General features: G+C 41.1%; 3 protein-coding genes, 1 long non-coding RNA gene and 1 pseudogene across 9 annotated transcripts; 4 read left to right on the top strand and 1 right to left on the bottom strand.

Annotated features, from left to right (window-relative positions):
• Positions 1–51187: 51187 nt before the first annotated feature.
• On the top strand, positions 51188–324585 carry LOC134221113 (receptor-type guanylate cyclase Gyc76C-like). The gene is made up of 16 exons (XM_062700306.1): positions 51188–52008; positions 116569–116612; positions 160196–161129; positions 283049–283734; positions 283802–283870; positions 294990–295199; positions 295717–295871; positions 296497–296713; positions 308370–308547; positions 308643–308839; positions 309026–309319; positions 309660–309992; positions 310505–310670; positions 310734–311055; positions 311115–311508; positions 321598–324585. The coding sequence occupies exons 4-16, from the start codon at positions 283102–283104 to the stop codon at positions 322975–322977; spliced, it is 4548 nt and encodes a 1515-aa protein (XP_062556290.1). The 5' UTR covers positions 51188–52008; positions 116569–116612; positions 160196–161129; positions 283049–283101; the 3' UTR covers positions 322978–324585.
• On the top strand, positions 239789–241965 carry LOC134222354 (uncharacterized; annotated as a pseudogene).
• A 16648-nt stretch (positions 324586–341233) lies between the features above and the next one.
• Positions 341234–727474, bottom strand: LOC134221115 (fat-like cadherin-related tumor suppressor homolog). Of its 6 annotated transcripts, XM_062700308.1 has the most exons (21): positions 727239–727474; positions 703263–704156; positions 676572–679164; positions 569608–569714; positions 562521–562728; positions 559453–559514; positions 533469–533624; positions 517058–517210; positions 454120–454489; positions 452373–453778; positions 442121–443104; positions 426934–427117; positions 405887–405910; positions 388664–388900; positions 375642–376243; positions 358589–359042; positions 353002–358530; positions 343891–344076; positions 343782–343802; positions 343457–343696; positions 341234–343387 (listed from the first exon to the last, which is right to left on the bottom strand). In XM_062700308.1, the coding sequence occupies exons 2-21, from the start codon at positions 704115–704117 to the stop codon at positions 343143–343145; spliced, it is 14616 nt and encodes a 4871-aa protein (XP_062556292.1). In that variant the 5' UTR covers positions 704118–704156; positions 727239–727474; the 3' UTR covers positions 341234–343142. The 6 variants fall into 6 exon arrangements, with proteins under 6 accessions (XP_062556292.1, XP_062556295.1, XP_062556294.1 ...); XM_062700311.1 differs by lacking the exon at positions 517058–517210 and having other exon boundaries at positions 727239–727473; XM_062700310.1 differs by lacking the exon at positions 405887–405910 and having other exon boundaries at positions 727239–727473.
• Positions 727475–930665: 203191 nt separating this feature from the next.
• Positions 930666–931200, top strand: LOC134223842 (uncharacterized). The gene is made up of 4 exons (XR_009982747.1): positions 930666–930739; positions 930796–930862; positions 930917–931006; positions 931069–931200. It is a non-coding gene; the product is annotated as an uncharacterized LOC134223842 (long non-coding RNA).
• Positions 931201–1054670: 123470 nt separating this feature from the next.
• On the top strand, positions 1054671–1065219 carry LOC134222355 (uncharacterized). Its single transcript, XM_062701514.1, has 2 exons — positions 1054671–1055298; positions 1065188–1065219. Exons 1-2 carry the CDS (start codon positions 1054671–1054673, stop codon positions 1065217–1065219), a joined length of 660 nt encoding a protein of 219 aa, XP_062557498.1.
• Positions 1065220–1153433: the final 88214 nt, after the last annotated feature.

Here is a 1153433-nt window from a genome sequence, read left to right on the forward strand (position 1 = left end):
GAACTACACACATCACTGGATTAGTGCTGTGCACCACCACACTACGCCCCCGCCATCGACGATTTTGGGTCGGCGTGTTATCGATCATAATTTCACCACGACTAATAATTGCAATGATTTTTTTTAAACTAGTCAAGAATTCATTTATTCTTTGCATTCAAGTATATTCGTAAAGGTCTTAATAAATTTATCTTGATTTTGTTTACTAATCCAAATACAGATACAGAATAATTAGATCAGCACTTTAGATTCCCGGAAACCAAAACAATTTAATATGCTAAATGTTCAGAAATTCTTTCAGTCATACCTTCTAAAATTTCTACAGAGATTCCATCTGAAATCGCTCTAGGTATTTATCCAGGAATTACTTCAAGAAATCCTTCGGAAATTTCAACAGGAAAATCTTAGGAAATTTCTTCCTTGATAAATTCCTCTTCATTTATTTTTATTTATTTCATTCAATTCATTTAGACATTTCTCCGAAAATTCATTTGGGAGTTCCTTTAAAAATTCTTTCAAGAATTCTTCTAGACTTTAGACTTTTGGCAATAGTTCCTTCCAAAATTCTAGGACGATTATTTTTTTTTTTGAAACTCCTCAAGAATGTTTTCAAATGGAGTTTCTACATTTTCTACATTTCGACATTCCTAAATTTCTCGGATATGCCTTAAGAATTTCTCGAAAAATTGCTCCAGGGATTGCTTTAGAAATGAATTCAAAAGCAAATCTTCAAATTTCTTAGAATATTTCTTCAGATATTCCTTCAAAAATACAAAGTAGGTAATCTTATTATTCCGTCGGAATTTCTCTCAGGAAATCCTTCGTAAATTCCTCCAGAAAAACTGTAGAAATTTATTTAAGGGGTTCTTTTGGAACTTCCTTTAACAATTTCTATGTTGCTTCAAGGACTCCTTTTTCAATTTCCTTGTCGTTTTATACAGAAATTCCTTTAAAATTTTCTTTGAAATTATAAAAAATTATCTCAGAAAAATCTTGGATTTCCCTCGGAATTTACTTTATGGATTCCTTTGGAAATTCCTCTAGGATTTCCTTCTATTTTTTGTCTTTGTTAGCGAGACTTTCAGCCCTAAATATTCTAAATTTGATTTCGGAGTTCTTTAGGATTTTTTCAGGAACTTCTCGGGGAATTTATCTGAGAACTTCGTCGAAAATTCCTTAGGAAATTCTTTGAGAAATTCCTACGGAGTTTCTTTTGGGAATTCCTAAGATTACTTATTCGTGAGTTTTTTTAAGTTCATTCGAAAAGTCGTTCTAGAAGTCCTTTCTTCATTAAGTAATTCCTCAAAGAAGTGTATCGGAGACCGGAGAAAGTCTTTCAATAATATTTCCCGCAGAAGTTTCCTTGTGGAATTTTGTATGATTTAACTGAAGGAATTTCCAGAGAAGTTTATTGAGAAATTTATAAAAAAAAACTATTGAATGATATTCCGAAGGAATCCTTGGATGGATGTCTGTAAGAGTTCCTGGTGGAATTTACAAAAATATTCCTGACAGAGTTCTCGGACAATCCCTAGAAAATTTTCAAGAGGAATTTATCTATTTTGCTGAAAGATTTTCCAAATGAATTTCTGAATGAATTCTTGAAGAAATCATCAAAAGAAAATCGAAAATCTGAAAAAGTTTTTGAAAGTATTCTCAAAGGAATTTTTCAAGGAGTTCCTTAAAAAATCCAAACTAATTTGTATAAGAATTCCTTAAGAGATTGGAATTACAAAACAAATTATTGAAGGAATTCCAGAAAAAAAATTCTCTATGACTTTTTGTTATGTATTCCTTTATTCAAAATTCAGGGAAAAGATTAAATTTGATGACTCACTGGGGCACCAGTTTAACTCCGCCAGTGATAATTTCAAATAAATAAACGTTAATCTGAATCATGTGAGATTCAATTAGGGGAGATATGTATAAAATGCGCCACCCCCTTTTCTTGGTTTATATTCCTTCAAAATCGTAGACAGCTGAAGGCAAACAAAATTTGTATGCCGGCGAACGAAAAAACTCAGTCAAAAACTCTGAATTAAAAAAAAAACTGAAAAACAAGGGAATCAAAAAATCTTTATCAACTGATGTTTTACATCGATAGTATTTCCCCTCAGCAACATCGCAATCAATGCAGGTGCTTGGTGGCCTTGTGTCACTGCTTCTGCCTCATAAGCAGGAGATTAAGGGTTTGATCCCTGGCCCTTTCCAATTTCCTATTAGATAATTTCGTTAATCATATAACTCAATCTCTTTGCAAATCAAATTCTCATTGCTAGCAATAATGATTCTAAAATACAGAAGAGTTATAAAAAGCTGCCTGTTACTTAGTAGCAGTAAATAAAATGTAAAAATAGATTGGTATTCATTTGTACCCGCATACGAATGCTATATACGGTCGCTATGCTCGTGCAGGCCTCATACAAGTAAGAATGTGTGAGGTTGATGTGCGGGTAGCGATGGTGTGGTAGACGTGTGCGTGGTATTAGAATCCAATAGCATTCAAATTCTAATTGTAAAAATGAATCCCATTAGAATTCACTTTAATACTTTCTCATTACTCTAGTACTTCTAATTCTCATTCATATATTCCTATCCCATAGATCGCATCACTTACCAAAGTGAATCCAGATAATATATCCCTTCATACTAACACAATATCCTATCCTAAGACTATCGTGGAGATGCGGAGGTATACTCGGTTTCTAGTAGCAACGAGAGTTGAACTAATAATCCTTCCTTCCCTTGATGACCGTAAGGACGTGGCCGGCGCCGTAATTGACTTAAGTAAAATGCATTGAATTTCCGAAATTTTCACATTGAGAATGATAACTAAACCCAAGTTCCATTCAATTGGTTCCATGTGCAATTTCGCAAGTTCTAATCAATCACGGAGTAGCAACTACGAATTGTACGGTTATCCTGCTCAGTGCTCATGCTCATGCTCATGCTCAGCAACATCGCAATCAATGCATAACATATATTCGGCCGTAATCTGAAAAAGTGACGTATACGCCATTTTCCAAAAATGGTGTTAACGAGTACTACTCATCGAGCTCTTTAACAGAAAAATGGAAAACATGCATGTTGTAAAATGGCTGTTACGTCACTTTTCCAGATTACGGCAGTATTGCCCTCCTCTTTGACATTTCCTTTCTTCATAACGTGAAGCTGAAGAGCACAATTTACAAATACATACTAAGATCATGGCCAATCATGATATGTGATGTATCGTTATCGTAATGTGATCGGATAATGTAACACTAATGATAATCGTTGAATCATAGGACCATCACGGAGCAATCTTTTAAAACCAGCAAAGATAGAATATCGTCCGGGAGATATGTGATAGATTTTTCGGGGAACGTATCATAGGTATCACTGTTTTATAACAGCATAAAGTTATGCATATGTACAATTGCTGTGTTCCGACAATGTTGCTGAACAATTTATATTTCGATTCCAAGTAATTAGTTCATTAGTTCATCATGGGAACCCATTACCTCTTATTATAAAAAATAACGAGAAATGTCAATCGAATAAAATGGGAATCAAATCGCTCCAAACTGAGAATCAAATCGCTCCAAACAAAAAATTCAAAGACTAGTTTAAGCTATTATCAGACTAGTTCATCTTGTAGATGAATTAATTGTTATTTTCAAACTATTCTGAAGACGTGTTTTGCGAAATACAAGAAGCACACCACCAGAGCGTAAAGCTGGCACTTGCTTTTCAAAGACAAAGCAAGTGCCGAATACACGCAGTTGCAGTAGGCTCTCCAATATGCAACTTAGGTAGGTAGATGTTTGGTTAGCGCATGCATTTCTCCTCTTCGAATTTTACTAATCGAAATCCATTACCGATCTGAACTATTTGACATGATGGTTGTGCTGCCAAATTGTTTGGTCAGACTTTACTAAGGTGACTATATTTTACATGCGTTTGTATTGGTATTCGGGTGAGATGATAGGTCACCATGCTCGCCCGAGGCGGATCTACAGAGACAATCAATCATTAGTGTGCGTTCTTATATTGATTTAGTATTGCTGTTGGATATGTCAAATAATCAATCGCTTGATGCACAGATCGTGAAGTGTTACAGAAACGATAATGCATGCATCATTATCAGAATCAACATTTTTGATTCCCTGGATTCCCAATTTGGGTGGCGCATATTGTCCAGTATCAAATTTGGAATAAAATCGTTTTATTGCAATATTGCTGGCTTTACATATACATTTTTGGACCATATAATGACTGATATGTTAGATTATTAATAAACACGGTGATAACGATATGAGACACGGTGTTTCTAAATATAAAATGTAGACTATAGTGAAACACCCAGAAATTGGCTACACCCTAGTGTTTGCCCACCTATTCTAAAATCTCCATTTCTTAAAAACTAGTTGTTAAAAACATTTAAAATTCAAGTTGTTTCACGATTGATTGATAAATGTGTGGAAAAACTTGAACTTTAACTGTTTTCGACAACTAGTTTTAGAGATTATAAAATAGGTGGACGAAAACTGGAGTGAGATCGATTTATGGGTGTCTTACCCTAATTATGTTTGCTTATTTGGTCAATTGACTTATTTACTCTATCAATTTGTTGGTTAGTAGACTTATTTGAATTTTACGTATATTTCTATATTTGGAGCATTAAAAAAATTCAATCAAGCAATCAAGGCGAAAATATCCAGATTCCAAGCCGATAATTACCTCAATCTTATTTCTGTAACGATAAGTAACGGATTCAGGAAACCCAGCCACGTTTCCCAGAACGTTCCAATCCATCCATTCTTCATATTTGTTTTGTTGGTCAATTGTTAAATTCCATCAGCTGACTTATTCAGATAGATGACTAAATGAAACCAACACTACAAACTAATTCAAATAGCCAACTCATACCGCAACATTGCGAAATCGTTACATTGTCTGATTTAGCCCGATTTAATTCCAATTAGCTAATCAATAGCTGACAAATTTAGATAGATGGCTTTTTAAACCAGTCGACTACTTTTTTTTTTGTTGGGGCGTAGAACCACTGCGTCCATTGAGTTGAATTTTTGTGGTGGTCGACTATTTTAGTCAGATCATTGATTTAGGAAGCGTTCTAATTTGGGTCTCCAGTTTGCCTTGCGAGCAAAGGTTATAATCAAAGACATGGCAAAGGCAAAGACAAAGTAATAATGCTTCCTGCTCCGGCCATCGGTCATAAAAATACATTGAACGAACTTAGGCGAGCGGCTACTTAAATCTAACATATTCGCATTAAGAATGCAAATAATATCAGTCCGAATTAGAATTGACCTTCTGGAATTAAAATCCTGGTCAATCTCAGGTGTCACAATAAGTGGTACTAGATTTGATTTATCAAAATCGGAAAACCAGAAACTTGCCACAATTTAAACAATAGTTTGAATCGTGTGCTCAATCGTATTACCGGTAGTTGATTTTATTGAATTACAGAACTGACTTAATAAAAAATGAGAAATCTTCTTCTATATAGGGGAACTGCTCCTGGAATTCATCTCATGGCTCCGATATACATCCCATCAAAAACAAAGAAATGGAAGGCATTTTGATTTGTTTCTCATTTTTGTGATTTTTTTTTCAGCAGTGAGCACGCATGTTGACAAGAAGAAGCGACACAATTTGTGCTGTATTTCTTTGTTCCGCGATGAAATTAATGTATGTTCAGTGAGATGGATGGAGATCGGGACAGTTCCCCTAAATAAAAATGAATTTCTGTCTGTCTGACTCTTATAGACTCGGAAACTAGGTACTTAAGATGGTTTGAGAATCCTCCTCTCTTTAGAAAGGAGGCTCCCATACAAATGAAACACAAATTTTAACATAATCCGAGATTTATTCAAGCAAAAATGGAATTAAATCTGGAATGTGGAGGTTTTGGAATGGAAACCCCTCCCCCTTGTGGAAAGGGGGGCTCCATACAAATGAATCAGATTTTTTTGCATAACTCGAGAACTAATCAGAGAATAAATAAATTTTAGGCGAAACGAAGTTTGTCGGGTCTGCTAGTCTTCTTCTTCTTCTTCTTCTTCTTTCTATATATAAAAATAAGTTTGCATTTCCTTTGAGGCAATATAACTCACGAATTTATCAATTCTAAAAGTAAAAGTTTTAATTGGAGAAAATTTCATAAAAAATCAAAAACTTCAAATTGTTTTGAAATTACTTCTTTATTCTTGAAAAGTTATCTGATGTTGAAAATATTACAGTTGCCTCTTCACATCTCGATATTGAAGGGACCATCGAGATAGGGAGAGATCGAGGAATGGAAGGATTGGGTACACGCATAGAAATGTTGTTAAGTTGATTCAACAAATTGGTTTGTTAAATTCAGCCATAACTGTTTGTTGCATCAAGAATCAAAATTTGTTATGTCGACAAACTGGGTTTGTTGATTTTGCTATAAACTATGTTTATTTTTACAAATTGTTTTGTTGATATTATGTGTCAACAAATCCAAAATGGCGCAAATAGCGTACCCTGAACTTGTGCGAGCTACATCAAAGTGTTGAAACGTGGAAAACGAGATGAAAAGTAGAAAATGTATAAAGTGGAATGAGTGATATAATTGTTTATATATGCAGTGGTAAGTATTCCATAGAGTGCAGCAAAATAACTTATATTTTTATTAATATAAATATTTCATTATTAGCGGATGTTCCGGATCCATCCCGACTTATTTTGCTCATCAGTAAAATGGAGAGAAGAAAAGATGATGAATGGAATGGACCAAATTGTTTGGACCAAATTGGAATGGACCAAAGTATACAGAAAAAGTATATATTGTAGCATGATAGTAACTCTTGTTGTAACTATATTTTGAAATAAATAGTGAAAAATATTTCATTGTTAAATATTATTACTTTTTAACTTAACCTAAAATGCAAAGAAAAACAAAAACATTGGCAGCTCTACAAAATTATAGTAGTTTAAACAAACACGTTTGTTGATCCAATAAAAATCATTGTTGAAACGACAAAACGTCAAAAAATATTGATAACTATCATGATTGTTGAACCAACAAACATATTGGGTTGAATTCAACAAAAATGTTTGTAAGCCCTGAAATAACAAACTTGTTTTTCGAATTCGACCCGTTTTTTGTAGAATTGACAATATATTTTTCTGCGTGATACTAGGGGAACGGTTTGCTACTTCATCTCATAGCTATTTCCATCCCATCAAAAACAAAGCAACGGAAAGGAATCCGGTTTGTTTTTTTTTGTGATTTTTTTCAGCAGTGAGCACGCATGTTGACAAAAAGAAGCGACGAATTTGATGCCGTATTTCTTTGTTTTGCGATGAGATGGATATATGTACAGTGAGATGGAGATCGGAACATTTCCCCTAGATCCAAAAAAGCTCGTTGCCATGAAAAACGACAACAAAACAAATGTCGTTTCCTGAGGTTGATTTTTTGTTATTGTCCAAAGATGGTCTAGTAGCCTGAAAATTTGAACATATCGACATAAGGAGAGCGAATCCTGAACAAAATATGATCAGAACACATCGCGATAGATGGCTATCGAGATAGGGAGGATATCGAGATGTAGAAAGCTCAATTGTATGTAGATTGAAGGGACTGAGGAAACCACCGACATGTGGAGAGATATCGAGATATAGAACATCGAGATGTAGAGAGTCGGCTGTACATTTATTTATTGGAGTAGTAGCTAGTTTCATATCCCTTATCTTTTAACGGAAAGATTTTTATTCCTTATGGAGTATGTTGCCGTAGAATATAATACTTATAAACGACGTTTCTAAATAAAGGGTTTTAAAAACCTTATTAACTGGATTCACAAAAAATTATCAAATATGGAATTTTCGTCGGGAGAATTTCGGTAAAGATGACTATATTAAAAATTAGTACAACATACCAAAATTTGGCAACACTTTCACCAAAATTTATCGAGATCAGTACCAAGTGCTGTGGTAGTGTTGGCAATTAAAATATATTGCTATTCAAGTATACTGAAGTTAGTTTTCACCGCATAAATCCCAAACCCACAAAAACATGAATCCCGAAAAAAGCCTAGATAGAACAATCCACGTAAAAACAATTCAAATGGGAATCGATTTCAGGCAGTATTCGTGTATCCTTAGTACTTTTTTTTAAAGGCGTTGCCATTGTTTTTTTCGCCCGCGCCGGTCGCGCAAGTCTCTCCATCCATCGTTGCTTTGACCAACCGTACCAGTTTATTCGGAAATCCGTGTTTGTGCATTTGCAGCCATAGCTGGTCTCGATCGATTGTATCATATGTGGCTTTGAAGTCGATGAATAGATGATGAGGGGGCACGTTGTATTCGCGGATTTTTTGCAATATTTGGCATATGGTGAACACCTGGTCCGCGTTCGCCAATGAATCGGCATACATTTGGGAGATTACCTTGTAGCCACCCTGGTACGCTCGCAGCCTTTTCTAGTGCCATGTAGCTCGAAACTCTCCTCGTCCATGTCTCCAAGCAGGCTGCATCGTGTGATATCGTGTGGTAGGCAGATATCACTCTGAGACACATCAAGCGGTGCTCTCCTGCTTCCGCAGGTAACTGGTTACTACCTGTACACTTGCCCAAGACACAGGCCGCTGTATCTGTGTAAGAATAGATACGGCAATACCTGCCAGTAGCCTGTTGGACATCATCCTCGATAATGCAGCAACATCTGCGTTGCTTGGTTAGGTGATCTCCATGTGGCTTTGTGGACAATTTTACGAGGGAAAAATGCTTCGGACTACCATTCTGCAAGAGACTGCAAAGTTTATCCATCGTCGGCCGTTGCCATTCGATACGGTATGCAGACTGTCAAGTCCGACCACCGGTCGGTACTTTTCCTCCCTTCGTACCTGAGCGTTCATGTTCATGACATGACGTTCAAGTTCATGTTTATGACAATTTCGACGTCCCGCTGTGGGCTTCCATCATAAGTCTGCTCCAGCTGTGCCTAGAACGCTTCTTTCTCGTCGTCGGGTCTTCCTTAGTGTGGGCAGTGCACGTTGATGATGCTGTAGTTGAAGAAGCGGCGTTTTATCCTCAGGTTGTACCTCCTTGCGCTAATTGGCTGCCACCCGATCACGCGTTGGCATATCTTGCCCAGCACTATGAAGCCGGTTCCTAGCTCGTTGGTGGAGCCACAGCTCTAGTAGAAGGTAGCCGCTAGATGCCCGCTTTTCCACACTTTCTGTCCAGCAAGTTTCCTGCAGCGGCACGACGTCGAAGTTGCGGGGATGTAATTCATCGTAGCTTATCCTGTCGTCCGAAAATTATCGGTGACGGCGTTTGTCAGAATTTTGGCCGGCGGCGGCGTGAATCGGCGTGGCATTTTTTTTACTACGTTTGTTTCTTAAAGATTGTTTTCTGCATTTTATCGGGATATTTTCAAAACATAAACGGGAAAATTTTTTGAATCCCGCTGGAAAAAGCTGTTGCACTTCTCCAGAAAATTCTATAAGTTGTACCAAAATTTTCATTTATTTTTGGATTTTCTAAGGGAACTACTTTGAAGTTTCGAGAATTCTTTGGAATTTCCAAGAAAAGTACATTGGAGTTCCAACGCAACGAGTTGTCCATAAGAGATGCTTCGGAAACTCCACGGGAAGTTATTAAAAAAGAAGAAGGGTCGTTTGACCGAAAGTCATTCGAAGGAAAGCCTTCTGGCTGAAAAACGGAATGAAAGTTTGAACGAAATGGTTATTAGATCGAAAACGGGTTGGCGAAAAAAATCATTTTGCCAAAACGACATGCGACTGGTTACTTGCCCGAACAGCCGTTTGCCTAACAGATCGTTTAGCTGAAATGACCATTCGACCGAATAGGTCATCAGGCCAAAAATGCTAAATCACTAAATTTACTGCCACATAAGCATTTCGGCAAATAGTATTTTCGGTCGAATGACCTTTTTGTTCAAACGACTTTTTCGGCCAAATGACCAATTCGGCCAAACAACATTTTCTGTCGTTTGTCCATTTTAGCTAAATGACATTTTTGGCCAGATGGGTTTTGGTCTAAAGGTTTGTTCTGACAAATGACATATTTGGCCAAACATCTTATGGCTTTGTGGCCTTCGGCCAAATGACCTTTTCACTCGTTTGGCTAGAAATCATTCCGCGGAAAGCCGTTCGAAAGCCACTTGGCCAAATAAACTCGTTAAGCCGAAAGTCATCTAGCCGAATTCCATTAGGTCAAATTGAACGTTTGTCGGATACAATTATAAGATCAGAAATGGTTTGAACGTAAATGTCATTTGATCGAAAGCCGAAAAAGACATTCGGTTGAACTGGTCATTTGCCCTAAGAGGTCATGTGGGCGAAAAAGTCGTTTGATCAAATAGATCATTTGGCCGAAAATGTCGTTTGGTAGAAATAAACCTTTGGCAGAAAGCGCCCATTTGATAATGATCGAACGGGTGTTGAACCTACATCTTCCACGCTTGACGCTTCTGGACTGACGCGCCAACCATCTGAACTATATACCAGTTAGAAGAATCGAACTGTAGTCCGCAGAGTGAGAGTCCATGTCGTACGCCACTCGGACATTTTTACTTCTTTTCCATTGGCAGAAAGTGCCATTTGGCCCTAAAATATCCTTTTTGCAAAACAATTATTTCGGGCAAACGAAATTTTCTGCCAAATGACCTGGTCAGCTAAACGTTTTTTTGGTAAAATTACTAATTCAATCGACGCACTTTCTGCCGAATGTACATTTCAGCCAAATGGTCCTTCCTGTCAAACGAAGCTTTCGAAACCTAGCGACTTGCAGTTCCATGTTCCAAGTTTCCAATCGTGATCCTTTATTCATCGCCTGGGTCTTTGCCGATTATAATGAGTCGTATTATCTTTTCGTAATTTGTGGTTTAACAGGCGGCTTATTGACATCCTGTCTAGTAGGAGCCCAAGTAACCAAAAGCTCCTTTTAAAGTACGATTTCGCTAAATCAGCTCAGTCAAGCTGATTAAACAAAAAGTGCATTTTTAAAAGAACTTTTGGTTGTTTGGGAGGGAAGTCGTCTTAGGTCTGTTTTGTGTTCCACCTAACCTCAAGACTTGGGCTTGTGCGCTTTGAACGGCACACGGTCGCTTTGGTGGAGCCTGCTTGCGGATACATGCAGCTTTTTATAGAAGTTCAACAGAGCCCACTTCCAAACCCTACCACATTCTAGACAAGCCCCACCACTCGCAGTGGCCTGGGGAGGGATCGTTAAGCCCTTGGACATAATCCCTGGTGTCCCTAAACAATGTCCATATCATTGTTCTCGCCCATAATCTCACATAGCTTTACGCGATCGATACTATCGTATGCCGCGTTGAAATCGATAAACAGGTTGGGACTTGGTATTCAAGGCATTTTTGAAGGATTTGTCTTAGAGCAAAGATCTGGTCCGTTGCCGTCAACGAAACCGGCTTCGCTATTGGTGACAGAAAACGGAAAATTATCTGGGATATCACATTATTGGCGGCATTGAGGAAGGTGATCGCTCGAAAGTTCTCATACTCTAGCTTGTCGCCTTTCTTGTATGTAGATGTTGCATATGACCCCTTCATTCCACTTCTCTGGTAGCTGTTCAGATTCTCTCGGCGCAATTTGTTTGTTTCTCGAGGTACTGCTTCCACCCTTCGATCACCACACGTCGTCAGTCAAGATGCTCCCATTCTTATCCCTACACATCTCGGCTTGCGGCCCGAAGCCTTTACGGAATGCGTTGAGCTTCTGATAGAGCTTGCGTGTTTGTTGAGCGCGGTACAGCTGTTCCATCTCCTCGCACTCCGCTTTCCACTTCTTCCAGGCAGCATTTCTCCTTCTGAAAAAGTAAGGTCTGGTGTCTGCTGAGTTACAAATATCACACGCATTTTGTTTATTCAACCACTGAGGCAAAACACTTTGATTTGACAAAATATAAGGATGAAGTGTGCTTGACTTTAAACTTTTTATTCTTTATTATTGTTGTAGGATTCGTGCCCAAAAATATCTGGGCAGTTTTTAGTTGAGTTAATTTTGCTTCCAGTGGATCATATTTTTTTGGGATTATTACAAATGGGCGAGCTCTCACTTCTCAGTAAAAGTTGGATTTCTTTGTTGAAACCCAGCCTAAAATTTGCTTGATTTTCATAACTCAAAAACGTCGTGTTGGCACATACATTAGACATATTTTTCTGAGGAATTCTGCATGAACTATGCAGAGCATTTCTGAATTAATTAAGTTTTTTTTTCTTTCAGCTGTTTTTTAGACATTTGATCAGAAATTCCATTGTAACATGTTCAAAGCGATTAATTTATTTCAGCTGTCTCAGTGTTCTCAATAAGTCAATTCAGAAACTTACGTACAAGTTTCCCAGAAGATTATTTGGAAATTTGTTTATAAATTTTAGGTTTTTTAAGTAGTGATAATAGATCGTGCTCAGCCAACTCATCAACCAGCAGTATTTTAACGTTAACGTTAGAAGTATGAGATCAATTATCACCTAAATAAATAAAGGATCTGTTTACTTCCAAAGTCAGATGAATTGAAATAAATCCAAATTGTAATTTAAATTGATCAAGTTCAATACTTGAACGAACTTATTTTGCTATCGCGTCGTTCGCGTCCTCAATACACAAAACGTGACGTAAAAAGAGGTTGTGGTGTACCTATTAGAATAAGATTAACGACCAATAATGTCTTCATGTTTGTAAAACAGAAACTCTATGTATGAACTATATCTAGTCATTGCAATCATTGCAGCAGTTACATGTTTGAGTCAATGTGATACACGATAGTTGTTACCTATTACATATGAGTCAAAACAGTACATCAGGTTTCATATAGATAAAACTAGTGGACGGTTATCAGTAGAAGGCTAGTGTATGATAACGATAATAAACAAAAACGAAGAGCTCAAGAATGGACATGATAATGGTTTAAACGTACTTCAATAAACGAATGTTCAATGTGAATGCATGTGTTTCATTATTCCATATCACACAACATGGTGTAACATAGAAAGCTTTCTTTTCATAAATCTATCTAGAGAAGTTGAGCTTTGGATTATCGCAACTAAGTATGTATGCCGTTGAACTAAAAGTTCGTAATATGTATTCAGTTCACAGCTTTCAGGAAGCTCACTGCATGTCTCTTGCATGCAAGCAAGCCTATCAAAATCGAGAAGAGTGATACGTTGAAGCTTTGGGTTACTCACTGGGTTACCCTCATACCCCTACACACTAAAGAAATAGAAAGAACATCACCAATATGATACGATGACGACGCGACGCGCCGACGACGTCCGACCACGATTGCAGCAGCACCACGTGGAGAATCAAACAGCTACTACTGCCAGATGTGTATCATAATCGCCACTAGTTGCTGTTCGACCGGAGCGACTGCTGGTGGTTAACGACTGTGCTATTTGCTGACAAGGGGCAATTGCATTGCAGCCGGAGTGATTGGCGCTGCCGAGCCGAGTCGATATGGTTAATCTAATTTGCTAATTATCGCTCTTTCGTCACTGATTGAACGATGTACGCCGTCAGCATGATAACAGGGGATGGTTGTTTGGATGGGGCTGTGTTTTCTTGTTGTTTGTGTAGTTAAGTTTAATGTAATGATACGAAATATAGACAACTGGAGTAATGTGAGAAGTAATGTTATTCGCAAAGTAACCAGCTGTTAGGATTGATTTTTGTCAAGCTTGTCAAGGAAAATTTCACCATATTTTGACGAGCTTCGCTGCCATACAGGGAACGTGGTGAATGAGGCTCAGCTTTTAAAGCCACGAAAATAAAAATACTTATTTACCTGTATGGCAAGTAAATAAGTATTTTTATTTTTCTGGCTTTTAAAGACGAGCATCATTCCCCACGTTCCCTGTATGGCAGGGAAGCTCGTCCAAGTAACCAATAAGCACTATACATATTACGCCAAATCGGCCATATAGTGCTAATTTAACGCTTATAAGTTTTTAAATAGCCGTATATTGGCCCTATATGGCGGTTTGGCGTAATATAGTGCTAATGGTTACTTGGGTTACGTCTTCTGGACGTATCATAGCTCCTATGTTCTGAACAAAAATAAAGCAATGAACATTCCTTTGCTTTGTTTCTTGTTTTTGTGATTTTTTCAGCAATTTACAATTTTTTACAATTTAGTTAATATAACTAAATTCCTGTTTCCCAGTCCATAAAAATTGTATATAACTGCTGTCCCGATGTATTTATCCGACGGAAGTTTGCAGGAAATCGTCAAACCTAATGTTTAATTTTGGATTTTGATTACGGGGGTCTATTACTAACACTCACTCCCCAATTTTTAAGCAAAGTACAATGGAAAAAAATGTCTATAACGTGAATAAATTCAATATTTTGACACTAATCGTAGAACTTTCTAGGGAATTTTGCAAAGGTGGTTAACTGCACTGCACGAAACTGCAAGACCTCGTTTTACCCCAATGCCCCTTATTTGTTATGCAATTTGTCAAGTTGGGAGCCACAAATAATCGACAAAACATAACACATTTGACCTCAAATTTTGCCAAAAATCGTGTTATGTGAGCTACTACACGATCAGGGTTGGTAATCGTTAATTTATCGTTATCGCTTATAAAGTTAATTGCGTTCAACGTTGCTACGATAAAGATGCATCAACTCAATCATTATCGAAGTTCCATAATTTAACGCTAATTTAACGTAAGTTTGCAGGGTTGCTGTCCGGCATTCTTGCAACATGCCCTGCCAATCGTACCCTTCCGACTTTAGCTTTAGTAGTAGGCCCGACTTCCACAGATGATGCGCCTTCGTTTTTCACGACTGACATTGTTATCAGCCGTTAGCAAGGATCCGAGGTAGACGAATTCCTCGACCACCTCGAAGGTATCCCCGTCTATCGTAACACTGCTTCCCAGGCGGGCCCTGTCGCGCTCGGTTCCGCCCACAAGCATGTACTTTGTCTTTTACGCATTCACCACCAGTCCAACTTTTGTTGCTTCACGTTTCAGGCGGGTGTACAGTTCTGCCACCTTTCCAAATGTTCAGCCGACAATGTCAATGTCATCCACGAAACAAATAAATTGACTGGATCTGTTGAAAATCGTGCCCCGGCTGTTACACACGGCTTTCTGCATGACACTTTCTAGCGCAATGTTGAACAACAGGCACGAAAGTCCATCACCTTGTCTTAGTCCCCGAACGAACTGGAGTGTTCGTCCAAAATCTTCACACAGTTTTGCTCACCATCCACCGTTGCTTTGATCAGTCTGGTAAGCTTCCCAGGGAAGCTGTTCTCGTCCATAATTTTCCATAGCTCTACGCGGTCTATACTGTCGTATGCCGCTTTGAAATCAACGAACAGATGGTGCGTTGGGACCTGGTATTCACGGCATTTTTGAAGGATTTGCCGTATAGTAGAGATCTGGTCCGTTGTCGAGCGGCCGTCAACGAAGCCGGCTTGATATCTTCCCACGAACTCATTCACTAATGGTAACTGACGACGGAAGATGATCTGGAATATCACTTTGTAGGCGGCATTAAGGATGGTGATCGCTCGAAAGTTCTCACACTCCAGCTTGTCGCCTTTCTTGTAGATGGGGCATATAACCCCTTCCTCCCACTCCTCCGGTAGCTGTTTCGTTTCCCCGATTCTGACTATCAGTTTTTGCAGGCAAGTGGCTAGCTTTTCCGGGACCATCTTGATAAGCTCAGCTCCGATACTATCCTTACCAGCTGCTTTATTGATCTTTAGCTTCCATAGTGCGCTGAACTGACGTAGTCATCTCCTCCACTGTCTTTACTTTCACTGCCTGTACTCTCGGCGCCATTCAAATGTTCCTCTTAGTGCTGCTTCCACCTTTCGATCACCACACTTTCGTCCGTCAAGATGCTCAAAACCTTATCCCTGCACATTTCGGCTCGCGGCACAGAGCCTTTGCGGACCTTTCATTGAGCTTCTGATAGAACTTGTGTGTTTCTCGCACTCCGCTTCTTCCAGGCGGCGTTTCTTCTCCTGAAAAGGCGGGTCTGCTGTCTCCGCTTCTGTCTATAACGTTCCACGTTCTGCCAGGTACCTTGCTGTAGCGCGACCGCCCGCAAATAAGTCAGCCGGTGTGCGCTGAACTTCCCAATAGTCGGTCTAAACTCCTCTTCTTGGCCAACCTGAGCGTTCAAATCTTCTATGATGAGTATTACGTCGTGGCTTGGGCAGCTGTCGTACACACGTTCCAGCTGCGTGTAGAATGCGTCCTTATCATAATCAGTGCTTCAGGATTGTGGGCTATGGACGTCGATTATGCTGAAGTTAAAGAACCGGCCTTTGATCCTCAATTTGCACGTTCTCTCGTTGATCGACCACCGCCTGATCATGCGCCTTTGCATATCGCCCATCACTATGAAAGCTGTTCCCAGCTCGTATGTGTTGCCGCAGCTTTGGTAGATGGTATGATTACCTCTAAACGTTCGCACTATTGATCCCTTCCAACAAACCTTCTGCAGCGCTACGATGCCGAATCCACGGTCCTTGAGCACATCGGCGAGTATGTGTGTGCTCCCGATGAAGTTGAGGGATTTGCAGTTACACGAACCGAGATTCAATCGCTAGTCCCTTTTCATCACAGTGGTCTTCGCCGATGGACGGTCCGTACTCTCTTGTTGATCTTGTTGATGTTCGTTGCGTATGTTATTTGTTTGTTTATTTGTTTATTTATAATTCTTCTGACATTCAACAGTCTTAATGAATAACATGAATATTAGCTTAAATTAGGTTCTGTCTTTTTAATCTATTCACGAACTGGGATGTGGAAATTCCGAAATCGAATGCAGCTTCAATCGATGAAAACAAACGAATCATGGTGCATATGGGCTGGTTATAACCAAATAGAGTGCGATGAAATCCAGTGTGCAGCAATGTCCGCTGTCTCAGCATTCTTCCAGGTACGCGGAATCCAATCAACGAAAGGAGATGGGAGCAATCGATTTCTCCATTCAGCAACTTTACAATAAAAGTAGCCTGCTGAATTTTCCGTCGCCGATCCAAGGTATCAAGACCAAGCAATTGGCATCGTTCGGGATAGGCAGGAAGATTCGCGGGGTCCCGCCACGGAAGATGTCTCAATGCGAGCCTGATGAATTTTTGGATACGCTCGATTCTCATATTCCATGTTACGTCGTTTGGCGCCCATACAATGGATGAGCTTTCGAGAATAGGCCTTACAAGGGAGCAATACAGTGCCTTTAGACAATGTGGATCAGTGAATTCCTTTGCAATTTCAGTCACAAAGCCAAGTTGACGATTGGCTTTGGAAATGATCGACGCATAATGGGCGTGAAAACTGAGCTTTGAATCCAATACAACGCCAAGATCTGTTATGTGGTCCAACCTCTTGAGGCAGCAGTTATCGATGTAGTAATCAAATATTATCGGATCCTTAGAGCGATGGAAAGTCATCACAGCACATTTTGGAACGCTGATCACAAGCTTATTTTCTTGACACCAGAGAGCAAACCTATTAATCAGCGTTTGTAGATGAGAGCAGTCTTCAATACAGCGCACTACCATGTATATTTTCAGATCATCGGCATAAATCAGCTTGCATCTAAATCCAAGAGAAGTTGCTACGTCGTTGAAAAATATGACAAACAGTAACGGTCCCAGATTGCTTCCTTGTGGGACACCAGAAGAACTGGTGTATGGTGAGGAAATACCAGCTCTGTACGTAACTCGCAATATTCTGCCAGACAACCATGCAACGAGTCTATCCGATACACCCATTCGCGACAATTTCCGAAAGAGTATATTGTGATTAATTTTGTCGAAAGCGCCTTTTAAATCCGTATATCTATAACATCCACCTGCGCTTTTTCTTCCATTGCTGTCATACAAGTAGTCGTGAAATCAAGCAAGTTTGTACTAACGGATCTGCCGGGCATGAATCCATGTTGCTCGTTAGCCCAAAATGTGAAACATAGTCGACTGAGCCTGGCGGAGCAAAAACATTTTTGAATCACCCTAATTATTAGTTTGCTGCTGCCGGTGTTTACATTCGCTCCGCGATTAGTTTTTCGTCGTATTTTTCGGGCAAAAATAGCAAGGTTAAAAAAATTTAAACTTCCATTTACTTCCAGATACGTATTTCGTTTTCTACTTGAAAACTTCTTCAGTGTTTTGTTATCGACGTATCTGATGATACATTAGTGATTATAGTGGAAGTAAATGGAAGTTTAAAATTTTTTAACCTTGTAAAATTTTCCCCTAAGACGCTCAATATTAATTATTTCACAAAAATAGCAGTTTATATTAGGTTTTCGGTTCAAACAAGTGACTGATATCAAAAAGTGATGTTTAATATGCATTCGATCTCTGTGTTGAACTTAGTTTAAAATTAAAAAAACACACTAATAAAGCTTAAAAAAAAAAAATGCGTTCGATCAACATCTCGGGCTGCTGAAGGGCTGAAAAGTGTGTAAAAACGTGATTTTTTCAATGCCCTTTGAGAAGAAGTGAAGTGCAGTGATAAAGCCACCAAATCGCGAACGGCTATTAAATTGGCACGAAACTGCTTATTTGTGATATAATTCGAGCCTAAATACATAGGAGTCTTTGGAGAAACATGTTCATTACCACTGGAAGTGTATAAATATGGTTAGTAATTTGAATAGGGGAACTGTACCGGTTTTGGCAATGTTCCTAATTTGGCCAATTTTGCGAATAACTAGAAAAATAAACCAATTAGCAAGGGGTTTATTAGTTCCAGCAAGAGATGTATTCCTCACCCTTCAACGCTGCTTTCAACTGATCGATTATTTTGGAAAAATATGTATTCTCAGGGTTGGCCAAATTAGGCACTAAGAAAAAAAACTTGGAAATTTTTGAGGATTTTTAAAACATTCTTTAACAAATCCGAGGAGCTTTTAGTATTGTTTTTGTTTAATATTCATTTTTTATTAAATTAACCATGCACCCCCTCCTCATTTTTCGTAGAGCAGTAGAATCTATTTTTTATTAAATATTTGTAACGGCCTTATGATTTTTTCAGCTTTTCGTTTTTGATTTTAACACTCTGTAACTCTGTGACTTGTCAAAAAAGTGAGGTCAAGTCAATATCTTGTTTTGGTTTACTTGACAGTAAGCATTATTATAATTTAAGTAGAAAGTAGGCTTTGAAATTTAAACAACAGAAGTCAAAAACAAATCGTTATCCAAGTTTGAAGTTTATTATTATTGGCTTTATTAACGAGATTTTCGGCCCTTGATCGGCTCATCTAGCAGTTTGAGTTATCATTTGCTAGCATGTTGTCAATAATTATACCAAATGAGACTGAGCTGGAATTGCAAATCGCGATGGATAAAGTAAGTTCAGAGGAATATAAATCCGAGGGATCGCTTCTCAAGTGCGTATTGAGATATTAAGCTGCTTCAATTAGGATAGTTCGTCAAAATAGCTGCACGGATTTTGATTCGAGACCTGCCCATGCTGACGGATTTATATTCAGAAAGTGGTGATATTGTTCATTATTCTATCATATTTTTTGCGTAGTTTTTAATACTTCACTTACAAAAATGGAGGACCTCGGATTTCCGTGCCTCACGGTAGGGAAGTGTTGACCGTCTTGATATTGAATACTTGCACTTTGTCATTATTTTTTAAATAGAGATTTTTTTTTTTTTTTTTTTTTTTAACTAATTTTATTTGCTAATTATCTAATACATGCATTCATCTCTTAGACTAGGTGTTCCGTGTTTTCTTAACACTATCATCCTTATTTGCTATGTTACGCTTTTAGTTATTATTAATACATTTCAATTGCCTCTGGCAGTTAGGATTTTTCCTCTGGTTTAATTTAACCATGTAGGAATTACAATGTTTTTAACTTAAACTAAACCTAACCTAATTTATACTAAGGGTACAAGGAGCTAATCGTTGCAATAGAAGATTGCAACGATTTTTGTCTAAAATTGGAAATTATTTTGTTGGACATTTGTTGCAATGTCTCAATATTAGAAATTCTATGAAGTTCATTGGTACTATACCACGGAGGCAACTTCAGAATCATTTTCAAAATTTTATTTGAATCCTCTGGAGTGCCTTCTTTCTGGTATTGCAGCAACTAGTCCATATTGGCACAGCATACAACATGGCAGGTCTAAAAATTTGTTTGTAAATCAAAAGTTTGTTCTTAAGACAAAGTTTTGATTTTCTGTTTATAAGTGGATATAGGCACTTAATATATTTGTTACATTTGGCTTGAAGGCCTTCAATGTGATTTTTAAAAGTTAATTTTTGATCTAGCAGAAGTCCTAAATATTTAGCTTCGCTAGACCAATTAATTGGAATCCCATTCATAGTGACAATATGTCTGCTAGAAGGTTTCAAATAAGAAGCTCTCGGCTTATGTGGGAAAATTATAAGCTGAGTTTTGGAAGCATTCGGGGAAATTTTCCATTTTTGCAAGTAAGTGGAGAAAATATCCAAATATTTTTGCAATCTACTACAAATGACACGAAGGCTACGCCCTTTGGCTGAGAGACCTGTGTCATCTGCGAACAAAGATTTTTGACACCCTGGTGGTAAATCAGGTAAGTCAGAAGTTATACAAAATGGGCCCCAGTATGCTGCCTTGGGGAACACCAGCTCTTACAGGTAATCTATCAGATTTAGAATTCTGATAGTTTACCTGCAGTGAGCGATCTGATAAATAATTTTGGATCAGTTTAATAATGTACAGAGGAAAATTAAAATTCATCAATTTTACAATCAAACCTTCATGCCAAACACTGTCAAATGATTTCTCTATATCAAGAAGAGCAACTCCAGTCGAATATCCTTCAGATTTGTTGAGCCGAATTAAGTTCGTAACTCTTAATAACTGATGAGTGGTTGAATGCCCATGGCGAAAACCAAATTGCTCATCAGCAAAAATAGAATTGTCATTAATATGAACCATCATTCTATTTAGAGTAATCTTTTCAAACAGTTTGCTTATTGAAGAAAGCAAACTGATTGGGCGATAGCTAGAAGCCTCAGCTGGATTTTTGTCCGGCTTCCAAATTGGAACAACTTTGGCGTTTTGCCATTTATCTGGAAAGTATGCCAATTGAAAACATTTGTTAAATAAATTAACCAAAAAGGATAAAGAGCTCGCAGGAAGTTTTTGATAAGTATGTAGAAAATACCATCATCACCTGGGCTTTCATATTTTTAAATTTTCTAGTAATAGATCTCACTTCATCCAAATTGGTTCCCAACGAAGGGTCAAAAACATTCTCTTGATTGAGAATGTCTTCGAAGCTTCGTGTAACCTGATCCTCAATTGGACTAGTGAGACCTAGACTAAAATTATGGGCACTCTCGAACTGCTGAGCAAGTTTTTAGCCTTTTCGCCATTTGTTAATAAAATTTTATTTCTCTCTTTAAGCGCTGGAATTGGCTTTTGAGGTTTTTAAGAATTTTCGTTAATTTCAAAAGGGTTTCGAACTGGGATCCAACTTCGAGACATTATTCTCAAAGTTGGTATTTCTCAGAATAGCGAAACGTTTTTAATTTCATTTTGCAAATCTCGCCAAATAACTTTCAACGCGGGATCGCGAGTTCTTTGGTATTGCCTTCTTCTCACATTTTTAAGACGGATCAGTAGCTGAAGATCGTCGTCAATAATAATGGAGTTGAATTTAACTTCACATTACGAATTGCAATGCCTCTGGCTTCGACAATTAAATTTGTCAAAGATACGAGAGCATTATCAATATCACTTTTGGTATCGAGAGGAATATCAACATCAAAATTCCTATCGATATACGTTTTATATAAATCCCAATCAGCTCTATGATAATTAAAAGTAGAGCTGATTGGATTATAAATGGCTTCTTGTGAGATTTCAAATGTCACAGGAAGGTGGTCAGAGTCAAAGTCAGCATGAGTTACCAATTGGCCACACAGCTGACTTGAATCCGTTAAAACTAAATCAATTGTAGAAGGATTTCGACTGGAAGAAAAACAAGTTGGTCCATTGGGATATTGAATAGTATAATATCCCGCAGAACAATCTTCGAATAAAATTTTACCATTGGAATTGCTTTGAGCATTATTCCATGAACGGTGTTTGGCATTGAAGTCACCAATTACGAAGAATTTTGATTTGTTGCGAGTCAGAATTTGAAGATCAGCTTTCAACAAATTCTTTTGCTGCCCATTGCATTGAAAAGGCAAGTAGGCTGCAATGAAGGAAAATTGTCCAAAATTTGTTTCAACAGAAACTCCCAAGGTTTCAAAAACTTTGGTTTCAAACGAAGAAAATAATTTATGTTTGATACGTCTATTAATGACAATGGCGACCCCACCACAGGCGCTGTCAAGACGATCATTTCTGTAGATAAAATAATTTGGATCTCTTTTAATGGAGAGTCCTGGTTTTAAATACGTTTCAGTTATAATGGCAATATGCACATTATGAACTGAAAGGAAGTTGAATAATTCATCTTCCTTACCCTTTAGAGAGCGGGCATTCCAATTTAGAACTTTCACACAATTACTTGGATCCATTGAAACGGAGACCGATAACAATTTTTTGTGTGTACTTTATGCCAACCTGAGCAGCTTCAGGAATGGTATTTGCTTTGAACATTGCATCAATCATGTGATGCAATTGTTCAGTTAAAAATCAAAATCGGAAGCAGTCATGCTACCTGAATCGGCAACATGACCGTTATTTTCCGTTGGGACATGGGTATAAACCTCATTTTGAGAAGAGAAATTTTGTCTACCAGCAGCGATGTTTGCATACGTAGGTACATTGGAAAAATTGGAATTTACTGAAGTGCTTGCTACCCGTTGACGAGCGGCAAAATTTGTTTGTGAATTGTGGTGGGTATGAATTGCTCGACCGGTAACCGGTTTCGAAATTTGAGCGTTTGAAAATTTCTACCCGTCGAATCTGGGATCCGATTGAAATTTCCCGTCATCAATTTTGCACGGGAATTCAAAACTTTGCGTGAAGGGCATTCCCAGAAATTGGATTTATGATTGCCCCACAGTTTGCGCACTTAAATTTATTGGAATCTTCTCTCACAGGACATGCGTCCTTGGCGTGAGAGGTTCCACCACAAATCATGCATTTAGCATCCATGTGACAATGTTTGGTTCCATGACCCCACTTTTGGCACTTACGGCACTGGGTAGGGTTTTGGAAATTTCCCCAGGCCTGCGGAAATGTTCCCATGTAACACGGACATGAGACATAATACAGGCCTTTTCCAAACTTTTCATATTATTTAGTTCACTTTTGTTAAAATGAAGTACCCTCTGGGAAGTACCAGAGTGGGATTTCTTTTTCATCTTAATTACTTGGACTGGTGAAAATCCAAGTAATTGAGAAATTTCAATTTTAATCTCATCCAGTGATTTGTCATCACTGGGAGACCTTTCAAGACGACTTTGAACAATCGCTCAGTTTTGTCGTCGTATGTGAAGAATTTATGGCGCTTTTCAGTTAAATAGTGAAGAAGACGTTTGCGATCGTCAAAGGATCCCGGCAAAACGCGGCAGTCACCCTTCCTAGCAATCTGAAATGAAACCTTGATCCCCTGAAGGTTACTCAAAATCTCATTCCGGAAGCCAGAAAACTCGGCAACAGATACCACAATTGGCGGAATCCTTTGCTTTTTCGCATGAATCGAATCACCTGGGCTAGAGGTAGATTCAATTTGCTCAATTTCATCATTAATCAAATCGAACTGATTGCTCAGTTCGATTGGAGAAGAATTATTTCCGATATTAGAGTTAGAAGGAATATCTGAATTCTCCAGCTTCCTTCTATTTTTTCCGCGCTTGGGCAGGACGGTCTTGAAACCTTGTTTCTTCGAAGGAAGTGGAGAATTCAGAGACTCCTTCCTCTTGTTTTTGTTAATACTCATTGCTGAGCGTGGAGACGTGACCTTCTAAGAGGTTTTTTCCCAGAACGGTGTCCCTGCAGGATTACCACCGCTTGTCGGAATTTTACTTCCGCAAACGGGTCCAACGTAAAACGAAGGCACGGGTCCTTGCAAAGATCGTAACGGGATCAGTGGGTACAAATAGCGCTAAGAAGCACCGTTGAAATTAAAATAGCTTCGGATAGTATTAAAAACTTCCTTCCGCAAAGAGAGAAAGAACCGCACAGCACGAAAGCACGATGCGGTCTTTTTAAATAGAGATGATGTTACTCTTCAATCATTGTCGTCCTATCTTCCTTTCCGTCGTAGTACTTCACAAATTCCCTCCTCATGTGGTTCATCACCCAAGAAAATATTTGTTTGTCCGGTTACGTACAATATAAAATTATAAAATGTCGTCCATGTATTCCTTTAATATAACTGTATTAGTAACTTTTCCTGTAGTACTACATTCCTCAACCTCAAAACAACTGCGAATATTTTTGATCTCTAAAGTCTAAACGAATATGTATGATCAAGATACATTACCGTAAGACAAGTATAATAAAAAAAATGATTTCGGCTCTGTAACGTCCAAAGGAATTTTAGCCTAAGTGAATAGCCATGGTAGTTAATATTCTCACTCCTAATATGTCAGTTTTATAACAGCTATAAGCACGTCAGATTTCAGTTTTAATTCACAGCAAGTTATGCTGCGGTACTACATCTGCACTATTTAGAAGGCAGTAGACAGTCGGTCAGCTTTGTCTGCGGGTTATCATCGATTTCATTTTCAATCTTCTGAATGGCATATGTAGTAATACTTACTGACTAACGGGCGTCGTCGTGGACGTGGAGTCGATGGTTGAGAAAAAAAGCTAGAAAGATGCACTGCATTGCGTGTCTGACTAGAATTGAGGTCGGTCATCCCTGTGCATCGTGAATGCACCATCGGGATGGATGCATCAGCAGTGCGGGCGCTGATTGTGTCATTCAGATTGAAATTGACAGCGGGAGTATGGATTGTCTGTAGAGGTGATACTGAACAGTAGTACGGAGCGGGATCGCCAAGTAGCGTTCGGGGTAATGTGAAAAGATTTTTGCTACAATGCATTCAAAAGAGGTACAAGAAAATTGAAAACTAAACAGAGAAGCGAATACAGCACGTCTTGCATATCTGCCGGTAGCTACCTGATAGATGATAGATGTAAGCTCGTCTCAATAGAAAAAGTTAATTTGTGACGAGTCTAACAAAAGGATCATTTATGCATAGGATAAATATAGAGAACCAAGGCTTATGGTTACTTCTGCAATAGCTTTTACACTTTGGAACACTCGAATAGATGGAAATTGCTCTGTTCTCTAGTTTGTATATACGTTTTCGGTAGAGTTTGGTAAATTAAGTACCTTAACTCAGTCTTTTCTTATATAGGATATTAAGGTTACGAGCTGTATCACGTATCATTACGACCTTCTTGTATCTATTTTACTATGGAAATATTGTATATCCCGTTTTACATAAAAATACTTTATCATGAATAGCGTGACAATTCACCGAGCAGTACAATACCAAAAAATAATACAACATGCTTTTGGTATTATTTTTTGGTATTTTGCCTCTTATACACACCTAGTTCATAACAGTGTAGGGTATCAATAACAGAAATAGGTATAATTGGGAAAGTTTTGATCACCGTTCGCATGACTTTATCATTGTTGATTTATTGGCATTTATCGGTAAGTACAATATTAATTGCTCAAAGTAGGTGGGAGCAACGCAATGATAAATAGAATGGATATGATTCAACAATGCTGTTCTTTCGATTGGCCCTCTGCTAAAAAAAAGATTCAAAGTCTATTCGCTTCACACTTGTCGCTTGCTTGTGATATCTATCCATTCTATTATTCATTGTTTTGCTCCCTCCTACTTTAAGCAGTTAATATTGTACTCACCGATAAATGCCAATAAATTCAAAATGATGAATAAATAGGTATTATTGAGTTATTTTCTCCTGCTCGGGTCTTAGTCTAAATACCCTTAAGTACCCGAAGAAACTCATTTACCCATTAATGGGTACTTTTTCTTTGCTGTATCTTTCTCTCTGCTGGAAAATTTACATTTAAATAAGTAGATCCACGTATTCATTCAAAATGGGCACATTTTTTAGCAGAGAGAATGCTCTAGCAAAGAAAAAGTATCCACAGTAAACGAATTTCTCCGTGTAGTGCATAATTTTTATTCAACAGCTGCACATGATTTATGATTGCACATATAACGTAAAATCGTATAACTCTGTTAAGAATCATCACTGCCGTATATAGAATATAATCATCTTCAATGATTTATTCAAATACATATTTGAATGTTTTAACATATTCATTTGATAATATATTTACTTCGCAATAAACAGAGCATGGAGACGCTTGGTATGCTATAGTTATACGGCATAAATACACTCACACATATAGATATCTATAAGTTTTACTCATTTATCTTTCGAATGAACCATACCGATCGCGAATGGGACATACGATTACAGCTATACATATGTGCAAAAAGCATTCAGTTTTAAATTATTGACAACTTTATTTTGCTGCTCCCAAACAACCCAAAAGCATGTGGTGAACGGGAAGTACAACGATCGGATTACTCTCACCTCAACATCAGCGAAAAAACAACATTTTCCTGGAAAATTGAAATCGAGGTATGGCAAGTAGCCACCGATAAGGAAAAATTTCCAGTATTTTCATTCGTTTTTCGGCAGAATGATTGCCAAACGATAATCGAATGAAACAAGTGGAGCAACTCGCTAAATTATACAAATGCAGTTTCAGTGAGTTACCTCCGTGGGTTGTTCTCTGCTTGTTGCTCTCTGTAGCGTATTTAGTTCCTTATCAGTCGGTTTGTTAGCGGTTGAGGTTGAGAACGAAAATGCAGCAAAGTTGAACATGCTCACAGCTGGTGAAGTATTGCACGACAAGGATGACGTCGACGAAAAGTGGTGGCTATGGCCGTGAATAGGCTCTGAAAGGATGGACATTTCAATAAGTGACATATTGGCCCTACATGCTTTGTATTACTACAAAAGAGCATTATACGTCACCGGAAATAATTATAACACCAGCGCTGGTTTTCATACAAAATGGTCATGTTTGAGAATAAAAATTTTGATTTCTAGCCGTTTCTATAAATTACCAAAATTTTCAATTAACCTTTGCATCCCCAACCTATTTTGCGCACCCAAATTTTGATGATGTTTTTTGCTCTAACTCATTTAATTTTTAACCGATTTGTTTGAAATTTTCAGAATCAAACCGGGAATTATTATAGTCTTAGAGGGTTGAACATGCGGTTTAACGGTTCCAGATTCAAAGAATCTTCCAGAGGGGTCTGTCGGTTGGCCATTTAGGACATTTTTGACTTTTTTGATTGTTATTCGTACAAGCATTGTCTTTTCACACCCGACTTCTTCTTCTTCTTCTTCTTATAGGCATTACATCCCTACACTGGGACAAAGCCGCCTCACAGCTTAGTGTTCATTAAGCACTTCCACAGTTATTATCTGCGAGGTTTCTAAGCCAAGTTACCATTTTTGCATTCGTATATCATGAGGCTAACACGATGATACTTTTATGCCCAGGGAAGTTAAGACAATTTCCAATCCGAAAATTGCCTAGACCGGCACCGGGAATCGAACCCAGCCACTCTCAGCATGGTCTTGCTTTGTAGCCGCGCGTCTTACCGCACGACCCGTACCATGGAAAAAAAAACTTATTAGCAATACCTCTGAACGAATTTGGAAGCATGATGGCCAGTTTTTTAATTCTGGAACAGGTCCCGGGGCTTTACCTGGATACATATATCTGAACACTTTCAAATGTATCATAATCCATCAATCTTCGACATTTTTTTATGAAAGATTAAAAGAAACTAATCTCAGTGTACTACTATCAGTTTTGATACCTTTGGATTAATAGGAAAGGATTCCGGAGACCCCGTGGAAGTCTTTTATTCTGTTTATGAAAAAAAAAAGAACATAGGGTAAATCACTATTTGGGCCTATGGACCCGGTTCCCGGCTCACTGCACAGAAAACTAATGATTTATACTGTTTGGAAGCCGTAGGTTCATGATTGATAATTTTTAAAAAGTCTCCCATTTCTTTTTCACAATATCCAATATTTTTCAACCACTTGTTTTACTCCTAATTGATCCAATTGTAGAAAATAAAAATGTAGATTTCAAAATTTCGCTCTCCGATGCCACACCACTGAGCCGGAGTGATTCTTTTCACTTTTACAAAACGGTATAATCGAATAAACACCTACCTGAAAATCGTCACAGTGCTCGATACAACCATTGCTTGAAGCTGTTAATCACCACACCATAATTCTAAACACACGCGCTTCATTTCTTCCTAATTTTTCGTTTCACTAGAATTTATTTAAACATATTAGAATACATTTTAAAATGTATCCTCAAACCGAACAAAAATTCACGTCGGCCCAAGAACTTCTAGCCGCACCGTGCTGCCAAAAGACCAGGATTATGAAAATGATCCTTCATCGTTAATAGGAAAACTGTCTAATACGTTGACGCTATCATATTATTTATAATTCTCTCGATTTCAAAAGGTGAAAAAAATATAGTTTTTAAGTATTTGGAAGAAATTCGAATGAGTAAATATATCTTCTCAACTAAATAAAAATGGTTATGAATAATACCATCTGGCATCTTGTTGTCGTGGAACGTGCATATTTTTGTTTACGTTGCATTTTCTACCATCCCGAGAGAGAATGAGAGTAAAATGTTGAGAGATTGAGTGAAATTTTGCTTAGGCCGGGAACTGGTTTTTTGTATGCCGGAATGGGAATCGCTATGACTGAAATGAGTGCTGCACCTCGTTAATTTAAATCAAATAAAAGCTTTTTTGAACGATATTTAGCACGAATAGCTATTTTTAAGTAGAAGTGAACCTCAATGCAGTATTATATAGCCCACAAAATTCAGGAAAAGTTGCTTCCTGTCATAAATATCAATTAAATAATGCAGTCGTACGCAAGTTAGGCCGGGAATGGGGTAAGAAACCCTAGCATGCGGCATTTTTTCCAGTAGGGTGGGAATCTGCATCCAGACACCGGTTCGGCGTACAGACCAATCTGCCTACTGGACACCACGGGGAAATTGCTTGAGAGAATCATCCTCAACAGGCTGACCACGTAACGGCCTGTCAAGCAACCAGTTTGGGTTTCGTAAGGGTAGGTCCACGGTGGATGCTATCAACTCGGTTGTGAAAATTGCGGAAGTAGCGATACAACGCAAGCGGAGGGGAACTTCTGTGCGATTGTGACGCTCGACGTCAAGAATGTATTCAACAGCGCAAGCTGCCCGAACAAAGGCAGATAACTGAAATGATATCAAAATGATAACAGGATTAGTTATCCTTATTATCATCTTGATATTTAGTTATCAATCATGTGATTAACTGATAACTGAATAATAACAAAATGTATTATCAATACAAATTTGATATTTTCTTCTAAAATTCGCGTCGTTCAGATAGCGGGCTATACGCATTCTATTCTTTCAAACATATTGTACAGCGCATAAAAAATCTACTCATTCGCTTATTTTTCGACGCAAACAAAAATTAGCGCCAGATAGTCTTTAAAGGAAAAATATATAAAAAAATATACCCGCCAGACATTGTAAGCGAAAATGGGCGTTGTGGACTAGGTACCTACCCATACGACATTTTCATACGAATCCTAATTCCGCGTGGCCATGGTCCCGGGCTCCCACATAACCTTATGTACCAAAATCAACCTTTTCCGTACATTTAGGGCCCCCGAAAACTGTCCGGCCCTGGATCCACCGAATAGCAACATTTTTTCACGGAATAATTCTTCCTGGGATCAGCAGTGTTTATGTTTATATATGCATATGAAAACATGAAAGATTTTGGTTTAGTTTGAATAAAACTTATAAACGAAATCGTTTTATAGCATGGCGCTGCTAGCAACCTAATGATTGATAATATAAGAGAGAAAAACTAACCTAAGCCCACAGACAAACAGACATAACACTCGTCAAATTTCCATCGTTCACTGATTTACTGGTCAATTCAAATAATCATTAGTTGGCCAATCGATCACTCATGGCGCGCGCATCGTTTTTGCTCGAGTTTGACGTTTGCTCACTACCGCCATCTGGTTCGTGATTTGCCCAACTAACTGAAATCAACAGATTGTCGTTCAAACACGACGATGAATTTGATGAGTAAATGTTCAATGTGTTATGTCTGTTTCTCTGTGCTAAGCCTATTATTTAATTGGTCACAAATTTGGCATAATTTGTTCGGCGGTGGTTAGTGAAAAATAATGTCCTATGTCGAAGTAGCCGAGAAGGTATATAAACATTTAATTTCGACAAAATTTCAGTTGAGTCAACACGTTGAGATACCATATTGTTAACAAATGAATCCGTTGCAAACTGTCGACGCTGTTTCAATGTTTGTATGTTTATAAGCATGCAACGTGATTCATAAGATGGAAGAGGAAATGACCTTTTCCGTACATTTAGGGCTCCCGAAAACTGTCCGGCCCTGGATCCACCGAATAGCAACATTTTTTCACGGAATAATTCTTCCTGGGATCAGCAGTGTTTATGTTTATATATGCATATGAAAACATGAAAGATTTTGGTTTAGTTTGAATAAAACTTATAAACGAAATCGTTCTATAGCATGGCGCTGCTAGCAACCTAATGATTGATAATATAAGAGAGAAAAACTAACCTAAGCCTATTATTTAATTGGTCACAACTGAAAACAATATGTAAGGTACACTGGGGGAAGTGGAAAAAGGGGGTAAGTGTAAAAATCGACTCGAAAAATTGGAATTCTACATACTTTACAGTTTTTACCACACCATAACATTGTGCAATAATATACTTTGATGCTCACACTAATACTCTGTTAAAATTTGTATAATACATACACAAACACGGTTAACGCTTGAATTGTCATTTTAGATTTCGCGAAAAGTTGAATTTTGCATTCATAAAATCAATTTTTATTTGCACCAATTGTCCCTTTTTCAAGTAAATTTACATCACAGGTGACCATTGTAATACAATTAAACTAATCACATTCAATTTGTAGTGGTTTGTACCATGAAAGCAAATAATTTAAAGATTTTACACTTACCCCTGGTATCTAGCACTGCGGGGGAAGTGGATAATGTTCTGATCACGCAAATGTTTCCTTCCCTTCCGGGTTATTTTCGATAGCTGTGAATCTTAATATGTTCCTTTGTGATTTCAATGGTAATTGGACTAATATGCATAAAAATAAAGGCCTGATTAATCCACCTATCGGTATTGATGCCTTTTACATGTTTTACATATGATTAAAAATGTATAAGAAAGATAAAAATAGCTCTGATAGGTAAATATATTCCACAATTCACATTCATTTATATTCATAACTAGTTTCGTCGTCGAATGCAATGTTTTTGGCGAACAAATTGATTAAGGACAAGTGTCAAGGAATAGGTGATAATTTTGTACGTGTTTTGCGCACACACATACATACAAACACGCACACACAGACACAATCTCAGCTCGTTAAACTAAGTTGATTAGTTTATAACCCTGTAAGTTCCATTTTTCCTATAAAATTTCATCTTTGGTGCAAACATATAGATTTTACATACACTTAGTGTTTGAGAAGGCAAAACCACCCTCCACTGGCTATTATGAGAAATCCTTGGGGACCTATTCCGTTAACCCAATGAAATTATCAAACAAAAGATACTCAGAGCAATTATCGTTTTGATTTAAGATATATGTAACTACTCATCACAATTGAAGGTCAAAGTAACATGTGTTTTCCCGAGGTTTTCCACTTACCCCATCCTACTGGGATAAGTGGAAAAACAACTCCTAATTTTTAAACCTATTTCCATGAATTTCACGCGATCAAAATGGTATGAATTACCGCACAGTTGGTGCAAAATTGACTGTTTTTGATAGCCCATTTTGATTGAATTCATTTAGATGATTTAAATTGGATTTACACTAATTCAAACATGCACTATCGATTTTTCCTTTTCCACTTCCCCCAGTGTACCTTATTCAATAAAAGGACGATGACCCGTATTTACCCTAATTGATTGCCGATTCGGTATTTTGAATTAAATCCATTTCGGTTATCATTTTTGTTATGGTGACCTGTAATTCAACCAGAAAGATAACAATTCTAGTTATCAATATAACTGGATAATTAAGTTTGTTATTAATAAGTTATTCTGCTTTGCACTCTGCAGAGTCCAGCCGACTGTTATTTACATAAATGGTTATGGCATCATGATGTGATTATAAATAGTCTTCAGTAAATGCATGATCGTAGAAAGCGTAGTGCTCTTCTCTCCTGCTCCTCAAGAAAGCGTAAATGGGTGAGTGCCTAGAGACGACGCCGTGCAATCATTCGATTCGAGTTCGAATCCCAGTGAATGCCAACATTTTTTTCAATGCGTAACGAAGTCGGTAAAGAAGATTTAACTATTTTGGTCGATAAAACAGTGATGGCTGATAACTAAATAATAACTAAATTAGTTATTTGAGTGAATAACATGTATAACAAAATGTGTTATCAATTTGGTATCAGTGATAACCTAATTTGTTTTCGGGCAGTTATTTCAGGAACAAAATTCTGGTATCATTTTTGTTATGTTGGCTGTTAATTCAGCCAAAATGATAACAAGTTCAGTTATCAATGTGTTCGATAACCGGATAATAGAATTTGTTATCAATTAGTTATTCATTTTTGCATCCCATGGGATGCCATCGCGCTCTCGTTACTCCGGTTGGGCATTCTGGTGGGCCTGTACAACATTTTGGAAAGCTATTTCCAGAATCGCGTACTCTTATACGAGACCGATGAAGTTGAGGGTAGTGCTTCTATCACCGCATGAGCCCCTCAGGGATCTATCCTGGGCCCGGTGCTATGGAACACTATGTACGACAGTGTTTTAAGACTGAAGTTTCCCCCAGGTGTTAAGATCGTTGGCTTCGCTGACGACATAACGCTGGAGGTTTACGGAGAGTCGATTGTTGAGGTGGAACTGACGGCGGCCCACGCGATCGCTATAGTAGAGGAATGGATGAGCTCAAGGCAGCTGGGGCTAGCTCACCATAAAACGGAGTTGGTTGTTGTTAACAACTGGTCGGGGTTTAGCCACATCACACCAAGCGCCATCGAAAAATTACCGATTTTTCTGCTTAAACTTTCGTTTAGCAGATTTAATTGATCGCAAATCGCATCGAATATCCCTCAACCCCATAACTGAGGATATTCTACTGCAAATGTATGCTTAAATTGATATGAAACTATTTCCGTTGTCCTTGTACGAACAAAATATCATAAGTCAGTCAAAAAGCCGCTTAGTGCGGTTTGGCTGAACCCCGACCAACTGTAAGTCGGTGCAGGAGTCAGTGGTTCGCGTGGGCGACTGTGCGATCAGTTCCAAGCGGGAGGTGAAGCTCCTCGGGGTGTTGATCGAATACGCCTGCAGGAGAGCTTCGACAGCTATTGCGGCTTTATCCAGGATGTTGTCCAATATCTCGGGGGTGCGCTCCAGCAGACGCAGGTTATTAGCTGGGATTGCCGTAACTATCCTCAGATACGGCGGCCCAGCTTGGGCCTCGGCGCCTAGCGTCGAACGTAACCTGTAGAAGCTGGAGGGTACACACAAGCTAGTGTGCCTCAGAGTGATAAGTGCCTACCGCACGGTACCACGGGATGCAGCTTGTGTGATCGCGGGTATGTTACCCATTGGGCTAGTCATACGGGAAGATGAGGAGAATTTTGAAATGCGCGGAACCGGAGGAGCTCGTAAAGCCATTAGAGTCACCTCGACTATCAAGTGGCAACGGGACTGAGACAGAGCATTAGTGATTAATCATAGCTTTGATCATGATTAATGAATAATGTGTTATTTAATCATTATTCTTTAATCATAATCATACAAAAAATACGATTCAATCATTAATCACTAATCGTGAATCATAGATTTTTGCATTTAATCATTAATCATTAATTCATGATTGTTTTAAGTTTATTTTATTCATGATTGTTTTAAGTTTATTCAATAATCATAAATTTTAATCATTGCATACATCGCTTTTATTCATTAATCTTTAATCGTAATCGTGCATTTTGACGTAGGACTTACGTCTTTCTTTACTATACTGGGTGTCATTTAGGTTTTTGGAAATCGAGAGCGTTACGCTGGGAGGGAAGATTTCTATGGATTTTTAAGATTTATATATCAATCGACTCGGACACTCTCCAGCAATTTGCCTATTCCATTGAAACTTAATATTATTAAGGATAAGCTAGTGAAAATTTCAATTCTTGTCAAAGCCAGCAAAAATTTCATATGTAACCAATCCCGTGCGTTCCTAACACGGACATCAGAATGCAGTATGTCACGGGCCTTCGGGTCATCCGCAAGATTTTCTTTGTGTATAAAAGAAGCAGTGCCTGCCGTGTGCGAGTCATTACAATTGGTGACAGCAGCGCGTACTGACGTGCTTTTTGCTCGCGCATTTTTCGTTTCGTTCGTTCGTTCGCTGTGTTTACCTACACAGCATGCAGTCGCCAGCGGTAGAACTGCCGGTGGGTCTGCGAATATGCATGAAAAAAGTGGGCGCATTTTTTTGTCATTCTGTGCTTGATGATGGTCGGATGCAGTGGTGTCGGTTGCGATGGATGCGATCGCTCGGAGTTCACGGTTATAGGCCGATGATGGCTGAGGCAGCGAGGGCAGCGGTGGTGGATGAAGAAGAATAAAATTAGAGAGATTTGGTCTGCTCATCCACGAAAAGTGATTGGTTTCATAATCCACATGATCCCGGGATGGGTACGAGTCATGGAGTCATGGGTACGAGTCATTTTTCGTTTACGTATTAACAGTACTTCCTCTATTTTAGTAGGGTTACTGCTCATTGATTTATTATTGTTGTGATTTTTTCAGCAGTAAGCACGCATGTTAGCAAAAATAAGCAACGAAATTGGTGCTGTATTTCTTTGTTTGGAAAACGGGACAGTTCCCCTAAAATAGCCCATTTTGCCCAAGTCTGAAAATTTTATGAATAGAATTTTAAAACTTCAAATACTTCAAATAAAAAAAATATATAAATACCCTACATTTGCTTGAGTAAATAAGGGCTTAATAGTTAGAAACAAAGCAATTCTAATTAGTATGTATTTAATTATTAGTTTTATTTCCAGAGGTTTTGAATAAACAAATTGCTAATAATTCTACACAGCATGGAAGTTGTCGTTTCCAATATCAATACCTATAATCAAACTAATAGATCCAAAAGTTAGAAGTTAAATGTAAATACGATACGTTTATACAAGTCCTACGTCTACTCGCGGTTATGTTGAAAACATTACCCATTGCTCGTTTTTTATATCTTTGATAACATAGTTCGGTAGAAAGGTTACTTGATTATTGATCACTATGCAAATCATTTAATTTAATTATTCATAATCATTAATCATTAATCATATGGATCGTTAATCATTAATCATACACATAGTGTGTCAACTCAACATTTAATCACGATCGGTAATCGTTAATCATACTTCAAACGTTTTATTCAATAATCATATTCATTCATTCCACGTCGAGCACCCGTGCGAGACAGCTGCAAAGTCCGCGTACGGTCGATTATTCTTCCGGATTTTTTCCTACAAGTCAGGTTTTTTTTCCCGAACACAGTTATCATCGAACAGCTGTAGTGAAAGTGTGCTTATTTATAGCAAATATTGCTAAAGTTTTCTTCGTTTTTTTTGCAAAAATACGCTTTTTTGCAAAACTCATCGGCGTCCATTGTTACGCAGGCGTAACATCATCGCCCAACGCCGCAGTTCCACCACCATCATCACTGATCATCACCAACACAGGCGCTGCCGTCCCGATACCCGCAGCAGTAGCCTCGATCGCGGCACGGGAGAGTGGCCGTCCGTTCAGTGTGTGCTGCTACAAGTGATAGCCGGTGACATAGTAGTGTGAAGGCTAAGTTAAGTATATTTTTGAGCTCTCTCTCTCGTTGTAACCCCTTTCTTCCCATCTTTTTGATAATTTGAATCCCGTCTGTTTTTTATCACCCGTTTTCCCTGTGTGTTTGTTAATTGGTTCTGTGATATTTTTCCCCTTTGATAATTGATTAATTGTGTGTGTCTCGCTTCTGCGAGACATTTAAAGTCTACAATGCGCGAAGGCGATGATGGCGGGGGTACATCGTATTCCTTGTCAAATAATGCCTCGTTGGCTTCTGATCCTCTGCGCCAAAATAAAATGGACACTAGCCACACCAATGTTTCCCCCACGACCCCCCGCCTCAAGGCCTACCCACCCGACTCTAGTGGGCCGTATGTTGTTTTCTTCCGACCCAAAAGGCAAGCGGTTGAATATAAGCCAGATCAGCAAAGATCTGGAAAAGCGATTCTCGTCTGTCACGACCATTGACCTGGTTGGGTCCAGTAAGCTTCGCGTCACGGTCAGTGATCGCAAACAGGCCAACGAGATTGCCACCTGTGAGCTTTTCACTCTCGAATATAAGGTCTATTTACCGTCAGCAGTTTGTGAGATCGCGGGGTGGTGACATGCGACGATTTGAAACAAGGTTTCGGTCGTTTCAAAAACGCTTCTTTGCCTCCTGTTGCGATACTGGATTGCAAGCAAATGTATTCGGTGTCGCAGGAGGAGAGAAGCGGATTTATTCGCCGTCTGATTCTTTCTGCGTCACCTTCTCCGGGTCCGCACTGCCTGACTACGTAGTGATTGGCAAACTTCGTCTACCTGTTCGGCTGTATGTACCGAAGGTGATGAACTGTGTTAATTGCAAGCAGCTGGGCCACACCGCTCAGTACTGCTGCAATAAACCTCGCTGTGCATCGTGCGGAGAGAAGCATGTGGATGGCGCGTGCAAAACGCCACCGAAATGTGTCTATTGCAACGAAGGCCCTCCACATGCTCTTGAAGCTTGCCCGACGTACATACAGCGCCGAATCCACCAGAAGCGTTCACTTCAGCAGCGTTCTCGACGTAGCTACGCCGAAATGCTGAGGAAGGCCGCTTCACCAGTTGTTTCTGACACCATCTACTCGTCTCTTCCTTTGGACGATCAAGGTAGCTCTGACTCCGAAGTTGGAAATGGGGCTTTTGTTTTCAAAGGCTCAACGAGGAAACGAGTAAAACAAAGCCAGCGTCCCTCGAAAAAGCCTAGAAAACAGCCTCAAAGAGAGCCCCACTCCAACATGGCGAAATCAAACGCAGGTGGAACTCAAAAACGTTCGACTTTTGTGGTTTCACATCAGGATGAACGAGAGTTTCCACCGCTTCCGGGGACATCTAAAATCCCAGATGCCCCATTTTTTTCCGATTTCTCAGCCAGAAAGAAAGCATAGAGAGCGAGCACAACAACCTCCGAACGCTCCAATGTTCACACTTTCTGGCATCGTGGAGCTCATCCTCAACTTCTTCGATGCTTCCGACCCCGTGAAGAACATGGTCAAAACTGTTCTTCCTATTCTGACTCCTCTCTTGAAGCAGCTGGCTTCAAAAATGCCCCTCCTCGAGTCATTCGTATCCTTCGATGTCTAATTTCGTCGATAAGGCTCATATGATTTCGATTCTACAGTGGAACTGTCGAAGTTTTCTTCCCAAATTAGATATTTTTGAAATTTTGTTTACAAATTACAATTCGATGTTTTTGCTTTATGTGAAACAGCTTACATCAGATGTGACACGTCATTTTTCTGATTTTAACATCATTCGCCGCGATCGGGCAAATCCATATGGAGGGGTGCTTTTAGGGATCAAAAAACAGCACTCCTTCTATAGGGTCGATTTTTCACCGATGTCAGGCACCGAAGCTGTCGCATGTCAGGTGACTATTCGAGGAAAAGACCTCAGTATCGCCTCGATATATCTTCCTCCAAACACCGCGATATCTCGAAGAGATCTCTCGCACATCTGCTCGGTTATGCCCGAGCCACGGTTGCTCTTGGGAGATTTTAACTCCCACGGAACAGGCTGGGGGGAACTGTACGACGACAACCGTTCAACGATGATATACGACCTCTGCGACGACTTCAATATGTCAATTTTGAATACAGGAGAAGTTACACGAGTGGCTCCTCCAGCAAGAGATAGCCGTCTAGATCTTTCCATTTGTTCGAGCCCATTATCGTTGGACTGTACTTGGAAGGTGGTCCAAGATCCCCATGGTAGTCATCATTTGCCGATCGAAGTTTTAATTTCCAATGGACATAATCAATCCGCTTCTATCGACCTCTCATATGACCTCACAAAGCACATCGATTGGGGGAAATATGGGGAGGCCATCATTGATGGCATACAGTTGATAGAAACACTTCCCCCGCGGGAAGAGTACAAGTTTCTATCGCAGTTGATTCTTGAAAGCGCTCTTCAGGCACAACGTCGGCCGGTGCCAGGAGCTTCGGTTCGTAGGAAACCCTACAGTCCGTGGTGGGACATCGAGTGTACGCAACTTTATCGCGAGAAATCCGCCGCGTTCAAAGAATTTCGGAAACACGGGGCGATCGTTCTTCACAAACGATACACCGCGCTCGAAATCCAGTTCAAGAAACTGGTCAAAGTGAAGAAGCGCGGATATCGGCGCACTTTTGTTGAAGGTTTATCGCGCGAGACTTCAATGAAAACTCTGTGGACCGTCGGGAGAAGAATGCGCAACGCGTCGTCCGTAAACGAAGATCGTGAAAGCTCGTCGCGGTGGATACTTGACTTCGCAAAGAAAGTTTGTCCGGATTCGGTACCGGTGAGGCAAGAGCTACGTGATGCTTTTGCAGACAGGGATGATATGGATCGTCCCTTTTCGATGATTGAATTCTCGCTTGCTCTCCTTTCATGTAACAATTCTGCTCCAGGGATGGATAGAATAAGGTTCAATTTGCTCAAAAACCTCCCAGACGTCGCGAAGAGGCGCCTATTGAGCTTGTTCAACCAGTTACTGGAGTGCAACATTGTTCCGGATGATTGGAGGCAAGTGAGGGTGATAGCCATCCAAAAGCCTGGAAAACCCGCGTCGGATTGTAATTCGTATCGCCCCATCGCGATGTTGTCCTGTCTTCGGAAGTTGTTGGAGAAGATGATTCTCTTCCGGCTAGACGAATGGATTGAATCGAATGGTTTGTTGTCAGATACACAGTTTGGTTTCCGCAGGGGTAAGGGAACGAACGACTGTCTTGCGTTGCTTTCTTCAGAAATTCAGCTTACCTTTGCTAAAAAAGAGCAAATGGGCTCAGTGTTTTTGGACATTAAGGGGGCTTTTGATTCAGTTTGCGTCGATGTCTTATCCGACAAACTCCACGAGTGTGGACTTTCACCAATTTTGAACAACTATTTGTACAATTTGTTGTCAGAGAAGCGTATGAGTTTTTCTCATGGTGACTCGGCAACTTCACGAATTAGCTACATGGGTCTCCCTCAGGGCTCATGTTTAAGTCCTCTTCTTTACAATTTTTACGTCAGAGACATTGATGAATGTCTCATGCCAAATTGCTCGTTAAGACAGCTTGCAGATGATTGTGTTGTATCCGTTTCGGGGCCAACAGCGGTTGATCTGCAAGGACCATTGCAAGATACTTTGGACAATTTGTCTACTTGGGCTTTAAAGCTGGGTATCGAATTCTCCCCGGAGAAAACTGAGATGGTTGTCTTTTCAAAAAAACATAAGCCGGCAAAGTTTCCGCTCCAACTGATGGGTAAGGCAATCACTCATAGCATGTCTTCTAAATACCTCGGGGTCTGGTTCGACTCTAAATGTACCTTCGGGAGGCACATTGTGTATCTGACACAAAAATGCCAGAAAAGAATCAACTTCATGCGGACGATAACGGGAACAGTGCATCCCGAAGATCTTGTCACGTTGTACCGAACAACCATTCTGTCGGTTCTCGAATACGGTAGTTTCTGCTTCCAGTCCGCGGCTAAAACACACATGCTGAAGCTTCAACGGATTCAGTACCGCTGTCTCCGTATCGCGTTGGGTTGTATGAACTCGACTCATACGATGAGTCTGGAAGTACTTGCGGGAGTACTGCCTCTGACAGATCGTTTCGCGGAATTATCGCTCCGGTTCCTCATCCGTTGTGAGGTTCTCAATCCATTGGTAATTAACAACTTCGAGAAGCTGCTTGAACAAAACCCTCAATCTCGCTTCATGAGTATCTACCACTGGTATATGACGCTGGAGGTAAGCCCATCTTCGGTTGACACCAATCGTGCTAACTTCTCAGACTCCTACAGTTCCTCTGTTACTTTTGATCTGTCCATGAAGCAGGAGGTTCATGGAATACCAGACTTTTTCGAGCGGAGGTTATACCTCTATTATTTGCAAGCAAATACGGGCATGCAAGCGAGGAGAGAAGCTTTTCACTGACGGGTCAAAAATGGATGACTCTACTGGTTTCGGTGTTTTCAACGTTTTTCATAGCGCCTACTTTAAGCTCAAAGAGCCTAGTTCCGTGTATACTGCTGAGCTAGCAGCTATACACTATTCACTCGAACAAATCGCATCCCTACCTCCTGACCACTTTTTCATCTTCACCGACAGTCTAAGTTCATTGGAGGCTGTTCGGTCAATGAAACCGGTGAAGCACTCAGCGTATCTCCTAAAGGGGATAAGGAAAGCTTTGAGTGCTCTATCGAAACGGTCATTCACAATCACCATGGCTTGGGTCCCTTCTCATTGCTCGATCCCGGGAAATGAGAAAGCGGACTCTTTGGCTAAGGTGGGCGCTATGGAAGGTGATATTTACGATCGGCAAATCACCTTCGATGAATTTTTCTCATTAGTTCGTCAGGAAACCTTGATCAGCTGGCAGCAGAAATGGACAAATGGGGAGCTGGGTAGATGGCTGTATTCTATTCGCCCGCAGGTGTCGAAGCGTCCATTGTTAAAAAAATGAATATAGGACGAGACTTCATTCGAACCATGTGTCGTCTGATGTCCAATCACTACACTTTAAACGCACACCTTTTCAGAGTGGGACTCTCGGGAAGCAATCTCTGTGTTTGCGGCGAGGATTATCAGGATGATCATGTCGTGTGGGCGTGCGAGGAGAATCGCGGCCCCAGATCTGCATTAACTGAACATCTCCGGGTCCGAGGAAAACAACCAAAGCCTATTAGGGAAGTGTTGGCGGGCCTTGATCTCGAATACATGTCCCTGGTCCACCAATTTGTGAAAGATGCTGATGTAAGATTGTGATCTTAGTCTACACACCCCCTTCTCTGTCGTACCCCATATCGAATGTCTTCTTTTTTTTGTCCATTTCAATGTCTGTCGTTAACCCCTTTCGTATGTCTTCCTCTCATTGTTGTCTCCCAAAAAAATGTTTGTCCCGTTACAGATGTGAAACATCGCCAAGAATGTCAACTATGTGAACATCAGCATCATAATTACTTAAGCACCCTAAATTCCCTTCCTTTCCTGCTATATTATTGTATTCCCTAATCTCGACCAAACCGCGAGTCTTTCGGTTCCCCAAAACTAACATTAGGTATAAGATTTAAGAAATGAATTGTTAAACTTGATTTCGGCTCCGTAACGCTTCACGGCAATTGAGCCTCCAAAATAAACGAAAGATTAAAAAAAAAAAAATAATCATAATCGTTAATCATTGTCAAAAATTAATTTAATCGTTAATCATAATCTTTAATCATAGAGTTGAATGATTTAATCATATCAAATTTAATCATTCATTGAAAGCTTTATTCATTAACGCTCTGTATTAAACCTTATATTTGGAGAAAAATTGACTTCATGACATACAAATCGAAGCAAGGGACGATTTTTTATTTTTATCAGCTTTTTTCCACTTCGCCAGCCCGTATCTATTGACTGAATGAACATAGTGCTTTAATATTTTCCAATTCTATTATTTAGGGTATATACTTTCATATGATATATAAATTAGACAAATTAAGGATAGTAAATTTTGCGATTAATGGCCACCCTTTTCCCCGTAGTGCACAGGTTTCCCGGGCTTAGGCAACAGCACCAGCTTCTGTCTCTTCCACCTATCGGGGAAACTGTGCTCGTCAAGGCCTCTCTGCGTGGGTGTCTTAAACATGTCAGAGTTAGCCATGATCGCTGCCTTCAAAGCGAGGTTTGGCACTCCGTCGGGCCCCGGAGCTTTGTTCGTGTCAAGGGTTGGCGTTCTGGCATAGGTTGTCAAAACACTTTCTCTTACTACTACTGGTGTCCTTGCTAAGGGCCAACTTCGCAGCTTTGAACGTTAAGCGGCGTTCATCTCTAGCCCTAAGGCAGGTTGACCGAAGGTCTGCGATCGCTGCACTCCACCAGTATGCTGGTGGTGGTGCCTCGGTGGTGCCCTCCTCTGCTGCATGCTGGCATCGCATGCACGTGACAAGACAGCTGTCAGTGCGTCCTCGGTAAGACTGTCGGTGTTACCTTCCAGTCCCAGTACCGCGGTGAAAACTTTGCTATCGATGCTTTGGGCCTTCCACCCACAGGCCTTGACGGGGATTCCCCAACCTCGGTTGTTGCACCCCACATCTGATCACGTAGCGGATGGCTAGGTGATCGCTGTGGGTGTAGCCCTCGTCGACCCTCCAGTTCAGTCCCTCGGCTAGGCCGGGGCTACAGAACGTAACGTCAATGAACGACTCCACCCCAATCCTACGGAAAGTACTGGTTGAGCCGTCATTGACTAACACGACCTCCAACTTTGCTAGAGCCTCTAGCAAAGCTTGACCTCTCTGATTGATGCAGCAGCGGCTTCCCCACTCCACCGCCCTAGCATTGAAGTCGCTCGCTATGACAACTGGCTTCTGACCCACGAGGTCGGACGATAGCCTATCGTCCATCCGAGTGAATTGCTCTATTGGCCACCATGGTGGGGAATAGCTGCTACAATAGAACATCCCGTTGATCTTAGCTATGGCGACACCTTCGGCAGGTGTGTGTTCGACCTCTTGGACCGGAAACCGGCCCGTTGAGCAAATCGCCGCCATCTTAGAGTCGTCCGCGACCCAGTTGCCGTTTTTAGCAGGGACACGATACGGATATGCAAGAATAGCGACGTCTGTATTGGACTCAGAGACCGACTGCCACAGCAGCTGCTGGGCAGTAGCACAATGGTTAAGATTCAGCTGTGCTACACGCACCGCCGACATATCAATCATCATGATTTTACATGCGACATTAGAGTGATTCAAATTTTGACTTTTTTGCTCCCCTATGCTTAAACGATGGCATTTGCCATTTTAATAATCGTACAAAATTTTTAGCTAATTCTGATGTAATTTGACTGAGCACAAGCAGTTTGAAGCTTGTATGAAAATTACTATGAAAACAGTAACTTTTGTGAAAAACCGTTCCCCATCATTGCCCATTAAACTCTAAAAATGTATGAATACGTTAGCAACATAGGAAATTTAACAAGGGAAAATATCGTCGTTGTTGCTAAACGATTTGATGCTAACAACAAAAGTTATGATGGAAATACTGAATTGTGGGAAATTCAATTTAACACGTAAAAGAATAACATCAATATCAATAATGAGCATTCCTATTTTCTTTATAATTTTGCTCACAAAAGTCAGATTGCTTCGCAACAACAACTGACTTTCAGCTTAGGATCTATTCTATGATGACGATGCATTAAATATATTCAAATAGATTCTGGGCTGCTTCACGAAACAATCCTTTACATAAGTGGCAATTCTCATAGTAATTTTCATATAACCTTCAAACGGCACGTGCACAACCAAATTACATCCAAATCAGCTAAAAATTTGGGAGGACTATTAAAATAGTAAAAACAATCGTTTAAGCATAGGGGAGCGAAAAAGTCAAAATTTGAATCACTCTAATGCGACATATCAAACTTCATGATTCTTCACACAAAAAAATGTAGGAGTATATTTTTTAGATATTGAAGCTATCTCTGGCCATTTCCGGGAAAACCCGGAACGATTTGGACTTGTTGACGATGCCGTTTTCCCGAATAGTTGGGAACATCTGTTACATAGTAATATATTTCCTAACAAATGAGAAGTGAGCGGTGAAAAATGAGAAGTGAGAAACTAGGAAAGTAAGATGTGTGCTGTGAAGAATGTGAAGGAAGAAGTGTGTAGTAAGAAGTGGGATGTGAGATGTCTCACTTATTTCTAGCATTTCTCATTTGTCACATCTCACTGCTCATATCTCATTTCTCTTTTCTGACTTCTCACAGTGTGCAGTAAGTAGTTAGAACGCAGAATGGAGAGGAGATACAGCTCACTTCTCACTTCAAACATCTGTCTTCCACCTGATCACTTAACACTTGACCTGCCAAAAAATGACCAATCATTATCTGGTTGGCGATTTTTTGTAAACAAATATTGCTGGAGGCCGGACTGGTATACGTATGATGCCAAACAATGAACTCGTAGACTTCAGGAAAAGGCTGCAGCAAAGGCTAGACGCAACTTAGAACGAAGAAAACAACAATTTCGTCATTCAAAAAATAGCATAAATCAAACAAAAAATTCAAATGGAAAAACTGTTCACGGACGCGTTCATGAATCGGACAAACAACTGTTGGCCAATGCAAAGAAACAATTTGCACGTCCTCCATCAACCATCGACCATCCAATAGCAGGCCTCTCGATCCTCAAATTCATCAACTTCAGGAAGGGCGAGAATATAAATCCATACCGGCAAAACAAACAAATTTCAAATGACAACAACCTCGAACAGCTACCAATGGAAATTGCTGATGCAACCACAACAACGACAAATTCACCGTCAGCATGGTCAACTGACCCAATGCGTCCACCTATAGTTAGCATGACTCAACAGTCAGCTGACGGAGACGGACGTTTCCTGAAGGCTCGACTACGGGACCCGAAAATAATGTATATCGTGCGTCTTTGTATGGCATATTTGTATGACAAGGAGTCATCATTTTGCCATGAAGGAATGACGCCCATCAGCATCAAAATCAACCTGGCATCTCAAGGGCTTCCAAAAACAAATGAGGAACTTCGGAAAATCTTCTTCGATGTGTATGCGGAGTATGGCGTTTCTAAAAAGGCGACAATTGATGATCTGGAATCTTACCGTCGTCATCTTAGTAACCTGAGAATCCAACATCTGAAACACATAAGGGACAGCGTCAACAAATTTTCAAAAGTAACGACTCATTTCGACGAGAAAGAGGTAAATATTTTCACAACCGACGTACTTTCAAAAACATCTTTACCAAAACAGAATGCGACTGAAATTTTGATACTTACTTGATACTTGATGGGCTACAGCTCTTCGATGAACCTACGCCGAATGGAGTATCCTTCTCCACTGGACTCGATCCTGGGCCAATCGCTTCCAGTCGCCCTGAACATTGAGCGCCCTCAGGTCCTCTTCAACTGCAAAAAGCCATCGTGTACGCGGCCTTCCACGAAGCCTGCGGCCTCTTCCAGGTTCTCTACTAAATATTATCTTCGCTTGACGTTCTTCCGGCATACGAACAACGTGACCAGCCCACCGTAGTCTGCCGTGTTGTATAATAATATCCAGCCCTTTATACACCTGGTACAATTCGTGATTCATGCGACGCCGCCAGATACCATTCTCCTGTTTACCGCCGAGTATTGTCCGCAGCACCTTACGCTCAAACACTCCGAGAGCTCTCCGATCAGCCTCCTTTAACGTCCATGTCTCATGGCCGTATAAAGCCACCGGAAGAATCAGAGTAGTATACAGCGCGAGTTTTGTTTTCGTTTGCAGACTACGGGACTTAAGCTGGTTACGAAGTCCGTAATAAGCCCTATTTGCAGCTGCAATACGCCTTTTCACCTCGCGGGTAACATCATTATCGCACGTCACTAATGTTCCAAGATACACAAATTCTTCTACCACTTCAAATTTTTCACCATCCAGCACTATTTCGCTACCACCACCACTAATGAACCCACGTTGATTGCCAGCGACCATGTACTTCGTTTTGCTGGTATTGATCGTGAGTCCAATCCTCGCTGTCTCCCTCTTAAAAGGCGCAAAAGCCTCTTCCACGGCACGGCGATCAATTCCGATAATATCGATATCGTCCGCAAATCCCAGGAGCATATGCGATTTTGTGATAATGGTACCGCTTCTTTGCACACCAGCTCTCCTAATCGCTCCCTCGAGCGCTATATTGAACAGTAGATTCGAGAGTGCATCACCCTGCTTTAATCCATCTAAGGTAACGAATGACGTCGATATTTCATCCGCAACCCTTACACTTGATTTCGATCCGTCCAACGTTATACGAATCAGCCGTATCAGTTTCGCCGGAAAACCATGTTCAAGCATAATTTGCCATAATTCATTCCGTTTCACTGAATCGTACGCCGCCTTGAAATCAATAAACAGATGATGTGTCTGCAAGTTGTACTCCCGGAATTTATCAAGGATTTGTCTCAGGGTAAACATTTGATCCGTCGTTGATCTGCCCTCACGAAAACCTGCTTGGTATTCGCCGACGAAGGACTCTTCAAGCGGTCTCAATCTGTTGAACAGAATACGGGACATAATTTTGTACGCCGAATTAAGGAGGGTTATTCCTCGGTAATTGGCGCACTCCAGTCTGTGCCCTTTCTTAAAGAGAGGGCAAATGAGGCCGTCCAACCAGCTAGCAGGCATTTCTTCGTCTTCCCATATTTTCGACATAATATGGTGCAGAACTTCATAAAGCTGCTCACTGCCATGTTTGAGAAGTTCAGCCGGGAGCTGGTCCTTCCCCGCAGCCTTATTGTTTTTCAGCTCTTTCACAGCTTTTTTAACCTCATCTAGTGTAGGTGACTCCACAGCTTGGATGCACCGTCACTTCCTTTATTCAACAAAGTCTCGAAGTGTTGCTTCCACCTGGCAGCCACTTCGATTTTATCTGTCAGCAAATTCCCTTGTTGGTCGTTGCACATGACGGGAGACGGCGCTGTCTTTCTCCGCACGCCATTGACAGACTCATTAAACCTCCGCATATCGTTTTGCTCCATTTTTTCCTGCGCCTCACTAGTCACTTGTTCTTCGTGCTCTTTTTTTTGCGGTGGTTTCGTTTTTCGGCTGCTCTTGCTTCCTTGTACCGATCTCTATTCGATCGGGTACCTGACACCAACATCCGGCTTCTGGCAACGTTCTTCTCGTCTGTCACTCTCTGACACTCCACATCGAACCAACCCGTCCTGGGTCGCCTCTGTGCAGTGCCTACCACTTCTCGTGCTGTTGTACTCACCGCTCCATGGATCGACTCCCACAGATCGTTGATGTTGTCGCTAACGTTGATTGCACTTATCCGTTCGTCGAGCTTCTGGCGGTACTCAGCCGATACTCCTTCCGCCGACAATCGCTGGATATTGTAACGCATCGTTCGCTGTGATATATTGTCAAAAATTCAATCGCATGAAAAACCCTGCCAAAATTAAGGAAATTGATAATAACACTTTAAGCTCGTCCTTTTCATAAGTAGCTTTAATGTATTCAGGGATGACCGCGATTTCTCAGAATCTAACAAAAAGTCTGGCAGTGGAGTTCTAATTGCAATCTCCACAAATTTTGATTCAGAAATAATAACTACCAAAAAATACAAGAACTTTGAACACGTCTGGGTGAAATCTAATATTGCAGGAGAAACCCATGTTTTCTCTTCCGTGTATTTTCCACCGGACCATGCGCAAACAATTTCTTATGAAAGTACATCTTTATGGAAATCCTATTTCCAGTTGTTGGGGAAAATGAAACACTACTGTTTATATTTGATAGCATTGCCAGCTTAGGGCTTAAACAAATCAATAATATTAAGAATCAACAGAACTGATACCTAGACCTTCTATTAACGAGCATACAGGAAGATTTTTGTGAGTCAGAATCAATGAATCCGAAATTCGAAATATCCAATTTGGTATAATAGAGAGATAAAAAAATTTAAGGAATCGCAAACAAAAATCACATAAAAATTACAAACTAGACAATTCGAATGAAAATTTGGAAAAATATTTAGACATCTGCGATCAATTAAAACTAGCAATTGATGTAGCATTTGAAGAGTATAATACGAAAACAGAAAACGAAATAAAGTCATGCCCAAAGAACTTCTTCAATTACGTGAAATCAAAATTAAAATCAGACAATTTTCCGTCATCGCGTCGGTAATTCCTCGGAAGACATCTGTAATCTTTCTTCCAAGAAATATACACCACCTTTTCGAAACAAGAACGCGTCCTTATTTTTTTTTTTGCGCTTGTTCCAGAATTTGCTAGGGATATTGGTGTTAATCAGATCATGGTAAACGATATTCTAAACGCTTTAAAAACATAGATGCGTCTAAAGGCTCTGGCCCTGACGGCACCTTTATTTTGGCTCTTCAGATTGTCACTGGAATCCGTAAGTTTTCCCAGGGTATGGAAAAGCTCTTACCTTGTGCCCATCTTCAAATCGGGCAAAAAATCGAACATTCGTAATTACCGTGGAATAGCCATTATCTCTTGCATTCTCAAACTTTTTGAATCTATTATCAATGAAAAATTATTTTCACAACTTAAAAACAGAATTACAAATAAACAGCACGGATTTTTTAAAGGTCGCTCAACCGCTACAAATTTAATAGAATTCATTGATTATACTCTTCATGCGATGGATAATGGTAACTACGTGGAAGCTCTGTACACTGACTTTAGCAAGGCGTTTGATCGCATTGACATTCCATTGTTACTCTTCAAATTGCAAAAAAATGGAATTGAGCCAGGACTTCTTAGATGGCTTGAATATTACCCCACAGACCGGCAACAAATAATTAAATTTAATAGAAAGAAATCCAATCCCATTCAAGTCACTTCAGGAGTTCCACAAGGCTCCCATCTTGGCCCTCTTTTATTTATATTATATGTAAATGACATTTCCCTTATTCTCAAAAATATAAAGCTTTTAATTTATGGCGATGACATAAAGTTATTTATGGAAATAAAAAATGAAGGCGACATTATCGTATTCCAGAATGAAATACAGATGTTTTATACATGGTGCAGAAAAAGCCTATTGCAACTAAATGTAAAGAAATGCAACATAATATCATTCAGCAGAAAAAGAACAACACCGAATATACAAATTGTACTAGGAAACAAAACTGTAGAAAGAAGTGAAAGAGTTAGGGATTTAGGAGTGATTTTAGATTCAAAACTAACTCTTGTTGATCACTATAACATAATCATTCACAAGGCTAATAATATGCTAGGCTTTATCAAGCGCTTCTGTTTCAACTTTCAGGATTTTTACACAATCAAAACCCTATATATTTAATATATGCGATCCATACTGGAATATTGAAGCATTGTATGATCGCCTTACTTAACCACACATGAAGAAAGAATAGAATCAGTACAAAAACAATTTCTACTATACGCTCTTCGTAAATTAGGTTGGACGTCATTTCCTCTTCCATCTTATGAATCACGTTGCATGCTTATAAACATACAAACATTGAAACAGCGTCGAGAGTTTGCAACGGTTTCATTTGTTAACGATATAGTATCACAACGTGTTGACTCAACTGAAATTTTGTCGAAATAAAATTTATACATACCTTCTCGGCTACTTCGACATAGGCCAATATTTTTCACTAACCACCGCCGAACAAATTATGCCAAATTTGGACCTCTTAACCGAATGATGGCTGTTTATAATCAACACTGCAACAATGTCTCGGCATAACATTAAACAATATTTTCAAAAAAAAACAAACATAAGAAATTCAACAATTTAAATTCATAATTACAAACAACTTTAGCAAAAAAAATTTTGTTTTAATCTTTTTTATTGTATTTCATAATCTAATATAGCATTGCGAAAGAAAAAAACATGTATATGTATTTGTACTAGTCTACGTCGGTTGACGAAATAAATAAAATTAAAAAATTTTAAGCCTAATAACCGTTTCAGTTAAATGGAATTCGGCTAGGTGACCTTCGACGTTTATCGCACAGGACGGACACTTGAATTCCACCACCACAGATCGACCTGTAGCCAATATTGGAAATTCCGCATCGACAGCCATAAGAGTAATGATGGGAATAAAAGAGATAGGTGCGTTCCACGATGATGGTTTCATAACAAACACACCCAAAACATCAGATCCGTAATTTTTCGGCCAAGGAGCATTCGGCCAAATGACTTTCTGTCAGGCGATCATTTCTCCTTATGTATTGCGATAAAAAAGTTAAATATTTATAATATGGCTTGATGGTATCAAAATATATGTCCCCAATTGGTGACGCGGAACTAGTTCCGGGTGCCCAAAATTGACCAACAAGGTTCAAAAAAGATCAGAGGCAAACATATGCTTGTATTTCTCACGTTCTGATTTTGAAAAGTCGAAATGTGCGTACAACTAATAGCATCGGTGATGGTGGACATAAGACTTATAAAACTAACTTCAAAACTGCTAATTTTGTGTTCCGGATTTTCCCGGAGATGGCGAGAGGTAGTCTCCATATCTAAAAAATATATTCATACATCCTACATTTATCACGTGAAGAATCACGTAGTTTGATATGTTACACCCAATATTTTTTTTACACGGTTGGTATTCTTTAATTTCCCGGTTAACCTGATTTTTCACATCTTTTCAAATACCACTTGAATTTTCTTTGATTTTTTGTGAATTTTTTCATGGGGTTAACTCATAGTTTCATCAACGTTAACGGTCGTAATCAACTAAAACCCACCCGTGTAAAAAAAGAATCAGGTGTATGATATTTTTTTTTTTTTCAAAAACCGAATTCAAGATTTCCACATTGCAAAGGTTAACGAATTAGTTGTAATCTGCAGATTGAATGCCTTTTTCTTGATATTTATGGGGCTATCGCGCTCTGCACACGCCAGTGCCGAAAGCACAAATAGACACACGCCTGCTCCAAATTGGGTGGTGGATACTCACCACTTGTTGCATGCATCCCACCATCAGGCAGCGCGCTTCGGTGGGTGGTAAGGAAAGCATGGCTGTCGTGGAACTCACTTCCCATCAGCCAGCCACCACACAGCCAGTAGCAGCGTGTTGAGTGGAGGCGCCCAATAATTGGTGGGTGTGTGATCGTGCGGCAGAGCTGTAGCTGAGCAGAGTCCATTATTTTGTTCGCCCGCCGCGCGGCGAGACTCTTGCGGCATGCACGGCAACACCGCTGGTCAGTCTAGATCGAAACTCGATACGAAGCGAACGCGTTTCGAGGAACCACCGGCCTTTCTCTCCGCCCGGAAGTGATCGTTTTGGTGTTTGTGGTGTGGTGGTGTCTGGTGATCCTGTTGGTGTTCCTGTCCCATGTAACATATTATTGCAATTATTACAATACTGCTCCCATCTCTGAAGAACAACTACTTAGTGATTGGTGCAAGCGTGAGAGCAAGAGCAGACAAAACTGCGAGAGAAGGAAGAAAGAAGCTAAAGTGTAGAGCAGAGTGTGGTAGTGAGAATATGGAATTCAAAGATAAAAGTGTTTGAACTTGGCAAGGCGAAAAGAAGTGTGATTCAAGCGCTTAAGTTATCAGTCAGTCTATCTCTGGTGTTGGCGAAGACGGAAAACGAGAGCAGCGTGAGAGCGAAGTGATCGTTATTATTAATCAGTTGAATAAACAACAATTTTGTGAATTAAGACAATAACAATAATTTATCGAAAATTGCAACTTCTAGTAGCAGCTTATCAATGCAGTGGACTGTAAAGAACCGAAATTCCTGGTAGCCGTTCGAATAACGATTGAAGTGAATATGTGTATCGAAGGATTAGCTGTTTAGATGCATTAGATCAGTGATTGTGCATGTGATTATCAGCATTAGTTGGCGATTAATGTTTTAATTGTATAATTGGACCATGCAGTGAGAGCATAAAGACACGCAACGTTGTTTCATCACCACTCAAACCACGGCGCTTTGGCTAATCATCTCTTTGGAAGGTTCTACAAATCACCATCTAATTCACGCAAAAAAGACACGGAAAACATTTTCCCACCAGGGTTAGTATATTTTGATGAATCTCGAACTCATGTATTGGTACAAGAAATGTGTAATCGCATGTGATCATTTCGCGTTTACGCGAGCAGTCTCGGTCCCAGTGTTCCTTTGTTAGCGTCATCAGTCGCTTCCCTTGTGTGGCGCTGACATAAACATATTTTTGTTGGTCAAAAAATAGCTTTTACGGTCATTTGCAACTGTAGCCGAAAAACCTTGTCGCCAGGTCCAATATTCTGCGAACGATGATGATCGCCGCTGCTGTTCGGGGGCAAATGGTCGAGCTCAAGTTAGGCGCACACACACGCGCGCGCACTTCTTGCGATCGTCATCGTCTCTCTAGCAGCGGTTCCCGATCGTTTGCTTTCTCGCTTTCTAGTTTATGTTTTCGGTAATATCCATGATGAAAATGATTTAGTTCTGTCTTATTTCTTGATGGTTTTACATAGTTGTGCTTGAATAGCTGTATTATCGAAGTGAAAGCGATAGAATTTTGTTGGAATTCTGCATTCAGCTCAAGTAAAAGTTGTATCGAACTTGTAAACGAACTTGTGAACTTCTATTATATTATTATTGTCATTTACAACAATATACAGTACCAAACGCTAATCGAAGCATGACATTTTCATTTTTAAGTTATGTATTCTTATCTTGCACAAATAAATCGCTGTTGAACACATCTCGCATATGCAGACCTCCTATCGAATGTTTTTTTTCATGATACTTCACAATTTTTCACTTATTTTGACACTACCTTATTTAGACATACCGTGACGCAAATTTTGAAATCTAAGCGTTTTTCTTGAAATAACCTACTAACTCGATTATTCTAAAACGAATAGTTCTTACGCTGGTTTTGGGATATCAGCAGTCTACGCAATTTATAAGCATTTAAAAAATAAAAAAGATGTTGCCAAAATAGAATGGCTTTGTTGCCAAAATCGAATAGGACATGCACCTACTGAGTATTCGTAAAAAATCAACGCGAACTAAGGGGTAACACAACTGAAAAATTATTTTAAAAAACCAAAAAAATCGGAAGGGCTGTGTACCGTTATGACTGAAATCCTGAAAAGAATCATATTCCGAGCATTCGTTACATGAAGGTTTATCATTTTTGAATCAAAGTGTTCGACATTTGAGACAACGTTTGGCAGAATAAAATAATTAAGCATTGATATTTACAATCAACAAAACATCATTTTCATGTGCGTAAATGAAAGTTCTGTTCTTTCGCTATCCGATGGAAACAATTTATATATTTCTATTTAGGGGAAAAGACGGCTTTGGCAGGTTTTGTTCTATTATTGGCAGGGGGTTTTTGTCGACCAAATTTTATGAAATTTGGCCACAATATTCTTTGATATGCAAAAAATGTGTGCTCTACTGTATTGCATTGAAAGTAATTAAAAATATGATAAAATTATGAACAAAATCAACACCTCCTGAATCGAAATCCGTCAACCGCGGACGGACTTCGAATCATAGGATCATAATCCGTGCAGCTATTTTCTAACAAAATATTTAAATTGAAGCAGACCAATTGATCAAACTAACACTGTGAATAGCGCAATACGCACCTTGAGAAGCGATCCCTTTGTTATTTATGCTGCTGATCTTGCTCTATTAATTACAATTTGCAATTTAAACAAACTCACTTTCGGTACAATTGTGTCAACACGTGAACAAAATGGCACCTGAAACTTCGCGTTTGCGGGTGCTGATTTATTTTTCAATTATGTTATTTTAATTTCAGAGCCTACTTTCCATTTCAATGGTCGGAAAGCTTTCTGTCAAGCATAATATCAAGATAAGATAAATGATTCATACAATAATTCCTTCAAACCCCCTTTATTTTATTGATATCTCACGAAGTGGACGGATTTTGGCCCCCCACGGCAGCTCTCACAACAGCTCATGCAACTCGTGGTTCATTCGCCTCCACCACGTATCGTCCGCCTTCTGCACCCCACCATAGAAGGTAGGCAGCGTTTTCCTTTCGAAAACTCTAAGTGTGCGTTGGTTCTCCATGAGCATTGCCAACGTCTCGTGTTTGTAACGGAGTTCTGTCTACATTAGCATTAGCATAGCATTAGCATTGTTACGGTGTAATTCGTAGATTGGACACTAGTGATACTCATGTTTTACTTTTGAGATCCTTATCTAGAATGCTATCAGCAATCAAGAAGGGGAGTGGTCCTTGATTCCAGTCTTAAACAAAAAAATAACAAAAGCATGAGGATTACTACTCCTGGCCACGCCCATCTTCACCGTAACTAGGGATAGGAAGGAAGTGTTGATGTAGTACTTACTTAACGAGAGGCCACCGACTTAGCGACACCCTCATAAGTACCACGGAGTTGGATAATGAGGAAGGTATTCGTTGGGTCAGGATTTCCCGGTGGCTGGCAATATAACCGTGGTAAATCTTACCCGGTAACACACCACGTAAAGGTGTCTACCCAGCATTACGGGTCGTTTGTAAAGGAGTTCTGTTTACAATGCATTTACCATACAATGTATTGTATGACGAAAAAAGTGTGTGGAAAAATCTTAAATTTTGTGTAGTTACGATACTTAACAACCCGTATATTCTATTACGAAAACTTCATTTACAATTCAGTAAATAGTTTATAACAATACACAATACAATACAATGTATTGTTTTTTCTATAATATTTTAATTCGGGTGGATGGAGAGATTCAGGTTCACATGAATAGAGATTTTCCGGAGCCCAGAGAACGATCTTCCACCGGTTTGCGATAGGGCCTGGTCGGATGTAGACTAAGTACGGCAAGCGGTCACAGCAGGGGCTATTGATGCGAGGCGAACCCGTCGTGTAAAGATCAGATGTCTGTGTGTCACAGCCGAGGGGTGGTGATGAACTCTTTGCGAGATTTCCAGTCAGATGACAAACAAACGCGACCAGTTACGGGCCGAGTTCGGCGAAAGGCACAGTTGCTGATTATTGGGCTACGTGATGAATTTCCGTCGGATGGCGACCCAGCTTGGCCGTAACTTCTGGGCTTACTCCCGAAAGCTTCCGTTTCAGATCAGCCAACTGGAGTGTCCTCCACTAATTATAAACTCTTGACTCCTTTTTGCACATGCCTGTCTTCTTTTCCGGTCCTACGTCTTTATGGGAATTTGCTCACTACCTCGGATTTAAAATCTCACTCGTTTATCGTCGTTTTTTATTTCTTCGATATCGCCTCAGAGTGTTGTCGCAAGGAATTCGCCTCGGTGCCATCGAGCAGGGGTGTTAAAATCGTTAGTAGTAAAAACACGATTAAGCCTGAGGATTTATGTGATTATTTAGGGTCTTCAAAATACTGCGTGCGAGGTCGCACAATCGTAGACTTTATTAATTTGTTTTCGGGATGTTGTCAGCTCGATGACTCATTGTTTCCATATTCGGTAATATAATTTGTATTTTTATTGAAAGATTTCATAAGTCTGTTGTTGATACAACAATAAAAAATAAATATTTGGTGAGTAAAGAGTAGTCGGTAGACCTAATTAGAACCCCTACTTGAACAAATGGACGATATAAAATAAAAAATACCGTGTACCCAAAATATTTCATTAGCAATCTCGTGCAACCTAAAAGATCTAGAGCAATTGCTGATGATATTGTATGTATGTATGTGCCGTATGTATACAATACGTGTAAGAGGGTTGGTTCTAAAAATTCATTGCGATTGTGGCACCATGAGCCTAGTGTGGAAAATTTGGTCTTATCAGTACCTGCTAAGCTGCGAAAAACGTAGCTTAGTAGGAAAAGCATCTGTATAGCGTACTGGGGTCGTGTGATCAAACCCCACCGAAGGAAGTGGATACCTCCAATACGTTTTTCGACAAAATTTTCCACATACGCATATGTACATCGAGTTTTAGACATTGTAATCAATATCTGAAATTTTCCGCTCAATTTGTAGGATAAACTGGCACATTTGATTTGAAGTTTGAATGGAGGTTTAAGCCAAAATACAAAGGAAAATATACCTCCGTTACTCTTTCGTTTCAAATATTGGATTGTTACGCCCGATCGAGCTCAGAATTGTACCAAAGGCAGGTGATTTGTAGAAGATCAATTCCACAGAACATTTTACGATAATTATATAAACTTTTGTAAAGTTTTCAGCTGTTATTTTTTAGTTAGGTTTTGTACTTTGAAATTCAATGATTGTCATGATAAACATGCACATGCAATCAAAGGTGCCTGCGATTTGTTATGTCGCGCGCGCTCAATTATATGCAAATGCATGTGAACCAAAACGCAAAGCTCAGCTGGCAGCAAAATAAAATTTCCTTAAACAATTTAAAAAATTACAGAAAAATTAGAAAGTTGCCAATAAAGAAATTAGGGGAGAAGCAAAAAATAAATAAAAAAATTCCCTTGACTATTAAAAATTTCCTACAAAAAATGAAGAAATCGAAATTTTCCATTTAAAAAAATTTTAATTTCCATTATTGAATCACTATTAGCAACACACAATTACAACATTTGCCACAAAATAAATATTTTTTCCACAAGAAAAAAAAAACAAACATGAACAGTGAACGCTTTTGAAAAAAAGTCATCCATGAAAACATATTCAATTTGTGAATAATTTTCTAATGGTTTACTTCTAATATTAATTAATTTATTGGAACTTTGTATTTTTTCAATGGTAAAACGGTGTCTCCGTTTTTGCCAGTCTCGGTAACAGTGACTTTCATTCACTGCTCGAACCATCCCCAGAAAGGACTTACGGCAAAGACGGATAATTTAATTATTCTCAAATGGCCCTCGCATACTTCATCACCTTTCAAAAAAATTTCACTCTTGTCGCAGCATAGTGATAACATTCGGATTCCGTTTCTTTCCCATCTGCTTTCGCACACACGCTGCTCCCTTCCTCTATATGAGCAGCAACGAGATCGATATGCCAATAAAATTGAATTTTAAAAGTGACAATACATTTTCGTTTCATGAAATTTTTTTTATTGTTTACGGAAATTTTGCATAATTTGAGGAAATTTTATATTGGAGTAATTCTCGCTGAGACCGGGCACGAGGTTCTTAAAAATGCCTAAATTTATATTCATTCGAAAGCTTTCGGCAAGAATATTAAGGATTCGAGAAAAAATTTATTAGAAAAATGAACTCCTCGTTAGTTATACACGTAATCATTTTAATGGACACCCCGATTTTTGTCAATGTTTGACTCATCAAAACAGTCATAACTCCAACATTTCTCAACCGATCATAGAAATCAGTATATCGTTGGAAGGAGGAAGAGTGTATTCTCAATTTGATAGATAGATAGAAGCAACCATATTGAATTTGGACGCCATCTTGGATTTCCTTTTGAAAACTATTTTTCCGTCTGGTTGGAAACCATCGATTTCGAATATTAATACTTGTTTGAAAAGCTTAGCTTATATTGTGCATTGTGTCAAATTTTTTTTTTGTTTGTCTTTATTAAGGAGACTTTCAGCCCGAGGCTGGCTCGTCTCCGACCGTGTCCAAAAATCTCAGGTGTATGTTTTTCCTATCAAAAGTTATGTATGATTTACCAAATTATTTTTTCAAGGCCCATCTGACCAACGAACATTATTTTTATGGTTAATATGATACTACGACGTCAGTTCCTTGATTTCACACACTATTCTAAGCCAGATATGTTCCAAAAATGAAAAGCATATCTACAACAGTATTTTATTTGAAGGGCCCAAAAGTTTTGAGCATAACGGAGCCGTATTCAAGTTATTGTATTAAATAATTCAAGAATTTTGGTATTGGTAAATCGTACATAACTTTTGATAGAACAAAACATACACCTAAGATTTTTGGACACAATGCACAATGTAAGCTAAGCTTTCTATATTTCTATTAATGTTCAAAATCGGTGGTTGCGAACCTAGCGGAAAAACAGTTTTCAAAAAGAAATCCAATGTGGCGGCCAAATTCTGTTTTTTTAATAACAAATTGAGGATCCACTCTTCCTCCTTCCAACGATATGCTGATCTGTAAGATCGGTTGAGAAATGTTGGAGTTTTGACTGTTTCGGTGAGTCAAAAATTTTCCAAAATCGTGGGGACCATTAAAATGATTTCGTGTATAACTAACGAGGGGTTCATCTTTCTGATGAATTTAACTCGGATCCATAATATACTCGCCGAAAGCTTTCGAATGAATATAAATTTAGGGATTTTTAAGAACCTTGTGCAAATGATGGCCCGGTCTCAGCGAGAATTTCTCATTGATTTATTGCTTCTACCGAAATCATTAGCAACTTCTTATTTTTTATGGAAAAATTCTAATGTTCATGGAGAGTTTTTATTTTAGTCCATCTTAGCTACACTGAACCAAAACATCCACCTTAAAGTGAATGCTAAGTGCATTGCTAATCCCCCACCCCCACTTAACGAATTTCATTCGATGACTGTGTGATGCTCATTCGATTGTTTCTTGGGAGGATGAGAAACATTCATATGCGAATCATACCGTAGCTGGATGATAGTCTCACCAAAAATGTTCGTGCATGTTCGATCATTTCTGAATGAATCCAATGAAGGTAATTGAGTTATGAACATTTCTTTTGTAACTGAAGATCATTGCAGATTTCTTAAATTTATTTTCTTTTAAAATCGAAAATAAACAAATAAACATAAATAATAAACATTTTATATTTTTAATTTATTTTAGAATTATGAACAGGGTACCCGAGTAGAAGAAAATAGCTCAATAATATCAAACGTTGATAAGATAGCAAAAAGAGATATTAACATGATTGATATAAGAGATAAAACATCAAACGATAATATCAATATTTTGCACTAAAATATCAAGAGAAGATCAAGTTATGCTATTTGTAATAAGTGATCAATATCATGTGCCATTAGTTTGTTCTTATCCATAGCATATCTTGATATTTAAATGATAATTCGGTGCAAATTTTTGATATTGTTGCCTGTTCTTTAATCTCTTATATCAATCAAGTTCATATTATGTTTTGTTATTCTGTTCATGGCTTCTGCCCGGGTAGGGTGTACAATATGTAATAAGATAACAACAATGGGTTTTTATTTGGAGGTAAAGCGGTACAGCAGGCACGGAACGGAAGCAATGAATTAAATAATGTTCAATATGACAGAACGTACATTTCCACAGAATTGTAGGACGCACTCCGGATTCTAATTCGACACTTATTACCAAGCTAATAAAACTTCCGTCGTGGTGTCCCGTTCGGTAGGTTTGGGATTCAGAAACCGCTGCTTCTACTGCTGTCACCGTATTCCCGTACGGTTCATCCATGCTTTTTTCAGAAAGCCACATCTGCTCTCGAATGCGGCGGAATGCCTTGTCAGTCGAAGTCATCGCATTTCTAAAACATAAATCTTCCATTAATTTCACATTTTACATATCCGAAACAGCTCTTACAGCAGGTACTTACAATTTCAAAAACTCCAGGAAAATTCTCACGCTTAGTTGCTCTACCATATTGATTAAACGACACACCAACATTATGCGCGACAAGCGGGGCAACAACAACATTCGTACACTAAAATCATTCCCGAACCGAATGAATTTCGTTAAGGGGCAAACCTAAAACGCTTTTCATTCGGCTTCAAGAAGATATTTATTTGATGCACGAAAATTCGCATGCCGGATGACGAGTAATTCAAAATACAAATAAAAAATCATCCGGTCATTGATGATTGCTATACGATTATAGGGTGATACATTTTTGAAAAACGGGGATTGAGGAGGTTTGTGTTCAGTGTACCTTTGACAACATCCGCACGTAGGGACAGAAAAATTCACTTTAACTACACTCAAACAGTTGACATCCAACACACAATCAAATCACCAGTTCTTTGCAAATTTGAATGTGCAAATGAATAGGACGGCATGTGCAGCAGCAAGCGTTGACTCTCGGTGTCCACATTGTTGTGTGCGGTGTCAAAATTGATCTTCAGCTTGGCACATTCATATTCAATTTGAAATTTCAAAATATGTATATACAGTGAAATAATCATCAACCACAATTCAAAATATTCATTTTAGCTCCGGTAGATATTCATTTTTTACGCTCGATTATCAATCGGCTATTGGTAGTCATATGGCTACTGCTTCTGCCTCATACGCAGGAGGTCGGTGAGTTCAATCCCAGGTCCGTTCCATTCTTCTACTTTGTAATTTTCTCTGTATTTCTTATGTTTCATACCGTTTTCATTTCTATCCTATACCTTCAACCCTTGACTATTCTAGCAATAGCTGCTAGAATTGAAGATGAACTAAAACAAAGCTCGTTTCCTACATCCAATTAAAAATTCCATCAGTTGCTTTCTCCTATCTATCACATTGGCAACTCGTTAAGCAAGATGAACCTCTGCCTCTCGTTTCTAACTCAAAAATTCCAATAAATTTCGTATGTACTCGTGGTAAGTTTAGAGGTATATTCGGCTTGCAGTGGGCGAGTGATTGTATCATCATTTCCTCCCCTTCCCCTACATTGAGTTACATTCTTACATTCAGAGCACCAGTAGGTATTTGTCTTGTACATTGAAGATGACTTTGACAGCATGCGGCGGGATATTCGTGCTTTCATTGCCGAGCGTCTGATCAAAACAAACACGAGTCAATGACGAAGCTGTCTGCTGAGTGTCGATGCAAGTGATAGTAAAACGAAAATGCACGTTTCCATGACAATCGAATTTCAAAGTGCACAACCAAACTTCTAATAAAACAGCTGAAAAGTAATTCAAATTCTATTAAATCATCGTATAATGTTCTATGAAATTGATCTTTAACATATGAACTGCATTTTTCGCAAATCTAAGCTCAATTGGTCATACCGAATTAATTTTTTAAACGAAAGAGTGACGGAAGTGTATTTTCCTATGTATTTCGCTAAAACTCCCATACAAATTTAAAATCACCAGATTATGCAACAAGTGGTTGAGCTGAAATTTCCAGAGATTGGTGTTCTCACCCAAAGACACAATCCCGTCGAATTCAATATTTTTTTTCCGCATAGAAGTCTGGGTCAGTATAGTATTACATCCACCCTTCCTTTCCCGGAAGGTGAAGATGGGCGTCACCAGCAGTAGTAATCCTCATGCTTTTTTTCATTTTTCTTAATAGTCACGAAAAGTTGATCTGTTCATTTTATCTCATATATTTTACCGTCTCCAATGCCAACAGTAGTGTTTAGGTTCGAAACACGTCGAGATCATACATTTTTGGCTTTCTCGTACAACAAAGCTTTTGTAATAAGTCAACTATGATTTTTGTGCAAAATGAGTGAGAGACAAAAATTATAGAACGATAAAAGAATCGACCTTTCCAGCCAAAAAAATTCTTAGCTCAATCAATTGTATAATTTATTCAAGGTCTACTTTCCTGAAGAACTGGGGTGGCATTGCGCATCTCGATTCGAACGAAATTCTTTCGAGTCGAACATGTTTGGCATTACGGCTTTCGATTCGATCTCGAAAACGACTCATCGTTCGAGTATGCTCGTGGAGGTACTAGAATAACGAGATGCTTTGGCATTATGGAAACTCGATAACACACTGAAAAACGACTCAAGTCGAATGAAAAACACTCGTCACCTTTATAGCTTTCGAATGTTGTTCGAGAGTCATTTCTTGCTGAAAGTTTTCAATTATATTTGTTATTATTTCTCTACGGGAAGAGAATAAATGTTTCATTATTGTATCTTGAAGGAAAGAATGTCATTAGTATACCTACTCTTATAGTTTCTAGCCAATATGCAATCGGGTGTTTGCAGTTTTTCTTGACGATTTCGATAAACCACGTAAAAAATTAATGCGAAAAATCGGCGTGAAAACGTGTATATTCCACAATCTACGTAAAAATAGGTGAGTTAAATAAATAAAAAAAAACGCGCATGAGATGACCCAAGTGCATTTAGAAAAAACACATGGAAACATCAAAGTAATTTATTATCCCATCCTTCTTTAGCTTTAAATTATTTAGCTCAAAATTGGATCTGTGGCTTTAACTCGAATAAACATAAAACTTATAATTCGTGCTGTAACAATATCTCAATTTACAAAACATATCGTATCGGCATAGGGGCATTCTCGAGTCCCTTCGAAACCCGCAGAGGGTTACGGCAAGGTGATGGTCTTTCGTGTTTGCTATTCAACATCGCTTTGGAAGGGGTAATACGAAGAGCAGGGATTAACACGAGTGGTACAATTTTCAATAAGTCCGTCCAGCTATTTGGTTTCGCCGACGACATAGATATTTTGGCACGTAACTTTGAGAAGATGGAGGAAGCCTACATCAGACTGAAGAGGGAAGCTAAGCGGATCGGACTAGTCATCAACACGTCGAAGACGAAGTACATGATAGGCAGAGGTTCAAGAGAAGACAATGTGAGCCACCCACCGCGAGTTTGCATCGGTGGTGACGAAATCGAGGTGGTAGAAGAATTTGTGTACTTGGGCTCACTGGTGACTGCCGAAAATGACACCAGCAGAGAAATTCGGAGACGCATTTACTTACTTACTTACTTATGGATCCTGTACACCTCCAGTGGTGCAAAGGGCCGACTTGAAAGATCTCCATCCTGAGCGTTGCCCGGCTATCGCTTTAACCTGTTGCCAGGTTAGATTTCGGTCGACTTCTTTTATTTCTTTATTGAGGCTTCGCCGCCATGAGCCTCTGGGTCTGCCTCTGCTGCGATGTCCCGCTGGGTTCCAGTCTAATGCTTGTTTACAGATTTCGTTTCCGCCCCTACGTAGAGTGTGGCCGACCCAGCCCCACTTCCGATCCCGAATTTCTGTTGCTATCGGCCTCTGGTGACAACGACGATGAAGCTCGTTGTTTGAGATCCAGTTGTGAGGCCACCAGGCCCGAATTATATACCGCAGGCATCTGTTAATGAACACCTGCAGCCGTTGAGTGTTCTCCACTGATACACACCATGTTTCGCTAGCGTATAACAGCACAGATTTCACGTTAGAGTTGAAAATTCGTATTTTGGTGCGTTCACTTATCTGCCTGTTTTTCCAGATATTTCTTAAACTCGCAAAGGCAGCCCTTGCTTTCTTTATCCGTGCGCCTATGTCGATCTTGGTACCGCCGTCTGACGCCATTTGGCTACCAAGATATTGGAAGCTTTCAACATTCTCCACTGGTTGCCCGGCTACTGTGAAACTGGAAGGAGTCACTGTGTTTACATCCAACGATTTGGTTTTGTTGACGTTGATGACTAAACCTGCCGAAGAGGAGCGCTCGGCAAGGTCGTTGAGCTTACTCTGCATATCAGAGCGCCGTTGTGCGAGGAGTGCAACATCATCCGCCAATTCGAAGTCATTTAGGTGCTCCATGGTTATAGGCTGCCATAACAGCCCGCGGTTTGGTTCACGGTCAATCGCATCTACCAGAATCTCGTCGATTACGATGAGGAACAGTAACGGTGATAGAATACATCCTTGCCTCACACCAGCTACGACCCGGATAGGGTCGGACAAGACCCCATTGTGCAGCACTCTACACGAGAAGGCCTCGTACTGTGCCTCGATGAGGCCGATGATTTTCTCAGGAACTCCCTTGCGTCTCAGGGCGCCCCACATATTCTCGTGATTGAGACGGTCGAAAGCTTTTTCGTAGTCAATGAATACCAAGTAAAGGGACTCTTGGAATTCGTAGACCTGCTCCAGAATGATGCGGAGCGTGACAATATGGTCCACACAGGATCTTCCGGCACGAAATCCGGCTTGCTGCCGCCGGAGAGTCGCATCGATCTTCTCCTGAATCCGGGCTAGGATAATTTTGCACAGAACTTTGAGAACGGTACACAGCAACATAATGCCTCGCCAGTTATCGCATACAGTCAGGTCACCCTTTGTGGGCACCTTCACTAAGATACCTTGCATCCAGTCGACCGGGAAAGTTGCGGTGTCCCAGATATTACGAAATAAACGATGCAGTAGTTGAGCGGATGTCATGGGGTCAGCTTTGAGCATCTCGGCTGATATGCGGTCGACCCCTGGGGCTTTATTCGATTTCATGCTTTGGATGGCTGTTTGAATCTCTAGCAGTGATGGAGCTTCGGTATTGACGCGTGTTATACGTCGGATCCTAGGCAGATCATGCCGAGGAGGTGATGGCCTGGCTGGCACTTGAAAAAGTTGTTCGAAGTGCTCGAACCAGCGTTTCAGCTGGTCAGTTGGGTCGGTCAATAACTGATCATTCGCGTCTTTCACAGGCATCGTTGCATTCATCTTCGCCCCGCTTAAGCGTCGTGAGATATCGTAGAGGAGGCGAATGTCCCCGGTTGCGGCGGCTCTCTCTCCTTCGTCGGCCAGAGAGTCTGCCCACGCTCGCTTGTCCCGTCGACATGAGCGTTTTACTTCCTTCTCAAGAGCCGCGTATCGTTGACGGGCTAAGATTTTGGCTCCTCTGGTTTTCGATCGCTCTATCGCGGCTTTGGCTTCTCTTCGCTCCTCTATCTTCCTCCAGGTCTCATCGGTGATCCATTGTTTTCTCTGGGTGCGTAGTTCGCCCAGATTGTTCTCGCTGGTGGTGATGAAGGCATTCTTGATGGCGGTCCATTGGTCTTCCACGCTGCCACCTTCCGGAATATCTGCAGCACGCGTCTCCAGTTCTTCAACGAAGGACCGTTTCACCGTGGCATCTTCCAGTCGGCGTGTGTTGAATCGTCGTCCAACTCTTTCCTCCTGCCGACGAATCCGCGCAATGCGCAGGCGTATTTCGCCGATGAGGAGGTGATGATCAGACGCAATATCGGCACTACGTTTATTCCGTACATCAAGAAGGCTCCGTTTCCGTTTCGGAGACGCATAGTGGCTGGAAATCGTACGTACTTTGGACTCCGCAAGACGCTCCGATCGAATAGAGTTCGCCGCCGTACCAAACTGACAATCTACAAAACGCTAATTAGACCGGTAGTCCTCTACGGACACGAGACCTGGACGATGCTCGTGGAGGACCAACGCGCACTTGGAGTTTTCGAAAGGAAAGTGCTGCGTACCATCTACGGTGGGGTGCAGATGGCGGACGGTACGTGGAGGAGGCGAATGAACCACGAATTGCATCAGCTGTTGGGAGAACCATTCATCGTTCACACCGCGAAAATCGGACGACTGCGATGGGCCGGGCACGTAGCCAGAATGTCGGACAGTATCCCGGTGAAAATGGTTCTCGACAACGATCCGACGGGCACAAGAAGGCGAGGTGCGCAGCGGGCAAGGTGGATCGATCAGGTGGAAGATGACTTGCGGACCCTCCGTAGACTGCGTGGTTGGCGACGTGTAGCCATGGACCGAGCCGAATGGAGAAGACTCTTATATACCGCACAGGCCACTTCGGCCTTAGTCTGAATAAATAATAATAATCGTATCGGCATAATTTTTAAATCAATTGCAACTACTCAATAAATAATATTGATTTTTATTGTCACTGAGCACAATTTTCTTGTTTATAAATTAACTGCCAATTCATGCCCTGAAGGATGCTTTCCCAACAGGCATCATGCTACACGCAGATGAATTTACTCTTATTCTCTCTGGTTACTCACATTCGCCATGCGCTGAAGGTTGTCTCTCCAGCGGGCGGTATACTAAACACGGAGACAGCTATCTCTTATTCTCTCTGTTTACATTTCGTTTGACAGAACATACTCGATTGAGCTAGTACAGCATCATTCGAAATCTTGTACTACGACTGAATGAAGTCGAACGAAATACATATTGCCGCAATTTTTTCGAAACGAATGCAAAAACGTACGAATCGAGTGATTCGATTCGAGATGCACAATGTCACCCCTGTTTTAAATTGAAAAACAAAAAATCGAAAAAGAGCTGTGTGTCCAGCTTGGGCTAACATTCGGCCGATTTTGAACCAACGTCAGGCCAAACCTTCAGTACGGTTAACACGTGTAGCACTTTCTCAGTTTTTGTTTTTGATTTATAAAATAGTTAGAGGGTTGAAAAAATATGGGTTCTTTGGGAAGTTGGTCTTAAATGAGTCAAATAATTGACTGAGACAATAGAACGAGATATAATTTTTGACGGGAAAGGTCAGTTTTTCGTGTACCAGCCAGGTTAGCTCTAGAGAAACTAGCTATCAGTTAAAGATATTCTTCACCAAAAACTACGAGACATGAATCTTCCTTATTTGTAGTTAGCTTTTGTGCATACACACGCTAAACTCGTCGAGCTGAGCAGATTTAGATATAACACTAAATGAGTCTTCGATCTTTCTATCCTTCAATGAAAAATACGTTTGATGAAATAAAAATACTGTACCGCTCATAAAAAAATCTACTCCTCCGCTTATTTTCAATCGCAACAGAAAATGAGCGCCAGATAGTCGCCTAAGAAAAACATACCGCCAGAAAAATTATATTTTTGAAAATTCGGCAGACACGTGGTGGATTGTGGCGATGAATGCTTTGATGACACGTACTATTCGTAGTGCAGATAAATTTTCCTCATCTATGAGAACCTTGAAAAATGATCACGAAAGTTGTCATTTTGTTGCAAGGCACAATATTCTCTGTGGTAAAAAAGATACATTGCGCAAGTGTTGTTGCACAGTGTTATACATTATTACTACAATGTTCCATAAATGTAACAATCGTTCAGTATCAAGTTAGCCATATGATCACTTTGGGAACCGCTGCCCAATCGGTCTTATTTGCATTTTCCACAAGTCACTTAAGTTGCACCACAACCACTGCGCACTCGCATACAAACTGGTCAATACTCCTGGCTGTAAGTACCCATACACGAAAGCATCGATCACACGTCGTCTCCTCAACTCTCACTCGATCCGGCGATATTCTCTGCGGGTGCTCTGTTTGCTCTGCGGCGCACGATCGGCGGCACTGATAGGCGCGCAGAGTGTTGCCTCAATAGCGAATGTTATTTTGTTTTTGTTGTTGCTGCCGCTGCTGGGTCGTTGTTGTGTGGTGACCGTTCCTGTTGGATTCGGTTTGATAACTTTGTTTGAGAGCAGGCGGATCCATTGATTCCAGTCCAGCTGACTGTGAATCATGTTTTTGAATAACTGAACTCATTCAGTAACATTTTTGGACCGGAATGAAATTTATTGATCGATGCGCATACATCTGAATTTGGGACAACTTAGTAGAAACACGCCTATGTTGATGAATCAGATTTTACGGCCGGTTTTAATGAAACAATAAGTGGATTCCTCGATAAAATTTTTAGATAAGTCAAAATAAAATTGATAGTCCCATGCGTTAAAATTAATGCGACAGCTTAGATTAACCGACCAATTGATAAAATACAACCGCGTAAAAAAGACCGAGTTGCATCTTGAAGTAAGACATATGCGTCAGTTCGTTGCTTGGATTTCCAATTATTTGTATTGAAATGTAAACAAGGATTGTTATCACAGCTCACGTTATCTCGCAGCTGAGCAGTACACACTGATAGTATTGGTGTAGATTCGCCTTAAAGTTGTGATTACATCTCGTGTAGACTTTCTTCCATCTTTTAAATTGTTTACAGTTTTGCAATAATTGGAAACAATTGTGACTTGTAACATACTTTTTACTTTGTTTAGAATCATCACGTTTTGTTATTACTTTGAGTACATTTCGTTTTTCCACATAAGTTATTCTCGGGATATTTCATAAGGAAGTTTACCTGGAATTCATCCAGGAATTTAAAAACCAGAATACCGAATCATATATCAAAAACGAGCAGATGGAAAATTCACATACCAACATTTCACAATGATTAATCAAAACAAGATTTTTGTGACTTTCTAACGCATTCAAAATATGTGTTAAAAATGGGCCTGGGGCAAAACACCTGGAAGGTGGTGTAAAATTACTCAATTACATGTGAAATAATGGTGAACGCATGGTTGTTTGTTTTGGCTTGAAGGATTGAACGGGTAAGGTGAAAGAATCGCAAATCGTAAAATTTAAGTGAAAATGGCGCGATTTTGATCAATTTTTCCATTGCAGCTCGACAATGAATAACTAATATTGAATAGTAATGGTAACATCCGTCCAGAAATGTCCAGCAAAATATTATTTAAGTGAATTTATGAGTGAGGACATTTTGCCCAGTGGTTTTGTATTGCACTGTTTTCCGCTATACTTCAACGATGTGTAATTTCAATTCATTTTATATATACATCTGTTGAAAAGAAATATGGTCCGGAACGGCACTCGAGAGAAAACAAAGCTTTTTATCTTAGAGTTCGATTCTCGGTCCGATCTAAGATGTTTTCGGGGAAACATTCTCGCCTCCCTGAGCATAGTGTATCCATTGTACTTGCTACAAAAAATACATACTCTTGTAAAGGATGGCAAAGACAAGCTTCCAATTAATAGCTGAGAAAATGGTAATAGAATACTAAGTTCCACAGAGTTTCTGTTTTCAATTTTTACCTACTTTTCATGGCACGTCTATATTTCAATCATTTGGTTGATAATCTGTTTCGCTATAACAAGTATATCGTGGAAAAGAATGTGACGACTTTTTCACGCATTTTTACTATTCTTCTTGTGCGGCCAGATGGATACGACTGAGTGGTTAGTATGTACGTGCAGGATTAAATGTTTTCCGCTTGATGTTTGTCAGTTTACATCGTTAGACTGCGGCTATGGATTAACGTGGTGGTTGGGAGGAAAACAAGTGCGGTGGTGGATTTCAATGGTGGTGATGGATGGAATGGTATTGTCCACTCCATCGCATGAATATATGTGGCCTTATGCGTAAAACCGCATTTATCGAAATTGAATGAACGAATTATTGTGTTGAGCGTACTAGTCTGAACTGATTATTTTTATTACCGGCCGCGCAATGCAGAACATAATATTTCGTCCGACCACGCGATCGTTCTGCTGTCCGAAACATGAGAGATCACGCACTGAACTGATTATTTTTATTATCGGCCGCGCAATGCAGAACACAATATTTCGTCCGACCACGCGATCGTTCTGCTGTCCGAAACAAGAGAGATCATGCACTGAACTGATTATTTTTATTACCGGCCGCGCAATGCAGAACACAATAATTCGCGATCGTTCTGCTGTTCGAAACAAGAGAGATCATGCACTGAACTCCTAATGGGAGCTATCCGGAATTATTTCACAAAGAAAAAAATCCGACAAGAAGGAAGATGGGTTTTGCCCTTCAATAACCATAGGTTATCCGGTAGTGCTGGCAGAAACATTGATTTCTTGCATATGGTTTAAACAATCAATTTTCGAAACGTAATAACATTTTTTGTAGACCTTCCAGCTACGTACCTTCTTCGGCAAAGTTTTTCGGCATCTTCCAGACTATATGCTAACGTATTGAGTCACGCGATTGATGATAAATTGAAGCAGCTAAAAGCAAAAATGTAAAAATGTACGTTTTCCCATACTAATCTCCATGTAAATTTAAAACGCGATGCGGCATGCGAGGTTGCAACCAATCGAGCCCATATTTTGCACAGTTGATTGGGGTCCCAAAACGATTCAGAAAAACCTTGATCTCACTTGATCGGACGAAGTTTGCGCTTTTCCATACAACTGCGCCCCACTCTAATGCTTATGCATCGAACATGTTCAAAACTTGTTGGCATAAAATGCAATAATTCTCCAAAAGTAATGAAATTACGAACTTGGTGTCTTCAACAAAGTTTTTCAGGTGAACTTTTGCTACAACTCATGCGCAGACATATACATTGCATGTTGTAAAGTGGAAAAAATAAATTTTTCATCTCACATTTAGGGGGATTGATCATAAGGTTGAATACCTCCAAAGAAGCGCATTGACTTACTGATAAAATGTCTCGAAGGCGCCATTACGCCAAATCACACAATAAAGGTACTATTGAATAACTGCGCTTAAACACAATTTTAGCCATCGTGTACTGGTTAGATGACAGAAAAGATAATTAATAGGCCTTAGCCTTAGGACCTTCGATCAACAGTTGATTACTGTATGAACTGGAGCTGACTTGCCTAGTTCCCCAAGAACTCGTCAACATACTATCTCTGGTTCGTAATCAGCACCTCCGTATAGTTTTCGGGCTTTTCCCCTCCACACCAGCTGCGGCGTGGAGGGAAAAAGCAGGTGTCGTCCCATTTCGCCATCGCGTGCCATCCCATTTCCTGCATTATGGAACAACCATCCGAAGCAACCATGAATCCTGGCCATTCTTACGTGCCAAATTCAGTCCATCACATTCGCCTGGATCCCAGGTAGGGTGGTCTAACCGGTAGTACCGAAACCGGTAATACCGGTATTACCGGTCAATTTTGGGTACCGGAAATACCGGTTTTTGAGACGGAAAATACCGGTATTTCTAATGTTGCTGCCAGAATAAAAATTCTTGAATAGTTTTCACCCACATATATCAACTAAACTCCCTGCGCTCATGAATGAAGCTTCACCTACAGCAAAAAAATGAACATCATTCTCATTTCGTACGTGTTGCTTCATTCTCTTAGCCAATGTCAATGGCTTTTTTCTTCGATGAACATTGTTGACATCATCGAGAATTTTCCGGCAATATATGTAATTGTGAAAAAGGTACGTACCACAGTATTTTTTAAAGCTTTATTGAAGTGATTTTTCTTATTACTAGAGTTCATCACTAAGCCATAGTAGTTCTTCTCCGGAGATCACCTGTGAAAAACGATCTGCTGCAAAAATATTTTCGATCTAATTTCGAAAAGAATTTGAATCTGTGGCTGACCCCAAAACACGCTGGAATATCGTGCTATTTATGCTCAAACGGATCTATGAGTTGAAGTTTTAATTCGAATTGAACTTCATTGATGATTTTTAGGCGGTTGGGGAAATAATTTAAGCATTAGAACCTATTCAAGTTGCTGTGGAACTTCTGCACGATCTTTTTGTTTTTTTGAATAATTCTGCCGTAAAGCAATTGATCAGAAACGATTTTCTTCAATACATTTATAGCTACCTTGACGAAGCAAGTGGATAAGAAGCGTCGATCAGCAAGCGTATTCCAGATGTGATCCTGGAAACTGAAACAACGACCATTCCTGACGATCGGTACGAAGAAGATGCCTATGATGGGATTAAGGCTAATTACCTGACACTGATTTTTGACAGCCTTGTAACCATTCGTCCAATTTTGGTTGAACCAGAGAGTAGAGGTGTGCGCCGGTCCAATATTCGTCGTCGGCGGCGTTTGTCAGAATTTTGGTCGGCGGCGGCGGCGTTTTCGGCGTCACGCCGAAAGTCATTTTACCCGGCGGCGTGAATCGGCATGGCGATTTTTTCATTACGTTTTCCAAAGATTTTTTTAAAAACTTTTTCGGTATATTTTCAAGACATTAAACAAAGAATTTTTTGATTTTCGCAAGAAAAATCTAATGAACTTCGCCAAAAAAAATTGAAGAAAAATCAAAATTTAGAAAATATTTTAGGATTGTTCTAAGTATCGAGAAATCTTTGGAATTACCAAGAGAAACTCTTTTGAATTCCCAAATAAACTTGTTTGAAATATCAGCAGAAAATTTGTCTCGTGTAAATGAGAAACTTCAGAGTTTTCGCAAAAAAATGTTCCTGACTTCTACAGGAAAAACTTCGGAAATTTATGAAAAGTTTTTGTTGAGTTTCGTTGAGTATTCTTCCAAATTTGCACAGAACATTATTGATAATTGTAGTAGAGTGCGGCTGGTTGAATTGGAGTTTTACCGTTGGCTTTCTCAGTCTAGAATAATAAAGATGGCTAGGTCGGCATGCCCGGGTAGACGAAAATAGCTCATTAAGAGTAAAACGTGATATTGATAACAAAACATGATATTAGCTTGTTTGAAATAAGAGTTAAAATAACAAGCGAAAATAACAAAAAAATGCTCTGAAATATCATAAAAATATTAACTTTTGCCATTAACAAGAACATTGATAGGTTAGCTATTAGTTTGTTCTTGCTAATAGCAAAACTTGATATTTTTATGATATTTCGGTGCAATTTTTTGTTATTCTCGCTTGTTATTTTTACTCTTATTTCAAACAAATTAATATCATGTCTTGCTATCAATATCACGGTTTCTACCCGGGTGGCCAACGATAAAACAGTCAATTCTTAAGAATTTCCGCGGGAGTTTTCCAGAAAAATTCTCTGGAATGTTCAGGAGAAATGCTCCGTAAGTTTAACGGAAACTTCTTTAGAATTTCCGCGGAGGATTATTCAAAATGATCCAACGAAATTTTTTTCGAAATTAATGAAATTCTACGGGAAATTTGTACAGTAGACGTTCGACAACTGAAAGTCATTTAACTGCAATGCTTTTAACTGCATTTTGAAAGTTACATCAGTTTTGCAGTTATCGAACAGCTGAGCTTCAAAACTATGTCAAAGTCGATGATAGCTGCATAGCGGTGAACAATCAGATGCACTTCTATTTTGACGACGTCTGACAATTGTTTGACGTATCCGATGTTTTGAAGTTAGGCGTTTAATGATGAACTTCTCCCTGCGAAAAAAAATCACTCCAATAAAGGATAAAAAAACTAACCGTCTTGATTAATTTAAAATGGGGAAGTCAACGTTAAAGCATATCTTTCACTAGTCACAATTTTCTGTGTGGATTTAAAAGAATACTCAACAGAGACTGAATAGGAACTCTCCGTGAAAATCCCGAATATTTTCCTGCAGAACTTTGGAACAACTTCCCGTAAAAACTATGAAGAGATTCTCATGTAAATCCCAAACAATTTTCCTTTGTAATTCCAAAAAGTTCTCGAAACTAGAAAGTAGTTCCCGTGGAAAATCCGATAATAATTTCTGGGGAAGTTCATCAATTTTTTGAGGCGAAATTCAAAAGATTCTCCCGTTATTGTCGTGAAAATATCCAAAATGACCAATTCAGCCGAACGACACTTTCGACCGAATGTCCTTTTGACCAAATTGCCCTTTCGACCAAACGACTATTTCGGCCGAAGGACAAGTTCACAATTTTTTCAGCCAAAGAAACTGTTCGACCAAATGACATTCTCGGCCAAATATCTTTAGGCTATCACTGAGGATAATCCGCACATATTTATTGGCGAAAATCCATAAAATTTAATTTTAAGATTTAAGTGTGCGCACATAACCATTTACTATCCCAGGACGCACTTAAAACAAATTAGTGTAATACATATCATTAGCATCTGCACATATTTTTCATTAGCGTAAAACGATTTTTATTAGCCGAACAAATGAATCACAAATGCGTGGTTAACAGATCACAATCTATTATTGTACACATAATTATCACGTGCGGATTATTCTGAGTGAGATATCCTACCAAAGTCTAAAAACATAATGAGAGCATATAGAATATTTTGATTTTGACATCAAATTGATTCATAATTAGTTTTCAAATATGTATAAATCATCATAATTGATTACATATTTTGATCTCATGTTGCTGTAGATTACTAAATTGAATGATATGACATCAAACTGTGTACTTATTTTGCTATCGGAAACCAATATCAAATTTAGTTTTCGATTTGCTCTCATCGACAGCAGAAATAGTTTTTGATTTGATGTCACAGTAAGATAATTCTGCTATACGTTTTGTTATTTTAACCGTTAAAACGACCAAAAAGATATCAAATTAAGTAAACATAATCGATGATTTCACAACATTAAATCAAGTTATCAATTTGCTCTTAAGCTTTGCTCGGGTAGGCTTCTACCAAATAGTCTTTTCGGTTAAACGATTCGGCCTAACAACTTTCAGCCTTGTGACTTTCTGCCGAACAACTCTTTTCTGTTCAAAAATTCAATTTCAAACAGATTTTTTTTTATTTCAACGTGAACTCCTCCGCAATTTTCACGCTTGGTTTTTACGGAGAGCTCTTCGAAGTGTTAACAAGATATTGTATGGAATTTTCATGGAAATAATTGGTATCTTCACGAAAAATTCTCTGGAGTTTCAACGTAATGTTGTAGAGATCTATCAGGAAATTATACGGAAAATCCAATGAATCTTAGGAGTTTCCACTGAAAATTTTAATCGGCGTGGAAAATTATAGATCAACGGCGTGACAAATTTTAAACGGCGGCGCGCCGATGCAAAAATGTCGGCGGCGGCGGCGTGCCAAAAACTGTCGGCGGCGGCGGCGTGGCGCGGCGGCGCACACCTCTACCAGAGAGGGGATTCTCAATGTGGATAGGGAGATGAGTCGCTCAGTATGTTAAGTCTACTTAAGTTTCAGTTTGCGCAGCTCAACAAACAATAATTTTAACAATTAAAGTTTGCAACAAATATTGTTTTTTACCCAAAAGCCCAATCAAAAGTTTTTTTTATTTAATATATACCTGAAATTTTCACAAAAACCGGTATTTTACCGGTATTAGCGGTACTGACTCCACCAAATACCGAATACCGGTATTTGTCAAAAATGGCCAATACCGACCACCATAATCCCAGGGCACTGTGGAGTGCCAGAAGGCATCACACTGCGTACATATGGGCTATGATCGACGGTACACTACCTTGGACCCCCGGTTGATCTCAAAGCCTGGGTACGAAAAATCGTCAACCAGGACTGGGAGAGGCAGTGGGCTGTCTCCAACACCACCCAACTCCGATCAATTTAAGGAGCCACGATTCCCTGAAACGACCTAGGGTAACCGTACCCTTAGTGGAGGTAGCACCAATAGTGGAGGTAGTGAGGTTTTAATGATATTTATCATATTTATACACGTTACGATGGTTTCAGTTGATGCGTCGTGCTTTAAATATCCTGTTAAATGCAACTTATCTTAAGATTTCGCTTGATAAACTATTGAAAACAATGATTTTCCTTAACAAAATTGACTCCCTTGCACCTATAGTGGTGCAACTGTATCAATAATGGCGAGTCTCATAAGAAACCAATGGATAGCACCACTATAGGAACCAAAATTAATTTTTACCGCCACAAAAGGAACGGTGTACCCATAGTGGTGCAAGCAATAATTGGTAATTTTCATTTCATTTCATTTCATTCATTGTCCAGTAGTGTAAGATATAAATCTTTTTGATAATTACTACCTCCGATTTAGCAAACGATACATAAACGAACATAATTTCTTAATAAAACATAATTATTACTAACTAATTTAACTATTTGTAACATCAATTATCTAAGGCGGTTCCAAAAATCGATGCAGCCTCTCTTGAAACTTGCTTCCGACGTAGAACGTTTTACCGCGGACGGTAACGAATTCCAATAAACCACACCTCGGACGAACAGTGAACTGCCATAACATAACGTTCTGTTAGCTGGAACAACTAGGTTCTGTAAACGACGACCACGGGACTGAATAAGCCTTTCATGAAGAACCGCTGGAGATTGTGTAAGCATTAGATTTCTCAGAAGAATGCAGGAGCGATGCGCATAAAAGCTTTGTAGTGGACATCCAATAAGGTTTTGTTGTAAATGGCTTACATGATCATAGCGGTCTAACCGATAGACATAGCGTACACAGCAATTGAGCGCCACTCGAAGTCGGTCTAAAGAGTTCGCACTAGGACAGACATGCAATATATCACCGAACATAAAATGCGGCAGGATCAAGGATTTGAAGAGCTTCAGTTTTATAGATGTCGGGGACGCGGAGGTACAGCAGTACAGCGTGCGCAGGCTGGCGTAGATCTTTCCACACTGTTGCGAAACAAGTCCATCCCACTGCAAATCATTTTGAAAGACGAATCCGAGGTTATTTGCTCTTTCTGACCAACCAATGCTCTGACCATCCATCTCAATTCCAGGGACTGGTGGGGTAAAATCACCAGCAGTACGACGTCTACTAGTGATAAACAATGCTTTGCTTTAAGCTGGATTAACATGAAGATTATTTCTCCGTGACCACTCTGCGACATGTTCAAGGTCCATATTCACCATCCTGACGAGTTCTCGCGTGCAAGGGCCAAGCCGAGCTATATAAAGCTCTACATCATCAGCGAAAATTTGTATTGAGCAGTATTTCAGTACCGTTGGTAGATCGTTGATATGACAACTGAAGAGTAGAGGACCAAGGACTGAGCCTTGCGGTACACCAGATGGCACTCCAACACTACTTGAGCAGCAATCGCCACAGTAAACCGTTTGTCTCCGGTTGTGGAGATACGACACCATCAGATTCACAGCGCTAGAGGAGAAGTTGAACTGGTCTTGTAGTTTATTCACTAGTTTGTTGTGAGGAATGGTATCAAAAGCCTTAGAGAAGTCCAGCAGCAGCAATATACCAGAGCCTCGTTTATCGATCTTGCTTCCCAAATCATCGTACACTCGAAGCACAGCGGTTTTGATGCTCTGCCCTCTGCGAAATCCGGCTTGCTGTTCCGACAAAAGTTTGTTATCTTCGATGTATTCTGTCATTTGTTGTTTGAGAAGCTTCTCAAAAGCTTTCGACAAAGCGGATAGTATACTGATTGGACGCAGATTAGTGATGCAGTTTAAATGAGGTTTCTTTTTCAATGGAAGAATCTTTGCATGTTTCCAGCAATCCGGGAATGTAGACGTATGAATGAGCAAGTTAAACAAATGCGTTAATTGTTGGACAACCAGTGGTAGGATGATCTTGATGAAGTTAATGGGCAACTCATCATACCCTATTGCATTTGATTTAATATCTCAGATGACGTTGACGACTTCCCAATCATGCACAGGTCGAAATGAAAAACTGTATGGTGAGGGCGGTCGCACTGGTCTTGCCCTACATTGCGCACTCGAACCAGTGAAGTTAGCAACAAATGTACGATTAACTTCATCCGGATGAAAGCCGCACGGTTGCGACGATTTATCCTTGCCGATACCAAGGCTTTTTATACGTTTCCAAAGAGTCTTAGAAGGAGTTCGGTCATCCAAGAAGCGGTTCAGGTACTGTTGTTTGGCTTGCGCGATTTTTGTATTTGCACGGTTCCTCATCATTTTGTATCGCTGTCGTTTTTCATCCTTTAAGTGATCGGCTGCTTGCAACCAGTCTTTGTAAGCCAGGTCACGTTCGAGAAGGGTCTGACGTACACTGTCAGAAAACCAAAAATTTTGCCGCCGACGTCCGGAACAAACACGGAGGGGGATGCATAAATCGTGCACCGTTTTAACGTGAGCATTGAAAAATTCCGAGGCATCATTTGCATTTACAATGTCGTAGAACATATTCCAGGGAACAGAGAGAATAGCATTTTCCAGAAGGTGCGGATCAAAATTGACATAATCACGGTATGTGTACTGACTGGAGGTCCGAGAAATGTCGAAATTAATCGACGCAAAAATCAGGTCGTGTTGCGATAAACCAGGAAAACTGACCTGTCCGAACCGCAAAACTTTCTCTCTGTTGTTGGTTAATAAAAGGTCAAGTTGCGAGCTCCCTCCACAGTGAAAGAACGTTGGTTCATCACTCACGGACGATAACGAATAACTGGAAAGCATCGATTCAAACTGCGCACGTTTAAGGCTAGGGCGAAGCATGTCAGTGTTAAAATCTCCTATTAAGATAATGTTTTCGTAACGAACAGCAAACTCTGCTAATTTTTCTGCAAGGAAAAGTGAGCAGTCGTTCTCTGGGGGATTGTACACGGTCATTAGTAATATCTGCTGCCCGTCTACCCGAAACTCCAACGCTAGGCATTCAGTTTTGTCTGTTGATTCTATTGTCAGCACCGTACCAAAGACCTTGGAGCAAGACAAATAATCTCTGTAGTAAACTACAATGCCTCCACCGCGTCGGTATACTCTATCATTTCTTACGACAGAGAAGCCAGAGACTCCGATACTGGAATTACTTTTCTTCGAAGTTAACCACGATTCGGTAAAGCACGCTATCTCAACTTTGGAATCGGACAAGACAAGGCGAACTTCGTCAAGCTTACCCAAATTGCGCGCGCAGAGGCTCTGAGCATTTCCATGGCATATATTCAGCTTCTCAGAAGATAAAACAGCGTTCAGTACAGCTCCGGGAATGTTCGTAGAAGTGTGGTTGTGTGACGGAAGCATTAAGTGTAGTAGGGGAAGCAATTTTTAGAGGGCTGCATAGTTACGGAGGAGAATAAAACAAATATCTCTGACAACATAATCTTCAATACACAATTATACAAAGCAAAATTTAAAAAAAAAAAAATAATAATAACTTTATAAAGTACTTCGAAAGTGAACGTACACGTTTACGAAAATATATCTAAATCTTCTTCAGTCTTAATCACTAGAGGTTGTGCGCCAGCCGTAGGCTTAATATAGACGATCCCTAGTCTAGTGTATACCGATGCCAACTTGCCTGCTTTCTTTAGGTGTAGTGCTGCCGCCAGATTGTTGATGTTAAATGACATTTATCTCATTTTTGCTAGCAAATTTATTAGTTCATCTATTGACTAAGATAATAAAGCAGTAAATTTCCCATAATTATAGTTTTTTTTTTAATATTTTCTTTTGTGGATCTAGTAATACCTCCACTATTGGTACCGTTACCCTACCTAGCCTTAAGGACCAACAAACTATTTCCGTCCTCTTCCAAACAGCCACACCACGTTCTCGCACAATTTTGGAGAGAGACTTTTCCGGAGAGTGAAAAGTCTGTCATAATGCAACGGTTTCATGAGTTCGGAAGAAAGCCATCCTGAACTTAACTGAACTGAACAAATTCTAGAGTGCGAATCTGCAATCAATAAAATGATTGGCAGATCGAAAATAAAACCCTAGCGAGATCGGGCAGGTTTTCCTAGTATGTAATATTTTTTACTCACAGACAGTCACAGCTCAATCCCGTAACGAGAAAAATTCACGTGGTGCGTAACAGTCTAAGTATGGTTAAATTCTCAGGCCCATCTTCTTGGATGTTCCTTACCGCAATCATGTTGAATTTTGGTGCGGTGAATCCTTTCGCGAATGCACTATGGGAAAATCTCGTACAAATGGGCGGCCAACAATATTTTTTTAATGAAAACTGTTTCTATGCAACATATATTATGTGAACCAGTATTTAGGAACCTTTTTTTAACCCTTTAAGGGCCATCGTTAACCTTTCAAAAAATGTCCCCCACGAATTTTTTTAAAATTTTTTTTTTGGCTATTTTTTTTGTTTGTTACCAATACAGCATGCATAAAATAGCAAACAATTATATTTCTAGTGATAATTTTGTTCATTTTCTAATCATTACGAGGTATAGGTAATAAAAACCACAATTTTCAAGAAAACTTTGATTGCCGAGTTCTCGTAAAAGCGCAAATATACACAAGCAAATCACTCATTAAAAGGTGGTAATAGGGTTATATCAATCAATTCTCCATTTACAGATGAGGGGACATTTGGGGACATCAGGTTTGCGGGACCATTTTATAGCAAAGAATCTTAATTATCATGATTTTTCTTTTTGATTTTCTTGTACAACTTTTTGATGTTAATCTTTGCGTGCAAAACAAACTAAACTATCGAAAGGCTAAAATTTTAAGCTTTGAAATAGTATATAAAACCTTATATTTGGAGAAAAATTGATTTCATAATACAGCGGTTCTCAACCTGGGGTACATGTACCCCTGGGGGCATTGGCGTAACTACAGGGGGGCTATAGCCCCACCTAGGATCTGGCTAGCCCCCCCTAGAAAATTTGTTACTTTGTATAAGTATTACGCATATCTAGTCCACTGATTATATACGGGGGTAAATGCAGAGAAAGGATTGTCTTCATTATCCAATTACTCTCTTCACTACAGCAATCTAACTCAAGTTTTTGAACTTCGAGCAATTGTTATAAGGCTTGCTCACGACAAAATTTGGATCCCTCAAAACACGTTATAACATATGAAATACCAAAGAAAATACCTCATCAACAAGTAAATTAAAAAAAATATTATTTATTAGTATTACAAGTACTTAATGGATAATGGACAATTCCTTGACATTTTCAAGTTTTTCCAGGGTTTTTGTGAGTAATTGTTATCTAAATCGAGCGTATGATCTCAACCTTACTAACTAATACCAATCCTAAAAGATGCAGCGCATTTTAATTATCACTGTAGGCTTCTTGAGAAAGGTTCGGTAAAACTATTAGATTTCAAGTAGAGGTAACTAAAAGTTGAATAAGAAAGAACTTTGTATTCTTTCGGATGGATTTTAGAAACTCCGCATACTATTTAATTATCTAAACTCCTATTGTCGCTGCAGCAATGAAACCAGTGAAAATGTCTCAGTAGGCGTGAAACAGACCTACTGAGAGAAAATATGTGTTAAATGTTGTTAATTTGTTTTTTTTTTAAACTAAATTGAAAGTTAACGACCAATTTGTATTGGGATGTAAAACAGTTTTTTTTTAAATCATCCTAGAAGTTATTCTAACAGAAAAGAAACGTTAGTTTGTTGTGGTTAGATCGCCGTTTGAAAGCTCGTGGGAATTGTCAGACCACTGAATTCAAAGCTGGCGAAAAGCGTTTAACTAACTAATTTATTCAATATTCAATTTATAATGTATTCTAGGTTCGAAGCAAATCAAAAAATCCTTTGAAAATCAGGATCGTGCTTCACATTCTATTTACGGTTAGCCCAACACCTATGGTTTTCTGAACCTATCAAGGATTTTAGAAATCCTACGAGATTTCTAGATTTTTGAACCAGGGCTGAGCGTCGATGAACATCATTTGAAATATTTAGTTCGTCCATTACATTGATATCTGGTAGACCAACAAATACATCAGTTGAATCGAGCGAAAATGGCAAACTTTCTGTGTTAAGAGTGTTAAAATAGAAAAGTTCGAAAAAAAGTTAGCCCCCCTAGAATTTTTCATTAGTTACGCCAATGCCTGGGGGTACCTTCGCTGGCACTAGGGGGTACCTCGGACAAAAATGCGTGATTGCGGACGTATTACATTTCCAATCATAACTCATCGATAAAGTTTTGATAATTGTGTATTTTTTAATGAAAAAAATGTAATAATATGCAATGCGATCAATAAATTCCGATTGAATCCTGCCTTCCACAATCAGCACAATGTATGAAGGGCTGCGGAACAAAAGATCAAACGAACAAATCGTCGAATGTACAAAATGATTTTTTTCTTCACTAAAGCTCGTTTGCTTCGTTGGAAGAGGATTAGAAGCATCCTTCTACGCTTCTCGGAAGTCCTCTTCCAAGCAGCTTGAAGGCCTCCTTTCAAGAGGCTCGTAAGCCTCCTTTCAGGAGCCTTTCAAGAGGCTAAGAAGCCCCCTTTCAAGAGGGTCAGAAGGCTCCTTTCAAGAAGCCCCATTCCAAGAGGGTCAGAAGGCTCCTTTCGAGAGGCTCGGAAGCCTCTTTTCAAGAGGTTCGGAAGCCTCCTTTCAAATGGTTAGGTTGCCTCCTTTCAAGAAGCTCGTAAACCTCCTTTTGAAAGGCTCGGAAACCTCCTTTCAAGATCCTTTCAAGAGGCTCGGAAGCCTCCTTTCAAGAGGCTTGGAAGCCTCCTTTCAAGAGGCTTGGAAGCCTCCTTTCAAGAGGATTGGAAGCCTCCTTTCAAGAGGCTTGGAAGCCTCCTTTCAAGAGGCTTGGAAGCCTCCTTTCAAGAGGCTTGGAAGCCTCCTTTCAAGAGGCTTGGAAGCCTCCTTTCAAGAGGCTTGGAAGCCTCCTTTCAAGAGGCTTGGAAGCCTCCTTTCAAGAGGCTTGGAAGCCTCCTTTCAAGAGGCTTGGAAGCCTCCTTTCAAGAGGCTTGGAAGCCTCCTTTCAAGAGGCTTGGAAGCCTCCTTTCAAGAGGCTTGGAAGCCTCCTTTCAAGAGGCTTAGAAGCCTCCTTTCAAGAGGCTTGGAAGCCTCCTTTCAAGAGGCTTGGAAGCCTCCTTTCAAGAGGCTTGGAAGCCTCCTTTCAAGAGGCTTGGAAGCCTCCTTTCAAGAGGCTTGGAAGCCTCCTTTCAAGAGGCTTGGAAGCCTCCTTTCAAGAGGCTTGGAAGCCTCCTTTCAAGAGGCTTGGAAGCCTCCTTTCAAGAGGCTTGGAAGCCTCCTTTCAAGAGGCTTGGAAGCCTCCTTTCAAGAGGCTTGGAAGCCTCCTTTCAAGAGGCTTGGAAGCCTCCTTTCAAAAGGCTCGGAAGCCTCCTTTCAAGAGGCTCGGAAGCCTCCTTTCAAGAGGCTCGGAAGCCTCCTTTCAAGAGGCTCGGAAGCCTCCTTTCAAGAAGCTCGGAAGCCTCCTCTCAAGAGGCCCGGAAGCCTCCTTTCAAGAGGCTCGGAAGCCTCCTTTCGAGAGGCTCAGAAGCCTCCTTTCAAGAGGCTCAGAAGCCTCCTTTCAAGAGGCTCGGAACCCTTCTTTCAAGAGGCTCGGAAGCCTCCTTTCAAGAGGCTCGGAAGCCTCCTTTCAAGAGGCTCGGAAGCCTCCTTTCAAGAGGCTCGGAAGCCTCCTTTCAAGAGGTTCGGAAGCCTCCTTTCAAGAGGCTCAGAAGCTTCCTTTCAAGAGGCTCAGAAGCCTCCTTTCAAGAGGCTCAGAAGCCTCCTTTCAAGAGGCTCAGAAGCCTCCTTTCAAGAGGCTCAGAAGCCTCCTTTCAAGAGGCTCAAGCCTCCTTTCAAGAGGCTCAGAAGCCTCCTTTCAAGAGCTCAAGCCTCCTTTCAAGAGGCTCAAGCCTCCTTTCAAGAGGCTCAGAAGCTTCCTTTCAAGAGGCTCAGAAGCCTCCTTTCAAGAGGCTCAAGCCTACTTTCAAGAGGCTCAGAAGCCTCCTTTCAAGAGGCTCAGAAGCCTCCTTTCAAGAGGCTCAAGCCTCCTTTCAAGAGGCTCAGAAGCATCCTTTCAAGAGGCTCAGAAGCCTTCTTTCAAGAGGCTCAAGCCTCCTTTCAAGAGGCTCAAGCCTCCTTTCAAGAGGCGTGAAAGCCTCAAGCGACTCAGAAGTCTCCTTTCAAGAGGCTGGGAAGCCTCCTTTCAAGAGGCTCAAGCCTCCTTTCAAGAGGCTCAGAAGCCTCCTTTCAAGAGGCTCAAGCCTCCTTTCAAGAGGCTCAAGCCTCCTTTCAAGAGGCTCAAGCCTCCTTTCAAGAGGCTCAAGCCTCCTTTCAAGAGGCTCAAGCCTCCTTTCAAGAGGCTCAGAAGCCTCCTTTCAAGAGGCTCAAGCCTCCTTTCAAGAGGCTCAAGCCTCCTTTCAAGAGGCTCAGAAGCCTCCTTTCAAGAGGCTCAAGCCTCCTTTCAAGAGGCTCAGAAGCCTCCTTTCAAGAGGCTCAAGCTTCCTTTCAAGAGGCTCAGAAGCCTCCTTTCAAGAGGCTGAGAAGCCTCCTTTCTAGAGGCTCAGAAGCCTTCTTTCAAGAGGCTCAGAAGCCTCCTTTCAAGAGGCTCAAGCCTCCTTTCAAGAGGCTCAGAAGCCTCCTTTCAAGAGGCTCAGAAGCCTCCTTTCAAGAGGCCCGGAAGCCTCCTTTCAAGAGGCTCAGGCCTCCTTTCAAGAGGCTCAAGCCTCCTTTCAAGAGGCTCAGAAGCCTCCTTTCAAGAGGCTCAGAAGCCTCCTTTCAAGAGGCTCAGAGCCTCCTTTCAAGAGGCTCAGAAGCCTCCTTTCAAGAGGCTCAGAAGCCTCCTTTCAAGAGGCTCAGAAGCCTCCTTTCAAGAGGCTCAGAAGCCTCCTTTCAAGAGGCTCAGAAGCCTCCTTTCAAGAGGCCTCAGAGCCTCCTTTCAAGAGGCTCAGAAGCCACCTTTAAAGAGGCTCGGAAGCCTCTTTTCAAGAGACACGGAAGCCTCCTTTCAAAGGACCGGAAGCCTCATTTTAAGAGGCTCGGAAGCCTCCTTTCAAGAGGCTCAGAGCCTCCTTTCAAGAGGCTCAGAAGCCTCCTTTCAAGAGGCTCAGAGCCTCCTTTCAAGAGGCTCAGAGCCTCCTTTCAAGAGGCTCAGAAGCCTCCTTTCAAGAGGCTCGGAAGCCTCCTTTCAAGAGGCTCGGAAGCCTCCTTTCAAGAAGCTCGGAAGCCTCCTTTCAAGAGGCTCAGAAGCCTCCTTTCAAGAGGCTCAGAAGCATCCTTTCAAGAGGCTCAGAAGCCTCCTTTCAAGAGGCTCAGAAACCTCCTTTCAAGAGGCTCAGAAGCCTCCTTTCAAGAGGCTCCGAAGGCTCCTTTCAAGAGGCTCAGAAGCCTCCTTTCAAGAGGCTCAGAAGCCTCCTTCCAAGAGGTCAGGAAGCCTCCTTTCAAGAGCTCAGGAAGCCTCCTTTCAAGAGGCTCAGAAGCCTCCTTTCAAGAGGCTCAAGCCTTCTTTCAAGAGGCTCGGAAGCCTCCTTTCAATAGGCTCAGAAGCCTCCTTTCAAGAGGCTCAGAAGCCTCCTTTCAAGAGGCTCAGAAGCCTCCTTTCAATAGGCTCAGAAGCCTCCTTTCAAGAGGCTCAGAAGCCTCCTTTCAAGAGGCTCAGAAGCCTCCTTTCAAGAGGCTCAAAAGCTTCCTTTCAAGAGGCTCAGAAGCCTCCTTTCTAGAGGCTCAAAAGCCTTCTTTCAAAAGGTTCGGAAGCCTTCTTTCAAGAGGCTCAGAAGCCTCTTTTCAAGAGGCTCGAAAGCCTTCTTTCAAGAGGCTCAGAAGCCTCCTTTCTAGAGGCTCGGAAGCCTTCTTTCAAGAGGCTCGGAAGCCTCCTTTCAAGAGGCTCAGAAGCCTCCTTTCAAGAGGCTCAGAAGCCTCCTTTCAAGAGGCTCGGATACCTCCTTTCAAGAGGCTCAGAAGCCTCCTTTCAAAAGGCTCTGAAGCCTTTTTTCAAGAGGCTCATTTCGAGAGGCTCGGAATCCTTCTTCCAAGTGGTTAGGTTGCCTCGTTTCAAGAAGCTCGTATGCCTTCTTTTAAGAGGTTCGGAAGCCTCCTTTCAAATGGTTAGGTTGCCTCCTTTCAAGAAGCTCGTAAACCTCCTTTTTAAAACCTCGGAAGCCTCCTTTCAAGATCCTTTCAAGAGGCTCAAAAGCCTTCTTTCAAGAGGCTCGAAAGCATTTTTTCAAGAGGCTTGGATGCCTTCTTTCAAGCGGCTCGGAAGCCTCCTTTTAAGAGGTTCAGAAGCCTCCTTTCAAGAGGCTCAAAAGCCACCTTCCAAGAGGCTCAGAAGCCTCCTTTCAAGAAGCTCAGAAGCCTCCTTTCAAGAGAGTCATAAGTCTCCTTACAAGAGGCTCAGAAGCCTCCTTTCAAGAGGCTCAGAAGCCTCCTTTCAAGAGGCTCAGAAGCCTCCTTTCAAGAGGCTCAGAAGCCTCCTCCTTCTCTTCTGAGGCTTTTGAAAGGAGGTTTTCGAGCCTCTTGAAAGGAGGCCTCTGAGGCTTTTGAAAGGAGGTTTCCGAGCCTCTTGAAAGGAGGCCTTTGAGGCTTTTGATAGGAGGTTTCCGAGCCTCTTGAAAGGAGGTTTCCGAGCCTCTTGAAAGGAGGCCTCTGAGGCTTTTGAAAGGAGGTTTCCGAGCCTCTTGAAAGGAGACTTCTGAGCCTTTCGAAAGGAGGCTTCTGAGCCTCTTGAAAGGAGGCTTCTGAGCCTCTTGAAAGGAGGCTTCTGAGCCTCTTGAAAGCAGGCTTCTGAGCCTCTTGAAAGGAGGCTTCTGAACCTCTTTAAAGGAGGCTTCTGGGCCTCTTGAAGGAGGCTTCCGAGCCTCTTAGAAGTAGGCTTCCGAGCCTCTTGAAAGAAGGCTTCCAAGCCTCTTGAAAAAAGGCTTCCGAGCCTCTTGAAAGAAGGCTTCCGAGCCTCTTGAAAGGATCTTGAAAGGAGGCTTCCGAGGTTTTAAAAAGGAGGTTTACGAGCTTCTTGAAAGGAGGCAACCTAACCATTTGAAAGGAGGCTTCCGAACCTCTTAAAAGAAGGCATACGAGCTTCTTGAAACGAGGCAACCTAACCACTTGGAAGAAGGATTCCGAGCCTCTCGAAATGAGCCTCTTGAAAAAGGCCCGAGCCTTTTGAAAGGAGGCTTCTGAGCCTCTTGAAAGGAGGCTTCTAAGCCTCTTGAGAGGAGGCTTCTAAGCCTCTTGAGAGGAGGCTTCTAAGCCTCTTGAAAGGAGGCTTCTGAGCCTCTGGAAAGGAGGCCTCTGAGGCTTTTGAAAGGAGGTTTCTGAGCCTCTTGAAAGGAGGCCTCTGAGGCTTTTGAAAGGAGGTTTCCGAGCCTCTTGAAAGGAGACTTCTGAGCCTTTTGAAACCCGAGTAGACGAAAATAGCTCAATAATATCAAATGTTGATAAGATAGCAAAATGAGATATGGACATGATTGATATAAGAGATAAAAGATCAGACGATAATATCAAAATTTTGCACTAAAATATCATCAGAAGATCAAGTTATGCTATTTGTAATAAGTGATCAATATCATGTGTCATTAGTTTGTTCTTATCCATAGCATATCTTGATATTTAAATGATATTCCGGTGCAAATTTTTGATATTGTTGCCTGTTCTTTTATCTCTTATATCAATCAAGTCCATATCATGTTTTGTTATTCTGTTCATGGCTTCTGCCCGGGAAGGAGGCTTTCGAGCCTCTTGAAAGGAGGCTTTTGAGCCTCGAAGCCTCTAAGCCTCGGAAGTCCTATTCCAAGCAGCTTGAAGGCCTCCTTTCAGAAGGCTTGGACACGTACTATCAAGAGGCTCAGAAGCGTTCTTTCAAGATGCAAAGGAAGCCTACTTTTAAGTGACTCGAAAACCGCCTTCAAGAGGCGGGGTACAGAGGTACAGAAGCCTTTAATCAAGCGGCGCGGAAACCTACTTTAAAGGGATTCAAAAGCTGAAAGGAGCTTTCCTTCAAAGGCCTCGGAATTATTTTTTCAAGAGGATTGGAAGCCTGCTTTCGAGAGGGGGTACCTCAATTAATGCAAAAGTTAGAAGGGGTACCTCTCAAGAAAAAGGTTGAGAACCGCTGTCATAACATATAAATCGAAGTAAGCAATGATTTTTTTATTTTCATTAGCTTTTTTCACTTTGCCAGCCCATATCTTTGGACTGGACTGAATAAACACAGCACTTCAATATTTTCCGATTCTAGGGTATATACTTTCATATAATATATAAATTAGACAAATTGGAGATAGTAAATTTTTCGATTAATGGCCACCCTTTTCCCCATAGTGGAATGGTGGCTTCGCCTGGTTACACCAGAGGCCATCGGCTTAGAGTGACGAGTAAAATGATAGGTCGGTGGAGGTTTCTGTCGTTTTTTAAATGGATGATGCTATCCTAACCTGGATCATATGACGTGTTATGGCCGATCATCAGGCGAAGGATGCAAACCGAAAAACTGAAGTGGCTACGGACATCACGGATGTATTCATGTCGTTCGTTCTTGGGTGGGACGCCACAATTTCCGCGAGAATTTTAAGCACGCTGTGCTGACTGTTTTGCGACCTCATCGCAGCGACCAAACAGGAGTGGGAGTCCTCCAGAAACCAGTAAGAAGACAGAGCGTGAGATACGTCTTCTCACTGGAAATAAAGAGGCAACAGTAAGTCATGTAGTGAAGCGGCGGTAACTGATGCGACTTCTAAGGTGAGTAAGATCGTGCAGGTTGCCGATCCGAAAACGTCATGCGTTCAAGTCTCGACATAAAATCAGTCTTGAAGGCAAGCCTATAGATAGAGTAGAAGCGATTATCATCAAAGCTGACGGTAAGAGTGACGCAGACGTTTTCATAGTCAAAACCAAGAGGTCCTACGCAGACGCTTCTAAGGCCATGAGAGCCTAACCAGCTAAAAAATCAGCCACGCTGGGGAACCATTACTCGTCAGCTTTGGTTTCACGCTCCATCATGGAGCCGTTCTACGTTTAAAAATTGACTATTTGTTTAAGGGACAGATAGAAACTATCCATTGTATTTAATAGGCTGACTGAGGTGATTGACACTGAAATACGATATGCAAGAACTATGCGAGCGCGCAGATGGCTTCTTTTCAGGTAACAATGGCGAAAGCGAGAAAGGTGCTGGATAAGACCAAGTTAAAGGTCGGTCGGTATGTCCAGTATTCATGCATTAGTCACTTTACGTAGCAAACTCTGGCGGAGGTAAGGTGGTGCTCGTTCATTCCTGCCAAGCCGCATCGTGGTACTTGATCTGGGCCCATGGCACAGACCACAAACACTGATGGACAGGTCTGTCCGGCCGTTAGACGGGCATAACGCCATTTGACATGAGGTCATTTGGCATAAAGATCATTTGGCATAAATTGATTCAAAGTTATTTGCCTATATTCCGGGTGTTGAACCACCCGGAGTGGTTGTTAATTGCAAGATGAATACACTACTAGGTGTTCCAATCTGGTGTTTTCATCTTGGTTATTTACTTTGTCTGAAACTCGATTTATGTGCCGTGTCTACATACATTCCACATAAAAAATCGCCTAATTTTTTTTCTGTAGATATTCACTTCTGCGTTACCCCTTCCCACAAGTATCACTTATTTGATGACTAAGGGGGAAAGGACTTGTGTAGATGGTTTTGGTTTCAGTTGGACGCGTATATCACAGCCCAGCACTACCTGAGTTAAGTCGCCGCGATTCTATCGTTAGGTCGCTGCAGGAATTGTTCCATTTACGCTTCCATTACAAAGGGGACATAATCGCAGTCGCCAAGCAATAAAATTGCGTTGCGTATCTTTGAGGAAGCATTCACTTTATCAGGTGTCATACTGCAGTTACACCTCAATTCGTCGAATTGATTTAAAATTCGTATATTAGCACTGGGTTCTCTGGGTATTCTATAAACATTTAATATTTTGAGTGAGAAGTAAAACAATAATACTGAGCGTGCATTCCATAGATGACATCTTCTTCATCGAAAGCGCAAATTAATAATCATTTAAAACAACTCTCCCCGTATCCGTGAAAATTCGTAAATAACAACCTTAGCACTCGATATCCGAAAAAGTGATCAAAGATTTCGACAAAAATAGTCGTTACTTCACACCACAGGCACAGTACCGTAAGTTTGTGCGGTCAACAAACATGACTGTGCAAATAAGTTCGGTAAACAAAACTGGCTGTAGTTTTGAATACCAAGTGTGATTCGCTGCCCCGCGCAAGGGCCCCTCAGGAGTTCAATCGTAAATTAATATGCGTGGAAGTATCGCTGTACTGGTCGCGGAAACTCCCCAAGTACTTTGGCTCAGTGATGCACCTCCACTCCACAGGTGGATGCTCCACGGGTTTGAGTCTGAGAGTTAGAGAAACGTGGGGAATAAAAAAATCTGGTGTAGAATGAAAATAAATTCTTCATAAGCTGTACAAACTGGGTCTATATTCGTTTGTGAAAGGCTGTTTTGATACAAGTCTTGTGGCATCATTGTTTTTCCCACCAAGATGATTTGCTCCATCGTTCCCTATTTGTGTGAAGAAATAAACACCACCGTGGTCCGAGAAATGGTACTAAAATAAGTCCCATCATTACCAACCACGTCGGTATTGGTGGGAGGGTTTCGGTTTCGCGAGTTTTGACTCTTGCGCTCCTCTTCGTCAGACGTGAGACTCGTTCGTGATCGGAAGATTTGTGATTTCTATTTGTTTATGAGTGGTGCTTAGGCTAATTCACGCAGTTGGGATTCGCAAATTTGGGGCTACACAGATGTGGTTTACCGGTTTGACTTTGCTCCGTCTGTTTGCCGTTTGCGTGTTATTTCTGTTCGTACTGTAACAAACAACCGATGTATGAAGCCGGCATGAGCAAACTTTGAAATCGTTGGCGAGACTCGCTAATTTTACTGCTGTTCCCACAAAAAAAAGACATTTTACGTTTCACTGATCGTAAAACCCGACCTGTAAAGAAATGATGATGTACGTCGCAGCGCCGGTAATGTTTGATGTAACTTGTTTTGAACGATTTTCCAGTAAAAGTGACTATTTGAATGGCGATTATTATTGTTAGTATTTTTGACACGATTTCCAGGTCGTAAAAGTTGTCTCGCATTCTTATGAATATTCAATTCGAACAAATGTTTCGAGATGTATGTATGAAATTCTGCATGTTAATCAATGTTAATCAAATCGACCATTAAAGTCTTTTTTGCTGACAACAGAAGGGCACATGAAATGAGGAATAAACCCTTCATATGCATTTGCTTTGATAAAGCTCGAGAGTAGTCGTTGAACCTTAAGGATCCTGCCTATGGGACACGTGTTCTATGTGAGGACTCTTTAGACTCATGAATAACGACTATAATGTGAAAGCAAACCTGATCATATATCAAAAATGCGGTCAAGGCGTGAAATATTCAAATTACCCGCGGAAATACAAGTTTGAAGGGCAAACAGAGTGAAGGGCAAAACTAAAAACAAAACATGCGAATTGAAATGTTTCAATGTTTGAGTTGTTCTAACATTTTAGACTATCATTCTCACTGTTCACTGTTCCATTTTGGCACAGTAATTGTTATGTGTACGCATCAAATAAAGCAGGGGAACGAAGGTCAATATGCGCTCACTTATCATAAGACGAGTTTGCACAATCTCATTGAATTCCACCACTTAATTGTATCTTGACAGATACGTATTTCGACCTCAACAGTAAGGCCGTCTTCAGTGTCTCGTACTTGACTCGACTTAGTCGACTAATGTTAAAATAAAAAACAATAAAAAAATTGCTCAAAAATTAGACAATCCACCCTATTGCAACATATATCAAAATGAAGTTTAAAATTTGCGCACAGCTTGTGTATGGATGACCTTCATGGCAAAAAAGAGTATCGCTAATATTTTCACGTAGTGAAAATGTACGCCTACTGATTACTATAAACATTTTGTTTTAGAAGAATTTGACGGAATTTCCGGTTTTACAACACTTCTAGAACTGATGATTCCGATCTCCTCGTTTTTTTAAATGATGGAAAAACTTCAAATTCCCCAATACCAAAATATGTAGAGCAATCCTTAGTCCTTTCTCTGTCTAATCCAGGGAAAAATGGATCCCCCTTTTCCTCCATTAGAAAATACAGGCATTTGAAAACAATGGATTTTTTCAAGAAAAACAGTGGTATCTCTGCAATCCACCACCCGGTTATATAACCAAAACGTGCAATTTTTTATGCCTTAAAACTTTGTAGAAGACGTCACTTCAATAGAAATTAAAACTAAAAAGTTACAATCAAAGTATTGATTTTTTAGGGTCACCCTAACATAATTATTCAAAAATATCATTATTATTAACAAATGATATAAATGTCGTACAACAATGGTTTCTTCAGCAAAGTGCCTCGTAATTAAATATGGAACAACTTTTTAGAACATCGTACAATGTTAAAATAAGAAATATAGAAGTTAGAAAATTTAACCTCAAAATGTAGTGGGGCCACCCTATTGCAACAAACTTCAAAATAAAGCTTAAATAATAAGCTTTGACATTGCTGAAGACACTTTGTTACTAAAATATTATCATCACGGTGAAAATATTTTTTTCCTCCTAATCTCCCGGCGTGGCCCAATGTGCAATGCTTTTATCAATTGTTTAACTTATCATCTTTAATAGGTAAACGTGTATTATATTCCGAAAGGAATCAAGTATCAATAGGTGAAAAGTTCTAAGTATTCTCGTTTCTTCCCAAAGTGAAAGCTGATGAAATTTTAAATAATAAAATATGGCAATTATATGACACTACAAGATATGTTTATTGCTTAATTTAGTTAGTTATTCGAAATCAGTGGGGAGAAATCAATATGGAAATTATACAATCTCGGAAATAATTTTAAGGCACTTACTGATTTTCATACAAAATGATCTTGTTTGAAGACCAAAATCTCGATTTCTAGCGATTAGTGTGAGGACGTACTTGGCATTTCAGCCTAAAATTATTTAAATATTCAATTAATTATGGTTTTTTGTATGCATGTATACTGAAAAGGCACGTTTCAGTTCGAAATAATTATAAAGCCACTCCACTTGTATGGAGCTCCATATAAAGCTAGAATAAAAGTGATTTGGGTTGGCTGAAAGTTTTTGATTGTAAATCAATAGGTACTTGATTGTTTTCAATAGTTTCACTATTTGGAGACAAAATTGATTATATTTGCAGCCTTATGGAACTATGGTGTGCCAAATATTGCTTTTTATTGTTGAAACAATTTGATGAAGGCATGAAAGTGCAAAGTTCGATGGTGATCTACAAACACCATGGGCAGGAAAGGTTGTTGTAAAAAGTACAACACATTGAGTAAAAATGGGATATCTTTTCAGTCAGTTGAACAATTTGCACCAAACCATAGTGTATTCCTCAAAAAATTAGATCTCTATCAATTGGGAAGATAATAAAAGTCATTTGTTAGAAGGCTTGGGTGAATATAACTTAATAAAAGTTTCAGGTGCACGGGGAAAAGTGTATTCATTTATTTCATTACCAATTCATCCTTCTTCTTCTTCTTCTTCTTCTTCTTATTGGCATTACATCCCCACACTGGGACAGAGCCGCCTCGCAGCTTAGTGTTCATTAAGCACTTCCACAGTTATTAACTGCGAGGTTTCTTAGCCAGGTTACCATTTTTGCATTCGTATATCATGAGGCTAACACGATTATACTTTTATGCCCAGGGAAGTCGAGACAATTTCCAATCCGTGAATTTCCTAGACCGGCACCGGGAATCGATCCCAGCCACCTTCAGCATGGTCTTGCTTTGTAGCCGCGCGTCTTACCGCACGGCTAAGGAGGGCCCTTAATTCATCCTAAAGTGGGGTAATTTCTTCTATATCATTTTTGACAATGACCTTGAAGACGAGCTCGGTGGTCTACTGGCTATCTCTTCTGCCTTATAAGCAGGAGGTTCTGGGTTCAATTCCAGGCTCGTCTCTTTCCTACTTTGTATTTCTTTCTTAGTTCTATCTGTGTTTCACCAACTAACCATCCTTCCCTTTCCTCAGCATTCACAAGGATGTGGCCAGTACAGATCTAAGAGATAGTGATTAGTCCCAAATCAATATCTGTGATAACGGATGAAAGTGATACTACTTCCATACAATAGTCTTGGCTTGTACCACCTTGGGTGGTGCGAATAAAATCGATTTGGTTGTCAAACTGTCAATTGTGGCGGAGTCAAACATTGTATTGTTATAAATTGGGGAAAATAAAAATAAACTTAGTTTAAATTTTCTATTCTTGGTAACAATTATTTTCAGATTGTGCAACTGAAAAGCACTCGTTACGAAATTTCACGAGATTCAGCAGCTGATTGAGGCGGGAATGTTTGTAAACCATCGTAAAGTCAGTTAGAGTCTCTCACACTAGTGCGCCCTTATGCAGCATGGAAAAAGAAATTCGAAGAGCGGAAAATGTTCGACAGCCAAGTAACTGTAAAATCGTTTTGTTATGAGAGTGATTTCAAAACATCCCTCTACCCGCTTGAGCGCAGAAAAGCGACTCTATCCGCGACACCCGGATACAACCTACGAATTTGTGCGAAATGCTCAATGCTAATATCACGATATCGAACCAAACTGATCTTTCATACGGCGCCACATTGCGGATGCATTCCGAACTAAACAGTTTCTCAACATATTGGTTTTCAATCCCCGAACAACTTTGTAGAAGACGGCTACTTTCTAAATCCAACAAATCCCGAGATATCAAATCAAACTTATCTCTTATAGGGTAACTTACTTACTTATGGATCCTGTACACCTCCAGTGGTGCAAAGGGCCGACTTGAAAGATCTCCATCCTGAGCGTTGCCCGGCTATCGCTTTAACCTGTCGCCAGGTTAGATTTCGGTCGACTTCTTTTATTTATTTATTGAGGCTTCGCCGCCATGAGCCTCTGGGTCTGCCTCTGCTGCGATGTCCCACTGGGTTCCAGTCTAATGCTTGATTACAGATTTTGTTTCCGCCCCTACGTAGAGTGTGGCCGACCCAGCCCCACTTCCGATCCCGAATTTCTGTTGCTATAGGCCTCTGGTGACAACGACGATGGAGCTCGTTGTTTGAGATCCAGTTGTGAGGCCACCAGGCCTGAATTATATACCGCAGGCATCTGTTAACACCTGCAGCCGTTGAGTGTTCTCCACTGATACACACCATGTTTCGCTAGCGTATAACAGCACAGATTTCACGTTAGAGTTGAAAATTCGTATTTTGGTGCGTTCACTTATCTGCCTGTTTTTCCAGATATTTCTTAAACTCGCAAAGGCAGCCCTTGCTTTCTTTATCCGTGCGCCTATGTCGATCTTGGTCAGGGATTGAACTTATCATTTCATTATCATTTAGTATTCAGCCAATAGCTCATTCTAGAGGCGGAATTCCGAAAAATGTTGAATGGCGGACTTCTAGCGCTGATTCCCCTCTACAACTTTGTCTAAGGGTATATTGATCTATGTCTGATATTCACAGCGTGAAACGCTAGGATCGCTCAATATACTAAATGATAATAAGTGTTATTATCATTTAGTATATTAAATGATACTAGCGTTTCCCGCGGTGAATATTAGACATAGACCAATGTACCCTTAGACAAAGTTGTAGAGGGGAATCAGCGCTAGAAGTCCGTCATACAACATTTTTCGGAATTCTGCCTCTGGAATGAGTTATTGGCTGAATACTAAATGATAATGAAATGATAAGTTCAATCCCTGATCTTGGTACCGCCGTCTGAAGCCATTTGGCTACCAAGATATTGGAAGCTTTAAACATTTTCCACTGGTTGCCCGGCTACTGTGAAACTGGAAGGAGTCACCGTGTTTACATCAAACGATTTGGTTTTGTTGACGTTGATGACTAAACCTGCCGAAGAGGAGCGCTCGGCAAGGTCGTTGAGCTTACTCTGCATATCAGAGCGCCGTTGCGCGAGGAGTGCAACATCATCCGCCAATCTTAAGTCATTCGATTTCATGCTTTGGATGGCTGTTTGAATCTCTAGTAGTGATGGAGCTTCGGTATTGACGCGTGTTATACGTCGGATCCTAGGCAGATCATGCCGAGGTGGTGATGGCCTGGCTGGCACTTGAAAAAGTTGTTCGAAGTGCTCGAACCAGCGTTTCAGCTGGTCAGTTGGGTCGGTCAATAACTGATCATTCGCGTCTTTTACAGGCATCGTTGCATTCATCTTCGCCCCGCTTAAGCGTCGTGAGATATCGTAGAGGAGGCGAATGTCCCCGGTTGCGGCGGCTCTCTCTCCTTCGTCGGCCAGAGCCCACGCTCGCTTGTCCCGTCGACATGAGCGTTTTATTTCTTTTTCAAGATGCGCGTATCGTTGACGGGCTAAGACTTTGGCTCCTCTGGTTTTCGATCATTCTATCGCGGCTTTGGCTTCTCTTCGCTCCTATATCTTTCTCCAGGTCTCATCGGTGATCCATTGTTTTCTCTGGGTGCGTAGTTCGCCCAGATTGTTCTCGCTGGTGGCGATGAAGGCATTCTTGATGGCGGTCCATTGGTCTTCCACGCTGCCTCCTTCCGGAATATCTGCAGCAAGCGTCTCCAGTTCTTCAACGAAGGACTGTTTCACCGTGGCATCTTCCAGTCGGCGTGTGTTGAATCGTCGTCCAACTCTTTCCTCCTGCCGACGAATCCGCGCAATGCGCAGGCGTATTTCGCCGATGAGAAGGTGATGATCAGACGCGATATCGGCACTACGTTTATTCCGTACATCAGGAAGGCTCCGTTTCCATTTTCGGCTGATGCAGATGTGGCCGATTTGATTTTCTGTAAAGCCGTCACGGGAGACCCACGTGACCTTGTGAACCGGTCGATGAGGGAAAAGCGATCCCCCGATCACCATGTCGTTATTACCAAAAAATTCTGCGAACAGTTCTCCGTTTTCGCTCATTTCTCCGAGACCATGGCGTCCCATCATGCGCTCATGGTTCGAGTTGTCGGATCCGATCTTCGCATTGAAGTCGCCCAAACAGATCTTGATATCACCCTTCGGAATTCTATCTACGACGGCATTGAGTTGACTGTAGAAGTTCTCTTTGTCTTGCAAATTGGCAGCATCGGTTGGCGCATAACATTGGATTATAGTAAGGTTTCGGACCCGTGTTCTAAATCTGGCAACTATTATCCTTTCACTTATAGGTTCCCACTTCATAAGCGCAGAGTGTGCCTGAGCGTTTAGTAGGAAGCTAACTCCGCGATGCCGGGGAGCGTGTTCACCTCGTAAACCAGAGTATAACAGAACTTGTTTCGACGGCGTTCTGTGTTCTCCAAACTTTGGCCAATGGACTTCACTCAGTCCTAGGATCTCAAGCTTCATGCGGCGTGCCTCATTGGCAAGTTGTGCCAATTTGCCCTGCTGGGCTAGGGTTAAAACGTTCCATGTTCCTATTCGTGTCCGTTGTTTCGCGCTAAGAGTCGTCGCCGTAAAATCAGTCCGTATTCTTTCATTATCGGATTCTCGAACAAATTGATGTTTCGGGAACAGTAGGTTGTTGGCCCAAGGTTCCCTATCCACCGGGATGGGGCTGCCATCTAAGGTATAGCTTCCGGGGAATAGCATTTCATACTCAGCCGCTGGACACCAGAACAGACGCTGCACCCTCTCACTCTAGCTGATGTCAGAAGGACAACAGTGCCCAGGCTGCACTACCAGCTAAGTACGCAATCCTTAGCTGGCGGTCAATTGTCATCGGAAGACCCGTGGAAGCGTGAGTATTGGAACTTGTGAGGACCAGAGCTATGTTAGGCGCCCCTTCCCGGATGTCAACTCACCATTTCGCAGCCTCTTATAGGGTAAGGCACCCAAAAATCGCCCTAACCCCAGTTCTTTAATTGTTTGCAACAACTAGTTTTCGAGAAATGGAAATTTAAAAGTTGGTGGACGAAAACTGGGATGAGGGCGACTTCTGTGTGTCTTACCCTGTACACCAGCGCCACTTGCGGATCGATTATAAACAAAACAGTTTATCAACATATTGGTTTCCAATCCCCGAACACCTTTGTAGAAGACGGCAACTTTTCAATTCCTAAATATCCCGAAATATCGAACCAAACTAATAACATATACACACTAGCGCCGCCTTACGGCTGAATTCTGAACTAAACAGTTTCTGAAAAAAAAAATGGTTTCCAATCCTCGAAAAACTTTCTAGAAGACGACAACTTCCTAGATCCCGAGATGTCGAACCAAACTGGTTGGTTCATATACACTAGCACCGCTAAGTGGAAGAATCCCAAATATTTTTTTTTTCTTTGATTAATTATAGACTCATTATAGATGGATTTAGAATTTGTTTCACTACGCCAGGATTTTTAGAAATGTTATAAGAAACACCGCGCCGTTTCTTCAGAAAATTGACTATTTTTACCGGTGTTCCGTTGGTTCCGGATCTTCCGTAGGACCAGCAGAAGACTCATTGGGCCTAAAAAATATACTCAATCGCCTTTATTATTTTCCTGAAAAAATCACGTTGATATCATTTGAATTGGCTTCAATATAAAGGAACACGCGAGTTCTCGTGTTACGAAACTTGAAGCAAGTTGCGGAAGGTTAAGAATATATCATAAACAGAAAGCTCTTAGGATCTAAGATCCTTTAACACCTCAATAGGAAAGCGGAAAAATTGGCCTTCCGGATGAGGAACTTAGCTTTTTGCTTCTCACTTTTCACTTCTCACGTCTCATTTTTTATTTCTCAAGGCTCGCGCCTGGCTTCTCACTTCTGACTGAATTCTCATTACATCACTAATAACTTCTTCTCACATTGTATCACCAATAGCTTCTTACTTGTCACGTTTCATTTCTTATTTTTAACTTCGTACTTTTCCTATTCTTCTACCAAAAAATAAAATTATTTATTGTACACGCTTTTATCAAAGTATGGCCCGCAGTCAAGCACATGTGGCAAACGCGTTTTGGTCTGCTTCAAAGTCACTGAAACATGTGTTTTTTTTTTTTATGAAAATTAAGTAAGACAACTTGGTACAATCCTTACTAATGTGTTCTTCAAAACACATATGTTAACATCAGGGTTTGCAGAAATCACTGTCATGGGGTGTTCTCTGATTTTTTTTCTGGAAAAAAAAAATTCTTTTAAAAAAATTGTCTCTGGGGGGGGGTTTTATGTTCGGGGACCATCTTTTTTCTCGCACAGCTGTGCAAAACAAATTGTAATGCGTCATCAGAACCAGTGGCCCCCATGGAGCTATTGAAAGGGAAATTATTATGAGGTACAGCTCATAAATCAGTTCTTCATTATGACAGCTTGCGACAAAAGTCTCTAACTGTTAGGGAACATCCATAAATTACGTAACGCTTAGAGGGGGAGGAGGGTAGTTTGCATGAAGTGTGACGATCCATACACTTTTTTTAGATGAATTAAACAAAAAGTACATAGGGTGGAGGAATCCATACCAGTTCGTTGAAAGACATTTCGTCGAATGACATTTGATCGAAGAAACATTCAGTCGGAAATGAATTTTAAGTCCACTAAAGAAGTATGACGCTTGGTCGAAAGGACCCTACGTCGAATAGACAATAAGACTCGAAATCGAATTTTAGAATGAAAACCAGATGAAGAATGAAGGAGTAGGACATTTGGTCGAAAAGACATTTGATCGAAAACGAATTTCGAATGAATGATTTTGGTACATTTAGTCGAATGACGTTCCGTCGAATGGATGTTTGAAAGAGAGGAGCTTTAGTCATAAATAATTAAAACATAAATGATTTATTGCGGTGTTTCAAAATGTCACATAGTTATTGCTCCAATATTGTTCAAGGAATGATGGGTCCATAAAAAGATTCAATAATAGGAAATGGTTGATATTCCCGACAGGATATTGACTTTGGCGAACCCCTCTAACCGACTGGGATGAATTTCTACCCAACAAACATTCGAGGCTGGTAAAACTCTTATTCAGTCAAAAATAAACTTCTTCAGTCAAAAAACTAGCTTATTCAGCCTAAATTGTTTGTTGGGATACCACCTGATCCGAAGATATTTAGTCGAATGATATTCCTTCAAATGACACATGGTCGGAAAGACATTACATTGAATAGACATTAGGTTATATGACCATTTGGTCGAAATTAAATTCTTGGCCAACAATTAACGAATTAAAGTCGGTGGTGAATTTTATACTCAACTAATTATTGTATAAATATTGAGCGACAGAAAGAATATCAATGATAAGAATAAGAACACCATTTCCATCGATCAAATGTCCTTTCGACTAAACGTCCTTTCGATGAAATGTCATTTGACCAAATATCATTCGACTAAATGTCAATCAATGAAATGTTCCAAAGCCGACTACGATGAAGTATTGACAAAATAACATTGGTATTGTTGGTTTTGAGCTTTTGCCAAAAATAGAAGAGGGTGGCCTTTCTGTAGGTTTCAATTTTTCTATAGTCCACCAGGGTCAACAGAAGTTTCCGTTTGTCCAGGTGAAAAATCATCATTAGCTTCCGTATTCATTTCTTCCGCTGCTGATTGAAGTTCCTCACGTTCACCTAATTCTTCTAATCAGTTCATCCATTTAATTTAATCAAAAATTCTATTGACCAATTACCAATTCTGCCCAAAAATTCACATTCATCAGTCTGAACTTCCATTCGACTTAATGTCCATTCGACTAAATGTCCATTCGACTAAATGTCCATTCGACCAAATGCCCTTTCGAATAAATGTCATTCGACTAAACGTTATTCGGCGAAATGTCATTCGACGAACTGTCCCAAAGCCATGGGGGAGGGAAGTCGAAAATGGCCATTTTTTCGCGTTACGTAATTACATTACATTATATATACAGTGACGAAAAGTGAAAAATCCTTTTTTGGATTCAGTCTCTGGTTAGTATTGTTGATGAAAATGTTTTCAGCTTGTGAGACACTCCACAGCATGCAAATGCGTCCAAATGACTGACGCTGATAACCCATTCAACACAAGATCATATATGATGTCATAAAAGATGCTAAAGTAGAGACGATATAGGTACTTCTACATACAACTTGTACGTATATCGCCTCCACTTTAGCATTGTATGTTGCATGATATACGATTTTGTGTTGACTGGGAAGCGCACGGCCATGGGGCCCGCCTTGAGGAAGCCCACAAACTTAAATTTTATCACTAGGAACAAGAACACTATTTTAACTTTCTTGAATTAAATATTAGATGTTGTAATCATTATTTTTATTTTTATGACTTTGAAACATGAAACATGGACTCCAACTGCCATCGATGTTGTAACTTATCTCATCCTATGAATCAAGAAATGGCAGAGGCTCGGTTTGGCTGATTGGTGCATTTTAATCCGATTTCCCCTACTGCAATAAATCCAAAGATAGTAGATTAACAATATAGTCCACTTCGAAAATCCCCATATATTAGGAAACGGACATCACACCATCTTGCGTCACAAAAAGCAACTAGCGTCTGAAAACATTAGTCAAGGGGTGTGATAATGAAATAAATTACAATCATTTAACAATTTTTAGCAATTTGAATTACATATTTTTTTAAATTTTATTTTCAAACTCGGATATCAAAATGGAATCATATAATGATTTCAAGCACATCATTTAGACGTCATACCGCAAATAAAATTATACGTTTGAACAACCCTCGACATGTCTTTTCACTACATTGCTTGCCTTTTGTGACACCGCGGCGTTACTGTGTTGTCTTTCGAAATCAACCAGAGTTGACTATATTGGTAATAGAGTATATTTGATAAATCTCTACCATCCGAAGAAGATACATATTGCATTGCGAAATGTGCATGCAGTACATACCTACTTTACATTTTGTGACCGAAACCATATTCATATATTTCGTTGCGCACAATGTTTCCCAGTACCTGGCATTATTTTCCGCTTTCTTATGCTGGAAATATGATGCTGTCAAAAGTGTATACGTTCGACATCAATAAAAACGTTCAAATTCAAGTGGCATGCATAGAAGATTGAGCATTTGCTTAGCATGGATCCTATGTGGGAACAAGTTATATGCATGTCAATATTGAATGTGTGAAATAGTACGCACAGTAATATTGCATTCTTTAGGTTAGGTGGGTAAATATTACTAATATAATCAAAGCGATTTTGACCATAGTTCATAATTTGGCTCATAATGGGTTTTATCTCTCTAAAGTGCTCTTTTGACCTCATGTGTTTTTCTCACTTTATTTTATAATACAAGAGAAAGGCCCCATTACCGCTAGGTGGATTGGTGTGGATTTTAAATATTCTATTTGCAACACGCCACAGACAATACATCGTTTATTCGGTTCACTTATCGTATGATGAATCACATCCTCTAAATATTTCCAGGCGGCCGGTGCATATGGCGCTTCAACAGACGATCCGCTAATTGTAGGCAATGATGCTAATAGTGTTCGTCATTTGCTAGTCAGCTGTTCTCCGGAATACCAAATTTGCACTAATCGTGGTTTAACTGAAGTGGAAGATTATCGCTCAATTTATTTTGCCCAACGTTTTTGCATAGCCAAATTTTGAATCAGAAAAATACTTTGATTTGCATTTTCTTCACTCTTTCAGGGATTGGCCAAATGCACGAACTAGGCTTTTGACACCACTTGAAGGCACTTCTTTTGGACAATGGTAGATAAAACTTCTTTTTAATAAGTTTATTCACTGTTTCTTCAAAGTAAACTCTTTTTCCAAACCTTGGTTGTTTTACGCAACCTGGCCTGGTGGCCCAAAACTTCTCAATCGGGTGAAGTACTTTCAATGAACCCGCACGTGTTGGGCTTCGAGCTTATGATCGAGGTATGTGAACCCAAATAAAAAAAACCTAGTTTAATCCACCTAGCGGTGACGATGCCTTTCTCGATTCAATCGTTTGGTTTCGGCTTTGTGTGATACACATAATAAATAATTGCTTACATTCGTTTGCAAGAGCCGGAATGCATTTTGTTGCGAGAAAATAGGTTAAGAATTAATATATGAAAAGTGACTAATTTTTATCGGTTTTCGTGTGCACATACCCATGCATACGCATAGACAAACATTTGTTCAGCTCGACGAGCTGAGTCGATTAGTATATAACATCATGGGTCTCCGAGACTTCTATTAAAAGTTCAATTTTGGAGTGAAGTGATAGCCTTTCGGTACAACTTTGTTGTGCGAGAAAGGCAAAGCGCGTGAGTCGAACGGTGAATCCCATCTCAAACACTTCTTTGAAGCACCACATCAGCATCAGTTTTAGCCTCCCATATAAACGAAAGATTGAAAAAAAGAATCTTCGTTAGGGGCAGCAGCAGAGTGTGATGATCGGGAAGCATTTGTATAGTTTGATTTACGTTTGGCTTTCAGTCACAGGTAATAGCAATTTTCTTTGCTATCATTGCCAACGTTTCGATCCAAGGATGTGATTTTCAGGGTGAGGATTTTTATCAATATATTAAACCAAGCAAAAATTCAAACGTCGATTTGTCCAATCTGATAGCACTCTCACGCAAACCATCACCACAGACAGGTAGGGTGGTGTAGGTTTGCGTGGGAGTATCAATAGATTGGACAAACCGACGTTTGAATCTTTGCTTACAAAATCACATACGTCCTTTTGAAAGTACCCGAGAAATATAGTTCTATGTTAAAAATTGTTGACATTACTTTTTGTTGCTTTGTTGTTGTTATTTTTCACATTTTTTTTCAAAAAATATTGAGCATATTGGACACATCAAAAATTGCGTTTTTTTTTGCGTAAAATTGAAAACAAAAAAGTAGATCAAAAATACTGTTTTTAAGGACACCCTAATCCAAGTAGGTGAAATTGCTTCAAATTAGCTAACTAAAAAGCTACAGAAAAGGTTTTTTAGCTAAATTTATTGGAATATGGTGCGCTACAACCTTAAAGAACATAACATGTCTATTCCGTAGAATAAAAAAAAAATGTGATGGACCACCCTATTTTTTGAAAGCACCATAATGATGGCCTTACTATTCCAAACAACTTTGAAGAACAACATTTATTTTTTCTTAAAAATATAGTTTTGGCGTAAAATGCATCTTTGCGCATAAATCTGTATCCGGAACCATAGTGGATTTGGATTGGATTTGGATTGGATTTGGATTTGGATTGGATTTGGATTGGATTTGGATTGTATTTGGATTGGATTTGGATTTGGATTGGATTTGGATTGGATTTGGATTGGATTTGGATTGGATTTGGATTGGATTTGGATTGGATTTGGATTGGATTTGGATTGGGTTTGGATTGGTTTGAATTGGTTTGGATTGGTTTGGATTGGTTTGGATTGGTTTGGATTGGTTTGGATTGGTTTGGATTGGTTTGGATTGGTTTGGATTGGTTTGGATTGGTTTGGGTTGGTTTGGATTGGTTTGGATTGGTTTGGATTGGTTTGGATTAGATTTGGATTGGTTTGGATTGGACTCGGTTGGTTTGGATTGGTTTGGATTGGTTTGGTTTGGATTGGTTTGGTTTGGATTGGATTGGTTTGGATTGGTTTGGATTGGTTTGGTTGGTTTGGATTGGTTTGGGTTGGTTTGGATTGGTTTGGATTGGTTTGGATTGGTTTGGTTTGGATTGGTTTGGATTGGTTTGGATTGGTTTGGATGGGGTTTGGATTGGATTCGGATTGGTTTGGTTGGTTTGGATCGGTTTGGATTGGTTTGGTTGGTTTGGATTGGTTTGGATTGGTTTGGATTGGTTTGGATTGGTTTGGGATGGATTGGTTTGGATTGGTTTGGATTGGATTGGTTTGGATTGGTTTGGATTGGATATGGATGTGGTTTGGTTTGGATTGGTTTGGATTGGTTTGGATTGGTTTGGATTGGTTTGGTTTGGTTTGGTTTGGATTGGTTTGGTTGGTTTGGATTGGTTTGGATTGGTTTGGATTGGTTTGGATTGGTTTGGATTAGATTTGGTTTGGATTGGTTTGGTTGGTTTGAATTGGTTTGGTTGGTTTGGTTGGTTTGGATTGGTTTGGATTGGTTTGGATTGGTTTGGATTGGTTTGGTTGGTTTGGATTGGTTTGGATTGGTTTGGGTTGGTTTGGATTGGTTTGGATTGGTTTGGTTGGTTTGGATTAGATTTGGATTGGTTTGGATTGGACTCGGATTGGTTTGGATTGGTTTGGTTTGGTTGGTTTGGTTTGGTTGGTTTGGATTGGTTTGGATTGGTTTGGATTAAATTTGGATTGGTTTGGATTGGTTTGGATTGGTTTGGTTGGTTTGGATTTGGTTTGGATTGGTTTGGATTGGTTTGGATTGGTTTGGATTGGTTTGGATTGGTTTGGATTGGTTTGGATTGGTTTGGATTGGTTTGGATTGGTTTGGATTGGTTTGGATTGGTTTGGATTGGTTTGGATTGGTTTGGATTGGTTTGGTTGGTTTGGATTGGTTTGGATTGGTTGGATTGGATTGGTTGGTTTGGATTGCATTTGGATTGCGTTTGGATTGGTTTGGATTGGTTTGGATTGGTTTGGATTGGTTTGGATTGGTTTGGATGGGTTTGGATTGGTTCGGATTGGTTTGGATTGGTTTGGATTGGTTTGGATTGGTTTGGATTGGTTTGGATTGGTTTGGTTGGTTTGGATTGGTTTGGTTGGTTTGGTTGGTTTGGATTGGTTTGGATTGGTTTGGATTGGTTTGGATTGGTTTGGATTGGTTTGGTTGGTTTGGATTGGTTTGGTTGGTTTGGATTGGTTTGGATTGGTTTGGATTGGTTTGGATTGGTTTGGATTGGTTTGGATTGGTTTGGATTGGTTTGGATTGGTTTGGATTGGTTTGGATTGGTTTGGTTGGTTTGGATTGGTTTGGATTGGTTTGGATTGGTTTGGTTGGTTTGGATTGGTTTGGATGGGTTTGGATTGGTTCGGATTGGTTTGGTTGGTTTGGATTGGTTTGGATTGGTTTGGATTGGTTTGGATTGGTTTGGATTGGTTTGGATTGGTTTGGATTGGTTTGGATTGGTTTGGATTGGTTTGGATTGGTTTGGATTGGTTTGGTTTGGTTTGGATTGGTTTGGATTGGTTTGGATTGGTTTGGATTGCGTTTGGATTGGTTTGGATTGGTTTGGATTGGTTTGGATTGGTTTGGATTGGTTTGGATTGGTTTGGATTGGTTTGGATTGGTTTGGATTGGTTTGGATTGGTTTGGATTGGTTTGGATTGGTTTGGATTGGTTTGGTTGGTTTGGATTGGTTTGGATTGGTTTGGATTGGACTTGGATTGGTTTGGATTGGTTTGGATTGGTTTGGTTGGTTTGGATTGGTTTGGATTGGTTTGCGTTGGTTTGGATTGGTTTGGTTTGGATTGGTTTGGATTGGATTGGTTTGGTTGGTTTGGATTGGTTTGGATTGGTTTGGATTGGACTTGGTTGGATTTGGATTGGATTGGTTTGGATTGGACTTGGATTGGTTTGGATTGGTTTGGATTGGTTTGGATTGGTTTGGATTGGACTTGGATTGGTTTGGATTGGTTTGGATTGGTTTGGATTGGTTTGGTTGGTTTGGTTGGTTTGGTTTGGATTGGTTTGGATTGGTTTGGATTGGTTTGGATTGGTTTGGATTGGTTTGGATTGGTTTGGATTGGTTTGGATTGGTTTGGATTGGTTTGGATTGGTTTGGATTGGTTTGGATTGGTTGGTTTGGATTGGTTTGGATTGGTTTGGATTGGTTTGGATTGGTTTGGATTGGTTTGGATTGGTTTGGATTGGTTTGGATTGGTTTGGATTGGTTTGGATTGGTTTGGATTGGTTTGGATTGCGTTTGGATTGGTTTGGATTGGATTGGATTGGTTTGGATTGGTTTGGATTGGTTTGGATTGCGTTTGGATTGGTTTGGATTGGTTAGGATTGGTTTGGATTGGTTTGGATTGGATTTGGATTAGTTTGGATTGGATTAGGATTGGTTTGGATTATGTTTGTTGGTTTGGATTGGTTTGGATTGGTTTGGATTGGATTTGGATTGGGATTTGGATGGGAATGGGATGGGTTTGGGACGGGATTTGGATGGGTTTGGATTGGTTTGGATTGGTTTGGATTGGTTTGGTTTGGATTGGTTTGGATTGGTTTGGATTGGTTTGGATTGGTTTGGATTGGATGTGGATTGGTTTGGATTGGTTTGGAATGGTTTGGATTGGTTTGGATTGGTTTGGATTGGGTTTGGATGGGATGTGGATTGGATTGGGAGTGGGTTGGGGTTGGATTTGGATTGGTTTTGATTGGTTTTGATTGGTTTGGTTGGTTTGGATTAGATTTGGATTGGTTTGGATTGGTTCGGATTGGTTTGGATTGGTTTGGATTGGTTTGGATTGGTTTGGATTGGTTTGGATTGGTTTGGATTGGTTTGGATTAAGTTGGATTGGTTTGGATTGGTTTGGATTGGTTTGGATTGGTTTGGATTGGTTTGGATTGGTTTGGTTTGGATTGGTTTGGATTGGTTTGGATTTGATTTTGATTGGTTTGGATTGGTTTGGATTGGTTTGGATTGGTTTGGTTGGTTTGGATTGGTTTGGATTGGTTTGGTTTGGATTGGTTTGGATTGGTTTGGATTGCGTTTGGATTGGTTTGGATTGGTTTGGATTGGTTTGGATTGGTTTGGATTGGTTTGGATTGGTTTGGATTGGTTTGGATTGGTTTGGATTGGATGTGGATTGGTTTGGATTGGTTTGGATTGGTTTTGATTGGTTTGGATTAGATTTGGATTAGATTTGGATTGGTTTTTGTTGGATTGGTTTTGATTGGTTTGGCTTGGTTTGGATTAGATTTGGATTGGTTTGGATTGGTTTGGTTTGGATTGGTTTGGATTGGTTTGGATTGGTTTGGATTAGATTTGGATTGGTTTTGATGGGATTTGGATTGGTTTGGATTGGTTTGGATTGGTTTGGATTGGTTTGGATTGGTTTGGATTGGTTTGGTTTGGTTGGTTTGGATTGGTTTGGATTGGTTTGGTTTGGTTTGGATTGGTTTGGATTGCATTTGGATTGGTTTGGATTGGTTTGGATTGGTTTGGATTGGTTTGGATTGGTTTGGTTTGGATTGGTTTGGTTTGGATTGGTTTGGTTTGGATTGGTTTGGTTGGTTTGGATTGGTTTGGATTGGATTTGGATTGAATTTGGATTGGATTTGGATTGGATTTGGATTGGATTTGGATTGGATTTGGATTGGATTTGGATTGGATTTGGATTGGATTTGGATTGGATTTTGATTGGATTTGGATTAGATTTGGATTGGATTTTTATTGGATTGGATTTTGATTGGATTTGGCTTGGATTTGGATTAGATTTGGATTGGATTTGGATTGGATTTGAATTGGATTTGGATTGGATTTGGATTGGATTTGGATTTGGATTTTCATTGGATTTGGATTGGGTTTTAAATGGGTTTGGGTTCAATTTGAATTGGATTTATATTGGATTAGAATATGAATATGGTTGGACTTAGATTGGCTTTAGTAGCTTTAACGATTTATCTTATTTTTCTTATCGATCATTATTTTAAATGTTTACTTTGAATGTTTTTTGGTGGACTGAATCGAGTCATGGAGATTATGAATTTCAATATAATTTAATAAATTTTATTAATAATATCTTCCAACATAATAATTGCTGGAGAGTAGCGGAAGGGAAGAATTTTGTAGATGACAGTACCGGAAAAGTTGGAGTATTCTCTAGCATTTCTTTCAACCGTGTAGCGGACAATCATAAACTGTAAGACATTTTGTTTTAATCCAGTTAGTAAAGATTTCGGGACAATCGTGTGAGAGCTGAATAAAATCTGTTTGCTGAGCATTTTGTTGTGACCTCTCTTGGGGCACATAAAGGCAGAAATAAATAAATTCTAATACGTGTAATTAAAATTGAAAAATTCTATTTTAGACATTTTTTAGATGTGTTGTCCCATTCCTTAACGCACGAGAAAGGCCTCAACGACTCTTGCTGTGATTAATTGGGTTTTTTTTTCTTCAAACAAGTCCTGATGGGGACATTGTTGCTTGTTCTCCGCATCGAGAATGATCACCAATCTTTTTGCCTGTCCCATCAACTGTTCAAAACTCCAATTTGTGTCAGTGTTGCTGTATCAAATTTCTTTGCATAAATAATCGCAAAAAGTAGCGATCGGTAAGATGTAAGGCACACCCACGCATGATTGCCATTTCCTTGAAATTTGGACAAGGCGAATGAGCGCTCTTGAAGAAGAAAATCAAATCGGTTCGTGTGTTTAAACCTACATGATCAGAAGATCGCATGGTTGGTGTTGAACCGGATGAAACTATGTTATTGATGTCCTCTAGTCTTCATTTCGCTTTTATTACACATGGGAAATGTAACAAATAGGTCTATGTATACCGAAAAGAAATTCCAATTAACCTTATTGAAATTTATGGCAGCAGTAAAATTTAATTCTGTTTAAATCGTAATCGACAGAAATTCGACTTAGTCTGGTCTGCCTTTGAACCAACCACATCAGCGCACTGTTCTTTCATACCAATCTCGACTGCTTTCGCGTTTGATCATTTTCTCGCCATAGAACGAAGCGCGAACGAAACAGATTCCGGGCTTTAAAAAAACATACAAAGGGAAAACCAGAAATTAAGTACGCACACACCGGAGGTTATTTCACAGCAATTTAACTGTTATAAACGTTCAGCCTCTTTTTTTTTGCGCGCAAATATGTGGTTGAACCAGAGTGTGTACGCAAAATGTGCAAAACAAAAACACTGAATACCAATAAAAGAACGCTACCAAAGAGCGGAAAGGTGAGCTACTGGTGTAAGGCACTGCTGGCTGCCACGCTGACCACGAGCACGAGGCGACGTGACGTCGAAAGCCACGAGAGAGTGGTTACCAATCTTCCAATCGGCAGGCACCGGAGGCACAGGAAGGGTGCGTTTCGTACGATGGCGATAAAACGAGGTTAAACTGTTGAAAGCAAATCAATTTGGTACACATTCCACTTTAATTAGAATTAATTTGCACTTCGAAAGAAAAATAAAAACCAGAAATACTTTTCGACATGTTGCAATGAGATCATTCCGAGGATAAAGGTGTTGCTGATTTTTATGGGGGCCGATATGTCTCTAAATATAGCGCATTCTTGGAATTCCGCCTCGATGGATTGCATTGCCATCATTAGAGCAATGTATTGATCGGCAGATCCGGTTTGGGTGAATAAAAGCGCCAATGATTCTGAATGAATTTGAGATTTACAACTAAATTATTTTTAGTCGAATCAATCATACAATAGTGTCTGCTCCAGATGTAGTAGATGTCGTGTTTCAGATACCTTCTTGTGCTGCATGTTCCAAGAACCTCGCCTTTTGGATACGTTGGAGGTTGTGAGATAGTTCCAGTTGTTCTAAGGATTGCAGAAAAGACTTATGGATGATTCCGATAGATGTGATAGCATTCGGAATGATAAGCACATCCTCCAGAAGACGCATCTGTTTCAACTACTCCACCAAGTACTGGTAGGTCACAATCTAATTGAAGAATGTTCTTTTGGGCATTTTGGTTTAACGGTACAGTAATGTGGATGAGAGTTACCCGCTTCATATTTTTGTACTAGACCTTAATATCAGGTACCTTGGCAGGAATAAGGACATCCGTTATGATCTCTGGATTCCTCTACGATTTATCTTCATGCCGAACTTCCGATTTAGCTTCCTTCCTGCCTCCCTGCCGATTTAGCTTCCTGTCAACTTGTACAAGGTCAAAGGTCAAAATGGTATGCAAACCAAGAAAATCGGGAATTCAAAATCTCCACCATCACCTGTCTGTCGAATATATCCGTCTTCATCCTTGTGTATGTCCAGTAGCATTGGATCACGTATTGATTCATCTCCCTTGTCTACATTTGCCAGCATGGTAATGATGTTAGTAATTTAAGAAGGCCCTGTTGATCAAAAATATGTCCGACTCGAGAAATAATATTTATAGTGGGTTCAGATAGGTGAAGCAATCTGGGAAACACGAAGATTTTACGGAGCATGAAAACTATGACTATGATGAAAAGTCTTTGCTATCGGAGATAGTGGAAAAGTTCCAGAATAATTCCATCCTGGTCGATTCCTCCTGAAGATGCCACTCTACGTGCTGTTAAGTTGGGATCCTACATATATGAAGAGATGAGCGGAGACTTTTCCAGACGATTCAGCAAAGTTGTTACTTACAATGTCTACTTGCGAAAGTAAAACAAATTGTTTATTCAACAAAACTTTTTGTAAAATCCCTTTCATTTTAACGAAAACAATGCTCATCTGGCTCAGATTTTGATAGTTGCTCTCAGTGGTGGCTCGGATCGGAACAATACCTTTTTTAAACATTCGCATTTCCTAAATAGGAACTACTAATGACGATAAGCATAATTTATATTGAATGCTGCTTAATGTTCCTTCAGGAATACTATGAAAATATTTACCTAAGGTACTTTCACTTTTTTCAGGAGTTTCGGGAATTTTTCAGGCGGGATTCCCCAAAATTCGTGCGGAAGGAATCGCCTTGCAAAACTTCGAATGAGTATTCCGAAGAATTTCTGTAGAAGAAATTCTTGATGGAGGAATTTCCCAGAGTTTCAAAAGGAGAAATTCTCCAAAAAATTCAAACGCTTCTCCAATTCCTTTGAGGGGCCCTCCTTAGCTTAGCGGTAAGAGCGCGAATACAAAGCAAGACCGTGCTGAGGGTGGCTGGGTTCGATTCCCGGTGCCGGTATACCCAATTTTCGGTTTGAAATTCGATTCGATATACGAATTAGACCTGTGCGCCGATTGAAATTTTGACGGGGGCGGCGTGATAGATCATTTTCAGCCTGCGGCGTTGGCGTGGCAGCGTCAAACTGTGGACCAATTTAAATCGTCAAATATTCTCCGGAATTTCTTCAGAAGTACCTCAACGAATCCCTTTTTTTCCTGAAGTTTTTCCAGGATTCCGTCCGAAAGTTACTCCAGGATTTCGTCCGGCAGTTCCTCCAGAATTTTGTCAGGAAGATCCTCCAGGATCTAGTCCGGAAGTTCCTCCAGGACTTCGTCTAAAAGATCCTCCAGGATTTCGTCCGGAAGTTTCTCGAGGATTTCGTTCGGAAGTTCCTTCAGGATGTCATCCGGAAGTTCTTCCAGGATTTCGTCCGGAAGTCCCTCCAGGATTACGTCCGGAAGTTCCTCCAGGATTTCGTCCAAAAATCCCTTCAACATTTCGTCCGAAAGTTCCTCCAGGATTTTGTACGAGAGTTGCTTCATGATTTCGTCCGGAAGTTCCTCAAAGATTTCCTCCAGGATTTCGTTTGGAAATTCCTCCAGCATTTGATCATGAAGTTCCTCCAGGATTTCATCTGGAAGTTCCTTCAGAATTTTGTCCGAAAGATTCTCCATGATTTCGTTCGTAAGTTCCTCGAGGATTTTATTCGGAAGTTTTTCCAGGATTTCGCCTGAAAGTTCCTCCAGGATTTCTTCCGGGGGTCCCTCCAGGATTTCGTTCGTAAGTTCCTCTAGGATTTCGTTTGGAAGTTCCTCCAGGATGTCATCCGGAAGTTCCTCCAGGATTTCGTCCGGAAGTCCCTCCAGGATTTCGTCCTGAAGTTCCTCCAGGATATCGTCCGAAAATTCCTTCAGGATTTCACCCGGAAGTATCTCCAAGATTTCGTCCGAAAGTTCCTCCAGGATTTTGTACAAAAGTTCCTCCATGATTTCGTCCGGAAGTTCCTCAAAGATTTTGTCCGCGAGTCCAGGATTTCGATTGGAAATTCCTCCAGCATTTGATCATGAAGTTCCTTCAGGATGTGGAAGTTCCTCCAGGATTTCGTCTGGAAGTTCCTTCAGGATTTCGTCCGAAAGATCCTCCAGGCTTTCGTTGGTAAGTTCCTCGGGGATTTCATTCGGACGTTCCTTCAGGATTTCGGCTGGAAGTTCCTCCAGGATTTCGTCCGGCGGTCCCTCCAGGATTTCGTTCGGAAGTTCCTCGAGAATTTCGGAAGATCCTCAAGGATGTCGTCCGGATTTTCCTCCATGATTTCGTGCAGAAGTTCCTTCCTGATTTCGTTCGAAAGTTCCTCCAGGATGTCATCCGCAAGTTCCTCCAGGATTTCATCCAGAAGTCCCTCCAGGATTTCGTCCGGAAGTTGCTTAAGGATGTCGTCCGGATTTTCCTCCATGATTTCGTCCGGAAGTTCCTAAAAGATTTCATTCGAAAGTTTCTTCAGGATTTCTTTTGGAAACTTCCAGGATTTCGTTTGGAAATTTCTCCAGCATTTCATTATGAAGTTCCTTCCGGATTTGGTTTGAAAGTTCCACCACGATTTCGTCCAGAGGTTCCTCGAGGATTTCGTCCGGAGGTTCGTCCAGGCTTTCGTCCGGAAGCTCCTCCTGGATTTCGTCCTGGAGTCCCTCCACGATTTCGTTCGTTAGTTCCTCGAGGATTTCGTTCGGAAGTTCCTTCCGGATGTCATTCGGAAGTTCCTCCAGGATTTCGTTCGAAAGTCCCTCCAGGATTTCGTCCGGAGGTTCTTCCAAGATTTCGTCCGGAAGTTCCTTCAGGATTTCGTCCGGAATTTCCTTCAAGATTTCGTCCAGAAGTTCCTCCAGTATTTTGTCCGGAAGTTCCTCCAGGATGCCATCCAGAAGTTCCTCCAGGATTTCGTTCGGAAGTTCCCCCAGGATGTCATCCAGAAGTTCCTCCAGGCTTCGTCCGGAAGCTCCTCCAGGATTTCGTCCTGGAGTCCCTCTACGATTTCGTTCGTAAGTTCCTCGAGGATTTCGTTCAGAAGTTCCTCCCGGATGTCATCCGGAAGTTCCTCCAAGATTTCGTCTTGAAGTCCTCCCAAGATTTCGTCCGAAAGCTCTTCCAAGGTTTCATCCGGAAGTTCCTCTAGGATTTCGTTCGGAAGTTCCTCCAGGATTTCATCCGGAAGTTCCTCCAGGATGTCATCCGCAAGTTCCTCCAGGATTTCATCCAGAAGTCCCTCCAGGATTTCGTCCGGAAGTTCCTACAGAATTTCGTCCGGAAGTTCCTCAAGGATGTCGTCCGGATTTTCCTCCATGATTTCGTCCGGAAGTTCCTCAAAGATTTCATTCGAAAGTTTCTTGAGGATTTCTTTTGGAAACTTCTCATGCATTTGATTATAATGTTCCTGCAGTTCCTCATGTCATCCGAAAGTTCCTCCAGGATTTCGTCCGGAGTTCCTTCAGGATTTCGTCCGAAAGTTCTTCCATGATTTCGTCCGGAAGTTCCTCAAGGATGTCGTCCGGATTTTCCTCCATGATTTCCTTCGAGAGTTCCTAAAAGATTTCGTTCGAAGGTTCCTTCAGGATTCCATTTGGAAGTTCCTCCAGCATTTGATTATGAAATTCCTGCAGGATTTCGTCCGAAAGTTCCTCCAAGATTTCGTCCTGGAGTTTCTCCAGGATTTCATTCGTGAGTTCCTCGAGGATTTCGTCCGGAAGTCCCTCCAGGATTTTGTCCGGAAGTTCTTCCAAGATTTCGTCCGAAAGTTCCTCCAGGATTTTGTATGAAAGTTCCTCCATGATTTCGCCCGGAAGTTCCTCAAAGATTTCGTCCAGAAGTTCCTCCAGGATTTCGTCCGGAAGTTCCTCCAGGATTTCGTCCGGAAGTTCCTCAAGGATGTCGTCGGGATTTTCCTCCATGATTTCGTCCGGAAGTTCCTAAAAGATTTCGTTAGAAAGTTTCTTCAGGATTTTGTTTGGAAACTTCTCCAGCATTTGATTATGAAGTTCCTGCACGATTTCGTTCGTAAGTTCCTCCAGGATGTCATCCGGAAATTCCTCAAGGATTTCTATCGAGAGTTCCTAAAAGTTTTCGTTCGAAGGTTCCTTCAGGATTCCATTTGGAAATTCCTCCAGCATTTGATTTTGAAATTCCTGCAGGAATTCGTCTGGAAGATCCTCCAAGATTTCGTCCTGGAGTTTCTCCAGGATTTCGTTCGTGAGTTCCTCGAGGATTTTGTTCGGAAGTTCCTCCAGGATTTCGTCCGGAAGTCCCTCCAGGATTTTGTCCGGAAGTTCTTCCAAGATTTCGTCCGGAAGTACCTCTAGGATTTCGTCGGAAATTCCTCCATGATTTTGTCTAGAATTTCCACCAAGACCGGAGGTCTCTCCTGTATATCGTCCGGAAGTTTCTCCAGGATTTCGTCCGGAAGTTCCTCCATGATTTCGTCTGGAAATTCCTCCAAGATTTCGTTCGAAAGTTCCTCCAAGATTTTATACGGAAGTTCCTTCAAGATTTTGTCCGATAGTTCCTCCTGGAGTCCGAAAATTTCTCCAGGTTTTTGTCCAGAAGTTCATCAAGAATTTCGTCTGGAGGTTCCTTCAGGATTTCGTCCGGAGGTTCCTCCAGGATTTTGTCTAGAAGAATTTCGTCCATAAATTCCGTCCGAAAGTTTCTCAAGGATTTTGTACGAAAGTTCCTCCGATATTCCTCCGGAAGTTCACCCTGGAATTCCTACGGAAATTTCTCCAGGATTTCGTCTGGCAGTTCCTCCAGGATTTTGTCCGTAAGTTCTGCCAGGATTTCGTCCGGAAGTTCTTTCAGGATTTCGTCTGGAAGTTCCTCCAGGTTTGTCGTCCGGAAGTTCCTCTATGATTTCCAGCAGAATTCCATTCGAAAGTTCCTCCAGGATTTTGTCCTGAAGTTTCGTTAGGATTTCTTCCGGAAGTTTTTCCAGGATTTCGTCCGGTAGTTCCTCCAGGATTTCATCGGGAAGTTCCTCCAGGATTGCGTCCGGTTGTCTCTCCAGGATTTCGTCCAGAAGTTCCTCCGGGATTTCTTCCAGATTTCCTCTGGATCCTCCAGGATTTCGTCCGAAAGTTTCTCCAGGATTTCGTCCTAAAGTTTATCGGAAATTTCATCCAGAAATTTTTCCAGGATTTCGTCCAGAAGTTCCTCCAGGATTTCGTCAAGGTTTTTCTCCAGGAATTCCTACACAATTTTAATCAAGATTTCTCCAAGAAGTTTCTTTAAGATTTTTTTTCGTAAGTTTCTCCGGGAATTACTTCATATTTTGTTCAGGAAGTTCATCCAAAGGTCCTCAGATAATTCCTTCGTAGAATCCTGCTGAAATTCTTCCAGAAGCTTTTGAAGTAAATCCTCCGAAATCCGTTTAAAAATTTCTCTGGAGCTCAGATATTCCATAGGAGCTGTTACGAAATTTTACCGTGAATTAATCCAGTAACTAACCTGCGGATTATTTAGATTTTTAACGGATATTCCTTATAGCATATTCAGCAGCTTTTCCTCAAGGAATTTTTTCTTCAACTGTCCATGGAGGTCCTTTAGAAATTCTTCCAAGAACTCTTCATAAATTACTTCGTGGACTCTCCACAAATTTCCACTAAACTCTTTTAGAATCTAACGAAGAATTTCTATCGCAACGGTATTTTTCTGGAAATATCTCTGGAAGTTTTTCTAGGTATACTTATGGAAATTTAATTGCGAATTCCTCCAGAAATTAATCCAGGTATTTCCCAAAACATTTCTCCAAGATTCCTTAGGAGATTAGTTTTGGAATTCTACATGGAAGTTTTTCATGCGGCGGCGTGCCGATTCGTTTTTGACGGTGGCGGTGCACAAGTCTAATATGAATGCAAAGAAATGGTAATTGGTTTAGAAACTTCGCAGTGGGGATTTAATGCCAATAAGAAGAAGAAGCTCACCAAATTCAATTCTATGGATCGTATTGCACTTGCCACACAAAATATGTACATACTCATGCAATGGCGGGCATAGAAAAGCTTTCAATTAATAACTGTGGAGTTGAAAAGCAGGCCAGTTCCAGTTGAAATGGGGAGCAATTAAAGACGAAGAAGAAGAACAAACCAGAAAATCCACCTGGTACCATTTTTTTAAATCCCTTCGTGGGATCTTTCTTCTCACGGAATTCTGGAAAATTCATTTCTGAGAAATCCGCCATCCGCGATTCTTCCTGCAGAAGTTCTTGGGATTTTTTCATAGAATTCTGAAGCATTTCAACTCTAAGATTATTGGGAATCGCTCTTTTACGCATTTTATGAAATTCCTTTTTCTCTCATTCTGAGAAAATACTCATATTACAATAATTTGTCACCCTGATAAGTGTCTAAAATATCAATGTGTTATTTGCTTCAGTAGTAATTGAATATGACAACTAATTTAACATTTTAAAACACTAAATAATATGAATTAATGAAGCGCTTTCATTTAAACTAATTATTTTTCATGACTTCAACAGGAAAAAAAAATTCATGGTTATTCCTAATCTTTTTTGTTCCTGATTACTATCCAATGGATAGTATCCATGCATTGCGTGCAGAAAGACATTGTTTTTGCGATACAAAAAAAAATAAACCTATAATCAACATGAGCTTTGACAGCTGTTCATTTATTAGCTTATAGGTTGAATTGACGTCATAAAGTAATCGTTTCATGGTTATATCTTGGTTCTCAAAACCACCAATTCTGGAGAAGGTTTTATGAACCATGTTTTATGTGAGATTTACAGTATATGTATTATAAAGTTGTTGCTTCTGAACTGGAACGCATAACAGGCTTTATTGATTGCAATAAAACTGGGCCAACTGACCGTGACATGGTTGTACAGCGGTATATAAGAACTGGGAGGTCTGCATGGGAGGTGTTGAGATTAGGTTCTGAAGTACGCTATAAAACTTTGATACAACCTCGATTGTTAGTTGGATAGACAATAAACATCGTTATCGGTGGCCTATTTCGCACAAAATCATTAAACGAGTTTTACTTTCTTCAGTAGATCCTATTTGCCATACATATTGTACCTGAAATATTCAAAATTACACATACATAACTTCGACGTCAAGTTAATACTTCATGATGTTTCTCTTTGTTTTTCTCCACAGTTGCATATATTGGAATCAACTCACATGAATATAATTCGACACAGGTATGTCCAATCAATTAGCAAATATAAAATCTGTGAAACATATTTATATAAGTGTGAGACCTGTCCGGAGTGATAATCAAATCTATATTTACCTTTTAGAAAATATTCTTTCAAGAAAACAAATCTTTAGACTCTGAATTTGATTCATCATTCACCGTTTGATTAACTTTGATTTGATTTGGCTCCTGAGCTATATTTCACAAAAACGACTGATAACCTTGCATCTTTTTTTAATCTGCAATGAAGCGCGTAATTGAGGTTGTTGTACCTTTAAAAGGAAAAATAAAAAGAAAACGGCCATAAATTAAGCTTGATAATTCATACGGCGAGCCATAAACTTGGTGGTACCATGCTGGCTCAGCAAGATAATCCTCTGAAGTGTGCAATTATTTGCAGCCTGGTTATAATTAAACCGTCTCCCGATATAACCAGCTGATAACCGATATCTGCATCAAAGAAATCGTAAATATTCTTGATTATTGACACTGATATCGCTGTCGCGTAATGGCAACGTTTCAATTACAGCAGCGAAAGCGCTCGAGTTTCACATCCATCAAAACGCATCATCATTCCAGCCGGTCACTTTATGATGGATTATCATGCATGGGCCGATTAGTCGGTATTCGGATTACTTTCGTGGATCGGAGAACATTCCGCGATTCATATTCGCCCATTTTCTAGCGCACATAGCTCTTATCAGCTCACACAAGCTGACATTGGTTGAATAAATAAAATGCTATTTATAGCCGCCAGTAACCAAACAGTCAGTATATTTCACTCAGTTTACATTTGAATGCTAAGTAGAAGCAAACAGTCGTCGTAAATCCTAAAAGAAACTAATTTTAGCGAGTGTTACAATCGCCAAGCGCGGTAGATACGGGCGCTGTCCTGACTTTGAAAGCGAGCATCAAGACAATCCACAGAGCAGAGATCGCCGCTGCTCGCTCGTCGGAACAAATAAGAAACAAAACCGCGCGCTCGCCTATTTGATGGTCAGTCGGACACACCTCGAACTTTGCGGTTTATAGGAAAGCGATGGTTGTTGGCGTGAATGCGCAAAACGTGAAATGAAGGAAGTGAAGTGACATGAAGGAAGCGCTCCAAAGCAGCTGGGCGTCCAAAATTGTACGCAGTTTGAAACCATGCGCTAATCGTATTTCCCATTTTGAATATTGGGTTAAAATTAAGGCAAAATTAACATGATCCAATATATCGCAAGAATCGATTTCAGAATTGTGAGTTTGTATAATGCAAGTGTTGAATTACAAAAATCTTAATGCCTGTACAATTTACATAGGGAAACTGTTCCGTTTTCCATCTCACTGAACATATATTCATCTCATCGCAAAACAAAGAAATACAGCACCAATCTCGTCGCTTCTTTTTGCTAACACGCGTGCTCACTGGTGAAAAAAATCACAAAATAAGAAACAAACCAAATTCCTTTTCATTGCTTTGTTTTTGATGGGATGGAAATAGGAGCTATGGGATGAAGTGCCGAACCGTTCCCCTATATATAATTTCTCATTGGCGTCAATAACTTTTGGTAGCCGTGAGATTGCGTTAAGAACAGTGCTATAGCCCCTTCAGCTATTTTCTTTTTGTTAAGAAAATTATTTTGAGCTTTTTAGTGGAATGTCTTCACTTGTCATAAGATGAGTTTGTACAATCCCATTTAATTCCACCACTTAATTGTATCTTGACAGATACGTATTTCGATCTCAACAGTAAGGTCGTCTTCAGTGTCTCGTACTTGACTCGACTATTTTCTTTGTTTTGAGCTTCTTTCAAAAAAATCTCTAACATTTTACCATCTTATTAAATCATCTTAGTGGTAAAGTGATTAATACGGATCAATAACACTCATCCATATAATTTTTTCTCAAGCACGTGCTTTCTGTTGTAGCCCACAGTATCGAAGTATGTTTGTTTACCAGCCGATGATTGCTACAATGGCTCAAATTGATAGCGTATGTTTTTTTTAAATAATTATAAAGTTCATCACTGACTGATAGCGTTTGGCTGTTGCGTCTAAGTGTTGTAGTGCTCGGCTTTGTCCCGCACACTCAAAGGACAATATGTGACGGATTGTCGTCAGGTTCCTACTAGAGATGTCGTAAAATCCCAATTAATCGATTAGTAACTAATCGATTACTCTCGATTCTTGTCGATTATTGAATCGATTCATCGTTGAGTAGTAATCGATTCAAAATTAATCGGTTATCACAACGATTAATCGATTAATCGAAGTAATCGATTAATTTGCGACATCTCTAGTTCCTACCGATAGGCAGTGAAAAGTTTTTGCCTATTTCATAAATATTCCATCTATCTCAAATGAATAAAAAATATATTGCTACATTACATTCCGACGGGAATGTTTCAGAGACTCCGACGAGAAGATTTCGACAAGAATCCTCCAAGAATGCCGAAGGAAACCTCCAGGGATGACAACCAACCAGAACATTTCGACAGGAATGTTCCATGTAGTCCGAAGGGAATGTTCCATGGATTCCAATGAGAATCTTCTGGGTATCCCGAATGGAATCCTCCAGGAATTCCGACGTGAATATTCTTAGAATCCTGTTGCGAATGTTTCAGGAGTTCCAGAGATTCCGTTGGAAATCCTGTAGGAATTTCAACGTGCGTGTTCCAGGGATTTCGTGGGCAATGTTCCAGGAATGTAGAAGCAAATCGTCAAGGAATTCCGACGCAAATCGTCGACGGACTTTGAATTAATCCCCCGGAAATTCCGTAAAGAATTCTCTAGTGATTCCGAAAGAATGTTAAAGCAAATCGTTGAAAGATTTCGAAGCAAATTACATTTTCGAGGAATTCCGAGGCAAACCGTTGAGAGACTCCGTCAACACAAATCTCCAAACGATCCCGAAACAAATTTACGAACGACTTCGAAGCAAATCAACGAGAAATTTTGAAGCAAATCCTTCCTGCATTATAAAGAGTAGCACCCACAGATTCTCAAGGGTATCTCTCAACGATACACAAAACACAAAGGAATCCAGTGTGAATGAAAGGAATGAAAAGAATTCTTTAAGGAATTCCAATGAGAATTCTTCTCGGATTCTGATGGGATCTCCTCCCGGATTCTGATGAAAATCCTTCTCGAATGCTGATAGGAATTGTGGAGATTATCATGCTGTCAGGCAAGCGGAAGTCTGCTGACGCAGTACCACGATTGCTTTGATTCATATTGATCTATTAATTAGATATTGCCTTTTCATAATTAACACCAAGTGCAATTTCACTGCCACACAGGAATCTTTCTCAGAAATGAGAAACAAGCTCATTTGTCTTCCACTCATTTCATTATGATAGGGTTTATATGGGAGATAACTCTTATGTCTTCAAAGCTTTTCAGGAATTCATCATGCAATACGTTAAAAATTGATATCACTCCTTTTCAAATTCTTCTTCTTCTTCTTATTGGCATTACATCCCCACACTGGGACAGAGCCGCCTCGCAGCTTAGTGTTCACTAAGCACTTCCACAGTTATTAACTGCGAGGTTTCTAAGCCAAGTTACCATTTTTCCATTCGTATATCATGAGGCTAACACGATGATACTTTTATGCCCAGGGAAGTCGAGACAATTTCCAATCCGAAAATTGCCTAGACCGGCACCGAGAATCGAACCCAGCCACCCTCAGCATGGTCTTGCTTTGTAGCCGCGCGTCTTATCGCATGGCACGTCTTACCGCACGACTAAGGAGGGCCCCTAAATTCTTTTCAAATTCTAGAGGTGGCTATTTTTTTTCTAGGAAGGGCTAAGCGCCCCCCTTATTTACGTCAATGAGGACGGTGTTGACGATTGGAATGCATTGTGAAAGCTTTTGAATAAGTTGAAAAAGATTTTGTTAGTGAAGTCAACTGATAGGGCTACACCTGGGAGGAAGCTCTCGATACTACACATCAAATTTAATATATACTGTTGTCATGCGGCAAGTAAATTTTCAACAAGAAAAAACAATCAACGTAGGCGCCACCTGTAAAGAATAAATTTTGTTTTGTGTGTTATTGTTGTTACCTATATAGCCTGCAAAAATTTTCTTGCTGGAAAAACTCGTTTTACGTGGAGAAATGCAAAAAAATCTTATAAATTGATAAAACATGCAATCTTTCTAAAAATTTGACATAATATTCTTTATTTGTATACATTGCTATGAAACTATTGAATGGGTCATAATTATATTTATTTTTTGTGCCAAATTGTTTCAAAATCTGGATTTGACTGCGAATAAATAGCAAGATGGGACAACACAAATGGGTTTTGATTTTAAAATTTCTAGAACAATTATTTAATCAGTTTTTTCTTGAAGATGAGATCATTTTAAGCTTATTTCTGGAAGAATATCAAAATCGTCAAAAACCGGCATGGGACACTTATGCGAATCGCGGTAGTACAGCTCCTTGAATGCATAACATGCGCCCATATCAATAATAATCAAACACAAAGATTTGGAAAGCAAATCGCTAGGTTTATCATTTTTGTATTTTTTTAGCAGTGAGCAACGCATGATAGTAATAGAAAAAATCAGAAGGGTTGTGTACAATTAAGAGACGACCGCAAGGTAGACGTAAGACAACGTAAGGATTTTGTTGCGATTGATATTTCTGCCGTCGCCGTGGGATTGTGTTTTGTACTTTAAAGAAATTTTTTCTCGGGTCAGCTTTCTTTTGTGATCAGCTTGTGGTCTTGGAAAGAATCGATTTATTTTGAATAATGCGCCTTCCTACGCCTTCTTCCTACAAAACCGAAATGAAAATCCGTATAAAAATTTTCTATTGACTGCTACGCCATCCACGATAACACAATTTTTCAGCGTATCTCTCCGTCGCCAAGCTGACACACTTTGAGGAGAATTCGTCTCGACTCAACCTTTCCTTGTATAAAATTGGGTTCCGATAAAACCGATTTATTTGCTATAATGCGCATTTCCAATCACTAAGGGTACTAAATCGCAAATAAGAATCGTGCGACAAAATTCCACTTGGCTGCTACATATCCCAACATCAGCCTTTCGATAACTTGCCAAACGCCATCAATGCGAATGTGATTCTTTTGCTGAAGGCAATTTTCTGGTGTCGCCAAGCGATTATGATTTACATTTTGAGGAAAGTTATTGTAGTTCTGAAAAGAACCGAATTATTTTCCGTATTGGGCATTTCCAGTCATTTAAAGTAGCGGTTCTCAACCTGGAGTACATGTGTCCCAGGGGGTACCTCGGACAACAATGTATAATGGTGGATTTATTACAGTTCCAATCAAAACATACTGATAAAGTTTCGACAATTTGGTATTTTTTTTATTTTAAAACTTTGCCTTATACATAATATGCATAGCGATCAACGAAACGAAGCCTGTTGAATGCAGCCCTTCACAATCAGTACAGTGTTACACTGTGTATGTAGGCCGAAGGACTATGCGACGAAAAATCAAAAGGACAAAACGTCTAATGAACTAATTTTAAAAATGTTCAGTGCATCTACCTATTTCAAACAAAATGTTGTATAATATGATAAGGTAATATGGTAATTCTATGCATCTCGGATGCCTCCTTTCAAGAGGCTCGGAGGATATCTTACAAGAGGCTCGGAGGACTTCTTTCAGGAGGCCAAATAAGCTCCTTTCGAAAGGCTCGGAAGCTTCCCTTCAAAAGCTCAGAAGCGTCCCAATCAGGAGAGAATATCAAATTTATATCATATTGTGTTACTGAGTTGAACAGTTTTTCTAACATACACGGGAAAAAATCCGTTGCTAGATTCATGACGAAAAGGTCATGAAATCATAAAACTTGTTGCTTCATGATATCATGTCTACAATTCATGATATCATGACCCAAACGATGATTATTTTTAATTAAAAATTAGGTTTTTCATAATATGTTTGTCAGAGCGTTATGACATGCATTCGCATTTTCATAAACAAAATATAATGTGGCTGAGTCGTGCAATCATGATTCAGAGTCATATAATTATGACTCAGACTCATGAAATCATGACTCAAGGTCATGAAATCATGACCCAAATATCCGAAATCAATAAATTTTCGTTACGTTACGCAAACTTGACAGCAACGATTTTTTTTTCATCTCGGTCAAGGCGTCCCTTGCGGTTGTTCTCGGTAGTATTTTTGCGAGTGTCGCGAGTATAATTGTCATGGATTCGCGAGTGTCATCAGCATCTTCAGGAAGCAATATTTTTCATTTAAATCTCTTACTTTTCAATAAAACAAATATAGTTAGTGGAACAATTGTGTTGCAATCCAGCAGCTCTAAGGGTCTGACTCATTTGGAGAATTAAACTGAAATTAAACTTAAAAGTGACATTTCAATAATTATCGTTTAACCACAGACAAACAGACATAACACTCGTCAAATTTCCCTCGTTCACTGATTTACTGGTCAATTCAAATAATCACTAGTTGGCCAAACGATCACTCGTGGCGCGCGCATCGTTTTTGCTCGAGTTTGACGTTTGTTCACTACCGCCATCTGGTTCGTGATTTGCCCAACTAACTAAAACCAACAGATGGCGTTGGTGTTTGAACGACAATGAATTTGATGAGTAAATGTTCAATGTGTTATGTCTGTTTGTCTGTGGTTTAACCCTGCTCGCAGAGCAAGATTACTTTTGACAGATATCGAATCATTTTTCATCGATGTCTTATTGGAATTGCTGGGTAGCACCAGCCATTCTTATGATCGAGTGATTTTTTAATTTTTGAACTGTCACTTTAATTCTCCAAATGAGACAGACCCTAAGGGATGTGCCAGCTGTACCATGATGCACGGGAGAGACGGAAGTGCACGGCAAAGCCAATCAAACGATTCTTTTTGGAACATAATCAAGTTGCGGATTCGCCAGATGAAGTGGAGCAAGCAGACGTCCAGACGTTTTCCAACCACCCAAGCATCTTACGGTGGAGCCATCGCCGTCAACAACTGCTTCTTGCAATTACCTTTAAGGTTCAAATGTCATACATCAAATCGACTTCTTTTTCTTGCTGTTCACTTCTTTTTTTTTGCGGAGAGCCAACTCATTCGCTCAGATCTGATTTTGTACAAAGTACACAAACATTTCAAAAGGTATCAAACTCAATAAATTACCACAAAATATTAACGTGCTTTTCAATACCTGTACAGCGCACAGATTATAGTGATACGCATAAACAACTGATATTTTTCCCTCCCCCTTCATACGGGAGCTTGGCAGAAGGAAGGTCATGTGATATGTGCCATCACAAATATTGCCCTCCGCTCGCTTTCAAATCGACTTCTATAAAAACATTCTTCATGCCTGCCGTATCCTAACGGAACTATCAATTCTAAACTTTCGCCTCTAATGCTATCATGAACATGTACGTCCAAGTTTGGAAGATGATATTAGCATTTCCATATCATTGTAAATCGTTTAACTTCGCGTAGAAGTAACACACACGAAATCATTAATTTAGTTAATAACTAATTCTGTTATAATTTTGTTAAGAAAAAATGTGATAATAATTTATCATCGATTATATCAACGGTTGTTATAAATAACTGATGTTGTTACAATCATGTTATAATCTTGTTTTGCCTTCCTAGTCGGACTACTTTCAAGCGGCTCGGAAAGCTTTTCAAGAGGCTTGGAAGCGTACTTTCGAGAGGCTCAAAAGCCTGCTTTCAGAAGACTCGGAAGGCTCCTTTCAAAAGGCTCGAAAGCGTTATTTCAACAGGCTAAGAATACTTTTTTTAAAGAGGCTCGATAGTGTACTTTCGAGAGGCTCAGAAGCCTTGTTTTAAGTGGCTCGAAAGCCGTCTTTCAAGACGCTCGGAAGCCAACTTTCAAGAGGCTCGGAAGCCTCCTTTTAGAAGACTCCAAAGCTTTTTTCGAGAGCCTCGTAAGTTTCCTTTTAAGTGTCTCGTAAGCCTCCTTTCAAGAGGCTCGGATTCTTCTTTCAACATGCTTGAAAGTGTGTTTTCAAGATGCTCAGAAGAAGCAGGGTTTTCAGAAATCGCCCTCAATAGCTAACGAACAACGAAAAAAGAAAGGGAAACACCGAATCGGATAAGCAGCCCCCACAGAGAAGTGATGATTCTCGAATTTTTCTGGCTCATTTTGTGTTGGAGATCGTACAATTATGTAGAACAAGTTAAAATGCATCATCAGAACCAGTGTTCCTCGCGTTTGGAGCTTTTTAAAATAAATTTATCATGCGGAATAGCCTTCTGAATCAGTTTTTTATCATGACAGCTTGCGAAAAAAGTCTCTAGTCCCTTAAACTTTCTAGTCTCGAGAAAACTATTCAATTAGTGAGCTGTGCATTATTTTTTGTTGCTTGGTCAATCACGACTAGCTACTACGATGGGTACAGTGAATCAAGCTAAGCTAAGCTACAAGAAAGCTGGTTTTCTGCGCGCGTCAACTATTTCCTTCGGAAAGGCGCAGTTACTGCAGAATTTTTTTTACATCGGCGGCGTGGGTCGTGCGGTCGTGCCCTTCATCCTTCGTAATGGGTGCCCATAATATTTGCATATTAGTAGCCCATTTGACTAATGGGCTTATTAAATTAGATTCAAGAAAGCTTCTTTCTCGCTCTCGTGAGCCATCTTTTCAAGAATCCGCGGAGAACGAATTGGAATTCCATTTGCTTTATTTGCTTTCAATTACTATAATGTCCACCTATCACCTTCTTTTTCTGCGAGTGTGGCTGTGGGACTTAAAAAAGCTGGTTAGGTGTACTTTTCGTCGTCGATGGTGTTCATCTGGAGCTGGTGTACTTGGTGACGGTATTGATTCGTCCAGACGTCGTGCTTGACCAGCTAGTTTGGCAACAGGAGGCGGACGCTGGCCTAAATCTTATAAACGTTGAGCTTATGTTGTAGCGCGTCAGACGGGAAACTTACAGCTTCGGCTGTTGTCGAGTTCGATGATGATGATGATGATGACTTGCTGCCGCCGCCTCCGCCTCCGCTACCGCCTCATTTACCGCCTCCTCGTCAGCGTCTTATTTACGCTGCCTTGCTGCCGCTAGCTTTGATGCCGTTCAGTAGCCGGCTCTGATGCCATGCCTTGTTTCGTTTAGTTTTGTTTCGGTGAGAACCAGTGCTGCCTGTTCAGGTGGACCTCGACGCGCGTGTTGTGAATGACTCGCGCGAAGCAGGCACTGCTACTTTTGTACACAAAGAAAAACTTGTGTTGGACCAAAAGGCCCGTAACTTACAATGATCTGATGTCCGTGTTAGGAATGTTAGGATTGGTTGATTTTGAAATTTTTACTGGGTATGACAAGAATTAAAATTTTCAATAGTTTGTCGTAAATAATCTCAAGTTTAAATGAAATTTACAAATTTCTGGAGTATTTTCGAGTCGATTGGTATATAAATCTCCAAAATCCCGCGAGAGTAGCGTTTGAAATCAAACATGATTTCGGGACGGTCCCCAAATTTTTAATTCTGATTTAGCATCCAGTACCTTCGGGTAAGATGTTGTCCAATGTCAAAAATTAGGTGGTTTGTTATAATATCCTACAGGTTTTATACATCCAACAAGCGACTGTATGATTGGGCATATGAGAAATTCTTAGATTCTAATACAAAAAATGAAAGCTCACAAACAAATATTGTAAGAAAAGCTTGCAACATTGTAAGGTCTCATACAACATTTGTATAAGAATCTAGCCTTCTCGTATATGCTCAGTTCTTATACAGGTTTGGTAGGTTCTTATGCAGAATTTTTAGAAAATCTAACAATCACCAGTTGGGTATAGATGAGCGGTTCTTAACCTTTGTCTAACCTTTGTGAGATAGCTTTCCCATCAATGAAACCCTTTGGCATTCGGAAACCCTCAGGAGGCAGATTTGGAAAAATCGACACGGATATTCGTCATCGCGTCACGGTGCTCAACCCTTTCCGGTGGATTTCCGTGAGAGCCAAAGGTCTTGCAACTGTGAATTTCCCGCCAGACACTCCTCATCGATTCCCACTCTGACTCAGAATTCAAGTACGTGAGCGACATCAAGGCACTCAGCCTCACGCACCATCCAATTCCGACAACAAAGCTCAACAGTCTCCAAGTGTCCAGCTCCGACACCACAGGATCGCTCCAAGCAAGTACATATCTAGCTAATGTTCAACTACGGCATCTCACTGAGTGGCCCAAGGGGTACGTAACAGCGACGCTAACCTACATCTGTCGCACGGTACTACATCTACCTCGTCGCTCTTGATGCATATTTTATCTATTTATTTATTTATTTGTTTATTTCGTCAACCGACGTAGACTAGTACAAATACATATACATGTTTTTTTTTTCTTTCGTAATGCTATAGTAGATTATGAAATACAATAAAAAACATAAAAAAATATTATCTCTGGTGCATCTCATAGATCTCACGACATCAGTGCAACATTAGTCGCAACGATCATCGGCCATAAGTGGTGAAGAACTAAGCTTGATAAAACTGTAAGTTGTAGGCACACTTTGAGCTCAAAGATTAGGGATCCTTAGAACCAATTGGAAATGCTAGTTAAATACAAACGTTTCGCTGAATTTATTGAAGCTTCTTTAGTTTAGATAGCTAATTCGGAGATCCATTTATACATTTTTTGTTCAGTTTGCTTTATTTTGGGTACGTCCAAGAAGACGGAGTGTTTGAGCCACTATACAAAACCCGCCCGAAGACAGAGTCTTAGCCGGACCTGCAAAAAGCGCCAGCAGCCTCTCTAACCCGAGAGTGGCGCTTAAGCTGCTGGACGTTGTGTGCACATCACAAACGTTCCTCTTGAAGAAAGGTTTTTCGTGAAAGGACGCTTCCGTGCATCTTGAAGGGAGGCTTCCGAGCTATTTGAAAGGTTTCCGAGCCTCTTGAGAGGAGTCCTCCGAGCCTTCTAAAAGAATGCCTTCGAACCTTTTGAAAGAAGGCTTCCGAGCTGCTTGGAAGGAAGCTTCCGACTAACGTAGAAGGAGGCTTCCAATCCTCTAGCAGCAAAACCCTCCATGTTTCTCAAACGAAGGCTTTCGAATCTTTAGACACTAGATTTTAGTTCAGAAGCATATCCTTAACATATTGTTTCGATTAGGTGAATTGCATTGAAGATTTGTTTTAATTTGTTCATTCGACGTTTTGCTTTTTGATCTTTTGTCCCGCCGCCCTGTGGGACAAAAGATCATACACTGTGCTGATTGTGAAGGGCAGGATTCAATTGGCTTTGTACAATTATGTACAAGACAAAGTTTCGAAATAAAAAATATACCCAATTATCAAAACTTTACCAATAAGTTTTGATTGGAATTGTAATACATTCGCCATTACGTATTTTTATGCTAAGTGCCCCCAGGGTTACATGTACCACAGGTTGAGAACCGCTTGTTTTGTATAATCATTTAATATTAGCGAAAGAAACCCAGCTTTGCCCGGGCGTTGCAAATATCACATACTAAGCTAGGCTAGGTAGGTATGTGCAGCACCGCACTCTAGATCAATTTCCGTGCGATTGTTTTGTTTTACTCAATAGCTGACTAAAAATTGCATTTCAATAATTTTTCATCTTTCTCCGTTAAATTGATCAACTTTTTGTATATACAAACCTTGCGACCTTATACAAATCGCTTTTCTCAAAGAATCTAGTTTGTTCCAGTTTTGATCAGTTTTTACCTATAGCTAAAACACTGTTTCCTTATATTACTCATCCTTTTCATCCGGATATATACTAGAAATATTTGAAAATCCTATAAAAACGGTACCAAACATAAATAATTTCAAAAATAGTTAATGAATAAACAAAATAATTGATCCTATTTTAATAAATTGGCTATTTTTAACATTTGTTATATACTTTCCTAATAACTTTATATAATGTACGAGAGAGCCACCATCACCGCCTGATGGATTGATCTCGTTTTTTTCTCTCTTAATTTTAAGTTGGACATTCAATGACAATATCATCTCCAAGCATATTTGCGCAAAAAAAAAGTCAAACGTAATATGCAGTAACTTCACATGCTCGGATTAATCCCTTCTGGCGAGGAAAACGAGATTTCTATGATGGGTCCACGTCCAGGCAACCAGCAGCAAGGCAAGGGTCGAAGCTATGCAATGTAATAAAGTCGAGAGAAAGAATGCACCACTGAAAAACGTTTGCAAATGTGCTCCGAAACCTGTGGATTTATGATTTTTTTTTCAACTGGAATTCTCTTTGGAATGAATTTTATAAAGAGTAGTTATTTTCTGCCCGGTTGTGTACCGGCATCGCACTGTGGTCGGATATCATGAAATCATGGCATTAATAAATAACTCCTTAGGGTTGCCTCATAGAAGTTTGGTGTCTTCCACAAAGTTGTTGCTTGATAAGTAGCCCTTCATATGGTGTTAAAATTTAGTTCGGAACTCTACCGCTAGGGGGGCGCTTCAGCTAACTTTTTATATGAGCATGACAGGTTGATGGTGTCTTCTGCAAAGTTTGAGAATTTAGTATTATGAGCAACTCTTGCGAAGGAACCATTTTTGAAAAGGCTTTTGATTCTGAGATACAATGCCTTTTTGTTAAAAATGTGCTTTTATTCCCAAAATTTGATTTTTTTTGGTTTAATTTTGTATCTATGTACAATATTTATTTTCGCATAAACTTTCTGTATCCCAGAGAGTAATATATGGTAGGGTCTGACCCGATTTAATCGACAAACAACCTAAAAAATGTCTTAATTATTGTAAAATATTTAAAATATATAGAAAAATCGGTTTATTTTCCCACTCCCTCCACATCCCACCGAGATTTTATCTCGGATAGAATCTTTGGGTTGTAAAGAATGAAATGGAGGGGAATTTGGTTGCAGAAACTTGCCGTAACTCTCAAACGACCTACTTTTATTTGTTCAACTGAATGATTTTGCGCTCAATTTAACATACGCCACAAATTTCTTGGATGCAGTCCTACCATTACTACCATTTATAGTACCATGCAATAGAAATTTTCTGCTGGTACTATATTTTTCTTAAATAATAGTTGTAAACATTTTAATATTTATTTAACGTTGGCATACGAACTGTTTATACAGAACATAATATAAATACAAAATGTTTTGTACATTAATCATCGAAGAACGTACTTAATTTTTTTCGGAACTAGGAGCTGTTTCATAATTTCCGGTGATGTTTCATGAGAGCCCATTTTCAATGCTTTAGATCTTTAAGACGAAAATAGAATATCGCCAAGTATACTGACACCCGATGGTATTTCTGACGAATCTTATCAAATACACATTTTATATTTTTTATGATTGGCACACTCCTCGAATTAGACATATATTTACGGACAACGTTAATTAGTTAACGTTTTGATATGATCTAGACAGAGCTTGTTAAGAATATAGATAAAATCAAACCTTCTTGTTTCGAAATCCGTCCAGAGTGTACTAACTTTAACTTCAAGGGAATCAAATCTGTAGCGTCATTAAGTGATTTCTAAGCTAAATTCCAGACTATTATAGTTTAAAATAATACTGCAAAATAACCAAAACGAAGCCCAGAAAGTTTATGTGCTCATTATAATATGAATTGTACGGCCTACTTTGACTGAATAAGTGACAAGGTTTCCGTCAAACACATGCTGAACTGAATAAATATTAAGGCACTGTGGAAGATTTACGGCAAATTTCTGCAACCGAATTCGCGTCCGTTACATTCTTTATAACCCAAAGATTCTACCCGAGATAAAATCTAAGCGGGAAGTGGAGGGAGTAGGAAAATAAATCGATTTTTCATCATATTTTTGAATATTTTCCAAAAATTAAAGCGTTCTGCAAGTTATTTCATCGTCCAACCGGCTCAGACACTACTATATATAACTCTCGGAGATGCAGAAAAATTATGTGGAAATAAATATTTCACATAGATACAAAATTAAACTAAAAATAATCAAATTTTGGATAGAACTCACATTTTTTACATAAAATGCATTGTATCTCAGAATCAAAAGCCTTTTCAAAGATAGTTCCTTCTCAAGAGTTGCTCAAAATACTGAATTCTTGATTTTTGCTGAAGACACCATCATCCTGTCATGCTCATATAAAAAGTTAGCTGAAGCGCCGCCCTAGCGGTAGAGTTCCGAACTATATTTTGATCACCATATGAAGGCCTTCTTATCATGCAACAACTTTGTGGAAGACACCAAACTTCTATGAGGCAACCCTAAGGAGTTATTTATTAATGCCATGATTTCATGATATCCGACCACAGTGCATCGCTTTGGTAGGAAATGGCGATTTGTGACTTTCCATTAATTATACTCTGTAAGTAATGGCACTTTTGCGAAGTTATCAAATTATATGGTAATGACAAAGGGGGGTTCGATTTAATTCTCACACTGCATATCCTTCACAAACTTGGTCACCAGCTCGCCACTAACTACTTTACGCAATTTATGACCAGCTCTTTTTTCTGTCCGCTTGGAAAGAAGATATAACATAAGTTGAGTTGTGGGTGGATCGGATTGTTGTAGAAATGCGATAAGTACCTACTACTGCATATTTTACCGAGGTTACTCGACTGAAATGGGTGTCTTCTGGTGGATTTTCTTTTTTCTTGTTTGCCATTGGCTTCCATTGTGACGAGCGAATAATAATTGAATAGATGGCGAAGGATGGCAAACTAATCAGCATCTGTAGTACCGCAGCTGATGTGACCAAGTGAACAGAATACCAGAATGAGAGCATTATCAAGGGAATATCCATGAGTGAGGTTTGATTGTGGAATGGTAAATAAACGAAACTTCTTATCTGATAGTATCTAATTTTGCTTCAGTTTAAGGTAGAACAAATGAAAATCAATTACTCCACATAGTGGCACTTCATTTATGGATGCTCCTTAACTTTTTTCCTTTTTCGTTTTTTGCTTGGTCCATCTTAAATTAATTTCACCGTTGAACTTTTCCTCTGTTGGCCATTGTAAGTTTTATAAATAGTGTCAGCCATTGTGAGAGTTTGAATTTTAAACCTGAAAAGAAACTTAAGAATTACTTGGACTACATTAACCTTCCTAATGCATTGGAAAAAAGTTACACATTGTGCATTGGGGTCCATTTGGACCCAAGATTTCATCTCGATCACAAAAACTCAAATTTCATCCGATTTTCGATCTTTAGGCACCAAACAAAACGAAAGGTTCCAATAACAAGCCCACGGGGTGATTCATCCAAATTGACCACTCTAGTCCCCGGGGAACCTGTGCTAAAGAGGTACTGTTTGAGCTTCTCAATTTAGTACCAAGTTATCGAGTTTCGTGTTATGAAACATAAAATTGCTTGCAAATATGTGCTCTGATGATCCCAAATGTATTTGCTATATTGTATCTGCCATTTCTGGGCAAATTTATCCCTCGAGCGGTCATCGAAAAGCCCTCTGGAAGATCCGGAACATCCGTAAAATTGGCCAATTCTAAAAGTTCATCCCAGAGCTTCGCGATTTTTTGATAACCATTCATTCTGGCGAATTGTGGGTGCAATCAATAGTTATAGCCCTCTGTGACCTACAAATGTCCCAGAAACGGTCCTCCGGAAGATCCGGAACATCCGTAAAACGGCCAATTCCAAAAGTTCATCCCAGAGCTTCGCGATTTTTTGATAACCATTCATTCTGGCAAATTGTGGGTGCAATCAATAGTTATAGCCCTCTGTGACCTACAAATGTCCCAGAAACGGTCCTCCGGAAGATCCGGAACAACCGTAAAACGGCCAATTCCAAAAGTTTATCCTAGAGCTCCGCGATTTTTTCGTTATGATTCATTCTGGCAAATTATGGGTGCAATCAATAGTTATAGCCCTCTGTGACCTGCAAATGTCCCAGAAACGGTCCTCCGGAAGATCCGGAACAACCGTAAAACGGCCAATTCCAAAAGTTTATCCTAGAGCTCCGCGATTTTTTCGTAATGATTCATTCTGGCAAGTTGTGGGTGCAATCAATAGTTATAGCCCTCTGTGACCTACAAATGTCCCAGAAACGGTCCTCCGGAAGATCCGGAACAACCGTAAAACGGCCAATTCCAAAAGTTTATCCTAGAGCTCCGCGATTTTTTCGTTATGATTCATTCTGGCAAATTGTGGGTGCAATCAATAGTTATAGCCCTCTGTGACCTACAAATGTCCCAGAAACGGTCCTCCGGAAGATCCGGAACAACCGTAAAACGGCCAATTCCAAAAGTTTATCCTAGAGCTCCGCGATTTTTTCGTAATGATTCATTCTGGCAAATTGTGGGTGCAATCAATAGTTATAGCCCTCTGTGACCTACAAATGTCCCAGAAACGGTCCTCCGGAAGATCCGGAACAACCGTAAAACGGCCAATTCCAAAAGTTTATCCTAGAGCTCCGCGATTTTTTCGTTATGATTCATTCTGGCAAATTGTGGGTGCAATCAATAGGTAAAGTCTTCTGTGACCTCCAAATGTCCCAGAAACGCTCCTCTGGAAGATCCGGGACATCCGAAAAAGTGGCCATTTCTAAAAGTTCATCCCAGAGCTTCGCGATTTTTTGATAACCATTCATTCTGGCAAATTGTGGGGGCTATCAATAGTTAAAGCGTTCTTTGACCTACGAATGTCGCAGAAACGGTCCTCCGGAAGATCCGGAACATCCGTAGAACGGCCAATTCCAAAAGTTTATCCTAGAGCTCCGCGATTTTTTCGTAATGATTCATTCTGGCGAATTGTGGGTGCAATCAATAGTTATAGCCCTCTGTGACCTACAAATGTCCCAGAAACGGTCCTCCGGAAGATCCGGAACAACCGTAAAACGGCCAATTCCAAAAGTTTATCCTAGAGCTCCGCGATTTTTTCGTTATGATTCATTCTGGCAAATTGTGGGTGCAATCAATAGTTATAGCCCTCTGTGACCTACAAATGTCCCAGAAACGGTCCTCCGGAAGATCCGGAACATCCGTAAAACGGCCAATTCCAAAAGTTCATCCCAGAGCTTCGCGATTTTTTGATAACCATTCATTCTGGCGAATTGTGGGTGCAATCAATAGTTATAGCCCTCTGTGACCTACAAATGTCCCAGAAACGGTCCTCCGGAAGATCCGGAACAACCGTAAAACGGCCAATTCCAAAATTTTATCCTAGAGCTCCGCGATTTTTTCGTAATGATTCATTCTGGCAAATTGTGGGTGCAATCAATAGTTATAGCCCTCTGTGACCTACAAATGTCCCAGAAACGGTCCTCCGGAAGATCCGGAACATCCGTAAAACGGCCAATTCCAAAAGTTTATCCTAGAGCTCCGCGATTTTTTCGTTATGATTCATTCTGGCAAATTGTGGGTGCAATCAATAGTTAAAGCCTTCTGTTACCTCCAAATGCCCCAGAAATGGTTCTCCGGAAGATCCGGAATATCCGTGAAATGGTCAATTCCAAAAGTTCATCCCAGAGCTTCGCAACTTGACAACCATTCATTCTGGCAAATTGTGGGTGCAACAAACAGTTGAAGTCTTCTGTGAACCCAAAATGTCCCAGAAACGGTCCTTCGGAAGAACCGCAACATCCGTAAAATGGCCAAATCTAAAAGTTAATCCCAGAACTTTGTGATTTTTTTGGAACATCCGTGAAAATGGTCAATTCCAAAAGATAATCCCAGAGATTCGCATTATTTCGTAATCATCTATCCTGACGAATAATGGATGCAATCAGTAGTGAAAGTTTTCAGTAATCCCAAAAAGCTCCCGAAACGGTCATCCGAAAGTTCCGGACCATACGTAAAAGTGCCCAATTCCAAAAATACATCTCAGAGCTTCGCAATTCATTCATAACCGAGTCGCCTGTGCAATCAATTGTGCAAGTCTTCTGCGACTCGGAAATGCTCCCGAAAGGAGCAGATACCACAAAATCATTCCAGAGCATTGCTATTTTATTCGTAACCATTCATACGGGCAAATTGTGTACGCAATAAATTGTTTAAGTCTTCTGAGATGACCACAAACGGCCCTTCGGGAAATCCGAAACATTCGTAAAAGTGGCCAATTCCAAAAGTTCATCTCAAAACAAATTCTCGAAACTGTTTATATCATCGAATGGATTATGCAATCAATAGTGAAAGTCTATTGTGGCCCGAAATGACCACAATACGGTCCTCAAGAAGCCCGAAACATCCGTAAAATAGGTTAATCCTAAAATTTGATCCCAGACTTGAGCACTTTTGTTAGCATTCACGTAGTAATGGTGAATTATATGTGGAGTAAATAGTGAAAGTCCTCTGTGACCTACCAAAAGTTAATCACATTCGATTTTTAAGACATTAACATTTACATTGTTAACGGCTCCGGTTTTCCGGGAAATTTGAGACATCCGCTAAAGTATGATCCTGGGAGACTTGATCATCCCCTGTTTTATCGAGAACTTAAGTAGTTTAGTATTTTTAAGTATAGATCCTCTAGACAAATAACCTTTATGTGGTGAGTTGTTTTCTGGATTGACAAACCTTATTCATTCTGCGGCCTGCGTGTTGTGTTTTGACTTTCCCAAAGATTTGTTTATTGCCACGCAAAATTTGAACAACTTTTCGTAACAATGACGAAATGCTTCCGTTTTTTCACAGCACAAAGTTATAAATATGCTTAATGATCTGTACTGATGACAATGTCAACATTCCATCAAAGTTTTAGAATATTTGGATTTGAAGTTATTGCCTTAATATGACGACACTTGATCCCCCATTAGTTTATTTATTTTATTTCGGCAACCAACGTAAACTAGCACAAATTCATAGACCTGTGCAGGAGTTCACCAAATTCACTCACCCGATGAATTTTGGCATTTGAGCGGGTCGTCTTCTCGAACAAAAGTTCATTTTGCGTTCATTATGCGACCCGATCAAACGTCATAATTTCTTGGGGGAGTTCATTTTGCGTTAGTCTATATACATGTTTGTTTTTGTAATGCTATAGTATGATTAAATTTTTTTTTTTTTTGTAAAGCGATTTAATTTATATTGCTGAATTTGTTATGTTTGTTCTTTGAAAATATTGTCTGTTGTTATGCCGAGACATTGTTAAGTCAATAGTTTCGCAGTGTTGATTGTAAACAGCCATCTTTCGGTTGAGAGGCCCAAATTCGGCGTAATTTGTTCGGCAGTGGTTGGTTAAAAAAAATGTTTTATGTCGAAGTAGTCGAGAAGGTATGTAAAAATTTAACTTCGATAATTCTTAGAGAGTCTGTGAGGAAATCGCGTATGTTTATTTATTCTTGGTTGTGATACATCGGAAATCAGAGAATGGGATCAAGTCAAGCCAGTCTCCCCTAGTTGAAATTTTCTAGGACGTCTGAATGTGCACAAAACCGTCCTCCGGGAGATCAGGAATATCAGTGAAAATGGTCAATTCCAAAAGTTTATCCCACAGCTTAGCTAATTTTCGCTTTCATTCATATGGGTGAATTATGTACGCAATCAATAGCGAAAATCCTCCGTGATATGCAATGATAATACAGTTAAACCTCCATGAGTCGATGTTCTATGACTCGATATCGACTCATAGAAGCAAATTATTCCATATTAAAAAATATTTTCTGGGTTACTACGATGGTCCCTTCAAACAGCATCACAAGGTTTGTGTATTCCACATCTCGATATTTCCTTGAGTCGATGGTCCCTTCAATATCGACTCATGGAGGTTTTACTGTAATAAAAGTCGAGTCAAGTACGAGATACTGACGGCCTTACTATTAAGGTCGAAATACGTATCTGCAAAACACATAGTGGAATCAAATCAATTGATGGAATCAAATTGAATTGTACAAACTCGTCTGATGACAAGTAATGATATTCCACTGATAGCTCAAAATAATGTTCTTATCAATAATAAAAATTCCTTCATAAAATCCGGAACATCCGTAAAAGACGCCAAATCCAACTGTTAGCGTAACAGATCATCATTAGCCAGCGATGACGGCGTGGCGGCGTTCCTCGTTGAATTCCTCCGAAGCTCCTCTGGAAGTTATTCAAGAACTACCTCCGGAAGTTTGTTTAGAAGTTCCTCCGGTAATCCCTTCGGAAGTTCATCAAGTAATCCCTCGGAAAGTTCCTAAAGGCATTCCTCTAGAAGTTCTTCTCAGAACTCTGAGAGTTCTTCCGCAAATCTCTCCAGAAGTTCATCAAGTAACTCCTCGGGGAGCTGCTCCGGGAGCTCCACCGAACTTCTTCCGAAAGTTCCTCCAGAAATTCTCAACGAAGTGTCACGGAAGTTCCTCCGTGAATTCTTTTTCGAATTGGCCACATTCACGGTGTTCCGGATCTTCCGGAGTACCATTACCGTACAGTACCAAAAACTTTTATTATTGATTGCAAACACAATTCGTCAGGATAGGTAGTTACGAAAAATTGCGATGCTCTGATATTATTTTGGAGTTGAGCACTTTTACGAATGAACCGGATCTTCCGGAGGACCATCTGTTAAGCACTTGGATGTCACAGAAGACTTTCTCTATCAATTTGCCAGAATGAAAGGTTACAGAAAAATCGCTGTCCTGAAGTTTTGGAATTGTCCACTTTTACAGATGTTTCAGATCTACCGAAGGATTGTTTCTACGACATTTGTAGACCACAGAAGACTTTCACTATTGATTGCACCCACAATTCACCAGAATAGATGGTTACGAAATTGCTGTTCTGGGTTGAACTTTTGGAATGGCCACTTTCACGGATGTTCCGGATCTTCTGGAGGACCGTTTTTGTGGCATTTTGGAGGTCACAGAAGATTTTCATTATTGATTGCATCCATAATTCGCCAGAATATATTATTATGAAAAAAATACAAAGCTCTGGGACGAACTTTTGAAATTGTCCATTTTTACTGATGTTCCAGATTTTCTGAAGAACCATTTCTGGGGCATTTGGAGGTCATAGAAGACATTTACTATTGATTGCAGCCACAATTTGCCAGAATGAATGGTTTTAAAAAAATCCCGAAACTCTAGGGTGAACTTTTGGAATTGGCCATTTTACGGGAGAGACATTTGGGGGTCACAGAAGGCTTTAATTATTGATTGCCCCCACAATTTGCCAGAATGAATGGTTATAAAAAAAATCGCGAAGCTCTGGGATGAACTTTTAGAATTGGTCACTTTTACGGAAGTTCCGGATCTTCCGGAGGACCGTTTCTGGGACATTTGTAGGTCACAGAGGGCTATAACTATTGATTGCACCCACAATTCGCCAGAATGAATGGTTTTAAAAAAATCCCAAAGCTCTATGATAAACTTTTGGAATTGGCCGTTCTACGGATGTTCCAGATCTTCCGGAGGACCGTTTCTGAGACATTTGGGGGTCACAGAAGGCTTTAACTATTGATTGCCCCCACAATTTTCCAGAATGAATGGTTGTCAAAAAATCGCGAAGCTCTGGGATGAACTTTTAGAATTGGCCACTTTTACGGATGTTCCGGATCTTCCGGAGGAACGTTTCTGCGACATTTTGAGGTCACAGAAGACTTTACCTATTGATTGCACCCACAATTCGCCAGAATGAATGGTTTTAAAAAAATCGCGAAGCTCTAGGATAAACTTTTGGAATTGGCCGTTTTACGGATGTTCCGGATCTTCCGGAGGACCGTTTCTGGGACATTCGTAGGTCACAGAAGGCTTTAACTATTGATAGCCCCCACAATTTGCCAGAATGAATGGTTATCAAAAAATCGCGGAGCTCTGGGATGAACTTTTAGAATTGACCAATTTTACGGAAGTTCCGGATCTTCCAGAGGGCTTTCCGATGACCGCTCGAGGGATAAATTTGCCCAGAAATGGCATATACAATATAGCAAATACAGTTGGGATCATCAGAGCACATATTTGCAAGCAATTTTATGTTTCATAACACGAAACTCGATAATTTGGTGCTAAATTGAGAAGCTCAAACAGTACCTCTTTAGCACAGGTTCCCCGGGGACTAGGGTGATCAATTTGGATGAATCACCCCGTGGGCTTGTTATTGGAACCTACAGCTTTCGCTTGGTGCCTAAAGATCGAAAATCGGTTGGAATTTGAGTTTTTGTGATCGAGATGAAATCTTGGGTCCAAATGGACCCCAATGCACAATGTGTCACTTTTTTTGTGGCGCCTCTCCTAGATGTCGCTGGAAGCTGATTTTCTCAGGGAATCCTTATTTCCAAAAGTTAGGAAAAGTCAGAATTTTTCAGATTTTTATCTCGTTGCGTTACAAAGTTACAGCGGTGTTTTGGGTGTGCTTGGGTCGAAATGGACCCCAATGCACTAGGAAGGTTAAACTATTGGCGAGCATCTATCACACGTACTGCAAGATCGTGACGAAATTGGAGCAAATCATTTTAGTAATACTGATACAATAAGTGACAAAATCTACTGTAGATTTTTTAAATTGTTGTTTAAGATTTTCTTTTACGAAGATAAAATTACTTTTAGTTCCGAAATTTGTTCCATACATTCAGGTGATTGATGTTACTCACTGTATTGTTTTTTGTGATTTTTCTGTAATGCTAGTTGTGAGGATATTGTCGCTTGGTCTGACTAACGATCTTCAATCACAAATTTGGTAGCACAAAGATTTTTTAATAATATAAGCAATTACATTAGTTCAGAAATGTGGCATTATCATTGAAAGTGATTAATTAGTTCCCAGAATATAATAATAATAGGATCTTTGTTTTTGTTGTTATTGTTTGTTTTGTTGTTTTAACATTAGAAATTCATGTCAATTCAAGAAATTCACGATTGCTATTCATGTTAGTACATTTCAACGTTACGATCGTTAATATCCGATCATTAAACACGTTTTTTTCCTGCCGCGATTCGCTTGCCGTAAATCCCAAACCCTATATCCACTCATCGCTCCGAAGCGCTACGGAATCCATACCCACAGCCAGCTAAACGGCGCTTTTATCTTGAGCAAATAAATTTTAATATAAAATATTCGTCTTCCGCTGGCCGTCTGTTTTAAAGGGGCTGTGCCATATTTCTCATTCACTCATATCTCTGTTTATTATTCTACGGATTTATTTTTAGCTCTCGTCTTTCACGTTCTTAGCCGCTGCTGCCCTTGAAGGAAAAGCGGGAGTCAGTTGGGACAATCTCCTTCGTTCGTCGCATCACCGCATTGCATCGGTGGGTGATTATGCGAACTCCGGCCGGCACTCGCGCCAGAGCTGAGAAGCCTCTTGTGGTCATTTTAGTGACATTAGCTTGGATTGGGCTAACGAACGAGAAATTGAGTTTACTCAACACACACAGTGGCTGGACGCGGGGCAGAACTTCATTCATTCGTAAAGGATTTGTTCGTTATATGTTTTATATATTTATTTTATATGAGCGGCATAACGTGCCCTGGAGTTTGACGACCCCCTCCCTGTGAGTTACGGGGCATACATAAGGATGTTTTGAGGTTTAGCGTCGTGATTTTTTGAATTTCTGTTCCATTATAAACTGCATGGATTCAGAGGTAGGTTCTACTTAAATGAGCGCGTGTAACTCGGAGCACAAGTATGCAGGTCAAACTGTTATGAAACACCAAATAATTGATAACAAAATAGAAGAAGATACGACATGATACAACTGGAGACGAACGCGACAAATAAAGAAACACAATTGGATGCATGGAACATAAAACTGCAAGTTGCTCGACTTTGCAGGATCCAGGGAGATAGTCTACGACAAATTCATCCATGGAGGTCTGACATCGTGGCGCTCTGCAGGTAATTCACTGGACCGGATAAAAAGTGTGAAAAGCCTTGTACCAAAGCTGTGGCATCAACACCGTCGCAGACTCTGCGATGAGAAGCAGACTCCAACGGAAGTGCAGCTAGGCTTAAACTTCCTCAAAAATGACAGGAGAAATATCCGATCCTCCATTGATAACACTGTTTCCCAAATGGGCCCTGTTGCGATCGGTTCCACCCACTACCAGGTACTTTGTTTTCGAAGTATTCTTCACCAGTACAATTTTTATTCAACCAATATTTAGGGCGAGTGAAGCGCTTATTGGGCCAAAATAGGTCTTCTTCAGCTAAAAAACTGGCTTATTCAGCCGGAATTGTTTGTTGGAAGCTTCCCGTTTAATAGTTCTGCTACATTTCAAATGTTTGGCCGACAATGTCCATTTCATCCGTAAAACAAACAAATTGACTGAATCTGTTGAAATCGTACTGCATGACACCATCTATCGCAATATTGAAAAAAAGTGTTTTCAAGACCAACTGTGGCACAATATTTTTTTCTCTAAGAAATCCATCTGGCCTTCAATATTTCAAAAAAATTTGGAATTTGAGAAAAGAACACCTTCGGAGATTCCTATTAGAATTTTTGGAGGATCTTCCCGAGGAGTTTTTGGAGTTTCTTTTGAATCTTTTGGAGGAATTTCTGTGGGATTTTCCCATGATTCATGGAGAAACTTAAGAGATATTCCTTAAGAAACTTTCAGAGGATTTCCTGGATGAAGTTTTGGAGAAGTTCATAGAAGAGATTCATGGAATTTCCCGGAAAAAATCCAGAAGGAATTCCCGCAGGAACTTTTAGATGCATTCCTAGAGGATCTTTGAAGAAATTATTGGAAGAACTTCCCATCAAATTCCTGGATGAACTTCCCAAAAAAATCTTGTAGAAACTATTGGATGAATTCTTGAAGGAACTTCCGGAGAAAATCCCAGTGGAGTTCATTGAGGATATTCCGGAGAAGTAATTGTTAGAAATTCCGGAGCAGTTCGTGGAAGAAATTCCGAAGGAGTTCCTGGAGGAACTCCATAACGGATTTCTGCAAGAACTTTCCAACGAACTCCTAGAGAATTTTTTGAATTCGAAAGAAATTCCTGGTGGAAGTTCCGGAGGAGATTCGGAATGAAATTCTGGAGAAACTTCCGAAGGAATTCCTGGGAAACCTTCAAAAGAAAATCCTGATGAAACTTTCGGAAGAATTCCTGGAGTAACTTTCGAAGAACTCCTTTTCGAAGATTTTTTTAAAGGAATTTTTGGAGTAATTTATAATCTTGGAGGAACTTTAGAAGAGAATCATGGACAATTTTGCGGAGTAATTTTTGGCGGAATTCCTGGAAGAACTTCCCAACGAATTCCTAGAAGAACTTCCCAATGAACTCCTGAAGGAATTTCCGGAGTAGTTCCCAAAAGATCTTTCGGAGGAATTCCTAGAAAACTTAAATTCCTGCAGGAACTTTCCAAGAAGTTTCTGAGGAGCTTTAGGAATATTTTTTTAAGAAACTTCTGGAGGAACTTCCAGTACAACTCCTGGAGGAATATCGCGAAGAGTTCCTGGAAGAAATTTGGAAGAATCTTCGGAGAAAATACATAACGGATTCCTGGAGGAACTTCCTGTCGCATTCCTGGAGATTTTTTTTTTGTAAAAATTCATCGGTGAACTTCTGAAGGAATTTCCGGATGAGTTCCTGGAGGAACTTCCGAAGGACCTCTAGGAACATTTTCCGGAGGGATTCCTGAAGCATCTATCAGAGGGTTTCCTGGAGGAACTTTTGAAAAACATCCTGGAAGAACTTCCCAATGAATTCCTGACGAACTTTTGAAGAAATTCCTTGATGAATTTTCGTAGGAATTCGTTGATGATATACCCGAAAAATTTCTGAGGGATGCTCCAAGAAATTCCTTGAAAAGCTTTTGGAAACTCTAGAAAAACTTTCTAATGAAATCCTGGAGAAACTTCCTGAGTAATTTTTGGAAAACCTTCTGGAGGAATTCCTGGAGAAACTTCCCAACGAATTCCTGGCGGAACTTACCAACGGATTTTGAGAGGAACGGAGAGAAATGGAGAAATAACTGAAAGATCTTTTGGAAGAATTCGCGGAATTTTCAACTTTGTAATAATTCCTTGAAGAACTTCCAGGAGAATTCCTGCTTGAACTTCCGGAATAATTCCAGGAAGAACTGCTCAAGTAATTCATGGAGGAAATTTGATGGAAATTTTCATAACAAATTCCTTCAGGAATTTGGAGAAATTTTTGACGGAAATTCGAATAAATTCTTGGAGGAACTTCCGGAGAAATTTCTGATAAAACTTTCGGAGGAATTCCTGGAGGAACTGTTGGAAGAAGACATGGAAAAACTTCCACACAAATTCCTGAAGGATTTTCCCTACGAATTCCTGGAGAACTTTTGGAATATTTTTTGGAGGAATTCCTAGGGGAACTTCTAGAGTAATTTCGAAAAGAAATTTTTGAAGCAATTTCTGGACAGTTGCTGGAGAAAATTCCTGATGAGTTTCTGATTAAAATTCTGGAGGAGTTTCTTGAAGAACTTCAGAATGAAATCGTGGGGGACCTCCCGGAGAAGTTCCTGAAGGGAATTTGGGAGAAGTTCCTGAAGGGAATTTGGAAGAATTCCTGGAAGAGCTTATGGAAGATTTCTGGAAATAATTCCGGAGTAATTCCTGGAGGAGTACATGGAGGAATTTTCTAAGGAGTGCCTGTAGGAATTTTGGAAGAAATTCCGGGAGGAATTTCAGAAAAATTCATTGAGAAATTTCCCAACAATTTCTTGCAAGAACTTTTCAACGAATTAGTGAGGAACTGTTGCATAATTCCTGGAGAAGCTTTCCGAAGAATTCCGAAAAAAAAGTTGGAGGAATTCCTGGCGGAATTTCCGGAGCAGAGTTCCTGAAGGAACTTCAGGGGAAACTTTATAACGAATTCCTGAAGGAACTTCCCAATGAATTCCTCAAGATTTTTTTGGAGTAATTTCTAGAGGGACTTCTGAGGAAATTCCGAATGAGTTTCTGGAGGAATTCTGAGGAATTTTTGGAGTAATTCCTGCAGAAAGTTCTTGAGATATTACAGAAGGAGTCCTGGATAAACTTCTCACCAAATTTCTGATGGAAATTGAAGTGGAATTTGTAGATAAACTTCCGGTTGAATTTCTGGAGGATCTTCCGGAGCAACTCCTGGAGAAACTTTCCGAGGATTTTCTTCAGGAACTTTGAAAGAAATTCTGGAGTTTTGGATACATGAAACAAGTTTACGTCGACCCACGCCAGCGCCGTTGGCTGAAAACGGTCTAGTTGGGACTTTTTCTTAAACTTTATTTGTGTGTTTGTTCAACAGTTGAGACTTGATATTTACGGAATTTATGAAAGATTTGCCGTACAGCAGCGGTTCTCAAACTTTTTCATGAAAAGTCCCCGTTCGAACTTATGTTTTTATTAAGGTACCCAATATTTTTTCGCCGTAACTGAAAATATGCGTACGCATAAGATATATCTAAAACGGACGTGAAAACTAACGGGATATATGGCTCCCTAAAAAGTTGTCTGGAATTTTCGTTATTCTATGAAACTTTCCAATTCAAATAAAGTTTATATTTGAGGACTTTTAGAGGCTTGAAAAAAGGCTTCAGAGTCTCTTAAAAAGAGGCTTCCGCGCATCTTAAAAGGAAGCTTCTGAACATCTTGAAAGGATGCTTCTCAGCATCTTGAAGAAAGGCGAATTCCGAGCAAATTGAAAAGAGTCTTCCGAGTCTCTTGAAAGGATGCTTCTGAGCCTCTAGAAAGAAGGCTTCCGAGCCTCTTGTAAGAAGACTTCCGAGCCTCTTGAAAAAGGCTTCCGAGCCTCTTGCAAGGAGGCTTCCGAGCCTCTTGCAAGGAGGCTTCCGAGCCTCTTGAAAGGAGGCTTCCGAGCCTCTTGAAAGGAGGCTTCCGAGCCTCTTGAAAAGAGGCTTGAGCCTCTTGAAGGAGGCCTCTGAGCCTCTTGAAAGGAGGCCCTGAGCCTCTTGAAAGGAGGCTTCCAGGCCTCTTGAAAGGAGGCTCGAGCCTCTTGAAGGAGGCTTCTGAGGCCTCTTGCAAGGATGCTTCCAGGCCTCTTGAAAGGAGGCTTGAGCCTATTGAAAGCAGGCTTGAGGCCTCTTGAAAGGAGGCTTGAGCATCTTGAAAGGAGGCTTACGAGCCGCATGAAAGAAGGCTTCCAAGTCTCTTGAAAGGAGGCTTCCGAGACTCTTGAAAGGAGGCTTCCGAGCATCTTGAAAGGAGACTTCCGAACCTCTGGAAAGGAAGCTTCCGAGCCTCTTGAAAGGAGGCTTCTGAGCCTCTTGAAAGAAGGGCTTCTGAGCCTCTTGAAAGAAGGGTTTCTGAGCCTCTTGAAAGAAGGGCTTCTGAGCCTCTTGAAAGGAGGCTTCCGAGCCTCTTGAAAGGAGGCTTCCGAGTATCTATAAAGGAGGCTTCCGAGCCTCTCGAAAGGAGGTTTCCGAGCCTCTTGAAAGGAGGCTTCCGAGCCTCTTGAAAGGAGTCTTCCGAGCCTCTTGAAAGGAGTCTTCCAGGCCTCTTGAAGAAGGCTGCTGAGCCTCTTGAAAGGAGGCTTCCGAGCCTCTTGAAAGGAGGCATCCGAGCCTCTTCAAAGGTAGCTTCCGGGCCTATTGAGAGGGGGCTTCCAGGCCTCTTGAAAGGAGGCTTGAGCCTCTTGAAAGGAGGCTTCTGAGCCTCTTGAAAGGAGGTTTCTGAGCCTCTTGCAAGGTGGCTTCCAGGCCCCTTGAAAGGAGGCTTTGAGCCTCTTGAAAGGAGGCTCCTGAGCCTCTTGAAAGGAGGCTTCTGAGCCTCTTGAAAGGAGGCTTCCTAGCCTCTTGAAAGGAGGCCTGAGCCTCTTGAAAGAGGCTTCTGAGCCTCTTGAAAGGAGGCTTCTGAGCCTATTGAAAGGAGGCTTCCAGGCCTCTTGAAAGGAGGCTTCCAGACCTCTTGAAAGGAGGCTTCTGAGCCTCTTGAAAGGAGGCTTCCAGGCCTCTTGAAAGGAGGCTTCCAGACCTCTTGAAAAGAAGCTTCCAGGCCTCTTGAAAGGAGGCTTCTGAGCCTCTTGAAAGGAGGCTTCTGGGCCTCTTGAAAGGAGGCTTGAGCCTCTTGAAGGAGGCTTCTGAGCCTCTTGAAAGGAGGCTTACGAGCCTTTGAAATGAGGCTTCCAGGCCTCTTGAAATGAGGCTTCTGAGCCTCTTGAAAGGAGGCTTCCAGGCCTCTTGAAATGAGGCTTCCAGGCCTCTTGAAAGGAGGCTTCCAGGCCTCTTGAAAGGAGGCTTCCAGGCCTCTTGAAAGGAGGCTTGAGCCTCTTGAAGGAGGCTTCCAGGCCTCTTGAAAGGAGGCTTCTGAGCCTCTTGAAAGGAGGCTGAGCCTCTTGAAAGGAGGCTTCCAGGCCTCTTGAAAGGAGGCTTCTGAGCCTCTTGAAAGGAGGCTTCCAGGCCTCTTGAAAGGAGGCTCTGAGCCTCTTGAAAGGAGGCTCTGAGCCTCTTGAAAGGAGGCTTCCAGGCCTCTTGAAAGGAGGCTTCCAGGCCTCTTGAAAGGAGACTCTGAGCCTCTTGAAAGGAGACTCTGAGCCTCTTGAAAGGAGACTCTGAGCCTCTTGAAAGGAGGCCTGAGCCTCTTGAAAGGAGGCTTCTGAGCCTCTTGAAAGGAGGCCTGAGCCTCTTGAAAGGAGGCTTCCGGGCCTCTTGAAAGGAGGCTTCTGAGCCTCTTGAAAGGAGGCTCTGAGCCTCTTGAAGGAGGCTTCCAGGCCTCTTGAAAGGAGACTCTGAGCCTCTTGAAAGGAGACTCTGAGCCTCTTGAAGGAGGTTTCCAGGCCTCTTGAAAGGAGGCTTCCGAGCCTCTTGAAAGGAGGCTTCCGAGCCTCTTGAAAGGAGGCTTCCGAGGCCTCTTGAAAGGAGGCTTGAGCCTCTTGAAAGGAAGCCTGAGCCTCTTGAAATGAGGCTTCCTGAGCCTCTTGAAAGGAGGCTGAGCCTCTTGAAAGGAGGCTTCCAGGCCTCTTGAAAGAAGGCTTCCGAGCCTCTTGAAAGGAGGCTTCCGAGCCTCTTGAAAGTAGGCTTTCGGACCTCTTGAAAGCAGGCTTCCGAGCCTCTTTAAAGGAGACTTTCGAGCCTCTTGAAAGGAGGCTTCCGAGCCTCTTGAAAGGAGGCTTCCGAGCCTCTTGAAAGGAGCCTCTTCAAAGGATGGAATTCTCCTCCTTCTGGCAACGAAGCTACTAAGCTTTTCGAAAAATATGCCTTCATGTCGTTTAAATGGAAGCTGTCAAACCTTTAAATTCTAGATTTTAGTTTAGATCCATATTATTCAATATTCCGTTTCGATGACGTGCATTATAATGAAGATTTTTAAAATTTGTTCATTCGACGCATTTTTGTTCGAGGTAGGCCCTGGAGCCAGCGATGGCAGGGGTACATGTACTCCAGGTTGAGAACCGTTACTGTACGTTGTCGAGCGGCCAATAACGAGTCCGGTATGATTACTTCCCACCAACTCATTGGTGACATATCGTGGAAGATGATCTGGTATATCACTTTGGAGGCGTACTCACAGTCCATTTCAATGTTTCCCGAAGCGCTGCTTTTACTTTTAAACCACCACAAGTTCGTCCCCAAGATGCCACCACACATGTTCGTCCCCAAGCTGCCAACAGCACATCTCGGCTCGTGGGATGAAGCTTTTGCGGGATGCAATGAGTTCTTAGTTGAACTTACGTGTTTCTTGAGAAATGCTCCATATCCTAACTCTCCGCTTTTTCTTTGAAAAAGACGGATCTGATGTCTCCGTTTCTGTTTATAGCATTGCCGGATATAGTTCTACCGGACCCCTTATCCAGCTCCTCCAGAATTTTTCCGCACTCTACGTCGCACCAATCGTTCCATCGACCTCGTCCCACATACCAGACGTTGTTCTCCGCTGCGTCGTTAATGGCTGCTTTAACTGTATTCCAGCAATCCTCCAGGGGTCCAATCGAGCTCACCTTTTTCCGGCAATACTACTTCGAGATGCTGCTCGTATGCAGTGGGGACATCAGGGGTGGCATTGCGCACCTCAACTCGAAACGAGCCAACCATGCAAACTGTCATACGAAACAGCTTTCGAAGGGTGATGCGCAATGAGGGTCCAGGATGTCTCAGTCACTCTAGTGTAGGTCGTACCAAGGCGCGCAGTTTAATCATCATAAGATAGTTATCAGAGTCGATGTTAGCGCCACGATATATCCTGACGTCGATGGCGTCCGGTTCATAAACTACTCACGGTGTGTTTGTCCGAAGAGGCTTATTTTCAAAAAATCAGTATATCTAAAACACCCACTACACGAAAGTATAGGTTTTCCTCTTTCCCCGATAGAACATTTTAGTTTACCCACTATATGAAAGTGGGGAGCCTATACTTTTGCGTGGTAGGTGTTTCAGAGATACTGATTTTTTGAAAAATAATATCTCCCCATAGAGACACCGTGTACTAAAATTCCACACATTTCTCAGGGAAGCTGAGAAAGTTTCCATCTGAAAATCCACCCTCTGTGCTGGTTGATCATAAACCCAATTTTTAGTGATTTTTGAGAATCTGGAATGTGTTTCATTTCTACCGTCGATATCAAAAGCAGAGAAAGAAAAGTCTTCTTCGACAGCAGTTTGATGGGGGGAACCAATGTTAGGTTGAAGAGGTTGAACTTAGATTCAAATTTTTTCTTAGGTGTTTTGAGTCTTTTTGAGTTTTTTGTTAGATAAAAACAACCAAGTATCTAGGTACTTTTTTACATGTAAACTGTTTAAATCTATGAGTGAATTGAACCTTATTTCGTGCAGTTTGAACTTTTTTGGGTAAATGGATTTAACCATGCACTCAGCCGTGCTTTTAAGAACTTAGTAATGTTCTGCACAGAGCTTGACGGTTTACAATGCTGATATTCCGACAATAGGACAAATTTTGGAAGCCGATTTTTGTCAAAATTTATATCAATAATTGAATTGAATTTGATTGAAACTTTTAATCTGCTCTCTGGAACAATATCCATTCTGCTTCAAAATTTGTTTCTCTGCTACTATTTTAAATTTCTAATCTGCCACATGCAGCGTTCCGCGACATCATTCGGTTTCGTCCGGCTGTTGTTCAAACACTCGTCACTGTGTGGCCCCGGCGCGGTCGGCCATCATTGACCGACCGTGGCACATCGAGCCTTCAAGATGGAAGTGTGAACCTGGATAGCGATAAAAAAGACAAACGGGCGTGCTATCTCGCGCCAGGAAGTGTTGAATTTTCGTGATTCGACTAGACGGGTTTGACCTGCCGTGTTGCTGCGAACAGTAGTGATAGACTACCCATCGTTCATCGTTAAGTTTATGAGAGACAGCCGGAGACCAACAAGCCCGCGCAGCATCTTCGCAATGTGCGTCTAGTAATGCCGTGATATCAAAAGTATACCTCGGTAAGCAAGTGGGGCGGTGCGGATCTGGATGGAAAAATGATGCACCGCACGGGGAGATACACGGAGGATATATGTTTTAAATAAGCGCAATATAGGCAGCACAAACAGACGGTGTTAATTTAACTAATTCTCGTTCCGCGAAAAAGAAGTCATACAGCTTCACGGGTGGGTTCAGGTTTCAGGCGAACTTGTTCGATGACTTTGGCTCGCTTTATCGTCCGTCGCTGGCTGTACCTACGTAGAGTGCAGTGATACTGCGCAACTAAGTCAGATTAATGCGGCACAGCAGCAATGGAGCGAACGAAGCGATGGGGCGCAGTGTAGATTTTACGGTTTCCATACGGAGTCGCGCATAAAACTCTCGTCGAGTCGCGCAGATGCACGTTTCCCGCAGCGTGTTGCTGATTTGAATTGTCAATATATTTGAGTAAACTTTCTTATCATACCAATACCATACTACCCTAAATGCATAACAGTCGCATATAAATAGGCAATCCAGCAAGTATGGGACAGCAGGATTCGGATCTTTTTCATAAAATTATTTAGTTCGAAGTCCTTATAAATCCCTACCTTTGTTATAAAAGAGTGATTTTACTTCCAAAATCGGACCCCACAAATTTGCAATTTCCAGGAACTAAACATCAATATTGACATCCCCTACCACATTGAATTGTTGCACTAAAAATGTGATTCAAATATTTCTCCGTTTGATTACCTTCACTTTCATTACATATTTATAACTTCAGCTTATGGTTCCTCTCATTGCGCAAGTAAACGGAACATCTTTACCCGACTTCCGTGCGTTATTTTGATTCTAATTGTGAACGCTAATTATATTGTTGCTCTTTTTTTAATCTTCTTTTATCATTTTTCATCTGTTATTTCTTGTAATGGATTTAAAAGCTAGTTTTCAGTTTTAAGCTTTTCTGTAAATATGTTATTCAGTTTTTGAGCTTTCACAAACAGCTCATACAGCGTTTCAATGTTTTGCTTTCAATCATTTGTCATCCGCAAAGCATACAAATCGCCGAAGCTTTTGGCAGGACCTGGACACCCCTGGTCCTCAATAAACTTCAAGGAATGATGCATCACCGGCAACATGTTTGCTTTTATTAAAAACTTCTTCACCGGACGGACCTTTATGATCCTTAATTGGCGGCACTGCGTCCGGAGAATTCGCCGAAAAAACTGGCGTCCTCCAAGGGTCGGTTCTTGCAATCACTCTTTTTCTGATTGCAATGAGCGGGGTCCTCGGCATCTTACCGGCGAATTTCCATCTTTTTGTGTACGCCGACAACATCCTAATATTCATTTTAGGAGGACTCCCTGGCGAACCAGAATTAAAGAGCAGGAGGCGGTCAGTGCCACTCATAACTGGGCCTCCTCTGCGGAATTCGATATGAACGCTGGTAAGTGTATTCGGTTACACGTCTACTGTGGTCGCCAGCAACTCGCAGGACCATTGACAATCCCATTTCAAACCGGAAAATTGTCGTTGATCGACGGCTCACCTTCTGGCATGAAAGTCCAGGATCAACTTAATAAAGACATTGGCCAAAAAGCACCGTACAAATAACAGACACACCAGGTTACGGGTTGGCCATGCGACGTTCGACAGCAAACGACGATTGTTTGCTCTATGGTCAGGAGCTAACTTGCACTGCGCAGAGAGACCTTTTTCAATAGCTAATAGCCTCTGGTCTTCTTCCTTCCACTCCTGCTGAAGCAGTTTGTGTTGACGCTGCGCTGCTATACCCCTTTTCAGCACATGACCCTCACAGCCATTTACTGCAAAGCCGCTTCTTTTACCGCTGTGACCTCAGAGGAGCACAGTATACCTCTCCTCGATTAGACTGACCGGATCCTAAGAAACGTGGCTAGCATCGGTCTCTCCCCAGTGGTGCGGGTCCGCTGGCACGGAGCAAAAAGTTGGCCAATGCCTCCCGCCAGTATCGACCGTACCATTGCCGCCCGATTCAGAAGAAGCGATAACACGGACGAGTTGAGAAGATCCGTTCTAGAATTATTAGCAACATGGTTCCGGAACCATGAAATCTGGTATACGGATGAACCCGTCTGCAGCCGAGGTGTCGAATTTGGAGTCACCGGACCCAACCTAACTAAATTCTAGAGTTTAACCCGCAAGTGCAACATTTTCTTAGGCTAAGCTGCCGTCGTCTTTGTTGCTTCCACATACACGGCTGATAAGCTAATCGTCGTCTTCACAGTCTCTGCAAGTGTCGTCGCTGCTCTCCAGAGTGAGCACCCCAAGCATCCGTGGATCTAAGGAATTCTTGCTGGTATGATGCCTGGTACCACATTCCCTTGCATCCCGGGCAATTGTGGCGTTAGGGGGACCAGCACGGCTGACTTGCTTGCCGGTACTGGACGCCTAGGACTACGTTACTCCGTCTCGCTGGCCGACGTGAAAAAGTGGACAAAGAGTGTCGTCGGCCAGGACTGGGCCACAATTTGGGGCTTTAGAAATTCAGTCTTTCTAAGAAAGATCAAAGGCTCTACTTTGGGGCTTCTTTCAAAGGCTTCCCAAAAGAAGCAAATCGGGATTTCTAGACTCCGAACCGGATACACCAGGGCCTCCCACAACTTTGGCGGAGACTCATTTCGATCGCACTGTGATATTTGTGACGCAGCCAATTCCAGCTATAAACGTAAAATGATATGCTGCCATATTATTGACGTATTTTCTGAATCCTTTGGAATAAAGATAACTGATAAATTTCTTTTGAGCGAACCACACAACTTCCGCTTCCGAATTTCGGAATTCTGAAAATCGCCTTTTTTCTACCTAAGATCGTGGAAAGATTTTAATTTTTGTAGAAACAAATATTTATTTTATGGAAAATTTTGCAATTATTTATTGCTTATATTGGTTTATTTATGGAAATTTTGTATTTCTATCCGTGGAATATTTTCATTTCTTTATGGGAAATTCTTCTTTTATAATTGCAATTTTTGCTTTCAAAAGTGCTAATTTTTTTTTTGTGGAAATTTTTCAATTGTTTGTGGAAATTGTGCATTATTCGTGGAATTTTTTTTATTTATTTATTTATTGCTCAAACCCTGATTATAATTACTTCATTGGAAATTTCCTATTTTTTTATGGAAAATTTCCTATTTTTTTGGGGAAGTTTTTATTTTAGTCCTCTTGATATAGGTTATATAAGCACTATTTTAATCGCATATAAAGCACACCCTCCCTATATAAGTACCAAAGTGGAGGCGAAATAGTTATACGATTTATTTGACATCAGAAGAACAGTATTACCGCCATCGGGGGTGACAATGGGTCTGGGGGTGAGAATGGGTCATCGCTCTCACCGGCAGCCTGGAGGTCGTAGAGCAAAATCGTTCAAAAAGGTCTCTTATATTTTAGTCTTCTTGTCTTCAAATACATTCAATCCATTCTACAAGCACTCTAAATAGTTGAAACAGTGACCCATTCTCACCCCCATTTGACCCATTGTCACCCCCGACGACGGTACTATATCGCATAACAAGAATATTAAACAAAATGTCCACCTACACCAAGACTCGAACTTGTGATCTTTAGATCTGCAGGCGGATATCCTAGCTTCGTACCACTCTGATTATCTTGGAGTCAGATGGATGTTTGTCCAAGATAAACTGTGCACTTTATATCTTTTCAACTGTTTGGAGCTTCTGCATGTCATTGGAACTGAAATAGTTTCAACAGTGCACTCAACCCTCTTTTTACGGCACTTCGTTTTACGTCCCGCTTTATACGGCACGTGACGTAAAAATAATTTTAAGCAATATGGCATCGAATAGTAAACCTCTAAGAAGGCACTCTTAGAAACCCAAAGAACTAAGTGGCTGTTTTGCATCTTCAATATTTGCCTTCAAAAAGTGTTCAATTCCAAGTCATCCAACAATTCCCAGGAGTCTACACGCGTAACCAGGACTTTGAGATCTAAACACATAACCAAAGGGCTCTTTTTCAAAAACCGGTTCAAATTCTATTTGATCCATTACACCAAATTGAACCAAAGGATTGCTTATTCTTTTAAAAAATGGTTCAAGTCCTATTCGATGCAGGAAACCAAATTGAATTCGCCTTCAATAACTGTTCCGTTTCAGGTCACCCAAAAAGTTTCCTGGAGTGTAGGTCTTTAGGTTTATACGCGCAACCAAACGGCTGTTACCGTTTTCTGAAAATGATCCATGCCATTTTCAATTCGTAGAATCAAATTGGATTTTCCTCCAATAACTGTTTCGTCTCTGATCATCCAAGAATTTCCTGGACTATAGACCTTGAGGTCTTCAAGCGCAACCAAAGGACTGTTATCTATTAAACCGAAATGAATGCACCAGAATTCCCAGATTCCCTAAAAAAATCTTGATGAGCTTCCAGAAGATATTCTCGAAGGAATTGCTAGAATAATTTCTGAAGAAATTTCAAGAGAAAGTATTATCAAAGAGAGTTTATAAGAATTTCAAAAAAAAAATATTTCAGGGTTTCTAAATTGAATTGATTGAATTTTTAATGAAATTCTGAAATAGATTCTGAACAAAAACTCAAAAAAAAGTCTAATAGGAGTTTTTTTTAAATAGAAGAAATTCCTTGAATTCCTGAATAAAGGTGTGCGCCGTTGCGCCCCGCCGCCGATGACATTTTAACACCGGCGCACCGCCGTTTAAAGTTTGTCACGCCGCTTATCTATACCAGAGATTTTTCCGGAGAAGCTACCGCGCTCAAAATGTAAATTTAAAAACAAAACTTTGGGAAACTCAACAGATTTTTTTTTTGATTTCTACAAAAAATTCTTTGCATTGTCCATATGAAATTCTTGAGAAATTCGATTGGCCGAAAGCACCATTGCCTGAAAAAGCCGTTTGCCCTAACAAGTCGTCTGACCGAAATGATCGTTTTGCCACAGAAATCATTAGGTAAAAATGCCTTCTAGCCATTTGGCCGAAAATGTTATTTGGCATACACGGACATATAAATCAACCCAAAATTTGAGTTCAATATACGCACTGATAAGAATTTCGCAGAAAAAATTTACCCAACATTATTTGTTTTCCCTTTCTTTCCCACGATTGTTGTCAAAACTAGAGCAAGATGCAAGCACCTCACCGGGGTTGCTCAGCCCAATAACCCAAAGTGGAGTAAATTCAATATTCTCCATTTTGAGTTGATCAAGGTCTACTTTGGATAAATTAAACTCAGCTTTGGGTAAATTGTTTACATGTGAGGCAAACTACTTAGTGCCAAAAAAGTAATTTACTCAAATTTGGGTTATTGGCCCAAACTACGGATTTGAGTGAAAACAACCCACTTTTGGGTAGTTTTGGTTTTCAGTGTACGGCATTTGGCATAATGTCAATAACTGAATGGATAATATCTAGGAACTTTTTTCAAATAGGGGTAACTGTATTTGACCTTTAAATTTGAAACGATTCATACTTTCTCTATGCAGCATATTTCGTTCAACTGACGTTACTACCAGATAGGTCAGAATCAATTAGGTCCATTTGAAAAAAGTTCCTAGATGTGGTAAAAAATGGCCACTCGTTTGGCGTAATTGTCAAATGACAATTGAACACAATTCCGTATTGCCAATTTTACGAATTTGAAGAGTTACGACTAGATTGCGATTTTCACGCTTCTTCTTTTCACAATCGCTCTCATTTCATTGTTTCTGAAATCTACGCAATAATAACTCATCACTATGTGTTATGTATTTTAACTATAGCATTTCCCACATAATGGCTATGTGAATTCACATAGCATGTATGTGGAAACACACATAACCCTTATTAACTAATAACCTTTATGTGGATTCTCCTATAATAGCGGGATTTCTTTAGATTTTTGCCAATAAAAATGTGTGGATTTTTATTAGTGAAGTAATTCTAATTATGTATTTAATTGTTAGTTTTATTTCCAGAAGTTTTGAATAACGAAATTAATAATTCTACACAGCATGGAAATCCTCGTTTCCAATATCAATACCTATAATCAAACTCCATAGATCCAAAAATTAAAAGTTAAATGTAAATACGTTACGTTTAAACAAGTCCTACGTCTACTCGCGGTTATGTTAAAAAACATTACCCATATCTTTTTTTTAATTCGATACTGGCCGTTAAGCCAAAAGTCTTCTAACCAATTTCCATTCAGCCAAGCCGAACTGAACGTTTATCTAAACTGATATCAGGTCGGAAATTGTTTGACCGAGAATGTAGTTTGGCCGAAAGTAACATACAGCCGAAAGGAACATTCGACTAAAAATGCCGTTCGGCCGAAAAAGTCATTTGACCGTATAGATCATTTGACCAAAAATGCAGTTTGGTAAGAACTAAATTTTGTAAGAAGTCGAATAGTTCATTTTTGACAGAAAATGCCGTTTGGCCGAAAGGGTTGTTTTGCAGAAAGGACATTTTCGGGCCAATTGGATTTTTCTGCCAAATGTCCATTCCTACCAAACGGCATTTTCGGTCAAAAATGAACTATTCGGTCTAACGATTTTTTCGGCCAAACTACCAGTTTGGGTCGAATGTCCCTTTATGTTGTTTTTTTATCTGTCGTTTTCGGCCAAACAAAATTTGCGGAAAATGGTTTCGACCTAAGAGCAGTTCAATTCGGCTTAATGGGATTTGGTTAGATATTTTATGGCTTGAATTGGCTTACAAAGTAGAGAGGTTGCGAAATTTCGTTCAATGATCTTTTGACAATAAGGCCATTTCGCCGTTTGGCCAGGGTGGACATTTTTGACCATACAGGGTGTTCAATAAGTTCGAATACAAATGTTTGATCATTGTGTTTGTAAGCCCAATGTACATATTCTGTATTAGTAGTGGTGTCAGTGTTAGCGGTATTTATACGCTATAGGATGTGTGTGGTGTTGACATTCTGTCACTTGTTGTTTGTTTATTACGTGCGTTGAAAATGGATTGGGCATCATAAATAGCCATTTATGAATTTCAGAATCATTGCGGCGTACTACAAAACTGAGGTTTTGAGGACGATTGGTGCCCCCTGTGGCCCGGTGCTTAGACGGAGATGAGCCCTACGTGTTCCAATAGGACGATTACCCTTTATACACGGAAATTGATATTTTAGCCTAATATGGGGACAATTTCATCGACTTTTTGGACAAAACTTTGCGACCTCACAGTTTCCCGGATTTGAACCCTCTTAACTTTTTTGTGTGGTCCTTTATTATGTTAAAGCTGTACGAATACAAGGTGAGTAACTTGGACTAGTTCAAAACGTAATTCTCAAAATCCGGAACGAAATGCCCATGCAGACCGTGCGTGCCGCTTGCGATGGGTTTTAGAAACGTTTGAAGCTCGTGAAGAAGTACAAAATAGAGGTCATTCCAAAAGAAATGTTACAAACGTTCCTTATAAACAATACTTTCAGTGAAATGCAACCGGGAAAAGAAATAATTTAATTTCAATTTTTAAACATTTTTTGAAAGTGTATTCGAACTTATTGAACTATCCGTTCAGTAATTGACATTTGGCCATGTGAACGTTGGGCCAAACAACATTTTCGACTAAATTACCCATTCTGTCAAACGACCATTTCGACGAATAGGCATTTCGGGCAGATGACCCATTCGGTCAAATGACCATTTCGACCAAACTACCTGTTATATATAAATTTCAAAAAATCTCCTGCTGAAATTCTAAACAATTTTCTTTTGGATTACCAAAGAGCTTCTGCTGGTAATTCCGAAAAAATATCGAAGCTTCAAAGTAGTTTCCGCGAACAATCCGATATTTTGTTTTCAAATGAATATTTTGGAAAAACTTAAAGAATTTTTTGGAAGAAGTTCATCAGATTTTTCAGGCGAAATTCGAAAGATTCTGCCGGTAATGTCTTGAAAATATCCCGAAAAAAAGCAAAAAAAATCCCAAAGAAACGTATTAAAAAAATCGCCACGCCGATTCACGCCGCCGCCGCCGACCAAAATTCGGACCAACGCCACCGCCGCTGAATATCGGACCGGCGCACACCTCTATTCCTGAAAACAATGCTGCGGCTCATTTTTTGACTAAAAATCAAATTAGACTTGGAAGTGATAGGTATCTGTTCCATTATAAATAACATGCTCCTATATCAATAACATTCGCAAAACAAACTATTTAGGCTCAATTTGTGTCGTGTTTTCTTGTTATCCGGCTCACTGCTGGAAAAAATCACAAAAATGAGAAATAAAACAATTTGCACATCCATTCTTTGTTTTCGAATGGTATTGATTTGGGTTCATAGTATGAATTCAAGGAGCGGTTCTCCTAGTTCGAAAATAAAAAAATCATCAAATCATAAGAATCGCTGCCCAAGTAACATTTTATGTTTTAAAACGCCCTTGAAGACAATAATTTACTGAGTTTAATGAAACCAGCATAAAATCAAATCGTTACTAGGGTGGTGCTTTTCAATAAGACCGGTCTGTCAAAAACACTTTTATATCGGGCAAAAGTAGCATTTTTCGGGAACTATTCAAGTGTCACTGGAGTCTTCAGTTAACCTTGCGAGCAGAGGCGTAGGATGGTCAATCCGGAGATAGCGAGTTCGTTTCTCGGTCCAGTCAAGGATGTTTTCGAGTGGGAAACTTTCTCGACTTCCTGGGCATAGTGTAATCATTGTGCTTGCCACACAAGATACATACTCAAGCATAGAAAACCCAAGGCCTACACTCCAGGACATTCTGTGATGACCTGGGACGAAAAAGTATATCCAATTTAATTCTACGGATTGAAAAGGGCATGGACCATTTTCAAAGAGAGGTAACAACCCTTTGGTTGCGCGTGTGGACCTAGGTATATACTCTAGAGAATTCCTGGACGACCTAGGACCAAACAGTTATTGTAGGTGTATACAGTATTATTCAACAGATTGAAAAGGGCATGAACCATTTTCAAAAAAGAGCTATCAGTCCTTTGATGGTGCGTGTAGACCTCCAGTTTTATACTTCAGGTAATTATTGGATATTCTCGTATTTAAGGTGCATTCATTTCGGTTTAATAACTACTGGAGGAACTTCAATAGTTTTTTTTTTGAGGGATTGTTGGAGAAGCGTCCGGAGGAATTCTTAAAGAAACTTTCGGAGGATCTGCTGGAAGAACTGTTTGAGGGATTCCTAAAGAAACTTTCGGAGGAATTCCAAGAGGAACTTACGTAGAAGTTTTAGTTAGTTAGAATTCCCTGAAGTTTCGGAGGATTCCTGAAGGAACTTCCGGGGAAATTCCTGAAGGAACTACCTTCCTGAGGAATTTGTTGAAAAACGTAGTTCACGCCAATAAACGCGCCGCCGCGCCGGCGCCGAATACCAACAGCGTGACCCCACCACCGCTGGCCTAAAATGGTCTATTACTCCGCCGCCGGTAAAATATCAATCAGCGCACAGGTCTACTGATCTACATGCATAACTAAAGTTATGTGTTTTTTTTTCAATGGTTCATGCTTTTTTCAATACGTACGCCTGGAGTCACCTTCAATAACTGTGCCGTTCCAGGTCATCCAAGAATTCCCTGAAGTATTGGTGTTAAGGTCTACACCTACACGCGTAGCAAAAGAACAGTTTTCTCTTTCAATAATGGTTTGAGCCCTTCTTGATTCAAAGAGTCATCCAAGAATTCTCTGGAGCACATGATTTAAGTTCTATATGCATAATCAGATATTTCTAATAACTTTAAGAAAAATGGTTGATGCTCTTGTGATCCATAGCAAAAAAATGGATACACCTTCAACAATTTTTGCATGCCAATTCAACCAATTATTCCCTGAAGTATAGGCGTTCAGCTCCTTGAAGGCTGTTAGCCTTTTTCGATCGTTTATGCTAATTGTGATCAATAAAATTGAATTGGATGACCCTTCAACAATCGTTCTTTTCAGCTCTTGAGGTCATCACGCGTACCAAAAGGGCTGTTATCTCTTTTGTAATGGTTCATGTTATTTGTAATCCATAGAATATATGATAAGCATTAAACAAGAAATCAAATTATATTTAATTTAACTCGTTGAATTCCTAAAAGAAGCAAATAGATCTTTCGTTATGCGTATTGACCTCAAGGCCTAAAAATTGCAAATAGATTTTCCGTTACTCGTATGGACTCTGATTCTTGGAATTCACGGATAGTCTGGAACGGATTCAATGTGCATTTAATTCATATCCAATTTGGTTCAGTTGGTCTCTAAGAGCATGTTGTATTTCTTAATGTAGTAAATTTATATTTCGTTACGCGTTCTGACCTTAAGACCTGAACTCCAATTCTTGGAATTCTAGGATCGCCTGGAATGGAACACATGATGAAGGCATGTCTAATTTTTATTCAAGAGCATGGGAGCATGTACCATATCAAAAATACCTATAGATAGATGTTAGTTTATGTGTGGAGGCCTGAAAGCCTAAACCCCAGGGATCTTTTGGAAGACCTAGAACATGTAATAATAACATATTTAATTAGGGTCTTTGGATTGCTATGCTGCCGTCACACGCACATTTGTTCCATGTTTGAGAGCACTACTATCAATACTGAAGCAACGAGCAGCAGTCATCTTTTTATTCTATGTTTGCTGCGACGCGACAAAATTAAAAGATGATAGTCGTTCGGTGTTTCTTTATTGAGATTGGTGCCTCTGAAAATGCAAGGATCATTTTATTTGGATTTTGTTCATTTTTTACGTTATTTTTAAATAGTAAAATTATGTAGGTCAGGTGAAAAAATTGTCAAAATAAAAGATAAGATGGTTGGAAAAACCGAAATTTTCCACATTTTGATAAAAATCAAACATTTCGGCGAGGCAAACGCCCTATTGGAGCTAACCCACAATGTACTATGCGTCTCCACACACTGTCCATACCAGAATGCTGATTCGCCGACGCGTGTGGTGCGATGTTTCCTAATAGCTGCCAGCTAGAAGGCGTTCCCCTCATGAGTTTTCCGGCAGCGAAATATAAATACTTTTTTGATATGTGAATATTATCAATATGATTGAAATTTCTGGAATTTTTAGATGGCATCAGTTAGCTATACTGTTAAACTGTTGCATGATGTGAAAATACCCATGAAAATCGTTCTGTCGGGTACAATCGTACAATGAAAATCGTTACAGCTAAGACATTCGAGGAGTCTTTGCTTAGCTATGGCATATTGCCCCTCCTTCTTCTAGGGCTTGCTACGTCATGCATATATCCATGCGAACATGTAAAGTTATTAATTAACAAGCTAACAGAAACAGTAGGAACATAACTCCACTGAAGTATGGGCTGCTACGTGAACGAATTGATGGATTTAGTTAATAAATTAGAAAGTAAACAATTCTAGACGAATAATTAGAAACATCCATTATTTATGTCCCGCCTCGACACATGCTATATCTTGCTTCAAAAACTAACCCCTTTTTTCCTTTTTCTTTCAGAACAAAAAGAACAACATAGAAAATCTTTGATCGTACTTCCACGAACAAGAAGCAAACAAAAAGTACTCTCAATGGTTGTTGATACCCCCATGATTGGTACCAAAGATCGAACTGTAAGTGCAACCCCCCATTTCCATCGGCGTCGGCCGTCACGTCATAGTGAATGAAAACAACCAACTGAAAGCGTCCCATCATCATCATCATCTCCTCGTCGTCGATTGAACAGCAGTCAGTTGATATCCGCACAGCGGCAGTGTCGGTCGTTCATAGCGATTATTTCCAACCTAAACTGCACATTGCAGCGCGATTTGGTGGGACGTGATCTTAAAAATACAACGAGTTTAATTTTACGGCACGGAAGAAAATAAACTGTCTGTGTAAATAGTGAGCCGCATGGTGTCAATCGCATGCAAACAAGTTCCTTTGCCGACAAGTGTTGTGAGCTGAACAAGTGGTGTTGTGAATCGAAAAAAAAATATTGCACCGGACGAAGAAGGGCCCCCCGGATGAGAAGGCTAAGAAGCATGATTATTGTTGTTTGATGATCTGATGTCGGAGTTTTACTTGTTGCGGTTGGTTGGAATTATTGTGGTTTTAATCGAAAGGAAGTGTTTGTTTATCAATATCTAACCTAAGCTAGAAGAAAAATATTGAAGAAAAGTTGGATGCAAGCAATTATAAGTTCTCGTTGATCAGAAATTCTACGTCCTAGTGCTAGTTGTTGTGGTTGGCGTGGAGAAGTGTATCGCTCCCTTTCAGTTTTGAAAATAAAATTATCGGTTTGGAAAGTTGTTGAGAGAAGCATCCAGGTGCTTCCCACATATTTCGTTTAAATTAGTTTCGTCGTTTTAAGGTTGCCCCATAGAGCCGAAAGAAATTGAGCAGCAAACAACAACGAGCGGAACATTTAACCTTCGTTGCTGTAAAGCACATGGTAAGTTGATTTTTTGGCGGATAACATCACCCCATTACACCTCATTATCAATTATGAAACTGTATGCCATAAATGAAGAGCAATATGAAAGAAACATTCGGTGAGAAAGTATTCAATTTAAAATTGAAATCCGATTAGTCATACCTGGAATATTCTTGCCGGCAGATAATTGTTGATGATTATTGCCGGTGAAGATTGTACTGTTAAAGCTTGTACACCAGACCACCGTGCTAGACGTTGTCAATTTGTTTTTAACGTCGAGCAATGCCATTGCAAGAAGTTCTTAGCATTGACTTGTTTCGTCTGAGGATGATAGTTATTTCAGTTAGTTGATGCACGGTTCGTTTGCTAGTTGATGCACGGTTCGGATCGTTCGAGAATACAGTTAGTTTTTGAAACATGATGTTGGTTTTTTGGTTGCCTTTTTGATAAGCTTGATAACCAAGGGCCCCGTACGGCTCTCATCGGCGAACAAACTTCGTGAGTGATTAGAATTTAGAACTAGTATTAGGACAATCGAAAAATCGAACAAATTTATATTTGATTTGTTGGTACAAATAAATTAATTTTTAGAGATGAAGGTCAAGGGCCGAAAATCTCTTTAATAAAGATTTAAAAAAAATCAAACAGCTATAATCAAGCACGTATCTCAAGCAAGTGACGATGTGGTCGTCACATTGTTGCATGATAGAATACTTGCTGTTGACAAAATCTCGCTTAACTTTTCAAAAGGACCTAAGTAACATTTTTTTTCATGAATTAATGTGAGTACTGCAATCAAAAGCTTCCATGTTGTTCTGTTGATTGCGCTATTCAAATTAATTCATGAAAAAAATGTTACTTAGGTCCTTTTGAAAAGTTAAGCGAGAAATATCGGAATGAAAAAAAATTGCATAAAGATTGCTTCGCCATAGCGAAAAACTGGTACTGCTGCTTATTAAGAGAACCAAATCCAGATGTCGCACGTGTTGGGGTAGGTCATTTTTGCTACGCCTATCTTCCCTGATTTGGACAGCCTTCCAGCAGGGGTTAACAAGTAAATCATAGAGTCCCATCGTTGCATAACGAGATCAACTGTGGTTTGGGTTTTTTGTATTTTCAAACATCATTCAAATTTGCTAAGCATGATAAATATTTTTTTCTGAAGTCCTGGTTCCGATTGACCTCTGGCTGGGTGATGTTGTCATTTATATTTGTGATACATTTAAAGGTCTGCTGGAAACTAAGCTCTAAATGGTGTAGTGTCCTTCTTTCAAGTTATCCCCAAGTAGTAAAACAGATTAGGTTTTACCAGCTGTTTGTCCAAGCTTGTTTTTGCATGAAGGTTACAAGCATTGATGCACTTGTTCCAACTGGTCAGCTTTTTTTTTCCTTGTTGGGTATTTTAATCACTGGGACCATCTGTTAGATCTATTGTGATAAACTGGTCAGCTTCGTGAGGTCGTTTCTGCTGCCAACCCATTTTGATTTATTCATTTGTCTTGGGCAAATTAGGTCGCCATATTGGTGATCGGGCCAAGAACAGTTTTGACCTCCGCTCATATGGCTTTAATGTTGTTCAGCTGACAGGCCCAAAGCGATGGCTACGTCCTATACTCCCAAGTAGCAAAAGTCGAAAATGTTTTTAGACTTCCTTCGGGACCCCTACTTGGCGAGGAAAAGACCACCGCCGAAGAAGCGGCTTTAATTTGCTCCTTATTCCTGCGTCAGTTTCGCAGATACTGAAACAAGCCCAGACTGAGCTCTATGGTTACTTTCGAAGAGAAGAGGGAATCAGTTGATTGAGTAGAGGGCGCCTTGTCACCATAGTTTCTTCCACGCAAATTCTAGGGACTGACAGCTGCCATTAAATCCGAAACGGAGAAGGTTGGTTAACAGAACAATTGTAGCGAAGAGGTGGGAAATGCTCCTTATCAGGGATTGAATTCGAAAAGAGATAGGGTTTCTTACCCCATACTTACTTGATACTTACTTGATGGGCTACAACTCTTCGATGAACCTACGCCGAATGGAGTGTCCTTCTCCACTGGACTCGATCCTGGGCCAATCGCTTCCAGTCGCCCTGAACGTTGAGCGCCCTCAGGTCCTCTTCAACTGCAAAAGCCATCGTGTACGCGGCCTTCCACGGCGCCTGCGGCCTCTTCCGGGTTCTCTGCTAAATATTATCTTCGCTTGACGTTCTTCCGGCATACGAACAACGTGAACAGCCCACCGTAGTCTGCCGTGTTGTATAAGCTTAACAATATCCAGCCCTTTATACACCTGGTACAATTCGTGATTCATGCGACGCCGCCACCGTTCTCCTGTTTACCGCCGAGTATTGTCCGCAGCACCTTACGCTCAAACACTCCGAGAGCTCTCCGATCAGCCTCCTTTATCGTCCATGTCTCATGGCCGTATAAAGCCACCGGAAGAATCAGAGTAGTATACAGCGCGAGTTTTGTTTTCGTTTGCAGACTACTTAAGCTGGTTACGAAGTCCGTAATAAGCCCTATTTGCAGCTGCAATACGCCTTTTCACCTCGCGGGTAACATCATTATCGCACGTCACTAATGTTCCAAGATACACAAATTCTTCTACCACTTTAAATTTTTCACCATACAGCACCACTTCGCAACCACCACCACTAATGATTGCCAGCGACCATGTACTTCGTTTTGCTGGTATTGATCGTGAGTCCAATCCTCGCTGTCTCCCTCTTAAAATGCACAAAAGCCTCTTCCACGGCACGGCGATCAATTCCGATAATATCGATATCGTCCGCAAATCCCAGGAGCATATGCGATTTTGTGATAATGGTACCGCTTCTTTGCACACCAGCTCTCCTAATAGCTCCCTCGAGCGCTATATTGAACAGTAGATTCGAGAGTGCATCACCCTGCTTTAATCCATCTAAGGTAACAAATGACGTCGATATTTCATCCGCAACCCTTACACTTGATTTCGATCCGTCCATCGTTATACGAATCAGCCGTATCAGTTTCGCCGGAAAACCATGTTCAAGCGCCGCCTTGAAATCAATAAACAGATGATGTGTCTGCAAGTTGTACTCCCGGAATTTATCAAGGATTTGTCTCAGGGTAAACATTTGATCCGTTGTTGATCGCCCCTCACGAAAACCTGCTTGGTATTCGCCGACGAAGGACTCTTCAAGCGGTCTCAATTTGTTGAACAGAATACGGGACATAATTTTGTACGCCGAATTAAGGAGGGTTATTCCTCGGTAATTGGCGCACTCCAGTCTGTGCCCTTTCTTAACCATCTAGCAGGCATTTCCTCGTCTTCCCATATTTTCGACATAATATGGTGCAGAACTTCATAAAGCTGCTCACTACCATATTTGAGAAGTTCAGCCGGGAGCTGGTCCTTCCCGCAGCCTTATTGTTTTCAGCTCTTTAACAGCTTTTTAACCTCATCTAGTGTAGGTGACTCCACAGCTTGTTCATCGTCGCTAATATCTATTCTGTTCATCGATGCACCGTCACTTCCTCCATTCAACAAGGTCTCGAAGTGTTGCTTCCACCTGGCAGCCACTTCAGTTTTAGCTGTCAGCAAATTCCCTTGTTGGGCGTTGCACATGACGGGAGATGGCGCTGTCTTTCTCCGCACGCCATTGACTGACTCATAAAACCACCGCATATCGTTCTGCTCCATTTTTTCCTGCGCCTCACTAATAACTTGTTCTTCGTACTCTTTTTTCTTCCTGCGGTGGGTTCGTTTTCCGGCTGCTCTTGCTTCCTTGTACCGATCTCTATTCGATCGGATACCTGACACCAACATCCGGCTTCTGGCAACGTTCTTCTCCTCTGTCACTCTCTGACACTCCACTTCGAACCAACCCGTCCTGGGTCGCCTCTGTGCAGTGCCTACCACTTCTCGTGCTGTTGTGCTCACCGCTCCATACCAGGCTTAAAATGCGTATGACTGCATTATTTAATTGATATTTAGATGACAGGAAGCATCTTTCCCTGAATTTTGTGGGTCTTGTAATACTGCAATGGGGTTCACTTTATTTTTTTATTTATTTATTTTATTATTTATTTGGAGCAGGGAAAAGCCCCTGCTTAAAAAGTAGATATTCTTGCTAAACGTCGTTTGAAAAAGGTTTTATTTGAATTAAATTAACGAGGTGCAGCACTCATTTCAGTCACAGCGATGACTTTTCCGGCATACCTCCAGTCACATCGGCATACGCAATAATTTACTCAATCTCTCAACATCTTACTCTCATTCTCTCTCGGGACGTTCAAAAATGCGTTCGTACCGTCGGCATTCGTGTTCCAACACTGTACCGGATCATCTGGTGATCACTATGTGTATACTCCTCACTAACTCTCAGTTCATGTTTCTCTCCAGCGACGGACTGCAGAATGTGACGTCGATGATGTACTCCCTGCCATCTCTGCGAAATGTACTAACGGTACCTTCGTTGCACAGTCTGACGTCCAGCTTTGCCAACGACTCCAGCAAACTGTAACCTCTGGGGTTAGTCAGTCTGCTTCCCCACTCCACTGCCCAAGCATTAAAGTCGCCTCCGATGATTACCGGTTTCCGGCCGATCAGCTTTTCCGTGATTGAATCCAGTATCCGGTTATACTGCTCCGAAGTCTATTTTGGGGGTGCGTAGCAGTTACACACGAACATCTCGTTGATTTTGGAGATAACGAAACCTTCACTTGAGCTGTCTACCACTTCCTGAATACGGAATTTGCTAATCACTGGGATGGCCGCAATCGCTGATGAATCCGCCACCCAGTTGCCGTTGTCAGAAGGAATCCGATACGGTTCAGCAATAATTGCCACGTCACACATTGCTTCTGTTGTCGACTGCCACAACAGTTGCTGTGCGGTGTCGCATTGATTGAGATTTAACTGGATAATCTCCATTAATTCCGGTCCGGCATCGCCTTCTTGTATGCAGGGCATTGGAAGCCACCCGTCCTATTGTCGTTTCCGTCCTCCGGTTTGCAGAGCTTCGTGCAGTCCCTAGCAACGTGTCCTTCTTCACCACATTTCCTACATAGACTGAATCTGTCCGGGCCTTTGCAGCTTCGCGCCTGGTGGCCAAACGCCATGCATATAAAGCATCGCTCCATCTGTTTGGTGACTCGTGGGGCGAATCTCACCGGGCACACCGACCATCCTACTTTCACCTTGCCCGCCTCCACCATTTTGTTGGCAGCCTCTGCTGGTAGTCGTATCGCTGCTACTTGTGTACCACCGTACGCTCTCCTCAGTCGAATCGTCATTTGCACTTCCCCCAGCTTGCATTGTGAGGCCAGGGCATCTCTCAGTTCGTCTTCCGTCGTGATCTCGTCCAGGTCTCTGCACTCGGCCACTGCTTGCTGCGTTGTAGCTCTTACGTTACCGTTACCGCAATGAGCTCCCGGAAGGTCGAGCTCTTGATTGTGGGATCCTTCTTCAGTTCGAACCGCAAATCCCCCTTCTGGATACGCCTAATTCTAACCACTTTTTCACCCAAGTCTTTTAGCTACGGGTCCTCTCTCACCTTCTTCAGGATCGCTGCGTACGACGTTTTTTCGCTCGCTTCTACGATCAGGGCATCACCTTTAACTCGCTTCCGAGGAGAAAGGCGTTTTTCTTTTTTCTTCTGTTCCTTCCTCTTTTCCCCATTCTCCTTCTGCTTCTTCCTCTTCTCCTGTGTGTGTGTCTGTGCGCACCCACGTACCAAAATGTAGCAAAAGTGTCACTCATTTTTCGGGCACTTATCCTCAACCGATTTGCTCACAACATTCGACAAAGACTTCAATTCCATTGTTTCCTATTGAAAATTGGCCAGATCGGACAATGGGATCGGAAGTTAGTTTTCTGTAATACCTGACGTACGGCGAACACCTGATCTGTGGTAGAGCGTTCGCCCATAAATCCCGCCTGGTACTGCCCCCACGAACTCTCTTGCAATTGGTGTTAGTCGACGGCATAAAATTTGGGAGAGTACCTTGTAGGCGGCATTCAGCAATGTGATTGTGCGGTAGTTGCTACAATCCAGCTTATCGCCCTTTTGTAGATGGGACACACGACACCTTCCATCCACTCCTGTGGCAAAACTTCCTCCTCCCAAACCTTGGTAATGACCCAGTGCAGCGCTCTATCCAGTGCCTCACCACCGTGTTTAAACAGCTTTCCTGGTAGTTGGTCAACCTCAGGGGCTTTGTTGTTCTTCAACCAGCCAACCTCCTCCTGGATTTTCTGGAGATCCGGAGCCGGTAAAATTATGTCATGCGCGCGTTCTCCCAGGTTCATCATCATACCACCATCTTCGTCTTCCACATTGCCATTTAGGTGTTCTTCGTAGTGCTGCCGCCACTTTTGGATCACCTTACGCTCGTTCATAAGAAGGTTCCCGTTTATATCCTTACACACATCAGGCTGTGGCACGTGGCCCTGACGTGAACGGTTCTACTTCTCATAGAACTTTCGTGTGTTGTTAGCGCGGTACAGTTGCTCCGTCTCTTCACGGTCTCGATCTTCCTGCTGGCGCTTTTTCCTCCGGAAAATCGAGTTTTGTTTGTTCCGCACCCATGTATATCGTTCGGTGTTGCAGCAATCTCGCCCATGCTGCATTCTTCTTTTCCACTAACTGCTCACATTCGCCGTCATACCAGTCGTTTCTCTGATCCGGGAACACCGTGCTAAGTGCAGCGGTTGCGGTGCTACCAATGGTGGATCGAATATCTCTCCAGCCATCTTCAAGAGACGCTGCACCTAGCTGCTCTTCCGTTAGGTGTGCCACTTCCAGCTGCTGCGCGAAGTCTTGGGCTATTCTACCGTCTTGTTAAGCCGCGGCGTTCGACTACGACGCGTGTTGACCGTCGAGAGTTTTGAGCGCAGGCATACTGCAACGAGGTAGTGGTCGGATTCAATATTCACACTGTAAGTGCGTACGTTCGTGATGTCGGAGAAGAATTTACCGTCGATAAGAACATGGTCGGTTTGGTTTTCCGTTTCTTGGTTAGGTGATCTACAAGTGGCCTTGGGGATATTTTTCGGGAAAAAAGGTGCTTCGGACTACCATTCCACGGGAGGCTGCGAAGTTTATGCATCGTTGGTCGTTATCATTCGATACGGTGTGCAGACTATCCGGTCCGATGACCGGTCTATACATTTCCTCCCTTCCTACCTGTGCGTTCATGTCACCGATGACGATTGTGACGTCTCGCAGTGGGCATCCATTGTATGTCTGCTCCAGCTGTGCGTAGAACGCTTCATTCTCGTCGTCGGGTCTCCCTTCGTGTGTGCAGTGCACGTTGTTGATGCTCAGTTGAAGAAAAGGCCTTTTATCCTCAGCCTGCACATCCTTACGTTGATTGGCTGCCACCCAATCACACGTTGGCGCATCTTACCCAGCACTCGTTGATGGTGCCACAGCTTTGGTAGAAGGTAGCCGCTCGATGCCCGCTTTTCCACACTTGCTGTCTTGTCCAGCAAATCTCCTGCAACGCCACGACGTCGCTCTGAGAATGGTTTTCAAGATCAATTTATAAGATCTAACAATAAAACCGAATAATACACGGCAACCTTCTAATGACCACTATAAGAGTAAGATATTGCCAATTGGCCCTCTCCAGATAGCCACTATAAACCTATTATAAAAGCATTTAGAAATCCTTTTAAAACCACCCGCAAAAAAAGAGAATTTGGATGCGGCAGCTGTCAAAATGTTGCTTTGAAAAAAAGAGAAACAAAACTTCGCAGAAAAATAATAACAAAATGTATTGTTGATAAAAATTATGCTGATGACAACAAAATAATAATTTATTTCCGTTTGTTTTTTCGAATCAGTACCATTGAAAAGAAGTGCGCTTCCGATTTTATGGTCAAATGTTGTGAAAAAAATAAGGTTGAACACCACGCGCCGGCCATATAACGTAGTTCAGAGAAATAGATCGAAAATATTGATTACCACAACATCTAGGATGTCCACTAAATCGATTAGTATTTTTGCCCAAACTATTAATTAATAAAATTATTTATCGGAAAATGTATGATAAGCGGTGAAAATTTCGTTAAATCATGCATTTCAGTGATATATTTCACTGACTGTGAAATGCTTTTCCGTTTTCAATATGGCCATCATGTAATTTGATCAGAAAAATTTTGCTTTTATAAAACACCGTTATAAACTCTTCGCAATACAAACATTCTTATGGGGGTAATTCATTTGACCACATTATGACCAAAAATTGTAGCTTTATTCGAGCGTTGAAAATTGGATTTATTACGCTCTTCATCACTACCATAGATCTGTTCATATTGTCGATAGGCATTTGACGTTTGAAGCATTTATCAGCAGATTTATGGAAGGTTTATTGATAGCAATAAGAGCACCAATAAAACTGAGCAGTCAGCTTCGTGATTGCTGTCATAAATCCGCAATAAGAATTAGATAAATCCAAGAAGCATGGAAATTGTTACTAGGGTTATTAGTCGCCTTGGTCTTTGCCGATTATATCGAGTCGTATTATCTCTTATATTGTTCGTAATTATTGGTTTTCCTGGCGGCTCATTGGGCCTGCGCAGACCTCCTGTCAGGTCGGAGGGCCTTCGTGTCAGGTTTGTTTTGTGTCCCACCTAACACCAGGACTGGGGCTTGTGCACTTTGAGCGGCACACGGTCGCTTTGGTGGGGCCTACTTGAGGATCTTCTTCTTCTTCTTATTGGCATTACATCCCCACACTGGGACAGAGCCGCCTCGCAGCTTAGTATTCATTACGCACTTCCACAGTTATTGACTGCGATGTTTCTAAGCCAGGTTACCATTTTTGCATTCGTATATCATGAGGCTAACACGATGATACTTTTATGCCTAGGGAAGTCGAGACAATTTCCAATCCGAAAATTGCCTAGACCGGCACCGGGAATTGAACCCAGCCACCCTCAGCATGGTCTTGATTTGTAGCCGCGCGTCTTACCACACGGCTAAGGAGGGCCCCTTGGATACTTGAGGATACATGCAGCTTTTTATAGGAGTTCAACAGGGCCCACTGTCAAACCCCACGCCCACCACATCCTAGACAAGCCCCACAACTCGCAGATGGCCTGGGGAGGGATCGTCAAGCCCTTGGACATAGTCCCTGCTACACCATCATCAATGACTAGTGAAGAACAAAAATAATTGTCAAAATTCACGTTAATAAGTTAATAATAAAAACCCTAATTAATCTACATAGCGATGATGATTCCTTTCTCGTTCGTTCAAAAGATCTGAGAAGCATATACGAAAAGTTCAAAATAACACTAATAGGTGTCTAAGACGAGTTGAACACTTTCCATTTAATTCCACTACGTTTACGTAAGTGGTAAACGTATTGGAATTGAATGGAAAGTACTAAACTCGTCTTAGACAGTTGAAGACATTCCACGAAGCATTTCCCTAAAAGAGCTTGAATAATTTTTCTGAGCATAAGTGCCAAAAAAGTTATTTTACCTATACAGTTTTTGAGATTAGTATTTTGGCCATAATTTTTGATCTCTCGACGGCCAATTTTTAATAGAAAAGATTGTAACAGGATTCCCCGTCGTAGACCTGTGCGCCGAAGTATTTTTGAACGGACGGCGGCGGCGTAAGGCCATTTTTTCACCGGCGGCGGCGGCGTCGGCGCCGTCACGCCGTAAGCAATGTTCGGAGGCGGCGGCGGCATGAACCGGCGTGAAAAATTTTGAACTGAGAAAAAAAATGACGCAGCAAGACATATAATTCTTTTTATGAATTTTAGGGTTTTTGTACAATTGCTAGCTACAGTCATACTGATGGGGAGAACATCTGAATAGCTATAGCTTGTATCTCTACAGAAAAAGTTTACATAACATCCTCCACTAAGACATTGCCCCGTCATAGCACATAGGTTCATTAGAAAGTACTTTGGATATAAATCCAGAAATTCGATTGGAAATTCCTCAAGATATTCCTCAGAGAATGCGAAAAAGGAATTCTAAGAATCAATTTAGAATTTCCCTAATGAATTCCTCAAAACTTCCTCCAAGAAATCCCTTGAAACTTTAATTGGGTATTTCTTCGGAAATTCTTTCCTAAATTTTTCCCTAATTTTCTTCAGGAATTTTCTTGGAAATTATTTTAGTCATTGCCTCGGAAATTCCTTTACGGAGTCTTTTTGGAATCTCTTCAGAAATTCATTCGAAAACTTTTTTTAGGAATCCCTTCTTAACTTCCTTTAAGAATTTCTTAGAAAATACCCATGGAAAATCGTTCAAGAATTTCTACATTCGGAAATAGAAATCCTTCGGAATTCGAATTACGATTTTTTTTTAAATTCCTTCAGTATTTCAGTATTTCAGTAATTCTTCCAGTAATTCATAAAAAAAAATCTTCGAAAACTCTAGGAAGATATATTTGGTATTTTTTTCAAAATTTCCCTTTGGAATTCAGTTAGTTCTCCAGGTTTTTTTTCCCGTATTTCCTATAGGAATTTCTTCAAACATTCCCTCGGAAATTCCCTTAGCAATTTTTCCAGAAATTCTGGTAAAAATTCGAAAAATTTTTACGGGAATCTTTTCAGAAATTATTCGGGAAGTCTTCAGAAATTTCGTTTAAACCGTTGTTCAAGTGTTTTTTTATAACTGAAAAATAAGTTTAACACTCAAATACCTTTGGAAATTTCTTCGAAAATTCCTTTAGAAATTTCGTCAAATAAGATTTCTTTCCGGAACTATTATTGCAGAAATTTTGTATGGTTTTCTTAAGGAATTTCCTAAGAACTTCCTGCAGGAAGTTCCATGGGAATTTCTGGAAAAAATACGGAGGGTATTCTGAAGGAATCTCTGGATGCATGTTTAAATTAATTCCTGGTGGCTTTTCTAAAGAAAGTTTCGAAGAAATTCCTGGATGAATTTTCGACTCAATTCTTGAAGGAATAACCGAAAGAGAACCTGAAAATATTTTCAAACAGAATTTTTAAATGAATTTCTGAAGGATTATCTGAAGGAATTCTGAAAGGATTTACGAAGGAATTTTTAATGGATTTTCCAAACAAATAGCTATTGGAATATATTTTTCCCGGAATTTCTTCGAAAGTCCGGACAGCAGTAAAACAAACTGAGTTTTGACTCTAGAATCAAGACTACATGCCCAGAAAAACTCCCAGAATATCGTGATTGCGAATATTCGGATATTATCAAGAATTCCTTGGAAATTAACTGCAGGAGTTCTTTCGAAAATTTTGAAATCTTAGGAAATTTCTTAAGGTATTCTTCTGGAAATTCTTCTAAGATTAATTCTGACAATTCCATTAGAAATCCGTTCAGAAATTCTTTACGGAATACTTTTACAAATTTCTACCCAAAGCTAAAAAAGGATTGCGAATCTATTTATTTGTCTGTTGAAGTTGGAGTAAACTGTTGAAAGGAGATTCTCTCTATCCCGCAGGCTTCTCGTAAGTGTCTATGCTTACGGGTCCGCTACCTCCGTTTCCACCAGTGCATTGAAAGCAGAATGGTAATTAAATTCGACTTTACTATTGAGTGGAGCCATATGCAGAGCAAGACTCGAGCCAGGATGGTGGATAACTACATACATACATACGCACTTATGAAAATTTCTACAAATTTCCTTCGGAAATTATTTTAACAATTCCACAGGTATTCCGTAAGACATTCCATTCCCTCGGAAATTCAGCCAGTAATTCCTTTAGAACTTCCTCCCAAAATTCTAGGACGAATTTTCAGATATGTATTTCCGAACGAAATTCTAGAGCAATTTCCAAAGGAACTCCTAAAGGAATTACCGACATCACAGGAATGTAAAGAATTCCTTCGAAATTTTCTCCAGGGATACCTTCAGAAAACCACGGAGATAAATCCAAAACTTCCTCAAGATTCTAAGATTTTTTTCAGATATTTCTTCAGAACTTCCTCTAGGACTTCCTTCGGAAATTATTTCATGAAACCCAAGAAATCTCTTTGGGAATTGTTTATCAAAATAAATCGAAACCAGTTTATTTTTCAGAACATTTCTCGCTTAACTTTTCAAAAGAACCTAAGTAACATTTTTTTCTAGAATTAATTTGAATAGCGTAATCAACAGAACAACATGAAAGCTAATGATTGCAGTATTCAAATTAATTCATGAAAAAAATGTTCCTTGGGTCCTTTTGAAAAGTTAAGCGAGATTTCTGGCAATATAGGTACAAAAAGTAGTTCAATTTGGTGGGTGACGAGCCCCAGCTCCAGAAGCCAAGCTCCCATTTTTGCATTCGCATACCACGAGACTAACACAATGATACTCCATGCCCAGGGAAGTTCATGGCTACGCTAGTTGATTTGTTGGTCTGTTGGTCCAAGAAGTTCTTGGATGACCTAACATTTAACACGCTAATGCGGGTAAAAGTGACAGAGATAAAATCAAACAAATCTGCTAAAGATATAATAGCTATTTAATTGATGCCTGATAGGTTTCTTTGGTTCGGCAGATGCAAACTGTGATTTTTTTGTTGATCAATCATCGGCGTGAAATACGAAACTCGGCGTCGGCGTACGTCAATAAATGTCGGCGGCGATGGCGTGGTGCGGCGGCGCACAGGTCTACCCCGTCGAATGCAACTTGTCGCTTAAAAATCAGTTGAGTTAAACTTCCCGAAAAATGAGTTTCTTTCACGGGTATTGCGTATAAAAAAATTTGAGCTCATAGCGCAATTGGGCCTTTTTTTAATAGAACAGGGAATGGGACAGGATTCCCCGTCGAATGCAACTTTTCGCGAGCAAATCGGTTAAGAATAAGTCCCTGAAGAATGGGTGAGATGGGTACACAACACACACACAAATACACAAAAACATCACCTCAATATGTCTAACTGAGTCGTATATTGATATATTACACTATGGGTTGATAAAAAGTCCGATAAAAAGTTTGCTATTGGAGCGAACATATAGCCTTTACGTATAGTATACGAGAAAGGCAAAACTTTAATAATTGGGAAGTTATTTTTTTAATTTTCGGTACCGTTATGTCGGTCTTTTGCAACGTGCACACATGAATAGTTCTGGTAAGTCTCAGAATAGCCAAAACGGATCATACCCATATTTGTCGTGTACATATATGTATGCAATGCATGCTCAACTTCATCAGTTCTCGAAAACTTGACGAAGGTGTCACTTGCCGCATTTTCCTTCCCGGATTCGAAAGTGTTGCATTTCACACCCCTGAGCAAATCGTTGCGATGTTTCTCCCACCCGCGCGCCCTGGTGCCAATTTATCAAATGTGGGAACACAACACCCCCCAGTCGGTAAACCGACTAACCACCGCTCACTCAACGGCTACTGACTGACCGGCGACGGCGCTCTTTGTTTTGGTGCCACGTGGCATTCTTTCACGATTTGATGACTACGTTGTTTCTTCATTACGGTTGCATTCATGGATGCAAAACTAATCGGTTGGCTATTTTTGTAACGTACACAGCGAGTGTTTACCCTGCATGCATGCCTACAGCACATGCAGAGCGGCGTTCGGATTGAGGAGCAGTGTGCCACTGGCGGGCGGCGGCGCTTGTTTCTAGTGGGTGGAGAACATCCAAGTCAATACTGTGGTACCTGCCACTGACTGCTGAGTCTTCGTAATAAACGTTGCATTATGGTAAACAAATGCCACGCGTGCTGATGCTTATTAATTACCTTGATCAGATTGTTTAGGGAGAGGGGTAGTTTGGGTTTTAAATTTCCTTATTACTGGAACAAATAGAAAGCAAATTTATAAGACAGAAGTTGATACGTCATGTATCAAAGGAGACCTCATCCAACTATTATCAATTGTTTTTGACTTTCCAGTATCGTTTTTCTTTTGCACAGAACGATTAGACTGAAATTTCAAAGTTCAATTTTCCTGTTTGAAAGAAACTACCTCCTTCCCATTCATATTTCTTGCCCTGCTTCCGAGCCAATTAAACGCTCCAGGTTAGCTCACCAGCATGTAAAGTGAGCCTAACAGCGTCGCATTAATTTGCGTAATTGCTATCTCGTTTCTGTAATCAATGGAACCGGCGCGCTTTGTACTGTAATCGTTTGTACGCATTTCATTAACAAATTTCTTGGAGAAGCCATGCAAACACAGCTGCCCATTTAATCACAGCGGGAAAGCCGATCAAAGAGTGAATCACTTTGCGCCGAAGCAAATTTATTTTGGTTCGCAAAACAGGAAGCTTGCCGTATGTTTTTATAATCTAGTGAACATAATACAAAAATTTCGCAATAGTGGTGAGTTATCACCAAGCAATGTTACGCATCTTAACTATAATTTTAGGATTGAGGAGAAAATCAGCCAAGATTTGCACATCCGCAAGTAAGTAAGAGTTAGAGAATGGGATGGAGTTTTAACCTACGCCAAAAATAAAATAGTCCAAAATTGTACTTCCTTAATTTTATCAATGTTTTGTACCACTGGTTTTTAGCATTTTCGACATTTTCCGCTTAAAATTTGAACCTCCTCAATGAAATATATGCACTAATAATTTCATGAGCCGGTTTTCCTTTGCTTGTTTTTTTTAGACCTTTGCTCCCTGTACGGTCGCCAGAGGAGTCAGAGCAATTATAAATCGTATTGTTTTATTGAACGAGCATACGGTAGTGAACTTTAGTTTGACCTTTGCAGTATTTTTTATGCATTTTGGCAAAGCTTTGCGTTCCTGAGCGTTACACATTTATTGATTGAAGGCTTTCTATACTTGCTTTACGTCATGACGGGCCAAAAAGATAGAACTGCTCTGCCAATGTAATAACTGAAAGTAAACTTCCCGTCTAAAGTTACGCATACGAAGTCTGCCTTGTTTACTCACTCTACTATTATGACGTTGAGGGAGGTTTCACAACGCCGAAACGAGACTGGGGATTTTTAGTGAGGAATATGATGACATATATAGGTCTTCGTCAAGGTGATATACTTCTTCCGGCGATAAATTCTCGCAGGACATCCAGGCCATTTTGGAGCTGTAATAGCGTAGATAACTATAAGAGAAGGCTCATGGAACGGGAGCTATTCGAGGCAGGATTGGATTGGATTGATGAGTAGCTGAGTTCGATGTACTAATTTATGATCAGCGATTGGTGCTTGAGGAACCTCCGAAAAGTCGTTGGGAGACAAAGCCAAAGGTTGTTTCTGTCCTAGCTTGTGTGGGTAGGTGAAATAATTACCATTTTCGTCGGGCTTTGCTGCAGAAGTTATCAAAAACTCTGAAGTTCAGATAAGTTCTTAGAAGCAATAAAAGCATGAAGAACGGAAAATCTGGAAATATTTTCTTGGAATATTCTAAAATATTTTTTGGGCTTATCAGGAAAGTCTTTTCGCAAAATTCCTCTGAAAATCTAGAATTTCTAGGCGAAATACAGAAAAATTGCTGCCGAAAGTTCAAGATACACTAGGCTCGATTTCTACGCATTTTTTTACGCGGATGCTGAACGCGTATAAGTGAAAAAGTTTTCGAGATATTTAGGAGGTTACTAAGTATTTTAAAAGCTTGTGTGCATGTTCTAATCTTAAGATGGTCAGAAAAACAGCATCCAAGAAGTAGATGATATGTGGTCAAACTTTCTTAAATTGAATACATATCTTGTAATAGTGTTGAAAGCTAGTGTCAGTTTTCTGAGGTTTCTTTGAGAAACAAGTCCAAATAGTACATTTCCGTAATCCAAAAGTGGAATAATTTGAGATCTAGCCATTTTCAGTCTAATATGTTGAGGGGTGTAATGTCGTAAAGCAGTAAACCAGGAATTCCTGGCAGAATTTCCGAAGAAATTCCTGGTGGAACTTCCGAAGGTTTTCCTGAAGGAACTTCCGAAAGATTTCCTGGAGAAGCTTCCGAAGGAATTCCAGGAGGAACTTCCGAAGGAATTTCTGGAGGAACTTCCGAAGGAATTCCTGGAGAAACTTCCGAAGGAATTCCTGGAGGAACTTTCGAAGGAATTCCTGGAGGAACTTCCGAAGGAACTCTTGGAGGAACTTTCGAAAGAATTCCTGGCGGAACTTTCGAAGAAATTCCTAGCGGAACTTTCGAAGGAATTCCTGGCAGAATTTCCGAAGAAATTCCTGGTGGAACTTCCGAAGGTTTTCCTGGAGGAACTTCCAAAGGATTTCCTGGAGGAGCTTCCAAAGGAATTCCTGGAGGAACTTCCGAAGGAATTTCTGGAGGAACTTCCGAAGGAATTCCTGGGGAAACTTCCGAAGGAATTCCTGGAGGAACTTTCGAAGGAATTCCTGGAGGAACTTCCGAAGGAATTCCTGGAGGAACTTCCGAAGGAATTCCTGGAGGAACTTCCGAAGGAATTCCTGGAGGAACTTCCGGAGGAATTCCTGGAGGAACTTCCGAAGGAATTCCTGGAGGAACTTCCGGAGGAATTCCTGGAGGAACTTCCAGAGGAATTCCTGGAGGAACTTCTGAAAAAATTGCTGAAGGAACTTCCGAAGGAATTCATGGAGGAACTTCCGAAGGAATTTCTGGAGAAAATTCTGAAGGAATTCCTGGAGGAACTTCCGAAGGAATTCCTAGAGGAAATTCCGAAAGAATTTCTGGAGAAACTTCCGAAAGAATTTCTGGAGGAACTTCCGAAAATTTCCTGGAGATACTTCCGAAGGAATTCCTGGAGAAACTTCCGTAGGAATTCCTGGAGAAACTTCCAAAAGAATTTCTGGATGAACTTCCGAAGGAATTTCTGCAGTAACTTCCGGAAGAATTTCTGGAGGATCTTCCGAATGAATTTCTTGAGGAACTTCTGAAGGAATTCTTGAAGAACTTCCGAAGGAATTTCTGCAGTAACTTCCGAAAGAATTCCTGGAGAAACTTCCGAAGGAATTCCTGGAGAAACTTCCAAATTAATTTCTGAATAAACTCCCGAAAGAGTTTCTGCAGTAACTTCCGAAAGAATTTCTGGAGGAACTTTCGAAGGAATTCCTGGAGGAACTTCCGAAAGAATTTCTGGAGGAACTTCCGGAGGAATTCCTGGAGGAACTTCCGAAGGAACTCCTGGAGGAACTTCCGGAGGAATTTTTGTAGAAACTTCCGGAGGAATTCCAGGAGGAATTACTGGAGGAACTTTCGGAGGAATTACTGGTGGAACTTTCGGAGTAATTCCTGAAGGAACTTCAGGAGGAATTCCTGGAGGAACTTCTGGAGGGTTTCCTGGAGGAATACCTGGAGTGACTTCCTTAGGAATTTGTCTTGTTTATCTTATTTGTCCCATTTGTCTTAGTTGCTTTATTTGTCTTATTTGTCTTATTTCTTTAATTTTGCTTACTTGTTCTATTTGTCTTATTTGTTTTATTTATTTTCGATTGTTCATCTCATCAAATTCCTATATTCGATTTCAATTTATATATTTGGTATCCTCGTGTTCACAAATAGGAATACGCTTTTTTCTAGTGTCACGCTAGATACAAAGTTCACGGACTTTCTACCGCTCTCATCGCTCCTTTCCTGCCGTGCGCCGCAAGAAAATATGCTGTTGGCTGCTCTCCTGAAATGGTAACTTTTGTATGAAATTTAAAAAACTTGGTTGAAGTAAAAAGAGCTTCCTTCAAAATTTATTGCGGTGACATATACTTTTTATAACATCAAAATGATCGTTGGAAGAATTAAAAACTTTTGTCAGTTGGGTTTTGCGAAATTCGGTTCCTTTGTGCCTCAAATCATCGGAGAGAGGTGCTGAGAAGCGAAAATTTTAGTTGTACAATAGTTCAGTATTTAGAGTTTAATTCAAATTTGGGAAATAGTAGGTCCATGAAATTTTGTAGGAACATTCCTTGATAAATTTCAAAGAGATTGTCAGTTGGGATAAGCGGAATTCGTTCCCGATTCCGAGTTATAGCCATTTTAGTACGAAAATAGCGCTCTACCGCGAGAGAGCTTCCCTCAGACCTTAAGTCTTTGCCAAGTTGATATACTTCTTCTGGGGAGGAATTCTCACTGGACATCCAGGCCATTTTGGAGCTCTAATAGCATAGATAACTCTAAAAGAAGGCTCATAGAACGGGAGCTAAATTGGAGGAAGGATTGATGAGTAGCAGAGTTCGATGTAATACTTTAAGATCTGCGATTGGTGCTTGATAAACCTTCGAGCAGTCGTTCTACTAAACATTCAAAATAATTTCTTAAAGAAATTCAGCAGAATATATTTGGATATGTTTGCGAGAATTTGCTTTGGGAAATTTAAGAGAATTTCGAGAATAATTGCTTTGGAAAGTTTTCGGATGAATTTTCTTAGGGAAGTGCAGAAGAATTTTGTTTGAGAATTTCAGAACAATTCCCTTTAAGAAATTTGGAAGAATTTGCTGTGAAGAACTCGTAAAATTTTAGTTGGAGAAATTCGAAAGATTTTTTTTTAAGAAATGCGGATGAATTTCCTTTGGGCAATTCGGAAGATTTTTTTTTTTAAATTAATAATATTTTCTTTCTCTGAGAAATTCAGAACAATTTTCGTTTGGGAGCATGAAAGAAATTCATTTGGAATGAATTTTCTTAGGCAAGCGCAGAAGATTTTGTTTAGGGAAGTGCAAAACAAATTTCTTTGGGAAATTTATAATAATTCTCTTTGGAAAATTCGGAATAATTTCCTGTGGAGAATTCGGAAAATTTTCCGTCGACAAATTTAAAAGCTTTTTGTTGGGAAAATGCAGAAGAATTATCTTTGAGCAGGGTTTGCAGAAATCGCTATCAATAGATAACGAACAACGATAACAGAGAGGAAAAAACTGTTTCGAATCATAACAAGCCATGATAACAAATTTATCAAACTTGTATACAAGTGCGAAAAAACAGAATCGGATAGGCAGCTCCCACAGAAAAATGGTTACTGCACAGCTGTGTAGAACAAGTTGAAATGCATCATCAGAGCCAGTGCCCCCCACATTTGGAGCTTTCTAAAAGAAATTTATCATGGGGTATAACAATCCGAATCCGTTCTCTATCATGACAGCTTGCGAAAAAAGTTTCCCGCGGTATGCTACATATCGTATATGTATACAGAGATGATAAGTGAGAGACTTGCTCTTTCTCTTTAGGATTCGATCTCTGTCTTTGAAAAATTCGATTGAATCTAGTTAGTCTAATTTGAAGAAATTTCCGGCGAGAAAATTTGAGTAAATTTTTGTAAAGGAATTTGAGAAAATTTCCTTTGAAAAGTTCGAAGAAAAATCTTCTGGGAAAATAACAATATACTTTAGGGACATTTTTTCGGGGAATTCGAAAGAATTTTCCAGGGGAAATGCGGAAAAATTACCGTTGAATTTGGAAAATTTTCTTTTGAGAAATTTGGGAAAATTTTCTTTGAGAAATTTGGAAGAATATTTTAATAAATTTGAGAGATTTTAATTTCCGAAATTCGTAAGAATTTGGTATGTGACATTCGAGAATTCTAAAAATTTAGCGTTGAGAAATTCGGAAAATTATTCTTTAAGAAATTTGGAAATAGGGAAATTAGAACTGGACACTCGAAACAATTGTTTTCAGGATTTTTAAAAGAATTTTCTTCGGAAATTTTTGAATTTTTTTTGGAATGTTGAAATATTTCTTTTGAGAAATTATAATGAATTTCCTTTGGAAAACCCAGGAAAATTTCCTTTGGGGAATTTAAGAGATTTTTATTGGGAAAATTTGGAAGAATTTTCTTCAAGAAAGTGCAGAAGAAATGTCTATGGGAAATCCGGAACATTTTTTTAGGAAATTTTGAAGAATTTACTTTTAGAAATTTGGAAGCATGTTTTGAGAAAATCCTATTTTTTTTGAAAATTTGGGTCTATTGCTTTTGTGGTCTTTTGATAGGGATTTCTCTGGGAAATTAGGGATATTTTTAATTGGGAAAATTTTCTTGAGAAAATTAGATTTTTTTTTTGAAAATTTGAAAGAATTTCCTTCGGGAAATTCAAAACAAAATTATTTTGGAAAATATGGACTTAGTTTCTTTGGGACTTTGGAAGAATTTGTTTTGGGAAATTCCGAAGATTTTTCTTTGGGAAGTGTAGAATAGTTTGGTTTAATATCCACTGAGAAATTCGCAGCATCTTTTTTGGAAATTTGGACATTTGGTAGAAATGGAACAGAATTTTCTTTGGGAAATTCGGCACAATTCTATGTAAAGAAATTTGGAAGCCTTTTTTGAGAAAGTTGGGAGTTTTTTTTTAGAAAATTCCTAATCACTTAGCTTGGGAGATTGCCGTAAATTATTTTTGTGAAATCTGGTAGATTTGTTTTCGGGGATATTTCAAAGAGTTTCCATTGAGAAATTTGGGAGAATTTTCTATAAGAAATTTTCTTTTGGCACTTCGGAAGATTTTTTTTGGGAAATTCTGAAGAATTTTCCTCGGGACGTGCGGATGTGGAATAATTTAAAGCCATTTCTTCTGAGATATTGGGAACAATTTTCGTTCGAAAATTTAGGAGAATTTTCTTCGGCGAGTTCGGAAAAACTTCCTTGGGAAAGTAAATAAGATTTTTTTTTTTGAAAATTGAAATCAATTCCTCTGAAAAATTTGTAAGAATTTTCTTTATAGAAATCGGAAAATTCGAAATTTTGTTTGAAAAATTCAGAAGAATCTCTTTTGAGGAGGCGGAAATAATATTTTTGAGGAATTCGAAAGTTAACTTTGGAAAATTCAAGAGAGTCTATATAGGGATTCTTTGGGGATACCGTCGTGCCGGTCTTTTTTTTGACAATTCGGGGGATAATTTGGACATTTTGAAACAAGAATTACAACATTACCTACTCTCAAATTATCATTATTACCCTGTTGATAGTTGGATGGCAACTTTTTGTTTCGAGGTTGGTTTTTTTTTTCTTATGGTTTTTTAGGAAAATCAAAAATCCAAAGTAGCTCCGGAGGCAAAAATTTAAGAAATTTTTTTTTGAAAATTTCAGAAGGATTTCTTCGAAACACTAATGAGAAATTCTTTGGTAAATCCAGCCTTGCTTCCTCGAGAAATTAATGAAAAAAATCGCTAAATTCAGGAGTTTTTCTTCGAGCTTAGGTATACCCTCATGCTTATCATGTTTGAGATGACCGTAACAAACTATCTATCCTACAATGTACTACGCGTTTCCACGCCCAATCCATACTAGAATGCTGATTTGCCAACGCGTGGTGCGTTGTTCCCTGAGAGCTGTCAGTTGAAAGGCGTTATGCCTCATGAGTTTTCGGCAACACTTTTCAAATGTGAATATTATCAACATGGTTAAGATTTTCTTAAATTTTAAGATGGCATCGACTAGTTATATTGTTTAATTGTTGAATGCGGTAAAAATACCCATGAAAATCGTTACAGCTGAGACATAAGAGCAGTCTTTACTATGGTAGGGCATATTGCCCCCCTTCCTCTATGATTTCGGGAGAACTTTGTTGGGAACTGCGGAAGAGTTTCCTCAGGAAACTCATGGATTTTTTTCGACAATGCAGATTAATTTCTGATGGATGTTTTTTCAGAAAATATTTAGGATTTTCTGGAGAATTTTCTCGGAAAGTTCAATAAACTCCGTTTGCAAAGGTCTTTAAATGTTCGAAGACCTTTGAAGGATAATAAAGATCTATGGAAATTGGTGCAGATTCGCCGAAGTCTAATGGGATCAGTGAACGTTCGCAATGGATGGCGTAAGAAGGTTTGCAAAAGTCTATGATTAAAGGTCTGCAAAGAAACGTTTAGTTCATGTTTATCTATGATTTATAGACGTAGTCGAGAATCACCAAATTCTAAGCATTCCTGTTATGCATAGGGTTTTTTCTTCTGTTATAATAAACATCCTGTGATCCGGATTGATTTTCACTTTCATCTGTGCTATCCTTTGGTTCAGACAACTCAAGTACCTCCATGTCGTGGATATGACAGTTTCAACAACATCGTTGCCCTACTTCACCGCATCGATGAACTCATAGTTCGCCATCGGAAAAATCAACACAAGACTCGTCTGTAGTAATTTGCATAACATCATTCAAGATTCTCTTCACTCAAACTCCTAGCGCCTACAATCGACCCAATATCCATTACCACAAAGCCCATCTCATGTCACGGCCTTGTGACTCGATTCGTTAATATGATACATGCGTTCACAAATTATCACATTAACTTGCGTGCCATTGTTGTTGGCACGGCTGTCCTTGCTCTGCTCCTGTTCGAAACATGCCTCGGCTGGCTGGTGCGGCGGCGGATGCCAAAGACGCTTGGTCCCGAAAACGTTATTGCCGCTGATGAGTGGCTTTTCACGGGCATTGTCCGTCCAATGATAACTGAACCTATAAAGGACCAACAACGCAGCGCCAGTGTAGTGTATTGGCAAAGAGCGGATGGTGAACAGAATGGAGAACAAAGGAGAGCGCGAGCTTGCAAAGAATCCTGCGCTTCCTCCTTCCCTCTCCTTCAGCATCATCCATCGCTGCTGCCCAATGATCCTGGCTCTGTCACAAGTGTCTCAGTGCAAACAGGAGCCAGCATTTAAACATGATAATTAACTATAATTTATGCCACCACGAATCGACAGTTATGTGTGTGCTTACTCTACCCGGCGAGCCAAGCCTATGTTGAGCCGGTGTATAGCGGAAAGAGCCGCGAAGTCAAGTGGAAATTATAGCAACGCAGTTAGTATACCTTAGTTAGTTAGTGGCCTATCATTTCCGTTTTTTCCACCGCTCTGATGGTATGCATTTCACTCTGCGAACGGGGCGAACAAAAGGTCCTTTGGAAATACGAATACAAAACGATGGGAAAACTACCGGAAGGCACTGACTTCAGACCGGAACAATGCACTTGGAGAATCTGCATTGGGAAAGTTTTTTTTAATAGGATCAAACCCTAATCATCACAGAGCGACAAAAAACAACTTTTGTTCTCGTCGAAAGGAAGATGAAATGACATTTTTTTTGTAGTAAAGCATTAAAGCATTGTATATGACAGCTTCTGAATGCTATTTCATTATTAACGACCCTGGAAAAATGCTTGATCAAGATTTGGTTTGCTCAAAAAGATTTCTTTTAACTTTATCTAATTGTGAATTCTAAAAACATGAGAATATAATATCATGATTACATAGGATGATTTTATTTTGCCTTCGAGTAATTCAACTATGACTTGTAACATAAAATTGTTCTCAAACATGACGATTTTCACACCAGGCGGGAGCTTCAGGCCCGCTACTCCGTCACATATGACATTCCATGTACATAGTGCCGGAACAAGGAACAATCTCTTCAGCGATTAATTCAATCGATGTTCGTACTTTCTCTGTATTATGAAGGAGTATTCTCAATACGTAAACATGTGACGTCATCGCTATACTCAGCTAACGCGTTTTCGCAGGGAACTTTGATTATTATAAATCCAGTAAAAATGGTGAAATGTGCAGTACCTGAGTGTCGCAATTATAATAAACTTTGTACAAAGCTGTTGAAATTCTTTTGATTTACCAGTGACGAGAAGCATAAATATGTCTGGCTTGAGGCCGATGTCCACGTAGCGGTTTTTTACACTGCGTGCACGCCGCGTTCACGCAAGGTACCCAGCATCAAATGCAGCAATGCACACGTAAACGTGTGCACGACTACATTTGATGCTGGGTACTTTGCGTGGACGCGGCGTGCACGCAGCTTGAAAAAACGCTACGTGGGCATCGGCCCTTAGAGCGTGTTAAAGAATGTCGAACGAAGAACGACATGAAAATCTGCTCCGAACATTGTTGTAATTAGGCCTACAGATAACAGGAAATATTGCTTTTACAAAAGAAAATTCGAGTGGAAGATTTGTTTTGGGAATTTTTGGCTTTCTCAGTCTTTTTTAGTCAAAACGATTAATTTTGCAACCACCATAATGGAGGAATGGATGAGCTCTAAGCGGATGAGCCTAGCTCACCATAAGACAGTTGTCAACAACCGTAAGACGGTACAGGAGGCATGACTTCGCCATCACTTCTAAACGGTATTTGAAGCCTATGAGGTGATGATCGACGATAAGCTGATCTTCGGCAGCCATGTCGAATACACCTACAAGAAAGCTTTAAGAGCTATAGCGGGATTATCTACGATAAGGGTGGGCTTCAGCACAGGTTGCGGTGGGGTGTGACACAAGACTTTGTTAAACTTCTATACAAAGCTGCATGTTTCCGTGCGACTTATATACTCTTCGAAAGAATCTATGACCAAAGGTCGAAATACAAAAGGTCGAAAGGACAAAAGGCCGAAAGACAAAAGGTCGAAACGACAAAAGGTCGAAAAGACAAAAGGTCGAAAAGACAAAACGCCGAAAGGGACAGAAGGTCGAAAGTACAAAAGGTCGAATGGGACAAAAAGTCAAAAAGGATAAAAGGTCGAAAAGAGCAGAAGATTGGAAGGGACAAAAGGTCGAAAGGGACAAAATGTTGAAAGGGACAAAAGGTCGAGTTTTTGCCAACTGTGTAAGACAACTCTAGTGCGAGATTGATTCTCTCCGTTTCAGTTTCTTGTCTATTTCGACCTTTTGTCTCTTTCGACCTGTTGTTCTTTTTGATGTTTTGTTTTATTTTCGACCTTTTGTCCCGTTAAACGTTTTGTCCTTTCGACCTTTTGTCCCATTCGACCTTTTGTCCTTTTCGACCTATTGTCTTTCGACGTTTTGTCTTTCGACCTTTTGTCCTTTCGACCTTTTGTCCTTTCGACCTTTTGTTCCTAACCCCGGTTTAGGGTCATTTGGCCGAATGCCGTTCGGCCGAACAGTTGAAACTCAGTTCTACATTAACTGAAGTGAGAAGTTCGATGTTCAAAGTGAATAGAGAAAAGTGAGAACTGAAATAGGAGAAATGAGATGCTCGAAGCGAGTAAAGAGTAGTGAGATTTAAGTACTGCGAAATGTGAGTGATGAGAAGCTAGATCTGATGTAGGTGAGAAGATAGATGATAGTGCGAAGTAGGAGGAAGTAGTGAGAAAAGGATGAGAAGTGAGGTATGGAAATTGGGAAGTGAGAAGATAGATGTAAAAAAGTGAGTAATTAGTGGTGAGAAATAGAAAAAGGGAGAAGAGAAGAGAAAGAATAACATAGAAAGACGAAGGAATGAGAAAGAATAAGGAACAGGGAAGAACTGAAGAGAAAAAAATAAATAACACGGAAGAAGAGAAGGTAAAGAATAAGGAATACGGAAGAAGCATGTTGAAAGGAGGCCCGTCTCTTAAACGGAGGCCTCTGAGTATGTTTGAAGAGGACTTCCAAGCCCTTTGAAAAAAGAATTTCACGCCTCTTGAAAGACAACACAGTATAAAAATGTTACAGCATATAAGATGTAACAAAAAGGCTCCGTTCGATTCGACTCATTTTTCCATCACTTTTTAAAATTACAGGTTATCGTTACTATTGAGCTTGTATTCAATATTGCATACAAGAAAAAGTTGGATGTAAAATTAGAGGCTATTGAACACAAAAATAGGCGTTTAAATAATTCCATGTCGTTCAGAATTTTTAACTGTGAAGTTTCTCGTCCCTTGAATGGAGGATTCCGAGCTCCTGAAAGGAGGCTTCCGGGCTTCTTGAAAGGAGGCTTCCGGGCCCCTTGAAAGGAGGCTTTCGGGCCTCATGAAAGGAAGCTTCCAGGCCACTTGAAAGGAAGCTTCCAAGCCACTTGAAAGGAGGCTTCCAGGCCTCTTGAAAGGAGGCTTCCTGGCCTCTTGAAAGTAGGCTTCCAGGCTTCTTGAAATGAGGCTTCCAGGCCTCTTGAAAGGAGGCTTCCGGGCATCTTGAAAGGAGGATTCCGGGCCTCTTGAAAGAAGCCTTCCGGGCCTCTTGGAAGGAGGCTTCCGAGCCCCTTAAATGAAGGCTTCCGACCCTCCTGAAAGAAGTCTTCCAAGCCTCCTGAAAGAAGTCTTCCGGCCGTCTTGAAAGAAAGTTTCCGGGCCTCATGAAAGGAGGCTTCCAGGTCTCTTAAAAGGAGGCTTCCGAGCCTCCTGAAAGAAGAATTTCGGGCCTCTTGAAAGGAAGCTTCCAGGCCTCTTGACAGGAGGCTCCCAGGCCTCTTGACAGGAGGCTTCCAGGCCTCTTGACAGGAGGCTTCCAGGCCTCTTGACAGGAGGCTTCCAGGCCTCTTGACAGGAGGCTTCCAGGCCTCTTGACAGGAGGCTTCCAGGCCTCTTGATAGGAGGCTTCCAGGCCTCTTGAAAGGAGGCTTCCAGGCCTCTTGAAAGGAAGCATCCAGGCCTCTTAAAAGGAGGCTTCCAGGCCTCTTGAAAGGAGGCTTCCAGGCCTCTTGAAAGGAGGCTTCCAGGCCTCTTGAAAGGAGGCTTCCAGGCCTCTTGAAAGGAGGCTTCCAGGCCTCTTGAAAGGAGGCTTCCAGGCCTCTTGAAAGGAGGCTTCCAGGCCTCTTGAAAGGAGGCTTCCAGGCCTCTTGAAAGGAGGCTTCCAGGCCTTCTGAAAGGAGGCTTCCAGGCCTCTTGAAAGGAGGCTTCCAGGCCTCTTGAAAGGAGGCTTCCAGGCCTCTTGAAAGGAGGCTTCCAGGCCTCTTGAAAGGAGGCTTCCAGGCCTCTTGAAAGGAGGCTTCCAGGCCTCTTGAAAGGAGGCTTCCAGGCCTCTTGAAAGGAGGCTTCCAGGCCTCTTGAAAGGAGGCTTCCAGGCCTCTTGAAAGGAGGCTTCCAGGCCTCTTGAAAGGAGGCTTCCAGGCCTCTTGAAAGGAGGCTTCCAGGCCTCTTGAAAGGAGGCTTCCAGGCCTCTTGAAAGGAGGCTTCCAGGCCTCTTGAAAGGAGGCTTCCAGGCCTCTTGAAAGGAGGCTTCCAGGCCTCTTGAAAGGAGACTTCCAGGCCTCTTGAAAGGAGACTTCCAGGCCTCTTGACAGAAGGCTTCCAGGCCTCTTGACAGGAGGCTTCCAGGCTTCTTGACAGGAGGCTTCCTGGCCTCTTTACAGGAGGCTTTCAGACCTCTTGACAGGAGGCTTCCAGGCCTCTTGAAAGGAGGCTTCCAGGCCTCTTGAAAGTAGGCTTCCAGGCCTCTTGAAAGGAGACTTCCAGGCCTCTTGAAAGGAGGCTTCCAGGCCTATTGAAATTAGGCTTTCAGGCCTTTTGAAAGGAGGTTTCCAGGCCTCTTGAAAGGAGGCTTCCAAACCTCTTGAAAGGAGACTTCCGGGCCTCTTAGAAGGAGGCTTCCGGGCCTTTTGGAAGGAGGCTTCCGGGCCTCTTGGAAGGAGGCTTCCTGCCCTCTTGGAAGGAGGCTTCCTGCCCTCTTGGAAGGAGGCTTCCCGGCCTCTTGGAAGGAGGCTTCCAGGCTTCTTGGAAGGAGGCTTCCCGGCCTCTTGGATGGAGGCTTCCGGGCCTCTTGGAAGGAGGCTTCCGGGCCTCTTGGAAGGAGGCTTCCGGGCCTCTTGGAAGGAGGCTTCCGGGCCTCTTGGAAGGAGGCTTCCGGGCCTCTTGGAAGGAGGCTTCCGGGCCTCTTGGAAGGAGGCTTCTGGGCCTCTTGGAAGGAGGCTTCCGGGCCTCTTGGAAGGAGGCTTCCGGGCCTCTTGGAAGGAGGCTTCCGGGCCTCTTGGAAGGAGGCTTCCGGGCCTCTAGGAAGGAGGCTTCCGGGCCTCTTGGAAGGAGGCTTCCGGGCCTCTTGAAAGGAGGATTCCGGGCCTCTTGGAAGGAGGCTTCCGGGCCTTCTGGAAGGAGGCTTCCGGGCCTCTTGGAAGGAGGCTTCCGGGCCTCTTGGAAGGAGGCTTCCGGGCCTCTTGGAAGGAGGCTTCCGGGCCTCTTGGAAGGAGGCTTCCGGGCCTCTTGGAAGGAGGCTTCCGGGCCTCTTGGAAGGAGGCTTCTGGCCTCTTGGAGGGAGGGTTCCTGGCCCCTTGGAAGGAGGCTTCCGGGCCTCTTGGAAGGAGGCTTCCGGGCCTCTTGGAAGGAGGCTTCCGGGCCTCTTGGAAGGAGGCTTCCGGGCCTCTTGGAAGGAGGCTTCCGGGCCTTTTGAAAGGAGGCTTCCGGGCCTTTTGAAAGGAGGCTTAGGCTTCCGGGAAGGAGGCTTCTGAGCCACTTGAAAGAAGGTTTAGGATTCTTTTGAAAGATACTTCCGATCCACTTAGAAGAAGGCCTCTTTCAACGAGGGTATTTAGCTTTACAGACAAAGACCTTTATGTCTCTCTAATCGAGACTTCCTAGCTTTTAGATTGCAGATTTTAGTTCAGAAGCATTCAACATTTTCTCTCAATCAGGTAGATTACATTAAAGATTTTTTAAATTTGATCATTTGACGTTCTCCTTTTTGTCCCACAGATCTGCATATACTGTGCTGGCAAGATTCAAATGTCTTTGATTGACTGATCCCCATGCATATTATGTACAATAAAAAGTTTAGAAACAAAAATTAACAAAACTTTACCAATCAGATTTTATTGAATTAGTTCTACATCCGCCACTACGCTTTTTTTGCGAAGTACCCCCTGGGGCCAGCAGAGGTACCCCCAGGGGTACATGTACCCCAGGTTGAGAATCGCTGGTCTAGACGATTGACGAAGAAGGAAAAAAGAAGAGTAACGAAGGAAGAAATAAAAGGGCCATTATTTCTGATCCCATACTCCGATCTGGCCAATTTTTAATAGCAAACAATGGGACAGGATTTTCCGTCAAATGGATCCTAAAGTCCTACATCGTTTTTGGTTGCAAGCGATAGTGCATCGGTCAAAAATACATTCCTTCTCACTTTCCACTTCTTACTTCTCATTTCTCGCTTCTCACTTTTTGCTTGTCACTTCACTTCTCACTTCTCTCTCGTCACTTCTTACATCTCTCTTCTTATTTTTCACTTTTTACTTTTTATTTCTCACTTTTCCTCTCTCACGTCTTGTTTGTTATGAGATGTGAGATTTGTCTCAATCTCAATCTATCGCTGTACACTTCGTGTAATTCTCACTTCTCACTTGTCATTACTGACTTTTCACTATTCGCAATCTAAGGGTAACTATTCGGCCAAACGGCATTCGGCCAAATGGCTCGACAACCTCTTTGAAAAATTTGTCACTTTCTACTGTAGGTATTATGGCATGCGAATAAATGACGTCGAGCAGCAAATATGTAGTAGTCCTTATTTACGGTTTTCCAGATTGAACTTGATTGAATCTGCAATAGTTTTGTTCTCAAGACTTTCGGTCAAGAGTGATAAATTTTGCATAAACATAGATAGGTACAAACAACAACAAGCACTTTAGAAAATGGACTAAAAATCCAACAAACTACAACCTGATTACTGATTACTGAAGTTTTGATCTTTTTCATTCGATAAATACACGAATTTATAATCCAGCACAAATTGTTTGGCCACTAAAGATTTTTTTTTCTCATTTTACAGTCAGAAAGAAAATAAGTCATGACAGTATTTTCATCGACAGAAATTTTTCCTTACTTTGAACAGCGTTTTTCACATGATTGTTATGATGAAGCGAACGAAAAAAGAAATGTTATACATATTTACATGCTATAGCACTTTTGAGGTACATAAAATATCGATTAACAGTTGTCACTTTATAATATTTCATTGAAATACTTACTTCTGGAGGTACTTGCAAAAGGGTACAAAAAGTTTGTTTATGTTTTTTCTTCGTTGCTGTAATTTTTGCAATGAAAGCCACCAAGCTTTTAGTTTATACCAACATAAAAGTTGCTGGTCAGAAAATGGTTTCTAAAAAGCCAAGATAAAACCTCTAGTTGTTTGAAATGCTATGATCAGTGTTGGTAGAATCATGCTCAAATCTAACTCACCGAAGACTCATGCGCGAGCTGAATCGCTTGCGATTCTGCAGGGAGAGCATTGCGCATGAGTTTTTCATGCAGAATCGCATCATTTCGCTCATTCGCCGAAAAATGGTTTCGCTCCAAAAAGTGTCAAAACCCAATCGAAGCATATTTTATGTTTACGTATGGATTTATCATCCATTGTTTTAAATTGTATTCCGATGAGAACACGCAATGATGCAAATCGCGATTCAAATCATGGACGATTCTCAGGGCCATGAGTCGGGTTGGGTTTGCCTCACTTAAAAATAGTAGTTTGTGCAACAAGTTGCAAAAAGATGATTTTTTCAGCACGAGTTGTACGTTCATCCAACGAGGCTTGCCGAGTTGGATAAATACTACGAGTGCTGAAAAAATCGAGTTTTGCAACGAGTTGCACACGCTATTTTTTGCAATGACAAAAAATGGACTTAAATTTGATAAATCTGTACCAAAATTGTACAGTCTAATTTACTCCACATGATCATTCTTGCCAATAAATTATGTTGCTGCGCAGAACAATCAGATTCCATGTCGATACGCCGTGAAGCGATAGATATACTTGACTTTGGAAATTTTTGATGTCCACCAAGCTATTTAATTTATTACGGGGCGCATAGAATACACTATTTGAGCACTTACTTAAGCTAATTGGGCAAAATATAGTCATGTAACTAATGTTCTGATGTTGGTTTTTCATTATAGCATCCAAATGAGTGCTATAATGAATATTATGCAACCCATTTGAGTTGCATAATGTTCATTAAAGCACCCATTTCGTTGGTATGGAAAAGTAGGCCGTTTTATCACTCAAAGACGAACTGTAAACCAGATATTATGATCAGGAATTGCAAAAATGTTTTTCGTAATCGAAATTTCTTACATATAATTTTTTTCACTATTTTATCGGTGAAATTTGCCACCCTGGTTAGTGTCTAAAATATCAATGCATTATTTAAGCAATCAAAGATCGATCGTCGAAATTGCTTCAGAAGTAGAAAAGATCGATCGTCGAAATTGCTTCAGAAGTAATTGAATATGACAATTAATAATAAAACATTTTAAAATATTAAATAATATTAATTAACGAAGCGCATTGATTTAAATAATTATTTTTCATAGTTTCACCTGAAAAAAATCATAGCATACCTTTGAGCATGTATAGATCGTCAAAAAGCAGAATAAACTTTTTTTTTTTATTCGACATTTCGCTCCTTCTCCCGCTCTCGTATTGTTATTCCTTATCCTTTTTATTTCTGATTGCAATCCATGCATTGCATGAAGAAGAACATTGTTTTTGCGATATAAAAAAATAAACAAATAATCAACATGAGCGTTGACAGCTGTTCATTTATTAGCTTATAGGTTGTATCGACGTCATAAAGTGGTCGTATCATGGTTATATCTTGGTTCTCAAAACCACCAAGTCTGGAGGAGGTTTTATGTAGCATGTTTTATGTGAGACTTGAAGTGTATTATAAAATCGTTGCTCCTGAACTGGAACGCATATCAGGTTTTAATGATTGCAATAAAACTGGGCCAACTGGCCGTGACATGGTTGTATAGCGGTCTACAAGAGGATGTGAGAACTGGGAAGTCTGCATGGGAGGTTTTGAGATTAGGTTCTGAAGTACGCTATAAAACTCTGATAAAACCTCAATTGTTACTTGGGCTTGAAATTCTTGAGTTTCTAGAACTAACTAAAGAAGGATCATCCCAGAATTCTCGGAAAGTTAAATTAAAATTCATGTAGATGGAATTTATGTTTGATTTTTTTATTGGCTTTTATCGGTGAACACAAAATTAGTCTAAAGTAGAAGGGTGTAGTCGAAAGCAATGGATATCCCAAATGGACGGCATGCATGAAAATTAGTTAGAGTTGAAGGTATGCTATGCTAGCAGAAAGGCCATCAGAAAATAAAAACTGTTTGGATAGTAACGTGGAGACTGCCGTGTTCCAATACAGGTCTAGCATCTATTGGAATTTACAGAATCGTAAGAAAGATCCTTAACCGTCATAACTAATACATCCGGTGCAAATGCTTTTACAGACTTCTAATTTCAATGAAAATAATGATAAATTCTATAATAAATTTTGTCAACACCCATGAATGGATGAATATGGAATCGATAAACTTTTTTTGCGCATCTAATGTAAATGCAATGAAAAAATGTTGTCATTTTAATTACGGCTTCCATGCGAAATACGTGTTCGATAGACTTTCGCGTGTGTTTAAGATTGCATCATTTTTTTTCTCACTTTCTCGTAAATTGGTGCGAATTGCGTGAATTTCAAAGTTCTAATATATTAATCATTTTTATTTCTACACCCAACCGGTGATTGTTAGATTTTCTAACAGTTCTGTATATGAACCTACAAAAATCTGTATAAGAACTGGACAATGCATGTGCGAAAATGCTAGATTCTTATACAAATATTGTTTGAGATCTTACAATTTTGCAAGCTTTTCTCAAAGGAGACGTCGCGTAAAACTTCAGATAAATATTTCTAAAAGTTAGCCGATATTGGCCTTCAAATTTCGCATGCGTTAGGAAGTGCTTATCGCAGGATCCATACAAGAAAGTCACACGTAAATTGACCATAGAAAACGGACTGTTCAAGGCTTATGCGAGCTGGTTGCCCAAACCTGTTGTTAACTGCACCGTAGTTCAATTCCAGCTGACTGGTCGATCAGTCGCAATTGGCAACGCAACGTCGGGCGGACTTCAATACTACCGAATAAAAGTGGAGCGCATCCGAACGCAACGGATCGTGCATGGCTATTTCACACATTCACACTGAATATTAATGTTAATTGAAGATAATATTAATAAAAATAAAATAAATTATAAAATTGGATAGATTTTGCTGCTGCTGGGCCAGCTCGCCACGGCAGCTTCGGTGACGGCGGTAACCACCGTACAATAATATTATCATCATCTTGGCTGTTTTCAGCGCACTCATCTCCAGGAGCTCCAGAGTTCAAACCGGCAATGATGATGCCAGTCAGCACCTACGTAGGTACAGAGAAGACGACGACGCGACGTAACCAGCCACGCAAATGGCGAGTTGTTCAGAAGAACCGGACTCTTTTGCCGCGGCCGAACCGGGCTCTGTTTGTTGTTTAGCAACGTCTTCGTGTGTGCATAAATATTAAAGCTTATCACTTTTTTCTTCTATTTATAAACCAAATGAACTGCCGATGCGCCGTTTTACGTACGTACAGTGTGCTTGTTGTGTTCACGTGGTGTTTCTTGTGCCTGGAGCTGGACAGGGGTTACTGGTCTCGATCAACTTGGATTCGTGTCGTGTTCGGAAAGTCATATCCAGCGCAGTTTGTTCTTGTAGAATATTTTCGTCCAGTGATCAACAATTTATTGAAAAATAACCAATTGACATTTCAGCCCAATCAATGCAATGGTTATGGAGATACTCAGAAATTTATGAAAAGTGTCTTAAAATCTCCGTATGGTGACGTTTACATTATTTTTGAATGTTTTAGTTACCCCCAATCTGACAACCATATTGGAAGCAATTATCCCAATATTGTATTTGCACGTCATAATTAATTTATACGTCTCTAGTCACGTCCATGGCTGGGACGATGAAAGCACAAAACCAGAAATACTAGTGAAGAGCCTACGATCACCACTATAAATAATGGGAAAATAAAAAGACGAAAAATATTTAGAAAAGTTGTACAACTAGGGCTATAAATTTTATCATAATTGTAATTAATATAGACAGAAAGAGAGAAAGAAAAAAACTTGTGTGAAAAAGTGACGTTTGATGCAGATTGCAGAGCCCTTACCTCGCCTCAGCCAGTACAACCGGTCCGGACCGCATGCATCCGTTCGGCTGGGCGGACGTGGCGTTGTTGGTCGCTGCAGTACGGTTCTATAAAAAGCTGCGGTGAGATCATTCGGAAAGGTACAGCGGCGCTTGTCACTTCTCACACACCGAGCCAGGTTCAAAGAACCAATATGCTGTGGGTACGCATAGGCAGGTGTTTGATCAGATTATCTTGCTAATATTTGATGTTTCAAATTTGCTCAATGAATTTAGAGGATGTTCGTCGTTATGTGTGCTATTATTTTATCACTAAATGGCGGAAAATTTCAATTGTAAAGAACTTTTCGGTGAAATGTTATTAGCATGCGTGATATTTCTACTCAAAATTATTTACTTTCATCAACATTTGAGCGTTTATGGATGATTGGTGAAAATCTTACTTATAAAGAATAATATACGAGAAAGGCAAAAAACCTATAGATAGATAAGCAATCTCTGTATTTCATGGAGACACTTCGTCATTTTGGATAATTCAAGTTTAGCCTGAAATGCTCAACTGCACATGACGTAACATTAGCATAAAAGTGAAGCTTTGCTGAACCCCCTGGAAAAGAATAAGCTCATCTTTTGGTATTTGGTATTCGTCAGTAAACTGAAGTCCAACTTTCGTTGCTTCAAAAGTGTGCATCGAAACTTCTTCTTACTCCACATCGCGCAAAAATTGCATCGAACTTATTGCTTCGGAATAAACAAACAATGCGTCGGAGTAATTATCGCATCGGAACAAACAAAATGTACCTCGGAGTTCTTCGCGCTCCGGAATAAACAAAAAGAGTCTAGAAGTCCTTTTCGCTCCGGAATAAACATAAGGAAATGCCTCAGAGCTCTCTTGCTCCGGAATAAACGAAAAGTGCCTTAGAATCCTCTCGCTTTAGAATAAACGGCCTCGAAGTCCTCTCGCTTCGGAATAAATAAAAAGAAACGGCGTCGTAGTCTTTTCGCTCCGGAATAAACAAAAAATGCATCGAAGCTCACTCGCTCCGGAATAAACAAAAATTGCATCGGAGTCCTCTCGCTTCGGAATAAAAAAAAGTGCCTCATAGTCCTCTCGCTCCGAAATAAACATAAAGAAATGCCTCAGAGCTCTCTTGCTCCGGAATAAACGAAAAGTGCCTCGGAATCCTCTCGCTCTAGATTAAACAAAAAATGCCTCGAAGTACTCTCGCTCCGGAATAAACGAAAAGTGCCTTAGAATCCTCTCGCTCTAGAATAAACGGCCTCGAAGTCCTCTCGCTCCGGAATAAATAAAAAGAAACGGCGTCGTAGTCCTTTCGCTCCGGAATAAACAAAAAATGCATCGAAGTTCACTCGCTCCGGAATAAACAAAAATTGCATCGGAGTCCTCTCGCTTCGGAATAAAAAAAAGTGCCTCAGAGTCCTCTCGCTCCGGAATAAACAAAATGTGCTTCAGAGTCCTCTCGCTCCGGTATAAACAAAAAACGCCTCGGAGCCCTCTCGCCACGATACAAACAAAAATTGCCTCAGACTCCTCTCGCTCCGGAATAAACTCGAAATGCTCATCATATTGAACTCTAATCAATTATATCCCGACACTAAAACACAAATATTATGTTTATCAATTCAATTTCAATAAATTAATTGACTCATAATAATAAAATATACTATCATACGATCATTTAATATTTTATTTCTAAGTCGCTTCACCAGCTGAATTAAAACGGATGACGCAACAATCACGACGCGCTAGTCTCAAAATTCGTCAGTAAACTGAAAGTCAAATTTCGCTGTTTCAAAAATCAAAATGAAGTTTGTTGCAATCTCTCTCACACCAATATAAATCTATGCGATATCGGTTTTATGCAGTTCATTTATTGTTATTTACATGGGTATTTGATTAAATCTTTAGATGTTTCAAAATCGATCATGGTTATACCAACATCTTACCTAATGGCGTACTAATTTACAATTAATTGCATATTATTCGGCAACTCGGCCTTACGAAAACCATTTTTTTTGTTAAATATCTTGGCTGTGCAATTGCACAGCACATGTTTCGAAATGGAGAAATTGAAATTTGCGAAAAAGAATCCACGTGTCCTCCTACTCTCTTAAAGGTCACGTTTGCAGAAAAGCCATCAGAATCCAAGTATCAACCTCCACCGCGGTTAGCTCATTTGTGCAAATTGAATATCTTTGATAATATCTAAAGTACTAATTTATTTTAATTAATAATGTTTTCCATTGCATTCACCATAGGTACTATACAGTAAAATATTATGAAAATTAGACACGACGGAACTCATAATTGAATGTAAAATTCAGTAACAGAATGTGTACCAGACCATAATTTTAAGTTCTGTGATGGTAAAGATAAAATAACTGAAATTTCAATTCAGTTTATCTTAATTTTACATGATTCTACCAGAAACCTTGATGAGCCAGCACGTGGCTGTCAAAACAAATCAAAACAAACTTTATTGCGTTTCATTCAAACCGCAGATGGCATCGATTTTATTCATATAATCATCAACCGAAATGGATATCTGCACATCTAAAAACAAAGCGGCCTTTATTGCGCTGCATTTAATCACTGTAACTCTTTGTTTGTTACCTATTCCGACGAGAAATTTGTGATGCTTTCAGCAAACTCAATCTCCAACAGTTCCGTTTTGGAAGAGATTCCATGTCGTGTAAATTTAAGCTATCGTTTAGTCTGCTAGAGAGTAGTTGAATCACCAGAACGCTTAACCTGTTCTATTTGGATCTGCTCGTTTATAAGAAGTGGAAATACTCGAGTGGCTGTCGATTTCCCATGTTGGCACTATTTTTTATTTTCCAATAAAAATAGAAACAAATAAATTACAGCACGTGTAAATTTAAAAGAACCTATAACTTTATGTTGTTAAACACGGAGGTCAATTTGTTACATAGACTTGAACGGAAATTTACAGGTTTTGTACGAACTGTATAGATTTTCACATAATCCTTTTTATTTTCAAATTATTATCGTGATTTTTATAAGGTATAAGTTATCCTTCTTCATCTAAGTCAAAAACAAACTTATGGGGTTCATTGACAAATTGCATAATGCCAAAATTAACCAGTTTTAACACCCTCGCATCCCCTCGTAACGTTTTTTGTATGGGAGGCTTCTGATATTTGTATGAGCCGTACCCCCTAAAGCGGACCCATATACAGGTATCAGCGTGTTGACGATATGTTTGGTTGATCAGGTCCAGAAAAAGCAACTTGACAGAAGGGGGGTATATTCAAACCATGAGCTACCTTACCCCGCCTAGGCCAAACGACTTTCATCTGCCTCAGGACAGGGCTGCAGACAACGCAGCTGCAGAAAAAGGCTGATTGATCGGGAACATCGGTAAATTCGATGGGACTAGAACTGATCCGGCGGCGGTGAATTCTAAAAATCCGCTTAACATCCACTTATCAAATGCTTACCAGGGTGACCAGGGTGACCAAGGTAGAGCCTTCTAAACGCACTGTGGGCCTCGGGGGGCAACTGGTTTAAGAAATGACCGTATTAGCAGCATCTAGGACGCTTTGGGTAAAGTCGGGAAATGATGGGGAGGTTCTATGTTCTAAGACGTGTCGTTGATAGCGGTCATAAGTCTCCCAATCAGTGGCATCGTAACGCCATCGTGGCCTCCTTGTAATGGTAGGCAGGGAGACATGGCGCTTCGACGACATGTGAGTCTTCGCTTAACCAGCTTACGTCGAATGGGATTTCGCAGAACCGCCACGGAATGCCGAATGTTGGTCCGTACCTTAATGGCTTATTTATATTTTTCTCCAAGGAAACGGCTCAAAAGGTCTGCGGTGATACTTCTAGGAGGCCGAAACCCAAGGGGAACTGTCGTTGAGCAACAGCTCTAGGTTCGGAAGGTTATTCTAATAACCATTGATATTTCACTGGAGTCAAAGTTTTACCTAAAGGGGAAGCATGGGGGTCGACAGGGGGGCTGGAAGGATTCAGATGCATTATCAGCTATCCTGTTGTGGCATGGGAGAAAATCCCACGTCGAGGCTGTAGTTCCGGATGTCTCCGTGGATATGCTGCTGCTAGTGAGAGCTCCCGGTACTAGGTCTGAATGACATCCGCCCCTAAAAGAGTATTCCCCGGTGGAGCAGAATCATAGGGTATGAATATCGGAAAGATGTTTCAGGGAAGGACGGCATGATTGATAGAAGAAGTAGGTCTTATCTGGGATAAACTGCCCGGTGTGCCCTGCACGCTTGAATTGTTGGGACTTATAATTGTTTGGACTTCTTGTCGAATTCAATTTGGTTGCAATGGTCGTTCGGTCGAAAGTGTCGTTCGACCATAATGCTCGTTTGGGAGAAACGGCCCTTAGGGCGTACGGGTCATATGAAATATAAATAACGATCGTTTCGGCCAAATGGCTAATTCGGCCAAGCAACTTGTTGTCAAAACAATCAGTTCAGCAAAACGACTTTTTCGTCCAAAAGACAATTTTGATCAATTGGTTCTTTCTGCCAAATGACCATCCTTTAAATAGCTCTCAAAAATTTAAAAATGATCCCCTTTTCAATAGAGGACCATCTTAGCATACATGTCGATTAATATTAGCAACTCAGCTCGACGAACTGAGCACATGCCTGTCTGTCCTTTTTGTTTTCTTCCTAAGCAATGGAGGGGGAATCTGCTCAACAGACATCCTTGTCCAGGAAATGCGGGGTTAGGGGCCACCTCCAACAGCAAACGAGGGAGGCAGGCCCGCTAAACTGTTTCCATTGCCGCCAAGCCCATCGTCCCTTCGGTACAACGGCGAGGCCGAGTGTCCGAACCGGTCTGAAGCAACCATGGCCTGTAAGGACCTGGGTCAGGTGGAAAGTGATTTCCCCATGGCGCCTCTTGACTCACGTACCGATCTCCGGTATCAACCTATGTGTCCATCTACCCTTAGTGGAACTGTCCCACGCACGCTGTCATTTGACCATTGAGGCCAACCTGACAGTCTTACGGATGCCTCTCGTGCCGCGCATCTCGAAGCACTCTATGTCTTCACCGATAACGATGTCAATAGGCATCATACCGGTGATGACGCAAAGTGCATCGTGCGACACGGTACGGTACGCGCTCGCAACTCCTAGGCACATGAGCCTATACGTACTTTCTAACTTCGTTCTGTAGCAGTTAATATGCAGGGCCGTGCCCCAAGCTAGCCCCCCATACCTCAGTATGGACAGAGCGACACTAGCCAGAAGCTTGCGTTTGCTGGCATAAACCGCAGAGCTATTGGACATCATCCGGGACAATGCCACTATAGCTGTGGAGGCACGCTTGCAGGCGTAATTGACGTGGCTACCAAAGGTGAGCTTAGCGTCGATCATTACCCCCCAGAGGTTGATGGAGCGTTCAGAGGTGATCGCGCAGTTGCCTGCCCTTAGCACCGCTTGTTGCTCCGACTTTTGGTTGTTAACAACAACCACCTCAGTCTTGTGGTGAGCCAGTTCTAACTTCCTGGACCTCATCCACTCCTCCACAATTGCGATCGAGTGGGCTGGAGTCAACTCCACCTCTTCGATAGATTCGCCATTGACCTCCAGCGTAATATCGTCAGCGAAGCCGACGATTACCACGCCCACCGGGAACTTCAACCTAAAGACATCGTCGTATATGACGTTCCATAACATCGGACCCAGTGGAAGTAGCTTCCGAGAATCTTGTACAGGTACTCGGGAATTCCAAGACGCAGGAGCGCATCTGCATTAGCTGCCCAACTGGCACTATTGAAAGCATTCCTCACGTCAAGAGTCACTACTGCACAATAGAAAACTCCCCTCCTCTTACGCTGGATAGCTGTCTCTGCGGATTTGGTAACCGATAAGATAGCGTCTACGGTCGACTTACCCTTTCGGAAGCCAAACTGGTTACTCGATAGACCATCCGCACCCTCCGTGCGTATCAACAACCTGTTGAGGATGATCTTCTCGAGCACCTTCCCCGCCGTATCAAGCAGGCATATTGGTCTATATGCCGACGGAGCCCCCAGTGGTTTTCCCGCCTTTGGCAATAGGACCATGCTCTGCCTTTTCCATGCTTCAGGGAAGACTCCCTCGTCCAGGCATATCTGCATGACAGATCTTAACATCTCGGGAGCTTCAGCAATGGCCGCTTTGATGGCCAGGTTCGGAATACCATCCGGTCCTGGCGCCTTACCTACACTAAGGGACTGTGCAATCCCCGCAAGTTCCGCCACAGTTACTCTTCCCTCGTCGGCCACCCTGGCCCCTGGCAGCTCCACAAAGGAAGGCCAGAGACTTGGGTCGTGACGTGGGAAGAGCCCCGCGATGATCCTCTCCAGCATCTCTGGAGACCGCTCTGTAGGGGCCGTCGCCCCACATGTTTTGGCCATTACGACCCTATAGGCGTCACTCCATGGATTCGCGTTGACACTTTGACACAGGCCCTCGAAGCAAGCTTTTTTGCTTGATCTAATCTCAGTCTTTAGAGCGGCTCTAGCAGCCACGAACGCCACTCGTCGTTCAACACGCTCCTCTTCTGTGCGTGCTCGCTGCATCCGCCTACTTGCCCGTAGGCAGGCGCGGCGCAGGTTCGCAATTGCTTGAGTCCACCAGTAAGCCGGTGGCCTCCCATTCCTAGGGTGGACTTTCCCAGGCATGGTGGCATCGCATGCACGCGAGAGTATACTGTTACCAGCTGCTCGCCGCTCAGACCGAGAGTATTGTGCTCGCGGCGTAGTGCTTCCTTAAACACCTCGTCGTCGAAGTATGATCCACATACGAGGACTAGGGCTCGGCCCTTCTTCCGTCCGCTGAATACTGGTCGTATAGTCGATACTGTAGCGAACCGCCAGGTGGTCGCTGTGTGTGTAGCCATCATCTACCCTCCAGTTTTTTTTTTTTTTACAAGTGAGAATGCATTTACACACTAACCCAGTACACGTGCGTTGTAGTTGCCAAACTACCACACGGAAGTGTACTGGAGTGTCGGACTCGGCCATACCGGTAATACCGACTAAACTCCCTTGGGCTCCACCATCGTTTCCCCCAGGAACTACCTCCCAGTACTACTTCTGGGGGATGGCAGTACTAAACGTACTCGCTCATTATCGCTCACACAGGCACCCGTCCCATGCGAGACTGAATTGGGTGCTCGCACACCATTCACACCATTTGAGTCTTACTTGGATGCTCTCCCGGGCGCTCCGCTGCCATGCCTCGAGGTGTCACGCGCTACCCTACCGAAGTAGGGACACTCCCCATGCCAATTGGCACTCCCTGGGCTTGTGCTTTTGAAGCGGCACACAGTCGCTTTGATAGAGTCTGATTACGGGCACTTGTGGTTTTTTGGGAGGGATTTTAGCAGAGCCCACTGCTAAATCCCACCACGCCCTAGGCAGTTCTCCCTGACTCACAGACAGCTGGGGAGGGGTCGTCAAGCCCTTGGACATGGTCCATGCTGTCCCTGCTACCCTCCAGTTCGAACTACTCGTTTGGCCAGGGCTCCAGAACGTAACGTCGATAATCGACTCGGCCCCGTTCCAGCTGTAGGTACTTTTGGTACCGACATTGGCCAAGTCCACATCCAACATGGCCAGTTATTCTAGCAGGATCTGCCCCGATTGATTCGTGGATCGGCTTCCCCATTCCACGGCCCAAGCGCTGAAGTCCCCCGCTATAACCACCGGCCTACGCCACATCAAGATATCCGTCCCCCATTCAGCAACTGTCTGACACAGCAGTTGCTGGGCTGCATCACAGTGGTTCAGGTTCAACTGCGTTACCTTGTTCTTGACCAGGGTACAGGAGGTGTCATCCCCCTCTATTTCCCTGGTCTGGGGCGACTGAGAGCTCTCAGCCTGCCGTAACCCCTTACCACCGTCTCTCCTGGGTGGACGGACCTTTCCAGGTCCTTCCTCCCCAGGTTTTGGAGGTACCTGGCCGGGGTTCAGCTTCCCAGCCCCACTACCCTTGTGGGGTAGTAAATCTCCTGGACACTGTCTCCCCCGTTTTTGTGTCTGCTCCGTTGGAGCAGTCACCCCCGACGTGCCCGCGAATACTTGAGCCTCAGTCTGGGTAGACTTTGGCACCACCGTCTTCGCTGGCACGCCTTTCGGTCGACTCGACCTTGCCCGAGTCCGCGAATCCTTGGGCCTCAGTCTGGGTAGACCTCGACTCCACCGATTTCACGGGTTTACACTTGGCCGTCCCGATCGCCCTCTCCAGCTTGGCGTCCAGCATCGACTTTCGAAGTTTCTGCAAGCTCCTCTTGAGGTCCTTACTGATATTATGCTTCGATGACGCAAAGTCGATGATGGCGTCCAGCTGTTCCGTCGCCACCTCGTCCATAACCTCTACCGGCGTAGCCGAGGAGAAGGTTAAGTGACCCACGCTGGCGCTGCGCACCGAGCTGCCGACTATTGCCTCTGGCCTCCTAGGCGGAGACCCATCTCTTGCGAAGGGGTTGTCGCCTACACTACTACCACTAATTGAAGAATTGACTTGGTTTTCCATTTTGGTCTGGGGATGGTCGATGGTCCCGGTTTAACTCGCAGTGGCCATGGGGAGGGGTGGTCAAGCCCTTGGACAAAGTCCCTGCTGCCCCTAAGGTGTATGTATGTATGTGTGTATGTGTGTGTATGTGTGTGTATGTGTGCACAAAAGCTATAAAAACATTAGAAAACTTTTCGTATAGTAATCCTTAACCGATTTTCTTGCAACAAGTTTTATGCGACAGGGGACAAATCCTTGTTGATTACTATTTAATTTTTTTTTGTCTTTATTTTGGAGACTTTCAGAAACTATTGAATTTGATTACGATCGGTTATTGCGTTTACAATTTATGAAGAAAATGGTACATCGGACCATTTAAACCTCATATAAGGTTGGTGTCTTAACTAAATGCGAACACCAACGCTTAATCCACCAATCTGAGTTTTTTTATTATCAAAGTAGTGTTTGATGAACACATCACATCTTTTCTTCAATTTAAATTTTAATACAAAAGAAATTGTTTCACTTTTATAATTTTTGAACTCTTACTTACTTACTTATAGTAATTATTACATTTGAAAACAAATTTTCTCAGTATACAGCACCTGATCATTTAAGAAGTATATTTTGTTATGATCATCTTACTCAGTCGTAAATTTCACTTCCATTATTCGGAACAATTATTTAATTTGCAGATTTTCGGATAATAGGGTTTCTTACCCCATTCCTGGCCTAACATGCGTACGACTGCATTATTTGATTGATATTTATTGCAGGAAGCAAATTTTCCTGAATCTTGTGGGCCGTGTAATACTGCAATGGGGTTCACTTTTGCTTAAAAAATAGCTGTTGAGCATGAGCATGATTAACCGCCCACGGTTGCTACTCCGTTATTGCCAGGCCATCTGCATTTAACTTTTGCTTAAAAAAATAGTTATTCTTGCTAAACATAGTTTGAAAAAGCTTTTATTTGATTTAAATTACCGAGGTGTAGCACGTATTTCAGTAACAGCGATTGCTTTTCCGGCATACTTCAATTCAATTCCCAGCATAAGCGATTTTCACTCAATCTCTCAACAGCTTAATCTCTCATTCTCTAACGTAACCAAAAATCTGCACGTTCCACGACAACGTGATGCCAGATGGTATTATTAATAAACAATTTTATTTGGTTGAGCTTGAGCTTGATTGACTGCCCGTAGTTGCTACTTCATTATGGCCAGATCAGCTGTTCTTGCACAGAGAACCAACAGATGTTTTCTTGGGACTAGCACTCATCTTCAATGTACAAGTACTGGTGATCTCATTTGTTAGGTCACACTGGCGCCTGCCACGTCAGAAAGCAAAGTAGGGAAGGGAAGGAAATGATGATGCAATCACTCAAACGGAATTTTATTGGAATTTTTGGGTGAAGTTGACGACGGGCAGATGTTCGTCTTGGTTAACGAGTTGCCCAGCTAATGTGATAGGAGATAGCTATTGATGGTATTGAATTGAATTATCTTTACTTACGAGATAGCTATTGATGGAATTCTAATTGGATATAGAAAACGAGCTTTTCCGCTAATTTCCAATTCTAGCAGTTACTACTAGAATAGTCAATTTAATGGTATAGGATAGAAGATGGAAACGGTATGGAAGTCCATTTCCTGTTCTAGCGATTGCTGGAACATGAGAAATATAGAGAAAGGTACAAAGTAGGATGAATGGGACGAGCCTGGGATTGAACCCATGACCTCCTGCGTATGAGGCAGAAGCGATAGCCTTATAACCAAGCTCGTCAATAAACAATTTTAAACAATTTTATTTGGTTTAGAAGATAAATTCATTCATCCAAATTTCTTCCAAATACTTCAAAACAATATTTTTTCACTTTTTGAAATCGAGAGAATTATAAATAACATGATAGCGTCGACGTCGACAGTTTTCATGAAGGAATTTATTATATTTTTATGATAGGACGAATGTGGGAGATAACTCTTTTGTCTTCATACTTTTTCAGTAATTCAATATCCTATATGTTAAAAACTGATATCTCTGTCAATTAATTTTTCAAATCCTAGGGTGGGGGGCTAATTTTTTCTAAGCCCCCCTTATTTACGCCAATGATTTCATGCATTGTGAATGCCGTCGAAAAGTCTCTATTATCGGAATATTTTGGGTCTATAATTGGTAAGAAGAACACCCCGAAATTAAATTGTGTGCGAATCCTGTGCAATGAAGGTTCCGCTCTATTAGTTCATTATAATTATTATTGAACCGCTTAATTGCGGCAAAAGTAAAATTTAGCTGCTAGGAGACCTCCACAATAAAAAAAAACAATTTAATTCTTTTCATATACCACTTCCGGGTCGTAAGATATTGAATTGTAGGACGAAACAGACAATTACGGAGACTGGAACATTGCACCAACAGCTTTCGCACTATCATACAAATCAATATTCTGATCTTGTCCACTGTCGTCATCGTTTCCGCGCGACAGCAACGCATAGCGTGATGACTGCTTACACGTTACGAGGTGGCGACGACGCGACGCTAGTTAGCCGCCGTGAATTTGTTTCTCTTGTTCGCTAAACCTGGTCCACCGAGAGACTAACCGCGAGGATAGATGATGGAGACCGTCCGTAGGAAAGGTACATATTTGCTGCCGTTGCTCGAAAAAGTAAAAATGGAAGTTTCATTTTCTGCTGCAAATTAGCTCTGTCAACATGAATGACATCTTCGCTTTTTCTGTGGTCCGTGCTAATAGGATTTCGCACGGTCAGCAGCAAAGGTGCGAAGATGGTATATTTTTTGCTTTTTCGTAGGAAGTCAGCTGTAGTAGGTGCTTCGCGAATTCTGCGCAATAAATTGTGGGCAAATATTGATAATGTTATACAATATTTGCGAGTTTCTCAACTGCTGACTAGAACTGCGATACATTTTATTTGGAAGCGTTCCTAAATCAAGCCCGGACATACACATGTTGATCAGAGGGTGATGGTGAATCAGCATTCGAATTAGATGATACAGCTCGGATTGTTTCCTTTATGTTTTATTCAAGCTGTACTTAGTGGTGGGGATTGATCCATTATAAACATCAAACTGTACTTAGTAAATCATTTAAAAAGTATGTTACCTGACACCCGTTTTACAAAAATAATGCTCATTATTCTGAATCGATCATACACGTGTTTTGTGTCATTGATCTCAAAACCTACTCAATTGCTCAATTTTCTATAAGTATGAGATGAGCCAGCCTAGGGCTGAAAATCTCTTTAACAAAAACAAAATGTTTTTTTTCTCTAAAAGTACTAATTTTGAAGAACCGTAACTGAATGTTCACGTCGTTTTCCAGTTTCCTGAGCCATCGATCATAAGGCATTTAATTTTAAAATAAAATATGTCACTTTGAGGAGCCGGTTCCATTCGATCGACAACATTGTTGCCAACCTATAAGCAAGTAAGCCCCTTGCCTGCCACAGTTCATCAAAACGGGAATCTATCGTGAATGCAGCTTGCACACGCAACCGAAGAAGTGAGGTAAATACACCCATCTCATAATCCGAAGCATTCGTGATGGCAAAGGTACCTCCAGCCAAACAGAAGCCGCGGCTCTCTCCGAGAACGACACTATCGTAAGCAGACGATCGTGCGCTTGATAGAGTCATAAATTAGACCTCGGTGCGCTCAGATCACCTCTCTGGTTTGATCGATTTCACAGTGGATCGGATCATCGAAATAGTTAAGCTATCTGACTATTTTTGTCAATTCAATTTAGTTTTATTCTGGAGGTGTCAATAGCATGAAATGACCATGTAATATAAATGGATTCAAAAATGTTTCCCATAGTCCCTTTTCTACACGTTCTACCCGAAGAATAAGCATTACTATTATTATATTCTTATCTTTGTGCTTTTCGTTATATACGTTTTGTTTTAAATCATTTTAATTTTGGAAACAAACACTGGTTTATATACCCCCTTTTAACACTAAACCAAGCTCTTATTAACCACTGTGAAGAAGTCGATGATAAAGTGGTTAATTCCTGCTTGTCTATCGATCGAATGACAGCAACTGCGGACTACCCATAAGAGATTTTCTTTCTCTGCTTTTGTATGGCTACATTGTAGGCATAGGTTCGTGGTATGATTCTATCCGTGGTTATTATTATTATTGCTTAATTAACAGTGCCGATGCGTCGAAAACCTGCCTTCCAGCCACACCCCAAATAAATAAATAACAATTGCCCCTGGACAGTAACCGATTTCTCCTGCTTTGCTTCCATTAGTTGGTCAGTTGAGTTGCTTCACAGTATCCATCGTTCGTGTGGCCCGGAGTATGTTACTGAATAATTGGAATGTCACGGAAACAATTTATGCATACCCTGGTGGTAATGGATGTCCCTCTGTTTATGGTACATTGTATACGGGTTTAGCAATGCAAAAATCGGACTATAATTCTCAGAATCGAAGCAATCATAACAAGGATACTTGATGCTTCAGACATGATTTTCCATAAACATATATCTGCTTCTGAGAAAAATAATTTACTACAAATAATGCTTGGTACTTAATGATAGATGATCATCAATAGCTTAGAGGATGGAGTAGATTTTGTACTTTAATATTCCACTATTTATAGTTATGATGGTTCCGTTTTCTTTGAATTGCACCTTCCAGGGCAATGTTGAATGGCAGATCAGAGAGCGCACCGCCCTACTTCAGGAGTGAGAAGTGAGACGTCTTACGTCTCACGTCTCACTCTTTATTTATCACTTCTCGCTGTAAGAAGCGAGAAGCGCAAAGTGAGTAGTGAGATGTCTCACTTCTCATTCCTTATTTTTCACTTTTCACTGTAAAAAAAGAGGAGCGCGAAGTGAGTAGTGAGACGTCCCACTTTTACAGCAAGAAATGATAAATGAGGAGTGAGAAGTGAGACGTCTAACTTCTCACTCTTCATTTTCTCTTCTCACTCTTTAGTGATAAATGACCCTTTTGGCCAAACGACCCTTTCGGCCAAATGACCCTTTCTGCCAGCTGACCCTTTCGGCCAAATGACCTTTTCGGCCAAATCAACCTTTCGTCTAAACGACCCTTTCGGCCTAATCACCCTTTCGGCCTAATCACCCTTCCGGCCAAATGGCCATTTCGACCAAACAACCCTTTCGCCAAATAACATTTTCGGCCAAACGACCTTCCGGCCAAATTACCTTTTCTGCCAAATGACGCTGTCGGACTTATGACCCTTTCGGCCAAATGACCCTTTCGGCCAAACGACTCTTTCGGCCTTGTGACCCTTTCGGCCTAATGACCCTTTAGGCCAAATGACCCTTTCGGCCAAACAACCCTTTCGGCCAAACGACTCTTTCGGCCTAATTACCCTTTCGACCAAATGACCATTTCGGCCTAGTGACCCTTTCAGCCAAATGACCCTCTCGGTCAAATGACCCTTTCAGCCTAATGACCCTCTCGGCCAAATGACACTTTCGTCCAAACGACCCTTTCGGCCAAACGGCCCTTCCGGCCAAATAACCCTTTCGGCCAAATTACCCTTTCTGCCAAATGACCCTTTCGGCCTGATGACCCTTTCGACCAAACGACCCTTTCGGCCTGGCCTAATGACCCTTTAGGCCAAATGACCCTTTCGGCCTAATTTCCCTTTCGGCCTAGTGACTCTTTCGGCCTAATGACCCTTTAGGCCAAATGACCCTTTCGGCCAAAAGACCTTTTTGGTCAAATAACCCTTTCGGCCAAACGACCCTTTCGGCCTAATTACCCTTTCGGCCAAATCTTGCTTAACTTTTCAAAAGGACCTAAGTAACATTTTTTCATGAATTTATTTGAATACAGCAATCAATAGCTTTCATGTTGTTCTGTTAATTGCGCTATTACTTAGGTTCTTTTGAAAAGTTAAGCGAGAAATGACCCTTTCAACCAAATAACCCTTTCAGTCTAATGACCCTTTCGGCCTAATGACCCTTTTGGTCAAATAACCCTTTCAGTCTAATGACCCTTTCGGCCTAATGACACTTTAGGCCAAATGACCCTTTAGGCCAAAAGATCCTTCTGGTCAAATAACCCTTTCGGCCAAACAACCCTTTCGGCCAAATAAACCTTTCAGTCTAATGACCCTTTCGGCCTAATGACCCTTTCGGCCAAATGACCCTTTTGGTCAAATAACCCCTTCGGCCAAACGACCCTTTCGGCTTAATTACCCTTTCGGCCAAATGACCCTTTCGACCAAATAACGGCCAGTCTAATGACCCTTTCGACCAAATAGCCCTTTCAGTCTAATGACCATTTCGGCCTAATGACCCTTTAGGCAAAATGACCCTTTCGGCCAAATGACCCTTTCGGCCAAATGACCCTTTCAGTCTAATGACCCTTTCGGCCTAATAATTTGTTCGGCCTAGTGGCATTCGGCCAAATGGCTTTCGGCCGAATGGGTGTCGCCCAAACGACCCTTCCCCATTGGGATTAGTGGCCAAGCGATTCCCATCAGCTTGTTTTGGATCTGCTTTGTTTTGTTGCACCTGATTGCAACAAAACCTGGCAGGATCGCCAATGTGGGTAGAATTCTGCTCGCAGCCGGAAGCTGCTGACTTGACACGTCCGTGTGCTTCGACCGTCGAGCTATGAGAAAGGAGGAGTCATGGCTTGCTATTCGCTGATGGATGACCGTTGTTGAGTCCTGCATTATGCAGCCGTTCAACGGGAGGATGAACTCGTATGTATTCATCTATGAGGATGCTGAGGGGTGAACCTATAAGCACATGCTAAATATAATTTTCCTAAGCCCCATAGCGGTGAAGGATGAACCTCGAGCTCGGCCAACTCTACGGAAACTCAGTATGCCAGCTGGAAGGGTACGATGGGCAGGGGATGTTGCAAGAATGTCAGACAGCAATCCTGCAAAGATGGTGATCTTTTCCGACACGACAGGTACAAATAGGCGTGGAGCAGAGCGAGCGTGATGGACTGGACAGATACAGAACTACTTGGCAAGCCTGGAGAGATGTGGCCTCGAACCATGTATTGTGGTTCAAATTGTTGATTCAGTGCTATTTGCTTGATTTAAATTAAATGAAGCACCAGTATCACTGCCAAGCTAATACATTTGGGATAGAAAATATATAAAGTTAACTAGCTGGATTACAGATTTTAAAAAAAATATCATTTTTAACAATGAGTTTCAACGTCTGGAAAATCGATTTTTAAAGAAACTTTGTATAAAGTCGTAGAAATTACTTCAAAAAATTACTTACAGGACTAAAGAACCGCAATAGTCATGCAAACTATTGCAATCTTTCGTGAAAAAAATCATTATCGACCCGTAACCATCCTAAATCGTAGCATTTGATTGACTTTTTTCCGTTCACTGCACCGCTTGATTTGTTGATGACCTCAGACAGTTTAATTTTCAATGAGCATTCAATAGTCAATAACTTGTTGCTTAATAATTCAATGTTATCATTTCAACATCAGCAAACAACTGGTAACATAAATATAATAACGTACTTGTATTAATTAAAATTTCCAATTTACACACCCAACCGTTAGAAAGAGTTCTATAGAAATTGAACCGATTCTGATGATATTGAATGTTGACATAGGTAAATGTTTTCATTATCAATCAATTTGAATTACGCTTGTTCCATTTGTGTATGCATTGCATGAATCTGATAGGAGCATCCATTGTTGAGGGCATCGAATTTCAATCATCCAAATTACCCTTGCTGATGAAAGCAAAGCGCACAGAACGTCAACAGTCAACCCAGCCCAATGAAATGCCAAGTGATTCGTGATGCACAATATTTTCAATCAAATCAACCTCCACGGCCTTGCAAACCAATCAATAGGCAGAGGCAGCACAGGGCCTGTTCTTCAATGATGTCGCCTAATGCTCGCCGGAATGCTTTCGAATGGATATACGTATGTGTGCACTCTCAATTAACGAGATTTTCAGCTCCGTGGGCTGGCTTGTTCCCTAAAATGTAGAAGTTTTCAAACAACATGACATTTCATCTCTCAATTAGGGTGCATTATGTTTCCAAACACGGCACCCGAATGAGGCATAACATCCATGGTGGGATGCAGCGCTAGTTAAGTGTTCTAGCGCATATGCGGGCGTACCGAGCAATACGCTTTGCCTCGAACGATCGACTTGGAATTCGATTAGCGCCATCAAGCGATGGAAGGTCATTGCTTCCCTTTCGGCGTAGAGTTGATACGCTGTGCATAAATGCACCCCACTAAAAAGTTAGTTTTAATTATGTTTAAGTTAAAACTTATACGCATTTTCGTCTAATGGTCATTCACCGTCATTGACAGAGTTGCTAAAATTTTGGATGTAAATTTTATGTTTGCTTGATGTTCAGACTGTTTATAATTAACAAATTTTTGAAATTACTGTAGTCGGTAGATTTTAGTTTTATATTTGGCCTAACGTTTGGTTTATTGTTGTTGCCTTCACTAAAAAAAATAGTTCGTGCTTCATAAATTAAAATTTTCCTAATATATCACTGGTTCGTTTGCAGGTTCTTGGATGCAGATTAATCTTACGCCCAACCACTCAAACAAATAACGGTCTAAGCAGAGACACTTCAAGCTCTTGGAAATAGTGACTTACTATACAAGTGTGCTATAAAACCACAACAAATCCGCTGTTGTTACTAGGGAGCACGTCGAACAATATTCTTGATTTTTTTCCGCCTGATGTAAAAAACAAAAATTTGCTGAAACGTTGATCGTTCTCAAATCAACCTTGGTGGATCAATATGAGTGTTCATTATTATTCTGCTAAATTTCAGCAGCCTTCCGTTCATAAACTTACTTGTTATTGCGGTACTCTGAGGTTCACATATTAATCGTTTGAGCCATTCCCGTTGTATTTATATCAGTAACATTATTGAACCTTGTTTTTTTTCTTTTTTCTATTTTCAGGTTAGTCACAGATAACGGATGTAGTGCTCATCAGTGCTATCAGTGAAGTTTGTATTAGGAATAATGATCATATCGTCTGCAGGTATATTAAAATTAACTTTCTAAGAGGAATATATCAGTGGTATAACCAAATGATGGCTAAAAAGGGCTCAAACCCTTCTTATCAACATCAAGTTCCACTTTTGAAATGTCACTTAATAATATTTATTTATTTTTATAAAGTTAGAAACAACGTTGCAGGATGCAGTCTGTGCATTATTTCTACGGACATTCCAACATTTCCGATGTACCGGAGTATCGACACTCGCTTTTTTTTCCTATAGGCAATTTCAATATTTTCGCTTTTGATAACAACAGCATTTTATTTAACGTGGGATGAGGGAGAACCGTTCGGGCTTACTCATTTAATCAAAACTTGCTTACTTTCGGCAGAAAGTGAAAAGCCTAGATTTTCTCGGCATTAAGCGATCAGGTAAAGCGGAACAAACTACACATAACCGCACACAATGTTGAATATTTGGTTTATGTCCTCCCGCGGGAGGTCGAAATCCAAGGTGTTTAGATCCTAGTTGCAGCAAGACATTCCTGCCATTGCCAAAAATCGATATTGCCAAGAAACATTCGTCCAGGAGAATAAATGGAAGAAAAAATGCAATTTGCATCTCCAGAAAAAGTATTCCGTCCAAGCGAGGATTGATCTCCTTTAAGGACCGTGTGGACCGTTTTTTTGGATTTGTTCAATATTCCGAATTCATTGACTTCTTTATACCAACAGTGGAAAGTTATCTGAAACAATTGACTGTTTCATGGCCCCTTCTTGCAGAAATTGTATCTTTCGATGCCATTACACACAATCACTGTGCTGCAGTGGAACTGTCATAGTCTGGAAAATAAATTAGACGTGTTCAAGTTTTTGATTCGATTGCGATATATTTGCACTCTGTGAAACATGGCTTTCTTCTGAAGATGAAATCAACTTCCACGATTTTAACATTATTCGCCAAGATCGGGATGATCATTGGGAATCAAAAAGTGCTACTCCTTCTACAGAATTCCCATTCCGACTGTTAATGGCTTAGAAATCGTCGCTTGCCAAATAAATGTAAAGAATAAAGAGTAAAGACCTTTAAGGGGTCGTTCAAAAATGATGTCACAGGTTTTAGGGGGGGATGGGGTCTACGATTTTGTGACAGTACATGTACTAGGTATACAAAAAAGCGTGACAGAGGGGGGGGAGGGGGTCTATAAATCCCAAAAAGTAGTGGACGTCATATTTGAATCGCCCCTTACATAGCTTCTGTTTATATTCCTCCAAACGCTTCACTTAATTGTCGACAGCTTTGGAGCGCAGTCTCCCTTCTATCATCTCCAGTATTAATATTGGGTGACATGGATGCACATGGAATTGAATGGGGCGAAGTATATGACGATTATAGAGCGCCAATTTTTTATGATTCATTCAACTTGAATATTCTGAACACTGGTGAAGTAACTCGAGTAGGACCAAATGGTCAACAAAGCCATATTGATCTGTCTTTATGTTCTAATTCACTATCATTATATTGCACGTGGAAGATAACCCAAGATCCCCATTGTAGTGACCATATGCAGATAGTTCTTCGTTCTTCGTATTGGCATTACGTCCCCACACTGGGACAGAGCCGCCTCGCCGCTTAGTGTTCATTAAGCACTTCCACAGTTATTAACTGCGAGGTTTCTAAGCCAGGTTACCATTTTTGCATTCGTATATCATGAGGCTAACACGATGATACTTTTATGCCCAGGGAAGTCGAGACAATTTCCAATCCGAAAATTACCTAGACCGGCACCGGGAATCGAACCCAACCACCCTCAGCATGGTCTTGCTTTGTAGCCGCGCGTCTTACCATACGGCTAAGGAGGGCTAAGGAGGGAGGGCAGATAGTTACTACAATTAAAAATAGTTATCAACAATCTGAGCCAGTTAATGTTCCTTTCGACCTCACGAAAAACATTGACTGGCAAAAATTTGCCTCGGCATTAAAATTGGGATTGAATCAACTGATATTCTTCCACCACTGGATGATTCAAAAAAGCGCACTAGAAGCTCAGAAACGACGCGTTCCAAATACATCTGTTATAAGAAGAACGACCACTCCTGGATGCGATTATGAATGTACTAAGTTGTATTATGAGAAATCTGATACCTTCAAGGCTTTCCGTAAACACGGAAGGTCTGAGCTTTTCAAAGAGTACTTGAGGCTTGGAAAAAGCTTAAAAATCGTCTAAAGGCTAAAAAACGTAGCTACTGGCAACGTTTTGTCGAAAGGCTATCGCGAGAAACCTCAATGATAACACTTTGGTAAACGGCCCGTAACATGCGGAACCGCATTTCCACCAACGAGAGTGAAGAATACTCCAATCGATGGATATTCAATTTCGCAAAAAAGGTCTGTCCAGATTCCGTGCCAGACGAAACGCTATATCAAGATTCAATCACCGATCCCAGTTCTTTAAGTGGACCAATGCTGGAACTATCCATGTCTCTTCTTTCATCGAATAACTCTGCTCCGAGATGCGATAACATCAAATTAAATCTCCTCCCAGATATCGCAAAAAGACGATTACTTGACCTGTAAAACTGCTTCATGAGGTACAACATTGTGCCACCAGAATTGAGACAGGTCCAAGTAATAGCTATTCAAAAGCCTGGAAAATCTGCGTCTGACCACAATTCATACCGACCGATTGCCATGCTACCATGCATGCGAAAATTATTGGAGAAAATGATCCTACTGGGTCTCCAGTAGCCTTGCGAGCAACGGCGTATTATTTCCAATCCGGAGATGACGCGTTCGATTCTCGGTCCGGTCTAGAATGTTTTCTGGTTGGAAACATTCTCGACTCCCTTGGCATAGTGTATCCATTGTACTTACCACACAAGATACATACACATGCAATGGCGGGCATAGAACAGCTTTCAATTAATAGCTGAGGAAATGCTATTAGAATACCAAGTTGAAAGCAGGCCATGTTCCAGTTGGAATGTAGAGCCATTGAAGAAGAAGAAGAAGATGATCCTTTCAAGAGTCGACTATTGGGTCGAAGAAAATTCATTGCTTTCAAATACTCAGTTTGTATTTCGAAAAGGGAAAGGAACAAACGATTGTCTAGCGTTGCTTTCTTCAGATATACAACTGACCGTATGACCACTTCGCCCGTATGTCGCTTTTAGCCAAATGACATTTTTGGTCAAATAGTTTTCGTCCTTATATTCGTTTCTCCCAAATGGAAGTTGAATAGATGACTCTCGCCTTAGAAGAATTATTTGGCTAAGTAGCATTTGAAAAAAAGCCAAATGACGGAAAGGTCCGAATGGCCACAAACCCATCTGGCCGAAAATGTTATTTGATTGAAACACAACTGGTCATTTGGCCGAACAGGTCGACATTTTTGGCCGTATTACCGGTTCAGCAAATGACATTTGCGGCCAAGTAGCTCTTCCTGCCCAACTACCATTTTGGTCCAATGGAATTTAAGACCACGAGCTATTCGGCCGAATGACTATTTCGGTCAAACGACCTGTTAGGGCATATGGATTTTTCGACCAAATAACCAGTTTGGTCATAACGCCAAACCATTTTCAACCTAATTTCCGCGGAGACTCAATTCCTGTGGTATTCTCGTCGATTTTTTCATTTAAATTTTAGTAATTTTCTTGTGGAAATTTCCTGTGAACTCTTCTTCTTGCCTACCTGGAAACCTGGTTGGCTACAGCGTCGATACACCTATGCCTCGCGTATTGTAGAGCTCCATAATCGTCGGTCTTGGGCGATGTTCCTCTATTTTCCCCGAACGTTCAGATTCCCCAGGTCCGATTCCACCGCGTGCAGCCAGCGTGTTCGTGGCTTCCACGAAGTCATCGGCCCCTATCTGGTTCTCTGTTGAATATTGTTTTCGCTATTGTTTCATCCGATATTTGCACTAAGTGACCAGCCCACTAAAGTCTGCCGTATTTTATACGATTCACAATATTTTCTTCTATGTATACTTGATACAGCTCATGATTCATGCGTCTGCACCACACATCATTTTCTAGTTTTCCTTCAAGTATTGTACGCAGCCCTTTCCGCTTGAAATCCCCGAAAGCTCTTCGGTCCACCTCTTTTAATGTCCATGCTTTATGCCCATAAAGGGCCATAGAATCACAGTTTTGTATAGAGCAAATTTCGTTTCCGTCTGCATGTTGCGGGACCTAAGCTGGTTATATAATCAGTAAAAGACCCTATTCGCAGCAGCAATACGTCTGTTCACTTCACAGGAAACGTCATTGTCACATGCCACAAGCGTTCCAAGGTAAACAAATTCTTCAACAACTTCAAACACATCTCCATCAAGCACTACCTCAGCACCACCACCACTAGGTCTTCCACTATCTCTACCTGCCACCATGTTATTTGTCTTGGTAGATTTAATGGTTAAGCCTATTATCGCCGTGTCCCTCTTCAGTGGAACAAGTGCGACACTACTGCTCTGCGATCGATATCGTCCGCAAAGCCCAGGAGCATATGCGACCGTGTGAAGATAGTGCCGTTCTCCGGATCTCATAACAGCGTCTTCGAGTGCAATGTTGAACAATCAATTCGAAAGTACATAACCCTGCTTCAATCCGTCTAAGGTCACAACCGAGGTTGACACTTCGTCTGCAATCCGAATACTTGATTTCGAGCCATCCAGCGTTGCACGTATCAGTCTAATCATTTTCGCCGGAAAACCATGTTCGGACATTATCTGCCACAGCTCATTTCTTTTGGCAGAATCGTACGCTGCTTTGAAATCAATTAACAAATGGTGAGTCCGCAAGTTGTACTCTCGGAATCTATCAAGGATCATCCGCAGGCTAAACATCTGTTCTGTAACTGATCGGCCTTCACGAAAACCTGCCTGGTATTCCCCGACGAAGGACTCCTCAAGCGGTCTCAGGATACGCGAAAGGATTTTGTACGCCGAGTTCACAAGCGTGATCCTTCTGTAATTGGCACACTCTAGTATGTGTCCTTTCTTATAGATTGGGCATATGAGGCCATTCAACCAGCCGGCAGGCAGTTCTTCATCCTCCCATATTTTCTTGCTAATGTGGTGGATTGCTTCCGTGTTTGAGAAGCTCGACCGGGATCTAGTCCTTCCCAGCAGCTTTCCTGTTTTCAGCTCTTTTAAAGCCTTCTTAACCTCGTCCAGCGTTGGTGGCTCCACAGCTTGACCGTCGCCAGCTATGTCCATCCAGCTCCTTAATACACCTTCATTTTCACCGTTCAACAATTCTTCGAAGTGCTCCTTCCACCTGGCTGCCACCATAGTCTTGTCTGTCGGAAAATTACCCTCTCGGCCATTGCACATGGCGGGCACTGGCGCAGTCTTTATGCCGCGCGCCATTGATAGTTGCGTAAAACCTCCGCATATCGTTTCTATCCATGTTCTCTTGCGCTTCAGCTATCGAACTCTCTTCGTGTTGCTTTTTTTCTGCGGTGGATTCGTTTCTCTTCTGCCCTTGCCACACTGTACCGCTCTCTATTGGAACGGGTACGTGCCACTAGCATTCGACTTCTAGCAACATTTTTCTCGTCATTCGCTGGCACTCCTCATCAAACCAACCATTTCGTTGGCGTCGCTGTACAGTGCCTAACACTTCCTGCGCTATTGTAGTCACAGCTTCGTGGATATTTTCCCACAATCTGTTGACGTCGCCAGATCCGGTGGCATCTCCTATCTGCTCGTTCAGCTTCTGGTGGTACTGTTCAGCAACTTCTTCAACTGACAAGCGTTGGATATTGAAACGCACCGTTCTGTTGTTTCGTGAATTCGTGACGCTGGAAAGTAGCGCCCGATTTTTGCAACTACAAGGTAGTGATCTGAGTTGATGTTCGGACCTCTGAAGAACCTTACATCTATAACATCCGAGAAATGTCGTCCGTCGACCAGCACGTGGTCTATCTGTGAGCAAATGTCTCCACTCGGATGCTGCCAGGTGTGTTTGCGGATATTCTTATGTGCGAAGTAGGTACTGCTTATTGCCATCCCTCTAGCAGCAGCAAAGGTTACAAGTCGCAGACCATTATCGTTGGTAGCGGAATGAAGGCTTTCCGTACCAATGACAGGGCGAAATAAACTTTCTTTTCCGATCTGCGCATTTGCATCCTCGATGACAATACAGGTCGGACTCGATTATCCGGAGACTCGATTATCCGGGGACTCGATTATCCGGGGTTCGATTATCCGGAATTTTAGACTCGATTATCCGGAGTATTTTTTTTTCTTCAAATTTTTTTAATTCTAAATTTTTATTTTCAGTAGGGTAATATACACTATGATTATTTTAACAATGTGGCGTATCTAGGTTGTGGGAGGGGGTTGAAAAAGGGGTCGTTTTGTATATTGAAATTTGACTATAGGCTTATATATCAACTTCATGAATTCAAATGATTATATTACTATTATATTCATACAAAATAGGATTATATGAAGACATATGAACGTAGCTTGTATGGGAGGGACTGAAATAGGGTTGTTCTACATATTAATTTTATTTGGATGAATCAATTATTTTCTTCAGAACATGTCCACAAACTTCTCGCTTTAAGAACTTTTCCGTGGTCGGAGACGAGCCAGCCTCGGGCTAAAAGTCTCCCTAATAAAGAAAGAAAAAAAAAACATTTCCGTGGAAGCCTTGCCACCATGACACGATGTGTTTGGATGCATAACATTGGTTGCAGAATTCACTCTCAATTTATAATTAACGACGATGGACATAAAAGCTAAGGGCTTTTTCTTTATCATATCAAGACATGAAAACAAATTGCTCGTCACCTGATACAAATGCGAGAAAAGGGGCAGAGAAATATTTCCCCCACCGACGTTGTGATAAAACGCTTCGTTCTAGTACAATTGCCATTGAAGATGATGCAAAACAAGTCAAAATGCTCCATCAGCTCCAATAATGACCTTTCAATTGGAGTTATCCTAAAGGAATTTATCTTGCAGAATATCAACCTTTAAGGAATAATCCATTAATTACGTAACGCAAAAATCGCGAATTTCCAGGAGAAAATCTTCAGCAACAAACGGAAACACGTTACCAAAAAAAGATTGCAAGGACCTGTAAATGGTTATTTGATGCGCGGATCATTGCCTAATATTTGATTCAAAAGAGCCCTTTTTGTCTCCCTCGGACACAAAGTATACCGAAAGGCTATTTGTTTTCTCCAAAAACAAACATATTTTAGATGTCTCGGAGCTTCATAGTCGGCTTCATGGTCGGCGAATTGGGGTCCATTTTTGGCACTTATCCTTATCCAATTTGCTTGCGACTGGTTGCATTTAACGGGAAATCTTATCAAGTTCCCCCTAACACACGTGACTTTACCGGAAAATTGCGACTCGATTCTAACGCTTGGCGAATGCGATTCTGTCGCCGTTGGAGTGGAAGAGTAACTGGATGAAATTACTCAGGTCTGGGGGAGCCTTATTGTTTCCTATTGACAAATGGATAGATCGGAAAATTGACTCAAAAGTTTCATAGCTTTTTGTTGAAAATTGACTAGATCAAACTTTGGGTTCAGAAATAATGACCAAAATACTATTTTTTGTACAAAAAGTGCGTAAATAGTCTAGTTATTTTTTTGGCACCTATTCTCAACCATCAAGTTCGATTCAAATGGGACTCCTGTCTCATCATTTCATATTGAAAATTGGCTGGATTGGATGGACTCAAAAGTTATGGCAAAAATACTATTTTCCATTGTATACCAGAAAATCACCGATACCGTTAGGCGGATTAATCAGGGTTTTTCCAAAATAATTTCTGACTACACCACTGCAAATACAAGAAAACATAATTTTTTCGTCATTTAATTGCAGATTTGATTTTTTTCTAGTGATTCGATTATCCGGAGGATTCGATTATCCGGAGTGAAAAAAAAATCGATACTCCGGATAATCGAGTCCGACCTGTATTTACATCATGTGTTGGGCACTCTCCGTAGGCCTTATAGAGGCTCTAATAGAACTCATCCTTCACATCATCAGGCTTATCGTTCGTTGGGGCATAGATGCTGATCAGGCTAGAGTTGAAGAATTTGCCCTTAATTCTCAACACACAAATGCGGTCGCTTATCGGCTTCCACCGGATAACACGTTTCACTTGCTTCCCGATCACCATGAAGCCAACTCCTCGTTCTGCTCTGTCACCGCCGCTACAGTAGATGTGATAGTTGAATGAAGTGTTCGCTATGGGATCCACCGCCCGGAATTCACGTTCTCCAGTTTTGGGTCACCGTATTTCCTGGATTGCTGCCACACTCACGTCGAGCTTCTGCAGCTCACGTTCCAAGATCCGACTTTCCAATCGTTGTCCTTTATTCGTTGCCGGGTCTGTTGCCGTTGAATCAATCCGTTTGCTCTACTTTTGCCTTTCTTGATAACTGTAGAATCTTCGGTAGGCTACCTTACCCGGGTTGCGCTACCTCCATCGCGTTGAAGGGGCTGCCTTCTCGATGCTGACACGATGCAACATGGTGAGCACAGTTTAGTTTAGAGTCCCTCGCTGGCACTCGGACGATGATCAGCCGCCCCTAACATGGGGAACAGACGCCGTTAGTGAGCCGCTCCCAACATGGAGAACACTCGATCAGATTTGCACCTCTGGAGAAGAGCAAATCCACCTTGTCCTGTCAGCATACGACCAAAATTCCCACCGGGGGGTTGGTCACCCGATCCTCCCTAAAGTTGCTCGTATCCCGGTCTGCGCTACGAGGAGGTAGGGATAGCAGTTGCTGGGTAAAAGGCTAAGGACCGCGAGATGGGGTCTTTTTTATTCCTTTAGGTTTCGCGTACTTGTACCAATGGTACGCTTTACCCAGCATTTGCCTCTTTTTCTTATCTTCTTCTTATTGGCATCACATCCCCTACTAAGAAATTGCTGCCTCGTAGCTTAGTGTTTTCTAAGGACTTCCGCAGATAAAAACTGCATGGTTTGTAAGCCATTTTACATTGTATTTGTATATCATGATGCTAACACGATGATACTTTTATACCCAGGAAAGTTGAGAAAATTTCCTAGACCAGACCGGGAATCAAACCCAGCCACCTTCAGCATGGTCTTGCCTTATAGCCACACATCTTACCGCATAGCTAAGGAATTGGAGCAATTTCCTGTGGAAATTTAAAAAAATATCCTTGGAGATACCCATTTTCATGTGGAAATTGCAGACTTTGACCGAGCAACATGTTTTTTTTTGCTCTGACATATTTTTAAAATATCTCCAGTATCAGGTACAAAAGTTTTTAAATCCTTGGCGTTTGAAATTTGAAGATTCGATTCTGATGGTGATTCTGTTGAGTATTATTTTCATATCATTTCGCGCTTTTTTCTTGCGTATATCTTTTGTCTTTATTATTCTCCTTTTCATGTTAATTATTCGTTGATTCATCACAACGAGAATGCTCCTGTAACTGATCTGTTCATTTAAACCATTTTTCTTGAAAACACACATCAATTGCCATTTCGTCCGTTTTTGCTTAACCCCACATGGAATATGATATATTTTTTAAATCAAAATTCTTAACCCATACGATAAAACTGTGAAGAAAATTCAACAAATTACTATTTTTTACTTAAAATTAACCTTATTTGATGTCGTTGATTGTGTAAATGCTCCTTCTAACTCTCGCGAGAATCATAATTAAAAAAAAATGGCACGGGCACAATGATGGCTTTGATGGCTTATGTGTACGTTACTAGGGAGTCTCCTTCTCATGTCGAGTGCTCACATAAACAGTTATAAAAGAATTACTAATTCGATTCTGGATGGAGTTGCCTATCTTAATTTTGTTGATGATTATTTTTGCCATTTCCGTATACTAAGTTTTTTATATATTATCAGACTAAGGCCGGAGTGGCCTGTGCTGCACATAAAAGTCTTCTCCATTCAGCTCGGTCCACGGCTGCACTTCGCCAACCACGCAGTCTGCGGAGGGTCCGCAAATCGTCCTCCACCTGATCGATCCACTTTGCCCGCTGTGCACCTCGCCTTCTTGTTCCCGTCGGATCGTTGTCGAGAACCATTTTCACCGGTCCAAAATTCTGGCTACGTGCCCGGCCCATCGCAGTCTTCTGATTTTCGCGGTTTAAACGATGGATGGTTCTCCCAACAGCTGATGCAACTCGTGGTTCATTCGCCTCCTCCACGTACCGTCCGTCATCTGCACCCCACCATAGATTGTACGCAACACTTTCCTTTCAAAAACTCCCAGTGTGCGTTGGTCCTCCACGAGCATCGTCCAGGTCTCGTGTCCGTAGAGAACTACCGGTCTTATAAGCGTTTTGTAGATAGTCAGTTTGGCACGGCGGCGAACTCTATTCGATCGGAGCGTCTTACGGAGTCCAAAGTACGTACGATTTCCAGCCACTATGCGCCTCCGACTTTCTCTGCTGGTATCGTTATCGGCGTTAACCAGTGAGCCCAAGTACACGAATTCTTCAACCACCTCGATTTCGTCACCACCGATAGAAACTCGTGGTGGGTGGCTTACATTGACCTCTCTTGAGCCTCTTCCTATCATGTACTTTGTCTTCGACGTGTTGATGACTAGTCCAATCCGTTTAGCTTCGCTTTTCAGTCTGAGGCTTCCTCATTCCTCTCAAAGTTACGTGCCATGATATCAATGTCGTCGGCTAAACCAAATAACTGGACGGACTTCGTGAAAATCGTACCACTCGTGTCAATCCCTGCCCTTCGTATTACTCCCTCCAAAGCGATGTTGAACAGCAGACACGAAAGACCATCACCTTGCCGTAACCCTCTACGCGTTTCGAAGGGACTCGCGAATGCCCCTGAAACTCGAACTACGCACATCACCCGATCCATCCGACCATCAACCGTATCAGTTTATCTGGAAATCCGTTTTCGTGCATTAGCTTCCATAGCTGGTCCCGATCGATTGTATCATATGCGGCTTTGAAGTCGATAAATAGATGATGTGTGAGCACGTTGTATTCGCGGCATTTCTGCAATACCTGACGTATGGCGAACACCTGGTCTGTGGTAGAGCGTTCACCCATAAATCCCGCCTGGTACTGCCCCACGAACTCTCTTGCAATTGGTGTTAGTCGGCGGCATCAAATTTGGGAGAGTACCTTGTAGGCGGCGTTCAGCAATCCAGCTTATCGCCCTTTTTGTAGATGGGACACACGACACCTTCCATCCACTCCTGCGGCAGAACCACATCCTCCCAAACCTTGATGATCACCCAGTGCAGCGCTCTAGCCAGTGCCTCACCACCGTGTTTAAACAGCTCTCCTGGTAGTTGGTCAACTCCGGGGGCTTTGTTGTTTTTCAGCCGGCCGATCTCCTCCTGGATTTCCTGGAGATTCGGAGCCGGAAGACGCATGTCCTGCGCGCGTGCTCTTAGGTTCATTACCATACCGCCACCGTTGTCTGCCATATCGCCATTCAGGTGCTCTTCGTAGTGCTGCCGCCACCTTTGGATCACCTCACGCTCGTTTGTAAGAAGGTTCCCGTTTAGGTCCTTACACATATCGGGCTGTGGCACGTGGCCCTTACGTGAACGGTTCAACTTCTCATAGAACTTTCGTGCGTTATTAGCGCGGTACAGTTCCTCCGTCTCTTCACGGTCTCGATCTTCCTGCTGGCGCTTTTTCCTCCGGAAGATCGAGTTTTGTCTGTTCCGCGCCCGTTTGTATTGTGCCTCGTTCGCCCTCGTGCGGTGTTGGAGCAATCTCGCCCATGCTGCATTCTTCTCCTCAACTAACTGCTCACATTCGCCGCCGGACGACTCCGACGCGTGTTGATCACCGTCGAGAGTTTTGAGCGCAGACATACTGCAACGAGGTAGTGGTCGGATTAAATATTCGCACTGCGGTAAGTGCGTACGTCGGAGTGATGTCGGAGAAGAATTTACCGTCGATTAGAACGTAGTCGATTTGGTTTTCCGTTACTTGATTAGGTGATCTCCATGTGGCCTTGTGGATATTCTTGCGAGGGAAGAAAGTGCTTCGGACTACCATTCCGCGGGAGGCTGCAAAGTTTATGCATCGTTGGCCGTTGTCGTTCGATACGGTATGCAGACTATCCGGTCCGATGACCGGTCTATACATTTCCACCCTTCTTACTTGAGCGTTCATGTCACCGATGACGATTTTGACGTCCCGCAGTGGGCATCCATCGTATGTCTGCTCCAGCTGCTTCTTTCCCGTTGTCGGATCTCCCTTCGCGTGGGCAGTGCACGTTGATGATGCTGTAGTTGAAGAAACGGCCTTTTATCCTCAGCTTGCACATCCTTGCGTTGATTGGATGCCACCCAATCACGCGTTGGCTTTCCTAGCACTATGAACCCGGTTCCTAGCTCGTAGGTGGTGCCACAGCTTTGGTAGAAGGTAGCCGCTCGATGTCCGCTTTTCCACACTTTCTGTCCTGTCCAGCAGATTTCCTGCAGCGCTACGACATCGAAGTTGCGGGGATGTAATTCATCGTAGATTACCCTGTCGCAACCTGCGAAGCCTAGCGACTTGCAGTTCCATGTTCCAAACTTCCAATCGAGATCCTTTATTCGTCGCCTAGGTCGTTGCCGATTGTATCGAGTCGTATTATCTCCTATGTCGTTCGTAACAGTTGTTTTTAAAGGCGGCTTATTGGGCCTGCGCAAACCTCCTGTCCTGATTTGCTTGCAACAAGTTGCATTCTTCGAAGAATACTCTACCATTGTTTCCTATTGAACATTGGCCAAATCGGACTATGGGATCAAAAGTAATGGGCTGAATATTTGTTTTATAATGCACGAGAAAGGCACCATCACCGCTAGGTGGATTAATCAAGGTTTTTTGTTTCAAATTTCAAAAATAGTTTCATTGTTACATTTTCGCCCATTCGCAGTAAGCATTGCGTATCTCCGCGTTGAAGCAATAACGATGGCTTTGACGTTTGAGTCCACATACAAATGAACAATCGCTCACTTTGAGCGAATGATTGTTTGTCCTCACGATGGATGAACAATTCAACACATATTCAAAAAGATCTGATTAGAAAATGCTAATACTGTTGTATATACAAATATCCGTACTAATTGGTAGAATAGAAGTTGCATAGATCACATCACTTTCCATGGTGAATCCCGATCTATGTTTCTAATTACCCCACCCAACTAACATAAATTCCTTCCCATGGTAATTGTGGATATGCAGAGGTATTCTAGTAGCAACAATTTCCACACACACACTAGCCTTCCATTCCATTCCCAACTAAATGTGAGGACTTGGCCGGCGTCGTTGTTGATCAACATGCGAGAGCCATCGAGAATAGATGATGTATGTGTATTTGTTTTCCATACATAAAGGCAGACAAGATGAATAATAACCATATTCACCTGTTAAACATCAAACAAAATGTGGCTCATGCGGCCATCAAATCGCAGTATTTTGAGGGGTTACCATGTCAAACGGTCACAAACTACTAGTTTGAAACTAGGCTACACGATTCTATAATAAACGAAGTATCTTTTGAGCGGTTTTGAGTGCAATCGGTCTTAAAATATTTGGAAATATTTAAATAAAATCTGACACAGCCGATATTCTCTCTACTTATATTCAGTGAGTAAATTTAATTGAACTCGGCTTAGCAAACGCGATGATGCTTATCGGGGGTTGTTAACAAGATTAGAATCAAAACAACCATATTATCTTTACCGGCGTTCAATTTGTAATCGCCAGGTAGTTAAGTACAGCCATAAAATGATTAAGATTTAAATGCAATTCGCACTTTTTGTTAATTTGATTTATTATTTGAAATTTCGTTTATAGTTGTTTGTATTAATTTACTAGATTCATAACATTGTAAATAATTTAACTTCGTCCAAAACTAAAAAAATATAGGCTATAATTATTTTTATTAACCTATTGTGACATATGTTTAGAGTTCACCTTTAGGTGAAATGTGTCACGACAAAACCACGACGACTATTACGTCTCTTATTGATTCGGCTATATAATCTTGAAATAGAACATCTTCTATTTTCGCAACCCGACTGCAGCAGCACAATCAGTCTAATTCATCCGATGCTCGCCTGCGGAGCCCGGAGTAAGTAGCAGGTCATCTTGATCTATTAGTGATGTATCATTGTATCATCAGTGCTACCTACGTGAAGCCAGCAGGGCAGGGATGCAACAGATACAGCGTGTTCGTTTGTTGTACTGACTGACGAGAATCGGTTGACTTGACGTACAAACACGTATTGTACATATGTAGATAGAGACGGTGTAGATCGCTATCAAGATTGTTCTAAACGATCAGAGCAATTTGCACAATTACATCAATTTTAAATCCACTCAATCAGTCGTTCGTAGCCTGGTTGCTTCCCAGTCGGACTGGCTGGCTGGGCTGAACCTGAATGACACGCTCTGTTCTAACCTCACAGTGCACTGGGGTGGATCTTGCGCCGAGCCAATACGTGGGAATCCACCGTCGGTTGAAACTGAAGAATGTTTACAGCTAAAGCTGTTCCATTTTAGACGCTCAGTCAATGGCAGAGCCACCCAAACCTCGGTTTTAATGCACACATGGACTGCCGGTAAACCGCGCTCCACCTCGTGGCATTCTCCCCAGATATGCAGTCCAATCGAATGTGAAAGAATGCTGAAATATAAACTCTTGAAAGTGACACAAGCTCGTGCACATATGCACTGCACACACATCCGTGGCGTTGTTGCTGGCGTTCCCCTCTGTCCCGTCCATGTGGTTGAATCGGTATCCGCCGTTGTCAGTGCTCCACCCCTCGCGCTCGCCGGCCAAGGCCAGTTATTTATACGATATCGTGGTTCTAAAAATAGCTTCACTTATAATAAATTATCTACTTATTCACTTCTTTTGCTGCATCACACGTATCGTCGTTCTATGCGTGCTGTTTCAGTTGCTGCCGCCGCCGCCGGTGCGGTGATGGGGTCCGGGGTGCTGCCGATGCTGTTCAATCATGCCTACTCGCTTCTTCACGCCTGACTCGTATTGCCGGTTTGTTTGCATTTTATGTGCGACTACAAGTGTGCTTACAAGTGAGCGGTCGAGGGGCGGAACGCGGGTCTCTTGAGGCATTTCGAAACATTATATTCAGCATTTTCACACTTCTAGCTGCCCATATTTGTTTATGGATTTGCACTTTTAAAAAAATAAAGTACTGTCGAGCGCGGCTCGTGTTTACTCCGGAGCGACTTCCGAAAAAAATTTCCTCCGGAAAATGATGCGATGTATGGGATGGAATTATTTAAATGCGAATTGGAAACCCTAAAACCAAAACTGTATACAATTTTGGCTCGGAAGATTTTAATACAACCATAGCATTGAGATCTCACAATTTTGTATTATTTTTACACAGTATATGTATAAAAAGCTTACATTCATTCTAGTAAAACCTTGCAGAATTGTATATGCCCAGATCTTATACAATAATTGTAAGATTTGTTTTTGGGTGTAATTCCTACTCACATTCAGGTCGAACGAACTGGAGATCTAAGCGAGAGAAGGTTCTAACTTACATTAATCGATTCAAATTTATGAGTTTGCGATCCTCCACTCTGAACTTATGTTCCAAGCGACAATATGATTCAATACCTCAGTGTTGTTCACCATCGATAATAAGCAAATAATCATGCGTTAAAATAAATCACAAAAATGAGTAATTTAATCTGATTCCACTGTTTGAGAAACTTCAAATATGACATTTGTGAGTTTTTGCTATAGATATTCTTCAATGGCGAAAATTCGTTTTCTTTTATGGAAACTTTTGGAAATAAGAGATTTTTTTGTTCACAAAAGTACCTTTCACATAATTTTTGTTCCGGGCAAACCAGATAGGAATATTTGACTTCCTCACCGCATTGCGTATTAAAAGTTTCCAGAATAGATTCAACATCTCAACCAAGTCATCTGTCTTCCATCCTTTAAACCTTAAACATATACTTTTAACAAGTTTCAGTTTTTATATTTTCATCCACAAATGCTACGAACTAATCAACCTGTCTCGCCTTTTCAATTACTGTCTTTAAAGATCGGACGCTTATTCAGTTGTTATTTTCGGTTATCAACTAAATATTGCAAAGCTCATTTCTTCACAGCAGTAAGCATGCAAGTATCCCACATGAACGGGAAAAAGTTGAGCTCGATTTGCTTGTTTGCGGGTACGACTAATATTGGAGCATGTAATTAATGGAACGGATACCCCTCATCATGATGCTTTGTTGCCATACATGGAAAGTCATTGCATTCGTCTCTCGGTTGGAAACAACGCCGCAGAATCGAAGTGCCACTGACTGTAAAGAAGCGCCACCATCACCCAAACCAATCAGCGCCTGGTTCAAACTCCGGCATTATCAATCAGCCAACCAGAACAACCGGACGGTGCGGTGTCTGTTCAGTGATCCTCCTCCTCCAAGTGTTGTGCCGGTAGGCCCACATCCATCTTTGTATACGTATGATCGAGCGAACCATCAAAATCGAAACACCATTCATTTTCCTTAACCGGTTGGTTGGTTCACTCACTCGCTGTGCCAATAATGTTGGGGACTATTTTTAGAACAACTCCGATCTTCATTTACTTGTTTATTGTTCACGCACTGCCGCCGCAAGCATAACTGTCCCATATTTACATGAATTTCATATTAATATGGGATAGATATGCTTGCGGCGGTAGCGGACTTGTGTACGTATTTGAATATCGTTGGAATATTCGGGCACAGGATTGCAGCCAACAATACGCGAAATCATAAGTGAGAAATTATTCAGAAATTATCTGTAGGTATGTAAGAAAAAGTTGGTATCTGCCGATCGCGCATCACTCGATGATGAATTGGCCAATTTAAGCTATTATTTTATGGAAAAGTTTGCCTTTCTTTATTACTAAACTAGCAGACTTGGTCTCGCCTAAAATTGATTAATTCACCATAGAAACATTTCTTGTCTTCAAAGATCTCCACATGCCAAATTTGGTTTTAATTGCTTAATTATTTCTCGAGTTATGCAGAAGTTTCTGTTTCATTTGTATGGTAGTCCCTCCTTCCAGAAGGGGGAGGGGTCTCGAACCATCTCAAGAACCTTCCCCGACCCAAAAAACCTCTGCATACAAATTTTCACGCTGATCGGTTCAGTAGTTTCCGAGTCTATAGGGGTCAGACAGACAGAAATTCAATTTTATGTAAATTTGAAAAATGTTATGTTAATCTTTGAAAAAAAATCTAATAGGGATATTTTGCTCGAAAATAGATAGAACATTGAATTTCTAATATGCATGAATTTTGTTTCTATTTGTTATTGATAAGCAAATTTATGTTCACTTACGAAGCATATATGATTTACGAGTCCACACAAAACATGAGTGTGAAACTTCTCCAAACATGGTTTCAGTTTGGAAGCGCTTGCTTTCCGCCTTCCGGAAGAATGTTGAGACAAGTACTAGTTCATGTTTAGCGCAACCGGATAATGAATTAATCAAACTTCCTCAACAAGATGTCTTGGTTAGTGTTCCAGATGAGGAGAGAGATGTTATACACCCCAACTTGGCAGAAGGAAAATCCAATCCTGCTTTTAGCTACACCATTTGTTGCTACTTGTTTGAGTAGCAAAATGTGCGATCCTAGTAGAAATGCATTTTCTTGGCTTGGTAATTGGTAAGAAAACTTTGCTTTCAAAGGAATGAAACAATGTGACATGCTTCATTTCAACTTTTAGTTGAACGGAAAGCAAGTTGGGCATTAACTCCTTGAACGGTTTCCATTGTTTTCGGTTTGTGGTCAGACAATTGAATTTATTTCATTATTATTCATCATAGTTCATTTATATTTGGTTTCCAAAGGAAGCTGGTAAAAAGATTATTCTTGCATATTGATAGGCAGCATTAGCTTGGCATTTAATAATAAATCCCTACTTAATCTACCTATCGGTAGTTGTGCCTTTCTCGTGCACTATGACAATAGTATTTTGACCATAGTCCAATCTAGTCATTTTCAAATGGGAACAATAGAACAAGATGCCCCGTCGAATGCAACCTTGCAAACAAATCGGTTCAGAATAAGTGCTTGAAGAGTGAGTTTAACTTTTTTACGCGTTTCTGGTCCAAACTATTAGAATATCAAACACGATTTTCTGTTGGTTCTCAGAGTATATTGTTCATTAGTTTCCATCGTCATATTACATTAACAAGTTATTCTACATTATTGATATATAAACATAATTAATTATTCAACTAGTATATTCCAGTGACTCTGGCAACACTTCTACCAATTATGGTTTGTTTTGATTACTCATAAACATTTGTAGTGCAATCCAATATTGCTAGTGATGTTGCATGCAAGTCCAGGGTGGGGATAATATTCTGACGTTTATTTGACAAGACGTCATTCAGTCTGTTATCCAAATTGTTTGTTGTGATCGCATATTCCGCGACGATCGCGATCACCTCGCGAAAAGTTTATTTCGTTTTATCCGCCGGGATTTTCGCGTATTTTAACACTTCCCCGCAATTTGGATGTTGAGACGTCCCAATAATCTTCGATGTGCGTCTCTCGGGAGGCCCTTGATGAATGCATCAGCCGGTTGATCCTCGGAACGGATGAATTTTAGTTGTAATCTTCCTTCCTTGATGTGATCCCGTATAAACATGTATTTGATGTCCAGATGTTTCATTCGTTGGTGTGATCGAGGTTCCTCCGCGATACTAATACATGGAACATTATCTTCCATAATAATGAATGGAATGCTACCCACATCCAATTCTTTGAGGAATTTCACAAGCCATATTCCTTCAGTTACAGCTGTGCAAAGTGCAATAAGTTCTGCTTCGGATGTTGACAAACTGACCGTTTGTTGTCGTTTCGTTGACCATGAAACTAAGCTTCCAAAAATTTCGAAAGCATATCCTGAAACCGATTTTCTATCATCAGGATCATTAGCGAAATCTGCATCCGCATATCCCTTGACAATGTGTGTAAGGTCTCCTCTCATATTCTATTATTGTATCCGTAGTCCCTTTCAGGTATCTAAGAATACGTTTCAAACCAACCCAATGAGCATCAGTCGCACAACTCTGATATTTACTTAGCGTATTGACTGCCGCGCTAATGTCAGGTCGAGACGTTAGTGTTAAATATTGCAAACACCCAAGCAGTTCCTTGTAGTGATGAGCAGTTTCTTGCTGATTTGTTTTAGACCATTTTACATTTGAATCGAGCGGTGTCCCCACAGGTTTACAATCAATCATACCGAAACGTTTCAAAATCTTCTCAATGTATCTTGATTGTGATATTTCTATCGTTTGGTTGTCAAAATCTCTTTTAATTTCCATTCCGAGAAAATATTTGACCTCATCAAGGTCCTTCATTTGGAATAGCCTTCCAAGTTCTTCTTTTATCCAATCCAAATTTTCCTGATCGTTGGCTAATATCAGTTTGTCATCCACATACAAAAGCAAAATTATTCCTTTTGCTTTGGATCTATATACACAACAATCACTTTTAAGGGGAGAAAATCCCAATTCTTTGACTGCATCGTCAAACTTCTTATTCCAATTTCTGCTTGCTTGTTTCAATCCATACAAGCTTTTATGCAAACGAACAGTCTTCGCTTTACCATTTTCGTCTGCTGGAAGTTTCATAAAAATATCTTCATCTAGATCACCGTACAAAAATGCCGTTTTTACATCCATTTGGTGAACAAGCATTTTGTATTCATTTGCAAGAGCCAATAATAATCGGACGCTGTCCATTTTTGCTACTGGTGCAAATGTTTCACTGTAGTCAAACCCTGGGCGTTGTGAACATCCCTTTGCTACAAGTCTTGCTTTGTATCTCCCATCTTCTTTCCTTGTGAAGACCCATTTTGATTGTATTGGCTTGATGTTGTTTTTGTAGTTGACCACTTCCCATGTTTTATTATCGTCTAGTGATTTCATTTCATCGTCGATTGCCTCCCGCCAGTGCTCCCAGTCTTCCAGTAGTTTTAATTCAGTGATTGATTGCGGAATGCAATCATCAATAACTGGCGCTATTTTTGCAGAGAAATTATGAAACGTAGTCTGTTTTCTGTTTCTCGTGCTTCGACGTAATTCTAGCTGTTTCTCTGTGGGTTTTTCGTAATTATCTGACTCCGATGTATCATTTGCTTGTTCATGATTATCGTTTTCGACGATTTCTGATTCCGATTCTTCGAATATGCCATCATTTTCCACAGAAATCGTTTTTTCAGAATCTTCCCGATCCTCTGATGAAATTTCTTCTGAAATTTTAGTTTCCTCGTTGCCATATTTCTCATCGGTATTCTCTTCACAAGTTTCTTTTGTAATTATTTGAGAGAAAACCAAATCATTTGAACCTGCAGACTCACCGATATATGGTGTTTTCGATTCATCAAATACTACATTCCTGGCAATTTCAATTCTCTTCAAAGCGCCATTCCATAGCCTATAGCCATTATTCGCGTAGCCCACGAATATCAATCTTTTAGATTTGGAATTTAATTTTGTTCTCTTTTCTTTTGGAATGAGTTTGTATGCTGTACATCCAAAAACTCTAAGATTTTTCAAGTTTGGGAGTTTTCCAAACCATTTTTCATATGGCGTCTTATTTTCTTGTGATGCTACCGTAGGGGACCTGTTTGTAAGGTATGTCGCTACATAAACAGCCTCTCCCCACATTTTCTTAGGTAACACACTATCATGAAGCATTGCGCGTACTTTTTCCATCAATGTTCTATTGAAACGCTCGCTTACTCCATTTTGCTGAGGAGTATACGGTACCGTATATATCATCTGAATTCCTTTACTTTTACAGTAATTCTGGAACTCTCTATTCTGATATTCCCCACCGTTATCTGTACGAAATTTAGACAGTTTCTGACCGAAATGTGCTGTACTAAATTCGTAATATTCCTTAAATTTTTCGAAGACTTCATTCTTTGATTTCAGAAGATAAACCACGGCGAAGTGCGTAAAGTCATCGATAAATGTTACCAAATAACGATAACCATCATGAGCTGCTACCTCCATAGATCCACAAACATCGGAATGAACTAGTTCCAATGGTCTAGTAGACCTTGGCAACTGCAAACTATTAAACTTGTTGCTAACTTGCTTCCCCGCAAGGCAACTTTCGCAAACATCTGGCAAACTGCCAACACTTTCTTCACCACAGTCGATACCTTCAACCATACCATTTCTTACTAATTTCAGCATATTACTTTTGCCTAAATGTCCCAATCGTTTATGCCACGTTTCGACATTTATCTGGTCCTTTCCTACTAATGCTGAGGTTACATTACCCTCCAACTCCAATTGCAAATAATAAAGACCATTTTCCATAATCCCATGGGCGATAACCTCCCCACCATCATGGATTACGACATCCTCATACATAAAAGTAACTTTCTTTCCCATAGAATTTACCCTTCTAACCGAAAGGAGATTCACATCTAGCTCCGGAATAAAAAGCACATTATAGAATTCGAGTTTCTTTATTTTGTTTTCTCCGACAACACTGCTCACTCGTACCTTACCTCTCTTCGTACCTCGAAGAGTTGTTCCTGATTTAGCAGTTGCAATGACGACTGGCTTCTCCAATTCTTCCACATCTTCCAGCATTCGCTCGTCATTCACCATGTGGTCGCTGGCTCCTGAATCGACCACAAATCTCACTTTCCGTGATGTTTCACCGTTGCCGCTGGTTTGAGTCATCAGTGCATGATGGCGACTCTGGCTCTTTCCCTGCCATCGGGGATGTTGACATCCTTGTTGACCATTCCATTGTCCTTTCTTCTTCTTCAACGGGCATTTGTTTTTGTAATGGCCAGTTTCTCCACAGCCAAAGCAAACGTTCACGTGCTTTTTGTTCGACTTCAGTGCGACGTCATCGAACCCTCTGATCCGCCTTCCACCCATTGTCTCACCATCGATCATTTCTGCATCCAAATACATGCGTTTTATCTCGCCTAATGGTTTACGACACAACTCATCGTTTGGTAGCACAGTCAATGCACCCTCGACATGCTTAAATCGGTTTGGCATCGCAATAATTAGAGCATGGATCTTCTCCGCTGGCGTTAGTCCAGCTCGCATTCTTTCCAGCTCTCGAATGATCAGATCGTATTCATCAAACAAACGCTGAAGGCTATCAAAACGTTTATGTTTGAGATTGAATAGACGATCTCGCATCGTGATCATTGCTCCAGTTCCAACTTTCTGGTATGTGCTGACCAACACATCCATCACTTGCTTCGCATAATCTAGGCCAATCAATTGATTTAAAACCTGATTATTCACCATCAGCACTATTTCGTCTAAAGCGTCCATATCTTCTTCCATCCGTTTCTTCATTTTTTTCTTTCCTCGCTGCTTCTTCTTCGGGTTTCGCTCCCGGCACCGGGTGGACATATTCTTCTTCCACGGGAGTCCTCAACAGCGTATGCATCAGACGCATCTTACTCAGATGGTGCTCAATGCGCCATTTTCAAGCAGGGAAATTCGCTTCATTCCCGTCGAATACACACGAACGGTCTCCTCGATAGAGTTCCGCAACGGACGACGGCTCTCGTTCAAGAGGAATGCGTTCCGTCTTGTTGTTCACTACTGGCTGACCACCAGCTAGTTCCCCATCGGTAACCCCGAGGGCAATATCTTCCTTCTTACCAGGCATCTTCTTCAACTAATCGCTTTAGAATAACTTCACTTGACTCGACTTTCTACCAGTTAACCACCAGTTAGGGCCCATAACCTATTAGAATATCAAACACGATTTTCTGTTGGTTCTCAGAGTATATTGTTCATTAGTTTCCATCGTCATATTACATTAACAAGTTATTCTACATTATTGATATATAAACATAATTCATTATTCAACTAGTATATTCCAGTGACTCTGGCAACACTTCTACCAATTATGGTTTGTTTTGATTACTCATAAACATTTGTAGTGCAATCCAATATTGCTAGTGATGTTGCATGCAAGTCCAGGGTGGGGATAATATTCTGACGTTTATTTGACAAGACGTCATTCAGTCTGTTATCCAAATTGTTTGTTGTGATCGCATATTCCGCGACGATCGTGATCACCTCGCGAAAAGTTTATTTCGTTTTATCCGCCGGGATTTTCGCGTATTTTAACACAAACAAATCGTATTTTGAACATAACTCCTGAGCCCATAGTACGATTTGGCTGATTTTCATTAGGAAACAATGAGACAGGATTTCCCGTCAATTTGTTACCAGTAAATCAATTGCGGGTAAGAACCGAAAATATAAGCTAGACTTTTTACGACTACCTCGATAAATGGCAACCGAACAAAGCAACGATCATTGGATTTACCATATGAGAAAAATAGACACAATAGACTCACGAGTCACATTGAGATGAACTGGCAACGACAACAATAACGAACTTAAGATAATCTAAAAATAGATTCTGTCTGGATTCTGAGCAGATAATAAGATGTTCTAAGTAAGCAGTAAGAATTGAGTAGTGAGAAGGGAGAAATGAAACACATATTAATATGTGTGATAATGTGATCTAGTGAGAGATGATAATTGAGTAGTGAGACAGACAGACAGACAGATAGAGTGCTTAAACGGAAAATACTGCGCTCAATACTTGGTGGCGTGGTGGAAAATAGTGAATGATGCAGACGCATATATCACGAGTTGTACCAAGTGTACAAAAATGCAAACATCGGCAGGCTGATAAAACACGGTAGACTACAGTGTGCTGGATATGTAGTGCGTGTTCCGAAAGAGAGACCAGCATAAGTCATGCTTAGCAGAGGGCCGGGAAGAGGACGTCAGCTCTGGGGTGGACCCCACCCTCGCTGACTATGTGTAATCGAGAAAGATGCGCGATTGGCGGCTTAAGAATGTGCGACCTGGAATAAGACATTACATTCGGTTTCGCTCCGAACAACACGGAGCATACGACCGTCATAGGTATAGGTAGGAAAGGCGAAAATTAAAAAGTGCGAAGTGATACAGTAGGAGGAAGAAAGAATTATGAAAAGGCAGAAGAAAGAAGATAGAAGAAAGAGAGGACAGTGAAGGAAGAAAAAAGGAGTATAAAGAAGGAAGAAGAGAGAAAAATTGTAAGTAAGAAGAGGGAAAAGGAAGAAGGAGGAACGAAGAAGAAAGAAGGAAGAAGAAGAAATGGAGAAGGGAGAAATAAGAATAAAGAAGAAAGATGGAAGAAAGAAGAATAAAGAAGGCAGAAAGAAGAAACAAGAATACAGAAGAAAGCAAAGAAGAATCTAGAAGCAAGAAGGAAGAAGATAAAGTGTAAAATTGGAAGAAAGAAGGTAGAAAAGGTTAAAGGAAAAAGGCATAATGAACAAGGAACAAGGAAGAAGAAACAAGGGACAAGGGACCAAAAATAAGGAACAACAAATAAATAACAAGGAACAAGGAATAAGGAAAAATGAAAAAAGGAAAAGAAGGAAGGAAGCGGGAAGAAGAAATAGGGAAGAGGAAGATGGTAGAAGCTAGAAGGAAAAAGAAAGATGAAAAGGGAAGAGGAACAAAGGAAGAAGAAAGAAGGAAGGAATAAATATTGATGCTTCACTTTATAATTCTTTTCTACCAGTTCTTAGTTCTCAGTCCTTATTAATCAATTCTGGTTACTCCCATTTCACTTTTAATTCTTATCTTCCCATTTCCCACTTTTCATTTATCACTTCTCTCTTCTCTTTTCTCAGTGCTCATTTCTCCCTTCTCATAATTCACTACTCACTTCTTATTTAGGATATTCCATTTCTTACTTCTAACTTACTTTCAATATCTGCCTTCTTATTCCTCAATTCTCGTTTCAACAAAAAAACTAAAATTTTCCGGAACCCAAATTAGCAATACAAAGGTCGACATTGTCAGTTTGAATTATTTGTCTACCGCCATCGGGGGTGACAATGGGTCTAGGGGGTGAGCTCTCACCGGCAGTCTGGAGGTCGTACAGCAAAATCGTTCAAAAAGGTCTCTTATATTTTAGTATTCTTGCCCTCAGATACATTCAATCTATTTTACAAGCATTCTAAGTAGTTGATCATTCTGGAGATGACCAACACGATCCATTGTGCTCAATATTCTACTTGTTAGAAAGAAGCTAAGAACCTCAAAAGATTTTGGATCATGGACCGATCATGATCGCAAAGTTGGATAGAATCAGAGTTTAGGAAAATTGAAAACCAGTATCAGAGATGAAACATTAAAATTGCTTCATCGAACGCAATTCAGAAAGCCCCGCCTCCGCCTCCTCAGCCAGAAAATAGGTCAGGGGGCAATTTTCTGGCTTCGCCACAGCATCCCATCATTTATTGATATTCTGAGCAAAGATGCGGATGAAATGATGGGATATTGATCTCAGTTATCTATTTTTGTTATGACTTTTGTTATAGCAACACCTTTGTCTAAACTTTACACACAAAATCCAATTAATCATCAAGTGTAAAAAATGAATATCGCTTGGCGATGGAATGAATATTTTGAATTGGGGCTGATTCTTACCTCAACAAACTCGTTTTCTACATTATGTATAAAGCAGATGCATATCCTTTAGCAATCTGGCTTTAAAATAGGTAAAATGCCCAATAGTGGACCCCCTAGTAGCGAAATTTTGCTCTTCCTGCCATAAGGGGTAGACATTTTCAACATATTAATTCCGCTTGATATCTAATAAGAAGTACTGCATCTCCTCTTCACGATACATACATAAAACACTCAAATATACGACGTTATTCGTTGAAATAAACATTTTAAAATCTGACTGAATTCGCCCAATAGTAGACTTTCATGTTCCGTTTCGGGACGTCCTGCTTCCCTATTATGGACCCCCCAAAATATTCCAATAATGGACACTCTCGTGTTTATTTTTTATAGACTTGTAAAAAACCATCTCATTTTACTTTTCTTAGCATTTTCAATGCATGTAATCAAATCATAGGACTGTAAGGTAGATTCTCCCGATGGAATTTCATAGCAAAATGTTTACATTGTTCTGTAATAATGCAAAAATGGCTGGAGGGTCCACTATTGGTTGGGGTCCACTATTGGGCATTTTACCCTATTACAATTATGCACCAAAATAAAAAATGATATTCATTTTTTGATATTTCCAATTGAGTATCTATGCGCCACGCTGAAGTTCAATTTTGGATACCACACATACCAGTGCTCACTGGTAGGTATTCGTGCATATGTACCTAGTCGTATTCGTTTGCAACGTCAAGTTCATAATCTCCTGCCGAATCAGAACTGCCGACTATGAAGTGTGTTATATGTCACATATTTGATCGTAGTGAAAGTGATTCTATTTGTCCCTGATTAGGGGAGTAATATCCAAGGTAATATCTAAAGTTCAACTATCATACATCAAATCTTCATCTTATTTTTTTATGTCTTTATTTATGAGACTTTCAGCCCTAGGCTGGCACGTCTCGGAAATCGTCATCTTTGTCTTGCTGTTCTCATTTTTTTTTTTGAACAGCCATCTTATACGCCCTGATCTGATTTTCTAGAAAGTACAAAAATATTTCGTCAAATGCTAACTTTATTCACAAAATATTATCGTTATTTTTTAAACAGTACATCGCATTGATCATAGCGTTTTGCATAAACATCCTCAAATATGCATCTGAAACAACTTTGTTGCATGACCAGGGTCGGGTGGTCGGTATTGGCCATTTCTTGACAAATATCGGTATTCGGTATTTGGTAGAGTCAATACCCGTCAATACCGGTATTTGTGAAAAATTCAGAAATAAAAAACCTAGTTGCCATCGCCAATGCAATTGTTTTGTTCTGCTGTCTCCTTATGAGTTGTTCTTTACCCATAAACCAGAAAAAAGAAGTCATCCATAGAGGCATCTTCTCCGTACCGATCGTCAAGTGTGGTCGTTTGACGCAAATGCCAAAATCGTTCCTGATAAATTACTTCACGGCAGGATTATTCAAAAAAGCAAAAAGATCGGCGTATTTCAATCGTCTCATCCAACGTTCATCCAACGAGCTTTCTCATATAGAATTGCGCCACCAAGCGGACGAGTTCCGAAATAATATGATCTGCGACAGTATGGTTCTGACCTCCTGAACAAAGTTATAGAAGACGGCAGCTTTCTAAATCTTACGGATTCCGAAATATTTGACCCAACGAGCTTTCTCATATACACTTGCGCCGCCAAGCGAATGAGTTGGCCTCCTGAACAAAATTGTAGAAGACGATAACTTTCTAAATCTCAAGGATTTCAAAATATCCTACTAATATTAGCATGAACATTAAGCTGGTGAGCACCAACCACGCAATTTGTATGAAAATCACGAGTTGCTCCGACGTTTGGAGGTCAGAGGTAATTTTTGGTCCGATCGGAGGTTTCAACATCGCAGACAAATCTTGATGGACGGGAAAATTTGTGAGTCCCTAAATTGTTCAAATCGGTTTACTAACGGCTGAGATATAGCGATTTGAAAATAGTGTCTTTTGAGGCATGGTCGTTCGTGTAAGTAAAACCTATCACGGTAGGAGGAGTGTTAAGAGCATCGAATAAGTTGGCGGCAACTTCTGTGGCTCTATTTAATAATTCATTCATTCTGAAATAAACGATCAAACTAATAAGTTGTTTGATTCAGATGTGGGATAAAACAGATTGCCCAAAATGTTCTTGAGAATCCAGAAACCCTCGGAAATCGAAAATGCGGAAAATGTCGAAAGAAGTCTTCCTTTGCCGAATCAAGAAAACCAATTCGAAGGTACTAGAAATTATGTTCAAAATACGTGCCAAGAAGAAAATTTGTGTAGACGGTCGCCATGTTGCTGGAATACCGTCTGTACGTAGATCAGAAGATGAACAACGACAAGTTGTAGCAGCGGAAAATTCGAATCAAATGTTCAAGTTGGACGAAATTGTATCACCGTTGCCGGACTACTCTGGATCCCATGCGGAGAATGTTGAACATTTCCCTAGTATCGTTGAACATGCGAAGCATATTTTCAGGATAAACGACGATATCATGAAGCTTTTAGTTTTGTCTAAAGGGAAATGCTCAAGTTTGGCTCTCATCGGTAAAGGAGCTGTTGTCTATGGATTTTCACATTTTTTTCTGTGCCAAGAAAAAGTTAAGGAAGTGAAACAAATAGTTCATGAACAGGTTCGAGGGCTTGAATTATTTCACCAACAGCAAAAAATCATCCTTTCTGAAATTGAAATTGGGTTGAAGCTAAAAATCGATCATAGTTTTTTTGAACGGTCCTTTTCAACTCATAGAACTACCGTGAATGTTAATAAAGTAACAGGACGTCTGTAAAAGTTAATCAATATTTTCGGTAAAACTTTATATGTATTACCGATCGATCGGTAAATAGATGATTTTTTTTGGGTTACAAAATTCAAAACAGAAAATAATATTATAAATGGAAAATAAGTATTATGTGCAATAACAAATGGATTATCAAATGTAAGCGTCTATCAATGTGTAAACTCCAGCAAAATCATGCTAACAATAAAACCACAACACATTGCAAATGGCGACTAGATTTGTTATAAAGTTGCAATTGCCGGTTAACAGTTGTGTTCGGTTATTTTGGAAGTATTGTCGCTAAAGCACAAAACCGAAGTTCGCTAGTAGGTACTAGCGAAGCGAACATTACTATCGAAATATCTGTCAGTTGTCTGCAGCAAGAACGTAAATATAAACAATTGTTATTTATTTACAGTTATCGGTCGTAGATAAATGGTAGGTAGGTTGTTTGAACTCGAAATTGCCAGAATTTAAATTGTACTAGTTAATAGTTTTTCTTTGGCAATTATTTTCTTTGGGAAGCATTATTTTCTTTGGCAAGTATTATCACCAAGCAAGTTCGGCACCGACATGCACATGCAAATACCGTCTATCACGCTATCTATGGATATTATTTTTTGGGCATTCCCAAGAAAGAGTTGGCGCATATCTACGTGAAATCGTTATCAACTGTTCGAAACAAACGGATTCTTCAGTAGAAAACTACGGAAAATTACATACAAAAAGTTTGGTGTCGAGATGAGAGAATGGATCGCTAAATTGTATATGAAGGAACCTGTCTTGTTTCTTGACGAGGCCAAACATAAATTCCAAACGAGATTCAAAACAACAATTACAACAGCTTAAATATGTACAATACTTCATGACGCAGGTCTGACCTGGAAGTCCGTAGAACGACGAGCCATTCAAATTAGGGCTCTTCGTGAGCGGTTTATGCAGGAATTACTGGCCATAGAGTGGGATATTTATAATCTTGTGTTCCTAGATGAGGTTAGCTTTGACAATCGGGACATGCTGCGAAAGAAGGGTTACGAGGTAATTGGTCGTAAGATTGTTTATCGAGGGGAATTTTGCCGTAAACCTCGAGTTTCCTGTTTGTGCTTTTTGAGAGTAAATGGAATTCTAGATAGTTTCACCACCGATGGCACATTCACCAGACAAAAGTTCTTCGAATGTTGTCGAAATTTTGCTCTGCAGAACGCTCAGGTACAAAGATACCCAGGTTTCCATTCAGTATGGATCATGGATGGTGCAAGGATAAATTGTGATCCAAATATAATACGTTATTTGAGATCGATCGGTATAATTCCGATATTTTTGCCAGCATATTACCCTTTTTTAATCCAATAGAGGTAATATTTGGACTCATCAAACAACGCCTACGAAGCGTCTACCTCGAAAATATGTCCCACAAGAAAGCCGTATTACTTGAGGTATGCGATGCGATAAATTACTTCAAGGTTTATCCTTGCAAGCAGATTTTCTCTCATTGTGGTTATCTGGCAGGCGGTGTTTTCATTCCAGAAAAAGGACTTGACCAAAATACGTGCAAAATAAAGTTTAACGTGATTCCGCTGTAATACATACCTCGAGAATACCTGCAGTATATCCCCGCTGATCCGACAAATGTTTGGCCGGACTATCGAGGTTTATCTCGTCAAATTGTTTTTGAATGAAATAAAAAAATACACATTTTGAAAACTTAAATTTTGTTAAAAAAAAAAACATTTATTCAAAACAATATTCGAAATACAAATTATGCGTGATCGATGTCTTCACAATCGGTCACTCTTGCAGCAAGCATAACACTTAAGTCTGATTCCTCTGGACGTACAGCGGCTTCCATAGCAGTAAACAGCTCAACGCCTACAGATCTCCGGAGTTCCATTGCGTCAATCCTTTGTGCGACTCCTTGTAAGATGGACATTGCCAGGGTTAAATCCTTCTTGATCACTCTAATTTCATTCATCAATCCATCATTCACAGTATTTGCAACGTTCATTCCCCGATGTACTGACTGAACCCTGGCCGCTTCAGCCACTCCTGTCCATCTGAAATACTTTGCCAATTCTATTGGTGGCGATGCCGCATTCTTGAGCAGTTCGTGCTTATGCGCTGGCGAAGAGTTGATAAAATTTGCCCATAAAAGCCAAGAGCTGTGATGTCCTTCAAGGTCTTTGTGACTTTCACAAAGATCATTCGCTAGCATGGTATCATCTTTCGTTGAATGTGCACCCGCGCGGTCTGCATTACGAGGGGCCGTGAGAATACGTAACACGCTCTGATATTGTGTGTTTGTTTCCAAACTTGTTGAATACACATAAATGTGTACCTTGATACATTTACCTCGCCATGTCGTTATCACTCGTGGGGTAAGGCTATTCACAAGGTAAGTTTTTCGCTTAGATGGATCCTGCAGTGTCACAAAACTCGAAAGATCTTCCTGACTAGGCTCCACCTTATCCACCACCTTATTTTCCGATTTTTATCTTTATACACAATATATCTGACGGGGTGTTCAGTAAAAGTAACGTAATCGGTAAAAATATCGATTCTGACATATGGTTTACTGATATCTGAGTAAAAACACAATTTACTGAGCAAGATCCGTAAAAAACATTTCCGACCGACAGAACTCTAATTCCGGTATTTTCGGTACTCATAATTGGCCGCTACGGTTTTGGTACCATCCGTTAGACCACCCTATGCAGGACCTACTCCTAATTACATTATTTTTGACCCTTCCTTCGGAAGTGTCTATAATTTCGCTTTGTATGCGTTACGCAGGCGTGTTATGTATTAATCTATCAATAAATCTTTTGAATTATGACATAAAATGTATGGTATTTGGAACAAATTCACTTTAATATTGAAAATATAATTATAACAAATTATATGAAATGGAAATATGCTTATTTTTTATTTGATTCAAAGAAACAATTGATTTTAATTGAGGAACATATAGAAGCATGTACCAAACAATCTTCTAAGAAAAGCAAAAACGTAAAAATTTAAAGGGATTTCAAAAATTTCTTCAGTGGATGATAGATAGCATATGTGAGCATGTTTTAAGACACTAATAGACCACTTATATGCATGTATGTGTGCGTATGTGTGCAAATTCTGAAATTTAGTGACATATAAATCTTACTCATTTTTAAGGTATTAAACAAGATTAGTATTACAAAATTAAGCATCCATAAGGCGAAATATATGTTATTATTGCACGCTATTGAGTTTCGTGCAGGTCAATGGCTGATTTAGTTAGTTCTGGATTAATTAATATCGAGGTCTCTGGAAATTTCAAGTATATGCATATGTTACCAGCGTTACGATATTTACTAATCATGTTACAATAGCTATTTAATCCGACGAGCGCCTGATAGATAGGCAGCATGACGTACAGTGCGTATTCATTCATTTTGTTGTTACTCAACCCATGAAATCCGCCTTTTGGTAGGCAATTAATTTGTCACTTTATACGTTTAATCGCCGTGGGATGTTGAGTACTTACTTTTATCTCGTTTTAAGTCAGAGGAGCGACACCGAATTTTTTTACTATGCACTTTGACAGGTTTGCCTGTACGCCGTTTTCTGGGTGATAAATTTATCCCCCAGTGTCAAATTACTCCAACACTAATTTATTCTGAAAGTGTATATGTGCACGTTTTGAATGTTTAGGTTTTTACAGGGGAAAATGATGCTAAACGCTCTCACTCCACAATAAATTGAAATGATGAGATTTTTTTTCGAATCAGCTCCACGATTGCACACAAATTTTATTCTACGGTAATATTAGCAAACTGTAGATAAATTTAAGAAGCGATTCTTAACCAATGTTAATCTAAGTTGATATTCGACCGAGAATGTATTCAAATGTATCGAAAATGGTCACTGCTACAATCTATTATATATAATTGCGCTTAAAGTGGAGGTGGAAACAAATCTACCTATAGATCGAAATGAACAAATATTTTAGAGTACTGATCAAGTATTGAAATCAAACAATAATTGTAATAGAAAGTTCAAACACAAGAGCTAAAATACATGTGATTTGCCAATAAAAACACTTCAATAAACCTACCAAAAGAGCTTGTGTATCATTTGTGAATCTGGTTTGATTAGAGGTTTGCGTGCTCTATTAACAAAACCATTACTATTAAGCTTCAGAAATAAGCTTTCTCATGATGTCTTTTGAAAGGTGCGAAAATGGCAAAAAAATAGCATGGTCATCATTCAGTATCGGTGTTATCAGATCCTCTGTGCGTACATTTCCTAGCGGATGCTTAAGTCTCCACCGGTTACTCCATACAAAAGCTATGGAAAAATTGTGAAATGATGCCCACAGGTTTGTACGTACAGACTTCCAGTAGTCTTGCATACAGTTAGCAATGATTCATAATAAACCACAGACAGTGAAAGCAATTTTGTTTTTAAATCATTGTTGTTTGTAGTATTATTTTCAAGAATAGACAAAAACAACTAAAATTTAAAAAATTTCACGTGGTAACAAAACCCAGCAAAAAAACGTGGTAAAATCGGGGGTAGATAAAATAGAGATGACAAAGTGGGGCGTGACAAAGTTGGATTAACACTGTATAACTATTATTTGAACAGAATATTGCGCGTAATTCTATTTTTCTACATGATTATTCTGAATTATATGTTCATGAACGTACAATAAAATAGTAACTTGATTCATCTCTAGGCTTCTTTTATTTGAATTTAATAAAAATAACATTTCATACAAGTTTGATGAAAAGCTAAAACGAAGCTAATTTCCTTCGAACAAAATTAATTTCGTTAGCTTTTGCCGTACGGTTGGCTTGAACTGGATAATTTGTTTGCAGTAATGTCTTATTCGTTGATTCAAGTAAGCAATAATCACTTTCTCCACAAGTTCCTGCTTGTGGTCATACGAGCACAATTCTTCAAAACAACTGTTTTCGAAGATTTTATGATTGCTCACTTCAGCTTTCTCAAGTATGGTGGACTTCAGGAAAACGAAATATTTTTCTACATTGATATTGTGCATATCACTCGTGAGTGCCTACAATTAGTTTAAAACTTAACGTACTGAAATAATATAAAAATATTTTTTTGTTACCTTGAACTCAAACTCCGAGATAATACTCAACAATGTTATTGATTTCAGGTCGTCTAGAATGAGGTGTTCTACGCATCCTTTGCATTTACTATTATCCACCAGTCGTTTATGGATATCGCTTGCAATTACAGAAATTGCCGTGACTATATATTCCTGCTGTTTGAAATCTTCGAAGTTGGTATATGTCATTATAGGATTATCATTAACATCTATTGCCTGATCCAAAATTGTTGAAGACAAATCAGATGATTGAACTGATTCTGAAAGCATGGCAATAGAAGTTGAAGCAACGCCGTTTAAATCTGTACAGTTAGCTTTGGTTGTACATTTTATGTCGTTGTTTAGTAAAAGCCTTTTGTAAATTGCCTGGAACTGTGATGCGTTGGGGTTGTTATTGCAGCCCCCTTTCGCGCGTACTGCTCCAAAAAACAGCTCCACATGATCCTGGCTCTGACGATATGTATGGAGGTTTTCAATGAGCTGCTTTTCTTCGCAATACTCCGTGACGATGTTCTGCGTACTGTCGATAGCTACCAGGAATCCAAGAAATCCGGTTTTGTATTTCGATTGCAATATAGGCGTTCCATCAGCTAGGCAAATTTGACGAATGTAGTTTTGGGCATATTTAAGTGGTTCGACAAAAATATCATGATTATCCTTATTTAACGGTGCCTTGAATCCCTTTTCATCAAGCAAGTGACTGTTGAATAGATCGAAAAGGTCATTAAATAAGTTTAAGAACTCGATAGTCTTCTCACAGCCTTTATACTCCGAATTCATCCGCATTTGCTCCAAAGCCCTGGCCATCGATCCGCTTATCACTTGTACTGCCAATAAAACTTTCATTTTGCAATTTTCGAAGTAAACGTGCTTGTTGGATAATTTTGGGGCCAAACGCAATCCAGTCTTATTCTGGTATTCATTCAACTTTTGAATGTATTCCCATTTTATAACTCCCCGGGGCGTATGCAGTTCTTTTTGTGAATGCAAGGTGTTTCTGACTAATTTTATCATGTGTACGATATCAAGTAAAGCATACACGTTGGAACCACTCGCAGGATGTGTGAAATGCGTCTTAAGAGAAGCTTGAGGATTTATCCGAAGATTGCAACCCAATGCGTTTGCTGTAGCGATGTTGGTTTTTGTACCGTCGAAAGTTAAATTCACCACTGTCACCCCAACATTGTGTAGACTGGTTAAAATCGACAGTACAATTTCTTTTTTTTTTCCTTACAATTTAATCCATTGATAAGAAAATACCCAACTGGTAATTTCCAGGATTCCTGCAGGCTAGAAACTAAAAAGACCAATGCCTCCTTTGCGGCTAGAATTTCTTCATTACTTTGGGCATCATTTGTTTTACGGCATTCAGCAATTCCTTCAAAGAAAAACGGATCTATGTTTATTTGTTGGAAAAAAACATAACACGAGTTTGTTCAATTCTAATGAACTATCCAGGCGCTATAGTATATGCGCAAATAGCCAGCATGAGTTAACCACCAGAAATTTGTATGGCGAAAGGCATCTAAGGCGCGATTTCTCAAAAGTAGGAACTTTTCACGAAAAACTATTTGGTAGCGGTTATGTAGGAAGGTGTGCGCTATTAAGCCTACCAAATATTTTTTCGATGAAGGTGCTTAATTTTGAGAAATCTAATCTTAGATGCCTTTCGCCATACTGATCTCAGAAAGTTAACTCCTAATGTGCCGCTGTAAGTACGCTCAAAGCAGTCGATTTATTGAGGTTAGAATTGTTATTGAAATTCATTAGAGCAGTACCTTCGAGTACCTTTGAGTACCATACCTTCAAGTTTTCTAGTGTGTTCGTTCCATATAACCTGTTGCCGTATTGCCATTTCGTCCATCGTTAGCGAAACAATCAAAGATTCATTTCTTGCATTTGCTTCCTCAGCTCTCAGTTTCAGCATATCCAAAGCTTCACTAGTGATCCCAGGTTCACCATTGATGCTATGATACCATCGTGTGATGGATCGTGGATGAGGTAGAGCGTCATTGAACACTCGACGCACGTATTTACATGCTTTGTTCGAATAGAAGTTAAGCGTAGTAGCAAAAGATCGTAAGCCATCACTATATGGGTCTCCCGTTTTTCTGTGCATCAATTCAGATAGAAGAACGTTGTCGTTAATTGATAACTGTAAAAAAATGTACATGAAGGAAATTCAGGAATTTGTAATCCAAATATATCACCTGTTCGGTTTCCTTAGCCAATTGGGCCGACATCAGTTGAGCGTTGGTGTGCTTTGAAATGCGAAGTTTATCACGAATTCGTTTGTTCTGAATTCTGAGAAAATTGTTCTTTTTATGTGCAATTTCCAGTCGGTTTTGTAGGGTTGAAATCTTTTTCCTTAATAGTATTGTATTATGAATGGTATCAGAGCTGGAATGATGTATTTAATTTATTTGGGAAACACTCCGTATCAAACCTTGATATTTGAAACATAAATCATGTTTATTGCATAAATGATTATTGTCAGCTGTAGTGACAGACAAGCAGAAATTCTTCTTCGGCGTTTGTTTTCAACGCGGGCTTTAAAAATAATAAAATATGCACCCTAATTTATTACTATATGGTGAGCAATAGCTGAGCATGAGAATATTAACCAAAATCTAAGAACTGGTTGCCAACAGAACCAATTCGATTTTTAGGGGTATTGAGATTATTACAGATCTTGAATCTATTATAAAAACTAAGCCTAAATCCAAAATTTCATAATTTTTGGAGCACGGAAACTATTTTAAGTCAATTTCGAAAAACATTATAATTTCGCGTATTCAACACCCACAATTTGATTTTACTATGGGCTGAGCTGTCAACCTGTGAGCTAACTGCCAAGCAGTAAAATTTCCAAAAACTTTTAAAGTGGATTTTAAACATTAAATTTAGGGTCTATGAGTGTTAAAAAAATATGCTGTAGCTCAGAAAAAGGTGTTCTATCGAATAAATAAAAAAAAATCCACATTTAAAAGCCTATGTTGGGAAACGATGTTGACGCAAAAAAAAATATTGCGTTAAAGCCATCATTAGCTGCCAGATACTTCTAACTTTTTTTGAAGAATCTCCCTATGAACGTCTCCTTAAGTTAAGAAATATGAGTTTCTAATTCGAAAAAAAGTAGAATCTTTGTTATAATGGTGTAACAAAAAACAACCTTTTTTTAATCCTTTTCTTTTGAGCCGTATTCTTCTCATCATTTGCCATGCATTGCATCGTAACGTCGGAATCTAATTGAATCGCACATAGAGCGTCCTCAAAACCGGCTGTAGGGTCTGACTGATCCAGTGGATGTGACGCTGATGGTGTTGTATGATTGGGTTCAATCTTGTCGGATACGAGAAAGTCGCTAATAATATAAAAAAAACTTAAGTATTTTGTTGCAAAGTTTTGAATGAAACTTACTTCTGCTGGGTCAAAAAATATGGAAGAAAAATTGTTGGAATCGCAAATTTGGTCAAACGTTTACGAGCACTAATTTTATAAAAACAATGTTCCTCAAAATGATTGGAGCATATCCGCACAGATTTAAAATTAATTGAATTCATATCTACATTTAACTGTTCTGCATCTGCTATAGCCTGTAACCATTTACGCCGCTGCTCCACATTCTTCGGAAATCTATGCTCCGAAACTTTTTCGTTGGAACTGTGGCCACTATAATTTTCCAAGAAGTGAAAATCTATTCCACACGATGGCACGAAACACTTCATTATCGCGAAGAGATCTAAAATTACACTAAATAAAACAAATCATTTGCCGACCACTGAAATCACTGAAATAAACTGATTTGAGCCCTTGAAGCGCTGGGTGCTGTTTACGTACATTACGCGTATTGCAACATTCCCACCTTCAGATTTGTTTATGTTTCATTCGGTGTTCATTAGTATTGGTGAATTAAAGCGCTCTCAATAACTTGTGACAAATATGGCCGACCATGTCATCCCCGTGTTTTAAGTACTGGAGTCTGACAATATTTCCTTACGACTAAGGAAGGGTCAAAATCTCACTGTAGGTGGATTAATCTGGGTTTTTACCTTCATAAACACACAAATGCGACAGTAGGGAAAGAGGCTCCAAAACGCCCCACAGAAGCAAAACGCCTTTTGTGGTTTTCGTTATATTTACCGTCATTAAGGCTCAAGACTGCATCACAATGTTTTGAAAATTGATGAATGTATCACTTGTTTGTAATAGTGATGCAATTGGTACGGAAAAGTGCAGCAGCGATAAATAAAACGTTGTTTACAACTGGGGTGGTAAAAATATGCCAGCTGGTGCATAACGTTGCCAGACTTAACGAATTGTTTATTTTATATCATAAGACATGTTCATGGTGTATCAAATATATGGGTATTTATCGATTTAAAAATATGTATATACCACTTGGAATGTAATAGAAGCTTACATAACATATCTAAATATTTATTTTTGGTTTTATTGTTCAATCCGACAAACAGCAATGATTTTTTTCCAATAAATAAATCTGGCAACGGCGAAGAGATGATTATTTTCTTGTGTATGCACATCTTTGTTTGCGTGTTGGCTGGCGTATACGTTGTATTGTTCGGATTGAATGAAGTTGCATCGCGTAGATTTTGTACTCACCATTTCACTTATTGCGCTAGTGAATTTGAGTCTTGCGCATTTTATTGCATTCACAATACGGTCGTCAAATTTGTCTCTCACTTCGATTTTTGCAAAGCAGTTTTCAACAGTTTTTGGGCGTGAAGTGAATTAATTGGTAGTCAAGGTTGACGAAAAATGTGAAACTCAGTTAGTGAATATGTTTTAGGAGTGATAAAATCAAAGAAACAATAGGAAAAGATCCAGTGAAAAATCAAGTGAGTGTGTATGTGTTCGATCCGAACGTTCGAACGTTAGTATGCGTTCGATGAACAAACGAATATTGACCTAGGAAAAAGGCAGTTTTCAGCGTTTTTCCAGCAATTCCTCAGTAATTGCTAGTTTTGATAAGTGAAAAATTAATATGGAAATGCCATGAACATATTATGATAGCGGGTAAGTCCGTAAATAGCCCCAAAATATTGAATTTAGTTCAAAACTTTATTAGTATTAGTGCGGATTTGAATAAAATCATTGTCATTATCGGATTGATTACGGTTTATAGAGCCTTAAGATGGCCGTAACAAAACTAGATCTAAAATGTAGGTTAGGCGAAGGTATGGGAAAGTCGGAAAAACCGAAAATTTCCACATTTTGAAAAAACAACCCAAAATTTTGGCGAGGCAAAACGCCTTAGTAGCATTAACCTACAATGTACTTGCGTCTCCACGCACTATCCATACCAGAATGCCGATTCTCCGACGCGTGGTGCTTTGTTCCCTAGGAGCTGCCAGCTAAAAGGCGTTTTGCCTCATGAGTTTTTCGGCAACAGAATATCACCACTTTTTTCAAATGTGAATATTATCAATATGATTGAGATTTTTGACAAATGGCCAATTTTTGCGTTACGTAATTAATGGATCTTTCCATATCAGGATAGTAGTTCCGTGAAATTATTTTGGAATACTGATATTTAGTTTAATTAACTAATTTATAAATGTAAAAACACTAGAGGATCCTTGACTAGCACCCAAGTGGATCCATAATAGGCGCAAAGAACATGTGGAAATGGAACATGTAAGTCAAATTTGGAGGTAGCCATAATAGGCATACTAGCTACATTATTTAAAATGTTTGATTTTGTAGTGAAAACAAATTTTTTGATGAGTTTTATGTACGAAACATGTTGCTGATACCTGTTGCTTGTCATCTGGTGCAGGACAACTACAATTTGTCAAGAGGCTCGCTCTAGCGGAGCGATTGAAATAAATTTCAGTTGTTTAGGAATTCATTACCAACACTCACTCTCTCACTCTCATGTGGTGAGATAATATTTCTGGAATAACTTATCAAAATATTGCTTTAAAGTACTAAGTAATGTAAGGAATCCTAATGAAAAAAATAAAATGCTCTTTATTCGACAAATTCATAAGGGCTATTTTTTCTCTCTGTACTTAACACTCAAGCATACTTAACCACACACTTAAAAAGCCAAATAGAGTGTCAATCTCAATAAGTTGTTATTGGTGTTAAGTATGTGGAATGGTATCTTCGATTGACTTGTTTTTTTTTCGAGCGAACTCATCTTTGCGTAAAAAAAATGTTGACGTCATATCATTACTCATCAAATATTCCTCCCAACCGGCATATCGCCAATTATAAAGGTGTTCGCTCAACAATCCCGTGATGGTCAGTCGTTCTTCGCGATAATGCTTCATTTCACCTTTCACCATCTGCTTCAGCTATTTAGTTTAGCTACCCTTCGGCACGTAGGCAATGCTCAACGAAAGGTTGCATTCAACAAGTAACAATGGTTCAATATGCCCCATTAATCACACAATAAAATTAATAATAGTTTCCGTTCCCATCAGCACCCCATGTTCATCATCGTTTAAGTCAAAGATGGGGCATGGTGACAGTCCATCCAGTTGTATTCGATTTTAATGAATCCTCGAATGACGATCTACCGTTACGGGTTGCGCAAGGATGTTCGCTGCACGGCCATGGCATGGTACAGATACCATAAATTCGCACATGTCCAATTGGATTGCAAACGGTATGAGCAAAATTTATTTCCTAGTAGCTTCATGCCGACAGGTAGTTGACGCTAGGATACAACGAGATGAGCTAATGCAATTGCCTGTCTATTGGGTGCCATGGCGAAAGGCACCTCATATGTTAGGAGCCGTTCACAAACTACGTAATACTTCATAGATTTTCTGGGTTTTGTCTTGGTGACAATTCTTCGTTTGACCTGATGTAGGGCAGATCTGTCCCTCTTTTTTTTTTCTTTTTTTTTTCTTCAGAACAAGAAGAGTATCATAGCCTTTTAAATAATTAACCTTTTCTCTTTGCAAACATTATTACGTAATTTCTGCACGGTGCCGTATAGTTTAATGTTTTGTGAGCTCTCTTGTGACATCTTTCGGATCGTAAAATTTAATTGCGTTTTCTATTGGCAGGAAGGACCTGTTTCGTTGTCCATGTGGTTTCCTATTTACTGCTGGCTTGGGTGTCAGGATGTTTGATCGCTTTGATTTTAGAGCAGTGTGGAAACAGCAATCTTGCTAGGGCATCAGGCGAACTGCATTTTTATAATTGGTAGCCTATGATTGTTCAGAACCAATGAACTTGTGTGAAGAATTAAATGGCTGACTCTGATCAAACGTTCTCATTGAACAGGTTGATGACAATTTACATTCATGTAGTGTAATGAAAGGAATGTTAATCACTCCGGGCCTCTTCGGGAATATTTATTGATCAATGAAGATGCCTAAAGTTCATACATGATTTAGCCATTTCATAATTGCTTTTGGGAAAAGTGTTCAGTTATTGATTGACTAGGCCAGAGAGGAAGCAACAAATCGCAACCTGTCCAACAGTGAACCCATTGATGATTTGTACAGGCTCATCAATTCATTTTGATTGATGCCGCGTCTGATTGCTGGATCAAATCAGAACATTTCTGAGGCGCGAAGTGCAAATCCGACGAATCTGCACCATGCATGGTGCCATGCATTGCAAACGCCGGCCGGGAAGTGAGGCTTTGCCGCAAGGCGTTCGCTGGTTGATAAAAAGCAATCAACTTGTTGTCTTCTCCGTGCGCTCAGACACAACGTGCAAAATATTCTATTTTTATAATTCCGGTTTGTTGCTCTCATGTTTACCTTTTTCGTTTCCATTATGTACGCTTCGAAGAAACGTTGTTTTTTTTTTAATTTTTGCAATTGGGAATTATTCCCTATTCCTGATCTTTCTTCACGCTTGGTTGTATGAATTCCTGTTTTCGTTTGTGTCGATGTTTTTCTTTCTCTCTGCTGATTCGTACCTATGTTGTTTTCGGTCTTTCCTCCTTTTATGTCGTATCTTATAGCGCTTGCATCCTCATTCATGCAATCTTGTTTGGGTAGTTTTTACTCCTGTGAATTGCTTCGAAGTTGGCGGAAACGGGGCGAGACGTAAGACTAAAAATATAAACCGGCAGCGGCGATGATACATAAATATAAATCAAACCTAAAATATCGCGGCTTACATTAATACCTACCGCACGACCGACCGACGGTGGATGCTTAGCTGGAATGATATTTCTGTTTAGGTGCTTCTCTTTCTTGTTAATTTGGAGAAGTACAAAAACAGATCACTTAATTATTGGAGCCGAATGGAGCAAGTTGATATTGGAGGTATTTTTCTTTCACTTTTAAATCCGATGTTTAATCAGATGCCATTAGATGTGCGACATTTTGTTGTATAGTAATTGCAATACAGATTTAACGTCTCCTCTTAAAATTGCGGCCTATATGATAACACCAATGATATGACAAGTTGACTACCGATTGGAACTGAGATGCCAAAAAGAGAAACAACTTTGATTTACGCCTGAGATTTATCTACCCTAACATAGCGTTTCCTACCGGGCATAATGTGTTTACTTCTTATATAGGGTGTTAATTAGTCGGATGAATTTAAAATCAACATATTCGAGCTATTAATAGAATAACCTCTAGAGAGTGATTCGAAATTGAAACTGAATCGAAATGAGTACTTTTTATGTTCCAATAGCCAAAAAGTAGGATTCAAATTCTCCGAAGCTAGGAAACTTTGTAGATTGAAACAGTTTAATTTTTGTTAGACACTTGATGAGCAGCAGCTCGAAGAAGTTATTTACTGAATGCAAGGATGTTATCGATCATTTAGTAATTTGCGTTCGATCATTTAGTAGTTTGTTAATAACTCATTCCAGAAACAAAATTTCAAAATGTGTTGTATGGTGGACTTCTAGTGCGAAGGTTTTTCTACAACTCTGCATAATGGTTCGTTGTTAGAATTCAATAATAACGGAGTTATAGCGCTAGTTACAGTATCTTAAACTAAATTATTGGGATTTTGTTATCATTTAGTCTAAGTTACTGAAACTATAGCTCTAACTCCGTCTCTAGTGGAATTCAAACAACGAACCATAAGGCAGAGTTGTAGAAAAACCTTCACACTAGAAGTCCACCATACAACACATTTTGAAATTTTGTTTCTGTAATGAGTTATTAACAAACGACTAAATGATCGAACACAAATTACTAAATGATCGATAACATCCTTGACTGAATGCATAAACAGGAGCGAGCTTAAGACCATACTTGTCCGTACGAATGTTTCATATACGTGGCGGCATAATTCTCACAAAATATGTATCACTGTCTCATTTTGATATTGATTTCACATGGAAAGTGGACAGCTACCGGCGGTTTACCAACATCCTGAAATCCAAAACATAATTCACTCGCGTTTTCAAGGGCACACCACCCGATGCGGACTGTTATTTTTAATATTTGACGCATACTGCGACGCAGAAATCTGAAATTTTAAAAATGACAGTTGTGTTGTGTGTTGCTTCCGTATTGTACCCTTGAAAACGTGAGTAGATTTAAATTAGGATTCAGGGAGGCATGTTCTTAATTCTTTCCTTCATACGATTTTTTTGCTAAGTTTTTAATAGGAAGGAAATACATTTGAGAAAAATAAAAAAGTTTGGCCTTAGCCATATTTAGTGGAAAACGAAAAAAAAGGTTTTGATTATAAACCAATGGTTATCTGATTGTTTTCAATTGTTTCATAATTTGTATACAAAATTGATTATATAAGCAGTCTAGTGAAACCGTAAAGATGTGCCAAGTATTGTTTTTATGTTGTTGAAAGAATTCGATGAAAGTTGGAAGGCGCAGCATTTGATGGAGATGTTCTACAGGTACCATGAGAAGGAAAGGATTAATGAACTTAATTGATGTGAAAAAAAAATTAATGGTTTAAATAGAAATGGCCTTCTTTGTATCTGACGAAGACTCATTATCTGTGTTACTACTTACGTCATACAATGCACTGATGACCTCTACTTCTTGCGAAATTGTGCAAATTGCTCCTTTCCACAGTGTTTCATTTCATCATTTTCACGATCGAAATACAAAAACTCAATAGTGTTGATTATTGATATAAGATTTGTTCACAGAAGTTTTAAGATATTTAGAAGCGCATCTATCGACAAAAACAGTTTGATGATCAATGAAAAGTGACTAAAAGCCTGATGATAAAAAGATGATCAATGAAAAGTGACCTAAAAGTGAGTTGAGAAAATTATTTTCCCACCAGAATGAGATAGACAACGTAGTGTCTTCCGCAAAGTTGTAGAAAATTGTAATAGGAACAACTTTGCTGAACATGTCGAGTCTCTATCTCTTGTATATAACATACTTGAGACGTTTTATGTAAAAACCCCTTTTAAATCAATATTTTTCATTCTAACTCTTTCCAATGATTTATTCCATTTGTTACCCAAGCAAAATAACATGTTTTTGCTGAACATTGTAACATTCCATCTTATATACAACAAAAGTTATCTTAAAATTATACATATTTTTAGAGGTATTTCTACTTGAACCGGTGCCAGCGAAAGTGGTACATGTTACATTGAGTAAATTTTTCAGGAGACGCATTTTCCCAAAAATATCGAATAATAAATTCATATTTGCAATTTTTTGCAACTAAACTGTACCAACATGTTATGACCGATGTGCCTAAAGATAGTAGTGAAAAATAAGCGAAGTTTAAGACAAATTTCAAGTTTATTTCAGCAAATTGCGCATGTACCACTATTAATGGGAACAAAAGGAAACAGAAACCGAAAAACGTTAACAGTAAAAGTGGTACATGTACATTTTTAAAATCATTCTAAACTTCAGAAAACTATCTTGAAATTTAAAATAGCATTAAAATCTGAAGTGAAAACAGTCATGTTGCCGAATTTTCTAAAAAATATGCTGATTTCAGTGGGTGGAACTGTACATGTACCACTTTTTCTGGCAACGAAATGGCCATTGTGATATATACCAGAAAATAAAATGTGCATATCTCCAGATTTAGTTCCCAAAAATCACTTTTTCGCAGGGCTTGGATGAATGAAGCAATGAAGATGAGGACCGATGCTTCAGCACCAGATATACTCCCGAGGAAGGTAGCTTCATGAGAGAACAGTTTCAAAGTGCTTAGTGAAGAATGCTTCCTCGCTCCATATAGCACTGTTGTACGAAACAGTTGGAGAGTGAAATGAAACACCCGCTAGTGCAGAGAATATTTGACTCTCTTGCCTCCATTTTAATGAGTTGCGCATTTATGTTCGAATGAATGTGTAAAAGAGAGGTATATGATGCATTCTCTCTCTTTCTCGCTAATATGGTTTTGTATTTACACAACGCTCACTCGCATCTGAAACACTGCCGATGAACGAAGAAAGCATCCTCTTTTCACGCTGCCCTATTGAACGATGCCTCCTCGGCACTACCCGGCTTGTGAAGATGCCACGTTCAAAACTCCCCACTTTCAATGTATAAAACGAGTGCTTTGTATTTGCCTCTTCCCTTGTTCGTGCAGCCAGCAGCACGTAATCGAGCGCACATCAATCGGTGCACCGAAATTAAAACCTCACTGCGGGCTAAAAACGAAGCATTCGTTCGTTTTTGAACGAATTTTCCAAGCCTTGCTTTTTCGATATTCCCTTACTAGATCTTTGCAAAAAGAATCAGTTCGTGTAAAAAACTCAAAATTGACAAAAATGGTTTATGTGCCACTTTTGCTGGCACCGGTTCAATTACTCCCTTAATTGCAAAAAGTCGCAAATTACTTCACGATATGCTGAAAGTCGCCCATTTCATCTTTTTAGTGACATTGAAAACTTTTGTCGACAAGAGTCTTCTCGATTGCTGAGTAAACAAAAGATATTTTAGTTACTAGATAAAGATTGTCGCTTCGGTTCCCTTTGTTCTGCTTAGGTTCTGCTGTCCGGAACATGTTGGGTATCAAGCTGTCAAATCGTATGGATTTTCCTTCTTTGACATTTAGCTCCCTCCTCGCCAGCAAAAGATGTTCCGGACAGCGTTTTTCGGGCCAACTGAGAATCTTTTTTCGTTGATTATGTTGAGGATCATTATTCACCCATCAATCTTTTCTCTAGATTTAGCTTTGGAAATAAACGAAAATCTTGCCTATTACGGTGTGGGACCAAAATCCGTACAGCACCGAAATCCGTCCACCTCATGAGATATCAATGAATTAAAGCGTGTTAAAGGTAATTAATGTAGAATTAATTTATCTTATTCTGTTCAGATACTCGGCAGAGAGGTTCTAGGGCAAAGAAATGGAAAGAAGGCTTTGAAATTAAAACAGCAAAAATCAAAAACAAATCGCCACCCACCAAACCCGGAGTTTTTGCCGCCATTTTGTTTTCGGGTAGAGCATAATTGCACCAAAAGTAACTGAGTTTCATTACTAATTGCGAATCATTACATAAGATAAGCGGAATACAAATCGAAGGGATCGCTTCTCAAGGTGCGTATCGAACTATTTACAGTGGTAGTTTAGTCAATCAGACTGTTTCAATTTAAATATTTAATTAAAAAATAGCTGTACCGATTTTGATCCTCCGTGGACGGATTTCAAGTCAGGAGTAGTAGATTTTATTCATTATTTTCCATCCATCCATCCATCAATTTTTATCATGTTTTTCGTAGTTTTTAATGAGTAAATGTGAAACACTTCAAAACTAGAAGCCTTCATGCTCCTGTGTCAGCGACAAACGTTTTATTTACATTCGTTTCGTATTTTCTAATGATTTTTTCATATACTAAGGTGCTTAAGTGTACGGATTTCGATGCTACACGGTAAATGAAAATCCGTTTTCGTTTCATCACTTTCATCTCTTACTCACTTTTCGCGAATATTACCGTAGAACAATTACAAAATTGTGTGGCCGCGCCGGGATTCGAACCCAGAATAATAACAATCATAGCCTTAGGGAAGGGCTTACTCTAGCCACACCACCACGCTATTTGTATGAAAGCATTTAGTTATTTGATCCATATGAGCTACTACAATTTGCATTTATGATGCCATGAAAATACTCGAATTTGAAAGAAAAGAGCAAACAAACGCACAGTGGGAAAAAGGGACTCAAAATGGCACCTATTTAAAGGTCGCTACAGTAGAGCCCTGCAATATACCTTATGAAATGTAAAAAATGCGTCTCGTAGTGGAATTTTGGTTTAGCGCAGACATCAGGAAGTGCCCTTTTTGCCCGTTTTTACCCATTTTTCCGATATAAAAGTCAAATAAACAGCTTGTTATCTCACAATATGTCTCAGAAATGAATAAAATTGCACAAGAATGCTGTGAAGATGTATGGAAAGTCAAATAGAGGTGGTTTAAATTTCAATTGTTGTCCATTTTGCCCGATTTTCCCTATGTTAATTGAGAAACCAAATATTTTAAGCATTTTTATATTAATGTGAATTAAAATAAATATAACTTTAACTGAAACATTACCATACTGTTGAAATATCAGTGAATTTGATAAAAAGCCTCTAAACAAATAACAGTGGACCATTTTGCCCCGATTACCCCATGTGTTGGAGGAAAAACTCTATGTGAAACAGATATACGATCTCTCCAATTTTAAAAATATTCTACAGAATCGTTTCTCTCTGCAAGTAGTTACACTCGCATTATTTAGTATTTCAATTAGCTTTAGCTTAGCTTAGCTTTGACTGACTACACATATCTATGGTTGCTACTCCGTGATTGACCAGAATCAGTGAAATTGCACAAAGAATCAACTGAATGATTGACTGGGATTGTTCAAGCATTCTCAGTGTGCAAGTTTCAGTGACTCTAAAATTCAAATGATCAATAACGGCGCCGGCCACGTCCTTGTAGTCAGTTAGGAAGAAGGAAGGAATATTAGTAGGTGGTTTTTGCTATTTGAAGACCGTGTTTACCTCTGCGTCTCCACAAAAACCACAGGAAGGATTATCAGTTAATTGGTAGGCATCGTTGGATCTGGATTCACTCTGATAAGCGATACGACCGTGTCATTCTTTATACACAGTGATTTTACCTAGCCATGCATCGGGCGCGAAAAGTAGTACAAACTAACTACCGGCCTACCGGGCGCGCAATGCGGAACACAATATTTCGACCGATCGCGCGATCATCGTTCTGCTGTCCGAAACAAGAGAAATCTCGCACTGAACTGATTTTTATTACCGGCCGCGCAAAGCAGAACACAATATTTCGTCCGATCGCGCCATCGTTCTGCTGTCCGAAACAAGAGAAATCTCGCACTGAACTGATTTTTATTACCGGCCGCGCAAAGCAGAACACAATATTTCGTCCGATCGCGCCATCGTTCTGCTGTCCGAAACAAGAGAAATCTCGCACTGAACTGATTTTCATTACCGGCCGCGCAATGCAGAACACAATATTTCGTCCGATCGCGCCATCGTTCTGCTGTCCGAAACAAGAGAAATCTCGCACTGAACTCTCGCATTATTTAGTATTTCAATTAGGGTGATTAAATTTAAAATAGGGTGGTCAAGAAAGTCGGAGAATTTTGAAAATCCTCTTTTTTTAAAAAAAATCACAACTTTGAACTACTTAACCTACTTTGAAGTGAAAGCTGAAGAATGGTACTTTCAATGAAGTACGGGACCCCAAAATCTATATCAATTATTAGGGAAAAAATCACAAAACAATTTGTTTTCGTTAGTTAGTTTTAATTTAAAAAATGGCCATTCTAATAGAGAACAAAAAATGGTCAAATGTTTTTCGAAAATAATAGATTTTACCAAAAATTTCTAATCGTATAGTGGGTTTGAATTGAATTGCCGTGGTTTTATTTAATATAAATTATTATTGAAATAAATTCATGTGTACTGCGTTTGGTAAAATAATTAGGACACTATTAATGTAAAATCCCTCTTTTCCTTGAATGATAGAGTAGCCAACCGAATATTTAAAGAATGTAAAGCATGAAAATTTTTCTTAGCATTTTAGAATTCATGTTTATATATAGATCCCATTTTGTCCGACATAATATGTGTGGAAGGTTAAACAATATAAATAACTCTCGATGATGCCGAGTATGAAACAAAACAGTTTTAGAATTAAATGGTCGGGGTTCAGCCAAAACGCACCAAGCCAACGAAAAATTACCGATTTTTCTGCCCAAACTTTCGTTTAGCAGATTTAATTGATCGCAAATTGTATAGGATATCCCTCAACCCCATAACTGAGGATATCCTACTGCAAATGTACACTTAAATTAATATGAAACTATTTCCGTTGTCCTTTTACGAACAAAATATCACAAGTCAGTCGAAAAGCTGCTTGGTGCGGTTTGGCTGAACCCCGGCCAAATGGATTCCAATTTATCACTATTTTATCACATTATCACTTTATGAGAAACTAAACTTGTAGAAGAATATAGTCATAAAGACAATAAAATACTTACAAAATAATTGATTAAAAAATTTACGTAAGTGAATGATCTTATTTACCTACTTTTATCAAATATGATGTAATATATGCAATTGAAACGAAACATATCCAAACAAGTGATAAAAACTTATGAGGAACCAAAATAAATGCAAAGCAAAAACGTATACTATACACATAAGTACATACTTTTATACTTGAGCGAGCTTCAAAAGTTTACTATTTTATATAATATGTATAATACGATACCACATTCATTGCAGTTTTTTTTAAATCTCAGAATAAGTGAGACGTATTTTAATAAACTTATTCATTTCATAGTTTTAATATAAAAATTTTAAAAAAAATATTGATTGGTATGAAAATACTGGGGCAAAATTTTACTCAGCAAAACATCATTGACATTTTCGAGAACTATAATGCACACTTTTCCTTCGATTATAGTATTTGTTAATATCTATGAATAACATAAGAATAATGCGTGCGTTCAATAAGAAATTGAATTGAGTATGGTTTATTGGTTTCACTACATTTTGATCACAATTGCCTTGTAATCTGGCACAACTTTTAAACAATTAGATTTAGATTAGATTAGAATTAGAATAAAGATTTTACTTTAAGGTCACTCCTGAATCCAAGTTTCGCGTTTTTGGGAGCACACCACTAGATACGGAGGCGGCGCACAACTGTCATTTTTGTTGATTTAGCTATGCTGCGTCGCAGCATGCGTGAAACAATAAAAATGACAGTTGTGCGTTGCTTCCGTATCGAATGGTGTGTCCCCGAAAACACGAGCACTTTGAAACTTGGATTCCAACAGGAGTGACCTTAACAGCGATTTTATATAAGAAGTGTTATACAAAACCAAGGCAATTCAATTCAATCCCAAATAGGAAAAATTTTCTACTAATTGAATTTGGGGTTCCGTAGTTCATTGAAAGTACCATTCTTCAATTTATACTTCATAATTAATTGGTTAAATAGTTTAATAGTTGTATTTTTTTTTTAAGAAAGAGATTTTTAAAAATCGTCGATTATCTGAGCTACCCTATTTTAAATCATCACCCTAATCGAAATACTAAAAAAATGCGAGTGTAACTACTTCAGGGAGAAACGAGGAGAGATCGAATATCTGTTTCACATAGAGTTTTTTTTATCTTCCAACACATGGAGTAATCCGGGCAAAATGGTCCACTGTTATTTGTTTAGAGGCTTTTTATCCAACTTACTAATATTTTTACAGTATTTTAATGTTTATGTTTATGTCATATTTATTTTAATTCAAAATGCTGAAAATATTTGGTTTCTGCATTAACATAGGGCAAATCGGGCAAAATGGACAACAATCGAGATTGAAACGACCTCTGTTCGACTTCCCATACATCTTTAAAGCATCCTTGTGCAATTTTGTTCATTTCTGAGACATATTGTGAGATAACTAGCTGATTATTTGTTTTTCTATCGGAAAAATGGGGAAAATCGGGCAAAACGGGCACTTTCTGATGTCCGCGCAAAACCAAAATTCCCCTACGAGATTCTACGCATTCTTTTACATTATATAAGGTATATTGCAGAGCTCTACTGTAGCGGCCCTTAAATAGGTGCCATTTTGGTTCCCTTTTTACCCACTGTGAACGATTGGCAGCAATCGAGCGAAATATGGTTATCACTCTCCAGGCTGTTTTTCCTTCCCGAAAAGCGATTTCTCTCCGAAAATTTTCGTGAGGGAGCATCTTGTGCTCCTGATATTGAGTGAGCATTACGAACCCTGAATACATGAATAACTTTGGTTTTATAAGAGATAGAAAATTAGCAGCAAAAATACATTGAACATTGTAACTTCCAATCTCTTATAAAACCAAAGTTATTCAAATATTATGATTTTACCCCCTTTGGAAGGGGGCTCCCATACTAATTAAATACCAATTTCTTCATAACTTGAGAACTAATCAAGCAAATGAAACCAGAACGGGCATGCTGAGGTTTTGAAAGGGAAGAAATGTTTCTGTGGCAGTACGAAACTCCTCCCCCTACTGGAAAGGGGGGCTCCCATACGAATGAAGCATTAACTTCTGCATAACTCGAGAACTAAGCAGAGAATACATTAATTTTAGGCGAAACGAAATTCGTCGGGTCTGCTAGTGAAGAAATAAAACACTGTGCATTCTCCTGTTGCGTCACTATGTTATTAATTCGACACTGCGAAAATTCCACACATTTTTATTGGCAATAAATCCATTAATTTAACTCGTGATGTTTATTAGTGCACACATAACCACTTTCCACGCGAAGTACAAATAGAATCTATAATCAAACAACACTCTAATATGCAGTTATTGAATTATTGGATACAAATTGCATATATTTGGGCCTCAAATTGCAAAAAAATATTTGTGCGACAAATATATTCAATATGAAGAATTTTCTCTGTGGAGAATCGAATTAACACTACTTAGCATTTGTGCCTAGATGACTGACTTAACGTATAAGTCACAGAGCACGAGCCATTGAATTAATCTATTCATCCAACTAGTGGATGGCAAATTTTAAAACAGTTCTGCATTAGATCCTTGCCAATTATGTACACATTCTAGCAAATATGAATTTGGAAGATGTTAATGCCACCATTGTATTGAAATCTTACAATTATGAATTAGTCTAAGGTGATTATACAACAAACCCATAACTCGGTAATTTTGGAAACCATGTACAAACCATGTATACAAAAACTATCGCTTAATGAATGCTGAACAAAAACAGATTCGATAACACAAATGGTGAATATTATTGTAAACATTTCACAATGATAATTTAAGGCTTTTGCCAAATGGAAAGATAAATGTAATGAATATTAACCTAAAACACGAACAAAGCTCAACTGGTATACATTTGTATGCCATTCTTTGATTATTGTTGTTCAAGAAATTTGAAAGCTGTTACCACAAGCTTAGTGATTTTAATATTAAAAATACGATTCCCCCTTTTTTAAATTAGCAATGCAATTTCTATTATCTTCTCTATATAATAAAAATGAGTTGAGACTTCTTTTCTGACGATTTAACTCGCGAACGCGATTTTTTCAGTAATCGATTCGTTTTGAGAACCGCAAGGTTTGTATAAACAAAAATTTGGTACATTTAACGGGGGAATGTAGAAAATCATTAGAATACTATTTTAGGTCAGCTGTTGAGGAAAACGAAACAAACGCACGGAAATTGATCTAGAGTGCGGTGCTGCAAATAGTTCATTGTGACATTTGCAACACCCGGGCAAAGCAGGGTACTTACCGCTAGTTCTAGATCAACATTTGAAAAGGGCGTAACAGCCAAAATTCAATAGCTCCCGTTTTTCGTCTATGTAGATGGCTATGTATGTAGACAATGAATCCGAAGGAATAAATTTTGGCTGTTACGCCCTTTTCAAATGTTGGTCTAGAGTTAACAATAAAATTGCGTTTTTAGTCAACCAGATATCAAAGTAAGAAAGTAATGATGTATAGGTGTCAAATTCTGTTTGTTTATATCTTTCAGTATAAAACGTAATTCATATTAAAGGGCCGCACGTTCATCTAGCTAAACTCAACTTTGCATCAATTTTCTAAATAATAAAAATTGGCTCTCAACAAACATTGCCTTTTTCGAGGTTAGCTTATCACACCAATAACTTCCTTATCATGGATATTCTCAGAAGGTTAAATAATGGTTTTAATATAAAGATCAATGCAAGTATTTCGTCTATTTATATTATTTTCCAAAGCGATCAATTTGGTCTTGGTCCATGACAACCATCACGGTTGGATTATTATCGAAGTATCATGTACCTCTGATTTTTTCACAGACAGTTAGGCAAGGTCACTTGAAATGAGGTACGGGATGTTTAAAAATATTTCAGCGACGATTTTTTGAAAAAAGTGATTTTCATTGTTTTCTTTCCCGATATCCTGTATAATGCGTCGATTGATTTCTCAGAAATAGATAGTTCATTGAAATTGGCCCTCAGAAATTAAAATATACATAATTGTAGCCTTTTTTGTATGGAAACCTATCTTGATACGGGTCTAAAGTTTTGAGGAATTTTGTTTTTCTGTAGCTAAGGCGTTTTTTCAAGTATTTCTTGTGTTTATTTTTGCGTTGTTAACAATTGTCTGTCTCTGGCATCTAGATTGTTGTCTGATGAAAATTTGTTTTTGCAATTCTATCTTCTGACATTTGCATTAGATGACCTGTACGCCGGAGGTAACTCTATTCGCAACAGAAATACTTCATAGTAAACCTCATTGTCACTCTTTACAAACGTTTCAAAGTTTTTTTTTCTACACCTTCAAACACATCCCCTTCAAGCACTATCTCAGCACAAGCAACACTAAGCTTATCTCTGTCTCTACACGCAGCCATATGCAAGGCTCAAGACTCCATCACAATGTTTTGAAAATTAATGACTGTATCGCTTGCTTGTAATAGTGATGCAGTTGGTAAGAAAAAGTGCAGCAGTGATAAATAAATTTTGTTTACAACTGGGGTGGGTGGAAATGGGGTGTTAAAAATATGCCAGCTGATACATAATGTTGCCAGACTTGACGAAATGTTTATTTTATATCATAACACATGTTCACGGTGTATCAAATATATGGGTATTTATCGCTTTACATATTTTTATACACCTCTTAGAATGTAACAGAAGCTTACATAACATGTTTAAATATTTATTTCTGGTTAATTTATTCAATCCGACAAACAGCAATGATTTTTTCCAATAAATAAATCTGGCAACGGTGAAGAGATGATTATTTTCTTGTGTATGCACACCTTTGTTTGCGTGTTGGCTGGCGTATACGTTGTATTGTTCGAATTGAATGAAGTTGCTTCGCGTAGATTTTGTGCTCACCATTTCACTTATTGCGCTGGTGAATTTGAGTCCTCCGCATTTTATTACATTCACAATACGGTCGTCAAATTTGTCTCTCACCTCGATTTTTGGAAAGCAGTTTTCGACAGTTTTTGGACGTGGAGTGAATTAATTAGTGTCCAGGATTAAAGTAAAATGTGAAGCTAAGTTGGTGAATAGTTTTTAGCAGTGATAAAATCACGAAAACTGTGGGAAAAAATCAAGTGAAAAATCAAGTGGGTGTGTATGTGTTTGATCCGAACGTTCGAGCGTTAGTATGCGTTTGATGAACATACGAAAGTCGGCCGAAGAAAAAAGCAGTTTTCATCGTTTTTCCAGCAATTTCTCAGTAATTGCTAGTTTTGATAAGTGAAAAATTAATATGGAAATGCCATGAATATATTATGATGGAGGGTAAGTCGGTAAATAGCCCCGAAATATTGAATTTATTTCAAAAGTGCATTAGTATTGGTGCGGATTCGAATAAATCATCGTCATTATCGGATTGATTACGGTTTATAGAGCCTTAATCTCGGCAGTACTTACGCATATGCTCTTGGGTTTTGTCTCACTGAATATTGAGACGGTAATTCATTCTATTTGTAGAGTACATTGTTATGGATTGAAAAAGAAATGTGATTGTAAATTGTTGGAGAAATTGTTTCCTTTAGAATGCTTGTGGATTGGTGTTGTAAATACGGTCTTCTACGACTTACGTAACCCATACATAAAAGTATAATTGAGCCACACAGAAATGAAATGATTCAAATATGGGACAGTTGTCCTTGTAGCAACAGGCTTGTATGACATTCGCCAGAAAGTCATTTGCCAGAAGGCATTTTGCCAGAATGGACCATTCCCCAGCAAGCCGTTTGGCAGAATGCACCATTCCCCAGAATCAGGGACGGGAATGGTTGACATTTCTTTTTACCATTCCTTCTTCTATGCAAAAAAATAAAAACAAAACCACGGCAGCCACAGCAGCAGCCACGCCAAGCAGACGACAGTCAGCACATGCTTTTACCATTTTCTCTCCCCACAATTCTAGACCAACATTTGAAAAGGGCGTAACAGTCAAAATTTATTCCTTCTAATTCTTTGTCCACATATATTGCTGTATATGTAGACGAAGGATCAGAAGGAATAAATTTTGGCTGTTACGCCCTTTTCAAATGTTGGTCTAGAATTAATGTTTTCGTACAATAATTTCACAGCGTATAACCGTTTTTGGTGGGAAATATTCATTTCATTACTACTTGCTTGATTTAGAGACAAGAACGAATAAATCAGTACCTACGGATAGCACTCCTTCTAGGCTTTGCGCACAGGTAATTGAATTCGATTCTGTGCTGTTTGCGCTGCGCACGAGCCGAAACAAAAAATCTCACGCAAATGTTGACCGCTCGCCGGCACGACTCTAACGTGGCAGCAAGCAAACAGTTTGCTTCATCGGAAAAATAAATGTCACGATGTCGCGTACATTTTTTTTTTGCAAACTGTTTCGGCTTGTTTGGCGCAAGAAATTTGACTGAAAAAAAGATAAACATTCGCATAATCAAAGTGTTTTAATGTGCATTTCCCAACACTGCCCAGAATTGATCATCTTATATTTGACTAAGAAAAATATTTTGAGCTTTCTAGTGGAATGTCTTCACTTGTCATAAGACGAGTTTGTACCTTCCCATTTAATTCCACCACTTGATTGTACCTTGACAGATACGTATTTCGATGTCAACAGTCGACTTCTTTTGTACAGATTCTAATATCTCTTCGTGCTTGATTGAGAAAGGAGACCATACAATACTGCAATATTCCATTATTGATCTAACATAAGCTACATAAAGTGTTTTAATTGTATATGGGTCATGAAAGTTATAGCAGAAACGCTTTATGAACCCTAGCATATTATTAGCCCTGTGAATGATTGTGTTGTAGTAGTCTGCGAAAGAAAGTTTAGAGTCTAAGATTACTCCTAAGTCCCTTACTCTTTCACATTTTTCCACATTCTGATTTCCTAATGCGATTGAAATGTTTGGTATTGTTCTTTTTCTGCTAAATGATATTAAGTTGCATTTCTTTACATTCAGTTCTAATAGGCTTTTCTTACACCATATGTAGAATTTGTCTATTTCATTGCGGGGCAAAGAGCTTCATATCATCGGTATAAATTAACACTTTAATCAATTAATTGCATATTATTCGGCAACTCGGCCGTACGAAAACCATTTTTTTGTTAAATATCTTAGCTGTGCATATGCACAGCATATGTTTCGAAATGGACAAATTGATATGAAATTTGCGAAAAAGAATCCACGTGTCTTGGAGGGACTCGAACCCTCAACCTCCTACTCTCTAGATAGGCGTGATAACCCCTACACAACAAGACCACTTAAAGGTCACGTTTGCGGAAAAGCCATCAGAATCCGAGTACCAACCTCCACCGCGGTTAGCTCTCTTTTTGCAAATTGAATATCTTTCGGATGCTTGATTTGCCCAATCTCCACATTTGCTTTACTGTTGTATATCCACAGCCAAGCGAGTGCACATTGTTTATTAAACGAGAGGATCGCACTCCATGCCCCCAGCAACGGACTGGGCGGGACGGTATAGAATGCGAATTCAATCGCACTCTGCTGTGCCAAAGGCTTGCTTGGCTAAAGCATTTGATGAGTTTGATTGCCTTCACGTAAACGGTCGCGTGTACTCAGACGACTAATGACGGTGAAAGACCGACACTTGATTACAATTAATTGCATATTATTCGGCAACTCGGCCGTACGAAAACCATTTTTTGTTAAATATCTTAGCTGTGCATATGCACAGCATATGTTCGAAATGGACAAATTGATATGAAATTTGCGAAAAAGAATCCACGTGTCTTGGAGGGACTCGAACCCTCAACCTCCTACTCTCTAGATAGGCGTGATAACCCCTACACAACAAGACCACTTAAAGGTCACGTTTGCGGAAAAGCCATCAGAATCCGAGTACCAACCTCCACCGCGGTTAGCTCTCTTTTTTGCAAATTGAATATCTTTCGGATGCTTGATTTGCCCAATCTCCACAGCAGAGTGCGATTGAATTCGCATTCTATACCGTCCCGCCCAGTCCGTTGCTGGGGGGCATGGAGTGCGATCCTCTCGTTTAATAAACAATGTGCACTCGCTTGGCTGTGGATATACAACAGTAAAGCAAATGTGGAGATTGGGCAAATCAAGCATCCGAAAGATATTCAATTTGCAAAAAAGAGAGCTAACCGCGGTGGAGGTTGGTACTGGATTCTGATGGCTTTTCCGCAAACATGACCTTTAAGTGGTCTTGTTGTGTTATCACGCCTATCTGAAGAGTAGGAGGTTGAGGGTTCGAGTCCCTCCAAGACACGTGGATTCTTTTTCGCAAATTTGATATCAATTTGTCCATTTCGAAACATGTGCTGTGCATATGCACAGCTAAGATATTTAACAAAAAATGATTATCGCGGCTGAGTTGCCGAATAATATGCAATTAATTGTGATCAAGTGTCGGTCTTTCACCGTCATTAGTCGTTTGAGTACACGCGACCGTTTACGTGAAGGCAATCAAACTCATCAAATGCTTTAGCCAAGCAAGCCTTTGGCACAGCAGAGTGCGATTGAATTCGCATTCTATACCGTCCTGCCCAGATCCGTTGCTGGGGGCATGGAGTGCGATCCTCTCGTTTAATAAACAATGTGCACTCGCTTGGCTGTGGATATACAACAGTAAAGCGCAAGCGAAGATTGGAAAAATCAAGCATCCGAAAGATATTTGCAAAAAAGAGCTAACCACGGTGGAAGTTGGTATTCGGATTCTGATGGCTTTTCCGCAAACGTGACCTTTAAGTGGTCTTGTTGTGTAGGTTATAACGCCTATCTAGAGAGTAGGAGGTTGAGGGTTCGAGTCCCTCTAAGACACGTGGATTCTTTTTCGCAAATTTCATATCAATTTGTCCATTTCGAAACATATGCTGTGCATATGCACAGCTAAGATATTTAACAAAAAAATAACACTTTAATGTTTTTCAGAATGAAGGAAATGTCGTTTACGTACAAGATAAAAAGAAGAGGGCCCAAAATGAGAGCCTTGAGGGACTCCCGAAGTAACTTAAATTGGTTTTTGTGTCCATTAAATTTGATAATTTGTTGGCGGTCAGTTATGTATGATTCAAGCCATTTCAGGAGTCGTGGTTCAATTTCAATTTTGTGTAGTTTTAAAAGTGATCGAATGCCTTGCTAAAGTCCGTAGCTTCTACATGGTTGCCGTTATCCATTGCAATGAAAAGTCTACAAATTGAAGCAGATTTGTAGAGTTCGAGCGACCTTTAAAAAAGCCGCGTTGTGTGTCAGTTACTCTGTTTTTGATTTGCAAAAATAGCTTCTCGTTGACAATTGCCTCGAAAAGTTTTAGAATGCAAGAGATAAGGGCTATGCTACGATAATTACGTATGTCTAATTTTCGACCAGATTTAAATATTTACTAGAAAAGAGCTTTTCCATATTTTTAGGAAGATTCCAGATTCCAGAGACTTATTGAAAAGCCAATATAGAGGAGCAATTGGCTAATTTTTTAATAAATATTGGTGGAATCGTGTCCGGGCCAGGTCCCTTCGAAGCATCCAAGTTCATTAGAGCGTCGAAAATTTCCTGGACTTGAATTTGACTTACACCAACATCTCCGAAAAATTCTAGATTAAACGCAAAATAATCGCGATCACGATCTTCTTCCGAAAATGTAGTATAGATGTCTTGGAAAAAATTGGCAAATAAATTACAGTTTTTTTCCGAGCTACCGAGTTTTTTTCCGAGCATTTTCGTCGAGGTGCACTACAGATTGAAAATTGTCTGATTTTAATTTTGTTTTTACGTAATTGAAAAAGTTCTTTGGACAGGACTTGATTTCAAGTGATTTATATTTTTCAAGTACATTACTGATGGCTAGATTCAGTTGGTCGCAGATTTCCAAATATTTCGCTAAGTTTCGATCACTCTCTTCTTTCTTGTAGATTTTATGTGCTTTTTGTTTGCGATTTTTCAAATTTTTGATTTGACTGTTGTACCAGATTGGACTTTTTGTATTTCTTTGTCGTCGTTTTTTCTTAAGTGGAATTTCTTGTTTAATTATTTGCTGTAAAGTTTCGTTAAAAGTGTATGCAGCAGTATCGATGTTTCCTTCATTCCTTATAATTGACTGCCAATTAATACTATTTAATCTTAGTTTAATTCTTTCATAGTCTGCTGAATGGTATTCGAAGACTTCCTCATACTCATAGTCGTTGGGTCTTTGGTGGGCGTGAATGATTAAAGAATATTCGATTGCTGTTCGAAACGCTTCATTTTTCCACAATGGATTTAATGATTCAGTCACGCAGAAATCTTCATATACGTTAGTTAATAAAAAGCCCAAATAGCATTGCTGTTTGTTTTTTATATGGTTAATTTGATTAAGCCCAAAATTATAGGTTGAATCGAAAATAAATTGCAATGTTTCATTGTCCCCAACGACTGGGAGTAGAATACATTCATTTTCAGAGTCCAGAATGAAATCGGCATTGCGTTGGTTAAAGTCACTTTAAGCACTTCCACAGTTATTAACTGCGTGGTTTCTAAGCCAAGTTACCATTTTTGCATTTGTGTATCATGAGGATAACACGATGATACTTTTTGCCCAGGAAAGTCGAGAAAATTTCCAAGACCGGACCGGGAATCGAATCTAACCACCCACAGCATGGTCTTGCTTTGTAGCTGCGCATCTTACCACACGGTTAAGGAGGGCTCACATACAAGAATACCTACTGATATATGGGTAGAACATTATTTCATTGTTTTCAACAATGTATAGCATATAAAAATCATGAGAAGATTCAAATGGATGGGTTCAATCTGGTATGATTGTTTGGTCGGTGAGATTCAAATCACGAATCACGATTGGTTTGAATCATTCGTAAGATTTTCAGTTTTTTCCTAAGACACGGTATTACTAAGCATGGTGGGAGAAAATCTTTCAGGTTGGTTTTATTCTCGACTTCTCTGAGCGTAGCCTTTATTTGTGCTTTCCAGACAATATTTCAATCCATACATTGCATTGGTTGAATTCTAATACTGTCAATTCATAACTGTAGAAGTGCATCTAGAACACGAAGTTAATAGTATGCTAAAAGCAAATAGACTTGCAAAAAGTCTAGAAGAAAAATATAGTTTTTTTCCTGCATCACTTATCCCAGGGTGTCTAGTTTGGAAACCCCACAATGACAATATTTTCCATAGCATATCATTTATCTGATGGGAATAAACATAAATTATCTACTCAAGCCATTAACCAGATTAGAACGCCATCATTCATCATAAAAGAGCTCGCCAACTTTCAGTTTCTCGTCAATTTGATCAACTGTGGTAACATCCATAGTCACCCAGCTGCAAGTCATCAGCGTCATTTTCATACTGTAACTAAACAAACTAACACCTCAGGTGAGGTTAGTAGTTTTATTTTGCTATCTCGTACCTCACAACTGCCTAGTAGACAGTGCCTATAGAACGACAGGTACTTTAGGGCGTCTCAAATTCCTCAACCAATCAGGTTTTGCAATTAAAGTTAAATTAAATGGACACACGCATGCCTGCAAAAAAATATGTCTAAGCAACTCGCATTTCCATATATCAACAAATTAATAACCAAAAAGACATAACGATAAAGAAAATGACTTAAATGGTTGTAATGGGAGCTCGACTGATCGGGCCATTATGCTACGTTTCGACTATGCATTCTTGGTAATCGTTTGAAGCATAAATGACTCAAAATTTTACCGTTTTTCCTGGAAGACGTGTTTCTTTTATTCCATTATTTGTGTCGGGCTCTACTGTCCGAATCCTCGAGGCAGAACGCCGCAGCGATTCTGACCTGTAATGTACAGTGCGTCTCCATGCACGGCCCGTACCAAAATAAAGAGACAAAACGCCTGGTAATCGTTCACAAATAATTGCCAGTAATCAGACATTTTGCCTCCAAATTATATCCGGGTACAGAACATCGCCACTTTTCTAAATATTTTCAAAACTATCGAGATTTGCTGCAAATTTAGGATGTCAACCGAAAGTTATGCTTATAAATTGTCATATGAGGTAAAAAATACCCATGTCAATCGTCACAGTTATTTACAGTATTTATAGCAGCATGACATTCGCAATAAAGAAGTTTTATGAACACCCTAACGATACATGCAACCCGCAGCCGGTGTGCATCGGTGGGTGTGAGAAGCGTTGTCATTCATATCTGTCGAGTGCGGAGCTGGTGCCAGCATGTCTAGTGCGGTTCTCAAACAAGCATCAACATATAGGTACATAGAAAAACAGCAGTGAAACCCTAACAATTTTCCGGTAACATCACGCCGGGGGAGTTGAATGACGATGCTGTGACTGTGAATGTTTGACGGCGAACTACTCGCTGTCTCTCTCTCTCTATCCTTCTCTGTTGTCGCTGAACCTGAACGTGGAACTTCAACGACGTTCAAGAGCTTCCAATTGGACGTGATTCCTGGGTTGAGATTAAAGAATTTCGAGTTTTCGCTTCATAAAAGTGAGCTTCGAAAGCATAAGCATGACAACCACTTTGCATGAATGCTTCGCAATATAAGCGAGGTATCAGTTGAATCAACTTCGCTGTTGCATACTGGTTCTAGATTTTTTTTTTCCCGAGGCATCTCTTATCTGTATTGCAACAGCTGGCACCAGTATGATTGTAAGTACGTATGCTGCATGCAGTACTTCAGCTTGTCATGTGCATCACTTCATCTTTGGTGGTAAGTGTAGCGTAAATTTAATTTCCATCCACCAACAACGTGAAGGAAGAGTCTGCATGGCGTATCAACCACATTACAAATGCATGCAGAATCTTGCTAGCTGTTAGTTCATTGGTATCCGCTGAAATGTTGTTACCTGGTTATTTATTTAACTTTATTGGTGCGAAAATAACAACCGGTGGATGGCAATGAACAGTTCAGCTCGTGTAAGACCTTAAGGACAAGCCGCCCGGAATTCAAAACTAATTTCATACGCGTTATTAAGGGCATCCCATTCAATACGGAAGCAACGAACAACTGTCAGGTGTGAAATAATAAAAATGACAGGTGTGCGTTATTCCCGTATTGAATAAGGTGCCCTTGAAAACGCGAGTGAAATTAGTTTTGGATTCCGGGAGTCTTGTTCTTGAAATATAGTTTGGTAAACAGATCTCGTAAGGATATGTAATCACATTTTCCGTTTCCATTTCTATTGTTTTTGATTTCCTGGTAAAGCACAGTTATACCGAAAGGCTATCATTTCACTCCAAAATCGAACTTTTTATAGGAGGTTCGGACTAGACCTGTGCGCCGCCGCCGGTGATTTTTTCACGCCGCCGTCAAAAATGAATCGCCGCCGCATATTTTTTTTCACCCGTCGATTTTTTTTCACCAATCCGATAGCTATTGCAAGACTATTAAACCATTTGTTTAATGTGTTTCGTACATTTTGTTAAAAGATAATTGTTACTGGTGTAGGTTCATCCTACCGGAAATACATAATTTCAGTCGAGTCATATTACATTTATCTACTTCCAAGTCATATCACATTTATCTATTTTCAAGTAGGCAGAAATTATTGGATGGCGACCTACCCACAACTGTAACTAGCATTGAGCTGATTTTGCTTATACAACATATACATTTTTTTTCTAAGATGCGTCTCATTTCCCGAATTAAACTAAAATTAAATTTAATAACCATAGGATTTTTATTGAACTTTTGCAGGAACTCAGGGAAGAACTCTTCCAACCTGTCAAGGAATTCCTGCAAAGACTTCTCAAAAGAAATCATGGAGAAATTTTCTAACTAATTTATGATGGAACCATCGGAAGAATTTCCGGAAAAATATCCGAAGGAATTCCTTGATCAAATTCTAAAGGAATTCATAGAGAAACTTACGGAGGAATTCTTGGAGAAACTTTTTAAGGAAATCTTGTGGAAGCTTCCGTAGGAATTTTTTAAGGAACTGTTTGATGAATTCCTGGAGGACCTTCCGGTGGAATTCCTCGAAAAATTTCCAAATACATTCTTGAAGAAACTTTCTTAGAAATTTCTGGAGGAGTTTGTAGGAACTTTTAAAGTAGCGGTTCTCAACCTGGTGGTACCCTCGCCGGGACCAGGGGGTACCTCGGACAAATATGCATAATGGCGGATCGCTTGTAACACAGTTTAGAACGATTTGGTTGCCGCAACTCCCCTGTGACTGGATTTGGTCGCATATGAGCCACAGTGACTTATATTTAACAAGTGTGCTACTCGGGATATATTACAATTTTAATCAAAACTTATTGATAAAGTTTTGATATAAGTACATGTTTTTTTATTCATAATTTTGTCATATGCATGGCGATCAGTAACTCAGAGACTATTGAATCCTGCCCTCCACAACCAGCACAGTGGATGAAGGGCTGTGGGGCAAAAGATCAAAAGGACAAGCCAACGAATTAACAAGCTTTAAAAATCTTCTATGCAATCTACCTGATCGAAAAAAGAGTCAAATGATATGTTGAGAATATGCTTCTGAACTAAAATTTACACTCTACACGTTCGGAAGCCTCCATTTGAGACACATGAAAGTTTTTTTTTTCTTAAAAGCTCAGTTCCTTCGTTGCAAGAGGATTGGAAGCATCTTTCTACGTTTCTCAAAAGCACATCGGAGTTCTCCTTTCAAGAGGATCGGAAGCCTCCTTTCAAAAGGTTCGGAAACCTACTTTCAAGAGGTTCAGAGGCCTCCATTCGAAAGACCCGGAAGGTCCCTTCCAAGAGGTCCGAAAGCCCCCTTTTAAGAAGCCCGGAATCCTTCTTATTAGAGGCCCGGAGGCCCCCTTTCAAGAGGCCCGGAAGCCTCCTTTCAAGAGGCCCGGAAGCCTCCTTTCAAGAGGCCCGGAAGCCTCCTTTCAAGAGGCCCGGAAGCCTCCTTTCAAGAGGCCCGGATGCCTCCTTTCAAGAGGCCCGGATGCCTCCTTTCAAGAGGCCCGGATGCCTCCTTTCAAGAGGCCCGGATGCCTCCTTTCAAGAGGCCCGGATGCCTCCTTTCAAGAGGCCCGGATGACTCCTTTCAAGAGTCCCGGAAGCCTCCTTTCAAGAGTCCCGGAAGTCTTCTTTCAAGAGGCCCGGAAGCCTCCTTTCAAGAGGCTCGGAAGCCTCCTTTCAAGAGGCTCGGAAGCCTCCTTTCAAAAGGCTCGGAAGCCTCCTTTCAAAAAGCTCGGAAGCCTCCTTTCAAAAGGCTCGGAAGCCTCCTTTCAAGAAGCTCGGAAGCCTCCTTTCAAGAAGCTCGGAAGCCTCCTTTCAAGAGGCCCAGAACTCTCTATCGAGATGCTCGGAAGTCTCTTTACAAGGGGCTTGGAATTCACCCTTCTAGGGGCTTGGAAGCCTACTTTCAAGAGGCTTAGAGGCGTCATTTCAAGATGCTTAGAAGCCTTCTTTTAAGTGGCTCGAAATCCGCCTTGCAAAAGGCTCGGAAGCTTTTTTCCAATAGGTCGGAATAATGAAAATGTCAGCCAACTTTATGGAGAGTAATATATTTCGTTAAATTTCAGTACAATTTAGCATATATCTCATGAGTTACACTTATTTTCTTTTTACTTAGATGTTTTATTTTAATACCCATAGTTAGTTTGCTATTTTAAGGTGTTTTTATGAGATATTGCGAAAAAAGATTCGGCTGCCGGTAGAACTTGAACTCACACTATTCCATTAAGTCCGCGGACGTATTACCAATTATAATAATATACCAATTATAAGTATTACCAATAATAATAAAAAATTTAAATTTTATTTTATTTTTTTTTAATTTTTTTTTTGTATTACCAATAAAGTTGTTTTATAACCAGCTAATCTCGATGGGATATTAGTCACTTTCCCGTATCAACTTTAGCAACATTTCACATCTTTTATTTTCTCTTTCATATACAGCAAAAAAATAGAGGGCACCTCAACTAATTCAAAAGGGCGAAGGAGTATCGCTCAAGAAAAAGGTTGAGAACCACTGTTTTTTAAAGAAATTCCTGGAGAAGCTTATCAACTAATTCCTGGTGGAACTTTCGGAGGAATTCCCACAGGAACTTTCGATGAATTCTTGGAGAAATTTTCGGAGGAATTCCCGGAGAAGCTTCTGGGGGATTTTTTGGAAATACTTCTGGAGTGATTTCTGGAGGACCTTCCGGTGGAAGTCCTAGAGAAACTTTCGGAAAAATTCTTGAAGAAATTTTGTTAGAAATTCCTGGAGGAATTTGTATGGAACTTTTATAGGTTTTCTTGGAGAAGCTTCTCAACTAATTTTGGCTGGAACTTCCGGAGGAATTCCTGATGGAACTTCCAGAGGAATTCCTGATGGAACTTCCAGAGGAATTCCTGGTGGAACTTGTGGAGTAATTTCTGGAGAAACTTCCGAAAGAATTCCTGGAGAAACTTCCGGAGAAGCTTCTGGAGAAATTTCTGGAGGAATTTCTGAAGGAATTCCTGGAAGAACTTTCGGAAAAATTTCTGAAGAAATTTCGGAAAAATTTCTGAAGGAATTCCTGGAAGAAATTTCGGATAAATTTCTGAAGGAATTCTTGGAAGAATTTTCGGAAAAATTTTTGAAAGAATTCCTGGAAGAACTTTCGGAAAAATTTCTGAAGCAATTCCTGGAAGAACTTTCGGAAAAATTTCTGAAGGAATTCATGGAAGAACTTTCGGAAAAATATCTGAAGGAATTCCTGGAAAAACTTTCTGAAAAATTTCTGAAGGAATTCCTGGAATAACTTTCGAAAAAAATTCTGAAGGAATTCCTGGAAGAACTTTCGGAAAAATTTCTGAAGGAATTCCTGGAAGAACTTTCGGAAAAATTTCTGAAGGAATTCCTGGAAGAACTTTCGGAAAAATTTCTGAAGGAATTCCTGGAAGAACTTTCGGAGGAACTCCTGGAGGAACTTTTGAAAAAAATAGTAAAAAATAGTAAAAAATAGTAAAAAATCGTAAAAAATAGTAAAAAATCGTAAAAAAATAGTGAAAATAATAAAAAATAGTAAGCATAAATAAAAAATAGTAAAAAATAGTAAAAAATAGTAAAAAATAGTAAAAAATAGTAAAAAATAGTAAAAAATAGTAAAAAATAGTAAAAAATAGTAAAAAATAGTAAAAAATAGTAAAAAATAGTAAAAAATAGTAAAAAATAGTAAAAAATAGTAAAAAACTTCACGTTAATAAAGAAATTAAAAAAAAAAAAAAAGTAAAAAACAGCAAAAAATACTGAAAATAGTAAAAATAGTAAAAAATAGTTAAAAATAGTACAAAATAGTAAATAATAGTGGTAAAAAATAGATGGTGAAATAGAGATGGTAAAAGAGAAATGGTGAAATGTAGTGGTGGTAGTGGTGGTGGTGGTGGTGGTGGTGGTGGTGGTGGTGGTGGTGGTGGTGGTGGTGGTGGTGGTGGTGGTGGTGGTGGTGGTGGTGGTGGTGGTGGTGGTGGTGGTGGTGGTGGTGGTGGTGGTGGTGGTGGTGGTGGTGGTGGTGGTGGTGGTGGTGGTGGTGGTGGTGGTGGTGGTGGTGGTGGTGGTGGTGGTGGTGGTGGTGGTGGTGGTGGTGGTGGTGGTGGTGGTGGTGGTGGTGGTGGTGGTGGTGGTGGTGGTGGTGGTGGTGGTGGTGGTGGTGGTGGTGGTGGTGGTGGTGGTGGTGGTGGTGGTGGTGGTGGTGGTGGTGGTGGTGGTGGTGGTGGTGGTGGTGGTGGTGGTGGTGGTGGTGGTGGTGGTGGTGGTGGTGGTGGTGGTGGTGGTGGTGGTGGTGGTGGTGGTGGTGGTGGTGGTGGTGGTGGTGGTGGTGGTGGTGGTGGTGGTGGTGGTGGTGGTGGTGGTGGTGGTGGTGGTGGTGGTGGTGGTGGTGGTGGTGGTGGTGGTGGTGGTGGTGGTGGTGGTGGTGGTGGTGGTGGTGGTGGTGGTGGTGGTGGTGGTGGTGGTGGTGGTGGTGGTGGTGGTGGTGGTGGTGGTGGTGGTGGTGGTGGTGGTGGTGGTGGTGGTGGTGGTGGTGGTGGTGGTGGTGGTGGTGGTTGGTGGTGGTGGTGGTGGTGGTGGTGGTGGTGGTGGTGGTGGTGGTGGTGGTGGTGGTGGTGGTGGTGGTGGTGGTGGTGGTGGTGGTGGTGGTGGTGGTGGTGGTGGTGGTGGTGGTGGTGGTGGTGGTGGTGGTGGTGGTGGTGGTGGGGGTGTAGTAGTAGTAGTAGTAGTAGTAGTAGTAGTAGTAGTAGTAGTAGTAGTAGTAGTAGTAGTAGTAGTAGTAGTAGTAGTAGTAGTAGTAGTAGTAGTAGTAGTAGTAGTAGTAGTAGTAGTAGTAGTAGTAGTAGTAGTTTATAAGCAATATCAAAAATAGAAAATTCATTTAAAAAAAATTTGGTTGCCAAAATCGAATGGGGTTTGTATTTTCAAAAATAAAAAGAACGAATGAAAATTTTAATTTTTTTGGGCGAAATCGGGGCAAAAATGTGATAAAATCAGGACGTGATAAAATTGGGTCAATACTGCAGTTATTGATTTGCTTGATTTGAATTAATATTTGTATTTTTTAGGCAAATGTATGCATTATTTGTGTGCATCTATCTGGAATTCGCAATCTATTGCTACTTTCATTTGTCTAATTCTTCGTATTTCGCGACAGTAAATAGTCAATCGTTCAATTAACGACACATTGCAACACAAATTTAGGAGACCACAATCTCAGTTTTCCATGGAACACCAGCAAATAAAAGTTTACTTGAGTTCAAGTTACAAAACATTTCAAAATTATCCTTGCAGTTCACATTACCGAAAGTAATTTACTAAATGTAATCTTCATGCATGCACGTTCTATTTCGACATCTAGATTGATTCTTTTAAACAAGTTTACTTTAATTAGGCATCGTCTAATAAACCAACCTGCTGAAATTTGTTATTCCAGTCGTTCCAAATCTGTTTTCTATAAACATATCGCCGGATTTGTCGAAGCTCTTCTATTTATTTCTCCACCTCCGTCAAACGTAGCCAGAGAAAACAAGTATCTGATATTATATTCCCATCGTCATTCAAGCCGGGTCCGTTCGTTGCACTGTTGTTGGTGTATTGAATTCATTGGCGTTCGATGATTTGCCATTCATCACCGGAGCGATGGTTTCCCCGATTATTAAATAAATAAATTTGCATCTCGATGCGCGTAGGGTGATGTGATGGCTTATTGCTGTAGAGAGAACATCTACTTGAGCAGCACGCCTATTATCGTCACAATTTGTAATACTTGGCCGCATTCCAACCGAAATGTTTTGCTTTCAAGAACATAGTTAATATCTGTTTCTGATGGTTTCTAATGGTGTAATAGGCGGTGCTACCCTAATGGATGTTTTTCCTACCACTGTTCTACTAAAATTGAAAATGCAAATTTGTCGAGATACAAAAAATAAAAATACGTTAATCATATTGCCCGTGATATGATGAAATCATATCGATGATGTCCTAAATGTGTTGGAAATTAACAGCTTTTTGTTTTTCTCGTATATAGAGAGTACTTTGGCGTATTTATTATTTTACTAGCATCATCCGGAAAATTTTCACTTTGCAGCTTCGTTTTGTTGAAAGATTTTAGAGCCAAGTGTACCGCGAAAACATTGGTTTGTTACTTAGCTACGAATATCGATTGCACATAAAATCATCGTTTTACATTGTCATCATTTGTCCGATGCTGTAGAGTGTCCAATGAAACGTTCCGCTTTTTTCATTTTCAGATAAAGTCCCACGAAATATAAAAAAAAAACATTAGCAGTTATTTAGTGAACAGTAACAACAAACTTATTAAATTTTGAACGTGTGCTTTATTGAACGATTATATGAATAAAATTAAGCAGACACGCTGTGTCTCACCGATAGTTCTGGAATATAGCTATAAATCACTGAGTGCCTTCCAGATCTCGGCCTCTAGATAAACATTCCAGTTCAGTTTGCCATTCGATACTCTAATGATTAGAAGTAATGTGAAGTTTTCATTGAGACTTTAGAGCAAGTTTAAGTTTTAGCACCAAAGTGTTTGTTCTGCAGAAAAATGGGGATTCACATAACGAAATCCTGATAGTAATATGAAAATTGATCATTGATTTGAAGAATGATGACAAAAGGTTGTCCGAAATAGCCGGTATGGCAAATCGGTCGCTTCATGTCCGTGAAGGGCCACTGGGAGAATCGGAGCTTTATACAGATCAAGTTGCGTTCCCGTCTTCATGTTGGGGAAAAAGTTGGTAATTGTCACATGTCACAAGCGTTCCGAGGTTTCAAATTCAAATTCTTCAACAACTTCAAACACATCTCCATTAGTTACTATTCCAGTACCAACACCACTAGGTCCACCGCTGTCTCTTCCCGCAACCATGTACTTAGTCTAGCCAGCGTAATGGTTAAGCCTTTCCTTGCCTTGTCCCCTTCAGTGGAATAAAAGCCTCCACGGCTGCCCTGCGATCGATTCCAATGAGGTCGATGTTGTCTGTAAACCCCAGGAGCAAATGCGACCTAGTGATGATAGTGCCGTTCCTCAGCAAGCCAGATTTCACATTCCCCAGCAGCTTTTCATTCTATCCCCTTATCAGTGCTACTTTTAGCGTCTGTATAAGCAGTTGATTTTTCTAGTGCACGAAAAAACAACTTCATCGCAAATTGATTTAATCTGACTTCCTAACTTTTTATTATACCTACTGGTTTTATTGATTCACAAAGTTGTTCTGACACTCAGAATTGTCATAGTTTCATTTTATAAGGAGATATGATGTTGAATTGATTTAGACTTTTCAATCTGGTAAATTACACCGTTCCCTTGCATATTATATCAGGCTTCTATGAAATGATAATAGAGCTTAGGTATTATTACCTCCATCCAGCATGTTGCGTATTATAACTTTTCTGCCGGAAGGGAAGCCACGGAAATCGGTATTTTTTAAAACGAACTTCATGAATGAATGATGTCAACGACTGCAGATACTCAAGTACTTATGTCGCAAAGCTCTCGCTGGTTTTAAACTGCTGAACTCTATACTTTGATGAGATAAAAGCAATATGCTGCACTACAAATAATTCTCTTCCTCAAGAGACCCTCAAGCAGATTTGAATGAAAGTTTTTTTTCTATTTACTGCACGCTTTGCAATGTGAAAGAAATAGGCAACTCATCGTGGCGTTTTCGATTCCTGTTTGAGTTCGGTAGTAAGGTATAGTGTGTTTACAGGAATGAGTATTTTTAGTATTTGAGTTCGTATATTGAGATTGAATAAAACGGAATCATTATTTCTACTTTGAGGGATGAACTTTGTTCAATACAGCAGTAGTTATAGCACGCATCAAACCAAAGCGTATTTCTCCCACATAGATGTAGACAGCAATTATGGGCTGGTTATATTTGTTTTTAGAGGCACTTTACTTTATCAATAAACCACTTAATTACATAAGAATTTTATTGTACATTCTGGAAAATGTGAGACTATGCCAGAAATTACGCAGTGATTTAACATAATACTTTTCATGTCGGAAAGCTAATGGTTTGGGAAAACTTTGGGTTTTTGCGGACTGCAAACTGATGGCTTGAATAACGTCAGCTCGGTAGATTGAAACAAGGAAAATATAATCATGCGGAATTTCTATTCGTGTCACACAAGTCATAAAAAGGCTCTGAGGCGACGGTTTGATGTACCTCTGACCGAACCCAAAGTATCATAACGTATTGTATTGCACCAGGCTTTGCTGCCGAGACAAGTAGCGTTGGATTCTGGGATTATTAAAAAGTACACATAGCTATAATAATTGAAGAGGTTAGATGCGGAAGGGTGTGACAAAAATGAACTTTCAACTCAAACAGGAATGTTTTTACAGAGTTTATTCAAATTTCATTTAAAAAAATCTGGAAATGTCACTTATTATATGATTGCTTTGGTATCCTGGGAAATTCCAATCGATTTTGGTAATCATGTAGCATCGTACTTTTTTATTCTCTGAGTCAAAAATTCATAGATCAGCTTCTTTTTTCGATCGTTCAATTAAACTTTTCAATTCACGAAGTTTATGGAGAATCAGTGGAGGATGTGATTTCAACAAAAATCTAAAGAATACAAAATAGCAGGATATCTTGAAACATTATCTTCATCTACAAATTTTAATTTCCTCAATAACAATTACATAGGTCAATAAAAAATACATTTGAGTAACGTAATTGTTTTATCTGTCTCTTCCAGCAGGTGTTAACCAACGCGTGGAGTCGCGCCGATCGGCCCCGTTCTAAGGGGCCATGACGCGTTGGCCCGCCCTATTGCTCTCACTGCTCTCGGCGGCGTTAGCCGGCGCCCCGAACTTCGATGGAACGTTCCAACCGTCAGCGGCTGGCTCGACAACGACCCTGTCGCAGTCGCTGTCCCCGACCTCACCGATGCTGGCCGCTGCTCAGGCCGCCCTGGGAACCACCCAGCAGCAGCAACAGCAACAACAACAGCAACAGCACCAGCAACAGTTATCACAATCTCTGTTCAGCCTCCCACAAGCGCATAATCCTTATGCATCGGGAGCGATATTTGTTCCCAAGATAGCTACCTCAAATTCAACTCATCAAAAATTTAAAAACAACCGTACGCAGCTGGTGGTCGGTTACCTGACGGCGCTCAAGGGTAGCATGAAGGACAAGCAGGGCTTGGCCATTTCCGGCGCACTGACCATCGCGCTGGGAGAAATCAACGATGATCCTGACTTGCTGCCGAATGTAACACTGGCGCTGCGGTGGTACGACACCCGAGGCGATACGGTGACTGCGACGCGTGCCATAACGGAGATGATTTGTGACGGTGTGGCTGCCATTTTCGGACCGGAAGGTACCTGCAAGACTGAAGCCATTGTGTCGCAAAGCCGAGACATTCCGATGATCTCCTACGTGAGTAATGCGCCGCCTAGTTACCCTTAATTGGCTGTAATTGAATTGAGTTTTGGTCCGTTTTCAGCGCTGCTCTGAGCTGCATCGGAGCACTCCAATTCCAACGTTTGCGAGAACGGAACCTCCCGATACGCAGGTAATTGCATCAAAAAATTGCTTTACACATTGAAATATGGCTTAATGACAGTTGCATAATGTGTCTACAATTGGGATGTTTTTTTCCCGGTGAAAGGGATCCATGCACTAATTGATATTTTTCAATTAAAAATCTATCAAAAGAAGGCCAAATAACAACATCCCCACACTGGTACAGAGCCGCCTCGCAGCTTAGTGTTCATTAAGCACTTCCACAGTTATTAACTTCGAGGTTTTTAAGCCAAGTTACCATTTTTGCATTCGTATATCATGAGGCTAACACGATGATACTTTTATGCCCAGGGAAGTCGAGACAATTTCCAATCCGAAGATTGCCTAGACCGGCACCGGGAATCGAACCCAGCCATCCTCAGCATGGTCTTGCTTTGTAGCCGCGCGTCTTACCGCACGGCTAAAGAGGACCCCATAATGACTAACGTGTTTATTAAGGTGGCCCAAAAAACCCTTTTTTAAATTTTCTGATGGGCCGTTCTCTTATTCGTTTCTATTTGATGCCCTGATGCTCGAATGTCAGCATTTTACTGGAGAAAAGAAATTTGCTCAAACCCCACTTCAGAGAAATGCTAATAACTTCGCCGGGAAAACACAAATCTTCTCGCGATTTTCAGCATAACATTCTGTATTAAATTCTTCAAGATCTGATTGAGTATCAAAGTTCTTCATCGTAAATTGTGTCGTCTAACTGTAAATCCCTGTTTTTTATGTTTCTGCAAATATTTTCCCATAAAAACTTCCAATGAGTACAGCACCGCCCAAACGTTGACCGTTTTGGCTGAAATTTTGTCCAGAGCATCAGGGCATCAAATAGAAAGGAATAAGAGAACGGCCCACCAAAAAAGTTGAAAAAAGTTTTTTCCGTGCTAATTTGATCCACCCTAGTGTTTATTTAAAGTAGGCGTTATTTCCCCCTTTCTCCTTATAATGGGCAGACGCGTTCATTTAAAACAGCATTATCTCCTCATATATTATCTTCTATCCTTGATTTTTACCGAGCAGATACGTTCATTGAAAAAAAGATCTAATTCCTCTTCATAAGGGCGAAAGTCGCAAATGTAAACAATGACTTTTCCACTATGTCATTTAAAGAACTTAGGGACTTAGGAAAAGCAAACTGATTGTTTGACAAACCGTCCATACCATCAAAGTACGGGGTCAGTCTGTTGAGAATGATCCCCGTCGTGTCGATTAGATAGATGGGTCTATACGCCAATGGGTCACCTGGCGGCTCCCCAGGAATTGGAAATAGCGCTAGTGTCTGCCTCTTCCACCAATCAGGGAATCCTTCCGGGATTCCGAAGGGAATCCTTCCGGGATTCCGAAGGGAATCCTTCCGGGATTCCGAAGGGAATCCTTCCGGGATTCCGAAGGGAATCCTTCCGGGATTCCGAAGGAAATCCTTCCGGGATTCCGAGGGAAATCCTCCCGGGATTCCGAAGGGAAATCCTCCCGGGATTCCGAAGGGAAATCCTTCCGGGATTCCGAAGGGAAATCCTCCCGGGATTCGAAGGAATCCTTCCGATTCCGAAGGAATCCTTCCGGGATTCCGAAGGAATCCTTCCGGGATTCGAAGGGAATCCTTCCGGGATTCGAAGGGAATCCTTCCGGGATTCCGAAGGAATCCTTCCGGGATTCGAAGGGAATCCTTCCGGGATTCGAAGGAATCCTCCCGGGATTCCGAAGGGAATCCTTCCGGGATTCCGAAGGGAATCCTTCCGGGATTCCGAAGGGAATCCTTCCGGGATTCCGAAGGGAAATCCTCCCGGGATTCGAAGGGAATCCTTCCGGGATTCCGAAGGAATCCTTCCGGGATTCCGAAGGAATCCTTCCGGGATTCGAAGGAATCCTTCCGGGATTCGAAGGAATCCTTCCGGGATTCGAAGGAATCCTTCCGGGATTCCGAAGGAATCCTTCCGGGATTCGAAGGGAATCCTTCCGGGATTCGAAGGAATCCTTCCGGGATTCGAAGGAATCCTTCCGGGATTCGAAGGAATCCTTCCGGGATTCCGAAGGAATCCTTCCGGGATTCGAAGGGAATCCTTCCGATTCGAAGGAATCCTTCCGGGATTCGAAGGGAATCCTTCCGGGATTCCGAAGGAATCCTTCCGGGATTCGAAGGAATCCTTCCAGGATTCGAAGGAATCCTTCCGGGATTCGAAGGAATCCTTCCAGGATTCCGAAGGGAATCCTTCCGGGATTCCGAAGGGAATCCTTCCGGGATTCGAAGGAATCCTTCCGGGATTCGAAGGAATCCTTCCGGGATTCCGAAGGGAATCCTTCCGGGATTCCGAAGGGAATCCTTCCGGGATTCCGAAGGAATCCTTCCGGGATTCGAAGGGAATCCTTCCGGGATTCCGAAGGAATCCTTCCGGGATTCGAAGGAATCCTTCCGGGATTCCGAAGGGAATCCTTCCGGGATTCCGAAGGGAATCCTTCCGGGATTCGAAGGAATCCTTCCGGGATTCCGAAGGGAATCCTTCCGGGATTCGAAGGAATCCTTCCGGGATCCCGAAGGAATCCTTCCGGGATTCCGAAGGAATCCTTCCGGGATTCCGAAGGGAATCCTTCCGGGATTCGAAGGAATCCTTCCGGGATTCGAAGGAATCCTTCCGGGATTCGAAGGGAATCCTTCCGGGATTCCGAAGGGAATCCTTCCGGGATTCCGAAGGAATCCTTCCGGGATTCCGAAGGAATCCTTCCGGGATTCCGAAGGGAATCCTTCCGGGATTCGAAGGGAATCCTTCCGGGATTCCGAAGGAATCCTTCCGGGATTCGAAGGAATCCTTCCGGGATTCCGAAGGGAATCCTTCCGGGATTCCGAAGGGAATCCTTCCGATTCGAAGGAATCCTTCCGATTCGAAGGAATCCTTCCAGGATTCGAAGGAATCCTTCCGGGATTCCGTAGGGAATCCTTCCGGGATTCCGAAGGGAATCCTTCCGGGATTCCGAAGGGAATCCTTCCGGGATTCCGAAGGGAATCCTTCCGGGATTCCGAAGGGAATCCTTCCGGGATTCCGGCAGGTTAAACCGGTGTAACGCGGTGAAACGCGTTGGCATCCCAGCTTGCACTGTAGAAGCCGTTCTTCACATCAAATGTCACTAACGCACAATATCGAATAACTCGACTTTTCTGTTGGATCGCTATGTCGGCGGTCTTTACCACCGTGTTAATAGCGTCTTACCCTTGCGAAATCTGAGCTTGACAGGCCGTTCCTACCGGCGTCGGAGCTACCAACGCATCCATTAAAATCTCCTGCTATGACAACCGGCATACGACCCACTAGGTCAGAAGATAGCCTATTCTAATGGCCACCCTGGTGGGGCATATTAGCTACAATATAACACACCATTCATCTTGACTATCGCGACACCCGCAGCAGAGGAGTGTACCACATCTTGTATCGGGTACCGTCCGCCACCCAATTGCAGTTATCGACAGGGACGTTGTACGGGTCGGACAGGAGGGCAGTCCTCGACTCCGAGACCGACTGCCACAGCAGCTGCTGGGCAGTTGCACAGTGATTAAGATTCAGCTTCTTCTTGTTTGTTTCTCCGATAGGGCACGAAGGTCTTCTCGACCTCTGTACCACACTGGTCTCTGACGGCAGAGATGACGTCGTCCGCATTCGTGACCTCGTCCAGTTGCTTGCACTAGATGGGTACATCCGCCCCCAACGATCTCACCACGGCGTCGTCACTCAAAACCTCTTGGACCAGCTTCCTGTAGTCAGTCCCACTAGCCTGCGCTCTGCGTTTTAGAATCAACATCATTTCACCGCTAGTGGTGCGTCTGACGCTTCGCACGTCCTGACCCAGCGCCGAAAGCTTTTCGGCCGCCCGCATCGATTTAAAGACTTCAGCGTACTTTTTCTTATCAGTTTTCACCAACAAGGCCTCGCCTTTGTCCTTAGCTTTGCGGGTGGAGATGCGTTGGACTTCCGCTTTGGCCTACTGACCAGATACCAGGGATTTTCGGTCTTTCCTTCCTTGGCTGTCAGGGCGAAATCAATCGCCTCTTGGGCCATGGTCGCTCCTCCAAGGAAGAAGATGGCATCGGTTTGGGCACCTTTGTCGAGCTTCTCTCTTCCCACCACCCGCCTGATAAACGCATCCTGTTCTTGTCTTGCGACTCGAACAGCCTGGCGAAGCATCCGAAGGTTCTGTTTCAGCTCCTTACTGATGTTCTGCCTTGCGTTCGCGAACTCGATGATATCATCGAGTTGTTCGGTGACCACCCGCATCATGAGTAGTGGCCCGCCGAGCGTGCTGATAGAACTATACCCCGTCACTGCTGGGGAGACTCCGGTGCTGCTAGTTGCAGCCTCCGTCACTCCGCTCTCCGCCTCCCTGGGAGAAGACCTTACCAAACCCCTATTGACAAAGAGGTTTACCACCTCCATGCTTAACGCATCGTCAATAGAATTAGTTTTAGCTTCACTCATTGTATTTGGGTCCCCCTTGTGGCTGCCGCCGAATCCTAGTAGTCGCCTTTAATGATCCCATGGTTATCTTTGCATGCCTTATGGCACGCAGGGAGGCCATACAAGGGTTGACACTAACGTGTTCAGAGCCAGATCAGCGCAAGTCAGGATAGGGCATGTTAGTCTTATAATATACAAATGCTAAAATGGTAACCTGGCTGAGAAATATCGCAGGCAACAACTGTGGAAGTGCTTGAATGAATACTGCGAGCTGCGTGGCGGCAATGTCTATGTGGGGGATGTGATGCCAATAAGAAGAAGGCACTGAGTCGTATTGTACTAGAGCAGGGCTGCCCAACGTACGGCTCGCGGGTCTGGTGCGGCCCCTGGCTGCATTTTATGTGGCCCGCGGTGTGTAAGAAAACATACTTCATAACCGACCCGAAAGCTTTTCTATCTGGGTCGAGAAGCTTCTTCCTATTATTTATTAATGAATACTGTAGGTTATTGCTGATTGAAAAAAAATCTGGGCCAATACGGAGTCGAATAATGCAGCACAGGCCAGTTTTGCTGGTAATGAGATTTTGGCAATACGGATGATACCTGATGAAACCGGATGAAACCTTTCCACGACGGAGAACTTGTTAGGGAATGCATATCGATTGTTGATGATATCGTTTGCTCTAAAGAAAAAGCCTTTTTCACAGGTATTAGTTCCTCGTACAGCACATTGAAGAGTTAAAGTTCTCACAGAAGAGTAGATTACGTTACGTGAACAAGCCACCTCCTTCTGATTCTATCTGCTCGCAATCGATGAAAATACTAAATGTAAAATACAAGGCACATACAGCTGGCTTCAGAAGGGGAATTTACTATCATCTTCAAATCACATAGGAATGAGCAGCTTTGATCCCAATGAAGGGAATAACTACCGGTATCGACCTGAGGAAAGCTGTTAAGACCTGTATTAAGGAGCTTGAACTCTTCTTTGAAAACATGAGGCCTAACAACTGATGGAACTCCGGCAATGGCGGAAATAACACTGGGGTTGTGACATTTGAAAATTAAAGCAATTTGTTTATTTGTAAATCAATTGATTATCAGCCTCAAAAGTTAATTTGTGATATTTTTCTGTACATTGCATTTTTACCAAAAAAAAATCCATGTCCAAAAACGATCAATATTTGTGATGTAGCGTCGCTCGTTAAAAATCAACTTTACCTACGCGATGAAACTCAACTACCACTAATTCCAAATTATGTAAACGACAACGGAAGCATAATACGGAGATTTGTTTTGTTAGTTCGTTGGCTAACTGGCTTGAGAGCGAAATAAAATCGAACTATTTTTACAGGATAAAGCAAAACCAATGTGCAAGCTGCATGATCCTGGATGGGTCTTGCTTGGCCTTTATGGAACGTACACACGGTCAAGCAGTTCGACCAACATTGACTCCACCTCCCGTTTATTCAAACATTCATCAATTTTATCAACACCGACACGAACAATCAATTTATTCGACCAACAATATCACACACGAACGACCGAAACACCAACTCGAGCACCAACCATCAAAAAATATATGGGGGTTTGTGCAACTTCACTACAAATGCTCAAACATGTTCGGCGAACCTTGACTCCACCCCCGACAACTCAAACCAAAATCAAACCGTTTTAATTTTTCCCAACCGAGCCGCCAACTGTCAAATGGTTGTTCGAACAACTTTACACACGTTCCAACAAAGCAGCAACCGAAGCGTTTTCTTGGGGGTGGAGTCAATGTTCGTCGAACTGCTTGACTGGTGTGTACGTAGCATTATAGTACATGTCAACAAACATCTCAATGACTTGAACATTAAGCTGCAAGTCAGGGATCAACACGTCGAACTTTCGTTATCCAACATGCAAACTATTGAAACAATTTGACACAATCTTATTGGTTGTCGAAAACTCTAGTCCGGTAGAAAACAGTTCCTGCAAATCTGTTGAATATGCTGGTGAACTCGAAGCCTTCCGACAGTAGCTTTTAAACCTATTTGCTAATTTTTTAAAACACAGTTCATCAGCACCGTTTACTGATGTATATAACGCACTTGGAATGTTTCAAATGGAGATAATTGACCTCAAATGCAACAACAAGTTCAAATCTGAATTGCAGAAAGACACATCTCTTGAAGATATTTTCTCTCTTCATATTTAAGTAGATATTAGTGTGAACAACTCTTATCAAACATGAAAACAGTAAAAAGTAATTGTTGAGCCTCATTGTCTGCTTGTGAAGTTCTACCACCGATTGTGAAATCAAAATGCGTCGTGTATTGGAAAGAAGTCAACAATTCCATATCCTGTTAGGTAAAAAGTAAATAAGCACAACAAAAAGATTGATCCAACGCAATAATATCGTGTTTAGTATTTCTTTAAAAAAATTGACCGTTCTGTAAAACTAATACCATTGTGGGAAATATATATTTTGCTTTGGTTATTTTGAAAATGTATAAAAAATCTGTACCAAATATATCCTGGCCCGTTGTCAATCTGAAAATTGGCCCGTGGCTTGAAAAGGTTGGGCAGACCTGTACTAGAGACTAAGGACTTGTAACGTGTGGCGCGAAGAGTACTTTGGTAATCCGTGCCTAACTGCCTCTCAGCAAAACTTGAACCTGACGGGGGTATTTTGACTTCGGTTGCTACAACAGTTTCCATCCCGGACATCCCGGGACAGATGGTGTGATGGGTCCAGACTTTGAACACCAGAACATCAGAGCTTGACGGACTAACGACTTTGATGGACAGACCAGACGGACAGATCAGACGAACTTGTTGGACTTTCCTGATAGTGATCAAAGAACACTTTCTGTTTCACGTCTGTCCTCTGCAAACTATCTCTTAAAACTAAAACAATGCTTTCGATGCAGAAAAAACATAGAATTTTTCAGACTGTTTCCCGAAAGCACATTTTGCCTCGTAAGATCAATCGTAGAAAAGTAAGATGCCAACATGTTTTGAAATGTAGGCATTCTGAAAGGTGTATGAATTATGTTTCTATTCGATCCTAAGCATATGCGGTATTTCGAAAAATTTCGTTTCAGGTGGTTCGAAACGAAATTCCGCGGAATTTCGCGGAATTTAAGCGTGGCGAAATCTGATTTCTTGATTTCGTTTCGTTTCGTAAAATCACAAAATTTTCGCTAGAAAAAATTAGCTTTTAACGAAACTTAACGGAATTCCGCGGAATTTCGAAACAAATTTAGACATAAACCATACTCGTACGGTAGTGTATTTTAAAAAATGTTGGCTGCGCCACTGAACAAAACCATAAAGCTGTTTTCAAAACTTAATGTTATACAAATTTTCATATTAACGGTTACTGCATAATCCCATTCTGAGTCGACAAATACGTATTTAGTTTTTATCTATAAAACGTCTTCAGTGTTTTGTTAGAAATGTCAATATTTAAGACGTCAGGCTCAGAGTATAAATGTAATCAGATACGAATCTGATCAGTACAACTTTGTCAAAGAGGCAAAGCCATGGCGTGAACTCTTATGGAATTTGTGAATTATTTTTAAAGCACCTCTTTCTTATTATCGGCCGACTTCTTCACCTCTTATGTCTCAAACCAGCTTTAGGCGGTTCACTAAGCATCACTTAACAGTTAAGTAGGCCTCAATGAAAACATTATTATTAAAGGAAGCACATTGATTAAACGAAGTTAGATTGATTTGAAACACGGTTTTCGTTTTCGAGTTTTCATAATAACTTCGTTTACTATAAATATTTAGTCGCTTACCAAGACTTCACATGAATTACCTTTTCAACAAACCAAAGGTTCCTTTCCCGTGGCGCTCACTGAGATGCAGAGCATTCCTCGGTCTCTTATAATTGTCAAACTAATTTCCCTCTCCTAATCCCAAATTGACTGTAAGGGCGTGAACGGCTTATACCATTACTCATGAATTTGACAACGATTTTTACATGCCTCATATGCACAAACACATACAAGGACAAATAGACTATTACTTGGTTCGTCGAGTTGACTCTCCGAGCTTCATATAAAAAGGTTGAATTTAGAAGTAAGTGATATCCTTTTGTAACAAGTTTTTGTATGAGAAAGGAAACATTATTTCTTCATACCTGGCAAACTGCTGCCGTAAAAACTTTGCGATTTTATAGATTCTAGAAAGGTGTAGAGTATTTGTCTAGCGAGCAAATGTATGCTATTAACAATTCTCTATCTACTATCTACCTTTTTCTGGTTTTGAGTTAGCTCAATGATTGTATGGCATTTGCCACAATGATTTTTACCAGAAACCCATTCCCCAGAATGGACCATATGCCAGAATTGACCAATTGCCAGAACGTAATTTGCCAGAATGTACAGTTTTCCAGAAATAGTAAAACTCTGAATACCGATTATTGTTGGTGGCTAAAGAATAGAAAAAGTATTACATAAAGAAGGTAATTTTGTAAAACGTGGATTTGGAATTATTTACTAATGAAAGGATTTTCTGTATACAGTATCTCCCCGCTTATCCGGACCTCGCTAATCCGACGACTCGTTAGTTCGGATCTCGCTAATTCGGAATTTTCCGGAATAAAAATAATCAACACATTATACTGTAGGTTTTCTAATTTGTGCTGTGATTTTGTTTTGGTTCATTTATACGGATTTGACAGTCGGATTAACGACAGAAACCACGTTAGTCCGGCCACAGATAACAGATATTTAGGCTAGAACAAATTTCATTGAAAATCCTGTGTAAACTCCTGCCATCTACTCAACTGATTGCGGCAGTACATACAAACGCAGCGGATTAACAACCGTCGAACGCAGCCAATGTATTAGACAGCTGCATTTAAGCTGCGTTTTCAATAACAATGATCCTTGCGCCATCTTCAATCGATTGCCAAACGTGGTCCCAATTTAAAATACATTTGAATTAACGGTTGTGGATGTTTAAACTTGTATCGGATGCTAGCCTCAATATCTGTTATCTGTGGTCCGGCCATACATTTGTCGGATCAGCGGGGTATACTGTAATTAATTTTTACAGATAAAAATATTTTGTGATTTTAAATGTATTTCCATGCACATATTTGGAGCATGCAAATAAACGTAACATTCAATCGATCTCACTATTCTTTTAAATCGAAAAAAATTTAAACTATGCTTGCTTGTAAAATTCAGTCAAATTTATTTGAATATCGAATGTTAATTCGTTTGATGCGGTAAGCTGCAAATTTACACGTCGTTGAAGTTTCATAATTTCTTGCTGTGTTCATAAAAGGGACTATTTAACATATTAGACAATTTTCAGAAAGATGGATACTATTTATCAAAAAAATTACATTCATATTTGTCTAATACCAAACAAACTGTTTACGAATGGATATCATATTTCTTTGTCCCATTCCAGACGCAGACTTCATTTCAAAAATTGAATCATATCTACAATTGGATAATATCACTTTAAGTGATCCTAGACAGGTTTTTGCTTTCATTGAAGACATTATATCTACAAGTCTAGGCAAAATGTCTACTTCTAAAGAAGGAATCACATCCTAAATATGATAATAAAATGAAATTAGGAACTGCACTAATGCTGGGGTATTGCCTTTTCGCCAATTGTAAACGGAGAAGCGGCGATTTATCTCAGACTGCTTATTTTGTTACTACAATGACCAGGATAATCAAAAACCCACTTGCAGTTTTTCATACAAAATTTTCAATTTTGGAGATATACATCTGGATTGCGTGTGAACCAGTTTTGTAAACTTTAAAATCAATTCAATAAAAATTCCGCGGAAAAAAATTAAAATTTCGTTTCGTTTCGTAAAATTTCGAATTGAATGGACCTTGATTTCGTATCGTTTCGAATTTTCGGAAATAATTTATATTTCGTTTCGTTTCGTTTCGAATCAACATACACATTTTAAATTTCGTTTCGTTTCGTTTCGTTAGGAAAAAGTGTCTTATCGCATACCCTTATTCGATCCCCTCAGATCAACAACCCGTCGAAAATCATTTCTTCCTTTCGGGACGATCAGTAACGAAGAACAAAAAGATATATCCATCAATTTTCATGACAAGTAGTTCTTTGAGTCGCCTTACTTCTTCTTTGAATGCCGGTGGAATGTTCGTAAATATATTCCTTAATGGAGGCCTGCTTTTATCATACCATAATTGTAGAGGAGGTAAATTGAATTTCTGAAATTCCCCTGAACATTTTATCGCTCGTATTTCTCCTGGAAGCATTCTGAGATATTTCAAAAACCATCTATTGTTCACACCGTTAAAATTGAATGACTACGGAGGCCAGGCACGTAGCCAGAGTGTCAGACAAAAATAGATCTTGATAGCGATCCGACGGACAAGGATTTGGACGAGTTCGGCAGCCAAGTGGCCAACCTCAGGTTGTTTGAAAAGAAACAGTTGTTTTTGATCTATTGCAAATTTGTTTGGTCTAAATGCAATTTTTGAACCTAATGAACAAACCTTGATGAAGCTATATTGATCATTTTATAAAGTTTTGCGGACACAGAAGTTTATTATAAATGCATGGTTATCATAAACTTCTGTCTCGCGTAAATTTAAAGCTTTACGCTATTTCTAACATTTCCCATGTCCAGCATTTATCCTTTTAAGCCTCACACCGTGCTTTTACTTCTTTCATCAATCAGGTCACGAAATCCATCGTATCACTGCTGATGTACTACGGGTGGAAAAAGTTCTCCATCATCCACGAGGAGATGTGGAAAAACGTGGCGGTGTCGCTGGAAAACCAGGCCCAGCGCAACAACCTCACCGTCAATCACGTGGAGGAGGTGATCGACTATCACAAGTGCTGCGAAAACAATCTGGATTGTTGTCGTAGTGGATATTGGTATACGGTATTATGTTATTACATAAATAATTAAATGTAATCAGCTTGTACCTGCGACTGAGGTGAAACACGTCGCTGCGTTCGTGGTTGTGCTTTTAATTGGCCATAGAGTGTCGCACCAATTCGTTGTCTGGCTGCTTCGCTTTTGTATTACGATCAAAAAATACCATTTCTCTTTCATTGTAGAATCCCATTATGTCATGCAAAGTGTTTGTGAAGCTGTTTAATCAAATTTCATAGTCAGAATGTCCTTTAGACGAATAGAGCAAAGCAAAATCAAAATGCAACTAATTAGTGCCGGACGCCACATGATGTCGATGTTGTAATTTAATTATTCCTCTATCGGCTTATAGCCGAGGCTGCATCCACAAATGCGTTCGGTTTCCAGCTAACATGTTCTCGCTTTGTGTTATAATAATTGAATAGTCACCAATCAGCCACGAATTCCATGAAGCTGTTTGCAAATCGTTGTCATACAGGAAAATATTAAAACCATTATTTTCGTCGTTATCTTCCTGCAACAGATCATTCAGAATACGATGAATCGAACGCGAATATACGTTTTCTTGGGGAGTCCCAACGCCCTGGTAGATATGATGACGCAAATGGACGCAATGCAATTATTCTCTAAGGGTGAATATCTGGTGATATTCGTCGATATGATGACATATTCTCTGAAGTAAGTAAGCGTTTTCTCGCAATCTGTTCAACTATTATGTTAGACATACCATCTTTATTACTCAGCCTTCTAATTCTACTATGAATATAACAAAACGATCCTTCAGTTTCTTTCTAATAACACCTGGACAATTTCTAGAGTCTTAAATTGTCAAAGAGATTGTTAAATTTGCTATAGTATAGTAAAAATAGTTGTATAAATTTGACAATAAGAGTGTTCCTCTCTATCAAATATTGATTCGATGTTCAAATGTTAGACACATACGTTACCTGTAGTAATGAACCTATAGGGTTAAATACACTTATAGAAATCAGTTCATTCAATGACGATTTAGATGTACGGAAAAGATCAAAGTCAAAAGCTTGCCACTAATTACATTTCATTTTCGAAAAATTCGTAAGAGCTGTCAATCATGCGTAAACATTTAATATTAATTATTGGTACATCCATCAACATATTCTTTCCCTTCTTTTAGTGCCAAACTTTATACGAACATGCAATAAACCACATCAAAAGAATGTCATGCTTGATTCTCTCACTGAATGTAAATTACAATAGACGAGTTTTTTCTCTTCATACGTTTCGAACGTCAAGTTCAATTTCAATTTATCCAAACCCTTTGCAGAGAATCGAAAAAGTACCTGTGGCGGTTGGATCGGGTCTCCCATCACAAAAACTGCAAGGAAATGGAATCGTTCCTGCAGCGAGGTCGCAGCTTGCTGGTGGTGGTCGCTTCCGAACCGCATCCCGAGTTCGAACAGTTCACCAACAAAGTGCGCGAGTACAACCAGAAGGAACCGTTCTCGTTCCGTATGCCGGTGCTGTTCAAAGAGTACGCCAAGGTGAGTAGACTCGATTCAATGTATGTTGAAATTTCTATTCGAACGATTATTGCAAGTTGGTTGGGTTTGCTATGGTACTAGTTGAGCAATTACAAATCAATTCGATTTTAACTTTTGCACTCAATTTAAAACTGATTTTATAGCTATATTTTGCAGGAAATGCAGGAAACCTGAATGTAGGAAATAATTACAAAACAAGCTGGATAGTATAAAATCTGAGCAATTGTACAATTTTTTTTTGTCTTTATTATCGAGACTTTCAGTTTTCTTAACAAACCAATTCAATGTTCTTCGCAAATTTCTCATTCATTCTCATCCATTGTGAAGTTTATTCAATGGCATATTTTGAATTCTTTGTTGATTTATTAATTTTATTTGCACACATATCCACTGAAAAAGAAGGATCTTTCCCTTCCTCGTGCAACAAAGTTGTACTCAAAGGCTAGCATTTCACTCTAAAATTGATCTTTTGAAAATAAGCGTGTTTCATAAGATATCTTAAAAACAAACCACAAAACTAAAAATTGTCTAAAGTTTTCATTATACCGTGGACCTTTCTGACTCAAATTGGTTTTATACGTCAAGCTTCCCACAAGACTTCCCACAAGGCTTGGAAGCTTACTTCATAGAGGCTCGGTAACCTCCAAGTCCAAGCCTTCCCTGAGACTGAAACTGAAACTACACTCTTAAAAAAATCGCAGATTTCTGTGAAATTTCACCGAAATCTCTACAGCAGAACTGTTCAGTGAATAATTTTACAGATTTTCAGTGGTTTTGACAGTTGATCAAAGGAAAAATCGCCGAAAGTTTGGTGAAATAATTACCGAACAAATCTGCCGTTGAGATTTCGGTGAATTGAAGCAAAAGTCACCGAAATCTGTGAAATGATTTAAGTGTGTAGGGTTACGACTTACGAGCCTCTTGATAGGGAGTTCCCAGTGTCTCCGATGGATCATTGTGGCTTCCGAGCCTCTTGGAAGGATGCTTCCGAGCCTCTTGGAAGGAGGCTTCCGAGCCTCTTGGAAGGAGGCTTCCGAGCCTCTTGGAAAGAGGCTTCCGAGCCTCTTGGAAGGAGGCTTCCGAGGCCTCTTGAAAGGAGGCTTCCGAGGCCTCTTGAAAGGAGGCTTCCGAGCCTCTTGGAAGGAGGCTTTCGAGCCTCTTGGAAGGAGGCTTCCGAGCCTCTTGGAAGGAGGCTTCCGAGCCTCTTGGAAGGAGGCTTCCGAGCCTCTTGGAAGGAGGCTTCCGAGCCTCTTGGAAGGAGGCTTCCGAGCCTCTTGGAAGGAGGCTTCCGAGCCTCTTGGAAGGAGGCTTCGCCTCTTTAAAAGGATTTTTTTTATCTTTATTTTAGTGAATTTTTAATTTTAAAATTAAGTTCATCACTGACTTTTGAATGGAGGTTTCTGAGCTGTTTTTAAACTAGCCTTCAGAGCCTCTTAAAAAGAGACTTCCAAGAGCCTGGAAAGATATATTCCGAAGTATTCTTTAAACGAGGTTTCCGAGCAGAAGGTTTCTGCGCTTATTGGCAGTAGCCTTTCGAGCTTATTGAAAGGAGACTTAAGAGTTGCTTCGGAAGGAGCCTTTTGAAAGGAGCTTTCCAAGCTTTTTGCAACGAAGATACCTAGCTTTTCGGAAAAAAGGCTTCATGTCTCTCATCTGGATCTTTTGAACCTTTAGATTTTTATGCAATGTCCCAGTGGGGGACGTAATGCTAATAAGAGGAAGGAAAAGAAGAAGAATATCCGATTTGAACATATCTAAATCGTATATCATGCACACTGCTTCAAGGCGACTATATGAACATCATGGAAATCTATTGGTTATGTATCGAGGCCAGTTGCCTTGGTAGACCAGTTTGTTTGAACTCGAGAATGATTTGGACAACTCAGGACATTCGATTTGCACATTTATAAAACGTAAGCCATGCGCCAGTGTGAACACGATGGATTGCTATTGGCTTTGTACCAAGCACAGTTGACTTGAAAATCAATCCAAAATAGTTTTAAGAAGTTAGAATATCCGTTTTGGTCTCTATGGGTCTGTATGGATACCATTGGTTGCTATTGGAATTGTATTAAGCCCGGTTGAATTGGTAGCAGAGCTTCAAATATTCGAATATTTTGATGAAGCCCATCGGCCTTCTTTGTCACTTCACTTCTAAACATATTCATATTCGGCTCTGCACAGTCAATTTTCGGAATGAATATGGGTCAGTGAGTATTTATTTGAATTTCACAAATTATCAAATTATCGTAAAACTGAACACATGTTTGATGATTTAAATAAATACACGCATAGATCTAATCCTGACGTTCAATTGAGGGGCATTTTTAGCGGCAAATCTCAGTATAATCAAGGCTAATTATGTTTTTTTCGCGCGCAGTTACCAAATTAAATGAATATATGAAGCAGTAAACTGCCCATAAATTCATAACAGTCCCATGTAAATAGGAAATCAAGCAAACTTGGGACTGTTATGAATTTATGGGCAGTAAACAAATAAGTCATTCTATGTTTTGAATAATCAAAACACGTTTGTCAAAAGTCAGAACGAATATACTTCATGAAAGTGAATATTTCATGCTCTGATTGGTAGACCAATTGGTCTGAACTCCAGAATGATGTGGAGAACTTAGAACATCCGGTTTGGACATATCCAGATTGGGTGGGTTGCTATTGGTTTTATACCAAACGTGATTGACCTGGTAGACCAAGGCTCTGAAATCCAGAATAGTTTGTAGAACCTAGACCATTTGTTGAAATATTGTCTGCATTCAGGTACATTTCTAAGAAAAAAACAGCAATAAAATCGTTCAATGCGTTCTGGCGCTTTTTCCTCCGGAAGATAGATCTTTGCCTGTTCCGCGCCCGTTTGTATCGTTCGTCTTCGAGCGATGTTGCAGCAATCCCGCCCATGCTGCTTCTCTTCCACTTACTGCTCACATTCGCCGTCATACCAGTCGTTTGTCTGATCCTGGAACACTGTGCTTAGTGCAGCAATTGCGGTGCTACCAATGGCGGATCGAAAATCTCTCGAGCCATCTTCGAGAGAAACTACGCCTATATCAGGTGTCAGCAAGTTGGCTCAGGCCCCTCCAATTGGGAGATTTGTGCCTCGTCTCTCCATTGCCTTTCTTATCATTTAACGGAAAGGAAAGAAGGGAAGGATGGGGTAGGTCATAGAAATAGGGAAGGGATCAGGGAGAAGGATGAAAAAGGGACCCTTCCCCTCAGAAGCTGGGATTTCATGTAAGATGCCGAAATCTCAGCTTTTGAATAAACAGATTTAATCTGCAAAAATCTCTTATGAAAACATTGGAACACCCAAAGGTAGTTCAGAACTTTTGCCTAAGCTGCAGTTCGATTGAGACACGGCCAACACTAAAGTAATCAAACAGATTTTAGGAGAATTGACCATGACCATTGAATAACGCATGCAGGTATGTCAGAAATGTGTTTTTCGAACGTGCAAACACTGCATAACGTTACAGAAAATTAGAGTCCTCAAGGAGCAAACTAACAAGTTAACGAGCACAGTTCAAACCTGCCGCTAGTACCCTACAAATCAATATCTCAGTAAGACACAAGTACCTAAATTTCATGAAAAGCATAGAGTTAGTTATGTCCTACTTCAACGTTATTGAAGCAGGGTACAGTGAAAATAATTGTAAATGAAATCAACAAATTCAGAAGAATATGTTTTAAGTACAGTAATTGAAAACAGATTTATAGAACTGAAAACAAAGAATCAATAGAAGCTGCCTATCAAGGTATCTTTGATTGATTCTGGTGAGCTGTGCCATTCACAGCAAAGTATATTAATACGCATGTATTCGCCGAATTGAAAGATCTTAATTCAATTACAGCAGAGCCAAATTAATCAGATATTACGCAGGAAACAATTAAGTTTAAAGCATCTAATTAAAACCAAAGAGATAAAAAGCTTTGCTGAAGGGATGCACAATATAACATTTTGTATTTTTTTCAGCATTATTCTGTACTGCTGCTCTGAAACAAAAATAGTGTGCGAAACACTGAAAACAAAAGAACAAGGAGAAACTAATTCATACTAGGGCTTCCAATTTTCCCGGGAATCAACTTCCCGGGAGACGGGAAATAAAATCGAAATTCCCGAGAAATAAATTTGAGCGCTTTAATCGACAGAAATTTATTTAGAATTAATATCATAACTAAATTTTGGAGTTCAGACTATTTTGCCCGCATACTTTATCTACATGTTGTAGCATAAAATTTAAATATTCCTTTTTTTCGATAGATTCTTTTAGAAGTCTGAATAGGCACAAAAAACGCATAATCGATTTTAGTCACCTCAAAATTTTGTAAAATTTGGCTGAATTTTTTTTGAAAAGCATATCTCATCATGCGAAAGCGATTATGAGCTGGGTCAGCTGGGTCAACTTGAATCGAATTGAATTTTTCGAAAACGTGAATACGTCTAATGAAAATGAAATCTTTAAAATAAAATACCGACGAATTAACCCCATGCCTACAGAAAAATACGAAACATAGACTTGAACGACTTTCACAGCATATAATTGCTGAGATTGAAAGTAAGAACTCACTTTCAGTGGATATGGCATAGAATAAACATAGAATTGTTGAAGTTTCTGAGCAAGTTTGCCGTCCATGTCCAAAAGCTTTATCTCCTTTGCACCAGAGAATTTAGAGATTTCATCTTTATTTTGCAGATTCTAGAACTTGTTTAAGCATAAGGTCTGCAGTATCTTGGTGAGATTTTTCTCACGCCCATTGTCGCCTTCTGAAGTATGTCGTATTCCTAATCCATATAGTACTCAAAGATATGTGACATTTGAAACATGTCGCTCTGCACAAGCATCTGCGTTCTCAAAGACACTAAATTGCTTTATTCCAGCTCTTTCTAAAAGGTTTAGGATTGCATCACACAATTCAGTAGCAACTTTACTTATACATTACTTCATTTATAATCATAATGCGGGTATAGAGCATTGAAAAGGATTTTGGTTTTTTTCTTGGAAGAGGGCATTTCCTTCATAAATTTAAAAAACGAAGAACAAATATTAGTAAAAGTATAAATAATTAGTAAAAACACTTCCCGGGAAATTCGGGAAACTAATGTTTATATCCCGGGAATCGGGAGTCCCGGGTAATTTCATTTCCCGGGAAATCCTTCCCGAGAATGGAACCCCTAATTCATACTTCGTTTGAAGAGCCATTTCTAAAAATGAAAAAAAAACAGTATAACTCATCTAGCGTTGATGGTGCATTTCGCGTTTATTATAAAACAAGAAAACACAAAAGAGTAACAATAAAATCACTTAAGAGAGGTCATAATTGCACTTTAGTGAGATAGATTCTGCTATTTTTATCAATTCACATTTTTTGCGTTCATTTGTATGCATTGCAGAAATGTAAAAACAAAAATCTGTTTCCGATAAAGTGCCGTCACAAGCCACAACTAGTATAGTATTTTATTTTTTATTGACGTGTATTGAATGATTAATTCGGCGTCTTGATCTGTGCCGAAAACTTCTATCCATGCCGTTTATTTAGTTTTGTTTGGAAATTTTGAACGGTCAATTTCCCTCTTATTATTGTTATCATATATGTTGAAAATGATCAATCGATATTTGTAACAGCTAATCGTTAATAGTACATAAGCAATCACGCATGAAAAAAGTCACATTTAAATTTTATAGTTGATTTCATCGAAGTAAAACAATTTAATCAAATGGATCTCGAAAAATCATCTCGGATGCCATCGCCATATTTTTTTTCACTTAGCAGCAGTGGAGACTTAGCATCCAAATATATATTTATACTGCATTACATTCATCGTATTTTATAAGCGAACAATCAAAAATAAAGAAATAACAATAATTTGGCAGAAAAACGATTTTTTTGTTTTTCGAAAAATTAGTTTTTTGAAAAATAATTGTTAAATCGGAGTTTTTTTTAAAGCGCATCAGTTATATCAGTGTTCTGCTATTCACACATATATGTATATATCCATTTTACACAATTTCGAGAAAACAACAAAAAAACTGTTTTTGAACAAATTCGCGCCGAATCTTTCGATTTCTTCGATACAGATCAATAGTTTTTGTCAAAACTCAACACCCTGGGGTATTTCTATTGCAAAAACTGTAAGCAGTACTCCATAAGTACTTCAAAGTGCGTGGACGTATGTAGTTTCTCAAACAAATGAAAAAAATTTCATACATTCCTGAACAAGTTTTGCGTATTTTTTGCCAGCATACGTATTTTTGGACGAGGATTCAGAATATATAAAAATCTCATTTTGGTTAAAAATGTTACATTTCCAGTTAGACAAACGGTTCAAATATGATTCGGCACCAAAAAGTATGCACCATACAGGAACTCTGCTTCAATATTTTTATCGATGATTCAGAATATTTCATTTGCTTATTTGATTATGGCATTTTATGGTTTCATTTGGAAGAAATTATAATATATTTTGTTGAGACTGAACATTCATTTCATTTCATTTATTTAGTTAACATCTAAACAGATAACACTGAATCAACAATTTGACGCCACAATGCACGGTTCGAGGCCGCATCTCTCCATCCTCGGATACGCCCCACGCTCGCCAAGTCGTTTTGCACCTGGTCTGCCCATCTCGCTCGCTGCGCTCCACGCCATCTCGTACCTGCCGGATCGGAAGCGAACACCATCTTTGCAGGGTTGCTGTCCGGCATTCTTGCAACATGTCCTGCCCATCGTACCCTTCCGGCTTTAGCTACCTTCTGGATACTGGGTTCGCCGTAAAGTTGTGCGAGCTCATGGTTCATTCTTCGCCGCCACACACCGTCTTCTTGCACACCGCCAAAGATGGTCCTAAGCACCCGTCTCTCGAATACTCCGAGTGCTTGCAAGTCCTCCTCGAGCATTGTCCATGTTTCATGTCCGTAGAGGACAACCGGTCTTATAAGCGTCTTGTACATGACACATTTGGTGCGGTGGCGAATCTTTTTCGACCGCAGTTTCTTCTGGAGCCCGTAGTAGGCCCGACTTCCACAGATGATGCGCCTTCGTATTTCACGACTAACGTTGTTGTCAGCCGTTAGCAAGGATCCGAGGTAGACGAATTCCTCGACCACCTCGAAGGTATCCCCAGGCGGGCCCTGTCGCGCTCGGTTCCGCCCACAAGCATGTACTTTGTCTTTGACGTATTCACCACCAGTCCAACTTTTGTTGCTTCACGTTTCAGGCGGGTGTTCAGTTCTGCCACCTTTGCAAATGTTCGGCCGACAATGTCCATGTCATCCGCGAAGCAAATAAATTGACTGGATCTGTTGAAAATCGTACCCCGGCTGTTACATCCGGCTCTCCGCATGACACCTTCTAGCGCAATGTTGAACAACAGGCACGAAAGTCCATCACCTTGTCTTAGTCCCCGGCGCGATTCGAACGAACTGGAGTGTTCGCCCGAAATCTTCACACAGTTTTGCACACCATCCACCGTTGCTTTGATCAGTCTGGTAAGCTTCCCAGGGAAGCTGTTCTCGTCCATAATTTTCCATAGCTCTACGCGGTATATACTGTCGTATGCCGCCTTGAAATTAACGAACAGATGGTGCGTTGGGACCTGGTATTCACGGCATTTTTGAAGGATTTGCCGTACAGTAAAGATCTGGTCCGTTGTCGAGCGGCCGTCAATGAAGCCGGCTTGATAACTTCCCACGAACTCGTTCACTAATGGTGACAGACGACGGAAGATGATCTGGGATATCACTTTGTAGGCGGCATTAAGGATGGTGATCGCTCGAAAGTTCTCACACTCCAGTTTGTCGCCTTTCTTGTAGATGGGGCATATAACCCCTTCCTTCCACTCCTCCGGTAGCTGTTCGGTTTCCCAGATTCTGACTATCAGTTTGTGCAGGCAAGTGGTCAGCTTTTCCGGGCCCATCTTGATGAGCTTAGCTCCGATACCATCCTTACCAGCTGCTTTATTGGTCTTTAGCTGTTGAATGGCATCCTTAACTTCCCTCAAGGTGGGGGCTGGTTGGCTTCCATCGTCCGCTGAACTGACGTAGTCATCTCCTCCGCTGTCTTGACATTCACTGCCTGTGCTCTCAGCGCCATTCAGATGTTCCTCGTAGTGCTGCTTCCACCTTTCGATCACCACACGTTCGTCCGTCAAGATGCTCCCATCCTTATCCCGGCACATTTCGGCTCGCGGCACGAAGCCTTTGCGGGATGCGTTGAGCTTCTGATAGAACTTGCGTATTTCTTGAGAACAGCACAGCTGTTCCTTCTCCTCGCACTCCGCTTCTTCCAGGCGGCGTTTCTTCTCCTGAAAAAGGCGGGTCTGCTGTCTCCGCTTCCGTCTATAACGTTCCACGTTCTGCCGGGTACCTTGCTGTAGCGCGACCGCCCGCGCTGCGTCCTTCTCCTCCAGAATCTGTCTGCACTCTTCGTCGAACCAATCGTTCCGTCGACTTCGACCCATATACCCGACGTTGTTCTCCGCTGCGTCGTTAATGGCTGCTTTGACTGTATTCCAGCAGTCCTCAAGAGGGGGCCCATCGAGCTCACCCTCTTCCGGCAACGCTGCCTCGAGATGCTGCGCGTATGCAGTGGTGACATCAGGTTGCTTCAGTCGCTCTAGGTCGTACCGCGGTGGTCGTCGGTACCGAACAGTGTTGATGACGGATAGTTTTGGGCGCAGTTTAACCATCACCAGATAGTGGTCAGAGTCGATGTTAGCGCCACGATATGTCCTGACGTCGATAATGTCGGAGAAGTGCCGTCCATCAATCAGAACGTGGTCGATTTGTGATTCTGTCTGCAGTGGTGATCTCCAGGTGTACCGATACGGGAGGCTGTGTTGGAAGTAGGTGCTACGAATGGCCATATTCTTGGAGGCGGCGAAATCAATTAGTCGTAGGCCGTTTTCGTTCGTCAGCCGGTGAGCGCTGAACTTTCCAATAGTCGGTCTAAACTCCTCCTCTTGGCCAACCTGAGCGTTCAAATCTCCTATGATGATTTTGACGTCGTGGCTTGGGCAGCTGTCGTACTCACGTTCCAGCTGCGCGTAGAATGCGTCCTTATCATCATCAGTGCTTCCGGAGTGTGGGCTATGGACGTTGATTATGCTGAAGTTGAAGAACCGGCCTTTGATCCTCAACCTGCACATTCTTTCATTGATCGGCCACCACCCGATCACGCGCCTTTGCATATCGCCCATCACTATGAAAGCTGTTCCCAGCTCGTGTGTGTTGCCGCAGCTCTGGTAGATGGTATGATTACCTCTAAACGTTCGCACCATTGATCCCTTCCAACAAACCTCCTGCAGCGCTACGATGCCGAATCCACGGTCCTTGAGCACATCGGCGAGTATGCGTGTGCTCCCGATGAAGTTGAGAGATTTGCAGTTCCACGAACCGAGTTTCCAATCGCTAGTCTCTTTTCGTCGCAGTGGTCTTCGCCGATGGTTCCGGTCCGTACTCTCTTGTTGATTGTTCGTTGCTTATGATTTTTTAAAGGCTGGCTTGCAGGGCCTGACACCAAACCCCCTAAATTTCCGGAGGACCATTCCTCCTTATTTCCGGTGGACCATGGTGCACAGTTTCACTTAGAGTCCCTCGCTGGCACTCGGACGATGATCAGCCGCCCCTAACATGGAGAACAGACGCTGTTGTGAGCCGATCCTGACATGGAGAACAGACGCTCAATAAGATTTGCACCTCCGGAAAGGAGCAAACCCCCCTTCCCTGTCAGCATACGACCATAGTTCCCACCGGGGTTGGTTACCCGATCTTCCCTAAGGTTGCTCGTATCCCGGCCAGCACCGCGGGGAGGTAGGGATAGGAGTTGCTGGGTAAGAGGCTAAGGACCGCGAGATGGGGTTATTCCTTCAGGTACGCGAAGTACCAATGGTACGCTTTACCCAGCATTTGTCGTGCCTGAACATATTTTATTATTTCATGTGATTGTTCGAATAAAGATAGATTTAGAGAGTTCCGAAGGCATCGAAATGAAGTAGCTTAGAAAATATTTTAAATAATGCCAACTTTCATTTATAAAAGTTTACAAATGGATTTCCGTTGATGCCGTTTTTTGCTTTAGTTTTGTCGGATTCTGATCTTGCCCGTCTAACATTTACACTTAAAACCATTGCAAGATAACTGGGCAGATACTACTCTTCAAGAGGTTTTGGTGTAAGCGATCGAAAAGCAATTACCTTAGTGAGGGTTTTATTGTCATAGGATTCAAATACTCTTGAAGCAAATCATAAAACTCAAAATGTTACTTGGGCTGATATGGAATCTAATAACAAGTTCTGCATTTCCGCTGCACGATACATGCATAAAACACTGAAATATACGACATTATTCGTTGAAATTAACTTTTGAAAGTCCGACTAAATTTGCCTTAGACCCCCTTGGTGCCCATAATCGGGACATTCTTCTTCTTCTCTATTATGGACCTCCTACAATATTCCTGTAATTAAAACTCTTGTGTTTTTTACAAAATTGTAAACACAAAATCATCTATTTTTACATTCCATGGCATTCCTAATGCATGTAATCAAATCGTTATAATGTTAAATTTCTCCACTTACTTGCGAAAATGGAAAATTTCCCCGAATGCTTCCAAAACTCAGCTTATAATTTTCCCACATAAGCCGAGAGCTTCTTATTTGAAACTTTCTAGCAGACATATTGTCACTGTGAATGGGGTTCCAATTAATTGGTCTAGCGGAGCTAAATATTTAGGCTTCTGCTAGATCAAAAATTAACTTTAAAAAATCACATTGAAGGCCTTCAAGCCAAATGTAACAAATATATTAAGTGTCTATATCCACTTATAAACAGAAAATTAAAACTTTGTCTTAAGAACAAACTTTTTATTTACAAACAAATTTTTAGACCTGCCATGTTGTATGCTGTGCCAATATGGACTAGTTGCTGCAATACCAGAAAGAAGGCACTCCAGAGGATTCAAAATAAAATTTTGAAAATGATTCTGAAGTTGCCTCCGTGGTATAGTACCAATGACATTCATAGAATTTCTAATATTGAGACATTGCAACAAATGTCCAACAAAATAATTTCCAATTTTAGACAAAAATCGTTGCAATCTTCTATTGCAAAGATCAACTCCTTGTACCCTTAGTATAAAATAGGTTAAGCTTAGTTTAAGTTAAAAACGTTGTAATTCCTATATGGATCAATTCAACAAGAGGAAGATTCCTAACTGACAGAGGCAATTGAAATGCATTTATAATAACTAGAAATGTAACAAATAAGCAAATAAGAATGATAGTGTTAAGATAACACGAAACACCAAGTTTAAGAGATGGATGCATGTATTAGATGATTAGTAAATAAAATCAGTTAAAAAATTATAATAAATAAATTCTTTCGATGGAATTTCATAGAAAAATGTTTATTTTATGCTGTAATAACGCAAATTTGGCTGGAAGGTCAACTATTAATCATTGTACCCTATTTTAAATGATTAATTATGTTTATTTTAATTTCCAATGGACAGTTCATTTTGCTGCATAACTGGTACCCAAATAGTAAACGAAGCGCTTTAAATTCAGTGAAACCAACACGTAACTGACTGATTCTTCCTTTCTTGCTTCTCTTCCGCAATGCAATGCAATCCATACATTACGCAACAGTACGTTTCAATCTATGCCGCTTACCTGTACGACTCGGTCAAACTATACGCCTGGGCGTTGGATAAGCTGCTGAAAGAGGAACAGGCGCATCGGCCATTAACGAGCGAGGTCATCCACGAGGTGGCCAGCAACGGAACCCGAATAATCGAAAAAATCATCCAGAATGTCACCTACAAAAGTAAGTTGCAGTGAAGTGGAGCCGCTTGGTTCCTGATGCGGGTTTCGACATCCTAACGACCTGAAGGCATGTTTTTCAAAACTCGTTCTTGCTAGGTATCACGGGCGCGAACATCAGGATCGATGAGTCCGGCGATTCCGAGGGTAACTTTTCGGTGCTGGCGTTGAAGAATGAGTTCTACACGGAAGGGAATTTCTCCTGCGATTTCCAAATGAAGCCGGTGGCCCACTTCCAGATGCGCCACGTTCCACAGAGCAACGATTCCAACCAAAGGCGAAGCGATGAAATCCCAGTGAGTGAGTCGTCGTTGTTTTAATTTATTTTGTTGGGCTTTTCGTCCCCCCGTGGTGGAAATTGTCATCCAGGATTCCCTTTGACATGAAACCATTCTCTAGTTCTCTTTTTGCCGTCAGGCAAGTGAATATCCGTACTAATTGACGATGACTTTCTTCTGTGCTTTGCCGATGGCTTCCGTTAGGAATTCAAACTGTCCCGCGCGGGCACCGCAATTGATTGGGCCGGTTCGGAGCGTCCGATGGATGAGCCATCCTGTGGCTTTATGAACGAGTACTGCACCAAGGATGAATCGCACGTGACGTCGATGGTAATAGCCGGAATATTGGGGTTGATTCTGTTTTGTGCGTGTGTCATCATGATGAGCATCTACCGTAAGTGGAAAATCGAACTCGAAATCGAAGGTTTACTTTGGAAAATTGATTGCAACGAAATCAAGGGATACTTCAACGCGGACATCATTTCGTCTCCAAGTAAGGTCAGTACTCAGAATTAACTTCAAAGCAATTGAAAGTTACATTTTCCTTGAAAATTCATTAAGCATGTTTGTCGACGGATGAAACTTGCCAATTTCGACTGTGACAGTTGTGACGAAAATCGGTTTTCTCCCATCGACTCACCCAACATGATTGAAATTCGAATTTCAAATGAATTTATCCACCCTTATTATTCATGTATGTGCGCATCTCATCCTTCTGTGTCGTGTGTCGTTTTGTAATGCATTTATTCACTATTTGTCAGTCGTACACCACACTCAAAAACCACTGATATCAATTTTGCGTATGCTTTTGTCCGTTTTCAACAACTCCAACGTACAGCTCAGCCTGGCCAGCGCTCAGTCATTTGGGTCGCGCTGCTCCAACCAGGTCTTCGCGTCCACGGCCCGCTTCCGGGGCGTGGTGGTGCGCATCAAGGAGCTCAAATTTTCTCGCCGCAAAGATATTTCCCGAGAGATCATGAAGGAGATGCGGCTGTTGCGGGACCTGCGGCACGATAACATCAATAGCTTCATCGGGGCCTGTGTGGAACCGATGCGGATATTACTAGTCACTGATTACTGTGCCAAGGGAAGCCTGTACGATATCATCGAGAACGAGGATATCAAACTAGATGAGTTATTTATAGCGTCGTTAGTACATGATTTAATTAAGGTAAGTATCCGCGATGGTTTTTTCATTTTGGTTTGTAGTATTGAGCTTGAAGATGCATAAAGAGCCTTACTGGCGGTGCCAGTGCTCTAGTAATGGTGGGCCATCATCAAATTAGACGTCAGTTCATAATTAGACGTCAGTAGTCAGCACTGTGATTCTAAGAGGATCGATCAATCCGCATTCAATAAAGGCGAATTTCACAATAATTCTGAACCTAGGAAGATTGGATAAAATCAAATATTTAGATAATGTATTAAATTAATTAATGCATTAAAACGCTTTCATATTTTATAAAATAAATGAAATTCGTCTTAAAATTGGTTTGATATTTTGTTGGGAACTCTTTCAGGAATTCTTGTTTAAAAGTTACGGAAAATACTCTAATTGGTAGGTGACATGCCTCATCGTGGCCCAGCATTTCTACGCCAGTGCAAAAAATGCTGCTCGAATTTAAAAAATCGTTACGTTTCGATTTTCTTTATTTTTCTCCTATTTCCAATGTTTGTCCGCAGGCAATGATATACATTCATAGTTCAGCTTTAAACTACCATGGAAACCTTAAGTCATCCAACTGTGTTGTCACGTCGCGATGGATGCTCCAAGTCACCGACTTCGGACTGCTCGATTTGCGACACTGCAACGAGAATGAATCTTTAGGAAACTTTGGATATTATCGAAGTAAGTTTGCACCAGATCTTCTTTCAACAATTTTATCATAAGATAACCATCGGAAAATTGCAGATCTTTTTTGGAAGGCACCCGAGCTACTACGGGCCGAGCAACGAACCGAGGCCGCCTATGGTAACCAAAAAGGGGATGTTTATGCGTTTGCCATCATTCTGTTCGAGATTATTGGGCGTAGGGGACCGTTCGGCTACAGCGGAATGGAACCGATCCAAATCATCGAGCTGGTACGAGCGCTTCCGGAGGAAGGACAGGAGCCATTTCGTCCGGATATCCAGAGCGTGATCGAAAACGAATGCGCTGCCGACTACGTGATCAATTGTATCACGGACTGTTGGGACGAGAATCCGGATCAGCGGCCCGATTTCGTCTCGATCAGGTAGCGCGGGACGTTAACATTTAAATTTCGTACGAATTAATGAGGATTATTGTTTACAGAAATCGGCTGAAGCGTATGCGAGGCGGTAAGTCAAAGAACATCATGGACCAAATGATGGAGATGATGGAGAAGTATGCCAACAATTTGGAGGAAATTGTACAGGACCGAACGAGGCTGTTGTGTGAGGAGAAACGAAAAACGGAGGATTTGTTGCACCGGATGCTGCCGCAACCGGTTGCCGAGAAGCTTACGATGGGTTTGGGCGTCGAGCCTGTGTCGTACGATTCGGTGACCATCTACTTCAGTGACATCGTTGGTTTTACAGCGATGTCGGCCGAGAGTACTCCACTGCAGGTAGTCAATTTCCTGAACGACCTATACACGGTTTTCGATAGGATTATAAAAGGATACGACGTGTACAAGGTGGAGACCATTGGCGATGCATACATGGTGGTAAGTGCAAAATTTGACATAAATGACTAGAACTGCATCTATATACTAACAGAATTAGCAAAGCTTTGGAAGTCAGTTTGGTTTAACTAATGACTACACATGATGATTCCTAGATTTGATTGAAGTAAGCACAGATCTCAGAAGAAGCAAGGTTCTAGTCATTGCTGCTTTACAGAAAACACAGATTATCATTTTCGAGTGCGTATTATTTCACAATAGTTTTACAACAGATATCTAAGTTTTCGGTTGGCATGAAATTAACCCAGCTATGAATTTTCTTCATTTTTATTTGGATGTTATTTTTTTAACCTTTTTCATATACTAAGAAACTATTTGGATAACTGGTTGGCTATACACAGGATTCTGTTTTACACGATTTTTTTCCGCTCGTATATTTGATCATGTGACCTCAGTTTACCACTAAAATCTTTGCAACATATTTCAAACAATCCTGAATAAATCAAAGAAAAATCGCATGATATTTTATCAAGCGGTAAACATTGAGAATTGAATTGAGAAAGAATTGAGAAAATGTAAATCGTGAAAAACAGAATCCAGTGTATTGTTTTGCCTTTCTCGTACAACAAAGTTGTACCGAAGGACTGTCATTTCACTCCATACACGAACTTTCTATAGTATGCTCGGAGACCCTTGGTGTTATATACCTATCGACTGAGCTCGATGAACTGAGCAAATCTCGCTTAACTTTTCAAAAGGACCTAAGTAACATTTTTTTCATGAATTAATTTAAAGAGCGCAATCAACAGAACAACATCAAAGCTATTAATTGCAGTATTCAAATTAATTCATGAAAAAAATGTTACTTAGGTCCGTTTGAAAAGTTAAGCGAGAAATGTCTGTCAGTACGTATGTATGTGTGTGTATGTGCATTGTGCATACGAAATCAAAAAAAAAAACATTGGCCAACTTTTCGTATAGTAATTTTTAACTGATTTTCTCGCAACAAGTTGATTTCGGCAGGGGACAAACTCCAGTTGATCAGTATTGAATTTAATCACGATTGGTTATTGTCTTCGAAAACTATGAGGAAAATGGTATATATATTGCAATACATAAGGTTGGTGGGTTGATTCGCTATGATGCGTTTGCAAACACGCAGAAGAATCTTGTACGATTGAAACATTTATTTCCATAGTTGCGCCAAACAACGTGAACAAATTTGTCTCAAGCTCCAATACTGTTGTCTCAACGTTGATTCACTGCTTCTTTCAATCGACTATTGTTGTTGTTTCAATCATACATCCCGTGCAGAAGCTATGAACAGAATAACAATACATGATGTGGACTTGATTGATATAAGAGATAAAAGAACAGGCCACAATATCAAAAATTTGCACCGAAATATCATTTAAATATCAAGATATGCTATGGATAAGAACAAAATAATGGCACTTGATATCGATCACTTATTACAAATAACATATCTTGATATCCTCATGATATTTTAGTGCAAAATATTGATATTGTCGCCTGATCTTTTATCTCTTATATCAATCATGTCCATATCTCATTTTGCTATCTTATCAACATTTGATATTATTGAGCTATCTTCGTCTACTCGGGATCACTTACATGAAACAATAATACAATCGTTATTTTGACCAACAGTTGATAATATGGAAAAACGGTATAAATTAATCATCATAAATCATCCTATTCACATGCTAGAAGGTTAAGGACTCTCAGCCCCCATGTACGTGGTTCGATTATGTTTATAATACAAATTATTCATTTCCAAGTTTGAGTAGTTCGACCAGGATCTCGTTCTTTCCAACAGTGCTTTTTAACTCATTTAGTGTCTTCTTTACCTCATTCAAACGTTGGTGGTTCCACAGCTTGACCGTCATCGACTATGTCCATTCTGTTTCTTAATACACTTTCGTTTTCATCGTTCAACAAATCTTCGTGCCATTTCCATGTGGCTGCCACCATAGTCTTGTCTGGCAGCCTGGCGCAGTCGCTATTGATATTCGCATAAAGCCTTCGCATATCGTTTCTATCCATGTTCTCCGGTGCTTCAGCTATCACACAAAGAGATGCTGCCTTTTCTTTCAGCGGTGAATTTATTTCTCTTCTACCATTGCAATTTTAAGCTACTACCGTTTGACTCAGCATTGGCAGCATTTTTATTTTTTTATCTGAAAATCCGCTGATGTTTAACTATTTGTTATCGATAATTGATAAAAAGTTTATAAATTGCTAAACCAACAAATCACGTACATGCATTGCAAGCACAGACATCAAAATCAAGCAACTTGCGGGTTTAGATCTAATCCTGAGTTTGAACAAGATTTAACGCAGAACGGAGCGGACGCAATGGAGCGCAAACCACCAAGTAAGTTTTGACAGAGTTTGCAACTTCCAGAGCTATGTTGAATAGTAAATTAGAGAGAGCATCGCATCAAGATTTAATCCATTTAACGTCATGAACGAATCGGATGACTCACCCCTTGTGATTTACCAGATATTCTGACGCTAGATTTGAATCCATCCAGACGTACGAATCAGCCTATTGAGCTTGACCGAAAAGCCATGTTCCAGCATTATATGCCACAGTAGACCTGTGCGCCGCCGCCGCCAACACTTTTTGGCAAACACCGACGCCGGTCAAGGTGTCGGCGGCGCGCCATACGCCGGTTGCCTCCACGCCGCCGAATTCCCTGGGCATGGAGTATCATTGTTATAGGCTTCGTGATATACGAATGAAAAAGCTAAAGCACGATGGGGCATGTGACCCACCAAATTGAACATTTCCTTCACTCCTCCTTGTACTTAAATTGCCAGAAATGTTCTGAAAAAAACTGGTTTTGATTTATATTGATAAAAAAGTTTCAAAGAAATTTCTTGGTTTTCCTGAAATAATTTCCGAAGTAAGTCCTGGAGGACACATTAATAAAGATAAAAAAAAAGTCCTGGAGGAAGTTCTGAAGAAATACATGAAGAAAATTCTTAGTCTTTAGGACTTTCTGGATTTATCCCCGTATTTCAGGAGGATTTTCTGAAGGAATCCCTGGAGAAAATTTTTAAGGAATTCTTGGAAGAATGAGCAAAGAAATTATTCAAGAAATTTGAGAATGTCGATAATTTCTATAGGAGTGCCTTTGGAAATGGCTCTAGCAATTCGAGATATTCTAAAATACGTCTTAGAATTTTTGAAGGAAATTGCGGAGAAAGTTCCGAAGGAATTACTAGATGAATTTCCAAGGCAGAGCAGAGACACTTACGCGAAGCCCGCGGGATAGAGATAATCTCCTTTCAACAGTGTAATCCAACAGACCAATAAAATACTTTATTTGGATAAACAATTCCCATATAAATTTTCTTGAAATAATTTACAAAGGAAGTCCTGGAGGAAGTTTTTCAGGAACATATAAAGAAAACTATTAGAGTCTTGAGGAATTTCTGGATGTATCTCCTTAGTAATTTCTGGAGAATTTTCTGACGCAATCCCTGAAGAAAATTCCGAAGAAATTCTTGGAGGAATGTTCAAAGAAATTATTTAAGAAATTTAAGAATATCGGTAATTCCTTTAGGAGGAAATTATATTTTTTTTAATCTTTCGTTTATTTGGTAGGCTAAATTGCCATGAAGCGTTACGGAGCCGAAATCATATTTTTCTATACATTTTATGATTCTTATATACTAGTTTATTTGTGGACGCAGTAGCGCCCGTGGCAAGTGTTTTTTTGTCAATATAAACGGTTGTTTAACTCATGCATTAAAAAAAATCAAAATTTTCAACGTCTTATGTCTGTGATTTTTTTCATCAAATGCTGTGTCTGGTTGTCTAAGGTTGTCACTGCTTTAGTTTTCTGCATCTGATAGTAAAAAAGAATTGAAGTGTCGAATATTTTATTTTTTTTGTGAAATTTCCCCGTGTGCTGCGTCTGGTTGGCTAGTCACCGGACAGACAAACAGGGCTATTATATATAGCATAGGGTTAGTTTTGAGGAACCGAAAGACTCGCGGTTTAGTTGAGGTTAGGGAATACAATAATACAGTAGGAAGGGAAAGGAATTTAGGGTGCATTCTTGGTGATGTTTCACATCTGTAACGGGACAAAGACACATTTCCTTGGGGAGACAACACCGAGAGGAAGACATACGGATGGGGTAAGTAAATTATATCTGATATCAGAAAATTCGTCCAAGAATTTTGAAAGGAAATTCCGAAGGAATTACTAGATGAATTTCCGAGGAAATGGAATATCTTATGGAATACCTGGAAAAGGTTCAGTGAAATTGTTAAAATAATTTTCGAAGAAATTTTGTAGGAATTTTCAAAAGTATGTAGGGCAAGTGTGCCGGTTTTGGCCACCTTAGTGCCTAATTTGGCCAACCCTGAACCCTGTTTTATTTTCGGAGTTATGGGAGAAATTGGGCAAATTAGGAACATGGCCAAATCTGGTACAGTTACCTATGTATTTATGCAGTTATCCACCATCCTGGCTTGAGTCTTGCTCTGCATACGGTTCCACCAAATAGTACAGTCGAATTTAATCACCATTCTGCTTTCAATGCACTGCTGTATGAAGGGCGAATTATTCTTAGAAGAAATTTTGAAGGAATTTCCAGGAAATTCTTCAAAAAATTTCCTAGGTGCCTAAGAAGTTCTGAAGCAATTCCCGAGGGAAATTTCAAAGAAAAACCTGGTTTTATTTGTGGAAGTATTTTAAGGAGGAGTAATTCCCGATCGAATTTCTGAAGGTTTACTAGAATGAGTTTCTTGATGACTTACCGAAATAATTCCTAAATATATTTCCTAGGAAATTATTTGAGGTATTTACGAAAAAAAAGTCCTTTGAAATTTTCAAAGGAACTCCTGTAGTAAATTCCCAAGGAATTCTTGAGAAAATCCAAATATAGACCGTTCCAATAATTTGAAAAATAATTAAAAAATTCAAATAATTTACTGTTTTATGGCTACATATAGCCTAACATTCTATTTAATATTCTAATAATATTCTAATTTCTTATATTCTAAATTCTTTACGTTCTATATTTTTTCTTTCGCAATGTTTCGAGGATTTTGCACAACGTGTTTTTCTGCTATTATTTTTTGTGGTTTTTCGAAATTTTCATGTCATTGAAATTATTTTCCAGCCAGATCTCGTCGTTAATGCGAAAAGACATACATTATTAAGCGTTGTATTGAAAATTATATTATAAGTTCTTTTCTAGGTAATTTACCAAAAAACACGTTCCAAAAATAACCCATTCTGTGCAAAAACAAATTTTGGTCAAAAATCAAAGCTTCATATTTTCCTAATTTTAAGCAAAAAAATCGGAACTTATACATCACTTGGATGACTAGGATGTAATTTATAGGAAGTATCGACATTTTCATTGAATAACAAACGGTATTTCAATTGGTGACTTTATCTTAGTGTATTTATAATTATCGGAACGGTTTATATCCGCAATTGCTAAAGTCAAAATTGAGTTGTTTTGTGCTGTCCGTAATTTCTGAGATTTTTTTGGAGAAATATAGAATTTTTTATTTATATTCCAATAGCTACTTGTTTGCAAAATCCATTCAAAATTCCTTTGTAAGTTTCATTCAGAATTCCTTAGGATATTCCTTCAGTAATTCATTTTAAAATTCTGTTCGAAAATCTTTTCAGGTTTTTTTGGTTATTCTTTCAAGAAATGAGTCAGAGATCCCTCCAGGATTTTCTTTGAAAAACTCTTTGGAAAAGCCACCAGGAATTATTTTTGGACATTCATCCAAAGATTCCTTCAGAAAACCCTCCGGAAAGCCCTTTTATTTATTTTTCCTATAGAACTTTCTTAGGATTTTTTCTGTGAACCGCACAAAATTCCTGCAGGAATAATTCCGGAACGAATTCTGATTTGGAGCAATTTTTAAAGGAATTTTCGAAAAAAAGGTATTTGAGTGTTAAACTTATTTTCAATTAAAAACACTTAAACGATGGATTAAAAAAATGAGGAATTTATAAACGAAATTTCCGAAGATTTCCCAAAAGAATTTCAGAAGATATTCCCGAAAGAATTCTTAAAGGAAATTTTCTAAGATCTACATTCTGCAGGAATTTCTGGAAGAGTTGCTAAAGAAATTTCCGGAGGAATGTCCGAAGGAATTCCTATAGGAAATTCGGAAAGAATTCCTGAAGAAAGTTAAACATAAATTCCAGAAAAACATTTAGCATAGCATAGCATATGTGATTGTGATTATACTTGGGATTAGTACCTTTTCCTATACAGTAGCAGTTGTATACCTGGCCATGTCCTTACAATCACGGAAGGAAGGGAAGGAATGTTAGTTCAACATCTACTAGTGAAGATGCAGGGAACCCATACTACCTTCATAGATGTCTCGGAAAGGAAAATTTGTGTTAGTGGGAAAGGTGAATAATAGGGAGCTCTATTCGACAATATAGAGCGTTTGTCAATAACAGTATATGCTGTAAAAATAATAAAAAATAATAAAATATATTCATCAATTTACTTACGAACCGTCCTAAGGAAAAACAAAGCAAAACACAAAATTTCGGCAAATCGCGCGATCGTTCTGCCGTCCGAAACAAGAGCCAACTCGCACTGAACTAATTAACTTTATTGTCGGCCGCGCAATGCAAAACACATTATTTCGGGAAATCGCGCGATCGTTCTGCCGTTCGAAACAAGAGCCAACACGCACTGAACTAATTAACTTTATTACCAGCCGCGCAATGCAAAACACAAAATTTCGGCAAATCGCGCGATTGTTCTGTCGTCCGAAACAAGAGCCAACACGCACTCTGATTCCTGCTTCCTTTATCCTTCCCTTATATCTAATATAACATTACTCACGTTGAGTTACGCACCCCGAACCCCGTTGGCTTCGGCGCCGCCACCGTCACCGCCTTAGTCGACTGAAACGGGCTGTGCGTAGGTAGGTGCAATTGCACTGGGGATTTTCTTCTGCACGCCGCATGCTCGACGCGAGTGTCATCAGCATACCAAAGCTCGTCAGCTCTGGCTTGTTGTGGCACCTGTGAGCTATTCCGCGATGTCGCCACAGTCACCTGGCGTGCCGCAAAGACCGCTGACCGATGCCACGATGATCCTGCGCCGCGAGAACGACGCACTCACGAATGTCCTTCACGTGCCCTTGATCAAACGAAACGAAGTAAGAGAAAAAGGCCCCTAATAAGGGGCTTCCGGTTCTCTAACTTTAACTTTATTGCGCGAGGGTAGGTGTCCAGGCCAGCAATTCGCCTACTCTGCGCCACGGGTGTTTGATAGCGGTTATGGGAACACTTTATCCAGAAAATTGATCGTCCACTGTTACACGATGTTACGCCAAAGCGCGTGGCTTGACCTGCCTTTAATTGTCTACCGGCACAAACTTCCTGACAGCGAATTTACGTTTCGATTCTGGTCTGGTGATTAACGATTGGATATTATTGTTGCAATGACCACCTAGTGCCTTACAGGCTGCACTATCCACACCCTAGATTGGACACCGACCAAAGTTTGATGTGCTGGCACTGAAGCTCACCCGTCTTCTGCTCGCCAACTCGTGTATCTAACCGAGCGACGTTTTATGAGCAAGGGGAACCGATGAGCACTCTCTTCTCTCCGCCTGTCTCGATGGAGTGCCCGCGGTGGGCGTCGATCTCTCGCACGATCACTTTGTCAACATAAATTCCAGAAAAACATTTCGAAAAAATACCAAAAATAACTTTTTAGAGGAATTACTGGAAGAATTTTTGTTAGAAATTCCCGAAGGAATTTAATATAAATCCTAAATCAAATTCCGAAGGTTTTCTTCTAAAGGAAGGTTCCGAAGGGAACAAGGTTTCGAATTCCCAATTCCCAAAGGCTCCGTGAAAGAATTTCCGAAGCAATCCCTAAAAAATTGTTAAATCCTTGTTTTTATTTAAAATGTGCTTAAGTCAAAATTTTAAAATTGATAAACCCCACTGGGACTCGCTTAGTTCTGGATCAATCACACAATCTCACCTCTCTTGTGAATGAATCTGTTCAACTTTTTACAACGGTGCAAGTTCCTGAAGGTTAAATTTATTTGTATTGGTTGCATGATTCTTTTAGCTAACATTCAAAATGATCGTATTGTTCGTTTTATGCAATTAGGCAGAGCGCTCAAATTTGCTTAAAATGCCTACATCTTTCTCAGGTTTTTTATTATTCCCCGCAAACTGACAGACGATTTATCATAAATTTTTCCATAAGCTTGAAACAAAAAAAAGATACGAGCTACTTAAAATTCGTCGAACTTGCTTAGATTTCAAGTAAAGTTTTTACTAAAATAATAATAAACATACGAACACGATGTAAGTTGGAATTGTTGAGCTAGGGATCCTACATTCAGAGATCTTTAGCCAACTATCCTTTCAGAACTGGCAGAAATTGGGCCAAAGGACCATTATTATTTTTTTAAATTATTTCTAGTAGTTGACTTCTACTGTAGTGTTGACTTTCGAGATTTTTCGGCAATGCAGTCTGATTTATTAGAACATATTTTTAAATTTTGTCCAGCGTTTCGTCATCGGGTTCGATGTCTTCTTCCAGGAGAAAAATATTGATCGCTTTTTGTTAAGTATGATGGGCGTTCCGTAACAAATAGCAAACCATTGTTTTCCCAGAAGAAGACATCGAACCCGATGTCGAAACGTTGGACAACATTTAAAAATTTGTTATAATAATTCAGACTGTATAAAGCCTGTCCACGTTAAATTTCGGACACCCATCTTCTAACGCGATTTTTAAACATTTTTACAAACTACGGAGACAATCCATTTACATGACAGCTGAATCTCTACGGTTTGTGTGCTGCTTTCAGCATGTTTAGCTCACGTCTAAATTGATGAAATGGCGATAAATCGATTGAGCATTATCGAACTGTCCGAAATATAACGTGTACAGGCTTTAGTCGAAAAATCTCGAAAATTTATTAATTCTGTAAATTTTGAAATGATTTCAGTTCTTCACTTTAGAAGCATTGTTATTGTTGCACATTGAGTAAAATATTCCTCAATAGCACGTTCAAACCTTTCAATTCACTTATTAAAGCTCTTTTAGCAGATATTCAATTGAATCTTTCCTCGTTCTTGTGTCTATGAGGATTTGACTAGGATCCCTAGAATACACCAAAGCAGGCTTGTCAAAATTCCTTAAACTCGCGAGATTTTTGGACGAAATAAAATTGTAAACCGAGAAATGGCGAAAAAGCGGGACGTCTGGTCACCTTAATCATATGCCTTGCAGCGTAATTTGAGAATGGGTCATAGCTCTCACCGGCAGCTTGGAGGTCGTAGAGTAAAATAGTTCAAAAAGGTCTCTTATATTTTAGTCTTCTTGGCCTCAGATACATTCACTCCATTCTACAAGCATTCTAAGTAGTTGAAACAGTGACCCATTCTCACCCCCATTTGACCCATTGCCACCCCCGAAGACGGTATGCTCAAAGTTCTTCACGCCGATTCACGCCGCCGCCGCCGAATATTGCTTACGGCGTGACGCCGCCGACGCTGCCGCCGCCGGTGTAAAAATGGCTTTACGCCGTCGCCTTTCTAAAGTACTTCGGCGCATAGGTCTATACCCAAACCATTACCGATGCTATTAGCATAAACGTCACATACGCGTAATAGTAAGAATGTCTCAAATACCAAATTCAAAAGTCTGAAGTCTGTACTTTCCTGTGCAGAAAAATATTGCAAACTTTGATCGAATTTTACGTGTTTGAGTGAAATGCTAAATATTCACCTTTACTGTTCTGCTGCTTTAAACCATGACTTTTGTTCCAAATAAATCCGGGATGGGTAATCATTTATTTCAGGTTTGGTTCAATTAAGGCCTAATTCTACTTTCAATTTAATTAAATTTAAATTATCGTTATAAAATGAAATAATAGACTATACAAAAATCATAATGTAGTCAAATGAAACCAAGAAGAGAGGTTTCAGGGGTTTCAGGCTTATCACTCAAAAATTATCTTTTTGAGAATCTATAAAGATTAGGCATAAGGACTCTCTTATTTCAGATAAAATGTTATAAATTCCAGTATTAACGCTTTTCTTTTCAATATATTTCTGTTTTGCAGGTCTCTGGTCTTCCAATCGCCAATGAAAACCGACACGTAGGGGAAATAGCCTCGATGTCCTTGGAACTGCTGCAAGCCGTAAGGTCGCATCGAATCTCACATCGTCCAAACGAAACACTTAAGCTGCGAATCGGCATACACACCGGTCCGGTTGTGGCCGGTGTCGTGGGACTTACCATGCCCAGGTATTGTCTGTTCGGCGATACAGTCAACACGGCATCGCGGATGGAATCCAACGGTGAAGCGCTTAAAATTCACATATCAGGTCAGTGTAAGGAAGCGCTTGACCGGCTTGGTGGCTACGTCGTGGTCGAACGGGGCCTCATCTCGATGAAAGGGAAAGGTGAAGTGATGACATACTGGCTGGAAGCAGCGACCGATCGAGCCATCCAGAAGATGCCAGTCGACTACAAGGATCTACCTCCGCCGCTGTTTTGTAGGCCACGACGATCTCCACGGCTGACCTACGACTCGCGACAGCCTAGTATCATCGCAATCGCTAATTACACTGCTGGCAGCCGAAGGCAGTCCAGTGCGCTGAAAGATCTCGAAAGCAATTACAGTCTGCATGGTTCGTCATTTGAACCGTCGGTGCGAGACTCGCCCCGTGCCCAACAGCGAAAGCTGGATCGAATTCCACTGTGCATCAATGACGACTCCCAAAGTACTTTAGAACAGCAAAATGCAATAGATAAAACCCATTCTAGTGATAGTCTAGTGAAGAAAGTCATCTTTAACAATAGCAGTAAGAGAGTTAGGAATAAGCTCCGTTCCATCGCGTCTACGGATGATTACCACAACATCAACACCACGGGGACATTCCTGCGGGAGAGCCGCTCGTTGGATCCGTTCCCCAGTGATGTCCGGAAGCGGCTGGAAAGTATTAAGTTGGAAAGGAAACCTCGCATGGTGCAGAAGGGCTCACAATCTTTGGATGCTGGAGTCAGCACGATCAGCAGCGAATCGATCGACAAAGACCGGTCATCGAAGATGATCATAACGACGGTACCGGAGGACTACATCCAGGGGGACGGCCACAAGTATCTGAACAACAACTGCAACGGTTCCATTGGAAACAATGAGGACTCGCACTGTCCGCTGTTGATGCGGCAGACCTCGCTGGTGACCCCGGGGCAGGAAGATAGCCTCAGCACCCACAAGCGGTGGTACTCGTTGGAGAACGTTGGCGCACCGGACGAGGACAGTTGCAGCAAAAAATCTCTTACGCGCGGATCTATAAAGTCGTGGCTGGTCGGTATAATCGGGTTTAAAACGAGTGAGTCTAGTTTGCGGAAGGTGGGAGTGTTGCCGGTGGGTGTGGCCGGAGTGACGGGTTTTGGGGAACTACAGTCGACACCGGAGAAGGAAAGTATGGTTTGATGCGGCACGTGGTTTACACAGGAGGAAGTCTAAAATGTAAAGTGAATTTTTTTTTGTAATTTTGAATTTTCGTTAAAGTGGTTTTCAATGTTTGACGGGATTGACCAAGAGACCTCTACAGCCAATCACATGTTTGAGGACATGTGTTTGACTGTTTACGGAAATAAGTATTTAGACTGCGCCGATTTTTTTCAGGCCACTTAAAATTGTTTCGGTGTCATTTGGCCTTGAGTTCTACATTTATCCTTTCTCGTGCTGCAAGTTCCAATGTTTTTGCCTTTCTCGTACAAATAAGTTGTTTCGAATGGCTATCATTTCTCTCCAGAAACGAACCAATGTGTGTGAGTTCTACGAACTGTACAAATTTCTGTCTGTCCGTGTGTATGTATGGGTACGTATGTGTGTGCACGAAATCTAAAAAAGATATTAGCCAACTTTTTATATAGAAATCTTAAACCAATTTGCTTGCAAAAAAGCCTAGTTGATCACTATGGAATTTGCAACGATCGGCCATTGGTCTTGAAAGTTGTGAAGAAAATGGTATATCGAAGCATATATTGTTGCTGTCATGACGCAATTCTAGGAAGGCGGCACCACTATTTGGTGAAATAATTTGATTCTTTTTAAGTTGATTCGTTGGAAAGCCTAAACAATATGTATAGAAAGTGTGTTGTGTGAAATGTCACAAAAAATGGGTTTTAGAAAATATCCATGCTAAAGTGTTTAACCATGTATGTGATATGTGATTCAGTGAGAAACAATGTACTTCTGTTTCTGAAAAAATAAACTCTTCAGGTCAATCTCATCGATATTGAAACATTCATCATCTTATTCCATTTGACCAAAATCGTTTCACACCCCATCCATTTAAAGAATGGAAAATATCTTGCGTTATTTTTGGTATATTCTTCCCGCTGCACAATCCACACATGGAAACAAACTAAATATTAAAGATCTGAAGGATTTAAAACAAATGTGCAACATTTCCGCAGTTTTCTGTTTGAACTCGATATGCGTTCTTTTGTGCCACTAATTTCGCCGAAACGGTGAAGCAAAACAGTTTTAGCTCTTAAGAGACTTACAAAACAAAACAAGAAAAGCAAACCACAAATTAGGATCATGTGAGAAAATAAGTGCCATGTTGAAAACAAAACACATACGAAAGTTAATAAAAGAAAACCCATCAAAACTAAAATAGCAATCAATAAAGCAGAGATTGTATGATTAAAAGGAAAGAAAATGAACATTGTCAAAAGACAATTTTAAATTCGGTTTCTTTTTTGGATTGCAAGTGATTGAGGGAATGAATAACAAAATAAGTAAACATCAATCAGGACTTTCTATTCGTTCATTACAAACATTGCATAGTTTTAAAGAATCACAGGCTGTGAAGTAGGATAAAATTAATTGATAACATTACAACTAGGGGTTTTAAAGTGTACCGAGTCGTCCTGTTTCAAAGGTCCGGCTTGGAAATCAAGATGCGTTTCGTTCTGACTAAATGTATCATAGCAAAAATGTATGTTAAATAATTAAGAAAACTGTGTAGCAGAATGAAATTATTGATTTTGTTCAACTGTCTTCGTTTACATTTTTTTTTTTGAAAAAGAAACCGATCAGATGCGCTTAGATGTTTTGTAAAATAGACTATCAGATGTTGTGGAACCAGCCAAATAACATTAAAGTAAGGCACAATATTTCTTCCATTCTTTCAAGTTGACTTCTTATTTGGCCACAACGCGACACATATTCAACAATATTCAAAAATTGAAAACAATTTAATAAAATGTACAGTTATAAAAAGAACGAATGGTTTTATAATACATGTGCGTTTTAACAAAAATAGATCAAAGTTGCTGAAAAATGAGTAGATTATTTCGGCCATTCAATTGATGTGAATCTTCAAGATATGTGTGTACTTTAAAATTAGAAGTGTAGTGATCGCATGGGAAGTCACGTTTCTAGAGAAATCGAAGAAAAATGATTCACAAAAAATAAAAAAATAAAACTATTATGTGGCGACCTTTATTCCTCCCTTCACCACGGGAATGGCAACAGCGCTGCATAGACAACATAAAAATCAAAAACAATCATGGTTACCATCTTTTCGCCGACGGAAAGCGGATTTTTTTTTCGGTTTTATTTGATTGAATCTGGTCATCAATAGTCGTTTAGGAATATTATGTAGCAATCATGAGAAGTATCTCCCCCGAACCAGAATCTCGCTGGTTTTCCTCATTAGCACACTGCAACAGATTACAAAAAATAACGTAGTCAAGCGATCTTGACATTTCTTTCCTCGTGTTGAATGCGAATTGATTGTCTTCGGAGAAGCAAACCTGTCTGTTACATTAGCTTAATGAGCTAGGTATCATCTAGTTTCATATTTTTAGAAGTGTATTATTGCTGGTTCATATGCAGAAAGTTTCAATTTTCAAACAAAGTAGGAAGATTTCGTCACACAATAATGTACATTGGTCTAACTAGGAGCTGCATTGTATGAAATGTGTATTTATTATCAGAATCAACAATAAATATATAAAATATGAATAGTGTTGCGTTTTAATAATTGTTTAGAAATTTCGCATCTTTCAATAAAAAAAATACTTACAGAAACGTTATCAACTTTCTAAAATTTGTGGTTATTTACTCGTTTTATGACAAGTAGCCAATATTGTTATATTCTGATTAAGTTGCATCCCTCAGAATGGTAATGATTTTAGTAGCTCTTCTATTTTCGGAGCAGGTTCTGCTAGAGTGGATGGGTTGCTGGCAATGCTGGCAGCATTTTGGTTGATTTTTGTTACGAATGAATTAATGTGACACAGTAACAGCATTTTTGTTACCCGAACACCGGACGGTATACATTTAAGGACAAGCCTCCCGGAATTCAAATCTAAATGCACGCTTCGGAAGCGTTTCCCGACGAAAACATAAATGCTATCCTCCCATGCGCTTGAAAGAGAAAGATGATTGAACGTCCAAGATCTTTATATATTGAAAGTCCTGAGTGTAGTGTCCTGGGCCCTCGTCGTTATCCTGTCCGGTCCGCAACTTAGCGATTGCTATGAATCCGGATCCTTGCACGTCTTCTTCACTCCTCTTATTCGAGTGTCCCTCTCCCCAGTCCCTTCTGACAGCCCTCCCCTGTATCACCGTTTCCGTGCATTAGTGCCCATCATCCACTATGACGTCAATAGAACCCTACACTGAGCATCCACCTTTATAATTTTGCCCCGGCAGGGCGGCCTGGAGCAGAATACTTCTATTTGGCTTCGGATTTTAGATAGATAATAAGAGAAATGAAGAAATATTTCCAATTAAAAAAATTATATTCAACTCTGACCTTATCACTCTTCCTCGCTACGGCACTGGTCAACTCACTGCTCTCATTGAGGGGCCCCTTCGTCGGCGGCAGCACAGTAGCGGCTATACGGAGGGTCTCTCGCTTTCTTTCTCCTTGGTTCTTCTTTCTTCTTCACTTGCCTTTTTCATCTCCTTCTTTGACTTTTTCTTCTTCTTCACAAACACAGGGAAGAGCAAGTTCCTTTGTCGGATCTCTCCTGTTCTGATTCTGCGTAATGGTGGACTGTGTTCAAGAATTAGTTCAGCCCTGTGCCTTTATCATTCCCAGAATATTTTTTTACATTCCAATCGGCCATCCGTTAGGGCCGACGATAGTAATCGGTAATTTCTACCGCTCTCGTACTCTCTGCCTGACGCGGAACAGCAAAGCCTGGGATGGAAGGCTGAAAAATGTTTTGCCACCTTTGGTTGGCTTTCTCCCACGGCGTAGTTTTTAACGATTTGGAGCCGAGCACCCAAGTGAAGCAACCTGTTTCGAAAAACCTCTTTATTCGGACACCTGTACCCCAAATCCTTCTTGATGGACTCAAACTTGCCATGACAAATACCCAAATAAAATTCAACATCACCTTTGAAGAAGCGAACCACAGGATCAGGGGCCTGCAGCTCGCTAGCCAACAGCCCACGCAAACGACGACGCCTTTGGGGGAATGATCCCAAGTAACCAAAAGTTCCTTTAAGAGTATGTTGTTGTTGTCCCGTTCACAGGGGTTCCATCTTGTTCTAGGAAGATGAGGAAGATGCATTCTCAGATTCTCACAGCAGGTTGAAGTCGCTCAAAGTTTCTGCCATCGACACGGGCGAGACGGGATCCACTTCGAGCGACTTCAAGCTGTTCATTAGACATGATTACTTGATATTGATTAGGAGCTCTCGATGAAAAACAATGCTCGAATTTTGTATATTGTTTGGCAAAGCACAATAATTCCAACCTACAAGATCACCTCGAGCCAACCGGGAATCAAAGCTACTTACGACTGGCAAATATTGTACCCTTACATATTAATCAATCTGATATTAGTTCTATTATGTTATTATCATGTATAAATGAAGTCTAAATAAATATAATGAATTATCCACCCATTGTCACCTCCAACGGCGGTGGAACGTACAACTTCAAATAATGTTGAAGGATCATGAGGCATGGAATAATTAAAAACATAGGTATTTCAAAACCAGCCTAACTTGATAGAACATTACGCTTACTAATACACATCTTCGAATGAGCTTTGATTTCAAAAACGTTGCAATACGTTAACATCAGTTACTAAACAAGCTTAGAAAGCATCAATTGCGTGCGACATTTGCATGCAACAAAAAGTAGCTCAAAGCACAGGTGTGCTTTTTTTCCGTACATGTTATCAACCATAGATCATTAATGTCACTGTTGTCAATGATTATCTAAAAACTAAATGAAAATATAAAGGATAGAACATCCACGGAGTCACCCAAGAACCGGATTTTTGAAAGAAGGCCCGGAGACCCTTCTTTACTCTTATTCCATACTATTTGATGCTTCGATTTATTAAAATCCGTCAACATTCTGATGATGCCAAACTCCTTTTAAGTTTATATGAAGAATGTGTGAAGATATTTCGGAAATCTGTATTTTAAAACTTACTAACGTTCCCGAGCAGCACACATGTGGTATTAAGATTTCTGTTACCTACATGGAAATGAATTCGGTCACATTAGAGTTGCAGCAACAAAAACGGTCTCAATTGTGCTGCTAGGGTTATTAACACTAGGATTTATTCGCTAAAAAACTTACGCGGATACATTCGTGCAGAAAATCGTTGCAACTTAATTTTCAAATGACTATATCTCAGTGGTTTTTCAACCGATTTTCTCAGTTCTTTCACCAACCTCTTAGCCATCTCTTCTAGTTTCTGGACATTGCAAAATATGGTATCTAGGTAGGGCCGGATTTAGCCGAAAGGGGACTCCGGGGCCGACAGCTTGTGGGGGCCCCAAAATGTTCAAAAAAGGTTGGTTTTGGTACATTAGATATGTGGAGGCCCGGGGCCACGACCCCCTCCCCCATAAATCCGGCCCTGTATCTAGGGTTCAATTTTTCACTAGGGCTGTGGGAATAAAGCAACGGATTTAGAAAAATGCGATTTTGGAGATATATTTCATTACCAAAAAAGATATCTATGCATGTAGTAATGATGGAAATGATAAAATAACACATAAAAGACATCACCCGGAACATAAGAATACATTTTGAGCATCCCTACTATGCATACGATGATAATTCGGTATTTTTTTTCTACAGGATGTATGAAGCTTCAGAAAATGTTTTCTATAATCTGTAAACTATACACGAAACATGTGTGATAATAAAATATGATGTACTAGGATCTCCGAACTGTCCTGGAATTTGAATCAAATGGTCTACCGAATCAACCAAGAGTTCCATGATGTCCCCAACCGCGGATTCAACCCAATCATGTCCTTCGAATATTTGTCTTCCACCTGCGTCTCAAATCCAGGCATAGAGATCTTCAAATGGTCCTGGAGTATGAATAAAATGGTCTATTGAATGTACCAAGGCTTTCATGGTGCCCCCAGCCGCGGTATCAATCCAATTAAGTCCTCCGAGTATTTATCTTTCACTTGCGTCTCAAATCCAGCCATTTGAGTTGTTGTAAGATCTCCAAATTGTCCTGAAGTTTGAGTAAAATGGTCTATCGAATCAACCAAGGTTTCCATGATGTCCTCTGCCGCGGTATCACCCCAATTATGTACTCCGAGTATTTGTCTTTTACTTGCGTCTCAAATCCAGGCATATAAGTTGTTGTAAGATCTCCAAATTGTCCTGGAGTTTGAGTTAAATGGTCTATCGAATCAACCATCAACCAGGCTTCCATGAAGTCTCTAGCTTGTCTTTCACTTGCGTCACAAATCCAGGCATATGAGATGCTGAAAGATTGTCGAGACGAGCCAGTCCAGGGCTGAAAGTCTCGCTAATAAGGACAAAAAAAAAATGTTGAGAGATATCCAAATTGTCCTGGAGTTTGAAACAAATGGCCTACCGAATCAACGAATGCTTCCATAATGTCCCTACCCGCAGTTTCAACCCAATTATTTCCTCCGAGTATTTGTCTTTCACTTGTGTCACAAATCCAGACATATCAGATGTTGGAAGATCTCCAAATTATTCTGGAGCTTAAATCAAATGGTCTACCGAATCAACCAAGGGTTCCATAAAGTCCCTAGCCATGGCATCAACTCAATTACGTCCCCCGAGTATTTGTCTTTCTCGTGCGTCACAAATCCAGGCATATGAGATGTTGTAATATCTCCAAATTGTCCTGGAGAAATGGCCTACCGAATCAACCAAGGATGCCATGATGTCTTCAGCCACGATATCAACGCAATTTAGTGGACATAATTGTTTTTAAATTATTTACCAAATGAACCACGACTTACAAATCAACCCTGCCTTGAAATATGTCTCCAGCAGATGTTTTTATTTAATCCTCCGAGCTCATGCACATGTTTGGTACCTAAAAATGCGATGTTATTAGTCCCCCAAATTTTATATTTTAATTTATCTTGTTTTCATAAACTAAATAAATTAAGCGATCATAATTGCATATATTTTATTTTTTTATATTTTCATAATTACCGGGACCGGCAGCGAACTGGTACATGCCAATGAGGACTAGCGGTCGATTGATTAATTTGCAACATTTAATTAACGAGCTTCGAAAAACTTTCGTGCATCCAGAACTGGATACCCTAGTGCGCTTAAGAATATACCAGAGACGCCAACAACGGGGTGAAACGTTCCAGGAGTTTTATTTTGACATGGACAAAATGTTTCGATCCATGATTAGCCCCATGGATGATAGAGAAACATTTGATATTCTACGACGAAACCTGATTACAAAAAGGCTCTGTTGTGGAAGCCAGTTCAAGACCTACCCCAATTAATTGAAGCAGGATACCTTATTGATGCGTCCAACTTTTTCATGTATCAGAAAGTATTCGGTATTGAAAAATCTGTTAATATAATTTCCCAAAAGAACCCCCCATTCAAAATTCTAGTTCCTCTCGACAACAGAAGTCGAATACTGGACAAACTGAGTACTGGAAAAACTCAAAATCGACTGTTTTTGTCGATTCCACCAGACAAGCCAAAGTTTTTGAAGGCAAACGACAGGGGACTCAAGCCAAAGGAAGACAACAACGGGTCCGTTAAGTCATCGGCCCCCGATCCTCAGGAGGGTCCATCGAAATCAAACAGAACATTAGATTTCCTAGTATCAGGATTCAAGCCTCCCGCACCGAACGTACGTGTTAACTGTCGTCAGCCCGATCACCAGCTCGAGCAATGTCGTTCCATCAAAGGTCTGATCTGCTATGTCTGTGGTTTCAAAGGGTTTGATTCACTTCATTGCCCATATTGTCAAAAAAAATCCTCAGGCTACCGATAATGGTCTTGGTACCAACAAAATCATAGACTCTACAAATAAAAATAGGTAATCCATTCAACCGGAGTAAACACTAGTTCACGTAAACAGTTTCGTTCAACGTTCACACTCTACAAATAGAATTTTCATTGTTATGCGTAGATGTGACCAGGATTTTTTTTATGTACTCAAGGTTATCCGACTTGTCAATATCCCCAACTCAGCCATCTTGGATTTTTGGATGGAATTTATGCTCGTTTGTTAACGTTTTGCACTGAAAATGTATGTTTCCCCGCGCTGGTTATTCCCATCTACTGACGAAGTCGGATAACCTTTACATAAAAAAAATCTTGGATGTAACGTCCGTTTTCCTGGAAAGTAATGTTCGCCAGTACTTTCGAGTGGTTTATATCGTTAGTCCTGAAAGTAAAACAAAGATATAAGAATAAATGAAAATCTTGAGATTATGAACATCTCAATATTTTTCGGTTGTCGATTTGCTTATGCGACGTCGGGATTCAGTTGATTCATTCAGCCTGTATTCTGACAGATGCTTGTTCGAGTGGCGTCTGGCGTCTGCCTAAATGATTCACATCTCTAGCCTTAAGGTGCGTCTATTAGAGATTAATATATAAAATAAGGTCTTTTCGCCAATGATGCTCATCCAATTCTTAGTCCGTTACCGAAATGCTCAATCTCTAAAGATCTTTTTGAATAAATCGGAGTAGTGACGGACGGTAGTCAAATATTTAAGTTTAGAACATAATCATGACACATCGCTGGAGACCAGAGTCACGACGATGATGGTCAGTAGCAGGACTATCTACTAAGGGAATCCCTGAAAATTGTGCGGAGTTGATTCAATTCAACATTGATGCCCTATGACCCTGATAATGTCTTGATAATATAACATATTCGATAAGGCGATCATATGCTAAAGTAGGCAATTCCATGATGACGTAACAATACTCTTGTCACTGGTATAGGAAATAATTAGTTTAAAGGTAGAAGTTTAGGTGTGAGAATGGAATGTATGTTTGTATTGAATGAATGTCAATGGAGGACGCGTCCAATGAGTGATTAACATAAATGCAGATGAATAAATGAGTTAACAAAAATCGTTAGGTTTTTCCAGCTAATAATTGAAGCTGGGAGTTCAGACAATTATATAAGGTGAGGTATTTACTTATTTGGTTAAGAGAATAAATGGACCACAACAGAAGAGCGACAATCGAGTAACCCAGGAGGACAACCTGAATTTTTACCTAGAAACTGTTCAAAATTTTAAAGATCCAGCTGTAGAATTGATCAAATAATTACAAGTCGTTAATCCGATATTTTGTTTTCCAACAATAAATTGTCATATCGTGAGAGAGGATAATTGTTACCGATGGTTTCGGTTACAATAAACAAGGCACAACATATTTTGGGAACATTAATTGAAAATTTAAAAAAAACTAAAAGTTGTGAATTAAAATAAATAAAAACATTGAATTGTTATTAAAATTTAATCTTACCTCTATTGTTAATCTTACGAATACAAAACCTATACTGTAAAAAAACAAAGAAAAAACCTATATCTAATGGAGAATGTGAAATTATTTTGGATTCAAATTTGTCTGAAAAATAAATTTGTACCCCTCGCGAAACGCAACCTATTATCAAAAGAGATAAAATGAAATGCAACAACACATAATCCGGAGATAGGCAGCTCGGGAATGGACGAGACAAGGAGAGGAATACGATGGAAGAAGAAAAGAGATGAGAAAAAATGAGGAGGAGGAGATTGAGTTCGGAAAGGCTCGTTCATTCTAGTCTGGGTTTGGAAGCCGATATAACGTTTTCTCAAAAGTGCCTCGTTTAAAAAATACGTTTAAATACGGTTGAAGTGTGGTATGTAGAGTGCAGGTAGACTCGAAGTTTTGGTTGTGGTGAAGATTTTGGAAAATATATCCGTTTTATCGAGCACGCTACACGCTCTAATAGAGAGGTCCAAACTAGCCCACGATGAGTGGAGTGAGTTTGAGAAATTCACACGAACGCTCAACGGGACCCTTCGGAACACGCCCAGTCGCTTTCCGGCGTGCCCCGGGATTTCAATGAACCCGGCCACACAGATTCGCGAATCAACAGCTTACGGATTGCAAGAATCGTTCATTCGCATCACTAACGCGTGGTGAACGTCTTAGCCACCTGCCAACCTTCGCCTGATAGGATCAGTGCCCAAGCCCGGGCGGGGAAAAAACGGTCGCCGAACGAATCATCCATCGAAGCCGGCGGATTTCTGCCGAGTAGGTAGCCAGCCCTTTCGTGTACACAGCGTACATCACGTGCGCAAGAGGTGCGTGACCATCTTCCCTTTCTCCTTAACCACATCGACGACTCACCGAAGGGCCCCAACGATCTGCAGCGACGACGCCACCGATATGAAGACAAATTGTAAAACCCAGAGGCGTCGCGTTCAGATGTGCAACCTGTGCACTGCACAGGTAGCAATTTTGTCCCTAACATTTAAACTCTCAATAGATTTCTTGTCATTCTTATACAAATATTTGGAGCATGTGCATTTATCATATGTTTAGTACAAATTTAACAATTGAGTATAAATACATAATCGTAAAATATGCACGGAATTTTTACAGGCGACATGTGATATGAGGGAACCGAAATGGTACGATGGGGGCGCGTTATATTTTACTCCACGATCCCGAAACGACGCACCGCCACATGTTGTCCATCACGTGCACTTTCAGCAGAGAACGGTTTGTCATGCATCATACACGCATTATTTTGTATGTAGGTCATCCGCTTTAACCGCAATCGGCGATGTATAGGTAGCCAAAGCGTTCATCGTTTGCAGTGCACGGTTTGGTGCCGATGCAGAAAAGCACATCGGTTTGGTGCCTACCGAGTAGGTGGTAACCCATACCGCTTCAAACAGCGCATGCGCGTTTGGTTGAAGAGCGCGCAATCGGAACAAAATAGAAAAAGAAAAGAGGCGGTGATTAAATGAATTTTCTGCTCTCTCAAAGCGTTCCATGGCGGAAGCCCGGTTTTGAATAAGCACATTGGATCACAACCGTTTTAATATTTCATAGTGATTGGGATTATGATGAAATTTTTCGTCAAATCCAATATCCAAAAGCTATTCGTATACCATGTAGACAACTTAGCGGGTAGAGGGATAGGAAAAATGTCCATGGTTAACACAAATTAATGAAAAATTGCATGATCAGATGTGTACGCTGATGGAGGAAGTACCTACACATCTAAAAATGTTCGACATCTGTCCACGTGGTATGAAAACAGCCCTTTGGAAAAAAATTCATCTCAGAAATAAACTAAAATAGAATAATTAATATTTGAGTAACGCTTAGATTACAGATATGTTCCGATTTTATCACGCTCCGATTTTGTCACGCTCCGATTTCGTCAACAAAATTATTCCGTTGTTATCAACAAGAAAATTCTATCATTTTTAGAGATTTAGCCTTTAAAGTAAACTAACTTGGGTTAGTTTTTGCTTAAATGTTGTATTTATAATATTTCAAGCACTAACGGTAATAAGACCGTAACTAACAACAGAGGACTTCCCCTCATCGAAATAAAAGTGATAAGATGCGGCTTTATTACTTCAGGAAGACGGATTGCATTGTTATGTAGCGTTCTGATATAACTGAAAAATCGTTGAAATACTTTTTCGGATGTTCTAGGCCGTCCAAACTATTTTGGAGTACATATCCTCGAATGCATCTTGAAATATGTCTACAAAAAAACTGTCCTTTCCTATGCTGAGATATATGCCTAAAAATATTTATGTGATCATAAGACATAAATAAATCGCCTGCTTTGAGCGTGTTTACAGCGGCACACTAGGAGTTAACTTTCTCAAATCAGTATGCTACCGTAATCTGGAAAAGTGACGTAACAGCTATTTTACAACATGCATGTTTTCCATTTTTCTGTTAAATAGTTCGATGAGTAGTACTCGTTAACACCTTTTTTGGAAAATGGCGTATACGTCACTTTTTCAGATTACGGCAGTATGGCGAAAGGCTTATTCTGATTTTGTCACTGCTCCGATTTTATCAACTGAAACTCACGGACCGTGTTGATGAAAACGGAAAAAATCTGTATAAAAAAAAAATTTGATATGTATGAGATGCTAATTACAAATGTTTATTACCTGTCTAATCATTCTTAATATATTTCAATTTTATGAACACATAATTATTAAGACTTGTCTCATTCTACGAAATAACTTGAATTAAAATTAAAAGATACCGTTTCATTGAATAGTTGTCTTATATGTCATATTGAAAAGCATTATGATTCCCCAGATTTGTTTGTTTTTCAATTAAACACACTTTCACTTTAAGTTTAGTTTGAGCTTAATTCGATAAACATCTTAGCTTAGAAGCAGATAGACGAAACATATGGGAAACACGGTTGAAGATAGATCGTTCATATTGGATGTGTCATTTAAGGTCCCTTTTTCAGGTCAGGTTTTTTTTCTCAAAATATTTCACTTTGATACGGGAAGCACGAACAATTATCAACTCGTCAAAATTTACATTATTGAATGCTTAACTTTTTTTCTACAACAAATATAATTTTAAAAAAAAGTATCACCGGCGCGTGCCGTGCTTACTCGTAATTTTAATGCTGATACATTGACAGCTACATCAAACAACTGAAAACCGAAATACACCGCTCGGTGCACAGGTTGTAGAATTGACCACGCGACGCCTCTGGTAAAACCCAAACCACCCCGTCACTCCCATGTTGAATAAAAATTAGAATACATCAATTTTAACTTTTACACCTATCAAATGCAAAGAGCATTGCCTATTTGAATTGGCATGTTGTCCGGTGGTTGGCAGGTAAGTAGGAGGTTGTTCTGTCTTCCGTGAGGTCTAATGTGACCAGACGTCCTGCGTTTCACAGGACGCTGCATTTTTCAGCTTCGTTTTACAAATTCATTACAATTCACACAACCTTGCAAATATTTTTCCAATTTTTGGTCCAAAATCTTTTGCGAAATGCACTTTTAGAGGATCCATTTTCAAGCCAGTGACGCAATCCAAGTAGGCATCCCGCGTTTTACATGATGCTTTCTGGTCACATTATTGAGGTCTAAAGCCGACCCTGAGAAAGCACCCAAGGTGAGCTGGCCGAGGTGTATGGACGTCGGCACCACAGAACGCGAGGACGTCCACGGTGACAACCAAGACACCAACCTTTTTGAATTGTTTCACCATTCTCTTCATAACTTTTGAAAGCAATGACCGTCGACTAGAGTGTGCCAATTACAAAGGGATCACCCGTCTGAACTCGGCGTACACAATTATGTCGCGTATTCTGTTTAACAGACTGAGACCGCTAGAAGATTCCTTCGTCAGCGAATACCAAGCAGGTTTTCATGATGGTCGATCAACGACGGATTAGATGTTTAGCCTGCGGATGATCATTGATGAATTCCGGGAGTACAACTTGCAGACTTACCAAAGTTCTTGTTGGTGTATCGGGTAACAACCCTCCTCCCCCTATTTTTTTTGGCGATAATGGACATCAATATGCTTGCCTATACGTTCCATTCTAGTGTCTTCTTCCGTTTACCTCAAGGACACCATTACTAGGACCTGATTGATCAACGATGATCGGATTTAACGAGACGTGCCCGAAATTCGACTTCGAATGACAAAGTGATGTTCTTAAAATTGAGGTTTCTAGAGTAAAGTTTCATTACATACACTGTCGGATGATTATTATAATAATAATAAATAATAAACATCATGAATAAAGTACTACATCTCATATACAAATACAAAGACCCAGAGTTCATAATTGGGTTGATACCGCGGCAGAGGACATCATGGAAGCCTTGGTTGATTCGATAGACCATTTTACTCAAACTCCAGGACAATTTGGAGATCTTACAACAACTCGAATGCCTGGATTTGAGACGCAAGTGAAAGATAAATACTCGGAGGACATAATTGGGTTGATACCGTGGCTAGGGGCATCATGGAAGCTTTTGTTGATTCGATAGACCATTTTACCCATACTCCAGGACCATTAGGAGATCTTTCAACATCGCCTATGCCTGGATTTAAGACGCAGGTGAAAGGCTATTACTCGGAGGACATAATAGGGTTTATACTGCGACTGAGGATATCATGGAGGCCTTGGTTGATTCGGTATACCATTTGATTCAAATTCCAGTACAGTTCGGAGATCCTAGATCATCATAATTTATTATCACACATGTTTCGTATATAGTTTACATTTATTTTAACAAGTTCACAGTAGACAACATGCTTGAAAACATTTTCTGAAGCATCATACATCCTGTAGAATAAAGTGGTTTCTAAAGGCACCGAATTATCATCGTATGCATAGTAGGGATGCTCAAAATGTGTTCTTATGTTCCAGGTGTTGTCTTTCATGTGTTATTTTATCATTTCCATCATCACTATATGAATAGATATCATTTTTGGTAGTTTATCTCCAAAATTTTTCGCAATTCGCATTTTTCTAAATCCGTTGCTTTACTTCCACAGCTCTAGTGAAAAATTGAACACCCCTAGATACAATATTTTGCAATGTCCAGAAACTAGAAGAGATGGCTAAGAGGTTGGTGAAAGAACTGAGAAAATCGGTTGAAAAACCGCTAAGATATAGCCATTTGAAAATTTAGGTACAACGATTTACTGAACGAATGAATCCTAGTGTTAATCAATTTTTTCATAAATTCAGCTGGGAAACTAATTGAAAACAATACTCCCCTCCAACCAATCTGGCTATATTAACTACATACGCCACAAGCGTAACTGTTTCATATTGATATGGATTTCAAATTAATATTGGACAATTCAAATTTTCAAAACGACTTATCTGCTTTTGTAAACAAAGATTCAAACGACTATTTAGTGATTTCGATAGCACTCCCAAGCAAATCAACAGCATCAACGCGTAGCAGAAACCTTCGCCTACGTGTTGATGGGGTTGACGTACGTGGGAGTGAATTATGTTTGCGACGACAGTACACTGAAGTTTTTTTACGCGTTTTTTTTTGCGCGGTTTTTTTTACGCGGATTCTTTTAAGCGGTGCTGACGTAAAAAAACGCGTTATTTAAAAAAACGACGTAAAAAAAAACCCATAGGTTAGACTTAGAAAATTTTATATGTTGGTGCCTACTGGGGACTTAGAACATTTTTTTATGCCCTTGCCTACTGGGTACTTATAATGGCCCCGTCCCCGTCTTCCTATTTGTTCGCTTGGTGTTGTTTGTAGGTCACAGTACGCTAGTATGGATCGTGATATGGTACATGGTTTTTGTGATATGAAACCAGGAATGTGTTCCGATCTATGCTCAAACTCATCCAAGAATCTCCTGAAATAAGGCCTTGAGATCTATGAAATAAGACCTTGAGATCTATAAAGATCTGTCCTCTTGTTTCAAATATGGTACATGCTCTGCGTAACTCATAGAATAGATTGTGTTCAAAGCATAAGTTATTGATCATCCAAAAAAAAAACCCGAAGTAAGGCCTTTAGTTCTACACGCGTAACCAAAGATCTATTCGCCTGTTTCAAATATGGTGAATGCTCTGTGTGTTTCATAGAATAGATTGTATTCAAAGCATAAGCTCTTGGTCATCCAGAAAGTTTCCGAAGTAAGGCCTTCAGATCTACACGTGTAACCAAAGATTTATTCACCTGTTTCAAATATGCTACATAATCTATGTGACTTGTAGGATAGATTTTAATCAAAGCATAAGTTATTGGTCATCCAAGAGATCCTTGAAGTGAGGCCTTTAGATCTTTTTGCTTTTTTGAATAATTCTGCGGTGAAGCAATTAATCCGAAACGATTTTGGCATTTTCTTCAAGGCATCCAGAGCTACTTTGATTAAGCAAGCGTATGGGATCTTGAAGCGTCTAATCATTCCTGATGCGATCGTTGAAACTGAGACAACGACCATACCTGGCGATCGGTATGAAGAAGATGCCTCTATGAATATTTTTCTGGTTTATCGGTTATAGAACAACTTGTGAAGAGACTGTAGCAAAGCAAAACACTTGCGTTGCTTATGGCAAATACGTTGACGCCAGGATCCTGGCATACAATCCGTAAGGAATTTTCCTACTATGAATCGGATTAAGGTCACTCCTTACGGAATCCAAGTTTCAAAGTGCTCGCGTTTTCGGGGGCACACCACTCGATACGGAAGCAATGCACAACTGTCATTTTTTTTATTTCACGCATGCTGCGACGCAGCGAAGCTAAATCAACAAAAATGACAGTTGTGTGCCACCTCCGCATCGAGTGGTGTGCCCCCGAAAACGCGAGCACTTTGAAACTTGGATTCCGTAAGAAGTGACCTTAATGGCAAGTATTTGACACTGATTTTCGACGGTCTTGGAACCATTCGTCCTACTTTGGTTGAACCAGAGAGGGCATTCTCAGTAGTTGGCAACATTGCTAACAAAATCCAATGCGGATTGGGAGATGAGTCGCTCAGTATGTATTGTCTACTTAAGTTTCGCTTTGCCCAGCTCAACAAGCAATGATTTTAACATTCGAAGTTTGTCAACAAATATTGTTTTTCATCCAGAAGTCCAAATCAAAAGTTTTTCTTTTACTACCTGAAATTTTCACAAAAACCGGTATTACCGGTATTGACTCCATCAAATACCGAAAACCGGTATTTGACAAAAATGGCCAATACCGACCACCCTAGATGCGACAGAGAGAATTACAGAGAGACCGCAAAAATCTCATCGCACCTACACGAACTAACTGTGATCGTGCAACAAATTTTGATGTGGCTCACGATGCGCAATGTGCGCTCTGGAAGCCTGGTTGAGATCTGTCTTGGCCACGTCCTTGCGAATGCTGAGGAAGGGGAAGGATGGTATGTTGAACACCTACTTAAGAAAGATGCAGCGACGACCTCCCATGAGTGCCACGTGAGGTTTTTGGAATTGTTAATGTGGAAGATTATAACAGTAGGAATGAATCGTTTTGGTAAAACGTGAAACACAGAAACAGCTAAGATTGAAATACAGACGGAAACGAAGGAACCTGGAAATGAACCCATGACGTCCTGCTTATAAGGCAGAAGCGGTAGCCACTAGGCCACCCAGCTCGTCTCGTCGTTTTGTGGTTCACAAAGTATTGTATGTACACAAAATCCATCTACATTCAGTTCGGTCAGTAGATGCACGTCGCCAGCCTTACAGTTCACGGAGGGTCGTCAACTTATCTTCAACTGATCGATTTATCTTGCTCGCTGCGTACCTCGCCTTCTTGTCCCCATAGTGATGGGCGATATTCAAAGGCGCTATCTGGTGGTGACCGATTCATGAGAGAATGTGCAGGTTGAGGATCAAGGACCGGTTCTTCAGCTTTAGCATAATCAACGTTCAAAGCCTACACGCCGGCAACACTGATGGTGATAAGGATCCATTCTGCCCCTACCCTGAGGGAAGTTAAGGATGCCATCAGACAGCTGATAAGGATGTTGTTGGAGCTGAGCTCATCAAAATGGGTTCCAGAATCCAGAGATCCAAAGGTCTTACTTCTGAAATTTTTGGATGACCAAGAACTTATGCTTTGAACACAATCGATTTTATGAGTCACGTAGAGCATGCACCATATTTGAAACAGGCGGACAGATCGAAAGAAACAGGCGGTGCTTATCGTGGCGCATCGTCAGATTCAATCAACTTGGAGAGGCAGAGTAAGCAGCATTTGATTTTCGCGAAACATGGGAAGAAGGATAACAATTGTTCGCACCATCGCTTGTGCCGGAGTTCATCGCACTGTAATTTATCCGGATAGAATGCATGGTGGAGTGATCTGTTGTCGTGTGAGTGAGTGAGAAATCCGAACCCTGCTCGCCGTGGAATTTGCAGCATGTGCTGTAGAAGGACCGATTGATTATAAAGCAGCTTCAAATAACAAGTGATTTTTTTTTCAATTGTTTTGTACTTATTACAATGGTGGGAGCCAGCGAAGGTTATCTCGTGCTACTGTCAACACAACGTGAGCAAACTAATGGAGACGCGTGGTTGTTCGTGAAGTGCATCGTGCATCCAAAAGAGCTCTGCGACTTCGTTTTGTTCGCTTCCTACATTCAGTATGCTACACAGGAGACCGTCCATTCAAGGCAAATTGGGCTTCTCTGCGACTTATGGTGAGTTATGCATGCATATTATGTATTTAGTCAACAATAAGGATCACGCTTCAAAAAATGAACACAATACAACTCCAGACACAAAGAAAGTATGTAATAATGATGGATGATGAGAATTAGACTGCAATCACTGCAAGTAAGCTGTGGCATCTTTAAGTATATTCTAGCAGACTCGCTGAATAACACTAATATATATCGACTTTTATCCGACGTATCTGCTAAGGATTTCTCTGTTTTTCTAACCAAATAAGGATTCAAACCACGTTGTTTTTATTAGAAAATTTCATTTTTTTTCAGATTCTTTATTTTTTCAATGTTAAATAATTTTTCGGATTTCCATTTTTTTCTTTTTAAACAAATACATAAAAATGTCCTATTAACTACCATGATCTGTAAATGCATTCTCCGGCGAGCGTTTGCGATCATTTCGCTCATAATGGGCTCCCGGTTTTTTTTCTTCGTGTGATAGTTCTCATATCTGTGTTCCAAATTAGATGATATTCAATGCTTTCAGATGTCCTTTAAATCAGCACCGTGAATCCGAAGTAAATGTTATTTAAACATCGTTTAAACCTTTTAGGATTGCAAACAAAACGATTCCGTATGCCAAATAGTTTTCCATCGTCGCTGGTTTCCTTTTTTTCGATTTTGATATTTTGAGTCCCTCAATGATGCAGTAGTATTATGTTTCTCATTTGTTCCTGTCATTTTATTACGAAATGATTACGATAAATTAATTAATGAAACGTTTACAATTTAACCCTATTGCTCCGCTTTGGGGGGTAATACGGGTATGGAAAAAATAGCTACCAAATAGGGAGATAGGTCTAATGGCATTTAACGTTTGACCTACAACTTAATGCTATTACGACACAGTATAGAATATACATTAGGGCATGTCGAAAGAAATGGTAAGTAGACAGTGAGCTTTCGATATAGTTTCGTAGTTTCTAGTTGTAAGTAGAGCACCACAGAATTAACAGAGCGTTTTTAGTTTTTATTTGAAGCATAGGGCAGAATAAAAGTTGCAACGTGAGATAAATTTCAAATGAGATAAGACACAAATTCAAGTAAAACAAAACAAGGGATTTCACATTGGGATAGATATGGACAGTAGTTTTTTTAAAGTTGAGAATTAAATATGGAGGAATAGCAGAAAGTTAGAATAAATTGAATACTGGTTGATGGGCTTCCCCCAATAAAAAAACATACCCAAATTACGCCTTATTTTTCGTTACATTAGTGTTTCTGTGTAATTATGGAAAACTTAGCCGGAAATTAATTCCCTTAAAAACAGATTTGAAATCTTTCTTCGAGCGTGTTGATATTTTGAAGTCTGTGAAATATAAAATAGTTTGTTTCTTCACATCAAATTGTTTTCTGTTTGTATCAGTCATTGATTGTATTCTCTTTCGAACAGTGTACCTGCGCAATAAAAAATCTTATCCTCTATATAGACTTTTCAATTTTCAAAGAAAACCTTAGACCTAGAGTCCGTTTGTTTTGCCAATATTCATTATTTTACAATGGTTTTTAAATTTACGAATTTTCTATCTGCTAGCTGCATTTCGAGTCAACTTTTTTTTTCTAAACAATTACTATCTTACACAATCTGTTTTTGTTTGTTTTTGCTATTGTTTTCCGTGATCCGTTTTTTGTGTATTGATAAAGTGTGAGAGTTCGTTTTTACTGATTTACTAATCTCAAAAGTTGTTCGTCTCTTCCGTTTTGTGAATGATTTTCATCACGCGCCTCGACCCAAGATAGGCTTAAGTGAGTTTCCTATTAATCTATCTGATGCTATTTTATACAAAGTTCGGTTTTTGTAAATTCTTTATCCTACTTATGTAATTATGTCTGCTTTCTCATTCACGTGTTGATGATTTTCCTGGGAATCAAAAACTATTTCCAGTTGTAAAAATGCTTGATTTGTGACAAAATAGAGAGATCACTAATTAAAAATTTTGATTTTCGATTACGTAACTTCCTATGGTAAAACTGAATAAATCGTTCTAACACAAATGTATGTTTCCACGACACCAAGTAGCTATTATGAGAGTTTCACGTTAAAATAAATAAAATAAGTTAACCTAGAAAACAGTTTCACAAGTGTACTAATGCTAGAGTTAGTCTTGACGTTTAGCACTAAATGGTCGCTGCCGACGAGCTGCTGTCAGACCTCCGTTTGCTGCACGGTGTTGGCCCACTTGACCTTGTTCTGCCTGGGCCGGGATGGCCCACCGGACGAAAGCGATGAAGTGGACTGATGTTGCTGCATCTGTTGGTGCGTCTGTCGCTGTGGTTGCTCTTGTTCGTATTCGGAATCGTCAATTTCGCACAAGTGCGTCGATAGATCGCTATTCGAATGGTTGAAGCTATTCAGATTACGGGGATGGCTAAGTAGGGAACTTCCTTCTCCTGAGGATTGAAAAGTGGAATTGTTTAGTTCGTAGTGTTTAATGTTTTTGAGAGTTAGTAAACTGCTACCTCCACTATGTAGAACGAGGTCGATATCACTTGGTTCTCGACGGTTGCGTCGCTTCTGTGAGAAACCGTACGCTTGGATGTCCTCGTCGTCAGACTCCACAAGCTGATGGGGACCGATCTCAAGCCCGTTCAACGGCTTGCGGCTACCGACACCTGTCAGCGGGGCACTCTCACCTTCCGTTTCACTCTGGATGTTGTACTTGGGTAAGTAGCTGTTCGGGTGTCGTACATAACTATCAGCTGTTGGATGAAGAAAAGATCAATATTAGGAACATTGAACTGCTAGCGATCGGGATGCAAAACCAGGTGCCTTCAAGCTACTTACGTGTATTAACTTTTAAAGGCACTGCAGGACGGGCAGCGTAAAAGGATACCAAGGATAGGGCAATGTAAGTACCACATATTTATCACCAAATTGTAATGAACCAACTCACCTGTATTGAATCTGTAGTCCTCACTGCCGCTATCGAGAGGATTCAGACATGGAATGGAAGTGTTTTGCTCGAAGCCCAACGATAGCGGCTGCTCGCTCTGGTCACACTCGGAGTCGTCCACAAACTCGGACTCGTTGTCCTCGTTCAGCGTTTCGATGTCCCGGACCGGGTCCACCGGTCCAAGAACTGTAAGGATAAAAGTTTGATTAGTTACTGTTCATAACCTCTAGGTTTTCGGTTAAGTAAGTATAAAGTTTCTGATTCTTATTCCTTATTGAACGCATTCGTGAGAAAGAGGGTGAACAGTTATTACTCATGGACATCTTGCATGTCACTGCAAAAGATCTTTCCTTTAACAATTGAAAACCTGTTTTGCGAATTATATTAGAAATTAAACTTGCTAACGACTAATCATCTTTCTCTTCCAGGCACGTAGACAGAATAGGATTTGTTTCCATCGGGAAACATATCCGGATAAAAATAAAACCTATCCATCCTACATGCACTTGAACGAAAACGTTGATTAGACGTCAGCACTTCAGCAGGCTCTATTGTGAAGACATGAGAAGTTAAACCCCTGTCCTCCAATGATTTTTAAATTAGAAATGGGTTGGGTGGTCATTGGTTACCGCTTCTACTTCATATGCATGGAGTCGTGGGTTTAATTCCAGATCCTTAACATTCATCTACTGCTTGTACCTTTCTCTATACATATTTCTTATTTTCTAGAACAGGAAATAGAGTCCATACCGTTCCCATTTATCTTCAACTGAGAGATTCTAACAATTATTATTTATTTATTCAGACTAAGGCCGAAGTGGCCTGTGCGGTATATAAGAGTCTTCTCCATTCGGCTCGGTCCATGGCTACACGTCGCCAACCACGCAGTCTACGGAGGGTCCGCAAGTCATCTTCCACCTGATCGATCCACCTTGCCCGCTGCGCACCTCGCCTTCTTGTGCCCGTCGGATCGTTGTCGAGAACCATTTTCACCGGGTTACTGTCCGACATTCTGGCTACGTGCCCGGCCCACCGCAGTCGTCCGATTTTCGCGGTGTGAACGATCGATGGTTCTCCCAGCAGCTCATGCAACTCGTGGTTCATTCGCCTCCTCCACGTACCGTCCGCCATCTGCACCCCACCATAGATGGTACGCAGCACTTTCCTTTCGAAAACTCCAAGTGCGCGTTGGTCCTCCACGAGCATCGTCCAGGTCTCGTGTCCGTAGAGGACTACCGGTCTAATGAGCGTTTTGTAGATTGTCAGTTTGGTACGGCGGCGAACTCTATTCGATCGGAGCGTCTTGCGGAGTCCAAAGTACGTACGATTTCCAGCCACTATGCGTCTCCGAATTTCTCTGCTGGTGTCATTTTCGGCAGTCACCAGTGAGCCCAAGTACACAAATTCTTCTACCACCTCAATTTCGTCACCACCGATGCAAACTCGCGGTGGGTGGCTCACATTGTCTTCCCTTGAACCTCTTCCTATCATGTACTTCGTCTTCGACGTGTGACTAGTCCGATCCGCTTGGCTTCCCTCTACAGTCTGATGTAGGCTTCCTCCATCTTCTCAAAATTACGTGCCATAATATCTATCGGCGAAGCCAAGTAGCTGGACGGACTTATTGAAAATTGTACCACTCGTATTAATCCTTGCTCTTCGTATTACCCCTTCCAAAGCGATGTTGAATAGCAGACACGAAAGACCATCACCTTGCCGTAACTCTCTGCGGGTTTTGAAGGGACTCGAGAATGCCCCTGAAACTCGAACTACGCACATCACCCGATCCATCGTCGCATTGATCAACCGTGTCAGTTTATCCGGAAAACCGTGTTCGTGCAATAGCTGCCCTAGCTGGTCTCGATCGATTGTATCATATGCGGCTTTGAAGTCGATGAATAGATGATGTGTGGGCACGTTGTATTCGCGGCATTTCTGCAGTACTTGGCGAATGGCGAACACCTGGTCCGTGGTGGAGCGTTCGCCCATAAAACCCGCCTGGTACTGCCCCACGAACTCCCTTGCAGTTGGTGCTAGTCGACGGCATAAAATTTGGGAGAGTACCTTGTAGGCGGCGTTCAGCAATGTGATTGCGCGGTAGTTGCTACAATCCAGCTTATCGCCCTTTTTGTAGATGGGACACACGACACCTTCCATCCACTCCTGCGGCAAAACTTCCTCCTCCCAAATCTTGGTAATCACCCAGTGCAGCGCTCTATCCAGTGCCTCACCACCGTGTTTAAATAGCTCTCCTGGTAGTTGGTCAACCCCAGGGGCTTTGTTGTTCTTCAGCCGGCCAATCTCCTCCTGGATTTCCTGGAGATTCGGAGCCGGTAAAATTATGTCCTGTGCGCGTTCTCCCAGGTCCATCACCATATCGCTATCTTCTTCTGCCACATCGCCATTCAGGTGTTCTTCGTAGTGCTGCCGCCACCTTTGGATCGCCTCACTCTCGTTCGTAAGAAGGTTCCCATTTATGTCCTTGCACATAAATATCAGGCTGTGGCACGTGGCCCTTACGTGAACGGTTTAACTTCTCATAGAACTTTCGTGTGTTATTAGCGCGGTATAGTTGCTCCGTCTCTTCATGGTCTTGATCTTCCTGCTGCCGCTTATCCTCCGGAAAATCGTGTTTTGTCTGTGCCGCGCCCGTTTATATCGTGCCTCGTTCGCCCTCGTGCGGCGTTGCAGCAATCTCGCCCATGCTGCATTCTTCTCTTCTACTAACTGCTCACATTCGCCCTCATACCAGTCGTTTCTCTGATCCGGGGGCACCGTGCCAAGTGCAGCGGTGTCGGTGCTACCAATGGCGGATCGAATATCTCTCCAGCCATCTTCAAGAGACGCTGTGCACAACTGCTTTTCCATTGGGAGTGCCACTTCCAGCTGCTGCCGACTTCGACGCGTGTTGTACACCGTCGAGAGTTTTGAGCGCAGGCATACTGCAACGAGGTAGTGGTCGGATTCAATATTCGCACTGCGGTGCGGACGTTCGTGATGTCGGAGAAGAATTTACCGTCGATTAGAACGTGGTCGATTTAGTTTTCCGTTTTTTGGTTAGGTGATCTCCATGTGGCCTTGTGGATATTTTTAAGAAAATAAGTCTGGCACCACGTTCCTAGTTTTAAAAAACTCTGCTCAGTGAATCCAGTACCGTCGTGCGGGGCTTCTTTTGATAAATCAGGAACTACTTTGGACATTTCAAAACAAGAATTATAACGAAAATTACTATAAAATTGTCATTATCACCAATCGGGTGTCTTGTTGATAGTTGGATGGTTACTTTCTGTTTCAAATTTGGTATTTTTGCCGTTTATTTTTTTCAAAAAATCAAAAATCCAAAGTAGCCTCCGGAATCAAAAGAAGCCCCGCACGACGGTAGTCATTTCCCTATGGCTATGAATGTCTTGAATACATTGTGTATCAATAAATGCCTAGCTAGCTAAGTATAAGCGTGGCTACGACTCATCGTCACATGGAACGCATCAGAAAAGTATTGCCGAGAAGAAGAGAACTCACATCATTATCACTGATGAAAAAGGCCTAACTGCACTACCATTCAAGGCTCCAAGACACGATGTCCGTTGGATCACATGCAAATGCCGTAAATTAGTGCGTCAATGCCAGATATGTAACGCGGCACCAAACAAAAATTGTCAACATGTGATACCACCACGACAGGATATGTCTTTGGTTGCCATATCAGTGCTAATGGCATAAGCCAACCCATCGCGGCAAGATCACTATCCGAGGGGAGGGATTACCGAGTTGGAGGCCATCCCCGGGCAGAAGCCATGAACAGAATAACAAAACATGATATGGACTTGATTGATATAAGAGATAAAAGAACTAGCAACAATATCAAACATTTGCACCGACATATCATTAAGATATCAATATATGCTATGGATAAGAAGAAACTAATGGCACATGATATTGATCACTTATTACAAATAGCATTATATTACAAGTAGTTTGAGTACAAAAGTAAGCATACTGAGACCGTAGAGCATCGTCTTGGTTCAGCTTGTGCGAAGATAGTACTTACATTCTAACTGAATGTTTACATGCGTGCTGAGCTTGCCTTGTTTTTTGTATGCTGTGTGTTACAGTTAAGAAATCCAACGGTTGCTGTGGTACCATAGTTCACTTAAAATCAATAAATTAATTGCAGTGGCTGATTTTCTACCCGCCGCTGTCACATCCAGGCGCTATAGTATATGCGCGAAATAGCCGGCATTAGTTAACCACCAGAAATGTGTATGGCGAAAGACATCTAACGCGTTTTTTTTAAATAAGGAACTTTTCATGAAAAGCTATTTGGTACCGGTTATGAAGGATGGTGTCCGCTATTACGCCTACCAAATATTTTTTCGACTAACTGATTCAATACGGATTTTTTTCCCGTCATATTTCAACATAAATTTTGGACATACTATTCAAAAACGGATGCAAACCATAAAAAAGTAGAAATATGGGGGGAAATTATTTTTTTGATCTTTTAGGGCTTCCAGTCCTTCCTTGAGTTCAGATCGTGATAATCTACATAAACAACCAAGCGTTTTACGGGGCCTCATTCCTAATATGAAGTTGGCAATGGTACTTGAGACATAATTAATTTTTTATCAAATCGAAGTATTACCAGAACACCAACGGTACACCAAACTATTCTTGAGTTCAGATCGTGGAGGTCTTCAAGACCCACAGAGTGCTTGATAGGTTCCTGAACTTGTGTGTTAGTTGTAGAAACCCCATGGGACATCATTACATCAGTATTGAAAAAAAAAATCAAATTTCCAGAATAGCTATGGTACTCCAAACCATTCTTGAGTTCAGATATTGAAGGTCAACAACATCAATAAAGTGATTCATACGGTCCTGAGCTTGTGTGTTAGTTGGAGCAACCCTATGGGACATCATTACACCAGTATACACAAATCACAACATTCTCAGAGTTCCTGCGGAACTCCAAATCATTCTTGGGTTCAGATATTGGAGGTCTACAAAACCAACAGAGTGATTCATAGATTTCCGAGCTTGTTTGTTAGTTGGTGAAGCCCCATGGGATATGATTACTTCAGTATAAAAAAATAAACATACTCCGAATATCTAAGATATTCCAAACCATTTTTGAGTTCAGATCCTGGAGGTGTACAAGATCAATAGAGTATTTCAAAAGGTTCCCGAGCTTGTGTGTTAGTTGGAGATGCTTCATGGGATATTATTATATCAGTATATAATAAATTCAACATTCCCAGAATAGCTACAGTACTACAAATCATTCTTGACATCAGATATTAGAGGTCTACAACACCAACAGAGTGATTCATAGGGTCCTGAGCTTGTGTGATAGTTGGAGCAACCGCATGGGATATCATTACACCAGTATATATAAATCATAACATTCCCAGAATATTTATGATATCATACATGAGCTATTCCAACTCATAACAATAGTAGGGACATCAAAGATCTTCTTGTTGAACCATTTGAATATTGGGATCTGAGCTCAAAGATAGTTTGGAGTGTCGTAGATGTCGAACGAATTATGTAGCTTGTCTATAATGGTGTAATGAAGTCCCGTGGAGCTATTCCTACTTGAAAAATAGTTGAGACACAGGAGATCTTCATGTTGATCGATTTGAACATTAAGGTCTGTACTCATGGATAGTTTGAAGTGTCGTAGATATTGATTGAATTCTGTGGTGTGTCTGTAATGGTGTTACGAGGTACATTGGAGCTATTCCAATTCATGAAACTAGTAAGGACATCGTAGATCTTAATGTAGTTCGATTTGAATATTAAAATCTGTACTCAAGGATAGTTTGAAGTGTCGTAGATATTGAACGAATTCTGTAGTTTGTCTGTAATGGTGTAACGAAGTCCCGTGGAGCTATTCCAACTCATAAAACTGGTGACGACATCGAAGATCTTAATGGTGTTCGATTTGATTATTAAGATGTGTACTCAAAGATAGTTTGGAGTGTCGTAGATGTCGAACGAATTCTGTAGTTTGTCTATAATGGTATAATGGAGTCCCGTGGAGCTATTCCATTTCAAAAAAATAGTTGAGACACCGGAGATCTTCATGTTGATCTATTTGAACATTAAGATTTGTACTCAAGGAGAGTTAGGAGTGTCGTAGATATTGATTGAATTCTGTGGTGTGCCTGTGATGCTGTTACGAGGCACATTGGAGCTATTCCAACTAATGAAACTAGTGAGGACATCGTAGATCTTCATGTTGTTCGATTTGAATTTTAAAATCTGTACTCAAGGATAGTTTGGAGTTTCGTAGATATTGAACGAATTCTGTAGTTTGTCTGTAATGGTGTAACGAAGTCCCGTGGAGCTATTCCAACTCATACAGCTATTGAGGGCATCGTAGATCTTCATGTTGTTCGATTTGAATATTAAGATGTGTATTCCAGGATAGTTTGGAGTATCGTAGATGTCGAACGAATTCTGTAGTTTGTCTGTGATGGTGTAATGCAGTCCCGTGGAGCTATTCCAACTCATAAAACTAGTGAGGACATCGTAGATCCTCAGGTTGAAAACCCTGGCGCTCACTTTACACAATGGAATGGAATCATAAAGTTTGGTAATCGCTTCGGCAGCATACCTGTTTCAGAATCCCGCAACGCCCAATGATTCTTCCTCTAAGCCACCCTTTCATCACCTTTCACCAAAATGATAGTTTCTTACTACCATCAGAAACTGCTACATCTACATCTGTGAACCATACAAATGATGGTTGCCAGCTTACGGGAGCAGTTTTGGCCCAGGAGGTAGTCCAAGGATGCGTAGAGTGATACCGTTGCAAACTGAACCTCCAAAATCAGGTCGTGGGAGACTTTAACACACCTGCAATAAACCTCGCTGTGCATCGTTCAGAGATTCCAGATGTGAACCTTCATTTTCGCGATTTTAATATCATTCGCCGATATCGGGCAAATTGATATGAAAGGGCGTTTTTAGGGATCAAACAATAGCACTACTTCTACAGAGTCGAATTTGCTCCGATGTCAGGTGACTATTCGAGGAAAAGACCTCAGAATCGCCTCGATATATCTTCCTCCAATCGCTGTGATATCTCGTAGAGATCTCTCGCACATATGCTCGGTTATGCCGGAGCCACGGTTGCTCTTGGGAGATTGCAACTCCCACGACAGGACGTGAACTGTTCAACCATGATATACGACCTCTGCGACGACTTTAATTTGTCAATTTTGAATACGGAAGAAGATACTCGAGTGACTCCACCAGCAAAAGATAGCCGTCATTTGCTCCAGCCCATTATCGTTGGACTGTATTTGGAAGGTGGTTCAAGATCCCCATGGTAATGATCGTTTGCCGATCGAAATCTCGATTTCCAGTTGATGTTATCAATCTGATTATATCGACCTATGACCTCACGAAGCACATCGATTGGGGAAAATATTCAGAGGCCATCATTGATGGCCGACAGTCGAAAAAAGCACTTCCTTGATCCTTGACAGCGCTCTTCAGGAATAACGCCGGTGGCAGGAGCTTCGGTTCGTGAATGAAAATAGTTTGTGTAGATAGTTTCTCTGACAAACTCCATGCGTGTGGACTTTCACTGACTTTAAACAGCTATTTGTACAAGTTGTTGTCAGAAAAGCGTATGAGTTTTTCTCATGGTGACTCGGCAACTTCACGAATTAGCTACATGGGTCTTTCCCAGGGCTCATGTTCCAGCCCCCTCTTTTACATTTTTACGTCAGACACATTAACGAATATCTCATGCCAAATGCGAACAATAACCGGAACCTGGTGGGTTCTCGAATACGGTAGTTCTGCACTACGCCAAGGGAGTCGAGAATGTTTCCCACCCGAAAACATACTAGGCTGGATTGAAATTAAAACTAGGCAACTCCATATTGGCAATCCTACGCCTTGGTTTGCAAGACTAACTGGATACTCCAAGTATATTGGCTTACTGATTTGAATTGCAGCCTCCTTAAATAGGGGAGGAGAAGACCACAGCTGTCATCGAGAGAAAAAGTAGAATCATTGAAATTTCACACGGTGTGGTATAGGAAATGAATTATATTTTTGTTATAAAACAAACATTAAGGACGTTTCTCAACAAAATCTTGATTTACGGGGTTAGAATTTTAAAAGCACGCAAAATAGACATGATATCTCGATTTTTATATTTTTTTCGAATAAGCAGTTAATGATTAAGATTGTTGATTTTCTAACCCCACAAACTAAAAATTATTTGACAAAAAATTTCTTTAACGTTCTAGAGACATTTTAATTCTCATTTTCTATACCATGCCATGTCAAATTTCCATGGTTCTACTTTTTCTCTAAACTTTTCCAGGTGGCAGCACTGATGAAGGAACCTCCCCCATTATCCTGACTGAAACTTTTTAATCTATAGTCCAATACCAAAATCTCAAACCTCTCTTATTACCAATACTTCAGATAAGTGAGTAAAATTTGTTCGTGACTATTGTCAAATGGACACTGTGGTCGGGCAAAACGTAGTCTATAAACGAATAAAAGATAGACAGTCCATCCTGTCAAATACAGATCTTCAAACAAACAAGACTGTATCATCGTTTCCACTTAACAAACGTAGTTTTTAAGTCAGATCCCGAGTCAATAAGCCATTTTATAAAAAGCTCAAATGACAGGAGACCTAACACTAATATTTACATTTTACAAGGAACATTTGCGAAAATGGAATGAAATGATGATGATGATGACGAAATGATGATGGTTTGCATGCAAATTTACCAAAACAAAGACCGAGCCGTCCACTCAAAATTTCGATCAGCTGTTCGAATCTGTCTCATAAAATGGCTTATCCAGTTTAGTTTCGTACAGTAATATACTCAATCCAGTTGAAACCCGAAATTGGGTGCTAGCGAAGTTGGATTTTTCTCACAATCCGTACGTTAAACCTAACTTCGGAAGTGGTGCGCTGAATAGCGCTTCGCGATATGAAAACAGCGCACCACTTCCGAAGTTAGGTTTAACGTACGGATTGTGAGAAAAATCCAACTTCGCTATCCCCCAATTCCGGTTTTCAACTGGATTGAGAATATTCAAATTATATAAAATAGATGTAGCACTTACTTGGAGGTAACAAGTTGTTCTTCGGGTGCGACTCGTTGCTCTCGTTGCTGTGGAAGCTGGATGAGTCGGGCACCTCGCTGCCCGGGACCTCGGTGATGTTTGGCAGTGGATGATGTCCCCGGCCAACCCAGTCGGAGCAGTCCCAGTGGTAGGCACCCTGCGACAGCCCCGGCGAGTCCTCGAAACTGTGCGGTGGCTGCATGTGGGTCGGCGAGTGCGGCATGCTGAGCAGTCGGCCTGGCAGAATGCCCGTCTGTTGCTGTTTCAGCGAAAGCGATCGGTGGGAGTCCAGCGATGAGATTGGACTGAGTCGCTTAAGATCGTTGTTGATTTTGTTGTCGGTGAAGGTTTGCATGTGGATCTGATCGGCCCACTTCTGCTTGTGCAGCGATTCGGTGTCGCTCGAGGGATGCCCGTTGTTGATATTGACCATCTGCTGGTTGGGGCGACATGACGCTTTCCGGTACTCGGGAGGAACATTTTCGAGCTCATCGCCAGCAGAACCGTAACTTCTCAGTGTGTCCAGATTGTTATACTGCATCATTGCGCTGCAAGTGTATGCGTGATCGTTGTTGCTGCTCGGAGTGTAGGATACGGGTCTCTGCACTTCTCTTTGCATAATCTCCAGATTGCTCATTTTGGAAGTTCGTTTGTACTGCGAATCGGAAACAGGGTTGAGTACCATCGCCTTGGGATCATTGTTTATCTTTTCGTGTCGATGCCTTCGTCTCTTTTTCCGACAGGCACAGACAACTCCCCATATCACAATGACCAATATCGCAAGAATGACCATACTGCAACCAACAATGATCCATTGTTCTTGCGTTACTTTATTGAATGGAATTCTCAGGGGGAAGGAATTCATTGGGTCTCCACAGCTTGTGCCAGTTGTCTCAGGAGGACATACACATCGGAAACTTCCAGCTTCATTGATACACGTGGCTCCGTTGCCGCAGGGTTGTTTTTCACATTCATCAATGTCGATTTCACACGTCAATCCAGTATAGCCTCTGCACATACACAATGGCCCATCGTCACCCTCCTCGCATACACCGCCATTTCGACACGGATTTGGTGTACAGAACCGTCCATAATCACAACGTTTGCCCGACATCCTGGCAGGACAGTCGCATGTGTAATTGCCTGCTCCCGCCTTAAAGCACTTGCCTCCATACAAACAAGGTGATGAGGCACATGGATCAAGATCTTCCTTACAAAACGGACCTGAGAATCTCGAGTGACACAAACATTCAAAATTGCCAGCTCCAATATCCGTACAAGTTCCGCCATTCCAGCAGGGCTGAGTTCCACACACTCCCAGAGGCACCAGAATGGACGAAGCATCACAGCTGAACTCTACGTTGGCGAATCGGCGAAGACTGGCAACAGAACTAGCACCATTCATATGTAGCGGAACTGGAACCTTAGACAGTTTGATATCATCCATGCAACCCATATAGCCTCGCTGGATGTCCTCAAATCCAAGCACCGTTGGATGTTGCTTTACTTCAGCACCAAAGAATATATCATCGGACTGTAGATTCAGTACGCCATTCACGCCTGGAGCATTGCCACTCGCCACATGCTTGTTGTCTACGATTACTCGTGCGCTGTTGCTATCACGTTCGAGCCGCACCTCATGCCACAACCCATCCGATACGAAAATGCTCGTAACGCTCACCATGCCCTCTCCGGATCCCAGATCGAACCGATACTGAACCACTCCATTCACAATCTCCAAAATATTGTAATCGATCTTACCCGCCGAATACATAATGTTTCCAGTTGGCTGCACCGTTCTAATCCGTAAACTCAACATCAGCTGATCCTCCAAGTTCTTTTTAGCGATCTCCTTCTCCACCCGGTACTGTGCGTAGCTTTTACCGCTGAACGAAACCGGATTCCTTGGAGTGTAGCACGTTTCATCGTTGCACTTACTGATGTCTCGATCACATTTTGGCCCAGCGAATCCCTCCGGACAAATGCAGTGATATCCTTGGTCTGACGAATCTGGGACACAGTTCTTGTAGTTCGGGCAAGGCGACTTGGAACACTCGTTCACTGCGTGTTGACATTTGTCACCCCCGTAACCTTCCTTGCAACTGCATTCCATCTTGTTTATGTGCAAAGCCGAAACAAAGCTCGTTACATCGGTCGAAATGGGATTGACCATTTTCGGATCAAGCATCAGCTTGTCTTCACATTCCCCGTGGATGCAGAAGTTTGGAAGACATTTCGATTTGACAACTTCGTCTATTTGTAGCTTAGTGGCGTCCTCAATCTCTTCCAGATTATCGTCGATAGCCTTGCGGATTTCGTAGGCCGAATAGTAACCTTGGGCACCTTTCCGTACGGTGAACAATACGTCTAAATCGTTAAGCGTGCCTCGTCTGAATCGGGTATTTTCGTATCCCTGGGTAACATTCTGCAGTCCCGAATCTCTTCGCAAACGATGATGAATCAGATTGATATCATCGTTTGACTTTTGAACGGATATGATGATGATGTCCTTAATCTTGCAGCCCATCGAATTGCGAACAGAACGGATAAAACCCTTGCGGTGACTTAGAATAAACGCTTCGGGGCTTATCTTGGTGAAGCGAATCACGATACCGTTTGTAAGCATCTCGTCGGTGATGAGCTCCACGGCGACTTTTACTATGGTGAATGAAGCGAACTTGCCGTCGGAAACAGTAACGTTAATTCGATAGTCGCCCACATCCAGCCGTGGGAATGCGTGCAGCACACCATCGTTGCGGGATATGTTGAACAAGTTCATCGGAGAATACAGCACCCCAGCGGTTGGCGCCAGTGAGAATGTCAAAGTGTCGTATTGGTCTTGGTCGGTGGCGAACACCTTTCCGATTTCTCCTCCTGGATATTCGTCATGGAAGGAGTTGATCGCAATGTCTAGTGGAGTGATGACCGGTGGGTATTGAGATTCTTCGATGACTTTGATAGAAACCCATGTATCCGAGTACAGTGGAGGCGATCCGTTATCGAATACCCTAATTTCCAGAAGATACGAGTCCTTGATTTTGCTGTTGAAACGAGATGCTGTTCGGAGGATTCCATCTTGTTCAATACGGAACGCACCACCATCATTACCCGAGCGGACATCGAATGTATAAGGAGCGGCATTGGGGGCTGTATCAGCGTCTGTGACTTCAAACTTCAGCAGTGTGAAACCGATCTGCTTATCTTCTTGCACCACTGCTGTATAGTTCTTACTGGTGAACAAAGGTGGATTATCGTTCGCATCAGAAATTTCTATGTTCACCAAGACATAGGCGGCCAACGAGGGGATTCCATTATCTCGTGCTTCAACCTCCAGAACGTAGCTGGATATGGATTCTCGATCAAGCGTACCAGCAACAGAGATGTAGCCAGTGTCTTCTTCAATAGCGAACTGACCCATTCGATCACCGCGCTCTATTCGGTAGCTAACTCGGCTGTTCTCGCCCGAGTCCATATCGTTTGCTCGTATCTGAAGCATCTTGTCGCCTTTCTGTGCATCTTCTCGTATCGTTGCAGTGTAGGCGTTTGCAGTAAACTGCGGCGGATTGTCATTACAGTCGGCAACTGAGATGTTGAGCGTGGCTAAATTACTGAGAGGGGGAATTCCACCATCCACTGCCTGTATCGTCAGGAAGTAATCCTTGGCCCGTTCGTAATCTACCGTATCGGACAAATACAGTACTCCTGTGATATTGTTCATAGCAAACTTGCGGTGTTCATTGCCTCCGATTATGGAATAGTAGACATCTGCGTTAACTCCTGTATCTTTGGAGGTTGCCAAAACTCTCAGAACTTCAGTGCCAATGGAGCTGTTTTCAAACACGGAAGCAAAGTAATGCTTGGAAGTAAACTCTGGCGGGTTATCGTTGATGTCCTGTACGTTTATCACCAGATATGCCGAATTGGAGAGCGATGGTTTGCCTTGATCTGTGGCGCGAACAGTCAGGTTGTATACAGCTTTAACTTCTCGATCCAGTGGTTTTGCCAAGGTGACGATTCCACTTTCAGGCGCTATTCTGAAATGATCGCGATAGGAATCGATGAACGAATATTTGATTTTGCGATTAGTGCCAATATCTGCGTCTGTTGCATGGATTTTGGTAACCAACGTTCCAACTTCGGCATCTTCGGGAAGCGTGACACTGTAGGGGTTCATTGAGAACACTGGAGGATTGTCATTCAAGTCAGTGATGGTGATTTCTATCTGCGATGAGCATTCCCATCCCGGGTGATCACGATCTTGGACATGCGCAACGAGGTGGAATCGCGCTTGTGCTTCACGATCGAGCTGCCTGGCCGTTTTCAGTTGTCCTGAGTCTTTATCAAGGTTAAAGTCTTCAGCGCCATCGCCAGTGAGGTAGAATCTTAATCTGCTGTTTGCTGGTTCGTCAATGTCGTTCGCCAGAATTTGCAAAACGAACGTTCCCGGATGAACTCCTTCGCTTAGCTGCTCTCGATATCGATACTTCAAGCAGTAAGGAGGATTGTCGTTGGCATCCAATACCGTGACCGAGATGTTCGCTGTTGATGTGTACTTCCCGTCGGTAACAATGACGCCCAGTTCGTATTGTGAGATACTCTCACGATCCAGTGCCTTCACTACGAACACTTCACCAGTGTTCTTGATTTGGAACTGAGAGAGGGGATCACCGGAAATGATGTAGTATTCGATGTTGGTCTTCAAATCGACGTCCTTGTCGGTAGTCTCTATCTGTAGTACCACCGTTCCGGGAAGCGCATCCTCACTCACGCTAGCTTTGTAGTGAGATTCTTTGAATGTCGGAGGGCAGTCGTTGTAGTCTTTCAGTCGAATTATGACAGTTGTGCGTGTGGAATGTTTCGGTTGACCATTGTCGGTGGCGATGACTTGGAATTTGTAGTCCTCGCGTTTTTCCTTGTCCAGCGGGACAAGAGTAGTGATCCATCCTGTGTAGGCGTCAATATCGAATATGTTTACAATGTCTCCGACATCGGCGGAAAGCGAATAGCGAACGTCTCCGTTGGAACCGCTGTCTGAGTCTCGTGCGGTTAGTTTCATGATAGAGCTTCCCTTTTCGATGTTCTCTGCCAAGGAGAATGAGTACGGATTGCTTTCGAAGATAGGAGTGTTGTCATTTTCGTCTTGAACGTGAAGCGTTACGTCCGTAACGGCGGTCAGTGGAGGGCTTGAATCTGTCTCCGCAAGAATGGCGATCAGATGAACATCTTTCACTTCTCGATCAAGTGTTTTGGCCAATCTCAGCTCTCCAACGTTGTTGATGGAGAACTGAGGTTCTTCAATTTCATCTGAAAGAATGCGATACCTGGCAGTTACGTTTCCGGAAAGTTTCAGCCTTGTTATGACTGTTCCTGGAAGAGAACTTTCGGAAAGGAAGAGAAGTTTTTCTTTCTTTTCGAAGACTGGAGGATTGTCCGCGGAACTCATGATGTAGATGTCAATTGGTACATCTGTATACAGTGATGGAATTCCGCCATCGTTAGCACGAATGAAGAATTGGAAGAGCTGATTTTCTGTAATTAAAAAAGACAAGTTACAATCAAATAATCCTTTTGAAACGCGATTACCTACCCCATTGAACAGCACTTTTCTGTAGATAGATTCCTCCAGTGTTCTCATCAATACCAAACAGTTCCTTTATGCCACTATTTTGCGAATCGAAGATAGAGTACTTGACCACTGCATTTTGATTGTCATCGGAATCCAGTGCCTTCACTCGGAAGAATGTCGTATTGATGGTCAGGTTGCCCTGAATCAACGCTTTGTATTCGCGAAGAAGGAACACCGGCGCGTTGTCATTCTCGTCACCAACGTTCACCCTAACCGTGGTGAACCCAGCCCGACCCCCATTGTCGATGGCCATAACAGGCACCTCGTAAAGCTTTCTTTCCTCTCGATCAAGCTTCTTCTTGGTTACGATCTCTCCCTTGTCCTTGTCGATCGAAAAATACTCCTGAATTTCGTCCGATATGATGTAGTAGGATAGTCGGCCAAACTCTCCAAAGTCCTTATCCTCTGCTTTGACCTGGAAATGTAAGAATGAGAAATGCATTACACTCTGATCGATCATACTATTTTAGGAGTCACCAACTTAATTTGATTTGAAAACAAAATTGAGGACTGCTTGAATATCGTCATGGAAGCTTTCATGGTGAGAAGACATATTTAGGATGGAGCCTCCAAATAAGCTCAGATCAATGCTCACAAGGACCAGTACCAAGTTCACGCTTCCACGGGTCTGCAGATGAGAATCATCCGCCAGCTAACCGCGTAGTGTATCCTGGGAACTGTTGTTGGCCTGACATCAGATAGAGTTATGTAAGTTTTGGTTATGCTATGTGATGAGTGTTGCCGAGAAATTCGTGGAATTTTAGTGTTCTGAATTGTTTGTGAATGGCAGGTAAAATTTGTCTTTATGTGTAGGTTTTCCATGTACAGTAGCGACTGCAGTAGAGGAGGGCGTGATTAACCTCCACCACCCTAGAAGACCGCAGCCAACCACTCACCATAGTCCTCCAACCCAACACCAGAGGGCCAGAAGCACCATCGAGCAGCCATGAAGGGTGGCGTTATCTGGTTGATGCGATGATGCGAGGTGACTGACCTGAAAAAGGAGGTCATGACCCTAGGATGCGAGAAACAAGCCCAAAACCGGCCACTTATCCAACGCATTTTGAATTGAACGGATGAAAGTTAGAAAAGTTACCGAAAGTTACCGAGTAAAAAAAAGTTGAAGTGAGAAAGTTTTTTGAAGAAGACCAGGCCTAGAGGACGTCAGAACCTGGCATTGTTCCGCCGATAGCCGTTCGGCCATCTTATTGGTCGTTTTGGACCGCAGTGAGAAGCGAGGAGTATCCCAAGCCACCTCGACGTTACTACCGGATCCGTAGTGAGCAGTGTAACCGGCTACCGACGCGTAGGTGACCGAAGAAGGAAGGTAGAGAGAGAGTAGGAAGTCGTGAGGAGAAGAGTCCATCGCCGCCACCACATAGGCCGCCGGAGGGTGCAGGAAGCCTTGATACCGTAGCGAGTTGGAGTAGAGCCGCCAACGCCGGCGGGAATGCGCTTGCAAGGAAGATAGAGGAGTCAAAGAAGGAAGAAGTGGAGTGGTGGAGTGCTGCCAAGAAGAGGGGCCCCAAGGAAGACAGGTTCTTCTTCTTCTTCTTATTGGCATTACATCCCCACACTGGGACAGAGCCGCCTCGCAGCTTAGTGTTCATTACGCACTTCCACAGTTATTAACTTCGAGGTTTCTAAGCCAAGTTACCATTTTTGCATTCGTATATCATGAGGCTAACACGATGATACTTTTATGCCCAGGGAAGTCGAGACAATTTCCAATCCGAAAATTACCTAGACCGGCACCGGGAATCGAACGCAGCCACCCTCAGCATGGTCTTGCTTTGTAGCCGCGCGTCTTACCGCACGGCTAAGGAGGGCCCCAGGAAGACAGGTTAGCTAGGCTTAAGAAAGTGCAAAGGTCAATAAAGTGTCGCAAAGTGAAGCTCTGTGTGGTTTTCCCTACATTTTGATTGCGAGAGTTCCCTGCCCGCGAGTAGCTTGAGGTGAGCGTGCCGACCCTGACGTCATTGATTCAGGGAGTCTCAGCATAGCTCAGGCCATACTTACCCAACTATTACAGTTAAGAGGTTGCACAACGGGTCTGTTCCCGGTCCAAGCGGTTTTACATACACTTACTGAAGGTATTGCCATAGACAAGATCAACGGTGTGTTTTATTGTAGACCCACCATCAATAGAACAATTCACCCAAATATTCGATAGGCTATCGGTTATCGACTCCTTCATCGCGGGTGACTTCAATGCTTGGAGAGTGGGGAAGCCCCTGTACAAGAGGTCAGGCTTTGCTAGAGGCTCTAGCAAACCTGGAGATAGTATTAGTCGATGACGGCTCAGCTAGCACATTCTGCCGAAATGGGGTGGAGTCGTTAATTGACGTAATGTTATGTAGCCCTGGCTAAAACTGCAGGATTGATGATGGCTACATCCATAGCGACCATTTAATCCGCACAGCTATGGTGTGCTGCAACCAAAGTTGAGAAATCTCTCATAGGTCCGACCGACGGCGTACTGGTGGACTGCAGCGATTGCAGACCTTCGGTCAATTTGCCTTTAGGCTATGCAAAGAACGCTTAACGTTCAAAGTTGAGCAACTGGCCGTAAACAAAATCATTAGTAGCGGTAAAGAAGAGTGTGCCAGAACGTCAATCCTAATCTCAGAGCGATAGCTATAGGATATTAATGGCGATGAAGACCAGAGGAGGGTTGACACACCAAGAACGATCGCCGGCAGGTTGAAGAGCATTATCGAGGTACTATCCGTCCCATGGCATAGCCATGCAGAGATGCCTGGAAGAGACAGAAACTGGTGCTCTTGCCGAAGCCTGGGAAGCTACCCGGCGACCCATCGGTATATAGACCAATCTGCCTACTTGTCGACGGGGAAGCTGTTAGAAATAATCTTCCTCGACAGGCTGACCCCGTATACCGAAGATACGGACGGCATGAGCAGCAGGCAGTTTGGGTTTCGTAAGTGTAGGTCCCCGGTGGACGCTATCAACTCTGTGGTGAAAGCTGCAGGGATGGAACTCGGTTCTGTGCGGAAGTGAAGCTCGACGTCAAAAATGCATTCAACAGCGCAAGCTGGGATGCCATCGTACTCTCGTTACTCCGGTTGGGCATACAGGGCTTGTACAACATTCTTGTACAACTTTTGTACGATATTGATGTTGGTCATAGTTGTGCTTCGGACTCTTCTGTGTGCCCAGACTATCCAGGAGTCGATGAAGCTGCCGAGCACGTACTATTTGTATGTCTCGTTTCGTCGTGGAGCGGAGCGGAATGTTTGACGTTTGTGGGAGTAACACTACCCCGGATCTTATCCAGAGGATGTGTCAAGAGACGGAAAATAGAATGCGTTGCAGTGTAATTGGCGCTCCGAACGGCAAGCGTCGACTAGCTGGTAGCTAGTCAAGATGGATTGAAAACTGATGGATTGAAAGCTGGTAGCTAGTCAAGATGGATTGAAAACTAGTGGGTAGCTAGGTTCGAGTTTTGAACGGACCCCCCAGAAGTTATGCAGATAGACTGTGATGGGGAGATCCAGGATCTGTGAACAAACTGGTTTTAGAGGGTCGGCAGTATCCAGCGCCGTTAGCCGGTGTCTTTGTGCAGATTTCCATACTGCTTGTGGGGTTTGAGTAAGATACCATCAGCGTGTCAACCGGTGAGCAGCAAGCCATGACTCGGCCTCTTCTTGTCAGATATCCGTGGCGTGCACACGCACCGACGAGGAGCTGCTGTCATTGCATTTCCAGCAATTTGGAGCTACACATTTTGGTGATCCTGCTAGGTTGTTTTTTGTATCCTGACGCTGATTTCAAAAGGTGAGTTGAATTCAAGTGGTTAATGTGCGTTAATGGTTAATGGTTAGTGGTTAATGTGTATTTAACGGTTTGAAAGGGATCACAATCAAGGTGGTTTGTATTGCAACAAAGCGCGTCTGGAAGACGTCTGGATTGCGGTTTGGAAAATCACAAAGCGCGTCTGGAAGACCGCTGGAAAATGGATTGTGGTTGGGAAAATCACAAAGCACGGGTGGGAGACCGCTGGAAAATGGATTGCGGTTTGGAAAATCACAAAGCGCGTCTCGAAGACCGCTGGAAAATGGACTGCGATTAGGAACACCGCGTCTGGGACACAGCTGGAAAATGGATTTCGGTTTGGAAAATCACAAAGCTCGTCTGGGAGTTCGTTGGAAAATGGATTGTGGTTGGGTAATCCGGTGAAAATGGTTCTCGACAACGACAACGGGAACAAGAAGGCGGGTGCACAGCGGGCAAGGTGGATCGATCAGGCGGAGGACGATTTGCGGACCTTCGCAGACTGCGTGGTTGGTGTCGTGCAGCCATGAACCGAGCTGAATGGAGAACACGTATGTATTGCACAGGCCACTCAAGCATTAGTCTGGTAATAAATAATTAACAATTCAATGCAATTTAATCATTGTAAGATTTTAATAATCGTAATATTTTCATACTAAAGAAATGCGGCTCCGCAAAGCTTCTTACATGATTAAGCCTACCAAGTAAAACAAAACTAGTTAAAAAATCCTAAAATTTGCACTAATTTTTGAGATTCTGTGAATTTTTTGTCAAATTGTTTTATAATTCTGGAAATATTTCAAGGATTTTTGGAAAACTCATTGAGATCTGGAAGGTGTTATTGAAATATTGAATGAAGGACGAACGAGCACATTTCGGTTTTCAACAGGAACTACAATATTCTGTGAGAAATTCTTGTAAATTTTCGTCAGTGTTTTAAATTTCTGTAATTACGCATAGTTAGTGGGAATTCGAATGAACACTAAAATGAACAAATCTAGGAATCATTCAACTATTTTTTATAAATTATAAATAAATTCTTATAATAAATAAATTATTATAAATTCCTCGAGCAAGGTGTTGTGATTTACGTCAGACTCAAGTAGCCGGCGGTGAATCGTCTTCCCAAATATAGCTTGGATAATTCTGAAAGAAGGCTGATACCATATGGGACGATAGTTTTCAGGGAAGGGAGGATCCTTCCCTATAGATTTCTTCGTGTTAGTCGCATTGAGCATTGACCCAGGTTTAATAAATAACACAGGAATACTACACAAAGCTCTCAGAGCATTCAAAAGACGCTGGGATAACATGGGTTGAGCATATGGCTAAGTGTTTGACAGTCAAGAAGTTGAAGCAAGAGTTCAAAGTAGAACGATTGGTTCAATTCACTTTTCCAATTTGAGCTTTACACACGCAATTTTTGAAGATGCGTTCGACTTTATTTATAAAGTTGTCTTTTGCTTTATTTTATCTCGAAAAAAATCTTGAAATTCTCCTACATATTACATAAGGAACTGCATATTATTTAGAGTGAAGATATATCTTGAACAACGAACGCTAGCGAGAATTCCATAGGTCGCAACACGATATGCATTCAAGTCAATAAATTTTGAAACGCCTCCAACTACCCCGACAATCCGATGAGAAGCCTGCGTTTCGAAAAAAGTAATGGTAATTGTTTCGTGGCAAACAATTAGCATTCATCGGTTCTTTGTTCACAGCTCGGTTCCCTTGTCGGCTCCCCTTTGGGCCCGTAATCACGCCAACCAGTTCCATCGTTGTTGACAGGATAAACATCACCATCGGAGGCGGAATAACTTCCATCCTGAGTGCTATGCTTCCATTTCGACCGAGCAAAGCAACAGCATAGTGGCAATTGCTGAAATTGCAAGAATGCCTCGTGAGCACTGATTTATTTTCCATCGTAAAATTTAATTATCAGCACGCGCGATTGTTGATTGGCGCCAGCCCACCGTCGTCCGCTGCAAATTCTGCACTCCCAACGAGATCCGGGCCATGGTGTGAGCCAGACAAAATGCTGATGGGACGGATTTTGCTTACCGCCCCGCGCCGTGCAGAAAGCCGGAAGCATGTTATGCCTTTTAATTTCTTGGGCGCAGCTCTGTGTAGGCTGGTGCGATATGAAACGAAAACTTGTCCTAGGGCAATTATCCAACGCTGCCGCGATTTAGTGAAATGATAACTTTTGCAGTGTTTTGTGTTTTTTTTCCTTGTTATGCAGTGCACCATTTTCGTAATAACTTGTGTGTGAAACAAACGATTGTGAAAAAAATTCGCGATGGTGGAATTGTGATCGGTTTTCCGTTAGTGCGAAGGAGGCGCACGGTATTTGGTATCTTGCCCATTAAAGTCCTCCAGGTGGAAGAGACTTGCGCGACTGTAAGTGACAAGCGTTTTCCGAACATCACCCGCCAGTGTCGGTTGCCGGCACGTAAGAACAGCTTGCGCTTGTTCGCACCAGTTCTGCTCCTGCGCAAAATGGACTGGCTTAGTGACGGAACAACCATAGCAATCATCGAGCATCTACTGAACTCGGTAAGGTGCGTGTTTTCAAACGCCGATTCCGTATCATTGCTTGGTGATTACGCAAGAATGCTTCGTGAGCATTCTTGTGTAATCATCCGGCTACGGGAACTACTTTTTTTCTTCTATGGGTCTACATTCCAACTGGAACTGCTCAAATTGGTTAATTCAATCTCGATTGCAAAAGTGATCGCTGTCTTAGCATTCTACCTGTAGTCCTAAAGTTAAGCTGCGACAAAAGATGGGGGCAATAGACGTCAGCGTTGAGCAGTTTGACCAAGAGTTTGACAACAAATTTTGCTTGCTGCACTTTTCACCCCCGATCAAGGATTTCGAGGCAAAGTAGTTGTCATCTGTCGGTATACGATGGAAGGTTTACGGGATCACGTCACGATATATGCTGTAAGGATATCCGTAAGAACCTTTTCTGGACCGCTGAATTCTTAAGTTCCACGTTACATCATTCGGCGCCCCATGTGGATTGAAGGAGAGCTTTGGGTCCAAAACTACACCAAGATCCGTCACCTGGTCCACTCTGTTCAGCACAGTATTCATGGTGAGGTAATTTAAATACACTAAATTTAAATACACGGATTTGTTAAGCGATGGAAGGTCATCACGTCACATTGTGTGTCACGTCATCGTGACGGAAGGTCATCCCGTTGGTAAATGAGTTATGCAGTGAATGAGGTCTAATACTGCGAAGACAGACATAGATCTTGAGATCATCAGCGTAAATCAGCTTGCGCATAAAGCAAAGCGAAGTGGCAACGTCGTTGAAAAGGATGAGGAATAATATCGAGCCCAAGATGTCAAACGCCGCCTTGAGGTCCTTGAGGTAACGACATACCAGGAATAAAAAGCCATGTTGATCCGTTGAAATGGTCCGATAATCGAGCTCGCCAACTCTGGATTGGCAATCCTACGTCTCTGCTCGCAAGGCTAACTGAAGACCCCACACGGGAACTCTACCGAATCTAAATAAGGATACCAAAGGGAAAGTCGACCACACAGAAAAAAAATTCGAAAACTAATTAGCGCGTAATACATATAGACGCGGAAAATTACACTATTCCTGGCGGACATGGATCTTTTCCAACAAGTTCGCCCTAAATGTATGCAATTTCTTTAGCATTATGTCAATTCCTACAGCATAGATCAATTAAAAACTGACATAATGCAATGGAAATCGCATACATTCAGGCGATGATATCGTTTAAATTTACGCTCTTTTTGGCGTTCCCTTTATGTGCATTACTTTTCGTGTAAATTTCAACAACTTTTTCTATCTGTGCTTTTTCAACTGCTGGAAATGCCCGATCGCGCTTTCTGTAAGGTGTTGTGTAAAGCAAAAGCCACGCCACCGTGAGCAGGTAGTGTCCTGTACATGCAAAATCAGTATGTTCCAGGTCAAAAGATAGAGATGTTATGAAAAACTTTTGAAGACCTGAAGCAAGCGAACCGGTGAAAAATAAAACGTATTGATGGTCGAGGTTCAGAGAAACGGCGCTAATGAAGAGCTTATTAAGACCATTGCTGACCTTACCAAAATGGTAAACAATCTTCAAGTAAACCTGGATATCAAGGACCAAATCATCAGCAAGTAAGGAAATGCCGCAAAAGTCATCGTCCCAATAAGCAAGAAAGACGAACCAGAGTAAACCAGAGAAACCCGTTTGATGATATTTTTACTGACTTTTCAGTACCCTTGGACTGAATTCAAACGCCAACGAAAAATGACCACGAGTGGAAGGATCTCAGCGCAAGTAACGACTCAAGCTCATCCCGTCCGAAGGCATAGTGAGGTACCACCGATAAAGGAAATAAAGTAGGTTATAAGCTTAGTCAGCCTTTCGACAGACTTCTTATTGGCATTACATCCCCCACTGGGACATTGCCGCCTCGCTGTTTAGTGTTCATTAAGCACTTCCACAGTTATTAACCGCGAGTTTTCTAAGCCAAGTTATCATTTTTGGATTCGTATATCATAAGGCTAACACCCTAGGCGTGGTCTTGCTTTATAGCCGCGTATCTTACCGCTAGCCTAAGGATGGCCCCTTTCTACAATCCCATAGCAAATATACCAAGATCTTCCATCTTCCAGATCACTTTCGATAGTTCCAACCCAATCGGCAAACATTCAAAATGTGCAGGCTGAGCTCCCCAGGCAAACACTTGTTGCTAAAAGTACAGGCTTTCAATCCACACGCACCAATCTACTTAATGAACTCCAGTCCTATGATCTAAATAGTTTTATTCCAGTCGCAGGTAATTATTCGAAAAGTCGTAGCCTCGTCAGTGTGGATACCACCCCCAATCGTAACTGGCGGACAATATCCGATGTTCGATTACCCTTCATGTCGATAACAACTGTCAGCGCCCCTCTCGGATAAGCTGCACCCTCTACTCAACAACAATCGATCTGGTGGATCTCCTTGGGAGGGAGCGTTCCACAGCGAACATGTGCAGTCAGCCATTTACTCTTGCCTGGAGTTCGCTAGTGATCCGGCTGCTCTTGTCCAGGGACGCGGACCCAAGAGGCAACAATCACTTCCCGATCTTCCTGACGCTTGATAGCCAACCCATTGAAGTAACTTGCAGGACTTGTCTATCATACAAACAAGCTGACTGAAATTGCTGTGAAAGCCAAATCGAGCGGGAGTTAGACAACAAGCCGCCAACAAAGTTCATAGAGCTGTCACATAGCCTACTCCGGGCATCTAATACCAGCAACCCAAAGACCAGCTCAATTCCGGGCTGAGATTCCTCCACTGTTTGAGCGACTGTACAAGAAAAATAGGCAACACCAGCCTTCGTTCCCTATAAAAGTCCAAAAACAAAAGCATTTGACCGCTCGAATCGGATGATTTCCACGCAACATACCAGAGTGCCCGGAACGAATGCCGCCAAGTCATCCGGGATGGAAAGGAAAAGATGTGAAAAGAGTTCGTCAGCGACCGAATTGTAGAAACGCACCCTGTGCATCAAGGGGAGCAGGCGATTCAGATGTAAATACAGCCCTGTCCATCAACGGCATTATTAGATTTTCCATTTCCCGGTCATTTTCACTGCCTCGGGATTCGGGACGAAATTTTCCATATTCCCGGAAAAACCCGGGATCCCAGGATTTTTCAATGCTTCTAAATAAAACCTATTTTTAGTTTTGAAAAAGATTCATTGCAATGTTGAGGGGTAAAATTCGAATTGAAGATAAGGAAACCCCCTCACAAAGAAAACACTATACCAGCATTCCAATTCATGACAGGCTACTGAGTGATACTTTTGCCAGCAGCTGTAGTTCTTTCTTATCTCCAAAAGGTTTCCAGAACCTTGGATCGGCCGCATAAGTCACCTGGTGCCGTGGTATCAAAAAACGTATGTATAAACGTCGAATGGAAGGCCATTTCGTAGCGCATTGGATTGAACCAGGAATTGTTCTGGAGACAAGGAGCTCAGAACAACTGGCTCAGAGTATGGACGAGCGAAGAGATTAGCGAGACGTGCAAAGTCCTCAGGACTTTGGTGGAGTTTTGGAATATCAAGTAGTGTACAGCACCTCTTGTAGATAGAACTTGTTGTTTGCATAAAAAAGGAGCCGCAGCTGCCGAGAGAAGCATCAGTTAGTAGCCCACCATGGAGGAATGGGAACTCATGTATTGTGATTTCCTTGGGTGGGGGTACCCTTTTCATGATTGATGCGTGGTATAAACAAGATATTATGGGATTATCTTCTATGTTGGCATTAGGCGTATAAAACTAATAACATTGGTGGTCATCACAGAACACTGTTAGTTAACCTGAAGTAATAAAATAGTGTTTATCAAGGTTATCCCGGGATTTACAGGATTTCAAAAATAATATCCCGGGAATCGGGAAATCCTGAAATTTCCTAAATCCCGGGATGTCCCGGGATGGAAACTCTAGGCATTATGCAGCATGATCTGACCCTGGTTGCCGATACTCTGGCCAACCATTTCATACAGAAGTTTTCTTATCAGCAGTGTTGAGTGAAGTTTGATATTTTGTGAAACTGGCAACACATTATTAAATTAATGTACATACCTCCATACAGAGGCAAAAGGATTTAATTAGAATAGTTTAGAGCGGCGACGGAGACTGTGGCTCGTGGATTGAAGTGAAACTAGTTTGTAAGTTATTTCATATAAATAATAAGTTCAATAATAATTCATAATTGCATAATAAATTTCAGCTTTGGAGCTGTGTGAAATGGACACTGTTGTCAAAACTGTTTCTTTCGAGCCAGAAAAATCCGTCGCAACAAGCAGTATCCGGGAAAAACATGAGCATGGAGGCTTCTGAAATCCAGGCGTTCCAGTTCCCCATTGACAATGATAAAGACTACAACTACGGCTTTACGCTGGATTAGATGCAATGCTTTCTGTGCAAGGTTAAGAGAAAATCCGTAGGCAGGGACAAAATAGGCTACTCATTGCTAAAATATCTTCCAACCAACGGTAAGGTCACCCTACCTGAGGATGTCAACACAGAATGTATGGCGGGTACGCTCCCCGGACAATAATGGAGGGCGGTTTGGTGGTCCCTATTCCGAAATTCCGAAAATTCTGGTCACTATTCCCGCCATTTGCGCTGACCAACGTGACTGCTAAAGTTATAGAAAGGATGGTGAATAGGCGGCTTACTGACTTACTGGGGCGTAACGGTTGCTTGGGTGAAACGTAGCACGCTTTGGCTCCACCCTTTCAGCCCTGGTCGCGGTGCAAGTACCTACTTTGAGGATTCCTGGTCAATAAGCCGAATGAGAAGTGAGATGTAAGAAGTGAAAAGTGAAAACTAAGAATTAAGAAGTGAGAAGTTAGAAGTGAGAATTGAGAAATGAGAAGTGAGTAGTGATAAGTAAAAAGTGAACAGTTAGAAGTGACAAGTGAAAAGTCAACAGTGAAACGTGAAATATGAAAAGTGAAAAATGAGAAGTGAGAAATAACAAATGAGAAATGCAAATTGGCAAGTGAAAGTGAAAGTGAAAAGTGAGAAATGAGAAATGAATAGTGAGAAGTGAAAAGTGAAAAATGAGAAGTGAGATGTAAGAAGTAAGAAAAGGGTTAGTGAGAAGGTTGAAGGAAAAAAGAAAAGGAGAAAAAGATTAAGGAAGGAGAAAAAATGACGAAAGAAGAAGAAAGAAAGAAGAAGTAAGGAAGAGGGAAAAGATGAAAAAAAAATATAGTAGGGAGAAGAAAAGAACATGAATAGAGGAAGAATGTGTAAACAAGAAGGAAGAAAGAAAAAAGAAAAAGCAAGAAGAAACGAAGAATGAGAAGTGAGATGTAAGAAGTGAGAAGTGAAAAGTAAAACGTGAGAAGTGAGTAGTAAGAAGTAAGAATTGAGAAATGAGAAGTGAGTAGTGAGAAGTAAAAAGTGAACAGTGAGAAATAAAAAGTGAACAGTAAGAGCTAAAAAGTGACAAGTAGGGTAAAGTGCCCAATAGTGGACCTCCAACCAATAGTTGACCCTTCAGCTTTTTTTGCATTATTACAACACAATCTAATCATTTGCTATGAAATTCCATCGGGAGAACCTACCTTACAGTCCTATGATTTGATTACATGCATTGGAAATGCTATAGAAAGTAAAATTAAATGATTTTTTACAATTCTATAAAAAATAAACACGAGAGTGTCCATTATAGGAATATTTTGGGGAGTCCATAATAGGGAAGAAGAACGTCCCGAAACGGAACATAAAAATCAAATGAAGTGTCGGCTATAGCGAAGCAAATTCCTATTATGGACCCCCAGAGGGTCTACTATAGGGCGAATACAGTCAGACTTTAAAATGTAATTTTCAGCGAATAACATCGTGTATTTGAGTGTTTCATGTATGTATCGTGAAGAGGAGATGCAGAACTTGGTATTAGATGTCAAGCAGAAATAATATGTTGAAAATTTCTACTTCTTATGACAAAAAGAGCAAAATTTCGCTACTAGGGGGTCCACTATTGGGCATTTTACCCTAATGGCCATTCGGCCTAACGGTCTGCTACAATTTTAAGACATTAGGACAGATTTTGGACGGGGCAAAGAAGGCACGTCACTACATTGAGATGGCCTGGATATCTATCAAGCCTATAGTCGGACCTGGACTCCCGGAGTTTTGGCGAATTTAAAGCTTTGGGGTATATAGCCTGCTCCATTTTCTTAAATACTTCCTACAAGAACGCTCGTTCCTAAGTCAGCTCGGAGCCCAAACATCCAAAAATGCGAAGCAGGAGGCCGGAGTCCTCCAAGGTTCTGTTATTACAGTTACGCTCTTTCTGATTGCGATGGAGGAAGTCTTCGCCACGTTAGCAATAGGCATCTATAACTTGGTATGCGCTGATGACATATTTTTGATCGCGCCCGGGAAGCATCCTCGGTTGGACCGGAGAAAAATCCAAGCCGTGGTAAATAGTGTGGCCAAATGGGCGAAAGCTGCCGGATTCCAAATGTGGGCCGGAAAATGTTTCCAGACTCATATTTGTGATTCCAACCATCAACTTCCATGCCAGCACATCACCATAGAAGAAAATCGTCATGCTTTTGGGAGCTAACATTGACAGACACCTTAACTACAAAGAACACTTCAGACGGACCAGGAAAGCCTTTGAAACCCGGATAAAATTGTTAAAAGCGTCTCCCGAAGACAAACTAGGAGCCAAACGGCTCAGAGAAGTGGACTTGGTCATTAATTTTTATTTTTGTCTTTATTATCGAGACTTTCAGCCCAAGGCTGGATCGTCTCGTTGGGAAAAATGGTCATTAATAAATAGCCACTTATTCTACGGACTGTAGTTAGTTAGCATGAACCTGGTTAATTTACTTTCGACTTTTGCGCCAACGTAACTTGCGTGCTGCATTTCTGACACAGCTGCTGTCTGCTGTAAAACCATTGGTTAAGAAAAAATCCAGATTAATCCACCTGGCGTTGGTGATGCCTTTCTCGCATTTAGCTAAGACACCCACCTTATACGGGGTTTATATGGTCCGATGTACCATTTTCTTCATAACTTTTGAACGAAATGACCAATCGTTACAAAATTCAATAGTGATCAACAAGGCTTTTGTCCTCTGTCGAATGAAACTTGTTGCGAGAAAATCGGTTAAGGATTACTATAAGAAAAGTTGTCTAATGTTTTTTATAGCTTTTATGCACACACAAACACACACACATACACACACATACACACATTCATACACACGGACAGACAGACATGTGCTCAGCTCGTCGAACTGAGTCGATTGGTATATAATACTATGGGTCTCAGAGGCTTCTATAAAAAGTTCGTTTTCGGAGTGAAATAATAGCCTTTCGGTACAACTTAGTTGTACGAGAAAGGCAAAAAACTGAATGTGCCAGCCACTCGATCACTGAGTTATTCCAGAAGCGTATTCCTAGGATTACCGGCCTCCACCACTTAAGACCGAGAAGCTGGTGGAGAAATTGTCTTAAAACAGACACCCTAAAGCAGAGTCGTCGTATCGCTGGTCGAACCTCTGAATTGGTTAATCCAGTGGAAGACACGGTCATATTCCAAGCCATGGGCCAACTGCGAACAACGGTTTCAGCATTGGTGCTTACGGCTTTGGACTCTTCAATTAACAAGCACTATCAAAGCGATCACCCTTATTTCTAAAAGACGTCCATTTTCTCGAGAAAATATGATGACTTGGCAACCCGAACCAACCAATACTCTGGACCCTGATTGACGAATGAAATACCTGGACAACAACCGAAGCTGGTAACCGTTTGAAGGACCAAGTGTTCCTTCATCCGTAGCCCTGTGTCTCCGAAAAAATAGCCACTTCCAAAAGCGCCGACTAGTATACGAGTTTTGTGGTCGGTGGCAGAAAACAGAACCAAATTTCGTTAGAAGACAGCTATGAGCCATCGTGTTATCAAATTGAAATGAAATTCAGAAACCCTTCTATTATTTCTCTTATAAAATTATGTGTTGTGTTAAACCAAACAGCATTCTTTTCAATCTGTGTAGGAAATTTTTGTTGGTGAACTGGATGACCTGTATGTGGACAGAATCATAGAAAATACAATCCGCATTTTAATATTGCGCTTGAGAGTGCATTTGGAGTATTGGTGAGGTTTTTGAATAACGCGTGAAAAACTGCAAAAAAAAATCAGTAAACTTAACACTTTAAGCATGAGCCACCACATTAGAAGTGTTTGTAACGTTTTACGTTTTTGCAATCAATTTGTGATTAAGTCAAAATAAGAATTTATGACGTTTTTCTCTTTTTAAGTAAAATCATAAATTAAAGTTATTTGGAATTAATCAAATAGTGAAACATTACATTACGTAAATAACTTGCAAACCGGACGAAAAGAAATTTGAATTTTTATTTGTATGTCGATTACGAGGTTTGTGTCTTGACTAAATTATTATCCAAATAGAAATTGACCATGTACTGTTGTAGTGTTCTCATGTGCTCGTTTTTTATCGACTCACCGAAGGCGCGCACTCTTTGTCGCCATTTCAAATTTATTTGGCGCAAATTTAAAATAATTGACGACTTTTCAAAAGGATAAGTTTCTTTATAAAATTCAGACAAGAACTCGATCATTTCGCTAAGTGAACGGCTGGTAATCAGAAGTGTTTGCGAGTAGGCTACGAAGTTTTTCAGTATTTTAAGTTGAGTTTGGCTAGTTTGACTAATAGGTAAAGTGTGATTGGAGTGAATTATTCTGTGTCTATTTTAATCAAATTTCTAAAATTAACAGTTAACGTAGCAGACGTCATTAGGACGTGTTTTTTGAATTCCGCGAACACCGAGTTAGTTTAGTGAAACGTACAAAAAGGTAAAACGAATTTAAATGTTTAATGTAAAGTTTTGTTAATAAAACGAATTCGCGTTGGACTTTCCAGCGCATTGCGCTTTTTGGTACGGGCTGGAATTTGTGTATTCGACCGGAGTCGGGTACGGGAATACGTGTGGCGTCTACAGGGCCCGCCATTTCGTCCAACGGACATCGAGAGCTCGAGCGTGCGTTAAGGCCCGCCTGCAAAGGTAGTTAAACGGAGGAGGAGTGAAGTCGCTCGTCTAAAAGCGAAAACTCGGCGGTCACCAATCAACCGTCGAAGGTAAGATCCCCAAGCCAATTCCGTGGATCAGTCCTGAGAGTGCGGTCCCCGTACGCCGTCCTTAATCGTACGCAGGGCCGAACCTGAACCGACGGTTAGTAGTCTTCCTTTAGTCCTCGCTCGGTGAACCGGAAAGGTGCGCAAAGCCGGGTCGCCAGGGAGAGAAAGCTACTAGCTTGAGGCAACGGTTATTCGGACCACTCTCGATTCCGAAATCGGAAGCCTTCCGTCCAGCCGCCACTCCCTCCGCATCTTTAGTTTCGGCCATATCGCTCGAGCTCGACCTCCATCGCTGCGCGCCAATCTGCAGCATCTGCGGCAAAGCCAATCGGCCGCCATCGCCACAACCTGGTCGGAGGACATCGTCGCCATCTTCCCGGCGGAGTATTCGCATCAGTGCATCGTGAAGCAAAATCCTGCGCAGGTATGTGAGCTTGTATTTTCATGGCCATGATTAGCTCTTTTTTTTCCATTCCGTGCCGATACGTCCAACCCGAATTAAAGAATAAATGCCGTTAAGTAATTTGAAGAAGTTAGCTTGAGTTTTAGTTGTATTGCGTTTCACGGGGCTGGGAAAATTCACTCCCATTGCGTTTGCCGTGGCTACAGTTTAAAGTTGTCTTCGAAAGTTGCTTTCCGTTCTTTTTCAGTGGGTTGAACGAGTTCAGGTAGGTGGGAAGTGGGGAAAGAATATAAGGCGTAAGTAATTTTGGAGCCAGCGACCGTTCGAGAGTCCCCAGAGGTAAAGGGTCTGTAAAAGTCGGGCAAATAGGGAACACGACCGGTGGTCTCTCTTCGAGAGTGGCGCTTAAGCCACCGTGTTTAAATCACCTCGAAACCATTCGCGAACGGTTACATGTTGGATTACCAAAGTATCACAATTTTAGCGCTTCTTCCTGGAACTGATAGAGATAGTATAACAAAAATGTCCCCACTCTAAGCAGCATACTTCCCGCACATATGTTCCAGCGTAGTCATCAAGGTGTGAAAAGCATGACAATGCATCCACAATCTACAGTCACCGCAGCCCCCCGTGCACAGTCAGTTGGCGATGTTGTCGTCGACACCAATTTGTTTTGCCAGAGCAGAGCTGCAGCATTCGCAGCAACCGCGACAAAGGCTGAAACTACCCACATCTGAATTTTTAATCCACACCACGCTCCGTCGGGCTCCACTTTGCAGCACTAATTTCAAATGTGCTTTTAGCATAAATTAAAGCACATGTGGGAAACGGATGGAAACATGCCGAGCGCCGAAAGATGGGTTGGTTCCGGGGCGGAAATACGGTGGGGATCAGTCCGTCGTGCACCACACCCTTGATATAATAATGAATGTATCGTGGCAGTGCACGTTTTGGATCCTGTTGTTCCGGGTTGTATCACACAACAAGGAGGATATGAACTAAAGAGGATGGGCTGCACAAATGATAATGAGAATAATCCACTTCAAAGAACGCCTCCTTGAAGGGTTCTTATTTGGCACTTTAGGTCTAATGGGAAAGTGTAACGTTTTTCTGCTATCGTCAGCGAAAAACGGTTCCGGTTAAGTTCGCCGGCGGGTACTTACCGTTGTCACCAGTCGGCCAGCTAGTTGGTTCTCGTTCACCTTGACATCGTAGAACAAGTGCTCGAAGGTGGGGTTGTGGAGATTGGCAGGGAGGATGGATATCTTCACTCTGGTGAAGCTGGTGTACACTCCGTCCGTGACGGAAACGTTCAAGATGGTGACGTGCTTTTCGGCAAAGTTCTGCATGTTAACCAGGGTGATGATACCACTGACCGGGTTGATGTCGTAGGTTTGCAGCTCGTTGCCTTGAGCAATGGTGTAGGTGAGACGATCGTGATCGATGTAGTCCGGATCGGAAGCGGATACCACGGTGACAAACTGTCCACGGGTGGCATGTTCGGAAAGAACGCAGGTGTACGATGGTTGTTCAAACTTCGGAGGATTATCGTTCATGTCCATGACGGAAACCCACACGTGAGCGGTCGAACTGAGACTTGGGACGCCTTTGTCGCTTGCTATCACAGTGAAATGGTGATGGCTGAGGGTTTCGTGGTCGAGTGATTTCTTCAGGTAGATAACACCATCGGTTGGATCCATGTGGAAGTACTCGGAGGTGTTTTTTGAGTCGGTTTGCAGAGCATATGTGATCACTTGGTTGATACCTGTGAGAAAAAAGAAGAAACGATAGATAATTAATGATAAATTTAAATTGGGATGAGTTAATGAGATGTTTCCTCGGATCTATGCAGAACGGGGTGCTAATAAAAATGGCCATGTTAACATTAAAACGCTTCGAATAAAGTCAATATGTAAAATGTTGACTCAATCGAACATTTCTGAGAATAGCGGCTGCCAGAAAAAATAAAATAAATAAACTTATTGAGAAATCGACTTTGTTTGTAAAACGGGCTTGGTAGTTATATGGCTACTGCTTCTGCCTCATACGCAGGAGGTCGTGGGTTCAATCCCAGGTCCGTTCCATTCTCCTACTTTGTATCTTTCTCTATATTTCTCATGTTATAGCAATCGCTAGAACTGGAAATGGACTTCCAAACCGTTTCCATTACTATTCCTATACCTTCAACTTGAGTATTCTAACAGTAATCTGCTAGAATTGGAAATGAACTATAGAGCTCGTTTCCTACATCCAATTAGAAATTCCATCAGTTGCTTTCTCCTATCTATCACATTGACAGCTCGTTAACCAAGACGGACCTCTGCCTCTCGAACCTAACCCAAAAATTCCAACAAATTCCGCATGAACTCGTGGCAAGAGCAGAGATATATTCGGCTTGCAGTGGGCGAGTGATTGCCTCATCATTTCCTCCCCCTTCCCTACCTACATTGACTTGCATTCTAACGTGGCAGGCGCCAGTGTGACCTAACAAATGAGATCACCAGTACTTGTACATTGAAGATGTGTGCTAGTCCCAAGCAAACATCTGTTGGTTCCCTGTGCAAGAACAGCTGATCTGGTCATAATGGAGTAGCAACTACGAGCAGTCAATCAAGCTCAAGCTATTGAGAAATCGACTTTGTTTGTTTCTAGTCTAACGTTAACTGTTTGTCGTGGATTTTTCTGGTGCATGACTTCGAGAACACAAAATTTCAAAAACATTGACACTGACAAATATTTCGAAATTTCTTTTGGACATCGCCTTGAAACCCTCCCTTTTCTTTTGTTTTTTTTTTATTTTTTTTTATTTTTATTTTCCGATACAAATATTTAAAAACAATTATATCTCCCCCTCTTCGGATTTTTTTGCCCAAAAATTATATTTTGAGGGGGCAACAACAAAAAATTTTGATGATTTTGAGGATTTTCAAAACATTCTTTAACAAATCCGAGGAGTTTTATTGATTTTTTCCATTTTAATATTTATTTTTTCTTATAGCCCCCCCCCCCTCTTGACCTTTCGGAGTCCAGTTGGACATAATTTAAATTAAATATGTGTAACGGCTTTATTTATTTTCTTAAAAGGGGGTTTGCAATGAGGCCGTGTCCAAAAGAAATTCGCATTTTATGCCAGTGTCAATGTTTTGTAAATTGTGTGTTTTCGAAATCATGTGCCAGAAAAATTCACGCAAGACAGTTAACTTTAGACAACATCAACGAACACGAGCAGAAATTGAGTAAAGTCGGGTGACACTGGCTTGGAATGGGGGGAGTGCTAATGCCATAGCTGCCTTCCGTCCCGTAAAACCGTGGGAGGCCTTGGGGCACGCCTTCGTGATCCAGCCGTCTGGTTCGCCCAACCAATTGATTTATTCATGACCCATTCGACTTTGAACATCGAAGTATCAATCCCCGTATGGCCAGCAAAGATAGCCATGGGATCAGAAAGGTGACTATTCTAGATGGGTTCCTCCAACAATTACGAGTTAGCTAGCTAGATAAATCAACAAACAAAGCATGGAAATGAACCCCTTTGCAAGGAGAGGTTTGGAGAGGTCTTCACCCAATAAATCGGGTGCGGGAGAGATGGAATTGAAGAAGACGAGTAGCGAAGCAGTCGTCGAGAAGTGCGCTACCGTGCCGGCTATTGGCATGCGGCTGCACAATATTGACCGTCGTCATAGGTTTTACTCTCAACGAAAGAGAACACAAGCGCGCCGGAACGCAAGAAGGCGTTGGGAGAGCGCGAGCAGGCCCACTAAAGGTAACACGGTGACAAGCAAGGGAGAAGGGCAAAAAAAGGCCATAGGCGAAACAAGCCAGTCGGCCACCGGAGGCGGGAAGCCAACCCGACCAAGAGAACCTGCGCTCGAACGGCTGCTGGCAAACTCTTCTTCATTGGCATTACATCCTCCACTAGGATATTGCCGCCTCGCAGCTTCGTGTTCATTAAGCACTTCCACAGATATTAACTGCGAGGTTTCTAAGCCAAGTTACCATTTTTGCATTTGTATATCATGAGGCTAACACGATGATACTTCTATGCCCAGAGAGTTCAATATAATTTCCAATCCGAAAATTTCCTAGAGCGGACCGGGAATCGAACCCAACCACCCTCAGCATGGTCTTGCTTTGTAGCCGCGCATCTTACCGCACGGCTAAGGAGGATCTCTGACAAACGGTTGCCAGGAAATAGAAGAAGAAGAAAGCGGAAACCAGGAACCCGGTGAGAGCTTGGGAGGAAGCGCTGATGGTTATCAAAACAGAGAAAGACGCTACGCTGACGCGCTTATGGCGATGCGCAGCACTGAGAAGCCAGGCAGACCTCAGTAAAAAGGTTCGCAACATAAGGAAGAATTACAGACGGGCAGTACCTCATATGGACCGCAAGCCCAGAAAGTCCTAGGTGAGGGTGTAGAAGGGAGGGCTCTACACGACGAGATGAACCTCCAATGTAAACAGTTGGACCAGATCACAATTGCGGAAAAGATTGCCATGGTCAACAAAAACCAATGTGGAGTGGTGGTAGCACAGGACAATCCATACACATGCGAAAAGGAACACATAGGAAGCAGATTGCCACGATGAAGCAACCGGCCACGGCGACAATGAGATCAAAATTGGTAACCTAAAAGAGTAGTGTTGGCAACGTAATACCCTTCAACGGATGCGGCTCGACAATAACAGAAGAGCTTCCGCCGCCGAGGGACTCCCCGTCGGAGTAGGATAGATCCGCCGCCGGGGACTATCTGGGTAGTTTGCGAGCACGTTGAAAGCTGAATGGCTCAAAAAGAAGTGGTGGTGAAAGGCACATGAAAAAGATCTGAAGAGCTGAAGGCTTTGATGTGCTTACTAGCTCAGAAGTTAGACAGAACATCGAAGAGAGGCACTATAAAGCGTGTCCTCAAGTAACCAAAAGTTCTTTTAAAAGTACGTTTTTCACTTAATCAACTCAGTCAAGCTGATTAAGCGGAAAACGTACTTTTAAAGGTACTTTTGATTACTTGGGTCGTCTTAAGGGGAGTACTTTAAGTACTGTCTATCCCCCAGCATGGTAGTGTAGTTCGCTTATTATTATCTCGGTAGCCAGCGTAGTTTGCATCTCCGTGGCGCTCACAAATGATAGCAGATCGGTTAAATGGACTACAATCCGGGAGCGCTGGGAAGTGCATTAAGGCTGGTGCCAATTAGGTCTTAATTATGATTCTTGCTGCGTGCTAACGGATCATGTTTTGGATATTGTTATATTTCGAAAACAAGGGCTGGCAGTCGAGTCATTCCACTATCCTAGTAAAACCGGTGACACCGACTTTAAACCGTGAGTGGGCTAATAGCCATGCTGTCTCCCGTCCCATAAAATCATGGCGGGCCTTGCAGCACGCAGTTTAATCCTGTCAACTAGTTTTACCTACTACCCAGTAAACCACATATCGTATATGAAATGATAAATTGTATCGCATATATTGCTATTTTCTTTCACATTCGTATATGACTGCTTATATAGATGGCTAAAATATGAATATTATTGTATATGATAGCAGGGTAAGCAATATATACGATTGCGTTTATGGAAGTCATAAACCTATATAAACAATATCAGTTTTATCGGATCAAATCGGAAATATCGCTTATGTATACAAATATTATCATGCAAATCATATCATACCGATGTGCGTTGTACGTATATAGCTTCCACCTTCTGCGCGTTGAGCACTGAGCCACTGAACCTTACCGATTGAATTAATTTCAAAGTTACTTACTTCATTCCATCCGATCTGCCAAAATTCCGAATATTGCCGGTTTACTTTTTCACTGCCAACCAGTATCGCTCAATATCTGCACTAACAATTTATCGAACAACTAAAATGTAATTAAGTTGTAAACACAGTTCGAGAGTAAACACGATGAAAGACTGATGTTGACATTTCATAATCGTTTATACGTGGGTTGAATCGTTTGGAATGATGCGCAATCGTTGTTATGTACGAACATTATCAGGATAATCATATGTTGTTATCATATACGATTCAAGCCACATTTGTACGCACAACAACAAGGGATCCGAATCGTATCAATGTAGTTCATATCGTACACTGAAGCTCTTGTCAATAATAAATCGCCATCTAGATTATGATTGTCAAAATTTTGCTGCTTTTCAAGAGTTGCTGAGTAGCGCAAGGGTAGAGCATCAGCCTTTAGTTCCAGAGGTCAAATGTTCGAGACAGGGTTGTTACCATTTATTTTTCTACATATTCACTAAGTCGTATAAATGTTCATGGAAACTCGAGAAAGTCGTTATTTAGCCCGTATATGGCCTCCACTTTAGTAGGTATATAGCGATTCGGTGCATTATATACATAATATCTTATGTGTATATGATGACCTATATCAATGGCAATTGGTATAAAAATGTTGACTGGGTAGGTGGAAGTTGGCTCAGATGATGTTTCCTGACTATTTTTGGCTGATTTGGCTCTGAACACCTTGCCTACGAACACTTGTAGGCATGTATAGATATCCATGGGATCAACAGTAATGGGTTCTTCAAACTTTTTAAATTCATTTTATGTAGCAGCAGCAAGTGAGGTGGTGGTCCTCTTCATGGAGAAGGGTTTGGTGAGGTCTCCTCTCAACAGGATGGAATGTGGAGTACCGGGGACAACAGCCCGGCTATCAACATGCTCGGCGGGCTACTACCTGGGATGCCAGCATAGCTCGACAATGTAATGGAGTTTACGAGAAGGCGCCAACGTGACGCGAGCAGGTCAGTAGGGCGAAGCGCAAGTCGAACGCATCCAGACACGAGGCCTTGTTGGTTATAACCGACAAAGAAAAGTACACCGAAGTCCTGAAGTCCGGAAGCCTCCTTTCAAGAGGCCCGGAAGCCTCCTTTCAAGAGGCCCGGAAGCCTCCTTTCAAGAGGCCCGGAAGCCTCCTTTCAAGAGGCCCGGAAGCCTCCTTTCAAGAGGCCCGGAAGCCTCCTTTCAAGAGGCCCGGAAGCCTCCTTTCAAGAGGCCCGGAAGCCTCCTTTCAAGAGGCCCGGAAGCCTCCTTTCAAGAGGCCCGGAAGCCTCCTTTCAAGAGGCCCGGAAGCCTCCTTTCAAGAGGCCAGGAAGCCTCCTTTCAAGAGGCCCGGAAGCCTCCTTTCAAGAGGCCCGGAAGCCTCCTTTCAAGAGGCCCGGAAGCCTCCTTTCAAGAGGCCCGAAGCCTCCTTTCAAGAGGCCAGGAAGCCTCCTTTCAAGAGGCCAGAAGCCTCCTTCCAATAGGTCCGGAAGCCTCCTTTCAAGGGGCCCGGAAGCCTTCTTTCAAGAGGCCCGGAAGCCTCCTTTCAAGAGGCCCGGAAGCCTCCTTCCAAGAGGCCAGGAAGCCTCCTTTAAAGGGGCCCGGAAGCCTCCTTCCAAGAGGCCAGGAAGCCTCCTTTCAAGAGGCCCGGAAGCCTCCTTTCAAGAGGCCAGAAGCCTCCTTTCAAGAGGCCAGGAAGCCTCCTTTCAAGAGGCCCGGAAGCCTCCTTTCAAGAGGCCAGGAAGCCTCCTTTCAAGAGGCCCGGAAGCCTCCTTTCAAGAGACCAGGAAGCCTCCTCTCAAGAGGTCCGGAAGCCTCATTTCAAGCGGCCCGAAAGCCTCCTTTCAAGAGCCCAGGATGCCTCCTCTCAAGATGCCCGGAAGTCTCCTTTCAAGAGGCTGGGAAGCCTCCTTTCAACAGGGCGGGAGCCTTCTTTCAAGAGGCCCGGAAGCCTCCTTTCAAGAGGCCCGGAAGCCTCCTTTCAAGAGGCCCGGAAGCATCCTTTCAAGAGGCCCGGAAGCCTCCTTTCAAGAGGCCCGGAAGCCTCCTTTCAAGAGGGTCGGAAGCCTCCTTTCAAAAGGCCCGGAAGCCTCCTTAATAGAGATCCGGAAGCCTCCTTTCAAGGGGCCCGGAAGCTTCTTTTCAAGAGGTCCGTGAGCCTCCTTTCAAGAGGCCCGTAAGCCTCCTTTCAAGAGGCCCGGAAGCCTCTTTTCAAGAGGCCCGGAAGCCTCCTTTTAAGAGGCCCGGAAGCCTCCTTTCAAGAGGACCGAAAGCCTCCTTTAAAGAGGCCCGGAAGCCTCCTTTCAAGAGGCCCGGAAGCCTCCTTCTTTCAAGAGGCTCGGAAGCCTCCTTTCAAGAGGCCCGGAAGCCTCCTTTCAAGAGGCCAGGAAGCCTCCTTTCAAGAGGCCAGAAGCCTCCTTTCAAGGGGCATGAAGCCTCCTTTCAAGAGGCCCGGAAGCCTCCTTTCAAGAGGCCAGGAAGCCTCCTTTCAAGAGGCCAGGAAGCCTCCTTTCAAGAGGCCCGGAAGCCTCCTTTCAAGAGGCCCGGAAGCCTCCTTTCAAGAGGCCCAGAGCCTCCTTTCAAGAGGCCAGGAAGCCTCCTTTCAAGAGGCCAGAAGCCTCCTTTCAAGAGGCCCGGAAGCCTCCTTTCAAGAGGCCCGGAAGCCTCCTTTCAAGAGGCCAGGAAGCCTCCTTTCAAGAGGCCCGGAAGCCTCCTTTCAAGAGGCCAGAAGCCTCCTTTCAAGAGGCCCAGAAGCCTCCTTTCAAGAGGCCCGGAAGCCTCCTTTCAAGAGGCCCGGAAGCCTCCTTTCAAGAGGCCCAGGCCTCCTTTCAAGAGGCCCGGAAGCCTCCTTTCAAGAGGCCCGGAAGCCTCCTTTCAAGAGGCCAGAGCCTCCTTTCAAGAGGCCCAGAAGCCTCCTTTCAAGAGGCCAGGAAGCCTCCTTTCAAGAGGCCCAGGAAAGCCTCCTTTCAAGAGGCCCGGAAGCCTCCTTTCAAGAGGCCCGGAAGCTTCCTTTCAAGAGGCCCAGGCCTCCTTTCAAGAGGCCCGGAAGCCTCCTTTCAAGAGGCCCAGAGCCTCCTTTCAAGAGGCCAGAAGCCTCCTTTCAAGAGGCCCGGAAGCCTCCTTTCAAGAGGCCCAGAAGCCTCCTTTCAAGAGGCCCGGAAGCCTCCTTTCAAGAGGCCCGGAAGGCTCCTTTCAAGAGGCCAGGAAGACTCCGTTCAAGCGGCCCGAAGCCTCCTTTCAAGAGGCCCGGAAGCCTCCTTTCAAGAGGCCCGGAAGCCTCCTTTCAAGAGGCCAGAAGCCTCCTTTAAAGAGGCCCGGAAGCCTCCTTTCAAGAGGCACAGCAGCACCCCTTCAAGAGGGGCGGAAGCCTCCTTTCAAGAGGTCGCCAAGCCTCCTAACAAGAGGCCCGGAAGCCTCCTTTCAAGAGGCCCGGAAGCCTCCTTTCAAGAGGCCCGGAAGCCTCCTTTCAAGAGGCCCGGAAGCCTCCTTTCAAGAGGCCAGGAAGCCTCCTTTCAAGAGGCCCGGAAGCCTCCTTTCAAGAGGCCCAGAAGCCTCCTTTCAAGAGACCCGGAAGCCTCCTTTCAAGAGGCCAGGAAGCCTCCTTTCAAGAGGCCCAGAGCCTCCTTTCAAGAGGCCCAGGCCTCCTTTCAAGAGGCCCGGAAGCCTCCTTTCAAGAGGCCTGAAGCCTCCTTTCAAGAGGCCCAGGAAGCCTCCTTTCAAGAGGCCCAGAGCCTCCTTTCAAGAGGCCCGGAAGCCTCCTTTCAAGAGGCCCGAAGCCTCCTTTCAAGAGGCCCAGAAGCCTCCTTTCAAGAGGCCCGGAAGCCTCCTTTCAAGAGGCCCAGAAGCCTCCTTTCAAGAGGCCCAGAAGCCTCCTTTCAAGAGGCCCGGAAGCCTCCTTTCAAGAGGCCAGGAAGCCTCCTTTCAAGAGGCCCGGAAACCTGTTTTCAAGAGGCCCTGGAAGCCTCCTTTCAAGAGGCCCGGAAGCCTCCTTTCAAGAGGCCCGGAAGCCTCCTTTCAAGAGGCCCAGAGCCTCCTTTCAAGAGGCCAGAAGCCTCCTTTCAAGAGGCCCAGAAGCCTCCTTTCAAGAGGCTCAGAGCCTCCTTTCAAGAGGCTCAGGAAGCCTCCTTTCAAGAGGCTCAGAAGCCTCCTTTCAAGAGGCTCAGAAGCCTCCTTTCAAGAGGCTCAGAAGCCTCCTTTCAAGAGGCCTGGAAGCCTCCTTTCAAGAGGCTCAGAAGCCTCCTTTCAAGAGGCTCAAGCCTCCTTTCAAGAGGCTCAGAAGCCTCCTTTCAAGAGGCTCAAGCCTCCTTTCAAGAGGCTCAGGAAGCCTCCTTTCAAGAGGCTCGGAAGCCTCCTTTCAAGAGGCTCAGAAGCCTCCTTTCAAGAGGCTCAGAAGCCTCCTTTCAAGAGGCTCAGAAGCCTCCTTTCAAGAGGCTCAGAAGCCTCCTTTCAAGAGGCTCGGAAGCCTCCTTTCAAGAGGCTCGGAAGCCTCCTTTCAAGAGGCTCAGAAGCCTCCTTTCAAGAGGCTCAGGAAGCCTCCTTTCAAGAGAGCTCAGAAGCCTCCTTTCAAGAGGCTCAGAAGCCTCCTTTCAAGAGGCTCAGAAGCCTCCTTTCAAGAGGCTCAGAAGCCTCCTTTCAAGAGGCTCAGAAGCCTCCTTTCAAGAGGCTCAGGAAGCCTCCTTTCAAGAGGCTCAGAAGCCTCCTTTCAAGAGGCTCAGAAGCCTCCTTTCAAGAGGCTCAGAAGCCTCCTTTCAAGAGGCTCAGAGCCTCCTTTCAAGAGGCCTCAGAAGCCTCCTTTCAAGAGGCTCAGAGCCTCCTTTCAAGAGGCTCAGAAGCCTCCTTTCAAGAGGCTCAGAAGCCTCCTTTCAAGAGGCTCAAGCCTCCTTTCAAGAGGCTCAGAAGCCTCCTTTCAAGAGCTCAGGAAGCCTCCTTTCAAGAGGCCTGGAAGCCTCCTTTCAAGAGGCCTGGAAGCCTCTTTCAAGAGGCCCGGAAGCCTCCTTTCAAGAGGCCCAGAAGTCTCCTTTCAAGAGGCCTGGCAGCCTCCTTTCAAGAGGCCCAGAAGCCTCCTTTCAAGAGGCTGGAAGCCTCCTTTCAAGAGGCCCAGGAAGCCTCCTTTCAAGAGGCTCAGGAAGCCTCCTTTCAAGAGGCCAGAGCCTCCTTTCAATAGGCCAGAAGCCTCCTTTCAAGAGGCCCGGAAGCCTCCTTTCAAGAGAGCCTCCTCTCAAGAGGCCCGGAAACCTTTTTTCGAGATGCTCTTGAAAAGAGGCTTCCGGGCCTCTTGAAAGGAGGCTTCCGGGCCCCTTGAAAGGAGGCTTCCGGGCCTCTTGAAAGGAGGCTTCCGGGCCTCTTGAAAGGAGGCCAGAGCTCGGCTTCGAGATGAGGTCGTTGGATGCCTAAGTAACCCACTAATGCAAGCAACTGGATGAGATCACTGATGCAGAAGACATCATCTCTGCCAACAGTACGCAGTGTGGTGCAGAAGTTGAGCGGACTTATGTACGCCTATGAGGTGGACCCTTCAGCATGCAGGTAGCATGTTTCAGGTCACCGGTTGCGGAAGCCAACAAAGTCCTGGAGTGAGGGAAGACTGGTCAAAAATATACCAGCCGCCTTACGTGGAAAGGTGCTATAAGTGCTTAGAGTCCACAAGACACAAGTCCTGGGACTGTAAGAGTCTAGACCGTAGCAACCTACGTCATCGCTGTGGAGAGGCGTAGGAATGCGATAAGGCACCAAAGTGCCTCATCTGTGCCGGCGAAAAGCAAGCCCGTAACCACGTTATGAGCGGACCTACGTGTCCTCGCGGTGAAAGCAATAAGAAGAAGCCGTGTAAGTAACATAGTTGAATATTAATCACTGGGCATCTGATTAGCAGCCACTGTGGCAGTCGAGGACCAACGTCGCTCTCATGGCATTGTTGATAACAGATATTGTGGAGCGGATGGGTCTAGGATAACAGCTATTTGCAGAACGCGCCGGTACCCGATCCAAGAGGAGCTACGATACTCAAGATCACCACTGTGGTGCATAGAATAGTTCAATCAGATGGTCGACATCAGGCTGACGGCCAACACCGATGGAGATACGTTGGTAGCTGTTCTATCACGTGCGAGCGACGTCACTATGCCGAGGGAAGCACTGCCGATAAACGGCAGATGTTCGGTATATTGGAGGAGTGCTGAGATGGCAGACCTTCGAGCACCCTACCTTAAGGCGATACGAAGGATACACTGTGCCCGCATTGTAGAGGTAAGAGAGGAACGCCGTAATGTGCTTCGAGCTGTGAAACTGGCCTTCGACAAGGCCATTATAGTAGCAGTAAGAAAGCGTATGCCAGAGTGCCAATGCAAACCGGTGGGGTGAGGTCTATAGGATTGTTCTGGTCAAGACCAAAGGGAGCTCTTCACCACCTAAACGGTCCTCAGATAGGTTGGTGAGGATTATCGGAATACTCTAACCGTAGCGAGCCCTGGCCTCCTGCACCGCACGAGATTTATGGGTGTCCCCGAAATGGTGGCTCCGGTGACGATTGAAGAGGTACTTGCGGGAGAGCGACGTCGGTCAGAGGAGTGTTCCTATTATCGAGGGAGTTCCTGGGTTCCTGAAGATGTAACGCTGGAGGCCTACGGTGAGCCAAATTATGAGGAAAATCTGCCCACGGCTTTAATAGTTCTAAGGTGTGCTTCAGTAGACGTAGGCTACTGGCTAGCTTGGATGTGTCTATCCTGAAGTACGGCGGCCTGGGTCTAGGGTGGGTTTAGACAGACATCACCTCAATTCATCGAGCTAAGTCGATTGGTATAAAACATTATTGGTCTACGGGCCTTAAATCAGAAATTTGTTGTTTGAAGTGAAAATGTAGCATTTTTGTAACACCATAATGTATGAGAAAGGCAAAAACAAATTATGAAAAAAGCAAGTCAACCATGTGACATGCTAATTTTATATCCTGTGCTAACATTACCTTCCGTTAACCCTAGCTTGAGTATGCTTTACAATGTGTGGAAGCCGACTAGCTTGCTTTGGATAGAAGTAACTAGCCTGCAATTATGTGGCGTCTTGGCCGATATCCATTAGACTGTAAATCCAGTTGCGACAATTGGTGCTGATTTCAGGTTTAGATTGTTTTCAAAGAATAGCACAACAATTGCACAATGGACATGCACTGCACTGGGACCTGAGAGACAGTATCACGTCTGCAACAATTATCGAGCTAGCTTTTCAGCAGCGTAATGAGAATGTCTCCCAGTTGGCCTTCATCGTGCGGTGTAACCCCGTTTCTTTTCTTCGACCGGAAGGGATGCAGGGCTAGCGCCATACCAAACGGCAACAAAGCAATGCTTCAGACGAGAAGTGCAAAACAAAAGCTTCACAAAGTTGAAATCGTCTCTAATTGCCGATAATGAACCCACAACCACACAGCCACATGTGTTGCATCAATGGCCTTTGGACATTCGTTGCAGCAGGTCGGTCGGTAGAAAACGTTGTTGGGTTGACAGCAGGAAACTTTTTCCTCTCAAAGTGGATGAGCTGGAGCGCACAGCACAGCCCCCGGGGCAGGATGTCGGCCATCGAGGCTTATCGGAAGCAGATTGTGCTGCGACAGTTTAGTATGCACCATGCGTACGCTCGCGCTGGAAACTTGGTGCAATCAAGGACGGTCATTCTCGACCTCGTTAAGGCAAGCTGTTGGCCATAACACAGTTTAATCGGGTAAGTTGTTTTGTTCTAGGCGGTCGATGTGAGAACATGTAATTATTGAAGCACGTTGGTGTTCTGTATACCTATGTTCGGAAAAACTTTAATCTGGGAAGATTTTCTGATCTAACATAATTGAACTATTCAAAGTTAAACTAACTGGACATGTCAGTTGCTTTAAGAATTAGTACGTAGGAATACTGAAAATGATTGGTCAGAGCCCACTTAAAATTTTGCATGGCAAATATTTCAAATCAAAATATGTAACTGATAATCATATTTGTACGCATGCTGCAACACAACAAAGATTTTATTTGCTTCTTTTCGTACTCCTATTTTTTAACGGAACTGCGTTTGTGTGTGATTCCAATGTCTTATTTCTTAGTGCAGAATAATATGCGCTTTTCGCTTTAGACTGTCTAATTAAGTATATTTGTCATCATTATTTTTCATCATTACGTGGCCACATCCTAATGGAAATTTATAGAACTCGACCATCCCTACCTGTAGCATCGTTGAAAGTGATGCTGTCCTGTCGGCAGTGCCACAGTAACAAGCAAAAGACGCTGCGCTCATCAGCGACAAAAAAAAATAAATGACCATTTCGCCGTGGACACTTCTAATAGCCCGTACCTTACATACCGTCAGCCAACGCAGGCAGTGCCAAAGAGCACAAAGCAACAAAGGGGGTAACCGTCTCCAATACTTACCGGTGTCATTATCCTTGGCTTGCACCTTCAGAATCGCCGTCCCGAACTGGGCCCGCTCGGAAACGGTGATGTTGTAACTGTCCTGCTCGATCTCCGGCGGACAGTCGTTGACGTCCTGCACCAGGACCGACACCGGTACTTCCGCCGACACGCCCGACACGCTGTCCGTTGCTCTAATTAAAAGTTCATAACTCTGCCGCTGCTCGTAGTCCAGCTCGTCCACCACGTAGATCGCACCTGTACGACGGGACATGGATGATGGTCGCCGTCGGTTCGCGCGGGATAATGATGACAGCGTTTGTTGTTTTTTTTTCGGTTTTCGACGGTGATCCGAGTCGAACGGTGGCATCGTTAATGTTCCGGGTCGTCGGTGGTGTTGATGGGAAAAATGGGAAAGAGAAAAGAAAAATATACAAAGGATTAGCAATTTATGATATTATTAAAATTTTACGTTCACACCAGCGAGCAGAGCATGATAAATAGTGTGCTGATTTTATGAGCTTTTGATTTTTTTTTTTATCAAGTAGGATGTTACAATAGTGCGATTGGCGTTAGCAATAATGTAAATGTTTCATTCTGCGGAAAACTATCAACTAGCAAAGTGGAATTAATTAACACGAGGCTACAAACGGTACCATGCAAATTAGTTGCATACCAAAATGAGATGATTGAGTAAACATCAAATATTGTAGTTTTGATATTTTCAGATACCATTCAGATACTTACCACACAGAGTGAATACAAAAATGATTTCCAAAATTATTGAATATTTGTTATGATAATCGTTTATTGTCGATAAAGGGCTTTATTCAAAGCAAAATTTCAATTTATGTTTTTTGGTGATGCTTGAAACGAATTCCTCTCGATTTAAGCCGATCTCCGTACTTCATATATTAACTACTAATGAACCCGAACCGAGCTCAATTGTTATTATTTTTCAGTCATCGATAAATCCCCACCTGAATTATAAACTAAACTCGCGATGCATTTGTAATTGGGCTAGCCCACCCCGCTCAGTTCCTAAACCTCTGAATCCCGTATTCCAGTACGGTCACCCAAAAATAAATTGAAACCAAATCTGCCTGATTACAACAGGAGAGTCCATTCGTCCAGCTGCTCGAGCGCGTGATTGTGAAACGTGATTTGCGGTCAATTTTTGGATAACTTTGCACTCCGTTGCCGGGGCGCATTCAGGCCGGGGGTGCGTCGTCGCACCCCAACTTCGCGAATCCTAACACACAGGTTTCCATGCAGGGCCCGCATGACTTTGGCCTCCGCGAATTTATTAGCTCTGCCGCAAATTCTAATTACGAATAGTTGTTGTTCAATCATGAGCTGCGATTTATCAGATCAGATTATCACTAAAGGATGCATGATGGTTAAAATACATTCACTGTCATAAGACGAGTTTAGTACAATTCCATTTAATCCCACCATCTCGTATTACTTTTACATATACGTATTTCGACCTCAACTGTAAGGTCGTCTTCAGTGTCTCGTACTTGACTCGACTTAAACTCGTCTTATGACAGTGAAAACATTCCACTAAAAAAGAGCTAAATAATTTTCTTTAAAATACATTCTTGACAGAGAATAAGTACATTGATGACGAAGTTGTACACAAATAAGTATGCTGCCTATTCCACTTTTTTTAAACCCTATTGCTATCTATGTTACCCATCAATATAATTATTACCCAATTATATAATTATTACAATCATAGAACGTGGATTATGGTAGCTTTTAATAACTGCTTCTGTTATCTGAAATATATTGCAGATAGTTACCCTAGCAGCACAATCCGGACCGATTTGGTTGCAGCAACTCAAATGTGACTAAATTCGGTTGTTTAAAGTTCACAGTAACTTATGTACAACATGTGTGCTACTCGGGTAGTTAGGCCGAAAGTCATTTAGCTGAAAGGTCATACAGTCGAATATATTATTTGGCCGAATAGGTCATTTAAAGTCTCACTCGAATGCGCATATATTGCCTCCACCTTGTACCCCGAGCAGCACAAGTCAGATAAAAATTGTTGCAGCAACTTGATTGTAACTGAATCTGGTCACATATGAGTTGCAGTAACCTATGTAGAACATGTGTGCTGCTAGGGACACTTATTCGCTAGCATATGCGATTTTGTGTTGGCTGGGAACCTTTCTAATCTCGAGCTGCTCGAAGATGTGAATCCACCCTGGACCATTGACATCCAGGAAGCCGACCGTCCCTAGCAGCACATTTCAATCAAATCTCCTTACAACAACTTGATTGTCACTAAATTCGGTCACATATATGTTCCAGCAACTGATTTGAAATATGTGTGCTATTCGGGGCATTCCCTCAGCCACTATGGAGAGCACACTCGGAGGGAGATACAAATGGATCATCAAGACCGGGGCAGCTTTCGACACTCGGTTTGCGGTAAATCCCTGTCGATGACATCGACATTAGCCTGCTAGGACCAGCTAGTTCTAGGAGTTCATCCTTGCGGTAGCATATTGGTTACCGTTGTTAACACATACTTCCCCTGCGGTTCCATTCCAGGGGTTGAATAGAATGTAAGTAACATCAACAGCGATTCTCCACTCCCTCTCCTCTACCTAGGTGATATGAACGCCTACCTTCCTCCCTGGAGCGTTGGACTCCTCAAAGCTGTGAGGATTGACTATGCCGATCTTGAAGTGGGAGCCTTAACAGGGAAAATCACTACCCCAGTCTTGTTTCTGCCCACGCACCCTCCCACGGTGGTTGTGGCGCTATGACGATGCTGATCAATCATCATCAATCAATCAACAACAATTGGTTTTAGACGCTGCTAACACAACGATTCCACATTCCAGCAGCATGCCCGAGCGTCGAGCCCAAAAATGGTGGTCTGGGAAGACTCGAAGGGCCAGGAGGTTAAGGTCAGGAGGAAGGCTTTCCGAGCTCTCAGGAAACTTCTTTTTAAGCACCCGTTTAAGGTACGTGCTGTGAAGATTTATAAAGAGAAACATTGACAGTGTAGGATTACTATTAGACTCGATTCGGCGAATTCCCCACATGCAGCTGCAGAACTGTGGGTGATGGTCAATTCACTCCATGGGAAAGGAAGGTTCTCACCTCGATGTGGATGGTCGTACAATATCGGATCTACCGGAAGGCTCCGACGCCCACGGTAATTATTACGCGACACTAGTCTTTACCAGACGACTACCACCGGCATTAAGAAGGCTAATCGAACGAGGAAACCTGAACTTAGAGAATTTCGTCAGCAAGCTCTTGTAAACCAGCTCTTGATCGCGGAGTTCACTTTTGCTCTAGCTACGAGCAACGGGAAATTGAGATGAGATTGAGTACCCAATACTAAACCGTCTGCCATTCTCAGGTAAACAATATTCTTTAATCTCATCAACAAGATTTAGGGTCAGTACGGGACGATTGGAGAAGGAGCCAAGTGATTTTGATCCCGAAAAGTCTGGTTTCTGGTCAAGATCCCTCCATTTTTCTAACATCGCATCGTATGGGTCAAAAGTGGTTGAGAGTGTCAACCGTCGACTACCGGAGAAGCTGGAGGACGGAAGGCTTGGTCTCTGGAAGCACGCTTTCTGTCTCGGCTATGGACCGAGCTCATATTTTTCCTGCCTAGGGGATGTGCTCCAGAGCGCCATCGAGGAAGGGAAACATGGGGACCTTATCTCGCTGGACATCTCAAAGGCCTTTAACTGCATCTTAATCAATAGAGGGTTAGGCAGTTAATGGATGTGTTTCGTTGTTATCAATGCGATGAAGGAATGACAAGTGATGTTAATATTAAGGAGATTTGAGGGTTCGCCAAGAAATGTTAGGCCCAGCAGGTGGCCATTACTATTTGAAAGACTGTTGATCTGATGTGGTCGAGAAGCAGCAATCGTTTCAACTGAAACGACTTCCTGTTCGGTGTAGACATTTGAAGGGAGCAGGCTGTTCAAATCTTCGTCTTCCTCCCAGACCAGTTGGGGAAGATTGTAATACAGCACCACAACGATCGTGTCGGAGTCCGTAACCCATTCGTGTGATATCGTATGTAAACCAAGTAAGCCATGAGTCTAAAGAGCAAAGGGTTGGCAGTCTGAATATGGTGTACGCTACGAACGGATAAATAAAAAGGTACTCAGTGTTACAGTAGTGTTGATCATTCGGTTATTCCATTTATCCGGATTTCCCAGTTATTCGGTATAACATTGGCGACGAGGAAAATGTGAGTACTTCTTTTAAAATTATTGGAAAACGCATAGAATAATGAAAAATTGATCATAAGCCTCGCACCATTCATGTAAATTGTGAAATTTTCAATTCAAACCATGCCGGAAGGTGTGCGACGGTGAAAAAATCGTATCACCACTGTTACCATGGTAACTGTTGATTTTCCCCTCCGCGCAGAATAAACCGTCATTACCGTCGATTCATGATGATTAGGCGTCGATTCATGATTGTTTACAGTGCATGAACTGTTTATATCACACTGGAGACGTGTTCATCAAGTTGAGGGATCTGTCGTTTTGAATGACTCATTCATAAACATTCACAAATAATCCAGTTTGTATTTAATTTTCTTATTACCCCGTTTTCTACGCGCTACGTATTTAATTTTCATGGAAAGGTGAAAGTGCTGGTGAGCATAACAAGACTCACCAACAAGCTTTCGCGGTGCTATTATAGGTCCTAGTTCCTGTGTTTACTTGAAAGGTAAGTATTTTCTTTTCTTACAAGATTTAAATGAATAAAGAAGAGAGACAGCGTATACCGAACAACTTGTTTTTCATTTTAAACGATGGTGTGGGAAAGTTTACCTGGTATAATGATAACGGTACAAAGAGACAACTGATTAATAGAAAAGGTTAAGTGTTCATCTTATGGATACATATATGAATAAAATGGTTGTATGAGAATAATGTTGGCTTTATCCAAATGTGATGAAAGATTATTTTGTAGCTTGTCACAGTTATTTTTTTACATTGGATGATATTATTTACTAAAGCTCAGATACTGAGTTCAAAAAAAAAAACACGAACAAACAAAAGAAGGCAAAGTTTGCCACAAAAAAGAGAAGGCGGTTTTCGTCATTATTCAGAGAAGGCGGTTTTCGTCACTATTAGAAGAAGGCGGTTTTCGTCATAAGAGAAGGCGGTTTTCGTCATTATTCAAAGAAGGCGGTTTTCGTCATAAGAGAAGGCGGTTTTCGTCACTATTCAAAGAAGGTGGTTTTCGTCACTTTTACAAGAAGGCGGTTTTCGTCACTTTTTCAAGAAGGCGGTTTTCGTCATAAGAGAAGGCGGTTTTCGTCATTATTTAAAGAAGGCGGGTTTCGTCACTATTAGAAGAAGACGGTTTTCGCCATAAGAAAAGGCGGTTTTCGTCACTTTTAGAAGAAGGTAGTTTACGTCTTAATTGAAAAAGCAGTCTTCGTCATAGTACAGAGAAGGCAGGTTTCGCCATGAATGGACGAAGGCGGTTTTTCTTCATAATTTAGAAGAGATGTTTTTGCCGTCATATAGTTATTTCGAATCTTGCTAGTATAATTGAAATGAATGGTGCGATGGAGTTATTATGATCATTTTGCGTTATCACTAGAAAACGAATTATATAATTGAATTGTGATTTCGTTTCTCTTAATTCTTTTGAAAAACGGAATAAATGCGATAACATTAGGAGTGGTATGGATTTTCGCATAAGACCATTCCAAACAACACTGGAATCTACGCAATTACCTTTGGCATGGTCTAAATGGAAGCGCGATCTCGAATGTTATTTTGAGTCAGAGAAGATCGAGGGGCAATATGAGAAACGATCGAAATTGCTTTATTTTGGTGGATCAGATTTGCGAGAGATTTATGATAATCTACCGGAAGTCGAGACATTATCATTGGTTTTAATGAATCCTCCGTATTATGATGTTGCGATCGCAAAGCTAGATGCACATTTCGAGCCGTATCGTAGACGTATCTACGAACGCCATCTTTTTCGTCAGATTACCCAGAAGCCGTCGGAACGTTTCGCTGATTTCGTCCTTAGATTGAGAACTCAAGTAAAAAGATGCGAATATGACAAGCCAGAGGAAATAATTCTCGATCAGATAGTAGAAAAGTGCTACTCGAACAAGCTTCGACAGAAAATGTTAAAACGAGATATGATGCTAAACGAAGTTGAAAGTTTGGGTACAAGTTTAGAAGAAAGTGAGCGAAAATTGAAGGAATTCAATAAAACTTTTTCAAGCGATCCGATCAGTAAGGTGACTAAATGGAAACCAGAGCACATGAAACGTGATTTGAATGGTGAAGATGATAGTTTAATTACCAAACCAGAATTTAACATTTAACTATTCTAGGGCCAGGAAGGAAGCAGCATCCTTTTCCAGAAAAAAATCGTACAATTCCGGTATGCTACGCTTGTGGCCATGTTAGAGGTTCTGATTCCTGTCCAGCTAAGGCTGCGTCGTGTCTAAATTGTAAAAGTATCGGTCATTTTGCCAAACAATGTTTGAAGCGTGTTAATGATAGTAACCGCTTCCCGACATCCACAAAGCGTATCAGAACAGTTCAAGATCAGGACAGCCAGGACAAAGACAATGAATATATATTCTATGCCATGGGAGAAAACACATTTATGTTTGAAGTAGGCGGAATCGAAATACCTATGGTAATCGATTCTGGCGCGGCAGCGAACATAGTTAGCCAGAAAATGTGGGAGAAAATGAAACAGCTGAAGGTTCGTGTATGGGACATGACTGTCGATACCGACAAAAATTTTACTTGCTACGCTTCAAATGAGCCGATGCGTATCTCCGGGAGCTTCATGGCGATGATCCGAGGTGGAGAAAGAGAAAAAAAGAGAAAAAATTTTATGTTGCAAAGGCCGGACAACAAAATCTTTTGGGAAATCAAACAGCGAAGGCATTGCAAGTCTTGAAGGTCGGGTTTGATATCGGTAGCATCTCGGAATCTCCACAAGTAGCGTTTCCAAAGTTCAAGGGCATTACCGTTGAAATACCGATAGACGACACAGTGCAACCAGTTCAGCAAGCATACCGCCGAGCTCCATATGCTCTTGAGGACAAAGTGAACGATAAGCTTCAGATGTTGCAGGAACAAGGGATAATCGAACGCGTAGCTGGTCCATCAGCTTGGGTATCTCCGATGGTTCCAATTCTGAAGTCATCGGGTGACATTCGACTGTGCATCGATATGCGTCGAGCGAATCAAGCGATACTCAGAGAAACACATCCTCTACCACTAGTGGATGAGATCCTTGGATCAGTGACAGGCGCAAAAGTATTTTCAAAAATTGACATTAAGGACGCATTTCACCAGTTAGAAATATCCGAAAGATCTCGACCCATTACTACCTTCATCACCAAGAACGGTCTATTCAGGTAAACATTAACATTCACAAAACAGATAGGAAAATTTTGATTTATTTCCAGAATTATTAGAATAAATATGAAATAATGAATTATACGTAATGCTTTTTTTTTGTTTTCAACCTGTAGATATAGAAGACTTATGTTCGGTGTTAGTTGTGCTCCCGAAATCTTTCAAAAGACAATGGAGTCAATTCTAGCAGGGTTGGAAGGAGTCATCGTATATCTGGATGATGTAGTAGTTTTTGGGTTAACACAAGAAGAACATGACATTACTTTTACCCGTAACGCTGGGTAGACACCTTTACGTGGTGTGTTACGGGTTAAGATCTACCACGGTTGCATTGCCAGCTACAGGCAAATCCTGACCCAACGAATACCTTCCTCATTATCCAACTCCGTGGTATTTATGAGGGTGTCGCTAAGTCGGTGGCCTCTCGTTAAGTAAGTACCACATCAACACTTCCTTCCTCTTCCTAGTTACGGTGAAGATGGGCGTGGCCAGGAGTAGTAATCCTCATGCTTTTGTTATTTTTGTTTAAGACTGGAATCAAGGACCACTCCCCTTTTTGATTTCTGATAGCATTCTAGATAAGGATCTCAAAAGTAAAACATGAGTATCACTAGTGTCCAATCTACGAATTACACCGTAACAATGCTAATGCTAATGCTAATGCTAACACAAGAAGAACATGACAAGCGGCTTCAAGCTGTTCTAAGTAGATTACAAGCATATGACGTTCTCTTAAACAATGAGAAATGTATATTCGGAGCGAAGGAAATTGAGTTTTTAGGGCACGTACTCAGCGAAAAGGGTGTCAGTCCGACTGAAAGCCGAATTGAAGCGATCCGTACATTTCGAGAGCCGAAAACCGTAGCAGAACTTAGGAGTTTTCTAGGTTTAATAACATATGTAGGGAGGTTCATTCCAAATCTAGCAGCTAAAACAGAGCCATTAAGATCACTTCTTCGTAAAGGGATTGTATTCACATGGAAAGATAACCAACGTAAATCGTTCGAAGCGATAAAAGAAGCAATAAGCGAAATTGGATATCTTGGGTTTTTCGATACGAAGAAGAAAACCAAATTGATCGTAGATGCCAGTCCGGAAGGTTTAGGAGCAGTGCTGCTACAGGAAAACGATGACGGCCAGAATCAAATTATTGCGTTTGCAAGTAAATCCCTCACTGACCTAGAACGAAAGTATTTTCAAACGGAACGGGAAGCACTAGCTATTGTATGGGGTGTAGAAAAGTTCAGTCTGTACCTCCTGGGTACCAAGTTTCTGCTTATAACGGATTGCAAAGCACTTAAATTTCTGTTTAGTGCGCGATCTCGTCCATGTCCGCGTATTGAACGCTGGGTACTTCGTATCCAATCCTATAATTATGAGGTGAAGTACGAACCTGGTGCTACAAATTTAGCTGATGCTTTGTCCAGATTATCAGTAAACAAAACGAAACCTTTCGATAATACTGCGGAGTCTTACATCAACCACTTAGTGGACAATTCGATTCCGAGAGCTGTGACCCTCGATCAAGTGGCGGAAGCAACAAAGGAAGATGAAATATTGCAAAAATTACAAACAGCTCTGCAATCCGGAAATTGGTCGAATGATGTGCAAGCTTTCAAGTGTTTTAAATCAGAAATACACTCGGCCAAACGTTTTTGGTTTTTGTTGAGAGGAGATAGGCTTATTATTCCAGAGACTCTCCGATCTCAGATACTGACATGCGCCCATGACGGTCATCCTGGAATGAGTGTAATGAAGCGACGCTTGAGACAGAAGGTTTGGTGGCCAAAAATAGATGACTGTGTGGAGAAATACGTAAAACACTGCGAATCGTGCACTCTGGTGTCCGCCATTGGTCCTCCGGAGCCTATGCTACGTACTAGAATGCCCCAAAAACCATGGTGTGACGTGGCCATTGATTTTCTAGGTCCATTGCCTTCAGGCCATACCCTTCTCGTACTAGTTGATTATTTCAGCAGGTTCACGGAAGTAGTAGTAATGAAGCAAACCACTGCAGAGTTAACTATCCAAGCCTTGTATGAAACCTTCAGTCGCTTCGGGATACCAGAAACTCTGAGATCTGATAACGGGCCCCAATTTGCCAGCGAATCCTTCCGGAGTTTTTGTCGGGAGTTTGGTATCGAGCATCAAAAGACCACGCCCTATTGGCCGCAAGCAAACGGAGAAGTAGAGCAGATGAACAGTACAATTCTGAAGCGATTGAGGATCAGTCAGGTGGAAAACTCGACTGGCTGGAAGTGGGATTTGCGTACTTTCCTCCTGATGTACAATTCCACTCCACATTCGACGACAGGAGAAGCCCCATCTGCTCTTATGTTCGGCAGGATACTTCGAGACAAAATTCCGAGCATTCACTATACGAATAGATTATTCATTGAAGGAACTACAGATCGCGATTGGGAGAAAAAAGTAACTGCAGCAGAAGCAACAGATTGTAGTAGGAAAGCAGAAGAGAGCCAGCTTAGGGAAGGGAACATCGTAGTAGCAAAAAGGCTTATTAAGGAGAATAAATTAGCCACAAACTACAGCGCTGAAAAGTTCCAGATTATTAGAAGAGAAGGATCAGAGGCTGAAATTCGTTCGTTGGCAACTGGAAAGATATACCGGAGGAATGTGGCACACTTGAAGCCGGTGAATGTACCAACAGCAGATTCGAACTCATTAATACCAGGTGAAATGCAAACATCGACATCCAGTCATGAAACACAGCTACCACCAGTTCCAGAAAGTCAAATTGAAGAACCGTTAATCATCCGCCGTAGTAATCGAGAAACAAAACGTCCTGAACACCTCAAACATTATGTGCAAACAATATTACTAGATTAAGACTAATTGTAAGGGGGGAGTGTGATATCGTATGTAAACCAAGTAAGCCATGAGTCTAAAGAGCAAAGGGTTGGCAGTCTGAATATGGTGTACGCTACGAATGGACAAATATAAAGGTACTCAGTGTTACAGTAGTGTTGATCATTCGGTTATTCCATTTATCCGGATTTCCCAGTTATTCGGTATAACAATTCGCATAGTTGCTAAATTGCGGTTAAGTGTATGGAGTACAGGAACAGGACATAGACTGGAGTGCGCCGACTACCGAGGAATAACCTTCATTAGTTCGGCGTTCAAAATTTTGTCCCGTATTCTGTTCAACTGTTTGATATCGTTTGAAGAATCCTTCGTAAGCGAATACCAGGCAAGTTTTCGTGAGGGCCGATCAACGACAGATCAAATGTTTAGACAAATCTCGCTTAACTTTTCAAAATGACCTAAGTAACTTTTTTTTTTGAATTAATTTGAATATTGCAATCAGAAGACCAATATGAAAGCTTTTGATTGTAGTACTCAAATTAATTCAGGAAAAAATGCTACTTAGGTCCTTTTGAATAGTTAAGCGAGAAATCCTTGATGAACTTATAGACACATCATCTTTTGATTGGTAAGTGAGAAGTGAAAAGTAAGTATCCAAGGAACACACATGTTCCATATAAGTAACTGCAACTCATATGTGACCAGTTTCAATCGCAATCAAGTTGCTGCAACATTTTTTGTCTGACTTGTGCTGCTTGGCTAGTCTAAAGTAATAAGAGAGAAATGAGAAGTCAGTGAGATATAAAAAGTTATAAGTGAGAAGTGAAAATTGAAAAATGAGAAGTGAGAGATGTGAAGTAAGAAGTAAGATGGGCAAATCGAGAAATGAATAGTGAGAAATGGAAAGTTAAAACTAAGAAGTGAGAAATTCGAGGTGAGAAGTGAGAAATGAGAAGTAAGTAGTAAGAAGAAGTAAGAAGTAAGTAGTAGCAAGTAACTAGTAAGAAGTAAGTAGTAACCCAAGCAGCAAATCTTGTTTCACTGTATTGCAACTATTCGGAAAGAAACAATACTTGCGTATGTGCCATCAAATATAACTCTCTTGCAATCTAAAAAGCGCAAGAGATGGAGCCTACGGAAACATCCTTCGATTGCAGTAAAATTGCAATAATGTTGCAAAATACTACATCGGAAAAAAATAATATAAAAATATAAAACTGGATTCGATTTATAGATCTTGTGATTGATAGTCCATCACTCTACCAGAGCACCAACACTTCGAATGGACTGCATGTTGACTCACCATAAAAACCATACGATTATGAAGTTTTGTACTCTGGTTTTCTGTTACTTGATTGCACCATCACCAGAAAAAAATGTGAGTTGTCAAAACGTTGAACGATGCTAAATTAAACATGAAGGCACACTCAACTTATCTGCAACTCAATTTAAACAAACAAATTAATTTCTAAAGACGCATTGAAGTTACATGGTTAAAAGTATGCAACTTGATGATTTTGTTTCGTGTTTACACCATGAAGTGCAGTATTCTTTGGTTGTTTGTTTCCAAATGTCAAACACGCACTGCATTGCAATGTTAATGAAACATTGATCACAACTCGAACGTTTTGACATCGCGATGCAACTTTTTCGTGCTTTGATGTTTTTCCAATGCCTTTAATGAAACTGAATAGAAACAAGGTGCTTTTTGGAAGATGTTGCGTGTGCTACTTGACAAGAAGTTGTAAGAAGTATGACATGAAAAGTGAACCGAGTATAGGTAGGAAACGAGATTCTTTCTCTTTCTTTCTTTCTTTCTTTTTTCTTATTCTTTTTTCTGACTTCCTTATTCTTACTGTCTTAGGGAAGATCCATTTATTACGTATTGCAAAAATTGGGATTTTCGAAACGCCTCCCCCCTCTCCTTCCTATGTCACACTTTTTGTATAAAGCATCTGAAATTTTTGTATGGGTCATAACACTCCACGGAACCCCTCCTCCACCCTCTGAGCGTTACGTAATTTGGGAACGTTCTCTTATATCTCTTCACTCACTTCTCTCTACTCAACATCTCGCTTCTCACTTCCCAATTATTATCTCTCACTTTTCACCCCTAGCTTCTGATTATCTCACGACTCACATCGTACATCTCACTTCGCAACTATCACATCTCACTTCTCACTAGTCATTTCTCACCACTCACTTCTCACTACTCACTTCCCATTTCTTACTTTCCACTACTCACATGTTACTCACTTCCGTTTCCCAGAACTCACTTCTCACTACTCTGTCCTCATTTCGAACATCTCATTTCTCACTATTAAGTTCTCGCTGTTCACTATTCACTACGAAGATCTTACTTCACTCAAATTACAACTAATTGACCAAACGGCATTCGGCCAAATATTGCTCTGGCACAAGTCAGACAAAAATGGTTGCATCAACTTGATTGTGACTGAATTCGGTCACATATGAGTTGGAACATGTGTGCTGCTAGGGAAATTTGATCCCTATCTCGATACCTCCCTAACTCGATGGTCACTTCAATATCGAGTAAGGAAGAGTTCACTGTAAAAAACGCGACACTTTTGGCTTATGACCCGTCCTGTTAAATCGCCTTTTTTGCCAAACGATAATTTTGAGAAAAATTATTTAAGCTCTTTTAGTGGAATGTCTTTAACTGTCTAAGACGAGTTTAGTACTTTCCATTTAATTCCACCACTTCGTCGAGTCAAGTACGAGACACAGAAGACGGCCTCACAGTTGAGGTCGAAATACGTATCTGTAAAGATAACAAAACGTGGTGTAATTGAATGGAAAGTACTAAACTTGTCTTAGACAGTCGATAATTTTGGTCAAAAGGCATTTCCAATGACCTATTCGGCCAAATGACTTTTTCGGCCAAATAACCAAATCTGCCAAACGAAATTTTCAGCCGTATGACTCGTTTCGCAAAATAACGTTTTCGACCAAATGGTCCTTTCCGCAAAACGACCAATTCGGCCGAACGGCATTGTCGGTCAAATGGCCAGTCCGGCTAAATGTACTTTTCGGTCAAACGGCTTTTTCGGGCCAATGACAACTAAGGCCTTATGTCGCTTTCGGCCAAATGGGCAGTTCGGCTGTAAGTCATTTTCGGCCAAACTGTTTCCGGCCTTATAACCGTTTTGACCGAATGGAATTCAACCGTCTAAGACGAATTAAGTACTGTCCATTTAATTCCACCAATTATGGACAGTACTTAATTCGTCTTAGACGGTTGAATACATTCCACTAAAAGAGCTTAATATATTTTTCTGCGAATGGAATTCGGCAAACCCCTTCCTCGTCTTATTTGTCTTATTTGTCTTATTTGCCTTATGTGTCTTATTTGTCTTATTTGAGTTATTTGTCTTATTTGTCTTTTTTGTCTTATTTGTCTTATTTGTCTTATTTGTCTTATTTGTCTTATTTCTCTTATTTGTCTTATTTGTCTTATTTGTCTTATTTGTCTTATTTGTCTTATTTGTCTTATTTGTCTTATTTGTCTTATTTGTCTTATTTGTCTTATTTGTCATATTTGTCTTATTTGTCTTATTTGTCTTACTTGATGGGTCGCTTTTTACGCCGTTCGTTTTTGATTGTTTCTGGACTTTGTCTTTAATGAAGTTGATCCCAAGGAAAAATTTACCAAAAATATAAGAAAAAATCAGGTGGTTTTTGAAAAATTGTGGGAATTGCGGTGGCTGAGAAAGTGGTGGAGTGCAGATGGAAGACGGTGCATGGAGGAGGTGAATGAACAATGAATTGCATCAGCTGATGGGAGAACCATCCCTCGTTCACACCACAAAAATAGGACGATCGATCTGACGTGCTGAATGGAGATGACTTTTATATACTGCAAAGGCCACTCAGGCCCATGTCTGAATAAATGATAATAATAATAAAGCGTTAGAAATCATGTTGGTTAAATTATATTTTAGAGTTGTGAATAAGTAAATATTTTATTCATTTCGAAATAATAGATTAGTTATTTATAATGTGAAAGTGGAGGTAACTCACTCGTCATTTAATAACTTAAAATATTGAAAGTTCTTGGATCATAGTGGAATTTTATTTCAATCTGAACAAATAACGTTAAAAGTATGAATTGACCACTTAATCGTTCGAAGACGCGCATAGTTTTGCTTACCCCGATGAATGACCGGAAAATCAATTGAAGTACCCCCACGATCACGAAACACGCAAACAGTTTCTTGTTTGTTGAAAAGATTTTTCTTTTCAAAATAACCCATAGGTTTTGATTTATGTATGTAAAAAAAAAAACATGTTGCCAATATTTTCTTTGCTTAGCCCTATCTCCTTTCTAACGACAAATACCAACGCCAGGAAAATGCCAAAAACGCTCACAACTCAACCACCGCACCGGCGCTGTCTGTGGTCCAAATAAATGCAGATTTCAACTCCAAAATTGATTGATTTTCGAATAATGATTCCCTAGCTGACCCAAAATCGTAAGGATAGTGTAGTTGGTGGAGGCAAAGAGCCAACAGCTGAAAACCGCACTGCACAATGGAAAAACCACAATTTTGCGCAATGGTGTAGAATATCGCATAATTAGAATTTTGATTACATATAAACGAATTATCGTGTTTAGTTGCATCGATTGCGGCTTAGTGTGGTCGATTCCTAATTACATTCTGTCTAGAAGGATTTGGTATAATTATCAATGACTATTCTATGGCACAGATATTTATGCCGGCATTGAAACTATTTCCATGCTTTGCGAACAAATACAACAGTTTGAGTAAAGAGAAGGTATTTCGACACCCTCTCTTGTCGAGGTTACATGACTGGGTTTGTTCTATAAAATGAACCGACATGCCACAGTACCCTCCAGCTTACCGCAAGGTAACAATCCACCAGGAAATTGTTTCATCAATTTGAAGCCATGTAAAAATTAATTGCACCACTTCCACTGGAAAACTACTCGCTCGACTATCGAGCCCGGTGCAAGGTGGAAAATTCCTGTAAACCCCAGGTCAACAATGTCCTGCCTTTCACGGAGTGGCTATTATGCACCTGAACAGAGTAAGAACCCTCTCAACGAGGAATATCAATGCCAAATAAGGGTTTCCACTACTGGTCCTCGTTTGCCTCCCTGGTACTTCCTGGATCATCGAATGCAGAACTTATTGTTGTTGACGAGGGGGGTATCTTCTCTGTTGGTGGACTGTGTTACCCGTAACGTTGCACACGACTGATGAAGCTCCGGGAGTGCAAGCATCAGAGTGGTTCTCCTGCTCCTCATTCGACGGTGTAAAATTCATTCCACCTAACGGACCAATTTCTATATTTGAACGATAGCCGACTAAGGATATTCCCGGGGAAGGAACCACCCTGACCAGCACCGACGACCGGCGATGCCGGTGGTGACCGTTTCGGTGAGTTACTTTGTTTGACGTTGCACCTGCTGAACGGAAGAGCTCATCAAGTTCCGGGGCGTGACAGGCGTGAAGCCAAGCAACCAACCATCCAATTCAGAAGCGGGTGTATCGATTTCCCTTTAGAGAGCCGGTCTTAGCCTTGTCGGAGAGCATCCATGTCGTGTTAGAACTACAGAGAACAGACAAGTAACTCGAATTCGAATAGCGTGGATATAAATTGGAATCTACTTTGTTTGTAATTATTTACATGATTGTGGTGCGAAGGTGTTTTCAATGTATTTTAAATTGATTTTTTCCGCTGATTTTCGAGATGAATCCGCTCTAGATTGGATGTCTGTTCTCTGTGGTACAAAGTGTTCAGTCGCTGGTTGGGGGAAGCCAGGACAACTTAATTTTCTTGCTGGGTAAACAGCCACAACCGCAAAACAAAACACCATTTTCTTAGAAGTTCTAAAGGGTTTCTGTTTTCTGTTATAAGTGCATGCAATTTTCATCTCCAATATAGAAACTGTTTTAAAATGTACCCAACCATCGATTGTTGCGAAATGTGTTAAAAATCTTGTCTTCTTGTCATCTTGTCTTCTTAGCTGTATTCTATTCTATTATTTATCGTTTTTTGCATTTGTTACGATGCATTTCCATTATGGTGCAACACAGAAACACGAACGAAACAATATTATGTGCTGGAAATGCTTTTATTTAGCTTTGATGGTAAAATACACGAACAGTAAGTGAATTGTTGACAATAAAGTGCATGCATGGTTTTATGTTTATTTTCAAGCCATTTTTAGAAACAACACAAACACAGAAATACGCATAACCTATGACACATTGTTTTGTTTTTCACAGATCCATGAAATAACTAAAAATTGTGACATGACGTCAAAAGAATATGTATGAGAGGCATCCATATTAAAAATGCCATACGTGTTACTGTTCCCCCTCATCACCACCGATTTTCCTCGGATAAAAATGTTGAACGGTTGTTTCCATTCATGCTGTTGTTTCGCGCCTGGTACAAGTGATGCTAATTTTCAAAGGTAGCTGCTACTACATGCTCAGCACTGATGGCAAAAGAGCAAAAAACGTATGGAATTGAAGCAATAACGACCTGGACAACACGTAGCAGTAGAAGGTCAACATAATAAAACATTCGCTAGTATACAAATATTGCCGGGCCACGTGGCACACTGGGGCAGAGCTCTGTGTACCATGGATAAACTCTCAATTGCCCTGGATATGTGAAGCCGGATATGTCTAACGCATGCCAAGTGCTGGCCCAGTGTGCATGGCCCGTGGTGTCGTGGAAAAATAATGAAAACATAAAAAAATATGCAACCAAACGGTATAGCTGTGACCGAACGATGACTCCAGGCAAAGAGTGGGCTTCTACGTGTATGAGACATATTTGCTGATGTTAATGGCGTAGGAGATGTCAAACAGGTTCGTGCATAAAATAACGGGGCAGAATCACATATTTAGTCCACAAACATACAAAGTCTAAACACGTAAAAAGGTAATACGAATATGCAGCGTGCGTTTATACGACGGAAGTCTTTTGGACGACAAAAAATACTCACATGGACCGTTTGTACTGTCGGGCGCTGTAGTTGATTCAGATCGTTGCACGATATTTTAGAAATGGCGAAAGCATGGGAAGAAATGGAAGGAGACAGAAACATTTAAAAATGGACGATGGTGAACAGGAATAATTACAGGTGAGTAATATTTTAATTTACAGAGAAAATTGGATAATAAATTTGATTAATCGATAAGGAAGATATGCTTTGAAATGTAACGTCCCTTACATTAACTTTTTAAGCACATGGGTACCTGATTGAGTGACTGATAAAAGTGGTTGGAAAATATTTTCATAAAAGGACACTTTTTCGAAAAAGTTCACAACCATAAAAGATCAATTGCTTACTGGTTTATAGAGTGACTAATTTAGCGATAATAAAGAGTGTCCCACATCAAATGACATGACAGAATAAACGCGCTAGTACCTAGTTGATAGATCATTTTCAAACTGTCAGGCAATAACCTATTAAGGACGAACTATTCGGAATCTCGCGTTTTCAAGGGTACCACAGTAGAAGCATAAGTACTAGAATGCCAATGGCGCTGTTAGCATTAAACACGTGTTTCCAAAATTGGCTGCAGTATGTTAAATATGACCATTAATGACCATATTTTAAGATTAGATCACGGCGTGTTTGGTAGAACGATATTATCACAAAAAAATGAGCATCGCTAAAATTTAAATTACGGGAAAATATAGTTTCTTATCATTGATTTCTTGGGTACCGCCATCGGGGGTGACAATGGGTCTGAGGGGTGAGAATGGGTCATCGCTCTCACCGACAGCGTGAAGGTCGGATAGCAAAATCGTTCAAAAAAGTCTCTTATATTTTAGTCTTCTTGCCCTCAGATATTTTAGTCTTCTTGTTCATTTTTTCTTTTCCAAATGGAACCTGCATTCTAATCTAATACCAGCAGCCAGTCACGAGTCACTCCCAAGTTGAGTCTTTCATTCATTTTTTTAACCATTCTTCATGAATCAAAGGCAAAAAATGAATATTCTTCTCAATCAAAGGCTCTCATTCAAAGGCTCAGATTTAAACAAGCATAACGGAGCCGAAATTATAAAACTCAACATTTGGCTAGCAAACATTACAGCTTCGCAATGGTTAAACTCACTGGTATGCAATCTCGCCATGATCAATACAGTTTTGTTTTGTTACACTTTATGGATTTAAATGTAAATAAGAAAAAAAAATTAAATACGTGGGAACTTACAAATTGATTGTTATAGCTCGTTGATTGGTTAACTATTCTGAACTATGGGACATTTTTGTATTCAAAAAAATCATCCCTGTAGCACAATTTTCTGACTAAAAATCCAAACTTTTGAAAATCCTTTTTTCTGTTTGCGTTTTCTGTTGGCGATATTTGGCTTGACCTCGGGCTTGACCAAATAATTCACTTTAAACAACTTTTGCCAATAACAATAATGCGACTATAAAATAAAAAGTGAACTAAATTTTAAATTGGTAATCAATTTCTGGTAGAAATAATCGTTTCTATCGAGTATTTCTCCAAACTTTGTTAATATTTGTAATAAAAATGGGGTGAAAACTAAGCTGCTGTTTGAAAGAGCCACATCATTTGTATTTGTTCTCATTAACTACGCATCGAAGCGATATGATTTTTAGGACAAAATACTGCAAAAATTTTATTTTTATTTTTTACGCTTGTTATCCATTTCCATTCCGGATGCCCTCAAGGGGGAGTATTATCTCCACTTTTGTGGAATCTCGTTGCAGATACGCTATTGAGGTTACTCAATAATGGCGGTTTTCCTACCTATGGATTTGCCGACGACTATCTTACATTGATAGTGGGTTTGTGCATTACTACCTTATTCGACCTGATGCCAAATGCTCTTCAGGTAGTTGAAAGTTGGTGTCGCCAATATTGCCTTTCGGTCAATCCGAATAAAACAATAGATCTTTTCACGGAAAAACTTAATCGTAATGGTATTCGTCCATTACATCTTTTTGATTCTGAAATCAATATAACTGATGATCAGGTAAAGTATGTGTGTATAATTTTAGATTCAAAGCTTTCCTGGACTCCTAACATTGAGTTCACAATCAAAACGGCATGTATGTCGTTCGGCCAATGCCGACGAGCCTTTGGTAAAACTTGAGGTCTTAAACCCGAATATATCAAACGGATTTACACAACAGTTGTACGACCAACTTAGGCTTATGGATGTCTTGTGTGGTGGCAAAAGAGGGAAGTGAGGACAATTCAGTCTAAATAAGGTTATCTTCAAAGGATGTAATGGCAATGACTGATGCGTTTTCTTCAACTCCAACGGCTGCTTTTGAAGTTCTCTCTGACGTATCCCCACTACACATACATCTCAAACAAGAAGCATTTTCTTGTACTTACCGACTATGGGTACTCGGTTTTATGGAAGAAAATCCTGTAAACCGCAGTTCTACACACACTTCGTTGTTACCGCTTATGGTTAATTGGGACAAAATTTTCCTTGCTCCAAGTGATCTCACACACGTTAGTAGTTTTCCTTATAGGACATTTTCAACACAATTCCCCTCGCGGGATGAGTGGACATCTGGCTATTTGGAGAGAAGTATGTCGGACAGCATTGTTTGCTACACTGACGGCTCCCTCCTCGAAGGTAGAGCAGGTGCAGGCGTCTATTAGCGTGAGCTGAGATTGGAACAGTCACACACACTGGTTACACACTGCACTGTCTTTCAAGCGGAAACATTTGCCATCATGTGTGGAGTGCAATCTGCACTGCAGCAACGCATTATGGGCAAAGTAATATACTTCTGTTCAGATAGCCAAGCAGCTATTAAAGCTCTCGCCTCGGCCAACTCAAGACCGAAGTTAGTAATCGCATGTCGAACTCAAATTGAGGAACTGAATTCAGTAAATACTTTACACCTTATATGGGTACCTGGCCATTCTTTCATAGCTGGAAACGAATTGGCTGATGAGTTAGCTCGTAATGGAGCATCGCATGACTTTATTGGTCCTGAGCCAGCTATTCCAATATCCAAGTGTTGGGTGAAGCTTTTGATCAACTCTTGGGCTGTCACTCAGCACAAATGGCATTGGAGTAGTCTGGATTCATGTCATCAAACAAAATTGTACATCCGGGAGCCATCTCCGGTAGTAGCAAGCTATTTAGCTAATCTGTATAAACAGAATTGCAGTGTCTTAGTCAAGGCCTTGACAGGTCACTGCCGATTGAACTATCACATGGCAAATATTCAACGCGTTGAATCATCTGTATGTGATAGTTGTGAATCCGATCATGGAACTTCTTATCATCTAATATGTAACTGCCCAGTCTATGCACAATTGCGCTTCCAAATATTTGGTAAACACTTACTTAGTGAAATTGACTTCAGAAACCTGAACCTTCAGAGTATTTTGTTGTTCATAACCCGTTGTGGTAAAGAGCTATAAGCACTTGTACGCTTATGCGTTGTATGCCCTCTTCAAGGGCCCTTTTCCAAACATTCCCTTTGTTCTCCCATCCACATTCCTTTCCTTTTTGTTCACTTCCTTTTCCGTCAGGTGTGTGATGAAAAAGGCTGTGAAGGCGATGGCACAAATCTCCCAAATTGAGGTGAACGTGCCCCTGGAGCCGACGTTCTGATACCTGATACCAGCCACCTTCAGCATGGTGTTTCTTTGTAGGCGTATATATTACCGCACGGCTAAGGAGGGCCCTTATATTACCCTGCATCAATCGTTTTGAATAATTTTGTGACACCAGTTAAACTTATTCATTCACATAACAAGTTTCAATTTTGGCATGTGTTGGGAAAGAATTGGGTGTATATTGTGCATAAGATTATGATGCAGTGCATAATCTCCATCGGGAGCGAGCCATTTGGCATAGCCATAGAGTCATTAGGCAAAACGCCATTTGGCATACGGTCATTTGGCATAACGGACATTTGGCATAATTGTGACCAGCGTCAAAAGTAAGGGTCTTTTGTCATAACGGACATTTATCATAATTTTTCTTTGCGTTCGCTGAATGGTGGCTAAGTGGTGCGGGAAACACCCCGGAATAGTAAATATAACACCCGTCGATAACAATATTAAAAAGACATTATCCTCTCGTGGAAATAATGCATTTGCAATGCAATGCAAAAGTAGGTGCATGCCCGAATTAGAGCAATAGTGGATGTAATCCCTTTTTTTAAAGTAGGCTTGTGGCCGTATTATGGCAATGAAGGATGTGATTCCTTCTTTAAAAGTAGGTGCTTGCCCGGATTATGGCAATGGAGAATACGATCTCTTCTTTAAAAGTGGGCGCTTGCCCGGATTAAGGTCATGGTGGATGGGATCCCTTCTTTAAAAGAAGGCGCTTGCATGAATTGTGGCAATGGAGGATGTGATCCCTACTTTAAAAGTAGGCATGTGGCCGGAACAAGTCAATGTTGGATGTGATCCCTCCCTCGGAAGCAATTCTGCCGTTTTGTTATTCCATTCTTCCGGAAAATGTCTACCATCAGCCTAAATTTATCAGAAAACAGCCTCGACATACTTTATCTACGCTAAACATTACATGAAATATCCCTTTCGCTTTCACATTTCAAAATTATGCTAAATGTACGGTATTCCAAATGACCCACTCTTTTCTTGCAGTTCTAATTTATGCCAAATGTCCGTTATGCCAAATGACCATTATGCCAAATAGCCTTTATGCCAAATGACCTTAGGCCAAATGGCGTTATGCCAAATGACTTTATGCCAGATAAACCAAACCCATCTCCATCCAAGCCTTTTTTGGCTGTTTTCAAAAGAAACCTAAATTTATCGAGTTCGGCTCCGTTATGCTCTTTGACGCTTGAACTCCAATAAACAAATTATTAAGACCGGCCAAACGTCCTATTCGGTCAAATGACCTATTCGGTCAAACGTTCTTTTCGGCGAAATGTCTTATTTGGTGAAACGGCCTATTCGGCCAAATGTACTATTCGGCCTAATGTCCTATTCGGCAAAACGTTCTTTTCGGCGAAACGTCCTATTTGCCCAAATGTCCTATTCGGCCAAACGTCCTATTCGGCCAAACATCCTATTCGGCCAAACGTCCTATTCGGCAAAATGTTCTTTTCGGCCAAACGTCCTATTCGACGAAACGTTCAGTTCGGCCAAATATCCTATTCGGCCAAATGACCTATTCGGCCAAACGTCCTATTCGGCCAAATGTCCTTTTCGGACAATCGGCCTTTCGGCCAAATGTCCTATTCGGCCAAACGTCCTATTTGGCCAAATGTTCTTTTCAGCCAAATGACCTATTCGGCCAAATGTCCTATTCGGAAAAATGTCCTATTAGGCCAAATGGTACATTCGGCCAAACAATTTTCAGCATATTGGCCTTCTAATTTGCGTTTTAGCGTTCTATGTATGCTTAAAGACATGCCATTATGTTCTAGTGTATACCCCGTTAGGCATAAGTACGTTAGGCATAATGGACGTTAGGCATAAAATGACCCAAAGAACAGCCTATGACATAAAGACGGCTGAATTTTGCCAAACGTCCATTATGCCTAACGCGGACACAATATTTTATGCTGAAACCGTGTTAAATGATTTGTATTAAAACAATGCGTTTCAATTCGTTATTATTTAACATTTTTAAATGAATTCATCATTTTTGAGCGTCTTGGAGTAAATTTCACACAATTATTAGATTCTTTTCCACGATGATGAACTTTGTATCAACAGATACGTATTGATTTTCCTACTTGAAAACTTTCTCAGTGTTTTGTTATCAACATAATAAAAAAAATGAAGAATTAAATTAAATGATGAGACAATGAGACATCGTCAGAATCTGGGTGTACAGATTCCGGGTCCGCGACTTTTCCACCGTATTTTGCCGTTCTTCACGATTTGGAACCTTCTGCATTTTCTACGTATGCAGTCCTTTCCAGTCCTTGACTCTCTGAACGAAAGACTTGGACAAATTCAACATTTTGACCATTAGGGGTTTAATGCTTCCACGGCACGCTTGTGATCCTGATCACTTATAGACAGAGCCATAGCATGGACTTCCAGCGCTATTGGCGAAACCTTTATTGAGCGCCCTTCTCTTACTAAGACATATAAAATGTTATGAAATTTTACATTTCGAACAATTTGAATCTTAACTAAACTGCCGGTTCTTTCACGTCAGTCCCATATTGGTTCTGCGTTTCAAATCGCATGTTCTACGCAAAGTCAAAAATCTAATAAAGTCAAATATTCTGCAATCATGTAAAAATGTTGTAGAGTCGTTTCACATTCAATGAGATCAATGGTAAAATAATAAATTTTTGAGCAATTAGATTTATGTAAATTATGATTAGGACTGGTATGCGGAAGTACATTCAATGAGGCACAAGATTGATTTGATTTTTTTTTTCATTGCTCCCGTACAAAGTCTAATTTTTTATCATGCCATGTGGAAGTATGACAAAATTGAATGTCATTCGCGGAGTTAACTCAGACGTGACGAAAACTCAAATGGGACGAGTATCAGCAGTAAAACAAGTTAGATTAAAAAGTTTAGTGGTTTAAATAAATATGCTTCAAATAACATTGGACATTTAGTTTGTACGGGTACAGGAACCTTGCTTCTGAATGGTTACGTGAATTCCATTATAAAATTTTATGAATTTTGTAACAACTTTTGATTACCAGATAGCAGAGTGACCGTCTCTAAACCACATCACGGAAAAGGGAGGTTTGAAAAGTTCTATAAATTGTATTAAAAAAAGAAGAGGTTTTTAGATCAAAAAGCGTGACAACAAGGTGGACGAGGCAAAGAGCCTTCAAGATAACTATTTTTTCGCGCGATGCACTAAATGGCAATTTCTATCAAATTTTGTTTTTAAACTTATGTTCGGAAATGATTAAAACAGTAGAGATTGATAAATATCCATAATATTCCATGAAAGAAAACGTACGCAAATCCAAAAAACAGACTTTTTTGGAGTGGGTTGGTGATCAGAATCGCTATTAGCCCTTGTCGGTTAAAGTGGGTTAGTTGGATCTGTCTAGAATGGGTCTGTCGGTAGTTCGGAGGGAGTTCAGTACATAGTTGGGTCAATAAAATCGGAATCGCCATGCTATCAAGACAAAAATCCATCTTGGGACTAATCTGGATTTGATTGTTTTCAGAAGAAAAGGAGTAAGATCCACAATGAATCCTGATAGTCATTGAGAACGTTTTTGAAGGAATCCGCATGAAAAAGTTGACTCACTTCACACATTAAGGTTCTTAAAATCCCTTAGTGGCTTAATAGTGGTCTAAATTTAATGAATCTGACCGACTCAACATTTGTTACTCAACATTTTTCAACTATAGACCTTTGGACCAACCCGCTCTTGGCGGGGCCAGCCATCGATTAAATAAATGAACAAGTGAATAAATGTGTACTTAACCACCATCTTATCGTAAGTATTGAACTAATTATAATTTATATTCAGAGGTGGGTTTACTTTTTTATTTACTGTAGTACTAGTGTCTCATATTTGTAACTTTTCTCCAACGAAAAGGGTCTGACCACTGCAGTAGAAGTATACCAGCGGTCGGTTTCTCGTTGTCGTCACGGTTCCTGGTGTGGTCGGTCAACTACCGTTGTTCCCTGGTAGTCCCCTTATGCACACATATGGGAGCTGATGCTGCGGTAATAAAAGTTACCCCTAAACGAAGAGCCGAAAAGCTTCTGCTATCGCCTATTATTTATGGCAATGCGGAGAAATTTAACTCCCTGTTTGAATTTCCACACTTGCATGTGACACCTTTCATATGAAAATTACAAACTGCGGAAACATGTTGTCTAGCGTTTTTAGTTAGTGTAGAGTGGCAGTGCCTGTAAGAGAAAATGCGAAATCATGCTAAAACATTTTTTCCTAAACTTATTGGCCAATATCATCATAGTGGATTCCACCAGAAACCATTCCACGTTTACTGAAACATGCGTCAGTTTATGTAAGAAGGAAGAGATTTTGAATTTAAAACAACGCTCAATACCATTAGTATCAAATTTTATCAAAAAGTAAAGAGGCAAAACAAACAATGCAAACAACGTTGGAAGCGCTTTGTCCTAAAAATCGATGTGAAAACCAGCTGGCGTGTTCAAAGATTTTATTTCTCTATATGGATATGTGTCTAGGTTACAGAAAGTGCAAATAAATTCCTCCCTTATGTTCATTCAAATAACTTGAAATTTCTTTAAATATCCGCACGATAAAATGTGAACTCTTTGTGTCTTTCTCAAATATTTGAGTTTAATAATGAAGAATTTTTTTTACGAAAAACAAATATCCTTCTCACAATTAAGCCATCAAATATATCCTTCCCATGGAGAATCAGTGCTTCGGCTATCGCTCTAGCCCAGAGTATGTAACGACCGACAAGACTCGTCCAACGGAAGTGCCAGTTTAGACACTTCCATTTCGCTAAATTGAACCCAGACGAGTGTTTGATTTACACTTCACGAAAATGGAAAGATTTGTGCGAAAATGAGTCAGTGGAGCCACTTCCGTTTGAAGTGGCTTTATCGTTTCGAAGCTTACTATACCCCCATCCCTACAGCAGCGAAGAGTATGGCTGGAAGAATCAGATGCATTATTATCGAAAGACGAATCAGAACGTTTGCTGTGGTGAGGATGGTTGTGTAAAAATTGAAACTGTCTATTGTAAGAAAGGTAGATTTGAAGTTTTTATCTAAAAAATGGGAAAGGCAGCATCAAATTGAATTGATAGTTTCTTTTTAAGGAAATTTATAAATAGTTAAATAGTCTTTAATATCCATAATTAATGGAAATGCGTATCGCGATGTCGGAAAGGCAATATATCTGCCCAAGCAGTAAGACTCGCCCAGTGTGGATGGGAGTAACCCGGAAACGCCTCTAATGTATTGATTGAAGATCGGCGACAGTATCGATGAAGTTGTGGTGGATTTATTTATTTATATTTCATCTGACTGTATGGTCTACATGAAAACTTAATTACTATCGTAAGAAAGGTATTAAACAGATAAGCAAATCGTCCTCCACTTGGTCGATCCACCTTGCACGTTGTGCACCTCGCCTTCTTGTTCCCGTCGAATCGTTGTCGAGAACCATTTTCACCGGGTTACTGTCCGACATTCTAGCTACGTACCCGGCCCATCGCAGTCTTCCGATCTTTTAGTTCACACGATCCATAATTTTGGTAATATGATCCATAACGCTTGGAAAGAATGCCAAAAAAACTATATTAATGAATCCACAAAATTTCTAAAATTTATGGATCATATAGCCAAATGTATGAATCATATCACCAATATTATGGATCATGTTTCTGAAATTATGGATCATCATCACGCAAATTTGAGGTGTTATGGGTCAAAATATAGTTTTCTATGGATCATTTTCCAAAGAATTATAGATCATTTGTCATACGTTCAAGGAAAAATAGCAGAAATGATATTGTTTTTCTTGATCATGTCGAACGAAGCATATTTTCCAATTAACCTTCATCAGTGTACAAAAAAAACTCACACTTGTGTTTGGGTCATATTGACCCGGATTTGACCTAGTAATATCTTCGGCTTTTCTCAACCAAATTCACATGTTTACATGAACCCAACGTAATCGCCAGCCCATACATTTTCCGAAACTGACCTCAGATTGATGATCAGCCACACCCACATTCCGTAACCGCCGGTGGAAGGATCGACAGTCGTCCACTTTTGTATGGACGACAATTTCACAATATCGGTCCATATAGGTCCTTCGAGGCCATGCGTATGATTTGCGATTTAGATATATTAATATCGGATGTTTTAAGTGCCCCAAATCGTTCTGGAGTTCGGATCTAAAGGGTCTACCACGTCAACTACCGTATGATTTACGATTTAGATATGTCCAAATCAGATGTTCTAAGTTCTCCAAATCATTCTGAAGTTCAGTCCTGAAGGCTCTACAACGTCCACTACTCGCGGTACAAAACCAATAGCACTGCATTGTGTCCATATAGGTCCTTAAAGGTCATAAGTATAATTCATGATTTAGATATGTCAAAATCGGATGATCTTAGTGTTCCAAATCATTCCAAATCAGCTACTTGCGGTACAAAACCAGGAGCATTGCATAGTACCCATATATGTCCTTAGAGGCCATGCATTAGTTTATGATTTAGATACGTCCAAACCTGATTTTCTAAGCTCTTCAAATCATTCTGGAGATAAGACCTATAAGCTCTACACCTTCAACTACCCTCGGTACTAATCCAATAGTACCGCATAGTGTCCATACAGGTCCTTAGAGGCCATGCAAAAGATTGAACTTCAGGATGATTTTGGGTACTTACTTAATCAAACACATGGCCTCTAAAGACTTATATGCACACAATGTGGTGCTATCGGTTTTCACCGAGGGTAGTTGCCGTGGTAGGGTTTAAGGTCTGAACTCCAGAATTAAAGCCAGCTTAAAACATTTAATTTGAACATATCTGAATGAGAAATCATAAGAATGGCCTCTAAGGACCTATATGGACACAACGCGGTGCTATTGGTTTTTTTTTATCAATATTAGTTGACGTGATGGACTCTTTAGGCCTGATCTCCAGAAGGATTTGAAGCACTTAGAACATACAATTCGGACATATCTAAATCGACATATCTCTAGGGACCTTTTTGGACACAATGTGGTGCTATTGGTTTTGTACCAAAGGTAGTTAACTTAGCAGACCCTTTAGGTCCAAACTCCAGAACGATTTGAGGAACTTAGAACATCAGATTTAATCATATCTTAATCGTTAATCATCTGCATGGCCTCTATGTGACTACATATATGAACAAAATGCAGTCCTATTTGTTTTGTAGAGTATTTGGCGTGGTAGACGCTTTAGGTATGAGCTCCAGAATGATTTGTAAATCTTAGAACATCCGATTTGGACATATCTGTATTGTAAATAACACGCATGGACTCTAAGGACCTATGTATACGGACACAGTGGTTTTGTGCCGAGAGCAGTTGATGTGTTATACCCTTTAGGTCCGAACTCAAGAACGGTTTGGAGAACTTAGAACCGATTTGGACATATCTAAATTGTAAATCATACGCATTGCCTCTAGGGACCTATATGGACACAGTGTGGTGCTATTGGTTTTGTACCTAGGGTAGTTGACGTGGTAGACTCTTTAGGTCTGGACTTCAGAATGATTTTGTCAACCTAGAACATCTGCAGGAATATTGACAGCGTCAACTTTTTCAATTGATACTGTTTTATTAGCGCCGTGCGATATTGTTTGTTAAATTTGCAATCGATTAAATTCAAAACGACTTTTTATGTAATTGTCGATAGAAATTTCTATAATGTTACGTCTATTTTGTGATATTATTATAGAACTGTAACAATATCGCTTTTAGCTTGAAGCAGTGCCGCGCCTAATAGCAGATAAACTTTGCCTGAATCGTCTACTCACAATAACGGCTAGTACAAGAGCACATTATTTAATAGTTGAGCATTTACCATTAAATTTTGTGATACGGATTATAGTGGGTTGCAACATAGCAGAACTAATACAATGTAGTCGAGTACTGGCGCTTAACAGATTGCTTCATCTTCACAATCCTCCTGGACTTGTGCAACCGTTCAAAATATAATGCTTTTTTCATCGCATTTTTATGATTTTCCGTTTTGCTCAAAATTAAACTAAACCGGAAAATAAGACAATGTTATGGAATCTGTGAAGCAGATAATATTTTTTGTGTGACTCCCGTTCGTTGAAGCTCGTTTTATATCTGTAGTAGTCACACCGTTCGCAATTGTCGGGCTGTTGAATAAGACGAAAATATAAACAGGCTCCCTCTCAAAAATTAAAAATGTTCCATGCAAAATCTGGCAAGTGCCAATAAAAAAAAGGATGGAAACTTTTTTTTTTCTATTGAAAAATGTTTGTTTTGTGGAAAATTTTGCAATTATTTATTGTTTATATGTATATCATACTATATAGGCCGATACAAATATTTAGAAACTATTTAGTCTCCCCCGCTCGGAATTTTTTTGCCAAAAAATAATATTTGAGGAGGCAAAAAAATAAAATTCGGATAATTTTGAGGTTTTTTTAAATATTCTTTAACAAATCCGAGGAGTTTTTGATTTTTTTCATTTTAATATTTATTTTTTATTATCCCCTTGATATATCGGAGACCAGTAGGACAGAATGTTAATTGAATATTTGTAACGGCCTAAGGGAAATTTTATATTTTCAGTTGACCGTCAAAAATGTTATCTCGTTTTATTTTCTCAGTCTTTCATTTATTTTAGGTAAACTATCTTTAAATAAACATATTTTTAAGCATCTAACTATTTCTAAAATCGAAAACAAAAACTGAAAAAGTGCTAAAAACATGTGAGCCAGCCTGAAGAATTCACTTGATGTTGGTCCAAAATCTGACAAATTATTGTGTGATGGTGTGTGATTGTGTTATCACTCCATGAGTCTGCATAAATTTAATGTTTAACGTGTTTTAGTATCATGTGAACGTTATCCGCGTCCGTTGGACGAAATTGACAATAACCATACGTGATCAAGTCATTTCCGATCTGGGCGGTCTGCTCCGTTCAGGTAAGCGACGCAAAATTGAAAAAAGTCACAACACAGACAGGACTTCAGTGGTCCTTCAGCTGCATGCTGCACCTCCGGTTCCTGTCACACCGCAACACAAGTCATAAAAATAGAACAAACGGTTCTTTTCAAGCAAAAAAAGGAACAGCCCACAGTATCTACAAAAGCTGATACCTGCTCGAAACTCGATCCAGTGGAACATTCAGTTAAGAACGTACGTTTGAGGGATCATAGTGAAGTTTCTGTGAGGTGTAAGTCGAGGGAACACGTGTTGAAGCTAGCCAGCGCTGTCTCTGAAGTTAAGGCCAAGAATCAGGATAATCGGTTTTTGTAAAGATATGAATGCGGACGAGCTCATCTCAAAACAAAAAACAGAACCACGGAATGGATAACCATGATCTAAAACTAATCCGAACGAGCAAAACCGACGCTCGATCCATGTCAGCTACATTGGAGACCGATGCCCATGGATTTGAAGATCTCATCAACTGACTACGAGTGAACATTGGTTGGGAACGCTGTAGGGTGATCGAAGCAACTGATGCTTCAATTGTTCCGAGCTGTTCATTGCAAGAAAACCGCATGCTGTCCGAAATGTGCTGAGGGTTATCAAGTTAGTGAATGTGATTCTGATTTCGAAAAATGTATCAGTTGCCAACTGCTGAATACTAGTCGCACCTCACCACACGATGAACTAATCGACGTGTTTCACTCTTCCTGGAGTATCGACTGTCTCATCTTTGTCAAGCGCCTCAAGTCCGCTCGTCAAAGCATAGATTTTCAACAAAGCAATCAGTTGAAACTGTTAACATTATATATGACTTCGCCACGCTTTACACCGATCACGAACTGACAAACACATCACCGAGATGCATATCTGCCCGCAAATGGACGCAGACCGGGACGCACACTTGCCGCTAGCCGTGAGGAAGGCCTTATCCGCTCATCACAGTCGAGCCGTTCCAGTCTACGTTCAACAGTCATCCCGGTCCTCTTCTGAGAGGGTCTTCCGGCAACCATCTTCAGGCAAGTACACTCTTAGTAGGATCGTCTCAGCCAGCAAGCCACCAAACCACGATTCACCACCTCTGCCAGTCGCGCCTACCAGTGCTCGGCATTCCTCAAACCACATGATATCTGTTTACTACCAGAACGTGAGAGGGTTGCGCACAAAAATTAGTCAGCTTCGTTTGGCGTTATCCAGCTGTGACTATGACGTGCTCGTTTTCACGGAAACGTGGCTACGAGTAGATATCAAAAGTAGCGAAATTTCTTCCGATTACACATTTTCCCGTTGTGATCGCAACGATTTAACCAGTCGTCATTCACGATGTAGTGGCGTTTTAGGCGTTTTAGTCAGAAATTCACTGGAAAGTGAATGTGTATCGTTAGCCAACTCGGTTGAACTGGAACAAATCGCAGTCCACATCAAGTCGAAGCCTCGTTCGGTTTTCGTTTTTGCTGTATATCTTCCGCCAAACTCTAGTATGCAGTTATACGTTGCTCATGCGAATGCTGTTCGTTCCATAGTAAACAATTCCTCTGAATCTGAAATAGTTCTATCGATTGGTGACTACAACCTTCCATCTTTGCGTTGGAATTTCGATGTCGATATCAACGGGTACGTCCTATCCAATGTTTCCACTAACTCCGAGCTTAACTTCACTGAATCAATGTTTACCAATGGCTTGAGGCAAATTAACTATGTTGTAAACATAAATGGAAGACTTCTCGATCTGATATTCACAACTCTCCCTGAGATCGTTGATATAATTGAGTCAACGTCTCCGCATCTGCCTATTGATATCCACCATCAACCAATCATCGTAATTCTACGTTATATATGACTATTCGGCATGCGACTTCGATCTGATTAATTCTATTTTTGATGACATCGATTTGATACTATTTCTGCGGTCTAAAACAGTGCACGGAATGCTATCGGCCTTCTACGAACTTATCTTTGAAGTTATCAACAAAGGAAGAAGCGTGCCTCAAAGTCTGATTTTAATTAATTTTGGTGGACTTCTGAGCTACGCAACCTTCGCAACATTCTCCGCAAGCTGCGTAGCCGATACTTTGTAACAAAGAACGTGACAGGGACAGGCTTCGGAACTACATCAAAAAGAAAGAGGAAGAATGGCAACGGCATCCCCAGTTTGGTGAAATTTAATGGAACTACTTCAAGAACAAGCAATGAAGCAGCTAACCTTTTTGCTGCCTACTTTGAAAGTGTTTTCCGTAGAGCATCTTCTGTCCGTCGCCAGAATCGTTTTGGTCAAATACCTTCCTACAACATCAGCTTGCCATGCTTTCAGTTTTCTCCCGATGAGATTCGAACAGCTCTGGATGATCTTGACACATCTAAAGGTCCAGGAACAGACCATCTTCCTCCTGCATATTTTAAGAATTGTGCCGCCACGTTAGCGACCCCAATTGCTGCAGTGTTCAACCGCTCGCTGTTTCCATTTGCTTGGAAAACCGCGTCCATAATACCGATCCATAAATCTGGAAGTGGATCACAGAATGGCTGCACCCTTACCTATCTGGTCGCAAAGCTTTTGTGAATTTGTGAACTGCAGGCGCTCCAATATCTTTCCATTGACATCTGTAGTACCTCAAGGCAGCGTCCTCGGTCTTCTAATATTTGTCATCTACGTTAACGGCGTTAACCTCGGTTTAGTGATTTGATTTGCTGACGACCTGAAGTTTTTCAGCGTCATTGCATCTCGTGCTGATTGTGCTGTTATTCAGGACGGCATTATTCGTTTGCTTGTTTGGTGTGGCGACGCTATCCTGCAGCATTATTCCATTGGACCGGACGGCTTGGAACGCGTCAGCTCTATTTGTGACCTAGAAGTTACCATCGATGCAAAGTTGAGATTTAACGAACACATCAGCATCATAACCAACTAAGGCATACACTGTTTTTTTTCAGTAGGGTGGAAATCTGCATCCAGACACCGGTGGGCTATTGGCGAACGGGATTTAGCTATTACCGACCCGCTAAAACCACCTTGTTCACAGACCCTGAGTCTCCCCGGAACAGTCTTTTCGGCATTACTTCTGGGAGGCTAGCTACCCATTAACTTCAAATCACAACTAGCTACCCGCTAGTTGCTCTACCTCATAACTAGCTACCCACTAGCTCCACTACTACTTAACCAACTACCCGCTGGTACCTCACCCTCGAGACTAGCTACCCACTAGTCGGCGCTATCCGACTGCTGCTCGGCGCGCCAATTGCGCTGCAAGATGCTGGCAATCTGAGTGGTAGCGGCCGAGACCGCGTTCCACTTATCAACCTCTTGACACATTCTCTGGATAAGATTATCCGGAGTAGTGTCCCTCCCGCACACCTCTAGCATTTCGCTCCTAACCATCGACGAAACGAGGACATACGAATAGTACGTGCTCGGCAGTTTCGTCGACCCCTGGGCAGTCCGGGCAGACGGGAGAGTCCGTATGCCCAAACCTATGTAGGTACCACCTAAAGCAGCCATGGCCTGATAGGAACTGGGTCAGATGGAAGTGGACCTCCCCATGCCTCCTATTAACCCATCTTGATACGCTAGGTATCAGCCGATGGGTCCACCTACCCTTAGAAGAGTTATCCCAGTCCCGTTGCCACTTGATAGTCGAAGTGACTCTAATGGCTTTACGGGCTCCTCTGGTTCCGCGCATGTCGAAACTCTCCTCGTCTTCCCGTATGACTAGTCCAATGGGTAACATACACGCAATCACACAAGCGGCATCCCGTGATACCGTGCGGTAGGCACTTATCACTCTGAGACACGCTAGCCTGTGTACACTCTCCAACTTCTGCAGGTTACGTTCGACGCTAAGCGCCGAGGCCCAAGCTGGACCGCCGTATCTGAGGATAGATACTGCAACCCCAGCTAATAACCTGCGTCTGCTGGAGCGCACTCCCGAGCTATTGGACATCATCCTGGATAATGCCGCAATAGATGTCGAAGCTCTCCTGCAGGCGTAATCTACGTGACTGCCGAAGTTCAGTCTATCGTCGATCAGCACCCCGAGGAGCTTCACCTCCCGCTTGGAAATGATCTCACAGTCGCCCACGCGAACCACTGCCTCCTGTACCGACTTACGGTTGTTAACAACAACCAACTCTGTTTCGTGATGAGCTAGCCCCAGCTGCCTTGCGCTCATCCATTCCTCTACTATAGCGATCGCGTGGGAAGGCATACACTGTGCTGGGATTTAACCATCGTTATGCTGCCGGCTGCCAGCGATGTTTACTGTATAAAAACACTGTTCTGCTCATTGGTCCGGAGCATTTTAGAATACGCTTCATCAGTCTGGTCTCCATGTTACCTGGTCCATACGCTGGCACTCGAAAGAATTCAGAAAATTTTCATTAGGTTTGCTTTAAGACAGCTACCTTGGAACGACCCATTTAACCTCCCGAGCTATCCAAGTCGTTGCAAGCTGATCGAATTGGAAACGCTTTCCGCCACTCGCCTAAAAATGCTGAAATTGTTTATCTTCGACATCCTAACAGGGAATCTAGATTGTCCCGCGCTATTGGAGCTCGTACGTTGGAATGTTACCTCACTCAGTTTGCGCAACTCGCATTTATGTGAAATCCCTTTTCACAAAACAAACTTTGGCTACAATAATTATTTTGATTTGTATTTTCGTTCTTTTGATGATGTTTGTAACAAGTTCGATTTTATTCTGTCCAAAAATGTGTTTAGAGCTAGGATTAGAAAATAAAAATAATTCAGCTATTAAGGAAGCAATCTGTGCGACATGGTCGAATATGGTGTACTAATAAATAAAAAAAAGTTGGGCCAGTCCTGAAAAAAACATCTATGTCGTAATTTTTTGTTTAAAGCTTCAAAAAAGTTTTATAATTTATAAGTTTGTGTTTTTTATTGAAAATCATTCTATTTTAATTGCAAACAAACATAAGTTTCATTTTCATGTTTAGAATTTGTTCATATCTTCTTGATTTCTGGTGCATTTTCTAATATTTAAGAAAATGACAGAAATCGAAGTAAGCCTTGCGCGCGGTCGGTTGTGTTTGATTTTCTGACAGCGAATTTTCGTCTTCGATATCGTAAAGTTTTTATTTCGGCTGGTGCTACCGCTAGGATTTTTCCGGTTTAAGGTTTCGCAAACTACCGGATAGGTATATCGCAACTTGCGTGAGTGTTCTGTCAAATAAAGTGCGGTTTTGTGATTTATTCTAAGAAATATACGTAAAAAATGTGTGGCTTCCAGGGAGCTAAAAGTCTCTCCCATTTTTTTGGAAATGGATTAATTTTGTGAGATTGTCTCATTATATTCTTGCTATGTTTCCTACGATTATGCTTCCTATATCAAAATAAATACGCGCTGAATTGAATAATCTGGAAGTTTGCTTATGGATCCATTACGAAAATCCGGAAGAATCTTCCCTCCAATCACAAAACCGGCCGCGCACAACGACATCACCATTAGGCCGAGATTCACCGAGACTGCAGCGCCGGTGTTCGAAACCGGCGATGACGACCGTATGGACCTGCTGGGAGCTCTTTGGTTCATGTTAATGGCAGCATGGATGGACGGAAATATACTGGAATACGCGGTGAGCTTGTTTCATGCTTCCTATTTCAATTTTTCTTGCAAAAATTCCAACGGAACTTCATCATTTCTGCATCTTATGATGTTTTTTGCAATCAGTGTATTGCGTTAACACTTTTCTATGTTCGAATGATAGATGTTCAGTCGTACGAATTCTGCTATAGGAGAATGATCCTGTCTTTCGAATGTGATCAAGGAATGCAAATGCAAACATGTTTAGTGTAGGAATAATGCTTGAAAAATAGTAAGTAATTTATGATGAATCATAAATGCATTTCCAAATATTAATTGATTTCATTACTAAATACGCGTCAGGATCAAATAATTGATTTTTAATCCAGGAAGTATGAATGCACTTCAGTTATCCATATGATATGTGGGTGTAATCAAGCGGGGCTTATTGTATACGACTATAGCTTCGGAATGCTTGCGTTCTTGAAATGGGCTATAGGAGTCACAATAGAGCTATCACCTTCTAGCTCCCGGATCTAAGATTCTTGCTACTATATTAAATTAAAATGGTTGCACGAATATTTTATCCATAATTTCACTGCCAGACAGTGGGAGCTAGATTGTAATAACACACACACATTTTCTATTATTTAAGAAAATTCCGCAAAAATTAAATTAATTTAAGGAAATTTTATATTGTTTATACCCCGATTTCTTAATTGCCATTTATCTATATATTTTTTAGAAAATTTCTAATTCTTTACGGTAATTTAATATTGCTGCCGTTGAATGGGCGCGTGCTTTTCTTCCCAGTTCTTCTTTCTGTGTAGAGCAGTATACGAGTCATGTCGTTTGATAGCATTCGCAGTGTTGGCCTCCTTCATTGTGTCCTCGCCGGAGAGCAGGAATGGCTTTCCCAGGTTTTATGTATGTGGCAAATCCGAAAGAAATAAAACGAGCCAACATTTGCCAGGTGACTAGAAACGGAAACCTTCGTAAAAAAGTGAGCATTTTCTTTGGTGCAAACAAATGTGCTTTGTTATCGGCTTGTTGTGTGATAACTATTGATTCTTCCTTTTTTCAAGAAAGATAAAGGAAACTTGAATAGAGTCAGAGCAAAGTTAGCAAGAGGTGTTTAAGAATTGAGACCTAAAGCATATGTTTTAATAGCATTTTTCTGTATATTAATTTAATTCGAATTTAATATTTTTCGTGGTATTTAAATTTTCCATGCTCTGCCACTGCATTCATGTTTTACTAAGAAATGCTGTACTGTGCAGATGAAATCTCAATTCGTACTGTCGGTGGTCGAAAGTGAAACAGGAAAGCTTACCAGGAAAAGTTATAAGAATTAAAGAGAAAGCGCTTCATCCTGGAGCAGGAAAACTGTCGAGGATGGTAGAAAGAAGTGGTGCACCGGAATACCCGGTACAATTATTCGGCTCGGATAATCTTTTTTATGCGCTACATGTCTACAAGCTACTGCACGGTCGGTGCCCAGTGGGACGTATGCATGGAACCTAAAGGCATCCTGAGTAGCACGATTCAAACCGATTTTCTGGCAGAAACTCAAATACTGGTACTTGGGACAATGACTGCGATCTCGGTTAGCAAGAATCGAATAAGCCTAATTTTTCCAACGTGATTTCATTTTACGCCGTTTCCGTTGACTCGATAATTTCAAAGCGGTTTCCTCGAAGTTGCGCATTATGTTTGCAATGATCTAAATCATGTAGAAACAAACAACTAGCGATTTTTATTGAAGACTAATCACGTAAAAAAAGCTAATAATTTTTTGATGCATCAAAAAATGAAGAATTTCACATAATAAATACTACTTTACTGAAAATGCTAAATTTGCTTCAACTCTATTTCCCAATAAACAAAAACCATTGATAAATGAGGATTCATCAAACCCTTGTTCGAGTAAGAAGATTTTCCCTGATTGGCTTCCTCAGTTCTCAACAATATAACCGAGCAGATTTTCGAATCCTTGTGCCGTTGTGGATTGTGTGACACTGGACATGCCCTTTTCTACCCTATTGCAGTACCCATGTCCACTTCTACAGCGAAAGTATCTCGATTTACCAAGCAGAAGAAATGTCGGATAATGGAACCATTGTCTGTTTTCATTCCATCTTCTGCTTCAGTGGTTGGCTATTTGCACAATATTGGCGGCGGTCCGCAACCAACACCATCTCTGGCTGATCGACTCGTATACCCAACGGTCGAACAACCAAAGCACCGGACCCCAGTCAGTGGTTTGGGCTAGTACGCTGGTTGTGGCAATAAACTTGAAATAGTCCCATCCGAGGTCCGGTAGCTGGAGAAGAAGCTGCAAATCAAACAAGGCTAATTCAACTAATGAGTAAATGCCAATACTTGGTGGGTTACACCCGACCCAAGTCAACCCCAATCAAGCGAGAGGACACCGAGATAGTCAATATCAATATTGTCGCTGGTAGTATTTTGTTGGTATTGCGACGGTGGATTGGTGACTCTACGTTTGTCGATAAGTGGGTTCGGAATTGGAAGACCAATTCGATGAGCAATTATTGGCAATTCTGAGAACGGTCCCACCACCATTGCGAAGGATGAAAGGTCACACGGTTAGAAGGATTACGTTTAATGATTTCTTCGTTGCGATTTTAATACCACCCGGCAAGGTTGAATCCTGAAAGCAGTCAGCAGAATTATGGAAGGCAGCTTCTTCCCACGTAGCAAAAGCAATCATGAACGGAATGAACTTGATTGATGAGGCTATTCGATATTGCTGTCATTGTATGCCGCCGTATTCCAGCGGAGTGCTACTATCAGTGGTGTAAGCCATCGACTATACCTCCATGGCGGAAAAGGCATTAGTCTATTACTGCTGGTTGGTCGTTCGTGAAAAGGAGCATAAAATGTTCGCCTACCTGTGTTGAAATCAACTGCAAACTCCTCCATCTCGTTACCCTTAACGATGCTGTAGATGAGCTTCCGACCCAGTGGACTTTCTGCCTGGATCGCAACCGAGATCGGCGAGTGCAGTTCGATGTTCTCCGGCACCGTGTCCGAGTAGAACTGCTTGCTGAACACCGGCATCGATTTGTCAATCACCTGCGATGGGGGATTTGGGAGAAAGGTCAGAAGAAAAAAATATAGTATGAGACATTGCAAATCAGATGAAGGTAGGGAGTTACGTAAATTATTATTAGAATGTATTGGAATTCGGAAATAGGTGACAATAACCAGAATAATTCATCTGGCGATGATAATGCCTTTCTCGTGTATTGTAAAATGTAATGAGCAAAACACTTGAGAGGTCAAAGTAGCACTTTACGGAGATTTTTTTTTGTCATAATTAGTATTTGTATTATATGTATGAATTTCTTTACAAAAAACTTTTTTTCTTTTCTCCATTAGGCACTGCTGGTGAGGAATAAATAGAAAACTAGCATCTTGATCAATCGTTCCGATAATAAGTAAATGAAGTTATTCATGATTGCGAATCTTTGGTCATGATCACTAAACTTCTATGAGCACATAACTGAAATGTGCTGAGCAACATAGTACCCTTAACTTGTTGGTGCTATCTATCGCGTTACGAGCAGCAATGCTGGCTGTTACGTAGTTATGCATTAAGTTGCAGAAACAACGACATGTTTATGCATAGATTAAAATTAATTACTAATTTTAGGAGCGAATAATTAAGATACAAATTTCGTTGAGTGAAAACTCTTGAGTGTTGTATTTATTTATTTCATCTTTGGTTCAAAACCACACAGACTACAGTATCTTAATCCTATTTTTGAAGACAAGCTTACTAACATTATAATCAAACTTATCACATACATCGTTAAACAATCTACATCTGTCAAGTGGTTTGTTGTAACCGTAAGCAGTGCGGTGCGCCGGGGTCCAAAGCAATTGGGTATTGCGTAATCGGCGGCTAGGTGCGTGGAAGTTGATTTCCCGGAGCACGCTACTGCAGTCAATGTTATCACGGATCATGTCAAAAATATAAAGTCGTTGTAAATACGTTCGGCGTTTGGAGAGTGTTTGCAAGCCAATGAGCGTACATCTGTGCTCATACGGTGGCAGGTTATCGGGATTGGTCCATGGCAGCTGTCGTAATGCGAATCTGACGAAACGTTTCTGGATGCTTTCTATGCGTGATGCATGAATCGCATGGTAAGGAGCCCATATTTGAACTCCGTACTCAAGAATGCTTCGGACCAATGAGCAGTATAATGTTTTCAGAGCATAAGCATCATCGAATTGTGCAGAGTTGCGGCGCAGGAAGCCAAGCATAGTGTTGGCTTTGGAGATTGTCTTTGAGATGTGCTCGTTGAACCGAAGCTTACTGTCCAAGGTAAGGCCAAGATCCTTTATGGAATTAACTCTCATAAGCGGTGACTGGTCCATCGAATAGTCAAATCTGATTGGTGAGCGAACGCGGGAAAAAGTAATGATTCTGCATTTGGTGGCGTTGGCTTGCATTCCGTTTATCTGACACCACGATGATAAGCGCACAATGTCGGCTTGAAGTGCACAGCAATCTAAAGCTGACTTCACGACTCGGTAAATTTTCAGGTCATCCGCAAAAAGCAGCTTGCACGAGTGTAGCTGATCGCAAACGTCGTTGATAAAGTAGCCTAGGTGACTCCCTTGTGGAACGCCAGACGGAATCTCGAATTCATCGGAACTGGCGTCACGAACCTTGACGAAGGCTTTTCTTGAAGTCAGGTACGAATGAATCCAGTTGACGATCCACGACGGTAGACCAAGACGGTTCAGTTTCAAAATAGCAAGATCATGCGGAACTTTATCAAATGCTTTCGAAAAGTCAATATACACAGCATCTACTTGTTGCCGCTTCTCGATGCATCCAATAACACTATTGGTGAAGCTCATCAAATTAGAGATCGTCGAACGTTTTTGCATGAATCCATGCTGGAATTCAGATATAACGGATTTAACGGCTGGATAAAGCTTGTCATGCAACAGTCTTTCTAGTACTTTGGCCAAACAGTTCAGGATCGAAATGGGTCGATAATTTTCCACGTTATGTATGTTGCCGGATTTGAAGATCGGTGTAATTGATGCGTGCTTCCAGGCATCAGGGAACACGCCATCCGCGAGTGATCTGTTGAAAATTGTCAGGGCTGGGACAGCCAGCGAGGCTGCACAGTTTTTTATGAACGACGGTGGAATCTGATCTGGACCAGGTCCCTTCGAAACGTCAACTGCATTAAGAGCGTTAAAAACCGTGTCAATACTGAGGTTTAGCTGCGGTAGATGGATGTTAAAGCTTTGTAACTCATCTAAATACTGTTGTGGCGGTGAATGGTAGTCTGACTCAAACACACTGTGAAAGAACTCAGCAAACAGATTTGCAGAAGTGTTGTCGGCGGAAGAATTATGATTACCATAGAAGACGTTATTCGGAATACCAGCTGACCTTTTGCGAGTATTCACAAAAGACCAGAACGATGAAGGGTTCTTTTTGAGGCTCCGTTGCATTTGTTCAATGTACTCACGGAAACGAACTTCATGCACGCTGTTATACTCAGCTTCCGCAAGTTGAACAGCATACTTATTCTCAGTTGTCCTGGAACGAAAATAACGTTTACGGGCCTTGCGTAGACGGTTCCGTAGTCTGCGCAGCTGCGGGTTCCACCATGGTTGTTGGCATTTTGTAGACTTTCTTCTGGTTTTCAGCGGGACATTGTCACGAATTACTTGGTAAACATTGTCATAAAAAACAGTCACAGCATCATCCACCGTTTCGAGGTTTGATAAACACGTCCAGTCCAATGCAGTTAATCTAGCGTTGATTACATCAAAGTCACATCGTGCGAAGTTATATTCATTCCGTGCAGCTGAATTCGACTGCGGGAGTTGCAAGTCTTCAGAGGAGCATTCGAGCGTCAAAACAAATGGCTTGTGGTAAGGATCGACTTTCAAAATGGCAGCAGGTGATTCAAACAGTTCAATTCGATCAGAATCACTGACGAAAACTAAATCGAGAAGCCTACCATTCGCATTAACCAAATCATTGATTTGCTGCAATCCTGTGGGTAGTAAAGACTCAACTACTGCAAGTTCTTGTTCCGACGAGGCGTTGAGAGGCAGAAACCCATGTACTTCATCATCGAATTCCCAGGCCAAATTAGGAAGGTTGTAATCGCCCATGACTATCATGGTATCACGAGGGTCAGCTAACTCGAGGAGACGCACAAGGGATTCACCGTGCTTAGCGTAAATATCGGCGGGACTGCGCGGTCTAATATAGATGCAACACAGACAGATGGACTCATGTGGTAGCATAACTTTCACAATAACTTGCTCAAGATCATCGCTGCCTTCAAGAAATACGGCTTTCGAATTCAGCTGGGCTCTCACTGCGATTAGGACACCTCCTCCACGCTGAAATACACTGGTGCGAGTGTTTCTATCGCATCGGTAGATGGTGTAGTTGCTTGACAGTTCGGAGTTCGAGATGTCGGAATAGAGCCATGTTTCTGTGAATACGATGACATCAAAATCACAGGACAGCAGTGAATTGAGTAGAGTGCTTGTTTTTGTCCTCAATCCACGGACGTTTTGGTAGTAGACGGTGAGCGGAGAACAAGTGGTAGAGGAATGAGGAAGAATAGATACGACAGCTGGAGAGACTTCACGAACGGAAGTAGCTTTTAAATGCTGATAACAGAGCCAGTATCCACGTTCTGGGCTGGTTTCCAAAAGTGCGGGTATTATCGTCAATGAACTCGCGGAATTCTATTCCCTGTGGCCATGACAGAGGACCCATAGCTTTCGATTTCGATGCTAGACTGATGCTAGACTGTTGTTTACAGCTTCTCATCTACGGGTTACTCAGGATAACGAAAAAAAAATCTCAATGCTAATTTTCTTACAAACTTGAAACTGCTTGTTCTCAGTACGTATTCATCCAAATCAGCTTCAATTTTCAGAGGACATTCAGAATATGATGTTGTGAGGCGAAATCGACTTTTTGATCCACCCTCACCTTACCCAGTGGAAAGAAGCAATCTTTCACGGACAGGGTTTGCAGAAATCGCTCTCGATAGATAATGAACAACGATAAAAGAGAGGCAAAAACCTCTTCGAATCATAACAAGCCATGAAAACAAAACTATCGCACTTGTATACTGCCGTTCTAGGCATAATTGTCCCATGTACATAGGAAATCCCAGCAAGCGTAGGACAAATATGTGTATGACGGCAGTATACTAGTTGACTTATTCGGATAGGCGGTCCCCGCCGTGGGGGTTTGATAAAACACGTTTTTCTCGCTCACTTTATGCTGGGGACCATATTTTTTTTTGCACAGCTGTGTAAAACGGTGATAGGTCATTGGGCATAAAGTCGTTTGACATAACGCCGTTTGGCATAAGGCCGTTTGGCATAAAGGTCGTTTGGCATAACGGCCGTTTGGCATAATGGTCATTTGGCATAATAGTTGTGTAATCATCTATTTCGAAACATATGCATAATATGTTCGATTATTTATAATGATTGTCACTTTAACATTACAAGAGAGAAAATTTTCCAATTGATTTTTTCGAATTAAAGTTCAGATTCTATCAAATCACTGCTTGAAGGTACTTTGGTAGACTTTTTATTTTCCGCCTATTTCACTGAAAATCTTTTTACCTCTGGGTCAGCAGCAATATCGTCGTTACAAAATACGGAAAGTCAAAAGGAAAATGGTAAGTGCTCAAGAGCAAAAACAATTTTACACAAAAAAGGCAATAAAAAGCAAATGAAGTTATTTCTGCATGACATATATTCATTTCTTTAACAGCATACTTTGTCGTTCATAAGTCTAAAAAGTATATGCTTCTTTTTTCAAATAGTGCATTTGCCAGGCAAAACACAAGGAAGAGTATGTATGGTTCCTATTCCTATACATTGAATGCAATTCTTAGTTCTAGGAAAGGGAAGACATAGTTCCTTTTTCCAAAAGATGGTTTTTCTTGGCAAAGGCATGTGAAGATTTTATTCATTTGTTGAATTAAGGCATTTGCTCGGTTTAATGCGAGGGAAGATATGATCTCTTTTTTCAGAAAATAGCAGAAGGTCCAGTGATATAGTCCCTTCTTTAAATTCAAGCATTTACTCGGTTAGAGGCAAGGGAAGATGAAATTCCTTCATTCAGAGGATGCATTTGCTCGGCAAAAGTTAAAAGACGATTTAGTTTCTTTATTGAATTCAGACGTTTGCTTGGTTTAAGGCAAAGAAATATATGATCACTACTTTCAGAAAAATTCATTCGCCTGGCAGAACTCACGAGAGGAAATGGTGGCTCCACCCCTGTACCCCGAATGCCATTACCCCGAAGACCACTACCCCGAATGGGACAGTACCCCGAAAGCCATTACCCCGAATGGGACACTACCTCGAGATCCATTAGCCCGAATATATTTCGAATCTGTAGTTCTCTACTATTACTATTTTTAACACTCACAGATACCAATGATTTAGAAAATGACAATCTTTGAAAATAATTTGTTTAGAATAAAAGTATATACTACTTAGAGTTACTTAGAGAAACGCAATTAAGCTTCTGTTTAATAAACATTTTTGACTTAAATTATTATTCTACGCCATTATTATTTAGGAAAGTTCTATCCTAGGAAATGGTGTAAGTGAGGAGATAACATCTTCTTTCTATTAACATAGGTGTACAGTGGAAATAATACCTTCTTCAACTTAACAGTTTGCCCAGTATAAGGGAAACAGAAGAGGTAAGGCCTTAATGCCTTATTTCAATGAACGCATTTGTCCAATATAAGGTAAACAGAGGATAATGGTTTAAGGCTAACACAGGTGATATTGCCTTCTTTAGATGAACGCATTTGACCGATATAAGGGAAACAGAATTGATAATGCCTTCTTTTAATGAACGCATTTGCCCGGTATGAAGCAAACATCGGGGAAATGAACGCTTTTGTCAGTTTAATGCGAACAAGTTTATCGCCGGCAAATTTCAGAAGCAACTTTTTCTACCCCAATTAATTGCATATTATTCGGCAACTCGGCCGTACGAAAACCATTTTTTTTGTTAATATACGTGATAACCCCTACACAAGCCTATCTAGAGAGTAGGAGGTTGAGGGTTCGAGTCCCTCCAAGACACGTGGATTCTTTTTCGCAAATTTCATATCAATTTGTCCATTTCGAAACATATGCTGTGCATATGCACAGCCAAGATATTTAACAAAAAAATGGTTTTCGTACGGCCGAGTTGCCGAATAATATGCAATTAATTGTAATCAAGTGTCGGTCTTTCACCGTAATTAGTCGTCTGAGTACACGCGACCGCTTACGTAAGGCAATCAAACTCATCAAATGCTTTAGCCAAGCAAGCCTTTGGCACAGCAGAGTGCGATTGAATTCGCATTCTATACCGTCCCGCCCAGCCCGTAACGGGGGGGCATGGAGTGCGATCCTCTTGTTTAATAAACAATCTCGCTTGACTGTGGATATACAACAGTAAGGCACATGTGGAGCTTGGGCAAATCAAGCATCCGAAAGATATTCAATTTGCAAAAAAGAGAGCTAACCGCGGTGGAGGTTGGTACTCGGATTCTGATGGCTTTTCCGCAAACGTGACCTTTAAGTGGTCTTGTTGTGTAGGGGTTATCACGCCTATCTAGAGAGTAGGAGGTTGAGGGTTCGAGCCCCTCCAAGACACGTGGATTCTTTTTCGCAAATTTTATATCAATTTGTCCATTTCGAAACATATGCTGTGCATATGCACAGCCAAGATTTTTTTCTACCTCTTTATTCTGTTTGAATACATGTTCGCGAGCCGTCTCAAGCTCAGTCGACATGGGCTGAAATTTCCTCCAGCTCCCTGCATTGATCATGAGAACGAGCTACGAAATTCTCTCCTCAGCTTAGGGCCGATGCCCACGTAGCGTATTTTCAACGCTGCGTGCACGTGGCGTTGAAAAAACGCAGGTGTGCATCGGTGCGGCGACGCTGCGTTACCGCTTTTTCCCGATGCACACATGCGTCCTTTTAACGCCGTGTGCACGCAGCGTTAAAAAGACGCTACGTGGGCATCGGGCCTTAAACAGTCTTTAAAAGTAGCACATGATATGTAATGGGCGTTTTAGGACCGAGAACTATTCGTTCTATACTGTTTTCAAACAGCTTGAATTTGATGAAACGAATCGGGAGTCCAACACGGTGAACCATGTAAAAGGATCGAAAAATAAGTAAGGATCAACGATAAAAATTCTCTTAAAAAATGTGTAATTTACTCAACTGGAGTCGCCCTGCTATTGAATTAGTCGTAAAACAAAGAATAATCATTCACATAAATTATAAATATTGCGGGGGGGTCCCGTAGCGTAGTTGGCTACACGTTCGCCTTACAAGCGAATGGTCATGGGTTCGATTCCCAGCCCCTCCATCAAAACCCTCGTCAGTCGCCGGATGCGCAGCCTATGCGGTGGCGTATTGGGTGCACGCCTTACCGTCACGGCTGCCTGATGACGACTGACAACTTGTTCTTCTCGGAGGCATTCCTCCAACGTTACCCGGATAAATGGCAACCGAACAATGCAACAATCACTGGATACACGACATGGACAAAACGGACACAATGGACTCACGACGAGATGGACCAGCAACGACAATGAATAATGGAAAAATCTAAAAATAGATTCTGTGTGGATTCTGGCTGCAGAATACCATAGTAGATCTCGGCACAGTAGCGGTTAAGTAACACAGAGTGCCTATCAAATAAAGAAAGGAATAATAAAAAAAAAATATAAATAAATTTCTATTAATTATTTTTTTCATTGAAATAAACTATAAACTTGAGGTCAAGACTACTGGGGGTATTGGCTCATTCGGGGTAGTGTCCCTATCGGGGTGATGGCATTCGCAGGCACTCATTCGGGGTAATGGCGATCGGGTTAGTGGCCTTTGGGGTAATAGCATTAAGGGTAATGGATATATGGGTAGTGTCATAGAGTCGAAATGGTTTCTTCTTTCAATTCAGGAATTTGATTGGTTTAAGACACGAGAAGATATTTCCCTTCTTTCAAAAGGTGCATTTGCCCGGCAGACGGCAAGAGACGATATGATTTCTTCCTTCAATTCAGCTTAAGCAAATGGCTTAAAGAAAAGGCAATAATAATCCCTTCTTTCAAAGGATGCATTTGCTCAACAGAAGCCAGAGAGGATATGACTCCTTCTTTCAATTTAAGCATTTTGTTCGCATAAGATGAGAAATGGGCAAGTTTTCTGGCCTGACCTTACATGAAAAAAGCAATGTCAATTTAATTTAATGCGGATCTATCTTGCTGGTAAGTGCGTTAACATTTCAAATGGTCCTGTTTTGACAGGAAGCTTCTTTATTTTTAATTTGTCAAGCACTTAATTTGTACAATTCCGTTCCCAATTATCATGTATTGCCCATATGAAGGAAACCACGTAATGGCTCTACAGTCTACAGTCCTGAATGGCTCTACAGTAGGGTGTCCCAAAAAAAATCGATGTTCGAAAAGTCATGTTGCTCAACCCTGAAATGAAAGATATACCTGTCTGGATAATTTTTGTAGAACAAACCGAATTTCTAAAAAATCGTTTAGAGGTCGCGCCAGATCGATTTTTGAAAAATTCGCTTTTTTTAGGTAAAAAATCAAATATTGGGTCCTTTCACAATTTTTTTTCAGGGTCACCCATTCGTTTTATATTTTTTTATTTTTCTGTGGATCATTGCCCATATCCTCCATGAATTAGTTTTTCGTATTGTGAGTTTTTACAGTCTGCAGAACTTTTAAATATCGAAAAATACACATTTTTTGACAAATTTTCGCAGTTACTTCATCCTAACACAAAAATAATTTTTCTCGTTTGGAAAAACTTAGATACTACAAAGAGTTATTTATAACGAGTATTTTCATAAAAATATCCAAGAAATGTTGTTCTGGGGCTGAGATATTGCAGTTTTAGTAAATAGTCAAAAAGTGTACAAATTCGATACTTTTTCTTTACATGTTATAATTTCATCAAGATTGCACCAATATTTTAATTTAAATATAAAAAAATCAAAAGCAAATAAATGGGAATATTTTCTAGGTAACATAGCTTTTCTTTCGGATGGAGTTGGTTACCTGAATTACAGGATTTGGTCGGAATATATGGATGGAGCCAGTTATAAAATGATATCACACCCAACAGTTAATATGTAGCAATATACAAGTAATCAGGTTTACTATGATCTCTTTATTAGATTTGATTCAATCATAGGATGCTTTTCACGGCATACAAAAAACAAGGCAGGCTCAGCACGTATGTAAACATTTAGTTTGAACGTAAACATGTGTCGTGACTACTATCTTCGTACAAGCTGAACTGAGACGATGCTCTACGGTCTCAGCATGCTTACTTTTGTACTCTAACATGTGGCTTTAAAATATGCGTCACTCTTGATGTGTCATTTTTACGTTTTTACTTTACGTTTATTCCGTTTTTTTTCAATATCTCAAGTGAACTCATGGAAAAACTGTCGAACTGATACGACGAAACAAATTGTTTGACTGTCATATGACATATCAAAAGCACCACGGTATACCGACAACAAGGTAGGCTCGTAAGAAAAGTGACACTTCAAGAGTGACGCAAATTTTAACGCGACATATTAGAGTACAAAAGTAAGCATGCTGAGACCGTAGAGCATCGTCTCAGTTCAGCTTGTGCGAAGATAGTAGTGACGACACATGTTCAAACATTCAAACTGAATGTTTACATACGTGCTGAGCCTGCCTTGTTTTTTGTATGCCGTGAAAAGCATCATATGATTGAATCAAAACTAATAAAGAGATCATAGTAAACCTGATTACTTGTATATTGCTACATATTAACTGTTGGGTGTGATATCATTTTATAACTGGCTCCATCCATATATTCCGACCAAATCCTGTAATTCAGGTAACCAACTCCATCCGAAAGAAAAGCTATGTTACCTAGAAAATATTCCCATTTATTTGCTTTTGATTTTTTTTTTATTTAAATTAAAATATTGGTGCAATCTTGATGAAATTATAACATGTAAAGAAAAAGTATCGAATTTGTACACTTTTTGACTATTTACTAAAACTGCAATATCTCAGCCCCAGAACAACATTTCTTGGATATTTTTTTATGAAAATACTCGTTATAAATAACTCTTTGTAGTATCTAAGTTTTTCCAAACGAGAAAAAAAATTTTTTGTGTTAGGATGAAGTAACTGCGAAAATTTGTCAAAAAAATGTGTATTTTTCGATATTTAAAAAGTTCTGCAGACTGTAAAAACTCACAATACGAAAAACTAATTCATGGAGGATATGGGCAATGATCCACAGAAAAATAAAAAAATATAAAACGAATGGGTGACCCTGAAAAAAAATTGTGAAAGGACCCAATATTTGATTTTTTACCTAAAAAAAGCGAATTTTTCAAAAATCGATCTGGCGCGACCTCTAAACGATTTTTTAGAAATTCGGTTTGTTCTACAAAAATTATCCAGACAGGTATATCTTTCATTTCAGGGTTGAGCACCATGACTTTTCGAACATCGATTTTTTTTGGGACACCCTACTCTACAGTCTACAAATCTTACTTATCATTATACAGCTCAAATAACAATTATGCTAAATGACCTTATGCCAAACGACCATTATGCCAAACGGCCGTTATGCCAAACGGCCGTTATGCCAAACGGCCATTATGCTAAACGACTTTATGCCAAACGACATTCTGCCAAACGGCATTATGCCAAATGACTTTATGCCAAACGGGGTACAATCGTGTAAAACAAGTGTAAATGCGTCATTAGAACCGGTGCCCCCGCAATTGGGGCTTATTAAAAGACATTTATCATGGGTTGTAACCCCCCGAATCAGTTTATTATCGTAATAGCATACTGGCCGATGTGCTGAAGAACCGTGGATTCGGCATCGTAGCGCTGCAGGAGGTTTGTTGGAAGGGATCAATGGTGCGAACGTTTAGAGGTAATCATACCATCTATCAGAGCTGCGGCAACACACACGAGCTGGGAACAGCTTTTATAGTGATGGGCGACATGCAAAGGCGCGTGATCGGGTGGTGGCCGGTCACCGAGAGAATGTGCAGGTTGAGGATCGAAGGCCAGTTCTTCAACTTCAGCATAATCAACGTCCATAGCCCACACTCCGGAAGCACTGATGATGATAAGGACGCATTCTACGCGCAGCTGGAACGTGAGTACGATAGCTGCCCAAGCCACGACGTCAAACTCATCATAAGGGATTTGAACGCTCAGGTTGGCCAAGAGGAGGAGCTTAGACCGACTATTGGTAAGTTCATCGCACACCGGCTGACGAACGAAAACGGCCTACGACTAACTGATTTCGCTGCCTCCAAGAATATGGCCATTCACAGCACCTACTTCCAACACAGCCTCCCGTATCGGTACACCTGGAGATCACCACTGCAGACAGAATCACAAATCAACCACGTTCTGATTGATGGACGGCACTTCTCCGACATTATCGACGTCAGGACATATCGTGGCGCTAACATCGACTCTGACCACTATCTGGTGATGGTTAAACTGCGCCCAAAACTATCCGTCATCAACAATGTTCGGTACCGACGACCGCCGCGGTACGACCTAGAGCGACTGAAGCAACCTGATGTCGCCACTGCAAACGCGCAGCATCTCGAGGCAGCGTTGCCGGAAGAGGGTGAGCTCGATGGGGCCCCTCTTGAGGACTGCTGGAATACAGTCAAAGCAGCCATTAACGACGCAGCGGAGAACAACGTCGGGTATATGGGTCGAAGTCGACGGAACGATTGGTTCGACGAAGAGTGCAGACAGATTCTGGAGGAGAAGGACGCAGCGCGGGCGGTCGTGTTGCAGCAAGGTACCCGGCAGAACGTGGAACGTTATAGACGGAAGCGGAGACAGCAGACCCGTCTTTTCAGGAGAAGAAACGTCACCTGGAAGAAGCGGAGTGCGAGGAGATGGAACAGCTGTGCCGTTCTCAAGAAACACGCAAGTTCTAGCAGAAGCTCAACGCATCCCGCAAAGGCTTCGTGCCGCGAGCCGAAATGTGCCGGGATAAGGATGGGAGCATCTTGACGGACGAACGTGTGGTGATCGAAAGGTGGAAGCAGCACTACGAGGAACATTTGAATGGCGCTGAGAGTACAGGCAGTGAAAGTCAAGGCAGCGGAGGAGATGACTACGTCAGTTTAGCGGACGATGTAAGCCAACCATCCCCCCTCTTGAGGGAAGTTAAGCATGCCATCCAACAGCTAAAGACCAATAAAGCAGCTGGTAAGGATGGTATCGGAGCTGAGCTCATCAAGATGGGCCCGGAAAAGCTAGCCACCTGCCTTCACAAATTGATAGTCAGAATCTGGGAAACTGAACAGCTAAAGGAGGAGTGGAAGGAAGGGGTAATATGCCCCATCTACAAGAAAGGCCACAAGCTGGGGTGTGAGAACTTTCGAGCGATCACCATCCTTAATGCCGTCTACAAAGTGATATCCCAGATCATCTTCCGTCGTCTGTCACCATTAGTGAACGGGTTCGTGGGAAGTTATCAAGCCGGCTTCGTTGACGGCCGCTCGACAACGGACCAGATCTTTACTGTACGGCAAATCCTTCAAAAGTGCCGTGAATACCAGGTCCCAACGCACCATCTGTTCATTGATTTCAAGGCGGCATACGACAGTATAGACCGCGTAGAGCTATGGAAAATTATGGACGAGAACAGCTTCCCTGGGAAGTTTACCAGACTGATCAAAGCAACGGTGGATGGTGTGCAAAACTGTGTGAAGATTTCGGGCGAACACTCTAGTTCGTCCGAATCGCACCGGGGACCAAGACAAGATGATGGACTTTCGTGCCTGTTGTTCAACATTGCGCTGGAAGGTGTCATGCAGAGAGCCGGGTGTAACAGCCGGGGTACGATTTTCAACAGATCCAGTCAATTTCTTTGTTTCGCGGATGACATGGACATTGTCGGCCGAACATTTGCAAAGGTGGCAGAACTGTTCACCCGCCTGAAACGTGAAGCAACAAAAGTTGGACTGGTTGTGAATGCGTCAAAGACAAAGTACATGCTTGTGAGCGAAACCGAGCGCGACAGGGCCCGCCTGGGAAGCAGTGTTACGATAGACGGGGATACCTTCGAGGTGGTCGAGGAATTCGTCTACCTCGGATCCTTGCTAACGGCTGATAACAATGTCAGTCGTGAAATACGAAGCCGCATCATCTGTGGAAGTTGGACCTACTACGGGCTCCACAAGAAACTACGGTCAAAAAAGATTCGCCACCGCACCAAATGTGTCATGTACAAAACGCTGATAAGACCGGTAGTCCTCTACGGACACGAAACTTGGACAATGCTCGAGGAGGACTTGCAAACACACGGAGTATTCGAGCGACAGGTGCGTAGGACCTTCTTTGGGGGTGTGCAAGAAGACGGCGAATGAGCGGCGAAGAACGAACCACGAGCTCGCCCAGCTCTATGGCGAACCCAGTATCCAGAAAGTAGCTAAAACCGGAAAGGCACGATGGGCAGGGCATGTTGCAAGAATGTCGGACGGAAACCTTTCGAAGATGGTGTTCGCTTTCGATCTGGCAGGTACAAGACGGCGTGGAGCGCAGCGAGCGAGGGGGGCTGATCAGGTACAGAATTACTTGGCGAGCGTGGGGTGTATTCGAGGATGGAGATATGCGGCCTCGAACCGTGTATTGTGGCGTCAAATTGTTGATTCAGTGTTATCTGTTTAGATGTAGACTAAATGAATGAAATGAATGAATGAACCACTATATTGTAAGTTGAACAGGAGTGCCCATAATTGGACAACTTCCCCTATTATTTCAAATGTCTTTGATAAAATGTTGCTACTAGATCTACTAGCCCAGTTTGATCCACGATTAAGTGTGAAACTACAAAATCTCTTTTTAAATCCATGGAATTGACTACTGTTATCCTCTCTATGCTACATCCTGATTCAACGCATACTAACAAACATGAGAATCTCAATAAACGAATGGGCTTACCCTAACCTTCCCGGACAGCACTGTAATGCGCGAAACTTGCACCCCGGTCGGTTGAATTCGAATATCAAAAAGAGTAAAAAAAAGATCTTCTCCTCGCCCGGGGGCAAAATCCAATTGCCAGGCAGCATTGCATCGTGCCTCCGAACAACAGAAGCCGTTACCGGAGGGAAAACTAAATCGTCAAGCGAATGAAAAATAATCCAATATAGGCACGGTTTTATTACATTTTCATCCGCTCTATGCACGGACGACGTTGGATCGGACGCACTACTCGTTTTCGGACGAGTTCTTTTTTCACTGCGCCCCGGACAGTGGGTGATTGATACATATTGCTTTTCCCTCTTGTCATCCATCATAGCTGGAGCCTGTGACAGGGTGATAGAATTTCACTAAATTAAACGATAATTTTTGAAAAGGTCGTAACTTCGAATGATTTTTTTTAATTTCAAATACTGAATTTCATGCGACGCATAGCACGTTGTACAGCATTCGTTTTCTTTTGATGCAATTTGAGCAGCAACAAAAATGTTATATGAAATATTGGCACTGATTTCGAACAGCGTGCCACAGTGCCGAGCAAAACTGGACCACCTGACAAGTTAGTCAACTTCGAAGCATAAAAATTGGATGAATTTTTCCTCGCACAAACACCCTGCTGCCTTGTGCAAGAATCATTGTTTTATGCAAATGCTCCCGGATATCTGCACGTCGGGTCCGAACATCGATAGAGCTCTACATTCTGTCCAATCGGGTACGCTAGCTCCCGTGCTGGAACGAGGCCTGATCCCATTCAAGTTCAAATTACATCGGCTTAATTTCGATTGAATTTCTCTGTGAATGGGGAACAGGCTCGGACGATCCAATGGCGACATCGGATTCCAGGATTCTACCCCAGGCGAGAGGGAATTCTAATCTGTCGGTTGTTTTGCAATTCGAAAAAGAGCGACATGATTTTACTGGGATTGCATTCCCGTTAGATCGTAGACCGCAAATAGGAAAATGAACGACACCATGGAATTTACAAATGACTTACCTTCACATGCACCGTAACGTCCGTGGAGCACGGAGTAATTCCACCATCGTAAGCGGATATCAGCAGCTCATAGTCCCGGTTGTGCCCCTCCAGGGTTTGCTTCAGTGTAACTTCGCCGGTTTTGCGATCCACTTTAAAAAGTTCACCGTGGCCTCTTTTCATTTCGTAGCGCACTTCACCATTTTCGAAGCTATCCAAATCAAGTGCATGTACTTTCGTTATTACCGAGCCGCGTGGATCGTCAACCGATACTACTGCGTAATAGGGTAGGTTCACAAACATTGGACAATTATCGTTGATGTCCAGAATTGTAACGTTCACAATGACGTGGGCCACGCGCGGTTTTTCACGATCCGGTAACTGAGACCGTGCTTCCACTATCAGTTCATAGTTATCGCGCACTTCACGGTCAAACTTTTTCCCTGTGGTCTGAATCGCCCCGGAAGTGAGACCAATTTTGAACATATCAGTTGGATTCAAGATGCTAAACTCAATGTGTTCGTTGAGGTTCGATCCTATCACATTCACCACCGTCACAGTGGTAATTTTGGTGCTGTTCTCCAGTATTGAGCCTTCGTAGATGGATTTCTGGAAGATCAGTCCCGAATTGTCGGACGTTTCCACGCTGATACTGACATAAGCCACTTTGGAAAACTTGCCATCCGAAACGCGAACACCCAACCGATAGAACGATCCAATGCTTTCTACGTCCCGCGTGGTGATCACACCGCTGGTGGAATCGATCATGAACACTCCATCGCGGTTGCCTTCAATGATGTCGTACCGCAAGGTGGAGTTCTCCGAGCTGTCCTGATCGGTGGCGTTCACCTGGATGACGGCAACGTTCTCGTACGTCGGAAGCAGGAGTGTTACGTTGTACTCTTTTTGGGAGAAGGTCGGAGCGCAGTCGTTGACGTCGTTAACGGTGATGCGGACTTCGGCGGTCGTTTCCGAAGTGAGGCGTGGTTTTCCGAGATCGGTTACCTGTGAAGAATAAATCGAATGATAAAATAAATGATGAAAATTTGATTGTTCTTGAAAGCGTACCCTGGAATTTAGCTATTTAAGAAATTTTATGAAAATAATGCAAAGCTTATCAAAGAATGTCGTTCCCATACCGCAGACCATTTTTTTTGTTTGCTAGTGACTATTTTTAAATTCTTCAGACAATGTTCTGCCAATTAATATTTTTTCTCTGAGAACAACTTCTTGGATTTTTTTGTAAACTTCTTATCAATTTTCAATGCCAACTTTTATGGAAATTCAGAAACAAATCGCTTTTAAGTTCAATTGAACTCACGCACGGGTGTCATGGCAACCATGGACCTTGAGCACTCCTAAAGGAACATAGGGCCAACGCAAAAGATTTAGTCATCACCAGAGCCTAATTTAGATTCATGTCGACTTTTCTTTTTTCAAGTTGAAGTTCCCAAGAATTTCCCGTGGACATTCCAATGAATTTCCCATGGAAATTCCAAAGAATTTCCCGTGGAAATTCCAAAGAATTTCCCGTGGAAATTCCAAAGAATTTCGCGAAGAAATTCCAAAGAATTTTCCGTGGAAATTCCAAAGAATTTCCCGTGGAAATTCCAAAGAATTTCCCGTGGGAATTCCAAAGAATTTCCCGTGGAAATTCCAAAGAATTTCACGAAGAAATTCCAAAGAAATTCCCGTGGAAAATCCAAAGAATTTCACGAAGAAATTCCAAAGAACTTCCCGTGGAAATTCCAAAGAATTTCCCGTGGGAATTCCAAAGAATTTCCCGTGGGAATTCCAAAGAATTTCCCGTGGAAAATCCAAAGAATTTCGCGAAGAAATTCCAAAGAATTTCCCGTGGAAATTCCAAAGAATTTCCCGTGGAAATTCCAAAGAATTTCCCGTGGGAATTCCAAAGAATTTCCCGTGGAAAATCCAAAGAATTTCGCGAAGAAATTCCAAAGAATTTCCCGTGGGAATTCCAAAGAATTTCCTGTGGAAATTCCAAAGAATTTCGCGAAAAAATTCCAAAGAATTTCCCGTGGAAATTCCAAAGAATTTCGCGAAGAAATTCCAAAGAATTTTCCGTGGAAATTCCAAAGAATTTCCCGTGGAAATTCCAAAGAATTTCCCGTGGGAATTCCAAAGAATTTCCCGTGGAAATTCCAAAGAATTTCACGAAGAAATTCCAAAGAAATTCCCGTGGAAAATCCAAAGAATTTCACGAAGAAATTCCAAAGAACTTCCTGTGGAAATTCCAAAGAATTTCCTGTGGAATTCCAAAGAATTTCCGTGGAATTCCAAAGAAATTTCCGTGTAAAATCCGAAGAATTTCATGAAGAAATTCCAAAGAATTTCCTGTGAAATTCCAAAGAATTTCCGTGGAAATTCCAAAGAATTTCCGTGGAATTCCAAAGAATTTCCGTGGAAAATCCAAAGAATTTCGCGAAGAAATTCCGAAGATTTTCCCGTGGAAATTTCAAAGAATTTTCTGTGGAAATTCCAAAGAATTTGAAAATTCCAAAGAATTTCCCGTGGAAATTCCAAAGAATTTCCCGTGGAAATTCCAAAGAATTTCCCGTGGAAATTCCAAAGAATTTCCCGTGGAAATTCCAAAGAATTTCCCGTGGGAATTCAAAAGAATTTCCCGTGGAAAATCCAAAGAATTTCGCGAAGAAATTCCAAAGAATTTCCCGTGGAAATTCCAAAGAATTTCCCGTGGAAATTCCAAAGAATTTCCCGTGGAAATTCCAAAGAATTTCCCGTGGAAATTCCAAAGAATTTCTCGTGGAAATTCCAGAGAATTTCCCGTGGAAATTCCAAAGAATTTCCCGTGGAAATTCCAAAGAATTTCTCGTGGAAATTCCAGAGAATTTCCCGTGGAAATTCCAAAGAATTTCCCGTGGAAATTCTAAAGAATTTCCCGTGGAAATTCTAAAGAATTTCCCGTGGAAATTCTAAAGAATTTCCCGTGGAAATTCTAAAGAATTTCCCGTGGAAATTCTAAAGAATTTCCCGTGGAAATTCTAAAGAATTTCCCGTGGAAATTCTAAAGAATTTCCCGTGGAAATTCTAAAGAATTTCCGGTGGAAATTCTAAAGAATTTCCGGTGGAAATTCTAAAGAATTTCCCGTGGAAATTCTAAAGAATTTCCCGTGGAAATTCCAAAGAATTTCCCGTGGAAATTCCAAAGAATTTCCCGTGGAAATTCCAAAGAATTTCCCGTGGAAATTCCAAAGAATTTCCCGTGGAAATTCCAAAGAATTTCCCGTGGAAATTCCAAAGATTTTGCGTGGAAATTAAAAAAGAATTTCCCGTGGAAATTCCAAAGAATTTCCCGTGGAAATTCCAAAGAATTTCCTGTGAAATTTCCGAAGAATGTCCCGTGGAAATTCTAAAAAATTTCCCGTGGAAATTCCAAACAATTTCTCGTGAAAATTCCAAAGAATTTCTCGTGAAAATTCCAAAGAATTTCCCGCGGAAATTCCAAAGAATTTCCCGTGGAAATTCCAAAGAATTTCCCGTGGAAATTCCAAAGAATTTCCTGTGGATATTCCAAAGAATTCCCCGTGGAAATTCTAAAGAATTTCCCGTGGAAATTCTAAAGAATTTCCCGTGGAAATTCTAAAGAATTTCCCGTGGAAATTCTAAAGAATTTCCGGTGGAAATTTTAAAGAATTTCCCGTGGAAATTCTAAACAATTTCCCGTGGAAATTCCAAAGAATTTCCCGTAGAAATTCCAAAGAATTTCCCGTGGAAATTCCAAAGAATTTCCCGTGGAAGTTCCAAAGAATTTCCCGTGGAAATTCCAAAGAATTTCCCGTGGAAATTCCAAAGAATTTCCCGTGGAAATTCCAAAGAATTTCCCGTGGAAATTCCAAAGAATTTCCCGTGGAAATTCCAAAGAATTTCCGTGGAAATTCCAAAAAATTTCCTGTGAAATTCCAAAGAATTTCCGTGGAAAATCCAAAGAATTTCGTGGAAATTCCAAAGAATTTCCTGTGGAAATTCCAAAGAATTTCCGTGGAAATTCCAAAGAATTTCCTGTGAAATTCCAAAGAATTTCCGTGGAAATTCCAAAGAATTTCCGTGGAAGTTCCAAAGAATTTCCGTGAAATTCCAAAGAATTTCCGTGGAAATTCCAAAGAATTTCCGTGGAAATTCAAAGAATTTCCGTGGAAATTCCAAAGAATTTCCGTGGAAAATCCAAAGAATTTCGTGGAAATTCCAAAGAATTTCCTGTGGAATTTCCAAAGAATTTCCTGTGGAAATTACGAAGAACTTTCCGAGGAAATTCCCAAAAACTTCCTGTGGAAATTCCAAAGAACTTCCGATGAAAATTCCAAAGAACTTCCGATGAAAATTTCAAAGAATTTCCCGTGGAAATTCCAAAGAATTTCCTGTGGAAATTCCAAAGAATTTCCGTGGAAATTCCAAAGAATTTCCTGTGGAAATTCCAAAGAATTTCCGTGAAATTCCAAAGAATTTCCTGTGGAAATTCCAAAGAATTTCCTGTGAAAATCCAAAGAATTTCGTGGAAATTCCAAAGAATTTCCTGTGAAATTCCAAAGAATTTCCTGTGGAAATTCCAAAGAATTTCCGTGGAAATTCCAAAGAATTTCCTGTGGAAATTCCAAAGAATTTCCGTGTAAATTCCAAAGAATTTCCTGTGAAATTCCAAAGAATTTCCTGTGAAATTCCAAAGAATTTCCGTGGAAATTCCAAAGAATTTCCTGTGAAATTCCAAAGAATTTCCGTGGAAAATCCAAAGAATTTCGTGGAAATTCCAAAGAATTTCCGTGGAAATTCCAAAGAATTTCCGTGGAAATTCCAAAGAATTTCCGTGGAAATTCCAAAGAATTTCCTTTGTGAAATTCCAAAGAATTTCCTTTGTGAAATTCCAAAGAATTTCCTTTGTGAAATTCCAAAGAATTTCCTTTGTGAAATTCCAAAGAATTTCCTTTGTGAAATTCCAAAGAATTTCCTTTGTGAAATTCCAAAGAATTTCCTTGGAAATTCCAAAGAATTTCCTGTGAAATTCCAAAGAATTTCCTGTGAAATTAAAAAGAATTTCCTGTGAAATTCCAAAGAATTTCCGTGGAAATTCCAAAGAATTTCCGTGAAATTCCAAAGAATTTCCTGTGAAATTCCAAAGAATTTCCTGTGAAATTCCAAAGAATTTCCGTGGAATTCCAAAGAATTTCCTGTGAAATTCCAAAGAATTTCCGTGGAAATTCCAAAGAATTTCCGTGGAAATTCCAAAGAATTTCCGTGGAAATTCCAAAGAATTTCCGTGGAAATTCCAAAGAATTTCCTGTGGAAATTCCAAAGAATTTCCGTGGAAATTCCAAAGAATTTCAGTTGAAATTCCAAAGAATTTCCTGTGGAAATTCCAAAGAATTTCCTGTGAAATTCCAAAGAATTTCCTGTGAAATTTCAAAGAATTTCCGTGGAAATTCCAAAGAATTTCCTGTGAAATTCCAAAGAATTTCCTGTGAAATTCCAAAGAATTTCCGTGGAAATTCCAAAGAATTTCCTGTGGAAATTCCAAAGAATTTCCGTGGAAATTCGAAAGAATTTCCTGTGAAATTCCAAAGAATTTCCTGTGGAAATTCCAAAGAATTTCCGTGGAAATTCCAAAGAATTTCCTGTGAAATTCCAAAGAATTTCCGTGGAAATTCCAAAGAATTTCCTGTGGAAATTCCAAAGAATTTCCTGTGAAATTCCAAAGAATTTCCTGTGAAATTCCAAAGAATTTCCCGTGGAAATTCCAAAGAATTTCCCGTGGAAATTCCAAAAAATTTCCCGTGGAAATTCCAAAGAATTTCCTGTGAAATTCCAAAGAATTTCCTGTGGAAATTCCAAAGAATTTCCTGTGAAATTCCAAAGAATTTCCTGTGAAATTCCAAAGAATTTCCGTGGAAATTCCAAAGAATTTCACGAAGAAATTCCAAAGAAATTCCCGTGGAAAATCCAAAGAATTTCACGAAGAAATTCCAAAGAACTTCCCGTGGAAATTCCAAAGAATTTCCCGTGGGAATTCCAAAGAATTTCCCGTGGGAATTCCAAAGAATTTCCCGTGGAAAATCCAAAGAATTTCGCGAAGAAATTCCAAAGAATTTCCCGTGGAAATTCCAAAGAATTTCCCGTGGAAATTCCAAAGAATTTCCCGTGGGAATTCCAAAGAATTTCCCGTGGAAAATCCAAAGAATTTCGCGAAGAAATTCCAAAGAATTTCCCGTGGGAATTCCAAAGAATTTCCTGTGGAAATTCCAAAGAATTTCGCGAAAAAATTCCAAAGAATTTCCCGTGGAAATTCCAAAGAATTTCCCGTGGAAATTCCAAAGAATTTCCCGTGGAAATTCCAAAGAATTTCCCGTGGAAATTCCAAAGAATTTCCCGTGGGAATTCTAAAGAATTTCCCGTGGAAAATCCAAAGAATTTCATGAAGAATTCCAAAGAATTTCCGTGGAAATTCCAAAGAATTTCCGTGGAAATTCCAAAGAATTTCCGTGGAAATTCCAAAGAATTTCCGTGGAAATTCCAAAGAATTTCTCGTGGAAATTCCAGAGAATTTCCGTGAAATTCCAAAGAATTTCCGTGGAAATTCCAAAGAATTTCTCGTGGAAATTCCAGAGAATTTCCGTGGAAATTCCAAAGAATTTCCTGTGAAATTCTAAAGAATTTCCTGTGGAAATTCTAAATAACTTCCTGGGAAATTCTAAAGAATTTTCCGTGGAAATTCTAAAGAATTTTCCGTGGAAATTCCAAAGAATTTCCCGTGATAATTCTGAAGAATTTCCCGTGGAAATTCTAAAGAATTTCCCGTGGAAATTCCAAAGAATTTTCCGTGGAAATTCTAAAGAATTTTCCGTGGAAATTCTAAAGAATTTTCCGTGGAAATTCTAAAGAATTTCCCGTGGAAATTCTAAAGAATTTCCCGTGGAAATTCCAAAGAATTTCCCGTGGAAATTCTAAAGAATTTCCCGTGGAAATTCTAAAGAATTTCTCGTGGAAATTCTAAAAAATTTCACGTGGAAATTTTAAAGAATTTCCTGTGGAAATTCTAAAGAATTTCCCGTGCAAATTCTAAAGAATTTCCTCAGGAAATTCTAAAGAATTTCCCGTGCAAATTCCAAAGAATTTCCCGTAGAAATTTCAAAGAATTTCCCGTGGAAATTCCAAAGAATTTCCTGTGAAATTCCAAAGAATTTCCGTGAAATTCCAAAGAATTTCCGTGGAAATTCCAAAGAATTTCCGTGGAAATTCCAAAGAATTTCCGTGGAAATTCCAAAGAATTTCCGTGGAAATTCCAAAGAATTTCCGTGAAATTCCAAAGAATTTCCTTTGAAATTCCAAAGAATTTCCCTTGGAAATTCCAAAGAATTTCCCTTGGAAATTCCAAAGAATTTCCCCTTGGAAATTCCAAAGAATTTCCCCTTGGAAATTCCAAAGAATTTCCCCTTGGAAATTCCAAAGAATTTCCCCTTGGAAATTCCAAAGAATTTCCCCTTGGAAATTCCAAAGAATTTCCCCTTGGAAATTCCAAAGAATTTCCCTTGGAAATTCCAAAGAATTTCCCCTTGGAAAATCCAAAGAATTTCCGTGGAAATTTAAAGAATTTCCTGTGGAAATTCAAAGAATTTCCGTGGAAATTTAAAGAATTTCCGTGGAAATTCCAAAGAATTTCCGTGGAAATTCCAAAGAATTTCCTGTGAAATTCCAAAGAATTTCCGTGGAAATTCCAAAGAATTTCCGTGGAAATTCCAAAGAATTTCCGTGGAAATTCCAAAGAATTTCCGTGGAAATTCCAAAGAATTTCCGTGAAATTCAAAGAATTTCCGTGGAAATTCCAAAGAATTTCCTGTGGAAATTCCAAAGAATTTCCGTGGAAATTCCAAAGAATTTCCTGTGAAATTCCAAAGAATTTCCGTGGAAATTCCAAAGAATTTCCGTGGAAATTCCAAAGAATTTCCGTGGAAATTCCAAAGAATTTCCGTGAAATTCCAAAGAATTTCCGTGGAAATTCCAAAGAATTTCCGTGGAAATTCCAAAGAATTTCCTGTGAAATTCCAAAGAATTTCCTGTGAAATTCCAAAGAATTTCCGTGGAAATTCCAAAGAATTTCCTGTGGAAATTCCAAAGAATTTCCGTGGAAATTCCAAAGAATTTCCGTGGAAATTCCAAAGAATTTCCTGTGAAATTCCAAAGAATTTCCGTGGAAATTCCAAAGAATTTCCGTGGAAATTCAAAGAATTTCCGTGGAAATTCCAAAGAATTTCCGTGGAATTCCAAAGAATTTCCGTGGAAATTCCAAAGAATTTCCTGTGAAATTCAAAGAATTTCCGTGGAAATTCCAAAGAATTTCCGTGGAAATTCCAAAGAATTTCCGTGAAATTCCAAAGAATTTCCGTGGAAATTCCAAAGAATTTCCTGTGGAAATTCCAAAGAATTTCCGTGGAAATTCCAAAGAATTTCCGTGGAAATTCCAAAGAATTTCCGTGGAAATTCCAAAGAATTTCCTGTGAAATTCCAAAGAATTTCCGTGGAAATTCCAAAGAATTTCCTGTGAAATTCCAAAGAATTTCCGTGAAATTCCAAAGAATTTCCTGTGGAAATTCCAAAGAATTTCCGTGGAAATTCCAAAGAATTTCCGTGGAAATTCCAAAGAATTTCCTGTGAAATTCCAAAGAATTTCCGTGGAAATTCCAAAGAATTTCCGTGGAAATTCCAAAGAATTTCCTGTGGAAATTCCAAAGAATTTCCTGTGAAATTCCAAAGAATTTCCGTGGAAATTCCAAAGAATTTCCGTGGAAATTCCAAAGAATTTCCGTGGAATTCCAAAGAATTTCCGTGGAAATTCCAAAGAATTTCCGTGGAAATTCAAAGAATTTCCGTGGAAATTCCAAAGAATTTCCGTGGAAATTCCAAAGAATTTCCGTGAAATTCCAAAGAATTTCCGTGGAAATTCCAAAGAATTTCCTGTGGAAATTCCAAAGAATTTCCGTGGAAATTCCAAAGAATTTCCTGTGGAAATTCCAAAGAATTTCCGTGAAATTCCAAGAATTTCCGTGGAAATTCCAAGGAATTTTGGAATTTCCGTGGAAATTCCAAGGAATTTCCTGTGGAAATTCCAAGGAATTTCCTGAAATTCCAAGAATTTCCCGTGGAAATTCCAAAGAATTTCCCGTGGAAATTCCAAATAATTTCCCGTGGAAATTCCAAAGAATTTCCCGTGGAAATGCCAAGGAATTTCCCGTGGAAATGCCAAGGAATTTCCCGTGAAAATTCCAAAGAATTTTCCGTGGAAATTCCAAAGAATTTCCCGTGGAAATTCCAAAGAATTTCCCGTGGAAATTCCAAAGATTTTTTTCAAATTCCATTGAATGGAAATTCCAAAGAATTTCCCGTGGAAATTCCAAAGATTTTTTTCAAATTCCATTGAATGGAAATTTCAATGAATTTCCCGTGGAAATTCCAATGAATTTCCCGTGGAAATTCCAATGAATTTCCCGTGGAAATTCCAAAGAATTTCCCGTGGAAATTCCAAAGAATTTCCTGTGGAAATTCCAAAGAATTTCCCGTGGAAATTCCAAAGAATTTCCCGTGGAAATTCCAAAGAATTTCCCGTGGAAAATCCAAAGAATTTCGCGTGGAAATTCCAAAGAATTATCCGTGGAAATTCCAAAGAACTTCCCGCGGAAATTCCAAAGAACTTCCCGTGGAAATTCCAAAGAATTTCCCGTGGAAATTTCAAAGAATTTCCCGTGGAAATTTCAAAGAATTTCCCGTGGAAATTCCAAAGAATTTCCCGTGGAAATTCCAAAGAATTTCCCGTGGAAATTCCAAAGAATTTCCCGTGGAAATTCCAAAGACTTTCCCGTGAAAATTCCGAAGAGTTTCCGGTGGAATTTGGATACGCACTGAGCACTTATGCAAGCACCACTCGCGCTCAAAATATTTCAGCAATTTTCCATACGAACTTACAAGTATGAATGGCCAAAAATGGGTGGGGTGGTTCCATTAGCAGTGATATTTATGTACAGTACAAGTCAGACGAAAATGGTTGCAGTAACTTAATTGTGACCAAATCTAGTCGCATATCCATTGCAGTAACCTATGTGATCAGAACAAAGTTCGTATAAATATTGTATTAAAAAATACATTTTTTCCATAAAAAGTTATAATCAAAAATGCACAATTAAAAGTTACTAAATACAACAAATACAGGTCTGCGATATAATACCAAAATATTTCAATACATTTTACCACTCACCTTGACATGGAAACTGAAAGATGGAATCTTCTCATGGTCCAGCTGCATGATGGTCTTGATGGCACCGGTGCTGGAATCGATGTGGAAGTACCGCCGAGGCAGCATCTCCAGTATGTCGTAGTGGAGCAGCGAGTTCAGCCCAGAATCGGCGTCCTTTGCTTTAATCACCAGCGGTAGCGACGCATTAACCAGACCAACCGTTTGACTTGCATTCGCTGGACCATCGCTCAGTGTCAGAACCAATGATCCAATCGGGGCGGCTTCCGAAACTTCTCCTTTGTAGACTTGCTGCTCGAAGTACGGGGTGTTGTCGTTTTTGTCCAGTACGTTTATAATTACGGAGCACTCGGCGGAAGCAGAGGCCATGTTCGTCGCTCGGAGGGTTAGATTGTAGAACTTGTGCGTCTCGTAGTCAAGGATGTCTTTGGTGGTGATGACTCCGGTGGAAGGGTTGACAAAGAACATGTCATTTACGTTGCCATCGATGATTTCGAATTGCAGCGATGAGGTGCTTCGTGCTTCGATGTGAATAACAAACGTTCCTATTGGCAGGTTTTCGTAGATTTCGGCGGCAGGGTCAACGGAGATAAACCGCGGTGGAGCATTATCCGCCATATTGATCATCACATGTACGGGGATTTGTGAGGAAAGTGATGGTTTTCCGCTGTCGGAAGCCTTGACTTGTAACATGTACTCCGAAAGGGCACTTATGTCAAGATCTTTCGCAACACTAATTACTCCCATGTTTGGATCGATACTGAAAACGTTCCCAATATTTCCGCTCACAATGGAATAAGTAATTTTGGCATTGTCCCCAATATCTCGGTCGATGGCATAAACCTGAACCACCTTGGTACCGACTGTGGCAGTTTCGTAGACTCGGCCCTGCACAATTTTGCTCGTAAATTCCGGAGCATGGTCGTTGTGGTCGTGCACGGTAATAATAACCTTCGCGTAATTCCGTTTCGCTGGGGTCCCCTGGTCTTTTACAATAACAATCAACACGTGTTCCGACAGCGCCTCGCGGTCCAATTTGTGCGCCATAATAATACTCCCACTAACCGAGTCGACACGGAATAGCTTTAGCGAAACAGGATCACGTGCCGCATGTAAGCTGTAAAACAACTTCTTATCCTCGTCGGCATCGGTGGCGTGCAGCTGCAGCACTTCGGTGCCCTCTTCGATGCTTTCCGATATGTCTACACGGTACAGTGATTCCGTAAACTCCGGTCGGTGATCATTTATATCAATTACTGAAACGTACAGTTGCGTGTAAACAACGTGCACCCCGTCGGAGATGCTTATCGTCAGATTGTACTCCTTCTGAGTTTCCCAGTCCAAATATTTGGCCAGCAGGACGTTGCCATTGTCTCGTCCGATGTAAAACTCATTCCGGTCGTCCCCACCTGCACGACACAACCAGAGCACAGTCACAGTCGCACCCACGCAGCAGAACAAAAGGTCCATGTTTGTAATGGGTTCAGTAATAAGACCCGGTTCCGGAGTTGGACGTTACGGTTGAAATGGGATTTTCGTTTGTTTGCACGATTTTTGCGTAGATATGGAAGAAAGGGAGGCAGAGAAAGCAAATTAGAATAAATATTGAATGTTTACTACGGAATAAACTCCTGCAGAAATCTCGCTTCATTGGTGATGGGAATTGAGATTGGTTATCAGAAAGTCCTTTTCATTGAGCACCAAACTTCTCCTCCCATAATTGAATAATAATGGAATCCAAAACACTTACCGACAATGTCGAACCACAGCTGCTCGCCATCGTTGTCGATGGCTTGAATCAGCGCCACCAGGAAGCCCGGAGTGTCGCTTTCCGTCACCTCCACATGCTGGTCGATGGTTTTGAGTACCGGCGGATTTTCCGACTTGCCGGGCACTTCTACGACGGCGATGCTGACGCGCGCCTGCTGGGACTTCTTCGGCACGCCGTTGTCTTCCGCCCGGACCATCAAATCGTACTCGGTGTCCACCTCGAAGCTTTTGGCCGCATAAATGATGCCGGTGTCCGGATCAATGCGGAACTTTTTCGCTTTGCCGCGGCCGGATTTGATGGAATACGTGACCCGGCCGTTCTCGCCAATGTCCTGATCGGTGGCCAGAACCTGGGGGAAAAAGAAAAACGAATAGGGGTGGTTAAAAAATGGATTTCAAATATCCATGCAGATTTAGTTCGATACATGTTTCTACATTCAATTCAACAGTAACAAGCATAACAATATAATTGATTTTATTTTCTTGTTTAAACTTTAAACAAAACATCAAATAGATATCGATTAACTCGGTGTAACTTTTGAACGCCTTGAGCGATTTCCACAAAATTTGGAAAAAAAAATGTTCTCCGTCAAAGTAAGACGATATTAGACTGGGTTGGATGGATTTCTAACTAAGTCTCCAGTTAGCCTTGCGAGCAATTGCATCAATGGCATAAAATTGGAAATGGCGAGTTTGATACTCGGTTCGGTCTAGAATGTTTTCGAGTAGGAAACCTTTTTCGACTCCCTGGTCATAGAGGAAAATGAGGGGGAACTAAACGAACAGATTTGTATAACTTTTTAACGCATGAATTGATTTTTACCAAATCTAGAACACGTTTTATCTATTAAGGAAACCATCATTGGAGAGGTCATTTGGAATTCGGGAGGTTATTGGGGCTGGGTATTCTTAAGCTTTTCCTTCCCATGACTTTTTCCATTGATTTCATTACACTTACAAAAAACTCCGCATTATATTCATAAGTTTACTCATGGATTTTAGCAATGGGGGTAGCGAAATGGATTCCATATTTTCGACACATATATTCCATGCTAATTTATGGGATTTCGACTGGATCTGTTGCTTATAAATAGGTTTTTCGACTTTCAGTCACATGAAAATGTTGATAATTTTAAATCATTGCCAACGTTTCGATCCGGAAGTTTGGATCTTCATCAGGGCTCGAAATTATTCAACCTGTTTATTGGAGTGTTGGTCACATGATGGACTGTCAAATGGGTAAATTGCACTAGTCTCATTTGCTCCAGCACCATTAACAATATGATGGGTGGGTGGTGAAGAATAAGAGGTTCACTACACAGTAAAGTCACTTCTTTGCACAATTTCCATGACCAGCTGTTGCCAGTTGCTGAACTATGTTCACTAACTAACAAAACTTTTATTTCGTTTTCCACTAATTTCGGCTATGGCAAATAACTTTTGTTCTAGAGTTTTTTTAAAGGTGGTCCCTTCCTACACAGTCCATCGTGTGACCAACACTCCAATAGACAGGTTGATTAATTTCCTGATGAAGATCCAAACTTCCGGATCGAAACGTTGGAACTGATTTAAAATTATCAACGTTTTTGTGTGACTGAAAGCCGAAAAACCTAATCATATATTGCATGCGCCCGCATGCATTATATTAGTGTTCACACATACTATCCATGTGTGAATTTGTATGCCATTAAGTATGTGCCGACGTATGATTTGCATATTTCAAAATACATGGATTTTTGCCTGAGTGTAGGAAGGGACCACCTTTTAAAAAACTCCAGAACAAAAGTTATTTCTGAAACTCGATTATGCATATGCACAACATGTGATAGATTTAGTTCGGAAAAGGGATTGGAGGGTAACCACCCCTTCGGTGGGGTTTGATCTCACGAAACCAGTACGCTTGAGAGGTGCTTTCAGGTGGTCGGGTCGGGCTTGGCCAAAAAAGCATGTTTCGCAATTTCATGGCCTATGCCATTTAGGGGGTCGGACTGGGAACATTCTCTCCTGATAATGATAAAAATAATGGACGTTGGGCATCATATAAATGCCCCATTATCTTATTCATACGAGGTTCTTTGAGATTGTTCAATCCTCCAATTCTCCAATAATAAAAATACTCGATAATAACATTTCTCCAAAAATAAAGTTTCCCCGAATATGATTTTTCCCCGAAAACATTTCCATGAAAATGACATTTCCCCGAAAATGATATTTGTTTCGAAAATGATTTTTCCCCGAATATGACATTTCCTTTAAAATTTTTCTGAATATGCCATTTCCATGAATATGGCTTTTTCCCGAAAACATTTCGTCGAAAATTACATTTTCCTTCAAAATGGCATTTCCCCAAAAGTGACATTTTTCAGTTTTTTTTTCGAGAACATTAAAAAAATGTCTTGTGGAAACTATAAAAATTTTACCGGATTATTAAAAAGGTTTTTTAGGGGAAATTCAAAGAGCGAGGCACTGCCGTCATACGCATAGTTGTCCCATGGTTGCTGAGATTTCCTATATACATGGGACAGTTATGCGTATAACGGCAGTGTAGGGGTGAATCAAAGAATTCACAGGAAAAATTACAGAAACACTTCCCAGATAATTCAGAAGAAATTTACTACCGACATTCACCAGGGATCCCATTGTTTAGTCACTTTTGTTCAGTAGTTTTTGTCATTTCATGGAAGTTTGCGAATATACTGACTTTAAAGACGTGGCCAGCCCTGAAGAGGGCTGCTAAGGACGTAGTGAGAAGTTCTCTGTTACACTCTTCTACCGTTTTGCGAGTAATGTCAACTTTTGTTTGGATGACCAGAGCAAACAGTGATCGAGAGAGTTAGACTTGCCCATCTACAAAACCAGACAAATAGGAATCAATAATTGTTTTTATCTTTAATTCCGTGAATTTTGATAATGAATCAGTTCATCACTAGAAATCACTAATAACGTTCAGGTTCATTGAACAATCTGATGCAGTTATCTGGGATTGGATTGGCACATGTCAAGCCCAACGTTGGAAAACTTGAGCATTGCAGAAGAACTAATCATCCTGTCGCAACCTGTGAAACCTAGCGACTTGCAGTTCCATGTTCCAAGCTTCCAATCGTGATCCTTCGTTTGTCGCCAACTGTATCGAGTCGTATTATATTCTATGTCGTTCGTAATGATTGTTTTTAAAGGTGGCTTATTGTGCCTGCGCAAACCTCCTGTCTCGTCGTGTCTGGGCTGTCCTGTCCTCCTGTGAAGTATCTTTGCTATAAATAGGGAGTGAGTGGTAGTAATGGACCCCGTGCGTATAATGGACCCCTTGAACAGAATCCCAAATCAAAAGCTGGAATCGATTATTTTGTATAAACTTCCGTCGGGTGGAGTTGCTTCATGTAACAGGACAGCAGTTCCATACATTTATTATGGTCTGGAAAGCAGACATTTAGTTATATTAAACATTTTGTAAATGTAAATATGCTAAAGGGTCCATTATAGGCATAAAGAACATGTGGGAATGGAACATGTAGATTAGATAGGGGACCATAATACGTATATGAACAAACCCGACGTTGCGTATTATGGACCCGGGGGTGGTCATAATAGGCATGCGTTCATCATCTTAAAATGCTTTATTTATAAGTAAAATGAATGTTTTGGCTAGTTTTATGTAAGAAACAAGGTGCTGGTACCTGTTGCTTGTCATCTGGTGCTAGGTAGAGGTAGAACTACAATTTGTTAAAAGGCTCGCTCTAGCGGAACGACTGAAGTAAATTTTAGTCGTTATGGGGTCCATTACTAGCACTCACTCCCTAGTTTGGTCTCGAAACACGCAGGCGGTTACGAAATTTGCTTTTATCTTCATTTATCTGGTGAACAGCTACATACATTAAACGGGAAGTGGAAGACCGAGATGCTTTCGCATTTTTGATCGGAAGGTGAGCGTACAATACTGCCGTAATATGGAAAAGTGACGTATGCGCCAAATTACAACATGCATGTTTTCCATTTTTCTGTTAAAGAGCTCGATGAGTAGTACTCGTTAACACCATTTTTGGAAAATGGCGTAAACGTCACTTTTTCAGATTACGGCAGAATAGTCTTCTACAAATATATGGGAACGGATTGCCACTTCATCTCATAGCTCCTATTTCCATCCCATAAAAAACAAAGCAATGGAAAGGAATTTGGTTAGTTTATTATTTCTATGATTTTTTTCAGCAGTGAGCACGCATGTTGACAAAAAGAAGCGACGAATTTGGTCCCGTATTTCTTTGTTTAACGATGAGATGGATATATGTACAGTGAGATGGAGATCGGAACATTTCTCCTATATAAAATTTGATATAATTTCTTATCATAATGTTGTTCATTTCACTACATATTCATATACAACTACCAAAACAAGAACTTAAAAAGAACGCGGTGTGTATGGTACGGTATGTCCAAGCATCCTTCAACCCCTGTAGATTCGTGATATGTATCATGTTGAAGTGACTGCTTGAACACGATACATCTCGAAGAATCATCTCTGCGGCAAAACTTTGTCTTAAGAACAAACTTTTGATTTACAAACAAATTTTTAGACCTGCCATGTTGTATGCTGTGCCAATATGGACTAGTTGCTGCAATACCAGAAAGAAGGCACTCCAGAGGATTCAAAATAAAATTTTGAAAATGATTCTGAAGTTGCCTCCGTGGTATAGTACCAATGAACTTCATAGAATTTCTAATATTGAGACATTGCAACAAATGTCCAACAAAATAATTTCCAATTTTAGACAAAAATCGTTGCAATCTTCTATTGCAACGATTAGCTCCTTGTACCCTTAGTATAAATTAGGTTAAGTTTAGTTTAAATAGAAAACATTGTAATTCCTGCATGGTTCAATTCAACCAGAGGAAATATCCTAACAGCCAGAGGCAATTGACATGTATTAATAATAACTAAAAACGTAACATAGCAAATAAGCAAATATACTATATTAATATAATATATTTGAAATAAGGATGATAGTGTTAAGAAAACACGGAACACCTAGCCTAAGAGATGAATGCATGTATTAGATAATTAGCAAATAAAATCAGTAAAAAAAAATCTCTGCGGCAAACACAACGCAGTGGGCCTGACCGCTTTGAAGTTTATGTCATACCACTGGTAAGGGTATGCGATAACACATTTTTTCCTGACGAAACGAAACGAAATTTGAAATGCTATTGTTGGTTCGGAACGAAACGAAATTCAGATTTACTTCCGATACTTCGAAACGAAACGAAATTGAGGTCCATTTGATTCGAAATTTTTCGAAACGAAACGAAATTTTAAAAAAATTCCGCGAATTTTTTATTGAATAGTTTTTTTTTGCATTATATACATAATGCAAAAAACTAATAATAAGAATACGAATAAAAGAAAATTATTTTTGTTTAATATTGTTAAAGAAAAATATTGTTACCCAAATTCCATAGCTAGAATCTAGCTTAATTGTACAGAAGGACATAAGTAACAGATCAGTTTTGTACATGTTTACCATTTTCAAAAGTATGCCTCTTTACAATAAACAACGTAAAAATGTTCATCGCATATTATTTCCAACAGGCCTCAGTATTCAGTAAAAATAAATGCTATATAATGATTTTTTAACTGCAATCAACAGATTTCATATTTGGATCTGGATTAGATCTGTTCGTCATTTTGAAAAATATTACAGATTCAAAGTGCCACCCTTCCATTTCAATCAACATCTTGAATAAAGTCTCCAGGCAAATTTCCAACCAAATTCATGAAAATTTATTGAATCTGCGAGACTTTCCAAACAACTGTTGGTTGCAGTAGTACACACTTAATTTCTTTTACCGGGATGTCAGCAAAATGGTCAACTTTTACCGAGATTCGCACAGCCGTGCCCCAGCAAACATGTTATTTGCCGAGATTTCTGTCAAAATTGCTGGAAATCAGCAAATAATTTGCCGAAAATCAGCTAACATACATCATTTTTGCCGGAATATCAGTTATTTATTTTTCCGGCGCACAGCTATGTGGATTTTGACCGAGCTGCAGAAATGTGTAAACTCGACTTTATCTAAATTTTTAAGGAGGTCTGATGGAAATATTAAGCGAGTATTTTTTTTGGTTATGGTGAGGGGCATTTTTCATCCATCATTTTTTCTCTGCCTTTGAAGATAAACGAAAATCGTGACTGCTAGACGAAAACCTTTTTCGTTTAATCACTTCACCTCTCACTCACTTTTTGTGAGAACGATTAGAAAAATTCTATGGTGCGCTGATGGGAGTCGGACCTTAACAGATGCTGTGAGATGCTCTTACTCTAGCAACACCATTACGCTATCTGCATGTAGGCATTAGGTTACAAACATCCCGGATTATGCGGGACAGTTCCGTTGCCTGGCCTCCCGGAAAACGTTCTCCATTCCATGATGAAACTGTAAAGCCTGGAAATTCAAACCATTGGAAATAGAATGTAAAAAAACTATAACAGATCTGAATATTTAAGGGAATACTTGAACCTACTGAAGTTGAGGGTCTTGAGGGTCTACTGAAGTTATAGGATGAAGGTAATTTTGAGTATCCAAACAATTTTTGCAATATTTAAAATACACAATTAGTTTTTATTCCTGCAGCTCAGCATAATAAAGAACAGATTCCCGTACAAAATACGGTTATTTGCTGATTTCCAATAAACTATTTGCTGTGTTTTAGCAATAAAAAATAGGCATACGTGTTTGCTGAAAGCTAGGACATGATGTGATAATTCAATCGTGTTCCTCCAATCGTGTACAGAACCTTCCGTACAATATGCTTCAAAAATCGATGTTTATCTTCCTCGATAGAAACTATCTAACCTCGATAGAAATATCCATTATTTATGTAAGAGAAGCGAAAGTTACAAGCACAAAAGATTTCACTTGAAAAAATATAACCGCTAGATGAAAAAAAAAATGAATATAATGCTTAAAATCAACAGTTATAAATCTTTTCAGACCTTGAGAACAATGTATAAGCCTTTAGCTATTAAATGTAAACTAATGTTATGCCATCAAACTAGAACGCAGACATTTACGTTTATTGCTAAATATTAGGGAGAGTGCTAGTAATGGATCCCGTGCGTATAATGGACCCCCTGAACAAAAACCAAAAGTTAACGCTGGAATCAACGATTTCCTACAAATTTCCATTGGATAAAGTTGCTTCACATAGGGATACGGCAGGTATTTCCGTCCATCGTCATAGGGGCTAAACCAATGAAAGCAACGTTTCTCCTGAGCTTACAATTTGGTACGTATGAGTTTTACAAAAAAGCGTCTCTTTTATTGGTTTTCGAGACTATGACGAACAGACGAAAATATCTGCCGTGTCCCCATGGTAGCTGTTTTTGGCGTGCCAATGAAATAAGCCTCAAAATGGTGTTTGTAAGAGTTTTTTTTTCATCAAATTTTCACGGTAGGTAATCATCCAATCTATATACATATCTTTTATATACATAAAAATGAATTTCTGTCTGTCTGAACCGTATAGATTTCGAAACTACTGAACGGATCAACGTTAAAATTTGTATGCAGAGGTTTTTGGGGCCGGGGAAGGTTCCTAAGATGGTTCGAGATCCCTCCCTCCTTTGGAAAGGGGGGCTCCCATACAAATGAAACATTAATTTATTCATAACTCAAGAATTATTTTAGGCGAAACGCAGTTCGTCGGGTCTGCTAGTGTCGAATAAGCATAATGATTATAAAAAATCGATGAAAGACCCGGTAAATTTTCGTATTTGCGTCGTTTGAAATTGCTCCGCATTTTCAACCCATCGGGGCAAATAGAAATGCGTGGTGCGGGGCAAGTTGAAACAATGGTTCAAAACGTCACCCTCGCAATTTAAAATGATTTTTTTTCCAGAATTCACATTGGTCCGTAAATACATTCGGAAAATATAAATTTATAAAAAGGTCCAAGCTTTTGAAAATAAATTTATAAAAATTTTCGCCCATCCCGTCATGAATGCAACCCACCTGCAATTTCCGCTCAAGAATAGAATTAAAAGAGGTCATGTTCAAACTGCATGGTCTTGTTTTGATATTCTTAATTGACTTTTCCTCGTAGTGAGCACTGGCTTTCAAAAAAATAAAACAGAGCATGTCACCATTTTGTTAACTCCACCTTTCACTTCCCTAGTCCCCTATTTCTCCAATCGAGGGGTTTGTGAGAGATATGCTGGTTAATTAATGTGAATTTACGAGGAAGCCACAAACGAATTGATCAAGCGCACAATTCAAGCGAACCAAATAATTAATCATCTTGAAAAGTAATCCGAGTAAATATCAAAATGGCCAATACAAGAAGGATTTGATTTTCAAAATTCTAGATCAAAGCCTACTATGTTATCACTTTTCCTTAACAGGAGACAATTTTGAGCTAACGTCTGAAAGATATTCAATATCATCAGAAGTTTACATCAACATTTACATGGGACTCTCATGAGTGTCCTGGCAGTACAGTCACCATACCAACCTTGTGCATCTTGAGTTTCACTGAGTACTATATTTTGTTTTTGATACGGCAAAATTGGCTAATGTCTGTATATAGCGCAGTGTTTCAACTTGGCCCGATACATGGGGAAGTTGAAACGATGCATATAAAAATATAATTTTAGTATACTAACTGTTTATAAGAAAGTTTGGTAAGGTTACTATGTCTGAAACTTGATTATGCATATGTACTAGGGTGGTTCAAAAAATTGATTTTGCTCCACAGTGCTTATCTGATTCTTTATCATGTTCTGAGTGTCCCCTGAAAATTTGAGCTCATTTGGATTAAAACTGATTTAGCACAAGCCGTTTCAAGTTTGCATGCAAATTAGTATATGGGGAAATTTATTTTTTCATTATACTGTTAATGACGCTTCCCCATTGAGCGCAGGTTAAAAGAAAACCTACCTAGCTAGAAGGAATACTCAACAGCTTTCACCCAACGGAAACCGCATGTTGATTAATTGCCCCGGCATATAGGCAATTAACTTTGAATGTATTGGTAAGGCTGCTAATTTTTTTTGTATAATCTCTGCCCCGAACTAGCAAATGCCGCAAACGAACTCAAAATTTATCAAAGAATGATTTTTTTATAGCACTACAAAGTTCAACTTTGAAAAAACCGTTTCAACTTGCCCCGATGTACCTTATGAAATTTTCAATAGAGTTTGAATGGCTTTATTCACCGGCGCAGCCAAATTTTTTTACGATATGAAAATTTGAAATAATAAAAATTTATTTCGAAATTCCGCGAAATTCCGTTTAATTTCGTTAAAAGCATGTTTTTCCGTCGAAATTTTTGAAAATAATCGATACGAAACGAAATCAGAAAATCAGATTTCGCCATACTAAAATTCCGCGAAATTCCGCGGAATTTCGTTTCGAATGCCCTAAAACGAAATTTTTCGAAATACCGCATATGCTTAACCACTGGTATGCTGTGAGCCTCAATATTTACAAGAAAAATTATTGGGTGTCATCTAACTCAATGATTTTCCAGGATGCTTTCTTTGTACTGGCCTCGTTTGTGTTCGATTAGATCTGGGATCCCAGGATTAGACCCTAGCAGCACAAGTTCGACAAAACTGGTTGCTGCAACTTGATTGTGACTAAATCTGGTCACATATGAGTTGCAGTAACTTATATGAAATATGTGTGCTGCTAGGGGATTATATTAGGTTAGATTAGAAGGTGGTGCAAGAACGCTGCCTACTAGAACAATAGCGTGCAAGCGACAATGGGTGGAACCGGTTTCACGAATTTTACGGAAACGGCCATATCTCTGGTTTTTGTGTTCCGATTTGTAACATCAATATATCAATCAACTCAGGAAGAGCTATAGGGCTGTAAAAAAATATAAAAAGAGTCAACATTTCACCCAAACAAAAAATACAAACGCTCAAAAAATAGCATTTCTAAAATGCTCTCAAATAATCCGGATTATCTTTTTAACATGCCCTCAAATATCCGGATACAGTTTGAACATGGATTTGGAATAGTTTCCCAAAACTTGATTAATTTTCCAGTCAAACACTGTAAGAACCAAAGAATTCGGTTGATTTTTCACAGAGTTATTGAAAGTTTGTTCCTTGTCCAGTCGTGTTTCTCTAGTAAGCGGATCGGCTGGTCGTCGAAATTTAGTTTTGCTTTGTGCGGAAGTAGTTTGCAGTAGCTATCGGGCAAGTAAGTACAGAGTACTGCGCATCCATTCGGTCGTCCAAAACGTTTCTCCTTCGTTATCATATGCCACCGGGCGTGCATGGTTTAAAAATGTTCTCGTTGCGAGACAGCGAATTAGTTAGTTATTTCCCATCTCATAGATCGCATCAGTTATCGAAGTGAGTCCAGATAAATTATCGTTTGTAACTAAAACGGTATCCCATCCCAAGAGAATCGTGGAGATGCAGAGGTATACTCGGTCTCTAGTTGCAACGAGAGTTTTTTTGTCTTTATTAGCGAGACTGTCGCGAGACAATCGCAAACCGGTGCACTGGTGGACGAGCACGATAGCTGATCTTCGCAGAACCTGTCTTAGAGCTAAAAGAAGGTTGCGACGTGCTAGAACCGAAGCGGACAGGCTGGAAAGTACAACAAGCAGCAGTTCAATATTGCTAGCAGTGCGTACAGAAGTTATAATCACCTTTTGTATTCCCGGTACATCTGTCGCACACAACGAAATCTACGACGGAATTCCAAGCTATTCTGGTCGTTTGTTAGGTCCAGACGGAACGAAAATGGTCTTTCTACGTCGATACAGTTGGATGGTGTTTCAGCTGATACTCCAGCTGACAAATGCAAACTATTTGCTACACAGTTCAAGACATCCTTCTACGACTTTACAGCTCCACTCTATCGTGTCATTGAAGCTTCTCGTGACACCCCTCGTGATGTTCTCGATTTAGACATTTTTCCCATCAGTGATGAGGATGTGTACCGAGCGACTTAAAAACTAAAGTTTTCATTTTGTGCTGAACCGGACGATATACCCGCTGCTTTGCTGCGCCGATGTTCAACTGCTCTAATTGAACCGTTAGCAAAAATCTTCAATCTCTCTCTTCGAACCAGAACGTTTCCCTTATGCTGGAAATCGTCATACCTTTTCCCGGTACATAAGAAAGGGAACAAATGAGTCGTGAACAACTATCGTGGAATAATTGTGGAATTAATTTGGAATTAACGCTGCCTGGAATAGTTCTTGAGCGTGTGCAGCGTATCAGAGATTTGGGAGTTATACTTGAGGACACACTTACTTTCCGGTTCCATTACGATAACGTAATTTCTAGGGCAAACCGACAACTGGGCTTTATAATGAAAATGGCCAATGGATTTCGTGACCCATACTGCCTGCGATCGCTCTACTGTGCCCTTGTACGGTCAATACTGGAGTTTGATGTCATTGTTTGGTGCCCTTATCAGACCACTTGGAGCTCGAGGATTGAATCTGAGCAAAATAAGTTCGTGTGCTTTGCTTTGCGCAATCTTTCTTGGCGTGATGGTCAACATCTCACTCCTTATGAAAATCGCTGTCGTCTACTTGGGCTGGATACTTCAGATGTTAGACGCCGTGTTGCACAGGCCATGTTCGTAGCGAAAATTCTTGACTCTCCAGCGATGCAAGATAAATGTTTATGCTCCTATGCGCCCGCTGAGGAGGAGAAATTTCATACAGCTCGGTGCTCGAAACAGTCGTTATACCTATCTTCGCACAAGCTGAACCGAAACGATGCAGCTACGGTCAACGATGTTTATTTTCGATGGGATCCAGTGCCAGTCGGATATATTGATGTTGTTAACTTGTTAACTTGAGCTTAATGAAACGTACACACCAGTCAAGCAGTTTGACGAACATTGACTCCGCCCCCAAAGAAAACGCTTCGGTTGCTGCTTCGTTTGAACGTGTGTGAAGTTGTTCGAACAACCATTTGACAGTTGACGGCTCGGTTGGAAAAAATTAAAACGGTTTGATTTTGGTTTGAGTTGTCGGGGGTGGAGTCAAGATTCGCCGAACATGTTTGAGCATTTGTAGTGAAGTTGCACAAACCCCCATATATTTTTTGATGGTTGGTGCTTCGGTCGTTCGTGTGTGATATTGTTGGTCGAATAAATTGATTGTTCGTGTCGCTGTTGATAAAACTTGATGGATGTGTGAATAAACGAGAGGTGGAGTCAATGTTGGTCAAACTGCTTGACCGTGTGTACGTTCCATAAAATATTCATCTTCATAAAGCAACTTCGGTCCGAATTTTGACAAAAAACGCATGAATATTCAAAACATAGAATGACATAGTCAGACGACTACTCCACGAACTCATTCATTCGACTGTCACTGAATGTGTTTACTATGTGCAGAAAAAAACATAATTATCATTGTTTATGTTGATGTTTACCGCTGAAAGTGCCTCGCAGATGAAAATCGGATTCAGTCCTGTATGATAGATCCCTTTACTCATTTGAAACGTGTTCAGATTTTAGTTAATTTTTCAATTTGTAAAGTGTCTAATCTAATCTAATCGAACACAAACGCAGCCAGTACAAAGAAAGCATCCTGGAAAATCATTGAGTTAGATGACGCCCAATAATTTTTCTTGTCAATATTGAGGCTCACAGCATACCAGTGGTATGACATAAACTTCAAAGCGGCCAGGCCCACTGCGTTGTGTTTGCCGCAGAGATGATTCTTCAAGATGTATCGTGTTCAAGTAGTCACTTCAACGTGATACATATCACGAATCTACAGGGGTTGAAGGATGCGTGGACATACCGTACCATACGCACCGCGTTCTTTTTAAGTTCTTATTTTGGTAGTATGTATATAAATATGTAGTGAAATCAATAACATTATAATAAGAAATTATATTAAATTTTATATATATTTGTAGAATTTAACATCAACTGCGAGCCGAAGTTAACTCGGGATGTACATCTCTTGAAGAAGAAGCTGGAAATTGTAAAGAATTTAATTATTATTTAGAATGTTATGAGTATCAGATAGCAGGTCATGTGCCAGGAAGTCGTCTGCATAAAGGTTACATAGTAGGTTGTGAAGCTTTCCTTCCTGGGATGTTTTGTAGTGGGCTATGAAAATGTTTAATCATGAAAATATGAAGGTACATAATACAATAATATAAATATATAAATGCATGAAAATATGAAAATTTTATAATATAAAAGAATTAAAATTGCTATATGAAAATAAAAAAATATGAAAACATGAAATTAAAAATGAAGATACAAAAATATTAGTACAAAAAAGCATAAAAACATGAAAATATGAAAATATTGAAAATATAAAAAATGATATTAAAGAATAAAATTTTGAAAATATGACAATGTGAAGAGCTGAAAATAAGATAATATAAAAATATTGAAACACAAAAATATATAACATGGAAATATAAATGTTTTAAAAAATTAAATAATAAAAATATAAAAATACCGGAAACATGAAAATATAGAAATATGTGAATATGCAAATTAAATGATAACAACATTAAAATATAATGATATAAGAAAGACAAAAAATGTAAATTAAATATTAGAAATTATAACAATATGAAAATATGATAACATGAAAATTGAAAATACACATATATGGATATACAAAAGATTAAAATATGGAATTTAAAATTTAAAAATACAAAAATATAAAAATATGAACATATACAAGTATAACAAATGTAAAAGTATGAGAATATAAAAATATAAATGCATCATAATGTGAGCATATAAAAGTTAAAAAAAAGGAAAAATATAAGAATATGGAAAATATGATAATATAAAAATATTATAATATGAAATAACATAATAAATAACATGAAATTATATAAATCTGAAAATACAAAAATATTAAATATAATAGTTTAAAAATATTAAAACATAAAATTTCAAATAAGAAAGTGTAATGTAAAATTTAAAGAAATATGAAAATATGAAAATATAAAAACAAAATAATATGAAAATTTTAAGACACAAAAATAATAAAACATGAAAGTGTAAGATTAGGAAAATGTAAAACACGTAACTAAAAAAATAGAAAAAAAACTTAAAAATATAAAATTATAAAAATATGAAAACTTAAAAAATTAAAATGTAAAAATATGAAAAATAAATATAATGAAATATGAAAAATTAGTTATAATGAAATATGGAAAATAAATAAATTACTATAAATCATTTCGTGGACTGGAAACTAGTGATACTCATGTTTCTTTTGAAATCTCTGTCTAGATTGCTATCAGAAATTAAGGTGGGTGTAGTCCTCAATTTCAATCTATGACAAAAATGACAAAATCATTAGAATAACTATTCCTGGCCACGCTTATCTGTACCGTTACCAGGGAGAGAAGGAAAAAGTATCACGGAGTTGGATATTGGGAAGGTATTCGTTGGGTCAGGATGTGCCTGTAGCTGGCAATGTGACCATGGTAGAACTTACCCCGTAACACACCACGTAAAGGTGTCTACCCAGCGTTACGGGTATTAATTTTTCAATTTGTAAAGTGTGCATAAATATTCAATGACTAATATTCAACTGAATATTGACTGTCCAGAGCCGACTATGAATGTGTCGGAAGAGAACTGACAAAGGAAGAAAAATGGACTTCACTTAAAATTTCGATTATTTTACACTCTGGCGCAAGATGCCGGAGTGTATCGATAAATCCCATGACGCCACTCAGTACCAATCGCTTTGTGAATCATTAAATGTCACTGAATAGCCTTTTCACTAGAATCTCCGTCGTTGCTAACAGATGGGCATATTCCGTAGTATGGCACTCTTCGCCGTGTTTCCGGATCGTGTCAAACAGTTCTGGAGACTTTTCGAGACGTTTTTACAACTGCTTTAGTCTTCGACCGGTCATTGAAAAACAACCCAATAACAACCACTTTTCAAAGTAGTTAGCGATAGAATCTCACAGAGTTTTATTTCTTCTCTCGTCGCTTGCGATACACTCCTCTAAAGAGTATTGCTTCTTCAGCAAATTGTAATGGTCGTTATTGTGGTATCTGTTTGCTCTGAAGTAGGCCCGTCTACCAACCAGCCGAGTTTTGATCAGATTTCCGATTCTCCATAACTTGGCTTTGATTTTCGCAATAGTGTGAATGTCGTTTAAGCAATTAAGCAGACTAGGTTGTTGGTCCGAATAGGACGCTAACGGTACATTTCGCAGATTACTCAGCACTATTGCTGGCAAACGCCATAGTACTAGTAGAGGACGATGAAGGAATAGATTTTCCATCTTGGACACTTTTAAATTCATGACCTGAAAGTAATTTCAAGACAGAGCGGCAGATAATGAAGGATAGAGGCCGATGCTCACGTAACATTTTTTCAATGCCTTACCGCCTTTTCCCGATACACACATGTGTCCTTTTAACCCCTCGTGCTCAAAGTTTCGAATGGACGCTACGTGGGCATCGAACTTAATCGAAGGCGCTCGAACATCGAAGTTATATAGGAACTCACACGCCCATCCTTTTTCGAATCAGCTGCTGTCGATTTCGCGATTGATCAATTATTTCTTCGATCTCATCAAATCCAGAAAGTTATCATTGGGAAATGAATTTTGACGGTACATCGTGTCGTTTCTAAGGGGCCCCACACACGCTCCGACATGTTGTACAACTTCGACTCCGCCCCCAAGTTTGCGCGACCAATTTAGTTTGTACAACCGTCTGACAAACAGTTGGTACAACTAAAACTCCAACAAACGTAATATTTAGTCATTTTCTTTCTATATATGCTGATGTGTTTGGTGCTTTTTCACGAATACTGAATTGGATGAATTGAATTGGAATGAAATTGGATTGGAGTGCAATTAGATTAGATTTGAATTGGAATGGGGTTAGAAATATATTGGTTGTGGATTGAATTGAATTTTATTGGAACGTGAATGGCATATTATTGGAATTTTAGTAATGATGGATTGGAATGCGATTGATATTTGTTAAGAGTTGAAAGTGGATTTAAATTGTATTGAAATCGGATTAGCACAGTCCATACAGGAATTCATCCGGATGCTCATCCCGGAATTTATCCGGAAGCTTTCCAGAAGTTTCTGCCGGAGTTCCTTCGAAAGTTTTTTTTGGAATTCCTTCAGATGTTCCTTCCGGAATTTGTCCAGAAGTTCCTACAGGAATTTCTCCGGAAGTTCCTCCCAGAATTTATCCGGAAGTTGCGTAATATCCGCAATTGCTCCGGAAGTTCCTCCAGAAAATAGAATAGGATTGTCCCAAGTTCAAGTTCCTCCAAGAATTCCTCCGGAATTCCTCCAACAGTTCTTGCCGGAATTCCTCCAGGAAGTTCCTCCCGGAATTACACCGGAAGTTCCTCCAAGAATTGCTGCGGAAGCTCCACCCGGAATTCAACCGGAAGTTCCTCCTGAAATTCCTCCCGGAAATCCAACAGAAGTTTCTCCCGAATTTTCTCCGGAAGTTCCTCCCGAAATTCCTCTGGAGCTGCCGTAATCTGAAAAAGTGACGTATACGCCATTTTCCAAAAATGGTGATAACGAGTAATACTCATCGAGCTCTTTAACAGAAAAATGGAAAACATGCATGTTGTAAAATGGCGGTTACGTCACTTTTCCAGATTACGGCAGGGAAGTTCCTCCCGCAATTCCTCCCGAAATTCCTCCGGAAGTTCCTCCCGCAATTCCTCCGGTAGTTGCTCCCAGAATTTCTCCGGAAGTGCCTCCCGGAATTTCTCCAAAGTTACAAGTTCAAGTTCCTCCCAGAATTCCTCCAAAAGTTCTTCCCGGAATTCCTCCGAAAGTTCCTCTAAAAGTTCTTCCCGGAATTCCTCCAGAAGTACCTCCAGCAATTCTTCCGGAATTCCTCCCGAAATTCCTCCGGAAATTCCTCCCATAGTTCTTCCGCAAATTCAGTCAGTCAGCATGATTTGGTTCGATATATGTCGTCCAACTTCAACACAATGTTCCATCTCTTTTGATTTAATCTATCGCCAGATGCTTCATAACGAGCTTGTGCAGCGCACTTCCGTGATACCAATTGACATAAATACCGTGGATTGTAAAGTTCTATGTTGCTGTTTTGATGTATATATTTCTTGTATATTTTATCCATGTTTGCCATCATTGAGACACCAGGTGTCAGATGACGATTACAATTAAATCTATATACATAAAAATGAATTTTTGTCTGTCTGACCCTTATAGACCCGGAAACTACTAAAACGATCGGCGTGAAAATTTGTATGCAGAGGTTTTTGGGGCCGGGGAAGGTTCTTAAGATGGTTCGAAACCTCTCCCCCTTCTGTAAAGGGGGGCTCCCATACAAATGAAACAGAAATTTCTGCATAACTCGAGAAGTAACCAAAGAATAAATCAATTTTAGGCGAAACGAAGTTCGTCGGGTCTGCTAGTAAATAAATAAATAAATAAATAAATAAAGACGCTGGTTGTTTTAAACAGCGAGAAGAGCTCTGAACTACGATATCAAATGTAATGAGAGAGCCAGCTTTGAAGAGCTGTGTAGGATGGCCAATAATACTCCATACAGGATAGCGATGGCTAGGATCAACAGCACACCTCCCGGGCAGATATAGCTGATTCCCTGCATTGCTTGAGAGTCTCAGATTATCTGTGCCGGATTCTGAAAAGCTATTTTCAGAACAGGACATTGTTAGTGGATGCCGACGCTGGTCATAACTCAACTACATGTGTGCTGCCCAAGTTTAAAAATCCAGATTGGGAACCTCGGGATAGCCGGAACATATGGACTAGGGTGCCTAAAGGTGCTTGCAATAGTCACAGCATCCGGTGTTTCGATATTTGTATTTTGTGAGCAGGTTTGGTTGACATGTTGTTGTTTGAAGGCTTGCGTCTTTCGTCGTCAGTCAGGGAAGAATCTTGGAAGACCCAAACAAGTTTTTCGGAAAAACAAACTCGAGTAAAAAAATACCACATCGATTCACGCTGCCACCAAGCAAAATTACGACAATCGCTGCCTGAAGCAAGTGAAAACTCTTTTTCCTAGCATTGCACTTCGAATCCGCTGTTTTCCTAAAACCAACACCCATCCAACCCCATGTCTTACTCGCAGGTTACATGTTTCAACTTTGGGCGCTATGTTCTAAAAGAATTTCTGCTGTTCTCGTTACCACCGTTGCCTCTCCTGCAACGATCGGCATAGTCACTTAACGATGGAGGTTGACTTGAGGAGATACATCTTTTGAACAAGCAAAAATCATCCTCTACGATGTCATTGTCGTCATCGTCCCAGAGCAATCGCAACATCTTCTTACATCTCGATGTCAACCTTGTCATCATCGCCGCCATCTTTAGTGTGGAGCATATATACGGGAACAACTGCTTCGTGCAGGGAATAAAAGTTTCATTGGAAAGTACAACATACTCAATGCCGATATGCAACTAGCGGAAGGGCATGTGTGTCGTTCAGGAGAGATGATATCAAACATCCAAACAATAAACATCCAGACATCATCAAATTTATGATTCTATTTGAACTTTGTATTTCCTCGTTTTCGCCGTCTGGGTGTAGCAAACATAAGTGCACCCTTCGGGGCGATACACAACTTACGTTCGGTACTTGGTGCGCGGTTTTCCCATCCGCCTCTCTATGTGTTCGTTTTGGCAAAAATGCAGAATTAATGCATGACCCATGAACAATTGTTTCCATATCCTGCTCGGATGTAGACTATTCGGATCAGTGTTGATTTTTGTACTTTCACGTCGAGTGACATCGAGTCATATGCCGTAATGTAGTACAAGTAGTGTGCGATATGTACGTGTGCTTCCATGTCCATGTGTTGTATCGCATTGAGCATTTATTCATATATGCAAGTGCATGCAATTGTGTTTCGGTTCAAACGATAGTTGCAGATACCGATGCACTTTGCATAAATCTCACATTTGGAGAGACTGTGGAATTCTTTTGTTTCGTCGACCCGTGATGCCGCTGGTTTGGGTCGTTTCAGTTACTTGCGAATAATTCGTGAAGTGGAATGAAGTTAAGAAATTGCACTCACGTAGTAATGAGGTTTTCTTCTGAATATGATGACTGTAAGAGTACGTATTTGGCCCTGGTACTGTATCTTATTGACTCTTATATGCACCTAACAGACACTGGAGAAAGTCCCAAAGCCCGCAAAGCAAAAATCGCAGTTTTGATTTTTATTGATGGCGGTTTCATAGCACGCAAAAAGGGTGCAACAATTGTTGCAGTAGTGTGAAAACAGTCAATTCTTGGTGTAATAGGATTTTAAATGAATTGTACAACATCTTGGAAATCTGCTGAAATTATGAAATTAATCATTTTGTTCGCATATATTGCTTTGATAATCGTTGAATGTCAACATTTTTAGTTAAAAAGTTGCTTTCCTCGAGCCTATTCTTGCAATAATTGGTGGAAAATCAATTGCATAAGCTAAACTTCAAAACTATTTACGGCCATTTGGCTATAGATGAGAATTCATTTTCAATCTAGCTCTCATTGTGCTATCTCAATTTATTTATACCTCATTCCCTTTAATTCATGAACTATCTCTTGAGATAGCTTACACATAACCATTTGTAACGAAACCATTCTCAGTATGAATATTTGGTGCTCATCGCCACGGAATATTCAGTAGCTTTTAGCTGGATGCAAATTCTGTGCATTCATCAAAACAAAATTTGAATATTTAATAACAATATTTCAGAGATTCCATTGTTGCCTTTTCCTGGACGCTTATCTCGTAATGAAACTTCCTACCAGAAGCCCATAACTTGCGCATAAATCCAGGATACAGCCATTCTAATGTCCTACTCCGGTGCCGTCCACTGGGGAGAAGAGTGCATCGGAGTCTTTTATCAGCTAGATAAGAGCAGATTTCGCTTTGGTGATAAATAAAACTCATTCGGACTCACTTTGCCCTCCTCCCTCAGTTTTCCCATTCCGGTCGGCCCGAGCAAAATAACTTCCAACTTATGACAGCCGTGCGGCATGTCTAATGGCCATCAGGCATCAAAACTTTCACACCATCCAACCGACATCGTTTCCTTTGCCCATAACAGGAGAAGGCAACCTACTTTTCCCCGGTGATTGCTGCTCTGGGAGAAACTGCTGCACTCAGCTATCAAACGATTTCATTATCATTTGCATCATCATCATCATCATCATGATGATCATCATCCCCACCAGTACCACCCTGGACCTCCACCATTCGAGCGTTATAAAATTCATTATTATCATTATTCATCTCTCGGGTTCTTAGTGCAGCTGAGCTTTTTCGTTCACGGTCGGTCTTCGAAATTGACATCTCCCACCAGACTACGCTCCTCTTCGAATGCTGCATCCACGTGGAATAATGCGCCACCACCTACAGTGTGCTTTAACTGGCTTGAGATGGCGTTTTTATCAAAAACAGTCCCATCGGAGAGCGGGTGGGGTTGGGCCCAATCTTAACTGGGGCAAGTTGCAGAAAGGAGTAGAGGGTGGTTGATGTTTTGACGGTAGCAAATGAGCTTTTCGCATCGCAGCTCATAAATCCTTGCGCTGATTTTGTCGGATGGGCGCTTTTTCCCCTTCCTTCCTAGGTTTTATCAAGTCGGGCGGGAATCTTGTTTTCTTTTTCGCTGGCTCGTTGCTTCAGAGATCGAAGATAGGGGAAGCTATTGTGATGTTACTGTGGAAGAGAGGGCAACAAATGAGCTCAGGCTGCTGGTTGGCACCTTTCCACGTGGATGAGCAAAAGGTTGAATCACCCGCTGTGCAATATGATTAAGGATAAGGTGATGTGCATTTTGTTGAGGAAGCTTCGGAAGGAGATAAATCTGCGGCCCGTTGGGAACCGGTAATGATTCGTAAAGGCAAGCAAACACAGTAAATAGAGCAGAAGAATGGCGAGAAGGGTTGATGACTCATTGCTGGTTCGGTTCATTGGACGGCTGTATGGCTGTTGGTTAATTGATTACTAAGAAGATAAGAAACAAATTTAACCTATATAATGATTTGACAAATTTCTTGTTTGTCGGCAATTTGGATGTTAGAACCGAGATCCAAAGGCAAAATAGTTAATTTCCAATTATTATCTTTTTAAATACACGGTTATCATCGAAAATATAAGTTCAACTTATTTATTCTTTATCTGCGTAATGTAGCTAAAAATAAACAATATTTTGCTCTTTTACTTGTTTTATCCCGGGAAAATAATATGTTAGCCTCATGATATATGAATGCAAAAATGGTAACTTGGCTTAGATACCTCGCGATAATAACTGTGGGAGTGTTAATGAACACTAAACAGCGAGGCGGCAATGTTCCAGTGGGGGATGTAATGCCAATAAGAAGAAGAAAAAGAAAAATAAGCTGCAAGGATATCTTCAAATAGCCTTAGGTGAGTGGCTCCGTAAAGTATTATACACACCTGAGCCTACCAAATAAACGAACTTGGAAAAAAAATATCCTTATGTGCCTGCCAAAGTGAACATGATTCGACAAAGGAAATTATTATCAAAGAATAGAATACGGCCGAAAATTCGTTTGACCGAATTGGTCATTTGGTCGAAAATGCCGTTTGGCTGAGATGTGAGATGTAAGAAGCTAGAAATGGGATGTCAAAAATGAGACTTCTCTTTTCTCACTTATCATTTCCGACACCTCATTTTTCATTATTCAATCCACACTTTTCACATTCAATGCTGTTCTTCCAAACGACATTTTCGGCCATACGACCCTTAGGTGAATCGCGTTGAAATACAATTTTAAAACTACTAACTTGGCTCTTTCAGGGCCACATAACTCAAAAAGTAATTTACAGGCTACAGCGAGAAGCAGTTTTTCATCTTTGTGCACTTGAACTATACACGAAAATATGGTTCTCAGATGTGCTAATCATCTACAAATTGAATTTAGTGCGAGGAAAAACGCCAGGTGAGCGCTAGCACAGCCATTGCAGCAGCTCTTTTTGGACTCTGTTGCGATTGTCCTTAAGTGAAAGTCATTTATGGCCATATTCGGTTAAATGGCATTTTCGGCCATACGACCTGTTCCGCCATGTCATGTGTCAAACGACTATTTCAGCCGACGGAACTTTCGTCCAATTGGCTTATTCTGTCAAACAACTTTGGACCCAAAATGCCTGTTCGGCAAAACAACATTATCCACAAAATAGCACTTTCTGCAGAAGGACCATTTCGATCAAATCACCAATTCACCCAAACATGATTTCAGGAGGCTTCTAGGGCTCATGAAAAGAGGCTTCCGAGCTTTTAGAAAGGAGCCTTCCGAGCCTCTTGGAAGGATGCTTCCTGGTCTCATAAAAGGAGCCTTTCGAGCTACTTGAAAGGAGGTTTCCGAGTCTGTTACAAGGAGGCTTTCGAGTCTGTTGATAGGACGCTTCCGAGCCTCTTGAAAGAAGACTTCCGAGCCTCTTGAAAGAAGGCTTCCGACCATCTTAAAAGGAGGTTTCCGAGCCTCTTGACAAAATACTTCTTATCCTCTTGAAAGAAGACTTCCGAGCCTCTTGGAATAAGGCTTCCTAATCTGTTGAAAGGAGGCTTCCGAGTCTGTTGAAAGGAGCCTCTTGAAAAAGGCTTCCAAGCCTCTTGAAAATAGGCTTCCAAGTCTCTTAAAAGGACGCCTCCGAGCCTCTTGAAAGAAGGCTTCCGAGCCTCTCTTGAAAGAAGGCTTCCAACCCTCGTAAAAGAAGGCTTCCGACCATCTTGAAAGGAGGTTTCCGAGCCTCTTGACAAAATATTTCTATTCCTTTTGAAAGAAGACTTCCGACCCTCTTGGAAAAAGGCTTCCGAGTCTGTTGAAAGGAGGCCTCCGAGCCTCTTGAAAGGAGGCTTCCGAGCCTCTTGAAAGGAGGCTTCCGAGCCTCTTGAAAGGAGGCTTCCGAGCCTCTTGAAAGGAGGCTTCCGAGCCTCTTGAAAGGAGGCTTCCGAGCCTCTTGTAAGGAGGCTGAGCCTCTTGAAAGGAGGCTTGAGGCCTCTTGAAAGGAGGCTGAGCCTCTTGAAATGAGGCTTCCAGGCCTCTTGAAAGGAGGCTTCCAGGCCTCTTGAAGGAGGCTTCCAGGCCTCTTGAAAGGAGGCTTCCAGGCCTCTTGAAGGAGGCTTCCAGGCCTCTTGAAAGGAGGCTCTGAGTCTCTTGAAAGGAGGCTTCCAGGCCTCTTGAAAGGAGGCTTCTGAGCCTCTTGAAAGGAGGCTTCCAGGCCTCTTGAAAGGAGGCTCTGAGCCTCTTGAAAGGAGGCTTCTGAGGCCTCTTGAAGGAGGCTTCTGAGCCTCTTGAAGGAGGCTTCCTGAGCCTCTTGAAAGGAGGCCTGAGCCTCTTGAAAGGAGGCTTCTGAGCCTCTTGAAAGGAGGCTTCTGAGCCTCTTGAAGGAGGCTGGGCCTCTTGAAAGGAGGCTTCCAGGCCTCTTGAAAGGAGGCTTCTGAGCCTCTTGAATGGAGGCTTCCAGGCCTCTTGAAAGGAGGCCTGAGCCTCTTGAAAGGAGGCTTCTGAGCCTCTTGAAAGGAGGCCTGAGGCCTCTTGAAGGAGGCTTCCAGGCCTCTTGAAAGGAGGCTGGGGCCTCTTGAAAGGAGGCTTCTGAGCCTCTTGAAGGAGGCTTCTGAGGCCTCTTGAAAGGAGGCTTGAGGCCTCTTGAAGGAGGCTTCCAGGCCTCTTGAAAGGAGGCTCTGAGCCTCTTGAAAGGAGGCTTCCAGGCCTCTTGAAATCAGGCTTCCAGGCCTCTTGAAATCAGGCTTGAGCCTCTTGAAATCAGGCTTCCAGGCCTCTTGAAAGCATGCTTCCAGGCCTCTTGAAAGGAGGCTTCCGAGTCTCTTGAAAGGAGGCTTCTGAGGCCTCTTGAAAGGAGGCTTCTGAGGCCTCTTGAAAGGAGGCTTCCAGGCCTCTTGAAATGAGGCTTCCAGGCCTCTTGAAGGAGGCTTCTGAGCCTCTTGAAAGGAGGCTTCTGAGCCTCTTGAAAGGAGGCTTGAGCCTCTTGAAGGAGGCTTCCGGAGCCTCTTGAAAGGAGGCTGAGCCTCTTGAAAGGAGGCTTCCAGGCCTCTTGAAGGAGGCTTCCAGGCCTCTTGAAAGGAGGCTTCTGAGCCTCTTGAAAGGAGGCTTCCAGGCCTCTTGAAAGGAGGCTTGAGGCCTCTTGAAAGGAGGCTTCTGAGGCCTCTTGAAAGGAGGCTTGAGGCCTCTTGAAGGAGGCTGAGCCTCTTGAAAGGAGGCTTCCAGGCCTCTTGAAAGGAGGCTTCTGAGCCTCTTGAAGGAGGCTTCCAGGCCTCTTGAAAGGAGGCTTCGAGCCTCTTGAAAGGAGGCTTCCAGGCCTCTTGAAAGGAGGCTTCCAGGCCTCTTGAAAGGAGGCTTCCGAGGCCTCTTGAAGGAGGCTTCCGGGCCTCTTGAAAGGAGGCTTCTGAGCCTCTTGAAAGGAGGATTCCGAGGCCTCTTAAAGGAGGCTTCCGAGGCCTCTGGAAAGGAGGCTTCTGAGCCTCTTGAAAGGAGGCTTCCCAATCCTCTTGAAAGGAAGATTCCGAGCCTCTTAAAAGGAGGCTTCCGAGCCTCTTGAAAGGAGGCTTCCGAGCCTCTTGAAAGGAGGCTTCCGAGCCTCTTGAAAGGAGGCTTCCGAGCCTCTTGAAAGGAGGCTTCCGAGCCTTTTGAAAGGAGGCTTCCCAATCCTCTTGAAAGGAGGATTCCGAGCCTCTTAAAAGGAGGCTTCCGAGCCTCTGGAAAGGAGGCTTCCGAGCCTCTTGAAAGGAGGCTTCCGAGCCTCTTGAAAGGAGGCTTCCCAATCCTCTTGAAAGGAGGATTCCGAGCCTCTTGAAAGGAGGCTTCCGAGCCTCTGGAAAGGAGGCTTCCGAGCCTCTTGAAAGGAGGCTTCCGAGCCTCTTGGAAGGAGGCTTCGAGGTCTCTTGAAGGAGGCCTGAGCCTCTTGAAAGGAGGCTGAGGCCTCTTGAAGGAGGCTTGAGAGCCTCTTGAAAGGAGGCTTCCAGGCCTCTTGAAGGAGGCTTCCAGGCCTTTGAAAGGAGGCTTCCCAATCCTCTTGAAAGGAGGATTCAGGCCTCTTAAAGGAGGCTTCGGGCCTCTGGAAGGAGGCTTGAGGCCTTTTGAAAGGAGGCTGCCGAGCCTCTTGAAAGGAGGCTTCAGGCCTCTTGAAGGAGGCCTGAGGCCTCTTGAAAGGAGGCTTCCAGGCCTCTTGAAGGAGGCTTCTGAGCCTCTTGAAGGAGGCTTCCAGGCCTCTTGAAGGAGGCTTCCTGAGCCTCTTGAAAGGAGGCTTCTGAGCCTCTTGAAAGGAGGCTTCTGAGGCCTCTTGAAAGGAGGCTTGAGGCCTCTTGAAGGAGGCTTCCGGGCCTCTTGAAGGAGGCTTGAGCCTCTTGAAGGAGGCTGGAGGCCTCTTGAAGGAGGCTTCCAGGCCTCTTGAAAGGAGGCTTCCGGAGCCTCTTGAAAGGAGGCTCTGAGCCTCTTGAAAGGAGGCTTCCAGGCCTCTTGAAAGGAGGCTTCTGAGGCCTCTTGAAAGGAGGCTTCCGGGCCTCTTAAAGGAGGCTTCAGGCCTCTTGAAAGGAGGCTTCCAGGCCTCTTGAAAGGAGGCTTGAGCCTCTTGAAAGGAGGCTTCTGAGGCCTCTTGAAAGGAGGCTTCCGGGCCTCTTGAAGGAGGCTTCTGAGCCTCTTGAAAGGAGGCTTCTGAGCCTCTTGAAAGGAGGCTTCCAGGCCTCTTGAAAGGAGGATTCAGGCCTCTTAAAGGAGGCTTCTGAGGCCTCTTGAAAGGAGGCCTGAGCCTCTTGAAAGGGAGGCTTCCAGGCCTCTTGAAGGAGGCTTCCAGGCCTCTTGAAAGGAGGCTGAGCCTCTTGAAGGAGGCCTGAGCCTCTTGAAGGAGGTTTCCAGGCCTCTTGAAAGGAGTCTTCCAGGCCTCTTGAAGGAGGCTTCTGAGCCTCTTGAAAGGAGGCTTCCAGGCCTTTGAAAGGAGGCTTCCCAATCCTCTTGAAAGGAGGATTCAGGCCTCTTAAAGGAGGCTTCCGAGGCCTCTGGAAAGGAGGCTTCCAGGCCTCTTGAAAGGAGGCTTCAGGCCTCTTGAAAGGAGGCTTCGAGGCCTCTTGAAAGGAGGTTTCCGAGCCTCTTGAAAAGAGTCTTCCGAGCATCTTGAAACGAGGCTTCCGAGCCTCTTGAAAGGAGGCTTCTGACCTTCTTGAAAGAAGGCTTTCGAGCCTCTAGAAAGGAGGCTTTCGGGTCTCTTGAAAGGAGGCTTTCGAGCCTCTTGAAAGGAGGCTTCCCAATCCTCTTGAAAGGAGGCTCCCGAGCCTCTCGAAAGGAGGCTTCCGAGCCTCTCGGAAGTTGGCTTCCGAGCATATTGAAAGAATGCTTATGAGCCTCTTGAAAAAAGGCTTCCGAGCCTCTTGAAATTAGGCTTTCGTGTCTCTTGAAATGAAGTTTCAGAACCTCGTGAAAGTAGGTTCCAGAGCTTGTTGAAAGGAGGCTTTCAAGCCTCCTTCCAAGCCTCAAAACAAGGCCGCCTTTATTCGTGCTAGCTTCTTAGGGAATTGAAGGTCAAAAAGAGCCACCGTTGCTAACTAAAGCGTAAACTGGATACAAGGGACTCTCACAATATCCGCGGCAATAGAAACAACCGATTTTTTAATTACCTCAAAAAACCGGACCGTTTTAATATAAGGCAATTATAATAGTTGTAACATTATCAGGGGCCCTCCTTAGCCGTGCGGTAAGACGCGCGGCTACAAAGCAAGACCATGCTGAGGGTGGCTGGGTTCGATTCCCGGTGCCGGTCTAGGCAATTTTCGGATTGGAAATTGGCTTAGAAACCTCGCAGTTAATAACTGTGGAAGTGCTTAATGCACACTAAGCTGCGAGGCGGCTCTGTCCCAGTGTGGGGATGTTATGCCAATAAGAAGAAGAAGATGATGAAATGTCACACAGTTGTGAGCGAAGGGTAATTGACGATTTCAAGCAATTTGACTAATTCATCATAAACTTTTCGAATATCATAGGTTCATTGCGAAATCCTACTTTAATTTGTCCTGCTTATTTTTACCCCACTCCAATCTTCCAGCTAGAGAAGGACTGTAAACCCTTTATATAAACGATATGATATGTAAATTCCATTCAACCCACCTAGTTTCGTGACTCACGCTTAGAAGATATTCAGAATAAAATAAATCATCCGGTATCATGTGTTCGTGAGTGAAGTAATTAGCTTAAAACTGCGAACGATTTGTAGGCTCTTTGCCCTCGAAGGAAGCTCATAAATAACTTTCTAGTTTATTATTTTCATACTTCTCTTTACCATATATGTACAGCTCGAGGAAAAATTGCTAGAATAATTAAAAGTGAGGGGGACACAATTTTGCCGATGGCATTGCTGGTCTAGTGTATGCCTTTATGATGGACGTTGGACATGTTTGGTCAGGAGCCTCTTATGATAGTAACGTAACCATCATCACAACAGCAAACATAGAAGTGCTATTTCAGAGCAAAATATTGACCCCAGCCGGCGCTGTCGGACAGGATCAGAGTTGTATCGAGCATTAATAATGATTAAATAGACACAAGAATCGATAGAGCGTCTGGAAGCGTCGCACCGAATAGGTCTAACAGCTCCCATTGGAGTGCTGTTATGTTTGCAGACTCTATATTCGATGGAAATTTAGACCTGCCCAGTAGATATGGTGCAAATCCGTAGAAACACAAATGGCAAGACTAGAAAGCCTTTAAATGGTAACTGCCGAAGTAACGATAGTGGGAACGAGGAAGGGATGCTCAGACGAAATTTCACTTTGTTTTGCGATAAACAACAAAGGGCATCCCCACAAATCGAATCGGCAGCATTGAAAATATTTTCCGACAGGAGATAGACCGACATCCTTTTCCGAGTTCATGTCGCAAAAGATTAGGACAGTGTAATCAGGAAATTTTTGCCCTCTTATGCTCGTCCTAAATAGAAACCAACCATCCTCTCTTCCGAGCTGGGTGTCATATTGCCGGCTTTAGACCATTAGTTCGAGTGTTGGACCTACTTGGCTTGTTATAATAGTGTTGCTTCTTCTCTTGCTTGCCGGCTGGGCTCTGGTGCTATTAATGCTGGTGTTGAAGGGCGTCAACACTTCCGATGTTGTTATGCTGGTGCGGTCATAGGATGGCTAAATTTTCGTCTGAATGGTGCAGCTTTTTAGGATGCTTAGTGTTTCTATGTCGCCGATAAGACAGAAGGGAAATTAAGCCATTAAATTGTAGAGCCTATACAGCTCCAGCAGCACCATCATCAGTGGAAAGCGAACCTATTTGGGCTCGTTCAGAATAAATGGAACCCAAAATTTACATCCTTCTTGCTGTAGGACTAGGATGCCAGTGTCAATAGAAACCCTGCCTAATCTGTACTAAATCTGGGAAAATTTCTTTCATCGTTACGCGCTACCGAAGCGTGCAATGGCATTTGAAGCCAAAAAGGAGCAAAGTGCAAATTTTTATGGCATTCGGAGGAAATCTCAACCGCATTGCTACACAGTGACAAATCTATGAGAGAAAGATAACAAAACGATAAACAAATCTTCCATATCAAGTGTTTTTTTTTATAAATACATTCAAGTCAGTTTTGTAAGTTTTGTGCCTAGAATTTTCAATCGGTTTGCAAAGATCAGAGCTTAAAGAATGATTGTGCACGTGTCTTATATTCTGCCACTGTTCGCTATCCTGCTGTTGGTTACGTTACGAGTGAAAAGAAACCCAAACAAGAATTTTCCGGAAACCCACATTTTCCGAAACGAACCAGGCCATGAAATTCTAAAATGTGGGTTCTGCACGATACGCAAAGTTGAGCATTTTGTACAATATTTGATTATTTCGTACAGGTTGGTAGGCACAGGGAGATTTGCTCTGACCACATTTACAGTCTACAGAAACCATCACCACTGAACGATACTCGTGTCGTATCACATGAAACAGGATGAACATCTGCCCTGTTGAAACAAGTTGGGGACATCCACCGGCCCATTTTTTCGTCAGTTTGTTGGATTGACCGAGTAGGTCGGTTTGGTAGGTCACACGAAGTCAAAATCGTTGGAAGAAAGAAAAAAACTTCGAGACACATCCTATTACTGAGAGTAAACGACAACGATTGCTATTTTATGACCTACGGATAGTGGTGGGTGTATGTGGCATACAGTCTTGGGCGATGTTCGTGGAAGCTGATGCTGCAAGTAGAAGATGAAACAAAAGCAAATATTTTCCGGAAATTGATGTGGGTGTGATGGAATTTAAATAAAGTCAAACATTTGCCTCTAGAAAAGGAGAAGGACGAACGTTTTGGCTGAAACGGTGATCAATCATATTACTGAACCACCCCAATTTTGGACGAGCTACCGAAGAAACTAAAAGTAGCTGGAAGGATTTTCGTTATTGTAACCAGTCAAAATGATCTACATCATTTAACGCCAGAAGAATAGCGGTGTTAAAGTTAGGACATTTGCGCGCAATTTGTTATACAAGATTGTGATTAATGTTGCGTTCAGATTTTCCTTAATAAATGCACCACCGTTTTTTAGCAGCTGAAAAAAAGTTTGTGTTAGTTTTAGAACCCTCGTGCTACAACAGATCTGAAGGGATCGCTTAAGGTCACTCCTGACGGAATCCAAGTTTAAAAGTGCTCGCGTTTTCGGGGGCACACCACTCGATACAGAAGCAACTCACAACTGTCATTTTTAATATTTCATGCATGCTGCGACGCCGTTTGAAAATTTGAAGATAGAACCCAACTTGTGTAACGGGAGCGGGAGTAATGTGATTGCCAGAACTTACACCATCAGTTCCATGCGCAGAATCGGTTGCCGTTTGAAAGGCGCCGCAAGTCTTCAACTAGCATCTTTACATGAATTACCATGAATTTTGAATTTTACTAACGGTTCTAGCTCAGAAAGGTGGTTGGTGGGGAATGAGAAACTGCTTTGACTTCCCAAGGAATCGATTGTTCTCCGTTCCTATTTTTGGCGCTGAAAGGCACATCTTCTGCCTTATTTTGTTGGACACCGGTCCACTAGAATCTCCGGCGTTACTAATTGTGTATATTCCGTAGTCTGGCATTCTTCACCATGTTTCCGGATCGTGTCAAACAGTTCTGAAGACTTTTCGAGACGTTACAACTGCTTTAGTCGTCGACGGGTCATTGGAGAACAATCCAATAACAACCCCGTTTCGAAAAGGTCAGCGATAGAATTTCACGGAGTCTTATTTCTTCTCCCGTCGCTTGCAATGCACTTCTCTAAAGAGAAATGCTTCTTCAGCAAATTGTAAAGGTCGTTATTACTGCTTTCGTGACGATGACTTACGGTTTCTGTTGTAGTTGTTTGCTCTGAAGTAGGCCTGTCTACCAACCAGCCTAGTTTTGATCGTATTTCCGATTCTCCACAGCTTGGCTTTGATTGACGCAATAGTGTGGAGGTTGTTTAAGCCAGTAAGCGACTAGGCTGTTTTGCCGAATAGGAAGCTAACGGTACCTTTCGCAGATGACTCAGTAGTATTGTTGGCAAACGCCATAGTACTTCATTGGCGTAACTAACGAAAAAATCTAGGGAGGCTAATGTTCGAGCGTGGAGCCCGTATATGCCAGCCACCGGAGGTTTTTCTTCCCACTATGCGCTAATAGCGGCGCACCAGATCACGGGTCGTGAAATTCACCACCGTTTTCACTCTACAGGCTTAAATCTTCACTCCAGCCTCGCCACAAAATAGCCCGTGTCACAAAACGTCTGGATTGTTTGGGTAATCACGAATTTCGATCACTATTGTCCGGGTACAACCCTTTATGGCGACCACGAATTGTCACGCACGCACTCACGAGATGGGTGTTAAAACCGTTGGCCACCGTTAACAACAGGATGTTTCGGACAGGAGATAGAAAATTGCTTAGTTTGCACTGCACTAATTGCCTTTATTGGCGCGATAGAGCGATTGAAACAACGCGGGTTTGCTACCGTCCACTTTGGGGTTCTATTTCTTACTGTTGGGTATGGGATGTGTTGTACAATTTCTGTGTTTGGTAAAGGGGTTTTTGTTTTAACTTTAAGGTGTACAGTGTGTTGCATATTTGTGGTGACGGGTTATAATACAGTTCATTTAGATATAAGGTTTGCGTCGAATTCAGGTGTTTTTAAATCTAACTATTTACAATTTTAATTATTTACAAAAATATACATTTCGATCAGGGTATTGATCAGCTAACATTTTTTTCTATTTTTAAATTCAAAAACAAGATAACAAGAAAAGTTTTCAGCTCAACACTCGACTCAACTCATATATACTGTTCGCAAACTGCCTTACAGCTATTTCTACAGATCCATTGACGACTTGATGATGTTCATCGAGGCTCAGTGCTGACTTCAAAAAAATCTACACTACTAAAAATCCACACATATTTATTTGCAAAAATCCATAGATTTAACTTATGATGTATATCAGCGCATACATAACCATTCTCCACGTGAACTATTAATAAAATATACATCTAAATAAACTTTATGTTTGGTCTCGAATTACCAATTATTTAATTTATGTGTGGTTTCATATCGATTATATTAGGGCAGAGCAGAGCAAAAACGGCGGAGCAAAAACTTATAACGACGACACATATATCTTATATTGATATTTTTGGCCGTGTAGAGATGTCTCAGGACTCTCGAAAACTTTGGTATGTTTTGAAAGAACTTAACAAAACAAAAGCAGTCTTTAGAGCTTTATAAATCCCTCTGAAAGAATTAAAAGTTCTTTCATATTTAAATTTTAGTTGCCTCTCCTTGAAATCGCTTTTGGTGATAATCCTTTTGGAAAGCCATGCATCTTTAAGGCCCATGTCAGAAAGCTAAAGATCACACGTTCGGGATAGTATAAAATACTCATAAAACTCTGAAAAAAGTGTAGTTTTCGCCTATTGCAGTTTTGTAACGCGGCAAAAAGGAGTTCACTTCAGCATCCGACGGTTTCGGTAATTTATTTCACCTTTTCCAAGAATTGGGAGGTTTTTTTTCCTGTACATCCAATCCTTGAAAAAGGTAAAATAAATTACCGAAACCGTAGGATAAGAAATAAATTTCTTTTTGCTATGTGACAAGACTGTAACAGCCGAAAACTACACGCTCCGTTATGTATCCACAGTCGCCAAGCATTAATTCTGAAAATAACGTAAAAATATTAAAGGATTGATCATTTGCTGCAAAAAAAAATCATTGAAAATCAGAGTTTGCTAAGAAATTTCCGGTAATCTAAGCATCTCTTTGAATTTAAGAGAATTATCCATGAAATTTACGTAGTCTGAATAAATATTAGAATTCAGTATTTCCTTTGAATTTTAATCATTCAATACAAATCTCAGAAATGTTGTTGTGTTTTTCTCAGTCTGTTACGTCTTTTATTTATTCAATCTTCATTGAATCTGCTCAAAATCACTGTTCCTATTTACACTTCCTAATATCGTTCGTTTTCAGCATTTTTATCGCAAAACATAACAACTGTTCAAAGTTTGAAAACTTGATAAAATAAATTTAATTTGCTCGAACTGACAGATGATGAAGAGAATACATTGCCCACAGTTACCCCTTTATATGACCAGAGAGCTAGATATGAGAAATATTTATGCAAAGTATATAGCCCTATAATTATCCCTATAGTATATAGGAGGCTATAGCCCTCCTAGCCCCCCTGTAGTTACGCCAATGACTAGTGGAGAACAATGAAGGAGTAGCTTTTGCAACAAAGCGGATTTGCCAGATAATGAAGGATAAAGGCCGATCTTCATGTCGCATTTTTTCAACGCCATCGATGTGGCGACGCTACGTTACCACTTTTTACCTTTTTACCTGCGTCCTTTTAACGCTTCGTGCACGTAGTTTCGAACAGACGCTACGTGGGCATCGAACCTATAAGCGAAGGCGCTCGAACATCGACGTTGTATAGGTATAGAACCGGCAGATCCATCATTTTTCTTAGCAGTCGATTTCGCGATTGGTGTCCAATATGTCCAAATTCTTCGATCTCACCAAATCCAGAAAGATATCATTGGGATGGATTCCGACGTTAAATTAACTGTGTGGATGTGGTCGACGATTACGATGCTCTAGTCCAAAAATCCTGCTACACAGCAATGGCTACGGGTTTTGAGAAGTTGATCAATTGGCATTAAAGCGGTGAAGAATTCGCAAAAGAAGAGCAACCAAAATTATTTGCCAAAAGAGGAGTGACCGGAGGAGTATTTCAAACGAACCGTGCGGAGATCCGAAAATGCACGGTACATCGTGTCGTATCTAAGAAACTAGGATGAATTAGTCGAATTAGGCGTGTCAAGCGACATCGCGCTTCGACGACTTTCGAGGTTGAAACGTAGGCTGGATATGGTTCCAAAGATACACGAACAGTACAAGCGGTTCATGATGGAGTACGAACAACTCGGGCACATGTGCAAGGTCGTAGATACAGGAAAAGAGGATTTCCTCCAAATGTGTTTCCTTCCTCACCAACCAGGTATCCAATGTAAAGGTATGAGCTAACCACCGTTACGTACGGTACCAAGCCTGCTCTCTATCTTGTTACAAAAACGCTGCAGCAATTAGCTGAAGATAAGTAACTTATATTCCCTATGGCGTCAAGGGCTGATGAGGCCTCTGGAGGCTATTTCTTGCAAACTCAGCTTGCCGTGTTCATTAAAAAGTGTGAAATAAATCATAGGGAATTTAATGCTGATAGATGTTCAGTTATTTCATTCTCGCCCAAACGCTCCTCGATTGACTACGGCTACTAAATTAAAAAACAATGAAACTTAAAAACGAAAGCGTCGTTAAGGTTCTAGGCGTACTATTAGATTCAAAACTAACTTTTAACGATCATGTCACTTTCGTGTCCTCCAAAGCTTCTAAGATGCTTGGTTTCATTTTCCGGATATCAAAAAACTTCAGGAATATCCATTGTTTAAAACCACTGTATTGTTCCTTGGTAATTCCTGGTTCCTGGAATTCTCTTCTGTTGTTTGGGCACCATTTTACAAAAACTGTATCCTGCGTATCGAGGCAATCCAACGCAAATTTGTTCGTTTCACGTTACGGCATCTCCCCTGGCATGATTCAAACAGCCTACCAAATTACCATGACCGCTGCAAGCTCATTGGGTTAGAGTTGTTGAGTGAGCGTCGAGATGTATCCAGGGTTTTATTTATCTCCGACCTTCTACAATAAAGAATTGGTTGCTCACATATGCTCTCGCTTTTGAACCTAAATGCGCCTCGTCGTCAGCTTAGGTTTAATTCTTTTTTGTTCATTCAGGGTGCTCGTACAAATTATGGGCATAACGAGCCATTCACCAGCATGACCCGTATCTTCAATCGATGTGCTACTGAATTTTACTTTCGCCTATTTTGTTTCAATCTTCGGAAAAAGTTTTGCCGAATATTTGCCGCTCCTAACACAAATACCCTCTGATAGATAATGAGTCAGGATAGTTAATTAAGTATTTTCAAATTGAAAAATTGCATAATACCACCCCATATAGTATCTGTTGTAAATTGTAATTTCTGTTGATATTAAAAGAAAAGAAGGTTTTGCGCCCGTTTGGGAAAGGGATTTTGCTCTACTCAAGCGGGCTTTTCCCTGCTCCAAATAAAGGTATTTTAATACCAAACGCATCACAAATTATTATTCATTTGGTTTTGAAATACCTAAGCATGTTATACCTAAAGTATTTTACATATACATTTTTGGTATTGTTTTTTTGGTATTCTATCTCTTATGCAAGGCTAGTTCATAACAGAGTATGGTATTAATAACAGAACGAAGCAACGCAACGAGAAACTACCACAACCACCAGCAACACCAAATATCAACCCGTAGTAATATGTTTACAAGAAACCAAGGAAAGCCGTGTAAAAGATTAAACATCATACGTATACTAGGGTATCGCCTCACAAGGAGCAATAGAGAAACTTTATTGAAAATAGGAACAGCCATGGTAATTTCTTCAAAGCTATATTTTGGACTAGGACTGACGAGCCTTAATATGGAAGCGATACAACGAACTTTAGAGCCAATGTACAACGCGGTTGCACGCAGTGCTTCTGTAGCCTTCCGTACGAGCTCTACGATAGCTATTATGGCAGTAGCAGGTTGGCTTCATTTTCGCCTTGCCTTGATACAACGTCTGTGTCTCCTAGCTGTCAGACTCTGTGAAAAAAATGAAAGAGCCTCGGGATACCCAGTAGTACAAAGAGCTAAGAAATTGCTTCTGGAGTCAACGGGATGGTCATTTCCATGCAGCGTCCTCAAAAGATCAGATAGGGCATGGAACATGCCAACTCCAATAATCGACAACGGCCTTAGGGAAAAAATCAGAGCAATCGGTGATCAAATTGGTGCTGGAGTTGCTTCGTGCGATAATTGTTACAGTTTCCACCTGCTGGAGGACGTGCGTATAATTCCGGTTGTTATCTCAGCAACCGGAATCGTCCCGAAATCTCTTCTGAGATCCTTAGGAGAGCTGGAACTATCTCATAACCTCCATAGCATCCAAAAGACAGTGGTTCTTGGAACTTGCAGCATCGTTAGAAGATTCCTGAACCACCATAACTAATACATCCGGTGCAAACGTTTATTATAGGATTTTAAGTCAACCGGCTAATGAGATCCACAGAGCCTAATCCCCTTTGGCATTCAGATTGCCCGGGGTAGGTGAAAATTCCCAGCACGCTTGCTGAGGAAGTGCCAAAACTCTATAATAATAATAATAATAATAATAATAGGCTTGTAACGGTATTCAGCAACGACATCCGGATGGAGTTTGGTATCGATAAATGTCGATCCATACATCTACACCGGGGTCACCTGGTGGATGCCGACAGTTTCCGCGTCAACGAACAGGAGGAGATTCGAAACATGGTTGAAGGCGAATCGTACAAGTTCCTAGGTTTCCTGCAACTGAAAGGAATTCGCCATACGACGATCAAGAAAGAGCTGCAGGAAAAGTTCTTGCATCGTGTCAACGGTATTTTGAAGAGCCTCTTGTCGGCCGGCAACAAGGTGAAGGCGATAAACACGTTTGCTGTGCCCTTGTTGACATACAGTTTCGGGGTGGTGAAGTGGACCAAGACTGACTTGGAGGCGTTAGAACGAGCAGTACGAGTGGCGTTCACTAAGCATCGCATGCGTCATCCAAAATCGTCCATTGAGAGAGTCACCCTGCCACGTACAGTAGGAGGAAGAGGCGTCACCGATATACAAACACTATGTGTTTCTCAGATCCAGCAGTTGCGAAGATACTTCGTGGAAAGCCAGAACCGCCACGAAATCTATCGCGCTGTGTGTGAAGCTGACCACGGATTCAGTGCCCTGCATCTGGCGCAGGAGGACTATCAGCTGAATTGCGACATCAAATCGGTCGACGAGATGATCGCATCGTGGAAGCAGAAGGAGTTACATGGGACGCACCCCATCAACTGGAGCTGGAATATATCGACAAAGCGGCGTCGAATACGTGGCTGGTGCGGGGTGAACTCTTCTCGGAAACAGAAGGATTCATGGTAGCCATCCAGGACCGGGTAATTGCGACGAAGAACTATCGGCACTATATATTGCACGAAAACGTGGAGGACCGCTGCAGGAAGTGCAATTCAGTAGGAGAGACGATCGAACATATCGTGTCCGGGTGTTCAGCCTTAGCTGATTCAGCCTATCTCGGTCGTCATAACGAAGTAGCCAAGATTGTGCACCAACAGCTTGCTTTAAAGCACAACCAGTTTGTCGCCTACTACAAATATGTGCCTGTCCCGGTTCTGGAAAATAGTTTCGTGAAGCTGTACTGGGATCGCGAGATCATAACGGATGTCCTCATTCGTGCCAATCGGCCCGATATTGTGGTCTACGACAAAAGGATGAAGCGGGTAACCCTCATCGACATTGCTGTACCGCTAGACCATAATGTCCAAACAACATTCTCCAACAAGATAACGAAGTACCACGACTTGGCGGAGGAGTTGAAGCAGATGTGGCACCTGGAGAACTTGCGTTAACTTTCGGTTGTTATCCCAGTTACCGGAATCGTCCCGAAATCTCTTCTGAGATCCTTAGGAGAGCTGGAACTATCTCATAACCTCCATAGCATCCAAAAGACAGTGGTTCTTGGAACTTGCAGCATCGTAAGAAGATTCCTGAACCACCATAACTAATACATCCGGTGCAAACGTTTATTATAGGATTTTAAGTCAACCGGCGAATGAGATCCACAGAGCCTAATCCCCTTTGGCATTCAGATTGCCCGGGGTAGGTGAAAATTCCCAGCACGCTTGCTGAGGAAGTGCAAAAACTCTATAATAATAATAATAATATCCTACTGGAGCTGGTCCTGGAACGGGGGACAGAGCGAGCGGCCAGCGGCTAGAGGAAGGAGAGGTGCAACAGCGACCCTCTAGTCATCGGGCTCAGCCCGTGCCGACAAGGCAAAACAGAAACGGCAGCAGAAGAAATCACCAAGGCAATGCTGCACCTGCTGATGTTGCTGTGGTTGATCGACGTCAATCACTCACGTTAGCGGGCCGCCGACGGCAACGGATCATGTGGACAAGGGAGATGAATCAGTACGTGATCCGTTGCTACTACGTTTGCACCAGGATGGAGACGGATATGTCCGGCAGACCGGCGATGCTGGAGATGTTCAATGAGAGGTTCCCTCGGTTTGCACCCCAGCTTGACCAGAACAAATTGTACACACGCCAGAGAGCTATTATGTCACATAATATGCTGACTCCAGAAGACGTAGAGTACATCAAGCGGGAAGTGCAGAGGGAATTAGGAGAGGAGGAGGAGGCAAGATCGAGCGATACGTCGAGAAGGAGTTCTGTTGGGTTGGATGCATCAATCGCAAGTAACCGTCGCGATTCGATTGCACCCGCCGCTCCAGGACCAACAGTGGAATTGCAACGACAGCAATTGAAGGACGAACTAGCTAATCATATGGGCACAGCAGTTACACAGTTCCGTGGGACAGACCCCATGTCTCGACACCGGATACCCAAGTTGCAGTACTCCTATCGGTTGACGAGTACAGTAAGCATCCTTAACCAGGATATTTTGCCACAGTACTTGGAAACCGTGGAGAACCTTGAGGAGCTGCAATTTATCGTGTATTCGGCTGCAGTGGCTGTTGTAAGAACGTTGGGATTGCGAACGCGCCCACAAGGTGAGAGTGATGGACGCGCACGCCCCAAAGCACGAAAACCCGCGTGGATGCGACGTCTGGAGAACCGCATCGCCACACTGCGGTCAAAGGTTGGTCGATTAACACAGTACAAGCAGGGGAATCGATCAACCAGGCTAGTTCGGAATGTTGCTGAAATTGTGAAACCCACAGAACTCCGTGATCTCACCGAGGCGAACATAACTGAGATCCTCGACACCCATGTACAGCGGTTGAGTGCTCTTGCTAAACGACTGCGACGTTATGGAGAATGTTCGAAGAGGAAGGAGCAAAATCGAATGTTCAACATCAACGAAAGGGAGTTCTACAACCACATCCGAAACGACAAAGCCGACTTTGGCGAGGGCCTTCCGGAGATTGGAGAAGTCACGCAGTTTTGGTCCAATCTATGGGAGAACCCCGTCATACACAACGGCGATGGGGTGTGGATGGCAGAAGAAGAGCAATATTGTGGTGGAATTGGAGACATGACCGCTATCAACGTGACCGCCCAAGACATACGTGAGGCTACTCGGTATACCAGGAATTGGGCTGCACCAGGACCCGATTTTGTGCATAATTTCTGATATAAAAAACTCACAACGGTCCACGGGCGGATGGCGGAATGCTTCAACACGGTACTAGATAACCCCGGGCAGCTACCGGAATTCATCACTAGGGGTGTCACTTATCTTCTGCCGAAGGATCGGAACACTTTGAACCCAGCCAAGTACAGACCAATAACGTGCCTTTCGAGTCTGTACAAAGTGCTGTCATCGGTAATAGCGAGGAGGGTGCAGAACCATTGCGACGTCAACAACCTGATGACCAAGGAACAAAAAGGTTGTCGACGTAACACACGAGGCTGCAAGGATCAGGTCATCATTGATGCAGTCGTTGTTGGGCAGGCCACCCACAAGCAAAGAAACCTGAGCATGGCGTATATCGACTATAAAAAGGCATACGACTCAGTACCTCACTCGTACCTTCTTAAGGTACTGCAGTTGTATAAGATAGACGGTAACGTCATCAGGCTAATGCAGCACGCTATGGGGATGTGGAGCACATCCCTACACATTACCGATGGAGAAAAGGTGTTACGGTCCAGGACTCTCAGCATCAGGAGGGGCATATTCCAAGGCGATACCTTTAGTCCTCTATGGTTTTGCCTTGCCATGAACCCTCTTAGCAGAGCACTCAACCAACACAACTATGGCTATCATTTGAAGAGTGGGGAAAGGAGTACAAACATTACCCACACCTTCTTTATGGACGACTTGAAGCTGTTTGCGGAATCTGTGGAGAAGCTGCACCAATTTCTGCGGCTTGTAACGGTATTCAGCAACGACATCCGGATGGAGTTTGGTATCGATAAATGTCGATCCATACATCTACACCGGGGTCACATGGTGGATGCCGACAGTTTCCGCGTCAACGAACAGGAGGAGATTCGAAATATAGTAGAAGGCGAAACGTACAAGTCCCTAGGTTTCCTGCAACTGAAAGGAATTAGCCATACGACGATCAAGAAAGAGCTGCAGGAAAAGTTCTTGCATCGTGTCAACGGTATTTTGAAGAGCCTCTTGTCGGCCGGCAACAAGGTGAAGGCGATAAACACGTTTGCTGTGCCCTTGTTGACATACAGTTTCGGGGTGGTGAAGTGGACCAAGACTGACTTGGAGGCGTTAGAACGAGCAGTACGAGTGGTGTTCATCACATGCGCCATCCAAAATTGTCCATTGAGAGTGTCACCCTGCCACGTACAGTAGGAGGAAGAGGCGTCACCGATATACAAACACTATGTGTTTCCCAGATCCAGCAGTTGCGAAGATACTTCGTGGAAAGCCAGAACCGCCACGAAATCTATCGCGCTGTGTGTGAAGCTGACCACGGATTCAGTGCCCTGCATCTGGCGCAGGAGGACTATCAGCTGAATTGCGACATCAAATCGGTCGACGAGATGATCGCATCGTGGAAGCAGAAGGAGTTACATGGGACGCACCCCCATCAACTGGAGCTGGAATATATCGACAAAGCGGCGTCGAATACGTGGCTGGTGCGGGGTGAACTCTTCTCGGAAACAGAAGGATTCATGGTAGCCATCCAGGACCGGGTAATTGCGACGAAGAACTATCGGCACTATATATTGCACGAAAACGTGGAGGACCGCTGCAGGAAGTGCAATTCAGTAGGAGAGACGATCGAACATATCGTGTCCGGGTGTTCAGCCTTAGCTGATTCAGCCTATCTTGGTCGTCATAACGAAGTAGCCAAGATTGTGCACCAACAGCTTGCTTTAAAGCACAACTTGGTTAACCAGTTTGTCGCCTACTACAAATATGTGCCTGTCCCGGTTCTGGAAAATAGTTTCGTGAAGCTGTACTGGGATCGCGAGATCATAACGGATGTCCTCATTCGTGCCAGTCGGCCTGACAATGTGGTCTACGACAAAAGGATGAAGCGGGTAACCCTCATCGACATTGCTGTACCGCTAGACCATAATGTCCAAACAACATTCTCCAACAAGATAACGAAGTATCACGACTTGGCGGAGGAGTTGAAGCAGATGTGGCACCTGGAGGACGTGCGTATAATTCCGGTTGTTATCTCAGCAACCGGAATCGTCCCGAAATCTCTTCTGAGATCCTTAGGAGAGCTGGAACTATCTCATAACCTCCATTGCATCCAAAAAAACAGTGGTTCTTGGAACTTGCAACATCGTAAGAAGATTCCTTAACCACCATCATAACTAATACATCCGGTGCAAACTTTTATTATAGGATTTTAAGTCAACCGGCGAATGAGATTCACAGAGCCTAATCCCCTTTGGCATTCAGATTGCCCGGGGTAGGTGAAGATTCCAAGCACGCTTGCTGAGGAAGTGCCAAAACTCTATATTAATAATAATAATCATCCCTTCAAATTACCAATTACATATCCTATTTTGTGACTCCAGGTTCCAATCTTTCAGATATAAGTGTTCTTCCCATTTTTCTTGTTTTGTAATGTAGTCGGTCATCAAACGTTATTGAATAAAATTTTTCGAAGAAAAGAGGAAGGGTTTAAATGCCTTTTAAACTGACATTATTTTTATTTGTAAGATAAAGAATCATCAAGAATCTTTTCTATTCAAAATGATTCTGGATCGGATTGAGAATTGATCCCATCCGTCGCCCGATTGGCAAGCCTACGCCTCTACTCGCAAGACTAATAAAAACCATAATATACTCGTTTCACTGGAAATTTATTCAACGAATTAGGCACCACATAGTTTTCCATCCAGCATCCGGTTATAAAAAGTTTAACGTTCGAAGGAAAACCACAAAGTTCCATGGAAACCATTCAGGCACACATTTTTCCTACACTGTGCTCAGTGAACAGTTTTCGCGCAGCAATTTGCAAATTGACTGTTATTTCCCACCGATATTACCCTAATCAAGTGAACCGCAGTGCCTTTCGCCATGCTGCGGTTGCGGTAAGACATTTTTTCCGATTCCTTACAGTTAAACTTTCACTCATAATAATCACAGTGCATGTGTGCCGGCTCTAACTCAAATTAACCAACGAACGTTCACGAGCTCACAACTGGGGCATCTTATGGGGTAGGAAAAGTTTTCCATCCTACTTGGGTTAGCTTGGGTCTACTCCAAACTGCAGTCATTTCCATGTGTACAACTTCATGGCGAAGAAAAATTCAGTATAAGAAAACGAACGTTTCCCGAATACTAAGAAGAGAAAACTTTAACTTTAGTTAGTATCGTAGCTGCATACCAGGCATGACCGGGTTTTCTGCTAGGTTCTGCGCTGCAGTTTGGTGCAGCAGCAGGGAAACCAAAACTTATTACAACACGAAAAGCAAACCGGGGTGATTTTTCTTTACAATGTCAAGGAATAGGTGTGTAGGCGATAGTGAAACTGTTGGGCATGAATAAATTTGAAGGTCGATTACTATGAACTATAAAAATGTGGGTATTCCATCTCTGAAGTAAACTTCTATTTCCAATCGTTATGAAAATAATAAGACAAATTCAATTCCGAGTAAAACATCTAATTTGCTATTGACATATAATTGTGCACTGCAACCATATCGCCATAGTTGGTTATGAATATAGGTTTCAACGTAAGCAGACAGTTTTACAAAATAAATGATTCAGTAGCATAATACCACCATTTTGACTTAATGCGAGGGTTTCGTAACAGAATTAAATCGTTTTCCTTGCTTCCGAATACAGTCGGCTGGGAGTTCATAGGGAGGTGTGCCTTTCAAATGAATACCATTACGGAAATCAGTGAAAGCAAAATTCAGTTCATCAGCAAGTACGAGTGCCTACATGATTCATATTACCTCCATGTTGGGCCTGGCTGGGCACAATCTCATTCAACGGAAATCATAATCCTTTACTTGAATTTTGTATTTAATCCAACGCTACCCAGTGGGGGTTCGCCGTGTCGTCCATTCGTCCGGAACGAATGGAAACCTTCGTGCTAGTTGCCTCGGCCGCATCGTTGACAAGCAGAACAGAAAATTACTACGTCCGTATTTAGCTGGTACTCAGCACTATGGTCGATGGAGGAATAAATTTAACTTGATTTGACTCTAACAATTTTGAATGCTACATCGTTTATGAATGCTTGATTGCAAAGTTTTACGTATTTTAAAACAATGAAGAAATATTAATTTTCTAACATTTTGTCGTTCTTGTCCATGAAACTTTTGATGTACACAGTGAAAGATTTTGATCTTGCACCCACCACATGCGCTTAATCACACTCAAAGGCTGCCTAATTAAGGCATTCTGGTTCTGAGCGAATGAATAAGTCCATTTGAATGTGGGTAGTAATTATCCTTTGGGCTTGCGAGTGAGTATCGTTCCCGCATGTTCCATGCAAGGGGATTATTTTGTCCGTGCCTTTCGGACGTGATTTCCGGATGGAAGCGAAAAGTAGTGACTTTCGAGCCTAAGTGACTCAATTGAATTCGTTTTAATTAAGCGTTCTTGTGTTTCACTCTCCACTTTAACACGTGGTGACCTGACACATGTATTAGTAGCAATGATGGCAATGTTTCGAACAGCTTCAGTTGATGTTGCGGAATATAATAATATTGAATTAGAAAAAAATATTTAAACAAATTATGTAGAATTTGATTTTGTTTAACAGATTTCAAAATTTCCATCGCTATGGCATTCGCTCGTCGCCCCTCATAACATTGTACCAAATGTATAATCTTCCAGCAACGAACGCATAAATATTGCGCTAAACAGGTTTGAATCATCCCAAGAATATTCAGCGACAATAAAACGTCAACCCGTTTCAACCTTCATAAAATGTTATTTTTCTCATCATAATTCTCATTCCTCGACACGACATAACTGAGTCGCTTGTGACTCTTGTTCTGCAACATTGTCAGTATACGGAAGCTCAGCTCAAAGAAACCCATTTCAAAATGTTTTATCCCAGCAACAAAAGTCCTTTGAAAAAACAAAACTTTTGCCTCATGGTTGCTACTGCTGCTGTTGCTGTTCCCGTCAGCGGTCCCACAGTCATAAGTATATTCAACCGTAAAGCCTGGAGGCACTTTTTACTTTCCCGCCCGACACGGCATCCACTTGAAGAGTCCTGTTCGCTAATTCCCGGGATATAGAGGAGAATGGCCCAAAACACACCTGAAATGGTCCAACACTAGTGTCGAGCTTTAAAAATTCTTAGCTTCCAATCTATTTGGAACATTCATAAGAACTATATACAACTTAATTCACAATTGCAACGAATTCTATGAAATAATTAACCAACAGCAAAACTGTCCTATGGCTTTTTATATTTTAAAGCTGCCAAAATTATCGACAATCTGTGATATTATTTATCGTTACGTTCTGATGATGAGAAATCTGAGAACTTTTATCACGAATTATTTCAATGCTCTACACCACAGATACTTTTTTCTTATTCATGTGGTCAATTGCTCATCAAAATTATTATTATTATTATCAAAAAATTGTATGAATATGAATCATGAACATTTACCGCACACCCTCAATCTTAGTTGTCCACGTGGTGTATGTAGTCGGCTCATTGGACTAAGCCTATTTCTCCGAAAAAAAAACCAAATGTGAAGATTAATGTGATTACTGTTAAAATGATTTTAGATTACATTTGCAAAAGCAATGAATAAGTTGCTTGGGCTGCTTCTTGAACCATTCTCCCTCACATCGTAGGAGATGGTGCTGGATACCCATTTTAAATCCAGAACTGTGACAAAAGGGATCAACGTTTGAATTCCGACGAAGAGTGGAATTATAACTGCAAATATATCACAGCGTGTTTGATGCGAGCAAAACCATCTCTTTGCCGTTTTATTGTTGCAAACTTGCTTCAGGTTATTTTTATTCACCGCGGCTGTGCGATACCATTGAAGCTTTCTTTTCCTCGCCATTGTTGATTCTCCCTTGTAGCATGTACAACGTTAATTATTAAAGATCTGATATACCTAATTTTCATTGTTCATCATAACAAGGGAATTATAAAAAAAAAGTTGGGACGTTTCAACTCTTTCTTGCGAACAAACTTTATCTGAGCGCAAATGAGACTTGAAAAGGTAATGGTAGTCGCTACTTTCTGCAATCACGACAGAGACAAAAATAACTATAAAAATGGCCATCCTAGCCCTTACTTCGCGTTTGAAGAGCAAATAATAAAATAAAAGGTGATCAAAAAAAAATCTGAAAACTTATTTTCCCGTGCATTCTGCAGAAAAGTTAAAAAATTTGATTTTCACTGTTTCCTGAATCCTTTCTTTCGATATATGTTCTTTTAAAACCATAAGATAGTTTTTAAATTTTGTGGGCCGAAAATCTCGTTAATAAAGATAAATAATAATAAGTTTTTAAATTGGATTTTAACAGGTGTCACCTTATCAATATAGGAAGCATTGCAAGATTAAAAATAAAGCCTTTGTAATTGTAATTAGGATATCAGCTTTGCTGCTTCATGCACCTTTTTGATCATATGCAGTATTTCAACTGCACACCACATTTGGTTAGTTGTTGGGGTAGAAGTGAAAACATATGTTAATATATCTCAATTTGGCCCCATTCTCGTGCATTCTAGAATGCAATTAAACATTTTGGCACTGTTGAATTGTCAAAAATATCCAAACATATATAGATATGAGACCTGTGAGCAGCGCCACATCACCCCAATTTATATATTGATCGATTTTTTACCAATTAAAAGATATGGAGCTTAGTTACCCTGTCCGGAATTCGTTAGTGTAGACTGCTCCAAATTATAGCACAGGCGATAACTCATTCAGCCGCCGCCATGCTAACTGGAAGTGCTCGGATCGGAAGCCTTTGTCACGTAATTGCACACACATACGGTTGGAAATATGAAAGTTCTGGATGACCGAGCGATTGTTTGTTCGTTTGATTACTTCCGTTAAATCAGATCGTCAATTGGGTACAATCAATTTGCGGGGAGCAAATCCGTTTAAGCGTTTTCAACGGGACGCGTGAAGTGCTCAATTGACTTCAAGCAGATAATGCGCTATTTCGCACGGTCGAGTCATTTTAAATCCGGATGGGAAACAATTTATGCTTGATTTGAAAATAATAATCGATTGTAAATAGTGTGAAATGATGCAACACATATTTGGAGAGCATTTATAAAGCCGCTGTTTCGCATTTGGAGAGAGGTTGAATAGGATGGAAATCCATTAGGCGATGTCGTTTCTATAACTGTTCAATAAAGATATTTTGACGAATAGGAGGAAATATTTACGTAACCTTCAATAAAATCCTGTCGCGTATCCTGTTCAACAGACTGAGACCGCTTGAGGAGTCCTTCGTCGGCGAATACTAGGTAGGTTTTCGTGAGGGCCGATCAACGACGGATCAGATGTTTAGCCTGCTGATGAGCCTTGATAAATTCCAGGAGTAAGACCTGCAGACTTACCATCTGTTCATTGATTTCAAAGCAGCGTACGATGCAATGAAGAGAAATGAGCTGTTGCAGATAATGTCCGAACATGGTTTTCCGGCGAAACTGATTAGACTGATACGGGCAACGCGGGATGGCTCGAAATCAAGAATTCGGATTGCAGGCGAAGTGTCAACCTCGTTTGTTACCTTAGACGGATTGAAGCAGGATGATGCACTTTCGAATATATTGTTCAACATAGCACTCGAAGGCGCTATTATGTGATCTGGCGTGCAGAGGAACGGCGCTATCATCACACGGTCGCATATGCCCCTGGACTTTGCTGACAACGTTGTCCTTATTGGAATCGATCGCAGAGCAGTAGTGGAGGCTTTTGTCCCACTGAAGAGGAAGACGGCGAGGATAGGCTTAACCATTAACTCTACCAAGACAAAGTACATGGTGGCAGGTAGAGGTAGGGGAAGACCTAGTGGTGTTGGTGCAGAGGTAGTGCTTGATGGGGATGTGTTTGAAGTTGTTGAAGAATTTGTTTACCTTAGAACGCTTGTGACATGTGACAATGACGATTCCCGTGAAGTGAAAAGACGTATTACTGCTGCGAATAGGACCTTTTACGGATTACGTAACTAGGTCCCGCAACATGCAGACAGAAACGAAATTTGCTCTATACAAAACTCTGATTCTACCAGTGGCCCTTCATGGACATGAAGCATGGACATTAAAAGAGGCGGACCGGAGAGCTTTCGGGGCTTTCGAACGAAAAGTTCTGCGTACAATACTCGGAGGGAAACTAGAAAATGGTGTGTGGCGCAGACGCATGAATCACGAGCAGTATCAAGTATAGAAAGAAGACAATATTGTGAATCGTATAAAATACGGCAGACTTCAGTCTTCAGACTTCAGAAAGAATAGCAAAAACAATATTCAACAGAGAACCATTTAGGGACCGGCGACTTTGTTGAAGGCCACGAACACGCTGGCTGCACGCGGTGGAATCCGACCCTGGGGACCCTGAACGTTCGGGGAAACTGGAGGAACATCGCCCAAGACCGACGATTATGGAGCTCTACAATACGCCAGGCATAGGTGTATCGACACTGTAGCTAACCAGGTATCCAGGTTGGTAATCTTCAATAGATTTCTAAGTTGCACCTCTATTTCAGTGAGTTGAAGTACATAGAGAATGAACTGTGTCTTGAGTTTCAGTTTGATAAAGATTTTCATATTCAAACAGTGACCTGGAGGTAATACTAAAAAAAATTACTTCGATAAAATACTTTCCTCATAAAAAACAAACAACAAGAAATACTTGAATCCAAAATATGTATAAATAACGAATGAAAAACAATTGAAAATAAAATGTATCGTAGTGTGCCATGACCGATAATAAGTTTCCATGCGCTTTTTCTCCACGTGGTCAAATTAAAATTTTGGTTGGCTACAGGAGAATATTTCTTCCTGCTTTAGATATTTATTTATGGCGGACGGTGCAGTGCAGTAGGTGTTTTAGTCGTCGCGAAGTAGTTAAGATATCGAATCAGTCTTCGGCAAAATACGTAAGACACGCGTTGCTTTTCCAATATATTTCCTTCCCAACTAACATACTATTCCTTACCAGTGCGCTCATGAAGTTGTCTCTTGTAGCAATAAGTGTCGAACTAATTTTCCTCCCCTTATCCTAATTGACTGTGAGGACGTGGCCGGCATCGTTATTGCTCTTGAATTAAAGAAACTCCGAAGCATGTACAGTGAGAATAGCTTTCTAGTCCCGAGAAAACTATTCAATTGGTGAGCTGTGCATTATTTGTTATTTCTCGGCCAATCACGACTAGCAACTACGATGGGTACAGTCAATCAAGCTAAGCTAAGCTAAGCTAAAATATGAATCGCACAAAAATATCATCATAAAATTCCTCGGTAATTGAGGATTTCCTTTGAAAATTTATTTCGAAGTTTATCCTAGTTGTGTTGTAGATATTTCTTCCTGTGGAAACTCTTCAGCAAATCCATGAGCAAGTTTATGCGGATTTATTGCAAAATTTTCTCGAAGATTTTTTCAGTGATTTCTGGTTCAGAAATACACGCGTAAATTCTTCAAGGAAGTCATATAGACATTTTTCGAAAAACACCTACGGATTTTCCCCAATACTAATATACCATCTCACGAGGATTCCTCCGGGAGTTCCAGAGGGGATTTCTCCAAATACTCATATGGATATTTATTATGACATTTCTGCGGAAATTCTTCCGGAACTTCATCAAAGATTTTTCAGGAATAATTCTCATGAAGTTCCTGCAACATTTCCTACAGAAAGAGCACGGACACTTTTATGGGAATTCTTGCAGAATAGTCTATCAGGTTTTTTTTTGCGGGAATTACACTGGAGTTCCTGAAGAAACTTTGTAGATATTTCTCTCAGCAAATTTTCAGGAAACTTCAACGGTTGTTTCTGCCAAACCTCTCATTACAATACCTGCGTAAATTAATTCGGAAATTCTTGAACAATGTTCTCCAAGAATTTTAGGCTCCATACCGGAAAGTGATTGCAATTCCTACTGGAATTTGTGAGAGAAATGTTCCGGAAACTCCTGAGATATTACTTCTGTTTTTTGCAAAGATTTCTTCAGAATATCTCGCGATATTTTTTCAGGAATTTCTGCGGGATGTACATTAAAAATCCGAAAACAACAAATCCAGCAGTATTTGCAAAAAATCCCAAAAGCATGCAGAACTTCTGATGCAAATTGCAGCGGATTTTCTGATGGGAGTAAGGTACACCGGGGCAAGTTGAAACGGTTTTTTCAAAGTTGAAATTCGAAGTGCTGTAAAAAAATCACCCTTTGATATATTTTGAATCCGTTTGCGGTGTTTGCTAGTTCGGGCCAAATATTATACATAAAAATAAGCAACCTTAACAAACTTTTTTATAAATATTTTTTATATTTAAATTATTTTTTTATATGCATCGTTTCAACTTACCCCGCGAATCGGGGCAAGTTGAAACACTGCGTTATATTCAGACGTAAGCTAATTTTGCCGTATTAATAACAAAATGTATGTACTCAGTGATACTCAAGAAGTACGAGGTTGTAAAGGTGACTATAATTCTGCTTGGATTCGCATAAGAGTCCCATGTAAGTTTTTGACGATTTTGATTTTCCTTCAGTAATAAGCTTAAAATTGTCTTCTGTTTAAGAAAAACTGATAAAATAGTAGGCTTTGTTCTAGAAATTTGAAAACAAATTCCATTTTTGTTGTCTCATCTTGATATTTACTCTCATAAAAATCAGATTCCAGATTTTGATAGGTACTCTTTTACACAAGAAATAAACTTAAGTATGGTGTATTTAATTGTGAGACAATTAACACGGATAAATACGGATAAAGAATATTATGTCATTTTTTGGGAAAGATACCAATTTTTTTTCAATTTATTAGATTTTTTTGTATTTCTCCATGTAAAACAAGTGTGATAAATTCAACAGCAAATTACTCAAGTCAGCGAAACTGACATGGGACTCTTATGCGAATAAGGGCAGTGTACAACAAAGTCACAAGCGTATTTTCAGAGACCAAATTCTGAAGAACGCACTGCGTTGAAAATTTATCAAATTGATTTCCTCCTACTGTGACCACTCGGATTACTATTCAGGATGCTTCATTATTTGGTTCACTTGTATATTGCGCAGTTGATTAATTCAGCTGCGGCTTCTTCATAACTACATTAATTAACCAGCCATCACATCTCTCATAAACTCTTCGATTAGAGAAATAAACAGCTGGGGTAGTGAAAGATGTAGTTAACGAAATGTTCACATATTCTGTGTTTTATTTTTCTGAGAGTCAGTGCTCAGTAGATTAAGAATCTCAAAACTGCAATTTAAACATTCTAGTGGAGATTGTAGGAGGACCCTTCTTTTCATTCTAGTGGAGATTAGGAGGGTTGGAGGGTTGCATTCAGGACGGAATGGGCGGAGATTTATTAAATTTATGTTCAGAAGTTTGCATATTTTCATAAATTTATGTTTTTCGAATGTATGTATTTACGGACCATGTTGAATTCTGAAAAAAAAATACTTTTAATTGCGAGGGTGACGTTTTGAATCGTTTGTTTCAACTTGCCCCGCACCACGCATTTCGATTTGCCCCGATGAGTTGAACATGCAGAGCAATATCAAACAACCTAAATACAAAAATTAAAACGGGTCTTTCATCGATTTTTCATAATCATTATGCTTATTCAACATTGAATGATTACCTACCGTGAAAATTTGATAAAAAAAACTCTTCCAAACATCGTTTTGAGACCTGTTTCATTGACACGTCAAATAGTTGGTTTGTATTTTGCAAAGGGCGAAAAATAAACAATGGCAGTGATTGCTTTTGAAAGCTGCAATCTTTCGGGAATGGCAGTCAGAAGGAGCGTTTAGGCGAGTAGTTTGTTGAAAAAAATTATCAGAGCATTCGGTCGTTTCTTATCTGAATTACAGCTTCCGTTTCAACTTACCCCGCATTTCAACTTGCCCCGGTGTACCTTATCCGAGGAACGTTATTCATTGCGATCGCTGTACTGCTTGCAGTTATTTTCATTGTGGTGAAGGAGGAATGATTGCAGTGAATCTGGATTACAATGTCACTCCATTGAGCTGATTGATTGTGATCTGTATTCGAACTTCAAATCAACCTGCACAAAACAATAATAAATGAATGCGGTTTCAACCTCCGACCTAATCACAAACGACCGTTTCTTAAAACATTTCGATGCAGTTTATCGAAATTGTTAAATGGGTACCGAGCAGGATAAAATCATCATTATCGGTGATTAAAATGTTTCCTGCATGGCGTGGTTGATTGACGATGATCTCAACAACTGGCTTCCTTCCAACGTAACGATTGAAAAGCCTTCCCAACTCAAACGGGCACTATTAACTAAGTTTTAAATAACAAACCAAAAGATGTCGAACTTGAGCTCTCTCTAAAATGGATAATGATTGAAAGCTTTTAGTTCTTCTTACAACGTAAATAATAGACGCATGTCTCTTGCCGATGACTCAAATCACGACAATAACTTCGACTTTAGCCGGTGTAATATTGTTCAGCTAACCGACGTACTTTCTAGTATTGATTTGACAGCCTTCTTTAACGCTACGAACACATATTGTTTGGTACGTATGTTTATGAAGAACTGTATGATATCTCAGCTGAAAAAGTAGTTCGTTTACTGCGCCATTCGAAGAAGCCGCCGTAATCATACGTCCATTCAGCTGATATTTCAGCAAAAGAATTTAAACCGAAGCCGAGATCGGTGAAAAAAATTTAGTGTGCAAATCGACAAGTGGATTTCAAGAAGCCGTGGTGGACATAGGAATTGCCAACTTCGAAACGTAAAGTAATCGAGTCAATCTACGTTCACTTGATCCTCAGTATAATAGTTGCCTAAAAACTGCATTTCGTCGTTACATAAATCCAACGGAAGCATCAGCGAAAGAGTGATCGCTCTGGTCGTACAATTGTAATCGAAAGTGTAATTACCAAATTTCGGCTGAAATGCCGTACAAAAGATCTAAAAGGCCGACTCTCCTGATGATTTGGCTAATGTCGCCGTCTTTTTCTAGAATATACACAATATTGCCTCACCAACATTTTCAACGGACAACTTGCAAACTTTTCAAACGCATAAATTTGAATTCTGTTCTCACCTATTCAAAGATGAAGAAGTATAGAATCAGTGCATTATGTGGAATTAGAGTTAAAATTGTAAGATATCTGAGTTTTGACAAGGTAAAATCTGTTGCGTTGTAACGTTACGAAAAATTGACTGTTTTAAATTTTCTGAGAAGTACATATGGCCGGGGTTCTGCCGAATTGCATCAAGCGTCAACAAAAAATTATCCATTTTTCTGTCCAAGCTTTCGCTTAGCATATTTATTTGATTAAAATCGTATTGAATTTTCCAGTTCCCACTACCCCATAACTAAGGATATGTCATAACAAATGTGTGGATGAATTAATATGAAATGATTTTCGTTCTACTTTTACGATTTAATATCACAAGTCAGTCAATAAGCCACATAGTGTGTTTTGGCAGAACTCCGACCATATAAGCATTAAATTTGAAATTTCGTATGCTCTTTGTCCTCAAATAAAGTTTTGTTTTGGTGGTAATAGATAGAAAACCGGAGGTGAATAGCCTGAGTTTCACCGAGATGAAGTTTGGGATGTAACGTCATGGAAAAATATTCTTCATGAAGTCAACGGAGCATGTAAGATATTCGGACAAATTTGTGTTCAGCTCTAGGATGAACATATTGATATAAATAAAAACCATATATTTTCATTTGATGTGATATATGGTGAAGTTGTAACTCCGCTAGCAATGATGGTTCTCCGTAGTTGCATGTCCGAAAGATTGTGAAACTATTGAGAACTTGAGCTACAGGTCCTAAGCCCTGGTAAAGGAGGAAGGTTGCGATGGCTGTTATTCATGGCCATCGTGTAAAGCAAAAATGGATAAACCCCAATGCCAAGGTGTCATGCGACCCGTGCCGAGGGCTGAATGGTTGAGGGGGTTCTAAACATGCTCAACCGCGAACGGAGCCTGTGGTGCACCAGGGCGAATACCCCAGTAAGCAGCCCTTACTGCACTACGGCGGGGCACTGGTGCAGCGTATATTTATTTCCCTAGCTACTCGTGGGACCAAAAATGAGTACAAATTCTACAAACAACCCTCAAGGTGACGACTGCCTCTCTCAGTCGTGTGAGAGCGAAGTGGAGAATACTCTGAGTCAGCTTGGCCTTACCGAAGACCAGCTACTCAGTAGTTCGCAGGAGAAGATGGAAATATCCTGCCCCTCAACGCCTATCTCCCGGATCAGCACATGTTTCGACAAAGCTGATCCAGATCTACAACCCCCCTCATCGACCGACTCCAACCTGCTGGACATGGAAGATAACGAAGATGATGGTATAAGGATCATCATCAACCCACAAAAATCTTTAACAAGTAGCAAAGGATCCGAAGATAACAAGGGTTCTACGGAAGCCAAGGGTGCTCCGAGAAAGAAAATCCCCACACTCACACGCTCGCAGAGGAAGCAGCTTAGAACTCTCCGGGAGAAGGGAAAAGACCGGAAAGAGGCCTTGTCCATAATCCTGAATAAGGAGAGCGAGCCCACTTCCTCAAAACGCTCGAGAAACGACCTAGACAAATCCGCCACAGAGGACCCCAAACAAAAAAGGGTGAAGCACCATCTGGATCCGAGAGAGCGCGCCCAACAGTCCTCAAACCGCGCGCCTCAGAAAAACGTGTCTGGACAACAAAACCCACCCATGAGGAAAACAGCTGGTATCAGCTACAGTGATATGGCCAAAAGCGTGAAGGTCGGGATTATACCCAAAGACTTTCCCACCGTCCAACTCACTACAGCCCAGCTAGACCTTCTACAAGAAACACTCCTGCTCAGAGTAGTTCAACAGCGAAACGAGCCAATAAAACCCAAATTCAACAACCTCATCTACAAGTCCGGTTACATGGTTCTAATCTGTAAGGATCAAGAGACTGCTGAGTGGTTAAAGAGAATATCCCCATCCATGAAACCCTGGGAAGGTGCAGAGCTGATGGCAATGGACGAAGTGGCGATTCCACGTCCAGAGATGATCCGAGCATTCTTCCCACAAAGCTCCAGCTATGATGACGACCGAATAAAGGCTCTCATAGAAAGCCAAAATGACATAACAACAACTAATTGGCGTATTGTGAAACGATCCATTCTTAAAGATATTCATGTTGAATGGATCTTCACAGTAGAGGGTGCGTCGATGGAAAAGTTGAAGAAGTCCAAATACACCCTCAACTACCGATTTGGTGAAATCCAACTAAGGGAGATTACAGATCAACCGACTGCCGCTACCGCCAATCCGACTGGAAGGCCGACCCAAGAGCAATCTGAGGAGGCCTCCTGTTCGGGCGAGGTTCGGCTAACTGGAAGGCCGACCCAAGAGAAATCTGAGGAAGCCTCCGGTTCGGGCGAGGTTAGTAAATCTCACCCCAAAATCACCATAAAGGCTAGTCTGTCCGCCTCTAAAGGAAAAGCTCGAAGCTTACATGCGACCCCCTGCTCTAGTGGTACCAAACCAAAGGTATCTAAACAGGGCAAAGGGGGTGCAAAAAGCGACAGTTTGACCACAGAGGCGAAACTGGCGGGCCAGGTTCGGGAAGAGAAGAGAAAAAACCTAAACTGTAATATCAAACGACATCCTGATGATCCGCAACATCCAAAGCCGGACAGTTGTCGTCCGGAAAAAAGCGGGAACCCCGGAAATGGCGACTAAAGTTCTGCAAGTGAACCTCCACCATGCTGAGAGCGCCACGGGTGTGCTCTGTCGGAGGTTCACCAAAGAGAATTTAACCGTGGCCCTCATTCAAGAGCCATGGGTCAATAAATCCAGAATACAAGGTATTCCACAACACTCATGTAAGTTGGTATATGATGACAGCCAGCTTTCTCCTAGAGTGGCTATTTTATTACATAACAACTGTAAATACTTTCCAATTTCAGAATTCATAAAAAGGGACATCGTAGCGGTCAGGATGGAGGTACCTTCCGCCAGAGGGAGTAGAGAGATCTTGGTGGTCTCGGCATACTTCCCAGGTGACGTGGACGAAATCCCTCCTCCAGAAATAGCTGCGCTCGTAGCCTACAGCCACCGACACAACATCCCCTTCGTCATAGGGTGCGACGCAAATGCACATCACACCGTATGGGGAAGTACCAATATAAACACCAGAGGTGAGTACCTGTTACAGTTTCTCTCTTCCAAGAACATTGACATTTGTAATGTTGGTGACAAGCCCACGTTTGAAAACTCCATTCGTCAGGAAGTTTTGGACTTGACTCTATGTAGTCGGTCTATCCCTGATCAAATAAAAACCTGGCATGTTTCTGAAGAACTATCAATGTCAGACCATAAACACATCATCTTCGAATGGGAAGGGGGTCTAACGATGGAAACAACGTTTAAAGATCCTAAGAAAACTGATTGGGACTCCTACTCAGCTATCCTACGATCCGAAGAGTACATCATAGAAAGTCACATCAAGTCCATAACACAATTGGAAGATGCGTCGAAATCCATTAAAAACAAAATCCTTAACGCCTACCAAGATGCTGTCCAACTAAATCAACTAGTTCGAGTAGAGACGTTCCATGGTGGAATAAAACTCTTGAGAAGCTTAGGAAAACTGCGCGTAGGGAGTTCAACCGTGCTAAGCGAACCGGCGATTGGAGCCTATACAGAAAGGCTCTGACGAACTACAACAAAGAAATAAGGTCAGCCAAACGGAAATCGTGGATTCTAATGTGTGAAAGCATAGAGAATACACCCGTAGTGGCCAGACTCCAAAAAACTCTTTCAAAAGACCACTCCAATGGTGTGGGTAGCCTCTGAAAGACGGATGGTTCGCTCACTGTAGAGCCTAGCGATACACTGAGCGAATTGTTAAAGATCCACTTCCCTGATTCAATCCCTGAGTCGAGCATCGGCGACCAAGGCACTGGAATTGCTGTCTCAGATCCACAAGAGATCCAATCATGGGTTTCTGGATCTAAAAAGACGCAATAAAGGTTGCAAAGGAAGCTTTCACTCGGGCCAGGGTTGAGAGGGCTGTGCGATCTTGCGAGCCATTTAAGTCTCCTGACATGGATGGAATATCCCCAGCGTTGATCCAAAACGAGGAGAAAACACTGGTTCCACCCTTGGTTGAGATTTTTAAGGCGAGTCTGATTTTGGGGCACATACCTAACGATTGGCGTCAAATCCGGGCTGTCTTCATTCCGAAGGCAGGCAAGAGAGATAAAACCAACCCCAAAGCATTCAGGCCGATAAGTTTATCCTCTGTAATGCTCAAAATTATGGAAAAGGTACTATGCGAGTACATAAATCACAAATTTATGAAAGCAATGCCTTTGTCAAAAAACCAATTCGCTTATCAAAGTGGAAAATCTACGATCTCGGCACTACATACGGTAGTTCAAAAAATCGAAAAGACACTTAATGCAAAAGAAATTGCTCTTGTAGCATTTCTTGATATTGAGGGCGCATTCGATTCGTCTATAGGGTCAGCAATGTTGAGGAGAAAATTCGACCCATGCATTGTTACCTGGGTACATGCTATGCTAGCTAATCGGAAAATCTCCTCTGAGCTTAGCGGTTCATACATCACTGTTAAAGCAACAAGGGGGTGTCCGCAAGGCGGAGTGCTTTCTCCTTTTTTGTGGTCACTGGTGGTGGATGAGCTTCTAGACAGCTTAGAGAGAAGAGGCTTCGAAGTGGTTGGATATGCTGATGACGTTGTCATTATTGTACGAGGCAAATTCGAAAGTGTTATCGTGGAAAGAATGCAATCTGCCCTAAATCACACTTTTTCCTGGTGTCAAAAGTATCAACTAGGCATAAATCCTACAAATCTTCCATTATCCCTTTCACCAAACGGAGAAAGGTACAACTGAAACCCCTTTTCTTGAATCAAACACAATTAGTTTATTCAAGTGAAGTAAAATATCTAGGTGTCATACTCGACGCAAAGCTTAATTGGAACTCTCATCTCCAATCAGTTGTGCAGAAAGGTCTCAATACACTTTGGGTTTGTTCAAAAACCCTTGGTAAAAGATGGGGCCTAAAACCAAGTATGATCATGTGGATATATAAAACCATTGTCCGTCCCAGGACAACTTACGCTTCCCTTGTCTGGTGGCCTAAAACTAATGAGGCTGCTGCAAGGGCTAAGCTCAACAAAATCCAACGCACCGCTTGCATAGCCATCACTGGTGCAGTTCGTAGTACACCCACTTTGGCCCTAGACGCAATGCTTCACCTGCCCCGGTTAGATCAATTCATAAAGCTGGAAGCGGAAAAAGTGCTCTAAGGTTAAAGAGAACAAAAACACTGCTGTCGGGAGACCTTACGGGTCACCTCAGCATATTAAATGAATTTGCCATAAATCCCGCAATAGGAATTTGTAGTGACTGGATGGAAACGGTAGTCAATTATGACTTACCTTACGATGTGTTCATTCCTTCCCGCCAGGAGTGGGAAGGAGATGGACCAACGTTCCAACAGGCTCTATAAATTTCTTCACAGATGGTTCGAAAATGAATAATCTGACAGGATCCGGAATCTATGGCCCTACAACAAAAATTTCTGTCCACTTAGGACAGTGGCCCACAGTATTTCAGGCGGAAATATATGCAATATTAGAATGCGTGTTATTATGCCTGAGGAGAAAGTATAGATTTGCAAAAATATGTATTTTCTCTGACAGCCAAGCGGCACTTAAGTCGCTTAATAACTACACTTGTAACTCAAAGCTAGTGTGGGAATGCATTCTGGCTTTGAAAAACTTATCCATACGCAATCGAGTCTACCTATATTGGATCCCAGGACATACGGGTCTAGAGGGAAACGAGATTGCTGATGAGCTAGCCAGGAATGGATCTAATGAAAGGTTCATTGGCCCTGAGCCCTTCTGAGGGATCTCAGACTGCTCTGTAAAAATGGAACTGAACAAATATATGGTCAGTCAAATCACATCAAACTGGAATGCACTTCCCCATACGAGCCAATCCAAAAGGCTCGTAACGATTAACCCCAAGAAAACCCAACAACTATTAGGTCTCAACAAACGGGATCTCAACATCTACATCGGTCTAATAACTGGACACTGCCCCTGCAGATACCATCTACAAAAGATCGGAGCAATCCAAACCTCAAATTGCCGCTTCTGTGACGAGGAGAGAGAAACATCAGTTGCAGTATGCCTGCGCTCAAAACTCTCGACGATGTACAACACGTGGCGAAGTCGGACGCCACGGCTTAACATTGGGCGGCTACAAGACGGTAGACTAGCCCAAGGATACGCGCAGCAGCTGGAAGTAGCACTACCATTGGAAGAGCAGCTAGGCGCAACGTCTCTTGAAGATGCCTGGAGAGATATTCGATCCGCCATTGGTAGCACCATAACCGCTGTACTTGGCACGGTACCCCTGGATCAGAGAAACAACTGGTATGACGGCGAATGTAAGCAGTTAGTGGAAGAGAAGAATGCAGCATGGGCGAGATTGCTGCAACACCGCACGAGGGCGAAAGAGACACGATATAAACGGGCGCGGAACAGACAAAACTCGGTGTTCCGGAGGAAAAAGCGCCAGCAGGAAGATCGAGACCGTGAAGGTACGGAGCAACTGTACCACGCTAATAATGCACGTAAGTTCTATGAGAAGTTAAACCGTTTACGTAAGGGCCACGTGCCACAGCCTGATATGTGTAAGGACATAAACGGGAACCTTCTTACGAACGAGCGTGAGGTGATCCAAAGGTGGCGGCAGCACTAAGAAGAACACCTGAATGTCGATGTGGCAGACGAAGATGGCGGTATGATGATGGACCTGGGAGAACGCGCGCAGGACATAATTTTACCGGCTCCGGATCTCCAGGAAATCCAGGAAGAGATTGGCCGGCTGAAGAACAACAAAGCCCCTGGGGTTATTGACCAACTACCAGGAGAGCTTTTTAAACACAGTGGTGAGGCACTGGCTAGAGCGCTGCACTGGGTCATTACCAAGATTTGGGAGGAGATATTTTTGCCGCAAGAGTCGATTAAAGGTGTCGTGTATCCCATCTGCAAAAAGGGCGATAAGCTGTATTGTAGCAACTACCGTGCAATCACATTGCTGAACGCCGCCTAAAAGGTACTCTCCTATATTTTATGCCGTCGACTAAGACCAATTGCAAGAAAGTTCGTGGGGCAGTACCAGGCGGGATTTATGTGTGAAGGCTCTACCACAGACCAGGTGTTAGCTGTACGTCAGGTATTGCAGAAATGCTGCGAATACAACGTGCCCACACATCATCTATTTATCGACTTCAAAGCCGCATATGATACAATCGATCGGGACCAGCTATGGCAGCTAATAATAAAAGCAAACACGGATTTCCGGATAAACTGACATGGTTGATCAAAGCGACGATGGATCGGACGATGTGCGTAGTTCGAGTTTCAGGGGCATTCTCGAGTCTTTCTCGGCTCATTTCAGTATCATTCTCGAAGACGAAGTACATGGGTGTATATGGGCTCACTGGTGACTGCCGAAAATGATATCAGCAGAGAAATTCAGAGACGCATAGTGGCTGGAAATCGTACGTACTTTGGATCGCAAAGCGATCCGATCGAATAGAGTTCGCCGTCCGTACCAAACGCTTATTGGATCGGTAGTCCATCACGGACATGAGACCTGGACGATGCTCGTGGAGGACCAACGCGCACTTGCAGTTTTCGAAAAGAAAGTGCTGCATACCATCTATGGTTGGGTGCAGATTGCATCAGCTGTTGGGAGAACCATCCATCGTTCACACCGCGAAAATCGGACGACTGGGGTGGGCCGGGCACGTAGCCAGAATGTTGGACAGTAACCTGGTGAAAATGGTTCTCAACAACGATCCAACGAGCACAAGAAGGCGAGGTGCGCAGCGGGCAAGGTGGATCGATCAGGTGGAAGATGACTTGCGGACCCTCCGTAGACTGCGTGGTTGGCGACGTGTAGCCATGGACCGAGCCGAATGGAGAAGACTCTTATATACCGCACAGGCCACTTCGGCCTTAGTCTGAATAAATAATATATAGTATAACCATGTTTCAATGTACGTGTCGTTTAGTACCAAGCACAACATAACATATGGTCAGTCATATGCCATGACTCGTACCCATCCCGGGATCATGTGGATTATGAAACCAATCACTTTTCGTGGATGAGCAGACCAAATCTCTCTAATTTTATTCTTCTTCATCCACCACCGCTGCCCTCGCTGCCTGAGCAATCATCGGCCTCTAGCCGTGAACTCTGAGCACAGAATGACAAAAAAATGCGCCCACTTCTTTCATGCATATTCGCAGACCCACCGGCAGTTCTAACGCTGGCGACTGCATGCTGTGTAGGTAAACAAAGCGAACGAACGAACGAAACGAAAAATGCGCGAACAAAAAGCACGTCAGTACGCGCTACTGTCACAAATTGTAATTACTCGCACACGACAGGCACTGCTTCTTTTATACACAAAGAAAATCTTGCGGTGGAGTAGTTGTAGTAGTAGTAGTTTTATTTACGTGGCTTTGACATTTGCGGTGGACTAGAAGGCCCGTAACATACCTTATTCTGATGTCCGTGTTAGGTATGCACGAGATTGGTTACATATGAAATTTTTGCTGGCTTTGACAAGAATTGAAATTTTCAATAGATTATCATTAATAATTTTAAGTTTCAATGAATTGGGCAAATTGCTGGAGAGTGTCTGAGTCGATTGATATATAAATCTTTAAAAACCATCAAAAGATAAAGGCGCTATCAACGTTCGAAATCTTCCCTTTCAGCGCAACGCTCTCGATTTCAAAAATCTAAATGACACCCAGTATAGTAAAGAGAGAAAGACGTAAGTCCTACGTCAAAATCCACTAAGCAATATCTTCAAATCTGGACTGTCAGGCTCTTCAGAATGATGTTGAATAACTTCAAAGACATAGTGCACTGAGAATGGAATAGAGCTCATTGCAAGAAAGTGTAATGTTATATCGTTTCTCGTCGTCAATACTGGGTAGAGTTTGAACATTTAAATCAGCTTCTCTTGATCACGTTGAGGGGCACGAATCCTGAGTGTAATCATAAGTACAACCTTCGGTTTAAAAAGCACACCATCATCAGTTTGACAAAAGCAAAGGCTTTCGCTACTCTAGGATTTTTTTTGCCGCGACACTGGTTGTTTTAGAGATATCAAGAAAGTGTCCAGCGCAATTTTCTTATGTACGCTTTACGACAGCTGATGTCAGCGCTGTTTTTAATTTGAATATGCTCAAGTCAATGTACAAGAAAATAATTAAAAACATAACATAATAATCAGTCTGTGGAATTGTTATCAATAATAATTGGGAAATTGTAATACATCCTTTGCTAAAATGAAGCAAATCGTTTCGAAATCTAAAAGACATTTCATAAATTTCGTTTGAAAATTGACATGACCTAGTCACAAACATTTTTCATAGTTCAATTACTTACCTCAATGTTACTTTATCAGAATATTTATACACATTTAAACTATTCAAGCACATTTGTCGTTTGAAGTGTATTGACTATTTACAAGAATAAAGCATGCACTACAAGAAACAAGTAATTGAATGATATTTAATTCTGGATATTCATGCACCAGTGGTCATCGATCTAGGAATGGGGAAACGACCTGTCAATTGTTGGTTTATCATTGCTCTTGCGGGTAAATTACCGATTTGTATAATAATTGCTTCGAAAGCATACGTTCGCCTGGTGAAACTTCTTGAAGTGGAATGATTACGGTAAAAAAAAACTTATGATTTTTTATGGATAATTATTTTCTGCCGTTTTTTGGATAGTTAGTGACATTTTTAGAAGTCGATTCAAAACTCCCTCATGATAGGTCGTGTTACCCTATAACTATGCGATGGCCAATCCGAACGGAAAGGGAATCAAAATCGAAACGATGCACCATCTATTGCAATGGGATTTTTTTTATTCTGTTGCAATGAGTGAAGCGAACTGCTGTGCTTTCGCGCGGTAAGCCACGATAGCCTTCCAATAGCGGGTATGACTATTCATAAAACATCAAAGACCGTGCGGCTAACTGTTGGTTAGGGTGTCCCAATAAGCCCTCGAACAATCAATGTTTCTGAATCCGTAGGATTCCTTCGGAACCAGGGTTGTTTATTAATTTTAGAATTGAGCTTCATGCTGCTCGCTGAATCTGCTTTGGGACACCCTACTGGGGATTGCATGGTGCAGTGCATTGAGTTCGCGATGATTGGAACGACAGAAAAAGAGGATAAGAACGGAAACCCGCCATGCAGCTGGCAGGTGAAAGGATTTCCAATTAGTTCATGGACTCGTCGCCGGGGCGATGATGATGGCGGTGATTACGTCGTTCGTGGTTCACTACCGTTCTGGCGGTTATTAGGATCTTGACTACTTTTTTTCCCCGTGTGTCGTAATTGATGCTCTAGCACTATTTTGTTACATGAAACACCACGAATGCGAAGATGATGTTGTGCTTTATGTGAGGATTTTACTCAGTTCGGAGTTTTATCTGCCGCTGAGAACCGAACCAGTTAGCGTTGCTGTCGGCTGCAGCACATGTAATGGAGATCTAACGCAAATGGAAACGGGACCTACACAATGATGAATGGCGAAAACGAAGCAAGTTTTATGCTATGTAAATATGAATGAAAATGAAATTAGCGCCAATGTGCTACTGAAGTAGGGTTTCGGATGCACTTCTAGTAGGTATATCTAGGAATAATCAAAATGCGAAGCACTAAACGGATTTTAATCTCCCTGCTGGTACTCGACAGGCTTTTAGTAGGGGAGCGGTTTCCGGTCAGACTAAACCGTTTCACATGAAAGAGATTACACGAAACAAAACATAACAGATAGAGGAGCAACACTGGATTGAAACCGTAGGAACATTTCGTGGCTATATTTACAATGCCTTTTGCATTGTTGGAACGAACAAGCTTTTTTTTATGAAATGTGGTCTTGTGAAATATTTCACAGACGTTAGTCTTTTCTGTAACTAAAAAAATATTAAAATTTCGGACATTCCTCCAGTTTAATGCAGTGCGCCCTCGGATTATAATAACCAACGAAACAAGTATGGCACGAACAAGAATCCGTAATGCAGCAAGAGTTTTTAGATACCGAAAGAAAGAAATAAAATATGTAGAACAAACGTTACCCTGAGAACCACTTGCAGACCGCGGAAGTCTTTCTCCGGGTAGCTCTCCCACGTAGCCTCGTCCAGCCCGGCGTCCGGATCGGATAGCATCAGGCCGAAATCGACTTCCGCCGGTTCCGTTTCGGGGTGGTCGTATCCACTTGCGTAATCGTTCTGTGTCCGGTTTTCATTTTTTTTTGTTTCGGTTGTGCCGCCGCGAGGGGGCATTTTTGTGTTTCCGTTTATGTTTTTTTTTTCGGTGGGGTGGTGGGTCGGAGGGATCATAGGGAAAAGGACGGTGTGGTGCATGTGGATTTTTTGGTTGGTGATAGAAGCAGTTGAAGCCAGATGTTGCACAAACACAGCACCCCACAACCCGGAAAGTGCGCAATGGTGATGGCGATGTTGTTGTTGTTTGTAGTTCCCGCGTGTGGGCAGGGGGATTATTCGTAGACAATCACATACACAGCAACGCACAAATACATATTTGAAACAGTTTGCGTTTTATCATTTGTTTTGCGGGTGGTAATTTTGTGCGAAGTAGATTTTTTGGGGATTTGCAGCGCATTACGAGAGGTGGTGATTTTTGTTGCAGATTTGTTGTTGTTTGAAGGAAAAGAGAAAATAGAGAAATATAAATAAAAACAATTGGGTTGTTATAGACAGGTTATTTCGTTTGCCAATGTGGTATCAGATGGAGGTGAAATAGTCGGGCAATTGTGCGATGAGAGCTACTAAAAAAATGTTTAATTTTTTATAGAACGACTGTGATGAATCAACTAAAAAAAACATCATGCAATATGTTTGTCGAATTGAGTAGAATGGATTTGCATATTGTATATCTAGTTAAAAATGGATGATGCGAAACGTATTCAAACTCATCATGCTGATTTGAATTTGCGTCACATGATTTATCTTTCGTTCAACACCAGTAAATAAATCATTAGCTCCATTCTGTTTAGCTTTGCTTCAGGTCTGGTGCGATACAAATTCTCTCACTTTTTGTGTTAGAAAATCTTAATGGTAGTCTAACGTTTTACAAATTTCACAAAAGAATCTGCATCGATTTTACACAATTTTCTAGATGTTCTTTCAACCAATTTTGTGGAGAATTGCATTCGTTAGATTTTGAAGAATATTTGTCTATGAATGTTTTACTTTGAATGAGTTTTTCAAGTTGGGGATCATGACTCTGGTTGGTCTAAAAAGTGCGAAGAATTTTTCGTGGGTGTTCGGAAAATTTCCATTGGAAAGTTGGATGAACTTACACTGGAGAGCTGAAAGATGTGCCCCTGGAAAATTCTTAAGAAACTATAATTTGATCCACAAAATCCCTAATTTGCGCATTTTTTAACGTTCGAGTTAATATGCATCAAAATATAATTTTTCACGTCTTACGGAACATATTTTCCTATGATTCCTAAATTGTAGTGTAGTTATACACCTTAAAATTATTCTTTATGGTAGTTCCCGAACTATTTTATGGAATTATGGCAGCATTTTACGGAACAATCAGCTGTTATTTATGGATCGTTTTCATTATTTTATGGATCAATTAATTTTGTTTATTTGCAAAAGCATGTTTATATGTCAAAAGTGAGCTCAGATTGAATATCAATAGTTGTTGAAAATGTAATCAACGGTTCACGTCAAAATTGGATTCGAAAGCAAAAAGCAAATCTCCGATTATGCCACAGAGATGAATAAAAATGTTGAAAATGCAAAATTTGTCACAATTGAATAATATCCCTTTTCACTCATTTATCGAGCAAGACCAAGAGCTGATTACTCCACCAAATACCACCCCCATCATCGCGATCATTACTATTGAATGGAATTAATTTGCAAGTCGTGTCAGCATGACACTGCTCCAGTGCGGCGTTTCGCGTCATTGCAGATGATGATGTAACCCCATGATTACCGCCCGACGCGCGCGTTGGTTGGGGCAAAATGGCATTAGTTCACAGATCAATTAAATGCTTTCCCGTTTGACGCATTTGTTTGTATGCGTAACAGTCACTCCCCCCCTTCCGTTCGTGCTCGTGTTTCGCGGTGACGGGAAATGGTTCCGATAATATCCGCCGATATCAAGCATTTCAATTAAGTTTTACGCAACAATCTATGCATTAATTAATCGCTGCCAATGTTTTTCCCCACTTGGAACGATTTCCGACGCGCTTGAGCCACCAGAGGGCTTTATATGGAGTTATTCCGATGCGTTGCGCTTGTTTGTCATCAAAATTGAAACGTTACAAAAACCGGCAGGAAAACGGTCAACATCACGAACTCGATCAAACAGGTTTCGCACAAAAGCTGATAAGGGTCACGTTGGCTTTTATGCGATTTTAATTTATAGCTGAGCAGAACGTTTTTCACGGTTGGGAAAGCCGTTTTCCGTTGTGACTGGCCCTGTGGTAGGGGAGGATGAACTCAAATTTGTTTAAACACAGCAACTTGATTTGTTTATTTTTTAACATTGAACATGTATATTACCAAAAAAGAGTCTATTATATCTTTCTTTGGAGATGAGTTCAATATATTTCATTGAGATGGAAAAAGGAGCAGTTCCCCTATATGGTGCATTTCTGTCCCAAGATCCGAACCATTTTACAAAACCCTTCTACAATAGTCGTTTGCTTGTTTGAAGCTCCGCATCGATTCCCGTTCTTTTGGCGCCTAGTCATACCTACATATGCACAACAACCACCACCGGGGGCTACTCACTTTTCCCGATACGAGGAGAGAAGTAATCAACGCGTATGTAGCGTTCGGGAAGTGTTGTTTTGATATTTGGGCTCGAAGGCACACATCCCAGTCATCAAATGCAGTGCCGAAAAAAGGGGCAGCTTGCATACATAAGCCACTCGATGCATCGCACTCGGTGCAAGGTGGTTCGTCCCATTTTGTGTTGGGTTTAGTTCAACAGATTTAAACTTTAGTTGACTGGTCCCACGTGTGCCGTTGGCTAGCCGAAAAGCTTTTCTCGGTATATGCATCCGAATGGTGGAGCAACCCACAGGCAGTTGTTTTGAATCCAGCTGCCTTTGTGATGAACAAATCCACTGGAACTGGGAAAACTAGTTGACTGAAATGTTTGGACTACGGTGTTCACGGTTTGATTTTGATTTAAATGAGTGAAATCTCTCCAGCCCAATGATCATCGTCTTCGGTTCCCCATAACTAACATATTTATAAGAATCAAAAAATGTATTAGAATTTGATTTTGGCTTTGTAAAGCTTCAAGGCTTCCAAATAAACGAAAGATTAAAAAAATGATCATCGTGGATTGAGCGCTCGATAGAGTACATGACGGCGGACGCAGTATGTCCTTAATTACATTTCTTTTTTCTATCAGGAAAGTGTTTTTGGTGGAATCGTGTGCCTTCAGATTTCACATGGAAGGGGCAGTTTATTCGCTTCCCAGCCGGGAATTTATTTGCTGGACTTTCAAGTCTCGGTCCATGCAACGAGGAGCCCTTGAAATTTGTAATTGAGCGGTAGTGTATGTCCTTCTGTTGCGATTCCAATGTTCCCAGATGGATCTCCTTATCCAGACGTTGGTATCTGATAACGTTGAAAAATGCCGGCCTCTGGATCCAAAGGTGCCTATAGGCTGTCTGCTCTGCAGCGCAGAGATGACGGTGCCTAAGTCAGTGAAAACTAGGAATGGCTTCCTCGACGGGTATGTTGCGGCAATGAAAACCGCGGAAGCTTCAGCGGAAAATATTATACAGGTCTGGGAACGGTTGTTTGGCCGAAAACCATGCCGTTTGACCTAAGACCACTAGGCCGGAAGTTGTTTGGCCGAATATACCATTTAAGCGTACAGACCATTAGGCCGAACAGGTAATTTGGCCGAAAGGGTCATACAGCCGAATAGGTCATTTGGCTGAATATGTCGGTGGGCCGAAACGGTCGTTTAGCAAAAGTGTTATTTGACCGTAAATGTCGTTTGGCCGAATAGGTTGGTGGTCATTCAAAAATGCTTGGAATGATGCCACAGTACATATACTAGGTATACGAAACAGCGTGACAGAGGGGGACGGGGTATAGAAATCTCAAAAAGCAGTGGACGTCATAATTGAATCACCCCTTGTTTGTATAGCTTAGCTTTGATTGACTACACCCAACTAGTGATTGTTAGATTTTCTAACAATTCTGTATAAGAACCTACCAGAACCTGTATAAGAATTGGGCATATGTGAAAATGCGCGATTTTTAAACAATTATAAAATGCTACATTCTTATGATGTTTGTAAACTTACATTTTTTTGTGTAAAAATCTAACAAATTCTCATATGCCCAGTTCTTGTACAGGTTTTGATAGGTTCTCATAGAGAGCTGTTTGAAAAACTAACAGTTGCTGGTTGGGTGCATACATATCTATGGTTGCCACTGGTATGGTAATTGATCACAATCACAATTGCACAAAGAATCAACTGAATGATTGACTGATTGCTCAAGCATTTTCAGTGTGCGAGTTTCTATGATTAAAATGTCCAAATGATCAATAACAACGCCGGTCACGTATTTGTTGTCAGTTAGGAAGTGGGAAGAAATATTATAAGATGTTTTTTACTATTTGAAGACCGTGTTAACCTCTGCGTCTCCACAAAACCACAGAAAGGATTATCAGTTAGTCGGTAGAAATCGTTGGATCTGGATTCACTCTGATAAGTTATGCAACTATGCCAATTTTTACACAATGATTTTAACTAACTATTATTCGGCCGCACAGAGCAAAACGAACTAACCAACTGAACACCGAGCACTTCAATTGATTTATCTCTCGATCCTACAAAGCTAAACGATACCGGATCGTGCGAAGTGACTAAGAACCGGGCATGAACACTCCTCACCATCATTGTCATTTCAATCTGACGAAATGGTGCACGCCAAATACCAGAGCAGATTTTTTAAATAGGACATCTCTGCTCACCTTGCATGCCCGGTGGCATATGCAAACTGTAGAGGATCTCGTTTTGGACGACCGAAACGACGCACAACACTAACACAACACGATCCTCCAAATACTAATCAATAACCTTTGTGGTCCACCGAAGAGAAAGAAATATCACTTCGTACCCGGTGGCAGATGCAAACTATCTCGTTTGGCCGAAAAAGTCGTTTGGCAGAATTGGTCATTTGCAGAAACGGTCGTTTAACAGAAAAAGCCATTTGGCTGGAAATGTTGTTTTCCCGAATAGGTCACCTTTTGACCATAATGGTAGTTTGGCAAACAGGATCACTTGAAATAGTGAGAAGCGAGCAATGCAGCACACATGCTTCACATGGGTTACTGCGACTCATATGTGATCAGATTTGGTCACAATCAAGTTGCTGAAACCTTTTGACATGATTCTATCACAAACGCCAGAATGACAAAGACCCGAAATCAATTCGCCCGAATGTAACAATGCCCGAATTCCATTCGCCTGAAAAGACCAAACGCCCGAAAAGACCATTTGCCCAAAGGGATCATACGCCCGAATGGACCATTTGCCCGAATTGGCTGTACAGCCGAATAGATTTTTTTTTAGAAGACTGGCTTCCCACTGAAGTTTCATGATCCATATAGCTGCTTAGCATAATCAAAAAACATATGATCGCTTTTTTCTGTCTCCATATTTGCTCGAATTGAGAAACAAAATTGTATGGATCCTACTCTTAAATCACGAAGAGTGAAGTGAAAGAGTGATTTAATAATTCCTTTATTTTAGCATAATGATTAATAAGGAAGGAATCATACTCTCTTAGCGTAATCGGGGAAAATGCTTTTTTTTAAAGAAGATATCGAACCTGTGTCAAAAAGTCGATAGGACAAATGGCCGAAAGTACAAAAGGGCAGAAGGTCGAATAGACAATAAATTAAAGTGTGATCCTCTCGTTTAATAAACAATGTGCACTCGCTTGACTGTGGATATACAACAGTAAAGCACATGTGGTGATTGGACAAATCAAGCATCCGAAAGATATTCAATTTGCAAAAAAGAGAGTTAACCGTGGTGGACGTTGGTACTCGGATTCTGATGGCTTTTCCGCAACCGTGACCTTGTTGTGTAGGGGTTATCACGCCTATCTAGAGAGTAGGAGGTTGAGGGTTCGAGTCCCTCCAAGACACGTGGATTCTTTTTCGCAAATTTCATATCAATTTGTTCATTTCGAAACATATGCTGTGCATATGCACAGCCAAGATATTTAACAAAAAAATGGTTTTCGTACGGCCGAGTTGCCGAATAATATGCAATTAATAATAAATTAAAATTAAACAAAATTACTGGGTCACAAGGTCGAAAGTACGAAAAAATAATATATTCTATGATACCTTTGATGAAAAGGATGATTTGGCTAAATACAGTGAACTCTTCCTAAATCGATTTTTTTCCCTTTCTCGACGAAATTCAAAGTCCCTTTAATATATCCCTTACTCGATATTCTCTAAGCCGAAGTAATTTCCCTCGCTTACTAAAGATTGTCAGCATCTGTCCACATGCACGATACGATGTCAGACTATTTGGCCGAATGCCGTTCCAGCCGAATAGTTGAAAAATAAGAAGCGAGTAGTGAGCATTGCGAGAAGAGAGGAATGACACATTTCTAACATCTCATAAGAAAAAAGACGTGAGAAGTAGGAAGTGAATTAAAATAAGAAATGAGAAATAAAAAGTGAGAAGTGATGAGTTGAGTGCAAATTGAGAAGTGAAAAGTGAAAACTGAATATTGAAAAGTGAAAAGTAAGTATAAGAAATGAGAAATTTGAAAATAAGAAGTGTGAGATGAAAAGTCAAACGCACAGTGATCAGTAAAAAATGAGAAATTCGAATTGAGAGAGCGAAGCGAGGAGTGAAAAGTGAGAAGCAAAAACTAAGAAGTGACAAATGAGAAGTGAGAAGTAAGAATTGAAAAGTAAAAAGTGAGAAATGCGAGAACAGAGAAGTGAGAAGTGCGAAGTGAGTAATGAGAAGTGGGAAGGGAGAAATGAGAAGTAGGAAGTAAAACCGGAGGAGTGAGAAGTTGGAAATGAGAAGAAATTATTTTGAGCTTTTTAGTGGAATGTCTTCACTTGTCATAAGACGAGTTTGGAATTAAATGGGATTGTACAAACTCGTCTTATGACAAGTGGAAATGAGAAGTTAGGTGTGACAAATGAAAGGTGAGAATTGAAAAAACAAAATTAATCTATATTCTTCCTTGACTTTTTACGCCCTGCTTTTTTTCCTTCTTTCTTCTTTATTCTTTTTTTTTCTATTTTTTTCTTCTTTCTTGTCTTTTCTTTGTTTTTCCTTCTTTCCTTCTAACTTATATCTCGCCATTCTCTTCTCACTTTTCAACATCTCGCTTTCCTATTCTCAATTATTATCTCCCACTTCTCACCTCTTGTTTTTGTTTTCCTCACTACTCACTAGGGTGGCTCAAATTAGTATGGGAAAAACTTTTTTTCAACTTTTTTGATGGGCCGCCCTCTTATTCGGTTCTATTTGATGCCCTGATGCTCTGGACAAAATTTCAGCCAAATCGGTCAATGTTTGGGCGGTGCTAAACTCGTTGGAAGTTTATATGCAAAAAATGTATGCAGAAACATCCAAAAACAGTGAATTGCAGTTAGACGGCACAACTTACGATGAAGAACTATGATACTCATTCAGATCTTGAAGAATTCAATACAGATTGTTATGCAGAAAACCGCAAGAAGATTAGAGTTTGCCCGGCTAAGTTATTAGCATTTCTCTGAAGCGGAGTTTGAGCAAATTTCGTTTCTTTTACCTTTAAAAAGAAATAAATTCAACCGTACAACACTCCAGTAAAATGCTAATATCTTCTAATCTTCTCGCGGTTTTCAGCATATCATTCTGTATTCAATTCTACAATAACTGAATGAGTATCATGATTCTTGATCGTAAATGGTGCCGTCCAACTGTAAATCACCGTTTTTGGATGTTTCTGCATATATTTTTCCATATAAACTTCCAACAAGTTTAGCACTGCCCAAACGTTGACCGATTTGGCTGAAATTTTGCCCAGAGCATCAGGGCATCAAATAGAACCGAATAAGAGGGCGGCCCATCAAAAAATTTGAAAAAGTGTTTTTTGAGCCACCCTACTACTCACTTCCTATTTCTCACTTCACAACTATCACATCTTATTTCTTACCATTCACTTGTCACTTTTCATTCATCACTTCCCACTACTCACTCCTCACATGTAACTGAACACATCTTACTACTAAGGAAACAAATTTTTGCTATTCAGCCAAACGACATTCAGCTAAAATGGCGTTCGGCCAAATGATCCTTAACCATATTTCTACATGTTATGGAAGTATCTGATATTTTGTAAAAAAATATAAATGGATGCTATGTTTGTAAACGACTGAATTTTGATTAACTGGAAGGGTTTATTTTCGGCTTGCAGTCTTTTTGATGAGCTGAATGATTTTTATGAAATCATCGCCGACGTTTCGGTGTTTGGTTCACACCTTCTTCAGGGCTTGACTAAAATCTTCGTTGTCGGAAATCCATCCACCGTCAGATCGACGATTTCCGACAACGAAGATTTTAGTCAAGCCCTGAAGAAGGTGTGAACCAAACACCGAAACGTCGGCGATGATATCATAAAAATCATTCAGTTCATCAAAAAAGACTGCAAGCCGAAAATAAACCCTTCCCTGTAGCTCTAAAGAACAGCCTATGTTTAAAAGAAAAAATAAATCTAAAATTGATTATTATCAGGTGAAACATAAACCAAAATATTAATATGCAAAAGTCGAAAAGCAGCCCATAATTAAAAAAATAAAAATCTAGGATAAAACCTTGAACTTTAAAGCATTGGAACTATTGTACAAATTATTTTTTTTGTAACTTTTACCAACTAACCTACAAGGTTTAGAATGAGTATTCAAAGTAAAAGTTACTATTAGGCCCAGGCCTTTTTATCAAGGTAGATTTTTATCTGCATAATGCCTGTTGGCCGGATATCATACTCGCCAATGGAACATCAATGGTTACTGAAACGGCTTTGGGACAGTTTGTTGAATGATATTTAGTCGAAAGGATATTTGGTCAAAGGGACATTTAGTCGAATGGACATTTAGTCGAAAGAACATTTAGTGGAAAGGACGTTTAGTCGAATGTTGAAAGTGTTTATTCGGAAATAGATAATTAGTTAAATGGATAATTCATCAATAGATAATGGTTAAATTTGAATAAATTATCCACAAGATACATGGATAAACTGATTGGAGTAATTCGGAGAAGGGTCGTTTGGCCGAAACCCAAGGTTCATTAGGCCAAAAGACGAATTTCTCGCCAACCCTGCTATGGGGCTGGCAGCACCATCTCAGAATCAAATGAATCTTGGTGGGCATAAAGATATGGTATTTCTAAGCCACTCTGCATATGACAATGACAAGGCTTACAAAAAAGTGTTGTATGGCGGACTGTCGTGAAATTCCCAGAAGTTTTTTGGAAAAAACGATTGCTACACTGAAAGGAAAATAGTTTTAGAAATTAAAGTCGATATTAAAAAACCTCATCTTAAAAATCCATGAAATTTTTCTGCACATAGGTATTTCATTTATCTAACTTTTCTGGGAATAATGTTCCTGTGACATATTTAAGGAAAAAAAGTTTTTTTTCTAAAAGATACTTTTTTCATGTCCATAATGAGTGAAAATTTATTAGCGTGTTTTATGCCCACAGCGCCAAATATAGTTTCAGCAGCCTTTCATCAACCAACGACATATTTTAGACGTATAAAAATTTGTTTAGGGGCCGTACACATATTACGTAAGCACTTATGGGGGGAGGGGGGTCGGTAAATATCTTACGCTCTCTATAAATAAAAAATTTATTATTATTATTATCTTCATGAACCTCTTTAATAAAGATAATAATAATAATAATTTTTTATTTATATGGAGCGTAAGATATTTACCGACCCCCCTCCCTCCATAAGTGCTTACGTAATATGTGTACGGCCCCAAAAATCATTTGTATGAAAAAAATCTTACAAGGGGGAGGGGGCGTTGAAAAACCCAGAAAAATTGCTTACGTAATAAGTGTACGACCCCTTAGGAAGCAATTTAGCAAAATCTAATATTAATGTGGACCAACATTTGAAAAGGGTTTATATTTTCTTTGACTTTTTGTATCGAAGTAACTTAAAAACAATTGCTTTGAAAAAAAAAAATACTTCAGGTCAAAGTGAAATATTTGTACTGTTGGATTTCTCTGAAAATTATTCATTCATTATCCAAAATTCTGCTCATCATTGGATTAGTTTCCAGGCAGCAGTACATCCATTTAAAGTTTACTTCAAAAGAAACGGTAAATTAGAAAACGCAATCGAAAGCTTTATTATAATATCAGAAATATTGACCCATGACACAAAAGCTGTTCACTTGTTTATTTAAAAATTAATTGACTTTTTTAAACAGGCGATCGATTTTACAAAATTTACTTTTATGTCTGATGGAGCTGCAGCACATTATAAAAAAAAGAACTTTGCAAGTCTGCGTAATTTCAATTCTGAACATGGCTTAGAAGCAAAATGGCACTTTTTTGCATCATCGCACGGAAAAGGCCCTTGCTATGCTATTGGTGGCACTCTCAAACGAATGGCAAAACGAGCAAGTCTTGCCAAAGATTATGGAAATACTATTAAGACTTTTCGGGAGTTGGACGAATGGGCTGGACAGTCACACAAACAGACAAAAATATCACTAAATTACATTTCTGTTATATATCGAATGAGCAATGCTCAACACTGGCTGAAGAGTTTGATGAACTTTTCAAAAATGCAAAAACTATAACTGGCACACAAAAGTTTTTATATCAATCGCTCATAATAAAATCCTGGCTAAAAAATATTCCAACTCAGATGAAGACCCAAAAGTTTTCAAATTGTTCGAGTAAATTAACAAATTAATGAGCATTCAAGTAGAAATAAGAATTAAATGTAGTAACAAATAAACTTGAAGAAAAAATAAAAAAAAATGCGAAAAAGTTATAAATATTTAAAAAATGCTAAAAAGCTATTCCAATTCTAATCTTTACATTCGGTGAACGAAACGCTCTTTTATGTTTCAGATTTTACAGCTTAGACAAAATTACAATAGTCCATCAAACATCACAATTTTGTAGATCTGGTCATTTGTGTGTATCATTGATATAAGAAATCTAACAATATATACGCCCTTTTCAAATGTTGGTCCACATTAATGTTAGACTATGCTAAATTGCTCCCAAAACAAATTTGTATACGTCCAAAATGTGTCGTTGGTTAATGATAGGCTGCCGAGCCTATACTTGGCGCTGAAGGCATAAAACATGCTTATAAATTTTCTCTCAATATGAACATAAAAAAAGTTTTTCTTAGCAAAACTTGTTTTCCTTAAATATGTCACAGGGAAAGTTAGATAATTGAAATACCTATCTGCAGAAAAAATTTCATCGATTTCTGAGATGAGGTTTTTTGTAATATTGATTATAATTTCTAAAACTAATTTTTTTCAGTGTGGAAATTGGTTTTTATTTTTTGGATATTTTTTCAAAAAACTTCTGTGTAGTTCACGCCAGTCCGCCATACAACACTTTTTTGTAGGTCTTGTCATTTTAAAGTTACATCGATTTAAAAAAAAAATAGGCCCTCATCAAATGTTACTCTTGACAAATTTTGAAAAACTAAGTATGCAGAGTGGCTTAGAAATACCATATCTTTATGCCCACCAAGTTTCATTCGATTCTGAGATGGTGCTGCCAACTGCTGGTCGAGTTGGCGCGAAATTCGTCAAAAGGGTCATTTTGCCGAAAGGGTCATTTGGCCGAAAGGATCGTTTGGCCAAATAGGTCATTTGAAAAGTGAAAAATTTTAAATGAGAAGAGTCTCACTTCTCACTCTTCTTTTTTCTCTTCTCACTATAAAAAGTGAGAAGCGCAAAATGAGTAGTAAGACGTCTAACCACCCACTTTGCACTACTCACTTTTCACAGTGAGAAGTGAGAAATGAGGTGTGAGGAGTGAGACGTCTCACTTCTCACTCCTCATTTCTCATTTCTCGCTATAAAAAGTAAGTAGTGCGAGGTGAGTAGTGAGACGTCTCACTACTCACTTTTCACAGTGAGAAGTGAGAAATGAGTTCTGACTCATTTCTTACTTCTAACTTCTGACTCCTCATTTAGCACTTCTCGCTGTAAAAAGTGAGAAGCGCAAATTGAGTAGTGAGACGTCTCACTACTCATTTCGCGCTGTTCCTTTTTACAATGAGAGGTGAGAAATGAGGAGTGAGAAGTGAGACGGCTCAAATGGCCCTTTCGACCAAATGACCCTTTAGGCCAAACGACCCTTTCGGCCAAATTACACTTTCGGTTAAATTACCCATTCGGCCTAATGGTCTGTTCGGCCAAATGGTATATTCGGCCAAACAACTTTCGGCTTAGTGGCATTTGGCCAAATGGCTTTCAGCCGAATGGGTTTTGGCCAAACAACTCTTCTTCGAGTAATTTCAGCAGTGGAAGAAACGAATACGGAAGGAGGATTTTTTACCTAAGCTAACAGAAACTTCTGGAGACCATGGTGGATTATAGAAAAAAAAATTACAAAAGTAGCAAAATATTAGGTACTGATGGTGAAAAACCCGCTATTCTATGTTTCGGCACAAGTTCAACAATCAATTCTTCTTCTTCTTATTGGCATTACATCCCCACACTGGGACAGAGCCGCCTCGCAGCTTAGTGTTCATTAAGCACTTCCACAGTTATTAACTGCGAGGTTTCTAAGCCAAATTACCATTTTTGCATTCGTATATCTTGAGGCTAACACGATGATACTTTTATGCCCAGGGAAATCGAGACAATTTCCACACCGAAAATTGCCTAGAATGGCACCGGGAATCGAAACCAGCCACCCTCAGCATGGTCTTGCTTTGTAGCCGCGCATCTTACCGCACGGCTAAGGAGGCCCCTATCAACAATCAATTATATTAATGTTATTTTGCCAAGTAGCAAAATATTAGGTACTGATGGTGAAAAACCCACTATTCTATGTTTCGGCACAAGCTCAACAATCAATTATATTAATGTTACTTTGTCAATACTTCATCGTAGTCGGCTTTTGAACAATTCGTTGATTGACTTGAATAACATTTCTTATTCTTTTTATTTTTACTCTTTCTTTCACTTAATATTTATAAAATAATTAGTACAGTATGCCTTCCAACCCAAACATTTAATTTCGACCAAATGGTCATATGAGCTAATAGACGAGGTCATATCGAATAGAGGACATCATGTCTAATGGCGAAACATCATTTGACTAAACTTATTTGGATCATGTGGTATAGATTCATCGTAGTCGGTTGGAGGGGTTCACCAAAGCCAATATCCAGTCGGGAATATTCTCGGAATATTCACCGTTTTCGTATTATTTATTTTTTTACAAACCCATCATTCTTTGGACAATATTGGAGCTATAATTATGCGACTTTTAGAAACACCGCAAAAATCATTTATTTGTTAATTGTTATTGACTAAAGTTCCTTTCTTTGAAATATCAATTCGACGGAACGTCATTAGACTAAATGTACCAAGATTATTATTTCGTAAATCCGCTTTTTACAATATGTTCTTTCGACCAAATGTACAAAGATTCTTCATTCAAAAATCTGATTTCGGCTGAATGTCCATTCGACCAAATGTCTATTCAACGTAGTGTCGTTTTGACCAAATGTCCTACGTCTGTAGTGGATTAAAAACTAATTTTCGACTGTCTATTCGACGTAATGTACTTTCGACCAAATGTCATTTGATGAAATTTTCTTCGACAAAATGGTATAGATTCGGGGATTGAATGGGCGACTATTTGGCTCAGCTCCGAATTGAAGAGGAGATAACTTGGATGATGAATTAGTGAGGCCGCTGTGGATCTTGGTGAAGAACCCTTTATTGAAGGCCCCAGAGTTCTCCAGGCGATGTCGAGAAGATTCATAGACTACTTGGTACGTAGGAGGAGAAAATGAAGGAATGTTTAAAGCATCTTATTGCCCGGGCGAGAGGGTGCGGAATGCCCAGGAGGGTTGAGAGGACTCACAGCGTTAGGAATGTCCATGGAAGTTGGCAGCGTTTAGAATTGTAGTGTTGGGTTAACTGTGCTTGCTTACTTGCATCCCACATCGTCCATCGGGGTAAAGAAGTTCGTCTCGATAACACGGTCAAGCAAATACTAGTCTTAGAGGCAGTGTTTACGGGAGATAAAGCGACTTCATACCTTGCTCTTGACTGATTGTTACAATGTTACAGAACGTCATCACCATACATTTAGGGACACCACGCATCTGCTAGTTATTGCTACATTTGACAATGAATACATTAAGCAGCGCATGAAGTCGTTCACAGTCTTGCATTGAACGTGTAATAAAATACACATGCATACACATTGTATTACACACACTTACAACCACCGCAAAGAAGCAACATCACATAGATGAAGAAAAATACGAATAAAAGAGGGTCGAGTTCGCTACCTTGCGCAATCAAACGCATTGGAAAATTACGAATCTATATAGAATATAAATTGAACCATTGACGACTGACCGTTTCCAGTACCTTCAAATTGTCCCAGAGGACCTTGTAGAAGAGGGCTACTCAGCTACTCACCTTGCTACAAATATCAAACTTCATGATTGTACCAATCAAACTCAATAGAAGATGTTTGCAGATCATTCGAGTTCATTGGCCACTTCTGAAGTTTCCACTGAAATATGATTTTTCCAAATGCAATAGAAAACATTTGAAAAGCATGTGGTTCATTGGCAATTTCAAACATTGCATTTGTCTTGCATGATTATGAAGTTCGATGTGGTATTGAGACTTTTTTAAATTTTATCTTGCATTGCTACTGCATATTTTATGATAAAAACAAAAAAAACACCTTTTCAAATATGACCAACCAGAATTCAAGCATTTTCATTTTCGCATAAACAACAAAATCTTTCCAAGGCATATGCAAAATTCCGTTTGATTTGAATACCCTCCTGTCACTCAAATCAATTTTTATCCCGCTCACAACTCACAGATAAATCTCTAACTATGGGGGCGGGGTGCATTAGACATTAGACAATCGCCATGTCACTTTTACCAGTACCTCCCGTCCCGTGACATACAAATGGAGAACATCTCAAACATGTTCCATAGACTAGCCAAGTTAAAAAAACCCTGCGCCAAGGGATGTGATCCCGCATGGTTCGGGCTCCTGGCGGGACGGTGAAGCATGTCGCTTCGAAAAGGATTTGGTGCTGGGACATGTGACATCGTGGGGTGAACGAGATCGGTGTTATTACTTTCCGCTAAATGAGATTTTAATGAGAGCAAACGTGTGGAATTCGGGAGATGCAGTGGGTTGGTACGTTCGGCAGTTGGTAGGAAATTGTAGGTGGATTGGTTATGGTTAGATTCCTCCTAAATGGTTACCAACAAATGGAAAGTGGCATCGGTGGGACGAAAGATACGTGCATTGAAACGTAAAAGAAACCCATGAACGCGGATGAAGAAACGAACATTTGAGTGCTGGAGTCTGGTACATCTTATTGGAAATAACAGAAAACGGTAATAGAAATGTTCAAATCCCAATGTCTCTGTACAATACCGTCTATTTTACTCAACACGAGCTGATGGAAAACCAATTGAATTTGGGAAATAAGCCTGAGCAAGCCCCACCTCCAGCGACCCAAATGATTACGAAGCGATTTTCCGACGGCAACGACGGAGGAGACATTGAAATTCCGCACGGAAAGCCGTCGTACACGACATACCGGCTTCGGCGAAGGATTAGCACCTGCGGTAAAATTAATTTCCGCGCGAATGTGAGTACGTGAGCTGTATTTCGACAGTGCTGTGCCGTAAATGTTTTAAGGCATGTACCTGACGTCGGAGTGACGAAGGTATCTTCGTTCGCACGAATTGAGTGATGTGTTTGTTGAGATATGTCGAAAACGCGCCGTGTGATGTGAGATAACAACATAAAAATGTTTTGTGTGCCGTAGATGAGAAAATCAGGAAGGTTGTGATACGTGCATAAAACTTGGATGAACGACATCTATCTACTTGAGGGTGGCGCAGGCTTGGAATCGTGGGAGTGAGAGTCGGATACAGCACGAGATAACAAACAAACCATGGCGAAGACGATGATCATGTTTGCTCCTACCAGCGTGCCCCATCTTGCTCCATCCCACCTTTCTGTAATGTGTATGAGAGAAAGTCTACCAGGGCAATACGGAGCACCGTATTGAATAACTCATAAAATGGTAATCTGATTATGTGGGAGAAAAAACGAACTATAAGATTACTCAGCAGGCAGAACAACAATGCATGAAACCATCGAATGAAGAGGAACTACGTTTATGAGCCGGTAGGATATGGAAGATGCAATCATGCTCTCACCTGAAACAGCGCCTGGTCCACTTTGGCGTTGGCAGGGATCTGCACTTTGTACAGCTTTTGGTCAAACTCGGGAGCGTGGTCGTTCACATCCTCAACCTGCACAACGACACGTGTGGTGGAAGAAAGCTGGGGTGCACCGTTGTCCATCACCAGTACCTGAAGCGAATAGAAAAGAAATTGTTTTTAAATACGAAATATATGTACACATATGTAGTTGGAATAATAAAAATGAAAAATTAAATGCCTAAGTCATTGGAACAGCTAATTTATAGTTTGAACGCGTTATCACAGTCTGATAAAAAAAAGCGAATTCAAACAGCTTGTGTCAAACAAATAAAAGTAAATTAAAAAACATCTCCGTATAGCCAGAAGTAGTCTTATGTTGACAGGGTTGGGTTGGATTTGGACTGGATTTGGATTGGATTTGGATTTGATTTGGATTGGATTTGGATTGGATTTGGATTGGATTTGGATTGGATTTTGATTCGATTTGGATTGGGTTTGGATTGGATTTGGATTGGATTTGGGTTGGGTTTGGATTGGATTTGGATTGGTTTGGATTGGTTTGGATTGGTTTGGATTGGTTTGGATTGGTTTGGATTGGTTTGGATTGGTTTGGATTGGTTTGGATTGGTTTGGTTGGTTTGGATTGGTTGGATTGGTTGGTTTGGTTGGTTTGGATTGGTTTGGTTGGTTTGGATTGGTTTGGATTGGTTTGGTTGGTTTGGTTTGGTTGGTTTGGATTGGTTTGGATTGGTTTGGATTGGTTTGGATTGGTTTGGATTGGTTTGGATTGGTTTGGTTGGTTTGGATTGGTTTGGTTGGTTTGGATTGGTTTGGATTGGTTTGGATTGGTTTGGATTGGTTTGGATTGGTTTGGATTGGTTTGGATTGGTTTGGATTGGTTTGGATTGGTTTGGATTGGTTTGGATTGGTTTGGATTGGTTTGGTTGGTTTGGATTGGTTTGGATTGGTTTGGATTGGTTTGGTTGGTTTGGATTGGTTTGGATTGGTTTGGATTGGTTTGGATTGGTTTGGTTGGTTTGGATTGGTTTGGATTGGTTTGGATTGGTTTGGTTGGTTTGGTTGGTTTGGTTTGGATTGGTTTGGTTGGTTTGGATTGGTTTGGATTGGTTTGGATTGGTTTGGATTGGTTTGGATTGGTTTGGATTGGTTTGGTTGGTTTGGATTGGTTTGGATTGGTTTGGATTGGTTTGGATTGGTTTGGATTGGTTTGGTTGGTTTGGATTGGTTTGGATTGGTTTGGATTGGTTTGGATTGGTTTGGTTGGTTTGGATTGGATTTGGATTGGTTTGGATTGGTTTGGATTGGTTTGGATTGGTTTGGATTGGTTTGGATTGGTTTGGATTGGTTTGGATTGGTTTGGTTGGTTTGGATTGGTTTGGATTGGTTTGGATTGGTTTGGATTGGTTGGATTGGTTTGGATTGGTTTGGATTGGTTTGGTTGGTTTGGTTGGTTTGGATTGGTTTGGATTGGTTTGGATTGGTTTGGTTGGTTTGGATTGGTTTGGATTGGTTTGGTTTGGTTGGTTTGGATTGGTTTGGATTGGTTTGGATTGGTTTGGATTGGTTTGGATTGGTTTGGATTGGTTTGGTTGGTTTGGATTGGTTTGGATTGGTTTGGTTGGTTTGGATTGGTTTGGTTGGTTTGGATTGGTTTGGATTGGTTTGGATTGGTTTGGATTGGTTTGGTTGGTTTGGATTGGTTTGGATTGGTTTGGATTGGTTTGGATTGGTTTGGATTGGTTTGGATTGGTTTGGTTTGGATTGGTTTGGATTGGTTTGGGATTGGTTTGGATTGGTTTGGATTGGTTTGGGTTGGTTTGGATTGGTTTGGATTGGTTTGGGATTGGTTTGGATTGGTTTGGATTGGTTTGGTTGGTTTGGATTGGTTTGGATTGGTTTGGTTTGGATTGGTTTGGATTGGTTTGGTTGGTTTGGATTGGTTTGGATTGGTTTGGTTGGTTTGGTTGGTTTGGATTGGTTTGGATTGGTTTGGATTGGTTTGGTTGGTTTGGATTGGTTTGGATTGGTTTGGATTGGTTTGGATTGGTTTGGATTGGTTTGGATTGGTTTGGATTGGTTTGGATTGGTTTGGTTGGTTTGGATTGGTTTGGATTGGTTTGGATTGGTTTGGATTGGTTTGGATTGGTTTGGATTGGTTTGGTTGGTTTGGATTGGTTTGGATTGGTTTGGTTGGTTTGGATTGGTTTGGATTGGTTTGGTTGGTTTGGATTGGTTTGGATTGGTTTGGTTGGTTTGGATTGGTTTGGATTGGTTTGGATTGGTTTGGTTTGGTTGGTTTGGATTGGTTTGGATTGGTTTGGATTGGTTTGGATTGGTTTGGATTGGTTTGGATTGGTTTGGATTGGTTTGGTTGGTTTGGATTGGTTTGGATTGGTTTGGATTGGTTTGGATTGGTTTGGATTGGTTTGGATTGGTTTGGATTGGTTTGGTTGGTTTGGATTGGTTTGGATTGGTTTGGATTGGTTTGGATTGGTTTGGATTGGTTTGGATTGGTTTGGATTGGTTTGGTTGGATTGGTTGGTTTGGTTTGGTTTGGATTGGTTTGGATTGGTTTGGTTGGTTTGGATTGGTTTGGATTGGTTTGGATTGGTTTGGTTGGTTTGGATTGGTTTGGTTGGTTTGGATTGGTTTGGTTGGTTTGGTTGGTTTGGTTGGTTTGGATTGGTTTGGATTGGTTTGGATTGGTTTGGATTGGTTTGGATTGGTTTGGATTGGTTTGGATTGGTTTGGATTGGTTTGGTTTGGATTGGTTTGGATTGGTTTGGATTGGTTTGGATTGGTTTGGATTGGTTTGGATTGGTTTGGTTGGTTTGGATTGGTTTGGATTGGTTTGGATTGGTTTGGATTGGTTTGGATTGGTTTGGTTGGTTTGGATTGGTTTGGATTGGTTTGGATTGGTTTGGATTGGTTTGGATTGGTTTGGTTTGGTTGGGTTTGGATTGGTTTGGATTGGTTTGGTTGGTTTGGTTGGTTTGGATTGGTTTGGTTGGTTTGGATTGGTTTGGATTGGTTTGGTTGGTTTGGATTGGTTTGGATTGGTTTGGTTGGTTTGGATTGGTTTGGATTGGTTTGGATTGGTTTGGATTGGTTTGGATTGGATTGGTTTGGATTGGTTTGGATTGGTTTGGATTGGTTTGGTTGGTTTGGTTTGGATTGGTTTGGTTGGTTTGGATTGGTTTGGATTGGTTTGGATTGGTTTGGATTGGTTTGGTTGGTTTGGATTGGTTTGGATTGGTTGGATTGGTTTGGTTTGGATTGGTTTGGATTGGTTTGGTTGGTTTGGATTTGGATTGGTTTGGATTGGTTTGGATTGGTTTGGATTGGTTTGGATTGGTTTGGATTGGTTTGGTTGGTTTGGATTGGTTTGGATTGGTTTGGTTGGTTTGGTTGGTTTGGATTGGTTTGGATTGGTTTGGTTGGTTTGGATTGGTTTGGATTGGTTTGGTTGGTTTGGATTGGTTTGGATTGGTTTGGTTGGTTTGGATTGGTTTGGTTGGTTTGGTTGGTTTGGATTGGTTTGGATTGGTTTGGATTGGTTTGGTTGGTTTGGTTGGTTTGGATTGGTTTGGTTGGTTTGGATTGGTTTGGATTGGTTTGGATTGGTTTGGATTGGTTTGGATTGGTTTGGATTGGTTTGGATTGGTTTGGTTGGTTTGGATTGGTTTGGTTGGTTTGGTTTGGATTGGTTTGGATTGGTTTGGATTGGTTTGGATTGGTTTGGATTTGGTTTGGATTGGTTTGGATTGGTTTGGATTGGTTTGGATTGGTTTGGATTGGTTTGGATTGGTTTGGATTGGTTTGGATTGGTTTGGTTGGTTTGGATTGGTTTGGATTGGTTTGGATTGGTTTGGATTGGTTTGGATTGGTTTGGATTGGTTTGGATTGGTTTGGATTGGTTTGGTTGGTTTGGTTGGTTTGGTTGGTTTGGATTGGTTTGGTTGGTTTGGATTGGTTTGGATTGGTTTGGTTTGGTTGGTTTGGATTGGTTTGGATTGGTTTGGTTTGGATTGGTTTGGATTGGTTTGGTTGGTTTGGATTGGTTTGGTTGGTTTGGATTGGTTTGGTTGGTTTGGATTGGTTTGGATTGGTTTGGTTTGGTTGGTTTGGTTTGGATTGGTTTGGTTGGTTTGGATTGGTTTGGATTGGTTTGGATTGGTTTGGATTGGTTTGGATTGGTTTGGATTGGTTTGGATTGGTTTGGATTGGTTTGGTTGGTTTGGATTGGTTTGGATTGGTTTGGTTGGTTTGGATTGGTTTGGTTGGTTTGGATTGGTTTGGTTGGTTTGGATTGGTTTGGATTGGTTTGGATTGGTTTGGATTGGTTTGGATTGGTTTGGATTGGTTTGGATTGGTTTGGATTGGTTTGGTTGGTTTGGTTGGTTTGGATTGGTTTGGATTGGTTTGGATTGGTTTGGTTGGTTTGGATTGGTTTGGTTGGTTTGGATTGGTTTGGATTGGTTTGGATTGGTTTGGATTGGTTTGGTTGGTTTGGATTGGTTTGGATTGGTTTGGATTGGTTTGGATTGGTTTGGATTGGATTGGTTTGGTTGGTTTGGATTGGTTTGGTTGGTTTGGATTGGTTTGGATTGGTTTGGTTGGTTTGGATTGGTTTGGTTGGTTTGGATTGGTTTGGTTGGTTTGGATTGGTTTGGATTGGTTTGGTTGGTTTGGATTGGTTTGGATTGGTTTGGTTGGTTTGGATTGGTTTGGATTGGTTTGGATTGGTTTGGATTGGATTGGTTTGGTTGGTTTGGATTGGATGTGGATTGGTTTGGATTGGTTTGGATTGGATTGGTTTGGATTGGATTGGTTTGGATTGTGTTTGGATTGGATTGGTTTGGATTGGTTGGTTTGGATTGGACTTGGATTGGTTTGGATTGGATTCGGACTGGTTTGGATTGGTTTGGATTGGTTTGGATTGGACTTGGATTGGTTTGGTTGGTTTGGATTGGTTGTGATTGGTTTGGATTGGTTTGGATTGGTTTGGATTGGTTTGGATTGGTTTGGTTGGTTTGGATTGGTTTGGATTGGTTTGGATTGGTTTGGATTGGTTTGGATTGGTTTGGATTGGTTTGGATTGGTTTGGATTGGTTTGGATTGGTTTGGATTGGTTTGGATTGGTTTGGTTGGTTTGGATTGGTTTGGATTGGTTTGGATTGGTTTGGATTGGTTTGGATTGGTTTGGTTGGTTTGGATTGGTTTGGATTGGTTTGGTTGGTTTGGATTGTGTTTGGTTTGGATTGGTTGAATTGGTTTGGATTGGTTTGGTTGGTTTGATTGGTTTGGTTTGGTTTGGTTGGTTTGATTGGTTTGGATTGGTTTGATTGGTTTGGATTGGATCTGGATTGGTTTGGATTGGTTTTGGATTGGTTTGGATTGGTTTGGATTGGTTTGGATTGGTTTGGATTGTGTTTGGTTTGGTTGGTTTGGTTTGAATTAGATTTGGTTTGAATTCGATTTGGATTGGTTTGGATTGGTTTTGATTGGTTTGGTTGGATTTTGATTGGTTTGGTTTGGATTGGATCTGGATTGGTTTGGATTGGTTTGGATTGGGTTTGAATTGGTTTGAATTGTATTTGGATTGGATGTGGATTTGATTTGGATTGGTTTGGATTGGTTTGGATTGGTTTGGATTGGTTTGGATTGGTTTGGATTGGTTTGGATTGGTTTGGTTGGTTTGGATTGGTTTGGTTGGTTTGGATTGGTTTGGATTGGTTTGGATTGGTTTGGATTGGTTTGGATTGGTTTGGATTGGTTTGGATTGGTTTGGATTGGTTTGGATTGGTTTGGATTGGTTTGGATTGGTTTGGTTGGTTTGGATTGGTTTGGATTGGTTGGATTGGTTTGGATTGGTTTGGATTGGTTTGGATTGGTTTGGATTGGTTTGGATTGGTTTGGATTGGTTTGGATTGGTTTGGATTGGTTTGGATTGGTTTGGATTGGTTTGGATTGGTTTGGTTGGTTTGGATTGGTTTGGATTGGTTTGGATTGTTTGGTTTGGTTGGTTTGGTTTGGATTGGTTTGGTTTGGATTGGTTTGGATTGTGTTTGGATTGGTTTGGATTGGTTTGGATTGGTTTGGTTGGTTTTGATTGGTTTGGTTTGGATTGGATCTGGATTGGTTTGGATTGGTTTGGATTGGTTTGGATTGGTTTGGATTGTGTTTGGTTTGAATTGGTTTGGTTTGAATTAGATTTGGTTTGAATTGGTTTGGATTGGTTTGGATTGGATTTTGACTGGATTTGGATTGGTTTGATTGGTTTGGTTTGGATTGGATCTGGATTGGTTTGGATTGGTTTGGATTGGGTTTGAATTGGGTTTGAATTGGTTTGAATTGGTTTGGATTGGATGTGGATTGGTTTGGATTGGTTTGGATTGGTTTGGATTGGTTTGGATTGGTTTGGATTGGTTTGGATTGGTTTGGATTGGTTTGGATTGGTTTGGATTGGTTTGGATTGGTTTGGATTGGTTTGGATTGGTTTGGATTGGTTTGGATTGGTTTGGATTGGTTTGGATTGGTTTGGATTGGTTTGGATTGGTTTGGTTGGTTTGGTTTGGTTGGTTTGGTTTGAATTGGTTTGGTTTGGTTGGTTTGGATTGGATTTGGATTGGTTTGATTGGTTTGGATTGGATGTGGATTGGTTTGTGTTGGATTGGTTTGGATTGGTTTGGATTGTGTTTGGATTGGTTTGGATTGGATGTGGATTGGTTTGGATTGGATTGATTTGGATTGGATTTGGATTGGATGTGGATTGGATTTGGATTGGATTGGATTTGGATTGGATTTTGATTGTATTTGGATTTGGATTGGATTTGGATTTGGATTGGATTTGGATTGGATTTGGATTGGATTTTGATTGGATTTGGATTGGATTTGGATTGGATTTAGATTGAATTTGTTGCTTTTGTTGTTGTTTTGTTGCTTTTCGCTTTTCACGTGGATTTTTGAATTTTCAAAGACAAAAATTCATCACTATTTCAGCCATCCAAATAATTCACAATTCACAGTTTTTTTTTCAATTTGAAACACGCATCATCCCAAGTCATGGGAAATTGGTTCTGCTGGTTCGAAAAACAATAGCACGCGAAATTTGAATAACCATCACAATGCATACAATTTTCGATGCGTTACCCCCATCCGAACCCGGTTCAGAGGAAATTAATTTCTGTGTTGGGGCACAATTAATTCCAGCTCATTTATTTCAACCGTTCATCAGCCACCTCTAGCCGCGCGGCCTGTAAGCAGAGTATTGTGCCGAAACCGTAAGCCCCCACGTACCGAGCCGAGGATCAAATAATTCAATTCCGTATTGTTTGCCCAGAACAACGGTTTTTGATTTTTTTTTTACAAGAATGGACGCAATGCTGCTCCTACAAGTGACATCAAGCTGACAAGAGGGAGAGCGGAAAAGTTGATTGGTCCATAATTGGGCCATGTGGGCCGTTGAAATTTGGACAGAAACCGACGGTAATTTGGATGTCATGACGTTCATCACACGCAAACCTTCGGTTGGAGTGCGGTAAGGTGCGTTAGTCGGAGAAGAGCGGGTCCTAATTGATCGGGAGTAATTAATTATTCCAGTTCAGGAAATGGACGCTGGAACGGTAGAAAATGTAAAAGTTCCAGTAAATGGGGAAATCTCGTAATGAGCGTCTACATCAGGTGGGTATCACGTGATGATACAAATGAAAGAGTAAAATATCGAAGGGATGAGATAAATGGTGTTCATTATTAACAGGTGGATTGGAAAACTCGCATAGCCATTTTGGAAAGGCTGGTGGAGAAATTTAATAAATATTTGTTGGTAATACTAATTTTTAATTTTTGTTATTCATTAGCTCACTTTGACAAAATCTGTACAAAATTAATGTGATCAAGTGATTCTTTGTATCCCTTATAGCTTGTTCCCTTGTTGGAATAAAGTTTTGTCCTTTTGAAATAACGTTTCAGAACACATGCAAATGTTGAATCAGGCATTCTGCCTAGTACCGTTACCTAAAATTGCAAACATATGACAATGTAAAGGGATATCCCGTCATCAGCTCCGACCGTGCTTTCGGATCCGAAAGCAAACTTTGATCTTATATAATATGAAATGTCATCCACCGTCGTCGTTGTCGTCCTCGCGTTCATCCTGATGGCACCGAATCCGCGCGTATCCATAGCATCGTCCGTGTATGTACACAGATTCAAAGTTCTTCCATTCAAATACCGCTCCGTCTTGACGCATTATGGCAGCCACAAACATCCTCATACATGCACCCACTTCGGGCATCATCGAGATGAGAGCACTTTGAACAAATTGGTGACAACACCAATATATGGGAGTCATTTTGCAAATGTGACATCGTGCTTGATATCGCCCGCCTCGCGACGGGATTTGGTAGGTTCCACCTGAAGAATTGGGACTGCCATCAAATCGTGATGCTCTGGGCGGAAAAAACGCGAAAAAATCTTTTGTCGCATTAGAGAACACATCCACTTAGTTGTCATGTATCTGTATGCAAATTGGATGTGGAAATTGCTTCGCGAATTTGTAGATTTGTCCTCATACTTGGGGTAGATCTTTATCACTTTCTAATACTTCCGAGATCAAGTGTTTTGTATCCGTGGAGACGTACCTAATGTATAATTTATTCCGAGCAGGAAATTTTCTGGCATTTCATGTTTGGAAGATTTCCGCGAACCACTTGGGATGCCTCAAGTAAGTACATCGTAAGGATTGAGAAGCAAATCTGAAAAGTTCGTCTCAACCAATACAGGTCGGACTCGATTATCCGGAGACTCGATTATCCGGGGACTCGATTATCCGGGGTTCGATTATCCGGAATTTTAGACTCGATTATCCGGAGTATTTTTTTTCTTCTTTTTATTTTTTTTAATTTCAATATTATACTATACAATATGATTATTTTAACTATCTGGGACGTATCTAGGGGAGGGGGAGGGGATAAAAAAGGGGTTGTTTTGAATATAGAAATTTGATTTTAGACTAGGCTTGTATATCAAATTCATGAATTCAAATGAATATATTACTATAATATTAATACAAAATATGACTATTTGATGAAACATAAACGCAGCTGAAATGGGAGGGGCTGAAGTAGGGGTGTTCTAAATATTTGTTCTCAATTTCAATAACCTCGTCACCGCATAGAACGATGTGTTTGGGTGCAGAACAAGTATTGCCGGTTTCGCTCTCAATTGATAATTTACGACGATAGACGAGAAGCATAAGGCCTTTTCGATCATAACAAGACAAAAAAAAATCTCGCTTAACTCTTCAAAAGGACCTAAGTAACATTTTTTTCATGAATTAATTTGAGTACTGCAATCGAAACCTTTCATGTTTTTATGTTGATTGCGCTATTCAAATTAATTCATGCAAAAAATGTTACTTAAGTCCTTTTGAAAAGTTAAGCGAGAAATCATCACCTGATACAAATCCGAAAAAGGGGCAGAGAAATATTTCTCCTACCGACGCTTCGTTATAGTACAATTCCCATTAAGGACCATGTGTAAAACAAGTCGAAATGCGTCATCAGTACCGATGTCCTTCCAATTGAAGGTTTTCTAAAGGAATTTATCTTGCAGAATATCACCCTTAAGGTAACGCAAAAATCAACCATTTTCAACCCTGGTTATTTTATGTGCCGACCGTTGCTTAATTTTTTGATTCTCAAGAAACCTTTTGTCTTTCACGGACACGAAGTGTAGGCGAATTGAGGTGATGTCCGTGTGTTTGAGTGCGCAAAATCTGACACATTTTTTATACTTATCCTTAAGCGATTTGCTTCCAACTGATTGCATTTAATGGGAAATCCCATTAAGGTTCCCCACAAGTGTCGCAACAAACGCGACGCAATTCTATGGCTTGGCGAATGCGATTCTGTCGCCGTTAGTATGGATGCGTAAATGGAACATTGCCTGCAGCGACCCAACGATAAAATCCCGGCGACTAGCTCTCGCCGTTGCGGCGATGAAATCGCTTAGGTGTGGGGGTGCCTTAACATTGTTTCCTATTGAAAATTTTATGGATCGGGCAATGGACACAAAAGTTTTATTGCTTTCTGTTGAATAGATCAAACATTGGGTTCAGAAATAATGGCCAAAATACTATTTTTTGTACAAAAAGCGCGTAAATAGTTCAGTCATTTCTCAACCAAAAAGTTGCATTCAAATGGGATTCCTGTCTTATAATTTCGTATTGAAAATTGGCTGGATCGGACTATGGATTCGAAAGCTATGGCAAAAATACTATTTTTCCATAATACATCAGAAAGTCATTGATGCCGCTAGGTGGATTATTCAGAGTTTTTCCTAAATAATTTCTAACTACACCACTGCAAGTAAAGGAAAACATAAGTTTTGCGTTATTCATCTTCAGATTTGATTTTTTTAAGGTGACTCGATTATCCGGAGGATTCGATTATCCGTAGTGAAAAAAAATCAATGCTCCGGATAATCGAGTCCGACCTGTACTTAGCTGATGGATGGAAAGCATTGATCGATCCACCTGGAGTTGATTCTATATGATTTTTTTTGGTTCGAAATGCTGAAATTTTATTGAGTGTGGTGTTTTCGCATTTTTACACGAAATGAAAATTACATAGGGTAACGGTACCAATAGTGGAGGTATTAGTAGATCCACAAAAGAATTTTTTTTTTAAATCGATAATTATGGAAAATTTACAGCTTTTATATCTTAGCCAATAGATAAACCGGAGTTAATTCGGATTTCAAATGGGTGTTAGCTTTTGGCAATATGCCAGAACGCATACTTTGGAAATGATTATTTTAGATATTTTGAAGAGAAACGATGCATAAACCAAATTTGATTAGGAATTTGATCGGTCCGAAATATGGCCTGTATTCCGGAGTCCGGACGTTCCGCCGGAACCTGTTAAGGAGTCACTTTACGGAAATAGGCGAATACCATCATGTGACCGGTTCAAAGGACAATTTTAGAAAATAGGCAATCGGTTCAAATACGGTCCAGGAAGTACAAAGCTACCACTTTCAAAATCATGAAGTTTGATGGGTCGCATGATGGTATTCGCCTATTTCCGTGAAGTGGCCCCGTAACAGGTTCCGGCGGAACGTCCGGATTCCGGAATACAGGCCATATTTCGGACCGATCAAATTCCTGATCAAATTTGGTATAGTTTTTGCGTCGTTTTTCTTCAAAATATCTAAAATAATCATTTCCAAAGTATGCGTTCTGGCATATTGCCAAAAGCTAACACCCAGTTCAAATCCGAAATAACTCCGGTAGCAAATGGTCATTCCTAAAAACCCATAGAGCCCCTGAAACTTAAATAAATTCCGCTTCTTTTGGTGAAAGTTGCGAAAAAAATGTCGAAAGACAAAAAAGTTACAGCCAAAAAGATTTTTATTTTCGTTTTCAAAAGGGGGGTTGGTTGGTCTTTGAGAGCACATAATATTGCCATCTTTGCCGTGGAATGTGGTCTATCAATCATTGTTGTCATTTTGTTGCAAGGCACAATAATATAGAACGAAAATATTGAACTGGTCATTTTGGGGCCGATTCCCAAAGAGTCAATTCGAAGAAACCTCGAGCACCCGTGCGAGACAGCTGCAAAGTCCGCGTACGGTCGATTATTCTTCCGGATTTTTTCCTCAAAGTCAGGTTTTTTCCGAAACAGTTATCATCGAAGTGCTATAGTGAAAGTGTGCTTATTTATAGCAAACATTGTTAAAGTTTTCGTCGTTTTTTGCAAAACAGACTTTTTTGCAAAACTCATCGGCGTCCATCGTTACGCAGGCGAAGGGCTGGCATACTCCTCAGAGTAGTCGAAATGTGCGTGTCTATTGCTCTCATCAAAAAGACCGCAGAGAGTGTGTTTCGCTTATCGCTCATTCTTTCTCTTCCACAACGCAGTGAGTCCTCTTTGTGTTTCTACTCTGCAGCGATTGCATTTGTCAGACACAAAGAGTTGAGGATAAATGATGAAATAAACACACCGTGTTCCTCAATGAGTTTTGACAAAACGGTGAATCAAACAGAATGAAAATAAACATTGCCAAATAAAGTTAAACGTAGCTGTTGATACTATTTATGCGTAATAAGATATTTTTGTTTTTGCTGGCTTTTGGGATGTCTGTGGGCAAAACTATTTAGAAGCCTTGTACTACCAACATTATTCCGCCCCACCTACTTTAAAATAAGTTACTGACAAGACGATTTCTAAATACAATTTCCGTCAGGAAATCTTGGTAAATATGAAGGCTCTAAATTTGGAACAAAACCAAAAAACATCGAACTTATATAAAGTTTGATTTCATTTCAGTGCTATTTTTTTTTCTTGATGTTAGCATCATGCCCAATTAATATACTCCTGCTCTGACAATGGGTTTTTGTGTGTTTGTCGTCGAAATACTGATCCACCCTTATTATTTGAACGTCACCATAAATGAAGTTATTTCGTTGTCTACAACCTTCAGAATAATGTTCACGGCCGTATGAAAGTGTTCATACAATTTCATTGCAAAACACTGTCTATTTTGCACAATTCTGCACAATTTTTAAGACTCTTCTCACAAATTCTAGACATCTTAAATCATCCTACTGTGAATAGAGTGCAATATCACAAAATAAAGATCAAAATCGAAATTATGTGTTTTTTATCCAATATAAGGAAAGTACGGGGATGAGTTCTGCTAACCGTTTCTATCTACATTGCTTCTAGAATTTTCGAGAAGCGTTTTTAAAATTTCACCGTGCTTTCCCATGCCATTCCTTTCAAACATCATCTTTTGGCTTCTTCTTCTTATTCTTTTTTATTCAATCCTTATTCGCCAATGTTATACTTGTTAGCATGGAGCACCAAACTTTATTAAAACCCCGCCCTTTCTAACTGAGACGTAGTTAACTAATTTTTCAAAGCGAAATATGTTTGTGTTCCGAGAAAATACAGCGAGCTTCATAGAAAACGATATCGTTTCCAAGAATATTGCACTAAGTGGCACAACTTTGTGTTGGCCCAACTCTCACCGGAATGATTCTCTCACTCTTCGTCTTTGTCCTCACTCACCGTGTTGGCTTTGTTACACAATGAGTATCAGCGTCACTCTCTGTGGTGTGTATTAAAATCTCCTCATTGTGCACAGTGTGTGAGGAAATGCCAGCTCTGTGCAGGCGAAGACATCATCACCCAACGCCGACAGTTTCACCACCATCATCACTGATCGTGCGCCTCCACCAAAACAGGCGCTGGATTGCAAACAAATGTATTCGATATCGCAGGAGGAAGAGAAGTGGATTTATACCCCGTCTGACTCTTTCTGCGTCACCTTTTCCGGGACCGCACTGCCTCACTACGTAGTGATTGGCAAACTTCGTCTACCTGTGCGGCTGTATGTTGAAACGGTAGTCAATATTCGTTTTTGTAGTTCTTTGTAAATTAAGTGTCTAAATTTGTTAATATAAATTTCTAAAACTGTAAATACATACTTATTTGTTAAATGTTAATAATTATTCTAGACATAATTCAAATTCGTAAAGTTCGATACAACACAACATGGAATACCAAATAAAACGTACCGTGCAACTGGTGCAGACTTGCATGCAATTTTAATAGAACGTTGCGTGGAAAGGTTTTTTTTGCTACGCCTGAAACGCATAAGCGCCATTAAAGCGAATCACCATTCGTGACACCGTTACATAAAATCCGAGCGATGAGAAAGGGTTCGACTTGCAATCGGGAATATGAATAGCAGACCAAACCGCTTCGAAAACGAGGGAGATGTTTACAATCAGGGTTCAATCTCTTACAATCAGGGTCAACGTAATCTGTCGCGCTTCAATTTCCGGTTACATTGCCAAAGAACGTTAATCTGAGGATTATTTGCAATCGACTCGTACACTTTGATCCTGACCGTGGTGAAAAAAGGGGGCGATCTCTTTAGTTTGTTCCGTGGTGTAATTGGTTCGTGAATTTAACATGGAACATGGTCAAAACTGTTCTTCCTATTCTGACTCCTCTCCTGAAGCAGCTGGTCTGAGACCGAAGCTGTCGCATGTCAGGTGACTATTCGAGGAAAAAACCTCATTATCGCCTCGATATATCTTCCTCCAAACACCGCGATATCTCGTAGAGATCTCTCGCACATCTGCTCGGTTATGCCCAAGCCACGGTTGCTCTTGGGAGATTTTAACTCCCACGGAACAGGCTAGGGGGAACTGTAGGACGACAACAGTTCAACAATGATATACGACCTCTGCGACGACTTTAGTATGCCAATTTTGAATACAGGAGAAGTTACACGAGTGGCTCCTCCAGCAAGAGATAGCCGTCTAGATCTTCCCATTTGTTCGAACTCATTATCGTTGGACTGTACTTGGCAGGTGGTTCAAGATCCCCATGGTAGTGATCATTTGCCGATCGAAGTCTCGATTTCCAATGGACGTAATCAATCTGTTTCTATCGACCTCTCATATGACCTTACGAAGCACATCGATTGGGGCACATATGCGGAGGCCATCAATGACGGCGTAATGTCGATAGAAACTCTTCCACCGCGAGAAGAGTACGAGTTTCTGTCCCAGTTGATCCTTGACAGTGCTCTTCAGGCACAAATCCGGCCAGTGCCAGGAGCTTCGGTTCGTAGGAAACCACCCAGTCCGTGGTGGGATGTCGAGTGTACACAACTTTATCGCAAGAAATCCGCCGCTTTCAAAGAATTTCGGAAACACGGTTCGATCGTTCTTTACAAACGGTACATCGCGCTCGAGACCCGTTCAAGAAACTGGTCAAAGTGAAGAAACGTGGATATTGGCGCACTTTCGTTGAAGGTTTATCGCGCGAGACTTCAATGAAAACTCTGTGGACCGTCGGGAGAAGAATGCGCAACGCGTCGTCCGTGAATGAAGATCGTGAAAGCTCGTCGCGGTGGATACTTGACTTCGCAAAGAAAATTTGTCCGGATTCGGTGCCGGTGAAACAAGAGCTACGTGATGCTTTTGCTGACATGCAGGCTTGTAAAATGTCATTTGCATGTCATTTGACTAATTTGTTCATAACTTTCTTTAGAAGCAAAATTTCTTCCATAATTTTGAATGTACTCATAACGCTTGAGTAGGGTTATATTTTTGTCCAAGGGTACATTGCTCTAAGTATAACATCAAAGGCTGGAGAGTGAAAACTCTCCAAAATGTCACGTGTCATTTGACATAATGTCATTTGAATGACATTTTGCCTCCCACGCCCCAGAATACATATTTACAGCAAAGTCTCGTTAGACAAAGTTGTAGGCCCATGTAACCGCTATAAGTTCGTCATACAACATGAATTGATAGCTACCTTCTGAAAAAAGTTCTGGGAAAATTATACAAACGAATGCAAATGACATTTTACAACACTGCTGACAAGGATGAAATGGATCGCCCCTTTTCGATGATTGAATTCTCGCTTGCCCTCCTTTCATGTAACAATTCCGCTCCAGGGATGGATGGAATCAGGTTCAACTTGCTCAAAAACCTCCCAGACGTCACGAAGAGGCAACAAGAGTGCAACATTGTTCCGGATGATTGGAGGCAAGTGAAGGTTACAGCCATCCAGAAGCCTGGAAAACCCGCTTCAAATTAGGATTCGTACCGTCCAATCGCGATGCTTGGAGAAGATGATGCTCTTCCGGCTAGACAAATAGGTTGAATCGAATGATTTGTTGTCAGATACACAATTTGGTTTCCGCAAGGGCAAGGGAAAGAACGACTGTCTTGCGTTATTTTCTTCAGAAATTCAACTAATTTTTGCTAAAAAGAGCAATGGGCTCAGTGTTTTTGAACATTAAGGGAGCTTTTGATTCGGTTTGCGTCGATGTCTTATCTGACAAACTCCATATGGGTGGACTTTCATGAAGTTTAAACAATTATTTGTACAATCTGTTGTCAGAGAAGCGTATTAGTTTTTCTCATGGTGACTCGGCTACATCATGAATTAGCTACATGGGTCTCCCTCAAGGCTAATGTTTAAGCTCCCTCCTATACAATTTTTACGTCAGAGACGTTGATGAATGTCTCATGTCAAATTGCTCGTTAAGACAGCTTGCAGATGATTATGTTGTATTCGTTTCGGGGCCAACCGCATTTGATATGCAAGGACCGTTGCAAGATACTCTGGATAATTTGTCCTCTTGGGCTTCAAAGCTGGGTATCGCATTCTCTCCGGAGGAAACTGAAATGGTTGACTTTTCAAAAAAACTTAAGTTCCCGCTTCAACTGATGGGTAAGGCAATCACTCATAGCATGTTTTCTATATTCCTCGGGGTCTGGTTCGACTCGAAATGTACCTTCGGGAAGCACATTGTGTATCTGACACAAAAATGCCAGAAACGGATCAACTTCATGCGATCAATAACCGGAACATGGTGGGGAGTGCATCCCGAAGATCTTATGACGTTGTATAGAACAACCATTTTGTCGGTCCTCGAATACGGTAGTTTCTGCTTCCAGTCCGCGGCTAAAACACACATGCTGAAGTTTCAAAGGATTCAGTACCGCTGTCTCCGTATCGCGTTAGGATGTATGAATTCGACACATACGATGAGCTTGGAAGTACTCGCGGGAGTACTGCCTCTGACAGATCGTTTGGCGGAATTATCGCTCCGGTTCTTCATCCGCTGTGAGGTTCTCAATCCATTGGTCATTGACAACTTCGAGAAGCTGCTCGAACAAAACCTTCAATCTCGATTCATGAGTACATAACGCTGGAGGTAAGCCCTTCTTCGGTAGATACCAATCGTGATAACTTCTTACACTTCTACAGTTCCTCTGTAATTTTTGATCTGTCCATGGAACAGGAGGTTCATGGAATACCAGACTTCCTTCGTCCGGAGGTCATACCTCCATTATTTGCAAGCAAATACGGGCACGCCAACGAGGAGAGAAGCTTTTTCACAGACGGGTCAAAAATGGATGACTCCACTGGTTTCGGTGTTTTAAACGTTTTTCATAGAGCCTACTTTAAGCTGAAAGAGCCAAGTTCCGTGTATACTGCTGAGCTAGCAGCTATACACTATTCTCTCGAGCAGATCGCATCCCTACTCCCTGACCACTTTTTCATCTTCACCGACAGTCTAAGTTCCTTGGAGGCTGTTCGGTCAGTGAAAGCGGTTAAGCACTCAGCGTATCTCATGAATGGGATACGGAAAGCTTTGAGTGCTTTATCACAGCTTGGGTCCCTTCTCGTTGCTCGATCCCGGGAAATGAGAAAGCGGACTCTCTGGCTAAGGTGGGCGCTATGGAAGGTGATATTTACGATCGGCAAATCACCTTCGATGAATTTTTCTCATTAGTTCGTCAGGAAACCTTGATCAGTTGGCAACAAAAATGGACAAATGGGGAGATGGGTAGATGGCTGTATTCAATTCGCCAACAGGTGTCGAAACGGCCATGGTTCAAAAAATTGAAATTGGGACGAGACTTCATTCGAACCATATGTCGAATAACTACTCTTTAAATGCACATCTTTTTCGAGTGGGGCTCTCAGAAGGCAATCTTTGTGTTTACGGTGCAGATTATCAGGACATTGCCCATGTCGTGTGAGCGTGCGAGGAGTATCGTGGTCCCAGATCTGCGCTAACTGAACATCTTCGGGTCCGAGGAAAGCAGTCGAAGCCTATTAGGGAAGTGATGGCGGGTCTTGATCTCGAATACATGTCCCTTGTCCACCAATTTTTGAAAGTTGCTGATGTTAGATTATAATCGTCGTTCATCCATCCCTTTTGCTGTCGTAATCCCTTAAGAATGTCTTCCTCTTGTTGTACATCTTAATATCTGTCCTTAATCCCTCCCGTATGTCTTCCTTTCATCGTTGTCTCGCAAAACAAAAGTTTGTCTCGTTACAGATTTGAAACATAGCCAAGGATTTCAACTGTGTAAACATCAGCATTGTAATTAATTAAGCACTCTGAATTCCCTTCCTTTCCTATTGTATAATTGTATTCCCTAACTTCGACCAAACCGCGAGTTTTTCGGTTCCCCAAAACAAACATTATTGTATAAGAATCATGAAAAACAGTACTTCAACCCTGATTTCGGCTCCGTAACGCTTAACGGCAAATGAGCCTTCCAAATAAATGATAGTTAAAAAAAAAAGAAGTTGCTCGAAAAAAAAACCCTCAATCTCGATTCATGAGTATTTACCACTGGTATATGACGCTGCAGGTAAGCCCATCTTCGGTTGACACCAATCGTGCTAACTTCTTAGACTCTTACAGTTCCTCTGTTACTTTTGATCTGTCCATGAAACAGGAGGTTCATGGAATACCAGACTTTCTTCGAGGGGAGGTCATACTTCCATTATTTGCAAGCAAATACGGACATGCTAGCGAGGAGAGAAGCTTTTTTACGGACGGGTCAAAAATGGATGACTGGTTTCGGTGTTTTTAACGTTTTTCATAGCACCTACTTTAAGCTGAAAGAGCCTAGTTCCGTGTATACCGCTTAGCTAGCAGCTGTACACTATTCACTTGAGCACTGATCACTTCTTCATCTTCACCTTCACCGACAGTTTAAGTACCCAGGAGGCTGTTCGGTCAATGAAACCTGTAAAGCACTCAGCGTGTCTTCTAACCGGGATACGGAAAGCTTTGAGTGCTTTATCAAAAAGGTCATTCACAATCACCATGGCTTGGGTCCCTTCTCATTGCTCGATCCCGGGAAATGAGAAAGTGGACTCTTTGGCTAAGGTGGGCGCTGTGTAAGATGATATTTACGATAGGCAAATCACCTTCGATCATTTTTTTTCATTAGTTCTTCAGGAAACTTTGATCAGCTGGCAGCAGAAATGGACCAATGGGGAGTTGGGTAGATGGCTGTATTCAATTCGCCCGCAGGTGTCGAAGCGTCCATGGTTCAAAAAAATGAATATAGGACGAGACTTCATTCGAATTATGTGTCGTCTAATGTCCAATCACTACACTTTAAACGCACATCTTTTCAGAGTGGGGCTCTCGGAAAGCAATCTCTGTGTTTGCGGCGAGGATTATCAGGACATTGATCATGTCTTGTGGGCGTACGAGGAGAATCGCGGCCCCAGATCTGCATTAACTGAACATCTCCCAGTCCGAGGAAAACAACCAAATCCTATTAGAGAAGTGTTGGCGGGCCTTGATTTCGAATACCTCGTCCACCAATTTGTGAAAGTTGCTGATGTAAGATTGTGATCTTAGTCTGCCCATCCCCTTGTCTGTCGTACCACATATCGAATGTCTTCCTCTTGTTGTCAATTTCGTTAACCCCTTTCGTATGTCTTCCGCGCATTGTTGTCTCCCAAGAAAATGTTTGTTTGTCCCGTTAAAAATATCAACTATGTGAACATCAGCATCGTAATTACTTAAGCACCCTAAATTCCTTTCCTTTCCTGTATTACAAGCTAGTGGCTTGTACCCATTCACAGAGGGGTGAAGTGTAGCAAAAGCTGAAGAGAAACGAATCCACCCCAGAAAAAAGGCAACACGAAGAGAGTGTGATAGCTAAAGCGCAGAGGAGAACATGGATAGAAACGATATGTGGAGGTTTTACGCAACTGTCAATGGCGCGCGGCATAAGACTGCGCCAGTGCCCGCCATGTGCAATGACCGAGAGGGGAATTTGTTGACAGACAAGACTACCCAAGTAATACGGTTTGTTGTATGAGTGTAAAAAATACATTTTTCTAACATATAGTTTGTTACGTTTTGGTATAAAAAACAGCTCTCATTACTTTCACACGACCCAAACAGCGCAAAAATTATTGATATTTTCAACATCTTCCAGTCGCAACCTTGTTTTTGATCGCACATTCACAAGACTAAACTTAAGTACTAATGATGTTTTCAATGACCGACTCTCAACATGGTTCTGTCAAATTGAATACCAAAACGAAAATGTTGACCAACACGTTCAAAGAAATAAATTTTATACAAAAAACGAATGAAAACAAGCATGCATGAAATGATGAATACCATTTAAAAAATATTTTTATTAAAATATACAGACTGAATAAATATATCAAATTTGTTTCCAAGTCTCGGTCGAAACATTATATGCGGTTCATGTTTCATTGGCTAACTTTTCATTTTACTTCTCCTAATTTTATGCGCCAATGATTGGAGAAAAAATTAACTAAGCCAGAGCATATTTTTTGCAATTGATATGTAAACAATTTCTCGAATCTGCAAGAAAAAAACAGTATGGCGAGTTCTTGATAAACAACAAGGTCTACGAAGAACGTTCATTGCATTGATTTTAAAAGATGTTGAAATTACGTTCAAAATGCATATTTTAGCTAAACTGCTATCATTGGGATATATATTCAGACAAAACAAATGTCAAAAAGTGAACATGTTATGATCTTGTTCGTAAAATCTTCCTGTAGACATGTTTTATGTCGTGAGAATGTAAAACGAAACATATCAAATAACCAAACAAATGTCAAAGAAAAACATGTTATCAGCAAGTTGTAAGAATGTAGTATGAAACATCTTCAATGATCAAATTGCTGTATGTTTTGCAAAAACCTTTTAATAGCTTTTTTTTTAACATAACATGTTTTTTATTTCATTTTCCCGACCATTTTTCAACATTATTATTAGATCTTCGTTAATAATGATGTTTTCGGTGTTACTTGAGTATGGTGGCAGCCAGGTGGAAGGAGTACTTCGAAGATTTGTTGAACGGTGAAAATGAAGGTGTATTAACGAGCAGGATGGACATAGTTGGCGACGGTCAAGCTGTGAAACCACTAACGCTGGTCGAGGTAAAGAAGGCTCTAAACGAGCTGAAAAACAGTAAACCTGCTGGGAAGAACGAGGTCCCGGTCAAGCTTCTCAAACACTGAAGTGAGCAGTTGCATCAATTAATCCCCCACATTATCCAGAAAATATGGGAGGATGAATAACTACCTGCCTGGTTGGATGCCCTCATATGCCCAATCTATAGGAAAGGGCACAGATTAGAGTGTGCCAATTGCAGACGGATCACTCTTCTGAACTCGGCGTACAAAACAGACTGAGACCGCTTGAGGAGTCCTTCGTCGGCGAATACCAGGCAGGTTTTCGTGAGGGCCGATCAACGACGGATCAGATGTTTAGCCTGCGGATGATCCTTGATAAATTCCGGGAGTACAACTTGCAGACTCACCATCTGTTTATTGATTTCAAAGCAGCGTACGATTCAGTGAAAAGAAATGAGCTGTGGCAGATAATGTCCGAACATGGTTTTCCGGCGAAACTGATTAGACTGATACGTGCAACGCTGGATGGCTCGAAATCAAGTATTTGAATTGCAGACGAAGTGTCAACCTTAGACGAAGCAGGGTTGTTAGAACTTGAAATCTGACGCAATCGCGTTATGTTGAACGCACTGTTAGAGATAGGCGAATTATTTATCAATAAGACAACAATGCCAATGCAATATCATATGCTAAGTGCAATCAGTTCACTGTATTGTTGTTTGTGCGTGGAAAATTATGTTTGAGCCACCAGAGAATCAAAAATTAAAAAAAAATATATTTAATAGTACAGACCCCATTCAGGCAACAGGTTCGAAACATTTATGTTTAATGGTTTTTGTTTTCTCATAATACTTCACAATAAGCCATTTTATGAGACAGATTCGAACAGTTGATGGCTTATTCTTCACATGTTGTGCTAGACACACTGTGACACTTTTTCACGCGGATTTTGAAATCTATGCGTATTCTATGACCATTTTTTACGCGATTTTATTTACGTCGTTCTTGGGGTCTAACCAGTTTTTGCCTTTCTCGTACAACAAAGTTGTACCGAAAGGCTATAGGACTACTCCAAAAAATAACTTTTGATAGAAGGCCCGGAGACCCATAGTGTTATATACCGATCGACTCAGTTCGACGAATCGAGGTGATGTCTGTATGTGCGTATGTATGTGTGTGTGTGTGTGTTTTTTTTCTTCCTAAACAATGGAGGGGGAATCTGCTCAACAGACATCCTGGGTTGACCAGGAAGTGCGGGGTTAGGGATCACCGAGGGAGGCAGGACTACATCCCCGACCCGCTAAACCGTTTCCATTGCCGCCAAGCCCATAGTCCCTTCGGTACAACCAGAAAGTAATGCTTCAAAGGGGGCCAGTGCACAACGCACCCTCGAGGTTAGCTGCGTGTCCTTGCAGCACCGAACATCGTAACTCGCTTTTTAGAAGAACACCATGGTATCGTGCCAGCGCGTAGCCGGCTTTCCAGGTGGCCTTACCACGCTCTATGTCCTCGGAAGGTGGGAAGGGTCGACTTCGTGCCCGCTTCACCCTGCACGACAGGTATCAAGAATGATGATGCCGCGTGCACCCCAAATTGACCTTTCTGCGATAGGGCCTATTCGCCAGCACACAGAGGGACTTGCCAACGCGGTGCCTACGCCTGCCCCAGCCTTGACGAGGAGCCCTTTCCGTCCTCGGGCTCGGAACCCGCCCGGTTGACCGACGCCGCGAAAGCAACGATACCATGTTGTTCTTCGCGCGGCCACTTGTTCGGTAAAATGATCGAGTTCGACCACAGAGCATGACCACCGGTATGACCCATGAAGCCGACTCCGATCCCTTGGACCACCTCTTATTTGCGCCTGAACTAGCCATCCTTGAGTCCACGCGCCACCTTCTATGTAGCTCCGAAACGATTTGGGCGATAGCCGATAAAACGGCGTTCCAGCCAACTTCATCTTTACACATCTTCCGAACTAGGTTGTCCGGGGTAGTGTCCAGACCACATGTGGCTAGCATGTGGTCATGCATTGCGCGAAAACGTAAGCACACGAACAACACGTGCTCCGCCGTTTCCTCTAAACCTGCGCACACCAAACACTCGGGCGAGGCCGAGCAAGCCAGCTGCGTTACCTGCACTTTGATTTTGTAGCACGCTTAAACGCCGGGCACATCGAACCCCCCATGGGGTGTTTGCTGTTCACAGCTCTGCTGGAACAAATCAAACAATTGGATGGTTCGTGCAGCATTGTGCCTTATGTCCCTCCAATCCGCAGCGTCGGCAGAGATTGCTTCTGTCAGGGCCTTTGCAGTCCCATTGCTTGTGCCCCGGTTCCAGGCACTTGAAGCAAACTTCGGGTTGCTCGTATATGCGCACAGGGCATACCGACCATCCCACCTTGACGCTCCCTAACTTGACTACCTTGGAGGCGTCCGCTGCAGATAGCCGAACCAATGCTACCTGCGTCCCTGCCGGACCTTTCCGCAGCCGAACGGCTGCGGTGGGCGTCTCCACTTCACACTGTCGCCGCAGTGCCGTGACGAGCTCTTCGACTTCAGTGATCTCTTCCAGGTCTTTAACCCTTAGATTAACCTCCGTCGTGAGTGCCCTCACCTTGATCGTCTCGCCTAGGACCTCCTCCGCCAACTTCTTGTAGGCGGCGCCCTTTTGCGAGACGCCCCGCTTCAGCTCGAGTATCATCTCGCCCATCCGGGTACGTCTTATTCGACGTACGTCGGCGCCGAGTTCACCGAGCTTGACGTCACTTCTCATCGCCTTCAAAACATCCGAGTACTTAGCCTCGTCCGCCGTGATGACTAGGGCATCGCCCCTGGAGCGATTGGCGCCTACCCTAGACTTCTTGCTACCCTCATTCGCCTGGGCCTTCTTTTCGGCCCTTGACGTCTTCGGTTTCCTCTTGTTCTTGACCAGGGTCCAGGAGGCGTCATCCCCCTCTATTTCCCTGGTCTGGTACGGCTGAGATCTTTCATCCTGCCGTAACCCCTTACCACCGTCTTTCCTGAGTGGACGGACCTTTCCAGGTCCTTCCTCCCCCGGGTTTGGAGGTACCTGACTGTCTCCCCCGTTTTTGTGTCTGCTCCGTTGGAGCAGTCACCCTCGACGTACCCGCAAATATTTGAGCCTCAGTCCGGGTAGACTTTGGCACCATCGTCTTCGCTGGCACGCCTTCGGTCGATTTGACCTTGCCCGAGTCCGCGAATCCTTGGGCCTCAGTCTGGGTAGACCTCGACTCCACCGATTTCACGGGCTTACACTTGGACGTCCAACCGCCCTCTCCAGCTTGGCGTCCAGCATCGACTTTCGAAGTTTCTGCAAGCTCCTCTTGAGGTCCTTGCTGATATTATGCTTCGATGACGCAAAGTCGATGATGGCGTCCAGCTGTTCCGTCGCCACCTCGAAGGCCGAAAGCCCATCGCGTTTGCGGTTCATCACCTCCACAAGCCATGGGCCGTCAATAACCCCTACCGGCGTTTTTCTAGCCGAGAGGAAGGTTGAGTGACCCACGCTGGCGCTGCGCACTGAGCTGCCGACTATTGCCTCTGACCTCCTAGGCGGAGACCTGAACAACCCACCTCTTGCGAAGGGGTTGTCGCCTACACTACTACCACTAATTGAAGAATTGACTTGGTTTTCCATTTTGGTCCCACGAGTTGCTCGGGAAAAGAGATCCACCACGCCAGAGCCCAGCATGACGCGGTAAGGGACAATTACTGTGGAGGGTGCCCAGGTACCCCACAGGCTCCGTTAAAGGCCTAGCTTATTATTTCACCCCCTTGGCCATGCATCTCCTCGGAACGGGTCGCTTGACGCCTTGGGATTAGGGGTTAGGGACGATGGTCCCGGTCTAACTCGCAGTGGCCATGGGGAGGGGTTGTCAAGCCCTTGGACAAAGTCCCTGCTGCCCCGATGTAGACCGTACGGATGTATGTGTGTGTGTGTATGTGTGTGTATGTGTGTTTGTGTACAAATTTTGTAGACACTATTTTTGGAACTTAGCATTATCCGATTTACTCGCAACAAGTTGCATTCGACGTGGAATGCGGTCCCATTGTTTGCTATTGAAAATTGGCCCAATCGGACATTACATTTCGGAATTATTGAAAAATCTTTGTTTTTTGTTTTCGAGGTTGGTGGCGATGCATAGTAATTAATGCAAAAACATGCAAAATGATAGAAAATATGCGATCTATTCCTCTAAAGTGCTTTTTTGACCTTTCTTTTGTGATTTTTTCAGTACATTTTACGATGCACGAGAAAGGCATCATCGCCGCTAGGTGGATTAATCCGGGTTTTTTTACGTAGATTTTGATATCAAAGCGTTTTTTCCTAGATTTTTTTACGCCGGTTTAGCGGTCTAATTAGTGGATATTAAATCGGTTTATAGCAATTTCAGTGGTCTGTATATCGTGTCTGGCCTTTTGATTTGTAGGAGTGGTCTACGTATAGCTCGATCCATTAAGCGAACACTTGTTTGCAGCAAAGCCAATATCCATAATATTAGATCCTTTCAGTTTAACTACATATACGAAAAGGTTATATATAACGAGTAGAGAAGACCGTACGGATGAAAATGATGTGAAACGCCCACAAAATCCGCCTAATGGCACAATCAGGGCAACTTTGAACTTTTTATTCCCGCTTTGTTGATTGTGTTTTTTTCATTTCTGACAGGCAGGGTCGGCCTCATTCATCGTAATAGAAGAAAGGTGTGAACAAAATCATGCCAAATGATTAGCACTCTCCTCAGGGTCATTCATTCAGCAATTATGGCAATTTCACTATGATTCAATCATTAAAAATATACAACTAATCACGCTGGCTCTGGGTCTCCACCTCCACGTAATTCAGACTTGGCGTGGCATGTAACTGAAGGCCATAAGTAGGACCATTATCATAATCGTAATGTTTGAGCCCTGCGTGCTGTAAGGAGAGCGAGCAGAGTGTAACACGAGCGCTTGGCTTCGAACTGCCTTCCCATTCTGCAGAAATAACGACCGAATGGTTTCCGCTCGCTTTTCCAACTGGCAAAGGTAAACTGCTACGCAGCTCATAAATGGGACAATATTCGGTAATTACACCGGTAATGAATGGCGCAACAATACAAAATGAATGTACAAATCTGATACTAATGGTCTAGATAAGCATCGTTGGTTGGCATTGTGTCGATCGATACGTACCTCGAGGATATGCTCGGATTGGTTCTCTCTGTCAAGCTTCCTGGCAGTAGTTGTAATTAAACCTGAAATTAAACAGAATAATAGTTTAGTTCAATAGTGGACTCGTGTCGGGAATGAATATTGATTAGATATAACAATCGTCGTTTTATTTTCAGGATTGGGATCTCGACTCATTATAGACACAAGACATGTTATTCTCTCAACGCAGAATATAAAAATAATATGGATGCTTGGAAGTTTGGCAGACTCGCAGAAGGTGTGCCGAAAATGTTGTATTTGGAACGTGGTCCACATAGGCTAGGAGAAGCATTTGTGACCGACTTTGAACAACTGAAAGTCTAAACCGCCTCAGTAATAAAATCGAACAGTCTTAATTGATTTTGATCGAGAATTCTTCTTGGAACTCTTTCGGAAGTTTTATAGATTTTTTCATAAATCTCTTTTAGATTTCATCGAAAATTCCTTTTTATATTCCCTGGAGACTTCTTCTTGGATTTTCTACGGAAGCCATTGTGGGCCGAGAATGTGGCTTCGTATAGTAGACGTTGAAGAGGTTCTACCCTGAATTGATTATGTCTTCCAAAATATGAAATATATGAATGAAAAATAGTTTGTTATAATCGACTTTGCGAATTCTTAATTGGATCAAATGTGCTCTGTTGTTCTTTTACTGTAAGTCATACCACTCTCTAAGAAACTTAAAACCAATATAATGCTTTGATACACTCAATGCCCCACTTTCAAATACTCCCCAATCAGCTCCCAGCTCTCGACACCAAACAAAAGCATCTGACAAGAGCCTTGAAGACGAGTGGTTTGTATAACATTTTGCAGAAACGAACGCTATTTATACCAACATTCATCAGCTTGGATCGACCTGACTTGACTAGTGTGTCCGGTTGGGAAAGTACAACTCTCCTCCCGGCCGGGCTGTGGCCCAACAGTTGCAACTTTTGCACAGGCTGACCCCATTTCCATGCACAAACCACAAGTGCACTCTCCAATTGCACGAGAGCAAGCTTCCGCCCGTAGGCTAGTTACTACAGCTTTCTTCCATGGATGGTTGGGTCGTTGCTAGAAATCGATCAGGGGCAGGCGGAGCAGAAGGGCAAGGAAAACTATTTTTCCACTTTTACTGTACCGGTCGGTCCGTATAGGCAGGCAGTCAATCAATCTTCCGTTGCAAACTGCACTCGAGCTGTGTTATTGTTAACGCTCGTTGCACGGACAGACGGGCTCTGTCGATGATTCTTCCTGAGCTTTCGGTGCTGTGCCGTAGCCAGGTCCGTTCGAAAGACGCAAACCATATCAGAATGTGGAAATCTAACCTGAACTACGCTTCCGCAGTCGATTTGAAGTGTGGAATCAATATGCAATCGAGCTAGAGCCGGGCTGGACCCATTCTGTGAGTGTCCGTCCGCAAATTCCAAAACCCAGAGGTGCAAGGCGAAACAACCCGATCAATATTTATAGCTTATTGTTCCCGTTGACGTTTATTAGAAAATAATTGAATTTTAAATGCATTTTCCATCATGCGGTTGTACCCGGCCCGGTGCAGCCGCCATAGTCCTCGAAGAAGAATGGCATTTTAATGGGCTATCGAAGAACGTCGACCGAAGACATTTAGCGTAAACTTAGTTAGAAGTTTTATCGCTTCTGGGAAAAAACTGCCTTCGTTAAAAAGCTCAATCTACATCAGTAATTACTATTATGGAAGAAAAGGTGGATAGGGTAAGGGAGGTATTTTGGACCGCTTTAGGAGATGGCTGAACAATTTTTCGAATAAAAGTTAGATTTTGTAATAATGCTTGCTCAATTCTCTATGATACTACAAAGTGGTGAATGCTAGGTAGGATTTGTAGGTAAAAATGTTGTAAATCCCACCGAAAGAACCAAACTATCATAAATTCTGAAGATATGTAAGATTTAATTTTGGACCGCCTGTTTTTATTTTGGACCACCTATTGAACATATTTTGGACCACTCGAATAATTTTGTATTGCTTGCAAAGTTATGTTACTATTATATTAAATTAGTGATCTCCAGCAATTTCGGCGTTTTCATCCTAAAAGTCCTTGTTAACCAATGCATTTTTATAAGCTCTCAAAAGCTTAAAACAATATCTACCAGCTAAGGGTATTGAAACTAATATCAATTTCAGTACCACTCAGTACAGCATCATGAAAGCAAAACAAACGTGATATATGCACCTGGTCACTCCTACCCTGCCACATTTTTATGTAGTTTGCCAGATCTGTTCCATTTGCGCCATTGATAGTAGTGGGTTGCCCAATTCTTTCTTGCTCCTTGCACATTCTTTTTCAAAACGAAACATAATCGTAGAACGCGGAACTCTGTTGCATTGGCAAGCAGCAAGGACGGAGGGCTCTAGCAAAGATTGGTTCTTGTCATGGAGCTTTCTTAACTATTCTGCCCACAATAGCATATTTGTCCCATATGGATAGGCATTCCTGTAAAGATGGGACTGATATAGGCAGTATTTTCGTATGGAAATAATAAAAACAATTACATGTTCCTTTAATAGACATCTGTCTTTCATTTTTCTACATCATTGAATGGTAATTTATAAATGCGGTATGAACAGTAATTTATGAATGGTTAACAAAAGTTTAAGACATCTAGAACTTAAAAAGCAGATATGTCGAAAATATGTTCGGCTAAATGAAAAATTAACCTATTTTGGACATGCCTCAGAATACTGTTTTGAAACTTACAATGTTTTGCTCGAGATAGGAAACTGCTTCTATTAGGTTGTCATAAGTCAACAACATCATTCACATGTTTTAAATCTATGAACAAATAAATTTTACAATGTCGTCTTAGTTTTGGTCTAATCCAGCCAGAATGGGTGAATGCGTGCAAATATTCCTAATAATTGCAATATTTTATAAGAAACAAATGTAGGAAATACCTTATGGATAGTTTCTTTTTGCAATAAAATTTAAATGTTGCATGTTTTATTTAGTTTTGTGTGATATAAATACAAAATTCAGCTGGGTGGTCCAAAATATGAGCCCGGTCCAAAATACAGCCATTACCCTACTTACCGCTAGTGCCGTTGATTGCAAAGAAACCCTCCGGGTTTCCCGAGGTGATGCGGTAGGAGATTTGCTGCAGTGGATCGATGTCGCGATCCTCGGCAATCAGCTGCAGCACTTTGACTCCATTGGGACTGCTTTCCGGTACTGAGGGGTAGTAGACGGCTTCCTCCGTGAGGGGCACGTTGTCGTTTTCGTTCTGAACTTGGATGAAAACCTGCGTGGGGCGAGATGAAAATCAATGAATTAGATGGAGCATTTTGCTTTAAGGCTCAAGAAAAAATGGGTGTAAAAAAAGCTTTAACCACCGGCGGTGTGTCGTCTGTCTCTTTCTGCTCTTCGAATAATGGTAAATTTGTTCCTCCTCAAACCTTAAAAGTCTGTTTGTCTTTTGAAATTGACAAAAAGAGCGTGAACTTCTGACCATCCGTTTTCTGAACCAAAATAAATTCTTTATATTTATTTTTTCCTTGATTTTTGTTTTTCTATATGCTTGTTATTCTCTCCTTTATTCTTATTTTTTTCTTTTGATATTGCTCATTCCATATTTTGTTTTCTTTTTTATCGATCCCTTATTATTACTATTTGTCCTACAACAGCATCCGAATAGCAGGGTTCGTACTTTTTGTTTCGGTGAGACGAAAAAAAGCGATTTTCGGGCAGTAGGAGAATCTTTTTTCTAAGTCTGTGGAGAGAAACATCTACTTTTTTTTGTCTAGAACAAGTCTGAAAGATAAACGAAAATCGTGCTTACTTGATGAATTTTTTTTGTTTGCATCACTGCGCCGATTGAAATTTTACCGGCGGGGCGGCGGCGTGATAGTTCATTTTCAGCCAGCGGCGCACAGAAGGACCAATCTTCAAAAAGACGGTCAAAAACCATTTTTTCAGAATGATCCAAATTGATAACTTTAGTCATGGGTTGTTAGTAGAATACTTGACGATGATGTAAACATAGTTTTGAGTCATTTTTTTCGGGTGGATCTTACCTTCACAGTCAATACAAGTTGAGCATGTTGTCGATTTTTAATTCTCACCCAAACCTATTATATTTGGCACCATCACAAAGTGTAGTCCAAAAACTAATAAAGCCACGCATATACGTTCGTAAATTATTTTTGATCGCGCAGAAAGTACTCGGTCTTTATTATGTATAAAATTTATATTGTATTATCTTCTTGCTGTATTCATTGTAAAATCCAAAAAGGTACCCATCGGTACCCATCAATGAAATTCACACTGTAGTTTAATTTTTTTTATCAGGAATCCAATCCTGCAGAAATTAGGTTCCGCCACCCTCCGCCCGGTCAGTTATTTCGGTTTTACTGACAGTGGTCGTTTCGGTCTTGCCAATCAACAATCAACAACAAACTATCAAGTCATGTAATGTTTAGTCGCAATGCAGGGAGAGTATTTTATTTGACCCCTACGTAAAATTTTCCGTACTTACTCTGTAAAAAGATCATGAGTTTTTCACATGAACCGTAATATCAAGAAACGATTTGCGCCTCTACAGCTTTACTTTGTATAGGGACGAAACAAAATACATTCTCCAAATTTCTAATAATGAAATACATTTTTCCGTTAGCACTGCAGTGAGGCGGCAGAAATTGATAATTACAGGTAGCAGGTAATACCTGTGAAAGTGCTCAAAGAAATAGAACTCTACACTGGCGGCGCCAGTCATTGATATTTGATGAGGCACCACTTGGTGCAAGCACGTTGTCTTTGAGAACGTTAGCGTGCTTGCGACGACTGGTGCCCCACCTCTTGTTCCGGTAGTGGATATCTTGCTTACGGGTCGGCGATTCCGAGAAGATGAACCATCCATTCAATAAAATATCATAATATGTGGCCTGCTAGACCATTTGATTCACTTCTAACATTTTTGACCTTTTTTTTTGACCTTGACATTTTTGTCTTTTTTGGAATTGGTCCCACTGTGCGGCGGTGGCGTGGCGGCGTCAAGCCGTTAGCGATCGGTGGCGATGGCGCGGCAGTGTGAGTGGTTTCCAGCGCCAAAATTTCTGCGGAATTTCTTTAGTAGCTCCTCAATGAATTCTTCCGGAAGTTCCTCCAAAAGTTCGTTGGAAAGTTCATCAAGAACTTCCGCTGGACATTCCTTAAGATATTCAGCCGGAAATAGCTCTGAGAAGTTTCTCCAGGAATTCCTCTGAAAGTTCCTCCAGGGTTTCCTCCAGGAATTCCTCCGGAAGTTCCTCCCGGAATTCCTCCGGAAGTTCCTCCCGGAATTCCTCCGGAAGTTCCTCCCGGAATTCCTCCGGATGTTCCTCCAGGAATTCCTTCGGAAGTTCCTTCAGGAATTCTTCCGGAAGTTCCTTCAGGAATTCTTCCGGAAGTTCCTTCAGGAATTCTTCCGGAAGTTCCTTCAGGAATTCCTCTGGAAGTTCCTCTTGTAATTCCTCCGGAAGTCCCTCTAGGAATTCCTCCGGAAGATCCTCCATGAATTCCTCCGGAAGTTCCTCCAAGAATTCCTCCGGAAGTTCCTCCAGGAATTCCTCCGGAAGTTCCTCCAGGAATTCCTCCGGAAGATCCTCCAGTAATTGCTCCGGAAGTTCCTCTAGAAATTCCTCCGGCAGTTCCTCCAGTAATTCCTCCGGAAGTTCCTCCCGGAATTCCTCCGGAAGTTCCTCCGGAAGTTCCTCCTGAATTCCTCCGAAGTTCCTCCGGAAGTTCCTCCTGAATTCCTCCGGAATTCCTCCGGAAGTTCCTCCGGAAGTTCCTCCTGAATTCCTCCGGAAGTTCCTCCGGAAGTTCCTCCGGAAGTTCCTCCTGAATTCCTCCGAAGTTCCTCCCGGAATTCCTCCGGAAGTTCCTCGGAATTCCTCCGAAGTTCCTCCTGAATTCCTCCGGAAGTTCCTCCCAAATTCCTCCGGAAGTTCCTCCGGGAGTCCCCCCGGAAGTTCCTCCCGGAATTCCTCCGGAAGTTCCTCCCGGAATTCCTCCGGAAGGTCCTCCCGGAATTCCTCCGGAAGTTCCTCCCGGAATTCCTCCGGAAGTTCCTCCCGGAATTCCCGAAGTTCCTCCTGGAAGTTTCTCCAGAAGTTCCTCCAGGAATACCTCCGGAAGTTCCTCCAGGAATTGCTCCGGAAGTGCCTCCCTGAATTCCTCCGGAAGTTCCTCCTGAATTCCTCCGGAAGTTCCTCCTGAATTCCTCCGGAAGTTCCTCCCGGAATTCCTCCGAAGTTCCTCCGGAATTCCTCCGGAAGTTCCTCCCGGAATTCCTCCGGAAGTTCCTCCTGAATTCCTCCGGAAGTTCCTCCTGAATTCCTCCGAAGTTCCTCCTGGAATTCCTCCGGAAGTTCCTCCTGAATTCCTCGGAAGTTCCTCCTGAATTCCTCCGGAAGTTCCTCCTGAATTCCTCCGGAAGTTCCTCCCGGAATTCCTCCGGAAGTTCCTCCTGAATTCCTCCGAAGTTCCTCCTGAATTCCTCCGGAAGTTCCTCCCGGAATTCCTCCGGAAGTTCCTCCTGAATTCCTCCGGAAGTTCCTCCTGGAATTCCTCCGGAAGTTCCTCCTGAATTCCTCCGGAAGTTCCTCCTGAATTCCTCCGGAAGTTCCTCCTGAATTCCTCCGGAAGTTCCTCCCGGAATTCCTCCGGAAGTTCCTCCTGAATTCCTCCGGAAGTTCCTCCTGAATTCCTCCGGAAGTTCCTCCTGAATTCCTCCGGAAGTTCCTCGGAATTCCTCCGGAAGTTCCTCCCGGAATTCCTCCGGAAGTTCCTCCTGAATTCCTCCGAAGTTCCTCCTGAATTCCTCCGGAAGTTCCTCCTGGAATTCCTCCGGAAGTTCCTCCCGGAATTCCTCCGGAAGTTCCTCCTGAATTCCTCCGGAAGTTCCTCCTGAATTCCTCCGAAGTTCCTCCCGGAATTCCTCCGGAAGTTCCTCCTGGAATTCCTCCGGAAGTTTCTCCCGGAATTTCTCCGAAGTTCCTCCTGAATTCCTCCGAAGTTCCTCCTGAATTCCTCCGGAAGTTCCTCCCGGAATTCCTCCGAAGTTCCTCCTGGAATTCCTCCGGAAGTTCCTCCTGAATTCCTCCGAAGTTCCTCCTGAATTCCTCCGAAGTTCCTCCTGAATTCCTCCGGAAGTTCCTCCCGGAATTCCTCCGGAAGTTCCTCCGGGAGTTCCTCCGGAAGTTCCTCCCGGAATTCCTCCGGAAGTTCCTCCTGAATTCCTCCGAAGTTCCTCCTGAATTCCTCCAGAAGTTCCTCTTGGAATTCCTCCGGAAGTTCCTCCCGGAATTCTTCCGGAAGTTCCTCCCGGAATTCCTCCGGAAGTTCCTCCCGGAATTCCTCCGGAAGTTCCTCCCGGAATTCCTCCGGAAGTTCCTCCCGGTTTTTCCCGGAATTCCTCAGGAAGTTCCTACCGGAATTCCTCCGAAATTTCTTCGGAAGTTCCTCCTGTAATTCCTCCAGAAGTTACTTCTGAAATTCCTCCAGAAGTTCGTCCTTTAATTCCTCCTGAATTTCCTCTCAGATTTCCTCCGGAAGTTCCTCCCGAAATTCCTCAGGAAGTTCCTCCGGGAATTCCTCAGGAAGTTTCTCCCGGCATTCTTCAGGAATTTCCTACCGGAATTTCTTCGGAAGTTCCTCCGGAATTTCTTCGGAAGTTCGTCCTGTAATTCCTCCTGAAGTTCCTCCTGAGTTCCTCCGGAAGTTCCTCAGAGTTCCTCCGGAAGTTCCTCCTGAATTCCTCCGGAAGTTCCTCCCGGAATTCCTCCGGAAGTTCCTCCTGGAATTCCTCCGGAAGTTCCTCCTGAATTCCTCCGGAAGTTCCTCCCGGAATTCCTCCGAAGTTCCTCCTGAATTCCTCCGGAAGTTCCTCCTGAATTCCTCCGGAAGTTCCTCCTGAATTCCTCCGGAAGTTCCTCCTGAATTCCTCCGGAAGTTCCTCCTGAATTCCTCCGAAGTTCCTCCTGAATTCCTCCGGAAGTTCCTCCTGAATTCCTCCGGAAGTTCCTCCTGAATTCCTCCGGAAGTTCCTCCTGAATTCCTCCGAAGTTCCTCCTGAATTCCTCCGGAAGTTCCTCCTGAATTCCTCCGGAAGTTCCTCCTGGAATTCCTCCGAAGTTCCTCCCGGAATTCCTCCGGAAGTTCCTCCTGAATTCCTCCGGAAGTTCCTCCCAGAATTCCTTCGAAAGCTCCTCCCGAAATTCCTCCGAAAGTTCCTCCCGCAATTCCTCCGGAAGTTCCTCCTGGAATTCCTCCGGAAGTTCCTCCCGGAATTCCTCCGGAAGTTCCTCCCGGAATTCCTCCGGAAGTTCCTCCCGGAATTCCTCCGAAAGTTCCTCCCGGAATTCCTCCGGAAGTTCCTCCCGGAATTCCTCCGGAAGTTTCTCCTGGAATTCCTCCGGAAGGTCCTCCTGGAATTCCTCCGGAAGTTCATCCAGGAATTCCTCCGGAAGTTCCTCCCGGAATTCCTCCCGGATTTCCTTCGGAAGTTCCTCCCGGATTTCCTCCGGAAGTTCCTCCAGGAATTCCTCGGAAGTTCCTCCAGGAATTCCTCCGAAGTTCCTCCAGGAATTCCTCCGGAAGTTCCTCCAGGAATTCCTCCGGAAGTTCCTCCAGGAATTCCTCCGGAAGTTCCTCCAGGAATTCCTCCGGAAGTTCCTCCAGGAATTCCTCCGGAAGTTCCTCCAGGAATTCCTCCGGAAGTTCCTCCAGGAATTCCTCCGGAAGTTCCTCCAGGAATTCTTCCGGAAGATCCTCCAGGAATTCCTCCGGAAGTTCCTCCAGGAATTCCTCCGGAAGTTCCTCCAGGAATTCCTCCGGAAGTTCCTCCAGGAATTCCTCCGGAAGTTCCTCCAGGAATTCCTCCGGAAGTTCCTCCAGGAATTCCTCCGGAAGTTCCTCCAGGAATTCCTCCGGAAGTTCCTCCAGGAATTCCTCCGGAAGTTCCTCCGGAAGTTCCTCCAGGAATTCCTCCGGAAGTTCCTCCGTAAGTTCCTCCAGGAATTTCTCCGGAAGTTCCTCCAGGAATTCATCCGGAAGTTCCTCCGGAAGTTCCTCCCGGAATTCCTCCGGAAGTTCCTCCCGGAATTCCTCCGGAAGTTCCTCCCGGAATTCCTCTGGAAGTTCCTCCCGGAATTCCTCCGGAAGTTCCTCCCGGAATTCCTCCGGAAGTTCCTCCCGGAATTCCTCCGGAAGTTTCTCCAGGAATTCCTCCGGAATTTCCTCCAGGAATTCTAACTAATCTTATGTTCGTAATGACAATGAAAAGCGTGAATGTAAGTAATTCTCGCTGAGACCGGGCCACTATTTGCACGACGTTCTTAAAAATGCCTAAATTTATATTCCTTCGAAAGCTTTCGGCGAGTGTATCAAGGATCTGATCGGAATTCTTCAGAAAGGTGAACCCCTCGTTAGTTATGCAAGAAATCATTTCAATGGACCCTTCGATTTTTGTCAATTCTTGACTCACCAAAACTGTCATAACTCCAACATTTATCAACCGATAAAAGAGATCAGCATATCGTTGGAAAGATGAAGAGTGTATCCTCTCTATTCCTCTCTAATGCATAACCTTCATATAATTTCATAATATATTTTTATTCGATGTTCTGCTTCGTTTTCGCATTAATTCCATGTTTTATTTACTTCGCTTTTCTGCTTATTTTCTCTCTCTCTCTCTGTCTATCTGTCTATCTAATTTTCTTCATTACCGGTATTATATTAAGACAAAAGTCTAACCTAACTAAATACATAAATACATCACCCCACAATATTTGCACTGGAGATAAACTGCTGTTTGGAAGCATCGCCAACCAGGTTCTATTTAAAAATGCCTTCAGCTGTTTTTTAATCAAAGCAAACCTTTCTATGTACATTTTTCCACACCGCCACGACACGCTCCCCCGAATCAATATATTCCCCAACTTTCTGGCACATTTTCCCCATGCAAGAAATTCCAATTCCAAATGCAAGATGATAAAGCGATCGCCTCCGGAATTTTCCGGAAAAATGCACCACCATGTCTGGGGCGCACAGAGTGCACGAAAAAAAACAAATTCCACAGCTCGAATGGTGTGTCATTCCAGACACACCACCGCCGGTGCACCTTACCCTTGGCCAAACTTACCTGAACACACGAGTGCAGCGGGACCACCGCCTGGTCCTGGGCGCAAACTGTCAGCCAATAGTTGGGTTTAGATTCCAGATCCAGGGATGCCATGGTCCGTATGACACCTGTAAGAGAATAGAAAGGACGAACGTTAGTGAGTGAGAATTTTATCCGATTCAATAAAGCTCAATCATGGAGTTGTATATGGCTCTCCCCTGCCAGGAAACGACGATGCATCCGGGGGACTTGATTTATTACAGCGAGCAGCGCACCACGGGGGTTGATTTAGTGAAAAAAGAATGAAATATGATGTGCGAGCTTTTTTTAGCCAATGGAAATTTGATTTGTTTTACCCTAGTGTTGGAGGCTTTTCTTGGCTGTAATTCTGACTTTATAAGTGAAAAATATCTGTAAATGTGGACTTATCCGTGATCTTTTATAAATGAGAAAAGTCATTTATTGCATATATTTGATTGCACACATTCATTGCATCTCGCTTTCAGCGTGAAATTTTCCGCCCTCAAAAGCCGTCAATTTCACAATGCACATCCACAATCGCCGTAGCCGTTGGCAATGTCATCATTAGGATCAGAAACTGCTGCTCCTCAGTGCTCCGTGCCAGGAGAATCAGAGCTGCTTTTATCAGGCCAACAAAAGTCATACTTCTTGATGGTTTTTCTTCCACCCACCAATGGCCCGATCCAGAAACGATGACGCTGGCTGGCATTGTGATCAATTTCTTGCCATCTCACACAAATGTTTTCCTCCGGCTCGCATGGCCAGCGTTCCCTGTGTCCATGTCCATGCAACCACGCTGCCATTGTCAAGCACTACTGGTGGAGACCGATTACCACGTAGTACAAATGGCATGGCACCCTGAACAGGAAGGAAAACTCTCTCTTCTGGTCCGATGGTGGCGACGAAGCATTTATCTCTGCAGATAATGTAGGATAATGTATTATCATTATCAGAATCACATGATGGTGCCGTTTTTTTTTTGCTTGCCGGCTATACATTGCTGGGAAAGTGGAAAAGAGATCAAGTACCCTGGCAAAATGTCTTTCTCTCTGTCGGATGTCGGAGATTATGTAAAAGAGAAGATAACATGAATGATATTGAATAGAATAGAGCATCATTGTAATGGTCATATATTAATATCAGACCTCGGAGATCATCCTGGGAGCCCACACCTAAGGAAGGCACAACATTGTAAGAGATGATGTTGTTCCTCGAAATCGATTAGGTTAGGAATTGCTGGCTTGGTTTCCTGATTGAACGATATTTCATTTATGCAATCGATTGATGCATGACATTGATTGAGCCGAACAAAGCGCTGTTTCATTTTGAGAATCCACTTCAACTTTATCGAGCCTAAACAGTTAGGTACTATTAAAATGAAGAACATTAAATTTTATTTCAACAAATGTATTTCAGATTAAGATAAATCTTCTACACTATTTATGTTGTTTATGAACCAGCTAGTTGTTGTTTATGAATTGCGAGATTATTGCACACAATGTGAGTCAGCTTTTCATAAGCAACGACTAACTAGCTGGTTCATAAACAACAGGAAAGCCACTGTATCAGCATGCGAAATAAATCATGTTTTCGCTTTTTATTTCATTCCTTATCATCGTCATATATTCGAATAACATTTCTCCACCCTGTTGAGAAAACGAAATGTTTGCGTGTTAATTCTGACGAGAGTTTATTGAAAAGAACTCTGCTGTTGTACTCATAATTCTTCATACAAACTCTGTGGGACTTTTTCTCGACCGCCAAGGAAAAAAACGCTTCCGGGGTCAAAGTAAGAATCTAAATTAAATCCGATGCCACACGAACAAAGGAACACGTGTAGGTACTACCCCTTGCCACATTAGGAGGATGTGTCGTGTTTGAAACATTTATGCCTCATTGCGAAGGGTTGCACGTTGTGGCGCTTATAAACGTACACACAAGTAAATAATTTGCAATAAAACCCCAAAGATGAACGTTTACTTTGGTGGTAAACATTGTTAAGCTGTATGAAATATGCCTCCTTCTCGCAGTGTTTGAGTAGCAAACTGACAGCCAGTCCGGGCCCCGGAATGTAAGTGAGCGGATGTTTCATGGCAAAGCCGGTAATGAGGGCACTTGTTATCGGCCTGGCTTCGGCACTCTGGAGCATGAGGGATGGCCAGAATTAGGCACGCCAGCAGCTGTATAATGATGTTAACAACTTCAAGCGGCTGCTGTTTTGGCATCTACTCCTTCGTACACTTCGAAAGTTTCTTTTTTGTTTCAGCCTCTACTATTACTATGCCAGGCCGGTCGGCATTTCGAACTTTTGACGATCTGTGTTCTTCCCTTCCAGCCCACGTGACTACGTAGGCCTCCCACTGGATACATATTCATAAGCTGCTCGGTTGCCAGAACGATCGGTTGGTTGCAGATGATGGCACTAAAGTTTCCCACCATTTCTCGGCGGGCCTTCAACTTCTGGTGTGGACGGCCCCTCCCCTTTTACCACCCGCTGGATTATGCTGCCGGCACAATGTGAAATGCGAAAAGTGACGTGTTTCGGAAGAACTGAACGGAAGAGAACATGGCGTATGCTTCAATAATTCTCCGTATCGTGCCTCCGGCTGTTGTTCTCGGCGCACGTACCTCGCGAAATGAGCGCTACGTGCCAGGTGCCATTATCGTGCACCACTGACGGCTGGAGGCGATTCTTGCGTCACAACACACGTTACGACGATGCGGCGCGACAGTGCAGGGACGCGTCGTGGTTGCTGGTGAGATCCTGAAGGTGAGGACATTGCAATCCAACCAGATGGCCGTGCATTTCACTCGTCGTCGTCGTCGTCGTTCCGTGGGGAGGTCTGTTTGCATATGTGTGTTTTTGTCGCGCGAGGTTGAGTGATTGTTTCCATCCCAGCCGACAGAAGTCAAGTGCCATTGAGCCATATTTTTTTCCATTTCGGAGCAGATTATTACGAGTGTGATGCAGTGGAATGATTTTCGTGCCTGTGTCGACACTACTAGAGCTTTTCACGTTTTTGTGATGGGAAGCTTCAGCGCCGAGAGGCATGGCTGACAACAATAGTCCCGTGGTTTACCAGGACCAAGAGTTGCAAGGAATAATAAGTCCATGGATGAATGTTGTCAGGGGCATTGATACTTTAAGTACTTTGATTGTCATTTGAACAAAAGTCACAGACTGTAGACATGCTTCGTATTGTTAATAGTGTTGATTGTCTGGCGCATGAATTCAAGCTGCTGTTATTGTAGATTGTTGGGATGGTTTGAAGAAAAAATATTTTATCTGGACAAAGTTTATCATAAATATAGACTTGACTTGGTTTATGATTATTTAATTTTTCAAAAGCTTTATGAATTGTAGTTTAATTCCTGAAATGTGAGATAATAGAAATAAAACCAAGTGATGAACTTTGTCAAACTTAAAAATCACTCTAATAAAGTCCAAAAAAAAAGAGATAAAACGCTCTTTTGAGATTAATCGTTGGATACAGTCAGAAGTAGAAGAGTGCAGTGTAATGCACTTTTCGTTTTTGATATTTTGAATACAAAGTACCTGACATTGACAAAGACCCAAGTCTAAATTACAATATGAGGGTTACGACTCATCTTCAAAATAAAATTTCCATGCTAGGGTCATAGTAGTAATAGCTAATAAACAATGCGGGCTCGCTTGACTGTGGATATACAACAGCACAAGCACATGTGGTCAAGGTTCTTTCGAATCGCACAAAGTGCCGTCGTCGGGGGTGACAATGGGTCAAATGGGGGTGAGAATGGGTCACTGTTTCAACTACTTAGAATGCTTTTAAAATGGATTGAATGTATCTGAGGGCAAGAAGACTAAAATATAAGAGACCTTTTTGAACGGTTTTACTCTACAACCTTCAGGCTGCCGGTGAGGGCGATGACCCATTCTCACCCTCAGACCCATTGTCACCCTCGATGGCGGTGCCAAAAAAAAACTACCCATGTTCTTGGTCAAGTTCTCGTGTAGCAGATCCAATTAATCACCAATCGTGTCGGATTTCCTTCCATCCTATAACTGAATTCATTTCCGATTCTACGAACAAAATACAGTGAACTCTCCCTTACTCGATATTGAAGGGATCATCGAGTTAGGGAGGTATCGAAATAGGGAACATATTTATATTTGACCGAACACCATTTTTTCGAACATCGAGTAGTTCAAATTTGTTTCCTTATTAAGTGAAGTGAGAAATGAAATGTTCCAAGTGAATAGTGAACAGCGAGAACTAAGAAGTGAGAAATGACATGTTCGAAAAAAGTACAGACTAGTGAGAGTGCTAATTCGGAACGGAAGTTAGTATTGAGTAGCGAGATGTGAGTAGTGGAAAAGGAAAGAGAAATGAGAAGTTAGTGGTGAAAAGTGAGGAGTGATAGTTGCGAGGTGAGAAGTAGGATGTGAGTAGTGACATAAACAAAAGCAAGAAGTACGAAATAAGAGATGATAATGGAAAAGTGAGAAGCGAAATGTTGAGTAGTCACTGGAGAGATATAGGACAGAAAGAAGAATAAAGATATAAGAAGGAAGAAGAAAATAGAAAACAGGAAGATAGAGAATCTCGTTTCTTGCTTCTCGTTTCCCGCTCCTCACTTCTCACTTCTTCCTACTTCCTTCTCACAACTCACTTCTCATTTATCATTTCTCACTTCTCACTGCTTACTTCTTACTTCTCTTTTCGCACATCTCGCTTCTCACCTCCCTCTTCCGACTACTCTCTTCTCACTCCACACTTCTCACTTCGCACTTCTTGCTTCTCACTTCTACCTTTTCATTTATAACTTCTTATATCTCACTTCCGACTTCTCATTTCTCACTTATCACTTCTAACTTTAAATTTTTCACTTCCCACTACCCACTTCTTACTTTTACTTCGCACTTCTCACTTCACACTTCTAATCCATCACTTCTCACTACTTATTTCTCATTTTTTTTCACTTCTTTCATCTTTTCATTTTTTATTTCTCATTTATCACTTTGCACTTTTCACTCCTCACTACTTTTTTGCACTAACTTTTAAATTATCACTTCTTATTTCTCATTTCTCAATTCCCACTACTCACTTCTCACTTCGCACTACTAATTCACATTTGTCATTTCTCACTTTTTACTACACACTTCGAATTTCTCACTTCTCAATTTTAATTTATCATTTCTCACTTCTCTATATTTACTTCTCACTACTCATTTTTTACTTTTTACTTCACACTTATTTATATATCACTACGAAATTCTCACTTCCAGCTTTTCTTTTCTTATTTTTAACTTCTCATCGACTTACGTAGGGAACACAGTATGCTAGATTCAAGGGACATTGAATTTCATTTGAATCATTTCAACAGAACATCGAGTTAGGGAGATTTCACTGTATCACAAGTCAGCCGGGCCTGTGGAAGATATTAAATTTGCAAAGAAGAGCAAACCGCGGTGGAGGTTGGTACTCGGATTCTGATGGCTTGTTGTGTAGGGGTTATAAACACTGGCGGCGCCAGAGCTCTGGTAATCGTGGGCACCAGCATTTTTGGCGTAATTGATTCATTTATAATTTGGCGTTGGCAGTAAGAACTACAATTCGGGGCGTAATCAGTCATGCGATAAATCAATTTAAAAAATGTTACGTTAACATTACGAAAATTTTATTGCATTTTATTGTCCATAAAATTCCTGAAGGCATTCCGAGAATATCTTTGGACATATATTTTTTTTGGAATTTGGGTAATCCTCTATAAATAAATTACTAAATAACATGAGATTATTTTAAAAATTCAAAGAAGCAATTCTACGAAAACTCCGAATATTTGAAAGGAATTTCATTTGCGAATTCTTTTAGAAATTTCTTCAAAGATTATTTTAATTTCTTCATGTTAAAAATTGGGTCATCAATGTATCTTGTACACATTCATTTAAAGAATAATGATGCTATAGCAAATCATTGCAGAGAATTGAAAGCAATCTCATTTCAAGGTAAATTATGAACAAATAATTAATCAGAAGTCTGAATGTGTCCATTTTTGAAAAAATAAGTTAAATTACATATGTTCTAAAATCTGAACGAAATTCACAGTATCTTCAAAAATATTGAGAATGTAGCTAACACTATTTTGATAGCCTATTCCGGCTGTTAGCTTTACCATGATCAAGCTATGATAAAAGGTATCTTGATGAAGAAGTTGTCGTTTAACTTTATATCTCGTAATCTAAACTTATAGTCTGTCTGCATCATTATTACTTTCATCATCTTTTAGAAAAGCCAAGAATGTTTAAATGTATGTAGAAATCATTTTGACAAACTACATCATATTTAAAATATTATTTGGGTCCTCTTCACCACTATTGGATAGTAGTAAACTAATAAAAAAAATGAATTATCTTATAACTTTCCATTAAAACCACAAATGCTTCATTTAACGATAATTCAAACTAAGGACAATATTGACTCAAATTCTATTTACGGTTGTGTTGGAGGAGCGAGTGGTAGATAGAAGTAGGTAACTTTAAATTGCACCTATTGATGCATGACTCGTCAACTACTAGCTCAACTACTTACTTATTTGTTCCTAGAAAGTGGACTATGAATCGCTTACACCGATATATGTCTAATTAGTCCTGTTTTAAAACCCCACCATCTGAGCCAGCGATTTTTTATTGTTTTGTGCTGGCGGGCTGTTGGAATGATATCTTAAGGCTTCAATCAAGTCCATGGAATTTGAATTGAACAAGAGCTATGAATCATATTAATCGAAAAATTTAAAAAATAAAATAAAATTAAAATAAAATTATTAAATTAACGCAATTGAAAACGCTCACTTCGATTAGAGATTAGAATATTTCTGTGTCAAAGGAGCGTGACTTGAGAAAATCTTCAATCTGTATTTGTCGCTGACACTTGATATCCTATTAAGACTTCACTAGTTACAAATCCACATTTTTTACTATTCATGGAGAAATAAGTGAAAGCAAAATAGAAATGCTATCGACAGCACGGCTTTTCCTACTCAGAACGCTATTTAATCGTCCTTGAAAAGTGAGTTAGATTTTAAAACCTGATATATTGGCTACAAAGCTTTTAAGATCATTTTAAATACAAAACAATGGGACAGCATCGTCAAATGCAACTCGTTGCAATAAATCGGTTAAGGATAAATGCCTGTAAAATGAGTGAGTTTTTGAAACGCTTATTGCATATACATTTTATTAACCAGAGCAGCAAATCAGTTAAAGATAAGTGTCAAAAAATGAGTGACACTTTTTCAGGCGATTTTTCTGTAAAAACAGTTATTTAGCCATAACTTCAATAGGAAATAATGGGACTGTATCCTACGTCGAAGGGATACTCCTAAGGGAATTTTGGAATATTTTCCTGAAACTATTTCCGTAGGTATTTTCGAAGAATTTTTCGTAGGATTTCCGACCAAATTTTTAAAGCTTTTTTTGATGGATTTTCTAAAAGTACCTTTAAGAATACATACGGAAATTGTTTAAGGAAAACATTCCGAAATTTCTTAAGAATTCTTTTTTAATTTTTTTTAAGAATCCCTATGGAAATTGCTTTAGGAATTCCTGCCGAAATTGAATAAGAAACTCCTTAATTTTTATTTAAATGCTTTTCATCAGCAATCATTCCAGGAATTTTTCAAAAACATGAGAAATCTTTCCCGAAACTCTAGAAGAAATTCTTGGAATTCCTTCGAAATTCCTCTTAGGAATATCTTCATAATTTCACCCATGAATTTTTGAGAAAATTAATTGAAAGTTTCTCCGGAAATTTAATTTAAAATTTATAAGGGCTTCCGAATATTTTCTTAGGATTTTCTATTTCATTCTTTAATAAATTCCTGGAAAAAATCTTCCAAACCAAATTTCCGGAATAATTCCTGCAGCAATTTTGTATGATTGCACTGAACGCAAGAAGGCATTCCGATTTTCAGAAGGAATCCCTGGAGGAATGACAAAAAGAGTTAAGTGGGTAATTTTCTAAATTATTCCTGGAGGGAAATCCTGGAGTGGAAAAAATATCTGAAGGATTTTCAAAAGGAATTATCAAATGAACAAGTTTAGAAAGAAAAACCTTAAAGATTTCGAAAAGATTTTGCAAAATTTGCTAAACTTATTTTCGAAGATTTAACATTAACATTAACATTAACATTGAGCAATTCGCACAAATTCGTAGGTGGTACAAGCCAAGACTATTGTATGAGAGAGTAACATCACTTTCATCCGTTACCACAGATATTGATTTGGGACTAACCCCCAAGTAACCATTAGCACTATATTACGCCAAACCGCCATATAGGGCCACTATACGGCTATTTAAAAACTTATTAGCATTAAAGTAGCACTATATAGCCGTTTTGGTGAAATATAGTGCTTATTGGTTACTTGGGGCACTATCTCTTAGAAGGAAGCAATGCACTTTCCAATAGTCGAGATCTGTCCTGGCCACGTCCTTGCGAATGCTGAGGAAGGGGAAGGATGGTTTGTTGGACACCTACTTAAGAAAGATGTAGAGAACTCTACGACCTCTCATAGATGCCACGGGAGGTTTTTGGGTTTGTGTGGAAGGTTATAACAGTAGGAATCGTTTTGGTAGAACGTGAAACACAGAAAGAACTAAGATAGAAATACAAAGTAGGAAAGGGACGAGCCTGGAATTGAACCAACGACCTCCTGCCTATAAGGCAGAAGCGGTAGCCATTAGACCACCGAGCTCGTCCAAACTTATTTTCGAAGATTTATCCAAAAATTCTTTATGAAATAACTTTAAGAAATTCTAGGAAAATATTTTTTTCAGGGCAATTTTGGCGTATAGTTAAAAATTAATTTCAGCGAAAATATTCGATTTGGACGATTTGGTGGGTCACGTGCCCATCATGCCCCAGCTTAGATCCATCAGTGGTTATCACAGAGTAGGAGGTTTAGGGTTCGAATCGCTCCAATACACGTGGATTCTATTTCGTTAATTTAGTATTAATTTGTTCATTTCGGAAACATGTGCTGTGCATACGCGCAGCCAAGTTATAAAAAAATAGAAATCATCCAATAATAATTTGGCAGATTCAGAACTTTATTTTTTTCTAGGGTCATTTTAGGCAGTTCTAAACATTACGAAATTTCAATTGTATTATATCGTCTGACAATTGTTAAGTAATTTGCTGGGAAAACCTTCACAAATTCTTTGAAATATCTCTCCAGAAACATCTTCAGCCATTCGAAATTCCTGGGAAATTAGCTTCAAGAGTTCCTTCTTAACTTTCTTGAAAATAATCATCAGAAATTCCAATTTAAAATCCTTTCAAAAAAATTTCGTAGATACTTTAAGAAGTTCTTTCGAAATGCATCCATAAATTCTTACGGAAATTCATATAAAAATTCTATAAAAAAAATCCTTTCAAAAACTCTTCAAAGTACTCACTGCTTCGGAAAATTCTTCAGAAATTTATCTAAAAGTTTCTTCAAAAATTAATTTAGAAAAACATTTCTCATGAAATTCTTTCGGAAATTTCTTTAAATATTTCTTCGAAAAACACTTAAGGTGAAACCGTCCAGAATCCAAATAATTTTTACCTCGCATTTTCAGAGGCACCAATCTCCACAAAGAAGCAACGAATAACTGTTATCTTTTTATTTAAGCTTTGCTGCGTCATTCTTGAAGTCCCTACGAGTTTCTTCAAATATTTCTTTAAGAATTCCTTCAAAAGCTCTTCAAGAAATTATATTTGAAATTTCTTTAGCTATTCCAGATTTTATTATATTATTATATTCATTATTTCATGATGAGTCATGATGAGTTTCCATGCAACAAGTTTGCTTTTATAGCGCTCTTGAAGACAGTGATTCACTCTTCAAGAATGCTTTACAGCCATAGTTCCTAGGGTTTTCAGTAGAAATTCCGGGAGGTTTTTGAAACAGATTTCATAGAGCATTGCTGAAAACATTTCTAGAGGAATTTTTGAAGACAATTTCGAAGGACAATATGAAGAGATTAAAAAAATCTGGAAAATTTCCGAAGCATTTGCTAATGGATAATATTAAATGGAAGAAAACCTTATGGGCTGTTCCTTCTTCAGTTGTGAGGAGAGTTGGTAGACAGCTTGTCTGTAGCTCACTTTCCTATGGCATATGCTTTATTTCTTCTTGCATTAAGACGTGCATTTTCGACTCCTCATTTGAACCATGAAATCTACAAACATTTCCCTCGCTTAGTTTCATAGGGGCGTAACTGTATTGATCGATTTCTCTTAATCGATTTTATATTTTGTTAATAACTCAATTGTTTCAAGAGATTCTGGTGCAAGATACAATCATCCTTTATCACATCAAACCATTGAATCATCGACAAATTAGCGCAATTCGATACAATAATAAAAAAACATCGACGAAGTGAAATCGATCTATACAGTTACGCTTCTATGAAACTAAGCCGGAGATTTCCTCTCTGGCACATTTCCCTGATTATGCCGAGAATTTTCTGATATTTCCCTGATGGTGTGCGATTGGACGTGTTACTGCTACTGCCGCCAACTATTCCGGGAGAACGCGGAGTGAAAAACAAAATTTCTGCATTGAAGAGCCGAAAATGTATCAGTGCGAGATCGATCGTACTGTGGAAGCTTATTAAACGAAGCACACTGATTTTGTGTAGGATTGATCTGAATACGTATTTGCGTGTATTTAGTTGCTTATAAAGGTGAATCCCATTGTCGCTCATGGTGATGCAGAGGATTCCTCGGTCTTTTGTAGCAATGAGTGTCGAACTAAATTTCCTTCTAATCTTAAATTGACTGTGAGGACGTTGCCGGCATCGATATTGGTTTATAAAACTCCAAATCATGAACAGTGGAAATAGCTTCCCTATCTAAAGTAGACTATTCATTTAGTAAGCTGCAAGGATGTTATCGATCAAAAAATTCATTTAGTAATCTGCGTTCGATCATTTAGTAGTTTGTCAATAACTCATTCCAGAGGAAAAATTTAAAAGAATTTGTTGTACGGTGGACTTTCAATGTAAAGGTTTATTTGCAACTCTGTCTAACAGCTCGTTTTCTAATTTTCATTAATAACGGATTTACAGCGTTAGTAGCAGTAGCTTACACTAAATGATTAAATTTTTATTTTCATTTAGTATGAGTTGCTGCAACTAGCGCCTTAACTCCTTTAATAGTGGAGTTTTGAAGGAACCTTCGCACTAGAAGTCCACCATACAACTTTTACTTACTTACTTATGGGTCCTGTACACCTCCGGTGGTGCAAAGGTCCGACTTGAAAGATCTCCATCCTGAGCGTTGCCCGGCTATCGCTTTAACCTGTTGCCAGGTTAGATTTCGGTCGACTTCCATTATTTCTTTATTGAGGCTTCGCCGCCATGAGCCTCTAGGTCTGCCTCTGCTGCGATGTCCCGCTGGGTTCCAGTTCCAGTCTAATGCTTGTTTACAGATTTCGTTTCCGCCCCTACGTAGAGTGTGGCCGACCCAGCCCCACTTCCGATCCCGAATTTCTGTTGCTATCGGCCTATGGTGACAACGACGATGGAGCTCGTTGTTTGAGATCCATTTGTGAGGCCACCAGGCCCGATTTATATACCGCAGGCATCTGTTAATGAACACCTGCAGCCGTTGAGTGTTCTCCACTGATACACACCATGTTTCGCTAGCGTATAACAGCACAGATTTCACGTTAGAGTTAAAAATTCGTATTTTGGTGCGTTCACTTATCTGCCTGTTTTTCCAGATATTTCTTAAACTCGCAAAGGCAGCCCTTGCTTTCTTTATCCGTGCGCCTATGTTGATCTTGGTACCGCCGTCTGACGCCATTTGGCTACCAAGATATTGGAAGCTTTCAACATTCTCCACTGGTTGCCCGGCTACTCTGAAACTGGAAGGAGTTACCGTGTTTACATCCAACGATTTGGTTTTGTTGACGTTGATGACTAAACCTGCCGAAGAGGAGCGCTTTAGCTATCCAACCATACAACACATTTTGAAATTAAGCCTCTGTAATGAGATATTGGCAAATTACTAAATGATCGATAACATCCTCGGTAAGTTGTGCATATTTGATGTTGCTCGGCCAATCACTACTAGCAATTACGATGTGTACAGTACAGTCAATCAAGCTCAGCTTAGCTAAGTTAAGAATTCCCGGATTATACCCTGATTTTTCCAGGTTGACAATAGTTCCTTGATAATTCCAGGACCTCCAGGTTTTCCCCGGTAGTCGAGACCCTGAATATAAATGATATGCTAATTTCAATTTTTGACGATTTTAAGAAAGCTTGTTGAAACTCTCGAATTTATTGATTTTCAATTAGTTTTTTGCTGAAAACAATACTGATTCAATACATTCAGAAACATCTATCAAAATTGAAAAAAAATCACAAAAGTATTAAAGATTTTTGCGAAAATTTTGAATCGTCATTTCTGAAAATTTAAATGTTTCTAGTTGTGCCAGTATTGCACGAAACATTTGATATGTATGCATGACGGCGTGTTTCTAGAAACAATCTCAGCAAGATGTGACGACGCGCATGGAATCGAGACAACTCAACATAAATTTGTTTATCTAGAGATCCTTTAAACTTGAAATACAACCGACATCCAAAATTACGTCGATAGCTTCAATAACACAACCCCATCCAACAGAAGTCAGACACCCGGCAGCAGGGGTGAGATTATTTTGCGAAGGCGTACACATGAATAATGGAGATAGCTTCTTATCTTTGCAAACATGACAGCTCGGTTCCATTTTCCTCATTTCAAATGTGCGTCTTCTAAGCTCAGACGCCCGGAGACAGCATTTCCGTCGTTCATCAAAGTTACGTCAACGAACAACAATCGTTTGCCGTACATTGCCGTTGATGTGCGACTGCATAATCGCCAGCCGGAAATCTCCCAAAACTTATGCTTGATAACATTTTCCAAGACGTCGACGACGGATTTACATACATTTTATTGGAAAGGGAAAAGCCGACCCATGATTCAGCCGTGCATGTCAATTTGGTACAAGTTTGGGAATGCATAAGCTGATTTTGGTGTGAAGTTTCTCCACCATAAGGCGACAACCGAGACGAATCCGGATAATCATTGTTCCCAGCGAATTTCCCAGGCCTATGGAAAAGGATTGCCATGCTTTGGAAGAGAACCGTGTTGGGAAGAAAATTATGTTGTGAGCTTGCTTTGTGAAAATTTTTCACCTGTTCTCATTACTAGTCGGGCATCAACCAATGATTCAATTCTAACGATGCAGCATTTGAACATGTTTGTGTAAATTACGAACCCCTGGACTGATTTTAAGCAAATTTGGCAAAAATATTCTCTATCTATGGGAACGATTTTTAGGAATGGTAGGATAAGGAGCAGGGGTGTGATGATGAAAGAAAATAAAATGTAAAAGAAAAAAATTGTAGAAAAAAGCTTTAGAAAGAAGACAGATGAAAGAAAAACTAAATAATGGAAGAAGATGAAAAAGGGAAAAAAAATGTAAATATGATTCTGTGTAACTAAAAAACAGTTAAGCAGGAAATGTTCTAAGAGTGAAATCAGTAGTGATTCAGTTTCATTCTAAATTTTCGACCACTATTCTAGTTTGAATATTGAGGAAAATAGTACTAACTCGCTAGTTTCCCCAGCAGTGTTCTATTCATGTATTTCAAACTTTAAATTAAATGAAATCATTATGTTTCAGCCAAGAAAGGCGCCGTAATTGAAAAGTGGATTGATCCGTAGATAAAATGACGCATTTAAACACCAAAACAATTGAAAAATATTTGAATCTCGTGATTTATTCGTGGTTCAAATCTGCAGAAAATAGACCTGAGGGTTATACCAGTTCTAATTTTTGGACAGTTGACTGGTATAAAAAATGAATCTAGAACAGCTGCTAGAAAAATTAATGTTTAAGATTCATATTCAAACTGACAGCCCCGAACGATTTGAATCACTGGTGATTTTACTCTAATGTTCTAATAATTCTAATAAAAACCATTTATTCTCATTGCATTTGATTTTACACGGCTCGTTGGTTTATTTCTTAATAAACGCCGTCATAACACTGTAAATGTTTGTTTTATTAACTAATTAGCGGTAGAAATTATGATAAGCTAATTGTTCTCCATAATATCGTGAACTTAGTCCACAACAATCAACGTGCTTTACGAACATATTTGACGCACCATCGACAAGAGCTCCACTCCAAATCACTCACCGCATCGGGAAAACCTTTCCCCTCAAGTCTACAGATTAGCTTTACAAATTACACTACAAATCAGCTTATTTTCGTGCAGAAACCTGTGCCGCACACCAGAGAGCCGGCCCGGGTAGTGTGAACGTGGTTAGCAAAAGGCAATGGCACATTATCGCCATCTTGAGCAAGAAATTAATCTAATCCGGTGGCTGTTCTAAGCACGACCATAAATTTCCCAAAAGACCGTCATCAATTTCGACACTTTCGGCTGCCGGACAACGTCAGGCTGATTCCGGTTGCCTTCGATAGAGGAGAAGCAGTTCTTCTCGCTGTCGTGCCAAAAACAAAAGCGAAGGAAAAGAATCTCCCCGGCTTTTTCTTCTATCCCTTTTGGGAAACCTTCATTAGAGTTGGAAATCAATTTCCAGGCTATCTAATTGTCTGCTTTAGGTAACGAACAATACAAAACGGTCGAGAGGTCTACAAATCTGTATCAGAGCCATTTTTCCTGCACCTTTGTTAAGGTGAGAAACGTCCAGCGTTTTGCAAATTAAAATTCATTACAAGGTAGGGTGTCGTCGTCGCCATTGTCGTTATTGTCATTTTCTTTTATCTGTGACAGTGCTAAAGGTCTTGGCGACGGTGCTAAATGTTATGCCCCAGTCCCCTTTCATTTACGGTTGGCCTTTCTGGGAAGCGTCCAGCTGGTGTAGCAGTTGGATGATATTCCGCTAAGATGCTTTTGAAATAATTATTGAAGAAAAATTCTATTGTTACAACAATAGATTTTTGTATTGACGCGTGTAGAGTTTTCTTCCCAAATAAGTTAAACAAAGACATTTATTTACGGAATCTCATCAGGATTTCTGGTTTCATTTTTTTTCTTCTCTTCCGATGTGGCCTAAAGTATGGTTAGTTTTTTTTATCTTTATAAGTTTGATTTTTTATTCTCGATAAGCTCATCACATAGTTTGATTAATGAAAAAATATGATCATAACCTAGAGCCTCTTGCAAATGGAAAGAGGATATCCAATATTCCACGACGAGAAGTTGAGAAATTAACACAGTCGGGTCTCTTTATTGGGCATGAAAAAAAAATCTGTTGCTCGGTGGATAAGAACTGGGGCTTTTTAATTAACAAGATCATCAAATAATGAAGACAGTTTTCGTAAATAGAAAAATAGAGGATGTAATTTGAGTACACCAAGTGTGAATGATCTTCGAAATCTATTTTAAAATAGCATCTCTCGTGATAACAATCTATTGCATCGGTTAAAATTGCAGTGAATCAATTGACATAGGCTCAAAACAACAGATCCTAGCATCAGCTAAATGTTCAAGTATTCCATTCAAATAATTGACAGTCTTCTGGAAACGTTTGCCTGACATCATCAAAATTGTAGCCAAAGCTAATGTCAAGAAGAGCTTCTCAAAACATTCTGCCACAAAACCAACTGGCCAAAGAACGTCGAATGTGTTGACTCTTGGTGTGTCTTTCGGAATCTATCGAACGTAATATAGCTCATCGCACAGTCAATTATCGGGCCGGAATTAGAGCGTGCTTACGTGTGCCATCTCCGATCCAAGATGAAGTAACTGCGCATGCATGCGTAGGTATACCAACAAGGTATGGGCACGTCCGCCTCCAACGAGATGTGCAACCACATCCGATAGCACCGTGCCTATTTGTCTTGTTCGGCATTGTTCAAACTTATCGAAACATCAACCGTCCTTTGGATAGCTTCGAAGCGAGATTTGGTCCGGTTGATCCTGTATTCACTTATCGGACATTATGCCCAGTACAATTCAAGAAGAATAACCAATTTCCCTGGTTTATGTGCTTGTGTGTGCAGCTAACGACATCGACTGTTGGGTGCTTGGAGCGCCTATACAACGTTCAAAGTCGAACTTACACGTTTGGTGGGGTATCACCACCATAGGATAGTGGACAATGGTCGACCGACTGCTTCGGTACCAGCGCCAACCGACCGACGACGTCGTCGTCCGTTTAGAAGCGATGAATGAAAACCTGTGTACACATAGATGAGAATGGGCTTTATCGACCCCCTCAATGCATAACTTAATAGGCCTACATGCAACGCGGGGTGTCCAAATATGTAACTGTGGCTCAGAATTGGCTGGCAGCCCAGGCTGCTCGGTCGACGTCATTCTCCGCATTCATGTGTACGTTTCTGCACACCACAACCAGAACCAGGGTACCCTTCTTCCGCTTTTCCCGCAGCTAGACGAACCGACCAAAGCCAGCAGGCTTGATGCATTGGCATGCAATTTTCAAATGCATTCGACCTATCGCTGCTTGTCAAATCACCAACCATGTGCACCCAGGCATGTATCTCACTGCGGATTTTCCTTTTTTACGAATGTGAATATCATCTCTTGGGTGCGGAGGCTAAACCTGAACATATTTCCATAAAAAAGGCTACATGCTCAATCAATTCTAAATAGAAATTCATTCTTATTTTGTGTGTCACACTTGTGTCGGTCGATACTCGTTCGTTCAGTTTCCCAACGCGCACGTTGCGGTCCACTGTTCCAGTTCGAGAATGTAATAACATGCACGATCTGACTTTGAAATGTAAATCATTTCTCACATATGTAAATCATATGTTTCATGATTAAACTGATTATGAAACCAAAACTTTCTCGTCCTACTGTAGTTTCCTCCTAGTGTCCTGGAGTTAGTATGATTAATTGCTTACAGCAAGTAATGTATTAGCAAAATCTTTAATATTTTATATTGAAGGAATTAGAAAAAAATCTGAAAAATCTGTATTCCGGAATCCGGACGTTCCGCCGGAACCTGTTACGGGGTCACTTTACGGAAATAGGCGAATACCATCATTGGACCCATCAAACTTCATGATTTCAAAAGTTATGGTATTATATTGTAGTTTTGTACTTCCTGGACCGTATTTGAACCGATTGGAACCGGTAAACGGGTTTACCATGAATCGGTTCAAAGGTCAATTTTGGGAAATAAATAAACCTCATCATGCGGCGTATCAAACTTCACGATTTGAAAAGCTTTGCCATTTTATGGTAGTTTAGTACTTCCTGGTCCGTTTTTGAACCGATTGGAATCGGTAAACTGATTTACCGAGTACCGGTTCAAGGGTCAGTTTTGGGAAATAAGCAAACCCCATCATGCGGCGTATCAAACTTCATCATTATAAAAAGTTATGGCATTCATTTCATTTTCATTCATTTAGTTAACATCTAAACAGATAACAATGAATCAACAATTTGACGCCACAATGCACGGTTCGAGGCCGCATCTCTCCATCCTCGGATACGCCCACGCTCGCCAAGTCGTTCTGCACCTGGTCTGCCCATCTCGCTCGCTGCGCTCCACGCCGTCTCGTACCTGCCGGATCGGAAGCGAACACCATCTTTGCAGGGTTGCTGTCCGGCATTCTTGCAACATGTCCTGCCCATCGTACCCTTCCGGCTTTAGCTACCTTCTGGATACTGGGTTCGCCGTAGAGTTGGGCGAGCTCATGGTTCATTCTTCGCCGCCACACACCGTCTTCTTGCACACCGCCAAAGATGGTCCTAAGCATCCGTCTCTCGAATACTCCGAGTGCTTGCAAGTCCTCCTCGAGCATTGTCCATGTTTCATGTCCGTAGAGGACTACCGGTCTTATTAACGTCTTGTACATGACACATTTGGTGCGGTGGCGAATCTTTTTCGACCGCAGTTTCTTCTGGAGCCCGTAGTAGGCCCGACTTCCACAGATGATGCGCCTTCGTATTTCACAACTAACGTTGTTGTCAGCCGTTAGCAAGGATCCGAGGTAGACGAATTCCTCGACCACCTCGAAGGTATCCCCGTCTATCGTAACACTGCTTCCCAGGCGGGCCCTGTCGCGCTCGGTTCCGCCCACGAGCATGTACTTTGTCTTTGACGCATTCACACCAGTCCAACTTTTGTTGCTTCACGTTTCAGGCGGGTGTACAGTTCTGCCACCTTTGCAAATGTTCGGCCGACAATGTCCATGTCATCCGCGAAGCAAATTAATTGACTGGATCTGTTGAAAATCGTACCCCGGCTGTTACACCCGGCTCTCCGCATGACACCTTCTAGCGCAATGTTGAACAACAGGCACGAAAGTCCATCACCTTGTCTTAGTCCCCGGCGCGATTCGAACGAACTGGAGTGTTCGCCCGAAATCTTCACACAGTTTTGCACACCATCCACCGTTGCTTTGATCAGTCTGGTAAGCTTCCCAGAGAAGCTGTTCTCGTCCATAATTTTCCATAGCTCTACGCGGTCTATACTGTCGTATGCCGCCTTGAAATCGATGAACAGATCGTGCGTTGGGACCTGGTATTCACGGCATTTTTGAAGGATTTGCCGTACAGTAAAGATCTGGTCCGTTGTCGAGCGGCCGTCAACGAAGCCGGCTTGATAATTTCCCACGAACTCGTTCACTAATGGTGACAGACGACGGAAGATGATCTGGGATATCACTTTGTAGGCGGCATTAAGGATGGTGATCGCTCGAAAGTTCTCACACTCCAGTTTGTCGCCTTTATGGCATTCTTTTGTAGTTTTGTACTTCCTGAACCGTATTTGAACCGATTGGAAACGGTAAATGGATTTATCGAGTACTGGTTTGAGTGTTCATTTTGGGAAAATGAGCTAATCCCATCATGCGGAATATACATTTTCATGATTTCAGTTGGGTTATCCCTTGCTGAAACGGCTTCCTCCAGACGCTAAAACCCATCTTCTCAAACTCGTCAATGACATTTGGGAGAACCGCACTTTCACCGGCGAGTGGAGGAAAAGCCACGTGATCCCCATCCCCAAAAATCACACGACGGGTCGGGATCCCTCCAAGTTTCGACCGATCTCCCTCACCTCCTGTGCCTGTAAGACCATGGAGAGGATGGTCAACCGCCAGCTCCGTGAAAAATTGGAAGCAGATGGAAGATTCGGCTTCCAACAGCACGCCTTTCGCTCAGGGTATGGCACCAGCACATGCTTTGCTAACCTGGGTAGTGTGCTGCAGAGCGCATATAGCGAAGGCAAGCATGTTGACCTGGTTTTGCTAGACATTACCAAAGCCTTCAGCAAGACCTGGATACTCCTGGTCCTCAACAAATTACAAGAATGGGGCATCACTGGCAACATGCTTGCCTTTATCAAAAACTTCTTGAGCGGTAGGACCTTCACGGTCCTCATTGGCGGCTCTGCATCGGGAGAGTATGCCGAGAAAACTGAGGTCCCCCAAGGGTCGGTTCTGGCGGTCACCCTTTTCCTGATTGCAATGAACGGGGTCTTCGGCATATTACCGGCCAACGTCCACCTCTTTATCTACGCCGACGACATCCTCCGGGTTGTCGTAGGTGGAACTCCCGGGCGAACTAGGATTAAAGCACAGGCGGCGGTTAGCGCAATCCACCGCTGGGCCACCTCCATTGGCTTTACAATGAATGCGGGTAAGTGCATCCGGGGCCACGTTTGCCATGGCTACCATCAAGTCGGAGGCCCGCCTATTAAGCTTGGCCACGACCCCATACCTAACCGGAAAATCGTTCGCGTTCTTGGCGTCGATATCGACCGGCGGCTTACCTTTTTACCACACTTCCGGGCGGTGAAGGTGGCCTGCAAGCCGCAAAACACCGTACCAACAACCGGCACACCAGGCTAAGTATAGGCCAAGCAACCATTGATAGACGCCTGCTATAAGGGTTAGAGCTGACCTGTTCTGCGCGAAGGGACCTCATCAGCGTGCTTTCCCCAGTATTCAACAGCTACGTCCGACTGGCTTCCGGACTCCATCCTTCCACGCCAGCTGAAGCAGCTTATGTCGAAGCCGGAATCTTCCCTTTCCGGCATAGAGTCCTCACGGCCATCTGCTGCAAGGCAGCTTCCTATGCTGCGGTGACATCAGGAAAGTACGGGATCCCTCTCCTCGACGAGGCTGACCGGACCCTTAGAAGCGTAGCCGGCACCGGTCTGCCCCCAGTGGCGTGGGTCCACTGGGACGGAGCAAGAAGCTGGTCAATGCACCCCGTCAAAATCGAAAACTCTATCGCCGTGCGCTTCCGGAGAGGCGACAACTCAGAGGAGCTAAGAAGGTCGGTCATCAAGTTCGTGGCCACTCGTTTCCGTACGGTACACCGATGGTTTCGTGTCTAGCAGAGGGGTAGGCTTCGGTGTTTCCGGTACCAATCTAGCCAGGTCCGAGAGCCTACCGTCTCAGTGCAGCGTATTTTCCGCCAAAGCTGCAGCCATCTTCGTCGCTGCCACCCTTCCAGCAAACAAACCGATTGCAATCCTTACGGACTCGGCCAGTGTGGTGGCTGCTCTCCAAAGCCACACACCAAAGCACCCGTGGATCCCAGGAATCCTTGCAGGTATGGCACCAGACACCTGTTTCGCCTGGATTCCCTGCCATTCCCTGCCGGCATAAGGGGAAACGTAAAAGCTGACGCCCTTGCCTGCGTGAGGCATGAAGGCTCGCCCTATACCCGTTCCGTCCCGCTGGCCGACGTTACAAAATAGACAAAAAGTGTCGTCGGGCAGGACTGGGCCCGGGCTTGGAACAGCAACAACGTCCTACCCCTAAGGAAGGTGAAAGGCACCACTGGCCCCTGGCATGACCTGACCTCGCAAAAACAGCAGCTAAAGCTAAGCTAAAGCTAAGCTAAAGCTAAGCTAAAGCTAAGCTAAAGCTAAGCTAAAGCTAAGCTAAAGCTAAGCTAAAGCTAAGCTAAAGCTAAGCTAAAGCTAAGCTAAAGCTAAGCTAAAGCTAAGCTAAAGCTAAGCTAAAGCTAAGCTGGGAAGCTAAAGCTAGCTAAGCTAAGCTAAAGCTAAGCTAAAGCTAAGCTGGGAGCTGAGGCTAACAGGAGTGGGCTGAGACAGGGGTGGAGCTGGGAAGCTGGGGTGGGGTGAGCCTGGGAGCTGAACAGGAGACTCAGGGTGCTGGGAGGAACAGGGGCTGGAGGTGGAACCCCGGGTGAACAGGGTGGGGTGAACAGGGAGTGGAACAGCTGGTGCAGGTGGGGTGGTGAACAGGTGGTGGGAACAGTGCAGTGGGGTGGGAACAGACTGGGGCTGGGGACAGGCTGGGAACAGCTGGGATTTTGGGAACAGGAACAGGCTGAGGTGGGGGCAGGGTGGGGTGAACAGGGGAACAGGAACAGGAACAGGTGGGGGTGGGAACAGAACAGGGTGGGAACAGTGGGTGAACAGGGCTGGGAACAGGCTGGAGTGGGCTGGAAGGTGGAACAGGTGGAACAGGTGGGGTGGAACAGAGGTGGGGTGAGGCTGAGTGGGGGCTGGGAGCTGCCTGGAACAGGTGAGGTGGCTGAGGCTGGGCTGAGTGAGGTGGGGCTGGGCAGGAACAGTGAGGGAGGTGGGCAGGGGCTGGGAACAGGAGCCTGGGAGTGGGGCTGGAGGTGGAGCCTGGGAACACAGTGGGCTGAACAGCTGGGAGTGGGCTGGGTGCAGGTGGGGGCTGGGGTGGAGCTGGGAGCTGGGGCAACAGGGTGGAACAGGGAACAGGTGGCTGGAGCTGGGAGCTGGGAGCTGAGCCTGGGAGCTGGGGTGGAACAGGAACAGGGTGGGAACAGGAGCACAGGTGGAGGTGGGGCTGGGGCTGGGCTGGGGTGGAGCTGAACTGGAACAGGGGGTGGGAACAGGGTGAGACAGGGGCTGAACAGAGGCTGAGTGGGGCTGGGGTGGGGAACAGGGCTGGAACAGTGGCTGGAGCTGGAACAGGAACAGGAACAGGGGTGGTGGGGTGAACAGGGCTGGTGGGTGGCTGAACAGGGGTGGGGTGGAGCTGACAGTGGTGGAGGAACAGGATGGTGGTGGGAACAGGTGGGCTGGGAACAGGGCCTGGGAACAGGCTGGGGGCTGGGAACAGGGTGGGGCTGGGTGGGAACAGGGTGGAACAGGGTGAGCTGGGGCTGAGGAACAGGCTGAGTGGTACAGGTGGAGGCTGGGGTGGGACAGGCTGGGAGCTGGAACAGGAGGTGAGGCTGGGAGCTCAGGGCGGGGGTGAGCAGGGAGGCAGACAGGGGCTGAACCAGGGCAGTGGTGGGAGGTGGGGCTGAGAACAGGAACAGGAACAGGGGTGGGAACAGGGTGGAGCAGGAACTGTCAGCTGGGTGGAACAGGTGAACAGGGGGTGGGGCAGTGGGTGAACTGGTGGGGGCTGGGGAGCCTGGCTCAGACAGGGCAGGAACAGGGCTGGTGCAGGAACAGGTGGGGTGGGGTGGGCTGGAACAGACAGTGGCTGGGGTGGAGCTGGGGTGGGCTGGAGCTGAACAGGTGGCCTAAGCTAAGCTGGCCCTAAAAGCTAAGCTAAAGCTGGACAGGGGCTGGTGGGAAAACTGGTGGAGCTGCTCAGCTGAAAAGCTAAGCTAACAGGGGTAAGCTAAAGCTAAGCTAAAGCTAAGCTAAAGCTAAGCTAAAGCTAAGCTAAAGCTAAGCTAAAGCTAAGCTAAAGCTAAGCTAAAGCTAAGCTAAAGCTAAGCTAAAGCTAAGCTAAAGCTAAGCTTGGAATTGTATTGGAATTTCACGAGAAAGCATTGCTGTGCTCGGCAGATTTGATCATAACGAAACTATTAATACGTTCAATATGAGGAGCTGGTGGATTTAGGAAAAGTAGTTACGCTTACATAAGGTTAGAGCAACCCAGTGATTGGGAACTCCTTCCTTCAGAACCCAAACCGACCAGCCCTGACAGCTCCCGAATGTGATGAACTGAGCCAGGCAATAGGCAATAACGTCAGCCAGGAGCAACGGCAATAACACAACGTAGAACCTCGCAGTACAGTCCGAATAGAGTGCCCCACAGGGAAATCACATTGCTATGTTATGTAACTAACGGCACATATTTCTGCCTGCATCACTTCCGCACCAATAATGCCGCACCAGGAACCACCAGAACGAACGTTCTGGCCCGATCGGGTGCCGGATGTGAGATTAGATGAATTTTCGCGGTATAACAGGTGCTATTCCATAAACTAGAAAGTTAGCCGTATGGGAACTGCTGACGAACACAAGTGGTTTTCGCTAACTGGCGGCAGGTTACAGGCAGTTTCAATAACCAAACCTAGCTTCCAGTCGTTGCATGCCGGGCGCCAGGATCACGGTGCGGGGAAACACGTATAACATTGTTGCTCCAAAGAGGGGGATACGCCCAGGTCTATTCGGCTATTCGCCCGGATGTTTGCTCTCCGCCAAAACCTCCAATCGAAAATGGGAAATAGTGGTGGGGAATTTTCTATCCGTTCCCGAATGCGATGGATGGATGTAAAATGTTTGATATTCCAAACCGAAAAGGTGCTATTAGACATGCCATAAATTATTGTTATTGCCCGTTTGGCTATGCAAATGTTCTCCACCGACTTTTTTCGAGTGGAAAATCGATGCGAGATTGTGGCTTGATGTCATGTTCGGACTGTTTGGAGGAAGGTTTAGGTGCAAGGTGGGATCTTGAAGAATAGGGAAATTGTGGCAGAGTATAGAAACTTGGGATGTTACCACCTTATTGCTTTCCAATTTTCCGCTTGTTAATGGCGATGGGAGGGATGAGTAAGTCATATTTCACAAGAAGGTTGCATGTAGCTGCGGTATAAATTATGAGGAATTTTATTGCGTATAAAGACTTTCATTTGAGTTACTGGTGAACCGATTAAGCGTTAACGAATGGGTTGTGCTGAGATTTATGTTCATGTTTCAATAAAATGGCAATGATTTAGTGGATCACTTCCTTAACCTCATACTCGTTATCACTAATTTTACTAAAGTAAAGCCAAATTCGATTCGAATGAGTTTTTTCCTGTATGCCGAATTTTGTTACTGATCTGCACATGAATTCCGAACAACTATGGAATGCCCAACAGAATACGTAACTATGTTATCCAAGTGAGTTTTAATTTTGAAACTTGAAAAAAAAATCATCTTTGCCAGAACTATACATCCCCTTTACTCTTGAATGAAAGCAGCGCACACATCATCGAACGAACCGGATTGAGCTCATGAAAAAGGAAAAATCCGGCATCTGTCTCAGACACAGGATGCCGAGGGAGCGTCCTCCGGATGTCAGCAAGGATAACTTGTTCACGGGGGACCGAAGAAATACTTGAACAACAAAAAGACCGGAGGCTGTTCAGCAAAGCGGATCCCATTCGCTCAGCAGGGATTTCCACTTGTGCGATGAAAATTTCGTTTCGTTTAGTACCAATTCAACCTGTTCAAAATTGTCTAATCTACCAGTGGGAATAAATTTGTATTTGCTCCACAATGCAATGCAGCGGTACAAACCAGCGCTGTGTAAAAACTGATGCATTAGTGAGCAATCTCCCGTCATGACGCAGCTTTTATTCATGCATAATGCTGAACGAAGCACAATCAGCATCATAAAACCTAAGCATTAACACTCTTCTCCTAATGCCGTCCTGCTGTAGTTTGGTATTGTTAAGCACGCTTATCAGCTAACAAAAATGTTCTGAGTATGGCTTCAAGCTTCATTTCATTATCGCGTTCGAGAATGTCATTTTGATGGCGGACCTAACTATCTCCCAAAAAACGAGAGAAACGCGAAAGAACTTTAGTATCGAGAACATCGGGGGGGTTGTTGACCAAAACACGGCAAAAATTATTTCAACCTTTAGTACATATTCTATCAAGAATACATTTGATTACTATTCATTCTTTAAACTAAATACAAGAAATTCTGACATAAATCAAAATAATCATATTTCAATAATTTGATAGCTAGAACTAAATATCTCTTGTGACAAATTTTCTAAAATAATTCACTGAAATGCATGCAAATGTAATTAAAATCTATATGACAAAGACTGTTTGACGATACACTTTTATTTGTAGAAATACCAGCAAGGATTCAAATAATCGATTGAAATCTACACGAAAAACATGGATTCTTTTGGCCAACGATTTATTCTGGCTACTCCATCGTGCAACGGTCGATGCCACTAGCTGTAGATTTGATGCTGCAGAATACCGCACGTTGTCACTTAATTCGCATGCCTTCTATCGCATCGCAGCAGCAATAGAAAAGTTTCGAGTCCCTCCACTACGTCTGGGTTCGTTTCGGTCGATGATTGCAAAGGTGGCTTACAGTCCACTGGGAAATTCCCAGCCAGTAATCGGTAAGCTTTTTTCCTCAATTTGCGAAGTATTTTGTCATCCGACACGGTTGATGTGTCAGCTATGCAACAAAGAGCAGATTTGTAGTTTGCTGATTCTTATGACTTCAACGGCAGAGATCCTGCTCGCGGACAAACTTTTAATTAAAAATTAAGACAATCTTTCCGAACGCCCGAGGGATTAATCTCAGCGCACCGAAACGCAACATCGGAGAGTAGGGTTGATACTGCATAGAACGAAAAGTTCTTGATTGCTGTTTGGGTGAAGTGGCGGAGGCGCAGATAAAAGCACTGCACAGCACTGGTTGGCTTTTAGTGAGCTCTTGCGACAATGTTTTTATTTGCCCACTCTGGAAACTGGTTTTCGCTAGACGAATTCGGAGATTTGAATAATTTCGACACTCAACAGAATTAATTTTATTTGTTATTTTGTGATAAAAATAATAGTTAGGTATTTATTGAATAAGTTGAAAGAAGAGTCTATTTCAGGTTGGTTGCAACAAGGCTTGAGCGGTGAACTGGTAAGACGGAATCTCATAAAGATGTATGGGGTGATTCAAATATGACGTCCACTACTTTTTGGGATTTTTAGACCCCCTCCCCCCCCTCTGTCACGCTTTTTTGTATACCTAGTACACGTACTGTCACAAAGTCTTACACCCCCTTCCCCCCTAAAACCTGTGACATCATTTTTGAACGACCCCTATTTTGAAACGAGCTTCATACGCAAAAATTATTTTATTATTTCTGCCATTTCCTGACATACAAAAAAGACACAAACATCGCTGGGTGCATGAATCCAACATTTTGCAGTGATTCGGATGTAACGTTTAGTTATTAATTTTAGAAACTCGTAATCGACGAGACGACAGCATTTTTTTTATTTTTCCAATTCGTTTATTCTTTTTACTATTAATTTGACCAGTTAATTCATTTTTATGTACATAGATTCTTCTTTTTTTTGCATGAATAATGTCATGTTTGCCCAATTCATCGAAAAGCGTAGCTTAGCTTAGCTTGATTGACTGTACCCATCGTAGTTGCTAGTCGTGATTGGCCGAGAACCAACAAATGCTCACTAATTAAATAGTTTTGTCGGGACTAGAAAGCTTTTCTCACTGTTCATGCTTCGGAGTTTCTTTAATTCAAGACCAATAACGATGCCGGCCACGTCCTCATAGTCAATTAGGATAAGGGGACGAAAATTAGTTCGACACTCATTGTTACAAGAGACCGAGGAATCCTCTGCATCTCCATGAGCGCACTGGAAAGGAATAGTATGTAAGTTGGGAAGGAAATATTATAAATAAACTATTGAAGATTGCGCTTGTTTCGACCGGAGCAAAGCGCAATACATGCGCATGAGCCATCGAAGACCAAATAGATATTTTATTATTTTCCCGACGAATAAAACACGCACTGTTCTTACTTGCTCGATGGCTACTCTGTTTGTCCAATTAATCGAAAAGTTAGTCAAATGAGGCAAAGTTCCACCCACCACGAGTTTGTTTTGCTGATGTACTAGCAGAGAAATTCAGAGACGCGTCGTGGCAGGAAATCGTACGTACTTTCGACGCAAGACGCTTCGATCGAATAGTTTCCCGCCTTGCAAACTGTACCAAACTGGCAATTTAAAAAACGCTCATAATACCGTTAGTACGCTACGGACACGAGACCAAAACGATGCTCGGGGAGACTAATGCGCACTTGAAGTTTTTGAATGGAAAGTGTTGCGTACTATCTATTCCTATGGTGGGGTGCAGATGGAAGATGGGACATGGAGAAGGCTGAGCCATGAGTTGCATCAGCTGTTGGAAGAACCAACCATCGTTTATACCGCGAAAATTGGACAAGTGCGGTAAGTCAGGCAGCCAGAAGGTGGGACAGTAACTCGGTGAAAATGGTTCTCCCCAGGCTTGCCATAAACTCCTCGCCGAGTGGAAAATGAGCAAGAGTCAGAGTTTTTTTGAGGAGCAGATATTTGCATCAAAACTCACAACAATGAGCATCATCCAACCCGAGCTTGTGCATCGTAAAACGAGAGGGAGTTTGACGTTCATCTTTTTCTTGTGATGCGTCACTCACTCTCACTCACACGTAAAACAGCCTCTACGATTTTCATCACATGCAAAGCGTCGCTCCGTAGGCTTAATGTGTGCTCTTCCACCCGATGCCACACTCGCTTGTGTTTTTGCTTCGCTCTTCCTCACTCTGCTTGTTTGGGCCTCTACTTCATTTACGCTTCCCCTCATTCGTGAGGATGCGAACGCAGCATTTTGCTGATGATGGTTTTATTTAACACTAGCGAGTTTGAGTTTTGTCAAACCTGGCTCCCTCGACAACGATCCGATAAGCACAAGAAGGATCGACCAGGTGGAAGATGATTTGCGGAATTCCATAGACTGCGTGGAAAGCGACATGCAGCCATCCCGAAAATAGCTACATAATTACAAATCGTGATTAGATAGCGAAATGAGATAGATGAGATAGCAAAATGCGTCCAGAGTTCACTCGTTTGTCAATAACCCGTTCCAGAAACTATTTCACAAGATGTATTGTATGTTGGTTTTGAGACAAACTCTGACCAAATAGTTGGAACCATCCATTTTGCATACCACTTCTGTGCAGGTTATTCTACCAGTTCTTTCAACTTTATCTTGTACCAACGTACAAACAGCCATTGCCGACAATCTATCGGTTTTTGAACTTACCATTGCTGTCAATTTTTTTGGGTATTCTGTTGGAGCTACCTGGTGGCTTAGTTTGGCAAGGCTGAACCCGTCCCTACGTTCCCCCTACTAGGACACAGACCGACAATCGACTAGCCTATGATGGCCACTTGAACATGGTATGCAGTAGTTAGATCTTGTGCCACAGTAGTTTTTCAAATTTGCAGTTTCCCATTAATAGCGTTTGAATCATATTCCCAATTCCCATCAAACAAAAGAAGCTTAGAAAGATCGTTTTAAAATTTTATTACGGCTATAACAATTTTTTAAACGACGCATCCGTTTCTGCAGGAAAAAAGTCAAACGTCGATCGGACGAATCCGACAGCAGTTTCACGCAGACCAACACCATCAACAGGTAACTGAACATCCTACTACGTATTGATTACTCTGGTTCGCTTAAAAGTACCATCAAATCGACGATCGTTTCCCTGCCCATAAAAACATAACCGCTCTGAAAATTTTGTATTGGGTTAATCATCATTCATATGATTCACTTTTATAATTAGTTGATAATGGATAAGAAATCTAATGGAAGCGCATATCAAACAATAACATCGCAAAATACATTGATGAATATTAAACGCCCAAATTTTTGTAGATTATTTAGTGAAAGCTTCTGAAACTGAATCAAAAGACCAAAGCGGGCCAAAGTTCTTTCATTTTTGTCATTTTATTGACAGAGTCAAATCATTTTGAAAGCTTTTATGTTATTTAGATGCCTATTGTCATTACAAGCACTCAACCGAAGCGGTTTTCTAGACTCACATGGAACATGCCCAATGCTTCATCGAAGAAACTGAAAGAAGTTGTTTTCATCAAAAAATTACCAAAGAAATTATTCAATCCCCGGTTCATAAAAATGACATCGTAATAACTTTTGAAGCAGTTCTCCCGCCGTACAAGGATCATGCCGTCCATTACAATTTTGATAGATATTCTCTCCCATTATATTATTCTTAGCCCTCAAACTGCCAGGACGAATCTTGACAACTTAGTGTGGATTTTTAGTGTGGCATAAGTCATTGTTTGAGCAAATGTTCAGTATTTTGAATTTTTTTTAGTGACATAACAGGTGTATAAGTAACTAATGGTCAATATGGATGATACGACTACAATAGCCAAATAGACATAAATTGCCTCCGGAAGACCACCGAACATGCTCCAGAAACTCGGAATATCCGTATAAAAGGCCACGGACTAAATCGGTTTTCCGACACCTCAAACTTCTCAGATTCTTATGAGTATTTTAGAAAACGCCATAGTTGATTTGTTGGGTAAAACTGGCCATGCGATGGCCACGGAAAAGGTTCCGGAAATCCAGAAATTTCTGGACAAAAGGCCAACATAGAGCTACGAGACATATCAGTCTTCCAACACCTCACACTTCTCAGAATCTCTTAAGTAATATAAAAAACGCTTTATTTTTTAAAAAACGCTTTTATTTTTTAGGGTAAAACTGACCATGGGATGGAATAGCCTTAGGACGGGAAAGGGCCGTTTGGCCGAATTCCGTTCAGCCGAATGCCATTTGGCCGAAAGTTGTTTGGCCGAATACACCATTTGGCCGAACAGACCATTATGCCGAAGGTCATTTGACCGAATGGGTCATATAGCCGAATAGGTCATTTAGCCGAATAGGCCATTTGGCAGAATGGGACATTTGGCCGAATAGGACATTTGGCCGAATAGGGCATTTGGCCAAACAGGACATTTGGCCGAAAAGGTTATTTGGCCGAACAGATCATGAATAATGAGGAGTGAGCAATGAGACGTCCCACTATTCAGATCTCATTTCTGACTGCTCACTGTAAAAAGTGAGAGGTGAGTTGTGAGGCATTTCACTTCTCACTTTTCACTGTAAGAAGGAGAAGTGAGTAGTGAGACGTCTCACTTCTTACTTCGCACTACTAACTTTTCACAGTGAGAAGCGGGAAATAAGTAGTGAGAAGTGAGACGTCTCACTTTTCACACCTCATTTCTAACTTTTCAAATTACTTATTCGGCAAAATGTCATTTTCGGCCAAATATCCTTTTGGCCAAATGACTTTCTGCCAGATGGGGTTCGGGCTAGTGGCATTTGGCCAAATGGATTTCTGTTGAACGACCCTTCCCTGTGATATTTGTCGCGAAGAGAAGAGAAAAAAGTAAGAAAAAAATAACAAGCTCATGTTTGTTTGTGTTTTATATTGTTTTATATACGCAGAACGATCGCGCGATTATAGAAGACTTTGATTATGCTTTGTGCGGGTGAGTAAATTAGCTCATATTATCGCAGCGTCCTGGATATAGGACAGCACTTGAGGGGGTCAAACTAAGAGAGGTGTAAGTGACAAAAAGTTGGTTTTGAATTTTTCCAATATATTTTTACTTTATACTAAAAAATTACCAAAGTTCTGTGAATTTTCACATTTTTTATAAACATCCTTCAAACTATATCAACATATTGCCGCAAAGCTCGAGAACCAAGGTATTTTTTTGCTGTAGTAAACTTAATTTTGATCAAAATGTCACTCACACCCCTCTGCTTCTAACCCCCTAACTTGTAATGCTGATTTCTCAGGTTTGACCAAATATTTCGAGATACGTTTTTAACTGAGTTGTTCTCTAGACCCATACGTTTGTATTACTGGGCATTTTGTTTCGAATTTGCTCACCAGGTGGCGCACATACATGAAGAAAACGCGTTTTTAAAGCCTTTCGGCAACCTTCTTTGAAAAGTGTCGTTAGGGCTCAATTGATCATTTTCCCAAAAAGACGATCAGCCGAAAAGTTCATTTGTCAGAAAATTCCGTTTGGCCGGAAGGGTTGTTTAGAAGAAAAGATATTTTCGGACCAAATGACCATTCCTACCAAACGGCATTTTCAGTTAAATGATCTATTCCGTTAAATGATTTTTTCGGACAAATTAACTGTTCGGCTGAATGTATATCGCTTTCGGTCAAAGTACATTTTTGGTCAAATCATTTTCGACCTGATAACAGTTTCGGATAAACGCTCAGTTCGGCTAATGAGATTTGGGTAGATGACTTTTGACTTAAATGTCAGTATCGACTTGAAAAGTAGAGGTTTCGAAATTTCGTTTGACATAAAGGCCTTTTCAACGTAAATGTCATTAGGCCAAACGGATGGATATTTTTGACTAAATTAGCCGTTCATTTTTTAGATTTTTCGGTTATGCAGTCTGATTTATTAGAGCAAATAAAATTTTCTCCAACTTTTCGACATCGGTGTCTTCTTCAGGGGAAAATTTTTGATTGCATAAAGATTAAGTATGATGGGTGTTCTACAGCTGAAAATTCCCCATTCAGTTATTGATATTTGGCAGTATGATCTGCTGGCGCAAACGATATTTTCGGTCAAATGACCCATTCTGTCAACCGACCATTTCAGCCAAACGTTTTTTTCGGCCAAACGACCTATTAGGGCAAACGACTTTTTCGGTCAGTTTAGCAGTTTCGGCCAATGGAATTTCCCAAAAATTTATTTTGCACAATACACTAGTCGTTCAATAACTGCAAGATGTTTTCGTTTCAGTTAGCGAATCCCGTTCAATAACGCATTCTAAACGTCAAACAATTGTCAGACGACGTCAGATGCAATAGAAGTGCACCTGATTGTGCAGCTCAATGCAGATCATCGACATTGACATCGTTTTGAAGTTCAGCTGTCCGATAACTGCAAAACTGATGGAACTATCGAAATGCAGTTTAAAGCATTGCAGTTAAATAACTTTCAGTTATCGAACGTCTACTGTACAAAGAATTTTCGGTTGAAATCCAAAGATTTTTTTTGTTGAAATCTACATTTGGAGCAATCCTCCGCGGAAATTTTAAAAAGAAGTTTCCGTTAAACTTACAGAGAACTTCTCGTGAAAATTCCAAAGAATTTTCCTTGAAAACTTCTTACAGCCTCCCTTAAGAATTTACTGTTTTATCGTTGGCCATGCCAAACTAGCCGTCTAAATTATTCTAGACTGAGAAAGTCAACGTTAAAACGACCAATCTACCAGCCCTACTCTCTTGCAATTGTGAATACAAATTTCGAAGAATACTCAACAGAAACTTTCCGTGAATTTCCGAAGATTTTCCTGTAGAAGTTAAGAACAATTTTTCGTGAAAATTCTAAAGTTTCTCATGTAAATTGCGACGAATTTTCTGTTTATATTCAAAACAATCTTATTTGGGAATTCCAAAGATTTCTCGAAGCTTCAAAGTAGTTCCCGTGGAAAATCCGAAAATGATTTCCAAATTTTGGAAAAACTTATAGAATTTTCGGGAGAAGTTCATTAGATTTTTCAGGCGAAATTCAAAAGATTATTCTTTTAATGTCTAGGAAATATCCCTAAAAAATGCAAAAACAAAATTTTGAATCGTGTGTGTGTATCTTCAATTTAACCCCCACTGTCCGGCAGTGGTATTATGGAAGAAAGCTGTCTTTAATAAAGTCAGCTTTAGCCCGGGAGTTAGAAGGTGCTAGCTCTACTGCAGCTCCAGTAACCCATTTCAGACTGCCTGGTAACTCACGTCCAGTCCGAGGTCACTTTCACTTGCAATAAGCCTAGCCTGTTTATGCTACCATTATCTATTGGATAATGTATCCATAAACAAACTTCCGGATTTTTAAATCCAGCGCGTATTTAGTTTTGGAATCATGTAAAAAGAAATTAAAACAATCTCACCAAATTGATCAAATTCCGTATAAATGAACTGAGGAAGAAAAGACCACAACTAGTGTCCACGAAAAAATCACTACTCTTCCAGCGCTATTCCGAGCAATTCGTTGTTGATCCATATTTTCCTTGTATTATCACCCATTCAAACATATTTTCACCAAATACATGCGCGTATACAAATTACACAAACGATTTCGCGCGCTCTAATAAGAATACACTTTAGTAATTGTCACCAAATATAAAACTAAAGTTATCTATAACTTAAACTTTTCTCTTCTAGTACATATGCAAAATATATACATCAGCCGAATCTATTTCTTGCGGAATCGAACAACAACGTGACAGCAAATTTAAAAGCAACCATCCGCGCGCATGGCTTGCTGCGATCAAAAAAAAAACAAAATTTAGAATCGTTATGAGAAAATCGCCACGCCGATTCACGCCGCCGCCGCCGACCAAAATTCGAACAAACGCCGCCGCCGAGGAATATCGGAACGGCGCACACCTGGGCATAGTCTATCCATTGTACTTGCCATTGTACAAGATACATACTCATGCAATGGCGGGCATAGAAAAGCTTTCAATTAATAACTGAGGAAATGCTAATGGAATACTAAGTTGAAAAGCAGGCCAAGTTCCAGTTGGAATGTAGGGTCATTGAAGAAGAAGAAGAAGTTACCTCGTCTTTTCGTTATTTCGTTTATGTTCTATTTTATTGAAATAAGACTATTCAAAATTTAAAAACATCAAAATCCGATTGTGAGACGCCTTGGGATTTAATGGGTTAATGTGGGATACAGTGTATGCAAATATATTAAAATATCTGATATGTCTTACTGAAGTTTTTTTTTTTTTTTTATTTCTTTATTATAGAGGTTTGCAGCCCTTAGTACTGAAGTTGAGAAACTTCAGTACACCCAACATTTTTTTACACAATTATTATTCTTTAATTTCCCGGTTAACCAGATCTTTCACAGCTTTTTGAATACCACCTGAATTTTATTTTTTTACTAGCTTTATGTACCCGGCCTTGCTCGGAGTTGCCAGTTTAATTCGCAGTTTTTTTCACCATCGGAATTGGAATAGGTCAAAAGGATAATTGTGTTTTCTTATTGATATTTCATCATTTGATTAAAAGAAGGTAGATTACATTTGAAAACATTGACTGATTTTGAAAATGGGATCAAACCCAAAATCGCTTTATTCCGGGCAAACGTCTATTTCTAAAGAAGGAAAAACATACACCGATGCCTTATTCCGGAAAAACGTCTATTTTAAAGAAATGATCACATTTACCGTCCAGAAGGAAACACTTTAATCATTGCTTTTCTCTGGGCAAACCATGATTTCGATGAAGTGTTGAGTTGATCGATCCCTGTCATCTTCGCCTTCTTAAGAAAAAGAATGTTTGTTCCAAATTTGGTTGAAATCGGGCAAGGGGTACAGAAGTTATGCTGGAACATTGGATCATTGCATACCTTGCTTTTATTTATTAATCTTGAATCATTATCATATAATTATCATACCTTTTAAAATTTGGAATAAAGGTTACTCGATTATGGATCACTATGCAATTTGATCATTCATAATCATCAATCATTAATCATATCGATCGTTAATCATTAACCATACACATAGTGTGTCAACATTTAATCACGATCGGTAATCGTTAATCATAATCCAACGGTTTTTTCATCTATTATTCATAATCGTTAATTATTGTCAAAATGAATTTAATCATTAATCATTATCAGTCATCATTTTCAAAAATTATAATTCATTAATCATAATCTTTAATCATAGAGTTGAATGATTTAATCATTTAATCTGCTTAGAATTGGTCCTGGGGTCAGGAGTTACACTGAATTGCCCGTTTTCTAAAGACAACCGCTTTCCCTTTACCCTTCCTCTTTTCTCAACGGCCATTTCACCCCTTTGTTATCTTCTCCTAGGGATAGAAAATGTGTACCAAATTTGGTTGAAATCGGTACAGGGGTTCAGAAGTTACACTAAATTGCCCGTTTTCTGAACAATACCCTCCCTTCAGACCCCTACCCCCTTATCCAAATTTCCTCCCGTACGATCGGCTCCTCATAGTGAATATGTGTACAAAATTTGATTGAAATCGGTCCTGGGGTTGGGAGTTACACTGAGTTGCTCGTTTTCCAAAGACAACACCTCCCCTATACCCTCCCCTTTTTTCCAATGACCATCCCATCCCCTTTGTTATCTTTTCCTTATGATGTAGAATGTGTGTACCAAATTTGGTTGAAATCGGTACAGGGGTTCATGATTTACTCTGAATTACCCGCTTTCTAAACAAAACCCTCCCTCCAGACCCTCCCCTTTCCCAAATCCCTCCCATATGATTACCTCCTCGTAGTGAATATGTGTACAAAATTTGGTTGAAATCGGTCCTGGGAGTTGAAAGTTACACAGAATTGTTCGTTTTCTGAACAAAACCCTCCCACCACCCTCCCCTTTTCTACATGACCATCCCACCCCTTTGTTAACTTCCTCTGAGGATAGAGAATGTCTGTACCAAATTTGGTTGAAATCGGTCCTGGGAGTTGAAAGTTACACAGAATTGTTCGTTTTCTGAACAAAACCCTCCCACCACCCCTCCCCTTTTCTACATGACCATCCCACCCCTTTGTTAACTTCCTCTGAGGATAGAGAATGTCTGTACCAAATTTGGTTGAAATCGGTCCTGGGAGTTGAAAGTTACACAGAATTGTTCGTTTTCTGAACAAAACCCCCCCCCCCACCCCCCCCCCCCTTTCTACATGACCATCCCACCCCTTTGTTAACTTCCTCTGAGGATAGAGAATGTCTGTACCAAATTTGGTTGAAATCGGCCAAGTGGTTCAGAAGTAGTTAGCGAACATACATACATAGATTGGTTTTTATATATATAGATTTTTGGGGTTTTTTTCATGGGGTTAACTCATAGTTTCATTAACGCTTAAGGTCTTAATCGACCAAAACCCACCCGTGTAAAAAAAGAACTGGGTGTACAGTAATAAATTTCCCAGTTGATCTGATTTTCAAAATTTTATTAACTACCAAATTGATACATGTTCCAAATCTTTCCAATAAGCCATTCGTTGATTTTACACAATTTTGAAGATTTTTTTCAAACCCACCTAATTTTCAACAGACCACAATTTACATCAAATTGAATTAACATTCCAGTCCTCAAACTGGTTGATGCAAATTCGGCTGTCATCATTATTCAAATGCCAATGCCGTGAAGGAGAATCAATCCTTGGATTTAGAAGTCAACGGCAAAGTAAACACTAAGCTACTAAAAGCCATTCCGAAAATTAGGTCATTTGCTTCATCTCTTCGTCTGGGACTAAAATTGCGTTACGTCTAATGTCACCAATTCGTCAGCATTTTGATTTTCTTGAAAACTGTAAACCGCGCAGTTTGCAAAACCGTTTCCTTTGCGGAGAAACTTACGATGTGCGTCATTTCGCAGTCGAACATGCGGAAAATCACTTAACGAAATGAACTTTACCCATTACCGTGCCCAAACCCACGCGCACTACACAGGTACCTGCTCCTTGAACTAATTAAAATAATTGATTCCTCCTGTAAACGGTGGTGCCGCGGTTCCCACCCGTGTGTGCCGCAGATCCAAGTGTCGTCACGGTCCGTCCGCGGAAAAACCTGTTGTCTCTGCATAGAGTTATCGTGACAAAAACTGCTCAGTCAGCACTTTTCGTGAATTAGTTTTTGGCAAACGAACGAAAGCAGCCAGCCAACCAGCCAAGTCATTGCGGCGTTCATCCGGCGTTGACCAATCCACCAGCATAGCAGGGCGAGGTAGGCAGACTTGGGGCTGCGGGACTTTCCGGTAGTAAAAAGTAATGTTCTCCGAGCACTACTACTTGGCAATGGCAACAGCAGCGCTGACTGCGGTAAGGGTAGGACCTCGGCACAGGAGCAACCAGGGGGAGAAAGTCATGACGGTAACGATTCATTATGAGCAGCATTACGAGGGGATAGCCGCAAAGAACAGATACAAAACAATGGCATTTCTCACCTTGAGGGGATGGGTGGGAAATTCACTTTAGTCTGTTGCTGACACGCGCTGTCGTTGGGTTAGGGCAGGAAATGTTAATGTTTTTCATGCATATTTTTTGGTGTTACTTCTGAGTTTGGGAGCAAAGGCGTGGAATTGTCAACCAGAGACGGCGAGATCGAATCTGGTTCCAGCTCTGGATTAAATCATGAACTGATACCTGAAAAAACGGAATTATTATTTAACAAAATACGGCTTTTGAGTTCCAAAAGGTACGTAGTCTCTTAAAACCAGGAGATGAAAAAGCTGAATTTATTGAATTATGGTAGAGTAGGACCTCTCGGCTAAATGAAATAAAAGGCCAATAAAAAATCGCGGGAGACAAAAATAAAGAATTTCTGTCCCATTTATTTTGAGTCACCATGGTTTTTTGTTAGCAGACACAATCCAAGGTGGTGGACAATGCCTTCGGTACACTGGCAAGCATCTGCAATTTGCGCACAATAGGACACGATCCTAATTTTGTTGGCCATATTTCTGAATATAAATAATACCTAAAGCGATGAAGCAACCTAATTTTTAGTTTGCTTAGTTTTCACAAACCCTTGCGGATCATACAAAAACAATCGGGAAGAATGTTTAGAATGAGTGTGTGTCAAACACTCCCTGAATAAATTCTCTATTTCTGGAGGGACAATTATTCGATACCACCATTTTTTAAAATACTAAGTAATCGCTTGAGCGTAATGCCAAATTAATGCTTCACACATTAAAAGTGACATGGAAATAGAGTATCTGTCCTAGTGTGTAGCACACCTGCCTGGTAAGTACACATTCAGAAACAAAGTTCTAATTTATGTCTTTGGAGTTCCTCGTAAGTTTTTGTGGTTGTCGGTGCATGAATTAGACACATTTTCCATCCGCTCCAGCATGACGTATAAAGCAAAGATAGGGAAGGGGAGGACAATTCAAAATGCACCCATTAGGCTTTCTCCATGCTTTTTCACTCGATATTAACCGAAATATGTAAACACATCAACATCTAAATACACATAAATGTAAATACCTTTCAAGGTGAATCTAATTTCTAATTTCTAATTTTGTTCAAGGAATCTAATTTCAAAACTACAAAGAGAGTTTAGGGACACATAACTCCAAAAGCGAACGACAGGCAGCAGCGAAAAGCACTGATTACTTGCAGCATACACGAAAATAGTTTTCAGATGTGCTAATTGATTATAAATTTACATTTGTGCGAGGAAAAACGCGAGATGGAGGCTAGGACGGCCATTATGGCACACATTTTTGGACTCTGTCGTGATTGCCCTTAATGACCCGGTGCGAAAAGATACGAGTGGAAAAAAATTACGACTTGCGTTTTGCACCACTCTCATCGCATCGGTTAGGCTTTTGTTTTTCGTTTGTGCGAAAACAATGGCACCCGGAGAGCACGAAGCGCTCTGCCGGGCCGGAAGACGAGACAGTGGAAAATAAAAATTACCCAGAAAGAAGCGGATCCGGAAAATATGGAATGGGAAATGCCGAAACTTTTCCTCGGAATCACCACAGAGGGCGACTGGCTCGGCAAGTTTTATCTCCGTGAAAAAGCGTTGGTGTGCATCAAAGCGGAGATCTTCTGGTATGGGAGCAGAGTGAGTGCGAAACAATTCCTCTGCTGAATTTAGGACTTGATGAAACGAAAGACAAAAAAAACCAGTCAGCCACAGAACGATGAATTATTAACCTGGACCGAATGCGAATGGAAATAACAAATCAGCGGTATTGAAGAGATTTCTTAATCCACTTAACTTGATGACTGTTCTCCGAACCTCCTCGATTGTTACTTTGTTGATCGTCCCGGCAGCATCTAATTCAAATTCTCCTCGGCATTATTAGATGAAGTGATTTGAAACAAATTCAATTTGGATTGGTATTCTGGGAATAGGGGTTTCAGACTTTGTCGTTTGGTTATTTTCGTTTGAATCTTGCATATTTCTCCTCTGGTGCATGGAGTCGGAGACCTTTCCAGGTAGGATAAAAATGAATATTAAAAAGTATTATACCATGCAAACGCATTTTCCAAATTGTGTAAAGCTTTGTCTTGTCTGGAACAATTCATTACCAGCACAGTTATTTTCAAAGATGGACTTTTGTGTGTTTGAATAAATATTTAAGAGACACACTTTTCAGATTTCCTCCATCGCGACGAACAAATAGGCAAAATAATTCAAGCACAATTAGCACATCCGAGAAAAATCAATCAAAACGGGTGGAAATCACCTTGCTCGGATGTCATTATGTCAGTGTGACTAGTTAGGGGTCATTCAATAATGATGTCACAGGTTTAAGGGGGGGAGGGGGTCTGAGACTTTGTGACAGTACATATACTAGGTATACAAAAAAGCGTGACAGAGGGGGAGAGGGGGTCTAGAAAGCCCAAAAAGTAGTGAACGTCATACTTGAATCGGCCCTTACTGCAACATAACATTGACTTCATTGTTCAGACCGCTGAACTGGATAATGTTGGAAAATAATGATTTTTCATGTAGCAAGGGTACTGAGACGAAATGGATTTTCAGGAGGCTAAAACCTCACATAACCCTACTTCATCGAGCGCCGTTGCTGATGAAGCAAGTGTGTTAAATTGAAATCCAATCCAAATACAATCCAAAATACAATCCAAATCCTATCCAAATCCAATCCAGATCCAATCAAAGTTCGATCGGAATCCAAATCCATACGAATCTAATCCAATTTCAATCAAAATCCAATTCAAATCCATACGAATCTAATCTTAATCCAATTCTAATTCATTCCAAACCAAATCCAGTCCAAATACAATCCAAATCCGATACAAATCAAATCCAATCCACATTCAATTCAAATTCAGTCCAAATCCAATACCATTCTAATCCCAATCATATCCAAATCCAATCCAAATGCAATTCAAATTCAAACCGAATCAAATCTAAATCCAATTCATACCCAATACCAATCCAATTCTAATCCGAATCAGATCAAATTCAATCAAAATCCGATCCAAATCCAATCTTATCCAGATCTAATGCAAATCCAAATTCCAGTCCAAATCCAATCCAAATCAAATCCAAATCCAATCCAAATCAATCCAAATCCTATCCAAACTTGTCATAAGACGAGTTTGTACAATCTCATTGAATTCTACCACTTAATTGTATCTTGACAGATACGTATTTCGACCTCAACAGTTAGGCCGTCTTCAGTGTCTCGTACTTGACTCGACTCAAGTCGAGTACTTGATTCGAAGTTTAGTCAAGTACGAGACACTGAAGGCGGCCTTACTGTTGAGGTCGAAATACGTATCTGTCAAGATACAATTAAGTGGTGGAATTCAATGGGATTGTATAAACTCGTCTTATGACAAGTGAAGACATTCCACTAAAAAGCTCAAAATAATTTTCTTAATCCAATCCAAATCCAATCATATACAAATCCAATCCAAATCTAATCCAAATCCAATCCAAATCCAATCCAAACCCAATCCAAATACAATTCAAATTCAAATTCAAATCCAAATCCAATCCAAATGCAATCTAAATCGAATCCAAATCCAATTCAAGTCAAGTCTAAATCCAATACAAACTCAATCCAAATCGAATTCAAATCAAGTTGAAAATTCAAATGTAATCCAAATCTAGAAACTTTTTCCAAATAAGAGCTCTGCTCTGCAAACATAATATTTATATTTATATTTATATATAATAAATATAAACCAATTCCCAAAACCAATTTTTCCATGCAATCTTGAAATTTTGTTTTAATGTTTTAAATTTGTATTAAACAAACAATCCAACTCGTCATCTTATTTTTATAAACCTTTGTCTGTTTTTTTTTTTGCTTATTTGCCCTATTTTGCCTTTCTTTTACGCTTTGTTTTGTCGCCCGGCCTACTCCTCTTACCTTCCATCAGGAAGCTTCGGAATCGCTTGCCTTTTCCGTTATTTTGTTCTTTTTTATTGTGCCGTCTTTTTTTGTACTTTTTCGTCAACCGGCCTACTCCTCTGCCCTTCCGTCGGCTCCCTACCGGAGACGCTAGCAATCTTTGATTTTTTTTCTTCTTATTGTGCCTACTTTTTTTGCACCTCTTTGTCTCCCGGCCTACTCCTCTGCCCTTCCGTCAGGGAGCCTACCGGAGACGCTAGCATATTTACATTATGTTTTTCTCTATATTTACCTTGAATTTACTATAATTATTTGCTATTTCACTTTAAACTTATATTCCGGGAGCACCTACACAAACCACAGATAATACTGTTTTAAGACTACCGGCTTTATCATTGTCGTGACCCGGACGAGATTTTTAGTCTCGACCGTTCGTCGCAACAATATTCAGCAAACTCACGGCATACAAAAAACAAGGCATTCTCATCACGTATGTAAACATTCAGTTTAAATGTAAACATGTGACGTCACTGCTATCTTTGCACAAGCTGGACCGAGACGATGCTCTACGGTCGCAGCATGCTTACTTTTGTACTCCAACATGTGGCGATAAAACATGCGTCACATTCGAAGTGTCATTTTTTTGACGAGCCTACCTTGTTTTCTGTATACCGTGCAGCAAACTGATCCGCTCTTCGCTTTTGACACGATCATTCGACATGTTTCAAAATAAGGTAGCTTGCTACCCATTCGAAAGAAGTACATACCAAAAGAGCGTATTCAAATTACAAAAATCAATATCACTATATCAATATCAAATCACTTTTTTTTCGATACTTTATAGACCTGATCTTATCTACTACATCATCCTACTTAGTTGGCATTGTAAAAAAATACATATGAGAGAGTTGGTTCGGACAATGTATTGCGAAAGCTCGGCTACGTGCCCAGTGCTGCGAATTTGGTTTCATCAGTACCTGCTAAGCTGCGGAGGACGACGGAGGTCTTTCGTGGCTTAGTAGGGAAAGCATTTGTCTAGCGAACTGGTTTCGTGGGATCAAAGCCCACCAAAGGGAGCGGTTACCCTCCAATACCTTTTCCGAACTACATCTATCACATGTTGTGCATATGCATAATCGAGTTTCAGACATAGTAATCAATTTCCACTCCGGAATGTGGGACCGAACTCGCAAAAGCTCGCGGCGCATCGTGTCGTTCCGAAAGACCTACCACCCTCTGGTGGAAATCCTGCTGATTGGCCATTGGTTTGGAGCAGTTTATAATAAGAAGGCAAGTGAAATAAATAATAATATGAGCAACTCACTTCAATGAGCCCAAAATTTTGACCGTGCCTTGTGTGCAAAATGGACGGACATAAGCCAAAGAAATGTCCCATGTTCAAAGCAAAGAAAATCTACGATCGATGGAAGACAGTTCATGAAGCTCAATTGTGCAATCGATGCTTGTATCACCTCGGCTAATGGCTATGCAAAGCCCCTTCATGCGGAACAGATGGATGTCAGGAAAACCGCCATAGATTTCTCCATCCTGGGAACCCGCGAGCTGGCACCAATGCAGGAAATGCAGCTTCTTCGTCCTCAAACACTGGTGTCGTAACAGCTCATTCTCATCAGAAGGTTCTATTTCGTATTATACCGGTTTCTCTTCATGCGAATGGGAAAACAGCAGCGACCTTTGCTTTCTTAGATGGAGGCTCCGATTCAACCTTGGTTAAAAGTTTTATAGCTACAAGGTTGGGCATAAGTGGCCCGACGGTTGGACAAGCGGAGTTACACGGACAAAGAACGGTTCTGAACGGGTTCAAATGGAGATAACTGCAAATAACTCCACATGCTATACATTGAGTGGCGTTCACACAGTCTCAACTATCTATCATAGATTTTCCTCGACAGACGGTGGATTTCCTTATCTGAAGGGATTACAAAGACGTAATTCCAAAAATACTCATTGGTCTGGACAACATTAAACTGAAGACGACTCTCAAGCTTCGTGAAGGTGGCGGCGACGAACCAGTCGCAGCAAAAACACAGTTGGGCTGGACGGTATACGGGAAGTCAGGAGGAATTGGAATTGCGTCATCACACCAAATCTTGCGCGTGTGTCACCAACCAAAAGAAGCAAATCTCCACGAATTAGTAAAATCTTGTTTTGCGATCAGGAGGTTGGGGTTGAGGCAAACGCAATGATCGAATCAAATACAGAGAAACGAGCGCGCCAAATTCTGGAAGCGACAACGGTGCGCATGAAATTAGGACAATTCCAAACCGGCCTGCGATGCCTCGAGAATCGGCTATCCAAAAACCCAGACTTGTACGAAAAGGTGCGGCAGCAGATGATCGATTATGTCGAAAAGGGCTATGCTCATAAGGCCACCGTGGATGAGTTGGAGCAAACTATTCCACACCAAGTGTGGTATTTACCTCTAAGCGTAGTCCACAATCCCAAAAAACCTGAGAAGGACGCCGCGGCTTCAGTGAAAGAAATTTCGTTAAACTCAGTTCTCCTCAAAGGGCCAAATATGCTGCAGTCCCGGGGCCCTCTTTAGCCGTGCGGTAAGATGCGCGGCTACAAAGCAAGACCATGCTGAGGGTGGCTGGGTTCGATTCCCGGTGCCGGTCTAGACAATTTTCGGATTGGAAATTGTCTCGACTTCCCTGGGCATAAAAGTATCATCGTGTTAGCCTCATGATATACGAATGCAGAAATGGTAACTTGGCTTAGAAACCTCGCAGTTAATAACTGTGGAAGTGCTTAATGAACACTAAGCTGCGAGGCGGCTCTGTCCCAGTGTGGGGATGTAATGCCAACAAAGAAGAAGAAGATGCTGCAGTCACTACCAACAGTCCTTTGCTGATTTCGTCAAAGAAAGGTGGCCATTAACGCTGACATAAAGGAAATGTTCCACCAGGTGTACATCCGAACATAAGACCGACAAGCTCAACGGTTCCTCTGGCGAAATAACCCGACTGAAACGATGCAGGTATTCGTCATAGATGTCGACATATTCGGCGCGAATTGCTCGCCGTGCTCTGCGCAGTTTGCAAAAAACCTCAACGCTAGTAAACACGCAATTGAGCACCCAAGAGCCGCCACAGTCGTCGATAACCATTATGTCGACGATTACTTGGATAGCGTCGACACGGGCGAGGAAGCGACACAGCTGGCGAAGGAGGTGAAGTCTCGAAGTTACTGCGGAGGTTTCTTAGCAATTTTCTCTAGGAATTTCTTCAGCATTTCTCACGGAAATTCCTCCAGGAATTCCTTCTGGAATTCTTCCCGGAACTCCTTCAAGAATTCCTCCATGAATTCTTCCGGGAACTTCTTCAAGAATTCCTCCATGAATTCTTTCGGGAATACCTCTGGGAATTTCTCCAGGAACTCCTCCAGGAATTTCTCCAGGAACTCCTCTGGGAATTCATCCCGGAATTCCTCCAGGAATTCCTCCAAGAATTCTTTCAGGAATTCCTCCGAGAATTTCTCCAGGAATTCCTCCAAGAATTCCTCTGGGATTTCCTCCAGGAATTCCTCCGGGATTTCCTCCAGGAATTCCCACTGGAAATCTTCCAGGAATTGTTCAGGGAAATTCTCTTAAAATTTCTCCATGAAAACCTTCAAGAATTCCTCCAGGAAATTCTCCAAAAATTCCTACAGAAATTCCTCCAAGAATTCCTCTGTGAATTCTTCCACGAATTCGTCCGTGAATTCTTCCACGAATTCGTCCGTGAATTCCTCCACGAATTCGTCCGGGAATTCCTCCAGAAATTCCTCCTATATTTTTTTTCCAGAAATTCTTCCAATACTCTCCCCAAGAATTCTTCCAAGAATTCCTCCGGGAATTCCTCCAGGAATGTCTCCAGAAATTCCTCCGGGAATTCTTCCTGGAATTCCTTCGGGAATACCTTCCGGAAGAATATCTGGGGAGTTTTAAGAGGGTTTCCTGGGAGTATTCCTGAAGGAATTTTCAAAGGAATTTCCTAAAGAATTCCTATGGAAGTTACTGGAGGAATTCGCTGAGGAACTCCTGGTGGAATTCCCAGAGAAATTTTTAGGGGAATTTCCAAAGAAAATTCTTGGAGGAAGAATCTCTCCAGTAATTGCGCCCGGGATTCTTCCACTAATTGCTCCAGGAGCTCTCCTAGAAATAGTTCTACTATTGGCTTCAGGAGTTTCTCCAGGAAATCCTTCATGGCTTGTTCCAATAATTGCTTTGGAAATTCCTTCAAAAATTAATCCGGGAATTACTCAAGGCATTTCTGCGGGAATTTCTCCAACTAATTGCTTCAAGAATTCCTCCAGCATTACCTAGGACTTCCTTCAAGGACTCATCCACTAATTCCTCCATCAGTTTTTCCACTTATTGCTTCAGGATTTTATCCATCACTGCTGTCTGGACTTCCTCCATGATTTCCTCCCGACATTTCTCCAGGGTTTCTTCAAGGAACTCCCCCAGGAATAGGTCTACTAATTGCTTCAGGAGATTCTCCACTAATTGCCTCAAGAAATCCTCCAGTACTCCTCTAGGAGTTGTTCCAGGAACTCCTCAGGAATTGTTCCAGGCATTCTTTCCGAAATTCCTTCAGGAACTCCTGCGGGAATTTCTCCAGGAATGCTACCTGGATTAATAATCTAAAATTTCTCCCAGAAGTTCATCCGGAAGCTCAACGACTACACTGGCATTTTCTATATGGGACAAACTAAAAGGTTTTTTTTTTAAATTTTCTAATTAAATAAATATTCGTATTGCACGGTCACAATAAGAATGAGAAATATGAAAATTACTGGTTCAAATTTGAAAATGACTAAAATCCGTGTAGAACTGATATGCGATGGTAGGCGATGTTCATCGTAGCCGGTAGCCGTAGCGTGGGCTCCATTTTTCCATTTGGGTCTGAGAAGTTGGAGGCATAATTGAGTTAAAAAAACGGAGTGTGTTTGTCAATATGGTAAGAAAGCATTGCTGGAACTAGAGAAGTCAGTAAAATCAAATTTTGGAGTGGACTGGTCGATGGTCGCCTATGTACCTAGGCTCGTCAAGAAACAAAAACCAAACTGTTTAGTGGATGTGATTTTATGTTATTCGAGCTAAACAAATATTCAAATATTCAATATAGATGCTCTTGCTCAGTAAAATTGTACATGGTTTTCATCGTACCCTTGATTTGAAAACGTTTACTCGTATAATCAAATGAAATTAAGAAAAAAACTAGCGATTAGTAACTGCACTAATTGATTCGTTTTTCATCGATCCACAAGATTTTTGTTTTGGAATAATTTGAAGAAAAACCCCTGCGCTTGGTCATTTGAAGCCATGTTTTTGTTCGAGCTGCAAGGAGTTTTTCTATATGTCACGAGCAACCAATTGTAATACAGAAGAAGTCCCTGAGGGAATGGAAGCTAAATGGAACATCGCGGCTATGGCAGCCCCAGAAGCTGACGACCGGCGGCACTGCCTTTACAAAGAAATGATGATTTTCACAACGCCGTTGAATCTATCAATCTATCGAATCCAGAGGGGGGACAACGGATTTTTTTTCATATGGAGTTTGGCAAGTATGACAGTACCCTCTTTTTTGGCGCATAAATTTATACTCCAATGTCAAAATGCTCATATACTATTATAAATTGTGGTGGTATTTGTAAAAATGTGTATTGTTTACCGTTTTTACAAGAGAGAGTGGTGTCGAAAGCACATATTAAATTAAAGATCGCAACGAACAAAAATACACCAAATCCGTAAATATGTAGTGTTTTCACTTTATTCCTTACGCGAAATATGCAGATAAATAATTATGTTGGTAGAAGAAACTCTGTGCTGAGCAGAGACAGTTGTTTCTTGCATTATCCAAACTTTGTGCGTTTCAGAACATTCTCACTCACTGCAGTGTTTATTTTTCATAGACTGCGGCTTGGTGTTAGTGCCGTCGGCATTCGCTCGATTGGTGGCAACAAAAATTTGACAGCTTAGCACCCGCCTGATCGAATCTATTCCGTTCACCGATGGGCAAAACGGAAATTATTCAAAAATTCGGTTGCAATTTTGCAAATAAAGCAGCTCTCATGCATCATGAGGCTTTTGCGTTTGGTACTGTATTTGCTCCGCTCGACTCGCAACACCACCAAATCGACTAACGAATGAACACAGTGTAACGCGGTGTGAAATTTTGGAATAATTTTATTGGATTTGCTTAAAGCTTCAGACGTTTTTAACTTTTTAAGCAAAATCATTTGTAAATAGAATATGAAATTAGATTATTGTTTTTAATTAATAAATAGCTTTGACGTTTTTATCCTTTTAAGTAAAATATCATTGAAATGAGTTGAAGCTTAATTATTAGTATAAATTATTTTTTGCTTTATTTTTTGTTGTTGTAATTATTAGATTATTTGAATTTAATTAGCTTTGGACGTTTTTCTCTTTTTAAGCAAAATAATGCTTGAATTCGTTAAGTCGGCTTGACGATTCAAAGTCCAAAGCGAGACCAAAATACAACCAGTCTTTGCCTGACTACTTGACTGTCTTGGGATAATGAAATATTTCGTGCGGTTTGCGTCTCGGCTGAGCGAAGTGGTATCCCGGGTAGAAGAAAACAGCAAAATAATATCAAATTTTGCTATTAATATATGAATAACTGAATAGCAAAATATGATATTAGTTTGTTTGATATAGTTGCTAAAATAGCAAAAATAATAACAGACATTGCTCTAGCAAATAACTCATAAATAACTCATTTTGCTATTATAATAACAAACCAATAGCAAAATATTTAAAGAAAAGAAAATATCAAAATCAGTTATTATTGATATGTTGAAAATGCAAATGATAAATGAATAACAAACTTTGCTATGATTGCAAAATTTGTTCTTTATTTGTTGTTCTGCTCCTTATAATAACATATAAATAACTAATTTTACTATTATAACAAAATTTGTTGTTGGGATGCTATTTTATGTTATTTATAAATAACATAGGAATAACTAAATCTGATATCATAGCAAAATTTGTTATTATTATGTTATTTGCTTGTTATTAACCTCTACCCGGGATACTTCTTCAGTGAGTGCAGCAATGGCTCCTGAAAGTATAGAGCTCTTTTCAACCATTTGCTTAAATCTAGGAAGGCGCCAAACTGCTATCGCCATTCGAAAATCGCTAAAGAATAAGCAATTGTCCTTCAAGGTTTCCTGAAGGATAGAACCCTTAAGCTCGTTCTTTTTCGCTCGCACTAGAGGAAGAGAAGTATCGCGGTTTCCAAGTTCCGAACAATTTAAAGTATTTCTACAAAAGTGAAACGTGTCCCTTCAAAGTTTGCAGAAGATAGGTGTCGAGAGCGCGGTTCCCGTACGTCACCAATTATCGTACGCTGAACCGAACTCGAACCGAGAATTAGTAGCTTTCTTTTAGTCCTCGCCCGGTGAATCGGAAAGGTACGTGAAGCCGGGTCGTAAGGAAAGGGCGACTAGGCGACTAGGGAACGGTTATTCCGGACGCTCTCGACGGTTTCAAATCGGAAGCCTTCCGTCCAGCCGCCACTCCCTCAGCACCTTTAGTTCGGCCATTTTGACACAAGCTCAAGCCGCCATCGTGTGGAGCTTCGAACGCCCACTGGCAAGCCGCCGGTACCACGACGCCATCGCGACAACTGCGTCTTCGGCACACCGCCGGAAGAATCTTCGTCTTCGGCACACCGCCGGGAGAACCTTCGTTTTCGGCACACCGCCGGAAGAATCATCGTTTTCGGCACCCCGCTGGAAAGTCTGCAGCGTTCGGCACCATTCGGTTCCATTGCAGTACAGTTTCGATGTGACCCAGATCGGCTGCTGGATGGAAGTATCTACCCCACAAAAAGAGAGCTACTAAGTCTGGTGATGAGCATTTCACTCGGACTGGTGGCCAACTTCGTTATTCATGGCAAAGTTCTAGTGCAGGATGTATGGAGAGCCAACACCGGCTGGGACGAAAAACATATCTGACGACATCTTTCCGTCATGGCAACTATGGGTCCGATCGCTACGTGATCTCAAACAAATGCGTTGATCGTTGCTATTTTCCGTTCTGTACTGGCCCTTGAAACCTTGGAACTGCACATATTGGTTGATGCCAGTGTAGCAGCTTATGGCGCAGTTTCCCATTTTCATATTGTCGATGGTGGCACCATTCTCTGCAGTCTTGTATCGTCGAAAACCAAAGTTGCGCCGCTCAAACAACTTTCCGTGCCTAGACTGGAACTACAAGCAGCAGTTTCCTAGCGAATACTTGTTGCTGGAATCAAACCAACAGGCTCCAACCGGTGTCTCGAAGGTGTTAGAGGAAAGCAGTAAGATTTACAAGTTGTGTCCCTCCATTGGAGCTGATGGTATCATACGAAACGTGCAGCACCCTGGTTAGCAAGCGAGGTTAAATTCCCTGTGAAAAATTAACGGATTTCAACCGCGTAAAAAAAACCTGGGTGTATGTTGTGTGTGTTTAAGATTTCTCACTAACTATGTCCCGCCACCGCCCCCTCCCCACAGATCCATTGTCATTCTCGACGACGGTAGCTTAATGTTAAAGTTCCAATTTTCGCAGGTTATGAAGTATATGTCGTTTCATATCAATATCCTTTTTACCAAGTGTTTAAGTTTGTAATCTGACTAGACTTTACAGAGCAGAATATATATTTCTAAATGGAAAAACGCTTTGCCACACCAATGCCATTTGCATGCAAATGAGCTCATAAGTTCACGAACTATTAAATGTACACCGCAAAATAAATTTCGTTCATTGAAACGCCAATCACGTATTTGAAACATTTCCAAAAATATGACTGCAGTGAAGCCGTTAGCCAGAGCAGAAGAAAATGCGTTCATCATATGTAAGATACCACGGTTTAATTAATATTTACCTAACAATCCCACGTCCGTTTCAAGCTCAACATAGCGGAAGCAGAAATCAGCAGGAATTAATATTTTCCCAGGTGAAGTTGTTCCTACACTAATTGTACTTTTCGTACTTCTTGCTCGACTTACGGTTACGACACGGTAGGATCCAGCTTACGTTCCCAGAGAACCCAATTTAAATCATCGAACACTCACAGGATTCCCAAGCCGTATCTCTTCCCGGACATGCAACCACCACCCACTACTACGGACTGATGATATGGACCCGATGGTCCGTGTGACGTGAGTTTGCATCGGCCATGTGTAGGAATGTGTCGTGACCGTCGGACGCCGCCATCTCGGACCGGGATGGGAGTGTACGACCAAGAAGTTTGTCGGAAGCTCAAAGCTTTGCACTTTCGACCCAACACGTCTGTCGGCGGATGGCTTGTGGTGGAATGAAGCGCAAGTGGTCGGTGCTAGTCGTCCACCATCCCCAGCAGGACACGCTGAGTCCTATCGCCCAGCACCAAGTGGGTGCCACATCAGGGCTAGTTCGTGTTCTAGTTTGCCGCTGCCGATAGGGTGCTATAGATAAGAGTTTGGTAAATTCTTCATTACTCTTCCTGGAAAATTTATTTCTTACATTTCATGCTGAGTTCGGGTTGCTGGTTCTGTATTCATTGGGCTTGTCGGACGATCGAACGTTCCTGGCAACTTAAGGAAAGGTGAAACTTTCCCCATATGCATCGAAGTAAGACGACGTGTAGAGGGGCGTCTTTCGGGAAAACGATGTCATCGGAAGTGACGTGTTAGGAAGGTGGAGGCGGCTGAAGGATGTGATGAGGTTGAACCAAAGAGGGATATCTTTTCCTTCCTGCATGTATTTTAATAATTTATGGCCGCAGCAAGACGTGTTAGGAAAGGTCGAGACTGGAGAAGTCTTTAATTTGGTCGACCGGCATGCACCGGTATGCCAATTTCACTAAAAGGGAGCATTTTAGACCTGACACTTTGACTGTTGGTAGCACCTGGTAATGTAAATGGGAGTTGGAAATTTAATTTATTATCGGTTGTGTTCCCTGACTGAAACGTGAGATCTACGAATTGGTATAGGAAATGTACGACTACGGCCCAAAGCGATCGCTTACGGAGTGGAATTATATCATAGCATAGGAATGGGATTTGAAACTGAGCCTAGCTTACCATCGAATCAAATACAACCACTTAACCCTTTGGAGGCATATGAGTCTCATGGGCTTTTCACGCTAGAAGACGAACTTATGGTGTGTCGTTTTATTAAATAACATTGACATCGTTCTCAAAGCCCAAACTGATAATCCTTTAACAAAATGATAACCCGGAATTAATGTTTCAAAAAATAATCTTGCTGTATCGTCAATTTTCGGAAAAGCACGAAATGTATGAGGAATGATTCCCAAAAATCAGAACTTGCAATAGAATTACAACGCTACAGCTTCATAATTAAAGCAATAATTATCGCTGAATAGAATGTTATTCACGCGATTAATTAACCTCCCCATCTATGACACAGCAGAAATGGTCGCACACCAAAATGAAGCCGGGTCGGATGCATGTAATGGGAATAAATTCTAAGCCAACCATGCTGAAAGAATAATGAAGACAAAATTAGTCCAATGAACGTGCGAGGAAGGAGAAAGCTCACTTCTGCTAAAGTAGTTTTGCACTTCCACAGCGCGAAAATTAGCGTTGCGGTGCCACTGTTTCCAGCTACAATTTCATTAATTCCACTCGTGTAATAGAAGGGATAGTGTCAGATACTTGTGTGGATGCATTGCAGCACATATCTAGTTGCTACTTGCGGAAAGTGGGATTGGTTCGAGGAGATCCTGTTTTCTAGTACGATACCAATCCACGAAGCCATTGGCGTGGGAAATAGAATTCTCTGATGGGGTTTCAGAGCCTGATTTGTTTTTCTAATAATGCTCCATGAACGAGCTGTTTGCCAATAGCATTTGGTATCACCCAGGTGAAAGGTACCACATAAAGTTAAAAAAATATACTAGGTATATATCGAAAAAAAATCTAATTAAATGCGTAGATCTCTGTGGACCCATTTGGTCCAGACAAAAGCAATTCATATAGCCAAAAATGTCAAATCTTTCGGCCAAATGACGCCATTTTCAGTCAAATGACCTATGAACGACTTTCTCGGCAAATAGCCATATAGGTTTCGGTCTAATGGTATGTTTTGCTAAATGACATATTCGGCTAAATGATTATCGGCTTAATGTGTTTTCGGCCATGTGGCATTTGAACAAATGGCTTTCCGCTGAATGACTTTCAGCCAGACGATGGAAAGACCGAAAGAGACTTCCTTTTAGCCGAAATGGTTATAAGGTTGAAAACGATTTGGTAGAAAATTGTCATACGACGAAACTGGAAATTTGATCGATAAAGTCATTTGCCCCAACAGTTCATAACAAAAAAGCTGTTTTACCGAAATGGTCGCTTGGCTGAAAATGTAGCTTTGTAGGCAGAAATGATCATTTGGCCAAACGAATTATGCGGCCGAAAATGTAGTTTGGCCAGATGGTCTTTAGTGCCAGAAGACCATTTCGGTTAAACGATTTTTCCGGCAAAATGACCAGTTTGGCTAAACGACTCACATTACGCCATTTATTTATGATAATAATTTTCATGATAAGGAATAACTTGATTTAATTTTCTTTCTTCATTTTATTACAATATTTATTATGATAAATGGCGTAATCTGAATAGGCTATAACGGCTTTTATCCTGTTGAATTTTTTGATTTCAACGAGAAATTCTTTGGATTTCAATGAACTCCCCTAAGAAATTATGACGTTTGAGCGGGTCGCATAATGAACGCAAAATGAACTTTTATTCGAGAAAACGACCCGCTCTAATGTCAAAATTCGTCGGGTGAGTGAATTCGATGAACTCCTGCATAAGTCTATACGACTCCGTTCCACTAGCCCGACAGCCACTACCACTAATACTGGTACCATGAATGCCATTACCCCGAATGGGACACTACAGGGAATCAATAACCCCGAATGGTTATAACTCCAACGAATCTAACTACATATATGGGCAAGTGGTCAACTGTTTTCCAAGCTGAAGTTCAGGCTATTCTGGCATGCTCCAATTTATGCTTACGTCGAAATTATAGGCATTCAAATATTTGCATAATGTCTTATAGTCAAACAGCATTGAACGCCTTGAGATCAGCAACATGCACGTCTAAACTTGTTTGGGAGTGTGTTCAATCAATCTAAACCTTGGCCTGTTGTAACTAAATGAACCTGTATTGGATTCCCGGTATTTTGGCATTGTAGGCAACGAACAAGCTGATATGCTGGCAAGACTTGGATCACCTCGACAATTTATAGGTCCGGAATCATTTTGTGGTGTATCTGCGTGTGCTTTTAGAATGGAACTCAAATCCTGGGAACATTCAAAAATAGAGGACATTTGGAAAAACACCTTAATTGCGAGGCGGTATTTATTTAGTACTCGCAAAATTGTAGATCTTCTAAAAAAAGGTCTAAGTACTTACACAGGTCTAACTATCATATTGGAGACTCATTACTTTGACACAGAGGTACAGAGTATGAAATGAAGAATATGATCATTTATGATGCCTACGATTTAAATCCAGTTAGAGGATGCATCGAACTATACATACAGCGAAAAAATCATTTAACTTTAAGTGTTATTGAATGCATGTAAGAGGAGCGATCTGTTGGACTTAACCTTTCTACCGTTCTAAAAATTACATGGCACTGAAACATCAAAATCATAATTTACATTTGATGACGTAAAATTATGCCACATTTAACTCAAAATTACTTTCTAGATTTAAGGCACAGGGCTGGTAGCGACCTATGCTGCTCAAAATAGTGACTTTAGTGACCAAATATGACAAAAAAGAGACCAAATAGTGACTTTCAGTTGCAGAAAAAGTGACCAAATAGTGACTTTCAGTTTCAGTTGCAAGGACAAGAAAATTTTACTCAATATCAGTCAAAAGCAGGACTACTCAAAACTACACTACTAGAAATCCACACATATTTATTGGCAAAAATCCATAGGTTTAACTTATGATGTATATCAGCGCACACATAACCATTCTCCACGCGAACTACTAATAAAATATATATCCAGATATACTTTATGTGTGGTCTCGAATTAGCAATTATTTAATTTATGTATGGTTCTATATCGATTATATTAGGGTGGAGCTATTGCAAAAATTTATAACGGCGACACATATATCTTATACAGATATTTTTGGCAGTGTATGAGTAGTCTTGCGAGCAAATCAAAATTTTAACGTGACTCAGTCTGGAAGTGAGCGAAATATGGTTACTCATAACACCTGTTTTTCTTTCCCGAAAAATGATTTCTCGGCAAAAATGTGCATGAATGAGCATTCTCTTCTCGTGAGAATAAGTGAAAATTACGATCACTGGATAAGCTGAACCCCTACTTAAGAAAGATGCAGAGAATTCTACATTTTGTCATAGGTGCCACGGAAGATTTAGGAATTTTTAGTGCGAAAGGAACAACAGTACGGTTCGTTTTGGTTGAAAACGCAGCAAAAAATATGAAGATTGTACAACTGCTCTCTGAACGTTTAAATATTATAAAATACGCAGATTTTCCTACTTGCTGTGCGAACGATTTTTGCTATGGAATTCGACAGCGCATGCAATCTTCAAAATTGGGCAGGCTTGGTCTTCTTTCTATACCTACTCAATAAATATTTTTTTAGAGCAAACCCTTCATTACATCTGTCAAATCTACAAAAAATAGTCGTCAGTTACGCAAATAAATTCATTTAAATGAATGTGGATACGTGTAGGTAAGTCATACCATTGAGATCTGTAGGTGGCCATTTTTAAATTAGGAGAAAATGACTCTGTCCAAAATATATGCATTTTCCATGTCGAAATTATATATTTGATGTCCAAAAAGTAAATATTTTAGTTCGCAGTATATCACAGTTTACACCTAGTAAACGTAATTTACTCAAAAATTGGGCAATGGAGACACAAGACTAATCATAGGTTATGTATTTGGATGAACCTAGTGGTTTTCAATTGTTTTATACTATTCAATCTCGATATTTTTTTCTAATGAATGTCCTGCGCTTGTCCAAGATACATCATTTACCCTACTTTAGTTCTCGGTAAAACAGGCGAGAATCAAATCTCCCAAGGGTTCAAGTCTCCCCAGGAATCAAGTCTCCCCAGCAACTGTAAAGTTTGAAAAAAATCGAAATCGGCTAGTCTCCTGCTTGCATGACTGTATACCAATTATAAAAATTGTGATGTAAAATACCTTCAATTAGCTACTGGTGAAATGGCAATAAGAGCAGCGAGTTAAATGGCTGGCTTGGTTTCAGAGCGATATTTTTTCTGAGATCCGTAATTCCATTTCCACCATGAACAAAGCATCATCTGACGGATACATAAAGCTTTGTTACAAAAATAGCTTCAAAATAGTTTAAAATAGTGACTTTTTGCGGGAAAAAGTGGCTTTAGGGACTTTTTAGTGCGGTTCAATCAAAGGTAATTGCCTATTTCCTTTTTAGTGACTTGCCCAAAAAAAGTGACCAAGTCACTAAAAAGTGACCCGCTACCAGGCCTGAAGGCATTGTTGATGTAATTTTAAATCGTATGTTATGCTTCATTCTTCTGAAAATGGTTTCAAGGATGAATTCGATTATTTAGATGTTTCAGCTTGATGCTTTTTTTCTACAAATCTGCTGAACTATTTAAATTACACTAGCTACGAAGCTAGAGCGCTACTTGCAGTAATTTCTAAATTATTGAAATTTGGTTATCATTTAGTATAAGCTACTACATACAACTACCGCTTCAATAATAAGTCATGTGGCAGAAAATCAAACCATTTTCGACCTAATACCGTTTCGGACAAACGTTTAATTCGGCTTAATGGAATTAGTCTAAATCACTTTCGGCCTTAGTTCAATAACACAACTAAGTGGCACTCGAATAAATGGCTTTTCGCCAAATGACTTTCGGCCAGACGACAGTTAGGGTCATTTGGTAGAAAGGTGTTTTGCAAATTATGTCATTTGGCCAAACAAACCTTTAGGCAAAAACCCATCAAACCGAAAAAAAAATTCTAGCCGAAATGGACGTTCGGCCGAAAATGTCGTTAGTCAAATAGAAACTCAAAGAAATTCCTTAAAAATTCCGATTTTTTCTTCGTTGAAAAACCGAACAGTTTTCCGCAAAAAAATTAAAAAAAATCACCTGAACAATTTTAGTAAAAAAATTGTAAAATTTATGGAAATTTCTTTCCATAGACATTTTTAAAAATTTCATGCAAATTACAATAAATTTTCTATGAAAATTCGAATAATTTTCCGTTGAAATCCAATTTTTCAGTTGATGTTCACATTTTGAACAAACTCCCGCGTAACATGTAAAGAATTCTCTGTATAAATTTCGAAGAATACTCAACAAAAACTTTCGTTGGATTTTCTGAACATTGTCCTTTCCTGAGCAGCACAAGTCAGACAAAAATGGTTGCAGCAACTTGATTGTGACTGAATCCGGTCTCATTTAAGTTGCAATAACCTATGTGGAACACGTGTGCTACTAGGGTTAGAATCTTGGAACAATTTTTCATGAAAATTATGAAGAATTTTTCATGTAATGTCCTCAAGAGAGGACAACGTAAGCCACCCACCACGAGTTTGTGTTGGTGGTTACGAAATCGAGGTGCTTGAAGAATTCGTGTACTTGGGCTCACTGGTGACCTCCGATAACGATAGTTCCGGTAGTTCTCTACGGACACGGACACACCTCGTAGAGGTGTGTGGAGCTGAATGGAAATTTTTTTTTTTATTGTCTTTATTAAGGAGACTTTCAGCCCGAGGCTGGCTCGTCTTCAAATGGAAAATACTTTTGTATACTGCACAGTCCACTCCGACCTTAGTCTGATAATAAATAAATAAACAAAATTGATTTCATTCCCACATTACTATATCAAAATGGCTCGAAAAAGTCGCAGTTTTTAAAGATTTCAAGAATTGGCTACATTTGCTGATGTTTTGAAACTTCCATAGGACTACTCGTAGTCAAAGAGTGCTTTATACAAAAATATTGCGCTCCCATTGCTTCAAGAAACGGTTAACAAAATGTAACATTCTGTGTTAGACGAGTTTTGGAAATTGACCATTTGTTCATATATTGTGAATCCTTCAAAAGAACCAAAAGTAGTTATTTTGAAGTTTTTTGAATTTCCAAATGTTTTTGAGTTTTCAGCTTTTTTGCAAACACACTAAATGACTGAAGATGCAGTCCCTACAAACATTAGAGGTGTAAAAAGCTATGATATATCCGAAAATCGTCTTCTTCAGCTAAAAACTAGCTTATACATCGGAGACGAGCCAGCTTTAGGCTGAAAGTCTCTTAATGAAGATAATTAAAAATAAATAAATAAATAGCTTATATAGTTTTAATTGTTTGCTGGGGTGCATCCAACGAGGTTTTTTTGCAGGATTCGTTTACTACTAACCACTTGACAAATTTTATTACTAACCACTTGCAGTTTTCGCTACACTTGAAGAAATAATATTACTGTCTGCTCTGTAGTGTATAATACAGCGAGGGCGATTGATCCGGCGCTACTGTTTTCAACAGCTCAGATTTCCTTCGGATTTCTACACATGCAGCAGCAACTCAAGAACAGATAATAGAGAAGGCGAGAATGATTACATCTTTTCCAGTGAAGGGCGCCAATCGTACAGACTACAGAATAAAGACAAAGTTTGCCTCCGGCTAGATTGAGCGCTAATTTCGTTAATTTTTGCTTCGTCATAGAATTGTTGCATCTTTACGGAATGTGGGATACATAATTGAGCTGTTGATTATTTCACAATAGCCCGAATTATTTCATTGGGATTAGTTGGGTACTGAGTGTAACAAATCGATTGATTAATGAATGAAGGTCAATTTACAAGTCTTGCAAACCCAAAAACTACCCTATTCCCCATTATCACGTCCGCAAAGTCTCAAGTTGATCCACAAACAACTTCGATATCACATTGTTTTCGCCCTATCTTCTGAGTTGTTTCGATTTCCCAAGCACACCCACGAAAGTCAAACTTTCTTGCACTGTAAAGCCATTCCAGTTGACCTCGTCTCGTCGTCAGTCGTTTCGCTTTGGATGGAGTTTTCATGACGACTTTCACAGGTCTGATGACAGAACTACTAGCATGCCATCGAATGAACTTGAAAGAGTTCATCACCCTGGCAAACGACTTTTGAGAAGCGGTGGGAACGTGCTGAAGCTTTCCAATGTTAGATTAATAAAATGACTGTTGCGAATAAAACGAGTCGACTGACATTTTGATTTGGTGGAATTTCATCCAAAAGCTGTCATGTCAATATACGTCGGACTGGGAAATGTTTGGTCAAAGGTGAGTAAGTATTGGAAAAAAGTCATGACTAACCACTGAAAAAAAGTTATTGTAGAATGCATTATTCGTCACATATCTGTTCAGATAAAATGATAAGCACAATCTTATCGAATCATTTATGTGTGGCTTCAATCGAATACTTACAAAATGGTCGAAGTAATCAGCAACATCGCTTACCTGAAAGAAAGAAAATATACAAATGCATTAGTTTCACGACCAAATTTATTTCTGCTATTACTGTAAATATCTAAGTTGTATAAATGTTTTGAAACGCCATAGTCTATTTAAATAGAATGCAATAAAATAAATCAAATCTTTCGTCAAAAGTTTCAACATTAGCATTGCTTCACGTATTTTCTATATAAAGACCATTCAGATAAAAATCCAAATTCTTGCACAAACATACTTATGAAAATCGGACATGCAGCCCAGTTCAATTATGTTCGACTGCAGATAGAGTCAATCCCAATTGTACGGTCAGTCCACATGCCTGGAGATAGCCATGTGTCGCATATTCAAACGTCGACATCCATCCCACCCATCCGCTTGCCAAGTCCGGAAAAACTCCTCCTGATTCAATTATTTCACTTCAAGAGTAGCTACCAAGCCCGCCGGTAGATTCGTTGAATTAATTTCTCGCTTTCAGCACCTCGGTTCGCAACGGCAACAATTTCCGGACGGGTCCACCCTTCCCTCCACCCCAAGAGCAAACTCTTTCAAGGATGCAATTGAAACCCGACAGAAGTGAATTTTATTTGCAAGAGTTAACTGGAGAAGTGTCATCTCCCGAGCTCGAGTCCACACAGTCCGCACTGCCAGTAGCGGGGCCATGCCGATTACAGTGCAAGGATGGAACCCCCCGTGCAATCAGGTTACAACTTTTCACGCTGTTGCGCTTCCAGGTCCCAGTGCAACAAGGACACACCTCCCCGCCGCATCGCTGGCCCACTGCAGTTGATTGCATAAAGATTCACATCCTTACCAGGCAGTCAGTAGTGGTAGCAGCACTGCCGGATGTCGTCGCTTCTGGTGTTCTGATATGTTCGGAGCGCTGTGAGTTATTCGATAAATCAAGTACAAATTGAATTAAAAAACTTTCCCGAATGGATCACCGCACAGACATTCACACACTATATCTATCTCGAAGCTCGGAGGGGTACGTAGATAACTAAGTATCTGCGAATACGAATGAAGTTCGCCTCTCCGGGTGGAGACACAAAAAATATCAAGATATCAAGAAAATCAAGAAACGGAAGGTATGCAATGGTGAGGTGACTCAATTAGAGGGACAATTCAATTTAAGTCCTATTTTCACCTTTCCGTTGAAATTTTATGCGACTCTCAAATGAAGTTGCGTGTCGAGGGAGGGCAAGGGTGATGCTGGAAGAAATGGCGAGTACATTTATTAGCCTTGGGCAGGGCAATGCGGTATAAAGTTGCTCAGTGTCGAGCGATCCGAACAATTGGATGAACATTAGACTGGCCCAGGAAACAAAAAGTTGTCTAATCCCACGGGGCACCCCCCAGGATTGTGTCTTTGGGTGAGAAAATCAATCTCTGAAAATTTCAGCTCAATCGCTTGTTGCATAAGCTGGCGCATTTGATTTGAAGTTTGTATGGGGATTTCAGCCAAAATGTATAGGAAAATACACCTCCGTCACTCATTCGATCTGGAAATTGGTTCTGATTGCTCGATTGACCTCAGAATTGCAAAAACGGCAGTTGGTATGCTACAGAACAATTTCACAGAACATTGCATGATGATTAAATGAACTTTTATATAGGTTTCGGCTGATGCGATTCGATCCTAATAAATCAGCCGAAAATTATATAAAAGTTCATTTAATCATCATGCAATGTTCTGTGAAATTGTTCTGTAGCATACCAACTGCCGTTTTTGCAATTCTGAGGTCAATCGAGCAATCAGAACCAATTTCCAGATCGAATGAGTGACGGAGGTGTATTTTCTCATACATTTTGGCTGAAATCCCCATACAAACTTCAAATCAAATGCGCCAGCTTATCCAACAAGCGATTGAGCTGAAATTTTCAGAGATTGATTTTCTCATCCAAAGACACAATTTTGGGGGGTGCCCCTTGGAATTCAACAACATTTTTTTCTCCCCATAGTAATCTGGGCCAGTCTAATGAACATATTAGACAAATATTAAAAGCTAACTGGTTTTTGGCGAGGATTTTTATGAAGTCAGTCATCTGCATGTCCTTAGGACCATCGTAAATGGTGTATGAGCCCATAAATGCATAATTCGTCCATTTAGAGAGGAAAAAAACAAAGGACTGTTATGCACTTATGGGTAGTGTAGTAGAGGTGAAGAGTGATTCTCGGGCTTGTTCAAGCATATGAGATTCTTCTAAATATGGTGAAAAAGTATCAAGAAATTTCGCATAGACTACGCTTCCGCAAAAATAATCGTATGGACCAAGGCCTGTAGAATAAAATGTTATTGTGAACAAAGTACACCCGATTCTTTTTAAACACGATTTTTTTTCACACGTATCCTCGAATTGACACAGTTTTTTACACGTCATGCCTCCATCGTGTAAAAAAACCCGGTGTACGTCGAACCACAGATTCACCTATTAGACGATTCGATACTTGATCAGCGTTCTGCTAAATCGCACCGAGCTTCAATAAAAAATCACCAATTTTTTCGCTGTTTTCTTCAAGCAGATCCAATTGATCACAAACCGTGCAGAATATCCCTCTACCCCATAAAACAAATATATGCATGAATTGATATGGATTCAATTTCCATTTTTATGCACTATAATTTTCAACGAAAATTAATTAAAATTTCCAACGGAAATTCATCCAAATTTCTAAAAGAAACTCATTCAAATTTCCATCGGAAATTCAATTTAAATTCCAGCGGAACTGCATTCGAGGTTCCAACGCAATTTCATTCGAATTCCCATCGGAAATTCATTCTAAATTCCAACGGAAATTCATTCGAATTTCCAACGGAAATTCATTCGAATTTCCAACGCAATTTCATTCGAATTCGAATTTTATTTATTCGAATTTTATTTATTCGAATTTTAAACGGAATTCCGTTGGAAATTAGAATGAATTTCCGTTGGAATTTTGAATGAATTTCCGTTGGAAATTTGAATGCATTTCCGTTGGAAATTCGAATGCATTTTCTTTGGAAATTCGAATGAATTTCCAATGCAAATAAGAATGAAATTCGAATGAATTTCCTTTGTAAATAAGAATGAAATTCGAATGAATTTCCGTTGGAAATTCGAATGAATTTGGAATGGAAATTCGAATGAATTTTCGTTGGAAATTCGAATGAATTTCCGTTGGAAATTCGAATGAATTTCCGTTGGAAATTCAAATGAACTTACTTTGGAAGTTCGAATGAATTTCAGTTGAAAATTCGAATGAATTTCCGTTGAAAATTCGAATGAATTTCCGTTGAAAATTCGAATGAATTTATGTTGGAAATTCGAATGAATTTAAATGCATTTCCATTTTTTCTTTGGAAATTTGAATGCATTTCCGTTGGAAATTCGAATGAATCTCCAAGGCAAATAAGAATGAAATTCGAATGAATTTCCGTTGGAAATTCGAAAGAATTTCCGTTGGAAATTCGAATGAATTTTCGTTTGAAAATTAAATGAATTTCCGTTGGAAATTCTAATAAATATCCGTTGGAATTTTGAATGAATTTCCATTGGAAATTTGAATGCATTTCCGTTGGAAATTCGAATGAATTTCCGTTGAAAATTTGAATGAACTTACTTTGGAAATTCGAATGAATTTCCGTGGGAAATTCGAATGGATTTCCGTTGGAAAATCAAATGAATTTCCGTTGGAAATTCGAATGAATTTCCGTTGGAAAATCGAATGAATTTCCGTAGGAAATTCAAATGAATTTCCAATGGAAATGCAAATGGATTGCCGTTGGAAATTCGAATGAATTTCCGTTTAAAATTTGAATGAATTTAAATGAATTTCCTCTGGAAATTCGAATGAATTTCCTCTGGAATGAATTACCGTTGAAAATTCGAATGAATTTCCGTTGAAAATTCGAATGAATTTATGTTGGAAATTCGAATGAATTTGAATGCATTTCCATTTTTTCTTTGGAAATTTGAATGCATTTCCGTTGGAAATTCGAATGAATTTCCAATGCAAATAAGAATGAAATTCGAATGAATTTCCGTTGGAAATCGAATGAATTTCCGTTGAAAATTCGAATGAACTTACTTTGGAAATTCGAATGAATTTCCGTTGAAAATTCGAATGAATTTCCGTTGAAAATTCGAATGAATTTCCGTTGAAAATTCGAATGAATTTATGTTGGAAATTCGAATGAATTTGAATGCATTTCCATTTTTTCTTTGGAAATTTGAATGCATTTCCGTTGGAAATTCGAATGAATCTCCAAGGCAAATAAGAATGAAATTCGAATGAATTTCTGTTTGAAAATCGAATGAATTTCCGTTGGAAATTCTAATAAATTTCCGTTGGAATTTTGAATGATTTTCCATTGGAAATTTGAATGCATTTCCGTTGGAAATTCGATTGAATTTCCGTTGAAAATTTGAATGAACTTACTTTGGAAATTCGAATGAATTTCCGTAGGAAATTCGAATGGATTTCAGTTGGAAATTCAAATGACTTTCCGTTGGAAATTCGAATGAATTTCCGTTGGAAAATCGAATGAATTTCCGTTGGAAATTCAAATGAATTTCCGTTGGAAATTTGAATGAATTTCCGTTGGAAATGCAAATCTATTTCCGTTGGAAATTCGAATGAATTTCCGTTGGAATGAATTTCCGTTTAAAATTCAAATGAATTTCCGTTGAAAATTCGAATGAATTTCCTTTGAAATGAATTACCGTTGAAAATTCGAATGAATTTCCGTTGGAAATTCGAATGAATTTCCGTTGGAAATTCGAATGAATTTCCGTTGGAAATTCGAATGAATTTCCGTTGCAGTTGCATGCATTTCCGTTGGAAAGTCGAATGAATTTCCAATGCAAATAACAATGAAATTCAAATGAATTTCCGTTGCAAATAAGAATGAAATCGAATGAATTTCCGTTGGAAATTCGAATGAATTTCCGTTGGAAATTCGAATGAATTTCCGTTGGAAATTCGAATGAATTTCCGTTGGAAATTCGAATGAATTTCCGTTGGAAATCGAATGAATTTCCGTTGAAAATTCGAATGAACTTACTTTGGAAATTCGAATGAATTTCCTTTGAAAATTCGAATGAATTTCCGTTGAAAATTCGAATGAATTTCCGTTGAAAATTCGAATGAATTTATGTTGGAAATTCGAATGAATTTAAATGCATTTCCATTTTTTCTTTGGAAATTTGAATGCATTTCCGTTGGAAATTCGACTGAATTTCCAAGGCAAATAAGAATGAAATTCGAATGAATTTCCGTTGGAAATTCGAATGAATTTCCGTTGGAAATCGAATGAATGTCCGTTGGAAATCGAATGAATTTCCGTTGAAAATTCAAATGAACTTACTTTGGAAATTCGAATGAATTTCCGTTGAAAATTCGAATGAATTTCCGTTGAAAATCTGAATGAATTTCCGTTGAAAATTCGAATGAATTTATGTTGGAAATTCGAATGAATTTCCATTTTTTCTTTGGAAATTTGAATGCATTTCCGTTGGAAATTCGAATGAATTTCCAATGCAAATAAGAATGAAATTCGAATGAAGTTCCGTTGGAAATTCGAATGAATTTCCGTTGGAAATTCGAATGAATTTCCGTTGGAAATTCGAATGAATTTCCGTTGGAAATTCGGAAGAATGTCCGTTGGAAATTCGGAAGAATTTCCGTTGGAAATTCGGAAGAATTTCCGTTGGAAATTCGGATGAATTTCTGTTTGAAAATCGAATGAATTTCCGTTGGAAATTCTAATAAATTTCCGTTGGAAATTTGAATGCATTTCCGTTGGGAATTCGAATGAATTTCCGTTGAAAATTTGAATGAACTTACTCTGGAAATTCGAATGAATTTCAGTGGGAAATTCGAATGGATTTCCGTTGGAAATTCAAATGCATTTCCGTTGGAAATTCGAATGAATTTCCGTTGGAAAATCGAATGAATTTCCGTTGGAAGTTCAAATGAATTTCCGTTGGAATGAATTTCCGTTTAAAATTCAAATGAATTTCCGTTGAAAATTCGAATGAATTTCCTTTGAAATGAATTACCGTTGAAAATTCGAATGAATTTCCGTTGAAAATTCAAATGAATTTCCGTTGAAAATTCAAATGAATTTCCGTTGAAAATTCAAATGAATTTCCGTTGAAAATTCAAATGAATTTCCGTTGAAAATTCAAATGAATTTCCGTTGAAAATTTGAATGAATTTACTTTGGAAATTTGAATGAATTTCCGTTGGAAATGCAAATGGATTTCCGTTGGAAATTCGAATGAATTTCCGTTGGAATGAATTTCCGTTTAAAATTCAAATGAATTTCCGTTGAAAATTCGAATGAATTTCCTTTGGAATGAATTACCGTTGAAAATTCAAATGAATGTCCGTTGAAAATTCGAATGAATTTCCGTTGAAATTTCAAATGAATTTCCGTTGAAATTTCAAATGAATTTCCGTTGAAAATTCAAATGAATTTCCGTTGAAAATTCAAATGAATTTCCGTTAAAAATTCAAATGAATTTCCGTTGAAAATTCAAATGAATTTCCGTTGAAAATTCAAATGAATTTCCGTCGAAAATTCGAATGAATTTCTATTGGAAATTCGAATGAATTTCCGTTGGAAATTCGAATGAATTTCCGTTGGAAATTCGAATGAATTTCCGTTGAAATTGAATGAATTTCCGTTGAAATTCGAATGAATTTCGGTTGGAAATTCGAATGAATTTCCGTTGAAATTCGAATGAATTTCCGTTGGAAATTAGAATGAATTTCCGTTGGAAATTCGAATGAATTTCCGTTGGAAATTAGAATGAATTTCCGTTGGAAATTAGAATGAATTTCCGTTGGAAATTAGAATGAATTTCCGTTGGAAATTAGAATGAATTTCCGTTGAAAATTCGAATGAATTTCCGTTGGAAATTCGAATGAATTTCCGTTGGAAATTCGAATGAATTTCCGTTGGAAATTCGAATGAATTTCCGTTGGAAATTCGAATGAATTTCAGTTGAAAATTCGAATGAATTTCCGTTGGAAATTCGAATTAATTTCCGTTGGAAATTCGAATTAATTTCCGTTGGAAATTCGAATTAATTTCCGTTGGAAATTCGAATGAATTTCTGTTGGTAATTCGAATGAATTTCCGTTGGTAATTCGAATGAATTTCCGTTGGAAATTCGTATGAATTTCCGTTGGAAATTTGAATGAATTTCCGGTGGAAATTCGAATGAATTTCCGTTGGAAACTGTAATGAATTTCTGTTGAAAATTTGAATGAATTTCCTTTGGAAATTCGAATGATTTTCCGTTGGAAATCCGAATGAATTTCCGTTGGAAATTCGAATGAATTTGGAATGGAAATTCGAATGAATTTCCGTTGGAAATTCGAATGAATTTCCGTTGGAAATTCGAATGAATTTCCGTTGGAAATTCGAATGAATTTCCGTTGGAAATTCGAATGAATTTCCGTTGGAAATTCGAATGAATTTCCGTTGGAAATTCGAATGAATTTCCGTTGGAAATTCGAATGAATTTCCGTTGGAAATTCGAAAGAATTTCCGTTGGAAATTCGAAAGAATTTCCGTTGGAAATTCGAAAGAATTTCCGTTGGAAATTCGAAAGAATTTTCGTTGGAAATTCGAATGAATTTTCGTAAGAAATTTGAATGAATTTTCGTTGGAAATTCGAATGAATTTCCGTTGGAAATTCGAATGAATGCCCGTTGGAAATTCGAATGAATTTCCGTTGCAAATTCGAATGAAGTTCCGTTGGAAAATCGAATGAAGTTCCGTTGGAAATTCGAATGAATTTCCGCTGGAAATTCGAATGAATTTTCGTTGGAAATTCGAATGAATTTCCGTTGGAAATCCGAATGAATTTCCGTTGGAAATTAGAATGAATTTCCATTGGAAATTAGAATGAATTTCCGTTGGGAATTCAAATGAATTTCCGTTGGAAATTCGAATGAATTTGGAAATTCGAAAGAATTTCCGTTGGAAATATGAACGAATTTCCGTTAGAAATTCGAATGAATTTCCGTTGGAAATTCGAATGAATTTCCGTTGAAATTCGAATGAATTTCCGTTGAAATTCGAATGAATTTCCGTTGGAAATTCGAATGAATTTCCGTTGAAATTCGAATGAATTTCCGTTGAAATTCGAATGAATTTCCGTTGAAATTCGAATGAATTTCCCTTGGGAATTCGAATGAATTTCCGTAGGAAATTCGAATGAATTTCCGTTGGAAATTCGAATGAATTTCCGTTGGAAATTCGAATGAATTTCCGTTGGAAATTCGAATGAATTTCCGTTGGAAATTCGAATGAATTTCCGTTGGAAATTCGAATGAATTTCCGTTGGAAATTAGAATGAATTTCCGTTGGGAATTCGAATGAATTTCCGTTGGAAATTCGTAAGAATTTCCGTTGGAAATTCGAATGAATTTCCGTTAGAAATTCGAATGAATTTCCGTTGGAAATTCGAATGAATTTCCGTTGGAAATTCGAATGAATTTCCGTTGGAAATTCGAATGAATTTCCGTTGGAAATTCGAATGAATGTCCGTTGGAAATTCGAATGAATTTCCGTTGGAAATTCGAATGAATTTCCGTTGGTTTATAGGTTTTATTAGATCATGGGCAACTAGAACGGAGAAGAAAATACCATCCGTAACCCTACCTCGGAAGCATTCAATTCCATCAGGTTACCTTCAAGATAAAAAATAAATATGCGATTTTTCTTTTTAAAGGCAATTTAATGAACCTACGAAAGTTTAAGCTCATCCATCAAAGCTGGATCTAGAGAACTTTCTCGCAAATGCATTCATGACTATTGCAGACGAAAGAGTCCAACCACCTGGCCGCATGCAGACTACCAGCAAGAAAGAATCCACCCCGAAGGCAAGTTGAGCAGATTAATTTCCTACTTGTTTCCCAACAATTCCGCTGCGTTTGTTCTACGGTTCTACGGTTTAAGACCACCATGACGACTGTGACAACGACAACGAGGACGACTCCTACGGCACTAACCAACTCCCGAGTTCAAACAGCAGCTGCTGCCACTGGGTTTCCAATTGGCTCCCACCGCGGCGATGGGTGCACTGCCGGCCAAGATGAAGATGAAAACTTTCAACCTCACCGAGTTGCCACCACTTGATGTCCTCTTGTTCTTCGTTGTCTGTGTGGTTGGTCCGAGACCAGCTCCAGCCCAAGTGGTCAGATAAAGTTCAGATAAAATTCAACCGAACTCCCCTGACCGTTCGTTCCTGGCTGTCTTTCGCCACTTTATTGCCGGAGAAATGAGGAATACCACATCAAAGAAATTGCTAAGAAAAAAAGAGAGCATGGTGTTCATTGGCATTTGTGGGGGAGATGGCTACACTTGGTTATTCTGTTCCTTCGCATTCATTGGGGTTGTACAATTCCTGGCTGATTATTACTGATGTTGGATGGGTGCGATTGATGTGGCAATCAGAGTTAAGTGATCCGTGAATAATTGAATATATAGTATTTGCAATCAACCCTCTACCACCCAAGACCGCCTTTAGCTCAGATTTGGAAAAGTTGTTGTGGCCGATCAATAATAGAAACTTCAATGCATGTTTAAATGTGGTTGAAAGTAAATCGGAATGTGAAGTTGATGGAATCGCTAACAAAAAAAAAATGGATTTGTATTGTATTGTAAACGTGTTCAGATTGATTTTAGAAAGCAAAAGAGTGATTTTAATCGAGAAAAAAAAATTAGGTTGTAGAGGGTTAAGGACGTGGTATCAACTTAAGGAATGGAATGGTTGAATAGTTGATCAACTTAAGTAATAATTCCCGTAACACGGTAGATCACTTTGACATAGTGTGTTGCGGTGTAAGATCTACCAAACAGAGCCCTAGCTTAATCCATTTTCTAGCTAGGGCAATGAGTTGTGGTAATTAAGGATTCATCGTATTTAGTCCCCGCTACCAACAGTAGTCTCAGAAATAAAACATAATTAATGTTACCTTGCAGACAGTGGAAAGACTCGAATTCCTCTCGTTCGAGGCTAAACTGTATGCAGCGGAAACAACTTTTCAAGCAATTAGTTAAAAAACCTCGGTACCCGTCCCTAGGCTGAACTGACTGCTGGAAAAATCGAGTTAGGGGTTTAAATACGTACTAACTCTTCTTGAACTGGTGAACAATGGTAGTGAGAGGAACACACGGAAGTTCTTATTACTGAACAAATTCTCTTGCTTGAAATGGTCTTGTAGACAGAGCTAAATCCCGGGTTTGTAGCTTTACTGGTGATATTCTAGAAGCAAGACAAGGATGTGGCTAGGGCTCCGATGCATGGCCAAAAACAGTATCACTGTTCTGTTTTCTCAAGACAGGATTGATTTCCTATTGATAAGGGGCGCGCCTTCAATGGGATTGCTCTCTGTGAAGGGTCTAAATAGCGGGACCTTGTCATGGTGCACTTGAGAAAACAAAACAACAACTGTATCGAAACCGATACTGCATTGCTTATCAATAGTAATGGAGTAATTCGACATGCACTTAAACACTAAGGATACGGGTAACGCTACAATAGATCTAATAACTGGTCGCAGTGGAACACCCGAACAGGAAAAAAAAACTTAAGGAATGGAGGTTGAAAATATTTAGCCAGATTTTGTCCACGATGACTAAACTATCCATATACTTGTCCCTTTTTAATTGAAAATGAGAATTAGTTTGTTGAACTCTCATAATGTTACCGTGAAACCGACGTATCATAAGAAATATATACGAAGTCAAAATATACCTTCAAATGCTTTAAAAATTTACCAAAAACTGTAGTTGTTATGTTTTGGATGTTTTGACGTTTTCACATACCCCAACAATTCGTTAGCTGTAAATCTCGGGTACTTATTCAAAAGGACGTATGTGATTTTGTAAACAAAGATTGAAACGTCGATTTGTCCAATCTGATAGCACTCCCACGCAAACCATCACCATAGACAGGTAGGAGAAGCCTTCGGCTACCTGTTGGTGATGTTGATTTGCGTCGGAGTGCCATCAGTTCGGACACATCGACGTTTCAATCTTTGTTTACAAAATCACATACGTCCTTTTGAATAAGTACCCGAGAAATAAAGCCTGTCTCTCATGCACATTGACGGCAGCTTCATGCGTACTAATGATATTTTGTCCAAGATTTCGACTTTGTGGTAAAAGCTTGAGTCAAATGGTCAACATACAATCGATGAACTGTTTTCCGACTCCAATTTCTTAGCCTTAGCCAGGGCCGGATTTATGGGGGAGCCGGGGGGGCCGTGGCCCCGGGCCCCCACAAATCGTATGTACCAAAACCAACCTTTTTTGTACATATTGGGGCCCCCACATACCGTCGGCCCCGGGCCCCCTTCTGGCTAAATCCGGCCCTGGCCTTAGCCATTTCGTTTGGACATGCTAAGCAATTGACAATGACGCCTCGATGAAACGTGAATTAGAGACACATCCTATGCCTCTAACGCGCATAGAGCGAAGCACTATTTCGGCAATAGACTTCAGTTAAAACGCTTTCCTATATAATCGTCATTTCATTAATTTCACTTTTTGACTTTTAGGTCACCGAATCGCGAATATTCTGGGCTATTTAAACACAAAGTAAATTGATTATAATTTGCTTTATTTGATTTCCGAGTCTTTGATGGGATTAGGACCTCTGCCGATAATAAATCCATGCGGTGCGAATAAGCTGAGCCCAGTAGGAGATAAAACTTTCAAAAATATTAGAGTGAAAACTCGAACGAAACGGTTGCAAAAAAAAACGACTGCACTTTGGCAACGATTTTTCTTGTGCGCTGACGTTGGCAGCCAACATTTATCAACTATCACGAGCAGAAGACGGTCCGACATGCCAGGGGCTTACCAAAGCACAGCCACTATGGTAGATACCTACTGGCAGGCCCGAATCAGAACGGCGGCGGAAGCTTTTTGCCTTCTGCATACTTGCATGTGACCATTTGCCATCTTCTTCTTCTAGGCTTTTGCAAGCAATCGACTGATAGTTCAGTGTTCAAGATGCATTTTCACGGTTATTAACTGAGAGCTTTGATGTCATTCAATGTATGAATTTGTAAATTGTGTGGTTAGCTCGATGCTGTTCTGTTACAATAAAAGTCATGAAAATCGAACCCTCCACCTAATGGTTTGATGACAAGATGCCGGCTAGGCTATCTGCGGTCTCATTACCACCCATCCCAATGATATGCCAGCGAACAAACTGCTTTCCATTCAAATTGAACCACTCTTGTGCGCGGTGTGTGACGAGTTTCCAACTTTCCGCCGAGGCTGTGCAGCTGCTTTGCGTCCCGATGCATTGCATGTTGTCCTGAATCGAGTGAAACGAAAAATAGCAGTAGCATCGTCTTCCAGAGAGCGAATACAAAAGCAGGAAATAATGGGAACTAATGAACAAGATAAACAGGAAAGCTGCTGCTGCTGCGGCTCCACTCTCTACAAGGAAGATGATGTTCGCCATATTGGTCCGTCGGTTTTTGTTGCATTTGCATGAATAGATTTAAAATTTTAAGCACTTGAAAACGGAGGCATTTTCTCCCTGACCATAGTGTAGAGGCGTATTTGTTTCGGAGAACACGTTTCTTCGGTTGTTTGTTATTGCTGATAGCAAGATGCGGTTTTTGTATTCCTATTTTGCAAACAATTCATTAACGCTCCACGTGGGATTTTTTTCATGAAATTTAAAACTCGCTTGATTTGAGCAAACAATAACAAATACTTGTGTGGAAATGCAAACGGATTTTGCCTTAATGCGATAAGTGAGTTGAATGGAGCGTTGTTGCGGTATTGAGGATAATGAGAGTATATTAGCAATAAACCTCGTATAGACACATAGAATAACATATTGTCGTCTTTAAGTTGGAATCATAAAAATAGCAAGCAATATGACAAATCATAGAAAAGGCTTTCCAGATAAACTGAAACGTTTAGAAGGAGTGGATGGTAGAGTGGTATATCCGATTTATGTTTTGGTGTATGTATTCTGAGAGTCACTGTGTGTGTGTCGCATAGAATTATGAATTCAGTATTTTTTTTGCTAATTATCTAATGCATGCATTCATCTCTTAGACTAGGTGTTCCGTGTTTTCTTAACACTATCATCCTTATTTGGTGTGTTACATTTTTAGTTATTATTAATACATTTAAATTGCCTCTGGCAGATTTTTGTCTAAAATTGGAAATTATTTTGTTGGACATTTGTTGCATGTCTCAAAATTAGAAATTCTATGAAGTTCATTGGTACTATACCACGGAGGCAACTTCAGAATCATTTTCAAAATTTTATTTTGAATCCTCGGGAGTGCCTTTTTTGTGGTATTGTAGCAACTAGTCCATATTGGCACAGCATACAACATGGCTGGTCTAAAAATTTGTTTGTAAATAAAAAATTTGTTCTTCAGACAAAGTTTTGATTTTCTGTTTATAAGTGGATATAGACACTTAATATATTTGTTACATTTGGCTTGAATGCCTTCAATGTGACTTTCAAAAGTTAATTTTTGATCTAGCAGAAGTCCTAAATATTTAGCTTCGCTAGACCAATTAATTGGAACCCCATTCTATATGTCTGCTAGAAGGTTTCAAATAAGAAGCTCTCGGCTTATTTTGGAATCATTCGGGGTAATTTTCCTTTTTCGCAAATAAGTGGAGAAAATAACCATTTTTTTAAAATCTACTACAAATGACACGAAGGCTTAGCCCTTTGGCTGAGAGACCTGTGTCATCTGCAAACAAAGATTTTTGACACCCTGGTGGTAAATCAGGTAAGTCAGAAGTAAAAATGTTATACTATATGGACCCCAGTATGCTGCCTTGGGGAACACCAGCTCTTACAGGTAATCTATCAGATTTAGAATTCTGATAGTTTACCTGCAGTGAGCGATCTGATATAATAATTTTGGATCAGTTTAATAATGTATAGAGGAAAATTAAAATTCATCAATTTTATAATCTAAACTTCATGCCAAACACTGTCAAATGCTTTCTCTATATCAAGAAGAGCAACTCCAGTCGAATATCCTTCAGATTTGTTGAGCCGAATTAAGTTCGTAACTCTGAATAACTGATAGGTGGTTGAATGCCCATGGCGAAAACCAAATTGCTCATTAGCAAAAATATAATTGCCAATAATATGAACCATCATTCTATTCAATCCAAATTTTCATTCATTCTATTCAAAATAATCTTTTCAAACAGTTTGCTTACTGAAGAAAGCGATAACTAGAAGCCTCAGCTGGATTTTTGTTCGGCTTCAAAATTGGAACTACTTTGGCGTTTTTTCATTTATCTGGAAAGTATGCCAATTGAAAACATTTGTTAAATAAATTATCCAAAAAGGATTAAGAGCTCTCAGGAAGTTTTTGATAAGTATGTAGAAAATACCATCATCACCCGGGGCTTTCATATTTTTAAATTTTCTAGTAATAGATCTCACCTCTTCCAAATTATATTTTTGATGTAAATCACTGATAAAAAATTTAAATCCGGAAGTGTTAATACACTGCATATATCCGTTTGATATCTGGGTGAATTAATGCGGGGCTTGCTGTGCTGAAAATCACCGCAAGATGTGGTCTATAGCTTCTTGTTTTAGGGTTTTTGGATGCACAATAGAGTTATCACCTTCTATCTCCAGGGTTGAAATGTTTCCATTTATAGATTTAAAAATATCAATAAATAGATGACATGTTTCCTCCATAAAAGCACTGCCGGACAGTGGAAGATAGAATGGAAACACACGCACACATACTTGACAAAAATTTAACAGGAACTTTCCATGGATATTCCGAATATCTTCCTCTAGCAATTTAGAACAACTTTCTCTGAAAATTCTGATGTGATTCTCATGTAAAATCTGAAGGATTTTACGCTGAAAATCTAAACAATTTTCCTTGGGAATTCCAAAGAGTTCCCGAAATTTTCAAGTAGTTCCTGTGGCAAATCCGAAAATGTTTTCCAAATGAATATTTTTTAAAAACTTAAAGAACTGTCTAGGGAAGTTCATTAGATTTTTTCGGCGAAATTCAGAAGAATCTCTCGTTAATGTCTTGAAAATAGTCAAAACGAATAATTCCTTGATGAATTCAGTTGAAGGACATTTCTGCCAAACGACTTTTTCGACCAATGGGCATTTTCGGCCAGTTGAGCTATTCGGCCCATCTGTTCGAGAACTGTTCGATCAAACGACATTTTCGTTCAAACTTACTTACAAACTTACAAACTAAATGGGCTTCTGCCAAATGGTCTATTCGATCAAACGACATATGCGGTCAAACAAACTCCAGCCTTGTGGCCTTCGGCCAAATGGCTTTCTGCCGAACGACCCTTTTCCGTTCAAAAATTCTTTAGATTACACTCGTAGTTTTTCTAAGTTCTTATGGAGAGCATTTCAAAATTACAATGGGAATAAAGGTGTGTGCCGCTGCGCCACGCCGCCGCCGCCGACAGTTTTTGGCACGCTGCCGCCGCCGACATTTTTGCATCGGCGCGCCGCCGTTTAAAATTTGTCACGCCACTGATCTATAATTTTTCACGCCAATTCAAATTTGAAGACGTCCGCAAAATTTTCAGTAGACATTCCGAAGATTCAGTGGAATTGCCGTATAATTTCCTGATAGATCTCTACAACATCACGCTGAAACTCTAGTGAATGTTCCATGAAGATACCAACCAATGGTTTATCACAATAGATCTAACAAATGGTCGCAGTGATTAAAATACCCAACAAGGAAAAAAAAAGATACCAACGATTTCCATGAAAATTCCATACAATTTCTTGTTTAAATTTCGAAAAGCACTCCGTAAAAACTAAGCAAAACTTCGTGTTAAAAAAGTTAGTTAGTTAAAAAGTCTCATTGATATTAAATTTTTGAATGGCAAAGAGTCGTTCGACAGAAAACCATTTGGCTGAAGACCACAGGCTGAAAGCTGTTTGGCCGAATATGTTGTTTAACCGAAAAGACTATTTGGTAGAGGCCTACCAGAGAAAAGCTTGAGAGCAAATGGATATTTTTTTTTAATGTTGTGAAATCATCGATTATGTTTACTTAATTTGATATCTTTTTGGTCGTTTTAACGGTTAAAATAACAAAACGTATAGCAGAAAAATCCTACTGTGACATCAAATAAAAAACTATTCCTGCTGTCGATGAGAGCCAATTGAAAACTTATTTTGATATTGGTTTCCGATCATATCATTCAATTTAGGCAGTGAACCATTCAACCAATTCGTATAACTTTTAGTTAAAATTTGACAGTGCGATGGTTATTTCCCCATCGTGGTTGAAATTTTCCCTTGACGCCGACGCATTTGAGTGGATTTGGCGCCAATTTCTCGCTAACAAAGTTTAACAATTGATCTGTCAAATCTATGCTTAGGAGCCGAATTAGTTTAAACCACGGAGAAATAACCATTGAACTGTCAAATTTTAACTAAAAGTTAAACGAATCGGGGGAATGGTTCACAGTCTTAGAAATCTACAGCAAAATGGGATCTAATTATGTAATCAATCATGATGATTCATATTTGAAAACAAATTATGTATCAATTTGATGTCAAAATCAAAATATGTTATTTGGCCGGGATGTCATTTGGTCGAATAGTTCCTTTGGCTTAAAATATCGGTTGGCCGAATAGCTTGATAGCCAAATTTTCCCTTTGGCTGAAATGGACATTCGGTCGAAAGTGTCTTTCGGCTGAATTGAACATTAACGCGATAATCTTTTGTGCTTCGCCTCAAATAATTAACAAACTTTCTTAGAAAATTCTTCAAGTTTTTCCAGAATATTCATTTGAAATTTGTTTTCAAATTTCCTACGGGAACTAATTTCAAGTTTCCAGAACTTTTTGGAATTAGGTACCAAGAGTAGCTCTTAGGATTTACCAAGGAAAATTGTTTGGAATTTACATAGAATCTCTTCAGAGTTTTCACGGGAAGTTGTTCAAAATTCCCACAGGAATATAAAATATTCGGAATATCCACGGAAAGTTCTTTTTCAGTTTCTGTTGAGTATTCTTTAGAAAATTGTGACTAGTAAAAGGGAGCTTTAACGTTGACTTTGTCAATCTAGATTATTTAAGACGGTTAATTTCTTTTATCCTTTCTAAGAGTGACTTTTTTGCAGGGAGAAGTTCATCACTAGACGGCTAGTTTGGCATAGCCAGCTTTTTAGAAATTCTTGGGAAATTCCATTGACCGACAGCGACAGACGTCCGAACAGGTAATTTGGCCGAAAGAGTCGTCTGGCCGAAACGATCGTTGGCCAAAAATGCCGTTTAGCCGAAATGGTTTTTAACAGAATGGTCCATTGTGCCAAAAATGTCATTTGGTCCAAATATCAATGACTGAACCTCGGATTGAACGGGTAATATGGTCAGAAATCGCCAATCGTTTGGAAGAATAGACTTTTTGTCAATTGACCATTGAACAAAATTCCTCTCTATTTTTAGGTCGATACTGACTCTTAGGCCAAAAGACATCTAGCCAAGTACCATATAGCAAAACTAAACGTTTAACGGAAACTGTTATCAGGTCAAAACTGGTTTGACCAAAAATGTAGATTGGCTGAAAGCAAAAGGAAAATTTGGCCGGACTTGTAAAAAGTTGATTGCCCTAGCAGGTCATTTGGCTAAAAATGGCGTTCGGCTGAAAAAGTCGTTTGACCAAAAATGCCGTTTGGTAAAAATTGTCATTTGGTAGAAAAAGCCGTTTGGCCCAAAAATGTCCTTTCTGCAACCTTCTTTGAAAAGTGTCGTTCGGCTCAATTGATCATTTTCCCAAAAATACTATCAGCCGAATAGGTCATTTGACAGAAAGTTCTGTTTGGCCGGAAGGGTTGTTTTGAAGAAAAGACATTTTCGGGCCAAATGACTATTCCCAAGCAACCAAAAGTTCGTCATCGCATAATAATATTCTCTTTGAAGTTTTTAAGAGTTCATGTAAAGTTCCGACAGTACTTTCTAGCTGATTAAAAGGCTAAATAAGTATTGAAGCTACTTCTGGCTCCCAAAAGTTCCAATGTGAACTTTAAACAACTTCAAGTACTAAAGAAGTTCCAAACGTACTCTCTAGCAACTACAAAGTAGAATAAAGCGTCGAATAGCGTCTTAAGAACTTCGAACATAAAAGTTCCAAACAAGTTCACTGCCAACCTTTTAAGTGGCTTTTAAGTTTCCAAAAGTTCAACTAAAATTTTCATCAAAAACTTATTAAAACTTATTAAACTTAAAAATGTTTATACATAATGATTTCATCAAAGTTTATTAAAAAAATTGTGCTTAAATTGATTCTTCATATTATATTTACGCGTAGCGCATTCATAAAAAAATATGGATGTAGTGGGATTCGAACCCACATACTTTGCATTAGAGCCGCAATCGCTAATCACAGCACTGTCAAGTTGTTGTGATCTGTAGATGAAATAACTACAATTCAAATTTCATCATGCTGGCATGGAAGATTTTTGCACTTAACACCCAAAAGGCCAAGCTCTTTGAGAAAGCGATTTTTGATTTTGAAAAAATCATAACTTTTCCATTTTTTGTCCAATCTTGATGAAATTTTGACACAAGGTCCAATTTTTATTCTAGTTTTGGCTGCACATTGAGTTTTTCGGAATTTCTGGATGGTTCCAAAATTATTCCAGATTCCCTTGGGGTACCAGCAAACTGGTGTTTGGGGTATTTCGCCAGTTTTTTCTCCAAGGAACGCATATCAAACAGTATGAAACAATATTGCCACACTAATAACGAGTCTCATAGCGATTTTTCCGAAAGTTAGTCTTCCATACGGACATCCCCAGGAAGCTTCCAAATGTCCCCAGGGAACCTGTAAAGGAGCCAATTTCGATTTTTCCCCGAAACATGTCGTGCGACGGCTCTTTCTTCACAATTTTTCATAACTATACTAACAATTGTTATAAAAGTGGTCTATGGTCAGTTTGGACACTCTTGTGACACCCGGAATACCCCAGGGAACCTATACAGGGGACAATTTCGATTTTGCTCCGAAACATGTCGGGCGACGGCTCTTTCTTAACGATTTTTCATAAACAGACTCGCGATTGTTATAAAAGTGGTCATTGGTCAGTTTGGCTCCTTTGTTCAGAATCGCTAACGTATTCTTTTCAGATTCCTAAATAAATTCTGTTCAGAAAACCGTTTGATTTTTTTTTAGAATTGCATACAGATTCTGTTAGGAACCTTCAACGGATTCTATTCAAAATATTAAACGGATTGGGATCATAGTTCCAAACAAATTATGTTCCGAATCTCAAACACATTCCTTACTGAATCCTGTACAATTCTGAATTCTGTATAGGGTGGTCGGTATTGACCATTTTTGACAAATACCGGTATTCGGTATTTGGTGGAGTCAATACCGGTAATACCGGTAAAAAACCGGTATTTGTGAAAATTTCAGAAATAAAAAAACCCTTAAGTTTGAACTCTTGGGTGAAACACAATATTTATTGATAAACTTCAAGTGTAAAAACCATTGCTTGTTTAGCTGGGCATAGTGAAAATTAAATAGACATAACATACTGAGCAATTCATCTCCCAATCTCCCGCATCGGATTTTGTTGACAATGTTGCAATTTGCTGAGAATGCCCTCACTGGTTCAATCGAAGTTGAACGAATGGTCGAAATCAGTTTCAAGTACTTGCCCTTAATCCTTTTAGATTCATAGTAGGAGAATTCTTTACGAATTGCTTGCAGGAATCCTGGCGTCAATGTAATTGCCACCAGCAAAGCAAGTATTTTGCTCTGCTGCAGTCTCTTGAGGAGTTGTTCGTTTACCGATAAACCAGAAAAAATCGTCCATAGAGGTATCTTCCATGCACCGGTAGTCAGTTGTGATCGTTGCCTATGCATCCTGCTCTGATGCACGAATGATTAGAGGCTTCAAGATCTCGTCCACTTGCTCAAACAAAGATGGATGTCTTGAAGAAAATGCCAAAATCATGTCAATCAATTATTTTTGGGCAGGATAATTCAGAAAAGCAAATAATTCAGCGTTTTCTGATCGTCTCTTGGATTTGTTTTTTGAGATATATAATTGCCACATCGGCAGAGTAGATCCACAGCAGCTTGAAATCGAAAACAAAAATTATAACCACAGAAGATAAGTTTGGATTGCAGCTTCAAATCGATCAAAGTTTTTTGAACGGCTAACTAGCTAACTAAAACTCGTAGAACCGTTCGAGCATGGATAACGTTTTTATTCTAGCGTGGCTTGGTATCAGCCACCAATACAAGTTTTTTTGTTCGAATCCAGAACAGTACATATTTTTGCAGCAAATCATTTTTCACATGTGATCTTCGGAAGAGAAATGATGCTCACTCGTGCAAATGTTCATTCACGCGCGCATTCAATTGTTGTAAGTGTTTGTGGCACGGTGAATCTTTAGCTTAACAAAAACTATTCACGATTTTTTATACCAACAGCAAAATTTGAAATACCGAAAATACCGGTGTTTTCCGTCTCTAAAACCGGTATTTTCGGTACTCAAAATTGGACGGTAATACCGGTATTACCGGTTTCGGTATTACCGGTTAGACCACCCTAATTCTGTACAAATTCCGAAAGAATTCGTCTCCAAATCTCAACCTCTTTAGAACTGGATTCTGTTTGAAATTTTGAATCCTGAACAGATTCGTTTCAGAATCTCAAATAGAGTCTGTTTGGAATTCCAGACTCGAACTCGAACGAATTCTGCTCATAATCCTGAGTGGATGCTTCTTAGAATCTCGGGCCGATGCTGATCAGGACCCCAATAGGGGTTTTCTCAGAACTTCACTCTAATTTTTTACAAGTTATTGTTCACTAAGCCTCGAGCATAAAAAACATAAGATCGAAATTACAGAATTGGTCAGCAACTGAGCCGAAAGGTGCTATGGCGAAAAAACAATTTCTCGTGTCAAGTCCGCTACTGCAAAAAATGTACTATAGATCGGGGTGCTGCTGATAGAGTCGTTTTTTTGCTCTCAAGTGAAGGGGTATTTTGAAAATATTCCCATGAGCCAAAATATTTTGCAGTTACTTAGTTGTCAAACATTTCCCGCTCTTAAGATTTATCTTTTCATAGAGAAGAACTAAATACGATATATCGTAAACCGTAACACACTACGTCAAAGTGATTACCGTGTTAAGAAAAAAAAATATGTGTGTATGAATGCCATTATTATGTTCCATAAACTTTCACACAGTTCTGTTTTTTCTTGAATATCTGAAACATCATAATTCTGCTCCTCAGATTCTCCAGTAAGTCCTGGTTGAAAGTTTACTTTTCCTCCGACTTCAAGACAGCATCACTAGTTCTTTAAACTATTTCTATGTGTGCACATTTAGATTACTCCGAGGCTACTGCAAGTAGTGAAGGGCTAGTAGGATATCGTAAGAGACAATATAGGGAATATCAGGTAGAAATGACAGAATGCTTTATTACTTATTCAAAACTCCCATCGCTTGTAACTATGAAACAATCAGCCTTTGGCTTTGATTTTACTCTAAACATTCTAACGAATACCGTAGATCTACTTGCTTTCATATATGTTCACGTGAATAATAGCGAAGCCTGTTTCTATTTGCTCCTCTTTTGACTGGTGCCGAATCAAAATCAATGACTGGCATCGTCAAAATTCTTGGAATTCTATAATTCCATTGTATTATATTATGTGGGCATCGATGAAATACAAGATATTCGGTGATACATCATTTAGGGGAGAACGGTCCAAAATGCACCCCTGGGGCAAAATGACCTCCCTCATAAAATCACTCATATAATCTGTTGTAGTACATTTATGAACGAATATTATCATTACAATTCATAATTAGCTATCCATCATTGAGCTCCATAGGAAAAATTTAGCAAAATCCCTTCATATTCACTCAAATTTACCGATTTGCTATTCTTCAACCACATCCGTAAAATTGTAGTTCACTCCATTAAGAAAATACAAACAACCATGCGTTCACCATCATTTTACATGCAATTTAGTCATTTTAGACCACCATTTGGGCGCTTTGCCCCAGGCCTATTTTTGAAACATTTTTTAATTGCGTTAGAAAGTCATGAAAATCTTATTGTTTTGAATAGGAGATCATTGTGAAATGTAGCTGGGTTTGTAAATTATGCACCTATACGTTGAAATGGTTGGATATTTTTGTTTATATGGGTGAAAACATCGACAAAGCTTAAGGGGTGCATTTTGGACCGTTCTCCCCTACAGCAAATAGAGGCCGGTTGCGACAGTTTATAGATTCAAAAAGGGCTTGCTTTTATCTGAATTTTAAATCTTACTTTTCTTCGTATCGATAAAATTTTCAAATCCAGTTGGCAAGTGATATTGAGATTGACCTGTTGTGAAAATGGAGAGCTCATCGGAGTTGGGTCTAGTCAACGTGCATTCTGATGTCGACGAATTCGTCTGTGATCTGAACAGCGACGAAGAGCTTTTTGAAGAGCATCCGTTTGCATACGAAGAGGATGAAACGAAATTTTCGATCTTCCAAAGTTCGTAAAAACGCTGCAAAACTTGAATATGACAAAAGTTTCAATCTAAGTTTAAGTAAAATAAGTTCACCTAAAAAAGCATTTATGGAGTTTTTCGACTAGGAAATGATGGATAGGTTAGTGTTGCTGCTAGGGGTGGTATCACGGAAGCTGCTGCAAGGGGTGATACCAATTATCGTCCAATCATGAAAAATTGTGAAGAAAGAGCCGTCGCACGACATGTTTCAGAGCAAAATCGAAATTGTCCCTTTTACAGGTTCCCTGGGGGGCATTCCGGGCGTCACAAGAGTGGCCAAACTGACCATAGACCACTTTTATAACAACAACGAGTATATTTAAGAAAAAATATGAAGAAAGAGCCGTCGCACAACATGTTTCGGAGCAAAATCGAAATTGTCCCCTTTACAGGTTCCCTGGGGGCATTCCGGGCGTCACAAGAGTGGCCAAACTGACCATATGCCACTTTTATAACAACAACGAGTATATTTATGAAAAATTGTGAAGAAAGAGCTGTCGCACAACATGTTTCGGAGCAAAATCGAAATTGTCCCCTTTACAGGTTCCCTGGGGGCATTCCAGGCGTCATAAGAGTGGCCAAACTGACCATAGACCACTTTTATAATAATAGCGATTATATTTATGAAAAATTGTGAAGAAAGAGCCGTCGCACGACATTTTTTGGAGCAAAATCGAAACTGTCCCCTTTACAGGTTCCCTGGGGGCATTCCGGGCGTCACAAAAGTGGCCAAACTGACCATAGACCACTTTTATAACAATAGCGAGTATATTTATGAAAAATTGTGAAGAAAGAGCCGTCGCACGACATGTTTCGGGGAAAAATCGAAATTGTCCCCTTTACAGGTTCCCTGGGGACATTTGGAAGCTTCCTGGGGATGTCCGTATGGAAGACTAACTTTCGGAAAAATCGCTATGAGACTCGTTATTAGTGTGGCAATATTGTTTCATACTGTTTGATATGCGTTCCTTGGAGAAAAATTGAGTAACTGGCGAAATACCCCAAACACCAGTTTGCTGGTACCCCAAGGGAATCTGGAATAATTTTGGAACCATCCAGAAATTTCGAAAAACTCAATGTGCAGCCAAAACTAGAATAAAAATTGGACCTTGTGTCAAAATTTCATCAAGATTGGACAAAAAATGGAAAAGTTATGATTTTTTCAAAATCAAAAAGTGCTTTCTCAAAGAGCTTGGCCTTTTGGGTGTTAATCTGTAGGTAACATTACACACTCATTTCAAATATGTCCGCTGGTGCATCGGATCGTGCAGGGACTTGTGCGCAGAGACATCGAGTTCAAACCACCATCAGGAGGAGGAGCAAGACAGAGACAAACATCTGTTTATAATAAATAAATAAAAATAGACTTTGACAATTCCCCTTCCAACAGACAGGGAAAAAAATTTAACCACGCGGAAAATAAGTTTCCACAAGTTATTTTAGAAGCTGCTTGGAAGGTTCTATAACTTCGTGAAAGAACTTTCAGGTTCATTTAATGACTAGCCACTTCAGTCAAGCTGAATAAGCGAAAGACGTACTTTTAAAGGAACTTTTGGTTACTTGTTTGATAGGAACAAACGGCATTTTCGGTTAAATGGTCTATTCGATTAAATGATTTTTTCGGCCAAATTAACAGTTCGGCCGAATGTCCATTTTAGCTGTATATGGTTTTTGGTCAAATCATTTTCGACCTGATAACAGTTTCGGATAAACGTTCAGTTCGGCTTAATGTGTAGATGACTTTTTACTTAAAGGTCAGTATCGGCTTGAAAAGTAAAGGTTACGAAATTTCGTTCAACGGTCGTTTGACAAAAATGCCTTTTCAACGTAAATGTCATTATGCCGAACGGATGGATATTTTTGACTAAATTACCCGTTCATTTTTGTGATATTTTTCGGCTATGCAGTCTGATTTATTAGAGCAAATTTTAAAATTTTGTCCAAAGTTCCGACATCGGTGCCTTCTTCAGGGGAAAAATTTTGATTGCTTTTTGTTAAGTATTATGGGTGTTCAATTAAAAATTCTTCGTTCTGTTATTGATATTTGGCCGTATGACCTGTTGGCCCAAACGATATTTTCGGCCAAATGTCCCATTCTGTCAACCGACCATTTCGGCCAATTTGGCAGTTCGGACGTATGTCGCTTCCGGCCAATGGAATTTCCCAAGAATTTCTGTTGGACAATACACTAGTCGTTCAATAACTGCAACATGTTCTCGTTTCAGTTAGCGAATGCCGTTCAATAACGCATTCTAAGCGTCAAACAGATACAAAAGAAGTGCACCTGATTGTGCACCGCAATGCAGATCATCGACATTGACATCGTTTTGAAGTTCAGCTGTCCGATAACTGCAAAACTGATGTAACTATCAAATTGCAGTTAAATTACTTTCAGTTATCGAACGTCTACTGTACAAAGAATTTTCGGTAGAAATCCGATATTTTTCCATTGAAATCCAAAGATTTTTTTTATTGAATCTACATTTGGAACAATCCTCCACGGAAATTCTAAAGAAATTTCCGTTAAACTTTTTTTGGGGCGTAGAACCACTGCGTCCATTGAGTTGAACTTTTGTGCTAAACTTACGGAGAACTTCTCGTGAAAATTCCAGAGAATTATCCTTGAAAACTCCTTACAGCCTACCGCGGAAATTCTTAAGAAATTACTGTTTTATTGTTGGCCATGCCAAACTAGCCGTCTTAATTATTCTAGACTGAGAAAGTCAACGTTGAAACAACCATTCTACCAGCCGCACTTTCTTGCTATTGTGAATACAAATTTCGAAGAATACTCAACAGAAACTTTCCGTGAATTTCCGAAGATTTTTCTGTAGAAGTTCAGAACAATTTTTCGTAAAAATTCTGAAGTTTCTCATGTAAATTGCGACGAATTTTCTGGTGATATTCCAAGCAATCTTATTTGAGGATTCCAAAGAGCTTCTCTTGGTAATTCTAAAGATTTCTCGAAACTTCAAAGTAGTGGAAAATCCGAAAATAATTTCCATATTTTGGAAAAACTTATAGAATTTTCTGGAGAAGTTCATTTGATTTTTCAAGCGAAATTCAAAAGATTCTTCCTTTAATGTCTTGAAAATATCCCGAAAAAATGCAAAAACATAAGAAACGTAATGAGAAAATCGTCACGCCGATTACGCCGCCGCCGCCGCCGGCTAAAATGACTATCGGCGTGACGCCGAAACGCCGCCGCCGCCTACCAAAATTCTGACAAACGCCGCCGCCGACGAATATCGGACCGTCGCAGACCTCTAAGTTGGTAATTGTATGAAATTGTCAAGGAAATCATAAGTATCCTTACGAAAAGTTCTCTGGAGTTTCAACATCACGTTGTAGGGATCAATAAGGAAATTCTACGGAAATTCCCCTTAATATTCGAAATGTTCACTAAAAATTCTGCGGACTTATTCAAATTTGGATCGGCGTGGAAAATTATAGATCAGCGGCGTAATCAGTTTTAAACGGTGGTGCGCCGATGTAAAAATGTCAGCGGCGGCAGCGTGCCAGAAACTGTCGGCGGCACACACCTCTACCAAATGACCTATTCGGCCAAATGATCTATTCGGCCAAATGGCTATTCGGCCAAATGGACTTTTCGACCAAATGACTTTTTCGGCCAAATGTACTATACGGCCTATGATCTTTTCGGCTTTATGACTTTTTTGGCCATAACCGGGCAGGTCGTTATTTTGATACCAGGGTTTGGGTCTTATAACAGGATTAGGCAACGTCTCAAAAGAGAAGAAAACCCAACTAAGTAGTTTTCAGGGTTCATTTCGTGCTAAGAGCGGCTAGCGAATTCGCCGGACCTGAACTCTATGAATTCCACTGTCTAGAGTATGTTGGATGCCGTGTCTGTTCTAAACATCATGTTCATTGTGCAAGTCCTGCAGCGAAGTCTGGTGGTTTAAATTAACACCTTCCTTGATCGTCTACGACGAGTGGTTAAACTCAAGGACGAAAAAAATGAACTTGACAGGTGAACTTTCTATAAGTGAGATGGTTTTTTGTAAAATCGAAGGAAATTTAAATGATTTTTGTTTAAAAAAAATAAATTTGTCTTCCAATGTAGCACTTCAATTGCCGGACCTGTAGGTATGGGCTGAATAGAATAAAGACTTCTATGCAATGCAGTGTTCACCCGGCCGGCCTAAGCCTGTTATCTAATCAATTTATGAAGTCTATCTGAACATGAAGTCGTTATCACGAAATGTACGGCTATTATGCGGCATACACATCAAGTCTTTATATTTATATGATCTTGATATCGCCGAAAAAAAAGTGAAAGATGAAAGTGAAAGTTCTGTCGTATAGCCAAACTCGCAATGAATTTAGTTCAACTGAATAATTAACGGATAAAATCCCACCAATTTCCTCTGAAATGGCATATTAATAAGAATCCGAAAGAGGTTATTATGTTATATATTGGACGCTTCGAATATTGATATACAAATCCCACAAGCTCAACGAAGTCCTACTCGATGTGGTCAAGTCAAACATTCTCAACATTTTGGAACTTCGTTTGGAACAGTATCTACCTTACATACGATAATCTTCAATTGCCTCTAACCAATTTGAATCAATCAGAACATAAAATACTCAATTCGCCTAATTGTTGACAAACAAAAAAGCAGCAAATTCATCCAATTACCTGTCGAACCAACCATTCCTTGTACCTGTGCACATATCACGAACCCACTATAATCAAATGCCAATCAGCGCAAGACAAATCGAATAACAATGGTAATTTTTGGCAGGGGAAGAGGCCCCAGAACGCCCCCCCGATGCAAAACGCCTTTTGTGGTTTCCGTCATATTTACCGTCATTAAGATGGCCGTAACAAAACAAGATCTAAAATTATGTAGGTTAGGCGAAAAAAGTTTCAAAATAGTGTATGGGAAGGTCGGAAAAACCTAAAATTTCCACATTTTGGAGAAACATCTAACATTTTGGCGAAGCAAAACGCCCTAGTGGCGCTAACCTACAATGTACTTGCGTCTCCACGCACTATCCAAACCAGAATGCTGATTCGCCGACGCATGGTACTTTGTTCCCAAGTAGTTACCAGCTAAAAGGCGTTTTGCCTCATGAGTTTTCCGGCAACAGAATATCACCACTTTTTTGAAATGTGAATATTATCAATATGATTGAGATTTTTGACAATTTTTGAATGGCATCAACTAGCTATCTTGTTTAATTGTTGCATAATGTAAAAATACCCATGAATAGCGTTACAAATGAGACAATAAAGCAGTGTTTGCTTAGCTAGGGCATTTTGCCCCCCCTTCCCCCAAACGTTAAGCAGCCAAAAATAGTTTCTGACAACTTCGACATTTCGTGATAGAGGTTTAAGCAAAGCATGCTCCGACTTCCAACAGGAGCCCCTTCCTCCTTGGTGATGTGATTGCGTGTAGTGACGACATTACGATATGACTAAAATAAAAATGCTCCCTCATAAATTACAAATTTTCCATAAATAATCTTGAAATTGTCAATAGGTAAATATAGGTTGGAAATACTACTTCAGATACATTGTTAGAACAAAATCGTATAAGTTTGCAATTTCAAAATTATTATAAACAGATTTTTTCACATTCTCGTCACCCTGGGTATAGTGTGCTTGCCATGCAAGATAAAAACTGATGCAATGTAAAGCATAGAAAATCTTTCAAATAGTTGCTGTGGAAATTCTATTAGAACACAACGGTAAAAAGCAGTTGTTCCAAAAAAAGTTCCAGTTGGGATGTAGGACCATTGAAGAAGAACATGTATTTTCCCACAGCAGTTTTATTTTTTGTGTGCAAAATAACGATCTCTTCTTTAAAATTTTGCTATTTGAAAATTTGCTTTTTTTTATTTGAGAATATTAAATTTACATAGGTATAATTTTTATAAATACGTTGTAGTCGTGTTTTCACTTAATTTTCTTTATTTCAAATTTGTTGTTTTTATTATATTTCATGTAGAGTTGATTTTGCTGCCAGTGCGATTGATAAACACATGTTGATGGCAAATGGCAACTATCAGGTCAGGTGCCGAAACGTTGTTTTGATAGAAGGTATTTTATTAGGTTAAGCAATCTTCTTTTTTTTGAAAAGTTAATCATTCAATGAGTCTCTAGACAAAGAAATTATTTTAGTCGAAGTCATTTTTTTTTTTTTAATTTTCGCGTAGTTTACGTGACACGTGTACTTGCAAAACATACGTCCAGGGTTAAGATCAAGAACGCAATACAGAATATACTGCCCCAATAACAATCTCAACCACAATGTCATGGGTGGTAGGCTGCAAAAACTGATGAGGTAAATCCATCCAAGGCAAGACACCGAGTAGGTACCTCTTTGCGTTTCTGAAGTCAGGGGGAAACAACTTTACCATCAACGTCAACAGCAGATGGCACTCGTCTCCTCGGGAGTCCTATAATTCATTACATGCCAAGAGCACATTTGTGTTGATTGGATCATTTGAGTAGACATTGCCGTCGGAGTTATGGCCCTCATAACCATCCTAGGGGGGGAATCGAACAATTGAATAAGTCATTATACATATTATTGTTTATGGGAATATTTTGTTCCCCGGTAGGGATGGTAGTCGTAAATGACGAGTATGTAAATATCGCTGCGAGGATAGATGTCTTACCGTGTAGCTTACTTTTGGCGCTCAGGTAATGGGTGTAAATCACGAAAAGATAATAATTTAGTGGTGGAAAAATTTCATATTAATTCTAACATCTCTCATTAAAATAAATTACTGTTATGATGGTTGGCAAATTCATCCTAAATTGTTTTTTTGTTGCTGCAAATTTTATTTTCTATAGGTGCGTGATGAACAGGAAGTGTGACTAAATTTAAAAATGTCTTAAACAACCAAACAAAAAGGATAAGCGATTGGTTGAAGATATGGACCGTAACGGAAAAATGAGCTACGATGAGAGCTGCAAATGTCACAGGTTTTGAGTTTTTCAAATTTGTTGCACTGCAACCAATCGAAAGGCTCAGTGTCAATTTTATTTAAATCAGCATTTTTTAATCCCTAGGACTTATGTAATTTCTAAAAAAAAATTAATTTATTGATTGATGAGACGTTTTATGAATAATTAGAAAAATTACCGCAAGTTCACGCTCACATCAACAAACAGCCGAATAAGTATCATATTTCATATGCAAAGCAGTGCAAAGCCTATCTATCCGGGGCTCGTAAATTATTCGACCTCTCAGTCGTCTCCCAAGTGCTAAGAAGTTATCGCATCAAATTACAAGTCAAGTGGGATTTGCACGTAGGTGTGTTTTTGCGTTCAGCATTTCACGTGAAGCGCCAGAAGTCAACCACTTAACAAAATTCTGGGTAACGAGTGCCCAAAATAGTCGACCTGCTGGAAGCTACAAAGTTATAAGTGTAAATATGTGCGTCCTGAACCGTCAATGTAATTAAATATAATTAATTAAAAACACGTTCAAGTCACCCACCAGTCGCCTCGGGCGGACAGCCTGTTACGGAAGGACACAGTGAGCGTTACGCGCTTCGACACTAATGTTGCGTAGGCACGTCCAATTAGAAACGTGAGAAGACAAGCCGGGGAACACAACGTAATAGATAGGCGCTTAGTGATAATTTTCAAGAAAGATTTCCCCTGTGAATGGCGAGGCTCGCTCAGGCAGGAGGCTCGGTCTTCAGCGGCGATAAACCTTGACGAATGCTTTTGACTAATTTGCTGTTCGAGGAATTGGTGTGAACTTCTTTTATAGCCACTACATAGTCAACATTTTAAATACTTATAAACAACTGACAGTCTTTTGTTTACAAAATTAAAATGTGCAAAAATGTAAGCATAATGCACAATAAAGAACCTACAAAACAAAACCTTTGTAAGAATTTAGTAAATCAAAATATCATTCTTCCATGTGCCATCTAGATCGTAGTGTGCTGCGGTTCAACGCAGAAGCATTTTTTTTCACGCGTCAAAATTTTCCTCCTGCGTCAGCGGAAAAGCAATGTTTCGGCTGACGGTTCTGTAGTTCCGCGGATTGCGTGAATGTTGTGTCCTGAATCAGTTTTATATTTGGGATTGCGAGTTAAAGTTTTTCGCGAGGATGCAGAGAAACGTGATGTTTGTGTCTTAATCAATGGTGCGCCGTCCAAGAGTGCAAATTCCAAAAATGGTTCGAACTCGAAACATTTTCGCGGGTGTAGTGAAAATATGGGAATTATCCTCTAAGTGGTGGTTTCCGAGCCATTTTTTTTCGGTATATCGCTCTCATTTGTGGTCGGTTCAAACACCAATCGAATTCAGACGAAGATCAGGTAGCTATCGGAAATGGTCGGTGCGTGGTTCAACTGTTTCCTGAGTATGATGTTCCCGCTTAAGCCGCTTGAACGTCCAATTGAATAGGCCTCTGGAATCCACAACTGGAGGATCATTTTATTATTTGGTGAGCTCATTTCATGTTATTAATGTATAACTAAAACATTCCGTTTTGATGCATTGCGATGTTGTATGCATGTATGCATTACTCAGTCTTACATTTCACGCTACATTCACACCAATTTACAAACTAACCTTCACCCGTTTCGTTTCATTTACAGCCGCTTTTTTCGTGAAGTGCATGCAAAATATGTGTGAATCAATACATATCTAGGTGGAATTAAATCAAATTTGAGTAATGTTGCACACAAAGCCTCAATCTGTCACATTTCTTTAATCAACACTTTTAACTGAGAAGAAATTTATTTAAAAAAATTACTTACGGGCTCTCAATTGGGAAAAAATAAATAAGGGGGAAAGGGGCATTTAATATATTTTCTTTTTTTTCTCGTTTCAGAGAGCGAACAATGGCGCTTAAACCTAGGCTATTTAGCCAGGGCAAGTTTAATAGCTTTATCCCATCCCAGGAAAACCATCAATGGAGTGATATAATTTTCTTAGCATGGTCACTCCCAACGTATGTTCAAACTTATTATATCATTTGCTTATGATGATATACCTAAACTATATCCCCTACCAACCATCAAACTCCTTGACATCTATGAGGGCGTCGGTGAGTCGCTGGCCTCTCGCTAAGTAGATGTCATATCATCATTTCCTCCCTTTCCCTAGTAACGGAGATGATGGGCGTGGTCAGCAATGGTAGCTTTCATGCTTTATCGTTTTGGACCTCTAATTGGGTTGCTATTAAATCTCAAATAGTAATCCATAAGCAATTGGAGTAAGAAAGTTAAAGAATATACATGACAGCTATCACTATGCAATCTACGAAATACTCCGTTACAACGCAACGCAACGCATATCATTCTTCCATGTGCCATCTAATCCTAAAAAATTGAGGACCTTTAATACTTAAGCAGAACTGATAAAAAAAGACATGTAAAAAATAGCACAATTTCTTTTTTTTTTTTTTTTTTTGTGTCTTTATTAAGGAGACTTTCAGCCCGAGGCTGGCTCGTCTCCGAACAGCACAATTTCTTCTTAACGTCAGCTTTGTGCAAATTGTGAAGGCTGTGAGATTCTTATTACAAAAAATGTAGGCTTATATTAGAGATATTTTATGAAATTAATTCAGGATCATAAGGTTTCTATTCAATGATTGTATTAGAATCTAACAAATTTGTACTTACCGAAATTTTATACAGTTTTTGCAAGGTTCCTAATAAAGAATTGTAATAAAATCTGGCATTCCCTGGTTGGGTGAAAACTCAAAGAACATGCATGCAATAACGAACGAGTCATAATTCTGTCGTCAGTGAATATTTCATCATTTTCTATCCAGCTTCGCCAGTTCTGCTCATTTGTGATAATCAGCAAATTTACGTCGAAGATTACATCGATGACAGTAGCCGTGATTGCACTGCCAGTGATTGCATATGAGTCCCATGTGACTGCAAAATTGCGCAAAAGATTGGACTGGTATGCGATCATAAGCCACATCGTTCTGCTGTTTTGGTGGCTGCCCCAACTCATTACGACCCCCTATCGCCCGAGAGCAGTCCTAGAAGACTGTACCCGCTATGTTTTACCAGCTGACATCATTTGCAGAGTAAGCTCCGTATAATCACAGTTTATAGGCAGGCGCACAGTCGGTTCAACGTCGAAATGGGACCTAGCGTGAAATAATTTATATACTTATGTAGTCTCCTATATCGGAGGGGACGTGGACATGACCCAATGCTTGCTTGGGAGAAAAAAGTCGAAGCACAGAGTAGCTTCCACTATAGGAGCTCTTTGGTTGCAGCACATTCTGTCGATCTCTGGCGCTGGCTGTCTGTGGCCAGGACTGAGGCTTTTATTCAACCACTTGGGCGAACTCTACTTCCATAGTAGATGGCACAGCACTAGGGTCATTCTTGAACCCAATTTTATTGCCTTCGTGTCCATAATTATCTTTCGTATTTTAAATAAATTTTAAAAGCATTAGCATTAGGGACTAAACGGTTTGCACAATTTCTTAGGTGTAACATGCACAGCAGCCTTTTGTATACATATGAAAGCACCATCACTCCTGTTACCACAGAGAATGATTCGGGGCTAATCAAAACCTTTTAGTTAAAAGCCACGCATTCGCCTTCATACAGCCGCAACCTATCCATGTTGCGTCTTTTTGAATACTGAAGAAGATGTAGGATAGTTAGGCACCTGCTTAAGAAAGATGCATAGAACTCTACAACCTTTCATAAATGTCACTTGTGGTTTTCTAATTGTGAATATGGAAAATATTACAGTAAAAAATCATTTGACAGAACGTGAAATTGGAAGCCAGGACCTGAGATCGAAACCACGACCTCCCAAGTATTAGGAAGTGGTGTAACCCACCTAACCTCCAAATTCGTCATTGTTTTTATTGTTAACTTTGATAACGTATGATCCCCACAGTTAGGCAGGTTAATCTGTTTCTTAGATTCCATTATGGCATCAATACAAAAGTAATATGTTTTAATTTTTATTTTTCCAACGTATTTATTGATTCATGTTTATTTTCCTATAATAAAGAATAACCCTCAAAGTTTTTGGTTGGCATTCTCATTCCCAACACATTGTGTCCGTGTGTCGGCAGATTGTTCTGCTGCTTGGCCGGTTGCCAATGAAAATGAGCCGGAAAAGTTCTGGTTATGTCCCGCTGCTGGATGGCCTCTGCTGTCCAGCTGGGTTTGTCTTGCCCAAGGGTCTAAACCAACAACACTTGCGTGAATCACTAATTTAAAGCCACGGCCGTGGGGAAAACAAACTGCAGAATAATTATTGTAATTATTTTATGTGGAACGCACGCTGTAGTACGGTGTGATGTTCAGTGTTTTATGACGGTGCAGTGCTACTCATGATGTTGCAGAGTAATTTAAACTTTGCATGAGTCATCATTTTAACAAATTTGTAAATTAGTAAGTAGAGAAATAATGCAACTTTGTTTATCATTTTTGCTAATTTTGATGATTGTATTTGCAACAAATAATCACAAGCTACGAAGTCATGTGCCAACTAAACACAAAATACAATTCTAATTCTCTATGCAACCACTGATATATTCATTTTATTTCGTTATGGAAGTGTAACTCGCCACCCAACGAGTTATCCATCATTTTCTATCATCGCCAGCAATTGTCAGTACCCATTGGCATGTAAATTTTCCATACTTTCATCACAATGTTATGGCTTTCCGAGGAAATAAATCACAGCTAAATTATATCTCCAACTGCGTTCCGTTTATTCACGCCGTTTTGCTCTCGACTCAGTAACGTTGCATCGGTGGAATAAATTTGCACATACCAGGTAATCAGAGTTGATTGACTGTAAAGCAAACATGATTGTTTTTGAAAATTTATGGAGAATTACGAAATAATTTGCTTGAAATGGACATTTGGATTTTATAATACATGTTTTATGATCTACATGATGCAATTTAGATATTTTAGAACCAATATCTTAGAAAATCCATGGCATGGCAGTGAAACTTCGCGTACCTGAAGGAATAATTTTGGCGATACTTGCAACCTTAGGGAAGATTTGGTAATGGACCCCGGTGGAAACAATGGTGACATAGAAAGGGAGGTGGGTTCTCCTCTTCGGAGGATCAAATCTGATCGAGTGTCTTTCCCCCATATTGGGGGTGGCTGATCAACGGCCGAGTGTCAGCGAGGGACTCTAAGCAACACTGTGCACAAGTTCTGCAACATGTCGTCATCGAGAAGGCAGCCCTGCCAACGCGATGTATGCAGCGCAACTCTGATCAGGTAGCCTACTGAAGATTCTACAGTTACCAAGAAATGCAAAAGTAGAGCAAATGGATGGATTCAACGGCAACAGAAAGTCGGTGTGAGCGTGGCAGCAATTCTTCAGAGGCCCGAACATTGACTCGGATCACTACCTTGTAGTTGCAGAAATTCAGGCGCGTTTATCCAGCGTCACAAATCCATAAAATAACAGAACGATGCGTTTCAATATCCAACGTATGACAGTTGAAGGGGTTGCTGTACAACGGATCTCAATGAGTATAAGCCGGAAATCAGTAATTGGCGCCATTTAAGCATTCAAGACAGCCCACTTCCGGTTAGACCTGTACCTTGTTGCCAGCGATTGTCTTTGCTGTTGGCGTCGTAAAAAAACTAATCGGCGTGCAGCCGTATGAATATTGAACAACTATGCAGCATTTATTCTCATTTCCAAGAAATTGATTAATCGAAATCTTTGGATTGCGACTTACTCCCAACTACAGCATGAAGTTGATTTCTATCTAATAAAAACGTCGTACAAAAATAAAAATAATGCCAATAACTTTTGGTTTTTGAAAGATTTCATTGCGTTAATGAGAACTTTATTAACAGTAATTTTATATTTATTCAAAGCTTGATTTCTTTATACTTTTATTTCTTTTAATGTCTAATTTTTTGGGGGAAAGAGGAATTTTCAGAGTAACTGCTGGAGAAACTTCCAAAGGAATTCTTGAAGGATGTTTTGAGAAGCTTCCGTAAGAATTCCTGAAGGTACTTCCGAATAAACGTCCTGTGGAACTTCCGGAAAAAATCCTCGAGTAATTTCCGAATGAATTTTTGCAATAGTTTCTTAAGAAATAGTGGAGAGTTTCCTGGAGAAACTTCTGGAGGAACTTCCGGAGGAATTCCTGAAAGAACTTTCAGAGGAATTTCTTTGAGGAATTTCCGAAGTAATTCCTTTGAGGAACGTTCCGTAGGAATTTGTGGAAGAACTTCCAGAGAAATTTCGAAGGATCTTCTGGAAGAACTTCTAGAGAAATTCCGACGAGGAACTTCCAGAGTAATTCCTTTGAGGAACTTCAGAAAAAAAATCTTTCGAGGCACTGCCAGAAGAATTCCTTCGAGGAATTTCTGGAATAATCTCTGTGGGGAACACCCGGATGAAATTTTGGGAGAACTCCCGGAAAAAAATGTGGAAAAACTTCCAGAGGATTTCCTGAAGGAACTTCCGGATGATTTTCTGGAGGAGTTTCTAGAGAATTTCCTGGAGGAACTTCCGGAGGAAATCCTGCATGAACTTCCGGAGAAATTCCTGGATGAACTTCCGAAGGAATTCCTGGATGAACTTCCGATGCAATTCCCGAAGGAACTTCCAGAAAAGGAATTCCTGGAATGTCTTCCGGAGAAATTTCTGAAATGTCTTCCAGAGAAATTCCTCGGTATGTAGTTACACGTCGCCAACTTTATGATCCACGAAGGGACCTCAAATCGATCGTCTCACGTCAAAAAATATTTTTCCCTACTTTGAAGTTTTATTACTAATAACTTATACCTATTTAAAATAAAATGAATCAGTGGATACAAACTAGAAGTTTTTACCCGAGCAGCTTCTGAGCTGAAGTAGTGAATCAGTGAACGACTTGTAGCTCTTCCTTTTATTCCTGAACACCGGAAGTCAAAACCGAGAGGTGATAAAATGCTGAATCTTCGTGTTCCTGAATGGTATATGGCGAAGGAAATCCGTTTGGAGATGAAATCTGCAGTAGTCGTTGGTATAATCTCAACATAAAGGTAAACAGCTGTCCATGTTCTGCTGGAATAGTAATATGTCGGTAAGTTTTTCCTCTCACGACTCCCTTTATCACAAATCACTTTAGTGCCGTCCCATATCAGTTTAGTCCCGTCCAATATCAGTTTTAGTCAATAACGTGGCGACCAACAAAAGAATCTAATAATTATTTTAAAAACTAGAATTGTTTGCTTGCAAGTCTAGATTCTGATAAAGAAATGACTTGTCTGGGTCAGTGTGTCACCGCCAGCACAGTGGGAATGGCATCGACAAAAATACAACATGGAACAACTATATAGCACGGCGCGTCGTTGATCCTAACAGCAAAAACATCACAAACCACAGTCTATACAATCGTGTTAGGTATAAACTAATTTTGCAGATTTATGTGAGTTTCGCCAAATTTCACAACAAAACTGTTCATTAATTGTTGATTATTTTTCAAAGAATTTCCACTATACTTGTAGAAGAAATATATTTTTTTAAGTTCATGTATTCTACCGTTGTCCTCTTTCTAGTCATACATCGTAGCTATATTCAACTGGCATATTAGTCAATTCCCCGTATCCATCGAATCCTACTTTAGCAATATTTCACATCTTTTCTCTCTACCCAACTATTGTCGTTTTCGGTTATTGCTGGGTCGAACCTAGTTCTGCCCCGGATCCGCTCTAACAGCTGTCAAAACGTTCGGTTATTCGTTCAGGTTGGATCGCGATCCGCACCAGATCCGACCCAAAACGAACGAGGTTCGCTCTGCCGATTTACCGGGATCCAACCTAGGTTCACCAATACATTCGAACACAAACTGTCAAACTGGTGTTTATGTTTACGCCAAAGGAACATGAAAGCGTAAATAACACGGATGGATATTTGATTTTATTTATTTCATTTGTTCATAATGGAGCGAAACGTTCATAATGGAACGAAATCACGGTTTATCCCAAAGAGGGGGTGGGGGGGGAGTTGGGGGAAAAATAGCAAAAAAGAACGCTATGTAGACTATAGTCGTTGCTGTTACTAAAATTCGAATTTGATTATTTATAGGTAAAATAATTCGATTATCTACATCTAATAATCGAAATCCGTTAAAATTGTGCGATTTGATTCCATAAATTTTGTATTGGACTTTTTACAAAATGTTTCCATATTTTCTTGTTCTGTTCCATTTGAATGACATAATTGATAACCTAAATCTACTGTAACGTTACCCAAAAAGCCATAAAGAATCAGCATAAAAATTTATCGGAAAACACGGATTGGCATAATTACTGGCAATGTTCCGAAGCGCCAAAATTCTATCACGGCAATCCACATTGACGTCGTCATTTATCACAAGCTCCAATCACATAAATTTATTGATGGTAATCCATAATCATTTTTTAAATTAAACAATTAACAGAAGAAACATCTGATTTCCCTCATAATTCATAAAACAAGAAAAAAAATAACACTAATAATAAAATTCAATAGAGTCTGTTTCAGCCAGCTGATAAAAGTACGAAATGAAAACAAAACAGATGATAGGGCTTGAGTTCTCACTAACACCATCATACTGACTCGATCCCGATTCGTTTTCGTTCGGTTATTCAGAGTCGGGGTCGGACCTGACCCAGGTTTAAAACCGAAAACGACATATGTGTATCGAAATTGAACAACAGTCGATCGCGTTTGAATCACAAACATGTGCTTCTGCCTGTCGTATTGAGGCGGGTTTGCTTCTGCTACGACAATAGAGGCTTGTTTGCAACCGTTTGATCATTTATTCATCCACTTAGAATTCATTTGTTGATCAAAATCATTATCATATCAGGGGAAGGGAATTTAATTTCTTTTGCTCTTTTTCGTTTCAGAGAGCGAGCAGAGGCGCTTAAACCTTGGCTATTAGCCAGGGCAAGGCTAATACCTTCCCCCATCCGAGGAAAATCATCGGCAAGGATAATGGAGTGACATAAATTTCTTAGCAAAGTCACTCACAACGTATTTCCACAAATTTTCCATCATTTGCTTATAATGATACTCCTAAACCACATACCCTACCCACCATCCAATTCCTTGACATCTATGAGGGCGTCGGTGAGTCGCTGGCCTCTCGTTAAGTAGATGTCATATCATCATTTCCTTCCCTTTCCTAGTAACGGAGAAGATGGGCGTGGCCGGCAATGATAGCTGTTTTATCATTTTGGACCCCCAATTGGATTTCCATTGAATCCCAAATGGAAATCCATAAGCAATTGGGGTAAGAAAGGTAAAGAATATACATGACAACTATCAGTATGCAATCTACAAAATACTCCGTTACAACGCAACGCAACGCACGAAGGGACCTCAAATCGATCCACCTTGCTCTCTGCTCACCTCGCCTTCTTGTCCCCTGCGGATCCCTATCAGGAACCATTTTCACCGGGTTATTGCCCGACATTCTGAGCATGACATTGTGTATGGATCACCTTGACCACCGAGTGATTCTTTTTAAAATATTCATTTCATCATAAACACAAGGATTTTTCAGCGCCATTTGTTATTACTATGGATATAGAACTGGTGTTTTAATGCATACATGGACCACATTTGGTGAAATAATTATTTTTTCATATAAATATTGAGGCTCACAAAATACGTAACGCTGGAAGGAGAGGGAGGGGGTCAGGCCGGGCGTTACGATTCATATAAACCAATTAAACCTTCCATATAAAAAGCGTTACGATGGGGAGGTTGGAGGTCCAAAACAAGGATGTTATCGATTATTTAGTAATCTGCCTTCGATCATTTAGTAGTTTGTCAATAACTTATTTCAGAGGCTAAATTTCAAAATGTGTTGTATGGTGGACTTCTAGTGCAAAGGTTTATCTACAACTCTGCCTAACAGTTCATTGTTTGAATTTCACTAATAACGGAGCTATAGCGCTAGTAGCATTAACTTACACTAAATGATTGCATATTTTGTTATCATTTTGTATAAGTATAACAACTAGCACCGTAACTCCTTTAATAGTGGAATTCGAACATCGACCTGTTAAGGAGAGTTGTAGAAAAACCTTCGCACTAAAAGTCCACCATACAACACATTTTGAAATTAGGCCTCTGGAATGAGTGACAAACTACTAAATGATCGAAGGCAGATTACTAAATGATCGATAACATCCTTGGTCCAAAATCTTCAAATGTAACGTTATGTCACAGATAAACAGACGTCTCACTCAACACATGTTCCATCGTTCACCATTTTAACGGTTGATTTAATTTTTTGTAGGTGGTCAATCGGCCACCGATGGCGCTTCCATCGATTTTGCTTGTGTTTGACGTTTACGCACTACCGCCATCTGCTTGCCGCTTGGCCACTCATCGTGATTTTAGCATTGGGCGACAATGTTTTCGTGACGATGATTTTGATTGCATTTTGTTCTAAGTGAGACGTCTGTTTCTCTGTGGTTATGTTATTTGTGAATGAATTCATTCCGGATATTCCGACGGACCATTTGGTGGCATGAATCATAATGTCGATGCTGTACTCAGAATGTACATACGAATGCTTAAAAAATATCGGTGCTTAGAATTGAAATTCATAAAATGGCCAATAATGAATGTTTTTGATTTCCATCCTCTTAGGGTTCTTTCACAAAATCCGTAACGCTGAATTTGATAATTTTGGTACCCCACTCTCCCTCTCGTAACATATGAAAGGTTTATTTTTTTTTGTACGGATCGTAACGCTTGGTCTGACTTCCTTATTTCCCCTAAAGCATAACGTAATTTATGAACAGTACCTTAGGAAAGCGAGAAAGTCACTCACTTTCATTACAAGGTGTCTTGTACATATTGGATACGTTACGGATACACAAAGATAATATTTCTATTTTTGTAAGATGGGTAAAATTATTACTCCGGATAATCGAGCCATTTTCTCCGATTAATCGAGCCTCCGGTTAATCGAACCTCCGGATAATCGAGTCCGGCCTGTACCAACTACAAAATGAACATTCATACTTATAGGACATGCAATATTTGTCCTAAAAATCGAAGGAAATCTCACAATTTTGTGAGGATTCTTTCTGTAAGGCCTGTTGGCGTTCAGATTTTTGTTATTTAGAACTGATTAGGGTTTCTTACCCCATGCGTACGACTGCATTATTTAATTGATATTAATGACCGAAAGTAACTTTTCCTAAATATTGTGGACGGTGTTATACAGAAAAGAGGTTCACTTCTGCTTAAAAATAGCTATTCTTGCTAAAAAACATCGTTTGAAAAAGCTTTTATTTGAATTAAATTAACGAGGTGTATCACGTATTTTAATCACAGCGATTGCTTTTCAGGCATACTTCAATTCAATTCCCAGCATGAGCGATTTTCACTCAATCTCTCAACATCTTAATCTCTCATTCTCTCTCGGGACGGTAGAAAATGCGACGTTAACAAAAATATGCACGTTCCACGACAAGAAGATGCCAGATTAGGGTGGTCTAACCGGTAGTACCGAAACCGGTAATACCGGTATTACCGACCAATTTGGGGTACCGCGAATACCGGTATTACAGATGGAGAATACCGGTATTTTTGATATTTCAAATTTTGCTGACAGTATAAAAAAGTCTCGAATAGTTTTCATCTACATGGTTATATCAACTAAGCTGCTTGTAATCGCATATCTGTCCATATAAATTAGAAATCCAACATAGATGGGACAAATAATCGGTTACAAGCAGTAAATACTCATTGTGAAAAAGGTACGTGACGTAGTAGTTCTTTTCCGAAGATCACCTGTAAAAAACGTTTTACTACAAAAATATGTCCGTTCTGAATTGGGAAAAGAATTTGAATTAGTGGTTGATGCCAAGGCACGCTGGAATAGCATGTTATCTATACTCAAACGAATCTCTGAGTTAAAACTTTAATACAAATTCAACTTCTTGGTGATTGTTGGGCGGTTGGTGAAATAATTCAAGTCCTTGGACCTGTTCAAGCTGCTTTGGAACTACTCTACTGTGAGTTCAGTACTTTATATGAAGCCGACGTGGCGCTACAATTCATGTTGGAACAATTATCAAATCAAGCCACAGAAACTTCGCCACTTATTCGATGCTTTAAGGAATGGATCCAAGAGAGACGATCAGAATACGCCGAACTTTTAGCTTTTTTGAATAATTCTGCCGTGAAGCTAAATCAGAATCGATTTTGGCATTTTCTTCAAGACACCCAGAACTACTTTGATTAAGCAAGCGGACGGGATCTTGAAGCATCTAATCATTCCTGATGCGATCGTTGAAACTGGGACAACGACCACACCTGGCGATCGGTACGAGAAATATGTCTCTAAAAATAATTGTTTTGGTTTATCGGTTAAAGAACAACTTGTGAAGAGGCTGTAGCAGAGCAAAACACTTGCGTTGCTGGTGGTAAACGTTGACGACAGGATCCTTGCATGCAATCCGTAAGGAATTCTCCTAATATGAATCTGAAGGGATTAAGGGCAAGTACTTGACACTGATTTTCGACGGTCTTGGAACCATTCGTCCAACTTCGGTTGAACCAGAGACGGCATTCTCAGCAGTTTGCAACATTGCCTTCAAAAAACAATGCAGATTGGGAGATGAGTCGCTTAGTATGTAATGTCTACTTGAGTTTCGCTTTTACCAGTTCAACAAGCAATGATTTTAAGATTTGACGTTTGTCAACAAATATTGTTTTTCATCCAAAAGTCCTAATCAAAAGTTTTTCTTTAAATACCTGAAATTTTCACGAAAACCGGTATTCTACCGGTATTGCCGGTATTGACTCCACCAAATACCGAATACCGGTATTTGTCAAAAATGCCCAATACCGACCACCCTATGCCAGATGGTATTATTCAAAATCATTATTATTTGGCTGAGCAGATATATTTACTCATCCAAATTCCTTCCAAACACTCAAAAACAATATTTTTTCCCCTTTTGAAATCGAGAGAATTTTATTTATAATTAGCGTGATAGATAGCGTCAACGTATTAGACAGTTTTCCTATTAACGATGAAGGATGATTTTCATACTTCTGGCCTTTTGGCAGCATTGTGCGGTAGAAGTTCTTGGGCCGAGGTGATTTTTTTTCGGTGTGAGGATACATTTTCAAATCTATTCAAATATATTTATATAAGTTCTAGTGATACGAACAAATAGAAAAGATTGAAGTGCGTGTGTTTAGCATTATGGTGTGGTGATTAACAGCTTCAAGCAATGATTGTAAGGTCCACTGTGACGATTTTCAGGTAGGTGTTTTTTTGATGATACCGTTTTGTAAAAGTGGAAAGAATCACTCCGAAATTTTGAAATCTACATTTTTATTTTCCATAATTGGATCAATTGGGAGTAAAATAAATGGTTGAAAAATATTGAGTATGGTGCTAGATAAAAGGGAGACTTTTTAAAAATTATCAATCATAAACCTACGGCTTCCAAACAGTAATAATAATTATTAGTTTTCTTTGCAGTGAGCCAGGAATCGGGTCCATATAGGGATGAATCGATACTAGTAAATACGAGTAAATACTCGATACTTTTGATTCGATACCAAGTACTTTTGGAATCGATACTTTGATATCCGATACCAAGTAAGTATCGAATTGAAGTACTTGAATCAATCGAGTACCCGATTTGAAGTCTACTAAATACAATAAACTTCAATAGTTTTAGTATTTAATTTTCTTCGAAATAATCTTTTCGAATCTAATTCGAATAAAAAATACCAAGTATTCATTTTTTTTGCCATACAACACTTATTTGTGCTAATTGCGGTATATTATTAGTAAAATTCATAGAAGTGTACTTAGTTTTACTTTATAGATTTCTAATGGTTCACTTAAAATTGAGGATCGTAAATTTTGTCTATGCTCAACCCCAAAGTGACCATACGTCTCGTTTTCTGCGGGGAAGTCCCAGACAGTGAGTTCGAGATACTATGGAATCCGTAGAAAATCCTAGGAATCTAATATCATTTGAATAACCTTAAGGATCTGGAGAATGTGGGAATATTAAACATTAAATTGATGTACGGAATCAAAAATTTGTCAAATATTCTGAAAAGTTTAGGTCATGACTATGATCTGAGTTGGAAGGCCTTGAGTCACTTCCAGGATCTAGAAATCGGGATATCAGAAAATGTGTAAAATCTGATGATCTGTAAAGATCTAAATTATCTGTAAAATCAGAAAAATGCTTGAAGCACTTGAAACATACACATACTGTATACCTTACGCTCAGACGACCGACGCCGCAAATCGCACTGCCACGAGATCAAGATTGTAAAACATATCTTTGAAAAATATTAAGAAAATCAAAGCAATCGTTTCTAAGAAATTGAGTAGTTGGCATCATACTGGGTGTTGAAGGTTGATAGGACACAACATTCTTTTGAAACGATTTGATTAAATTTTGAATAAATTATTATTAATACTAAAATAATTAACATAACAATATTGCTCAATAAATACAGTTTTCAAATGCAATGAGGTGTCCCGGATTGATCCAAGAAATAACTGGTCACTTTACTCAATCCTATATTGGTTTCAAATTTCCTCAGACTCAATAGCAAATTACTCAAACATCTGGGGTAATCTTGCGTTGCGTTGCGTTGCGTTGTAACGGAGTATTTCGTAGATTGCATACTGATAGTTGTCATGTATATTCTTTACCTTTCTTACCCCAATTGCTTATGGATTTCCATTTGGGATTCAATGGAAATCCAATTGGGGACCAAAATGATAAAACATGAAAGCTATCATTGCCGGCCACGCCCATCTTCTCCGTTACTAGGAAAGGGGAGGAAATGATGATATGACATCTACTTAACGAGAGGCCAGCGACTCACCGACGCCCTCATAGATGTCAAGGAGTTGGATGGTGGGTAGGGTATGTGGTTTAGGAGTATCATTATAAGCAAATGATAGAAAATTTGTGGAAATACGTTGGGAGTGACTTTGCTAAGAAATTTATGTCACTCCATTATCCTTGCCGATGATTTTCCTCGGATGGGGCGAAGGTATTAGCCTTGCCCTGGCTAATAGCCTAGGTTTAAGCGCCTTTGCTCGCTCTCTGAAACGAAAAAAGAGCAAAAAGAAATTAAATTCCCCTTCCCCCCTGATATGATAATGATTTTGATCAACAAATGAAAATACATTGCTGTTGGCTTAAAATGAATAAATTTTGTTAAATGTCACGAAATAAAATAGATACAATAATCAAAACCTAATTCAATAAATATTATACACAGTGTACACATATTATACACATTATCATTGCACGGATAACGTATATCTCGGTTGTCTTTTCGTCTTGTAATATACAATAGCTATACTATTTGTAATCGCATGTCAGTACCATCGTTGTTGAATTTCCTATTCATATGTGACAAATATGGAATTATGGGCAGTGTAGTAAACACATAATAATAAATATAAAGTCATTAATATACAATAAAATCACAGTAATCTCCATCAGCCAAATTTTAACGATTCATTCATTTTGTAAACGCTGTAATCAACCCTTTATACTCTGAAAATGGTTGATGGCTAACTTGATAACAATAACAAGTATCATACGTGTATATAATATAATGTATAAAATGTAAAGTAAAATGTCATTTGATGAATATATTTTTCATTGGATTTCACTATGAAACTAAAATCATGTTTCGAAACTTCAAATGCATTTCATTTGACAACTATTATAGGTACTGTAAAAACATACCACTTTTTATTGAAAGCAAATGTTCAATTATATTGTTTTTACGAACCTTTTTGTTGGATTATCGCAAAATGAAAGTAACAAAACGATATATAACCTTTTGTTTGCCGAACGTTGAAGGATCGTTAAAAAATATATACTGTAAAATAATCTAAGTGTGTAGAATTATTCAACCATATCCAAGTGATTTAAATATTTATAGATTTTCACTTGGTAGGGTTTGGGTCACCGTGAACTTTTATATCGTTAATTTGTTGATATTTTTCGGTGAAAACTAAACACACACTTTGCATAATTTTGCATAACGTTTCGGCCTACTGCTTTTCAGCCATCATCAGATCTAAAATTTATTGAAACATAGTTAACAGTTTTCATTTAAAAAATACAAAGTACAATTTTCTTCACCCACTTGCAATTGATCAAACGTTCACCACCAGTGTGGTTTTCAAACTAAAAACCCCCCTAAATTTCTGCAACCATCATCAACTATTTAATGTTTCACGTGAAATAAAGTTTAACAGCTTACACTCTCGAGATAAGTGAATTAAAGTATCGAAGAACAAACAGTAATGAAATGTGCTTAATTCTTTAGTGTTCCATTCAACATAAAAAATAACGAATCACTACTTGACAATGACAAAACAATCGTTTTCGAATTTTACTTCAAATATACGAGTATATGAGTACCGTGGACCCCCGGTAATATGACCGCTTTTAATCTGAACACTTTTTAATTTGAACCCCGTTCGTTTGAACATCGTTCAAATTAAAAATGGTTCAAACGTCATTTAACACGTGGAATCGAGAAAAGAAAAATGGAACATCGTGAAACGGAATGCAGAATCAAAACAAACCAGCAAAGAGAGCAGCCAGAAACCAGTTTTTCTGATGCAAATAGAGTAACCAGAAGTTCAAATTAAAAATGAACCCCGTTAATTTGAATGAGGTATCGTTCAAATTATCGGGGGTCCACGGTATACGAGTAGGTATCGATACTTTTAATTCGATATTTAGTGGTATCGATACTTTTATACGATACTACTTCAAAGTAAAAGTATCGATACCTCAGTGGTATCGTTTCATCCCTAGGTCCATAGGCCCAAGTAGTGATTTACTATATATGTAACATGTAGGGCACTCCGGTAAGATGCATGGCTATAAAGCAAGACCATGCTGAGAATGGCTGGGTTCGATTCCCGGTGCAGGTCTAGGCAATTTTCGGTTTGGAAATTGTCTTGCCCTGGCAATAAGGTATCATCATGATATAGGGGAACTGTTCCGTTTTCCATCTCACTAAACATATGTTAATCGTATCGCAAAAAAAAATACTGCACCAATCTCGTCGCTTATTTTTGCTAACACTGCTGAAAAAAATAACAAGAATAAGAAACCAACCAAATTCCTTTTTATTGCTTTGTTTTTGATGGGATGGAAACAGAAGCTATTGGATGAAGTGCCGAACCGTTCCCCTTCTTCTTCTTCTTATTGGCATTACATTCCCACACTGGGATAGAGCCGCCTCGCAGCTTAGTGTTCACTAAGCACTTCCACAGTTATTAACTGCGAGGTTTCTAAGCCATGTTACCATTTTTGCATTCATATATCATGAGGCTAGCACGATGTTACTTTTATGCCCAGGGAAGTCGAGACAATTTCCAATCCGAAAATTGCCTAGACCGGCACCGGGAATCGAACCCAGCCACCCTCAGCATGGTCTTGCTTTGAAGTCGCGCGTCTTACCGCACGGCTAAGGAGGGCCCCCGAACCGTTCCCCTACTAATGTAAAAATGGTAATTGGCTTAGAAACCTCGCAGTTAATAACTGTAGAAATGCTTAGAGAACACTAAGCTGCGAGGCGGCAATGTCCCAGAGGGGGATATAATGCCAATAAAAAGAATTGCATGAATTTTTCAACACTTGAACTTTTGCCAAAATTGGCCCTCTCCTATTTGTTCTACCCACGATTTGGAACATTGATGCGTCTCTGGTTCACTGCATGTGCGTGCACCCTACTATACGTATAAAGTCTCCAGTATCCACTTTGACATCACTATATCTTAAACAAACCATATACGCTTTTTCGTTGACTGCTCTGCTCACCCTGTATATTGAAATTAAATCCCATCTCGGTGGAAACCAGTCACTGCATCCAAGTTTCGTCCTGGCAAAAGCTTCGCCGAATCCCTCGGTAGGTACCCGGCAGCAAATTCCAAAATGCACACCATGGAAGGATGCTTGGCATACTACATTTGCAAAATTTGAATAATTTCATTCGATTAAATTTCGTTCGCACAATCACGTCTGATGCAGCAGTAAGCACTAAGAGCTCTGGGTGCCTTTGCTTCATCCCCGAACAAAACAGGACACTTTCCAGTGGTGACAATCCTCGGTAGGGTTCAAAATTCCCACATAATATGCAAATCGGGCCCCGATATTAAAACAATAATATGCGTATGCATTATTCATTTGGCAATTTCACCGATTTACAGCAATACACAGCACAGCCATCCAGCGCCAGCGGTATCAAAGCCAAAACAGGCTGTCGGGCAGGGAGCCGAAAGTCGAAAGCAACAGAGATTTAGAGCTACCCAGGTAAATGCACTCGATCTCAATCGAAACTGTAATTGTGTGTATGTGTCTGCCGTTACTTTCCCCAACCCAGGTGATCCTCAGGGAATTATGGTGTTTTGACACATGTTGCCTGGAATCTTTGTGTGCCTCATAAGAGAGAGGACGAGCATAGCCGAAGGAATAATTTCCCTTTCAAATGTGCGTTTTGTGCATTGACTCGAGAGCTAACCGCAGATCAAACAGTATTGCTCGGCATCATGGAAATATGCAATTTGGAATCGGTTAAGGTGATAAGCCGAGTTTAATGCAAGCAAAATAAATTACAGGCGGGTAAAGCTTCTCACTATGTATGATTTTAATATCGTATCAGAGTCACAGGAATATGGAGAAGAATGTAATAGTCGACCCAATGTCATTTCATGTAGACCAATGATTTTTTACTGGTTGCATCTATAGGGAGAACAGCAACGATTGGTCGTTTTACCCTACTCATATCAAGCAAGGAAGGATTTCACTGATATCAATCATCTGTTTTCCAAAGCACTGCCGAAACCATATAGCTCATAACACAATTTTCATTTGTACGTGCTGGCAAAAATACGAGGCAATCATCGTCCGGTTTTCATTTGCTTCGTTGGATCGGTGCAGATGAATTACGCACATGCACTGCTGTGATGATTGATAGTGGATATGAACATTTCCAATTATCGTACCCATTTCATTGCTTCATAAATTGGATTTTGTTCCAAGCAAACGAATTCGATTCGTGGAAATTACAACGACGAATTTCCTATATTGAATGTCCGATTGAATCTGCGTTAGGGTTTTTCATCCGCTTGAATATTAAATGCATTGCTAGAGCTGTGAACCACTGATGATTCGCTTTTGTTTGACTTACCTTCGTTATCTATGGCGAAAATTCCCAGTCCGTCTCCACCTTTGATGGAATAGTTCACCCTCGAATCTGGACCGGGTGGATCATTATCCTTGGCCACCACTTGCATAACATGCGCCCCCGGCGGTTTGTTCTCCGTTATCGTACCCGTAAGCACAAAGTCCTCGAACTGTGGAGCATACCGGTTTTCATTCACGTCAATTATTTCCACAATCACCGATGTCTCGGAAGACAGCGAAGGGGTACCCCGATCGATTGCTTTCACTACCAAACTGTGCACTTGTCGTTCTTCGAAGTCCAATAACTTGGCCGTTCTTATCGTACCGGAGAGCTTGTCGATTTTAAAAGAACCCTCACCGTCTCCGTTTTCACCAAAACTGTACATGATTTCACTACTGGGTCCACTGTCCAAATCTATGGCAGACACAACCGTGACGACTGTTCCCTTGGGAACATCTTCGCGAATACGAACATTTAGATCTTGAACACTAAACTCGGGCGCATTGTCGTTGATATCGTCCACGGTCACCCGCACTAGAGCTTCGGAGTAAAGGGCCGGTGTGTTTTGGTTGCCTCCTCCGTCGGTTGCTCGAATCCGTAGCTCATAAATTTCTTGCCGTTCTCGGTCTAGCGGAGCAATTACCGACAAGATTCCCGTTTCTGGATCAACTCGGAAGTCCTTGGTGTCCGTGATCATGCTGTAGGTAACTTTGGCGTTGTTCCCCAAATCGGCATCTGTTGCATTTACCCGGAAGATGATCGTTCCATTGAGAGCATTTTCTGTCACACGGAAACTTGCGAGGGATTTTTCGAACTTTGGGACGTTGTCGTTTTCATCCAACACAGTTATAGGAAGCACCTTCGATGCGGACTTTTGAGGTTTACCCAGATCATAAACGGTTATGTTGAGGAAGTATTCATCACGGCGTTCTCGGTCAAGATATCCAATAATTTTGAGTTCTCCATTATCGGGATCTAATCGGAAGACAGAGTCATCATCTCCTCCAGATATGCCGAAAACCAGTTTTCCGTTGTAGCCAAGGTCTCGATCTCTAGCCTTGATCCAAGTTATTGTCGTACCAAGCGGAACTGATTCATTCACTTTCACTTCCATGGGAAGTTCCACAAATTCAGGAGCGTGGACGTTTTCGCCATACCTACTTGGCATCATCGCAAAGTCATCCCCATTGCTAATATCCTTTCCCGGCATGTTATTTCGCTCCGCTGAAGCCTGAATATCAACCAGCCGTTGTCGAACGCCTGTCTCGCGACATTCAAACGATGCTCCATCCTCCGCCTTCAAATTTCCACCCAAATTACGTTTGTTCCGAGCCAAAGTGATCTGTATTCTGGCAGTATCAGCATAATGGGTCCCATCAGTTGCCGTCACATTAATTTCTCGAAACTCAACGCCAATATCGTTCAAATCACAACCGATTGTTATGACCCCGCTACCCGAGTCAAGATTGAAGCAACCGTCCTCGTTACCACCGACCATCCGGTACGTCATTACACTACCGTAATCGAAATCCATCGCCGAAAGGTTGAAAATTTCCGTCCCGATCGGCGTGTACCGTGGTATCCGTCCAACGCAGTCAATCCGCTCGAACTGGGGTCTATTGTCGTTGACGTCACGCAACTTTATGATCAGTTGCATTTCCGTTTGCCGTCGATAGGGAAGACCCCAATCTGAGGCCCTCACCCTCAGCACATATTCCCGTCGCATGCTTTCGTAGTCCAAAAGCTTGGATGTTCTCACAACCCCGGAGAAATGGTCGATGTCGAACGGGACATCGTTTAAATTCGCTATGCTATAAGATATGTATGCATTCTCGCCTAAATCCTTGTCACGAGCTGTGACTTTGGTTACCGTCGTTCCGGCAGGCTCGTTTTCGTCCACCCATATTGTCATATTGTTTATTTCAAAGATTGGATCATTATCGTTAGTGTCCTGAACGTTGATTTTTACTTTGGCCGAGGACTGCTTGCGAGTCCCCGTGTTGCCCTGATCAATGGCGGAAACCGTCAGAGTATAAAACGCTTTCATCTCAGCGTCCAATGGAACCGCCGTGTACAACATCCCGGTTTCCGGGTTCACCCGAAATTCTCCACCTTCATTCCCTCCCACAATTTCCAGGAAAACTTGCGCATTTTTACCCTCGTCCCTGTCGGTTACTTTCAGTCTTATAACGGGAGTGTTCGGTGGAGAAGTCTCCGGTACGGAAACCTCGTATATTTCCCTATTGAACACCGGGGCATTGTCGTTGCTGTCGGCCAAGTGCACCGGAATGACTTTGTAGCTCTGCCGGGGAGGAATGCCCCGGTCCACTGCACGCAGTGTTAAATTGTAGCCAGCCGGGGCCGTTTCACGGTCCAGCAGTCGATGCACCTCGATTACGAATTCACCCGGCCGTGCTGTGGGTTTGATGCGGAAGTGCCCATCCGGATCGCCATCCACTATGTCGAGACTTTTGATCTGACCGTGAATGCCCTTGTCCTTGTCCTCCACCCGAACGATTCCGAATATGTTGGTGTTGGAGTCCTCCAGAATGTCCGGCAGGGACTGCACATAGATGTCCGGTGCGAACAGATTGACCTGAGGAAATGAAGAGATAAAAAGGATTAATTAACATATTTTTTTTTCTTGACTTTAGGATAATTTATCGAGATAGGGGAATGACGGCTTTGGCAGGTTTTGTGCTATTATTGGCAGGGGTTTTTTTATGACTGACTAGGCTCAAATTTGGCCTGAACATTCTTTGCATATCAAAAAATATTGTGGCCAAATTTCATAGAATTTGGTCGACAAAAACCCCTGCCAATAATAGAACAAAACCTGCCAAAGCCGTCTTTCCCCCTATTATTTTTAAGTTTCAGTTTTATTTTTAGTTTTAGTATACACAAAAAAATATAAAATAAAAGAATTGGTCCATTGGGAAGATCCATAAAGTATGTCACGCAAAAATTGGCGATTTCCAGCCCCCCTCCCCTTCATCACGCTTTTTGTAGCATACCACTAAAATTTTTGTATGGATCAATTTCAGAATTTTGGAATAATGCTGGAAGATATAAACTGTCAGAAAAAGTGGTACATAAACCATTTAAGCCAATTTTAAGTTTTCTACACAAACGGCTTCTACCAGGGTAAAAGAATAACAAATTTTGCCATTAAAATATGAATAACAGAATGGCAAAATCTGATGTTAGTTTGTTTGATATAGTTGCTAAAATAAGTAAAAATTACAAAGATATTGTTCGAGCAAATAGATAAAAAATAACTCATTTTGCCATTAGCAAAACAATAGCAAAATATTTGCAGAAAAGGAAATATCAAAAACAAAAATATCAAAATGCAAATGATAAATGAATAACAAATTTTGTTATGATTGCAAAACGTGTTCTTCATTTTTTATTCTGCTGTTCCCTACAATAACACATAAGTAACAAATTTTACTATTATAACAAATTGTGTTGTTGGGATGCTATATTATGTTATTCATAAATTACATAAAAAAGCATCCCAATCACACACTTTGTGGTAATATAAAAATTTGTATTTGCAAAGATCTAGTACCTACGAGAATAAAGAAAAAGTGATTTTTGACAACTAAATCTGAAGATATGAACATTTTAAAATTCTGGCACCTACTTTGATTGTTTTCCTTGCTGAAAATTTACTTGTTGCATGACGACAGTATTTATTCAATTCGATGTGTAGTATCGAGAGCTCCCTCCCAGACAATAAATAATGAATAAATAAATAAATATAATATAAAGTAGCCTTCGCCAACACTGAGGACTACATCGCTGAAGAACAGGAAGAAAAACAACAGTCCAAGATTTATTCCATATAGAAAACTATCCCGAGTAGCACACATGTTCCAAATAAATCATAGTAACTTTTATATGACCAGACTCAGTCATAGTTCAGTTGCTTCAACTAGATTCACTTGACGTATGCTGCTCGGGATACCCGTTTGTTAACCATTCCGAAACAGAGACTATTTTAACAGCTAGTTTTCTATCAAAAAGATAGGACCGGTGTTCGATCACGGACGATTAGCGGGGAACTGTCGGAATATTGACCTCGACAGCGGCACCTTCCCTCTGAAGGATACCTGGAATGAGCCACCCAGTTGGCTCGGTTGGAATGTGGACTGTATCAACGCCCTTCGGCTGAAGGGCCTCCAAGTCCGTACGATAGCGACTATAAATTATTTCTTAACTCTTGAAGCCTTGAGAAAGGCTGTTTGGTTTGGCTTTTCCAAGAAAAAGGTTGCGGGTTAAAATTTGACTACGATGTATTTGGAGTGAAGGTTTACAAACAACTGAATGCTCTTGAGCGAATGCACATTTCTCATATACAAGATATTGAATCCTATCTGCCTCCTGATTGCTCGGCCAATCAGCATGCGGCGTGTTGCCAAGTCATCATTGCTGTCGGTGGTCTCGTCTTAGGCTTCTTCTTCTTTTTCTTCCTCGCTGCTGGCGTCCAATTCATAACGGTTCGTTTGGATGAGGAGTGCGTGTTCATTTTCAAACCATGGTTGTTAGTAGGAAGGGGACCGAAACACCCGCGGTCGACTCGGGGTTAGTAGGATGGAATGTGGGATTTTGGGGTGATTAACTTTAGGATTGGTAACTTGGGACAAACATTCTATCAGAAAGCAGCTTGAGACATCATGAAAGCCGTGTTCGATTCGATGGGTCATTTGCTAAGAACTGCAGGACAATTCGGAGATCTTGCAACAGCTCATGTGCCTAGATTTGAGATGCAAATGAAAGGCAAATACTTGGAGGACATCATCGGGTTGATACCGGGGCTTGGAACATCATGTAAGTCGTGGTTGATTCGGTAGATAATTTATTTCAAATTCCAGGACAATTCGGATATTCTAGAACATCATAGTTTGTTATCATACATGTTTCAGGCATAGTTTGTATTCAATTTAACAAGTTCACAGAAAATAACATGCTTTTAAATATTGAATATAAATACCGGTAATGAAAATAAGCGTTATTTCGCAAAAATAAGCGTCATGTCATTATTTCGTGAAAGTTTTCAATTCAAATTAGTGCATACATAAAGCTTTTTACAAGACATTGGACATTTTTGAAGGCTTCCGAGCCTTTTGAAAGGGGGCTTCCGAGCCTCCTGAAAGGGGGCTTCCGAGCCTCTTGAAAGGGGGCTTCCGAGCCTCTTGAAAGGGGGCTTCCGAGCCTCTTGAAAGGAGGCTTCCGAGCCTCTTGAAAGGAGGCTTCCGAGCCTCTTGAAAGGAGGCTTCCGAGCCTCTTGAAAGGGGGCTTCCGAGCCTCTTGAAAGAAGGCTTCCGAGCCTCTTGAAAGGAGGCTTCCGAGCCTCTTGAAAGGAGGCTTCCGAGCCTCTTGAAAGGAGGCTTGAGGCCTCTTGAAAGGAGGCTTCTGAGCCTCTTGAAAGGAGGCTTCTGAGCCTCTTGAAAGGAGGCTTCCAGACCTCTTGAAAGGAGGCTTGATCCTCTTGAAAGGAGGCTTCCAGGCCTCTTGAAAGGAGGCTTCCGAGCCTCTTGAAAGGAGGCTCTGAGCCTCTTGAAAGGAGGCTTCCAGGCCTCTTGAAAGGAGGCTTCGAGCCTCTTGAAAGGAGGCTTCTGAGCCTCTTGAAAGGAGGCTTCTGAGCCTCTTGAAAGGAGGCCTGAGCCTCTTGAAAGGAGGCTTGAGGCCTCTTGAAAGGAGGCTTCTGAGCCTCTTGAAAGCAGGCTTCCAGGCCTCTTGAAAGGAGGCTTCTGAGCCTCTTGAAAGGAGGCTTCCAGGCCTCTTGAAAGGAGGCTTCTGAGCCTCTTGAAAGGAGGTTTGAGGCCTCTTGAAAGGAGGTTTCTGAGCCTCTTGAAAGGAGGCTTCGAGGCCTCTTGAAAGGAGGCTTGAGCCTCTTGAAAGGAGGCTTCTGAGCCTCTTGAAAGGAGGCTTCCAGGCCTCTTGAAAGGAGGCTTGAGGCCTCTTGAAAGGAGGCCGGGCCTCTTGAAAGGAGGCTTCCAGGCCTCTTGAAAGGAGGCTTGAGCCTCTTGAAAGGAGGCTCTTGAGCCTCTTGAAGGAGGCTTCCAGGCCTCTTGAAAGGAGGCTCTGAGCCTCTTGAAAGGAGGCTTCCAGGCCTCTTGAAAGGAGGCTTCTGAGCCTCTTGAAAGGAGGCTTCCTGAGCCTCTTGAAAGGAGGCTCTGAGGCCTCTTGAAAGGAGGCTTCCTGAGCCTCTTGAAAGGAGGCTCTGAGCCTCTTGAAAGGAGGCTTCCGAGCCTCTTGAAAGGAGGCTTCTGGGCCTCTTGAAAGGAGGCTTGAGGCCTCTTGAAAGGAGGCTTCTGAGCCTCTTGAAAGGAGGCTCTGAGCCTCTTGAAAGGAGGCTTCCAGGCCTCTTGAAGGAGGCTCTGAGCCTCTTGAAAGGAGGCTTCCTGAGCCTCTTGAAAGGAGGCTTGAGCCTCTTGAAAGGAGGCTTCTGATCCTCTTGAAAGGAGGCTCTGAGCCTCTTGAAAGGAGGCTTCCAGGCCTCTTGAAAGGAGGCTTCTGAGGCCTCTTGAAAGGAGGCTTGAGGCCTCTTGAAAGGAGGCTTCTGAGCCTCTTGAAAGGAGGCTTCCAGGCCTCTTGAAAGGAGGCTTCCAGGCCTCTTGAAGGAGGCTTCCAGGCCTCTTGAAAGGAGGCTTCTGAGCCTCTTGAAAGGAGGCTTCGAGGCCTCTTGAAAGGAGGCTTGAGCCTCTTGAAAGGAGGCCTTCTGAGCCTCTTGAAAGGAGGCTTCCAGGCCTCTTGAAGGAGGCTTGAGGCCTCTTGAAAGGAGGCTTCTGAGCCTCTTGAAAGGAGGCTCTGAGCCTCTTGAAAGGAGGCTTCCAGGCCTCTTGAAGGAGGCTTCCAGGCCTCTTGAAAGGAGGCTTCTGAGCCTCTTGAAAGGAGGCTTCCGGGCCTCTTGAAGGAGGCTGAGGCCTCTTGAAAGGAGGCTCTGAGGCCTCTTGAAAGGAGGCTTCTGAGCCTCTTGGAAAGGAGGCTTCCGGGCCTCTTGAAAGGAGGCTTGAGCCTCTTGAAAGGAGGCTTCTGAGCCTCTTGAAAGGAGGCTCTGAGCCTCTTGAAAGGAGGCTTCCGAGCCTCTTGAAAGGGAGGCTCTGAGCCTCTTGAAAGGAGGCCTGAGCCTCTTGAAAGGAGGCTTCTGAGCCTCTTGAAAGGAGGCTCTGAGCCTCTTGAAAGGAGGCCTGGAGCCTCTTGAAAGGAGGCTTCCAGGCCTCTTGAAAGGAGGCTTCCAGGCCTCTTGAAGGAGGCCTGAGCCTCTTGAAAGGAGGCTTCAGGCCTCTTGAAGGAGGCTTCCTGAGCCTCTTGAAAGGAGGCTTCTGAGTCTCTTGAAAGGAGGCTTCCAGGCCTCTTGAAAGGAGGCTCTGAGCCTCTTGAAAGGAGGCCTGAGCCTCTTGAAAGGAGGCTTCCGAGCCTCTTGAAAGGAGGCTAACGAGCCCCTTGAAAGGAGGCTTCCGACCCCCGTGAAAGGAGGCTTCCAAGCCTCTTGAAAGGAGCCTAACGAGCCTCTTGAAAGGAGGCTTCCGAGCCTCTTGAAAGGAGGCTGGAGCCTCTTGAAAGGAGGCTTCTGAGCCTCTTGAAAGGAGGCTTGAGCCTCTTGAAAGGAGGCTTCCTGAGCCTTGAAAGGAGGCTCTGAGCTCTTGAAAGGAGGCCTGAGCCTCTTGAAAGGAGGCCTGAGCCTCTTGAAAGGAGGCTTCCTGAGCCTCTTGAAAGGAGGCTTCTGAGCCTCTTGAAAGGAGGCTTCTGGAGCCTCTTGAAAGGAGGCTTCCTGAGCCTCTTGAAAGGAGGCTTCTGAGCCTCTTGAAAGGAGGCCTGAGCCTCTTGAAAGGAGGCTCTGAGCCTCTTGAAAGGAGGCCTGAGGCCTCTTGAAAGGAGGCCTGGAGCCTCTTGAAAGGGGGGCTTCTGAGCCTCTTGAAAGGAGGCCTGAGCCTCTTGAAAGGAGGCTTCCAGGCCTCTTGAAAGGAGGCCTGAGCCTCTTGAAAGGAGGCTTCCGAGCCTCTTGAAAGGGAGGCTTCCAGGCCTCTTGAAAGGAGGCCTGAGCCTCTTGAAAGGAGGCTTCCTGAGCCTCTTGAAAGGAGGCTTCCTGAGCCTCTTGAAAGGAGGCTTCGAGCCTCTTGAAAGGAGGCTTCTGAGGCTCTTGAAAGAAGGCTCTGAGGCTCTTGAAAGAAGGCCTGAGCCTCTTGAAAGGAGGCCTGAGCCTCTTGAAAGGTGGCTTCCGGAGCCTCTTGAAAGGAGACTCTGAGCCTCTTGAAAGGAGGCCTGAGCCTCTTGAAAGGAGGCTCTGAGCCTCTTGAAAGGAGGCTGGGCCTCTTGAAAGGAGGCTTCCAAGCCTCTTGAAAGGAGGCCTGAGCCTCTTTAAAGGAGGCCTGAGCTTCTTGAAAGGAGGCTTGAGGCCTCTTGAAAGGAGACTCTGAGCCTCTTGAAAGGAGGCTTCCTGAGGCTGTTGAAAGAAGGCTCTGAGCCTCTTGAAAGGAGGCTTCCTGAGCCTTTGAAAGGAGGCTTCCTGAGCCTCTTGAAAGGAGACTCTGAGCCTCTTGCAAGGAGACTCTGAGCCTCTTGAAAGGAGACTTCCAGGCTCTTGAAAGAAGGCCTGAGCCTCTTGAAAGGAGGCCTGAGCCTCTTGAAAGGAGGCTTCTGAGCCTCTTGAAAGGAGGCTCTGAGCCTCTTGAAAGGAGACTTCTGAGCCTCTTGAAAGAAGGCTTCCAAGCCTCTTGAAAGGAGGCCTGAGCCTCTTGAAAGGAGGCCTGAGCCCTCTTGAAAGGAGACCTGAGCCTCTTGAAAGAAGGCTTCCAAGCCTCTTGAAAGGAGGCCTGAGCCTCTTGAAAGGAGGCCTGAGCCTCTTGAAAGGAGACTCTGAGCCTCTTGAAAGGAGACTCTGAGCCTCTTGAAAGGAGACTCTGAGCCTCTTGAAAGGAGGCTCTGAGGCTCTTGGAAAGAAGGCTTCTGAGCTCTCTTGAAAGAGGCTTCTGAGCCTCTTGAAAGGAGGCTTCTGAGCCTCTTGAAAGGAGGCTTCTGAGCCTCTTGAAAGGAGGCTTCTGAGCCTCTTGAAAGGAGGCTTCCTGAGCCTCTTGAAAGGAGGCTTCTGAGCCTCTTGAAAGGAGGCTTCCTGAGCCTCTTGAAAGGAGACCTGAGCCTCTTGAAAGGAGACTCTGAGCCTCTTGAAGGAGACTGAGGCCTCTTGAAAGGAGGCTTCTGAGGCTCTTGAAAGAAGGCTTCCGAGCCTCTTGAAAAGAGGCCTGAGCCTCTTGAAAGGAGGCTTCTGAGCCTCTTGAAAGGAGGCTTCCTGAGCCTCTTGAAAGGAGGCCTGAGCCTCTTGAAAGGAGGCTTCTGAGCCTCTTGAAAGGAGGCTTGAGCCTCTTGAAAGGGAGGCTCTGAGCCTCTTGAAGGAGGCTTGAGGCCTCTTGAAAGGAGGCTTCTGAGCCTCTTGAAAGGAGGCTTCCTGAGGCCTCTTGAAAGGAGGCTTCTGAGCCTCTTGAAAGGAGGCTTCTGAGCCTCTTGAAAGGAGGCTGGAGCCTCTTGAAAGGAGGCTTCCGAGCCTCTTGAAAGGAGGCTTCCGAGCCTCTTGAAAGGAGGCTTCCGAGCCTCTTGAAAGGAGGCTTCCGAGCCTCTTGAAAGGAGGCTTCCGAGCCTCTTGAAAGGAGGCTTCCGAGGCTCTTGAAAGGAGGCTTCCGAGCCTCTTGAAAGGAGGCCTATGAGCTTCTTGGAACCCGATTAACACACTCATCATATTATATTTATTTATTTGTCCACTATTTTCAATATATAATTGTTGCACAGACTGTAACTTAAAGTAGTAACCTTAACCTATTTTTGAAAGTAGTCTTACTTATATTAAATCGAAACTGTTGCTCACGTCATTTAAATGTCTTCAGCAACTAAGCAGTGGATTGTGATGGCCATATAAGGTGCGATGTGGTGGAATGTAGAGCAGTGCGCGGTGTCGTAGAGAACGGTGTGGCGTAGCGTGTCTTCAAGTATACCTAGGATCGCAACCAAACAGTTTATCGAGTCTGGAAAATGGGTCTTCCGCAGCTTGGCGACCAACAAATTGTGCGGTACTTTATCAAATGGTTTTGCAAAATCAATGTAAATAGTATCAACCTGTTGATTTTTGTCCATCTTATTCTTTGAACTACTCACAAAAGACATCAGATTAGTTGTTGTGGACCAGCATTTCACAAACCCATGCTGGTGCTCGCAAATAACTAGATTTACAGCTCTATTCAAAGCATCAGGAACAAAACACTCAAGCACTTTAGAAAAGCAATTTAAAATCAAAATTCCACGGTAGTTTCCTGCGTCGTATAAGCTGCCCGATTTATGGATTGGAGTGATTGAAGCTACTTTCCATAAATCTGGAAGTTCTCCGGTAGAGAAAGAGCAATTAATGATTCTAGATGCTGGCAAAGCAAGTGCTTCAGCGCATTGCTTCATGACTAACGGTGGAATGCCATCCAGACCAGGACCCTTGGTAGAATCTAAATCTGAAAACCGCCTAAACACGTCTTCCACCGACACTTCAATGAGAGGCATATGCAAATCATATTCCATTATTCTGTCAAGCACACCGTTTATCACCGATGGTTGATTGTTGTTATAAACAACTTTGAAAAATTCAGCTAACAGGTAGGGTACCCCCAGGGCCACATGTACCTCAGGTTGGGAACCGTTCTTCTAGAGGATCTAGGTATATTAAAAAAATGCTAGAACAAAACTACTTTGGTTCTCTGTAAAACATGGGGGGATCCAGTCTTCTCATATTCCCGTACAGAGTATACAACTCTTCCTGATAAAAAATTTTTTTCTCAGATTCTCACAACGGCAACAAACGTTGCTATAATAAAGAATTAAAAGCGGTAAAATACTAACTGGTATAGATTTGAATTGAATCATAATTTTTATTTTTTACAAAATGATCATTTACCCTTTCAGCCCACCTTGGTGGACGAGATAGGAAATAGTTTAGAAAACCATGCAGCCCAGTGCCATAAAAGAGAGCCATGTGTCATCTGTGACTGAATTCTATGCATTTGGAATGTAGCAAAAAATGAAAAATTCATGTGTGTGCACTATTTCCCTCGCCAACAACAGGACCAGTAAACCCGGATGGAGAAGCCTACCCGGCCGTGGCAGCAAAACGAACCATTTGAGTGAATTTTATTCGATGTCATTCTATTCGAAGAATGAGAGCTGAAAATTGTGCAACCATCGCTAGGCACAGCTTCATTTCTAAAATTTGCAACACGGTTCACAATTTCCCCCCCATATGTATTTGCGGCAAAATAGTACATGCTCTGTTTGCGAGCTGCCCATTTCATGTTAGAAAGGGGACCAATAACAGCAGCAAAAGTGGGTCCATGCCGTTTGATTGCAACCGAAAGCGACCAACCCAGAGCTGACTGCCTGTTGTTGGAAGGGCCACACCGCAGATTGCACCATCCATTTGGTTCTTGCTAAATATGTAAAATGGTGCACTATTTTGCTCACCGTTGCAGAAGTATCTCCCATATTACTATGCGGGCACCCGGACAAAATAGCGAGCCGGGTAAGCTGGCGGCGCGCAGGGCTGGTGAAGAATTGTCCACCTAGCGGAAATACCTACGGGACGGAATATGGCCGGGCAATGAGTCGCCTAGTTACGACAGATGACCGTGGTATGACTAACTAAAGAGTGCAATTTAGAACGGAATGGTCGAGAATTCAAACCAAGTGGATTTGGTAATGGATGTGCATTTTTATTAACGGGAAGACTACAATTGATGCTTATTAAAATAAAAATGGAAATATTGGATTGTTTTTCCTAGATGAACCTTTTTTTATCAATATGCAAAATGCTTAGGGATGAATGTGAAAAATCTGATAAACCTTCTTCCCTTTTTTCATTTTACTGGCATGTCTAATCCAAATCGGGACATGGACCCCTTGTTCAAATGCCCATAGAGCAAAACAAAGATTGACATTTGAAGTGTCGAGAATCGGTTATGATAAAATCACTTTAGTCCATACAAGCACGACAAGCGATAAAAGCAATATATTTGTAGCGGACACGTAACAGAATCACATACAATAAAATAAATGTTACAAACATAATACGAATCTGCTTATGGAGAGAAAAACATAAAGTGATATCTCCCGACAGCATCCTGCAAGAATGCATACAGAAGCGAACCATTCCACAAGCAGTTGAAATTTCACGTTTCATCATAAAATCTTATTAAATCCGGAAAATTACGACTGCAATGCGCTCACTCCATAATCTGAACTGATGCTGACCCCGCACGGAACGTAATTTCGAGCAATATGACGCGGAGGCGGGCAATAACAATAATAATTGCCTCGTGGACATAAATATTGAATTCCGCCAAAGAAGCACAAAAAAATATATGCACGGCTGTTACCTCGTTCCCCATGTTGTGCATTCTCTGTTGCAACTTGCAACTTTAGCACAACGGACGGACGTCGCCATAATGGTTTCGTTACCTTTGCCGATATCATGGCGAAGCATTTCGCGTTGGAAAGGGATGTCCATGGAGCGAGCACAGCTTCCGGGATTTTTAATACAGTATCATACTGATTTAAACCGTTTTTCGTTAGGAATGGTTTAGTCCGCAGCAGATGCATTTTGGAAAATTTTGGTCGTACATACATCCGGTCTCGACCAGGTAAGGGAAGAGAAACCCTGAACGCAAGAAACCATTTAAGGGTTTCTCTCTTAAGGCTCAAGAAAAATTCGGTGATGACCACCAGCAATCTGTCGTCTGTCTCTTTCCGTCCTTCGAAGAATTGTGATTGTGTTAGTGCAACACAGGGCAAAATCACAAACAGTCATTAAAAAATACGGATTTATGTAGTGCTTTGGGACCAATTTTCTTTCCTCCTTAAGCACCTGAGCCATCGGTGTAAATAATGGGGGGGAGGGTGAGTGCTGGCCCCTTCCTAGACTTTCAGAATGCAACGAATCATTACATTTCTGCTTAAAGATTGTTCCAAGTTCGAGAACTATATTTCTGGTTTTCGTTATTCACGGGGCCATATTTAGCCTAGCGAGAATTTTTTCTGAATATGCCCCAGAGGAAAGTTAACTAAATTCTGAAGATTTTGGAGATTTGCCCTCACAATTTGTCGAAAGTTTCGGAAGATTTTCGAAAATTTGCCAAAATTTTCACAGAAAATAAATACTTTGGAGTTTTTCGAGTATTTTTTCCCCGAACATTTTTTGGAAATTCTCTTTGATGTTCTTCGGAATTCCAAACAAATTATCAAAATTTACGCGGAATTATTGCGAAGTATTATTCAGAATTTCCCCGAGAAATGTTCAATACCCCACCAAATTGGTTTTTTTTCTTTTTTTATTGTAAGAGCAGCTCTTCGATTTTTATTTAAAATTTGAATTTGTTTTCTTTTTTATTACCGTGATTTTTGATACGGGCACTAGTCGTAATGCAGCCAAGGCCAGAGAGGCACTTGAAAAACGGGAGGTGGCTTAAAACAGGGCCTCCCTCAAGAACAAATTTTAAGCAAGGTTTAAAGTAACGTACAACAGATGAAAATTAAACAGAAAGGGAAACCTAAGTCTATCACATTGAAATCGAATAAAATTTTGTTCAGCTATAGAACTGGTCGCATAAACGTTACGCTGGACAAAGTGTGATATGGTTACCGTCTGTAGCTAAAACCAGTCCGTTTTGTTGGCTGAAACGTTGTCTTGGGACTGAAGACAAACGAAGCGTTGGTTTCCGAAAGTAAGGAAGTGCTGATGAGGGTAAAACCTGCCCTATGTTTGGTTGGCCGGGAAAAGTATTAAAACGCTGAACATACTGGAATATTGTTCGAATGAGAGTAATTGGAGGGAATTGATCGCCTCCATAATGCCAAAAATCATGCACAGAAATGGAACGCCATTATCAGCGTCATTCCATACGGGATATAACCTAAATTATTATAATTTTTGACGTGAATCTTTAATGTTGCATACAAGTTGTAAACCTGTAACAAATATTTTGGCAATAAATTTCATAAAGCCATCAACTAGATTAACAGTGTAACATAATTCCAACAAAGCTTTCACTCTATCATCAGCTTACGCGCTATCTCCCTGAATTAGTTGAGGCAACTGAAGCTTTTCGAAGCTAAGCTTTAAGATTGTCTCCGGGAACTCACGAGAATCTCCACGGATCTCATTCAGCCAACCACAGAGCAGAGCAACTTTACCTTTTTAAACGAAGTTCAAGGCTTTACAGATTTTTAAACCCGCACTCAAAATAGAAAAGAAACTAAGGATGAAGCGGGATGCTTAGATATGATTGACATAAGGCAGAAGGAGATGGGGGTGGGCTTTACTGCGAACGTATAATACAGATACGAATCAGCAGAACCTAATATGCAAATTCCGATAGTGGGTTAATTTGATTCTCGTGCGATTCGTCAGCCTGCATAGTTCGGTGTGAATAGTCTGCTAAAGACAAGCAAAAGATTTTAGAAACCATTTTGTGAAATCTTTAAAATTGTAAAAACAAAGTATATCTCTATTAGATTCGGATTGTAAGAAACGAAAGGTGAAAAACACAGTCAAATTATTGATACTTATTGAAAAATAATGACCTAAATAACAGTTTTTCCAGAGTTAAGTTTCTATAAAAATAAGTTTTTGTGCACCACCTTAACAGGTGAAAAACATTCCTGTTACTATAAGGTAAGACCAGAATTGTGCTTAATGTGTTCCAATTCCGTATGTGAAAATTATTCGCTTGACCAGGTGAAACCCGCTGGTCATCGCGGGTGCTTGTGTGGGGTCGATTTGGCGGTGAACAATTTGGTCTGGAGTCACCCTAGTTGGACCGAGTCACCCTAGTGCCGCATCGCCTATCACCTTAAAAGCTTCCTCTCTCGTATACCCTACGCTACACGACTCGCCACGTGAAAGCTCCTGCAATTTATCGACGATACGTAAGTCATCGCACGAATCTCTCACAAAGCTTCCAAGAACACCGAAGCGAAGCAAGAATCGTTGTGTGAGTGAGCAATCATCATCGTCAACGCTGTATGCAGGTGATCATCGGTAGCTTTACGAGACGTTCTATCTGGAGTTGAAGCTTTGGCGCCAAGCATTAGAGCATACGTGCGCGCCTGGATGTAGGTGACTCCCAAGCCTTTCGTCGAGGGATGGTAACGGATTTTATGATTTGCCGAATCGTCGATGCATGCGGAGTGAAATTCAACGGAATAAGGTCAGATCTTTCAATTGTAAATAGTTTTAATTTAATTAGCAATTAAGATCCCAAAAGCTAGGACTAAATATTAGTGACGTCACTTTCAGATCGTTAGGCCTCTGTACTGAATAATTGGCCGATGAATAAACAGGAGTTGAAAACCAATAGGCCTACACCTGTATGAAGGTTGACGACTTAGCGATTTGAATTTAAAAGGAATTTATACCAGATATCTCCTTGGGTCTAAAGTTGATTGATTTGATGAATTAGTATTAGTATTTGGAATTGGGTTTTGAATTTAAATAGTTTAAGTTGGTATTCTTTGTGTCTGCGTGTGGTCAGCTGAGTGGGATTTGGTGTTTGAGGGATAAAATTCAACCCGCCCTAGAAAAGAGCCTTTGCCGGGCCACTGACAGCCTCAGCAGTCTCACCGTTCGGTGGGTGGCGCATAAGCTGCTGCTGGTTACGTACCAAAGCATTCGTTTCAAACCTTATAAATCACGAGTTCGAATCAGTTCAGCACCCCACAGATTTCGCAAACAGTCCGGAATGTGCTTTAAAACAGTCGCTTCGTCCTATTTTCGAACCATCGTACACGTCGTTTGCTGAACCGTTCATATGACCAAGAATGTCGTGCAGTCAAACAATCTTCTTCTTCTTCTTCTTCTTCTATGGCTATACATTCCAACTAGAACTTGGCCTACTTTTCAACTTAGTATTCTATTAGCATTTCCTAAGTTATCAATTGAAAGATTTTCTATGCCCGCCATTGCATGAGTATGTATCTTGTGTGGCAAGTACAATTGATACACTATGCCTTGGGAGTTGAGAATGTTTCCCACCCGAAAACATTCTAGACCGGAACGAGAATCGAACTCGCCATCTCCGGATGGGCAATCCTACGCCTTTGCTCGCAAGGCTACTTGTCAAACAACAGTGAATGTGAAAAGTGTGAAGTGATTAATGATAATTGAGAAGTTAAAAGTACAGAAACAACATTTTCGGACAAACGACCATTCCAGCTAAACGGAATTTTCGGTTATATTACCATTTCGGCCATATGCCGCTTTCGGCCACATCGTTTTCGGCCTGGCCTTATAACCGTTTTGGCCTCATGACCGTTTGACTTTCGACTTCAACTGTTATTTGGTCAAATGGCATTCGGTCAAATAGTTTTCGGCAGAATAATTTTCGGCCAAATGACCCTTCCCAGATCCCAGTTCAAATTTCCCGTGAATTTTCCGAATTATTTCCGATAGGAATCTGAAGAAATTCTTCCAAATTTCGAAACATTTCTCACCAAAATTCCGTTTAGTAGGGGAACGGTTCGACACTTCATCTCATAGCTCTCATTTTCATCCCACCAAAAACAAAGCAATTTAAAAGAATTTGATTTGTTTCTCATTTTTATGATTTTGGTGATGGTGCTGTATTTCTTTGTTTTGCGATGAAATGAATATATGTTCAGTGAGATGGAAAACGGAACAGTTCCCCTATTATTTTTTCAATTAGCATTGAGCAATTCGCACAAATTCGTAGATGGTACAAGCCATGGCTATTGTATGAGAGTAGCATAACTGTCATTCGTTACCACAGATATTGATTTGGGATTAATCATTATCTCTTAGATGGAAGCAATGTATTCTACAATAGTCGAGATATGTCCTGGCTACGTCCTTGCGAATGCTGAAGAAGGGTAAGGATGGTTAGTTGGACACCTACTTGAGAAAGATGCAGAGAACTCTACGTCATCTCATAGGTGCCTTAGGAGGTTTTGGGATTGTGTGGAAGGTTATAACAGTAGGAATCATTTTGGTAGAACGTGAAACACAGAAAGAACTAAGATAGAAATACAAAGTAGAGAAGGGACGAGCATGGATTTGAACCCACGACCTTCTGATTATAAGGCAGAAGCGGTAGCCACTAGACCACCGAGCTCGTCTCCGAATAGTATTTTTTTAACTAGACAAAATCTATAACAAATTTTAAAGAATTTCTATGGAAATTCCAAAGAAATGTCTGTGATATTTTCGATTTTTTTTCTTGGAAACTCCGATCAATTTTTTTTGTGTCTTTATTAAGGAGACTTTTAGCCCTAGGCAGGCTCGTCTCCGGAAGTCCGATCAATTTCCTGTTGAAATCCAAAAATGTTCGCAATGCAGGGACTGGAAAGCGTTTGGATTAAATTAACCATGTTACGGCAAGTGAATTTCAAGGATCGTAAATGAGGCAAAAAGGTGACGCCACGGTCGATGGAAACGACGAGTATACGCCCCCACGGTTATGTACCACTTAACGACGTTTTATGAAATTTGGCCACAATATTCTTCGATTTTCAAAGAATGTTTCAGCCAAATTTGAGTATAATTAGTTATGGAAAACCCCCCAGACAATAATAGAACAAAACCTGTCAAAGCCGTCATTTCCCCTAGATAATTAGCTTATAAATAAAAAATATCACATCCTGTCCTTGGGGGTCGTTCAACAATGATGTCACAGGTTTTAGGGGGTTAGGGGGTCTAAGATTTTGTGACACTGCATATACTAGGTATACAAAAAAGCGTGACAGAGGGGTGAGGGGGGGGGGGGTCTAGAAATCTCAAAAAGTAGTGGACGTCATATTTGAATCGTCCCTTGGCAGTAAGCTTTTTGACCATTGGAATGGAAAGTAGGCTTTGGAATTAAAAATACACAAATCAAAAACAAATTGCTTTTCAGCAAACGCAGATTTTTCGGTGCCATTTGTCCGCGTGTTATAGTCAACACGTACCAAAAGTGACTGAATTTAAATGCAAATTGCAATGGAAACTATTAGATCAGTGAAATATAAATCGACGGAACGCTTCTCAAGGTGCGTATTGAACTATTGAACTATTTTTAGTGGTAAGTTTGGTCAATCGGTCTACTTAAGTTTAAATTTTTAGTGAGAGAAAATACCGTAGGATGCATTTTGAGTCTTTGATCCGAAATCCGTCCACGGTGGACGAATTTTAATTCAAGAGGTGTTAGTTTTGTTCATCATTTTATCAAGTTTTTCGTAAATTTTAAAATAGAGGCTCTTGTGAGCTGCATCCGTTTCACATTGTCTAGAGACATTAACATATACCAAAGTGCTTAGGTGTACGGATTTCGATGCCAAAATGTACTAAGAAAAGAAGAGAGAATCACCGTCTACAACTAGAGGTCACACAGACTGAACACTTAACATCTAGCATTAGACAACGGACCGGACAGGTAAGGAGGAAACTTTTCGTGATCGAAAAACTCCCCACTGGCCCACTGGGTGTTATGTGTCCTGTCCGTTGTCTCATGCTAGGGGTTAAGTGTTCAGTCTGTACGACCTCTGGTCGAAGACGGTGTTCCTGTGTTTTTACAATGCAAAGCCTGCAAACAGCCATAAAAAATCTCCTGAAATCATTATTTTTCAGTCACAGGAGTGACCATAACAAACTTGGACATGAGGACGATAACTGAGCTCACCACACATTGCATTGACTAAAACCACCGCTTGGGTCTCACTAAACAATAATCGACTATATACAGAGGAAAAACCACTACACAAACTGACACCGAAGGACTATATACGAGTTAGGGTGATGACATGCTAATGCGTCAAGTGATGCGGAGCGTGTCGAAGCATTCGTAAAGCAGAATATCATCAAGAGGAATTATTTTGCCTTGGACGCGTTCGCGCACGCCCACGCGTCAGTATGTCATCGGCCTTACTCTGAAAAATACACACACTGATGACAAGCAAAAACATGATAGTAACTGATCAAGTTTATATCAGTGTTACATCAGTAGGTATATAAAAATAAAGAAATTGTTGGATTTTTCATATACGGATTTAAATTTCGTTTAAAACCTTAGTTCACTTAAGAATTATGTAATTATGCTGAAGCATACTTCATACTGTCTTGTCAGCGTGGACTAAGTACTTACTTAGTCAATATAAGAAAATGAGTGCTTAGATTTATTGACCCTTCCTTCGGAAGTGTCTATAATTTCACTTTGTATGCGTTACGCAGGCGTGTTATGTATTAATCTATCAATAAACCTCTTGAATTATGAAATAAAATGTATGGCAATTGAAACAAATTCACTTTAATAATGAAAATATAATTACAACAAGTGATATGATGTGAAAATATGCTTATATTTCTGATTTATTTCAAAGAAACAATTGATTTTAATTGAGGTACAGATAAAAGCATGTACCACAAAACCTTCCCAGAAAAGCAAAAACGTAAAAATTTGAAGGGATTTCAAATATTTCTTTAGTGGAAGCTAGATAACAAATGAACCGTTTGTTTGAGAAACTGCGTATGTAACATTTTTGGCCAAAATGAGATTTTTATATATTCTGAATCCTCGTCCAAAAAAACGTATTCTGCCAAAAAAAACGAAAAAAATTTTTTTTTCAGTAATGTATGAAATTTTTTTCGTTTGTTTGAGAAACTACATATGTCCACGTACTTTGAAGAGCAATTGTGGAGTACTGCTTACATTTTTTGCACTGAAAGTGCTCCAGGGTGTGGAGTTTTGCCAAAAACTATTGATCTGTATCTAAGAAATCGAAAGATTTGTTGCAAATTTGTTCAAAAACAGTTTTTTGTTGTTTTCTCGAAAAAGTGTAAAATGGACTTATGCAGTTTCTCAAACAAATGATTCAAATGTGAGCATGTTTTAAGATACTAATAGACCACTTATATGCATGTATGTGAGCGTATGTGTGCAAATTCCAAAATTAACTACCATGTAAATCTCGCTCATTTTTAAGGTATTAAACATCATTAGTTTTACAAAATTAGGCAGCCATAAGGCGAAATATATGTTATTATTGAACGCTATTGAGTTTCGTTCAGATCAATGACTGATTAAGTTAGTTCTGGATTAATTAATATCAAGATCTCTGGAAATTACGAGCATACATGCTGCCAGCGTTACGATATTTTCTAACCAATCATGTTACCACATGTTACAATAGCTATTCAATCCGACGAGCGCCTGATAGATAGGCAACCTGACGTACTGTGCAGGATCATTCGTTTTATTGTCACTCAACCCATGGAATACGCCTTTTGGTAGGCAATTAATTTGTCATCTTCACTTTTAATCGCCGTGGGAGGTTGAGTAGTTTTATCTCGTTTTAAATACTGGAGTCTGAAAATATTTCTTTTTAATTAAGGAAGGGTCAAAATCTCACTGTAGGTGGATTCATCTGGGTTTTTTTATTTACTCAATTATGTATCCACATCTGCCAGGCATATATGCAGATAGAGAATTGATATTACTAGACCAACACTTGAAAAGAGCGTATCAGCCAAAATGTATTCCTTCTTATTCTTCGTCTACATATACTGTATATATAGCATACATTTGCTCACTAGAAGAATCCTGTGCACCTTTTTAAAATGCACGGAGATATGTGTTTCCAATTAAAATTCACAGACCCATAGTCTTATATACAATCAGCTCAACAAACTGAGCTATTGTCTGTGTGTCCTTGGCATATGAGAACAGCTGTTATGGCCAGTATGAGCAAAAAGCAATCTTAAGTAAAGAACTTTCAGCAATTTTAATGATCTTTCAACCTGTTCTGAATTTTTTTTTGCAAGTTCCGCGAGCCTTTTTTACCCGCTTTTTTATGAGAAAAAGTATGTTGGCCATAACTTCCAAGCCCATTGTCCGATCCGGCCAATTTTCAATAGGAAACAATGGAACAGATTACTGCGTCGAATGCAAGATGTTGCGAAAAAATCGGTCAAGGGTAAGTACAAAAAAGTGAGCGAGACTTTTCTACTCCCTTTTTTATGAGAAAAAGTATTCTGGCCATACCTTCCAAGCACATTGTCCGATCCGGCCAATTTTCAATAGGAAACAATGGGGCAAAATACTGCGTCGAATGCAACCTGTTGCGAAGAAATCGGTCAAGGGTAAGTACAAAAAAAGTGAGCTAGACTTTTTGCTCTTTTGGTGCGCACACACACACATACACACACACACACAGACATCCCCTCAATTCGTCGAGCTGAGTCGATTGGTATATAACACTATGGGTCTCCGGGCCTTCTATAAAAAGTTTGTTTTTTGGAGCGAACATATAGCCTTTACGTATACTTTGTATACGAGAAAGGCAAAAAGCTTATTAGCTTGATTAACTGTACACATCGTAGTTGCTAAGCATGATTGGCCGAGAAACAGCAAATATGCACAGCTCACCAATTAAATAATATTCTTGGGATACAAAAAAGTTATTCTTATTGTGTACTTCGGAGTTCCCAATTCATGACCAATAATGATGCTTGTCACGTGCTTATAGTCAATTTAGGATTAGGAGAGGAAAATTAGTTTAACACTCATTGTTATAAAATACCGAGGAATGCTCTGCATCTCCGTGAGCGCTACGGGAAAGGAATCGTTGGTTAGTTTGGAAGGTAATTCGTGTGAAACCCCTTGGTAAGCGACAAAATATTTATTACAAACGAAGTTATTTTAAAAACAAGAAGACGAAAACTATGTTTTAAATCAATCCAACGCAAGATCAATGTGCTTCGTTTAATAATCTTCTACAACACGATCGATTCCGCACTAAATAATTTTGTGGTCTTCGATGCAGACATAAGTTTTATCACTTCACGATCTCCCACACTAGCTGGCGTGATCAGCATCAACACGATCGATTGCACACTGGTTAAACAAATTTCTGCTAAGCGAGGTAGATTTCGAAGGTTCAGTCGAGTTTTCGTAGAATTTCCCTAATGATCCCCACATCATTACGTTGGAACCCCTGAGAATTTTTCGTGAAAATGCCAATGATTTCCTTGAATTACCGTTGAAATTCCGAAAACCTCTTCGTAAAAAATAAATATGAAAAACTGTGAGTGGAAATTCCGAAGAATTTCTCGCTGAAATAGATTTTTTGTCGTTTGGCAGAAAGTAATTTGGCCGCAATCCACAAGGCCGAAAGTTGTTAGGCCGAATATGTAGTTCCACCAAGCACATCATTTGACCGAAGTCCATCTAGCCCAGAGTTATTTGGTCGACGACCCTTTCCTGTTTTAAATGTTTTCCAATGGAACTTTTGAAGAATTTCTTAAGGACAATACAAAAAACCTTCCGTAGAAATCCAAAATCCTTCCGGAAAAAAATTCGTTGAAATACTGAACATTTTCCGTGAAAATTCGAAAATTTCACTTATAAATTCTGAATTTTAGGCCTCACAACATGTTTTCTTCAGAGAAGAACCAGCCAAGAGGAAAAAAACATGTTTTCTCGTCATCTTTTTCTTCTTATTGGCAGAGGTTACATATCCCACTAGCACATTGCCACCTGATACATTTATATTCCCAGGGAGGTCAAAAATATTCCAACTCGAAAGTTTGTTAGACCTGATCGGGAATCGAACCCAGCCACCTTCTGCATGATTTTGCTTTATAGCCCAGACTCGTAAATTAGCTCATCCAGAAATTGCTTCAATCATTCAATCAAAAATTCCTTCAGGTATTCCTTCGAAAATTCCTCCAGGAAATGAAATGAAATTCCTTCAAAGAGACATTCTAAGAATTGCTTCGAAAAAAAATCCCTCAGGAATTCCTTCGGAACTTCTTCCAGAATTCCATAAAAAAAATCCTACATAGTATCGTTCGTAAAATACTTTGGAGATTTTTGCAGATATTATTTTAAAATTTCTTCGAAAATTCGATCGATTTTAATTAATAATTTCTGTAGAGGAACTTTAGTAAATTTCTTCAAGAATTATTCTGGAAATTTGTTTGGGACTTTCTTCTGGAATTGCTTTAGAATTTCGTACGGATATTCCTTCAGAAAATCATTTGACGATTCCTTTGTAAATTTTTTTACGAGTTCCTTCAGCACATTCCTTGTAAATTTTAATGTCTTTATTAATGAGATCATTTTCAGCCCTCGGATGACTCATCTCAGATTCCTCAAAAATGTTCTAAGGAATTCCTTTAGAAATTCGTTCGGAAATACATCTATTCTATTCCGATTTTTTAAGAATTCATTCGAAAATTTAATTAAGAAAACACCTTAGGGATTGTTCTGGATATTTTTAGGAAAATTCTATTAGGAACCTCTTCGGAAATTGCTTTCAAATTTCTTTGGAAATTTTAATAAATTCCTTGAGGAATTTCTTTGGAAATTATTTCTAGAATTCCTAAAGGAGATTATTTTCGGTATTTGTTCTAAGGAATTCCTTCCTGAACTTTTTTCGATCATTTCTAGAGAGTTTCTCTTCTACAAATTCCTTTGAACACTCGGAAATTATCTTAAAATTTCCATACAAATTGATTTCAAAATTCCTTCGGGAATCTATTCATAAATTCATTTTGGAATCCTTCTGAGGAATTCTTTAATTTTTTTTGAGAAATAGTTCGAGAATACCTTTAGAGTTTCTATTTAAAATTCTTCTGGGAATTCCTTGGAAAATCCATTCGATAATTCATCAAAAAATTTCTTGAAAATCTCTTTATGTTCTACCGCAGGAATTCTTTAAAGAATCCTTTCGGAAATTTCTCCTGAATTACCTTTAGAAATTCCTCCAGGAATTCATTCAAGGGCTCAACTTGGAAATTCCCTCAGGAATAATTTAGAAAATCACGCTTCTAATTCCTAGGACACGTGATTCCTTTGTAAAACCATCCAAAAAATCTTTTGAAAATTGATCCAGAAGTTTCTTTGAAAGTTCTTCCAGGAACTGCCTTGAAATCCTTAATTATACTGCCCATGATCGCATATTTGTAACATTTGCATTTTTGTCGATTTTGAGATAAGCTCATGAATCATCTCCAAATTGCTAGTTCTTCCAGCTGACCAGATGAAATAAGAAAGTTTGTTCCGAAAAACTCGAAAAAACTACCAAGTTGTTTTGTAACATTAAGCAAAGTGACCGCATAACCGTAACACTGGAAAACTTTTTTGCCGGTACGCCATGCGCTGTGTACAAAATGTTTTGAAAATAGATGGCATTCAAATACCAAGTAATGGAAATGTTTCTACCGAAGATTCCAACTAGATAAAGTTTTTGTGCAATTTTTGGGAATTTTTAGAAAATCATTGAGATTTGCATACTTATGCATATTACAAACTTAATCGTTCCATTTCTACCATGCCTACTTTTGTCGATTGTTACAAATATGCGATCATAGGCAGTATATATGTTTTTCAATATATTCATGAAGAATTTCCGAGCGAATTCTTAGAAGATTTTACAAGCAAAACCTAATTGATTTCCCGAATAATAGCTCTCTTTAGGTATTTCTTTGGAAACTATTCAGAAATTCCTTTGAAGCTGGATAAGCGTTTTTTTTTGTCCATAGATCGGAACAACGATCCATACGTGTTCAATTCTCCAATTGTTTAATTTTTTTCGTGTTTGAAATTTCCCTGATTAAGTCAGAAATTCTCTGATAATTCCAGCATTTTTCCAGGTTTCCGGGTAGCAGTCACCCGGTTAAAAATTCTGGAAAATTCCGAGGAAATTTCCATGGCAATTTAAAAAAAATCTCGTGCCAAATATAATAAATTTCCTGTGAAAACTCCTAACAATTTCCATTGAAATCGAAATTTTTTTCTCATTTTGAAAAATTTCCCGCGGAAAATTTCTGTTGAAAACTCCAGCGAGTTTCCCGTAAAAACTTAGAGTCTCCCGCGGATGATCCGAAAAATGTTCAGTGTAAATTTGGCAAAATATTTTGTTGACTATTCTGGAGTACAAACTTTAGAACAATTTCTCATGAAAATTTTGAAAAGTTTCTCATGCAAATTTTGAATTATTTTCCTCTGAAATTTCAATCAATTTTCCTAAGGAATTGCAAAGAGCTGCAAAGTAGTTCCAGTTTCGAAAATAATTTCTAATAATGAATATTTTGGAAAAAAAAAATTCTGGAAAAGATGCTCCCGTTGGTGTCTTGAAAATATCCCGAAAAAATGAAAAAAAAAAAAAAAAATTGAGAGGACGTTATGAAAAATATCACCATTCACGCCGATTCACGCCGCCGCCGCCGATTAAAACTCTGTCAAACGCCGCCGCTGTCGATTTTCGGACCGGCGCACACACCTCTAATGGTAAGCGATGCGGTCGATGTGAACGGAATGATACGGCGCCCAGATTTGGACGAATCACATCTCCCATTGTCGTATTCTGGACAAACTCCTATTTCCATAAAAAGAATCCCTTTAACTTTTGAAGAAGGGATCAAATCTACCATTGCCTTAATCAGGGCAAGCGTCTACTTTTGAAGAAGTGATCACATCCACCCTTGCCTTAATTCGAGCAAGCGCCTTGTTTCAATGGAAGGATCACATCCACCATTGCTTTAGTCCGGGGGAGCATCTACGTTTAAAGAAAGAGTCACACCCACCATCGCTTTATGTCGAGCACACGCCTTCAGTTAAAAAAGAGATCACATTCACAATTGTCGTAATTCGAGAAAGCGCTTATTTTTAAAGAAGGAATCACATTCATCATTGCCTTAATCCGGGCACACGCCTACTTTTAAAGAAGAGATCACATCCACCATTGCCTTTATTCGGACAAGCGCTCCCTTTCAATAAGTGATCACAGCCACCATTGCCATTGTCGGCAGATTTTGACCGGCACGTTTTCTCGGATGATCTGTTCGATGGTGCGATTGAACGTGGAAAATGAGTCATCTATTGAGTCATGATTCATAACGTGATTCCAATCTAGGGCAGCAATCCGTGCATTGAATTCGCAAAAAATAGTTACAGATATGTTACATCATGCCCAATGAAAATAATAAAAATAATACTTCCTGTTTGCAAAGATTTCAAATAGAAACCTTTTTCATAAGTCTGTTACTTCAGTTAAAGATGAATCATTTAAAATGAAATATTTGCAAAGCGCAAACATACACAAACATATGTGTTCGTTGAACATTATTTATGTACGCTAATAAATAGTGGATTCACTAATGAATTAGAAGGAGCAAAAAAGCCCAAGTGGCTTCACGGCTGTCGTAACAAAAATATTTCCAATTCTTTGACAAAGGCACTACAAAAGGATTCCCCGGGAGAGCATCCCTCGTATTCCGATGTGACTCATTCATATGCATAAGGATAGAAAATTATTGCAACAATCCTGAATCGTCCCAGCGCTGCCATAAATAAAACCAATTGAGTTTGGCGCAGGACTGCGCAAAAAAAATCCCCACTTTATTGCCATGATATATGGCTGTTAATAAACGCTTGCGGTAGCTGCTGTTGTAGCTGGTTGCGAACAATGGTGAAAAAGTGGTAATTCGCAATAAAAGCGTGTTATTAGACACAAAATCAATTGAGTGAAATAGAATATATGATAGTTCGTTAGAACATAAAATCTAACTTTCAAAAAATAGTTTGGATCAATTCACCACTTCGTTTCCATAGTGCACCGAAACGTACATATTACAATAAAAATAAATTTGTTCCGCGAAAATTGACTTACCTGTCGAATTTTAATTTTCACCCGTGCCTTGCTGGCTTGGCTTCGGCTGGTCGAGCCAATGCCGCGGTCGTTGGCCGTTACCGTCAGCTCATGCAGGGACCGATCCGTGAATCGTAGCGGTCTGGTAAGCGTGATGACACCGGTCGTTGGATGCACCGCAAACTGCTCCGTCTCGTCCAGGATGCTGTAATAAATTTCCCCGTTCAGGCCCAGATCTGCATCTTCGGCAATGACGCGGAGAATGCTGCGGTGCAGGGGCGTATCCTCCGAGATGGTGACGGAGTACTCGGTCGGATAGAACAGCGGACTGAGGTCGTTCGTGTCCAGCACCTTGACGTCGATGACGGTATCCGCTTCCAGTGATATCCGACTCTTGCCTTCCCGCTTGGTTGCAGTGGCCTTCACCTCCAGCCGGTAGCTGTCACCCTTTTCTCGGTTCAGCACCACATTGCTTGTGCGTAGTCGGATGGCGAGGAAGGCGAAATCACCGACCAACCGTTCTTCGGCCTTGAAAAATTTATCCTTGTCTCCGCTGATGATTTTGTACTTGACGTCTAGCTCGGGGGTTACATACAGTCCCATTCTGTCTTCGTTCGGTGGTTGCACGGCATACGTCTTTCCGACACTGTTCTCCGGTATCGACACATTGTAGACCGCGTGGGCAAACTGGAACCGGTACTTGGGAACCGTGAAACCCTCATCCTGCTGGCTGTGCGTGTGCTGCTGTTGCTCGCTGAGGGCTTCATTCGAATTGGGAGCGGGGCTGCCTAGAGCGCGTGCTATCACTCCCGTTAGGGCCAGCAGAAGAAATGTGAATAACCGCGCTCGTGACACTCCGCCCACACCTGGGACCATCTTCGGCTAGCGTTAGCTCATGGTAGGCTCAAGCAGCATCTATGGAGGAAAACGAAATAGGAAAAGAACAGACTATTAGATAGGGATTTTTAAAGTTTTTATTTCAGTGAGATCAAATACATGTTTTGCTTTCTGATAAGAGGAGATTGAGAAGTACTAAATTAAAATGTTTTTCAAGATTAAGTTAATGTTTTCGAATCAGAAACTATTCCTGCGAAAAAAATGGAAGAAAATTCAATGTTTAAATATGAAATCATCCGAATTCCGGAAGGAATTCATCCGAATTCCGGGAGGAATTCATCCGAATTCCGGAAGGAATTCATCCGAATTCGGAAGGAATTCATCCGAATTCGGAAGGAATTCATCCGAATTCCGGAAGGAATTCATCCGAATTCGGAAGGAATTCATCCGAATTCGGAAGGAATTCATCCGAATTCGGAAGGAATTCATCCGAATTCGGAAGGAATTCATCCGAATTCGGAAGAAATTCATCCGAATTCCGAGAGAAATTCATCCGAATTCCGGAAGGAATTCATCCGAATTCGGAAGGAATTCATCCGAATTCGGAAGGAATTCATCCGAATTCGGAAGGAATTCATCCGAATTCGGAAGGAATTCATCCGAATTCGGAAGGAATTCATCCGAATTCGGAAGGAATTCATCCGATTCCGGAAGGAATTCATCCGAATTCGGAAGGAATTCATCCGAATTCGGAAGGAATTCATCCGAATTCCGGAAGGAATTCATCCGAATTCGGAAGGAATTCATCCGAATTCGGAAGGAATTCATCCGAATTCGGAAGGAATTCATCCGAATTCCGGAAGGAATTCATCCGAATTCGGAAGGAATTCATCCGAATTCGGAAGGAATTCATCCGAATTCGGAAGGAATTCATCCGAATTCGGAAGGAATTCATCCGAATTCCGGAAGGAATTCATCCGAATTCGGAAGGAATTCATCCGAATTCCGGAAGGAATTCATCCGAATTCGGAAGGAATTCATCCGAATTCGGAAGGAATTCATCCGAATTCGGAAGGAATTCATCCGAATTCGGAAGGAATTCATCCGAATTCCGGAAGGAATTCATCCGAATTCCGGAAGGAATTCATCCGATTCGGAAGGAATTCATCCGAATTCGGAAGGAATTCATCCGAATTCCGGAAGGAATTCATCCGAATTCGGAAGGAATTCATCCGAATTCGGAAGGAATTCATCCGAATTCGGAAGGAATTCATCCGATTCGGAAGGAATTCATCCGAATTCCGGAAGGAATTCATCCGAATTCGGAAGGAATTCATCCGAATTCGGAAGGAATTCATCCGAATTCGGAAGGAATTCATCCGAATTCGGAAGGAATTCATCCGAATTCGGAAGGAATTCATCCGAATTCGGAAGGAATTCATCCGAATTCGGAAGGAATTCATCCGAATTCCGGAAGGAATTCATCCGATTCGGAAGGAATTCATCCGAATTCGGAAGGAATTCATCCGAATTCCGGAAGGAATTCATCCGAATTCCGGAAGGAATTCATCCGAATTCCGGAAGGAATTCATCCGAATTCGGAAGGAATTCATCCGAATTCGGAAGGAATTCATCCGAATTCCGGAAGGAATTCATCCGAATTCCGGAAGGAATTCATCCGAATTCGGAAGGAATTCATCCGATTCCGGAAGGAATTCATCCGAATTCGGAAGGAATTCATCCGAATTCCGGAAGGAATTCATCCGAATTCGGAAGGAATTCATCCGAATTCGGAAGGAATTCATCCGAATTCGGAAGGAATTCATCCGAATTCCGGAAGGAATTCATCCGAATTCCGGAAGGAATTAATCCGAAATTCCGACAGAAATTCATCCGAATTCCGACAGAAATTCATCCGAATTCCGGAAGGAATTCATCCGAATTTCAGAAGTGAATTCATCCGAATTCCGGAAGGAATTCATCCGAATTCCGGAAGGAATTCATCTGAATTCCGGAAGGAATTCATCCGAATTCCGGAAGGAATTCATCTGAATTCCGGAAGGAATTCATCTCAACTTGGAAGGAATTCATCCGAATTCGGAAGGAATTCATCCGAATTCGGAAGGAATTCATCCGAATTCGGATGGAATTCATCCGAATTCGGATGGAATTCATCCGAATTCCGGAAGGAATTCATCCGAATTCGGAAGGAATTCATCCGAATTCCGGAAGGAATTCATCCGAATTCCGGAAGGAATTCATCCGAATTCCGGAAGGAATTCATCCGAATTCCGGAAGGAATTCATCCGAATTCCGGAAGGAATTCATCCGAATTCCGGAAGGAATTCATCCGAATTCCGGAAGGAATTCATCCGAAACTTTTCCTAGTTACGGAAATAATTCTTCAAAATTACGGGGGGAATTGAACGTAAAAACTGAAGGCTTCTCCTTGAGTTCCGCAGGGACTTATGAAGGACTTTCTCTGGAGAGCCGGAGGAAATCCGTCCGAATTCGGAATCTATCCGAATTCTGGAAAAAGCTTTTTTAGTTTTTCAGAGAAAAAATTGGCATAATTACACCTTTTCATTCTCTCACCTTAAGCCAGTCTGTGGGAAACACTGATTTCCAATTTAGATCGTAACGAAGACGCTGTGGTACACGTATATTCTCTACAACCTTGGGTCAAAGGTGTTATGCAAAGCAAAAACGTAAACATAAATCAGCAGCAGCGTTCTTGTGACGTTTTCCCACCATGTTTGCGCGGCTGGTGGTCGGTACGTTAGCAGGGCACGTGGCCGTGTTGTTCGTTTTATTTAGCTCTGGGCTCTGGGTCTTTTCGTTTCATCTAACAGCGGAGTAGAGTTCGGGAAAGGGGTGAGGCCGCTGCTGTGCCATATATAATGGGCCAGATTCGTACGGACAGGGTAGAAAATTTGGCTCATTATTCAAGGCTTTAAATGATGATTGACTCATAATTCTCACTTTCATGGCAAGTTATTTTGGAAGACTTGGCTTCGTTTGGTGTGCGCTTGGGTTGACATCTGCATGTGGTAATCATGGCTGAATCTAATGAGAATGTTGTCGTAGGTTGGTGTGGTAGCTATAATTTATTGTTATTTTATTCTGTTTTTCTTCGCAAATCTATGACCACGTTAACCTCATAATTGCAATTATTATAACAACCGTTTTTCCCAAATGGGCTTGTTTACATACAATAATCAGTGACTACAAATAAAGCTTGACTCTGAATTGCTGTTACGCCTATCTTGAATATGTGTGTCATACTCTCAAAGTATCAAAGCAACAAGCCAAAGTTTATTCAGACCTGTGCGGAACTATATCACGTAGAGCTCCATCCAATCGTACATTACAAGAACTGCAGATGCAACCAGGTTTAAACATTCAATATATCATGCTTGCCTAGTTCGCAATTCATTCGTCCAGTCGCTTTTCTCCCTGCTCACCCGACCGTTACCTCGGAAAATGAATGAATGGAGCTGTGGGAGGGAAACACTTGAAATTTTATTTTCCACCCGTTCGTTTCCTTTCAGTCTTACATTTTCCCAAGTACAAAGTAAATACACGTGCTGCCATCGGAGTCGTCCTCGTTGCCGCCGCCAGTGCAATCGTGTAGGTGCCTCTTTCTTACGACTGCATTTGGGATGCACTCTCTCAGTTTTTGTGCTCACACATGGCAACATTCAGGAAAACATCCAACAGCAGAAAGAATGGTGCGCCAGCACCATCCGTCGTCGGTGCGGCATGGAAAAATCTGATTCAGATTCAATAGAATAGGAATAAAAAACCACTTTCCCTGCTGGCCGCATCCAACCCGTGTGTAAGATGGACCGAGCGGGCACTGGTTGAGTGGCAGATTCCAAGAGCAAGATCCATTACCGGTTTCCTTTTCTCCGTGCTGGATTTGAATGGAAACGAAAATGCTTCCTTCATTACATATGCATCGAGAAGAGTTGTTTATTTTACCTGAAGGAAGTTGCTGCAAATGGAAATTCTGACCCAAGCAGAGGAAAACACCGATTCATTTGCCATTAATCTGATGTTTGTGAAGAAGCATCAGGTTTTTCCTTTTTCATTGCCTTTTATAGTGCAACAAAGTTGACCTGAAAGGCCAACATTTCTATAAAAGTAGAAACTTTTTCGTTCGGTTGAGCTTGATATATGCAGCAGGTGTTTTGAAGATTTTACCTCTTATCTGAGCTACGAAGAGGCTTTCTCAAATATCAGGCTCTTGCCAAAATACCACAAATGAATTGTGAGTAAAAAAAGCATTAAAAAATGAAAGAAATATGAATATAGAGAAATGTGAATATTGGCACTTGTTCCCTTATCAATACTGTTTTAACGTTTCTACATATATGCAACTGTTATATTTATATGCAAGCGAGGGGCAACGCCAGGAGAATCTACCTGGGCTTGTTTTATTCTCAACGTCCCTCGAAATAACAAACAACAAGAATGCTTATCAATTCCAGTCCAGGCCGCTTCTGGCAGCAGTCAGGTCCACGTCAAACATCAGCTCAGCGTTGCAGAAATGAAATCACAACCAATTGGTACCTATCGATACCGACATTGATCTTCGGGGAGCCGAAATTGAACAACAAAATTGATTCCATCAGTCGTAATTCTTGACGTTCGGAACGGAATACATCCTTCTTTCCTCGACAAGCAGACATCCCGGCGTTTTCCTCCACAGCTTCCTAGGAAGCGGCACTAGCTGTGGTGCTTCTATTGGCAGCTGCTCACCGCCTTCCCCTTCGACGGCGAGCGAGAATCTTATTTCACTGAAAATGTCAAAATCTTTTCCGGCACACAGCAGCGCACCAAAAGGTTTTGGCGTGATTCCATGGGCGTACTTATCTGTGGTGAGCAGCGCTAAAATTTTCAACGTACAAAACCTCTAAACGTTTTGAAAACACCTTTGCTTAAAATATTGAAAAAGTGTCTTGAACATAATAGAACTAGTAGGGGAACGGTTCGGCACTTCATCCCATAGCTCCTATATTCATAACATAAAAAACAAAGCAATGAAAAGGAATTTGGTTTGTTTCTTATTTTCTGGATTTTTTCAGCAGTGAGCACGCATGTTAGCAAAAATAAGCTACAAGATTGGTGCTGTATTTCTTTGTTTTGCGATGAGATGAATATATGTCCAGTGAGATGGAAAATGAAACAGTTCCCCTAAATAGTAAATCATAACAACTTCTTGCTCCCTGCAGAGATTTGATCGGAAATCAGCTTACGTCAAAGTAGGATGGTTTTCGCTATACGCCAGGCATTGCGGAAATATTGCGAATTCAACGTGCCCAGACATCAATCGATCGAGACCAGCTGTGGCAGCTAGTGCATGAACACTTTCTTCTTCTTCTTATTGGCACAGCTCTTCTTATTGGCACGGTTCCACAGTTATTAACTGCGAGGTTTCTAAGCTAGGTTACCATTTTTGCATTCGTATATCATGAGGCTAGCACGATGATACTTTTATGCCCAGCGAAGTCGAGACAATTTCCAATCCGAAAATTGCCTAGACCGGCACCGGGAATCGAACCCAATCACCCTCAGCATGGTCTTGCTTTGTAGCCGCGCGTCTTACCGCACGGCCTGCATGAACACGGATATCTGGATAAACTGACAAGGTTGATCAAGGCGACGATGGATCGGGTGATGTGCGTAGTTCGAGTTTTAGTCGAGTCCCTTTGCAGAGACAAGGGGGCTTGGTGGTCATATGGCTACCGCTTCTGCCTCATACGCAGGAAGTCGTGGGTTCAATCCCAGGCCCGTTCCATTCCTCCTACTTTGTATCTTTTCATATATATCTCATGTTCTAGCAATCGCTAGAATTGGAAATGGGCTTTCATACCATTTAAATCTTCTATCCCTATACTTACAACTTGATTAGTTCTAGCAGGTAACTGTTAGAATTCGAAATGAGCCAAAAAGCTCGTTTCGGCATCCAATTAGAATATACTCCACCCTTTCATTACTATCACATTGGCAACCCGTTTACCAAGACGAACCTCTGCCGTGAAACCTAACCCCAGATTCCAATAAAATTCCTCAGGAACTCGTGGCGAGTGCAGAGGTGTTCTCGGCTTGCAGTGGGCGAGTGACTGCATCATCAATTCCTTCCCATCCCCGATGACCGTGAGGACGTGGCCAGCGCTGTTATCGACCATCCAAAATAATAGAGCTCTCGGACTGTGCACATTGAGGTTGGAGAACAAATTCCATGGTTCCATGCATTGGTTCCCTTTGCAATTGCGATTGTTCTGGTCGATCACAGAGTAGCAACTACGAAATGCACGGTCATCATGCTCATTCTCGAGTCCCTTTGCAGAGAGTTACGGCAAGGTGATGATTTTTCGTGTCTGCTATTCATCGTCGCTTTGGAGGAAGTGATACGAAAGGCAAATTGGCACGGGTGGTACGATTTTCAGTTATTTGGTTTCGCGACGACATTAATATCATAGCACGTAACTTTATGAAGATAGAGGAAGCCTACACCAAACTGAAGAGCGAAGCAAAGCGGTTCGGACTAGTCATCAACACGTCGAAGATGAAGTACATGATAGAAAGAGGTTCAAGATAATACAACGTGAGCCACTCTTCACGAGTTTGTATTGGTGGTGAAGAAATCGATGTGGTTGAACAATTCGCTCACTGGTGACTGTCGATAACGACATCTATCTACAAAACGCTCATTAGACCGGTAATCACCGGTAGCCATCTTCAGTGGGTAGGGCTATCGGTGATGAGTCTGGACATAAGTCCCATGACTGTAAAGACCCAGACCGTAGTAAGCTGTGTCGTCGCTGTGGTGAGGAAGGGCACAGTGCAAAGAAATGCGATAAGGTGCCAAAGTGCCTCATCTGCGCCAGCATGAAGCAAGCTTGAAGACCCCTCCCCACGGCCTCTGGGAGTTACGAGGCCTGCTTAGGACGTTGTGGGGCATGGAAGCGGGCTCTGTTAAACCTCTACAAAACGCTGCTTGTGTCCGCGAGCAGGCCCTATCAAAGCGACCGTGTGCCGCTCAAAGCGCACAGGAGCCCTGGGAGTGACAATTGGCACATCAGACCAACACCAGTGATCTAGCGTGTTAACGGACCTTGTCTTGGATATCGTTATATTATGAAAGCGAGGGCTGACAGTCTAACATTCTACTGTCTTAGTAGAGCCGGGTGACACTGACTCGAAACGGCGAGTGGGCTAATGGCTAGGATGTCTTACGTCCCCTAAAACCGAGGCGGGCCTTGTAGTACGCTGTCCAATCCTGCCACCAAGTTTTGTCTGCTGTGTGGGAGTATGCTCAGATGCCCTTTCCTCACTTGCGCTGGCCAGATAACCATGAGATCATAAAAGGCGAGTACTCCAGTATGATTCGACGGCAGCCACAAGGCGGGCCCAATTACAATGAGTGAAGCAAAAAAAAAATTCTTTTGACGATGCGTTAGGCATGGTGGTAAACGCCTTTGCCAAGGGGGATATGGTGGGGGGCAGCAGGGAATTTGTCCAAGGGCTTGACGACCCCTCTCCATGGTCACTACGAGTTAGACCGGGACCATCGTCCCTAACCCGTACTCCCAAGGCGTCAAGCGACCCGTGCCGAGGGGATGCATGCCCGGGGGGGGGGGGGGGGGAAATAATAAGCTAGCCTTTAACGGAGCCTGTGGGGTACCTGGGCACCCTCCACAGTAATTGTCCCTTACCGCGTCATGCTGGGTTCTGGCGTGGTGGACCACTTTTCCTGAGCAACTCGGGGGACCAAAATGGAAAACCAAGTCAAATGGAAAACCAAAAACCTTCAATTAGTGACACTAGTGTAGGCGACAACCCCTTCGCAAGAGATGGGTTGTTCAGGTCTCCGCCTAGGAGGCCAGAGGCAATAGTCGGCATCTCAGTGCGCAGCGCCAGCGTGGGTCGCTTAACCTTCATCTCGGCTAAAAAAACGCCGGTAGGGGTTATTGACGGCCCATGGCTTGTGGAGGCGATGAACCGCAAACGCGATGGGCTTTCGGCCTTCGAGGTGGCGACGGACTTTGCGTCATCGAAGCATAATATCAGTAAGGACCTCAAGAGGAGCTTGCAGAAACTTCGAAAGTCAATGCTGGGCGCCAAGCTGGAGAGGGCGGTCGGGACGGCCAAGTGTAAACCCGTGAAATCCGTGGAGTCGAGGTCTACCCAGACTGAGGCCCAAGGATTCACGGACTCGGGCAAGGTCGAATCGACCGAAGGCGTGCCAGCGAAGACGGTGGTACCAAAGTCTACCCAGACAGAGGCTCAAGTATTTGCGGGTACGTCGGGGGTGACTGCTCCAACGGAGCAGACACAAAAACGGGGGAGACAGTCTCCAGGGGATGAACTCCCTGGGGGCCGCTCCAAAACGCGGAGGGTTACTACCCCAAACAAGGGTAGTGGGGCTGGGAAGCTGAACCCCGGCCAGGTACCTCCAAAACCGGGGGAGGACGGACCTGGAAAGATCCGTCCACCCAGGAAAGACGGTGGTAAGGGGTTACGGCAGGCTGAGAGCTCTCAGCCGCACCTGGACCCTGGTCAAGAACAAGAGGAAACCGACGTCAAGGGCCGAAAAGAAGGCCCAGGTGAATGAGGGTAGCAAGAAGTCTAGGGTAGGCGCCAATCGCTCCAGGGGCGATGCCCTAGCCCTAGTCATCAAGACGGACGAGGCTAAGTACTCGGACGTCTTGAAGGCGATGAGGAGTGACGTCAAGATCGGTGAATTTGGCGCCGAGGTACGTCGAATAAGACGTACCCGGATGGGCGAGATGATCCTCGAGCTAAAGCAGGGCGTCTCGCAAAAGGGCGCCGCCTACAAGAAGTTGGCGGAGGAAGTCCTAGGCGAGACGGTCAAGGTGAGGGTACTCACGACGGAGGTAAATCTAAGGGTTGAAGACCTGGACGAGATCACCGACGTCGAAGAGCTCGTCACGGCACTGCGGCGACAGTGTGAAGTGGAGACGCCCACCACAGCCGTTCGGCAGGGACACAGGTAGCATTGGTTCGGCTATCTGCAGCGGATGCCTCCAAGGTCAAGGTGGGATGGTCGGTGGGCCCTGTGGGCATATACGAGCAACCCGAAATTTGCTTCAAGTTCCTGGAACCGGGGCACAAGCAATGGGACTGCAAAGGCCCTGACAGAAGCAAGTTCTGTTGACGCTGCGGATTGGAGGGACATAAGGCACAATGCTGCACGAACCCTCCCTACTGTTTGATCTGTTCCAGCAAAGCTGCGAACAGCAAGCACCCCATGGGGGGTTCGAAGTGCCCGGCGTTTAAGTGTGCTGCAAAATCACAGTGCAGGTAACGTAGCTGGCTTGCTCGGCCTCGCTCGAGTGTTTGGTGTGCGCAGGTTTAGAGGAAACGGCGGAACACGTGTTGTTCGTGTGCTCACGTTTTCGCGCAATGCGTGACCACATGCTTGCCACATGTGGTCTAGACACTACCCCGGACAACCTAGTTCGGAGGATGTGTAAAGATGAAGTTGGCTGGAACGCCGTTTTATCGGCTATCGCCCAAATCGTCTCGGAGCTACACAGAAGGTGGCGCGTGGACTCAAGGATGGCTGGTTCAGGCGCAAATAAGAGGTGGTCCAAGGGATCGGAGTTGGCTTCATGGGTCATACCGGTGGTCATGCTCTGTGGTCGAACTCGATCCTTTTATCGAACAAGTGGCCGCGCGAAGAACAACATGGTATCATCGCTTTCGCGGCGTCGGTCAACCGGGCGGGTTCCGAGCCCGAGGAAAGAAAGGGGTCCTCGTCAAGGCTGGTGCAGGCGTAGGCACCGCGTCGGCAAGTCCCTCTGTGTGCTGGCGAATAGGCCCTATCGCAGAAAGGTCAATTTGGGGTGCACGCGGCATCATTATTCTTGATACCAGTCGTGCAGAGGGAAGCAGGCGCGAAGTCGACCCTTCCCACCTTCCGAGGACATAGGGCGTGGTAAGGCCACCAGGAAAGCCGGCAACGCGCTGGCACGATACCATGGTGTTCTTCTAAAAAAGCGAGTTACGATGTTCGGTGCTGCAAAGACACGCAGCTAACCTCGAGGGTGCGTTGTGCACTGGCCCCCCTTTGAAGCATTACCTTCTGGTTATACCGAAGGGACTATGGGCTTGGCGGCAATGGAAACGGTTTAGCGGGTCGGGGATGTAGTCCTGCCTCCCTCGTTTGCTGCTGAGGTGGTCCCTAACCCCGCACTTCCTGGACAACCCAGGATGTCTATTGAGCAGAATCCCCCTCCATTGTTTAGGAAGGAAAAAAAGGGGGGAGGTCTCCTTCCAGTCCTCTGTACGCCTGAGAGGCGATCCCTTTGGCACGCAGATAGCCTACCTCAGGTTACCGGTTGCGGAAGCCAAAAAGGTAATAGAGCGAGGGAAGTTGAAGATTGGCTGATCAGTATGACCAGTGAGCAAACTCCAGCCGTCTTCAGTGGATCGGTGCTAGAGTTGGGGCACAAGTCCTACATCTGTAAGGGCCCAGACCGTAGCAACCTGTGTCGTCGTTGTGGAGAGATAGGGCACAAGGCGCAGGAATGCGATAAAACACCTCATCTGCGACAGAAAAAAGCAAGCATGTAACCACGTCATAGCTGGAGATTTCAACGCTTGGCAGTCGCTGCACCAAACGAAGGAGTCAAGCGTTACTAGAGGCGCTAGCGAAGCTCGACGCAGTGCTGATGTCAATGATGGTTCCGCTAGCACGTTCAGAAGGAACGGGGTCGAGTCATAGTTTGACGTAACGTAAGTTCTGGTCTGGCACCAGACTTGGACTGGAGGGTGGATAAAGGGTTACACCCATAGTGGTCATCTAGCAATTCGCTATAAGATCAAATATGGCGTGCAACATCCGAGGTCTGCGGATCCGTGTCAGGTCCGTGGCTGGAAGACCATCCCTAGCAGCACACATGTTCCTCATTGGTTTCTGCAACTGATATGTGACCATATTAAGTCACAATCAAGTTGCTGTAACCATTTTGGGGTGACTTGTGCTGCTCGGGCAATGACTTCGACAGCAAAGTTTTCACCGCGGTCCTGGGACTGGAAGCCAGTTCTTAGCGGGGATGCGTTGGTGGCTGTCTTATCACGCGCGTCTGACGCCACCATGAAGAGTAAATCCCTGCCGAGAAATGGGAGACGCACGGCATACTAGTGGAGTGCTGAAATTGCGGTCCTTCGATCAACCTATCTCAAGGCTAGACGAAGGATGCAACGTGCCCGCACCGAGGATGAAAGAGCGGACCGCCGTTAAGTGTTTCGAGCTGCGAAACTGGCCTTCAACAAAGCCATCAAGAGCAGTATTTCGACAACCGAAGGAGCCAACGCGAATCCGTGGGGTGACGCCTACATGATAGTGATGGCCAAGACCAAAGGGGGCTCTGCACCCCCCGGATAGGTTGGCGAGGATTATCGAGGTACTCTTCCTGTCCCAAGCCACAAGTCAATTTTCGAAGAGACAGAATAAAAATAATTCCGGTTTGAAATTACTTGCAATGAACTTAAGTTAAGTTTTTTTTATATCTTCACTCTTGCGTCTACGGAAGCTACTGCATTTAACCCTTTCAGGCCCAAATTTGTCTACGCGGTATTTCCCAGTAAATTTGATATGTTCCTGTTGTTTTCGTAAATAATATTGGAGATATGACAAAACAAGCTGAACAATATTTTTTTGGTTGTGTTGTTGTCCTTGAGTCCAGAATTTGCAATCTACAGTTACCATGCTTGCTTTTTCCATCGCACCAAGCTTATTACATATTACAGAAAATCCAAATACATGATGAGATAGTTTTGGGATATCATAGGTTATCCAAATTGTCCATGAGCTCAGAAGCAGCTGGGGGACCTGCATACGCCACCGTCATCGCATCGCTGGAGAAGAAATCTCATCCACAGCGCTGTCATGCCCCATAAAAGGGAAACATGTTGGCACGGCACTGACCACTACAGATTGAATTTATTGTGCTCTCTGGTGCCGGGCCGTGATTTGATCCTCCCTTTTCCGCTGTCGTGGGAACTCCCAGTGCCACCCAATCGTCAGAGCATCGGTACACGATTCCATTCGTATCGGAAAGCTATCGATTTGCTACTGCTGAGACCACACTGTAGCACGAGAAACCAAAAACGCCAGCAGTGGTTCTACTGCCGGGCGGAAACGAACAATTGAATATAGTTCTTGATGAGATAATAGAAACGGAGGAAAGATTTTTTTTCCGACTCGACTGTGAAAAAAGGCAACCGGAGGCGATTGTGAAGCGGAGAGAACTGCGAAAATAGTGTTTCTGTCGAAAGATGCTGTCCTGCGCTTGGGTGGTCTTAATGGACTTTGAAGGTTATTTCAGGAGAAAAGAAATCGGATAAAAAAAATCAAAAATAAAGATATCGAAAGAGAGCAGGGTGTTTGTCATGCTTATGGATGTAACTAAAGTTATAAAGACAATCATAAAATTTGTTGTTTTTCATATTTAATAAACATATTTTATACTTGACTCAAAAATCATATTGAGCAGTCATTAGTTTTGTTTTCAGCGAAAAACATATCGATTCGTATAATGAAATCCTATATAATTCACATCATTCGATTTCCCGAAGCATGCCTCTTTATGCGGCGGACAAACCCAATCTGTGCAGTAACAACGGCAGTAAACCGGACATAAATATATTTTCATCGCTGCGATAACCTCACCACAGACGATGCGGTCAGCAGAAGAGCACAAAGCAGCCAGAAATGGGAAAATAAAAGCCCAGAAAATCATTGCAAGTTATCTCGCGGGAAATAATCAATCCTTTTTCCCCAGCAGCTGGTCCTGCTACTGTTGGGAAGCCAAATGGCTGCCCAGATGATGCCGCGTGTGCCAACAATCCATCATTCGGAACCACACCGACTGTCCGACCGAGCAAATCCAAATGATTGGTGATCGGACTGGCGAAAATCCCATCGGAGCTAGAACGCATATGATTGTGTTATTATAATGGAACTTTTCACAAAGCGGGAGTACATTTATTTTGGTACTACCCAAACATGATGACCGATGATTTATTTGGAAAGTTCACGTTTTCTAAAGCTAGGGAGGGAGAGGTTTGATTGGTTCAGCAGTTGGGGCGGATACCTTATGAGAGTAATAAATATTCATTTTGCTATTTTACATTTTCTCGATTATCGAACTCAGATTTGACACTCTATCAGCGCGTGTCGTCATGGGTCTGGGTCTTTGATCTCAGAACTCATAATTTGACAGAACAAGTTTATTATTAGTTTTATAGGAGATTCTTTCATATTCCCTTGGAAGAAGAAAAAGAAGAAGAAGAACTTCCGAATTCTTATATAAGGTTCTTCCAAATTCCCTTGAGATATTCTTTCGGAATCCTATGTATGCAAAATTCTTCTAAATTTTAATGTAATTTGTATCCGAATTTCCGAGGAAAATTCCTCCAAATTTCGAAGATTTCTTCCAAATTTCTAAAATTATTCTTTTTCAAGTTTCCATGGGATTTTTTTTTTAATTTCCATTTGAATCCTTCTTTAAGCCTTTCCACAACTTGTTTTAAATTGTGATTCAGTTCAATTTGTCGAAACTTGAAATCAATCCTATCTGAAAAATTCAACTAACAACGCCAGAAATACGAAACCAAGTCAGGAGAAATGATCCATTAGATTTATATTATCTCGAAAGGCTATAAAACGACAAATTTACTAGATTCACTGCTGAACAAATCACAAAAAAAATCTAATAAGCTAATCGCATTGCCATTCCTTTGTTTTTGTAAAAACATCCGTATGCTTTAAAATACAGAACCGGGACAACGATCCTATTTTCTAATGCTCTTGTTTCAAATATGCTCAATTCCCAAAGCACTATTCCCAATCACATCTAATTATCCTAAGTATGTGTCGATAAGGAAACCAAAACTGCAACCCAACCTCATACTTAGCTGAGTCTGTAAGCAGAAAGAACCCATCATCGTGTCGTTGGAATGACCCGAGAGTGCAAATCCGGACCTGCCATTCAAATTGCAGATTCAGATTTTCGGTGTGAACGAGTTCCTTTAAATAATGCAAGCATTAGCATTTATGCTACGTTCCGTTGGTCGTCCGCTGCAGCTCCGACACTTCATTTTGCGTTCTTTCAGTGGTGCAGGTTTTCTTGTCCTCTCCATTTGAATCTGATGAGGAAATCCCGAAAGCAGCACTGGAACATGCCGCCGGAGTGGGTAAATGTACGTACTTTTAAGTGAAAATGGAATTTCTCCCCGGAGCTCACCCCGAATGGGAGGAGAATCTCTTTACTTACGTTCAATTTAACACGAATTCTGCATGGCACTTGGACCGACTAATGGAAGACTTTTAGTTATAGATTGACTGAAGTTTTCGACTCCAACTTGTCTCGCCACCGCCATCATCGGGTCAGAGTGTTCCGAGCAGTGAACCACGAGCTCTGCGGTTCGCCATCAACGTCGCACGGCGGACGTGGACCGGGGTGAAGGGTAGTGAACCTGAACAGAATGCAGATTGTGAGATTTCACCCACAAATGCAGCATCGCCCGAGTATAATAAATGCTGGTCGCGTGTGGCTGACGGACATGGAACTGCTTTCGCTATGAAGGAGGCAAACGAAGGATCCCAATACAGAAGTAACCGCGGCGACCGACCACGACGGGACCAGCTCAAGCAGAGTGTCGGTATTCATGACTAATGGCTCTGCAGTTGTGCGAAAGAAAACTTTGCTCGAATTCACGAGCATGTAGACTCTTCTGTGTTCGCGATCCGGCTGCCGTTGAATGGGGGAAAGATGTATTTACGTTTGATAGTCTCTGAGACGGTCTTTGGTTGGCTCGAGTGATGCCAACTAGCGGAGTGAAGTTCTGCCTTATGTTGGATGCGCTTTTGCTGGATGATAATAACGAATAATATAAATCATTCGAGTCTTCAGTGCGATGCTCATTTGCAACGATGGTTTTCTATCCGTTTAGCTTTTTGCGATTTTTTGGCGTAACCAAGACATTTGCTGAGAAATTATTCTGCTACAATCGTTTCGCATTTGTCTTAAAGAAAGCACAGTTCATACGAATGTCATGAAGCCATATGTCATGTATTTGATGATAATGTTTATTAGGTTTGGGGATACTAAATAATGATTTATAAGAAAGTCGTAAATAGTTACAAATTGTTAAAAATTCTTCTTCTTGGACACTTAACGCAAGCTTATTGCATATGATGGCTCGCTGGAATCCAATTTCAAAACTACACAACGCTTTCGGGGGCACATAACTCCAAAAGGAAACAACAGGCAAAAACGATAAGCAGTTTTTCACGGCCATTGTGGCAGCCATTTTTGCACTCTGTCGTAATTCGCCTTAAATGCCCTTTCACAATTGTTAATTGAGAGCTTTGGATACCTATTGGAGGACAACTCATCTCTCTTGCGGATCGCTTCCGGGGATGAAATTGAAGGTGAGTGAGTTGATCGAGCATCCTTCTTTCCATATATTTATCCTGAGGGACACGAATGGATACCATGTTGCTTGGGGCAGTTCTGGTTCAGACCAAGGGGTGTTGATGTATTAGAACAGCGGTTCTCAACCTGGGGTATATGTACTCCTGGGGGTACCTTCACCGGGCCTAGGGGGTACCTCGGACGAAATGCCCAGTCAACACAAAATCGTATATGATGCAACATAAGATGCTGAAGTGGAGGCGATAGCATCTTATGTGACATCATATACGATCTTGTGTTGACTTGGTGCTTAATTGCGGATGAATTACAATTTCAATCAAAACTTATTGATACAGTTTTGATAATTTTGTATTTTTTTTATTTCTAAACTTTGTCTTGTAATATTATGGCGATCAGTAAATCATGGACTATTGAATCCTGCCCTTTACAACATTACAATGGATGAAAGGCAAAACCTCGAATAAACAAATTTCAAAAATCTTCTATGCAATCTACCAGGTCAAAACAGAATGTTGAATAATATGTTAAGAATATGATTCTTAGCTAAAATCTAGAGCCTACAGATTTGAATGCCTCCATTTGAGAGACATGAAGACTTTTTCCCGAAAAGCTCAGTTGCTTCGTTGCAAGAGAATTGAAAGCATCCTTCTACGCTTCTCGGAAGCCGCCTTCCAAGAAGCTCGGAAGCCTCCTTTCAAGTGACCAGAAAGCCTCATTTTAAGAGGTTCGGAAACTCTCTTTCTTTTTCTATAAACTTTCATTTTTTTTTCTTTTGATACTTTTAAAAGCCTCGGATCCTTTCAAGAGGCTCAAAAGGGATTTTTCAACAGGCTCGAAAGCCTCCTTTTAAAAGGCTCGGAAGCCTACTTTCAAGAAGCTTGGAAGCCTCCTTTCTAGAGGCCCGGAAGTCTTATTTTAAGCTTTCTCCTTTAAATTTTATTTTTTCTTTTCTCCTTCTTTCAAAAAGCTCGGAAGGCTTCTTTCAAGAGGCTCGAAGCCCTCCCTTAAAGAGGCTCGGAATTCTTCTTTCAAGAGGCTCAGTGGTTTGGAAGCATCCTGTCATCCAAAAGGCTCGGTATGCTCTCTTGAAAAAGCTCGGAAGTCTTCTTCCAAGGGGCTCGGAAGCCTCATTTCGAGTGGTTCGGAAGCCTTCTTTCAAAAGGCTCGATGCCTTCTTTGAGTCTTTTTTCAAGAGGCTCGGAAGCGCCCATTTAAGATACTCCGAAGCCTTCTTTTAAATGGCTTGGAAGCCTTTGTTAAAGGCTCGGAAGACCACCTAGTAGCACAAATCTTAATGCTTTGGTTGCCACAGCACTTATGTGACTCGATTTGGTCGTATATGAGTTACAGAACCTCGTGTATGATAAGTGTGCTACTCGGGATCATTTGGAAGCCTTCTTTTAAAAGGCTCGGAGAAGACTCTTTTAAAAAGGCTCGGAAGGCTCCTCCTTTCAAAATGCTTGAAGCCTCCCTTTAGGAGGCTCGGATTTTTCCCTTCAAGAAGCTTGGAAGCGTCCATTCAAGATACAGAAATGCCTCATTTTAAGTGGCTAAAAAGCCGCCATTCAAGAGGATCGGAAAGTTAAAAAATGTTTATTCAAGATACTCCGAAGCCTTCTTTCAGGGAGCTCAAAAGCCGTCATTCAATAGGCTCGAAAGATTCTTTTCAAGAGGCTTGGAAGCCTCCTTTTAAGAACTTGAAAACCTCCCATCAAGATGCTTGGATTCCTTTTTTAAGAGGCTGGGATGCGTATTTTCAAAAGGCTCGGACGCGCCCTTTCAAGATACTTAGAAACTTTCTTTCAAGTGGCTCGGAAGACTTCCATAAAATGGCTCGTAAGGTCTTTCAAGAGAATCAGAAGCCTACTTTCAAGACGCTCGGAAGCCTCCCTCGAAAGAGGCCTTCTTTCGAGAGGCTCAGAACCCTCTCTTCAAGAGGCTCAAAATTCTTTTTCCAAGAGGCTTGGAAGCATACTTTCAAGCAGCTCAAAGGCTTCCTTTCAAGATGCTCGGACGCCTCCTTTTGAAAGGATCGAAAGCCGCCTTTCAAGAGATTCTGAAGTCTATCTTCAAGAGGCTTGGCAGGTTCTCTTGGAAGAGGCACATAATCCTACTTTTAAGAGGCTTGGAAGCTTCCTTTCAATATGCTCGGAAGCCTTCAATAGTTAAAACAGTCCCTACAGTCAGTCCCTCGATGTAAGAACTTAATTTAAAATTGGGAAGTTTGAAAAAAAAATGAAAATTTCAGAAAAGTTTATGAAGAGCCATATATTCCGTTAGTTTTCCGGTCCATATTTAGAGTTTAAGAGCTACGATTATTTTCATTTACAGCAAAAAATCATAGGGGGTACCTCAATCAATGCAAAAGCACGAAGGGGTACCTCTCAAGAAAAGGTTGAGAGCCGCTGTATTAGAAGGTTTAAGGCAGCTGATTTGGTGACACTCAACAACGAATGATTCAGACTTCAACATTCACTTCACCACCACCGTTGATGTACTACTGCTCTGTCCGACCCTGAGATGGGAGGTTTTTTCTGACCGCTTCGGAAGCAACCACCACCCGACTTAACTATAAGCACACGCCTTCCCTCCTGCTGTCCAGAGATAATGAAACGACTTGATCTAGGAAACTTACCCCTATTGTAGCGATCAGGCCTCGTTCCCTCTGGTTATGACAGTTCCGAATAGAAATTTAATTCCGAAAATGTTTGAATTTATCCGACCTTAGATCCAGATATACAGAACGCCGAAAAATAAATTAAACGACATCAGAAAGCTGAATATCATCTTTAAAGCTCTGAAATTGTTGAAGGCAGCATTTTTGTTCTTGCATTGCTGCAATTAAAAACAGGGAATTTGTGGCTGTGCAGATGAGGCATCAGAAACGGGATTGGGAAATAAGAGGCCCCTCCAGCTGACCTTGATGAAGTCGATGGTTGATTTTGCGAGGGATTTAGAATCCGGGTTGAGATTCCCGGGCTGCCCGATCACTGACTTATAGCATTGGAGTAAACCAAAGAATACCCGAAAGCCTCCTGTTGTGGGGATTTACTTCCGAGATTTATCTCGGGGTACCTGTGAAGCTGTTTGTGTTAAATTAGTTCATATAGGCCCCCATCTTTTAGGAAGCAGATGAGGGCGGGAGTGCTGGCAGCGTCTTCGAACAGTGCATCCCTGATGCTAACAGGTGTCCCTGTTTTGTTGGTTCGATGAGGCTTAGACAAGGTCCGAACTAGATTGACTCTGGTCCGACAGTTGACTTTAACTTCGCGGAAGTGAGGAAGGAACGAGAGGTTCCGGTCAATGAAGGCTCCGAGAACTTTCACAATCTTTTTGTTGGGGATGAGCTCGGCCCGGACAGCTGATACCTGCACCTGCAGACATGTCCTCATAGGCTTTTGCTGGCTGTCATGGTAAAGCCTACCGATTTGGCCCAACGGAGGGCAGCGCTTGCAGCGAATTGTGCCTTAATCCGTGTAAGACCGAGTGTGTCACCAATCACAATCAACAGAATGTCATCTGCGTAAACATAGATGTATAATGTATATGTTGGCGGGGAGGGAACGCCGTTCATAGTTACAAGGAATAATGTGACGGCTACACTGTGGAACTTCTGTTTCCTCTGGAAAGGTTATCGAACATTGATTACCAATCATAACCTGGAAAGAGCGCCCTGTGAGGAAATTCCGGACAAAAGCAAGAAGGTTGCCGGAGAATCCCCACTCTTTCAACTGTTGGAGGACGAAGGGGATGTCCAAGTTCGTTTTAACAGAAACTGGATTCTAGCGAAGGGAGGAAGGTTTTTGATTATGGGATAGCCAACCCCATCAGCTCTGATCGGTGACCGGCGGAAAGTCTACGCAGTGCTCGGAGGGCCTTCCTCCGCGCCCTAATCACCCGGCGCATGTCGTTCGACCACCAGCGGAGTGCCTTTCATCCTGGCCTGGAGTGCTAGTTTCTGGTATGAACGCAACGGCGGCATCGAGAACGGTATTGGTGAAGTCGGGAAAAGTTATGGGTGTGTTTGGTTCGAATTCGCGTCGAAGGTGGTGGTCATATGCCTCCCAGTCGGCGGCATCGTAGCGCCATCTTGGGTGAAGTCCGGGGGCGAAGCGTGGACAGTAACCGAAATCGGATAATGATTGCTCCCGAATAGGTCGGAGGACACTTCCCATTTAAGAGATGGGAGCATGGACCGACTGGCTGCCGACACGTCGATGGCGGTGGCCGAGTGGCAGTTAAAGAAGGTGGTTAAGAGTTGTTAAGAGTCACTAGGTCCGCGTTCTCGAATGGTTCGAGAAGAGCGATACCACGGGGATCAAACCTAGGATCACCCCAGGGTGGATGATGGGCATTCGTATACCCCATGAGATTAGGGGCGGGGGAGTTGATAATGATATCGCTTACGTTTCTCTCGATGCCCGGTAGAGGGCCACAGGGTAAATAAAGATTTACCATGCTGACTTGATAATTACCTCAGAGACGGACTCCGACAACTGGAAGGTCTTCGTCGAGCTGAAGTACATCGAACGGGATATTCCGAAGAGGACACCACTACCCACCGAATGCCGAATATTGGAACCCACCTTGATAGTTCATTTGTACTTCCCTCCAAGAGAACGGGCCATCGAGTACCACCGAGTACCACCCGATTGACCTCCCGAAGAGAAGGGAACAAGTGTGCTACCTTGGTCCGAACTAATAGAAGGTAGAGGTGATTCGTTAGACTCGTGCATGGTCAGATTTGTATGATTTCTGGACCCAGAGAAAGGGTCGTAAGAAGGAGCTGTGCCAAATTGCTGGAAGTTGTAGGACTTGTAACCCAGGTTGGAGTGCCTGGGATGTTTGGTGCGCTGGATCTGTTGGGACTTATTGCCGGGTTGGTGTTCTCGGGGTGCCCAAAAAGCGGCCGGAGAAAATGGGACTTACCACCTGAAAGAAGATTTTCAGGATGCTAATAAAAGCTAGCTATATTCTCAGCGTCATCAGTTTTTGTTATTGTTCGGTTGGACACGTTGCTTCTCGATGGCTTGTCTCCCACGTCGTTCATCGGGGATTAATAACGCGTCCCGAGCACGCCTAACGGGAAACGTTAGAATACCTCGGAGTCCTCCAGCGAAGCAGCGGCTTGAAACCTTGCGCTTGGCAGTTGGCTTCTTCTTCTTCTTCATTGGCATTACATCCCCCACTGGGACATTGCCGCCTCGCAACTTAGTGTTCTATTAGCACTTCCACAGTTATTAACTGCGAGGTTTCTAAGCCAAGTTACCATTTCTGCATTCGTATAATCATGAGGCTAACACGATGATACTTTTATGTCCAAGGAAGTCGAGACAATTTCCAATCCGAAAATTGTCTAGACCGGCACCGGGAATCGAACCCAGCCACCCTCAGCATGGTCTTGCTTTGTAGCCGCGCGTCTTACCGCACGGCTAAGGAGGGCCCCTGGCAGTTGGCTTGCAGGGAGGAAATGCGGCCCTCTTCCGCCTATCCCCAGGCACCGGGAAGTTTTTTCCCAGTTTCGGTGTTGGAAAAGCGTCCGCACTGGGTGGTCCAGACTACCGGAGGATCTGGACAGGCTCTTCTTGCTTTACATTTCTTCGTCCACTAGGTGTCGGGGTCAACCCGGTCGTTCCAGTGGGGTCATGACGTCCGGTCTACCGGCGCCAAGACTACCCAGGGCACCGTTTTCTGTGCTTTTCGTCCGAGGCCGTCCCCAGATGTCGTGGTCGGTCCAAAGGTTCCGATTGGGGTAGGGCTTCCAGTCCTAAGGTGCTACGACTGCCTGAATCAGGAAACGGCACATATATTGCAGTAGTGTAATCTGTTTTTGGCACGTTGGAGGCTGTAGCGTGTGGTGTGTTTGGGTATTCGTTGAAGAGGTGGCCATGGCCACCCTTTTGGCTGGTTAAACGCTGTGTTTTTTGGGGAATTTCTGGCGCCTTTTGGGTCAGGGAATGTCTTGTCTTATTGGAAGATTCTTCTGGCCTCCGGATAGGTGCAACCATAGTGGACTTTGATCCTCTGTACGTCATTTGTGGCTTTGTAGTTGGGGCATGTCCGGCTCGAAATGCCGTGTTGCAGTTTTGGGCTTCACAATGAGCTTTCGTGTGGCCGAATGATCAATAACCCAAACATTGCATCGGAGAAGGGTAATAGGACCTTGTTCCGCACCTGGACGCTCCGCTCCCTCCTCGCCTTCGTTCGGAACTCTCTCAGACGCACTTCCAGAGTTTAAATCGGGAATGTAGCCTTCAGATTAATCCCAAATCACACGAAGGTGTCACACAAATCGATACAATCGGTCAAGCTAAGATTGATTACTAGATATAGACTATCCGACAACTCTCTTCCAACATATACGTAAGCATCTACGCCAAAGACATTTTGTTAGTTGTAGTCTTGGACACAACAGGTTGTCTACGAATCCTATCCTAATTGGCAGTAACTGCCGTCCATCGCTGGGCTATTGGCATCACCAACTTCCAGGTCCCAGCATCAAGTTAGGTGTTCAGTCCATACTCTACCATAAGATCGTCAAACTTCTTGGAGTATCGATCGACCGCGGTCTGACTTTCATGCCACAGTTCCCCAGTTCAGTACTGTCGGACAAGAGTTTACCTGCTGAAGACACTGTCTCAACCCCACATGACCAATTACAGGGGTCTACGACTACGGATCGGGTAGGTGATAATTAATAGCCGATTTTTGTATGGACTATAACTCACCTGTCTCGCCCAACGGAACCTTGCGGCCATTTGCCAAAAAGCTACTTCTTCGCCTCAACAAACACCCGGGAACACTTTCTTCGTCAAAGGAGACCGAATGCAACTTTCAAATCCATGTTAACGGTATCTACTTGGAAATACAGATCCCGAGCTTGGGTTGCCATTTTTTCAATTCCTACTGTTACTTGCTGATTTGAAAAGGCTATGATTTTTTATATCCATTAAATCAATGACACCTTGGCGTGGTGTTAAAGATAGTCGTTTAACGGGAACGTAAATTTGAAAACGCTTATTTTGCTAGTCCACCAGGAATTCAACTGCATAATCGACATCTACAGCTCTGCATAATGACGACAGATGACATTTACAGATTGAATGTGTTTAATCTCCATAGCTAGGGGCCCTCCTCAGCCTAGCGGTAAGATGCGCGGTACACAAGTACACTCCCGTCATCTTCCCTTTGCAGTAATGTGCCTAACTTTGGTGGATCATATACCATTCTGTAATATGACTTAAAATAGTTATATCTAACGATGAATGATTCAGCTCAAGGCAGCACAATTTTTGTCATATGGAACTTAAGTCGTAAAATTTAATAATTGCTACGCACAATAATCAATAACCATTCTAGTATTCTGAAGACGATTTCGATACGATGGACAATTCTTATCTCATGCGGAGTGACACAAATCCAATACTTCATTGTTTCGTGAAGTTGATGCTTGTTGATCTTTCGTGGTCAGATATTCCAATTTTCCGCAAGGCTAACGTAAGGCCCCTAAATAATGGAATATTCCGTTTATAATACTATTGTCATCCATGTTTGTGGAGCAACAGTATTTTGTCTCTGTATTGTTGCAAGGCATTTTTGCAGATCTTCACTTTTTAATCATGCCATAATATAGTTAGGTCGAACACATTTATAGATTATTAGAATTTAGCTTGGTACTTACAGAAAATGTCTATTTTCGTCGTTCCGCTGCTTCTATGGCTGCTGTGCACAAATATTTACGTATCGTTAAGAACTGCAGCAAAATTTATTGTTTGTTTCTTAGTATCCCGAAATTCTTATCCAACAGCAGTCAATTTCAAACTTACACTACAGAACACGACTTTAACGTAAACTTTCTATTTAAAAAACAAGCGCAAGCAAAAAAATGCGTTTTCTTGGATTGTTTTGATTCAACTAACTACCGTTCTCTTCTTTTTTTCTGTGTTGCTTTGATCCGTTTGTTTCCCCCTTTTTGACAGTTCTCAGCTGCAGTTGCTGCACATCGCGTTGGCCTAAAATCTGCCTGCTGGAACCGGAATAAAATCCAATTGGAACCAAGCTGGACCAAAAATCATCTTTCGTAGACGGAAAAATAAGCAATGTCGTAATTGCTGGATGACGAAGAGAAAAGTTGTACTTGAATATTTTCGAATTATAGAATATTACAAGGTCAAGGTTCTGCCAAACCGCATCACGCGGATGTTTTACAGTATTGTGTCTGTTATGCTTTGCTCGTAAAAGAAGCACGTAAAATTATTCTTATTATTTGTATGCAATATTGTATAGAATATTCGCAATTATTAATAATAACTAACACATAATATTATGCATACATCAAGGCAATATGTGAGAAAATATTATTTAAAAAAAATCAGTGCTTGAGACATCCACCATGCGAAAGTATATACTCTTCTCTTCCACTTTGTGAGTAAATTCGGAGGATCTAGAACAATTTTTAATTTTTTCGGTATTTTTAGTGCGAACTCCGTAGAAATCTGGAATGACCCGACCCCTTCAAAAATGTATGGAAAAATGACCCCCGATTCTATAAATGCGCCACCGTGTGAGGGTCTTTCACAAATCACGTAACACTAAATTTGATGATTTTGGATCCCCTCTCTCCCCCACGTAACACTTTTTGTATTGTTAATGGTTAATTTTTTTGTATGGATCGTAACGCTCGGCCTAAGCCCCTCCCTTCCCCTACAGCGTTACGTAATTTGTGAAAGGCCCCTAAGAGGAAATTCTATACTTTCGTGTAGTGGGTGTTGCGATAGGGATTTTTTTTTGAAAATAATTCTCTATGAACGAGGACACCGTGACATTGATGAATTTTCATTGGCATTTCACGAATTAACAGAACCCCGACCACATTCATCTGCAATCTTTCGATTTTTTTTCGATATGAAATAATTTTCCCAAACCCACGCGACGAGACTGTTGCGGTTGCCGTCACTGCGCTACTGCTTGTGGTTCTGATTTTATCGCGCAGTGTCTGCATACCTCATTCCGTGTATGTATCCATGCTAATGTGGAAGTTATCAGCTGTTGTAAATGTATGGATTATGTAGCGCATAAGATAGTGCATGCAGCAACACAGCAATAAATTTCTAGAAAAATACAGTATTATCCTGTTTTTGTCCCCCTGGGGAACTTTAGGGTTGTAAAATAGGGAGAGTGATAAAATCGGAACATCTTTTATTTTCAATGTTTGAACTCATTCACAATATACCAGCAGTTTATGGCTAGGTAGTGCAGAATATATGGACGATACGTGTTTTTTATTGTCATACAGATTTACAGCAACTTTGACATACATCAAGGATAAGTTCATAGTACAAATATAAATCTAATAAAAATATGTAATAAAACTGGAATGTGCCCAAATCGGATTCTGCTATCCATGCACAGTAATGGCATTGCAAATAATCATTTTCTGTAATCTCTTGCACTTGTGATGGTCAGCTTTCAGCGGAAAAGTCTTCTCCTTTCCCTTATGTAGAACCAAAATTCCAAAAATAAATTCCTTACTCCAAAGCCGCCATTATCGGAGAACTTTCTTCAATTTTGATAGGGGAACTGTACCGGTTTTGGCCATGTTCCTAATTTGGCCAATTTTGCGAATAACTCCAAAAATAAAGCAAATCGCGAGGGTTTTATTAGTTCCAACAAGAGATATATCCCTCACGATTCAACGCTGCTTCAACTGATTAATTATTTTGGAAAAATATGTATTTTTCAGGGTTGGCCAAATTAGGCACTAAGTTAACCAAAACCGGTGCACTTCCCCTGGTGTAAAACTATGAATTCGCTGGCTTTGAACGCTTTTTCATTTTTTAAATTATTTTCAAATATTCTTGGAATTATTAGGTAGCACCAGCCATTCTTTTGAGACAGACCCTAAGTGTCTGTTTTTTTTGTAATTTCTCTATGTTGAGGTAATATCAATAATTGAAATAACTAATTCTTAAGTGGATGTGATTTCTATCACTGTCTGAATAACTCCATTCTCAGCAATTAACATGTTCCAATTGGAACTCAAATTACCTGTCATTTTTATATCCATTTTTTCTCATCTTTGGTGTATAGCGATTGAGGTAGACTCATTAGGTCTAGCTCTTTGATGTATAACAACTATTCATTCTCTTGCTGGACTATGGCTGCAGCTCAGTTACCTGATCTTACAGTTGCTTATGAAATTATAATGTATGTAGATGAAGGAGAGGGTGTGTGCTATTTGGGATAAGGTCGTTTGACATAAAGGCCATTTAGCATAACGGTCATTTGGCATGACGGACAGTTGGCATAATTGTTAAAAGCTCCAAAAGTGAGGGTTATTCATCCTATATTGTTTTTTTTTGTATTCTCAAAATAAAAAAAAATAATAGAAAAAACAGGGATAAGCCCAATATATATGTTTGTCTCTTTGTGGTGATTGATACCTTGATACCACAAGGAAAGTGCCATTTACACGGAATCAGGCAATGGTGGATGTGATTCCTTTTTTAGAATTAAGCGTATGCTCGCAGTAGCGCAATGGTAGATTTGATTTCTTTTTAAAAGTAAAGCATTGCTGGAATAGCGCAATGGTGGATATAGTCCAATCTTTTGTTCAGATTAAGGCAATGGTTGGTTGGATCCCTTCTTTGAAACAGGCGTTGGGCCGAATTACGAAAATGGTAGATTGGATCCCTTTTTTGATTAGGCGTTTGCTCAAATTGAAGCAATGGTGAATATGATCCCTTCTTTTAAGGTAGTCGATTGCTCGAGATAAATCAACAGTAAATGTGATTCTTTCTTTCACAATAGGCGTTTGCCAGCTATAAGTCAATGGTGCATGTAATCCCTATCTCGCAAGAAGTTTTGCCATTTCATTTTCCTGTCTTTCTGTTTTCCATTAGTCTTTATTTATCAGAACATGAACTCGATGCAGAAAAATCTCTTTTATTTATGTGAAAAACATATATCTAATAACCCTATCTGTTTTAAAGTTATGCCAAATGACTCATACCCATGTCAGAAATATCGTCATATTTTACGTAACGAAGAATAAATCATTTTTGGTTGATTCCAACCGTAACCACTCAGACATTGAAACTAAATATCAGAGTACAACATTCTGTTCTTAAAAAGTATCAACATATTCATAAACAGTGAAGCTTATACTTCACAAGAAACGATTTGCTGACAACTTAAAAACCCATTTACCACATTGCCAATTGTCCAATAACCTTATCACAAACTTTTAAAACGTCATTTTACCGAAACCCATTCGGATGAATGCCACTAGGCCAAACAAACCAAAGTTCCGATTTTTTTTTGGCTGAAAACTAAAAAAAATATGAACATTTGACCGAAATTTTATTTTTTGGTCACAAAATGAGTTATTTTTGGAATTTGTTTTTTGGTAAATTACCTAGAAACAAACGTTAAATCAATATAATTTTCAATACAGTTTCTTAAAAATATCTGCCTTGTTGCATTAAAGACGAGATCTGGTTGAAAAATGATTTCAATGACCTGAAAATTCCAAAAAACAACAAAAATTATTTCAAAAATTAATAATCCTAATGAGTACGGATATGGCTTTAGAATCAGACGATTTTTAGATACGGTTTATCCTGGGGTTTGATCTGGACACTAATGACATATACCACATTGTTTCAAAAAGTAAAAAACTGTAAGTCGAGTCAAGTACGAGACACGGCCTTACTGATGAGGTCGAAATACGTATCTGTCAAGATACAATTAAGTGCTGGAATTCAATGGGATTGTACAAACTCATATTATGACAAGTGAAGACATTCCACTAAAAATCTCAAAATAATTTTCTTAGTAAAAAAATGGTTGTATTAGTGAAAACGAGTGCTCGAAATGATTTTTTATGTTTTTCGAGGAAATTGTTCTAATTATCGTACGATAGCAATTATTTAAGTTTCAAAACCCATAATGTTAAATGAGTGCCAGACACAGATCGTATGGAGTAAAAAGAAATATTTATGAAAAATGTTGAGTTATGAGGGGCCCTCCTTAGCCGTGCGGTAAGACGCGCGGCTACAAAGCAAGACCATGCTGAGGGTGGCTGGGTTCGATTCCCGATGCCGGTCTAGGCAATTTTCGGATTGGAAATTGTCTCGACTTCTCTGGGCATAAAAGTATCATCGTGCTAGCCTCATGATACACGAATGCAAAAATGGTAACCTGGCTTAGAAACCTCGCAGTTAATAACTGTGGAAGTGCTTAGTGAACACTAAGCTGCGAGGCGGCTCTGTCCCAGTGTGGGGATGTAATGCCAATTAGAAGAAGAAGAAGTTGAGTAATAACTGAAAAACATGTTGTGCAAAATCCTCAAAACAATGGGGAATAAAAATTCATAGAACATGATGAATATTCGAAACATTCTTATTATTTCTTATTGAAAGCTATCTCAAATTTTAAAAATTAATTTTAAGCATTAAAACTTGAATTTTCTGTTATATTTTCTAATTTGTTCACACACTTAAACTTTTCTTTATATACACTGCATAATTCTTCAAAACCCGCCAAGAAACTTCCAATTCTTTTTCTTTTCTTTTTCAGATAAAAATTTAGGGGTTTCCGGCTCTTGCTTGATTTTGCTTTTCATCACTAAAATTTTCCGAGCCATCAAAATTTCCTGTTCATGAGTTTACCCACTTGTTATTTGTATAGTAAACCCCCTTTCTAATACATACAAATAATCAATTCGAGCACTTTTTACCTTGCGTATTATTACGGCGTACCTTCTCTAACGCTACTATTTGAAACGACGGATTCTACACTAATCCTCTCGTTTCACTCTCACTCCAGATTTCTCCTTCTCACTGTAAACAATGAGTAGTAGTGAGTAGTAAGCCGCCTCACTTCCCACTTCGCACTACTCACTTTTCACAGTGAGCAGTGGAAAATAAGTAGTGATAAGCGAGTTGTCTCACTTTTCACTTTTCAAATGACCTATTCGGTCAAATATTCTGTTCGGCCAAATTCATATTCGGCCAAATGTCTTTTTCGGCCGAATGTCCTATTCGGCCAAATGACTCTTAAGGCCAAACGACCCTATCGGCCAAATGACCCTTTCAGCCAAAAGATTTTTGACCTAATGACCCTTACGGCCAAAAAACTTTTTCGGCAAAATGACCCTTTCGACCAAATGACCATTTCGATCAAATGGCCCTTTCGGTCAAATGACCATTTCAACCAAATAACCCTTTCGGCTAAAGGACTTTCGGCCAAGTGGCATTCGACCGAACTGTATTCGGCCAAACGGCCCTTCCTTTCCATTCTAGACCAACATTTTAAAAGGGCGTAACAGCCAAAATTGTTTCTTCTGATTCTTTGTCCACATATGGAGCAATAGATATAGATGAAGAATCAGAAGGAATAAATTTTGGCTGTTACGCCCTTTTCAAATGTTGATATAGTATTAATTCATGGTGGGCTAGGAAAAAACCTGGAAGGTTAAACATGTGTTTGAAGTGCTATCAGAGCTTGCAGTTGAATTAGCCGAAGGTTCAAAATCTAGACTAGGATGAACTACCATTAACGCATCATCAATTGTTTCTGCAAAACACAACAATCAGTGGAGAATATTAAAACCTTCCAATGTCTATGCAGTCAAATGGCGCCATGCGACAGTACCAATATCGACATAGGCGCTCGGATCGGAGAATCAAGGGCTGCCATTACGTGTTTAAAAAATATCTGGAAAAACAAGCAGATAAAAAAAAAATAAAAATAAAAAGTCAATTTTTTAATTCCAACATGAAAACTGTGCTGCTATGCGCTAGCAACAGGTTAAGGAGATAGCTGGACATCGCCCAGGATGGAGATCCTTCAAGTCAGCCCTCTACTCCACTCGAGGTATACAGGATCCATAAGTTTGAAGAATCTTGTGAATGGAAGAAATACTTCAGTAGAGCATTTACGGAAGAAAACAGCAAGAAAACTTCTTGTTAGAAGTTTTTTTTTCTGAAAAAAAAAATCTTTTTTGTGTCTTTATTAGGGAGGCTTTCAGCCATTGGCTTGCTCACCTCCCGAAAAAATTCTCTACCGGCACTACAAATATATGAAATAGTTTTCATAAACGTTACAAGAAATCTGTGACCGACATCTAACGTTTTAAGAGTGGTGATCACTTTCTAATTCATTTTATTTTAATTTCATGAGCTAAGCGTACCAGTTTTGGCCAACGTAGTGCCTGATTTGACTCTGAAAATTGCTTTATTTTTGGAGTTAGACGAAAAACTGGCCAAATTAGGAACATGGCTAAAACTGGTACAGTTACACTATTCCGCTTAATTTGAGATGCAACGAAAAATAAGCGCCAGGTAGTCATATAAAACATATCTCCAGAAAAAAGCTACATTGATATTTTTGAAAATTTGGCTGCAAGGTCGTGGATTCAACCCGTAAATGCTTTGATGGTACTGCAGATAATTTTCACACATCCATAAGAGCATTGGAAAATGATCACGAAAGTTGTCATTTTGTAGCAATGTACATTAATACTAATAAGTCATTAAATAACAAATCAAGAACCTAAAACCCTGCCATTCGAACCAAATTTATGAATTTTTTTGATTTTGGTGCTGTACGGATTTTAATCCTGCATATTTTAGAGGCTGGCAAATACGATTGATAATAATTTTAAGAATTTATTTTTTATTTTTGTGCGCCTGAAAAATAGATGGATAATTTATTGTGAGAAGAAATAAAAAATAAATATATAAATAATTAAACAATAAAACAATAATAATAAAATAGGAAAAAAGGAATTTCTCGGAAAATTCTTCAGTTTTTTCGGAATATTGTTGGAATTCTTTTTGGAATATCCTTGAAAAGATTTCTGGAATTTCGTAAGAGTTACATCTCCGAAATTTCTTCAGGAGACCTTACACAACCCATAATTTTTACCTAATTTTCACAAGCTTTTTTCATGTTTTGTTCAAATAAACTCCTCCTGATGTTTTCACAATATGAAGGGTGTTTTTTTCAATTACTTCGATCACTCCAGTGGTCTTTTTGACTGTTCTGTTTGTAAAAGGAACCCGGAAATTCCATTTGTAACTCCTTCTGAAAACCTTTCTGGTAACTTTGTGGAATCCTTTTGAGATTCTACCAAGCAAATCAACTCGTGCGAATGAGATCACTCACTGTACTTGGTCAAAAGCGAATCACTGTCAAAGCACCTAAAGCTTTAAATTCTCTTCTAATTGCATGTTTTTATTGAATTTTCAGGAGTCCTTTAAAAGAAAGTGACTTCCACTGGGATCTCATGAATATTCATGTGCACTGCTGTCCTCACATTGTGATTGTGTTTAATATATGTTTGGTGTTTGTTTTTTGTTCTTCATTCAAGGAGCTCACTGCCAGAAGGCTCAAATGCGAGCTTTCTGGTGTGGGGTCAGCGGTGGGTGATTTAAAAAAACCCTGATTAATCCACCTAGCGGTGATAGTGCCTTTCTCGTGCATTATAAAAATAGTATTTTGGCCATAACTTCCGATCCCATAGTCCGATCTGACCAATTTTCAATAGGAAACAATGGTAGAGTATCCTGCGTCGAATGCAACTTGTTGCGAGTAAATCGGTTAAGGATAAGTACCTGAAAAATGAGTGACATTTTTTTTGGGTGGGTGCGCACAGACACACACATACACACACACACACACACACACACACACACACACACACACACACACACACACACACACACACACACACACACACACACACACACACACACACACACACACACACACACACACATACACACAGACATCACCTCAATTCGTCGAGCTGAGTCGATCGGTATATAACACTATGGGTCTCCGGGCCTTCTATAAAAAGTTTGTTTTTGGAGCGATCATATAGCCTTTACCGTATACTTAGTATACGAGAAAGGCAAAAAGATCTTCTAGAATGCAAAATGAGTTAAACGAAAATTTTCTGTGTGAAATTTGATTTTCGAATAATATTTACCAAACAAAACAAACTATACGCTACAATAATAATGGTTCAATAATGTTGAATTGTTAGCTAGTATGTTCAATGAGTTCGATTATATTGACTTACAATTTACTTACATTAAATCAAGACAAAATTTTCAAAACGACTTATCTGCTTTTGTAAACAAAGATTCAAACTACGATTTGACGAATCTGATAGCTCTCCCACGCAAACCAACACCATGAACAGGTAGCGGAATCCTTCACCTACCTATTGATGGTGTTGGTTTGCGTGGGAGAGCTACCAGATTCGTCAAATCGTCGTTTGAATCTTTGTTTACAAAAGCAGATAAGTCGTATTGAAAATTTTGTCTTGAAATATCATCCTCTCCTCAGAAAACATAAGCTTTGGTTAAAGGCATTGTAGCACAACAGTTGAATAACTCGAATCATTCGTTTACCACTACTACACAGTATACAAATCAGATTAGTTCGACCACCCAGAAGCAGCTCACTTTCACAATCCTCTTCATCCCGCACAACCATAACTCCCATCAGAGATTGAAAGTAATAATCTGATATCTTTGTCTTTTATTAAAACTTTACCACCCATTTCGCCTCGGATGGTAGATTTCTTCGGCCAGTCAGTGGTAACCATATAATGGACGCCTACGGTTCCTATCGCATCTCAGCATCATGCTCAAGCTGTTGCTGGCTATCAAAGCGACGCGCCGACTACGAGGCAGTTGCAGGAAAAAGGCGGATTTTCACTCACTACAAACTAGACGAGGGCACCGCCGGACCAACAGCCAGGAATAGTGGGCACTGTATATTAGTGGGTGGGAACAGCGGAGAGCAAAATGGTATCACGTCTGATGGCAGTGCAGATGTTTTCTGATATCGTGTTTTTATCGTATACATCTTTTCTCCATTATTACTGGTAGGAAAACAGCACACTAATGGATTTTATTTATCGTCCACAACGAGTTTGGTGCAAGGCGCGACGCGATGCTGTACGATGGACCAGGTAGGTGGCGTGCCGTCCACCCCGTAGAGCAGATAGTCGCTTCCTAGGAAAGAGGCCGTTTTCCTCTTCATCGGTACTTATGGGTATTGGCTATCAGGAGTGATCTAAGGCGTTTGGCTCGAGGGGAAAATTGCGGTAGGTTGGAGGAAATCCATTCTCCCTTTGTTTTTCTATCCATCTATTGTGGTGCCTATCAAAATGGCGGCAAAGTAGATATACTTTAGTGAGCTTACGATGGAAATGTAATCCGGTTTGACGAGACGGCTGCTTCATTCAGCGATGGATGAGTAATCTGGAACAATTCGGGATTGTCTTTCCCCCTATCCGGAAAATTTCGCTTCCATTGGAGCACATCTATAACTATGTGCCGATAGATATGAGCAACCAAACTAGGTATGACTATTGTAGAACTTTAATCATTCCCATTGAAAGTTATTCCGATACTGGGCGATGAAGTGAAAAGACGAAATTAATTTCAACCCGCAAAAAAGAATCCACAAAACTGAAGTGCAAAAACTACACTCGTTGTGTTTCAAATTAAAGACATTGTAGTGTAAGAGTGGTGAAGTAGAAGAGAAAAAATCGAAACTTAACCGACAGGGTGAGTGGTTTTCAATTTTGAGTTGCGCCTTCCGTCACGATTTCTGATACGGAGTTCTTATAAAGTATTTGATTCGAGGAAATTTACGCATACTAAGTCAAATGTGGAAATACCATCAAATAAGATTTTTTCGTCCGATTTGTTCATGGTTTAAAACCAACCTAATTTCGAAATCCCACTAGCTCTGATAGACGTTGGAAACCACTGGCTAGGATTATTTCGTCCCAAAAAGTTTCCCATTAAATGCAAAGTTCTGTATTGCACCACTTTTTCTCGTAAACTGGTTTCCACTCCACTGCGGCGCGGGCGGCGGTGGCCTTTCCCGGTTATCGTCGGCGATGCTTTCCCAGTCGGTTTTCTGCACAAAATGCGATCGTCGATGGTGGCGCGGAATAGTTTAAATGCGGGTCGAGAGCTCAGTTTTAGCGTTTTGTGCAACAATTTCCATGCCATCGAGAGTCTACAAGTGGAAAGTATTGAAATGGTTCGAAATTAACATTTTCTGATCAGAGTGGTAGTCTGGAGTGGTCAGCTGAAGCAATTGAAGCTTGAACTGCTCGAACTGTTTGAATGAACTTTTAATTGTGGCTTGTTTATAAACTGTTACTAATATTTCGCAAACATAATTTAAGTAATAAATGTCATTGAAACTCATGACTTTATGCTTCAGCCACGATGTAAAACAGCAGAAGAGAACACACGCAGTTTTCGCAATATATGGTCCGTTTGATGTTGGAAGCGTTCGTTCATCCTTAGGGCATGGCGTCTGAATTTACCATCAAGAGCATAACCAGCGGTCGATGGCAGTCAGTCGTTGCTTCCTTCGTCAAAACGCAATCGGATTGCTGTCATCAACTGCCACCAGTTGCCGGGCGGCGTCGCTGCACGATCTGTGCCATTCAGGTGTTTCTCTGCGGATAGACACATCAAACCGAGCTCTAATTAACAAACACAGCTTTTCGCTTTGATCTTCGTCAGCGGTTTTCCACAGTTTGGCATTTCTTCGCTTTGCAGTTCAGGTTCGGGGACTGATATGGATATCTCTATTTGGCGAACGAAGCAGGATGATGAGCATCAATTCGATTGCTGATACGAAGTTGACGTGAGCATAATCATCGATAGGGCCGTTTGGATACGGTTGGATTGATTATTGCAATTAACCATGTTTACGGATTGGCTTGTGAAGTGGTCACTTTGGACAGGGCTTGTTTATCCCTGGCTTATTATGATTATCTTTATTAGAGAGACTTGCAGCCCTAGGCTGGCTCATCTCAATAATATCTCCGGATCTTTGTGAGCATGAAATGAATGCACTACGGGGTAGATTTGATGATAGTGTCCGATGTCTTCTTGCAATGCTCGAGCTGTATGAGCTGAATGCAAAGCAGCTATAGGTTTTAAATTTCATTTTAGACTGTAAGTTGTTTAATAGTAATAAAATAATATAACACTCTCGTTTTTTTTTTTTTAATTTTTCAATACAATTTAAGATGGCGATAATGTTTTTTTTGCCTTTCTCGTATACTAAGTATACGGTAAAGGCTATATGATCGCTCCAAAAACAAACTTTTTATAGAAGGTCCGGAGACCCATAGTGTTATATACCGATCGACTCAGCTCGACGAATTGAGGTGATGTCTGTGTGTATGTATGTGTGTGTGTGTGTGTGTGTATGTGTGTGTGTGTCTGTGCGCACCCGCCCAAAAAAAATGTCACTCATTTTTCAGGTATTATCCTCAACCGATTTACTCGCAACAAGTTGCATTCGACGCAGGACACTCTACCATTGTTTCCTATTGAAAATTGGTCAGATCGGACTATGGCCTCGGAAGTTATGGCTAAAATACCACCTTTTTATAGAAAAATTTAGTAAAAAAATGTCACTCATTTTTCAGGCACTTATCCTTAACCGATTTACTCGCAACAAGTTGCATTCGACGCAGAATACTCTCTCATTGTTTCCTATTGAAAACTGGCCAGATCGGACTATGGGCTCAAGAGTAATGGCCAAAATACTATTTTTATAATGCACGAGAAAGGCACCATCACCGCTAGGTGGATTAATCAGGGTTTTTAATAGCTCGTTCAGTTCGTCGCGGTCAGTTGGAAAAGCAAATCGTTCTATGTGGTACGCAAGTGTTCTCTCGCGCATTGTCAAACACTATCTCGTCCGACCCAAGGATGAATAAATCCGTCCCAAGCGGTGGGCAGTCAAAAGCAGCAAACGTCCAGCCGAAATCATCGATGTTAGTGGAGATTGTACGAAAAGCTGATAACCGCCTATCCTTAAACTCTACTTTCCCAGGAGGGTAGAACGGTTGAGAAAAAGGGGAAGCTGAGTAGAGCTGAGTTCCACCTCTGTACCTACGGGGTGAAAATCACCGTTTTTCGTTGGAGCACTACAAATCGGTGGCGAATACGCTACAAGTTGAAGAAGCCTTCAAAAGTCCTCATTCGTGGATTTTACGACGCTGATGTCACTGAGCTATAGGAGAAACTCAAGCTCAACAACCTTCAGACCCTGAAGGCTTTCAAAGTCCAATGGCACAACCAAACCGTTGAATGGACGACTGATTGAACCTAGTCCATTTGGTCGGGGGTTACTCGAATATGAAGGAGCTTTAATGCGTCAGTGTCGTTGTGAAAAATTACCGTAAGGTGACGCAGTAAAGTAACTCTTTTATTTTCGGACATGATGCATGCAACTGCCACATGAAACTCGTTGCGCCAAATATTGCATCGTGGACATGAGTCAAGCGAACCGAATTCATCGCTCACCGAAGAAAGCCAGACAGCCGAAGCCGCAAAAGAAGAAACAACCCGTCATCGTCCTGGACGACGGATTCCCTCCGCTCACTCCCTCAAGGGGACGTGCCCCAAACCACCAATCCGGAGAGGAAACCTATGAAAACTAGACACAAGGCGAACAGCTCTCCAACCGGCTTCTGGGGAAACCGACCCAGAATCTGATACTAAAAATGAGGTATTGTTGATAAAAAAAATCGTCGAAACTTTTGTTTATGTGTATTCCACATGGACAATAAGTACAGTCTCAGTGTGCCATGAGTAAAGAAGCAGTTGTTCCAATCGAGCACAAGGTTCTTAAAGGTAGGAGTATTGCGCCATTTGTATAATGCAGGCACTTTAGCCAAGAGACCATGAGTAAAGATAGTAGAATCATTAGTACTAGAACGCTAGTGGCGCTGTAGTCATTTAATTTATTTTGCTAAATTATGCTTCAACAAGCATCAATTGGCCATAATTTATGCATCATGTTGTAGTGCATGTTTAATTCCATCACCAACATCGGTTTGACACTTGTAGTACCGGTACTTTGACTGCCGGGTCGAAGTAACCTAGATGTTATCAGGTATCAGAACGTCGGCTCCAGGGGCACGTTCACCTCAATTTGGGAGATTTGTGCCATCGCCTTCACAGCCTTTTTCATCACACACCTGACGGAAAAGGAAGTAAACAAAAGGAAAGGAATGTGGATGGGAGAACAAAGGGAATGTTTGGAAAAGGGCCCTTGAAGAGGGCATACAACGCATTAGCGTACAAGAGCTTATAGCTCCTTACCACAACGGGTTATGAACAACAAAATACTCTGAAGGTTCAGGTTTCTGAATTCAATTTCACTAAGTAAGTGTTTACCAAATATTTGGAAGCGCAATTGTGCATAGACTGGGCAGTTACATATTAGATGATAAGAAGTTCCATAATCGGATTCACAACTGTCACAAACAGATGATTCAACGCGTTGAATATTTGCCATGTGATAGTCCAGTCGGCAGTGACCTGTCAAGGCCTTGACTAAGACACTGCAATTCTGTTTAGACAGATTAGCTAAATAGCTTGCTACTACCGGAGATGGCTCCCGGATATACAATTTTGTTTGATGACATGAATCCAGACTACTCCAATGCCATTTGTGCTGAGTGACAGCCCAAGAGTTGATCAAAAGCTTCACCCAACACTTGGATATTGGAATAGCTGGCTCAGGACCAATAAAGTCATGCGATGCTCCATTACGAGCTAACTCATCAGCCAATTCGTTTCCAGCTATGGAAGAATGGTCAGGTACCCATATAAGGTGCAAAGTATTTACTGAATTCAGTTCCTCAATTTGAGTTCGACATGCGATTACTAACTTTGACCTTTAGTTGGCCGAGGCGAGAGCTTTAATAGCTGCTTGGCTATCTGAACAGAAGTATATTACTTTGCCCATAATGCGTTGCTGCAGTGCAGATTGCACTCCACACATGATGGCAAATATTTCCGCTTGAAAGACAGTGCAGTGTGTACCCAGTGAGTGTGACTGTTCCAATCTCAGCTCACGCGAATAGACGCCTGCACCTGCTCTACCTTCGAGGAGGGAGCCGTCAGTGTAACAAACAATGCTGTCCGACATACTTCTCTCCAAATAGCCAGATGTCCACTCATCCCGCGAGGGAATTGTGTTGAAAATGTCCTATAAGGAAAACTACTAACGTGTGTGAGATCACTTGGAGAAAGGACAATTTTGTCCCAATTAACCATAAGCGGTAACAACGAAGTGTGTGTAGAACTGCGGTTTACAGGATTCTCTTCCATAAAACCGAGTACCCATAGTCGGTAAGTACAAGAAAATGCTTCTTGTTTGAGATGTATGTGTAGTGGGGCCACGTCGAAGAGAACTTCGAGAGCAGCCGTGGGAGTTGAAGAGAACGCACCAGTCATTGCCATTAGGCACATCCTTTGAAGATGGCCTAATTTAGTCTGAATTGTCCTCACTTCCCCCTTTTGCCACCACTCAAGACATCCATAAGCCAAAATTGGTCGTACAACTGTTGTGTAAATCCATTTGATATATTTGGGTTTAAGACCCCAAGTTTTACCAAAGGTTCGTCGGCATTGGCCGAAAGCCATACACGCCTTTTTGATTCTGAACTCAATGTTAGGAGTCCAGGAAAGCTTTGAATCCAAAATTAGACCCACATACTTTACATTGATTTCAGAACCAAAAAGATGTAATGGACGAATACCATTACGATTACGTTTTTCCGTGAAAAGAACAATAGATGTTTTATTCGGATTGACCGAAAGGCCATATTGGCGACACCAACTTTCAACTACCTGAAGAGCATTTTGCATCAGGTCGAATAAGGTAGTAATGCACAAACCCACTATCAATGTAAGATAGTCGTCGGCAAATCCATAGGTAGGAAAACCGCCATTATTGAGTAACCTCAATAGCGTATCTGCAACGAGATTCCACAAAAGTGGAGATAATACTCCCCTTGAGGGCATCCGCAGACACTTAATTTCCTAATCGCTGCTTGACGTAATGTCGAGTAGAGATGCCGGATTTTAAGCATCTGGTGAATCCATTTGGTAATAATATTAGGTAGCCCATGACAACGTGCGGCTTCCAATATTGCATCGAAAGACACGTTGTCGAAAGCACCTTCAATATCTAAGAAAGCACCCAAGCACGATTGCTTTTGAGCGAATGCTTTCTCGATATCGTACACAACCTTGTGTAGAAGAGTCACGGTGGACTTTCCAGAATGGTAAGCATGTTGATTAACATGAAGAGGCATGTTTGCCAAACAGTCATCACGAATGTGATGATCGATAATACGTTCTAAGCATTTCAGAAGAAATGAGGTCAGACTGATGGGTCTAAAACTCTTTGCTTCTTCATACGAAGCACGTCCTCCTTTTGGGATAAACTCGAACTGATGGTCAAGTGATCGGTTCCGCAGAAGTTTTCAAACAAATACTCCTGTTCATTCGAGCGCAGTCATGGCCATTTAGCATTGACTTAATTTGTGAAAGGCAGGTGAAAGAAGCTTTCAGGTTGGTTGAAACTTGTCGATGACTTTCCATTTACTTGGCTTCCAGTTCCAGCCAGAAGCATCCTATTAGCCTCTCCGTAGGCGGAGATCAACGATACAGCAGATAGCTAGAGGAGGCAACTCTAATTCCGGAAACATCGGTGGGGAAGTTTTGCCCGTAACGAGTCTTGTCGACGTCTTTCCCATTCATTTGGCTTCCAGCTTCGGTGAGCAGCATTATAACTGCCTGCTCGCAGACACAGATCGACGATTCCACAGAGAGTTCGGAAACCAGTTCCGGAAACATCAATAGCGGACTTCTGCGCATAACGAGTGTCTAATTCCAATGTTAAGCACATCCCAGAAAGCTACTAGTGCTAAGGAATCAACACAGTTTTGCAATCGGATACTCCACGCATTGCTCGATCTATTGGACACTGGAGATAAGCAAAATGAGACGTGTTTGAGTGCCATTGCTTGTGATTTTTCTCATCGCACGAAGTAAAATTTGGAGGACCTGTTCGATGCTCACATTGGCGGCACGTCACACTTCAATGGATCTTGCAAAATTTTAAAGGGTTACTGCTAAAAGCTGCATCCGGAAATCGATTACATTTCCGTACAACTTGCAAGAGGAAGAACGTTCCTTTCACACTGCATGTTGCTTCGTCTTTCGATCCGGAATCGTCGACTTGAAACTGCCTATAAAGGAAATATAGAATTGGGACGTAGTTATTATGTATCGAAATTTGTGTCGAATTGATATTTGTACTATCGCGAATGACAGTAAAGTTTCCCTTCATTGATCAAGCAGTCGATTACCATTAATTTTCCTAACTCCGTGTGTTCTTGATATGAGGTCGGAACTTCTAGACGCTCTCCAGATTTGATCAAAAGCACTATCGATCTCCTAGCAGGCGGTGAAGAACGGTAACTAGCTCTCGAACCATCGGAGAAGATTTTGTCAAAGCTGCGAGACCCTCACCTTAAGCACATTCCTTAGCAGTGATAGTGCTTCGGAATCGAAAAGTTCTCCAGCAACAGTTCCAGTTTTGCCATTGGGTGCTCTTGTAATGCCCCGGATTGCTGATTCCATTTCGCTAGGTCCCAACTCATCATAATTGCACAGCATTCGTGTAGGTAACTGACAGCCATTTAACTAATCGTAAAAAAAACGAGATCTGTACGACAGCCATAAAATTCGGAGGACTGTGCAAGTGGAATAATTCAAGTTACTAAAAGCTCCAAACGGATGCACATTTTCGGACAACACCATCAGAAAGGTCTTGACGATGTTAGTAAAATGCATGCTGCTTCGTTTGATGCTCTCAATCATCAACTGGAAGTGGCCGTTATGGCAACAAGAAGAACGACAGAGTATTTCATTATAGAAGAATCGCAAGAAGGAAACGGAACTGAAGTGTGGTGTGCTGGTACTCCTGTTTGTACCAAAAACTAATTTGTTTTGCTACTATATGCTGCTGCTGAAATAACTTCTAGATCGATTAGATCGATCTTTTTGCGCTCCGTTGCTCCATTTATTCGATTGATGCAACAATATACCTCCTTGTCCGGCACAGCTATACAATATCAGCCGAGACATTTGGCATGTCGTCAAACTTCCACATCAGCATTTTAGAGCTTCCGGTACCTATTTCGGTTATTCGAAACTATATAATGTTGCTGCTGAGGGATGTTCTGGCATATTACAATCGGTTCCAGCTGAAGATTATGTAGTAGTGCAGCTAAGTATCCGGCAACATGAAGGTTTGAAAAATGATCATTGGATCATACTATATAATGACAAATGCAATGAGCCTGAAATCAAACCAATAAAAGATTAACTTTACAGTGACATCCCGCCAGGATATGGGAATATACCCAGTAGCAAAACTGCATACTAAAAGCTTTTTCAAAACATGTTTGATATGTTCAAAACCTCTCTGAAGTAGAACGGGATAAATCCCATCCTCCCTGGAGATTTGTAGGAGCAAAACTGTTAAGTGCCCATTGAATCGATTCTGTAGTTATGATTCTACGTGCTTGAGCACAAGACTACATGTAAAGACATCAGGAACATCCAAAGATGTTATATCGACACGTATGTGCGTATCAAATAAGTGCTCTAACGATTCTTCATCAGAAGAAGTGTAGTCGCCATTTGGCTTGCGAATTTCGCCAACTTGGAAATCCTTGGATCTCGCAAGAATTTTATTCAATCGACTGGCTTCACTCAAATTGGAAACATTTGCACAAAGGTTTTTCCAGCCGGATCGTTCAGCAGATCGTAGAGCCTTCTTGTAAGCTTTGCGAGCCAACTTGAAAGAATCCGTCCCTGCTGAATGGCGTCTGTTCCAACTCCTTCTGCACTGCTTCCTTAGCTTAGTCAAATCGGAATTCCACCAAGGGGTTCCTCTTGAGGTTTTTCCAGAACGTAAAGGGCAAGCTTCTTCGAAAGCTTCCACGATGTGCAACGTTGTAGTATCAACTGCATCATCCAAGTCGGTAGGAGTTTCTATTGAAGGTAGATATCCATGAAATTTGGTAGAGAGCAACTCTGTGTAAAGATACCAGTTTGTTGAACGGGAATTTCTAAAACGCAAGGTCTGCGAAGTAACATTCAAATGATCAAAGTAGATGTAGCGATGGTCAGATATCGATTCCTCATCTGACACATGCCAATTCGTCAATTCGTGACTCATTCTATTGGAGCAAAGGGTTATGTCTAATACTTCTGCTCTATTAGATACCATAAAGGTTGGGCGATTGCCTATGTTAAGTAAACTAAGTTCGGTACTACTTAAGTATTCCATCAAGCTGGAGCCTCTCAGATTGATATCCGAGCTACCCCAGATGATGTGATGAGCATTAGCATCACTGCCGACAATTAGCGGAAGGCCTTTTGAAGTGCAATATATGACAACTCGTTTGAAAGCATCCGTAGGGGATGGTTCATCATGTGGTAGATAAACCGAACAATAGACGTATTTTCTGACGGGGGTTCCGCCAGTTGCATCAATTGTGACAGCACATACATCTCTGGTTGTTAGTTCAGAGATAAGTGTAGCAACAATAGCATTGTTAACAAGCACATATGCACGCGGCATTGATCGAGAGTTTGCCATTTCTTTACTGAAAGCAGCAAAAACCGGGTTCACTAGGTTACCTAGGTAGAAGCTACCCTTGCGAAAATAGGGTTCCTGCACCAAAGCCACTTGGGATTTGCCATTTTGCATAAGTCTACAAAGATTCATCGTTGCTGTTCTTTTATGCTGAAGATTGATTTGAGCTATCTTAACTGAAGCCATTGCAAATTAAGATAATGCACTCCACAACTTCAGCATTAATATGAACAGCAACGATGAAACCAAATTGGTATCTTATCAAGAAAGTCGAAGACGAATCACAGAGTACAATGTGTATAACGCATAAAGCGAATCCATATAGGTGACAATTTGTTGAAAAACTAAATGAAAACATGCTCATAATCCCACCCTTATTTAACCTCAAGTTGAGATTGAATAAGAGTAGCCGATTATTTCGGAGAAGCAAAAAGTCAACTACGCCATAGCTCCGGTTAGCGCAGTAAGGGCTAGATACTGTGAAGGGTGCCCTGGTGCTTCACAGGCTCCGTTAGCGGTTAGGTTCTTTTTAGACCCCCCTAACCATTCATTCGTAGGCACGGTAAGCATAAAGCCGCATCACACCAAGAATTTGGGGTCACCTGTATGGTGGACTTCTACCACCGGAACAGGCAATCCGTAGCGTTATTCTTAGCCAGATAACTGGCTGCCGACACCACACAGCTATCTTGGCTGTTCGGGGAGAGAAGTTGACATTGACTTTACGTCAACTCTCAATGTGGCCGAACAGCCATATTGCTGTTGCAATCGAGCACAAGGTTCTTAAAGGTAGGAGCATTGCGCCACTTATATAATGCAGGCACTTTAGCCATGAGGCCATGAGTAAAGATAGTAGAATCATTAGTACTAGAACGCTAGTGGCGCTGTAGTCATTTAATTTATTTTGCTAAATTATGCTTCAACAAGCATCAATTGATCATAATTTATGCATCATGTTGTAGTGCATGTTTAATTCCATCACCAACATCGGTTTGACACTTGTAGTACCGGTACTTTGACTGCCGGGTCGAAGTAACCTAGATGTTAGTCACGCGAACAGGAACGACATTAGCAATCTTATACTTTTGAATCAACTGTAAAGATAGTTGATTCAAGAGTATTAGATTGCTAATGTCGTTCCTGTTCGCGTGACTAACATCTTGGTTACTTCGATCTGGCAGCCAAAGTACCGGTACTACAATTGTCAAACCAATGTTGGTGATGAAACCAAACATGTACTACAACATGATGCATAATTTATGGCCAAATAAGGCTTATTGAAGCTTAATTTGGAAAAATAATTTGCTTGACTACATCACCATTAGTGTTCTAGTACTTATGCTTCTACTGTAAAGATGGACGTATATTTTTGACACGTCGAGAACAGCTTGCCATCGAAGTTTGGAAGATTTTTGTGAAGATTTGCTTCCGTGGAAGTTTGTGGTCGAGGGGCAAATCGTTGTCAAATCTACAAGTACGGCCCATCAGATATTTCCTGATTTCCTCAAAGTTGCTGTTCAAGACCTCTTAATTCGCATGGTTTCTGGTTTGAGATTCATTCATCTGGATCAAAAATCCTTAAGTATAATTTTTATGTTTTCTATTTCTGTTTTTCTATAAAGGAACTCTTTTCGGCTGCTTTTATATAAGATAACGGATTAACATGTCCTTATGCTCTTCACATGGTCAAAGGGGCGCAAAATGCATTAAAAACCAAGCAATTGTGTGCAATATGCAAGCTATTGTGGAGTGATTTTTAACAATAGTCTACCCAAGTTAAATTTTTGTTTATAACGGTGGATGACGCTTTGCCGCTGGCAAAAAGTTTTTCTAACCAAACAAATTCATAAATCATTTTCATTCTAACTTCCTTTCACTCAGTGTTGTAGGGTTGTATTGCCGTCTCTTTTTTACATGCAGAAACATGCAATTATCGTTAGAAGCAAGTTTTGAGTAGCGCTTTTGACGGAAGTTGAGTAGAATTTCTGTGGAATAAGAGGAGAGAGCGATACGATTTTACTCAGTCACTGATGATGAAAGTTAGGGTGAAGCCATAGTAGACACGAACGCATATAGATTTTTTTTAAGGGAAAAAGGACAACTTCGAGTATTTTGAGTGTGATATTGTTTGATTTATAATCACAAAATTGCTGGCAACGACGAAATTTTGAATATGCTTATTATAAATTATTGATGCATGGTGATTAGTGATATAACGAGTTTCAAAGCTACAACATGACATGCACAAAATAGAAAGTATATAGTGTTTTTTTTTTTCTAAAAAAAACGCGAGCGTAAAAAATAAGAGGGAGGTAGCCGACTATTTCCAATTGTAGTATTTCATTCAAATAGATTTGAATTATCCGTCCATTTTTTTTGGTAAGTCTTGTTCAACAGCTATTTTCCTTTCCACAATGCTATATGCTTGACCCTCAGATAGCCAGTTACCAATTGGGCACGGTATCAACGGAAAGTGTCAAAAATGGCAATTTAAACATCTTTCATGTTTTCTTTAGCACGCAGAACGATCATCGAAATTTCTGCATCCCGCATCGTTACAAGAATGAAATGGTGCTGGCCAACGATCTCCGGGTGGGACACTACGCGGTACTTCAGCCGAATTCGCCTGCCGTCTACTCATCACGTGGTATTGGATCCACTTTGGACATCGCTTTCACCAACATGGCGGACGGTTGCTCAATGCTCAGTACCGAAACCTAGTTATCCCACGTTATCCTCTGAACAACACTTGGTGGTGTTTGAAGTGGACCAAACCATCGAGCAGAGCCAGCAGTTTTGACGTCGAGAGGGGTTGCTTCAGCGATTTGTGGAAGATCGAGTGGTCGAGAATGCTGCACTTGAGTTGACGAAGAACATCGATCGAGTGTTTCAAGCCCTCTCTGATTACATCGGAGAAGCATAACAACGTTTTATCTCCAGGGTCTCATTTTTGAGGATGTGAAAGCAGTATTTTGCTGATGATGATTTTATTTAACTCTAGTTTAAGGAGTTTTATCAAACCTGCATGTATCTTTGCTAAACTCTACAGCAAAACAAAGCGTACCCTCTGAATTAGTATCCGACGTAAGTTCCAAAAAATCAAACCTAGAAATAGGAAATTTGCTAAAGACCTCAGAAACCTTCATAATTCCTCTAGGCCTTTCTGACGATTGCCAAAGATGCTCAAAACCAAACCAAAACCCATCCCTCTCCTCAAGATAGCAAATGAAGTTCATTTAACCCCAATCGAAAAAGCAAATAATATTTCCAACGCTTCATAACGGCTCATAATTTGGATCGAGATATTATCAGCTCACCCCTCATTTCTCACTGTGAAAAAAGAGAAGGGTCATTAGGACGAAACCCATTCGGCTGAAAGCCATTTGGCCGAATTCCACAAAGCCGAACAAATCATTAGGCCGAAACCCATCTGGCCGAAAGTCATTTAACCGAAAGGGTCGTTTGGTCGAAATGGTCATTTGGCCGAAATGGTCGTTTGGCCGAATGGGTCATTTGGCCGAAAGGGTCATTTGGAAGAAAGGTTGTTTGGCCGAAAGGGTCGTTTGGCTGATTGGGTCATTTGGCCGAAAGGATCATTTGGCCGAAAGTGTCATTTGGAAAAGAGGTTGTTTGGCCGAAAGGGTCGTTTGGCTGATTGGGTCATTTGGCCGAAAGGATCGTTTGGCCGAAAGTGTCATTTGACCGAAAGGGTCATCTGGTCGAAAGGGTCATTTGGCCGAAAGGGTCATTTGGCCGAAAGGGTCATCCAGCCGAAAGGGTCATTTGGCCGAAAGGGTTATTTTGAAGAAAAGGTCGCTGTAAAAAATGAGAAGCGCGAAGTGAGTAGTGAGACGTCTGGGTCATTTGGCTCTCTTCTTATTCCTAATTTCTCACTTTTCAATAAACTATTCGGCTAAATGACCTATTCGGCCAAACGATCTTTTTGGCCGAACGACCCTTTCGGCCAAATGACATTTTCTGCCAAATGACCCTTTCGGCTTAATGACCCTTTCGGCCAAATGACCTAGAGGTGTGCGCCGCCGCGCCACGCCGCCGCCGCCGACAGTTTTTGGCACGTCACCGCCGCCGACATTTTTGCATCGGCGCGCCGCCGTTTCAAATTTGTCACGCCGCTGATCTATAATTTTCCACGCCGATTCAAATTCTCAGTAGAAATTCCAAAGATTCAGTGCAATTTCCATATAATTTCCGAATAGATCTCTACAACATCACGTTGAAACTCCAGAGAATTTTTCGTTAAGATACCAATTATTTCCATGAAAAATCCATACAATATCTTGTTGAAATTTTGAAAAGCTCTCCGTAAAAACGTGAAAAACGTGAAGCGTAAAAATTGCGAAGGAGTTCCCGTTGAAATTCAAAAAAATAATTTAAATTGAATTTTTGAACAGAAAAGAGTCGTTCGGCAGAAAGCCACAAGGCTGAAAGTTGTTAGGCCGAATATGTCATTTAACTGAACAGACTATTTGGTAGAAGCCTTCCCGAGCAAACCGATAATTTTTTATTAATGTTGTGAAATCATCTATTATGTTAACTTAATTTGATATCTTTTTGAACGTTTTAACGGTTAAAATAACAAAACGTAATAGCAGAAATATCTTACTGTGACATTCAATCATTAACTATTCCTGCTGTTGATAAGAGCAAATCGAAAACTAATTTCGATATTGGTTTTTGATAACAAAATAACACAGTTTGATGTCATATGATTCAATTTAGTAATCTACAGCAGAATGAGATCAAAATATGTAATCAATCATAATGATTTATACATATTTGAAAACGAATTATGACTCAATTTGATGTCAAAATCAAAATATGATTTCTATATGATCTCATTATGTTTTCAGACTTCGTTAGGATATCTAGCCTAAAGTTATTTGGCCGAGAATGTCATTTGGTCGAACAGTTCCTTTGGCTAAAAAAAATCGTGAATATGTCCTTCGGCCGAAATAGTCGTTTGGTCGAAAAGGACTTTCGGTCGAAAGTGTCGTTCGGCTGAATTGGTAATTTTGGATATTTTCAAATCAATAAAGGGAGAATCTTTTGATTTTCGCCTCAACATTTTAAGTTTTCCAGATTTTCCAGAAAAGTTTTTCGAAAATTATTTTCAGATTTTCCACGGAAACTACTTTCAAGTATCGAGAACTCTTTGGAATTACCAAGAGGAGCTCTTTGGATTTACCAAGGAAAGTTGTTTGGGATTCACATGAGAATCTCTTCAGATTTTTCACGAGAAGTAAAAAATTTCTATAGGAAAATGTTCGGAATATCCACGGAATGTTCCTATTGAGTTTCTGTTGAGTAATCTTTTCACACAGAAAATTGTGACTGGTAAAAGAGATGCTTTACGTTGACTTTCCCAATCTAGATTATATAAGACGGTTAGTTTTTTATCCTTTATAAGAGTGATTTTTTCGCAGGGAGAAGTTCATCACTAAACGGCTAGTTTGGCATAGCCAACTTTAAAACATCGAAAAAATGCTCGGAATTTTTGAAATTTTTTTTTAATGAATTCTTCAGAAAATTCTTTCTATTTTCGTTTAGAAATTCTTGGTAAGTTCCATTGACCGAAAGCGACAGATGGCCGAACTGGCAATTTGGCCGAAAAAGCCGTTTGCCCTACCAATAATGCCATTTTGCAGAAATAGTTTTTTGACAGAATAGGCCATTTGGCCGAAAAAGTCATTTGGTCCAACGGGTAATACAGCCAAATTTCAATGACGGATCCTCGTACTGAACGGGTAATATGGTCAGAAATGGCCATTTGTTTGGCGAAATGGTCTTCTTGTCTATTGACCATTGAAAAATTCGTGGCTTCTTTATTTTTAAGTCGATACTGGCCTTTAGGCCAAAAGACATCTAACCAGGTACCATTTAGCAAAACTAAACGTTTCACGGAAACTGTTATCAGGTCAAAACTGGTTTGACCGAAAATGTAAAGAAAATTATTTTGAGCTTTTTAGTGGAATGTCTTCACTTGTCATAAGTCGAGTCAAGTACGAGACACTGAAGACGGCCTTACTGTTGAGGTCGAAATACGTATCTGTCAAGATACAATTAAGTGGTGGAATTTCAATGGGATTGTACAAACTCGTCTTATGACAACCGAAAATGTAGTTTGGCCGAAATCAATGTAAAAAGTTGTTTACCCTAACTATTTGACTGAATTTGCCGTTTGGATGAAAAAGTCGTTTGACCGAATATAGATCATCTGATCAAAAAGACCGTTTGGTAAAAAATGTCATTCTGTAGAAAGAGCCATTTAGCCCAAAAATGTACTTTCTGCAACCTTCTTTGAAAAGTGCTGTTCGGCTGAATGGATCATTTTACAATGATATGGAAATGCTAATATCATCTTCCAAACTTGGACGTACATGTTCATGATAGAATTAGAGGCGAAAGTATAGAATTGATAGTTCCGTTAGGATACGGCAGGCATGAAGAATGTTTTTATAGAAGTCGATTTGAAAGCGAGCGGAGGGCAATATTTGTGATGGCACATATCACACGACCTTCCTTCTGTCAAGCTCCCGTATGAAGGGGGAGGGAAGAATATCAGTGTGGAAGCTGATATATCTCCACTGGCAAAAGGAAGGTGGTTTGACTTGCTCATGTGCCGCCGCCCAAAATTTTGACAAACGCCGCCACCGACGAACATCGGACCAGCGCACACCTCTAAAATGACCCTTTCGATCAAATGACCTTTTCGGCCAAATAACTTTTTCGGTCAAACGACCCTTTCGGCTAAATGACCTTTTCGGCTAAATGACCCTTTCGGCAAAATGACCTTTTCGGCCAAACGACCCTTTCGGCCAAACGACCCTTTCGCTCAAATGACCTTTTCGGCCAAACAACCCTTTCGGACAAACAACCCTTTTGGCCAAACGACCCTTTCGGACAAACGATCTTTTTGGCCAAATAACCCTTTCGGCTTAATTACTCTTTAGGCCAAATGACCCATTCGGCCAAACGACCCTTTCGGCCAAATGACTTTTGGCCTAATGGTCTGTTCGGCCAAATGGTATATTCGGCCAAACAACTTTCGGCCTAGTGGCATTCGGCCAAATGGGTTTCGGCCAAATGACCCTTCCCGCTGGGTCTGGCTCTGCTGCGATGTCCAGCTGGGTTCATGCTTGTTTACAGATTTCGTTTCCACCGCTACGTAAGGTGTGGCCGACCCAGCCCCACTTCCGATTCCGATCCCGATCCGATCATAATTAAATGCTTAAATGATAATATCTTTTCAGTGTGCTCTTTGATAAGGGTTAATATCTTTGCCCAAGCAAAGATATTATCTTGTGCTCAGATGATATTGCAATGCATGGTTACAATGGTATTTGCTTATTCGCCCAAACAGCTTTTGGCCAATCTGCGGGCTTTCTTCATGCCATCGAGTAATGCACTCATTTTCAAAGATCAAGTTCAACACTTCCAAAAATTGTCATATTCATTGATCATACGAGTTTACATGGCAATGAAGATTATTTCTTCATTCGAACTCCGTTTCTTTAGATTTGTATTTCCATTTCTTTGCCTATTTGGGTCTGATATTTAAAAGTCAGTGTCATTTGTTCGATTTGCGACTTGATACTGTACTCAAACATTGAAAGGCGAATTCCTGCTCGAGCAAGCATTTCCTGAAAAAAAAATCAGAAGTGTTGTGTACAAGAAACGACCGCAAGGTAGACGTTGAACAACGTAGGACCATCTTTACGATTGATCTTTCTGGCGTCGCCAAGCGATTGTGTTTTGTAATTTGAATAAAATTCGTCACGGCTCAACTTTCTTTTATATGAAATGATGGTCCTGAAAAGAACCAATTTATTTTTAATAATGCGCATTTCGATCACAGACAGCAACAAATTCAAAATCAGAATTTCACGAGAAAACATCACCGACACTCAATAATATGCTAAAAACGCCATCAATGCGAATAAATTTTTGCAGTGTCTCCCTTCGACGCGCCTTATGATTCTGCAACTGGCGGCATCTTTTAGTATTCGTTAAGCGATTACGTTTGCAATTTTCAGATAACTTGTCTTGGCTCAACCTTTCCCTGTATAGAATGATGGTCCTGAAAACAACCGATTTATTTTCTTAAATTCTCATTTTCAATCACTAACAGCAACAAAATCAAAGTCAGAAATTTGAGAGAAAATTTTGCTTTATTGCCACTGACGCCATCGTCAGTCATTCGATCGCTGACTACACTACAAATGCCATACATGCGATTAAGTTTATCGCAGCGTATCGATGGATATTGGATTCGCGCACAAAAATAACGCACGTGCGCGGTGAGACACGGATCTTTTTATGAATAATCATAATTTATCGTAAATATTTAGAAATTCCATTAAAATGGCAAATTGGTGCAGAATTTCCAAGTGTCGTAAATCTCTAAAATCCAAATGCGTTATTTACATTCAAAATACATATTTTCGTGATGATCCCCAATTTTAGATTTTGATTTAACACCTAGTACCTTCGGGTAAGTGATGCGTACCATCTATGGTGGGGTGCAGATGGCGGACGGCACGTGGAGGAGGCGAATGAACCACGAGTTGCATCAGCTGTTGGGAGAACCATCCATCGTTAACACCGTGAAAATCGGAAGACTGCGGTGGACCGGGCATGTAGACAGAATGTCGGACAGTAATCCGGAGAAAATGGTTCTCGACAACGATCCGACAGCAACAAGAAGGCGAGGTGCCCAGCGGGCAAGGTGGATCTATCAGGTGGAGGACGATTTGCGGATCCTCCGCAGACTGCGTGGTTGGCGAAGTGCAGCCATGGACCGAGCTGAATGGAGAAGACTTTTATGTGCAGCACAGGCCAATCCGGCCTTAGTCTGGTAATAATTAAAACCTTCGGGTAAGACGTTATCCAACGTAAAAAAAAACGTCTTGTATCCGACAGAATTCCTCTATCAGGTAATGGAATTAGTTTTGGAGAAGAGCGCTCTCACTCTAAGGAATCTGTTGAGAAGGATGTGTTTGGTGAAACTGGCAACCCTGAATAATTGAATGTTGTATGCGTAGAGAAGGATTAAGTTCAACACAGTCAGTGAATTCGTTGGGAAAATAGTTCGTTCGGGATCCGATACTAGAATGTAAGATTTAATTAATAAAAATAGATAATAATTGTGAAATAAATAAATATTCAAATTACAGCTTTGAAGCTGATCAAATGAATCTGCTCTCAAAAAGTGTTTGAATGATCCGGCGACAACAATTCTCAACAAACTTCAAAGATTCTAATTCTTTGTCGTAAAACAGCTAGCAATGGAAAACACAAAAGATCCTATGCTGTTGAAAGAGCAGAAAAATCCATGGAGGATTCGCTACGAGGAAAAGGAAAGGCTGATTGAAAAGGAATACCAGGAAAGCTTGATGGAAATCGAGGAGACTTTTAAAAAAGCTGCAAAACAGATCGAGTTAGATTTCCGTGCCCAAAAATATGCGATAATAAGACAATATGGTGGCATAAATGCTTGTAATGCATTAGTAAGTTCCAATGTAATAGATCGCACATCAAAGTCTATGACCAGAAGGAACGGAACACTCGGCGCAGTGACAGATCATTTATCCTCTAACCCAAGTACAGGTAATTCCTTGCAAAAATCTTCGAGCAGTGATGTCATTAGTCCAAGTGATGATGATAAACCAATCTCGAAATCAGTAATCCGAAAAGGAATGCATTCAAATATCATTCATTCTAATCGGTATCAATCAAGTGTTGTTGATGTTGTGAGATGCAGTTATAGCAACGATCAGAAATGGATTGCACTTCGTAAACTTAACACAACGAAACAAAGGGTATTTGCGTTTCGCAAGCAAGTACATTTTAGAAAACAATCCCGCAGTTCACTCGCACATATAACAAATAATAGATGCGTTTGGTTCCGAATTCAATATCAATTCAACGGTTTGTTTACTCTGTTCGATCCTGGTGGTAGTGGATGGCGAATATCGTTTCGACGAACAATTCGCACACGTGCTGCAGTTCTTGAGGCAATACAACGAGAAAAACCATATCATTTGGAAATACGATGGATGCGTGATCGATTATTCTACATTGTTCGTGTTTAGCCATTCCACAGCAAATAAGGCAACGAAATTATTCAATTGATTACCAGTGTCACGGTCGGGAAATTGTTGAGAAGGATGTGTTTGGTGAAACTGGCAACCCTGAATAATTGAATGTTGTATGCGTAGAGAAGGATTAAGTTCAACACAGTCAGTGAATTCGTTGGGAAAATAGTTCGTTCGGGATCCGATACTAGAATGTAAGATTTAATTAATAAAAATAGATAATAATTGTGAAATAAATAAATATTCAAATTACAGCTTTGAAGCTGATCAAATGAATCTGCTCTCAAAAAGTGTTTGAATGATCCGGCGACAACAATTCTCAACAGAATCGATAAAACAATGCCCCGGTCCCGATGTCTATTTTACTTACTTGTTACTGCTATTGTAACAGGGAAGATTGTAGTAATCATAATAAATACCTGAAAAATAGAAGAAAAAAAAACATTTAATAATAGTTTATTGTACTAACGTTTTAAAGAAGACGTATGAAATATCAATGATTAACGCAAATTGAATTAATAAAACTGTCAATAATCATTAATATACATTTACATTTTCTTAGTACTTTCGTGATATAATTCCATTTTCCCTTGGCAATCAAAAGGAAGTAGTCGTAGCGACGAAACCACCAAGTCCCAGAATAGTCCTACAAGATTAATTAATTTACAATTTTCCCAGCTGTTGTTGAGTTTAACAACGCGATATGGCTTCGAAATTCTTCGGCGTTTTTTTTGTTTGTTTATTAGCATGCTGATTGCACGGCCAACAATACTGGTCGAGCTAGCGCCAAGGCGAAGTCGTTTCGCCTCTTTTTATAGCACGATATGTCAAACTGTAGGCAAACATTTCTCTTCCCAAGTTTGGCCATTAAACGTTAACTACAATTTGGACAATCGTGTTCACGGTCTTCTCCTTAATTATTCGTTTCGTAGTATTGTTTAAACTTGCATTCCTTGTCGTTAAACTATGGAATGGTTTGGCGCGGACCTGCTCATGGCAATGGTATCTAATTTACTATCTTTTATAGCAGTTCCTTTCGAATAAATTGGATTTATTGCCGTAATTAAAAAGCTGCACTCGCAAAATTCTTGGTAACATGTGGACGACCACGGTCGTGGCTTGTTGGTTAGTAATCCTCAGTGGGTGGTTGTAAAAGCTCATCATGTAGATTCCAAGCTGTTTTCGCTTTGTGCTGCCACTGACGCTAATATGAAAAATATTTGCCCATCAATTAAATTCTTACAGTATCGCTACAAATTTAATTACGAGATTCTACTTACCAACAGCAGCACACCGATAAGCAAATCATTTCTCTCTTAACCTCCGTTTTGCAGTCGGGTACTCCGGGAAAGCATGCGGAGCTTGTTATTATTTTCCCAGTAAAAGCGAGACAGAGTTCATTTCTGCTGATGCTACTGCAAGATAGGTTCCCTTAATTGAGCGTATCGTGTTGCTCATAACGACCCGAAAGGGTAAACGAAACTGCACTTTGGCAGTTTAACATGCCATGGCCCGGGGTCATTCGGAACGAGATTACCCCGGTCATTCCGTTCTGGAATGGATCTGATGTAGACCTGACTAGGTGGGGTTCCATCAAATCGCAATAATGATAAAAAAATTTATCTCATTTTTTTAAACGACTATCTTTATTACTATCTCTATCAACTGAACATACTGGAGGAAAGCGTTCAATATGAATTATTTACCTGTAGAAGGAATTAACAAGTTAATGGTCCGAGATCTCGGCAAATTATTTTAAATTATCCGATTTAGCACTGAAACAAAACGAGAAAAACCACATCTAAGTGGTGTTCAGACATACCATCGCAACGGCGTCGAACCGCAATATTTCCCACTTGAAACGTCTTTCCATTCAATTAAACAGCTTTAATTAAAAGCAAGTGGCATCGCCACGCACCCTTCCGCATCTTCCGGATCATCTCTCGCCGCTTGACTCGGGATGATGTCTACAAAAGCAGTTACGTACCCGCTCGGGTCCATTGGCAGTAATTGTGATTTACAGTGACATTGTGTTAATAGCGACAACCATTTCCATGCTCTTATCTCTGACTGGAAGCTCCGGTGAAGCGCGTCACCAGAATGGAATATCTCTCAGATTCTGTTTTATCGCTGCTGTTTCTTTTTTTTTTGCTGAACCACTTTCATGTTATTAGTGCCTGAGAAACTCCTCTGCAAAAGATTGAAGTTTTTCTTTCGCCACTTAATGGAGCAGCATAATAGCTGGAGCTTAGATTTTGTCGTTTTCTTCTTTGTGGATGACTTTGTAGTCACTATAAAGCGATTTAGATATACCGTCAGCAGCAGTTTGATTTTGTGTTGAAAGGGGTACTATTTTAAATAGTCATTCAAGTGAAAAACGGGTTGGAGATGATTTTCCCTGTGGAAGTATGCAACAAATTTAAGAGCTTTTCTCACGAATTTCACAAATTCTTCGCAATTATTTTGCAATCAAAGTATTTGTTTAAATATCTGAGTGGTTATTCCAAAATTTTATAAAAATTCCAATGCTATCTCCGGAATTTAGAAAGTTTCAGCCATCCACCAGAAAATTCCGAAATTTGTTATAAAGTTGTTTACCATAATGATGTTTGGCAGAATGTTTGCCTAAGCTAAGACGTATATGATAGGGGAGGCAATATGCAAAGCAAAGATTGCTTTATTGTCTTAGTTGTAACGACTTTCTTGTGTGCCTTTACCTTACTCAAACAAAGCCATCTTATGATATCCTTCAATCGTAGAAAATCTCAATCATATTGATAATATTCACATTAAAAAAAAGTGGTGATATTCTGTTGCCGGAAAACTCATGACGCAAAGCTTTTTAGCTGGCGGCTCTTAGGGAACAGCGCAACACGCGTCGGATAATCAACATGATGGTACAGAAAGTGCGTGGAGACGCGTAGTACATTGTAGATTAGTCACGCTAGGGCGTTTTACCACTCCAAAGTGTTAGGTGTTTCATCCAAATGTGGAATATTTCGTTTTGTTCTATCTTTCTATCTATTATTTTGATATTTTTTCGCCTAACCTTTACAACATTTTAGGCCTAGATTTGTTACTTTCATCTCAATCGTGGTACATATGAAGGAGTTCCTCCTTTTCGGGGAGTTTCTTAAGCAGTTTCCCCAAAAATGCCTCCAGCAGAATTACAATTACTGGAGGAACTCCTGGTGGAATTCCTAAAGGAACTCCTGTAAGAATTTTCTGAGGAACTCCTAGTAATATATCTGGGAAATATTGGAATTTTTGGAGAAACATGATGACAAACATGAGAAACAAACACCTGATGGAATTATTGCAACAACTACTGGTGAAGTTCCAGGATGAACTCCTGTAGAAATTTCTGGTGGCATTTCTTGAGGAATTCCTTCTGGAATTGCTTTATAAACTCCTGGTCAAATTACTAGAGTAATTCCTGGTGGAATTTTGGGGGGAACTCTTGGTGGTATTCTTGGATTTTTTTGAGAAACTCCTGGTCGCATTCCACAATGAACTCCTGGGCGAACTGCTGCATGCACTATTGGTAAAATTCCTGGTGGAGTTTCAGGACGAACTCTTTTAGGCATGCCTGGAAAACCTCCTAGTGAATTATCTCGAGGTATTCTGGTGTAATTCTTGGATAAACTTTTGGTAGAACTTTTGGAGGAATACCTGGTAGCAAGGCTGAAGGAATTCTTGGCTGAACTCCTAAAATACCAAATGGATGCATGAACTAATGGTAAATTTTCTATAAAACAACCTGGTTGAATATAAGAAGTAACGAAATTTGCTCAAACCCCACTTCAGAGAAATGCTAATAACTTGGCCGGGCAAACTCTAATCTTCTCGCGGTTTTCTGCATAACATTCTGTATTAAATTCTTCTGAAAGATCTGAATGAGTATCATAGTTCTTCATCGTAAGTTCAGTCGAACTGCAATTCACTGTTTTTGGATGTTTCTGCATACATTTTTTGCATATAAACTTCCATCGAGTTTAGCACCGCCCAAAAGTTGACCGATTTGGCTGAAATTTTGTCCACAGCATCGGGGCATCACATAGAGCCGAATAAGAGGGCGGCCCATCAAAAAAAAATTGAAAAAAGTTTTTCCCATACTAATTTGAGCCACCCTAGTACGCATTCTATTCTATGTGTTATAAAGGGCATGTACCATGTTTAAAACAGTCCGATCGATTGTTTGATGCTCCTATAGACCTTATGGCCTTGATCCGGAGATTTCTTGGACTGTCAAGAAACTATGATGTGAACACATTATATTCTACGTATAGAAAAGGGTATATATCACATTCGAAGCAGTCCGATAGATCATTGGTTACTCATGTAGACCTTAAGATCTCACTCCAGAAATTTCATGCAAAAATGCACGAAAATGCAGCGCTTCAAAATAAAATTGATTTCTCGGAATATAATTAGTTTTTCGTCAAAATTTTTATTCTGTATTATAGATGGTAAGTTAAATTTGTGTTTAACACATTGGTACTACATAATTTCGATCATTATCATCGTTAAATTCGAAGATTTGATTAGGGGACGCATATTGAACGTCCCTATCTTGTCGACTCACGTGACTCGCCATACGTAACCGCGCCAACGCAGCAAACTGTGAATCGAGCGTCAGTAGGCCATGATTTACAACATGTCTGCAAAGCAACCCGTTTTTCCCCTGATTAGTTACGGACGACACGTAAGTACTATTTAGTCCCCGACAATTAGCTAACGTATTCGGCTGATCCTTTTCCGATGGCACAAGGCCACACAGGCGTGAAACCTCCTCTTCTAGTTATATCAGCAGAACACTTGTTTCCAAATGATACATACAAAATTCGCTTAATGATATATCATACTTAGAACTAACAACTATAGGCACAAAAAAGTCACTTCAACCACACTCAAACAGTTGACACCCAACACACAATCAAATCGCCAGTCCTTTACAAATTTGAATGTGTGAATAGGTAGGAATGAATTCGTGACTTTCCACTGACTCCGACAAGAGTTGAGTTAGTGATTGGTTGGCTGCCCATGATTTCAACAAGAAGTACTACTAATCTGTCACCAGATCGAGGATACATACAGTCGCTTGCGCTTCAGAACCTAATTGAGGATCAGGTGGCAAATGTGGTATGGAAGTTTGACAGCATGCTGCGAGATATTCGTGCATGTATTGCCGAGCTTCTGATCAAAACAAACACGAGTCAATGACGAAGCAGCCTATACCAAGTATCGATGCAAGTGATAGTAAAGGCTCCCCCAGACCTAAGCGATTTCATCGCCGCGACGGCGACAACTAGTCGCCGCGATTCTATCGTTGGGTCGCTGCCGGCAATGTTCTATTTACGCTTCCATACCAACGGCGACAGAACCGCTGTCGCCAAGCGATAGAATCGCATCGCGACTGTCGCGTCGCGTGTGTCTGGGGGAACCTTAAAACGAAGGTTTCCGTCTTTTATATCTGTCTAGCTAACACCTCACGATAACAATTCTCATTCGTGACACGGGATAAGTTAAAGTCAAAAACAAGGTAACAGCCATTGAACACACGACTCATACTATTTATAGCCTCATTATATCCGTAGAAGCAGAAACACGACGAAACGCATGAGAACAGAGATGATGACGAAGGATGTCAATATTCAACATATAGGGGAACTGTTCCGATCTCCATCTCACTGTACATATATCCATCTCATCGCTAAACAAAGAAATACGGCACCAAATTCGTCGTTTCTTTTTGTCAACATGCGTGCTCACTGCTGAAAAAAATCACAAAAATAATAAACAACCAAATTCCTTTCCAATGCTTTGTTTTTGATGGGATGGAAATAGGAGCTATGAGATGAAGTGGCGAACCGTTCCCCTATCTAGTACGGGAGGACAATCAATGTGGGACTGAAGAACATCAGAAACGAACGAGGCCTTAAAACATTCCGACGTGTTTCCAACAACTCCAGACTAATAAACTTACATCGATCTTCATAAGGCGGAAGGCGACGAATCACGCCATGAAAATCTTCGAGGGGCGAAGCGAATAAATTTGCGTTGGACTTTTTCTAATTGTTGAATTCTATTTTGATAGTAAAGAGCCCAAACAACGACAACGTATTCCAAAATAGAAAGTACAAAAGAGCAATACAGAGTTTTTATGCAATGGATATTTTTATTTATTTTATTTATTTATTTATCTACATAATCTTTATAATCGCATAAATAACCACTTAACAGTTTTCAAAGCTTACGCAACTATGTACTATTTTCTAACACAGTAAAATAAGTAATTTCATACCAAAGTACTATTGGGAATTGAAGTGAATGCTCATATGTCGTTTGAAAGAGACAAATGTCGTTTCGCTTCTATGATTACGAGGTAATTCGTTCCAAATGTTGACAGCACGGGCACGAAAAGAATCTCTCAAATTATTATATCATCACAGTGTTTTGCAGCGCGGAAAATCATACACAAGCACTTAGATGCTTTTGCCGTAATGTAGCGTACATAATTCTTAAATGTTAGTTTCGAATCTAACAGAGCTCCAAGATATTTAATGGTATTTTCTAGTACTATCGGAATTGAGGAAACATAGTAGTTAAATGATGTTATTGAGCATTTTCTAGCAAACGAAATCACGGAGCATTTTCTTGCATTTAATCTCACTTTGTTCAGTGTGCACCAAATGATGCTGCAGAAAAGCAGAACCTCATGACATGACAATCAAGTTTGAAGTTGTCACCGTAGGAGTGTTTAAAATATTTCAGGTTTCGGTTGACACCATTCAGGTATAATAAGGACATAGAATGGACCAAATGACTCCCTTGAGGAACCTGATGTTACGATAAATGATTTTACGATAAATGGGTCGGAATTAGTGGATCCTAGTTTGACTGACACTGATCGATTCTGTAAATATGAACGAAATCGATCTAATATTGGATTATTTATTTGAATATTTGTAACATAAGACTTTGTCTTTTTAGGAGTTACATATTATCGGATTATCGAATCCTAGCGGCTGTGAATGAGTAGACCTGCATTTCTTCCGTATAGTAGAACCGGTATTCTGTCGAGACCAAGATTGGAAGAGCCTTAAGCATATGCGGTATTTCGAAAAATTTCGTTTCAGGTGGTTCGAAACGAAATTCCGCGGAATTTCGCGGAATTTGAGCATGGCGAAATCTGATTTTTGGATTTCGTTCCGTTTCGTAAAATCACAAAAATTTCGCTAGAAAAAACTAACTTTTAACGAAATTAAACGGAATTCCGCGGAATTTCGGAAGCAATTTAAACTTAAATCATAATGTCTCGAACGGTCGTGTCTTATAAACAATTTTGGCTGCGCCGCTGAACAAAATCATAAAGCTCTTTTCAAAACTTAGTGTTATACATTTTTTTTATTAACTTACTACATAATCTTATTCTGAGTCTATACGTAATATACGTCTTCAATGTTTTGTTAGAAATGTCTAACAGAAAACTAAAAGTATCTTTAACTAATTCTATCCTATTTTTTTTTCAAAAGTGGTCCGACTTAATATTTAAGACGTCAGGCTCAGAGTGTAAATGTATTTAGATATATGAATCAGATCAGTATGACTTTGTCAAAAAAGCAAAGCAGTGTCGCTGATTCCTAGGGCTCTTGTGAAGTCTTTTTAGAGCGCCTCTTTCACATTGATTTTGGGTTGGATTGATTTGAAACACGGTTTTCTTTTTCGAGTTTTCAAAATAACTACGTTTACAATAAATATTTAGTCGCTTACCAAGGTGGCTTCACTTGAATTAGCTTTTCTTTTAGCAACGATTCCTTTTCCGTGGCGCTCACGAAGATGCAGAGCATTCCTCAGTCTCTTATAACAATGAGTGCCAAACTAATTTCCTTCTCCTAACAGTAGATCGTCGAGCTGATTATCTATCCAGCTTTTTATTATAGCAATGGGTCAACTATGGTAATTCATTTTGACATATGCTGTGTACGGATTTTATAGTATTTATCATCCTAGTAAGCTTCGTAGATTTGCTCGGGATTAGCTGTACAACTAAAACGTCAAAAAAATTGGCTTTGTTTTGGGACGTAATGACCACCTATTTTACCTATAATTCATATTTTTTATATTTTGCCACGTATTGACTGTTTATTTTTTAGATCGATGATCAATCGAAGCTTGAGCCGGAGCCAGGTTAGCCGGAGCATGGTGAAATAAATGGAGTTAAAGTTAAACTTTTATATTGTGGATTTACCGTAAGGGCAAAGAAAAGTCAGAGTACCTAAATGCAGAGAAAGAAGATATTCATATGGCTGCTCAAAGATCTGGATTGAGTGCCAAAACAGTCCTCTGACTGAAAACAGTGACTACTTTCCATTTTTTTCGGTTGTAAAAGAATATCCACAAATTTTAATTATTTGGAATTGGGTTCCGTCCGTCTGCGTTTTTTTAAAGATCCCTGATTTTAGATGACTAGCTTCATTTCAGACTAGAAAAAATGATATTGATGAAGACAGCCTACCGTTTTTCCGTTTCACTTTTGACATATGGAGTTATCCAGTACTAGTGTTACCTCTGAACTTGAACGTCTTTCGGAAGCTGTTACTATACAACTGGGGGACATTCTGACAAACTCGCTGAAATAAGCTCAAGATCCAACATTCAAAACAAGCTTGTAGTGAAAGGATACGGCATAGACCATAATTATTAATTTTAATAATCTCTGAGGACCTATTTCCATTACCAGTAGCTTAGGAAGGCATGAACGAGAACACCATGGATGTATATCTATCTTAATGACATGGGAATAGTTGGTAGCTTGGCCAACCATATTTCAGCATTCATAATTGGTTAGGCTCAAACAATCTCCAGTTCCTTGCCGTTCTACTACAACTCAACACAAAACCTCATGAATAAACCCACGTGAATTAGTTCAAAGTGGTAGTTTATTTAGAGACCATAGCCCTAAAGGTAGCCCCACACTTCGGGACATTTTTTACCGGATTTTGGTCCCCATGTATTTTAAATCCCGCCCATTTCAAAATACATTGGAATAAAATTCGTGGACCGGCTTTAAGATGTGGAGCTACCTTGAACGGGCCGTCAGGTAACGCTTTTCCAGTAAAACGCCAGCGAAACACCAATGACAAATTAGGTGTATCGTAAAACAGTTCTCATCCAATGAACGTATTCTTAATTTGAGATGTGAGACAAGTCTACTTCAAACTACCTCGAGATCCCAAATCCTTGACCTTACGAGTTATATACCCAACCAGTGAGACAATATTGCTGAAGTAGTATACCTAAAATAACAAAAGCATAGATTAATACATGCCAAACTAATTAATTAATTAAGGACGGCTTGTTAGGTTCCGCTTAGGATACGTTTCCAAATAAACTTGCAGAAAATTTTCGCCTCGTAAACAATTTAGAATGAAACCTAGGCAACAATAATTGTGCCATAAGAATTGTACACAGCTAGTGTCAAATCTTTATTACCATAGTTGATTTATGGCCAGCGTAAAAAGCTGGATAAGACTGTGGGTCTCCGAGCCTTATATAAAAAAGTCGAATTTGGAAGGAAATGATAGCCTTTTTGTGCAACTTTTTGTATGAGAAAGGGAAAATTATTTCTTCATACCTGGCAAACTGCTGCCGTAAAAACTTTGCTAATATGTATGCTAATAAATGTATGGAAGACTTAGATGTAACGAAACGATTATGTACTTGTAAGAAAAGTTATTGGGAAAATGCTGAATCGTGGTAAATTCAATTTAACACGTAAAAGAATAACACCAATATCAATAATGAGCATTTTTGTTTACTTTATAACTTTGTTTACAAAAGTCAGATCACTTCGCAAAAACAACTGTCCTATAACTAAGGACGTATTCTATGAAGTCATCGGGTCGATTATATTTGAATATTTGATGGGTTGCAACACGGAACAGTCTTTTGCTTTAGTGACGATTTCTATAGTAGTTTCCATACAAACTTCAAACTGCTCGTGCTTAGTCTAGTTACATCCAAATTTACTAAAAATTTAGGAGGATTAATAAAACAGCAAATGTCATCGTTTAAGCATAGGGGAACGAAAAAGTCAAAATTTGAATCACTCTAATGGCCAGTTATACCCTACAAAGAAACTATGGCGTTTTCTAGATTACTCATGAGATTCTGAGAGGATTGAAGTGTCGGAAGCCTAGCTTGTTTTGTATTCTTATGTTGTCCTTTTGTACCGGAAATTCCTGATTTCCAGGATCCTGTTCCGTGGCCTAGCAAGAACTATGGTGTTTTCTAAGTAATTTATGAGATTCTGAGAAGTTGTCGGAAAACCAATATATTCCGTGATTCTATGTTGGCCTTTTATACCGGATATTCCGGGTTTCCAGAACCTGTTCGGTGGTCATCCGAAAGCCCATTTATGTCTATTTTTCTATTGTTGTCAATTATTTACATTGACCATTAATTACTTATACTAAAACACCTGTTATGACGTTAAAATTTCAAAATATTGAACATTTGCTTAAAAAATGACTTATGCCACACTTTAAAATTCCCCCCACTAAAATAGGGAGAGTTATGCTGAGCATTTTACCACCTACTTTCTGGAATTACTATTTCCCTTGATCACAGTTGAAACATTGCATTTTAGTGGAAAATTGGCCGAGAACGAGCTTTTTTAAATTGTCAATTCGTGCCGGCAGGCTGAGGGTTTACAACTCTCTATCTGCGTATACACCAGACAGATGAGGATATATAAATGAGTATCCAACTAGATAAAAAAACAAATTCTATGCTTGAGCTATGGCTTGAGAAATGGATTGCGAGTGATTTGACTATGCGTCCAAATTGGGAATCTTGAGCTTATTCAGTAGCCGCTAGGTTGCGAAGGCAGACGGAGGTCCTTCGTAGCTTAGTTGGTTAAAACACCAGTCTAACGTACTGTAGGGTCATGGGTTTGAGTCCCATCGAAGGAAAGTGGATACCTTTAATACATTTTGCAAATCAATATCTTCCACATAATGTACATATTTACATAGGAGTTTTCCCAACATTGTAAAAAAAATCTATGCATTCATTTTCTGGTTTTGAGTTAGCTCAATACCATAAAACCATGCTGATAAGACAACATGAAGTATGCTTCAGCATAATACAGGTCGGACTCGATTATCCGGAGTATCGATTTTATTTTCACTCCGGATAATCGAATAACCACAAAAAAATAAAATAAAAATTGCATTTAATAACGAAAAACTTATGTTTAACTTTATGTTTTGCAGTGGTGTAGTCAGAACTTGTTTAAGAAAAACATTGATTAATCCCCCTAGCGGTATCGGTGACTTTTTGGTGTAATAAGGAAAAATAGTATTTTTGCCAAAACTTTTGAGTCCATACACACTCAGTTTTTATTTCAGCAGCTCGGCAAAAATCCGCACAGCCGTGCGCCAGCAAAATAAATAACTGATATTCCGGCAAAAATAGCGTTTGTTAGCTGATTTTCGGCAAATTATTTGCTGATTATCAGCAACTTTGACAGAAATCTCGGCAAAAAACATGTTCACGCTATGTTTAAAGGCAACTATTATGCAAAGTGAATGCACCTCGGATGTTAAGCCGTTAGATCATAGTTTTTGACCTCTAGTTTAAGGATCTGTGTCGATTAAAATATTTCATCGGTGAAATTTTGACTTTTTACTATTTAAGGTAATATTTTTAACCTAAAAACCTTCTCTGATTTTTTTAAAAAATTTTGAAACAAGTTATATAAAATCCAACCACTACTTTTTTTTCTGATGCTTTAAGAAACATTTTCATATAAAAACATTTTTCATATGATGAAAGTAGTAGAAGTTATATTAAAATTGCTGCTAGTCTTGAATGTTCTTACGGTATATTATGAATAGATCTGGAGCCTTCCTTAGCCTTATTACACTGCTACACTGCAAGACCATGCTAAACATGGGTGAGTTCGAATCGCGGTCTTGTCTAGGAAATATTCTCGCCTTCCCTGGGCACAAAGTATCATCGTATCCTCATGATATACGAATGCGAAAATGGTAACTTGGACTAGAAACCCCGCAGTTAATAACTATGGAAGTGCTAAATAAACACTAAGCTCCGAGGCGGCATTTGTCAGAGCGGTTGATGTAATGCCAATAAGAAGAAGTATTATTAAATTTAAGAACATAATATCACTCTTTAACATTTCCAATCAACACAAAGTTAAAACTACGCAGTAGTTCAAAGTAGTATTTATGTTCTGTATTTCAAACTTGATTGAACCTCAATGGACGTCTACATTATGTGACCACTGTTATATGCTACCACCGAGGATAACAGTTTACTTGCATACTGTTCGTGGTTATCTGGCATTTTGTAGTTTGCTAGATAGTATAGAAATTTTTGTGGATGGCTTCCGTTGTTTGCTCCGTATACTTTGCAAGGCCTCCCTGTGATGCGCTCACAAAATTCAAGAACATGGAATTTCAAAATAAGAAATTTTTCGGTGATTGGTAGCCCGGCTGCTATCCAACTGTCACAAAAAGCTCGTATGCTGAATAGAAGTCCAACAATGTTACACTTAAACAGCAATCAACTACCTGTGGTAGACTCTCCAATACCTTGTAATAACCATTGCATTATTTTCCTTTCAAAACACCTCGTTTTACTAAAATACTTCGGCAGTAACGCCCAGTGAAACCAAGTTGAGCGTGATGAGTTGCGTTGACCTCTGTCCAGACTTCAGATTTGTCTGGATGGTTTTTTTGCTACAGGGCAGAAAATTTGGTAGACCAATCCCACCAGCTAATGTAGCGCTGGAGGAAGGGTTTTGTCTAAAATTGTGTCATAGTCTTCTCCTTCCAGTAGATGATTATGAACACAATTGAAATATAATCGAGCATCTTCCTTGACCTGTCCAGCGTTAAATTCGGTTTCTATGGTAACAAGTGGTGCAGGGTTGCTGGTGTTTTAATAGACACGTATGAGATATGCAGTTACACAAGAATTCGCTATCGAAAAATGCAATATATGTTCGGTATCAACAGTATTTCTAGTATAACTTCTGCTACTTTCATCATATGAAAATTATTTTTATATGAAAATTTTCCTTGAAGCATCAGGAAAAAAATGTCGTACCTGGATTTTATATAACTTGCTTCAAAAAAATTTAAAAAATCAGAATAGATTTTTAGGTTAAAAATATCCTCTTAAATGGTAAAAAAGTCAAATTTTCACCGATGAAATATTTCAATCGACACAGATCCTTAAACTAGAGGTAAAAAACTATGACCTAACGGCTTAACATCCGAGGTGCATTCACTTTGCATAATAGTTGCCTTTAAACATAGCGTGCATGTTTGCTGGGGCACGGCTGTGCGATTCTCGGTAAAAGTTCAACATTTTGCTGATATCCCGGTAAAAAAAATTAAGTGTGTAGTCCGATCCAGTCAATTTTCAATATGAAATGATAAGACAGGATTTCCATTCGAATGCAGCTTGTTGGTTGAGAATAGGTGCCAATAAAATAGCTAGACTATTTAAGATTTTTGTGCAAAAAATAGTATGTTTGCCTTTATTTCTTTTGAGTCCTATCCATGAAATTATCAATGCGAAACAGTGCTTCAATAGGAAACAGGATTTCCCATTAAATGCAACCAGTTGGAAGCAAATCGAATAAGGATCCTCATTTGCTGACCATTGACGGTCGGTATATGATACTATGGATCACCGACCGAGCCATCTAAAATAATGTTAAAAATGTTAAATTTTTTAAATTATCTGAATTTTAAACATTTTAAGATAATTTGGGAGATTACCTCAGGAAGCTGGAAGTGGTCTCCGTGGTCACAACTAATAATTTGGTTATGCTGAAATTATTAACTAAACCTAAACTCTGGTTACCTAAATGAACGTCCATAGATTACATAAGTGTGACAATCCATACACAATTTTAAAATGATTGATATAAAAAGATTGACGGGAGGGATGGAGGAGGGTTTGAAAATGGTCGATTTTTGCGTTACGAAATTAATGGGTTATAGGGGGATATTCTGATATTCATCGGTTCTGATGATGCATTTCTACTTGTTTTACACATGGTCCTCAATGGCAATTGTAATAGAACGAACCGTTTTATCACAACGACGGTGGGGGAAATATTTTTCTGCCCTTTTTCGCATTTGTATCAGGTGATGAGCAATTTTTTTCATGTCTTGTTATGATGATCGAAAAAACTTTAGGCTTCTTATCTATCGTCGGAAATATAAATAAAGAGCGAATTCGGCCATCCTTGTTATGTCGAATGAGTGACTGTTTCATCAATTTTGGAGCCACATTGGATTGATATAAACAGCAAATCTGAAGATATTATCTAAAATGCAACAGCTTAATTGATAATCTATCAAGTAATTGCATGGAAGAAAAAAGAGGAAACAGACCTCCATGGGAAAGTAACTGAAGCGAGAGGTTTGTGAACATGTTATAGAGACAATAGTTTATTCATGGACTTGAGATTAAATATATAAAACACCCCTACTTCAGTCCCTACCATTCCAGCCTATAGTCAAATTTCAATATACAAAACGGCCCCTTTTCAACCCCCTCGAACAACTTTGATACGTCCCATATTGTTAAAATTATCATATTGTTTATTATAATATTGAAATTTAAAAATTAAAATAAAAAAAAATCGATGAAAAAAAAATACTCCGGATAATGGAGTCTAAAATTCCGAACTCCGGATAATCGAGTCCCCGGATAATCGAGTCCGACATGTAACATAATTCTTAAGTAAAATAAGGTTTTTAACAGAATTTGAATTCAAACACAAAAAAATCCCACAATTTCTATATTTTCATATACCTACTGATATAAAACTAAACCGATATAAAATTGATCAGATTAGGGGGCTCACACATCACGATGAATGAGGTATTACTTTATCGCCAATGGTATATATGTACATGGGAATTCGGCAATAACTCTATTGATCGCAAAGAAGTTATTTGACTTTGAAAAAAATCCGCGGAAAATAAATAAAATTCCGTTTCGTTTCGAAAAATTTCGAATTAAATGGGCCTTGATTTCGTATCGTTTCGATATCTCGGAAGTAAATCTATATTCCGTTTCGTTTCGTTTGGAATCAACATAGATATTTCAAATATCGTTTCGTTTCGCTGGGAAAAAGTGTGTTATCGCATAGCCTTAAAGAGCCTTTCGAGCGAGAACACGAAGATTCTACAGTCCAAGAAACTAAGGGATGGATGCTCACAGCAGCGGAATGTAAAGGAACATTTGTAGCAGCGTTGATAACATGGTGGGGATCCAGAAGCTTGTCTGTGAATATAGAGGAAAATTGTTCCCTGAAGAGACTAGTTATTGAAGAGCGAGAGCAAGCCGTTGCCATCCAACACCATGGTTGCCAGAAATCCAGTTGATTTCCTTTGATCAACGACGTATTTAGGTATGACCAAAACTTTTTAGGGTTGCACTTCAGGTTTCGTTGGATACGGCGAATATGTGAGATGTTTGAAATATGTTATGTTATCACTAGCTTATGGTGACGATTCCAAAAACAACATCCTTCCCAATTCTCTCAACACCCCAACTCCTTAACATCTTTGTTGGCTTCAGTGAATAGCTGAGCTATGTTTAAGCTAATATTATATCGTAATTCCCTTCCTTTTACTTGTAACGGGGTAAATAGACGCTACCAAAAATGGTGGCTTTTGTGCTTTGAACTTCTATTTGGATTGCTCCCTAATTGCCTTCCATAAGCACTCAGTATAGAAAGTTAAAGATATACATCAGTATGCAACGCAACACAACTCACTTCTCACATCTCAATTCCCTTTTGTCTTTTATTTCCTTCTCTATTTTAGTTTCTCACTTCTTACATCTCACATCTAAAAAATCAAACTTCGGATATTGTTACTTTTTATTTTTCGGTTACTGCTTCTCACATCTCGTTTCTCCGTCTTCACTCTCATCTGATGAACCACATATTTTTTATTACTTACTTATTACTTTCAGTTTTCGCTTTACATACCTATATAACCTCTTCTCTTGTTTGTTCTTCCTAAAACATTAATGTGTTATTTTTTATATAAAAATACACAATCACAAAAAACAGAAAATTTGGGGAATAGGTTCGAGTTTTCGTCAGAAAAAATAGCGCTAACTACGCACGAGCTATTCACTAGGGTATCAACACTAGAATTGAGAAAATCCAATAGCACGGGAAAACATTTGCCGGAAATTCAATTAACAATCTATAGTAGGGGGTCTCCAGTCAGCCTTGCGAGCAAAGGCGTAGGATTTCCAATCCAAATATGGCGAGTTAGATTCTCGGTCCGGTCTAGGATGTTTTCGAGTGAGAAACATTCACGACACCCTGAGCATAATGTATCCATTGTACCAAACACAAGATACATACATGCAATAGCGGGCAAAGAAAGCTTTCAAATAATTACTGAGGAAATGCTAAGAGAACACAAGTTGAACAAGAACAAGAGAACAAAAGATGAAAAGCAGGCCATGTTCCAGTTGGAATGTAGAGCCATAGAAGATGGCGTTGATCCAATGTAGCTCCCATCAACCATCGAAAATCTTCCGAAAATGAAGATGTTAATATTTTTGGGTTGCCGTATGCTGAAGTCATCCAATCGAGCCATTTCGATGACCGAAGATCACGCGAAAAGTCCTCGATGAAAGCGTGACGATGTTTATGCAAATTATTCGGACCGTAAAATGGTAAGAAGCAGCTCATCGTGCTTCTGCGTCGGTCACAGCAAGTGAAAAACGGGGCAACGGGTGCATTTTGCACACGTATAGTTTCAATTTTTGTTTGCTTATGAATTGTTGTAATTTTTTTACAATTTTCTATCAGAATACAACGTTCTAACTTTATTTTAATGTAGTTACTCAATTTCATAAAAAAACTGCATAGTTTTTGCATTGAAAAATACATATGAAGAAATTTTCAGCATAGCTAGATCCATATTAAGTTAATCCAACCTGAGATACAAAACGCCGACCTAGAGAGAAACATAAATTTCTACGATAAAAATTGTATTATGCATAATACAATATTGCACCAAACCATCGTCGATACCCCTTCACTCGCGTTACGACGCGACGAGACGGGATTTCACAATGGCGCATCAGGGATGGCAACATACATGTTCAGCTGTTCGCATGGATGTCACTGCATCGCCGATGCAGAAGGTGAGAACCAGCTCAAAATTTCCCTTCCGCGCCGGATGATGATGGTGGGGGTTGCATCGAACGGTGCTGCGGTGTACTTTGGCACTTTTCGAGAAGAGCTCAACAGATCGAAGGGAGATTTCGGGAGGATTTTATGACGCTTTTCTCGAGAATTGGGTTTAGGCGACGCGAAACGAGCGCGGTGTGTTTGTTATGCAGGGCTCAGGTGTTACACAGATGCTATGCTAATGCGCTTGGGAAGGGTGTGATGCTCGGTCATGTTCAACTTTGGTGCTTATTTTACGAGTAAAGAGAGGTCGATACTTTCAGTGTTATGCCGGAGTTAGATATCGTGTTGAAGCGTAGGTAGACATGACTTCAAAAATGTTTTCCTTCAATGGAAAACTTTGGTAGCTTCTTTAGTAGCTATCACGTTCAGTCCTTCTAAATCCACTGCAACGGCATGCCATCCATCAAGATTTTATTTCCTGTTTGTTGAATAATAGTCGAAAGCCCACCTTTTGAATTTGACAGGATTGATGGGCGGAACCTTGCCGTCCTTTTCATTAGCCATGATCGGTAAACAATTTTACTTTGCTCCCTTACGGTGAATTCAATGTCATCATTCTTCATTAGGCCCCTATGGATGACACCGACGGACATGAACCTCATCAATTTGGGATATGCTGCCGACGTAAAAAAGGCGCACGTAAATAAAAAGAGAGGAAGCTATTGAAAGGAATCGTTTCGCTTTAAAACACACGAAGGAAAAAGGCTACCGGCCGACCGGGGGCGGGATGAGGCAGCAAGTAAGAAAAAACCTTCGGCTACAGATGCGGGTCAAGGAAATCTTTTCATCGGTTCGCTCTTCGTTGGAAGACTCTATCTAAATATACTTCCATTGCCCGCGGGAAATTGAGGTGAAGCTGCTTTGAATCATCCGTGTGCTGATCGCTCCATCAATGAAGGATGAAGCAATATGATGAACAGCCACAATATGGTGGGATAGTATTTTGGGACCCAGGGCGCCCGCAGCGGTCGTGATAAGCGGATGATGAATTAGGGAACGGTATACTGGCCGGATAAAAGGAAAAAACCAAGGCATTCGCTTGATGTGGAAATTCAATTTCTCCGGTGATTATACTTTGTCAGTGATATACTTTTTTTTATGAATTTTGATAAGATGAAGAATCGGTAGAGATTTGCAAATGTGCTACAGAGGAGAACCGCAGATTTATGGTAATTGGCAATAAAGGTTTCGATAACCGAATACAATTTATTTGAAATATAAATTACATCACATCACTTACAGATCATGAAGATTGGCTCTTATTCTACAAATCCAATGGCATTTATCACTGTTTTGTTCTTTTACAATATCACTCGCGATTTTCGGGAGCCTCTTCGTAATAATGTAAAGATAGTAAATGTCACTAATGAACGGGATTGAATAACTATAGCGCCACCTAGAGGTAAAAAGTGGAAATATTTAGTCGATTTTTCCCATACAAACTTCATGCTCGTTGAGCATCCACTTAGGCACTGGTTTGGAATAAAAATCTGAAAAAAAATGTTTTCCCATCTCTATAGCAGGTATGGTAATTCTCAGAACTAATTTGCTGCGGTTTTGTAAAGCTACAGTGTTGGGATTTATTTTTCTCCCATAAAGTCAATGTTTTGTTCGCCATATCATCGAATGTTTATTTATTCTTCCATGGCAAAACTTCTCAGGTGTGGAGATATATCGACAGGAAATTTTTAATAGGACGAGACCAGTGGCATTCTAGCTGAAATTCCGCTTGAGGCCCTTTCAAATCATTTCAACGACACTTGTACACCTGCTGGTATAAATTGCGATATTGACACTACCAAACGAGAGGTGGCGATGCTGCGTATTTATATCAATGTAAATTTGCATATACAGCAGTGACAACTGTTGTTGACTGGCGTAAGTTTTGAATGTTACTTTTGTACACTCTAGGTGGAGAGCAGTCATAAAGAAATTTGTAGTAAACCGCTTGAGTTTAGTATGGAGCGGTGATCAGATCTCATTTATTATTTAAAGTTGCAAAATGCAATAAGGGCATAAAAAATCAGAAAAAAAATTGTTGCTTTTCTACCTAGGTCACATATCGCTGTGATGCGTAGTTAGTGAGAACGGGTGATTTGTCCATACAAGAAAATTCATTTTACTACAAATGTTGTGGCGCCATCTCTTTCAACCAGCACCTTTGGCCCTGTCCTATTGACACATGTGCACAATTATCCGAACAGCAACTTTGAATTCGCCATGGGCGCCTCCGTAGTCCTTGTTAGTGGTTGATTATTTATGTTGAGGATGTATGAGTTTCCCTTCAATGGAAAAGGTCGGTCAGTGCAAAAAAAAAAACGAAAGCGCCTTTTTCTCTGAAGGGCGTGGAAGCTGATCTGGCTAGTTACACAAGCTAGGAATACGTAAAAGTTGTTGGAGAAAAAAAACTGTCGAACAGATTGATCCGAACAGTTTGTCGATCTCATTAGTCATCAAATCAAGGGAAATGAACATTGTCCGTCATGGGCAATGGTTGTAATGCAAATCTTAAAAAAATGAATATATTGGTTCATTAGCTCGAAAAGACGTCTTTGTTTTAAAATATCCAAACTTTCCTAAACTATCTGTTTCTATCCGATGAAAATCTCAATCAAATCAAAGAGGCTTTCACATCTCGGTCCATATTTTTAATGCAAAACGATGTGAATTCAATCAGGCTTAATGCTTTTGAAAGAAGAATAAAGAAAAAAAATTAAGAGATTTTGGCCACGTTGGAAGTAGTCTGTCCCAGTAGGGTTACCATTGCCGAAAATACCGGCACCTGAGCACCTCCGAGAATCGGTGTCTACGGTACTGAGAAAAAACAATAAAATTTGTAATTTGATGTTGATTAAAAGTGTAATATAAAGAAAGTAGAAAAAAAAGTGAAAAATCACTCAATCCAAAAGGCATGATGCGCAGCTTTGTTTTGACTTCCATTGCGAGCCGAGAGCGAAAGTTATTGTCCTAAATGTTCTGATTCTCCCAGTCCGAGGGAGATATTTTTTTGTCTTTATTTGAGAGGTTTTCAGTCCTAGCCTGGCTCACCTCTTAAGCGAGGGAGTTGATGGCAATGCTCTAGCTATAGTACTTGCTTTAGCTTTGCTTCTTACTTGACCATATACATAACATCAGCAACAGATCAGTCAATGTTTTGTAAAGTATCTTATGATGAACAAACCGAAAGTTTAAGATTCATTTCATTACAAAAATCGCAACATTGAATGAATGCCAGAATGCAAGTAACTATACTCAATGCAGGAACGATAATGTTCATGAAAGTCTTAGATTTCAGCCATACATAAATACAAAATTAATCCAGTAGTTAACTTATTTCGATTCATCATCCCTCTCTACTAATTTAAATATGCAGCGTCACGCCAATCTTGAATACTGATCACAATGAAACGGTGTTTTACGATTTTAAAAATGGTGATTACACTACAGTCAAACCTCCATGAGTCGATATTGAAGGGACCATCGACTCATGGAAATATCGAGATGTAGAATAGAAAAGCCTCGGGAAGCTGTTTGAAGGGACCATCACAGTAGCCCAGAAAATATTTTTTAATATGGCATAATTTGCTTCCATGAGTCGATATCGAGTCATAGAACATCGACTCATGGAGGTTTAACTGTAGTATGAATGCTTTTCTTTCCAACATTGGCTGGCTCGACATCATCACTACGAATCTCAACAACGACCGTGTGCCGCTCAAAGCGCACAAGCCCAAGTCCTGGTGTTTAGGTGAGACGCTAAACAGCCCTGACACGACGGCCCTCCGACGAGACAGGAGGTTTGCGCAGGCCCAATAAGCCGCCTTTAAAAACAACTATTACGAACGACATAGAAGATAATACGACTCGATACAATCGGCAACGACCTAGGCGACGAATAAAGGATCACGATTGGAAGCTTGGAACATGGAACTGCAAGTCGCTAGGCTTCGCAGGTTGCGATAGGATAATCTACGATGAATTACATCCCCGCAACTTCGATGTCGTAGCGCTGCAGGAAATCTGCTGGACAGGACAGAAAGTGTGGAAAAGCGGGCATCGAGCGGCTACCTTCTACCAAAGCTGTGGCACCAACAACGAGCTGGGAACCGGCTTCATAGTGCTGGGAAAGATGCGCCAACGCGTGATTGGGTGGCAGCCAATCAACGCAAGGATGTGCAAGTTGAGGATAAAAGGCCGTTTCTTCAACTATAGCATCATCAACGTGCACTGCCCACACGAAGGGAGATCCGACGACGAGAAAGAAGCGTTCTATGCGCAGCTGGAGCAGACATACGATGGATGCCCACTGCGGGCAGGGTTGCCATTATGCCAGATATATCTGGCACTGCCAGACTTTTTGGCAGCAAAAAGAGATAAAGAGAAACCACCTACAATGCCAGACTTTTCAAATTTCAGACTGATTTTTATTTTTGAAAATTTTGACCTACATGAACATTTTTAAAACTTTTCTAATGAGTCATTCAGTTATTACTTTCATTTTCATTGAATAAGTGAAAATCATATTTATTAATGGCAACAGTTGAATTGTTAAGCATAAGCATGCCGTATTGCCGTATGTATTTATACGTTTACTTTAGGACTGCTTCACTTCTCAAGCACCAAAATTTTCACCCAATTTGTTTAACCTTTCTAGTGGATTTGAGTCTGTTTTTGCCCAGAGATGATTTAAAAACGTGGTAGTTTGGTTATTAAATGAGTTAAGGCTTTTACATTTTTTTTACTTTTCCTATCTTTTTGAAACATTTTTTTTTTCGCCTTCAGTAACCTCTAACCTCCCCAATAGCACAGATTCGATTACAGCAACCTTTGTGGGACCAGAATCGGTTAAATATGAATCACAGAAACTCGTCTAAGACAAGTTTTCTACTTGGAATGCTTCAGCAAAAGCAGTTATACACAGTGCATTAGCAAGTCAAAAATGACCGCAACTTCATGTCGCTTCCAAAAACTCATTTTTGGATCAATTTCAATCCTTTATAATCAAAGTGAAGGTATGGTTTCCGCGGATGTTGTTCCGAATTGCAGTTTGGCCATGCCAATTGAAGGCCAATTTTTGGCGTGATTTCTTGCGTTTCGAATTCTGGAAATGCTTACAACGTACTGTAACAATGACCCCAAATGTATTTATTGTCTACTTCTATGGCTTATTACATTTCCTGGTTATTTGGCAATTCGGCGTCGTTCTGGAGGGGCCCTCCTTAGCCGTGCGGTAAGACGCGCGGCTACAAAGCAAGACCATGATGAGGGTGGCTGGGTTCGATTCCCGGTGCCAGTCTAGGCAATTTTCGGATTGGAAATTGTCTCGACTTCCCTGGGCATAAAACTATCATCGTGCTAGCCTCATGATATACGAATGCAAAAATGGTAACCTGGCTTAGAAACCTCGCAGTTAATAATTATGGAAGTGCTTAATGAATACTAAGCTGCGAGGCGGCTCTGTCCCAGTGTGGGGATGTAATGCCAATAAGAAGAAGAGAAGAGAAGAAGAAGCGTCGTTCTGGAAGATCCGAAACACCATTAAACTCCTTTTTATGGACCTGATTAGCTACCGGAGGTCCTACAGAATTTTATGATCAAAATCCTCTGCTATTATGGACAAAATAAAAACTATGATGGCACTATTTTACAAAAAACCCAATTATTATCTATGTTTATCAAAATTCCTTTTGAAATACCTATGGGCTTACTCAAATCAAAACAGATTTTGTTTTTAACATTGGTAAAAATAATTAGATCACATTTTTAGTTAGAATCTCTTAATTAAAAAAAACGATAAATTAATAATATAAATAGAAAAAAAACACCTTAATAAAAACTAAAAAAAAATGATAAAGACGAATTCTTTGCCAGATTTTGCCAGATTTTTAATTTGTAGCATGCCAGACTTTTCCAAAAAAGTAGTGGCAACCCTGACTGCGGGACGTCAAAATCGTCATCGGTGACATGAACGCTCAGGTAGGAAGGGAGGAAATGTATAGACCGGTCATCGGACCGGATAGTCTGCATACCGTATCGACCGACAACGGCCAACGATGCATAGACTTTGCAGCCTCCCGCGGAATGGTAGCCCGAAGCACTTTCTTCTCCCGCAAGAATATACACAAGATGTGGCCTAATCAAGTAACGGAAAACAAAATCGACCACGTTATAATCGACGGTAAATTCTTCTCCGACATCACGAACGTACGCACTTACCGCAGTGCGAATATTGAATCCGACCACTACCTCGTCGCAGTATGTCTGCGCTCAAAACTCTCGACGGTGATCAACACGCGTCGGAGTCGTCCGCCGCGGCTTAACATTGGGCGGCTACAAGACGGTAGACTAGCCCAAGACTACGCGCAGCAGCTGGAAGTGGCACTCCCAACGGAAGAGCAGCTAGGCGCAGTATCTCTTGAAGATGGCTGGAGAGATATTCGATCCGCCATATGAAGTACCGCAACCGCTGCACTAGGCACGGTGGCTCCGGATCAGAGAAACGACTGGTATGACGGCGAATGTGAGCAGTTAGTTGAGGAGAAGAATGCAGCATGGGCGAGATTGCTGCAACACCGCACGAGGGCAAACGAGGCACGATACAAACGGGCGCGGAACAGACAAAACTCGATTTTCCGGAGGAAAAAGCGCCAGCAGGAAGATCGAGACCGTGAAGAGACGGAGGAACTGTACCGCGCTAATAACGCACGAAAGTTCTATGAGAAGTTGAACCGTTCACGTAAGGGCCACGTGCCACAGCCTGATATGTGTAAGGACATAAACGGGAACCTTCTTACGAACGAGCGTGAGGTGATCCAAAGGTGGCGGCAGCACTACGAAGAGCACCTGAATGGCGATATGGCAGACAACGGTGGCGGTATGGTAATGAACCTAGGAGCACGCGCGCAGGACATGCGACTTCCGGCTCCGAATCTTCAGGAAATCCAGGAGGAGATCGACCGGCTAAAAAACAACAAAGCCCCTGGAGTTGACCAACTACCAGGAGAGCTGTTTAAACACGGTGGTGAAGCACTGGCTAGAGCGCTGCATTGGGTGATTACCAAGGTTTGGGAGGATGAGGTTCTGCCGCAGGAGTGGATGGAAGGTGTCGTGTGTCCCATCTACAAAAAGGGCGATAAGCTGGATTGTAGCAACTACCGCGCAATCACATTGCTGAACGCCGCCTACAAGGTACTCTCCCAAATTTTATGCCGTCGACTAACACCAATTGCAAGACAGTTCGCGGGGCAGTACCAGGCGGGATTTATGGGTGAACGCTCTACCACAGACCAGGTGTTCGCCATACGTCAGGTATTGCAGAAATGCCGCGAATACAACGTGCCCACACATCATCTATTTATCGACTTCAAAGCCGCATATGATACAATCGATCGGGACCAGCTATGGCAGCTAATGCACGAAAACGGATTTCCGGATAAACTGATACGGTTGATCAAGGCGACGATGGATTGGGTGATGTGCGTAGTTCGAGTTTCAGGGGCATTCTCGAGTCCCTTCGAAACCCGTAGAGGGTTACGGCAAGGTGATGGTCTTTCGTGTCTGCTATTCAACATCGCTTTGGAGGGAGTAATACGAAGGGCAGGGATTGACACGAGTGGTACGATTTTTACGAAGTCCGTCCAGTTATTTGGATTCGCCGACATCAGACTGAAAAGTGAAGCTAAACGGATTGGACTAGTCATCAACACGTCGAAGACGAAGTACATGATAGGGAGAGGCTCAAGAGAGGTCAATGTGAGCCACCCACCACGAGTTTCTATCGGTGGTGACGAAATCGAGGTGGTTGAAGAATTCGTGTACTTGGGCTCACTGGTGACCACCGATAACGATACCAGCAGAGAAATTCGGAGGCGCATAGTGGCTGGAAATCGTACGTACTTTGGACTCCGCAAGACGCTTCGATCGAATAGAGTTCGCCGCCGTACCAAACTGACTATCTACAAAACGCTTATAAGACCGGTAGTTCTCTACGGACACGAGACCTGGACGATGCTTGTGGAGGACCAACGCGCACTTGGAGTTTTCGAAAGGAAAGTGCTGCGTACCATCTATTGTGGGGTGCAGATGGCGGACGGTACGTGGAGGAGGCGAATGAATCACGAGTTGCATCAGCTGTTGGGAGAACCATCCATCGTTCACACCGTGAAAATCGGAAAACTGCGGTGGGCCGGGCACGTAGCCAGAATGTCGGACAGTAATCCGGTGAAAATGGTTCTCGACAACGATCCGACGGGAACAAGAAGGCGAGGTGCACAGCGGGCAAGGTGGATCGATCAGGTGGAGGACGACTTGCGGACCCTCCGCAGACTGCGTGGTTGGCGAAGTGCAGCCATGGACCGAGCTGAATGGAGAAGTCTTTTATGTGCAGCACAGGCCACTCCGGCCTTAGTCTGATGATAAATAAATTAAGTAAAATAAAGTCATTTTTCAATTCCTGTGGTAGACCTAATCCTTTTAAAGATAACGTACCAGGTAGGTGTACAAACCCGATTGAAAGAGTATAATTTATTTTTCGGTAATTTCTAGGAAGAAAATGGTTCACCCGGTTTCTGGCTCGTCACAATGACATCACAGTCAGAACTCCAGAACAAGTAACAGCCGCAAGCTCAAAGGTATCTGAATCGGACATTAGAGGTTGGTTTAAAATGGTTGGGGACTACTTGGTAAGCGAAGGATTATCGGACGCCCTTGAAGATCCTCAGAGAGTATACAATGGGGACGAGACTTCATTTTTCTTGCATCCTACTACCAAGGCAGTGCTGGCTACAACGGGAAACAAAAATGTGTATGAAGTTCAGCATGCCGATGGACATTCAAACGTAACTGTAATGTTCAGTTTTGGAGCTGACGGGAGCGTTGTTCCGCCGGATGTGATTCTACCGGTTCAGAGGATCCGTCCAGAAACCCTTCACCAGTTTCCTGGAGAATGGGGAGTTGGAAAAAGTCCAAATGGTTGGATGAACGTCGAAAATTTTATGTTGTACGTGAGGAAAATTTTCTATCCTTTCCTTCTCAAGAAGAAAGTCAAATTCCCGATCATCTACTTTGTCGACGGACACTCGTCGCATACAGCGCAGGAAGTAGCAGATTTGTGTTTGGATCTTGGAATCGTTTTAGTAGCACTTTATCCGAACACGACACGAATAACTCAACCAGCGGACGTTGCAATATTCAAGCCATTAAAAAGCGCGTGGAAATCAGCTGTCATAGAGTGGCGAATGGATAATGGGGGAGACATATTGTCGTTGCAGCATTTTCCGTCTGTACTTCAGAGAGCAATGGACTCAGGAATTAGACAACCCAGTATCATCAACGGTTTTACGTGTGTGGATTGTATCCCTTTGGTCCAGAAAACGTTGACTTCACAAAATGCTTGGCACAGCCTGTCAATGACACTTCTGTAGGTGAACTATCATGCGATGCCGCAAACTTAGATCAAACAATAACGGTACCAAATGATCAGTCGCCAACACCCGAATGTGTGGACATCGATATCTCCCAAGATTACGTGTTAATTCCGATCGGTACGATTAAGGAAGCATTAGACGACATAGGTACCGAACGTCTATCAAGGATAAGAACTCATCAAGGCTTGACTGAAGAAGAAGAAATTATTCGTTCTCTGTACGAGAAACTGCTGGCACCACAACTGTCGCTGCTACCTGTAGGTGGCATGAGTGAAACAGATATTAGTGTTTCAGATGGTCAGCCTGTGCCGAATATCGAAGTATCTATTCAAGACAATGCTACTATTGGTGACGAAGTCAGTGGAAATGAGTTATGCGGGGTAACAGCATCTGTACTAACGAATAGTAATGTCATTCAGAGTAAAGTTAAAAGGAAGGCCGATGGTATTGCCGAATTTCTACATACTCCACCAACACCAAAACGAAGCAAGCAACATCGAAATTATGCTCGGAAATTTTTCCCGATTCTGACAGCAGAGGAACGTCTAAACGAAATTCGTCGTTTGGAATTGGAAAAAGAAAACGTATTGCAGGATAAAAAGGAGAAAGCTGAGCAAAAAAAAGAAAGAAGGAACTTGCTGAAGCAATGAAAGCAAAAAAGTCTGCAGAGAGGGAGGAAATGAAGAAGCGGACATCGGAGCTCCGCGAACAGAAGCGTCAGGAAGTATTGCACAGAAAAAACGAACGAGAACTCAACAGGAAACATAAGCAGATGAAAGCGGATGAAGTTAAGAAAGATAAACTCGAACTTCTACAAGCTCTTAATTTTTCTGAAATATGAGTAGCGTACTGCCTTCTTCCCAGTTCTTATTACATTACATCTTGTTATTCTATACAAACATGAATTGTTGATTTAAATGTTGCTTTTATATTTATGCCATAAACTTCAAGTACGAAATAATCCTAATTGTTTCACATTCACTTTGAAATGTCGTGTCACTTATTCAATGTGCTATGATGCACATAACTAGCATTGAAAGAAAGTTAAACTTGTTCAAACTTGTGGGCTTCGTGGCTGGGCAGTTACTGACGCCAACCGTCTAGTCGCATGTGCTATGGAGTGTGGGTTCGTTTCCTGCCCCGGTAAAGAGAAAACTTTCCGTGATACGAAAAGTTCTCCACTGATCCACTGGGTGTTGTGTCCTGTCCATTGTCTCAAGCTAGGTGCTAAGTGTTCACTCTGTACGACCTCAGGTCGAAGACGGTGTTCCTGTCTTTTCATAAATTTAATGAAAAGTTTAGATTGGACAAGTTATTTGGTTATCTCAGTTGAATGCAGTTTACTTGCGAAAAGTTGAACGTGTTGTAGACTTTTCACGTCGAAGTAAGTAACTTGATCTATTCACAAATATTTGAAAATTTGATTCCACTATTACTGGAACATCATTCACTATTATTGGAACAATGCCGCTATCACTGGAACAAACACAATTTTAAATTTATCAATATTTCTCATAAATTAGCTGGGAAATACGCTATTTCAGAGTATAACATATATGTTTATATCTCTATGAATGATAATCCCATAAAATTATGTACGACTATGCTAGATAAATATATTTTATTTAGTTTTTAATTTTAGATAGCGCTTAGACTCACTATTACTGGTACAGCCACCCTACAGTTAGAATGATTTCTAATCCTAAGAAAACTATTCAGTTAGTGAGCTGTGCATATTTGTTGTTTCTATGCCAATCATGACTAGTAACTAAAATAAATCATACTAAGCAAATGACATATTTGACCAGTCAACATTTTTTACCAAATGATCTGTTCGGCAGATCGTCATTTTCGGCCGTATGTCCATTTCGGCCATATCACTTTCACTCAGTTGGGTATTGGCTTATATTTCGGACAAAAACAACTTTTGGCCTAGTGTCTTGCGGCAAAATGACTTTCGACCAAACGGCCCTTATCCCTTCGAGACGTACAAGCGGCCATCTTTCAATGAATTCAATAAAGCAACAGGATGAGATCTAAAAATACACTGTAATTGGAACTTATTTAGCGGGTTGAAGCTCGCTTATCATCAACAATCGCACGATCGGAACAAAGACGATGGCGGTCAGCTGGGTTTGTAACGTATTTGTTCCCACTTACTTCCATGTAATGCACATGCGCTTGTTAGGATATGAGTCATATACACCATAATGAATCACTTTGAATGTTGTTAAACATTTTCGAAATGAATATCAAAACTTCTTCAAAGCCCGTTAGACGATTTACTTCTACTACTACGCTACAAATGTCAAACAACTCGAATTGACTCAAGAGGGCAGCTCAAGAAAAACATGACTGAAACACGTCTTTCATCGTCCGGTCAGCCACCCCTGTGCTTCCATCGGTTAAGTTACTGAAAACCAAAACTTCGACGTGTATGTTGAAGAACGTGGTACGAACACACTTCTCGCGAATTTAATATAAAATGAAAGTGCTCCGTGAAATATGTCTAACAGTTTAAAAAGATAAAATCGTTCAACTCTATTACTTAGCAATGCTACAAATGTTTTTTTTTAACAGATGCGTACTTATTTAACTCCAACACTGTAAGGATTGCCTCAGTGTCCTTTAGAAAAAAATCTATAACTGATATGAACTGAAATTCAGAACTGTCAGACATCATGTAGAATGCCGAATGTGAATAATTGACACATTTCAAACAAATGTTGGTTCATTTCAAATCACCCTCTCCTGATTTCTATAAAACAGACGCTCTACTCCAACCACGACTCAACCACTCAACTTCTGTCATAACACTCGTGTCATTCGGGTCATTACAGATTTCTGTATTTATAGACTCCACGCTCTTGCTCCCCCCCAAAACCATCCTTTCCACTAACGATGGTCTTCGACAACTTCACTGTGAAACATCATCGTTCCATTGCTGGCTGGTTCGTTCATGGACTTTCCCAAGCACCATCCATCGTGTGTCCGAGAACTTCTCGATGGTGTAATGAATGGTTGCTCTCGCAGGAAATGAGTTTCTGTTTATTCTATGTGAAATCAGAGAGCTGTGAAAAACAACTTGATAAGAGTGGTGGACGTCGCCCTCTTCTCCGGTGATTGATGAGCATAATCTCGAAACAAATCGAATGGAGGCGCCCTCGACCGGGTTATTTTTGTGCCTAGGCACAGTGATTCTGCAATATGCTTGTGAAATTAGTTCGGAAACCGCATTTAGAGCTTGATGGGGTATTTTACTTTAAATGGATTACACACTAAAATGTTTTGTGTTCGGCAGTACCTTCTCAGTTTGAAATTAAACTTAGTCAATACTGAACCCGCCCTAATTGGAAATTTCTAATCCAAACAGTTTGGGAACTACATCGGCAACGTGCCACAACCAAATAAACTTGTTCGATTCTTGTCATTAACAGTTGCTCCATAAATCATAACATGTTGAATTCAACCTGACATGTATGGGTTGGGCCGGCCGCACGGCGCTCAAACGGGAATGCTATTTTTTCCTCCGGAAAATAATTCGCCCAAGCTGGCAAATCCACACGCCCCACAACAACCAAATGTGTCGCCAAACCGCCACGTTCCATGTTACAGCCGGATCGAGGAGTGTCGCCAGGAAACGGAAGATATGTGTTTTCCGTTTTGCCATTTGGTGGTAAATGAATCGCAAAACCATCTCCGGAACAAAACGACTTCACAGTGACGCTCTTGAGCCACAGACAGTTCAAAGCTGAATGTAGATGGGATCAGCATTTCGCTCCCATCTGCCCTGATTACTGACGTTAGCTTTCATTTGTCGCAATATTTCACTCAAAGTGTATGCTTATTTATGATATTTCACTCTCCCACAATTTCACGCTTGTTCGAGCTCGTGCCCTCTGACAGGAGCGTGTGTAGGAATTCGTTATACGAGTTTTTGAAGAATCCTACTCAAACTGGCTATTTCCCCAGGATGCAGTTAGTCTTCTTTCTGTCAACTTCAGTTTTGACCATTCAAGTATTTATTTTTAAATTCATGTGTTTTTGGTATACCAAAGCTTAAAAAACCTGTCTGCCAGTATCTACAAACACAAAATTCTACCTCTGAATATATGTTTTTATGTAGCTTTAAAATCTATGCGTGACTGAAAGCACGTTGGGCGTTCGGACTGATCACGCCATTTTTCGCCACCATCGGAATGTGGTTTCACTTTATCTCTTTCAACTGGCATTATTTTCCTCAGCTGTCATCACGTATCTTAAGGCAATTAGGAATGCAGGATTCTAAAGTCAACTTGCCTTTTATGTATCTGTACATACTTTGCCCAGAGAAGGCGTTGAAAATTCCCGATAAAATCCTTGACTGGACTTTGATTCGAATTCAGCCACTTACAGTGTGGACTGTTTTGTACCAACACATCTGACCGATGGGCTACGGAAGGACCCACGAATTCACTTTACGACTGCCCCTAAATTGCGGGTAGTTGCGAGCAAAAAAGCATCCTCCCCCGACAGTGAAAATCTTCATCGTCCCTGTCAGCAAAACCTCCCGTATACATTTTTTCCCAACAAGAGTTTAAACATTGAACGGGCTTCCTCTGCGAAAGCATGGATGAGCGAAGTGATTCAAAGCTTATGCTGTTGAGCGTATTTACAAAGCTGCAAATTTATTGGTGTTTACGAAGTTGTGCCCGACGACGCGCGATGTTAAAATCTAGCGCAAGAAGTCAGATCTCCATTTGAGTAAGCACTTGGGGTTTGGAAGGCCAAACGAACCGGAGAGCTTTTTGCCTGACCCTGGAATGGACTAGGAACCATCGGCGCGATGTGGCAGGTCCATAGTAGGAATGATAAAACTGGGTCAAAGAAAGATAAAGCTCACGATTGTGCTGACTAGACGAGTTGCCGTGATGGACAGAATTTGTTTCGATTCGAAACGTAGTCACGTCGTAGTGTAAACGTTTGTTTTGTGTTTTTGTCTGTTTTTATGAACAAAGAAGTACCGAAAGGCAAAGTACCCATACATAACTGACATTTTTGAAGAAAGCTGCCAAAACCGAAACTTTCGACGATTTCATCGTTTTATTCCAGCCAATCCCCACAAAATTTCGTCAAAACCCTTTTTAAATACTGTAGATTTCATCACTAAATTTATAAAGTTTCACAAATTGTTTGTAAATTAAATTTGCATATTTTACAATTATGTAAAAACATTATAAAATAGATTATTTGGAGCAAAAAATTTGCACTAGAACTTAATAACAATTATATTGTTGCAAAATTTCAAGATTTGATACCAACATTTGAAAAATTATCTCTACCAATTTACTATAGTAATATATACATATACATTTGGAATCCAATAGTGGACCTACTTTGACATTCAAGTGCAAGAATTCTTGGATCGAGCGTTTCGATTATTTTCAGTGTAATTCACGAATTTTAAAGGAAGGAAATTATAAAAAACACCGGTGAATTTTGAAGTATGTACTTTATTTAACATAAAAAACTGGCGCCATTTTGTATGAATGAAGGACAAGTTTTGCCGAGAATTTGACGCTTTTGAAAGAAGTTTAAAAAATTCACTACTTTTTGAAAACCTAATTGCAAAATCTTCAATATTTTGACGAAACCTCAATTCTTGTTGAGCGGGACCGAGGGCGGGACTTCTTTTTAACAAATGGGCGGCTACTTTGATCATTTTAAAACAAACAGTCAAACATCTGTTTAAAATTAGGTGATGATGTTAGAAATGGTTAGAAAATCAAATATAAAAAGCAGATCAAGGAGTTAAAGAAGTCCCACCCGACAGCTTGTGGTTCCAAGATTTCATTGTAAGTTTGAACGTTTTGCAAGCAAACTTAACGGTTTAGTACACTGGCGTCCTGGAAAAAGGTGCTTTTAGAATTTTTTTTCAAATAACTAAAAATGTAGGACAAAAATGAAGTACATATGACGACGTCAACCTACTCATTGGCGGACGGAAGCCGAACTAATTGAAGGTAGAACAAGGGTCTGGGTCGTTTGCATAAATTCATTTGGCATAACGAACACTTGGCATAATTTAACCTGCAACAAAGGAGTGGGTCATTTGGCATAACGGCATAATTTGGAACTGTGAGCGATGAAGTGTTATTTGATGTATTTTTTTTTGTAGACATTTTTTGGAAGCCTTGTAACGTTCTGTCCTGTTTCGATAAGCAAACGGCTTAAGCGCCGCCTTCCGATTGAAAGGATCATTAGCTCGAGTCTCAAACACCCGACTTGAATCCTCGTTCTTAGGACTGTAAGTGTTCGTGAACTTTACGTCGCGAAATGTTTAAGCCGAACAAGTAGTGTCCGCATATGTAGTACAGCTTTCACCGTATTTTGGTATTTTGTCCACCCACTGTGTAGTACGCAGCCTTCGCTACCTTATGGGTTTTATAATCCCATAACCAGCCTCTTGAAAGGAGGCTTCCGAGCCTCTTGAAAGGAGGCTTCCGAGCCTCTTGAAAGGAAGCTTCCAAACCTCTTGAAAGGAGGCTTCCGAGCCTCTTGAAAGGAGGCTTCCGAGCCTCTTGAAAGGAGGCTTCCGAGCCTCTTGAAAGGAGGCCTGAGCCTCTTGAAAGGAAGCCTGAGCCTCTTGAAAGGAGGCTTGAGGCCTCTTGAAAGGAGGCTTGAGCCTCTTGAAAGGAGGCTTCCGAGCCTCTTGAAAGGAGGCTTTGAGCCTCTTGAAAGGAGGCCTGAGCCTCTTGAAAGGAGGCTTCTGAGCTTCTTGAAAGGAGGCTTCTGAGCCTCTTGAAAGGAGGCTTGAGGCCTCTTGAAAGGAGGCTTCTGAGGCCTCTTGAAAGGAGGCTGAGCCTCTTGAAAGGAGGCTTCTGAGCCTCTTGAAAGGAGGCTTCTGAGCCTCTTGAAAGGAGGCCTGAGCCTCTTGAAAGGAGGCTCTGAGCCTCTTGAAAGGAGGCTCTGAGCCTCTTGAAAGGAGGCTTCCAGGCCTCTTGAAAAGGCTTCCGGGGCCTCTTGAAAAGGCTTGAGCGTCTTGAAAGGAGGCTTCCAGGCCTTTTGAAAGGAGGCTTCGGGTCTTTTGAAAGCAGGCTTCCGGGTCTCTTGAAAGTAGGCTTCTGAGCCTCTTGAAAGGAGGCCTGAGGCCTCTTGAAAGGAGGCTTCTGAGCCTCTTGAAAGGAGGCTTCCAGGCCTCTTGAAAGGAGGCTCTGAGGCCTCTTGAAAGGAGGCTTGGGCCTCTTGAAAGGAGGCTCTGAGCCTCTTGAAAGGAGGCTTGAGGCCTCTTGAAAGGAGGCTTGAGGCCTCTTGAAAGGAGGCTTCTGAGCCTCTTGAAAGGAGGCCTGAGCCTCTTGAAAGGAGGCTTCTGAGCCTCTTGAAAGGAGGCTTCTGAGCCTCTTGAAAGGAGGCTTCCTGAGCCTCTTGAAAGGAGGCTTCCTGAGCCTCTTGAAAGGAGGCTTCCGGGCCTCTTGAAAGGAGGCTTCCGGGCCTCTTGAAAGGAGGCTTGGGGCCTCTTGAAAGGAGGCTTCCGGGCCTCTTGAAAGGAGGCTTCCGGGCCTCTTGAAAGGAGGCTTCCGGGCCTCTTGAAAGGAGGCTTCCGGGCCTCTTGAAAGGAGGCTTCCGGGCCTCTTGAAAGGAGGCTTCCGGGCCTCTTGAAAGGAGGCTTCCGGGCCTCTTGAAAGGAGGGTGCCGGGCCTCTTGAAGGGAGGCTTCCGGGCCTCTTGAAAGGAGGCTTCCGGGCCTCTTGAAAGGAGGCTTCCGGGCCTCTTGAAAGGAGGCTTCCGGGCCTCTTGAAAGGAGGCTTCCGGGCCTCTTGAAAGGAGGCTTCCGGGCCTTTTGAAAGGAGACTTCCGAGCCTCTTGAAAGCAGGCTTCCGGGCCTCTTGAAAGGAGGCTTCCGGGCCTCTTGAAAGGATGCTTCCGAGCCTCTTGAAAGGATGCTTCTGAGACTCTTGAAAGGAGGCTTCCGAAACTCTTGAAAGGAGGCTGAGGCCTCTTGAAAGGAGGCTGAGCCTCTTGAAAGGAGGCTTGAGCCTCTTGAAAGGAGGCTTCGAGGCCTCTTGAAAGGAGGCCTGAGCCTCTTGAAAGGAGGCTTGAGCCTCTTGAAAGGAGGCTTCCGAGCCTCTTGAAAGGAGGCTTCCGGACCTCTTGAGAGGAGGCTTCTGGGCCTTTTGAAAGGAGGCTCCTGGGCCTCTTGAAAGGAGGCCTCCGGGCCTCTTGAAAGGAGGCTTCGGGCCTCTTGAAAGGAGGCTTCCGAGCCTCTTGAAAGGAGGCTTTCGAGTCTCTTAAAAGGAGGCTTCCGGGCCTCTTAAAAGGAGGCTTCCGGGCCTTTTGAAAGGAGGCTTCCGAGCCTCTTGAAAGGAGGCTTCCGGGCCTCTTGAAAGGAGGCTTCCGGGCCTCTTGAAAGGAGGCTTGGGCCTCTTGAAAGGAGGCTTGGGCCTCTTGAAAGGAGGCTTCCGGGCCTCTTGAAAGGAGGCTTCCGGGCCTCTTGAAAGGAGGCTTCTGGGCCTCTTGAAAGGAGGCTTCCGGGCCTCTTGAAAGGAGGCCTGGGCCTCTTGAAAGGATGCTCTGGGCCTCTTGAAAGGATGCTTCCAGGCCTCTTGAAAGGAGGCTTGAGCCTCTTGGAAAGGAGGCTTTGAGCCTCTTGAAAGGAGGCTTTCAGGCCTCTTGAAAGGAGGCTTTCAGGCCTCTTGAAAGGAGGCTTTGAGCCTCTTGAAAGGAGGCTTCTGAGCCTCTTGAAAGGAGGCTCTGAGCCTCTTGAAAGGAGGCTTGAGCCTCTTGAAAGGAGGCTTCTGAGCCTCTTGAAAGGAGGCTCTGAGCCTCTTGAAAGGAGGCTCTGAGCCTCTTGAAAGGAGGCTTCCGAGCCTCTTGAAGGAGGCTCTGAGCCTCTTGAAAGGAGGCTTCTGAGCCTCTTGAAAGGAGGCTTCTGAGCCTCTTGAAAGGAGGCTCTGAGCCTCTTGAAAGGAGGCTTCTGAGCCTCTTGAAAGGAGGCTTCTGAGCCTCTTGAAAGGAGGCTTCCAGGCCTCTTGAAAGGAGGCTCTGAGCCTCTTGAAAGGAGGCTTGAGGCCTCTTGAAAGGAGGCTTCCGAGCCTCTTGAAAGGAGGCTTCCTGAGCCTCTTGAAAGGAGGCTTGAGGCCTCTTGAAAGGAGGCTCTGAGCCTCTTGAAAGGAGGCTTCCGAGCCTCTTGAAAGGAGGCTTCCGGGCCTCTTGAAAGGAGGCTTCCGGGCCTCTTGAAAGGAGGCTTCCGGGCCTCTTGAAAGGAGGCCTGCGGGCCTCTTGAAAGGAGGCCTCCGGGCCTCTTGTAAGGAGGCTTCCGGGCCTCTTGAAAGGAGGCTTCCGGGCCTCTTGAAAGGAGGCTTCTTGAAAGGAGGCTTCCGGGCCTCTTGAAAGGAGGCTTCCGGGCCTCTTGAAAGGAGGCTTCCGGGCCTCTTGAAAGGAGGCTTCCGGGCCTCTTGAAAGGAGGCCTGGGCCTCTTGAAAGGAGGCTTCCGGGCCTCTTGAAAGGAGGCTTCCGGGCCTCTTGAAAGGAGGCTTCCGGGCCTCTTGAAAGGAGGCTTCCGGGCCTCTTGAAAGGAGGCTTCCGGGCCTCTTGAAAGGAGGCTTCCGGGCCTCTTGAAAGGAGGCTTCCGGGCCTCTTGAAAGGAGGCCTGGCCTCTTGAAAGGAGGCTTCCGGGCCTCTTGAAAGGAGGCTTCCGGGCCTCTTGAAAGGAGGCCTGGGCCTCTTGAAAGGAGGCTTCCGGGCCTCTTGAAAGGAGGCTTCGGGCCTCTTGAAAGGAGGCTTCCGGGCCTCTTGAAAGGAGGCTTCCGGGCCTCTTGAAAGGAGGCTTCCGGGCCTCTTGAAAGGAGGCTTCGGGCCTCTTGAAAGGAGGCTTCCGGGCCTCTTGAAAGGAGGCTTCCGGGCCTCTTGAAAGGAGGCTTCCAGGCCTCTTGAAAGGAGGCCTGAGCCTCTTGAAAGGAGGCTCTGAGCCTCTTGAAAGGAGGCTCGAGCCTCTTGAAAGGAGGCTTCCGGGCCTCTTGAAAGGAGGCTTCCGGGCCTCTTGAAAGGAGGCTTGGGCCTCTTGAAAGGAGGCTTCCGGGCCTCTTGAAAGGAGGCTTCCGGGCCTCTTGAAAGGAGGCTTCCGGGCCTCTTGAAAGGAGGCTTCCGGGCCTCTTGAAAGGAGGCTTGCGGGCCTCTTGAAAGGAGGCTTCCGGGCGTCTGGAAAGGAGGCTTCGGGCCTCTTGAAAGGAGGCTTCGGGCCTCTTGAAAGGAGGCTTCCGGGCCTCTTGAAAGGAGGCTTCCGGGCCTCTTGAAAGGAGGCTTCCGGGCCTTTTGGAAGGAGGCTGCGGAGCCTCTTGAAAGGAGGCTGCTGGGCCTCTTGAAAAGAGGCTTCCGGGCCTCTTGAAAGGAGGCTTCCGGGCCTCTTGAAAGGAGGCTTCCGAGCCTCTTGCAATGATGCTTCCGGGCCTCTTGAAAGGATGCTTTCAGACCTCTTGAAAGGAGGCTTGAGCCTCTTGAAAGGAGGCTTGAGGCCTCTTGAAAGGAGGCTTTGAGGCCTCTTGAAAGGAGGCTTGAGCCTCTTGAAAGGAGGCTTGAGCCTCTTGAAAGGAGGCTTCTGAGCCTCTTGAAAGGAGGCTCTGAGGCCTCTTGAAAGGAGGCCTGAGCCTCTTGAAAGGAGGCTTCTGAGCCTCTTGAAAGGGAGGCTTCTGAGCCTCTTGAAAGGAGGCTTCTGAGGCCTCTTGAAAGGAGGCTTCCAGGCCTCTTGAAAGGAGGCCTGAGCCTCTTGAAAGGAGGCTTCTGAGCCTCTTGAAGGAGGCCTTTGAGGCCTCTTGAAAGGAGGCTTCTGAGCCTCTTGAAAGGAGGCTCTGAGGCCTCTTGAAGGAGGCTTCCAGGCCTCTTGAAAGGAGGCCTGAGCCTCTTGAAAGGAGGCTTCTGAGCCTCTTGAAAGGAGGCTTCTGAGCCTCTTGAAAGGAGGCTCTGAGCCTCTTGACAGGAGGCTTCCAGGCCTCTTGAAAGGAGGCTTCCGGGCCTCTTGAAAGGAGGCTTCCGGGCCTCTTGAAAGGAGGCTTCCGGGCCTCTTGAAAGGAGGCTTCCGGGCCTCTTGAAAGGAGGCTTCCGGGCCTCTTGAAAGGAGGCTTCCGGGCCTCTTGAAAGGAGGCTTCCGGGCCTCTTGAAAGGAGGCTTCCGGGCCTCTTGAAAGGAGGCTTCCGGGCCTCTTGAAAGGAGGCTTCCGGGCCTCTTGAAAGGAGGCTTCCGGGCCTCTTGAAAGGAGGCTTCCGGGCCTCTTGAAAGGAGGCTTCGCGGCCTCTTGAAAGGAGGCTTCCGGGCCTCTTGAAAGGAGGCTTCCGGGCCTCTTGAAAGGAGGCTTCCGGGCCTCTTGAAAGGAGGCTTGCGGGCCTCTTGAAAGGAGGCTTCCGGGCCTCTTGAAAGGAGGCTTCCGGGCCTCTTGAAAGGAGGCTTCCGGGCCTCTTGAAAGGAGGCTTCCGGGCCTCTTGAAAGGAGGCTTCACGCTAAAAATGAACTACTCAAAATTGAGTCGAATTCGACTCATTTTCATTAAAAACGGGACAACTCAAAATTTGAGTAAAAGATACTACTTCAATAAAATGATGATTTCGCGGAAGTTAAGCTTGGCCTTCCGTCAATTTTTAATACGACAGATGCGAATCAAGTTTATCTATCTATCTATGTTCAGGCTTCCTGGAGGCTTCCGAGCCTCTTGGAAGGAGGCTTCCGAGCCTCTTGGAAGGAGGCTTCCGGGCCTCTTGGAAGGAGGCTTCCGAGCCTCTTGGAAGGAGGCTTCCGAGCCTCTTGGAAGGAGGCTTCCGAGCCTCTTGGAAGGAGGCTTCCGAGCCTCTTGGAAGGAGGCTTCTGAGCCTCTTGGAAGGAGGCTTCCGAGCCTCTTGGAAGGAGGCTTCCAGGCCTCTTGAAAGGAGGCTTCGAGCCTCTGGGAAGGAGGTCTCCGAGCCTCTTGGAAGGAGGCTTCCGAGCCTCTTGGAAGGAGGCTTCCGAGCCTCTTGGAAGGAGGCTGAGCCTCTTGGAAGGAGGCTTCCGAGCCTCTTGGAAGGAGGCTTCCGAGCCTCTTGGAAGGAGGCTTCGCGGCCTCTTGGAAGGAGGCTTCCGAGCCTCTTGGAAGGCGGCTTCCAAGGCTCTTGGCAGGCGGCTTCCGAGCCTGTTGGAAGGAGGCTTCCGAGCCTCTTGGAAGGAGGCTTCCGAGCCTCTTGGAAGGAGGCTTCCGAGCCTCTTGGAAGGAGGCTTCCGGGCCTCGCGGAAGGAGGCTTCCGAGCCTCTTGGAAGGAGGCTTCCGAGCCTCTTGGAAGGAGGCTTCCGAGCCTCTTGGAAGGAGGCTTCCGAGCCTCTTGGAAGGAGGCTCTGAGCCTCTTGGAAGGAGGCTTCCGAGCCTCTTGGAAGGAGGTTTCCGAGCCTCTTAGAGGAGGCTTCCGAGCCTCTTGGAAGGAGGCTTCCGAGCCTCTTGAAAGGAGGCTTCCGAGCCTCTTGGAAGGAGGCTTCTGAGCCTCTTGGAAGGAGGCTTCCGAGCCTCTTGAAAGGAGGCTTCCGAGCCTCTTGAAAGGAGGCTTCCGAGCCTCTTGAAAGGAGGCTTCCGAGCCTCTTGAAATGAGGCTTCCGAGCCTCTTGAAATGAGGCTTCCGAGCCTCTTGAAAGGAGGCTTCCGAGCCTCTTGAAAGGAGGCCTACGAGCCTCTTGAAAGGGGGCATCTGAGGCAGCTTGTCCATCGTCGCTAATATTTATTCTGTTCACCGATGCACCGTCACTTCCTCTATTTAACAAAGTCTCTAAGTGTTGCTTCCACCTGGCAGGCATTTCGGATTTATCGATCAGCAAATTCCCTTGTTGGTCGCTGCACATGACGGGAGATGGCGCTGTCTTTCTCCGCATGCCATTGACAGACTCATAGAACCTCCGCATATCGTTCTGCTCCATTTTTTCCTGCGCCTCGCTAATCACTTGTTCTTCATATTCTTTCTTCTTCCTGCGGTGGGTTCGTTTTTCGGCTGCTCTTGCTTCCTTGTACCGATCTCTATTCGATCGGGTACCCGACACCAACATTCGGCTTCTGGCAACGTTCTTCTCGTCTGTCACTCTCTGACACTCCACATCGAACCAACCCGTCCTGGGTCGCCTCTGTGCAGTGCCTACCACTTCTCGTGCTGTTGTGCTCACCGCTTCATGGATCGACTCCCATAGATCGTTGATGTTGTCGCTAACGTTGATTGCACTTATCCGTTCGTCGAGCTTTTGGCGGTACTCAGCCGATACTCCTTCCGCCGACAATCGCTGGATATTGTAACGCAATAACGTATTGTAATTTTGAGTAGTTCATTTTTAGCGTGTTGTAACGCATCGTTCGCTGTGATCTTCCGTTCGATACAGTTGACAACCGTGATCGAATTTTACTGACAACGAGGTAGTGATCAGAGTCAATGTTCGGACCTCTGAATGTCCGCACATCGATAACATCCGAGAAATGGCGCCCATCCACCAGAACATGGTCTATCTGGTTTCAAGTTTCACCATTTGGGTGTCTCCAGGTGTGCTTTCGGATGTTCTTTCGTGCAAAGTAGGTGCTACTGATGGCATCGAAATTTACTAGCCGTAGGCCGTTGTCATTGGTAGCGGAGTGAAGGCTCTCATTACCGATTATGGGACGGAAAAAGTCCTCTCTACCGACCTGAGCGTTAGCGTCTCCGATAACAATTTTAAAGTCATGCTTTGGGCACTCTCCATAGGCTTTATCAAGACATTCATAAACTGTGTCCTTCACGTCGTTGGATTTATCGTTTGTTGGTGCGTAAACGTTGATTAGGCTATAATTGAAAAACTTGCCCCGTATCCTAAACACACAGATTCGTTCGCTAATGGGTTTCCACCGCATCACTCGCTTCATCTGCTTACCCATCACTATGAAACCAACTCCATGCTCTGCTTTTCCGCCGAAGCTGTGATAGATGTTATATTTGAATGCAGTGTTGGTCGTGGGGTCCACGGCTCGGAATTCACGTTCTCCGGATCTGGGCCATCGGACTTCTTGAATAGCGGCCACGTTCACTCCAACCTTTTGCAGTTCACGAGCCAGAAGGCTCACTCGTCCAGGTTCATTTAGGGTCCTGACATTCCAGGTACCGAGTTTCCAATCATAGTCCTTTCTTTGTTGCCGGGTCGGCTGTCAAAAATAAAGTTCTGTTTTTCTTCTATCTCCATTTTTCATGGTATTTGAGAGGCTTCAGTAAGCTACATTACCGGGGTCGCGTTACCTACATCGCGCTGGTGGGGCTGAAACCATTAGGTATAGCTGACGCGATACAGCATTTCGTTAATCAGCCGTTGGGTACCAGGCAGACGCTGTTTGAGCCGCACCTCCTGGTGAACAGACGCTCGAGGCGTACTTTCTCACTCACTCTAGCTGATGTCAGAAGGACAACAGTGCTCAGGCTGCACTACCAGCTCAGTACACAACCCTTAGCTGGCGGTCTTTTGTCATCGGACGACCCGTGGAAGCGTGAGATAGGGACTTGTGGGGACCAGAGCTCTGTTGGGCGCTCCTTCCTTGATGTCAACCCACAATTTTGCAGCCCTAGAAGAAGTCCTCCAAGCATATCTAAATTAAGCTTCCGAGTCTCTTGAAATTTGACTTCCAAGCTTCTTGAAAGGAGGCCTTCGAGCTGCTTGGGATTAGGCTTCCGAGAAGCGTGGAAGGATGCTTCTAATCTTCTTGCAACGAAACAACTGAGCTTTGAGAAAAAAAAAACCCTTCATGCCTCTCAAACAAAGACTTCCCAATCTTCAAATTCTAGATTTTAGTTCCGAAGCATATTTTAAACATATTATTCAACATGTTATTTTTTTTAATATCAATATGTTTTGATTAGAATTGTGATTACGTCCGCCATTACGCATTTTTGTTCGAGGTACCCTCTGAAGCCAGCGAAGGTACCCCTAGGGGTACATGTACCCTAGGTTGAGAACCGCTGTTGTAGATAGAAATACTAGAAAAGAGATAGGGGGAGAACCCATCTGGTTTCCAATCGAAACGTCAAAGCGGTTCCAATCCGACATGTTTACATTTGTTGTACATAAGAAGCAAGCTAAAAGTTCTAGTAATGTCAGTATCAGAAAACATCACCTCTTTTCACGAATTCACATGTTGCCACTTCGAAAGTTTTTCACTTCACCGGTCTCTGGTTATGTGGGTTGTTAGTTGTAAGTACCTGGAATGAAAAATAGAAAAAAAAGTTCATTCAAGAGTTGAATAAAAAATGTAACTATGAAAGTTGTTTAAAAATTTAATTACTACTTTTGGTTTTAAAAGCTGCTCCGAATAGTTGCTGTTTAATAAGCAGTGTTTCCAAACAAACATGAATGGAAAGCCACAATCACAATCACAAACATTATTTTGTTCAATCAAAGTTAATTGCCTATATTTGCTGATGAAGAATGAGTGTAACCGCCAGACAATTTAACACTCATGCTCACTCTAATCAGTCTAGCGTACTGAGGGTCGTGGGTTCGAGTCCTATCGAAGGAAAGTGGTTACCTCCAATACATTTTTCAAATCAAAATCTTCCATCATAATGTACATATTCACATCGGAGATTTTCAGAACATTGTTCATTATTTTGTGTTCGGCAGGGTGACCAAATCGTTTTTTTTTTATAAATCGGTGGCTTGACTGTAGAAAAATCGGAAGTTATCGGTAGGCCAGGAAATGGATCAAATAGCATCGAATTTATGACACAGTTTATATCATGTTGGAAGTAAATACCCTATAGAAAATCGTCCTGTCCATTAGGGGCAGACTTTTTTTTCAGTTCTTAGAAAATCTATCAGCAGAATACTTGTGAGTGTTCATAGTTCATCGTTTTCCTTGAAAAGTATTTTCTGAAAAAATGTAGTTTCGGGAAATGTTATTGTCAAGGTTTTGCCATTTTCACAATTGATGTTTCCAATGAGCAACTCACTTCATCAATAATCGTGTGCTAAGGATAGAGGAGGAGTTCAGAAGTTATACTGAACTGTTCGTTTTCTCAACAATCTCCAACCCCAATAACCTCCTGCAGCCGAATGACCTTCCCACCCTTCTTATAATCGTTTCCTTAGGATAGAGAATACGTGTTCCAAATTTGGTTTAAATCGACCCATGCGTTAAAAAGTTATACAAAACTGTTCGTTTCATAAATATGCCCTCCCTCCCTTTTTCCTTTTCCCAGTCTAATTTCGTCTTCCTTAGGCAGAAAAGATGCGTTCTAATTTTGATAGAAATCGGTCAAGGGTTTCAGAAGTCACCTTGAATTGATCGTTAACTAAACAATATTCCTCACTCACACACCCATCCTCCTCTCCCAATGACCCTCCCACCATCACTATAATTGTATTCTTAGGGCAGAGAATATGTGTTTCAAATTTAGTTGAAATTCGTCAAAGGGTTCAGAAGTTAAATCGAATTATTCGTTTTCTAAAGATACCCCTCTTCCCACCTCTTTTTCCAAAGATCATTCCTGCCACTCCCCCCCATCGTCGTCTCTTTGAGAAAAATAATTTGTTTGCAACCATGGATATACATACAAAAGCTTTCTCCATCTATTTCAATGAAAAAAAAAAAATGCTTAAGTCGCATGTATTCTATGTATTCCTTCCTAAAAAGACAACCCTTATTATTTGTACACTGTTTCAATAGTTGCGGGGTATTTTCCAACTCGTGTTCCTATCTAGTTGCGAATCCCATTGTTTTCTTATGCGACTCGCAACTATAATAGGAACACTACCGCAACTATTGGAGCACAGGCGAAAATTAAGTATGGAATTATGAAGATATTTACCAGATCATCAACACAAGCAATGCTGCTATCACTTGGTTTGTATATTGGCATATCAATTTATTATTGGGCGTAGTGGGTTGCTACGATTTATTTTTAGGTTTGCCATACACCGTACTACCGCAACTATAGGAGTACCCACGACTATCGTATCATTTGCCCAATATAAAGTTGAAGATACTTAGATAGATAGATGATTTAAAACGAATTTAGGAAATTTTTTCTCAGATGACAACATTTTCTCAAGAAATAAGTACCTCACCATTTGCTTCCAGTAGTTTAGACTTACTTCACTACATTGGCCTTATTATGGAGAAGTCAATCATCGCCATTGACGGCAATATTGATTATCCCTTCCCGATGCTTGATTATAAACTATAAACAATTCGTCAATTCCGACCATCCCCAACCCGTTCTGGTTTACCCTTTTCGGGTACGTGAGTACGGATTACTCAGCAATTTTCCTATCAAACTTCCTTCCACAAAAGGCAACCACACTCGAACCATACGCCCGGATCGAGCGGAAAAGAAAAATGACAGCCGTATCCTCCCTGCCACGGTCTGGTTCCCATTCTCTCACCCCGGAGGCTCACTACATCGCCGGGCTTCATATACGCAAAGGGGTGAAATATGAGCTGAAATAAATGTCAATCATATTTCTTTACACCTCATTTCGTGCCGTCATCAAACGAGCGAACGAGTGGCGGCAAAAGGTTGTCCTGGCGGACTTATTTCCAGGTGGTTGCTACCCCTTCCGTCGTCGTCGTCACGAGGAGCTGCTGGCGGCACCAACCTATCCAAATGGCGCACAAGACACAGGTGGATGTGGATAGACACGTCGATCGAGCTGGCTGAATGCCAATGGGAAAGGAAAAACGAGGCTAAATATTTTCGCCTGTCGATGCCAGGCAATCAGACCCTGCTCCATCCAACAATCCAACTATCGGCTGAGAGGGGAGTTCGTTACGCTGCTGCTGCCGAGACAGCTTGGCAAACTCTTCAGCAATTTTTCGGTATATTTACGGGTAAATATTTCCACTGTCGGAGAGGATTGTTACCGAACTATAAGAAGGATTGCGTGCCTCTATCAATAAGCAGTGCATATTAAAATTCAACAAATTCATTATTATTATTGGAAAAAAAAGTTCTATCCGTTGCGGCCCAAATCGCAAGGCAGGTGCTGACAAGCGAATTGAATTTTCGATAACGTATAACTCAAACTCCGATGCGAAACTGGAAATGGTCATTCGAACGATTATTGGGAATGTTTATTTTAAAGATTTGGCTCCCGAACCAGAAGCGAGGTACTAACGCAGCGAATACGAATGGTAAGGGTATGCGATTTTCGCAACAAGAAACAAATCACAGCATGTATGACTGAATGGCTTCTACGAACTCTCGAAGAAATCTTCAGTAGAAACACGAAAAGGAATTCACAAAGAGACTTAACGCGGAAATAATGATTTGCGAACCGTCCATAGCTTTCTTGGTTAGCGACTTACGGCTGTGGGCCATTCGGAATACAGATTATATTGGCCCTAGTCTTAAAGATTGAAAGATAATTACTTTTGGCATATCGCATACCATCAATCAGCAGTCTCAGCGGAATCGAAGCGAAGAATTGTATGCTTATCCGGTCATTTGCTGAGTCCACATCGTTACTTTTATTAGATTCTGCTCTCGTACAATCTACCGAAGCAGTACAATTTGGGAAAATGGAATTGAATTAAGTTTTATTTTTATTGCGACGCAGTGACTCACATCGCTCCGTTCCGACCGCCGAGTTTAAAACAAATCCCGAAAAGAATAGCCATGTCATGTTGAAGCGAAGCCAGAAGCTGCAGCCCCGTCCATGGTGGCCGGGAAGCCAAAAGAAACCGCAAAGAATTAAGACACACCATAAAATAAATGATCGGGAAAAACGAATGGAGCTTTCATAATCGATTGGCGATATTTACATTTCTTATTCATCCTTCCTCCGTTTTCAAATGATTATCTGGGGTGCACACACATATGGGCCATGAGAAACTTCTTCCGCTGGTTGGCAGCGGAGGAAAATTGAACGAAACTGAGTCTGGTCTCCTTCATCGCTTCATCTGCTTGTCATTGTGGGACAAGCACATGGACAAAAATGTGACTAACTTTTTATTCCGGGTGTACTTTTCTGTTGGATGATCAAAACGTTACTCAATTTTTGGTAGCTGTTTAGATTTTCAAAATTGTTTGTCCACACGAGTTCCCACAGTGCTGTGCAGGAAACGAGCAGACATTCAGCCGAATGGGAATCAATTCGCGCAATGATTTGAAATTCGACCAAGTGGCTGCCATCTCGCAGCACTCTATCATCACGCGCTCGCGAAATCGCTTCAAAGACAGCGCGAAGGTAATGTGATGAGCTTTTCTAAATAACGGAGCGGGAAATAGGGCGGAGAACTATTTTCCAGAGGGTTATTGGCACAAATCACTCTTTGAACATCAATTGGCGTTTTTCTATATGAAAATATGTTTATAAAATAATGGCTTCGTTGTTTTTGAAACCCATAACAAGAATGGAACACCTGTCGAGACACCTTTTCGTAACCCTAAACATAAGGAATTGCAATCGATTTGAATACCCAGTTCAACCAAGACCAACAGAGCAACATCTGATCCGGGGGAACCTCCCTCTGTTTAAAAGTTCTGTGTCGTCGTTTCATTTTATAACCTTCATTTTCACCTGCGCTGTACAGCGGAATCTGATAGGTGCCGTTTATTCCCCCGCCAAAGTTTGATTCGATGGGTGTATTAAGGATATGAAGTTTAAATCACGGCTTTGGCATTTCCGTTTCGCATCTGTTTGTGCTTTGAATGGGAAAAGTAGATTGCAACGAAGCAAAGGAAATTGATACTGATTTATTGCAACAATTATTTCACCGATACGGAGAAAATTTAGATCATTCGATTATCGCGATAATTGCACCCAGTATTGAATGACAAGCGACCGGGAAAGAGAGGATTGAGGGGAAATTGATTCATTAAGTGTAAAATGAGCTCCGCAGAAGTGGTAGACGATAGATTGAATAATTGAAACATCGAATTAGCTGAACAGATCTGCTGCTAATTGATTTTGAAAGTCAATCCAACGAAAGGAACGATTGTTGGTCGACCCAGAAAAGTGCTAAGAAGCTTCGATATCCTTTTGCGAAATAAGAACGCGATCTTATGTCAGTTTATCATAAGTTTTTGTTCATTTTCTGATAGCATTTGTAGTGATTGAAAATTAATAAGTTTACATAATTCTGATTGAGAGCGGTCGAGCTTCAGTATGAGTGTACCTTTACAAAAAATACTGCCAAAACATTTAATTTATGCAAATATGAATGACCCAAATTCTTTCCATTCCACCGGAGCTAACCCAAACCCACGTCCAACTAAAGTAAATTCTGATGTTTATTTGATTTACCTTTTTCCCCATCCAGAAAGGCCGAACACATCTCAAGGACCATTAACGAATACGAAATAAAAAAAAACGGATGAATGGATGAAGCTTTTCACAGGACACTCAACGGCGACGTGCAATAAAAGATAACCGACCGAGCCATACTACATTGTAGAAATGGAAGAAATGGGAAACCTCTGTAAGCAGATCACTTGACATGGTCCCCATTTCCGAGAATAGATTCCTATCGAAGGGTTCCCTCACAGGAAATGAAAATATTTCCTCTGGCCATATTCGGTTGGCTAATAAAGAGCTTGACCCAAGTCCTGGGGGAGGATAGCTGAAAATGCACCTAAGAGAATCCGGTTTATTAGAAAACAAATCTGAAACCAATCCAAATCCAATCCAAATCCAATTCAAATCCAATCCAATTCAGATTCCAATCCAATCCAAATCTAATCTATTCCAAATACAATCCAAATCCAATCCAAATCCAATCCAAATCGAACCCAAATCCAATCCAAATCCAAATCCAATCCAAATCCAATCCAAATCCAATCCAAATCAAATCCAAATCAAATCCAAATCCAATCCAAATTATATCCAAATCCAATCCAAATCCAATCCAATCCCAATCCAAATCCAATCCAAATCCAAATCCAATTCAATCCAATCAATTCCAAATCCAGTCCAGGTCAGTCAATCCAGTCAAATCAATCCAAATCAGTCAAATCCAGTCAAATCAATCCAGGTCAGTCCAGGTCCAGTCAATCCAGTCCAATCAGTCCAGTCCAGGTCCAGTCCAGATCAGTCCAGATCCAGTCCAGGTCAGTCCAGGTCAGTCCAGATCCAGTCAGTCCAGGTTCAGTCCAGATCCAGTCAGATCCAGGTCAGTCAGGTCAGTCCAGATCAGATCAGTTCGGATCCAGGTCCAGTCCAGATCCAGTCCAGATCCAGTTTCGGATCCAGTCCGTCCAGTTCAGATCGGTTCAGATCAGTCCAGGTCCAGTACCAGATCAGGTCCAGTCCAGGCCAGATCAGGTCCAAGATCCAGTCCAGTCCAGGTTCAGGTCCAGGTCCAGTCCAGGTTCGGTTCAGGTTCAGTTCAGGTCCAGTCCAGATCCAGTCCAGATCAGGTCCAGGTCAGGTCAGTCAGTCAGGTCCAGGTCCAGGTCCAGTCCAGGTTCGGTTCAGGTTCGGTTCCAGGTTCAGTTTCAGGTTCAGTTTCAGGTCAGTCCAGATCCAGTTCAGATCCGGTCCAGATCCGGTTCCAGATCCAGTCCAGATCCAGTCAGAGTCAGTCCAAGATCCAGTCAGGTTCAGTCCAGATCAGTCCAGATCCAGTCCAGGTCCAGTCCAGGTCCAGTCCAAGATCAGATCCAGGTTCAGTTCGGATCCAGGTCCAGTCAAGATCTGGTTCGAGATCCAGTCCAGGTCAGTCCAGATCCAGTCCAGGTCAGTCAGGTCAGTCCAGATCCAGTCAAGTCAGTCCAGATCCAGTCCAGGTCAGTCCAGATCCAGTCCAGATCCAGTCCAAGTCAGTCCAGATCCAGTCCAGATCGGTCAGATCCAGTCAGGTCAGTCCAGGTCAGTCCAGATCCAGTCCAGGTCCAGTCCAGATCCAGTCCAAGTCCAGTCCAGATCAGTCAAGGTCAGTCAGGTCAGTCAGATCCAGTCCAGGTCCAGTCAGATCCAGTCCAGATCAGTCCAGGTCAGTCCAGATCCAGTCCAAGATCCAGTCAGATCCAGTCCAGGTCGAGTCCAGATCCAGTCAGAGTCAGTCAGTCCAGTCCAGGTCAGTCCAGATCCAGTCAGATCCAGTCCAGGTCAGTCCAGATCCAGTCAGTCAGGTCAGTCCAGGTCGGTCCAAGTCAGTCCAGATCCAGTCCAGGTCAGTCCAGGTCCAGTCCAGATCCAGGTCCAAGGTCAGTCAGGTCAGGTCAGGTCAGTCAGGTCAAGTCAGTCCAGTCCAGATCCAGTCAAGATCCAGTCCAGATCCAGTCCATCCAGTCCAGATCAGTCAGGTCAGGTTCCAGATCCAGGTTCATGTCCAGTCAGATCCAAGTCCAGGTCAGTCCAGATCAGTCAGTCGGCTGATCAGTCCAGATCCAGTCCAGGTCGGTCCAAATCGAGTCCAGATCCAGTCAGTCAGTCAGATCAGTCCAGTCGGTCAGATCCAGTCAGGTCAGTCCAGGTCAGTCCAGTTCCAGTCCAGGTCAGTCCAGGTCAGTCCAGTCAGGTCGGGTCCAGTCAGGTCGGTCCAGGTCAGTCAGGTCCAGTCCAGGTCAGTCAGGTCAGTCCAAGTCAGTCCAGATCCAGTCCAGGTCAGTCAGGTCGGTCAGTCAAGATCCAGTCCAGTCGGTCAGGTCAGTCCAGATCCGGTCAGGTCGGTCCAGGTCGGTCCAGATCCAGGTCAGGTCAGTCAAGTCCAGTCAGGTCAGTCCAAGGTCAGTCCAGGTCCAGTCCAGGTCGGTCAGATCAGTCCAGATCAGTCCAGGTCAGTCAGATCAAGTCCGATCCAGTCCAGATCCAGTCCAGTCAGTCCAGGTCCAGTCCAGGTCCAGTCCAGGTCAGTCCAAGTCAGTCCAGGTCGGTCAGATCGGTCCAGGTCCAGTCCAGATCCAGTCCAGGTCAGAGTCAGTCAGATCCGGTCAGTCCAAGTCAGTCCAGGTCAGTCCGATCAGTCAGGTCCAGGTCGATCAGTCCAGGTCAGGTCAGATCCAGTCAGGTCCAGTCGGTCCAGGTCAGTCCAGATCGGTCCAGATCCAGTCCAGATCCAGTCCAGGTCAGTCCAGGTCCAGTCCAGTCAGATCCAGTCAAGTCAGTCCAGATCCAGTCCAGGTCAGATCCAGTCAGGTCAGTCCAGATCCAGTCCAGGTCGGTCAGATCAGTCCAGGTCAGTCCAGGTCAGTCCAGATCCAGTCCAGGTCCAGTCCAAGGTCCAGTCCAGATCCGGTCAGTCAGTCCAGTCCAGATCCAGTCCAGGTCAGTCAGGTCAGTCCAGATCCAGTCCAGATCGGTCAGATCCAGTCCAGGTCAGTCCAGATCCAGTCCAGGTCGGTCAGGTCAGTCCAGGTCAGTCCAGGTCAGTCCAAGTCCAGTCCAGATCCGGTCAGATCCAGTCCAGGTCAGTCCAGATCCAGTCCAGGTCAGTCGGTCAGATCCAGTCCAGGTCCAGTCCAGGTCGGTCCAGATCCAGTCCAGGTCAGTCCAGATCCAGTCCAGGTCAGTCCAGGTCCAGTCCAGGTCCAGTCCAGATCCAGTCCAGTCAGTCCAGGTCCAGATCAGTCCAGATCCAGTCCAGATCCAGGTCCAGGTCGGTCCAGATCAGTCCAGGTCAGTCCAGATCCAGTCAGGTCAGTCCAGGTCCAGTCCAGGTCAGGTCAGGTCAGTCCAGGTCAGTCCAGGTCAGTCCAGGTCAGTCAGATCAGTCAGTCCAGATCCAGTCAGGTCAGTCCAGGTCCAGTCCAGATCCAGTCAGGTCAGTCCAGGTCGGTCAAGTCCAGGTCCAGGTCAGTCAGGTCAGTCCAGATCCAGTCCAGGTCAGTCCAGGTCCAGTCAGGTCAGTCAGGTCAGTCCAGATCCAGTCCAGGTCAGTCCAGATCCAGTCCAGGTCCAGTCCAGGTCCAGTCCAGGTCAGTCCAGGTCAGTCCAGGTCCAGTCCAGATCCAGTCCAGGTCAGTCAGATCAGTCCAGGTCCAGTCCAGATCAGGTCAGATCAGTCCAGGTCAGTCCAGATCCAGTCAGATCCAGTCCAGGTCAGTCCAGGTCAGTCCAGATCCAGTCCAGATCAGTCGGTCCAGTCCAGGTCCAGTCCAGATCAGTCCAGGTCAGTCCAGGTCAGTCAGATCCAGTCCAGGTCCAGTCCAGGTCAGTCAGATCCAGTCCAGGTCCAGTCCAAGTCGGTCCAGGTCCAGTCCAGGTCAGTCCAGGTCCAGTCAGGATCAGTCCAGGTCAGTCCAGGTCAGTCCAGGTCCAGTCCAGATCCAGTCAGGTCAGTCCAGATCCAGTCCAGGTCCAGTCCAGTCAGTCAGGTCAGTCCAGATCCAGTCCAGGTCAGTCCAAGTCGGTCGAGTCCAGTCAGATCCAGTCAGATCCAGTCAGATCCAGTCCAGGTCCAGTCCAGATCCAGTCCAGGTCAGTCAGGTCAGTCCAGATCCAGTCCAGGGTCAGTCCAGATCCAGTCCAAGTCAGTCCAGATCCAGTCCAGGTCAGTCCAGATCAGTCAAGATCCAGGTCAGGTCAGTCCAGGTCGGTCAGGTCAGTCCAGATCCAGTCAGGTCAGTCCAGATCCAGTCAGGTCAGTCCAGTCCAGATCCAGTCAGTCAGTCAGGTCAGTCCAGATCAGTCCAGATCCAGGTCGATCCAGTCCAGTCCAGTCGATCCAGTCCAGGTCGGTCAGTCCAGTCCAGGTCAGTCCAGGTCAGTCAGATCAGTCCAGGTCCAGTCCAGGTCCAGTCCAGGTCCAGTCCAGATCCAGTCCAGGTCAGTCCAGATCCAGTCAGATCCAGTCCAGATCCAGTCCAAGATCCAGTCCAGATCCAGTCCAGATCGGTCAGGTCAGTCAGGTCGGTCAGATCCAGTCCAGGTCCAGTCCAGGTCCAGTCCAGATCCAGTCCAGATCAGTCCAGGTCGGTCCAGGTCAGTCCAGGTCCAGTCCAGGTCAGTCCAAGATCAGTCCAGGTCAGTCCAGATCCAGTCCAGATCCAGTCCAGATCCAGTCCAGGTCAGTCCAGATCCAGTCCAGATCAGTCCAGATCCAGTCCAGATCCAGTCCAGATCCAGTCAGATCAGTCCAGATCCAGTCAGGTCAGTCCAGGTCAGTCCAGAGTCAGTCCAGATCCAGTCAGGTCAGTCAGTCGAGTCAGATCCAGTCCAGATCCAGTCCAAGTCAGTCAGATCCAGTCAGATCCAGTCAGATCCAGTCCAGTCAGTCCAGATCAGTCCAGATCCCGGTCCAGGTCAGTCCAGTCCAGATCCAGAGTCCAGTCCAGGTCAGTCCAGTCGGTCCAGTCAGGTCCAGTCAAGATCCAGTCCAGGTCAGTCCAGATCCAGTCCAGGTCAGTCCAGGTCGGTCCAGATCCAGGTCCAGGTCGGTCAAGGTCAGTCCAGATCCATGGATCCAGTCAGGTCCAGAGGTCAGTCAGGTCAGTCCAGGTCAGAATTCAAGTCCAGTCAGGTCGGTCAGGTCAGTCCAGGTCCAGTCCCAAGTCCAGTCCAGATCCAGTCAAATTCGGTCAGTCAGTCGGTCCAGGTCAGTCCAGGATCCAGTCAGGTCAGTCCAGGTCCAGTCCAGGTCCAGTCCAGATCAGTCCAGGTCGGTCCAGGTCCAGTCCAGGTCCAGTCAGATCCAGTCCAAGTCCAGTCAAGATCCAGTCCAGGTCAGTCCAGATCCAGTCCAGGTCAGTCCAAGTCCAGTCCAGATCCAGTCCAGATCCAGTCCAAGTCAGTCCAGATCCAGTCAGGTCCAGTCCAGATCCAGTCCAGGTCAGGTCAGATCCAGTCCAAGTCAGTCCAGATCGGTCCAGATCAGTCAAGATCCGATCCAGTCAAGATCAGTCAGTCCAGTCAGTCCAGTCCAGATCCAGTCCAGATCCAGTCCAGGTCCAGTCCAAGGTCCAGTCCAAGGTCAGTCCAGGTCAGATCGGTCCAAGGTCAGTCCAGTCAGTCAGGTAGATCCAGGTCCAGTCCAGATCGGTCAGTCAGTCCAGATCCATGGATCCAGTCAGATCCAGTCAGTCAGTTTCCAGTCCAGTCAGGTCCAGATCAGTCAGGTCCAGTCCAGATCCAGTCCAGGTCAGTCAGATCCAGTCGGTCAGTCCGTCGGTTGATCCAGGTCAGTCAGATCGGTCCAGGTCCAGATCCAGTCAGGTCAGTCAAGTTCCAGGTCCAGATCCAGTCAGGTCAGTCAGATCCAGTCCAGATCCAGTCCAGATCCAGTCAAGTCCAGTCCAGGTCAGTCCAGATCAGTCCAGATCAGTCCAGGTCAGGTCCAGATCCGGTCAGATCCAGTCCAGGTCAGTCCAGATCCAGTCAGATCAGGTCAGTCCAGATCCAGTCCAGATCCAGTCCAGGTCCAGTCAGGTCCAGTCCAGATCAGTCCAGTCAGTCCAGTCCAGTCAGTCCAGATCAGTCAGATCCAGTCAGGTCAGTCCAGTCAGTCCAGGTCCAGTCCAGATCCAGTCAGTCCAGTCCAGAGTCCAGGTCAGTCAGTCCAGTCCAGGTCCAGATCCAGTCCAGATCCAGTCCAGATCCAGTCCAGGTCAGTCCAGGTCAGTCAGGTCAGTCCAGATCCAGTCCAAGTCAGTCCAGTCCAGTCCAGATCCAGTCCAGGTCAGTCCAGGTCCAGTCCAGGTCCAGTCAGATCCAGTCCAGGTCAGTCAGATCCAGTCCAGTCCAAGTCAGTCCAGATCCAGTCCAGATCCAGTCCAGGTCAGTCCAGGTCAGTCCAGATCAGTCCAGATCAGTCCAGGTCCAGTCCAGATCCGGTCAGGTCAGTCCAGATCCAGTCAGATCCAGTCCAGGTCAGTCCAGGTCAGTCAGATCCAGTCCAGGTCCAGTCAGGTCCAGTCAGGTCAGTCCAGGTCCAGTCAGGTCGGTCAGTCCAGATCAGGTCAGTCCAGATCAGTCCAGGTCAGTCCAGATCCAGTCCAGATCCAGTCCAGGTCAGTCCCAGATCCAGTCCAGGTCCAGATCGTCAGTCAGTCCAGGTCAGTCCAGGTCCAGTCAGGTCAGTCAGATCCAGTCCAGGTCAGTCCAGATCCAGTCCAAGATCAGTCCAGGTCCAGTCAGGTCAGTCCAGATCAGTCAGGTCAGTCCAGGTCCAGTCCAGATCCAGTCCAGTCAGGTCCAGTCCAGGTCAGTCCAGATCCAGTCCAGGTCCAGTCCAGATCAGTCCAGATCCAGTCGGTCAGGTCAGTCCAGGTCAGTCCAGGTCAGTCCAGTCAGTCCAGGTCAGTCCAGATCCAGTCCAGATCCAGTCCAGGTCAGTCAGATCGGTCAGTCCAGGTCAGTCCAGGTCAGTCCAGATCCAGTCAGTCCAAGTCCAGTCCAAGATCCAGTCCAGGTCAGTCCAGATCCAGTCGGATCAGTCCAGATCCAGTCCAGGTCAGTCAGATCAGTCCAGGTCCAGTCCAGGTCAGTCAGGTCAGTCCAGGTCAGTCAGGTCCAGTCCAGATCCAGTCCGGTCCAGGTCCAGTCCAGGTCCAGGTCCAGATCCAGGTCCAGATCAGTCCAAGATCCAGTCCAGGTCAGTCCAGTCAGTCAGTCCAGGTCCAGTCCAGGTCAGTCAGATCCAGTCCAGGTCAGTCCAGATCCAGTCCAGGTCCAGTCAAGTCCAGTCCAGTCAAGTCCAGTCAGGTCAGTCCAGATCCAGTCCAGATCCAGTCCAAGTCAGTCCAGTCAGGTCCAGTCCAGGTCAGTCCAGATCAGTCCAGGTCAGTCAGGTCAGTCCAGGTCAGTCAATTCAGTCAGATCCAGTCCAGTCGGTCAGGTCCAGTCCAGGTCAGTCCAGGTCAGTCCAGGTCAGTCCAGATCCAGTCCAGATCCAGTCCAGTCCAGTCCAGATCGGTCAGTCAGATCCAGTCAGTCAGGTCCAGTCCAGTCAGGTCAGTCCAGGTCCAGTCAGATCAGTCCAGTCAGGTCCAGTCAGATCAGTCAGTCCAGATCCAGTCCAGGTCCAGTCCAGGTCAGTCCAGATCCAGTCCAGATCCAGTCCAGATCGGTCAGATCCAGTCCAGGTCAGTCCAGGTCCAGTCCAGGTCCAGTCCAGATCCAGTCCAGGTCAGTCAGGTCCAGTCCAGATCCAGTCAGGTCAGATCAGGTCCAGTCCAGATCAGTCAGGTCAGTCCAGATCCAGTCCAAGTCAGTCCAGGTCAGTCCAGGTCCAGTCAGGTCAGTCCAGATCCAAGTCAGATCAGTCAAGTCCAGTCAGATCAGTCCAGATCCAGTCCAGATCCAGTCCAGGTCAGTCCAGTCAGTCCAGATCCAGTCCAAGATCAGGTCAGTCCAGATCCAGTCCAGGTCCAGTCCAGTCAGATCCAGTCCAGATCCAGTCCAGGTCAGTCAGTCAGATCCAGTCCAGATCCAGTCAGATCAGTCCAGGTCGGTCAAGATCCAGTCAGATCCAGTCAGGTCAGGTCAAGTCAGTCCAGAGTCCAGTCAAGTCCAGATCCAGTCCAGATCAGTCCAGATCCAGTCCAGGTCGGTCCAGATCCAGTCCAGATCCAGTCAGTCCAGTCCAGTCCAGTCGGTCAGGTCAGTCCAAGGTCGGTCCGATCCAGTCCAGGTCAGTCCAGATCCAGTCAGGTCAGTCCAGGTCAGTCCAGATCGGTCAGTCCAGTCAGGTCAGTCAGATCCAGTCCAGGTCAGTCCAGATCCAGTCCAGATCAGTCCAGGTCAGTCAGATCAGTCAGGTCCAGTCCAGATCCAGTCCAGATCCAGTCCAAGTCAGTCCAGGTCAGTCCAGATCCAGTCAGTCAGTCCAGATCCAGTCCAGATCCAGTCCAGGTCAGTCCAGTCAGTCCAGTCCAGATCCAGTCCAGATCCAGTCCAGGTCAGTCCAGGTCAGTCCAGATCCAGTCCAGATCCAGTCCAGTCAGTCCAGATCCAGGTCAGTCAGATCCAGTCAGGTCAGTCCAGATCAGTCCAGGTCAGTCCAGATCCAGTCAGTCCAGTCAGATCCAGTCCAGATCAGTCCAGGTCGGTCCAGATCCAGTCCAGGTCAGTCCAGATCCAGTCCAGATCAGTCAAGTCCAGTCCAGGTCAGTCCAGATCCAGTCCAGATCGGTCCAGGTCGGTCAGATCCAGTCCAGGTCAGTCAGGTCAGTCAGGTCAGTCCAGATCCAGTCCAGATCCAGTCCAGGTCAGTCCAGATCAGTCAGATCCAGTCAGGTCCAGTCCAGGTCGGTCCAGGTCAGTCAGATCAGGTCGGTCCAGGTCAGTCCAGATCGGTCCAGAGTCAGTCCAGATCCAGTCCAGATCGGTCAGATCCAGTCCAGAGTCCAGTCCAAGTCCGTCCCAGATCCAGTCCAGGTCAGTCCAGATCCAGTCCAGATCAGTCAGGTCCAGTCAGGTCAGTCCAGATCAGTCCAGATCCAGTCAGATCCAGTCAGATCCAGTCCAGATCCAGTCCAGATCCAGTCAGGTCAGTCAGATCCAGTCCAGATCCAGTCCAGGTCCAGTCAGTCAAGTCAGTCCAAGTCAGGTCATCGGTCCAGATCGATCCAGATCAGTCCAAGATCCAGTCCAAGATCCAGTCCAAGATCAGGTCCAAGTCAGTCCAAGGTCCAGTCAGATCCAGTCCAGATCAGTCCAGATCCAGTCCAGGTCAGTCAGGTCAGTCCAGATCAGTCCAGGTCAGTCCAGATCCAGTCAGGTCCAGTCCAGGTCAGTCCAGGTCCAGTCAGATCCAGTCCAGATCCAGTCCAGGTCCAGTCCAGATCCAGTCAGATCCAGTCCAGGTCAGTCCAGATCCAGTCCAGATCAGTCCAGGTCAGTCCAGGTCAGTCCAGATCCAGTCCAGATCCAGTCCAGATCAGTCCAGGTCAGTCCAGATCCAGTCAGGTCAGAGTCCAGTCAGTCCAGATCCAGTCAGGTCAGGTCCAGGTCAGTCCAGGTCAGTCCAGGTCAGTCAGGTCAGTCCAGATCCAGTCCAGATCCAGTCCAGTCAGTCAGATCCAGTCAGGTCAGATCCAGTCCAGTCAGGTCAGTCCAGTCCAGGTCAGTCCAGGTCCAGTCAGATCCAGTCCAGGTCGGTCCAGATCCAGTCCAGATCCAGTCCAGGTCAGTCCAGTCCAGTCAGGTCCAGTCCAGATCCAGTCCAGTCAGGTCAGGTCAGTCCAGATCCAGTCCAGATCCAGTCAGATCAGTCCAGGTCAGTCCAGATCCAGTCCAGATCCAGTCCAGGTCCAGTCAGGTCAGTCCAGATCCAGTCCAGATCCAGTCCAAGTCAGTCCAGATCCAGTCCAGGTCGGTCCAGATCCAGTCCAGGTCAGTCAGTCAGATCCAGTCCAGATCCAGTCAGGTCAGTCAGGTCAGGTCAGAGTCGGTCCAGATCCAGTCCAGGTCCAGTCCAGGTCCAGTCAGATCAGTCCAGGTCCAGTCAGATCAGTCCAGATCCAGTCAAGGTCCAGTCAGATCCAGTCAAGATCAGTCAGGTCAGTCCAGATCCAGTCCAGGTCAGTCCAGATCCAGTCCAGGTCAGTCCAGATCCAGTCCAGATCCAGTCAGATCCAGTCCAGTCCAGGTCCAGTCCAGGTCCAGTCAGGTCAGTCCAGATCCAGTCCAGGTCAGTCAGATCCAGTCCAGGTCAGTCCAGGTCAGTCCAGATCCAGTCCAGTCAGTCAGGTCAGTCCAGGTCCAGTCCAGGTCAGTCCAGATCCAGTCCAGGTCCAGTCCAGATCCAGTCCAGAGTCAGTCCAGGTCAGTCCAGATCCAGTCCAGTCAGGTCAGGTCAGTCCAGTCCAGTCAGGTCAGTCCAGGTCAGTCAGGTCAGTCCAGATCCAGTCCAGTCCAGGTCAGTCCAGATCCAGTCAGGTCAGTCGATCAGGTCGGTCCAGATCCAGTCCAGGTCCAGTCAGATCCAGGTCCAGATCGGTCCAGGTCAGTCAGGTCAGTCAGGTCAGTCCAGGTCCAGTCCGATCAGTCCAGGTCCAGTCCAGATCCAGTCCAAGTCCGGTCAGGTCAGTCCAGATCCAGTCCAGGTCAGTCCAGATCCAGTCCAGATCCAGTCGGTCCAGTCCAGGTCAGTCCAGATCCAGTCAAGTCCAGTCAGGTCAGGTCAAGATCCAGTCCAGGTCAGTCCAGATCAGTCCAGATCAGTCCAGGTCCAGTCCAGATCCAGTCCAGATCCAGTCAGATCAGTCCAGTCCAGGTCAGATCCAGTCAAGTCAGTCCAGGTCAGTCAGATCAGTCCAGATCCAGTCCAGTCGGTCCAGATCCAGTCAAGGTCGGTCAGGTCCAGTCAGGTCAGTCCAGATCCAGTCCAGATCCAGTCCAGGTCGGTCAGGTCAGTCCAGATCCAGTCCAGATCCAGTCCAGGTCGGTCCAGATCAGTCCAGGTCAGTCAGATCCAGTCCAGATCCAGTCAGATTCAGTCCAGATCCAGTCCAGGTCAGTCCAGATCCAGTCCAGGTCAGTCCAGATCCAGTCCAGGTCAGTCAGGTCAGTCCAGATCCAGTCCAGGTCCAGTCCAGATCCAGTCCAGGTCAGTCCAGGTCAGTCCAGGTCGGATCAGTCCAGTCCAGTCCAGGTCAGTCAGGTCAGTCCAGATCCAGTCAGGTCAGTCCAGGTCCAGTCCAGGTCAGTCCAGATCAGTCCAGGTCCAGTCCAGATCCAGTCAGGTCGGTCAGATCCAGTCCAGGATCAGTCCAGATCAGTCCAGGTCAGTCCAGATCCAGTCAGGTCCAGTCCAGATCAGTCCAGGTCAGTCCAGTCAGTCCAGTCAGGTCCAGGTCAGTCCAGTCCAGGTCAGATCCAGTCCAGATCGGTCCAGGTCAGTCCAGGTCCAGTCCAGTCAGTCAGTCCAGATCCAGTCCAGATCAGTCCAGGTCCAGTCCAGGTCAGTCCAGATCCAGTCCAGGTCAGTCCAGGTCCAGTCCAGATCAGTCAGGTCAGTCCAAGATCAGTCAGGTCCAGTCCAGGTCAGTCCAGGTCAGTCCAGATCCAGTCAGGTCAGGTCAGGTCAGTCCAGGTCAGTCCAGTCCAGTCCAGGTCCAGTCAGTCAGATCCCAGGTCAGTCAGGTCGGTCCAGATCAGTCAAGATCGGTCAGATCCAGTCCAGGTCCAGTCCAGGTCAGTCCAGATCAGTCCAGATCAGTCCAGTCAGTCAGATCCAGTCCAGATCCAGTCCAGATCCAGTCCAGGTCAGTCCAGGTCAGTCAGTCAGGTCCAAGTCCAGTCCAGGTCAGTCCAGGTCCAGTCCAGGTCAGTCCAGATCAGTCAGTCCAGGTCAGATCCAGTCAGATCCAGGTCCAGGTCAGTCCAGGTCCAGTCCAGATCCAGTCCAGGTCAGTCCAGATCCAGTCCAGTCCAGTCAGGTCAGTCCAGGTCAGTCAAGATCGGTCAGATCCAGTCCAGGTCCAGATCCAGTCAGATCAGTCAGATCCAGTCCAGATCAGTCCAGGTCAGTCCAGTCCAGTCGGTCCAGATCCAGTCAGAGTCAGTCCAGGTCCAGTCCAGGTCCAGTCCAGGTCCAGTCCAGATCAGTCCAGGTCAAGTCAGGTCAGTCCAGTCCAGGTCCAGTCCAGGTCAGTCCAGTCAGTCCAGGTCAGTCCAGGTCAGTCCAGATCGGTCAGTCCAGGTCGGTCCAGTCAGTCAGATCCAGATCGTCAGTCCAGGTCAGTCAGATCCAGTCCAGATCCAGTCCAGATCCAGTCAGGTCAGTCCAGTCAGTCCAGGTCCAGTCCAGGTCAGTCAGTCCAGATCCAGTCCAGATCCAGTCCAGATCCAGTCCAGATCCAGTCCAGATCAGTCCAGGTCGGTCCAGGTCCAGTCCAGGTCAGTCCAGATCCAGTCCAGTCCAGTCAGGTCGGTCGATCCAGATCAGATCCAGGTCAGTCCAGGTCAGTCCAAGTCCAGTCCAGATCCAGTCAGTCAGTCCAGTCCAGATCAGTCCAGGTCAGTCCAGGTCAGTCCAGATCCAGTCCAGATCCAGTCCAGTCAGTCCAGGTCAGTCAGGTCAGTCCAGGTCAGTCAGATCCAGTCCAGGTCAGTCCAGGTCAGTCCAGGTCCAGTCCAGGTCAGTCAAGATCCAGTCCAGATCCAGTCCAGATCAGTCCAGGTCCAGTCAGATCAGTCAGATCCAGTCCAGGTCAGTCCAGTCAGTCCAGTCAGGTCCAGTCAAGATCCAGTCCAGATCAGTCCAGATCAGTCCAGATCCAGTCCAGATCCAGTCCAGGTCAGTCAGGTCAGTCCAGATCCAGTCCAGGTCAGTCCAGATCCAGTCCAGATCCAGTCCAGGTCCAGTCCAAGGTCCAGTCCAGGTCAGTCCAGATCAGATCCAGGTCAGTCAGGTCCAGTCCAGGTCCAGTCCAGGTCAGTCCAGATCCAGTCCAGATCCAGTCCAGTCAGTCCAGATCAGTCCAGATCCAGTCCAGATCCAGTCCCAGGTCAGTCCAGGTCAGTCCAGGTCAGTCAAGATCCAGTCCAAGTCCAGTCAGTCCAGGTCAGTCCAGGTCCAGTCCAGATCCAGTCAGGTCAGTCCAGGTCAGTCAGGTCAGTCCAGGTCCAGTCAGATCGGTCCAGGTCAGTCCAGATCCGGTCAGGTCCAGTCCAGTCCAGTCCAAGTCAGTCCAGATCCAGTCCAGGTCCAGTCCAGGTCAGATCAAGTCAGTCCAGTCCAGATCAGTCAGTCAGTCCAGATCCAGTCCAGATCCAGTCCAGATCAAGTCCAGATCCAGTCAGATCCAGTCAGGTCAGTCCAGATCCAGTCCAGGTCAGTCCAGATCCAGTCAGTCCAGATCAGTCCAGATCAGTCCAAGTCCAGTCAGGTCAGTCCAGATCCGGTCCAGATCCAGTCCAGATCCAGTCCAGTCGGTCCAGATCAGTCAGGTCCAGTCCAGGTCAGTCCAGTCCAGGTCAGTCAGATCCAGTCCAAGATCCAGTCCAGGTCAGTCCAGATCCAGTCAGGTCAGTCCAGATCAGTCCAGGTCCAGTCCAGGTCAGTCCAGATCGAGTCCAGTCAGATCCAGTCAGTCAGTCCAGTCAGTCCAGTCCAGTCAGGTCAGTCAGATCCAGTCCAGGTCAGTCCAGATCCAGTCAGGTCCAGTCCAGGTCCAGTCCAGATCAGTCCAGGTCCAGTCCAGATCCAGTCCAGGTCGGTCCAGGTCAGTCCAGGTCGGTCCAGGTCAGTCCAGGTCCAGTCCAGAGTCCCAGTCCAGTCGATCCAGGTCAGTCAGTCCAAGGTCCAGGTCAGTCCAGTCAGATCCAGTCAGTATCAAATTGATCCCAGATCGTCAGGCAATCCAGATCCAGTCCAAGTTCCAGTCCAGGTCAGTCCAGATCCAGTCCAGATCCAGTCCAGATCCAGTCCAGATCGGTCAGGTCAGTCCAGATCCAGTCCAGTCCAGGTCAGTCAGTCAGTCCAGATCCAGTCCAGGTCAGTCCAGATCCAGTCCAGAGTCAGTCCAAGTCAGTCCAGGTCAGTCCAGATCAGTCCAGGTCCAGTCAGGTCCAGTCCAGGTCAGGTCAGATCCAGTCCAGGTCCAGTCCAGGTCAGTCCAGGTCAGTCCAGATCAGTCAGGTCAGTCCAGATCAGTCCAAGATCCAGTCCAGGTCAGTCCAGGTCAGTCAAGTCCAGTCCAGATCCAGTCCAAGTCAGTCCAGATCCAGTCCAGGTCAGTCCAGTCCAGTCAGGTCAGTCCAGGTCAGTCCAGATCAGTCCAGTCCAGGTCAGTCAGATCAGTCCAGATCCAGTCCAGGTCAGGTCAGGTCAGTCAGATCAGGTCCAGTCCAGATCCAGTCCAGATCAGTCCAGGTCAGTCCAGATCCAGTCCAAGATCAGTCCAGATCCAGTCCAGATCCAGTCAGGTCAGTCAGTCAGGTCAGTCCAGGTCAGTCAGGTCCAGTCCAGATCCAGTCCAGGTCAGTCCAGATCCAGTCCAGATCCAGTCCAGATCCAGTCAGGTCAGTCCAGGTCAGTCCAGATCCAGTCAGATCCAGTCCAGATCCAGTCCAGATCGATTCCAGATCCAGTCAGGTCAGTCAGGTCAGTCCAGATCCAGTCCAGGTCCAGATCAGTCAGGTCAGTCCAGGTCAGTTGATCCAGATCCAGTCCAGTCCAGGTCAGTCCAGGTCCAGTCCAGGTCAGTCCAAGTCGGTCAGGTCGGTCCAAGTCCAGGTCAGATCCAGTCCAGGTCAGTCCAAGATCGAGTCAGGTCAGTCCAGATCCAGTCCAGGTCAGTCCAAGATCAGTCCAGATCCAGTCCAGGTCAGTCCAGGTCAGTCCAGGTCAATTGATCAGTCAGTCAGGTCAGTCCAGATCCAGTCAGGTCCAGTCCAGATCAGTCCAGGTCAGTCCAGTCAGATCAGTCCAAGTCCAGTCCAAGGTCAGTCCAGGTCAGTCAGATCAGTCAAGAGTCAGTCCAGATCCAGTCAGTACAGTCCAGTCAGGTCAGTCCAAGATCCAGTCCAGATCCAGTCCAGATCCAGTCCAGGTCAGTCCAGATCCAGTCAGGTCCAGTCCAGATCCAGTCCAGGTCAGTCCAGATCCAGTCCAGATCCAGTCCAGGTCCAGTCCAGATCCAGTCAAGATCCAGTCAGATCCAGATCTAGGTCCAAGTCCAGTCCAGATCCAGTCAAGATCCAGTCCAGGTCAGTCCAGGTCCAGTCCAGGTCAGTCAAGATCGATCCAAGTCCAGTCCAGATCCAGTCCAGATCCAGTCCAGATCCAGTCCAGGTCAGTCCAGGTCAGTCAGATCCAGTCCAGGTCAGTCAAGTCAGTCCAGTCGGTCAGTCAGATCCAGTCCAGGTCAGTCCAGATCCGGTCCAAGTCAGTCCAGGTCGGTCCAGGTCCAGTCCAGATCAGTCCAGGTCAGTCCAGATCCAGTCCAGGTCAGTCCAGATCCAGTCCAGATCCAGTCCAGGTCAGTCAAGATCAGTCCAGATCCAGTCCAGGTCAGTCCAGGTCAGTCCAGATCAGTCCAGAGTCAGTCCAGATCCAGTCCAGGTCAGTCCAGGTCAGTCAGATCCAGTCCAGGTCCAGTCCAGATCCAGTCCAGAGTCAGTCCAGGTCCAGTCCAGATCCAGTCAGGTCCAGTCCAGATCCAGTCAGTCCAGGTCAGGTCAGTCAGTCAGTCAAGTCCAGTCCAGGTCCAGTCCAAGATCCGGTCCAAGATCCAGTCCAGGTCAGTCAAGATCCAGTCCAGGTCAGTCAGGTCAGTCCAGGTCAGTCCAGGTCGGTCAGGTCAGTCCAGATCCAGTCCAGATCCAGTCGATCGATCAGTCCAGTCAGATCAGTCCAAGATCCAGTCCAGATCCAGTCAAGTCAGTCAGTCCAGTCAGTCCAGATCCAGGTCAGGATCCAGGTCCAGGTCAGTCCAGATCCAGTCCAGGAGTCCGGTCCAGGTCAGTCCAGATCCAGTCCAGATCCAGTCAGTCCAGTCCAGATCGGTCCAAGTCGGTCAGGTCAGTCCAGATCAGGTCCAGGTCAGTCCAGGTCCAGTCAGATCGGTCCAGGTCAGTCCCAAGTCAGTCCAGTCATTGTCAGGTCAGTCCCAGATCCAGTCAGGTCCAGTCCAGATCCAGTCCAGATCAGTCCAGATCAGTCCAGAGTCAGTCCAGGTCCAGTCCAGTCAGTCCAGTCAGTCAGTCCAGTCCAGGTCCAGTCAGATCCAGTCCAGGTCCAGTCAGTCCAGTCCAGGTCAGTCCAGTCAGTCCAGGTCAGTCCAAGATCCAGTCAGAGTCAGTCCAGATCCAGGTCCAGGTCAGTCCAGATCAGTCCAGATCAGGTCCAGGTCCAGTCCAGATCCAGTCCAGATCCAGTCCAGATCAGTCAGATCCAGTCCAGGTCAGTCCAGATCCAGTCAGGTCCAGTCCAGTCCGGTCAGGTCAGTCCAGGTCCAGTCCAGGTCCAGTCCAGATCCAGTCCAGATCCAGTCCAGGTCAGTCAGGTCCAGATCCAAGTCAGGTCAGATCAGTCCAGGTCAGTCCAGAGTCAGATCCAGATCCAGTGGGGTCCAGTCAGATCCAGTCCAGTCGTCCGGTCAAGATCAGTCAGATCCAGTCAGAATCCAGTCCAGTCAGTCAGTCCAGTCCAGATCCAGTCCAGATCCAGTCCAGGTTCAGTCCAGGTCAGTCAGGTCCGGTCCAGTCAGTCAGTCCAGTCAGGTCAGTCCAGATCAGTCCAGGTCAGTCCAGGTCAGTCCAGGTCGGTCCCAGGTCAGTCCAGAGTCCAGGTCAGTCCAGGTCCAGTCCAGGTACAGTCCAGATCCGGTCAGTCCAGGTCGGTCAGGTCAGTCCCAGGTCAGTCAGAGTCCAAGTCAGTCAGGTCAGTCCAGATCCAGTCGGTCAGTCAGATCCAGTCCAGGTCAGTCCAGGTCCAGTCAGTCCAGTCAGTCCAGATCCAGGATCCAGTCAGGTCAGTCGAGGTCAGTCCAGATCCAGTCCAAGTCAGTCCAGGTCAGTCCAAGATCCAGTCAGATCCAGGTCCAGGTCAGGTCCAGATCCAGTCCAGGTCAGATCAGTCCAGGTCGGTCAGTTTCGAGTCAGTCCAGTCGATCAGTTCAGGTCAGTCCCAGGAGTCGGTCCAGGTCCAGTCAGGTCCAGTCAGAGTCCAGTCCAGTCAGTCCAGGATCAGTCAGATCCAGTCAGATCAGTCCAGATCAGTCAGGTCAGGTCAGATCCAGTCCAGTCAGATCAGTCCAGGTCCGTCCATCCGGTCCAGGTCAAGATCCAGTCCAGATCAGATCCAGGTCAGTCCAGGTCGGTCCAGATCCAAGTCGGTCCAGGTCAGTCCAGGTCAGTCCAGGTCAGTCAGATCCAGTCCAAGTCAGTCCAAGGTCCAGTCCAAGTCAGTCCAGGTCAGTCCAGGTCCGGTCAGATCCAGTCAGTTTCAGTCCAGGTTCAGTCCAGGTCAGTCCAGATCCAGGTCCAGATCCAGTCCAGAGTCAGGTCGATCCGGTCAAGATCCAGTCCAGGTCAGTCCAGATCCAGTCCAGGTCAGTCCAGAGTCCAGTCCAGTCCAGATCAGTCCAGGTCCAGAGTCGGTTTCAGTCAGATCAGTTCCAGATTCAGGTCAGGTCAGTCCAGATCCAGTCCAGTCCAGTCAAATCAGTCAAGTCAGGTGATCGGTCCAGATCCAGGTCAGGTCAGTCCAGGTCAGTCCAGGTCAGTCCAGATCCAGTCCAGGTCAGTCCAGGTCAGTCAGATCCAGTCCAGTCAGTCCAGGTCAAGTCAGATCCAGTCAGGTCCAGATCCAGTCCAGTCGGTCAGGTCAGTCAGATCCAGTCCAGGTCAGTCCAGGTCAGTCCAGGTCAGTCCAGTCAGTCCAGATCGGTCAGATCCAGGTCAAGTCAGTCAGGTCAGGTCCAGGTCAGTCAGATCGGTCAGGTCCAGTCCAGTCCAGATCAGTCCAGTCAGATCCAGTCCAGGTCCAGGTCAGGTCAGTCCAGGTCCAGTCCAGGTCAGGTCAGTCAGTCAGTCCAGTCAGTCAGTCCAGATCCAGTCCAGGTCAGTCAGATCCAGTCCAGATCCAGTCAGGTCAGTCCAGTCAGTCAGTCCAGTCAGAGTCAGTCCAGGTCAGTCCAGATCCAGTCCAGGTCAGTCCAGATCGGTCAGGTCAGTCCAGGTCAGTCAGGATCCAGTCCAGATCAGTCCAAGGTCAGTCCAGGTCAGTCCAGATCCAGTCCAAGTCAGTCCAGATCCAGTCCAGATCAGTCCGATCCAGTCCAGATCAGTCAGGTCAGTCAAGTCAGTCCAGATCCAGTCCAGATCCAGTCCAGATCCAGTCCAGGTCGGTCAGGTCAGTCCAAGTCCAGTCAGGTCAGTCCAGGTCAGGTCCAGATCCAGTCCAGGTCAGTCCAGTCCAGTCCAGATCCAGTCCAGGTCCAGTCCAGATCCAGATCGGTCCAGATCCAGTCCAGGTCAGTCCAGGTCAGGTCAGTCAGTCAGATCCAGGTCAGTCCAGGTCCAGGAGTCCAGTCCCAGGTCAGTCGGTCGGTCAAGATCAGTCCCAGGTCGATCCAGTCCAGATCCAGTCAGGTCAGTCCAGGTCAGTCAGTCAGGTCAGTCAGGTCAGTCAGATCCAGATCCAAGTCAGTCGATCAGTCAGTCCAGGTCAGTCCAGATCAGTCAGGTCCAGTCCAGATCCAGTCAGGTCAGTCCAGGTCAGTCAGTCAGTCCAGGTCAGGTCCGATCCAGTCCAGAGTCAGTCAAGATCCAGTCCAGGTCCAGTCCAGGTCCAGTCCAGGTCAGTCCAGATCCAGTCCAGGTCAGTCAGAGTCAGTCAGATCCAGTCCAGGTCAGTCAGGTCAGTCCAGATCCCGGTCAGATCCAGTCCAGATCCAGGTCCAGATCCAGTCCAGATCGGTCAGGTCAGTCCAGATCCAGTCAGATCCAGGTCGATCCAGTCAGGTCAGTCCAGATCCAGTCCAGTCGATCAGTCGGTCCAGGTCGATCAGTCCAGATCCAGTCAGGTCAGTCCAAGATCCAGTCCAGATCCAGTCCAGGTTCGGTCAGGTCAGTCCAGAGTCCAGGTCAGTCCAGATCGGTCAGGTCAGTCCAGGCCAGTCCAAGATCCAGTCAGTTCGGTTCCAGTCTAGTCCAGATCGGATCTTGATCGTTTCTAGTCCAGATACAGTCCAGTCAGTCAGGTCAGTCAGGTTCAGTCCAAGTCCAGTCCAGATCAGTCCAGGTCCGTTTCCAGTCAGTCGGTCAGATCCAGTCAGATCGGTCAAGTCCAGTCCAGATCCAGTCCAGGTCAGTCCAGATCCAGTCAAGATCCAGTCCAAGGTCAGTCCAGATCAGGTCCAGGTCAGTCCAGATCCAGTCCAGGTCAGTCCAAGTCAGTCAGATCAGTCCAGGTCAGTCCAGATCAGTCCAGATCAGTCAGGTCAGGTCAGATCAGTCGATCCAGGTCCAGTCCAGATCCAGTCCAGGTCCAGTCCAGGTCAGTCCAGGTCAGTCCAGGTCAGTCCAGATCCAGTCCAGATCCAGTCAGATCCAGTCCAGATCAGTCCAGATCCAGTCCAAGATCAGTCAGGTCAGTCCAGGTCGGTCCAGGTCCAGTCCAGGTCCAGTCAGTCGATCCAGGTCAAGTCAGTCAAGATCCAGTCCAAGTCCAGTCAGATCCAGTCCAGGTCAGTCCAGGTCAGTCCAGGTCAGTCCAAGTCAGGTCCAAGTCGGTCCAGTCAAATCCAGTCAAATCAGTCCAAAGTCAGTCCAAGTCAATCCAAATCCAGTCGGTCAGATCAATCCAAATCCAATCCAAATTCAATTCAAATTTAAATTGATTCAAAGCCAATCTCAATCAAAAACATGCTTCGGAGTCCTATTGGCTCAAAAATCAACAAAAATACTTCGAAGAATCGAAGCCTTTATTGCTCCGGATGTTTATGAAAAATAAAAATAAAATCTCCGTCAGAGTCTAATACATGTCGAATTGGAAAATTAAGTTTAAATTTAACAAAATTCGATGCATGTTTGTCAAAAATATCAGAAGTGCTTTTCACACCACATCTCCTCACGTCAATATGCTCGTCCGGGCAGTCACCCGTAAGATAACAATTGGCTGATGGACTGTTTCCATCGAGTGCTACAAACACATCCTGATCAAAAACGTGCCATTCTGCTGACAGTTGGACCGGGAAGGTTACACACACCTTTCAGTACCAGCAGCCTGACCAGAGCAGCAGCCTGAAGTGGACGAACCTGCAGAATCTGATTTGCAGCGATCCTATTCCGTTTGTAACCGAAGGCACACCATCCGATCGATGGAAAGGTTGAATCCATTGGCCCCTCTTTTACCTCGTTCGAATGATTTAGACTCGTATAAAAGCCACTCTCATAAATTCGCTCGAGAAACAAACTGCTTCACGGGAAGGGGCTCAGGCAACCTCACTCTTATCTAAAATATCGTGTACAGTGAAGTGGGGGTGAGCTGGGTCTTCGTGGAACTTGACGAAACTTGAACTTTTTGCACCCTTACTGCAAAATGTAGATCAAATTTTTGCATTTTCAGTAGAAAAATTCAAATTGATGGTGGTAACTCATCTTGCCCCAATTGACCCTATATTTAATGTACAAAGATTGGTGGGCTGTGGTGTTCTGTTGATACCGAACAACAACATCCAGTCAACGTTGGTCGACGAGCGCCCCAAAGGTCAAGTGGCAAGTAATGAAAGTAATTGAGCTCATTTAAATTGAAGCACGTCTCACGGTTTGCCCCGGAAAAGATGTTGTCTGAGCGCAATGTTCGTATGCAATCACTTCGGGTGGATGATGGAAAGAAATTGCTACTCTTGTTTGAAATAAGAGCCGTTTGTAGTGCACCGGGATGGTAGTCCTCTAGACCAGAACCAGAGCTCTCTACCCAGCGCGCGCCCCGGCTGAGTGGTGAAAGATGGACGGAGTGGTGTTGAATGGAAACTGAATGCACCGTATCTTTGACTTGCAAGAGTTTGCACTATGCAAACGATGGCGATGCCGGGCAGAAGCCGAGTAAGATGCGGTAGCAATACTTCAAAAAGCTGATTGGAACGCTATAGAAGTTTGCTGTAGAAAATTGGATTTAATATTTGTAGGACGGAATGTTGTAGTCGCTTCTTTAGCTACACGAGAATTGATTGTGTTTTCAAGCACCTAATTGAGAACAGGATACACGTTCCCACGAGCAATATTTTCTTACTTACAGCATTTGAACTAGGTGTTCTCGTGAGCATTTTCACACTGATTTATTGAAGATTTTCATCGTGTTGCTTGGTTAATGTGCTGACAATCACTCTGAAAAGGAAATTATTTCTTATCTTCCCAGATTAGATTAATTTGTGTTCGCGATGTGGAAAATGGGACAGTTCCTCTAGGTATTGACAAATAATAATTCATCATACAACTGTGACCACTTCTTCTAACATTGAAAAAGCAATCAGAAACAGTGCTTTGCTTTGAGTAAACTTTTCTCACAACAACAAGTCATTTATCTTCGTCTTTACTCATCATGCGGCACCAAAGTTGCGTCAGTCAATAACTGCGAAATGAGCCACCAGCATCGGCACCGTGCTGCTGTGCTACCTTTGGCGGGGTCTGACTCCCCACACCCTCTGAATTGAAGTGATTTTCATCAAACCGAAGTAATAGCGTCTGAGCGTGTCCTCCAAGCGATATCACATCGGATTCATTCCTCGGAATCCGACCAATCATTATTACTGAAGGAAGAATGGAATTAAGATTAATGTACCACCGAGGGAGAACGTTCTCGTGAAATTTTATTGAACCATTAAATGAGGTCCTTCGGATGGCGCTTCCAACGAACTGGACTGTGGCATTCGCATTCGGCCGGTGAGGATGGTTCCCGTAATGGACTAACTGCTAAACAGTCGGCTGGCCGCCTGTTTGATCTGTTTTTGCTCATCTTTATATATCTAACTATACATCCACGACAGCTCTACTTGAGCTTCCAGACCGGCAAAAAAAAGAATTAGCTATAATGAATAAGATTAGTTGAAGGATCTAATTGAAATACAGAAAAGCACGATATAAGTGAAGAATGAATGATTCATTGTTTTTGTCGAGGGAATTGGGTCCTGAAGTGAAGACTCGATATTCGATTTTCTTTCAGGGAACGATGAAGCTAATCAAAAGCTGAACCCGTCAGTTTTTTATCCGACTCAGAAGTCGGAAGGAATATTGTTTAATTTGAAATGTAAAAATAGCTAGAAAATGCTTTCTCGACATTTTCGGTCTTGTTTGACGTATACAAATTAAAGTGGCAAATTAAGGTTCAAACGCACTAGCAGAACGCCGCAGGGTACTTGATTCTACCTTTGACAGGCCTGGCGTTTTTATGGGCCTGGCGTTTTGTGGTGATAGTTCATTCGTTCAGATTAGATGCCTTTACAGCTACAGCAGTTGCTCAGTTCAATATATGTCTTAAAATGTCTTAAACGCAAAAATGCAATTTTACTGACTTAAACTATTATCAGAATTTAAATAACATCGGTTCATGTACTCTTGTCCGATAAACTATCGTTTGACATCATAAACAAGGTAGAGCTTTAGGACCCAATTGTTCAACGAAATAAAGCTTTTTCACATACAACTAACAGACTTCAATCACGACTCTTTGTTTGCAAAAAAAACTAGAGCGATTTTTTTTTGTTTTAAACTAGATCGCTTTTTAATTTTAATGGCTATCCCCCATTAGCAGACAAGTCATTATAGAAATTGCTAATTAGTCGTTGGTACTTTGCTCCAAGTGATTTAAACAGCTTAGCATCCGATTCATTTCATTGCATAATTTTATGGCACCTGCCGAGCTTTCTCCACTTAATAAAAGGAATGAAGGAAGGCAACGAAGCAAAACGGACACCGGCGACGACCGACTACTGACTAACCGACATTTATCGGCAGATCCGCTAAGGCGAGTGGCTTTCTCATTTATTATCCCCTCCCAGCCAGCAGTAAGTATTTGCTGCTCAATCGTGGCTTGTGTTGATTTTTTCCGCAATCAAATCGTTCTTTTTTTGCCGCACCTTCTTTATTATGATGCGGCGCAAAGTTAAACTCGATGGCTCTATTCATCTGGATCAGTTTCGCAGCGTTCATTGAGTTCTGTGAGGAGGAAGGATAAAAAACCAAGATCGATTTATTGCGTGCTAATCCAACGTGAATAAACGTTTCATAGATAAGTTGAGATTTCCGGAAAAAAAAATTTAAAGTAACGACCCATAGCAAGATGCAGGCTTATTATAGCCTTTATCGTACAATAAATCCCTGGGATGCTGTTTTTCACAATATGACATAATTTGCTTCCATGAGACGATATCAGGGCCTAGAACATCAACTCATGGAGGTTTGACTGTATACTAAAGTGACCAGACATCCCGGATTGTGCGGGACAATCCCGGATCCAGCTCAGTTGTCCTGCATAGGTAGGTTCGTGATAAACTGCCACCAGCATGTAAAGCATGAAGAATCTTTGAAATTTTTGGGAACAAAATCACTCGCGTTTTCAAGGGACAACTACTCAATACGGAGACAACGGACAACTTTTGTTTTTATTATTTCAGCTTTGCTGCGTCGCAGCATGCATGGAATAATGAAAATGACAGTTGTGCGATGCTTTCATATTGAGTGGTGTGCCCTCAATCACGCGAGTGAATTTTGTTGTGGATTCCGAGATGCTTGTCCTTAAACATATCGACATAAGGAGAGTGAATCCTGAACGAAATATGACTAGAACACATCGAGATAGAAAATATCAAGATAGGAAGGTTATCGAGATGTAGGAAGCCAAAATGTGTGTAGATTGAAGGAATCGAGGAAACATAGGGACATAGGGACATAGGGAGAGATGCCGAGATATAGAACATCGAGATGTATATAGTCGGCTGTAGAAGATAATTTGTTACAATTTTTGTTATTTTTACTCCTGATGATACATGTTTTATAACAACTTTTGTTATAAAAAATACTGTAACAGAAAATAAAGTTCCGATATAAATCTGTTACCATCTACTGCTTACTGTATAAGCTAACGAGGTTTTTTTTTTTTTAAATAATTTAATTTTTAATAAAATCTGATAAAATTATAATCTGCTAAAATTTTATACAGACTTGGCCAGGCTATAATTCAGAACTGTATTAAAATCTCCCATCTACTTATTGGGCGTGAGAATATCAAGGATTTGTATGCGCAACGGAACCAGAAATAATTGAATATATTCTGAAAAGTTTGACATGACATTTATCCGAATCCGAATGATCTGAGTCAGCTCCAAAATCTGGCAAAAAAGAATATTAAAAACTGTGTATAATCAGAAGCTTCTAAAAATCTTCAACATGAGAAAACCATCTACACCTACTAAAACTGAAAGGACAATTTTACTGTATTCAACTAATAGTTGGACAAAGGCTAACACCCAGTAGATCAGTGAATAATGTTTAGCATATTGGTGACTGAGCTGCGACTGGAGCGGAAATCGAACCAACACCTCATACTACACAATACGCTCAGACAACAAACTTAAATCATTTCACAAATTTTGATAAATTTCGCTTCAATTTTCCATATCATCAAATTAAATCTTGATTACTATGCTACTCAAAAGTAAAAATTTTATATTGAAATGAAATTAGTAGTTTTTCGGGTGTTGCAGTTTGTGCTTTTTGCATCTTACAGGAGTTAAGGCTCCGTCGGACATTGCAAGCAAATCGCTCGTCCGAGCGAATGATTTCTGAAAGCACTCGCAATTGCAGTCACACAAAGCAGCTTTTCACTTTTAGCAAATGTCAAATTTACTCTCATGCAAGTATAAACAAAAATGAAAATTACGTAATTACGTTTACGATTACGGCCATAAAATCTAATTCCTAGATTTAGTAAATCCCGGAATGGACTCTACAGTCTGAGACGATCAGCGCCGTTAACCGCATGGCACACACTGTTTCCTTTTAGGGAAAACGTGATCGAAATTATTTATAGTTCCTCTTCAGCAAAATGATTCCATTCAATATTCTTGATTTTTTGGATAAATCTGTTTTGTAATTAATCCACCTAGAAGTGAAAAAAAATATTTTTTTCATCAAAGATTTAAAAAAAATTGTTTGTTGAGCAAAATTGTAAAGAAACTTATAATTTTTTTTTACACTAAGGGTCAGCGGTTCCCAACCTTTTTCTTGAGAGGTACCCCTTCGAACTATTGCATTAATTGAGGTACCCCATCTTGAAAGATTATATCTGAACACTTTAAAGGGAGACTTCCGAGCCTCTTCAAAAGACCTTCTGAATCTCTTGAAAGTAGGCTTCCGCACCTTAATGTAAAATACTTGAAAGGATCTTTCTTTTGAAAGAAATCTTTAGAACCCTTTGAAATGTGCTTTCCGAACTTTTTGAAGGAGACTTCCAAGCATTTTAAAAGTAGGCATGCGGGCCTCTTAAAACGATGCTTTCGGATCCCTTGAAAGGAGGCTTCCAAGCCTTTTAAAAAGAGCTTTCTGATCCGTTCGAAAAGAACCTTTCGAATCTTTTGAAAGGAGCCTTCTTAGCTTTTTGGAAGAAGGTTTCCAACCCTCTTAAAAGGAGTCTTCCAAACCTCTTGGAAGGAGGGTCTTAAAACGAGGCTTCTGGGCTTCTTGAAAGCAGGCTTCCGGGTTTCTTTAAATGAAGCTCTCTTTTAGAATGGCTTCTTAACCTTTTCAATGGCAACTCTCGATCCACTTAAAAATGACGCTTCATTTGCATCTTGGAGGAACGCTTCTGGAAAGGAGGCTTCCAAGCCGCTTGAAAGGAGGCTTCCAAGCCGCTTGAAAGGAGGCTTCCAAGCCGCTTGAAAGGAGGCTTCCAAGCCGCTTGAAAGGAGGCTTCCAAGCCGCTTGAAAGGAGGCTTCCAAGCCGCTTGAAAGGAGGCTTCCAAGCCGCTTGAAAGGAGGCTTCAAGCCGCTTGAAAGGAGGCTTCCAAGCCGCTTGAAAGGGAGGCTTCAAGCCGCTTGAAAGGAGGCTTCTGCCGCTTAAAAGGAGGCTTCCAAGCCGCTTGAAAGGAGGCTTCCAAGCCGCTTGAAAGGAGGCTTCCAAGCCGCTTGAAAGGAGGCTTCCAAGCCATTTGAAAGGAGGCTTCCAAGCCGTTTGAAAGGAGGCTTCCAAGCCGTTTGAAGGAGGCTTCCAAGCCGTTTGAAAGGAGGCTTCCAAGCCGTTTGAAGGAGGCTTCCAAGCATTTTGAAAGGAGACTTCCAAGCCTCTTGAAAGGAGGCTTCCAAGCCGTTTGAAAGGAGGCTTCCAAGCCTCCTAAAAGGAGGCTTCCAAGCCTCTTGAAAGGAGGCTTCCAAGCCTCTTGAAAGGAGGCTTCCAAGCCGCTTGAAAGGAGGCTTCCAAGCCGCTTGAAAGGAGGCTTCCAAGCCGCTTGAAAGGAGGCTTCCGAGCCCCTTGAAAGGAGGCTTCCAAGTCGCATGAAAGGAGGCTTCCTGGAATCTTGAAAGGCGGCTTCCAGGCATCTTGAAAGGAGGCTTCCAGGCCTCTTGAAAGGAGGCTTCCAGGCCTCTTGAAAGGAGGCTTCCAGGCCTCTTGAAAGGAGGCTTCCAGGCCTCTTGAAAGGAGGCTTCCAGGCCTCTTGAAAGGAGGCTTCCAGGCCTCTTGAAAGGAGGCTTCCAGGCCCTCTTGAAAGGAGGCTTCCAGGCCTCTTGAAAGGAGGCTTCCAGGCCTCTTGAAAGGAGGCTTCCAGGCCTCTTGAAAGGAGGCTTCCAGGCCTCTTGAAAGGAGGCTTCCAGGCCTCTTGAAAGGAGGCTTCCAGGCCTCTTGAAAGGAGGCTTCCAGGCCTCTTGAAGGAGGCTTCCAGGCCTCTTGAAAGGAGGCTTCCAGGCCTCTTGAAAGGAGGCTTCCAGGCCTCTTGAAAGGAGGCTTCCAGGCCCCTTGAAAGGAGGCTTCCAGGCCTCTTGAAAGGAGGCTTCCAGGCCTCTTGAAAGGAGGCTTCTAGGCCGCTTGAAAGGAGGCTTCCAGGCCTCTTGAAAGGAGGCTTCCAGGCCTCTTGAAAGGAGGCTTCCAGGCCTCTTGAAAGGAGGCTTCCAGGCCTCTTGAAAGGAGGCTTCCAGGCCTCTTGAAAGGAGGCTCCAGGCCTCTTGAAAGGAGGCTTCCAGGCCTCTTGAAAGGAGGCTTCCAGGCCTCTTGAAAGGAGGCTTCCAGGCCTCTTGAAAGGAGGCTTCCAGGCTTCTTGAAAGGAGGCTTCCAGGCCTCTTGAAAGGAGGCTTCCAGGCCTCTTGAAAGGAGGCTTCCAGGCCTCTTGAAAGGAGGCTTCCAGGCCTCTTGAAAGGAGGCTTCCAGGCCTCTTGAAAGGAGGCTGGGCCTCTTGAAAGGAGGCTTCCAGGCCTCTTGAAAGGAGGCTTCCAGGCCTCTTGAAAGGGGAGGCTTCCGGGGCCTCTTGAAGGGGCCTGAGGCCTCTTGAAAGGAGGCTTCCGAGGCCTCTTGAAAGGAGGCCTGGAGGCCTCTTGAAGGAGGCTTCCTGAGGCCTCTTGAAGGAGGCTTCCGGGCCTCTTGAAGGAGGCTTCCTGAGGCCTCTTGAAAGGAGGCCTGAGGCCTCTTGAAAGGGGCTTGGAGGCCTCTTGAAAGGAGGCCTGAGGCCCTCTTGAAAGGAGGCCTCGAGGCCTCTTGAAAGGAGGCCTGGAGGCCTCTTGAAAGGAGGCTTCCTGAGGCCTCTTGAAGGAGGCCTGAGGCCTCTTGAAAGGAGGCCTGAGGCCTCTTGAAGGAGGCTTCTGAGGCCTCTTGAAAGGGGCCTGAGGGCCTCTTGAAAGGAGGCTTCCTGAGGCCTCTTGAAAGGAGGCCTGAGGCCTCTTGAAAGGAGGCTTCCGGGAGGCCTCTGGAAAGGAGGCTTCCGAGGCCTCTTGAAAGGAGGCTTCCGAGGCCTCTTGAAAGGAGGCTTCTGAGGCCTCTTGAAAGGAGGCTTCCGAGGCCTCTTGAAAGGAGGCTTCCGAGGCCTCTTGAAAGGAGGCTTCCGAGGCCTCTTGAAAGGAGGCTTCCGAGGCCTCTTGAAAGGAGGCTTTCGAGGCCTCTTGAAAGAAGGCTTTCAGTCCTCTTGTAAGGAGGCTTCCAAGCATCCAAACCTTTTAAAAAAAGGCTTCTGAACATCTTGAAAGGAATTCTTCCAGTACCTTGTAAGGAGGCCTTCGAGCTGCTTGGAAAAAAGCTGTGCTGGTTGTGGAGGGCAGTATTCTATTGGATTGACCAATCGTCATACATATTATGTACAAAACAAAGTTTGATAAAAATACACGATTAGCAAAACCTTATCTATGAATTTCGATTGGAACTCAAGACAAAATTTTCATAACGACTTATCTGCTTTTGTAAACAAAGATTCAAACGTCGATTTGACGAATCTGATTGCATCTGATGCAAATCAACGCCATCAACAGGTAGCCGAAACCTTCATCTACCTATTGATAGCGTTGTTTTGCGTGGGAGTGCTCTCAGATTCGTCAAATCGACGTTCGAATATTTGTTTACAAAAGCAGATAAGTCGTTTTGATTTTTTTTCATGAATTGTAATTCGTCCGCCATTACTAATCTTTGTTCGAGGTACCCCTAGGGCTAGTAAAGGTACCCCCCGGGGTACATGTACCCCAGGTTGAGAACCGCTGCTATAGGTCTATCTCTAAATATCAATAATCGAAATTGATTTTTCAATAAAAATACCCTTAAAATCACTTTTCTTTGAATAACTTTTCGCATCGATTTTCTACAATTTTCAAAGGTTCTTCAATTTTAAGCGCTATAAAAAAATACATGTTTTGGTTCATTGAAAGTTAATTGCCTATTTCAGGGGATTAAACCACCCGACTTGGACATTAATTTACTATGTTGTGAAAACTCATATGTGATTAATACACAAGTGGAAGTGTTGGCTTGACAAATGTATTGCGAGTGATTTAACTATGCGTAAAATTTGGGAACTTCGAGCGCATTCAGTAGCCGCTAGGACGTTCGTAGCTTAGTTGGTTAAAGCACCAGCCTAGCGTACTGTAGGGTCGTGGGTTCGAGTCCCATCGAAGGGAAAGTGGTTATCTCCAATAAATTTTTCAAATCATTATCTTCCACATAATCTACATATTCACATATGAGTTTTTACAACTTTGTAATTCATCCAAGGCTTCCACGCTGTCCCCAGCCGCGGTGCCAACCCAATTTTGTCTTCCGAGTATTTGTCTTTCACTTACGTCTCAAATACAGGCATATGAGATGTTGTAAGATCTCCAAATTGTCCTAGAGTTTGAATCAAATGGTCTATCGAATCAATCAAAGCCTTCATGATGTCCTAAGACGTGGTATCAACTTATTTATGTTTTCCGAGTATCTGTCTTTTACTTGCGTATCAAAACAAGACATATAAGGAACGTGGCCAATGTGTCCAAAACCTCTCAAAAACTCATCTATTGAGCTTGTTTTTCAAAATCATGAAGTTTGATATGTCGCAAGATGGGTTTTGGTGCTAGGCAAGATTTGTCCACTTTCTTGGGGGAACCAGGTTCCCGGGAACACTTCCGGACGTGGCCAATGTGTCCAAAATCTCTAAAAAAAAACTCATCTATTGAGCTTGTCTTTCAAAATCATGGAGTTTGATATGTCGCAAGATGGGTTTCGGTGCTAATCGAAATTTGTCCACTTCCTTGAGGGAACCAGGATCCCGGGAACACTTCCGGATGTGGCCAATATGTCTAAAACCTCCCAAAATCTCATCTATTAGGATTGTCTACCAAAACCATGAAGTTTGATATGTCGCAAGACTGGGTTTTACACCACTTGAAAAGTGTCCACTACCACAGGAAACCAGGTTCCCGGAACATCCGGAACCATGTCCTGGTGGTTCAATTGTATCAAAACTAACTTCTGATGCTGGTCAAAGATGGTTGACCACGTTTTAAAAAAAATGACCCGGGTTTGACTGCACCTGACCCAGGACCCTCCCTTAATAAATCCGGCCGGATTGGCACCATGGTCAAATCAAATGGTCACGTACCAAAAAATAGCCATGATGACGCTTCTTCCCTGAAAATTTCATGGCAATCAAAGAAAAATGAGCCTACACGGGTTATTTCAATTTTGATTTCTAGGTCAGACCGAAACGGGTTAACGACTTCGAAATGGCTGTTGACGTTGCACTCCTCACTCAACGGCGTTCTGATATGCAGAGTAAGCTCAACGACCTTACCGAGCGCTTCTCTTCGGCAAGTATAGTCATCAACGTCAACAAAATCAAATCGGATGTAAACATGGCGACCACTTCCAGTTTCACAGTAGCCGGGCAATCAGTGGAGAGTAATGAAAGCCTTTAATATCTTGGTAGCCAAATGACGTCAGACGGCGGTAACAAGATCGACATAGGGGAAGTGTACCAGTTTTGGCCACCTTAGTTCCTAATCTGGCCAACCCTGAAAAATGCATATTTTCCAAAAAAAATATCGAACAGTTTCAACAGTGAAGGAGCATGTGGGAGTGGGATATATTTCCTGTTAGAGCTAATAAAACCCTCGAAAATTGATTTATTTTTGGAGTTATGCGAAAAACTGGCCAAATTAGGAACATGCCCAAAACTGGTACAGTTCCCCTAGGAGCACGGATCAAAAAAGCAAGGGCTGCCTTTGTAAGTTTACGAAATAAGGAAATATCTGGAAAACAGGCGGATTAGTGAACGCACCAAAGTTCGATTTTTTAAAATTCTAACGTGAGATCTGTACTTATACGCCAGTGAAACATAAACATGGACAATAAACCCAACACTCAAACCCAGCCGGACGTAGCAGCAAAGGCAAACACAGAGGCTCATGGCGGCGCAGCTGCAATGAAGAAATAAAAGAAGTCGATTGAAACCTAACCTGGCAAACATGTTAAAGCGATAGCTGGACATTGCTCATCAAGGATATCTTTTAAATCGGCGCTTTGCACGACTCAGTGTGTACAGGACCCATTAGTATGTAAGTATTACTTACCCAAAGTAATATTACTAAAAATGTAGACCTATTCGAACCGACGACCATATAGGCCAAATGAGCTATTCCGCCAAACGACTTTTTTGACCAAACGACCAGTTGTCCATTTCGGTCAAACGACATTTTCAGCCAGATAGATTTCGGCATAATGCTTTGTTCGACCAAATGACTTATTCGACCAAACAAGTTTTGGCCTTGTGGCAGATAGGTCAGTATAAATAACATCCGTTTAAATAACAACACAGGCTCGCTGTCAGACTGTTTGTGACGTAAGACACAGTAGGGGAAGGTGGGTAGACTTGATCCCCGGGGAGACTTGATCTCCCCCTGTTTTATCGAGGACTAAAGTAGTTTTGTTCTAGCGTATTTTAAAGTATAGATCCTCTAGACAAATGACCGTTTTGTGAGAGTGAGTGAGTTTTTTTGATTGACAACCGTATTTATTCTGCAGGGCGGTTTGTATGTTTTGACCTTCCTAAATTTTTTTTTATTGGCCTTGCAAAATTTGAGCAATTTTTCATAACAATGACCAAATGCTTTCGGTTGTTTCACAGCACAAAGTCATAAATATGCTTAATGATCTGTACTGATAAAAATGTTAACATTCCATCAAAGTTTTAGGATATCTGGATTTGAAGTTATTGCCTCAATATGGCGACACTTGATCCCCCATTAGTCACCCATACAAAAATTTGGCGAAAAAATTCCAAAAAATATAAATCTATTCTCAGGCTTCTAATTTTTTTAGATTTGACAGATTTGATGAAGGGTCGTCAGGAAAAATATGCGTAGATATCATAAAAAGGGGATCAAATCTCCCCAAATTTTAAAATTGCGTTTGCTGTCGAATTCAACAACAAAAATCGGTCACGTATACGCACAGCAATTCAAAAATTCCGCGTGTTTTGAGAGAAAAATATTTAAAAAATCTGAGGGCACCTTTCTAATTTTATCAAAGCAAGTTCTTGGAGAGGGATCAATTTCCCCCGAACATTTTAAAAGTCATTTTTTACCAGCACTCTAAAAAATCGATTGTGTATCAATAGCAACAATAACAACGAACGTACGCACTTACCGCAGTGCGAATATTGAATCCGACCACTACCTCGTTGCAGTATGTCTGCGCTCAAAACTCTCGACGATGATCAACACGCGTCGGAGTCGTCCACCGCGGCTAAACATTGGGCGGCTGCAAGACGGTAGACTAGCTCAAGATTACGCGCAGCAGCTGAAAGTGGCACTCCCAACGGAAGAGCAGCTAGGCGCAGCATCTCTTGAAGATGGCTGGAGAGATATTCTATCCGCCATTGGAAGCACCTCAACCGCTGCACTAGGTACGGTGGCTCCGGATCAGAGAAACGACTGGTATGACGGCGAATGTGAGCAGTTAGTTGAGGAGAAGAAAGCAGCATGGGCGAGATTGCTGCAACACCGCACGAGGGCGAACGAGGCACGATACAAACGGGCGCGGGACAGACAAAACTCGATTTTCCGGAGGAAAAAGCGTCAGCAGGAAGATCGAGACCGTGAAGAGACGGAGGAACTGTACCGCGCTAATAACGCACGAAAGTTCTATGAGAAGTTGAACCGTTCACGTAAGGACCACGTGCCACAGCCCGATATGTGCAAGGACATAAACGGGAACCTTCTTACGAACGAGCGTGAGGTGATCCAAAGGTGGCGGCAGCACTACGAAGAGCACCTGAATGGCGATATGGTAGACAACGGTGGCGGTATGGTAATGAACCTAGGAGCACGCACGCAGGACATGCGACTTCCGGCTCCAAATCTCCAGGAAATCCAGGAGGAGATCGGCCGGCTGAAAAACAACAAAGCCCCTGGAGTTGACCAACTACCAGGAGAGCTGTTTAAACACGGTGGTGAAGCACTGGCTAGAGCGCTGCACTGGGTGATTACCAATGTTTGGGAGGATGAGGTTCTGCCGCAGGAGTGGATGGAAGGTGTTGTGTGTCCCATCTACAAAAAGGGCGATAAGCTGGATTGTAGCAACTACCGCGCAATCACATTGCTGAATGCCGCCTACAAGGTACTCTCCCAAATTTTGTGCCGTCAACTAGCACCAATTGCAAGGGAGTTCGTGGTGCAGTACCAGGCGGGTTTTATGGGTGAACGCTCTACCACAGACCATGTGTTCGCCATACGTCAGGTATTGCAGAAGTGCCGCGAATACAACGTGCCCACACATCATCTATTTATCGACTTCAAAGCCGCATATGATACAATCGATCGGGACCAGCTATGGCAGCTAATGCACGAAAACGGATTTCCGGATAAACTGATACGGTTGATCAAGGCGACGATGGATCGGGTGATGTGCGTAGTTCGAGTTTCAGGGAGTAAATGGGCAGGGATTGACACGACTGGTACGATTTTCACGAAGTCCGTCCAGTTATATGCTTTCGCCGGCGACATTGATATCATGGCACGTAACTTTGAGAGGATAGAGGAAGCCTACATCAGACTGAAAAGCGAAGCTAAATGGATTGGACTAGTCATCAACACGTCGAAGACGAAGTGCATGATGGGAAGAGGCTCAAGAGAGGTCAATGTAAGCCGCCGATAACGATACCAGCAGAGAAATTCGGAGGCGCATAGTGGCAGGAAATCGTACGTACTTTGGACTCCGCAAGACGCTCCGATCGAATAGAGTTCGCCGCCGTACCAAATTGACTATCTACAAAACGCTTATAAGACCGGTAGTTCTCTACGGTCACGAGACCTAGACGATGCTCGTGGAGGACCAACGCGCACTGGGAGTTTTTGAAAGGAAAGTGTTGCGTACCATCTATGGTGGGGTGCAGATGGCGGACGGTACGTGGAGGAGGCGAATGAACCACGAGTTGCATCAGCTGTTGGGAGAATCATCCATCGTTCACACCGCGAAAATCGGAAGACTGCGGTGGGCCGGGTATGTAGCCAGGGGGCTGTCCACAAACCACGTAGACTGAAATTTCACATTTTCAAACCCCTCCCTCCCCCCTAGTAGACTTTCGTAGACTTTTCCGAAACCCCTCCCCCACCCCCTTGAAGTCTACGTAGACTTTTCAAAATTTAACAAAATATCATATGTGATTTCAATCAAAATCGAAATCAAATTTAATGCTCTGTCCACTGCTCCTGAAACCAAACCTCCAAGTCAAATAATTCAATTTCTGTTGAATTCGATTCCTTCTAGAGGTGTGCACCACCGCTGCCGACACTTTTGCATCGGCACGCTACTGCTTAAAATCTGTCACACATCTGACCTACAATTATTCACGCCGGTTCAAATTTGTATAAAACCGAAGAATTTTCAGAATTTCCGTGAAAAGTTAGAATTATTTTCCGAGGTAATTTTAAGTTTAAATGAACATTCCGAAATATTTCCCGTGGAATTTTGGAATGGTTTCCTACGTTCTTGCTTGCAGATTTGGAGCAATTTCCTGAGGATTTTTTTAAAGACATTCTGTAGACATTCCAAAGACTTTTCCGAATAATTTGCGGTGAAAATTATAGAGAATTTTCAATTGAAATTTTGGTGAATTTCTCGTAAAAATTTCGAATAATTTTTCAAAAAAATTACAAAAGCTTTCTTACAAAAATGGCAAACATTTTTTTACGGAAATTTAAAGAGTTTTTGGTAGGATATTCAAATAATTTCTCGTGGAAATTTTCAACAGTTTCTTTGGAAATTCCTAAGATTTTCCATCGATCATAACAAAAAATTTGCATTAGTACCCCCGCGGAAATTGCCCTAAAAAATCCGAAGAATTTCCTATGAAAATTTCAAAGAAATTCCGCAATTAAGAAAAAATACCGGGGACCTCCCAGAAAATCTCCAGTGAAGGGTTTCTCGCGAAAATTTTGAAAATTATAAAGAATCACGAAGAAAATTTTAAAAAAATGCAATAAAATCCAAGTGGAAATTTTGAAATTTTCTCGAAAATTGTTATAGAATACTCCGTAGAATTTTCCTGCTCAGCACAGAAGAATTTCCTGGGAATATCCATATAGGTTTAAACCGTAGACTATTACTTGTATTTGTATTTGTATTTGTTTTTTATTCATCGGACTGTGTTGTCTACATGAAATTCTTAAATCTAATGGTGGTCAAACAATAAAAACATTAAAGACGGCTCAGCAAGCGGCAGCGAAATCTGGATGTAGAGATGTTGAAATCAAATTCATCGGACACTTCGTTGAAGCGATGGATCATGGCGACAATGGAACTGTTTGCAGCATAGTTAGTAGCTTGTGGCTCCTCGTGTAGCAGCGCTCGCGCTCGAAGCGTCCGGACAGGTGCGTATAAACTGATCCTCGACAGCAACTCAGGAGCATCGTATTCAGATAATAAAAGCTTGGCAATGAAGACACACTGAGCTACATTCCTCCGCTTGGCTAGAGTATCCAACCTGAGTAGACGACAGCGATCAGCGTAAGCAGGCAAGTACAACGGGTCATTCCATGGAAGGTGGCGCAAGGCATATCTGACAAATCTTCTTTGGACAGCTTCGAACCGGTCACTCCATACAGCCTGGTAGGGATTCCAAACAACAGATGCAAACACTAGTATTGAGCGTACCAGAGAGCAGTACAGTGCTTTGAAACACAACGGATCTTGGAACTCATTGGAGATTTTAAACATGAACCCAAGCTGGCGATTGGCTCTATCGATGGTATTTGAGAAGTGGCGGCTATAGGTAAGCTTTTCATCCAAAACAACTCCTAGGTCTTTAACGTGATCAACCCGTTGAAGTTGAGAACCAGCAATACTGTAGTCAAACTGGATGAAATTAGTCGTTCGTCGGAAACTTATGACACAGCACTTCGGAATGCTCAGAACCATCATATTCCGAGTACACCAGTCATGGAAGATTTCGAGAAGGTTCTGTAGCTCATAGCAGTCAGTGAGGTCTCGGACAACTACATACATTTTAAGGTCATCGGCAAACAACAGCAGCATACCTCCACGTTGCAGTATAAGGGTTACATCGTTTATAAAAAGCGAGAATAGCAATGGTCCAAGGGTGCTACCTTGTGGAACTCCAGAAAGGTTCGAGAAACAGTCGGACGAATTGTTTCCAATACTGACCGACATTTGGCGTCCAACCAGATATGATCTGAGCCAAGTGCATAAAGCAAAAGAACAGCCCATTTTTTCTAGTTTTGCAAGCAGCAAGTCATGATTAACTTTGTCGAAGGCAGATTTTAGATCGGTGTAAACGGTATCTATTTGGAATTTTTTACACATGTTCTCCATGCAAAACGAAGTAAAACTGGTAAGATTCGTTTCCACAGAGCGGCCGGGAAAGAAACCATGCTGATAGGGGCTGATGTAGTTTTTCAGGAAGCGAACATTCTATCGTTCATCAGCGACTCGAACACTTTCGACTCCACTCCGAGTGATGTAATGCCACGGTAGTTTTTCACATCACGTTTGTCGCCTTTCTTGAAAACTGGGAACATAGTAGAGCATTTCCACTGCACAGGAAATTTACTCTGCTGGAGTGATAGGTTGAATAGTAGACAAAGTGGAACAGCTAGAATATCAGAGCATTTCTTCAGCACGGCCGATGGAAGAACGCTAGGTCCAGGAGAAAATGATGATTTAATCTGACTTATCGCTGACAGAACCATTTGAACGTCTATATCAAAGACGTCCACATCCACTACATTACTACACCCAACCGGCGGTTGTTAGATTTTCAAACAATTCTGTATAAGAATCTACCAAAACCTGTATAAGAATTGGGCATATGCGAAATTGTTAGATTTTTATACAAATATTGTATAAGAATCTAACAATTTTGTAAGGTTTTCTTACATTTTTTGTATAAGAATCTAACAATTTCGCATATGCCCAATTCTTATACAGGTTTTGGTAGATTCTTATACAGAATTGTTAGAAAATCTAACAACCGCTGGTTGGGTGTAGGTACTCCACTCACAGCTCTATCAGTGTCATCCTGAGAAGGCGAATAGCTCGAGAATACACTTGAGAAGTGTTTAGCGAAAAGGCTGCATTTCTCCTCAGTATTCAGCGCAATGTCGTTATCGAGAAAAACACTTGATGGCAGTCCAGTTTCCTTCCTTTTAGAATTCACGAAAGACCAAAACTTCTTAGGGTGTCGTCGGAGATTTTGTTGCGTGAGATGAACATAATGTTTGTAACGAAGTTTATTATACTGCCGATAATCATTGCTGGCAATGTTGAAGTTCCGTTTAGTGAAGGCACACCGTCGATAAGTATAAGCGCGAAGAGCTCTAGCGCGCACTCTTTTCAGGTTGCGTAATAGAGCATTAGTCCACGGTGGTTTCCTCGGAGGCTTTCGCTTCGGTACAGTGGCTGAAACGGAGTCACGTAGCAGACAGTTGAAGCGGTCTACAGCTGATTCGATGTCCAGGCGGTCTAAAACATTCCAGTCAATACGGGACAAGCATTGTCGGAGCTGTTGAAAATCGGTTTTGCGAAAATTGAGTCGGTCGTCACTCACAGGTCCATCGAAACGTAGATTAAATCCGTTGTCAATAGATATATCCAACGCAGGATGATAGTTGTCAAGTGGCACAACGGCGTCCGGAGCCTCAAGGACAGTGCATTCATGCAGTGAATAATCATTGAAATTCATTAGATAAAGATCCTAAAAAAATCGAACAAGTGAACTTTGCACATAGCTTCTGTATAAATTGTTTTCCAAAAGAAAAAAAATATAAAAAAGTCTACGTAGACTTTTAGGAAACCCCCCCATCCCCCTTCGTAGACTAACGTAGACTTTTTCGAAACCCCTCCCTCCCCCTCAAGAGTCTACGTGGTTTATGGACAGCCCCCAGAATGTCGGACAGTAATCCGGTGAAAATGGTTCTCGACAATGATTCGACGGGAACAAGAATGCGAGGTGCACAGCGGGCAAGGTAGATCGATCAGGTGGAGGACGATTTGCGGACCCTCCGCAGACTGCGTGGTTGGCGAAGTGCAGGCATGGACCGAGCTGAATGGAAAAAATATTTATGTGCAGCACAGGCCACTCCGGCCTTAGTCTGATAATAAATTTATAAATCAATAACAACAATAATTTCAGAATTGACATACATCAGTAAAGTTAAACATTATATTTCTTAGATAGTCTGTGTGGAAATCGCGTATGTTTATTTATTTTTGGCTGTAATACATCGGGAATTAGAAAAGGGGATCAAGTCTACCAAGTCTCCCCTAAATAGCTAGAAGTTGAGCAATCAACGGAAAATCCGTACTGATCGTCACTAAGAAGTTGGTTAAAGTACGAAAGCAGTGGTTCCAAAATGATCCTAACTTAGTCCCCTTAGTCAAATGTTCGGCTGATAAAAAAAAACAACTTGACTAGATCTGTTCAAAATCTGCCCAGACTTTTGCACCCGGCTCTCCGTATGATACCTTAGCGATGCGCAAGAAAGTTTATCATCTTGCCGTAGTCTCTGGCGGGATTCGAACGAATTGGAGAGTTCGCCCGAAATTTCCATACAATTTTGTACATCATCCAACGTTGCTTTTACTAGTCTTTTAAGCTTTGCGGGGACGCTATTCTTGTTCATAGCATTCCATAGCTGTACGTGGTCCTTTCTGTCGTATTCCGCCTTGCAATCAATTAACAGATGATGTTTTGGGACCTGATATTCGTGGCAGTTTTGAAGGATTCGCCAGTGAAGATCTGGCTCGTTGTCAAGCTGTCTTGATAACTTTCCACGAACTCATTCACTATTTTGTTCATGAATTTTTCGAAATATTTTTATAATAGTTCCAAAAGGGAAAATTTCCATTTTATAGTGAGGTTTCTCTATCCTAGTCAACGACAATTAAGCTGAATAAAACCGCTCGTGCAAAATATTTTCACAAAGAAAGAAAGACTGCGAGTGGCAGCTCAGTGGTCAGTTCAGCCCTCCCGTCTTGATTTGTCTTCTCGTTCCCATCCGTAAAGGGTACGACGAAGACGGACTCGATGTAGCGTTCCACCAGTTCCAAAAGGTGGCATGATGTAGTGAAGAGTGGTGGTGGCGAAAGTGGCAGGTTATTTATTGCCAATACAGTTGATGATAGTGGCGGCGGTAGCGCGCGTATTGAAGCTGGTGGGATTGGTTCGCTAATTGGATCTTTATTAGGAGCGATGATTCAACCCGTCGCGTAATAGTGGTGCTTGTGTTTGGGATTTATGTGTCTCTCGTAGAACTGCCGGCAATGATCCGGCTGCTGGATGCCTTGGATTTTATGCTTCCCGTTTTTTATCGACAGTGACTGACGGTCGTTGCCGATAGACTGAATTGATTTTATTACCTACCCTGTGCTACTGCGCGGAGCTGGTCGTTTATTATTGTCGGAGTAGATTCCGTCGTCAGATTAACACATGTGAATAATATTCCTGAAAGATGAAATTCAAATCTATTTATTAAATTTTTATGACACAACTAGCTGGTTTGGAGAAGGATTCAGAAATTATAACCTGAAAAAAATATTACTCAATTTTAAATTCATATGTATTCGTCTTTTTCTATTAAAGATCAAGTGGTACATTTTGCAGTTATATAACAATTCTAACACAAAATTTCGGAAAGCCTCGTTAGATAAACTTCTAACTCGTATTTAGAAAATAATCTCTTTGTAACACGATGCGTAAATAACTACTGTAATCTGACCTTCTAACTGTTATTTATTTTTCAAACGAAGGGTAACAAAACTAACTTTATCAGGATAATGATTTTCGAATTTTCTGCTTGCTTTCGAACGTACCATATTTCACATCCAATTACAGACCTCTCGAACAGGTTGCTGTCTGTGTGTTTCCTTTTCGGGTTTAAAAGTGGGATTCCCACAATCCTTACATACGACGTGATCAGAGTTTGGAAATTTGAAATAAGGAAAACACACTCACCGGTAGGTAACCAGCATCGTTATGGACTGAATCGCAAATTCCGTAATACTCTCTATCATTCAACCATGGAACGAGGAAAAAATCTCAACGAGTAGGTAGTAAGTATAACGTCCCACGTGGTGAACTCACCATATCGTCTTCAAGATCGGCGCACTTTTTTTTTTGCTGCCAACAGTAGAGAAGGAGATTCGGTAAACGAGTAGGGCATGCAAACAAATTGATCCCCAGTAATGGCGAAATTCCACCAAACAACAAGGGTTGGGAAGCAATTCAGCCAGTTCGGTATATTGAAAAATTCATCCCGACGTCATAATGATGCTGAGCAAGGATATGCGATACTACGTTAATGGATTTTTTCGACACAAAACGAAAGCAAATACAGCAAAAATAAACGATTTTAGAGTGAAAAAAAGTTTTATTTTCCATTTTCATTTCTTTCAGTTGAATCAATTTATTATATTTATTACCCCTGAAATGAATTATACAAAAATATAAGTGAAAAAGATTGCTGAACATTAGCTGGGATTGGTTGTCTAATTAAATGTGTAGCTGCCAATTGGTGTTCTCCTTAGCCGTGCGGTAAGACGCGCGGCTACAAAGCAAGACCATGCTGAGGGTGGCTGGGTTCGATTCCCGGTGCCGGTCTAGGCAATTTTCGGATTGGAAATTGTCTCGACTTCCCTGGGCATAAAAGTATCATCGTGTTAGCCTCATGATATACGAATGCAAAAATGGTAACCTGGCTTAGAAACCTCGCAGTTAATAACTGTGGAAGTGCTTAATGAGGCGGCTCTGTCCCAGTGTGGGGATGTAATGCCAATAAGAAGAAGAAGAGCTGCCAATTAGTTGATATCTTATTGTAGGTTCATTGCATCAGAGACGAAGGGAATCCTCCTGGGATTCCGAAGGGAATCCTCCTGGGATTCCGAAGGGAATCCTCCTGGGATTTCGAAGGGAATCCTCCTGGGATTCCGAAGGGAATCCTCCTGGGATTCCGAAGGGAATCCTCCTGGGATTCCGAAGGGAATCCTCCTGGGATTTCGAAGGGAATTCTCCCGGGATTCCGAAGGGAATCCTCCTGGGAATTCCGGAGGGAATCCTCCTGGGATTCGAAGGAATCCTCCTGGGATTCCGAAGGAATCCTCCTGGGATTCCGAAGGGAATCCTCCTGGGATTCGAAGGGAATCCTCCTGGGATTCCGAAGGAATCCTCCTGGGATTCCGAAGGAATCCTCCTGGGATTCGAAGGGAATCCTCCTGGGATTCAGAAGGGAATCCTCCTGGGATTCCGAAGGAATCCTCCTGGGATTCCGAAGGAATCCTCCTGGGATTCCGAAGGGAATCCTCCTGGGATTCGAAGGAATCCTCCTGGGATTCAGAGGGAATCCTCCTGGGATTCCGAAGGAATCCTCCTGGGATTCGAAGGGAATCCTCCTGGGATTCCGAAGGAATCCTCCTGGGATTCCGAAGGAATCCTCCTGGGATTCCGAAGGAATCCTCCTGGGATTCAGAGGAATCCTCCTGGGATTCCGAAGGGAATCCTCCTGGGATTCCGAAGGGAATCCTCCTGGGATTCAGAAGGAATCCTCCTGGGATTCAGAGGGAATCCTCCTGGGATTCGAAGGAATCCTCCTGGGATTCCGAAGGGAATCCTCCTGGGATTCGAAGGAATCCTCCTGGGATTCGAAGGGAATCCTCCTGGGATTCAGAGGGAATCCTCCTGGGATTCAGAGGAATCCTCCTGGGATTCGAAGGAATCCTCCTGGGATTCAGAAGGGAATCCTCCTGGGATTCCGAACGGAATCCTCCTGGGATTCCGAACGGAATCCTTCTGGGATTCCGAACGGAATCCTTCTGGGATTCCGAACGGAATCCTTCTGGGATTCCGAACGGAATCCTTCTGGGATTCCGAACGGAATCCTTCTGGGATTCCGAACGGAATCCTTCTGGGATTCCGAATGGAATCCTTCTGGGATTCCGAATGGAATCCTTCTGGGATTCTGAATGGAATCCTTCTGGGATTCTGAATGGAATCCTTCTGGGATTCTGAATGGAATCCTTCTGGGATTCTGAATGAAATCCTTCTGGAATTCTGAATGGAATCCTTCCGGGATTCCGAATGGAATCCTTCTGGGATTCCGAACGGAATCCTTCTGGGATTCCGAACGGAATCCTTCTGGGATTCCGAACGGAATCCTTCTGGGATTCCGAATGGAATCCTTCTGGGATTCTGAATGGAATCCTCCTGGGATTCAGCGGAATCCTCCTGGGATTCAGAGGAATCCTCCTGGGATTCGAGGGAATCCTCCTGGGATTCCGAAGGGAATCCTCCTGGGATTCAGAAGGGAATCCTCCCAAGATTCAGAGGGAATCCTCCTGGGATTCGAAGGGAATCCTCCTGGGATTCCGAAGGAATCCTCCTGGGATTCCGAGGGAATCCTCCTGGGATTCCGAGGGAATCCTCCTGGGATTCAGAGGAATCCTCCTGGGATTCAGAGGAATCCTCCTGGGATTCCGAAGGGAATCCTCCTGGGATTCCGACGGAATCCTCCTGGGATTCGAAGGGAATCCTCCTGGGATTCCGAGGGAATCCTCCTGGGATTCCGACGGAATCCTCCTGGGATTCCGACGGGAATCCTCCTGGGATTCGACGGGAATCCTCCTGGGATTCCGACGGAATCCTCCTGGGATTCCGACGGAATCCTCCTGGGATTCCGACGGGAATCCTCCTGGGATTCCGACAGGAATCCTCCTGGGATTCCGACAGGGAATCCTCCTGGGATTCCGACGGGAATCCTCCTGGGATTCCGACGGAATCCTCCTGGGATTCCGACGGGAATCCTCCTGGGATTCCGACGGAATCCTCCTGGGATTCCGACGGAATCCTCCTGGGATTCCGACAGGAATCCTCCTGGGATTCGACGGGAATCCTCCTGGGATTCCGACGGAATCCTCCTGGGATTCCGACAGGGAATCCTCCTGGGATTCCGAACGGAATCCTTTTGGGATTCCGAACGGAATCCTTCTGGGATTCCGAACGGAATTTTTCTAGGATTCCGAACGGAATTTTTCTGGGATTCCGAACGGAATTTTTCTGGGATTCCGAACGGAATCCTCCTGGGATTCCGAAGGGAATCCTCCAGAGATTCCGAAGGGTATCCTCCAGGGATTCCAAAGGGAATCCTCCAGGCATTCCGAACGGAATCCTTCTGGGATTCCGAACGGAATCCTCCTGGGATTCCGAAGGGAATCCTCCTCCTGGGATTCCGAAGGGAATCCTCCTCCTGGGATTCCGAAGGGAATCCTCCTCCTGGGATTCCGAAGGGAATCCTCCTCCTGGGATTCCGAAGGGAATCCTCCTGGGATTCCGAAGGGAATCCTCCTGGGATTCCGAAGGGAATCCTCCTGGGATTCCGAAGGAATCCTCCTGGGATTCCGAAGGGAATCCTCCTCCTGGGATTCAGAGGAATCCTCCTGGGATTCCGAAGGGAATCCTCCTGGGATTCCGAAGGAATCCTCCTGGGATTCCGAAGGGAATCCTCCTGGGATTCCGAAGGAATCCTCCTGGGATTCAGAGGAATCCTCCTGGGATTCCGAAGGGAATCCTCCTGGGATTCGAAGGGAATCCTCCTGGGATTCCGAAGAAAATCCTCCTGGGATTCCGAGGGAATCCTCCTGGGATTCAGAGGAATCCTCCTGGGATTCCGAGGGAATCCTCCTGGGATTCGAAGGGAATCCTCCTGGGATTCGAAGGAATCCTCCTGGGATTCGAAGGAATCTCCTGGGATTCGAGAGGAATCCTCCTGGGATTCGAGGGAATCCTCCTGGGATTCGAAGGAATCCTCCTGGGATTCGAAGGGAATCCTCCTGGGATTCAGAAGGAATCCTCCTGGGATTCGAAGGAATCCTCCTGGGATTCGAAGGAATCCTCCTGGGATTCCGAAGGGAATCCTCCTGGGATTCGAAGGATCCTCCTGGGATTCAGAGGGAATCCTCCTGGGATTCCGAAGGAATCCTCCTGGGATTCCGAAGGGAATCCTCCTGGGATTCAGAGGAATCCTCCTGGGATTCCGAAGGAATCCTCCTGGGATTCCGAAGGGAATCCTCCTGGGATTCAGAGGGAATCCTCCTGGGATTCCGAAGGAATCCTCCTGGGATTCGAAGGAATCCTCCTGGGATTCCGAAGGGAATCCTCCTGGGATTCCGAAGGGAATCCTCCTGGGATTCCGAAGGGAATCCTCCTGGGATTCCGAAGGGAATCCTCCTGGGATTCCGAAGGGAATCCTCCTGGGATTCCGAAGGGAATCCTCCTGGGATTCCGAAGGGAATCCTCCTGGGATTCCGAAGGGAATCCTCGTGGGATTCCGAAGGGAATCCTCGTGGGATTCCGAAGGGAATCCTCGTGGGATTCCGAAGGGAATCCTCGTGGGATTCCGAAGGGAATCCTCGAGGGATTCCGAAGGGAATCCTCGTGGGATTCCGAAGGGAATCCTCGTGGGATTCCGAAGGGAATCCCCCTCGGATTCCGACGGGAATCCTCCTGGGATTCCGAAGGGAATCCTCCTGGGATTCCGAAGGGAATCCTCCTGGGATTCCGAAGGGAATCCTCCTGGGATTCCGAAGGGAATCCTCCTGGGATTCCGAAGGGAATCCTCCTGGGATTCCGAAGGGAATCCTCCTGGGATTCCGAAGGGAATCCTCCTGGGATTCCGAAGGGAATCCTCCTGGGATTCCGAAGGGAATCCTCCTGGGATTCCGAAGGGAATCCTCCTGGGATTCCGAAGGGAATCCTCCAGAGATTCCGAAGGGTATCCTCCAGGGATTCCAAAGGGAATCCTCCAGGGATTCCGAAGGGAATCGTCCAGGCATTCCGAACGGAATCCTTCTGGGATTCCGAACGGAATCCTTCTGGGATTCCGAACGGAATCCTTCTGGGATTCCGAACGGAATCCTTCTGGGATTCCGAACGGAATCCTTCTGGGATTCCGAACGGAATCCTTCTGGGATTCCGAACGGAATCCTTCTGGGATTCCGACAGGGAATCCTCCTGGGATTCCGACGGAATCCTCCTGGGATTCCGACAGGGAATCCTCCTGGGATTCCGACGGGAATCCTCCTGGGATTCCGACGGAATCCTCCTGGGATTCCGACGGAATCCTCCTGGGATTCCGACGGAATCCTCCTGGGATTCCGACGGAATCCTCCTGGGATTCCGACAGAGATCCTCCTGGGATTCCGACAGGAATCCTCCTGGGATTCCGAAGGGAATCCTCCTGGGCTGCCGACGGGAATCCTCCTGGGATTCCGACGGGAATCCTCCTGGGATTCCGACGGAATCCTCCTGGGATTCCGACAGGAATCCTCCTGGGATTCCGACGGAATCCTCCTGGGATTCCGAGGAATCCTCCTGAAATTCCGAGAGGAATCCTCCTTGGATTCCGACGGGAATCCTCCTGGGATTCCAAGGGGATCCTTCTGGGATTCCGACAGGAATCCTCCTGGGATTCCGAAGGAATCCTCCTGGGATTCCGACGGAATCCTCCTGGGATTCCGAAGGAATCCTCCTGGGATTCCGAAGGAATCCTCCTGGGATTCCGACAGGGAATCCTCCTGGGATTCCGACGGAATCCTCCTGGGATTCCGACGGAATCCTCCTGGGATTCCGACGGAATCCTCCTGGGATTCCGAAGGGAATCCTCCTGGGATTCCGACGGGAATCCTCCTGGGATTCCGACGGGAATCCTCCTGGGATTCCGACGGGAATCCTCCTGGGATTCCGACGGGAATCCTCCTGGGATTCCGACGGGAATCCTCCTGGGATTCCGACGGGAATCCTCCTGGGATTCCGACGGGAATCCTCCTGGGATTCCGAACGGAATCCTCCTGGGATTCCGAACGGAATCCTACTGGGATTCCGAACGGAATCCTACTGGGATTCCGAACGGAATCCTACTGGGATTCCGAACGGAATCCTTCTGGGATTCCGAACGGAATCCTTCTGGGATTCCGAACGGAATCCTTCTGGGATTCCGAACGGAATCCTCCAGAGATTCCGAAGGGAATCCTCCAGGGATTCCGAAGGGAATCCTCCAGGGATTCCGAAGGGAATCCTCCCGGGATTCCGAAGGGAATCCTCCCGGGATTCCGAAGGGAATCCTCCAGGGATTCCGAAGGGAATCCTCCAGGGATTCCGAAGGGAATCCTCCAGGGATTCCGAAGGGAATCCTCCAGGGATTCCGAAGGGAATCCTCCAGGGATTCCGAAGGGAATCCTCCAGGGATTCCGAAGGGAATCCTCCAGGGATTCCGAAGGGAATCCTCCTGGGATTCCGAAGGGAATCCTCCTGGGATTCCGAAGGGAATCCTCCTGGGATTCCTGACCCTCCTGACCCTGGATTCCGAGGATTCCTCCTGGGATTCTGAAGGGAATTCTCCTGGGATTTTAAAATGCTTTTGAATCCCGGAGCCCAAGAAGGATTCTCCTCGGAATCCTTGAAGCATTTCCCTCAGAATTTTGGAAGGATTCCCTATAGGATCCCGGAAGGATTCTCCTCGGAATTCAGGATGGATTATTTTCGGATTCCCGGAAGGATTTCCCTTGGAATCCCGGAAGGACTCATCTCGGAATCCTGGAAGAATTCCCCTCGGAATCCCGGAAGGATTCCCCTCGAATCTCGAAAGGAAGGACTCCCTTCGGGAATTCATTCAAAAATAATTGAATTTAGATTTTTCGAAACAAAATCTTTCAAGTGTAAGTCGTCATTGTTGGATTACGCGTAATCATTGTAATACGCCATTGGAAACCGTCTGAACTACCGCATGCCCTTAATGCTGGCTTTTGCATCGTCGCTAGTCTCCTGCTTGAGGTATGATACTAGAAAAGCAAAAGGGAAGACATTTTTGAGAACCCATTGTGCAAAAAATGTATAAAGTCCCTTCCCACTTGTCTACCTTGAAATATATTTATTAAATGAATATTAGGTGGGAGTCAATTTTAAACCCAAACTCAAAGCTTAATTTTGTGAATGTCGTAGTTCATGTCTAGCTCACCTCCTGCAAATGTGCGGATGCTGCACCACAGAAGAGAAGCCAGAGACTCACGTCTTCTTCATAACTAATTCCTTAGTTACGATGCTTGGGTAAAAAACCAACGAAAACATCACAGGTCGTTAACTTAGTAGGAACCTCTCCACTTTATGTTTCATACATAGTCGTTTGAATATTTTTTGATAAGCCAATCCGTAACACATTTGGATCATTCAATAAATGATCGAAGACAAACTAACGCGATATGAGGTAAGCGAATTGCTCATCAAAGTGTACCGACCAAAGAGAATTACTGTTTCGTCCTCACATAATCCTTACATCCCCCATACAGAAAGGTTGGCGAAGCTGCGCGAAGGAATTTCCACACTCATTATCCATTCGGAACGGGGGAGCGCTCGTTTGGGACGATGACGATATGGAACTGCTGATGATGGAATTTTCTGGCGTCTGATTGGAATGTTGAGGCCAAATGATCTTTTCGGAATTTGCGGTATGGCAGTAGTCCCGAAGATTCCATTTCAACTGGTTCACTGGAGAATGTATTCGCAACGAAACGGCAGTCCTCGGGTGATTCATCGGAAGGAAAATAATTTGTCAGAGAAAATGAGTTCGGTCCTCAGAGTAAATTATGGAATGTCTGGCCTAATGAGCAAGTTGAATTCATTTATTTTTAGTGCTATCCTTCCCCGAAAAACGGTCTAGAAGAGAAATTGGTGATTTGGAATCAATCTTGAGGTGCAACCAAAATAATGTCATTTGTCATTTGCATTGCTTTGCAATAATTTATCAAAACTGTATCTTTAACGATGGAAGAAAAATCGATGATACTTTCTCAATTCTCATTCATGTCAGTAATCATTATTATTGTAATGTAGAAGATGATTATCACAGCTGAAAACTAAGGATCGCTGGCCATGTATGACGGGCAGTAATGTTTATCGGGCACCGCTTTGAAGGATAAGAAAGAATGGCATTGTTTGGTATATTATACTCCTTAATATTCATCAACCATATCTTGATATCTTGGAATAGCAAATAGTCCAAATAATCTGCATAGGGGTGCAATATTCTTTTTCACAAATAACCAAAAGCAAAACTACACATTTGAACAACATCTTAGCATGATAATTATTCTTATTCGCACTATCGTAGCGCATATCAAACGGTCACTTCACGCACCGCCATCAGTATTCTAATACCCTCCTAAACTGCCTCGAACGCTGCCCGAATCCAAAACAAAAACCAGCTCGAAAGTTGTTCTCAGAAGCAGGAAAATGCGCAATTTGGCGTGCCTTCTTATGTTCATTACTATCGTTCGGCAGGCAAGCAATGAACCATCATCAGCGCCGTGGGATCAACACTTCCTGCGACCCTCCTCGATGGAATGTCTTCCCCATCTGACTGGACGCACGTGGGTATTTATCGGAGCCGAAATCTTTTTATTAGGCACGTACCATCAGTTCCAATACGCATCCCGCATGATTTCACTTTTGTTCTGAAAGTTAGTCCCCTGGGGCGGATAAGCCCACCGGCTCTTCCGAGTGTTTTCGTTCACGGTTTCGGAAATTAGGCCCCCACTTCAAATCGTTTGTTTCTTGCTTTTTCGATCCACCAAATCCCGCAAGGAAAAAAGGTAGCGGTGACCTCTTAATGAATGACAGAAAGAAAAGCCCATCTTCGTGCGCCAATTTATCAATAAATACGAAACTGGTCCGCAACGGTGGAAGTGGGAAGCCCTTCCTTGCTTTCGTTGAATTGCTTCCGAGAGGACACTTAGGATTCTATTTGGCAAAGTCATCGTCTTGGAGTTGTCCTCTCGGAGCAGCAGCGGTGGGACGAACCGAGTGCGAACATCATGAGCAGAATCGCAATCAGTTCAAAAAGCGACAAACTGCTATGGCTGTTTGGTGACTGGCTGGCGACGAACGAACATCATCGGTTGCAGCAGTTCCATCATAATGATTTTTCGTCATTTTCTGCACGAGCGGAAGAAAAAAAATGTATACGGAAGGGCGGTATGGAACTTGATGGGGATGGATGAAGTTGCTAAATTATTTCTTCCTCGGAAAATTTGCTGCGTCGTCGTCGCCGCCAGACGGAATCGGTTTTTTTCCTACTTAACAAAGTTTAAATTTTTTCTTTCTTGGAAGGAAATAAACGAGAAACAAATTGTAAGGCTCGATTGGAAATTAATGTCGCTTAGCTGTTTCGGAAAGAAACAGGTCATGTATGACTATGATATTTATTTTATAGTGAAAAGAAAATGGATTTGTTTCAATTTGATAACCGAATCGGTCAATGTGGAACGAACATGTGTTTCAGTATGTCATTTCGATTACCGGCTAACAAATAAATTTCAGATCCATGCTTGGATACAATGGGACATAAAAAACGTCTTCCTGGAACAAATCAGATTTGCAAATGATTCAATAAAACATAGTGCATCTGATTTATTGGATTGAGTGAGTTATTTCATCATTCGATGAAGCTTTTCCTCATATGTTCAATTGAATCAAGTACAATTTGTCTGGAATCTGCAACACGCTGTGCCAAGAGTTTTCAAAATGCTATAGGTCGGAGCCGCATTATATTTCATTGAACAAGATACCGAACGAACGTTCTCCTGAACTTCCATATTGGATTGACAAAGCGCAATGATAAGAACCACGAAATGGATGCAGAAACGTGAAAAATCCGAACCTCATATCGTGCTCGCTTGTTTTATGCACGAACCAAGGTTTGTGCACAACCACCGTACCATGAATTTTAAATAAAGCACCGTGCTTTGTCTATTGGATCTGGTAGCTATCGTTAGTGAGAACCGGTATTGAGGAATTCAATCTGGTTAGTTGTCGCTCAACTAGTTGACCTGCTCGAATCTATGTGCTGTTACTTTTTTTGCTATTCATGCAAATACAGCTAATAGATATTCATTTCCTCTGTTTCTTAGAATTCTTAAGTTAAGGTGGGTTGAGTACCAAAACTAAGCTTTGAAAGTATTGTTACAATAAAAACTGTCATATACTGTAGTAGTATTGGTGTCGTATTTATATAAAAACAAAGAATATTAGTAGGGTGGTTCAAACAACGACCCAGGTCCACCGCACTCACTCGATTCCGTCCCATGCTCCGAGAGTCCTCCAAAAACCGATGTGAAAAAAAACTGGTTGAACACAAGCCTCCTTTCAAGAGGCTCGGAAGCCTCCTTTCAAGAGGCTCGGAAGCCTCTTTTCAAGAGGCTCGGAAGCCTCCATTCATTCGAATTTCCAACGGAAATTCATTCGAATTTTCAACGGAAATTCATTCGAATTTCCACCGGAAATTCATTCGAATTTCCAACGGAAATTCATTCAATTTCCAACGGAAATTCATTCAATTTCCAACGGAAATTCATTCAATTTCCAACGGAAATTCATTCAATTTCAACGGAAATTCATTCAATTTCAACGGAAATTCATTCGAATTTCCAACGGAAATTCATTCAATTTCCAACGGAAATTCATTCAATTCCAACGGAAATTCATTCGAATTTCCAACCAAAATTCATTTGAATTTCTAACGGAAATTCAGTTGAATTTCCAACAGAATTTCATTCGAATTTCCAGCGGAAATTCATTCAATTTCAACAGAAATTCATTCGAATTTCCAACGGAAATTCATTCAATTTCAACGGAAATTCATTCAATTTCAACGGAAATTCATTCAATTTCAACGGAAATTCATTCAATTTCCAACGGAAATTCATTCAATTTCCAACGGAAATTCATTCAATTTCCAACGGAAATTCATTCGAATTTCCAACGGAAATTCATTCAATTTCAACGGAAATTCATTCGAATTTCCAACGGAAATTCATTCAATTTCCAACGGAAATTCATTCAATTTCCAACGGAAATTCATTCAATTCAACGGAAATTCATTCGAATTTCCAACGGAAATTCATTCGAATTTCAACGGAAATTCATTCAATTTCCAACGGAAATTCATTCGAATTTCCAACGGAAATTCATTCAATTTCAACGGAAATTCATTCAATTTCCAACGGAAATTCATTCGAATTTCCAACGGAAATTCATTCAATTTCCAACGGAAATTCATTCAATTTCCAACGGAAATTCATTCAATTTCCAACGGAAATTCATTCGAATTTCCAACGGAAATTCATTCGAATTTCAACGGAAATTCATTTCAATTCCAACGGAAATTCATTTCAATTTCAACGGAAATTCATTCGAATTCAACGGAAATTCATTTCAATTTCCAACGGAAATTCATTCAATTTCAACGGAAATTCATTCAATTCAACGGAAATTCATTCAATTTCAACGGAAATTCATTCAATTCAACGGAAATTCATTCGAATTTCAACGGAAATTCATTCAATTTCCAACGGAAATTCATTCGAATTTCCAACGGAAATTCATTCGAATTTCAACGGAAATTCATTCGAATTTCCAACGGAAATTCATTCAATTTCCAACGGAAATTCATTTGAACTTTCAACGGAAATTCATTCAAATTACCAACCGAAATTCATTCGAATTTTCAACGGAAATTCATTCAATTTCCAACGGAAATTCATTCGAATTTCCAACGAAAATTCATTCGAATTTCCAACGGAAATTCATTCGAATTTCCAACGGAAATTCATTCGAATTTCCAACGGAAATTCATTCGAATTTCCAACGGAAATTCATTCGTATTTCCAACGGAAATTCATTCGAATTTCCAACGGAAATTCATTCGAATTTCCAACGGAAATTTATTTGAATTTCCAACGGAAATTTCTTTGAATTTCCAACGGAAATTTCTTGGAATTTCCAACGGAAATTCATTCGAATTTCCAACGAAAATTCATTCGAATTTCCAACGAAAATTCATTCGAATTTCCAACGAAAATTCATTCGAATTCCCAACGGAAATTCATTCGAATTTCCAACGGAAATTCATTCGAATTTCCAACGGAAATTCATTCGAATTTCCAACGGAAATTCATTCGAATTTCCAACGGAAATTCATTCGAATTTCCAACGGAAATTCATTCGAATTTCCAACGGAAATTCATTCGAATTTCCAACGGAAATTCATTCAATTTCAACGGAAATTCATTCGAATTTCCAACGGAAATTCATTCGAATTTCCAACGGAAATTCATTCGAATTTCAACGGAAATTCATTCGAATTTCCAACGGAAATTCATTTGAATTTCCAAGGAAATTCATTCGAATTGCCAACGGAAATTCATTCGAATTTCCAACGGAAATTCATTCAATTTCCAACGGAAATTCATTCAATTTCCAACGGAAATTCATTCAATTTCCAACGGAAATTCATTCGAATTTCCAACGGAAATTCATTCGAATTTCCAACGGAAATTCATTCGAATTTCCAACGGAAATTCATTCGAATTTCCAACGGAAATTCATTCGAATTTCCAACGGAAATTCATTCGAATTTCCAACGGAAATTCATTCGAATTTCCAACGGAAATTCGTTTGAATTTCCAACGGAAATTCGTTTGAATTTCCAACGGAAATTCGTTTGAATTTCCAACGGAAATTCGTTTGAATTTCCAACGGAAATTCGTTTGAATTTCCAACGGAAATTCGTTTGAATTTCCAACGGAAATTCGTTCGAATTTCCAACGGAAATTCATTCAATTTCCAACGGAAATTCATTCAATTTCCAACGGAAATTCATTCGAATTTCCAACGGAAATTCATTCGAATTGCCAACGGAAATTCAATCGAATTTCCAACGAGTATTCATTTAAATATCCAACGGAAAATCTTTCGAATTCCCTACCGAAAATCATTCGAATTTCCAACGAAAGTTCTTTTGAATTTCCAACGGAAATTCTTTCGAATTATAACGGAAATTCTTCCGAGTTTATAACGGAAATTCATTCTAATTTCCAACAGAAATTCTTTCGAATTTCCAAAAGAAATTCATTCGAATTTCCTAAGGATTCATTCGAATTTCCAAAGGAAATTCATTCGAATTTCCAACGGAAATTCATTCGAATTTCCAACGGAAATTCATTCGAATTTCCAACGGAAATTCATTCGAATTTCCAACGGAAATTCATTCGAATTTCCAACGGAAATTCATTCGAATTTCCAACGGAAATACATTCGAATTTCCAACGGAAATTCATTTGAATTTCCAACGGAAATTCATTCGAATTTCCAACGGAAATACATTCGAATTTCCAACGGAAATTCATTTGAATTTCCAACGGAAATTCATTCGAATTTCCAACGGAAATTCATTCGAATTTCCAACGGAAATTCATTCGAATTTCCAACGGAAATTCATTCGAGATTCCAACGGAAATTCATTCAAATTTCCAACGGAAATTCATTCAAATTTCCAACGGAAATTCATTCAAATTTCCAACCGAAATTCATTCAAATTTCCAACCGAAATTCATTCGAATTTCCAACGGAAATTCATTCGAATTTCCAACGGAAATTCATTCGAATTTCCAACTAAAATTCATTCGAATTTCCAACGGAAATTCATTCGTATTTCCAACGGAAATTCATTCGAATTTCCAACGGAAATTCAATTTAATTTCCAACGGAAATTTATTTGAATTTCCAACGAAAATTTCTTTGAATTTCCAAAGGAAATTCATTCGAATTTCCAACGTAAATTCATTCGAATTTCCAACGGAAATTCATTCGAATTTCCAACGGAAATTCATTCGAATTTCCAACGGAAATTCATTCGAATTCCAACGGAAATTCATTCGAATTTCAACGGAAATTCATTCAATTCAACGGAAATTCATTTCAATTTCCAACGGAAATTCATTCGAATTTCCAACGGAAATTCATTCGAATTTCCAACGGAAATTCATTCGAATTTCCAACGGAAATTCAATTTAATTTCCAACGGAAATTCAATTTAATTTCCAATGGAAATTTATTCGAATTTCCAACGGAAATTCATTCGAATTTCCAACGGAAATTCTTTCGAATTTCCAACGGAAATTCTTTCGAATTTCCAACGGAAATTCTTTCGAATTTCCAACGGAAATTCTTTCGAATTTCCAACGGAAATTCTTTCGAATTTCCAACGGAAATTCTTTCGAATTTCCAACGGAAATTCATTCGAATTTCCAACGGAAATTCATTCGAATTTCCAACGGAAATTCATTCGAATTTCCAACGGAAATTCATTCGAATTTCCAACGGAAATTCATTCAAATTTCCAACGGAAATTCATTCAAATTTCCAACGGAAATTCATTCAAATTTCCAACGGAAATTCATTCAAATTTCCAACGGAAATTCATTCGAATTTCCAACGGAAATTCATTCAAATTTCCAACGGAAATTCATTCGAATTTCCAACGGAAATTCATTCGAATTTCCAACGGAAATTCATTCCAATTTCCAACGGAAATTCTTTCGAATTTCATTCCAATTTCCAGCGGAAATTCATTCGAATTTCCAACGGAAATTCATTCGAATTTCCAACGGAAATTCATTCGAATTTCCAACGGAAATTCATTCGAATTTGCAACGGAAATTCATTCGAATTTCCAACGGAAATTCATTCGAATTTCCAACGGAAATTCATTCGAATTTCCAACGGAAATTCATTCGAATTTCCAACGGAAATTCATTCGAATTTGCAACGGAAATTCATTCGAATGTCCAACGGAAATTCATTCGAATTTCCAACGGAAATTCATTCGAACTTCCAACGAAAATTCATTCGAATTTCCAACGGAAATTCATTCGAATTTCCAACGGAAATTCATTCGAATTTTCAACGGAAATTCATTCGAATTTCCAACGGAAATTCATTCGAATTTCCAACGGAAATTCATTCGAATTTCCAACGGAACTTAATTCTAATTTCCAACGGCAATTCCAAAAGCAATTAATTCGATTTTTTTGGAAATTCATTTAATTTTTTAAATGGAAATTCATTGATTTCAACGGAATTTCATTCAAAATCCAACGCAATTTTTTTAGAATTTCCAACGGAAATTTATTCGAATTTGCAGCAGAGCTTCATTCGAATCGCCATCGAATATTCATTAGCTTTTCCAGCTGAAATTCATTCGAAGATCGAATTTTCAACAGCAATTCATTCCAATTTCCAACAGAATTTATTTCGATTTTCCAACAGAAATCATTAGATTTTCGGACGGAAATTCATTTGAGATTCAAAAATACATTCGAATTTCCAAATGCATTTCAAATTTCTCAGGAAATTCATTCGACTTCCCAACAAAAATTCTTTCGCTTTCCAACGAAAAATCATTCGAACTTCCAACGGAATCTCATTTGAATCTCCACAAAAATTCCTTCGAATGTTCAACGGAAAATCCGAGAAAATCCAAAACTTCTTCGTGGAAGTTTTAAATATTTGTTTATGGAAAAAAATCTTTTAGATATATTCTTTTCTATGCCTGACCTATTGCTCCCTCACATTCATATAGTCTTGTTGAATATGCTTTTTGCACAATATTGAATGATTTAAAATTAATAAATGTGATTACTGTTGTGGGTCAAATAGAGGTTTGATCATCTTAACTGTGGAGCTCTAAGACGTACTCAGTTCTAAGGCAAACAGAAGAAAGGTCGAAAACTTTCTATAAGTTATCAGTCTGATGGCGTTGAACGATGTAACTATATGATTGACTTACGGAACTCTGAGGTTCATGAACGGTGTCATTAAAACCGATATCGACAGGAATTCGGGAAATGAAAAATTGGTGGATTAGCTGCACATTATCAAAGAGCAGATGCGAAATCTGTAAGCAAACGGTTGATTGGCAGCAGGTGAGCCTTCAAAGCAATAAAGAAATGTTTCAATGAGAAGGGATGGGATGAGAGTAATTTTAAGGTTATATAATATGAGAATTTTTCATACATCAAATACAAATTATGCAGTATTCTGTTCATATTCAAACAGAACGATACTTTTTATTTGTTTATGCCATTTAACTATCAATTCCTTATAAATTCTGAGGTTTAATTGCATTAGTATATTTATACATTAGTATACTCCCAGCCGATCCGAAGTAGCAATATATGCAGTCCATATTGCCTCAATCACTACAAAACACAAATATCACGCTCATACAACTAATACAACAATAAAATACCAAATTTCAACATGAACCCCTCATTCATCTTGATATTCTCATATCCACACTCCACACGATCTCTCGACCTCATCGGGGCCAATTGGCAACTGCTGGCAAGAGCAAGCTAAGCTACGACCGGAACATGCACGGGCACACACAATTCCATTCCCATTAATTTATTACTCCAAAAGTGGTTCCTCTTCCATCCGTCCGCCAACCTCCACTGCACTGACTGCCTTCCACGACCTTCTCTCAAACCGATCGACTCTAACGAGAACTCAAACTGTTGGTGCGGTGGCGCGGGCGGGGTCAATTGGGATGACGAAGGCTGGGACCGGGCTGCTGATGTCTGCCATTTCGGTTTAGCTCGCTGAAAGCGAAAGAAGAGGCCGCGTAAATTTTTCATTTCTTTTCCAACTCAGCCTTACGGACAGTGGAGGCAATATCGTCGCTATCCGTTCAAGAGCCCAGAACCGAGTGCGCGATGGAGAGGATACTACCCGTCGTCGTGTGTCGAGAGCCGCAAGTTACGTCAACTTCGTGGAAAGTTAATATACGGTGTCGCATCGGAAGCAGAGCACCAGGACTGGTAGGTAGGTGGCAGATCCGCTGGCTGTGTGCTGTGCGAAGGGAGCTTCCACATAAAGCGCCGGGTGTGGTGAGGAGGGAAAGCCTCTTCAGAAAATTCGTTACAAAATATCTAATTTATTGTCACTTGAGGAAATTCAACTTTCCGTTAGCCGGTTTTGCTCGGGATAAGCTGCCCTGATGGTCCTTTACGATGAATATGAGGAGGTTTGCTGGTGCACGGTGAGGGACGGAAGAAGCTATTTAAAAGTTATACAATTCTCGCTTGATATCGGCATTCATGTGAGCCTGCTTACCGAACTGATCCTAAAACCTTTTGCAGAAGACTTTTCTCGCCGATAATATGAATTTAGGATTAGTGCCATTCAGTTACGAAAAAAGTTATTCAGGCTTGGGTACAATGCCAGGTGATTTCTTCGTTTGAATTTTCGAAAGATTTAAACGAAATTATGAATTCAGTACACAGTATTATTATGTCAGTTATACACATTACACGTTATAAATAACAAGAGTTCGAGTAAAACATCGATATTATTTATTTCGAGCAATGAGTTTAACCGAACATCTAATGAAACATTCATATTAATTTAACTAGCGCAAAGGACATCTCTTCCGGTTATTCAAAACATAAAAATAAAGCGGAGCTAAAAAAAAGTCAAAGTAAATTTCACTTATTTTGAACTTATTACAATTTTTTTCATACTTAAACATTGCGTTCAAAAACCTCTTTATCCTTAGAAGTAGCTAATGTTTCGTACATACAGACTTACTATAAAATAGCTGGATCAATTTTAGTCCGCAATTCGTAACAACTCAGTCCAAATTTACCTGAAACGATAATAAGAAAAGCAAAAGAGTTATTAATAAATTTGTTTGTATACATTCATTAATTATAAGCAATCCAAATTCGGATTCAGAACAGAAACAAAAAGACAACCCGGGCAGAAGCCATGAACAGAATAACAAAACATGATATGAACTTGATTGATATAAGAGATAAAAGAACTAATGGCACATGATATTGATTGTTTATTACAAATAGCATAACTTGATCTTCTAATGAAATTTTAGTGCAAAATTTTGATATTATCGTCTGTTTTTTTATCTCTTATATCAATCATGTGCATATCTCATTTTGCTATCTTATCAACATTTGAGGTTATTGAGCTATTTTCGTCTACTCGGGAAGACACTCCTCACAGCATATGCTACAAATGAAAGCAAAACCAAAAATTCAAATAATAAAACACGCTAATTATTTTCTTGTAATTTCTCTAACATTGTACATCTTTTCCTTATCCTTTGCTTATCCTTTCCTTATCCTTATCGTTATCCGAGCCTCTTGAAAGGAGGCTTCCGAGCCTCTTGAAAGGAGGCTTCCGAGCCTCTTGAAAGGAGGCTTCCGAGCCTCTTGAAAGGAGGCTTCCGAGCCTCTTGAAAGGAGGCTTCCGAGCCTCTTGAAAGGAGGCTCCCGAGCCGCTTGAAAGGAGGCTTCCGAGCCTCTTGAAAGGAGGCTCCGAGGCCTCTTGAAAGGAGGCTTGAGGCCTCTTGAAAGGAGGCTTGAGCCTCTTGAAAGGAGGCTTGAGCCTCTTGAAAGGAGGCTAGAGGCCTCTTGAAAGGAGGCTGGAGCCTCTTGAAAGGAGGCTTCTGAGGCCTCTTGAAAGGAGGCTTCCAGGCCTCTTGAAGGAGGCTTGAGGCCTCTTGAAAGGAGGCTTCTGAGCCTCTTGAAAGGAGGCTTCTGAGCCTCTTGAAAGGAGGCTTCCAGGCCTCTTGAAAGGAGGCTCTGAGCCTCTTGAAAGGAGGCTTGAGCCTCTTGAAAGGAGGCTTCTGAGCCTCTTGAAAGGAGGCTTCTGAGCCTCTTGAAAGGAGGCTGAGCCTCTTGAAAGGAGGCTTCTGAGCCTCTTGAAAGGAGGCTTCCGGGCCTCTTGAAAGGAGGCTTGAGCCTCTTGAAAGGAGGCTTGAGCCTCTTGAAGGAGGCTTCCAGGCCTCTTGAAAGGAGGCTTCTGAGCCTCTTGAAAGGAGGCTTTGAGCCTCTTGAAAGGAAGCCTGAGCCTCTTGAAAGGAGCTGGAGCCTCTTGAAAGGAGGCTTCCAGGCCTCTTGAAAGGAGGCTTGAGCCTCTTGAAGGAGGCTGGAGCCTCTTGAAAGGAGGCTTGAGCCTCTTGAAAGGAGGCTTCCAGGCCTCTTGAAGGAGGCTTCCAGGCCTCTTGAAAGGAGGCTTCTGAGCCTCTTGAAAGGAGGCTTCTGAGCCTCTTGAAAGGAGGCTTGAGCCTCTTGAAAGGAGGCTTGAGCTCTTGAAAGGAGGCTTCTGAGCCTCTTGAAAGGAGGCTTCCAGGCCTCTTGTAAGGAGGCTTGAGCCTCTTGAAAGGAGGCTTCTGAGCCTCTTGAAAGGAGGCTTCTGAGCCTCTTGAAAGGAGGCTTCCAGGCCTCTTGAAAGGAGGCTCTGAGCCTCTTGAAGGAGGCTTGGGCCTCTTGAAGGAGGCTTCCAGGCCTCTTGAAAGGAGGCTTGAGCCTCTTGAAAGGAAGCCTGAGCCTCTTGAAAGGAAGCTTCCGAGCCTCTTGAAAGGAGGCTTCCGGGCCTCTTGAAAGGAGGCTTGCGGACCTCTTGAAAGGTGGCTTTCGGGCCTCTTGAAAGGTGGCTTCCGGGCCTCTTGAAAGGTGGCTTTCGGGCCTCTTGAAAGGAGGCTTCCGGGCCTCTTGAAAGGTGGCTTTCAGGTCTCTTGAAAGGTGGCTTTCGGGCCTCTTGAAAGGTGGCTTCCCGCCCTCTTGAAAGGAGGCTTCCGGTCCTCTTGAAAGGAGGCTTCCGGGCCTCTTGAAAGGAAGCTTCCGGGCCTCTTGAAAGGAAGCTTCCGGGCCTCTTGAAAAGAGGCTTCCGGAGCTCTTGAAAAAAGGCTTCCGGGCCTCTTGAAAGGAGGCTTCCGGGCCTCTTGAAAGGAGGCTTCCGGGCCTCTTGAAAGGTGGCTTCCGGGCCTCTTGAAAGGTGGCTTCCGGGCCTCTTCAAAGGTGGCTTCCGGGCCTCTTGAAAGTAGGCTTCCGGGCCTGCTGGTTGTGAAGAATAGCATTCAATAGTTTTTTGTCCGAGATACCTTCTGGGCCCGGCGAAGGTACCCAGGGGTACGTGTACCCCAGGTTGAGAGCCGCTGCATTACGTAATCAAAAGGATCTTCTCTATTCGGTTGCGCTCAATCAAGCCCAAGATCCAGGCAGAATGGAGTGCACATTAGCGTAACTATGGGAGGAGAGGTATATAAATTTTGGCCCTTCTAGAAACTTGAAAGTTATTTGCTGATAACAGTCTTCTTAAAATATAGGATAGTGAAGTATTGCAACTGGTTGAAGACGATATAGGGTATCTGTTCCATTATTAATAACATGCTCCTATATCAATAACATTCGCAAAACAGGCGATTTAGGCTCAATTTGTGTCATGTTTTGTTGTTTTCCGACGTGCTCACTGCTGAAAAAAATTAGAAACAAAACAAATAGCGCACCAATTCTTTGTTTTCGAATGGTATTGATTTGGGTACATGGTATGAATTCAAGGAGCAGTCTCCCTATAACGCATAAGGATTACTGAAATTATTTCATTTTCTTTATAAAATTATGTTTTGAAACCTCAACCTTTTCTGAATTTGCACTACTGCTGTAGCTGATTACTGTCATTTTTGACAACCGGTCAGAGAAAATGAAGAAAACCATCAATTTACAGCCCCTTGGAGATCATAACGATCTGGAGAAGTGAATATTTTGAATATTAACTATCAATGGAATTTTTCGTAGTAAGTTCTGCGGATCTATCATTGATTTGCACATTTTTTAGGCATTATTTCTGAAGGTTCTCATTGTTCTATCAAAAATATCTCCTAGGAATGTCTTAATTTATTTTAATTATATTTATTGAACGGCTACTCAATCTTACAATTTTTTACAACAAGTTTATTATTTACCCGACGTTTTGACACGGGGATTGTGTCTTTTTCAAGGGGAAATATTTTTGTTATTTGTCGTCGTATGTCGTCGTAGTCAAACTTGCACCGTATGTTTATCTAATTGTCCGTATATGGCTTCGGTGCCGGTCTAGGCATTTTTCGGTTTGTAAATTATCTCGACTTCCCTGGGCATACAAGTATCATTGTGTTAGCCTCATGATTGACGAATGCGAAAATGGTAACCTGGGTTAGAAACTTTGCGGTTAATAACTCTGAAAGTGCTAAATGAACACTAAGCAGCGAGGCGGCAATATCCCAGTGGGGGATGTAATGCCATTAAGACGAAGAAGAAGTCTCGGTATGCCCAATTTCCTTAATTTATTTTCCATCGAAGATTTTTTTAAATTTTGCTTAAATCTAGCAATGTTTCCACTTTTTCTACTTTTATCCTCAGTCCTTCTGGAATAGCTTCTCATACGTCCAAGCGAAATTTCGGTAGGTACATGTGGTAAAGGCATACATAATTTTATTGAAACTATTCAATCCAGAAGCTTGACTCGTAGACCAGTTCACATGTTTCACAATATTAACAAAAAAATACTCGGAACACATTCCCATAATATTTTCGAATTATGTTACACGCGGTGGTGGTTAGAAAACTTCCAGTCATCAGTTCCGCCAGTCAACCCAGCAATGTGACAATCACTGTCATGTTACATCTTATAAATCCAGCCGCACATTACACGTGTGCTCGCTCCCCTAAGAGGATTGTCCGCTCCGCTGTGACACTCACACGGAATCGGCAACAAAAGGATAACTTCATACTGAATGAATGGAACCGGTGCTATCCAACCTTTGGTGTCAATCGAGCCAAATCTACTTAGAGTAAATTCAATTACACGCTTTTCTACGTTCAAATCGCTTGCCACTGGCTGACTGGGGGGAAGGGCTGTGCAGTATCCTTTGAGCTCTAAAGTACCATCCTGCGTGCGTTCGGTGTGTCCGACCAAGAATGGAACCAATTTTAGAAGGAAAGCAGTAAAAGTGGTTCGTCCGCTTCCATTAGCTTTGTCATCCCCAGGTGACTCTACGGATTGTACCCGTTGTGACAGGTGACAGACGAACACTGCTGCATTCTTTTTCCTCGTTTGGAACCTTTGTTCTATTTCGGGTGACAGTTATAATTGAATGTGGACTGGAAATGTTGGTACTCTAAAATCCATTTGAATTTAATAGGCAGTAAATTCCGTGGAAAAGGTGCTTTTATGGGGGAATTATGTGGCCATATGGTGGAATCAAGCCCCAGCTCCTAATGCCCCAGCGGGGCTTAGATTAAACAGTGCGCACATAAATTAGGTAGGGCTTGAAGTCATCGACTCTGCCTACAGGGACCAGCATTAATGGAATTAATAATAGCACAAACGGGGCACAGTGCGCCTCTATCCCATACCCTCGTTGATCTCCAACATCGTTGAAGCGAAGAATACGGTTTGATTGTTTTGATGTTTCAACCTCCGACATTCCCCCGAGCAACTTTCGCCGGCTGGTCCGGGATAGAGCTTAAGTAACTACAGAACAAATTAGAGCCAGTGAAACAAATTTAAATCACAACAAAAGTACATCATCAGCCGTGATTTTCTGTCCCGTTTAATCACATCGGCTCATAATCCTACACCTATTCAATTGCAGGCACTAGTTTCTCCGTATAAACAGTCTCGTCGAGTGTTGTTTCAGATGATTATAATTTGCATCGGCTTAATGAGTTTTCTGCCCCGAAGTAGTGGACGGCGACGCACAGTCGGAACACAGTGGGTTTGATTGTGTCGTTTAGAAAAAAATAATTTGACACAAAGTTACGATGAATTGCATAATACTGGAAAGAGCACCTGACAAAGCTCGATATTGGTACTGGACTTATGAATCCAAGGTTTTTTGCGATGCAGAAGAAAAAGTGGACGCGTGGTGTATTTGTAAGCCATTTTTGTCATATCCCGCTATCTATGATATCAATTATTTAGAAACCATATTCTCATAGGGACACAGCATGTATTTTCGTCCATCGTCGTATGGGCTAAACCAACGAAAGCAACTTCCATTTGCTAGAATCCACAACAGCAGAACGTTTTTCCTGAGCTTACGATTTGGTACGGATAAGTTTGGCATTGGTTTTCATTTAGTTTTCGAGACTATGACGAAAAGACGAAAATGCCTATCAACATTAATTTGAAATAATTTGTTTTCAATTTTTAATCTTCATGATGTAATTACTTATTTTAGTTTTATTTATAAATTGCGTAAAATGCCTTTGAACTGATTACTTATTACGTGATCGAAAACCTATGTGTGTGTGTATCTTCAATCTAACCCCTACTGTCCGGCTGTGGTATTATAAAGAAAGCTGGCTGTTATGAAGTCAGTTTTAGCCTGGGAGTTAGAATATATTAGCCCTACAACAGCTCCAGTGACTCATTTCAGACTGCCAGGTAAATCACGCCCAGCCCAAGGTCACTTTCACTTGCAATAAGCCCCGCCTGTTTATGCTACCATTATCAATTGGATAATGGATCCACAAACAAACTTCCGGATTTTTAAATCCAGCGCGTATTTAGTTTTGGAATCATATAAAAACATATTGAAACAATCTCACCAAATTGATCCAATTCCGGATAAATGAACTGAGGAAGAGAAGACCACAACTAGTGTCCACGAAAAAAATCACTACTCTTCCAGCGCTATTCCGAGCAATTTTTTTTATCCATATTTTCCTGGTATTATCACACATTCATACATATTTTCACCAAATTTATTTATTTATTTATTGTCGTCAATCATAATTGTAGACCTATTTACATTTGTATTCTTAACTATTCTTAATAACATTAAATAATGTTGATACTGTTTAAACTTATTGTAAACTGTCATTAGCTTATAATACGAGAGAAGATCTGTTTCAGCTGTGTTTTGGACATCGATAAGTCAATAGTGTCACAATGTTTATTATAAGTGATCATCATTTGATTCATTGGGCCATTTTTTGCATAGTTTGTTCGATGATAATTTACGGAGAATATTTGACGATGTCGTAAAGATCGTAATGGAACATTAAAATTAAGTTTTGATAATAGCTCCGTTGAGTCAATTCTGTTTGGAACAATATTGTTTATAAAAGTTACCATTGCTAAATCTCGACGCACTTTCAGTGAATGAATATTGATGAGCTTACAACGAGCTACATATGGTGGCAATGGAAATTCGGTCCACCTTAACTTTCGTAGTGCATATAATAAAAATTGTTTTTGAACTGACTCAATTCTGTTGGCATGAATAGCTGAAAATGGGGACCAAACTATGCTGCAATATTCTAAGATTGGCCTTACATAAGCTGTATATAGTGTTTTTATTGTGTATGGGTCCTGAAAATTGTAACAGAATCGTTTTATAAAACCTAACATGTTGTTGGATTTGCTTACAATTAAGTTATAATGATCGATGAAAGTGAGTTTTGAATCCAATATTACTCCCAAATCGTTTCGTTTTCTGCTGAAGGTTATTAAGTTGCATTTTTTATATTCAACTGTAGAAGACTTTTTTTACACCATGTATGGAATACCAATATTTCATCTTTGAATGTATCGATATCCTCGACAGTTTTGATTTTTAGGAAAAGTTTCATGTCATCTGCATAAATTAAGACATTCAATTTATGAAGCACAAGAGGGAGGTCATTTACAAATAAAATAAAAAGTAATGGACCTAAATGAGATCCTTGAGGAACTCCAGAAGAGGCTTGTATTGGGGTTGATAATTTTCCTTTGTATCTTACAATTTGAACACGACTTGTTAGATACGATTCAAGCCAATGAAGAAGTTTTGGTTGAATTCCCATCTTCTGCAGTTTGAACAAAAGCATGGGTAAATCAACGCGATCAAAAGCTTTGCTAAAATCTGTGTACAAGGCTTCTACATGGTGACCACTATCCATTGCATCCAAAGAATAATTAACAAATTCTGTTAGATTTGTGGCTGTCGAACGACCTTTAAAGAAACCGTGTTGCTTAGATGTGATTCGATTTTTAATTTGAACAAATATTTTTTCATTAACAATTGCTTCGAACAATTTCGGTATGCAAGATATAAGAGCAATACCACGATAGTTACGAACATTGGATTTTATACCAGATTTTAAAATTGGAACTAAAAATGATTTTTTCCATATTAACGAAAAACATCCTGATTCCAGTGACATGTTGAATATCCAGAATAATGGAGCAGTAAGTTCAATTGCTAGAGTCTTAATAAACACTGGAGGTATTCCATCGGGTCCGGAGCTCTTAGACCCATCTAGATGTTTCAGGGCATCACAAATTTCGTGTACATTCAGATGGTTGACGCAAACGTCATTTGAAAACTCAGGATAAAAATCGAAAAAGTCGCGATCTCGATCATCTCCGTATTCGAACTACACAAACGATTTATCACGCTCAAATACACTACAAGAATACACTTGAGTAAAAGTCACCAAACTCTTAAATCTCAAACTCTGGATCACTTAAACTGTTTTCTTCTAGTACATATGCAAAATGTATACATCAGCCGAATCTATTTCTTGCGGAAACGAACAAAAACCGTGACAGCAAATTTAAAAGCAACCGTCCGCGCGCATGGCTTGCTGCGATCATTTCTATTACGTGATCGAAAACCTATACATCAAAATTAGATTTTAATTTTCATTCATCGATAGCAGAAATAATTTTAAATTTGATGTCACAGTCGGAAGGTTTGTCGGAAGTCGGAAACAGCGTCTGCCTATGACAAAGTAGACGAAGCTACACTAACAAAGGTCATTAACAGAACAATGACCTTTCATGATAAAAAGAGAACGCGTAACAAATAAATGAGATCATTATCCTTCTTGGATAACTGCTAAAACTTAAGCCGGGTCTTTAAACAGGTATAGTGCTTGTCCTCTGGAGCTAGTCGTGAGCTAAGCAGAAGTGGACGCCCCTGGATGTATCCAGCAAGGTTGCAGAACGCAAGATTCGCTCCCTTACTGCAGGGATGGATTCAGCGCTAAGGCAAGTTGCGGAGACGTATGACTGTCATTGGTGCTACCCCAAAGGCCGTGCTGAAAGTTCGGGGCAAATGATCGACAAGCTCACATTTCACCAAACTCGCACAACAAAGTGCTTGATCTGCGCCAATGGCGTAGACAACAAACACTCCGCTGGAGGATAGGCATGTCCGGCCTATAATCGGGCTCGAGGCTGCAAGTAACACTATCGAACAGCAGAAGTTGTTCGTAGAATAGGGAACCGATAAAGCCTTATTGTCTGACCCATATTGCATCCCTATTAGGAACGGCAGTTCGGCCGCTGATAAGTTAAACATAGTGGCCATATGGACTGTGTCCGGAAACCTATCCAGAAGATAACATCGTCCTCCTGATGCCCTTGGATTCTTTATACTTACTTGATACTTGATGGGCTACAGCTCTTCGATGAACCTACACCGAATGAAGTATCCTTCTCCACTGGACTCGATCCTGGGCCAATCACTTCCAGTCGCCCTGAAAATTGAGCGCCCTCTGGTCCTCTTCAACTGCAAAAAGCCATCGTGTACGCGGCCTCCCACGAAGCCTGCGGCCTCTTCAGAGTTCTCTACTAAATATTTTCTTCGCTTGACGTTTTCCGGCATATGAACAACGTGACCAGCCCATAGTCTGCCGTGTTGAATAAACTTAATAATATCCAGCCCTTTATACACCTGGTACAATCCGTGATTCATGCGGCGCCGACAGATACCGTTCTCCTGTTTACCGCCTAGTATTGTCCGCAACACCTTACGCCCAAACACTCCAAAAGCTATCCGATCAGCCTCCTCCAACGTCCATGTTTCATGGCCGTATAAAGCCACCGGAAGATTCAGAGTAGTCGCGGGTAACATCATTATCGCACGTCACTAATGTTCCAAGATACACAACTTCTTCTACCACTTCAAATTTTTCACCATCCAGCTACCACCACCACTAATTAACCCACGTCGATTGCCAGCGACCATGTACTTCGTTTTGCTGGTATTGATCGTGAGTCCAATCCTCACTGTCTCCCTCTTATAAGGCACAAAATCCTCTTCCACGACACGGCGATCAATCCCGATAATATCGATATCGTCCGCAAATCCCAGGAGCATATGCGATTTTGTGATAATGGTGCCGCTTCTTTGCACACCAGCTCTCCTAATCGCTCCCTCGTGCGCTATATTGAACAGTAGATTCGAGAGTACATCACCCTGCTTTAATCCATCTAAGGTAACAAATGACGTCGATATTTCATCCGCAACCCTCACACTTGATTTCGATCCGTCCAACGTTTACGAATCAGCCTTATTAGTTTCGCCGGAAAACCATGTTCAAGCATAGTTTGCCATAATTCATCCCGTTTCACTGAATCGTATGCCGCCTTGAAGTCAATAAACAAATGATGTGTCTGCAAGTTGTACTCCCGGAATTTATCAAGGATTTGTCTCTTGATAAACATTTGATCCGTCGTTGGCCCTCACGGAAACCTGCTTGGTATTTGCCGACGAAGGACTCTTCAAGCGGTCTCAATCTGTTGAACAGAATACGGGACATAATTTTGTATGCCGAATTAAGGAGGGTTATTCCTCGATAATTGGCGCACTCCAGTCTGTGCCCTTTCTTAAAGAGAGGGCAAATGAGGCCGTCCAACCAGCTAGCAGGCATTTCCTCGTCTTCCTATATTTTCGACATAATATGGTGCAGAACTTCATAAAGCTGCTCACTACCATCTTTGAGGAGCTCAGTCAGGAGCTGGTCCTTCCCCGCAGCCTTATTGTTTATCAGCTCTTTAACAGCTTTTTTAACCTCATCTAGTGTAGGCGACTCCACAGCTTGTCCATCGTCGCTAATATTTATTCTGCTCACCGATCCACCGTCACTTCCACTATTCAACAAAGTCTCGAAGTGTTGCTTCCACCTGGCAGCCACTTCGGTTTTATCTGTCAGGATTCTTTATATCGAAAGTAAATAATGTATATTTCTTTAGCTATTATGCTGTTTTCCAGGAATTGCATCGTGCAGAAAGGAAAGATCGCAATTGCTCTGACCGAATTGGAATCAGCTTTTTGGAACTTTTTGTCGTGGCCGAGTGAATATCCTTATATCTGAATTATCATGGGCTGTGTACTCACAACTATGTTCTGACAGAACGAGTAGCTCTAGTGATACATAGACGATGTACCTAATATTCGGATTAGTATCGTCTCTTTCTTTGTTTCGTTCTGTCAATTGAGCTCATATTCGTGTGCTAATGGGCGCCTACTATTCGAACGCCGATTGCTTCGATTTAGAAATTCAAATCTCATTCAAATAATTCATGCTTCCATGTTTGGATTATTATTTTAACACAATCCGCTATTATACTACCACCTTTTTTATCGAGTATAGAATGGAAGCGATCTCTGCCACAAAATAGAAGAAAATATTTTATCAAAATTAGGAACTTATCATGAAAAACTTTTTGGTACCGGTTATGTAGGAAGGTGTCCGCTACTACGCAAACCAATTTTTTTTTTTTTTTTTATTAAGGTGCCTAATTTTGAGAAATCGAACCTTAGATGCCTTTCGCCATACTGATTTCAGAAAGTTAACACCTAGTTTCCCGCTGTAAGTACGCTCAAAGCAGGCGATTCATTGTCGCTGTATGAGCTGGAACCGTGACAATCGGTTTAGTTGGACGTCTCCAAGATCTGTGTCGGGGAAACCATGAAGTGATGTACTCAATAATTTTGCTGAACGAACCGCTGCTTCCCATAATCCACCAAAATGCGGGTCACTTGGAGGGTTGAAGTGACAGTAAATTCCTTCGTCTGCACATTCCCTCGTTACAGCGGCTCGGCGTTTCTCCTCCTTCAGTAACACGAAAAGCACTCGGATCTGGTTTGTTGCGCTTACAAAATTGGTGCCGTTGTCTGAATAGACGTCAGTACAGCGTCCACGACGTGCACAGAATCTTCGCAAAGCTTGCAGGAATCGCTCCGTCAACAGATGCGACATCAACTGAACGGCTTTCGTAGCCATACAAACAAAGATTGCAACGTACGCCCTCGTTGGTTTACGTCCTCTTCCTTCTCACAAGTATACTAGTCCAAAATAGTCAACGCCGGTTTTCGAAAACGGCCTTGAAACAGAGACTTTTGCTGCTGGCAATTCTCCCATTTGCTGCTGGATTATCGACGGATTTGCCAGGAAACAACGTTGACGCTGATGAACAATCTTCTTCGTCAGATTTTTGCCACCAAGCGGCCAGTACCGCTGTCGAGCTGAGCTGAGTTGCTGCCGCAAGTGGGAATTGCTCCCGCTCGCCAGTCCACGGGATGCTTTGTAGCGGAGTGTCATCGGAATTCGTCCAGATTTGCCGGAACACCTTCTCATAGCTCTGAAATTCATTTCATCAAAAACAAAGCAATGGAAAGCAATTTTATTTGTTTCTAATTTTTGTGATTTTTTTCTGCACACATGTTGACAGAAAGGTTTGAATTTTGCTTTGATTTCAAAATTAAAGATCATCCGATTTTTTTTATCATTTTGTTCTCAATTGGGTGTGGCGGAAAATATTTCCTTCTCAACGAATAAATGATATATTTTTCTATTAAGCGAAACAGAAACTTTTTTTTTGCATAAGATCATCCACTTCAGGTTAAAGGAAAATTAAAAAAATAAGGAAGAAAAGGAAAAATAAAAATAATAGTGATACCATAAACATTATACTAATCAAACTCCTGTTATTCTTATTCATCATCATCATCTTATTCAAAATTTCCGGAAATATTCATATAAAAGTTCCGGGAATATCCATATACAATTTATTCTTTTTCTTCTTTCTTGGTGCTCCTAGAGTCGTGGTGAATAGCACAGTATTCGCTATACAGCCGATGAGTTTATATCTAATTTTCAAAGTGTCATTATTCCGCTGTTTCAGTTATAAGTTTTCAATCAACGGCGATGGAGAAATTATTCCTAGTTGTGAAAGAAAAATGAACGTTCCATTCTTGGAATGAGTTGAATAGCTGCCATCGGTTTAACTTGTTTATTAAGCTGCGAGACATTTTACAAACTTTGTTGAGTGAAACCACCGTACGTTACAGGTTGTTATGAATCACTTCGATCGGCTATTTCGAATATAATTTTTTAAACTATGGGAGAATATTTAAAAATAGATACGATCCTATCAGAAATAAAATGTGCGAAAAGCGATTTTGACAACATGTCTACTGAACAGTGTCATTCATTAACCAGACAAATTCTCAAACTGTGTAAGCATGGATATTTCGGATCTACAGTTACCATTGTAACCAAAGGCGTGCGATGGCCAATCCTAAGATGGCGAGCTCGATACTCGTTACCGGTTCAGGAAAAAAATTATGATAATAAAAACAGAATTGGAAGGAAAGGTAGATTAGTTGCCTCATCGACAAACTATAAAGCGCGTTCACCCTTATTTTCCGTTGAAGACCACAGTTATTTTTCTCACCGCTGTGTAGCACAATTTAAAATGCATAATCAGCACAGGTTCTGCCACAATTGGAACTTGTTATAGTTAACGAAGAACGTCCCCCATATGTATGCAACTACATCCCGAGTATATTTAAAGATGATAAGAGAGATTTTTTCCGGTTTTTTGGATTCAATCCCTGGTCTCCATTATAAAGCAAGAATTATAAGAAAAGAAATATAACGACTGAAAAAAAAAAATTGAAAGAGGAATCCAAACACACACGTTTAAAACACGAATAAAATAGAAAGTATAAATAAATGAAAATGAAGTGATACTTAGTGCATTATTTGCGTTATTGTTTGAGGCCGCGTTTTTGTTTCCAGCCGGTGAAACTCGCGTGGGGGAGTTGGAATTGTATCTTTGCTACCGTTCCACTGCCTTTTGTGGAATGGCTAGAACTTGTTGCAGCGTCGTCATTCCTGCTGCTACTGTATCTGATATTTGATCTGCGAAGAAGTTGTGGTCACTTCTGAGGGAGTCTTCGGTTCTTGATTTCCAAAATTAATCGCAAGGCTTGGCCAGGCTCAAAGAGTTCCGCCAGAATAACATATTATTTAAATCACCCCACCTCACACTCTCCAAACGACACCGGAAACTTTTGCTTTTAGATATAGTTTACTTTTGATTGAAAAGATTAAAAAATAATGAAAATTTATTATTTGACGGAGCGCGAAATTTTTATATCCGTCTTCAGGCAGCGCATACTGTGATCCAATTCAACATATTGCTATATGAAGAGCCAAAAATGGGGGTGGTGGACCTGTAAGCAGAGACACTTACACGAAACCCACGGGGAAATGAGAATCTACTTCCAGTAAATGATCCAACAAAAAGAATAATGAAATTTGCAATACTTGTCAAGCTTTCCACGGGATGGTTTGTTTGAAGAAGGGCGCGTCAACTAGTTAACAACTGTTGGAGATACAAGTAGTAGACGCGAACGACTAATACTCTCCTTCCTTGACTCCGATTGGCTACCACTTCATTGTCCAGTTGTAACTTCATCGATGCCCTGATGCACTTTTCCAACCCCATCTCATATATTTAGAGTCAAATCAGTAATATCGTAAGGAATATTTGAGCATGTATAGAGAATATATGAAACAGTTATTTGGCAGATAATCCTGAAATGCTACTGTGCTCCAATACTTTACTCTGAAACATCAATTTCATGGCAAATTTAGGTTATAATAACTACTTCCAGTAAGCACAAATTAATACGGTGGTATTTCGGTTGAATAATACCGCTATTGGTGTACGGCTTCGTGGAAGCCCGCGTACTCGATGGCTTTTTGCATTTGAAAGAGACCTGAGGGCGCTCAATGTTCGGGCGACTGGAAGCGATTGGCCCAGGATTATTATAACATTTATTTATATAATATAAAAAATAGAAAACTATATAGTATACAAGAATGATGGAAAACTTATTGTTCCTTATTATACATATCTTTTTTTTCATTACAAATACGTTTGAAAGCTGAAAATTTGAAATCAAGTTGTTATGGAATTTCTTAATGCGAGTAGCTACTATAATTTAATTGTAAATATAAGTAATTAAATTTGTCATTAAATAGTAAAATAAAAACATCGATGTGATGATCGCAATTAAAAAGTAAGAACACCGACGACTTCGTCGAATTCCATGGAAGTCATCCCTATCTACCGGGACTGGAATATCTCATTGAAGTTACTGGTGTTGGCTGAACTACTCTACCCAGCTACAAAATTAAAACTTGATTCATCCAGGATCTAATAATGATATGATTTGTAAAAGGGTTTTATAATAGAATGAAAATATAACAGAAGGTATACTAAAAACTTAATTTTATTAAATTTGAATAAGGCTGTTACAAATATTTAATTTAAATTATGTTGTACTGGTCTCCGAAACATCAAGGAGAAGTAATAAATAATTAATATTAAAATGAAAAAAATCATAAAACTCCTTGGATTTGTTAAAAATATTTTGAAAATCCTCAAAATTATCCGATTTTTTTTGTTGACATAATTGTTTTCAAATATTTGTATCGGCCTAAGTAACATTTTTTTATTATGAACCTGCCAAACTATTATTTGTTTTTCGCTATCATTTTTTTATTGGAATAATTGAGAGCTGGAAACTAAAATGTCATTTTTATTATTGTAATATTTCTGAAAAAAAATAATAATTTTGTTAGATACTACTGTTAAAAACAAAGAAATAGTACCAAATTATATATTTCAGTTAGCACACATGATAGCCATGGAAAGCATATATCCGATATATCCTTTATGTACACTTAGTGTACGAGAAAAACAAAAACAACACAAATTGAACCAAAATAACCCATTTTATTATTATTTATATTGGTGCATGTTATTAATAAAGAAACAATTCCGCAATCTTGGTTGAAATTATAAGTTTATTTTAAAAAAAAATATTTTAAATAGTATTCATAATTTAAAACTTTTTATTCAACAGAAACAATCATGAAGATATTCGTATGTTCTAGGTCTAAAGATGGGATTTAGTATTGTGACTTTTGCCAATCAAAACATGAAATGAAATGTATGAAATATTTGTTATTGGAAGTTATTGAAAATAATTCACTTCTACTTGAATCATTTATACCAATTAAACAGTTTAGTCTTAAATTCAGTATATATTGTTTATTTGGTTCATTAAGAACAGGCGATGACACATTTATTCATAAATTAAGTAAAATAAAGTGAAATTGTACTCACCTTCATGTAATTGAATGATACTTACCTATGATTTACACAATTGACTTACTCCCCATATCCATAGAATCACTACGTGGTGCTGGTATACTAAGCCACGGAGCTTGATACCCTCAGAAACGGCATGTTTGGTCGACAATTCCAGCCGCAGCAGACGAGCATCGGTTTGTATTTCGCGAGAGGCAATCTTGTAGTGTTTGTTGTACTGCTAAAAACAGGAATCCTCAGCTGCAATTCGTTCGAAGATGTCGTTGACGAAGTTCATTATAATGCCCATAACTTTCGACGATCACCGGAGTCTGGTAGAACCTGCTTCAGAACCGTGAAGACGTAAATGTTGCAGCTTTTCTTAATACTTTATGTTCTTCCTTCACTCTTAGCAACGCTCTTCGAAGCCTTTCAGGAATGCTTCTCGGCTCTTCCACTGAGTTTTGGTGACATTTCGAATGAATTGTTACGCATATTATTAAATAGTAACCAGGCGAAAGTGGAAATCCAATAGTTGGAAAAAATTGACGCGGAGGAAAAATCGACTTCACCTGAGCGCGACTTACTTCGACACCCCACACTCGCTAGCTGTGTGCAATTAAGGATGATGTGCGTGGGGCCGGTGTGCAGGGAGATTGGCGACTAGCGGCCCAAGAACGCGCGACCTGGAATAAAACATAACATTCGGTTTTGCTCCGGACAACATGGAGTTTTCCTCGTTATAAGGCATATAGAACTGCTTACAGTTATAACAACCCGTTCGACAAATATTTTAGAATTTTTAAATATTGTTGGTGATGTCCGTATTTAAAAGTATGTACTAAGAAACAGATTGACTAGTTTGGAATTAATTAAATTGAGTTGAAAAACCAGTTTGAGATTCATGATTATGAATCAAATCGATTAAGTAGGAATCAAATTTTACAAACTACATCAATGGAATTAAGTTGAAGAATATTATGACAATAAAATATTTGTAAATCAATAGAATCCTATAGAAATATAAAGAAATTGATTGTAAAATCAATGGCATCGTCAATGCAAATGAATGAAATCGCATGAGTTTTGAATAAATTGAATGATAAAAAATTGTTACTAAATATGCCCTAAATGCTCCACATTAATCCTATTAAAAATATGTTACTCAAACCCACGGTGCCAGTGTCGTCCCATTCCCGACGAATAAACTTTGCGCGCATACGAAACACATTACACCGGGTCATCATCATATCAAACCATTTTCCACGACGAATGGATGCGAAGCCAGACAACATCGTCGTTGGCTTTTATTGGATTGGGCCGACTGCTGCCCTGCCTGACTCGACGGACTGGTTGACCCGGCTGAGCCCGAGATGTAAATCCAGAGACTCCCGCATATCATCGCCCGTCGCCGCCGCCGTCGTCGGTCGCCACGATGCCGCGCCATGGAAGACTGCCAACCATCCGACCAGCAATGCCTGCCACCAGTGCATATATGCGGGATAGTTTACAAACTCGATCGAATTATTTACAAAAGGGAATATTTAATGCATTTTAAAATTGCAGCGACGAGCGAGTGGAAGTGTGATGACCCGATGTTGGCCAACCAGCAGCATTAGCGCGGAGGCAGAGTTTCTGTGAAGCAGGCACATGTGCTCTCATTACAGCGGCAATGTGTAGAATTCCAGCACCGCCCGGTTTGGCCAGAGGGATGGGACGGTCGGTCCGTATGTGCCGCTGACGGTTTGTTTGCTGAAGTTTCTCGTTCTAGTTCTAGCGAATCTCCCTCCCACAGTTCGGCTGGAGTTATTCGAGCTTGTTGTGTTCCGTGTTTATCGTCAAATTACTGCTCTTTGAACGAACTAGTTGCTGTTTATATAACATGCAGCTAATTAAACTCTGGTAAGATGAAGTGAGTTATGTTCTGGCGAGTTTTGCAATTTTAGAGGGGAACTATTAGTGCCAGACATGAGGTTGTGTTATTTGAAGTTATTAGAGGCATAAATCTTTAAACGACTTCCCAGTATTGGAGGCATGTTCTAATTCGATGTTTACTCGAATTCTAATTGAGCGATTGATTGACGAGATGAGAATTAGTTCAGACACGTTGCAGCTTAAATTAATGTGTAAACTAGCCATCGTTTTACATTTCCAGAAATGGATGTTTCAGTTCTTTTGCCCTATTTTCACATTCCAGTTGTTTCAAGCTTCAAGATGCCATGGTTACCTAGTTCTGAACATGGAACAGTAATGCCCCCAGGAAGGTGCTCACAAATGCGTAACTAAAGATGGAATTTAAACGTAGCTACTGATTATACAGCCTTGAAGGGTTTCTCTACAATTCAAATCTCTCAGTTGGACTCACAACTGGAGTCAAATACAGACCTTGAGCCTGCCGGTCCTTGCCATTGTCATTATTCTGCTCTGGGCGATTCATGTAAGGCTTTGTCATTTATGTGTAGCCTGAAGCCCTGTGAACCATGCGGATGTTTTTTTCTCTGTTCATTACAGTGACAGCACAGCATCGGGCATTAGAAAAAAGCGAAACAAGCAAAAGTATTCATTTATGAGACTCGTTGGTAGATACGAAGTCTCTTGCGGGTGGACAAACATAAAACGGTTTCAGTTTTTATTGCGTGGGCTCCTACGGGGTGCTGTCAACTCCTCAATCGTTCTGCTGTCGTGGCATGTAAGAGGGCAAACCTTTGATGACCGCAGTGGGATCACACTGGGATGGTAAACTCCATTGAAGATGGGCTGCCCGCACTCGCTAGGGCTAGCTTAAGGATCGTAAAGTTTGCTGCGACTATGAGATGTGTTATTATGAATGGACATTAGACTCCGGGACAGCTATTTACGATGACTACCTACCAGCAGTTCATTTCCTTTGTGTCGTATTTACGACATTCAGCTATCAATTGGCCCCGGCGCGAAAATAGTTAATTACATTTTTTTGTGACTTGACGTTTATTGGGGTAGATATTTTGGGACGTTGATGTGATTGTAGTTTATAGTGCAGACTTTTGTTCCTATCCCATCCCAAATGTGTCAATCGCACTCACCCGTCGACTTTTTGCCGTCTGTTCGAGAAATTGCGTACCACTAGATGCTATTATTGCCGTTTGGTTTAATTTCGAGGGAAGAAAAAAGGTTCTCTTACTTAATTCATCAGTGCCTGAAACGGTTCATAAAACAAAAAGGATTTTCTTAGGGAATGAAAACAAAATTATTTATTCATTGTTTAACATCCGTCAGGATTGTGTTTTAATAAAGGATCCATAACCCTCCAAAATTTACTTCAGGTTATAAATGGGACCAAACACAGATTTCTGTTCTGGACTTCAATAAAGACAAAAAATAACCCAAAAGAACCGTTGTAACCCAATATCCGATTAAGCAGTTTGTGTTTTTTTCTTCCTCAAAAAAGGTTCATCCTTCGCCACGTGCATAACCTCTCCTTCGTGCTGGCATCGTTGGCATGTCGAAAACAATTCCACCATTAAAGATGGGAGAGAAGGAGCATCATTAACCATTTTCACACGCACAGTCAGTACAGCACAGCATCGAAGCGTCTACGGATTCCAGCCGGTTTTCTCGCCTTGGTCACGGAGGATCCAGTTGTCGGGGTGCATTTGTCGGCGGAGGGCGTTGACTTTCCGGGGCTGATGAGGTGGAACAGAGAGTACATAAGACGGAGAAAACATCTGAAGAATCCGAAAAAGGTATTATAATAGCAATAAATTAAATCCACCGGGAAAAGCGCTTTCCCAAAAAGGGGTAATTCTTTGATCCTTCTTGGTTCGGCGTAGGACTATGGTAACAAGCCAAAAATACGAAATCACATTTGTTACGTTACTTACCTTTGGTCAACCTTCCAGGACTCGTGTGGTTCTGAAACACTTACACAGTCCCGTCCCAGTTTTGAGCGACACACGTGCTTTTTTCCTAGGAAAATTTTGTGCGATTCCTTGATAAGGATTCGAAAATGAAAAGCAATCCAAGAAAATACACGATTGTTCCAGAAAACGCTAACATGAATTTACAAAATAGATCGAGAACCACCATAAATAATAATTTCGAGATCGATAACTACGTTAAAATTTTACAAATAATAGGAAAATATGATCCGTCAGACATGACCAGGAAAAAATAATTCCGACAGGATTCAAGAGGTCCGACAGGATTCGAGGGAATCGACAAATTCGAGGGAATCCGACAGGATTCGAGGGAATCCGACAGGATTCGAGGGAATCCGACAGGATTCGAGGGAATCCGACAGGATTCGAGGGAATCCCGACAGAGTTCGAGGGAATCCGACAGGTTCGAGGGAATCCGACAGAGTTCGAGGGAATCCGACGGGATTCGAGGGAATCCCGACAGGATTCGAGGGAATCGACAGGATTCGAGGGAATCCCGACAGGATTCGAGGAATCCCGACAGGATTCGAGGGAATCCCGACAGGATTCGAGGAATCCTGACAGGATTCGAGGGGAATCCGACAGGATTCCGAGGGAATCCCGACAGGATTCGAGGGAATCCGACAGGATTCGAGGGAATCCCGACAGGATTCGAGGGGAATCGACAGGATTCGAGGGAATCCGACAGGATTCGAGGGAATCCGACAGGATTCGAGGAATCGACAGGATTCGAGGGAATCCCGACAGGATTCGAGGGAATCCCGACAGGATTCGAGGGAATCCCGACAGGATTCCGAGGGAATCCGACAGGATTCGAGGAATCCGACAGGATTCGAGGGAATCGACAGGATTCGAGGGAATCGACAGGATTCGAGGGAATCGACAGGATTCGAGGGAATCCGACAGGATTCGAGGAATCCGACAGGTTCGAGGGAATCCCGACAGGATTCGAGGGAATCGACAGGATTCGAGGGAATCCGACAGGATTCGAGGGAATCTGACAGGATTCGAGGAATCCGACAGGATTCGAGGGAATCCGACAGGATTCGAGGGAATCCGACAGGATTCGAGGAATCCCGACAGGATTCGAGGGAATCCCGACAGGATTCGAGGGAATCCCGACAGGATTCGAGGGAATCCCGACAGGATTCGAGGAATCCGACAGAGTTCGAGGGAATCGACAGGATTCGAGGGAATCGACAGGATTCGAGGGAATCGACAGGATTCGAGGGAATCCGACAGGATTCGAGGAATCCCGACAGGATTCCAGGGAATCCCGACAGGATTCGAGGGAATCCCGACAGGATTCGAGGAATCCCGACAGGATTCGAGGTCGACAGGATTCGAGGAATCCGACAGGATTCGAGGGAATCCCGACGGGATTCGAGGGAGTCGACAGGATTCGAGGGAATCCGAATGGGATTCGAGGGAATCGACAGGTTCGAGGGAATCGACGGGTTCGAGGAATCCGACAGGATTCGAGGGAATCGACCGACAGGATTCGAGGGGTCGACAGAGTTCGAGGAATCCCGACAGGATTCGGGGAATCCGACAGGATTCGAGATCGACAGAGTTCGGGGAATCGACAGGATTCGAGGGAATCGACAGGATTCGAGGGAATCCGACAGGATTCGAGGAATCCCGACAGGATTCGAGGGAATCCCGACAAGTTCGAGGAATCGACAGGATTCGAGGAATCCCGACAGGATTCGAGGAATCCCGACAGGATTCGAGGGAATCCGACAGGATTCGAGGGAATCCAGGCAGGGATTCGAGGGAATCCCGACAGGATTCGAGGGTCGACAGGATTCGAGGGAATCCGACAGGATTCGAGGGAATCGACAGGATTCGAGGGGAATCCGACAGGATTCAGGGAATCGACAGGATTCGAGGAATCCCGACAGGATTCAGGGAATCCCGACAGGTTCAGGGAATCGACAGGATTCGAGGGAATCGACAGGATTCGAGGGAATCCCGACAAGTTCGAGGAATCCCGACAGGATTCGAGGAATCCCGACAGGATTCGAGGGAATCCCGACAGGATTCCGAGGGTCCGACAGGATTCCGAGGAATCCGACAGGATTCGAGGGAAGTCCGACAGGATTCGAGGGAATCCCGACAGGATTCGAGGGAATCCCGACAGGATTCGAGGGAATCTGACAGGATTCGAGGGAATCCTGACAGGATTCGAGGGAATCCGACAGGATTCGAGGAATCCGACAGGATTCGAAGGGAATCCGACAGGATTCGAGGGAATCGAAAGGATTCGAGGGAATCCCGAGAAAGGATTCGAGGGAATCCCGACAGGATTCCATTTTTTTTGCATATAAACTTCCAACGAGCTTAGCACCGCCCAAGCGTTGACCGATTTGGCTAAAATTTTGTTCAGAGCATCAGGGCATCAAATAGAACCGAATGGGCCGCCTTCTTATTCGGTTCGGTTATCAGAAAAAAGTTTTTCCCATACTAATTTGAGCCACCCTACTACATATCCTGTTATAACTTGATATGTAGTAGGGTGGTATAACCTAATAGCTCTTACTAAGAATTTTTTAGGCCTCTACGCCGCGTCTAACTGATCGATTGTGTATTTTTAATGTTGGCCAAATTTAGGCACTAATTGACTAAAATTGTCTCATTTACCCAATTTGGATTTGCTTTTTGTAACATTGAATATAAAAAGCTACCGACCTCTCATTATTTGGGGAAACGTTGCTTGGATTTTTTTTTTGGTAGCAAAAATTACGGAATTCAAATGCAGAAATGGTTGCTTGGTTTAGAAACCTCGCAGCTAATAACTGTGGAATTGCTAAAGGAACACAAGCTGCGAGGCGAAAATATCCCAGTTGACGGATGAAATGCTAAAAACAAGAAGATATCTTTCGTTTAAAAGTATTTGGTATTAAAAACGTTTTTGTACGCTAACTTTACCTCACTTTTGTGCTTATTTAACATGATATCCATATATTAATTAGCATCTGGTTATTCTTTCGATTATCTATGATTTTTAGGGTCATGGGGTTTCCAGTGGGGCCTTGCAAGCAAAGGTGTAAGATTGCCAATACGGAGATAGCGAGTTCAAGTCTCGTTCCCGGTCAAGGATGTTTTCGGGTGGGAAAAATTCTCGACTCCCTGGGCATGGTGCATCCGTTTTACTTGCCACACAAGGTACATACATATACTCATGTAATGGCGGCGACAGAAATTTTGGCTTTCAATAAAAAGAAAACTGAAATGCTAATAGAATAAGTACTCAATTGAAAAGCAGGCCAAGTTCCAATAGGAATGTAGAGCCATATTGAAAGTAGAAGAAGAGACATGGATTTGTATTTAAAAAGTTTTAAAATTAATTAGAAATCATACGCCAAGAATGTTACACTTGTGAATCTAAATATCTTTGTTTTCTTCAAATGTAAATTCTAATGAAGTGACGCAGTACTGTGGGGGAAAGCAAACATTATTTTTCAATCTTTCAAAGTACAACTCGCATATTGCTCAGCACATTCCCATGAATCTGTGATGATACCACTGGCAATTTGGCCTTTCCCGCTTCCATTCCCACACAACCCAAATGGGTTTTTATGTTCTTCCTCAAATTGACTTCTGATTTACCCAGTCGTCGGAAAGACAATAACAGTAGCCAGTTGGAATGATGCCTCCCGGCGTCACACCACTTCAAACCCTTAAAACCGACCGCTTTCTCCGAGCAAGAACATCACCGCACGGCTCTTCGGGATGCCAATTTCCATTCTCGTTCTGCCCGCTGCTCGTATAATTACAACTCGTGCGTGGTGAAGTGACAATTTTCCGGATTTCCATCTGGAATGGAACCAGGCGGAACGAGAGTATGTGTGCCGACGCGCACTTAACTGTTTGCCTTTCCCGTTCTTCGCACTTTGGAGACGCACGTCGCGCTACATCGTCGTCGTCGTTTTGTCTTTCTCGTCACGGATTGGGACTTTTGACGAACGGAAAAGGGGACAGCGTCTATGGCGACGACGACGACGGACCGGAAGGAGTTAGTTCTACTTCTATGAGGAAGTTACTCTCCAGGGGACGTCATGCGATTCGTGATTAAGTTTGAATCAGTCAGTGGGAAAATAGTCACTTGGTAAAGTGCTACATCGCAGTTACTTTGATTCGGCGAAGAAAACTATTTTACTGCTCACAAAAAAGTTTTCAGTTAAAACTGTATCGTCAGCAGCAGCTGAAAATTCTTTCCCAGGGATCCATTGTCTTGCGAATATTCCTGTTTGCCGTTTATTTGCAATTGTAATTGCCACGCTCTTATTGGGAGCCAACGCGAAGGGGAAAATTTTCACAACCTCCGCAGCAGAACAGAAATAGCCCTGAGGACAGATTTCCTCACGCTTCTGTTGCTGAACGGACTTCTTCGTGAAAGCGCTATTTTTGCTTCGTCGTAACGATTGCAGAATGGAGGAATTCCACTGGCAATGAGCATTTAGTCCCAGAAACAAAGTGGAGTAGACAGAGGGAAAAAAGGATTGTTTTTTTGCTGTCTTAAACGTTTCCTCGTCTTGTAATATCTTACCTTGTAAAGATCAGAAATTTCCTTACTTTTGTCAGTTTGCGCCGTAAGGAAAATGGGGAAAAGGCCACTTGGGTTCGCTATATTTAAGCGTGACTAATCAATGATCATGAAGTGGGTTTGTTGAAAGCGCCACTTCATTGTAGAGGATTACTAATGTTGGTGACAGCATTACCGTCGAAATGAAGTCTGTTTCTAGGTTGAGGATTGTAGCAGACAATATTGATTTGCAGATGAAGAGTTCACTTAGTCATGGTGTTCCATAGTTACCACATCCATCGAAAAGTTACCTGCAAAAGAAAGAAGATATAAATTATTAGAAGCGATAATTTTGTTTATTATGTTGGAAAATGAAGCACAATATGATGTAAGGTATTGAGTATATTATTTATTTATTTATTTAACACCGTCTTCGAATAATTCGTACAGACTGTTGATCTTTACACTTAGCTATATCAATATCCCAATATATCCCCTCCCTCCGCAGAATCAACAATTTTAGAAGAAAATTTCTGTTCTTTAAAAAAAATCGGGGTTTCGCTAGATACACCTTACAGTAAAAATATAGTCCGTCACGACGAGACCCCGTTCTGCCTCAACTGTGGCCGACCAGCGTGGAATCCCTATCGAAACTCTCCTGGAATCCCTGTCGGATTCTTTCTGGCATCCCTGTCGGGTTCCTTTTGGATTCTCTGTTGAATTCCTTCTGGAATCCCTGTCGGTTCCTTCTGGAATCCCTGTCGGATTCCTTCTGGAATCCTTGTCGGATTCCTTCTGGAATCCTTGTCGGATTCCTTCTGGAATCCTTGTCGGATTCCTTCTGGAATCCCTGTCGGATTCCTTCTGGAATCCCTGTCGGATTCCTTCTGGAATCCTGTCGGATTCCTTCTGGAATCCCTGTTGGATTCCTTCTGGAATCCCTGTCAGTTCCTTCTGGAATCGCTGTCAGATTCCTTCTGGAATCGCTGTCGGATTCCTTCTGGAATCCTGTCAGTTCCTTCTGGAATCCCTGTCAGATTCCTTCTGGAATCCTGTCAGATTCCTTCTGGAATCCCTGTCAGATTCCTTCTGGAATCCCTGTCGGATTCCTTCTGGAATCGCTGTCGGATTCCTTCTGGAATCGCTGTCGGACTCCTTCTGGAATCGCTGTCGGATTCCTTCTGGAATCCCTGTCGGATTCCTTCTGGAATCCCTGTCGGATTCTTTCTGGAATCTTTGTCGGTTTCCTTCTGGAATCCCTGTCGATTTCCTTCTGGAATCCCTGTCGGATTCCTTCTGGAATTCCTGTCAGTTCCTTGGATGGAATCCTGTCGGATTCCTTCTGGAATCCCACTCAGTTCATTCTGGAATCCTGTCAGTTCCTTCTGGAATCCCTGTCGGATTCCTTCTGGAATCCCTGTCGGATTCCTTCTGGAATCCCTGTCGGATTCCTTCTGGAATCCTGTCCGGATTCCTTCTGGAATCCCTGTCGGATTCCTTCTGGAATCCTGTCGGATTCCTTCTGGAATCCCTGTCGTATTCCTTCTGGAATCCTGTCAGTTCCTTCTGGAATCCTGTCAGTTCCTTTTGGAATCCCTGTCGGATTCCTTTTGGAATCCCTGTCGGATTCCTTTTGGAATCCCTGTCGGATTCCTTTTGGAATCCTGTCGGATTTCTTCTGGAATCCCAGTCAGATTCCTTCTGTGATCTCAGTCAGATTCCTTCTGGAATCCCTGTCAGGATTCCTTTTGGAATCCTGTCAGATTCCTTTTGGAATCCCTGTCGGATTCCTTTTAGAATCGCTGTCGGATTCCTTCTGGGATCCCTGTCGGATTCCTTCTGGAATCCCTGTCAGATTCCTTCTGGAATCCTTGTCCAGTTCCTTCTGGAATCCCTGTCAGTTCCTTCTGGAATCCCTGTCAGATTCCTTCTGGAACCCCTGTCGGACTCCTTCTGGAATCCTGTCAGATTCCTTCTGGAATCCTGTCAGTTCCTTCTGGAATCCCTGTCAGATTCCTTCTGGAATCCTGTCAGATTCCTTCTGGAATCCTGTCAGTTCCTTCTGGAATCCCTGTCAGTTCCTTCTGGAATCCTGTCGGATTCCTTCTGGAATCCCTGTTGGATTCTTTCTGGAATCCATGTCGGATTTCATTTGTAATCCCTGTCGGATTCATTTTGGAAACCCTGTCGGATTCCTTCTGGAATCCCTGTCGGATTCCTTCTGGAATCCCTGTCGGATTCTTTCTGGAATCCATGTCAGTTCATTTGTAATCCCTGTCAGTTCCTTCTGGGAATCCCTGTCCAGATTCCTTCTGGAATCCCTGTCAGTTCCTTCTGGAATCCTGTCCGGATTCCTTCTGGAATCCCTGTCGGATTCCTTCTGGAATCCTGTCAGATTCCTTCTGGAATCCCTGTCGGATTCTTTCTGGAATCCATGTCAGTTCATTTGTAATCCCTGTCAGATTCATTTGGAAACCCTGTCAGTTCATTTTGGAAACCCTGTCAGTTCATTTTGGAAACCCTGTCAGTTCCTTCTGGAATCCCTGTCGGATTCCTTCTGGAATCCCTGTCAGTTCCTTCTGGAATCCTGTCCAGTTCCTTCTGGAATCCCTGTCAGATTCCTTCTGGAATCCTGTCAGATTCCTTCTGGAATCCCTGTCCAGTTCCTTCTGGAATCCTGTCGGATTCCTTCTGGAATCCTGTCAGTTCCTTTTGGAATCCTGTCAGATTCCTTTGGAATCCTGTCAGTTCCTTCTGGAATCCTGTCGGATTCCTTCTGGAATCCTGTCAGTTCCTTCTGGAATCCTGTCAGTTCCTTCTGGAATCCCTGTTGGATTCTTTCTGGAATCCATGTCGGATTTCATTTGTAATCCCTGTCCAGTTCATTTTGGAAGCCCTGTCAGTTCCTTCTGGAATCCCTGTCGGATTCCTTCTGGAATCCTTGTCGGATTCTTTCTGGAATCTTTGTCGGTTTTCATTTGTAATCCTGTCAGTTCCTTCTGGAATCCCTGTGGATTCCTTCTGGAATCCTGTCAGTTCCTTCTGGAATCCCTGTCAGTTCCTTCTGGATCCTGTCCAGTTCCTTCTGGAATCCTGTCAGATTCCTTCTGGAATCCCTGTCGGATTCCTTCTGGGTCCTGTCCAGTTCCTTCTGGAATCCTGTCGGATTCCTTCTGGAATCCCTGTCAGATTCCTTCTGGAATCCCTGTCGGATTCCTTCTGGAATCCCTGTCGGATTCCTTCTGGAATCCCTGTCGGATTCCTTCTGGAATCCCTGTCGGATTCCTTCTGGAATCCCTGTTGGATTCTTTCTGGAATCCATGTCGGATTTCATTTGTAATCCCTGTCGGATTCATTTTGGAAACCCTGTCAGTTCATTTTGGAAACCCTGTCCAGGTTCCTTCTGGAATCCTGTCAGTTCCTTCTGGAATCCCTGTCAGTTCCTTCTGGGTCCTGTCCAGTTCCTTCTGGAATCCTGTCCAGTTCGCTTCTGGAATCCCTGTCGGATTCCTTCTGGAATCCCTGTCAGTTCCTTCTGGAATCCTGTCAGATTCCTTCTGGAATCCCTGTCAGTTCCTTCTGGAATCCTGTCAGATTCCTTCTGGAATCCTGTCAGTTCCTTTTGGAATCCCTGTCGGATTCCTTTTGGAATCCCTGTCGGATTCCTTCTGGAATCCTGTCGGATTCCTTCTGGAATCCCTGTCGGATTCCTTCTGGAATCCCTGTCGGATTCCTTCTGGAATCCCTGTCGGATTCCTTCTGGAATCCCTGTCGGATTCCTTCTGGAATCCCTGTCGGATTCCTTTTGGAATCCCTGTCGGATTCCTTTTGGAATCCCTGTCGGATTCCTTTTGGAATCCCGTCCAGTTCCTTCTGGAATCTCTGTCAGTTCCTTCTGGAATCCTGTCCAGTTCCTTCTGGAATCCCTGTCAGATTCCTTCTGGAATCCCTGTCAGTTCCTTCTGGAATCCTGTCAGATTCCTTCTGGAATCCTGTCAGTTCCTTCTGGAATCCTGTCCAGTTCCTTCTGGAATCCTGTCAGATTCCTTCTGGGTCCCTGTCAGATTCCTTCTGAAATCCGTGTCGAATTCCTTCTGGAATCCGTGTCGGATTCCTTCTGGAATCCCTGTCGGATTCCTTCTGGAATCCTTGTCGGATTCCTTCTGGAATCCCTGTCGGATTCCTTCTGGAATCCTGTCGGATTCCTTCTGGAATGCCTGTCGGATTCCTTCTGGAATCCCTGTCGGATTCCTTCTGGAATCCCTTCTGGAATCCTGTCAGTTCCTTCTGGAATCCTGTTGGATTCTTTCTGGAATCCATGTCAGTTTCATTTGTAATCCCTGTCGGATTCATTTTGGAAACCCTGTCGGATCCTTCTGGAATCCTGTCAGTTCCTTCTGGAATCCTGTCAGTTCCTTCTGGAATCCCTGTCCAGTTCCTTCTGGAATCCCTGTCAGTTCCTTCTGGAGATCCCTGTCCAGTTCCTTCTGGAATCCCTGTCAGTTCCTTCTGGAATCCCTGTCAGTTCCTTCTGGAATCCTGTCGGATTCCTTCTGGAATCCTGTCAGTTCCTTCTGGAATCCCTGTCAGTTCCTTCTGGAATCCTGTCAGATTCCTTCTGGAATCCTGTCCAGATTCCTTCTGGAATCCTGTCAGATTCCTTCTGGAATCCTGTCGGATTCTTCTGGAATCCTGTCAGTTCCTTCTGGAATCCCTGTGGTTCCTTCTGGAATCCCTGTCAGTTCAGCCACAGGTCCTGGCTCAGGATCATTACAGTTCCTTCTGGAATCCCTGTCGGATTCCTTCTGGAATCCCTGTCGGATTCCTTCTGGAATCCCTGTCGGATTCCTTCTGGAATCCCTGTCGGATTCCTTCTGGAATCCCTGTCGGATTCCTTCTGGAATCCCTGTCGGATTCCTTCTGGAATCCCTGTCGGATTCCTTCTGGAATCCTTGTCGGATTCCTTCTGGAATCCCTGTCGGATTCCTTCTGGAATCCCTGTCGGATTCCTTCTGGAATCCCTGTCAGATTCCTTCTGGGTCCCTGTCAGATTCCTTCTGGAGTCCTGTCCAGATTCCTTCTGGAATCCCTGTTGGATTCTTTCTGGAATCCATGTCAGTTTCATTTGTAATCCCTGTCAGTTCATTTTGGAAACCCTGTCCAGATTCCTTCTGGAATCCCTGTCGGATTCCTTCTGGAATCCCTGTCGGATTCCTTCTGGAATCCTGTCAAGATTCCTTCTGGAATCCGATCAAGATTCCTTCTGGAATCCCTGTCAGTTCCTTCTGGAATCCCTGTCCCTGTCAGTTCCTTCTGGAATCCTGTCAGATTCCTTCTGGAATCCCTGTCCAGTTCCTTCTGGAATCCTGTCAGATTCCTTCTGGAATCCCTGTCGGATTCCTTCTGGAATCCTGTCAGTTCCTTCTGGAATCCTGTCAGTTCCTTCTGGGTCCTGTCGGATCCTTCTGGAATCCCTGTCAGTTCCTTCTGGAATCCTGTCAGATTCCTTCTGGAATCCTGTCAGTTCCTTCTGGAATCCTGTCGGATTCCTTCTGGAATCCCTGTCAGATTCCTTCTGGAATCCTGTCAGTTCCTTCTAGGTCCTGTCGGATTCCTTCTGGTCCCTGTCAGTTCCTTCTGGAATCCTGTCCAGTTCCTTCTGGTCCCTGTCAGTTCCTTCTGGAATCCCTGTCCAGATTCCTTCTGGAATCCTGTCCAGTTCCTTCTGGAATCCTGTGGATTCCTTCTGGGTCCTGTCAGATTCCTTCTGGAATCCCTGTCAGTTCCTTCTGGAGTCCTGTCAGTTCCTTCTGGAATCCCTGTCGGATTCCTTCTGGGTCCTGTCAGTTCCTTCTGGAATCCCTGTCAGTTCCTTCTGGAATCCTGTCAGTTCCTTCTGGTCCTGTCGGAGTTCCTTCTGGAATCCTGTCAGTTCCTTCTGGAATCCTGTCAGATTCCTTCTGGAATCCTGTCAGTTCCTTCTGGAATCCTGTTCAGATTCCTTCTGGAATCCTGTCGGATTCCTTCTGGGTCCTGTCGGATTCCTTCTGGAATCCCTGTTGGATTCTTTCTGGAATCCATGTCAGTTCATTTGTAATCCCTGTCAGTTCATTTTGGAAACCCTGTCAGTTCATTTTGGAAACCCTGTCAGTTCCTTCAGGATTCCCTGTCGGATTCCTTCTGGAATCCTGTCAGATTCCTTCTGGAATCCTGTCGGATTCCTTCTGGAATCCTGTCCAGTTCCTTCTGGAATCCTGGCAGGATTCAACCTTCTGGAATCCTGTCAGTTCCTTCTGGAGTCCTGTCCAGTTCCTTCTGGGTCCCTGTCAGACCCTTCTGGAATCCTGTCAGATTCCTTCTGGTCCCTGTCAGTTCCTTCTGGAATCCATGTCCAGTTCCTTCTGGTCCCTGTCGGATTCTTGCCAGGAATCCTGTGGATTCCTTCTGGAATCCTGTCGGATCACCTTCTGGAATCCGTGTCAGTTCCTTCTGGAATCAGTGTCGGATTCCTTCAGGATTCCCTGTCGGATTCCTTCTGAAATCCATGTCAGTTCCTTCTGGAACCCCTGTCAGTTCCTTCTGGAACTCCTGTCAGTTCCTTCTGGAATCCCTGTCAGTTCCTTCTGGAGATCCTGTCAGTTCCTTCTGGAATCCCTGTCGGATTCCTTCTGGAATCCCTGTCGGATTCTTTCTGGAATCCATGTCGGATTTCTTCTGTAATCCCTGTCGGATTTATTTTGAAAACCCTGTCGGATTCCTTCTAGAATCCCTGTCGGGTTCCTGCTGGAATCCCTGTCGGGCTCCTGCTGGAATCCCTGTTGGATTCCTTCTGGAATCCTTGTTGGATTCCTTCTGGAATTCCTGTCGGATTCCTTCTGGAATCCGTGTCAGTTCCTTCTGGAATCCGTGTCGGATTCCTTCTGGAATCCGTGTCGGATTCCTTTTGGAATCCGTGTCGGATTCCTTCTGGAATCCGTGTCGGATTCCTTCTGGAATCCGTGTCGGATTCCTTCTGGAATCCGTGTCGAATTCCTTCTGGAATCCGTGTCGGATTCCTTCTGGAATCCGTGTCGGATTCCTTCTGGAATCCTTGTCGGATTCCTTCTGGAATCCGTGTCAGTTCCTTCTGGAATCCGTGTCAGTTCAGCTTCTGGAATCCGTGTCGGATTCCTTCTGGAATCCGTGTCCAGTTCCTTCTGGAATCCTTGTCGGATTCCTTCTGGAATCCTTGTCGGATTCCTTCTGGAATCCTTGTCGGATTCCTTCTGGAATCCTTGTCGGATTCCTTCTGGAATCCGTGTCGGATTCCTTCTGGAATCCGTGTCGGATTCCTTTTGGAATCCGTGTCGGATTCCTTCTGGAATCCGTGTCAGTTCCTTCTGGAATCCGTGTCGGATTCCTTCTGAAATCCGTGTCGAATTCCTTCTGGAATCCGTGTCGGATTTTCATTCTGGAATCCGTGTCAGAATTCCTTCTGGAATCCGTGTCGGATTCATTCTGGAATCCGTGTCAGTTCATGCAGAATCCGTGTCGGATTATTGCTGGAATCCTGTCCGGGTTCCTTCTGGAATCCCTGTCGGGTTCCTTCTGGAAGTCCCTGTCGGGTTCCTAGCCACTGGAATCCCTGTCGGATTTAACTTCTGGAATCCCTGTCGGATTCAGCTTTTGGAATCCATGTCGGATTCCTCTCTGGAATCCCTGTCGGATTCCTTCTGGAATCCCTGTCGGATTCCTTCTGGAATCCTGTCCCAGGATTCCTTCTAGGTCCCTGTCAGTTCCTTCTGGAATCCTGCTCAGATTCATTCTGGAATCCTGTCAGTTCCTTCTGGAATCCCTGTCAGTTCCTTCTGGGTCCTGTCGAATTCCTTCTGGAATCCTGTCAGATTCCTTCTGGAATCCTGTCATGGTTCCTTCTGGAATCCTGTCAGTTCCTTCTGGAATCCCTGTCAAGATTCCTTCTGGAATCCCTGTCGGGTTCATTCTGGAATCCTTGTCGGATTTCTCATGGTTGCTATCCACAAGGTTTATTCTGTAGCGATTTGCGTTTAGTGTATCACTGTAAGTCTCGTCATCACACAAATGAAGCCTCGGCTTAGGTCTTCATCTCAGAACCATGCTCGCGCAGAAACTTTAGGAACTATGGAAAACCATGTACCGTCCAAGAAGTTCATTGTGTGTCCAAATAATTTGTCAACTTTGAAGAGTACTGTGACGGACTAATTAGAAAACTTGTTCTTGATTTGTCTGTCATAGACTTCTTCTTCCTATGCGCCTGCCATTGCTAGCGAGTCCGCGTTCTCATTGCCATAGATTAGGCATTGCGATAGGGCCCATACAAATGTATTCTTGAATGATCTTTCGACAAAACACGCATCTTCTCTCTTAAGCTTCTAAGAAAGTAATGTGTACTTAACTGGCTTGAACGGCCTGCTTCGATAAGAGAACTGAAGCCACTTATGGTCCACTTTTCGATTCATTTGGATTCCCTCTCTCTTTTCACACTCTTGGAATCAAATTCCCCTTCAGATTCCTCATGGAAACCTTTCTTTATGATATCTTTCAGACTCATAATATCGGAAAATCCTCTTCATGATTCTTCAAGATTTGCCTTGTTTTCGCAACGTTCGACTTCTTGAAAACTCTTTCTTGCAGTATCCTAATGACCTGATTCGTCTCAGTTACTCAGTTCAGACACCTTTTGGAAATCCTGTTCGGATTCTTGCTGGAATTCTGGTTCATTTCCTCATAGGATCATGTTACAATAATTGTTAAATTCCTCCACGAAACATTTTTGAATTTCCCAAAAGAAATCATTCATTATTCCTAATCACTGTGAACTATCAGAGTTCATATTTGTTATTATGTTCATATTTTTCTCAAATTCACAAATCCTTGCGCCATTTTCTTATATTATTCAGCTTTCTTGTGGGTGCTTAGACAAGAAAGCGTTACGATCATGGATGACCAACCAGCTCAGATGAGTCAATAAATTTGTCATTTTCGATTACTTTCGTTGGCTGGAAAGATAGAAAAATAACTTTCATGAAATACTGATGGGATTTCTTGGTATCATGTTCAAATTCCAAATCCAATTACCAGAAGATTCTGGTTTCGATACACATGATTCCACAGTTGGGGCATAATTTGTTCGATTAGAAGAAAAATCCAAATATTTTCTTCCCATTTTATCCGAAACCGTTCGGATTAACTGCGAACCAAGATTGCTTCGAGCCATGAAAGCTCTACTTCCACGCGGCAAAGATAAAAAGAGGGTTATCGCTTTCCATTCACGTTATATCCACTCCCGTTGACAAGCTCCGCTTCCGGGTTTTTTCGCACGCTATTTTCAAAGCTCGCTGGCATCCCGACGACCAAGGTTCCTCGGTTGCGGTGTCGGCATCTTCGAGATTTTCACCTCCCATTCCCCGAAATGAATGAACGAACATTCCCAGCAGCCATCGATTTCAAGCGCTCGCTACCCAGCGATAAATCGGAGATCAAAGGCCAACCGAAGGGCGATGTGTGATGATGGTGCGCCGGAATATGATGGAATTCCCCGGCAGAAAACGGGTTGCATTTTATTGGATCAGTGCCAAGGAGCGCTGGCTGTTTGCGAAACGTGTACTGTTGCTGGTCTCAGGCTGATCCGAGCAAATGCTGCAGCTGAAACTACCGACGGTGCGGCGGTGGTGGCAGTGAAAAACGGATTGAAATTCGATTTAAAATCTTTGCACCACAGGATCGCAAACAGAAGCATCCAACAGTGATGACGAAGAACGGTGGGATATTCGAAGGCGTTTTGCTCGTATTTATTTTCCGAATTATCTCCTCCTGCCTGCAATGGATTTTTGGTTTATGCACCTACTTGCGGAATTCAGACGAAAAGAATACTGAAAGATGTTTGAACACAATTGCTTTCTGTATTTAAAGAAAGGCAAGCTTAGAGAAGGATGTAAAACACAGAAGAGTAAATAAAATAGATGTTCTGAATTCGGAAGAAAAAAAATAAAAAGTACAGCAAACAAGTCCATAGAGTGGAAATTAAGGATGATGATAGAATTAACCGGATGGAATGAATAACCTGATCTGGTCCATTATTGGAAAAAATATATTGTATAGTAAAACTAAATGCAAAAAGAATCATTGACCTCATGTTTTGAACATGGCTGTCTCTGTTTTTCATTGCTGATACTCATCCGACAGCAATTCATATCATCCCTATTGCGATCATTCCGTAATGGACGGCTCTCAAGCAATATAACCCAACATCTTTGCTGCAAAACGGTGACGTCCCGCACACGTGGGTGATAATTCCTTATATGATCCTGGGGATTCTGGCATGCGCTTGGAAAACAAATAAATTTCACAACATTTTTGACATCTAACCGTATGGCTCCACATTCACCACCAACGAAGACGGCGACCATTCCGTCGTCGTCCTCGCAGGCGATTTGTTGAACAAAGTGTCTCACTTATTCCAACACACGTTCGCGGTTGTGCGGCTCCGGTTGCTTCAGGGTCAGTGAAAAGATATAAAAATGAAAATCCATGTCCCCATGAAAAGGAAATAAATTTGATTTATTTCGTACAGCGCTCGTTTCTTTCCGGTGTGTGAGAGACAATTCCGGTTCAGCGAACGTCTGTCTGTCTTTTTAAACAACGTTTAGCTGAGGATAAGCGGTTTTTAATGGACCCCATTAGAGTAGTCTAAATTCTGTATTATGACATATGTGCACCTTTCATTTTTTTAAGAAAACTTCATCATCTTGTCTTATATAATGGAGATTTCATTGACATATTTTTTGACTGAGTGCCCCGCAGTTGTACGAAAAAAAAAACGAAAACGTCATCCAATCAAGTGAGATCAAAGTTTTTCTGAATCGTTATGAGACCCCAATCAACTGTGCAAAATATGGGCTCGATTAATTCCTTCCTCGCTTTCCGCATTGCGTTTTAAATGTATATCAACGAATATTGACAGTCCAGAGCCAACTATGAATGTTGCTGGAAGTGAGCTGATAAGTGAAGAAAGTTGGCTTCACCAAATAATTTCGATTATTTTACACTCTATGGTTGAGGATCTTTACGCTTTGGAAGTAGTCTTATTTCGGCCGGATTTGAGACAGAACCTGAAATTACCATGCGTACCCTTGCCCCACCCGTTCCTGCGTACTTCCACAGTCCCCAAATTTATTCAAGGATAGTTTTGATTTCTTGAAACCAATCGGATTGGTTCTGAATATTATGGTAATGGTTACCGTTGTTCGCGGGTTAGCTATTTGAAGAGGTCAACTGATCACTGTTCGAATTTTGATCAATGTATATGGAGGCTTGAATTCACTCAATCAACACCTTCTTATATGCCACATTAATCAGAATGCTCGGAGCGGTTGGTACAATTGACTCTCACAAATGTTAAATCAGATACTAACCTGAAGGCAAGCTATAAAGTACCGCCTTCGGAAAACTGGTAGGTTATCGAAATGGTATAATGTTCACCTGATAGTACGTTATATATGGTAATGAAATACTAGTTGCGAAAACACAATTATTTTTAGCAAAATGACCAAAACATTATTTATCTACTTATCTTCCTTGTTGTTTATTCAAATCATTCACAATTACAATGATAATAGTTGGTCCGAATACCTGTCAAACTGATGCAGTGTTGCTAGTTTATATTTTATTACTATTTCAAGAAATCGAAAACTTACTTTTACCCCACGCGCATTTTTGCCCCACTCTACTCTACGATATGTAGCATACCATGAGAGACTTTTTCGCAAGCTGTCATGATAAAGAACTGATTCGGGATGATATACCTTTTGATAAATTTCTTTTAAAAAGCTCCAAACGCGGGGAGCACTGGCTCTGATTATGCATTTCAACTTGTTCTACACAGCTGGACCAACACAAAATGAGCGAGAACAAAGCCAGAATCGTTACTTCTCTGTTGGGGCGGCCAATCAAATTCTGTATTTTAGCACTTGTACAAGTTTGATAAATTTGTGATCATGGCTTGTTATGATTCGGAATAGTTTTTGTCTTTCTTTTATCTGTTTTCATTAACTATTGAGAGCGATTTCTGCAAACCCTGCTATTTTGAATTTCAAGATGGTTCACTGCCGTTAAAAATAATTTTATAAATGTGTGTACCAGTCACTGACAACGAATTTCGGTTTCAAAGTGGTGATTTTGAATACCAATGGAAGCTCATATGCATAAGCTAATAACTGGTGAAGAAATTTGATCTATTCTACCTAATAGATTTTTTTTAATAGTAAAACCATTGAAAACGGAAAAATATAAACTGAGGACGCTATGGCTGAAAATATCAATATTTATTATATGAATGGCAATGAAATGAATTACATTTCTGCTATTATACATTTTAATCAAGTTTTCAAAAAGGTTGTATGACTTGTGCCAGAAGTTTTTCCAGAATGAATTTGTCAAAATGGATCATTCCCCAGAAAGTCGTTCGCCAGAATGCACCATTCACTAGATCTAATTTTGGTTAATCTAATTTTTTAATTTGGAAGTTTGAATGTGAGAGTACATGAGCGCAAATATGTGTTTTCGGTTTCTTCTCGTACTAAGCAGGAAAAAGGCGTTTGCTCGTTCAATAGGAAATACTTATTTTTGTAAGTTCGCATGATGTAGAAAGCATACATAAGTCGGCTATAGGTAGTCGGTAGCACGGATTAAGGTAATGGTGGATATGATCCCTTCTTTAAAAGTTGGCACCTACCCAGATAAAGGCAATGCTGAATGATCCCCTATTTAAAAGTAAGCTTTTGCCAAGTTAAGGCAATGGTTTCTGTTATATTGTTTTTAAGTAGGCGCTGCTCGGATTAAGGCAATGGTGGATGAGAGCTTCTTTAAAAGTAGCCGTTTGCCCGAAATGAGGCAATGGTTGATGTGATCCCTTTTTTTTAAAGCAGGCACTTGCATGGATTAAGGAAATTGTGGAAGTGACCAGTTCTTTAAAAGATGATGTTTGCCCGGATAAACATAATGGTGAATATTAATCCTTCTTCAAAAGTTGGCTCTCACTTAGCTTAGCTTAGATTGATTGACTATACACGTCGTAGTTGCTAGTCGTGATTGGCCGACAAACAACAAATAATGCACCGTTCACCAATTGAATAGTTTTCGCTAGAAAGCTATTCTCACGTTCATGCTTTGGAGTTTTTTTTCAAGAACAATAACGATTCCGACCACGTCCTCACTCAATTAGGATAAAGGGAGGAAAATAAGTACGACACCTATTTCTATAAGAGACCGAGGAATCCTCTGCATCTCCATGAGCGCACTGGAAAAGAAATAATGTTAATTGGAGAGAAATCTATTGGAAACCGCCTTGGTAAGGGACTATATTTTTAACGACGCCATATTTAGATGATATAGAAAAAAAGTAACGCGTGATTAACGTATTTAGTCGAAGACTGGTCTGATATCTCAACTACTTCAGACGATGAGAACTCGCACTTAACTTGCTTGCACGATGGCTACTGCAAACTATTAAAGATCGCACTTGCTTCGACCCATTTAAAAGTTGGCGCTACCGGATAAAGAAAATGCTGATATAATCCCTTCTTAAAACTATCAAAATTAAGGCAAAGGTGGATGTGATCCTTCTTCAAAAGAGGTGTTTTCCGGATTAATGTAATGGTGATATGTTTTCTTTAGAAGTAGGCGTCGCCGAATTAAGGCAGTGGTGAGTGATAGGATTCATTCTTATTAATGATAGGATTTTCGGTATAATTAATTTTCATAAAGAGGGTTATTTAACATATTAGACAATTTTCAGAAAGATGGTACTATATCGAAAAAAAAATACAAATTTGTGTAAAACCAAACAAAAGTCTAGGCAACATGTCTACTTTTGGAGAAGGAATCACATCCACAATTTTCATATTCATAACGGCACGGACAAACACCTACTTTAAAAAGGGATAACATCTACCTCGCCTCCTTTATCTTTTAAAATATGGATCATGTCCACCATTCTTCATTTCTAGCAACCGCCTTTTTCAATGAAGGACATCCACCATTGCCTTAATCCGACATACTGGATCACATCTTCTATTATATTAATCCAAAGAAGGAATCACATCCACCATTGCTTCAATCCTGGCAATCACCTACTTTTAAAGAAGGGATCACATCCACCATTGCGTTAATCCGGACAAGCGGCTCCCGAGCAGATAAAAATGGTTGCACAAACTTGATAGTGACTGAATGCGGTCATATATGAGTTGCAGTAGCCCATATGAAAGATTTGTACTGCTAGGGCTGCTTTTAGAAATAGGAGACACATGCACCATTGCCTTAATCGCAAGCGCTACTTTTGAAAAAGGAATTACATCCACATTGCATAATCGGGAAAGCGCCTGCTTTTAAAGAAGATACTGGACAAACGCGTGCATGGAATAGGAGATGACCAGTTCTGAGGAATAATGGTGCGTTCTGGCAAATGGTCTATTTTGGAGAATGGGTTTCTGGCAAAAATCCTTCTGGCGTATTGATACTAACAAATGTCATAGAATCTTCATAATTTTTCGGAAAATCATTTGTATTTCTCCGGAAAAATAGAATTTGCTTTCTTGGAAAATTACTCTAAATTTTCCAAAATATTCGTTTTTTCACATATTCTTTAAAATTTACTTAGCAATTATTTATAATTTCCCGGAAAATTATTTAGAGTTTCCAACAAAAACTTTTAGAAAATTATTTAGAATTTCAGTGGGAGATTCTTCAGAATTTCCACGGAGAATTGTTCAAAATTTTAACGAAAAATTATTCAGAATTTCCGCGGATAGTTCTGTGAAATAAGCAGAGGATATGCTTTGGAATTTTCACATAAAATTCTTTGCAGTATCTGCGGGCAACTTTCTGTAACTTTCACAAGAAATTCTTCGGAATCTTCGAGAAAGGTTCTACGGAACTACAGGAAGTATTTGAGTTTTATTAGTATTTTTCGAAAATTCCACAGGAAATTATTCAAAAAGAGGAAGAATCAAATGGGAGAGAGTCATTCGGCAAGTTGAACGTTTGGCCGAAATTGATAATAGGTCGAAAACGGTTTGACCAAAAATGCATTTGACCAAAGGGAAGGGTCTTTTGGCCGAAAGATTTGGCCGAATGCCTAGGCGAACAGACATTAGGCCGAAACCCATTCGGCGAAAGTCATTTTGGCCGTTTTTCTGAAAGAGTCGTTTGTCCGAAAGGGTTAGTTGGCGGAAATGGTCGTTTGGCCGAATGGGTCTTTTGGCGAATTCATTCCGGAAGGGTTGTTTGGCCGAATGGATCGTTTGCAAATGGGCGTTTGGCGAATGGGTCATTTGACGAGGGTCATTTTCGAAAGGGTTTCTGAAGGGGTTGTTTGGTCGAAAGAGTCGTTAGGCTCAAAAGGTCACAGGAAGTATTTGGAGTTTTTATTTGTATTGTTCGAAAATTCCACAGGAAATTATTCAAAAACAGGAAGAATCATTCGGGAGAGAGCCATTCGGCAATATGAACGTTTGCGAAATTGATAATAGGTCGAAAACGGTTTGACCGAAAATGTATTGACCAAAGGGAAGGGTTATTTTGCCGAAAGCCATTTGGCGAATGCCACTAGGCCGAAAGAACATTAGGCCAAAATCCATCTGGCTGAAAGTCATTTGGCCGAAAGGGTCGTCTGGCGAAAGGGGTTATTTGGCCGGAAGGTTCATTTGGCGAAAGTCATTTTGCGAAAGGGTTGTTTGGTGGGTCGTTTGGTCGAAAAGGTCGTTTGGCCGAAAGGATCATTTAGCTGAAAGGGTCATTTGACCAGGATTATTCGGCCGAAAGGGTCATTTGGCGAAAGGGTAATTTGAGGTGTCTGGCTTAGTAACATTTGGCCAAATAGGACATTTGGTCGGATAGGTCTTCTTCTTCAGTGGCATTACATCCTCCCACTGGGACACAGAGCCTCGCAGTTTAGTGTTCTATTAACTTTCACAGTTATTAACTGCGAGGTTTCTAAGCCAGGTTACCATTTTGCATTCGTATATCATGAGGCTAGCAATGATGATACTTTTATGCAGGAAAGTCGAGACAATTTCCAATCCGAAATTGCCTAGACCGGCACCGGGAATCGAACCCAGCCACTTTCAGCATGGTTCTTGTAGCCGCGCGTCTTACCGCACGGTTAAGGAAGGCCACTCTAAACTATTCTTATCAAATACTAGTTTTTCAGTTAAGTTATTTAATTGCCAGTGCTGCCAGTTTCACACAATTTATCAAAACATCACGCAACACTCCCACCCGTGAAACTAGCAACTAACTGGACTTTTACGCGTTTCTAAACTTCACCTACAAATTATTACCCTATCAGTTCCACCTGGGTCGAAAAGTATCGGTTTCACAAAACGATTAACAATTTCTCGTACAATTTTCTGTGTTCCAAACAAACCGCTTTGCCTTGAATCGCACGCCAAATCATTCTTAGCTTCTGCGTAAATGAATTTTTTTTGCCCTTTTTGTTCTTTTTTCGCAGATTTTCACAAATGTTCTGTCACTATATTTGATTAATAGCTTCCTTCGTTCACAATTTTTTCATTTTTCATTTTTTTTCTTTTTCATTTTTGAACTGTTGAATCCGGAAAATTATTTAGAATTTCAGTGGAGATTCTTCGAATTTCAACGGAAAATTGTTCGAAACTTTAACGAAAAATTATTCAGAATTTCCGCGGATAGTTCTGCGGAATTAGCAAAGGATATGCTTCGGAATTTTTACACAAAATTCTTTGCAATATCTTCGGGCAACTCTCTGTAACTTGCACATGAAATTCTTCGGAATTTTCGAGAAAGGTTATGGAATCACAGGAAATATTTGGAGTTTTCGTGGATAATTGTTCAGAATGTGGAAGAATCTCTTGGATTTCAACGAGAAGTTATTAAGAAGAAGTTTCACAGGATTTTTTTTGAATTTGTACGAGATTCATTTAATTTCAAAGATTTTTTTTTAATTACAGAAAATAAGAAAATTATTTGTATTGTTCGGAAATGCCACCGGAAATTGTTCAAAAAGAGGAACAATCAAATGAGAGAGAGTCATTCGGCAAGTTGAACGTTTGACCGAAATTGATAATAGGTTGAAATCAGGTTAACCGAAAACATATTTTACAAAGCAATCTACGGCCGAACTTGTAATTTGGTCGAAAAGCAGTTAGCCTTAATAGGTCGTTTGGTCGAATCACCCAGACGTCTCATTCTCATGTAGCCAAAACCAACGTTTGGCAAATGTTCATTTGGTCTACGGTCGTAAATGTTAATGCTAAACACCAAACAACATTTTCAGTCAAATGGTCCTTTCTAATCAGCTACGACAGTGGCTTTTTCTACAAAACAACCTTTTCGGCCAAAGGACCAGTTCGGCCGAACGACATTTCTGGCAGGGTTCCATTTCAACCAAGCCCTTTCTGTCAATCGGCATTTTAGGCCAAATAACCTATGCGGCCAAACGATCTTTTTGACCAAATGACTAGTTAACAATTGTTCATTTCGGTCGAATGAAATTTTTAGCCAGATGAGTTCCGGTCCAATGGTTTTCAGAAATAACAGTTGGCTAAACAACTTTCTGCATTGTTTGACTGAAAGTCATTTTAGTAAAGGCCATTTGGTTGAATGCCACTAGGTCGATTGTCATTAGCCGAATTCCATTGGGCCATTGGGTCGAATATGTCGAAAGTGTCATTTGGCCGAAAATTCATTTGTTTGAGGGTCATTTGCAGAGTCATTTGGCCGAAGAATTTGGCGAAAGGGTAATTTTTAAATAGGTCATTTGGCTGAATAGTTCATTTGAAAATGAGAAGTTAGGAATGAGAAGAGACGTCTCACTTCTCTTTATTTATCACTTCACTGTAAAAGTGAGAAGTGCGAAGGAGAGTGAGACGTCTTGCTACTCACTTTTGCAGCAGAATTGATAAAGAGGAATGAGAAGTGAGACGTCTCACTTCTTTCCCCATTTCAAACTCTCACCTGAGAAGTAAGAAAGTGAAGGGGGTAGTGAAACGTCTCATCACTCATTTCGTTTCACTTTACAGTGAGAAGAGGAAATGAGAGGTGAGAAGTAGACGTTTCTCTTCATTCCTAATTTCTCAATTTTCTAATGAACTATTTTGCCAAATGCCCTATTCGGCCAAATAACCCTTTTCACGGACTTTTTCGGCCAAATGACCCTTTCAGCTAAATGACCCGTTCGGCCAAATGATCCTTTCGGCCAAACGACCATTTCCAGACGACCTTTCGGCCAAATGACTTTCGGCCAGATGGGTTTCGGCCTAATGGTCTGTTCGGTCTAGTTGCATTCGGCCAAATGGCTTTCGGCCGAATGGGTTTCAGTCAAATGACCCTTCCCCTAACACTAATAAACATAATCTTCTTCATCTATATACATAAAAATGAATTTCTGTCTTTCTGAATCTTATAAACTCGGAAATTACTAAACGATTCGCGAAAATTTATGCCAAGATTTTTGGGGCCGGGAGGTACTTGAGATGGTCATACCCTCCCGCTTTGGAAAAGGGGCGACCATACAAATGAAACAGAAATTTCTGCATAACTCGAGAACTTATAAGAGAATAAATCAATTTTAGACGAAGCGAAGTTCGTCGGGTCGGCTAGTTATTTATAAAAACAAAGCTTCTACTCATTGGGGTTTTTGTTCAACTGAAAAAACTTCTTTACATTTCTATGAAAATTTTCACATGTTTAGGTACTTGACAAATTATATAAATTACTTACAATAAATGTTGAGAATTTATTATGCTATTACCAACACTGCTTCCCATAAGCAATTTTGAGAAAATTATAAGTTCTTCTTATATTGGATACCGTCCTGCGGGGCGCTCTCAAATTGCCATTATCACCATTCGGATGTCTTGTTGATAGTTGGATGGCAACTTTCTGTTTCAAATTTGGTATTTTTTCAATTAGTTTTAGAAAACAAAAATACAAACTAGCCCCCGGAGTCAAAAGAAGCCCCGCACGACGGTAAGCTTCAAACTTCAGTCCGCCATGCCTATTAGGTTTGTTCAAAATATTACAGTATAGAGTAGATGGTCTTATTTATAGAACTCAATGCTGCAATTAAACAGCACGAAGTTCGGTACTCTGACAAATTGCTCCAGCTAAAACAATATAACGAACAGGTTCTATTTTAGTACACTTCGACCTTAGCTACTTGCTCCGATTCCCACATCAATCAGCGAAACCATTTATCAGCAATAACGGCACAAACGCATGTGACGAAACAGTAACATCGCCCAACAAGCTAATAACGTTACCTAAATCTCCATAACTAGTAGTTCTAAAGCCACACAAAACCCCGCCTAATTGATACACGTCCGCTAGCTCTCTAGTCAATTCGGTTGCTCACTCCATCATACCCAATTTACGAGTCTCGTGCCATCGGAATCGCTTCAATAACTCACTCCCGGCCCTGAACACACGCGGCCGTTTCTGTTTCTGTGTTCGAACAAGTCGGAGCAACTACAAAACATCGCCACCGCGCCGCGGACCGACATCACTTATGAACCTAAACCGAGTAAGAACTTCTAAGCGGGGGGAGCTAAGTGTATTGTGGGTGCTTCGCCTTATCGACGATTACTGTTTTTAATATTTGTTCCAATTTTTCGATTTAATTTGTTTTTCAAATGATCATAATAGTTGACTAAAATTTTCTCAAATTTCAGTTTTAAGTTAAAAATAAACCCAAGGTGGCTATAAAGCAAGCAAGGCCATGCTGAGAGTGGTTGGGTTCGATTCCTGGCGCCGGTCTACGCAATTTCGGTTTGAAATTGTCTCGACTTCCTGAGCATACAAGTATCATCGTGTTAGCCTCATGATATGCGAATACAAATGGTAATTGGTTGAAACCTTGGTTAATAATCGTGGAAGTGCTGAATAAACACTAAGCAGCGAGGCGGCAATGTCCCAGTGGGGGATGTAATGCCAATAAGAAGAAGAAGAAGACGGTAGTATAAAAAGATACTGAAATATTTAATTATTGATTTTTTTGCATTTATTGTTCTTTTGTAACTTTGTGCATTTCGTTCGTCAGGTAAAATACCCATTTTTCTCCTAGTCCCCTTTCATATCGAACCAGCACGAAACACACGCTCAGTTCTGTTCCCAATAATAAAAATCACAAAGCACCAATAAAAACAACATAATTTTGATTTACAGACTTAATTTTCCTGATTCTAAATCATGTTCCTTAGACCGGACCGCTTCCATGTGGTCGCGGGTCCGCCTCACTGATTCCCGTTCGTATGTTTTCCATCAGACAGATACGCCCCAGCGACAAACAGCTTGATCGCAAGCGTGCTCCTCAGCGCGATGAGTTTGGGCACGAAATCGGCTGCCTCGCTCGGGCACCCTTTCGACGAAATTTCCACTTCACACATCAAGGGTCGCCCCTCGTCGTCATCATGGGTGGGTTGTAATTTCTTCCCACTGAGATTATATCCCAGCTCTCACATTGTGCACGTGGGGGTCCCTATGCGCTGATGATGAATCTGTCGAATATTCCGCACGCGACAGAAAATAAAGTTTTCAGTTCACACTCGAAGGCGGTTCATGTGTGACGATGTGCGATGACTCGAGCCAACATCTGGTGGGTTGCAGGCGAATTTTGACGCAACCGAAAAATATGAGTTCCGCAAAATGACTGAGAACGATGACCGTAATAAATTTGACAAATGAAAAATGTTCTCGTTGACAAGTTCGGGCGAAAGCCCGAAAAGTGACGACGGCGCGTACGACAGGAAAAGTCAATTTACCATTATTCTGAGCGTGGAGAGGAAGTACGGTGACAGCATCCGCTTGAAAAGGGTTCGCCGGATTATGCATTCTAGGTTGTCTACCAATTACGTAAGCACTTATGGGGGACGGGGTCTGCGATTTTCTTACGATCCATATAAATAAAAAAATATTTGTAAAAATCTTACATGGGGGAGGTTAAAACCCAGAAAAAGCTTGTAATTAGTGTACGGTCCCTTGGTGGAAAAGTCGAAAGGAAATTGAAACTCTTGTTGATGGAACACTTGGGATGATATACGAAAGTTATTACGAATATGTAACGACTTCGTATGACATAGGTCAGATTAATTTGTATATTCGGTGGATTGGAACGTCAGATTCCGTCACCGGGAAAAGATGGAATATGAAGAAGATGGAATCACTTAACTATAAGGCTCATCTACAAGAGAAAGCAAATCGTGCTGAAGGTTACTGGGAAGGAAGGAATAACATTTCTTGTGACATACTGCTAGAGAGTGAGCCCAATGTTGGCAAAACGAAGAAAGCAGGAAAAAAAATTGTATCATCAGGACAATCACCATCTACAGTATTGTAGGATACTCGGCTGTAGTGCTGATGGGACTCCTTGGAAAATTTCCACAATTTTGTAATTCCCCAACTCCCACAACATTCCATTACATAATTTTGACTGCCTAACTGTCTTAATTCGCTCGAGCATCATACCACCGAAAGCTTTTCTTCGGCGTGCCATTAATTCTTCGAGTGATACCATCTATAGCAATGCCCATTGAAAAACGGCAAGCTCAAGAAAACTGCCCGTCAAACCCAAAGCACACGTGACGGATCATCTACGTCGTTAACGATGCGAAATGACCTGAGCATCCCCGGAAAAGTGAATTAATTTAGACCGCTCGTAAAAAAGGTCTCCCCTCCTTTTTAGCTTCACCAACAGGCGTGGATTGGACGGACGGAAAAAGGGGCACTTTTCGTGATTGCTGCTGTAGCTCCCGGATGAATTGTCTTCATGAGTACCCCGCGTATTCTCGCTTTTGCTGTTGCTGGTCCGACAGGCTGCCATCAGGACAGTCAACCCCCAAAGTCCGGGGCAGCAAAAAGCACTAGACGGAAATCCATCCCATAGATGGGTGATGATGCGCAAGACATTAATGACCCCAGCATCGGCGGTGAAGCGGTACCGTATGTGCCATAATGTTTGCACCCAGGAGTCAGTTTTACTGGTCGAAAAAAAAACTCATTTCACGGTGGATTTTGTTCGAATTGTGTCGGAAGCTCTTGGTTTATATACTCAGATCGCCAAATGATTCATAAACTTTTTTACGATAGTGAGTCCAGTCATCAATACATCATGAGCGCAGCTCCCTTCAACGGGTGAATATGAAGCGTAGCACTACATAAACTTACCAATCAAATCATAAAACTGAGAAAAATGTATAAATCGTGGTATGGAATCTATGTGCAAAAAAAATTGTTTTGCCATTTTTGTCTAACACAGTTTAGAAATTTTCGTTTCAATACTGAAATCTTACTAAAACTAATATTTGAACCTTAGCGAACACTGTTATAAAATTAATGTTTAGTGTCACATACTTTTGAAAATTAATTCCATCAGTGCTGACTGCTGACTGGGGTAATAATATGCCGTGATTATTTTGATGGATCATTAAATCTCTCCGCAAACGATTTGGAACAGTTTGTGTCAATTTCCGAGGAAAATGATATGCCCAACCGGAGGGGGATGCTTCGTCGACTCAAGATGAAGCGAATGGCAACAGGTGGAGGTTATAAAACAAGATATTACACTCAAGGCTGGGAAACAACTTCTGGAGGGAGTTATTATCAGGGAAATTATAATGTTTCGTGCACCATTAAAACGAAATATGTGTGTAGTGTGAGACTTGTTCAAGCATTCGAGCATTTTCTCCTCAATTATCATGATTTGAAACTTTGAAGCTTCCTCTTTACACTGAGGTATCGTCCATTGAGCACGAGATGTTGCAAAAGAAGGTAATTTCGAAGAACCTTGAGATGTTGCCTTTCTCGTATACCAAGGTGTAACGAAAAGTTTATATGTTCACTCCAAAAACGAATTTTTGATATGAGGCCCGGAGGACCGACTTTCATACACCAATCAGCTCAGCCCAACGAATTGAGGTGATGTCTGTCTGTATGTATGTGCATGTGTATTCTGTATAAGAATCTACCAAAACCTGTACAAGAACTGGGGATATGCGAAAATGATAGATTCTTATACAAATATTGTATGAGACCTTACAATTTTGGAATCTGTTCCTAAAATATTTGATTGTAAGCTTACGTTTTTTATAAGAATCTAAAAATTTCCTATATGCCCAGTTCTTATACAGGTTTTGGTAGGTTATTATACAGCATTGTTAGAAAATCTATCAGTCGCCACGGTTCCAGCTCCAGATAAGGTCGATCTTCATGGTGCTCTGTAGAAATATTCTGCAGAATTTCTAGGCTATTTGACGATGACCCATGCATTGCTATGTTTCTAACCGATTGCACAAGTTTGATCAATTCACCACATGACTGAATTTCGTCTTCTTCAGACTCCACCTCTGATGCCACTTCCACGTGGGAATGCTTAGCAACCGTCATGGCTGCCACTAAAGGGCTGGTTAGTTCACCTCCAGATGCAATTGATGCAGACAGCGAGTCGCAAAATAGGTACGGGCTGGGGTGGTGCCGTATGTAACCGTTAGCAACTCGTAAGTCTGTATAGGCTGGCGATGTGTTGTATGTAGATGACGGTATGTGGCGTGTATGTAAAATTCGTGAATTTCCTTGAAAAAACTAAGAAAAACTTCGAGTGCAAATTCTGAAGGATTACCCGTTTTTTAAACTTTCTTACTGTGTTTTACGATTTCCGTTGAAATCCAAAGATTTTCTCTTAAAAATAGAATGTTTGGCCGAAAGCCAAATGTTGTTTGCCAAATATGGCATTTGACCGAACAAACTATTTAGCAGAAGCCCATCCCAAGCAGGAGCGACGACCTCGATAACAAACCCGAGCAGCACACATGTTACACTTAGATCATTGTAACTTATGTATGACCAGATTCAGTCACAATTAAGTTCCTGCAACCAGATTCGCTTGACTTGGACTGCTTGGGAAGTTGATATGAACTAGACTTGTATAAGCGGTAAAATACCAAAAACTTATATGCAGAATACTTAAGGTATAACGTTCTTAGTTATTTCAATACCAAACGAATAATAATTAGTTATGCATTTCGTATTAAAATTCAATTTTATAACTGAGTATGTTATGGCTTAAGTATTGTGCATATTAGTTTTTGGTATTATTCTTTTGGTATTTTACTTCTTATCCAGGGCTAGTTCATAACAGAGTATGGTATCAATAACAGAATTGGGTATTATTGAGCCAATTTCTCCTGCTCGGGATCTAGTTATTTCGCTGAAAATGTCATTCAGTTAAATAGTAAATAGTGTCGACCATGTCGTCGACTGAACAGTTCCTCGAATAGCTCAATTGGCAGAAATGGTCGTTTGACAGAAAGGGCCATTTGGCCGTAATGGACATCTTGCATGAAGTGGCGGAGTGTTTTGCAGAAAGATCATTTTCGGCTAAATGATCTATTCGGCAAAATTACATTTTCGGCCAAACCATTATTTCGACCAAACGGCAGTTTCCGGTTGCTAGAGCAAACAACTTTGTAGGCCAAATCACGTGCTCGGTCGAACGTCCCTTTCGGACAAATTACATTTACGGACAAACCCTTTTTCGACCCATCAACCGTTTCGGACAATCGTTTAATTCCGCCAAATGGAATTCGGCGGAATAATATTCGTACAAGCGGCATTCGAACAAATGGCTTTTTGCCGAATGACTTTCGACCAAATGACAGGAAGGGCCATTTGGCCGAAATAAACAATAACTCAATTATGTCTAATAAACTATCATCAACAAATCAAACAACCTGCAATAAACCACATAGCAACAATAACACCTTACAATCAAAGCGGTTTGAGGGTGTGGAAAGTAATGTACCCTTCTCACTTCCTGGAAGAGAAGCACTGTTGGCTGGGAAGATAGTCCGGGACGCAATACCCCAACCCGTAGACCTTCAACCTACCACAGTGACCGTCTGTCCACAGCAACCAGCAGACAACATATCCAACGCCCATCAAGTTCATCACAACAATGAAATCGATTCGTCGGTTGACATGGGTTGCCTAACAAATCAGGCAAGTCAAACTAATAATGTACTCGACAACAGCCACCATCTCCAGGAAAATATTTCATCTTCAGCATCTTATACCATGAGCGGTTTTAAGAAAATCATCGCTCTCCAGTGGAACATAAGTAGTCTTCCTAAAAATCTCAACGATTTGGTCATCCTAACGAAACAAATGCAGCCTATCGTTCTCGCGCTTCAGGAAACCCGAGTAACACACATGTTGTAGAGTAGTTATAGTAACTCATATAAAACCAAATTTAGTCACATTTGAGTTGATTCAACCAAATCAGTGTGAGTTGTGTTACTAGGGAACCCATGTTAAGCAAACGCGCCGCATCGACTCTTGGTTGGGTGGTGCCTATAAATGGTATCTTAAAAGCGGAATAGTTTCACATCATTCCATCGCCCTGGCAGTAGCCGCTACAACACCCCATCGCGTTGTTCCCCTGAAGACCGATTTGCTGGCGTTGGCAATTCAATTATATGCAAATAACAATCTAACGATAGTTTCAATCTACTTCCTTTTGAGGAGCTGCGACAGTTTTGAAAAGAAGATCCAGGATTTGTTGAACGAGCTTGCATCTCCATATATCTTACTAGGCGATTTCAATGCACATCATGTGGCAGCGATCATTATCCGATCTTTATCCTTGGGAGCGACGCTGTTCCAGAAACCACCCGTCGTAGGAGATGGCTATTTGATTCGGCTGACTGGGAAAGCTATGAAAGAAATATTATAGAGCTGTTTGATCGTGAGTTCCTCCAGGAATTCCTCCGGAAGTTCCTCCAGGAATTCCTCCGGAAGTTCCTCCATGAATTCCTCCGGAAGTTCCTCCAGGAATTCATCCGCAAGTTCCTCCAGAAATGCCTCCAGAAGTTCCTCCAGAAATTCCTCCAGAAGTTCCTCCAGGAATTCCTCCGGAAGTTCCTCCAGGTATTACTCTGGAAGTTCCTCCAGATATTACTTCAAAAGTGCCATCCCCCGGAATCCCTCCAGAAGTTCATCCCGAAATTGCTCCGGAAATTCCTCCAAGAATTACTCCGGGAGAACCTCCAAGAATTCCTCCGGGAGTACCTCCAGGAATTCCTCCGGGAGTTCCTCCGGAAATTCGTACAGGAGTTCCTCCAAGAATTACTCCGGGAGAACCTCCAAGAATTCCTCCGGGAGTACCTCCAGGAATTTTTCCAGTAGTTCATCCAGGAATTCCTCCTGAAGCTCCTCCCGGAATCCCTCCGGAAGTTCCTCCCGGAATTCCTCCGGAAGTTCCTCCCGGAATTCCTCCGGAAGTTCCTCCCGGAATTCCTCCGGAAGTTCCTGCCGGAATTCCTCCGGAAGTTCCTGCCGGAATTCCTCCGGAAGTTCCTGCCGGAATTCCTCCGGAAGTTCCTCCCGGAATTCCTCCGGAAGTTCCTCCCGGAATTCCTCCGGAAGTTCCTCCCGGAATTCCTACGGAAGTTCCTCCCGGAATTCCTACGGAAGTTCCTCCCGGAATTCCTACGGAAGTTCCTCCCGGAATTCCTACGGAAGTTCCTCCCGGAATTCCTCCGGAAGTTCCTCCCGGAATTCCTCCGGAAGTTCCTCCCGGAATTCCTCCGGAAGTTCCTCCCGGAATTCCTCCGGAAGTTCCTCCAGGAATTCATCCGGAAGTTCCTCCAGGAATTCATCCGCAAGTTCCTCCAGAAATTCCTCCAGAAGTTCCTCCAGAAATTCATCCGCAAGTTCCTCCAGAAATTCCTCCAGAAGTTCCTCCAGAAATTCCTCCAGAAGTTCCTCCAGGAATTCCTCCGGAAGTTCCTCCAGATATTACTTCAAAAGTGCCATCCCCCGGAATCCCTCCAGAAGTTCATCCCGAAATTGCTCCGGAAATTCCTCCAAGAATTCCTCCGGAAGTTCCTCCAGGAATTCCTCTGGAAGTTCCTCCAGGAATTCCTCCGGGAGTTCCTCCGGAAATTCGTACAGGAGTTCCTCCAAGAATTACTCCGGGAGGACCTCCAAGAATTCCTCCGGGAGTACCTCCAGGAATTTTTCCAGTAGTTCATCCAGGAATTCCTCCGTAAGTTCCTAACGGAATCCCTCCGGAAGTTCCTCCCGGAATCCCTCCGGAAGTTCCTCCCGGAATTCCTCCGAAAGTTCCTCCGGAAGTTCCTGCCGGAATTCCTCCGGAAGTTCCTGCCGGAATTCCTCCGGAAGTTCCTGCCGGAATTACTCCGGAAGTTCCTCCTGAATCACTCCGGAAGTTCCTCCTGAATTCCTCCGCAGTTCCTCCCGGAATTCCTCCGGAGTTCCTCCCGGAATTCCTCCGGAGTTCCTCCCGGAATTCCTCCGGAGTTCCTCCCGGAATTCCTCCGGAGTTCGTTCCGGAATTCCTTCGCCGTTCCTCCCGGAATTACTCCTGAGTTCCTCCCAGAATTCCTCCGGAGTTCCTCCCGGAATTCATCCGCAAGTTCATCCAGGAATTCATCCGCAAGTTCCTCCAGAAATTCCTCCAGAAATTCCTCCAGAAATTCCTCCAGAAGTTCCTTCAGGAATTCCTCCGGAAGTTCCTCCAGGAATTACTTCAAAAGTGCCATCCCCCGGAATCCCTCCAGAAGTTCCTCCCGAAATTGCTCCGGAAATTCCTCCAAGAATTCCTCCGGAAGTTCCTCCAGGAATTCCTCTGGAAGTTCCTTCGGAAGTTCCTCCAGCAATTGCTCCGGAAGTTCCGCCAGGAATTCCTCCGGGAGTTCCTCCGGAAATTTGTACGGGAGTTCCTCCTGAAATTCGTACGGGAGTTCCTCCAAGAATTACTCCGGGAGAACATCCAAGAATTCCTCCAGGAGTACCTCCAGGAATTTTTCCAGTAGTTCATTCAGGAATTCCTCCTGAAGCTCCTCTAGGTATTACTTCGGAAGTTCCCCCAAGAATTACTCCGGAAAGTTCCTCGTGGAATTCCTCCGGAAGTTCATCCAGAAATTCGTCTAGGAGTTGCTCCAAGAATTCCTCCGGGAATAACTTCAAGAATTCTTCCAGTAGTTCCTCCGGGAATTCCTCCGGAACCTCTTCTAGATATTACTTCGGAAGTTCCCCCAGGAATTATTTCGAAAGTACCTTCAGGAATTCCTCCGGAAGCTCCTCTCGGAATCCCTCTAGAAGTTCCCCCGGAATCCTTCCAGAAGTTCTTCCCGAAATTGCTCCGGAAGTTCTTCCAAGAATTCCTCCGGAAGTTCCTTCAGGAATTCCTCAGGAAGTTCCTCCAGGAATTCCTCTGGAAGAAATTCTTCCGGAAGTTTTACAGGAGTTAGTTGGGAAGTTCCTCCAGCTTCTCCAGGAATTCCTATAAAAGTTCCAACAAATTCCACCAGGCATTCCTGAATAAATTTCTCAAAAAAAATCTTTGGAGGTTTCTCCAGGAATTCCATCGCAAGGTCCTCCAGGAATTTCTACAAAAGTTCCTTCAAAAATTCTCCCAGAAGCTTCTTCAGGAACTCCTTCATAATTTCCTCCGGGAATTCCTCCAGGGATTCCTCCAAGAATTTTTCGGGAGTTCCTCCATGTTTTCCTTTAGAAGTTCTTCAGGAATTCCTCCGGATGTTTTTGTCAGAAAGTCTTCTGGCGGTTTCACCTGAATTTTTTTCAGAAGATTCTCCAAGAAGTCATTGGGAAGTTTCTACAGGGACTCTTCGTAAAGTTCTTCCCTTAAAAGCTCAAAATTCTTCCAGGAATTCCTCATAAAGTTTCTTCAAGAACTTCTTAGAATTTTTCCTTCAGGAAAAACTTCCTCCGGAAGTCTCTCAGATAATTCATGCGGAGATTTCTTCAAGATTTTTTCAGAAGTTCCTGAAGTAATTCCTCCAAATTCTTTTTAAAAATTTCTGTGGAGTCTAGAAATGCAAAAAGAACATTTACGAAATCTCTCCGTGACTTCCTTCAGAATCATACCTGGGATTATTTAGATTTTTTACGAATAATCCGTAAAATGTCCGCCAGTTTTTTTATTTCTAGGAGTTTCTACAAAACCCATTACCCTATTTATTATTGCTAGCCCTTCAATAGCTATCGGCGTGATAAAAAATATCCGGCGGCGTGGATTTTCAGCCAAACGATCCTTTCCCAAGATAATTAACAATAGATTTTCGAAAAAGATTTTCCTACGGCCGATTCGCCGAATAATATGCAATTAATTGTGATCAAGTGTCGGTCTTCCACCGTCATGATTCGTTTGAGCACACGCGACTGCTGCGTAAAACAGTCACTCTCATCAAATCCTTTAGCCAAGCAAGTGTTTGGCACAGCAGAGTGTGATTGATTCACACTATATACAAATCAGCCCAGCCTGTTGTTGGAGGCATAGAGCATAGATAATAAATATTGGGAGCTCGCTTGACTGTGGATAGACAACAGTAAAGCATGTGACGAATGGGCAAATCAAGCATCCTAAAGATATCCAATTTTCAAAAAGAGCTAACCGCGGGGTAAGGCTTGTTCGCGACAAAATCTGGACACATAACTTTAAGAATAAAAATAAACTGCTGTTGGTTTAATTCGGTACGTTTTTCACTTCAAATGGCTTCATTCCTTATCGATGCTTCGATGTATGCACGAAACTTGGTGACATTTGAATTTTCTAAGAAATAATACGTGCCGAATGATCTGGCATCCTCAGTAGAATTTGTTTCGAGCTCGTATCCTTCTGGTGGCTCATAAAATCCGTTTTTGTTCCACTCTCTGACGTTTTAGATATTGTCGAACAAGCATCGACAAATTTTAAAACGCTTTGAGCAGTGTTCACATGAAAACAAAATGCTTTTAGTCAGTTTCTGGATCTAGAGACCCGAATTTCAATTGCGACTGCACACAATTCTTTCCGAACCTGCAATTCCTTCGACGTCATTATTCACTACGTACTTGTACCACTCATAAGAAATATATTTTCAGAAAGTACAGACATAGATTCATCAATCTACGAAATATTTCACTCGTTGATGAGCTATTTCAAAAGTTATACGTGTTTAAAGGTGTCCAGATTTTGTCGCGTACAAGCCTTATACACCGTTAGGCGTAAGTACGTTAGGCATAACGACGTTAGGCATAAGTACGTTAGGCATAATGGACGTTAGGCATAACGGACGTTAGACATAACATGACCCAAAGAACAGCCTATGACATAAAGAAGGCAGAATTATGCCAAACGTACATTATGGCTAACGTCCTTATGCCTAACGTACTTATGCCTAACGTCGCGGACCCCTAATCGCGGTAGAGGTTGGTACTCGGATTCTGATGGCTTTTCCGCTAACGTGACCTCTAGGTGGTCTTGTTGTGTAGAGGTTATCACGCCTAGCTAGAGAGTAGGAGGTTGAGGGTTCGAGTCCCTGGGTAGATGACTCTCACTCGCCATGAAGCAAATACCCCCAGTAACATTTTGGTTTTATGATGGTTTTATGGCACTCTTGTAGAGTAAATAATGGTCTTCAAGAGTGTTATAAAACTAAAAATGTTACTTGGGACGATTCTGTTATAGTCACTTTTTCCTATATTGTTGATGTCATCATATTGCCGATAAAGTAGTTTCGCAGAGATTTCGTAAGCATAATCAACCATGAATATTGCTGTTCTGATGTATTATTTGCAGCGTTCGTATTTTTCGTTTCGGCGAGACAGTCTTTTTAGGCAGTCGACATCTTTCATTCGCTCTTTTTTTCTCTAAAGCAGGCTTGAAAAATAAACGAAAATCTTGCCTAATTGATGAAATTCTTTTTTGATGAAATTCGATTTTTAGAAGCTTCCGTTTGCTCAGGTGAAAAATCCTCATTAACTTCCGTATTCGTTTCTTCTGCTGCTGATCGAACTTCCTCGCGTCCAGTGAATCCCTCTAATCAGTTCATCAGATTATTTAAGCAAATTAAACCAAAAATCAATTGATGAATTATCCATTTTGCCAAATTACCTAGGGATCGTACACTTATTACGAAAGCAATTTTTCTGGGTTTTTCATCCCCCCCCCATGTAAGATTTTTTTCATACAAAAGATTTTTTATTTATATGGAGCGTAAGATATTGACCGACCCCCCTCCCCCCAAAAGTGCTTACGTAATATGTGTACGGCCCCCTATTACCGACTGAAATTCGCTTTCAACATTTGACTAAATTTCCATTCGACAAAATGTCCTTTCGACTAGACGTTCTTTCGACAAAATTTCCATTCGGCCAAATGCACAAACGTCAAAGCCCGTTCAGTGAGACGCCAGTATCGTTGAGGCAAAGACCTGCGAACATATGTCCCAGCTGAATATAACGTTGAAGTGTTATGAAATGACAAGTTTCGAAAATTATCCTAGTTTCTCGATAACATATGGTTTCTTTGGCAGTGAAGCCACAAATTTTCTAGAAGGAAATTCATATTTTCGTTCTTCAACGGAAAATGCTTCGTTGGAGTAGTGGCCAGGACTCAACTTCCCAGAAACGCTCTAACTGTTTGACCAAATCAGCATTACTACAGACGATAATGATGGCAGATTCGCTGCTCTACGCCTCGTTGCATTTGCCGGATACTGCCGAGATCAACAGCCTAATTCACCCTTCGCGAACGTATGGTTACCTTCACCGATTGCTTCGAAGTAACGATACTTGGTCCTGCTCCTTGAAGGGACAATGGATCATGCTCAGGGATCGTAATTCTCACTCATTCTCATGAGCAGAGAATGCTCCCTCACGCTGATTTTCGCCGAGAAATCGGTTTGCAAGAAAAGAAAAAAGGTTTGATGAGAGATAAACATTTCTCCCTCATTACCAGTGGCACGAAAAGTTGATTTGCTCGTTTTCTCACTCCTTTCTTCCTTTTCGTGCTATTACTAGTTGCAAAAAGTGTAACATTTATGGAACAAACAACCTAGTCCCTACATGCAGTCGATGTGGTAGTATGGCTAAAGTGACTGCATCCTGCACTGCACTGTCGTTTTTGTTGATGTTCTAGGTTCGAATCCCGTTGTGGTCATAAATTTTTTGTAATTGCTTACCGAAAATTTTCGCGAAAACTTAGTGAGGCGTAAAAGTGATGAAACGAAAAAAGAAATTCATCAAGTAGGCACGATTTTCGTTTATCTTCTAGGTTCGCTCTAGAGAAAAGAGTGGTGGGAGAATGATGTTAATCACTACAAACTCCGAAAAAAGATTCTCCTCCGACCCGAAAATCGCTTGTTTTCGTCTCATCGAAACGAAAAGTACGAACCCTGACTCATGCTGCATCCGAAGGTCTAATTCGAAACGAAGACAAGTGCTCCATTTCAGTCCGCTATCTTAGCAAAGACGGTTATCGGTTCTATCCGTTGGAGCACTAGCAGGAAGCGTGACTTACGAATGGTGGAAGGTTCAACAGATTGGATTCAGCAAAATTTTCTCCGGAGTTTTGCGATTCCGATGTAGAGAAATCGTATGGAGGTGTTGCAATTGACTGACCTTGTGACATGAAGGCTTTTCGAGATTGCGATTGCGAGTGGACATGTCCTTGGCTAGGAGCGTTGCTTGCAATGCGCTAATGCATAATCGTATGGTACTTTTGTCCAAAACCCCGATAAGCTGAGTAAGAAAAGCCCGAACCAAATAGGTAAAGGCTCAAAGCCTTTGGAAAGGATTCATATTGTTTTAAAGAAACACATTTCAAAAAAATAATAGAAAGGTTTATATCCAAGCGGACAAGACTTTATCATCATCGAAACTTTTTGCCTCGCTGCATCAAAGTTGTCCTTGTCTGCCGAATTCGATTGACTGCATTGAAGTCCTGTCTTCCTAGTAAAATAATGGAATTTAAGTTATAAATGAAGATTATTATCAAATGGCGAGAGTGAAGCATCCATATCGATCATGCTTTGGTAAGCGTACAGTGCAGCCCAACATCAACAACAACATCATGGTTGCATTGCTTGCACTCGCGACTCACCTTATGATGAAGCTAGGATTGACTGACTATGAATGTATATCTTGTATGATGGCTGCAATGATCTGACCTTTGACTGAAGACTAGGGGTATGTTAGGCTTGTTCATGTTATAGACATGCTTAGGAAAGATCCAATTGCGTAACGGAGAAATCCCCCTTTATCACGCTTTTTTTAAGAAACATCTATAATATTTCCCACCCTCGTCACGTAATTTATGAAAATTCTCTCAATGCCACTTATCTCCTCTTCTCTTTTAAAAAATTGGCTAGCACCATGTAATTATGTAAGAAAAAATACACTTCCAACATGTTTTGTTTAATGGGATCACTCTTGCAGCAAACGATCACTTCCGGGACATTACTGTAGTTGTAATCAAATGGAACTGTGGAAATCCCTCTAGGTTTTAAATAATAATAATTTCATATGGGTACCAAACCTGAATATGGAAAATCACTCTCAAGACACTCCCGTGCAGTGGCGTCTCAATTCGCAATGGAAGTACCAATTCCAATAACCCTATTCCACTGGTATTGCAAATCATGACTACTAATACTATTACTATTACTACTACCAGTACATGTCTCACCATCTAGCAACAAAAACTAGAGACCGTAACTGGAAAAAATATGGATAAACAGTTTGCAATCACTGGCGGATATATATTCTCATTGAAATCAATCTTCTCGAGCACTTGTGATCATTTCCAGCCACATTAATACCATTCTGCTTGCCGGCGTCCAAAAGATGTGGAAGACGGGTGTCCCACCACGCAAATTTGTTATTATTTCAATCAAAAACAACACCATCGTTCTTGCGAGCGTTCCACCAACGCAGAAGAAGAAACTCTTGAATGCGGGCGTCCCATGTAATTGTTATAATTCCAATCCATAATTATACTGGAACCTGGAGGAAGAATCCACGAATCTGGAGGAAGAATCTGTTGAATGCAGACGTCCCACAGTGCAGAATTGTGATCACTCCAATCAACTATAAAACTGTACTTCTTGCGAGTAGAGGTGTGCGCCGGTCCGAAAATCGACGGCGGCGGCGTTTGTCATAATTTTAGTCGGCGGCGGCGGCGTTTTCGGCGTCACGCCGATAGCCATTTTAGCCGGCGGCGGCGGCGGCGTGGATCGGCGTGGCGTTTTTTTATTGCATTCGATTTTTTTTATTTTTCCGAGACATTTTCAAGATATCTACGGGAGAATCTTTTGAATATCGTCGTAACAATCTAAGGGGCTGTTCACAAATCACGTAACGCTATAGTGCGAGGGTGTAGTCGGGCCAAGCGTTACCCTTCATACAAAAACAAATTGAAGCTTCCATACAAAAGTAGTTACGAGCGGAGCGTGGAGGTTCGAAATCGGCAAAATTAGCATTACATAATTTAAGAACGAACCCTAATGTAGGTCCCGGTCCAGATACCCTTTTTTCAAAATATTCAAATGGAATCTATTTTCTAACTAGCAGACCCGCCAAACTTCGTTTCGCCTAAAATTGATTTATTCTCTGATTAGTTCTCAAGTCATGCAGAAATTTATGTTTCATTTGTATGGCAGCCCCCCTTTCCAAAGAGGGGAGGGGTCTCGAACCATTCTAAGAACCTCACCCGGCCCCAGAAACCTTTGCACACAAATTTTCACGCCAATCGGTTCTGTAGTTTCGGAGTCTATAAGGTTCAGACAAACAGAAATTCATTTTTATGTATATAGATTTTCCACGGGGACTATTTTAAAATTCCCACAAAGAAATTTTGTAGAATTTTCAAGGGAGGGTCTTCGGAATTCCCAAAAAAAAATATTAGCAAAAAATTCTACGGAATAATCATGAAAAATTATTCAGAATTGTTACGGGAAATTGTTCCAAATTCCTACAGAAAATTGTTCAAAATATCTTGGTAAAGCTCTTCGAAAATTCTGTTGAATATTTCCACAGAAAATTCTTCGAAATATCCGCGGGAAACTTTTAAGATATTTCATGAGAAACTCCCTGAAATTTTTACGGGACATTTTCCGGAATTTCCACGGAAAACTGTTCAAAAAGTGGATTTAATAAATTCTTTTTTTAAAGGAATTTTAAAGGAAAATTCTTTGGAAGTCCTGCGGGATTCTTTTATATTTTTTTGGGAAATTAAGGGAGTTTCTTAAGATTTCTTTGGTAATACTTTTGTATTGTCCATAAGAATTTCACGGGAAATAATGCAAAAAGAGGAAGGGTTGTTTGACCGAGAGTCATTCGACGAAAAGCTATTTGGCCGAGAAACAGGTTACGCTGAAAGTCATCTAGCCGAATTCCATTTGGCCGAAATTAATATTCGAGCAAAACGGTTATTGATTCGAAAACCGTTAATTTCATTTGACCGAAAGCGAAATTTGTCAAAAAAAACCTGTTTGCCCAACAGGTCTTTTCGGCGAAAAGTTCATCTGGTTGAAAATGCCATTTTGCGGAAGGTCACGGTAGATCTCAGCAATTTATTGAATTTTTAACGAGATCCACACAGCCAATCCCTAGCACACATTTTTTTGTTGAAATATCTGTCAAAGTTACTGAAAATCTGCAAATAGTTTGCCGAAAGCCACTATACAAAGGCCGAGATATCTGTTTGTTTGTTGGGCACACGGTTGTGCGGATTTTCCAGAAATAAAAACTGATTGTGTATGATCAAAAATCTCGATCAGTTTGGCCAAATGACATTTTCGATCAAATGGCATTTCTGTCAAACGACTTTTTCGACCAAAGGATCAGTTCGGCCGAACACCATTTTCGGCCGTATGACCAAATGAAATTTTAAGCCAACGGTGGAGGACTGGAGTCATTTCAAAATTCACGGAAGTAAAGTTAAAAAAATCAGCTAAACGACCATTTCGGCAAACGGCATTTTCGGTTAAATGACCTATTTAGACAAGCTACTTTTTTGACCATAGGAACAATTTGACCGAATTTACGGCCGTTTGTCCATTTCGTCTAAATGACATTTTCGACCAAACTACATATTCGGTCAAAAACATTTCGGCCTTGTGATCTACGGCCAAACGGATCTTCCCGTCGTTTTACCGAAAGTCATTCTGAGGAAAGCCATTTTTTTAATTCCACTTGGCCGAATTAAACGTTTGTCCAAAACGGTTGTTAGGTCGAAAATGGTTTGGCCAAACTTTTCATTTTGCCGAAAGCGACATACAGCCGAAAGGGACATGGAGCTGAATTGATAATTCGATCGAAAAAGTTATCAGCACTAACAAGTCCTTTGTCTGTAAATGCCGTTTTTTCGAAGTGGCCGAATGATCGAAAATGTCTTTTGATAGAACAGGTCATTTGGTCGAAAAAGATGTTTGATAGAAATGGTCGTTTGGTGGAAAGAGCCATCTGGCACGAAGTTGTTCTTTCAGCCGAATAACCATTTCGATAAAAAGTCCTATTCAACCAAACGACTTTTTCGATAAAATGACCAGTCGATAAAATGGAGTTCTGTGCGTGATCTCTCTTGTTTCGGACCGCAGAACGATCGCGCGGTCGGACGAATTATTGTGATCTGCATTGCGCGGCCGGTAATAAAATTTATCAGTTCTGTGCGTGATCTCTCTTGTTTCGGACCGCAGAACGATCGCGCGGTCGGACGAATTATTGTGATCTGCATTGCGCGGCCGGTAATAAAAATAATCAGTTCTGTGCGTGATCTCTCTTGTTTCGGACCGCAGAACGATCGCGCGGTCGGACGAATTATTGTGTTCTGCATTGCGCGGCCGGTAATAAAAATAATCAGTTCTGTGCGTGATCTCTCTTGTTTCGGACAGCAGAACGATCGCGCGGTCGGACGAATTATTGTGATCTGCATTGCGCTGCCGGTAATAAAATTTATCAGTTCTGTGCGTGATCTCTCTTGTTTCGGACAGCAGAACGATCGCGCGGTCGGACGAATTATTGTGTTCTGCATTGCGCGGCCGGTAATAAAATTTATCAGTTCTGTGCGTGATCTCTCTTGTTTCGGACCGCAGAACGATCGCGCGGTCGGACGAATTATTGTGATCTGCATTGCTCGGCCGGTAATAAAATTAATCAGTTCTGTGCGTGATCTCTCTTGTTTCGAAGCGGGCTTGGTAGTCATATGGCTACTGCTTCTGCCTCATACGCAGGAGGTCGTGGGTTCAATCCCAGGTCCGTTCCATTCTCCTACTTTGTATCTTCCTCTATATTTCTCATGTTCTAGCAATCGCTAGAACTGGAAATGGACTTTCATACCGTTTCCATTTTTATTCCTATACCTTCAACTTGAGTATTCTAACAGTAATCTGCTAGAATTGGAAATGAACTATAGAGCTCGTTTCCTACATCCAATTAGAAATTCCATCAGTTACCTTCTCCTATCTATCACATTGGCAGCTCGTTAACCAAGACGAACCTCTGCCTCTCCAACCTAACCCAGAAATTCCAACAAATTCCGCATGAACTCGTGGCAAGTGCAGAGGTATATTCGGCTTGCAGTGGGCGAGTGATTGCATCATCATTTCCTCCCTTCCCTACATTGACTTGCATTCTGACGTGGCAGGCGCCAGTATGACCTAACAAATGAGATCACCAGTACTTGTACATTGAAGATGTGTGCTAGTCCCAAGCAAACATCTGTTGGTTCCCTGTGCAAGAACAGCTGATCTGGTCATAATGGAGTAGCAACTACCAGCAGTCAATCAAGCTCAAGCTCAAGCTCAAAATGACCAGTCGATAAAATGACCGAATGATACTTTCGTCCGAATATCCTTTTCGGCCAATCAGTCTACGATGGGATTTTCGGCCAAACGACTTTGTCAACCAAACGAACTGTTCTGCCGGCCGGATGTCCTTTTCGACCAAATGATTTGTTTAGTCAAATGGCGTACTCGGTCAAACAACCTTCGGCCTCGTGGACTTCGGCGTTCAAAAATTATATTTCAACGAGAACTTTTTCGGGTTTCAATGGGAAGTCTTCTGGAAAATCCTTCGGTATTTCCACTCGAAGTTTTTCTTCGTTTTTACGGAGAGCTTTTCGAAATTTCATCAGAAAATTCTTTAAAATTTTCGAAAAAAAATCTTTGGAATTCTTACGAAATAATCTATGGAGTTTCAACGTTATGTTGTAAGGAAATTTTACAAAAACTATTCTGGATCTTCGGAATTTGCTCGGAAAATTCTGCGGACTTCTACAAATTTGAATCGACGTGGTAAATAACAAATCAGCGGCGTGACAAAATTTTGACGGCGGCGCGCCGATCCAAAATTGTCGGCGGCGGCGGCGTGTCAAAAACTGTCGGCGGCGGCGGCGTGGCGGCGCGCACCTCTACTTGCGAGCGTCCCAGCAACGCATAGGAAGAAACTCTCAAAATTTAATGCATTTAATGCTGGCGTCGCATCACGCGAAATTGTTATCATTCCGATCCACAACAACACAGTTCTTCTTGTAGGTGGCTAGGCGTCCCGCCACGCATAATTGTGATCATTTTGATTCACAATAACACAGTTCTTCTTGCGAGGGTCTCACCAACGCAGAGAAGGAATCAACTTGCAGTGAGAAAAAAAAAGACATAATCATCGTCTTCAACCAGAGGGCGTACAGACTGAATACTTAGTACATAGCATTAGACAACGTACAGGATAGTCACATAACACCCAATGAGCCATTGGATTAGTCTTCTCGTCACAAAAAAAATCCTCTTGCTATGGCAGGAATCGAACCCACACTGCACAGTACACAAATGCGCATAAACGACAAAGACCGAAAACAGTACGGCCACGAAGCCCAAATAATGAATTTTATTTACATTGCCGAATGTTCGACCAGATTGTTGTCTATCGTTCTAAATGAATGTACGATTGACAGCTTTTTCCTTGAAATAGACCAAATAAATTGCTTGAAATATGGAACAATGCAAATTTACTCCTTTCAATTATTCCATGCCAAGAAAGATTCTAAATGACATTTGGCCCTCTGATTTCCCATAAAAACGAACAAAGAGTGCCTCGGCTCTCGTACACCAAAAAACTTATGTGTTCAATATAATACATACTCACAAAATTTGCACATCTTGATTCCTAACCAATTAGGTCGCAAGACAACCATCACCAGAACTTATTAGTATGCCAGAAGGTTGTTCGACTGAAAATTATTCCCATTGAAGAAGAGAGAATCACAGCACTCAACTGAATGGAAGAAGACACGCAATCTGGTTGTGAATGGGCATAAGAGCGGCAAAGTTAGAGCAAAAGTTCGCACCCCGACACCTTTCCAATTATTATTCTGCGAGCCCGTCGTCGGTGCCCGTAATTTCCACGAAAATATTACACCTTGACGGTATAACAATAAACAGGAGCCTTCGTGTGAAAACGCGCCAGGAGGACGAAGGGAAATGTTGCTTTAGTAGATTGAGAAATTAATTTTTAAAACCGAAAAATTATGGGACATTCGTGAAGGAAGTTTTGATAAGTGCGCCGCAAAACGAACTTGCCGAAAACATAATTTTGTTGCCAAATAATGTTTAAAATGGTGTTTATTTTTTCGATGCTTGTTATCCTGCCAAATTGAAGCCTTAATTTCAATATTGAAGCAAATTAACAATCCAACAACATTACGCAGAAATTGGAATTCATTCAATAACAATCGAAACTTCTGACCGGACCTATTCCTATACCTACTTATGTTTTCTCGATTAAAGTTGAAAATTGTTATCCTGCCAAATTGAAAGAAAACAGGCCTCATCGTATTTTGGGAAATTCAAATTCGATTGTCCCCCGGGACAATGTTTCCACTCACTTGGCATTCAAAAAGCAACCTTTTGCTGCATGTAAGAAGTGCTTTAATCTTGAAACTAAATTGAGTTTGAGACAAGTTTTTAAGGGGCCTGCCACGAGGAAAAGGTCACCACATGGAAAAAAGGAAATGTGGACTGGTTCGGTTCCCGGCCTCCCGTTAGCCTCCCGTTTTGTAACAAAATCATCGTGAGCCAGTGCTGCCAGTTATGGGGTACCCATTTGAAGAAAACGGCAAAAATACGCGCTATGTCGAGAATAAAATGTGTAATAAATTCAATTGGAATTTTCTTCCGAACATCGGAATCAAAACAGAATTCATTTGAAAATGAAGGCTTCGTGCTTCATTCGGTTACTTTTATTCTATAATCATTCATAATCACATCACAATAAATTAGAGTTGCCATTGATACACCTCAAACCATAGCGTTTTCAACTAAGTAGGTACCTGCAGAATAAAACATTTTTGGAAAAAAAAAATCACCTAGCAGCCCCAACATTTTCCACACACAGACAGGGAAACGAAGAGCGCAGCTAACCGAACAAAACCGGCAAAATTGAGGCCTGCGGTCAAAGACAACACAATTTGGCACGCACGAGATGATGAGAGAATTTCATTTTTCGCAATCTTTTGAAGTGGCGCTGGCTGGTCGATTTATTGTCGTCGTCATCGTCGTTCTACCCGTCGACAACATCATCTTCATCATTTGCCACAATCAAAAGGGCAGCTGGCCTAACATTCCATGATAAATTCGGTTTCGGAGAATGAAAAACAATAATATCTATTGCTACTCGATTAAAAAAATACAACCACGAATCGAGACATAGCATGATCCAATGTAGATACAACGCATTTTCATGACTAGTCAAATCGAAGCATCTTTATAAGACATTTTCACATTCTTATGGAACTTTTACGTTTTACTCGAATCAGAAAGCCAAGAAATTGGAACGAATACTCCCGGGTCATAACAAAGATGATGAAGGGTTCCGTCCCGATGGTGGCAGAGAGACGACACGCAATTTCTCGGAAGACAACCGTTTTTCGGAACAGAAGAAACGTTTTTTGGCCGACTAACTGAACCGGACGATTATTATCGTCCTCCGTCCGTATGCTCTGCGGATAATTGTGATGCCGCCTTTGACGAGCTCAGCGGAATGATGATTTGACTGTGAGCTGTGGTCCCGGTGGGATTGGGGCAGCGTGGATAAAAAAACAGCGGCCTAACGCACGGCAATGATTAAACAGAACGGAAATGGAATGAAAATGGATTCTTTCGAAACCGGGAGTTGCTCAACATTGTGGTACATTGTTGGCACTGAACTGGAAGTCAGAGCCAATTTATCTGTGAGGGAGGTATAAATATTTATATTTCGGCAATTCTGTTTCCCATTGATGATGATTTACCAGCTCGAGTTCGGTAGACTCACATTGATGTCATGAGGATTGTACAGCTCAAAGCAGAGCTCACTATCGTATTTGAAGCGTTCGTTAGAGTTAATGCAAGGGACAAAGATTTTGGGTCAATCGAATTTATTGTGGTACGAAAGAAAGTACAAAATGCTATATGTCACATATATGTTTTTTTTATTCAATTTATCTACACGCTTCTCAAAAGCCTGTTCACCCTTCTTAAAAGTGGTATGTTATTCGAGGACATTCCTTAAGATATTCCGTAAGATGCTGAGGAATATTTACAGTATTCAAGTTGCACATTCCATTTTTTGTATAAATTAAACCGTTGTTGATTATCAACACATTCTCTCGATACCTTTGTTACCCCGCCTCTATTCAAAATTGACGGAAACAATTTCCCGACCAGCATCCTGTCAAAGTAATTAAATATTATGTAATTTTCACCTTCCTCCGGAACGCATCCAGCCAAAACAAGCTTCTCCGGTCTGTAAAAACAATTTTTGCACAACTTTACAAAAACCACAACCTACACAGTCACGAGTGGCCCACAAGTTGATATGCTGCCGGCTCCAAATTGCCACACAAAGCCATCCCCCGTTCCCGTGAGCATTCACCTACATTTAATTTCCGCCCGAAGGAGAAAGTTGGACATGGAAATCGGTCGGAAATTTAACGTGGATCGCCGCTACTCCAGCCAGCGCAGCATACATCCATTCCGGCTGTGACTCGGAGCCAGCCGCAACACTCGCCCAAGCCCAACATATTCGGGCGGAAAAATTGGATTCCATTCAAAAAGGGAAGTTTATCATTAGATTTTTTTTTCTCGTGTTTGTGTATGTGTAACTCGTTCTACAAGTTGGAAAAATAATGTTGAAGTTTGGGGCTAGTTTTTCCAACAAACATGTTTATATGAACGGAATGCACACATGGGAGGGGAACTTTGCATTTCATTTGCTATAGTGAACTGGATTGCAGCCGGTCCAGCTAACTTTGCTGTTGATGCAGTGCTTTACCTACCGCTCGATGTGTGGATTTGGAAGTACTGTGATTTGTCAACTGGTCAAATATTTTGATATCAAAATAGTGCAAAGCTCAACATTTTTATGAGTTATTTGTTTTCAAGTTTTCCTACTACCTTAGTTAACTACAAGATGTGTTGTTACCTGTATTACAGAGGAAGATCGTCAGCAGATAAAATACCTGTAAATAGAATGAAACGAAAAACCGGATCAGTAAGCTTTCATTAGATGATTACTCTATAGAGACGAACTATTTTAATTTTCATATGCAATAAATACTTGGAGATGTTAACACAAAACACAAAAAGCAAGATGTAATGCATCTAGACTATTATCCGATCGTGCATTCGTCCGACAGCTTCAGGGCAAATACTTACTTGATACTTGATGGGCTACAGCTCTTCGATGAACCTACGCCGAATGGAGTATCCTTCTCCACTGGACTCGATCCTGGACCAATCGCTTCCAGTCGCCCTGAACATTGAGCGCCCTCAGGTCCTCTTCAACTGCAAAAAGCCATCGTGTACGCGGCCTTCCACGAAGCCTACGGCCTCTTCCGGGTTCTCTACTAAATATTATAATCGCTTGACGTTCTTCCGGCATACGAACAACGTGACCAGCCCACCGTAGTCTGCCGTGTTGCATAAGCTTAATAATATCCAGCCCTTTATACACCTGGTACAATTCGTGATTCATGCGACGCCGCCAGATACCGTTTTCCTGTTTACCGCCGAGTATTGTCCGCAGCACCTTACGCTCAAACACTCCGAGAGCTCTCCGATCAGCCTCCTTTAACGTCCATGTCTCATGGCCGTATAAAGCCACCGGAAGAATCAGAGTAGTATACAGCGCGAGTTTTGATTTCGTTTGCAGACTACGGGACTTAAGCTGGTTACGAAGTCCGTTATAAGCCCTATTTGCAGCTGCAATACGCCTTTTCACCTCGCGGGTAACATCATTATCGCACGTCACTAATGTTCCAAGATACACAAATTCTTCCACCACTTCAAATTTTTCACCATCCAGCACCATTTCACTACCACCACCACTAATGAACCCACGTTGATTACCAGCGACCATGTACTTTGTTTTGCTGGTATTGATCGTGAGTCCAATCCTCGCTGTCTCCCTCTTAAAAGGCACAAAAGCCTCCTCCACGGCACGGCGATCAATTCCGATAATATCGATATCGTCCGCAAATCCCAGGAGCATATGCGATTTTGTGATAATGGTATCGCTTCTTTGCACACCAGCTCTCCTAATCGCTCCCTCGAGCGCTATATTGAACAGTAGATTCGAGAGTGCATCACCCTGCTTTAATCCATCTAAGGTAACAAATGACGTCGATATTTAATCCGCATCCCTTACACTTGATTTCGATCCGTCCAACGTGATACGAATCAGCCGTATCAGTTTCGCCGGAAAACCATGTTCAAGCATAATTTGCCATAATTCATTCCGTTTCACTGAATCGTACGCCTTGAAATCAATAAACAGATGATGTGTCTGCAAGTTGTACTCCCGGAATTTATCAAGGATTTGTCTCAGGGTAAACATTTGATCCGTCGTTGATCGGCCCTCACGAAAACCTGCTTGGTATTCGACGACGAAGGACTCTTCAAGCGGTTTCAATCTGTTGAACAGAATACTGGACATAATTTTGTACGCCGAATTAAGGAGGGTTATTCCTCGGTAATTTGCGCACTCCAGTCTGTGCCCTTTCTTAAAGAGAGGGCAAATGAGGCCGTCCAAGCAGCTAGCAGGTATTTCCTCGTCTTCCCATATTTTCGACATAATATGGTGCAGAACTTCATAAAGCTGCTCACTGCCGTGTTTGAGAAGTTCAGCCGGGAGCTGGTCCTTCCCCGCAGCCTTATTGTTTTTCAGCTCTTTAACAGCTTTTTTAACCTCATCTAGTGTAGGTGACTCCACAGCTTGTCCATCGTCGCTAATATTTATTCTGTTCACCGATGCACCGTCACGTCCTCCATTCAACAAAGTCTCGAAGTGTTGCTTCCACCTGGCAGCCACTTCAGTTTTATCTGTCAGCAAATTCCCTTGTTGGTCGTTGCACATGACGGGAGATGGGACTGTCTTTCTCCGCACGCCATTGACAGACTCATAAAACCTCCGCATATCGTTCTGCTCCATTTTTTCCTGCGCCTCACTAATAACTTGTTCTTCGTACTCTTTTTTCTTCCTGCGGTGGGTTCGTTTTTCGGCTGTTCTTGCTTCCTTGTACCGATCTCTATTCGATCGGGTACCCGACACCAACATCCGGCTTCTGGCAACGTTCTTCTCGTCTGTCACTCTCTGACACTCCACATCGAACCAACCCGTCCTGGGTCGCCTAAGTGCAGTGCCTACCTTTTCTCGTGCTGTTGTGCTCACCGCTCCATGGATCGACTCCCATAGATCGTTGATGTTGTCGCTAACGTTGATGTCACTTATCCGTTCGTCGAGGTTCTGGCGGTACTCAGCCGATACTCCTTCCGCCGACAATCGCTGGATATTGTAATGCATCGTTCGCTGTGATCTTTCGTTCGATACAGTTGACAACCGTGATCGAATTTTACTGACAACGAGGTAGTGATCAGAGTCAATGTTCGGACCTCTGAATGTCCGCACATTGATAACATCCGAGATATGGCGCCCATCCACCAGAACATGGTCTATCTGGCTGCAAGTTTCACCATTTGGGTGTCTCCAGGTGTGCTTTCGGATGTTCTTTCGTGCAAAGTAGGTGCTACTGATGGCCATCCCTCTGCTAGCAGCAAAATTTACTAGCCGTAGGCCGTTGTCTTTGGTAGCGGAGTGAAGGCTCTCCCTACCGATTATGGGACGGAAAAAGTCCTCTCTACCGACCTGAGCGTTAGCGTCTCCGATAACAATTTTCATGTCATGCTTTGGGCACTCTCCATAGGCTTTATCAAGACATTCATAAAACGTGTGAATATAATGTTTGGGAAGGGGCATTCAACTTAGTTCTGGTCATAGGTCACAAGTTCTAATACTCACGCTTCCACTGGTCTGCCGATGACATTCGACCACCAGCCAACGGTTAGCTGATAGTGTAGACTGGGGCCTGGGCACTGTTATCCTTCTGACAAGTAGAGCCATAAGAACCAAAACGCTAGTGGCGCTATAGTCATTTAAATAATTTTGCTAAATTATGCTTCAACAAGCTTCAATTGGCCATAATTTATTAATCATGTTGTAGTACATGTTTAGTTACATCACTAACATCGGTTTGATACTTGTAGCTCCGGTAATTTGGCTACCAGGCCGAAGTAACCTAGATGTTAGTCAGGTAAACAGGAACGACATTAGCAATCTTATACTTTTGAATCAACCAGATACATGCATCTCTTTTGTATATAAAGTAAAATACTTATCATTTGTTGTTGTAAGTCAACCACAATTTAAAATATTCATTTCAGCCTCGGTGGATATTCATTGTTCACGCTCGATTATCAATCGGCTATTGAGGATCAGGCGGCAAATTTGACAGCATGCTGCGAAATATTCGTCCCTGCAATGCCGAGCGTCTGATAAAAAAAAGCACGAATCAATGAAAAAGCTGCCTACCGAGTGTTGAAGCAAGTGATAGTAAAACGAAGATTTCCGTCCTTGGAAACATATTTCTGACTGTTGCCGTGGGTAATTCCGACGGGCCTGAAAGGGTTAATAGCGCGAACGCACGCGATGAGCGATGCAGCGAACGCGTTCCATTTTGTTGTTGCTCACCGTCAACACACAGACACGAGTGAGTGTAATTGAAGTAGAAGCTGGAGAAAAACAGAACGGCCATAGCAGAATTATTGATACAGCAGCAGAAAGTATGATTATAGTATGATGTAAGATGGTTTTCTATATCTTAATTAATTTGCAATATTGTGAAAGATGTGTGAATGTGAGAACTTTGTAAATGGTTTGTGAGTGTAGTATAAATGTGTAATTTATGTAATTTGCAGATCATTTCTGTTTTGATCGCTCTGAGTCAATGTATTGAAATCCCTGTTCCGTCATCGTCTTGCATAAAGCATATTACCGTTCCTTACCGTAAGTTTGTTCCTTGATAGTTTTAGATATGTAACTGAATTAAATTATTTATTTAGAATCGTCCGCTTGCCTATAGAGGTAGAGAGTAGGAAGAGGTTTGTTGTTGTGGGAGAAAACTAGATTGTATGTTTATTGTATTGTTTATATGTTTAAGTATTAATGAAAATATACTTTTAGTTGAGTTCGTTCACCAACCCACTTGAGATCGTTTTCTTGCACTCGGAGGGTGTAACATCTGACATCAGCTAGAATGAGGCTCTGTGATAGGTGAGCAAGCCTAGGGCTGAAAACCTCTTACGTAAAAAATAATAATAGGTAATAATATGTAGGCTCTGCTGAACTTCTATAACAAGCTGCATGTGCATGCGAGCCTGCTACTTGGAGTAAAAATGGATCTCTACAACGATCCGACAGGCACAAGTAGGCGAAGTGTGCAGCGATCAGGTAGAAGACGATTTACGGACCCTCCGAAGACTGCGTGACTGGTAACGTACAGCAGTGGACGGAAAAGACTGTTATGTACCGCATAAAACCTTTTATTTGGAGAAAAATTGACTTCATAACATACAAATCAAAGAAAGGAATGATTTTTTTAATTTTTTTCAGCTTTTTTCACTTCGCCAGCCCATTTCTTTTGACTGAATAAACACAGCGCTTCAATACTTTTAAATGATACATATATAAATTAGACAAATTGGAGATAGTAAATTTTTCGATTCATGGCCACCCTTTTCCCCATAGTGCATTGGTGAGCGTTGAAGATCATTGAACGGTGAATCATCGAACGTCCAATTTCAAAGGTCTTAGGAAACTTATAACTTGCCCCGCGGCAGAGCATCAAGTTGGCTTAGATTAACCTGATTTTTTCTCATGATCTGATATTTTTCAATGCCTGCTCGACAACCTTACGGTTACATTTTACCAAACTCTTACCATTACTCCTGAACTGTTGGCAAACATACTGGAATCAAAAGGCTCGTTATGCAATTGACACATCAGGAAACTGGAAAAGCCAACAATGTTCTGATAATCATCGCTAGACAAATTGGCGTCAATTTTAAACAATAAGACTCTTTGAAATAAATTGATGCTTATTATCTGTACGGGAATGCAGCAAAAAGACGGGTAAAATGATAAAATGAATGTTTCTCGGTTGATATAAAAAAAGAGGCGACTTGATGGCTATATAGCGCATTTAGAAAATCGAATATGCTATTCACTAGCAATTAAACCTACTGGGGTTTGCTTGCTCCTGGATCACTAATGAAGTGTTGGTTGCATTGTGATGCAAGCAGCGGGATTCGCTTAAAGGTGTTGTACTATGTATGAACGGTGTGAGTCAGTTTGTGGACGACAAAATCAGTGTGAATGCCAAAAAAAATACGACATTCTACGGTGAGCTGGTTATATTAGGGCAGGGACATGAAAAAAGTGAATAAAAAGAGCAGAAAAGTTTCAATAGAAATTGTTTGCAATGAGCGGTGATACGAGTGATGATTCATTATTACAGTGAAAGTGCCCACTATTCGTACAGAGCCCATAATACGCATATAAACCTTAATGATATTCACTTTTGGTTTTGTTTATCCTATTACACATTAATAAAAATGTTTAAGCTCCAAAAAGTAATAAAAAAAATACTTCGGAGGATGTTGTCAAAATCAGGAAGAAAATAATGCCAAAAACGAATGTTGCCAAAATCTGGGGTAGACAAAAACGGGTGTTGCCAAAATCGGGATGGGACTGTATTACCAATGAGAAAAAGTATATCTTTGTCGTCCTTTTACAACGAATTATAGCTGAAAATCCTTCTAGTAGTAGATCCTCTAGTAGAGCTCCTCTAGTAGAGCTCTTCTAGTAGATCCTCTTGTCCTCTTCCTCTAGAATCCTCTAGTAGAGCTCTTGTCAGTAAACAGAAAAACATCCTAATTTGTTGGTGGCAATATAGGGTTACTGCTCCTGGACTTCATCTCATAGCTCCGATATTGGTCCTACGAAAAACAAAGCAACGAAAAGGTATTTGATTTGTTTATTATTTTTGTGATTTTTTTCAGCAGTGAGCATGCATGTTAGCAAAAAGAAGGAACGAAATTGGTGCCGTATTTCTTTGTTTCGCGATGAGATGAATATATGTACAGTGAGATTGAAAACGGAACAGTTCCCCTACTTGCCACTGCTTTATAAATGGTTGAACCACGCTTTGCGGAATCCCGAGCATAATGGCTCGCGCGCCGGAAAGCAGCTTTCTTGTATTAAATACATTAAGCCCATAAATTTGAATGGATGGAATCACCAACGCAATTAAACCTTTCTTTTCACAAAATGCTGATCCTGAGAAGAATCAATTTTCCATTCCCAATGCGCATTTCCAACAACTAACTGACACCACAATTTGTAATAAATTTTCAGCATCGCCACTGGCGGCGCGGGATCGCAACAGTACCATTTTTATAGTCAACCCTTTCTTCATATGAAATGCTGGTTCGCTGAGGTTGAATGATCTGCAGCAACACACCGAAGACCACCACCAATGCGAAGGATTTTCGTTAAAATGTTACCAGCGCCTCCATGATGCTGTGTCCGCTCCGCAGCGATCATTTTGATGCATCCCCTTCGTGAAATCTTGTTCAAACTGAGAATTAGATCCAAACCCGCAAGTGATGCATGTACGTGATTGGTTGGTTTACCTACTTCTAAACTTTTTATCAATTATCGATAATAAAAAGTTGAAAATCGGTATTTCCATTGACTCATCGTTTTTCGAATGGTCCAAACAAATCCACCGAGAAACGGCTGAGATATTAAAGTGAAGAAAGAAAAAAAGTCAAATAGTAAAATATATAGTAAAATAACCAAATGTCATGTCATAGGGAGAATCAAGCTGAATTTTACAAAAGGACATAAGTAACAGATCAGTTTTGGACCTGTTCGCCATTTTTTAAAACATTCCCCTCACTAAGAACAACGTAAAAATATTCATCGCTTAATATTTCCAACAGACCTCAGTAGTAATAAAAAAGGTCTATTTTTTAACTGCAATCAACAGATTTCATATTGATTAGATCTGTTCACCATTTTGAAAAGTATTACAGTTTCAAAGTACCACCTCTCCATTTCAATTTCAATTAACAGATCTAAGCAGTATGAAGGCTGAAACCATCTATCCAACTGAAAAATCACAAATGAAACCTCAACCACCTTACGCTAATACTCAGCAGAATCAACAGCAACGGCAGCAGCAGCAACAACAGCAGCAGCAGCAACTACAGCAACAACCACCAAATCCTGACGGCCAATTCGAACTAGACCCAATGAGACCACCCATCGTTCGTCTGACGCAACAATCTACGGAAGGGGACGGGCGGTTCCTAAAAGCCAGACTACGTGACCCTACCATCATGAGGGTTGTTCGGTTGTATCTTACGTACATGAAAGACCAGCCCCCAAATGTATGCATCGATGGAATGACGCTAACCAGCATCAAGATGCTTCTTGCATCTGAAGGACTACCATCGTCTCCTGAACACCTTCATCGCATATTCACCGAAGTACATCGGGAATATGGAGTTGGGCCAGTTGAAGCCGCAGCAGACCTGCAGTCCTATCGCCAATACCTTTCGAGTGAACGGACACATCGCTTGCAACAGCTAAGGGAGAGCTCAACCAGGTTCCACTCTCCTTCCCCCAGAAATTTTCTCAAGTAAGGACGCCTTCTTCGCCTGAAGTAAGTAGCACTATTTCTTTGACCGACGAGCAGCCAAAAACTTCTTCAGAATTTAAACAGAATGTGACTGAAGTTTCGATATATTGTCAAAATTTCAATCGCATGAAAAGTCCAGCTAAAATGAGGGAAATTTATAAAAACATTTTGAGCACGTCTTTTTCGGCCATTTTGGCTACCGAAACTAGCTGGGACGAAAGCGTAAAAGTGAAGAAGTTTTTGGAAGCGGCTTTAATGTATTTCAAAACGACAGAAATTTTTATGAGTCCAATAGAAAATCAGGTGGGGGAGTTCATGTAGCTGTTTCGACTACCTTTAATTCAGAAATGATTCCTACATCTTGTTTGGGTGAAATTATACATCGCAGGTGAAACACACGTGTTTGCCTCGGTGTATTTTCCACCTGACCATACTCATAAAAGCACGTATGAAAGTTTTTTCCAATGTGCTGACCAAATTTTATCACAACTCCATCCAGAGGTTAAAGTTCACATCTATGGTGACTTTAAACAACCCAATGCCGATTTCATTCTGGACTCTGAAAATGAAAGTATTCTACTCCCAGTCGTTGGGGACAATGAAACATTGCAATTTATTTTCGATTCAACCTCTAAATTTGAGCTTAATCAAATTAACCATATAAAAAACAGACAGCAATGGTATTTGGACTTTTTATTAACTATCGTATATGAAGATTTCTGTGTGACTGAATCATTAAATCCATTGTGGGAAAATGAAGCGTCTCACACAGCAATCGAATATTCTTTAATCATTCACGCCCACCAAAGACCCAACGACTATGAGTACGAGGAAGTCTTCGAATACCATTCAGCAGACTATGAAAGAATTAAACTAAGATTAAATAGTATCAATTGGCAGTAAATTATAAGGAATGAAGGAAACATCGATACTGCTGCATACACTTTTAACAAAACTTTACAGCAAATAATTAAACAAGAAATAAACAAACGACGACAAAGAAATACAAAAAGTCCAATCTGGTACAACAGTCAAATAAAAAATTTGAAAAATCGCAAACAAAAAGCACATAAAGTCTACAAGAACGAAAAGAGTGATAGAAACTTAGCGAAATATTTGGAAATCTGCGACCAACTGAATCAGTAATGCACTTGAAAAATATAATTCAAAAACTGAGCTAGAAATAAAGTCCTGTCCAAAGAACTTCTTCAGTTACGTTAAAACAAAATTAAAATCAGACAATTTTCCATCTGTAATGCACCTCGACGAAAATGTTGGCGATAGCTCGAAAAAAAACTGTTATTTATTTGCCAATTTTTTCCAAGACATCTATACTACATTTTCGGAAGAAGATCGCGATCGCGATTATTTTGCGTTTTATCCAGAATTTTTCAGAGATGTTGGTGTAAATCAAATTCAAGTCCAGGAAATTTTCGACACTCTAATGAACTTGGATGCTTCGAAGGGACCTGGTCCGGACACGATTCCACCAGTATTTATTAAAAAATAGCAAAAGAACTCACTACTCCTCTATATTGGCTTTTCAATAAGTCTCGGGAATCTGGAATCTTCCCAAAAATATGGAAAAGCTCTTTTCTAGTACCAATATTTAAATCTGGTCGAAAATCAGACGTACGTAATTATCGTGGCATAGCCCTTATCTCTTGCATTCCAAAACTTTTCGAGGCAACTATCAACGAGAAGCTATTTTTGCAAATCAAAAACAGTGTAACTGACACACAACACGGCTTTTTTAAGGGTCGCTCGACCTCAACAAATCTGTTTCAATTCGTAGACTTTTCATTGAATGCTATGGATAACAGCAACCACGTAGAAGCTCTATATACGGACTTTAGCCAAGCATTCGATCGCATTGATATACCGATGCTGCTTTTTAAACTACACAAAATTTGAATTGAACCACGACTTCTGAAATGGCTTGAATCATACCTAACTGACCGCCAACAAATTATCAAATTTAATGGACACAAATCAAAAACAATTCAAGTCATTTCGGGAGTCCCTCAAGGCTCTCATTTGGGCCCTCTTCTTTTTATCTTGTACGTAAACGACATTTCCTTCATTCTGAAAAACATTAAAGTATTAATTTATGCCGATGATATGAAGCTCTTTATGGAAATAAGAAATAAAGTCAACAGAAATAAAGCCTATTAGAACTGAATGTAAAGAAATTCAACTTAATATCATTTAGCAGAAAAAGAACAATACCAAACGTGTCAATCGCATTAAGGAATCAGAATGTGGAAAAATGTGAAAGAGTAAGGGACTTAGGAGAAGTCTTAGACTCTAAACTTTCTTTCGTGGACCACTACAACACAATCATTCACAGGGCTAATAACATGCTAGGGTTCATAAAGCGTTTCTGCTATAACTTTCAAAGACCCCTATACAATTAAAACACTTTATGTAGCTTATGTTAGAACAATAATGGCATATTGCAGTATTGTATGGTCTCCTTTCTCAATCACGCACGAAGCGAGATTAGAATCTGTACAAAAGCAATTTTTACTATTTGCTCTTCGTAAATTAGGCTGGACATCATTTCCACTCCCATCATACAAAGCACGCTGCATGCTTATTGACATACAGACTTTGAAAGAGCGGCGCGAAATAGCAATGGTTTCCCTCGTAAATGATATCGTTTCGCAACGTGTTGATTCACAAGAAATCTTATCAAAATTAAACTTTAATATTTCTTCAAGGCAACTTCGTAATCGTACCTTATTTATAGCAAACTATCATCGAACAAATTATGCCAAATTTGGACCTTTGAATCGAAAAATGGACATTTACAATCAACACTGCGAAGCTATCGACTTTACAATGTCTCGGCAGAATCTTAAAACATATTTTAATAGAATTCGAAATCGCAACACATAAGACAAAAGATATAACATTTTTTATCTGTACTATTAATCTCTAGTTAATTTTAATTATAAATATATGTTAAATATTTCACAATTTATGTATATATTAGCATTAAGAAATGAAAAATTATGTATATTTTTATGTACTAGTCTACGACAGTTGACGAAATTAACAAATAAATAAATAAAAGCTCTTTATTGCAGTAGAAACCTCGACCTTTTCTGAATTCTTATTGTGGTCTATTGGAAATATACGGCGAAATTTTTTTGGTGTTTGTGAGGGGCATTTTTCAACCATCACTTTTTCCTATGGAGTTAGTCATTGAAGATAAACAAAAATCGTAACTGCAAGATGAAAATCTTTTTTCTGATTTTTCTTACAAAAAAGTGATTATGATTACAGATCTGAATAATTGAGAGAATAAAGGGAACTTTAGTCAACTGAAGTTAAGGGTCTTGAGGATCTACTGAAGTTAAAGGATGAAGGTAATTTGGAGTATCTAAACCATTTTCGCAATATTAAGGAATACACAGTCGTTTTTTTTTTCTACAGCTAAGCAAAATAAAGAACAGGATTCCGTTAAAAAATATAGGCGTTTGCAGAAAGCTAGGACATGATGCGACATGGAGTTCCAGAATCTGAAATAAATGAGATATCAGAGAATGCCCCAATTCTAGAGCATTCTCAAATCTTTAAATATCTATAAATCTATTAACCTTCCGCAACTCGCTTCAACTTTCATAACACGAGAACTCGCGTGTTGTAAAAAGTACAACAGTCCTAAAATCCGTTATAATGAAGCCAATTCAAATGATATCAACGTGATTTTTTCGGGAAAATAATAAAGAGGATATATTCTTTCATTGAGGAAATTTTTTAAGTCCAATTGATCTTCTGCTGGTCCTCCGGAAGATCCGGAACCAACGAAACACCGGTGAAAATAGTCCATCGTCTCAATAAAGAGCGCAATGTTTCTTATAAGAATTCTAAAAACTCTACACAGAAAAAAATCCCGTGGTAAAAACTACTATTTTGTAGACTACGCTCTGTTTTAAAAATTACCTTGAAATTTCAGTAAATTTTACCATGGTATCGGAGAAATTCTCCACTGTTTCAGTTCATATGACAACATTCCGCATGGACCACAGTTGATTTTTACTGCGCGCATGGCAAAATCAAACGGGTTTGTTATCTGCTGAAAATCGTCGGTGCATATTCTTAAAATAACCCTCGGAATGGTAGTTTCGACTGCAATATTTTTTTGCGTGTAGAAACTCCGAAAAAAAACTCTCAATCCATCTATGATCCCATGCGGCGCTATTAAGTCAAGAAAAAAAATGATTTAGAATACTCCCACTGAGCAGCGCTAGTATATATGAAAATACCAGTTTGGATCGATATCTCGGGATCTGTGGGAATTAGAAAGTTGCCGTCTTCTACAAAATTGTTCGAGGACTGGAAACCAATATGTTGAAATATTGTGAAGTTTAAAACTCATCCGTAGAGTAGTGATAGTAAATGTGAGACCACCAGTTTGAAACTGGATCTGTGATATAAGAGAGTGGCCGTCTTTTTCACAGCTGTTCGATGATAAAAACCATTATTCTGAAGAACTGTTTAGTTTGGATTACATCCGCTGGGTGATATTATATGAATCAACCAGTTTTGTTAGATATCGCAGGATATGTGGGATTTGGGATTTGAAAACCAATGTGCTCAGAAAAGTGTGCTTGATAGTCATTTAACTACCGTTTCTGCCTCATACACAGGAGGCCTTGGGTTCGATCTCAGGCCCATTTCATTCGCCTACAGGTACACATTTTTGTATATTTCTCATGTTACAGTATTCGCTAGAACAGGAAATGGATTTCCGTAGCATTTCCATATCAATCCTGTACCTTCAACTTGACTAGTCTAACAGTAACTGTTAGAATTGGAAATGCAGGAAAAACTTGTTTCTTAAAACCCATTAGAATTCCCTATTTTGCGTTCCTATCACATCCTAACAAAGTTTTTTAGCTGAAATAGCTTCTTTTGGGCTAAATAAGGCCTTTAACAGCATTCAATGTTTGTTGGGATTGGGCATTCGTTATTATTATCAAAAAACGGATCATATTAGCCAGGATTCACACTCTCCAAGATCACCGTCAAAAATGGTTTAGAAAAATTGCGCTGCTCTAGGACGAGCTTCACAAAATAACAATTTTTACGGACGTTCCAGATTTTCCGGAAGGCCGCCTGGTGGCCACCTGCAGTCATAGCATTGTAAGGAATATGTTTTAACTCAAATATCTTTATCAGAAATGGTTTAGCAAAAATTGCGCTGCTCTCGGACGAACTTTCCAGAATGACCATTTTTACGGACGTTCCGGCCACCTACGGTCATAAGTGAATGAGAACTGCGAATTATCTCCAAGGTTATTATCAGAAATGATATAGAAAAATGCGGTAAGACGCGCGACTGAATGGAGAAGTCTTTTATGTGCAGCACAGGCCACTCCGGCCTTAGTCTGGTGATAAATAAATAAATAAAGACGCGCGACTACAAAGCAAGACCATGCTGATGGTGGCTGGGTTCAATTCCCGGTGCCGGTCTAGACAATTTTCGGATTGGAAATTGTCTCGACTTCCCTGGGCATCAAAGTATCATCGTGTTAGCCTCATGATATACGAATGCAAAAATGGTAACCTGGCTTAAAAACCTCTCAGTTAATAACTGTGGAAGTGCTTAATGAACACTAAGCTGCGAGGCGGCTCTGCCCCAGTGTGGGGATGTAATGCTAATAATAATAAGAAGAAGAATATAGTGTTACTTTAGGGTTACGCGTCACTTTAGGATGAATCGTTAATGAAACAAATAAATAATTTATTAGTGGTCACTTTTCGGTATGCATCTGAGCCTTTTACTTAGCTATAGTTACCCGAGCCTTCTATCGAATCACTTTTATTATCTTTTCAATTGATGAAGAACTAATTTTTTGAGGAATACATGGTGGTTTGGTGCAAATTGGTCAACTGACTAAAAAGATATCTCATCTTTACTCAATGTGTTGTACTTTTTACAATGGAAGGTTAAATCAGGTAAAAAATTGATACATCACCATCTCCATTTCACTGTTCTTAAACAATGATGGTTGAAACTGAATACTTTCAAAAGACGAAGGAAAACGGACAATACTTAGTAGACCAGTGAGGAACATTTCGCTTATCGAAAAGTTTGCACAACTAGAGAACAGACCGAACAATCACCTCATAGTGCATAACCTAAGGAGTGTATCGAAAATAAGTTATCCACATTATTTTATTCGAATAAAATCGGATGAATTTTAAAAAAATATTAAAATTTGTCTAGCAATATATGTTAATTCTGTTTGTTAAGTTTTATGAAAAAATATAATACTGAATAAATATTGCACTCTTCCAACATTTATTCAAGCATTTTTCGTCATGGTCACAAATCGGCATAAAATTGCCTCGTTTTAAAACATGATTACTTTCTGGTCCAAATTCCGGTAACATGAACTTGATTCTTTTCCCTTTTCGATAGGTTAACGAACGTGTAGTATTCCCTAAGCTTGTTGACCATCAATTTTTACCTTTGGGGGTGGATAGCGAAACGCTTGGTCAAATTATTCAGCTCGATGCTCTTGTTACGGAGCCATGTGTCCAAAACTCGAATTTCAATATCACTTTCAATTTGCAATTAATCGGAAACAACAAATTATCAACAAACAAACAAACTGTGATTTGAAACTTAGCATACGAATACATTAAATGCAGGGTAAAACAAACCAATACCTTCATAAGCTTCTGAGTAGTAACACTTTGAAAGTGGATAATTTATTTTCGATACAGTCCTTATTACTTACATAACTCAAACAACTTAAATAAAAATAGCGCCTACCAAAACGATGAGATGTACTTCACTGAACAATATGATTCAAATCAACAGATATGCATTACGTTTTATACTTGAACACTTTCAACAAAACATTGAAGAAATTTCCAAGGGGAAAGCTAAATCTGTTTCTGTTGAAGATACATAATTGTATTACGTAGTGAAATTTAGTGAAGAAATTTTCATGCATAAAATTTGGATAAAAGTTTGAATGGCTTTATTTAGCGGCGCAGCCGAATTTTTGTATGATATCAAAGTAGAAATTATTAAAAACTCATTTCCAAATTCCGCGAAATTCCGTTTAATTTCGTTAAAAGAAAGGTTTTTCTGTCGATTTTTTTTTAAATTTAACGATACGAAACGAAATCAGAATATCAGATTTCGCCATACTTAAATTCCGCGGAATTTCGTTTCGGATGCCTTAAAACGACTTTTTTTTTAAATGACGCACATGCTTAGTTCACATAATCAAAATATTCATGAAAGCAATGCTATAAGTGCTTTGATTTGACACAATTGTGCGTTTTTTTTCTACTGAATATTTCTAACCACTTTGGTTCTCTCGTATCTCACAGAAGTTATCTCGAAAGCTAATCTTCCATATTTTTGGCCATTTCTTTAAGCAGCTGATTCAGTTGTGCTTTGAAAGGTTTCATTTTGAGCATTAACTCTGTACAACAGAACTGCACGGTAGTCGGTCTTCGGTTTACGGAAACTTTTTATTTCCGAATGCTGACTCGGATTGTCGCTCGCGCCAGCAACCATATGCAACAGTTTCATCATTTGGAATACTCTTCACCGGCAAGCGGCCGCGGTTGCAGGCACATGGGAGAGAAATGGCCAAAGTTAGCACATAAATATATTATCATAATGTTTGTTTGTATAAAAGGGATTCGTTGTTGCATGTTTGCTCTGTCGTGTGTATCCTTCCAGTGAATAATGAGACCCGATTAAGCCCGGAATTCTGTGCATGGAATGTTGACTTTACGAGGTTTAGCACTTTATTACCCTGTAATACCCATTCCGGGGTAAAGCATGAGACCCAGTGCGCGCAACCGGCCCTAAGATGGAGAATTAAGCATTGCTGTCTGAACGTAAACAGATTCATGGACGGCGCACTCCAGATTGGAGAACGCTCCGCTTTAAGCACGCGGATGGCATTCCACAACGAGCAGTCAGTATGTGCATTACAGAAGGGGTAGTACCCATACTGTCTGCTCTTTCCTTTGCACTTGTGCAGTTTATCCAGCCAGAATCTCAACAAACTACCCGGAGCAACCAACAACCCCGGGCAGCTATGGAACAATTTTAAACAGACATAACTATCAACTATAACTCTTCCTCTTGTGATCCCACAAACATTGCCCTGGGCACGCTTTCCCGCTTCTTATGCCACACCTTCTGCCTTCCACCTCAACGCAGCGCAACGCATGTTATATTTTCCGACCGTCTGGGGCTTCGAAAATAGACCACATGTTGGTACATATCTATATCGGAATAGTTCTGTGTGGCAACAACGCGATGTACAGCTACCTTCTAGTAGCTCGACAAACCACGGAAGTAGGAAGATTTCTTCTTGTGGGGATATAAAACCGACCATGATTCCGCTGCATAAACATAAACATAACTCAAAGGCGCATATGCCCGAATGAGATCGGGGTGCTTTGGGTGAGCGGCGAACGTTGGAATGAAAAACGATAGGCAAAATATGGAATTTGAAAAATGTTGAAATGTTTTCCCGATTGAGGGGGAATATTTGTTTTTGGGTGTAGTTCATTAGAAAGTGACAAGTGATTTATGGAAGGATGGATACGTAATTTACTGAAAATTGTCAGGCAATGCGTGGAAAGGTTGTTGAAATTTTATAATCACCTTCTTCCTAGTCATCAATTGGTACTCTAATGCTGATACATATCTTGAACGTCTTTGGATCTGTTTTCGCTTGATTTTTTTTTGCAGTATTCGCTTATTTTCACCGAACTTTAGTCATCCGGAAACAATCAGAAAGTGAGAAAAGCAGTATGCTCTCGCCAACTTTTCCAACTATTTAGCATAATTCGAACAGAACACAGAGAAACTGATTGCAGGCACGAATTTCCCTTCGCCACGCGCCATTCCCTACCTAAACTGTGGGTAATCACATTCCTTCCGGTTGTTGGCTGCCAAAAAGGAAATCAACGCTTTTAAACAAACTTCTGCCAACAAATATACAGAAGAAGCCTTTGATTCCCATCACTAGACGCAACGCCCAACAACAATACCAGACCGGAAGCAGGCGCAGCAGTCGCACCGAAAGTTCAAGTTTATTTAGAGAAGAATTTATTTCCGACTAAAATAAAAACGCTGCCATAATTTTCCATAAAACTGAGATTTTCAATTTGAAAGTGGGATTCCGCAAATTAATAGCAATAAAACTTTGTATAAAGTGCGAACTCTCTAATGTATCCACTTGATTTTTTGTTTTCATAAATTTCGTATTTTGTAAAAGGAAGTTTATTTTGCTCAAATCAATTTCCATCTCTCCGACAAACCCTACTTGTTCGCCAGTTAGTGAGGGCCGACCTGTATTCTGAACCAATTCCATCCAAAGTTTACAAACGACGTTCTTGTTACTGCTCGGTAAAGCACCCTCTTGCCGTAATTGTGCTTCCCATGATGCTCTACTGTTCGCTATTATGGGAAACGCAGACAACACACTTAACCACCCTTGCCGGAAGCCAGCGAGTGCGAAGGAGTGTCGCTTAAGACTTTCGTTCTCCTAAAGAAAAGCCACAAATTTTGTTAACAAACTATGTTCTTCCATTATCGTAAATTGCCTCTCCGATTACCTTACCCTTGGGGAAACTATTGGTTCTTCATATAACTCTGAAGCGGTTGAGAGCAAAAACATTAAAAGTTAGCCAACCTGGGCGGTTTTGGTGCAAACTTTGCACTCCGATTCCGACATGATCTTTACATTTTTCGGTGAAGCCACCGCCCTTTTCCCAGAGTTTGATGGTTTCGGAAAAGTTTCGTTCAAAAGACCGCCTGCCGGGAGGCGATGTCATATTTTATAAGCATGAAAGATTACGTCCCACCTGTGTGTCAGTCCAATTTTTTGTCCATCCAAATTTGACTGCTTCGTTCGATCTGGTGAAAATGTTTACTCGTAAGCTACATACTCGAATGATTCAAAATTGTGATGAATCGAAAATGCCCCATTAGCTCCAGGCGGCAACAGCTTGGAATGAAAGTGCTCAGTTGTTTTAACCCTTTGAGGCAGAAATTTGTCCTTCCGGTGGCTGTGCAGTAATAGGCTTCCGAAAACCACGGAAACATAGAATCTAGCACTGCGACAACAAGCCAACGATGGACTTTGGGGGCCATTTGGAGCATCCGAAATTCGCCACTGCAATCCTTGCACAAATTATACCGGAAATGAAAGGGAGCCAAACAAGATTTATTTGGCCCGGGGAGAAAAGCCGAGTGCACCAGAGAAAGTTGTACGACATCGTAGAAGCTCGAGAAGTAATAACAGTAGATCACGAAAGGATGCACCGGCAAAGTCGGTGCAGGAAGGAGCTGCGGTAGGCGGTAGGCTATAAATAAATCCTCCATTGAAGTGGAACATTGTTCCAGCAGAATTCGGCAATGGGTCCAATGAATGCGACGGTTATTAAATTAGAACACAGCTGAGCATAGGATGCAAAGTTGGTCATTGCGATTTCGGGCTAGAATTTGTCATTGCCATTGTTGGTCATTGAAATGGGTATATGTATCTGTGAAAAGTAAATAAGTATTAAAAAAAGGTGTTTCGAAAACTGTGTTAACATTGTCTTAACAATGTTTTCTGACATACCCTAGACAATATTAGTATTAGCATTAGCATTAAGAAATCCGCACAAATTTGTAGGTGGTGCAAACCAAGACTATTGTGTAAGATTAGCATCACTTCCATAGAATCAATAACTTAATAAAAATCAATGACATTTGGGATCAATAACAGGGATAGGAGCAAAGCACTCTTCAACAGTCGCGATCTGTCCTGGACACGTCCTTGCAAATGCTGATTGCTGAGGAAAAGGATAGATGGTTAGTTGGAAACCTAATTACAAAAAAAAGCAAAAAACTCTTCGATCTTCCATAGGAAATTCAAAAATATATCCTGTGATAATTACCCGAAAAAAAATGATTTTCTTGGGAAATTGGTCGGAATTTCCTTGAGAAATTCTTTGGGAAATTCTTCGGATTTTCCTTGAGAAATTCTTCGGAATTTTCTTGGAAAATTCTTCAGACTTTCCTTGGGAAACTTTTTGGAATTTCCTCGGGAAATTCTTCGGAATTTCCTCGGGAAATTCTTCGGAATTTCCTCGGGAAATTCTTCGGAATTTCCTTGGGAAATTCTTCGGAATTTCCTTGGGAAATTCTTCGGAATTTCCTCGGGAAATTCTTCGGAATTTCCTCGGGAAATTCTTCGGAATTTCCTCGGGAAATTCTTCGGAATTTCCTCGGGAAATTCTTCGGAATTTCCTCGGGAAATTCTTCGGAATTTCCTCGGGAAATTCTTCGGAATTTCCTTGGGAAATTCTTCGAAATTTCCTTGGGAAATTCTTCGGAATTTCCTTGGGAAATTCTTCGGAATTTCCTTGGGAAATTCTTCGGAATTTCCTCGGGAAATTCTTCGGAATTTCCTCGGGAAATTCTTCGGAATTTCCTCGGGAAATGTTTAGGAATTTCCTCGAGAAATTCTTAGGAATTTCCTCAAGAAATTCTTCGCAATTTCCTCGGTAAATTCTTCGGAATTTCCTCAGGAAACTCTTCGAATTTCCTCGAAATTCTTCGAATTTCCTTGGGAAATTCTTTGGTATTTTCTTGGGAAATTCTTCGAAAATTCCTCAGGAAATTCTTCGGAATTTCCTTGGGAAATTCTTCGGAATTTCCTTGGGAAATTCTTCGGAATTTCCTTGGGAAATTCTTCGGAATTTCCTTGGGAAATTCTTCGGAATTTCCTTGGGAAATTCTTCGGAATTTCCTTGGGAAATTCTTCGGAATTTCATCGGGAAATTCTTCGGAATTTCCTTGAAAAATTCTTCGGAATTTCCTTGGGAAATTCTTCGGAATTTCCTTGGGAAATTCTTCGGAATTTCCTTGGGAAATTCTTCGGAATTTCCTTGGGAAATTCTCCGGAATTTCCTTGGGAAATTCTCCGGAATTTCCTTGGGAAATTCTCCGGAATTTCCTTGGGAAATTCTCCGGAATTTCCTTGGGAAATTCTCCGGAATTTCCTTGGGAAATTCTCCGGAATTTCCTTGGGAAATTCTCCGGAATTTCCTTGGGAAATTCTTCGGAATTTCCACGGGAAATTCTTCGGAATTTCCACGGGAAGTTCTTCGGAATTTCCTTGGGAAGTTCTTCGGAATTTCGTTGGGAAATTCTTCGGAATTTCGTTGGGAAATTCTTCGGAATTTCGTTGGGAAATTCTTCGGAATTTCCTCGGGAAATTCTTCGGAACTTCCTCGAAATTCTTCGAATTTCCTCAGGAAATTCTTCGGAATTTCCTCGGAAATTCTTCGAATTTCCTCAGGAAATTTTCCGAATTTCCTCGAAATTCTTCGAATTTCCTCGGAAATTCTTCGAATTTCCTGGGAAATTCTTCGGAATTTCCTCGGGAAATTCTTCGAATTTCCTCGGGAAATTCTTCGGAATATCCTCAGGAAATTCTTCGAATTTCCTCAGGAAATTCTTCGGAATTTCCTCAGGAAATTCTTCGAATTTCCTCAGGAAATTCTTCGGAATTTCCTCAGGAAATTCTTCGAATTTCCTCGGAAATTCTTCGGAATTTCCTCAGGAAATTCTTCGGAATTTCCTCAGGAAATTCTTCGGAATTTCCTCAGGAAATTCTTCGAATTTCCTCGGGAAATTCTTCGAATTTCCTCAGGAAATTCTTGGAATTTCCTCGAAATTCTTCGGAATTTCCTCGGAAATTCTTCGAATTTCCTCGGGAAATTCTTCGGAATTTCCTCGGAAAATTCTTCGGAATTTCCTCGGAAAATTATTCGGAATTTCCTCGGCAAATTCGTCGGGATTTCCTCAGGAAATTCTTCGGAATTTACTCGTGAAATTATTCCAAATTTCTTCGAAATTCTTTCGAAATTCTTCGGAATTTCCTCGGGAAATTCTTCGGAATTTCCTCGGAAATTCTTCGGAATTTCCTCGAAATTCTTCGGAATTTCTTCGGGAAATTCTTGGAATTTCCTCAGGGAAATTCTTCGAATTTCCTCGAGAAATGCTTCGAATTTCCTCGAAATTCTTCGGAATTTCCTCAGGAAATTCTTCGGAATTTCCTCGAAATTCTTCGGAATTTCCTCAGGAAATTCTTCGGAATTTCCTCGGAAATTCTTCGGAATTCCTCGAAATTCTTCGGAATTTCCTCAGGAAATTCTTCGGAATTTCCTCAGGAAATTCTTCGGAATTTCCTCGAAATTCTTCGGAATTTCCACGGAAATTCTTTGAATTTCCACAGGAAATTCTTCGGAATTTCCACAGGAAATTCTTCGAATTTCCACGGAAATTCTTCGGAATTCCACGGAAATTCTTCGGAATTTTCACGGGAAATTCTTCGGAATTTCCACGGGAAATTCTTCGGAATTTCCACGGGAAATTCTTCGAAATTTCCACGGGAAATTCTTCGGAATTTCCACAGGAAATTCTTCGGAATTTCCACGGAAAATTTTTCGGAATTTCCACGACAAATTCATCGGAATTTCCACGGGAAATTCTTCAGAATTTCCACGGAAAATTCTTCGAAATTCCACGGAAATTCTTCGGAATTTCCACGGAAATTCTTCGGAATTTCACGGAAATTCTTCGGAATTTCCACGGAAATTCTTCGGAATTTCCACAGGAAATTCTTCGAATTTCCACGGAAATTCTTCGGAATTTCCACGGAAATTCTTCGGAATTTCCACGGAAATTCTTCGAATTTCCACAGGAAATTCTTCGGAATTTCCTCAGGAAATTCTTCGAATTTCCTCAGGAAATTCTTCGGAATTTCCTCAGGAAATTCTTCTGAATTTCCTCGAAATTCTTCGAATTTCCTCAGGAAATTCTTCGGAATTTCCTCGAAATTCTTCGGAATTTCCTCGGGAAATTCTTCGGAATTTCCTCGGGAAATTCTTCGGAATTTCCTCAGGAAATTCTTCGAATTTCCTCAGGAAATTCTTCGGAATTTCCTCGAAATTCTTCGAATTTCCTCAGGAAATTCTTCGAATTTCCTCGGAAAATTCTTCGGAATTTCCTTGAAAAAATCTTCGGAATTTCCTTGGGAAATTCTTCGAAATTTCCTCGGGAAATTCTTCGGAATTTCCTCGGGAAATTCTTCGGAATTTCCTCGGGAAATTCTTCGGAATTTCCTCGGGAAATTCTTCGGAATTTCCTCGGGAAATTCTTCGGAATTTCCTCGAGAAATTCTTCGGAATTTCCTCGGGAAATTCTTCGGAATTTCCTCGGGAAATTCTTCGGAATTTCCTCGGGAAATTCTTCGGAATTTCCTCGGGAAATTCTTCGGAATTTCCTCGGGAAATTCTTCGGAATTTCCTCGGGAAATTCTTCGAAATTTCCTCGGGAAATTCTTCGGATTTTCCTCGGGAAATTCTTCAGATTTTCCTCGGGAAATTCTTCGGAATTCCCTCGCGAAATTCTTCGGAATTTCCTTGGGAAATTCTTCGGAATTTCCTTGGGAAATTCTTCGGAATTTCCTTGGGAAATTCTTCGGAATTTCCTTGGGAAATTCTTCGGAATTTCCTTGGGAAATTCTTCGGAATTTCCTTGGGAAATTCTTCGGAATTTACTTGGGAAATTCTTCGGAATTTACTTGGGAAATTCTTTGGAATTTCCTTGGGAAATTTTTCGGAAATTTCTTAGGAAATTCTTCGGATTTTCCTTGGGAAATTCGTCGGATTTTCCCTGGTAAATTCCTCGGATTTCATTTGGGAAATTATTCGGAATTTTCTTGGGAAATTCTTTGGAATTTTCTTAGGAAATTCTTCGAAATTTTCCTGGGAAATTCTTCGTAATTTTCTTGGGATATTATTTGGAATTTCCTTGGGAAATTTTTCAGAAAGACCTTGCGAAATTTTCCGGAATTTCCTTGGGAAATTCTTCGGAATTTTCTTTGGAAATTCTTCGGGTTTTCCTTGGGAAATTCTTCGGAATTTCCTTGGGAAATTCTTCAGATTTTCCTTGGGAAATTCTTCGGATTTTCCTTGGGAAATTCGTCGGATTTTCCTTGGGAAATTCTTCGGATTTTTCTTGGGAAATTCTTCGGATTTTCCTTGGGAAAGTCGTCGGATTTTTCTTGGGAAATTCTTCGGAATTTCGTTGGGAATATATTCGGAATTTCCTCGGGAAATTTTCCGGAATTTTCTCGGGAAATTCTTCGGAATTTTCTCGGGAAATTCTTCGGAATTTTCTTGGGAAATTCTTCGGATTTTCCATGGGAAATTATTCGGAATTTCCTTGGGAAATTCTTCGGAATTTTCTTGGGAAATGCTTCGGAATTCTCATAGGAAATTCTTCGGAATTTTCCTGGGAAATTCTTCGGAATTTTCTTGGGAAATTCTTCGGAATTTTCTTGGGAAATTCTTCGGAATTTCCTTGGGAAATTCTTCGGAATTTCCTTGGGAAATTCTTCGGAATTTCCTTGGGAAATTCTTCGGAATTTCCTTGGGAAATTCTTCGGAATTTCCTTGGGAAATTCTTCGGAATTTCCTTGGGAAATTCTTCGGATTTTCCTTGGGAAATTCTTCGGATTTTCCTTGAGTAATTATTCGGAATTTTTTCGGGAAATTATTGGGAATTTCCTTGGGAAATTCTTCGGAATTTTCTTGGGAAATGCTTCGGAATTCTCATAGGAAATTCTTCGAATTTTCCTGGGAATTCCTTCGGAATTTTCTTGGGAAATTCTTCGGAATTTTCTTGGGAAATTCTTCGGAACTTCCTCGAAATTCTTCAGAATTCCTTGGGAAATTCTTCGGAATTTCCTTGGGAAATTCTTCGGAATTTCCTTGGAAATTCTTCGGAATTTCCTTGGGAAATTCTTCGAATTTCCTTGGGAAATTCTTCGAATTTCCTCAGGAAATTCTTCGGAATTTCCTCGAAATTCTTCGAAATTTCCTCGGGAAATTCTTCGGAATTTCCTCGGGAAATTCTTCGGAATTTCCTCGTGAAATTCTTTGGAATTTCATCGGGAAATTCTTCGAAATTTCCTTGGGAAATTCTTCGAAATTTCCTTGGGAAATTCTTCCGAATGTCCTTGGGAAATTCTTCGGAATTTCCTCGCGTAATTCTTACTAATTTACTCAGGAAATTCTTCGGAATTTCCTTGGGAAAATCTTCGAATTTCCTCGAAATTCTTCGGAATTTCCTCAGGAAATTCTTCGGAATTTCCTCAGGAAATTCTTCGGAATTTCCTCGAAATTCTTCGAATTTCCTCGGAAATTCTTCGAATTTCCTCAGAAATTCTTCGGAATTTCCTCGGGAAATTCTTCGGAATTTCCTCGAAATTCTTCGGAATTTCCTCGAGGAAATTCTTCGGAATTTCCTCGGAAATTCTTCGAATTTCCTCGAGAAATTCTTCGGAATTTCTTCGGGAAATTCTTCGGAATTTCCTCGGGAAATTCTTCGGAATTTCCTCGTGAAATTCTTTCGAAATTCTATTTCCTCGAAAATTTCCTTGGGAAATTCTTCGGACTTTCCTTGGGAAATTCTTCGGACTTTCCTTGGGAAATTCTTCGGAATTTCCTTGGAAAATTCTTCGGAATTTCCTCGAAATTCTTCGGAATTTCCTCGAAATTCTTCGGAATTTCCTCAGGAAATTCTTCGGAATTTCCTCGGGAAATTCTTCGAATTTCCTCAGGAAATTCTTCGAATTTCCTCAGGGAAATTCTTCGAATTTCCTCGAAATTCTTCGGAATTTCCTCGGAAATTTTTCGAATTTCCTCTGGAAATTTTTCGAATTTTCTCGGGCAATTCTTCGGAATTTCCTCGGGAAATTCTATGGAATTTCCTCATGAAATTCTTCGGAATTTCCTCAGGAAATTCTTCGGAATTTCCTCAGGAAATTCTTGGAATTTCCTCAGGAAATTCTTCGGAATTTCCTCGGAAATTCTTCGGAATTTCCATGGGAAATTCTTTTGGAATTTCCACGGAAATTCTTCGGAATTTCCACGGAAATTCTTCGGAATTTCCACGGAAATTCTTCGAATTTCCACGGAAATTCTTCGGAATTTCCACAGGAAATTCTTCGGAATTTCCACGGAAATTCTTCGAATTTCCACAGGAAATTCTTCGGAATTTCCACGGAAATTCTTCGGAATTTCCACAGGAAATTCTTCGAATTTCCACGGAAATTCTTCGGAATTTCACGGAAATTCTTCGGAATTTCACGGAAATTCTTCGAATTTCCACAGGAAATTCTTCGGAATTTCCACAGGAAATTCTTCGAATTTCCACAGGAAATTCTTCGGAATTTCCACAGGAAATTCTTCGAATTTCCACGGAAATTCTTCGGAATTTCCACGAAATTCTTCGAATTTCCACGGAAATTCTTCGGAATTTCCACAGGAAATTCTTCGGAATTTCCACGGAAATTCTTGAATTTCCACGGAAATTCTTCGGAATTTCCACGGAAATTCTTGGAATTTCCACGGAAATTCTTGAATTTCCACGGAAATTCTTCGAATTTCCACGGAAATTCTTCGGAATTTCCACGGAAATTCTTCGGAATTTCACGGAAATTCTTCGAATTTCCACGGGAAATTCTTCGAATTTCCTCAGGAAATTCTTCGGAATTTCCTCGAAATTCTTCGAATTTCCTCGGGAAATTCTTCGAATTTCCTCGAAATTCTTCGAATTTCCTCGAAATTCTTCGAATTTCCTTGGAAATTCTTCGGAATTTCCTTGGGAAATTCTTCGATTTCCTTGGGAAATTCTTCGGAATTTCCTTGGGAAATTCTTCGGAATTTACTTGGGAAATTCTTCGGAATTTCCTTGGAAAATTATTGGGATTTTCCTTGGAAAATTTTTAGAAATTTCTTAGGAAATTCTTCGGATTTTCCTTGGGAAATTCGTCGGATTTTCCCTAGTAAATTCCTCAGATTTCATTTGGGAAATTCTTCGGAATTTTCTTGGGAAATTCTTCGGAATTTTCTTAGGAAATTCTTCGAAATTTTCCTGGGAAATTCTTCGGAATTTTCTTGGGATATTATTTGGAATTTCCTTGGGAAATTTTTCAGAAAGACCTTGCGAAATTTTCCGGAATTTCCTTGGGAAATTCTTCGGAATTTTCTTTGGAAATTCTTCGGGTTTTCCTTGGGAAATTCTTCGGAATTTCCTTGGGAAATTCTCCGGATTTTCCTTGGGAAATTCTTCGGAATTTCCTTGGGAAATTCTTCGGAATTTCCTTGGGAAATTCTTCGGATTTTCCTTGGGAAATTCTTCGGATTTTCCTTGGGAAATTCTTCGGATTTTCCTTGGGAAATTCGTCGGATTTTCCTTGGGAAATTCTTCGGATTTTTCTTGGGAAATTCTTCGGATTTTCCTTGGGAAATTCTTTGGAATTTCTTCGGGAAATTATTCGAATTTCCTTGGAAATTATTCGGAATTTCCTTGGGAAATTATTCGGAATTTCCTTGGGAAATTCTTCGGAATTTTCTTGGGAAATTCTTCGGAATTTTCTTAGGAAATTCTTCGGAATTTTCCTGGGAAATTCTTCGGAATTTTCTTGGGAAATTATTTGGATTTTCCTTGGAAAATTATTCGGAATTTTCTTTGGAAATTCTTCGGGTTTTCCTTGGGAAATTCTTCGGAATTTCCTTGGGAAATTCTTCGAATTTCCTTGGGAAATTCTTCGGAATTTCTAGGAAATTCTTCGAATTTCCTTAGGAAATTCTTGGAATTTCCTTGGGAAATTCTTCGGATTTTCCTTGGGAAATTCGTCGGATTTTCCTTGAGTAATTATTCGAATTTTTCGGGAAATTATTGAATTTCCTTGGGAAATTCTTGAGAATTTCCTAGGGAAATTCTTCGGAATTTCCTTGGGAAACTCTTCGGAATTTCCTTGGGAAATTCTTCGAATTTCCTTGGGAAATTCTTCGAATTTACTTGGAAAATTCTTTGGAATTTCCTTAGGAAATTCTTCGGATTTTCCTTGGGAAATTCGTCGGATTTTCCTAGTAAATTCCTCAGATTTCATTTGGGAAATTATTCAGAATTTTCTTGGGAAATTCTTCTAATATTCCTTGGGAAATTATTCGAATTTCCTTGAAAAATTATTGGCTTCGAAATTTTTCTGGGAAATTCTTCGTAATTTTCTTGGGATATTATTTGGAATTTCCTTGGGAAATTTTTCAGAAAGACCTTGCGAAATTTTCCGGAATTTCCTTGGGAAATTCTTCGGAATTTTCTTTGGAAATTCTTCGGGTTTTCATTGGGAAATTCTTCGGAATTTCCTTGGGAAGTTCTTCGGATTTTTCTTGGGAAATTCTTCGGAATTTCCTTGGGAAATTCTTCGGATTTTCCTTGGGAAATTCTTCGGAATTTTCTTGGGAAATTCTTCTGAATTTTCCTTGGGAAATTCTTCGGATTTTCCATGGGAAATTATTCGGTATTTCCTTGGGAAATTATTCGGAATTTCCTTGGGAAATTATTCGGAATTTCCTTGGGAAATTATTCGGAATTTCCTTGGGAATTTATTCGAATTTCCTTGGGAAATTCTTCGGAATTTTCTTGGAAATGCTTCGGAATTCTCATAGGAAATTCTTCGGAATTTTCCTGGGAAGTTCTTCGGAATTTTCTTGGGAAATTATTCGGAATTTTCTTGGGAAATTCTTCGGAATTTCCTTGAAATTCTTCGGAATTTCCTTGGAAATTCTTTGGAATTTCCTTGAAATTCTTCGAATTTCCTTGGAAATTCTTCGGAATTTCCTTGGGAAATTCTTCGGAATTTCCTTGAGAAATTCTCCTTGGGAAATTCTTCGGATTTTCCGTGGGAAATTCGTCGGATTTTCCTTGAGTAATTATTCGAATTTTTTCGAAATTGTTGGGAATTTCCTTGGGAAATTCTTCGGAATTTTCTTGGGAAATGCTTCGGAATTCTCATAGGAAATTCTTCGGAATTTTCCTGGGAAGTTCTTCGGAATTTTCTTGGGAAATTATTCGAATTTCCTTAGAAATTATTCGGAATTGCCTTGGGAAATTCTTTGGAATTTGCGTGAAGAAATCTTTAGAATTTGCTTGGGAATTTCTTCCTTGGGCAATTCTTCGGAATTTACTTGTGAAATTGTTTGGAATTTCCTTGGAACATTTTTCTGAATTTCCTTTGGGAAATTCTTCGGAATTTCTCTGAATTTCCTTGGGAAATTCTTCGGATTTTCCTTGTGAAATTCTTCGGATTTCATTTGGGAAATTATTCTGAATTTTCTTGGGAAATTCTTTGGAATTTTCTTAGGAAATTCTTCGAAATTTTCCTGGGAAATTCTTCGTAATTTTCTTGGGATATTATTTGGAATTTCCTTGGGAAATTTTTCAGAAAGACCTTGCGAAATTTTCCGGAATTTCCTTGGGAAATTCTTCGGAATTTTCTTGGGAAATTCTTCGGATTTTCCTTGGGAAATTCTTCGGAATTTCCTTGGGAAATTCTTCGGATTTTCCTTGGGAAATTCTTCGGAATTTCCTTGGGAAATTCTTCGGATTTTCCTTGGGAAATTCTTCGGAATTTTCTTGGGAAATTCTTCGGAATTTTCCTTGGGAAATTCTTCGGATTTTCCTTGGGAAATTCGTCGGATTTTCCTTGGGAAATTATTCGGAATTTTCTTGGGAAATTCTTCTGAATTTTCCTTGGGAAATTCTTCGGATTTTCCATGGGAAATTATTCGGAATTTCCTTGGGAAATTATTCGGAATTTCCTTGGGAAATTATTCGGATTTTCCTTGGGAAATTCGTCGGATTTTCCTTGAGTAATTATTCGGAATTTTTTCGGGAAATTATTGGGAATTTCCTTGGGAAATTCTTCGGAATTTTCTTGGGAAATGCTTCGGAATTCTCATAGGAAATTCTTCGGAATTTTCCTGGGAAGTTCTTCGGAATTTTCTTGGGAAATTCTTCGGAATTTTCTTGGGAAATTCTTCGGAACTTCCTTGGGAAATTCTTCGGAATTCCCTTGGGAAATTCTTCGGAATTTCCTTGGGAAATTCTTCGGAATTTCCTTGGGAAATTCTTCGGAATTTCCTTGGGAAATTCTTCGGAATTTCCTTGGGAAATTCTTCGGAATTTCCTTGGGAAATTCTTCGGAATTTCCTCGGGAAATTCTTCGGAATTTCCTCGGGAAATTCTTCGGAATTTCCTCGGGAAATTCTTCGGAATTTCCTCGGGAAATTCTTTGGAATTTCATCGGGAAATTCTTCGAAATTTCCTTGGGAAATTCTTCGAAATTTCCTTGGGAAATTCTTCGAAATTTCCTTGGGAAATTCTTCGGAATTTCCTCGGGAAATTCTTCTTAATTTCCTCGGGAAATTCTTCGGAATTTCCTCGGAAAAATCTTCGGAAATTTCTCGGAAAATTCTTCGGAATTTCCTCGGAAAATTCTTCTTAGTTTCTCGGAAAATTCTTCGTCGTTTTCTCGGAAAATTCTTCGGAAATTTCTCGGAAAATCCTTCGGAATTTTCTCAGAAAAATCGTCGGAATTTCCATGTGAAATTCTTGGGAATTTCCTCGGAAAATTCTTCGGAATTTCCTCGAAACATTCTTCGGAACTTCCTCAGGAAATTCTTGGAATTTCCTCAGGAAATTCTTCGGAATTTCCTCGAAATTCTTCGGAATTTCCTCGGGAAATTCTTGGGAATTTCCTCGGAAATTCTTGGAATTTCCTCAGGAAATTCTTCGGAATTTCCTCAGGAAATTCTTGGAATTTCCTCGGGAAATTCTTCGGAATTTCCTCAGGAAATTCTTCGAATTTCCTCGGGAAATTCTTCGAATTTCTCGAAATTCTTCGGAATTTCCTCGGGAAATTCTTCGAATTTCCTCAGGAAATTCTTGGAATTTCCTCGGGAAATTCTTCCGGAATTTCCTCGGAAATTCTTCGAATTTCCTCGAAATTCTTCGGAATTTCCTCAGGAAATTCTTCGGAATTTCCTCAGAAATTCTTCGAATTTCCTCAGGAAATTCTTTGAATTTCCTCGGGAAATTCTTCGGAATTTCCTCAGGAAATTCTTGAAATTTCCTCGGAAATTCTTGGAATTTCCTCAGGAAATTCTTCGGAATTTCCTCGAAATTCTTCGGAATTTCCTCGGGAAATTCTTGGAATTTCCTCGAAATTCTTCGGAATTTCCTCAGGAAATTCTTCGAATTTCCTCGGGAAATTCTTGGAATTTCCTCAGGAAATTCTTCGGAATTTCCTCAGGAAATTCTTCGGAATTTCCTCAGGAAATTCTTCGGAATTTCCTCAGGAAATTCTTCGAATTTCCTCAGGAAATTCTTCGAATTTCCTCAGGAAATTCTTCGAATTTCCTCAGGAAATTCTTCGGAATTTCCACGGAAATTCTTTGGAATTTCTCAGGAAATTCTTCGGAATTTCCACGGAAATTCTTCGAATTTCCACGGAAATTCTTCGAATTTCCACGGAAATTCTTCGGAATTTCAAGGAAATTCTTGAAATTTCCACGGGAAATTCTCCGGAATTTCCACAGGAATTTCTTTGGAATTTCCACGGGAAATTCTTCGGAATCCACGGGAAATTGTTCGGAATTTCCACGGAAAATTCTTCTGAATTTCACAGGAAATTCTTCGGAATTTCCACGGAAATTCTTCGGAATTTCACGGAAATTCTTCGAATTTCCACGGAAATTCTTCGGAATTTCACGGAAATTCTTCGGAATTTCCACGGAAATTCTTCGAATTTCCACGGAAATTCTTCGGAATTTCACGGAAATTCTTCGAATTTCCACGGAAATTCTTCGGAATTTCACAGGAAATTCTTGGAATTTCACGGAAATTCTTCGGAATTTCCACGGAAATTCTTGGAATTTCCACGGAAATTCTTCGAATTTCCACGGAAATTCTTCGGAATTTCACAGGAAATTCTTCCGGAATTTCCACGGAAATTCTTGAATTTCCACGGGAAATTCTTCGGAATTTCCACGGAAATTCTTCGGAATTTCCACAGGAAATTCTTCGAATTTCCACAGGAAATTCTTCGGAATTTCACAGGAAATTCTTCGGAATTTCCACGGAAATTCTTCGAATTTCCACGAAATTCTTCGGAATTTCCACGGAAATTCTTCGAATTTCCACGGAAATTCTTCGGAATTTCCACGGGAAATTCTTCGGAATTTCCACGGAAGTTTTTCGGAATTTCCACGGAAATTCTTCGAATTTCCACGGGAAATTCTTCGGAATTTCCACGGAAATTCTTCGGAATTTCACGGAAATTCTTCGAATTTCACGGAAATTCTTGGAATTTCCTTGGGAAATTCTTCGGAATTTCCTTGGGAAATTCTTCGAATTTCCTTGGGAAATTCTTCGAATTTACTTGGGAAATTCTTCGAATTTACTTGGAAAATTCTTTGGAATTTCCTTGGGAAATTTTTCGGAAATTTCTTAGGAAATTCTTCGGATTTTCCTTGGGAAATTCGTCGGAATTTCCTTGGGAAATTCTTCGGAATTTACTTGGGAAATTCTTCGGAATTTACTTGGAAAATTCTTTGGAATTTCCTTGGGAAATTTTTCGGAAATTTCTTAGGTAAATCTTCGGAATTTCCTTGGGAAATTCTTCGGAATTTCCTTAGGAAATTCTTCGGAATTTACTTGGAAAATTCTTTGGAATTTCCTTGGGAAATTCTTCGGAATTTTCTTAGGAAATTCTTCGGATTTTCCTTGGGAAATTCGTCGGATTTTCCCTGGTAAATTCCTCGGATTTCCCTTTGGAAATTATTCGGAATTTTCTTGGAAAATTCTTCGGATATTCCTTGGGAAATTATTCGGAATTTCCTTGGGAAATTATTGGCTTCGAAATTTTCCTGGGAAATTCTTCGTAATTTTCTTGGGATATTATTTCTAATTTCCTTGGGAAATTTTTCAGAAAGACCTTGCGAAATTTTCCGGAATTTCCTTGGGAAATTCTTCGGAATTTTCTTTGGAAATTCTTCGGGTTTTCCTTGGGAAATTCTTCGGAATTTCTTTTGGAAATTCTTCGGATTTTTCTTGGGAAATTCTTCGGAATTTCCTTGGGAAATTCTTCGGATTTTCCTTGGGAAATTCTTCGGAATTTTCTTGGGAAATTATTCGGAATTTCCTTGGGAAATTATTCGGAATTTCCTTGGGAAATTATTCGGAATTTCCTTGGGAAATTCTTCGGAATTTTCTTGGGAAATGCTTCGGAATTCTCATAGGAAATTCTTCGGAATTTTCCTGGGAAGTTCTTCGGAATTTTCTTGGGAAATTATTCGGAATTTTCTTGGGAAATTCTTCGGAATTTCCTTGGGAAATTCTTCGGAATTTCCTTGGGAAATTCTTTGGAATTTCCTTGGGAAATTCTTCGGAATTTCCTTGGGAAATTCTTCGGAATTTCCTTGGGAAATTCTTCGGAATTTCCTTGGGAAATTCTTCGGAATTTCCTTGGGAAATTCTTCGGAATTTCCTTGGGAAATTCTTCGGATTTCTCTTGGGAAATTCGTCGGATTTTACTTGAGTAATTATTCGGAATTTTTTCGGGAAATTATTGGGAATTTCCTTGGGAAATTCTTCGGAATTTTCTTGGGAAATGCTTCGGAATTCTCAAAGTAAATTCTTCGGAATTTTCCTGGGAAGTTCTTCGGAATTTCCTTGGGAAATTCTTCGGAATTTCCTTGGGAAATTCTTCGGAATTTCCTTGGGAAATTCTTCGGAATTTACTTGGAAAATTCTTTGGAATTTCCTTAGGAAATTCTTCGGATTTTCCTTGGGAAATTCGTCGGATTTTCCCTGGTAAATTCCTCGGATTTCATTTGGGAAATTATTCGGAATTTTCTTGGGAAATTCTTCTAATATTCCTTGGGAAATTATTCGGAATTTCCTTGAAAAATTATTGGCTTCGAAATTTTCCTGGGAAATTCTTCGTAATTTTCTTGGGATATTATTTGGAATTTCCTTGGGAAATTTTTCAGAAAGACCTTGCGAAATTTTCCGGAATTTCCTTGGGAAATTCTTCGGAATTTTCTTTGGAAATTCTTCGGGTTTTCCTTGGGAAATTCTTCGGAATTTCCTTGGGAAGTTCTTCGGATTTTCCTTGGGAAATTCGTCGGATTTTCCCTGGTAAATTCCTCGGATTTCCCTTTGGAAATTATTCGGAATTTTCTTGGAAAATTCTTCGGATATTCCTTGGGAAATTATTCGGAATTTCCTTGGGAAATTATTCGGAATTTCCTTGGGAAATTCTTCGGAATTTTCTTGGGAAATTCTTCGGAATTTTCTTAGGAAATTCTTCGAAATTTTCCTGGGAAATTCTTCGGAATTTTTATGGGATATTATTCGGAATTTCCTAGGAAAATTCTTCGGAATTTCCTTGGGAAATTCTTTGAATTTCCTTGGAAATTCTTTGGAATTTCCTTGGAAATTCTTCGAATTTCATGGGAAATTCTTCGGAATTTCCTTGGGAATTTCTTCGGAATTTCCTTGGGAAATTCTTCGGAATTTCCTTGGGAAATTCTTCGGAATTTCTTTGGGAAATTCTTCGGAATTTCCTTGGGAAATTCTTCGGAATTTCCTTGAGAAATTCTTCGGAATTGCCTTGGAAAATTCTTCTGAATTTCCTTGAGAAATTCTCCTTGGGAAATTCTTCGGATTTTCCTTGGGAAATTCGTCGGATTTTCCTTGAGTAATTATTCGGAATTTTTTCGGGAAATTATTGGGAATTTCCTTGAGAAATTCTTCGGAATATCTTTGGCAAATGCTTCGGATTTCTCATAGGAAATTCTTCGGAATTTTCCTGGGAAGTTCTTCGGAATTTTCTTGGGAAATTCTTTGGAATTTCCTTGGGAAATTCTTCGGAATTTCCTTGGGAAATTCTTCGGAATTTCCTTGGGAAATTCTTCGGAATTTCCTTGGGAAATTCTTCGGAATTTCCTTGGGAAATTCTTCGGAATTTCCTTGGGAAATTCTTCGGATTTTCCTTGGGAAATTCTTCGGATTTTCCTTGGGAAATTATTCGGAATTTTCTTGGGAAATTCTTCGGAATTTTCTTAGGAAATTCTTCGGAATTTTCTTGTGAAATGCTTCGGAATTCTCATAGGAAATTCTTCGGAATTTTCCTGGGAAGTTCTTCGGAATTTTCTTGGAAATTATTCGGAATTTTCTTGGGAAATTCTTCGGAATTTCCTTGGGAAATTCTTCGGAATTTCCTTGGGAAATTCTTTGGAATTTCCTTGGGAAATTCTTTGGAATTTCCTTGGGAAATTCTTCGGAATTTCCTTGGGAAATTCTTCGGAATTTCCTTGGGAAATTCTTCGGAATTTCCTTGGGAAATTCTTCGGAATTTCCTTGGGAAATTCTTCGGAATTTCCTTGGGAAATTCTTCGGAATTTCCTTGGGAAATTCTTCGGAATTTCCTCGGGAAATTCTTCGGAATTTCCTCGGGAAATTCTTCCGAATTTCCTTGAAATTCTTCGGAATTCCTTGGAAATTCTTCGGAATTTCCTTGGGAAATTCTTCGGAATTTCCTTGGGAAATTCTTCGGATTTTCCTTGGGAAATTCGTCGGATTTTCCTTGAGTAATTATTCGGAATTTTTTCGGGAAATTATTGGGAATTTCCTTGGGAAATTCTTCGGAATTTTCTTGGGAAATGCTTCGGAATTCTCATAGGAAATTCTTCGGAATTTTCCTGGGAAGTTCTTCGGAATTTCCTTGGGAAATTATTCGGAATTTCCTTGGGAAATTATTCGGAATTTCCTTGGGAAATTCTTCGGAATTTCCTTGGGAAATTCTTCGGAATTTCCTTGGGAAATTCTTCGGAATTTCCTTGGGAAATTCTTCGGAATTTCCTGGGAAAATTCTTCGGAATTTCCAGAAAATTCTTTGGAATTTCCTTAGGAAATTCTTCGGATTTTCCTTGAAATTCGTCGGATTTTCCTAGTAAATTCCTCGGATTTTATTTGGGAAATTATTCGGAATTTTCTTGGGAAATTCTTCTAATATTCCTTGGGAAATTATTCGGAATTTCCTTGAAAAATTATTGGCTTCGAAATTTTCCTGGGAAATTCTTCGTAATTTTCTTGGGATATTATTTGGAATTTCCTTGGGAAATTTTTCAGAAAGACCTTGCGAAATTTTCCGGAATTTCCTTGGGAAATTCTTCGGAATTTTCTTTGGAAATTCTTCGGGTTTTCCTTGGGAAATTCTTCGGAATTTCCTTGGGAAGTTCTTCGGATTTTTCTTGGGAAATTCTTCGGATTTTCCTTGGGAATTTCGTCGGATTTTCCTTGGGAAATTATTCGGAATTTTCTTGGGAAATTCTTCTGAATTTTCCTTGGGAAATTCTTCGGAATTTCCATGGGAAATTATTCGGAATTTCCTTGGGAAATTATTCGGAATTTCCTTGGGAAATTATTCGGAATTTCCTTGGGAAATTATTCGGAATTTCCTTGGGAAATTCTTCGGAATTTCCTTGGGAAATTCTTCGGAATTCTCATAGGAAATTTTTCGGAATTTCCCTGGGAAGTTCTTCGGAATTTTCTTGGGAAATTATTCGGAATTTTCTTGGGAAATTCTTGGAATCTCCTTGGAAATTCTTCGAATTTCCTTGGGAAATTCTTCGGAATTTCCTTGGGAAATTCTTCGGAATTTCCTTGGGAAATTCTTCGGAATTTCCTTGGGAAATTCTTCGGAATTTCCTTGGGAAATTCTTCGGAATTTCCTTGGGAAATTCTTCGGAATTTCCTTGGGAAATTCTTCGGAATTTCCTTGGGAAATTCTTCGGAATTTCCTTGGGAAATTCTTCGGATTTTACTTGGGAAATTCGTCGGATTTTCCCTGGTAAATTCCTCGGATTTCATTTGGGAAATTATTCGGAATTTTCTTGGGAAATTCTTCTAATATTCCTTGGGAAATTATTCGGAATTTCCTTGAGAAATTATTCGCTTCGAAATTTTCCTGGGAAATTCTTCGTAATTTTCTTGGGATATTATTTGGAATTTCCTTGGGAAATTTTTCAGAAAGACCTTTGAAATTTTCCGGAATTTCCTTGGGAAATTCTTCGGAATTTTCTTTGGAAACTCTTCGGGTTTTCCTTGGGAAATTCTTCGGAATTTCCTTGGGAAATTCTTCGGATTTTTCTTGGGAAATTCTTCGGAATTTCCTTGGGAAATTCTTCGGATTTTCCTTGGGAAATTCTTCGGAAACTTTTTGGGAAATTCTTCTGAATTTTCCTTGGGAAATTCTTCGGATTTTCCTTGGGAAATTCGTCGGATTTTCCTTGGGAAATTATTCGGAATTTTCTTGGGAAATGCTTCGGAATTCTCATAGGAAATTCTTCGGAATTTTCCTGGGAAGTTCTTCGGAATTTTCTTGGGAAATTATTCGCGATTTCCTTGGGAAATTCTTCGGAATTTCCTTGGGAAATTCTTCGGAATTTCCTTGGGAAATTCTTCGGAATTTCCTTGGGAAATTCTTCGGATTTTTCTTGGGAAATTTTTCAGAAAGACCTTGCGAAATTTTCCGGAATTTCCTTGGGAAATTCTTCGGAATTTTCTTTGGAAATTCTTCGGAATTTCCTTGAGAAATTCTTCGGATTTTCCTTGGGAAATTCTTCGGAATTTTCTTGGGAAATTCTTCGGAATTTTCCTGGGAAATTCTTCGGAATTTTCTTGGGAAATTCTTCGGATTTTCCTTGGGAAATTCATCGGATTTTCCTTGGGAAATTCATCGGATTTTCCCTGGTAAATTCCTCGGATTTCCCTTGGGAAATTATTCGGAATTTTCTTGGGAAATTCTTCGGAATTTTCCTGGGAAATGCTTCGGAATTTTCTTGGGAAATTCTTCGGATTTTCCTTGGAAAATTATTCGGAATTTTCTTTGGATATTATTTGGAATTTCCTTGGGAAATTTTTCAGAAAGACCTTGGGAAATTCTTCGGAATTTCCTTGGGAAATTCTTCGGAATTTTCTTTGGAAATTCTTCGGAATTTTCTTTGGAAATTCTTCGGAATTTTCTTGGGAAATTCCTCAGAATTTCTTTGGAAAAACGGAATTTTCTTTGGAAATTCTTCGGAATTTTTTTTGGAAATTCTTCGGAATTTTCTTGGGAAATTCTTCTGAATTTTCCTTGGGAAACTCTTCGGATTTTCCTTGGGAAATTCGTCGGATTTTCCTTGGGAAATTATTCGGAATTTTCTTGGGAAATTCTTCTGAATTTTCCTTGGGAAATTCTTCGGATTTTCCATGGGAAATTATTCGGAATTTCCTTGGGAAATTATTCGGAATTTCCTTGGGAAATTATTCGGAATTTCCTTGGGAAATTCTTCGGAATTTTCTTGGGAAATGCTTCGGAATTCTCATAGGAAATTCTTCGGAATTTTCCTGGGAAGTTCTTCGGAATTTTCTTGGGAAATTATTCGGAATTTTCTTGGGAAATTCTTCGGAATTTCCTTGGGAAATTCTTCGGAATTTTCCTTGGGTAATTATTCCTTGGGAAATTCTTCGGAATTTCCTTGGGAAATTCTTCGGAATTTCCTTGGGAAATTCTTCGGAATTTCCTTGGGAAATTCTTCGGAATTTCCTTGGGAAATTCTTGGGATTTTCCTTGGGAAATTCGTCGGATTTTCCTTGAGTAATTATTCGGAATTTTTTCGGGAAATTATTCGGAATTTCCTTGGGAAATTCTTCGGAATTTCCTTGGGAAATTCTTCGGATTTTTCTTGGGAAATTTTTCAGAAAGACCTTGCGAAATTTTCCGGAATTTCCTTGGGAAATTCTTCGGAATTTTCTTTGGAAATTCTTCGGATTTTTCTTGGGAAATTCTTCGGAATTTCCTTGGGAAATTCTTCGGAATTTCCTTGGGAAATTCTTCGGAATTTTCTTGGGAAATTCTTCTGAATTTTCCTTGGGAAACTCTTCGGATTTTGCTTGGGAAATTCGTCGGATTTTCCTTGGGAAATTATTCGGAATTTTCTTGGGAAATTCTTCTGAATTTTCCTTGGGAAATTCTTCGGATTTTCCATGGGAAATTATTCGGAATTTCCTTGGGAAATTATTCGGAATTTCCTTGGGAAATTATTCGGAATTTCCTTGGGAAATTCTTCGGAATTTTCTTGGGAAATGCTTCGGAATTCTCATAGGAAATTCTTCGGAATTTTCCTGGGAAATTCTTCGGAATTTTCTTGGGAAATTCTTCGGAATTTTCTTGGGAAATTCTTCGGAATTTCCTTGGGAAATTCTTCGGAATTTCCTTGGGAAATTCTTCGGAATTTCCTTGGGAAATTCTTCGGAATTTCCTTGGGAAATTCTTCGGAATTTCCTTGGGAAATTCTTCGGAATTTCCTTGGGAAATTCTTCGGAATTTCCTTGGGAAATTCTTCGGAATTTCCTTGGGAAATTCTTCGGAATTTCCTTGAAATTTTTCGGAATTTCCTTGGAAATTCTTGGAATTTCCTTGAAATTCTTCGGAATTTCCTTGGGAAATTCTTCGGAATTTCCTTGGGAAATTCTTCGGCATTTCCTTGGGAAATTCTTGGGATTTTCCTTGGGAAATTCGTCGGATTTTCCTTGAGTAATTATTCGGAATTTTTTCGGGAAATTATTCGGAATTTCCTTGGGAAATTCTTCGGAATTTCCTTGGGAAATTCTTCGGATTTTTCTTGGGAAATTTTTCAGAAAGACCTTGCGAAATTTTCCGGAATTTCCTTGGGAAATTCTTCGGAATTTTCTTTGGAAATTCTTCGGATTTTTCTTGGGAAATTATTCGGAATTTCCTGGGGAAATTCTTCGGATTTTTCTTGGGAAATTCTTCGGAATTTTCTTGGGAAATTCTTCTGAATTTTCCTTGGGAAATTCTTCGGATTTTCCTTGGGAAATTCGTCGGATTTTCCTTGGGAAATTATTCGGAATTTTCTTGGGAAATTCTTCTGAAATTTCCTTGGGAAATTCTTCGGATTTTCCATGGGAAATTATTCGGAATTTCCTTGGGAAATTATTCGGAATTTCCTTGGGAAATTATTCGGAATTTCCTTGGGAAATTCTTCGGAATTTTCTTGGGAAATGCTTCGGAATTCTCATAGGAAATTCTTCGGAATTTTCCTGGGAAGTTCTTCGGAATTTTCTTGGGAAATTATTCGGAATTTTCTTGGGAAATTCTTCGGAATTTCCTTGGGAAATTCTTCGGAATTTCCTTGGGAAATTCTTCGGAATTTCCTTGGGAAATTCTTCGGAATTTACTTGGGAAATTCTTCGGAATTTCCATGGGAAATTCTTTCGAATCTCCTTGGGAAATTCTTCCGAATTTCCTTGGGAAATTCTTCGGAATTTCCTTGGGAAATTCTTCGGAATTTCCTTGGGAAATTCTTCGGAATTTCCTTGGGAAATTCTTCGGAATTTACTTGGAAAATTCTTTGGAATTTCCTTGGGAAATTCTTCGGAATTTCCTTGGGAAATTCGTCGGATTTTCCCTGGTAAATTCCTCGGATTTCATTTGGGAAATTATTCGGAATTTTCTTGGGAAATTCTTCTAATATTCCTTGGGAAATTCTTCGGAATTTCCTTGGGAAATTATTCGCTTCGAAATTTTCCTGGGAAATTCTTCGTAATTTTCTTGGGATATTATTTGGAATTTCCTTGGGAAATTTTTCAGAAAGACCTTGCGAAATTTTCCGGAATTTCCTTGGGAAATTCTTCGGAATTTTCTTTGGAAATTCTTCGGGTTTTCCTTGGGAAATTCTTCGGAATTTCCTTGGGAAATTCTTCGGATTTTTCTTGGGAAATTCTTCGGAATTTCCTTGGGAAATTCTTCGGATTTTCCTTGGGAAATTCTTCGGAATTTTCTTGGGAAATTCTTCGGAATTTTCTTGAGAAATTCTTCGGATTTTCCTTGGGAAATTCGTCGGATTTTCCTTGGGAAATTATTCGGAATTTTCTTGGAAAATTCTTCGGAATTTCCTTGGGAAATTTTTCGGAATTTCCTTGAGAAATTCTTCGGAATTTCCTTGGGAAATTCTTCGGAATTTCCTTGGGAAATCTTTCGGAATTTTTTTGGGAAATTCTCCGGAACTTCCTTGGGAGATTCAACGGAGTTTTCTTGGAAAATTCTTTGGAGTTTCTTTGGGAAATTCTTCGGAATTTTTTTGGGAAATATTTCGGAATTTTCTTGGGAAATTCTTTGGAGATTTCTTGGGATATTCTTCGGAGTTTTCTTGGGAAATTCTTCGGAATTTCCTTGGGATATTTATTGGAATTTCCTAGGGAAATGATAAGGAATTTCCTTGGGAAATTCTTCGGAATATCCTTGGGAAATTCTTCGGAATTTCCTTGGGAAATTCTTCGGAATTTCCTTGGGAAATTCTTCGGAATTTCTTTGGGAAATTCTTCGGAATTTCCTTGGGAAATTCTTCGGAATTTCCTTGGGAAATTCTTCGGAATTTCCTTGGGAAATTCTTTGGAATTTCCTTGGGAAATTCTTCGGAATTTCCTTGGGAAATTCTTCGGAATTTCCTTGGGAAATTCTTCGGAATTTTCTTGGGAAATTCTTCGGAAATTCCTTGGGAAATTCTTCGGAATTTCCTTGGGAAATTCTTCGGAATTTCCTTGGGAAATTCTTCGGAATTTCCTTGGGAAATTCTTCGGAATTTCCTTGGGAAATTCTTCGGAATTTCCTTGGGAAATTCTTCGGAATTTTCAGTGAGAAATTCTACGGAGTTTTCAGTGAGAAATTCTTCGGAGTTTCTGAGAGAAATTCTTCGGAATTTCCGTGGGAAATTCTTCGTAAATCCCGTTGGAAATTCTTCGGAATTTCCTTGGGAAATTCTTCGGAATTTCCGTGGGAAATTCTTCGGAATTTCCTTGGGAAATTCGTCGGAATTTCCTTGGGAAACTCTTCGGAATTTCCTTGGGAAATTCTTCGGAATTTCCTTGGGAAATTTCCTTGGGAAATTCTTCGGAATTTCCTTGGGAAATTCTTCGGAATTTCCTAGGGCAATTCTTCGGAATTTTCTTGGGAAATTCTTCGGAATTTCCTTGGGAAATTCTTCGGAATTTCCTTGGGAAATTCTTCGGAATTTCCTTGGGAAATTCTTCGGAATTTCCCTTGGAAATTCTTCGGAATTTCCCTTGGAAATTCTTCGGAATTTCCCTTGGAAATTCTTCGGAATTTCTTTGGGAAATTTTTCGGAATTTCCCTTGGAAATTCTTCGGAATTTCTTTGGGAAATTCTTCGGAATTTTCTTGGGAAATTCTTCGGAATGTCCTTGTGAAATTCTTCGGAATTTCCTTGGGAAATTCTTCGGAATTTCCTTGGGAAATTCTTCGGAATTTCCTTGGAAATTCTTCGGAATTTCCTTGGGAAATTCTTCGGAATTTCCTTGGGAAATTCTTCGGAATTTCCTTGGGAAATTCTTCGGAATTTCCTTGGGAAATTCTTCGGAATTTCCTTGGGAAATTCTTGGAACTTCCTTGGGAAATTCTTCGGAACTTCCTTGGGAAATTCTTCGGAACTTCCTTGGGAAAATCTTCGGAATTTCCTCGGGAAATTATTCGAATTTCCTTGAAATTCTTCGGAATTTCCTTGGGAAATTCTTCCGGAATTTCCTTGGGAAATTCTTCGGAATTTCCTTGGAAATTCTTCGGAATTTCCTTGGGAAATTCTTCGGAATTTCTTGAAATTCTTCAAATTTTGGAATTTCCTTGAAATTCTTCGGAATTTCGGGAAATTTTCCTTGGGAAATTCTTGAATTTCCTTGGGAAATTCTTGAGAAATTCTTCGGAATTTTCTTGGGAAATTCTTCGGAATTCGCTTGGGAAATTCTTCGGAATTAGCTTGGGAAATTCTTCGGACTTGCTTGAGAAATTCTTAGGAATTTCTTTGGGAAATTCTTCAGAATTTCTTTGGGAAATTCTTCGGAATTTCCTTTGGAAATTCTTCGGAATTTCCTTGGAAATTGTTCGGGGTTGAAATTCTTTGGAATTTCCTTGGGAAATTCTTTGGAATTTCCTTGGGAAATTCTTTGGAATTTCTTCGGAATTTCCTTGGGAAATTCTTCGGAGTTTCCTTGGGAAATTCTCTGGAATTTCCTTGGGAAATTCTTTGGAATTTCCTGGGGAAATTCTTTGGAATTTCTTTGGGGAATTTTTTAGAACTTCCTTAGGAAATTCTCCGGAATTTTCTTGGGAAATTCTTCGGAATTTCCTCGGGAAATTCTACGGATTTTCTTCGGAAAATTCTTCGGAGTTTGCTCGGGAAATTCTTCGGGATTTCCTCGGGAAATTCTTCGGAATTTCCTCGTGAAATTCTTTCGAAATTCTATTTCCTCGAAAATTTCCTTGGGAAATTCTTCGGAATTTCGTCGGGAAATTCTTTGGAATTTCCTTGGGAAATTCTTTGGAATTTCCTTGGTAAATTCTTCGGAATTTCCTCTGAAAACTCCTAAGAACTTCCTCAGGAAATTATTCTGAATTTCCTCGAAATTCTTCTGAATTTCCTCGGGAAATTCTTCGGAATTTCCTCGGGAAATTCTTCGGAATTTCCTCGGGAAATTCTTCGGAATTTCCTCGGGAAATTCTTCGGAATTTCCTCGGGAAATTCTTCGGAATTTCCTCGGGAAATTCTTCGGACAACTTTTCAATAACTTGCCACATCTTAATTAATTTGTTTTTTAATTTTTTCAGAAGCTTAAATTTTATCACAAGGAGGAAAACACATTTTTTAAATTTTGTTATAAATGTCTGAATCATTATTTTCAATTTATTGATCTGAAGACATGTTTGGACGTGTTGTTGTAACTTAATTCGTCCTATTAATCGAGAAATTGCAACGGCTCGTATTAGCTGACTGGCGCATTTTAAATCGGGTTCTCCTACCACAATGAGTTTTGCTTAATCTTAGTATCTTACATAACATAAAGCCTGTCCACGTTAAATTTCGGACACCCATCATCCCATGCGATTTTGTTTAATTTACACAAACCACTGAGGAGATCAATTTACACGACAGTTGAATCTCTCCGCTTCATGTTATTCTTCCAGCGGGTTTTCCTTCTTGTCCAAATAGATAGAATGGCTACATATCAGTTGGACATTGTCTCAGTGTCCGAAATTTAACGTGGACAGGCTTTATAAGTTACCACGTTATCATCTGGTGATTTTTTTTCCAATTCTTTCGAAATTATATATTTATACACATACTGGCTTGGTCACAATATGTTGCCACCGTACAAGTTATACAAAATTTAAGAATTGACGCACTCACTACGTAGGGCTTTCCATCTCCTTCAATGAGATCTCTCATACACTACAAGATAATATGCGAAAGTTCAAGAAAATGATCGATCCCATTCCTCTCATAAACTCTAACGTAATTTTTGAAAGTGGGGCCAGCATTCCACAGTAAAGTCAACCACCACCGTTGAGTGTAAGTCTCAGCTTCAAACATTGTTCGGGGTGTTGGCTATATCTTATCCATAATTTGTGTTCACAAGGGGACACATTATTCCGAAAACTTTCCACTACAAGACACATTGAAAACCTTGAGCTCTTTGAAATGGAGGACAACTCCCGAAAAGACACACCGCACCGTCAGACTGCAAACAGAAGTGCCCGCAAGTTGTGTTCTGTATCCAAATACTACGAGAGCAAACTAACCCGCACGTGCTGAAAATACAAGCCCACCGAGAGCCATAATTCATCACTGGTTGGTAGGTTTGCATGTTGTGCTCACTATGCTGCCAGTGCTTTAAAGTATTGTAGCGAGAATGTTGAAAACTTTGCTGAATAATACATAACTGGAAGCATAGAAACTAGCAACGGTCGAACTAAAGTCAAAACGAAAGACACACAAATTGAGTCCAGATGTGCGGATCTGATATTAATTTAGATTCGTATATAATTGTACACGTGAATAGTCCAACACTTCTAATAGGCTGGTGTTTCTGTTTTAGCTAAATCTAAAGTAGAGTAATCTAAGATTCGTATACACTTTAATGTACATTTGATACTATCCCCATTTTAGACATCATGCACGTATGCACAGTAACCAGCTTCTGCACAATAGCCGGGGGTCTCGTTTGTGGAATGTCTTTTCGTTGATTCGTATGCCACTGCATTGTCATCCCACATACATTCCAAAGTAGCCAGGCATCGGCCACAGACCAGATCTTCCAGAGTTTGCTGCAGCTTTCTTGCGCTAAACTTTTCCGCATTCCCTCCGGGGACTCTTAGGTTTTACGGCAGTCATGGGCACGTGTCACCACCGTCTTCACCTTTACTCGCTGTACGTACAATTTCCCAACACGGGTCGGGTAGGTACACAGCGAGAAAGCTTCCCGGCAAACCTCAACTCATAAACAGTTTGCTTTTGCGAACGGAAGTTAAACCTAGGAGTGGAACTGCCCTCGGCTGCCCACCACCATGGATGGTGGGGATTGTCGACCCGCACAGCGGAGCGTGGAAAACATGGAAATATTGTAATCAAGCTCTCTGACGCTGCTGTTGGTTTGCCCCTGGGTGGGAACATTTCGCGAGGGCGGTGGCAGCGACGGGAGCAGCGAGTAATGAGACTAACGTTCTGGGAAATCAGAGTTGCCTCGCTTCGAGCACGAATTGTGCTTTTCTGCGGGGACACAAGCACTTTTCGGAGGTTATCAACGTGACACCATCATCAGGTTCAGAGCTCCGTGGCGGGAATCGTGTCGAGCTGGGTTGGAAGATGGTACTACGCTGCTGGTTTGGAATGAAACCATTCGGGTGCTTTCGGTTCCTTGGGAAAAGAACGTTGAATGAAAGGGGACATGTTGAGCAGTGTTTTCAGCAATGAATACTGAGTACTTACCGCATTTTTCAGCCGGCGACTCGACTGTTTGTTCCCTGCTTATAATCGATGAAGTGGAACGTAAATTGGGTCACGTTGGCGTCATCCAACTGTCGGGGACGATGAAACTGTTGGGCGTGAATTTCATTTGAAAATATTATGAAGTGTTTGTTCACGTGATAGAAAGTTTTAAAAAAAATCTGGGTTAATGAAATATAGGAAAGTGGACTGTTTCGGCGTCAAAGTAGTTCCTCTTCAAATGCTTTGAATTTAAATTCGGTGAACATGGCACTGAACTTATTTCCGACAACGCGTGATCTGGTTGAGAAATGGACCGGTTTAAGCACCATTTAAAAAAAAAGCGTAAGCTCATCTGATCAAACCTAGAACTATCTGATCAAACCTAAACTCAACCTAGGAACTATCTATGAGATGCTGTCAATTACCTAATTTATCAGTTGTAGGGGATAGGATAATAGTGTCCCGAAGACGGCATTTTAATCATCAAAATGATGACAATTGAAGACAATTTATGTAATCAGAGGAAATCTCAGTGATATCGTCGGATCACTAAACGTATGTTTTAACAAAGAATTAATTTGTTTTTCATTTCTCATACAACAAAGTGGTAGGGAAAATGTGAGTAAGCCTGGCACTCCCAGACTTTTCAAAGAAATCACTTTTCAATTAACGTTCAACAATTATGATGCTTTTGGAACAAAACGGGGCTTGGAGGTAAGCCCGTCATTCGTAGAGTACGGTAAGCCGGGCAGCGGTTTTGCATTACCAGAACCTGGAAGATCCCCCACTGATCAACTGTCTACAAAATAAGTAAATGATGTATGTAAAGTTCTAAAAAATCCACAAATCTCGTTGAAGGCGAAATAATCATGTAAGGAAGGTATAAAATATTACTAATAGGTGGATCGGTCGATTTTTTTTCATTCGTGTATACTCATTCCAAGATTCCCCATCGAATGCGGAATTGTTATGTGCCAATTGAATAAGTTTAATTGTCCAAAAACAATTTTTCCTATACACGAATAAAAATTAAGATTTTAAGCCAACTTCTGAGACCATAGTATTACAAATTTCTTGATAATTGATGACAAAGAACAGTTTTTTTTTCAAACGGATGTCATTCCAAGCACAGACTCAATGGTAACGATACTATCTTCAATGTTCAGAAACCTCAGATGTGAATATGTATGTACATTATGTGGAAGATTTTTGAAAAATGTATTTCCTTCAATGGGACTCGAACTCACGACCCTTAGTACGCTAGACTGGTGCTTTTTACAAATTTAGCTACGAATGACCACCGTCGGCCTTTTCAACTTAACGGCAACTGAATTTGCCCGAGATTCCCAAATTGAACTCACAACTGACTGTGGGTCGCCTTTAAAAATTTTCATCGACATTTTTTTCGAAATTCTTTGGATTTGTTTTGAGTTTCCCAATTCTTCGGAAAAATCTTCGAAAATTCAAAAATATATTTTTTTTAAATTCTTCAGAATTTCCTTGGGAAAACCTTCGAAAATTCCTTGGGAAATTCTGCGGAATATCTCAAGAAAATTCTTTTTAATTCAATTAACTAAGATTTTTCAGAGGAAATTCCGAAGAATTTCCTCAGGAAATTCCAAAGAATTTCCCAAGGAAATTCCGAAGAATTTCCCAAGAAATTTCTGAAGAATTTGCCGAGGAAGTCTCCGTAGTAAGGTTATGCGATGACACACTTTTTCCTAACGAAACGAAACGAAATATAAAATGACTATGACTAAACGGAATACAGATTTACTTTCGAGACTCCAAAACGATACGAAATCAAGATCCATTTAATTCGAAAATTTATTTTTTTTTTCCGCGGGATTTTTATTGAATTGATTTTATATTCTATGACTTCATTTTTTCGAAGTTGAGTAACGGTTTTGTGATCAATAGATTTGTAGTAACAGAAGAAGCAGGCTGCGATAACCCGTTTCGCCGTGATGCTGTGATAACTTCGTCCCACCCAAAATGAATTAATTAGCCCAAACTTCGGAATTTTCTTGGGAAATTCTTCGGAATTTCCCAAGAAAGTTCCGAAGAATTTCCCGAGGAAACAAACTGAAAAAATCTGTTTTCAAAACTTACTGTTATACAAATTTTTCTATTAACACCGCTTATTTTTGCGACTGAAAATAAGCGCAGGAATAGATTTTTTTATGCGCGGTATCATATACACCCGATTCTTTTTTTATACGGGGATGCGTTCCGTGTAAAAAATGTTCTCAGTTCAAAATTGGAAAATCCGTGTAAAGAAGTTTTATGATTTCTCGACAAATCATGCAAAATGGAGCAACTTTGCAAAAAATTTGTATGCAATTTTTTTTGCACAGTCGTGTAAAAAAAAATCCGTGTAAAAACAGAATCGGATGTATGAAGGTGGATTGAGTGTTGTTGTTTGACCAAAAAAAGGAATTAGTACGATAAGTTGCTCAACTCAGTGGCGTAGCCAGAAAATAGGTCTGGGGGGGTTTTCTGAACATTCTTTTAATTTCGAGAAGGTTCGAAATTTTTTTTTCTAAGTTTTGGCTTTGGAGGGGGTTTTATGTCCAAACCCCCCCCCCCTCCCGTGGCTACGCCACTGGTTCAACTCCTCTATAAAACTCTCTATAAAAAGTAAAATTTTCACTATATTCTCATATTAAGCCAACCTTTCATTTCGAATCACCATATCCTTTATAAGTTTTGAACGCGATGGCCGATCGTATCCAACATTAATGCTGGTCAACAAGACTGTCGAATGCAATTTGTTGCCAGAAAATCTTATATGCAGAAACACATATACAAGGGCAAACAGACAATAGCTCAGTTCGTCGAATTGATTGTATATCAGACTATCGGTTTCCGAGCATCCTATAAAAAGTTTGAATTTGGAGTGATATGATAGCCTTTTGGTAGTTTTTAAAATTATGTCTCAATATTATTTCTCCATACCTGACAAACTGCTGATGCTGCCATAAAAACTTTGCTATCCTATTTCTGAAATACAATCTGGAATTGTTATCTATATGCAGACAAAAAAGTTGCAGAGGATTCGTCTAGTGAGCAAATGTAATGCCATTATCAATTCCCTATCTGCGTATTCGATTTTTTAGTCATTACTGTGAACGGAACGGTTGGTATGTCCCCGTTCTATGACTTGAATGTGGAATCAAATTATGAATTGATTTTCACAGAACTTCTCCGACAACGCTGCACAGTAGGCCTGGCCGCTTTTATCTTTGAACTACATTCATGATGTGCTTCGAACACAAATATTGACAAGAAAAATAACAAAATTTCGATTCTATCATTTTTCATTATTCTTCCAAGTGATGGCTATGTATATACAGACTAGACTTACTGATATAAAACTGAACTGATATAAAATAGATCAGATTCGGGAGCACACGATCCACGATGAATTTCTTTGAAAATGATACAAATATGTACCGTGCGGGACCGAAATCCGTACAGCACCGAAATCCGTCCACCTCATGAGATATCAACAAATTAAAGGGGGTTAAAGGTAATTAATGTAGAAATAATGTGTCTCATCCTGTTCAGAAACTTGACAGTAAGCTTTTAGGGCATAGAAATGCAAAAAAGGCTTTGAAATTAAAACAACAAAAATCAAAAACAAATCTCCACCCACCAAACGCGAAGTTTTTGCCGCCATTTTGTTTTCGGGTAAAGCATAATTGCACCAAAAGTAACTGTGTTTTAATTGCTAATTGCGAATCATTGCATAAGATGAGTGGAATACAAATCGAAGGGGTCGCTTCTCAAGGAGCGTATCGAAATATTTATAGTGGTAGTTTAGTCAATCAGACTACTTGAATTTAAATAGTTAGTTAAAAAATAGCTGTACGGATTTTGATCCTTTGATTCGAAATCCGTCCACGGTGGACGGATTTCGAGTCGGAAGTAGTTTAATTTATTCATTATTTTATCATGTTTTTCGTAGTTTTTAATGAGTAAATGTGACTCACTTCAAAAGTAGAAGCCTTCATGCTCCTGTGTCAATGACAAACGTTTTATTTACATTCGATTTATATTTTCTAATGACTTTTTCATATACTAAGGTGCTTCAGTGTACGGATTTCGATGCCCCACGGTACTAGTGTATTTTTTTAAATATCTTGATTAAAGAGACTTTCAGCCCAAGGCTGGCTCGTCTCGTCACTAGTGTATTTGTATCTTCTTATCCCTTATAGACTCGGAAACTACTGAGCTAATAGGCGTGAAATTTTGTTTAAAGAGGTTTTGCGGACCAGGAAAGGTTCTTAAGATAGTTCAAGACCTCGCCCTCTTTGGAAAAGGGGGCTCCCATACTAATGAAAAAATCGGCATAACTTGAGAACGAATCAAGCAAATGGAACCAAATTCAGCATGTGGAGCTTTTTGAAGACAAGAAATGTTTATATAATGGTTCGAGACCCCGCCCACTCCGCTCTAGAAGTTTTAAGGTTTGCTCTGTCTTTCTAATCATAGAGCAAACATTCAAACTTATCTTGTGAATACAAAGTAGAAGTTTGTGCTAATTAATTAATTTTGGGCGAGACGAAGTTCGACGGGTCTGCTAGTGATACATATAAACGGAAGCGCGGCGGGTTATAACAGCATGCTTCTTCTGTTACTAAAAATCTATTGGTCACAAAACCGTTACTCAACTTCGAAAAAATGAAATCATAGAATATAAAACCAATTCAATAAAAATTCCGCGGAAAAAAAATAAAATTTCGTTTCGTTCCGTACAATTTCGAATTAAATGGACCTTGATTTCGTATCGTTTCGGAGTCTCGAAAGTAAATCTAGATTCCGTTTCGTTCCGTTTCGAATCAACATAGTTATTTTATATTTAGTTTCGTTTCGTTAGGAAAAAGTGTATTATCGCATAACCTTACTACGGAGGCCAGGAAGAAAGTCGAATTAAAGATTAGGCTCCTTTTTGAGAAAAAACAGCTAACGGAACGCTAAACTGAAGAAGTCCGAAGATGCACGGCCGTCATCGGTGCAACTCCTAAGCTCAGTAAAGTCGGATTGGAAGCTGATCAGAAAAGAGCTAGTGCCAGGCGAATACCACCAGCAGAGAGGAAGGATACGGACAAATGTCGGGAGAAAGTCAGGAAAACGTCTGACCCTAAAGAACGGCGAAGGCAAGTATCTCCTCCAAAAACGGTGCATGGAGGATTGCCTTCCATGCACAGTATTGCTTTTTGCCAGCATGAGTCGCTAGCGCGGCTGAACGTGGTACTGTTGAACGAGGGACAGGTATCCACGTTCAGAGGTCCGACGAAAAATTAAAAAATTTGATATTAAAAAAATGGTTGCTTAAATAGCGCCATTGGTCAGTACTGTGATATCACGATTTGCAGTGTTCCGTAATAATGTACCAACATAAAACAATTCAGACCATTCAGACGAAACCTTAGACGTGAAACGATGCAAATACTTATCCACTAAGAAAGACATAATCCCCGTATTTGAATCGTTCGGAAACGAAGAAACCCGTTTTTATCAATAAAGACTGCGTAGCCGTAAAGTTAAATATAAGAGTTGCAGTCGATCTTTCATCAATAGTTCCTGAAAGTGATAGTCTTTCGCTACAAGACCACGGTGAAATCGGCTGGGATCAATTTTAGGAATTTTTTAACTTTCCTATGCATGAGAGTTTCAATTCAACGTGTTAGTCTCGAGATATAAGCATCCAAAAATGATAGATTGGCTTCGAAACATCACAGTTAATAACCATTATTTATTTATTTATTCAGACTAAGGCCGAAGTGGCCTGTGCGGTATATAAGAGTCTTCTCCATTCGGCTCGGTCCATGGCTACACGTCGCCAACCACGCAGTCTACGGAGGGTCCGCAAGTCATCTTCCACCTGATCGATCCACCTTGCCCGCTGCGCACCTCGCCTTCTTGTGCCCGTCGGATCGTTGTCGAGAACCATTTTCACCGGGTTACTGTCCGACATTCTGGCTACGTGCCCGGCCCACCGCAGTCGTCCGATTTTCGCGCTGTGAACGATGGATGGTTCTCCCAACAGCTGATGCAATTCGTGGTTCATTCGCCTCCTCCACGTACCGTCCGCCATCTACACCCCACCATAGATGGTACGCAGCACTTTCCTTTCGAAAACTCCAAGTGCGCGTTGGTCCTCCACGAGCATCGTCCAGGTCTCGTGTCCGTAGAGGACTACAGGTCTAATTAGCGTTTTGTAGATTGTCAGTTTGGTACGGCGGCGAACTCTATTCGATCGGAGCGTCTTGCGGAGTCCAAAGTACGTACGATTTCCAGCCACTATGCGTCTCCGAATTTCTCTGCTGGTGTCATTTTCGGCTGTCACCAGTGAGCCCAAGTACACAAATTCTTCTACCACCTCGATTTCGTCACCACCGATGCAAACTCGCGGTGGGTGGCTCACATTGTCTTCTCTTGAACCTCTGCCTATCATGTACTTCGTCTTCGACGTGTTGATGACTAGTCCGATCCGCTTAGCTTCCCTCTTCAGTCTGATGTAGGCTTCCTCCATCTTCTCAAAGTTACGTGCCATAATATCTATGTCGTCGGCGAAACCAAATAGCTGGACGGACTTATTGAAAATTGTACCACTCGTGTTAATCCCTGCTCTTCGTATTACCCCTTCCAAAACGATGTTGAATAGCAAACACGAAAGACCATCACCTTGCCGTAACCCTCTGCGGGTTTCGAAGGGACTCGAGACTGCCCCTGAAACTCGAACTACGCACATCACCCGATCCATCGTCGCTTTGATCAATCGTGTCAGTTTATCCGGAAAACCGTGTTCGTGCATTAGCTGCCATAGCTGGTCCCGATCGATTGTATCATATGCGGCTTTGAAGTCGATGAATAGATGATGTGTGGGCACGTTGTATTCGCGGCATTTCTGCAGTACTTGGCGAATGGCGAACACCTGGTCCGTGGTGGAGCGTTCGCCCATAAAACTCCGCCTGGTACTGCCCACGAACTCCCTTGCAGTTGGTGCTAGTCGACGGCATAAAATTTGGGAGAGTACCTTGTAGGCGGCGTTCAGCAATGTGATTGCGCGTTAGTTGCTACAATCCAGCTTATCGCCCTTTTGTAGATGGGACACGACAGGTTCCATCCTCTGCTGCGGCTAGACTTCCACCTCCCAAGTCTTGGTAATGGCTCAGTGCAGCGCTCTAGCCAGTGCCTCACCACCGTGTTTAATCAGCTCTCCTGGTAATTGATCAACCCCATGGGCTTTGTTGTTCTTCCGCCGGCCGCTCTCCCCCTGGATTTCCTGGAGATCCGGAGCCAGTAGAATTATGTCCTGCGCGCGTTCCCCCAGGTCCATCACCATACCGCCATCTTCGTCTGCCACATCGCCATTCAGGTGCTCTTCGTAGTGCTGCCGCCACCTTTGGATCACTTCACGCTCGTTCGTAAGAAGGTTCCCGTTTATGTCCTTACACATATCAGGCTGTGGCACGTGGCCCTTACGTGAACGGTTCGACTTCTCATAGAACTTTCGTGTGTTATTAGCGCGGTACAGTTGCTCCGTTTCTTCACGGTCTCGATCTTCCTGCTGGCGCTTTTTCCTCCGGAAAATCGAGTTTTGTCTGTTCCGCGCCTGTTTATATCGTGCCTCGTTCGCCCTCGTGCGGTGTTGCAGCAATCTCGCCCATGCTGCATTCTTCTCTTCCACTAACTGCTCACATTCGCCGTCATACCAGTCGTTTCTCTGATCCGGGGGCACCGTGCCTAGTGCAGCGGTTGCGGTGCTACCAATGGCGGATCGAATATCTCTCCAGCCATCTTCAAGAGACGCTGCGCCTAGCTGCTCTTCCGTTGGAAGTGCCACTTCCAGCTGCTTCGCGTATTCTTGGGCTAGTCTACCGTCTTGTAGCCGCCCAATGTTAAGCCGCGGCGTTCGACTTCGACGCGTGTTGTATACCGTCGAGAGTTTTGAGCGCAGGCATACTGCAACGAGGTAGTGGTCGGATTCAATATTCGCACTGCGGTAAGTGCGGACATTCGTGATGTCGGAGAAGAATTTACCGTCGATTAGAACGTGATCGATTTGGTTTTCCGTTTCTTGGTTAGGTGATCTCCATGTGGCCTTGTGGATATTTTTGCGGGGAAAGAAGGTGCTTCGGACTACCATTCCGCGGGAGGCTGCGAAGTTTATGCATCGTTGGCCGTTGTCATTCGATACGGTGTGCAGACTATCCGGTCCGATGACCGGTCTATACATTTCCTCCTTCCTACCTGAGCGTTCATGTCACCGATGACGATTTTAACGTCCCGCAGTGGGCATCCATCGTATGTCTGCGCCAGCTGTGCGTAGAACGCTTCTTTCTCGTCGTCGGGTCTCCCTTCGTGTGGGCAGTGCACGTTGATGATGCTATAGTTGAAGAAACGGCCTTTAATCCTCAGCTTGCACATCCTTGCGTTGATTGGCTGCCACCCAATCACGCGTTGGCGCATCTTACCCAGCACTATGAAGCCGGTTCCCAGCTCGTTGGTGGTGCCACAGCTTTGGTAGAAGGTAGCCGCTCGATGCCCGCTTTTCCACACTTTCTGTCCTGTCCAGCAAATCTCCTGCAGCGCCACGACGTCGAAGTTGCGGGGATGTAATTCATCGTAGATCATCCTGTCGCAACCTGCGAAACCTAGCGACTTGCAATTCCATGTTCCAAGCTTCCAATCGTGATCCTGTATTCGTCGCCTAGGTCTTTGCCGATTATATCGAGTCGCATTATCTCTTATATTGTTCGTAATGATTGGTTTTCTAGGCGGCTTATTGGGCCTGCGCAAACCTCCTGTCTCGTCGGAGGGCCGTCGTGTCAGGGCTGTTTAGCGTCCCACCTAACACCAGGACTTGGGCTTGTGCGCTTTGAGCGGCACACGGTCGCTTTGGTGGGGCCTACTTGCGGATACATGCAGCTTTTTATAGAGGTTTAACAGGGCCCACTGTCAAACCCCACCACATCCTAGGCAAGCCCCACAACTCGCAGATGGCCTGGGGAGGGATCGTCAAGCCCTTGGACATAGTCCCTGCTGCCCACAGTTAATAACCATAGCAGTGCCTAATTAACACTGAACTGCTATTCGGAAATGTCTTAATGTGAATACAATGCCATTAAATAAAAACAAACGTACAAAATTCTTGGAAACTTTCGAAATTACGATTTTTTTTAGTATTAGACAATATTTTGAGAATGTGGGACTCTGAGTGAAACTTTGGAATTCTGTACGAATTTCCAGGAATTAAAATAGTATTACTAGATGTCCATTTCTGACACATTTTTTCTGACATTTTTTTTGTACTTTAAAATATGGTAATTTTTTATGGATCTTTTAAAAATTAGGTTACTTGGGCTTTTAATTGAGAAACTAGTCATTTTTCATACCTAGAGAAGCTAAGTATGTAGGTAGGTTTTTCAATTGTTGGCAGAAATCTGATACTGAAGCTATGAAATAATAGTTTCAAATGGTTTGAAAATGTCGGTGTTGTGGTGGTTGAGTGGTAAGTATGCCTGCTTTTCATATGAGAGTGCCTGGGCTCCTTCTCAGTCTCCGCTGTTGGTCATTTAAAAAACGAAACACGTTAGATCATGCCTTCTTTTGGATAGAAATGGATCACAATCATAGAATTTTTACCCCGGGCATCTATTGTGCGGTACACTGATTACGTAAAGATTTTTTCGTTTTTTTAACCTTTTCTGCGCTCTACTTTTTATAGTATGAAGTATAAGAAAATAACAAATCCTAGCGGAATTATCGCATGGTTTCTATAAATTCCACAAATAACCTATGAGCACAATGAGCACTCCAATTCAACAAATCGCCATATAACGCCAATATCAACTTCTTCTTATTGGCATTACATCCTCACACTGGGACAGAGCCGCCTCGCAGCTTAGTGTTCATTGAGCACTTCCACAGTTATTAATTGCGAGGTTTCTAAGCCAAGTTTCCATTTTTGCATTCGTATATCATGAGGCTAACACGATGATACTTTTATGCCCAGGGAAGTCGAGACAATTTCCAATCCGAAAAATTTCCTAGACCGGCACCGGGAATCGAACCCAGCCACCCTCAGCATGGTCTTGCTTTGTAGCCGTGCGTCTTACCGCACGGCTAAGGAGGGCCCCGCCAATATACGGCTATTTAAAAACATATAAGCATTGAAGAAGCACTATATGGCCAATTTTGCGAATTGGAGTGCTCATTGGTTACTTGGGTGCAGTACTCCAATTTTTAAGAGAACTCGCGTTGAACTCTTCTTTAATAGTAGGGTTACTGCTCCTGGACTTCATCTCATAGCTCCGATATTGGTCTCACGAAAAACAAAGCAATGAAAAGGTATCTGGTTTGTTTATTATTTTTGTGATTTTTTCAGCAGTGAGCACGCATGTTAGCAAAAAGAAGCGACGAAATTGGTGCCGTATTTCTTTGTTTCGCGATGAGATTAATATATGTTCAGTGAGATGGAAAACGGAACAGTTCCCCTATGTCATAATTAGTGCTCGGTTTGTCCCAAACTTCACTGAGGAGAACTAGTTCTTGCCAATTACGAAGTAAAAATTATGAATTAGTCAAGATACCGTCGTCTGGAACCTCTTTTGACTACGGGGGCTACTTTGGATTCTTGATTTTCTATAAAAAAATGATTTTCTAGTAAAAAATACTAAATTTGCTAATTAGAAAGTTGCCATCCAACTATCAACAATACACCCTAATGGTGATAATAACAATTTGATAGCAATTTACGATGTATTTTTTTTGTTGTTGTCCAAAGTGACTCCCTATTTTTCAAAAGAAGCCCCGCACGATGGTACTTGTTATGTGCAACTGTACATAATAACATTTCAATTTTAATACAATGCTCGCCATTACGCATTTTTATCTTAGGTACCCCCAGAGACCAACAAAAGTACCTCAGGTTGAGAACCGCAGAGGAATCATGTGCGCGGGCTCCGTACTAAGGTGGACTCTTTCTTTCTGGCTGCTAGTGAATGTGACTACGACGTAATTGTTTTGACGGAAACTTGGCTAGACGAACAAATCCTCGGCTTACAGCTATTCGGTTCTAAGTTTGCTGTTTACCGTACAGATCGTAATTCAGCTAACAGCACCAAGTCTCGCGGAGGAGGAGTTTTGATAGCAGTCTCAACACGCTGGAATAGCTACGTTGACTTTACATTGACAAGCATAGCATTGGACCAGTTATGGATTAGAATTTCTACGACAGATCGATTGGTTAGCATAGGAGTATTATATCTACCTCCAGACCGGCGTAGCGATATAAATTGCATTCGGGATCACATGAACTCTTTAAGCTCTATTAGTTCCAACCTTGACTTCAATGACTTCGTCTTGCAACTAGGAGACTATAATCAATCGAACTTAGAATGGGTTGCATCGGAAGATGGGTTTATGCTTGTGAACCCCCAATCTGTTTTGTTGAGTCAAGCCATTAAACGAAAAACCATCGACCAATGCAGAGCTACTATTGGTCGATGGTTTTCGTTTAATGGCTTGACTCAACTCAATGGAGTTCCTAACAGAACTGGTCGGTTTCTGGATCTCGTCCTCGCCAACGATGCAGCTAAATCTACCAGCACCGTTTCCGAAGCCATCGAACCCCCAATCTCACTGGATGCTGACCATACTGCTCTGGACATAGTTGTTGGAAATTGCCAACACGGGGGAGGTTTTCCAAAATAATAACCCCGGAATAAAACGACCGTTATTTGGGTTTTACAGTAAAAGGAGTTATTATTTTCCTGAAATTCATGCGGAATCATAGTGATATATATGTATTTTTAAGTTTTCACAATATTGATATGAAATAACCATGCATCAGATAGTCAAGGGTCAAAAAAACTCACGTCCCGTCCCGTTTGTGTGTCTAATCTACGTCGATCAACGAACCAGTCTAGTATGTCTATGTCGAATCTGATGAATTGTTCCTACGATACTGAACGATTCTTATGTAGATCTGCACTTCGCACGTACTATACATCCGTACTGCTTATCGTACCTATCGGTGAGGGGTACAGCGATCTATCCGATAGAGAGGCCCAACTAGTAGAGGCGCGTTGGCGCGTTCGCCAACAATAGTCGTCAACCTTCCGGGACTGTTTACGTTCGACGATGCTTCTGACGTTCACCAAATGTACGATTACCGCCGAGCAGATTATGATAGTATTTGTGATGCTATCTCATGTATTGACTGGTCACCCATCGAGCTTGACGTCTGTGTAGATGATCCTGTTAATTACTTCACTCGCCAAATTCGTCGTATAATTGCAGAGCACGTGCCCCTGTGGCGTCCGAAGCCTAAGCCTCCCTTGTCGAACAGTCGTCTGCGTCGGCTAAAGTAGTAGGGCAAAAGTATTGCGACAGTACTGCAAAAATTGCACGCTGATTACGAAGCAGGAGTTCAACCGTTCCAGTACTGCATATCGTGCATACAATCGATTCCTTTATCGTCGCTACGTGCTTCGAACGCAAACATCACTCCGTAGGAATCCAAAAAGTTTTTGGTCGTTTGTTAACTCCAAACGAAAGGAAGTAAGTCTGCCTTCGTGCTTGCATCTGGGAGAAGAAACCGCCAGTTCAGAGCTGGAAAAGTGTAACTTGTTCGTTCGACATTTCCTGAGTACCTTCAATGCCACCAGGGCCACCGCCGATCAAAAAGCTGTTGCAAATCAGTTTACGCCTAGACAGGTTTTAGATTTACATACGTTTATAATCGATGAGCAGACCGTTCTGTCAGCCATCAAAAATTGAAAAGCTCGTACACTGCCGGCCCGGATGGTATTCCGTCTTCTGTGCTGTTCGAACTCGTTGGCTACCCACTTAGCCAGGATTTTCACACTGTCGCTTCAGGAGGGAAAGTTTCCTGATGAATGGAAGATGTCGCACATGTTTCCCGTTTACAAAAAAAACGACAAAAGGAATGTACAAAATTACCGAGGCATCACATCCTTTTGTTCTTGCTCCAAAGTATTCGAGATAATCATGAATGACGTTTTATTCAGTGCCAGTAAAGTATACATCTCTACTGCACAGCACGGCTTCTATCCAAAGCGTTCTGTAGAAACGAATTTTATAGAGTTTGTTTCGCTGTGTGTTCGCACCATGGACTCCGGTGGTCAAGTTGATGCAGTTTATACGGATTTGAAAGCAGCATTCGACCGCGTCGACCATGGAATATTGCTTGCAAAGTTAGAACAACTTGGAGTTAGTCGCCATCTAGTGTGCTGGTTCAAATCATATCTGTCGAACCGTTTGCTTTCTGTGAAAATCGGTTCTTCACAGTCTGAATACTTCTCCAATACTTCTGGTGTACCACAAGGAAGTAATCTGGGGCCTCTCTTGTTCACGCTGTTTATCAACGAACTCTCCTGACTGCTACCTCCTGGTTGTCGTTTGTTTTATGCAGATGATGTTAAAATGTTTATGATTATCAACAGCATCGAGGATTGTGAAGAACTGCAATCGCGTGTGGATAGAATGGCGAACTGGTGCTCTGCTAATTTCCTGGCGCTCAGTATTCAAAAATGTAATGCTATTTCCTTTTACCGGAAACACAAGCCGATAGTTTTTGATTATTGTATCTCTGGTACTACCCTTGAGAGAGTGAATAAGATTAAGGATTTAGGAGTCACACTGGATCAAGACATGACATTCAAGCCGCACTATAACGACATCATCGCAAAAGCTAATCGGCAACTCGGATTCATTTTCAAATCATTACCTAAAATCTCTGTACTGCTCTTTAGTTCGTTCTATCCTTGAATTTTGTGCTGTAGTTTGGAGCCCTTATCATTGCGTCTGGATCTCAAGGCTAGAAACCGTGCAGCGTAGATTCGTGCGTTATGCATTTCGGCAACTACCATGGAGGGATCCCGCTCATCTTCCCGCATATCAGGACCGATGTAGACTACTTGGTATTGACACTCTTCAAATGAGAAGAAATAGATCGCAGGATGCCTTCGTGGCCAAAATCGCGACTGGTGAGATTGACTCTCCGGAACTTCTCATGAGATTAAATATTTAATAAATATTATTTATGCTCCGGAACGAACAATGCGTCAATGAGATTTCCTGCACCTTTCCCCACGTAATCGAATGTATGGCATGAATGAACCTTTCCGTGCTGCTGCGGCTGCTTTTAACAGCATTTATAGGCTATATTTGATTTTAACTTACCATTTTAAGAAGATTGTAATCGTTTAATGTATACTTGTTTAAAATTTACTATATTCATTAAGACCACTAAATGTCAGATGAATCTATACAATAAACATAAACATAAACATTACGATTTTAAAATCGGATTCTTGGTAAGAGAGCCTGTTTTTAAGAGCTGTGTAAGATGACAAATGACACTTTTCATGGGAGGATGCATACAGGATAGTGATGGCTAGGACCAATAGCACATTGTCTGTAAAAGTCCCCAGAGATGTTGACCAGGATTGTCGAAGGGTTGTTTCCTAAGTATGACTCATCGGTCTGGCCCATTACACCGTACGTCACTGCAAGAAAACTTAAGATGAACAACGCACCAGGTCCGGATGGAATCCCAAACCTGGTCCTTAAACATGCGATTCTTGCTAATCCGGATATGTTCAGGAGTTGCCTCCAACGATGCCTGGATGAAGGAAACTTTCCAGAAACTGGTGCTGTTGCCCAAGCCCGGAAAGCCCTCGTGAGACTCTTCGGCATACAGACCCATCTGCCTGCTCGACACAACTGGAAAGTTGTTGGAGAGGGTGATCCTGAATAGATTGTCGGTGTAGACGGAATGTGGATGTATGGATTTCGTAAAGGTCGCTCTACGTTTAAACAATTCGATCGATCTGCTAATCAGCTGATTGAGGTGTCAGCAGGTGTTAATCGGACTGGTACTGTAGAATATTTACAAAAACTAACCCTCCGCCTCCCAACTTGGGCCAATGCTAGATCATAATTAATTACAGTAAAACGCATCACTTACGTTAACAAAAACATAGATGCAGGGTACAACAATTGGATTATGGTTCTCTTTTATGGAAGATGCCTTTATGCCTTTTAAGAAGGAGATAGAGAGGATTGGACTAAATATCAATACCAGCAAACGAAGTACATGGTCGCTGGCAACCAACGTGGTTTCAATTGGAGATGGTGGTAGTGAAATGGTGCTGAATGGTAAAAAAATTGAAATGGTAGAAGAATTTGTGTATCTTGGAACATTAGAGACGTGCGATAATGATGTTACTCGCGAGGTGAAAAGGCGTATTGCAGCTGCAAATAGGGCTTATTACGAACTTCGCAATCAGCTTAAGTCCCGTAGTGTGCAAACGAATGCAAAATTCGCGATGTATACTACTCTGAAACATGGGATTTGAAGAAGGTTGATCGGAGCGCTTCCGGAGTGTTTGAGCGTAAGGTGCTGCGGACAATACTCGGCAGTAAACAGAAGAACGGTATCTGGCGGCGTCGCATGAATCACGAGTTTTACCAGTTGTATAAAGGGCTGGATATTGTTGAGCTTATACAATACGGCAGATTACGGTGGGCTGGACACGTTGTTCATATGTCGAAAGATCGTCAAGCGAAGATAATATTTAGTGGAGAACTCGGAAGAGGCCGTAGTCTACCGTACCGATGGCTTTTTGCAGTTGGAGTGGACCTGAGAGCGCTCAACGTTCAGGGCGACTGGAAACGATTGCCCACTATCAAATCTGATGAAGAAGGATACTCCATTCGGCGTAGTGTTTCATCGAAGAGCTGTAGCCCATCAAGTATCAAGTAAGTATCATTAGGATCATTCTTACGCATGATTGACCAACAAATTACTTGATCATTCAGACGTCTTCATCACCAATCTACGTCCACTTTTATTGCACTTTGTCAAAGATTTTTAAAAAGCTTCTCAAACAACAAATGACAGCTTACATCGAAGACAACAGGCTTTTGTCAAACTTCCAGGCCGGATTTCACCGCGATCAATTTATCAAAATCTCAGTTCTCCGAGTGTATGTGTCCTGGGAACCCCCATCGATGAAAGAGGCTCTGGTATACTGCTGCTACTGAACTTCTCCACGGATTTTGTTACCATCCCTTGAAGCAAACTACTGGATAGACTTCCAACTCAGCTCAATAAGTCCCCTGGTGCCGTAAACCTAATGGGGTCGTATTTGTACGGCAGAACACCAACGGATTACTGTGGCGATTGTTGCTCTAGCAGCGTTGAGGTGCCATCTGGTCGTCACAGGCCGACGTCGTATTGCTGGTGGATTTACCTAACCCGTTCCTGAACTCGTAATGGATAGTCAGATCATCGATTGTCAGCTGATAGTCAGAATATGGGGAACAGAACAGCTATTGGAGGAGTGGGAGGAAGGGTTCACATGCCCCATCTACAAAAAAGGCGACATGCTGGAGTGTGGGGGCCCTCCTTAGCCATGCGGTAAGATGCGCGGCTACAAAGCAAGACCATGCTGAGGGTGGCTGGGTTCGATTCCCGGTACCGGTCTAGGCAATTTTCGGATTGGAAGTTGTCTCGACTTCCCTGGGCATAAAAGTATGATCTAGCCTCATGATATACGAATGCAAAAATGGTAACCTGGCTAAGAAACCTCGCAGTTAATAACTGTGGAAGAAAATGAACACTAAGCTGCGAGGTGGCTCAATCCCAGTGTGGGGATGTTATGCCAATAAGAAAAAAAAGAAGAAATCTGGAGTGTGTGAACTTTCGAGCGATTACTATCCTAAATGGCGCCTACAGATCACCTTGCGTCGTCTGTCGGCAAAAGTGAATGATTTCTTGGGAAGTTATCAAGCCGGCATCGTTGACAGCCGTTCGATGACCGACCAGATCTTGTGAGCCGGGTGTTACAGCCGGGGTACTATTTTCAACAGATCCAGTCAATTTGCTAATGGACGTAGCGCGACAGGGATCGCCTGGGAAGCAGTGGTCGAAGAATTCGTTTAACTTGGATCCTTGCAAACGGCTGATAACAACGTTAGTCCTGAAATACGCATCAAAAGGACCCGTTCATAAGACCGGTAGTCCTCTAAGGACATGAAGCTTAGACCATGCTCAAGGAGGGCTTTCAAGCAGTTGGAGTATTTGAAAGGCGGGTGCCATTGACGGAGTGCAAGAGAACGGTTTGTGGCGGCGCAGGATAAAGTACGAGCTCGCCCAACTCTATGGCGAGCCTAGTGCTCTCCATTTTGTAAAAAAAACAATAAGGTTGCATCGCTAAAAGGTTTTATTTCGATTCTTCCGGAATGCACTAGCCCTGGGTCTCAAGGGTCTCAAACGCATGTTCACTCCCATCAAGAACAACAAGCGACCAGTTTACGTAAGTGTTGTATTTTCATAACTTTGCTAGCACTCGACGGGTAACATTGCGTCGTAATATACAAGAGTCTAAAAAGTAACATTTGCAACCAACAGCGAAAGTCGTGTTTTAGTCAATTAGTGACTGAAACTTATATGCAAAAGAGGTATTCCCCAAGCACCATCACGCATGGGGTGGATCGCATCCCAGCAACACTTTGTTGCAAAATTATCCAAACAAACTAATTGACTTAAGCTGCTAACAAACATCCACATTGGCAAACTTTGCAGAATAATGTACTGAATCAAACTGCGCCCGCACCGAAAGCACTTTCAGCAGTTCGGTGAACAGCCATGCCCTCCAACATGTGCAGAAAATTGGGGCAGCAAAAGGAACTACCCGTAATAATAGAAAATTTGCATACAAATCAATGAATCTGTAAGCCACAAATTTCTCAACAAAAAAAAATAAATTTAGAAATGAGACAACGAGTTATTTATCAAATAGATGTTTCATTAAATATTTATCATTTAAAAGAACTCATTTGATATTTAAAAAAAATCTTTTGTATATTTTTCTTCCTTTTAGTTATTTTCTCAAGTTTTTTTTCTAATTTCATTATAGAAATTGTCGAATGATTAAAGGTTTTCTACATAAAAAAAAATATTTTCAGGGTGTTTTCTTTTCACTCGAAAACTCTGCGTTCGTGCTCCATCAACTTGTGGTATATTTACTTTGATGGGGCAACATTTTCCAACCCATCGTGAAACTCAACCAAGGGAACAGAAGAAGGGCTGGAAGAGAGCAGAACTTTCACTTTTTTCACATGGCGGCGCTGATGAAAAACTGAACGCCGGTTCTCGGAATGACGGAACGAACGAATGGAAGTTTAATCAAAACTCTATACACTATGTGTACCTTTTGGAAAACTTTCTCCTCCCTTGACGTGTGCCAATTGTGCCTTCCCTTATTCCGGCTTGTCCGCCCCAGCGAGCGGGATGTTGCGCCTTCCAGTAAATTATTTACCTGTAATGAAAGAGATGAAAAAAGAAAATGAGAAAAATATTTAATAGGCAAACTTTTCCCATCCATTTTGCCGATAACCAGCAGGTGTGGCGAAAGGGAATAGCTATTGAGAGCGCTCGTTAGGAGGCGGCAGATACATATAATGGTTTAATAAGACGATGGGGTCGACAGGCTTACGACGACGGAAGGGAAAAGGGATGCTAGCAAAAATGGCGCAAGCAATTTGTCCATTAATTGGAACTGGTTTTATGACTTATCTTCGATGCATAATTAAGATAATTGAAGCGAAGGACTTCGCTGGAACGATGACAATGTTTTCCAATCACGTTTCGGCGTGGAAATTCATTCTATTTGGAAAGTATCTCACAATTGCTCGTCAGAAATCTGGCGGAGACAAAATGATGAGTTTGATTATGATTCTCGATAAACGAAGAGCTATGAAACAACAACACAGCTCGCTGCTCACAATCCAGTTTGCCTATCACCCAGTCAGCGTTATATCACAGATGATTGATGTTCTGCTGGCTGAATGTCGTACTCAGGTGTTCCACAGAAAAGATATTTTCATGATTCCAACGATCGCCCATATTTATGACTGGATGCTTCCAGAAGACGATAAATCACATCGGTCGTGACACTGTTGGTAAGAACTGCCTACATGAAAAGGCCAACATCGTCATTAGCATTCAGTCATGATTATAGGGGCGTTACAATTTTAGCTTTCTCTATAATTAGGAATTAGGAGCTTGTTGTCACTTTCTCATTTGAATGGTTTGGCTACGTACCCCGAGAAAATTTATAGCACAGGATAACAAAAATAACTGCTTGCTTGTCTTTAAAGCACAGTTTTCTGATACAGCTTTGAAAATATGACAAAACTCGTAATTAAATTTTAAAAGATATTGCTATTACAGACGTGCAGAAAGATCAATCAATATTTTTGATGGAACTGCTTTATTTCCAGGAAAAAATGATTACACTTCCTGAGAGAATTGTTGAAAGTGCGTCTGGAACTTTTGGTATTACTGAAAGAATTTTCCGAAGGCGTAGAATTATTTATTTTAGATAATTGGATTTTGGAACTCCAAATCATTTTTTTTTCTGAAATTTTATGGAAATAGAAAAACCGTTTTGAAGCATATATCTAATTTCATACAGATTTACTGATTTACTTACATTTTGAACGAGTTTCTTGATTATTCATATGGTTCCAAACGCATGAACATTTGATTAAAATTGTAATTCAAACTTTGGAAATTTTAGTTCCTTGTTATGTAAATCATTGCCACTATCTACTCAAATTTCATAATTTACACATTTCACACCCATGCCCGCTTCAAAGCCGTTTTCGAACCACAAGGATTTTCGCTGGATTAAACCAAACGGCGATGAGGACGACGAAAATTGATATTCTTTACCAGCGGCAGTTTTCACCACCAAGTCTCTGGTGACTGGTGCCAGGGCCGTGGGCGTGTGGGTGGTGTGGGGCGGAAAGCGCCGGATAACACTTCCGAACACTTGTTCCCAGTTAGGGGCTTAGCCTAATAATGGGATAAAGTTTCAGTGACACGAGCCGAACTGCGACGGACCGCCATCCATCGGCTGCCGGCGCTTGAAGTTGGTTTTGCGTGTGTGTATGTGTGTATGCGCGTATGTATGTGGGTACGCTGATACGAGACGATTCTTGAAGGCTGTTGTGCTCCAACACGATGTTTGTTTTGCTTTCCTAAACTGTCGGAATCGAAGCAGACAAGCCAAACAGGAAACGGGGGCAGAATGCGGCGTGGAATATCAATTTAGTATGAGCGATTTTTCGGACGATAGAGGCCAATTTATTTAAGCTGTGTGGCAACCGAGCGGAATAATAATCTGTATCTGAAACGATGATTCCCGGAAACTGCTGGCTCAATTGGAAGGAAACAATTTATTATGTAGTAGATCCTACTAGCAAGAGTAAAATAAAAAAAAAACATTCGAAATTTTGACAAAATACATTACTTCTGATTTCGGAATGTGTTCTTATATAAAGTTAATTGCTCTATATATGAATGAGCAATTTATTGATAATATAAATTATATTTGCGGCAAAATACAAATCCCTGCAGCAATTTATCACATTTGTTTATAGTAACAATAAATTTCTCCTCAAAAAGTAGTTAACATTTATTTTAACTGTCTCTTAGGCAATTGATCGGTTGAACAGGTCCTCGTGTGCGGCACACAAAACCAAAAGAAAATCGTGAGCCATAATTCAACTTGATTGCCGTCTCCACCAAAACAACGAAAACTTTCCTCGTTATGAATGATAAATTTGACGAAAATTACTCATTAACAGCAACATGAATGATTCGCTTTAATTTTTTCAACGTTACTTTAATTCTCGCCGCAAAATTTTGCCCCGCTGCCACAGAAGCTAATTGAAAACTTTTCTCATACCTTCCTATTGTTGAGATTTATGAATGGTTTTGTGTGGGACGAGAATAAAACCTCAGGTCCAAAAGGGGAGTAGGATTATTATCGACCGGCTGGACGCCGCCCCATTTCCCATCTCTCCACTCCACATACTGAGGGGAAATTTAAAGGCTCCTTTAAATCATCTGCATGTTTTCAATTCCATTATGTGGATAAAAATAGAAAACATCCCTACTAGAGAGGAGCTAAATGTTCCTTTTGTCATGATGTTACTTACGCTGAAAAGATCGAGAGGAAATTCAATTTAAAAATGTTCCCATTCTGTGGCTTCCAAACTCAAATAAAGAAGCCGACCACAGCAGGAGCCAGCCGCAGCGGACCAAAAACGCGAGGAAAAAGAGAACAAGTTTGTTGGAAGGGACGCACCTTATTCATCAATTTCCTCTGGTTTTGAACTGGAATTAAAACGTTTTATGCAAAATATCGACTAAAAAGATGTCAGATCAAGAAATCGACTAGAAGCAAAGGTCATGTTTTGTATTTTTTCCCGGAAGTGTGAATAATCTCGTGCTCGTCAGACAGCTCTCGAGTATGTGGGATGGAGTAAACGGAAAGATTAATTTGAAGCGGAGTGCAGATTCGTGAAGAGAAGGACGCAGTACAGAGGCGGTCGCGTTGCAAAAAAGAAACTCGATAGAACGTGGAACGTTATAGACAGATGCGTAGACAGCAGACGTGCCTCTTTTGGGAGGCAAAAAACCCCACCTGGTACAGAGGGCAGCTGTGCCGATCTCAAGAAACACGCAAGTTTGGCTATCAGAGGCTCAACGTATACCGCAGAAACTTCGTGCCGCAAGCCGAGATGTGCTGGGATAAGAATGGGAGCATCATGACTGACGATCGTAAAGTGATTGAAAGTTGGAAGCAGCACTCCGAGGAACGCGCTGAAGGCAGTAAGGGTTAAGACAGCTGAGGAAATGACTACGTACGCCAGTTTAGTGGATGTAGGAAACCAACCAGCCCCCTCTTTGAGGGAGATTAAGAATATGATTTAATTGCTTCATGATAAAAGGTACAACCAAATTTACACATTTACCACTCGTTTTCAAACATTCAGAGAATAAAAAAAAACATCTCGGGAATTTTTCGTGAATCCCGGGAAGGAAAATATCGAGGAGAAAGTTTTATTCATTCATTTACTTACAATCTTTAACATTTGTTTGGTGCACAGATTGTATAACTGAAAGTAGTGATCTTAATATGTTCTTTAAAGGGTAAGCTGTTGTATGCTTAGCATCTATGAGGATTTATTTATCATCAGACTAAGGCCGGAGTGGCCTGTGCTGCACATAAAAGACTTCTCCATTCAGCTCGGTTCAAGGCTGCACTTCGCCAACCACGCAGTCTGCGGAGGGTCCGCAAGTCGTCCTCCACCTGATCGATCCACCTTGCCCGCTGTGCACCTCGCCTTCTTGTTCCCGTCGGATCGTTGTCGAGAACCATTTTCACCGGATTACTGTCCGACATTCTGGCTACGTGCCCGGCCCACCGCAGTCTTCCGATTTTTGCGGTGTGAACGATGGATGGTTCTCCCAACAGCTGATGCAACTCGTGGTTCATTCGCCTCCTCCACGTACCGTCCGCCATCTGCACCCCACCATAGATGGTACGCAACACTTTCCTTTCGAAAACTCCCAGTGCGCGTTGGTCCTCCACGAGCATCGTCCAGGTCTCGTGTCCGTAGAGAACTACCGGTCTTATAAGCGTTTTGTAGATAGTCAGTTTGGTACGGCGGCGAACTCTATTCGATCGGAGCGTCTTGCGGAGTCCAAAGTACGTACGATTTCCAGCCACTATGCGTCTCCGAATTTCTCTGCTGGTATCGTTATCGGCGGTCACCAGAGAGCCCAAGTAGACGAATTCTTCAACCACCTCGATTTCGTCACCACCGATAGAAACTCGTGGTGGGTGGTTCACATTGACCTCTCTTGAGCCTCTTCCTATCATGTACTTCGTCTTCGACGTGTTGATGACTAGTCCAATCCGTTTAGCTTCGCTTTTCAGTCTGATGTAGGCTTCCTCCATCCTCTCAAAGTTACGTGCCATGATATCAATGTCGTCGGCGAAGCCAAATAACTGGACGGACTTCGTGAAAATCGTACCACTCGTGTCAATCCCTGCCCTTCGTATTACTCCCTCCAAAGCGATGTTGAATAGCAGACACGAAAGACCATCACCTTGCCGTAACCCTCTACGGGTTTCGAAGGGACTCGAGAATGCCCTGAAACTCGAACTACGCACATCACCCGATCCATCGTCGCCTTGATCAACCGTATCAGTTTATCCGGAAATCCGTTTTCGTGCATTAGCTGCCATAGCTGGTCCCGATCGATTGTATCATATGCGGCTTTGAAGTCGATAAATAGATGATGTGTGGGCACGTTGTATTCGCGGCATTTCTGCAATACCTGACGTATGGCGAACACCTGGTCTGTGGTAGAGCGTTCACCCATAAATCCCGCCTGGTACTGCCCCACGAACTCTCTTGCAATTGGTGTTAGTCGACGGCATAAAATTTGGGAGAGTACCTTGTAGGCGGCGTTCAGCAATGTGATTGCGCGGTAGTTGCTACAATCCAGCTTATCGCCCTTTTTGTAGATGGGACACACGACACCTTCCATCCACTCCTGCGGCAGAACCTCATCCTCCCAAACCTTGGTAATCACCCAGTGCAGCGCTCTAGCCAGTGCTTCACCACCGTGTTTAAACAGCTCTCCTGGTAGTTGGTCAACTCCAGGGGCTTTGTTGTTTTTCAGCCGGCCGATCTCCTCCTGGATTTCCTGGAGATTCGGAGCCGGAAGTCGCATGTCCTGCGCGCGTGCTCCTAGGTTCATTACCATACCGCCACCGTTGTCTGCCATATCGCCATTCAGGTGCTCTTCGTAGTGCTGCCGCCACCTTTGGATCACCTCACGCTCGTTCGTAAGAAGGTTCCCGTTTATGTCCTTACACATATCGGGCTGTGGCACGTGGCCCTTACGTGAACGGTTCAACTTCTCATAAAACTTTCGTGCGTTATTAGCGCGGTACAGTTCCTCCGTCTCTTCACGGTCTCGATCTTCCTGCTGGCGCTTTTTCCTCCGGAAAATCGAGTTTTGTCTGTTCCGCGCCCGTTTGTATCGTGCCTCGTTCGCCCTCGTGCGGTGTTGCAGCAATCTCGCCCATGCTGCATTCTTCTCCTCAACTAACTGCTCACATTCGCCGTCATACCAGTCGTTTCTCTGATCCGGAGCCACCGTGCCTAGTGCAGCGGTTGCGGTGCTTCCAATGGCGGATCGAATATCTCTCCAGCCATCTTCAAGAGATACTGCGCCTAGCTGCTCTTCCGTTGGGAGTGCCACTTCCAGCTGCTGCGCGTAGTCTTGGGCTAGTCTACCGTCTTGTAGCCGCCCAATGTTTAGCCGCGGCGGACGACTCCGACGCGTGTTGATCACCGTCGAGAGTTTTGAGCGCAGACATACTGCGACGAGGTAGTGGTCGGATTCAATATTCGCACTGCGGTAAGTGCGTACGTTCGTGATGTCGGAGAAGAATTTACCGTCGATTAGAACGTGGTCGATTTGGTTTTCCGTTACTTGATTAGGTGATTTCCATGTGGCCTTGTGGATATTCTTACGGGGAAGAAAGTGCTTCGGACTACCATTCCGCGGGAGGCTGCAAAGTTTATGCATCGTTGGCCGTTGTCGTTCGATACGGTATGCAGACTATCCGGTCCGATGACCGGTCTATACATTTCCTCCCTTCCTACCTGAGCGTTCATGTCACCGATAACAATTTTGACGTCCCGCAGTGGGCATCCATCGTATGTCTGCTCCAGCTGCGCATAGAACGCTTCTTTCTCGTCGTCGGATCTCCCTTCGTGTGGGCAGTGCACGTTGATGATGCTATAGTTGAAGAAACGGCCTTTTATCCTCAGCTTGCACATCCTTGCGTTGATTGGCTGCCACCCAATCACGCGTTGGCGCATCTTTCCCAGCACTATGAAGCCGGTTCCCAGCTCGTTGGTGGTGCCACAGCTTTGGTAGAAGGTAGCCGCTCGATGCCCGCTTTTCCACACTTTCTGTCCTGTCCAGCAGATTTCCTGCAGCGCTACGACATCGAAGTTGCGGGGATGTAATTCATCGTAGATTATCCTGTCGCAACCTGCGAAGCCAAGCGACTTGCAGTTCCATGTTCCAAGCTTCCAATCGTGATCCTTTATTCGTCGCCCAGGTCGTTGCCGATTGTATCGAGTCGTATTATCTTCTATGTTGTTCGTAATGGTTGTTTTTAAAGGCGGCTTATTGGGCCTGCGCAAACCTCCTGTCTCGTCGGAGGGCCGTCGTGTCAGGGCTGTTTAGCGTCCCACCTAACACCAGGACTTGGGCTTGTGCGCTTTGAGCGGCACACGGTCGCTTTGGCGGAGCCTACTTGCGGATTCATGCAGCTTTTTATAGAGGTTTAACAGGGCCCACTGTCAAACCCCACCACATCCTAGGCAGGCGCCACAACTCGCAGATGGCCTGGGGAGGGATCGTCAAGCCCTTGGACATAGTCCCTGCTGCCCCCTAGCATCTATGAGGATATTGTGGCCATTCACGGTGCAATGTGTCGGGGTAAAATAACAATTACTGAATTAAAAAGCTCTTAAAGATAGCGATTTACACTTCAAATATACTATGAAACCATAATAAATGCATCGATGTTACTAAGGTAGTGCTTGGTTGCGAAGCAAACGAAGCGTAGACTGGAATTGTATAGTAAGTAAGTTACAGTCAATCGAAGTAAGCCTTGGTTTTGTTTTATTTTTGACAACAGTTTTTCTCGTGTTCGATAATGTTTTAGTTAGACTGCTGCTGCATATATTTCTTTAGGATTCCACGTACTTTGTCTTGCATTATTGCATAAATGAACAGTTTCATGCTAATTTAAGGACTACTTTTGGTGGGTTGGTTTGGTGACTGCGATGATAGCTGTGTTAAAAAATGTTTTTTTTTTTTTCAATGCCCTTTGAGAAGAAATAAAAGTGCATCAGTGCACTTTATTTCTTCTCAAAGGGCATTGAAAAAAAAATAGTAGTTTGTGCAACTAGTTGCAAAAAGATGATTTTTTCAGCACGAGTTTTACGTTTATCCAACGAGGCTTGCCGAGTTGGATAAATACTACGAGTGCTGAAAAAATCGAGTTTTGCAACGAGTTGCACACGCTATTTTTTGCAATGACGAAAAATGGGCTTTGATATGATAAATCTATCCCAAAATTGTACAATCGAATATACTCCACATGATCACTCATGCCAATAAATTATGGTGCGGCAGAGAACAATATGATTCTATCTTATCGTGCCAAATTGCATAGCTTGAAAAGCTATGAAGCGATGAATGCAATTGCCTTTGGAAAATTGTGATGTTATGTCCAACAAACCATTTCATTTATTACGAGACGCTTAGAGTAAACTATTTAAACACTCACCCAAACTAATTCAGCTAAATGTAGTCAAGTAACTACTGTCCCAATGTAGATTTTTCATTATAGCACCCGAATGAGTGCTATTATGAATATTATGCAACCCATTTGAGTTGCATAATAGTCATTAAAGCACCCATTCTGTTGGTATGGAAAAGTAGGCCATTTTATCACTCAAATGACAACTGTAAACCAGGTATTATAATCAGAAATTGCAAAAAACAATTTTTCACACTGTTATCCGCACAGGAGCAGCCCGAAATACTGATGAGGTACAAATCACTTCTTTACTTTTGGAATGCAAATCACCGACGAACCGACGTGTCACCTGTTAGAAAAAAAAATCATCGAACATTATCGTCACCTCCATATTGGCTCGCTAAATTCTCATAGCTCAACCGACAACCTACGTATAGGCTATAGACACCATGGTGCATGCGTGTCTCTAATTTTGATTAATCAATTTTTAGGATTATAATTGTGGTTTTCACCGCTGTTCTAAGGAGCAGGAGCTTGATATATAAAGTCCACCCAGGGGAATTGTTGGTAAAACCGACACTGCGGGTAAAACCGACACCACTTCAAATCTCTGATTTCAAGTGATCATCGGACAAAATTTCAACACACTTTGGATAAACGTTTGATTTCTTGTATTTCTAGTCATTTTGTAACTGGCGGAGATGTGTAAGAGTCATAATAAACAAACAATTAGCATTGATCACCATTGAGGAGATAAATTATGTAAAATTTTGGCATCGGTGTATAAGCTTTTTCGACAATAATTTGTTGATTTTCAGTATTTAATCCATCTCTGATCCATAATTGAACGTCATTTTGTGTATGTTGCGGAAAAATAGTAAACTTTTCTAATTATAAACATCCACATGTGTCTCATCATTATTATGTTATCTGTTTGGGTAAATTCGACACCTGCCATCGAATCACGAAATACCTCTGTTTTATTAGACTTATCTTTCGCATTATATCATTCATGTATCGGAAAACGAGGCGCCGAGGAGTATAACTTAATCATAGACTGATTACATACCATCAGGGCTGTCAGATGATTTTTTCGTAAATCTGTATAGGCATGCGTAGAAAATCTGTATTGTCTGTATTTGAGGGAAAATAGACTTTTTTTTATAAACTATGAAAAATAGCGATTCTGATGATTGTAATGTGATGTAGTTAGATAACATTTTCATTGATTTCTTTAAAACCAGGTAAAAGAAATCGGAAATCCCAGAAATCTGTTGGAATCTTTTAAGGGGGCTCCTTGCAATCATGTAGATGCATCACATCACTTATCATCACACTTGGTTGTTATGATTCACGTTGAAAGTTCAATCTTTTCCGAAATTCATGTCGTTTTTTAAATGCCGCATCTCAATTATTATTCTATCCCAGCAAACATTTTATCATGATTCCACAAGTGATGGTTTCCGGATATTTTTTGCTGGCCTTTTCAATATTCCACCGAAATTAATTCGGAAACAATGACTTTCGTCAATGCCTAAATATCGAACCCGATTACGCAACAATTGTTATATTCTGCCATTTATGCATGCCAAATCAACTGGTGCTCATAACACAGGTAGGAATATATTTCTTATGTAGTCCATAAATATGTTTTAAACCTTTCCCAAGTAACCATGAAGCTATATATGCTTGCAAAAATTAATGCTTGATGGTTACTTGGGTTTCTATTTACTTATACCAATAATTGGTCGGGGTTCTGCCAAATTGTTTCAAGCGCCAACAAACACTTACCCATTTTCTGTCCAAGCTTTCGTTAAGCAGATTTAATTGATCAGAAATCCCTCAACCCCGTTAACTTAGGCTTTGGTCCAATTCGAGAATTAAAAATGCTGTCCAATGAGCAGCTCGAAGTAGCTCGAAGTTGTTCCTGTCACGCTCAGGCCCGTTTGTTGACAAAAAAGAACGAGCAGGACGGGAACAACTTCGAGCTACTTCGAGCTGCTCATTGGACAGCACTAAAATCAAATTAAACTTAAAAATGACAGTTCAAAAATTTGCAAATAACCCTGCTCGCAGAGCAAGATTACTTTTGACAGATATTGAATCATTTTTGATAGATGTTTTGTTGGTCTTGCTGGGTAGCACCAGCCATTCTCATGAGCGGGGGATTTCATAATTTTCGAACTGTCACTTTTAAGTTTAACTAGTCGATCGGCAGACGTTGTCCTGCATAGTAGGCAAAAATACGCATTGAGAACTGCCCATGCGAAATATCCATACGAATCTTTATTTTAGTTTTTCACGATTTGCTCAACTTTACTCGTAATTTTCGCATTAGGAAATATCATATAAACCCGTCGGAAACTATAACGAATGTTTCTGCTGAAGAAATGAAAAAATCCATCCAGTCGCTTTCGAGTTATGCGGATACGAACACAGACCATTTCATTTTTATATATAAGATTTGATTTTAATTCACGAATCGGACCAAAGCCTTAGGATATCCGATAAAAATTGTTCGTATGAATTGATATGAAATGATTTCCCTTTTGCTTGTTTGAACAAAGTATCACAAGGCAGTCAAAAAGCCGTTTTGTACGGTTTGGTAGCACCCACCCATTTATAGCAAGGCAATATAATAGATTGGAAAGCATCGAAGTAATCTTTATATGAACCACAACGGAGAGCTACCAAAATATTAATCAAAGCAATCGTGGCAATTCGCCGTCAGTCAAATATGTACATGTGGTGAACCATCAAAGACAGGAGTGATAGTTTTACAGCAAACCGTATGTGATTTTTATAGGGACGATAACATTTAAAATAACTAAAAATCTGTACAAAACTGTATTGTTTTTGAAAAATCTGTATAAAATCTGTAATCTGTATCAAGTCTGTATTGACGTTAAAAAATCTGTAAAATACAGATAAATCTGTATATATGGCAGCCCTGCATACCATATCATCATTGGGCGTGACAACCCAAGTAACATTTCAAACTTTATTACGCTCTATTAGCAGTTTTGGAGAGCAAATTTTCAAGACTAGCAATAAAACTAAGAACGATATGACAACCTTATGATGACCGCTAACAGTGTAACTTATGACCAAGTGGCCCACTCTTAAGAACATCTTCAAAGCAAGTTCCAAGCTGAAGATAAGACTCACATAAAACCGCTGTCAAAAAAATGAGCGGACCCAGATTTGTTATTGTTTTGGTAAAAAAAGGGAATCAAAAGAACGAAAAAACAACAACAAATGGACACGAATGTAAAATGTTAAATAATAGGAAAATTGGATGCCCCAGAATTCGTTCGCATGTATTAATTTTGTGTGCGCGTTCGAATTTCTGGTGAAATCAGGTAAGAAAAATGGTTTAATAGAACGCGCCGCTTAAAGATGCTTAATTACGATCAAATTGGTGAGAAAATAAAGACGTAATTTTTTTTTCATAAGTTAGATCCCATTTCACATAAAAAAAACATTTGGTGATCCAATATATTTACAACACATTGTGGAATTTAGCGGTATTTACGTCTGGTAGCAAATTTTGTTAAAAGTTTCAGCAAGTTTTTTAATATTACCGCCATGGCTGCTTTTGCACAACGGGCAGTTTTAATATTACATCGTTACATAATTTTGGCCGTTAACAAAATTATGTAACGATGTAATATAAACTTCCGTAGTATCGCGATGATAGATTAATTTGAAATTGATCCGAGTGGTTTGGTCTACATAATGTTGATGCTTTTTTTTAAATATTATATATGTATATGTACATATATGGATTGCTTGATATCAGTAAATTTCTCTTTTCTTAATGGCGAGGGGATAATACCTCAGTTTCAGGGTCAGTAGTAATTCAAAATCTACAGAAAATAGAATGAGCGGTATAACGATATTAAAATTTGAAACTCAATTTTAAAATTGTTATAAAAATAATCGACAATGGCCTGCTGAGAAAAAAATTCGCACAAATTCGTAGGTGTTGTAAGCTTAGACTGTTGTATGAGAGTAGCATTACTTTCATCCGTTACCACATATATTAATTTGGGATTAATCACTATCTCTTAGATGAAAGCAATGCACTTTCCAATAGTCGAAATCTGTCCTGGCCATTGCGAATGCTGAGGAAGGGGAAGGATGTTTAGTTGGATACCTACTTGAGAATGATGCAGAGAACTCTACGACCTCTCATAGGTGCCACGGAAGGTTCTGAAATAGTTAGTATTGAAGGGTATAACAGAAGAGAGAGTGAAACACAGAAAGAACTAAGATAGAAACCCAAAGTAGGAAAGGGACGAGCCTGGAATTGAACCCACGACCTCCGGCTTGTAAAGCAGGAGCGGTAGCCACCGAGGTCGTCCCTTCCTAATGCTCATTGGATTATATGAATTAAATCAATAATTTCATTGAAAAACTTTTCACAAGGAAAATATCTCGTGAAAAAATAGGAAACAGAATGACATTTAGAATATTTTTTATTTAAATTGTGATTTAATAAGTAGCAGTTGGGCATCTAATCGTGATTATTGCATTATTTGCTGCGTTAATGATTTCTTGTAATTCTGAAAATCTCATGTAAGGTGCTTGCTTACTAGAAAATGTATGATCAGGTTAGTTTTGATAAATAAAATTAGACCTAGAATTGAACTTTACAAATTTATATCTTAGAACACGTTAAGGATGTTCCTCACGGAATTCAAAATGAAATATACTCGCGTTTTCAAGGGCACCCCACTCAACATAGAAGCAACGCACAACTGTCATTGTTATTATTCCACGCATGCTCCGATGCAGTAAAGCCGAAATAAAAAGATAACAGTTGTGCGTTGCTACCGTGTTGAGTAGGGTGCCCTTGAAAACGCGAGTATTTTTAAATTTGGATTCCATGAGTATTGTCCTTAAAAAATCTTTGATTTCATTTTATTTGCGAAACATTCAGTGGAATAACTGAATGAAACAAATGTTTTTAGCCATCTGATTCGCCATAGTTCATAGATTCCACTATAAACATAATATTCTAGGACAATGCCATTATAAGTCTGTTGAAAACCATGAAGTTTTATTATAGTTATTTATAAGACTAGGTCATGACCACAAAGCAAGGTCGCGCGGCTACAAAGCAAGACCATGCTGAGGGTGGCTGGGTTCGATTCCCGGTGCCGGTCTAGGCAATTTTTGGATTGGAAATTGTCTCGACTTCCCTGAGCATAAAAGTATCATCGTGCTAGCCTCATGATATACGAATGCAAAAATGGTAACCTGGCTTAGAAACCCCGCAGTTAATAACTGTGGAAGTGCTTAATGAACACTAAGCTGCGAGGCGGCTTTGTCCCAGTGTGGGGATGTGATGCCAATAAGAAGAAGAAGAAGAAGAAGGTCATGACCAAAATATATAGCTTTATTATTGTTTTTAAAATTGGTTTTATCAGACGCCCCAAGATAATGATAAGGTCACTTATAAGCCTATAAAGCATTTGACGTTTGTGGATTTATGAGACTATTTATTACGGTTTTGAGGATAGCAATAAGTGCATCATTAAAGTTTATCTTGCGGAATTGAATAAAACTCTGATAAATCCGTTATAAAACTTAAATAAACCTATGTAGTCTTGAAATTGTTACTTGGGTGTTGTCCTACACTCAAGGCAAAAAATTCTGCTCTTTGATATACTCCATCTAAACGATTTTATAGTCTTAACTAAAAAAGCTCAACTAATAGAAGGATATTTGAATTTTCTAAATGTCATGTCAAACTGTCAAAAAAATGCACGCCAGAGCCACACGAGCGCGTGCTCTGAAAATACACTGGAGTGTTTTCACTGGAGTGTATTTTCAGCGCGCGCGCTCCTGTGGCTCTTGTGTGCATATTTTTGACAGTTTGATATGACATTTAGAAAATTCAAATATCCTTCTACAGGTTGAACTTACTTAGTTAAAACTATAAAATCGTTTAGATGGAGTAATATCAGAGAGCAGAATTTTTTGCCCTGAGTGTAGGACAACACTGCTTGGGAATAGGTCTAGTGGGTAATATTGGGTCATCAAAGAAAGTCTGCAGGTCGGATACCAATAGCGCTCAAAGAAGAACCGTATATTTTGACCTATTTTGCTCTTAGATATGTTCAACCCGTTTTCTAGTGTTGTTCTTACGTGATCCATTTTCACCCCTGTAAACATGTAGCTTGTCACGGAACTGGTCATTTTCATTTCTTGTCATAGCTGCACCATATGTATATTGTATTTATTTTAAATCGCCGTTATAAACAACTTTTGAAAATAAGTGAAATTTAAATGTAGGTCAATATTTACAGTAGTTAGTAAATTTGTTACTAACATTCTTATACTCTATATATTTTTCACTCGACCTGCTAAACCAACTAAATAAAGTATTATATGTGGTGATGATTTTAAATATATATAATTTTGTTCAACTATCGTTTATGAGTGATCCCTAAACATGAATTTCATACACAAAAATTGAAATGAATGTTGTTGAACATTTTTTATTATGTTGTAACATCATTTAAAATTGTTATGTTCAATTCCATAACGACTTGATGTGTCAGTTTTACCCTCATGTGGTGTCGATCTTACCCGCACCCCAGCTGTTTGGGCTGGAAGATGGACTGTTCGCGTTTTCATCATAAATCAAATTCTATCAAGAAATATGGTCCTGAGACCACATGCGCTGATGCATGGAGAGCCAAAGTATGTTTGTATGAAATTTCTAGGCCGGAAATTTGCTTCATAGATTGGGGAACTGTAAAGTTGCTTAAGGTGTCGGTTTTACCCACTTTTCCCCCACATGCCTTTATTTAAAAAAAAAATGTTCTTATGTATGGCGACAATTGGTACACCCAACCTATCAACATTGCAGTGGAGTTGTGTCTTAGCTAATTTGACAGGAGGGATCGCCCGAAAAAGCGAATGACACTTCTCACGGAATCCAAAATATTCAAAGTACTCGCGTTTTCAAGGGCACACCACTCGATATGGAATACGCTAGGAGAAATGTCAAAAAAGAAAAAGTAGAATCACGAAAAATTTCCACAGCGAGATATGGGATGCAATTCTATAAATAATTTAAAAAATTTCAAAATGATATGTATTGGAAAATAATTTTGAACAACGGATTAGACTTTTGATTATCTACATTGTACATACATTTGTTTGATTGTTCGTGATAGTAAATGTTTTTGTCGAATTGATCACGGAAAAGGTACTATTTTTTATGTTTATTGAATTTCTAATCTCGTGCAATAAACCGTTTAAAAAAATGGCTTGTTATTTTTAAAATTATTCCGAATTCCGTTGGCTATACCTTGCCGTTGAAAATTTTAGTGATTCTACTTTTTCTCTGATGACAGCATTCATCCGGTTCTCCTAGCCCATACGGGAGCAACGCACAACTGTCATTTTTATAATTTCAGCTTTGCTGCGTAGCAGCATGCGCGAAATAATAAAAATGACAGTTATGCGAAACTTTCGTGTCGAGTGGTGTGCACCTGAAAACGCGAGCACCTTGAAACTTGGTTCCCGTAAAGAGTGTCCATAAAAAGTAGTGGACAGTCTCGGAGCGTAAAGGCCGGCGCATAATGGATCCGGAAAGCAATCCAAATAATGTATTGATTTCTACACAAAAACGCTTAGGAACCCCAAATAATTTCCCCTTAATCAAAGTTATAATGAATTTCCATAAATTTTCAAGAATTTTAGGAAACAAACTGAAACTCCATAGATTAAAAGAAAATCCTGGTGAATCTCTGAATAATTCATAATAAGTTATTAGTTATTTATGAATTATTATTTAATTACTAATCATGATGTTTAATTAACTTCCAATCTAACCTTCCAGTCTAAAAATTAATATCCAAAATATTGTATTTTTCACGAATGATTAGAATCGCTCGGCGAAATTCAAGTGTTGTCAATTTTATCTTTAAAGGCATTTTCAACAATTCTTTATTCACCAAAACTGTCATAACTCATACATTTCTCAACCGATCTTAGCGGTCAGCATATCGTTGGAAAGAGGAAGAGTATAACCTCAATTTGCATTCATAAACATGGGGCAGCCATATTGGATTTGACATTGGATTAAAGTTTTGAGCCTTCCAAATAAATAACTGTTGTACCCGGGCAGAAGCCATGAACAAAATAACAAAACATGATATGGATTTGATTGATATAAGAGATGAAATAACAGGCAACAATATCAAAAATTTGCACCAAAATATCATTTAAATATCAAGATATGCTACGGATAAGAACAAACTAATGGCACTTGATATCGATCACTTATTACAAATAACATACCTCGATATCCTCATGATATTTTAGTGCAAAATATTGATATTGTCGTCTGATCTTTTATCTCTTATATCAATCATGTCCATTTCTCATTTTGCTATCTTATCAACATTTGATATTATTGAGCTATTTTCGTCTACTCGGGTAGATATGCTCTTCACTTTCTAAAAATATTTTTCTCATAGAATAGTGTATGAAAACAATGAACTGATGTCGTTGTCTCATATTAACCATAAAAATAATGTTCTTTCGTCAGATGGGCCTTAAAAAAATAATTTGGTGAATCGTATATAACTTTTGATAGAAAAAACATACACTTGAGGTTTTTTAACACAAAGCACAATATAAGCTAAGCTTTCCAGCGATGTAATGATATTCAAAGTCGGTGGTTGCAAACCTAGCGGAAAATAGTTTTAAATAGTTAATAGTTAATAAATCCAAGTTGGCAGCCAAATAAAATATGGCTGCCCCATTGTTATTATTGCAAATTGAGGATACTCTCTTCCTCTTTCCAACGATATGCTGATCGCTAAGATCGGTTGAGAAATGTTGGAGTGATGACAGTTTTAGTGAACCAAGAATTGACAAAAATCGAGGGGTCCATAAAAGTGATTTCGCCTATAACTAACGAGGGGTCATTCTTTCTAAAAAAAAATAACTTGCATCCCTAATAAACTCGCTGAAAGCATTCGAATGAACATAAATTTGGGCATTTTCAAAGACCTCGTACAAATAGTGGCACGGTCTCAGCGATCATCATCATCATCACATGTATAAGATATGAAATAACAAAAAGTAATATACAAAATATTCAAAATATAACATATGTTGTTATTACAATATCAAAGGCAAAACATAATTATGTTTCGTTTTGTATTAAAATATCTAATAATGTTATGCCTAAAGTATTGGATTTTTTTTCACTATTTAGACTTTTATGAAATTAATTTCGTCATTCTCAGATTTCGCTTTCGATTTCGCTGTTGGCTACATATGGTCGAAAATTAAAATCTAGTTTGCTGAATGGGAAATTTCGCCAAAAATGTCGATCCGTTCGGCCCTTTCTCCCAAATAAACATTTCTTAAAATGACCTTTTTGGTCAAATGACCTATTAGATCAAACGACTTTTTGGGCCAAAGTTCCAGTTCGGCCGAAAGCCATTTTTGGCCAAATGGACATTTCAACCAAATGGTCCTTTCGACCAAACGTTATTTCGGGCCAAATGACCTTTCCGGCCAAACGACATTTTGACTAGATATTTTGGCCTAACAGCCCTTCTCGTAGTTTAACTGAAGTTTACCGAAAATCATATCTTTGAATGCTACTTGACCGAATAACACGTTAAGCCGAAAGTTATCTTGCCGATTTCCATGTGGTAAAAACGGTTATCAGGATCAGGGAATGTAAAATAACAACATTGCCAATGACAACAACATTGTCCTCTTTTGTAAATGTTGGGACAAACTCAACTCGCAATAAGCGTTTGTCTCAAACTGCAACAGAATAGGACAATGATCGCCTGCCGCGCGATGTAGTCGGTTTTCGATGATGTTTTTGATTAAATTAATGTTATCAATGTTCAGACATATACTTAACCATCTGTTGACATGATTAGGCTTTTACTTCTGAAATATACAAGCTATCGCAGTTTGAAAAGTTCACAACAATTACCACTCCATGTTTGGTGCAAATGAAATGGAACGCAACAATGTCTTTAGCCACTGCAGATTAGGAGAAATAGTTATCGCTATTCTCTTTTGTTGCTTGTTTTTTGCATTTTTCAGCGACAATTACATTCCTTGATCAGGATGAAAATGACTTGGACGAAAATCTCATTTGGCTGAAAGCAACATGTAGCCGAAAGGAACATATGGTCGAGCTGGAAATTTGACCGAAAAAGTCATTTAGCAGAAAATGCCATTTGAGAAAAAAGATCGTTTGGCCGAACAGGTCGTTAGATTTCAAAGGGAAATCCTTAGGGGATTTTCACGAACAATTATTCAAAAATTCCACAGGAAATTCTTTAGAGTTGCTACAAGAAGTTGTTTGAAATTTGCACCTCGTTTTGAGCCTTCTTAACCTCGTCCAGCGTTGGTGGTTACACAGCTTGATCGTCGCCGACTAAGTCCATCCTGCTTCTTAATACATCTTAATTTTCACCGTTCAACAAATCTTCGAAGTGCTCCTTCCACCTGGCTTTCACCATAGTCTTGCCTGTCAGCAAATTTCCCTCTCGGTCATTGCATATGACGGGCACTGTCGCAGTCTTATGCCGCGCGTCATTGACAGTTGCGTAAAATCTCCGCATATCATTTCTATCCATGTTCTCCTGCGCTTCAGCTATCACACTCTCTTCGTGTTGCCTTTTTTTCTGCGGTGGATTCGTTTCTCTTCTGCCCTTGCTACACTGTACCGCTCTCTGTTGGAACGGGTACGAGCCACTAGCATTCAACTCCTAGCAACATTTTTCTCGTCCGTCACTCGCTGGCACTCCTCATCAAACCAACCATCTCGTTGGCGTCGCTGGATTAAAGGTTCGAAAATTCAAAGGAGTTCTTTTCGAAAGCCAAAAAGAGTTCCGGTCGGAAGATCAAAAGATCTTCGTTTTTAATCCAAAAAGAAGTCTGTTCCGTTCTCTGGGTTTCCGGTCGGATTTTTTTGGGGTTCGGAACAGCATCCTTTTATGCTTCTTAACGGGATTATTTTGGGCTTCCGAACGGAATTCTTTAGGGCTTTTATTCGGCTGTTGGGACGAAATTATTTTGGAACGAAGTCATTTTAGACTTTCGAAAGAAATACTTTTGGACTTCTAGATGGAATCTTTTTCTGCTTCTGTACAAGGAATACCAAACCTATATCCTTTTGAGATTCCGAACGGAATCTTTCTGGGATTTCTTTCGGCAACCCAAAAAGATTCGGAATCCAAAAAGGATTTTGATTGAAGAAGCAAAAGGATTCGGTTCGAAAGCCCAAAGAGTTATTGTCGGAAGACCAACGTCAACGGTTCTCCGTTTAAAAAAAACTATAAGAAGTCCGTTCCGTTCTTTGGGTTTCCGAACGGAACTATTCCTTTCACTCCGAACTGAGTTTTTTTGGGCTTCCAAGCCGAACTCTTTTGGACCTCCGAACGTAATTGTTTTGGATTTCCGAACGGAATTCTTTTGGGCATTTGGACGAAATTTCAGTTAGAAGATTGCATATTATCAATTCATGTTAATATAACTTCATACATATTGATAAGAAAATTATTTAGAGCTTCTTAATGGAATTCCTTCAATTGAGTCTTAGAGTTGATACTATCCTATTTAATTCCACCACTTGATAGTGACTTTACCCGAGCAAAGCTTGAGAGCAAAACGATAACTCGTTTTGATGTTGTGAAATCGCCGAATATTATTACTTAATTTGATATCTTTTTGATCGTTTTAACGGTTAAAATAACAAAATGTATAGCTGAAAAATATTACTGTGACATCAAATCGACAAATATTCCTGCTATCGATGAGAGCAAATCCAAAACTAATTTTTATATTGGTTCCAATAACAAAATACGTACACAGTTTGATGTCAGATCACACAATTTAGATATCTACAGCAAAATGAGATCAATACATGTAGTCAATCATGATGCTTCATATTTGAAAACAAATTATGATTTTCTATATGCTCTCATTGTGTTTTCAGACTTTGCTCGATATATATTGCAGATATATTTTGGCCACCTGGAGAGAATGTGTTTTGTGGCCAATTCAGTTTTGATATCAAACTATGTTGCTCGACATTCCTTGATGGGTTTTTAAGCACAAAATTTGTCAATTTCTCAAGTCTCATTACAAAAATTGCAGCCATACTGCTCATTGAATGCACTAAAATTTTGATTCATAGAACCGACCGTATATTTATAATAACACCCAATTGAACTTCGTTGGTTCTTTTTCTTACATCTGCAACGCAACTCAAGCAGCTGGATAAAATCGATGAAGGCTGAAACCAACTACCGTAGAATTCCAACAGACTGAGTGGTTTCTTCCTGTCGCTGTCGTTCCGAGAGTCGTGCGTCTGCTGTCGGTCGCCAACTTCCCGCGGCGGTGGTGTTCCCCGCGGCGGATGACGGCTGAAGGCCCATAAATCCTGGGCTGCTCTATTAATAAATTAAAGATTATATTCCAAGTGTGTGCAGTGAGGAAAATTCCCGCTCAACCGACAACAAACAACAACAATCAAGCCAACATGCCAGCGCGGACCAGATTTATTCCGTGTTGTTTCGGGGGCGGACTGGCTGCTGGAAGTGAGACTGGAGTACGGCTAATGCAAATGAAGAAGATGCTTCTCGATCTCGTAAACATTTGCTCGTTCGTAAGCTCGCATCTTGGCTTTCAATGGGAAATGAATCCTGCCATGTATAAGCTAGCGTACGTTGCCTTCCAGCACTGCCATTGCGTGTGCTGTTTGTGAACGAGTAGGGACGCCAAATAGGAGCAGAACATATTCGATTGATTCCAAGGAAATCATTTTGTACCTTTTGCGTACCTAACGATTACCGGAAGGATTGGACGTTTGACTTCAATCAACTTGACGAGATATCGATTCTGGAGAAATCAACCGGGTACCATTCATCCAATTTAGCTGGAGTCTATGAATTGCAGGTTTAAAAGTTCAAAACAAATTTGTTGACATCAGAGCAAAACGAGTTGAGTAGACTTCGCGGAATTGGAAATTACCTCTAATAGTGTAATTGGTCATGATTGATTGAAAAATTGTTTTCACTGGAAACGAAAATGAATTTTCCATAAACATACATTAGGAGACAAACATAATTTTTATTTTCGTTTCGATTTTGATATGGATTTTTGATCTTGGATTTCTTATGATTGATAGGTGAGTGCTTTTCAAATAATAATAGAAGTGTTTTATGGTATTTTATTTAGAACTTAAACTGGATAATTTTTTTTTTTTTATTTTCCAAATTATGACTATCACCCACGTGATCAATGACACCCTATATAACGGTACGTATTTTGACTTCTACTTAAAAACTGCTTCAATTTTCTTTTATCGCCTGATTAAAAACAAAAAATAGAAAACCTGTTGTTTCCGCCCGACAAAAAGATATGGATAACATGAAGATAGCATAAAGTACCGATTTCTTCAAATTCAAGCAAGCACTTGAGCAGCCAGCCATTATTTTCCATCAACCAAGCGCTGTACAAGTATCTTATTGCTGTCAAGTGGGAATTCCACGATGTTGCCCCATCCGGAACAGAAAATCACGCTTCGCTACACTACATTGGGCTGCGGCTTAGCACATGGCGGCATGTTTTCCAAATTGCCGCACGCACATCCGCGCAACATGTTTCCACATGTGTACCAACATGTAGTATGTACACGACAGTTACATCGGAGGCGGCGAAGAGCAGGGAATGTTAATTAATTTAAACCCATGTTGCATTTTAACGTAAACGAAAATCTATCTTATCTCATTAGGGAAAACCATTCATTGCACCACCAGCAACAACAACAATAACAACCAGAGCAGGGAAGTATCTCAATTCCCATCTTGGAAACTTGCTCGTTCGTAACAGACCCCCGCATGGAGCGGATTATTCCCTTCTGAACACGATTTTCCAATAAACGTGAGTAACTCTGTGCTAGCTGGTTTGTGGTTCAGATTAATTTTCCCTTGGGGGAGAGAGGAGTTGAGTGCGGGCCCAGGTACAGGTAGTCGAGGATAACAACGAATATCGCACAAATCATCCCAGCGACTCTGTCTGCACGGAACGCGCGGTTTGGTCATCCCATCCACCTTTTTTGACGAAGGCTCCGACGTGACACTCGTGGAGACGGAGGTTGTTTTTGTGTGTTCTCTGGATGTGAAAGGCACTCTTCTATATTTGTGCCTCCCGGTGGACTGGTAGAGACATTAGCTGTTGAATGCAAGACCTGTAGAAGCTTCGGTCCACCTTGTCAGGGTTCACGGATACAAGAACGGCGAACAATAAACTGGAGAGATTCTGAAGCACCACTTACCAGGACGCTTTGTTCACACATCAGGAACGAGTTTTTGTTTTCTGCTAAGCCAACAGATCCCATTAACAGAGGAAGATTAACGTAGACCAACCTTAATGGGAACTATTACTTGGCTAGTTAACCACTTTTTAGAAACATGACTGGAGGAAATTATCAGATAGTTACGTCGTTGTGGCGGACTTTTCTTAGTCCAGCGGTAAGAGACTACAAATTGAAAAATATTATGAAAAGATTCTTTATTTCCTTTGGCATCCAAATATCATCGCGTTGTATACGAATGCAGTTAATAACTATGCAAATGTTGAATGAAAGTTTCTAGGTAGCAAAACCAAAATCCCGGATTTAATCCGTACAAAACAGAGGACAAAAAGCAAGAAGTCGCTCTTGATTCAGATCACGTAAATCCTCACACGTCGTTCAAAGTGAAGACATTAACGATGGTTACTCTCAGTAGAATGAGTTGTCCCTAGGACATGAGCAGCGTTGAAGGCCTGTCCATCTAGAACCTAACGTGCAGCTTGCCAAGTTCCTTCAAAAAAGCTTCTAATATTAACAAGGAAGGTAGAAGAATGGCCTCTGTTTTACAGCAGCTTTTTGAACTCAAAACCAGCGTGCAGCTTTTCAAACAAAGAAAACCTTCGCTTGTCAAAAGACGAGTAAGTACTATTCTATTTAATTCCACCACTTGATTGTAACTTTACAGATATGTATTTCGACCTCAACAGTAAGGCCATCTTCCGTGTCTCGTACTTGACTCGGCTTCGTTACATTCAAATGGTGGAATTGAAAGGGATAGTACTAACTTGACGTATGACAAGGGAGGACATTCCACTAAAAAGTTCAAATCAAGACAAATTCGTTGCCTTGATTGTCTTGCCTTGAAAACCTTTCTGAATATTTTATATAGAAACATAATTTCAAGACAAAATTTTCAAAACGACCTATCTGCTTTTGTAAACAAAGATTCAAACGACGATTTGACGAATCTGGAAGCTCTCCCACGCAAACCAACACCATCAACAAGTATATATATAAAATATTCAGAAAGGTTGTGTACAAGACACGATCGTCCGACGTAAACCTTTCGATGCAATGATAATTGCAGCGTCATGTAAATATTAGGTTGTTAAACGCTACAGACACCATCCATACGAATACATTTATTACAGCGTTCGATGCACGCTTGTGATGCCGCTACTGATTCCAATTTTCTACAATCGCCAAGCGATTATGTTTTGTACTTTCAAAAAAAAATCGTCCCGCATCAACTCTCTCCTGAATAAAATCCTATTACCAACCAATTATTTCCAATAGATCAATTCATTTTCAATAATACACATTTTTCATCATTAATAACAACGAATCCAAAGTCGGAATCTTGCGAGCAAATTTCACTTTTCGTGGATGATGCAATCATATTCAATTCTTGTCAGCCACTTGCCGACAGCTGCCGCTCGGACCGATACTGACGCCATCAAAATTCATTTTCAAAGTCATCCGATAAATTTCACTGAGTGCCATAAATTTGCTACAGTCATAGTACAGCCTTTAACTTTCTTCCGAATATAACCGATTTATTTTCCATAATGTGCTTTTTCAGTCATTATGAGCAATTACTCAATAGTTTGAATCTTGCAATAAAAATCTGACTTGAGAGCTGCTTTCTCCTGGACAAAGAAAATTAAACGGTGGGTCATTATAGCCATGTGGGAACGCATAGTCAAAGTGTGCACCCATATCGTTTATCAAAGGGGCGGGGCTTATGGTGTTACTTCATTAAATACAATAAAGCTGCTGTCATTTTGTACGAGATTTCGCGGAAAGTAGTTCCATCGGTGTGACGATGGCGTGGATAGCGCAGATTTATTTTTTTAGCAATAGCCTGCAGACGGCCACAAATATTGACGCCATCGAATTTTCTTCAATAATAATGCGAATAAATTTATTGCATCGTCTCCTTCTGTTACGTGCTTGGGATTCTACTACCGACGGCAACTTTGCGAAGCGATTTTGTTTTGCACTTTGAATAAAGTTCATCTTGAAACCGATTTTATTTTCAATCACTAACAGAAACACAACCAAAGCTGGAGTCTCGCAGGAAAATTTCAATTTGTGCCGACGAAATCCAGACGCCATATTAGAGAATAAATTTCTGCAGCAACCAGTCGCCAACAGTCGATGTTCGGCCCGACACTGACGCCATGGTTTCGCTACCGATGCCAAAGGAAGATTTCCTAAAATCAAGTTTCCCTTATTACTCTTCTCAACAATACGCATTTTGAATCACTAACAGCACATAAGCGAACTCAGAATAATGTTAGAAAATTTTACTGGAGAATTTTTCAGTTCCTAGCACATTGTAAAAATAACCTTAACCTTTTTCCAAATATAATGGTGGTTCTGAAAATAATTGATTTATTTTCCACTTATGTACCACTCAGTTGTCATAAGACGAGTTCATACTTTCCCATTTAATTCCATCATTTGAATCAACTTCACTTCAAAAATGACTTGGAGCAACCACATCCAACGACAGATTGGTACACGGACGTAAATGATGCGTTTCTGTTGCCACCACCGAAAAATGTTCTGTTGCTCCAACAGCCGTTGTCACTGGGACCTCTTCCGGACGCCCTGATCAGCTCTCCGTAAAATCCATATATATAAAACTCAATGTTTGTATGTTTGTATGTATGTTTGTATGTATGTTCCAGCATAACTTCTGAACGCATTGACCGATCTCAACCAAATTTGGAACACACATTCTTTATCTTAAGGAAACGACGATAGGGGGGCTTTGGATGCTGTTTGGAAAAGGGGGATGGTGTGGGGGGAGGTGTATTGCTTAATCATCGATCAACTCAGTGTACCTTCTGAACCCCTTGGCCGATCTCAACCAAATTTGTAACACACATTCTTTATCTTAAGGAGGAGGTGATAGGGTGGTTAAACATGCATTTTGAAAAAGGGTGAGGTGTGGGGGAGGGTTTTTCTTAGTTATCGATGAACTCAGTGTAACTTCTGAACCCTTTGACCGATCTCAACTAAATTTGGAACACAAATTCTTTATCTTACAGAGGGGACGACAGGCGCCTAAGAATGATCTTCGGCAAAGGGGGAGGCTGTGGAGAGAGAGGCATTGCTTATTTATTCATCAACTCAGTGTAACTTCTGAACCCTTGGGCCGATTTCAACCAAATTTGGAACACACTTTCTTTATCTTAAGGAGGGCGATGGGGGGTAGATCATGCTCGTTGGAAAAGGGGAGGGTGTGGGGGAAGGGGTACTGCTTAGTTATCGATCAACTCAGTGTAACATCTGAGCCCCTAGGCCGATTTCAACCAAAATTGGAACACAAATTCTTTATCTTAAGGAGGGACGATATGGGGTTAAGCATGCTCTTTGGGAAAGGGGGAGGGTGTGAGGGGAGGTGTATTGCTAAGTTATCGATCACCTCAGTGTAAATTCTGATTCCTTGGCCGATTTCAACCGAATTTGGAACACAAATTCTTTATTTTTAGGAGACGACGATAGGAGGGTTAATGATGCTCTTTGGAAAGAGAGAGGGTGTTGGTAGGAGGAGTATTGCTTACTTATTGAGCAACTCAGTGTAACTTCTGAACCCCTTGGCCGATTTCAAACAAATTCGGAACACAAATTCATTATCATAAGGAGACGACGATAGGAGGTTAGGGATGATCTTTACAAAGAGAGAGGGTATGAGGGGAGAGGTATTGTTTAGCAATCGATCAACTCAATGTAAATCTTGAGCCTCATGACCGATTTGAACCAAATTTGTAACAAATATTTTCTGTCCTAAGGAAGCGATTTTAGTGGATATGAGTAAGTCATTTTAAAAAGGGGAGGGTGTGGGATAGGGGTATTGCTTAGTTATCGATGAATTCAGCATGACTTCTGAACCCATTTATCGATGTCCACCAAATTTGGAACCCATATTATCTGTCTAAGGAAGACTATATCAGACTGGGTAGAAGTGTCATAGCTGAATGAGAGGGATTGTATATTTATTGAACGAACAGTTTAGTATACCTTTTTATCGCATGGGTCAATTCAAACCAAACACGTAATCTCTACCCAAAAGAAACTATTATATAGAGGCTGGAAGGAACTTTTGGAATGGGAGAGGGGGTTATTGGGGTTGGGTATTGTTTAGAAAACGACTTAATTTAAAATCCCTCTTATTTAGTACATCCGAGGTTCTTTGACATTGTACAATGCTCCGAAAACAAATTGCCCAAATTCCTTAAAAATAGAAAATCCTCGACAATAACATTTTCCCGGTAATAACATTTCCCTAAAAATGACTCTAACGAAAATGATATTTGCCAAAAATGATACTTCCCGATACACATATCCCAGAATATGACATTTCCCTGAATATGACATATTCCTGAATATAGCAGGCCATTAACATAACACTATTTGCCCTAAGGTCATTCGACATGAAGGACATTTGGGATAATTAAGAACAGCATCAGAAAAATCTTGCATAGGTATAAAACAATCATAATTGTTACCCTTCATCGGAATAATGGTATGCCCAGTGAAAGGCAATGATTAATGTGTTTCCTTCTGAATGGTGGATGTGTTGCTTCTTTAAAAGTAGGCTTTTGCCCGGAATAAGGCAATGGTTGGTGTGATCCCTTCTTTAAAAATATGCGTTTGCCCGGAATATGGCATCGATGGATGTTTTTCCTTCTTTAGAAAAAGACGTTTGCCTGGAATAAGACTTTTCAAACCCACGATCCCTTCTTCAAAATCAGTCAGTGTTTCTAAAAGCCTTCTTTTAATCAAATGATAAAATATAAATAAGTAAACACAATTACCCTGTTGACTGTTGGTTTTATCATTTTCCGATTTTAAAATAAAACTGCAAACCAAACTGGCAATTCCGAGCAAGGCCGGGTACATAAAGCTAGTCCCGAATAAAAATGACACGCGCACGCAAAACACGGGTTTATTTATGTGCACTGCACCGAGCGGTTAATTATGGAAAAGTCATCACTGTTGGAGAATAAAACGCACGAACAATTCACTTTCGACTTGGTAACTCCAAGTTCAAAATACTACTTGCCTCTTTTTTTTTACAAAAACTCTATTTATAATTAATGATATTGTTTTTAATTTGTCTCTCATGTCCAACAACGTGGCGTACTCGAATGAAGAATGTTGCATGCTATCTACAATAATCTCTGAGAGGATTCGTACTCTCTCATTGAAACAATTTATGGATTTTTTAACAAACCTATTACGTTGGTCGTTGAGTCAGCTACTACTTCTAGGCCAGCTGTATATACTTGGCAAAGTTTTGCTTATACTTAAATATCCGTTGTATTTATTCAACATCGATTGCTATTTGATAAACATAAATGGACAGGTTCCAACCTGTTCAATCGTGCTTTCCATCCGTTTACATGACCTACTAAATGTAGAAGAAAAATGATTTTGATAATTGCTTGGCGTTTAGGGTCGCTACATATGGACAGGCAAAACGAAGCAGTGGGCCAAAAGGCCCGTACCTAACATCAATCTGATGTCCGTGTTGGGGATGCATGAACGTGATTGATAAATTATGATTTTTTTACCGGGATTGGAAAGAAATGAGATTTTCAATAGTTTAAAGTTGATAATAATCAATAGTATAGATAGATTTGCCAAATCTCTGGAGAGTTACCAAATCGATTGATAAGAACATCTCGAAAATCCTTTGAAAGATAAGGACGCTATCAGCGTTTGAAATCACTTCTAATTTCGTGGAGGTTTCGAATTTGGAAATTTTCGTTTTACACCCTGTATCCGAGTCTTCCCCTTGGACGTTATTTTACGTCGAAATTCATAAAAAAATAAAAGCACTATTGACGTTCAAAATCTTACATGATTTCATGACGGTCCTCAACGGTCCTCGTTCTCTTTACGTCGAGACTGGTGTCCGAAGACATCTTAGGTTATTCTCGTAATTGACTTGAAACCAAAGAACGACAAATTAAAGGAATGAGCATTTCTTGCTACACACACCAATACACAAGAAGCATTATTCTCAGAATAGCACTGGTTATATTGTTCAATAGCAACAAATCCGGACGACGGCTCCGAATTATCTTTATTCGACGTGGCACAACCTCTCAAGCTGAGGCGAACGATTCCCAATGGGTCCTTATTGCGCACTCCATTCGACAACTCTTTCGAATGACAGTTTGCATGGTTTGCTCGTTTGGAGTCGAGATGTACAATACCACCCCAAATTTAAGAATGAGGAGTTACACGACAGTATGAGGAATTTCTTTATCATCGAGGATGTTGGAAGGACAGCAATCCAACTATATGAATTAAATGCAGACCGAAGACCTTGAGAACTCATGGAAATCAAACGGTGAAACGTAATGCCCGTTACGAAACAGGCTTTTTGTGGGAAAACATAATAAATTCTATCCGCCTGATAGTTTGACCTTGTATCGATTGCGTGAATTGGAAAGTCGTTTGGACAAGAATCCAGTTTTGAACGAAATGGTTAAACAGCAGATCCATGAATACCAGATTTAGAAATACATACACAGAGCAGCAGCAGAGGAACTAGGAAACTGTAATCAAGCTTAAGTGTGGTATTTGCCATTGAATGTTGTTTTGAATCCTGAAAAAACGAAAAGGAGTGTTTGATTTGTGACGCTGCGGCCCAAATCCGGACCTGGTCCACTGTTTCGTGCAGATTATAGGAGAGATCATCGTCACTGTTTTGTCAACCTGTTGCCGGAAAATAGGCTAACTATCTAGGGTCAAACCAAGATAGTCAGCCTCATTGATTCATAACACTGTCGTGCCATTGAGGGTGACTTTATAATCCACAGCCAGCACAAACCTGGGGGATTTTGAGTGAGGGAAGATGATGTAATGGGTCTTCGCCGCGTTGATACAGATTTTCTTGCTGGTGGTGGACGTTGGGGCTTTGCCACTGATGCCTGGATTATAAAACTTTGGTCAATTTCCAGAACGGCTTGGTACTGTCTTGGAGAGTGCTGATCTTACTAAAGAAATCACTAGGTATTTCTGAGGTCCACTATTCTGCCCTTGATCATTTTTGTCATGCAAGTGCTACGTATCAAGGACAGGCTTCTCGGAATCTAAAACGAAAAGCACTCGCGTTTTCAAGGGCACCACATCCAAAACGGAAACAACGCATAACTGTCATTTTTATTATTCCAGCTTTGCTGCGTCGCAGCATGCATATCATATCATATCATATCGTTGTTACGGTGTAATTCGTGGATTGGACACTAGTGATACTCATGTTTTACTTTTGAGATCCTTATCTAGAATGCTATTAGAAGTCAAGAAGGGGAGTGGTCCTTGATTCCAGTCTAACACAAAAATAACAAAAGCATGAGGATTACTACTCCTGGCCACGCCCATCTTCACCGTAACTAGGGAGAGGAAGGAAGTGTTGATGTGGTACTTACTCAACGAGAGGCCACCGACTTAGCGACACCCTCATAAGTACCACGGAGTTGGATAATAAGGAAAGTATTCGTTAGGTCAGGATTTGCCTGTAGCTGGCAATGTAGCCGTGGTAGATCTTACCCCGTAACGCACCACGTAGAGGTGTCTACCCAGCGTTACGGGATAGCTTTGCTGCGTCGCCGCATTGCATCCGTGTTGGATGTGGTGCCCTTGAGAGCGCGATTGCTTTTCGTTTTGGATTCCGAGAGGCCTGTCCTTATGGCGTAGGCAGCTCAATACGTTGCTACTGCATGCGAGTGCCATGATTGTTCACTGGCTTGGGAAAGCGCTTCTTGAATAACGTGGAGCTGCTCGTCGACTTATTCAGGTGTGACCGAGTAACACTCTGATAGTCGATGTTGTCGTCCACGCACCTTTGGAACCGACCCCAGTTTCAACTTCTGCTACCATCGTATGGTGGCTCGAATTGAGTTTCTGAGTTGTTGTCGTCCAGCTCCTCGTTGCACCAGATCATGCCATTTTTATTGGAGCGAGAGTTGTCCCAGGCTTGATATTTGACGTTAAGGTCTTCTGCAATGATGAACTTCCCCTGCCACCGTATGAGCTTGACGATGCTCCTTATTAGATCATCCGATGTTCCATCTCCGACCTTGGTTTACGTGTTACGATGAATGTGATGACGCCTACGGACCAGGTTACTTCCTTTCCAACGGCTTCTATGAATATTAACTTGAAGCACGTATTCAATTCCTTCTCATCCACGTCGTCGAGCCCGTCCTAGGACATTGTAAGTGAGCGCGTTTGCTCGTGTTTTCTATCGGGCGCAAAACGATCGCGCGATCAACGAAATAGTTAGTTCTCCTTTGTGCGGATCAGTAAATTACTTACTTAGAACAGTTTCTGAAGTTCGGGGCGCATGTCCGTCGGATTATTCATCACGAAATCGAGCGGGCACTTCCCCTTCCGATTGAAACAGCGGTATCTTGAAACAGCGGTTGCTGCTTCCTTCTCTTCTTGGTGGTTCCCAATGGATTTTCGGTATCTTTGTTCTTCGCGTTTTATGCCAACGCACGAACACGGACACTCAGTGACGGGAAACGTCATTCCGATGTCATGGGACTGATTTGCTAATAACTTTTTTCAGTTTGCATGTACAATTATGTTTGCCATAAAAACATGTAATTCTCAAAGGACCAGAAAACTTCTCACAGGTAATTTCTCTTAATATGATATTGTCGGCGTAAGAGCCGAATTAGTCTCAAATGGCATTAATGTCATGACGTTCCGCGATATTTTTAAATATCGCTCTTATACATAGCTCACACTTTGTATTTAGAACAATGATCTGTTCGACAAAATTCTAGGACCCTTTAAGTACTACATATAAATCAAAAAATCTGAACTGTAAATTACTTTTAAAACAGTTATTAGGAAATTAGTAATAGCAATGCCATGATATTTTTTGACATTTCCCATCACTGCACGACACACAAGAAACGAGCGAAAAGATGAAAACTTTATTGGTAAGAATTCCCGAGCGAAAAGCACGCTCAATTATGTTGCTATCTCGGAGCTCCAACTCAATAAGCCGAATTTCAGCTGGTCAGACGATATGTCTAGCAGGCTTCCGAGCCTGGTGAAAGGAGGCTTCCGAGCCTATTGAAAGGATGCTTAAGAGCGTCTTGAAAGAAGGCTTCCGAACTTCTTGGAAGCCGCTTGAAAGGAGGCTTCCGAACCTCTTGGAAGGAGGCTTCCCAGCCTCTTGGAAGAAGGCTTCCAAACTCTAAAAGGAGGCTTCTGAGCTTCTTGGAAGGAGGCTTCCCAGCCTCTTGGAAGGAGGCTTCCCAGCCTCTTGGAAGGAGGCTTCCCAGCCTCTTGGAAGGAGGCTTCCCAGCCGCTTGGAAGGAGGCTTCCCAGCCTCTTGGAAGGAGGCTTCCCAGCCTCTTGGAAGGAGGCTTCCCAGCCTCTTGCAAAGAGGCTTCTCAGCCTCTTGAAAGGAGGCTGCCCAGTCTCTTGAAAGGAGGCTGCCCAGTCTCTTGAAAGGAGGCTGCCCAGTCTCTTGAAAGGAGGCTGCCCAGTCTCTTGAAAGGAGGCTGCCCAGCCTCTTAAAAGGAGGCTTCTTAGCCTCTTGAAAGGATGCTTCCGAGCCTCTTGAAATGTGGCTTCCGAACTTCTTGTAAGAAGACTTCCGAATCTTTTCGGAAAAGCCTTCAAAAACTTCCAAACCTTTAGATCTTAGTTTTCAGTCACTCCACTTTTGTTCCACAGCTCTTCCTACACTATATTGGTTGTAATAGCCAGGATTCAATTGGTTTTGATTTACTATGGCGATCAGCATATTCTGTAAACTACAATGTTTTGGAATCTAAAGTTATACAATTATCAATTGTTTCAATATTTTTTTATTGGAATTACATCCGCCATTACGTATTTTAAGTCGAGGTACCCCCTGGGGACGGCAAAGGTACCCCCAAGGGTACATGTACCCCATGTTGAGAGCCGCTGGTTTAGCAGAACGGGCCATTTGGCTGATCGGATCAACATTTTTCAGATCAGCAAATTACATTTTCGGCAGTCTGTCAGCCTGTTCAGCCAAATGACCTGCTCGGCAAATCATTTTCGGCAAGTTTACCAGTTTGGCCGTATGTTTCTTCCGGCCATATGTAGCATTCAGCCAAATGACATTTTTAGACAAATAATGTTCTACCTAATAACCGTGTCGGTCGAATGGAATTCGGCTATATGACTTTCGTCTTAACGTGTTATTCAGCCAAGTGGCATTCGGACAAATGACTTTCCGCCGACGAACTTTGGCCATATGACGAGAATATACGTTTGGCCGAAAGCCACAATGATGAAAGTTGTTTGGCCGAATATGTTATTCAGCCGAACAAACCATTAGGTCGAAAATGTCATTTGCCTGAGATGAACAACTGGTGATTTGGCCATAATGGTTGATTGGCTAAATAGTGCATAAGGCTGAAAATGTCATTGGATCGAGGTGAACATGAGGCCGAAAATATCGTTCCGAGAAAAATTCCATCTTCGTAATTTCTATCGATAACTCTTCCACATTTTTACGAGAAATTCTTTGGAATTTCAACAATTAAAGATTTTTATAAGATTTATTAAAGACTGTTCAAATATCCGAAATATGGGCAATTCACTTTGAATGCACTTTCCAGTGACTGTCGATATGGCTGTCTCCTTTTTTTGGATTCGTTCTTGTTGAAGCTTTGCATGGCGTGTTCCTGCCTTGAAAAGTTAAACATCCGTTACTGAAGCAGAATCAGATGCAAAATCAGTAATGATTTTAATGTTATAGCAATAATTCCAATCACAACCATCAGCAACCCATGGCTGATTATGATGAGCCAATGTAAATAGGAAGTTTTGTGCTTCGATAAAGTTATAACAGCTTGCATTTCCATGTATATCGCTTTCAAAGTTTCCAGAAGATTATTATTATTAGGATCCGTCCCAGTGACGGCGACGCATAACAAAATAATCCTCAGCTTCCTAATGCGTGTTCTGTGTTGATCAAAATTTTGCGTTGTATTCTAAATCCACTCCGTTCACCCACAGCCTCGATTTTATCTTACTCCGGAAACGTAAATGGATATTTAATGTATTAACATCATCATCTTGGTAACAAGCTGCTATTTGGGAGAAAATGTCCCACTTGGGTGGATTTAAGACATCATAGTTAAACTCGTTCATTCCCATCTTGGGCTAGCGGCAGTAAGGATCCACGCCACCGCGCAACATGACCGCGTTTTTGCCGTTGCTCGTCTGAAAATTTCTCCAACGATCCTAGCGCCGCCGGTCGGTCTTTCGTCTAATCTTGATAAGCCTCGCTGCCACACTACTCTAAGCTGATGTTGATGTTCGCCGATGGGATGGAAACCCAAGCAACGAAAGCAAGATATAACATCATTAACCGGTTGTTCATTTTCCATTAGCACAAACATTGGTTCTTCCGTTCGTTTGGCACTCTGAAGTACGCACTCCCAGCACCAACGAGCCGCTGGGAAGTGGATGAGAAAAACGGAAAACCTCATTAGCCGGCGTTTCACAAGTGTCTCGTATCGCGAGCGACATCATCCATAATTCAATTCGATGCGCCACTATCAACGAAAGCTTGCGTCATTCATTAATCGTCGTCGCAGGATAGTGCGGACGCCCTGATGTAAAGCTGTTATGACCTTAATAAAACAGAATATGCAACAACGTAAAGGAACCGAGTACTCATCCTTGTAAAACGGTCGATGATGCGATTGTTGGCGTCCCATCTTTCATACACGAGACTCATTCCCTGTCACGGGATCTGTTTGCTTTACTTACTTCAGCTTCCGAGAGTCACAGCACAGAAGCGACTCTGGCGACTATGTGGTCCGACATCGACAGCAGCATCACCCGACCATTGTCACACAATTCACCGTTAGTTACTCTTCAATTATGCATACGTACCACTTATGTAATAACAGCCACGGTAATAATAATAAACTGCACTGAAATTGCATCATCGTTATCACCCATTTCCCAGAGACCCAGACGGGACGACGATACAAAAGCGCGCGAGGATGGGCTCTACCCCTACCCCCGACCGATGCGATGTAGCAGAGCTGTTGCAAACGGCACACCAGCGGCCGACCGACCACCACATCGTAAATGCATTGCAGACGAGTTCTGAAAACTACACCCGCCGCCGGTGCCTATCGGGCAGGAGAGCGTCGCTGGTCATTGTGCACGTTTGGATCGATGATGTTTTCGCTGTAAACGTATTCAACGACGACGGAGATATCAGTTCACGTTAGGGGCAAGCCAGAGTAAACGCGACGTGCGATGCGACGCGACGCGACAGTGCAATTTGACAGCCTGTTGATGATGATTGTTATTCTTTTACGTGCGTCGCGTCGCGTCGCATCGCTCGTCGCGTTTACTCTGGCTTGCCCCTTAGCTGGATTGGGTTGCTCAAAATGAATGCAATTATGACGGGAGCTTGAAGGGACTCCCAGAAAATCGCTGAGCACAGTGCGTACATTTTTGAAATCATCAATATAAATTCCCTTGCTTACAGAATTTAGGAAATAAAAGCGGGGTATCCATATTTGTACAAAGCAGTCCAGATGAGACAGGAGAAAATGCGTGCTTCAATGTCAATGGATATGAAAATTCATGATAAAGCTACAAAGCAACGAAACAAGTTCATTAAAATAATTAAAATAATAATTTCCAAGCCTTAGGATGTTATTGCTATAACTTTCTTCCCCGAATTCTACGGCAAAGATATCTATCTGTTTTGTGATAACAGATTTCCTTTTAAAGGATATTGATCTTGGAGTCATTTGTATATTTGAATGTTGATCTGGGAACTCAATGGTCTTTTCAACGCCTTGTTGGAGCAGGAACTGCAGTAATCGAGTCTTTACTGGTCACAGGACACAATCAAATCAGTCTTTTGGTTAATGCGACGAGCTTATCGATCTAGTATCATATTGCATACTGATAACTGTCATGTATATTCTTTAACTTTCTTACTCCAATTGCCTATGGATTTCCATTTGGAATTTAATGGCAATCCATTTGGAGGTTCAAAATAATAAAGCATGAAAGCTACCATTGCCAGCCACGCCAATCTTCTTCGTTACTAGGAAAGGGAATGATGATATGAAGGTTGAAGGTATTAGTCTTGCCCTGGCTAATAAGCTAAGGTTGAAGCGCCTTTGCTCGCTCTCTGAACCGAAAAGAGCAAATATTAATTAAAACTCCTCCCTCTTTTATCGCTATATTAAAAAATATCAAATAATGTTGATCATTGAACTAATCATTGAGCACAAAATATGTATAATATCATACTAAGATAATGGTCCAATGTGTCTTTAACTATATCCAATAATCTTTACAATCGTTTAAGTTGCATGTTTGATTACTTATTCATAAGCATGTCGGTGATTATAACTAACATAATCGCAAAAAGAATGAAGAAAATCCCTCTAGCTATTATCAAGTTCAGCCACGGGGATGACAAGCTACGCCATCTTTGTCACATATTTTTTGATTCACCAATACGAGTGCACTGCGAGTGCAACATAAACAATTCTGAGGATGAAAATGATATAAAATGATCAAAGGCATAGACAGTACCTTGTGCAAGTATCATTCTGAATTATTGAGCAAATAAGTTGAACATTCTTAAGTTTAAAGCATGGAATCAAGTGTAAAATAGTTTTAATTTATAGTTCGTTGATTTTTTTTTCTCTATATTCTTATGATTGTATCATGTTGCATTATTGAGTGGTGTGGGCGTTTTGCATCATACTATCCCGTAAAAACGTAAACATTCGAAATTCGCGCACATACTATTGCAAAATAAATTAGTATTGGGGTAATTTAACACTAGGGGATAAATTCATCCCCCAAAAAAGAACGAACAGGCAAACCCGTCAAAATCCATAGTAAAAGAATTGGATGTCGGTGCTCTGAGTTCAGCGGACACAAACCACATATACACAATAAAATATTATGAAAACTAGCCACGATTTAATTCATCTTTGAATACAAAATTCGGGAACAGAATGTGTATCAAATCATAATTTAAGTTCCTGTGATGTAAATGATAAAATAATATAATATAAGATAAAATAAATTGATATTCCAATTCAATATACCCTATATTAATTTTTCATGATTCTGCCGGAAACCTTGGTGTGTAAGCACGTGGCTATCAAAACAAATCAAAACCAACAGTTTGGGGTTCAAACTGTTGGTTTTGAAGCAGCAGAAACTCCCGGGACAAAAGTAAGTTTCACTGCCCATGCAAAATTCCCAACAACATCTCAGTTTTAGTTTTCCACGATTATCTAAATACCACTCGTCATCTTCAGCATAGACATGATTCATAATCGCCGGTATGGTCGTGGAGTGAAGATCTTCGCCGCTGAGCCCCACCTACAACACACCTCTTGATGAAACTGCAAGAATTACAAGCCGATAGAAGAACAAAAATCTAATTCTACCATTTATTTTACCTCACCGAATTTTTGTTTGCATTTTCTTGATAAGAAAGCCATTCATGATAGTTCAATAATTTATTTATTTGTTCTCTTGTATATCTTCATTTGACTATATCTGGCTCTATGAAGTGTTCTAGTAGGGAAAAGTCATACGTTGGCATAAAAACCCTGCTTTTAACCCGTTGTTGGCATAAAAACTAGCTTTGCTGCGACGCAGCAAAGCTAAATCAACAGAAATGACAGTTGTGCGTCGCCTCCGTATAGAGTGGTGGGAACCCGAAAACGCGAGCACTTTGAAACTTGGATTCCGTCAGGAGCGTCAGGAGCAGGTATCTGGCAACCCCAATCCTACCCACTACGTTTGACAATAGCCAACACCTTTGAGTTTCCCATTGTTCTATTGAATTTGGTTTCCCACTGACAATTCTATTTTGTAAACAAACCACTATTCCGAAGTGATTTTTTCCAAATAGACGTTATTATTTTTCATCATTTTTCAAGCACTTGTGCGAAAGTATGAATGCGTGGTGTATTTCAACAAGAATATTGATGTCTTTAATAAATTTTCATATTTCAATCGGCACCAAGCGCTCTACTTTGCCAAAATATCATAATATTCAAAATACATTTTCAATGGCAGGTTTCAACGATTATTCTTACGTCTTCGTATTAAATTAGTGACCTTAATTTCCCTGCTTGCCTCTTTTTCTATGTGGGTCATTTGGTCACTTTCTCAAAATTCTAACGAAACTAATTCACTATTTTAGGTTTTACAAACAGTAGTCCGTTGTATCAACAATATACATAAGCATCACCCACAATTCATCATCCACTCATCTGTGTTTGTTTTGATTTTGTTATTTCGTTTTTTCACCTACCATAATTTGTCCACCCGATATTTCACCCACCGTAAGCGCCGTGTTGCCAGGTGCCGCAACAATACCAAATTTTCAAAACGACTTATCTGTTTTCGTAAACAAAGATTCGAACGTCGATTTGACGATTCTGATTATTGTTTATTGTTCCGTTACCAGTGCTGCGATGCATCACCGTCATATTCACAAAAAAGCTGATAATATTTATTTATTTTTATTTTATTTATTTAATTGATTTAAACAGTAACATAAGACCATAGTCTTATGTACCTATATCATACTCCAACTGTGAAGTTCAGAACCAGTGCTTACGTTTTTGTTTCGAAGTATGACATGATGAATAAATGTTTCCATGGCTTACTGTAGTCAATCACTTTGTTAGCATTCTGCATCGATATGGGTGTCTTCCATGGTGACCAGTCTACTCGATTGTCAAAATCGGTTCGTTCAATTTAACGTGGTCAAAACCTGAAAGTCAGGACTAGTTATTTCAAAACCATTGTTACTGAAAAACGTGTTGCCAAGAACACGGAAATGGATTCCTGGGCCAAGTGGAGCGAAGGTTACTACACGTAGGGTAAAACGTCCTATCGTTGTGGTATGTCCTAATGTTGCGGTAGTGTTTAAATAGTCCATCTTGGATATAATAGCATCAAAAACAATTGTGGATCCGCTAAAGCTCTTTGAATCAATTACTAAAACATCTTTTGTTTAACGAAATTCCATTCAAAATGATCAAAAATCAACATTTTTCATTAAAAAATTGCGTCCTTTGAGCCTATTATTGCGGTAGTGCTGTTGTGGTATCGCTCTCCATAAGAAATACATGCAATACCGCAACAATAGGACTGACCTTCAAAAAATATCGCAACGATAGGCAACTGCGTCCTATTATTGCGGTAGTTTGTTTTTATTGTAATAAAAACAAAACAACATAAGTTTAACACAATTGACGTCATATTTACGAAACTAGGGTTAACGTGCATTCTATTCGACTACTGCAATGTGCAAAAAGATAAACAGATCATTTTTAAAGAATTTTCGAAATCAATTATGTTTCGACGCGGTGCTTAACCCCTCCATAATAGGTCGTTTTACCCTACTTTCAGTTCAACAGCATGGGAGTTAGTTCAGAAAACAGACGACAAATTTATGTAACATTGATGACAAACATGGATGTCGCTATGACCAAATGCGTTACAAAACAGGTAATTTCGTGATTCATTTTCGATCGGTTCATCCTGAATTGGCTCGGATCCACGGACTCTTTACCCAAGAGAGTGAGATTCCTAAGAAGAAAAAGGTCATCCCGAAGCGCTTAGTCGCAATCGATCACCAGTTGCTTATACATGCCAGTATCGAACTTGTTACTTGCAACAATATGCCATACCAATGCTTCGAGTGGCCTTCATTACGGAAGTTTTGGAGTCCTCTATGTGATGCACTTGGATTAACTATTAACCGGGAAAACATCGAAACCCATATTCGTGCGGTAGTATGCAAAACGACGAAGTGAATCAGTAACGAAATGTGTGGAAAACTTGTGTCGCCGGAAGTAAACTCAGCCGTGCGATTCGGTGACATGTTCTTGTAGTTAACGTACAGTACGAGACTGATGGAAGCATGGTCTATCGAACGCTTGGTAATATTATGTTTGATTTCATCGAGTTTAATTATCGATCCATTAAATTCTTCTGGAGGTTCGTGAAAGTCAAACAGCCAAGTCTTTGAAGAAAAGGATCCTTGACATACTCAAGAAGTACGATCTTACTGTTGAACTGGTACTCTCGATAACGACAGACAATGCAATGGCGCAAACATGTTGGCTGTATCCAGGAAGCTGCAGCAAGAATATGCATTACATATGTTACAATCCTAGCAAGAAACGGTCGGAGATGATGGAAATGATGACGCAAGAGAAGATCACTTCATGAACAACTTGACTGCCGAGCTAAACGATCACTTCAACATTATTCGATGCGCCATTAACACACTCCAGCTTGCTCTTAACGATGTCGTTAGTAATTCTGATCCGACTATGAAAGCTGTTACTAACATCACAAAGCATTTAAAAAAAGTCAAGTACAATCACTTCTTCGGATATAATAAGGCCAAATACCCTCCCTTGTGGTCTCCTATGCGCTGGGGTGGTGAATATAAAATGGTGAAATCCATCGTTGAGCAGAAACCGTTTTTTATATCGCTCGGTGAACAATATCCTGAATAAGGTGATATTTAAAAACATGAAGTCATTTTTTACTATTTTTCAGCTATTTAACAAGAAACCTGGGGCATTATCAAGGACTATGAAGCAGCCTTCAGATCGTTTTACAATGCAACCAAGTTGATGCAAACTCAACATCAACCATTTTTTGAGCTTTACATGCAGTAGCCTGATGCAGTCCGGGAACTACAGAAAGTCAAATCCAATCGGTTCATCACTTCACTAACGAACGATTTAATGTCAAGGCTAAATGAACTAAAAGGAAACAACGTATTCCGAGCTGCTTTGTATCTTTGTATCTCATATGTGACCAGATTTAGTCACAATCAAGTTGCTGCAACCATTTATGTCTGGCTTGTGCCGCTTGGTGTAGTAGGTACCGAGGGTGCAGAGAGGGAATAATGAGGTCTCAACCCAAGAGGGTAGAGTTAGAAGCGGATTGTGGAGCAAGTGCACACAAAGTGGGACCGCTAGTAGCCCGGTGCTTAACACGGCTACTCCTACGACCAGCGGACCCACACCCAGCATGAGACCAGTTAGTGGTCGACGCCATTATCTGGTTCAGGAGCAGTATCAGAAAAGAGCTGAAGCAAAACCTGCTGAAGCTCCGGCAGTCCATTTTAGTCGAGAGAAGGGGACCAGGCCTTTTAAGGAGTAGGAGCAGAAAGGCGGAGAAATGTACGCAATCTGATATCTTTGCTTTCCACGGGGGATCAATGATAGCGCAAGAGTCACTGGACTTCGCCTTAAGTGACAGGGCTGACATTACTGAGACACTATCCTAGAGGACAAGACGACAAGACGTTCTTCATACGACAGACACGTACAGCTAGAGGTCAATAGAAGTATAATCCCCAATGTTAATGGTGGAGCAGGCAGCTCAGACAAACAGAATTGCACATATTCCAAAACATGCCGAGCAAAGAGAGCTGAGAGCGGAGACTGCGCAAGCTATTCACATTCGGCAAAACGACGGCACAAGAGACCCGATAGCCTTTGACAACTGGAAGATAGAAGAAAAGTTAGGGATAAAAATCCCCCGAAGAAGGTTGCGAAGGTTAGGGATAGGGGGAGGCTTCGTTACTCAAAACAGATGAAGAACGAACGCTGACGTTCTCAAGTCATCCGTGGTGTAGAGAAGCTTTCGGTTTGCGGGATGATGTTCGCCGGGCAGGGAAGATGATTCTGGTGCTGATGAAACGTACCCAGTCTAATGGCCTAAAAGGAGCTAACACAGCAGATCCTTAGGGATGACGTGGAAGTAATGGCCCTGCTCACATCAGTGACCCTCCTTTATAAACAGCTGGATGACGTTACTGTGGTGGTGGAGCTTATCACCACCGTTAGGTCGCATAGTGGCTTTGGAGTATCGTCGTCATCGGTCCGTCTGCGTATAAGTCCATTTGGTGGTCTCGGACTTTGGCTTTGAAGAGGAACACCCCACCGCAACTCTCAGGTTAGAGGACGACACCCTAGGCCTAAATAAGGATGAACTAACTGCCGTTCTGCCATCTGTGTGCGAGGCGGAGAAAAGGAGTACCAAGAAACGGTAGGCTATCAACCTACTGGTGGAATACGAACATCATAAGCCTTTGTACTACTTACCTTAAGGCAAGGAAAATGGTACAAAAAGCCCGTACAAATGAAACTAGGATCGAACGCCGAAAAGAGTTCAGGGCTGCTAAGTCAGCTCTCAACAAGTCATTAAAAAGAGTAAAAGAGCTTTCTTTGACAGCATCTGCCATTGCGACTATACAAACCTCAGGGGCGACGCCTACAGGACTGCAATGGCTAAGATCAGAAAAGCACTGGTGGAGGGGGGGGGGGACCAACGCATCCGTGCAGCACACAAGTTGTAAACAAGTTTCTATTAGTCATATTCCCCCAAATCCAATCATATATGAATTACTGCCACCAAATCGTTCTGAATTGTATTTCTAGGACAACAGGAGAGATACCAGCTATTTAATGGTGGTGATCTTATACGCCAAAAATGCTTTTAACACTGCAAACTGGGAGGCAATTGCGTATTCGTTACACCGGCTCAGGGTGCCGTCGTACCTTTAAAAAATTATCGGGAGCTACTTGCAAAACAGCGTGCTTCTCTACGAAACTGATGTTGATTAGCAGAGCACCGATATACCTGCAGGCGTACTTTAAAACTCGTATGAACGCTATGTACGACAGCGTTTTAAGCTTATACTCCTTTCAGGTAGTAGGATTCGCAGAAGATATCACCCTTTCCATCTACGGAGAACCTATCGTGGTGGTCGAGCGCGCTACATCTCACGATATCACAAGTCGGAAACTGCGAAATCTGGTCAAACGCTTGATGCTTTGACAGCCACGTTGAATATGCTTGTAGGAAATTAACAACAGCTATTATGACTCTGTCCTGGATGATGTCTAAAAGTTAGGCCCTGCCAAATCGTCAAGGCTAAGCAGAGTTTGGTCGGTACGGAGCGCGGTGCTGTGCTGCTATCCGCCAACGAAACATGGTGTGTATCAGTTGAGAACACTCACCGGTTGTAAGTGTTTGCCAACAGATGCCTGCGGTAAATAATTTGGTCTGATGGCCTCACAATTGGATTTCAAACAACGAGCTCCATCGTCGTTGTCAACAGAGGCCGATAGCAACGGAAGTTCGGGATTGGAAGTGGGGCTCGGTCAACCACACCTTACGTAGGGGCGGAAACGAGATCTGTAAACAAGAATTAGACTGAAACCCAGCGGGACATCGCAGCTGAAGCTCATCCAGAGGCTCATGGCGGTGCAGCCTCAATAAATAAATAAAAGTCGACCGAAATCTAACCTGGCAACAGGTTAAAACGATAGCTGGACATCGCTCAGGATGGAGATCTTTCAAGTTGGCTCATTGCACCACTAGGGGTGTACAGGACCCAAAAGTAAGTAAAGTTATGAGCGCGCTGCAGCTGAGCCCTGAAAGCGACGACATCAGAAAGCGCCTTTACGGTAGAGTGGAGGGCAAAAGGCATCGGTTCAAACCGAAAATTCTTGGTACTTTGTAATCAGAGCGAAGCGGAAGGTAGACGCTCATAACCCGGCAAGGGAACTGAGGGACAAAGGCGAATCCTTGTTGATGGAAAACCAACAAAGGAAGGTATGGCTATGTTCTGAAGTGCATGCGAGGTGTCGAAAGACACTGGGTGAGGACGTGCTAAGCGTCAGACGCACTTAGGCCAAAGAACTCATCTTGGTGTCCAAACGTGGAGCGGAAGTCGGTGGCACAGCATGTAAGAAGCTGACCCAGGAGATCCTACGTGATGGTATCGTTGAGCACCGAAGTAACACTCCAGTGAAAACAATCGAAATAGGTAACAAAGGCAGATGATCTAGTTTTCACCTCAGTTCGCAATGCGGTGCAGAAGTTGAGCGAACTTCTGAACGCCCTCGAGGTTGACCTTAATATTGAATGTTTCATTGCAGCTGCTACGTTCCATCACAGTGACCAATAAAACAGTTCAATCAGATGGTCAATAAGCATCGGAGTGGACTACCCGCTTTACCAATCAAAGTAGTCAGAATTTGCTCTAGGCGCTAGCGGAGCTTGATTCAGTGTTAGTCAATGACGGCACAACAAGCACATTCCGCAGAGATCTAATCTGAAAGAGATCTCATCTCATCGAAACTCATTCGGCCAAAAACCATTCGGCCAAAAGCCATTTGGCCGAATGCCACTAAGCCGAACAACAACCACTAGGCCGAATTCCATTAGGCCGAAACCCACCTGAGCGAACAACCCATTAGGCCAAAAGTCATTTGGCCGAAAGGGTCATTTGGCCGAAAGGGTCGTTTGGCCGAAAGGGTCATTTGGCCGAAAGGGTCATTTGGTCGAAAGGGTCGTTTGGCCGAAAAGGTCGTTTGACCGAAAGGGTCATTTGGCCGAAAGGGTCATTTGGCCGAAAGGGTCGTTTGGCCGAAAGGGTCGTTTGGCCGAAAGGGTCATTTGGCCGAAAGGGTCATTTGGCCGAAAGGGTCATTTGGCCGAATAGGTCATTTGAAAAGTGAGAAATTAGGAGTAAGAAGAGAGACGTTTCAATTCTCATTCCTCATTTCTCACTTCTCACTGTATGCAGAAATGGTGACCCATCGGCGTATTAACTAATCTGTCTAATCGACACGACACGGAGAGTTGCTTGCTTGAAAGGATCGTATTAAAAAGACTGACTTCATACTCTGATGGTATGGACGGCCTATCAAGCAACCAGGTTGGATTTCGTAAGGATAAGTGTACGGTGGGCGTAATCAACTCTGTGGTGAAAACCATTGAGGTAGCAAATCAACGTCAGCAGATGGGTTGTCGGTGCTGCGATCGTGACGATCGACCTCAAGAACGCATTCAACAGTCAAATTGTCGTATGCCACCGATGTCACGCTGGAGATTTACAAAGAGTCTATTGTCAGGGTAGAACTGATTGGGGTTCATGCGATCAGAATTGTGGCGAAATGGATGAACACGAAAAGGAGGAGCTAGCTTATCGTAAGACGGAGGTGATCGTCGTTAACAACCATAAGTCAGTACAAGAGGCACCTGCGAGATCACTTCAAAGCGGGACCTGAAACTCTTTGGGGTAATGATCGACAATAAGTTGAGCTTCGGCAGCCACATCGATTAGGTCTGCAAGAAAGCTTCAACAGCTATCGTGGCATTATTGAGAATGATGTTCAACCGCTCAATAGTATGCTCCAGTAGACTATAGTAGGTCACAGACTGGCGTTGCTGGAAACACGGTTTTAGCTACAACTACTCAGATTGCCTGAGTTTTGCAGCACAACTAGCATTACCTTTCCCAGTAGTGATGCCAAATAGCGGTACCAGGGAGTCGAAAGACCTGTGTCACGGTGAGTTAAGCGGATCGGAGCTCCAACCCTGTTTTCCGCGTCTGTGTATTCCAATTTTTCTTAGGTGCGGGTTGTGGAAACTATAAATTACTTTCGAAGTGTTTCATAAAACATGTTCCGGCGATGAAAAATAGTCTAACATTAGTTGCATCCAATCCCTTGGGAACGTACGTCAAAATAGGTATCAATATCAAAGCGACAAAATAGAATGTCCAAAATAATCTTTCCATTTGAACATCACTACTCCACAGCGTGAGAAGGGGCATTGCCTAATACAGTTTTAAAACGTGGTTTGGAATTGCACTTCCTGGACGCGTTTTTAGGTGCATCCATAGTTAGACTGAACCCCATTTCACTAATCGTCGAACTGCTGCAGTGCCGGTCGTCCATTCAACGTGGCACAGGCATCAAATTCCATCGCCGCGGTTAGACCGTCATGCAAGTAGGGCTCGACATCAGCGCAGCAGCGCTACACACTCGAACAGCAGACTGAATAAATTCCCATTACCTGTCTCGGTGCTCGGTGCTTGAAACAGCCCCCTCAATGCAGCTCAACGATGACGCACGCTCACTTTTCACGACAAGTTTGTTGACTAATCCACTTCACATTACAAACTTCAATCTTCATAAATAGGGATTTGCAACTTATTTGATACGCCGAGCTAATTTTCGCTCAATCCCACCCACAAATCCGGTGAATATATTTTGGGAAACAGGAAACTGCTTTCCCATTTAATGGGATTCATCCGCAGATGATATCTAAGTATTGCTGATCATTATGCATGAAGCTCATTCCTCGGAGCGACTGCCACGTACCGAACCGTGCAAAGTAGTAAAAATTTATAAGCTCACAATTTTTCCCCGTAAATCGATTTATTTCGCCACTAGGCCTTGACAGTAGCTTTTTATAGGCGACTGAGCGTGCGGAGATTGACACCGACAGAATGTCTGATGGCAGGCTATAAGGTGTGCTTAAAAAGTACCTTCGTAAAAAAAATCAATAAAAAAAAGCTTCCAACTTTGACTCCCTGCTTCTGCTTTCCCATCCGTCAAGACTGTGTTGATGATGATGGCATTGACCAATGACGACGACGATGTTGGGATCGCAACCAGGAAAGCAAAACGACATTTTCGTGCGGTCTCGAATGGTGGGGATGGGATTCACCAAAACGAAATCTGATTACCCGGACTTCCCGCACCTCTCCGGAATAAGTCGAAAGTAGGTAGTCTTTAGTCCCAGAATGGCCAGCGGGCGGTCCGTGTGGTAGGGGCTGACGTTGTTTTTAAGATTTGAATACAAGAAAAATCCTAGTGTAATAAAAAATCGATTTCAACTCGGTCGGGTTGCGGAATTGGTAGAGGATGTAGGTGGGGAGGACGTCAGGCGAAAGTCGTGCTCCAGGCGAAGCAATTTTATTGGATTACCGTGTATCGGATTGGGAAAAAGGTTGCTAGCGAGGGTGTTTCTTATGTGAAACAGGGCACGTTTGCTTTAAAACTGGGTCATTTGTTTGTCATTTTTCGATCCCTCAAATAGTTTTTTTATGCGACACGTAACAAATCGTCTATTCAACTAGTCTAGTCAACAACTAGTCTAATTAAACGTATTCAGCTATGAATTTCCAATAATTAAAAAATTACATAAAATTCAATTGGAATATGTAGAAACGTAAATGAAATTCTAAATTTGAGTTTTTTTAATTACTTTATTTTCGTGATGATTTATTCTTATTATAAGTTCATCACGTAAAATCTGAGTTATTTCCGAATCAAATTAGAATGAATCTTGAATGGAAATTTAAATGCTTTTCCGGTGGATATTCAGATGAGTTAGTCTGAAGAATTTCAGTCGGATTCGATTTCGATTCAATAATTTCCATCAGAAAATTATTCAAATAGGGGAACTGTTCCATTTTCCATTTCACTGAACATATATTCATCTCATTGCAAAACAAAGAAATACAGCACCAATCTCGTCGCTTCTTTTTGCCAACTTGCGTGCTCGCTCACTGCTGAAAAAATAAATCACAAAAGAAACAAACCAAATTCTCTTTCATTACTTTGATTTTGACGGGATGGAACTAGGAGCTATGGGATGAAGTGCCGAACCAGGCTTGTAAAATGTCATCTGCATGTCATTTGACTAATTTGTTCATAACTTTCTTTAGAAGCAAAATTTCTTCCATAATTTTGAATGTACTCATAACGCTTGAGTAGGGTTATATTTTTGTCCAAGGGTACATTGCTCTAAGTATAACATCAAAGGCTGGAGAGTGAAAACTCTCCAAAATGTCACGTGTCATTTGACATAATGTCATTTGAATGACATTTTGCCTCCCAAGCCCCAGATTACATATTTACAGCAAAGTCTCGTTAGACAAATTTGTAGGCCCATTTAACCGCTATAAGTTCGTCATACAACATGAATTGATAGCTACCTTCTGAAAAAAGTTCTGGGAAAATTATACAAACGAATGCAAATGACATTTTACAACACTGTGCCGAACCATTCCCTTTTCATCAGAAAATCCTTTGTAATAACATTAATTGTCCGATGAAAATTCGAATGAATTTCCTATGAAAAACGAAATGAACTTTCGATGGAAACTCAAATAAAATTCGAATGGATATTCGAATGAAATTCCGATGGAAATTTGAATGAATTTCCGATGGAAATTCGAATAAATCTCCGATGGAAATTCGAATGAATTTCCAATGAAAAATAAAATGAGCTTCCGATGAAATTCCGAATAAATTTCCGATGAAAATTCGAATGCATATCCAATGGAAATTCGAATGAATTTCCGATGGAAATTCGAATGAATTTCCGATGGAAGTTCGAATGAATTTCCGATGAAAATTCGAATGAATTTCCGATGGAAATTTGATTGAACTTCCGATGAAAATTCTAATGGATTTCCGATGGAATTTCGAATGAATTTCCGATGGAAATTCGAATGAATTTTCGATGGAAAATCGAATGAATTTCCGATGGAAATTCGAATGAATTTTCGATGGAAATTCTGATGAGTTTCCGATGTAAATTCCAATGAATTTTCGATGGAAATCCCAATGAATTTCCGATGGAATTTTGAATGAATTTCCGAAGGAATTTGGAATGAATTTTCGTTGGAAATTCAAATGGATTTCCGATGGATATACGAATGAATTTTCGATGTAAACTCGTATGAATTTTCGATGGAGATTCGAATGAATTTCCGATAGAAATTTTAATGAATTTCCGATAGAAATTTGTATGAATTTCTGATAAAAATTCTAATGAATTTCCGATGGAAATTCAAATGAATTTCCGATGGAAATTCAAATGAATTTCCGATGGAAATTCAAATGAATTTCCGATGGAAATTCGAATGAATTTCCGATGGAAATTCAAATGAATTTCCGATGGAAATTCGAATGAATTTCCGATGGAAATTCGAATGAATTTCCGATGGAAATTCGAATGAATTTCCGATGGAAATTCGAATGAATTTCCGATGGAAATTCGAATGAATTTCCGATGGAAATTCGAATGAATTTCCGATGGAAATTCGAATGAATTTCCGATGGAAATTCGAATGAATTTCCGATGGAAATTCGAATGAATTTCCGATGGAAATTCGAATGAATTTCCGATGGAAATTCGAATGAATTTCCGACGGAAATTCGAATGAATTTCCGATGGAAATTCGAATGAATTTCCGATGGAAATTCGAATGAATTTCCGATGGAAATTCGAATGAATTTCCGATGGAAATTCGAATGAATTTCCGATGGAAATTCGAATGAATTTCCGATGGAAATTCGAATGAATTTCCGATGGAAATTCGAATGAATTTCCGATGGAAATTCGAATGAATTTCCGATGGAAATTCGAATGAATTTCCGATGGAAATTCGAATGAATTTCCGATGGAAATTCGAATGATTTTCCGATGAAAATTCGAATGAATTAACGATGGAAATTCGAATGAACTTCCGATGGAAATTCGAATGACTTCCAATGGAAATTCGAATGAATTTCCGATGGAAATTTAATGAATTTCCGATGAAAATTCGAATGAATTTTCGATGGAAATTCGAATGAATTTCCGATGGAAATTCGAATGAATTTTCGATGGAAATTCTAATGAGTTTCCGATGTGAATTTAAATGAATTTTCGATGGAAATTCCGGTGAGTTCCCGATGGAAATTTTAATGAATTTCTGATGGAAATTCGAATGAATTTCCTATGAAAATTCTTACGAATTTTCGATGGAAATTCGAATGAATTTCCGATGGAAATTCGAATGAATTTCCGATGAAAATTCGAATGAATTTTCGATGGAAATTCGAATGAATTCTCGATGGAAAATCGAATAAATTTTCGATGGAAATTCGAATGAATTTTCGATGGAGATTCGAATGAATTTCCGATGTGAATTTAAATGAATTTTCGATGGAAATTCCGGTGAGTTCCCGATGGAAATTCGAATGAATTTCCGATGAAAATTCGAATGAATTTCCGATGGAAATTCGAATGAATTTCTGATGGAAAATCGAATGAATTTTCGATGGAAATTCGAATGAATTTTCGATAGAAATTCTAATGAGTTTCCGATGTGAATTTAAATGAATTTTCGATGGAAATTCCGGTGAGTTCCCGATGGAAATTTTAATGAATTTCTATGGAAAATCGGATGAATTCTGATGGAAAGCTGAATGAATTTCCGATGGAAATTCGAATGAATTTTCGATGGAAATTCGAATGAATTTCCGATGGAAATTCGAATGAATTTTCCATGGAAATTCCAATGAGTTTCCGATGTAAATTCCAATGAATTTTCGATGGAAATTCCGGTGAGTTCCCGATGGAAATTTAAATGAATTTCCGATGGAATTTCGAATGAATTTCCTATGAAAATTCTTACGAATTTTCGATGGAAATTCGAATGAATTTTCGATGGAAATTCGAATGAATTTCCGATGGAGATTCGAATGAATTTCCGATGGAAATTCGAATAAATTTCCGATGGAAATTCGAATGAATTTCCGATGGAAATTCGAATGAATTTTCGATGGAAATTCGAATGAATTTCCGATAGAAATTCGAATGAATCTCTGATGGAAATTCGAATGAATTTCCGATGAAAATTCGAATGAATTTCCGATGAAAATTCGAATGAATTTCTGATGGAAAATCGAATGAATTTCCGATGGAAACTCGAATGAATTTCCGATGGAAATTCGAAAGAATTTCCGATGGAAATTCGAAAGAATTTCCGATGGAAATTCGAAAGAATTTCCGATGGAAATTCGAAAGAATTTCCGATGGAAATTCGAAAGAATTTCCGATGGAAATTCGAATGAACTTCCGATGGAAATTCGAATGAATTTTCGATGGAAATTCGAATGAATTTCCGATGGAAATTCGAATGAATTTCCGATGGAAATTCGAATGAATTTCCGATGGAAATTCGAATGAATTTCTGATGGAAATTCGAAAGTATTTCCGATGGAAATTCGAAAGAATTTCCGATGGAAATTCGAAAGAATTTCCGATGGAAATTCGAAAGAATTTCCGATGGAAATTCGAAAGAATTTCAGATGGAAATTCGAAAGAATTTCCGATGGAAATTCGAAAGAATTTCCGATGGAAATTCGAAAGAATTTCCGATGGAAATTCGAAAGAATTTCCGATGGAAATTCGAAAGAATTTCCGATGGAAATTCGAAAGAATTTCCGATGGAAATTCGAATGAATTTCCGATGGAAATTCGAATGAATTTCCGATGGAAATTCGAATGAATTTCCGATGGAAATTCGAATGAATTTCCGATGGAAAATCGAATGAATTTCCGATGGAAATTCGAATGAATTTCCGATGGAAATTCGAATGAATTTCCGATGGAAATTCGAATGAATTTCCGATGAAAATTCGAATGAATTTCCGATGCAAATTCGAATGAATTTCTGAAGGAAAATCGAATGAATTTTCGATGGAAATTCGATAGAATTTCCAATGGAAATTCGAATGAATTTTCGATGGAAATTCGAATGAATTTCCGATGGAAATTCGAATGAATTTTCCATGGAAATTCCAATGAGTTTCCGATGTAAATTCCAATGAATTTTCGATGGAAATTCCGGTGAGTTCCCGATGGAAATTCGAATGAATTTCCGATGGAAATTGAATGAATTTCCGATGGGAATTCGAATGAATTTCCGATGGAAATTCGAATGAATTTCCGATGGAAATTCGAATGAATTTCCGATGGAAATTCGAATGAATTTCCGATGGAAATTCGAATGGATTTCCGATGGAAATTCGAATGAATTTCCTTTTGAAATTCGAATGAATTTCCAATGGAAATTCGATTGAATTTCCAATGGATATTCGAATGAATTTCCAATGGAAATTCGAATGAATTTCCAATGGAAATTCGAATCAATTTCCTATGAAAATTCTTACGAATTTTCGATGTAAATTCGAATGAATTTCCGATGGAGATTCGAATGAATTTCCGATGGAAATTCGAATGAATTTCCGATGGAAATTCGAATGAATTTCCGATGGTAATTCGAATGAATTTTCGATGGAAATTTGAATGAATTTCCGATAGAAATTCGAATGAATCTCTGATTGAAATTCGAATGAATTTCCGATAAAAATTCGAATGAATTTCCGATGAAAATTCGAATGAATTTCTGATGGAAAATCGAATGAATTTCCGATGGAAATTCGAATGAATTTCCGATGGAAATTCGAAAGAATTTCCGATGGAAATTCGAAAGAATTTCCGATGGAAATTCGAAAGAATTTCCGATGGAAATTCGAAAGAATTTCCGATGGAAATTCGAAAGAATTTCCGATGGAAATTCGAAAGAATTTCCGATGGAAATTCGAAAGAATTTCCGATGGAAATTCGAATGAACTTCCGATGGAAATTCGAATGAATTTCCGATGGAAATTCGAATGAATTTCCGATGGAAATTCGAATGAATTTCCGATGGAAATTCGAATGAATTTCCGATGGAAATTCGAATGAATTTCCGATGGAAATTCGAATGAATTTCCGATGGAAATTCGAATGAATTTCTGATGGAAATTCGAAAGTATTTCCGATGGAAATTCGAAAGAATTTCCGATGGAAATTCGAATGAATTTCCGATGGAAATTCGAATGAATTTCCGATGGAAATCCGAATGAATTTCCGATGAAAATCCGAATGAATTTCCGATGGAAATTCGAATGAATTTCCGATGGAATTTCTAATGAATTTCCGATAGAAATTCGAATGAATTTCCGATGGAAAATCGAATGAATTTCCGATGAAAAATGAAATGTACCTCCAATGAAATTCAAATTAATTTTCGATGGAAAATCGAATGAATTTCCGGTGGAAACTAGAATGAATTTCCGATGGAAATTCGAAAGAATTTCCGAATGGATTTCCGATGGAAATTCGAATGAATTTCCGATGGAAATTCGAATGAACTTCCGATGGAAATTCGAATGAATTTTCGATGGAAATTCAAATGAATTTCCGAAGGAAATTCGAATGAATTTCCAATGGAAATTTGAATGATGAATACGATGGAAATTCGAATGAACTTTCGATGGAAATTCGAATGAATTACCGATATAATTTCGAATGAATTTCCGATGGAAATTCGAATTAATTTCCGATGGAAATTCGAAAGAATTTCCTATGGAAATTCGAATGAATTTCCGATGGAAATTCGAATGAATTTCCAATGGAAATTCGAATAAACTTCGTATGGAAATTCGAATGAATTTCGTATGGAAATTCGAATCGATTTCCGACGGAATTTCGAAAGATTTTCCGATGGAAATTCAAATGAATTTCCCGATGGAATTTCGAATGAATTTCCTATGGAAATTTGAATGAATTTCCGATGGAAATTCGAATGTATTTCCGACGAAAATTCGAATGAATTTCCGATGGAAATTCGAATGAATTTCCGATGGAAATTCGAATGAATTTCCGATGGAAATTTGTATAAATGTCCGATGGAAATTCGAATGTATTTCCGACGGAGATTCGAATGAATTTCCTATGGAAATTCGAAAGAATTTCCGATGGAAATTCAAATGAATTTCCCGATGGAATTTCGAATGAATTTCCGATGGAAATTCGAATGTATTTCCGATGGAAATTCGAATGAATTTCCCGTGGAAATTCGAATGAATTTCCCGTGAAAATTTGAATGAATTTCCTATGGGAATTCGAATGATTTTTTGATGGGAATTTAATGAATTTCCGATGGAAATTCGAATGAATTTCCGATGGAAATTCGAATGAATTTCCGATGGAAATTCGAATGAATTTCCGATGGAAGTTCGAATGAATTTCCGATGGAAATTCGAATTAATTTCCGATGGAAATTCGAATGAATTTCCGATGGAAATTCGAATGAATTTGCGATGGAAATTCGAATGAATTTCCGATGGAAATTCGAATGAATTTGCAATGGAAATTCGAATGAATTTCCGATGGAAATTCAAATGAATTTCCGATGGAAATTCGAATGAATTCCCAATGGAAATTTGAATGATGAATATGATGGAAATTCGAATGAATTTCCGATGGAAATTCGAATGAATTTGCGATGGAAATTCGAATGAATTTGCGATGGAAATTCGAATGAATTTGCGATGGAAATTCGAATGAATTTCCGATGGAAATTCGAATGAATTTCCGATGGAAATTAGAATGAATTTCCGACGGAAATTCGAATGAATTTGCGATGAAAATTCGAATGAAGTTCCGATGGAAATTCAAATGAATTCCCGATGGCAATTCGAATGAATTTCCAATGGAAATTTGATTGATGAATACGATGGAAGTTTGAATGAATTTCCGATGGAAATTCGAATGAATTTGCGATGGAAATTCGAATGAATTTCCGATGGAAATTCGAATGAATTTCCGATGGAAATTCGAATGAATTTCCGATGGAAATTCGAATGAATTTCCGATGGAAATTCGAATGAATTTCCGATGGAAATTCGAATGAATTTCCGATGGAAATTCGAATGAATTTTCGATGGAAATTCAAATGAATTTCCGATGGAAATTCGAATGAATTTCCAATGGAAATTTGAATGATGAATACGATGGAAATTTGAATGATGAATACAATGGAAATTAGAATATCTACTTAAATATGTTTGAAATTTGTTTTTGTCAAACCCTGATGTATAAATAAGCTTTCTAAATATCTAAATCTTTCGATCTAACCTATCTGGTCTTGTTAATGGACGAAAAAGTAGTCAACAACCCTCGATGGGTTAATGCTGTTTTTTTTTAAATAATACAATTTGTCAAGAATTTCTGGGAAAAATTATCAACCAGTCACGAAACTTGCGAAACACTAACTGAGGTAAGGCAATGCTTCGTTGGTTGGTACGAACTGGTCTTGCTGTTTGCGCTCATAAAAATTAGTGCGGTATATAATTTTATGACATGGCACCGGGAATAACACGATATGAAAATAAAACTTCCTTTGCGTGACATCAAACTTTATGGCAGTGCGAAGATATGATGGCCCTATCACGTAGAATTGTATGACATTTGACATACATAAAAGGCATTGGACGGAATTCATAGCCCAAGTAAATGCTACTTCGGTAATATGACGAGAGTTACAATCCTAAGAGTAACACAACGGGGATAATAATCACAACAGCCAGCAATTTGCGAGTACATTTGGGTTCTTGAAACAAACAAAAAACCCCATCGACTCGGGAGACCCTTCCCAAGCAATCCAACGCATGGTTGGAATCGAACCTTTCTAAATTTCCCTCATTTCCTCGGGGCATTAGCGATTCTGGGAAAAGCTAAGGCAGATCAGTTGCCTGGTGCAAGGCGTTTTCATTTGTCGGTGCGTTTTTGATATTTTTTTTTTCTCCCCAATCGCTGCCGGCTGGCTGTGTAAATTGGTGTTCCTCGGAAGGAATATTCATCCCAAAATAACTGCGCGCTGCGTTTGGAGCGAAATCAAAGACATTTCGTTCAATCGAAGGGATCGCTCGCATTTGTTGATTGGACCGGGAACATTCGGAGAAGACGCTGCGGCATTAATTCGAAGTACAAAATCCCTGGCAGCGATGTAACGTCGTGCCATTCCTATGACGAACAGAGTTTTCTTCTTCGAAGGAGCATTTCGGTGCTGGAGAACGCAAGTCACGAGTGGAAGAAAGTCGTGCCGCGTCGTGGTGTGGTGCTGTAAGACGGTTGGAAAAATAAACTTCAAAGGATATTATTGATTCTGTTTATTTCTAATGCGCTAACAGTTTACATATTAATGCCGTAAAGTACATATTTAGACTGATATGTTTTAAACAGTAGATTTGTGGGGTGTTGTACATATTAGTCATTGTTCTAGTTCCGAATTAAATTTATTCAGCTTGAAATGTTTGTATTCATGCATTGTTTATAGAACAATTAATTAAACATGTTCATGAACTAACAAATTTAAAAAAAATGCTATAACATTTGAAGACCAATTATGGAGAACTGCTTGAAGTTTTCGAACTGGAAGTGCTCCAGGATGCTGAGTTTTGCCAAAAACTATTGATCTGCATCGAAGAAATCAAAAGATTCGGTGCCAGTTTGTTTAAAAACAGTTTTTTGTTGTTTTCTCGGAATTATGCAAAATATTATGCAGTTTCTCAAATAAATTATTCATTTCTAACTAAGCTTGCAAACTTTGCAACATTTGAATGTGAAAGCTCTTTAGTCGTTATTAATACATTTTGAAATTCAGCTTCTAAAATGATTTATTGACAAACTACTAAATGATAAAACCCAAATTACTAAATGATCGATAACATCCTTGTTTTTAAATCTAGAAACTTCTGACATCTACTCCAACGGAAAAAGGCTCTTAAAGAAAAGGCCAACGAAAGTGAAAAGGGTTGCATACAATGAAAAACCGTTCCGGCAAAAGCCAATTTTCTGCACATTACACGACCCACTCACAATGCTGGCGCACACATAACCTGCGTTTAATGGCAGAAAAGCTTTCGACCCGGCGTCTCTGTGTGGTGGGAAAACAACCTTTGTTGACTTTTCCGTAGCTTTAATCTTCTTACGTCCTGGCCGTCATCGACGTCGTCGTCGTCGTCGTCGCCGTCGCTCGGAAGGATGGTTATTGAGGTAATAAACGATGATGGCTTCTACCGAAAGTCGGTACCGGATGACTGGCTTATGAGCAGGGGGACAGCTCATGCGTCCCACATGGCTGTGGAGGGCCGCTTAATCACCCGAAGCAAAGGGGGTAGCGCGTGGTTGGATGATTCCTAGAATAATAATGATAATCCCCTGCGGTTCCACGAAAAGCAATAAGTTGCCACGGTTGTCAGCCCAGCCGGCGGCGCTTGACATGGAAGCTGTCAGTTAATGCGGTTCCACTGGGCACTGAACTTTGCTGGGTGAGGTAAGAGATGTCGGCAAAATTTCTCGGTACTCAATCCATTACCGAATATTAATTATGACTGGGGTAGCGACGGGGTAGACACTTCAGCAGTGGTATTTGGTACTTTTTGTGTAAAAAGAGATACATAAACGAATTTGAATAAATGACGATTATACTTTGGGCCGAAGAAGATGTTTAGTGTATTATTGTTTGATAAAGAATTATTTACTTGCCAGCGAGATCTACTCGAAAAAAAGCTCCATTTGTTACCTGAAAGAAGAAGAAACAAAAAGTTAAAAAAGCACAAAATAATGCAATGAATATTTGTGTTTTCAAAGAACAACAATTTGTCTTTTTATAAAGGTGGAATTGAAAGAACAACAAAATTGCGACTGCAACTGCAAATAAAGTTGCTACAGATTCATAGACTTCACGGCAAAAGTTCTACGGCAGTCCAACAATGAAATGTGGTAAGCAATAACTGAAGTTTTTTTTTTTCATTTTGTTAACAACACGTACATTTTAATTTAAATTTTTATTCCAAAATATCGAGACTAAAAACACTCGATCTAAAAATGTTTCCAGCAGCAGCATTTAAGCTTCTAATGATTTCAGTTTCAAGTTCCAATGTTGAAAAAGTGCTCGACACTTATTCGACAGCATACTCCTTGAACACAGTGCTCATAAAATATGTAGGAACTAGAAAGTACACTCCAACACCCGGCCCCGTATGGCTTCGCACAGGAAAATATTGAACCATAATCATCGTGCAAACACACTCAACTTCTCACCTCCCAAGGGAACGATAAAGTACCAGCACATTTAATTTGTCGATCCCAAGACTGAACTGCACTCCACAGCACGTCCCACTTACTCCTGAGCCGCTTGGCTCCGGTGCAATCGATTTATAAAATGTTGAACTTTTAAACAGAGAAACACACTCTGTTGTGCACTGCACTCGGTCTCAGAGCCGCAGAATCGGTGCTGGGGTTGTTTTCTTCGTCTTTTGCCTTGAAGGTCTTGGCCTGAACGGGAACGGTCGTCATCGCATACCCGATGCTGCAACATTCAGATTTTTTCTGCTTCTTTTCGATTTCTCCTACGTTCGAATCCACTGTGTGACGAGTATCCATCCAGTCAGCCAGATGGAAAAGTTTGTCTGCCTGCACAGGCCCCGTTTCAGACGCAAACAGCAAACGGCAGCGACGACGACAACGACAAGTTGATGGAAGAAAACGTTTGCACCGAAAACCGGTTCCTTGAGATCGAAACGGGCTGATCGATGCGATAGTTCATTCCGCTCGAACCGGCAAACCTGCGGCATAAATTAAGACCCACAACGTCTGGTTGCTGGATTGTAGGACGACTAGCTGTAATAAAACGGCGAACGAGAACACAGTCGAGCCAGCCAGCAGGCGAAAGGCCAATAACATCAACTTGCATGGTAAGAACTGTTTTTGTTATTCACCGCAAAAAGGAAGAAAAATGGACTCACCTTTTAGAAGTTGTAAACATGTTTAGCCTATTTCACATCGATATCCGCATTAGTTTTAAAAATTGTGTATTGGACCAAAATTTTACAGAGGTACGGATTGATTGGTTTTGGATCTTCTTCTTCTTATTGGCATTACATCCCCACATTGGGACAGAGCCGCCTTGCAGCTTAGTGTTAATTAAGCACTTCCACAGTTATTAACTGCGAGGTTTCTAAGCCAAGCTACCATTTTTGCATTCGTATATCATGAGGCTAACACGATGGTACTTTTATGCCTAGGGAAATCGAGACAATTTACAATCCGATAATTGCCTAGACCGGCACCGGGAATCGAACCCAGTCACCCTCAGCGTGGTCTTGCTTTGTAGCCCCGGGTTTTGGATAATTAATGTGAATGAGTCAGAAAAAGGAATAATCAAAATTAAATAAGTAACAGCTGTGATGCGCGTATAATTCGACCCCCCCCCCTCTCCCCCGGGCATAACGCGCTCGTTTGATTTCTAGCAAACTATAACTAATTCAGATAAAAATCAGTTGGTACCTTTAAATATTTGTAAAACCATCATACTATGTGAATGTGCAAATATTTTTTGTTAATATGTTTCACTGGTCAAAACGCCCTAGTGTAGGCAGGACGATATGCCTTTACAAACTGCACACAAGTGCGGCGAACCTGCAGCAGTTGCTTCCAAATGATAGCACATAAGGCTTTCTAAACTTTTTATTACGTGGTAGATAAAATACGAATGAAGGGCTATGAGACGTCTTTAGTTAAGAGGCGTTTTGCCCAGGCAATTTTTGAAATTCATTTTTCATGACTTTTCAAAAAAGCCTTATTACGTGTCCTCTGTAATATTTTTATACTACTCACAGGCAATGCATTTGCGGCTTTTCGGACTACCAAATAACACAAAGTTTGCATAAATTGCGTTGAGAAGTAAAAAGTTATCATAGGTATTGCCTTAGGGGGAGGGGGCATAATATACCGTCTTACCTATCTTCAAATCTATCCGTAGCTTAGGATTGGCCCAGACTACATTTTATTCTGCGTTTCTGATCGTGAACTTGAAGATATTTTAGACGAACGCAACACTATAGTGATTTAGTGTTTTAAAATTAAGTTTTAAAAAAATTAAATTATAAAATTTGAAGTATCTAAAAAAAATTTTTAGTTCTAACATTTTTGAATTTTTAAAATTTTTCAAATTCATAAATGTTCAACTTATTTTCAGGAATTTTCATCGAAATTCCTAATCGCATCCTTCCGAATATTCCTCCAGGAGTTCCGGAAATTACTGCTGAATTGTTCCGGAAGTGCATGCGCAAATTCCTCCAGATATTCGTCCAGGAGTTACTTTGGAATTTCTTACAGGAGTACCACCAGAAGTTCATTCGGAATTTTTTTTTTATTAAAGAGGCTTGCAGCCCTAGGCTGGCTCACCTCTGATCCATTCGGAAATTCTTCCAGAACTGCTTTTCAGAAATTGCTTTGAAAATTCCAGAAGGAGTTCCTTTAGTAATTCCTCCAGTGGTTCCTCCGGAAAGTCCTACAAGAGTTCCTCCAGAAATTCATCCAAAAATTCAACCAGGAGTTCCTTTGCAAATTTTTCCAGAAAAAAAAACACCTGGAGTTCCTCCGGAAATTTGTCCCAAAATTCATGCGCAATTTTTTCCAGGAGTTTCATCGGATAGTCCTCCAGGAGTTCCAAAATTACCTTTAAAAATGCCTTCACATATTCCTCCAAGAATTCATCCAGGAGATTTTACTGAAGTTTCTCAAGAAATTTCCTCAAGAGTTCCTCTAAAAATTTCTCCAAGGAATTCCTACAGGACTTGCTTCGGATATTCATCCTCCCCCGAGTTCCTACGAAATGTGCTTCAGGAGTTCCTCCAAAAATTCTCTCGAAATTCCGCCAGAAATCCTTCAGAATTTTCTCTAGAAATGTCTCCAGGGAATCCTCCGGAAATTACTCCAATAAGTGCTTCGAAAACTCCTCCACGAATCCCTTCCAGAGTTTATAAAAAAAAAAATCTAACAGGAGTTTCTCCAGAAATTCTCTTTAGGAATTTTACCTGGAGTTCCTTTGAAAATCCTTCCGGAAATACCTACAAGAATAACTCCGAAAATTCCTTCAGGAGTTTCTCCGGAAATTCCTCCACGAGTTCCTCTGGATATTCTTCCAGGAGTTCCTCCAAAAATTCCTCCAGGCGTCTCTCCGAAAATATTTTGAGGGGGTTTTGGGAGGAATTGTCGGAGCTCCTGAGCGAATTCCCGGAAGAACTTTTGGAATAATTGCTGGAGGAAGTCCTGAAGGCATTTCATCAGGAATTTTGGGAAAAATTTCCGAAGGAACTCCTGGATGAATTTTCGAAGGTAATCCTACTTGAATATTGGAAGGAATTTCTGGAGGAGCTCCTAGAGACCTTTCCGGAGGAACACCTGGAGGAATTACCTAAGTATTATTTTAGGCATATTTGGAGTAATTCCTGAAGGAACTCCTAGTGGAATTTCCGACGGTCCTCCTAGATGAATATCTGGAATCTGTAGCCACACCTGAAGAAGTTTTCGAAGGAATTTCCGTAGGTACTCATGTACCCTCCTCCTGTACTCCTCCTCTGGCGGAATTTGTGAAAAATTCCTGGAGGAATTTGCGAAAGCATTTCGGAAGCAGATTTGAAAGTAATTTCCGGAAGTACTCCTGGAGCAATTTCTGAAGAAACTTCTGGCGCCCTTTCTGTGGAGAAATTCCTGGATGAATTACCGAAGGGACTTTTGAGGGAATTTTCAAAAGATCGCCTGGAAGAATTTCGAAAATATATTTCCTCCTCAAATTCATTCAGCAGCTCCCCTGGAAATGCCTCCTCGAGCTCTTCCGGAAATTTCTCCAGAAGTTCAAAAATCCCATTCATGCAGAAGTATCTCTGGAAGTTCTTCAAGAAATTCCTTCAAGAGTTCCTCCAGAAATTCCTCAACATGTTTCTTCGGAAATTCCTTCAAGAGTTTCTTCGGAAATTCATCCATGATTTCTTCAAGAATTTCCCTCAAGAGTTCTCACGAAAAGTCCGCTCTAAAATCCTCCAGATGTTCCTCTCGAAATTCCCCCAGGAGATACTCCGAAAATTGCTTAGAAATTCCTTCGGAATTTTTTTCAGGAAAATTACTCCAATGACTCTTTCAGAGCTACTCCGAAGAAGCTCCTGGAAGAATTTTCGGAGGAGCTCCTGGAGGAATTTCAGAAAGAACTAATTGCGGACTTTTAGTAGGAACTCTTAGGGAGATTTCAGGAAGAATTCCTGAATAAATATCCGAAGGAATTGGAGAAATTTTCGAAGGAACTCTTGGAGGAATTTCAGGAGTAATTTCCAATGAAACTTCTGGAAGAATTTCTGGAAAAACTCTTGGGGGAATTTCCGGAGGAATTTCTGAAGGACTTTTCGAAAAAAAAACTCCTGGAAGAATTTACGAAAGCATTTTCAAAGAAACTCCTGGAGGAATTTGCAGATGCATTTCCGGAGCTGTTTAGTAGTAATTTCTGGAAGAACTCCTGGAACCATTTCCGGAAGAACGCCTTAAGGAGTTATGTGAGAAATTCCTGTAAAAAGTTGAATATTTATGAATTAAAAAATTCAAAAATGTAAGAACAAAAATTATTGTTTAAATTTTCAAATTTTTAAAATTTGATATTTAAGATTTTTAATTTTTTCAACTTTAAATTATAAAATTTATAAATTTTCAGATTATTAGATTATTCAGATTAAATTTTTGAATTTCGAAATTTCAAATGTTCAAATTTTTAAATATATAAAATCTTATTTTGTTATTTCTATGTTTTAAATTTTTTTCAATCGCCAAACTTTTAAATTAGGCCGATACAAATATTATTTTGAGGGGGCAACGATTTTTTTTCGCTAAATCATAAGGATTTTCAAAACGTTCTCTAACATTTTTTCATTTTCATATCTAATTTTCATTTCCAGTCCCACGATACATCACTCAACCATCCTCCTTGTACTCAGATAGTTTTTAATGAAATCAGCCAAAAAATCGGGAAGATTTCTAAACTAGTATTTAAAGTATACAGAGAACAACGAGTTAATCGATTGGATACGAATTTTTTTTTAACCGTTTTTCAATTCAAACGGATACAAACCATGAAAAAGTAGAAATATGGGGGATGTTTTTTTAAGATTTTCTAGGGCTTGCAAACCTTTCTTGAGTTCCGATGATGATAATCTACATTAACCACAAATCATTTTACAGGTCCTTAACTCTAATTTTGTAAGAGGGCTCCTTCTAAGGACCTTCACATTCTAGCTTATGCGCCAGACGGCGAATATCGTCTGTCAGAATTCAAGATATATTTGCCCAGCTAACTTATTTTGTCTAATCCTTTATTGCGCTGATCACACTGAATCGAACAACACGGTTTGAAAGTGTGACGGTTCCAAACTGTGATCAAAAGTGTGACGGTATCGATTTCAATAGATTTTGACATCGATAAATGTCAGACGAAAGCAAACGGTGTGAGAAACATGTGCATTTGTTTTGAACATTTTCACATTTTGCAACTTCTTGCCTTTTCTTCTTCTAAATGATGGTCACACGGAAGAAAAAAAGTACCCAAAATTGAGTATTTTTAAACTTACTTTTGAGTTATTTTTCTCTTCTCTTTCATCCACTCTTTATTTTGTTGTCAAAAACAAAAGAGCCAAACAATTCAACGACGCCAGCTCAATACGGGAAGCCAATTTTGAGTTTTATTACCTGAGGTCGAAATTGAGTGAATTAAACTTACATTTGGGTAAATAAATTTTCCGTTGGGTACTTTTTTAACATGGGAGTAAAGGCAAACTAGCCTGAGCCTACCAAATAAACGAAATTGGAAAAAAAAGGCAAACTACTTCGACCCTACTTACTCAATGTTGGCTTCCCGTACGGATGTTCGAGGTGAATTAAACTCACTATTGGGTAGTTTATTTCTTCCGTGCAAGGTTGCCAGTTGTGCAGTTTTCATAATTGTTTCCTTCGGAAAATATTATTGTTGAATGGGGTTCGAGAAAAGGATTTCGGCAACTGTGCACACGCAATAAAGAAGTGTGATTATCGAAGTGCCTTGATAATCCATGTTTCAATGCAAACTGTAATAACAAGTCCACCTCTGCAAGCAGCTCAAACCTACAAACCAAAACAAAAATTAAAATGAGACGTATTTGGAAAAATGATTTAATATTATGAGACGTATTTTAATTTATATATAAAAATTATATCAAGTTTTAATTTTACATCTGTTAGAGTAAAATCAGCAGTGATTCAAATTGTTCGGGTTTGTCAGTTTGAATATGAATCTGAAACATTAATTTTCTCAGCAGTTGTTCTAGATTCATTTTTTATACCAGTCAGGCTGTCAGCAAATTAGAACTGGTATAACGATCAGTTTTATTTTCTGCAGATTTGAACCATCAATGAAACACGAGTTTCAAATATTGTTTTGGTGTATGAATGCGTCATTTTATCTACGAATCGATCCACTCTGCAATGACGGCGCATTTCTTGGCAGCAACATAATGATTTCATTGAATTGAAAATTTGAAAAACACGAATGGAACACTGCTGGAGAAACCATATTTTGCTCCAGATTCAAACTAGAATAGTGGTCGAAAATTTAGAATGAAACTGAATCACTACTGTCTATGGATCATCGATGCACCCCTCGTTGCAAATGAGCTCGGTTGGTGCAATGCAACAAATATGTAAGAAGGGCGAAGGCGATTGCAGCTATCACGACACGAAGTCAACCATATTAGTATTAAGTTGGATACGTCGCCGATAGGATCAGACGGAGTCTGAAACCAAATGTTATGGAAACTTGACCCAAAATATATGTTTAGTTAATAAGAATAAATGTAATGTCGTGCAATAAAGTGTAGTTTGAGTAGCAAATGTAATGTGTAATGGACTATAAATAAATTGTGAATGTTAAAGTTACCTTGAGGAGAATACAGGAGAAAACACACCGAAACACCCAAAGGAATAATAAGGCCTCCCAAGTCCACCTCAACTACCGCGAATCACCAGCAACCCACCTAAATACAAGGTAAGGTAAGGAAGGAAGGTAAGGACCAGCTCCCAAACATTGGTCCTTCGAGCCGGATAAACGGAAGATTTAGTTCCAAACCGCTATTGTGAAGCTCCTGGAAGGAGTGGAACAAACTATCCAAAATTCGCCATCGATTATCACTACCAGAAGTGCACTCACAGTTTATTGCGAAGAATTGCCAATTGGAAGAATTGGAATTCCCTATAATAGCTGAATGTTGTGATAGCTTCACCTGAGGAATTGTATTTAACTAGGCTAACAGCCTGTTTGTACAGGTAAACAAATACACTTCAAGTATATGTCCTGCCGTTGCTGGACATTTTCAGTCACTACACAATTCTTCTCCTTCGTCAAATTAAAACACATCCGATCTACGAGACGGCGATCACAACGGAAATTTGGAATCAAAACAAAACACTGCATCAAAGAACGTAGTTTCACTACCAACCATTGGATTGAACTATGACTTTCCACCGATAACTGTCGCACTGCACTGGGAGCGGCTAATAGTTCTGATCATCGAGCTACCGAGAGGAAACGTTTATCGCGATTGATTGAAAACATATTTCAATCACTCTACCAACAACAAACAGATGAGCTGCTGTTTGTAGCAAAAACGAAACCGGACGGTTAGGTATAACGGCGACTACTGGACTGACTGCTCTGCTGGAAGAAGTTTGACCTGTGGAGAGCGCAAATAAAACCGACGGACAGACAGCACTGCATTAACATTACCAGAGTGTACGGATGGGAGAGACGTATGGTGTTGGCAAACTGCTTGTTTCCACAGGTTAGTGCTTATTGAGTATTACACCAATTCGTATATGTCTTGCCGAAGTAAGGATAGACAGATTAATTTATGAATCATTTTCTCTTGCTGCCGTGGATGTGGTAAACCAACTCATTTTCGTGGAGCATAATCGAGGGGTCCGTCGATACGATTCTTTCGATTAATGTTTTTTCACTATTGCGGATAGGCAGTTGTGAACCGTGATATTCCGGCACACTGTTTTTTGGATCATTTGGCGCTGATACTGTTCGCTCAGGTTAGTTTGAACAGTATATGCCTTGCCGAAGTTGGACACAACGGAAATTACATTATTATCTCCCTTTCTTGCGCTGTGTGTGGACGATTTGAGGCTTTTATCGACAAGCATAACGAACTACCAACCGATTTGGAACTGTGGAAAACGTAGCTGTAGAGAGGGTGGAAATCCTGTTTTCTCAGGTAATTATAAGAATTGCTCTACAGTGTATGTCTAGCTGAGGCTAGGATTCTGCAGAATACTACACAAAAAATTTCTTGTGTTCGATACCTCTGTCAAAGTGCAACCTGTGAAGATGCCTCCGACGACCTCCTCCTCCAAGAAGACTCCAGCTATGAAGACCCTGAAGACAACCTTGCGGTCGCTCCTTAACATGTTCCAGGACATTTGTGGGTTTGTGGATAAATTAAGCGAACTGACAAGTGCTAGTCAGGTAACGGTTCGACTGGAGAAACTAGACGAGTTATGGGTGAAGGTAAATGAGGTAATCCTGGAAATTGAGACCCACGATGACTACGACGAAGAAGAGGACGACTGTTTCAAGCAGCGATCGGCGTTCGGCAGCAAATATTATGACTTGAAGTCCTCGCTGTTGGATAAAGTCAAAGATTTCGAGGAACCAGCAGTGCTTAACCAATCAACCCGCGGTTTGGATGCGTCGCATCAACCAACTGGGGAGCATGTGCGATTGCCACGAATTATGTTGCAGACATTCGATGGCAACATTGATGATTGGTTGAGTTTCCGTGACCTCTATATGTCACTAATACATAGGAAGGTGGACCTACCGGAGGTAGAAAAGTTTCACTACCTCAAAGGGTGCTTGGCAGGCGAGGCCAAAGCCCTTGTGGATCCGTTGATAATAACAAGACCTAATTACCAAATCGCATGGGACACTTTGATGAAGCGCTACAACGACAATTGTAAATTTGTTATGAGCATGAGCATGAGCATTATGACCGCACAATTCGTAGTTGCTACTCCGTGATTGACTGAACTTGCGAAATTGTACAGAGAACACAATGAATGGGGCTTGGGATTAGCTACCCATTCTCAATGTACACGTTCCGGGAGCTCAAATATTTAAAGTCAATAACGGCGCCGGCCACGTCCTTACGGTCATATAGGAATGGAAGGATTGTTAGTCCGACTCTCGTTGCTACTAGAGACCGAGTATACCTCTGCATCTCCACGATTGTCTTGGGATAGGATATCGTCTTAGTTACAAAGGATAATTTATCTGGATTCACTTTGGTAAGCGATGCGATCTATGGGATGGGAAATGACACTAATACGAGTTAAAAGTTAAAAAACATGCACGCCCGGTGGCATATGAAAGCTAAGGAGATTCGCGTTTTGGACGACCGCACTCTGTACTCACTTGTTCGATGGCTACAGCAAACTATTGAAGAACTCGCTTTTTTCGACCGCGCGCGACATGCGCATGAGCCACCGAACACAAGATAAATACTTTATTTTTTTCCTGACGACTAAAACACGCACTGCACTTACTTGTTCGATAGCTACTCTTATTACCAGCCGCGCAATGCAGAACAAATATTTCGGCCAATCGCGTCATCGTTCTGCAGTCCGAAACAAGAGAAATCTCGCACTGAACTGATTTTTATTATCGGCCGCGCAATGCAGAACAAATATTTCGGCCGATCGCGTCATCGTTCTGCCGTCCGAAACAAGAGAAATCTCGCACTGAACTGATTTTTATTACCGGCCGCGCAATGCAGAACAAATATTTCAGCCGATCGCGCGATCGTTCTGCAGTCCGAAACAAGAAAAATCTCGCACTGAACTGATTTTTATTACCGGCCGCGCAATGCAGAACAAATATTTCGGCCGATCGCGTCATCGTTCTGCCGTCCGAAACAAGAGAAATCTCGCACTGAACTGATTTTTATTACCGGCCGCGAAATGCAGAACAAATATTTCGGCCGATCGCGTCATCGTTATGCAGTCCGAAACAAGAGAAATCTCGCACTGAACTGATTTTTATTACCGGCCGCGCAATGCAGAACAAATATTTCGGCCGATCGCGTCATCGTTATGCAGTCCGAAACAAGAGAAATCTCGCACTGAACTGATTTTTATTATCGGCCGCGCAATGCAGAACAAATATTTCGGCCGATCGCGTCATCGTTCTGCCGTCCGAAACAAGAGAAATCTCGCACTGAACTGATTTTTATTACCGGCCGCGCAATGCAGAACAAATATTTCGGCCGATCGCGTCATCGTTCTGCCGTCCGAAACAAGAGAAATCTCGCACTGAACTGATTTTTATTACCGGCCGCGCAATGCAGAACAAATATTTCGGCCGATCGCGTCATCGTTCTGCCGTCCGAAACAAGAGAAATCTCGCACTGAACTGATTTTTATTACCGGCCGCGAAATGCAGAACAAATATTTCGGCCGATCGCGTCATCGTTATGCAGTCCGAAACAAGAGAAATCACGCACTGAACTGATTTTTATTATCGGCCGCGCAATGCAGAACAAATATTTCGGCCGATCGCGTCATCGTTCTGCCGTCCGAAACAAGAGAAATCTCGCACTGAACTGATTTTTATTACCGGCCGCGCAATGCAGAACAAATATTTCGGCCGATCGCGTCATCGTTCTGCCGTCCGAAACAAGAGAAATCTCGCACTGAACTGATTTTTATTACCGGCCGCGAAATGCAGAACAAATATTTCGGCCGATCGCGTCATCGTTATGCAGTCCGGAAACAAGAGAAATCTCGCATTGAACTGATTTTATTATCGGCCGCGCAATGCAGAACAAACATTTCGGCCGCTCGCGTCATCGTTCTGCCGTCCCAAACAAGAGAAATCACGCACTGAACTGATTTTTATTACCGGCCGCGCAATGCAGAACAAATATTTCAGCCGATCGCGCGATCGTTCTGCAGTCCGAAACAAGAGAAATCTCGCACTGAACTGATTTTTATTACCGGCCGCGCAATGCAGAACAAATATTTCGGCCGATCGCGCGATCGTTCTGCCGTCCGAAACAAGAGAAATCTCGCACTGAACTGATTTTTATTACCGGCCGCGAAATGCAGAACAAATATTTCGGCCGATCGCGTCATCGTTATGCAGTCCGAAACAAGAGAAATCTCGCACTGAACTGATTTTTATTACCGGCCGCGCAATGCAGAACAAATATTTCGGCCGATCGCGTCATCGTTATGCAGTCCGAAACAAGAGAAATCTCGCACTGAACTGATTTTTATTACCGGCCGCGCAATGCAGAACAAATATTTCGGCCGATCGCGTCATCGTTATGCAGTCCGAAACAAGAGAAATCACGCACTGAACTGATTTTTATTACCGGCCGCGCAATGCAGAACAAATATTTCGGCCAATCGCGTCATCGTTCTGCAGTCCGAAACAAGAGAAATCACGCACTGAACTGATTTTTATTACCGGCCGCGCAATGCAGAACAAATATTTCGGCCGATCGCGCGATCGTTCTGCAGTCCGAAACAAGAAAAATCTCGCACTGAACTGATTTTTATTACCGGCCGCGCAATGCAGAACAAATATTTCGGCCGATCGCGTCATCGTTCTGCCGTCCGAAACAAGAGAAATCTCGCACTGAACTGATTTTTATTACCGGCCGCGAAATGCAGAACAAATATTTCGGCCGATCGCGTCATCGTTATGCAGTCCGAAACAAGAGAAATCTCGCACTGAACTGATTTTTATTACCGGCCGCGCAATGCAGAACAAATATTTCGGCCGATCGCGTCATCGTTCTGCCGTCCGAAGCAAGAGAAATCGCGCACTGAACTGATTTTTATTACCGGCCGCGCAATGCAGAACAAATATTTCGGCCAATCGCGTCATCGTTATGCAGTCCGAAACAAGAGAAATCTTGCACTGAACTCTCAACGACAATTGTAAATTTGTTATGTAGAAATAGTAAAGATCTTTTTTTTTGTAAAACATGTCCGTTTGCAGAATAATAATAACCGTTTTGAGTGCCTTATTGACGATTGTACCGTGATTTTCAAGTCCTTCGTGTCTTACCAGAGGCACCTCCGCCAGCGTCATTCATTTATTTATTTAGTTAACATCTAAACAGATAACACTGAATCAACAATTTGACGCCACAATGCACGGTTCGAGGCCGTATCTCTCCATCCTCGGATACGCCCCACGCTCGCCAAGTCGTTCTGCACCTGGTCTGCCCATCTCGCTCGCTGCGCTCCACGCCGTCTCGTACCTGCCGGATCGGAAGCGAACACCATCTTTGCAGGGTTGCTGTCCGGCATTCTTGCAACATGTCCTGCCCATCGTACCCTTCCGGCTTTAGCTACCTTCTGGATACTGGGTTCGCCGTAGAGTTGGGCGAGCTCATGGTTCATTCTTCGCCGCCACACACCGTCTTCTTGCACACCGCCAAAGATGGTCCTAAGCACCCGTCTCTCGAATACTCCGAGTGCTTGCAAGTCCTCCTCGAGCAATGTCCATGTTTTATGTCCGTAGAGGACAACCGGTCTTATTAGCGTCTTGTACATGACACATTTGGTGCGGTGGCGAATCTTTTTCGACCGCAGTTTCTTCTGGAGCCCGTAGTAGGCCCGACTTCCACAGATGATGCGCCTTCGTATTTCACGACTAACGTTGTTGTCAGCCGTTAGCAAGGATCCGAGGTAGACGAATTCCTCGACCACCTCGAAGGTATCCCCGTCTATCGTAACACTGCTTCCCAGGCGGGCCCTGTCGCGCTCGGTTCCGCCCACAAGCATGTACTTTGTCTTTGACGCATTCACCACCAGTCCAACTTTTGTTGCTTCACGTTTCAGGCGGGTGTACAGTTCTGCCACTTTTGCAAATGTTCGGCCGACAATGTCCATGTCATCCGCGAAGCAAATAAATTGACTGGATCTGTTGAAAATCGTACCCCGGCTGTTACACCCGGCTCTCCGCATGACACCTTCTAGCACAATGTTGAACAACAGGCACGAAAGTCCATCACCTTGTCTTAGTCCCCGGCGCGATTCGAACGAACTGGAGTGTTCGCCCGAAATCTTCACACAGTTTTGCACACCATCCACCGTTGCTTTGATCAGTCTGGTAAGCTTCGCAGGGAAGCTGTTCTCGTCCATAATTTTCCATAGCTCTACGCGGTCTATACTGTCGTATGCCGCCTTGAAATCAACGAACAGATGGTGCGTTGGGACCTGGTATTCACGGCATTTTTGAAGGATTTGTCGTACAGTAAAGATCTGGTCCGTTGTCGAGCGGCCGTCAACGAAGCCGGCTTGATAACTTCCCACGAACTCGTTCACTAATGGTGACAGACGACGGAAGATGATCTGGGATATCACTTTGTAGGCGGCATTATGGATGGTGATCGCTCGAAAGTTCTCACACTCCAGTTTGTCGCCTTTCTTGTAGATGGGGCATATAACCCCTTCCTTCCACTCCTCCGGTAGCTGTTCGGTTTCCCAGATTCTGACTATCAGTTTGTGCAGGCAAGTGGCCAGCTTTTCCGGGCCCATCTTGATGAGCTCAGCTCCGACACTATCCTTACCAGCTGCTTTATTGGTCTTTAGCTGTTGAATGGCATCCTTAACTTCCCTCAAGGTGGGGGCTGGTTGGCTTCCATCGTCCGCTGAACTGACGTAGCCATCTCCTCCGCTGCCTTGACTTTCACTGCCTGTACTCTCAGCGCCATTCAGATGTTCCTCGTAGTGCTGCTTCCACCTTTCGATCACCACACGTTCGTCCGTCAAGATGCTCCCATCCTTATCCCGGCACATTTCGGCTCGCGGCACGAAGCCTTTGCGGGATGCGTTGAGCTTCTGATAGAACTTGCGTGTATCTTGAGAACGGCACAGCTGTTCCATCTCCTCGCACTCCGCTTCTTCCAGGCGGCGTTTCTTCTCCTGAAAAAGGCGGGTCTGTTGTCTCCGCTTCCGTCTATAACGTTCCACGTTCTGCCGGGTACCTTGCTGCAGCGCGACCGCCCGCGCTGCGTCCTTCTCCTCCAGAATCTGTCTGCACTCTTCGTCGAACCAATCGTTCCGTCGACTTCGACCCATATACCCGACGTTGTTCTCCGCTGCGTCGTTAATGGCTGCTTTAACTGTACTCCAGCAGTCCTCAAGAGGGCCCCATCGAGCTCACCCTCTTCCGGCAACGCTGCCTCGAGATGCTGCGCGTATGCAGTGGCGACATCAGGTTGCTTCAGTCGCTCTAGGTCGTACCGCGGCGGTCGTCGGTACCGAACATTGTTGATGACGGATAGTTTTGGGCGCAGTTTAACCATCACCAGATAGTGGTCAGAGTCGATGTTAGCGCCACGATATGTCCTGACGTCGATAATGTCGGAGAAGTGCCGTCCATCAATCAGAACGTGGTCGATTTGTGATTCTGTCTGCAGTGGTGATCTCCAGGTGTACCGATACGGGAGGCTGTGTTGGAAGTAGGTGCTGCGAATGGCCATATTCTTGGAGGCGGCGAAATCAATTAGTCGTAGGCCGTTTTCGTTCGTCAGCCGGTGAGCGCTGAACTTTCCAATAGTCGGTCTAAACTCCTCCTCTTGGCCAATCTGAGCGTTCAAATCTCCTATGATGATTTTGACGTCGTGGCTTGGGCAGCTGTCGTACTCACGTTCCAGCTGCGCGTAGAATGCGTCCTTATCATCATCAGTGCTTCCGGAGTGTGGGCTATGGACGCCAGCGTCATGTTGATCGCAAAAAAGATTTCCAAATGGAATGTCCGGACCTATCTTGCAGTTTTGAATGCATTGATTTCAAAGCTTTGACCAAACATCCCTAGTAACATTTTGGTTTTATGCTTGTTTTATAACACTCTTGTAAAGTGAATTATGGTCTTCAAGAGTGTTATAAAATTTAAAATGTTACTTGGGATGTTATGCTACATATATCGAAAGGGCATCCGGTATTTTGTGCGTTGAAATGTCGTACCATAAACCGTTTACGACAACAAATAGTTTGAAGATCCACAGCATGCATTACAAATGTCCATTACGAAGGAAACGCCCAAGCCGCAACCGCCTCAGGTGGAGAATAGATGTGCGGAACTTATTGTTGATAATCAGGTTCCTGAAGGATCAATCCAAGAGTCAAAGAAGGGGGTGGATAGTGAAACAAATATCATGGAAAAGTTGTTTGAGGATAGGAAAAGCAAAGAAAAAATGTTCTGTTTCTCAAATTGGTTTGTCACGGAAGTTGTGATTCAGGAGATCGTAGAAGCAATGGAAGAAACTACAGCCGTTGCAAAGCAACACCTGGGATTAAAGTGTGACAAAGTGTCTAAATAAATCAACCTGTCTAATGAAGTCAAACAAAAGATCGTGTAGTGGATGTGCTTTGACAATTTGTTCGACATTCTGTTTGGTTCTGGTGGAAAGTTCCGTTCAACCCACATGCGGAGGAAATTTCTCCAAGAAATTGTTTCATACGTTTTACCTTTGCTAGTGGAACTACGGAGAACCAGTGATCACAATAATTGTTTTTATTATTATGTCCCTATTCTGGATTCACTATCTTCGATGTTGAATGATGATGAAATCTACAATGCAGTCTTTCGTGATAAACTGTATGTGTTCGGACACATGACTGAGTATGTTGATGGGCCCAAGTATAAAAAAAGTCCTATTTCAGTGAAACTAATTCGTTTGCTGCTGCTTTACTACTGCTAATCAAAGAAACCCCCAATCCAACGCCCATGATGTCGCAATCATAAAAGACACTCCATCAGAAAAACCTTATCGTGAGGTAAAGGCCAGTTGTATTTATAATGAACTCAACTACTTTCAAATGTTTCACTGTGGCGCAGCACCTTGTGTTGCTCATGATTTATACGAAGGATGGGCTAATGAAGACATGTTTTTGATTTTTCGCAGACTGGTGAAGGAGAAAGTTATTTCAGTTAACTTCTTACAGGCGAGAATTAAAAGTGTTTTCAAACAACTTAAACTGAAAACTAAAATTGTTTTTGATTTTACTAGAAAGTCCAGAACCATAAAAGCCAAAGCTAGTGAGATATGGGACTTGATACAAATTCTGCCTCTACAATGCTGATTCTGATTAAACAGCTTACTGATATTATACCGTCACCAGTGGTTTGCGAAAATCAAATTCAGTTACTTTCATCACTCATCGGAGAATATCTAGAGATAAGGACACGAGAGTTTGATGTCCCTTTGAAACCCAAGCACCATTTCACTCTTCATTACCCGCATCTTATGCTATGGTTGGGATCTCTGATGAACTACTATACACTTTTTGGTGAACGGAAGCATTGCTTTTTAAAAGAGCTTTACGAAGCACATTAAATTTCAAGTATATTGTCAAATTCTGCAGTGAACATTATCAATATTATCAGGGCTGGCGGAATACTAAGAATACCGGATTCAAGCGTGATTTCTTTGTGTAGAACTTAGTAGAATCTTATCAGTAATTGCCAATCTCGTACAAGTTAGTTTTGGGTTGAATTACTGAAAGAACATAATATTTATGCCGAACAAGCTTCATATTGTGAATATATCTACAAAAAAGGGGACTAGACTCACGACGAATTCGGGGAGCGGTTCTTGGTACTACGCATTCAACTACTCGTTCATGCAAAAAGGTGCCGAAATCATTAAAGTACACGTAAAAAAATAACCTTATATGTTTTGGTAAAAAACCATTCGAAAATACTTATACTCTTCATTATGCCACCTAATGAATGATCCCATATCAAAAAGCTAATAATATTCATAAGCTAATGAAAAGTATAAGTTTCGGAATGTATGTGACTAATGCGATGTATAAGTTTTTTCTTATACATATCATTAAGCGCCTGCTTTGGCAAAAAAGTATTAGAAATCCTAATAATAAACAACATTAATATTTTTTACGTGTAGAGTGGGACAATTAATTAATTTTTTGAAGTTATAAATAATGATAAACTAGCAGCACTGCATCAGTTTGACAGGTATGCTGACAAACTTTTGTCATGTGTAATTGTAAACGATTCGAATAAACAACACGGGAGATATGAAGTTAGATAATTTTTTGGTCATTTTGTTAAAAATAATTGTGTTTCCGCAACTAGTATTCTATTACCATATAAACGTTCAATCAGGTTAACATTATACCATTTCGATAAACTATTGTATCCAGTTTTCCGCGAGCGGTAATGGCCGCCAGCTTGCTTGCGGTTCAGTCTCTGATTTGACGTGTCTGGAGGTCAACTGCACCCACCGCTCAGAGCATTCTGACCAATGTTGCATATAAGAAGGTGCTGATTCAGTGAATTCAAGCCTTCTTATATACCACATTGAACAAAATGCTCGAATGGTGGGTGCAGTTGACCTCCAGAAATGTCAAATCAGAGACTAACCCGCAGGCAAGCTGGCGGCCATTACCGCTCGCGGAAAACTGGATAGAGTATTTTGTGGGCTACGCATGTGAACCTCCTAGTTCTGATGGCAAACCCGCATCTTCGGCCGAAATTAGAATAGTTTCAAAGCGTATGGATCCACAACAAAGAAAAAACGGCACAAGAAGAAAATTATCACAAATTTTCTGAAGTCCTTTGGTGTTAGAAAGAATTTAGCGACCAAAGCGCTGAAGCGAAATAATGAAATTAGATTAGGTATTGTTTTACACCTAAACATAGTTCGAAAACACAATTTCATCTTAAATGATTATTTAATTTGGTCAAAACATCCATAAATTGCGCAACGTGTAGCTGAGAGGGGTTTGTGAGAAGTATGACGATCCATCTTTTTTTTTCAAAGATTCAACCAAAATATTTAAGATTGAGAGGGAGGACAAATAAAATGGCCAAATTTGACATTTCTTCACGTAAAATGCTGGTTCGTAAAATGCGGTGGTTTTCCGTTGAAAATGTTACCAGCGCACATAGGGGTATTTTCGCAATCCAGCCGGAATAAATTATTTCAACTCTCAAACTGCTATATTTCATCTTATTTTATGATACTGTGATGATAATTTAGCTGAAATATCAGTTTTCTTGATTTTCACTTTTTGACCCATGTGCTTTACCCTTTAAAACCTTGAAAAACATTGGTAATTTCAATTAATTCGTTCGACCGCTTCGACCGAAATCAGCTCAACTCTATGTGTTCGCAAAGGGGAAACATAGGGGAATTGGGGGGAATATGAACACCATAAGCAATTTTGTTATTTTTTACTTTTAGAATCAATTTAGTGCATAATTAGTGTCCCAGAATCAAAATAGGATTAATTTTTCATAAAGTATGATGCCTAATTGTATGATATAAAGCATAAAATATTGATTTTTATCTTATTTCAAAAGTCATCCTCGAGGGATGCAATCTCAAACATGTGGGTAAAATGAACATATAGTGGGGGTAGTATGGACATACACAGTGGGGGTAAAATGAACATACAGAGGGGGTAATACGAACAGATACTGGGGGTAAAATGAACACTATTTAAGATTATTGTCTTAGCAATGTTAGATAGGTAACTGGTTATAATATACTTATTATACAGCTTATGTGTCATAAGGGATATTTTGGATAAAATTAGTCATGAAATTATACCCCTCCTTAATAGCTATGTTTAAAGGAAAAAGTTCAAAGGATAAAAGAGGTAGTCAACAAATTATGTCACGGTTTTGGAGGTATGGGTAGGGAGTGAGGACTTATATAATCGTCTCATATAAAATTTAGTTAAGGGTAATAAAAAATTCAGTTTAACATTGCCATGGCCTTTATTCATTCATAAAGTTGACATAACAATAACAATTCATTAGTTTAATCAAACGAAATTAAAAAAAAAAAACAGATCTGTCAATCAGCGTATACTACGAATCGTAAATAATCAATTAAATACACAAGCGGCAAACCAACATATCATCTTTGCTGCAATCGGCATGGAACCATAGCAAACAGCGCAGGCACTTGATCCATCCAAAACCGTCGACCGATCTGGAAAAGCAAGCACCACATAGTTCACATAAGGTGTCTTCGAGTATTTCCTCAGACTGGTCCTTCTTAGTTCGTTTTCTCGATGATTTTTTGCCCTTAGTAATCGATTTTATAGCCTTTGCTGCTTCAGACGTGGCTAATCTTTGTTGATACTCATCTGTAGTTATTTCGACTGCCTTTTCCGATCTGCGCTTCCGCTTCGTTACCCTAGGAAAAGACATTTTTGGCAAAGGTAAAATTTGCGCCGGTGTTACATCAAACGATGAAATCGGAAACATTTCGCAAGCCGGATCTTCATTGACGAGCTCTAGGTCCTGAGATGGAACGGTAATGAATGTTGAGTTTACAGAAGTGTCACACACCGGTGTAAAGAAATCTGCATCAGCTTCTTGTAGATTTTCTTGAATCATTGAAGGCTCATCTGGATCAGCTTGGCTCCTAGTAAGACCAGTTGTGATGGCCGAATCAACCGGAATTGCAACATGTTGCACTGTGGATGCGTCAACTATCATCGGGTTCGTTACAGTAATCAACGTAACAGTTACAGTTTCTGGTTGATCTGTAACTTCTGAGGGGGCAAAGTCCTGGTCGCTGAAGATCTGCCTGTTAAACGGCCAAATGCCAGTCTTCCGAAAACCGCTTACTGCCACACTAGCAGAAGCGGCTTTGAGAAAAGCTTCTCCCATCAGTTCAGAGACATCGTAAAGGGTGATTACTCGTCCCGGAAAACGACGCATGAACTCCTCTGAGGCTTGTGCGTAGTAGGATTTGAAAGGCCCCATGAACGCCACATCTAATGGCTGCATTTTGTTGCTGCAGTGGGGTGGTAACACGAGAATGTCGATGAAATTTGCACGAGCTCTTGCAGAAAACGTCAAATTTTTCGTATGGGAGCTGTGGCCGTCTATTATAAGGAGCGCAGGATTTTCCTTCGATGGGCTGACGTGCACGATGAAGTGATCCAACCAATCAAGAAGGATTTCACTGTTCACGTAGCCGGATGGATTGCAGCAAAACTTTGTTCCATTCGGTGCTCCTTTTTTGAGACCGTCATGCATGCGAACACGGGGAAAATCATAAACGGTGGAAGATGTTGTCCTGTAGCCGACATGCACATTATGGCCGTAGTCAGTACTCCTCTTTCGCCAGAGGTGATTGATCCTACTTGTTTCTTGCCCTTCATAGCAGCAACCTTGAACTTTTCGGTGGTACCTGTTTAAATATAAACGTGTTTTTACGTAGTAACAAAATTTAAAAAGCTGAATTACCGTACTGATTCCAGTCTCGTCAGCGTTAAATATGCGTGACGCCGGGAACTGCGTCTTTGAAATGTTCTTTGGAGAAGATCAAAAGGCATTTACCGATGGTTTATTAAACCCTCTTGCACGAGCCGCAGATGTTGCTTCCGGCTTCCGGAAAGAAAGTATCGGATTACGTTTCAGAAAAGCATCCAACCAGTTTCTTCCTGCCATTTTGCGTTTGTGATTGAATGGATGCTGTAGTGAGTATTTCTCGGCTAGTTCGTAAGCCAGCTTCTGTACGTCTCGCATCGTAACCCCGTAGAACCTGGACTCCAAATCTAACAAATGTTGTACCAGTTCAGTTTCCTGGCTTTCCGTAAAGACGACCTTTTTGGACCCTAAGCGTTTCTTGACCACCGGGCGCTTAACCCACCGGGCCAGAGTGATTCTTGGAATCTGGTACATTTTTGCAGCAGCTCGTACCGAGACACCACAATCAACCGCACGCTTTGCCTCGACCATTTGGTTTTCCGTCCAACTCTGCCTCTCGGTTTTTCGTTTGTAAACACGTGGCATCTGAAGATAAAATGAATCTGTTATCCTAAATGTTTCACGTTGTTCATATTACCCCCATCAACAGCTGTTCATTTTACCCCCAACTCAACAACTAGTTTAAAATACTAATATTGGAAGTATTTGTTATTTAAAAAACTTACTGTTCACGTTATATCCTTAAAAATAGCTCAGATTACACGGTTTAACACAATTTGAATGTTATTTCACTTCGAAAGTGCACAAAAACCTTACTTTCTGTTAGTAAAATTTTACATTACGCGTATTACCGGCTGGCAGTATTGTGTTTTTGTTTATTTTTTCACATTTGACAGTTCTCGATGACTGTAGGGTGGTTCAAATAGTTAGAAACAGGCTTGTAAAATGTCATCTGCATGTCATTTGACTAATTTGTTCATAACTTTCTTTAGAAGCCAAATTTATTCCATAATTTTGAATGTACTCATAACGCTTGAGTAGGGCTATATTTTTGTCCAAGGGTACATTGCTCTAAGTATAACATCTGAGGCTGGAGAGTGAAAACTCTCCAAAATGTCACGTGTCATTTGACATAATGTCATTTGAATGACATTTTGCCTCCCACGCCCCAGATTACATAATTACAGCAAAGTCATGTTAGACAAAGTTGTAGGTCCATTTAAGCGCTATAAGTTCGTCATACAACATAAATTGATAGCTACCTTCTGAAAAAAGTTCTGCGAAAATTATACAAACGAATGCAAATGACATTTTACAACACTGGTTAGAAATACATAGACATAAGGGTGCTGCTATGTTTTGTACCGAATTAAACCAATATTTTCGTAAAACGATAGGATGTTCATATTACCCCCCCTGTTCATTCTACCCACAATTCCCCTAGAGCTAAAAGATGGTGTCATGGAAATTGCTCAATGACTCTTCCTCTTTTCATAGGGAGGTTAAATGTGTGATATAGGTCATAAATGCCTTAAATACAGTACCAAACTAAAAACATCCGCTTTCAAAATGGCGCAAATTTGCGCAAGATTTTTCTTCGGGATCCTAAAATATAGACATAAATGCGTCCTCTCTATACTGAAATATTATACCGAATATCATCGAATAAGTGTTTTATGCTTATTGAAAATATGAGTAACATTAACTAGTTTTAGCTCGAAAATGGACCTCGAATTACTCGAATGTATTTCTGTTCAGAATAATTTATTCTTGCCAAAAACATGTTCACATGATACTATTTTGTCTACTTTTTCATGGTACGTACTGATCTGTGGATTACTGTGACAAATATTTGACCACAATAGAACATACCGAACGTAATCAAATTCAACAGAGAAAATTAATAATTTCCTCAATGAAAAACCTCTAACTTTCTAGAAGTATAGTGGTAAAACTTTAAATCTAAATAGAAAACCTAGTACTAGGAGTAGCTCGTGTACTATTCAGAGAAGTTTGAGACATATTTGGACTGCTCTAGGACAATTTTGAAAATTTAACTTTATTCCGGCTAGAATGGTGAAATACCCCTATGTGCAGCGCCTTCGTGCTGCTGTGTCCGCTCCGTAGCGATCGCTCTGCGTGAAATCCTGTTCAAACTGAGGATTAGATCCAAACCCACAAGTTGCTTGATTTTGATGTCTGTGCTTGCGATGCATGTACGTGACTAATTGATTTACCTATTTCTAAACTTTTTATAAATTTTCGATAATAAATAGTTAAAAATCAGTAATTTCTGATAAATATACAGAAGGGTTTATACTCACTCATCCTTGATCGAATGGTCCAAATGGAAATCCATCGAAAAACGAGATATTAAAGTTTAAAGTCTATCATATTTTCATGATGGTCTCCGATTTCCGCAATCGCAAAGTCTAGGGGATTTGTGGGTAAAACCGACACTAAGAGATTGATTATGCTATGTATACCCAAGCAACCAAAAGTTCACATTTTACTTAAATTTGTTCTTAACCGAACCAATAAGTTCACTCTTGGTTCACATCGAGTTCCTAGCACCTTAACAGAACTTCGAAGTTCACTTTTACGCTCCAGCCATACAAAAAATTACTTAAAATGCAAGCTGATTAAGCCAAAACATCCCATCTTATCCGTACTTTTGGTTGCTTGGGTAATCATCATTTGCGTGACAGGTCGAATAACAAAATCGCTAAAAAAGCGTATTTTTTAGGTTTTTTGCTCAATCCGGTCTCTAGTGTTGTACTTCTTCAAACCATTGAAGAAGATAAAGAAAATATGATACGCGGTGATGGTTTTAAATATGAACAATTTTATTCAACCATCGTTTATGAGTGATATCTAATAGACTGTTATTAAATATTTTAAATTATTCTGTAACTTCATTTGAAATGGTTTTGATGTTCGTTTTCATACCAACTTGGAGAGTCGGTTTTCACCCTCACAGGGCGTCGATGTAAAGGATCTACCTCCTACCCCAATATAGAAAAGACTTTTTTACGTTCTTTTTATATCACAAAGTATTTTCGCCATAATTTCTGAGCTCGTAGTCCGATCTACCAAATTTTCTATATGAAATAAGTGCATTGCATAAGTGCATTAAAATCGAGCTAGACTTTTTACGCGTTTTTTTTATAAAAGTATTTTGGCCATAACTTCGGAGCTTATGGTTCGATCTGGCCAATTTTCAATAGGAAACAATGGGACAGGGCCTGCACCTTTGGCCAACCAGCTCCGGTCTCCGCTAAATTTAGTGAACACCAAGGAAGATCACACAAATGTATACCAGTGAAGCTATACTGCCTATGATAGCATATTAGTCCCATCATTGCTGGGTTTCCTATTTATGTGGGACAAAAATGCTATTGTGGGCAATATATGGTAGCGATGGTATTTTGGACATCTGAATATGTTTCGGACTTGTGGCTATATTTTATTCAATTTGTTATATAAATATGGCTAGAAACGTGTATATGAAAGAGACTAAACAGAAACGTGATTCTTATTTTTAAAGAGAGCTAATATATCACGCAAAATATAGCCAAAAGTCCAAAATATATTCAGATGTCAAAAATACATCATTAACCCTACCTGTCTTTTGGAAAATTCATTATTTTTATCATTCAATTTGGTGAATGGCTTAGGTTGCCAACAATACGTGTTTCCTCTATTTCAATCACAGAAAATTTATTTCTATAAGTTTTTTTATGCATTAAATATCTTAGACTTGTTGATATGGCCATCAGAATTTAAATTTTTATTTCGTTAATTTTCAACTCGATCTTCTCTCAATGGATTTCCAGCGACTGAGTACCATTTTCTGCTGTTGGTGGTTCAAACTGCCGACCTCGCAATTTTGTATGCTCCGGTGCGATAACGCATTCAGTTTATTTTGATCTCGTGCTTCCATACCTACGCTCTCCTCCGGCTTGCCATATTTGCATTTTGCTTTACGTTTCCGCCATATCTTAATCGCGGTTTTAGTCAGCAGCGATGCGATGTTTTGGTTGGCGGCGTGCGGCTGACTGGACTGGAAACGAATGCGATCGTGATTGTACCAGAATGTAAGACGGTGACCTGCCGTGCATACTGAATAGGACCTCTACTTGCCTGGTTCAACTGGTTTGCTTAATGGTTAGGTTTCTTTTTATTTTAGAGTTTTGCAAACCGAACGTTGCTGAAGGAGGAATGGGAAATAAACGAGGTAATTCTGCATCCTGCTACATGAACTGGCCTTTATTTTGCGAAGAGATGAACGAAATAGCCCCCGTTCTAGTGCATTGCCGACATAGCGTTCATGTACAAAACCATGAATAATCCAGCTTGTAATAACAGAAACTTTCTTACAGATGTTTGGATTGAACATTGCACGACCATCTTAGACAGTTCCTTTGGTTGGGTGAAGGTACAACTTTTCAGAAAACCCTTGCTTTAGAAGGGAAATGGAAGGCCACGGTGGCGAGCACAAGCGAATGGTCTACAATAAAGGCGGTTGAATAATAAAAGGCAACGGAAAAAGAAACGATTATGTACTTTTGTCGTAATTGCAGAAGCTGATGCAACTGTTCCAAATAATTCGTGCTTTACCATACAGCGAACTCTACCCGTTTGCAAAATGGTGCGAAGAGGCAGTCACCTCTGACCTTGAATACCTTTCATGCAGTTGCTAGACATTTTAAAGGAGCAAGAGCATTTTTTATTTGCTATCGATTTATTTGATATCATTTTGTAATCTTATATGACTTACAATGGAAATTCCTTCAACAACAACAGATTGCTGCATTATGCGTCTTTTTTGCATTTCCCGCGCTTAGTTTCATAGAGGCGTAACTGTATTAATCGATTTCTCTTCGTCGATGTTTTCTTTTAATTATTGTAACGAATTGCGATAGTTTGTCGATGATTTAATGGTTTGGTGTGATAAAGGATGATTGTATCTTGCACCAGAATCAATAATCACGGCTGTAGCTTTTGAAACAATTGAGTTATTAACAAAATATAAAATCGATTAATAGAAATCGATCAATACAGTTACGCCCCTATGAAACTAAGCGCGAGATTTTTGAATTACAATCAGCCTACTTCTCCGCAGTTTTGTGTAAATATTTATTATTAGTTTACTAGTTGACTTCACCCAGCAGACTTTTTGCTGCACATAATTCAAAAATGTGCGTTGTGAGCTGCCATGCGAAATTTCCATGATTTGGTGTATGTGGTGTATTTGGTTTTTGTATGTGGAAATATATGAACCCATCGGAAACTATAACAAAGGTATCTACTGAAGGAATGAAGAAAATCCATCCAACCGAATTCGAGTTATGCGGATACGAACACAGACCAATTCATTTTTATATAGGGGGAAAGACGGCTTTGGCAGGTATTGTTCTATTACTGTCAGGGGGGTTTTTGTCAACCAAATTTTATGAAATTTGGCCACAATATTCTTTGTAATGCAAAGAATGTTTAGGCCAAATTTGAGCATAATCAGTCATAAAAAACCCCTGCCAATAATAGAACAACACCTGCCAAAGCCGTCTTTACCCCTGTAGCAGATAGAAAGAAAAAGATAAGAGAAGATTACCATTTATCCCGATTGGCCCTGACGAAAGCGAGAAAACAAAATGGAGGCCGGGTGATGACTTTGGGCACGCTGCTTATTTGGTCCTTTCGTCAGCTGTTCCTTAAGCGATAGGACGGTTCAAGGCCTGTTCTCCTTACAGCTCTTTGCTTCTCCACGGTGGTAACCAACGACTTTCGGGAAATTCTTTTAACACAACTGGTAGTGTTTGGTTGGTTTGATTGAGCAGGCTGCAAGAGCCGTCATTGGTCTTCTCCAGGTAGCCTGACGTTCTGCAGTAGTGTGCCAAGGTGGCCTTCTAACGGAAAGGTGAAGCGCCAGTTTCGGCACAAGCTATATTGTCTAATGATCGCATATCGGGATTTCCTATTCATTTGGGACAAATATGTGAGCAGTATATAAATATGGGGGTATGAAGTACTGTCTACCGGCTGATTGAAAGGATCTACAGTAAAACCTCCATGAGTCGATGTTCTATGACTCGATATCGACTCATAAAAACAAATTATTAAAAAAATATTTTCTGTGTCACTCTGATGGTTGAGCTTGAGCTTGATGACCGCACAATTCGTAGTTGCTACTCCGTGATTGATCAGAACAATCGAAATTGCACAGGGAACCAATAGTTTTGGGTTGGGATTAGCTCTCCAACCTCAATGTGCATAGATCGAGAGTTCAGTAATTAATGGATCGATAACGCGCCGGCCACGTCTTTACGGTCATCTGGGATGGGAAGGAATAGTTGGTGTGACATCTGTTGTTACTAGAGTCCGAGATCATCTCTGCATCTCCAAAGTTGTCCCAGGATGGATTTATGCTAGTTGGATGGGATAAGTAGTTGCACATATCAGGATCCACCTTGGTAAGTGATGCGACCCATGCAACCTAAAAAAAGGTGAAAAACACGCTTTTGATTATTTTGATCTAGATATTAGTGCGTACGTCGTCATTGATAATAACGAACTATTCGAAGAATTCTTAAATACAAAAAACAGAAGCATGCTTGAAACCGGACATTTTTTTTTAGTTTTACTCTAATTACGAAAAATAAAAACAATGCAATGTGTATGATACGAATATAGAATGTTTACATATGTTGTGGAAACCGTAAATAAGTTGAAGCTTGCCTTTTACAAAGAAAGTTACTCCAAAACTTCTTATTCCCAAGTGCTTGGCCTTTACAGACTTTAGGCGGCCCTACTATGGATTAAAAACTACTTATCATGGAACATTCAAACAAATAGACTGGAAATAGATAAAATGAAAGACCTAGTATTGTATTCACTTCAGAATGTTTATATCTAAGATAAATCTTGATCAACTTGATCTACCCCGTACCATAGACGATCCCGTCGCTATGAGGGCTCACCCAAACACATGCGACGCGACCGCCACCTCCTAGCGATTGCGATTCTGTTGCCGTTGGCATGGAAGTGTAAGTGTCATATCGACAATCGCTCAGCGACAGCAACAGTCGCGCCACCTGTGTTTTGAGGAACTCTTACTATAAGCACAGGTGTAGGTATATGAAATTATGCAAAACAATAATGCAACCAAACGATTTGTTTAATGTTTGCTGTTGAAAGTAAGACGAAAAAAATGAAAAACTTATCTTTATGGTTTCCTACAACTCGAACTGCATGTATCAGGATCACTTCGGTCTTTCTACTCTTACATGGTTTACACTGTTGCATAAAAATACACTAGTTCCATTAACACGCACTTAAACACTATTCATTCATATTTCAACCATTTGTATCACAAAAACCATTCAACATCCGAAAAAAAATTACGGGAACAAAATAGACGACAAATAATTCCGTCAACTCGCGAGCGCGGCAGACTTCGATCTTTTATCTGGGTTGCTCTGATGGTTTCTTCAAAAAGTTCTGCAAGGGTTTCATATTCCACATCTCGACTTTTCCATGAGTCGATGGTCCCTTAAATATCGAAGGTTGGACTGTAGATATTAAAAAGTGCACATACTAGAATGTGCCAACTACAGAGAGATTACCTAAAAGAACTCGGCGTACAAAATTATGTCGCAGATATTCTGTTTGACAGACTGTCCTGTCGAGTTCTTCGTCGGCGAATTACAGACATGTGATAAATGACAGATCAGATGTGAACGATCCTTGATGAATTCCGGGAGAACAACTTGCAGACTCATTACCTATCCATTGATTTCAAAGCAGCCTACTTACTTAAAAATAAATTCGCTCTGGCAGATAATATCTGAATATGTTTTTTCGGCGACACTAATAAGCCTGACACGGTGTATCGCTTGAAGGCTCAAAATCAATCATTCAAATTTCAGACGAATTTTCATCCTCGTTCGTGAACACAGATTAATTGAGCAGGGTGATGGCCTTTTGAACTTACTGCACTCGATGGTGCGATTAGGGGAGCTAGCGTGCAGAGGAACGGCACTACACAGCGCATATGATCTTGGGCCTTACGGATGATTTTTTCGAAAAGTCGTTTTTACGCGGATTTCAAAATAATCGCAAAACTCGAGAAAATCGCGAAAAAACGATTTTTGATGATATAGTTTTTACGTGATTTTGGGGATTTCCGCGTTTTTTTACGCGGTACGTATCCTTGGTGTGTTCTTTTGTTCGGCAGTTATTGTGACGCAAATAAATGGGAACATATAGTGACGCGTTTTATTTGGTACGGCGGTTGAACCGTGGATCGCGCTATAGGAATACGTCTTGGGAAGATGTCAGTGCAAGTAGTGGTCAGTGTTCTCCTTCTATCGTGTGTAATTTCTCGTGTGGTGCGTCAAGCCACCACGGAACGGAACGGCAATTGAAAGCCTCAAAAACAGCTCCAGTGTCGATCAGACGACATTTCCAGTTCTACCACCGTAGAGTCCTTTTTCTATGAATCTATGTTGACTCATGGAATTGTGTGGCAGTGAAACAGTACTTGCCGTTTACTACATAAATCATATATTCAATTGCTTTGAAACCATCGAAGTACACTGCAAAAAAATTTGACTTCTACTGGTAATCAATCAATGAAACTAATGTAAATGCAGATCATGTAATCGTTTTCTCAATGTAATTATGCGTTGAAAACCATGCACATAAACAGAGCATGAATTAAACCGTATAAATACATTACCTTACCATTATTACTACACTCTGTTGACAACAATACTTTATTCACCATGAAAATTCATTTATAAACCATTAAGTTTACATGATATCATGTGAACCGAAATAAAAGATGGCCACGCTTGCGACGATCTCGCTAGAATGTAAACAAAACAAACAATTCCTTAACGGCAGCTGCAAATGGAGCGGGAAACCTTCGTTTTCGACCACAGCCATACTAAAGTTAAGATTTTCTATTACGACTACAAAGCAACATCCATAATGCTGCATTTCATCGGTGTACTTCATCAGGCGTTTACTTAAATCGTTGGAAAAACTTCGAATTCTTGCACTTCATCCAGTCAGATATTTCCCCTTGACGATGCGCACGCATTACTCAGAACATGTAAATTTACATTACCTAGACAGGACCCGATCACGACGGGTTCGATATTGGTATATTTGAATCACCATAACTCAGAACCTGTTATTCTTTGGGCAACATTTGTTTCAAGAAGTGAAGACGGTAGAGTGGTATCAGAACGGGCTATCACTCTGCGGACCTGAGTTCGATTCTCATGTTAACCATTTTTTATTTATATAGCATAAAATAGAACATGTAAATTTAAAACAACACAAAAATTTGAAATGATAAGTGATGTAAAAATGGAATTAAATGTAAATTTCTATCGTTTATCATGCTCCAATTATGTGCATGATATTTGATGTAAATGTACATGATTCGTTCGAACAGTGTAGGCCTAATGTGAACCACAACTTAGAGTCACATCATCAGCAATCAAAGCAATCGGGGAATGTGTCGTCCATCACATTCAGTGAACAAACAGTGCGATAAGGTGTTCCAAGTGGCTCCCGCTTGCCAACAATCAGGATAAACTCCACATTTGGCGATCCTGCTGGATTTTCAGCCTTTTGAAAAATGTAGTATTGAGCAAGCGGGAGCACCCATAAAGTAATCGAATTGTTTGTGCAAGTGGACGTGATGTGGTCAAATACTTGGACATTGGGTGAGTAAATTTTAGAAAATGAATTAAAACTGGACCTGTTATTTTCTGCAGATTTGAACCACTAATAACCACAGAATAACCACGAGATTCAATTATGTTGGTGTATGAATGCGTCATTTTATGTACGGATCAATCCATTTTGTGTTGCGGCGCTTTTCTTAGCAGCAGCATACTAGTTTCTTCTAAGGGAAAACAAATTTCAAACATGAATAAAACACTGCTGGAGAAGCCAGTGAGTTTGTTCTATTTTACCTCAGATTCAAACTAGAATGATGTTCGAGGGTTTGCAACGAGACTGAATCACTACTGATTTCACTCCAAAAGTGACTTGAAATCGTTGGTCCATTCGAGAGCCGTAAAAAAAAAATCTTAAAATGATGAAAGAATGAGATGTTAACTGTTTTATTCAATTGTTAAATGTTTCTACAACGCAGAACATATTTATTTTCTTATAGAAAACTATGAAATATGCATAAGAAAAAAAGATTAGTGTTTTTGTTTTAGATGATACAATTGTCCAATGCATGGATATTTTTCCCCTAATTTGAAACCAACTTAAGCAAATAGATGGACAAACTTGCACATAAAAAAGGTAGGCCCAAGCACACGTATAGGGCTGTTCATGATTACCAAACGAAAATTTCTCTGGTAGTGGTATCTTTTTTTGATTCCCGTTGTAATAAAATGTGTTGTTAATTAACAATAGTTTCAACTCAGACACGCTTAGAAGTGTTTAGTACGACTTAGTATTGTGCATATTTGAATGAGCGTGAGTGAGTACGAGTTATTGTTATGATTTTTTTAATGAGCGCGAGTGGTGCTCGCATAAAGTGATCAGTGCGACTCTGTGTTGCTAATCTTCGTAAAGAGCGCGAGTGGTGCTCCCATTAAGTGCTCAGTACGAGTTATTGTTATGATGTTTTCAATGAGCGCGAGTGGTGCTCGCATAAAGTGCTCAGTGCAACTTAGTGTTGCTAATCTTCGTAAAGAGCGCGAGTGGTGCTCGCATGAAGTGCTCAGTACGAGTTATTGTTATGATGTTTTGAATGAGCGCGAGTGGTGCTCGCATAAAGTGCTCAGTGCAACTTAGTGTTGCTAATCTTCGTAAAGAGCGCGAGTGGTGCTCGCATGAAGTGCTCAGTACGAGTTATTGTTATGATGTTTTGAATGAGCGCGAGTGGTGCTCGCATAAAGTGCTCAGTGCGACTTAGTGTTGCTAATCTTCGTAAAGAGCGCGAGTGGTGCTCGCATTAAGTGCTCAGTACGAGTTATTGTTATGAATTTTTGAATGAGCGCGAGTGGTGCTCGCATAAAGTGCTCAGTGCGACTTAGTGTTGCTAATCTTCGTAAAGAGCGCGAGTGGTGCTCGCATTAAGTGCTCAGTACGAGTTATTGTTATGATGTTTTGAATGAGCGCGAGTGGTGCTCGCATTAAGTGCTCAGTACGAGTTATTGTTATGAATTTTTGAATGAGCGCGAGTGGTGCTCGCATAAAGTGCTCAGTGCGACTTTGTGTTGCTAATCTTCGTAAAGAGCGCGAGTGGTGCTCGTATTAAGTGCTCAGTACGAGTTATTGTTATGATTTTTTGAATGAGCGCGAGTGGTGCTCGCATAAAGTGCTCAGTGCAACTTAGTGTTGCTAATCTTCGTAAAGAGCGCGAGTGGTGCTCGCATAAAGTGCTCAGTACGAGTTATTGTTATGAATTTTTGAATGAGCGCGAGCGGTGCTCGCATTGAGTGCTCTGTACGAGTTATTGTTATGATGTTTTTTTTTTAAATGAGCGCGAGGTTTGCTCGCATGAAGTGCTCAGTACGAGTTAATGTTATGACTTTTTAAATGAGCACGAGTGGTGCTCGCATAAAATGATAAGTGAGACTTAGTGTAGCTAATCTTCGTAAGGAGCGCGAGTGGTTCATATAATTACATTTAACAATGAGATACAGTCAGATGCATTCTAATAAATGCCACTTAAGGCCCTTGCATAAAAGTACACAGTTCGAACGAATCATGTACATTTACATCAAATAGCATGCACTAAGCGTTGCTAAGCGCTTGAATCGATATAATTTTGCCTATAAAGTAGTAAAAAAAAACTATGTTGGCGCTAAATAATAGTTTTTTTTTGGAGAGACGAAGTTCGACGGATCAGCTAGCATAGCATATTTGCGGTATCTCACAGCAAATAAATTTGACTTTTACTGGTAATGTAATCAATGAAACTAATGTGAATACAGATCATGTAATCGTTTTTTCAATGTAATTATGCGTTGAAAATCATGCACATAAACGGAGCATGAATCAAACCGTATAGATACATCACCTTACCATTATAACTACACTCTATTGAAAACAATACTTTATCCACCCAGAAAATTAATTTATAAACCATTAAGTTTACATGAAATTATGTGAACCGAAAGAAGGCCACGCTTGCGACGATCTCGGTAGAATGTAAACAAACCAACAGTTCCATCAAGGCAGCTGCAAATGCAGCGGGAAACCATAGTTTTCGACCACCGTCATACTAAAGCGAAGATTTTCCATTGCGACTACAAAGCAGCATCCGTGATGCTGCATTTCATTGGTGTACTTTATCAGGCGTTTTCTTAAATCGATGGAAAACTTCAACTTCTTGCACTTCATCCATCAAATATTTTCCCTTGACGATGCGCTTACTCAGATCATGTAAATTTACATTACCTAGCCAGAACCCGATCACGACGGGTTCGGTACCGTATGTTAGAATCGCCATAACTCAGAACATGTTACTCTTTGAGCAACATTGGTTTCAAGAAGTGAAAACGGTAGAGTGGTATCGGAACGGACTATCACTCTGCGGGCCTGAGTTCGATTCTCATGTTGACCTTTTTTTTATTTATACAGCATAAAATAGATTATGTAAATTTAAAACAACACATAAATTGGAAATGCTAAGTGATGTAAAAATAAAATAAAATGGAAATTTCTATCGTTTATCATGCTCCAATTATGTGCATGCTATTTGATGTAAATGTACATGATTCGTTCGAACTGTGAGTCAGTGTAAACATTATATTTGGAGAACTCACTCATATCTGGAGAACAACACAATTTTACAAGCTGAATTCAACTTCGTCTCACAGTTGTTAAGTGATGTATGTAGTATGTGCCACATACAGTAAACGGGTTTATATTTTGGTTTCTTATAGGCATAATGAAAATACAAAGTTTTCATGTTTTTCATTGAAAGTCGATTCAAATGACAATTTTTTTTTCTCATAAATTCCTGAGAAGAGGGGAAATGTGTGGCAGTGAAACAGTACTTGCCGTTTACTACATAAATCATATATTCAATTGCTTTGCTTTGAAACCATCGAAGTAGGCCTAATGTGAACCACAACTTAGAGTCACATCATCAGCAATCAAAGCAATCGGGGAATGTGTCGTCGATCACATTCAGTGAACAAACAGTGCGATAAGGTGTTCCAAGTGGCTCCCGTTTGCAAATAATCAGAATAAACTCCACAGGAACCACATTATAATCGTTCTAAGTTACCGTTATGTAGTATGAAATAAAATAAACCAACGAGTAATTGGATAAAATTATATGGTTAGCCCTATGAAAACAATTTCATAGATAGTATCCATCGATGAATCCAAATAATCATCAGTTTCAATTCAGATTCTTGGACGAATAGCATCACTACTACGGATGAACCACATACATATCTTGTTCCATACATCACAATGCACGAATCAAACACCATCAAATTCCTCAATCATCATAGAGGCGAGAATTAGTTTAACTCATCTCATCTAAACGAACATTATTCGACCGTTCCGTACCATCACTTAATTTACTGCCGGCAGAAGTAGTACAAATTCCACATGGGCATCCATCCAGGCGGCATTAACTCGTTCATTAGTGAAGTGAGTGCTGCACTTAGGCCTGGAATGCGTTCCGATATCTTCGAATCAAAATACCTCTCGGTACGTGTTGTGAAATGTCCCTGACCCCCATGTTCCCCGGATCTTGGTCAATCCAACCATGCCACGATGGCCATCCAGCCCAGACAGCGGCCGAGAGTCTTCAATCACGATTTATCGCCCGTTACGGTATGCTGCCAAATCACAATAGAACCATTCAGGGCTTAGACGGAGCACGTTAGTGCGGCGGTATGCACGCATTCACAGAACGGAGCAACGATAGCTCCCCACTGGCCACTTGAGTCACGCAACCGACGCCGTCGTCGCCGTCATCGGCCCGTTCCCACAAATTGACCCGATTAAAGTGACATAATACCATTCGAACGAGGGCCAGCGAAAATCAACCGGCTGTATGACAACCATTGTATGTACGCTGGTTTCAGCCCGGCGCGGTCCACGGACGGGGAAATTGAACGTGGCGATGTAATCTGATATAAGCATTCAATGTTTTCGATATAAATTTTATTCCGGGGAGCTTTCAACTGGCAGCTTTGCATTGTCATCATTGGTCCAGTGCGTTACAAAAAACGAAGCCCGGTAGATGCAATTTCCTACAGTGCGGCTTGGCTGTACTTGTGAAAATATGCGATATTGAAATCAAATTTTGGGCATTGCATACACAAGTACCTGTCCTATTTTCTACCAAGCTGAAAACATTTGTTTCAAGAAAATCGAGTTTTAATTGCAAAAAAAAGTAACAATTGCTGAACATGCCTTATTTTTCGACAAAATTTGGAAGGAAATAGCAAAGATGCTTGTATTTTGCATGCTGGGTACGCCGAATTTAAGCGAATGATCTATGGAAAATGTAAACAAATTTTGAAAAATTGTAAAATATTGTTCTACTGTTGCTCTAAAGAACAATACAGACAACAGCCAACGGATTTTGAACATTTTTGATCTGTCAACCTCCACCTCTAATAGAAAGCTTTAGGTTGACACTCGATATGTATCCCAGACCAAACCATATGCAAACGCGTGCCGAATAAGGGAAACAAAAACCGTAAATGCATAAATCTATTTGAATGGCATTCGGTTATCGATTTCGGTGGTGGTAGGGAGGAGGAATTGTGGGACAGTTGCATTGAAACATTAAAGTAGATGCGTAAAAAGTGAAATGAAAATAAACCACGGAAAATGGAAACGGGATTAAGTGAGCTGTCAGTAGCGGTTTTTTGTTCGTCTACGTACTGTTGGGCTGGTTTTGAAGCCATTTTTCACAGACCAGTGAGCCAATGGAAAATTTATAAATTGAACAATTCTGCGAAATTATTAAAACATATTAAATGTTTATGAAGTACCATCCTATCTACGGACAGATTTAAAACGCATCCTGAATCTGGTTCCCAATATGTAAGACAAAGTTATGAAGACTTCCATTTCACCTCCATGGTGACAAACTTGGAGCTCGAAGCTAGCTCCAGTTCTCTAAGACATCCAGGAAGGGTTCGGTGGGCTGAAAAACAACAACAATGTCTCTAGGCGTATCACTATGGGGGATCCCCATACAAGCGAGCGGTCAAAAATAAAATGTGGCTTTTAAAGCAAATTTTAACATAGTTTTAGCTGGATTTGATCAAAATAGCTAGAAAATATCATTTCTAGTACCCCTTCCTCTCTTTAGGGAGCATCCATCAAATACGTTATATTTTTTAATGATAATTCGATTAATTGTCACATTAACCAAATAAGGAAGAATTATTTTATTTTTTTTTCTAAGGAGAAGAAAGGTTGTTGTCCACAAACTAAGGGCCAGCGTGCCCCTCCCTCTATCCTTTTGAAGACTTTTGTATAATAAATATATAGAAATGACGGCTTTGGCAGGTTTTGTTCTATTATTGCCAGGGGTTTTGACCAAATTTTATGAAATTCGGCCACAATATTCTTTGATATGCAAAGAATGTTTAGGCCAAATTTGAGCATAATTGGTTATAGAAAACCCCTCTGCCAATAATAGAACAAAAGTACAAAGCCGTCATTTCCTAAATACATAGTTTTGTCTTTCTTTTGTGGAAAAAAGTAACAAAACGCTTCATAAAAGGGAAAAAACAACAAAAACATACATAAACCATATCGTGGTTGCGAAAGGCCAATGTTCTATGACATTTACGTGTATAGTTTTGAAAAAATATATAAGCTTATATTCCTTATATTTGTTCCGAATATTAGATTTCCTAATTTAAAAAACAACATAATTTTTTCTCAAAACTTTTGGTTTATTTCCATTATTTTCAACATCATCATTCTTCTTCTCTATCAAGGTCTATGTCTTCAACAAAATTTTCTTCAATTTCATCATCAAATATATTCAAAAGCATTTTTAACATTATCCTTGCGTTGCAGCTTTGGATCGAAATTTGAGAATACCGATTTGTTATCCATTAGGCGCACTTGTCTTTCACTTCTATTTCAATAATAATATAACTCTGCACTCAACTGCCGCTTATGTAGTCTACTTGGGTACCTAATTACTAGCGGTAGGTATTCACTACAGCTCAAGACACTTACCTTTGATATTTCTTGAAGAGAGTACCCGCAAATGTGTCGATAGTGAAAGGGTTGAAGATTTCTTAGATATTCCTTTCAAATTGATTTACCTTGAAAATAGACTATTTTTGCTTGTTAATCATGCCTAAAACTGCATTTTCATTCACCTTAAAAAAATGGGGGATAATAATAAGGGTAAATTTTTAATCAATATGACACGGTGAAAAAATCAAATTGAAAAAATAAAATAAAATTGAATTATCTCTGCTAATTGCAAATACTGGTGAAAAATTTCTTCGGGATATTGCAGTCGAAGCTTTACTCTTTATGTGTATCATGATTAGACCCGGGGAAAATTGAGGAAAAAAAAGTTCTTCACTATCGAAGTTGAAATTCGCGTTTTTTTAAAGAAATTTTTGTGTATCTGCATTTAAAAAAAAAAAAATTTCGCGTGTATACATTACTTTTTGCACACCATTTGAAAGCTTAGACAACAACCTTTGTAACGATGTATTAACATCATGGAAAAAATATGAAATAAAATTTAAAAAATAGTTGAAAAGCGAACATTTTTCAGTAAATTTGTCTAATTTTTCACCAATTTTTGACTTTGGCACCTTGTATCTCTGGAACTAAAGTACGTAGAGACTTCAAATTTTGGATTTTTCCTAATCAGAATATTGGTAATCTATAAAAAATATTTAAAAATGATTTGGGAGACATGACATTTTCGATTAATGACCGCCTGAAATCCTATAGTGCGTATCCCAAATGCTGTGCCGTCAAATGAAACTAATTGCGAGAAAGTCTCGCTGACGCTGACGATCAGAAAATCGAAATCCGCCTGTACCGGGTGGCAGTGCGAGTGACTAACGATGGAGCTGGTCGCGAGCCACTCTTACCGTATACTAGTCCGGTCCGCTGCAAGTTTTTTTTCCAGTCCCTTCCTCCTATGCCGTTCCTTGGAACCGTTCCTCGACGGAGCAAATAGCGGCGCCAGTAAAGAAAATAAAGGAGCATCGTACGTGTTCGAAGTTGGGACCAGGAATCAATACGAACGACTGCTAACGATGGACAAACTGAGCGACGGTATGCCATTATTCATTATTGAGCATCCACAGCTCATCATCATCAAGTGCATGGAATTCAACTTCGACACGATAACCATTCCCGGCGACTATTCCCTGATTCAGCTCAAGGACTAAGGAATCAAGAAGCTGTACCGGATCAAGAAACGGATGCCGGATGGTAACTAAGTTGGTCAACACTCCAACGATCATACTAACGTGTAGGAAGTAACTACTACTACTTAGTTACTTCCTACATAACCGTTACAGGGATCTCCATCCCGGAGCATGTAACTTTTGGCTGGCCCCGATGCCCCAGTTAACCGTCCACCATGTTCCGACCAGTAATATTGTAAGTTCTGTAGAAGTAACGCACATCCTGCATCCACAAAGTGCCCCGAGTGTTTGAAGGAAGTGAAAATCTACCGTGTACGGGTCAACCGGGGATCGCCCAAGCCTAACGGGAGTTCGAATCACGCTACGGATCTGGCCAAGCAGAGTCTTTCGCTAAGGTGAAAAGTTCAACCTCAAGACAGTGAGATCGAGGGGCTGAAGAAAACCATCCGCAAACTGGATCAAGCTAGCAAGGCACGACAAATAGAAGTTGGCAATCGTATAGAAGCCTTCCAGAAAATGGAACGATCGAAGAATTAGTGAGAAAAGTCTTCATGCTCAGCGAGATAGTGAGCAAGTTGTAGGAAAATCTGGATATTAAGGAGAAGCTGATCGCCAAGGTAAAGATTATTATGAAGCAAGCAAGTCCAGAAACTACCAACAAAAACAATCATGCAAAGAAAAATGAATGACAAGCGAAAAGTTTTATGACATCTCCAGCGAATCTTCGGATACAATGAACACTATAACACAAACACCAAAGCGGGACCGCTGCTCAAGGGACTCCGGAGACAGCAGTGACTCAATGTCCAGCAGCCCAAAGGCTAAGCGAGGTGCGGTAGCAAAGGGAAGAAAAGTTTTCTTCTCCTTCCTTCTTCATTACTTTTTTTAACACCTTTCTTCTTTATTTTTCCTTCATCCTTATTCTTCACTTTTCCTGATTTCTTTACTCTTTCACTTTTCTTTTTTTATCCTTTTGTCTTCTTCTTTCTTCTTAATATTTCTTTCATCCTATCTTCTTTTTCTTTCTTCCTTCTCCCTCCTTTTGTGTTCTTCGTTGTTCCGGTCTTCATTTTTTTCTTTCTTTTTTCTCCCTTCTTCTTCTTTTCTTTTTCATCCTTTACCTTTTTCCTATTTCTATTTTCCTTTATCCTTTTTCCTTTTTCCTTTCCCTTTTTCCTTCTTCCTTCGTCCTTATTTTTTCTTCCTTCTTTATTTTTGTCCTTCTTTCTTCGTTAATTTTTCTTCTTTTTTTTGTTTTTCTTTTTTCCTTGTTCCTTTCTGCATCCTTTTTCCTTTTTCCATTTTTGCCCTTCTTTATCCCTTCCAGTTTTTTCCATCCTTTTATATCTTCCTCCCCGTCATTCTTCCCTCTCCACTCTTCTGTCTTTCTTTTTCCTTCTTCCTTCTTCCTTTTTTCTTCTTCTTCCTTATTTTCCTACTTCCTGTTCCTTTTTTTATTCACTTCTTCCTACTCATTTTTTACAATCTTTTTTCTTAAATTTAACTTCCCATATCTCACTTCTCACTCCTTACTTCTCAATTGCGAGCAGTCAACAGCCGAGCTGTGGCGACGAGTAAACTGCTTTTTAGATAAAAGACGACCAAAAGGGATCACTTTGTCTATCAATGGCGCAGCACAACGGAACTCAGGCCTCGTCGCGAACGCTTTAGCAGACCAGTTTTACCGCCAGTCCTCATATCAGGAATACCCTGAAGCATTCCGAAAAAAAAACAACCCAATCCCTTCACTGAAATTTTCGCCATCCAAGTCCTCCCAGAAAACGGAGCAAGTTTTAACCAACCATGACTGGAGGAGCTTTAGCTCGCGCTGAGGATGAAGAAGGGGAAATCCGAAGGACGACATTGGCTACACGATGTTGCAAAATTTCCCGCCATACAAAAAGTTACCATGCTTGAGGCGCTAGACAATTAAGGAATGGTTAAGCGGCTACCGCCCAATTGCATCTACCGACGTTGGCGAAAAGGTTCTGGTGCGGCTCGTAAACATGAGGCTAACTGAACACCTGGAAAGCAACGCACTATGGGGAAAAGGGTGGCCATTAATCGGAAAATTTACTATCTCCAATTTGTCTAATTTATATATCATATGAAAGTATATACCCTAGATAAGAGAATCGGAAAATATTGAAGCGCTGTGTTTATTCAGTCAAAAGATATGGGCTGGTGAAGTGAAAAAAGCTGATAAAAATAAAAAATCATTACTAACTTTGATTTGTATGTTATGAAGTCATTTTTTCTCCAAATATAATGTGTTATATACCATTTCAAACCTTAAAACTTTAGCTTTCCGACAGATTGGTTTGTTTTGATCGCGAAGTTTAATATCAAAAAGTTGTAGAAGAAAAACTTTAATTATCATAATTCGTTGCTATAAAATGATCCAGCAAACCTTATGTCCCCAAATGTCCCCTGATCTGTAAATGGGGAATTGAAATATAACCCTAGTACTACCTTCTAGTGAGTGATTTGCTTGCGCATATTTGCGCGTTTACGAGAACGCTGCAATCAAAGTTCTCTTGAAAATTGTGGTTTTTGTTCTCTATACCTCGTTATGATTAGAAAATGAACAACATTATTACTAGAAATATAATTGTTTGCTAATTTATGCATGCTGTATTGAAAAAAAAAACAAACAAAAAATACCGAAAAAAATTAATTTTTTTTTTCGCGGATGACATTTTTTGAAAGGTTAACGATGGCCCTTAAAGTTTTCATTGAAAAAATATTTTTGGCCACCCATTTGTATGAGAATTCCCCATAGTGCAACGGTCGGTTGAATAACCGCCAAACTCGCATTCCGCCTCGGAAGACGAAAGAGTGTCTACGTAGGCCCAAATCCTCCAGGAGGCAAAAGATGCGAGTCAATACACCAAAGTCGAACGAGGACACTGGGCATGCTCAAAAAGCTGGCGCTTTGCGGGATCTCCGGGAACCTTCTTCAGTTTATAAATAATTTCCCGCTCTTTTGGAACTTGGAACGCATTCATCAAAGACCATGACGGAGGAGAACGGGATCTCTCAAGGATCCGTGATCTCCGTAACACTATTCCTGGTTGTAATGGAAGGGAGCAGTCGCGGACCTACCGGAGGGGATGTTTATCCTATGCGGACGACGAACTTCACGCCTCTGTCGGTAAGTATCTCAAAATCGTTATGATAATAGCCCATATGGTAAAGTGGAAACAATCAGCTGGCTACCAAATGGTGGCCAACAACATCTGACGCTGTTGTTGGCCACCATTTGGTAGCCAGCTGATTGTTTCCACTTTACCATATGGGCTATTATCATAACGATTTTGAGATACTTACCGACAGAGGCGTACACATCTGCGAGTCAACCCACCAACCACAACCGGACCCATCATACTGGAAAGAAGTGCAGCTCCGACCAAAAGCAGTGTAAAGCTCCTTGGTGTTACGGTGGACAGGTCCCTCATCTTTAAACACTTCGAGGGAAACCATACTGCGTGCCATGTGAGCACAAACATCAAAAAGCTAACCTCCTGAAAATGATCCGAAACGTGCCGGTCTGAATCCGTTCAATAAGATTGATTTCTGAACTTCTATGGTGAAGCGCTGTTGCGTTGGTAGAGCAGTCTCAATCTGACGATTACATTGTACAAGACTCTGGATTTTGTCTAGACCTCCCTCGCTTCTAGAGATGCCGCACAGTTTTTCGTGATTCAGACGATCAAAGGCTTTTCCGTGGTCAATCACTACCAAATAGAGGGACTATTGAAATTCATTGAACTGCTTCAGGATGATGTAAAGCGTGACAGTATGGTTCTCACATGATCGTCCAGGACGGAATCTTGCCAGCTACCTTCGGATAATTGTCAACCTTTCCCTACATCCAAAATAGGAGAGGTCGTCAAAACTTGAAGAAGTTATTCCAAGTGTTCGAGCCAACGTTTCAGCTGATCAGTTGGATCGGTGAGTGACAGACATGTCGCGTCTTTATCTCTTATTCACGGAGTTGTGCGTGCTCCAACCAGGCGTCGTGAAATATCGTAGAGGTGGCGGCTCTGGAAATTGGGTAGCGCTGACATCGCGTTAGCTATCATCTTCTAATTGGCGACAACGCATCCCTCGAATTAATCGGCAGGAGGAGAGGCTCGGGCGACGAATCAACATAGACCGATTAGAAGATCCAGCTGTGAAGAGATTGTTCGTTGAAGAAATTGGAACTCGGCTAGCGGATGTTTTGCAAGGTGGCAGCGTAGAAGAGCAGTGAGCAGCGATACGGCGAAAACGGCGAGAACAACTTGGGTGAGCTGCGCACTCAGCGATAAAAATGTATTGCATATGTAACCCGACGGAAGATTGAGGAGTGTAGAGAAGCAAAGGCTGAGGAACGGGATGAGTCAGAGAAGTAAAGTACGAGACCTGTCAACGGATGTCGGGCGATGTAAGTGGGAGTCGGGTGCTGCAGTAGACAGGACAGGGAGGCATGGGTGGGCCTTTTGACCAATGAAGCAAGGATGGCTGCAGCAACTGGAGATTTTTGCCTCGAGCTTTCTGAACATTGTCTTCAAGTCTCAACCAGCGTTCTTCAACAAGCAGCCATCCGAAGCATGAAATCTGAAGGGGCCCCCAAGATCGATCAGTTGTCGGCGGAAGTGTTCAGGGCTGACCCTAAGCTGCCTTTGCGAATGTTGTAGCAACTATTGCAATATTTTGCCCTGCTCCGCCTTATTATGGAGCAGGTCAACAAGTTTGGGATCCAAAAGATTATTAGATAGGGCCGGATCTCAGTCTGACCGATGTGTCACTGATGTGAGGCAAGAATGCATTTCATCTCCACTATTACTTCTAAGCGCAATCGATAAGACCTTGGTGGGTGCGATTCACCGTGTGCCATACCTTGAACTTCTTCGGCAGTTAGTTTATTGTTGTGGAACATCTAGACGACTCTGATCAGGCCAATGATCACGAGACGCTATATTAGTACTGCTACATTCTTTTATGCGGAGTGAGTTGAACAAGTTGACCGATGCTTCTTTTGCGGTGTCTCACCATCAACGTCAGCAGGACTAGGTGGTTGAGTGTCAACGGGAACCGCCCCTCAAACTTTGCAGCAGGATTTCAAAATCTTGACAGACTGATATCATCAGATGGCGAAATCAAATACCGATAACAATAGATGTTCAAGAACATGGATGGAAATGGGTCGGCCTCAAATTGCAAGGAAGCTTTTAGACAGAATCTGTAAGCAAGAGTCCCCTCATTATTCGTGGAATGATAGGATATATAATATTAATGCCTATAGGAATATATGTTCGTGTTTTCATTTAGAATACTCCTGGTGACAAATTTATAGTATATAAATGATATATTTCGTACCAAGGTGATGCATATTGTTCAAAATAAAAAAAAATTTGGAAAGTTGGGGGGGGGGGGGAGGTTGACATGAAATAAATTTAATATTTGCATCGGTCTAATATCAAACCAAACCGGTGAACTGATTCATCGTGGCGCAGAGAGAAAGAGCAGACAATGCGAATAATATCTGACCGACAATGTCAACCAGCATCAATCATAGAAAACTGGTAACATCTTCTCAGGGTCTGGAAAATGTTCGTTAGGTACCGAAATACGAGGGAGTACATAATAGAAAGATAATTGAAATTTAACAGATTAAAAACGGTTCGCTATATCACGAACACACATGACAAGTTTAAATTTAAAAACTTCAAAATTTTCAAATTTTTGAGTTTCTCAATTTTATATTTTTTGTTTTTTTTTAAACTCATTTTTTTATATATTTAATCTATTTAATTATGGAAAGTTTTGATCTAAAAAATTTGAATTTTTGAAACTTTATTTTTAAGTATTTTAATTTCGAATTTTTAAGTTAAAAAGAATTTTCTTATGAAAAACTGGAGGATTTTCTGGAAGAGCTCCTGCAGGAATTTATGAAGGGATCCTTGATGAAATTGTTGGAAGAAGTTGTCTAGGAACTTCCGAAGCTACTTTTGACGTAATTTCCGAAATAACTCTAGGAGGAATTTTCTACGAAATCGTGATCGATTGTTTGCAGTAATTTCCAGAGAAACTACTGAAGCTCTTTTCGGAGGATCTCCTGGAGGAATTTCTGGTGGCCTTTTAGCGGACTTTCCGTAGAAACCTATGGAGTAATTTCCAGAGGAATTACTGGACGAATTTCCGAAAGAACTTGTAACTTCTTAAGAAACGCTGGAGAAATTTGCGGAAGTAAATTGTAGCGGAGTTTTTAGAGGAACTCCTGGAGGACTTTCCGAAGGATCTCCTCTGAAGAATTTCCGTAGAATTTTTTGAACGAATTCCCGAAATTTCTGGTGGAGTTTCAGAAAGAACTCCTGGAGTAATTGCTGAAGGAATTCCTGGAGGAATTTAGGGACAAATTTCTGAAAGAACTGCTGGCAGACTTTCCGTAGGTATTTTTGGAGAAATTTCTGGAAGAATTCCTGCAGAAGCTCCTGGAGAACTTTTCCGAGAAACTCCAGGAGGAATTTTCGTAAGACCTCTTGGAGGAATTTCTGGAGAAACTCCTAAAGGAGTTTCGGAGTAATCCCCTGGAGGAATTTCCGGAACGTAGTATGTTGTGACTGAAAGCAGACGCAAAAATATTTGTCCCGTCAAATTTTTAAATTTTTCCTGGGAGCTGTAGAAGATTTTCAAGTTGACGCCTGAAGGATTGTTGCATTTTTCTGCCCAATTACTCGTGTGGAATTCTATTGTTTGCACCGAAGATTAAAATTTGGCTGAAACTATGGCTAGCGCGAGCATCAAAACAGGTTCACTAAGAAAGCAGATCATCAATACCAAAAGGATACATGGCCAGCAGTTCAAGAATCGGGTGGACAATCGCATCCAAAACGTTAACCGGCTAAAGTAAGAAATTCTACAGGAAAGTGTTGCCATCCAGAGAGGACGAGGTATTTTTTGTGGTATTTTTTACGAACGGAGATGTTATCAGAGGTATTCTGCGGTCCAGGTATGTTGGTTTTTGATTTGCTTACTGAACACAGATGTCTGCAATAAGTTTTTCTTCATTTTGCTGTCAGAAACATACTTTCAGTGATCCTTCCGCATACATAGCTTTATTTATTCAATTTTGGCTATTATGCCCTTTTCATTTACACTATTAAATTGTGTATTTTTAATTATCATTATTATTAGAACATTAAAGACAACAAGTACATACGGAGTGCATCGGTTTATCGCCACTGTCCTCTCGGTTATAGAGCAAATGCAAATCAATAGTGATTATGTTTCCAACACAGAACAACGACTTACAATAGTATCTAAAATCCAGGGCTGAACATGAGTTTATGTAGGTATATGGGTATATGTTAATGTGTGTATATGTAATTATACGTGTAATTTTCGTCGCTACTTTCCAATGTAATAGTTTCAAGAAGGTAATAACCAACTATGGATTATATTTGCCTATTGAGCACTACGATATATGTTCTGGTATGTTCTAGTATGCTTCTGTGTTAATAATATTCGCAAAAGAGACAATTTTGGCTTCATTTGTGTCGTTTTTATATCGCCACGACTGATAGAAATCACAAAAAATAGAAAACATTTTGCGTTTTTTTTTTTTTTTTGTTTTCAATTGTATTGTTATTGAAATGGGCACACATTTAGAATTCAGGGAGCAACAGCCCTATGGACAATATATTAATTTCTGGAACACATGTCTCAAAAAGTTGTCGCCCTCGCTAAAAAGAGTCACGTCACAATGCATCTGATTGTCATACACATCTAATTCGTTGCGCTAAATAGAACTGTGAAAACGGTTTACTTTAGATATTAATATTTTGCCATCGTTGTCGGTGGGTTAATTTAATTTTATTCCTTAAACAATATGATTGAATGTTTTAATGAAATATATCACTTTAAGTATATCTAAATATGCCATTCATACTTTTAAGACTAATTTCTTACAATGAGATGCTAATTTCGAAAGACTTGAAAACGGTTCAAGCCATGGTACGCTTTCGCACTAGTGCTTGGATACCCTACCAGACAAATTTGATTACCCACGCGGGTGTTTATAGAAAAGATACAATCAAATTGTAGTTTTTCAAGCGTTGGGAAATTCAAGAACGTAGCACGTATTAATGTCTGTGGATGTACATAATATCATTTATATATACCTAGACAGAGCGAACAATGTGTTCAAAGAGGGGCAATAAGTACACTTAATCCTTGACATAAATACTTTTAGTTTGAATATGACATTAGCAATACGGGAGGGGTTTTCCATAAATGATTCTTCTCTTCTCGTTTCAGAGAGCGAGCAATGGCGCTGAAACCTAGGCTTATTAGCCAGGGCAAGTCTAATACCTTGTCCCATCCCAGGAAGTTAAACATCTAGGAAAACGGGTGACATAAATTTCTTAGCATGGTCACTCCCAACGTTTGAATAAACTTAACATATCATTTGCTTATGATGATATTCCAACAACCATCCAACTCCTTGACATCTATGAGGGCGTCGGTGAGTCGCTGGCCTCTCACTAAGTAGATGTCATATCATCATTTCCTTCCCTTCCCTAGTAACGGAGAAGATGGGCGTGGCCGGCAATGGTAGTTTTCATGCTTTATCATTTTGGACCTCCAATTGGGTTGCTATTAATTCCCAAATAGTAATCCATAAGCAGTTGGGGTAAGAAAGTTAAAGAATATACATGACAGCTATCAGTATGCAATCTACGAAATACTCCGTTACACCGCAACGCAACGCAACGCAACGCAACCCCCTGGAGGAATTTCCGGAAGATCTCCTGGAGCAATTCGTAAAAGTTTTTGGAAGCAATTTTTTGAGTAACTTCCAAGAGTAACTCCTGGAGAAATTTCGGGAGGAATTTTCGGAGGAACTCTGGGTAGACTGTTCGAAGAAACTTCTGTAGAAATATCCGCGAACTCCTTGAGAAATTTCCGGAGGAACCATTAGAGGAAGTCCCGGAAGAACTCTTGGAATAATTTCCGGTGTAACTCCTAGGAGTTTGTTGTGCATTGTGCGGGTGAGTGAGTAAATTAAATTAGAAAGTGAAAATTTGTTTCTTGTCCAGTCGTGATTCTCCAGTAAGGGGCCGTACACATATTACGTAAGTACTTATGGGGGGAGGGGGAGTCTGTCAATATCTTACGCTCCATATAAATACAAAATTCATTTGTATGAAAAAAATCTTACATGGGGGGTAGGGGTGTCGAAAAACCCAGAAAAAATGCTTACGTAATAAGTGTACGACCCCTAAACAGAGCGATCGGCCGGTCGTCGAAATTTTGTTCTGCATTGTGCGGTGATTAAGTTAATCAAAAAGTGAAAATTTAATTCGCATCCAGTAGTCTAGTGGGGTAGATAATTAAAATAATTAGGATTCGTTCGATTATTTTTGTTTTAAATCAAACTACACGCTATACACGGCATACCGTTTACCAAAACAAACCCTGCCACACTCTCTACCCCATATATCCAAAATCCCAGTGATTTCTTGTGCAAGTGCAGATGACTTGTCGGCTTCTATCAAAGCGAGCATCACGTCAACAATTTCTAACCTATTCCTCAATTGACCTGCATTCGGACACGGCCGGCGCTGGTATTGCTTATTTTTGGGTCACTAGTTCTCACACATTGAAGATGATGCTAGTCCCAAACTTCATCTGTTGATCCTTTGTGTAATTACCCAAGTAGCACACTTGTCATAAAAGAGTTACTGTGACTTATGTATGACCAAATACAGTCATATATGAGTTGCCCAAATTATGCTACTCGGGTAAATCTGACCTGCTAATAACGGAGTAGCAACCGTGGTCGGTCAATCGTGCTCATGCTCATGAATATCCAGAGGAACTCCTGGAGGAATTTGTGGATGTATTTACGAAACTGTTTTTGGAGTAATTTCTGGAAGAACTCCTGCAGAAGTTATTACTGGATGAATTGCCGAATAAACTTCTGGAGAAACTACCAGAAGAACTTCTGGAAGAATTTCGTGAGATATTTTAGAAGAACTATTGGAGGAATATCCGTAGGAACTCCTTGAGAAACTACCGGAAGGAATGGTAGCTGAATTCCCATTGGTATTTCCGAAGGAACTTTTGGAGGAATTTCCGGAAGAACTGCCGAAAGCATATCGTGAGAAAATTTCCGAACGAGCTCTTGGAGGAATTTCAGGAGGGTCTCCTGAAAGCATTTCCGAAACAAAAGAATTTGAAGAGGTATTGAGGAGGAAGTTTTTGAAGTAATTTCCGGAGGAACTCTTTCACGGATGAGTTCCTGGATCCGGATAAACTATGGATGAATCTTCAAGAGAAATTTTCGGAAGAATTCTTGGATGAACTTACAAAGGAACTCATGGAGAAGTTTTCGGAATTTGCGGAAGAAGTCATGGATGTTTTTTGAGTAATTTTCGGACGAACACCTGGAAGAATTTTGAGGGATTTTTTTGGAGGAAATCTTGGTGGACCTTCCATCGGAACTCCTGGAGTCATTTCTGAAGGAACTCCTGTAAGAACTTCCGGAGGAACTCCTGAAGGAATATTCAAAGGAGCTCCTTGAGAAATTTTTGAAGGAACTCCTGGAGGAATTTCGGAAGGAACTGCGAATGAAATTACCAGAGAATATAAGATGTCGTTCCACAAAAAAAAACATTCCGCGAAATGTATTTCGGTGGAATAGTTTACAACCCGTATGACCCGTTCAGCAAACGACATTTTCAACCGTATGAGTTATCCTATCACAAAGAGTTCAGTGCGTGATTTCTCTTGTTTCGGACAGCAGAACGCTCGCGCGATCGGCCGAATAATTGTGTTCTGCATTGCGAGGCCGGTAATAAAAATCAGTTCAGTGCGTGATTTCTCTTGTTTCGGACAGCAGAACGATCGCGCGATCGGCCGAATAATTGTGTTCTGCATTGCGCGGCCGGTAATAAAAATCACTAAATTAATGATTTCGTGTGTGTTACTTCTACGTGAAGTTAAACGATTTACAATGATATGGAAATGCTAATATCATCTTCCAAACTTGGACGTACATGTTCATGATAGCATTAGAGGCGAAAGTATAGAATTGATAGTTCCGTTAGGATACGGCAGGCATGAAGAATGTTTTTTATAGAAGTCGATTTGAAAGCGAGCGGAGGGCAATATTTGTGATGGCACATATCGCACGACCTTCCTTCTGCCAAGCTCCCGTATGAAGGGGAGGAAGAATATCAGTGTGGAAGCTGATATATCTCCACTGGCAAAAGGAAGGTGGTTTGACTGCTCATATGCCATCGCGTGCGGAAGGATTTGCTATCGACGAGTACTCTCTCCAAATTTCTAATATGACATCAGCATTTAGTCGAATAGGATTTTTATTGCACAGTTCTGTTTTCTCAATGCGTCCGTCTCGTCGCAACCAACTTGGCTGTCTCGGAGAGAACAAAGCAGAGAAAGGCACTGCTGCTGTACCGTCGACCAATAACAGCTGAATTGATGGATGCCCCACCAAGGGTAGTACACTAAACGACGCAATGAGAAAACAGAACTGTGCAATAAAAATCCTATTCGACTAAATGCTGATGTCATATTACTCGTTGATAGCAAATCCTTCCGCACGCGATGGCATATGAGCAAGTCAAACCACCTTCCTTTTGCCAGTGGAGATATATCAGCTTCCACACTGATATTCTTCCCTCCCCCTTCATACGGGAGCTTGGCAGAAGGAAGGTCGTGCGATATGTGCCATCACAAATATTGCCCTCCGCTCGCTTTCAAATCGACTTCTATAAAAACATTCTTCATGCCTGCCGTATCCTAACGGAACTATCAATTCTATACTTTCGCCTCTAATGCTATCATGAACATGTACGTCCAAGTTTGGAAGATGATATTAGCATTTCCATATCAATAAAAATCAGTTCAGTGCGTGATTTCTCTTGTTTCGGACAGCAGAACTCTCGCGCGATCGGCCGAATAATTGTGTTCTGCATTGCGAGGCCGGTAATAAAAATCAGTTCAGTGCGTGATTTCTCTTGTTTCGGACAGCAGAACGATCGCGCGATCGACCGAATAATTGTGTTCTGCATTGCGCGACCGGTAATAAGAATAGCTATTGAACAAGTAAGTGCAGTGCGTGTTTTAGTCGTCGGGAAAGAAATAAGATATCTATATTGTGTTCGGTGGCTCATGCGCATGTCGCACGCTGTCGAAAAAAGCGCCTTATTTAATAATTTGCTGTAGCCATCGAGCAAGTGAGTACAGAGTGCTGCGCTTCCGTGCGGTCGTCAAAAACGCGAATCTCCTCAGTTTTCATATGCCACCGGGCGTGCATGTTTTAACTTTTAACTCGTATTAGTGTTATTTCCCGTCCCATAGATCGCATCACTTACCGAAGTGAATCCAGATAAATTATCCTTTGTAACTAAAACGATATCCTATCCCAAGACAATCGTGGAGATGCAGAGGTATACTCGGTCTCTAGTAGCAACGAGAGTCGATCTAACAATCCTTCCGTTCCTATATGACCGTAAGGACGTGGCCGGCGCCGTTATTGACATTAAATATTTGAGCTCCCGAAACGTGTACATTGAGAATGGGTAGCTAATCCCAAGCCCCATTCATTGTGTTCTCTGTACAATTTCGCAAGTTCAGTCAATCACGGAGTAGCAACTACGAATTGTGCGGTCATAATGCTCATGCGTATGAGTTATCCGGTCACAAAGCCTATTCGGCTAAATGGCTTCTTCTTCTATCATACGTCTTATTCGGCCGATCGAAATATTCGGTCAAGCAGTTTTTAGCCTACTGCTTAATTCGGCCAAATGGAATTCAGTCAAATGGCAACACTTCCCTCTTGTTTGAAACGAAATTGACATTTTAATAGACTGACCATTGAACAATTTTGGATCAATGAAGGACAATTTAGTGTCAGCTTTCCGCCTTTACGTTGTCAAACGGTTAGATATAAAAAAAAATTCAATATGTCACATGCAAGACATACTTCTGTTTCAAAGAATGTTTCAAATTTCATCACCGCTCATAACAAAGCTGAACACAATTTCCGTTTGAGCGGTTTTAAACTAATGGATCGTTATTTCGGTAAATTGAGCCTTTGATCCAGCATCAAACTTCTTCCAATTTGCGTCGTTCACCTCATAAACCGACATCCGATCTGTTGTCGTCTTTGGTGAGCCATCAATCAACCGAAACGGGCTGAAAAATTGCTCCATACGTACACCGAATGCAGCACCCATCGTTTTTTTTTTTTCAGGTAAAGGACTACGCACAATGGATTCGTTTGCTTACGTTCTGTCAAAAGCTACGCAAGCGTACACAGCGTGGTTTTTAAATGCTTTAAGATGAATCGTCCATAGAAAGCGTAGAGCTCTTAGGAGAAAGAGGTGGCTTCCAAAGGTGACAATTCGCATAAAAATACGCGGGTTGATACAAATCCTATGATAAAGAGGGTAGGGTTTAAAAGCATGTCAAAATTTACAAATGGATCTCCCATATATCAAATTCATATATAACCTTTGAGCAAGATGACTAAAATTCGAGCAACGAATAAATGAAGACCATTCAAATTAAATTTATTTCACTCATTCAATCAAGCCAGTCTCCACTCTCGTCAGGTTCAGCTTTACTCAGTCGTCGAATAAAACATAGAACACATTTCATGACGGCTTATTCCCGTTGGAACTTGCCCTGCTCTCGACCGTTCCTGGGAATTATTTCACTTTCGGAATGCAATAGTGTTTATTAAATTTTCTAGTCCTCAATCAGAATTTCGTTTTTAATACTCGAGAAAAGTCTCATAACCGACGGAAATTAAATACTCCACCTGCCTTTGATCTCTCGAGTCACAGGAAACCCATCCTGAAACTACGTAGATCCCATAAATTGCTCTGTAATTGAATTGATTTCGACCGGTCACGATTGCTGCTGCTACGCATGAATTGCGCTGAATGTAGGCATAAATTATAGTCCGCCCGTATCAATTAATTTAAACTCGATTTTATAAATTGAAAATTTCACGAGCTTGTGGAAAGCAGTGCATCCGTCAATATTCCTTTGATTAGTTATCGATGGCCAAGTGGTGTGGAACTAAGCTTCGGTAATTGAAGTACGCCGTTAACGAATAAACGGATTCGGACGCATCGAACCACTATTCTATCCAATTCAATAACAGTTTGAAATTGATCTCCATAGAGGGAAACAAATTAATTCCTCCAATGACAGGTTGCTGAAGTTCACCGAACCGGGGCCGCACCGTACCGCCGCCGCCATGAGACCGGTCATTTATCATGAAACTTTTCCGGTTCTCATCCCCCCTATCAGAAAGCACTTTTCATCGATACGGAGCTTTGGAGGTGTCAACTACTGAAACTTCTTACTCTGCACTCCGGGAGAGGAATCGATACAAACGATGTAAAACTTTTCCGAAACTATTTTTCCTTCGTGTGCTGTCGTTCCATCCGGCGACGACGGCGTCGGGAAAAGTTGAGGCGAGGACATGCCCATGGGTGACTATTTGAAAGGACGATGGGCGCGAGGGAAATCGAATTGTTACAGGCGACAGAGAAAAGTCATCGAATAGTTTCTTCGTTGACTCTTCTCAAAGGTGAAACATGTGATGAAATCGTTCGGAAAATCTTTTGTCAATGAACCGTCTGTTTGGAGTTTATTCACTAGATTGGGGCTCTATTGTATTATTGTATAGAAAAACCCATACACCACCAAATCAATTGTGATCAACCATCTGAATCACTTCAAGCCCGATTGATTGAATCCCGGTTTTCCGCATTGCTTTTGAGATTTTTATGGAGATTAGTATGGGACTGTATGTTGATTCTGTCTTCCTGTTGGTAACGGGCTGCCCATTGATGTTGGTGGCACAGCGGATGTTCATCGGTAGACGACGACGGTTGCCGACAGAGATTTGAACAGCCCGTTATGACTACAAACAGGAGAAGGGTTGCAGCTACGATCGAATTATGCTAAGCTCCAGCTTCTCCTTGAAGGCTTCCAGCTGGCGTGACGGTGCACTAATTCGTCGTATTTTTCTCGCAGTGAACCTCTCAGAGCAACGAAGCATGTGACTGAACCATATTCGGCCTGGTACATCTGCTGCATGTGGCCGTCTCGTCCATTTGTTTTCGAGGTTCTCTCCTGAGGGACGGTTGACAATATCCAGTAGCAAGTCTGGGAGTTTGGTAATGTCCTAGGAGGTGACGTTGTGATTAAACCCTCCATTACTCTGAAAAGGAGTGATTATTGCACGAGAAATTGACCAGGTAAAAGAGTTAAAGTATTTACCGACTAGGGGAAGTTTTGTTTGGAGGTACCTAGTCCTGTTGGATTGTCGATAGTCTCTAAAATGTTGCTAATGTTGAATTTTAAATCCTCTTTACATATATCTTCATTGTTTAAGAAAGACCAAATCTGGTTGAGGTTGAACGAGCTCAAAGTTTATTTTTCCAGCTGTCTTCGGCATCACAGTCCTGCGGAGGCTTGTCATGGGACTGCAAATTGGAAAACAATCCTCAACGTTCACATAATGTTTATAGCGGAATCCAACGCAAGTTTTGCAACGAAAAGAGCACCACAATCTCGCAAGCTGTGACGCATCGAAGCGAAGCAAGCAAAATTGTTCGAAGAACTTTCTATAAAGTGGCACTTGGATAAACTAGATTTGTGCTTCGATTTGTTTTTAGACCGGAAAACGATTGAAAAGTAAGTAGGATTGAGAACAAATTCATTGGGTCGCAAAGTTCGGTCATGCTGTGCTGTGAGTTTCATGATGATTTACCATCGTGCAAGGGGAATTGTTGGGTTTCCTATCTTATGGTCACATAAAACGGAAAAGAGATAACCTTTTCAATTTCTTTGTTTCCAATAGGATGAAGATGGGATCTACATGGAGAACCGAAACAATAACCGTATGTCGATTTTTATGCTGCATTTCCGCGTACCCCACAGCAATCGCCAAGGGGGTGTATAATCGCACAAATGAAACGATAAAGAAAAACCGATGCAAATTAATTGCTCATCAGCAAAAAATCTCCAATTGAATGAAGCACATTGCTTCAATTCAATGAATTTCGCATACTTCCATATTTGTCAACCCCGATGGCAATTGACCACTCAGCACAGTGCGAAGGCTCGGAAATTGATTCGACCTTGTCGGGTCGGGTGGAATGCACTTGTCCCAATGAAGCCCACAATAATACACCCGCCAGCTTTTTCTGCATGCTCCGAGCTGGAATTATGTACATACATTTGGTATGTGAGTGCATTCACCGATGATAGGGCGCAGTGTGCTTTCATTCATTCGTTCGGTTTGACCCCGCACTAACAACTGCTTGGCTTCTTTCAGTCGATTGGACTCTGGCACTGGCAGTGCCATCGCGCGTCCACTCGGTTCGCGTTGTCTTTATGGAAATTGCTGTCCGCGTTGTTAACCTCTCGCTGGAAATTGGCTGTAATTAAATTATCGACGCCACCATATTCCATTTTAATTTGCAGCGTGAATGCACCTACACACCAGACTGACTGGTATGACGAAGGCACGGCGAGATTGAACTGAGGCAAGTGACGTCAGAATTTCGATTGGATTGTTGAGTTATGCATTCAATCAATTTGGTCATAAAATATTTATGAATAAAATTTTCAAAATATGCGAATCAATTCACTGTCTATCAATGGGGATTGAACTCATGTCTAATGAAATGCTGTATCGGGTTATATCTGTCACATTACCATTAGGGTAGCTTGCTAGATATTTTCAAGTTCAACGCAGCACAAAAAGGATTTTTTATTCGAAGTACATAGTCTGCGAAAGGATATCCACAAGTTTCATGACAATGAGTATTGTACCGCACATAAAAAAATCTACACCTCCGCTCATTTATAATAAAAGATGAGCGCCAGGTGATCGACTAAGAAAAATATACCTCCACAAAGCTACTTTGATATTTTTTGAGAACTCGGCCGATTGCGATGAATACTTTGATAGCACGTGCCGTTAGTATTGCGGATAAATTTTCCACAACTGTGAGAGCCTTAGAAAATGATCACAAATCTTGTCATTTCGTTACAAGGCACAATATTTTCAAGACTGGATGGATCATGCTAGAAGGTGTCTGTTCGATTCCCTTGGTAGGGCGTGGATTTTTTCTTCGCATATTTTCATAAATATTTGTCTTCTAGCACACAAGTTTTCAGTCTCCAGTACGGCTTTTCATTGTGTTAGTATTGCCACGCTGAGCAGCTAGTGTCAACTATTGATATCTGTATTTGCTAAGGGGTGAGCCAGCCTAGTGCTGAAAGCCTCTCAAACAAAAATAAAATAAAATATGTATTTGATGGCTTTTGTGATACTTAGCCCACGAAATTTGGCCATAAGGCCACAAGGTAGCCGTAGACCTCTCTGCAATCCGAACTCATTATCAACATCACCTACGTAATCCTTGTCTATACACAACACGTTTCACGATAGAGTATAATAACATTCGAGCTTGAGAATCCATCCGGTTGAATCTACAAATATTTTGCAAGCTAACGAAGCAGCCTCCCTGACTCGTGACCCATATCGATCTCAATTCCGCATGTCGCGGCAGCTGTCAAGATATTGAAAAACTTTGATACCCTTTTTCATTCCCGATTTTTTCAAATTGTGTTTTCTCAAAATGGTGGAGGATTATCCTTCGGAATCGGAAAGTACACATCTCAAATATAATCCCCAACTTCATATTTTCGCGGGAAAACAGCGTCAAATAACGTGGATATTGTTGTTTCAATCTTTAATGTTTTTGTTTCAACGTTGGTTCACCGCTTTGTGCAACTGAACATTATTGTTGTCCCAATCTTGCATCGCATGATTTCATAATTTGGAAAAAAAACTGTATAAATTGTTCAACATAAATTATCCTGTCTTCATGAAGTAAGCACGGTACAGGGGTAAGGTGAATGACTCTCACTCCCCATGTAACTAGTTTGATTCTACAACTGTCACTTTTTCCTCTTTTGTTGTTGTCATCGTATTGCCGATAAAGTAGTTTAGCAGCATTTTAAAATGTAAAAACAACCATGGATATTGTTCTGATTTATGATATGATTTGACAGTGACAGCTGGACAGCATGGTTCAAATAAATATATTCAAGAGTTGAATCAACTATCGCGTATGGTTGATTTAATCCTATTTAGGGTACATAGTACCGAATCATTTTTTGCGAAAACCGGTACTGGAAATCGCTACTGGAGGTGTTTGTACCGGTAGTACCGGTACTGACACCGATTCCCAAGAATTTATAGGTTTTTTTTTGCACTGGACAAGAGCAACAACCCGAATTGATAGACAAAAAAAACAATGAATCGCCTGCTTTGAGCGTGTTTACAGCGGCACATTAGGAGTTAACTTTCTGAAATCTGTATGGCGAAAGGCATCTAAGGCGCCTTCATCAGTTGTTTGAGCAAGTCATCTACCTGCTTTAACAAAACATTCCGCGTATTTTTGGAAAATGTTTTATAATTGTTACTCAAGCCATTCTTCGGGCTGAGTTGGACAAACAATATTTAATCCAAGCAGATTAAACAATGTTGGTATCATTCTCAAAGGGTTATTGAAAGATCTGTACCGCAGCTGTGATGTAATGCTGTGCCTTTTCTGTATCCAAGGCCAAATAGCTGCACGCTGTAGATCCTCCAGGCAGAGCATCCGTTGAACATTCGAGAATCGTTCAGCGTACCGGCGTGCGGGGCTTCTTTGGATTTTTAATTTTCTGAACAAATTAAACGAAGTAAATACAAAATTTTAAACAGAAAGTTGCCGTCCAACTATCAACAATTCACCTGAATGGTGATATTGTAAATTTGATAGTAATTTACATTATAATTCTTGTTTCAAAATTTGCAAAGTAGCCCCCGATTTGTCAAGGAAGTTCCGCACAACGGTATTAATAGAAGCACTTAACCATATAGGGGAACGGATCAAACGTGTTAGCAAAAAGAAGCGACAAGGTTGGTGCTGTATTTCTTTGTTTTGCGATGAGATGAATATTTGTTCAGTAAGATGGAAAACGGAACAGTTTCCCTATTTCCGATTGCATTCTTATTAATCTACTCGTTCAATCGCTGTTTGTAAACGAACTCGATTGAATCATGGGTTCGATTCCCAGCACCCCGACTACCTTTCGTCAAATCACTGTAAGGTGTAGCGTGAAGGACGATGCTTTAGGGGAGGCTTGTGCATCGCAATCATCGGACAGCCGTTGTGGTATATCTCCTGATGGAGCTAATAACACCCTTAAAAATGCTTTATTTTCGGAGCTGTGCAAAAAACTGGTCAAATTATGACCATGGCAAAAACTGGTATAGTTACCCTACATTCAGTTTATTTCTCGTTGATAGTTTAGATCTTCGGTTTATTAGTTTGGTACAGACATTTGAGCAGCGTTAAACATTTCTCGGGTACTTGTTCAAAAGGACGTATGTGATTTTGTAAACAAAAATTCAAACGTCAATTTGTTCAATCTGATGGCACTTCGGCTACCTGTTGGTGGTGTTGGTTTGCGTGCGAGTGCTATCATATTGGACAAATCCACGTTTGAATCTTTGTTTACAAAATCACAAACGTCCTTTTGAATAAGTACCCGAGAAATGATTAACGCTGCTCAAATGTCTGTACCAAACTAATAAACCGAAGATCTAAACTATCAACGAGAAATAAACTGAATGGGTAACTATACCAGTTTGGCCATGTTCCTAATTTGGCCAGTTTTTTTGCATACACAGCAAATTGTTTTGAAAATTCAACGACGGGTAAAACTGCAGCTATTCCCAATAAGCGAATTAACATTCGATATTCAATTTATATTGACTGAATTTGACAAGCAAGCACAGTTTAAATTTATTCCAATTAAAAAGAACAGTAAGATCGATTGAATATTGCGTTTATTTGCATGCTCCAGATATGTGCATGAAAATAAATTTAAAATCACAACATATTTTTATCTGTGTAGCTACAAAAATAAAGCATTTTTAAGGGTGTTATTAGTTCTCGGGTACGATTTGTTTTTGATTTCATCAGTATGGGACCTGAACAGCAAATTTACTGTCTATCATAGTAAGTGACTTCATCGGACCAGCTGATTTGGTTTATTGCCATACAAATTTTACAGTCTTTTGGAGGCTTTAGTTTATAAGACTGTCTATGCAGGAACATAATGGTTTGTGTTTTAGCTGAGTTTAGTTTAATTGTCCACTATGTCACTGTCATGTATGTTATAAGGATGTCGATGCATCGTTGGAGTTTGTTGGTTAATTCCCTGGGTTTCCTACCTTCAACCGCAGATGTATCGTCGGCAAAAAGCGCTATTGCACAGCCTTCCGGGAGAATTGGACGGTAAGGACCTTGTAGCATAATCCGACTAATAATATTAGCTACAAGTTACAAGATACAAGTCAAAAAAATACAAGTACTTGTAATTTGTGTTGCATAAAAGTGATTCGCCAACTAATAATATTAGTACTTGTATTATTAGAAATGTGGAAATGACAAGTCTGTTAAGTTCATTTACCTGTCAAAATTCATCAGACAGTTCACTGTAAATGCGGCGATAAATGATTTGTTTATATTTTCCTGCAAGTTTGTGCATTGAATACTGCGATAGGAACACGATTTTATTATCCTTCTCTCTTTAATTTATTGATTCCGTATGGTATTATCATTTTTTACAAAGAAAAAGTAATGCACACTGGAGTGATGTATTACGTCGTTTTATATTTTGAGATTGACATGGGTTTTAATTGGGGAGATTTGTACTTGCGGGTTTCAATTGTGCGTGTTTTGTGGGTTTGGATTTTGTTTTCAGTCCAATAATTGAAATTATTATGAAATTCAGGCGATTTCTTGAAAGATAACTCATTTCAAAATTTTAGGTTCAAAATACTTACTGATGATAATATCGCATCAAATTTTTTTAAAAAAATTGCATGGCCCCACCCTAAATTGTTCAATACAACAACTCACATTTGAGTTGAATGAAGTCAACTTTAGGTAAACTAAAGTTACTAAACTTTGCTATGGGTTTGTTTTTTGTACCTCTGCTTTTTTACGCTTCCACTCAATTGTGAGGATCCGAAGGCAGCATTTTGCTGATGACGATTTCATTGACTCTAGCGAGTGTGAGGAGTTTTGTCAAGCCTGGTGCATAGTATTTCACTGTATGGTAATTTAAAGTAATTTGAATAAAAGTTTCTTTCTCTGTTAAGTCGTTGAAAACAATTAAATGATGTATATTTACTTTGAACAGCTGAAATACTAAAAAAATAAAAGCTACTTGTAAATTAAATTACAGCACCATTCATACTTGTAAAAAAAACTACCAGCCAACGCTAATAATTTGTACTTGTATTTTCTTTATGCAACAGTTACTTGTAAATTCTGCTAATATTATTAGTGCGCTTTACTTGTAATATTAGACTTGTAAATTGATACTTGTAGATTCATTATGCAACGGAAAAATACAAGTTACAAGCTACTCTACTAATATTATTAGTCAAATTTCGATTATGCTACAGGGCCCAGAAGTAAAAATATTATAAAAAGTCTGTCCCAATAAACTGCCTTTGGGAGCACCTGCTGGAATTGAAAAGCTACCTAACGATGACCCATCCAGCGAAACTCTAAATGTTCTATTTGAAAGATAGTTACGAATAATTTTAGTTAAATACAGAGGAGTGTTTATTGTTTATAAATTAGCCCACATTGTCAAAAGTTTTTTCGACATCTAATAGAGCCATGACGGTAGACTTGGACACTTTTTTTATTATTTTTTTTCTGCTAATTATCTAATACATGCATTCATCTCTTAGACTAGGTGTTCCGTGTTTTCTTAACACTATCATCCTTATTTGCTATGTTACGCTTTTAGTTATTATTAATACATTTCAATTGCCTCTGGCAGTTAGAATTTTTCCTCTGGTTGAATTGAACCGTGTAGGAGTTACAATGTTTTCAACTTAAACTAAACTTAACCTATTTTATACTAAGGGTACAAGGAGTTAATCGTTGCAATAGAAGATTGCAACGATTTTTGTCTAAAATTGGAAATTATTTTGTTGGACATTTGTTGCAATGTCTCAATATTAGAAATTCTATGAAGTTCATTGGTACTATACCACGTAGACTTGGACACTGATTTGTTCTTCTTTATGGTGTTCACCATGCTTGAACTGATGCTCTGTTGAATGACCCTGTCTGAAGCCGAATTTTTCCGGAAGCAGAATCTCTTTGGAGTTAACGTGCTCGAGTAGCCTGTCAAGTATGAGCCTCTCAAATAGCTTGCTTAGAGACGAGAGTAGGTGGGATCTTTGCCAGGTTTGAGAATGGGGATAATCTTTGCTGCTTTCCAGCTAGCGGAACAAAATGTTAAACAAGTACTTTGTTTGAAAACTTCTTTAGAACAAGGTTAAAAACTCCATCAAAACCGGGATCCTTCATATTTTTGGATCGTTTAAGAGTGGCGGAAATGGCCGTGGCCCCGGGCCCCCACAAAACTGATGTACCAAAACTAACCTTTTTTTGTACATGTTGGGCCCCTTCCGGCTAAATCCGGCCCTGTATGCACTGCCTGACTTCGTGTTCGTGGGGACTTAGTATTGTGCTTCCTTGATTATGAGAGGAAACCAGGTGATTTTCAATAGCCGCAGCTTTGTCTGATGAAGTTACAAGCACTTCTGTAAATAGCTTCAGAGTGATAGGTTGCAGATTTTTTCAAGACTTTACAGACTTTCCAGAGGGGTTTAGAATAGCTATCGAGACCTTGTAGAACCCGATCAAAAATTTTGTTCCGAAGCTGATCAATTCGATATTTGATATGCTTGTTCAAGGTGAGCATTTGATACCATTTGCTCAGATCCCCACTCCGTTGAAACTGTCTATGACAGCTATTTAGTAGGTACTTGGATGGATCAACCATATCGCCGCTGCAAGAAAACAGGGTATTTTGAAGCTGTATGCAGGATGCCGAGCAAGAAACGGTTTACAAAAAGCTTCACACCCAATGGAACATAGAAAGTGCGGTTCGAAGAAAGGTGTCACCAAGAGCCCACCAACGACTTGACAGAGAACAAGGTGGAAGAGCCGTAATCTAACTATTGCTTCCATTTCGGAAATGACACTAACGTCATTGAATGTCGGTGGTGTTCTGTTGGAGTTCTTGGTTGATTCTGGATCCGATGAAAATTTGCTTCACGCAACAGCATGGGAAAAGCTGAAACAACAGAGAATCAACGTTCACGAGATGTGGAAAGGATGTCAGGAAGTAATTAAAGATTATGGAAGCAACGTAGCTTTGAATGTGTTGGGGTCATTACACACCGAGATCAAGGTAGGAAACAGGACAGATATGGCGAAGTTCTTCGTCGTACAGGAAGGGCAGCGGTGCATTATGGGTGACGCGACTGCGAAAGCCCTCGGAGTCCTGAAAATTGGCATTGAAATTAATCAGCTGGAAAAGAGGAGCACCCCATTTGGAAAGATTAAAGATGTACAAGTACAGATCCATATGGATCCTGCATTCAAACCGGTATTCCAACCAGTCAGACGTATACCGCTTCCATTCGAGACGGCAGTGAAGGATAAATTGGATCAGTTATTGGCACAAGATATCATAGAGGTGATTGTTCCTAGTTTTTAGACAATGATTTACGTTGTCGTTGCAATTATTATCTGAATAAACTTCCAATTGTTCGAAATGATTAACTATTTCATAAAGCAACAATAGAATTTGATAGTTTTGAAACAGAATTGGCTCCAGAATCGCGTGACGTCACACCTTTCATTACTAGTCGAGGACTTTTCGATTCAAGCGGCTGCCACTTGGCTTAGTATCTGCACCTGGAATCTTCCAAAAAGTAATGGAAGAGATATGGCCGGATGCGACGGTACGGTTTGCTACTTGGACGATATTTACATAGAAGGTGATGAATTGAAGCAACACAACCATCGTTTGGACAATGTTTATGAACGTTTGCACAAAAGGGGCGTGATGATAAATAACAAAAAATGTATTATTGGGGTTTCTGAGCTTCAATTCATCGGGCACGTAATTTCGGACAAAGGGATTCGTCCTTCTCCCTCTAAAGTTGATGCACTCGTATCATTCAGAAGGCCTGCTTCCGAAGGGAATGCTTCCGAAGTGAAAAGCTTTTTGAACCTGGCGAATTACATGCATAAATTCATCAATAATTTGGCTACCTCAGATGAACCACTCAGAAGACTGACTGAAAGAGATACACAATTTGAATGGTCAACTGAACATCAAACATCGTTTGAGGCAATCAAAAATGCACTGTCGAATGAAGCGAGCTTGGGGCATTTCAATACAGATCATTCTACTTCTGTAATAGTGGATGCGAGCCCCACTGCACTGGGAGCTGTACTAGCCCAGACAAATGAGACTGGAGTACATCGGGTTATATGTTACGCTTCTAAATCGCTCACCAGGACCGAGAAACGGTACTGTCAAACAGAGAAGGAAGCGTTGGCTGCCGTTTGGGAAGTCGAACGATTCCAAATGTATCTCTTTGGCAAAAGATTCGACCTTGTGACAGACTGTAAAGCCCTTCAATATCTTTTCACGTCACGTTCAAAAGCTTGTGCCAGGATAGAAAAAAGGGTGTTGCGTTTACAAGCTTTCGATTATTCCCTTAAGCACATAGCAAGCGAAAAGAATGTAGCAGATGTCCTTTCACGACTATCAACATTGGAGCCCCAACCTTTTGATTACTCTGAGGAGCTGTTTGTGAACGAAGTAGCAAACGTTGCGGCAATAAATGCTGCCGTGAGATGGGAAGAAATCGAGACTGTATGCAAACAGGACGAAGAGATACAGCAGCTTTTGAATAAGATTGCGTGCGATCGTCTATTTGAGCTTCCAACAGAATACCGCGTAATTGCACAAGAGCTTTGTCAGGTCGGCAACGTCTTGATGCGAGGGGATCGTATTGTTGTCCCCAAATCTCTGAGGGACAAGGTACTGTTCCTAGCCCACGAGAGTCATCCTGGCGTCCGTATGATGAAAAATCATTTACGTGTAGCAGTTTGGTGGTTTGATGGATGGACAAAGATGTTGAGGTCTATGTTAAGAAATGTAGAGGATGTAAGCTTGTGTCTGCGCCAGACGCCCCAGAGCCAATGAGTCGACGGGATTTGCCATCGGGTTCATGGCAAAACATAGCTATAGATTTTCTGGGCCCTCTGCCGGAAGGTCAATACCTGTTGGTAGTTGTAGACTACTACAGCAGGTATTTTGAAGTGTGTGAGATGACTAATATTACAGCGGAATGCACCATTGACGAGCTCCGTACAATATTTTGTCATTTTGGTATCCCTGTTACTCTCACCGCAGATAATGCTCCACAGTTGAGTAAGAATTGTGAACAGTTCTTCGAATTCTGCCGAGACTACGGCATCAAGCTCATCAACACGGTTCCGTATTGGCCTCAAATGAACGAAAAGGTGGAGCGCCAAAACAGAACAATTCTCAAGCAGCTGCAAATTTTGCAGGAACTTGGACAGGACTGGCGATTCGAACTTCGGAAATTTCTTCATACGTATCGTTCCTCGGTTCACTCCACTACTGGCAAGTCCCCAGCCGAACTGATGTTTGGACAGAAAATCCACACAAAACTTCCACATTTGACAGATTCTTGGGGAAATGACGAGGATACAAGAGATCAGGACTCAATTCGAAAGGAGAAAGGTAGGGAGTACAGCGATGCCACAAGACGTGCAACGGTAAAGGATATTGTCGTGGGTGATACTGTACTTCTCAAACGAATGATAAAGGACAACAAATTGAGTACAGCATTCATGAATGAGGAATTCGTGGTCATTAGGAAGCAGGGAGCGGATGCGATAGTTAAATCTCTGTCAAATAGCAAAGAGTATAGAAGAAACACGGCTCACATCAAGAAGATAGGAAAACCAGAGCCAGCAACTTCAAATGTCAGTAATGAAGGAGAAAAAAGATACAAACGTCAAAACGATCCGGTCCCGGGTTCCTCTAATAAGATACCTGCAGAAACCTTCAAAGCACCATCGCCAGCTCCACCAGAGAAGCGGAAACGAAAGGAGCCATCCTTTTGCAATGGCACGTCACAGCTGCAGTAACTCAAATGCTACAGGCTTAGATTCTTCTGTCGTACTTTTCGTGGCGAAATGAACCGGGAGGGGGTCTAGCTTCCTCCTCCTCGTCCAGTCCTCGCCAAGACTCACTAGTCGGGTTTCTTCGTCGGGCTTGTCGAAGTGGAACGGAAGTCAGATGGTTCCTGACAGGGTTGGCTGTTCGAGACTATGAACCGCTCCCAATTCTCACCAAGATTCTACAGACAGAATTCATCGCGAATAAGGATTATTTATGGCCAACGCTTGAGCTTTGTAGGAAAGTTTCTCGTCCTTCACGTAACCTCCAAAATGGCGCTCGTTAGATCTGCGTGATGGGTGGTGGTTAGATAGCTTGTTTGGCGAAAGATGTAGACTTATGGATTCGCCGAGTGCCACAAACAAGGATTACGGGCTATTCCAGGAACGAATTGAGTTCGAAACTGTCTGCAAGCCCTCCAGCGAAGCTGGGCGGTTCTTTGACCGAAAACGATGATTTTTTTTACTAGCACGAGGGGTTCAACGAAGTGGTATTAGGGTTCTTTGGCCACCGATTAACTACCACGGGTAACTCCCGCAATCGTTTTCACTGTAGCAAAAACACCGTCTTCCACAAATTCGCTGTCCGCTCGTTTTATTCCTTGACAGCACTTGTTCTCTTCGTTGCTATCTCTTTCGATGGTACGACACTCACTCCACGGTCTCCCGCTTGTTCGGCTTTTTCTCGATCTCTTCCCCCTCCTTCCTCCGATATCTTCCACCTACTCTGGGATGTGTGGTGCCGCATGGATGATGTGATCCCATAGTGTCATTTTGTTTTTATGGTTAATTCAGTGGAGCAGCCTTATTATAGAAAAACTGATTATAAATTTAATCTAGGATTTACAAATTTTGGGTCCAATTAAAAAAAATAGTTTTTTTAAACTGATTTAAATAGAAAACTAGGTCTTTAATAATTTCCACATTGTGACGGCTATTTTATGCTGTAACAAGAATATAGACGATAGTTCTAGTTTTTTTGCTCTCACAGAGCGAGCAGTCATCATATTCAAAGTGTTAGTACCCATACTGGATGACAAAAGTACCGAGCACTTGGATCTGCTCGATTTTTGACTTGCAGCTACGAAGGGAGCTTGACATTTTGTTGAATATCATCATTTAGTTCCGTAGAACTAAACAGCGAGCTTGATTCTCCTGCATTCCACGCGAAGCCAGCAAGAGCGGGATTTAGAATTGGTTGAAATTCTGGTGGAGGACCGCCTGCTTGCCTGGATGGGAGACCATTCGGTGGCGAAATCAACGGAGGAAAGTTAACACTATTGTGTATCGGTGGTTTGCTGATGCGTCTGCGCCCTGGCTGGTGGTTGACAGTGGCTTGCTGACGAATCTTCTGGAATTCGGCATGTTTTGCACACGACTAATCGGAAGCGGAATGCTTCCCATCACAGTTGGCACATCGAAGGTCAGTGTTGTTCTCCAGATGTACATTTTTCAGTAGGGTGTGACGCCCACAGAGGTTGCAGCAGCGGCTGGACCGATGGCATTGACGCGTAGCATGTCCAAAATGCACATGATTACGTAATGTTAGAAACAATATAGGACCCAGCATACCATGATGCTGGAAATTGAACGGATTCGCCTCAAATTCAGTGTGGTTGAGCCACGGGGACAGTGGATGAGATACATGGTGTCTATGGGTACTTGGAGTTTTCTTGACGCTTGATTTCGTGCACCTGGATGGCAACCAGTTGATGTTCCACGAGAAGCTGCTTCTTCAGTAAATCCGCTGTCACGCGGGCCCGGAACGATAGCCTTGAACGGCTTGTCTCCAGGTTTGTCGTGCGTGAAGTACTCCAACTGTAGTTGTTTCAACAAATTTTCCACCGTCTGAAATTCATTTTCAGTTCGTCAGAGGATTTCTGTGCCGATGCCGGATTTGACACAAGTTTTCTCCACAAGTGGCTGAAGTTTGTGGAAACTGTAGTTAACTCCGAGTTAACCAGGAGGAAGTTTCACTTTGGTTAGCGCCTCCGTTGTGGCCTTCGATTGTTTCCGGGAGTGCTGCTGCTGCTGCTGCTGGTCACCTTTCGGTTCATTGCCTAGGTCCTCATCGAGATTGGAGTAAATATTATCCGAATAGATGCTGCCGTACGCGATGCTCAAGCCGTCGGCGTCCTTTTTTCGTCTTTTCGCGTACATAAACGTACAACTCGTGCTGAAAAAATCATCTTTTTGCAATAAACTACTATTTTCGAATTTCCATCTTCTAGTAATTTACAAGAAATTCTTCATTAAGAATAATTACAAGGAGAATCCAGTTGCCCCTGAGAGAAATACCGGTCCGGTCTGGTCAAGGCTGTTTTTGGGTCGGAAACATTCTCGACGTATCCATTGTTATATTATTAATATTATTAATATACATAATCATGCAATGGCGGGCATAGAAAATCTTTCAATTGATAAATAAGGAAAAGTTAATAGAATACTAAATTGAAAAGCCGAAGTTAAGTTCCAGTCGGAATCTAGAGGCATTAAATAAGAAAAAGAATTAGATTAATCACAATATAGTCAAGATTTCAACGCGAAAATGTTTGTAAAGTGAACTTTCACCCACTGTTCGTTTTTTCCGAAGGCAGTCCGAATTGAAGAAAAATTGAAATAATCAGATGAAAAACTCCCAATGAGGCATGCAAATAATTACAAATGATGAAAGGAAATATTTTAAATCGCAATCAATGCACTTTTATTGGCCACAACAGATCTCGCCTCTCAAGTTTTTTTTGCGCTTTTCATACACATTCGACGATTGAGTGGGCGAGCTGATGTTCACATTTATTTATTCCGTTCTGATTTTTTTTTGGAACAATTGTTAAATGTGAAATTCGAACACATATTTATCTTTTTTTTGTTTTGATTACCACCTTCCTGTACGACTTGAATGTTAAATTATTTTTTGAATACTCTTGTAAAGGAAAAAGTGAAATCGAAACATCCTGCAGTTCGAACCCATCATCTCCATTTTGTCTAGCTAGGACCTTGTTTGAACCGACTGAATAAAATACAGTTTTCATTTAATTTTGTTAATTGAATCATACATGCCGGCACGGTCGTCGTTTGGTGAAACGCAAATTGATTACGTTGACGAGTTCGAATTAGTGCGTTCGATTATTCATGAGGTTTGATCATCATAGGGCATGCTTGTAAATGAACGAACACGAAATACTGCCAGAAAAAAAGAAACTAATTACAGACCTCAATCAGGCGGAACACGTTCTATATATATTCAATATTATTCATTGACACGCGGTTTTTCTGCGTGGATATCTGATCGCATTAATCTAGACCAATAGCCATCGGTACGGTGTCATCCATCGCGAGATCACACCACACACGTATCAAACATGGGCGGGCGTGTCGTCATCATCGCATCGATGCATGGTCGAGCGCGTTCCGGCACTCCAAATGACGTTGATGATTGCAAACAAACAAACACCGGGGCGCAAACATCACCGGACGGAGCATTATAATTAACCAATTAATGTTAAATAGCATGATTTGCGGCGATGGGTGGATATCCGAACCGAACTGAGGTCAGACCCCAGAACATGCGATGCCATTTCAAGGGAAAGGGAAGAGGTGTGTAATCGGTTTTGGAATTGTTTATGTGGAAAGATTTATCTGATGGAAACACGTTGGTAAATTTGTTCAATAGAAGTTGACCTCATATTTTTTTTATTCTACATGGTGCCGTATTTTTGCCAACCGAGTTGAGAAATTGAGGCACCGCTTGACCGCTTATCAAAACCGTTTGATGAACTTTGAATAAATGCATTAGGTGCAATGAATTATTCACTCAGTGCCTACCTTCTAGAATAAAACATCATGTTTTATCAGTTTTTTTATTCGTATACCTTCCTCAAACGTCGCCCGCCTGATCCTTCGTAGGCTGAACCATCGGTTGTCATCATATTTTTTTTTTTTTTTTTAAATGGCCCACCACTTCCCCCACACCAAAAAACTCGCACAGATAGCTTCCTGGTAATGGACGCATCTAATATTAAACAAACAAAGAAGACTAACAAAGAAATACAAATTATGTAATTAAAATGCTAAGGTGTGTGTGATGAACAATTACAACAATTAGTTTAACAGGGTGTACCCAGTGGAAATCAATTTCCTTTTAAGGGATCCCTACAAGAATAGCTGAAAAAAGTCGATATAGTATAGTTACATTTATATAAAAGAGTGTATTTTCATATTTATGGCTGGCAGTTTATAACAAAAAATCATTTATTTTTGATTTGAAATATTGTTTTAATTTGGTTTTGAATAAGAGACGACTATTTATGTTTTTTAAATATTCTGGAAGAGAATTATATGATGATGGACCGTGGAAAGAAATACGCATTTGACCTAGACAAGTAGTTGCTCTCGTACGTAATAAATTACTAGCGGAACGAGTATTATGCCCGTGACTCATAGTAGTAAGAGTGAGATTATGATGCAAATTTGGATGTTTTAGCATATCATACACGAATAAACAAGTATGTAGCTTGCATAGTCCGCGAAGTGGAAGGATACTGTGATAACCGTTTGTATAAAGCTGATTGGTAGGATATAAATGCGGCAGTTGAAATATAATTTTTAGGCATCTATTCTGCAGGATTTGTAGTTTTCTTACATTGGACTTGCTAGCATGACCCCATGCGATTATAAGATATTGTAAAAGAGAATGAATACAGCCATAATAATAATTTAAGAGTGCACGTCGTGGCACAAATTTTCTAACGCGATACATGAGGCCACACAAAGCTGATATTCTCCTTCTAATTTGCTCGATATGGCTGTTCCAAGAAAGTATAGGATCCAATATCAGACCTAGATATTTGAATTTTGAAACCTTCTCGATCACCACAGTCTCTATACATGGGTCAATGTGTGGAATAATTTTCTTCCTCGGGGAATGAAATAACATATATTTTGTTTTCGACAAATTCAAGGAAAGCAAAATGGTATCAAAATATTTCATAAGCAAATTCATATCACTTGTTATATGTTGTATGATGGACGAAGGTTCAACATCTGGGTAGAAAAGCGCTGTATCGTCAGCGAATAATTTTGGTATTCCTTTTAATGGTAAATTTCCAACATCGTTGATATATATCGAAAATAAAGAGGTCCGATATAGCTCCCTTGTGGGACTCCAATATTGATAGATCGTGGAGTACTTTGTGCATCGTTCAAAACTACAAACTGCTTCCTGTCGCTCAAATAACTACTTATGATATTATTGGCTAAGCCACGTATACCATAGCGCTCCAGTTTCTGCAAAAGAATATTATGGTTCAACGTGTCAAACGCCTTTTTGAGGTCAATAAAGAGACCTCCAACAATACATTTTTGGTCAATATTTTGCAATAGAAAATCAACGAGCTCAACAATTGCTGTTGTAGTACTACATCCTTTCCTAAATCCGTATTGAAATTTGTATAATACATCATGTCTATTTAGAAAATGCATAATTCTATTGACAAGCAGTTTCTCAAAAATTTTACTGAACACCGACAATGTTGAGATAGGACGATAGTTAAAAGTATCACAAACATCACCAGATTTGAAAATAGGTATAACTCTTGCAGTTTAAAGGCAATCAGGGTATTTTCCTTGTTTAAATATTTGATTAAAGAGTTGAGTTAGGATGCTTCCAAATACATTCGCGTTATTTTTGATGATACTTGCTGGAAAGTTATCGGAACCACAGCTTTTATTAACGTTTAGTTTATTATTAACGCAAAAAAATTGAATGTTCTAAACAAGATACATTGCTCAAAGGGTTATAATTATTTTTTGGAATAGTTGCAGCTAAATTTGAACCTATATTCGTGAAAAATCGATTAAATATTTCGCATATTTCAAAATCATCTGAGATTATGTGCCCTTCATGTCTTAGAACAACTTTATCAACATCTTTCTTTCTACCCATAACTTCATTTAAATTTTTCCATAAATTGGCATGACATGTAGTGTCCAAAAGTTGCCTAAAATATTTATTTTTGCATGCTTTTTTAGCACTATCCGTTTTATTAGTTACATACTTGAACATATCTCTCAAGTGATTATTGCTGGGGTTATTTTTAACTTTTTTTCTATATTTATTTTTCAGTTTTATCCACTGCCATACATAATAATTTAACTATGGACAATGCTTTACTTTAACATTTACTTTTTCACGTTTAATTTTAGTACATTCGGCAACCATTCTATTATAAGTAGATGTTATTATGTTTATTGTTTTGTCTACATCTTCAAAGCACAAAAAAATATTTAAAAAGTTTGTGAAAAGATCGTTTAGTTTAGTTTTGTTTATGGTTTTTTTGTGAATTCCACACGCTCTTTTCAATTGCTAATTTTTATTGATGAGACTATTATCAGGTGATCACTAATATCCAAATAAATGGTATCATTTCTAACATTCACACAATTCTCTTTCCTAATAATAAAGTGATCCAAAACATTATTACTCCTAGGGCGAGTTACATGTGAGTTTGAACAAATACAATCATAGGAGTCTAAAAGACTTCTGTAACGTAGAACTATATTATTATTCACCATATTTATTGGAATATTTACGTCGCCTACTACGAACATTTGATGTGAACGTAACAGCGTTTCTAGTTCATCATGGAATCTCGCAAAATCAAACGTTGGAGGCCTGTATATGCCTACTACATCATACACAATATTATTGATATTTAATTCAATTTGAATTATATGCAGTCCATCTAAAGTTATGTTTTTTACTGATTTGAAATTTAATCCATTCCTGACATATATTGCAAGACCACCAGATGATGTATCACGGCAAGCGAAAACTGATTTGTAGTTGGGAATTCTAAACAAGGGACAGTTTACAGATTTTAACCACGTTTCACCAACAACAAAAATATCTATTGGGACTTTCATACAATCTAAAAACTCAAGTAAATTATCAAACTTTTGCATATTATTCAAGCCTCGCACATTCCATTGTGCAATACGAAGACAACTGCTGATATTCTCAGGATAAATTGTATTAAATTCATCAACACTATCATGATAGACATTTATTATATTAGCCATTGTTACATTCAAAATTTAGAAAAAACTTACAGAATTACAAACATCGAAATATTAATTATTCAAATATCTACCGCTACGCTTTCTTTTTGGCGACGGAGTGCTACTAGATGGGAAGTCTGTAGCATAACGATTCACCAAGTCTTTCAGCTCATCCCTAGTCCTTACGATTTCAGGTTTATAGTTCTCGTTTTTTTAATTAAAACATTTCCTCCTCTACTGGACCAAACATATCTAATTTTAAGCTTTTCTTGGTATCCTCTCATCTCGTTCAACAGCTCTAGTGATAGTGGAGTTAACTCATCGCGTATTGAAATGGTTGTTGGTTTACCGTCGATCGTAAGATTGGAATTGATCGACGTTGACAATATTTTTCCTAATTCTTTCTTTTTCATCAAAATGGTTTCCTTAACTCCTCTATCTTTTAGTACTACACGGACAGGAACTAAAGCATTTCTTATTTTATTTTTTGAATTTATTCTAGCTACAGATACAAACGCATCACAGTTAACAGTAACACCACAACATTCAATTGTTTTTTGAGCAATTTCTTTAACATTTTCATCTGGTGTGAAAGGTACACCTAAGATGACCACATTGCCAATAATTGATTCACGATTCCCTATGTCTACCTGGTGCTCAAGCTTACTAACCGTTTTGGACAGAGACACGTGTGTTGTTTTCATGTTGTCAATTTCCCGCTTCAAAGTATCGTTATCCTTCTTGAGCTCTTTGAAATCACTCATTATGTTCTCAAATTTTTGAGAGAGGAAATCTTGTGATTTCTCTATCGCAGCTGTAATCTGCTTAACTTCACCCCTTACATTTTCCATTTCATGTGATACAGCATTTGCAACTGCTCCTTTGAGTTGTTCTGCGAGAGTTTCAACGATTGAGGATTTGTAATTTTGCATCTCAATTATTCTCTGATAAATGCTAGAACAATTGTGAGAACAGAAATAGTCCCTATCTTTTATGCGTCGGACCGCATTCCCTACTATATTTCTGCACTTATAGTGCGCCTCAGAAAAGCAGTACATACAGGTTATTATTTTACTAGGATCCTTTTCTGATTTGTGACATTCAATACAGATTATATTTCCGTCATCCATAGCGACCAGATAACAACAACAAATAATTTCAAATCAAAAATAAATAAAATGTGACTGTAAATAAAATAAATAATAGGTTTTAATCAAAAGCTAAACACACACAAAAATCAATAAAAAAAAAGTTCAGAATATAAAAAAAACAGTAAATATTAAATATTATATTGAAAGTAAATAATAAGCGTATTTAAAAGTAGTTTGTAAGCGTAATTGATCACAGAAATTTTATATTTATATTTAATCGAGTCAACGATTTATATCTTAAAATTCATATACCGGTTAAATTATGCGACAGTTGAGATTTCTGCAAACTTGTGCAATAAACATAGAAATAACGTAAGTATAATTGAGTTTCGTAAGGCGCTTCTCACTCTATTGCCGCTAAATCTGCCAATTAAACGCTACTCAAACTTGCATACAACTTAGTACGCAAAATCTTTCAGTTTATCAACATCAACAGAACCACGCAATGTGCTACTCAAAGAAGTACTTCAGCACCAATACACCAAGCTCGAACCAACGTCTTGTTTGTGTACGACGCATGTTCGTTCTTGTTCACCAAATCTATCAACACAGCTTTAGCTCAACAGACATACATTTCGTTTTCCTTTTCATTAAAGAACCACTTAGTGTGCTACTAATAGATTTACTTCAGCACCAACGTATTTGAACACGAATTAACGGCTAGATTGTACGCGACGCACGTTCAATCTACTTTCGCCAAATCTGATAATGAAACGGTCAAGTACTCCTGCATGTAGTTCTCCATAGGCTGTGTAGACCAGAACCAAATTGTGTGCATAGATAGTAAGTGATCCACACGCATACAGCCACTCAATTAAACTTAGCGTTAGTTTGTTATCCAACAAGGCATCCAGTAGCAACAAAACATCAACAACAACATCCAACGGTCGAATTCATTAGCCACAAAAACATGAATGATATTTAGCACTTTATTACCACTTTCAGTACAATGTTTTAATCACTGTTTATTAAAAAAGTTAAATTAATACTACTCACTATGAAATCGTCTTCTTGTATATATTTAATTAAATGATTTACACTCTTTTAATTCAATTTTAAATAATCTAGATAATGAAACGTATATCGACCATACAAACAGTGCTGCCAGTTGTGCTTTTGAAACTCAACAACTTCTTGCGACAACATGCTATGGCGCAGCTGAACCCAAAAACTGTTTGATATTATATTGCGCTTGTAAAGAATCACCGTTCGGGTGATATTACGGGATTTCAATGTTCAGCTTTGTTCAAAGCCAATAAGATCCATTCCATATTTACTCATCCAAAAATTCCAATTCCGTTTGGAAAAAGTTTTATAAAATTTTAATCGAAATATTCCCAGCTTCATCCAGGCACAGACATAATCAGTGTTACTACGAGCCGATTTTACCCGCAGGAAAACCATACGGTGGGGTCAAATGATGTTGTTTTTGGTTTTCGGTGATATTCACTGCAAAAGCCTAACCAAAGAATTTTGGATCTGTGTTGATGCTACCGGTGGAAACGTTGATGTAGTCAGGATTATACCCCAGATCACAATCACACAGATTATACGCTGTACATATACCCAAAATTCAAATTTTTGGGGCATCATGTGCCCATTGGGTTGTTCCCTGCCGGCTCCATTATTATATTATTACCTGTGCACATCTCTATTAGTCTCATTTAACCCTTTTCATAAAATGTGTTCTGCCGAGAACTGGAACGTGATGCTGTTTACAAATTTGACCTTTCAATAAGTATCAGTGCGGTGGTGTTGGTTCTTCTTGAACATTTTAAAGTGTGGAAATTACTGTACCGTACACACAAAACGTCCTACTTTTCTCCTCAAAGCAAGCACCTGTGAGGCGGCGAAAATGTGGTAAATAGAAATATACAATGAATACTTTTGTGATTGTACTGGTAAAGATATTATTTCAGTATGATGACGAAAGTTAAGAATGAGAAACAAGTTTATTTATTTATCTAAGTGCTTTTTTAAAGCGAATATCGAATTTTGTTGCAAATATCATTTAAGGAAGTGGTTTTATTTACTCAATATTAGATGACGACAATTTTGAATCGGAGCGCCGCCGTTTAAAATCTATCACACCGCTGATCTATAGTTTTCCACTTCGATTCAAATTTATAGAAGTCCGTAGGATTTTCCGATTGACATCCCAAAAACATCCTGATTAAATTCCAAAGAATTAAAAAAAATACCAATGATTTCTTTGAGAATTACATACAATTTACCGCTAAAATTTGGAAAAGCACTCCGTAAACAAAAAAAAAACTGCCGGTGGAAATTCCGAAGAGTTTCCTTCAAAATTTTAAGTACTTTTTATGAAATTCCGAAAATATTCCGTTGAAATCACGAATTAATTTCCGTGAAATTTTGGAAAAGTTTTCCGTCGAAATGCTGAAAAATTTATGTGTAGAATCTGGAAAATTTTCTGAATAAATCCCAAAGCATTTACTATGTAAATAATAAAAAATTAGCCTTGCAAATTTCAAACAGCTTCTTGTAGAAAGTCTGAAGAATTTCCTATGGTAGGATTTTCCGTTAAAATTCAAAGAATTTTACATTTGAATAATTTTTTTCAACGGGGAAGGGCCATTTGGCCGAGAGTCAATTCACCGAAAACCATTTGGTCAAGGGACACAAAGCCGAATATGTCATTCAATCAAGAAGCTTATTTTGACAAATTGGATATACGGCCAAAAATGACGTCAGGATAGGAGGATTCCGAGCCTCTTTGTTGGCGTTCAGCCAACATGAAGTAAGAATTTCCAAGTTCTTCAATATGACGTATATTAAAAACTTTCTGCAAGATACAATACGCGTTAGGGAATAACCAAACATAACTTTAGTGTAGACTCACGTTTAGGATTCTTACTCCTTCTAATATTCTAACTGCCACTATAAATTATGTTCTGGACTTTCCACCTGTAATCCTGCCTGAAATTGTGTTTTTGATTCTATCAGTATCGCAACTATTTAGTAATGTCTAAGTGGGTTCACCTCGTACAAACAAATTTAATAAGGCACAATATTCTGTTGCCACAATAGCTCACGTATCTCAAGGGGATGCATCTAATAAAAAGTGGTATTTTAAATCATTTCCAATGGTAATTCAATTTGGCCTTACCCTAATTTTTAAGTAAAAACAATTCAATCGGGCACAATGATGTACATATGTAAGCTAGTTCAATGCTATTTCTGGGAAGAGAATTCACGTATAAATCACATGTCGTGTTCTAGCGTACACTTCTTACCCTATTTAGTTCAGGTTCAATTATTTACTAGATAGAAAATTATAAATATAAAAAGTTTAATTTTTCGTTTAACCGATTCGCATGTGCACCTCACTTTTGGCTCAGTTCATACAATCTCTAGAGTTCGATCTTTAATCACAACAAACAGACCGATGTCAGTTGATCTCATCCGAGAGCCAGCCGCATACATTTCTTACCCTTCAGTTGTCTACCCTGCAGATATCGACGCGCTGACCGAGGGGTCACTACACTCTTGAAAGGAGGCTTCCGAGCCTCTTGAAAGGAGGCTTCGAGCCTCTTGAAAGGAGGCTTCGAGCCTCTTGAAAGGAGGCTTCGAGCCTCTTGAAAGGAGGCTTCGAGCCTCTTGAAAGGAGGCTTCGAGCCTCTTGAAAGGAGGCTTCCGAGCCTCTTGAAAGGAGGCTTCCGAGCCTCTTGAAAGGAGGCTTCCGAGCCTCTTGAAAGGAGGCTTCCGAGCCTCTTGAAAGGAGGCTTCACAAAGAAACTTTCAAAGAAATTTCCGAAGAAATTTTCGCAGTATTTTGCGGAGGAACTTCCGGAGGAATTTCCAGAGAAACTAACGGAAGGGATTTTCGGTAGAAATTTAGGAGGGATTCCCGGAAAAACTAATGGAGGAATTATCGGAGGAACTTTCGAATGAATTTTCGTATAAACTTTTGGAAGAATTCACGAAAGAATAACCGAAGAGATTTACTGAAAAATTTCCAAAATTATTCCCGGTGGAACTTTCAGACAAATTCCCAAAAAAAAGAGAAATTCCCATATGAACTTTCCGAGGAAATCGCGGAGCAACTTCCAAAGGTATTCGTATAGGAACTTCCAGAAGATCGTCTGGAGAAATTCCCGAAGGAACGTTTGAATGAAAAACCAGAGAAATCTAAAACGTATCTTATGGAGATATTTTCGCAGTAGCTCCCGGCGGAACTTTTGGGGAAATTATTCCTGGAGGAACTACTGGAGGAGCTCGTGGAGGAACTTTCGTACGTCCGAAAGAATTTCCTTAAGAATTCCTTGATGAACTTTTGGAGGAATTCTTTAAACAACTTTTAAGGTTATTCTCGATTGAAATTCCGCAAGAACATCCGGAGCCAATCGCATGGGAACTTTTAGAGGATTTTTTGGAATTATCTCCAGATGAATCATGAAGGAATTACAGGAGGAGCGTACAGAGAAAATTTCTACGAGCTCTTAGAGGGACTTGGGAAAAAGCTCCCAGCGGAATTGCCGGAGGAATTTTGGAATAATCCCCGCCAGAACTTCTGTAGGAATTTCCGCAGGATTTTTCAAAGGGATTCGCGTAAGAACTCCCGGTGGAACTTCCAGAAGAATTTTTAGAGAAACTTCCGGAGGAGCTCTTGGAGGATCTTTCGGATTAATTCGCGGAGGAACTTTTGAGGGATTTTGCAGAAAAACTTTTGAAGGAATTTCCGAAAGAATTCTCTGAAAGGAACTTCCATGGAGCGTTTGGATAAAATCCCCTTAGGAATTTTCGAAGGAACTCCCGAAGGATTTTTTGAAGGAACTCCTGGAGGAATTTCCGGAGAAATTCACGGAGGCACACGCCGACTGGCTGAAAATGATCTGTCATGAAGCCGCTGATCAAATTTCAATAGGGGCACAGGTCTACGCGCGAGAACTGTATGAAAAGTGTTGCAATCAATTTTCGGGCCACAATTCGCAGAATTGACACACACATTAATTTAACTACAGCAAAACATATTAAGATGCACTTGTCATAAGACGAGTTTTTACAATCCCATTGAATTTCACCACTTAATTGTATCTTGACAGATAAGTATTTCGACCTCAACAGTAAGGCTGTCTTCAGTGTCTCGTACTTGACTCGACTTGCCGAGTGAAGACATTCTACTAAAAAGCTCAAAATAATTTGCCTAATATTAAGATGGAAACAAAAAATATGTTTACACTGCAATTTTCCGTTTTTCCGACAACTTGTCAATTGAATAACCCGTTTCTCAATTGACAGACTAGAATATCTCAATTGACAAGCAGCTCGAGGGAAACGAAAGGGAAAAAACGGCTGACTGCTTTTGAGACTTTAAATTAATGAGACGAAATTTATCAGCAAACCCGAACCCGAAAAACTCTTTGGATTTTTTTTGGATTATCAAAAAATAATAATATTTTGATTTCCACGAACTTACACGGAATGTGCATCGGCGTTCACAAACGAATTCGGAATTCCAACGGGATTTTTCTTCGACATCCATAAGCATTCCTTCGGAATTTCCGTGGGGAACTCTTCAAATATTTCAAGAAAAAAATTGTGTGGGATCAGTTTCTTCTAGTTTTAAATTACCGCAAGTGTCGGGAATGCATAGAATTGCATTGTTATCCGAAGAGGTAAATTATAGATCAGTGGCGTGACATACTTTAAATAGCGTTGCGCTGATCCTTAAATCTCGCCGGCTCCAGATCAAATTGCTTCATATGGTTTTGAACACCTCTTCGGGGATACTAATCTCTGTCCATCGCCTGGCTGACACGGAAACCATGAGCGAACTTTTCGAGGAGTTAAAAGAAAAGCTTACAGTTCACTGCCTTATGTGCGACCAACTGCCCGCATAATTTAAAACCATCTGCAGTATTATTATTACTATTCATTTGAATTAAAGAATACTGTTACTATTCGTATAATCATCTCTTAACCTTCTTCGGATATTAGAAAAAACTTACGAATAAGATGTTGGGGTCATATTGACCCAGAAATGTAAATGCTTATAAAACAGTCAAATTATAACCGAATTGCAAAGTTTATATACCGTTCGAAAGATATACTCATCAATTTTGTGGCTATGTGGTGATATGCTGGTTCTGGAGACAATGGCCACCGGGAAACGACTTCCACGGGGACCATGTCGGTCAAAAAGGGGAACATAAAAATCACTCCATATATGCCATTCGATCGCTAATTCTTCATAGATTCTCTTAAAAAGGTAATGTATGGTCCAAGAGAGGGCTTCCGATGAAAGTGGCCACTCCTGGTACATACAAGGTGCCCCCGGGGAACCTGCAGGAGGGGACATTTCCGTTTTAGCACCAAAATATGCCGTGCGGCGGCTCTTTCGTCATGATTTTCCATCAAACAGATGGTTATGCGCTTGAAATCGATAAGTGACCACATTGGCCACTCCTGCTACATGCAAGGCTCCCCCGGGGAACCGGAGGAAGGGACATTTCCGTTTTAGCACCAAAATATACCGTGCGGCGGCTCTGTCGTCATGATTTTCCACAAAATATATGATAATGCGCTTGAAATCGCTAAGTGACCACATTGGCCACTCTTGGAGCCTATGAGGTGCCCCCGTGGAACCCGTAAAAGGGGACATTTCCGTTTTAACACCAAAATATGTCGTGTGGCGGCTCTTTTATCATGATTTTCCACCAAACAGATGGTCATGCGCTTGAAATCGATAAATGATCACATTGGCCACTCCTTGTATATGCAAGGTGCCCCCGGGGAACCCGTAGGAGAGGACATTTCCGTTCTGGCACCAAAATGTGCGGTGCTGCGGCTCTTTCATCATGATTTTCTACAAAATAGATAATTATGCGCTCGAAATCGATAAATGACCACATTGGCCACTCTTGGAGCCTATGAGGTGCCCTCGGGGAATTCGTAAAAGAGGACATTTCCGTTTTAACACCAAAATATGCCGTGCGGCAGCTCTTTCGTCATGATTTTCCACAAAATAGATGATTATGCGCTTGAAATCGATAATTGACCACATTGGCCGCTCTTGGAATCTACCAGGGGCCCCAGGGAACCCGTAGAATGGGATATTTCCGTTTTAACACCGAAATATGCCGAGCGGCGACTCTTTCGGTGTGTTTTCCCACCAAGGAGATGGTTATTCGCTCGAAATCAATAAGTGATCACATTGGCCACTCTTGAACCACATTGGCTACATTTGAAACCTATGAGGCTCCCTCGGAGAACACGTAGAAGATGACATTTCCGTTTAACACCGAAATATGTCGTGCGGTGGCTATTTCGTCATGATTTTCCACAAAATAGATGATTATGCGCTTGAAATCGATAAGTGACCACATTGGCCACACTTGGAACCGATGAGATGCCCACGGGGAACCCGTAGATGGTAACATTTCCGTTTTTATACCGAAATGAATAAGTGACCACATTTTCCATTTTGGAACCTATGAAGTACCGCCGTAGAGCTCATAGGAGAGGACATTTCCGTTCTTACTCTTACTCTTACTTAGGGCCGATGCCCACTTAGCGTGTTTTCAAGCGGCGTGCACGCCGCGTCCACGCAAGGTATCCGGCATCAAATGTAATCGTGCACACGTTTACGTGTGCATTACTCCATTTGATGATGGGTACCTTGCGTGAACGCGGCGTGCAAGCAGCGTGAAAAAACTTTACGTGGACATCGGCCCTTAAAGACATGTCGAGCAGCGGCTCTTTCACTATAATTCTCCATCAAATAGTTGGTAATGCTCTTGATATCTAATATCAACCCGGGGGAACCCCAAGCCCAATTTCGGTTATTGTGGAGTGCCTTGAAGAATTCATTGAAAGTGTCACACAAAATCTAACTCACTTTTGAGGAACTTTTCCTCAACCGATTTTTTTTTTGTTCGGGATGAACCACTGCGTCCATTTCATTGAACTTTTGTAGTACACCCGTGTCATTTGTTTAGTGCATGTCTTTCTGCTCCATTTCTATTGAGAAGAAATGAAGTAGTCATTTTTTATTCATATATTTATCAAGCTTAATGTAAAGCCTCTTTAGATTAAGGTACCGCTATTTATACCCTTCGAAAAATGGCTTATACCAACACTCAAAGGCGCGCCCCTCAATCAGTTTCGGCTCAACAGTAAGTGGAATAATACTGTTGACCATGCATCGGTACTGAAGTTCAAAACATATTTTTGCTTCTTCTTATGAGTTCCGAATTCGTTTTTGTACAGAGATCTGATTTCATTGCGTTTGGCATTTACGAATCTCACCTTTACACCTTTACACAGAGCTCTAATCAGTCAGAGGGTTCAGCAGATCCACCAAATTCGTATCAGCTTCTTTCCTAAATAATCAGCGCTCTGGAGCTTGGAGATTCATGTCGTCGGCTTCGAAAACCAGCCTAAGGTTGAGTTACGTTTTTACAATTTACTCCATTGACTCCATCCAAAAGGAGCAAAAAATGGGTCATCTAAAAGCAAATTATAGTCGTTCCATACTCTTCCGACCATCATTCATAAGTATTAACAAGAATAGTAAGAACTAGAGCACAGTGTGGTAGATCTTAATCCGTAATGCAACACGAAGAGTGTCTACCCAGCATGACAGGCTCCGTTAACTGCCTGGCTAATTGTTTCACCCCCAGGCCATTCATCCCCTCAGCACGGGTCGCCTGACACCTTTGGATTCGGGGTTAGGGACGTCATATTGTCAGCTTCGGTGTTGTACCGAGCCTGGCGATACGACCGGCCTTACAGCGTTACGCACTACTTCAGAGTATCCATATCCCAGCGTAACGGGACCGAATTGCTCGCAGTAAATAGCATTCGAAGAAAATCCTGCTCTATTGTTTCTCATTGAAAATTGGCCAGATCGGACTATGGACTCCGAAGTTATGGCCAAAATACTAATTTCAGCAGCTACATGGGAAAATCACTTTTCTGGCACTTATGCTCATCCGATTGGCTTGCAATGAGTTGCGTTCAGCAAAAAGTTCTAGAATGCAAATAAACAAATATGAAAGTTAAGAGCTATCTACCTATTAGTGTTATATTAGACTTTTCTTATATATTTCTCAACCCTTTTGAACGAACGATAAAGGCACCATCACCACTAGGTAGATTAATCTTGTTTTTTTTCTATCAAATAGGTCATTCATTCTGAACTTAATATCTACAACCTACAAGGTACCCGCAGGAGTCTCACAGAAAGAGAGTTTTTTTTATATCAAAATGTTGCGTTTTCATATCATTGTCCACGGCGATCGGTGAAAACTTCAAACTTCTATGAGTCGATATTGAATCGACTAATGGTAATATCGAGATGCGGAATAGAAAATCCTTGGAGAGCTGTTCGAAGGAATCATCACAGTAGCCCAGAAACTATTTTTTAATTTGACTCAGTATACTTAATTTCAAATGAAGAACAATTTCAAGCGCATAACCAACTTTTTGAAGACTTGTGGCCAGGATAGACAATGATAGACGAAGATAGAGCTGCCGCAAGCGGCACAGTACATTTGACATAACCATGAAAATGTCCTCTCCTACCGGTTCGCAGGGCATCTCGAAGGTTCCAAGAGTAGACAATATCACTAATCAACTCCAAGCACATGACCATCTGTTTGGTAGAAAATAACAAAGAAAGAGCCACCGTACGGCATATTTTGGTGTTAAAATGGAAATGTACTCTTCTACGGGCTCCCGGGGGCACCTCATAGGTTCTAAGGGTGGACAATATGTCAATAATCGATTTCGAGGGCACCTATTTGGAGGAAAATCACGACGAAAGAGCCGCCGCATGACATATGTTGGTGTAAAAATGGAAATGCCATCTTCTTCCGAGGGAGCCTCATAGGTTTCAAATGTAGCCAATGTGGTCACTTATCGATTTCGAGCGCACGTCCATCTGTTCGATGGGAAAACGCCAAAAGAGCCGCCGCACGGCTTATATTGGTGTAAAAATGGAAACGTCCCCTTCTACGGGTTCCCTGGGGCCCCTCATAGGTTCCAGGCGTTGCCAATGTGGTCACTTATCGATTTCAAGCGCATAATCATCTATTTTGTGGAAAATCATGACGAAGGAGACACCGCACGGCATATTTTGGTGCTAAAACGGAAGTGTCCTCTCATATGGAATACCCGGGGGCACCTTGCTTGTACCAGGAGTGGCCAATGTGGTCATTTATCGATTTCAAGCGCATAACCATCTGTTTGGTGGAAAATCATGACAAAAGAGCCGCCGCACGGCATATTTTGGTGCTAAAATGGAAATGTCCCTTCCTGCAGGTTCCCCGGGGACACCTTGCATGTACCAGAAGTGGCCAATGTGGTCTTTTATCGATTTCAAGCGCAATATCATCTATTTGGTGGGAATCATGACAAAAGAGCCACCGCACGGCATATTTTGGTGCTAAAACGGAAATGTTCCCTCCTGCGGGTTCCCCGGGGGCACCTTGTATGTACCAGGAGTGGAAAATGTGGTCTTTGATCGATTTCAAGCGCATTATCATCTATTTTGTGGAAAATCATGACGACAGAGCTGCCGCACGGTATATTTTGGTGCTAAAACGGGAATGTCCCCTCCTGCGGGTTCCCCGGGGGCACCTTGCATGTACCAGGAGTGGCCAATGTGGTCTTTCATCGATTTCAAGCGCATTATCATCTATTTTGTGGAAAATCATGACAAAAGAGCCGCCGCACGGCATATTTTGGTGCTAAAACGGAAATGTCCCCTCCTGCGGGTTCCTCGGGGGCACCTTGCATGTACCAGGAGTGGCCAATGTGGTCACTTATCGATTTCAAGCGCATAACCATCTGATTGGTGGAAAATCATGACAAAAGAACCGCCGTACGGCATATTTTGGTGCTAAAACGGAAATGTCCCCTCCTTCGGGTTCCTCGGGGGCACCTTGCATGTACCAGGAGTGGCCACTTTCGTCGGAAGCCCTCTCGTGGACCATACATTACCGTTTTAAGAGAATCTATGAAGAATTAGCGATCAAATGGCATATATGGAGCGATTTTTATGCTTCCCTTATATGACCGACAAGGTCCCCGTGGAAGTCGTTTCCCGGTGGCCATTGTCTCCAGAACCAACATATCACCACATAGCCACAAAATTGATGAGTTTATCTTTAGAACGGTATATAAACTTTGTAATTCGGTTATAATTTGACTGTTTTATAAGCATTTACATTTCTGGGTCAATATGACCCTAACATCTTATTCGTAACTTTTTTTGTGGGGTCGTTCCTGTTGCACCTTAAAATACTTTTTTCATGTCAGATGCTTCATTTCCACAAAATATTAAAAGTCAAGAAATTTATATAGCTATAATATACGGGTTGCGGTTTTGGAATAACTTCGTATCATCTTTAGCTGGTTTCGTCATGATGAATTATATCATCTAATGGTAAAAACACAATAAATGTACAAGTTCTGCAGCAAGTGTATGTTCAACTTCAAATATAGAGCAAAATTTATTTATCGTGCAGTTGTTGTGGAATTTGTTGAACCAGACTGATTTTTTTCTTCGGTTTTCCCGGTTTTCCGAGTTTTTTTCTTCGTTTTTTGGGCTGAAAACAAAGGTAAGCAATAAAATTATGCGTTATTCAATCAAACACGCGTTAATTATTAACATTGTTTACAGTTCCCAACAGCTCCTGTGTAAAAATGGAGAAGATTGACAAGGCCTTCTGGATTTAAGCCAATTTTATTATTCTAGTACATAAACATTGGTAAGCAGTTTTAAATGACTTTAACATTCGCAAAATATGACTAATTTATCATTTTGCTTGTTTCTTACAGGGCAATAAAGGAGTTTCTCGGATCCCCATACGACCAAGACAGACGAAACTGTTTCATGAAACTAAAAACCTTAAAACTAAGTGCTGTTAAAATATCATAAATGTAACTACGTTTGTGATAAAAATATGCATTCTTCAATTTTCTGTACAATAAATATATTGTCACAATCTAAGTGTAACATACTAACAATTATTGTGTTTTTATTTGCTAGGTGGCAAAATGACCAATTTATCTTTTGCTAGTGGAAGATAAAGGATACGGTGTGTCGATTGGTTTGTCTTTTATCATTCTACAGTTCATATATTGTATTCCATATTGTTTTAGACTAGAAAAGGATTATAAATGAACCATATCACATACTGTATAGCGAATAAAATGTACTGGAAAATGGCCTTTTTATATTGTAATTATACTTAACCGCCTATTACCCATATAATCATTTTGCCAATTACAGCATACCATATTGTGGAGATCATTTATGTTGAGGTCAGTGTATCTTAAGTATGAACAACAATCGGAATGGTATTATTAATGTTATTTATTGTCATAGACGCTCTGGGGAATGGTACGATTATGGTCCATGATTATGCGGGTGACCATTCGTGATCTCTATCAAAATATTTGTCTTCCAGCAAGCAGCTTAGATCGGTAACGATTCTATTTTTCTCTATTTCGGGTTAAGATTTATTAGCGTTATTGCAATAAAGTTTTTTTCTTTATTTGGTGTGAATAACGTATATTTTGGATTTTTTGTTATTGTTTGCATGCTTTCTCCAAACAAATATTGATTATGTGTCTATTTGGCATCTTTTATAATTCCATTCCCGATCATATTTATGTAACAAAAAAATATGGCCAAATGTCCAAAATTCCATCGTTACCCCAGATAATCCCTTTAAATAGACCGGACTGTAACACTTTGTAAACATAAACGTACACTCTAAGCCCAAATTAGAAATAAGCAAAGGCAAGGGTTGGAATAGGCCAAACACTTATCTCTATATCGTAAAACACAAAACCTAAATAAATAAAGATGAATTTAATTTGTGAAAAGTGAAGCCTAAAAAGCTGATCGATAGCTTACATTCGAATAAATTTTTCAAGGCCAGCTGTTGACCACCAGGATTCGAGTGTGCTTCTCAAGAACTAGCTCAAGAAGACCTGTGTTATAGCAGAAAGAGATGCTTACGTGAAAACAAAGAATAGCTTATCATACGCATTAAATATTTATTAATGTTGCTTATTATAAATATTTCTAATACTTTTTTGCCAAACCACAGATTGTTTTCTAAAACATATGAAATGTCTTTCTTACGTATAACCACTGATATATAGTTGTATTTAAATATAGGGGAACTGTTCCGTTTTCCATCTCACTGAACATATATTCATCTCATCGCAAAACAAAGAAATACAGCACCAATCTCGTCGCTTCTTTTTGCTAACAAGCGTGCTCACTGGTGAAAAAAATCACAAAAATAAGAAACAAACCAAATTCCTTTTCATTGTTTTGTTTTTGATGGGATGGAAATAGGAGCTATGGGATGAAGTGCCGAACCGTTCCCCTATTTAATGCATAGTAAAACCAGGGCAATAGCCAGATTAATTGTGAGTTGTGTAAAAATTCTGAAATGTCCTTTTAATGGTTTGGATTACTCGGAAAACTCAAATATTTATTTCGTTGATTTAAATTGAAACATCAAAGCAAAAATAGCATTTGTTTTCCCTTGAACAGCGTAAAAACCGTATCTGTAATAAATTACCGCACACAACCAGACGCGTGATGTGATTGTCATTTTAATCACTTTGATCATAATTATTTTAATTCTGCTTCAAAACGATCGTACTGAACTGCACTTGGTCTTAACTGTTTTGTTCTGCAACTGCATCTAGCATTGCCTCCCAGCCAAATGGAATTATTGAACCAATTTGAAAATACTTTCCCGTGCCCTCACTGTATGGCGTTCTGACACACATTTTTTTCTGCGGCATTTCCTATTGGCTTCAAGGCCCAGACACCATCGCACACACCAGCAGACATCTCTGGCATTGCAAAAATGTGCCATTGCAGAGATAATTTCATAATGGATAAATTTATACAATTTCACCGATACGCGACTGTGCGTTGGCCTATATTGGGTCATGTTCGACGTTTTTTTCCCACGTGTGCTTACGCGTTCTGCTCCCAACCCAGGCCATATTCGACCGAAGCAGCGGAAGTAGGAAAAAGTCATTTTAATTTTCCGTCGATGGCCAAATTGATGAAACATCACACAAAGTTGGTCCACCGTTTTTTTTTTTTGTTTTACGTAGAACTAACAAAGTTGAACTGCTACCCTCATTTCATTTCAGAAAATTAAATTTCGATGGAATGCGTTGACTCTTATTTAACGACATTCGGTTTAATGAATTATGGAAAATGTTTGTCTTATTTACTACTTTGAAGCGGTGGTTTTGACATGGAAGATCAAGCCATCACAAATTGATCATTCCACATTTTCGCAACAATATTCCTAGACCATGGTTTTCACGGAACACCCTACGTCAACGCTTCCGGTTTTCATCGCCTTCCGAGGGGACGGATCGCATCGATGATGCGACGGTCCGCGAACTGATAAGCAGTTTTTGTTTCACTTAATGGTAGTTTTTTTGTTGTTGTTGTGCACTTCCGACGAATTGCACTCGATTGCACGGATTTGTGATTCGATTATGGGTGTTCAAACCGCGGCGGAACAGCGAATGTGATTTTCATGTAAATACACACACTCGAACAAGCACCACCGGCCACTCGAATGCAACGCACACCGGGCGATGAATAATTGATGCGATTCGGCTGTGCAGCATTAAACAAATGGAACAAAAATGGGCACACGTTTCGGTTTTAATCAAATTGATAAGCAATTCCCCCCAGACTGTGGCCGATTCGGTGTGCTTGAAATTGATGGAATATATTTCTCGCATCATCGAGCAACTGCTGCGCGCTGCATTTGGCTGCGAAATTAATTTCGGATTCTCTTCCGGGGGAATGTTGAAATGTTTGTTCGTTGATTGACCGGTTCGACAGGTAGAATACCTGAAATATAAAAAGGAAATAAAAAAATAATCAGTTAGGGGAATGAGACTGGAATGATGAAGCTGGTTCAATTTCTGTTGAAATACAGAAAAAAGTACGTAGAAGGGACTTCAATCAAACAACATCCGATGATTTTTTGATGCTTTTTTTTCAAACTTTTCTTCGCTTCTATTGTTCACTTTAATGAGCTCGAGATGTTGCTTGATTGATTGCTCGTGGTTGCAACTCAGGCATTGCAAGATAAGATGTGGTTACCAGTGAAGCAACATATAAATGCGTGAGATTTACAAAAACAGAAACAGATAACACTGACTCAACAATTTGACGCCACAATACACGGATCGAGGCCGCATCCTCCTTCTTAAAATACGGCCCACGCTCGCCAAGTCGTTCTGTACCTGGTCAACCCACCTCACTCGCTGTGCTCCTCGCCGTCTAGTACCTGCCGGATAGGAAGCGTGCACCATCCGAGCAGGAGAAATTAACTCAATAATAACTCATTCTGTTATTATTATTATGTACTTGCCTTGCATAAGAGATACACCACCAAAAAGTAATACCAAAAATAATATGCACAATAATTCAGACACAACATACTCTGTTATTACAATACCAAACGCATTACAAATTATTATTCATTTGGTATTGGAATACCTAAGCATGTTATGCCTAAAGGCCTCTTATGCAAGACTAGTTAAAACCAATTTCTGTTATCGAGGTCGTGCTCCTGCTTGGGCATCTTTACAGGGTTGCTGTGCACCAGTCTCTCGAATATTCCTAGTACTTGAGCCTCCTCGAACATGGTCCAAGTTTCATGTCTGTAGAGGAATACCGGTCTTATAAGGGAACATCCACAAATTACGTAACGCTTAGAGGGGGGAGGGGGGGTTGACCAAAGTGTGACAATCCATACGAAAATTTTCAATGATTCATACAAAAAGTGTGACATAGGGGGGAGGGGGGGTTGAAAATGGTCATTTTTTGCGTTACGTAATTAATGGATCTTCCCTAAGCGTTTTGTACATGACACATTAATTTACAATGCTGGTATTGATTTGTAGGGTAAATTATCCTTTATTGTACAGTGTAGAACAGGTTGATGCTCAAACACACAACAAAATAACATTTTAAAGCGTAGCCAGAGAAAAGTTCTATCATAGTTTGACTTAACTACCTCCTCAGTGGTACATAGGGCCTACGGGATTTCTGTCCAAAACGCCTAAAATCAGCAAATAATTAGCCGAAATCGGCTAACAAACGTTATTTTTTAATAGCAGTGATGACAATTTACTCTCAAATTCATTGGTTCGAATTGATTCAGCTTCTCTAAGTGGCTTACTCCATTGCTACATCCATACTAAAACATTGACAAAATTCTAAAGGGCTCTTTTGCTTCAATGATTGATACAGTATCCCCCCGCTTATCCGGACCTCGCTAGTCTGACGACTCGTTAGTCCGGATCTCGCTAATTCGGAATTTTCCGGATTAAAAAGTATCAACACCCATTTGAACACATTATGCTGTCAGTTTTCAAATTTGTGCTGTGATTTTGTTTTGGTTCATTTGTATGGATTTGACAGTCGGATTAACGAGAGAAACCCCGATAGTCCGGCCATACATTTGTCGGATCAGCGGGAGTATACTGTACCAAGAAGTGATGGATCCGGATAGATCCGTTGACCAATCCGCTCATCCACAAGGTTTAATAGTGATTCTGATCAATGATCACCTCACTTTCGATTTGGGTTTTATTGAACAATTAGTTCCATCAAACCACTACGTCCGATAGCGATTTCAAACATCGATTAACAACCTTCAGATTTGGATTTCATAAACCCAACTAGGTCCAGTGGTCCAAACCATCGGAAGACACACACCAGTAGGAATTCGGGAAGAATTCCAGGAAGCATTCCCGGAGGAATTCCGGGAAGCATTCCCGGAGGAATCCCGGGAAGCATTCCCGGAGGAATTCCGGGAAGCATTCCCGGAGGAATCCCGAGAAGCATTCTCGAAGGAATTCCGCGAAGTATTACCGGAGAAATTCCGGGAAGCAATCCAGGAGGAATTTCGGGAAGCACTACCGGAGGAATTCCGGGAAGCATTATCGGAGGAATTCCGGAAAGCGTTACCGGAGGAATTTCGGAAGCATTCCAGGAGGAGTTCCGGGAAGCATTACCGGAGGAATTTCGGGAAGCATTCCCTGAGGAATTCCGGGAAGCATTACCGGAGGAATTCCGGAAAGCATTCCCGGAGGAATTCCGGGAAGCATTCCCGGAGGAATTCCGGGAAGCATTCCCGGAGGAATTCCGGGAAGCATTCCCGGAGGAATTCCGGGAAGCATTCCCGGAGGAATTCCGGGAAGCATTCCCGGAGGAATTCCGGGAAGCATTCCCGGAGGAATTCCGGGAAGCATTCCCGGAGGAATTCCGGGAAGCATTCCCGGAGGAATTCCGGGAAGCATTCCCGGAGGAATTCCGGGAAGCATTCCCGGAGGAATTCCGGAAAGGATTCCCGGAGGAATTCCGGAAAGCATTCCCGGAGGAATTCCGGGAAGCATTCCCGGAGGAATTCCGGGAAGCATTCCCGGAGGAATTCCGGGAAGCATTCCCGGAGGAATTCCGGGAAGCATTCCCGGAGGAAATTGCGGGAAGGATTCCCGGATGAATTCCGGGAAGGATTCCCGGAGGAATTCCGGGAAGCATTCCCGAAGGAATTTCGGGAAGCATTCCCGGAGGAATTCCGGGAAGCTTTCCCGAAGGAATTCCGGGAAGCATTCCCGGAGGAATTCCGGGAAGCATTCCCGGAGGAATTCCGGGAAGCATTCCCGGAGGAATTCCGGGAAGCATTCCCGGAGGAATTCCGGGAAGCATTCCCGGAGGAAATCCGGGAAGCATTTCAACAGCAACTCCGGGAAACATTCCAAGAATTCCGAGAAACATTTCCAGAGGAATTCCGGGAAATATTCCCGGAGCAACTCCGGGAAACATTTCGGAAATCCGAAGAAAATATGTCAACTATTTTTCAGTTATAGCCATCCTAGCCTTGGCAGAATCCAGTGAAAAAACCTAAACTTGTACGATAAGTCTACGTTAATAAAAGTCTTCCTGAAAGGGTTTCCGTTGGTTTTTCGTGCTGCCACCTTATAACCTAATTTGTTTTTTTTTTCATGCGTGTATGTCATGTTTCTGCACAAACGGTTGAAAGCTTCCCAACAATCAAATACCGAAAGCGCCATCTGTCCGTCAAGAGTGATTGCATTGTAATATTTATAATTGGGTTCCACTCAGAGATCTCATTTAAACTTGTCCACAACGGAGATTACGAAATGTTGGGGAAAAGATAGGCACAGAAAAAAGATACCGATGATACGGACAATGTCGCTTAATATGAATGTTAGAAAAGGACAGCCTCAAACAGATAATACAAAAAATGAGATGAAATTAATATTTAGCAGTTTCCAATACAATGTGTATTGTTTGATGCGATCCAAAAGAACAAGGAACGCGTGATCTGCTCCAGGGTTTTTGATTTACTTTGGTAGATTTCGCACCGGGGATTTTTCGGCTTTGCAGTCACTTCAGCAATTAAAACGAATGTTTTTTCTTTGCCCGACGTTTCAATGGGCTATGTCATCTTTTTCAAGGATTTCACAATAAATATTACAACATAACATAATCAGAAAATACATAACAGAAAATGCACAAATCTTACAGAAAGGAACGTTTTTTGTCTGGTGGTTTGTTTTTAACATTCAGAATCGTCAGAACAATACAGTATTTCATCAATCCTATAGTGATTTACAATTATACAATTAGTTAGACAATGACAAATTTACACATTTCAACACAAAATTAATATTTACTATCTAAAAAGCGTCTTTAAAAAGTGGGTGGTGGGTCACTACTCTAGTCTTTTCGCACTACACTATTTCTGTTTAACCGTCATTTTGTAATTTCAATTTATGTATCAAAGTGGGAGAAAATTATTGCATACAAGTTATGTTAGTCAAAATTTGTGTGTCGTTGTCATTATCATGGTTATTGTTTATCTGTTTATCTACATGGTTTGTTTTGGTTCTCATCTTTAGTGTGTGTAAAATGCCTGCATATGTTGTACTCAAACTGTCACAGTCGCTTCGTTTGTTTACCGTCTTGTCTGTGTTGATGATGTGGCAAACTTCCAAAACGGGGAGAGCCGATGATCTTCGATGGTTATCGAGAATTTCGGTACTTTCCAAATCGAAGTGATGGTTGTTGTTGGCCGAATGCAGAAGAAGAGCTGTTCTCTCTTTTAGGCGGCCAAGTTCATAGCTGTTGTAATTCTCATCGTTATTGTTGTTTTCCATGTCATTCATCAGTTTGTCCAATTTGTTTATGTCGCTCTTGTGATGTCCTACTCTCTTCTTCAGGCTGGTGGTGGTGAGTCCAACGTAGCTGGCATCGCAATCTCCACAGGGTATCTTGTAAATCACGTTGTTACGAAGTTCTGTTGGTATGTGATCTTTAGTCTGCGTAAACAAACTTTTGATCGTATACTCATTCCTCGTTGCGATCACAATGTTCGGAAAATCCGTTCTGAACATCTTGGCTAAACGATTTGTGAGGTTGTTTACGAATACCATTGGTTTACAGATCACGTCATCTTTGTTCGCAGTGGTAGTATGCTGTTTACCTGAATCAATCATATGATTGATGAGACGACGCCGAAGGGATGCAGGATAATGATTTCTTTGCAGGTGTTGATCAATTATGGTGTTTACAGTTGAACGAGGGAGGTTTGTAGTCAATTCGCACTCGTTGAACGAAATTGTTCACCATATTCATCTTCATGTGGTTCGTGTGCTCAGATAGAAAATCTAGGAAACGACCCGAAGCTATCGGATTCTGATACCATTCAGTTTTGATGGATTGATCAGAAAGGCGCACGAGAGTTCGAGAGTTCTAATACAAATTCTTTTGATTTATCGATGGAAATTCTACAACATTTTTTAAAGAAATTGTTGAAAACTTTCACGAGAAATTATTTGAATTTGCTACCAACAACTCTTCGAGTTTCTACAAAAAAAAAAGATATTGCAATTGGGTCCTTTCAGGGAACGATGAAGGTTATCATCCTGAACGCGTCAGTTTTTCTTTCGACTCAAAAATCGAAAAGAACATTGTTTAATTTGAAATTAAAAAATAGATGAAAAATGCTTCCTCGACATTTTTGGTCTTATTTGACGTACAGAATAATATGATTCAAACGCACTAGCAAATCACCGCAGGGCACTTGACTCAACCTTTGACAGTTAGTGACGTTTTGGACCGATGGTGTCATTCGTTCTGAAATGTACCACAGCCCAAAATTTGCCTTAAAATGTCTTAAACATAAAAATATTCTAAATTAATTATTTCGTGTGTGTTACTTCCACGTGAAGTTAAACGATTTACGAATGATATGGAAATGCTAATATCATCTTCCAAACTTGGACGTATATGTTCATGATAGAATTAGAGGCGAAAGTATAGAATTGATAGTTCCGTTCCTCCCCCTTCATACGGGAGCTTGGCAGAAGGAAGGTCGTGTGATATGTGCCATCACAAATATTGCCCTCCGCTCGCTTTCAAATCGACTTCTATAAAAACATTCTTCATGCCTGCCGTATCCTAACGGAACTATCAATTCTATACTTTCGCCTCTAATTCTATCATGAACATGTACGTCCAAGTCTGGAAGATGATATTAGCATTTCCATATCATTATAAAAATATTATTTTTAATGATTTAGAATTTTACCAGAATTTTTATAACACCGGTTCAAGTATTCTTGACCGATAAACTATCGTTTGCAACCATTAGGACCCAATTCTTGTAAGAAAGTATTTGTGATTTTCATGAATATTTATTCGAAATTTTTACGACAAATTCACCAAAAATTCAACTAATAATTCTCCATTATTTCCACCGAAAATTATTCGGAAAACTCTTTGGAATGTTTTGGGTCATATCCCGAACACTCGCTTTTAAATATCCATTTTGGCGTTATTTATGTAATTTTCTCCATAGAAACTTGAATTCTTTTGCAATCCTCAGTAACCAATGAAAACTTTAGTTTTAAGGTGCTAAAACGCCAATATTCGGAATTTGAGCCAAAACGGTAGGTAACCATTCTGAAATTCCACGGGATTTTTTTTTTTCAAAGTTTTCACGGAAAATTACTCGGCAATTTAAAAAAAAATTATGGGATTTTCAAGAAAAACATTCGTCGGGAAATTCTACGGAATTTCCACGAAAAACTTATTGAAATGTAGACTTAACATTCTCTGAATTTCAACTCAAAAGTTTTCGAGATCCTGAAAATTCTTGGGTTTTCTACAAATTTGAACCGGCATGAATTATAGGTCAGATGCGTGACAGATATTAAGCAGTGGCGCTCCGATGCAAGTGTCGGTGGCGGTGCCGCACACCTCTAGGAGGAATCAAATTCAACAGTTTGATTTCGTTATGAGTTTTACTGTAATTTTACACAATGGACTTGGAAATGGATTTGAATAGCTGAGTTGCTGAAAACGTGGTTGATTTCCATATTTTTCTTAACACAAATGATGTTTTGTAAAATTTGAAAAAGTCTACGTAGACTTCAAGGGGGTGGGGAAGGGGTTTCGGTATAGTCTACGAAAGTCTACTAGGGGGGAGGGAGGGGTTCGAAAATGTCAAATTTCGGTCTACGTGATTTATGGACAGCCCCTAGTGTAGTGCGAAAAGACTAGAGTAGTGACCCACCACCCACTTTTTAAAGATGATTTTTAGATAGTAAATATTAATTTTGTGTTGAAATGTGTAAATTTGTCATTGTCTAACTAATTGTATAATTGTAAATCACTATAGGATTGATGAAATACTGTATTGTTCTGACGATTCTGAATGTTAAAAACAAACCACCAGACAAAAAACGTTCCTTTCTGTAAGATTTGTGCATTTTCTGTTATGTATTTTCTGATTATATTATGTTGTCATATTTATTTTTAGAACCCTTGAAAAAGATGAAATAGCCCATTGAAACGTCGGGCAAAGAAAAAACATTCGTTTCAATTGCTGAAGTGACTGCAAAGCCGAAAAATCCCCGGTGCTAAATCCAAAACAGTCGAGAGCATCCAGTAAGCCTTTGGTAGATTTCGTTAACAGAAGCACACGTCTAGTTACCACAAGAAAAGAGTAAAATACTTGACAAAAAGTAAAGTTTGTTAAAACATTCTAGACAAAGTTACACTCAGTTCTGTGCTAGTGCAAACAAATTGCGCAAAGTAAGTGATAACCTAGATTGATTGTTGAAAGTGTGTAAGCCCGTTTCGGATCAGGTAAGGCTTTGGCATCTAATTAAAAGCAGTATCACGACGATAAATTTTAACACGTTGTCAGGTTGAAAGCCCACCTTGCAACGTGGGTGCGAGTTCGGGGCGGCATTCGTCCTTATTGAAAAGCTACACGTGAAACTGGACGAAACGAAGACCGCTCAAAACTACGTTTTGGTACGGTAGTCCTACGGACTTGACGAAGCCCTCGGACGGTCGCTGTAGTTTTATTCAGTACCACCCAGTACAATTAGTCAAGACATCGCAGGGACTGAAGCGCCACCCGCCGGAAGGTGGATGAACCCATCTAGTGACGACACACAACTGTGACCCTACTTCGTTTACCCTATTACGTCACAGAGTTGTATCCGATGAGAAACCGTTCGAGGCTGGCAATAAGCTTTTCGATTACGTCACCGACCCTCCCACTGGTTATCTGGGATAAGCTGAGCCGTGGACGTTGGCGGTTAGGAAAGCTGGGGGAATTAGCGTATACGGTCGACTCCGAACGCTCCCGATACGTGTGGATTATCTGCCTGCCAAGCCTACTTGAATATAGCCAGAACAAAAAGGTTAGATTAGACATAAGACAATTTTTTACCATTTAGAATAGTGACGTCACTCATAAGACAGGAACCAAAACTATGAATATAAGTGAGAATGTTACCGCAACAAAAAGTTCATTATGTACAGAGGTTCCCCAGCCTATGTTGACGTTTCTTCCTAGGGTGTGCGAGTTGATAAAATCATTTTGATCACTCTGCTGCTAGATAAGGAACATCCTCTCATTATAGTTTTTTTTTGATAGGGACTCAACAGCTTCTATCTCTATTGTGGGTACGCTAATTTGGATTCGGTTGTTTGAACCTTTACAACCCGCCGTGAAAAAGAGTCTCTTGCCGAGCAACCGAATTGCAACAGCAACCTCTCAACTTATGAGAGTGGCGCATAAGTTGCTGATTGTTGGAAGGAACGCATTCGTTACAACCTTCGCAGCAATTCTCTTGTTCTTCAACGAAGGACCTTTTTACCGGGACATCTTACAGTCGACGTTTATTGAACCGTCGTCTGACTCTTTCGGCAAATCCGTGCAAATCGTAGGCGCATTTAGCTGATAAAAATGTAAAGATCAGACAAGACGTCGGCACTATGTTTATTCCGCACAACAGAACTCTGCAAGGTTCTGCATCCACCTGGAAGGAATAAAGGTATAGCTTTCGGGGCAAAGCTGTTCATTCTCAACCGCTGGATGCCAGGCCAGACGCTGGTTGAGCCATATCTTCTTGGTGAACAAATGCACGATCAGTAATAATCAGGTCTGTCCAGAGCCGCAGCCTAACGTGCGCTCATAAAGGTTTAACAGAGCCCAGCCACCATCAGCATGGTCTTGCTTTGTATCCGCGCATCTTACCGCACGGCTAAGAAGGGCCCCTAACCTATACACGTCTTCACTTTGAATCTAAACATCCTCAGTACCGTAACAAAGATGTATAGCAAATTCTTATTGGAAAACTCGGAGCAATCCATACCGGAGACTATATTTCATCTAAAAGCTCGTATTTCGTTTCATGTCAAACAAGCAATCAAACACCCCCGGAGATTCCATGCCAAGTAATTATTATACTTAATATGCATTACGAAATGAAAAATCTTATTCAGTAATCAGTAAGTTCATTTCCAAATATTACCTCTCTCGATTTACCCAAAAGAAAGAAACGGGTGTTTTATTTCTTTTTTCGAACGAGTAACTCAGTTTCTCTCAATCCACTCGGCTTCATTCAACGACAAACATCTGTCAACCGGTCTCTCGGTATGGTATTCCAAACGGTGGCAAAGTCGAGACTTCTGCTACACGGCCAATAGGAGGCACTGTTAGTATCAATCCGCTGACTGACCTTGGGATAGCTCGGTTGTCTTGAGCAGTATTCAAGAAAGATTGGTAGAACTATAGAATATCTGAATTCCCGTCTCTTCACATAAAAAAAGTGTTAATGAACTCGCCATCTAACAAGATCACGGTTTGATTTGAGTCACATTTTCTGGAACGTTCTAAAAAACGAGACTGGTGTTCCCAAGGGTGATCCCGTTTCCGTGACATAAATCACGGTATGTTTTTGCTGTTTCACGAATTCTGGACTTGATTGATATACGAGATAAAAATAACTGGCAACAATATCAAAAATTTGCTCCAAAATATCATTTAAATATCAACATGTGTTATAGATAAGAACAAACTAATAGCACGAGATATTGATCATTTATTACAAATGGTATAACATGATATTCTCATGTTCAGTGAAAAAATATTGATATTATTGTTCGATCTTTTATCTCTTATATCAAACAAGTCCAAATCTCATTTTGCAATTAATTCACGATTTGTTATTATTAGGCTATTTTCGCCGGCTCGGTTGTTTTTGCGTGTGCTGTAGAGAAAACAATCCTACACTAGAAATTAGGTAAACTACAAGCTAAATCCATCAGGGTTTGTTCTGACCTCGCGCAACGAAAATTCGTGCTATGGGACACCGAACTTTATGTTCTTGGAAATGATGAAACTTGTGCCAAGTCACAACATCAGCAACGACAGCAACCACGATGCAAGAAATTTCCAACATAAAGATAGACGTGAAAACAGCATGAGGAAAAACAACGATACCCACATTCGGATGGAAAACATAAACAACGGTGTAATAAACCACATGCCATCGTACGTTTTTCCTCCATCCTTCATCAAAACACCCACAAACCAGAAGCCAGACAGCCAGCAAACATCATCCCATTTACTTATTCAGTGCAATCGGGTGGGCATAGAGAGTTGCCAAACCGTGGGTGTTTGTTGGTTTACCGGGAATTTAATCGAATGTGACAGGTTAAGCGGTTAAACCTCTATGCCAATACGAAAGCCAGTCAGTCGTTCGCAGGGATTAAAATCAGTCCCAGTTCCGTATTGGAACATCACTCACCTCACCTGACTCTGGCAACTCTGATCTAATATCGACCGGATCATATCGTCACCCGGACGCGGATAGAATCGGCGAGAAAGTTGGTTCGAGTTAGGAAAAAAATCGTCATTCTGTTTCATCAGCAGCAATAACGGAAGCACAACACCGGACCAGACGGCCAGAGTTTGTCTGCAGCTGATGTCAGCTGTGTCGTGCGCTTATAATTCACTTTTTCCATCAAGTTCTACTGCAACTAAGTACAGTCATAACTGAAATTCGACAAGAACATTTGTACTTGGGTTTAAATTAGTAGACGTAAAAACATTTTATGAAAAGTGTAAGCAAACCCCTAAACTGAGTTATGAACTTCACTTCACTTTTAAAAGGAATTAAACTAAAATTCAAAATTTTCGAATCAACTATGTTCGCAATATCTGAACTGATTGGAAAATTATTAAGTTTATCTGATTAATTTATTATAATAAGGTCTAACAAAACGTGCATTCATAGATGTATTTTTGCAATGCGGATGTGCGCGAAAATTTTATGAATTTCCCAAATCTTGGAAACCAGTGAAATGTGTGAAAAATGAAAAAAGTTAATATGTGCTCAAAGAATTGAACTCCATTGTACAATTACTGATCCGAGATGTCACCATATGCATGAAAGCAGTCCAGCACTAATCACGATGGCGGTTGACTCGAAACACCAATCTACATAAAATCGGGCCATTTGTGTGCTGCTGCGACTAGCTTTAGTCTAGTCGCTTTTTCGCGCGGAATGAAGCGCTGACGAGTGCCGCACGTTCTGGCGATAAAAAGAATGCTCCTTGTTTCGATTTGTATGCCGCGCTCTCTGTCATGATCTGTGGCATATTAGCCATCACCGCCGAACGAGCTTGCTGTTGTTGGTCAACAGCAACGAAAGCAACCTTAACCGGTACGGTACCATGTGGCTGGACAGCAGAGCCAAGGTACTCTCGTCGTCCGGTTGATTTATTGGTTTCACTAGTGATGATGATCGTTTCCTAGATGTTTATGGATGAGTTTGGTGTGCTTCCCTCGGATTCTCGTTTACTTGTTTGCCGAGATGCCGCTACCGGGTCTTGACAGTTAGTTAGATCGAGCTTTTGTCTCTGAAATCCATCAGCTACATATCATTCTCGTTTGAACGGTGAAAAAAAGATTTCTTATGTTTCTTAAAGGAATTGTGTTCGTAAAAGACAAATTTTTAATTTATCAAGTGAGTAATGGCTTCCTACGGTGAATGATTTTTTGCGAACAAAATGGAAAGACCGTCTGTTTAAATTTATGATCTGCTTCCATGAATACATACATTCTATGGCTAAAGATCATAAGTAGTGCTCTCCATTGGAAGAGAAACCGAAAGATGTTCTTGAGGTTGTAACATTTTGTCAAATAAAGCCATAATGAGGTTGATAAATGCTTCCGGATAGATGCACTTTTTGGTTTGCGTTATTGGACTAGAACGAAACGATTAATGCGATTATGGTTGGAATGCTAGCCTTTGAAAATGCACTCAATTAGGTACTCTGACAATGTTTGAGTACTATCATCGAAATATTCGAAACGTGCAATTTCGTAGCTAAAACATAGACTAGTAGACTCTTTTAAAATGCCCGAAATAATTAATTTTATTTTAACGGTAAAATGGAGAAATCTGAATCTACGGGGGAAATCGACCTTATGGTACATTTGAAGATGTTTCCAGAATCTGCAGAAAAAGATTTCCAGTTCATGTAAGCATTGCGAGCTCGACTTTTGGTATACAAATTGTCTGTTTTTAGTCCATTCTGGAATTTGATAACGAACTAGCTATGTGCACCAACAAATTACAACAATTCCAACAAATTACAAATTCCACATTCCGATAAATTCCGAATTCCAACAAATTGCAAATTCCAACAAATTCCAAATTCCAACCAATTCCAAATTCCAACAAATTCCAAATTCCAACAAATTTCAAATTCCAACAAATTCCAAATTCCAACGAATTCTAAATTCCAACAAATTCCAAATTCCAACGAATTCTAAATTCCAACAAATTAAAAAAAAAATCCAAATTCCAAATTACAACAAATTCCAGCAAATTCCAATTCCAGCAAATCAGAAATTCCAACAAACTCCAAATTCCAACAAATTCCAAATACCAACAAATTCCTAATTCCAACAAATTCCAAATTCCAACAAATTCCAAATTCCAACAAATTCCAAATTCCAACAAATTCCAAATTCTAACAAATTCCAAATTCCAACAAATTCCAAATTCCAATTTCAACAAATTCCAAATTCTAACAAACTGCAAACTCCAGCAAATTCCAAATTCCAACAAATTTCGAATTCCAACAAATTCCAAATTCCAAATTCTAATTCCAAATTTCAACAAATTCCAAATTCCACATTCCAACAAATTCCAAATTCCAATTCAAAATTCCAAATTTCAAATTCCAACAAATTGAAATTTCCAACAAATGCAAAATTCCAACCAATTCCAAATTCCAACAAATTCCAAATTCCAACAAATTCCAAATTCCAACAAATTCCAAATTCCAACAAATTAAAAATTCCAACAAATTCCACTTTCCAACAAATTCCAAATTTCAACAAATTCCAAATTCCACATTCCAACAAATTCCAAATTCCAATTCAAAATTCCAAATTCCAACAAATTGAAATTTCCAACAAATGCAAAATTCCAACCAATTCCAAATTCCAACAAATTCCAAATTCGAAATTCCAACAAATTACAAATTCCACATTTCGACAAATTCCAAATTCCAACAAATTCCAAATTCCAACAAATTCCAAATTCCAACAAATTCCAAATTCCAACAAATTTCAAATTTCAACAAATCACAAATTCCAACAAATTCCAAATTCCAACGAATTCTAAATTCCAACAAATTCAACAAAATTCCAAATTCCAACAAATTCCAAATTCCAACAAATTCCACATTCCAACAAATTCCAAATTCCAACAAATTCCAAATTCCAACAAATTCCAAATTCTATTCATTTCATTTATTCAGACTAAGGCCGAAGTGGCCTGTGCGGTATATAAGAGTCTTCTCCATTCGGCTCGGTCCATGGCTACACGTCGCCAACCACGCAGTCTACGGAGGGTCCGCAAGTCATCTTCCACCTGATCGATCCACCTTGCCCGCTGCGCACCTCGCCTTCTTGTACCCGTCGGATCGTTGTCGAGAACCATTTTCACTGGGTTATTGTCCGACATTCTGGCTACGTGCCCGGCCCACCGCAGTCGTCCGATTTTCGCGGTGTGAACGATGGATGGTTCTCCCAGCAGCTGATGCAACTCGTGGTTCATTCGCCTCCTCCACGTACCGTCCGCCATCTGCACCCCACCATAGATGGTACGCAGCACTTTCCTTTCGAAAACTCCGAGTGCGCGTTGGTCCTCCACGAGCATCGTCCAGGTCTCGTGTCCGTAGAGGACTACCGGTCTAATTAGCGTTTTGTAGATTGTCAGTTTGGTACGGCGGCGAACTCTATTCGATCGGAGCGTCTTGCGGAGTCCAAAGTATGCACGATTTCCAGCCATTATGCGTCTCCGAATTTCTCTGCTGGTGTCATTTTCGGCAGTCACCAGTGAGCCCAAGTACACAAATTCTTCTACCACCTCGATTTCATCACCACCGATGCCAACTCGCGGTGGGTGGCTCACATTGTCTTCTCTTGAACCTCTTCCTATCATGTACTTCGTCTTCGACGTGTTGATGACTAGTCCGATCCGCTTGGCTTCCCTCTTCAGTCTGATGTAGGCTTCCTCCATCTTCTCAAAGTTACGTGCCATAATATCTATGTCGTCGGCGAAGCCAAATAGCTGGACGGACTTATTGAAAATTGTACCACTCGTGTTAATCCTTGCTCTTCGTATTACCCTTTCCAAAGCGATGTTGAATAGCAGACACGAAAGACCATCACCTTGCCGTAACCCTCTGCGGGTTTCGAAGGGACTCGAGAATGCCCCTGAAACTCGAACTACGCACATCACCCGATCCATCGTCGCTTTGATCAACCGTGTCAGTTTATCCGGAAAACCGTATTCGTGCATTAGCTGCCATAGCTGGTCCCGATCGATTGTATCATATGCGGCTTTGAAGTCGATGAATAGATGATGTGTGGGCACGTTGTATTCGCGGCACTTCTGCAGTACTTGGCGAATAGCGAACACCTGGTCCGTGGTGGAGCGTTCGCCCATAAAACCCGCCTGGTACTGCCCCACGAACTCCCTTGCAATTGGTGCTAGTCGCTGGCATAAAATTTGGGAGAGTACCTTGTAGGCGGCGTTCAGCAATGTGATTGCGCGGTAGTTGCTACAATCCAGCTTATCGCCCTTTTTGTAGATGGGACACACGACACCTTCCATCCACTCCTGCGGCAAAACTTCCTCCTCCCAAGTCTTGGTAATGACCCAGTGCAGCGCTCTAGCCAGTGCCTCACCACCGTGTTTAAATAGCTCTCCTGGTAGTTGGTCAACCCCAGCGGCTTTGTTGTTCTTCAGCCGACCAATCTCCTCCTGGACTTCTTGGAGATCCAGAGCCGGTAAAATTATATCCTGCGCGCGTTCTTCCAGGTTCATCACCATACCGCCATCTTCGTCTGCCACATCGCCATTCAGGTGCTCTTCGTAGTGCTGCCGCCACCTTTGGATCACCTCACGCTCGTTCGTAAGAAGGTTCCCGTTTAAGTCCTTACACATATCAGGCTGTGGCACGTGGCCCTTACGTGAACGGTTCAACTTCTCATAGAACTTTCGTGTGTTATTAGCACGGTACAGTTGCTCCGTCTCTTCACGGTCTCGATCTTCCTGCTGACGCTTTTTCCTCCGGAAAATCGAGTTTTGTCTGTTCCGCGCCTGTTTATATCGTGCCTCGTTCGCCCTCGTGCGGTGTTGCAGCAATCTCGCCCATGCTGCATTCTTCTCTTCTACTAACTGCTCACATTCGCCGTCATACCAGTCGTTTTTCTGATCCGGGGCACCGTGCCAAGTGCAGCGGTTGCGGTGCTACCAATGGCGGATCGAATATCTCTCCAGCCATCTTCAAGAGACGCTGCGCCTAGCTGCTCTTCCGTTGGGAGTGCCACTTCCAGCTGCTGCGCGTATTCTTGGGCTAGTCTACCGTCTTGTAGCCGCCCAAGATTAAGCCGCGGCGTCCGACTTCGACGCGTGTTGTACACCGTCGAGAGTTTTGAGCGCAGGCATACTGCAACAAGGTAGTGGTCGGATTCAATATTCGCACTGCGGTAAGTGCGGACGTTCGTGATGTCGGAGAAGAATTTACCGTCGATTAGAACGTGGTCGATTTGTTTTTCCGTTTCTTGATTAGGTGATCTCCATGTGGCCTTGTGGATATTTTTGCGAGGAAAGAAGGTGCTTCGGACTACCATTCCGCGGGAGGCTGCGAAGTTTATGCATCGTTGGCCGTTGTCATTCGAAACGGTGTGCAGACTATCCGGTCCAATGACCGGTCTATACATTCCCTCCCTTCCTACCTGCGCGTTCATGTCACCGATGACGATTTTGACGTCCCGCAGTGGGCATCCATCGTATGTCTGCTCCAGCTGTGCGTAGAACGCTTCTTTCTCGTCGTCGGGTCTCCCTTCGTGTGGGCAGTGCACGTTGATGATGCTATAGTTGAAGAAACGGCCTTTAATCCTCAGCTTGCACATCCTTGCGTTGATTGGCTGCCACCCAATCACGCGTTGTCGCATCTTACCCAGCACTATGAAGCCAGTTCCCAGCTCGTTGGTGGTGCCACAGCTTTGGTAGAAGGTAGCCGCCCGATGCCCGCTTTTCCACACTTTCTGTCCTGTCCAGCAAATCTCCTGCAGCGCCACGACGTCGAAGTTGCGAGGATGTAATTCATCGTAGATCATCCTGTCGCAACCTGCGAAACCTAGCGACTTGCAGTTCCATGTTCCAAGCTTCCAATCGTGATCCTTTATTCGTCGCCTAGGTCTTTGCCGATTATATCGAGTCGCATTATCTCTTATATTGTTCGTAATTATTGGTTTTCCAGGCGGCTTATTGGGCCTGCGCAAACCTCCTGTCTCGCCGGAGGGCCATCGTGTCAGGGCTGTTTAGCGTCCCACCTAACACCAGGACTTGGGCTTGTGCGCTTTGAGCGGCACACGGTCGCTTTGGCGGAGCCTACTTGCGGATACATGCAGCTTTTTATAGAGGTTTAACAGGGCCCACTGTCAAACCCCACCACATCCTAGGCAGGCGCCACAACTCGCAGATGGCCTGGGGAGGGATCGTCAAGCCCTTGGACATAGTCCCTGCTGCCTCCAATTCCAAATTCCAACAAATTTCAAATTCCAATTCCAACAAATTCCAATTCCAGCAAATTGGAAATTCCAACAAACTCCAAATTCCAACAAACTTCAAATACCAACAAATTCCAAATTCCAAATTTCAACAAATTCCAAATTCAAACATATTCCAAATTCCAACATATTCCAAATTCCAACAAATTCCAAATTCAAATTCCAACAAATTCCAATTTCCAACAAATTCCAACCAATTCCAAATTCTAACAAATTCCAAATTCCAACAAATTCCAAATTCCAATTTCAACAAATTCCAAATTCTATCAAACTGCAAATTCCAAATTCCAACAAGTTTCAAATTCCATAAAATTCCGAATTCCAAATTCTAATTCCAACAAATTCCAAATTCTAACAAATTCCAAATTCCAACAAATCCCAAATTCCAAATTCCAACAAATTCCAAATTCCAATTCCAGCCAATTAAAAATTCCAACAAAATTCCAAATTCCAAATTCCAACAAATTCCAAATTCCAACAAATTCCAAATTCCAACAAATTCCAAATTCCAAATTCCAACAAATTCCAAATTCCAACAAATTCTAAATTCCAAATTTCAACAAGTTTCTAATTCCAATTCCAAGGTACAATGAAGAAGGGAGAAGGAAGAAGAAGAAAAAGGAAAGTAGGAAGCAGAGAAAAGTCGGAAGAAAAAAGAATGAATAAATGTGCAGGAAGAAAGAAGAAGGAAGAAGGGTAAAGGGAGAAAAGTGAAAGAAGAAGGAAGAAAGGAAGAGTAAAGAAAACGGATGAAGGAAGAATTAAAAATGAGAACGGAAGAAGAAAGAAGTTAAAAAAGTAAAGAAAAAAGGGGAAAAAAAATTCAAATTTTAAAATTCAAATTCCAAAATCCAAATTTCAAATTCCAAATTCCAAATTCCAGATTCAAAATTCAAAATGAAAAAAGCGAAAAGAAGCAAGAAATAAAGACGAAAGAAAAAATAAATTCGAAGGATGGAGGAAGAAATATGGAAGAAGATGGAGGAAGAAATATGGAAAAAGTGAGAAAGATAAATAAAGAAGGACGAATAAAGAAGAACCGACTGAATTCGTTTTAATAACCGTTCGACCTTATGACCGATAGACCTAATGGCCATTCAGCTTAATGGGCATTCGACCTAATGTCCTGAAACCGCGCCCAATGCAATGAGTGAAGTTTGCAGCGGCCTACTTTTTGGTGCATTCTGTTTCCCACTAACGGAAATAATTAACATTTTTCTTTTATTCAGCAAATTTTCACGACACAAACATTTCATTGTAATTCGATATCCCTTCACAAAGTATTAAGTGTAGGGGAAACTGGACACACATGATCCCCACTTTTTGTTTCGGATGTTTCTCGATGTAAAATGCTTAAAATTATGCGATTCAAGATGGATTTGATGAGCAATTTAATTAGTTATTCAAAACATCATTGGAAGAAGAATTATTTTTTCATGAAAGTTTTCAAAAAAATCGATTTTCCCAAAAGATACAAAATTTGGCATTTTCAAAACTTGCGGGAGACTTGATCCCCATATCGGGGGGAGTTGATCCCTTTATGAGCTCATCATATTTAGGTTCTTTCAAGTCTGATGAAAGGCCAAATTAGTTTATTTTCAAATCCTAACAATTCTTTATAGTCCATCGTATTAAAAACATTGATATTAAGTAAGGCAAGTATTTTGGTTCCCGAATAGAGTACCAGTGAGAATTATCAACAAAGTTGACATGCTGATGATTATTCATGCAATCAATCCGCTCCACTGAAAAGCAGATGTCATATTACGACATGATGTTTTCAAGAGGATCTCTCTGTGTGGCTGATACAGTTATGATACCAAAAGTGGATAATCGATACATAAATATTAAATATAACTTTGTTGTTTTTAGAACTAATTATCCTGTTTCTAAATATAAAAAATAGCCGCGCTTCAAAACCCATACCCAGTGGTTTATATCGCAGGACGCAGAGTGACTATTTTGGAACCAACAAAAAAGGTGTGATGTATCGCGGTCGCCAGACTACTATCAATACCACGACCGTGATCATACCAGGCTGGTGACTCCATACATCAATGTGGTACTGTTGAGCATGCTAGAAACATTATATTTACGTGTATATTATTATTGTGTACTGGACTAGATTTCATTTAAAATACTGAATAGAAGCGGTAGGATTAGCCTATTGTTAAACGTTCTTTGAAAAGACAGACAGGAAGACAGACCGCATCGTGCTTTCGTGCTGTGCGGTTCTTTCTCTCTTTGCGGAAGGAAGTTTTTAATACTACCCGAAGCTATTTTAATTTCAACGGTGCTTCTTAGCGCTATTTGTACCCACTGATCCCGTTACGATCTTTGCAAGGACCCGTGCCTTCGTTTTACGTTGGACCCGTTTGCGGAAGTAAAATTCCGACAAGCGGTGGTAATCCTGCAGGGACACCGTTCTGGGAAAAACCTCTTAGAAGGTCACGTCTCCACGCTCAGCAATGAGCATTAATAAAAACAAGAGGAAGGGGGAGTCTCTGAATTCTCCACTTCCTTCAAAGAAACAAGGTTTCAAGACCGTTTCAAGAATTCAGATATTCCTTCTAACTCTAATATCGGAAATAATTCTTCTCCAATCGAACTGAGCAATCAGTTCGATTTGATTAATGATGATATTGAGCAAATCGAATCTACCTCTAGCCCAGGTGATTCGATTCATGCGAAAAGCAAAGGATTCCGCCAATTGTGGTATCTGTTGCCGAGTTTTCTGGCTTCCGGAATGAGATTTTGAGTAACCTTCAGGGGATCAAGGTTTCATTTCAGATTGCTAGGAAGGGTGACTGCCGCGTTTTGCCGGGATCCTTTGACGATCGCAAACGTCTTCTTCACTATTTAACTGAGAAGCGCCATAAATTCTTCACATACGACGACAAAACTGAGCGATTGTTCAAAGTCGTCTTGAAAGGTCTCCCCAGTGATGACAAATCACTGGATGAGATTAAAATTGAAATTTCTCAATTACTTGGATTTTCACCAGTCCAAGTAATTAAGATGAAAAAGAAATCTCACTCTGGTACTTCCCAGAGGGGCATTTCTCAAGAATTTTATTTAGTTCATTTTAACAAAAGTGAACTAAATAATATGAAAAGTTTGGAAAAGGCCTGTATTATGTCCCATGTCCGTGTTACATGGGAACATTTCCGCAGGCCTGGGGAAATTTCCAAAACCCTACCCAGTGCCGTAAGTGCCAAAAGTGGGGTCATGGAACCAAACATTGTCACATGGATGCTAAATGCATGATTTGTGGTGGAACCTCTCACGCCAAGGACGCATGTCCTGTGAGAGAAGATTCCAATAAATTTAAGTGCGCAAACTGTGGGGGCAATCACAAATCCAATTTCTGGGAATGCCCTTCACGCAAAAAAGTTTTGAATTCCCGTGCAAAATTGATGACGGGAAATTCCAATCGGATCCCAGATTCGACGGGTAGAAATTTTTCAAACGCTCAAATTTCGAAACCGGTTACCGGTCGAGCAATTCATACCCACCACAATTCACAAACAAATTTTGCCGC

The sequence above is a fragment of the Armigeres subalbatus genome, chromosome 3 (assembly GCF_024139115.2).
Source record: "Armigeres subalbatus isolate Guangzhou_Male chromosome 3, GZ_Asu_2, whole genome shotgun sequence".
Lineage (NCBI taxonomy): Eukaryota > Metazoa > Arthropoda > Insecta > Diptera > Culicidae > Armigeres > Armigeres subalbatus.

What these genes read in the sequence shown, in the direction of transcription:
- LOC134221113 (XM_062700306.1), top strand. Translation starts at nt 283,102, where the DNA reads ATGACGCGTTGGCCCGCCCTATTGCTCTCACTGCTCTCGGCGGCGTTA. An exon ending in GTAGTGGATATTGGTATACG is followed by an intron (nt 295,200 to 295,716) that starts GTATTATGTTAT and finishes TTCCTGCAACAG; the next exon opens with ATCATTCAGAATACGATGAA. An exon ending in CCCGATTTCGTCTCGATCAG is followed by an intron (nt 311,056 to 311,114) that starts GTAGCGCGGGAC and finishes TATTGTTTACAG; the next exon opens with AAATCGGCTGAAGCGTATGC.
- LOC134221115 (XM_062700308.1), bottom strand. Translation starts at nt 704,117, where the DNA reads ATGGTCCCAGGTGTGGGCGGAGTGTCACGAGCGCGGTTATTCACATTT. An exon ending in GAACAACTTGTTACCTCCAA is followed by an intron (nt 344,077 to 353,001) that starts GTAAGTGCTACA and finishes TTATCCTTACAG; the next exon opens with TTCTTGGACCGGTGGACCCG. An exon ending in GCCTTTAAAAGTTAATACAC is followed by an intron (nt 343,697 to 343,781) that starts GTAAGTAGCTTG and finishes TTCATCCAACAG; the next exon opens with CTGATAGTTATGTACGACAC.
- LOC134222355 (XM_062701514.1), top strand. Translation starts at nt 1,054,671, where the DNA reads ATGCCTCCGACGACCTCCTCCTCCAAGAAGACTCCAGCTATGAAGACC. An exon ending in GAAGCGCTACAACGACAATT is followed by an intron (nt 1,055,299 to 1,065,187) that starts GTAAATTTGTTA and finishes AAAAAAAAACAG; the next exon opens with ATCTGTCAATCAGCGTATAC.